General features: G+C 44.8%; 1 protein-coding gene across 1 annotated transcript; it reads right to left on the bottom strand.

Annotated features, from left to right (window-relative positions):
- Nucleotides 1–429,916: 429,916 nt before the first annotated feature.
- Nucleotides 429,917–961,741, bottom strand: LOC147703664 (putative DBH-like monooxygenase protein 2). The gene is made up of 13 exons (XM_086932001.1): nt 961,384–961,741; nt 652,775–652,921; nt 643,168–643,329; nt 600,944–601,027; nt 597,331–597,504; nt 581,789–581,891; nt 579,534–579,700; nt 568,914–569,002; nt 508,462–508,558; nt 504,599–504,658; nt 500,296–500,429; nt 440,327–440,441; nt 429,917–433,964 (listed from the first exon to the last, which is right to left on the bottom strand). The coding sequence occupies exons 1-13, from the start codon at nt 961,648–961,650 to the stop codon at nt 433,716–433,718; spliced, it is 1,848 nt and encodes a 615-aa protein (XP_086788127.1). The 5' UTR covers nt 961,651–961,741; the 3' UTR covers nt 429,917–433,715.
- Nucleotides 961,742–1,153,433: the final 191,692 nt, after the last annotated feature.

Below are 1,153,433 nucleotides of genomic sequence, written 5' to 3'. Positions count from 1 at the left end.
AAGGACATCGTAGACCGTGGAGAGGTCACTCTGCCTGGTAGGTTCTAGATCCATGGTCTTAAATGAGCCACCAGGCCTTCTAGATCCATGGTCTTAAATGAGCCACCAGGCCTTCTAGATCCATGGTCTTAAATGACCCACCAGGCCGCAGCAGCTGAGCAGGAGCCAAGAAACTGAAGGGTGGGAGGTACAGTATGTCGGACAATGGGTATCAGCACTGGTGGTAAGCATGGGCTTAGTTATTAATAATGCAGCAGGGGCAGTAGCATCTGAGCTCAAGAGCACGAGTGGTCATCATCACTCAAAAAATGACTGGTGGTGTAGGGGTGCCCATTCTTCATGCTTGCACGCATGGAAGAATGGCATCCGGGCACGGGGAATGGGACGGAGCATATTTAAAAGTAATAGCGCGATATCCATTAAGCGGGCGTTGAGTTATTTAAAAGCCTTGCAACAGCAGGTAGGTCAAAGCGGTTTCAGAAAATAGTGCTCGGAGGCTATAATTAAAGCCTACAGAATAATAACACAAGTAAGAGGGCCAGTCCTTATGGGAGGTTACAAGTTGAGACAAGGCAGTACTAAGGAGGCACTACTAAGCCTATTGACAACGAAAAGCCACAGTTTACAAAGGACAGTGACAGGAGCCAATTAAAAAGATTGGCAGAAAATGGGTGGAGCTTCAGGTCCATACCTGAATATAACATGCTTCGCAGACCAGCTCATGCGCCCCCTCAGGCTCGACCTAAAAGGGCAGGAAGCTTCACGTCCCACACAGCCACCCAGACCTTGACAGTCCAAGGAGAAAGGGGGTGATTGGCACATATGTCAAAAAAGTCCCACATAGCCACAAACGAGAATTGTCCTTTTCTTTCTAAAAGTTTCTGGAAAGTCTGCAGTCCTGGTCCCCAAAACAATATGCAAACAAATGCGCTGATGAGAAACAATGCATTTCCAGCATATATATCAGTGTTAAACCCCTCATGAAATTTTTTTCAGCAGTAGAAAGTTGGCCTTGCAATTTTAAAACTATCTCCATGAATTACAGCAGAATATGCTTTTATTGTGCAGTGCGTGGTGTCTTCTGATAACTCTCGACACCACCAGCTACGATAATATTGCACTTAAATTCATTCGAGTCTACCCCTAGTTAAGAAGTTACATCGCGACATTCTGAACCAGTTTTGCACTTCAAGGAAGCCACCGATACGTGCGAACGAATATGTGAAAACATATTACAAAAGTATCAGTCGGACAGATATTGGTGCATGAAAGTGAAAGATCAGATGGGGACACGCATGCCCCATAATTATTTCGAGAGAGGCGATGCGTAGGGCAGTCTTGTGATGCTAAAACTGACTAGGGGGGCGTGGCCATGATGGCGACCGGGACAGACGTGGCTGTGTGAGGCTCCCAGCCTGAGTCCCCTATCCTGACCGTTAATAGCCCTTACCCCCTACAAGCACTCCCCAGAACATGAGCGCTTGAAGCCCGGGGCTCCGACAACCGAGCCCCACTGTCTCCCAGGCCGGCGTGGTGCCGCAGCTACCCTGAGCGAACCTCCCTTCGCGGCGAAACCCGGCCTGCCATTTTGCTGGACGAGCCCAGCAGCGATCACCGGAGAAAGCTGTGTGTCCTGTGAGTGGAGAGAGCAGGCCCCGGTAAACGGCTGATCGAGGGGCGATCCCGGGGCTGTGAGGGGAGATCTGACCTCTCGAGACCAGCCTACCGCCGGGGGATATGACCGCGAGTGAGCAGCACCGAAGCCGGACCGCCAAACTTATCGAGCCCCCGGCTTTTTGGGCCTAGATCCGAGGCCGGCTCTGAGGCGGCGGCCTCCCCTGCGGCGAAAGAGGCCTATCGGCCTGGACAGCGGGGTGGCTCGAGCGACAGCGAGGAGAGCAAAGCGGCGACCCGGTGAGTGCGAGCAGATCTGAGCTGGGGCCGCGCCGAGCCGCCGGTTGTGCAATACTTGAGCCCCCGGCCCGCGGGCCTGGTGTTAGGAGCGCAACCACGACAACGCTCCGATTACGGTGCTGGGGGCGCGATGCTCAGGGGCCCCTCCTGAATAATGACTGCTGCCTGGAGATAGCACCCGTCGCGCGGCCTGGGAAAGGTAGAGGCCGATATCGTGGAAGAGGAACTTGGTGCCGGAGACGTCCGGGGTGCTGCTTTGGGGGGTAAGTCGTGAAGGTGTGAGGACTTAGGAGACACCAGCTGAGCACCCTTTGGTGGGGGTGCGGCTGTGCTGTGGACACTGGCATTGGGCACAGGCACGGTGGGGCGAGTACAAGCGGCCTACGCCAACTCCTGAATTTAGGCCTGTGGGTCGGTTCGCTCTGATGCTGGGATACGACGCATCGGCTCTGCCCCCTCCACTGTGAGGAAGAATTTGGAGATCCCCGCGGACAGCCTCCCTGGGCATCATGACCACGGGACAGCGCAGGACAGGGCGCACAATCCCAGACATGTTAGGGAAGAGCCCCCCTAAGGGAGACAGAAGCCCGCCACCCTCGGTGCCGGCGAAGACCAACGCGGGACCGGATGATGAGGGTGCCCCCATCACCAAATCCTTCCTGGAATCTCTCTTCAACACCTTGAGGGAAGACTTTCAGATGCTGAAGCAGGATGTGGCCGGGGAGTTCAGGGAACTCCGCAGGGACGTGGATGGCCCGGGGGAGCGAGTGGCCGCGGTGGAGGAGACCGATCTGTCCATAGGTGAGGAGATAGAACAACTACAGCAGGAGGTAGTGCGCCTCAAGGAGCAGCAAGTAGACCTCCAGGCACACGCGGAAGACCTGGAAAATCGGTCTCGAAGAAATAACATACGGGTCCGGGGTGTGCCAATCAAAGCGGAAGGGACGGATGTCACTCTCTTCTTACAGGGCCTATTCAGGGATGTTCTGGACGAAGGAGCGAGTTTCGACATACGCATTGGCAGGGCGCACAGGGTGGGCCTGGCTCGAAGGGCGTCTGCTCCCCCGCCGGACATCCTAGCGTTCCTCCCAGACTTCCTGCTGAAGGAGCGCAACTTGCAGGTGGCCCGTAAGAAACAACCCCTCCTGTACCGGGGCCACTCAGTAACACTATTTCAAGATCTTTCGGCCATAACGCTGCAGAAGAGGAAGACTTTCAGACCGGTCACCACTTTCTTGTGGGACAAAGGTGTTCCGTACTCATGGAGTCAACCGTTTCAGATAATCTTCAAATGGAATGGGGCCTTACAATAACTCCGATCCCTACAGGACACTTGTGCAATTTTGGGGATCACCCTCGACGAAAACTCCGAGGGGGATGATACCGGGAGGCGATCCTCGCCCAGGTCTTCATCGCGGACTTCGGATGACGGCTGGCAACGAGTAAAACACCGAAAAGGACCCAAGCGGTCCCTGAAACCGGATCCCCAACTGATGGCGCAGGAGCAAGCAGCGGCCTTCCAGGAAGTATCCAAAGACATAGCAACAGCGGAATGATCCTGTGAGATACGTATGGTGCCTAGAACACTGGTCCTAGCTGAAACTGTGTATGGGGGTTCATTTGCTTCAGGATGAGCGGGTCAGGGGGGGACGGGAGGGGGCCGATGGGGTCGCCATCGCCACACACTCCGTAGAGAGGAAAACTCCATGGGCCTGAACTGTGTCTGGATAGGCTCATGACTATGATGAAGTTGGGGTGTCAGTTGACGTCGAGAATGGGGGAGGAGAGGAGGAGGGGGGCAATGGGAAAGGGACCACAGTTGGGGCGGGGAGTGGGTCCTTGGTGGGGGGGGGTGTTTTTTGGGTGAGACAGGGATGTTTGAGGGGGTGCTGTTTGGGTGGGGAAGGTGGGGTGGGACCGGGGGAGGGACTCAGTGTGCCAGGGGGTTCTGTGGGACTACAAAGTTCCTCGATTCGATGTCAGCTCTGTCAGGGGAATGTGCTTCTATTGCTCTGGACATGTTTGACTTTCTGGGATGGAATCTAGCTTAAAGGTACTAACCTTAAATGTGAAGGGTTTGAACTCCGATGAAACGTAGGGCTGTGATATCATACTTAGAGAATTCCGGGGCGGACATATATCTATTGCAAGAAACCCATCTCTTACCTAAAGACTGGCATAGGATGCGCTCACGCACCTTTCCCCAGCAGTTTTTTTCCTCACTCCCAACGAAAAAGGCGGGGGTGCTATTTTGGTATCCACGTGCTTCAGCGGCAGTGTGGGTGAAAAGATGGGGGAGATTAAGGGTAGACTGTTGGCACACGCCTTCCTAGTGGGGGGCCAACGCTTCACGATTGTTCCCCTCTACACCCTGAACTCAGGGCAGGAAACCTTTCTAAAAAATGCCATTTCCGAGTCACTTCAATCCCCTTCCTCTCTCCTACTCATTGGCAGGGACCTCAACTTAGTAATGGACACAAATATAGACAGATCGGGTCATCGCTACGGGGATACTGGCGCCATAACTGCTGCCGGTAAAGACTGGCTGCATGAGAGGGGCTTAGTAGATATGTGGAGGGCCATCCATCCCAACACGTCACACTTCACATTTTACTCCCATGTCCATCGCACATACGCCAGACTAGATCACTTCTTGGGCTCCTCTGAGCTGCTTGCAACTCTCGGAGATGTCGACATTGTCCCGGCGGCATTGTCCGATCACGATGCAGTGGAATTGACAATCCAGGTTCCCAAATCCGCCCGCCCCCCTGGGGCGTGGCGCCTGTTTGAAACCCTCTTACAGCGGCCAGAAGTTACCAAGCAACTCCGCACATGCCTCACCGACTACCTAGCTATCAATGATGTCCCCGAGACCTCAGTGTCCGCCCTTTGGGGGGCCCTGAAAGCAGTGGCTCGTGGCAAGCTTATCGCAATTGCAGTGGCAGAGGCCAAAGACCGCAGGGCGAAGAGAGACAACCTTACTGCTCAGGCCTCAGGACTAGAGAGGGTCCATAGCCGCACCGGTGCCCCACGGGTCTGGAGACAGCTGAAAGCGGCCAGGGCCCAACAGGCCAGCTTAGACACAGATTGTGCAGAATTTGCCGCATTACGCCTTCGTCACTCTTACTACACGGGGGAAATAAAACGGGCCACTTACTGGCTAGCGCTCTGAAGGAAAAGACCCAACGCTCCAAAATTACCAGCCTCACGGACGACTCTGGTCGGGGGGTCACTGGTGACGCTCAAGTCACAGAGGCATTTAAGACATTCCATGCCACTCTATACAAGGCCGATGCGGTCTCGTCGGAGGATGTTCGCACTTACTTGGACTCAGCGAGAATCACAGAGCTGTCTCGGGACAATGCGGATACCCTAGACGCCCCTATCCGCTTGGATGAAGTACTCGCTGCTATTTCTCGCCTTCGGCCCCTTAAATCTCCGGGACCTGATGGCTTTTCAGCTGGATTCAATAAGATCTTCGCCCAGCTGCTTGCTCCAATTCTCACTCGGCTTTTCAATTCCTTTGAGGGCCCGAGCTCCATTCCTTCGGATATGCTGGCAGCTGAGATAGTGGTGATACCCAAGCCGGGTAAAAAACCTACACGTTGCTCCGCGTTCCGGCCTATATCCCTACTTAACCTGGATTTTAAAATCTTCACGGGGGTCCCGGCGGCGCGCCTTGGTCCATGCTTGCCCGGGATTCTGGAACCCGACCAGTCGGGCTTTGTTCCGAATCGTCAATGCAGCGATAACACTAAACGAATACTTCATCTGATCGACAAAGCCCACTTCCAAAATTCGGATTCAGTGTTACTAGCGGTCGACGCGGAGAAAGCGTTCGATCGGGTTGACTGGACTTACCTTCAACAGGTCCTACAACGCTTTCGGATAGGGGATCGGTTTCAGGCCTGGGTTGTGAGCTGCTACCATCATCCTCAAGCTCGAGTCCGTGTGGGCGGTCTGCGATCAGATCCTTTTGAGATTCAACGGGGAATGAGACAGGGATGCCCCCTGTCGCCCCTCCTGTTTGCCCTATATGTGGAACCCCTCGCGCAAAAAATCCGTGACAACCCTGCCATCCAAGGCATGTCCTTCGGCCGGGAGCCCCATGTGATCGGCCTATATGCCGACGACATCATAGCCGCTCTGGACCGTGCAGAACGCTCGGTCCCCGCTTTCCTTACAGAGTTGGAATCCTTTGGGGCTGTCCCTGGGTTCAAAATCAACAGAGGGAAATCCCTCATCCTGCCTCTGGGCACAAACACCCAATCACATGTGCCTCCACCTGTCTATTGGGGAGGATTATCATCGACCACACGCCTTCGATACTTAGGTGTTACACTTACCGCATTCACCGAATCTACACTGACTCTCAATTACGAGGCTCTTTCCTCCCAAATCCGGTCTGATCTTGCACGCTGGTCCAAGCAACCCCTCTCCTTGCTGGGACGTGTAGCTGCGGTAAAAAGGTCAGCCCTGCCTAAAATTTTGTACATTTTCCAGACCCTTCCGGTGCTCCCGCCAGCTGGCACCATCGCGACCTTACAGGCTGCTTTCCACCAATTTCATTTGGGAGGGCAAACGAGCACGCCTACATAAATGGCTAGCATATAGGAGCATGGACGAAGGGGGGCTCGGGGTCCCAAACCTTTTACAATATTTTCAGGCAGCACAGCTTCGATATTTGGTGGAGTGGTTCAGGACAGAGTCCGAGAAGCACTGGTTGTTCCAGGACAGAGCAATGGCCCGTACATCCCTCTGGAAAATTCCATTCTTGTCCCGACAACACAGACCACGTTACCTCCTGCGGTCCCCCATCACTCGCACTGTTATGCAGGTCTGGAACTCAGTGGCGGTCAAAAAGGGCTCACTACCTTCCCCTCACCACTTACTCCCATCCTGGACAATCCATACTTCCCACAGGGCAACACTCCTCAGGCATTCCCGCAATGGCGCGGCATCAGCTGCCTCTCCGCCGGCCACTTCTTCGACTTGCAGGGTTTCCTTACCCTACCGGACATAATCCAAGGGTATGACATTGTCTCCCCCCATTTATTTCAATACTTCCAGCTTCGACACTGGCTCACACACCCGTACGTTGTCCCCCTGGTTGGCAGACCCATGACGACCTTTGAGAAGTGGCTGGTGACGAAAGAAACAGACAGACATCTCATCACTGAACTTTACAAAATGCTCACACCCCCCGCCCCTTCCGGCAAGACGGCAGGTCAAAAGAGGTGGGAGGCAGAACTGGGGAAGGCCCTATCACCCAAAGAATGGAGCTTTGTATATTACAGAGCCTCTCACACCACTCGAAACACCGCAGGTAGGGAAGCAGCGACAAAGTTAGCTATATATTGGCACCTCACCCCAGTCCGACTCAACAAAAATAACCCTACACGTAGCGCGCTATGCTGGAGAGGCTGCGGTGAAAAAGGCACCTTAACTCATCTCCTCTGGGAGTGCCGAGAGGTCCAGGAATATTGGAAGGCAGTCTTAGCTGACTTTGACTCTACATTTGATACTGAAATCCCTAGATTCCCGGCTTATACCATTTTAGGATTACCTAATGCACTCACCTTCCCCCTAAAATCTCCCAGGGATCGCCAGATGGGGATTGCGATACAAGCTGCAACACAGCACGTTCTGTCCCTCTGGGGCTCCACTACCAGACCTACTCACACGGGTTGGTTGCATAAAATTTGGTTCACCTTGGGGATGGAACGTATCCACGCCACGCTCACACACTCCACGGCTGCCTACCAGAAGATATGGCTCCCACTGCTTTCTCTTCTATCCAAAGAATTCAACGAGATCACATGCTCTAAATACCTTCGCATATTGCGACACACAGCGACCACACATGACCCCCCCGAGCCCGTCTGGGTAATTGCATTATCCACTATGTGAATGTAGCTATGTTTGTTTCACAGATTCGGCACACTGAGTGGGGTGGGAATGGGGAGGGGGGATTGGGTGGGAGTTTTGGTTATGGTCTTTACTCATACAATTTCATTGCCTCACTATAGGGAATGTGTACAGCTCAGGCACTGAACCTTTGTCATGTCGAATACATTGGGCCATCCATTTGCTTCACAGAATCTATGTACCTATCTGTTCTCATGGCCTCTCCTATCTGATATGCCTCTTTCATGCTGTAATGTTTATTTCTGCTCTTGAAAACAATAAAACAAATGTAAAAAAAAAAACTGACTAGGGGAGCTAAATACCACGAGGAGTTGAAGTTACACGGTACCACAGCCACATTAATTTGACAATTAACCATCAGTTACTTTGGCTGTATTTTATACTAAACTGTGATATATAACTAAGTCTGTAACTCACTGGCTGCTTTATCTGCACAGGTGGCAACGGGGTATAACAGCAACCTAGAACTGGAATCCTTTCTGGCACTAGCCAGGCTTAATCACTCAGCGGACTGTGCCTGCAACTACATCCATTGATTAGTCTCCTCATCTGTTGACCACAAGGCTTGGAATGAATTCCATGACCAAGCCTAATTGTTGCACCATTATTCGGAATGCATCCGTTCCCGGCCGTGCTCCTACGTGCTCCCAGAATGGGTGAGCGCCGGTAAACTCCGCTTCGCGCCGGATGACGGAATTTTTGCAGAACTCCGCACTCCATTGAGCGGAGTTTCCTCACACCCCTAGTTGTTAACCTGACTCCAAAACAACTTAGTGACACAGTTAAGAGTTTTGAACAAGGGACTGGGATTTGTGTCATCACCTAATCTGCCTATGTTCAAGGCACATGGCGTACTGTAAGAATTTTTTAGGAAAATTTTACTTTTCTAGTTTTTCCATATCAGGAAGAGGTGCCAGATAAGGGAGTTACTGGACTATGGAAGAAGTCTACATTTTGCTCCCTGCATCAATGATTCTAGTTGAGGTGCTGGCCTTTGAGCAGGAGGTCCTCAAAGAGGTGGACCTGATTGAAAAAACTCCCAAAAGAATTTTCCATAATATGTCGCAGGATGAAAAATCTGCCTAGAGAGAATTGAGAGAGAATAAGAAGTTGGTGATAAATCAAGCAGACAATGTTGGACTGCAGACTAGTGAAATTCTACTTTTAAAAAAAATGTTATTGCCTAACTGTAATGTCTCTGTACCCTTTGGGCTTCTTTGTGTGAATTTCATAAGTTTTTAAAATTTTATTTTGTAATTGTAGCACATAAACGTGGGTGTGTGAGCGACCTTATAGGTCAATAGGAGGGTGTGTGAGGTGCTGTATGGATCTTTGCATGGCTGTGTGATTGGCTGTATGGGTGTGTGAGTGGTTTTGCAGGTGTGTGAGTGGGTCTGTGAGTGGCGGTATGGGTTGGTGAAACGGTGTGGAAGTTGCTGTATTGGTCTGTGAGTGGATGCATGAGTGGCTGTATGAGTCTGTGGGTGGTTGTGTGAGTAGCTGTATGGGTCAATGACTGGGTGTGTGAGTGGCTGTGTGGGTCTGCGTGTGGGTGTGTTAGTGACGGTTGCATGAGTGGGTGTGTGAATAGTTTTGAGGGTATGCGAGTGGGTGTGTGAGTGGTTTTGTGGGTCAGTGAGTGGGTGTTGAGTGGTTGTATGGGTATGTGAGTGGGTGTGTGAGTAGCTTTGCGGGTGTGTAAGTGGGTTTTGGTTTCGCAGTAGAGGGTAAACTATCATTATTTTGCTGCCACTACTTCGAAGTACCATTTGTATGCATCTTTTTTTTCGCAGGTTCCATTACAACACATGCTTTACCTACGCATGCTTCTACTATGCAAATACCGTTACTATGCAGCTACCATTACGCAGGCTAACAGATCAGATACATCAAATTAGATCAGCTACTTCAATTAAATTATTTATTATTATTTGTTTAGCATAATTAGCAAGTGCGGAGGGACGCACAGCACTCACCGGGTAATCCTCCTCGTTGTGACACTGCTAACACCGCTAGGCATAATCAAGAGTTTTATGGAATGCGCAACCATCTCCACTATGGTGTACAGGGGGCCACCTCTGTGGCGAAAAACCGGCCTCACAATACCCGTGGACAGGAGCGTCAGCATTAGGCACTGCAGGTAGGTATCATTGGAACCCAGCAGCAAAAGTCAATTACTGAGAGCGTGCACAGTGTAGTTGGGAGGGGCACATACAATACCAAAATGAGAAAGGTAGCAAGAGGAACAACATAGTTGTGACTCTGTTGTCCTTAGGATGGTGACAGAGTTGGGATTATGGGGCAGTATGCAGTTAACAAGTATGATTAATAAGGGTTTTTATTATACATTTAAATGGCTTGAAATCACAAAACTGCCCTGTGACTGGGGGACCCAGGACAGAAATGAAGCGGGCATAAATTCAACCCCATGACATGTGAATGGACCTTAATATTTTTATTAAAATTAAGTACGTAGACGCAAGAACGTAAGAACGTCATTTGGAGAATCCCCGCTCAATGGAGAAGAAGAGTAGCAGACCGCTGTACAGGTAGGAGCTTTAAAGAGATGACTTTTTTTTCCCGAGGTACTTTTTAATAGGAGAGTGGAGGGAGGATATTTAGATTAGTGAGGAGTAGAAAAACTACATATTTGAAAAAGAAAAAAAGAGTAAACGAGGAAAGTTAGCAATAATAAGAACAAAGTCGTGACTTTTGATTCAACACTCCTCCACCCAAAACCCCTATTTCCCTGGCATCCCATGCCAGGGGATATGTTACTATCTCAATTAAAGTATAATTATAATGAGCAAATAATGCATTGTAGTTGTATGCGTTATATTTACTTGTGAAGTAAAAGCATTTTTGATACATTACTAAGAAGTTGCGAAATAAAAGCATGCACACTAAAAAGTAGCGTTATAATGGTATTTGCTATGTATTTGTTTGCGTAGTAACAACTCATATTCCTGTAGAGATCTGTGAGTGGGTGTGTGAGTGACTGTATGGGTCTGTGAGTGGGTGTGAGAGAGACAGTATGGGTCTGTAAACCAGTGTGGGAGTGGTTGTATGGGTCTGTGAGTGGCTGTATGAGTAGTTATGTGTGCATGAGGAGCTGTATGGGTCTGTGAGTGACTTTGTAAGGGTGTTTGTGGGTGTGTGAGTTACAGTGTGGGTTTGTGAGTTGGTATGTGAGTGGCTTTGTGGGCCTGTGAGTAGATGTGAGAATGGCTCGATGGGTGTGTGAGTGGGTGTCTGAGTGTCTGTGTGGGTGTATCAGTAGCCGTGTGAGAGACTGGGCCATAAGGGGACCTTATTTGCCCCTTTAACCAACAAGATTCCACTGTTTTTCACAAAATGCCTACCCACCTGGAGTACTTTCGACTGGTTAATTAGTATGTGCTTGATCGTTGGGTAAATGTCTAGTGCATATTCTACACTACAGTTGTTCAATGGACCAGGAGGATATGTCTTTCGGCAATGTGATTGTTCGTCAAGCGTCTTCTTCCGGAAATCTGTGATAACATGAATTCTCCTATAAAGTAGATGACGAGACTACAAAGAGGTTTTTCTCCAACAAACAAGGGTACTTCCTCTTAGCTATATGAAGTAAGTGCTTCTTTGTTTGGTGGAGATGCCCTTCTATTCCTCTGCACAGATATTGTGTCACCAAAATAGGTAGCAAACACAATGGAGGGCCTTTTGGTAAGCTATCCATCAATGTGGCAAAAGGCAGGAAGACCTTTGCATACTACTAAGGTGTACAGTGTGGCGACATATGGGGGGAGCTTGCAAGTGATTTTCTGCAGGTCATTATTTTAGTAATTTAGAGGGAGAACCATGAACTCTGCTCTCATCAGGAGATGACAAGAAAGAACCCATTCCTCACAGTCACTACAGTTTGCTCTCTGATAGATCAACGATGCATTCACCTCCAACAGGGATTTCAGATAATTTTTCAATGTGGAATTGCAGAGAAAGCACACTTGCTTTGCCTTTGTCAAGCCCAAGAAGTTAGGATCTTTTGTCCTTTACAGTAGAGGAGGGGAGTCGTTTAGCACCCGGGCTTATATTGGCCTGGGTGACCCCATCCCCAGGGCCTGGCCACTTGTTCCTGGGTGCCCAGGCCCAACCCAGGGCACCCAATGTGCAGGGTTGGGGAGCGCAGGGAGCCTTAATGCCTCAGCGGCCTCTGCTGACTCCCTGCCCCCAGCAAGAGCCGACATTGCTCCTGCACACAGGTAGCAGCAAAATATGCTGTTCCCTACATGCAGGAGCAATTATTTCATTTGTTTTCCTGCCCAACAGATGAAAATTCCACTCCCATCAAGCAGGAGCAGTTTTACAGTTCTGGCCTGCTGGGAGCGGGCTGACTGTTTGCTCTCGTTTGGCGAAAGCTGGTGAAGCGTTTTCCAAGTGACAGCAAACAACTATATCCCATCTGTGGACACTTCGGAACATGGGCAATAGGGAATTTTGTTATTCTTCGTTTATATTTCATTTGTTTTCCAAATCAGTTCTGTGATAAAATGAAGTTTATTATTCAAACTTTGCAACTAGTGTCCTTTTCTTCATTAAAATTTACTGAACAAAATTCAATGTCCAGCCGCTTGCTTGCCAAGAATAAAGCATCCCTGAAAGTGTAGTGCTAAATAACTATTACCTACAGTCGCCAGTAGGTAGTTATAGTTAGGACCTAGTTTCCATAGGAAATCTGCAGCATTCTATTTGGAAGAACTTTGGCGGCGGTCGATGAATCTTCGCGAAATTCTCCAAGAAAATGGCCTGTTTAGCTCCGCTCCTTCCCTAAAAGTTTGGGGATGATTTGTCAAGCGGGGGCGGAGAAAAAAGGGGGGTTCCAAAACGTGTTTTTCCCATGCAATTTTCCATAGGAGCTTTAAGACGCCCGAACTGCTGAACGGAATTACACCAAATTTTGCAAAAAGGTAGAGTTCGGTTCACAGATTATGCTTTTTGTTAAATGGTGTAAATCCATTCAGTAGTTCCTGAGAAAATCAAAAGTAAAATCATAGATATATCTAGATATATCTATAGACGAAGTACCGTACGCATACGGTAAGCGTACCGTAAAACGTGTGATTACGAGCACGAGCTGCATGCTGATTGGCTGTCAACTGTCTGTCAACACTCCAAATCAGGAAGTGTTGGCAGCCATCTTGTAGCTCGGTAGAACCGAGGCACAAGAAAACAGCAAAAGAAACGTGAAAAACACGCAAAGGGGGCAGGGTAAAAACACCCTGACCCCCTAGGCCTGCTGAGGGGGTCCCACAAAGCCCCCAAGGCCCCAAAAAATTGTGGACTACGTGTATGGTACGCGTACGTGGTGAAAAAAAAAAAACCGAAGTCCGCTTTAATCTTAATTAACCCCCGGGGGGGCCAAATCCAGGGGGCAATTTTTTCCATAATGGGGGGACCGCCACCCCTGGGGCTTTAACTATATGTATGCAAGGGGGCTCATTGCCACCGCAACTCCGGGGACCGCCACCCCATGGGGCTTCTTTTTATTTAAAAATCTGTGTGGGGAGGCTCAAGCCCCCCACACGCCCCGGGGACCACCACCTCCCCGGGGCTCTAATATTAAAAAAAGGGGTCGGTGACAGACCCCCCAACCCCCGGGGCTTTTGAATATTGGGAGGGGGGCCGCGCGGCCTCCCTCCTGGAGCCTTTGATGGCCCTGAGGACCACCACCTCCCAGGGCCGGCTCTTGCAGCGTCCCGGGGTGCCTACCCCGGGACACTGCTGTTTGCTATGGTAGGGCGGGAGCCTCGCGGCTCCCACCCTACCTATAGATGCCTTGCATATTGAAACGCAGATTGTTGTTGTAAATGGACCCCATTCTATAGTCTTGGAGAAAAGCAGAAACAGATTTATTCACATGTTTCCTAGCTTTCTCAATTTGTGGTCAAAATTGATTGGACCAGTTCCAATTCTGCCTTTGGCGTATATTAGAATAGACAAAGGTAGTTTGGGGGAAAAGGGACATCAGTTCAGTAAAGGTGTCCTTCATAAACATTTCCAGACCTACCCCAGTCAAAGTGCCTAGGTCATTGCCACCACAGTGCACAATTATGAGGTCAGGGTGTTGGAGATGCAAAAAGGTTTTCAGCAATGGCATAAATTGGTGCCACTTTAACCCTCTCTGTCCAATCCATTTATTGTCTACATTTGGTAAACCTAGGTCTTTGTGAATTCATTTCTGTTCTGCGTACCTTTGACGCCAGAAAATATAGCTGTGTCCCACAATCCACACTCTAAGCATCTTGAAGAGAGGTCTGGTTGCACTCAGATGGTCTCTGTAAATGAAAGGGGAGCTTGAAGAATTTTTTTTGTAAAATGGTGGATAAGTGGAGTTTTGAAAAAAGCAAAGAAGTGATTGGTTGTTTGAATACTTTTTAGATAGAAAACTAGGGTGCAATTTTCAGTTTTTTAAAAGCCTGTTATTTATTGGTTAAGAAAAAGTGATAGAAAAGAACACTACTTAAGATAAGCTGGTATATTGACAAGTCAAGCACACTTGCTGTTTTTATTTGCAACAATGTATGATGAACGTTTCACCTGTGTGCTCAGTTAGGTGTTCCCTGAAGTGGTTCTATGGTAACTGGCAGAATGTGGAATGGGGGAAGGGTTGAAAGTTTTGTCAGTTGGAAAGGGTTCAAAAGTTCAAGCAATAGAAAAGTGTGTTTCGTTTTGATTTAATGTGGGAATAAATGTGATTTGTTATTTCTTTGTATATGTGTGTAGATTGAGTGTGTAGATTGACAGGAAAAGTTTGTTATTTGCTATAGGACTTCCTGACCCCCTAGGGCTGCTTAGGGGGTTTTACAATGATCCCCAATGTCAAAATCTTTTATTTTTTTCTTGCTTAGGTACGCTTACGGGACAACTTACAGACTTTGCACCGTATGTCATATGTACGTGCATGGTACGCGCACGGTAAATATACCATAAAAAAAATAGCCTCTATCACACATTTTTTATAATCCCCGGGGACCCCATCCCTCGGGGCTTCTATTTTTCCAATTGTTTTCATAAAAACATCTGTGTGTGGGGGGGCTTAAGCCCCCCCATATTCCCCGGGGACTACCACCCCCGGGGCTTTTGAATGTTGGGAGGGGGCAGCGCGGCCTCCCTCCTGGAGCCTTTGATGGCCATGGGGACCACCACCTCCCAGGGCCGGCTCCTGCAGTGTCCCAGGGTGGCTACCCCCGGGACACTGCTGTTTGCTATGGTAGGGCGGGAGCCGCATAGCAAACTGCTTTCCTATTTGAAAGAGAGAGCAGGAAACCTGCTTTCTCTTTCAAGTAGGAAAGCAGATTGCTTTTCATCAGAGAGAGCAGCATGTAAGCTGCTCTCTCTGACGAAAAACAATGCCGACTCCCGAAGGACGCGGGGAGCCGGCTGAGACCGTGGGGGCATTGGGGCTCCCCCCACGGTCCCCAATGTTGTTTTTGAGCCCTGGGGGATGGGGTCCCCGGGGATTATAAAAATTAGTGATAGAGGCTATATTTTTTTTTATGGTAGATTTACGATACGCATACCATGCAGGTACGTACGACGTACGGTGCGAAGTGTGTAAGTCGTCCAGTAAGCGTACCTAAGCAGGAAAAATCGATTAAAAAATATATTTTATAGATATCTATCAAGCTTATGTGTTTAGATGTTAGTTGGTTCTAATGAGACCTTTTCTCTTTATTGGTACTTATAAGTAAGTACTTATGCATAGTCTAAACTTGTTGAGGAGCAGTGTTTTATAGAGTGCTGAACTTTTGACCTCTGTTGACAGTTGACTTTTGCATGATCTGTTGGGGGTAGGGTGGGACGCTATTTCAGTTGGAAAGGTTTGAAATGTTGAACCAATAGAAATGTGTGTTTGGTTTTTAATTAATGTGTGAAGGAATTTGATTTGTTATTAACGGGTATATATTTGTAAATTGAGAGGGAAAATGTGCCATTCTTTGGTTCTGCTGCAAGCACTGAAGTATAGAGATTCTGTATAAGACTATCTGCTGTGTGAGTGGCATTCTTCTTAATCTACTAATCAGTTTGAGAGGTGAGTTGATAACTTGTAAGGGAATGTATGTGGTGCATCTTATTTTTAGTTAGAGTAATGTTTTTATCCTTCTAAAGTTTGTAGAATCATATTCTGAGTCTGTCTGCATTTGCATAACTATTGTGATAAAATCATTTGGTAAGTTAATATGTTTAGTGAGTCACCTTTGTGCAATAAAGTGCAGTACTAAAATATGTAGAATGTGTGCAGTCACTTTTTAGTTGTAGAGTAGTTACTAGTGTTGCTAGCTCAGAATTAGACTTGTGTCCTAAATCTACAATTTTGTAGTCAGTATACATACACTGCTGCATACAATCTTGGGCAGATTTACAAGCCCCATGCGCCTCTTTGTTGTGTCACATTTTTGATGTAATGTTGGCAAAAAGAATGCAGCAAATTGGAAATGTATTTGCAAAATGAGTCAGGGTTGTCCACTGAAATGTAGTAGTTATATACATGGATTGTGTGTGCAGTCACTTAACCGTTTTAGGGCCAGATGTAGGTAAATCTAATTTACCGACTCATAAATAACGAATTTTACTGATTCGGTATTTATGAATCGGTAAATTAGAAGGAGGGAGATGTAGGTAACGTTTTATTTTGAATTACCAAATCTGTAAGATTCGGTATTTACCGATTCGGTAAATACCGAATCAGTATTCCCCATTGATTCTTATGGGCTTTGGAGCCCATAGGAATCAATGGGAAATACCGATTCGGTATTTACCGAATCAGTAAATACCGAATCCAGCAAGGGTGCAGGGGGTGTCACTTTGACACCCTCTAGCACCCCAAGTGCGGGCTTGTGTGCCATGTGGCACACATACATGCCCTAAGGGCATGTCTGTGTGTCACATGGCACAGGTGTGCATGCACAGATGTGCATGCACACCTGAATTCAGTATTTTACCACCCAATAGGATTGGGTGGTAAAATACCGACTCTGAAGGGCCTGTGGCACTCTGTGGAGTGCCACCTACATCTTGATTTACCGAATCGGTAAAATTACCAATTCGGTATTTTACAGAATCTGTAAATTTACCGAATTGGTAAATTTACTGATTCTGTAAAATAATGGCCCCTACATCTCAATCACCAATTACCGGTCTGTCCCTATGTGTACTAAATGTGTTTTGGTGAAATGTATGGTATCATATTTTCTGTCTAGAATCACACTGAGCGTCTGTGTACATTAAGGAAATATACTTGCCCCTTTTTCCATAATCTCCACCCTCTCTCCTCACAGTCTACCTCTCTCTGCTTATACTGTCTCCTCTCTTCTGATATTCCCCCTCTTTCCTTATTCTCACTTCACTCTCCTCATAGTGCTCCTTGTCCTCATAGTCCCCCCTGTCCTCTTATCCCCCTCTGTCCTCATTGTCTCCTCTGTCTCCTAATACTCTCCCTTCTTTTTATACTCCCTCCTCTATCCTCTTACTCCTCCCTCTCTCATCATACCTCCCTCTTAACAATTCCCCAGTCAGTATACATACACTGCTGCATACACTCTTAGGCAGATTTACAAGCCCCTTGCGCCTCTTTGCTGTTCTATTGTGTCAGATTTTTGAAGTAATGTTGTCACAAATAATGCAGCAAATTGGAAATGTATTTTCAAAATGAGTCAGGGTTGTCCACTGAAATGTAGTAGTTATATACATGGAATGTGTGCAGTCACTTAACCGTTTTAGTGTACTAAATGTGTTTTGGTAAAATGTATGGTTTTATATTTTTTGTCTAGAATCACACTGAGCGTCTGTGTACATTAAGGAATTATATGTGCCCCTTTTTTCATAATATCCCCCTCTCTCTTCACAGTCTACCTCTCTATGTTTATACTGTCTCCTCTTTTCTGATATTCCCCCTCTTTCCTTATTCTCACTTCTCTCTCCTCATAGTGCTCCTTGTCCTCATAGTCCCCCCTGTCCTCATATTCCCCCTCTGTCCTCATTGTGTCCTCTGTCTCCTAATACTCCCCCTTTCTTTTTATAGTTTCTCCTCTGTCCTCTTACTCTTCCGTCTCTCATCATACATCCCTCTTAACAATTCTCCAGTCAGTATACATACATTGCTGTATACACTCTTAGGCAGATTTACAAGCCCCTTGCGCCTCTTTGTTGTTCTACTGTGTCACTTTTTGGATGTAATGTTGGCAAAAATAATGCAGCATATTTGAAATTTATTTGCAAAATGAGTCAGGGTTGTCCACTGAAATTTAGTATTTATATACATGGAATGTGTGCAGTCACTTAAACGTTTTAGAGTAGTAAATGTGTTTTGGTAAAATGTATGGTGTCATATTTTTTGTCTAGAATCACACTGAGCGTCTGTGTATATTAAGGAATTATACTTGCCCTTTTTTCCATAATCTCCCCCCTCTCTCCTCACAGTCTACCTTTCTCTGCTTATACTGTCCCCTCTTTTCTGATATTCTTCCTCTTTCCTTATTCTCACTTCTCTCTCCTCATAGTGCTCCTTGTCCTCATAGTCCCCCCTGTCCTCATGTTCCCCCTTTGTCCTCATGGTCTCCTCTGCCTCCTAATACTCTCTTATTTTTATACTCCCTCCTCTGTCCTCTTACTGCTCCTTCTTTCATCACACCTCTCTCTTAACAATTCCCCAGTCAGTATACATACATTGCTGCATACACTCCTGGGCAGATTTACAAGTCCCTTGCGCCTCTTTGTTGTTCTATTATGTCACAGTGGAGAAGTGTGGCTCACTGGTTAGAGGAGGCAGACCTGGAAGCAGAGGTCAGCTTGGGACCAGGGTTCGATTACCGGCTCGGCGGGTTTTGAGTCCCAAAATGTCCACGGACTCGACAATTCTCGCTCCGGTGCCTACTCAATTCACGGGTTCACACTCTGCGACTCTGGGCAATAGCTTGCTTAATCTCCACAACGGCCCCTCGCGGTGGGATGCCTGGCTTTCACCTTGTGGATACCCTGCCGGGGTTATCTCACAGGGGAAAAAACAGGACGGGTTCCCTAAGCAAGCGCTTAGATACCGGGTTGGTGATTTGCGCTATATAAATACATGTACATTTACACTTTTTGGATGTAATGTTGGTAAAAATAATGTAGAAAATCGAATATGTATTTGCAAAATTATTCATCGTTGTCCAGTGAAATGTAGTAGTTATATACATGGAATGTGAACAGTCACTTAATCGTTTTAGAGTAGTAAATGTGTTTTGGTAAAATGCATGGTCTCATTTGTTTTGTCTAGAATCACACTGAGCATCTGTGTACATTAAGGAATTATTTATCACCTCTTTTTGCATATTTTCCCCCTTCTCTCCTCACAGTCTCCCTCTAACTGCTTATACTGTCCCTTCTCTCCTGATATTCCCCCTCTTTCCTTATTCTCACTTTTCTCTCCTCATAGTTCTCCTTGTTCTCATACTCCCTCCTGTCCTCATATTCCCTCTCCGTGCTGTTACTCCTCGCTTTCACCTCATATTCCCCCTTCTAATCATATTCTCCACTGTCCTCATAGTGTCCCTCTTTGTGCTTATACTCCGTCCTCTCTCCTTATATTCCTCCTCTCTCTTCATTCTTCCCTCTCCCCCCTTATACTCCTCCCTGTTTTCATACTGTCCCCTCTCTCGTCTTACTTCCCCCTCCCTCCTCATAATCCCCTTTGTCTTTATATTTCCTCTGTCTTCATACACCTCCTCTCTGTGTTCTTACTTCTCTGTTTCTCCTCATATTCCTCCTCTTTCCTTATTGTGTCCCCTGTCTCGTAATACTTCCCCTTCTTTTTATACTTTTGCCTGTCTCCTTTTACTCCTCCCTTTCTCCTCATACCTTCCTGTTAGGAATTTTCCAGTCAGTATACATACACTGCTGCATAAACTGTTGTGCAGATTTACAAGCCCCTTGTGCCTCTTTGTTGTTCTATTGTGTCACTTTTTGGATGCATTGTTGGCAACAATAATGCAGCAAATTGGAAATGATTTTGCAAAATGAGTCAGGGTTGTCCACTGAAATGTAGTACTTATGTACATGGAATGTGTGCAGTCACCTAACCGTTTTAGTGTAGTAAATGTGTTTTGGTAAAATGCATGGTGTCATATTTTTTGTCTAGAATCACACTGAGAGTCTGTGTACATTAAGGAATTATACTTGCCCTTTTTTCCATAATCTCCCCCTCTCTCCTCACCGTCTACCTTTCTCTGCTTATACTGTCCCCTCTTTTCTGATATTCCTCCTCTTTCCTTATTCTCACTTCTCTCTCCTCATAGTGCTCCTTGTCCTCATAGTCCCCCCTGTCCTCATATTCCCCCTTTGTCCTCATTGTCTCCTCTGTCTCCTAATACTCTCTCTTCTTTTTATACTCCCTCCTTTGTCCTCTTAATGCTCCCTCTTTCATCACACCTCTCTCTTAACAATTCCCCAGTCAGTATACATACATTGCTGCAAACACTCTTGGGCAGATTTACAAGTCCCTTGCGCCTCTTTGTTGTTCTATTATGTCGCTTTTTGGATGTAATGTTGACAAAAATAATGTAGAAAATCAAATATGTATTTGCAAAATTAATCAGGGTTGTCCAGTGAAATGTAGTAGTTATATACATGGAATGTGAACAGTCACTTAACCGTTTTAGAGTAGTAAATGTGTTTTGGTAAAATGCATGGTCTCATTTTTTTGTCTAGAATCACACTGAGCATCTGTGTACATTAAGGAATTATTTATCACCTCTTTTTGCATATTTTCCCCCTTCTCTCCTCACAGTCTCCCTCTCACTGCTTATACTGTCCCTTCTCTCCTGATATTCCCCCTCTTTCCGTATTCTCACTTTTCTCTCCTCATAGTTCTCCTTGTTCTCATACTCCCTCCTGTCCTCATATTCCCTCTCCGTGCTGTTACTCCTCGCTTTCACCTCATATTCCCCCTTCTAATCATATTCTCCACTGTCCTCATAGTGTCCCCCTATGTGCTAATACTCCGTCCTCTCTCCTTATATTCCTTCTCTCTCTTCATTCTTCCCTCGCCACCCTTATACTCCTCCCTGTTTTCATACTGTCCCCTCTCTCATCTTACTTCCCCCTCCCTCCTCATAATCCCCTTTGTCTTTATATTTCCTCTGTCTTCATACTCTTCCTCTCTGTGTTCTTACTTCTCTGTTTCTCCTCATATTCCTCCTCTTTCCTTATTGTGTCCCCTGTCTCGTAATACTTCCCCTTCTTGTTATAGTTTTGCCTGTCTCCCTTTACTCCTTCCTTTCTCCTCATACCTTCCTGTTAAGAATTTTCCAGTCAGTATACATACACTGCTGCATAAACTGTTGTGCAGATTTACAAGCCCCTTGTGCCTCTTTGTTGTTCTATTGTGTCACTTTTTGGATGCATTGTTGGCAACAATAATGCAGCAAATTGGAAATGATTTTGCAAAATGAGGCAGGGTTGTCCACTGAAATGTAGTACTTATATACATGGAATGTGTGCAGTCACTTAACCGTTTTAGTGTAGTAAATGTGTTTTGGTAAAATGCATGGTGTCATTTTTTGTCTAGAATCACATTGAGCGTCTGTGTACATTAAGGAATTATACTCGCCTTTTTTGTATATTTTTTCCCCTCTCTACTCACAGTCTACCTCTCTCTCCTTATACTGTCCCCTCTCTTCTGATATTCCCCTTCTTTCCTTATTCTCACTTCTCTGTCCTCATAGTGCTCCTTGTCTTCATACTCCCCTTGTCCTCATATTCCCCTTTCTGTCCTGTTACTCCTCCCTTTTGTATTCATATTCCCCATTGTCCTCATAGGCCCCCTGTCTGTGCTCATACTTGCCTCTTTTTCCATATTCTCCCCTCTCTCTCTTCACACTCCCTCTGTCTCTCCTCATACTCGTTCATCTCTCCTCATACCCCCTTTTTTCCTGTTACTCCACCCTCTCTCCTCATTTGTCCCCTTTCCTCATACTCCGTCCTCTCATTATACTCTCCCCTATTTTCTAATACTTCCCCCTTTTTCCTCATACACATCACTGTCTACTTATACACATCTGTGTGTTTTTACACTCCTCTCTATTTCTCCATTCTCACTCCTCTCTCTTCATATTCTTCCCTGTTTCCTCATACTGCTTGTGTGTCCTCATACGCTGAAGCACTTATAAATTCAATCAGTATTGATGCAGTGAAGTAGGGCTCAGCAGATGAACTGCTTAATTTTTTTTATAATGTTATATATATATTTTTTTACAGATTCTATTTATCAACAGTAAAAGAAATTCATCATGCCTTCAAAAAGTGAAAAGAGGAAACAACGTAATAAAAGTTATTATTTAAAGAGAAGTCATCCACAAGATTTACCTGAACAACAATGTGTTAACAAAAAGAGAAAAAGTTCTGGTAAGATAACAAAGATTTTCTTGAATAACTTATCAAATACAAGGAGTAGTGTGCACAATGTTAAACATACAAATTGTGTATCTGCAACTAAAAATAAAAGCAAGAGAAAAGAGAACAACCATGGGAATTCATCTTGTAAAAAAGCAGTGTACAGTAAAAGGAGGAAGATTCAGTTTCAGGAAATTAGAAAAAGAATGTTTTATAATAGAGTTTTGTCAAATTTGATCAAGGATGTTAAGAAATGTAAAAAAAAAACATTTTATAAGAAGAAGAAACGTATAAAAAATGTAGTTGAGAAAGCTTTGGAATTGAAAAAAAAATGTTTGTTTTAATAATCAATAGAATTTGATCACTAAATAAGCCAATCCATTTAATGAAGGCCAAAAGTAAGTGGAGAAGAATAATTAACAGAAGTAATTTTTCTGAGGTTTTTTTGGGTGAATTGAAACATAGTTCAAGTTTTGAGCCTTTTTTTAATGAAGAGAGTTATCTTCAGAGTAATGATTTCTTGCATGCAGTTGACACCAGTGATCGTGTTTATGAGGTTAGAAATGGTTGTCCTATTGAGAAAGCGAAAATTGTTCCTAGAAATGCAGAAGAGGTGTTAGCTGATGAAGTTTTAGGGAGATGTCCTAAAGCTCCAGTGTACACTTGGACTTGCATTAGTATTTGTAGTGTACGGCAGGAAACTATTGATTTTTTACGCAACTTCTTATGTAACTATACTAAGAAAAGTGTTAAACAAAAGATTAAGATGTTGCAAGGACTAGACCCTTGCAGAGTGAGAGAAAATACTGGTTTGCAAGGTCATTCTCTGACTTGTCTTTCTAAAAAAGTATGTTGAAGTGTTTTTCACCATTTCAGGATGTTAGCAGCACATCATACTCAAATGAGGAAATTAGTCAGAAGATTGTATTATGCAAAAAGTCCAGCACTAATATTAAAAAAGTTGAACAGTGCTCTTTTGCGTGGATCTGTATCAGATGTAATGAACGTTTGTGATAAAATTCAGGTTAGTTACTTTGGTCCTGAGGAAGACAGTGCAGAAATTGATACATTAATAGAAGGAAATGTAGAAGACAATGTTCAACATTGTAGTACAGAAAATTTTGAGCAAGAAATTACAAAGTTTAAGGTGATTTCAGGTGAAAGGACAAATTATCTTGTATTTGTTGTCGACAAACTCATTATAAAAATCAGACCAGGACTGTTGATCTGTATTTAAAAAGTGAAAAGGAAAATAATAATGAGTGGATGGAATTTGCAACTTATTTGTTGGTAGAGAATTGTTTTGATTTGAGTTCTGATCAGCGTATTGGTAAATATTGTTATAACAAGTTAGATGAGAACAAAATGCCTGCTAGAGCTGTGCATAATAATCTTGAGTTGGTAAATATTCCTTCTGAACTGATGGATTTAAATACTTATGAGTCTATTCTTATTCAATGTGTGCATCCATTTCAGGCTATTGTTCCTATGCCTAAGACAGGAAAATTACCTCCTTCAGATTTACAGAGAGGATTAAAGGGACGAGTTGTATATTTGCCTCTAGATTTAAAGAAAAATATTGAAACAATTGGTGTAGAAAATGTAGAAGTTGAACCTTTAATTATTATTGTTAATGGCGTTCCTACAAAGAGTAAGAAAATGTGGCAAGAATTAGTGGATGTTAGGAAAGTGAAAAAGGCATCGTTGTATCTGGTAAAAAATAATCAATATTATAAAAATGTGTATGTGAGAGAAGAAGAAATAACTGTAGAAGAAGATAGTGAGTCGCCATCTGGACAAATTGAAAAAGTGGATGTGTCCAGAACTGAAGAAATCTTCGAACATTACAGACTGCATCCACTTAATTCTAAAGAAGCGATGGGGAATACTATAGAGTTATTCCAAATGAAAGAAGCAAAGGGAAGTCCCATTAGTGTATGGGAAAAAAGCTTGGAAGCTCATTGTTTCCCACAGGAAAAGGAGTACGATATGATGACCGACCTGTGCAGATTCCTGCATCTGAATACCGGACATCAAGATTGTATGCAGAAGATCCAAGATTTCGACAATGTATTCCGTATTTTGTGAGTGATTTGTCTGGACTTTCTTATGCAGTAAACCATATATTGAAAACAGGTGTACATCTGCAAAATGTTTCGGCAAAGGAATTTATGGATAAAGTACTGCAGAAAGATTATGTTTTGGAATCTCAGCTAATTAATCTCATGGCATGTCAGCGTGTTACTAATGAGTACTGGTACCGTCGTCACGGAGATCTTAAATGTATGCTAAGGAACTTAGGAACTCCTGAATCGTTCCTTACTCTAAGCTGTGCTGAATATGCTTGGGATGATTAACTTCAATTTCTCCGAGAGGCAAATCCAAATATACTAAATATTGAATACAAGACACCTGGAGAATTGTGCTCTTTGGATCCAGTTAATGTATGCAGGTATTTTAATCATAGATTTGAAGCTATGATGTCTTTTATCACCAATAAAAAAAACCTCCTCTTGGAGAGGTTCTGGATTTCTTTTGAAGAAAGGAGTATCAAGCGAGAGGTGCTCCTCACATACATATGCTAATATGGATCAAAAATGCTCCCAAATTTGGAACAGACTCAGATGATATTGTGTTGTCTTTTATTGAAGAATATGCTACATGTGATATCCCCCAAAGTACACTAGATAAGGACTTAAGAAAACAAGTCTTACAATTCCAAAGCCATCGTTGTGTGAAATACTGTAGTTGAAAGTACAAATCTAAGGACAAATTCTACACCAAGGGGTCGATTCCGATCCTGGAAAAAAAACGTCCGTACGATTCGTATCCGGAGCCCTCTCCGTACGAATCGTAAACATACCGTACGACCCGACGAGTACGACCTGGACCGGGGTATGAGGACGCGATTCGTACGGTCCACGTCAGGTAAGGGCGATTCGTACGGAAAAGCACACAATCACATACACACCGTACAGTCCGTATACCCCATGATCGCGGGGTATGGTGCATACCCCTGCGATCATGAGGTGTACGCACCGTATCCCTGCGATCGCAGGGTGTACGTACCGTACACCCAGCGAACATGGGGTATGGTCCGTACACCCCATGATCGCAGGGATACGGTGCATACACCCTCATGGGGTGTATGCACCATAACCGGGGAGCGGGGTTCCGTACCTGTTTCGGGGCGAACTCTGCTTTTACGGCTGTTTTTAGCTCCCATAGAAAAAGGGTCGTACGGTGTGTACCCGACACAAATCGTACTTGCTGGGTTGGAAAAATAAGCCGCGAACCGTACAGATGTCGCGTACAGCGGGTTTCGAGGGAGATTCGTACGGGGATTTGATTCGTACGGTCTCTATACGATTCGTACGGAGTCCAGCTCCTGGTACAAATCGTACTTCGTCGTACGTACGGAGGACATTGCAGGGTACGATTCGTACCGGAAAAACGCTCCGAACGGCTATTTGGAGTGGTTTTTCCCGAATCGGAATCGACCCACAAATGTCGTTTTGGATTTCCACATCCTGTAATATCGAAAGGAAGAGTGATCAGTTTTATGTCATCTTTGCGACATACTATCACAAGAAAGTCTCCAAAAAATACCTACAACTTAAGAAGAAATGAAGAGTCAAAATACATAAATTACTACAACCCAGTTATTTTGTCCATGTGGAATGCTACCATGGATATTCAATACGTGGTGGACAATTCCATTGCTGTTGCTCGATATGTAACATCCTACATAACCAAATCAGAAAAGACGGAATTGAAGGAAATGTGGGAAGAGATTTCCCACGAGAAGAGTCTAAGTAAGAAATTATATAGTTACAGTTTGAAGATGTTATCTCATCGAGAAATTGGAACGTATGAATCTTCGGATCGCTTATCATCTGCAAGTCTATACTCCAAATCTAGAAGAATCATTTGGGTGAGTCTAGGTCTTGCTGCAACTCGAAATTGAGTACTTAAATCTGTACAAGAAATTGAATATTTCGCTGAAAAAGAGCCAGAAAATAAAGATATTATGAAAACAAATATGTTGGATACAAATTATCCAAATAGAAGTCATCATCTTGAGAACATGTGTCTCTATGAAGTGCTGCAAAACTATATTTTTAAACGGAATATTACCGAAAACATCAATAATGGTATATATGCCGTGATTGGTTCTCTGAAGGATGTTTGGTGAAACAAAGAAAAGGACATTTGATTAATCACCGTAAACTGAGTTGCGAAACTCTTGATAAAAGGGAATTTTACTATTTAGCTCTTTTGCAACTTTTCAAGCCGTGGCGTTCAGAATTAGAATTTCTTGGAGATATCCTGTTTTTGCTAAATATGTGAAAATGTTGAACGACAAAATTGAGCAAGAAGCTACAATTGCGGCTGAGATTGCTAGAGACAGTTCTCAAGACAGTCAAACTTCTGCTCCGTTGAGTCAGGATCCACTAAGAGAACCAATTGTTCAAAATGAAGCAGCAACTGCTATGGAAGAGGTGGAAACAGCAATGTATCAAGCTCAAGAAGATGTAACAAACTTAGGAAACCTGGAAGAACAACTAAATGTTGAGTAGAAACAAATATATGAGCAAGTGAGAGAACAGATTGACCATGGATTACTTCATGAGAAGAAAGAGTGCTCTTGCTCATCATTTCAACCTATCCGAATGTACGTGAGTGGACAAGCTGGAACAGGCAAAAGTTTTTTAATTAAAGTAATCACAACTTTTCTACAGAAAACAACTGAGTCGCATTTGTCTTGTGTTGTCACTGCTCCAACTGGATTGGCAGCATACAATATTAAAGGAATTACTTTACATCGTTTATTAATGCTACCAGTAGAGCATGAAAACATATTGGAATACCACAAGCTATCGGGAGAAGCTTGTTGTGAAGTTTCAAGAGTCATGAAGAAAATGAAACTTCTCATTATTGATGAGGTAAGCATGGTATCAAACTTAATGCGTGCCTTTATGAATTTAAGAATGCAGCAAATTCTTAAAACAGAGTGTGACGTATTATTTGGAGGAAAACATGTCATTGTTTTTGGAGATCTACTACAACTTATTCCTGTAAAAGGACAACCAGCGTTTAAAACACTGGAGCATGAAGATACCAGAAAGTCTTTGGGGAGCATTGGAAATGTTAACATTTGGTCATATTTTGAGTATAAGGGACTTATTACAAATATGCAACAGGCAAATGATGCTGATTATGGAACTATTCTTCAAGATATAAGAATTGGAAAAGTGACTGAACATGGCAAACAAGCTTTACAGAGACGATTACTTCCAATTTGTTTCTAAATGGAAATATTGTTCCTGAGAAAATATATATGAGAATTGCAGAAAACAAATCTGTAATCTGCTTAATGCCAACACTGCGTGAATGTTCTATATTCAATTAAGACATTTTAAAGTTGGGAAATGAAGAAATTATAAAATTGGAAGCTATTAATAAAATAGAACATGAAGGAATCACTATTATTTTGACTGAAAAGTTGAAGAGGAAATTGGATTCTTTGGAGAAATCGATAAGTAAAACTGCTGCTTTAGAAAATAATTTATATGCATGTGTAAACTGTAGGGTAATTTTACGACGTAATTTGAATGTGGAAAAAGGTTTAGTAAATGGAGCAATGGGTAAAATTGTTGATTTTGTTAATTATGTAAATAGAGATGGTATTGAATTTTTGAAAATAAAATTTGATGAAATTTCAGAAGTACAACAATTTAGTCGTTCTTCAGTTCAGTTTTAGCTTGTACAAGATTTGTATCTACGCAGAAAACAGTTTCCTATTTCTTTGGCGTATGCAGTGACCATTCATAAATCTCAAGGTTTAAGTGTAGATAGTGCTTTAGTGAATACTGGAAGTATCGTGTTTAAAGAGGGTATGGCATATGTTGCTTTGTCTCGAGTGAGAACTTTATCTGGATTGTACTTGATTGATTTTGATGAGACAAAGGTTAGATGCAAATTGTGTGAAACAGTATAATAGGTTAAGAAGAGAATATGCACCCAATTTTGGTCAATATCCAGTATTTGAAAAGCATGTGGTAGGTAGAAAAAGAAGATTTGAGAATATCTGTAGTGAAACTGTAGAGAAAGAAAAAAAAGATGAAGTTGTGATTGCAAGCAAAAAGAAAAAGGACAGTGTTGAAGATAATGTTGGTTATCAGTTTGAAAATAGTTCTGGTGTCAACTGGTATGCTAATGTAGTTGTTAATGTTGTTTTTTTCTTGAAAGTTTGCAACAGCAAATTGTTGAAAATCGGGAAGAAAGATTCTGTTTGTTGTTGTATTCTGTTTCTGAGAAATGTAGTAGTGATAAAAGTAACATACAAAGTGTTTCAGATATTCAAAATGTTTTGGACATATGTTCTGGTTCTACTCAATTTACGCAGAATATTCAGCAAGATTGTCAGGAATTTTTAATGTTTATGCTTGTTCTATTGGAAGATGAAGGTATAGATATTGAAAACCTTTTTGGCCTTTCTTTAAATGGCAACATGACTGTGACAACTGTTTGTTTACATGTAGCACTAACATAGACACTGAAAGATTCATATATTTGACTTTACCTGACTGTGAATCAGTGTCTTTTAACAATCTAGTTACAGGAGCAAGTCAAAATATGGAGTGTAGCCAATGTTAATCAGAAATGTCATCAACATTATTTATACAAAGATATGGACAGTATGTAATTTTAATGCTGCAACGTTGTAGAGCTAATGGAAGAAAATTGGAAACTTTAATTAAAAATGTTGTAGCTACTCAAGTATCAATATCAGGAAGAACTTTTGTAGCTGTTGCAATTATTTTTCATGATGGACCTTCTACAACATCTGGACATTACACTGTTTATTTAAAATGTCTTAAAGGTTGGATACATTGTAATGATAGTCAATTGGTTTTTAAACAAAGTTTGCCTAAAGAGTTACCAAATTCTTACCTAATATTTTTAAAGCCGAAATTTTAGGAGCAAAATTTGGCCTTTCAGTATTACTGCTGTTAAGGTAGGTTGGTCTGGTGTTGTAGCGCACTTTGTAAGTGAGGGTGAGGAGCTTGAAGGTTATCCTCTTGTTGACGTGAAGCCAGTGTAGATCTCTCAGGTGGTGGGTGATGTGGCTTTGGCAGGGGACATTGATGATCAGTCGGGAGGAAGTGTTTTGGACTCGTTGTAGTCGTTTTGGGTGTTTGTCCGAGTTGAGATTTAGAGAGTTGATCCTTATACAGCTGATGATGTCTTTCGGTGGTATGTGGCTCCTTGGTGAGGGAGAAGATGAGTTGGGTGTCGTTGTCTTAGCAGATAATGTTAAGGTTGTGATGGTGGGCCACTTGTGTACCATGTAGATGTTGAATAGCGTCAAGTTGAGGGATGAGCCCTGGGGGACGTTGCAAATTATGTCGCTGGTTTTGGATCAGAAAGGTGGGAGACGGATGCTGAGGATTAGTATTGAAGAACTTCCAAGCTAAGAAATTTAGATATACTATTTGGCCATGAGGAATAGTACGTAAAACCATTAAGGACTATTTGTTGTATATTTGTTCAGCGTATATTTGCAGTGTATGAAAATTAATGATAGTGTTTTGTTATTTTAAGATTGTTTGACATATCTCGTAGTTACGTAAGAAATTGCTGTTAGAAAAAACATTTAACATATGTTTTATTTCTATTTTTTAGATTGTTATTGAGAATGTTGAATGTTTTTTTAAAGAAAATCTTATTGTCTTTTTTTTGCCCGCTGTTATGTGATGAGTACTATTGAACTCACTGTTTCTAGTGAAATTCAATACATTCTGTGAACAGCAAAAAAGGCAAATGAAATGCTTTACAAATTATTTTGTGTTGTAAAAGATATATTGTAACTGTATTTTTTTTTGTCTTCCACAGATGCTAATTTTATAATATTTATATTTTTTATTATTTATTATTTTGAAGGTAAGTATAAGTAACTGTTAAAAATGATCGATGGGATGTGCTTCCACAGAGCTGAAGTAACAAAACATGGACGGAGCACATAAGTGTGTAAAGATGGTTTGTATCTTTTAGAAAAAACATTTAACATATGTTTTATTTCTATTTTTTAGATTGTTATTGAGAATGTTGAATGTTTTTTTAAAGAAAATCTTATTGTCTTTTTTTTGCCCGCTGTTATGTGATGAGTACTATTGAACTCACTGTTTCTAGTGAAATTCAATACATTCTGTGAACAGCAAAAAAGGCAAATGAAATGCTTTACAAATTATTTTGTGTTGTAAAAGATATATTGTAACTGTATTTTTTTTTGTCTTCCACAGATGCTAATTTTATAATATTTATATTTTTTATTATTTATTATTTTGAAGGTAAGTATAAGTAACTGTTAAAAATGATCGATGGGATGTGCTTCCACAGAGCTGAAGTAACAAAACATGGACGGAGCACATAAGTGTGTAAAGATGGTTTGTATCTTTTAAAGACGTTTGAAAAAATTAAAATATATATACTGAGTGTACCTGTATTCTTTGCATTTTACTACAATACATCTACTAGTTTGGAACAGGTAAGGTGAATAGACATATTGTACGTTTTTTGGTGCTGCATTTTATTATAACAGCCTTAGTTTTTTCTATAATGATAAGGAGTGACTGGTTTGAAAATGTAAGAACATTTTGTAACTAAACATTCATATAAATAATTATATTTTTTAATAATCTTATAAAGTAGTTGAGAATGGTATTTGTATAATATTTTTTAAAGGGCAAAATAGTTGATAACGCTAGTTTTGTTTTATGTAATAGGAAAAATGATAAAATGAAGTGTTTATGTTTTTGTACAAGGACCTACAACATAAGAAATTCACTATGGAAAAACAACAGAACAATATGGAAGACGGTTTTGAAATTAGTAACACTCTCATAGAAGAGCTAATCATACCTTTCATGGGCAGCGAGAATGAAGAGGAAAGAATGAGTGCTGCAGATATCAGCTGTGATTTCCTAGACTAAACCTTGGATGCTGATTTTGTGGAAGCATTAGATGACATCGAGTTTGATCATATGACTTTTGAAATTGATAACCAGGAAAATGAAATTATTTTAGAAGCTCTTTTAAATTATGAGATGTTACAAGAATAAATGTATTATTATATAATAATAATGGTTTGAGACACTCTTCTTGCAGAATTTTAATCATTCAGCTAGTACCCGAGTACTCATGGTGCAAAGTGGGCCTTAAGGCATGGACTGCTTCAAACCCTTACAGCCTATGCATGCACTCTTCTATGCACCGGCAAACTTGTCTTTTATAGCTTCTATTTCCCAGTCTATATCCTTACACTTCCAGCAAACTCTCTGTGATTGCTGATTCAGTATTGTACTGAGCTATTCAGCAGAATGTCCTTATCTATGCACTGTGCTAAAAATGAAGCTCTTTTAAATTCAGTCTGACAATCTCCTTGCAGAACTGTAATTATCCAGTCAGTACCCAAGTATGCATGGAGTAAAGTAGGCCTTAGGCCATGGACTGCTTTAAACCCGTATAGACTATGCATGCAGTCTTCCATGTACCTGCAAACTTGTTTTTTATACCTTCAATTCCCCAGTCTGTATCATTAGACTTTCACCAATCACTCTCACTCTACTGTTTCAATATTGTAGTGAGCCATTCAGCAGTATTTCCTTATATATGTACTGTGGTAAAACTGAAGCTGTTATAAATTCAGTCAGGCACTTTCTTTGCAGAACTGTAATCATCCACTCAGTACCTAAGTACTCATGCATTAAAATAGGCCTTAGGTCATAGACTGCTTCAAACTCCTATAGACTTTGCATGCAGTCTTTTATGCACCGGTAAACTTGTCTTTTATACCTTCAATTCCCCTGTCTGTATCCTTACATTTCCAGCAAACACTATCACACTATTGTTTCAGTATTATATTGAGCCATACAGCACTATGTGCTTATCTATACACTGTTCTAAAAGTGAAGCTGCTATACATTCAGCCAGACAGTCTCCTTGCAGAATTGTAATCATTCAGCCAGTACTCAAGTACTCATGGGGTAAATTGGGCCTTAGGGCATGGACTACTTAAAACCCCAATAGACTATGCATGCACTGTTCTATGCACCTGCAAACTTGTGTTGTATACCTTCAATTCCCCAGTCTCTATCCTTACACTTCCAGCAAACACTCTGTGATTGCTGATTCAGTATTGTACTGAGCTATTCAGCAGAATGTCCGTATCTATGCACTGTGCTAAAAATGAAGCTCTTATAAATTCAGTCATGCAGTCTCTTTGCAGAACTGTAATCATGCAGTCAGTACCCAAGTAATTATGGAGCAAAGTAGGCCTTAGGCCATGGACTGCTTTAAACCCCTATAGACTATGCCTGCAGTCTTATATGTACCTGCAAACTTGCCATTAATATCTTCTATTCCCCAGTCTGTATCCTTATACTTTGAGCAAACTCTCTGTGATTGCTGATTCAGTATTGTACTGAGCTATTCAGCAGAATGTCCTTATCTATGAGTGTGCTAAAACTGAAGCTTTTATAAATTTAGTTAGTCACTCTTCTTGCAGAACTGTAATCATCCAGTCAGTACCCAATTATCATGGAGCAAAGTAGGCCTTAGGCCATGGACTTCTTTAAACCCCTATAGACTATGCTTGCAGTCTTCTATGCACCTGCAAACTTGCCTTTTATATCTTCAATTTCCCTGTCTGTATCGTTACACTTTCACCAAACACTCTCACACTACTGTTTCAGTATTGTAGTAAACCATACAGCAGTATGTGCTTATCTATACACTGTTCTAAAAGTGAAGCAGTTACACATTCAGCTTGACACTGCTTGCAGAACTCTTATCATCCAGTCAGTACCCAAATATTCATGTAGTAAAGTAGGCCTTAGTATATGGACTGCTTCAAACTCCTATTTACTATGCATGTACTCTTCTATGCATCTGAAAACTTGTCTTTTAAACTTTTAATTACCCAATCTCTATCCTTATACTCCCTCCAAACACTTTGCCACTATTGTTTCAATATTGTAGTGAGCCATATAGCAATATATGCTTATCTATACACTGTACAAAACGTGTAGCAGTTATACATTCAGCTCTACACTCTCCTTGGAGAGTGTAATCATTCTGCCACTACCCAAGTAGTCATTTTATTTTGTTTGAATATGTTTATTGCATATTTTATGTTTTCGTATACATCACAACCATACACATATATAAAAATTGAAGAAGTACGCCGTAGTACAATAGACGAGGCCTTGGCCACTATGATTACCCATAGACAGAAAGAAATACATCCTTGAGGAGCAACTGTTAAGTAAGCGAGGCAATACTGTATGGCAACATCATAAACTACTGGCATAACAAAAGAAGAAAAGAAAGGTAGTAAATAACAATCTGTGTGGATGGTGGAAAAAACAAGTGACTGTCTCCAATAACACAACAGAAAATTGTTCAGTTCGAAGCAGAAACAATGCCCCAGTAACATCACAAAATGGGCAGTATATATTGGCAATACAATACGTATCCAAAGTTTTGGGTCAGAAACTAACAATTAACAAGAACGACCTGAAAGGGTGTAGGAATTAGAGACTGGTCAATGTGTGATGACAAGAGCGTGTGTGCGTATGGCGCTGTCAGGTCAGGCGGGTGGGGACAGGCGTGCGCAGGGTGGTGTCAACAGTGAGGGCCTAGGTTCAAGGCCCACCAAAGGCGCCGCAGGGGGGGGGGGAGCTACCCAAGTAGTCATGCAGCAAAGTATGCCTAATGGTGCATGGACTGCTTGAAACCCCTATTGATAGTAAATGCACTTTTCTAAACATCAGCAAACTTGGCTTTTAAAGGGGGGAAACATGGCGGCTGACTGTTAGTCACTAGCGCCAGCCTCTATGGACCCAAAGAGCAGCTTGTGATTAGAGGTGGTGGGGGGAGAATAAGAGAAGAGGCCATTACCTGGCTGCCAGTGTTGGAGCGTTTTTCTTTTGTAGCTTGCACAGCTCGTCCAGCCTGCGTCAGTAGAGCGTTGCGCCGTCACTGGCAGTGCCGCGTTGGGAGAGCAGCATGTGAGAGGCGAGTGAGAGGATTTTCTCTCGCTTCTTGGACTTCTGGGGCTTCTTGTGGCTCGGGCGGGTTTTCTGAGGTCCGTGGACTGCTCCTGGGTGCGACTGCTATGTGGCTCACTCGTGGTGGGGGTCTGAGGAGAGGAGCTTGCTGGGGGAGCCTGGGATGTGCAGGGAAGCGGAAGGGATTCATTTTTCTACGCCCCCCCCCCATCCCGATTACTGGAAGCCACGCTGGAGCTCAGGAGGGGGTGCAAGGCAGTAGTACGGGGCCTCCTAAGGGTGGGGGGGAAATCCTGTATTGCTGGCTTTTTTCAGCAAAAGAAAGATCAAGAATCTGGCTACAATCAAGAAAATAAAGAGGAGCAGAAAGAAAACAGAGCTTGGGGTAAGGTTGAAGAAGGCGGGGAGGCTGTGGAGGAAATTACTAGAAATACTGAAAGAGTTTTAAATTCTAAAAGATCAGCTCCCTAATCAGTACAGCATGTCGAGATACAACAGTCCCCCCCTTAGTGTACAGGAGGTAACCTCACCTACCGCTGGAAGATTACAGATAGAGGTTGGGGCAACACACAAGAAGTCTATAAGAGGGGCAATAGGGGGTCGTAAGAAAGTTACAGTAGTTGGTAATAAGGCTAAAAAGGCTACTAAAACTACCTCTGGGAAAACTAAAAACAGGAAGGATCTCCCTGAGGTGGCGGCTTCACAAATGTTTGCGGCTGCTGAACTCTCCTCTTCTAGTGGAGTCCAGGTGTCTCTTGTTGAAAAAGTGAGGCCTACCAGTGGTGACTCTGCTTTTCAGGTTTACCAGGTGAAAGGGAAGTCTATTAAACCTAGAACTCCAAAAAGTAGGTTACCTATTAGCGGGGTTAAAGTGACTCCTTCATCACGCTCTTATTTCAGGGTACAGCCAGAAGTGTTGGTTATTGGCAAACAATCAGGCCCTGGATCTTCGAGTCAGTGTCCGGTTAGTTTAATTCCCGGTACACTCCCATCCACCTTACCGGTTGATTCCTTGGACATAGATCCTGCGATAGGAATGGAGTCTATAGTTCATTTAGAAAAACCTACAGAGGCGGTCACTTCAAAGGAACTAGTCTCCCAAGCCACAGGTTCAATCCTCCAGCCCAAGGATTTAGGGGCTCCTTCAGGGGATATGACTGCTGGTAATGAAGATATGTTAACTGTTGCCTCAAATTTAGTACAACCACTATTAGGAGTGTTGGATAACAGCACATCAGAAACACCAGAAAGGAGTTCTCTTTCAGACCAGACGGCTCAGTCGGCTCAACCAGCTTTGATTCTGCCTACAGGTTAGGAGAACCTCTTTTTTGCATTAACAGAGGATATTAAGAAAGGTTTTGCAGCATCTACAGCGAACCAAGGGGAGATCCGAAACTATTGTGAATCTTTGGAAAAAAAAATCGACCTTATTAATTCCAGAACTGTGGGGCATATTATCAAGGGGGTTTATCTCCGCTTTTTTGGCTTTAAAAGCCAAGAAAGCGGAGATAAAATTATCTCCCTATCACCTAGCTGTCGCTAACACCAGTTAGCGATAGCTAATAGGAGATAGCGACCATCCTGGGCCCCGCTTTGCATGTCAGTGATATTTATCACTAATGACATGCAAAGCGGGCGTGCCAAGATGTTAGCCACTGGAAACAGTCGCTAACATCGCTATCTCCTATTACCAACTTTTGGAGATATTCGCGCTAAGCGCAAATATCTCCAAAAGCTAACACCTGCCCCTGAGCAGTTCTTAGCTATGTTATCCAATGGTAGGTGGATAACATGGCTAATAGCATTAGCTCGGTAATGCATGAATATCGCTGACTTTTCAGCGATATTCATGCATTTCGGCCGATTTTTATCGCTTAGGAGATAAACCTTGATAATAGCAAGGTTCCTAAGCGATAAAAATCGCCGCAGCTCGGCGATAAAAATATTGCCGCTAAGCCAACATAGCGATAATTATCGCTAGTTGTTGGTAATATGCCCCTTTGACTCTAGAGAATGCATTGGGGAATATGAAAGAAGATCTGGGCCAGGCTAAATCGGAAATCGAACTTTTAAAAATGGAACATCAGGATCTCAGAGACAGAGTGGAGAAATTAGAAAATAACGCTCAAAGGAATAATTTACGTTTATTGAATGTACCAGAAGGAAGTGAAGGTTCTGACATTCGATCCTTCGTGGTTTCTCTACTTAAGACCTCACTACAGCTTGAAGTCTCCAAAGAAGAGCTTTGCCGTGACATTCAGAGGGTGCATAGAGATCCTTTTCGGAGGAACCCTAATAGACCCAAACCCAGAAAAATCCTCATTAATTTCCTCACATTTGCCTTGAAGAATAAAATTCTGAATTTAGCACTGAAATTTAAATCGGTGCGGGCAAAAGATTTTGCGTTCGAGATTCGGTCAGATCTATCAAGCTGTACTTTGGAGAGGCAATGGGAGTTGGGCAAGAGACTGGAGGGGTTTAAAAAGTTAGGTGCGGTAGCTCAACTTAAATTTCCAGCCTTTCTAAAGGTGATGTTTAATAACAAAATGTACAACATAAGGTCGGTACAGGAAGCGGATGAGCTACTGAATAGCCTAAGTAAAGGGGATCAATAGGAGGCTTAACGTATAGTGTAGTTATCGAGTTGGTACCTCTCTTTGTATAAAAAGAAGTCAAGAGAAATGAGAGTTGACTTGAGGAGACGTTCCTTCTGGTGGTGTATAGTATAGTTAGGGTTCCCCGCTTCTTCCCTATATTAATGACATTTATTTATTTATTAGTTTTCTGGGGGTCTTGTTTTTGGGGTATTCTATTCATTAAGGCAGGGTGGCGCAGATGTCTTCGGGACGCAATTGTCTGGACTTCACCTGTCCAGATAATAGGGGTATTGGTTTCCAGTGAGGGGGGAGGGATGGGTTGGGGCACGGGGTAGGGGTTGTGGTTGGGTGTAGCAAGAAAAATATTTTTAAAAATCCTCATTCGCTGTTCTTTAGCTTGGGATACACTCATGTCGGGGCTTGGTTGAAAGTTCTTGGAGCTAGGCTGGGTTTTCTGATAGTAACAATATGAAGCCTATTCAGATATTATCTTGGAACATTAATGGCCTGCGAACAAGACCAAGAAGAGATAGGATAGTTCAGTATCTCCAAGATTCACTGGCCCAGGTTTTGATTCTCCAAGAAACACATCTCCTAAAAGAAGAGGTATGCTCCCTTCTTAAAAATAAAAAATGGGTGTGCACGAATCAGACTGTTAATGTCAGAGGGGTTCTAATAATTTTCAAGAAATCAGTTCAAGCTCATGTTTTGCAGCAATTGGTTGACCCAGGTGGTAGATGGGTCATTGTTAAAGTTAAAATGATGGAAACCCTGTGTACACTGGTCCGCTACTATGGGCCCAACCAAGATGACCCTTCAATTCTTAAGACCATCTTTTCCCATCTATTAGATTTTCTCGAACCGATGATTATGGCAAGAGACTTTAATATAGTTCTAAATCCCGTTTTGGATAAAACTCCAACTAGTAGAGCTGTAGTACCTGTTAAATTTCGTGTTTATCTGTTGGAGGCCATGCAGCAATTTGCCCTTTTAGACATCTGGAGGGAAAGATCAGGCTTACAACAGGGGGTGTCATTTAAAAATCATATATATCAGCACCAATCAAGAATCGATTATGTGCTGATAAGTCACTCACATAGGGATAGTATCAACAACATCACTTATTTGGCCAATCATCTGTCTGACCATTCAGGAGTTTTTTTATCCCTGCAGATTCCATCATACAGTAATAGTACATGGTCATTTGACCGTTCATTACTACTTATGGAGGAAGAAAAAGCTTTGCTGATACAAGAAACTGAATGGTTCTTTGAAGTTAATTTAGAGTCAACATCAATATTAAATGTCTGGGACTCTTTTAAGGCTTTCTTGCGGGGTAAGATTACAAGCAGGGCAACTTTCACGAATGAAAAATACAAAGAGGAAGTATCTTCCATTGAAGGGAAGCTGAAAGATCTAGAAACGGATATGTCTCCATTAGCTTCGCCTGCAGCCCAACAGACGTGGAAGGATAAACGAAATAGCTTAAAAGGGCAATTAGAGAGCATATTACAATCTAGGCTCATACGTAGATGGGAGGCAAGTAAAATCACCCATTTTGAATACGGAGAAGGTCCGGACAAACTTCTTGCTTGGAAGGCCAGGTCTGATTGTGTAAGAAATCAGATTAAAGAGATCATTAGCGGAGAGGAGATCTTCCCCTCAGATGGGGAAATCAACCTGGCCTTTTAGAGGATTTCGAGGAGATTTATTGTGAGGATAAAAGCCTAGATGTTAGCTGTGTTCAAAATTGGTTAAAGGATATCCCCCTTTCCTCACTGGGACAGGACCAACATCAATATTTAGATCAAGCCTTCACTCAATCTGAGGTGAGAGATGCGATCCAATGTTCCAAGTCGGGGAAAGCAGCGGGCCCTGATGGCCTGTCTGCAGAAATATATAATATGTTAGGAGAGAAAATCATGCCCGTCCTAACGCAGCTGTTCAATCATGTCTTGGAGGTGGGTCTGGGTGTCCCAGCTTCTTGGAACAATGCTTTAATAATGTTGATATTAAAACCCGGGAAGCCTTCGTCAAATTGTGGGTCATATAGACCCATCTCGCTGCTAAATGTAGATTATAAAAGTTTTACTTCTATTTTGGCAGTGAGATTGGGTCTTATTGTGGGAGATCTCCTTCATCCAGATCAGAAAGGTTTTGTAAGCAATAGGCAACTCTCTGACCTTACATATAACCTTATTGGGGCAATAGATCTTGCTTCCACCTATTCCCTCCCACTGGCTGCCATGACTTTGGATGCAACCAAGGCCTTCGACAGAGTGAATTGGATTTACCTGTCGGAGGCCTTGCAGAAATTCAATCTAGGGGGTAGATTCTGTCCTATGGTACAGCTGATTTACCAGAATCCCACAGCTAGATTGCTGGTCAACGGGATTATCATTGAATCCTTTAAGATCACAAGAGGAACCAGACAGGGCTGCCCACTCTCCCCCCTTCTATTCAATCTTTATATTGAGCCATTTGCTCAACGGTTGAGGGCGGATTCCAGCATAGTGCCATTTAAGTATGAGGAGTGGGAGAGTAAGGTTGCCCTGTATGCGGATTACATCCTGGTTCTCTCTGCTGATTTACAGTCAGCTTTTCCTGTGGTTATTAGTTTGGCTAGGGAGTTTGGCTCTGTTTCTGGGTATGATATTAATGTCACAAAAACAGAAATCATGACTTGGAATTTGCCGGAGACACTACAGGGTTACCAGCCTAGCTCCAAAATTGGATATCTGGGAGTTCAGGTGATGCAGGATATTACAAAGATAGCTGAGATCAACTTAGCGATGGTGGCAAGGGAGTGTAGAACGCTTAGGAAATCCTGGGCCTTTCATCCTCTTTCAATTCTGGGAAGAACCAATTTAGTTAAGATGACAATACTTCTGATGATTTCTTTTATTTTCAATTGTATTCCTCTTTATTTTGACAAATCCATGATAACGAAGCTCCAGAGCGATATTAACTCCTTCATCTGGGCATCTAAGACTGCCAGGATCGCCTGGAAGAAACTAAGGAGGAGAAGAGAAAAGGGCGACCTGGCCTTGCCAGACTTTCAGCTATATGCTTGGGCGCTCCAACTCACACACTCACATATGCTATTGAGGATGTCCATAGACACCAGGGCCGGAGAGATGTTTTTGGCCATGCTGAGGGGTGCTAATATGTCAGAGAATGGGTTTTTGTTTAAATTCGGAGACCCGAAGTTAAAAAAAATAAATCAGGCTGAAGGTACTGAAGGGGGTAGCTAAAACTTGGTCCCAAGTTAGGGGGGCAGTGGGGCTTGACTATTTTTCCAGCTTAGCCCCCCTTTGGGATTCTCCCGGGACCCCAGGATGCCTAAGAGATAGTTTGACAATCCCTTTGAGGAATGCCGGGTTATTGGTTTGGGGCGACCTCTTTGAGGGCGGTATTCTTCCCCTGTGGGAACATCTTCAGGATATGGTTGGGGAAGGTCTCTCTCGGTTTAAGTACTATCAACTTGCAAGTTGGGTTCAATCTCACCCGCGGAGGCATGCCCTGAGATGCGGAAATATTTTAGAACATCAGCTTGTTACCAAACTCCGAGGGAGAAAAAAATTCTTATTTTTGGTACCAAACTCTGCTGGAGGAAGTAGACGGCAGATTTAAGGTCGCTGAAGAACTGTGGGCAGGGTCCTTCCCCACTCAATATTGTGCTAAACTATGGCAGAAATCTTGTAAGATTTTATACGAAGTGGTGAAACCAGCCTGGTTAAAAAGAAATCACCTGTTTACTATCCACAGGGCCTATTACACTCCCAATAAACTGACCAAAATCTCAGCTGGTCCGCCAGTTAGTTGTAAAAAGTGTGGCCTGGTTTCCGCCTCAGATGCTCATATTTTTATGGAATGTCCTTCCCTTGCTACTTTTTGGCAGGAGATCGGGGACTTTTTGTCAAATGTTTTAGGCTGCGTGGTTAGCATAAATTTGTCCTTAATAATATTTGGTTTCACAGAAAACATCACCGGGCTTGCCGAAACTTTGCTCTTTTATTCTGTTCTGTTAGCAAGGAGGCAGATCTGCATAAAATTGACGGAATCTAGCCCTCCTACTTTTGGAGACTGTCAGTCATCAGTTTTAACAGCTTCAAAACTGGACTTGGCCAGACAAGGAAGCAGAAAAAAGAAGGCATTCTGGAATCTTCTGAAACTTATATGGAACTCTCAGATGATGGGGCGATTTTCAGGTTTTTTTTCTCCCCCCCCCCCAGAGTTCTATGATTATGCTGTTAATACTTCCTTGGCTAAGTTGCACGCTGCCAGTCATGGCAGTGGTTAGGCGGCAAAAGCCATCCAGCCCTTGTGCTTGGCATATGGAGTATCTCAGTGGTTTCTTCTTTTGACACCAAGGGCATATCCACATAACAACACTCCAATGGCCTACTCCCCTCAGTGTTATGAGAGTGAGTACAGATGCCCACGGTGGATATCGAAGTGAGAAAGACGGCGAATGAGGACTAAAAAAAATCAAAAAAGGCTTTTAAACTTTGAATTGCCCAGTCTGTATCCTGACACTTCCTCCAAACATTTTGCTACTGCTATTTTAGTATTGTAGTGAGTTATACATCAGTATGTTCTTATGTAGGCACTGTTCTAAAAGTGAAGGTGCTATATATTCAGCTAGACAATCTCTTTGTAGAAGTGTAAGCATTCAGTCGGTTTCCAAGTAGTCATGCACCAAAGTAGGCCTTAGGGCATGGACTGCTTCAAATCCCTATAGACTATGCATTCACTGTTCTATACACCTGCACAGTTGCCTTTTATACCTTCATTTGCCTAGTCTGTATAGTTACACTTTCACCAAACATTCTCACACTACTGTTTCAGTATTGTAGTGAACCATACAGCAGTATGTTCTTATCTATACACTGTTGTAAAAGTAAAGCTGCTATACATTCAGCCACACACTCTCCTTGCAAAATTGTAATCATTCAGCAAGTACCCAAGTACTCATGGTGCAAGGTGGGCCTTAGGGCATGGACTGCTTCAAACTCCTATAGACTATGCATGCACTATTCTATGCACCTGCAAATTTACCTTTTATATGTTCGATTCCCCAGTCTCTATCCTTACACTTCCACCAAACACGCTGTCACTCCTGTTAGTTTTGTAGTGATTCATTGATCAGTGTGTAGTAATCCATTCACTACATCTAAACACTAATCAGCAGATGTACAGTAAGTGGTACATCCCCAGAGATATGCCAGTTATTGTGCACTGTGACATCACCACCATGGATGCACTGTATTTGCAATGTGGTGCACTTTGGGGCAAAAACGGCACAGATTTTTGATGTATTTGTGTTGTGAAGGTGGCGCATTGCTTGACTTGCGTTGCAAGCGCAACACAGCTCCAGCAATGCTCTTGGGGCCCTATGCTTACAATGCTGTGTCAATCCATACACCTGTTTCAAGCAGGTGCAGGGTTTTGACGCAGCATAAGCCCAAAAGTGACTGAATTAAATCTTATAGATTTCACCTTTAGTCACTTTTAGGAGGCGTTCCTGTGCCAGAACACCCCCACTGCGCAGGAAAGCCTCCTTCTGGCGCAGGGCTTTACAATGTGATACACCTTCCATATGCGTCACATTGTAAATACCACACACCATGGTACATCTTTTGCACCACCGCTGCATCACAAAAGTGACGCAACAGATGTGTAAAAGAGGCACAAGGGGGTTGTAAATCCGCTCCTAACACATACAAATTCACCCAGGCAGTTTCACCAGCAGTGCAAATTGAAGCATAGACTTGTAGCATATTTATGTGCATATGTTACATTCAAGTGCTTTGGAGGTACTACAGTATACTATAGGTAAACACCTTATATATTTATGCTGTAGCACTTCCTTATAGTTCTGCACTTTCACATTCACCATACACTAGTAATGTATTCATTCATTCATTTATGGACTACACATTCATTCTGACAAACTTTTACACACTAACATGGAAATATAGTTCTTTCTTTGACCAATGAAGGTAGTTCTAAAAATAACTGGGTTTTTTTGTGCTTTTAGTTTTCTTTTTTTTTCTGCAAGTTTTTTTATTTTTTTAAACCCAAAAAATGGAACTGGAGCCCAAAAAGTGTCCAAAAGGAACAAAAGAATGGGAAAAAAAACTAATGTCGAGGACAACGATGCTCCCCCTTCCTGCATTTTATGAGGTCAATTGACTGATCCCCATAACACAAAAGTTCATCGCAATAAATGCATAGAATTTTTAGTTCTCCGAAATCAGGTTCAATCTGAGGGTGTGGACTGCTTCCCGAAGGTGATGGTGGTGCCCTCGATGTACTTGGTACAGCAGCAGGTGGGTTCTCCTGCAACCTCCATGTTGCAGCTCTCGAAAAGCTGTTGGGGTGGAAGTTTTTCACGTGTCGCACCATACTTGCTGTGCCAAATGAGTATTTTTTTGATGGATCGCCCCTGGAAAGAGTTGTTTGGCATATTTTGCAGGTTACTAGCGGAGCATTAACCTTTTTTTCCCCTCAGGGAAAGTAAAACACTTCCAAATCAGTGCTTCTTTTTTCTTCTTCTGAGGCTCTTCTGGAATGAATTCTCCCTCAGATGAATGGCTGGAAGACGACTCCATAGGTGTTGTCATGGTGATCTTCCTTCTATTTTGACAGGATTCACAGAAGAGAAGCTTCTTCTTAGAATGTCAAAGAAGGTCAGACAATGGCTATATGCAATTCAGCCTTGACCCTGTGCCTCATGGGAACAGTCCAGCCCGAACTACCAAGCCATGTCTTTCCCAGACCGGAATCAAGCATCCAAGGACCGGTTTCTGGCTATCACCCTTCTTCAGCCTAGATAGCTTGACTCCAGTGATGTGGAGAGCCTGGGACTCACGTCTGAGCATACCCAGCCCACTCGGGGTGAAAATTGCAAAAAACACAGTTGATGGACAGACTGCAGAACAATGTCTTATATTCACCCCAGTACAAAGATCTGGGCCTAAATCCACCGTTTATTTGCACTCCACACCACCCTAGGTCAGACAATGGCTATATGCAAATCAGCCTTGACCCTGTGCCTCATGGGAACAGTCCAGCCCGAACTACCAAGCCATGTCTTTCCCAGACCGGAATCAAGCATCCAAGGACCGGTTTCTGGCTATCAGCCTTCTTCAGCCTGGATAGCTTGACTCCAGTGATGTGGAGAGCCTGGGACTCACGCCTGAGCATACCCAGCCCACTCGGGGTGAAAATTGCAAAAAACACAGTTGATGGACAGAATGCAGAACAGGCAGAGTCATCCACAAAGTATTGTGGAACAAATAGAGACTTCGAGGATGAACTGTTAAACATGAAGGTACGGTTTAAAGAAAGAGGTTATTCAGACAAAGTGATTGAACAAGCTTGTCTCAAGGTGAGAACTATCGACAGGTTGGAATTGTTACACCCTAAGGTGATAATTCCAGATGACCCATTAGGTTAATTACAACTTACAGCAACCAAGCATGGCAGGTGAGGAGAGGTCTGAAAAAATACTGGACATTACTCAGTCTGGATCCAGTACTTAAAAAACATGTGAGTAGTCAGCCACAGATCACATTTACAAAATGCACGGCGCTGAAGGACCTGTTATGTAGTAATAACCCCAAAGAGAAAACCGATGTTAAATCGTGAAAGGCTTTTATACTTGCCGGGCATGCAAAGCATGTAAAAATAGTACTAACAGGAAAGAGGTAAGACTTTCGGATACTCAAAAACCGTACAAAATAGACAAACACCTGACTTGCAAGTCTGATTTTTGTGTATATGCTTTGTGTTGCCCGTGTCCAATGGTGTATATTGGAAGCACAATACACCAAGTCAAAAAAGAGTCCTTGAGCATACAAGAGCGATAGTGAATGAGAATAGGAATTATCCCATTGCTAAGCACTTCAAGGATTGCCATAACAAGGATATTAGCCTATTACAATTTTGTGCCCTGGACAGGGTACCAATCTCAGAAAAAGGGGGAGACAGAGTGAGGCAATTGCGCCAACTCGAGTCGAAATTTATAATCAGATATGATACAGTACAGCCGAAAGGACTCAATAAGGATGAGGAGATGGAAGAACATTTGGGTTAGGTGAATAATAGTAGCTGGTGTAAGTTTTTCTGCATGATGTGACATGATTCTGTATATAATGTGAAGCAGCAGTTTTTATATTGCACTTAACACTTTAGTGATTGCACATTTATTTACTTTTGTAGGAGACATGGTTGTCTGCACTTTGTGAGAAGGAATAACTAAACGACAATCTCTGGAAATACATCATACAATTTTCAGTGAAGATTGCTGTCGTTTGACATGAGATAAAACCAACCCACTTGGGCAGGACTGTTGTAAGAACTATATGTTTTGAACATTATCAGTTGATACAATTCAACGCCCACTGGCGCAGTACTTGTGCATTACAAAGGAACGGAAGCCCACAGGGCACAATCCGATAGATGTTTTGAGTAGTATGCGTAACAGCATACCTGAAACAGGAATTGTTCGAAACATACTAAGATGTAATAGTTATGGATTGATGTGTATATATATCATGTACATAGCAACCTCAACACTTCACTTATTGTTGTAATCATTCAAAGATGTCTGCCAGTGTTCAATCGATGTAACAGTGTTTGGGACAGGTAGTCCTACTTTTATTGTTATTGATTGTTTAAGCACTAGATAATGGAGGCATTCAGCAAACTGATTTACCTGTGACCAAGGTGCGGTTGCACCAAAACGCGTCAGGTGTTTTTTGATGCTGTTTGTTATGAATAAATGACACGCTTTAAGGAGTTGGGCTTGAGCTCTGCTTTTTGTACCACAAAATAGCACCTGCTTGAATATTTGAGGGGTCGCTCCCTCGCTCGAAGCCCGCCGTCGCTGGAGGCTGGAGGATTAGCGAACTTGCTCAGAAGATATATATATATAGATATCCAATAATATATATATGGAAGAAAAAGAGTTACCCCTCGATTGAGGCGCACCCCCAGGGGGTCCATGGGCACAGGGACAGTCTTTCGGTTGCTGCTTTTGCTCCGACGCGTTTCGGGCCAACGCCCTTCATCAAAGGAGTGATGCAGAGAGACCATCAACGAAACAAGACTTCCAGTAGTTTTTTTTAGTTTTTTGGTTTTTTTTGGTTGCTGGTGCACGTATAAATAAGCATCGTTTTAGCATTAGGCACTCTGCCCCTGATTAATTATTACCATCTATATTTTATTGATTTTTTACATTTTTTAAGATCATGGTACAATTTTATTCTTGTATAATGTGTTTTTAGGGTTTTTTATAAAATTTTTATAGATTTTTCGATATGTATTACTATGTGTCATGATGAAATGTTACCGTGTATTGCTCGTTCTTCTTTTATGATTTTAATTAATCGAATAAAGAAATTTTGACTGACTGACTGACTTCCAGTATCTTCCCTTTTATTTATACACACATCACGGTCAGGTGATTAAATTGGTGTTCTGGGACTGAAAGTCCTGAAAAGCATTCTGGGACTGGAAGTCATAAAGAGTAAATCCCAAGTGGGCTGTTGAAGTCTTGCACTTGCACGATGATAAAAAAAGCAGTTTACCAAACATCACGTTGCCCCCGACCTCCTGCTCCGAAGGCAGCTGTCACTACAACAGCCGCGGAACCGCATCACGCGGCGGTGCGCCTCATGACCTGGGCTGGCCATTAAAATTGGAAGATAAAGAGTTACCCCTCGAATGAGGCGCACCCTCAGGGGGTCCATGGGCCCAGGGACAGTCTTTCGGTTGCTGCTGTTGCCAAGCTTCCCAAGTGCCTCGTCGCACAATCAGGAACACGGACACGAAAATAAGCTGGTGTCAGAATTTTTTTTTTTTTTTTATATAATGAAACGGTGCATGCCTCAGATGCCTTTCGGACACGAGGCTGGGTCCTTGCTCACTCAACAAACGTTTAGACAATCTTTACATTTAAACACCCATTTGGCAACCACTGAGTATCTGGTATGAACATAGAAAACAGACACAACTTGCTGTGCTATCTTGTAACAACGAAAAGAGCCATCTTGCAATGTACTCCAAAAACATTTCATAATGCAAAATTCAAGACAATGCATAAAACATATTATAAAACTGTCCAGGTTTCAAACAAAAGTTCGACTTTTGCCACATATTATATAATATTATTATTCACTTTCAAAAAACGGTATAATCAACGTGACCATTGCATTCAATGTTAAGATATATACAGAAAATGCAAAGTGCCTGAATAAAAACAATTATATAATAAAGGTAATTTATAAAACCCTAAATAACTGTACACATACATTTGATTTGTCATAGATAAAGGCATTTTTAAAATCGTATATAACTGTGCAAATACATTTGATTTATATTACATAGATGATGTTAATGAGGCCACTGTTTGTTTGTGATATACCTATAGATACAATTATAAGAATAATGCTTTGTAAACAATGACCGAACCTGGATTAGTTATCACATATATGTGCAAATTCTTAGATATGCAAAAGACGCAAGAACGGACACAACTGCCAGTACAGCATAGATCGTCCCAATACAATAAAACTGCTGAGGTAACCAATTCATCTTACGACTTGTCTATTGTAGCAATCCCGATCACTGGGAAAGAATGCAAGTGATGATAACTGTGCAAATACGCAGAGGTCTATAGATAAAATTACCTATAAACAGAAAAAATGTATATGTCGTATATGGGACAATATCATCTTAAATGGCTCGGTTGCTCATCTCCTATGCTTCATTGCTAAAACACTCCCATGGCGCCACCTTGTGCAACTATATGTATAGTGTCCTATAATGATTTGTGAGATACCAAAGTGTAAAAAATGATGTGCAAAAAAATGGGTGAATAATATTAAATATCACATTCTAAATATGAAAATAAAGAAAATAAGAATGAAGAAAAGGCAGCGAAATCATTGGCTCATAGTGTTGTCCAGATATGCTTACACTAATCATAAATATGATGTGTATTCTTGCCTTTCAAAAGAAAGTTGCAGGTACATAATATACATACTAAATGTGATTAGAAACTAAATAGGCAAAAATAGAATTAGGAGGGCTGAAGATATATAAATGGTATATACATAAAACCATAAACAGTCAAGGACTTCAACCCATGGTGTAAAACAATGAGCACCTTCAAAAGTACCTAATCTAATGTATTTCATTGTAAAAAAACCAACCAAGAATCGAGGCCAAAATTCAGAAAAGAATACGTCTAGTACTATATATTGCACAACAACTAGGCAAAATCACACAAACAGGACTTAACATGGGTTTCCTTCACAAAAGTTATAGAGATCTTCCCTTAAGTTCAACCCCAAAGGTGCCTTACAGTCTAAGTTGACTATATACCTTGACTCCAACTGACATAAACACTTTTCCCTGTAGCCCCCTCTCTTACTGGGTGTCACCGCGTCTATGACAAAATATTGAAGACAATTTAAGTCATTGCCATGGGTGGCCTTAAAATGTATATATATATATTTTTAACTACTGTTCTGTTGAATTTTCATTCAGATGTTGCTTCCTCCCACCACAACGTCAAGCGTGGAGAAATTGGTCTGCCAACTATACCCCACTATGGATCAGTAGTTTGTGTACCAACCTATAACTACATAGATTGGTTCACAATATACCCATTTATTTGGTAGAAGTCACTGGGCAAAGCGCACCCACTTCTACAAAATCCATTATCTTAACTCGGAATAAGAAATTGCTAATCTTTATTTCATGCAGTTTACAACTTTCTATTAGAAATCTTTGTACAGCAGGCCTTTAGTTATTTAAGCTCGTGTAACAATAAAAGTAGATTCTAAATTTGTAGTACCAAACCTTTCCTTAATATGGTTGTGGGGTGCAAATCAATTCATGAAATATAATGCACTTTGTTTAATTAGTTTTATTTTGCCCATTTTTTTATATAATTACACTTTTCTCTCTTATTGTATATAATCTTTTTACTCATTAGTTATATGGCATTTTACAGCATTTCCCTGCTGTTGGACTTGGCCCTCTCAGCAGGGTCACCCCCAAATGTTTTTTCCTTCACTCCTACTGTTTTCTGAATTTCATCTTTGTTTGCATTTGGACTCTGTGCAGTTTGCCACTACTAAAAAAGTGCTATAGTGCTTGTACTCTCTCCCTGAAATATGGTACAATTGGCTTACACTTGATTGACATATTTAATTTAGGTATAAGTCCCTCGTATATAGAACTAAAGGGCCTTTTAATTAAATGCTACTAGTGGGCCCGCAGCACTCATTGTGTTCCCCCTTATGTTGCACTTTAAAACATGTCTCAGGCCTGTCAGTGTAGCCTATAGTGCAATTTTAAAATTGCTGATTTGACATGGCAAAATAAATCTTTTGTCGTGCCAAAACCTTCCTTTTTAACCCCTTCGCTGCTCATGACGAGCTCAGCTCGTCATGAGGCACACTGGTCGTGTGCTTATGACGAGCTGAGCTCGTCATGTATAATGGGATTCATCCATCAATCAGCACAGGAGGGGAAAAGCCATAGCAGCCAAGGTGTTAATACATGTAAGTCACCCCTAAGAAAGAACCTAAACAGCCCATAGGGTAGTGTTTATTGTATTTAAAAAGTAGGATATGTGTTTTTAAGTCTTACATCTTCTGGTAGTGAAAAACTCCTAAATGTGTTTCTCACTACTGTGCGACCTATTTCTTTCATTGGATAATATTGGATTACCTTATTACATTTAATAAGTGCTAATGTTTGATTGGAAGAAGGCAGGAATGTCATGATTGGTATCAAATGAATTGTATGTGAAATCCTCTTTAATGGGGAAATTTTCTTTTAAGTCACAATTCTGAAAATGTCACTTTTAGAAAGTTGAAATTTGTTTGACCTAATGACTTGGTACCTGCTGCCATAGTCCTGGGTCACAATACTGTGAACAGCTTTGCTATTGGAGTTTGTGTATTCCTGTCCTACAGTGAGACAAAGGGGACTGTCTCCTCCTGCTTGGATGCTGGAGCTTGGAGCTGTCCCCTGCCCTACTTACATTTCAAAGAGCTTCCTCCAGCACATACACGAAGAAACCTGACACTAGTCTTTTGTCAACCTGTATTTCTTGGAGTCTTGACAGGGAAAGGGAAAAATGTGTTAGAACCAGATATGGAGGTAGCATAGAAGATTCTCGCACTTCAAAGGCTGTCATCAGGTAAAAATATTGGACCCTCAGAGCAACTCCTCTGTACATTCCTAGTCCTGCAGAAAATGTAAGAAGGACTGCCATGGACCCACAGAGGAATACCCTGATGCTTGATGCCAGCTTTACACCTGAGACGGCTGTCCTTCTGCTACCAGAGAACAGCCATGCTGCCTGAGACCTACTTGCTTCGCAGAGGATGGCCCTGCTGCTAGAGGCCTGTCAAGGTGCTTGAACATATGACTCTCCCACAGAAACTCCAAGGGCTGGTTGGCTGGCCTGCTATGTGGGCTAAAAGGACATAACAAGCTCCAGAGACCCTAAACCTTGCACCTGGTCTCTGTGAAAGTCCTACCCCCTCCCAGTAGTATCCATCCCCCAGTTCCTGGTACCTTGGAATTGGTGTTAGAGGTGCTGCCCCTGCCTAGCCCTAAAAGTTGGAAAAATGTTAACCAAAAAGTGCCAGAAGAATGTAAAACCGACCGTGTTCTACTTGCCAAACGATCCACCCAAGGTGCATCGGGAGTTGGCATGACTTCGCAGTAGCTTCAGCTACATTCTTCTCTGCAGCAGAACATCCTGTTCAGCTGGTTTTCCAAGCAACAGTTTCCAGACTTGTGGAGCCCTCTTCGGCTATGGCTTTTAGCTATCTCCATCTGGAAGTTTTTGACTTCCAAAAAAGTGATAAAGTCCTAAGGTAGAAATCTTCACCGCAACTTCAGCTAGTAGCTCTCCGGCGACTACTCCTTCTCCTCGGACACTGTCTGCTGCCTTGCTCCTCTGAATTTTACCTTCTCAGGAAATTTATTTTAAAAAAAAATGTCTAAGTCCTAAGGTAAGCTGAGACAGGGCCCAATCAATGTTTTGTATCCATGTCATTCTCCATTGCAGTTGGCCTCAACTTTTAATTTTACCCTGAACTCGCATGACCAAATACCTGCAGTGGGTTCTTTGATCTTTTATATGCTCGATTTCACTAAAACTGGGAAAAATCATAACTCCTGCTCTAGTGATTGGATGCAATTAGTTTTGGTGTCATTTTATTGACTGAATTTTCTTTATTTTCCTCAATTAGAGTGGGATTTTTCAAGTGTTGTGTTTTCACTTTATCACTATTTGTCTGATGCACAAATACTTTACACGTTTCCTCTAGGTTAAGCCTGATAGTGTTGTGCCAAGCTATCAGTGGGCTAAGCACAGGTTAATTTTGTGGTTCACTCTAACAAGGATTGTGATTTTTGCCTGGGTAGGGCTCCCACCTAACCAATTACACAATTTCTACACTTGCCATTTGGCTAAATTCACACATATTATTTTCACATAAAATCACTAAATAACCCCACTACCATGTATGTATTTTCCTACACCAACTTGTTGCAAGTGTTGTTGTTCACAGAAGGCTGCTTAGATATTGGCTTTCTTTTAGGGTCAGAAGAACAAAAAGTGATGGGTAGAAGGCTTCAATTGTTTTCTATTTGTAATTACTAGGAGTCGAATTTCACTGCATAGTTGTTTTGCCCACCTGGTGCTTCAGAGACCAGGCATTTGAAAATCAGATTTGGTACTGCTCCAGGAGCAACACCCCAGCTCCATCAACCAAGCCAGCTACTCTCCACTCAGAAACACAAGCAACCTCACACCCTGTTCAGCCTACTTATGCCTCATCAGTAAGGTGCAGCTCAAGTTAAATGGCACAATAAGCATGGAACTCACGTGTGGATATCCCTGTTGCGCTGATTGTCTCATTTGGAAAAACAGAAAAGTAATGAGTGGAATGCTAGAATTAATCTCAATCACTGGTAATTTTATGGGCCACGTTCCAGTCCACTGCTTTCTGTAACCTCTATCCCACTCCATACAGACACCACCCTATAACAGGTACAGAGAAATTATTAGTTATTCACATTTTACCAGTGTTCCGAGACATCGGCAAAGGCTGAACATTTTTTTCCCCATTCTTACATTGATGTGGTACACGCATATATGGCATGATGGTCAGTAAAGACCTTTAAATGTGTAACATATAGCTCTTGGTTATCAAGGAGATCAGCCACATTTCTGTCAGGTTGCATCTTGCTGCTAGGGAATCTTGGCTGTCTTTCATATATAGTCTGTAGCATGTTCTGCAGCCCCATTTTTACTATCGATGAGTTGTTTGGTGTGTGGTGGCATGATGACATGTTGATGGTCAGCCATGCTATTTAATATGTAAAATTGTAAGATTTTAAGTAATCAAACAATGAACAATTATTACTATTTAATATGTAGTACAGGACCACGGTCTTACCCACCTTTGGTTGCACGTACACTAGGGTTCCAGACTAGACGCTTGCTATATCAGGTGCCTTATTAAAGTGTGGGCTCTGTTGTATCACTCCTAAGCAGACATAGTTAGATTCCTCAACTGGACATGAGCTGGACATGTAGCTGGTTATCCACTATCACCTCAAAAGCAATGTGAACCATAGAAGTCAATTCCGCAAAATGTTAGGCTCAGTGAAAGCAACATCACACAACCTTTGACCCATGATGGAGTTAATAGTGTCATGTCCTTTAGGCTAGTCCTGTCATGTATACCCCTATGACATACATTTGTACCATCCACACGACAATAATGATTCTAAACAGGCACAGCAGAATTATTCTGTATAAGGGTCAGCACTTTTTACATCCTTGACCAATAGCCAGTTGTACATGGTCACATTTGTTTAGAAAAGTATTGGTGATTGTTTTCAAAACATTTATGATTTTTAAAAAAAATTTTTTATTAACAAACCAAAAAAAGAAAATGCATCAGGTGACATTTACCACTTTCACAGTGTCATACGTGCAGTTCCGTATCATAAAATTATACATACAGGATAACATTTTGGGGATTACAGGGACTCATGCGCTGCTGCATCATCTATAACAACTGGTGGAACACATAAATCCCCATGATAACTGTTCCAGGCTCCCCAAACTTTCTCCCACTTTGCGGGACATCTCCTGCCGACATAGACCGACCTCTCCCTAAACATGCACCAATCTAAGTCTTCCATCCATTTCTCCACCCTGGGTGTTTGACCAGCTCCCCGCAGCTGGGCAATGTTGCGCTTTGCAATCATACACAATAGTGTTGCCCATTGTTTCCCACACACACCCAGGGCCGTGGGCTCCCACACATTCAGGATACATCTTCGAGCCTCAAGCGGCAGATCTGCCCCCAACTCCAATCCCTTCTTTTCATGGATGTTGACCCAGTAATCCTGTATTGCCGCACAGTGCCACAATGTGTGCATGAGGGTACCAATCTCACCACAACCCCTTCGACACTCCCCGTTCTCCGCCCGACCCATATGCACCAACTGGGGCCCTGTGGTGTATGACCTTTGGAGTATCTTTAATTGCACTAGCCTGAGTCTCATTTGAATAGCCACCACCTTTGGAGAGAAGGCGACCTCCCTCCAGTCCTCGTCATTTAGTTCCATGCCGTCCCCTTCCCATTGTGTCCTAATGGTTGCCAGTGGGTCTCCCATATTATTGATCAGTTTTTTATATATCAACGATATGGTCTTTTTCGGGGAGATGACCATCCAGCACTCGGTCTTCCAGGGGAGAGAGGCGTCTGGAAGCACAGTGTCCCTGGGAATGTGTGTGAGCAGAGCATGTCTGACCTGAACATATCGATAGCGCTCACTCTCCTGTAGCTGATACTTTTCTTGGAGGGCATCGAACGTGAGCATGGTGTCTTTCCCCCAGACGTCTCTAATCTGCGAGATCCCAATGAGGTCCCATATGTCGAAACCCTTAGATTTCGTCAAGCTGCCCAACTTCTCTGAATGCCACAATGGAGTCACCAGGGTGAGTTTGCCGTCTCACTTGAGGTATCGGGTTGCCGTATGCCACACCTGTACTGCATGGGCCGATGGGCCAGCAATAGGAAAACGGCCATCCCTGGAATAGAGCGCCCTCGTGAGGTCGTCCCCGGCACGTGCCCACGGTCCATTGCGTATCCGGGGTCTCCGGGAGACCCATAAATAGCGTGGTTTACCGCCGCTAATTGGGAGGCCGGTAGTATTTCCGCAGGTCTGGCAGCCCAATACCAGGGGAGTGTAAGTTTAGAGAAGACGATGCAGGACTTGCCCTCCCAAAGAAGTTGCCGTTGGAGGGCCTAAATTTCTTTGAAGTAGGACGAAGGCACTGGGCCCATTGCATTCTGAAAGTGCATATAAGAATCTTGGAAGGGCAATCATCTTAAAGAGCACTACCCTACCCAGAAGGGAAAGCGGTAATGCCTTCCATCTGGCCACATCATTCCCAAACCGGGACAGTGGGGGGTCCAAGTTATTTGCATATTTCAGCTTTGGGTCTAACGTGACCTAAATGCCGAGATAGTGGAACCCCACCGGCTGAATCTGCAATGGGCAGGACCTCTGAACCACTGGGGGTTCACCACTGAGAACAAAAAGCACTGATTTCGCCTAGTTGATAGCAAAACCAGAGTACCTCCCAAATACTGTTAGCACATCGAGGAAACAAGACAAGGATGCTCTAGGGGAGGTAAAGTAGAGCAGGATATCGTCTGCTTAGAGCGAGATCTTACTCCCACTCTGGCATCCAACGCAACTCCCTGATTGAGCGGTCCCACTGAACCCATGCCGCTAATGGCTCGAGAGCCAGAGCAAACAAGAGGGGGGGTCAGGGGACATCCCTGTCTAGTGCCTCTGCCCAGACTGAAGTCTTCTGATCTGTGATTGTTCACCACTACTCTGGCCAGAGGGTCGGAGTATAGGACACAAACCCAATTGACAAACTCTGCACCGATGCCCATCTTACTCAAAACCCGAAACAGGAAGGGCCACTCGATCCTGTCAAAGGCCATAATGGCATCCAGTGACATCAGGACCGCCAGCTCGTGTATCTTCGAGGCACCGCCCATTATACCATGCAGTCTTCGCAGGTTAAGGGCTGTGTTGCGGCGTGGCATAAAGCTCGATTGATCCGGGTGAACCAGGGTGGTGATAACATTAATCAGTCTCGTAGCCAAGAGCTTCGCCAGCACCTTAGGCTCTGCGAAATGGGCCTGTATGAGGAGCAGAGCGTCCTGGGCTTTCCGGCTTTGTGTATAACAACTATATTAGCTACTCGCTGGTCATAGGGAAGTCGACTCCCCTCCTTACTCTCTATAAACATGGCACAAAAGAACGGAGCAAGTTTATTCACACTCAGTTTATATAATTCTATGGGATTCCGTTCGGGCCCAAAGCCTTCCCGGAATGCACACCACGGATGGCTTGTGCCACTTCGTCATTGGTAAGGGGAGAGTCTGAGTATTTCCGACCATCCTCCGATAGGGTGGGCATAGGAATGTCATGTATCATGTCCGCGCTCTCCGCCTCCGTGTAGGCCCCCGATGATGTATACACCGAGCTATAATAATCAGAAAACTCATTGGCGTCATTTGCGGGTCAGTTATCGTAGCGGAGGCACCGTTCTGCAGCTCTGGCATCAGCTTGGACGCCAATTTCCTCCTCTCCAACCATGCTATCAATTTGCCTGCCTTATTGCCATGTTCGTATATCCGACTTTGAGTATCTGCGTGCTGTGCAATGGCCTTATTCCTAGCTAGGTCTCTGTACATATCTTGAAGGAGTTTCAGCCGATGCATACCCTCACTTTCCATCCTGGTCACCTCTGCTTCTGCCCGATCCACTTTAGCCCGTCTCTTCCTCTGAATCCCAGATACTAGAGACAAAGCCTCCCCTCAGATAACCGTCTTAAACTCTTCCCACAGGGTCTGTGCAGAATCGACAGATCCAGCATTCTCATGAAAATACCTATCACTACATGAGACCATTTCCTTCTTGGTGGCTGGGTCCCTTAAGTGCCAGGCGTTGATGGGAGCTATCCTGCCCGCATCTGCTGGGCCAGCCTCCAACCGGAGCCAGACCGGCGAGTGGTCGGAGATTCCGCGTCCCAGATGACACACCTCCCGGACCGCCGCTGCCTGGGCTGCCGGTATTAGCGCATAGTCTATTCTAGAGAGGGCATGGTGAGCAGCCGATGCGTGCGTATGTTGCACCCCATTTTGGTTTTTCAACCGCCAGCCATCGGTGAGCCCAGTTGTCTCCAGAAATTCTGGGAGCCACTTTTGGGACGGCCTTAAGGCTCGGGCAGGGTGCCTATCCCTCTCGCCATCTATCACTGCATTGAAATCCCCGCCCAACACCAATAAGCCTATAGGGAGCGTCAGAAAAATTGCACCCAGGTCCCTAAACGAATGTGCCTGCAGTCCCGGTGGAACATATATGGACATAAAAGTTTCCCCCTCCCGCAGTCCTGATATGCCGATGTATCTCCCACAATAATCAGCCCACGTGGCCTAAATGGTCAGTGGGAAGGAGTTCTTAACTAATATACTGTAGTGACCGGATATTTTGTCATATTTTCGAGTGATGGTGACTTTAGTCTACTACCATCCTAGTATAATGGATAGATCCCTATTTTCAGCCTATTCTTAGTGTTAGCCTATTGACTTTGGCATAAATATTTATCCTTTCATCATTTTAGAGCCTAAAGACCTATATTAGAGGGTAGATCCTTTATTCCTGATATTATATTACCTATTAGTAGGGTTTGTTTATGTATTTAGATGGAGCTATGCGTCTCTTTCATCATTTTGCGGGCCTACAGGGCCCAAGCGAGAGAGACTCCATTTTTCTTTCCTGCCTCGGCTGCTCGAGGCACTTGTAGGTCAAAAGTGATGTTTTAGTTATGGGCTGTTGTTCACTGGAGAGGAACCGGTCAGAGCTAGCCCTTATCGGAAGAATGTAAGCAGGGCTCGGGTTTTAGACGAAACAGCAGGTGGCCACCTTGGGAGCGTCGGGAGCCCGGAGCCTAGTACAGGAATCTGGTGGGCGGCAGGCTACTGTCTGGAAATTTCCATGAATGAGGAGCTCTTTATATTATTGAGGTGTAGAGAGGAGAGGCAGACAGATGACAGAGAGGAGAAGGCAGTCGACAATTGCCAATTGCAGATGACAGTTGGAGTCTGGAGTAATCGAGGCAGATGATCTTTTGGAGAGACTGAAGTTACATCGTGAGTCAGTCTATTAGAGCAGTTGGAGATAGTTAAGAGACGAACTTAAAATAATCAGAGTGAAGAAGTTAGTTGAACAGATGGTTTCCAGAGCGGCTGAAACTATATCATTAGATTGAAGTCGGGAGGTGAAGACAGTTCGTGGGAGAGAGAGAGAGAGAGAGCAGAGTTGAGCCACAGAGACGAAGAAGACGAGGGAGAGACGGGTTCCAGTGCTTTGAAGGAGCATAGCCGTGCAGACATGTATCCGTGGGTGCAGAATAGAATCTGAGATGAGCCAAGGCACAGACAAGAGAGGGACCCAGATGACAGCTAGAATCGGACTCCGTAATTATAAGGTGAAGTCTGTCCTGCTATTATAGTGTGTTTATGCTAATTCTTTCCTTTACTTTTCAGGCTTTGCTTAGATTGTTAGATAGTATTGTGACTTTATAATATAATGTTTTATTTGTATGTTATTGTGTAATAAAGGGACCCCAGTTTGTAACAAACACATACTTGATCATTATTTTCTTATGACGGAACTAACCTTTCTTTACAGCCAGGTGCTATCGTATGGAAGGATGGGTGATTCCCTTCCTACAGGTAACTGATGCGGGAGATTGATGTGAGTTCTATGTCAGGGAATAATTCTTAAGTGTAACAATTTGGCAGCTCTTGTGTGAGAGGATCGGATTTTCTATCCATCACATGAGGGATAACAATAAATATAATATAGACCCCCAGTAGGTATTAGTCATAAAGAAACTTTCCCAATAGAGAGAGAGAGAGCAGGAGGTATTAATAGGATAGTGCGGGCACTATAAAGAGAGATTACTCAGGATAGGGTGTTATGTATATTAGAGCTGCTCTCCGACACGAGAGAGAGTAGAGTAGTCCGGGCCAGATTGTCGTGGGGCTACAAGTGGGAACACTATAAAGAGGGATCGCTTAGGATAGGGCGTTATATACTGCAGCTGCTCCCGGAGAAGCGAGGGGGTAGAGTAGTCCGGACCGGATTGTCGTGGGGCTACAAGGTAAGATCATAGGATGGGACATGGAATTACGTAGTTATTAGTGACTATTCTCAGTAACCCCATTAGATCTAGCAGTATTTTTGTTGATATAAGCTTGTATATTGCGAGTGCCCCATTCCCGGGTAAGTATTCAGGAATCATTGTAAATAGGGTCCGGGAAGTGTTGGTGTTACGTTTTGGCCGGGGTGGTTGTATCGAGGTAGGTGGGTAGTTCTTGGTCTGAGAATCCGGTCATTACATATACCCATCCCTCTGGAGCCAGTGGTGAATCCGGCGTGTGCCATCAGGTTGTAACCCCCTTTGTGCAACGCCATGCAATGATTACCGACTAAATACATCTCCTGCAGTAGCACAACATCCATGAAGTGTCTCCTAATTAACTGGTTCAACATTCCCCTCTTGATTTTGTCCCCTAGACCGTTAACGTTCCAACTGAGCACATTTATCCCCAATCCCCTTTTAACCGCAATCATTGTAGTGGAACGGAATCATTTCAAACCTAGCCATGTCACTGGATGCAAGAAAAAACTTTTTAAAAAAAAGCTAATACGACTGTACGAAATACTATTACTTTGTCAATGAACCCCTTCCCATTCAGCCCCCCTCCCCCTCCCTGCACCCCTCCATTAGGCTATTGCCCATCCCCAACTAGCAGTGTGCCCATCGCCCAAACTCTAATCTACAATTTAACTAAAGGTAGAAAAAGGAAGGAGGCCAAAAGAACGCCTCCACCCCTCCCCCAGCCTCCTAAAGCAACCATTCAGCTCCCCATCGTTCCACGCTGAATCCAATTAAACAGATCTACTCAAAAGAATTAGCAGTGGAACCATCCCACCCCCCAAAATACCGTACAACACGTTGACTCCCAATGTCTTATTTATTCACGTTCCCGTGGCTCGTCGTCTCCTCCACGATCTTGTTCCTCTGGTTCGCTCGGGTGAATATCGTCCAACCAGTCCGACGCCACCTCCGGATTATCAAAGAACCAGGCCTTCCCGGTGAGTTACACCCGCAAGCGGGCCGGGAACATCATGGCATATTTCAGTTCCTTGTCCCTCACTTTCTTCTTTACCGGCAGGAAGCTCTGTCGTTGTTTCTGCACAATTTGGGTAAAGTCCAGAAAAAGGGAGATTGTTGCATTTTCATATCGGAGGCAAGGTCCTGTTCGAGCCGCCTGGAGAACCGCGTCCCTATCTCGGAAATTCAGGACCCTCGCAATCGTCGGGCGAGGGGGGCCCGGGCCTGGGCCTTCCCCCGGCACTCTGTGTGCACGTTCGACTGTGAAGAAATTACTCAGTCCCTTGGGCTTAAGGTGGTTGAGGACGATATCCTCGACAAACAGATCCGGGGCCACGCCCTCTGATTTTTCGGGCACGCCAAGAAGGCGAATGTTACGCCTAGCCCTCCCCTCGAATTCGTCAAGCTTGCGATCCATCATGGTTCTCAAGGTCTTCAAGTCTTTCACTTCTTGTTGCAATGACGACACGTCATCAATCAGACTGGTAGTCTTGAGCTCGAGTGATTTGACTTTCTCACTTGCCTTGGATAAGTCCGCCCGTATCAGGTTCACCTCAATTGTTACCGTGTTCAACCTATCATCCAAGGCCTCCATTTTCTGCCCCAAGGACGCCTGAACCCCATTTATGGCTGCAATGACATCCGTCAAGGTTGGTTCAATGGGAGGACCAGCGGCATCACCAACCATTGGCTGAGCCTTCTTTATTTCTGTGGGCGACCCCCTGGGCATGGTATAACGGTCTAGTTTATTGGCTTGAATGGTCCTGGATCCCTTGGATGACCTAAAGGAGGATTTTTCAGTCTCCTGCTTAGTAGCCATCTTGACGCTGTTTCCACATCACCTGCAGTCACCAGCGAGCGGAGAGGCCACGGGGGGGTCAATATATTAATTGCATCTCCAGTTGGCTGCCCAGCCCATCTTACAGCAGCTCTGATTAGGTGGATCCACCACAGCGAGGCAGGGTGTCACCCGTTTGGAAGCTCCCGGAGCCGCCGCTTCCTCAATCTGCAATATTGTGCCGCCGTACACCAACCCGGCCGCCACTGCCCGCCACACTACCAAGTCAACGGGTGCCACCCTCAACCAAACTGCTCAGATCACCACACGCAGTCACCATGAGACTGTAAATATGTCTCCAGAAGAGGCAGCATACACGGCGGCCATCACCACTAGTCCTCCTTTTGGTGCGTCGTGGACCCCTTTTTCCAGTGGTCAGCAACCTCACAACCTGGCCTCGTGCTCCATGGAGGGCCCAACAGAAGCCATTACAAAGTTCGATAGCCAGGCCAGGGCCCCCCGACGTCGCAATCCAACCCACGTACGACCGAGGGGAGTTACCAGACAGATCCTGCCTCTCACTGTTCCTCTGCTTGTGGCCACCCTTGAGACGGGCAGTATATTGGGCTCCCTGCGCCCCGTGTCTCATGGGGCAGGACGTCCCCTACCTCCCCCGCTGGGTCCGATCATGCCTTGATCCTCCCGATTCAGCAGGTGCTCCCGCCTCGGGGGCGCAGGGAGTCACGCCCGGAGCCCCGCAGCAAGTATCCAGCTGTCCCCGCAGCCCCGGAGAGATGGAGCCGGGTTCTCTTTCAGCAGCTGGTAGGGGCCGCCCTTCTCCCGGTGCTCCGTCCGCGGTGTAGACCTGTCCGATTTAAGTGCCAGGAGGCAACATTTCGTGGATTGTGCGGTGTCCTGCGCGTGGGGGCGTTCAGATTCCTGGCACACCACTCACCGGGGCCCCAGCACGCCGGAACACGGGCAACGCAGGCTTGTCGCCTCAGAGTGCGGCGCTACGGTTCCCAGCCAGTAGTCTTCTCTCTGCACCACAGGGGACCAATCAGGGGGACTGCACGGCCCCAGAGCCCCACAAGAGCCACCACGCTGATTCCCCGCTACCGCCACCGCCAAGCTCACCACGGCACTGCAGGCTCGCCGGGGATATCTCGTGGGGCCGGACCGGCATTTTCCGGTTTGCGCCCCCGGTGTTTTTAACTTAGAGGCGGGCTTCTCGATCACTCTAGCCCCCTGCTTCAATCGCCGGTAGGCCTCGTGACGTGACACGGCGTAACTTCACTCCCCGGCATCGTGGGCGGCCCGGGATGACAGAAGGAGTCGTCGCTTCACAAGGTCTACGCAGGGAGCGGGGTTTGGAGACAGGATCAATGCAGGATGTGGAGGCTGATATCGGAGGTCTGCAGAGCGGAGCTCTCACGGGGCCATCTTGGTCACACGCGTGGCTCCTTCCCATTTATGATTTTTTTTTAAAACATCCACAATTGTTATAAATAGATATTGATTCTAGAAAAACCCTGGTGTGACCACTTTAGTATAAAAGACCATCACTCCCTCCTACAAATTAGAGGAGAATTCCTTCCAAGTTGAAACGGTGTCCTGCATACCGAATCTTCAACTTGCAGCAGTTTGACATCCACTAAGCAGAGGCCGGGTCCTACATTCTCTACCATCAGGTGAGGGGGTTGGAGCTTTCCTAGGGATTTCTTGGCTACATACACACATGTACATGTCCATGCTACACATACAGATCTAGGCTAGGTACATTTAGGCAACTTACGGAGGGCGGGCATTTTAAGAATATGCAAGTGCTACTGTTTTTATCTGAACTGCTTATGGTCATCTTATTAGCACTATAGTAGGAATGTAGGAATGTATCTACTATTTACTATATTGGTACTAGCAATCTCTCCCGTATGCTTCTGTCTCCTGATTGTCGCAGCACATATGTTTTACATGAGGCTGTCACTGGACCAATGAATACTTATTGAAAAGGTCCTCATCTCCATCCTCTGTATTTTGTGAGAGAACACAAGCACGAGGGCCTGAGCGAAAAGTACTGCACTGTTTTCCACGATCCCTGAGGAATAAGGGTTGCCATGTTCAGTTGTTGCCAGAAACTACTTCACTCCTCTAGAATACAGGTGGGTGGTAGTGGCACTGTAGAGCTAGCTGGTGTAACGGCTGACATAACCTGTGGGTGTGTCCAGAGTTGGTTTGGACACCAAGCCCTCAGTTTAGGTCATCCAGAATGAGCAGGTCCTGGGGGACTCCCTAGGAACTACACAACACTGGGTTAACCCCTTGTCCCATCCATATCCCATGAGCTGCCTCATATTCACTCCTGAGTGGCAAATGGAAGGGCACAGAGTGTAAAATGATAATGGCTTTAAGAGTCCTGCTTATTTTTAGGTGGAGCCTAGGCAGCGTCGCTTAGCGACCTGTTGTATATGCTTTGTGGAGTTCAACTTTGCCCATTGCTTTTTCATTTGTCATTGTCAATGTCCTTGCTTGCTAGTGGTCAGTCCTGCCTCTTATACCGCCTTTTTGCCTTCAGTTCCTCCCACGGAGCAGGGACTAATTACTGTCTCATTACGCTATGGTTCTTTATCTGTTCTTTGGGGGGGCAATTTATTTTTGGTTTCTTGCTCTGTTACTGTTAGCCTGTGTTCAGCTTCAGTGCCATAGCTACTTACATTTTAGTATACCATTCCCCCTCCCACCTCCTCTTAATGCCACAGTCGTGTTAGTGATGCCTCCGGCGCTGTGCTTCCTGCTCCGTAGTTTGTATTGTTTTAGCCTTTATTCAATCTTGCATGTCAACCGTCAGATGAGCTTCTTTTAGTAAGTTTGGTTTGGTTTTGGGCTTCCTTTTAAGGGGGATTGGGTTTGTTTTTGCCTTTTTTTTACAGTGGTGAAACATGAATTAATGCACTATTGCCATAACTGCAGCCAGGCAGATTGGGGTGATACTAAGCATTGGGGGGCCTCCTTCCATAAAGCTGCCATGTTGGCCAAGGTATTGGAGGGCTGTACATTATTTGAGCACCAGTATCTTTAAAAAAGGTCATGGTATATATTTTTAGGCATGGGAGATTAAATGATTTTCCCAGAATCACAGGATGTTGAGGCCACGCTGGGACCTCAGAATTCAAATAACAACTTCCAAGACCTGCGCTAGAAGTTACTTTCCCAGTAACTTGTATGCAAATCAGATTGTTTCTGTCGATTGTAGGTCCCGTTGTGATGTAAAACTCAAGTTCCTTCTCGTTGGCCTCCATGGGGTGGTCTGAACCAGGATGCAAGTATAGTTGCATGTATGGCACTGCTCTCCTCTAAGACCACCTGTAGTTAATGAAGCCTTCACTGTGAAAACAGAAACACGCTGCAAAATCCTGTCCTCTGCTATCCTGTAAGTGTGTTTTCAGTAGCCTAGTTTGCAGAAAAATGAACTAACTGAACACTCCAGATTTCACTATAATATATTTTGTTACATTCTGTTTAGTTAATTTATTTGTGCTGCTTAGCATTTTTATTCTTGAGGAAGAGTTAGTATGTGTGTGAAGTTTTTAATGATAAAATACTTTTTTCAAAAGTTGCAATGTACAAAATATTATAACTGGACAGTTTATTATCAATTAAAAAGGGTACTTAAGACAAAACAATATACGTGGATTATGATCTAAATATGAAACATTTGAAGCTCATCTGGACATTAATGCATCCTTAAAAAACATGTGTTGCTCTTTTATGGCAGCTTCCCATTAGTCATTATGTAGCAGCAGGGTGCGAGGAGACAAGCCCTGCAAAGCTTTATTTCTTTTGCAAAGCCATGGTGCTTATCTTTGGTATGTATTTAGTTAAGCTGGAAAGTGGTTGTAAATCTAGTTGCTTTAAGCATTCCATAAAGTGCTCACGTTCACACTCCCTCTGTGTTCCATCACCTCTTCCCCCCCTTCCAATCAACCCCAGTCAGATCGCTCTCATATACAAACATGCTTTATGTAAGCACTCCCGTATAGATTATGGCAATGTGTTATTCCTGGGAACCACCGAAAAAAACCTGAGGCACCTGCAGGTACTTCAAAATACTGCAGCTCGCTTGGTCCTGAGACTACCCAAAAGAGCAGCATCCAAACCCACTCTTGCCACTCTACATTGGCTACCCATAAAAAAAAGGATCCTATTCAAAGCACTCTTAATGTGCCATACCATCATATGGCACAAAGCTCCTCAGTATCTTAAGGACCTAGCCCACACTTACGAGCCAAGTAGAGCACTTCGCTCTCAAGGGACAGGCCTACTCAAAATTCCACGTGTTCAAAAAGCTAAATTGGGAGGCCGCTCTTTTAGAGTGCTAGCTGCCAACAAATGGAACTTACTCCCTGTGAACATTAGGTTGGCAGAAACTGAAACTAAGTTCAGAAAACTTCTAAAAACATATCTTTACACCTTATATACTCTGTCTTTCTGTCACGGCACTGTCTCTCTCTCCACAGCGCGGGGACACGCCGAAATGGCGTCACCATGCGCTCTACAAACCCCTTTATTATTATTATTATTATTACTATACAGAGTGCGTCATTTTTTCGCTCCACCACCTCAAAAACCTGCAAGCACTTCTCCTTTCATTCCTTTTTATATTTTGCATTTTTATACAGTGCACATAAAGTTATCAAAGCGCTTTAACCAATCAGCTTGGCACTTTCAAGTTTTGTTGCCAATGTTGCATCAGCACTCTTTCTTCGTTGGAGGAACTGCTTATAATATGTACAATGCAAAATGTATTGTCCCAAAAATGGAGCGGTGAAGCACTCTGTTTTTGACTACCTCGAATTCTCAGAATAAGCAGCGTGTTTTGTTTGGATCATTTACTTGTGAAGGGCACAGTGGTTCTCGCTTGAGGCATTTTCCTTTTCATATCAAATGTAAAGGTTCTTAATTTATTAAAATATAAATACAATTTAAAAAGTGCTACATGCATACATACTTATAGCTTATAGGTATACTTATAGCTGCTTCTCTGGTCTCATCAGTAATTCCCCATTTTCAGTCCTCTGGACAGTGCTGCTAGCTGCTTCTCTGGTCCTGTGGGTAATTCCTCATTGTTAGTCCCCTACACAGTACCTGTTTCTCTGTTCTCATTGCTAATTCCTCATTCTAACTCCACTAGGCAGTGCTGCAGCTGCTTCTCTGGTCCAAGTGGTAATTCCTCAATCAACCTCCTCCAAACAGTGCTGCAGCGGCTTCTCTGGTCCCAGTGGTATTTCTGCATTGGTTGTGAACGCTTAACAGTTGTTTTACTTAGATGCGACTTTATGATCCCGTCTGTATGCAATATTTCTTTTAAATAACAAATTTCTTTCATTCTTAAAAACAAACACTAGCCATACAGCTATTTCTAGAAATGAATTCGATTGTTATGCGCCCGAAAAATCACAGTTAACATAAACTTTCTAAATGATAACATTTATGATGTGAGTCCGTGATTATGTCGATTCTGAGTTTTTTAGTATATGTTTTTAAAACATGTGCACCCACATCCGGACTGAGAACGCAAACCAGACCTGGCAATTAAGTTGGACCGGCCTGCGGGGCGTATGTGGGGGGGTAGGTTTAAGGAGCAGATGCTGGAGGGAAACACTGCTGCTGCCCTTGCTGCAGGGCGGCGATTTTGCAGCACTGCTGCAAAACTGGCCCCCAGTAACAACAAGAATTTACAATGCAATGGTCTCGGCAGCATTAAAGGTAGAGCTATTGGCATTGCTCATGATTTTTTTTTTTTTAAATCATAAATAAATGGCATTGTCATTTACATTGCCAATAGCTTAATCGCTTGCATATGCGCGTCCTATTGCATTAGCACCCACACACAGAGAAAGTAGTAGAGTAGTAGAGTGAGTAGTTGATAGTGAGTAGGATAGTTATTAGTAAAGAGAGTATTAGAGAGCGAGTAGTAAAAAGTGAAAGAGTGAGTATTATATAGTGGGAGAGTGAGTAGTAAAGAGTCCTAAAGCCTCACACATTTACATGCACAGCCACACCTATACGTATACAAAGTGTATTTTTATTTTTAGTAGTAAAGAGTGAGTAGTATAGTGACTAATTATGAGTGAGTAATGTTGAGTAGTAGAGAGTGTAGCAGAGTGTGTAGTACAGTATTACAGTAAATACTATACATTTAGATGCTATTTAGTACAGTGAGTAGTAGTGAGTAGTTGATATTGAGTTTTACAGTAAGTAGAGTGTTATGGAGTCGTATAGTAAGTATTCGAGTCAGTATTGATAATATTTGATAGAGAGTATTATAGAGTGACTATTTGAGTATTTGTGAGTAGTAGAGAGCGTAGTACAGGGTGTGTAGTAGAGTGTGTAATAGAGCGTTATAGTGAGTACTGTAGAGTATTTATTTGTGTACTAAAGTGAGTAGGGAGTATTAGAGAGTTGTTGAGTAAGTACTTTAGTAGTAGAGTGAGTAGTAGTGAGTAGTTGATATTTACAATGCAACGGTTTCGCCTTTGCAAAAGTTAGAGCTATTGGCATTGTAAATGCCAAAATTCTTTATTTATGTGTTGGTTTTGAAAACAGATAAATAAATGGCATTGTAATTTACAATGCCAATAGCTTAATCTCTCTATTATACATTAATTTAAAATTGTACGGATGTAGGTCCTCAAAGAATTAAACCCAAAGTATTAACCTTCCAAGTGAAATGGGGAAGGGGTAACTTATCTAGTGGCTGAATTGCACAATTCGAACTGGGAAAACTGATAAATCCTAGCTTCTTTGTTTGATGAAGTTATTTACTTGAAATGCAACAGTTCAGGCTCTGTACCATAACAAAATATTGTCCATATGTGGTTTTATAGACCAAAATGCTGCTCTTACTGTAAACATGCCTTAAAATGTAACTGTCCTGGCATGCGTACAACTGGACTCCAAGTGTACGCGATCAACAGACACTTCTTTAGTTCGAAAGGGAGAGTGCCTTCACTTCTCCGTGTTGGTTAGCACTTGCCAGGACAGACAGATCCTGTAACCTATCAGTTTCCCTTCTAAGCGCCGGCCTCGGGAGTCTGCACTGCCGGTGCTCAGCACCACACAGACAGACAGAGCCACACACACAGACAGACAGAGCCAAACACACAGACAGAGCCAAACACACAGACAGAGCCCAACACACACACAGAGCCCAATACACACAGAGCCCAACACACACAGAGCCCAACACACACAGAACCCAACACACACAGAGCCACACACACACAGCGCCATACCGGGAGCCACTCTAAAGCAGGTGCTGCACAACAGTTAACTTTTAGGCGATGCCCCACTGAGCAGGGACTTAGCTTTTGGTGCTGGTCTATGGTCACCGATGTATGTTTGCCCTATGGAGGCCCTACGCTCAGTGTCGCTTTAAGTTCCCGAGTGTCCTCCATTGTCCACAGAACATTTCTTTCTACAACAATAAACTTTCGAAACCAAAAATTTTCATTTTTGGTGGGCTCCGCTATCTTCGGACCTTTTTGGTATATTCTGTACACGTTGTATGTTTCGCAGTTCGTGCAAACCACACACATGCCTGTAGAGATGTACAAACAACAGACCCGTTCAGGATCACACAAACTTACACTGCGTGCCTCTACCAGCACCACACATACTGAGGGGATTCAGAGTGGGGGAGGGCGGGTGCTTTGCAACAGACAAAGGAGGCTCCCCAGAATATTGAACAGGCCCCCAGATGGTGAGGCCGGTGCAGAATTGTGTCACCATTGTCAGAAAGATGAACTAAATCGTCTTTCAAAAGAGCCACAACGTGTTGGGGGAGGATGGCTTGAACATTTCATCATTCTTGCTTAAGAGCTGATTTCAGCACATCCCCAGAGCAGACGCATGTTTGCGTGCTCGCTTTGTCACGTTAGAAATGTCACTTATTTTATTTATTTATTTATGGGCTTGTAAAGCGCCGGCATCACACCCGAAGGTGTATCTCCGCGCGGTGCTGTGAAGAAACAGGTCGGGCAGCGCTCCAACTAGAATAGAGTTGTCTTTAGGCATTTCCTGAAAGCTGGGTGACTCGGGCACTCTCTGAGGGAAAGGGGAAGACTGTTCCACAGACGCGGGCCCATAATGGAAAGGGCGCGACCTCCCTGTCTAGTCTTGTTATGTCTAGGAACCTGAAGTAATAGCTGATTGCTGGACCTAAGATTGCGGGAAGGGCGGTGGTATACAAATTTCTCGGCCAGATAGTGTGGACCGAGGTTGTGGAGACTCTTGTGCACCACACAGCAAATCTTGAATTCCACCCGTTTCCGGATGGGAAGCCAGTGGAGGGCCTTGAGGAGGGGCAAGGATGGAGTTCTAGGGGGGGCATTGGTCACAAGGCGGGCCACAGTGTTCTGAACCACCTGAAGTTTATTAAGCACTCCTTCATTGGCTGCTAAGAATAGGCCATTACAATAGTCCAGGCGGCTCAGAACGAGGGCCTGGACCAAGGTCTTTCTTGTATTGTCTGGTAGAAGGGGGAACACCTTCCGAAGGAGGCTAATGATGTGGAAGCAGGATCCCGCCGTGGTGCTGGCATGATGGGCAAGGGTGAGGTCATGATCTAGACGGACCCCCAGGTTTTTCACCACCTGTTTCGGGGAAGGGGCCTGACCCAGACTGGAGGGCCACCAGTCAGGGGTCCACAGGATTTTTGCCTCTCCGAATAGCATGACCTCAGACTTTCCCACATTACACTGGAGAAAGTTCTTGGCCATCCAGCTGGCGATCGCAGTCATGCCGTTGGAGAAAGCTTGTCTTATCTCCGGGGTAAAGTTTTTAAAAGTGAACAGCAGCTGCGTGTCGTCAGCGTAAGAGATGGGCATAAACCCGAAAGACCTCATAATGTTAGCCAAAGAGGAGACATATACGTTAAACAACGTAGGGCTGAGACAGGAGCCCTGCGGGACTCCTCTGGTGATGCTGGCCGAGGGGGAGCTGAAGGAGCCCATATTCACCTTCTGGGTACGCTCGGAGAGAAAGCTGGTGAACCACGCCAAGGCAGATCTATCAATACCAATCTCCTTTAATCTGGTAAGGAGGATGGCGTGGGATATGGTGTTGAATGCTGCGGACAAGTCCAGCAGCACCAACACCACTGACATCCCTCTGTCCAGGGACAAGCGTATAGCATCCGTGACGGAAAGAAGAGCCGTCTCGGTGCTATACCTAGGCCTGAACCCCGACTGAGAGTGGTCCAGACTGCCGGTCTGCTCAATGAAGCTGGAAAGGTGGTGATTCACATGCTTCTCCATCAGTTTGCTGATGAACGGCAAGAGGGAGATTGGCCTCAGATTAGTCATATCTGACCAGGGGATGGAGGTGTTTTTCCTGATAGGCTTGACCATGGCCTCTTTCCACTCCCGGGGGACCAGTCCCTCGGAGAGGGAGCGATTGATCACCGTCTGAATGGAGGGACTGAGGACACTCCCAATGAGGTGCATGACACGGGCAGGTACAGGGTCCACTGGGCTGCCTGATTTAATAGTCCCAATCAGGGAGTTGACTTGGTCCAAGCTAATCTCGGGGATAGAGGACAGCGCAGCGGAAACAGCGCCGACTATTCCGGGCTGGAGGCTGGAAGAGGGGACCATTTCCTCAATAGGTGGGCTTGCTTGGGAAATGTTTCGATAAATAGAATCAATTTTATCGGCAAAAAACCCAGCAGTGTCCTCACACAGTTTTTGGGTCAGCATTTCTGGACTGTCACAGGCGACGGGCTTGGTGAATGTGCAGAGAACCTGGTACAGTAGTTTAGAGTCATTGCCAGCCTCAGACAGTTGGGAGACAATGTGGGATTTACGGGCAGCTCTGATGTTTTTATGATAGAGTCTCATGGCTGAGCCATAGCGGTCTTTATCGGTCGTACTGCGTGAGAATCTCCAGGATTTCTCCAACTTCCTGCAGGCCTTTTTCTCCGCACGCAGTAGGTCCGAGTACCATGGTTCCTGTCTGCGGTCAGAACGCCGGTTACAGCGTCTTAAAGGGGCAATTAGGTTGACCGCCGTGATCAAGGCATCATTGTATTTAGACAGGGCCGAACTGGTGGAGTCAGAGGGGAGAAAGTCGGGAGGTACGAAAGTAGTTTTAAATGTGTCAGCGGACACCTTATACCACTGCCTGCGCCATAACGGGAGGGGAGCAGGTTGGGGGCGTTCTTTGATAAGGGTAGGGAGGGAGAAGTTGATTACAAAGTGGTCGGTCCATTCCACCTGCGTTGGAGGATAACAAGTTAGGGAGTGCGAGTTGGACAGGATTAAGTCGAGGGTGTGACCGGCTCGATGGGTCGGACCTCGGTTGCACTGTTTAAAACCTAGTACAGAAAGATCAGCCAGCAGGTTGCGCGCTTCTGTATTGTCAAACAGTTCACTGTGGACATTGAAATCTCCAAGGAGTACAAAATTAGTCCCTATGCTGATATGAGGAGCTAGTGTTTCCAGAAGGAGGGTCGAAACCTCGGCACAGGGGCCAGGGGGACGGTACACCAGTGCTCCCTTCCAGCAAGCTTGTGAAGAGGAACCAATCTTGAAAACAAGGATTTCAATGTCCCTAGTACAGCATTGGTCGAGAAAGGTAACAGTGAGAGTGTCTTTATAAATTACAGCGACCCCGCCGCCGGTTTTGACAGGGCGGTCGAGCCTAAGAATCTTGTACCCCAAAGGGATCCCCAAGGTGATAGCAGGGACCAGATGGGGTTTGAGCCAGGTCTCCGTACAGAAGCAGTAATCAGGGCGGGTCGAGTGGATTAGGTCCCAAACCTCCGAGTGATGCTTCGGGAGGGATCTTATATTACAAAGTATGCTGTTGCCCCTAGGGGGCCTGGGGCTAGAGTCCTCAGGGGTCAGTGTGCCTGAAAGGGGAGGGCATGGGTATGACTGGTAGCGGCAATGCTTACAAGAAAACGGGCCCCCGGGACATGGGCCGGGGTCCAGTGCGCAACCTTTCGGCGGCGGGTGCCACAAATTACGTAGGTCATTGGAAGTGTACCTGAGTCTGTCAGATCCGCTAGCGGGGGGTGCCGCGGGAACAGGGGGCATGGCCCCTGGCCCCGTTCGGTCACTGAGGCTAGAGATGCCTTGCTTTATTCTGTGTTTTTAGGATTGCACATTTGGGGCGGCGTGGTGTTTGTGCGTAATCTCACACCGGTTTAGTTTCGTCTAGAGCCTCATGTGCCTCGGGGTAGTATGCTGCTGGCTGCTTTGTCTTGTGATCGACAGTGTTCGGATGGCGCCTCGTTTCTATAATTGTGGTAAAAAAGAGCACTAAGGAATTGCGTTGTCTTACATGTCGTTTCATACCGCACGTTTGCCTTTTCTAGGTGCTGTAATTCATAGGCATAGCTGGTAACCAATTCCATGGCACTCGATTTACCGACTTCAGGAAGATGGAAGGCCGTGCTGGCCTTCCTTGAACTCAAACACTTGACCTACAGACCCCCGCATACGTCAGCAGAGAACCTTACCTCACGGAGGCATCTGTGTGCGGGTGCAGATTCCACCCTGCAGACACGGACCTCATTTGACGTCGGTTTTCTACCTGAATTGTGGCGATCTTTCCGCGTGCGTGCCAGGAATATATTCCCCATTCGTGGTTTATTACTGTGGCGCCCTGGCTGCGCCTGGACGAGGTCATCAGGGTGACGGATGAGTAACCGGGCTAAATAAAGCTTGAGGAAATCTTTAAGGGCGGCTTCTCTCGGTGTGATGGTTTTGGGGTGTGTATGCTGGGAGCTTGTACAGCGTGTGCCTCAAGTTCACGTGAAACTCGGGCCTACTGCAGTAGATAGATACACATGGATAAGTAGTATAAAACCGATGTTCGGGACTCTTCTGCTCTGCCTTTCTTATTGAAATGAATTCACACCCAGGCTGTCCTTTACCATTTGGCGTCAGAATTCATGATATTGTAGTCCTTCTTCCCTGTAAATGTAAATGTACATGTATTTATATAGCGCAAATCACCGACCCGGTATCTAAGCGCTTGCTTGGGGAACCCGTCCTGGTATTCCCCTGTGAGATAACCCCGGCAGGGTATCCACAAGGTGAAAGCCAGGCATCCCACCACGAGAGGCCGTTGTGGAGATTAAGCAAGCTATTGCCCATAGTCGCAGAGTGTGAACCCATGAATCGAGTAGGCACCGGAGCGAGAATTGTCGAGTCCGTGGACATTTTAGGACTCAAGACCCGCCGAGCAGGGAATTGAACCCTGGTCCCTGGCTGACCTCTGCTTCCAGGTCTGCCTCCTCTAACCAGTGAGCCACACTTCTCCACTCCTGCTTTATCGGATCATCCGTTGACAGGACAGTGGCGATGCCATGAACTACAAACTCTGAATTTAACTTTAACACAGCATGTAATCACGGTATTCTAGGCTACCTCACCAGATGTAAGCTTTATAAGATTTTATTGTTTGGCGTGTTTAGTTGTTTTTGCACTCTGTTGCTGCATTGGTAGTGTCCCTGAGCCTCCGACTCCCTTATTTACAATGCTGGTTCTTCCTTTAAAAACACAAAATCAGAGGCGTAACAAAAGTTGTTGTTTTCTTGCAGCTTGAATACAAAGGAGTCACCATCAAACACCAAGACCATAAGAGATGAAGTGTTGTGGACAGCTGAGCACCAGTTGTTCCAGAGGCAAGTTGCCACTTCTGCAAATCAGCTGTCTCCTCTGCTTTTCTTCTGAATCTATACATGGCAAGTTGATTTTTTTCTGCAGTCGGTTGGTGTTTATTATTTTACAGTGTATGACGGTGGGATCCTTCTAGGCATTTGTGAAATAATAATAATCTTTATTTAGATATAAAACATATCTTTAAAAGAATTTACATATTCACAGCCTGACCGAATATTAGAATAAAAACTTCTAGGGGTAACAACACAAGTGTAGATATAAAGGCACGATCCATTAACAAACATTATAAAAACAGGGATTTTATCTCATAGTGTATATTAAAATCACAAAAATTGAAACAAGGCGCCAGATTGCATTGGATATAACCAAATTATGTCTAACGTTGCTGAGAATAATGCCAGTTAATACTGTTTTCGGTGAGAAAAGAAAGATTGAGCACTTTAGCATGGTCTCCTTAGGTTGAAGATGTGATATGCTCGCTGGATAAATTTTATAAATTTTATGTTTAGCACTGTGTTTTCCGGGTTCAGAGCTGCCATGATGGCTTGCCTGCAGGACCGAACCCCCAGCATATTCCATTCTAATTTTAATCCGGACCTGCGTTCTGTGTTAAGGGCTGGGCAAAGGCAACTTACATGCAACATGGTTTCCGCCGTTTCCCCACACCCTCTACAGGAGAGATCTTCCGATGTACGTCGCCATGATGGTAAGTCCTGCAAGAAACGCCAGTCACCCAGTCTGATGGCAATAAAGCCGCGTTTCAGGTATAATGGATATGTGCTGGCCAGATAGCAGGCTGGGACTGGGTGTCTGTAGGGATTTATAGTGACCCAGGCATGGCTACGTTTCAGAAAAAGTGCTTTGTCAGTGAGACAAGAAATCATTCTCACACATTTTTTTATAGCTTTTTAAAATGCTATCTGGCCTGGGTTTAGGGCCCACAAATCGCTTGCTGACATTTGGTTAATGGCATCTGTAAAAAGTCGTCCGTACAAACCCCCCGGATTTATCTGGCTGATTTCTTGCCAGACTAGGGATTCTAAAGTACCTGGCTCAGCTTGTCTTAACTTGTGACACAGGTTAAGGTAAGCCCCAGTGGCTGAGGCCTCATAGTTTATTAGCCCCATCTCCAACCTGATCTGCGCTGCAGAGGCGGTCTTTGGCAACCGGAGCACCCCTTTGTAAACTTTAGTGGTCTGTTGGTTCAGGGTTGTGTTCATTTTACCACTGAAAATCTCAACACCGTAGGATAAAGTGGGGCCAACCTTTGCTCTCATTACCTCCAAAAGGGGAGCTAAGGTTGGACCGGAAAGATCTTTTGCAAGTTTGCCTAGTGACACCATTAGGGTCACTGCTTTAACTCCGATCTCTCTACGCTGTTTTTTGTAGCTACATTTTGAGTCCAGGTGGACGCCTAGGTATTTATAGGACTGGCCAATTTCTAAACTAACATTATTGAATGACCAGCCGCCCCCTGTGTGTCGTTTCTTACCGAATGTAACTACTTGCGTTTTCTTTAGGTTAACCTCGAGTTGGTTGCTGATCGTATAATCAAACAGTTTATCGAGGAGTCTTTGTAACCCTACCCTGGTTAAACTAAAGAGAGCCAGGTCGTCGGCATATAAAAGATTGCTTAGAGTCATGCCACCCACCTTCGGAGAGTGACTATTAGTGTCGTCTAGGACCGCTGACAGATCTGCTACAAATAAGTTAAAAAGGAGAGGGGCCAGCACACATCCCTGCTTCACTCCTCTAGTTGTCATTATTTTACGTGAGAGATGTGTGCCGGTCCCCAGCTTTACCCGCACCCACGTCCTAGTGTGGAGCTGGATTATTCCCTCTAGTAGTTTCTCTGGAATCCCCCACATCTTTAGTTTGGCCCATAGGGCCTCCCTGGGGACTCTATCGAATGCTGCTTTGAAGTCGACAAAGCAGCAATGAACTAATCTTGAGGTTGCAACTGCCCTGTCGACTACAGTCTAGGCATTTGTGGATAAAGCAAATTCCATTGAACTCTTTTAATTTCTTTTATTGAGGCCAGTGCAGGCCTTTAGTTTGGATGCCACATACTGATGAGACGGCTGTCTGTATTTTGAGCCTTCTACAGTTTTTAGACTTGGTACGTGGCAAGAATGCAAATTAAGCTGGCCATGTTCAAAGGGGGTGCTAACTAGCGCTCCTGAAACTACCACATGCTTCACTAAGTAATTGCAGGGCTAGGTCTATTTTGTGGGCTTTTTAGGTCTCGCCTCTCAATGCGCATGCGCATTGAGCAGAGCGAGACTATAGTGTCTTAAACAGACTTTACCCAACTGGGCGATTTGGTGCTGTGCGCGTGCACATCATCAAATCACCATCTGTTCCCTCAGCCGCACTCCTCCCACACCTTTGAAGTGAAGCTTAGCTTCACTTCAAAGGCCCCTGCTGCTTCACACCCTCATCCCCGCTCTCCCCGCTCCGCCCCCTCCCCTGCCCGCCGTGTCGCATTTCTCCTCCCCCCTCCCCACAGCAATGCCCTCCGTCTTGTTTTTTTATTTATTTTTTTAACTCATTTTCGTTAGGGTTGGTGCTGTCTTTTGTGGTGTGTAGGTATCACTTCCCATGAGAAACCATGTGGAGGCCACATGGAGGTGTCCATCTGCTTTGCCAACACTAGATTTCGAAGATCAGGAGCCCAGGATCTGGGTGCTGGAAACCCGGACCTGTATGTCTTGCTGTTCCAAGTGAGTATACACTCTTTCAGCAGTCACAGCTGCCCACACTGTCCCCTGCCCGCCGTGTCGCATTTCTCCTCCCCCCTCCCCACAGCAATGCCCTCCGTCTTGTTTATTTATTTATTTTTTTAACTCGTTTTCGTTTCGGGTTGGCGCTGTCTTTCCCCTGCCCGCCGTGTCGCATTTCTCCTCCCCCTCCCCACAGCAATGCCCTCCGTCTTGTTTATTTATTTATTTTTTTAACTCGTTTTCGTTAGGGTTGGTGCTGTCTTTTGTGGTGTGTAGGTATCACTTCCCATGAGAAACCATGTGGAGGCCACATGGAGGTGTCCATCTGCTTTGCCAACACTAGATTTCGAGGATCAGGAGCCCAGGATCTGGGTGCTGGAAACCCGGACCTGTATGTCTTGCTGTTCCAAGTGAGTCTGCACTCTTTCAGCAATCACAGCCGCCCACACTGCGCCTCCTCCGCCCCGAGGCCCCCAGGCCCCCTGAGACAACCAACAAGAGGCGGTTTGTACAGCTGTTCAAGCTCCATGCTGGCAGGTACATGGGTGTACAATGCTGGCTGCCTTCTCCAAGGGGTACTTGTGCAGCCCCCCCCGCCCGCACTCTCCCACCCCCATTCGAAAGACCATAACATAGGAGACCACCGTGGCCGGCGCGGCTCCGCATAGCATCGCACTTTAATAAGTAGTCTCACACCTCGGAGGACACGTTCACTCCTTTGTCACTCACACGAGGTACCAGACTCACTCCTACGAGCTCACTTGCGTGACCTTAACACCAGCACCGGCTACCGCCCACCCCCAATTTCAATACTCCACTGAGCCGGCCTTATACGTCACAGCTTTTGCTCGGTACTGTACTGAAGCGCTCGAGGTCCGGAACTGCAGCCTGCACACCGGACACGGCTGACAAGACCGGTCGAGAAGTCAGCCAAGCCTGTGACTTCTATAAATCCACCCATTCACACTTTCATCCATCTCCGTGTGCTGCCACTCCTACCCATCCACCCTCGCATGCAGGCACGCCCATTCAACCATATATTCATCCAAGTATACACCTATCAACTATAAACGTATCCATGCATCCATTCACCCACCTATTCACATTTGCATCCATCCATGTGTGCATCCATCCACCATCACCTTCAAATCCACCTCCAAATCCACCTCCACATGCACCACCACATCCACCACCACATCCACCATCACATCCACCATCACATTCACCACCACATCCACCGCCACACCCACCGCCACATCCACCGCCACATCCACCGCCACATCCACCACCACATCCACCACACCCACCACCACCACATCCACCACACCCATCACCACCACATCCACCACACCCACCACCACCCCATCCACCACCACATCCACCATCACCACCACATCCACCACCACATCCACCATCACCTCCACATCCACCGCCACATCCACCACCACATCCACCACACCCACCACATCCACCACCACCGCATCCACCACCACCACATCCACCACCACATCCACCACCACATCCATCCACACCCACCACCACCACATCCACCAACACATCCACCACATTCACCACCACATCCAACACATCCACCACCACTTCCACTACCACCGCATCCACCACCACCGCATCCACCACCACCACCACATCCACCACCACCACCACATCCACCACCGCATCCACCACTACCACATCCACCACTACATCCACCACCTCATCCACCACCGCATCCACCACCACCACATCCACCACACCCACCACCATCACTTCCACCACCACATCCACCACATCCACCACCACTTTCAACACATCCACCACCACCAAATCCACCACAACCACATCCACCACCTCCACCACATCCACCACCACATCCACCACCTCCACAACCACCACATCCACCACCACCACATCCACCCCCACATCCATCACCACCGCCACCACATCCACCACCACCATATCCCCCAGATCCACCATCACCACATCTATATGTGTGTGTGTGTGTGTGTGTGTGTGTGTGTGTGTGTGTGTGTGTGGGTTTGTGTTACTATCCTTGTGGGGACTTGGGTGCGATAACACACTCACGCTGTGGGGACTTGATTGCACTGTGGGGACTTGAACCCAGGTCCCCACAAGGCAATGTCTTCTAAATGATAAAAAATGGCTTAAGGAACATCTGTGCCAATTTTTACAACTTTAAAAAAAATTGCATTGTGGGGACCTGGCCCTGATTCTTGTCTTCTCCTGTCAGATACCTTCTGACAGTGGTGAGTTTTTGGATACCGAGGCAATAGCCTCATTACTCCATATTCGTTTGGAATTTTGTAGTCGCTGTTTAGGTTGTCTTATTGGTGTGTGACGATTTGTCACAGTTGAGGTTGTATCACATGGTCAGCTCAGTGATGGTCCGCGGGTAGCGGTCAGTAGTGTTTGCAGAATTGTCAGCATGTTTCCTCAGAGAGTCTCGTCTTTGTCCGTCTAGAACCTTCTGTTAGTGTTGAGGTTTGGATGCCTGCCGCGGCTATAATGCCATCGGGCAGTGAGCGGGTTTTAGGTGCTTGCCGAGGCTATTATGCCATCAGGGCAGCAGTGAGTTTTGCGTATCTGCCGGCGTTTGCCTTCAGGCAGTAGTGAGTTTTTGGATGCTGCGTTGCTGTTTCAGGTTCGCAGGGTTAGCGCTTCAATGGGACGCGGGTAGCGGTCAAATGGGTTTGTAGAGATATCTGCAAGTTTCCTGATCAGTTGGTTTTCTTTTTGATCCAGTCCATTGTAGAACGTCCTGTTGAGTGTGAGGAGATGGTCGTCCAACATCTCGATGCCTAGGTCTTTGTGGAGGTCTACTGTTCGTGTGAACATGGGAGCACCTGCTGCAATCCGTAAGGCCTTACTCTGTAGTTTTTGTAGGTCCTTCCGAAGATGTGGGCGGCAGCCACTCCAAACTGGTGAAGCGTATGTCATAGTTGGTCGAATTATTGCAGTGATTACTCGTACCTTGCTCTGCATGGGCATCGACTTAGTCTTCAGGAGTGGGTATAATGCAGCCAGTTTGGATGCTGCTTTCTGGCAGGTCTTCTCTATGTGGTTTCTCCAGCTGAGTTTAGAGTCCAGAGTCACCCCCAGGTAGGAGCTGCTGGACCTGTGTTACAACAAATGTGTTTATATTTGTGCTCAGCTCTGCCCCCATAGACCGGTGATGGTACTGCAGTCTTAAACACACTTTGCATTTTAAACACACTTTGCTCACCAGAATCTCATGCTAGCAGCACAAGGGACAGGCATTTCAAAGGGAAAGCTGCACAGTCCTGTAATTATTCAAATATTTTCATGAAAATTAACCTTTCTATTTATTAAAATTTATTTTTTATTTGCATGAAGCTATTTTAATTTAGACTTTTTGTGTCTGAAAATAGTTTGTGGTATTATAAATATAGCTAAAAGCAATTACGGTCAATTTCTAAGCCCAAAATACTTCACAATTGCCTTTTGATCTGTAGCAGAATTAAAGAATGATGTGCACTGCACTGAAATAGGATATAAATAGGATATACACTGATCTGATCGTTTTTTGCAAATAACCTTGCAGAATCAATCCTCTAACAAGAAGATAAGAGGGGACTTTCCTGTTGCTTATAGTGACAGAGAATATAGGGCCCATGGCTGACCGGTCATCAACAACTGTGTTAGCCGAGGGGTGGCTGGGGAGAGTGAGACAGGATGGTGGGTGCTTAAAAGGTCATAAAAGAGTCCTGTAAGGATTTGACTGGGGTTGACATGTAAGTCCTGGGTTTTGCTAAGTAGGACAAAGTTGGGAAAGTACATTTTGTGCATGCTACAAAAGTTACATGGAGAGGTAAGCTTGCAATTAGGGAGGAGTTTGTGTTAGACATTCATATGGCTAGAATAATTTCCACAAGTACACAATTTGAGATAGAAGAGAGAAGTACTGCAACTTAGATAGTAGAAAGAGCTCAAATCAGCATGGGACTGCTGGATTATTAAATTAGTGTAATCTCCTTTAATGTATGAGTGTTTTAATGCCCTCAGAGCCTAATAACACTTTAAATGTAAGACAATTTGTGGGAGCTCCGAGCCAAACAGTAAAATATATATTTTTTGTACCTGATTTGCTTTGTTTCGTATCCCCAATGTGCTGCGAGTGAATAAAAAATTATCATAGATACTGGCATTCGCCTCTAATGAACATTAGTTTCAGACATAGGAGACAGTGACCCCAACCTACTCTTTCCTTGAATGGGATAATTTGAGAGTTTAATGTAACCAAATACATTGGGGCAGATTTACAGGCCCCTTGCATCAGAATTTTTGACGCATTTGCCAATCCTTGCGCCATGGTGTGCCATATTGTAAATACGGCACATCCATGGTGGCGCAAGGGTTTCTCAGGGTGGCGCCGGGAAAGTGACGCATCTGTACAGATGTGTCACTTTCTTGTAAATCTGCCCCTGTATTTTTGGTGATTTTATTGCTTTACTGATTTTTTTTGTTAAATTTAACTAAGCATTTATTGATTGATTGATTGAGAGTTTAATGGTGTGAGATGGCAATCCTTGCTCATTCCTAGCTAAAACGGGTTAATTTAACCAAATATAGCGTCTTTTTGGTATTCTTGAGTGAGAAGCATGTGGATTATGAGCGATCAAGTTATTCATTAGCAGGCTTTCCATGTGTAATATTTCATATTTTGCATTCTAAGGCTTGTAGTTCAAAATCTGAAAAGCTAAACTACAAGCTAGAAAATATAAAAAGTAAAACGAAAATGTTTGATATTCCAGCTTCTAAGGGCTAATCTTCCGAATCAGAAAGCAAAGACATGCTATAAACCTACATCTAGAAACCAGTCCTACAGTGCGTAATGGAAAACGTTTATATCCAGACATTTTACAGATACAATTCAAATCATGGAAATAACACAACTAAAGCAAGAGCAGTACATATTTTTCAGAGAACATCTTTTTAATTAAGGAGTATAGATTGTATCATTTTAAAAATATAGTTACAGATTTTAAATGTGTCAGTGCGCATTTTCTAGGTGTAGACTTGTTTTTATTTTCCTAAAAATGACTTACTTTCGATTTTTGCAATGGATTTCGAAGTGAGCATGTTAGCGTGCTCAAATGCCACTTCTCCCAGTTCTGAAAACTAAAGCCGCCGGTACCTGCAAAAGAATGAACTTCATCTGTGCCCCATCCTGTGCCGCACCCCCCTCCCCCCCCTGTAGATCTGCAGGTGAATGCGTCTTTTGTCTGTCTGAGGCTGAGGAGCAGGTGTGAATGGGTCACTGCCAGGGGCGCTCTGCATGACAAAGTGCCTGGGTCTCGACACTCCCAGCTACAGCCGAGCCCCTTCCTCCCTCTCGCCCAAGTTAATGTTTGCAGCTTTATGAAGCGTGATCGGAAGGTACACGGGCGCTTTACATTTTTTAGGCAAATGTCTGTAGGTGAATTGCAGACTTCTCGACCAAAGGACAGCACACCAGCATGACATCAAGGATGTTTTTACAGTTATGTCACCTTATTTTTGACTTCCATTAAAAAACTCGTACTTGCCTCTGAAGCAGATATCCTACAAAATGAATGTATCTAATTTCAAAGTGGCGACGGTTTTTTTAGAAGCAGTGACAATATCAGTAACTCTGGCTTAAATAAATGAGTGCTGTATGAGTTCATGCACAAATGATGACTGCATGCCAAATGTTTTTTTTTTGGAGTGGGGCCTTTTCAGTAATTAAATGTTGTCATTTGTCATAAAGTAACCGTTTACGATAGCACTCCACGAGCAGCATTTCTTTTAGTAAAACATATTTTCGTTTACTAGTCTTTCCACATCAAATATTATTCTGCCATAAGTACATCACCTATAATGCACTAAAAAGGATCTGTGCACTGCACACCAGGCAACTTACAACATGGGTAACTGCATCTATGGATGGCTATGGACCTAAACACATGCAGTATATGTAACTGGACACCGTTTTCAATAAGCTTTCAGCCTTGTTGGGACATTCCTGAGGACTTTGGATATTTTAACCCGTTTTTACTTTGCTGGTAACTTTCCCTGCTTCCTGGACACGAGGACTGGGGACCAAAGTGGACGCTGCCGGGGCCGGGACTGCGAGAGCCAGGGTGCACAGCGCTTGAAGATCCCAGCGCACCTGGTGTCTCTTCCCGCCCCCAGCCCTCCGCCCTTGATTGATCACACCGGCTATTTAAGGCTCGCGGCCCCCGCTCCGCGGGAGCCGCTCGCAGCCTTGTTGGGACATTCCTGAGGACTTTGGATATTTTAACCCGTTTTTACTTTGCTGGTAACTTTCCCTGCTTCCTGGACACGAGGACTGGGGACCAAAGTGGACGCTGCCGGGGCCGGGACTGCGAGAGCCAGGGTGCACAGCGCTTGAAGATCCCAGCGCACCTGGTGTCTCTTCCCGCCCCCAGCCCTCCGCCCTTGATTGATCACACCGGCTATTTAAGGCTCGCGGCCCCCGCTCCGCGGGTGCCGCTCGCAGCCTTGTTGGGACATTCCTGAGGACTTTGGATATTTTAACCCGTTTTTACTTTGCTGGTAACTTTCCCTGCTTCCTGGACACGAGGACTGGGGACCAAAGTGGACGCTGCCGGGGCCGGGACTGCGAGAGCCAGGGTGCACAGCGCTTGAAGATCCCAGCGCACCTGGTGTCTCTTCCCGCCCCCAGCCCTCCGCCCTTGATTGATCACACCGGCTATTTAAGGCTCGCGGCCCCCGCTCCGCGGGTGCCGCTCGCAGCCTTGTTGGGACATTCCTGAGGACTTTGGATATTTTAACCCGTTTTTACTTTGCTGGTAACTTTCCCTGCTTCCTGGACACGAGGACTGGGGACCAAAGTGGACGCTGCCGGGGCCGGGACTGCGAGAGCCAGGGTGCACAGCGCTTGAAGATCCCAGCGCACCTGGTGTCTCTTCCCGCCCCCAACCCTCCTAATCAACGCACTGGTGAGCGCGCACGCGGGACGCGCGCGGGACACAGCCCGGGGCTAAGCCCGGGCAAAGGGCGGGCCCTCTGAGGCCCTCCGAGGACCGAAAGGACTGAACTGGCGGTACCCCCTAGTGTATAATTAGACTATTCCTGTTGTTACAAAGCCACTATTTAACTGTGTTTGTTTTTATTTTTTTATTTTTGGAGTGTTTGGTTTAACTCTTGTTATTGATAGTGTATTGGTTTATCGTAGGATTCTTGTGATCTTTAGGGGTTAGCTTTAAATCCGAGGTCCTCCACCTTTTTCCATAGAGTATCACTGACAGTAAGTGTTGGAGTATTAATGTCTACACGGACAACTCGAAGCCAGGTGGGGGCAGGGATAAAAAACATCAAAACCAAAAAACTGACCAATACTCTGGATAGTTTTATCCTCCGTACCCACACTCTAATTGACGAAGGTATTACTTTGATGGAACGGAGGGTTTCCCAAGATTTGCTTCATGCCAAAAGATCGTCACTGGGTAATATAGCCCTGGCTCGTACCCCGACTAAAGACCTGCCCTTACCAGTTACGCCTCAATTAATACCTACACATGAGACACCAGTACTGACTATGGCCCAGCCCCAATGCTTAAATGAACCCTCGGTCCCCTTATTACCAGTATCCCTAATTGAGTCTGCTACCCCTGCTACTCCACTCGTTACTAATGTTATTATGCATGCAGTTACTCGAGAGTTGCAGGGGTTTCCTGTAGTAGGTCCAATATCCTCCCCAAAATTAACCGCCCCCAAGGTGCTTGGTGATAATATACCCTGTTTGGAGAATATGGCCTCTACGGGAACTGGTGCACAGGAGGGAGGATTAGGTGTGGACGCTACAGTTGACACAGCTAGGTTACATCGTGTATCGCACCCCCTGCCCCTAGAGTTGCCTGATGTAACTGTATTGGATTCTAGCATAGATAGTATTCTTAATAATGGTAGCCCTAATGTATCTACAGAGAGTGAAGAGGATGCGGACGCGCCCTTCTTTGATTCCTTAGCGGATCTCATTAGGTCTTTACTTTTGCCCCTTGAAGTCAGACTCCAGGGTATAGAACAACAACTTGGAATTATATCAAAGGAGTTGGAATGCAAGGGGGGGGATAAAACTAATGTAACCCAGAAGATTACACCCGGTATATCGGGAACTTTATTGCCAGTGGTTGGGAATTCTTTAATAGCACCCACCCAGCAAACCAAGACCTGTCCATCTACCACAATTGTAGAGAAGGGTGATAAAGTGGTCACTAAACCAGTCTCTGTAGAAGTTAAAAAACCCCCGGTGAAAGTAGATCAGGCCGCATCCAGCGCTACTCCTCTCTTACCCCCTGTAAAGACACCAAGGGCTCGGCGGAATATTAGCTTACCATCTGACGCCTCCCCATTTGTGATTGTGCTAACTGGTGTCCCTGAGCCTACCCCTGACACTCCCGAAACATTTTGGAGCCTTAAAAATAAAATTTGTTACTGGCTGGACAGGAACTTTCCACCACCCCCAAATATTAATAAGAATATTCTAATGGTGGAGAGAGCCCCATGGGTTGGAGAAAAAAAGAAACAGTTCAAAGGCGATTGTGTGGTGATCACATTTGAAGATCCCTGCATAGTAGAGTTTATTTTTTCAGGGTATCACCGTAACACTGACTCAGGGATTCTCGTCAAACCTCTATCATATTTTTATATGCCTGAGGGTAATCACGATAATAGATGGAGTTGGCTTAGGGCTTCCACGCATGAAACCGGTTGGAGGAGACCTGTAAACCAAGGGAACCAGCGCTATAATAATTGGGGAGGGGCTGTTAGCGACGATTGGCAAGAAGTACGCAGAGGGAGAGGTAGAACTTATAATGGGGGAAATAGGTTCAAGGAGGGATGGTTGGGTCCACAGATGGATTATCCTATCCAATGTTATAACCGTTTCAACGGCCTGGAGGAAGTCGATTGACTTACTAACGGGTCTATTGAGCGTTTGGGAGGAGGGGTGTTGCATCCCTTACTGGAAGATCAAGCAAATCTGCCCGCAGACATAGTGGTTAACGCTGGCTTTAGTTCAGATACAATTGTACCCATGGTAGTAGCTGGTAACTGTACTCAGGATATAGTCTCTGTAGGACAATCGGGAACTAAGGAACTGGGTTCTTCAATTAATATTTTATCATGGAACATTGCTGGCTTAAAGAAAAACGTAGCAAATCCTGATTGGAACACCTTTATTAACCTATATGATATTTGTATGTTTCAAGAAACGTGGTGCAAACTCCCTGAATACATGAATGGTTATTCTACCTTTTATGTTCCAGCTGTTTCATTGGGGAGAGGGCGCCCTTCGGGTGGGCTACACATTTGGGTAAAAATATCTCTGAACTGTAGTGTCACCTCCAACAAGTATGTCTCTAATGACATCTTGCATATCACTTTAAAGAACAGTGTAGGAGGTCACAGCTATGAAATCTTCTGTATCTATGCTAGAGGTCTCCAGGGAGGGCTTGCTTCTCCAGTATTAGAACTGTTGGATGAGGAGTTGTCTAAACTCCCGGCTAGATCTAAAATAATAGTCGGGGGAGACTTCAATTGCACGTTTGAACCGTTAGATATGGAAGAAGAATCAGGTCCCAATGTAGTAGAAGGAAGATTATCTATACCCCCACTAACTCTTAGCCCAATTAAGAAATGGTCATCTAGGGTCATTCAGTTGAATGCTTTGGTGTTAGATTACAATCTTTGGGCTCTTAATGGCCGTACAAACTCTGATCGCGAAGGAGCAATGACTTTTAATAGGCTGGGGTGCCCCTCTCGTATTGACTACATCCTTTTAGATGAATATTCCTGGCCTGACCTAATAGATATGGTGGTTAGGGAGTCTACCTATAGTGACCACAACCCCTTATGTATGCAACTCAAATGGTTAAGTGGCCGGAATTCTAGACAGGAAGCGGAGATGATAACCAAAGAGGTCTTCCCTGTAAATAAAAATCGGAAGCTAAAATGGAATGTGGTCAAATGCGATGAGGGGAAGCTTCAAAATATCAAAGACCTAGTATCTAAAGAAATTATTAGTTTGGCAGCCTTAGAGTCTGTTCCAGTTAATCTAGCTGATCATAGTTTGTTGGTCTCCTATAGTAATTTAATAGGTAAAGTGGGAGCCCACTTTTGTAAGAAGCAACCAGGAAAATCCCGCCCTAACGGTACCAAATTAAATAGTAACCCATGGTATACGAGTAATTGTAGGAATAAAAGGGAAGCAATTACTAAAGCAATACGTAGTAAGGACTCCATGGCCGTGCGGTTAGCCAGGAAAGATTACGCGTGTAGTATAAAATCTGCCAAAAGAGAATGGGAGGAAGAGCATTGGCAACAGTTGAAAGAAGCAGCTTGTGGTAAAAATACTGTTGCCTTTTGGAAATTAATTAATGCACTAGATAGAAAGGGAGCAGATCCTATTTTAAATCATATTACGGACCAGGAATGGTATTCTCATTTTTTTAAACTATATTGTGAGGAGATTGTGGATAGCGTGACATTATTATCAGCTAATACCCCTGAAAGCACGCCTCATGGTAATTTTAATTATAACATAGATCCATTTACTCAGAGAGAAGTACTAGATGCTATCTCTAAATTATTGCCCGGGAAGGCCCCAGGCCAAGATGGTCTTCCAGGGGACTTGTTAAAGTACGAATCGAATGTGTGGGCTAAATACATATCCAATCTGATGAATTTGATACATGCTGGTCATCCTGTTCCCGATTCCTGGAAAGGTGCCGAGGTAATAACCATTTATAAAAAGGGCGACAGGGACGACCCTTCCAATTACAGACCGATAAGTCTGATAGATACTATTCAGAAGGTGGTTGGAAGGGTAATCATAAACCGTACAGAAGTATGGCTTGTGGATAAGAGTATTTTGTCCCATTTCCAGGCCGGGTTTAGAAGCAATATAGGTGCAATAGACCAGGTATTTAGATTCTGTGCAGTCTGTTGGAAGTCAGTGTTAATTACTAAGGGAAGTCTATACCTGGCTTTCATAGACTTGAAGACAGCATTTGATGTAATTCCACGGAATAAGCTCTGGTCGGTCTTATCCGATATGGGTTTTCCCAGTTACCTCCTACAATTTATTATTAAACTCCATGAGGGGAATTATGCCAGGATTCGATGGGGATCCCAGGGTCAACTGACAGAGAAGATCCCGGTGAATAGGGGAGTGAGGCAAGGATGTGTGATGGCCCCAACCTTGTTCTCCCTCTTTATTAATGGGGTTGTTGCCCATTTGAGGGAGGATCCGGCTGATGCCCCCGTCCTTGCTGGAGAGAAAACACCCACTCTCCTCTTTGCCGACGATACCTTGCTCATGTCAAAATCCCCCATGGGTTTGCAAAAACTACTCGATCGTTTTTGCAGTTTTTGTATAGATAGGGGGTTGTCAATAAACACTTCAAAAACAAAGCTGATGGTGTTATCTAATAAAAAGAAACTTAGGAAGGTAAACCTCAGGCTGAATGACACCCCGTTGGAGGTGGTAGAGGAATTTGATTACCTCGGGGTGAGACTTTGCAATAACTTGAGCTGGTCAGCCCATATCGCCAAAATGGTTTTAAATCTCAAAAGGGTTGCAGGAGTAATTCTTAAGAACCAGCGTCGATCTTTCAGTCGTCCCATAGCCCCCACCCTGGCAATTTATGAAGGGAAAGCTTTGGCAGCGGCAGTTTATGGCTCAGAACTTTGGGGGGCGGAAAATACAAAAGTTTTAGCGGTGGCCGAGAATAAGTTTATTAGAGATATGGTCTCGCTACCCTTATCGTCCCCTTTGAAACCTCTTTTTTTGGACATGGGTAAAAAATCGGTTGTGGATCTAGTGCAAATTCGCCCCTTGTTATTCTGGGTTCGTCTTAGAAGGACCCCAGAACTTTATAATTATGCTAAGGTTCTGGATGAGCTTATTAGTTTAAATGTAGCAAACAAAATTAAATGGCTCAACAATTTAAAGAGACTTGTAAAATCAATAGGTCTGGAGGAGAGTTGGATCTCGCAACTGCCACCCCCAAAAGCAATTGTCAAAAAACTTTATTGGGATTGGGTTGTTGCCAAAGAACACAGGAATCCAAACTGGGGTCATTTAACTAGTACCTTCCTTGATCACAAGCCCCTTAGGAAGTTAGAGCCCTTTTTGGATTTTATCCAGGTCCCTCGTGATAGAACATTGTATCTGAAACTCCGATATGGTATTCTACCCCTTAACTCATTCAAGGCATGTTGGAAGGGACATAGAGGAACAGAGGACAAATGCCCAGGTTGTTCCTGCCCAAAAGAATCCTTGGGCCACTTCCTATTTGCATGTGTAGCATATAAAAAACCTAGAGGAAGGTGGTTGAAACCTGTCTGTAGGAACCTAGGGGTGAAGGACCATAGATTAGCTATGCGTATTTTTTTAACGGATGTTTCTTCAATGTATATGGTCTGTGGGGTGGCTAAATATGTGGCGAATGCTTGGCTCATTAGGTCAAAACTCGTACCTACTGTCTGAATTGTTTTATGATTTGTTTTATGTACAGTCTATTATGGATTTATTATGGATACTGTATATGTACTTTTATGAAATTTTGTTTCGAATAAAGTATTTCAATGGATAATGCACTAAAAAGGATCTGTGCACTGCACACCAGGCAACTTACAACATGGGTAACTGCATCTATGGATGGCTATGGACCTAAACACATGCAGTATATGTAACTGGACACCGTTTTCAATAAGCTTTCAAATCAAGTTTTGGAATTCTAAAAGGCATGAAAAAAACCGAATGAGATGTATCAAACAGGATAGTCATTGAACTTGTGCGGTTCACAAACTTTTAAAGAATTCTGCACATTTACAAGTATGGTGTTTAGGATGGTCAACTTTACATTTTACGTTGCAGGACACTTTGTATGTGTAGAGAGACACGGTCTGAGCTGATACATCAGAAAATATTTACTGGGCAGCACTCCGAGATTGTCCACTGGAGGGTGCTCACGAGCTGTGGCTAGCAGAACGAACTCAGTACGCCATTCACTGAGCGAGACACGGGCGACCCCGCTCCGCACCCATCATTGCTGGGGGGCCGAGGGGGCCCAGGAGAGAGACACGGAGCGAAACCGGAGCGAAAATCACCACCTGATTTAGCTACATGGAGCGAACTGGGGACACTGCACTTACTCTTCCAGACCTGCTAACGGCTCTGCCTGACAGCTTGACCACGCCGGATTGGAGGAGCGGCTGCGGCGTGCAGCGTGGGTAGGTGCGAGCGCAGTTGACCAGGGGCCGAGGCCGAGGGCTGTGCGCGGTGACAACAGCACCCCACCGCCACTGCCCACTGCGAGCCTGCTCCACCCTAAGCCCCTCTAAGCCCAGCAAGCTGAAGCCATACGATAAGAGAGGAACAAGACCCCGAGGTCTGAGGTCTAAGTTACAGCAGAGTGCTACAGAGTGCCGCCTGCTGGTGGTGTGAGCGCTGCCTAAGCTCTGCGGAAACAATACCGCCAAGCAGGGGAGGGGGGGTTGTCATTCTCGCCTCTTGGCCACCCCTAAGAACAGACGGTGGTCCGTGGACTGTGGACTGTGGACTGTGAATGGTGGACTGCGCAATCAAACCGCATTTGAAGAGGTAGGGGGCTTGTTGCTCACATATACTTTATTGATTTCTGAGCTTTGGGACGGTGGGTCGGTGGAACAAGGCGGAAAACTACCATACCCATAACCCATTGCCTCCAGCCGCCAGGAGAGTTCAGGAGAGTTAATGCGAGTTAACAATTAGATCAGTAATAGACTTGGAAATCGACTTGGATTAAACCGGGATTGGGACACTGGTCAACACACCCAGCAGATCTGTAGGTTCATATATAATTCAATCTGCAGTGCTGCCCATGAGGGCAGCGGTTCAACCGGTTTAACCTGTTGCGTGTCTTTTGCGAACACCACAATAGCACTTACTGCGCCAACCCCCTGACGGCAGCTGTTCCACCCAAGGATTCAGACGGGCTTGGGAGGTGGTACAGGAAGCGGAGCGGACACGGCAGGGGAGGGAATACATAAATCAAAATAACAAAAGGGAATGAGGTCGGGGAAAACACGCACAAACCCTCCCAAGAATCCAAGGAGAAAAGCCAAGGCCAAAACCAAATCTCCTGTCGACTCAGTGGACGGAAGCACATTAGCTCAGCTAATTCCGCACCGTATATCCGATCTTCAGCAATGTGAATATGAACCACACTGGCAGATTTGCCTTTCTGAAAGATCCTGCAACAGCATTTTACGCACTACCTAATACCCCAACAGGCTTGCAAAAACCAATGTCACCAACTGAAATGAGGCCAGCTGGACCAACAACACAAACAGCACCAAGGACTCCACAGAATGCCCAAATCATGAATACTGATAAGGCCAACGTAATAGAGGAGACACATAAGCGCACAAATGCCAGTCTTGTGAAAAACATCTTCCAATTTCAAGCCCAGATACACAAGGAGAATAAAAAGGTTAACAAAATGTATAATACAACCCAAGGGCAAGCAAAGGACAAGTCAACAACAACCCACACAGGATCACCTAACATCTCAGGTGGCCAGCATGAAGGAAATAAAACAAGCTCTCCGCAGGAAAAAAAAGAATGAGAATAAATACGACCAAGCTTTAATAACACCACTAATGCCATCAACATCATTAACAGCAAACTATGTTATATCCCATGAGCAATCAATAACGGAATGCCACCTAGACCAGTTCAACAATGACGCCTGCAACAATTCAGACACAAGCATGTATGAATTGGCACAAAAGGTGTCTCCACACAGTCATTCAACCCCTAGACCGGACCAAGGCACGAGCCTAGTATTGACCAAATCCACAAAGACGATAAAGATAAAGGATTTAAACCTCTGCTGGCCAACTCAACCACTGATCCATAACAAAGGAAGTACTAAGACACATGGAACCTTCCCCGACAGCTTAACAACTGAAAGTACCCAAGAAGGGCTGAAAACCCGCAGTAAATCAATCGCCCCTGGAATTGAAACACAAGAAATAATTGGAAGCAAACTTGAGGGACAAAAAAACCCCAGCAAAGGAACCCATACCGGAAGGACAAACCAAGGAGCAACAGTAACCGGTTGGGGTACTAAAAACCCCTCATTACAGGAGCCGCCAAGCAAAATCATAGTAGATATATCCAGCGGAACGAACCAAGAGGTGGATATCATTCCACTAATAGACTCATCGCATGTGACTCACAGTGACGCACAGGTAGACTCCTCAATCATAGAAATCTCAAGTGTTTCAGCTGCCCCCAACGCAGCAACAATGAAATCTCCTGAAATACGCCGTGAAATAAGGCATATAACTAAAGAGCAGTACAATGATTTAACACCTTCAAAGCAAGCTTCACATGGACTTTCACCTGGCAGCTACGTTGAAGAACGTCCCCGGCAAAAAAGAGGTTATGACATTGGCGATAACCTGGAATCCATAATCACATTACATAGTGCACTAGGGTGCATATTGGAAACTTCAATCAAAACCCTCAATATGCAATCTGATAAACTGGATATTCAAATACACCTAATGAGCACAATGGCGGAATACATAGCTAACATAAATAAAAAACTAGATGATATGGCCAGCGTTTTCACGATCATTAAGGACCAGACCCGACCATGGGTACAATCTCAAACCTGCACTTGCCATCCAATATTGGAAAAATTAAAGAATTTGCCATTGATACTCACAGATATACTTCAGGAATGCAAACACGCAAATGGCGGTGACAATAACACTCCAATTGAATGTGACCTCATCTCCTTTGAAAATTTCAAGATTCTACAAAACGAACATGCGGACCAATCAAAAGATTCAGTAAAGCAAATACCAACTGAAAAAAACGCACTACATAAGCTGCAATTGAAATCTGTCGACACAACAGAGGAACCAGAAGCTATCAGCGTAACATCCCTTATCGTACAAAACAATGACCTCAAACAACTAGGACCACAATCACTAATCCGAGATGGGTCAAATCAAAATGATCAGAAATGCCTAACCAAGAGGCAAAAAAAACGGGCAAGGAAGATCAGAAATCAGCGGTCAAACTGCCCACCAGCCAATAAACAATCATTGAAAACATTCCCTATCTTTAATCAGGCAAAACCCAAACTAAAGCTGGAACCGGGCGCCATAGGGAGGAAACACAATCCATTACCTAAAACACAGACAGGACATACAAACTATAAAGACAACGAGGATAGTCAAATACGACCGTGGACTAGTCCCAAGGCCATATTTCAAACTGCAACAAAAAAAAAGTCGTCACAAATCGAGGGAGTGGGACCAATTAAAAATGCAGAAGCAGGGAATGCTAGTAATGCGGAACCTTGGAGTGCAACAACCGCTGCAAACATCACTGATAATAGCATGGATCGAGGGTCAGGAGCAGCCACCCATCTAAACAAAACTCAAGATAATCTTCAGGACGAATCCCGAAAAACGGAGTCCGTTCACAAACAAACATGGTGCACCACTCCTGATGACAAAAGGTATCCCTCAAACAAGGCTGAGCAAATGAATAGATATGATCTACGTAACCAGAAACCTCACCAGGCTGCACTTAAAGACACAAACAAAAATCAAAAATATATCCCCCCCATTCGGGTCACATTTCCAAGCACTAACGCAACCACAGGGAAAAGTATCATCATTCCACCTGACCACCAAACTGCGGGGAAAAGTGACCAAAAGTGTCCTAGGCAAATAAGAATAAAGGCTGACAGTCATAAGGATGCCCAACCAAAACTTACAATACACATTGGCACTAACGGTACTCAAGCACTTCATGAGATTGCAAATGTGGAAAGAATAGGTCAATGTCCTAGACCAGTGATCACATCTAGTGGGCACCACAGAGAACAGGCGGGACCCAACAGATTAGCTCACGAGGCACAAACCACGACAAATAGGCCACTAGCACTTACTCAGAAAGAAACGTACAATGAAATAGGGCAATACCTTCACCTTAATGCAGAGGCTTACAACGATCAGAAATCTGCCACTAATGAAACAGCTCAGATCAGCAGCAAAGCACCCTTTGAGAAGCAGCCAGACACAGCGGGGAAGATCTTGTTCATCCCCGGCTACGAGCCCCAAGGCACCCTAGACTACCTAAACCGAGGGAATATTCTCCACCTCACATCCTCCATTGCCAGTCTAACCCACCTAACGTCGGCTGACCTATTATCAATCGAATTCATCACGTTAGGAGAGAATGCCTCTAGGGAAGGCACACTTACTACCTGGAGGAGCTTAGAAGTGACAAAAAGCATTCTTGCAGAAGTAAATAAATTTGAAGAGTGGGGAATATCTCTGAAAGAACAATCAAAAAAGGGCTACCCGTCACCATTGCTAAAAAGATCTAGGAAAAGAGAAGACTACACAATTCTGACCACTCATTCAATTCTACACGGTGCAAGGGGGGCAGAAACATCAACTAATAGTTACCAGAGACAAATGCAAGCCATTAATGACAATTGAATCAATTACGAGGCCGGTAAAACTGAAGAAAATGTTATAAAACTGCTCTCATGGAACATCGCAGGAGCAAAAAATATCCTAAATCAAAGCAGGAAAACAGCTACCTGGGATCAATACGATATCATAGCGCTGCAGGAAACTTGGTCAACTGAACCAATTGATGTACCGGGAAGATTATGTTTCCATGAAAAGGCGACACGGTGTCAGCGCTACGGCCGCGCAAGGGGAGGTCTATCTATTTACGTTTCCACCTCATTAAATATCAATGTCTCGCAAATGCCGGCTTCAGCAATGGATATGCAAATCATCAAGCTGGAGAGCACAATCAAACGTGTGCTAAGGACAATTGTCCTAATCAATATATATGCCCACCCGAAAAAACAGCAAAAAAAAGATCTGTTCCAACGTGTAGTTAATGTTGTAACTTCCATCCGCTTAGATCACCCAAGTTGGGAGATAATTGCTACGGGCGACTTTAACTCCAATCTTTTGCATCAATCGGAGGAAGAGGACAATATCTTAGTGGCAAACGAAATCTGGAATGTCGAATCTCAGGAGATTATATCGCCCATGAGATCAGACCAACTGGGTAAGCAACTGGTTTGGGACCTGGAACGACTCGATATACGGGTATTAAATGGAAGATCGAAGCACGACAAGCCGCCAGCTGCTACATACATAGGTCATAATACAAACTCAACTCTGGACTACACATTAATAACATTGCCCCTAATGAGCTTGGTCAAAAAATTTCAAATAATTGGTACTCTAGACAGTGATCATTCCATGCAACACATTGAAATGAAACTAAGCTCCCCTAGGTATACAATGGCTCCAAAAATACCAGGTCAATTATCAACTTACAACCTAAAGCGGCTTAAGTGGACAAGCAAAACACTATTCCAAATAGCGCTGGATGCCAAGAACCTATTACAAATGGTCATGGCAGAGAATGATCTTTGTTCTGAAACCTGGACCAATTTTCTAGAAAGACTGCCAAAATCAAGCAGCAAGCCCAGGAGCCATAGCAGTCCCACGACCAAAACCAAATTTTCAACAACCACCCTAGTTATGAAGACCCGTCTCCAAAAGCTCACAAGACAGGTACAAGGTTCAAGGACAAACCAAAGCAACTGGCAAGAAGTTCGGTTGATTAGGAAAGAATACAAAAAGTTAGTATGGAGGGAAAAAAAGAACAAATACAATGACTTTTGGGCCAAATTGATGCATAACATTAAAAAAGCAGATTCTAGAGCATTCTGGATGCAAATCAATGCAATCAACAGAGCAGTACAACCCACAAGCATGACATGCGTCCCGGAAAATCTTTGGGTCCAACACATAGTGGATACATTCGCGGTAAAACCATTGGAGCACCAGGCCATGTTGACCACAACAACACCTGAAATTACAAGAACTAGGGTCAAGGAAAGCAAATCCTCTTCCAGTCCCAGAGCCACATCTAATGGCAAGGAGGGCTTGGACCAATCAATCTTGTTAATTGACGATCAACAAATATGTTCCATAATAAAGAAAGGCAAGCAAGAGAGCGCACCAGGGCCAAATGGCATCCCGCAGGCAATATACAAAGAGGACCCTGAATTCTGGGCGCGCAAATTTAATCTTCTATTCAAGTCCATTAGCAACTCAGGTCGGGTGCCTGAAAGTTGGAGGGGTGCCATCATCAACCCCATCTATAAAGGCGGAGATCGGAAAAATCCATCAAATTACCGCTTAATTGCCCTGATTGATGCAGAGGCAAAATACTATGCATCCCTGGTGCTAGCCGATCTGGTACAGTGGTCTGATATGAATAGCAAGGTTCCGTTAAATCAGACCGGGTTCCGTCGCGGAACTGGTACAATGGCTAATGCAATGGCGCTGTGCATGATTGGCGAAAGCAGTCTACTTAACCATCGGGAACTGTATACCTGTTTTGTTGACTTTAAAGCGGCATTCGACCGTGTCAATAGGAATTTGCTATGGGCCAAACTGAAAAAGCAGGGCCTGCCGGAGTCAATCCTAATGCCGATTATCGACCTGTATAGCAACACCTGGATGCAGGTAAAAATCAACAATGGGCAAAGGCTAACCAGGAAGATACACACCTTTGACGGGTTGAAGCAAGGTTGTGTGCTGGCTCCCCACCTTTTTAATTTATTCATGGCCGATTTAACATCAAGGCTCGATTTGGTCAATGCCCATCCGCCTCGGCTGGGCACGCTTCGTGTAACCCACCTATCTTACGCCGATGATGTGGTCCTATTAAGCCAGACACGAATAGGCCTGCATCGGCTACTACAGGAGCTGACCGGCTACACAAAACAGAATATGATGGAAATAAATTGCGCAAAAACAAAAATCATGGTCATAACCCGACGCCATAAACCGCCACAAACATTTACCATAGACAATGTCAAACTTGAAGCGGTGGGAAGTTACAAGTATCTCGGAATACTGCTGGATAAGCGTCTTAACTTCCAGGCACAGTTCACCAGCATGGAAAAGAAGGGCGTGGCCCTAATGCACGCCTTCACGAGCTTAGCTACTGAACTCAAGGGTCCTTTGGTCTCGCCACTGCTAACAATAATGAAAGCCAAACTAATTCCCACGATAGCTTACGGGAGCATACTGCACCATGGCAAGAGTGCACAACTTTTGGATAAGGTGCAAATGAGAATTTACAAGCGCATCTTTGCGCTACCAAGTGAAGCATCCCCGGCCCAGGTAAGACTGGAACTGGGCCTGAAATCTCAAGTGCTACTGAGGAAGTATGAGACCATAAAATTCTGGTATAATGTCTGGATGCACCAAGAGATCATGATCTATCGTGCTATGTGGGAAACCATCATCAAATGTCCAAACTCAAATTACGCCAAGTACCTCAAAACTTCATTGGAAACAACAAACCTGATTGAACTCTGGGAAACCAAGCTCCAAGTACCTTTATTCAAACAGGTGGTCAGGAAGGCAGCCATCAAACACTCATTGTTGGATGACAAAATAGCTTTCAGTCCCAGGTCACATGCCTGGATGACTATCCAATCATACAAAAAACTAGTGCCGGCACACTACCTGGACCTGACCTTCTCGCCTTATATCAAACATAAATATCTTAATATAAGGCTGGGTAGTTTGCCAACCAACGCCGAGCGTCCTAAGTGGAAGCCCCAAGAAAGTGAAGGGTGTGGTCTATGCGGTGCAGCAAGGCAAGACTTTATCCACCTAATTTGCATCTGCCCGGCTCTCATAGAGGAACGTCGGAATTGGTTGAAAGCCAAGTTCAACCAGTTTGGAACACGTACCTGTAGATCTGCGATTATAAAAACATTATGCACCACAGACCCCCAATTTATTTGTAGATCAATCAAATTTATCGAACATTTTGAGAAAAAACCAAGATTATAGGCAAAATCTTGAACATGGAAATTGTTATTCTTTACTCTAGAAAGACACTTGTTTTTATTACCAATTCTAAATTTTATTATTCTCACATCAGTGTGTTTTTAGTATATTATCATATCTGTATTTTTGTAATGGTTTTAATTAACTATACAATAAAGTTTCTTCAACACTGGGCAGCACGGATACTATGAGTCACATAGCTACTATGGTGCATTTTGCGGTTTTTATTCTAAATCCCCTCCTCTAAATCAGGTCATGTTAAAAAATATAACGCAGTCCGAGAGTTTATGTGTGAATATAATTCATAGTGTTTTTGATTTCTAATTTCTTTATTATCTTCTGAAGTAAGCATTGACAACTCGCTCCTGCAACCTTTTAGACAAGTTTAGAAAATTAACAACTAGTCTCCAAATTTATTGAAATAGTTGCACGTTTTAAAAAAGTGGTGGTAAATTTCAGTATCTATCATGAATACTTCCCAGTCGTCACCTACTACCACGGGAGCTGATCCATTTGGCACTTTCCAATCATGGAACTAGGATTTTCGGCATCTTTTTCCAGCTTTACTGTAAGAGATCGCTGGCACCGAGTTTTTGAGGTATTGCATAACATGGGTTCATGAGTTAAACGTCAACTAAGAATCGGGGGCTTATTTACAAACCATGTGGGCCACTGGAGCGTCATTTTTTTTGATGCTCCAGTGGCGCAGAGTGCAAACCAATATCTACAAGGCCACGCAATGCTACCCTGCCTGGCTTTTAATGGCCTCTTAGATATGCTGTAAGGCAGCGCAGGTTGCTGCGTTGCCTCAGCCTGTATCAGGGAGGGGTGCCTTGGGCGTCTTGGTGGCCATTTTGACACATTCCAAAGCTTACAACATAGCGTAAATCTGAGAATGCGCCAAACCATATACCTCCCCAAGGGTGGCATCAAGAATAGGCCATATAGAAAGAGCAAAACACTTCCATTGATTGTTTTTGTGCAGGGAGGTATACCTTCCTGCACAAAAATAATAATTCTTACAACGCACAAACCCCTGCTTCATGGTGTAAGGATGCATGCATCGGCACAAGGCAGCCATTTGTGTGCAAGTGCAGTGAAAGAGTACAGGAATGCACCATATCTCCTACATACTGCACATTCATGCCCTTTTATTTTGATGCAGGGCAGCACAGCAACAAGCCTTGCAGCGCTGCCTTGCACCAAAAAGTTGTCAATGAGGCCCCTGGTATTTAATGTATGGCATACAGATATGTGAAGCTTTTTGTTTAGGATATTATCCCTGGTTACACCATACATTTTATGGTTTGTATGCATTATCTGAATTTTAATAGTTTGAGTTATTTTATTTAGTATAACAGATTTGTTATTTTCATAATGGGTTTTCCTCGTGTAATGCGTAAATATATATGAAAATAGATGTTTCGAATAACATAATATCCAGAAAATGCTTGTATCGCACATAATATTTTGAACAACATAAGATTGAATTTTTCTCTTGAACTTTTGTGAAGTTTTCAAAGCTTGTCATGCAGGTATGTGATTACCCTTTTCATTTGGGAGATGGGGGAATGTCCAACAGTAATGTAAAAGCTCCTATTAGATATTCTGCTCTGACGACTTATCATATTAGAGCAGCAGAATATGAAATCTCCTTTAAGGCATATTTGCTCAGTTGGTCATTTCAAAGAGTTTGCAGGTGGCACAATAATTTTGGTTATGGGGCCTAATGTGTACTGTTGTTATTAACTGACAGCTGACTGCTGGACCACCCTGCACATCAGGAAAGGCCTGCTGTCCCAGTGTCCTGTGAACGAGGTGCAATGTTCCTATGGCAAACATAAGAATCGCTGGCTGTCATTGAAACACTGGGTAGTCTTGAATCAAAAACTATACCATGGTGAATGTTTTAGAACAAAAATGTGTTTTTAGAATACTTTAATACCCTCATTATGAGTGGCCCAATAAATTCCAGAATGAGAAGTAACTCTTGCTGCCGCCACTATTGGAATAATGGGGTTTATGGATAACACCACACCCCAAATATTTTTGCTAAAATACCTATGGCAACCCTGATTATGAGTCACGTGGACGGGAATTCCAGTATGGAATTTTACCCCGTCTGATCATGAGTGTGTTGATGTTACTACATCGAACCCGATTTTAGTGGGTGGTAAGAACACAAGAAAATAATACACAAGGCTTTCTCATACTTCTTTGATGCAATACTAGGTACTCTCTTGTCATGGTTTTTCTGTCTTTCTTTTCCTCCATCTTTCTACTTTGTTTGTTTTTCCCCCTCTTGCTATCAATAAATGTCTGATGCAGAAAAGTAAGTGCCAGTCTCCAGAAATGAGTATCCGTGGCACTCATTGGCAACTACTGGCTCAAAGTAATATAAATGTATGTATAGCATTTACCATAATAATACTTACCTTAAATGGAATTTCCATGCGTGGTAAAAGTATGCATGGTAAATGCATATGCGTGGTGAATATTTGCATGGGAAAGGCATGCGTAGTAATTGCCAGCTTTGTAATGTCAAACAACCATGCTGCTTTGTGTTCGTGGAAGATATATACACCACTACACTCTATGCAAATCCACTGTACGCCACTACACTTGATTGTACTCCATTCCACTCCACACCTCTCCTCTCTGCACCACTGCACTATATACCATTACACTCTATGCCACAGCATTCTGTCACAATCCAGCCTACGCCACTCCACTCTACACTACTCCACTGTACGCTATTCCACTGTATGCAATGCCCCTCTACAACACTAAAGTCTGTGCTAGAACCTCAATTACTCCTGAGGCGGAAGCCGGGAGTCGAAGCACCTTTTTAAAAATTGTTTTCTCTGTGTCACAAATAACTGCGTGTTGTTTTTAAAACTCTTCACTCACCCCTCTGGCTTCACCAGATTCGGACCTCAGACCGCCCACACAGCGGAACTATCGCTGTAGCAGAACGGCTGAAGCAACACAAACAATTTCAGTCGCCATTGGCGGCGAGGGACGAGGCCACGCCCACCCTTAGGCCACGCCCACACGCCCCTTCTCTACCGCTCAAAAATGTGCAACCACCGGACGCGCAGCGGACGAGCGCAGCGGGCGCGCCTAAGGCAAGCCCGTCTGGGCCCGTCCGGGCCCAGACGGCCTTAGGCCCAGGTACTATGCCCGATTCACAAAGTCGTATAACGTACACCCAAGACAGGCTACGAGCACTGAATAGGAAGAAACATCCCAACTGTACGATCATCCACATGGAAGACAACCCATTTACGGGCTGTGCCCTCTGCAATATGCCGAAGGAGCAGGAACGTGCTCAGACCCTCCAACTGGGCCTTCTCAACTGCAGGTCCCTGGTCAGACATGCACACGAGATAAATATTCTCGTCCAAAACTCCACGCTGGATATTTTGTTTCTTTCAGAAACATGGCTGACGCCGAATAACGACTTTGACATGGTCAATGCCGTCCCGCCAGGCTATCAAATACGCCCCCTCAATAGACCTGTCGGTAGAGGCGGTGGCCTAGCCATCCTTTACAAGGACTACCTCACCTGCAGGATCGACAATGGAAAGGTTAAAGATTGTGAAAGCTGTAACTTCAATCTACAGATCTCACCTACGATCTCTCTCTCCGGACTCTTAGTCTACCGACCGCCAAGCCCACTTGGGGAATTCTCCAGCACATTAATGGATCATGTCGCACTAATGGCGACCACAGCCTCCAACTTCCTTCTCCTAGGGGATCTTTATCTCCATTTCCTGGACCCCACAGACAATTCCGCAGCTAACCTACTAACAGATCTGGCGTTAGTCGACCTGCACCTCATGAACTCACAAGCTATCCACGAAAAAGGCCAGCTCCTGGACCCAATTTTCACGAATATTCGCAAATTTAAAACCCAGGAACCTATTCCCTTCCCATGGACAGACCACTTATTGGTTCCCATGCACTGGCAACTCAATACCGCCCCGTCTCATCCACCCAAAGCCAGGACCCTCGTTAGACAGTGGCACAAGCTGCCAACGGAGGACTGGGAAGCCAAGTTAAGAGAGTCCACCCCTCTCTCCTCCCTGGATCCCAAAACCGCGGATAAAGAATTTAACGATTGGCTCACCCATTCCGTAGACAGCCTTATTCCGCTCACGAGTACACTTAAACATACCAAGAGGATCAATCCTGCTCCATGGTACACTCCCGCATTGAACACCTTAAGGAAGGAGTGCAAAAAGTCGGAACGCATTTGGAGGAAGGACAAGTCTGCAAATAAAAAAGAGATATTCCAGACATCCCTGAGAGCATATAAACTCGCACTCCGGAACGCCAAAAGCGCCTTTTACGAGGAAAAAATAGAGAATTCCTCCTGCTCGGCGAGGGAAACCTTCCTCATCCTTAAAGAGCTCCTTCATGTTCCCGACCCCCCAAAAAAACGTATGGACCCCAAAGCAGCGGAAGACAAGTGTGTCAGATTAGACACCTTCTTTGATGAAAAAATTAAGAAAATCCTCGCTTCCCTCCCTACTGCCGAATACGTCCCCACTGAAGGAGATAATGATGTCCCCCCCCCCCGCAGATGGATTCCCCTGTGAATTCCTCTGCCCCTCACTTGGCATCTCTCGGCCCGGTTACCACGGAGGAAGTAGCCGCCACATTCGCCTCCGTCAAGAGTGGCGCCCCCAGTGACCCAGTACCGATTCGGTTCCTTAAACAAATCACCCACACCATAGTGCCCCCGCTGACCGACTTGATCAACACCTCATTCTCCCAAGGCGAAGTCCCTCATAGCTGGAAAGAAGCGGTCGTTAAAGGACTTCTAAAGAAACCTTCCCTAGACCCTGAGGACTTATCAAACTATAGACCGATCTCCCTCCTCCCCTGGATTGGCAAGGTCGCGGAGAAATTAGTAAATAAAAAACTCTCACAGTTCCTTGAAACTAACCACCTACTCAAGAGCTCCCAAACAGGCTTCCGACCAGGTCAGGGCACCGACACCGCACTCCTTGCAGCAGTGGAGAAGGCCAGAGACATTCTTGACACAGGAGGATCAGTGGCAGTGATCCTCCTGGACCTGAGTGCGGCCTTCGACACGGTCAGCCACCAGGTTTTGACTCAACGCCTGGGAAACATTGGAGTGAAAGACATAGCCCTTAAATGGCTCTCTTCATTTCTCTGCCAACGCTCCTTCCAAGTCTAGGAAAATGACAGCCCCTACCAACCCCCTTCGTTGTGGCGTGCCCCAGGGCTCGTCACTAAGCCCCACGCTATTTAACGTGTACATGGCCCCTCTGGAGGACGTGGTCACCCCATTTGGAGTTACTATCATCAGCTATGCTGATGATACTCAGCTGGTGGTAACTCTATCTCACCCCAAGCAAGAACCCTCCAACTTACACAGATGTCTCTCCAAAATACACCAATGGATGAATGACTCAGACCTGAAACTCAATGGGTCAAAAACAGAGATTCTACTCCTGGGACAAAAGGAGCCCTCTCTACCCCCGAACATCTGGCCCGCCTGTCTTGGTGAACCTCCTGCCCCCAAGACAGAAGTCAAGAGCCTGGGTATATGGTTAGAAAAAGATCTCACCTTTAGAACACAGGCAAGGAAGACGGCTGGCGTCTGCTTCGGCCTTCTAAGGTCATGTAGGAAAGTGCTCCCCCTCCTTCCTTTCAACTCCCGGAAACTGTTGATCCAAGGCCTGATTGTGTCCAGGTTGGACTACAGTAACGCCATATATCTGGGAGCCCCTGAAGCTACCTTCCAGACCCTGCAGAAAATCCAGAACGCCGCTGCCCGGATGCTTACAAACACCCCGGCCAGAACCTCTGCGAAACCCGCTTTGAAGAAACTGCACTGGCTGCCGATCAGGGAAAGAGTGGCATTCAAAGCCCTCTGCCTGGCTCACAAAGTACTACACAATGAAGGCCCTCCAATTCTTAGGAACTGTATCACCCCCTACAGACCTACGAGAGCGCTCCGCTCGGACCACGGAAACCTCATCGTGACTCCCAGAGTGAAGAAAGCCCGCTCAGGAGGTCGCCGATTCTCGGTTCACACAGCAAAGTTATGGAACGCGCTTCCTCTGAAACTTAGAACTGAGCGGAACCTCCTCCGCTTTAGAAAATCCCTCAAAACCCTCCTCTTCCCATAAACCCCCTATCTTTTCTGCTCCCCCTCCCCTCTGGATTACGAGGTACAGCGCTGGGATACTCTTGGGTGACTACGCGCTCTATAAAAACCTTAAATAAATAAATTAAATACATTGTACTCAATGCCACTTCACTGTACACCACTGAACTATATGCTACTCCAGTGTACCCCACTCCACTTTGTCACTCCATTGCATGCCACTTCACCTGCTTCCACACACCCACTCCATTCCGCCGACACATACTGCACAACTCACCAAGTCAGGGCAAAACAAAGTAAGGGAAGTCCTAATAAGGGCGTGAATCGTTACAAAGGGCATACAAGTTGGGAGGGTAGCTCACTCTCTTGATGGTGAAGTGCAAAGGTGTGCGTTTGACCTTGAGGGTGTATCAAGCTTCTAATGTCGTGGCCCTATGGGCGGGAGCCTGAGATCCCCCCCACCGGGACCAAGAGGTCGTGAAGGAGGAGAACTGGGGGAGTACCACTGCGGCCTGTCAGTCAGAGGAAGTTGTCTGCTGTTTGGGGGGGTGTAACCCTGGGAGGTGACCCCATCTCATGTAGTACTCCAGAGGAAGTGTCTCCATTTTCTAAGGCAGAATTAAAAAACCCTTAGAAACTCAATGAAAAAGCCAAAGGTTATAGGAACGTTATACTTACTCGTATACAACCAGTGAAATTCAGCAGTTCAGTTTCAAATTGAGACCATGCAATTACATTAAAATACTGCACACAAAATGCATCTGGCATCAGAAATTTGAAAAGAACCTAGCGTATAAAAAAACATTGTGAGTAAAGTGCACTGAAAAGAACTAAGGGTATGAAGGCAGTTATAGCACCAAGAACAGAGAATGGGGAGAAGGCAAAGGCCTCAAAGAGGGTGCGCCATGCGCTCCCTCTACCCCGTGTACTTTGCCAAGCTACCCATAAAAGATTCAGTCGGATTAATCCTGCATAGGTTGTCTGGTTCTGAGTGCAGCTTTCAAGAAGGCACAAATGTGCAATACAATTTCGGGGGAACTGAGAAATTGTAAGTGAAGGAGTGCAGGAATGCAGTGACGAAAACCTAACCTCCTTAATAAGGGAATTAGAAAGCATTGACGTGCTAACTTCAGAAAAACATAAAGTGCAACAAAGATTGGCCAGTTTTGTTGTCACACGGGCACAGAGAGACCTTACTTCCCTCTGAATCTAAATAATGTTTAAATGATAGACTAGTAGATTGAGCCAGCTCTAAAGCGAAAAAGTATAGATTGCTCCCATCTGGTCAGCTCCAAGGCCAAATAATGTGGAGACTCAATAGTATAAAAAAGACTGTAATATTGCCGCAGCAGGGGTTTGAATAGCTCGTTTTCAGCCTAATTGTTGCACGATGAGCCTTGAATAATAATTTTACCTTGGACGTAGCGTTATTGGGGATACAAGTAGGTACAGTGTACCACCAGGTTATGCCAAGGGAGCTGAAAGTCTCACGTAAACAGCTCACCCAAGGTATGGCGGAAACGTTATTCAACTTCATACAGACGGAAATAATGTCCCTACAAAGTTTAGTGTCTGGATTCAACCAGATGCTAACCTATAGTAGGAGCGGTGCCATCAAGTTCAAGTTCAAGTTCAGGAATTTATATAGCGCACTACTCACCCAGAGGGTCTCAAGGCGCTTGGGGAGGGGTTCATTATTTATCGAATAACCAGGTTTTAAGTTCTTTTCTGAAGGAGATGTGGTTTTGTGTAAGGCGGAGGTGAGTGGGGAGTAGTTCCAGGTCTTGGCCGCCCCCTAGGAGAAGGATCTACCTCCCATGGTGGATCTTTGGATACGCGGAACTGCGGCAAGGCCTTGATTGGAGGATCTTAGTTGGCGGGTGGGTGTGTAGAAGGATAGTCGAGTGTTGAGGCATTCGGGCCCTAGTTTGTAGAGGGCCTTGTGTGCGCGGGTGAGGAGACGGAATGTTATTCTCTTGTTGATGGGAAGCCAGTGGAGGTCTTTCAGGTGGCCGGTAATGTGATCTTGGCGAGGGATGTCCAAAATGAGTCTTGCTGATGCGTTTTGGATGCGTTGGAGTTTTTTCTGTAATTTGGCTGTAATTCCGGCGTAAAGGGTGTTTCCGTGGTCTAGTCGACTCGTAACCAGTGCGTGGGTGACAATCTTTCTTGTCTCGGCGGGGATCCAGTGGAAGATTTTTTTGAGCATACGAAGTACGTTGAAGCAGGAGGATGAGACGGCGTTGACTTGTTTGGTCATCGAGAGTGAGGAGTCTAGGATGAAGCCAAGGCTACGTGCGTGGTCTGTGGGTATGGGTGCTGAGCCTAGATCAGTAGGCCACCATGAGTCGTCCCAGGCAGAGGGGGATGATCCTAGGATGAGGACTTCCGTTTTGTCTGAGTTAAGTTTTAGGCGGGTGTTTTTCAACCATACGGCTACTTCTTTCATGCCTTCGTGAAGATTGGTTTTGGGGGTGTTGGGGTCTTTGGTGAGGGAAAGGATCAGCTGGGTGTCGTCAGCCTAAGAGATGATGTTAAGGTTGTGTTGACGCGCGATGGGGGCGAGTGGACTCATGTAAACGTTGAAGAGGGTGGGGCTGAGTGATGATCCCTGTGGTACACCGCAGATGACTTCGGTGGCCTCTGATTTGAAGGGGGGAAGTTGGACTCTCTGAGTTCTCCCAGCTAGGAACGAGATGATCCAGTCCAAGGCTTTTCCTTTTATGCCGATGTTGCTGAGGCGTTGTGTGAGGGTGTTGTGACAGACAGTGTCGAAGGCGGCGGAGAGGTCGAGTAGAATGAGGGCCACTGTTTCTCCGTTGTCCAGTAGTGTTCGGATGTCGTCTGTTGCTGCGATGAGGGCGGTTTCGGTGCTGTGTTTGGCTCGAAAGCCGGATTGTGAGGGATCGAGGGAGTTGTTGGATTCGAGGAAGGCGGCGAGTTGGCTATTGACGGCTTTCTCGATGACTTTGGCCGTGAATGGGAGGAGGGATATGGGGCGGTAGTTTTTAAGTTCAGAGGGGTCTGCTGTGGGTTTCTTCAGGAGGGCGCTGACTTCGGCATGTTTCCAGCTTTCGGGGAAGGTAGCAGAGTTGAAGGAGCAGTTGATGGCATCACGGAGATGAGGTGCGATGATGGAGTCTGCTTTGTTGAAGATGTGGTGGGGACAGGGGTCGGTTGGTGAGCCGGAGTGGATGGAATTCATTAGGCGGATAGTGTCTTCAGTGGTGATTGGGTTCCAGGCGCTGAGGTTGTTAGAGGGCGGTTTAGGTTCTGAGGGGGGTAGAGAGGATTGTTCGTTGGAACTGTTTTCGAAGCTGTTATGTATGTCAGCAATTTTGTTGTAGAAGAAGGAGGATAACGAGTCGCAGAGGTCTTGGGAGGGAGTGATGTCGTTTGAGGCTGCAGTGGGGTTGGTGAATTCTTTGACGATGTTGAATAGTTCCTTGCTGTTATGGGCGTTGTTGTCGAGTCGGTTCTTGAATGCTGATTTCTTGGTGGATCGAATCAGCTCGTGGTGTTTGCGGGTGGCTGCCTTGAAGGTGGTCATGTTGTCGGTGGTTGGGTTTTTTCTCCATGTTTTCTCGAGAGTACGGCATAGCTTCTTGGATTTTTTAAGGTCATCGTTGAACCAGGGGGCCTTTTTGCTGTCTTGTTTGGTGTGATGGCTTTTCAAGGGTGCTAATTTGTCAGCGCTGTGAGTGATCCATTGTTTGAATTTGATAGCAGCTTGGTTTGGGTCCGATGAGGGGGCGGGTGGGTTTTGGTTGAGCGATGTGAGGAGGTGGTCAGTGGTGATTTTGTTCCATTTTCTTCGGGGAATAGGTTGTGGGTCGAGGTGGTTTTGTAGCTGAAGTGAACACAACTGTGGTCCGTCCAATGGAGAGCTGTGGTGCGATCGAAGGAGATGTGTTTGCTCGAGGTGAAGATTGGGTCGAGCGTATGTCTGGCTACATGGGTGGGGGTGTCAACAAGTTGTTTGAGGCCGAGATTGGCCAGGTTGTCAAGAAGGGTGGTGGTGTTGCAGTCATTTTTCTTTTCCAGGTGGAAGTAGAGGTCTCCTAGTAGAATGTAGTTCTCGGAGGCAAGGGCATGTGGACTGATGAAGTCAGTGATGTCTTCGCTGAACTGTTTACGGGTTTCTGGAGGCCTGTAGATGAGGGTGCCTCTGAGTGTGGTCCTAGGGTCGGTGTGGATCTGGAAGTGGAGGTGTTCGGCGGTTGTAAGGTTATCGTCGGAGCTGGTCGTGATTTTGATGGTGTTCTTATGGACGATGGCGATTCCTCCTCCTGTTTGGACGGTTTAGCTCCAGGTGCAGTGTAAGGGTAGGGGTAGATGAGGTGCACTTAATAACGTGTGGAGGAAACGGTGTACCTCAGCCTGAATGGAACTGCATTTGCTAAAACCCCATAATCCTACTCCGTGAGTGGCCACACCAATGAATTGGGAATTAAACACTTTCAGAGGAGGTGTCAATGTCCCTCTAATTTATGGTATAATGAGGTTACTTACTATCCCTGTGCATTTACTTAACTTGGAACAGACCAGAGCACAGTGGGAATTCCATGACCCAGAGGAACTAAAGTTTAGTCCGAGGTAACAAAAGGTCTTGACAGATGTCAAAACATGACCGTTAATGCTAAGTTTGTTAGTTCTTAGTTTGCGTGGGCCACAAGATAGAATATGTAATTTGGAGTAATTAGTGCTAAGGTTCAAATTGTGCATAAAATTAACAAAACATTCCACCTGGTGTCTCAGGGCTTTTGTGGTAAAGACCAACAAATGGCCTTGTCCGCGTAAAACAAAGCGGGGACGGGGCAGCCTGCTTCTCTAGGTATGTCAGTGTGGGAGGAGGCTCGATGGGTTGTTAAACCATTAGTGTATAAAATAAATAATAATGGTGCCAGTATGCAGCCCTGTCTTACCCCATTCCTCAATCGGAATTTGGAAGACAGTTCCCCGAGAGAAAATCTGCAGTTATAATTACCTGAGCTAACTAGAATTTATGCCCGCACAATGCACTGCTTATGACCTCGCATATTAGATCACTTTTGACATGTCCAGTGACATTACTGATGACCCACTGATGACATCTTAAATGACATCACTGATGCCATTATCCAGTGATAGTGTTTTCTGAAAGTGTATGAGTTTTAAACATAAATACAAAGGCACTACAAAAGTACCACCTATGCCCAGATATACACATTTGGTTTTCTATAATACCTCAATAACTACTGAACGATTTACACCAAATAATAACAGGTGTGATCTCCAGAACAGAACCTACTTTTCTCCCATTTCTTTTCTAATACTGTTTGGGAACATTTTGGGAAGATTCGTCAACCGGTGCAACCCATAATTGGTGAAAGTATGATCGGAAATGTTGATTACTAATTGTTTCATTGTTTTTTGTTGGTCTTTTTGGGTTGAGTCACACTTCTTGTTTGCGGCGGTTCTTTTTGTTTTGCCCCTCCTGAGTCGTCTAATGTTCCGGCCTGTTCTAAAAAAGGAATGTATTTTGGGCCTGTTGATGTGCTGGATGTTTGTTCTTGTGTCGGCTCGGTTGATCGTGGTCCCTCAGCAGCACACAAGACATACACACGACTCGACCACTTTTGAGCTACTTCGGCCCTTCTACCTCATCTTTCTGATGTGGACATTACACCACGCTCTCTTTCCGACCATGCACTCATAACGGTGAAGGTTTCGCTCCTGGGCCGTAGGCTGCCGTCGGCCGACTGGCGGCTTAGGGACTCCATGCTACATTTGGATAGTGTAGTGTCGAAGATTAGAGACACTATTACCAACTATTTTGCAGAAAATTGTGTGGAGGATACGGCATTGGCGTCAATTTGGGAGGCCATGAAGTTGGTGGTCAGATGGGACTTCATAGCGCTTGCGGCCACACATGCTATGTTGCGTAGGGAGAAGCGAGAGGAGTTGGAAGGGGAGGTCCGTGGTTTGGAGGCGATCCACAAGAGGACAGGAGCCCCGAGGGTGTGGAGAGAATTAGAGATGAAACGGCGCATGCTCAAACACCTGGACCTAGATAGAGCGGCATATGCGTTGTTGCGTCTGCGGCATACATTTTATCTCTGTGGTGATAAAGGGGGCAAGATGCTAGCGCACAGGTTGCGGGCACGGGTACAGTCTTCCACCATTACTGCAATACGGGATGACCAGGCGAATCTCCACACCACTGACACTGCCATTTTAGATACCTTTTGTCGCTTTTATCAATCATTATACACAAAAGAGGGCACGGCGCATGACACCATAACACAATACATCACGAAGTCACATATCACTCCCCTTCCCTCCGACTCCGTAGCAGCATTAGATGCGGAGATCCGCATAGAGGAGGTTATTTCGGCCATTTCCAGGCTAAAAGTGGCCAAGTCACCTGGCCCAGACGGGTTCTCAGCTCTGTTTTACAAGTCTTTTTGTAGGGAACTGGCTCCCTTTCTGACCCGTCTCTTTAATTCTTTTCTTGACACCGGGGTGGTTGCTTCGTCCTTGACTGAGGCGGCCATCACGATTATTCTCAAGCCTACAAAGGACCCGTCGAAATGTGGCTCTTACAGACCGATTTCGCTCCTCAACATTGATGCTAAACTGTTTTCCGGAATCTTAGCGGCGCGGCTTAGTCCGTTAATGGACGGGGTGATAGACCCGGACCAAGCTGGATTTATTCCAACTAGGCAGGGAGCAGATAATACCAAGAGATTGCTTCATTTGATGGACCTAGTGCACCCATCTAAAGCTCAGGCTTTTCTTCTGTCTATAGACGCAGAGAAAGCCTTTGATCGGGTGGACTGGGACTTCATGTTTGAGGTGCTGAAGTCAAGTCAAGTCAAGTCAGAAATTTATATAGCGCGCTACATACCCAGAGGGTCTCAAGGCGCTTGAGGAAGGGATGGGAATTACTTGTCGAATATCCAGGTTTTAAGTTGCTTTCTGAATGTTAGGTGGTTCTGAGTGAGGCGTAGGTGAGTGGGGAGTGAGTTCCAGGTTTTAGCTGCGAGGTAGGAGAAGGATCTACCTCCCATGGTGGTTTTATTGATGCGAGGAATGGTAGCAAGGGCTTGGTTGGAAGATCGTAGCTGGCGAAGGCATTTGGCATAGGCGATAAGTTTCTACGCTGGGTGCGGTGCTTGTATGCGGCACCCAGAGCGATGGTAAGGGTGAATGGTAGTAGATCTGCCCATTTCCACATTGCCTGAGGAACACGGCAGGGGTGTCCCCTTTCCCCGCTGCTTTTCGCGCTTTACATGGAGCCCTTTGCCCAGCGCGTTCATGCCCACGCTGATATCTCGGGTATTCGCTTCGGGGCTGATACTCATAAAATTAGTATGTATGCGGACGATGTCATTTTAGCACTAACTGACCCCCACTCTTCGCTGCAGTGCTTATCCTCTGAGCTCCTTGCCTTTCGCGACGCGGCGGGGTTTAAGGTTAATTTTGCCAAGTCACAGATTCTTAACATCTCGGTTCCAGTCGCGGATGTAATGGACTTGCAGAAAGACTTTGCCTTCCAGTGGGTGCACTCGGATATTACTTATTTGGGAGTGCGCTTAGCCCCGACTCTTGCTAAAACCCTTTCCCTCAATTACTCAACCATGGCTGAGCAAGTTGCTAAGTCCCTCGCCGACTGGTCGCGTCTTAAATTGGCATGGTTTGGTCGGTTAGCCACGATTAAAATGACGGTGCTACCCCGTATACTGTATCTCTTTCAGATGCTGCCCTTAGAACCGCCGCCAGGCATGCTGAGACGTTTGCAGGGCTACCTCAATAAATTCTTGTGGGACAATAAGAGACCCTGCTTCGCGTTCGCGGTGACCGCCTCTCCGAAAGCCATGGGCGGATTGGGCTTCCGCCTGGTGTCTGCGTACTTTCAGGCGTCCTGTCTCAGATATTTAGTGGAATGGAATAGGCCTATGTCCAGTAAACACTGGCTGTTTATGGATCAGACGGTGGCAGGGTGTAACATTTGGAGGGAGCTATGGCTGCCGAGAAAGCGCAGAGCGTGGGGGCTGTACTCCTCGCCGGTAACGTCTCCAACCTTGCACGCATGGGATCAGTTGGCGTTACGCAAGGGTTGGACCTCCTTTCCCTCCCCGATGACGCCAATAGTAGATAACCCTGACTTCCTCCCAGGTTGTTCGTCCTCTGTTTTTCACCGCTGGCGAGAGAAGGGTTGTAAGCGGGTGGGCATGCTCTTTGATCTTGAGGGGCTGATTCCGTTCCCGAAGCTATGCTCGAACTACTTCCCACTGGAACCTGAGGATGCATTTCCCTATGCGCAAGTGGCGCACTGCGTGACACAGCTGGCTAATGTGGCGCCTATGTCGAGGCCGATGACATCCTTTGAGCGTTGGTTGGTCTGTAAAAAGGACGATCGCAGCCTTATTTCTGAGTTGTATGCCATGATCATACGTAGTTCCCGAAAGCAACGTACAAAAGCCCAAGTCCGATGGGAGATAGAATTAGGTCGCCCCTTGACGACCAAGGAATGGGATCAGGTGTTCTATCGGGCCCACCATATGACCTCCAACACGGCGGGAACCGAATCAGCCTATAAAACTGCAACCTACTGGTACTACACCCCAGCACGCATCAAAGCATGGGACAAATCGAAGTCGGACTTCTGCTGGAGGGGCTGTGGGATGTCCGGGACTCTAGTCCATCTGCTATGGCGGTGCCCGAAGTTGGAGCGCTATTGGGCAACAGTCCTTGACGAGATTGATGCTGCGTTTCAGATCACACTGCCCCGCCTGCCCGAACATACACTACTGGGGCTCCCACACCCGAAATGTTTTCCCTTGCGCTCCCTTAGGGGCAAACAAATAGCATTGGCTCTATTAGCAGCGAGGCAAGTCCTCTTAGCACAATGGGGTTACCCGGCACTGCCTGATGTGAAGGACTGGGTTCAGCGTTTATGGAACATCCTTGCTATGGAGCGCCTTTCCTTGAGTATTGATGGGAAGGGCTCTGCATATGCTACCCTATGGGAGCCATTCTTGCAATTATTGTCTGAAGAATTGCGGGAAGGGACATGTCCGAAATATCTGCAGATACTTCAACTTATTCCCTTGGAACCTGCCAGGGCATCCCCGCGTGCCTGACAGTCTCTTAGCTGTACCAAGTAGAGAGAGGGTGAGCCATGGGGTGCGAATGTCGCCTGGATGTGCTGATGCGAAGGTGGGTGGGAGTGGGAGGAGGGGGTGGGGACTATAGGAGGGGTGGGGGGGAGAGTTGGGGGGGTCGGGTTCTACCTTTTGCCCTTTTGATTTTTTTCTTCTAAAAGCGGTTTCTATGCTTCTGGTAAGGTGGTGGTGCTTCCATGCATCCGCAGGGTTGCCCTCCGGGATGTAGACACAGTTGGTGTTCTATCAAGCTATGCATCCGCCCTGCCGGCGTGTTGACATAGGCAGCTGGGCTGTGTTATACAAGACTTTACCGCATAATAAAAATGTTTGATTCTAAAATCAATAGGAGTGTGTTCTCAGTCTGGGTCTGTTTAAGATAGAAGGGCATACTTCTGGTGGGAGATTCAAAACTTGAACTTCCCTGCTAAAGCTACTCTTGCGCGTCTTCCTCGATTCCAAACCCATCCTAGAAGCAAGCCCTCTGGTCACGTAATTGTCCAGGAAGCATCGCTGGCACAGTTTTCATGGGAAGAGAGAATGGGAGCTATAGGCCCATGTACCTGAAAAGATGATGTTTATATAATTTGAGTCTGAGCTGGCATAACCCCGTCGCCTCAAATCACAACCAATAAGGACCGTGGTCTGAATGGGATTAGGACCATGGGCCATACTAGCCATATTGCTTAAATCCTTAGGAGGGTAAGAGGACACAAAAGGCCCCTTAGGGGCAGAGTGAGTTTAGCAAGGCTCAATATTTGGGTCGCACTTTGCTCTATGGCATCAAGGTGATCATGTACTGGCTTTAGATCTAATTTAAACAAACATTCTATCCCAGTGCATAATTCAACCATGTTAGAGGACGTCCACAATGGGATGACATTATGCTTCTTCAGTTTAGTCCCCTTGCAGTCTAATGTCCCCTTCTTACAGTATCCTACCCTCCTTCTTTTTCACTAGAGGCTCCATAATACGCAAATTCATCACAAGGGGCAAACACACACTGACCATACTTGATCGGGGGACATTTGGCCTCATGAGAATGTCCAAAGTATTGGAACTATTAGAAACAAGCAAGTTGCACCCTACCTCCTCCAGGGAGATGGATCTTTTGGTGAGGTACATCTCCTTTGAAAGAACACTAGCTGCACGCACCAGGAAGAAATCAAATCTAGTTGTCCTATCACACCCCGTATGGCACCACATGCAATTTTCCTTTCCCCCATAGTTCCAGTACAGGGGAAAAGGAAAACCTAGATGGTTAAGAAAGGAGTCGCAAGCTACGGAGCAGATGCAAGCCATGGGGAACACAGAGAGGGCCTGACCTGGCCTCTTCCGGGCGCTGACAGGTGCAGATGGCCGCACTCTTGGCCCAGTCTTAATCCAGGCACGCGCTTGGGAATGTGCCACACCACAGGAATGTAGTTGCCCCTCCTTGACTTTGGGACCACAAAAACAAGCAATGTATCGAGCCCTTTAATAAATGCAAAATGTATTGTTTTTCCTCATTGATTTTATTGAGAACTGTAGATTTCTTTTCTTTACCTGGAATATAATGACCCTCATCAGTAAGTACTTTAGATAATTAAACACTAGAGGACAGATTGATCAACTTATTTCATCACCTACTAGTCCAGATGGAGAAAAATACATTTTGCTCATGCGCAAACCAATAAAAATGAATCTGCTCATGCATAAAATGTGTTACCAGTGCATAGTTTGCAATTGACCTGGAAACTCCTCTGCACAAAAGGGACAATGATTAAGGCTGTTGAAGGTGCACGTCTATTCACTTTGCCTAGTCATGATTTGACACAGATCAAATGTAGCTTTATGCACATTGGTTTTTTTTTATCCTCATTTGCGTGCATGGTTCCAATCTATCAAAACTAAAAACCGCCACAGAGCAATAAAGCGTAAGGTCGTGTTCTGTGCTGTCTCAGCATATAGCTGGTGGGAGATTTCATTAGGGAGGGAGGAAGACCAATTCCCAGCAGCACCATTCACACAGGCCACACATGCTATTGCTTAGGGCTGTACTTTAGTAGATAGTGCCCGAGTTACCGAGACCCCCATAACGCCATGACACTTGGTCATGGAAACAAGGTAGGCAATACGCGCATCAATCATAGGACCTGGTGTCTGCATATCTCCCTACGTGCCGCCAGAATGGCATAAAATAGCAGATTAGTTGTGGCATTACGGGCTTTGCTTCTAAGGCCAAAGATGACAAGGGCGAGGTCTATAGAAATATGTTCACCCAAAGACTGTGATAACTTATTACTAATAGCTTCCGAAAAAGCGGATAGATTTGGACATTCATAAAACATATGGATGTCTGATGCTGCGATTAACCCGCTTCTTGGGCATAAGACCGGGCCCGGTAGAGAAAACTTGGTCAACCTATGCGGGGAATAGTATGCCCTATGTATAGTAAAAAGGTGGTTCCTGCGAAGCCACGCAGGTTTAACTAAGTCCCAGAGTGTTGAGCAAGAGGCCATCCAGAGCTCCTCCACATCTATACCTGGCATTAATTCAGCCCATAATGATGTCGGTAAGTGGAAGTTGGTATCTATTTCATCAATTATTTTATTATACCAACGTGAAATTTCTTTCTTTGCCACCGGGCTATCTAATAGGCAAGTCACCAAATCACTATGACCACCTATAAGTAGCTTACTAATCCGTGCTGGTTGCTCTTTATATGACTGTGACCAGCTAGAGATCTGAATATATTTAAATCTCAACAGACTTGGTCCTACTTTGTTAATTAAATAGTCCCATGGAAGCAAAGGCCCATCCATAAACAGATCTTCCCAACTATTAATACCAGCTTCTATTAGCGGATTGGTAAGTGCATCCATTGTCCACGGAGGGGGAACGGGTAAGTTCCATATAGGAGCCTTCCCAGAATAGTAGCCCACTTTGGTCACTTGCCTCACTTTATACCAAGTAGATGCTATCCCTTGTAAGACTTTCAATTTTATTTTCTTAAAGAATTTAGGGTCACCAAATTTAAACAAAAAACCAGATTGGTCTACTCTTTCACAGTCCAATAGTGTAGAGAACAAAAGGCCCATCCCTGTAGCTGTAGGAGTTTTAAGCAACATACGTGTGTGCGAGAGCTGGAACGCCCATGCGCAGATTTGAAGGTCTGGTCCAGCCAGCCCTCCCTTCTCCCTACGACGTCTGATTTTTTTCCACGAGATTCTAGGGCTCTTGCTATTCCAAATGAAACTGGTAATCGCGCTCTGTAGCTTTGAGATTAACTTTGAATAAAAAAAAAGTGGAATTGAGTTAAACAAAAAAGAAATTTTCGGTAAAATACTCATATTCACCAGGTTAACCTTACCCAAAACAGTGAGCGGGAGATGTGACCAGTCTCTCATAAGTTTCCGGCACTCTGCAGCTACTTTGGTAAAGTTTAGAGAAGCAATTAAGTTAATGTCTTTGACTATGTTTATCCCCAGGTAACATATTTGAGTTTTGGATGTCCCGTTGTTATCTTTTGTATTAATATTCCAGGACATTGACTCTGTCTTTAAGGCGTTAATCTCATACCCTGAGACTTTACCAAATTTGAGAGCCAGATCGATTATCTCTGGGTATGCTTCATCATAGCTTGTAGTGAAAATCATAATATCATCCGCATAGAGTGCCACCTTTTTATCCCAGCCACCAAAAATAAAAGGTTTAATGAGTGTATTGTCTCTTAAGGTTTGGGCAAAGGGTTCGATGTATACATCAAAAAGGAGGGGAGACAGGGGACACCCCTGTCTAGTTCCTCTCGTAACCCTGAATGCTCCGTTAGGCCACCGTTTATCAAAAGTGAAGCAGACGGGCAACGATATAACAGATTTATCGCTCTGCGAAATCTATCTCCAACATTGAACTTCCTCAAGGCCTCCGACAGGTAAAGCCAATTCACCCTGTCGAAGGCCTTGGTAGCATCCAACGTGAGGACAGACAAAGGGGTAGCCTCTTTTATAGCAATATCTATGGAGCCTAGTAGTTCATAGGTGAGCTCGCATAGCTGTCTCCCTTTTATAAACCCTTTTTGGTTCGGAGCTATAATATCAGGCGCTACCCGGCCCAACCGATTGGCCAGTATTGTGGCAAAGATTTTGTAGTCGGCATTTAAAATGGAAATAGGCCGATATGAGCCACAATCTGAAGAGGGTTTGCCAGGCTTCAAGATAAGGGTTATAGAAGCATTATCCCATGATTCAGGTGGCAATTCGCCGTCTCTTAGAATTTGATTAAATAAAGTTACTAGGACTGGAGACACCTCAGTGATCAATTTTTTATATATTTCGCATGGCAAACCATCAGTGCCCGCAGCCTTTCCACCCTTTGCCCCCCTTATAGCCTCCTCTACCTCTGTAATACTTATTTCCTCTTCCAAGGAGCGGCTCTGTTCTGATGTTAAAGATGGTAAAGAGATACCTTCCAACCAACTCATGATGTCATTCTGAGTAACATTAAGGTCATCTTGGTATATAGATTGAAAGAAAGTTCTAAAAACGTCTCTGATTTCTTCGTCCCTGGAAAAGGTACCCCTCACTGATGTAACAGAGGAAATGTTGTTTCGGGCCCGGTCAGATTTTGTTTTCCAGGCAAGTAATTTCCCTGCCCCATCCCCATATTGGAAATGTGAGAGCTTACTTGCCTCCCATCTCTGCAAGATACGTTTCTCTAGAATTGCCGATAAGGCATTCTTTAGTCTATCTAACTCTGCGTGTTTTACAGCAAGGTCCTGGTTATCTATTAACCCAATTCTGTCAATATCAGACTGAACTGTCAAAATGTTATCCTCTATAGAGGTTACTTCCTCTATATACTGTCTTCTTCTATAAGCTACTTTATTCTTAATGAGGCCTCTTAATGTACATTTAAATGCGTCCCATACAGTTCCTACTGAGGCTGTGCCATTGTTAGTGTTGAAGAAGTAACGTGCTTCTAACTGTAAACATTCTATATCCTCTATTGATGAGAGTAAAGACCTGTCAAAGGACCACATTCTTGTAGGAGGTGCCATACCCAATTTTAATTCTAGCTCCATTGCTGAATGATCAGAGAGATGTATTGGGATGTAGTGTATTGAGGTGATGTCATCAACCAAAGCTCTACTGGTAAGAATAAAATCTATTCTAGATTTATGTCTATACTTAGAGTTCCTGAAAGAGAAGTCTTGCCTTTGACCCTCTCTAAACTGCCAGATATCAATATATCCATACTGGTTCATTAAACCTAAAAGACAGTTTCTAGATTTAGAGATAACTTTTTGTCTACTGTTAGGGGATTTATCCAGAAGTGGGTTCAAAGTGATATTGAAATCCCCCGCTATGATCACCGGGTCTGGAAATCTTAACAAGTGATTGAATAGGGATTCCAATGCTGAGGGATCGTCAATATTTGGGCCATAATAGCCCACTAGAGTTAACTTCATTCCTCCTAACTCTATTGCTACAATGGCCCATCTCCCTCCAGAGTCTACTTTCTGTTGTATTATCTTAAACCTTACGGAGTTCTTGAAAAGAATCGAGACCCCCCGCGTATTAGATCCTTGTGATGTTGAAATCGAGGATTCTATCCATCTATTCCTTCCGACCAACTCAAGTATCTCGCTATCGATTAAATGTGTCTCCTGGAGGATAATGATCCCCGCATCGGCATCTCGAAGATATTGCATGATTTTATTAGCACGAGGCCTGGTACGGAGACCATTAACATTCCAGGATAATATTTTGAGTCTACTCATTATATTGTGAGTCTGGGTTACTTGGTGAGACTGACAGTTTATATGACAGTTTATATGACAATTTATATGACAATTTGTAAGAGTTCATGTTGTTTTGCTTATGATGAGTAAAAAACCTTATATTCAAAAATTTATTTACATAGAAAGATTGGAGCTCGTTCTTTGAAGTGTGATTGTGCCCCGCCACCCCCCGTGCCCTCCCGACCCCCCCCTCCTCCCCTGGGAAAACCCTGTACTCACCAACCGGAAGTTTTCCGGAAGTAAGTGCCCCTAGCTCTTCCCCATCCCGACCTTTTGTGCCTCTTATATTTATAGTGTGACTCGCCTTTGGATATACTACTTGTTTTATGGGCGAGTATTTTCTTTTTTTTTAATCATTTTTTTTCCTTTTTCTTTCTTCCCTTTTTTTTTCTTTTACCCCATGACAATTTCACTCCTTTGTTTTCTTATTCTGTATTTTATCCTCCCTACTTGGTTAATGGAGGCGTTGATAAATTAAGGCATTAGAACAGTTGAAAGTGCTTTTATGGCTATATTTCAACACAGCTCAGTTCTATTCCCTCTGTTTCCTGCTGCCAAAAGACAGTAAAAGTTCATCTGCAGCCTGCACTGATCTAATATTGTACATTTTGTTATCTAGCATTATCTTGAGAGATGCGGGGAAACCCATCTGTGCTGTAGCACCTAATTTGCGAAAAGCATCCATCCTACGGCCCAACTCCCACTGTTTGTCTAGGGTGAACCGGGATAGATCCGAGCGAATCTGAAAATTAAAGCCTTTAAATGATTGTGACTTTAGCTTAAGTGCTAGATTTAGGATATGCTCCTTCAAGGAGTAGGTATGGAAATTTACAAGGATTTTCCTGGGTTTAGTCCGCTGTGGGTTGCGTCTAAAAGGATCTCTATGTATGCGTTGAATGTCTGTTGCTAGCTCTTCAATAGAGTGCGAAAGATTTAAAGTTTCTTTTAGAAGAGTGATTATATAGCTCTTGATATCCGTGCCTTCGCTTCCTTCAGGAACATTCAGGATGCGTATATTGCTACGCCTTGCATTGTTTTCTAAGAGCTCCATTCTCTCCGAAAGGGCCTGATCTTCTTTTTTTAATCTTGTGATGTCATCCTCGGTACCCTCGGCCCTCATCGATATTTGCCCCACAGTTTCCTCCAGCGCTTGGGTTCTCACCGACAAGGTGCCTATTCTCTCATCAAGAGACTCGCAGAAACTCCTTATCTCCCTCTGGTTAGAGGCTGACTCAGCAAAGCCTTGCTTTATCTCCGCAGATAGTGCTGCAAACATCAGTTGTATCGAAGCTACAGAGATAGTCTCTGGACACGACCCTGCGGCGCCGTTTGTTTCTTGGGACGTTATCAAAGGGGGTTCAGAAAATATTCCAGCTTCAAAATTGTCTTCCATGTTAACAGTTTTATCCGAGATAGTAACAGTGATAGGGTCACTGATAGGGTCACTGCAGCAATCTACTGGTACTGAGGGTAGTACTGTTTCCTCAACTATCAAAACAGAGTCTTTTATGCCTAGGTGTGCTGGATTTTTGGGCAATAATCCCTCTCCATCTCCCTCTGTAGAAGGCTTCTCTGCTAGTTGTAATATATGAGCGGAGCCAATATCAGCCATTTGTAGCTGGTTGTCTAAAGAGTTAGCTGAAGCGCCCTCTGCCGCTAGGGACAAGACCTGCCAATTGGTAGTCATGATCTCCGAATCTGGGTTGAGCTTTGTGATAGAGTTACTGCACTGCTGGTGTTCTTTCCCAATTTTCAGGACTTGGGGAACTACCTTGAAGTATGAGCGCAGAGATGGAGTGATTTTAGGTATGTAAGCGGTAGGGGGTTTCACCTTGCCGCGTTTTCTGCCCCTTTTTGCTTTTACTTCAGTTGAGAGGTAAGATGATGATTCCTGATCTGAGTGTAATTTTGCTCCGTTTTGAGGGCTTTTTCCTAACTCAGAAACCTCCCTGCCAGCCTCCTCCTCAGTAACTTGCAGCGCGCCTTTAACTCTCTTTTTACGGGATATACTGGTCCCCACCAAGCCCTTAGCTGCGCTCTTACCTCTTAACTTCCTAGCGGGCTCTGCAGTGCTCATGTGTGCTGAAGGTAAGCTTATGGATTCTCGGTAGCTTCTGGTGTTTTTCACCTCTTTAACGTGGTATTCATTTCCACCGGCTATTTCCTCAACTTCGACCTCATGTGAGGCTCCTGTGAGCGGCTGGGCAAAACAGACGTCAGAAACTATAGGCGGTAATGCACTATCTCCAAATGTTGACTTGCTATTGTAGCAGGAACCGCTTATATGGGAGTCCCTGCGGAGACTTCGAATCCGCCTAGTTCTACGGAGCTCCAGGGCGGCTCGCTCCCAACGCAGCAGCTCAGGTGTGGGCTTGCCTCGGGAACGGCGTTCACCTCTGCTGCTGCAGCTGATCGACTCCACGGAGCCGCCGCGCCCTCCCTCCTGAGCTCCGTAGCTTGCCGCTTGCACAAAGCACATCGAGGTACGATCTAAAATCCTGGTTCAAGCTTTGTCACGTACCCAAAAACGAAAGTATTCCAAACGTACCCAAAACCTCGCTCAAAACACCCGCATATCTCAGCGAGTCAAACGCAAAGACCAGGCACCCGGGGCCGAGACGGAGCGGAGCACCGCTGCAGTCAGCCGACTGCCGCCATGTTTTCCCACACTTTATGCACATTGTTGTTATGAAATTGTTCTTTGGTGCCTGTGCATGCCTTGTTTATCTTATTACTGTAATCTTGAACCTTATAGGATTGTAAACAAGGTATATAAAACTATTTCTCAATTACAAATCTTCGGTTTGAAAAGCTTTGCCAGTGTGGCTCCTTTAAGGAACATCAGCTGCTTTATAAAAACAAAAACCCCATTTAGGATTGCAAACACAGGGATTGCGTTGCAGGCCACAGTCCTCGTATTTGTAGCCTTTCACAGCTGGACATAATTAGCTACACTGCTAATTAACTTGTATTAAGCTTGTCACTCTGTCATGCCCTGCAAATGGATAGTTTGCAATGCCACCTAATCGGACAATGGTATAACAAAGGTATCATCCAGAAACAGGTCTCAAAAAGTTGGCGCGCCCAATTTGTCGCAACTGCGACCTGTCTTTTAGTACATCTGGCATTACTTTCTATTATTGTATATCAGTGCTACTCCCATTGATGAGATGGACAGGGCCTATACCTAGGTGTGTCATGTGAACCAGAATTTCTGAATCCATGGGAATTTCCCACTTCTAAGGGTTCACCTTGTAATCACTGTTAAGTTCATCCCTCCATCCCACCAGATTTATCTGTACCCCTGGTGTTGGTAATTTGGTGTGGGCAGACTTAACGGCAATAAATAAATAAAATTAAATAAAAGGCCACACCTAATGTGGTGGAAAATGTTTAAGAACAATTAACAATTAAGAACAACAGACCAAAGAACTCTTGCAATTTTACAATAGAGCAGATATTTCTGTCCAGCTGTCTTGTAGTTATTCCATTCCACTATTTAAACACCCAGCACATTACCTTAAGCATGACCCTAGAGTTAATTAAAAACAAAAATGTGGTTTACTAAAAGTGATGGTATTAAGGGAAAGGTATACAGGAGAACATTTTCTGCAACAGTGTGTTCTCTTGGAGCAGAGAGTAAAAGATGACTGATAATAATAATTTAGGGCATTTGCATAATCTCTTGAGGAATGAATTAGGGCTCCCTCAACAACTGGACTAAAAATGATATATTTTTTTAATTTGATTAAAAAAAAGAAAATATTGCAATAGGGTCTCTATGTAGGTCATAGAAGAAGAAAGGAGTTGGTGAGGAACGGTCTGTACCCTAGGGCAACACAGTTCATAGAAGCTCTTTAAACTGACACATTAATATTATTGGTCTATTAATACAAAAAATACCATGGTACATTGTGGGATCACCGTGCCAGCAAAAATGATTACCACCCAGCGTTCCACTTGGTCTCCCAATAAAAGTGATACGTTTCCCAAGTGTTTCAGGGCTCGGGGGATGATATAGCCCTACAAGCACCGAAACATTGAAACTGACGACAGCACCCCATGCTCGCAATCAACATTACATTGAAAATAAGAAAAAGGCTCAGGAGGTTGGGGAAGCTCTTCCCCATTGCCAGAGCCTCCCCCCACCACCAAAAAAGGAAATCCGTCTGCTGTCGGCAGTAGAGGGAATTAGTGTGCCTGTGCACATGACGGAATGGTTCCGTCATGAGCACAGGGCACGGAAAGGGTTAACAGAGTGTGTCAAATTAAAGAGGATTACCGATAATAGTGCTGCTTTGTGCAGAAGTGGTTGCCGTCTGGCCTATCAACTTTCCTAACTTCCAGGGTTGTCAAGATTTCTCTTGCGCTCTAAAATTGTTGAGCAATTTTGAAAGATTCAATTTTTGGAGTTTAAGTGGTTTGGGGCAAGTATGTTGCCTACATTAAGTGGAAAATCTACTCTTGATACCGACAGAAGACTGACTGCTCCATTCATAAAATATTCTCTGCAAGTAATGTAATGCACAAATCAGTCTTCCACATGCAATATTCACGTAAAAAATGTCTCATTATTCAAAACGAAAATTTCACACATAACACATAATTGACATTCTAGAGGTATGTGAGGTTATGATTGCATAATAAATTCAGATTTTCGACTTTCCAAACTACTGACCTAGTTAGATTTATATTCAATGGTTATAGTTTCGGTTTTGCAGTAATTTGTTTCACTTTTCTTTCCACTGATTGCTACCTAAATCCAGATCATGTTTCCCCTTTGAATTATTCATAGTGTTATATATTACCAAGTAGTATTTTGGGGTAGCTGAGTGAGTTATATATTCACTACTCTTATTTGTGTGTCACCTGCAGTTCACAGATTCAAATCCCTGACAAGGCCATCTGGGCTTTTCATTCTCATGAGGACAATACATTTAAAGCCATTAAGTTAGATAACAGTGAAATTTATTTTTGCAGTGCTTCAGATTAGAAAAGATGATAACATCAAGTGCTGTGGTAAATTCGTAAAAAAAATAAGTGCTGGGGCTCTCTTCAGGAGGCAAACCTTACAAGAGGGGAGAGGATGTGGTGTAATGGCCAAAGCTGCCAAGCTCAGGGATGGGAATCTAGGTTTGAGTCTTTGCATCAGCTCCATATCTTGTGACTCACTTAATCTCTCCGTGCCTATCAAAAATAAATGTGCCCTTAACTGGTGCTTAAGCGCTGGTGATAATGACTGAGTGCCGGTGTTGAGCACCAGAAGCCACTGGCTCAAATTAAGCATTGATTCAATGCTATCCAAGTCCTGAAAACTGCTGTCTTCCCATCATGTGGAATCATTATTTAATCATGTATTCTTCCCTCATGTTTTCTTCTTTGGGGTCCTTCTTTTGCTGCCCACACAAAACCTTTTCCAGTTTAACAGTTAGGTGTATCAGCAGATCCTCTTTCCAATAAGATATTGACAAGAAGAACACAAAATGGACATGGGATTACCATATGCCAGTTTAAAAGCATAATAAATCTTCCGGCACATAGGATGAAACATATCCCTTCCATCTTATTTACAGGAGGCACATGTTACTCCTTCCAGCCTTTGTGCACAGGCTTCAGAGCTCCAGGGAAAGGTGCTGAAGCCGAAGTAGAAATTCCCAAGCCTGATCTCAATAAAATCCAGTTCATCCACCGGCAAAAACTATACCGTTAATCTCACTGATGTAAAACTGCAATATTTACTCACACTCCTAATGAGATTACTCATGCATATATCTGACAAGCAGAGGAAATTAACCCAGCTGCCCCAGATATTCCAAATTAACACTTTGGTGATACCCCTGCTTTACTCTGCACAAGGCAGGGCCATATCCACCATCAGCTATGTAGACAACAGTTAATCATGTTTTTGTTAAATAAAAACAGAGTTCTGATACAGATTGGAATCTTGTTGCCATGATGTGTCTCTCTGGGGCCATGGAAACCTCTGGAGTCTTAGCACTGCAGAATCTTCAGGGAACTCTGACGCAGCCGTTGTTTCGTCATGGTTTACTGTTCCGGAATGTGGCTTCTGTTGTCATTTCTTAGCTTGGAAACCGGACGGTAGTTGCTCTGAAGGTGTATATTTCTTCTTATATTTGGCATTTCACTGTTATTGACATTTACCTATTGTTGCAGACTTCTTTTCATCACCTCAAATCCGCCAAAGTAGTGGATAGGGGTCTGTGAAGGACACCTCTGCTTCCCCGCAGCTAATACTGTCCTCCATCAAATGGAGCAAAATAAGGTAAGAGAACTTCAAAGACATAAACAGAATATTTAGCAGTGACTTTTAAACTGCATTTCAACAGACTATAAAGGAATAGCAGCATTTCAAAATACTTTACACTTGGCCCAAAGATGTAAACTTACGAGTTATTGTTTCGTGTTTAGTCATTATGCCAACTTGAAAATCTATGTATTACCAAAATGTATTTAAAACATACTGAAAGCAAAACGTGCAGCATTACATGAATGCGAGTTTGGAACCGTCCTGTCTCCAAATGTAATGGCTCACTGTAGGATTTAGTTGATCATGACAGAAGAGTATTATTGGACTTAAATGTGATGTATACGGTCAAGTTTCCAATTTAGTCCTGAATATTTGAGTTGATGTCTTGGAAGTTTTTGAAACAGAATAGTTGCCCTTTAATGATCTCCAGTTTTTGATAGTTTGAATATGCAATGTGCATTAAGCAAGTACCCTCTAACATGTAACATTTACCACCCTGTGGCCACGGGGAAAAAGTTGACCCTTTGATATATGCATCAGCATCTGGAGGTGCTGTCTCTTTTCATTACTTAGTTGAACTAAGTAAAGTCAACTTTACTGTGACAGAGTGTATCAAATTAAAGACGTTTACCAATGATATTGCAGCTTGGTACAGGAGTGGTTGACTTTTGGCCTTTCATCTTTCCAAACATTTAGTTATGTCAACATTTCTCTAGAGCTGTAAAATTGTTGAACAATCTTGAAAGATACATTGTTCAAACGTAACTGGTTAAACAACTGAATATGTGACTTCTGCATAGACCTGGGTTTTGATTACAGAACAGATAGATGGCTGAAGTAAGTGCTAGGCACCATTATCAAGAAATGTGCCCGGCACAGATTGGGACAGTGTACCCTATTATCATAAATGTGCTGCACCAAGGGCAGCTGCAAACTTGCACCTCCCCTGGAACAACTCATTAAGCGAGAGATGGAGCCACTGCTTATAAGCTGCGTTGTGTTTCACAGTGCAGGTGACTTCAAGCACCAGCAGAGCGATGTTTGGTGGGTCCATGGCATTCCCTTGTCCCATCCAGAGGGTGCCCTGTGGGAGCGCACTGACAAGGTGCCACCTTTTTGTAGTGCACTCTCAGTGCATCTCTTAAGGGCATGTTTGTCTTTGTGTCTGAATCTGTAATAGGATACAAGTGCAAAGGCAAACTTGTTTCCCTTATTTGCATGGGCCCAGACCCCATGATAACTAGTGAATGTTCTCACAAGATAGCGCTAGTTTTACATGTGCTACTGGTATTACAGATGTTGCCGCACAATCATCTGCACCTCCTTCTGTAATACTAACAAAGGGGATGCATACTCCCATTGCCCCCTTGGACACTATGCAGAATACAGCTCGAAATTATATAGCCAATTTAAGGCACGGTCAAAGTTGGCAATTGCCCAGGACCCTCAGCTCCAAAGGGTGTCCTGGGGAGGTGATCCAGTTAGTCAGAAACCCTGTTGTAAATACTGTGCATAAACTTGACAGCTCAGCATGTCCGTTTCTTGACATTTAGTATACAAGCCCGGCTTTCCCAACCATAATCCATGTGCTCTCAGTCAGTCGGTGGCAACTAAATAGCTCATGTCCCTGTTTTTAGTTCAACTCACCATACCTCTCTCTTTACATCTCAGTGTACCTTCCCCCATCGATCGCAGTATTCATACCTCACCTATTTCTTCCACTCCTCTTACTCAGTACACTTCTCTCAACCCTGTCTCTCTAATTCTAACTCACAACCTCCCCACTCACTACTACACTGTGAACCTATCTTAGTTTACATCTCTTCTATTCTACCCCTCTGTCTGCCTTAATGCTGCCTCTACCTCACTAATCTCTTTACACTTCTCTGTTGTATTTCCATCACATCCTTTTTTATCTCCCTTCCATGTGTTTAATCTTTCTCTCAAGTTCCTCTCTTTCTTTATCTCACCTCTCTATCTCTCCACCTCCCAAGAGTTCATCTTTCCATCCCTCTCATCTCCCTCTCTACCTCACTAGTCTCTACCTCACCTACCTTCACCTCACGTGTTTCACTATTTTACATCTCTTTCTCTTCACCTCATCTTTGCCTTTCTCTCTCTCAGACTGTCTTCTTTTTGTCTTTCCCAATGTCTAACCTCTCACCTTACTTCACTTTTTGCCTGCTGTCTCACCTATCTAAACTCTTCTCTACCTTTCTACATTCATTTCCTCTGCCTCAACTCTCATACTATCTTACTCGTTTCGTTTCGTTTCATAAACTTTATTCGATTGTTTTAAAAAACATCATAAAAGTGTACAGAATAAAACATTACACATATGGAGTTACAACACCAGGGGAGGTACTTATCATGCGGTTGGGCTAAAAGTTTAGCATAAAATGTAAAAATTATTGTACATAATTTAGGGGAAAACCATACTTTGTCTTACTGTGATTGATTTTAAAATAAAGGTTGCAGTAAAGAAACAGAAATCCGGGCTCGCAAGTGAAAATAATAACTTCATAGCATTTCCTGTGGTATACGTAGAATATTTCAAAAACATAGGTTTAAGATAAAAAATACGCTGAGCTTTGTACAAAGGGCAGAGTAGGAGAAAGTGCAGTGTGCTTTGTTTGGTTAAACCGTCACACGGACAAGGGGTAACAGAATGGCATTTCATTGTAGGAAATGCAACCAAATTATGTACGATGCCTAGTCTCAGTCTTGAAAGTACAAATTGATGGGACCGTCTACTAATAGCATTAAGGTACATAGGTATACCAGAAACATCATCTTTAAGAGAATAATAAAAAACATGAGTAGAATACTCTTTTGTTACAGTTTTCCGCAGATCGGTTTTGACCCGCAAGAATTCATTTTTAACCTCCTGTTTGGACAGAGAATTAATACATACAGGATCTTTACTCACGTCCATATCAAACAGATCCTTAACGGTTGAAATCACATATTTTAACCAAGGAATGTTGGAGACTTTTTCTAAAAGTAGACAGTCCTTGATAATGTCTTTAGTAAAGGCAGTCTCAGTCTTGGTAAAAATGGATTTCCAAACCAATAGTGGTCTCAGTCCAATTAGGTCAGCTAAATAGTCCAGACCTAATTCTATGTGTGTTAGGACAGTGGATGCAGAGGGTGGGAGGCAGAGCAATCGTTTGAGGAACATATTTTCCGTAATTTGCAGGGCCCTTACATTACAATGTCCCCAAACCCCGGAACCGTACAGTGCTACCGATGTACATCTATGTTTATAAATATTCAACATATCTATGATACGGCGGCTTCCTACTTTTGAGGCAAAGCGGAAGACGCCTAGGGAGGCTTTCCCCATTCTTGCTTTAACATTAGTTTGCTCTGGGACCCAGGAACCTCTGTTATTAAAAGTAACGCCCAGATAACAGAAATTATCGACAACCTCAATACGGTTTTCCTTGAAATAAAAGGGTTTAAGATGTTTTACCTTTTTGCCACACACCAAAACAAAAGTTTTAGAATTATTAATTTTAAGTTTCTTCCCCTGGATAAAATCGTAAAAACAGTTCATCAATTTTTGAAGGCCTATTGGAGTCCTAGAAAGTAAAACAGTCTTACTCATTTCTCACTATCCATTTTTTGTACCTCTCTTCTCTTCCGTTATCTGATGTCTGTCTCGTCCTCATCTCTCTCTGCATCTCCGTGTCTATTTTAACTTACCTTCTGTACCATGCCTTTCTATCTCTACCACTCCTACTGTATCTCACTACTTCACCTTTCTCTCTCTCTCCCCCTCTATGTCTCTCTGTTGTAACCTCTTCTCTTTTTCTCTGCCACACCCTGTCTCTCTACTGAATTTCTTTTCTCTCTATACCATATCCCTCTTTCTCCACTTTAACCCACCCTCTCTATCTTCTCTTACCACCTCACCTGTCTACTTCCAACTTTCCCCCACCTCTAATTATTTCAAGTTCTTGCTACCTTACCTTTTTCTCTTCCTCAACACGAAGGTTACCCGGCTACACACCCTACTATAATTTTACTTTTACCTATCTCTGATTTTTCTGCCCATCTACCTCACTCTACAACAATACCTTCTTATATACATATTTCTAACTACCCCATCCCCTTTCTACCTCTCTATGTCTCTTTCCTTCTGACTGTCAGCTTTGTTCCTTCACCTTACTTCTCACCCTATCTCACCTATTTCTCTACATCTTTTGTTCTTCTACTTCAACTCTCTTACTTTATCATTCTCTTTACCTCTCTTTTCTTCTTCTGTATCCCACCTCCTAACATTTCTTTTACTTAAGCTGGGTCAGACGCTTCTGTCTAGCCAAAGAAGTGTACACATAAAAAGAAAAGAGCATGGAATAAGGATATATAAGGATAAAGTTGGCAGATTTCACCTGATGAAATCACAAAAATTCTAGTTGCAGTGATTTGATTTTTAAGTTTGCAGTGAGAATGGCAATTGTGAAGGGAATTTATTAGTGATTATGAATATCTGGCACTTAAAGCCACACTTGAAAGTGCTAGTTGCATATGTCTTTTTTTATTATGGACTAGTTGTCGCTGTAGATTATCTATCATTTCGTTTGGTACTATTTGGCTAGAACAGGCTGAGTACCTTGAGCTGGGAACTGATTTTATTTGCTCTGTTTCTTAAAGTGTAATGGATAACTCCATATTTTTGGCATAATTCGGGCTTGAATTAACTGAGGACAGTGCTTAATTTGTAAAATAAAAGGTGCCGGGCCCACCTCAGGAAGCCACCTCAGTATTCACCACACATTGCCACTGTACACACACAACTACTACCCGTCACACTTTAACAAGTGTGACAATTCAGACTGTTCGAGGCCCCCAAAGCTTCAAGAATGGCTTGGGTGGCAGGTATTAGTTGTTTTGAATGTATATTAAATTAACAAAACAATAGTTTCCTGCTCATCTTTAAATTACACAAACAGCACCGCCATGTGGCAGCTGTCATAAGTGCAGGTTCTGGCAATGAAGTGCCAGTGCCTGCAATTAAGTGCCTGTGCTGAGCTCCGGAAACCACCAGATCAAATTAAACACTGGTTGAAGATGTATAATAAAGGCAAATCGTTCCAAAAATGAGTGCCAAAATATGGCTTGCCCTGGGCTCCAAAAACATTTAAGATAGCACAAATAGATCTACAACTTCAAGTAAATGTTCGATCAAATGTTTAGATAAGTGCAAATAGGAAGATTGGGGACTACAATGTTTTGGGAGAGATCATTTATCTTAAGTCTTTTCTGAAGGCTGATCACAAGTGTGATGGAGGGTCATGAGAAATATATCAGACTTGTTAAATATCCACAGCGCAAGTTGAGGTATTTGCTGGGCCCTGCTTATTATCCAATTTTAAGTTTGAACTCAGAAATGAGGAGTAATATGTAGAACCTTGTCGCCCCTGCACCAAATGTGGTTTATCTTGGTAATTACAGGGCTTTCCCCCTGGTACATTTCAACAATTTTGACCTGTTGAAGTTGACATGGGGAAAATCATGAAATCCAGAGGTTTTGCATTTGCATAGAGATTGGTATTTTATTACCCACTTGTTATACAGGCCTGAATGTTATTTTGTAGATCACGACAATTGAGCTTTAACTAATTTGTTGGATTTAGGGAGACACAAGCTAACCTGGACTGGAACAAATTTACAGATAAATAGGATTTTGAACCACATTCTTGCCAGAAATGTTATAACCTGAGACTAAATATAGAGGTTGCGAAAGAATCCTTTCCCATTAATATTATTCTGTTTGTGGATCCTGCAAATGAAGGGTGGAAATGCATAAACGTTTCATGCAGGTGATATCAAGCCACCCTCCCTGCATTACAAATTGCTATGTAGCATTTTGTTTTCTGAGAACAACCCCTGTCCCTGTAATCAGACAAAAAAACGAACATGAGGCTACGCACATTGTCTGCAGCATGAAGAAGTTCACCGGAGTGCTGTGTGCTTCACCCGTCGCTCAGAAGCCAATATTCACAAAGTGGAAGTGCCCTTCTTTTCCTAAATATTCCTACTGTGTCCCATAGTGCAAATTATGACACAGAAGTGCATTTGTGAACTGCAATGTGCCTTTGATACATAACAGCTTTACATTTTGTAGTCAGTCAGTCAATAAACTTTATTTTGCTATGCTTCTGTAGCATTAAAGTACATGTAAAAGATAATACAAACATTAAAAAGACTTCATTTACCCCTGTGAAACACATTACATCACACTGTTCATTGAGGACTTCATTTGAACCCATATCTCACTTTGATGTTTCAAACCTTAAAATACCCCATCTCATAAAAAACAAATAAAACCAACATATTGTATTTAAAAATTACATAAGATACAAGAGACATTCTACAATAAACAACAATTCTTTACAATTGCAGCACTATTGCACTAAAATATTCCACATTCTGAGTTCTGCGATAAAGGGAGGGTCATAAATATAAAGGGGCATATTTACAAGCCCCTATCGCCACAGGAATGTTACTTTGATCGATGTTCCTGTGGCAATAGGCGCTTTGCCTTATTTACAAGGCAACGTTAAGCCACTTAATGTGGCTTAACGCCACCTTGCAAATAAGGCATCCTTTCACTCTACACTTAGCGTGAAAGGGGTGGGCAATAGATGTTGTTATAGTAATTAAAAATTAGTAATCCAATCCCGGACAACATCAAACACAAAGCAGTGAAAATAAGACGAATCATTATAAAATGTAATCACTTCCCCAAAAAAGTATTTGCAATCAGGGTAAGTAGACCACCTTTATCTCTGCTAGCATTAGAATGGATAGCTGACTAATGATATGCACAAAACCCATCTAACTATCTTGGTTTGCACTCCTAGGTTTCTTGTAGGCAGATCACATGGTATCTAGCCACTAAATTGACCCACTCTTGGACTCTTAGTTAATTCCTAAATCCTGCAATTTACCAAAATGAAACCTTAACTGGCTCAATGATGTTAGCAATCGTGTTAGCATCTGCCACTTGTGCCTGGGTGTCACCCCTACTAACAGGAACCTAGACTTTGTGTGGAGCATTCAGTCAATCGCACTCATCCAAACCTTCCAGGAGTGTATATCTGTTAAAGCACCATCCTGGCTTGACCGGAAGCACAATTTTCTGCTTATGATCTCTATTTATTAGTCTTGAGAGATGATAAGGTTTGTTAAAAAAACTGTAGTGGGAAAACAGATATCTAGGAAACTCTTGAAAAAGGAAGAGGAAGTTACCGTAGGAGTGTTGCAACAATTCTTGGATCATCGAAGGTGACCACTATGCAGTTACAAGGGATAGTTTTATGGGATGGCCCCACCCAGTCGCCATCTCCTTGCCATCAAAATGTGTTCAGATAAAGAGTGGTCATTGCCTCTAACTTTCATAAGCCAGTCAGATACTTTTAAAATCAATAGGACTGTGTTTTCAGTTTGTGTCTGTTTAAGACATAAGGGCATACTTCTGGTGAGAGATTCAAAACTTGAACTTCTCTGCTAAAGCTACTCTTGCACATATCCCTCGGTTCACTACCCATCTTAGAAGCAAGCTCGCCGGTCACCACGTCACCAAATTGTCCAGGAAGCATCGCTGGAGCAGTTTGCATGGGAAGAGAGAATGGGAGCTATAGGCCCTTGTACCTGTGAAGATGATGTTTATGTCATTTAAGTCTGATCTGGCATAACCTCCAGTGCTTCAAATCACAACCCATACGGACCATGGTTTGAATGAGTTTAGGACCATAGAACATACTAGCCATATTGCTTAAATCCTTAGGAGGGTAAGAGGACGGCCAAAAGCACATCAGCGGCAGAGTGAGTTTAGCAAGGCTCAATATTTAGGTTGCACTTTCCTCTAAGGCATCAAGGCAAGGTGTACTGTCGTTAGATGTAATTTAAACAAACATACTATCCTAGAGCATAATTCATCCATATTTGAGGACGTCCACAATGGGATGACATTATGCTTCTTCAGTTAAGTCCCCTTGCAGTCTATTGTCCCCTTCTTGCACAGTGTCCTACCCTTCTTCTTTTTCACTAGAGGCTCCATAATAGGCAAATTCTCCACAAGGGGCAAACACACACTGTCCATACTTGTTCGGGCGTCGACAGTTCCTTCATTTGGCCTCACGAGAATGTCCAGACTATTAGAACTATTGGAAACAAGCAAGTTGCCCCTTACCTCCTCCAGGGAGATGGGTATTTTGGTGGGTTACCTCTCCTTTGAAAGGACACTAGCTTCTTGGGAAGGAATCAATTGTAGTTGTCATATCACTCCTTGTTGCATCACATGCAATTTTCCTTTTCCCCATAGTTCCAGTACAGGAGAAAAGGCAAACCTAGATGGTCAAGAAAGGAGTCGCAAGCGGGCTGATGCGAGCCAGGGGACAAACAGAGAGGGCCTGAATCGGCCTCTTTCGGCTGATGAGAGGTGCAGATGGTCCTAGACGTTAACTCTAAACACAGTTATTGGTGAGTGTAACTAGCGTTTTCAAGCACCTTTGTTTAGTTTCGTCTTGTTGAGTCCCGTCTTGGTTCAATTATTGTTTCATGTTTATTTGTAACTTCGGGGATACAGCATTGATGGCTATGTGTTCTCCTCTTTCTCCAGTACTCGAGAGCACGTTTGGACCGCTTTCCATAACCAATTGATTTTTCGTACATGGCACACCATTAAAGGGTGAGTGCTTATGGAGTACTGATATCCATTTTGACCTTCATGTTGTTGGTTTGAGATACTTAGCCCGAATATTTGTTGTTACAGGTGTCCGCCCACACTACTGGGGTTACATGAATCCAATGTAACTTAGTCCCCTCCCTTCACCACCCCACCCGTCCTGATGAAGACCCGTTCATGAGGATATCAACTGCCCTTCTTATCCTTGGGTCGAAACGTCGACAACCCTTCCCCTACCTGGAGCCTGTATCTTTTGTGCCCCTGTCCCCCACTCCCTCGAAAATAAGAGCAACGGATGAATTGTTCACCGTAACATAGCAAGAAAGAATGACATTTTTTGCAGAATAAACGTTGAGGGCAGGCTCTTCCAGAACTTCTCTAAGGATTATTTAACCTTGGACTCAAGAATTATTTAAAATTTACCTTCTTTTGACCATCTTGGTCCTTTTCTATCTCGCATGAGCACAATTTTTTTTTCACTCTATGCACTTTACCTGTTGGTAACTCCTTCTTTGTTTTTCCAAAATTTGTATATTTGTATATTGTATCATGATGAGGAATTTAAAAAAAATAAATAGTAGAGTCTTTCCTCTACTTTTAAGACATTCAAAACGTATTGTGTGAGTTGGACATTTGTTTACTTTTGGGCTATTGTTTTCTCCTTTTTGTCTCAAAAATTCTTCATTGCAGGATTCAATCGCATATGGAATAAAAATTGAATTGAATTGTATAACAAAGTACCATTAACTGTGTTTAGAGTTAACGTCTAGGACCACCTTATCTGTAACACTTAATACCCAGGTCCTAGGACTTTCTTTGGATCACCCCATATATAATAACGAGAGGTGCAGATGGGCGCCCTCTTGGCCCAGTCTTAATCCAGGGACGCGCCTGGGTGAGCTCCGCACCACAGGAATGTAGTTGGCACTTTAAAGCACGTCTGCAGCAGTAGGGCCTCCCAAGTTGCCAGCCCCTCCTCCTCAGGGCTTGCGATCGTTGTGAGACTGTGAGTCCTCAGGCAGAGTTCAAAAAGCACCCAGAAGGCGTCCTACAGTGCATGGGTGTAGTTTGCACTTTATAGCGCATCAGCAGCAGTGGAGCCTCCCAACTTGCCAGCCCCTCCTTCTCAGGGAACGTGAAGGTTGTGGGACTGTGAGGCTTCAGGCAGAGCACAAAAAGCACACACAAGGCGCAAAGAATATGATTCTGCAAAATCCAGGTGTGAAGACTTTGGGACCACAAAATTAAGCAATGTATCGAGCACTTTAATACATCAAAAAGTATTGTTTTTCCTCATTGATTTATTTTTCTTTATCTGTAATATTATGTGCCCCATAAGTAAGTACTGCAGATAATTAAACATTAGAGGGCAGATTATTCGATTTATTTCATCACCTGCTAGTGCTGATGGAGAAAAATAAATTTTGCTCATGCAGAAACCAATAAAAATGAATCTGCTCATGCATAAAATGTGTTATCCATGCACAGTTTGAAATTGACCTGGAAACTCCTCTGCACAAAAGGGAGAATGAGCAAGGCTGTTGAAGGTGCACTTCTCTTCACTTAGCCTAGTCATGATTTCACACAGATCAAATGTAGCATCATGCACGTTGCTGTTATGAAATTGTTCTCTGGTGCCCGTGTAAGCCCTGTTTATCTTATTACTTATAACCTTGAACCTTATAGGATTGTGAACAAGGTATATAAAGCTATTCTTCAATTACAAATCCTTGGCTTGAAAAGCTTTGCCAGTGTGGCTCCTTTAACCCCTTCCATGCTGATGACGAACCCCAGCCGTCACGCTCCATGGTGCTCGTGTGCTGATGACGGCTGGGGTTTGTCACGGCCCCGCCCTGTTCGTTTGTTTACCGCACAGCGGCGGAAACGGCCCAGCATGGAAGGGGTTAAGGAACATCACCTGCTTTATAGAACCAAAAATCCCATTTAGAAATGCAAACACAGGAATTAGTTGCAGGCCAAAGTCCTTGTATTTGTAGCAGTCTCAGCTGGTGTTAATTAGCTACATGGCTATGTAACTTGTATTATCACTCTGTAATGCCCTGCAAATGGATAGTTTGCAATGCTACCTATTGGGACAAAGGTATCATAAAGTTATTATCAAAAAACACAAACAGGCCCCAAAAAGTTGGTGTGCACAATTTGTGGCCACAGTGACCTGTCTTTTAGTGCATCGGCCTTACTTTATATCATTGTATATCAGTGCTGCTCCCATTGATGAGATGTACCGGGCCTATACCTAGGTATGTCATGTTAACCAGAATTTCTGAACCCATGGGAATTTTTCAATTCTAAGAGTCCACCTTGTAATCACTGTTAACTCCATCCCTCCATCCCACCAGATTTATCTGTACCCCTGTGTTAGACCTGGCACCATTGGCGTGGGTCTCCCTTCCATTTTCTTTCTGTTGCCTCACGTGTTTTTGCTGGTATTATATGCTTTGGGCACTGTGCTACTGCTATTCAGTGCCACAGTGCAAGTGCTCCCTATTGTAAATGTATGTATTAATCTGTGTTTCCTTGTTTGGCTATTTGGTTTACTTGTCAGGCCCTAGTCTAGTGTACTTGGGACACCAAGTTGGGAGCGGCCAGGTGGCGCCCCTACAACCCAAGATTCTAATCATCCTGGCTTGGGAGCCACCCAAAACCCAGACAGAGGTGAGAGCCTTCTTAGGTCTCACAGGGTATTACAGGAGGTTTTTTAAGGGGTATGGCAACATTGTTGAACCCATGACAGAGCTGACTTCCAGGAAGCAGCCCAAGAAGGTGATCTGGACTGATACCTGTCAGAAAGCTTTTGAGGCCCTGAAAGCTGCCATGTGCACGGCGCCCGTGCTCAGGGCACCCAACTATTCAAGTGAGTTTATCGTTCAGACAGACGCTTCAGAGCATGGTGTGGGGGCTGTTCTGTCACAGATGAATGAGGAGGTCCTAGATCAACCCGTAGCCTTTATCAGTAGAAGGTTACTTCCACTGGAACAGAGGTGGAGTGCTATTGAGTGTGAGGCATTTGCTGTGGTCTGGGCACTGAAGAAGCTGAGGCCATACCTGTTTTGGACTCACTTTCGGGTTCACACAGACCACAGACCCCTCAGATGGTTGATGCAGATGAGGGGTGAAAATCCAAAGGTGTTGAGGTGGTCTATTTCCCTACAGGGTATGGACATTACGGTGGAACACCGCCCTGGTACAGAACACGCCAACGCTGATGGTCTGTCCAGATTTTTCCACCTTAGTGATGAGAACTTCAAGGAGTTAGGGCAGTTCTCCCCACTTATCAGCTGGAGGGGACACTTGTTAGACCTGGCATCATTGGATTGGCTCTCCCTTCCATTTTTTCTGTTGCCTCATGTGTTTTTGCTGGTAATATATGCTTTGGGCACTGTGCCACTGCTATTTAGTGCCACAGTGCAAGTGCACCCTATTGTAAATTGATGTATTAATCAGGGGTTCCATGTTTGGCTATTTGGTTTACTTGTCAGACCCTAGTCTAGTGCACTGAGTGTGCCCAGGGCGTGTAAATCCAAATGCTGCTGGTGGGCCTGCAGCACTGGTTGTGCCACCTACAGAAGCAGCCTTGTAAAGTGTGTCTAATGTCTGCCATTGCAGAGCCTGCGTGCAGTCTGGTACTGTCATGCTGACCGGGCAAGTGCACCCACTTGCCAGTCCCTAACCTTCCCTTTTCTTCATATCAGTCACCCCTATGGTAGGCCCAAGGGCAGGGTGCATTGTAAGTATAAGGTAGGACAAGCCCTGGTGTGTGTGGCATGCCCTAATAGTGAATTACAGCCATTTTCGTTTTTCACTATTGCAAGGCTCCCTGTTCTCTATAGGCCAGAACGGGCTGTTAGAGTTATTACATTTTATAATCCTAACTGTCTCAGAGAACATGGTTGAAATTCGACTTTAGTATGCCTGAACTCAGAATTATAAAATACATCTTTTAGTGAAGTTGGTTTTAACATTCTGTGTTTGCAAATACCACTTTTAGAAAGTAGATATTTGCTTGTCTAACCATTCAAACCTGCCTCTGCTAGGTAGTGTATTCCTTTGTCTGGTTTTGTTAGTGACAGGGCTGGGGGATTCCCAGAGACAGGCTGAGTCACCCAGCGGTGAATAGAGAGATCTGCATCTAGATGGGAGGGAGGAGTTGCACTTGAACCTTGAATAGGGCTGTGCCTGCCTCCCATAATGCTGGCTCCACCCCCTGGGGAGCGGCTGATGTCTCTGCCCTGCACACAGAAAGAAGAGAAGGAGTCCTATAAACAAAGTGCTCCAGGACTGTACTTGCGTTCCACAATGCTGGCTCCACCTCTAGTGGGGCATCTGATGTTTCTGCCCTGCACTGTGAAAGGAAAGAAGAAGTCTGGTAAACAGAGTGCTTCAGAACTAGTTTGGACTGGGCACAGGCCCCTCTTCCCTCAGAGAACAAAGGATTTTGGGGTATAAATATTGGTACCCTGATCCCATGAAATTAGATCACTTTGGACTACAAGAAGAAACCTTTACTGAGGAGAGGAACCTGAAGAAACTGCAGAGACACCATTCCCAAGCTGAAGTGCGGCTTGGCTGATTGGCCTGCAGTTGGTTGCCTTACTGCCAAAGGATGGAGAAAGGAACTTTGTGTACTTTGCTTTCAACTTGTGAAGGATCTGCAAGGGCTTGGAGAAGAGCTTGCCTCCTGCTGAAGTCTCAGGGACAACAGACTTTACCCCCCAGCTCCCCAGAGTACTTTGGAAGTGCCTGCTGCTGTTTTGGTACTTCTGAAGAACTGCGTGTCGCAAGGTGCTGGAAGCGCGACTCAACGAGAAGAAGCGCGTCGCCTTTGCTGTGCCTACCGTCGCAAATGTGAAGGAGGGTGTCACTGCTGGAACTGTCGCATTGCACCGCATCGGAGAGAAGCGTGCCGCAACAAAGAGGAAGAGTGTCGCCGTCGCTGCTGCAGCCGTCACACCTCCGAAGGAGAGTGTCGCCGCTGTATTTGTTGCACTGCACCGCATCAGGAGAAGAAGCTCGCAACGAAGTCAGAGCGTGTTGCCGTCGCTGTACCTGCCGTTGCAACTCCGAAGGAGGGTGTCGCCGCTGGAACCGTCGCACTGCACCGCATCGACAAAGAGCACCTCGCAACCCCGAGGAGTGCGCCGCCGTCTGAGCTGCTGCCTTTGCATCTTGGATGTCGCTGCTGCAGTTGTCGCATCGAGCGGAAGCTTCACGCATCGTGGGAGAATAGTATCGCCGCTGGAGCTGCTGCCATCGCATCGTCAGGGTGTCGCCACTGCAGTCCACGCATCGAACCACAAACTTCTTGTATCCCCGAGAAGCGTGCTGCATCTGGAAGATCTTCACGTCTTTATTTCTTTGTATCTGAACTTTGCCTCATTTCCCATCGCTGCGACATTGCTTGACTTGGAAGCCCAACGAAACTTAAGGTACATTGACACAGAGTGTTGCATCTAAGAACTGAACTGAACTAAGCTTAAATCTATCATCTTAAAGTAATCGTATTGTGCACTTTTGTCATTTATGGTCTTGTGGTAACTCTATATGAAGTCTACTTATTTTTTATATAAAACCTGTGTTGTCCATTTGTAGTGTTGTCATTGGGTTACTGTATGTGGTCACAACTACTTAACTTACAACACCTCTGAGATAAGACCTTGCTGCTCGTGCCAAGCTACCAAGGGGGTGAGATAGGGGTTATTTTAGGAGTGTAATCCCTTTATCCTGAATAGAGGAGAGGGTCCCTATTTGTCAGGCGCACCTACCTGTGCCAGCTAGAGACCCCCAAATCTAACACCCTGGTATTGGTAATTTGGGGTGGCAGACTTAACAGCAATAAGTAAATAAAATGAAATAAAAGGGCAGGCCTAATGGGATGGCAAATGATTAAGAAAAATAACAATTAAGAACAACAGACCAATGAACTCTTGCAGTTTTACAATACTGCAGAAATTTCCTTCCAGCTGTGTTGTAGTTATTCCATTCCACCATTTAAAAACCAAGCACGTTACCTTAAGCATGACTCTAGAGTTAATTAAATGTTTACTAAAAGTGATGGTATTAAGGCAAAGGTATTCATGAGAAGATTTCCTGCAGCAGTATGTTCTCTTGGAACAGAGATTAAAGTATGACTGATAATAATGATTTAGGGAATTTGCATAATCTCTTGAGGAATGAATTAGGGCTCCCTCAACAACTGGACTAAAAATTGCAGTTTTTTAAAATTTGAAAAAAATATATTACAAAAAGTTCTATAACTAAGTCATAGGAGAAGACAGTGTTGGACCCGGGGTCACCGGTCCACCTAGGGTAGCTTGGCACAAGTGGGAAGGCCTAACTCCAAGGCAACTGTGTTGTACTTGCGTCCCACTCACCACAGCAACCCAGCGTACCTCCACTCAAAAATTTACACCATACCTGGTTAGAAAAATAGAAATGTTTATCTTCTTGAGTTCAATATATTTGGTTTTGTCAATACATATCATTAACTAAATTTACAGGAAGGCGAAATTCCAGCATAAGCTTTAAATATGGAAAAGAATATCCCATACACTTGGTTCAGAGCATTATCAAGTAGTATTCAGTAACCATGCCAATGTGCTGTATGTAGGACACTATAACCAAGCAGGAGTCTACAGCATTGGTTAAGCATTAGGTAGTTATTTGCATCCTCAGTTGCATACATAAATAAATAAATACATAAATAGTCCCAAGGTAGAAGATTAAATACATTTACCATCAAGTCTTTTTGGTCAACTAGTCAATTGGCATACGTGAAAGTTCAGGAAAAGGGCACAAACCTATTACCCTTCTGTTCGGTAGAACATTACACATTACGAAATTTGGTATTATCTCAGTTAATCAGTTCCTGGAACCATTCAGTGGAAGCAGTTCAGGAAAATCCACCCGGGGAAAGAGAATGGGCAAAATTTCACAGTTCTTAACAAGGGCCAAAAAGTACAGACATTATAGGTCAAATCCTTCACTACAGTCAGGCAGCAAAATATATGGTCCACACAGGGTTATTCAAAAGATTAGGCCCATGCAGTCACCATTGAAATGGGGAATTTTAGATAGTAACCCTCTTCCCCAGTTGGCACTTCATTTCCACACAAAAAAGGTGATACCTTCCTAAGCCTCTGTCAGGCAGGACTAACTCACTCCTTAAGGGATGGGGAAAAACTCCCTCGATTTCCTGGTAACTGCAGCTGTTACCAGATCTCCGCACCTCAGACCCAGCGTGTGCGATTTTCCCAGCTCCTCACCGGTGGATTGTTGTCAATAAAATGAAGCTGGCGCCCACACAAGGAAAAGGGAGGGCTCTCAGTCACACCACCGGTTCACTTGGTGTCCCCTCTAGGCTTCCAGTTCCGGGGGCACCAAGACAGTGTTGCTCAGCGGAAGCCGGAGGTGAGAGCACTGACGAGGGAGAGTGACGCGCTGGGCTGGAGCCTCAATCTCTAGGCGACTCCGCCCCGCGTCTATCCCGTTCCTACCTCAGCCTCCCTTTAGCGTGGCCCGGCTTCCTTTCCCAGCCCGGGCTGCTGCACTGTCTGGATTGCAGGAGCGGTACTCGCCTCAGAAGCAGAGGCCGGCAACCGTCACCTTAGGTCCCGCACACCAAGGAATCTCCCTAGGGCTGCCGCGGTGAGTAGATTCAAGGCTGGTAACACGAAAGGGGGGAAGAAAAGAAAAAAAAAAGTCCTGGATGGCTGCGGTGTTTGTTAATGCGATCCTGCAGCCCGGGAAGGCCCCTGGGTTCACGGAGGTAATGTGATGGGAAGACCTGTCTCACTAGCACTCCAGGCGGCAGTAGAGGCTCGAAAAAGGGGGGGGGGGAAAGTACTCCCCACACCACCTTTAAGGGTGTCCTGGCTTCGCCAATACACGATCTGGACAATTGAGAAGTCCCTCTCCTGTGGAAGCACTTGGGAAAAAGGGGGTCCAGGTGTTATATAAGGACAGGGTCAAATCAGCAGATGGGGGCAACGTCAACTGTGAAGGGTAGCTGCCCCTAAAGGCGGTCAACCCCTTCAGTGCGTCAGCCTCCTGACTCAGCAGCCTGCACTCCAGCCAGCCCCTCAGTGTCTACTCTCCTCTCCAAAATGGCCGCCCGCACTCCCTCTATATATAGCCTGGGCCCAAGTGACTAGAGTGGACCAGAAAGTTCCAGAACCTCTCATGTCACCCAATGGCCCAAGCTCTGAGGTAAATTCCGACATGCCACCATTTTGTGTTAGAGCACCTACCCTCCATTTTAACAGGAGCACCTGCACCTCACAATGAATTAGTAATGATGGTGCGCCCAGAGTTTTTAAGCTAACACAATCAAAAATCACAGTGGACAAAAAAAATGATAAGGAGGGACCACCCAAAGGGCTGACAGGTCTAACACGCGTCCCCCCCAGCTGAAAGTGGGGAGAGCTACCCAACCCCTTGGGAGTTCTCATCACTAAGGAGGAAATACCTCGAGAAACTGTCTGCATTGGCGTGGTCCATTCCAGGTCGATGTTCCACCCTGAAGTCCATTCCCTGGAGGGAGATGGACCACCTTAACAACTTGGGATTCTCACCCCTCAATTGCATCAGCCAACGAAGGGGCCGGTGGTCAGTCTGAATGAGGAAGTGCGAGCCAAACAGATATGGCCGCAACTTCTTCAGGGCCCATACCACTGCAAAAGCTTCACGTTTGATCGCACTCCACCTCTGTTCCCAGGGGAGCAGTCTCCTAGGTAGGAAAACCACAGGTTGGTCCAGACCCTCCTCATTGAGTTGCGATAACACTGCCCCAATGCCATGCTCCGATGCATCCGTTTGGACGATAAACTCCTTGGAAAAGTCAGGGGCCGTTAAGACAGGAGCCGCACACATTGGTTGCTTTAGGTTGTCAAAAGCTCGTTGACACGCCTCAGTCCAGACTACCTGTCGAGGGTGTTTCTTGGATGTAAGCTCAGTCAAGGGAGCCACAATCGTGCCATATCCCTTGACAAAGCAACGGTAGTATCCTGTGAGGCCCAGAAAAGCTTGGACCTTTGTTTGAGTCTTGGGGGTTCCCAGGCCATGATAGTCTCGATCTTACCCTGGAGGGGCTGCACCTTACCCCGGCCCACCAAGTGGCCTAGGTACACTACCGACCCCTGCCCAATCTGGCATTTGCTGGCCTTGATCGTCAAGCCAGCCTGCTTCAGGGCTTGAAGGACATCCTGAAGGTGACACAAATGGTCCTCCCAGCTGCTGCTGAAGACAGCGATGTCATCAAGATAGGCAGCAGAGAAGGCCTCCATCCCGGAGAGGACCTGGTTCACCAGCCGCTGAAAAGTGGCAGGGGCGTTCTTGAGCCCAAAGGGCATCACACAGAACTGGTAGTGGCCCTCAGGAGTGGAGAAGGCTGACCTTTCCTTTGCTCCATCTGTAAGGGGATCTGCCAGTACCTGATGTGAGGTCAAAGGTACTTAGATATTGGGCAGCTCCGAGGGGGCGCTAGAGGGCGCCGGACAAGATGGCCGCACTTGCGTGAGGCTCTGTCGGGACCACATAATATTCGTCCATTAATCCTACAATCTTCGCAGCCTGCACCCTGTAATCAAGCTGGGGGGGCCCCGCTAACATCGGGGGCCTGTTGCATACCTTTTGTCCGGAGTCCGAGGCTGTCCTGAGCGCACTTGGGGACGGATCGCTCCGAGCCGGGAGCCTGCTGCCTGCAACACTCGCGCCTCGTGGAACCGGACTACCACTGCTGGCCGACTTGGGCGCCCGCTGGATCCTGAAGCTGCTGCCCTGCGGAGGAGGGGGCTGGGACCGGCGGAATCGAGGCGGAGGCGGAGACATCCTGCGGTGTGTCCCCGGAGAGACGCCGGAGCAGAGAGCGGCCTGGACCCGGCCCTGCCGGAGTTGGTGAGTGGGGCGGGGCGCTACGCAAGCCCGGGGCTGCGGAGGTGGCGCCGGGCCTGTCGGGGCCGCGCCGCGTGAGCCGATTCTGGTGGGGGCAGGGAGAGGGGGTCGACGGAGTGATAGAGCGGAGCGGTGGTGACTCTGATTGAAGCGCGTTCGCACCCTGGTCGATGGCTGCGCGCTAGTTTGTCCGCTACTACACTGCTGCCTTTCATGGCCATGTTGGATGCCTGAACGTCTGTGTGGAGCCCGCCAAATTGCTGATTCACACTGCGGACTTGAAGCTACCGGACCCCGATTGGTGTGCTGTGACCCGAGGCTAGAGGTGAAGGCTTGCTGGGGGGGCCTTGATGAACATAGTGCTACTGACTGGCAGACCCCGACTCGCAGCACCGGGGGGGGAGCGTTGAGGCCATCTATGATCGTTTGGGGGTGCTGATTCCTGTCAAGCGCGGAGACCTTGTCTGAACTGCGGACAGGTACACTGCAGTGGGCTGAGACTGTGAAGGCCGCCTGGTAATTACATCAGACCCACTCTGCTGACCTCGTCTGGTACATCGGTTCTGCTAAATTGTGTATTTGACTGTGCTGAGTGATTTGCCACCATGGGCCGACCGGAGAGGAACCAGCCGAAAATCACATTTGAGGCAAAAAAGACTGCACTCATGACCTCCCAGGCTCCAGCTGACACTGAACAGGGGGGGGCTGTGGGGGGCGCCCCGAATCTGGAATCCACGTTAGTAGCTATGCAAAAAACCCTACAATCCATCGAGGGCACCATGGAATCAGTCAATCACCGTCTCGACCAAATGGCGACGCAATTTGACCGCCAAAACGAGCGAATGGGGGAAGTGGAGCAGAGGGTGTCTGCCACGGAGGACGGGCTGGCCACTGTCTCGTCTAAAGTATTCAGCATGGAAAGGGTGCTGGCGGTCATACAGGCGAAGAACGAGGAGTTGGAAGGGAGGTCCAGAAGGAACAACGTACGGGTCACGGGCCTGCCGGAATCCACAAACGTAGGACGCATGGAGGACTATATGGAAAGGATGCTCATTGACATATTTGGAGCGGATCAGCTGTCTAGAGTCTTCATAGTGGAGCGCGCCCATCGCTCACTGGCCAAACGTCCACCACCTGGGGCGCCGCGGCGGCCGATTGTAGCCAGAATTCTGAACTATAGGGACAGGGACACTATTCTTCGGCTCGCCAGGGAGAAGGGCTCCATTGAATATCAGGGCAACAGGCTTGAGTTCTACCCCGACTTCACCATGGCGGTGCAAACAGCCCGTAAAGAATTTGCCCCGGTGAAACAACTGCTGAGGACTAATAATGTTGCGTACGCCATGTTGTATCCTGCGCGCCTCCGGATAGGGCCACCGTCGGATAATAAGATTTTCTCTTCCCCCTAGGCAGCAATGGACTACGCCAAAAATTTGAAAAAACGCGCCAAAGAGCCGGACGGGAGACATGTGGCTGAGGATGAGGGGCAGGATGAGGCTGCGTGAGCTGTTTTGACTGATTGACTACGACAAGGGCGCTGCTGTGGGGCACCGTGCTGAGTTTTCCCCCGCGGCCTTTCACCTGCTTTTTCCTTAACAAAGTTGAGGAGCCCACTGAGGCCTGAATTGTTTAAGATCGAGAACATGGACATTGTGGAAGGAGGGAGGAGCTGGCGGGTGGCATTTTTATGTCTGCTGTTGCCTTACGATTGGCTGGCTCTATCCCCGGTGCACATGATTGAAAGCTTGGCCGGATGGTGGGCTCTGGGGGGGCTCATACTAGGGCTGCCCTGCGGGATGGCAATGCTTTCAGCTGCGTCTATAGCACTATTGGTTGTGGACACATCAGGGGCTCTCCTGGCAATGTACTGCAATTTGTTGGCTCACTACTGGGTGTATTGATTACGAGATCAGGGTTGTAAGGTTGGAGATGTTCTTATTGAGTGTGGTCCACACTCCCGTCACTTCTTGGCGGGAGAAGTGTGCCACTACGCCCCCGATATGGGAGATCCCCACACACTGTTGTTTGAATTGTTGGGGGTTGTGCAGAGTTGGGTTTCGGGATGGCTTTGGCAAATTGGGTACGCTGAAGTGGGTGGTGGGATGGGGGACGGGGATTTGAGGGCTGTTGGGGGATTGTTTTCTTTCCTGGTCTGGGATGAGGGGTCTGAGATGCTGGTAACATACGCTCGACTCCCCTGGTTGAGAGTCGGCTTTTTCTACGAAGATATTCCTGTCGCTTATGGTTTGCGGGGTGCAGAGGTGAGATCTCTGGGGTGGACAGGGGGGCTGCTCTATTGGCTTTTGGGAGGCTTACAGAATGGGAGATATGGACAGGGGGGGGTAAGGTCACATGTGTAACTTGGAATGTGCGGGGTCTTAATAGGCCACAAAAGACAAGACAAATGCTTGCATTTTTGAATCGACATGGCGCACAGGTGGTATTCCTTCAGGAAACGCACCTTCAGGGCAGGGCGGCTGAAATGGTGGGCAGACAGTGGGCGGGGGTGCGACTGGCCACTAAGTACTCTTCCTATGCTCGGGGGGTGATGATTCTGATCAAGAGAAATATACCCTTTGAAGTGGTACATGAGGAAATTGACCAGGAAGGAAGGTTTATTATTGTACAGGGCAAATTATGTGGTACGCTGATTACTTTGCTCAATGTGTATGGTCCAAATATTGATGATCCTGATTTCTATGTTATGCTCTGGAACAAACTTTATTTGCTTGCACCGTCAGCTATCTTATGCGGGGGGGATTGGAATGTCACGCTGGATTCAGAGCTGGACAAGAAACATGACAGACCTGTTGTGCGCAAGAAAGCGGCGGAAGCGGTGTGCGAGGGTATGACTGGGCTGCAACTGCTAGATGTGTGGAGACTACGTAATCCAACTGCGCGAGTGGGTACTTGCTACACTTCAGCACACGATACATGGTCGAGACTGGACTTCTGGCTGGCGACTAGGGATGTGAATGGTTGGTTGGTGGACGCTACTCATTTGCCTCGCACTATCTCTGATCACGCACCTGCTACACTGGTATTGCAGATTCCATCACATGCTCCGGCCCCTTTCACTTGGAGACTCTCTCCTGGGATACTGACCGACCAGGTGCTTTCTGAGCGCCTGGGACAGATCGTGGAAGAGTTCTTTGTTAACAATGTGGGATCTGTTGAAGATATAAGCACGGTGTGGGAGGCCTTTAAGGTGACGGTGAGAGGTGCATGTATAGGTTTAAGGTCAGGGGTGCTCACGTCCATCAGGGACTCCATGTCCAGGCTGGAAAGGGAGTTGCTGTCCCTCGAGCGACGGCTGGAAGGGGGTGCGGATGGCACGATACTTGCAGACATCAGATTGAAGATCACTGAGTACAATGAGTTGGCGGAGCAGGAGGTGAAATTCTTGGCTAAACACGCTACTGCTAGATACTATGGAGAAGGGGGCAGGCCAGGAAAGGGACTGGCAGATCGCATCAGGGATCCATGGGCACGTCACTGCACGGTGCAAGAGATCGTGGATCAGGGGGAAGTGGTGGCTAACACTGAAGGTATCTTAGCTTGCTTCTCGAAGCATTATGCGCAACTCTATGAGCAGAGGGACACGGCTGACGAGGAGGAAGTGAACCGGTACCTAGAGGGTGTTGCCTTGGTATGGCTCTCCAGAGGTCAGCAAGAATTCCTAATGCACCATATTACGGAAGCTGAATTCAGGGACGCCATTGCGGCACTTCCGAATGGGAAGGCGGCTGGCACGGATGGCCTACCCTCCGAATTTTATAAAAAATATGCGGATTTCCTGATTCCACAGCTGGCGCAGGTCTTGGAAGAAGCGTTTGAGCGCAGACGACTCCCAGCGACCATGAGAGAGGCACTCTTGGTGGCGCTGCCTAAACCTGGGAAACCGCCAAATAAATGTGATTCATATCGTCCCCTCTCACTTATGAATACTGATGTCAAAATCATTGCCAAAGTGTTAGCTACGAGATTGCGTCTCCTCCTGCCAGTCATGGTCCTGCCGGACCAATCAGGTTTCATCCCCCTCAGGTCCACGACGCATAATCTGCGGGCACTTTTCGCAGTATTACACCTGCTTAAGCCAGACCTTCCTGCAGCTGCAGTCATGCTTGACGCGGCCAAGGCCTTTGATTCGGTGGCATGGAAATATATGCTAACCGTCCTGCACCGGATGGGGGTGCCTTTTTTCTTCACTTCACTTATCGCTCTATTGTACACTGCGCCCACTGCAAGAGTCAGGGTCAACGGGCATGTCTCCTCTTCATTCCCGATCCAGAGGGGGACAAGGCAGGGATGTCCTCTGTCGCCGCTATTATTTGCCATCATGATGGAACCTTTGGCCTGTATTCTGCGGCAGAGGTATGCGGAAGCAGCGTTGAAGTTCCCCCTCAGATCTCTGGCTGTGTCGATGTATGCGGACGACATGGTCCTGTATGTAAGAGACCCGGTACTTCATCTTGAAAATATACTCCGCGAATTCATTAAGTTTGGTCGACACTCCGGGTTGACTATAAACTGGGACAAATCGGTAATACTTCCACTCACGGACGCGACTCGCCAAATTCCGCTGGAGTTCCCTCTGGAGTGGGCGACGGAGTCGGTTCGCTATCTAGGCATCTGGGTGCATAGGGACTGCCAAGAAGTCATAAGGGCTAACTATGGGGTAGCCATCTCTAAGCTGGAGGATCAGGTGGCGAGATGGACTCGGCTCCCTCTGACACTCGCTGATCGAACTTCTTTGATTAAAATGGTAGTGCTGCCGAAATTTCTTTATCTATTTGTGAATATCCCTGTCCCGTTGAAGTCGCACTTTTTCGCACGGCTGAAGTCTCTTTTGATTTCGCTCACCTGGGCCGGCAAGAAACCGCGTGTGACTTGGGATGTCATGATCAAGCCGCATGCACTGGGTGGGTTCGCCTTGCCGGACATGAAGCTTTATTATCTATGCGAGCAAGCGCAATTTGCTAGTTACTGGATAAATGCTCCGCCGTATACACCACATGTGGCGCTTGAGGCTAGTGCAGTCTTGCCGTATCCGCTAAGGGCGATGATAGCTAACAAACATTCGGTATTCGAGAAGGGGGAGATCGATACTGTGCGACGCACGGCATCCGCTTGGGAGGACCTTGGTAGACGGGCTGCCAGATTGCCGTTATATGCTCCGGCTATGCCACTACTGTACCACTCAGATATTTCAGTGACCAGTGAGATCGGGGGATTGCAGGTTTTGAGGGAAGCTGGAGTTCAGACCATGGGGGATCTCTTCCCGGGGGCATCCTTTCTCTCTTTACAGGACATGACAGCATGCTCCACTAACACAGCTATGACTACCTTTGTTTATGCACGCTTGAGGGCAGCAGTACGAGATTTGTTTCCAACGTATCCGGCGGAGCCATTAACGCTTGGGGCATTGCAGCTGCTCTACACAGCCAAAGATAGAACTAAATTACTCTCTAAACTTTATAAGGCTGCGCAGGAGGATGAAGGAGGAGGGGCGGTCTTGGCCAGGGCACGCTGGGATAAGAGCCTACCAGAACCTCTGAGCGATGATGAATGGGAGGAATGCTGTAACATGACTGGGGGATGTGTGATTAATGGCAACTTTCGCCTTCTGCACTTTAAATTTCTGCACCAATGGTTTTACACGCCGGTCCAGCTGGTCAGATATGGGCTCCGGGCTAATGCCCAATGTGTCCGATGTGGTGCTGACGATGCCGATTTTATACACCTGGCCTGGGGTTGTCCGCGTGTGTATGACTTTTGGAAGGAGGTGACTGAGAGACTGACTGTCATGATCTCCAGTGAGGTAAAACTGGACGTGCGTCTCTGCCTCTTGGGCATTGCTTCTGGGGTAACAGCACAATCGAGACGGCTTGTGGTCCTGGCTTTACAATTGGCTAAGAGGAGGGTCGCTATTGGATGGGGGGGAGAAGGGCGCCTAATGTACAGCTGTGGCTGAATGACATGGCCTACTGTAGAGACCAACAGCACTGCTACTATGAGGGGCTGCCAGAGAAATCTCGCCCGCGGGATGTGTGGGAGCCGTTTACGCTATATGTGCTGTCACTGGACGATTCTGATAGCGAAAGGAGTGAGATAGTTGATTTGCCGGGGGGGGGACCAGGAGTCTGCTTGAATGCTGCCTCAATATGTGTGGGACGTCCCTGCTACGTGGGGTGTATGGCTAGTGGTACCCTCTGGGATTCTCACACTTGCCCTGAGAAATGATGAGACTTTGCTACCCTTTGCTGCTCAGTACTGATGTGGGTGTTGTGAGAGAGACTGTGGGGTGATGCCCAACTCGTTCATATACTTTCTGTACCCTATTGAACCGGCTGACATATGGTCTATACACATGCTAGATTTGGAGTCTTCATTAGGACCAGGATTGAGAGGGTTGGGAGGGTGTTGGGGTTGGTTGTCGGTTAACTTTGTTTCTGCAAAAATTGGAAAAAGACCGAGATCACATAAGGGCTATACGGCCGGAATTGATAGTGTACCTTGGACACTGCTTCTGGAACATTTGTGGTGCCTTCATGGGCTTAGCATACACTGCATATGCGTTTGAACTGAAAAGGTGTATTGTTTGGCCTGCCTATTCTGTGGTGCTCTGATTGCGGCCGGCCCTATAAGTGGGTTGTAGGCACACCGCTGTGTAAATGTATAATGTACAATAAAGGTCTACCAAAAAAAAAAAAAAAAAGATATTGGGCAGCTCCCAGCCGGTCAATGAGCTCATCCGCCCTTGGGATAGGATGGGCATCAGTCTTTGTCTCAGAGTTCAGTCCCCTGTAATCCCCACAGAACCTGAGTTCTGGAGTGGTGCCTGGCGGGGAAGCGTTTGGTACCAGAACTACCGGACTGGACCAGGGGCTGCTTGAAGGTTCAATCACTCCTAGCTCCAGCATCTTAGTGACTTCACTGTGGATGCTGGCCTTCACCTTATCTGACAGCCGGTAGGACATGGACTTCACAGGTGGGCTGTCCCCTGTGTCCACATCATGGGTACACAGGTGGGTCCTTCCCGGGATAAGGGAGAACAGTGAAGAATACTGCTCAAGGACTCGACGGCAGTCTCTCTGCTGTTCGGGAGTCAGGGATGGTGAGAGGATCACCCCCTCCACCGACCCATCCTTCTCTTGGGACGCAAAGAGATCAGGGAGAGGCTCACTTTCCTCTTCCTCTGCTCCATCAGTCACCATCATCAAGATGACCTCGGGCCTCTCGTGGTGGGGCTTGAGGCGGTTGACATGGAGCACCCGATGGGGCTGCCTGGGGGTCTGAAGATCCACTAAATAAGTGACCTTGCCCTTCTTTTCAACCACTTCAAAGGGGCCTGTCCAGCGATCCTGGAGGGCACTAAGCTCTCCAGGCTCCATGACCCACACCTTCTGGCCAGGCTCCAACTCCACAGGGTGAGCATTGTGGTCATACCACTCTTTCATGACTGCCTGGCTGGCTTCAAGGTTGTCAGAAGCTTGCTTCCACAACTTAGCCATTTGGCTACGGAAAGCCAGCATGTAACTCACCACATCCTGGGGAAGTCTCCTGGGAGTCTTTTCCCATCCATATTTCACCAGGCTGAGAGGTCCTCTGACAGGGTGCCCATACATAATTTCAAAGGGGCTGAAGCCCACTCCTTTCTGTGGCACTTCCATGTATGAGAACAACGAACAGGGTAGAAGGATGTCCCATTTCCTCCACTGGCTCTCAGGCAGACTCCTGATCATGCCCTTCAAGGTTTTGTTAAACCTTTCCACCAGACCATTGGTCTGGGGGTGGTAAGGGGTGGAGAACCTGTAAGTAACTCCACATGGCCCGCATATATGCTGACATGAAGTTGGGCCCCGTGTCAGACACAACTTCCTTGGGGAAACCCACTCGGGTAAAAATCCCCATCAGGGCCCGAGCCACAGCGGGTGCAGTAACGGTCCTCAAAGGAATAGCCTCTAGGTACCGGGTGGCATGATCCACCAGAACCAGGATAAACCTGTGACTGGCTGAAGTAGGTGGATCCAACGGCCCAACAATGTCGATGCCCACCCTTTCAAAGAGGGTGCTAACGACGGGTAGTGGTTCCAGGGGAGCCTTCAGCTTAACCCCTGTTTTCCCACCGGCTTGACAGGACACGCACGTCCTACAAAAAGTGTCGGACGCAACCCTCATCTGAGGCCAATAGAAATGGGGGACAAGCTGGGCAAAGGCCTTGTCCTGACCCAGGTGTCCTGCGAAAGGAATCTCGTGAGCCAACTCCAAGAGAAAGATTCGGTAACGCTGCGGAACTACCAAGGCCCGTGACGAACCATGTACCGGAGCCTTGTGTTTGCTGTAGAGGAGGCCATCCTCCCAGTAGATGTGAAAGTTCCCTGCAATGTTACCTGCTGCTGGGCTTCAGCCTGTCGCTTCAAACCCTCAAGGGTAGGGCACTCCCTCTGCCCCAAACAAAACTCTTCCGTGGTAGGTCCTCCCTCCACATGCAACTCTGCAGGGAACGGTAAGTCCTCCAGGGAGACAACATCCCCCTCCGTGGACTCCGGGACCATCACCTCAGGTGCCCCATCCATCTCACGGGGTAGGGATGCTGAGGCAGGTTTTCCCTGTCCCCAGATCTTCCCCTTTTTGACAGCTGGCTGTGCCTTTGTTCCAGGCTCCAGCCCTTGCTAACTCCCCCTCCGGGCAGTCGCGGACCGTGTGCTTGCACAGGTCCAATCAGGTGAACCCAGCATCTCTGTATGTGTCCGGAATTCCACCTCTTTCCAAGCATTGGGCTCCCGGTCGTTTCCCAACAGACAATCGACTGGCACGGCAGGGCTCACCGCAACTCGAAGAAGGCCAGCGACCCCTCCCCACTCAAAGGGAACTCCGGCCATGGGATAATGACCTATTCTGCCGTCAGCCATCACAGCTGGGTGGAGTACGTTAGGAATCACCTGCTCTGGAGTCACCAGCTGTTTTCTCACCATGGTCATGCTGGCACCTGTGTCCCTCAGAGCCCCCCCTCTCTGGCCATTGATGGTGACCCACTGCCCATACTTGGTGGTATGTGGGGGCACCTGGATCTTGGGAACCATCTTGCTGTCTCCCAGGGACACCAAGGTTATCCCTGCCCACTCACCTCCCTTGTCTACGGGCTATTCCTCCCAGAGCACTACACTTGCCACCCCAGGGGTTTTCCCTCCAGTGGGTAGGCGTGGTCTCTTTGGGCATTTGGCATCTCCCTTATAGTGCCCAATCTCACCACACTCATAACAGCGGACAACCCTAGGCTGCTGACTATGGTCATGATAGGGGGAGTTTTGTTGATTAACCTTAGGAGGGAAACCTGATCCCTTCCCCTGCAAGCTATTTTGGGGGCCTTTTAAGAACTCCTTCTTTTTATCTCCCCCCTCTTTCTTCTAGGGAGCCCCCTGACCAGTCCTCTGGGAATCCCCTCCAGACCCCTTTGAGGACACCCGGGTACTAGCCCAGATGTCCGCCTCCTCTGCAAGCTTCCCAGAGTGAGTCAGCTTGCTGTCCACCAGGTGTTGACGCAGCTCCGGAAAACATTTCTCGAGGAGGTGCTCCTTCAGGAACAGATTGTACAACCCCTCATAATCGGTAACCTAATTGCCTTGCACCCAGCCCTCTAATGCCTTCTTAGCGTAGTCCAGAAAGTCCACCCAATTTTGTGTGGCTAGTTTGTGGCTGTTCTGAAATTTTTGCCGATATTGTTCAGGGGTCAGCCCAAACTTTCTGATCAAGGCAATCTTCATTGTGGGGTAATTGGTCTGTTCCTCCTGCTCCAGAGCTAAAAGAGCACCCCTCCCCACGGGAGGCATGTACTTATACAGGCCACCTCCCCAATGACTCTCTGAAATCCCATGGGCTCTTAATGAGACCTCATAGGCAGCCAACCATTTGGCAATGTTGTCTCCTACACTAAAACTGGTGAGTACATCTTTGGGCAAGTAGGGTCTGGGCTCCCTGGTAACCTTCTTAGGTACGCGGCCACCAATAGGATTACTGGGGGTCCCTATCTGTAGGTCTTTGAGGTCTAAATCCCTTAAGCTAAGCTCATGGAGAAACCTCTTTTCCTCCCGCTCCTTCTCCAATCGGGCCAATTCTAATTTTAGTTGTATCTTCTCCCTCCTGTCCGCTAATTCTGCAGAGGACAGGCTCCTGCCAGATACACTACTGCCCTCCCTCGAAGGTGTCCCAGGACCTGGTAACAGATTCCCACCTTCGGTTTGGTACAGCATGTCCACTTCTATGATTGTGTCACGACCCCCTTCTTCCTCCCCCTTTTCCCCACCTGGGTGAGCTGCTACCCATGATCTCAAGCTGGTTTGGAGTTTTACTTTCTTTGCACCACGCTTGAAGAACACCCCTTTCTCCTGGCAAAATTCCCTCAGTTGCGCCACTGAGTAAGTCTCTAACTCAGCCAACTCAAACTCCATTTTGCCAGACGGGCCCTCAGACATTTATTTGGGGTTTCTCAGGAGAGAGGCGTCAAATAAGCGCTAATTCTAACCACCACCAGAAAGGATTTTGGAAAAAACAAAAGTATCCAATTAGGGAGACCAACAAGGAGAAAACTCCATTCAGAAAAGCCAAGATTCACGTGTAGGGTGCATGGTGCACACTGGACCACTGTCAAGTTAACGCAAGCACAAGCCCTAATCCCACCGCTGAACACCAATATGTTGGACCCGGGGTTACCGGTCCACCTAGGGTAGCTTGGCAAAAGTGGGAAGGCCTAACTCCAAGGCAACTGTGTTGTACTTGCGTCACACTCACCACAGCAACCCAGCGTACCTCCACTCAAAAATTGACACCACACCTGGTTAGAAAAATAGAAATGTTTATCTTCTTGAGTTCAATATATTTGGTTTTGTCAATACATATCATTAATTAAGTTTACAGCAAGGCGAAATTCCAGCATAAGCTTTAAATACGGAAAAGAATATCCCATACACTTAGTTCAGAGCATTATCAAGTAGTATTCAGTAACCATGCCAATATGCTGTATATAGGCCTCTATAACCAAGCAGGAGTCTACAGCATTGGTTAAGCATTAGGTAGTTATTTGCATCCTCAGTTGCATACATAAATAAATAAATACAAAAATAGTCCCAAGGTAGAAGATTAAATACGTTTACCATCAAGTCTTTTTGGTCAACTATTCAATTGGCATACGTGAAAGTTCAGGAAAAGGGCACAAACCTATTACCCTTCTGTTCGGTAGAACATTACACATTACGGAATTTGGTATTATCTCAGTGAATCAGTTCCTGGTACCATTCCGTGGAAGCAGTTCAGGCAAATCCACCCGGGGAAAGAGAACGGGCAAAATTTCACAGTTCTTAACAAGGGCCGAAAAGTACAGACATTATAGGTCAAATCCTTCACTACAGTCAGGCAGCAAAATATATGGTCCACACAGGGCTATTCAAAAGATTAGGCCCATGCAGAGTCACCATTGAATTGGGGAATTTTAGATAGTAACCCTCTCCCCCAGTTGGCGCTTCATTTCCACAGAAAACAGGTGATACCTTCCTAAGCCTCTGTCAGGCAGGACTAACTCACTCCTTAAGGGATGGGGACAAAGATCCTCGATTTCCTGTTAACTGCAGCTGTTACCAGTTCTCCGGACCTCAGACCCAGCGCGTGCGATTTTCCCAGCTCCTCACCTGTGGATTGTTGTCAATAAAATGAAGCTGGCGCCCACACAAGGAAAAGGGGGGGGCTCTCAGTCACACCACCGGTTCACTTGGTGTCCCCTCTAGGCTTCCCATGCCGGGGGCACCAAAACAGTGGTGCTCAGCGGAAGCCGGAGGCGGAAGCACTGACGAGGGAGAGTGACGCGCTGGGCTGGATTCTCGATCTCTAGGTGACTCCGCCCGCGTCTCTCCGGTTCCTACCTCAGCCTCCCTTCAGTGCGGCCTGGCTTACTTTCCCAGCCCGGGCCACCGCGCTGTCTGGATTGCAGCAGCGCTACTTGCCTCAGAAGCAGAGGCCGGCAACCGTCACATTAGGTCCCGCACACCAAGGAATCTCCCTAGGGCTGCCGCGGTGAGTAGATTCAAGGCTGGTAGCACGAAAAGGGGAAAAAAAGAAAAAAACAGTGCCGGATGGCTGCGGTGTTTGTTAATGCGATCCTGCAGCCCGGGAAGGACCCTGGGTTCACGGAGGTAATGTGATGGGAAGACCTGTCACACTGGCGCTCCAAGCGGCAGTAGAGGCTCGAAAAAGGGGGGGGGGGGAGTACTCCCCGCAGGTTACATCCCCAGCTGGAGGCAGTCGCACTCACCACCTTTAAGGGGGTCCTGGCTTCGCCAATACACGATCTGGTAAATTGAGAAGTCCCTCTCCTGTGGAAGCACTGGGGAAAAAGAGGGTCCAGGTGTTATATAAGGACAGGGTCAGATCCACAAATGGGGGGCAGCGTCAAATGTGAAGGGTAGCAGCCCCCAAAGGCGGTCAACCCCTTCAGTGCATCAGCCTCCTCACTCAGCAGCCTGCACTCCATCCAGTCCCTGTGTCTACTCTCCTCTCCAAAATGGCCACCCCGCACTCCCTCTATATATAGCCTTGGCCCAAGTGACTAGAGTGGACCAGAAAGTTCCAGAACCTCTCATGTCACCCAATGGCCCAAGCTCTGAGGTAAATTCTGACAGGCCACCATTTCGTGTTAGAGCACCTACTCTCCATTTTTACAGGAGCACCTGCGCCTCACCATTAATTAGTAATGATGGTGTGTCCAGAGTTTTTAAGCAAACACAATCAAAAATCACTGTGGACAAAAATAGTTAGAGGCAAAAAGGGAAAAGAAAACAAAATAATAAGGAGGGACCACCCAAAGGGCTAACAGCTCTAACAGACAGGAGCTCCTTAATGTAACTCAGTAATATTATTGGTGTATTAATACCAAAATATACCATGGTACATTGTGGTATCTCTGTGCCGGCAAAAATGTCCTACCACGCAGCGTTGCCCTTGGTCACCCAATAAAAATGATACCTCTCCCAAGTGTTGGGGTGCTTGGGGGGCTGAGATAGCCCCACAATCACCGAAACATTGAAACTGAAACTGAGTTTCGGTTTTGTTTTCAATGTAATGACGAGAGCGCGCCATGCGTGTGATCGACATTACTTTGAAAAAAAGAAACAGGCCACTTCCCAGGGCCCCCCCCCCCCAAAAAAAAGGAAATCCCTCATCTGTTTACAGCAGAGGGATTTAGCGTGCCTGTGACCATGGTGGAATGGGTACGTCAGGAGCACATTAGCACTGGTGCTCAAGACGGAACCATTCCGTCATTAGCACTGAAACGGTTAACAGAGTGTGTCAAATTAAAGACGTTTACCAATAATATTGCTGCTTGGCGCAGAAGTGGTTGACCTTTGGCCTATCACCTTTCCTAACTTCCAGGGTTGTCAACATTTTTCTAGTGCTCTAAAATTGTGGAACAATTTTGAAAGATTACATTTTTGAAGTTCAAATGTTTTGGGGCAAGTATTTTGCATATGCATAAGTGGAAAATCTACTCTTGATACTGGCAGAAGACTGACTGGTCAATTCAGAAAATATTCTCTGCAAGTCATGTTATGCTTGACGGTGACAATTTCACATAATACACATAGCTTGAGATTCTAGAGTAATGTGAGGTTATGATTGCATAATAAATTCCTTTTTTTTCCCCAACTACTAACCTAGTTAGATTTATATTCAATGGTTATAGCTTTTGTTTTGAAGTGATTTGTTTCACTTCCATTTCACTGATTTCTACCTAAATCCAGATCATGTTTCCCCTCAGGATTATTCATAGTGTGATGTAATATCCAGTAATTTTTTGGGGTAGCTCAGTGAGGTATATATTCACTGCTTTCATGTCTGTGTCACCTGCAGTTCATAGATTCAAAACCCTGGTAAGGCTGTCTCAGCTTTTCATTCTCATGAGCACAATAAATGTAAAGCCATTAGGTTAGATAACAGTGAACTTTTTTTTGCAATGTTACAAATTGGCAAAGATGATGGCATCAAGTGCTGTGGCAAATTTGTAAAAAAAAGTGAGTGCTGGGGCTCTCTTCAGGAGGTAGCTTCTGTCAGCCCATTTCTCTTGTTAGCGCCACCTAAAACAGAAGCCATGAAACCCTACAAGTAGAGAGAGGATGTGGAGTAATGGCGAGAGCTACCGAAATCGGAGCTGGAAACCAGGTTCGAGTCTCAGCATTGGCTCAATATCTTATGACTCACTTAATCTCCCTGTGCCTACCAAAAATGTCTCCTTTACTGGTGCTGAAGCGCCGGTGATAATGATTGAGTCTCGGAAACCACTGGCTCAAATTAAGCACTGATTCAATGCTATCCAATCCTGAGAACGACTCTCTTCCCCTCATGTAGAATAATTATTTTCTCATGTATTTTTCCCTCATGTTTTCTTCTTTCGGGTCCTTCTTTTGCTGCCCACACACAACCTTTTCCAGTTTGACAATTAGGTGTATCAGCAGATCCTCTTTCCAATAAGATATCTGACAAGAACACAAAATGGCCCAGGGATTACCATATCTCAGTTTAACAAGCACAACAATCCTGAAGGCACAGAGGATGAACCACATCCCTTCAATCTTGTTCACAGGACATGTTACTCCTTCCAGCCTTTGTGCACAGGCTTCAGAGCTCCAGGGAAAGGTGCTGAAGCTGAAGTAGAAATTCCCAAGCCTGATCCCAATAAAATCCAATTCATCCACTGGCAAAATCTATACCCTTAATCTCACTGATGTAAAACTGCAATATTTACTCACACTCCTAATGAGATTACTCATGCGTATATCTGACAACCAGAGGAAATTAACCCACCTGCCCCAGATATTCCAAATGAACACTTTGGTGATACCCCTGCTTTACTCTGCACAAGGCAGGGACATATCTACCATTAGCTATGTACATAACTGTTAATCATTGTTGACATGATGTGTCTCTCTGGGTTCATTGAAACCTCTGGAGTCTTAGCACTGCAGAATCTTCAGGGAACTCTGATGCAGCCATTGTTGCGTCATGGTTTACTGTTTCAGAATGTGGCTTCTGTTGTCATTTCTTACCTTGGAGACCGGATGGTAGTTGCTGAGAAGGTGTATCTTTCTTCTTATATTTGGTGTTTCACTGTCATTGACCTTTACCTATTGTTGGAGACTTATTTTCATCACCCCAAATCTGCCACCGTAGTGGATAGGGGACTGTGAAGGTCACCTCTGCTTCCTAGCACCTGATACTGCTGTCCATCAAATGGAGGAAAATAAGGTAAGTGAACTTTCAAAACATAAACAGAACATTTAACAGTGATTTCGTTTTCTTGTGACTGCAACCTCTGTTTCTAAGGTACTTTTAAACTACATTTCAACACAAAGTAAAGGAATAGCAGCATTTCAAAATACTTTACACTTGGCCCAAAGATGTAAACCTACAAGTTATTGTTTCCTCGTGTAGTCATTATGCCAAGATGAAAATCTATGTATTACCACAAGGTATTTAAAACATACTGGAAGCAAAACGTGCAACGTTACATGAAAGGGAGTTTGGAACAGTCCTGTCTCCAAATGTAATGGCTCACTGTAGGATTTAGTTGATTATGACAGAATAATGCTATTGGGCTTAAAGGTGATGTATAAGGTCAAGTTTACAATGTAGTCCTGTATATGTGACTTAATGTCTTGGACATTTTTTTACGCAGAAAAGTTGTCCTTCAATGGTCTCTAGTTTGTGGTAGTTTCAATATGCAATGAACATTAAGCAACTACCCTCTAACATTTAACATTTACCACCCTGTGTGCATGGGCAAAAAGTTGACCCTCTGATATATGCATTAGCATCTGGAGGTGTTGTTTCTTTTTATTACTTAGTGTAACTGGCTAAAGTTCCTTTACTGTGACAGAGTGTATCAAATTAAAGATGTTAGCAATTATATTGCAGCTTGGTACAGGAGGGGTTGACTTTTAGCCTTTCATCTTTCCAAACTTTTAGTTATGTCAACATTTCTCTAGAGCGCTAACATTTTTGAACAATTTCAAAAGATAGATATTTCAAATTTATCTGGTTAAACAAATGAATATGTCACTTCTGCATAGACCTGGGTTTTGATTACAGAACAGATAGACGGCTGACATCAGTGCTCGGCACCCCTATCAACAAATGTGCCCAGCACAGACTGGAACAGTGTACCCTATTATCATAAATGTGCTGCTCCCAGGGCAGCTGCAAACTTGCACCTGCCCTGGAACAGCTCATTGAGGGATGGAACCACAGCTCATAGGCTGCTTTGAGTTTCACAGTGCAGGTAACTGCACGCGCCATGCAGAGAGATGTTCGGGGGGGTCCATGGCACTCCATTGACCCTTTCAAAGGGCTGCCCTCTGGGAGGGCACTGAGAATGTGCTACCTTTTTGTAGTGCACTCTCAGTGCATCTCATAAGGCCCTGTTTGCCTCTGTGTCTGAATCTGTAATAGGATACAAGTGCAAAGGCAAATTGTTTTCCATATTTGCATGGGCCAAGACTCCATGATAACTAGTGAAAGTTCTCACAAGATAGTGCTAGGGCTACATGTGCTACTGGTGTAACAGATGCTGCCGCTCAAGCATCTGCAACCCCCTCCTATAATACTGACAAAGGGGATGCATACACCCAATGCCTGCTTGGGCCCTATGCTGAATACGGCTCGAGATGGTATAGACAATTTAAGCAAAGGGCAAAGTTGGCAATTGCCCAGGACCCTTAACTCCAAAGGGTTCCCTGGTGAGGTGATCCAGTTAGTCAGAAACCCTTCTGAAAATATTGTGAATAAAAAACAGGTTAATTTTTAATTTGACAGCTCAGCATGTCCGTTTTCTGACGTTTAGTATGCAAGCCCGGTTTTCCCAGCCATAATCCATGAGCTCTCAGGCAGTTGGTGGCAACTAAATATCTCATGTCCCTGTTTTTAGTTCACCTCACCATACCTCTCTCTTTGCATCTCAGTGTACCTTCCCCTCTCGATCGCAGTTTTCATACCTCACCTATTTCTTCCACTCCTCTTACTCAGTACATTTCTCTCTATTCCATCTCTCTAATTCTAACTCACAACCTCCCCTCTCACTACTACAGTGTGTACCTATCTTTATTTACATCTTTTCTATTCTACCCCTCTGTCTGCCTCAATGCTGCCTCTACCTCACACATCTCTATACACTTCACTGTTGTATTTCCATCACATTCTTCTTTATCTCTCTTCCAAGCATTTGATCTTTCTCTAAAGTTCATCTTTCTTTATCTTACATCTCTAGCTCTCCACCTCTCAAGAGTTCATCTTTCCACCCTCTCAGCTCCCTCTCTACCTCACTAGTCTCGACCTCACCTCCCTTCACCTCGCTTGTTTCACTCTCTTACATCTCTCTTCTCATCTTAGCCTTTCTCTCTCTCAGTCTGTCTCCTTTCTGTCTTTCCGACTGTCTAATCTCTCATTTTACCTCACTATTTGCTTCCTGTACAACCTATCCAAACTCTTCTCTACCTTTCTACATTCATTTCCTCTGCCTCAAATCTCATACTATCTAACTCATTTTTCACTATCTTTTTTTTTCTACCTCTCTTCTCTTCCATTATCTGCAGTCTGTCTCACCCGCATCTCTCTCTGCATTTCCTTGTCTATTTCAACTCACCCTCCATACCATACCTATCTATCTCTACCGCTCCTACTATATCTCACTACTTCACCTTTCGCTCTCTCCCCCTCTATGTCTCTCTGTTGTAACCTCTTCTCTTTTTCTCTTCCACACCATTTCTCTCAACGAATTTCTTTTCTCTTTACATCCCATCCCACTTTCTCCTCTTTAACCCACCCTCTCTAGTTTCTCTTAGCACTTTGCCTGTCTGCCTCGACCTTTCCACCACCTCTAATTATGTCAAGCTCTTCCTACCTAACCTTTTGCTCTCCCTACACACTGGGGGCCCGATTCACAGAACTAACTTAAGATAAAACCCTAAACTTACTAACATTTTGGTATTCACAGAAGGCACTAACTCATTTCGGTTTTCACAGAAGTTAGGAGTCCTAACTTTAGGACTCCTAAATGCCTTCTGTGAATACCGAAAGTCTTAAAGTTAGGATTTTACTCAGTTTAGGAGTAGTAAGTTAGGAATCCTAACTTAAGGACTCCTAAATGCATGCTGTGAATACCGAAAGTCTTAAAGTTGGGATGTTTCTCAGTTTAGGAGTCCTAAAGTTAGGAGTCCTAACTTTACTACTCCTAAACTGAGCAAAATCCTATCCTCAAGACTTTCGGTATTCAAGAAGGCATTTAGGAGTCCTAAAGTCAGGACTCCTAACTTCTGTGAATACCGAAATGAGTAAGTGCCTTCTGTGAACATCAAAATGAGTAAGTGCCTTCTGTGAATACCAAAATGGTGGTAAATTTAGGATTTTGTCTTAAGTTAGTTCTATGAATCAGGCCCGCAAGTTACGCGACTACACATCCTGCTATAATTTTATGCTTACCTAGTTCTGATGAAATAACAACATTTCTCATTCCAGTGCTATGATTTTTACGTTTGCAGTGAGAATGGCAATTATGAAGGGAATTTATTAGTGATTAAGAATATTTGGCACTTAAAGCTACACTTGAAAGTGCTAGTTGCATGTTTCTTATTTTATTATGGACTAGTTGTCGCTGTAGATTATCTAACATTTCTTTTGGTACTATTTGGTTAGCAGAGGCTGAGTAGCTGGAGCTGGGAACTGATTGTGTGTGCTCTGTTTCTAAAAGTGTAATGTATTACTCAATACTTTTAGCATGATTTGGGCTTGAATTAACAAAACAACAGTTTCCTGCTCATCTTTAAAACATACAAACAGCACCACCAAGTGGCAGCTGTCATAATTGCAGGTTCCGGCAATTAAGAGCCAGGGCCTGCAAAAATTAAGTACTGGTTGAAAATGTATAATAAAAGCAAATCGTTCTAAAAAAGAGTGCCAACATATGTCTTGCCCAGGGCTCCAAAAACTCTTAAGATAGCACAAACAGATTTACAACTTCAAGTAAATGTTTGTTTAAATATTTAGAGAAGTGCAAATAGGAATATTGGGGACTGCAATGTTTTGGGAGTGATCATTTATCTCAAGTCTTTTCTGAAGGCTGATTACAAGTGTGATGGAGGGGCATGAGATATATATATTGGGCTTGTTAAATATCTACAGCGCAAGTTGAGGTATTTGCCGGACTCTGCTTATTTCTCCAATTTTCCGTTTGAACTTAGAAATGAGGATTAATATGTAGAACCTCGTCGCTCCTGCACCAAATGTATAATAATCCACATTGGTAAAGTGCGAACAATCACCCGTAAGGGTCTCTAGGCGCTGGGGGCCGTCGGGACGTTTAAGCAAGCTATTGCCCAGAGTCACATGGTGCTGGGCTAATCTGTCGCTGGCACCGGGGATCGAACCATGATCCCCAGATGCCGGAGTCAGTCACCCTGGCCCGGGCGCCATGACTCTGTGGCTTATCTTGGTAATTACAGGGCTTTCTCCCTGGTACATTTCAGCAATTTTTACCAGTTGAATTTGACATGGGGAAAATCGTGAAATGCAGAGGTTATGTGTTTGCATAGAGATTGGTATTTTGTTACCCACTTGTTATAGAAGCCTGAGTGTTATTTTACACATCATGACAATTCAGCTTTAACTCATTTAGTGGTTTTAGGGAGACACAAGCTAACCTGGACTGGAACAAATTTACAGATAAATAGGATTGTGAGCGACATTCTTTCCAGAAATGTTATAACCTTGGACTAGATATACAGATTGCAAAATAATTCTGCCCCATTCATATTATTCTGTTTGTTGATCCTGTAAATTAAGGGCAGAAATGCATAAACATTTCCTGCAGTTGCCATCAGACCACCTTCCCTGCATTACAAATTGCTATGTGGCTGTTAGAACCTGGGATGTCAGGTCACCTAGGGTAGCCTGGCCTAGGGGCAAGACATACAATTCTAGAGGCACAGTGTTAAGGTTGCAAAACACCCAGCAGTAAATCCACGCAATAACACTTAAAAAGGACGCTACACCAATTTGTTAGGAAAATAAGTACTTGTTTATAAAAATAATATACTCTTTGCTCTCTTGGTACTAGAATTTACAGTTCAATAAAATGCATTCTGTCAGGGAAAGAACCAGTACTTTTAGAATTGCCAAATAATGTCAAAAAACACAGTACTCTTAATTTATCATCACCTTACATTTAGATGACATGTAATCAGTAGTTCTACTTTCAGGGATGTTAACTTATCTCAGTATTTATCATTAATAATACATTTTATCAGTTCACAACATTGACCAAATCTGGCTTCAGTGAGGAATTCCAGTTTACCCCGAAGTTTAGTTAGTAACCAGCAATCTTTGTAAGGAACTTATACCTTCACTTAACCAACAGGTTCCTTTATGCTACTCCCCAACCTGTGTTGAGCAGGGATTGAAACGACCAGTGTCTAATTTGCTCCACTGTAGGCACTAGCGCCACTACCCCCTTCAGTTCACCTCCTTACTTGTAATACCTCATTGCTGGGTCCTTTTCTGTGCCAGAAGCAAAGGGGGAATCCGCCACCGATGTGGCCAAGAAATCGAGTGTGGCAAAGGCTCTCTCGAAGCTACCCTGCTCTCTCCCCACTCGGGCCAGCTCCTCTGCTTGGCGCTCGAGCGGAGGGCAGGGCCTGGTCACAAAAACCCCCAGAGAGCCACCGGGTCCCTCAGCTCCCTCTCCCTGCTCGGCCAGCTCCTCTGCGTGGCGCGCGAGCCGAGGGGAAAGGGCGGGACACTCACTCTGGTTGCAGCCGGTGCTCCTCCTTCACGTTGATCGGCCCCTGCTCCCGCGGGCATGCGCGGAAGCGCTCGCTCTGGTGCTTCCTCACACAGCGCCCGCTCTCAGGAAGGACGCGTTACGCACGGGCCTGCTCGGTCTTAGGCCCCTCCTGAGGGGATGACAACAACAGATTGGGCATGCGCGAAGGCGCCTTTTGGTAGCGTCTCGCCCTGACTTCCCCTGGCAACCGGGTCGCTACACAACAATGCGACTAAAGCGCTGAAGGCGCCCCCGGGGTCCCGCTCACGAGGGAAAGCCTTGCAAGGCTTCTCAGGCTCAGTGGATCCTGCGAGGGCGCTGCCACAGAGCGCAATCGGTGCCCCAGGGGTCCCGCTCCCAGTTAAAGGTAGTGAACAAGTTCCTCACCCCACACTTTCTACCTAACAGGCGAGGAGGCTTGCCACACGTCACAGGACCAGTCAATGGTAAGGAAATCTTGAAATTGTCCAGTGGAAGTACTTCCTTTCCACACTTTAGTGAGGAGGGGGGGATAAACAGGAGGGCTCCCTCAGAATAAAGCCACAGAGCTCTTCCTCAGCACTAACCCCCTATCCCTCCTTACTGGACAGACTAGGGGCACAGGGGAACTCGTAGTTCAGCTTTCAGGGCAGGGTTCTTCTCAGCTCCCAAGACTACTAGAATTAACCCCTACACCTATCTGTCCAGGATCAGCAGGATGAACGAACTTGGCTAGGACAACAGGAAATGGGAGGTGGGAAAGCCTTGACAGAGGGCTACTCTTGTTGAGGAAACCACCCTTCAGGATCCTACCCCTACCAGACCTCAGCCTTCACTCTAGCTGCTCCTCACTGACAGACAAAATGGCTGCCCAGCATTCCGCCTTATATAGGCTGACCCTCAGTGGTCCAGAATGGACCAGAAGGTTCTGGAACGCCCTATACTAGGCTATGGGCAAGTTCTGGGTTTGACAGTTAGGGCAGTTGGTAGCCACCATTTTGTGGTTCCAACTTTTCCTGTCAGAACAGGCCTCTGGGCCTGAGGTGAAAAATTATGAGGGGGGAAAAGAACACCTATCCCCTTGACCAACACCTAGAAAAACTCAGTGGACAAAAATTATTAAGGGTATGAGGGGCAAAAAGGGGACAAAATAAATAATAAATTGGAGGGACTACGCAAAAAAAGCCAGACAGGTCTAACACGCGTCCCCCCCAGCTGAAAGTGGGGAGAACTACCCAACCCCTTGGGAGTCCTCATCACAAAGGCGGAAATACCTGGAGAGACCGTCTGCATTGGCGTGGTCCACTCCAGGCCGATGTTCCACCCGGAAGTCCATTCCCTGTAGGGAGATGGACCACCTCAACAGCTTGGGATTTTCCCCCTTCATTTGCATCAGCCAACGAAGGGGTCGGTGGTCAGTCTGAACCAGGAAGTGCGAGCCAAAGAGGTATGGCCGCAGCTTCTTCAGAGCCCACACCACCGCAAAAGCTTCCCTCTCAATTGCACTCCACTTCTGTTCCCGGGGAAGCAGTCTCCTGGATAAGAAGACTACAGGCTGATCCAGGCCCTCTTCATTTAGTTGCGATAACACTGCCCTAATGCCATGTTCTGATGCATCTGTTTGGACAATGAACTCCTTGGAGAAGTCTGGGGCCTTCAGGACCGGTGCCGCACACATTGCCTGCTTCAATTTCTCAAAAGCTTGCTGACAAGCTCCCGTCCAAACTACCCGTCGAGGTTGTTTCTTTGAGGTGAGCTCTGTGAGGGGCGCTACAATAGTGCCATACCCCTTCACAAAGCGACGGTAGTAGCCTGTGAGGCCCAGGAAAGCTCGGACCTCAGTCTGTGTCTTGGGGGGTTCCCAGGCCAGGATTGCCTCAATCTTCGCCTGCAGGGGCTGCACAGTCCCCCTACCCACCAGGTGTCCAAGGTACACAACCGACCCCTGCCCAATCTGGCATTTGCTGGCCTTGATTGTCAATCCAGCTTGTTTCAGGGCCTGGAGAACTGCTTGCAAATGCTGCAAATGGTCCTCCTAACTGCTACTGAAGACAGCAATGTCATCCAAGTAAGCAGCAGAGAAACTCTCCATTCCAGAGAGGACCTGGTTCACCAGCCGCTGAAATGTGGCAGGGGCGTTCTTGAGCCCAAAGGGCATCACACAGAACTGGAAGTGTCCCTCAGGCGTGGAGAAGGCTGACCTTTCCCTTGCTCCATCTGTCAAGGAGATCTGCCAGTACCCTGAAGTGAGGTCAAAGGTACTCAGATATTGGGCAGCTCCTAGCCGGTCAATTAATTCATCCGCCCTAGGGATCGGATGAGCATCAGTCTTTGTCACTGAGTTCAGTCCTCGGTAATCCACACAGAACCTCAATTCGGGTGTGGTGCCTGGTGGTGCGGCTTTTGGCACGAGCACCACCGGACTGGACCAAGGGCTGTTGGAAGGTTCAATAACTCCCAGCTCTAGCATCTTGGCAACCTCTCCATGGATGCTAGCCTTCACCTTGTCGGACAGCCGGTAGGTCTTCGACTTCACTGGTGGGCTGTCCCCTGTGTCCACGTCATGGGTACACAGGTGAGTCCTTCCCGGGACAAGGGAGAACAACGTAGAGAACTGCTCCAGGATCTGGCGGCAGTCCTCCCGTTGCTCAGGAGTTAGAGTGGGAGAGAGAATCACTCCCTCCACTGACCCATCCTTCTCTTGAGACGAGAATAGATCTGGGAGAGGTTCGCTTTCCGCTTCCTCTTCTCCGTCAGTCACCATCATCAACATGACTTCCGGCCTCTCATGGTGGGGCTTGAGACGGTTGGCATGCAGCACCCGTAGGGGCTGTCGAGGGGTCTTAAGGTCCACCAGGTATGTGGCCTTACCCTTCTTCTCCAATACTTCAAAGGGGCCTGTCCAGCGATCCTGGAGGGCACTAAGCTCTCCAGGCTCCATCACCCACACTTTCTGGCCAGGCTCCAATTCCACCTGGTGAGCATTGTGGTCATACCACTCCTTCATGACTACCTGGCTGGCCTCCAAGTTGTCAGAAGCTTGCTTCCACACTTCGCCATTTGGCTCCTGAAGGCCAGCATGTAGCTCACCACATCCTGGGGGGGTTTCCTGGGAGATTTCTCCCAACCTTCCTTCACCAGGCTGAGAGGGCCGCGTACAGGGTGCCCATACAGAAGTTCAAAGGGGCTGAAGCCCACTCCCTTCTGTGGCACTTCCCTGTAGGAAAATAGCAAACAGGGTAGGAGGACGTCCCATTTCCTCCGCAGGCTTTCGGGCAGACTTCTGATCATGCCCTTCAAGGTCTTATTAAACCTCTCTACCAGTCCATTCGACTGGGGGTGATAAGGAGTGGTGAACCGGTAGGTCACTCCACACTCCTTCCACATTGCCCGCATGTAAGCTGACATGAAGTTGGTCCCCCTGTCGGACACAACTTCCTTGGGAAATCCCACTCGGGAAAAGATCCCAATTAGGGCTCTCGCCACTACAGGTGCAGTGACTGTCCTCAGAGGAATTGCCTCTGGGTACCGTGTGGCATGATCCACCAGAACCAGGATAAACCTGTGACCAGCTGTTGTTGGTGGATCTAAAGGCCCTACAATGTCGATGCCCACCCTCTCAAAGGGTGTGCTAACGACTGGAAGTGGTTCCAGGGGAGCCTTTAGCTTCACCCCTGTTTTCCCACTGGCCTGAACCTGCAACCCCCTCCCACTCAAAGGGAACCTCAGCCACTGGATAGTGGCCCATTCTGCCGTCAGCCATCGCGGCGGGTGGAGTACATTAGGAACCACCTGCTCTGGAGACACCAGTTGACTTCTCACCATAGTCATACTGGCTCCTGTATCTCTCAGAGCCTCCCCTCTCTGGCCATTGATGGTGACCCATTGCCCATACTTTGTAGTATTTGGGGGCACCTGGATCTTTGGAACCATCTCCCGCTCTCCCAGGGACACTAAGGTGACACCCGCCCACTCACCCCCCTTATCTAAGGGCAACTCCTCCCCGAGCGCTACACTAGCTACTCCCGGTGACTTTCCTCCGGTGGGAGGGGGTGGTCTCTTTGGGCATCTGACATCTCCCTTATAATGTCCAACACCACCAAATTCAAAACAGTGGAGAACCCTTGGCTGCTGGCTTTGGCCAGGATTAGGGTTTCTGGGCGGGTTTGCCTTAGGGGTGAAACCTGCTCCCTTCCCTTGGAAATTATTTTGGGGACCTTTGGAGAACTCCTTCTTTTTATCTCCCCCCTCCTTCTTCTGGGGGGCGCCCTGTCCGGCTTTTGAGAATCCCCTCCAGTCCCCTTCGAGGACACCCGGGTACTTGCCCAGGTATCCGCCTCCTCTGCAAGCTTCCGGGGATTGGTCAGCTTGCTGTCCACCAGGTGTTGGCGCAGCTCGGGAAAACATTTCTCGAGGAGGTGTTCTTTCAAAAAGAGATTGTACAGCCCCTCATAATCCTTCACCTCGCTGCCCTGGACCCAACCCTCCAAAGCTTTCTTGGCGTAATCCAAGAATTCTACCCAATTCTGGGTACTCAGTTTGTGACTTCCCCTGAATTTCTGTCTGTATCTTTCAGGGGTAAGCCCAAACTTCTTCACCAGTGCCACCTTCATTGTAGGGTAGTGGGTTTGCTCATCCTGCTCCAGAGCCAACAAGGTGTCTCTGCCAGCAGGTGGCATGTATTTATACAGCCCACCCCCCCAGTGAGTTTCTAGGATCCCGTGAGCCCTTAGAGAAACTTCGTAGGCGGCCAACCATTTGGCAATGTCATCGCCTGTGGTGTAACTGGCAACGACATCTTTGGGTAGATAGGGTCTGGATTCCCTGGTATTCACCTTAGTTTTGCTGCTACCATTATCTGAATTGGAAGACCTAAGGGTTAAAGCTTGTAGGTCCATCTCTTTAATGGTTCGCTCATGAGCTAACCTCTTGTCCTCCCTTTCCATATCCATTCTAGCTAATTCCAACCTCATTCTTCTCTCCTCCCTCCTATCTTCTAGCTCGGTGTCAGTCAAACCCCTCTCTGAGACGCTGCTGCCCACCCTTGAAGGTGTCCTGGGACCTGTCAGTTGATTCCCCCCTCCAGCTTGGTACAACATTGCAGTCTCAAGGACAGTGTCCCTGTCACTCCCTTCTGGGTCCGGTTCCTCCCCGGAATGAGCCTCCACCCATGCCCTTATGCTTGTCAGCAACTCGCCTTTCCTGGCACCTTTTTTAAAGAATACCCCCTGTTGCTGACACCATTCCTTGAGTTGGGTCACGGTGTAGGATTCTAGCTCTTCCAAATTTAATTCCATTTTTCACTATGGAATAAAATTAACACACAGGAGAAAACCAAAAAGTGACCTGGGGTTAACCTCCACCCACCACCAGAAATAAATTTAGAAAAAACAAAATTCAAATTAGGAGGGCCGCAAGGAGAAAACTCCTGGTGTAGGTCAGTGTATTGCGTTGAATTACTATTGAGTAGCTGCAACCAAGTCAGAATCCCACCGCTAGGCACCAATCTGTTAGAACCTGGGATGTCAGGTCACCTAGGGTAGCCTGGCCTAGGGGCAAGACATACAATTCTAGAGGCACAGTGTTAAGGTTGCAAACCACCCAGCAGTAAATCCACGCAATAACACTTAAAAAGGACGCTACACCAATTTGTTAGGAAAATAAGTACTTGTTTCCTTGGAAGATGCTCAGAGGGACCACGCTGCCGCTGGAACTACAAATCATGCAGAGCTTAACACACATATGGTTGTCACAATTAAGGATCTCATAAAATCCCAATTATTACCTATCGAAAGATCCTTAAATAACATCGAGAAACAAATTGCTAGACTTATCAACCTTACTAGCCAACAAAAACCTCTTAGCATTGTTACAGCTCCCCCAGCCTCCATAATTCCCAATCATACTAGGGAAACCACTGTGCAGAAATCCGTACCCCCACCACCAACACATATCACCGCTTTACCGGCAGGTAAACCTCCCAAAACGCCTACTAGCACTAAAGTAATTCCAACAAACACTAAAGACACCACCAAGCAAGCTCAGGGAAAGCCAACCATAACAACCTCCGAGCCCTCCAAAACTAAATCAAAGCCCCCCCCTCCCAAGCCCTTAGATGTACAACCAGCAAGTGATACTACGAATAAACCAGCCAAGCCAAAGAGACCTATCCACCTCCCCCCAGAGGCAACTCCCTACACCGTGATCCTTACGGGAGTCCCAGAACTAGATGAAAATACGAGTGAATCCACCTGGTCCTTAAAAAATAAAGTCATGCAATGGCTCAACGTCAACAGACCCCTTCCCTCCCACTGTAATAGCAGGCTCTCCATGACTCGCAGGGTTCCTTGGATCGGGGAAACTAGAAAAAGAATACAGGGGGACTGCATTATCATCAATTTTGACGATCCAGAGACTGTTAAATATATTTGCTCTTGGTCAACCTTGGAGAGAAAGGGATCTATAGACACCCATCGTCTGTCCTTCTTTTATCCTCCAAGGATCCCCCGCGATCAAGATTATCCTCTTAGCTGGAACCAATCCCCAGGCTGGAGTTGGTCTCAGGTAGATACACGCAACAGAGGAAGGGAGTGGGATTTTCACCCTTGGAATCAAAGAAGAGAGCAACCCTACGCAGAGGGGTGGAGGGGGGTACCAACCAGCAACTATTATTCAGTTTTAGAAATGGTCGACTGACCATCAAGCAACCATCCATCTCCCCAGAACAAGACAAAATTTCCTTTGCCCCCTGCTAGTATTGGGTCACCCTCAAGTCAATATGGGGAACCTGTTATAGAACAACTTATTGTCGGCCCCACTAATATGTCCCCTTCTGGGCCCACTGCCGTACAAATAAATGGTCCCTTGGCTCCATCCACTTTAACCCCTGATCACAGTCATCCCTATTGCCCCCCAAATTATACCGACTTTAATCAACACTTGTCTATCCTAACCTGGAACATAGCCGGTCTTTCAGCCAAAGCGAAGGACCCAACTTTCCTGAACTTTATAAACAGATTTGATATCATAGCACTACAGGAATGTTGGGACCTGACACCTACCAATCTGGATGGCTATAGCACACATTTCACCCCAGCTACCCAGTCTACCAGAGGCAGACCCTCAGGAGGTCTTTGCCTATATGTTACAAATAGACTCAATGTATCTCTAGAACCCATTGAGGTTGCCTCACTTGATCCTACCTTAAAGTCCTTTAGCCTCCACTCACAGGCCTTAAGAATGACTGGGAAAGAGGTTGTTAGCTCTCTCATCGTAAACCTATATAATAGTACACAGAGAGAAGACCAACCAAAATTCATAGACTTTATATCCAAACTTATCAAGAAGGGCATGGGTGGGCCTCGTCTAGACAGACGTTTAGTTATTCTAGGAGATTTCAACTGTCACCTATGCCCATATAGTGGAACCAGGGTTTGCGACCTAAGAGCCCCAAATGGCGAACACACCACCCATTTCGAACACTCAGCTATGGGTTCCCAACTAAACAACTTATTGCACGAATGGGATTTGGGCTTTTTTAATGACCTAACAGTTCCACCAACTGTCTTCCAACCTACATTCCATGGAAGGGGCTCGCTCACGACTATAGACTTTATTCTTCTGTCAAATAGTCACCACGGCGATGCCCGAGAAACAAGGAGAGAGGAGCTGGTTATGAGTGACCACTACCCTATCAGTGCGAAAATATACTCCCCCATTAGTGGAAACAAGTCCGGGAGCACTACAGGAAACCTCTATTCACATTCCATATCACTCTCGTCGAGAAACGGTTATACTTTAAAGTGGGCAAAAATTGATACATCCAAGTTTCTCGAAAATTTGATCAACTTCGACCCTGATCTATTCCGGATTTGTCTAGAATACCCTCCCAATCCACAGGAAATCATCAGTGCTTTTGATCAAATTGCGTCACAAATTAGGAAAAACTTGTATAGGAAACACAACAAAAGTAATGGGACAAAAAGCCCTGGATGGTTTGATCGTGAATGTTCAAGTACACACAATATCCTAAAGACTACTCTCAACAAACACCCAAAAAATCAGACGGAAATAAGATCAGCCCGTGCAGCTTATAAACAGGCAATTAAAAACAGGAAAAAGGAACTGAAATCTGCAGCCTGGGAAGCTTTGGTAAAAGCAAGTATCCTAAAAGACAACACGGCCTTTTGGAGAGAGGTCAACGCCCCTTTTTTCATAGATAGGACAACTGACCTCATAGAAATTGCCATCCAAGAGGAAGTCTGGATAAATCACTTTACAGAATTGTATAAACTAGATGAACAGATTGAGCCACCCCACCCTGACATTCATCAAACTGAGAGCAACGAGATACAAAGAAATTACACAGAGTCATTTCCACTTACCATCTCTTTCAATTATGCAGAAGTGGAACTGGCCATTCTTGAAAGTTCTAATGCTAAAGCCCCTGGGCCGGACGGAATACCAATAGATTTATTTAAAGACAACATCAAACTGTGGGCACCAATTGTTACAAACGTCCTTAACTCCTATGCCCACACAGGATTCCCAGAAACTTGGCAAGAAGCCATCATAATACCAATCTTTAAAAAAGGGGAAAGAATGGACCCAAAGTGTTACAGACCCATTTCTTTGCTGGACTCCATGATGAAGGTGGCGGGGAGAGTCCTGCTGAATCAACTGCAGATATGGGCCCAGGCAAATAACACCTTATCCAAATTTCAATATGGATTTGTCTCTGGCCTTGGGACAGTGGAACAATGCCTCAACTTAGCTTTGATTACCGATAAATATGTGACGGCAAAAGGGTGTAATTTATATATGACCTTTGTGGACTTAAGCTCTGCTTTTGACTGCCTTAACCACTCTATACTGTGGTCTACCCTTACCGCCATGGGAGTTGATCCCAATATACTTGCTTTCATAAAAGAATTGTACCGTGGAGCTGGGGCCAAGGTTCGCTACGGCAAGGATGGGAGTTGCACGAGCAAATTCCCCATCAAAAAGGGGGTTAGACAGGGTTGCATCCTCGCCCCTTTTCTTTTTAATTTATATATAAACAGCGTCGCCGACTGCCTCGCAAAATTGAACGTTGACTACCCTAAAATAAAAGGCCTGGCAGTCCCAATTCTCTTATATGCGGACGACGCCGTTATCATGTCAAGGACACAATTAGGGCTACAAAAAGCACTGTCAGCCTTCTCAACATTTATGGGCGAGAGAGGTCTAAAGATCAACGTAAGTAAAACATTTACTATGTGTTGTAGTAAAAAGAAGAAGACTTCATGCAACACGTTCATTAACGCATCCAAGATCTCTCTCACAAAAACCTTTACTTACTTGGGCATACTCTTCAATAGCAAAGGGTCATGGAAAAATGCTATTCATACCCGTAACTTGGCTTTCATAAGACAAATCGGAGCCCTAAAGAAATTTGCCCCAAAACTAGGTGGGAAACCGGTAGGGATCCTGTTGGATATATTTGTAGCTAAGTGCATTTCCACTGCAACATATGGGGCTGGAATCTGGGGTCTGGCGGATTGTGGAGAGATACAAACCAGCGAGAATGCATTCTTAAAATACCTGCTGGCTGTGCCACGATCAACCTCCACCACAGTCTGCCACAACGAGCTTGCCCGTGTACATATCTCGGACACAATTAAAACCGCACCAATTCTTTTATGGCACAAAATATGGACCTCGGAAAAAACTGTGCTAAACCGAGATGTGATCATGGACTGCATGGCCTCAAGTGACTCAAGAAAAATATCCTGGCTCGCTTACGTGCGGAAATTCCTAACATCTTTGGATTTAGCTGATTTATATGCCAATCCGACCTTATGCACAACCATTCTAAAAAAGGACCTTAAGGCCCGCTGTTAAGGTTTACTTGAAGACAGGCGCTCTTACATTGAAGGTAACAAACTATCGATTGCCCATCACAAGCTCCTTCTTCACGACGTTGGCATTCCCTCCTATCTTTCTCCGCATATTCCAACCTATACGAGAATGCTGCTAACAAGGATGAGGACAGAGTGCTTCTACCGCCTATTAACATTTCCCACCACAAATGACTGGTCCACTAATCTGGTGGTCTGTCCTTGTGACAATACCTCTAAGCAATCCAATATCCACGTCCTTTTATTCTGCAAATATTATGATTGGGGTAGAAAGAAGCATCTCCTACCACTTTTGAAACAATGGGGTCTAAGACAGTGCAGACCAGCCTTACTCAAGCTCTATATGCTCGAAGATGAACATACCATTACTGTAGCTGCTAGTTTTTTGAAATTTGCAGTAAGGTGCAGAGCATCTATGAATTGATTGTCCTCTGAATCTGATATACCTTTTTTAAGAAAATTTTTTTAAAAGTCGTTTCTTATTGTTTATGTCTATTTTAAAACTAGGTCTGAGTTAAATTCTTTTTATCATGCTGTATTAAAATGTGCTTTTATGATTTTCCTTGCTAAAATCGAATAAAGCTACTTTTGAATTGAATTGAAGTACTTGTTTATAAAAATAATATACTCTTTGCTCTCTTGGTACTAGAATTTACAGTTCAATAAAATGCATTCTGTCAGGGAAAGAACCAGTACTTTTAGAATTGCCAAATAATGTCAAAAAACACAGTACTCTTAATTTATCATCACCTTACATTTAGATGACATGTAATCAGTAGTTCTACTTTCAGGGATGTTAACTTATCTCAGTATTTATCATTAATAATACATTTTATCAGTTCACAACATTGACCAAATCTGGCTTCAGTGAGGAATTCCAGTTTACCCCGAAGTTTAGTTAGTAACCAGCAATCTTTGTAAGGAACTTATACCTTCACTTAACCAACAGGTTCCTTTATGCTACTCCCCAACCTGTGTTGAGCAGGGATTGAAACGACCAGTGTCTAATTTGCTCCACTGTAGGCACTAGCGCCACTTCCCCCTTCAGTTCACCTCCTTACTTGTAATACCTCATTGCTGGGCCCTTTTCTGTGCCAGAAGCAAAGGGGGAATCCGCCACCGATGTGGCCAAGAAATCGAGTGTGGCAAAAACTCTCTCGAAGCTCCCCTGCTCTCTCCCCACTCGGGCCAGCTCCTCTGCTTGGCGCTCGAGCGGAGGGCAGGGCCTGGTCACAAAAACCCCCAGAGAGCCACCGGGTCCCTCAGCTCCCTCTCCCTGCTCGGCCAGCTCCTCTGCGTGGCGCGCGAGCCGAGGGAAAAGGGCGGGACACTCACTCTGGTTGCAGCCGGTGCTCCTCCTTCGCGGTGATCGGCCACTGCTCCCACGGGCATGCGCGGAAGCGCTCGCTCTGGGGCTTCCTCACACAGCGCCCGCTCTCAGGAAGGACGCGTTACGCACGGGCCTGCTCGGTCTTAGGCCCCTCCTGAGGGGATGACAACAACAGATTGGGCATGCGCGAAGGCGCCTTTTGGTAGCGTCTCGCCCTGACTTCCCCTGGCAACCGGGTCGCTACACAACAATGCGACTAAAGCGCGGAAGGCGCCCCCGGGGTCCCGCTCACGAGGGAAAGCCTTGCAAGGCTTCTCAGGCTCAGTGGATCCTGCGAGGGCGCTGGCACAGAGCGCAATCGGTGCCCCAGGGGTCCCGCTCCCAGTTCAAGGTAGTGAACAAGTTCCTCAACCCACACTTTCTACCTAACAGGCGAGGAGGCTTGCCACACGTCACAGGACCAGTCAATGGTAAGGAAATCTTGAAATTGTCCAGTGGAAGTACTTCCTTTCCACACTTTAGTGAGGAGGGGGGGATAAACAGGAGGGCTCCCTCAGAATAAAGCCACAGAGCTCTTCCTCAGCACTAACCCCCTATCCCTCCTTACTGGACAGACTAGGGGCACAGGGGAACTCGTAGTTCAGCTTCCAGGGCAGGGTTCTTCTCAGCTCCCAAGACTACTAGAATTAACCCCTACACCTATATGTCCAGGATCAGCAGGATGAACTAACTTGGCTAGGACAACAGGAAATGGGAGGTGGGAAATCCTTGACAGAGGGCTACTCTTGTAGAGGAAACCACCCTTCAGGATCCTACCCCTACCAGACCTCAGCCTTCACTCTAGCTGCTCCTCACTGACAGACAAAATGGCTGCCCAGCATTCCGCCTTATATAGGCTGACCCTCAGTGGGCCAGAATGGACCAGAAGGTTCTGGAACGCCCTATACTAGGCTATGGGCAAGTTCTGGGTTTGACAGTTAGGGCAGTTGGTAGCCACCATTTTGTGGTTCCAACTTTTCCTGTCAGAACAGGCCTCTGGGCCTGAGGTGAAAAATTATGAGGGGGGAAAATAACACCTATCCCCTTGACCAACACCTAGAAAAACTCAGTGGACAAAAATTATTAAGGGTATGAGGGGCAAAAAGCGGACAAAATAAATAATAAATTGGAGGGACTACGCAAAAAAAGCCAGACAGGTCTAACAGTGGCATTTTGTTTTCTGAGAACAACTCCTGTCCATGTAAGCAGACAAAAAAAACTGACATGATGCAAAGCACATTGTCTGGCGCATGAAGAGGTTCCCTGGAGCACAGTGTGCTTCGGCCATTGCTCAGAAGCCAATAATAACAAAGTGGAACTGCCCTTCTTTTCCTAACTATTTCTACTGGGTCCCAAAGTATTTATAATGACACAACAGTGCATTTGTGAATTGCAATGTGTCTTTGATACATATCAGCTTTAAATTTTGCAGTCAGTCAGTCAGTGAATAAACTTACTTTCGCTACGCTTCTGTAGCATTAAAGAACATGTAAAAGCTTAGACAAACATTAAAAAGACTTCATTTACCCCTGTGAAATATTACGTCGCACTGTTCACTGGGACTTCATTTAAACCCATACCTCACTTTGATGTATCAAATCTTAAAATACCCCATCTCATAAAAACAATTAAAATCACAATATTGTATTTAAAAATTACATAAATTACATAAGAAGAAAAAGGCATACTACAATAAACATAACAATTCTTTAACATTGCACTAAAATAGTGTACAGTTCTGCAAGAAAGGGATGGGCATAAATATAAAGGGGCATATTTACTAGCCCTTATCACCACAGGATTGTCACTTTTATCGAGTTTCCTGTGGCGATAGGGGCTTCACCTTATTTACAAGCTTGCGATAAGCCACTCAATGTGGCTTAACGCTGCCTTGTAAATAAGGCACCCTTTCAAGCTATACTTAGCATGAAAGGGGTGGGCAATGGGTATTGTTATAGTAATTAACAATTAGTAACCCCAATCCTGGACAACATCGCACACAAAGCAGTTAAAATAAGGCAAATCATTATACAATGTAATCACTTCCCCCAAAAATGTATTTGCAATCAGCGTAAGTAGAACACCTTTAGCTCTGCTAGCATTAGAATAGATAGCTGAGGAATGATATGTACAAAACCTAGATAACTTGGTGTTAGTCCTAGGTTTCTTGTAGGCAGATCACATGGTAGCTAGCCACTAAATTGACCCACTCTTGGTCTCCTAGTTATTGCGTCAATCCTTCAATTTACTAGGATAAAACCTTAACTGGCTCAGGGGTGCTAACAATCGTGTCAGCATCTGCCACGTGTGCCTCGGTATCACTCCCACCATCAGGAGCCTAGACTTTGGGTAGAGCTTTCAGTCAATCGCACTCATCCAAACCTTCTAGGAGTGTATATCTGTTACAGCACCACCGCAGCTTGACCAGAAGCGTGATTCTCTCTGTTATTATCTCTATATTTTAGTCTTCCTACACCAGGGATGGGTGGGAGGGATAAGAAGTTTTGTAAAAGAACCCTTGTGGGAAAACAGATATTTATGAAACTCCTGAAAAGGGGAGAGGAAGTTGCCATAGGAGGATTGCAACAATTTTTGGATCATCGAAGTTGACCACTATGCATTTACCAGGGATTGTTTTATGGGATGGCCCTACACAGCCGACCTTCCTTGCCATCAAAATGTGTTCAAATAAGGAGTGGTCATTGCTCCTAAATTTCGTAAGCCAGTCAGATACTTTTAAAATCAATAGGACTGTGTTCTCAGTCTGGGTCTGTTTAGGACCCAAGGGCATACTTCTGGTGGGAGATTGAAAACTTGAACTTCCCTGCTAAAGCTATGGTTGCGCATCTCCCTCGGTTCCATAGCCATCCCAGAAGCAAGATCTCTGGTCCCCCTGTCACATAATTGTCCAGGAAGCATCATTGGAGCAGTTTGCCTGGGAAGAGAGATTGGGAGATATAGGCCATTGTACCTGAGAAGATGATGTTTATGTCTTTTGAGTCTGATCTGGCATAACCCCCAGCACCTCAAATCACAACCCATAGGGACCATGGTTGAAAGAGGCTAGGACCATGGGCCATACTAGCCATATTGCTTAAATCCTTAGGAAGGTAAGAGGACGCCAAAAGCACCTCAGGGGCAGTGTGAGTTTAGCAAGGCTCAATATTTGGGTTGCACTTTCCTCTATTGCATCAAGGCGCTCATGTACTGGCTTTAGATGTAATTTGAAAAAAAACATCTATCCTAGTGCATAATTCATCCATATTAGAGGACGTCCACAATGGGATGACATTATGCTTCTTCAGTTTAGTTCCCTTGCAGTCAATTGTCCCCTTCTTGCACAGTGTCCTACCCTTTTTTCACTAAAGGCTCCATAATAGGCAAATTCTCCACAAGGGGCAAACACACACTGTCCATACTTGATTGGGGGTCGACAGTTCCTTCATTTGGCCTCATGAGAATGTTCAGACTAGTGGAACTATGAGAAACAAGCAAATTTCCCCTCACCTCCTCCAGGGAGATGGGTATTTTGGTGAGTTACATCTCCTTTGAAAGGACACTAGCTGCATGCACCAGGAAGGAATCATTTGTAGTTGTCATATCACTCCTTGTTGCACCACATGCAATGTTCCTTTTCCCCATAGTTCCAGAACAGGAGTAAAGGCAAACCTAAATAGTCAAGAAAGGTGTTGCAAGCTACAGGGCAGATGCGAGCCGCGGGACAAACAGAGAGGCCCTGACCCGGCCTCTGTCAGCTGCTGAGAGGTGCAGATGGGCGCCCTCTTGGCCCAGTCCTAATCCAGGCACGCACCTGGGTGAGCTCAGCACCACAGGAATGTAGTTGGCACTTTATAGCACGTCTGCAGCAGCAGGGCCTCCCAAGTTGCCAGCCCCTACTCCTCAGGGCTTGTGATGGTTGTGAGACTGTGAGTCCTCAGGCAGTGTCCAAAAAGCACCCAGAAGGCGTCCCACACTGCATAGATGTAGTTGGCACTTTATAGAGCCTTGGCAGCAGTGGAACCTCCCACCTTGCCAGCCCCCCCTCCTCAGGGAACGTGAAGGTTGTGGGACTGTGAGTCTTCAGGCAGAGCACAAAAGCAATAGAAGGCCTGAGTAGGGTTTAGAAGAGAGCAGGACACTGGCGCTTTAGCAGTCACACAACTGGTTAGGGAGTAGTTAGTTTATGCAGATTTTGACTGTGCAATCAGTATAGAGGAATACCCTAAACCTCTGTAAGAGCCAAAGATGAGAAACTTTGACACTGGAAAGACAATATGGCAAGTACTGGGAACACGTTTAGAGATAAACAGTATTGATACTGAGAGATTTACATAAAAACAAGTCGACACCGGTGGTGTAATAAACACGTTGTTTATGTGGATGTATTATTCAGAACATACAACGCCAGCCGACACGTATTTCGTCAACAGGGGGATACCTGTGACTCTTCAGGGCTGAAAAGGCATGATGAGCGGATCTAGTTACCGGTGATAGTTCCAACCCTGATAGTAGGAGCTCCTACTATCAGAGACGAGACGAGCACCACCGAGACACTGTACTACAAGGTCTTGGCCACACAGACTTACCCGCCTGTGTTTATTCCTTCATCCATTCATGCCGTACCTACGGCTCTTTTAAATACCCGTCGACCGGGTTGGAACTATCACCGGTATCTAGATCCACTCATCACGCGTTTTCAGCCCTGAAGAGTCACAGGTATCCCCCTGTTGACGAAACACGCGTCGGCTGGTGTTGTATGTTCTGAAGAATACATTCACATAAACAACGTATTTATTACACCACCTGAGGTAATTGGAATTTTTATGGTCAGGTATGTCCCCTAACGAGTACCCCATTGTCTCCATGTACGAGTTAAAAGTGCATGTAACTTCCCTCCGCATCCAAATTTGAAGACGCAAATACATTTGCGTCCAACGTTAACATGTCCTCTATCAGATCCACCATAAATGGATTGATAATTCAGTTCCTAAGTATGCCGTGCCACCGTCTTTACATGGTGCACTTTCACGTTTTCCTGGCTCTGCCGAGTTAGGCCCTGATTCCTGCCATTGAACCACTTTCTGTCTCTGTCTCCGAAAGCTGTAACGTGGAGATGAAATGCATCCCTGACCTCTGCCTTACTTCCTGCCAAGCGAACGGTGCCCGGCTCGGCCTGGTCTGCCTGCCAAAAACAGTATTTTGCCTTCAAGTTATCAGCGTAGCCAGCTCAGCCTCCTCGAAAACACATTCCTGTCTAGTGGAATAAGTAAACAACTCCCCGACTGCAGAGTAAAGGGCCAAGCCTTCCTGTCCTCTTCATGTAATTCATTGCTCCCGTTACCATGGTAGGCCCTGGCTCCGCGCATTTGTACCTAGACACGCATACATTTAGTATAGAATAGCCTCTGCCCGAAAGACCTTTTACTCCAGATTAAAACATCCTCCAAATACAAGATATCAGACATGCTATAGGAACAGGTCGATCTGACATGCCAGACTTATGTCTCTTCTACTAGTGTTAAAAGTCAGACTCTTAGCTTCCTCCAGATGCACGTCAATCACACGTCATATTAGCTGCGCGCGCATTCAGGCCACAGGTTTCAGCTGACTCTGCAAGAATTCTCTAAGCATCCACCCACTTGTGACACTTTTCTGTGACGTTTCTAGTTCACACCTCTGTACACACCCATGTTCCCGCCTTTTTGCTACGCACATGTGTTCTTATCATATACATTTCACTTGACACGCCTACTGTATGCATTGCTATTGCCTCGTTATACTATATATGTCATGTACTGTTAATAAATCGTTGACATCTTTCCTGACATCTTCCCTTGCATATCCGAACCCTTGTATTGATGGAATAGATCTCCATTGACTCGAGTCATTTCTGAATTAAAGCCCTTTAAGACTCAGACACCCCGGACTCTGCCTTTCATTTTATTGAGTTATTCTTTTACTTGAAATTATATGGAAAACTTGTACGGTAAAATATTTACCACATAATTTGGCGCCCGAATAGGGACCCCTCCCCCACCCCACGCGCCGGTGATGCGTCGCAGGCCTTGCCCCCTGCCATGGCCGTGACGGACCCCATGCGCATCTGCAGGATTTCCTGTATCTCCCTCAGGCCCACGGAGGTGACGGAGACTGCGGTCGACATCCAGACGAGGCGGTGAGGAGTGCGGAGGATCCCGACCAGAGCCCAGCCGAGAGAGCAGTGTCCGAGGTGTCGAGAGGCCCACCTGTAGTGCCGAGGCGCATGCGTAGTGCGCAGCAGAAGCAGTGACGTCAGTCCAGTCCAGTCGAGTTTCCGAGGCCTTCCGTTCCGTGCTTCCCGGTGAGTACCGTTGCTGGGGACGCATCAAGACGGGTGCATTAATTTGTATCCGGTCAAGACGGGTTTGGGTACACAGATCCGGTCTGCACTGTTTTAGCAGTGTATCTGTGCTGTTTAGCAGTACATCGAGTTATTCTTGTATTCAAAGGTTCAATTTGGTTATCGTTATAGAATTAGTGGGTAGTCAATATCTGTTCGAATTGTTTCAATGTGTTTGATGTCGTGGTGTGAGTGACTGTTTGCATATTCTATTGTGTTTATTGTGTCCAATTTAGAGGCAGCAATGCCTTTATTCTCGAAATTACGACAGATAGGGACTAGGAAAGGGATTCTTGAAGAAGTAGTTCCCATCCCACCCAGGGACACTCCTGGGCATTTTATGTACCACAAGCACGGCTTAGATGCCATATTATATCTAGACTTGTGGGTGGATTACACAAAGGACTTGGCAGAGAATCAGAGATGGCCCGTTACAGGGACATGGGATGCCGAGTGCATCATGAGAGTAGAAGAAGCGTTATGGAAAAAGAAAGCTAAACAATCACAGAAAGATGCCATTGAATTGTGGCGTAAAGAATCACATAGACGAACAGAAAAAGCACTCAGAAAAGCAGAGAAAAGTAGAGAGGATTCCGAAAAAGCCAAAGAAAAGGAACTACTAGAAGAAGGAGAACGAGTTAGAATGGAACAACACGATAGACAGAGTAATGCCATTATGACAGGACTGTATCCAGTCCTGGCCGAGGGCCTGCCCAAGGCGACCCCGGAAATACCGAAAGATCTGCCCCCTCCATTGGTTCCGACTAAATTACGTCATAAGACCGCAGCAGACATTTTCCTTTCTTCCTATTTAGACGACGTAGCTCCCGCATATACTAATGTAACTGCCCATGTACCCGTACCACCTGCTGACAATAACCTACCCCATGATAATCTGCCCCCAGGTCCGCAACAGCAAACCCCTCCCGCACCACTTCCCGCACCTGTTGTCACCTCCCCTATTGTTCTCCCTGGTATTCATCCGCTTAATCCTTTTGGGCCTGGCGCTGTTCAGGGCCCGACCCCGTTACATATACCGACCCTACAGCCTGGTTATGCTCAAGCCTCCGCCTCAGGAGGTGCTACAGGAGGTTATCGCACCCCGCCACAGTTACAACGAGTGACAATGAGAGAATTCGCAATGTCGCGAACACCTAAAGGAGCACCAGCCGAAAAGCTTAAAGAACAACTTACAGATTGTAGATATGACACAGTGCCTGGCAGAACAGGACCCATGTTGTTAGCATCCCTACGTTTAAGACGTGTTACAGATTATTTAATTTTACTACCAGAAATGCCAGACCATCTAGACAATATATATCATTTTATCAGAACAGGAGAAAGACCGGAGAGTATTAGTGAAGCCATGTCACATCAGAAAGTTGAGACAAAAACATTACTTTTGCGGTTCTTGATTAATTGTTTGATAAGGGAACAAGATCAGTCCGGTTTTCCACCAGAAGAGATGGAGAAGTTGTCAAAATGGAGTCAGAATATTGCAGAATGTAAACATGATTGAGAGAATTGTGTACATGCTATGGTTAGAAAGATCCGTAAAGAAATAATAGCAATACATGCCCGTCGAGAGCCAGAAACGCAATTTGAGTCAGACGACAAGGAAACCTCAGATGAGGAAGAACCAGAGACTACAGCAGAAACCTCACAACTAGCAAACAGAGACATGATAGCATATGTAGGTAGAGAGAAACTCCCTAAACCATCTCCTCTTGATCGGCCCTTTGACAGACCCATTCGTTTAGAAAACAAGAAACGTTACCTTTGTCCGATACCAGAGCGGTATTCCCTTGAGCATATATTCCAAAATACTGATAAAGTACTGAAAGAAAGAGTAGGTTATCACGAACTCAATACCTTACGTGATCAGGAACTAGCCCGGTCCGCAGTACAGTGGGCCGGGGATGACAGTATATACAAAGACGATTTAGTAGTGCAAACATTTTTAAGTCTTACTCCAGAAGAACAGCGACTAGCTGGTATATACATGACCCAACACCTTATCATACAGTATGAAAACCAAGCATCTGATCCAGGTCCGTTGTACAATTTATTGCAAGACTTACTCCTGAGAAGATGGAGAGGCCTAGGTACCGATTTAATTGAAATGATTTTAGAACAACGTCACAAATATAGAACTTTCTTGACTCCACATCTTGTTTCCGTTCCGCCCCCAGTCAGGCAGCCATATCACTTAGACAAACAGAATCCTTTACGTGAAGTACATCCAGTCAGAAAAGCCGATGATACCCTTGAACGTGTGTTTGTATACACGCCTATAACTAAAATGGAATTATTGGAAATGAAGAAAATAGTTCCCAGTCATGATAAAGACCCTGCAGGTTTCCACCGTGAAATAAAAGACATGTTACTCATGGGAGATTACACCTATCCCGACATTATGAAAATATTGAAAGTGTTATTGCCTGCCGGTATTTACGAGAAACTAAAGGAAAAAGAATGGGAGGTGGGAGACAAAAAGATTGATTGGGCTGCATTAGAAGCCGAAGAAACTGGTCGAACCCCGGGTTTAGGACTTGGGGAGAAAACTAAAGCATTACCAGGTTTATTAGTACAGGTTTTGCCTAGACTGTTAGCAACTAAAAAGGAGGATTGGGATGCAATCTCAGCCTGCAAACAGAAACACGACGAAGACACTAGTGATTTCTATTCCAGATTCGAGAAATGTTTTATTATTAATAGTGGCCTGAAAACAAGTAGCGAGTCATACCCACACCTTTTTGTGTCAAAATTAGTCGAGAATTCTCTGCCTCAGGTTAAGAACCGTGTATTGAAAGTCGAGAGTACATGGCAAGCCAATACGCCATCCCAAATGTTACAAATGTTACAATAGCACCAGAACAGAATTAGAGAGGAACATGATCACGAACAGAGACGTATGAAAGACACGAAAATGAAAATGTTAGTTGCTCAGTCAGTTCCAGCAGATGGTCAGAAAAAGGGCGCGACACAGCCAAATAATTCAGCGGCTCCCGTTAAAGGGACATGCAACTATTGTAAACAGCCAGGTCATTATGTAAACGAATGTGCCGTTCTGAAACACAATATCGCTACAGGCAAAACTAAAGAGAGACCACGTCCGCCCAGACAGGATCAGGTCCAACAACATGTTCCACAAAATGTACAACCTATGCATGTTCCACAGCAGGCCGTAGCGGTACCACAGCCCCAACCCATTGCCGCGACTCAGCATGTCAGCAAAGTTTTTGATTGACACAGGGGCAAGCAGAACAACCATCAGTCATGAAGAGGTTCCAGGGGCACCCCTCTCAGGCTCACAGAATGTTTCCCTTGGATTTTCAGGAAAGCCTATTGTTAATGAAGTATCGAAACCTGTTCCCCTTGCAGTTGGTCCATTGTCCCGAACTACAGATTTATTGCTCACGAAATCATGTCCAGAAAACTTGCTTGGTATTAAGACCCTGAAAGCTCTAGGAGCTGTAATTTGTTGTTCTCCAGAAGGAGTCAGGCTGTTCCTTCGTGACTTCAAGGGCCATTATGTATTGAGAGATTTTGCCCCCAGGTTACAGAATGTTCCTGCACATTTATGGGCTAAAGGCCCCACTGATGTAGGTTGTATGCACATTATACCGTACCGTGTCACACTCAAGCCAGGAGTTATACTACCACGTATCCGACAATACAAGTTACCACCAGATGCTGTAGTGGCTTTACTGAAAATCATTGACGAGCTCATTGCACAAGGAGTGGTTGTAGAAACCGACTCCAATGTTTGTAATTCTCCTATCATTCCGATTCTTAAACGTACTGATCCAAATGCACCTCCAGTCTATCGACTGGTTATTGATTTACGTGAATTGAATAAATGCATTGTACCACAGTATCCTGTGGTCCCAGACATCTCTTCATTGTTGACAGCCATTGATTCAGAGGCGACGTTCTTTACTGTAATCGATCTGAAGAACGCCTTCTTTAGTGTTCCTATTGATCCGGAAAGCCAGTATCTTTTCGGATTCTGTTTAAATGGCCGAAGCTTCAAATTTGCACGCGCACCTCAAGGATTCACAGAAAGCCCCAGCATCTACAGCCAAGCATTGAAACGACAACTTGACAATATTCACATGCCTCCTAATACTGCCCTTTTCCAGTACGTCGATGATCTTTTGATCACCGCCCGAAGTGAACCAGAATGTGAACAAGCATCACTGACAGTTTTGTTTTTCTTGGCGGACAAGGGACACAAGGTGTCTCCTTCGAAGCTACAATTCTGCGCCCAGCAAGTGGTGTACCTTGGGCACTTGCTGTCCAAAGAGGGGAGACAGCTAACACCAGATTGCATACAGTTAATTGCACATCTTCCACAACCCAAGACACAGAAAGAAGTACGAGCTTTTATTGGACTCACTTCTTATTGCAGACAATGGATTCCACAATATGCATTTCTAGCTAAACCTCTCATACAGTTGACAACACAAGAGGCAGCGTCTTCGACTGTCCTCCCTTGGACTCAGGAACATACACAAGCTTTTGATGAATTAAAGAAAGCCTTATGTCAAGCACCTGTTTTAGCGACACCATGTTACAGCAAACCTTTTACACTTTTTGTCACAGAACGCGATGGCACAGCGTTGTCGGTTCTCACTCAGCTTCAAGCAGACAAACACAGACTGTGTGCTTATTTTTCGAGCACATTAGATCCAGTAGCCCAGGCCTTGCCTGCGTGCTTGAAATCAGTTGCAGCTACAGCTCTAGCAATCAGACAAAGTGATTCCATTGTATTGGGACACCAAATGACAGTACAGGTTCCACACTCTGTAGAGGTTCTCCTAAACAGAGCACAGACCCAACACTTGACCATAGCACGACTGACAGGTTATGAACTGACGTTATTCCAACCACACATAGAAATCAGACGTTGTAATACACTGAATCCTGCTACACTTTTACCATCAAACACAACTGATCCTACTCCACATGACTGCGTAGATGTAGTTGACACAGTTACGAAACCCAGACAAGACTTGACAGATGTCGCACTACCCGATCCAGACCTGACACTTTATGTGGATGGTTCATGCATGAGAACAAGTACAGGAGAGCTAGTAGCCGCATATGCAGTGACCACCGAGACGGAAGTCATAGAAACACATCGCATTGACACCCTGTCAGCTCAAGCAGCAGAGCTCATTGCTCTGACCCAAGCCTGCATACGAGCCAAGAACCTTAGAGTAAACATATACACAGATTCACGTTATGCATTCGGAGTCGTACACGACTTCGGTGTTCTCTGGCAAGAAAGAGGTTTCCTGACCTCTCACGGAGCCAAAATCCAGCACGGTCCCCTCATTCGAGCACTGTTGGAGGCAATACATCTGCCTACAGCCATAGCCATCATGAAGTGTAAAGCACATACAAAGGTAACAGACAAGATTTCCCAGGGTAACGACTTTGCAGATCGGACAGCGAAACATACAGCACAGACTCATATTCATACGACTGACGTGACAAAGACTGACGTATCATCACTGACACACAGCATGACAGTCAGGGACCCCGCACTAGATGTCATTGACATACAGACACATGCTACTTCAGACGAAATCAAGAAATGGGCTGAACAAGGAGGGGTCCAGACCGAACAGGGTTGGATGACGAGGGGAAAGACCACATGGTTCCTCCCCGATTCTATGGTTCAAGTTATCATCAACACTGCACATAGTCCAGCACATTTAGGTGAAAAAGCCATGTTAGACAGTGTACAGAACCTTTGGTTCAACAAGCATTTACGAGCAGCAGCAAAACAGAAAATGCGTACCTGCATGATCTGTTGTCAGTTCAATCCAGGAAAAGGGATTCCCGTAGAGCGAGGTGGATTTCATCCTCCTGACTATCCTTTTGAAGTCCTCCAGATGGATTATATCCAGATGGAAAGGTGCTGAGGATTCAAGTATGTCCTCGTAGTTGTATGTGCCCTATCCCGATGGACAGAAGCATATCCCGTTCCAGATTACACTGCTCCGACCACTGCCAGGCAGCTGGTTCGTGAATTTTTCCCTCGATACGGTTTGCCCCGTGTCGTGTATTCGGACAACGGTCAGCCATTCTCATCTGAACTTATGAAGCAGGTCTCGCTTCTATTGGGGTACCAGTGGAAGTTTCACTGTGTCCGGCATCCAGAGGCAGCAGGTCTCGTGGAGCGCCACAATCAGACTCTGAAAACTCGCCTTGCAAAAGTGTGTAAAGAGAAAGGCGTAGATTGGATAGTAGCATTGCCAGTTGCACTGTTTTATATGAGAATGGTAGCCCATTCTAGGACAGGGCTATCCCCGTATGAGGTGGTCTTCGGTAGACCTCCTAATATGTGGGGGACGCCTCTGCCGAAAAAAATCACTGATGTTGAAAGTACTATGCTGACAGATTACCTTGCTTCCTTGATGTCTGCACTACAATCATGTCGTTCACAGGTTGCAGCAGCCTTCCCAGACAACACCGAGGTGAAACCACATGAACTGGTCCCGGGAGAGATTGTGGTCGTCCGGAACTTTGATAGGACGAGCCCTTTGGAGCCCCGCTGGAAGGAGCCGAAGATTGTTTTGTTAACAACCCGGACTGCTGTGAAACTGGAGGGGCGGAAAGGCTGGGTGCACTCCAGTCATGTGAAAAGATTCCATGGACTTCCGCCAAACCCTGATTCCCAGAACTCTCACATACCAGAGACAGATACAAAACTCCCCCTTCGAGAGAAAACTCCCCAAGAGGAGTACAGACAGAAATTGAGGTCTAGTAAGTCAGACAGTTTAATTGTTTAAGTCCCCTCCTGGGTGAAGCGGTTAGGCAGTTTCTGACAATGTACAAGTTAGACCCAAATAGAGAGAGAGATAGACAGGAGATCTTGAAAAGAAATCATTACTGTAAAAATCTCCGTAGTAGGTGCATCTGCACCCTGATTATTATGTTTTTTCTGAGTCTTACGTTAATTGGCATCAGTTTGATGTTGTACATGTATTTTCCGATTGCACATTCTTTTCCTAATGACACTGCAGAGCACACGTTTAGTGAACTACCTCCACACGAACTGTCTTATCGACTTGCGCTGCGCAACAATACATTCATTCGTATGTTACACCATTCACACCAGATCAACAATGCTACTGACTGTTGGATATGTGGCCGACTCCCTCCCTATCAGAACTACAAGGGAGCTCTGCCCCTCTTTCCCTACCCGTTTACACATAATGGTTCCTGTGGTGCATGGTTTAGATTAATATCCTCCTTAGGCACTGAATCAAGGGTTTCCCAAGGCAAATGGATATGGGGGAACCTGAACACAGTCATGAACAAAGCATGTTTCCCAGATGAAGAAGGTCTTCCACAAATGACAGGGACCGATCTAGAAAATGAAGTGTATGGATTAGGCAATTTTACACTCAACCTCATGATTCTAAATGTTCAGTCAGAAACTAGTTCAGACTTGCCATCCATATCAGTTTTACCAGCTAAAGGTGTATTATGCGTCAGAAAGAATGGTTTAGTACATCTAGGCCATAGTGATTGCACTACTGTGGTCGAATTCAGTGATGAAGGCAAGTCTACATTCAAAGCTTCCCGGCATTCCTATTTCATTTGTGGTCATACAGCTTATGTACGTTTACCTCTAGACTGGGATGGTACTTGTTTCATTGCATTCTTATTGCGACCAGTTTTTCTAGCCTCATCTGATTATCACAGAAATTCCCGCCTCAATCTTGTTAGGCACAAAAGAGATCTTCCATTAGTTGATTTTACTGAAACCGCATGGGAACAATATACAGATTTCAATAAAGGATTATTTCCCTATTTAGGCACAGTCTCCAATAGTAAACTGATACGCAAATTAACCAGAATTCTCGAGGCAGTAGTGAATGAGACTACTTCAGCTTTGGGCAACTTAACAGAGGAGCAGTCTGCTATGAGACTTGTTGTTCTCCAGAACCGCCTTGTCCTTGACGTCATCCTGGCCGATAGGGGCGGGGCTTGTAGAGTCATCGGATCCAGTTGTTGCGTGTTTATTCCTAATAACGCGCCTTCAGTCTATAAGGCTATTACCAGAATTCATGAAATTGCCCATCAGATACACCAGAACCCAGGCTCCTGGACTTGGTCCGGTTGGCTCTGGAGTGTAATAACTGCCTGGGGATGGAAACTATTGTCATTCCTAGGGATTATATTGGCCATTGTGTTCAGTTGTTGTTTATGTCTTCAATGTGGGCCAGCGATTTGCGGCTTGTGCGCCACAGCTTGTATTCCCCACTCAAGTTCACGTTCCCATTCCCGATTAAAGAAAGAAGAACAGATGATGTTATATGAACAAATAGATGGTCTCATGAAAATAGATATATCCTAATGGGTCCGTAGGGGACAAGGAGGGAATGAGGTAATTGGAATTTTAATGGTCAGGTATGTCCCCTAACGAGTACCCCATCGTCTCCATGTACGAGTTAAAAGTGCATGTAACTTCCCTCCGCATCCAAATTTGAAGACGCAAATACATTTGCGTCCAACGTTAACATGTCCTCTATCAGATCCACCATAAATGGATTGATAATTCAGTTCCTAAGTATGCCGTGCCACCGTCTTTACATGGTGCACTTTCACGTTTTCCTGGCTCTGCCGAGTTAGGCCCTGATTCCTGCCATTGAACCACTTTCTGTCTCTGTCTCCGAAAGCTGTAACGTGGAGATGAAATGCATCCCTGACCTCTGCCTTACTTCCTGCCAAGCGAAAGGTGGTCTCGGCCTGGTCTGGTCTGCCTGCCAAAAACAGTATTTTGCCTTCAAGTTATCATTCCACATTCCTGTCTAGTGGAATAAGTAAACAACTCCCCGACTGCAGAGTAAAGGGCCAAGCCTTCCTGTCCTCTTCATGTAATTCATTGCTCCCGTTACCATGGTAGGCCCTGGCTCCGCGCATTTGCACCTAGACACGCATACATTTAGTATAGAATAGCCTCTGCCCGAAAGACCTTTTACTCCAGATTAAAACATCCTCCAAATACAAGATATCAGACATGCTATAGGAACAGGTCGATCTGACATGCCAGACTTATGTCTCTTCTACTAGTGTTAAAAGTCAGACTCTTAGCTTCCTCCAGATGCACGTCAATCACACGTCATATTATGCGCGCGCATTCAGGCCACAGGTTTCAGCTGACTCTGCAAGAATTCTCTAAGCATCCACCCACTTGTGACACTTTTCTGTGACGTTTCTAGTTCACACCTCTGTACACACCCATGTTCACGCCTTTTTGCTACGCACATGTGTTCTTATCATATACATTTCACTTGACACGCCTACTGTATGCATTGCTATTGCCTCGTTATACTATATATGTCATGTACTGTTAATAAATCGTTGACATCTTTCCTGACATCTTCCCTTGCATATCCGAACCCTTGTATTGATGGAATAGATCTCCATTGACTCGAGTCATTTCTGAATTAAAGCCCTTTAAGACTCAGACACCCAGGACTCTGCCTTTCATTTTATTGAGCTATTCTTTTACTTGAAATTATATGGAAAACTTGTACGGTAAAATATTTACCACACACCGGTGTCGACTTGTTTTTATGTAAATCTCTCAGTATCAATACTGTTTATCTCTAAACGTGTGCTCAGTACTTGCTAAAGAGCACAAAAAGCACACACCAGGCGCAGAGAATATGATTCTGCAAAATCCAGGTGTGAAGAGTTTGGGACCACAAAATTAAGCAATGTATTGAGCCCTTTAATAAATGCTAAATGTATTGTCTTTCCTCATTGATTTTATTGAGAACTGTAGATTTCTTTTTCTTTATCTGTAATATTGTGAGCCTCATCAGTAAGTACTTTAGATAATTAAAAATTTGAGAGTAGATTCATCGATTTATTTCATCACCTACTAGTGCAGATGGAGAAAAATAAATTTTGCTCATACACAAACCAATAAAAAGGAATCTGCTCATGCATTAAATGTATTACCCGTGCACAGTTTGCAATTACCTGGAAACTCCTCTGCACAAAAGGGACAAATACCTAGGCTGTTGAAGGTGCACTTCTCTACACTTTAGCCTAGTCATGATTTGACACAGATCAAATGTAGTTTCATGCACATTGCTGTTATGAAATGGTTCTCTGTTGCCCGTTCAAGCCCTGTTTATCTTATTACTTATAACCTTGAACCTTACAGGATTGTAAACAAGGTATATAATGCTATTCTTCAATTACAAATCCTTGGTTTGAAAAGCTTTGCCAGCGTGGCTCCTTTAAGGAACATCATCTGCTTTATAAAACCAAAAATCCCATTTAGGAATGCTAACACAGGGATTGTGTTGCAGGCCAAAGTCCTTGTATTTGTAGCCAGTCACAGCGGGTGTTAATTAGCTAAACTTCTACATCACTTGTATTAAGCTTGTCATTCTTTGATGCCCTGCAAATGGATAGTTTGCAATGCCACCTAATGGGACAAAGGTATAACAAAGGTGTTAGACCTGTCTGACTTTTTGCGTAGTCCCTCCAATTTATTATTTATTTTGTCCCCTTTTTGCCCCTCATACCTTTATTTATTTTTGTGTCCACTAGCTTTTTCAAGGTGTTGGTCTAGGGGATAGGTGCTTTTTCACCCTCATAGTTTTTCACCTCAGGCCTAGAGGCCTTTCCTGACAGGAATTCCCTTGGAGTCACAAAATGGTGGCTACCAACTGTCCCAACTGTCATACCTGGAACCTGTCCCATAGGATAGAGTAGGGCATTCCAGAACCTTCTGGTCCCTTTTGGACCTCTGAGGGTCAACCTATAAAAGGCGGAATGCTGGTCAGCCATTTTGTCTTACCAGAGAGAGTCAGCTGGAGGACAGGCTGTAGCAGAAGGTGGGGGTAGGATAGTCAAAGGGTTGACCTATTGATTCACCACCCTTCCTCCCTTGGGTTACTTGACTTGTCCCAGCTGCTTGGGATTACTGGAGACCCTGGGCGCCTGACCAACCCCTAGTCTGGAAGTAAGGGGTGTGAGTAGGAGAAGGAGACTGTGGCGCTGTGAAGCGCAGTCCTCTGCCCAGTTGGAGAGACTTTGGAGGAGTGCCCCCCCCCTATCACCAGCCCCTATCCAGTACTGAGAGTTAGTAGGTCCCTGTTAAGGACAGGAAATGGGAGCTTATGCATGAAGAGATCTAGCTCCATTTCCCATCTCCTTGGGTGTTTAAGTAGGCTATTGCCTTGTGACCCTGAGGGTCCTTACCGGACGTGCAGCTGGTGAAGCACCTGTCCCACTTGTGAAACAGTGGAGAGAGAAGGGTGCCGGATTTAATGGGGCAGCGCCGATTCCGCCGTGAGCAGGACTCCGGGGGCATCAACTGCATTGTTGTGGCGGCGTCACTGATCTGAGGAGAGGCGGGGGCTGATTGCAGAAGTTAGGCGCCTTCGCGCATGCCCCAGACAGTGTCATTTATCCCTAACAGGAGGGGCCTAAGAGCGAGCAGGCCCGTAGGAGAGCCACTGTGGGGGAGACGTCGTAGTTCAGCGCTTCTCTGTTCGTGACAGAAGATCCTAGAGGAGGTGGCGGGAAGCGCGCATCGGCGCTTCCCCGTTCGTGGGTCCCTTTTCCCTACTCAGGCCTCAACGAGGAGCGGCCTTGAGCAGGGGAGGAGGGGCGGAGGACTGCATCGAGCGCCCGAGGAGATTGGTTCCTCTTCCCCCACTGTGAGACAGAAACACTGGCCCCAGGGGCCCAACGCACAGAGACAAAGTAAGGAGGTTGTGAGAGGGGGGAAGTTGGAGGCCAGTGAGACACCTTCAAGGGAACAAGACTTCCGATTGGCAAAACAAGAATTGGGCTAATACTGGGGAATGTTATCAAGCCTCTTCTAAGAAACTATTGGGACTCCATTTTCAACACAGGAGGTTCCCCCTCTGTAATCAGACTTCTTTATACCAATCCCTCTCCCCTACTGTTGTCAGATCTGGTGAGGAGCCTATATAGGGCGATTCAAATGGGTAAGGCTCACCAATTCTTCTGGGTTACTGGTGGAGAGAGGGTAAATGAGTAAATCGATTCTAGAGAAGTACAGACACTGCTTCTTTTGGAGCTACTGTAATGTGATGTAACATTAAAGAGCCAAGTAGTGTGACTATTCTGACAACTTTGAGGAGGTTACTAAACCCATGACTAAATGTAATGTGCTGTTAATTTAAAAGAACTGTTTAATGACATGATTTGGCAACTTTAAGAGTATTATTGTTTTTCCTGACAACATGTATTATACTAAGCTGTGATTTCTAAAGACAAGAGAGCAAAGATTATTTTTATAAACAAGCTCGTATTTTTCCAAACATTGGTGTAGCTTCCTTTTTGAGTGAAATTGTGTTGGTTTACTGCTGGGTGGTTTGCAACCTTTACACATGTGCCTCTAGTGAATGTGTCTTACCCTAGGCCAGGCTACCCTAGGTGACCTGACATATTTAGGTTCCAACAAGTTGGTGTCTAGCGGTGGGATCCTGACTGTGGTTGCAGCTACTCAGTAGTAATTGAGCGTAATTCACTAGCCTACACCAGGAGTTTTCTCCTAGCGGCCCTCCTAATTTTTACTTTTGTTTTTCCAAATTTGTTCCTGGTGGTGGGGTGGAGGTAGCTTCAGGTTGCCCTTGCAACTCAAATTTCCCTGTGTGTGTAACTTTGTATTGCCTGTTGAAAAATGGAGTTTGCACTAGAGAAACTAGACACCTATTCTGTGGCTCAGCTGAAAGATTTCTGCCAACAAATGGGGGTATTTTTTAAGCATGGTGCCAGGAAGGGGGAACTCCAAACCAGTCTAAGGGCTTGGGTGGAAGCACACAAAGAAGGGAAGGAGGAGGATGAAGGGACAGACCGGAACACAGTTGTGGAGATAGAAGGATTATTCCACTCAGAGGGGGAAAACCTACTCCCAGGACCAGTGTCCTACTCCAGGAGGGGCAGTAGTGTCTCCGGAGAAGCCTGACCGAAGCCGAGCTCACTGACAGGAGGGAAATGAGACAATTAAAATGGGAGTTGGCTAAGCTGGAGCAGGAGAAGGAGGAGCGGAGGATGGCCCATGAGTTCAGGTTGAAAGAGTTGGAGCTCCAGACCCTGCAACGGGGGTCCTCTCCTGTAATGAATGGTGGCAGCGAATCCAAAGAAACAGCCAGGGAGTCCAGACCCTATTTGCCAAAAGACCATATTGCTAGCTTTAGTCAGGGGGATGACATAGCCAAGTGGTTGGCTGCCTATGAGGTCTCCCTAAGAGCCTATGGGGTGCAGGAGAAGCACTGGGGGGGTGGTTTGTATAAGTACATGCCTCCTGCTGGTCGGGACACCTTGCTGGCCCTGGAACCAGAGGAACAAACCAACTACCCCACCATGAAGCTAGCATTGGTAAGGAAGTTTGGGCTTACACCTGAGAAATATCGCCAGAAGTTCGGGGGGAGCCACAAGTTAAGCACCCAGAACTGGGTGGACTTCCTTGATTACGCAAGAAAGGCCTTGGAGGGCTGGCTCAAGGGCAGTGAGGTGAAGGATTATGAGGGGTTGTATGATCTATTTTTGAAAGAGCACCTCCTCGAGAAATGCTTTCCCGAGCTGCACCAACACCTGGTGGACAGCAAGCTGACCAATCCCCGAAAGCTTGCAGAGGAGGCGGACATCTGGGCAAGTACCCGGGTGTCCTCAAAGGGGACTGGAGGGGATTCCCAAAAGGCCGGACAGGGCGCCCCCCAGAAGAAGGAGGGGGGAGATAAAAAGAGGGAGTTCTCTAAAGGTCCCCAAAACAATTTCCAAGGAAAGGGAACAGGTTTCACCTCTAAGGCAAACCCGCCCAGAAACCCTAATCCTGGCCAAAGCCAGCAGCCAAGGGTTCTCCACTGTTTTGAGTGTGGTGGTGTTGGACATTATAAGGGAGATGTCAGATGCCCAAAGAGACCACCCCCTCCCACCGGAGGAAAACCACCGGGAGTAGCTAGTGTAGCGCTTGGGGAGGAGTTGCCCTTAGATAAGGGAGGTGAGTGGGCGGGTGTCACCTTAGTGTCCCTGGGAGAACGGGAGATGGTTCCTAAGATCCAGGTGCCCCCAAATACTGCTAAGTATGGGCAATGGGTCACCATCAATGGCCAGAGAGGGGAGGCTCTGAGAGATACAGGAGCCAGTATGACTATGGTGAGAAGTCAACTGGTGTCTCCAGAGCAGGTGGTTCCCCATGTACTCCACCCCGCCGCGATGGCTGACGGCAGAATGGGCCACTATCCAGTGGCTGAGGTTCCCTTTGAGTGGGAGGGGGTTGCAGGTTCACTTCGAGTTGCCGTAAGCCCTGCCGTGCCAGTTGATTGTCTGCTGGGGAATGATATGGAGCACAACGCTTGGAGAGAGGTGGAATACCGGACGCACTCTGCGATTCTGGGTACACCTGACTGGGCCTGTGTGAGCACACGGTCTGCGACTGCCCGGAGAGGGAGTTCGCCTGGGTTGGAGCCTGGAACAATGGCCCAACCCGCTGCCAAAAAGGGACAGACCCGAAGACAGGAAGAGCCTGCTTCGGCTTCCACACCCCATGTGACAGATCGGCCACCTGCGGTGGTGGACCAGGAGTCCGTGGAGGGGGAAGTAGACTCTCTGGAGGATTTACCCATCCCTGCTGAGTGGCATGTGGAGGGAGGACCTACCAGAGAGGAATTCTGTAAGGGGCAGAGGGAGTGCCCTACCCATGAGGGACTGAGGCGACAGGCTGAAGCCCAGGCAGCAGGTGATGTTACGGGACACTACCATATTTACTGGGATGATGGACTCCTCTACAGTGAACCCAAGGTACCCTTACCTGGTTCATCAAGGGCCTTGGTAGTCCCGCAACAATACCGAGCCTTTCTGCTGGAATTGGCTCATGCTATACCCTTGGCAGGACACTTAGGTCAGGACAAGACCTTTGCTCGGCTTGTCCACCACTTTTACTGGCCTCAGATGAAAGTGGCGTCCAACACTTACTGTCGGACATGTGTATCCTGCCAGGCTAGTGGGAAAACAGGGGTGAAGCTGAAGGCTCCCCTGGAACCACTTCCAGTCGTTAGCACCCCCTTTGAAAGGCTGGGCATCGACATTGTAGGGCCTTTAGATCCACCAACAACAGCTGGTCACAGGTTCATCCTGGTTCTGGGGGATCATGCCACACGATACCCAGAGGCAATTCCTCTGAGGACAGTCACTGCACCTGTGGTGGCTAGGGCCCTAATGGGGATCTTTACCCGAGTGGGTTTCCCCAAAGAAGTTGTGTCTGACAGGGGAACCAACTTTATGTCAGCTTACATGCGGGCAATGTGGAAGGAGTGTGGAGTGACCTACCGGTTCACCACTCCTTATCACCCCCAGTCAAATGGTCTGGTTGAGAGGTTCAACAAAACCTTGAAGGGCATGATCAGAAGTCTGCCCGAGAGCCTGCGGAGGAAATAGGACGTCCTCCTACCCTGTTTGCTATTCTCTTACAGGGAAGTGCCACAGAAGGGAGTGGGCTTCAGCCCCTTTGAACTTCTGTATGGGCACCCTGTACGCTGTCCTCTCAGCCTGGTGAAGGATGGTTGGGAAAAGTCTCCCAGGAGACCCCCCCAGGATGTGGTGAGCTACATGCTGGCCTTCAGGAGCCAAATGGTGAAGTTGTGGAAGCAAGCTTCTGACAACTTGGAGACCAGCCAGGCAGTCATGAAAGAGTGGTATGACCACAATGCTCACCAGGTGGAATTGGAGCCTGGCCAGAAAGTGTGGGTGATGGAGCCTGGAGAGCTTAGTGCCCTCCAGGATCGCTGGACAGGCCCATTTGAAGTGTTGGAAAAGAAGGGTAAGGCCACATACCTGGTGGACCTTAAGACCCCTCGACAGCCCCTACGGGTGCTGCATGCCAACCGACTCAAACCCCACCATGAGAGGCCCGAGGTCATTTTAATGATGGTGACTGATGGGGAAGAGGAAGCGGAAAGCGAACCTCTCCCAGACTTGTTCTTGTCTCAAGAGAAGGATGGGTCAGTGGAGGGAGTGAATCTCTCTCCCACTCTAACTCCTGAACAGCGGGAGGACTGCTGCCAGATACTGGAGCAGTAATCTACGTTGTTCTCCCTTGTCCCGGGAAGGACTCACCTGTGCACCCATGATGTGGACACAGGGGACAGCCCACCAGTGAAGTCGAAGACCTACCGGCTGTCCGACAAGGTGAAGGCTAGCATCCATGGAGAGGTTGCCAAGATGCTAGAGCTGGAAGTTATAGAACCTTCTAACAGCCCTTGGTCCAGTCCGGTGGTGCTAGTGCCAAAAGCCGCTCCACCAGGCACCACACCAGAACTGAGGTTCTGTGTGGATTACCGGGGACTGAATTCAGTTACAAAGACTGATGCTCATCCGATCCCTAGGGTGGATGAATTAATTGACCGGTTAGGAGCTGCCCAATACCTAAGTACCTTTGACCTCACTTCAGGGTACTGGCAGATCTCCTTGACAGATAGAGCAAAGGAAAGGTCAGCCTTCTCCACGCCTGAGGGACACTTCCAATTTTGTGTGATGCCCTTTGGGCTCAAAAATGCCCCCGCCACATTTCAGCGGCTGGTGAATCAGGTCCTCTCTGGAATGGAGGGTTTCTCCGCTGCTTACCTTGATGACATTGCTGTCTTCAGTAGCAGTTGGGAGGACCATTTGCAACATTTGCAAGCAGTTCTCCAGGCCCTGAAACAAGCTGGATTGACAATCAAGGCCAGCAAATGCCAGATTGGGCAGGGGTCGGTTGTGTACCTTGGACACTTGGTGGGTAGGGGGACAGTGCAGCCCCTACAGGCAAAGATTGAGGCAATCATGGCCTGGGAACCCCCCAAGACACAGACTGAGGTCCGAGCTTTCCTGGGCCTCACAGGCTACTACTGTCGCTTTGTGAAGGTGTATGGCACTATTGTAGCGCCCCTCACAGAGCTCACCTCCAAGAAACAACCTCGACGGGTAGTTTGGACGAATGCTTGTCAGCAAGCTTTTGAAAAACTGAAGCAGGCAATGTGTGCAGCACCGGTCCTGAGGGCCCCAGACTTCTCCAAGGAGTTCATTGTCCAGACAGATGCATCAGAACATGGCATTGGGGCAGTGTTATCGCAACTGAATGAAGAGGGCCTGGATCAGCCTGTAGTCTTCTTATCCAGGAGACTGCTTCCCCGGGAACAGAAGTGGAGTGCAATTGAGAGGGAAGCTTTCGCGGTGGTGTGGGCTCTGAAGAAGCTGCGGCCATACCTGTTTGGCTCGCACTTCCTGGTTCAGACTGACCACCGCCCCCTTCGTTGGCTAATGCAGATGAAGGGGGAGAATCCCAAGCTGTTGAGGTGGTCCATCTCCCTACAGGGAATGGACTTCCGGGTGGAACATCCGCCTGGAGTGGACCACGCCAATGCAGACGGTCTCTCCAGGTATTTCCGCCTTAGTGATGAGGACTCCCAAGGGGTTGGGTAGCCCTCCCCACTTTCAGCTGGGGGGGAAGCGTGTTAGACCTGTCTGACTTTTTGCGTAGTCCCTCCAATTTATTATTTATTTTGTCCCCTTTTTGCCCCTCATGCCTTTATTTATTTTTGTGTCCACTAGCTTTTTCAAGGTGTTGGTCTAGGGGATAGGTGCTTTTTCACCCTCATAGTTTTTCACCTCAGGCCTAGAGGCCTTTCCTGACAGGAATTCCCTTGGAGTCACAAAATGGTGGCTACCAACTGTCCCAACTGTCATACCTGGAACCTGTCCCATAGGATAGAGTAGGGCATTCCAGAACCTTCTGGTCCCTTCTGGACCTCTGAGGGTCAGCCTATAAATGGCGGAATGCTGGTCAGCCATTTTGTTTTACCAGAGAGAGTCAGCCGGAGGACAGGCTGTAGCAGAAGGTGGGGGTAGGATAGTCAAAGGGTTGACCTATTGATTCACCACCCTTCTTCCCTTGGGTTACTTGACTTGTCCCCGCTGCTTGGGATTACTGGAGACCCTGGGCGCCTGACCAACCCCTAGTCTGGAAGTAAGGGGTGTGAGTAGGAGAAGGAGACTGCGGCGCTGTGGAGCGCAGTCCTCTGCCCAGTTGGAGAGACTTTGGAGGAGTGCCCCCCCCTATCACCAGCCCCTATCCAGTACTGAGAGTTAGTAGGTCCCTGTTAAGGACAGGAAATGGGAGCTTATGCGTGAAGAGATCTAGCTCCATTTCACATCTCCTTGGGTGTTTAAGTAGGCTATTGCCTTGTGACCCTGAGGGTCCTTACCGGACGTGCAGCTGGTGAAGCACCTGTCCCACTTGTGAAACAGTGGAGAGAGAAGGGTGCCGGATTTATTGGGGCAGCGCCGATTCCGCCGTGAGCAGGACTCCGGGGGCATCAACCGCATTGTTGTGGCGGCGTCACTGATCTGAGGAGAGGCGGGGGCTGATTGCAGAAGTTAGGCGCCTTCACGCATGCCCCGAACAGTGTCATTTATCCCTAACAGGAGGGGCATAGGAGTGAGCAGGCCCGTAGGAGAGCCACTACCAGCGGCAGGCGGCCGGGGCAGACTCCGGACTTGGCACCCTAGTCACCCGCACATGCGCGGTCGCAACGCTGTGGGGGGAGACGTCGTAGTTCAGCGCTTCTCTGTTCGTGACAGAAGATCCTAGAGGAGGTGGCGGGAAGCGCGCATCGGCTGGTATTGGTAATTTGGGGGGGCAGACTTAACAGCAATAAATAAATACAATCAACTAAAAGGGCACTCCTAATGAGATGGCAAATGATTAAGAAAAATTAACAGTTAAGAACAACAGACCAATGAACTCTTGCAATTTTACAATACTGCAGATATTTCCTTCCAGCTGTGTTGAAGTTATTCCTTTCCACCATTTAAACACCCAGCATGTTAACTTAAGCATATCCCTTCCATCTTGTTCACAGGAGGCACATGTTACTCCTTCCAGCCTTTGTGCACAGGCTTCAGACCTCCAGGGAGAGGTGCTGAAGCTGAAGTAGAAATTCCGAAGCCTGATCCCAATAAATTCCAGTTCATCCACTGGCAAAAACTATACCCTTAATCTCACTGATGTAAACCTGCAATATTTACTCTCACTCCTAATGAGATTACTCATGCGCATATCTGACAAGCAGAGGAAATTAACCCACCTGCCCCAGATATTCCAAATTAACACATTGGTGATACCCCTGCTTTACTCTGCACAAGGCAGGGCCATATCTACCATTAGCTATGTACACAACTGTAAATCATGTCTATTTTTTTAAAAAAAACAGAGTTCTCAGACAAATTGGAATCTTGTTGCCATGATGTGTCTCTCTGGGGCCATGGAAACCTCTGGAGTCTTAGCACTGCAGAATCTTCAGGGAACTCTGATGCAGCCATTGTTGCGTCATGGTTTACTGTTCCAGAATGTGGCTTCTGTTGTCATTTCTTACCTTGGTGACCGGATGGTAGTTGCTGAGAAGGTGTATCTTTCTTCTTATATTTGGTGTTTCACTGTCATTGACATTTACCTATTGTTGGAGACTTCTTTTCATCACCCCAAATCCACCACAGTAGTGGACTGTGAAGGTCACCTCTGCTTCCCAGCAGCTGATACTGTCCTCCATCAAATGGAGGAAAATAAGGTAAGTGAACTTTCAAAACATAAACAGAACATTTAACAGTGATTTAGATTCCCTGTGACTGCAACCTCTGTTTCTAAGGTACTTTTAAACTACATTTCAACACAAAATAAAGGAATAGCAGCATTTCAAAATACTTTACACTTGGCCCAAAGATGTAAACCTACAAGTCATTGTTTCCCTGTCTTGTCATTATGCCAAGATGAAAATCCATGTATTACCACAATGTATTTAAAAATACTGGAAGCAAAACGTGCAACTTTACATGAAAGGGGGTTTGGAACAGTCCTGTCTCCAAATGTAATGGCTCACTGTAGGATTTAGTTGATCATGACAAAATAGTATTATTTGGCTTAAATATGATGTATAAGGTCAAGTTTACAATGTAGTCCTGTATATTTGACTTAATGTCTTGGACGTTTTTGATGCAGAATAGTTGTCCTTTAATGGTCTCCAGTTTGTGGTAGTTTCAATATGCAATGGACATTAAGGAAGTACCCTCTAACATTTAACATTTACCACCCTGTGCCCATGGGCAAAAAGTTTACCCTTTGATATATGCATCAGCATCTGGAGGTGCTGTATCTTTTTATTACTTAGTGTAACTGGCTAAAGTCACCTTTACTGTGACAGAATGTATCAAATTAAAGATTTTACCAATTATGTTGCAGCTTAGTACAGGAGGGGTTAACCTTTGGCCATCCATCTTTTCAAACTTTTAGTTATGTCAACATTTGTCTAGAGCTCTTAAATTGTTGAACAATTTCGAAAGATAGATTTTTCGAATCTAACTGGTTAAACAGATGAATATGTCACTTCTGCATAGACCTGGGTTTTGATTACAGAACAGATAGACGGTTGACGTCAGGGCTCGGTACACTATCAAGAAATGTGCCCAGAACAGGCTGAGACAGTGTACCCTATCATCATAAATATGCTGCTCCTAGGGCAGCTGCAAACTTGCACCGGCCCTGGAATAGCTCATTAAATGAGGGATGGAGCCACAGCTTATAAGCTCCTTTGTGTTTCACAGTGCATCCCATCCATACATCCATCCTTTATCCATCCACAGTTTCATCCATTTATCCACCCATCATTCATCCCCCCATCTTTTCACACATCCATCCATGCATCATTCATCCATGCAACCTTTTATCCATCCATAAATCCATCCTCCATCCATCCACCCTTTCATCCTTCCATCCATCCTTCATCCGTCCACCCTTTCATCCTTCCATCCATACATCTACCTTCATCCATCCACCCTTTTATCTTTCCATCCATACATCCATACTTCATCCATCCTCCCTTTCATCCATACATCCACCCACCCTTTCATCCATCCATCCACCCATCATTCATCCCCCCACCTTTTCACACATCCATCCATGCATCATTCATCAACGATTCTTCCAGTCGACTGGTCGGATCATCACCTTATCCTCTTCAATTTGAACTGCTCTATTACTATCCCCACCCCTATCAGCACTTTACCCTTGAAACATACCCGTAATCTTCACCTTATCCCCCTGACGAGTTGGAATCTTCTATCAAAACCCGCCTACTCCCCCCCTCTCACAGCACCACTGACCTAACTGATCACTACAATAACTCTAGTCTTCAAGTGCTTGACCAAATTGCTCCAATCAAACTTAAACATAAAAAAAATGCCTCCTAAATCCGGGTTTAACTCCGACCTTAATAATGAAAGATGGGCCCTCAGACAATCTGAACGCTCATGGAGGAATCATCCCTCCCCTGATAACCTGATACTCATTAGAACTGCCAGAGCCAAATACAAGAAGCAGATCTTCACTGAAAAAGCCTCCTTCCTCCGTTCACAACTTGACCAGGCCAAAAACCGTCCCAGAAAACTCTTTAGCATTGTTAAAAAACAGACTTCCTCTGGTCCCCCTAAAATACTAGCCACTGGTCAAAGATGGGAAGAAATCACCAGCTGCTTTTCGAATAAAGTCAACTCGATTGAACTATCCTTCTCTTCTCCTCCTCTCCCATACCAATCTACCCTTAGCCAACACCTCCTCCCCAACAGTCCTACTTGACCTTGCTCCTCTGCCCCTTCATTCCATGACCCCTCTCTACCCCTCCCTACTCTGCCCCATCCTGACTCTATCTTTAAAGACACCCCTACCAAAAACAATGCCTCCTGGAACGAATTTTGTCCAGTATCTGAATCGACTGTCCTCAACATGATCTCAAAACTCAAACCCTCGTCACACACCAATGATCCTCTTCCTGCCCAATTGGTTCAGGAACTCAAACACATCATCGCACCCTTCTGGACCAATATCATCAATTCCTCCCTTGCCACTGGCTATGTCCCAGCATCCCTTCAACTAGGTCAAATCTCCCCCATCCTCAAAAACCCCACCGCTGACCCTAATGACTTGAACAATCTACGCCCTATCTCTAATCTTCCCTTCCTCTCCAAAGCCCTTGAAAAATGTGTACTTTACCAGTTAGACAAACATATCACTTCATTCAATCTCCTCGACGTTTTCCAATCCGGTTTTAGAAAAGGATGCAGCATGGAAACCGCCATGCTCAGTATCACAGATGATATCCATCGCTCTCTTGACAAAGGCGAATCCTCCCTCCTCATCCTCCTTGACCTCTCTGCTGCGTTTGATACTGTCCACCATCCTACCCTTCTTAATACTCTCAAAGACCGTTTTGGGCTTGAGGGCATTGTTCATCATGGTTCACCTCTTATCTCCAAAACAGATCCCAACAAATTAAACTCAGTCACTGTCTCTCCAAACCACACCCTGTCTCACTTGGGGTCCCACAAGGCTCTATCCTTTCCCCTACCCTTTTTAATCTATTCATGGAACCACTCACCCTTATTCTCAAAGAAGCTAATATCAGTTACCACCTCTATGCTGACGACACTCAACTATATTACAAGATCAATTCCCACCATGACATTATTCTCCTCAATGATACTTTGAACAAAGTCCAAGCCTGGTTCCATCTTAATCATCTCAAACTGAATCTCCAAAAAACTGAAATCATCCTTTTCACTCCCAAAAATAGTTTCCTGCCTATTAAACTCTGAATCAAAGATATAAAAGCACTCAACTGCACCCTCTCCACCTCTAACTGTGTCAAATCCTTGGGCATCAGCATTGATAAGAATCTTTCTCTCATCCCTCACATTAAAAATGCTGCAAAAGGTGCTCTCTTCACCCTTCTCCACCTTAAAAAAATCAAACCTTTCATTCCAGCAGATGACTTCAAAATTGTTGTCCAGTCTCTTGTACTTTCCAGAATTGACTATGGCAATGCCACCCTTGTAGGAACCCAAAAGTCCACCTTGCCCCAATTAAATCTGTTCTCAATCTGGCCGCCAGACTTATCTCTGATTGTAAACGATTTGATCACATTTCTCCTATCCTCAAAAACCTTAACTGGCTCCCAATCGAAGGTAGATCCACCTTCAAGATGGCATGTATTACTCACAAAGTCCTTCACTAAAACACCCCCTTTTACCTCTCGGACAAACTACAAAAAGCTGGTTGCTCCAGGTCCTTGAGAAGCACCAACGCCCTTGTCCTCATCCCCCCGAGACTCAAATGTAAAAAGACACAATCACATGCTTTCTCTGGTAATGCTCCATCGATCTGGAACTCTCTCCCCAAAGATCTTCGCTGCAACCCACCCTTCCCTCTCTTCAAAAAAAGACTCAAGGTGCTTCTTCTCAACAAGTATTGGGGTACCTAACATTTCTTTAATGATGTAGTGCTCTGTTTTATTCTCCTCAACCCACCCCTTCTCTCTCACTTTCCTTTTCTCCCCCCTCTCCTTCTACCCCTCTCTCTCCTATCTTTCATCCTTCCCCTTCTCCCTCATTCATACCTCATTACTCTCTTTCCTCAATTCCCTCGTCTAACTGAAAGACAGTTTCCCATGCGAGTTGTTATTCACTTTGTAATTTTGTTTAATTTTTTGCTTCATGATGTTTATCTGTCTGTAAAGCGCTCTGATACTCCTAGGTCCAGTAGCGCTATATACAACCTTTAAAATAACAATAAAAGAAAATAAATAAACTTTCATTCCACTGATTTCTACCTAAATCCAGATCATGTTTCCCCTCAGGATTATTCATAGTGTTATGTAATATCCAGTATTCTTTGGGGTAGCTCAGTGAGCTATATATTCACTTCTCTCATGTCTGTGTCACCTGCAGTTCATAGATTTAAATCCCTGGTAAGGCTGTCTGAGCTTTTCATTCTCATGAGCACAATACATTTAAAACCATTAGGTTAGATAACATTGAAATTTGTTTTCTTAATGCTACAAATTGCAAAGATGATGGTATCAAGTGCTGTGGTAATTTTGTAAAAAAATTAGTGCTGGGGCTCTCTTCAGGAGGCAGCTTCCATCGGCCCATTTCTCTTGTTTGTGCCACCTAAAACAGAAACCATGAAACCCTACAAGTGGAGAGAGAATGTGGTGTAATGGCCAGAGCTGCCGAGCTCAGAGCTGGAAACCAGGTTCGAGTCTTAGCGTTGGCTCAATATCTTATGACTTACTTAATCTCCCTGTGCCTACCAAAAATAAATGTCTCCTTTACTGGTGCTGAAGCGCCGGTGATAATGATTAAGTGCCGGAAACCACTGGCTCAAATTAAGCACTGATTCAACGCTATCCAAGTCCTGATAACTACTCTCTTCCCTTCATGTAGAATAATTCTTTTCCGATGTATTTTTCGCTCATGTTTTCTTCTTTCGGGTCCTTATTTTGCTGGCCACACACAACCTTTTCAAGTTTAACAATTAGGTGCATCAGCAGATCATCTTTCCAATAAGATATCTGACAAGAAAGACACACAAAATGGCCAGGGAATTACCATTGCCAGTTTAACGAGCAAAACAATCCTGTAATCCCAGAGGATGAACCATATCCCTTCCATCTTGTTCACAGGATGCACATGTTACTCCTTCCAGCCTTTGTGCACAGGCTTCAGAGCTCCAGGAAGAGGTGCTGAAGCTGAAGTAGAAATTCCCAAGCCTGATCCAAATAAAATCCAGTTGATCCACTGGCAAAAACTATACCCTTAATCTCACTGTTGTAAACCTGCAATATTTACTCACACTCCTAATGAGATTACTCATGCGTATATCTGACAAGCAGAGGAAATTAACATACCTGCCCCAGATATTCCAAATTAACACTTTGGTGATACCCCTGCTTCACTCTGCACAAGGCAGGGCCATATCTACCATTAGCTATGTACACAACTGTTAATCATGTTTTTAAAAAAAAAACAGAGTTCTGAGACAGATTGGAATCTTGTTGCCATGATGTGTCTCTCTGGGTTCATGGAAACCTCTGGAGTCTTAGCACTGCAGAATCTTCAGGGAACTCTGATGCAGCCATTGTTGCGTCATGGTTTACTGTTCCAGAATGTGGCTTCTGTTGTCATTTCTTACCTTGGAGACCGGATGGTAGTTGCTGAGAAGGTGTATCCTTCTTCTTATATTTGGTGTTTCACTGTCATTGACATTTACCTATTGTTGGAGACTTCTTTCATTCACCCCAAATCCACCACAGTAGTGGATAGGGAACTGTGAAGGTCGCCTCTGCTTCCCAGCAGCAGATACTGTCCTCCATCAAACGGAGGAAAATAAGGTAAGTGAACTTTCAAAACATAAACAGAACATTTAACAGTGATTTAGTTTCCTTGTGACTGCAACCTCTGTTTCTAAGGTACTTTTAAACTACATTTCAACACAAAATAAAGGAATAGCAGCATTTCAAAATACTTTACACTTGGCCCAAAGATGTAAACCTACAAGTCATTGTTTCCCTGTGTTGTCATTATGCCACGATGAAAATCTATGTATTACCACAATGTATTTAAAAAATACTGGAAGCAGGGGGCGTGTCCAAGATGGCGACCTAGCAGAACGTGGGTCTCCGCAGCTCCCCATCCTGAACCTCCGCCGAAAGCCTTTACAGCTAGCATCCCGGCTCCCCAGCCCCAAAACTGTCCCCAATGTTGGAGCCTGACATCAGCGGTTCTCCCCGGGTGCCACAGCGACATTTCCCGACCGTGGGGCGGCTCTTCCCGGCAGAGGCGCTCGGACGGAGCTCTCCGGCAATGGCGGGCAACTGAGGGGGTGGGGCGTCCAGCAGAGCCCTGGCTGCCCCTCTGGCGCTCCGGCGCCCGGAGCCGCTGCCTACACTGCCTAAAGGATCGGCGACTGCTGCTTCGCCGGGCCGGGACCCCTCTTGCAGGAATACTCGGCCCCCATTACACGGCCGGCGGGGACGACTGACCCGGCCGGGGGCCGTGGAAATTAAGGCCCGGCTTCTGGGCCTAGTGGTGACGTTCCTGTCGGGGGGAAATGCCCTGGAGGTGGCCTCGGCTGCTGCATGCCGGGATCTGGCCCCTTCCGCTAGAGACCGCTGGACTGTGCCCTGGTAACCATCGAGGCCGCGGCCTGGTGGAGACGCGGCGCCCGGCGAGAGGTGCGGAGGGACTCGATTGGAGGACGCGCGGTCTGGGCCCAGAATCGGAGGCCTAGCCGAAGGGGGTGCTGAGGCGGAGACAAAGCCACTAGCAGATAGGCCGCCCGGCAGATGCCCACTACAATGGCCTGAGTGCACAACGGCCCCGGCCTTGAAGACGCAGAGCTGCCAATGCCTTGCGGGACCAGCTATCACCCACGGCAGATAGAGGAGAGAAGGGGCAACGGAGGCGGTGGCGACGGGGCCCGGAGCCATGGTCGCCCGACGGACAAGCACGGAAACAAGAGGTGAGAGGAGGGGAGGTGAGCGCTGCGGGGGAACATGGGGAGCGCACTCGAGCTCCCGGCGTCTGTGCCGATTGGGTCTGAGGACGGTGCAGAGAGGAGGGCCGATACTGCAGCTCATTGCCTACGGAGTTGCTTCGCCCCCGGGCGTTGAGAAAGGGACGGGTACCCTAGCTGCCTCGGACCCAGAACACTGAGGGGACCTCCCGGGCCCGCACGACCACACTAGAGAGGGCGCCCCTCCACCCTCCCCCACACAGGCTCTTGGAGGTACCGGAAACTTTCCAATTTGATCTGGGGGATCCCCTGCTGCACGCCGTCCCCGGCTGACCCTAGCCTCCGACGGAGTGAGGGATAGACTGCCGCCTGCTTCTTCCCGGGACACCGCTGGGCCGCTGCACCTCCCTCCCGCAATCTCCATCCTCCAAAGATACGGAATACACTGGGCCCCCCCACATATCAGACAATGGCAGCCAGAGAGGGAAGAAAGGGACCCAGACGCTCCCAGAACTGCTGGCCAAATCCCAACCCTGGCCCAGCAAAGACCCTCCATCTCCGAAGATCACGGGATCATCGCAGGAACTGGCCAAAGACCAAGTACCTATCACCAGATCCTTTCTGGAATCATTGTTTAACTCCCTCAGGGAAGACTTTAAATCCCTGAAGCAGGATGTGGCGGGGGAGGTCTGAGAAGTCCGACGAGAGGTGGAGGGCCTCGGGGAACGAGTGGCGGCGGTTGAGGAAGCCGACCAAACCAGGAGTGCCGAGATCGAGCAGCTTTAACAAGAGATCCTACGACTTACTGATCAACAGGTGGATCTCCAGGCCCACGCAGAGGACCTTGAGAATCGCTCCCGTGGCAATAACATATGGGTTCGGGGAGTCCCTCAGAAATCGGAGGGGTCGGACATTACCGGCTACCTGCAGGACCTTTTCCGCAACATTCTAGGGGAACCCGCCGACTTCACCATCCGTATTGACCGAGCACACAGGGTGGGCCTCCCCCGGAGAACATCGGCTCCACCACCTGACATCTTGACATTCCTTCCAGATTTCCCGCTCAAAGAAAGAATTCTCAGAGAGGCCCGACTTGCACAACCCCTCCACTTTAAGGGCCATCCTGTCGCCCTGTATCAAGACCTGTTGGCCATCACTCTGCAAAAACGGAAGGAGTTCAAAACTGCAACGGACTTCCTAAGGCAGCAAGAAATCCCATATTCCTGGGGTCATCCGTTCAGACTGATCTTTAAATGGAACGGCACTTTGCATCAAATGCGCTCACTGAGGGACACTTGCACTCTCCTTGGTCTAGAATCGGACACAAACGAGACAGCAGCGAAGGAGCCAACAGGGCCGACCAGGGGAGGGTGGCAAACGGTACGCCGCAGAAGATCCCCAACACATCGCTTGAAACCCGCCTCCTCGGTGGTCGCCCAGGAGAGAGCGACAGCGGTGGCCGAGGTGGCCCGGGAGACTTCCCCTCCGGAATGAACGAAGTATTTACTGGGGAGCCGACACTTGGTGTACACTCTGCTTGACTGGCAGGGGGGAAACGGGCGGGGGGCTGCAATGGCCGCTACTGGAGATGACCCCTACAAGTAACTTTACCACAGCCCTGCAAGGACTGGCAGGACTGGGACTATACTTTGTTCTGATTTTGGGGCTATTGGGGGGGGAGGTAGGGAGGGAGGCGCCATCCGGACCTGCATGTTGGGGCCTGGAGCAGGGGAGGCGGTGCCGGAGTTTGGGGTGTTGGGAGTGGGTGGAGGGGGGGGAGTTCTGGGAAGAGCAGAAGGATGTTGTTCGTTCTGGGGTTGTTTGCGGGGGGTGGAAGATCGGGTCGGGGTTGGGGATGCGGGTGGGACTAAGCATGGGCGGAAAATCCGTTTCGCTCGCGGATTTTGCGGATTTTCGGTAAATTCGCAATCCGCGAGATTCGCGAATCTCCCGCAAAATCCGCAAATCCGCGAGCAGCGGATTTTGCTCGCACTGTTCGCACTGTTCGCACTGTTCGCGTGAGTTCGCGCCCCGCGAATAAGTGCAAAATTGCAGAAATACGATCTTAGCAAAACTGAAAGTAACTACTTACCAGGTTCAAAAGTTCAGGCTCATCATTAGTAGCCATTTCCTGTAGTGCTTCCTGAGGGGCCCCTCCAGAGTTCAGAGTTCAGGCGGGAAAGGGAGTTGGGGGTTGGGATCGGGGTTAACGTTGGGGGCTTTTCTAACCATGATTTCTCTTTCACGCCGTTTGGAGTGTTTCACCTCCCTGCACCGCACTACGAACTCATTAATTGCAGGCACTCGCACAAAAAACAACTTTACATCGCAGAACTCCTCGCCGGATGGCTGTATTTACCTGACATGTACTCCATGTAATGTTATGTACCTTATTGCTATTGAAATCAATAAAACAAATTTAAAATAAAAAAATACTGGAAGCAAAACGTGCAATGTTACATGAAAGGGGGTTTGGAACAGTCCTGTCTCCAAATGTAATGGCTCACTGTAGGATTTAGTTGACAGAATAGTATTATTGGGCTTAAATATGATGTATAAGGTCAAGTTTACAATGTAGTCCTGTATATTTGACTTACTGTCTTGGACGTTTTTGACGCAGAATAGTTGTCCTTTAATGGTCTCCAGTTTGTGGTAGTTTCAATATGCAATGAACATTAAGCAAGTACCCTCTAACATTTAACATTTACCACCCTGTGCCCATGGGCAAAAAGTTTACCCTCTGATATATGCATCAGCATCTGGAGGTGCTGTATCTTTTTATTACTTAGTGTAACTGGCTAAATTCACCTTTACTGTGACACAGTGTATCAAATTAAAGATTTTACCAATTATGTTGCAGCTTGGTACAGGAGGGGTTGACTTTTAGCCATACATCTTTTCAAACTTTTAGTTATGTCAACATTTGTCTAGAGCTCTAAAATTGTTGAACGATAGATTTTTCAAATCTAACTGGTTAAACAAATGAATATGTCACTTCTGCATAGACCTGGGTTTTGATTACAGAACAGATAGATGGTTGACGTCAGGGCTCGGTACACTATCAAGAAATGTGCCCGGCACAGACTGAGACAGTGTACCCTATCATCATAAATGTGCTGCTCCCAGGGCAGCTGCAAACTTGCACCAGCCCTGGAATAGCTCATTAAATGAGGGATGGAGCCACAGCTCATAAGCTGCTTTGTGTTTCACAGTGCATCCCATCCATACATCCATCCTTCATCCATCCACCCTTTCATCCATCCATCCACCCATCATTCATCCCCCCATCTTTTCACACATACATCCATGCATCATTCATCCATGCAACATTTTATCCATCCATCCTTCATCCATCCACCCTTTCATCCTTCCATCCATCCTTCATCCGTCCACCCTTTCATCCTTCCATCCATACATCTACCTTCATCCATCCACCCTTTTATCTTTCCATCCATACATCAATCCTTCATCCATCCTCCCTTTCATCCATACATCCACCCACCCTTTCATCCATCCCGCCACTCACCTAACATTCATCCCCCACCTTTTCACACATCCATCCATGCATCATTCATCCATGCAAACTTTTATCCATCCATACATCCATCCTTCATCCATCCACCCTTTCATCCATCCATCCATCCTTCATCCGTCCACCCTTTCATCCTTCCATACATCTATCCTTCATCCATCCAACCTTTTATCCTTCCATCCATCCTTCATCCATCCACCCTTTCATCCATCCATCATTCTTCCATGCAACCTTTTATCCATCCATACATCCATCCTTCATCCATCCAGCCTTTCATCCTTCCATCCACCCTTTCATCCATCCACTCATCATTCATCCACCCACCTTTTCACACATCCATCCATCCTTCATCCTTACATCCATCCATCCATCCTTCATCAGTTCACCCTTTCATCCATCCATCCACCCACCTTTTCTGTGCCTCTCTCATGGGGGGGTCAGTATCTCTCTGCGTCTTCCTTCTTCTTTCCCACTCGTGGGAGGGCATCTCTGTGCCTCCCTGCTGAGGGCGGGGGGGGGGGGGGTGGAGGGGGCAGATAGGCTGTAACAACATCTCACCATGAACAACAGACTCTCAGGCACATTTCTCCCACACAGGCGCCAGGTATGAGGGCTCCTGGGACTTAACCAACGATTTCTGGGACTTGTCACGGGACCCACAGCTCCAGGCGTGCAACGTCCAATGAACTCAAAGGGCTACACTACAGCCTGCTCCCCCAGGCCCCCCCCCATTCCCATCCCCCCCGATCGTGTATGTGAGCCCGGCTGAAACAGCTTCAGGGACACACACACACCCACACCTGAGTACTTGACAGGTCTTTAAAAGACCTTTTACTTGTTAATGAGGCTTTGATGTTTTTTTCACCCCTCGGTGTGAATTAGGCCTCCGCCGTGAGCACCCTCAATCATCAGCCCAACGCCAGGAACTGCATGCTTTGACAGAATCTACGACCACCTTCCAAAGACTCCATGACCCCCCTGGGGGTCGCGCCCCACAGATTGAAGACCTCTGGTATAGAGGAATACCCTAAACCTCTGTAAGAGCGAAAGATGAGAAACCTTGACACTGGAAAGACAATATGGCAAGTACTGGGCACACGTTTAGTGATAAACAGTGTTGATACTGAGAGATTCACATAAAAACAAGTCGACACCGGTGGTGTAATAAACACGTTGTTTATGTGGATGTATTATTCAGAACATACAACGCCAGCCGACACATATTTCGTCAACAGGGGGAAACCTGTGACTCTTCAGGGCTGAAAAGGCGTGATGAGCGGATCTAGTTACCGGTGATAGTTCCAACCCTGATAGTAGGAGCTCCTACTATCGGAGACGAGACGAGCACCACCGAGACACGGTACTACAAGATCTTAGCCACACAGACTTACCTGCCTGTGTTTATTCCTTCATCCATACGTGCCGTACCTACGGCTCTTTTAAATACCCGTCGACCGGGTTGGAACTATCACCGGTAACTAGATCCGCTCATCACGCGTTTTCAGCCCTGAAGAGTCACAGGTATCCCCCTGTTGACGAAACACGTGTCGGCTGGCGTTGTATGTTCTGAAGAATACATCCACATAAACAACGTGTTTATTACACCACCGGTGTCACTTGTTTTTATGTAAATCACTCAGTATCAATACTGTTTATCTCTAAACGTGTGCCCAGTACTTGCTATAGAGCACAAAAAGCACACACAAGGCGCTGAGAATATGATTCTGTAAAATCCAGGTGTGAAGAGTTTGGGACCACAAAATTAAGCAATGTATCGAGCCCTTTAATAAATGCAAAATGTATTGTTTTTCCAGTACTTGCTATAGAGCACAAAAAGCACACACAAGGCGCTGAGAATATGATTCTGTAAAATCCAGGTGTGAAGAGTTTGGGACCACAAAATTAAGCAATGTATCGAGCCCTTTAATAAATGCAAAATGTATTGTTTTTCCTCATTGATTTTATTGGGAACTGTAGATTTCTTTTTCTTTATCTGTAATATTGTGAGCCTCATCAGTAAGTACTTTAGATAATTAAAAATTAGAGAGTAGATTCATCGATTTATTTCATCACCTACTAGTGCAGATGGAGAAAAATACATTTTGCTCATGCACAAACCAATAAAAAGGAATCTGCTCATGAATTAAATGTATTACCCGTGCACAGTTTGCAATTGACCTGGAAACTCCTCTGCACCAAAGGGACAAATACCAAGGCTGTTGATTGTGCACTTCTCTTCACTTTAGCCTAGTCATGATTTGACACAGATCAAATGTAGCTTCATGCACATTGCTGTCATGAAATTGTTCTCTGGTGCCCGTACAAGCCCTGTTTATCTTATTACTTATAACCTTGAACCTTACAGGATTGTAAACAAGGTATATAATGCTATTCTTCAATTACAAATCCTCGGTTTGAAAAGCTTTGCCAGTGTGGCTCCTTTAAGGAACATCACCTGCTCTATAAAACCAAAAATCCCATTTAGGAATGCTAACACAGGGATTTTGTTGCAGGCCAAAGTCCTTGTATTTGTAGCCAGTCACAGCGGGTGTTAATTAGCTATACTTCTACGTAACTTGTATTAAGCTTGTCATTCTGTGATGTCCTGCAAATGGATAGTTTGCAATGCCACATAATGGGACAAAGGTATAACAAAGGTATTATCTAAAATACAGAAACAGGTCTCAAAAAGTTGGTGTTCGCAATTTGTGGCCACAGCGACCTGTCTTTTAGTGCATTTGGCCTTACTTTCTATCATTGTATGTCAGTGCTGCTCCCATTGATGAGATGGACAGGGCCTATATCTAGGTGTGTCGTGTTAACCAGAATTTCTGAACCCATGGGATTTTCTCACTTCTAAGGGTCCACCTTCTAATCACTGTTAACTCCATCCCTCCATCCCACCAGATATATCTGTTCCCCTGGTATTGGTAATTTGGGGGGGGGCAGACTTAACAGCAATAAATAAATACAATTAACTAAAAGGGGACTCCTTATGAGATGGCAAATAATTAAGAAAAATTAACTGTTAAGCACAACAGACCAATGAACTCTTGCAATTTTACAATACTGCAGATATTTCCTTCCAGCTATGTTGTAGTTATTCCATTCCACCATTTAAACACCCAGCAAGTTAACTTAAGCATGGCTCTAGATTTATTTAAAAGCAAAAATGTGGTTTACTAAAAGTGATGGTATTAAGGGAAATGTATTCAGGAGAACATTTCCTGCAGCAGTATGTTCTCTTGGAACAGAGATTAAAGGATGACTGATAATAATAATTTAGGGAATTTGCATAATCTCTTGAGGAATGAATTAGGGCTCCCTCAACAACTGGACTAAAAATTGTAGTTTTTTAAAATTTGATTAAAAAAAAGTAAATATTTCAAACAGTTCTATATGTAAGTCACAGAAGAAGACAGGAGTTGGTGAGGAGCTCCTTAAAGTAACACAGTAATATTATTGGTGTAGTAATGCCAAAAAATACCAGGGTACATTGTGGTATCATTGTGCCAGCAAAAATGTCCTACCACCCAGCGTTCCCCTTGGTCTCCCAATACAAATGATACCTCTCCCAAGTGTTGCGGTGCTCGGGGGCTGAGATAGCCCCACAAGCACCGAAACATTGAAAGTGAAACTGAGTTTCAGTTTTGTTTTCAATGTCATGACGACAGCGCGCCCTGCGCACAGTCAACATTACATTGAAAATAAGAAACAGGCCTCAGAAGGTTGGAAAGCTCTTCCCCACCTCCTGGGGCACCCCCAAAAAAGGAAATCCCTCAGCTGTTTGCAACAGAGGGATTTAGTGCGCCTGTGACCATGGTGAAATGGTTCCATCAGGAGCACAGGAGCACTGGTGCTCAATACGGAACCATTCCGTCATTAGCACTGAAAAGGTTAACAGAGTGTGTCAAATTAAAGACGTTTACCATAAATATTGCTGCTTGGGGCAGAAGTGGTTGACCTCTGGTCTATCACCTTTCCAAACTTCCAGGGTTGTCAAAATTTCTCTTGTGCTCTAAAATTGTTGAACAATTTTGAAACATTACATTTTTGTAGTTCAAATGGTTTGGGGCAAGTATGTTGCATACATTAAGTGGAAAATCTACTCTTGCTACCAGCAGAAGACAGACTGGTCAATTCAGACAATATGTTATGCTTGAACCTGTCTTTCACATGCAAAATTCAAGTTAAGTTAGTATGTCAAATTAATCAAAACGATGACAATTTCACACATAACACATAGCTTGAGATTCTAGAGTAATGTGAGGTTATGATTGCATAATAAATTCATATTTTTTGTTTTCATAACTACTAACCTAGTTAGTATACTATCCCTGTTCTCCTAGGAACGAGTCGACTCCCCCTTTACCCAACATCACCTAGACCCCCTCAACAACTAACTTCCATCCTCCCCGATCCCTCCACTCAATACCCTGACCCCTCACCCCTATACTCCATGTTGATTAACTGCCGATTTGCATCGTGCCATGCGACTGATATTGTGGAAACCATTCTCAATGAAAACATAGATATTGCTTTCCTTACGGAAACCTGGCTCAACTCCCACTCGACTCCTATCCTCGACCTGCTCATTCCTCCTGGATATTCCATCATTAGGAAAGACAGAATAAAGCAAAAAGGAGGTGGCCTTGCCCTAATTTTTAAAAAGGAACTTAATCTCACACTTGTTCATCTCCAGGGCCCTTCTACCTTTGAATACCTTTGCGTTGATCCTACCGCTCCTGACTCCCCCACCATTCGTCTTCATACTATCTACCACCCGCCCCCCCGGCAATCCCATCCCCTTGACCGAAGAGCTATCGGATCTCATCACTCAACCTTTGCTCACTCACCCCAAGAATCTCTTTCTTGGCGACTATAACATTGACTGGAATAATAACGACGACCCATCTGTCATCCTCCTTAAAGATATCATGGACATTACTGACCTGACACAACTCTTCCAAGCCCTGACTCACTCTAAAGGTGCCACCCTTGATGCTATTATGACTAGCAAGGATCTGGCCTCTCTCTCAACGATTCTTCCAGTCGACTGGTCGGATCATCACCATATCCTCTTCAATTTGAACTTCCCTATTACTATCCCCACCCCTATCGGCACTTTACCCTTGAAACATACCCATAATCTTCACCTTATCCCCCTGACGAGTTGGAATCTTCTATCAAAACCCGCCTACTCCCTCCCCTTCTCACAGCACCACTGACCTAACTGATCACTACAATAACTCTATCCTTCAAGTGCTTGACCAATTTGCCCCAATCAAACTTAAACATAAAATAAATACCTCCTAAATCCTGGTTTAACTCCGACCTTAATAATGAAAGAAGGGCCCTCAGACAATCTGAACGCTCATGGAGGAATCATCCCTCCCCTGATAACCTGATACTCATTAGAACTGCCAGAGCCAAATACAAGAAGCACATCTTCACTGAAAAAGCCTCCTTCCTCCGTTCACAGCTTGACCAGGCCAAAAACCGTCCCAGAGAACGCTTTAGCATTGTTAACAAACAGACTTCCTCTGGTCCCCCTAAAATACTAGCCACTGGTCAAAGATGTGAAGAAATCGCCAGCTGCTTTTCGAATAAAGTCAACTCGTTTGAACTATCCTTCTCTTCTCCTCCTCTCCCATACCAATCTACCCTTAGCCAACACCTCTTCCCTAACAGTCCTACTTCACCTTGCTCCTCTGCCCCTTCATGCCACGAGCCTTCTCCACCCCTCCCTACTCTACCCCATCCTGACTCTATTTTTAAAGACACCCCTACCAAAAACAATGCCTCCTGGAACGAATTTTGTCCAGTATCTGAATCGACTGTCCTCAACATTACCTCAAAACTCAAACCCTCGTCACACACCAATGATCCTCTTCCTGCCCAGTTGGTTCAGGAACTCAAACACATCATCGCACCCATCTGGACCAATATCATCAATTCCTCCCTGTCCCAGCATCCCTTCAACTAGGTCAAATCTCCCCCATCCTCAAAAATCCCACCGCTGACCCCAATGACTTGAACAATCTACGCCCTATCTCTAATCTTCCCTTCCTCTCCAAAGCCCTTGAAAAATGTGTACTTACCAGTTAGACAAACATATCACTTCATTCAATCTCCTCGACGTTTTCCAATCTTGTTTTAAAAAAGAATGCAGCATGGAAACCGCCATGCTCAGTATCACAGATGATATCCATCGCTCTCTTGACAAAGGAGAATCCTCCCTCCTTATCCTCCTTGACCTCTCTGCTGCGTTTGATACTGTCCACCATCCTACCCTTCTTAATACTCTCAAAGACCGTTTTGGGCTTGAGGGCATTGTTCACCAATGGTTCACAAATTAAACTCAGTTACTGTCTCTCCAAACCACAACCTGTCTCTCTTGGGGTCCCACAAGGCTCTATTCTTTCCCCTACCCTTTTTCATCTATTCATGGAACCACTCACCCTTATTCTCAAACAAGCTAATATCAGTTACCACCTCTATACTGACAACACTCAACTATATTACAAGATCAAATCCCACCATGACATTCTTCTCCTCAATGATACCTTGAACAAAGTCTAAGCCTGGTTCCATCTTAATCATCTCAAACTGAATCCCCCAAAAACTGAAATCATCCTTTTCACTCTCAAAAGTAGTTCCCTGCCTATTCAACTCTGAATCAATGATATAAAAGCACTCAACTGCACCCTCTCCACCTCTAACTCTGTCAAATCCTTGAGCATCAGCAAAATTGTTGTCCAGTCTCTTGTACTTTCCAGAATTGACTATGGCAATGCCGCCCTTGTAGGAACCCCAAAAGTCCACCTTGCCCCAATTAAATCTGTCCTCAATCTGGCCGCCAGACTTATCTCTGATTGTAAACAATTTGCTCACATTTCTCCTATCCTCAAAAACCTTAACAGGCTCCCAATCGAAGGTAGATCCATCTTCAAGATGGCATGTATTACCCACAAAGCCCTTCACCAAAACACCCCCTCTTACCTCTCGGACAAACTACAAAAAGCTGGTTGCTCCAGGTCCTTGAGAAGCACCAACGCCCTTGTCCTCATCCCCCCAAGACTAAAATGTAAAAAGACACAATCACGTGCTTTCTCTGGTAATGCCCCTACGATCTGGAACTCTCTCCCCAAAGATCTTCGCTGCAACCCACCCTTCCCTCTCTTCAAAAAAAGACTCAAGGTGCTTCTTCTCAACAAGTATTGGGGTACCTAACATCTCTTTAATGATGTAGTCCTCTGTTTTATTCTTCTCAACCCACCCCTTCTCTCTCACTTTCCTTTTCTCCTCCCTCTCCCTCTACCCCTCTCTCTGCTATTTTTCATCCATCCCCTTCTCCCTCATTCATACCTAATTACTCTCTTTCCTCAATTCCCTCGACTAACTGAAAGACAGTTTCCCATGCGAGTTGTTATTCACTTTGTAATTTTGTTTAATTTTTTTTTTGCTTCATGAGGTTTATCTGTCTGTAAAGCGCTCTGATACTCTTGGGTCCAGTAGCGCTATATACAACCTTTAAAATAACAATAAAAGAAAATAAGTAAACTTTCATTCTACTGATTTCTACCTAAATCCAGATCATTTTCCCCTCAGGATTATTCATAGTGTTATGTATTATCCAGTATTCTTTGGGGTAGCTCAGTGAGCTATATATTCACTTCTCTCATGTCTGTGTCACCTGCAGTTCATAGATTTAAATCCCTGGTAAGCTGTCAGGTCAGGTAAGGCTGTCTGAGCTTTTCATTCTCATGAGCACAATAAATTTAAAACCATTATGTTAGATAACAGTGAAATTTGTTTTTGTAATGCTACAAATTGCAAAGAAGATGCTATCAAGTGCTGCGGCAATTTTGTAAAAAGATTAGTGCTGGGGCTCTCTTCAGGAGGCAGCTTCCACCGGCCCATTTCTCTTGTTTGCGCCACCTAAAACAGAAGCCATGAAACCCTACAAGTGGAGAGAGAATGTGGTGTAATGGCCAGAGCTGCCGAGCTCAGAGCTGGAATCCAAGTTTGAGTCTTAGCGTTGGCTCAATATCTTATGACTCACTTAATATCCCTGTGCCTACCAAAAATGAATGTGTCCTTTACTGGTGCTGAAGCGCCGGTGATAATGATTAAGTGCCGGAAACCACTGGCTCAAATTAAGCACTGATTCAATGCTATCCAAGTCCTGATAACTATTCTCTTCCCTTCATGTAGAATAATTATTTCCCCATGTATTATTCCCTCATGTTTTCTTCTTTCGGGTCCTTCTTTTGCTGGACACACACAACCTTTACACGTTTAACAATTAGGTGCATCAGCAGATCATCTTTCCAATAAGATATCTGACAAGAAAGACACACAAAATGGCCAGGGAATTACCATTGCCAGTTTAACGAGCAAAACAATCCTGAAATCCCAGAGGATGAACCATATCCCTTCCATCTTGTTCACAGGATGCACATGTTACTCCTTCCAGCCTTTGTGCACAGACTTCAGAGCTTCAGGGAGAGGTGCTGAAGCTGAAGTAGAAATTCCCAAGCCTGGTCCCAATAAATTCCAGTTCATCCACTGGCAAAAACTATACCCTTAATCTCACTGATGTAAACCTGCAATATTTACTCACACTCCTAATGAGATTACTCATGCGTATATCTGACAAGCAGAGGAAATTAACCCACCTGCCCCAGATATTCCAAATTAACACTTTGGTGATACCCCTGCTTTACTCTGCACAAGGCAGGGCCATATCTACCATTAGCTATGTACACAACTGTTAATCATGTTTTTTTTAAAAAAACAGAGTTCTGAGGCAGATTGGAATCTTGTTGGCATGATGTGTCTCTCTGGGGCCATGGAAACCTCTGGAGTCTTAGCACTGCAGAATCTTCAGGGAACTCTGATGCAGCCATTGTTGCGTCATGGTTTACTGTTCCAGAATGTGGCTTCTGTTGTCATTTCTTACCTTGGAGACCGGATGGTAGTTGCTGAGAAGGTGTATCTTTCTTCTTATATTTGGTGTTTCACTGTCATTGACATTTACCTATTGTTGGAGACTTCTTTTCATCACCCCAAATCTACCACAGTAGTGGATAGGGGACTGTGAAGGTCACCTCTGCTTCCCAGCAGCTGATACTGCTGTCCATCAAATGGAGGAAAATAAGGTAAGTGAACTTTCAAAACATAAACAGAACATTTAACACTGATTTAGTTTCCTTGTGACTGCAACCTCTGTTTCTAAGGTAGTTTTAAACTACATTTAAAACACAAAATAAAGGAATAGCAACATTTCAAAATACTTTAGACTTGGCCCAAAGATGTAAACCTACAAGTTATTGTTTCCTTGTGTTGTCATTATTCCAAGATGAAAATGTATGTATTACCACAATGGATTTAAAACATACTGAAAGAAAAATGTGCAACGTTACATGAAAGGGAGTTTGGAACAGTCCTGTCTCCAAATGTAATGTCTCACTGTAGGATTTAGTTGATCATGAAGAATAGTAATATTGGGCTTAAAAGTGATGTATAAGGTCTAGTTTCCAATTTAGTCCTGTATATTTGACTTGATGTCTTGGAGGTTTTTGACGCAGAATAGTTGTCCTTTAATGGTCTCCAGTTTGTGGTAGTTTGAATATGCAATGTGCATTAAGCAAATACCCTCATACATTTAACATTTACCACCCTGTGCCCATGGGAAAAAAGTTGACCCTTTGATATAGGCATCAGCATCTGGAGGGTGCTGTATCTTTTTATTACTTAGTTGAACTGGCTAAAGTTATCTTTACTGTGACACAGTGCATCAAATTAAAGACGTTTACCAATGATATTGGGGCTTGTTACAGGAGTGGCTGACTTTTTGCATTTCATCGTTCCAAACTTTTAGTTATGTATACATTTCTCTAGTGCTCTTAAATTGTTGAAACATTTTGAAAGATACCTTTTAGAAAAGGGCAGCTAGAGACTTGCACCTACTCTGGAACAGCCCATTAAGCTAGGGATGGAGCCACTGCTTATAAGCTGCTTTGTGTTTCGCAGTGCAGGTAACTGCCCTAGCCATCAGAGAGATGTTTGGGGGGTCCATGGCATTCCATTGCCCTTCCAGAGGGCCCTTCCAGAGGGCTGCCCAGGACCCTCAGCTCCAAAGGGTGCCCTGGTTAGGTGATCCAGTTAGTCAGAAACTCTGTTGTAAAAATTGTGCATAAAAAACATGTTCCTTTTTAACTTGACAGCTCAGCATGTCCTTCTCCTGACGTTTAGTATGCAAGCCGGCTTTCCCAACCATAATCCATGTGCTCTCAGGCAGTTTTTGGCAACTAAATATTTAATGTCCCTGTTTTTAGTTTACATCATCATACCTCTCTCTTTACATCTCAGTGTACCTCCCCCCTTGATCGGAGTATTCATACCTCACCCATTTCTTCCACTCCTCTTACTCAGTACACTTCTCTCTACCCCTTCTCTCTAATTCTAACCAGTCACAGCTGGCTTAATTAACTACACGGCTACTTAACTTGTATAAAGGTTGTCACTCTGTGATGACCTGCAAATGGATGGTTTGCAATGCCACCTGTTGGGACAAAGGTATAACAGAGGTATAATCAAAAAATTAAACAGGTCTCAAAAAGTTGGTGCAAGCAATTTGTGGCAACTGCAACCTGTCTCTTAGTACATCTGGCCTTACTTCCTATCATTGTATGTCAGTGTTACTTCCATTGATAAGATGGGTGAAGGGACAGGGCCTATACCCAGGTGTCTCATGTGAACCAGAATTACGGAATTCATGGGCATTTCTCACTTCTAAGGGTGGCCCTCAGGGCACACCTTGTGATCACTGTTAACTCAATCCCTCCATCCCTCCATATTCATCTGTACCCATGGTATTGTAATTTGGGGTTGGCAGACTTAACAGCAATACATAAATAAATACAATGAAATAAGAGGGCACTCCTAATGAGTTGGCAAATGATTAAGAGAAATTAACAATTAAGAACAACAGACCATAGAACTTTTGCAATTTTACAATACTGCATATATTTCCTTCCAGCTGTGTTGTAGATATATCATTCCACCATTTAAACACCCAGCGCGTTACCTTAAGCATGACCTTAGATTTCATTAAAAGCAAAAAGTTGGTTTACTAAAAGTGATGATATTAAGGGAAAGGTATTCAGGAGAAAGTTTCCTGCAACAGTATGTTCTCTTGGAACAGATAGTAATTGAGGACTGATAATAATAATTTAGGGAGGGCATTTGCATAATCTCAATCAATCAATCAATCAATCAATCAATCAAAGACATTTGTAGAGCGCACTACCTACCCGTAGGGTCTCGAGGCGCTTGGGGGGGGTGGCGCTACTGCTCGAACAGCCAGGTCTTGAGCTTCTTCCTGAAGGAGAGGTGGTCTTGGGTCAGGCGCAGGTCGGCCGGGAGGGAGTTCCAGGTCTTGGCGGCCAGGTAGGAGAAGGACCTTCCTCCTGTAGTGGCTCTGCGGATGCGTGGGACGGCGGCGAGGGCGTGGCTGGCGGAGCGGAGGTGGCGTTTGGGAGCGTAGAAGTTGATTCGGTTGTTGAGATAGCTCGGACCTTGGTCGTGGAGAGCTTTGTGTGCGTGGGTAAGGAGGCGGAAGGTGATTCTCTTGTTGACCGGGAGCCAGTGCAGGTCTCTTAGGTGTCCGGAGATGTGGCTGTGTCGTGGGATGTCGAGGATGAGTCTGGCTGAGGCGTTCTGGATGCGCTGGAGTCTCTTCTGGATCTTGGCGGTGGTTCCGGCGTAGAGTGCGTTGCCGTAGTCCAGTCGGCTGGTGACGAGGGCCTGGGTGACGGTCTTCCTGGTCTCTGTGGGGATCCACCAGAAGATCTTCCGAAGCATGCGCAGGATGTTGAAGCACGACGAGGAGACGGCGTTGACTTGCCTGGCCATGGAGAGGGAGGAGTCCAGGATGAAACCCAGGTTGCGTGTGTGGTCCGTCGGTTTGGGTGCGGTGCCCAGGGCGGGGGGCCACCAGGAGTCGTCCCAGGCGGAGGGCGAGGAGCCCAGGATGAGGACCTCCGTCTTATCTGAGTTCAGTTTCAGGCGGCTCGTCGTCATCCACTCGGCTACCTCTCTCATCCCTTCGTGCAGGTTGGCTCTGGCGGCGGCTGGGTCGTTGGTCAGGGAGAGGATCAGCTGGGTGTCGTCGGCGTAGGAGATTATGTTGAGGTTGTGTTGGCGTGCGATGGCCGCGAGGGGGCTCATGTAGACGTTGAAGAGAGTCGGGCTCAGTGAGGATCCTTGAGGGACGCCGCAGATGACTTCGGTGGCCTCTGACTTGTACGGTGGTAGGCGGACTCTTTGTGTTCTTCCGTCGAGAAAGGAGACGATCCATTCCAGCGCCTTCTCCTGGATTCCGACGTTGCTGAGGCGCTGCACTAGGGTGCAGTGGCAGACCGTGTCGAAAGCCGCGGAGAGGTCTAGGAGGATGAGGGCCGCTGTTTCTCCGTTGTCCATCAGGGCTCGGATGTCGTCAGTGGCGGCGATAATCTAAAGAGGAATACATTAAGGCTCCCTCAACAACTGGACTAAGAAGTGTACTTTTTGAAAGTTGATTGAAAAAAGGAAACTATTACAATAAGTTCTATCTGTAAGTCATAGAAGACAGGAGTTGGCGAGGAATGGGTTGCACCCTGAGGCAATGCGGTTCATGGAAGCGCCTTAAATTAACACAATAATGTTATTTGTGTATTAATACCAAAATTACCATGGTACATTATATAAATCACAGTTTTATTCATGATGGTAAGTATGTTCCAGTGCATATGAAAACAGCTGTCAATAATTACAAATGCGATTTAAGATGAAAAAAAGGACTTTACTGTTTAATGAGTGTGCTTTCAATGCCCTTGGCTGTTAGGCAAAGTTTTGTGAAAATTGTGCTTCAGTGAAGAGCTCCATACCACAACAGCCCCCTTAATACCTTTAGCAGAGGCCTTGCACCCTCACTTTCTATAATTTAGGGAAAACATTGCATTACAACTTTCAAAGATCATTTCAGTACCCTAGTATAGGTGGGATTAAAAACAAACATTTGTGTTGAGTTATTATAATTACCATGTTGTTATTATGGTTCTTCAGCAATGTCAATTACTGCGGTCATCAGGGTGAAGTTCAAGTGACATCACTTCCTGGAAAGATTCAGGTTCAGAGGTCACCTGATGTCAATTCCAATGATGTAATTATTGACAAAGGGTGTGTGGTGTCACTTCCTCAACTCAGGACATTTTGATGAAGCAATGTTCATGCCGCTCTTAGGTCCACCACGAGCCGTTCTCATTACCAGGGTTGTAGCCCACATTGCTAATCACCAAAATCAATGTGAGTAGCAGCCCGATGATGAAGCATGCCACCCTTCAAGTGACTGAGGGCTTGTTCTTAGAACACACAGCAGGGATAGAAGAAGAGAGACACTGCATTTCTGCCTGAGTACCTTTTTGAGCTTGTGATGATGATGATGATGACACAATCAATGTTGTAACTGAAGAAACCTAATCTGAGTAAGACAATCATTTAATTTGTCATCATCTGCCTTGATTGTGAAAATATTTCTATCAAGTTCCACAATGTAATAAGAAGTGTCTTAAAATCATCAGTGTATTACTATCTACTTCACAGGTCTCTCGGAGTATGGAGAGTTGCTCCAGCAGTACATTGATTTACAATGCGCTCAGCATTGGTGGAGCATTCAGATCATTCACCATGAACGCCAGAGCTAGAATGGTAAAGTGTGTTTGAATGTTTTTTTACATATAATATCATTCAACAAATTGATTGTGGCTTTTGAAAATACAATAGCTTGAATCAAGACACATGAGGTATCTGGGATGCCTCATATTTATGTGTATTCATATCATTATGGAATAATTCTAGTGTGACATCTTCTATGTTTCTTAACATTAGGGTTCCGCTTTGACAGACAAATTAAGTCATTGTTAACTCATGGAATGATGAACTCAAATTGAAGGCCCAGACATAGAACAATGTAGCGAAGTAAAATTATACTGCATTGTGCTTTTGAGTAGTCATGGGCTGAAATATTTACCCCTAGCTTACTATAAAACATTCACATCTTTCAACATTAAGTAGAAAAATGCTATCATATTGTTCATAGTGCAAGCAAAAAGGGCAGGATTCTTTCATTTGTCTTTCTTGGGGGATTCATATTTATTCTTAGAAAAGTGTACTTTCTACAAAAAAAGATTCAGGGCCTCATTTACAATATTTTGATGTAGATCAGTTCCACAAGCCTTCCTGATGGTCCCCTACGTTAAAAGAAAAGAATTTTAGGAGTGATTGTTTTTGTGAAGGAAGGGAGACCTTCCTGCTGAAAAAACAATCAACGGAGGCAATTTTCTTTTCCTATGAGTGCTGGGAACTAGGAGAAATAATGTTATTTCCCCTGTAGCGCCTCCTGTATGCCACCTCTGGAGAGGAATAGGCTTTTGTCCATTGCCAGGTTTAAGAAATCTCGTACCTCTGGGAATGTGTCAAATGCCATGGGTGTTACATGGATACATCCTCACTAACGTTCATGGCACACTCCCTATCGCAGGGTAAGGCAACATAGTGACTTGTGCTGCGTTGCCCCAGTCCATTTCTACAAGGCCATCAAAAGCCATGGAGAGGGGCTTTACGTCACCTTGTAGATATGGTCCTTCAGTGTGCGCAGCCAGAACGTCACTAAAAGTGCTGTCCCGGCAGCGCAGGGGCCTTGCAAATGAGGCCCCCGTTTTTTTTTGCATTGAAGGAATATGACTTACGACTGTGGAGGTGTGGCCAATGTGCAGAATCTTTTATAGTAGATGGAGCACAAAGGAGAGTTTAAGAGGGAGGTAAATGCAATTGATTAGGCAATTTTTTTAATGCAATGAAATAGAGAAATATTCACTTTTTGGGAATTTCTCTGCTGTGTTGTGTGACATTTGCAGGAAAATGTGCAAAACACCAGCCTCAGTTAGTAGTGGGAGTACCTGCCGGGCAGTGACATGGGGAGGGGGAGGGGCAGGCTGGGGGGTAGTAATATATGGATTTTGTAGGTTTACAGTTAAGTAAACATATATATAAATAAACAGAATTTCATTACGCGCACTGCATCGCATTTGGGGATGCAGTGCATGCAACTAAATTCATTTCATTTATTTATATGTTTACTTACCTGTAAACCTCCGTAATCCATAGATTACTACCCCACCCTGCCCCTCCCCTTCCCCACGTCACCGCCTCGCAGGTACTCCCACTACCGACCGCGGCTGCCAAAGACAAAGCAAAAAATGCTAAATTTCATAAACCCTTCAGTATTTTGTGGTCCTTCATTACAATACAAACTGTCATGAAACACCATGAGCTTTCAAAAAAATTCTATGAATGATGACATTTGCAGAAATTTGCGAGCTGGAACAATTTCATGGACCAGGCAGTGATTTGGTTCTGCCTGCAAAATACCACCATGGGCACATTTGACATGCTTCAGTTACATACATGGTGGAAATGCCCCCACAGTGATTTGCTTTTGCTGGATTTCGTCTGTGTGACTTCTGGGTGACTTTGGCAAAGGTTCTTAACCCTTTTGGTGCGTCGGACGGCCCACGGCCGTCCGACGTCACGTTGGGCGCGTGCAGAGGACGGCCGGGGACGTCCAAACCACGCCCAGTCATAAACCACATGCACTACTGCCGAATTCACACCCAGTCAACGGGTTAAACAGTGAAAAGAGTAATATACCAGTTTGCAAAGGGGTTTAGAAGAAGGGATGTCGTGACATAGGAAATCTTTTCCACAGAAATAAAGACAAACTTAGACATTTTTCCCAAATTGGGTGAGGGAAACAGGCATATGGTAGGAAAGTTGCAAAATCATGTGTGTAAATCAATGTTTTGTGAAATAGGCTCTCAGAAATCTCCACGAAACAGAGGCATACTGTGCACATGTGGTTTAGCCCTTGACAGAAATCTAAAACTTCTTGTCTAACAAAATAGGTTTCTGAGGTGCTATATTTGACTGCCATCATTGCACTGTGCACATTATAGCCCAACATGTAACAACATCCATTCAATGCCACATGGCATAGGTAGAAAAGTACCCGTGACATAAGCCATTCTCTATTGTACTGTTGCAAAGTATGATACATCTTCCGGGCGTAACTTTCAGGCAGTACTATTTTTTGGCTCTTTTGCCAGGATTAGCGCCTGGCCAGTTACAGTACCTGATTCCCGCTATAGCGCCGGGACACCTCTGTTGATGTAGCTGTCGCGCTTTATAGGTGCAACTATTATTATTATTATTACTATCAACAGTCACACAGAGTCATCTTTTTTAGATAGCTATATGTTAGACCTGTCAACCCTTTGGGTGGTCCCTCCTATTTATTTATTTATTTTTGTCCCCTTTTCGCCCCTCAAACTCTTTATTTTTGATGTCTACTGGACTTTTCCGGTGTTGACCTAGGGGTTAGGTGCTCTTTGCCCTCATAATCTCTTTTCTGGGGCCTAGGTGCCTTTCTGACTGGATTGACAAAACTTACAAAATGGTGGCCAGTAACTGCCATAACTGACACTCCTGGGGAAGGGGCCCATAGGATATCATAGTGTGACTCTAGAACCTTCCAGTCGGTTCTAGTGATCTAAGGCAAGCCTATATAAGGCCAGGGACAGGGTAGCCATTTTGTAATTACCAGAGAGCTTTAGGAGTGAGGCAGTGGCCTGGGGAGGTGGGCGCGCAAGCAGTGATTAGTTCATCTCTAAAGTCGACAGCCTCTTCCTGAGGACGTCCCCCCCTTAGCCTTTGACCAAGCCCTGATGTTGGTTCATGGACATTATCTGCCAAAGTTGTTAAAGTGACTCCTGAGGGAAGCGGCCTTGAATTTCCTGCTGGCACCCCCCTTTCCCCCCCGCTTTCTAGGACACCGCCTGCTGTCTGTGACAAGCCCCGCCAGCCCGTCTTACCGGTCTCTGGAAGCGCGGGTCGGGTGTGAGCTATGTGACCTGCTCAGTCTGGAGAGACTCTGGTGGGGAGAGTAGCGTCTGCGGAGGTTCCGCGACACTGCGCAGGTCCGTGGTGGTGTTCCACCCTCCAGAGAAGAGGGCAGAAAAGCGTCAACCAGTGCGCAGGCCCAAGAGCAAATTCCTGACTCCCTGTGGAAAGCTGGGAAGCGTCAACCAGTGCGCAGGCCCAGAAGCGAGTGCCCGACTGCCGGAGGAAAGAAGGGGAGGCGGCACGTAGCTGAGACACTGCTCCCCCGCGCTTACCCAGCAACGCGGTCGTCAGAGGGACGGAGGAGAAGACTCGAGGGACCCGCATCGCCGCTAGCCCAGGCAGGCCTCCCCTCGGTGCCGGTTTGGTGAGCACTTGACCTGGCCCACGAGGGAGGCACTGCCGGGATAGGAGGTCTGGTGGCAAGGGCCGGTTGGCTACAACTGCACAGTATTCGGCTGGCCCCAAGTAAGGTGGAAGCTGGGGGCTGTTGTATGACTGAGAAACAATAGGTCAAGATACCAGAAGGGAGATATTTCTTTCCCCCCTTTTGATAACTGAAAGCCCAGCTCTGGCAGGATTGGGGAGACTGAGACTAGAAGTCGTCAGAATTAGGGATAAGAGGAACAAGTAAGGCAAAGGAGAGCGACTGCACAGAAGGAGTTAATTGAACCCTCTGAAGGTTGATAAAGATGGGGATTGTGGCTTAACCTTTTGTTTTCTTTCAGTGGTGGAAGGGGAAGAAAACTCTGGCCTTGCTTTTATCAAACATCTAAGTCAGTCATAAATAAGCTGATTGTAGTATTTAATCTCTGAAACCCTGTAGTTACTCACCTGATCGTGGGGAAAGTGTCACCCTCTGGGTACTAAGGTACCAAACCAAATGTATGTTGCCTGGGTGTTCCCAGGGAGTTAAGTAAAAGTGTACTATGAATTAATTGTTGGAGAATTAATTAATGTAAAGCCGGAAATGCGGAAGTAACTTAGAACAAAAGGAGTAGGAAAGTTTACAGAAACAAGAAACGTAAATGCACTGAATTCACTGTAAATGTGGTACCGATTTAGCATCTGAGCACAAAACAAGAAACCAGCAACAAGAGAGAATATAAAGCTTTTCTACTTTTATAAAAATTAAGGTGTGGTGTCATTTTTGGATGGATGAACATTGAGTTCCTGAGTGGGTGAGACGCAAACTTAACACATGTACCTCTGAGTTAGGCCTCCCTACTTAGTGCCAAGCTACCCTATGTGACTTGGAGACCCCAGGTCCGACATAATTGGTGTCTAGCGGTGGGATGAGAACTGTGTTTGCGCCCACTCTATAGTAACCTAGTGTACTCCATAGGCCTACACCTGGAGTTTTCTCCTGGCGGACTTCCTAATTAGTTCTTTTGGTTTTTCCAAATTTACTCCTGGTGGTGGGTGGAGGAAGTTTCTAGTTACCCTCTGAGTTAATTCCTTCCAAGTGGCTGTCCCGCACTCTTTGTGGCAAAATGGAATTCGCACTGGAGGAGTTAGAAACCTATAATGTGGCTCAACTCCGTGAATTTTGTCAGAATATGGGAGTGTTCTTCAAGCGTGGTGCTAAGAAGGGGGAAATTCAAACCAGCTTGAGGGCGTGGGTGGCAGCTCACCCAAATGGGAAGGAGGAGGAGGAGGCAGACTGGGACACAGTCATAGGGGTGGATGGATTGTTCCAACCAGAGATGGAAAACCTACTACCAGGACCTAGGACCTTCTCCAATTCTCCAAATGGTGGCTGACCAGGGAACCCAGACCCTACCTACCTAAGGACGTAGTTGCTAGCTACAGCCCAGGGGATGACATTGCCAAGTGGCTGGCTGCCTATGAGGTCTCCTTAAGAGCCCATGGGATCCAGGAAAAACACTGGGGGGGGGGTGGTTTGTACAAATACATGCCTCCTACTGGACGGAACACACTGTTGGCCCTAGAACAGGAAGAGCAGACCCACTACCCCATCATGAAAGTGGCGCTAATTAGGAAGTTTGGACTGACCCCAGAGAAGTACCGGCAAAAGTTCAGGGGAAGTCACAAATTAGGCACACAGAATTGGGTGGATTTCCTGGACTACACAAGGAAGGCACTAGAGGGTTGGATACAAGGCAGCGAGGTGAGGGACTATGGGGGGTTGTATGACCTTATTCTCAAAGAGCACCTACTCGAGAAATGTTTTCCCGAGCTGCGTCAACACCTGGTGGACAGCAAGCTGACCAACCCCCGGAAGCTTGCAGAGGAGGCGGACATCTGGGCAAGTACCCGGGTGTCCTCAAAGGGGACTGGAGGGGATTCCCAAAGGGCCGGACAGGGCGCCCCCCAGAAGAAAGAGGGGGGAGATAAAAAGCGGGAGTTCTCAAAAGGTCCCCAAAACAGTTTCCAGGGAAAGGGAACAGGATTCACCCCTAAGGCTAACCCGCCCAGAAACCCTTATCCTGGCCAAAGCCAGCAGCCAAGGGTTGTCCACTGCTTTGAGTGTGGTGGTGTTGGACATTATAAGGGAGATGTCAAGTGCCCAAAGAGACCACCCCCTCCCACTGGAGGAAAAGCCCCAGGAGTAGCTAGTGTAGTGCTTGGGGAGGAGTTGCCCTTAGATAAGGGGGGAAAGTGGGCGGGTGTCACCTTAGTGTCCCTGGGAGATCGGGAGATGGTTCCTAAGATCCAGGTGCCCTCCAATACTACCACGTATGGGCAATGGGTCACCATCAATGGCCAAAGAGGGGAGACTCTGAGAGACACAGGAGCCAGTATGACTATGGTAAGGAGTCAACTGGTGTCTCCAGAGCAGGTGATTCCACATGTACTCCACCCACCGCGATGGCTGACGGCAGATTGGGCCACTACCCTGTGGCCGAGGTTCCCTTTGAGTGGGAAGGGGTTGCAGGTTCACTTCGAGTTGCCGTAAGCCCTGCCGTGCCAGTCGATTGTCTGTTGGGAAATGACATGGAGCACAATGCTTGGAAGGAGGTGGAATACCGGACTCTTTCGGAGATGCTGGGTACACCTGACTGGGCCTGTGCAAGCACAAGGTCTGCGACTACCCGGAGAGGGAGTTCACCTGGGCTGGAGCCTGGAACAATGGCCCAGCCCGCTACCAAAAAGGGAAAGACCCGAAGACAGGAGAAGCCTGCTTCGGCTTCCACGCCCCATGAGACAGATCGGCCACCTGTGGTGGTGTGCCTGGATGTCCGTGGAGGGGGAAGTAGTCTTCCTGGAGGACTTACCTATCCCTGCTGAGTGGCATGTGGAAGGAGGGCCTACCAGGGAGGAGTTTTGTAAGGGCCAGAAGGAGTGCCCTACCCTTGAGGGACTGAGGCGACAGGCCGAAGCCCAGGCAGCAGGGAACGTTGCAGGGCACTACCATATTTACTGGGAGGACGGACTTCTCTACAGTGAACCCAAGGTACCTTTGCCCAGGTCATCACGGGCCTTGGTAGTCCCTCAACGATACCGAGCCTTTCTTCTAGAATTGGCTCATGAGATTCCCTTGGCAGGACACTTAGGACAGGACAAGACCTTTGCCCGGCTTGTCCCCCACTTTTACTGGCCTCAGATGAAAGTGGCATCCAACACATACTGTCGGACGTGTGTATCCTATCAAGCCAGTGGGAAGACAGGGGTGAAGCTGAAAGCTCCCCTGGAACCACTTCCTGTCGTGGGCACCCCCTTTGAAAGTGTGGGCATCGACATTGTGGGGCCACTGGATCCACCCACTACAGCTAGTCACAGGTTTATCCTGGTTCTGGTGGATCACGCCACGCGGTACCCAGAGGCAATTCCTCTGAGGACTGTCACTGCACCTGTTGTGGCTAGGGCCCTGATGGGGATCTTTACCCAAGTGGGTTTCCCCAAGGAAATTGTGTCCGACAGGGGGACCAACTTTATGTCAGCATATATGCGGGCAATGTGGAAGGAGTGTGGAGTGACCTACCGGTTCACCACTCCATACCACCCCCAGTCCAATGGACTGGTAGAGAGGTTCAACAAGACCTTGAAAGGCATGATAAGAAGTCTGCCTGAGAGCCTGCGGAGGAAATGGGACGTCCTCCTGCCCTGTTTGCTATTCTCCTACAGGGAAGTGCCGCAGAAGGGAGTGGGCTTCAGCCCCTTTGAGCTACTGTACGGGCACCCTGTGCGTGGACCTCTCAGCCTAGTCATGGATGGATGGGAAAAGTCTCCCAGAAAGTCTCCCCAGGATGTGGTGAGCTACATGCTGGCCTTCCGGAGCCAAATGGAAAAGTTGTGGAAGCAAGCTTTTGACAACTTGGAAGCCAGTCAAGCAGTAATGAAAGAGTGGTATGACCACAACGCTCACCCGGTGGAGTTGGAGCCTGGCCAGAAAGTATGGGGGATGGAACCTGGGGAGCTAAGTGCCCTCCAGGATTGCTGGACAGGCAAATGAGGTGTTGGAAAAGAAGGGTAAGGCCACCTACCTGGTGGATCTTAAGACCCCTCGACAGCCCCTACGGGTACTGCATGCCAACCGCCTTAAACCCCACCATGAGAGGCCCGAGGTCATCTTGATGATGGTGACTGATGGTGCAGAGGAAGCGGAAAGCGATCCTCTCCCGGATATTTTTTCGTCTCAGGAAAAGGATGGGTCGGTGGAGGGAGTGATTCTCTCCCCATCCCTAACTCCTGAACAACGAGAGGACTGCCGCCAGGTCTTGGAGCAGTACTCCTCGTTGTTCTCCCTTGTCCCGGGAAGGACCCACCTGTGTACCCATGATGTGGACACAGGAGACAGCCCACCAGTGAAGTCTAAGACCTACCGGCTGTCAGACAAGGTGAAGGCCAGCATCCACGGTGAGGTTTGTAATATAGTTGACAGTCTAGTAGCTGGGGTGGGTGGAGCTAGGTGTACTGAGGGGAAGAGGAGGAGTCAGGATAGGATGAGGGCAGTTAGAGTAGGGACAGGGCAGAGATAAGAAGCAAGCAATAAAGCTTATGATAATCCGGCACCTGTGTCTGTGGTTCCTTGTAGCAGGATGCTACAACTGGCGACGAGGATGGGATGAGCCAGCCCACTGCATGTAGAACCAAGAGAAGACACCCTGTCCCAGGCAACGTCCAGAAGAACGCTGCCAAATGTAATAAGCTGCTGCCCGAGCAGAGAAGCCAGCAGTAGCTGACCCTGTGTTCCCCCCCGCAGTCGAGAGGGACTCAAGAGGGAGCCAAAACACCGAGCGCTGAAACGCTCCACAACAGAGATCGTCTCGCGCCGAAAACGCGAGCCCCGCTAGATGCGTGGTGCCTGGCGTCCGCGAAGAAACAGGAGTCGGGAGCCCACTCCGACCCTGTCCAGCACCCCAAAGTGAGTAGAGGGTGCCCGAGTGAGGAGGACGCTGTCCCCGAGAGCCTACTGCCGAGCGCGATCGAACCCGCCAAAACCGGAGCTTGAATACTGGTGAAAGCAAAACCTCACGCCCGATGTGTGAGGTTTGGCATGCTGTCGGCGTAAGAGAGAGCAGGAACTGCGAAAGTGAGCTGGGAGCCCACCCCAAGCTCACCTGATGTCTGCTGTGGCCGAAAGAGAGTGAATCCTGGTGTGGACTGCCCCCGCGAAGGTCCACTGCCAAGCGCTGCTGAGCGCTGTAAAATTAGAGCCCGGCGTCGGAAAACCTCACGCTGGATGCGTGGGTTTTGGCACGCTGCCGAAGGACCCTGCAAAGTAAGGCGGGAGCCCACCCCAACCTCACCTGACTGTAGCCTTGACCAGAGGGAGCCAAATCAGGAGTATGCTGACCCTGGGAGCAACTGCCGGTGAGTCCTGTGTGAAGAATCGGGTCGAATGAAGAGAGAGAAAGTAGTGCCTGCAGATAACCACGGCGGCCATCTTTAAGTCAGGCAACTTTTGGGACATCCTCCCTGTGCAAACTGTAGGCGGCCATTTTGAGGTCAGGTGAGCTGAGTTTAGAAACAAGCATTGGCGAAGACCAAACAAGCATTGGCGAAGACCAAACAAGCATTGGCGAAGACCGAACGAGCATTGGCGAAGGCCAAACAAGCATTGGCGAAGGCCAAACGAGCACTGGCGGAGAACAAACAAGCATTGGCGAAGACCAGACAAGCATTGGCGAAGACCAGACAAGCACTGGCGAAGACCAAACAAGCATTGGCGAAGAACAAACACATACTATCAAGAGCCAACAGACAAACTGTGGCGAGTAGAAACCAACAAGCAGTGGCGAAAGAAAACAAACAAGTATTGGTATACGCAAATAAACAAGCATTAGTACATGCAAGTCAACAAGCCTTGGTATGTGCAAGTAAACATGCACTGGTAAATGCCAAGAAATAGGCATTGGTAAGGCAAATAAATAAGCGTGGATAACGGCGTGTGAACAACAATGAACAAGTCTAGGCAACCAAAACAGAATTAGCACATGCAAACACAAGAGTGACTTACCAAACATACAGTGACAAAAACAAATGTCAGCACGGGTGGAAATGTGAACATTGAGAAACGCAAGCGAATGCGCAGTGGCGAATGTAATGATGTAACACGTGTCTATAAAATAAAAGAGGCACAAGCGAACACAAGGACCAAGCAAAGACAGCAGCACAATGGAACAAGCATAAGCAAATGCAAGAGACAGATAAAGACGACACTGAGCACAAACCGAAGAGCGCCAAAGATAGAAGAGCTGCTGGGCAGAACTGCAGAAGACCCAGAGGAGGGCAGTCCTACAGAGGACCCCGGAGAGAGTAGAACCACCCAAGTTCATTCACCGGCGCATACTGTGATGGTTACAAAGACTATCAATTTCTAAGCAAACGACCAGACCAAAGACCTTGACCAGAATCTCCCTCTCTCATGGCGGGAGGAGACTCAGCACAGCGGGTCACTCCATACAGTGAAGTACCGCCCCCAGCGATGCAGACTGATGATTGGATCTCGAATCTCAAACGACACTGGTGGCTCGAAGCATTAGAAGATTTCCTAAAAGCCAATGGTGAGCAAAGAGAGAGAAAATGTCTGATACTACTCCTCCATCTGGTGGGTCCGGAAGGCCGATGCCCAATCAGGACATTTTCCAAAGAGGATACAGAAATCTATAAAAGACTCCAAAGGGAGCTCTGTGCCCATCTCAACGCACAGACAGATGTGGATCATAATCACATGGTTTTCAATACAGCACGGCAGGAACCAGGCGAACCGTTGCCAAATTTCATCACTCGGTTGCAAAGTATGGTACGAGGCTGCCACTTCAACACTTTTACAAATGAGGATGCGGTTCGACTTCGGATAGTTGAAGGTTGCACAAACTCTGACACAAAGCGCAAGATCCTGCAAGGGCATTGGTCGTTAAAGGAAATCATCAAGAAGGCCGAAATTGGAATGCAAATCAAAGCAAGAGACGGATTGAAGGACGTGCACCTGAGAGCAAACCATCAAGATACCTGGGAAGATAGAACTCAAAAAACAAACAGAACTAAAAGGAGAGAGAGGGAAGGCAGACCAGCAAAAAGACAACGGGAAAGATACAGTGACAAAGAAAGTGACACGGATTACTCAGAGTCAGATTCCTCAGAGTCCGACTACTCAAAGTCAACCAAGGATTACTCAGAGTCAGATGACTCAGAGTCAACCATCCAAAAGACAATTCCAAGGAGTTATTCACCCCCCAGGAGTTCCTCAAGGAGTCATTCAAAGTATGACACACAGTACTCTGATGAGGAAAGAGCGTCAAGTGGGACAGATCGCACTCCTGGACAAGAGGGCATCCTGCACAACAAGTGGGAGAGAAAGACAAACCATAGAAGAAGGGGTCGCACTGGTCAACACCGGAAGTCGGCGCAGGAACATCAGTCACCAAGCAGTGAAGACGAGCCCAAGGAAACATCTGGCAGGAGAACACATCACCCTCAAATCAGAGGTGCTAGAGCATCAAACAAGCGAGAAGGAGAAACAGGTCGCACAAGACGGACTGATCCTCCACAGCAACAAACCAGAAAAGATTCATGCATCCATGGCTCCCGCGACAACGAAGAAACGGAGAGGAAATTGTTAACTTCAGACGAGAAGGACAAAGAGGCAAAAGCTTGGGATCAAGCACAAGGAACAAGCACAGGATCATCAAACAACCTCCCAAATGAGACAGCATTGAAGATGTTCCAACAAAGGCACACGGAGAAGCATCTCAAAGACAATTCAAAGGGGAAAAGCAATTTGTCATGGACTACGGAATTCAAAAATCCATTACCAAAGACAGTTTCAAAGAAACGTTTGAGAAGGAATGGGGAGAAGGATCTCTCTGACGCGGAGTGCACATCTATCCGATCCTGGAAGGCTACGGAATTCAAAAATCCATTACCAAAGACAGTCTCAAAGAAACATTTGAGAAGGAATGGGGAGAAGGATCTCTCTGACGTGGAGTGCACATCTATCCGATCCTGGAAGTCGACAAAAGACTTCTCTGACCCAGAAAGCGCGTCTATGGCCAGGAACTCCTCTGGTTCAGAGAGCGCGTCTGTCCGATCCTGGAAGTTGACAAGAGACTTCTCTGACCCAGAGAGCACGTTTGTTCGATCCCGTGAGTCGACCGAGTCATGGTCCCGACAACAACCATGGCGTCGACCACCCGAACGCACCATGGAACCAAAGGACATCCTTCCCGTCAAGAGCAACATGTCACACACTAAGGTCTCTGAATACTCAGTCACGCTACAAGACAACCTGTCTTGTCAATCACAAGTATATCCGGACATAGATCAGACACCGTCACCCCTGAAGGGGTCCGCAAGGCTGACTCAAAGGACCTACAAAAGGAAAACAGAGACAATGGACCTTAGTCACCAGACGGGAAGGGACCAGCCAGCCACTCCGCAAGGAAAGCCGGACATGTCAGTAGAGAGAGATCATCAGATGAGAGAGAAACATGCCTATGCACAGATAGCCCACGAGTTCGCCAGACAACCCGAGGCCGTGAATGAGGTATCGAACCAAACCAAGACAGTCTCGTCAGATAACACCGTACTGTCTGGTGTACATGACCCTGAATTGGAGGACAGTGTTGCCCTCGACCGGACAAGACAATAGGAAGTAAGAGTAGATGCAGGTGCCCAGAAGAGGACAAGAACATTATCCACTCATGAAAGGGACCGAGCATCTGAACCAACAGTTACACCACAGGAAGGGAACATGATGACTGTGGAGAGTGGGAGTAAACAGTTCACACGCAACGTGGTCAATAATGCCCTGATTAAGGCAACGGAAAGATTGACCAAAACCAAGCCCACCACTGATTCGACACTACTGAGGCTTGAAGAACAGGCTGTCCGCCGACCCGTGTGGTGGATTGAAGAATTGCGAACACTGAAGACATTAAGCTCATTTTGTTAAGAAGGGGGGAGATGTAATATAGTTGACAGTCTAGTAGCTGGGGTGAGCGGAGCTAGGTGGGCTGAGGGGAAGAGGAGGAGTCAGGATAGGATGAGGGCAGTTAGAGTTGGGACAGGGCAGAGATAAGAAGCAAGCAATAAAGCTTATGATAATTCGGCACCTGTGTCTGTGGTTCCTTATAGCAGGATGCTACAAGGTTACCAAGATGCTGGAGCTAGGAGTCATTGAACCTTCCAGTAGCCCCTGGTCCAGTCCGGTGGTTGTAGTACCAAAAGCTGCCCCACCGGGCACCACTCCAGAATTGAGCTTCTGTGTGGATTACCGGGGACTGAACTCAGTGACCAAGACTGATGCACATCCGATCCCTAGGGCGGATGAACTCATTGACCGGCTGGGAGCTGCCCAATACCTGAGTACCTTTGACCTTACTTCAGGGTACTGGCAGATCTCCTTGACAGATGGAGCAAAGGAAAGGTCAGCCTTCTCCACGCCTGAGGGCCACTACCAGTTCTGTGTGATGCCCTTTGGGCTCAAGAACGCCCCTGCCACTTTTCAGCGGCTGGTGAACCAGGTCCTCTCTGGAATGGAGGCTTTATCCGCTGCTTACCTGGATGACATTGCCGTCTTCAGCAGCAGTTGGGAGGACCATTTGCGTCACTTGCAAGCTGTTCTCCAGGCCCTGAAACAGGCTGGCTTGACAATCAAGGCCAGTAAATGTCAGATCGGGCAGGGGTCGGTTGTGTACCTAGGCCACTTGGTGGGTAGGGGAGCAGTGCAGCCCCTCCAGGCAAAGATTGAGGCCATCATGGCCTGGGAGCCCCCCAAGACCCAAACTGAGGTTCGAGCCTTCCTGGGCCTCACAGGTTACTACCGTCGCTTTGTGAAGGGGTATGGCACTATTGTAGCGCCCCTCACAGAGCTCACATCCAAGAAACAACCTCGACGGGTAGTCTGGACAGAGGCTTGTCAGCAAGCCTTTGTGAAATTGAAACAGGCAATGTGTGCAGCACCGGTCCTGAGGGCCCCAGACTTCTCCACGGAGTTCATTGTCCAGACAGACGCATCAGAGCATGGTATTGGGGCAGTGTTATCGCAACTCAATGAAGAGGGTCTGGATCAGCCTGTAGTCTTCCTGTCCAGGAGACTGCTTCCCCGGGAACAAAAGTGGAGTGCAATTGAGCTAGAAGCCTTTGCGGTGTATGGGCTCTGAAGAAGTTGCGGCCATACCTGTTTGGTTCGCACTTCCTGGTTCAGACCGACCACCGACCCCTTCGTTGGCTGATGCAAATGAAGGGGGAAAATCCCAAGTTGTTGAGATGGTCCATCTCCCTACAGGGAATGGACTTCCGGGTGGAACATCGGCCTGGAGAGGACCACGCCAATGCAGACGGTCTCTCTAGGTATTTCTGCCTTAGTGATGAGGACTCCCAAGGGGCTGGGTAGCTCTCCCCCCTTTCAGCTGGGGGGGACGCGTGTTAGACCTGTCAGCCCTTTGGGTGGTCCCTCCTATTTATTTATTTATTTTTGTCCCCTTTTCGCCCCTCAAACTCTTTATTTTTGATGTCTACTGGACTTTTCCGGTGTTGACCTAGGGGTTAGGTGCTCTTTGCCCTCATAGTCTCTTTTCTGGGGCCTAGGTGCCTTTCTGACTGGATTGACAAAACTTACAAAATGGTGGCCAGTAACTCCCATAACTGACACTCCTGGGGAAGGGGCCCATAGAATATCATAGTGGGACTCTAGAACCTTCCAGCCGGTTCTAGTGACCTAAGGCCAGCCTATATAAGGCCAGGGACAGGGTCGCCATTTTGTAATGACCAGAGAGCTTTAGGAGTGAGGCAGTGGCCTGGGGAGGTGGGCGCGCAAGCAGTGGTTAGTTCATCTCTAAAGTCGACAGCCTCTTCCTGAGTACGTCCCCCCCCTTAGCCTTTGACCGAGCCCTGACGTTGGTTCATGGACATTATCTGCCAAAGTTCCTAAAGTGACTCCTGAGGGAAGCGGCCTTGAATTTCCTGCTGGTCCCCCCTTTTCCCTCCCCGCTTTCTAGGACACCGCCTGCTGTCTGTGACAAGCCCCGCCAGTCCGTCTTACCGGCCTCTGGAAGCACGGGTCGGGTGTGAGCTAGGTGTCCTGCTCAGTCCGGAGAGACTCTGGTTGGGAGAGTAGCGTCTGCGGAGGTTCCGCGACACTGCGCAGGTCCGTGGTGGTGTTCCACCCTCCAGAGAAGAGGGCGGAGAAGCGTCAACCAGTGCGCAGGCCCAAGAGAAAATTCCTGACTGCCTGTGGAAAGCTGGGAAGCGTCAACCAGTGCGCAGGCCCAGAAGCGAGTGCCCGACTGCCGGAGGAAAGAAGGGGAGGCGGCACGTAGCTGAGACACTGCTCCCCCGCGCTTGCCCAGCGATGCAGTCATCAGAGGGACTGAGGAGACGACTCGAGGAGCTCGCATCGCCGCTAGTCCAGGCAGGCCTCCCCTCAGTGCCGGTTTGGTGAGCACTTGACCTGGCCCACGAGGGAGGCACCCCCGGGAGAGGAGGTCTGGTGGCAAGGGCCGGTTGGCTACAACTGCACAGTATTCGGCTGGCCCCAAGTAAGGTGGAAGCTGGGGGCTGTTGTATGACTGAGAAAGGATAGATCAAGATACCAGAAGGGAGATCTTTCTTTCCCCCCTTTTGATAACTGAAAGCCCAGCTCTGGCAGGATTGGGGAGACTGAGACTAGAAGTCGTCAGAATTAGGGATGAGAGGAACAAGTAAGGCAAAGGAGAGCGACCACACAGAAGGAGTTAATTGAACCCTCTGAAGGTTGATAAAGATGGGGATTGTGACTTAACCTTTTGTTTTCTTTCAGTGGTGGAAGGGGAAGAAAACTCTGGCCTTGCTTTTATCAAACATCTAAGTCAGTCATAAATAAGCTGATTGTAGTATTTAATCTTTCATCTGAAACCCTGTAGTTACTCACCTGATCGTGGGGAAAGTGTCACCCTCTGGGTACTAAGGTACCAAACCAAATGTATGTTGCCTGGGTGTTCCCAGGGAGTTAAGTAAAAGTGTACTATGAATTAATTGTTGGAGAATTAATTAATGTAAAGTCGGAAATGCGGAAGTAACTTAGAACAAAAGGAGTAGGAAAGTTTACAGAAACAAGAAACGTAAATGCACTGAATTCACTGTAAATGTGGTACCGATTTAGCATCTGAGCACAAAACAAGAAACCAGCAACAAGAGAGAATATAAAGCTTTTCTACTTTTATAAAAATTAAGGTGTGGTGTCATTTTTGGATGGATGAACATTGAGTTACTGAGTGGGTGAGACGCAAACTTAACACATGTACCTCTGAGTTAGGCCTCCCTACTTAGTGCCAAGCTACCCTATGTGACTTGGAGACCCCAGGTCCAACATTATAGACTACAACATTTGACTCATGCAATATCCAAATCGCATAATAGGTCTCCACTCCTGCATCATTAGGCCCATCATTATGAAGTTGGAATTGGTTCTTCCCAACACCGGAGAATATTTTTATACAGCACTGGTCCCATTTTGATGTATGCACAACTGGCCCATAATTAGAATGAGGAAGGGGGAGTCAAGGGCATAGAGGGGGTTTCCATTGCCCCCAGTTAACCCCTAAACATATATTCCTTGTCCATGTACTATTAACCTCATGTGGATGCATGTCATACACAACTGAATGATTCATAGTCTTAGATGTTCAACAAATATTTTGAAAAGTAATATCCATGACTATATAAAAACCTGTTGGAAAACTGGATAACATAAAGCACACCTCAATCCAGATTTACCAAGGGCTTGCATTACCCTTGTGTCACGTAAGGCAAAGCAAGGCAACGTAAGCTCTTAAGTTAGATTTACTATGGCAAGCAGCGTCACCTAGATGGCTCTGCTTTGCATAGTGGGGTGATGAGTGGGGCAGTGGCAGTGTCCCTAACTGCTCGGCGCTACGTAGCTGGAAACAGATTCCTGTTGATTTTAAAATTATTATGTTGGCATTTTAGACTACCATTTTAGGACACATACCTGCTTGAAGGGGGAGTGGCGGGGGCTTTTTGGGCAGTCCTGCTTACCTGAAAGCCTGGGCTCGGTCTTAACTCCTTCCTGCCTCGGTCCGAGATGGTAACTAGTACCGATGCGCCGAGGGCGGGGAAGGGAGAGCCAGGCACTTCCGCTGTGACCGGTTGGTGGTCTAGTGGTGGGGAGCTTGCTCATATAAAAGCTGCATGCCCCAGCGGCCAGGCAGCGGACACGCGCAGCGGGCATGCCGCTGGCCCACCAAAGGTAAGCCCGTCTGCGCCCGTTTGCGACCGGTTGGGGCCTGAGGCCAGAACCCCTGGTGGTTTGGGGGTAAGGATACAGTTTAGCACCCAAGATCTGCGGGCTCTCTGTCCGGCAATGACAGACCTGTGTAGGCACAGCATTGGGGGCGGAAGTAGTTGCTGGGACTGCAGGTACTGCACTTTCAGTGCTAAGGTTGAGAGGGAGGCTAAGGTGGCAAGCTCACATGTGAACTGCTGCCTATTGAACTGCAGATCACTTAGGAAGCATAGATTTAAGGTATTTGATCAGCTCTCAGAGGGGCAGACTAATGTAATCTTCCTCTCGGAGACGTGGCTGTAGGAGGATTCTGCACCAGAGACCCTAGAGGCACTTCCTAGTGGGTATGGGATCACTCAGATTGATAGGGCTCCTCTAATGGAGGTGGGGTGGCGATTATATTCAAACACACCATCCAATGTGTCCTAGAGCCGGTCACAATCGCTGAGAGTGAGGCGGGTTTCTCCACATTTTAGGTAGTTCCAAACTATATCGTGAAAGGGCTCCTGATTTATTGACCGCCTGGACCCTCCACTCGTTTTTCCTCTAGCCTGCTAAAATGTCTTGTGCAGCCAGCACTGCGTTATGAAAAACTTTTGGTGCTTGGCGATTTGAACTTGCATTTTGATGACACAAAGAATGTAGGGGCCGGGCAGCTGTGTAAGAATTGGCGACCCTGCAATTGATGTTAAAATCTGATTCACCAACACACCAACTGGGGCATCTGCTTGACCCCATTTTTGCTAATTGAGAGGACATAGTTGTGAACCCCCCTCTGCATGTACCATGGTCAGACCATTTCCTGGTCCCGTTTGGGCTGAGGCTGTGGGGGCTAAAGGCACAGGTGATATCCAAGGGGTAGACAGCACTCCGGAAGTGGGCGGGTTTCTCTCAGGAGAAGTTTAACAACGCTCTTGCTCAGGGTGGGTTGCCTGGGGGCACAGATGTCGAAAGTGCATGCGGAAATCTGGATAGCCGCATTACGGAGGCACTGGATAGCACTGCTCCCTGAACGCATCAAAGACCAGGGAGAGTACAAAAATCGGCTCCCTGGTATAACAACGCCCTGAGAACCGCTAAAGCAGACTGTAAATGGCTAGAAAGGCGGTGGAGGAAAGACTTCTCGGATCAGGTCAGGAGGGAATATAAAGTCGCCCTGAACGGTTACCATGGGCTTATTAGAAAGGCGAAGGCAGCGTACTACCAGGAAAGAAATGGGGCGACGGAGAACTCGGCAAGGGAGTTGTTTACGGTCTATAAAGAAATCTCATCCCTAGCAACTACAGGCAGTGCCAGCAACTGGTTCGGAGGAATAATGTAATCGTGTGGCGGATTTCTTTACGGATAAGGTGGAGACAATTTACTCCACCTTTCCGGACATGGCGCATGTCGATCACGAGATACCGGGGGAAGTAGGACACATTCCAGAGGGAGAATGCATTGTCAGAATTACCGTACCACCTACAGAACTGTTAACGAAAATCTGTAGGAGTGTCAAGTCGGGTTCATCAAGGGACCCTGCCTCCCATAAAGTACTTGGAAGGAGCTTTGGAACCCTTGAGCCATGCATTAGGCACATATTGGAATTATCCTTCAGGACAGGGACCGTGCCAGCGATATGGAAGGAAGCAGTAGTCCTTCCGCTATCCAAGACACCGCATATTAGCCCAGATCGACTTGATAATCTTCGCCCAATCTCTTTACTTCCCTACGTGGCAAAGGTTGCAGAGAAGGTAGTAAATACACAACTTATTGGGCATATTGGGAAACACAATCTTTTGCATCCCACGCAGTCTGGGTTACGGGCACACCACTCGACGGAATCAGCCCTGTTACTCGCCATGGAAACCATCAGGAAATATGTGGATGAGGGACAGACGGCGGCCCTAATCCTGATTTAAGTCCCGCCTTCGACACTGTGGCTCACCATACCCTGCTGCAGAGTCTGAGGAAAGGAGGAGTGGCAGGGAGGGAATTGAATTGGATGAAATCCTTCTTGTCCGAGCGTAGCTTTCAGGTGAGGCAGGGCTCTCACTACTCCAGGGTCATCAAGTTGAAACAGAGAGTACCGCAAGGATCAACCCTGAGCCTGACCCAGTTTAATCCCTATATTACACCATTAGTGGAGATTGCAGATGGTGTTGGGATCAGGGTTGTGTCCTATGCCGATGACACGCAGCTGGTAGTCTCCCTGACAAAAGCACAGGAGACAGCAGCCACCAACGTTGTGGCTTGCATGCAAGATCTTGCATCATGGATGGCGAATAACTGCCTGAAATTGAATGGCAGTAAGACCGAGGTGCTTGTGGTGGGAAGAGCCCCGTCGGTGTGGTCATCGGAAAGGTGGCCCCAGTCTCTGGGATCCACCCAATGCCATGCAAGCAGGCAAAGAACTTAGGGGTCTGGCTGGATAAAAAGCTATCTTTCGAGTATCACACCAGGCGAGTAGAAGGGGCCTGTTTTGGAGTCCTGAGGGGCCTCCAGAAAACCCTGGACATGCTGCCCACCACAGCCAGAAAGACCATGGTGCAGGCCCTGGTAGCCTTGCGCCTTGATTATAGCAACGTTCTGTATCTGGGGGTCACCGGTAAATGTATGCAAAGGTTTCAAGTTATACAGAATGTGGCTGCTCAGATAGTTCTTATGCTGCCTAGGGGGGCCTCCTCGAAGATGGCATTAGCGTCACAGTACCGGCTGCCGATAAGGGAGAGAATCCTGTTTAAGGCACTGTGCGTTTGCCATCGTATCATTCAGGGGACTTGTCTGCCCTATCTGTCTGATTTATTGAGGCTCTACTCTCCAACATGCCAACTGAGATCAGTGGGGACGGGCCATGTGCGCGTCCCTGCATTAAGAGAGCTAGGATGGGTGGCCACTCTTTCCGCTTTTTGGCAGCTCAGCATTGGAACAAGCTCCCAGTGAGCCTACGGTTGGAGGGCTCGGAAGCTATCTTTCGGAAAAATCCGAAAACATGTCTTTTCCCTACAGGATAGGCAGGCTGGGCCAGGCTGGATAAGGGTTGTGGCAGTTTTGTACCGCAATGTGGGGACACACTGGCCTAGTGTAACCATGCGTTGTATAAATGCATCTATTATTATTATTATTATTATTAATATTATTATAGTGAATCTAGAATAAAACAAAAGCAGCACAAGTTGCTGCCTTATGTTAATCTCTGCGTGCGGAAGGCGTTGCATGGGTGGAACGTGGGTATTCCCCCTATCAATTCATGGTTTTTGAATCATTCCCAGAGTTACTAAGACTAGTGAACCTGGGAATGTGTTAAAATGATATGCCTTCCCAAGTGAGGCATAACAAGGAAAAATATGTTTATTTCTCCTCGTATTTACTTCTTTCGAAAGAGCAAACTGCTTCTAGGTATTATTTCTGTGCTGGAAAGTGTCCCTTCCTGCACAAGAATAATCCTGGCTGTAACAAAGGCACTCTTGCACCATACCCAAGGGTGCCTGTGTTGGCGCTTGGCAGCTACAAGTGTGCCAACGTGGAGAGAGAGCAGGAATGCCTATATGTAAGTAATTATGGCACATTTCTGCTCTCCCCATTTGCCACTGTGCAGCAAGTCGCTTTGCTGCATTTCACTGCGTCAAATATTAGTGAATCTGGGCTCTCTGGTTTAATCTGTTATAGCTTAAATGTTTTGTTGCACAGTCCTCTCATATAAAATACAAATGATGCAGTATGTATTTACTCCTGCTAGTATTGCAGATGATGATAACAATGATGATTATACCAGTTTTTTAAACAAATTATTCCATTACCCTGGCCATATTTTTGTAGGGATTAGAATTTCTGGTTGGTAACCATTTTCCTTAACATGTGCTTTGTAGAAATTAACCATGTTCCTCAATGTAGCAGGACATTGCTGAAGATGATCAATGTACATTTTTCTTCACTGTGCAGTTTCTTGTATTTGAGAAAAACATCAAGTGCAGTCAATCACAAGTTAATTGTGTTACCAGTACTGGCTATTGCAGCATATTCATGATGAAGATGGCCCAGGTTAGTATGGTAAAGTTATACTAACTGGTATGTTGACACAAAGTGATTCTTAGTACATAGTATGATTTACAGAATGATATTGTGTTTTATTATATCTCAAGGACATTCCTTATATTTGTGAATATTTATGAGTAATATTGTTAATGTACTTTAGGCATTCTGTGATTTTCCTAACATCATTAATAATTATGGTCATATTATGGTTACTTATACTGCATCAATTTTATCAATGTTCTACCAGATTCCCAACTCTGTCAGTTGTAAAAGAACTTACATACAAGTAGTAGCGTGAATGAATGCAAACACAAACCACAACCTTCAGACTACCTTTGTCCAACCTTATACTTGTAACCTACCCACCTCACCCTTCGGTTCCTTCTTTGATGCCACCTGGATAAGCCAGGCTAAGTGTTACAATCCCTTCTGTTATACCACAGTGGTACTGAATGTTGTTAGTTTCACTAACCAAATGCAAATGTGTGTTTGTATGGATCATATTTCTTGGTGGATATTGTTGGTGGATTTGGACTCTCTAGATGTCGGTGCCTTCCCACATCTAATGCTGACTATTGGTAAATATGGCAGCCCACTGGAGTCACTGCTAGGTTTGTTGATCATACACTTTTACTTGATCACTGTTTTAAACAAATAATCAATCTCTGTTGTCACTTTGAGAAGTGGACAAGCGGGAAATAGACCGGTTATTGATCAGAAGCTCTTTGGTTGACCTGTTCTTTGGGGAGTCTTCCCTAAATGTTCCGATGGCGTTCACATTAGTCAAGGAAGGCACATCTTGGGATTCTACACCAAGTTACCTTACAGCCTTGCTTAACTGCCATATCTCCTTGGTTAGGTTTTCATGCCACACCTGCAAATAAATGGCCTTAACTACAGTTTTATGTCCATGCCATATTTGTTCATGACACTTAAAGCACATAATTTTCTCATTTGCGAATACAAATGTGTATGTAAACATTATTAATGGCAGAGAATTGTGATGTGCATTAAATGTACCTCATGGGTTTTGTATTTTAAAGAATATTGATGTATAGCGGTGTAGACCATGACCATGGTTCACATCTGAAGGCTTCAGTTCTTGTACGTTGACACTGTGCCTAATACATAAGGGGGTATGATGGACATATGTTTAGAGTGCTGAACAGACTTTTAGTACACCAAACATTTTTGAACAGGTGACTTTTAGGGTTAACAGGTCTATAAGGAATCTGGGTCGGGGGTCCTAGGGCAGACAGGGATTACTGGGCCACAACTGTAACAGCTAGGGTCTTTTCCCACAGGTTCACCAACTGGGAGCTAAGGTTCCCTTTTTAGCACTTGAACCTCAGGGCAGTGAGACAAGCCAGTCTAAAGCTTGCTCCAGCAAGCCTGATCCCTAACCCATAAAAATAAAAGAAAACTCCTAATATGAGTTTAAAACAACATGTTTAATTCAATTCAGGAATACAAGCTTTGTCAGGGTATCAACACAATAGTTAAAGTCAAAACATACAGCCTGATTCATCAAGCCGAAATCGGCTCGCAAAGGGCCAGCTTCTGAGAATCTGGCCCTTTGCGAGCGCTATTTTTGCATTTGGGATTCATCATCCCAAATGCAAAAATCGGTAATAGCGATTTTGCTATTTTGCAAGGAATTACATTTAAGGAATCTCTATTTGAGATTCCTTAAATGCAATTCATCATCCATTTAAAAATTGCGATTTCCCAATTTCGGCCCGCTATTTACCGCGAGGTCAAACCTCGTGGTAAATAGCGAAAACTTAGAAAAATGCTTTTAAAAGCATTTTTCTAAGTTGCATGTTGAACACACATGTCCTTTGGACATGTGTGTGCGCAACACCTGTTTCATTTTGCGTTTAAGGGGTGCTACAGGGTGTCCTTTGGACAGCCCTGGCACCCTTTAAATCGCTATCATATTTGCGATTAGCTAATTGCTAATCGCAAATAAGGAATGAATGGGGAGTTATTCCTTATTTGCGATTAGCAATTTGCTAATCGCAAATAAGGAATGTGTAGGAATCGCAATTCTTTTTGCGATTCCTACATGAATCCCATTTTGCGAGTCTGTAATAGCGATTCCTTATGAATCGCTATTATAGACTCGCAAAACGGGTCTTTGATGAATCAGGCTGATAGAGTCATACACAGTGCAAATCAATATTGAAATACTTCAGGATAGAACTAACAATACTTGCAGACTCAGAGCAAGTTAATAAAGTTTTCATTGCTCAGCGTTATGCAGTGTGTAAGTATTACGTCTATCTTTAAACTGACTACAAAACTACTGTATGCCCTAACAACAAGAAATCCTGCATGACAAAGCCTTATTGCTAATTATCATAGCACAAAGAATGCTCCAAACAGTGCAAAACTCTTTCAGTGTCATGTTTTCTCTACCTTGGAAACCTGTGGGAGTTAGGGTGATAAACCAGCATTTTTGGGAGAGCTCATGTGGGGCTCTGCCATTCCCCTTGTAGCCCTAAGAGCAAATAGCGATCATTAGTACTGTCCCTACCCTTCCTGGACATGGCCTCTTCTCCTTTGCACATTTTTCACAGCCCTCTGACACACATTTTCACACACAGGTATTATCTTTCCTCTCTCCCAGGCTTTCCTTTTTTCATTGTCACAAATGTGCCTGATAGTGCTTTTCTGAGTTTTTTCTTTTTCAGTAACTGGAAGCCTGCACCTGTCTATTTGTGGTGCCTGTGTGAGGCTTGATGAGATCCCTGCCTGTCCAGCACTGCTCCTGAGTGTATGTATGTATGTATTGGCATATTTGTATAGCTCTGTACTGTCACCCAAAGGGTATCCGGGCGCTTTGATTCAGCAAGCCGAAACCACCAATGCAAAATCACACTGCTCTTGGAAACAGGTGGGTCTTCAGACCTCTCTTAAAAGATAGAAAATCACCCTGACTCCTCAACGATATCGGGAGAGAGTTCCATATTCTAGCAGCCACAAAACTGAACGACGACCACCCATCCTTACCCTCTGAACTGAATGTAAGAAGTGGACGATTTTTGACTTGCTTTCTTCAAGATCAGGGAAGCAGATATGTCCCACTCTTTGGTGTGCTGCCACCCTCATCTTGCTACAGGCAGGCATGGACCACTGTGTGTTCTCTCATTAATGGCATGGGGACACTGGCGTAACGAAAAGTGAGGGGGTCTCCCTGCACGGTACTTAGAGGGGTCCCCTCCGGGCTCAATCAGGAGCTCTACGGCCAGAGTGCAGTGCCGAGGGGGCCTCTTGGAGCTAGAGGTTCCCCGCAATGCGGGGCTGCGGGGGCCTGTGTTACGCTTCTGCATGGGGAGTTGGAGGAGGCACACTGTGATGCTGAAGTGGGCACTAGCCCCACTGCGATTGTAAGTGGGGAAAAGGGGGGATTGTCAGGCACACATCTCAACACTGAATAGTCTTTCGGGCACAGTCCCTCCTTGGGGAGACTTTGTTTTGAAACTGCATCTCACAGAACTGCCTTTTTTTCACCCGACAGCACTGGGGAACTGTTAGATGGTTCCTCAATGAAGGAGAGCAATACAGGTCCACATCTCTGGCCCCTATTAGGCCGACTCACATGTGGACTGCTGTAGTTCAGCTACCAGGGGACAAATTTCCAACTTTTCACGCAAGTCAGCAAACAAAGTGGCTGTACTGTGATGCATAAAAGGGAGAGAACAGAAATGCTTCATGTTTACAAAACTATCAAGCATTTCTGCTCTCTTCGTGCACCGAGTCACTGTGTACAAGGGTACCAGCGTTACAGGCAGGATTGCTTTTGTGCAGGAACAGACACCTTCCTGCACAAAAACAACTTCTAGAGTTAGTTTCCTCTTTTTACATGTGCAGCAGAATGCAGCACAAGTGTAAAGTTGTAATAATGAAGAGAAATAAAGCTATTTCCCCTTGTTACACCTTACTTTGTATGGTGTAGCATATTGACACATTCCCAGGCTTACAAGTCGTTGTAAAGCTGAGAATATACCAGAATTCATGAGTGGATGTATGGGAACAACCCCATCTTCACCACAAGTGACAGTATCAAGTACAACTCCACCACGCCACTCAGAGGGACCGGCCACTCCATCATCAACTTCCAAATCAACACATCTCAAACAACACCCCTACCAGGTAACTCAATTCCATGCCACAGCTGGGTAAAAAACACAGAAGCAGATTGGCTCAGTGCCATCAGCACAGATCAACCTAGCCCCACAGACAACCTGAAGAAGGCCATCTACAACTTCAACAACTTGATCAAGAAATGCGCAGACTCCATCGCACCCATACAAACCCAATATGTACAGTGGATCAAATAAGCAAGCCAGCTGGTACACAGAAAACCTCAGAGACACCGAAAAGCACTGTAAACAGCTAGAAAGGAAATGGTGAGTAAGCCAAGTCACACCCACCAGAACTACCAAAAAGGTTGCACTCAGTCTCTATCACTACCAAACAAGAGACACCAAGGAAAAACAGAAGTGGGCCGCATCAAAGGAAGCTCCAACAGCTGCAAGGAGATCTTCTCGATTTTCAAGGATTTCACGTCACCATCAGCCACTATCAACAACATCAGTGCCTCCAAACAATTCTGCAACAACCTATCCAACTTCTTCCACAGCAACATTGCAAACATTTACAAAATCTTCTCAAACCAACTCGAGCCCAGAGAACTCATCGCTGACTTACTCACCATCTGACAACCCTCCTTAGAAATTACACAGCGGCAGTCATACGATGATCCACTCAGCGGCCCCAACAGACCTATGCCCCCACCACATCTACAACCTGGGAACATCACCAATCAGCACCACCCTGACCCACATCATCAACACCTCCATCATGCTTTTGAGCAGTCATGGGTCTGAAATATTTACCCCTAGCTTACTATAAAACATTCACATCTTTCAACATTAAGTAGAAAATGCTATCCTATTGTTCATAGTGCAAGCAAAAAGGGCAGGATTCCATCATTTGTCTTTCTTGAGGGATTCATAGTTATTCTTAGAAAAGTGTACTTTCTGCAAAAAAATATTCAGGGCCTCATTTACAATATTTTGATGTAGGTCAGTTCCACAAGCCTTCCTGATGGTGCCCTACGTCAAAAGAAAAGGGCAGCAATGAGCTGTTTCTATCAGACATAGCGCATTCCTGCTCCCCCCGCCAGTTGGCACACAAATGACTGCCATGTACCAACGCAGGCACCATTGCGCCACAGTGCAAAGGTGTCTGCATTTTAGGGGTGATTGTTTTTGTGCAGGAAGGGAGACCTTCCTGCTAAAAAAAAAATCAATGGAGGCGATTTTCTCATTTTATGAGTGCTGGGAACTAGGAGAAATAATGTTATTTCTTCCTGCAGCGCCTCCTGTATGCCACCTCTGGAGAGGAATAGGCTTTTGTCCATTGCCAGGTTTAAGAAATCTCGTACATCTGGGAATGTGTCAAATGCCATGGGTGTTACATGGATACATCCTCACTAACGTTCATGGCACACTCCCTATCGCGGGGTAAGGCAACGCAGTGACTTGCGCTGCGTTGCCCCAGTCCATTTCTACAAGGCCATCAAAAGCCATGCAGAGGGGCTTTACGTCACCTTGTAGATATGGCCCTGCAGTGTGCGCAGCCAGAACGTCACTAAAGTGCTGTCCCGGCAGCGTAGGGGACTTGTAAATGAGGCCCCCGTTTAGTTTGCATTGAAGGAATATCACTTACGACTGTGGAGGTGTGGCCAGTGTGCAGAATCTTTTATAGTAGACGGAGCACAAAGGAGAGTTGGAGAGGGCGGTAAATGCAATTGATTAGACAATTTTTTTAATGCAATGAAATAGAGAAATATTCAGATTTTTGGGAATTTCTCTGCTGTGTTGTGTGACATTTGCAGGAAAATGTGCCAAAGACCATCCGCGGTTGGTAGTGGGAGTACCTGCCGGGCGGTGACGTGGGGAGAGGGAGGGGCAGGGTGGGGGGTAGTAATCTATGGATTTTGTAGGTTTACAGTTAAGTAAACATATATATATATATAAACAGAATTTCATTACGCGCACTGCATCGCATTTGGGGATGCAGTGCATGCAACTAAATTCATTTCATTTATTTATATAATTACTTACCTGTAAACCTCCGTAATCCATAGATTACTACACCCCACCCTGCCCCTCCCCCTCCCCGCGTTACGCCCGGCAGGTACTCCCACTACCGACTGCCAAAGACAAAGCAAAAAATGCTAAATTTCATAAATCCTTCAGTATTTTGTGGTCATCCATTACAATACAAACTGTCATGAAACACCACGAGCTTTCAAAAAAATTCTATGAATGATGACATTTGCAGAAATTTGCGAGATGGAACAATTTCATGGACAAGGCAGTGACTTGGTTCTGCCTGCAAAATACCACCATGGGCACATTTGACATGCTTCAGTTACATACATGGTGGAAATGCCCCCACAGTGATACCTTTTGCTGGATTTCGTCTGTGTGACTCTTGGGTGACTTTGGCAAATGGTTCTTAACCCTTTTGGTGTGTCGCACGGCCGTCCGACGCCACATTGGGCGTGTGCAGAGGACGGCCGGGGGACGTCCGAACCATGCCCAGTCATAAACCACACGCACCGCTGCTGAATTCACACCGCAGTCGTCGGGTTAAACAGTGAAAAGAGTAATATACCAGTTTGGAAAGGGGTTTAGAAGAAGGGATGTCATGACATAGGAAATCTTTTCCACAGAAATAAAGACAAACTTAGACATTTTTCCCACATTGGGTGAGGGAAACAGGCATATGGTAGGGAAGTTACAAAATCATACATCACTCTTGTGTATAAATCAATGTTTTGTGAAATAGGCTGTCAAAAATCTCCATGAAACAGAGGCATACTGTTCACATGTGGTTTAGCCTTTGACAGAAATCTAAAACTTCTTGTCTAACAAAATAGGTTTCTGAGGTGCTATAGTTGACTGCCATCATTGCACTGTCCACATTATAGCCAAACATGTAACACATCCATTCAATGCCACATGGCATAGGTAGAAAAGTACCCGTGACATAAGCCATTCTCTATTGTACTGTTGCAGAGTATGATACATCTTCCGGGTGTAACTTTCAGGCAGTACTATTTTTTGGCTCTTTTGCCAGGATTAGCACCTGGCCAGTTACCCTACCTGATTCCCGCTATAGCACCGGGACACCTCTGTGGATGTAGCTGTCGCGCTTTATAGCTGCTACTATTAGTATTATTATTATTACTATCAATAGTCACACAGAGTCATCTTTTTTAGATAGCTATAGACTACAACATTTGACTCATACAATATCCAAATCGCATAATAGGTCTCCACTCCTACATCATTAGGCCCATCATTATGAAGTTGGAATTGGTTCTTCCCAACTCCGGAGAATATTTTTATACAGCACTGGTCCCATTTTGATGTATGCACAACTGGCCCATAATTAGAATGAGGAAGGGGGAGTCAAGGGCATAGAGGGGGTTTCCATTGCCCCCAGTTAACCCATAAACATATATTCCTTGTCCATGTACTATTAACCTCATGTGGATGCATGTCATACACAACTGAATGATTCATAGTCTTAGATGTTCAACAAATATTTAGAAAAGTAATATCCATGACTATATAAAAATCTGTTGGAAAACTGGATAACATAAAGCACACCTCAATCCAGATTTACCAAGGACTTGCATTACCCTTCTGTCACGTAAGGCAAAGCAAGGCAACGTAAGCTCTTAAGTTAGATTTACTATGGCAAGCAGCGTCACCTAGATGGCTTTGCTTTGCATAGTGGGGCGGTGAGTAGGGCAGTGGCAGTGTCCCTAACTGCTCGACGCTACGTAGCTGGAAGCAGATTCCTGTTGATTTTAAAATTATTCTGTTGGCATTTTAGACTACCATTTTAGGACACATACCTGCTTGAAGGGGGAGTGGTGGGGGCTTTTTGGGCAGTCCTCCTTACCTGAAAGCCTGGGCTCGGTCTTCACTCCTTCCCGCCTCGGTCCGATGTGGTAACTAGTACCGCTGCACGGAGGGCCGGGAAGGGAGAGCCAGGCACTTCCGCTGTGTGACCGGTTAGCGGTCTAGTGGCGGGGAGCTTGCTCACATAAAGAGCGCAGGGCCCATGGCCACGTTGCAGTGAGTGGGGCAGAGGCAGTGTCCCTAACTGTTCGGCGCTACGTAGCTGGATGCAGATTCCTGTTGACTTTAAAATTATTCTGTTGTCATTTTAGACTTCTATTTTAGTACACATATCTTCTCAAAGGGGGTGTGGTGGGGGCTTTTTGGGCAGTCCTGCTTACCTGAAAGCCTGGGCTCGGTCTTCACTCCTTCCTGCCTCGGTCCAAGATGGTAACTAGTACCGCTGCGCCGAGGGCGGGGAAGGGAGAGCCAGGCACTTCCGCTGTGACCGGTTAGCGGTCTAGTGGCGGGGAGCTTGCTCATATAAAAGCTGCATGCCCCAGCGGCCACCCAGCGGACACGCACAGCGGGCATGCCGCTGGTGCACCACAGGTAAGCCCGTCTGCGCCCGTTTGCGACCGGTTGGGGCCTGAGGCCAGAACCCCTGGAGGTTTGGGGGTAAGGATACAGTATAGTGCCCAAGATCTGCGGGCTCTCTGTCCGGCAATGACAGACCTGTGTAGGCACAGCATTGGGGGCGGAACTAGTTGCTGGGACAACAGGTACTGCACTTTCAGAGCTAAGGTTGAGAGGGAGGCTAAGGTGGCAAGCTCACATCTGAACTGCTGCCTATTGAACTGCAGATCACTTAGGAAACATAGATTGGAGGTACTTGATCAGCTCTCAGAGGGGCAGACTAATGTAATGTTCCTCTCGGAGTCGTGGCTGGAGGAGGATTCTGCACCAGAGACCCTAGATGCACTTCCTAGTGGGTATGGGATCACTAGGATTGATAGGGGCTCCTGTAGAGGAGGTGGGGTGGCGATTATATTCAAACACACCATCCAATGTGTCCTAGAGCCGGTCACAATCGCTGAGAGTGAGGCGGGTTTCTCCACAATTTAGGTAGCTCCGAACTATATCGTGAAAGGGCTCCTGATTTATAGACCGCCTGGACCCTCCACTCGATTTTCCTCTAGCCTGCTAGAATGTCTTGTGCAGCCAGCACTGCGTTATGAAAAACTTTTAGTGCTTGGCGATTTGAACTTGCATTTTGATGACACAAAGAATGTAGGGGCCGGGGAGCTGTGTCAAGTATTGGCGACCCTGCAATTGCTGTTAAAATCTGATTCACCAACACACCAACTGCTTGACCCCATTTTTGCTAATTGGGAGGACATAGTTGTGAACCCCCCTCTGCCTGTACCATGGTCAGACCATTTCCTGGTCCCGTTTGGGCTGAGGCTGTGGGGGCTAAAGGCACAGGTGATATCCAAGGGGGATAAATAAAGAAGAACACCCTGCCGAAATGAATATTCAATGGTCCTCCAATGGACCCAATTCTGTTAAAGAAGGAGCAACATTACCAGGTATCAGATCCAGAGATTCAAATCATACTTTTTATGAAAAATATATATTTTTATTGATTTTTAGACACATATTTATAAAAAAACAATTGTGGATTGGATATTCAGGAATTTATAAAAACAATCAATGTAATATTTCATATCAAAGTCAAGAAGGAAATATCAGCATACAGTTCAGTGTTTCAGGCACTCCGGGGTACTTCAGGGGGGCTCAATCAACACTCACACCTTCGAGGATTCATTCAGACTCATACACATTCAGACCGTTCAACCAGGTGAGTTTCACAAGGCCTGCAATACATAGATGGACTTATGGTTGCATGGACCGGGGTGCAACAGTGGGAGGGCAAATTAGATGGCATAGTGTTGCCACCAAGGATGCTTTAAATCCCCTCCCTTCCTGCCTATATCCTGTATTGCCTTGGGGAACCCCCTTCTATTGTATAGATATCCAAGGGGAGACAGCACGCCGGAAGTGGGCGGGTTTCTCTCAGGAAAAGTTTAACAACGCTCTTGCTCAGGGTGGGTTGCCTGGGGGCACAGATGTCGAAAGTGCATGCAGAAATCTGGATAGCTGCATTACGGAGGCACTGGATAGCACTGCTCCCTGAACACATCAAAGACCGGGGAGAGAACAAAAATTGGCTCCCTGGTATAACAACGCCCTGAGAACCACTAAAGCAGACTGTAAATGTCTAGAAAGGCGATGGAGGAAAGACTTCTCGGATCAGGGCAGAAGGGAATATAAAGTCGCCCTGAAGGGTTACCATGGGCTTATTAGAAAGGCGAAGGCAGCGTACTACCAGGAAAGAAATGGGGCGGCGGAGAACTCGGCAAGGGAGCTGTTTAGGGTCTATAAAGAAATCTCATCCCTAGCAACTACAGGCAGTGCCAGCAACTGGTTCGGAGGAATCATGTAACCGTGTGGCGGATTTCTTTGCGGATAAGGTGGAGACAATTTACTCCACCTTTCCGGACTCAGCGCATGTCGATCACGAGATCCTGGGGGATGTAGGACACATTCCAGAGGGGGAATGCATTGTCAGATTTACCGTACCACCTACAGAACTGTTAACAAAAATCTGTAGGACTGTCAAGTGGGTTCCCCAAAAGACCCTGCCTCCCCAAAAGCACTTGGAATTAGCCTTGGAACCCTTGAGCCATGTATTAGGCACCTATTGGAATTATCCTTCAGGTCAGGGACCGTGCCAGCGAGATGGAAGGAAGCAGTAGTCCTTCCGCTATCCAAGAAACCGCATATTAGTCCAGATCGACTTGATAATCTACGTCCAATCTCTTTACTTCCCTACTTGGCAAAGGTTGCAGAGAAGGTAGTAAATACACAACTTATTGGGCATATTGGGAAACACAATCTTTTGCATCCCACGCAGTCTTTGTTTCGGGCACACCATTCGACAGAATCAGCCATGTTACTCGCCATGGAAACCATCAATATGTGGATGAGGGACAGACGGGGGCCCTAATCCTGATTTAAGTGCCGCCTTCGACACTGTGGCTCACCATACCCTGCTGCAGAGTCTGAGGAAAGGAGGAGTGACAGGGTAGGGATTGAATTGGATGAAATCCTTCTTGTCCGAGTACAGCTTTCAGGTGAGGCAGGGCTCTCACTACTCCAGGGTCATCAAGTTGAAACAGAGAGTACCGCAAGGATCAACCCTGAGCCCGACCCAGTTTAATCCCCATGTTACACCGTTAGTGGAGATTGCAGATGGTGTTGGGATCAGGGTTGTGTCCTATGCCGATGACACGCAGCTGGTGGTCTCCCTGACAAAAGCACAGGAGACAGCAGCCACCAACTTTGTGGGTTGCATGCAAGATCTTGCATCATGGATGGCGAATAACTGCCTGAAATTGAATCGCAGTAAGACCGAGGTGCTTGTGGTGGGAAGAGCCCCGTTGGTGTGGTCATCGGCATGGTGGCCCCAGTCTCTGGGATCCATCCGATGCCATGCAAGTGGGCAAAGAACTTAGGGGTCAGGCTGGATACAAAACTATCTTTCGAGTATCACACCAGGCGGGTAGCAGGGGCCTGTTTTGGAGTCCTGAGGGGCCTTCAGAAAACCCTGGACATGCTGCCCACGACAGCCAGAAAGACCATGGTGCAGGCCCTGGTAGCCTTGCGCCTTGATTATAGCAACGTTCTGTATCTGGGGGTCACCGGAAAATGTATGCAAGCTTCAAGTTATACAGAATGTGGCTGCTCAGATAGTTCTTCTGCTCCCTAGGAGGGCCTCCTCGAAGATGGCCTTAGCGTTCCTGTTCTGGCTGCCGATAAGTAAGAGAATCCTGTTTAAGGCACTGTGCGTTTGCCATCGTATCGTTCAGGGGACTTGTCTGCCCTATCTGTCTGATTTATTGAGGCTCTACTCTCCAACACGACAACTGAGATCGGTGGGGACAGGCCATGTGTGCGTCCCTGCCATTAAGAGAGCTAGGGTGGGCGGCCACTCTTTCCGCTTTTTGGCAGCTCAGCATTGGAACAAGCTCCCGGTGAGCCTACGGTTGAAGGGCTCGGAAGCTATCTTCCGGAAAAATCTGAAAACATATCTTTTCCCTACAGTATAGGCAGGCTGGGCCAGGCTGGGTAAGGGTTGTGGCAGTTTTGTACCACAGTGCGGGGACACACTGGCCTAGTGTAACCATGCCCTCTATAAATGCATCTATTATTATTATTATTATTATTATTATTATAGTGAATCTAGAATAACACAAAAGCAGCACAAGTTGCTGCCTTATGTTAATCTCTGCGTGCGGAAGGCGTTGCATGGGTGGAGCGTGGGTATTCTTCCCCATCAATTCATGGTTTTTGAATCATTCCCAGAGTTACTAACACTAGTGAACCTGGGAATGTGTTAAAATGATATGCCTTCCCAAGTGAGGCATAACAAGGAGAAATATGTTTATTTCTCCTCGTTATTACTTCTTTCAAAAGAGCAAACTGCTTCTAGGTATTGTTTCTGTGCTGGAAGGTGTCCCTTCCTGCACAAGAATAATCCTGGCTGTAACAAAGGCACTCTTGCACCATACCCAAGGGTGCCTGTGTTGGCGCTTGGCAGCCACAAGTGTGCCAACGTGGAGAGAGAGCAGGAATGCCTATATTTAAGTAATTATGGCACATTTCTGCTCTCCCCATTTGTCACTGTGCAGCAAGTCGCTTTGCTGCATTTCACTGCGTCAAATATTAGTGAATCTGGGCTCTCTGGTTTAATCTGTTATAGCTTAAATGTTTTGTTGCACAGTCCTCTCATATAAAATACAAATGATGCTGTATGTATTTACTCCTGCTAGTATTGCAGATGATGATAACAATGATGATTATACCTGTTTTTTAAACAAATTATTCCATTACCCTGTCCATATTTTTGTAGGGATTAGAATTTCTGGTTGGTAACCATTTTCCTTAACATGTGCTTTTTAGAAATTAACCATGTTCCTCAATGTAGCAGGACACTGCTGAAGATGATCAATGTACATTTTTCTTCATTGTGCAGTTACTTGGATTTCTGCAAAACATCAAGTGCAGTCAATCACGAGTTAATTGTGTTACCAGTACTGGCTATTACAGCAGATTCATGATGAAGATGGCCCAGGTTAGTATGGTAAAGTTATACTAACTGGCCTGTTGACACAAAGTGATTCTTAGTACATAGTATGATTTACAGAATGACATTGTGTTTTATTATATCTCAAGGAGATTCCTTATATTTGTGAATATTTATGAATAATATTGTTAATGTACTTTAGGCATTCTGTGATTTCCCTAACATCATTAATAATTATGGTCATATTATGATTACTTATACTGCATCAATGTTATCAATGTTCTACCAGATTCCCAACTCTGTCAGTTGTAAAAGAACTTACATACAAGTAGTAGCGTGAATGAGTGCAAACACAAACCACAACCATCAGTCTACCTTTGTCCAACCTTATACTTGTAACCTACCCACCTCACCCTTCGGTTCCTTCTTTGATGCCACCTGGATAAGCCAGGCTAAGTGTTACAATCCCTTCTGTTATACCACAGTGGTACTGAATGTTGTTAGTTTCGCTAACAAAATGCCAATGTGTGTTTTTATGGATCATATTTCTTGGTGGATATTGTTGGTGGATTTGGACTCTCTAGATGTCGGTGCCTTCCCACATCTAATGCTGACTATTGGTAAATATGGCAGCCCACTGGAGTCACTGCTAGGTTTGTTGATCATACACTTTTACATGATCACTGTTTTAAACAAATAATCAATCTCTGTTGTCACTTTGAGAAGTGGACAAGCGGGAAATAGACCGGTTATTGATCAGAAGCTCTTTGGGTGACCCGTTCTTTGGGGAGTCTTCCCTAAATGTTCAGATGGAGTTCACATTAGTCAAGGAAGGCACATCTTGGGATTCTACACCAAGTTACCCTACAGCCTTGCTTAACTGCCATACCTCCTTGGTTGGGTTTTCATGCCACACCTGCAAATAAATGGCCTTAACTACAGTTTTATGTCCATGCCATATTTGTTCATGACACTTAAAGCACATAATTTTCTCATTTGCGAATACAAATGTGGATGTAAACATTATTAATGGCAGAGAACTGTGATGTGCATTAAATGTACCTCATGGGTTTTGTATTTTAAAGAATATTGATGTATAGCGGTGTAGACCATGACCATGGTTCACATCTGAAGGCTTCAGTTCTTGTACGTTGACACTGTGCCTAATACATAATGGGGTATGATAGACATATGTTTAGTGTGCTGAACAGACTTTTAGTGCGCCAAACATTTTTGAACAGGCGCCTTTTAGGGTTAACATGTCTATAAGGAATCTGGGTCGGGGGTCCCAGGGCAGACAGGGATTACTGGGCCACAACTGTAACAGCTAGGGTCTTTTCCCACAGGTTCACCAACTGGGAGCTAACATTCCCTTTTTAGCACTTGAACCTCAGGACAGTGAGGCAAGCCAGTCTAAAGCTTGCTCCAGCAAGCCTGATCTCTAACAATAAAAATAAAAGAAAACCCCCAATATGAGCTTAAAACAACATGTTTAATTAAATTCAGGAATACAGGCTTTGTCAGGGTATCAACACAATAGTTAAAGTCAAAACATAGAGTCATACACAGTGCAAATCAATATTGAAATACTTCAGGATAGAAATAACAATACTTGCAGACTCAGAGCAAGTTAATAACGTTTTCATTGCTCAGCGTTATGCAGTGTGTAAGTATTACTTCTATCTTTAAGCTGACTACAAAACTACTGCATGCCCTAACAACAATAAATCCTGCATGACAAAGCCTTATTGCTAATTATCGTAGCACAAAGAATGCTCCAAACAGTGCAAAACTCTTTCAGTGTCGTGTTTTCTCTACCTTGGAAACCTGTGGGAGTTAGGGGGATAAACCAGCATTTTTGGGAGAGCTCATGTGGGGCTCTGCCATTCCCCTTGTAGCCCTAAGAGCAAATAGCGATCATTAGTACTGTCCCTGCCCTTCCTGGACATGGCCTCTTCTCCTTTGCACATTTTTCACAGCCCTCTGACATACATTTTTACACACAGGCATTATCTTCCAGCTGTCCCAGGCTTTCCTTTTTAGGTTTCGCCTGGCGTCCGCAGGCGAAATCTTATGTTGGGACAGTATGTGCCTTTGTCCCGTCTCTCACTTCCATTGGCTAGCTCCATAAATGGAGGCTAGCCATTGGAAGAGAGATCTGTCCGTCATTGTCCGAGGCGATCCGTGGGCGTTCCGCCGATTTTTTCCCTCTCCGCCCTTGTAGAACGTCAGTGCGGCGGTGGGCGGTGTTTTTTTTGTTGTTGGTTTTTTTGGGTCATTCCTCCAGGCCGACCGCCACCGGAAGAAGTCCTGGTGAGTGCTCCCCTCCCCTGGTCCATGTGCCCGTTCCCGCTCCACCTCCTGCTGTCCGTGTGCCATTCCCACCCCCCCTCCCGCTGTCCGTGTGCCGTTCCCGCCCCCCCTACCGCTGTCCGCTGTCCGTGTCTCCGGCCCCTGCCCCACTCTGCCTGCCGTGTATTGCCGCTAGGCAGGGACAGCCCATGGGTGTACAGGGAGCAGCAGAGCTGCAGCAGCCAGGCCAGCTAAGCAGGCTCGGAGCTCAGAGGCGCACAGGGTAACTCCACGTCTTCGGGTCCCCCTGCACAGCACCTCGATTCCTTAGGACGGCGGCTGCAGTGAATATCGCACACTGTGATCTTGGTGACTTCAGGTCTTCAGCCCCTCCTGCACAGTGCCTCGATTCCTTCCTTTATTCAAGGTTTCATGCAGCATGAGGCTGCGCTGTGCTTAGGGTGGCGGATGCGGTAACAGTCGCACACTGTGACCTTGGTGACCCCAGGTCTACAGCCCCCCCTGCACAGCGCCTCGATTCCTTTCTTTATTCAAGGTTTCATGCAGTGTGAGGCTGCGCTGTGCTTAAGACGTCGGTTGCGGTAACTGTCACACACTGTGACCTTGGTAACTCCAGGTATTCAGCCCCCCTTACATAGCGCCTTGATTCCCTTCTTTATTGAATGTTTCATGCAGTGTGAGGCTGTGCTTAGGACGGCGGCTGCGGTGACTATCGTACACTGTGACCTTGGTGACATCAGGAGTTCAGCCCCCCCTGCACAGCGCCTTGATTCCTTTCTTTATTCAAGGTTTCATGCAACGTGAGACTGCGCTGTGCTTAAGACGGAGGCTGCTGTAACTGTCGCACACTGTGACCTTGTGACAGGGTGCAGTGTGTGCCACGAAGCCGAAAGTGGTCAGCGCTTGAAGTGCAGGTGTGTGTGGGAGGGGACGAGCCTGGGACAACGGAACTCTGTGGACGGCCTCACTTCCTCATTCTTTCCAGGTTTCTCTCCATTGTGTCGATACTCCTATCCCCCCCCCGGCTCTCAGGCCTCTCCAGCCCCCTGCTCTCTGCTCTTAGCAGTCTCTTGTGTGTAGGATGTCACTGGGTGTCTTCTGTCGTCTCTCTAATTCCCCTCTTTCTGCCCCTCGGTTTCTTTTGTTTTTCTACGTACCGGTTTTAAATAGCACCAATGCAGCGCTGCACAACATGCTTTTGCACCCTACCAGCTGTCTCATGCTATCTAGCCCTATCTTTTGCTCTCTACCCTGTTTACCCCTTTTGTCTCTTGCCCTACCCCAGCAGGTAACATTAGCCCCATAGCCTCCGCAATGCGGAGGTCCCACAACCTCCAGGAGGCCCCCTCCGGAATTTTGCAGGTGTGGCAGGCCGGTGCACTGAAAGCTCCGGACAGGGTCCAGAAAGTGGGTAGCCCCCTCACCTTTCCTTAAGCCGCTGCTCTGCCCACTCTTCCCCTGAGCCTCATCCCAGCCCATGCTCTATGTATACTGTGCAGTCTCTCACTGACTTACTAAAAATATAAAAATAGCATAATTGTATTGTAATTGCATTTATATAGCCATAGCTTTACTATACAGTTGATATTAAAAATTATAATATGATCTAGTTAGTCAAGAAGCAGCGATCTTTTAGGTGTCAGGTATTGGTGGGCATTGTTAGAAGGTGTTTTCATGGTGAGGCATGATGTGGACTTCTCTGTGTGCTATTGTCGTGCGCTGTTCAAGCATCAGCTTAGAATTGACTACTTAATTGTATTTCAGTGCTTCTTTAACCTACTGCCCATAGTATTATCATTCCATGTTAGCATTTTATTTTCAATAGCGCTTTCTATGACGAACAAGGCTTCGGAGCGCTTTCTAGGGAATTGAGTAAACAGCTAAATCTTTTTGTGCTTGATTGGTAGAATCTGCGTTTTATTGGGTGTCTGTGGGCAGTATTATGGCATGAAGCAGAGAGATGTGAGAGGGGCAGAGACACGTTTCCATAGTGCTAGAAATACAACAACAGTGCAAGTACAGTGGGGCAATTTTAAAAAAATTACATGCACACCATAGTCCCTGGCCAAACCCAGCCTACAATCTGGCCTCGTTAGATACTGAGAAACATCATAATATCTTTAAACACATATGAATAACGTTTTTACAGTGCATAACATGAAGAAAATCACCTCTTTTTGTTCCCAAATTTGCCAGTGAAGACACACGAGGCACTATGCTGCAGGGTTGTCTGCCCAGGATCATACAATTTGGGTAAACGTGGACGCTGGGATTTGAGCCTAGGTTTTCAGTTGGCATTATTCAGCCACATGAGGTATCTGCACAGTCTACTTTTGTAGAAAAAAAGACATTGCTTCGTGTATTAATGAAGTGTGAGCGAGGCGCTGGGACTGGGTGTAAGCAGGACTGCCTCCTACTGTTGTATTTCTATCTAGGACTCTAATTCGATATTCCAGATTTATGCCCTTATGTGGTTATAATAAATATTATCCTTATAAAGGCATAAGAATCATATCCATATTTAGTCGCAGCCCATGCAATCCAAATTAAGCAAGGCTACTTCCCCAGACTCCTAGAGAGTACAACAAGTTCTTTAAACAAAACAAACCTCCAGCAACCTGGGAAATCCCCATGCTTCTGTTTTGATTTGTCCTAGAACTCCTGCTAACACTGAAAGAACGGCCAGTTCTTAGTGACATCTTTATTGACGTCTTATGTCCAACCTTACGTCAAACCCGGCACCTTTCAGGTATAAATATACCAACGTTGCCTTAAGCAAACACACGGTGGTTTGGAGCAGAGCGGCTATCTACTTGCCCAAGAGCCCAGCTGATGCGAGAGCCCATGGACGCTGCCCCTCCCGTTTGACGCACTGAGAAAGACGCTGTCTTTTTCTCCAGCCGAGAAAATCCAGCTCCGGTGTTTTCAGCCGCCCTTGCGGGTTGCTGGGATATGGACTCCTGAGAAAGAGATACCAGACCTCCTGCTTTCTATTACCCAGGTACGGAGCTGACTAAACCCTTAACCGCATCGCTGCGGCAGCTTTTCCCGCTGTACGCGGCAATTTTGAAATTACCGCGTTACATGACGAGCTCAGCTCGTCATGAGCGCACGGCAGGTTACGCTCATGACGAGCTGAGTTCGTCATCAGCCCAGAAGGGGTTAAAGAGAATTCTTGACTCAGATTCTTGGCAAAAACCAACTTAACTTAAACTGCAACTTACTTACTCCTTCCCACGTATTAGGCTTAGGTCAGGTACACCGGGGTAGGCGTATTTAGAAGCACCAGTTCAGTACGTTAGTCAATGTATTTATGTATGTATATATTTTATCCATTTTAAAGTATCATATGGCTAAGAAACCATATCAATGCTTTTACGGTATTATCTCATAATACTCCTTTTAATGTAAGCACTTTACTTTATGATAAGTATTGCAATTGTGGCAAATCATTTCTCTTGCATGAGAAAGAAGACTGCTCAATAAATAACACCTTTTATTGAAAACGCCCATTTCTCTATTTCTCTGCACTCTGGTGAAACTAAGTATGCACAATTGACTGAGTGAAATAGCTGTCTATTGTTTTCACACAACTCTAGAGATACACTCTTATTCTGAGGGAGCAAAGTTGTCATGTTTATGGTTATCAGAAGCTAATCCCTTCTTGTCTATCCAGGGAAGTTAAACTCCTCCTTGCTAATTCGAGAAAGTTTCTAGTGACCTCTGAGCTAGATGGCAAAACGAATGAAGTCTAATATAGTCAGTAGAGACCTAGTCGACCTTAGTCCTACGTCTACACTGCTGTTTATATTATTCCAATGCGCAGAGCCTATTGGGAATATAGGAACTACACTACATGGCGCCCAACGTTTGGTAAGGCGATAATCTAACGCAAGACACTAGAGTAACTCAGTCGTGCTTTTTCACACAGAACCCTTTTTCCCGTAAATACTCCAAAAGACGTCTGGAGTGGGTAAACGGTTAAAATCTGCCGGAACTTAGTAGGAAGAGATTCCTATGTATTGTTTTTGGTTTAGTCAACATTGAAGGATACAGTGTTCCAAAATATTGTGCACCTAATCTTTGTTTCCCTTGAAACTTGATCTGCAACAAAAAAAACTTTCTGTCAGTAAAATGCCTGACGGGAGACAAAGAAAGAGATGCTACACATCTCAACTGTTGTTGGATGACACAACTATCCAACAGAATGACCCGAATGCTATAACCCTTCCGGCAAATATAAGAAGAACTATAACTATTAAACTTATAGAAAATGGACTATCATCACGAGGTGGTACAGTCATATTCGTGGTAGAGGCCCATGAATATCGGCAGACAGAGGTATTCTATTCATGGATACACTTTCCAGCAGCAAACGCTGTAACAAAAGAATTCCACTATTACAAAATAGAGGAACCTCCGGATGAATACACTCCTTTCGAGGAGGTTGAAATCCCATTAAATTACCAAGAGCACCTGCTCTGGTTTAAAGGCACCCTAAAACATAAAAATCACATCACCAGGCTCGGTCCACTAGGTAGACCAGGAGCCACGTGGCCGGTTCTAGCCAGCTACACACCACATCCAGACATTGATAAAATGTCAGACCGGGAACTTTTAGCCCAGCTAAAAATACTAATTAAAATACATAGGAAATTCGTCCAATATGTAATGCGGACTTCAACAGTCCAACCAGCAATTAGCATTCCACAGCTGACCCCTCATCAGGGGAACACAAACAAAATTACACCACAGAACATACAATCATGTCTTGGTAAAATACCCTCAAAACGGGAACAAATTCCATTCTGGTTAGCACAAAAAATCACTCAAATAGAGGCAGTATTTCCTGATACTACACCTACTGAGAAACACAGAATTCTGACTATCTGTCTTCCAATGGGGATCGCACCACATGTGGAGGACTGTGACACTTGGGGCACAGTCTTTGCTTCCATTTACACAAAAACACAAGGTGTTCGGTCCATTGCGGTTATACCAGATGTGCTAAGACAGATTCAAAATGAATATGGTCCAGAACCTGCTTTGACTCTGAGTATGAAATTACTGAAAGACTTCAAGCAGGTCTCGGCTATATTATTAGCCAACATAAAAGGAGAAGCAGCATCTGTGGCGATCCGCCAGAAACTGAAAAAACTTTTATTAAAAATAATCTAAATACTCCAAAAAAGAGTTGGGATGGTAATAAACAATCCACTCCCAAAGAAACACGATTCCAGTCCAGAGGAAGGTCTCCTCAACGGAGAGAAAAATCTCTGGACCAAGGACACAAGTCTCCCAGAAGGAGCCCTCTGAGAAAAGATACAACCTTAGAAATAGAGATAATCTGAGAAAACCTGACAGATATCAAGATAATGATACACGTCCCTCTCGATCTTTTCAGACTTCCTCACAGAAATCGGAAAGAAGAGGACGGTCAGAACACAAGGAAGACCACGTCAAGTCCAAAGACAAGGAACCTGCTCATCAAAGTAAAGAATTACAATTTCCAAGAAAGAAGGTAGCCAGCATTAAAATAATTAAACATGCCGAGGATACTGAGGACACAACTGAAAAACGGAGAGTGGGCTCAGACAATGCTAGACAGCGCAGCAGAAGTGACCATAGCTCGCAAGATCCTGATGAATCTTCTGGAGACAGTGGACACAAATGAATACATTCAAGTGGAAACTGCAGATACCAGAGTGAGCAGACCTCATAAAATATACAAAATAACACTGCGTATAGAGGGGGACAAGACTAGGAAAGTAAGGGGTCTCTTTTGGGATAACCTTTCGAAAGGCTATGACAACCTGTTAGCTGAGAAAGACTGGACACCAGAGTTTGTCAGGGAGTGCTCTCATGGCAAAGAAATGATTATGCCTGCCTTCTCAAATCATATTCCAATTCATAAAAAATATACATTAGCAAGAAAATGGGCGGTGGCCCAAGCTCCTGCATTATGTAAAAATCATGTAGGATGGGATGAGGACTCTCCTCCTCACAAAATCCAGTTAAAATGTCAACCCACTGCACAAAGGAAGTACCCAGTTAAAAGAAGCTAAAAAGCAAGTCAGGGAGATCTTAGATCAACTTGAATACCAGGGGGTGATTGAAACATGCACCTCACAAATGAACAATCCTTTGTTTCCTGTCTCCAAGCCAGACGATTCATATCGTCTAGTTTTGGACTACAGACACTTAAACTCCTGTTGCAAAACATTTGCAGTACAAAACTCACACAGACCAGCACTAATGAATAACATCGTGCGCAAAAAATATAAAACAACATTAGACATCTCTAATGGATTCTTTTGTCAAAACATTGCACCTGAAAGCAGGTATTTGACCACTTTCTCAATAATGGGGTCGCAAGAAAACTTCTGTCGACTCCCACAGGGATTCAAGAATAGCCCAGGATTATTCTCAGCAAGAGTAACAGAGTTACTACAAATATATGATGATGAAGCATTATCTTATGTCGATGACATCTACCTCACAGATGATGACCTGGATACTCACTTGAAAAGAGTGAACACCATAATACTTGGGTTCGCAGCTGAGGGTTACAAATTCAACTTTAAAAAGTCACGAATTGCCCATCTAACTGTCCTATTTTTAGGATATGAATTATCAAGTGAAGGCAAAAGCCTAGCAGACAACTTCTTAGAGAAGTGTGCTGTACTCAAAGCACCTAAAACGCTGAAGAACTTACAATCAATACTAGGTTTCCTGAATTTTGGAAGAACATACATTCTAAATTATGCAGAGAGGGTTAAACCTCTCTATGAATTAATAAAACCTGATTTCAAACCAATTAGTTGGACTCAGAAACACACAGAAATTTTAAGATCATTGCAAACAGACATGTTAGCTAAAACTAAATTGCAAACTCGCGAAAAACTTATGCAACCTTGTAATCCGAGTCATCCCAGGAAGATGCGGATTCACGTACCTGACCTCTAATGAGGGAGAGACGGTACCAATAGCTTACAAATCACACTTGTACACACAATCTGAAATGAAATTCAGTTCTACAGAAAAGATTCTAATAGCGGTTCAAACTGCTGTAGCAAAAGAAAGAGCCCAAGCCCAAGGCAGAAGAATAACTGTTTTAACAGCAGAATCAGCCCTTCAGGCATTAACTAGTCCTCGCAATTTGACTGCAGTGGCATTAGATCCAAAATGGATACAATGGGAAAGTTCTCTTGCTGCAGAAAACGTGAAATACTATTTTGACCCGAAAATGAAAAAATCTAGAATATGAAGAAGAATATCCTCTGCCAATGGAAATTCTGCCTCTCGAACAGTACACATGTGTAATCTACATGGACAGATTTGCATAACACTACGATGTAGAGGAAAAATCCTACAACGCAGCGTGCGCGATTGTTAAAGGTCGCTGGCGCTTTGGTAAATTCAGACCATTAATTACTAAAACGGAATCACTCAGAAAATGTTCAGCTCAGCGAGCTGAAATCAAATCTTTAAAGATGGCGCTTGAAAATGCCGATCGTGAATTCCCGACACTAATAGTGTGCGATTCGCATTTCTGCATCAGGTCTTACAATAATGACTTGCAGAACTGGGTTCAAAACGATTACAAAGATGACACAGGTGCCACAATAAAGCATAAGAAGCTTTGGGAACAAGTAGTCCTTTTGCAGAAAGAACTACAAAAGACTCACGTGATACATACACTGAGTCATCAACGTGATGGCGTTCACGTTGCAGGGAATTCATTGGCTCACAGAGCTAAGGCGGAATCAGCTCAACCGGCTTCCGTAGCCACAAAAAAGCGTTCAGAAAAATACATAGATGGGGAAACAATGCTGGCGGTAAAAGTGTCTTTAAAAGGCGACTTTGTAGCATTACCTGTGAACTATCTACTCAATTATACATACATAATTGATGCAAACTCCGTTCCTTTTGCTTAAATCCCTGGAGTGGGGTATAGAGTAATTCCAAACACGAACAGGAGAGTCTTTTTAATAGCAGATGCACACATGGGATTGGGTCTAAGGCACCAAGAGATCAAGGAATCTCTGAAAGAATTACAATCAGAATACTGGTGGCCGGGGATGAGCCTGCAATTTTACAAATTTGCAATGGGCAGTCAAAACTGCAACAGAGATCGCAGTCGCGAACCGACCGGAGTATTGCCAGGGCCCTTCTTTTAGAAAGCAGAAGGCTATCTATACGCAAAAATCCAGCCGGAGAAATGGGTCTCATTTATGTTTAAGACTAGATTCACTTAAAATGTAGACACCAGCGCTCGGCTGACGTCAGAACTGTTATAAAAGATTTGCGAGTCTTTATCGGCACATACGCAATTGGCATGCTACATTCTGACCAGGGTCCTGCGTTTAGCTCTAGGGCTTACAAGGAGGCCATGGCCAGCATGGGCATTGCATTGCGGTACTCTTGTTCCTTCCATCCTGAGGGAAATGCGTTAGTGGAAAGAAAAAAACGGGACATAAAGCAATCTATAACGGCGAGAGTATTAGGTTCGGGTGATGGGTGGGTCCAACATTTAACAAGTGTCCAACGTAGTCTTAATAATCTGCCAAGAAATTCTCTAAAAGGTTCAGTCCGTATGAACTATTGTACGGTACTAGAATGCACATTCAGGACCTTGATAGTCACACTTCAGTGGTAGAAGAAAAATGCTTTGATATCAAAGACCGTTTGGCTGTTTTGCAGGACTTAAATGAAACAAGACGAAACCTGAGCAACATAAAGTTAAAGCAACAGCCAACAGCCACTGAAGAAAAACCACCTGTCCCAGCAAGACCTGTCTGGGTTCCAAAGATTGGGGATCTGGTCAGAGAGAAGATCGCGGTAAAGAAGGAATTTGGGCCTTCTTACAGAAAGGCAGTACCTGTCTTAGCTGTTAGCGGAACAAGATCAGTTGTACTACTGCCCCTTGCTGGTAAAAAGGAGAACCGAGTTGTATCCATCGACCTGGTAAAACCACAATCATGCGGCCAATAATAAGTAGTAGGCCCAGTGGACTCCCAAGAAATAGCAGAGTACCAAAATTTGCTTCAATACAAGAGGTTCAAACTGAGAGACTAATCACATTTGATAAACCTGCAGTGAATAAAAAAGGACTATGCAACAAAGCCATGGAACTTATGCCTCTTGAAACCCAAATTGCAACAGTTCGTCAAGAAACACCAGTCTACAATGATGTAGCCTCAGATTATGCTAATGAAACAAAGAAAAATCCAAAAGCAAATGAAAATCCGGAAGCAATTCCAAAAATTGACAGAACTGCATCTGGCTACTTCATCAATTTCGATGACTTTTCTGATGATCCAAGTGAACATGATGAAACGCCAGCAAAAAAACCCAAAAAACTTTCAAAGACAAAGTAACTGAACTCTTTCATCAACTCAAAGAAACCTATCTGATTTCTCCATGGATTGAATTTTGGATTGTGGTGGGTGTACTTTTCCTCTTGCTTTGGCTCATCATAGTTCTTTGTTTGGGAAAATTCATTGAAGGAAAATACAGTACAATGGACACAGCAAGTCAGAACATCAACTTGGTCCTAAAGCCTCACAAGTCATCTCACATCGAGAAAAGAGAACTATCATCAGTGAACGTCACAGCCAATCAAATACCCGGTGGAGTAGCATGGGACAGAACTGAATTTGACATTTTTGGCCTGATTGAGCTCTTAAAATATCCACTTCAGTTCAAGGTATCATTAAGTGACTTTGTAACACCAAGTACTTTTTCTGACGATTGGGACTTTGAAAATATTAATAATATGATGTCAGATTTAATAATGTCAGCCAAATTCACAGAACATGATTATTTACAGGGTTCATCCAATTATGAAGAAATGTACTACGATAATCATTTTGGTCATCACTATTTGCATAAATCTGCTCAACATAGAAATGTTTTTAATTATAACCAATGGGAACATTGTGCAACGCCACCTAAAAGCAGCTCGAAAACATTTTATGAGAAATTCCCATACTTCTCAGGGTTTAACACAAGTGATGCAGAAACGTTTTATTTTAAAGTATTAAATAAGACAGGAATGAAAACAATGCTGACATATACTAAATTGATCTATTCTGAAACATTTTATGAAAAAATGATAACATTTGGTTTTGAATTCTGGAAAAACAACATTGAAACAAAAACCATCTGGGGAACAAAAGAATGGCAGGTCCAAGGTTTAGAAGCATTGTTTAGAGCCTGCATGATCCCAGAACAATTAATATTCTTGAATGACACCATTCAACAGACTACCTGTCTTGGCCTAGCCAAAATGAAGGACTTAAACAAACTGTCTATTCCAAAGCCCATACCTGATAGTAATAGCACTACTATATGGAGATAGACGTATCCCATATTTTATACCAAAACAAAACACATCCTGATTGGAAAAAATGGTTGATCTGGCCCACAGTCACAAATAACTGTCAAGATAGATTCCTGAACAAAATACAGGGGTTAAAACTGAACAGGCCAGACCCAAGATACTCCCAGAGACACCATCCAGGGATAGTTACAACATACAGTGTAGGGAAACTATGCCTTAAATGGCTACAGAAATCCACACTGGCTGAAATTAAGCAACACTTGACTTTACTTAAAGACGGTGCTGACTTGCGTGATTTCATATTGGGACCACGCAAACAGCGTCAAAAATGTTTCATAGCGGCCGGTATATACGCTGCGTACAACGAAGCTTGGAAAGTAATGCAAATTGAAACAGCAGAAAAAATACGAGAAATTGATCTATTAATTTGGAAAAAAATCACTTTCTGTTTTGGACAATGGGTTAACGACTCTGTCCTCCAGAATATATTCACTGGACAGTATTGTATCATCTGCTAATGATATAATAGAGCAAGACTTACTAATGTTACAACATGGTCAGTCCCAATTACGTTCTATTGTACAGCTTGGCTGGACGTTGCAAAATCTGCGTTCAGGCTACGTGCCATGGCGTTTAATCAACACAACGTCATTATTCTCTATCTTTAACCTTACTGATAAAAAAATCAGTTTGGCACAAAAAGGAGCAGACTATACGATTCTGAGCATTGAAAAACTTGAGAGATTACCATTGACAATGTCAGAAAGACCTGTCATTGAATGGATAATACACGGAATAATTACAATTCCGATAACAACTTTCCAGTTTAAATATTGCCAAGAATATATACCAGCGGGCCAGTATGAAAGGTTGGGTAAAGGGTACATCAAGTCAACATGGAAATTACCTTATACACACACACACATGTTACAGTGAAAAGAAAAAGAATGTATTTCTTAGTGGTAAAAATTGTAAACGATCACTAAGCGGTACACTTCTGTGTCAAGGTATTAACTTGCATGGGGCCTGCGAAGGGTCTTCGAATAACCTTTCATGTCACCTGCACGGCACTCCTGCAACACAGATAGAGCCATTCTTTAGAGAGCTTTCTAACGGGAGCTGTATTCTAATAAATGACCACAGCTGTTGTGGCATGGTGCCAGGAAAAGCCTATCTCATAAGCGTCAGTTCCATGGTTACTTGCTGTATGCAAGTATTGTATCCAAACAGCAATCCAGACATGGAGGCGGCAATATGGCCTCGTTTGAATATCTCTTCTATTCGAATTGATACTTTAAGCAGAATGAAGTCTATTCTTTTACAGACAACTGTGCCTTTAACCTCGTCCAAAGAAACGTATGATCTGCAAGTCGCAAGGACAACGGCAGAGATACATTCCTTATTATCAACAAATTGCCCTTTTCATTTCGTAGAAATGTTGAGCCAAATCCTAAACATGTCAGATACCAGTGGCATCGCACATGTATTTAAGACGATTTTTTCGGGACTGTTAACACCCTTTGAAACAGTTCTGGGCATCTTTCCTAATTTTGTCCATTCTGTCTTTGGCGGCCTACCTCTACTTTTGGGACTCGTAGCAGGAATTTTATTTTTGATTCTTCTGCTCCGATATGGCAAGCCAAGCCGCAGACAAGACTCCAGCAACGATGGAAGAAACAATCCTAGCTATACCCTATCGGGACCGCATAACTAAAGTCCTCGGAATAGCCAAGGTAAGAGATCGGAATATGACCTGGTTTCTTTCATTCAGACCTATCTGGCAAACTTGCATCTTACCTGTGCTTCGATGTATGCTATGCGGAGAAGAATGCGTGTTGGACTTCTGTCTTACACTACCATCAGCAGTACCAATGGATACAGATACCTTGCTAGGTCCTGTAACGGCTCATGCATCGTGTTGTCCCCAGCGGCTACCCATTCTGATGACGGCATTCGTTGAGACTTCACCACTACGAGTATGTGGCAGTGGAGTACGAGATGAGAGCAGCATCACACAGGTACAGCCTTCTGTGCGCATTGCTGATCCTGACATCGATGATAGCAATCATTCTCACACATGCACTGTTTCGGCATTTTCAAACTTGGTCGAACTTTCACCTGATGTCGTAGACCAATTTTTTGCGAGTCTGTCTGAAATGATGTTCTCCCCTGAACAGAAAGAATAACTTTTAAAGCAACGAGCACACAGCGTTCCCTGAACTCTGAATTCGGCCTTCAGCTTTGATAACCAAAAGCTACTGAAAACATTTGGAACTATTTTTTTTCCCCAAAAACCAAATTATTTTTTTCCAACTTCCAAAATATTTACCTTTTTCTGGCACATGTACTCTGCTTAAAGTAGAACTATTCTTAGAGAACAGATCTTCTATTTTAGGAACTCTAGAGACAATATTTTACCTCAGCCTCTAGCACATGTACAGCATTTGTATTATTATGTGATGGAATGGTCTCGATCTTCTCTTCTGTATTAAGAGCCATTTCATGTGTAATTTTCGCAATTCATTCAGCTGATATATATATGCATTTTTAACTGAATGATACCACTGCTTGAAAAGCGTACAGTACCAATACTCATTTTCGTGTATTTACCATATACCATTTCGAATACGAATTATGTATTTTGGGGTGGGTTGGAAAACACATGCACCATTATATGTTTACTATTGCTTAGTTTTAGTAATGAGGGACATTAGATCGTGGAGTGGGTGTTGTATTTCTATCTAGGACCCTAATTCGATATTCCTGATTTATGCCCTTATGTGGTTATAATAAATAATATCCTTATAAAGGCATAAGAATCATATCGATATTTAGTCGTAGCCCATGCAATCCAAATTAGGCAAGGCTACTTCCCCAGACTCCTAGAGAGTACAACGAGTTCTTTAAACAAAACAAACCTCCATCAACCTGGGAAATCCCCATGCTTCTGTTTTGATTTGTCCTAGAACTCCTGAGAACACTGAAAGAACGGCCAGTTCTTAGTGACATCTTTATTGACGTCTTATGTCCAACCGTACGTCAAACCCGGCACCTTTCAGGTATAAATATACCAACGTTGCCTTAAGCAAACACACGGTGGTTTGGAGCAGAGCGGCTATCTACTTGCCCGAGAGCCCAGCTGATGCAAGAGCCCACGCACGCCGCCCCTCCCTTTTGACGCACTGAGAAAGACGCTGTCTTTTTCTCCAGCCGAGAAAATCCAGCTCCGGTGTTTTCTGCCGCCCTTGCGGGTTGCTGGGATATCGAGTCCTGAGAAAGAGATACCACACCTCCTACTTTCTATTACCCAGGTACGGAGCTGACTAAACCCTTAAAGAGAATTCTTGACTCAGATTCTTTGCAAAAACCAACTTAACTTAAACTGCAACTTACTTACCTCTTTCCACGTATTAGGCTTAGGTCAGGTACACCGGGGTAGGCATATTTAAAAGCACCAGTTGAGTACGTTAGTCAATATATTTATGTATGTATATATTTTATCCATTTTAAAGTATCATATAGCTAAGAAACCATATCAATGCTTTTACAGTATTATTTCATAATACTCCTTTTACTGTACGCACTTTACTTTGTGATAAGTATTGCAATTGTGACAATTCATTTCTCTTGCATGAGAAAGAAGACTGCTCAATAAACAACACCTTTTATTGAAAACGCCCGTCTCTCTATTTCTCTGCACTCTGGTGAAACTAAGTATGCACAATTGACTGAGTGAAATAGCTGTCTATTGTTTTCACACGACTCTAGAGATACACTCTTATTCTGAGGGAGTAAAACTGTCATGTTTATGGTTGTCAGAAGCTAATCCCTTCTTGTCTATCCAGGGAAGTTAAACTCCTCCTTGTTTATTCAAGAAAGTTTCTAGTGACCTCTGAGCTAGCTGGCAAAGTTAATTAAGTCTAATATAGTCAGCAGAGACCTAGTCGACCTCAGTCCTACGTCTACAATGCTGTTTATATTATTCCAATGCGCAGAGCCTATTGGGAATGTAGGAACTACACTACACTACTGGCCAGACCCGGTGTCCACAGAGGATGGAGGGGTGCGGGCGGATACGGGGGCTCGCCACCCGGTTGCTGATGGGGGGACTCCTGCTTCTCGCCGTGTGCTGATGCTGGGCGCCGCATGGGGGTGCAGAGGTCAGTGCAGTATTATCATTCCATGTTAGCATTTTATTTTCAATAGCGCTTTCTATGACGATCGAGGCTTCGGAGCGCTTACTAGGGAATTGAGTAAACAGCTAAATCTTTTTGTGCTTGATTGGTAGAATCTGCGTTTTATTGGGTATCTGTGGGCAGTATTATGGCATGAAGCAGAGAGATGTGAGAGGGGCAGAGACACGTTTCCAAAGTGCTAGAAATACAACAACAGTCCAAGTACAGTGGGGCAATTTTGAAAAATCACATGCACACCATAGTCCCTGGCCAAACCCAGCCTACAATCTGGCCTCGTTAGATACTGAGAAACATCATAATATCTTTAAACACATATGAATAACGTGTTTACAGTGCATAACATGAAGAGAATCACCTCTTGTTGTTCCCAAATTTGCCAGTGAAGAAACACGAGGCACTACGCTGCAGGGTGGTCTGCCAAGGATCATACAATTTGGGTAAACGTGGACCCTGGGATTTTAGCCTAGATTTTCAGTTGGCATTATTCAGCCACATGAGGTATCTGCACAGTCTACTTTTATGGAAAAAAAGACATTGCTGCGTGTATTAATGAAGTGTGGTCAATAAAACTTGCATGTCGAATATAGGAACCACTTGCTAACCAACCTGATACTTCACAAGACATCTGTCCAGACAGTTAGATAGTGTGTGTGTGGCTGGCTCTGGGTGTGTGTGCTGGCTCTGGGTGTGTGTGTTTGTGGCTCTGGGTGTATGTGTGTGGCTCTGCGTGTGTGTGTGTGGTAGTAATAGCTGTCAGCTGAGCTTGTCCGTAGGGTACAATAGGTCTCACATTTGCGAGAGATTAAGCTAATGGCAATGTAAATGACAATGCCATTTATTTATCTGTTTTCAAAACCAACACATAAATACAAATTTTGTCATTTACAATGCCAATAGCTCTAACTTTTCCAAAGGCGAAACCATTGCATTGTAAATGCTTGTTTTCATTTTCACAAATGTGCCTGATAGCGCTTTTCTGAGTTTTTTCTTTTTCAGTAACTGGAAGCCTGTACCTGTCTATGTGTGGTGCCTGTGTGAGGCTTGATGAGATCCCTGCCTGCCCAGCACTGCTCCTGAGTGTAAGAAGTGGACGATTTTTTACTTGCTTTCCTCAAGATCAGGGAAGCAGATATGTCCCACTCTTTGGTGTGCTGCCACTCTCACCTTGCTACAGGCAGGCATGGACCACTGTGTGTTCCCTCATAAATGGCATGGGGACACTGGCGTAACAAAAAGTGAGGGGGCCTCCTTGCACGGTACTTAGAGGGGCCCCCTCCGGGCTCAATCAGGAGCTCTACGGCCAGAGTGCAGTGCCGAGGGGGCCCCTTGGAGCTAGTGGCCCCCACACTGTGGGTCTGCGGGGGCCTGTGTTACGCCCCTGCATGGGGAGTTGGAGGAGGCACACCGTGATGCTGAAGGGGTGCTGGCCTGCCCTGGCAGCCCTTAACAATGTAGCGCCACAGCCCTCCTGTTGCCAGTAGCCTAAGGGCACTAGCCCCACTGCGATTGTAAGTGGGGAAAAGGGGGTATTGCCGGGCACACATCTCAACACTGAATAGTCTTTCGGGCACAGTCCCTCCTTGGGGAGACTTTGTTTTGAAACTGCATCTCACAGAACTGCCTTTTTTCATCCGACAGCACTGGGGAACTGTTAGATGGTTTCTCCATGAAGGAGAGCAATACAGGTCCACATCTCTGGCCCCATTAGGCTGACTCACATGTGGACTGCTGTAGTTCAGCTACCAGGGGACAAATGTCCAAATTTTCACGCTAGTCAGCAAACAAAGTGAGTTAGTTTCCTTTTTTTGTCATGTGCCACAGAATGCAGCGCAAGTGAAAAGAGGTAATAATGACGAGAAATAAAGCTATTTCCCCTTGTTACACCTTCCTTTGTATGTTGTAGCATATTGACACATTGCCAGGTTTACAAGTCTTTGTAAAGCTGAGAATGTACCAGAATTCATGGGTGGATGTATGGGAACAACCCCATCTTCACCACAAGTGACAGTATAAAGTACAACTCCACCACGCCACTCACAGAGACCGGCCACTCCATCATCAACTTCCAAATCAACACATCTCAAACAACACCCCTACCAGGTAACACAATTCCAAGCCGCAGCTGGGGCAAAATCACTGAAGCAGATTGGCTCAGTGCCATCAGCACAGATCAACCTAGCCCCACAGACAACCTCAAAAAGGCCATCTACAACTTCAACAACTTGATCAAGAAATGCGCAGACTCCATTGCACCCATACAAACCCAATATGTATGTGGATCAAATAAGCAAGCCAGCTGGTACACAGAAGGCCTCAGAGACACCGAAAAGCACTGTAAACAGCTAGAAAGGAAATGGTGAGTAAGCCAAGACACACACCGCCAGAACTACCAAAAAGGTTGCACTCAGACTCTATCACTACCAAACAAGAGACACCAAGGAAAAACAGTAGTGGGCCGCATCAAAGGAAGCTCCAACAGCTGCAAGGAGATCTTCTCGATTTTCAAGGATTTCACGTCACCATCAGCCACTGTCAACAACATCAGTGCCTCCAAACAATTCTGCAACAACCTATCCAACTTCTTCCACAGCAAAATTGCAAACATTTACAAAATTGTCTCACACCAACTCGACCCCAGACAACTCATCGCTGACTTACTCACCATCTGACAACCCTCCCTAGAAATTACACAGCAGCAATCATACGATGATCCACTCAGCGGCCCCAACGGACCTATGCCCCCACCACATCTACAACCTGGGAACATCACCAATCAGCACCACCCTGACCCACATCATCAAACACCTCCATCATGTCAGCAGGTTTACTGGATGAATGGAAACTTGCAGAAATCATATCCCTCCTCAAGAAGCCTTCAGCCCACCAGAATCCACTGACCAACTTCGGACCCATCTCCCTTCTCTCTTATGCAGCCAAAGTGATTGAGAAGGCTGCCAACAAGAAACTCACAAACAACCCTGAGCTTCACCATCTTCTAGACAACATTCAATCAGGATACAGAAAGAACCACAAGACCAAAACTGCACTCATGTTGCCATTTGAACCATTCTCTGCAGACATCAACCCTGTCTCCCAAAACATTCTCATCAGAAGACTCCACAAGATTGGTAAATTAAGTTCTGCTCTCAAATGTATCTGTTCTTTCCTCACAGGAAGAAATCAAAGGGTCAGGCTGCCATCCTCCCCAAAAACAATCAAGAAACTGATATGCTGAGTCCCACAGGGCTCATTCCTCGGCCCCACCCTTTCCAAAATATACATGACACTGCTCACCAACATTATCTGATCATAAGACATCACCTTCATCTCCTACACTGATGACACCCAACTCATCCTCCCCTGATGGACAGAAAAACCACCACCAGAACCAACTTCACCAACTGCATGACCATGGTAACACACTGGATGTAAACCAACTGCCTGAAGCTCAACTCTGACAAGACGGAAGTACTGGTGTTCAGTAATTAGACCTCCTCGTGGGGCTCCACCTGGTGCCATTGGAGGTAGGACAACACAGACCCTGCAAGAAGTCTAGGGTTCATCCTAGATGACAAGCTCAACATAACGGTTCAAGTCTATGCAGTGTGCACCTCCTGCTTCCACCTCCTACGCAGTCTACGAAAGATCTTCAAATGGTTACCCTAGAACACCAGATGACCTTGCAATGGGGCGCAAAGTGACATTTATCATGCCATGTAAGGCCACCTTGAGGGACCTTGCTTGGCTTGATAAATCTAGAATAATGCAAGTCAGGGCAAACTGATGCATTGTGCTACTCTGCACCAGGGAGAGTTGGTGTTCCCATGCATCCACCTTTGGATTTTGGTGCAGTCCCAGATTTATTAACACTGATAAACCTGGGAATGCATCAAAATGCTACTTCTCCCAGGTGAGAAATTTCTTAATTTTTTCTCCCCATTTTTTCCTCTTTGTATGTGTGTGGTATTCTGCACTATGCATATAAAGAGGAAAATGCCTCAGAGGATTCTGACCTGCTGGCAGGTCGAGACGCCCCCCGACCACCACCCAGCTCCTCCTGCTGAAGCCCGTCGCTGCCTCCCAGCGCGAGTTCGCGCCCGCAGTGACCCTGCTACTGCTTTTCTCTGCTTCCTAGCTGACGTCCCGATTGTTGTGCTGTACGGTTTTATTCCTGTTTTTTCAGTCATTACCAGTGCTTTTTCCCGCTTTTTGCCCGCCTTACACCCCCACCCCTACTTTTTCCTTCTGTATCCCCTGTTGTTACAGCGACCTCCTCGTGAGGCCACGCCCCCTCGCCGCCCCGCTCCTGCCTCCCAGCTGCTCCGCCTCCAAGGTGCCTGCTGCTGGACGCTCGGGGTGACTTCTGACCTGCTTGCAGGTCGAGACACCCCCCCAACCTGCCACCCAGCTCCTCCTGCTGAAGCCCGTCGCTGCCTCTCAGAGTGAGTTCGCGCGCACAGTGACCCTGCTGCTGCTTTTCTCCGCTTCCTAGCTGACGTCCTGATTGTGCTGTACGGTTTTATTTCTCTGTTTTTTTTTTAGTCATTGCCAGTGTTTTTTCCCGCTTTTCGCCTGCCTTACACCCCCCACCACTCCTTTTTTCCTTCTGTATCCCCTGTTGTTCCCGTGACCTCCTTGTGAGGCCACGCCCCCTTGCTGGCCCACTCCCGCCTCCCAGCTGCTCCGCCCTCCCTCTCCGCCTTAAATGGCAGCTCCCGCCCGGACGTGCAGACTCCGATACGACGCCAACACCCTCCACGCCCTCAACACCGGCCGAGACCAACGCTGCTTCCAAGCCGCCCCGAAACTCACCCACGGACCCTTCTCCTGCCACACCTGTGACTTCACATGCGACAGAACCACCAAACCTCCAAGGACTGAACCCAACCACCTCCGATGCATACTCCTCAACACCCGCTCCACACGCAAACACACCGCCGAGCTCTGGGACTTGCTCGACACATCCGCCCCAGACGTGGCCTTCCTCACCGAGACCTGGAGGAACAACTCATCGACACCGGTCATCGCCATAGCCATCCGGAGGGCAACAAGATCTCCAGCAGAGACCGCACCAACGGAATCGGAGGAGGAATAGCCATCATCCACAAGTCCACCCTCCAGGTCCACACCTACACAGACGACTCCCTCAACACCGCCGAAGACCTCCACTCCCGGATTCACACCGACCCAAACACCACCCTCAGAGGAACACTTGTCTAGAGACCACCCGGACCCCAGGCCCTGTTCAGCGACTCCATCTCTGACCTCGCCAGCACCCACGAACTTGCTTCAATGGACTACATTCGCCTCGGGGACATGAACGTCCACCTCGAGAACAACAACGATGCCAACTCCACCACCCTGATCGACAACCTCGACAACCTTGGCCTGCGACAACTCGTCACCGAACCCACCCACGCCGCCGGCCACACGCTCGACCCCGTCTTCTCCACAAGCACCCAAGTTGCCTTCAACAACACCACCAAACTCTACTGGACCGAACACCGCTGCATCCACTTCACATTCAAGAAACCAACCACGCACCACCGCACGCAACAGCTGCCTCGCCACTGCTGGCGTAAAGTTACAGAGGACCAGCTGACCTCCACCCTCGCCCTGAACCCACCCACCAACCCCACTGACCCAGACGCCGCCGCCCGTAACCTCAGACAGTGGATCAAAGACTGCGCCAATACTCTCACCCCACTAAAGAAACCCTCCACCAACCACCCCAGCAAGAAAGCCGCCTGGTTCACCAAAGAGCTCCAGAACTCCAAACACACATGCCAGAAGCTGGAGAAGAAATGGCTCCACGACCGCACGCCAGACAGCCACGCTGCCCACAAGGACGCCACCCGCAGACATCACCAACTCAGCAGGACAACCAAGAGATACGCTTTCAAAACCCACCTGGATAACAACGCACACAACTGCAAAGAGCTCTTCAGCATAGTGAAGGAACTCTCCAACTCCAGCGCCAACACCAACAACATCCCGCCCTCGCATGGACTGTGTGACTCACTGGCCACCTTCTTCCATCGCAAGATCGTCGACATCCACGCCAGTTTCAACACCAAGTCCACCCCGACCACAATAGACCCAACCCCGAATGCAACCTGCACCAACCAACTGACCTCCTGGGCCCACGTCAACGACGACGAGACACGCAAGGTCATGAACTCCATCCTTTTGGGTTCACCATCAGACCCCTGCCCACACCACGTGTTCAATAAAGCAGACGCCACCATCGCACCTCATCTACGGAAGGTCATCAACATCTCCTTTGACACAGCGACATTCCCGGAAAGCTGGAAGCATGCCGAAATCAACGCCCTCCTCAAAAAGCCCAAGGCAGACCCCAAGGACCTCAAGAACGTCCGGCCCATCTCCCTGCTCCCCTTTCCGTCGAAGGTCATTGAGAAAATCGCCAACATACAGCTGACCTGCCACCTTGAGGCCAACAACATCCTGGACCGGTCGCAGTCAGCCCTCATCGCCCACAGACGACATCCGGCGCCAACTAGACAACGGCAAAACCTCAGCCCTCATCCTTCTGGACCTGTCTGCTGCCTTCAACACGGTCTGCCACCGCACACTAAGATCACGCCTCCAAGAAGCCGGAATCCAGGAGAAGGCCCTGGACTGGACCACATCCTTCCTCTCCGGCAGAACCCAGAGAGTCCGCCTTCCACCCTACCGATCCAAAGCAACCAACCTCATCTACGGTGTACCCCAGGGCTCATCCCTCAGCCCTACCCTGTTCAACGTCTACATGGCCCCCCTCGCACAAGTAGCTCACCAACACGGCCTGAACATCATCTCCTACGCCGACGACACCTAGCTCATCCTCTCCCTCACCAAGGACCCGCAGACCGCCAAAGCCAACCTCCATGAGAGAATGAAGGCCGTGGCCGAGTGGATGAGGAGCAGCCGCCTAAAGCTAAACTCGGACAAGACGGAAGTCCTCATCCTCGGCCCCACCCCTTCGGCCTGGGATGACTCCTGGTGGCCTACCACACCACGCACGCAACCTGGGATTCATCCTCGACTCCTCCCTCCATGTCTAAGCAGGTCAACGCTGTCTCCTCCTCCTGCTACAACACCCTCCGCATGCTTCGCAGGATCTACAAGTGGATCCCAAACGAAACCAGAAGAACGGTGACCCAAGCCCTCATCAGCAGCAGGCTGGACTACGGCAACGCACTCTACGCAAGAATCCCGACCAAACACCTACAGCGACTGCAACGCATCCAGAACACCTTGGCCCGCCTGATCATCAACATTCCTCAACACAGCCGCATCACCCCCCACCTAAAAGACCTGCACTGGCTCCCCGTCAACAAGAGGATCACCTTCAAGCTCCTCACCCATGCACACAAAGCGCTCCACAACACCGGGCCAGCCTACCTGAACAACAGACTCAACTTCTACACCACCGCCCGCCAGCTCCGCTCCGCCAGCCTCGCCTTCGCTGCCGTCCCATAAATCCAACGTACAATGTCCGGCGGCAGATCCTTCTTCTTCCTCGCCCCCAAGACCTGGAACACCCTCCCCACCCACCTGCGGCAGACCCAGGATCTGCTCACTTTCAGGAGGCTCCTCAAGACCTGGCTCATCGAGCAGTAGCAGCAGCCCCATCCCCTCAGCGCTTTGAGACCCTCACGGGTGAGTAGTGCGCTTCAAAAGTTCTATGATTGATTGATTGATTTTTGTGCACAAAACAATCCTACTCCCAACCCAGGCATCCTTGAACCATGGTGCAATGATGCTTGCTTTGGCACTGTGAGAAGTTGGCCTGGCATATGCTGTCCACTATTCTGGTGGGCACCTTGCACCAATCCAAACAACCCTTATTGATTTTTTTTTTGTTTGAACATTTTTTATTGCATTTCTTATATGAGATTACATGACAATAAAAGAAAAGCAGCAGCTGTTATAGAATAGGCTCGTTTTCGGTATCCGTCCCCCACAGACAATGTGGAAAAAGAATACGGCAAGAATGTCAAATACAGCTGCGCAAGGATACACTTGAACAACAACAGTTCGCTAAGATGACAATGTTTCGTCACATATGTCCTGCAATGCAAACATCCGGGTTAGTACACCTTTGACATTAAACTAACAGTTCAGAAAAAATCTTACCCACTTGTGACCAATCAGGATTACTTCCAGCAATCTGAATCAGGTATGGGCTGGTGTATTGGTGCCATTCCGGGTGTAAGGTGTATATTGGAAGAGAAGGACAGGACAGTCTGAGCGCCTCCGTGTGTCAGGTCATGTATATCATATGTCAATGTCCCCATATCTAAGGTGTGCCTCCTGCTCCATACCCAAAGGGAAGTGCGTGTATCCAGGGAATTGTAGGGTCAGCATTTTCTAATCCACCTTAGCGGCACTGGGTGAGGCCTAGGGGGATCCGCTGGGCAATCGATATTAAATACCTTTTACACATGATAATAAACTTTGAACTAGAACTCGTTAAAATAGGAACCGAAAATTAAATCAAATCAAATCAGATGGGAAGTAGCACGGGCAAGGGTGGATGTGCACATTACTCTGTCAGCCAAGTAAATCGTCCAGAACGGCTTGGAGTCGTTACAGTGGGAGAAGGGGGGGGGGCCTCCATTGCAGTGCTTGACCCCGGGGCGTGAGCAGAGGGAGAGGGGGGGAAGGGGGAGGGGGGGAACACAGGGGGGGTGGGCCTGAGGGGGGGCGGCCATGGCTTCCCCCCCAGTGCCGCGGAGGTCACATCCATCAGCACTTCGCAGGCGTGTCTATTGGGTGTGAGTCGGCAGAGTCTGCCCACTCATGGGGGCGTAAGCGCGAGTTTGTCGCGCCTAGCTGCCTCCGGCCCCGGCAGTATCGTCTGGGCAGCGATCTAAGGGAGTGTGTCTAAATAATACCTCCTCGCAGACACGCCCGGTGGAAAGCAGCCAGAATATCATCCCAGGCCCGGGCTATAGGGTACTTGTGAAACCCCGCTGTTTCTTCCCTGTGCAACGCTACGCTCTCCGCTCTCGCCCAATTATCAAAGGAGTTATGCCAGTGTATCGCTCGAGGAGGCTCGCCGTTCTTCCAGCGCTTAGTAATAAGTCTTTTCGCTGTTATTAACCCAAGGTCCCAAAATCTAGCCTGGACCTTCGTCTGCTTTGTCTGCTTATAAAGGCCCAGAAGACAGGCCTCCCACGTGTGTGGTAAACCTCCTGCCGCCCCCGCCGTCAGGGAGGTTGATATCGCCTTCCAGTAGTCGTGTATAGAAGGGCAAGCCCAAAGCATGTGTAAGAAACCTGCATATAGTAGTCCACACCTGGGGCATGCCGATGTGGTGAGTCCAAAATAGCGATTTATCTTGTCTGGGGATAAGTATGCCCAGTGTATTATGTAGTATTGAATGGTTTTGAAGCGAGAATTACGCGGAATCTTCAGTGCCCCGGCAATTATCATCGCCCATTCTTTGTCGGTCCAGCCCCGTCCCCTGTCCTCAGCCCATTTATCCCGTAACCACTGTGGGGAAAATTGTGTGTGTGTGTGTGTAAGGCCTGTGCGAGCCAGTGCACCACGAGTGATCCGTTTCCCATCACATGCAAATATTGGATTAGCAGGTGGGTCGACAATTCTTCCATAAGGTTACCCCAGGCCTGTGTCAGTATGTGTATGAGGGTTGCGTGCGTCAGGAAATGTCCCGCAGGTAGCCCGGTGTCTGCGGCCAGAGCCTCGAATGGAATTAAGGCACCTTCTGTAAACAGGTCCCCCAGCGTGTCTAATTCAACCCGTGCCCAGCTGCTTAGTGCCCCTTAGTGCCCCTTCCGTGAGCGCACCGTCTTCCCAGGGCGTCCCCAGCAACAGCAGAACCGGAGCATATGTTCAGTGGGAGAGAGTTCAAGAAGGTGACCTGTGCCGTGAGCGATGAGATTGCACTTATTAAATTGCCTTCCAAGAAATCGGTGGGGTCTCGATACATGTATATTCCGCAGATAGCGAAAAAAGGTTGGGTACCAGGCAAGTCGTTCGCCCAGTACCGTGATGGCACTTTCCGGCGTCGCAGCGTCAAAGGAATACACACCTGACTTTGCCCAGTTTACCTTAAGACCCGACATCTCCCCGAATGCACAAAATATGTCGGTGAGTACAGGTGGGAAGCAGGTCAGGTCTCTGATGTAAAGTAGCAGGTTGTTAGCTTACAGTGACACCGCATAAACCCCGTAGGCCAAGGGGATGCCCCATTCTACACCGAAGGCTCGGAGTCTCACCGCTAAGGGTTCCATCACGAGGGCGAAAATTAGGGGGGAGAGAGGGCAACCCTGTCTGGTACCTCTGCATACCCGTATCGGGTCAGAAAGCAGCTTGACCGTGCAAACTCGTACCGTGGGTCTCTGGTACAGGAGTTCCACCTTCTGGAGAAAGTCGTCGCCCAAGTTATATTTCCGCAGCTTCGACACTAGGTAGGTCCATTCAACTAATAAATACCTTCTCGAGATCAAGTATCAAGCCCCCCGAATGAGGCCATCAGGGCGTGGCTAGGCTCTGTATTCGAAACAGACGTCTGATGTTGTACGATGTGCTGCGAGTTGGTACAAAACCGTTTTGGTCGGCATGGACAAGAGCAGGCACCAGGGGCGCCAACCGCTGGGCCAATGTGGATGCCAGGATCTTATAATCTGTGTTGAGGAGGGCCAGAGGTCTGTACGAACCCATATTGGTCTCGTCTCTGCCCGGCTTTAGAAGAGATATTAGGTTTGTCTCGTTCAGTGTGGGCAAAAGAGCAGAATCAGCAATTGCGGTTTCGAACATGTGCAGTAGTTCGGGGATTAGGATAATGGAGTAGGCTTTATAAAACTCCGCGGGTAGCCCGTCAGGTCCCGGGGATTTCCCATTAGAGAGAGAAAAAATGGCTGTTCGGAGTTCCTCTGACGTGAGCGGCGCACTCAGGTCGTCGCACTGCACATCATTGATCTCTGGCAGGGGTAAGGCAAATAGATATGCCAAGATGTCAGTGGAGGAGACCCGCAGACAAGAGCAGTAAAGGCCCTCATAGTGTGTCGTGAAGACTTCGTGAATAGCCCTTTGTGTGTATACAGCAACGCTCTGTGTTGTATAAACGGACGTTATCGGGGGGGTCTGGGTATCACGCCTGATTAACCACGATAGTAAAGTTAATGTTAATGTTAGGGGTTATTTATTAAGCGCACTTACACCGGGTGGCTTCATGGCGCTGACCAGAAAACAGAGAATACTGAGGGCAGACTGATCAGACAGCAAGCTGTCCACTATACCAAGTTATATGCTTTCCGGAACAGCCAGGTCTTAAGGAGCTTCGTAAACTGCATAGTGTCAGTACAAGACCGGATTGTCAAAGGGAACGAGTTCTAGAGTTTTGGCGCCAGGACCGCAAAGCGGCAGCCTCCCTGACGCACACGTTTGAACTTAGGTACAGATAACAGGGAGAGATGGGCTAAGCAAAGGGTCCGATTGGGAACATATCTGGGTAATAGATTGTTGATGAATGCAGGACTTTTAGCATGCAGAGCCTTGAAAACAAGGCAGCCTGTTTTGAAAGCACTTCGCTGAGAGATCAGAAGCCAATGTAGTTTCTCATGCACAGGACTAATTGGTTGCCATCTAGGTTGTCGCGTGACCAGCCGACTGCCTGGTTTTGTGCTAACTGCAGACGCTTAAACACAAAGAGTGGCATACCCAGATACACAGAATTTGCATAATCCAGATGGGATGTTACAGTGGCAGCTATGATCCGGGTCAGAGCATCCTGGGTGAAGAACCGGTGAATTTTCCTGATCTTACGCATCTGGAGATAGCACTTCGAGATCACATTGCCCACCTGGGATTTTAATGTGAGTTCCTTATCAAGGGAGAACTCCCAGTGTTTTAGCTGAGCTGGAAGGGAAAGGAGGTGGACCCAGCTCCACGGGCCAATAATGTGGACCCCAAAATTTACAGCTGTCCCTGGTCAGGACAAGCTCCGTCTTGCCCGGGTTCAGTTTCAAATGATTGCTGTCACTTCCCTGAAAATCCGCCACTGAGCGGTTAGAGCCATCTATCTCAAAGACCAATTGCAGATCATCTGCATAGTTGAGGACTGTCACATTTCTCTCCTTCAAGAAACGAATCAGAGGGGAAATATAGATGTTAAATAGGTGGGGTGACAGTGCCGAACCCTGCGGGACCCCGCATGAGATTTTCTGAGGGGAGGCGAGATAGGGCCCTTGACGGACCGCCTGAGACTATCCTTCAGAAAGGAAGAGAACCAGCAAGCGGCCGCCCCCCGGACACCCGCAAGTTCGACACGGTCGACCAAAATAGCATGGTCGACCGTGTCAAAAGCGGCGGAAAGATCTTAGAGTACCAATGCCCGGGGGGAACCCCTATCAGCATGGTCTCGGAGAGTATCTAGTACCGCCACAATGACTGTTTCAGTCGAATGAGCCGGCCGAAAACCTGCCTGATGGGAATCGAGATACTTAGATTCCTCCAAAAAGTCAGAGAGACAATTGGCAACATAAGTCTCCAGCAACTTTGCGAGGAATGGAAGCAGAGAAATTGGACGGCAGTTAGATAGCAATGTGGAGTCTGATCCGAGTTTCATTAATAAAGGGACAACTATAGCCTTTTTAAAGGCCGAGGGAACTTCCCCCGAGGTAAGAGACTCATTCATTAGAGCCAATACGGGGCCAGGGAAGGCAACAAGACAGTCTTTAAGTATGTGCGGGGGACAGCAGTCAGATGAAGCTCCTGATTTGACCTTCAGTAAGAGCTTTTGAAAAGTTTCCAAGTCAATATTGGGAAATTGACTTAATGAATGATTATTTTTGAACTGATCAGCGTAACTAAATACGTAAGAAAGCTTAGGAATATTATTTTTAATAGTGGTAATTTTGTCAATGAAATAGTCATTAAGGGAGTCACATAGTTCCTGAGATGGGACTGCCTTCAATAGTATCCTCTCTGGATTAGAGAGTTCATTGACAATATTAAAAATCTCTTTGGAGTTATTATTTGAGTTAATGATACTAGTAGAAAAGTGAGCGGCTTTAGCCACAAGATTTTTTTTTTATACTCTTTTCTAGCAGTTGTATAGATCAGTCTTTTTTCCTGACAGTACTTCAAGCGCCATTGTCTCTCCAATTTACGGAGCAGCAACTTCTGATTTTTGAGTTCAGTGGAGAACCATCTTGTAGCATCGGTGCGTCAAGTGGTTTTTAATCTAGTAAGAGGGGCGTGTTTATTACTGGTATTCATGAGCCAATTTGAGATGTTAGTTTCCATCATCTATATATCCGGGCCAGCCTAAAGGACCGTGTCGGCTAAGGAACGGAGGAGATCTTCCTTGTTAACGGAGTTCCATTTCCTAGCAAAACCACCAACATTGGTGCTAGGTTTCTCAGCTAATGGAAGCCTTAAGGTAAATTTCAGTAGATGGTGATCAGACCAAATACAAGGTGTAACGGTCGGAGTATAAATCCCTATCCCATTCATCTAGACATGGTCTAAGATGAGTTCCTTCTGATGTGTAGGGCACAGGACTTGCTGGGTGAAGTTCAAGTTCATAAGCAAGTCCGTCATTTCAGCCAAGTGTGGTCCCTCCTCAGAGTCTTTATACCAGTAATTAAAATCTCCCACAAGTATTACCTTTGCATGATCAGTAGCAAGTTTAGCTATCTGTTCACTAAGTTCCAGCGGGAAAGAGGGGGTTTTGTTAGGGGGCCTATAGAGGAGTACACAGACAAAAGAGTCATGGGCGGATTCTAGTTTTATCACCAAATTATCAGTGGCTTTAAGGGAAAGGCAAGGGACAGAACCTAAGATCCTTATGAATGATAGCTGCCACGCCCCCCCTACTTTGTCAGAAGAACGGTCTGCATGTATAATGTAGTAGATATTAGGTATGGCCGCCAGCATGTCAGAGCTCAAGTCCTCCATGAGCCATGTCTCAGTCAGCAGCAAAAGGTTAGGGTTGTCTGAGAGTAATAGGGAAAAAATATCCAACTGATGATTGACAAGCGAACGAGTATTCAGATAGTAGACCATGATGTCTTGACTAACCTGTCCTGGTTCAATGAAGTACAAGTAGATACTGTACAGTTTAACAGTTCAGGAAAGGAGGTTCTTTTTGTGAGTATATCAAATTTCGACAGTATATCTAATGTGTCGCTGGTAGGGAACAGACTGGTTGTGTGCAGACCTTGTAGTGACACGGCGGAATAGGTAAGAAACCGGGCATTATGGCTGGCCCCGGGTTCCGAGGCGCAGACGGGCTTGCCTTTGGCGCACCGCTGGCGCGTCCGCTGCGCTGCCGCATGACATGTTGCATTTGAGCCCGAAGACCTACCCCTAGCACCGCCCACAGGGCGGAAAAGACAGCTCTCAGGAACCTGAGGGGAAAGGTGTCAGGGTCTAGCGCGCTCGTGCAACGTCCCTGTTAAGTAGGGCAGCGTGAGGGCATGAGGGCAAGATAAAAACAACTAGACCGCACCGTCTACCAAAATGGCGGTGTTGGTCAGAAGTGCACTGCAAGTCAGGGTTCGATTCCCCCTCCTGCTCCAATAACGCCCACCCAACCAAAAATTCCCACAGAATCAAACACAAAGATATATGTCTTCAATTTTAAAAGCAGTTTCTCAATTTATAAAAGACTAGCAGCCCGCCAGTATAGATTGTGCGAACTCCTCTGATGTGTCTGTAAAACGTACCTTTTGTCCTGAAGTGTTGTACTGCATTTTGTCCTCCTGTCTGGAATTTTTGTCCAGAATTCTGACCCTCGGTCCTGAATTTTTACACTCACCATCCTGAATTTGCACCCATGCCTGTTGGCCACCCTAATACATGCACACTGCAACCCGTATTAAACTATAAATGGTTAAAAAGGCAAGAACGTGGCAGTGCAAAAAAAACTACTATCTTACTTAGCTCCTAAGAAGACGACTGGAATATTGCACAAAGCAGTGACCCAAGAACCTCCACTCCGTGAAAAAGTAATAGTAGGTACAAACACCTTTAATGAAGAACTATGCTCGTGCGACGTCATTTTATGATGCTCTTCTGCCATGTAGTGGGGGGAGCGTATAAAGACGGTACACGGATTCCTGAATCTCTCCAATAAAGACAAACAGTTCTTAAACCAAAAAGTCATTAAAACAGTACCATTGAAAATTGTTTATTTTCTACCGAACCATTGTGGTGAGAAACTCAAGTAGAGTCCTGCAAATGCATACGATTCTTATAAAGTTTCAGCCCCCTGACCTGTTTATGCTTGTGCCAAAATCGAGGCTCGACGTTGTCCGGGGCAGAAGGGGGCTGGGGGCAGCTCCGCTGCAGGAGACACGCAGCAGAGCGGCCAGCAGCAGGAGCAGCAGAGCGTACTCACCAGCATCATGTGCGCAAGGTGTTGTTTCCTTGCCACCGTTTCCTTGCTCCCGGCCGCTTCTGCCCACGTTCGTTTCGTTGTTCCTGGTTGCTTCTGCCCACGCTCCTGTCCTGACTCCGGAGGCTGTTGGTTTGGCGCTCCTACCCGCTTCTGCCCATGATCCTGTCCGCTTTTGGCATGTAGAACTCCGTAGTCTGTTGGTTCGGCGCTCCTGTCCTGCCCGCTTCTGGCCACGCTCCTGTCTGCTCTCCGAGCACTTTACTACTTTACTAACATGGCAGACCCGTGATTGTGATATCAGCACGCATTAAACGCACACGCCCACCTCAAACATGGCGCTACTTCCAAGGGACTACTTTCTGAAAGAACGTACTTTTCCCTTCTAAGGTATATTTTTTTATGGTATATCGCCTATGTCCATCTGCTTACCCTGATGTTTCCTATGATGTATTGGGTGTTTTGATTGGCGCTATGGTTCCCAAGTTTACCTGGCTCAAAGGTGTGTGTTCTCTCTTTATAATAGTAGTATAGATTCAGGCAAAGAAGCAAGTTTCAGCAGAGTGTGGTGAGTAAGTCGCGAGCCTGTTGCTTTCTGGGTCTAGCGTGCTCGCGCAACGTCCCCGTTAAGTAGGGCAGCGTGAGGGCGTGAGGGCAAGATAAAAACAACTAGACCGCACCGTCTACCAAAATGGCAGTGTCGGTCGGAAGTGCACTGCAAGTCAGGGTTCGATTCCCCCTCCTGCTCCAATAACGCCCACCCAACCAACAATTCCCACAGAATCTACCAGGCTTGTCCCCAAAGTGATGAGTGCGTGCTGAGTGGGCAGCATAATTTAAATTTTTCAGCCTGTCAAGCAACTGTGTGTGTTGCTCCCTGGCTGCTATCAAGGTCCCATCGTCTCCCTCCACAGCCTCCTGTTCCCCAGTCAACAGGTCATATCCGACCCTTGTCGGCTCTCCCTCTATCTGCTTCCGCATTCCCGCCTGCATGCCCAGACAGTGGCCTCTCGTGACGACTTTAAATGCATCCCATTCTAATTGCGGGGTGGATGCAGTGTGGTTATTTTCTTCAAAATATTGTAAGAGGTGGGTCGAGAGCGCCTCTCTGAACGGGGCATCCAGCAACATGTCTAGCTGGAGCCTCGAAGGAGGCACCGGTGGATGCGAGCGTTCCCAGGCCAGGTCTAGGGTGTGGGGGTTATGGTCAGAGTGAGTTCGGCCTAGGTAACAAGTGTCCGTAACATGGGGGAGCAGGTCGTTTGTCAGCATGTATCTGTCTAACCTGACATGCAATGAGTGGGCGTCTGAGTAGTATGAATATACCCTGTCGTGCGGATTGCGACCTCGCCAAGCGTCATGCAAGCCCCATTGCGTCGCCCAGTCCGTGAGTGCCCTCATTGCCCCATGTACCGGTGCGCTGGCTAAAGGGGGGAATGACCAGTCCAAGGAGGTGTCCAATACACAGTTATAGTCGCCCCCGAGCAAGAAAGGAACACCATGCCATGGTGCCAGTACTGATGACAGCTGTGTGAGAAAGGAGCTCTGCTCAGTATTTGGGGCATAAAGTGAAGCAAGAACAATGAGCTTTCCATCCAGCTTACCGTGAATTACTACATATCTGCCCTCCGTGTCCACCCTAAAGTGGGAGAGTGCAAAGGGGACCCCAGGGCGCACCCAGATCAGCGCCCCTTGCGCATATCCTGAAAATCCAGTAGCGTACAGTTGTCCCCTCCACCTACGGTGTAGCGTTAGCGTCTCTGGACCAGTCAGATGGGTCTCCTGCAGCAGTGCTATGTGTACATGGTGTCGTTTGAGATATGAATAGATCTGGTAACGGCGTGACGGTGTGTGCATGCCGCGCACATTCCATGTACAGAATTTACTCACAGCCATAATACATCCTGTTCTCCATAACCCCCCCCCAGCCCACCACCATGAGCTTACAACACCGTTCGGTAGGTTAAACACCCACTGACATCATCAGAGCACCTTTGCACACACCCATCATATGCGAGGGAAATATAGGGGAAGAAAAAAAGGGGAATCAACCAGCCTGAGGACAAGGCAAACAACAACACAATACCAAAAGGTCGACAGCGGAACATGTTATCGTCCAAACACTCTAGTAGGCTAAAGAGACCGTGAGTTCAGGGGGGGTCGCTGAGCGCTTGGCTCTGTCTCTGCCGGCACATTATGTGATCAGGTTGAGGGCTCTTCCCCCCCACAGGTATCACCTGGCAGTCGGCCCAGTGCCAGCGGATGCGCCTGCAGCACGGGGTCCCGGTTCCTCCGGGTTTAGTACCCCGCCGCCCGTCGGCGCCCCCGGGCAGCTTCCAATATGTCAATCACCTCCGGGGGGTCAGACCACCCCCGCAGCGCCGCCCCACAGCCAGTGGGCAATGGTTGTATTCACTCCAAGTCTGAATTGGCAGAGCTACACTCACAGCGTCTCGTCAGCCAGATCCAAATCCAAATGCCCCCCTGCGGCAAGGCAGCCTCGCAGATGCTACAGTTGTGGTCCATGGAGTCAAAGAAAATCTCCGAGAGGTAGTAAAAATTCTCAGGGTCAAATAAAAAGAGCCAAACTTTCCAGACAGTCCTCAGTGAATGAGGTCGGCAGTTTGCGGGGTGACATCTGGTAGGTCCGTCGACACCTGTGAATCCGGCAGTACATAAATACGTTTGTCATCGCTTAGGATCCCGCGGGGGCTGGCTCCCAAAGTGGGGTCCACTTCCAATGAACCGCTGATTTTCGCCACCATCCGAAGGGCTTCCTGTTGTTCACTGTGCATGAGCTCGGCCGGGGGGCCCACCTCTGACTCCGCGCGTATTCGTCCCGTCGGTGAGGGCCTCCGCCTGCGCCGGCGCCGGGGCCCCCGGGCGCGCCGCATGGTCAACGCAGATGGCGTCACGCTGGGCTCCGCGTCTATGCCCGATTTCAGCCAAGCCTCAACCGCCTCAGGAGTATTGAAGAAATGGGTCTTGTCCTGGGCTACCACACGTAGGCGAGCCGGAAAGAGAAGAGAGTATTTCAGGGCTAGGCTGCGGAGTCGCTGTTTCACTGCCAGGAAAGAGTGCCGCTGACGTTGTACTTGAACAGTGTAATCAGGGAAAAACATGATCTTGGCGTTGTCAACCCTGACGTCAGACAGTTTCCTAGTCTCTCGCAGTATGGCGTTGAGGTCCCGATAGTTTAAGACACGAATAAGCATGGATCTTGGGTTGGAGCCTGTAGGAGGGGGCTGCGTCGGGACCCAGTTGGCCCGCTCCACTACGAAATGCTGAGAGAGGGTGCCCTCGGGAAGTAGGTCTGTGAGCCAGCGCTCCATGTGCACCTCCGGTTCCCTATCTTCCCATCGCTCCGGCAGGACTATGATGCGGACGTTGTTCCTCCTTGATCTCCCTTCCGCATCCTCCGCGTGGTCCTCCAGGAATTCCCCTCGGTTGAGGAGGTCTTGGAAATGCTTATCGGTCTGCGCGACCTTGAACGTGACATCGGCCACAGTGGCCTCTAGGGCAGCCGTGCATTCCGATAGCTTCTTGTGGTCAGCCCTCCGGTGCGTGAGGTCAATGGCAACGCTATCAATTTTCGTTTCCAAAGATGTGCGGGTCAGTTGCAATGATTCCTCTAGTCGCTCCATCGCCGCCAGCATCGTGTCTAGTTTAGAGGTGGTCTGGTCGTGATCTGTAGATTTTTCCATCTTCCCCTTCACCTGTGTGCCGCTAGCACCGGCCCTCGTCTTGGGTCCCCCAGACATGGGCAGCGTGATGTGGTGTGGTGCTCGTGCGCACGTGGGGAGCCCCCCCAGGTCCTCGAGGGGGGCGCGGGGAAACAGCTCCACTAAGTCAAGTGGGAGGCCACACCGCACACCAAGGAGAGTGTTCACCACTCGGTAGAAGTAAGGAGGAGGAGTAAGGTGTCTTTCCCTCGTGTAGACAGTACCCTCCGGCGTGCCCAGGCAGCAAACCCCTCCCCCCTCTGCAGGTCAGATGTGAGAGCCACAGTCGCCAGCAGCCCCGCACATCCAGCCAGTCATCCGGGTGGCCCCGATTACCTCAGTGAGCACCTCAAGGCCAACCAAGACGACCGCGTGCCTCCCCGGCACCTCACACAGCTCCCTCAGCTCCCTCCGGAATGGGGGTTCTCCAGCGACGAGGCGGTCAGGTCTGGGGGCCCAACAGGGCAGATGACACCGCTCATTTTCCACCTCGGGCCCCGCGTAGATGTCCACCCCGAGGCCAGAGGGGCAGCCAGCCAATGTATATAAAGGAGTCCACGCACCAATGGAGGGTATCTCCAGCTCAGAGCCTGGGAAGCCGGTCACCTCATGATTATTCTGCCGGCGCTCGTCTCACTGTCCAGCACGAAAGCCCCTGGGTATGGTCTCCAGCAGGGGGGAACCCTTGGTTGCCGCCCACGGGCTCGGCAGGCCCCCCGCCAGCCAAAGGAGTCAGCCAAGTGCACAGCAACTCCCGCTACAGATCAGGCAGGTGGCAGGGGTCGTAGCCCTCTTCAGGGACGGCCGATCCAGCAGGGCCCCCCACGAAGCACCAGCGTCCGCAATGGGTAGGGTCCGTGAAGACTTGCCGCAGCTGCCAGGCCCCGCCCGCAGGTGCCACCCGGTCAGGCCTCGCAGGTGTGACCAGCCCCGGCCCGCGCCGACCTGCGCACCGACCAGGCGGGCCCACCGAGGGGGGTGGTCCGATCTCACCATCTCCGGAGCGGTCAGCAGCCCCCGCGACACCCCACAAGAGGCAGGGGTCCAGGTATTGTCCCGATGCAGCTCCGCTGATGATTCTCGGGACAGATCCAGCTCCGCAGCCCGCAGGCCTCGCACCACAAACAGCAGCGGCCGGGCCTCGCGGTCACAGCATGGTCCCAGGCTTGCGCCGAAACCCACGTCGGCCGGGAGAGCCCGCCAGGGGGGCGCTAACTCCACGCCGCCGCAGGACTGGCCAGGGATCTCCACTCGGCTCCAACCTTGACAGGGGCATGGAGGCCAATAGGTAGGGCCAGATTTTTAGCAATTATCTCGGATAAATGGCCTGTGGTAGTGGAGCTCAGCTCGGAGCTCTACCCGGACACGTCCACCGCCATTGCGTGCTTAGCCACGCCCCCCCAAACAACCCTTATGATGATAGGTTTAAAGACAACCTATATAGAAAGCTATCCTAGTGGTAGCTGTGGAGAGCAGCCTTCAGGCTAAGTCTTGAAGGAATGTAAAACAGCTTGTTTTACCAGTCTATAATCTCGTGAATGACCAAATGCAAGGAGAACCACAGCAGGTTATATATATAAAATATATGTATTTAATCTAAACACATCCATCTAGTCTCTTTATGAGGCTAGAGGCAAAAGTACACACAGTAAACTTATTTAGCACACAGTAAATTAGCACAGTATACATTTAGCCCTAGGGGCGTCACAAACCATGTACTAAGAAAGTGGTTTAAGTAACAATACAGTCATAGAGACAATGCCTAGGGCCTGTAGAACCGCTGGGGCAACCAGGAGTCACCCAAGGTAGTGACGCAGGAGACCCACGGGGGACGCGTGCAGTGTCTAAACACAGTCCCGAATCACCATTGACTTCTATAGGGAATGTTGCAATTAGAATTTTAAAGATTAGGGACACTTAGAAGTGAACTTGGAGCAAACCCCTTGAGAACTAGATAGTTCGAGAGTCAAGACCCACGGGAGCACCGAAGTACTCATGTTATCTCACCCTGGGAAGCCGGGTGCATAGGTGTTTTTTCGTGTCGGGTTCATCTTAGTTTTCTATGGCGAGCTGTGCAAAAGTGCTGCAGGCGGCCAAGTGGAAAGTGTCCAGATGGATCCAAGGGTGGATCGGAGATCTGAAGAACCTGAAAGCAGAGGGGACAGAGTCTGGGTCACTTGCCAGTGACCAGGCAGGCAATAAGAAAATGCCTTTGGAGGGGAGTCAGGGCGCGTCTGGAGCAACCAGAGAAGCCCAAGAAACAAAAGAGTTACCTTCGTGGGGACCCACCAGTTGACGGACCAGGGATGGCGAAGGGGCCTCAAGCATAAATGCTAGAAGCGGTTCCACTGAACACTCATGGAGTGTCGGCCCACAATCTTTGGTGCTCAGGGTAGGACTACGAGTAGCCTAATGCACAACTTTGGGAAAGCTCCGGAAGGAGGTGCACTAGCAAATGTGCACGGTGTCCAGGAGTTCTGGTCCCACATCTTTCGTGATGGCTACAGGTCTCAGCTTTGCTGTGATCTCATGTGGCCTCAGAGATGTCTGTAAGTCTGTGTCCTGTGCCGTAAATCCTTCAAGATCCAGCGGGAGCCTTGAAAATGCAGACCGGCAAGATGCTTCTTTGGTGCCTGATTGAACAGGGGAGTCACTCCTTGACCCCAAGGGAGATCCTTCCGTCTTCTAGTTGAAATAGAATGTCGAAGTTACAGGATATATGTTGCAGAGTTTCCTCCAGGATTATCTAAACACCTAATGAATGGGTTCCTATACTTATACTAAGTTTAGGGGTTGTACTTACTCTAGGGTGCCACCTATGGGAGGACCCAGGGTGGGGGTGGTAACACCCCTTCCCCTTTGTCCCGTTTTGTGCCAGAGCAGGGGCTGAGTGCCCCTGCAACCCGTTAGAACTGGGGTATGCACAGGGACACCAAGTGTGCCCCCAGCACTGTCTGAAAAGCATTCACTGAGTGCACCAGCCCAGCCCGAATACACTAAAGTCTGTCTGGGGAGGTGGTTATACATCCCTGTGATAGGAAACCTATTGTCCAGGCCTCCCCTTGGGGAGGCATAGGATTCTGATGCATTCCTATCTTAACAAAACGTTGTAAATCTGGAAATGTGTGAGGTTCGATGGATGTTGAGTGGGAACACCGTAAGCAACACCACCTTGTAAATATGAGCAGGCCCATAGCGCTGCCAGTGCATCAAAAAAGGGCCACATCTGTTACGTACTCGCCTTGTTAAACAGGCTCATAGTGTGTAGCCTGTGTTGATTCACATTTGTAGATAGGGATTGAATTTTGCTGTAATCAGATCAACTAAATTCTGATTAACGAAATCTGCTTTAATCGTAACCATATGCTGGAGTGTAATGAAAAATAGATGGTTGATTTGAAACTTTGTACAAGCTGCTACTGACCTTTTTTTCTGTTTTATATGGTTTTAAACAGTGCGGAAACACCAGCATTGAAAACCTTGTGACTGATTTCCCTAATGTGAGGGTTGGGATTACATACACTACCTTACCAAAACAGAAGTCCAAAACTAAGGTACAGAAAGTACTTGGTATTAGTTACAGCCTATGTGTATCTAAATCGTGTTTTTTCACAGGTGTGGGCTTGCAGGAGAATATCCCTCATGCAGGAGCCTATTTGTGTGAAGGACTGTCCTACAACTATAGACCCCGGGTCTCTTGAGTGTGGAGTACCATGAATATCAGATTTTCCATGAGTTTGGTGTGCCCACGGGCAATGACTTGGGTGCCATGCACTTGTGATATTTTGAAATCAAATGAAAATGAAATGGTGGTTAAGAGCACCTGGTTTTTCATAATAAGTTTGACCCTGGAGCTGTATGAAAATATAACATAAAAGTAACTTTTTAATATTTATGCATATTTCTATTCACAGTTTTATCAGTGGGTGCCAGATTTCCTTCATCCTGATCGGCTGACGAGGTTTACAGCTGTATATGATGTTTGTCAGATTTTCGGCAATTTGTTTCTCAAAAACAGGGTTATTCCCAACAATTTGTCTCACACAAGAACATGTCCCTTCCAAGGCTTTACCCATATCTGTATTCTGTGGATTTTTTCATTGATTTGAGCAAAGATCCAGGCACTAGTCACCATGCAATTCTTTGATGGAGCGGAGCTGGCTGACAACCAGGAACTCCTGCCAACTCTGGACATGTCAGAAAACTAGAGCTCCAGAGTCATCCAATAGGATATGGCTTGAATGATACCCATCAAACTGTAATACCCAAAATCCGTTCCAATCTCCAAAATATATGCAACAAAAATCACAATTTCTTCAATTCTCTGTCACAAAAAAACTCCAGACCTAAAGGCGAATAACAGATGTCTAACCATCCCACGTTCCCACACTTCTGATAAAAATCATACCCCACATGTGTGGGGTATGGTTTAAATCTGCCTTCACTATGTAAGGACCAGATTGACACTACATTGACCTAACAAACTCACATATTTGGTCTAATGCTGTCCCATATGAAAGGCCCACCCTTACATGTGAACTACTGCTAGAACTATGGGAATGCTAACTGGTGGGACTTGTATTGACCTTTTTTCTGTTTTACAGGATGTCAAACAGAGGGCTGATTCGAGAGGCAAAAACATGCTGACTGATTCCCCGATTGTGAGAGTTGGGAGAGCATTCACTGCCTTACCTAAACCGAAGCCAAAAACTAAGGTACACAAACTACTAGTAATTAGGTACAAGTTATGTTTATCAAAATTTGTAAATTAGAAGGATGGTAGTCCTTCAGCTCCTTCAACTCCTACACCCTTACAAATGGAGCACTATTCGTCAAACTCACATTCAGGCCCTTTGGTAAAGTTCATTCCGGTCACTCCTGGAATCCGCAGGTCCCCAGAGCTGGCCTCTAGGTACCAGGTGTCTCGCCACCCAGGGTTTGTGCAGCTACTAGTATTCAGGGGTCAGCTGGGCCTTTTTGAAGTTGATGATCCTTCTGATTTTGTGTCACTGAAACATTCTAATAGGAGTGCAACAGTCTGTTCCTTGTAGAGCAGTTTCAGTCTCTAGGTACCAGGAAAAAGTCAGGAGGCTGCTTTCTTCAAGGAAGGCCTTCTCCAGTTGTGAATGTTGCCAAGGCAAGGCATATTCAGAGGAGGTAATGGTGAGGTGCTAGTCTTACCCATGTGCACTAGACAGTGCTTAGAGAATGCTCCCTACCAAATCACATCTACTCTCTTACCCTATGCCAAACTCCTTTTGTAGTCCTTCCCATTGGAATTACTGTAGTACTTTCTGGAGCCCAAAATTTAACACAACTGAGTCCTGCTTCTACCAGGAAGGTCTTTGGCTCTCTCTACCATCACTTGCCTGGTTAGATGGAATCTCCTCCCCTTTGTCAGGAACAAACCCGCTTTTCCCTCCCGCTAGGCTTGGTACCAAAAGGTCTAGGAGGGTCATGAAAGGGGAGCATTCTGACTTGTCAGAATTAAAGCTGCCCTTTGATGTGCCAAAGCTACATGGTTTCTTCCGGATGGCTAATCCCTGCTGAGAGGCCTGTTTTTGACAACATACCTGCCAAGAAGCTAGGCAATTGTAATTTGGAGGGTAGGGTCAATAACTCCAGCCGAGAATGTGCATTGGCCTCTCGAGGTGAGTTGAGTGGCAGAACTGGTTCTAAGCTACTCCTCTTTTTGCCATTTCTTTATTGAGTTTTAAGCACAAAAACAAGAAATAACACGTGGGGTGTTGTCCGCCGAAACAACATATACTGTGGAGTCTCGGCAGTATTGCAGTGTCACGTCTGTAACATGATAATCACCACTGCGCAAACTTGAATCCATTACCAGGTGGGTAAGTCCACTTGCTGAGCACACACATTGCTCAAGTCTTGTACTAGCTTAAATATAAACATGAAGGTCTTATCCGAAGTTGTCGCCATCTTATTTGCTAAAACAGGTCATGCGCAGGGTACTCTACAGCATAAATCTTCACCTTATTCTTGCTGGGGTATGCTAGGTGTATGGCTGCAAGTGATGGGGCCCTATACCACAGGATGTCTGGGATGACCACTATTATGTATGTACATAACCTGCTGAATGGGGCATGCCCATGGGGTGCACTCAAGGGGGTGATGATCTTCAACTGGATAGTGTAACATAGGAAGTGTGTCAGAGAGTGTGGGCAATGTCCTAGTGCAAGTATCCTATTGTGATTTTATGGGCACGCAGGGTCAAGGAGGACACATGTCGGTCTTTGCTTCCAGATTCAAATGTAAATATCCCATAATGTTATCCCCTGTCCCTCGCCTCCAGAAATTCAAGACTTTATCATGATTTCTGTCTCTGCCTTTGCTCAGCTAAGTAAAGCCTTGAGCCAGCTCTTTGTACCAGGAGCTGCACAGGGCATCCAAGAAATCACAATTTATCTTTTAAACAACACAAAGGACAGGTCGAGGAATTTATGGAAGAATTAATCCCCTTTCACTTTAGTTCTAATGCCTAGCATGTATGTTTCTGGTGTAACCAATACTATACGCTCTACTAGGGTCAAGAAGGTTCCCCCTATATTAGTCTGAGCACATTGTACTACCGGACAGTCCCACACCATATGGAAATATCTCACAAATGGTGAGTTGCCCCTTGTGCAGAGCACCGAGGCCTTTGTAAACATGTGTTTGATATATTGTGGTGTAAAGATACGCTTGGTGCAGGTAATTAAATTGTGTGTAGCGGAATCTTGGGTTTCATGACACCACCTTGACCTATTGTGATGCGCACTCACATTGCTAGTCAGTGAGATCGGTAGGCGTGTCTGTTGCCCAGCGCTCCCCAACCCCAGCGTCCATTTTGTGATGTTGCACTAGTGGGGCAGTGAACAATGCATTAATGATCTTCCATGTTCTGCTGTGGGATATGTGTGCCATGGTCCCATTGCTCCTGGAAAGTATGCAGCGTTCCCTCCACATAGAAGTGAGTCAGCTTATTTCCATGGTGTCACATTGTGGCGCTTTGTGACTGTCAGTTGGTGTGGTAGGGGCCATATGGGGGTCAGAGGCGAGTATGAGAGGGTTGATCTGGCCCTACCTACGTATTTGTGCCAGCGGATGCGGGCCATCCTCCTTTGGTGAGTCTAAGTGGCCAGTAGTGCCCTGGATCTCAATAGACTTGTGTATATATATGTTCCCCCTTAAGTATGTGAGGTGAGGTCTTGGTTTCCTGTATCAGTGGTAGTATCCTTTCAAATCGGTCAGAATGTTTTACAAGTATGGCTTTGCGATGGCTCAGGGGATCCCCCCTTGCATTACTGTGTAGTTTAGTGCTCCAAACTGTCTATGGAGGGTGGAACTAGGTCAGCTTAGGTTTGACCATTATGTCTAGCTTTGGGAGGGCTGTATGCATCAGGCTGGACAGTCTACCCTGAAAGATGATCTCCGGATTAAATTATTTTGCATGGGGGAGAAGATCTTTGTTTAATCCAATTCCCACGTGTCTGGGCCGGATACTGGTCTCTGGTATGGTGGCAGGTCAAGTCAGGTTCTAACTGCTCCCATACAGTCACAGGCTTGGCTGCCTTGATTTGGGAGCACCTTGGAAAAGATCCTGGTTGCAGCTGTTCTGAGTGGTGGGCCGTGCTATCTCTCGGGCAACGGGCTAAGTGTTGGCTTTCTTGCACTGTTTGGGTGTCATGCAGTGTTAGAAAATGGGTTACTGGTTGATTGGGAGTGAGCCCTGGTCAAGCAGCAGAAACAGTCCTTGTCAGGAAAAGGCATAGGCATAGGCAACCACCCAATTAGTCTGTGTTTAATCCTCTAGTAGATGGGCACAGAGCAGTCAGGCTTAACATGATGGCAGTGTGTAAAGTATTTGTGCAACACTTCAAACATTAAGGCAATGGAAAAAACACAAAAAGTTCCCACACCAGGTTAGAAAAATAGAGCTCAGTTTAATAAATAATCAAGACCAAAATGACAAGCATCCAATTAGTAGAACTGGAGATTATTCAATTTTTTAAGTTTTAGGTTAAAATAGCACCAACCAGCGCATAGAGCCAATTGTGCGTATCTGGTCACGCCAGACCAGGACAAAGTCCCAAGTTCAGGCCATCTGCGATGACACGTGGGATGGCTACAGAGATCCAGTTAGGTTTACTGACAGAGTACCTGCAATCCAGGTTGCAGAGCATTGTGCGGATCCAAGTCAAAGATACGCCCTGCAGCCGAAGCGATGTGTAAATTCCAAGAAGCGTCGAGGCTGGTGTGCGAATTCCTGTATTTTTTTGGATGTGCTACGAGGCTGCTGATGGATGCACTTTAGGTGCACTTCTGAGGGTCCAGGTCTGGGGTGGCACCACTTGGTAGGATAGACTCATAGATGAGTCCAGGTGCAGAGGGAACGTTGTTGGAAGCCTGTTATGTCCATGAGGATTTAGATCAGGAGGACAGCCATCTAGCCAATGGAGTCACTCTGGCTTCTGAGCTCAAGAGACGCAGATCCAGTCCAACTCAGCCAGGCAAGAAGGCAGCACAGCAGGGCATTAGTTCTTTCAAAGCGGCAGTACAGCAGAGTGGCAGTCCTTCAGCAGCACAGCAGTCTTTCTTCCTGGCAGAGTATCCACAGGGCCGAGGCAAAAGCGGTAGAAGAAGACAAGGAACCAGGGCAACACAGCCAGACCAAATATACTAGGAGAGACCACATATACAGTGGAACCCTGCGATTGAACAACAAGTGAAGAGGAGCAATGTCCAAGGATCCACCGCCCTCGATGAGTCATACATCATAATAGTCAATCTTAGCCATGAGACCTTGACCCCTCTTAAGACTATAGCCATAGTGATCATGAACAGCACAGATTACCATCAGAAACGTCTCCGCCAACTGAGTGATCACGGGTAGTATCAACATTTACAAAATGACCCAACTCAGAGACTACAGAAAACCATCAAGACTCCGATAGAGAGAGGATATGAAGCAGGCTGGATCACTAGGAGTGAATCTGAGTTCTTACAACCCACTCATCCCAAGGTTCCATATTTCAACATACTCCCGAAGATTCAGAAATCAAGTAGACCACAAATAGTATCGGCGATCGGCTCTAACCCTGGGCGTAGTTCGCGTAGTAATGCTACGCGTAACTACGCGAAGTGCACTTCGCACTACGCGAGCTACGCGTAGGTATGTGAACTGCGTAGTGTACTGTGCAAAATGCTGTTCGCACTGACTGCAAAGTGCAGGATGCTTGTCTGCACTATTGCACAGTGCAAGCAGTCGTTTTCTGCCGCTCGAGAAGATTTCTACTCGAGCTGCAGCTTTCTCAACGTGGACTGGTAGGTTCTCATCGCGAGCGGTCTCGAGCATACGCGACCACTCGCAATGAGAAACCTGACCTCCCTGCGTTGAGAATCTTGCCGAGAGGTTTATTTTCCACGCTCGTGATTGCCAACTTGATGTTGCTGATGGCGAACAAGGAAAAAGTCTAGCCGGAATGTCATTTTGCTCGCTCGAGGTCGTCAACTTGACGTTGAAGACCGCGAACAAGCAAAAAATTACCGCTACGCGTGTTAGCACTGTGCTACTTGCAATTCGCTTAGTGCAAAGTAGCGCAAACTTCGCAAACTACGGGAGCGCAGCGTAGTACTTCGCCCAGGGTTAATTGGCTCCCTTTTGGAGCCCCTATCACATTTCGTGGATTTGTTCCTGCAACCTTGTGTGTCAGAAATGCCATCCTACCTCCAGGATACAAACATGTTCTGAACACATTGACAGGCATTACTTTCGATCCAATTAAACATTTACTTGTCTCCTACGATGTAGAGACTCTATACATGAATATCCCGCAAGGTGACACACTGAGGACCACTGCATATCTTCTTAGCTCTAGAACACGAGAAGACATGACACCTACCTAATTCATATTGGAGTGTGCAACAATAGCAATGAAAGATGATTTTTTTCAGTACAAAGAATATCTGTATTGGCAGACTAATGGTACTTCAATGGGGAGTATTTGTGCCCCGAGCATAGCAAATCTATACATGCACAATTTTGAAACGTCTTGCATCTACCCTCCATCCAATCCATACACAGAGAACCTGAAAATTTGGAAGAGGTATATAGATGACATCTTGGTGATCTGGGAAGGTGACACAGAGACACTGCATGCTTTCTCAGGGTGGGTGAACACCAAGAACACCAATCTCAGATTTATCTGCGAACACAGCAAAGACTCCCTACCATTCCTGGATCTCTTGCTATACCCCAAAGATGGAGGTATTCATTCAGAACTCTACAACAAGCCCATGGATAGGAACTCCCTTCTGAACTACAATAGCTTTCACTCTTTTGCATTAAGGGATAATCTGCCAGTAGGGCAATTTCTGAGACTAAGGAGAAACTGCACCGAAATGTGAAAAATTCAAAGAACATACGACTACACTTATTACTAACCTATCCCGGAGAGCATACCCAGAAAAATGAATCAACCGAGGAGCTAAGCGTGCCAGAAATAATAATAGAGAGGCCCTCCTAGGTAGGCACATCAAACAACGTGATGACAGGTTAGACTGTGTAGGGACCTACAGTCACTTGACCAACACAGTGAAGAGGATTGTGACAAGAAACTGGCCTGTACTAAAGACATGAATAGACCACTCTTTGTACTCAAACACAATAGGAACATCAAAGGTATGGTAGTCCACACCAGACCACGTACCAAACAACCACAGTTAGTACAGAACACACTGTGGTCCCTACCACCGGTAAGGGGACACTTTCCATGTGGGTCATGCTCAGCATACCCATACACTATAACAACTACACAGATTGATTTAGGCTTACGGACACTATGGTAACTTCCCAGACATACAAATTGCAACACAGAGGGGGTAATATACTTATTGAGATGCCCATGCAGATTAAATTACATTGGGATGACTACTCGCAAGGTCCGCACAAGGATCATTGAGCACCGCAGCTCTTTGCGGTGTAAGAGAAACAATACAAAACTGACTAGACATTTTTTGCAGCATGCCCACTCTAAGAACGATATCACCTGGCTGGTATTTGACAAGCCCAACTATGCAACCAGTATAGGTACTTTAGAGTCAGTTCTCTTTCATAGTGAACAACGCTGGGTCTATAGGCTCGAAGGCGACAAGCAAAGGCTAAGTGATGATGTATACCCTGGACAAGCCTGGAAAGTTGACAGACCAATTTGCCTCCCAGCATGATGCCAAGAAGTCAGTTGATGGTATTTTCCATAGGAACCTTAGACACAGTAGATCTGGGCTATGCTCCCCTGGACGCCAATATGCGTGCCCATTCCTAGTATCTGACTCGTGAAGACCACAACACTAGGACATGAGCGAGTGCCTCTGTCTTTACACAGCTTTAACTTATATATTTTAATTGTAGACCATGGAACTGCCAACGAGGGATGCTCACCCGGGCTATAAGGCTACCTATGATCACCTGACTTTGTCCTAGGACATACCTGATAGTATTGAGTCACACTGCCTGATTAGTCAGGTGTAAGGATACAATGCCTTTCTCCTGTTCTTTGCAACATTTTACTTTTGGAAGTTGTTATTTTTTCAGTTTATACCTATTGGGACACAGCCATTGATTTTACTCTGCGCTTTGTCCACTGTGAGCCCACCACCTCTCCTTCACACCACAGGCACTGACTGGTTGAATTCCATTCCCCCCCCCCCCCGGAGTGCTAATCCCAAGCATCCTTGGACGCAGTACATTTCATGTCGAAGCTTGGCACGCAAACTACTTACTGAGTATGGGCCCGTCTCCCGGCTTCATATTGACAATAGGTGCTCACAGGGCTAAACCTCGCCGGACACCGGGAAGACTGAGGCACCTAACTTTAGGTAAGTTCCTCTTGTGGGATTCCACTTTTCCATTTGCAAGAAACCTGCCATACCACCATTTACCAGGAAATGCGTTAGTCTCACAATCTGACATCCTTCTCACTGTAGATACCTTCATGAGAGGGGTGGCTGCCAGTAAGTGTGCTCCACTTATTAAAGATACAGGTTTACTATATCTAAGGGTCACTGCACTTAAAACCTATAAGTCACCCCTATAGCAGGACTTTACAATCCTGAAGGCAGGGTGCTTGGTTTTAAGTAAGAGGGTGCCCCTGCATAAGCAGGACACCACTGCAGCCTATGGAGTCTATTCTCCGGGGCTGTCAGTGAAGCAGTCATTGACGAATTTAGAGGGGAATTATGCGACTGCATATTAACCATCTCTAAAATGGCTGCCACAAACCGTATTGTGTTTGGTGTCAAACATGTTGGAATCATATTCTCACACTGGTAATCGGTGTGGGAGGCATGATTCCACCCATCGGTAGAGCAATCTGTGAAGCTCTCAGTGTTCCTGCTACTAGCCTTCTAGTCCCGCACAGCACAAAATGGATGCTGCCGACCTGAGACACATTCCTGCCCTCCTGCTGCTGTGCCAAGCTCTAGAAGGGGAAGGCGGAACAATAGGCATCCTATCACAGGGAGGTGTGACAAACTCCTAGACAGGATATACAGCCCGATTCATCAAGCTAAATTGCGCTCGCAAAGGGCCAGATTCTGAGAATCTGGCCCTTTGCGAGTGCAATTTTTGCATTTGGGATTCATCATCCCAAATGCAAAAATCGCTATTTGCGAAATCGCATATTTGCGAGGAATTGGATTTAAGGAATCTCTATTAGAGATTCCTTAAATGCAATTCATTAACCAATTTGAAATTGCGAATTCACAATATTTGGCCGCTATTTACCACGAAGTCTGACTTTGTGGTAAATAGCGAAAAAATAGAAAAAAGCACTTTAGTGCATTTTTCTTTGTTGCATGTTACACACGCACACATGTCCTTTGGACATGTGTGTGCGCAACACCTGTGTAAATTTGCATTTCAGGGGTGCTACAGGGTGTCCTTTGGACACCCCTGGCACCCTTGAAATGGCTATCCTATTTGCGATTAGCTAATTGCTAATCGCAAATAAGGAAGATGTAGGAATCACAATATTTTTTGCGATTCCTACATGAATCCCGTTTTGCAAGTCCTTAATAGCGATTCCTTATGAATCGCTATTAAAGACTCGCAAAACGGGTCTTTGATGAATCTAGCTGTTTGTGTATTAGGGCTGGGTGGGTGAGCTTCCCAGTGACTGAAAGTCTGCACAAGGGGCACATTTGGTGTACCTGTGTATAGTCCAGTTCAACAAGCTGTTGGCTCCCGCTCTGGCGCGAAAATGGACAAAGGACATGGGTGTAACCTCCCCCTGTCCAGACCCTCCCCTGAATCTTCCCATCCCTTGTCTTAGGGTACTTAAGGGCTTACCTGGCTGTATGACCATTGATTCATTGTGGACAAGATTCAGACCTGAAACCACTGCGTTTCAACCGTCTGGGCACTCTGGACTTTTCTAGACTTCGTTTGGGCCTGACTCTGTCTCCCTCTTAGCCTGCTGCATCTTCTGTGCCTGTGCAACATACAGGATCCGTGCCGGACCTGTGGAGAATCAAAGACAACTGAAGATAATACCCTTGGATTAAAGGAGTCATTCCTCTGCATTCGCAGGCACCTCAACACTGCTGACCAGTCTGCCAATTCTGAGCTCCTATGGACTCTGAAGGTTCCAGCACCACAGGAGGTGGGTTTCTATGTCCCTCGAGGCTCGATCTGCCCTCTCACCAAGGTTGAGGCTAGTATCTCTTGTTGGGGCTGCAATACTTGAACCCCTGTGCATCTCATGTATTTACAAGTGCATGAGCTTGTTGGCAATTCCTTGACAAGTGATATGGGCTCTGAGTGGCCCCACCTCTGGCGACTTTCTATACAAAGATCTTTATCCATCTTGCACCAAGTGTTCTGTGGCTTGCTGTTTTGTGAAACTGCGAATTCTATGTCTCCTAGACCATGCTGGTCCGAACCGTACGCTTTCTTGACTTCCTGTGTAGGTTGTTGTTGCCAAGGCTTGTTGGTGCTCCTGCTGGACACCTATCCCTCAGCACCTGCCATGCTTCGTGGGACCGCTTGCATCCAGCTCCTGGTTGTCCTCAATGTCGCCTGGTCCCCGCAGCCGCGGTGTCAAGAGCACCATCTAACTATTCTGAAGCACCCAACATCAGTGGGCATACGTATCCTGAGCCACTGGTCACTTCTAAGTGACCCAGACTATGTCCACTCTGCTTACAGGTACTCTTCATCTAGAATCCACATTTGGATTCCACCGGACATTCTTCTCCCTTTCAGCAGTGGCACTTTCTCGAAGTCCTCCACTGAGTTTGGCGGTGGTTTCCGAAGGTCACTTCGTCCCTATGCACCCGGCTTCCCTGGGATAGTTAACTTGGGTTCTTCAGTATGCACAGGTGGGGTGGATCTCCCACCTTCTGTCTTCCATGGGATTTCTTACAAGCCCACTGGGAAGGGTCCCCTATCATTAAAACTCCAACCGCGACGTGCACATAGACTTGTACCGAGCACGCAGTCGTGTTCCCACACAGCACATGGACTCTGTGGGTAGTTCCTTGGGCTCCCAGCAATTCTATGTCTTCTCAACCTTGTCCTGACTCGAGTCGTGGTTCTTATTCCACTTTCTTAGTATATGGTTTGGTCCCCCTCTGGGGCCCACTGTTTATTAGTGCTATTTACATTGATTTCTTTGCAATAGTATTGTGTGCTTTGTGTATATCTCCGTGTAGGAGATACTGGAACGTACTAGAGAGTATTATATAATAAATACATATTTTTATAAATACTTTGTGTGGTTCTCTTTTGTTTAATATACACTGTATAATTGTATTCTGGTAAAACAAGCTGCTTTTCACTCTTTCAAGTCTGAAGGCTGCTCTTCACAGCTACCACATGGATAACTTTCTAAGGTTGTTTGAGACCTCTTAAATCACCATAAGGGTCGTCTGGAATGGTGCAAGGTGTCCACTTTAATAAGGTGACATCATATACTGGGCCAATTTCTCACATGAATCCTTGGCTGGAAAATTGTTGAGAGTCTACCACCAGAATTAACTTAGGGTAAATTAGGTAAATATTGCAGGGATAATTATAATTAGGGCTCCCTGTTTTCCGTTTTTACGGATTTTTACAGATAAATACTGACAGAAAACAATGTGGTTTCTGTCTGCATTTATTTTTTAAAGTGGATAAATGCAGTAAATTGTGCTCTTTTTAAGTGACTCTCTGTGCTGTCTTTCCTGAATTAAGGGACAGCAGCTGACCAGGTGCACAGCATGATAAATAAAAAACAGGATGAAATGTCTTTAAATAACGCCAAATGTCAACATACATTTATAGTATATGCTAGTATTGGATGCATTGCTATGTAATATTTGACAGCTTAAATAGCTAAAACACGACAGACATCACAGTATAAGTGTGTGTCTATCAGTTATACAAATATGGAAATGTAGTTTTTCAACTTCATTTATACGCAAAACACAAAATAAATTTGGATAAATGCGGATAAAATGGGCAAAAAATAAATATGGATAAATACAGACGGTAATGTTAAAAAAATAAATACCATCAAACCAGGATCCTTCATTATAATTAAAAATCCTTCTACAACTCAAAACTTGCAAATGCAGGATATACAGCTCAACAAATCTAAGAATTTCCCTTTACTTTACTCTCCTTCTTCCTAATTTGTCTCCTATGAAAATCTATTTACAAACTTTTTGAAAAATAGAACATAAACTCTGTTGCACAATGGTGACTCATGTCAAGATCTCTCCATTACTGAAAAATGTGGATTCTATTTCCACATTGTGTATTACATTTATTAATAAAAAGTAATGAATATTAGTAGATTTTTAAAGACTTGTATGTGGAACATGACTGCAACATCTGACAATAAGTTCAGTGACACACCACTGCATTCAAATTCAACTGGAATAATCCATTTTCCGCAAATATATTCAAGAAATATACATTTTTGTGTCCCTTACAGTAATTCAATATGCATTTCAAGACTTACAAATTAAAAGTTAAAATGAGTTTAAATTAAGGTTAAATGGGGCATGGCCAAGATGGCGGATGGCTGAGATGTGTTTTCGTCCCTCTCCGATCCTCACTGGAAAGCCCCGCTGACAATAGCTTGGAGCAGGTGGACGCCGCTCCCCAGTGGTGAGCGAGTTGACCTCTGGTACCTGGCGGCCCAATTCAGCAGCTGCCCCGACTCCTGGACAGGGAAAAGGACCCAGAGACGCGCAAGACCACGTGTGGGTCTCCGGACGGCTGCAACTAGGCTGGAGAGTTGAAGGACCGACTGTGAGCGCTGGGACCATAAACTCTACCGCCGAGACACCGGTGCGGGCCCGTCCCATGGAAGATTTCCCCGGGGGCTTGGTGGGGCCCAGAAATCTCCCGCTCTGCACCATAGAACTGTCCAAGGCCCCTGGTGGCTGCAACAACCCCTGAGGAGAATCCTGAGGTGGGATTTGTGCTTGTGCTGCATCACCTGCAGAGCAGAGAGCGGGACCTCGTCCATTCACGCCCAGAGGAGCACACCTGAAGGCCCACTGGGCCGACAGAGCATCGGGCCTGCAGCAGGGAGTGCAGAGCTTGCCATTCCTGAGAGCAAGCCCAGAGGGACCAACCTAGACAAGAAGGTGAGGAGAGGGGGGAGCAGCTGCAGAACTAGTGGATGGGGCCCCCCAGTGATATACTGACCTGATAAGTGGGCCCCAGGGTGGACGGCAGGGGCCCCTCTCCTGTGCCCATGAGTGCACTGGGGAATGCCCCAAAAGCTTCAGTAATTCATAACCGGATCAAGCCTTACATCGAGACAGATGCCTTGCTTCAGCCCCTTGAGTCCCCTGGCCCTTGTTGCCTAAACCAGGCCTGCCCTCTCGCACCTGCATATAGGGAAATAGGAAAGGCCTGAGCATCCAGACACTGACCAATTCAGGGGGCAGATCACCCTTCCCTGTTGACCTCCCTCCATGCGGTGACCGATCCGGGGGTCCGCATCCTTACTGGGCACCTCCGAACCCCCCCAGCCTACAATTCAAAGCCACAGGCACACCTCCGTCTTCTCCAGCCCCTGGCTTGTCCTTTGCCTATCACCAGTGAGTGGGGTTGGACCTACTGCCTCCCCTCCATGGCTTCGGGGAAAACTAAGAGAGGCAGGACGGTGAAGGGCATGCTTCTCTGCCCATCGGGGGCATACACAGGAGACCTGGCCCCCTCTAAGAGCTGCGAGGAACCAGCAGATGCCACTCAACCAGAAGCATTTGTCTCCGGGGCATCGCTTCCAGGGCAGAGGGAAAGGACATTGTCGCCTTCGTATCTGAACTATTTAGAGCAATCCAGGATGCTGGCCCGAGGTAGAAATCAAGATAGACCACGCACACAGGGTCGGACCTCAGAGAGGTCCGGATGGACCTCCCCCAGACATCCTGGCTTGCGTCCATGATTTTACACTCAAGAAGGAACTCCTAAGGACTGCCAGGGACAAACATCCAATCCAGTATCTAGGCCAGTCTACCCTCCTGTATCAGGATTTGGCAGCGTTTACCCTTCAGAAGCGTAATGCCTTCCGGCCGGTAACCTCCCACCTTAGAGAGCTGGGGGTGTCCTACTCCTCGGGACATCCCTTTCGAATGTTTTTTTGCTTAGAGGGCAAGCTCCACCACCTTCCCTCTCTGTACGAGGTTTGCTGTATACTCAACCTGAAGGACTCTTCCCCGGAGGGTCCTGGCACCAGGAGGGGAGGCAGTGAGTGAAGGGGGCCTCACGGTCCTGGGGGCCCATGATCTCCCCCACGTGGAGTCTGACCAGACCCTGACACCATCTCTAGGGAGAGGGGGACAGTCCTGGTTACCCTAGCAGGAGACTCAGAGGGGGCGACTGCTACATGATCTGCAACGCTCCTACCACTTACACTCGTTCTCTATGAACTTCCATTCTTTTCCTCTTTGGGGGTTCAGAGGTGGGGGAGTGCACAAAGATTCCTCCCTACCTTTGTTATTACGTGGAGACACCCATCCTGGACAATGCTCTTCTCTTGAACAATATGAGTTATTTGTTTAATTTGGCCATTAGGTCCTTTTGTTATGGGGACTTGTTGGACCTGGTGACTAGACACGCTTGCACATCTCACATCTATTGCACCACATTGACTCAATGACCCACGCCCTTGGCACAGACGGAGCTACTTGAAGATTACATGACTGACCACTTAGTGATTCTCACACTCAATGTTAAGGACCTAAACCAATATGCTGAAGCAGAGCTCTATCCTCTCCTATCTAGAAAACTCTGGGGCACACATAAATGCACCTTCTACCCAAAGATCAGCATAGACTCCGCTCAACGGCATTCCCCTATTAGTTTTTCTTGTCTCCCCTGACTAAAACGGCTGGTGTTGCGATCCCGGTCTCTAAGACCTTCCCTCGTAAGGTGGGGCTTTAACAGGCAGCGATTAAGGGCAGACTTCTAGCATCCTCTCTACATGTAGGATCTAGCAACCTCACAGTGGGCACCATATACTCCCCCAGCAAAGGACAGGAACCCTTTCTTCGCAAAGCAGTGTCTAAAATCATGGGTACACATTGAAGGATGGTGCTGCTGGGGGAGGACTTGAATCTGATATTCAATGCCAACCTGGACAGATCAGCACAATGCCACAGACAGACAGGGACACTCTCTGTAGCAGGAGAGTCCTGGCTGGGCAGCATGGGCTTGATAGACCTTTTGAGCCACACAGAATCTTGGGGTTTGGCTAGATGCCACTCTTAGCTATTAGGAGCATACCAATAAATTAGCAGGTACTTGCTTTGGCCTACTCCGAGGGTTTAGTCCCTTGTTGGGGTTCCTTGATCCTTCTATCCGCCAGACGATAGTACAGGCGGCCATCCTGTCCAGATTGGACTATGCTAATTCGCTCCTGTTAGGGGCAAATAAGGCAGGAACAAATTGTCTGCAGCATGTTTAGAACGCAGCAGCTCGTGTCCTGCTGAGGCTCCCTAGAACTTGAACTGGGGCGATTTACCGCCTTCATTGGCTGCCTTTGACAAAAAGAATCAAATTTAAAACTCTGTGCCTGACTTTTAAAATCTTAAACTTCTCCTCCCCTGAGATCCTTTCCAAATTACTGGTACCCTACGTTCCTATGCGTCAACTACGATCAGCTGGGCAACACCTAGCTATGGTCCTCTGAGTGAAGCTTCTCCGATCTGCTGGAAGATCTTTTCGCTGTTTGCGGGTAAATTGTGGAATTCCTTTCCTACGCAGATTTGTTGTCTGGACAGCTTGATGTCTTTCCGTAAGGCCGCTAAGACCTTTCTCTTTCCAGTGCCTTAATCCTGTATCTCACCAGTGACACTGCTACTACCGCTGTGACACCTCTTCGCTGAGGTAGCTGCGCGCTATATAAATGATTTAAATTAACTTAACACCCTGACTCCCAAAATTCCACCTTCTACTCTCATGCTCACAAAACGTATGCTTGTATGCTTGACTTGACTACTTTTTTGACACTCTGGAAGTGGCCTCCATGGTCCAATCAACAGAGATTGAACCCTGTTTGCTTTCTGACCACACCGCTGTGACAGTGACCCTTGCTGTGCCGAGGTCTAACCCACCCCTCAGAACCTGTAAACTTAAAGATTTCTTGCTCTACCACCCTGAGGTCATAACCCAGATCACCACAACAATCCAGGACGATCTGGTAATCAACGACCACTGGTGTTAAAGTCACACATATGTCAAGCCTATTTGGAGACCAAATGCAAACAATTGCGCCTTTCACCTAGTTAGGCATCGTAAACAATTCACACAAGCAACATGTTTTTCTTCTAGTGTGTTTCTGAAACTTACCTAAAGTGTATAACATATTGATGGGGGCTTACGTAAGAATAGATGAGAGGTACTTTTCTTTCTATCAATTTAAAAATGTGGTTTTCTCTTAATGGTTTTTCAAACTTTTTTTAATAATAAGAAGTGAACTCCCCCTTACCCAGTTTTGTATTTGATACTAACTTTTATTAAAAATGTCCATACAAACAGTATAGTTTTTCTTCTGCTCACAAATCATGAGAACAGTGTCAATGAAGTTCATAGATAAAGGAGCAGCTTTGGGGGTCAAAAGGAAAATTTCCATGGCATCTCTGTACTTCTTTATTTTGGCCTCGTCATTCTTCCTTTCACCCTCCCCTCCAAGGGAGATGAAGATAGTTTCAGTTTGCTCAGGTAAAGTTAGTTCTTCCAATCACTAATCTGGGTGTAAGCCAGCTACTGGTTATTAACACTGAAGATCTGTTCCTTTGCTTGTTTGAAAACAAGAATATACAAGCCTCATACTCCAGAACATTGTAACAGCCTAGAAGCCTAGGGCACTGTGGACGATGAGATATTATTGAGTTGCCTTGAGGAGTTAGTGTTTCCAGTGCTAAATTTGTAAAGAAAGAAATTGCCCGGGACCTTCTTAGGAGGCCAATATAGATTACATCAATCATACCCCCTGCCTGTGCTGCCAGTGACAGTACCATTTCAAGTACAAACCATCATACTTCTTCTTTTCTGACAATTCAGAATATCCCAGGCAATTCAAAGCAGTAGCAAATAATGTTCATTTTGATTGTATATTGAATTGTGAAACAACTGTTGTTGAGCTCATTTCAAAAGTAGACAGATACCATCGACATGTGGTGGACTGTCGTAAGTGCCGGTGTTGATCATAAGTGCAGGCGTCGAGCACCAGAAACTACCAGCTCAGATTAAGCACTGGTTTCAACCTTGAAATATTTTGGTCATTCCTCTCCAGATGCAGCCAAAAGGTCTGAATTGGGTCCATGAAATCAACACCACAAATGGATTTTTTTTTAGAATAATACGGTCATACCGTCCGTGCTTGCTCTTCAGTGTTTACTTGTAGTCATTGATACTGCTCTAGAAATAGCACCAGGTGAACCTACGGATCTAAGCTGATGATATTCAAATCTACTTTCAGCTCGAAAAAAAGCTGGTGAATCAAGTTGACCTACACATAAGATGATAGGAGAATGTGTGAAATAAGTCTAACCACTGGCAATACCTCAAGGTAGCACTCCAACCCACTTCTTTTGCCCTTCCCTGCCAACTCTGATTAGACACAGCTATATGCACATCAGTTTTGACCCTGCTCAAATAGAAATAGTCCAGCCTGAACTGCAAAGCCAGGACCTCTCTGAACCAGAATACAAGCAATCCAAGACCTGTTTCACCCTGATTGAGGTCTTCAATTGGGTGTAGCATTGTGTAAGTAAAGTCATAACTCGGGATGCCTGTCATGCTTCCATGGCATCCTTGTTGATGCTGAGTGTTTTTGGGATTACTGGAAGGGGCATGGTTTTTATTCTTTGAATATTTTTATCATGAGTCCTGCTCCTTCTTGCACTTGTGACCAACAGTGGTAATTGTAACATGCTTTAGGATCTTCTCAAGGTACGCCACATGTAGAGGTAATTTAGTTACTACCGCTTTTAAAAAGATCGCTGCAAATACCTTATGATGAGAGGAACGTAGTGAATCCTCCACTGGAGGATTTTCCTCTTGTTGAGAGACTACCACCAGAATTAACTTAAGGTAAATTAGGTAAATATGGCAGAGATAATTATCATTTTATTTCCTTCAACAAGTGAATACTTAGAAATGCAGTATATGCAGCACTGAAAATCTAATTATTTCCCTTTACCACGCACTTCTACTTTTCCCACTGTGTTGTCCTCCTAAAATATTTTTTTACCAACTGTTTGTATAATAGAACGTAAACTCTCTCTAGTACAATGGTGTCTCGAGTCAAAATGTGAAATGTGGATTCAGTTTGCACATTGTATCTTAAATTTTTTTAAAAACTATTCATGAATATCAATACATTGTTTAAGACTTGTTTGTAGAACATGACTGGAACATCTGACAATTAGTTCTGTGACACACCACTGTGATTAAATTTACTGGAATAATGAATAATTCACAAATATATAAAAGAAATGTCCCTGGCAACAATTCGATATGCTTCTGAAGACTTAAAATTAAGCTTAAAAATAAGTTCAAATTATGCTTAAAATTAATTGTTATCCACTCAATCAGATTTGAAGTACTCCATTCGGAGAATTATTTTGCTAGATCGGCCAGTGTGTAAAAGAGGACGTTTGGTATGGTTTCACATTTGCTGAAGAACACATTTGAGTTAAGGTTTTGACTGTTTTTATTCTTTAGGATTTCAAACAATGGGATGGAACAGGTTATAGAATATTGTTGACCGAGACCTCTAGCACAAGCCCAAGTACTCTTACTGTCCGACCGAAAGAATGGTCAAACCTTAAGGTATGGAATCTATCCAATATTATCCACATTCTCTGAACACAGGGTAGTGGCTCACTTAGACTGCACAACTTACCTTGTTCTAAGTGCCACTGTGGGCCTTTGCACAATTCATTAGTGACAATAAGCAAGTGAACACGCAATGATGTTCTACACAATAAATGTGCATTTTTTAGTCCTATAAACCAAAGGCGTCGAAGTCACACATATGTCAAGCTTCTTTGGAGATTAAATGCAAACAACTGTACCATTCACTTAGTTGTGCACCCTAAAATTCATGCAAGCAAGACATGTTTTTGCTTCTGCAATGTTTTTCTAAACTAACCTAAAGTGTATAAAACATTGATGGGTGCTCAAGTAAGAACGTCTGAAATATATATTTGAGATACATTTTTATTACAAACTTCCATACACACAGTACAGTTTTTCTTCTGTTTACACCGCGGGACTCTTGCCTTACACCACCTAGCTGCCGGGGCTTGTCAGAGGTGGACTCCCTGTCCCAGTGTGCACTGCCCCAGACAGAGGAGCCAGGGACAACACTCTAGCGCTTTTAAGAACATCTTCATTCCCCCGACGCGGGACGCGTGTGGGCCAAGGGCGGGCCCATCCTTTCCCATCATTGCCAGGAAGAGACAGGGCAGGGCCACCCCCTTGCATTCGGTTCAGGACAGCAGCGTGAAGAGTCATGTCCTATTTTGCAAGATACTGTAATTCTCACATTTGTTTCCCCGCTGGTCTATGGCTAGCTTTTATTAGCCCCTCACTCTGTGATTTGGCGCAGATTTTTTTGGGTAGGACACTGAATTGGATTTTCGTCCCTCCCTGGACAATTGATTAACTGAATTGAACTAATTACAAGTTGTGTCCATTTTGTTAATCCTGCTGTCTCCCTATTGTGAGTATTCTGAAGGACTACTTGTTTTGTATTTGTTATATTGGACGGGCCCTAGCTTCTTGGTGACACCTAAACTCCAGCTGCCTAAGCATTCTTAATTACTCCCTCATGATATTTATCCAGTAAAATAGTGACCAGATTTGGAGTAGTGATTGTTACTTGCCCGCACCAGTGAGAGATGGGGAAAAGGGAAGCTACTGAGGGCACGTGGCAGCCCGAACGGGCAAGAAAGCAAAAAAATCCACCAAACCGCTGAAGCACAGAGGCAACAATTGCATCATGGATCACATTGATTGCCTGATAAGTGAATGCGAAGGTGCCTTAGTTGCCTCACCAGGCCCGATCCCTGTCCTGCCATTAGACAACCTTCCACCAGCTTCACCAGCCCCAGTGGCTCACCTTGCATCCCGGATATGTTCAGAAGATTACCAACCAAAGCGACTTTGTTGAGCAAATAGGGGGAACTGTCTCATACTGTGAGGGTCCACTTCCATACCCTTAAGTTCCATTATACACCATATAAGCCAGCCCGAGCCTGCACCTGAGTGCACCAACAGGTTTGCCCCCCTTTCTGAACTGATTGATGACTCGTTGGACCATCAGTCCGCAGAAGGCCTAGGCGAACCAGTATCTGCACCTGTCTCTTACCATGGGTGTAAGAACCAATGCTCTTATCAGCTCATCAGCGACCTTAGAACCGTGGTAGGGACTTTAATATCTATGATTGATGGGCTTACTACTTTGGTCAAACAACTGCTACAGAATGACACGCAACCTCAACTGCCCATTGAGCCCTCCCAAGGAACACTCAACCATCCAACTAGTACAGGACCCTCTTTACTTTTGTCTGGTAAATCGGAAGGGGTTTGCATTCCCCACAGGCAACCCTTTCCACACTGTGCTGTTATTTCTCAAACCCAAGGACCAGCCTACCAAAATGCCACTCCTACTAACTATTTTCCCACTGTAATGTCCAGAAACAGCCCTTCCAAACACTTAGGGGTAAGAAATATAATCTCTCACCAAGACTCAGTACATTCAAACCACTACAGGTCAAAGCCGTACTTACCACCCCCTACTAACTCAGCATTAGTTCAGAAAATTCATATGGTCAATGTCCCCAAACTTAACGGGAGTGTGGGGTATGAGGGAGAAGATGCACTAACCAACAAAGTGATTAATTGGATTTGTCAAGTCAGGTGATGTCGTTCTGTGATCTGTGACAATGTTATCAGGGCAAGAAGACTTACATTCCCTGATCAACCCTATGACTGTATTGAACTAATTCTTAAGGGTGCAGGTCTGTCTGAGGGTCTACTTGCTTTGGAATATCGCACTTGCTTCCCTGATGATTCTCAAATCCAATGTAAGAGCTAGAGACCACAAATGCAAAGAGCTGTTGGCTCCTTTGATGACCGTGGTGAGTCTATCTGAGTTCTCATTTAGATATGAATGATTGACTCCAAGGGGAGGAGTGTTATAATGCTGTGCCTTTTCTCTCGCACAAAACAAACATGCTCATGAGGGCTAGTCCACCAACCATTCAGAGAAGTACCATAGGGCTGGAGGAAGAAACTACACAGGAGGGAGGGGTGGGAGGATCTTGTTTCACTTCCAGAGAGCCCGACCCTGGTAGAAACATCGACTGCCATGTAATCATGCAGTCTCCCACCAGCACCTGTCCCGCTAGCCAAGGATCTGATTCGCTTCCCAGATCAGAACTTGACCAGCAGCTTAGAATAGTCTCCTGGAATATGGCAGGGTTAAGATGCAAATTGTCACTCCCTCACTGGAACACCTTAATTGAGGGATTTGACATTTGTATTTTCCAAGAGACCTGGAGCCTGGTACCCTTGGTCAAATCTGGGTATGCATGCTATTGCTCTCCAGTGACTATTAGAGGAAGAGGGCGCCCATCAGGGGGGTTGATAATATGGGTGGGGAACGCGTTGGGATATCAGATCACCCTCCTCCCAAGCCCCAGTCCTGATATCTTAGGGGTCCGCATTAAAGGTCCTAATGGGGGCATTTCCATCAACCTGTTTAACATCTATGTGAGGGGATCCAAAGGGGGCAGACCTTCACCCACGCTCACACTTCTGGAAGAGGAGTTACATAGGTGCCCATCCCATTCAAGACTAATATTAGCACGCAATTTCAACACCTCTTTTGAGCCCCTAGACATAGAGGACTTCATGTTGTTGAATGAAGATGGCTGTAGATGGGCTGTCCCCCAATTAGACCTTCCTCCAGTTAGGAAATGGACAAAGCTGGCACTCCAAAAGAATGCCCTAAGCGCAGAATTTCGGCTAAGAGCAGTGAATGGAAGACCCCCCTCGGATGGGTTGGGTGTAAACATGTTCAATAGGGCCAGCGGTCCATCCCCGATCGACTACATCCTCCTCGACATGGGGCTTTGGAGGAATGTGATCGATTTGAATGTGGGTGTTACAACAGACAGTGATCATAATTCTCTCTGTCTCATTATGAAGCCCCTGTCGGATGATCTCCCTACCTCTATGAGAGGCGCCCAATTGAGTAACACCAAGGAGGTTCATCAGTCCTACTACAGGTGTGCACTAAGATGGCGGAAGATAGTCTTACAGGAAGATCAGATCAGGAACATACATAACGACTTGGAAGCTGGCACTATTGAGCTTCAATCTCTGGCCACAAGTCCAGATTGCAAGGATGAGATAGTTACGATCCATGCACGTATCTTTGCTCACCTCAGCTCCCACTTCATTGATTCAAGAACAGACAGAAGGCCAAGCACTTCAAAAGGGGGAACAGTATTGTGGTACACTATGGATTGTAAATGTGCAAGCTCAAATCTAGCTTAAGCCATCCAAAGTAAAAGATGGTGATTTAATCAAAGCCTCAAGGAAGAGCTATAAGTCAACTTTGCATCAGGCGAGATGGGCCTGGGATGAATCCCAGTGGCAGTAATTAAAGGAAGCATGCACGGGTAAAGATTCCAAATCTTTCTGGTCGATAGTTGCCTGGGGTAACCAAGAAGGGGCCCAATCACCACCCACTTATATTACGGGCCAGGCCTGGTTCGATTTTTTCTTGAATCTTTTTTCGGCTTCTGGGGAGAAGCCCACTATGGAGGAAGCTGGGCCCCTTATCCAGCACTCGACAAACGAGTTCTTTACCCTGAACGAGATAAAGTCCTCTCTAAGGAGAATAATACGATCTAAGGCAGCAGGGCCTGATGGCATACCGGGGGACTTTTTCTTATCAGATATTCCTAGCTGGGCTAATTACATCTTACACCTGTCCAATGCTCTGGCCAATGGTGCTCCAGTTCCAGGGCCATGGAAGGGGGCCGAGGTGGTCCCAATTTATAAAACAAAAGGGGACAGAAGCAAACCTTCAAATTACAGGCCTATCAGCTAGCTAGAAGCCCTCCAAATGGTCTTCTGTAGAGCCCTTCTGCACAAAATACAGGCTTGAGAGGAAGAAAATGCAATCTTATCCCAATACCAAGCAGGTTTTAGGGAAATGACGGGAGTATCAACCACGTATTTCGTCTCCTGCTCCTCTACTGGAAAGTGGTTGTGATCAGTCGAGCAGTCTTTATCTAGCTTTTATTGGTTTAAAGACTGCCTTCTACTTAGTTCCCAGGCATAGGTTATGGCTTGTGCTTAAGGACATGGGGATTCCGCCACCTATTCTCAGCTTGCTAGTTCGATTGCATGTGGGGAACCATGCACTGGTCAGGTGGGGGCCAGAGGAACAACTTACCGATCATATCCCAGTTAGTAGGAGCGTGCACCAAGGTTGAGTTTTGGCTCCCACCCTTTTTTCACTGTACATGAACGGGGTGGTCAGTTTTCTGTAACAAGAACCTGCAGAACCATCAACCTTGTTTGCAGACGATACCCCGCTGGTGTCCAAGACTCCAGCGGGACTTCAGCCTCTGCTCAATAGATTTCAATTGTTCTGTGATACCAGGGGTTTGGTCATTAACTCTACCAAAACCAAATGCATAGCCTTTAATCTGCATAAGTCCTTCAAAGGCAGCGTAGTGCTAGATGGGTTCCCCATGGAAAGAGTCGGTAACTTCGACTACCTGGGTGTCCGCCTTTCAGACAGAATGTCCTGGAATCCTCAGGTAACCAAGATGTTACTGGGCCACAAGCGTGTCACAGGAGTACTAGGGAGGGAACATCGCTGCTCACATAGTAGACCGGTCACTGCCGCCTCGCAGGTCTATGATCTGAAGGCGGTTAGTGCAGCGCTGTATGGCGCTAAGCATGAGCGAATTTTGTGGATCTCGCGTTCGCGAATTTTGCGGATTTGCGGATTCGCAATCCGCAAAATCCGCGAATTCCCGCGAATTTTTTTTTTTTTTGTGTTCGCCCGTGTTTCTGCCAGTTCGCGAGGGTTTTGTACACTTTCGCAAATTGCGAACTTACCTGTCGGGTCGCAAGTTTCGCGAACTTGTTGTTTCTACGTGTCCAGCCTGTTTGGGACACTCTTCTTCATCACTGCCACTCTCTGTCACCACTGCCACTCTCTGACTACTCATGCCACCCTCTGGCCCACCCATGCCACCCTCTGTTTCATCACCACACCCTCTGGTTGTCCAGTGTACATTATTTTCGGCAAAGCAAAGCACACCTTCCCTGCCTCAAGTGACCTGAATTAATTTGGGGCTGATTAATGTGTCACAGAATATTTTTTTAGCTGGCACCTGCTTCCTTAGTGCGCCCTGATTAGTGATCTTTTGCACTTGCTAAGTGCTTTCATTGTTGCAAAATTAGTTACAACACCTGCCCTGCCCCAACTGACAATAATGAATTAGGTGCTGATTAATGGATTTTAACTTCCAGCCTGGCTCCTGCTTGTCTCCCTTAGCTGTAATTTAGGACCTTTGTGGCATATGTGTAACTATTCTGAGGTTCAGAGCAGGGTCACATAATAGTTTCAACTGGCAACTGAACTCTGGAGGGGCCCCTCAGGAAGCACTACAGGAAATGGCTACTAATGATGAGCCTGAACTTTTGAACCTGGTAAGTAGTTACTTTCAGTTTTGCTAAGATCGTATTTCTGCAATTTTGCACTTATTCGCGGGGCGTGAACTCACGCGAACTCACGCGAACAGTGCGAGCAGTGCGAGCAAAATCCGCTGCTCGCGGATTTGCGGATTTTGCGGGAGATTCGCGAATCTCGCGGATTGCGGATTTCCCGAAAATCCGCAAAATCCGCGAGCGGAACGGATTTTCCGCCCATGCCTATATGGCGCAGAGTTGTGGGGCTTTAATAACACACTTGAGCTTAGTACCTCAGAGAATACATTTCTCAGGAACCTCGTGTTGCTTCCCCAAACTACCCTGCTCACACCACTAATGCTTGATATGGGCAGATGCACTATTAGTGCCAGAGCCAAGCTCAGCCCGCTGCTTTACTGGGTACACATTATGAGGACACCAGAGCTACTGCCCTTTGCAGAAGCCCTTGCAGAGGTTGCCCATCTTGACACGTGCAGTAAGGTAGGGTGGATTAAAAATTTCAGGAATTTGGTGTCAGATGTCGGGCTCAAGGGTCTTTGGGACAAGCCAAATCCCACCCTGCTACAAAAAGAGGTCCAGAAACAATACTACTGGAAATGGGTGGAGCAACATGAGCTTCCCAAGCCTACTCTGGGGAAACTTACAGAGGAATTTTTGCTCCATAAACAGGTTAGATCATTGGAACCCGATCTACACATAATCCAGGTCCCCAGGACAGAACGCTATACATTCACTTCGGGTTTGTTACCCTTCCTGTGGGCGAGGTTTCAGCTAAGTGGACCCCAACTCTTCAAGTTTAAGCAATTGCCCCGGTTGCAACGCCCCAGTGAAGTCAGTAGCCCATGTGCTGTTTGCATGTTCTGCTTATATGCAGCCCGACTGCGATGCACTTCGCATACTGAAGTCAGATGCCAGGCCCCTTTTTGCCTGTGCTATGGCTAAGTTCCTAAACCACATGTAGGGCATTAGAAAGAAGGCACTTATGAAATCTCTTGGGTTCCAGTGACTAAACTTAGGTTACCCCCACGTGTTTTAGACGTTGCACAAGCACTTTATTGTAGATTGATTTCATAACCTGATTGCTAGGGTTGGACCTTAAGGTCAACCACGTGACATCCTCTGCTGGATGCTTTTACCATTCTTCACTAGTTTTTATATTCCACACTTGTTTTTAATGATTGAATCTTATTTTTAAATGTACAAAAGATTTTATGATGTACAACTCTCAACTGGCTACTGTCGAACAGATAAGGTATGCATTTGCTGGTTGCTAATGGGGTCTGCTTTTTATTCCAACTGTTGTGAGTAGTTGAACTGAGCAACCTATGCAATTTTGATCACATTGGTCTAACATGCTTTAGCCATGCAGGTAATTTGCTGTCAAATCAAAATTTTGTGATATACGTTTTTGCATGTCTATTGTCGGTTGTCTTGTTTGAATTCTTCTTCTTTTATATTTTCAACAATGTTTTACTATGTAAGTTTTGTGTAGCTTTTATGACTTGAACAGTCGAAATAAAGCTTAATGATGAGTCATAACAACATCAACAATCAAGCTCCCTCCTTCACGTACTTACCACCACACTCATTCATGTGTGACAATTGAGAATATTCTAGGTGGCCCAAACCTATACCAATGCGTTGTGTGGCAGGTATCATTCATTTTTATTGTTTATTGAATAGCAAAACAACTGTTGCTGTGCTTAATTCACAATTAGACAGACATCCCCACCAAGTGGCAGACCGTCATAAGTGCCGGCGCTGGTATTAAGTGCAGGTACCGAGCACCCGGAACCACTGGCTCAAATTAAGCATTGGTTTCAACCTTGAAATTATTTAGGTAATTTCTCGCCAGATTCAGCCAAAAGCACTGAATTTAGTCCATTAAATCAATACTACAGACGATGTATTTTCAGAGAATGATAAGGGTCATCACTTCCATGCCTGCTCTTCAACATTTCCTTGTATTCATTGACACAATTCCTGAGGTAACACCAGGTGAACCTGCAAATGCAAGCTGATGAAATGTAAATCTACTTTCAGCTAGAAAAAAGGCTGGTGAATCTGGCGGACACACATGTAAGACAATGTGAGGTGGCTTGCAATATGTATAACCACTGCCAATACCTCAGGGAAGTACTTCAACCCATCATTATTTTGCCCATCATGCCACCTCAGATTAGACACTGTCATATGCAAGTCAGTTTTGACTCTGCTTAACTTGGAATAGTCCAGCCAGAACTGCCAATGCAGGTTCTCTCTGAACCAGAACACAAGCAACCCAAGACCCTGTTTCACCTTGATTGGGGTTCCTCAGTGGGGTGCACGTTGGTTCCAGTGGCACAGTGAGAAAGAACCAATGTTCGGGCATACCCTCAGCCTCTAAGAGCGGAACATGAAACACACCATAGGTGATAGGAATATGCTTTCAATAAGTCTTATCACTTGCAAATGCTCTTTTTTATAATTTCAGTCCATCGTTCCTTGGTCCACATTGCCACCTCAGTTAAAACCGATACATCTGCAACTCAGTCTTCGCCCAGCTCAAAAAGGAACTGTCCAGCCCAAACTGTAAATCCAGGTCATCGCTGAACCACAAAACAAGCAACCCAAGACTGGTTTCTCCCAGATTAGGGCTCTTCAGTCATTGATTTCAGTGGGACAGCGAGTGAGGGACCCACGACTAGGTATACCTTTGGCCACATAGGGCGATACATTATGATGGAAGGCTGCTTGCTATAAGTCTAACCACTGGCAATTGATTGGGTGGCATTTAAACCCATCGTTCCTTTGGCCACCAGGCCACCTCAAATTTGACCCAGCCATATGCAAATCAGTCAAGATCAATAGGAACAATCCACCTTGAACTGCCAATCTGGGTATACTCTGAACCAGAATAAACCCATCCCAAGACCGGTTTTGCCTTGATTGAGGCACTTCAGTCAGGTGTAGCTTGGGTCCAGTGGCACAGTCAATCAATCACAGCATTTATATAGCGCACTACTCACCCAGAGGGTCTCAAGGCGCTAGGGGAGGGGGGTCCGCTACTGCTCGAACAGCCAGGTCTTGAGTTGCTTCCTGAAGGCGAGGTGGTCCTGGGTCAGGCGGAGGTGGGTCTTTAGGGAGTTCCATGTCTTGGCGGCGAGGTAGGAGAAGGACCGTCCCCCTGTGGTGGCTCTTCGGATGCGGGGGACGGCGGCGAGGGCGTGGCCGGTCGATCGAAGCTGGCGTTTGGGAGCGTAGAAGTTGAGGCGGCTGTTGAGGTATCCTGGGCCTTGGTTGTGTAGGGCTTTGTGTGCGTGGGTGAGGAGTCGGAAGGTGATTCTCTTGTTGACCGGGAGCCAGTGCAGGTCTCTCAGGTGTCTGGAGATGTGGCTGCGGCGGGGGATGTCCAGGATGAGTCGTGCTGAGGCGTTCTGGATCCGCTGGAGTCTCTTCTGGAGTTTGGCGGTGGTTCCGGCGTAGAGGGAGTTGCCGTAGTCCAGATGGCTGGTGACGAGGGCCTGGGTGACCGTCTTCCTGGTCTCGGTGGGGATCCACCGAAAGATCTTACGTAGCATGCGCAGGATTTTGAAGCACGACGAGGAGACAGCGTTGACTTGTCTGGTCATGGAGAGGGAGGAGTCCAGGATGAAGCCCAGGTTGCGTGCGTGGTCTGTTGGTTTGGGTGCGCTGCCTAGGGCGGGAGGCCACCAGGAGTCGTCCCAGGCAGAGGGTGATGATCCCAGGATGAGGACTTCCGTCTTGTCCGAGTTCAGTTTCAGGCGGCTGTTCTTCATCCATTCGGCTACCTCTTTCATCCCTTCGTGAAGGTTGGCTCTGGCGGTGGCGGGGTCGTTGGTGAGGGAGAGGATCAGCTGGGTGTCGTCGGCGTAGGGGATGATGTTGAGGTTGTGCTGGCGTGCGATGTCTGCGAGGGGGCTCATGTAGACGTTGAAGAGGGTTGGGCTGAGCGAGGAGCCTTGAGGAACGCCGCAGATGACTTCGGTGGCTTCAGATCTGAACGTAGGGAGGCAGAGTCTCTGTGTCATTCCGGCGAGGAAGGAGATGATCCACTCCAGTGCCTTCTCCTGGACTCCGACGTTGCTGAGGCGCTGTACTAGGGTACGGTGGAAGACAGTGTCGAAGGCCGCGGAGAGGTCTAGGAGGATGAGGGCCGCTGTTTCTCCGTTGTCGAGTAGAGCTCGGATGTCATCGGTGGCTGCGATCAGGGCGGTCTCAGTGCTGTGGTTGGCCCGGAAGCCGGACTGCAAGGGGTCGAGGGATCCGTTCGTCTCGAGGAAGGCGGTCAGCTGCTTGTTGACGGTCTTCTCGATGACTTTTGCAGGAAACGGGAGCAGCGAGATGGGGCGGTAGTTCTTGAGGTTGGTGGGGTCGGCTGATGGCTTCTTGAGTAGGGCACTGAGTTCGGCGTGCTTCCAGCTCTCCGGGAAGGTAGCGGTGTCGAAGGAGGTGTTGATGATGTTCCGCAGGTGGGGTGCGATGACAGCGTCGGCCTTGTTGAAGACGTGGTGAGGGCAGGGGTCGGTCGGAGATCCGGAGTGGATGGAGTTCATCGTGCGGATGGTGTCTTCGGTGCTGATGGGAGTCCAGGCGCGGAGGGTGGTGGTGGGGGGCGGTGGTTCGGTCGTGGCGTGCGTCGGTTGAGTGCTGAAGCTGTTGTGTATGTCCGTGATCTTGTTGTGGAAGTAGGAGGCGAGGGAGTTGCAGAGGTCTTGCGAAGGGGTGATGTTGTTGTTTCCGGCGTTGGGGTTGGAGAGCTCTTTGACGATGTTGAAGAGTTCCTTGCTGTTGTGTGCGTTGTTGTCCAGTCGTTCCTTGAATGCGGTTTTCTTGGTGGCGTGGATGAGTTGGTGGTGCTTTCGGGTGGCGAGCTTGAGGGCAGCCATGTTGTCCGGAGTTGGGTCTCTGCGCCAGGTTCTCTCGAGGGCTCGGCAGTTCTTCTTGGAGCTCTTGAGTTCATCGGTGAACCATGGGGCTTTCTTGCTACCGGGTCTGCTAGGCGGGGTCCTCAGGGGGGCGAGGTCGTCTGCGCAGTCGCTGATCCACTTCATGAGGTTGGTGGCCGCCTGGCTTGGGTTCGTTGTGCTGGTGGGAGGGTTCATGCTCAGGGAGGTCGGGAGCTGGTCGGCTGTGATCTTGTTCCAGCTTCTGCGTGCAACCTGTTGCTGGTGGTGGTGGATCGTGGTCCTTCCGAAGCTGAAGTGGACGCAGCTGTGGTCCGTCCAGTGGAGTCCGGTGGCGTGGCTGAAGGCGATGTCCTTGCTGGATGAGAAGATGGGGTCGAGTGTGTGTCCGGCGTAGTGGGTGGGGGTGGTGACCAGCTGCTTGAGTCCCAGGTTTGCGAGGTTGTCCAGCAGGGTGGTGGTGTTGCGGTTGTTGTTGTTCTCCAGGTGGAAGTTGAGGTCCCCGAGGAGGATGTAGTCAGCGGAGCAGAGGGCGTGCGGGCTGATGAAGTCGGCGATGTCTTCGCTGAATTGTATGCGTTGTCCCGGGGGTCTGTAGATGAGGGTGCCTCTGAGGGTGGTCTTGGGGTTGATGTGGACCTGGAAGTGCAGGTGCTCGGCGGGTGCGAGGGTGTCGTCGGTGTTGGTCGTGATGCGGATGGTGTTCCTGTGGATGATGGCGATGCCTCCTCCGGTGTGGTTGGTGCGGTCCCTTCGGATGATCTTGTAGCCGTCTGGGATGGCGATGGCGATGTCGGGCGCTGAAGGGGCGTTCATCCAGGTTTCCGTGAGGAAGGCGACGTCTGGGGCTGTGGTGTCGAGCAGGTTCCAGAGCTCGACGGCGTGTCTGTGGACGGAGCGGGTGTTGAGCAGGATGCATTTCAGGTGGCTGCTGCTGTTGCTCGTCTTGGTCTTGGTTGGTCCTGGAGTAGGGCAGGTCCGGATGCAGGTGAACTTGCAGGAGTTGCAGCAGAAGGGTCCGTGGGTGCATCTCGGGGTGGCTCGGTAGCAGCCTGGGAATCGGCCGGCGTTGAGTGCGTTGAGGGTGGCGGCGTCGTACGTCCGGCGGGCGGGCTGGGGTCTGCGGGGGCCAGGGGTCCTGGCACTGGGCGCGGTCCAGGTGCGGATGGGCGTAGACGGGCTTGCCTTTGGCGGGCCTTCGGCGCACAATCGGCGCGCCCGCTGCGCGTCTGCACGGTCGCCATATATGGCGAAGTGTCAGGGAGGGAGGAGCTGGGAGGCGGGGAGGGTGCACAGCAAAACATGGTGCGACATCTAGGCATACCCGTACATTACACACACAAAAGCTGATAGGAATATGCTTAATGTAAGTGTAACCACTTGTAATAGCTCTGGTTAGCATTAAACCCCAAACATTTTTTGTCCACCATGCCACCTCAGCTTAGACCCAGCCATATGCAAATCAGTATTGACCAAGCTCCAGTAGGAACCGTCAAGTCCAAATTGTCCAGCCAGGTCTTCTGTGGACCATAATTCAAGCAGCCCAAAACCGGTTTCACCCTAATTGGGGCTCTTCAAACCAGTGTAGCTGGGTTCCAGTGGGCCAGAGAGCAAGGGACCCATATCTGTGCATGACCATGGCCACTTAGGGCAATACATCACACACATAAAAGGGGATCAAATGGGATGTTTGCAATAAGTCTGACCAATGGCAAATGATTGGGTAGTATTCCAAGCCTTTGTTCTTTTGCCCAAAATGCCACCTCAGATTAGACCCAGCCATATTAAATCAGTTTTCACCCTGTTACAAAAGGAACAGTTTAGCCCAAATTGCCAAGCCAGGTTCTCTCTGAACTACAACACAAGCAACCCAAGACTGGATTTGCCCTGATTGGGGCTGTTCATTTACATGTAGCTTGATTCTACTAGGACATTTAGCAAGAGACCCGTGTCTGGACATACACTCAGCCAATTAGGGTGATACATGAAACACACAAAAGGTGATGGGAGGATGCTTACTATGAGTCTTACCACTGACATTCACTCCAGTAGCATTCTAACCCATCCTTCTTCTGCCCACCATGCCACCTCAGATTAGACCCAGCCATATGCAAATCTGTCTTAGTTTGATTTCTAGAAAGTGACTAGATATATGCACATCTGATGATAAATGTGTATGTCTGTTAATATTGCTGAGAAAGGTGGCTAGTGTGTATCATTTATCTTGTGAAGTTCTAAGTTTTCTTGGATATTAGAAGCATACCCTGACTACATGGAGTATGTTTCTTGTTACATTTCTTACACCCTTACCCCATGCCAACAGCTGTTCTCAACTCTTCAAGCAGTCCTGGCACCTTGTGGACATTGTGTAAGGAAAGGAAAAAATCGGAATGCCTGTCATGCTTCTGTGAACTTCTTTTTGGATCCTGAGTCTTCTTACGACTGGCAGGCAGCATGGGTTTTTTCATTGAATCTTTTTATCACGTGGCCTGCTCCTTCTTGCACCTGTGACCATCAGTGGTAATTGTAAAAAGCTTTAGGATCTACTGAAGGTTCTGCACTTATAAGGGTCATTTAATGAAAAGTTATTTGAAAAGATGACCAAACTTCTCTAAATAGGTATAACACGGCATTATATATAGAGAATTCTAGATGGGTAACAGGAATTGATGGGGTGTTCTTCACAGAGGGGTTCTGAGTGAAAACAACCAAACATCAAGAGTGCAGCTTTACTTGTCTATAGAATCACTCAAAACCCCAAGGTGAAAAACAACCCTATAATTCGCCTCTTATTCATCTATATTTTAGAATATGTATGGCCCCAAAATCCTCTAAACCTGTTTTCACTTGCTATGTAGGAGAAGAGGATTAATGGGTAAACCATAAATCACATGGCCTCTCTTACATGTCAAAAATATGCCTTTTCTTTCAGAAGCTATGCTTTGTGGTTTCCAGCACTGTTTTGACAGGCTCTTAGAGAGCCCAGCCAGAGCAGCCTAGAATTCCTTTGTAACGTAGCAATTGTGAGTAACAGTTTTTGTTAACAACAGTTTCTAGGTCAGAGCAGTGAGTTACTTTGTTTGAATCCTATTATTCATCTTAGCATTTCTCTAATAGAGCCATGCATCAAAAAGATTTCAGTAGCAATAGATTATAACCCGATGAAAAGGAAGTGCAAAATTCTCCATTAAAGAATTCTATTGTTGAGAGTCTGCTTTCAGAATTAACTTAAGGTAACTATGGCAGAGATAATTATGATGGCAGATACTTCAACAATTCAAGACATGGAAATGCAGGATTTATATCTTACTCCACAAATCTAAGGATTTCCCTTTAACATATAATTCTACATTTTTCCAATGTGTTGCTCTCTTATAAATATATTTTTACACAACTGTTTGCAAAACAAGGCACACATTCTTTCTCATACAATGGTGTCTCATGTCAAAATCTCTCCATTACTGAAGAAATGTAGATTCTGTTTGCACATAGTATATTATATGTATTTTTTTTAAATATGCATATTAATAGATTTTTAAAGACTTGCATTTGGAACATGACTAGAACATCTGACAATTAGTTCAGTGACACTGCACTACAATTGAATTAACTGGAATAATAGCTTTTTCACAAATACATTTGGGAAATATACATTTCTATGTACCTGACAGCAATTCAATATGTATTGGAGGACTACAAATTAAGCTTAAAATAAGTGTGAAGTAGGCTTAAAATTAAGAGTAATCAATTTAAAGAGATTTAAAGTACTCCAGTCTGAAAATTGTTTTGCCATACCATTCAATGTGAAGGAAAGAAGTTTGGTATGGTTTTACATTTGCTCCAAACCAAGTGAAGGTGTTTTCATTTTTATTTTATCATTTAGGATTTCAAACAGTTGCTTGGCACAAGTTACCCAAAAATGTTGACTGAGAACCCTAGCATGAGCACGGGAAGTGCTCTTGCTGTCCGACCAACACACTGGCCAAACATTAGGGTAAGTAATTCATCCAATATTATGTATATTCTCTGTACATGAGTAGTGTCTCACTAAGACTAGACAACTCACTTGGACCTACATGCATCTGCGGGCCCATGCACAATTAATTTGTGATAACCTTCAAGCGAGTGCATGAGGAGTATCTACACAATGAGGGCCTGATTCACAAAGGTAAACTTAGACCTGAAGTATAACTTTAGACCAAAGTCTAACTTTACAACTGACGTCTAACTTTATGCTTGAAGTATAAGTTTACACCTTAAGTCTAAGTTTAGACCTTAAGTCTAAGTTTAGACTTAAAGTCTAAGGGCCTGATTCACAAAAGGTAATGTTAGACCAAAAATCGAACTTTACTATTCACAAAAATAAGTTACTACTAGTAATTTTACTAGCACTAAACTTACTACTAGTAACTTTACTATGAGCAAGTTTACTAATAGTAAAGTTACTAGTGGGAACTTACCTTTGAGAATACTGAAATGTAGTAAATTAGACTTTTGGTCTAAATTAGACGTTTGGTCTAACTTTACCTTTGTGAATCAAGCTGACAATGTGCTTCTTTTAGTACCATAGACCATAGGTGTCAAAGTCACATATATGTCCAGATCATTCAGAGACCAAATACTAACACCTGGGCCTTTTAACTAGTTAAGCACCTTCAAATTCATGCAAACACAACATGTTTTTGCTCATGCAATGCTTTTATAAACCTAACCTACGGTGCAAAAAACAGTATTGTTTGCATAATTAAGAATACATGAGATGTACATTTCTTTCTATAAATTGAAAAAGTAGTTTTCCCTCAATGATTTTTCAGACTTTTTTCAAAGTATGACATGAATGTTCAAATTCTCTGAATTATTTTTTGTTCCAATACCAAATTGTTTAAAAGATTTATTCTACATTTTGACTTTTTTGAGGACAACACAGTACCAATTAATGGATTATGTGCCACAGTAGATATGTTTTTATATTTTTGTAACCTACAAAACGTTCATCCTAAATCAATCACTTTCGGAAATCCAACAAAAGCAAATTTCCTGGCCGGTGATGCAATTTTGAAAACCCATTTGAAGACAGATTTAAAGTAAGGTCAAATGAGATCAAATACATTGGAGTAGTCAGCCCTTTTTTTAACCACTTTATCTGGTCTACAGATAAAAAGGTAGGGCCAGATTTACAAGCCCCTTGCGCCACTTTTGCATCACTTTTCCCATGTTGCAAGTGACGCAAAAGTGGCGCAAAGGGTTTGTAAATCTGCCCCGTAGTGTGGATTTTGGAATGTGTAGCATCAATATGTAAACTCAGGTTTTTAATCTATTTCTATTATATAGGATTTCAAACTGGGGGCTGAGACAGCCAGTACAGCTCATTCATTATTCACGCCTGACATGAAAGGTGGAAGGGTCATAATTTTCCAACTCAAGCAGTGGTCATACACCCAGGTACAGAAGAAAACCTTATTTAGGTGTCTTGTTAATTTACAATGGCTTCAATTCAATGGGTTTGCAAGCAAAAATATGTCTTGATTTCCTGATGATGCACTGCTTAATATCATCTCATCCCAATTCTATAGATATTCTGACAACTTTCTAGAAGCATTTTGAACTTCAAAATAATTAAGTCTTCAGTTTGAAAAATATTGTAAATATTTAGTTGATGCACCCTTCCCTACAACCAAAAAAATAGACATAAGCTCTTTAGACAGTCATATACTTGAGACGATGATCAATTTACTTTGTTTCAATTTGCAGTTATGGGTATTTCTAAAAAATGCCTTTGACTTGGCATCACATTTTGACTGTTTACCCAGACCTAGCCGTGGACATAGACTCTCAACCTCAATGATACAGGTCAGTACTGAAAAGCTCTGCCATTTGTTCTATGAATAACATGATTCACATGATATTATATGATTTCTGAAAATCCCTGACTTTGTTTATAACTAATGGCTAATTACAGTATCTGTTGAGATCAGTGTGAAAGATGGTTAATGAGCAGGATTTATCTTGTAAAATCAACAATTTTCCATGTTGTACTTTCACTGACCCATTAGTCCACATATGGGTAAAGTGGTTTGATAAGATCACACTTTCTTTCAGAAAATGTTGTATCCAAATGTACAATTTTGGCATTTTCCTACTTGTATATGAGATCTTTAAATTCATACCTGCAAGCCATACTTGTGCTTCTGCATTTCTATTCTAAAACTACCTTAGTGTCTGTGCATCAGTCTCACAGTCTTTTACAAAAATATAACCATAATATAGATGAGGTGTATAGTTTAGATATTTCTTTCTGTTATTTATAAAGTATATATGTTGTTTAATCAATGCATAACAAAGGTTTTACAAAGTAGCACATCAACTCAACCATCCATCACGGAGTCATGAAGATTTTCTTTTAAAGTAATATGAGTTTCCTTACCAAGCTGTTTAAACCATGTATTATGAGGTATCTTACTTTCATTTACAAATTTTCATAAAACAAAATTGACAAGTTGGTATGGAATTAGTGGAACAGCAAACTTGTTTTACCTGTACAATGTAAAACTCTAGTAAAGTTAGGTCATTTTGAAGACTCATTTTAATATAGGTTTGATAAGGTCCACTATGGTCAATAGACTAGATATTGCTTGTCATTTAAACCTTTGTTACAGTTCAACAAAATAATATCCCTGTGGATTATAGAATGTGGAGCAAGAAATGTGAACACAGGTTTTTAAACCTATGTCAGTTTCATAGGATTTCAGCCTATGGGCTGTCAGTCAGCACAGATCTTCTAACAGACTCAACAGATTTTAAGTTGAGAAAGAAATCCATTGGCAACATATTTTACCTCTTTTCATCCAATAGGATTTCGAACTATGGACTGCCACAATTTGCAACAAGATACCTAAAAAGAGGTTTGAGGTCACCCCTGTTGTCATACAGCTACCAGATATACAGGTACAGTGACTTAGCCATAGAAACAGCTCTGTAAAGTTGAAACTTAGAGCCAGGTTTAGCAGTGGACAGTAATACACCAGCCAACAAGAAACAGATGCCCTTCCTTCATTCAGGTAAATTATTGTGCTGTCAAAGGCATTGTTCCAGGCAGAGGAATCATCACTAACTCTAAGATGGGGAAGACAAATGAGCAGCAATACAATTGCTGGAAATTGTATTGAGCTGACCCCCAATCTTAGACGGTGGTATGTCACCATGCCCAGTGGTGCCACTTATACATACATTTTGAAAAAGCTTTGTCTGATAAAAAAACACTAGAAACACCATTCTCTATGTGCAAACATACAGAAACTGAGGGTGTACCAATCACTCATTATTATAATATGCCGCTATATAACATTAAACTGAATAACCTTTGATCTTAATTGGAGCAGTGATACCATACATCATATTTTAAAATTCCATTTTGGAGATACCATATATTGTTACTATTTGGGTCTTTATATTAGCCCAGAAGAAGTTTTTACAGAGATAAAGGAAAGATATGTTTTGGCATAAAACATGATGGAATAAAGCATAACGTGATTGCAGAATTTATTTTAAACATCAAGTGTTTATAGTTGGAATTCATCTATTGAGCGCACCACAGTTTATGATTCAATTCTCCCATGTGAGAGGAGTTGGCCTAATGGCTAGGGCGCTCGACCTCGGACCTGGGGATCTGGGTTCGAGTCTCGGTAACGACGCCAAAACCTCCTGTGATTTTGGGCAAATCACTTAATCTCCCCGTGCCTTAAATGAAAGTGTGTCCTTGTGTAACGTAACTGGGAAATATGTAAAGCGCTCTGATACCTGATTCGGTTCGGGTCTATTCGCGCTATATAAAACTCTGCAAAAAAAAAATGTGAACTATCATTGCCTGACACTGAAAATACTCAAAATGTACATATCTACATAGCCAGGATATTTTTAATGTGGGTACAGAGAATGTACCTCCTGTTGCAGGGTATAATTTTGGTGACCACATTAGTGATGACAATTGCACCTTGCAGGAGAGGCAAGGTGGTATTGAATTCAGAGTTTTCAATAGAGACAGCTTCAACCATGCTGGAGGATGAGATGTTTGACTCACTAAGTAGACAACCTAGCAGTCTAACTGAGGAGCTCTTAATGAGGCCTTACTGTTTGATCTTCTATATCATTCAGATGGGTGAGGTGCATTTTGAAAATTATGAAACATAATATTTAATTTATATCCTCAGATGAGCGTGGCCAGGACCACCACCAAGATGGCCGCGTTCTTGTGAGGCTCTGGCCCAGGCAGTCCGTCTTCAGCAGCAAACACCATTGTTAACTATGCACAACTGGTCACAGAATCCAGGAAAACCCTACATGGACCTCAGGGAGACAGCGAGATACAGTGAGACGACTCCCAGGGTTGAAAACACAGAGAAGGAGAGGGAGCCTCAGAGGCCCCATGGTGACAGTGACCATGGCCGAGCCTGAGGCCAGGACCGCTGGGTCCCGCCAATGTGCACACCAGCTCCCCCTGGTCCCATTCCCCATCCTCTCCCAGCTGGCCACCACCCTCCCAGGGACATTCACCGAGGCTGCATCTGGAGCCCTTACAGGAACACAACCATCTTAGGCCTGCCTGTGAAGGAGGACGAACTTATGAGATGCGGACGCATTGATGTTAATCCTGTGCAGTTATGCTATAAATTGTCTTGCGCCATTGCACATGTCTCCAACCACACGTCGCTACGACGCAACTGATATTGAATCAAAATATACCCTTAGGTAGCACTCCACATGACAAGTCGAAGACAGTAGAACTTACGCTTATATACTGGAATATCCATGGCATTAACAACCCACGGAAGGGGAAGCAAGTGTTCTCCTACCTAGCTAAGCACAATATTAAAATCACTCTGCTGAAGGAGACCCATCTGTCTCCATGCACTGATCCCCCTTTTGACAAGCAGTGGGAAATCATAGGTACTTCTCCTACTATAGTTCCTACTTCCTGGGGCACCTGCATACTGATCCACAAGAGTGTGCCATTTACCCTCACGGCTCAATACTCTGACCCCAACGGCAGATATCAATATATCCAGGGTACATTGGCAGACCGAAGGATCCAAATAGTCAATATATAGGCCTCCCCAATGTTGATGACCTTGAATTTTTCTAGGAACTATATACTCGCCTAGAAATGACCACTGGATATTGGGAGGTGACCTGAACATGTTACACTGCCCACATATAGATACAACCAGTACACAGCCAGTTCGCAAGCTTCGCACCTGGAAGCATTCAGCCAACTTACTGATTTATATTTACTATTAGACACCTGGCGTACCCACTACCGATGTACTCCTAGTTTCACATTCTACTCGTCCCCCCACGCTGTCTGGACTGGACTAGACTACTGGTTTCTTTCATCGCTTGTCCATCAAAGGCTCAGCAGGATCTCCGTCCTTCCATGAAAACATTCTGGCTATAGCCCAGTCCTATTATAAATGAGAATCCCATGAAGTTGCCCCATGGCCTTCAGCTGGAGATCCGAATAGAAGCCCTGCTAGAGCCTGTATTCCACAATGAACTAAAGTCCTCTATTACAGAATATTTTGATTTAAACACCTGATCCGTATCCACACAAGTAACCCTGTGGGAAGCCTTCAAGGCCTATATCCGCTAAGTGTGCATTTCCAAACACACAGGTATACTATGTGATGTTCACACTCAAGTGCAGAAAACTGAGAAGGCATTTCATGACACAGACCAGACAGTGGGGGAGGGGGATAAGGACCGGACGTACCAACGAAATATCCTTGTTACGGAGTTCCAGGACTTGGCGGATAGGAAGATTTAATACATGGACAAACATGCTAAGGCACGACGTTATGGGGAGGAGGAGTGACCTGGTCGCACACTGGCATGCTTATTACACCCAAACGGACAGCAGAACTACATAGCCAGGAAATGCTCAGATATGGGAGCCGCTTTCACAGGCAGCGAAAACATCCTGCATGAATTCAAAACATACTATCAAAACCTCTACACCTGTAGCGCCACTTACAATCCCACAGTGATGACCTCCTACCTCGAGGACTTAGCTATGGTTTGGCTGTCAAAAGGGCAGCAGGAGTTCCTTAGCGAACCGTTGATGCTGGAACACAGAACACAAGCTACCACCGCCTTAGGTCCCTCCAAGGTGCCAGGCCTGGGAGGGCTGACTGGTACCTTTTATAAGACATTTAAACAACTACTCGTCCCACAGCTCCTCGCGCTATATAACAAATCCTTAAGCACCGGCGAACTGCTGCTGACACTCCTAATTTTCATGATAATATTGAAACAAGGCAAAGATCCCAGAAAATGCACTTCATATCGCCCATTATGGCTATTTAACCTCTATAATATAATACCTGCCAAAGCACTGGCCAACAGACTGGCATTGCTGATGGAGCAAATCATTTCACCAGCCCAGGATGATTCGTCCCACACCGCGCAACTTCCCTCAATCTATGGACCCTATTTGCAGTGCTCACTAAGGTGGCACCGGACACACCAGCTGCGGTGGCCATGCTGCATGCGGAAAAGGCCTTCGTCTCACTTGAATGGCCTCTCTTAAGAGCCGTTCTGAGAAAACTAGGCATTCCCCCACCGTTTCATGCATTGATTATGCTACTATATACCACACTCACAGCCTGTTTGAGAAAAAGCGGCACGCTCACAGGCGCGATCCCAATATTCCGGGGCACTATACAGGGATGTCCTCTTTCCCTCCTACTCTTTATAATTGCAATGGATCCACTAGTAAGGGCACTGCAGGACAGACACATACAAAGCGGAATGCAACTTACATATGGCCCATTGCTACTATCGCTATACACAGACAAAATGTTCCTGTTTATGCGACACCCCAGGGATAACCTACCCCCACTCATGCAGGAGATAGACAGCTATGGTCGACTCTCAGGACTGTGCATCAACTGGGCAAAGTCGGAGGTCTTCCCGCTCACGGATGCCACCCAATCCTACTGACGGAATACCCCCTCAGATGGACCACTGACTGCACTAAATATTTGGGTATCCAAATACACAGGGATAGAGATCAGGTCCTCCAGCTCAATTATGGACCGACATTGGCCACCCTGAACGCACAATTTGAACAATATGAAAAATTGCCTAATTCATTGATGGGACGTGTGGCTATTCTTAAAATGGTGGTGCTACCATGCTTTTTATATCTGTTCACTACCACCCCCATCCTGCTCACACATTACTTCTTTGGCAATCTACGTGGCATTCTGCTGTGACAGACCTGGGCGGGGGGCGCCGCCGGTGCGCTGGGAGTCATTGACACTTTCCAATAAGCATAGAGGTCTTGCGGTACCTGACATCTGCCTCTGCATCTACACATATCATTGGTACCACCCTGACGCGCGCATACCATACATACGCCCAGAACGCGCTCAGCTGGACGGCTTCTTCCACTCACAGATACTGCCACGGGCATCCCATTCAAAATGTTGGACATACAGACAGTTTCCACAACCTGCTGGCCATGGCGCAGGTTGGGACATACGCTACAGGGCGGTCCCCTGTACTCCGACGTCATCCCCATTGCAGATAATCCCTGGATACCACCCACAAGGAGACATTGGTCAAAAGTACACTTCACAGATACTTAGGGCCAGATGTAGGTCAGCAAATACCGGTCGGTAATGGCCGATTTCGGCCGTTACCGACCGTTATTTGCAAATGGAGATGTAGGGGCCCTAAAATATACAGAATCAGTATGTTTACCCAATCGGTAAAGTTACTGAATCGGTAAAATATCGATTCTGTAAATTTACCGAATCGGTAAATCAATATGTAGGTGGCACTGAAAACAGTGCCACAGGCCCTTACGATTCATTATTTGCCATGTAATACTATTGCATGGTAAATAACGAATACCTGTGTACATGCACATCTGTGCATGTACACCTGTGCCATGTGGCACACATACATGCCCTAAGGGCATGTATGTGTGTCACATGGCACACAAGCCACAAACAGGGCTGCAACAGGGTGTCAAAGTGACACCCTGTCCCCCTTGGCAATTCGGTAATTTTACAGATTCTGTAATTACCTGTAGTGTAGTTCCTAGTTTCCCACTAGGCCCTGCGCATTGGAATAACATAAACAGTAGTATCGACGTGGAACTGCAGATATTCCAGGCCTCCACTGACTATGCTAAACTTAATTGGGTTGTGTTACCAACTAGCTCAGAGGTCACTGGAAACTTTCTTCTCTGCATAGGAAGTGATCAGCTTCCTTGGCACAGACAAGAAGGGATTCAGTTTTCCAACAACCGTGCAACATGACAACTTTGCTCCTCAGATCAAGAGTCAATCTCTAGGGTCGTGTGAAACAATAGACATGTATTTTACTCAGTCAGTCTAGTGCAGTTTACTTTCACGAGATGTAGAGAATAGAGAGACGGGCGTTTGTCAATAAAGGGTTAACATTTATTGAACAGTCTTTCTTCTCGTACAAGAGAAATGAATTGCCACAATTGCAATAATTGTTATTATGAAAAGTACGTACAGTAAGATAAGTATTGCGAAATAGAACTGTAAAAGCATTGATATGGTTTCTTAGCCATACAATGGTTTAAAAGTAATAAAACATATATACAGTCATATATACATTAGGCTAACATACTCAACTGGTGCTTCTAACTAAGCCTACCCCAGTGTGCCTGACCTAAGCCTAACACGTGAAAAGGGGAGTAAGTAAGTAGCTTAAGTTAAGTTGGTTTTGCCAAGGTTTGTTTCAAGAATTCTCGTCTAAGGGTTTAGTCAACACCATACCTCTGAATAGAATGATGGAGGATTGGTATCTCCTTCAGGGGTCTCTCTCGATATCCCAGTCACCCGCGAGGGTAAACCGGAAGCGCCGGGACTGGATTTCTCTGCACGAGAAAGGCAGCGGCTCTCTTCAGCGCGTCGAGGAAGGAGGGGGGACAGCGTCCGTGGGCAGCTGGAATCTGCTGGATGTCTTCGCAGAGGACGGCTGTTCAGCTCCTTAAGCGTACTGCACCATAGTTCGCGCTGTAGCGGCGATAATGGTAATCAGCAGCTTCACCACCACAGGATAGCAGGCTGCAGCGACAGAGTGCTAGATTTACCAACACAGGGTCATGCAGGCAGCTGGCATCAGCAACAGGCAACGAACATTGCTTAAGGCAACGTTGGTAATATTTATACCTGACAGGTGCCGGGTTTGACGCAAGTTTGCTGGACATAAGACGTCAATTAAAGATGTCACTAGGAAGTGACAGTTATCAGTTGCTCATTAGAGTTCCATTACTAATCAAAACATAGCAAGCGGGGATTTCCAGGTTTGCTAAGTTTTTATCTTGTTGAAGAACTCAGAGTGTTATCTAGGAATATCAGATAGTGACTGCTGCTCTGTCATTGCACTAATTGGTCGCAAAGGAAGTAGCAGAGAGTCATGCTGGAATGTGGCTCTGTTCGTGTGAGGCCAGAGATGACTTTTCAGAAAATCGCACTTGAACGGTTATGCCAATATAGGGAATAAATGGATTTATAGCCGAATAGGGGCATAAGGTCACAGTATCGATCAGGAACCTAGATAAGCACGCAACACCCACTCCACGTTTTCATGTCCATCAAAATCACTAAAAATAAAGCAATTAGATGCATGTGTAACATTGCCCACCCCAAAATACATAAATGCATTCGAAATAGGCGTACTTGTAATACATGGAATTTAGGTACTGTACGTTTTTTTTTAAAAGCATAGTAATCATTCAAAAATTATTGCATATGAAATCAATGAACTATTATGCATAGAGAATTACACATGAAGTATCTCTGACAGAAGAAATGCAAGATAAATCATCACATAAAAATGCATTGTAATAACATGTGTGCTAGAGGCTGGTGTTATGTTGTTATGTCTCTAGATGTGTTTAGAAATAGAAGTGTGAAGCTTCTGTTCTCTAAGAATAGTTTTTACGTTAAGCAAAGAATTGTTCGTGCCAAAAAAAGGGGTCAATATTAGAAAAATTGTCCAATTCAAAGAAAATAGATTTCCAAAAGCTCCTGGCAGTTTTTGTTGATCAAAACTGAAGGCCGAATTCAGAGTTCATGGGAACGATGTGTGTCGAAAGCTTCTAAAAGTTATTGTTTCTCTGTGGGTGAGAACATCGTATCAGACAGGCTCGCAAAGAATTGGTCTACAAATTCAGGTGATAGTTCAACCAAATTAGATAGCGCTGTAACTTGGCAGGTGTGAGAATGATTGCTGTCATCATATTCGGGAGCAGCAATGCTCACAGAACGTTGTACCTGGGTGATGTTGCTTTTGTCACTCGCTCCACTGTTACCACTTGGCTGTAGTACAGGAGTCTCCACAAATGCTGTCATCAGGATTGGTAGCCGCTGGGGACAACACAATGCGTGAGCCGTTATTGGACTGAGCAAAGTATCGACGTCCATTGGTACTGCTGATGGAAGTGAAAGACAGATGTCCAACACGCATTCATTGCCGCAAAGCATACACCGTAGCACAGGTAAAATGCAATTTTGCCATATCGGTCTGAATGAAAGGAACCAGGTCATGTTTAGATCTCTCAGCCTGGCCAATCCAAGGACGTTAGTTATCCTGTCCCGGTAGCGCATTGCTAGGATTGTCTCTTCCATTCCCATGGGAGCTATGTCTGAGCCAAGGCTTGCCATAACGTAGCAGGAGTGTCAAAAATAGAATCCTTGCAACGAGTCCCAAAAATAGTGGTATGCCGCCAAAAATGGAGGGCACAAAATTAGGAAAAATTCCCAAAATTGCCTGGAAGGGTGTTAGCAGTCCCGTAAAGACTGTCTTAAATATGCCTGGGATGCTTGTTGCACTAGACATGTTAAGGAGTTGGCTGAATATTTCTACGAAATGCACGGGGCAATTTGTTGATAAAAGGTCATGGACTTCCGTAGCCGTCCTTGCGACTAGAAGATCATACGTCTCTTTAGATGACGTTATAGGCACTGTTGTCTGTAAAAGCACAGATTTCATTTTGCTTAATGTATCAATTCGTATAGAATAGAGATTCAGACGAGGCCAGAGGGGAGTCACTATGTCTGGAGGCCCGCTCGGGAACAATGCTTGCATACAGCATTTGACCATGGACGTAACATGTACTAGATAACTTGTCCCTGGCGCGAGGCCACAACACCTGTGATCCGTTCTAAGAATGTAACTCCCGTTTGCGAGTTGCATAAAGAAGGGCTCTATCTGAGTTGCAGGTGTGACTAGCTGGTGGCATGAAAGGTTGTTTGAATTTCCATCACATGCTCCGTGTAAATTAATACCCTGACACAAAAGTATACCGCTTAGTGAATGTTTACAGTTCTCACCACTAAGAAATACATTTTTGTCGCTGTCACTATAGCAAGAATGAGTGTATGGTAATTTCCATTCGGATTTTACATATCCTTTACCCAATTGTTCATACTGGCCAGCAGGTATGTACTCAAGGCACTTTTTAAATCGGAAAGTTGTTATCGGAATTGTGATAATTCCGTGTATTATCCATTCAATGACAGGACTCTCTGACATTGTCAATGGTAATCTCTCGAGTCTTTCGATGCTCAGGATTGTATAGTCTGCTCCTTTCTGTGCCAAACTGATCTGTTTATCAGTAAGGTTAAAACTGGAAAATAATGACGTTGTGTTGATTAAACGCCAAGGCACATAGCCTGAACGAAGGTTTTGCAGCGTCCAGCCTAGTTCTATAATAGAGCGTAATTGAGACTGGCCATGTTGTAACATTAGCAAATCTCTGTCTATCACATCAAAGGCAGAGGATACAATATTGTCCAACGAATATATTCTGGAAGACAGAGTCGTTAACCCATTGTCTACCACAGAAAGTGATTTCTCCAAATTAATACGATCAATTTCTCGTATTTTTTCAGCAGTTTCAATTTGCTTTACTTTCCAAGCCTCGTTGTAAGCAGCATAGATACTGGTCGCTATGAAACGCTTTTGACGCTGTTTGCGTGGTCCAAGAATGAAATCGCGCAAATCAGCACCATCTTTTAATAAAGACAAGTGTTGCTTAATTTCAGCCAGTGTGGATGATTTTAGCCATTCTAGGCAGAGTTTCCCTACACTGTATGTTGTTATAATCCCTGGATGTTGTCTCTGGGAGTATCTAGAGTCTAATCTGGTCATTTTTAAACCCTGTGTTTTATTCAGGAATCTATCTTGACAGCTATTTGTGTCTGTAGGCCAGATTAACCACTTTTTCCAATCAGGATGTGTTCTGTTGAAATGTAAAATTTGTGACACGTCTAACTCAATATCTGTGGTTGTATTCTCAGGTATTGGCTTTGGTATAGACGGTGTTTTAAGGTCTTTGTTCTTAGCTAGGCCAAGACAAGATGTTTGGTGTATTGTGTCATTTAAAAATAACATTTGTTCTGGTATCATGCAGATTCTAAATAGTGCTTCTATGCCTTGCATCTGCCAATCTTTTGTACCCCAAATTGTTTCCGTTTCAATATTATTTTTCCAATAATCAAAACCAAATGTCATCATTTTGTCCTAAAATGCTTCTGAATATATCAATTTAGAATTTGTCAGCATTGTTTTCATTCCTGTTTTCTCTAACAGTTTGTAATAAAATGTTTCTGCATCACTGGTGTTAAACCCTGAAAAATATTTGAATTTCTCAAAAAATGCTTTAGAACTGCTTTTAGGTGGTGTAGAACAATGTTCCCATTGATTATACATAAAAACATTTCTAGGCTGCGCAGATTTATGCAAGTAATGATCCCCATAGTGGGTGTAACAGAATAACTGCTCATAAATAGATGAACCTTGTAAAAAATCATGATCTGTGAATCTAGCTGACATTACTAAATCAGACATCATGTCATTAATACTGTTAAAGTCCCAATCATCAGAGAATGTACTAGGTGTAACAAAGTCACTTAAGGAAACCTTTAGTTGATGAGGATACTTCAGGATTTCGACCGGACCATAGATCTCATAGTCTTTTTTCTCCCATACTACCCCACCAGGTATTGGAATTGCTGTGACATTTACTGTTGACAGTTCTCTTTTCTTCACGTGGGATGATCTGTGTGGTTTCAGGACTAGGTTGATGTTCTGACTTGCTGTGTCCATTCAATTGTAATGAACTTTCCTAAAATTAAAACTAAAATTAGGCAGAGTAGGAGTATGAATACCCCTGAAATTATCCAATGCTCAATCAACGGTGAATCCAGATATAATTCTTTGATTTGTTGAAGGAGTCCTGTTGTATTTTCTTTAGAATACTTTTTTGTTTCTGGCATCACTTCGGGCTCGTTTTGATCTTCAGAGAAGTTGTCGAAGTTGATGAAATAACCAGAGGCAGTTCTGTCAATTGATGGGATTGTTCTTTCAATCTGTCTCTCGGTAGCACTTTCTGATGCCACATCATTGTAGACTGGTGATGTTTCTTGACGAACTGTTTCAATCTGTGTTTCAAGAGGCACGAGTTCCATGGCTTTATTGCATAGTCCTTCATTGTGCACTGCAGGCTGATCGAATGTGATTAGTCTTTCAGTTTGAACCTCTTGGATTGTTGCAAGTTTGGGTATTCTGTTGTTTCTTGGGAGTCCACTGGGCCTACTGTTGATTATAGGCCACATGCTTGTGGTTTTACCAGATCGATAGACACGACTCTGTTCTCCTTTTTACCAGCAAGGGGCGGTAGCACAACTGATCTTGTACCGGTGACTGCTAAGACAGGTACTGCTTTTCTGTAAGAAGGCCCAAATTCCTTCTTAACCGCGATCTTTTCTCTGACTAGATCCCCAATCTTTGGAATCCAGACAGGCCTTGCTGGGGCTGTTGCGGGTGGTGCCTCGTCAGTGGTACTTGGCTGTTGCTTTAACTTTATGTTGCTTAATGATTTTCTTGTTTCATTCAGTTCCTGTAAAACAGCCAAACGATCCTTTACATCAAAGTGCTTTGTTTCTTCTTGTACCACTGACATCTGACTATCGAGGTCCTGAACGCGCATTCTAATTCTGAACAATAGTTCGTATGGGCTGAAACCTTTTAGAGAATTTCTTGGCATGTTGTTAAGACTAGTCTGGACACTTATTAAATGTTTGACCCACCCAGCGCCTGAACCTAATACCTTCGCTGTTATAGATTGCTTTCTGTCACGGTTTTTTCTTTCTACCACACTATTCCCTTCGGGATGCGACGGACAAGAATACCGCAACCCAATTCCCATGCTGGCCATGGCCTCCTTATAAGCTCGAGAGCTGAAAGCAGGACCCTGGTCATAATGGAACGTGGTAATTGCGTATGTGCCGATAAAGACTCGCAAATCTTTTAACAGTTCTAGGCGTCAGCCGAGTGCTGGAGGACTCATTTTTTAAAGTGCTTTTCGTCTTAACTAATTAATAGGACGCAGGTTGGGGTGCAGGCAGCGTTGCGCTCTTTCTGACTGGTAGCCGGTAGCAAGGTTCGCTACTGCGATCCCTATTACAGTTGTCACAGTTGTTTGCATATATTTGGTGTTCTACACTCATTCCCAGCCACCAGAATACCGATTGCAATTCAGTCAGTGACTCCTTAATTGTTTGGTGTCTCAGACCCAAACCCATATGTGCATCTGCTATTAAAAATATTCTCCTGTTCGTGTTTGGAATTACTCTATCCCCCACTCCAGGGATTCGAGCAAAAGGAACGGAGTTTGCATCGATTATGTATGCATAATTGAGTGGATAGTTTACGGGTAGTGCTGCACAGTCGCCTTTTACGGTCGTTTTTACTGCCAGCATGGTTTCCCCGTCTATGTATTTATCTGTACGCTTTTTTGTGGCTACGGAAGCCGGTTTAGTTGCTTCCGCTGTGGCTGTATTAGCCAATGAATTCCCTGCAACGTGAACGCCATCACGTCGAAGACTCTGTGCGTGAATCACGTGAGTCTTTTGTAGTTCTTTGTGTAAAAGAGCTACCTCGTTCCAGAGTTTTTTATGCTTTATTGTGGCACCTGTGTCATCTTTGTAGTTGTTTTCGATCCAACTCTGCAGTTTATTGTTGTAAGAGTTGACGCAAAAATGAGAATCGCACACTATAAGTGTGGGGAATTCGCGTTCTGCATTTTCGAGCGCCATCTTTAAACATCTGATTTCAGTTCTTTGAGCCGAACAGTACTTTACTGATTCAGTTTTTGTTATTTTCGGTTTGATTTTACCGCACAGCCAAGGACATTTAATGATCGCACATGCTGCATCGTAGGATTTTCTCTCTACGTTGAAATGCTGTACAGAGCTATCTGTATAGATTATACAGGCATATAATGGGAGAGGCAGAATTTCGATTGGCAGAGGATATTCTTCTTCATACTCTAAATCATTCAGTTCTTCGTATTGCGGGGCGAAATAGTATTTCACGTCTTCCGCTCCTAGAGAATCTATGCACTGTATCCATTTTGGATCCAGTGACACTGTAGGCAGGTTTACTGGGCTGAATAGCGCCTCGAAGGCGGATTCCGCTGTGAGGATGTTAATCCTTTTGCCGTGTGCTTGTTCTCTTTCATTTGCTAATGCGATTTGCACTGCGTTCACAGTTCTTTCTGTGTGACTGAATGTTTTTTCTGCTTGTGTGTACAAGTGAGATTTAATTGAAATTGGTACCTTTTCTCCCTCATTAGAGGTTAGGTATGTGAATCCGCATCTTCCTGGGATGACTCGGATTACAAGATCGATCGTGTTGTCACGTGTATCTAATTTTGTTTTTGCTAACATGTCTGTTTGCAGTGATCTCAAAATTTCTGTGTGTTTTTGAGTCCAATTGATTTGTTTACAATCAGGTTTAATTAGTTCGTAGAGAGGTTTAACCCTCTCTGCGTAATTTAGGATGTAAGTTCTTCCGAAATTCAGAAAACCTAGAATGGATTGTAAATTCTTCAGCGTTTTTGGAGCTTGGAGTACAGCGCACTTCTCTAAGAAGTTGTCCGCTAGGCTTTTCCCTTCACTTGATAATTCGTACCCTAAAAACAGTACTGTCAGATGGGCAATTCGGGACTTTTTAAAGTTGAATTTGTAACCCTCTGCTGCGAACCCAAGTATAATGGTGTTCACTCTTTTCAAGTGAGTATCCAAGTCGTCGTCTGTGAGATAAATATCATCTACGTAAGATAATGCCTCATCATCATAGATTTGTAGTAACTCTGTTACCCTAGCTGAGAATAGTCCTGGGCTGTTCTTGAACCCCTGTGGGAGTCGACAGAATTTTTTCTGCGACCCAAATGCAGAGAAAGCGGTCAAATATCTGCTTTCTGGTGCAATGTTTTGACAAAAGAAACCGTTAGATATGTCTAATGTCGTTTTATATTTTTTCCTAACTATGTTATTCATTAGGGCTGCACTATGCGAGTTTTGTACTGCAAAAGTTTTGCAACATGTATTAAGATGTCTGTAGTCCAAAACTAGACGATATGAATTGTCTGGCTTGGAGACAGGAAACAAAGGATTGTTCATTTGAGAGGTGCATGCTTCAATCACCCCCTGGTATTCAAGTTGATCTAAGATCTCCCTGACCTGTTTTTTAGCTTCTTGCTTTATGGGATACTGCCGTTGGGCAGTTGGTTCACTTTTTAGTTGGATTTTGTGAGGAGGAGAGTCCTCATCCCATCCTACATGATTTTTATACAATGCAGGTGCCTGGGCTACTGCCCATTTCCGTGCATATGTATATTTTTTATGAATCGGTATGTGATTCGAGAAGGCAGGCATAATCACTTCTTCGCCACGAGGGCACTCCCTGACAAACTCCGGGGGCCAATCTTTTTCAGCTAACAGAATATCATAGCCTTTTGAGAGCTTATCCCAAAATAGACCCTTAATTTTCCTAGTCTTATCACCCTCTATACGCAATGTTATTTCGTATATTTTATGGGGCTCGCTAAGTCTGGCGTCGGCAGTTTCAACCTGAATGTATTCATTCGTGTCCACTGTCTCCAGATGACTCATCAAGTTCTTGCGCGCTATACTGATTTCTGCTGCACTGTCCAACATTGTCAATGCCCACTCCCCGTTTTTCAACTGTGTCCTCAGTATTCTCGGCATGGTTGATTACTCTAATACTGGCTACCTTCTTTTTAGGAAATTGAGATTTTTTACTCTGAGCAGGTTCCCTGTCTTTGGACTTGGTGTGCTCTCCTGGGTCTGACCGTCCTCTTCTTTCCGAATTCTGTGGAAAAGATCGAGAGGGACGTGTATCAATACTTTGATATCTATCAGGTTTTTTTAGATTATCCCTATTTCTAAGGTTATATCTTTTCTCAGAGGGCTCCCTCTGGGGAGACTGGCGTTCTCGAGTCGGAGTTCTTTCCCTCCGTCGAGGAGACCTTCCTCTGGTCTGGAAAACTTTTTCCTTGGGAGTGGATTGTTTATTTCCATCCCAGCTTTTTTTAGGAGTGTTTAAATTATTTTTAATAAATAATTTTTCAGGATTTTCGAGCAGTTGGGGCTTAACTGGTTTTCCACCCAAGCTGTCTCTACCTAATTCTTCATAGCATTTTTCTATGATTTTTGCAAGCTCAACAGGATCTTTTATATCTGTTTCCCTCAACTTCTGGCGAATCGCCACAGATGCTGCTTCTCCCTTTATGTTGGCTAATAATATAGCCGTGACCTGCTTGAAGTCTTTCAGTAATTTCATACCTAGATTTAAAGCGGGCTCTGGACCGAATTCATTTTGAATCTGTTTTAGCACTTCTGGTATTACCGCCATAGACGGCACACCGTGTGTTTTTGTGTAAATGGAAGCAAAGACTGTGCCCCAAGTGTCACAGTCCTCCACGTGTGGTGCGATTCCCATAGGAAGGCAGATGGTCAAGATTCTGTGTTTCTCAATAGGGGTAGTATCAGGAAATACTGCCTCTATTTGAGTGATTTTCTGTGCTAACCAGAAAGGAATTTGTTCCCGTTTTACGGGTGTTTTACCAAGACATGACTGTATGTTCTGTGGTGTAATTTTATTTGTGTTTCCCTGATGAGGGGTCAGCTGGTGTGAATTAACAGCTGGCTGGACTGTTGCAGTCCGCATTACATATTGGACTAATTGCCTATGTATTTTTATTAATGTGTTTAGCTGTACTAACAGCTCTTCTCTTGACATTCTTGCAATGTCAGGATGTGGTGTGTAGCTGGCTAGAACCGGCCACGTTGCTCCTGGTCTACCTAGTGGACCGAGCCTAGTTATGTGATCATTGTGTTTTAGGGCGCCATTAAACCAGAGCAGGTGCTCTTGAAATTTAAGTGGGATTTCAATCTCCTCGAAAGGAGCGTACTCTCCCGGAGGTTCCTCTATTTTGCAATAGTGAAACTCTTGTGTTGCAGCGTTTGCCGCTGGAAAGTTTATCCATGAATAGAATACCTCTGTCTGCCGATACTCGTGAGCCTCTATCACGAAAATTACTGTACCACCTTGAGGTGTCAGTCCGTTTTCTATAACTTTTAACGTTATAGATCTTCTTAAGTGAACCGGGATGATAATAGCATCCGGGTCTGCTTGTTCGGGACCTTGCTGAGTCACATCTACTGCGGCCCCAGAGGTTCCGTTATTTTCTACTGACATTTTAAAAATGCAGGTTTGCAGAGTAGGTCTCCAAGGAGACAAAGATTAGGTGCACAATATTTTGGAACACTGTATCCTTCAACGTTGAATAAACCGGAGCTTTACATAGGAATCTCTTCCTACTAAGGTCGGGCGGATTTTAACCTTTCACCCACTCCAGACGTCTATTGGAGTATTTACGGGAGAAAGGGGTCTGTGAAATATGCACGACTGAGTTACTCTACTGTCTTGCGTTAGTTTATCGCCTTACCAAACGTTGGGCGCCATGTAGTGTAGTTCCTAGTTTCCCACTAGGCCCTGCGCATTGGAATAACATAAACAGTAGTATCGACGTGGAACTGCAGATATTCCAGGCCTCCACTGACTATGCTAAACTTAATTGGGTTGTGTTACCAACTAGCTCAGAGGTCACTGGAAACTTTCTTCTCTGCATAGGAAGTGATCAGCTTCCTTGGCACAGACAAGAAGGGATTCAGTTTTCCAACAACCGTGCAACATGACAACTTTGCTCCTCAGATCAAGAGTCAATCTCTAGGGTCGTGTGAAACAATAGACATGTATTTTACTCAGTCAGTCTAGTGCAGTTTACTTTCACGAGATGTAGAGAATAGAGAGACGGGCGTTTGTCAATAAAGGGTTAACATTTATTGAACAGTCTTTCTTCTCGTACAAGAGAAATGAATTGCCACAATTGCAATAATTGTTATTATGAAAAGTACGTACAGTAAGATAAGTATTGCGAAATAGAACTGTAAAAGCATTGATATGGTTTCTTAGCCATACAATGGTTTAAAAGTAATAAAACATATATACAGTCATATATACATTAGGCTAACATACTCAACTGGTGCTTCTAACTAAGCCTACCCCAGTGTGCCTGACCTAAGCCTAACACGTGAAAAGGGGAGTAAGTAAGTAGCTTAAGTTAAGTTGGTTTTGCCAAGGTTTGTTTCAAGAATTCTCGTCTAAGGGTTTAGTCAACACCATACCTCTGAATAGAATGATGGAGGATTGGTATCTCCTTCAGGGGTCTCTCTCGATATCCCAGTCACCCGCGAGGGTAAACCGGAAGCGCCGGGACTGGATTTCTCTGCACGAGAAAGGCAGCGGCTCTCTTCAGCGCGTCGAGGAAGGAGGGGGGACAGCGTCCGCGGGCAGCTGGAATCTGCTGGATGTCTTCGCAGAGGACGGCTGTTCAGCTCCTTAAGCGTACTGCACCATAGTTCGTGCTGTAGCGGCAATAATGGTAATCAGCAGCTTCACCACCACAGGATAGCAGGCTGCAGCGACAGAGTGCTAGATTTACCAACACAGGGTCATGCAGGCAGCTGGCATCAGCAACAGGCAACGAACATTGCTTAAGGCAACGTTGGTAATATTTATACCTGACAGGTGCCGGGTTTGACGCAAGTTTGCTGGACATAAGACGTCAATTAAAGATGTCACTAGGAAGTGACAGTTATCAGTTGCTCATTAGAGTTCCATTACTAATCAAAACATAGCAAGCGGGGATTTCCAGGTTTGCTAAGTTTTTATCTTGTTGAAGAACTCGGAGTGTTATCTAGGAATATCAGATAGTGACTGCTGCTCTGTCATTGCACTAATTGGTCGCAAAGGAAGTAGCAGAGAGTCATGCTGGAATGTGGCTCTGTTCGTGTGAGGCCAGAGATGACTTTTCAGAAAATCGCACTTGAACGGTTATGCCAATATAGGGAATAAATGGATTTATAGCCGAATAGGGGCATAAGGTCACAGTATCGATCAGGAACCTAGATAAGCACGCAACATACCGAATCGGTATTTGCCATTGAATCCTATGGGCTTCAAGGCCCATAGGAATCAATAACAAATACCGATTCTATAATTACAGAATCAGTAAATACCGAATCCTACCGATTCAGTATTTTTTACCGAAAAATTGCCTACATTAGATTTACCGATTCATGAATACCGAATCGGTAAAATTCAGTATTTATGAATCGGTAAATCTAATTTACCTACATCGGGCCCTAAATGTCCACCCTTGGCGACCTGTTCCCCAATGGACACGTCATACAATTATTAGGCGACATGTGGCCGCCAAATGCATCATAAATGGACCTCTCTGTCTTTAAAAGGCTCCAGAGCTCCTTTAAATCTCTTATACCCACCTATCCAATGCCTCCAGAAGACTTCTCACCCTTGTCTGTAGTGATTGAGGTATCAGATAGCGGACATATGACATCTAGGTTATACCAAGATTCCCTGGTCCTAAAACAAGAAGTAACATCTTGGGTGCGGAAGGTCCGGGAGAAGGAACTTGGGGCTCCTATTGCAGACCAAATATGGGGCTACTGCTGCGCACAAATAAAAAGCATTTCCATTAACCAAGGACATAAATGGATACACTTTAAATATTTCCACATGTGCTATTTCTCCCCAGCAGATATTGCAAAGTTTGAACCCCCAGACACAATAAATGTCTGAAATGTCATACCCTGGAACTGATTTTGCCCACCTAACATGGACATGTCCGGTGATTGCTCACTATTGGGAAAATGTATATATATCCAGATCTCCAACATGACAGACTACAAGATGGCTCCCAATCCAATGGTTGCTCTGTTAGGTTACACCTATGACATACCCCAGGCAATCTGCTGGCTGGTTTCTGTTGCATTATTACATGGCATGGGGGAAATATTCCTGAGCTAGGTTGGGCCCAGACCTCCTACTGTTAAAGAGTGACTCAAAAGCATGAGCAGAAGCGAAAGCATGCGGGGAGACTATGGCAATCTAAAACCCCTTGCATCATGCCCCAGGGATATTTGGTCATCCTTCCGTGTATACCTACACTCTCTAGACAAAGACCCTGAATAACCCCCCCATGTCTTCAACACAACCAACATAGAGAGACCTCTTCATACCTCAATGTATTAATTACTGCTGGCTATGTATATTGCACTCTACTTGTCCTTTACAGACTGTACTTGAGGACGAAATAGACTTGTATGGATCCAATTTTTGTAGTCACCATACATGTTTCATAATTATCTTACAATACTTGATGCAGCTGTATTATGTACCTAAAAACCAGTAAAGGCAATTAAAAAAACTATTTATATCATAATTTTTACTTTGGCTTATCAAGAAGATTTTGTTTTGTAAACACATGTCAAATACAATGTGCATGATGCACTTTATGCATGCATTTGCTGCAATTGCTGAATATGATTGCCATGTGGCTACCACTGGTGATGAGTATATTGCACTGAACTGCACTGCATCTACAATGCCAACAATAAATCTGTTGATAAGTTGAGTTGGGGTAGATAATGTTATGTTCCACAATACATGAAAAACAGATATGAGCTCTGGTGTGCAGCAGAACACATCTTTAACTAAGGTCTTTTTTTTCTTTTAGACAACATTGGGCTCCTTGGAGAACGTAACCAACTGTCCCTCCTATTTTGACCATGCACTCTGGACTTGCCTTTGTAACAAAGTCATTCTTCTAGGATATCTACAAAATGTAATCAGCCTTCCTTCAAATTTTATCTGTGCCCTCAAAACCAGCCAAAGCCACAAATTAATGCTTCAGGTTAGTATTATAAGGTTCTGCAAATTGTGCAGTAAACAACACATGATTGCTATGATCTGGCATGATTCTGGAATGGCTCTGCTCTCTTTATATTTACTGTATGTCAATGGAGATCCATGATATTTGAAGTTAGCATGCAGTATTTAAGGTGTGAGGTACCTCATTCTTTGGTCCATGGTGTGAATACATAGTCTTATCTATCATAAGTGGACGTAGACACTTGTAACTGCGTTACGCACAGTAGTGTAGATAACCCTCATAAACGCTATGTTTTAGGATGATGCGGTTTATGTTGATTCTCCGCCCCACATAGACGTTATGGCATTTATCATTGGGTCATCATTTGTGCTGTATGCCTACCTCAAGCCTGAGGTTAACTCTGGAGTAACGCAGCAGTGTCCAGAGAAAAAGGTGAAGCCACAATGGAGGATTACTATAGTAAGAGACACACCTGCATCAAAAGGTTAATTTATTATAAAGCTGATGTGGTGAGTTGTTAAAATTCATATGGGTATACTTTTGGACCAAGTTACTGGGTCCTAGTATGTCACTTTAAAAGACAAAAAACAAACTGACAACATGTTTCTGCTCCTTTGGGCCCAGCCGGGTCTATGGAGCATTCGTCAGGACAAACATAAAGAGTAAAATTATACTCACACCCTTTTTGTGTGGTATTTAAGTGGGTCAATTGTTCTCACTGTGGTATTGTAGGTTCTATTAAACCTAGAGAAAAACATAAATAAACTGAATTTACGTTGATCTGTGGCTTGTGCACCTGTCAGTGTATATCTATTAATCACACTTCTTTCAAAACAATTTTTTTGAATGCTTTCATGTTTATTCACTGAAAATTAACGGGAAGGGAGACTTTCTGGCGAATTACGTTAGAGAAATTTAAGTGAAACAGTACATTTGTGCATGGAAAGATTATTTTCAAGGTTCCAAATCTTTACTAAAATTAGTACATTTTAATCAGAGAGTCACGTCATGATTTACTGCTAGTCTATGGTTGATTAGTTCCCAGTATCATTTAAAGAACCTCACGTATAGAACACATTGATATTCTATTACTCAACACGTGTCATCTAAATGGTATGCATTTGTTAACAAGGCAGACTGTGGTGTTAATTGTGTGCACAAAATCACGAAGCATACTGTGCTGTATTAAAAGGTGCTCGAACTTTACCTCGTAAAATATGTGGTTGCGTTTCCTCGGGGGAAAAAAGGACATCTGTGTCCCAGGCTGTACACATAGAAAAAGGAGGGTGGGGGAGAAGGTGGCGGTTATAATACATTACCCTCCGTGTATTCGGACCTTCTTTACTTGAAGCGCGAAGGACGTCACTCATACATAGTCTACATCTTCTGTGACATGTATCACACTCTTAAAACAAGATATTACCAATCTTAACTATGTATACTTCTGATAATCTGTGGCACAACATAAAACTATGCCCCAGGAGTGAAACTGTGTGAATTAAGTAGAAACACAGAATATGCTGATCGCATTTTTCAAACATCTTGTTGGTACCGGGTCTACTTGCAGGTGGGTTGCAGATTTTTTGTCTTTGGCTCCATGGCTCACATGGTCAGCAGCTTTTCACATCTGTGACTAACACCGTCAATGTCCAATATGAGAATCTCAAATTTGTACTTCTTTTCAAGCAATTGAAATTCAACATCACAGTTCAAGTGAGGCCATGTGGCTCGATTTGAAGTTGCCTGTTATTGAACTGTCCTCAATTTGTGTGGGATTAGCTAACTCTAATGTTAGAGGATACTTCTCTGGTGAACCAGCAGAAAGTCTATGGTGGACACACCACAGCTGGCCCATTATCAGCCACCTCTAAATCAGAGCTAATGTTTTCTTCTCTTATAATATACTGCTCCAAAAATAAAATATATCTTTTAATCTTTTTACATTCAACAGGATGTAAACAGATGGCGTGACACAAGCAACAAAGAAATGCAGACTATGATGCCTAGCATGAGATGCGGAAATGCCCTTGCTGTCCAATCAAAACAGCTGCGAAAGAATGAGGTACACACTCTTTTGTTAGGTGGTACAGGGATATATCATCATATATAAATTGTGATTTCCACTGTATTTTATCCATTGAATGTTATTTGATTAAACTATACAGTCCAAATAAGTAATTGCACAAACATTTCATATGAGATTTCCATTGTATGACTAATATAATTTCCACAACTTTGATCTTATGTTGTAGAAATGAATCAAACTACATCTGTTTCATTCCTATAGATGTTTTAGCCACTCTGTAACTTCATCAGTTTACTTTTTCCATTATGCAGATATTGGCAACAACAGACCAAAGATCGTCAAATTTGTCCTGTGCACCAAGTAGCATCTTTGACCACACCTACTTGACCCTGACACCCCAGGTTAGATCGAGAAATTTCTATTTTTTGGTTTTTGAACAATTTATGGAACAAGTAATGTAGTTTGTCTGCTGGAAAGGGATTTCTCTAGCTCAAAAAGATATATTACTGTATATCGAGAACTATGTGCAACATTGTGAGTGTGCAATATTTTTTTGTGACTTGTTCTATTTCTCTGGCATTAGTATTATACTCTGAGTACAGAAACACATTTTTTGGTAATCTACTTTTACTCATACTTTATGACCTCATTCATTCTCATCTTGATAAGTATTTTCAGTTTCTAGAGATGAACTTGAAGCTTAACACTAACAGTTAAATTATGAAAGCAAAGGAAACAATGCACACCCACTATATTACACAATCCAACCTTCCATTTATAAACTACATGACTCTGCTCTTCCACTCACCTAGGTAAATATGGCATTATGACATAATCTCTCCTTTGAAATAATGTTGTTACTGAGACTTTTTGGAATCACTATTAAGGTGTAGGCATTGTATCTTTGGTTCTTTAGACCAAATGGTCAGCAGCTTCTCACAACTTCTGATCCGCTCATAGAAGTTATAGACTAGCATGCTCATGAACCTCCTCCTTTTTTTCTAATGTAATTTATTGGTATTTTGGTTAAAATAATAACCAACCACCCAAACAATAAAAGGATAGCAAAGCAAAGTATGGGACATCAAACTGCCCTCTCAGGTTGTCCTTTAACTCCTTTCCTGCACCTCATGTGCCCTCCCCAGCTGTCTTCCCACTAACACTGCCTTCATTTCTTTTAAGGGTTTGTACTTCTGAATTGAAACTGAGATCGATCTGTGTGATCTGTGTGTATCTTGCGTGTAATTCCTCGATAATGGGCACTCTCTTGTGTGGACTACATATTGTTCTTATGAAAGAGAGTTTCTTTTATCTGAAATGCCAAGACAGAATTAGTGATTGTGTGAGGACCAGAAAACCCTCCAATGCATTCAAATATAACAATTGGGAGACATGCCTTATATTCTTCAACATTTCAGCAGCATAGGCCACTGTGGACCATGACATACTGTAAAGCAGCCTCGAGGAGTTAGTGTTTCCATCTTGAATTTTTTTGGGTCATTCTCCTTTAGATGCAGCCAAAAGCTTTGGATTGGGTCTATGAAATCAACACCACACATGGTGCCTTTTTGAATATTAATAAGGGTCTTACTTACCATGCCTCCTCATCAAAATGTACTTGTATTAATTGACACAGCTCTTGCAGTAACTCCGGGTAAATTTACAGTTGTAAGCAAATGATATTTAAATGTACTTTCAGGTTGGAAAAAGGCTAACTAATCAAGCTATCACAAAAAGGCGATTGGAGGATGCTCGCAATATGTCTACCCACTGCCAATTGCATTTCAACCCACCATTCTTTTGCCCGTCATGCCACCTCAAATTAGACCCAACCATGTACAAATCAGTCTTGTTCCTGCTCCAATACGAACAGTCCTGCCAAGCCACCCCCTCTCTGAAAACAAGCAACCCAAAACTGGTACCACCAATATTAAGGCTCTTCTGTTGGGTGTACCGTGGTTCATTCGGCACGATGGGCAAAGGACCCAACTCGGAACATGTCCATTACCGCTTAGGGCAGTTCATGGCCCACACAAAAGGTGATGGGATGATACTTGCAATAAGTCTACCACTGGCAATCGCTCAGAGTAGCATTTTACCATCCCAGATTTAAACTAGCCGTATTAAAATCAGTCTTTACTCTACTACAATAGAAACAGTCCAGTCCGATCTGCCAAGTTACGTCCTTCCTGACCCAGAACACATGCAATCCAGGACAGGTTTTGCCCTGATTGGTGCCTTTCAGTTGGGTTTGTTTGGTTCCATTGGCACAGTGAGCTACGGACCCACGTCTGGGCATATCATGGTCTACTTAGGGTAGTACAGGACAAACACGAAAGGTGATAGGAGGATGCTTGCGATAGGTCTAACCACGAACAATAACTTGGGTAGTGTAGGGGAGTAGGATATGCTTACTATGGTTACTCCCACCTTTTGCTGTGTTTCACTGATTTATCAACTTTAGTCTGGCTGTGGCTTCCTCTCTAAATTGATTGCATGTACATTAGGTACACTCCAGATTGGTTACTGGGTCACCCTTATGAGTCCCTAGTATATGGTACCTTAGGTACCAAGGGCATAGGTACCCCAGAGGCCTACCAGGGGCTGAAGCATGTATTGACAATACTGAAGGCAGAGTGCTTGGTTTGGTGTGACAGGGTGCCCAAGCATGAGTTGAGCCCTCTGCAGCTTTCGGAATCCCTTCCTTATAGCTGTTCTATGATACAGCCATACCATATACTCTTACGTGCACTTTGGAATACTACCCCCCCCTTCTGGAGGGAGAAGACATGTACACACTGGTAAACCCGGTAGAAGTTAAACAGAGCCCCAGCATCACAAAATAGATGCTGTTTCCACAGACACGAGTCTGACCTCCTGCTGCTGGACGGAACTCCGGCAGGGGAGGCTTGGACTATAGGTTTCCGGTCCAGGGAGGTGGCAGCACCTCCCCAGACAGGCTTTAATGTATTGGGGCAGGGTGGGTGCATTCAGTGAATGCTTTCCAGACAGTGCCTGTGGCACACAAGGTGTACCCAATGCATTTCCCAGTTCAAACCGGTTGCTGGGGCACTCAGCCCCAGCTCTAGCGTGAAACTAGACAAAGTTGAAGGGGTGTAACCACCCCCTCCCCAGGTCCTACCATAGGTGGGACCCTTGAGTTAGTCCAACGCCTAAACTTAGTATAAGTATAGGAACCCAGTCCCTAGGACTTTAGATTACCCTGGACGAAACTCTGAAACATAAATCTTGGACCTTCGACATTCCATATCGACTGGAAGAGGGAAGAAATCTCCTTTGGGGTCAAGGAGCGACTCCCCTGTCACACAGGCACCAAAGAAGCATCTTGCCGGTCTGCATTTTCAAGGCTCCCGCCGGATCCCGAAGAATCTGCGGCACAGGACATGGACTTCCAGACATCTCCGAGGGTGACATGAGTCCCCAGCAGAGTTGAGACCTGTAGCTATCAGGAGAGACGTGGGACCGGAACTCCTGGACATCCAGCACATTTGCTAGTGCATTGACTTCCCAAGTTTTCCCAAAGTTGTGCATTGGGCTACTTGTAGTCCAAGCCCTGAGCACCTTTTGCCCTGAAGCTTAGAGGCCTACACTCCACAAGTGTTCATTGGGCCCGCTTCCTGCATTTCTGCTTGAGGTCCCTTTGTGATCCCTGGTCCGTCGACTAGTGGATCCCCACAAAGGAATCTACTTTGTTTCTTAAGCTTTACTGGTTGCTCAATACGTGTCTGGACCCCCCCCCCCCCCAAAGGGTGAGGCCCTCAGACCTTGCTGGTCTGCTCTGAAGCCAATCTTTCTATTTTGTGTGGGTTGCTGTTGCCAAGGCTTGTTGGGTCCAATCTGGATACCGACAGTGCAGCACTCGACAATCGACGTGGAACAGCTCTAATCCAGCTCCTGTTTGTTGTCGACGCTTCCTGGACCTCGTGGCTAAAGAGTCAAGCTTCACCTACATCACCCGAAAGCACCCGACATTGGCTGGCATCTTCTTGTCGCCTTCCTGGTCACTGGCTACTGACCCAGACTCTGTCCCCTCTGCTTTCAGGTTCTTCAGATCTCCGATCCACCCTTGGATCCATCCGTACACTCTTCACTTGGTCACCTGCAGCACCTCTTTGCAGTTCTCCATTGGAAACGACGAGAAAACCCGACACGATAAGACACCTATGCACCCGGCTTCCCTGGGTGAGGTAACAGGTGTACTTTGGTGCTCCCGTGGGTCTTGACTCTTGAAGTGTCCAGTACTGAAAGGGTTTTTCCAATACATCATTCTTATGTCTATCATGCCAAATCAGATTAGACCTAGCCATATACAAAGCAGTCTTGACCCTGCTCTAATAGGAAGCATCTAAATTGAACTGCCAAGCCAGGTCCTCTGTGAACCAGGACAATTTTTTCTTTTAAAAAAAAATGTTTTATACAGCTCGAACTAGACCCTAGACATCGGCTATCAGAGCACTTTACATGAGCACCAGTTTTGTTACATGAGAACACATTCATTTTTGTTAGGCACAGGAAGATTAATCTATTTGCCCAGAATCGCAGGATGTTGAGGGTCGTTGCCAAGACTCAAACCTGGTTCCCCAGCTCCGAGGTCGACCACTCTAGCTGTAAGGCCAAATCCTCGCCCCACAATCAATCTAAGACCATTTTTGCCCTGATTGGGGCTCTTCAGTCCAGTGTCGCTGGGTTCAAGTGAGACTGCAAGCAAGGGACCCCTGTCTGTGCATACCCATGGCCATTTAGGCCAATTGATCTGGTAGCATTCCAACCCTTCGTTCTTTTGCCCAGCATGCCACCTCAGATAAGGACAGCCATTTGCAAATTAGTCTTGACCCTATTCAAAAAGGAAAAGTCCAGCCAAACTATCAAACCAGGTCCTTTCTGAACTGCAACATGCAACCCAAGACTCGTTTTGCCCTGATTGGGGCTGTTCAGTCATGTGTAGCTAGGTTCTAGTGGGTCAGTGAGCAAGGAACTCATGTCTGAAAATACACTTGTCCAATTAGGTACTGACAATCGTTCAGGTTGCATTCCAACCCATTTTTAACCAGACGGGAAGATGGAAGTGGCCGGCGCGGCAAAAATCCCCTACCTTATCCGGAGCATTCGGCATATCCTAGAGTAACCACCCTCCTTTGGACACAATTTGATAGGCAAAGCACCAGCACTTTCTCCCATGCTTGCCGAAAAATATTTGGTTATATGGCTTGCCACCCTATAGTGGTGCAACATTATCATGGAGTTGCAGGAATGAGCTACATAATTAAGATAGGACGGGATTTGAGGGTACAGTGCTATCCTGGTTCAGATCCTGATGGCAGGATGGTCCAACCTCATCACTGCACTAAAGTGCACTCTGAAGATTGTGGAGTCAACTAAATCTCTGGGTATCATTCTGGACAAAAACATTAATATGTCGGCACATATCAACACAATGGCAAAAAACACCAGATTCCACTTGAGTTACTTACGAAATCTAAAACCTTTTTTAAATAAAGCAGACCTCAAAACAGCAGTTCAAGCATTGGTCATCTCAAGGATTGAATATGGTCGCACAACCTTAGATGGACTCCCTAAGATCTCAACAGCCCCGTTGAAAGCATGTCTTAATGCAGCCACAAGACTCATAGTGGGATCCAAAAAAGTTGACCATATCTCCACCAACTTGAAAGCTCTCAACTGGCTTCCTTTTGAAGCACGAATCCAGTTCAAACTGGTATGCATCACCAGCAAAGCAATACACAACAATACTCCAGTCTACCTCGCCCAGAAACTCACGCTGTCGGGAGGGTCACGTTCCTCCAGAAGCAAGGCTGATCTACTACTGAAACCGGCGCGCTTCCGTAAGAAAAGAACGTATGACCGAGCATTCTCAGGGGCCGCTCCGAGAATCTGTAATGCCCTCCCCCCGACTTGAGAAGAATGCCAACCTTTGCAAAATTCAAAAAGGAAGCAAAATCGTTTCATATGAGGAAATTTCTCCCATAATTCCTTAAAATTGTTCTTTATTTATTTCATTCTGCCTGGCGGACACAATTTTCACACTACAAGCTCACTGTACAATGTTGGTCTGTTAAACTCGTTTTTATCTCATTGTTTTAAAAAGTTATAAGACTTTATGGTAATCTAGTAGTGAACTTTTTGGTTGCTGCTAGCCCTTCGGAATTGCAATTACTGCAACCACCAATGTCTAGTAATATGTAAAGTTAGGAATGTTGTTTAAATGCTACTGTAAAGCGCTCTGGCGCCCTTTGCAGGGTCATGTTCACGCTATAGAAAACACTACAAATAAAATAAATAAAAGAAACAAGATATCATTATAGCAGACCACAATAAACCAACTCTTATAAGATTTTTTGAAGTATTTTCAAAACTGGGACTAAATCTCACAACAGAGGCAATGTAATCAGTTATCTGAGCTTCTGTGATGAAAAGAAGGTCTAAAAGAAAATGTTCTCAAGGTTTGTGAGTTACCACTCTCTCTGCTTTTTGGAAATAGTATTTACAAAGTAAAACTGGAAGCTTTTCAGGTATACAGGAGGCAAGGGTGTATAGGTTACCGGCATCAGAAGAAACAGTGTCATCTGCAGACATCTCTAAGGGGAACGTAACTACTACCTAAATCACTTAGTAATGTGACAATATTGATGGGACCATATGGCTTGTAATTCCTTAGAAGAAGGTGTAGAACGGAACCCAGAATTTGGGTTGTATTTCCATGAACGTGCACGTATTTTTGTCGTGTACTCAGTTTTCTCTCAGTATATATGTGATTGTAATGTGCCCTATTTGCTTCTAGAAGGCTTTTGATCTGGTGGTATTGCTATTGCCACTTCCACATTGTGTAGTATACAGCTAGGAGGTTTTTTAGGTAACCAGAGTAATTAGGCGCACAACCTGAGTGGCCGCAAAGTGAGATGTAACATAAAATAAACAGTATAGGCAATAGGGCGAGCGGTAATCCCTCACAACCGCTCAAGGTTTAGACCAAGATGATCCAAACAAAACACCAAAACAACAGCACAGCCCCTGCACTTATACAGTATTAGTCCATTCTTGGTAATGTTGGTTTCTTTAGAAATGGTTGGTAACATGCATCAGCACTTTCAGAATAACATTTCGAGAATAACAGGCCTTCCAAATGACGTGACAAAGTTCAAAAGGACGTTCTGGTGTGGAGTATCAATTTATTGTTCCTTAAATTGGGCCAACACGTGTTTCATCGCAGGGAACACACTGCGAATCTTCAGGGCCTTATCTGAATGACCGTCATTGGCAAACGGCGCCGGGAACTACAAGAGGGAGCAATATATGGATAAGGTGTACCCGCCTTTTCTTAGCCGAGCACTACCACTTATAACGACTCCTCCCGGTTACAGTTCGTACTGATAACCTTTAAGATCCGACCATTACGCGGACAGCGTATTCGCAAACTTTGAAACTTCAACCCGATACACACCTCAAGTATCACTCTGAACGGGTTTTTAACCAACACCAACTCGCCCTATTTTCAGATCAGCTAAATTGATACTCCACACCAGAACGTCCTTTTGAACTTTGTCACGTCATTTGGAAGGCCTGTTATTCTCGAAATGTTATTCTGAAAGTGCTGATGCATGTTACCAACCATTTCTAAAGAAACCAACATTACCAAGAATGGACTAATACTGTATAAGTGCAGGGGCTGTGCTGTTGTTTTGGACTTCCACATTGTGTGATCCTGAGCCACGATCAGCTTCTTAGCTATTAGATTTATGAGGGAAATGTGTGGCCCGACATGTTCAAAACAAGATTCAGTTGAGATAACTAATTTAAAATGTAAATATTTGACTCATGGTCTTTGCAGCATGTCCTTTTAACTAGCTAATCAAAATTTAGAAAGTCAGGTTGACATTTTGAAAATAAAATCATCAACCATCAGGCATAAAAAGCAGATAGTCTGTAATTTGGGCATGTTTTTATCTGTACTGTTTCCTTCTTTTCACATATAATGTAGTTTTATTTCCAAGAGAGGCTTTTACACTATTTAAGTTCACACAGATTGGAGGTTTGTACCTGCTGCTGTATCACTCTTGGACACTGTATTCTACCCTCTTGTGCGGACCTGTCCATATGCCCCAAGGAGAGTCCAGAGTAGTCAACCTAGCTCTCTTTAACAATAAAAGAAACAAACAAAGGACCAATTGATACAAACAGGGCAAGTCCGAAGGAAACCTTTAGAAGTGAAAATAGATCAACAGACCCTTAAGAGAATGCCAACTTTTATAATGGGACTACATTAATAATACACAAAGGACTAACAAGGACATGAGTACAGCAAGTCAATGGGATTTAATTAGAAATGGGAAGAGACCATTACACATCACTCATGGATATGCACACAGATTTGGTGAACTGTACAGCTCTTTTTGTGACAAAGCGAAATAAGTTTCGACTTGTTTTAGGCAAAAGTTTGGTACTTGTTGGCTGTACCTTTCATTATGTGCTTTGAATATCTAAGTTTTAATGTGCTCTGGTCCGTTGATGGAGCCTACAACTAACAATTGGTTGTGTCAGAAAACGTAAGTCATGATTTTTAGACAGTTAAAAAAGGAGATATTGTTATTGTAAAAAGTCCAAATAATCCCAAAACAAATATCTGTAAGAGTGTATTTGGTCTGGAAGGAGACAAATTGTGCCTCACTCGTCCTTCAGATCTTTTGAAAAGGCACAGCTATGTAACCAAAATACATATCTGGTTAGAAGGTGACAATATTATGAATTCCCTAGATTCTCGTGCTTACGGCCCAGTTCTGTATGCACTGATAAAGGGCGTGCATTCTTCTAAAGATCTGAGCTCTCGCTCCGTTTGGCTGTGTACAGGAAAGTCCTAATGGCCGTGTACTTCGAGATAGTTGAGTGATAGGCAATTATTCTGTTAATTTAGCAGTAGTTTTATTAATTGACAATAATGTATTTTTTCATTAGTGAAAGGTAGTATGTAATTTAGCAAAGATGCAGCATAAATATTATCAGAAGTGCACATGCAAATGTTGCTGATAAATTCATACCTCTCGTTGGAACCTAACTGTGCATGTGACCATTCTCTGTGCGGACCCAGATCCCAGTTCAAGACTGCCAACACCAAAAGTCATCTGGGAAAACACGTCTTTGGAAGCTCAGCAGCCTAAAACTTTCAAGGTGTTATAGGTTACTCACTCAGCTTAAGAAATTCTTAGCAATTTCCAATGGTGTTCACATTTTTGAAAGCCAGTTTAAAAATGTCATGAACAGTAGATAAACAGCGTTGTAGCAAAAGCATAGTCTAACCACTTTCAGAAGTATGAACATAGCATGCCCTGTCCATCCAAAACAATCCTCTGGAAAATAAATATATTTTCCTCACTGGTACCTCACATTCAGAAAGGGATGCTAAATTAGACAAGCAGCATTGTTTCCCCATACTTTTGTAGCATATAATGAGGATGCCTGAGACCTCTTGTGCAAAATCCTCAAACGATTTATGATGAAACTTTATAAGATGAAACCTGTTTTGTATGAAATTCACATTGTTCAAATATATGTTTTGCATACAACTGTACTTTGATACATTCTCATATGCCTTAATTAAAATCCTCCATTATTCAGGAAACTATAGGAATGGTCTGTTACCGTACTAGTAGAAAATATGTGTTCTTTATCTAAGAACAGTATTTTGTTTTTCCATTTTTCAGATATCTAACGATGACCAAGCAAAATCCAAGAATAAGAAGGGTAAAAGACAAATAATAACCATCATCATATACCTTAGGTCAATCCACCCAGTTTCTGAAAATGGAAATGATGGAGCAGGCACTACTCCTACACATGTGTAGGTGAGTAGCATCATGGTGTGAAAATGTCAAGGTAAATAAGGACATCAATCTTACGGGTGTAAAGGTTGTCCTGGGATGATGAGCTTTAGGTTAATTCTTCATCTTATTTTGAATAACTAGAAATAATCTAAATGAGCTCTCAGATATGTTTTAGGCAGTTCTTACTCAGAAACAAAGTGCAAGTGCAGTGCAGTGCGCTTTACAAGTATACCTACAAGGCCCAAAGGTTTCCTTAGTAGCCCACTGATGGTAATACCAAATACCAGAAATGATAAATAGCAAGGCTGCCTAGTCTTGATTCCAACTTAGGCCTATGTCTTCCACCACACTATATTTCCGTCCTCTTAACCTCACTCTTGCAGGGTTTTTTAATCCCTGCTTACTGCATAGAGGGCTGTTTCTTATCTTCGTCTTCCTCCATCTATCTCTCTTTTCTGTCTTTCTCTGCCTTACTATAGATAGTCAAATGTGAAAAATAAGTCACTAATTCTATAAAAAAAAGTGTGCCATTGGCCACAGCCTGTCCCCACCTGTACAAATTAAGCAGTGGTTTTAGGGCTTCTACTACTTGAAAACACTTGTCATAGCTTGCATTACATTCCTCTATTATTATAAGACAACTCAATTACCTTATCAAGTCAATAGAAATGCTCTCTCAGCAGTTCCCTCCCATCTGTTCTCCTAGATTGATGCACAGGATCTCTTTCATAAATACTGTTGAATTTTAACTACTGGTTGAATGGGGTTACTATTAATACTGGTTTGAAACTCCAGTGAGAAAGTCAGGGCAATAAAAGGGCACGCTTTTTAAAAAATTCACTCAAGGCACTTCATCTTCCCAGGCTTTCTAGCTGACAAACAGGGACTGACACCAACTAGTCGTGCTACATGCTTTGCCTCCGCTCAGCTCCCTTCATTGCTAAATGCATCAGATGGCTTGGCACCTTCACGTGGAAGAAGAAAGGCAACTGAAAGATACTATGTTGAGTTTATGTTATATATATATATATATATATATATATATATTTACATACAAATAGATAGATAGATAGATAGATAGATATATAGATAGATAGATAGATAGATAGATAGATAGATAGATAGATGTATAGATAGATAGATAGATAGATAGATAGATAGATAGATAGATAGATAGATAGATAGATAGATAGATAGATAGATAGATAGAGATAGACATATATTAGGTTTTGGGTGATGCGCAAATTATGACTTTAAGCTATAACTATAAATGTAGAATTTTGAAGATTTGTGTAGTTTATTTTGGCTTTGTATACAAATAATTAATAGGTCTTTATAACTATAACTTATCTTCAAACTTTGGTTTATTAATTGAATTTCAATTTTTATAGATATTTACAAACAAGTTTAGAAAGATTTACCACAGTTTTTTTTCCCATTATTGTGCTGATGTTTGCTCTCTTGTTTGGATTCCCATGAAGCCTTCTATATCTTCTTGTTTTTTTGCACCTTCCTGTTGCCTCCTCTGCCTTTGTGTCCGTGACCTCTGTACCCCCTGTGCACCTTTGCCCGCTTGTGCTATCAGGCTTCCTTATGCCGTATGGTTGAACACCTTTAAAATGTTTGATTTTACTCCTGCCGCTTCTTACTGAACTGATGTATCACTCTCACTTTCAGCTTGCTCTGGATGGCCACTATTCCTGATCATTGACTGTCTTTTTGATTCTGCCAGAGGCTGCTCCCCTTGCATCTTTTCTTGTATATTGTTTCTTAGGTGATCAAATTTTCTACCGGTTGTGAGGATTTGGCCTCTTTCATAGTCCACTTTGTCTCAATGGAATGTGCGTTGTTTTTTAGCCTTGATCTCTTATTCGACTTTCTCCATTCTTCTTCTTCAATTATTAATATCATTATCATATTCCTCTTTGATACACTTTCTTTCAACATATTGGTCATTTTTTCGAGCTCTGCTGATAATCTTTCACAGTCTTTGTTGCATATTTTTCAAGGATTTCGAGCATTGTTATTCCTGCAGTCATGATTGCTTGTCACCCACTCCTCAATCATCTCTGGATCTGGGTTGTTGAGGAAGGGTGTAATAAAGATTCTTAATTCTCTCTGGACTCTGCCACAGTCCATATACTTCAGCAAAGTGGTAGCCTTCCACTACTTCAATTGTTCTTGTTTAGATGCCCTCCATAAGTTATCCCACAATTATTTTTTAGGGATGTGTCTCATCCTGCGTTGCATCGCCATTGTTATCATTGGTATTAGTCCTGTCACTGGGTTGAACAAATAGTTTCTCTGCAGCTTGCTGTCTTTTTATATCCCTAGCCGCAGCCATCGTAATGTGTTTCCTTTCTGGATTCTGGGTTATCCAGCAATCCTATGAATCTCTTGGGTGTTTGGGGCAAATGGGCGCTCATATAGTAAAATTCACTTATTTTCTCTATTTACAAGGCAGATTAGTCTGGTGCATCCAAAATTTTGGGAAGAGAACACCCTTACCTCCCTAAACTCAATCACAGATTGAAAACTCAATTCAATAGTTTTTGGAGCACGCAAGCACGTATCAATGTCTAGATTACAGAAAAAATATAAAGTATCAACACAAATTGTCAATGGGGCTCTTGCTGTTCTTTTCTTTATTTTCATCACACTCCAATCCCTTAGTGCCAACGCGTTTCGCCGTGGTTGGATTACCCTACGGCTTCCGCAATCCTATGAAGTTAATGAGAAAACATGCTATTGCTGACCAACCTGTAGTCTTGCTGTCAGGGCTGTTGTCCAGACTAGATGACAATTGAACTGATACCAGTGTATAAAGATGTTGATGGGTGTGATTTATTTTATGCCACAGATGATATGATGACATGTTGATCACGTTGGATAATCACTATGTTAAAATGGGCAAAAATGTTACATTGACCCAGCGTCAGCAGGAGATTCCTTCATTTATGTTAAGTGACTATGAATCACATGGGTGTATTAAAAGTATGTGATAGTGATCATAACCTGACCATAATCAAGGAGTCAATTGCTCCGGAACTCTTTGGGCTGTTTTGCTGCCTATTTGTGTAAATAAACCTGCTACATTCGCACCAGAGTGATGGGCCGTCTTCCCTTTTTCACCATTTGGAATGAGAGATATTGGGAAACTGGATTGGTGGATTATATGGGGCTCGCTACCCCGCTGCACAATCGTAGCACTAAAGAGGCTTGGGAAACTAGCAACATCTTTGTTTGGGTGGTCTGCTGTGACGACGCGCCCTCTGGTTATTACTTTGCGTCGGCTGCTACACAAGCAATATGAAGGAATATATATATATATGTATCTATATATATATATATATATATATATATATATATATATATATATATATAGATATGTGATAGCTTCTCTCTCCTTCGAAAAAGAAAAGGGGCACAGCATATACATATATATATATATTATGGTTTAGCAATGTTAAGAGGTAGTGAGGTAAATGTAGGCTTTTATATATATTATACCTGAGGATTGGATTGTAGCTCAAACAAACTCGGCATGGAATGGTGTTTCATGCAGTGTCCAGAGAGCAATGTGGACTAGAACATTTTAAAAATATCATTAAACAGACTGCTAAAAGCACCAACGCAAAGTCTGGGGGAAGTTTACAGACACTTTTCTTGTTATTTGGATTGGTGTGCAAGCTCTTCATTGCTTACATATAATATCTATAGTTCAACTGTTCATATCTTAGATTTGTGGCTTCATTTCTGTAAAGTGTTAAAAGCTCATATGTGTACCCAGTTTCCATGTTTGTAAGCAAAACTCCGACATGACTGGCAAGATAATTCTGTTTGATAGGGTGTTGATTCAACTAATTAATTATTAGCATAAATGATACTGACGTGTTTTAAAGAAGCAAAAGTTGATCTGAAAGCACTCAAACCTCTGATCTAATAAAAAAAAAACATTTTATTTGGGGGCATGTTTCAAATTAGTTTTAGGCATCTAATAAAACATATCATCTTGGTTTTACATTGCGTTTTTCATGTTTCATCTCTATAATTACGTATATGAATCAATCAACCTGTGTTTATGCTATACCAACCAAACAGATATTTATGTTACTTGTTCTAAATTCTGCAGGTTTTCAAATTTGGCACAGCAGATGGTGTGGTAACAACTGCCTTGAGTTCCAATAATGAATTCAGAGGAAGAAAGATAATTTCCAAATCAACTCATTTTCCATTTAGAAAGAGTTTTTCTTATAAATGATTAATTTGTCCTTTTGTGCAGTATTTGTTCACGAAAGAAACTTTATTTATCTTATTTGAACATTGTCTTGGCATCAATTATTTAAAAAGTCTCTGAAACTATCCTCTTTCTGGAGGTTTGTAAAGCAATTTTATAACATATAAATCATCTCACTTTTGATTCCCCTTTTTGTCTAAAGGTAGATTAATGAAAATATAGCACATAATGCATGACACACCTCTTTTTTTAGATAAGAACTTGTGTCATTCTGGGAAAGCCTAAAACCTCAATGGAGGTATCTCTGTGAAATTTGACTAAAAGGTGTCATCAACCCTAGGGTGATAAAGTTTTTTTTTCATTTTGCAGTAAGCGCAAGTTGATTACATTGCTAATATGTAAACCTTTGTAATCTGCTTTCACCTGTCACAGATGAAAAACAGGAAGGAAGGCAGATAGTAATCCTGAGATGAAGTGCAAATTGCAGATACATTGTGATTTGATTTGGACTCTGTGGGCCAAGTTTACCAGGGAGAACCACACAAAATTCGCCCATACAGAAAATCCGCAAAATCTACATGCTTCTCTGGTTCACCTACAGAGCAGACATAGCCTGATTATGCTTTGCAAGTGGATTGAAAAAGTTTGTATTCTGCTTATATTTTTTGCTCATTATTATTTTTAATCACCTCTGTGGACTAATTAGAGTAAGGGTGGGATTTATGCAAATTTCCCATGGATTCGATTGCTATGTATGAGTGAAATATAATCGGAATTTGTGATTTCAGGCAAACATTTAAAAGAGTACAACATGCATACTTCAAAATTAATCACAGTATTTTAATCCATACTTTTTCATTGATTAGAACAACAGATTAACAAAAACATACCAATCATCTGTGACTCTAGTCTCTACAGATTTGCGCTGTGTGAATTTTTACATTAATTCAGTATCATCATCAACAATTCATGTGGAACTGCCTGGCAAAAATTAAACCAAAACAAATAAAAGTGTTTCTCCCTCTAAGTAATAGTGGCATTGTATGAATGTGCCACTATATGAATGGGTATGTAGTGAATTTTAATTTTCAGGTGTATGACTTCTATGATACACAAAGAGGATTGCAACTACTGCATCTATTTCCTAATTGTCTTGCCTATTGCCTTGTCTAGAGGTCCGGGAAAAGGTTTAAAATAATACTATATAGCAGAAGTGAGGTTACGTCTCTGCATTGAATATATCTTTCCATTCCGCAAAAAAAATCCCGCATACCATCACTCCGCATTTTTAAGTCCGCAAAAAACATTACTCCTCAAGCCATAATTCCGCAAATTTTCACAACGCATATGACTTCACTCCGCATGCAATTATAACGCAAATGCATGTGTGGTGAAGTCATATACTTTGTAAAAGTACTTTATCTTTAAAAATATATATATATATATATATATATATATATATATATATATATATATATATATATATATATGTACACACATATATATATTTTTAAATAAAATGAAGAATTATTTCTTTAAAATTACATTATATATAGAACTATATTAATAATACACACACATATATATATATAAATATATATATATATATATATATATGTATATAAATATATAAATATATATATATATATATAAAAACCCTAAAAACTAATTCCACCCTAGTCCCTTTAAATACCCCAGCACCCTTAAACACTAACCCATCCTGACCCTAAAAATACCCCTGTACCCCAAAACCCAAAACAACCCCTGAACCCTTAAAATACCCCTGTACCCCAAAACCCAAACATACCCCTGAACCCTAAAAATACCCCTGTACCCCAAAACCCAAACATACCCCTGAACCCTAAAAATACCCCTGTACCCCAAAACCCAAAACAACCCCTGAACCCTAAAAATACCCCTGTACCCCAAAACCCAAAACAACCTCTGAACCCTAAAAATACCCCTGTACCCCAAAACCCAAAACAACCCCTGAACCCTAAAAATACCCCTGTACCCCAAAACCCAAAACAACCCCTGAACTCTAAAAATACCTCTGTACCCCAAAACCCAAACCTACCCCTGAACCCTAAAAATACCCCTGTACCCCAAAACCCAAAACAACCCCTGAACCCTAAAAATACCCCTGTACCCCAAAACCCAAAACAACATCTGAACCCTAAAAATACCCCTGTACCCCAAAACCCAAAACAACCCCTGAACCCTAAAAATACACCTGTACCCCAAAACCCCAAACAACACCTGAACCCTAAAAATACCCCTGTACCCCAAAACACAAAACAACCCTTGAACCCTAAAAATACCCCTGTACCCCAAAACCCAAAACAACCCCTGAACCCTAAAAATACCCCTGTACCCCAAAACGCAAACCTACCCCTGAACCCTAAAAATACCCCTGTACCCCAAAACGCAAACCTACCCCTGAACCCTAAAAATACCCCTGTACCCCTTAACCCTTAAATACCCCTGCACCCCATAACCCAAACCCACCCTTAAAATACCCCTGAACCCAAAAAAAACCCATATACTTACCTTACAACTTACCTTAAAACATATACTTTTACCAATCATGCTTATACAATGATTTTCGTCATAAAAGCATGCGAGATAAAAGCATATAATATATAAAGGCATGCGGTATGAAAAAATGCGGAGTAAAGGTACTTGCGTACTAATGATATGAGGAGTGAAAGTATGCGGAGTAAAAAAAGCGGAGTGACGGTATTTTACCCTCTGCATTATCTCCAGAGACAGGTATTTGCAGAACTACCTGTAAAATGACCTGCAGTATCAATGTTACTGCTCGTCTCTGTATATGTTTTTTGAATTTTTGTTTCAATAAGCTATTGGTGGGCCAAGGCTAATAATAGTATATCTATGAAACAAAAACATCTGCAACCCTTGGCTTGCCCATTCGTACACCAAAAACTCCACTTACGACCCTTGTCGGCTGGGACATTAAGTTAATAGGGTTCTGAGAGACCTGTTTTTAGCCTGCTGTTTTCACTTCGTGTCCTTAGTGTAGTGCCTGAGCAGAAAATAAGAGGATGTTAACGGCCAAGTGTGGAAGAAGGCGTAAATCATGTGCTGTTATTTGTGATGTTGAGTGTGGTGTCCTACCTGCTACCCCAACCATTTTAGTGAACAGATATCCATGTTTAGTTCTTTGGAAAATTTACAATTTGGATCATTGTTTATTATGGATCTTCTTCTTAGTTCTAAACATTAGAAATTCTTCCATGCAGTAAGAGTAAACCCACAGCATATGTAGGGGCATATTCTCAATGACTTATCACCAAGTTAGCAGCAATTTATTGCAGCCAAAGTCACAATAAATGTATTGTCCCATTCTCAAGCTGGTGCTAACATCTGATATCACCAGTTTCCCTGCGATAGCAGCCGCAAAGAACATCGCCACAGATGACACTGGCAACTATCGTTAATAAGATGCAGAGTAGGCGTTCCTGTGCAAAAAGCAGCGACAGCACCACTTCACAACATTCTCAACGACCAGCCAGATCGGCGATAAGATCACAAAACAGGCGATAAGGCACGTTAGCAGCAAGAATTTAACAACCTGCTCTTACCTGGTGTAAAGTTAGACAAGAACCTGCACTATAACAAGCATTTGCAAATCAATAGGTCTTGCAGTTGTTAGAGTTTGAGCCATTGCCATTGTAAATGGCAATGCCTTTTATTTATGTATTGGTTTATAAAACGTAAATAAAAGGCATTGCCAATTACAATGTCAATGGCTCAAACTCTAACAACTGCGAGACCTATTGCATTGCAAATGCTTGTTTTATAGTGTTGTGTGGTCCGCTAGCTGCCTAGAAAAACGCATGTGTGCGTTCAAGGCGCGCTGTCCCCATCTTGTCTCTGCTGTGGCAGACAAAAAGGTGCCAGGAGCGTCCATTTTACTGTGCGACTATTCTGTCTATTTTCCCTCTTTAGTTGTAAACTTTATTTACAGCCTGCGAAAATAGAGTGCATCTGAAGTGATCACCTTTGGGCACCAGTGCCCATTTGCCATTAAATTAGCCACGCTAGACACAAGTCCGGGCGCACGTCCTCTGAGCATCTTACAAATCCTGTCCGTGCGGGTCTGGTGGTGGCTTGCCGTGGACTGTGGACCTGAGATAAAGGCTGCTTTCTATCCTGATCTACTCACAGGAGCGCAGCTTCACAGGGGTGTTACACCCTTGTAAAAACGTTTTGTGTGGTAAATAGCTGTGTACAAGTGCTTTCATTCTGGTTCTGTGAAGTCTGTCGGATATCAAATGGATTTTGACATGCCCAGGCAAACAAAAACACAGTCTCGTCTGTGTTTGAGGTCTTCACAAATGTTTATTGGTTGGCAAAATATTGTGTTTTAAGTGCCATAAGACTCTACACTCATGCCCTTAAGCCCCACTTATGTCCTGCTTCTCATTTAATGTACATTTTAAAGATATGCCCGCGTCATCTCTGCCCATCGAGCTCCTGTGCACATTCCATCTCCCGGGCCTGCCCCGTCATAACTTTTAAGTTCCAGCAAAGCTGCTCCCTGGAAAGATGGGATAAATTACCTGGCTTGTACCAACGGGTATAGTATCAGTCCACAAGTGACGACGCATCGGTCGGCGGTAGCTCACTTTCTGAAAGCACGTCCATGGTGAGTGCTAAGTGCTAATCGCCAGAGTGCGAGAGACCCTCCTGATTATTGTACAGCGGATTTTGCATTTTTAAATAGTGTGCGCATGAGTCTTTCTTTCTGGATTTAGACCAGTTAAGATATTTTCAATAAAGTTTAAAAAAAAAAGTCAGAAGTTAAGTTTTTGTTTTGTCTTTATGCGGAACTAAACGTCCGTACCCAATCGGAACTAATCGTTCCGAAAGCACGTCATTTATTGTGTTGTGTGTACGTTCTGAAAGTAGGTTACAGTATATGTCCTAACAGGTACCAGCCCAAGGTTTACTATAATTTTCCTTAAAGGGTATCAGCCCCAAGGTTTGACGGCCAGTACGAGAGAGCGTATTTTGGCACTGCGTGCTAGATTTTTCACTTTTTTATAGGTTTACATTGTTAAACCTATAAATAAGTTCCTCATGCTGCAGTTGCTGTGTTTACTCGACAGGTTCTTAACGATGAGAACCTGGCAACCCACATTTTCCAGACGGATGGCTCTTTGTGTTCAACAGGAAGCCAGGCAATCTGTGTTGGGATGGGGGCGGGCCGCAAAAATACAGGAAGCTGACGGGAGCGCTCCTGTGCCCGTTGGAAGATTTGCGTGTGGAGAGCCCCGCCTGTTGGCGACCGCTGGCTGCCGAGGGAGAGAGGGACACGCGAAAACAACCCGGTGAGTGGGGGGGGAATGTGTGTGCGCGTGTGTATGCGTGTGTAAAAAGAGCCCGATGACTGGGGGGGGGAAAAGTGGGGATGTGTGCGTGAATGTCTGTGTGCGTGCGTGCGCGTGTGTCTCTGTGTGCTGTACAAGCTAGAATTTTGTCGCAAGATCCGCTTGAAAATGTTTTTCAAGGACACGCCTTTACAAGCCGCTAGTGAAGTCACAGGCTTTCATAAAAAATCCTTGTTCTGTCCTCCTTCTTCTAAGATCCCAAAGGAGGTGCTTACTTTTGAAAGAGCCTTACTGTCAGGAATAACAGCTCTGGAAAGTAAAAGACAATTAATTCACTACAATATATCTAAAGAAGACAAAGAAGCCATCTTTTCCTTAAAAAATGATCAATCACTAGTAATAAAACAGACGGACAAAGGTGGGGCGGTAGTGATTTGGGATATTAATAAGTACAAAAAGGAAGTTCACCGTCAACTTGATGATCAAAAATGTTATAAAAGGATTAACAAAGATCCAACTATTGATCTCCAAAAAGAACTATTCGGAATTCTCCAGGAGGGACATGACTTAGGAATTCTAGGACCTAAGGAATTTACATTTCTCCAAAACAAACACCCAAGGATACCTATGATGTATGTCCTTCCTAAGTTGCATAAGGATGAAACCAACCCCCCGGGTCGACCAATAATTTCAGGTTGTTCATCATTGATTAAACCAGTTTCAAAATACATTGACTACTTTCTTAAACCATTTATTGAAGAGATTCCAGCGCACTTGAAAGACACGATTGCATTTCTTAACAACATTGCATCAGTCCAGTTCGATGCTACCAAACAACTATTAGTGACTATGGATGTAGTTTCTCTTTACACGCAGATTCCTCAGGACCTTGCGTTGGAAACAATCATTTTCTTTTTGGACCAAAGGGAACAGCCAGCTAGAGTCCCCACAAACTTTTTAGTTCAATTAGCAAAATTTGCTCTGTCAAGAAACTACTTCCAATTTGACGGTGACTTTTTCTATCAGATCAAAGGAATGGCGATGGGATGCCCATTTGCACCAGAATTAGCCGTTCTGTTCATGGGTCTGTACGAAAATAAATTCATTCATAACACCAATCCATACTCCGAATATATCACTAAATACATGAGATACATCGATGATGTATTTATGATTTGGTCTGGCTCTCAAGAAAAGTTGAATGAATTTATGACTTGGCTGAACCAAAGAATGGAGGATATCCAATTTAGCTTTAATTCTTCCAATAATAACATCACTTTCTTGGATGTATAAGTTTACGCCGTGGATGGAACGTTGGGCACCACTCTCTTTCGCAAACCTACAGACCGGAACAAAGCACTCCATTACACTAGCCACCACCCTAGAAGTCTTAGACAAAATTTACCATACGGACAATTCCTTAGAATAAGGAGAAATTGTTTGAACAAAGAGGAGTTTTTCCGTCACGCCAATGAACTAATGGAACGATTGGGTGTAAGAGGATACCCAAAGAAACTCTTAAAAACTCAATAAAAAGAGCTTGGTGGACCCCCCGAGATGCGCTATTTCAAAAGAAAGAGCGCCCTGAACAAAGCAGAATTGTCTGTGTCACCACGTTTGGACCCCAGACACACCAACTGCGTAAGATTGTCACACAGAATTGGCACTTGGTTAAGAACCTTCATAGTGACTTCATTGACCCCCCACTTTTTGCTTTCAAGAAAGAAAAAAGTGGGGGGCGGAGCCAGGCCAACGGCCAAGATGGTCGCCCGGGCTCCCGGCTCCGTCGACCTTCTCCCCCTGCTGCTGGATCCGGCTGTCGAGGCGGCGCTGCCGACGTATCTTCGGATGTCGGAATATGACCTGACCTGCCAGGAGTGACTCCGGAGGTTTTCCGAGCCCGGGAGGCGAAGATATGTCTTCTCGATCGGCGCGGCCTGCGCGGGTTCCAGAGCCGGGACCTCGCGTTCAGGAGCCGCCGGCTGCGAGCGCAACAACAACGGCCTGGAGGATCTGAAGCTGCCAGTCACCCGCCGGGGCGTATTGCCCTGCCCCCAGCGAAACTCTGGCTCTCACTGTTTACTGCCGTCCCCCCCGAGCCGCGCGGACCTCCCCCCCCTTCTCTCCTCAATGCTGCCGTGTGGAATGGAGGACTGGGGAGCTACTCTTTGTCCTCTGCTGGTGTTTGGCGCTACCCACCTGCGGCAGATAATGCCTCGCGCTCCCAGGGATCGGAGCCAGTGGAATTTTGGTGCTTTGGCACTGTTCTGCATCGCCGTGTACAATGTATGGGGCCATCGGCGGGCCAGTTTGAGATGACTACCACACCATATGAAACGGGGGGGACGCCCTTTTGGTGCACAAGATGTCGGCTTCAATGAGGACAGCGGCGGCCCTTACACTGCGGGCCCAGTTTGGTGGCGTCACCCCCATGGAGCCAGGTCCGCCCGCATGAAGGCGATGTACATCTCAGGAGGAGCGGCGAGATCGGAGGCCCCCCCCCAGTGTTCAGGGCGGTACACCTTGAGGACTAAGTTTGTTTTGCCATCAGACTCCGGCATTTGTGGATATAAAAGCGCGCATGCTGCTGGTGGTTTTTCATGTGATTTTGGCTCAATGACCTCCTCTCCAATTCCTGGTAAGGCCCGGATGGGTGTATCTACACGTCCCTTCATTTCGCTGATAAGTGTGACTTGATGCGTGAAGCCTCCTCGATCGATTTGGAGTGATTCGTTGGAATGGCGCCTGCTCCGTGGGCGCATGGAATTATCGGGGTTTCCATCGGGTATGAGGCTAGTTGGAATTCGTCCGTGTCCCCTTCTTTTTTATGGTTTGCATCGTCCTGCTGCCCAGTCAACGTGGACTGACCACTTATCCTGAACCGGACCTTGTCAAGCTGTGCGGGAGGCTATCGTGGGCGATGAACGGTCCTTGGAGCGTGTTGGGACCTACTGTTCTGCAAGACATCCTGTTTTCTTTTTGTACATCCCTTCCTAATGTACTTTCGGCATATTACTCACTGGGCCATGTACTGTATGGACTAGGACTCCTTTCCGCTTTGACAGGGTGGGTCTGGGTGGTAGTGGGGCGATCTCTTCATTTTCTGCTAAGCAGGAGGGTTATTGTCGGAAGTAGGTGATTGGGTGACCTGGTGCGATGACCGCCGCTCTGCCTCGGCGGGTGACTCGAACGTTCTGAAACAGCGCTGCTATGATGGTATTTTATGCGGGGGAGGGGGGCCGGGAGCCTGTACTGGGGCCCCCCCACTATATCTTTTCCTTTTCTATTTCCCTTCTCTACTATATTTCGGGTTCCGTATTGGGCGACAGGCACGCTGCTAAGGGGGAGGCGGTAGCCGTAGGCAGGGGTGCAGGGTGGGGGGATGGGGGAGGGGGTAATACTGTTTTTTCTTTTTCTGTTTCTAGGGCCTCTTTTTCTCTCCTCTGTTTCTTTCGGCTCTTCTCTTCACTCTTCCACGCTTTCCTTTTTTTGGGATGCGAGTAACGGATTGCTCTTTGTGTGTTCTGGTGGTGCGAATTGCGGGGGTGGTTGACTCTAAAATGTTTGCATTACGGCGGGCATACACTGTACTGGTGGGCGAAATGTTTTGCTTATTGTTTATCCTGATTATTGTGGTTAACATCACCGTCCTGCCTGCAGTAGTCCTGTCCGTGAATATCCTGATCTTTGCTCGCCCCTTGCTCTGGTGTCACTTGATTATGATGCAACAGACTCTATTTTTCTTAAAACTTTAAAAATGAAACCTCATTCATCCTGGTACCGATTCGGTACAGACATTATCCTGAGCTGCAACAAGGTGTTTGGGAGGCGGACTGTTGAACTGTTATGGCTTGATTGACTTACTTCGCCCGCCTCTGTATTGTTGGCCGGCTGTGTCGGCTTTATGCCTGTGATTGTAACTGCTCTATGTGACAATAAAGGTTTACCAAAAAAAAAAAAAAAAAGAAAGAAAAAAGTGTGGCGAACCACATTGTTAGGGCAGCTTTACCCACTACTCCAAAAATCACCTTAAGAGGCATGCTGGGTTTACCCCCAGTAATAGGGCATCATAAGTGTGGCAATTGTTCATGCTGTGCACAAACGGTTGAAGGGTCCCTTTTTACATTCAATGGGATCCATTGGAAACACGAATCATTCACTAACTGTCAGACCAAAAATTTGATTTATGGCATTGTGTGCCCCTGCCCAAAACTGTATATAGGTAAAACAACCCAGGAGGCACGACAGCGCATTACGCAGCACAAATCGCGTATAAGGAAGGAAACGCTGAATGCACTATTGGTGTTACACTGGCAGGTGCAGAAACATCAGGAAGCTGATCTCAAATGGACCATTATTTCAAAGATTGATGCAGACCCACGAGGAGGAGACACTGAGGGAAGACTAAGCCAGCGAGAAGCTTTACTCATAATGAAATATAACACTGCAATAACTGGTTTGAATGAAATTTCTGAGATATTTAAAAAGAACCCATAATCTGGTAATGCTGGAGCATTATTGCTCCCCCGTTTTGCAGCATTTACCAACTGATTGGATGGTTTATTTTCCGCTGAGTTTTGTTTAGTCCCATCCATCGATGTGGGTTTTATTGAAAAAATATATTCTCCAAAAAATATATTTTCCATCAACATTGCCCAACAATTTACACTCATTTTATTCCTCCCTCCAACCTTTGAAGTATATCTGCCAATTTCATCACGGTACATTAATCTGCAACTGTGTTTTTAAAAAAACTCGATCCGTTCTATTCCTGTCACATGATCGCACCTTTCTTCCTGGTAAATACTGAAGAAGGACTTCAGTCTTACCGCAAACTTGCCAAACATTGTTCCTGACCATTACGCTTTGCATCGCGTTAGCCTTCCACAGAGGCTCACCCTTCCATTCCTGCGTTTTAGGTAGAATTCCAGTGTTGCATACTTAAAAAAAAGGGACGGGCGAACAAATCAAAGCCGTTCACTTTGCCCGGTAAGCTCACATTTAAAACCCTTTCTGTTGCGTATATTTACAGCAATGCATTGTTTGCCCCATGCATTCTTTGAAACGCTGTCTTTCTCTGCCCTATTAGGAGCAACGTTCTCCTTCATTCACAGAGGTGAGTGATGTGAGACATTGTTTACGTTCAGCAGATTTACTTTAAATTCAGGTCGTGACACTAAGTGTTATGTTATGTCTTTCTGTCTAGCGTGACCACAGAAATTGATGGTTATTCACCGCGATTAGTTTGGTCATTGGTGTTTGACCATATTTACAAGGTATGATGGTTTTGCCAACTGGTGGCATGTTCACGTTAATTTGATGTACCCTTAGCTGACTGGTTAATCATTTGTTTGGTTTGTGTTGAAGAAAATGTTGGTCCTGATGAGAATCCCACAATCAGGGGTTTGAAACGCGTCAACCTGACCTGACCTGACTACCTTGGACTCTTTGTCATGTTTGAATACTAAAAGGATTCATTCTGTTAAGAACAAGAATTTGTTTTCAATTTACATAGTTGAAAAAATTGAATCAAAAAATTAAGAGAAACAATACCATCTATAAGGTTCAAGCATATATTTTTTCTTGACAAAGGGCCACATTGTTTTTTTATGTATAGTTGTGTGAGTGAAGTACGAATGTTGTTAGGATGTGTAGAACTTTTAAATATGTATAAATCTGTCTTTTTGATATGTTTGGTCTTATAACTGTTTGTACATGCTTAAATAGTATCTGACATGATCTAAAATTGAAATGTGTAACTAGTGAAGAAAATAAATATTCAACTAGTGACAAAAGACAAAATTGGACCGTTATGCTTCATTCATAAAGGTCAGTATTTGAATTTTGAAAATTAGGTCCAGTATTGGCCACTGTATTGTTCTTTTGTACAAGCTAGGGGAGACAGGAGATGGTGAACGCGCGCGTGACCCAAACCGCTTACGGCAGGTTGCGCATTCACATCTCTTGTCTCCCGTACCTCGTTGAAAGCAGAAACGATTGCAATAGGGTCTCGCAGCGACGATCGCTTTGTGATCGGTTCGCAGGTGCGAGACCTAAAAAAAGATTATCATGAGTGATGCCTGCCCCAAGACCCTGACTCTCCAAGAGATAGGTGAAGCCACCAAGAATGACGGAAGCCTGACACGAGCGAAAGAAGCCCTAGCCAACAGGTAATGGCAAAGCTTCCTAGATGGGATTCGGACCCTGACACCGGACTAGCGAGTTTCCCAGCAGTAGCTGTTGAGAGCCAGGAGTGAACTCAGTGAAAGGCAAGATGGCCTGCTGCTGTGTGGGTAGCCGACTGTGATACCAAAGTGCCTATGGGTCTGTGTGGTTGACCTGGCGCACCAAGAAACAGCGAAAACGAAGTCCCGCTTGGGAGGTAAGGTGGTGGGTCCCAGGCATGGATGCGAAGGTTAATAACAAGGTACGCAACTAACACTCATGTACCATCAAGGCTCCGGTTCCGACAGAGAAACCCAGCCACCAGTCCTAGTCGAAAGTCAGTATTGGCTTTGGGAACTTTCATGGTAGTGATAGTGGACTCGCACACAAAGTTCCCGGTGGTAGAGGTGGTGTCGTCCACAGCATTTTCCCAAGTCAAGCTAGTCCTAAAGAAAATATTTACAATGACGGGCCTTCCTGACAAAGTGAAGTCGGACAACAGGCCACCATTACAGGGACATGAGATTATAGAATAATTAGTAGAATAATACATTACAAACATGTCCATCGCCTGTACTACACACCAGCGCGTATGTTCCGACTAAAACTTCGGGACAATGACCATTGTAATCGCTGCAGCAGCAAAGGGGCCGGCTTCAAACACGTGGCTTGGGATTGTCACCCCATACAGATCTTCTGGGCGGAGGTTCTGGGTGCTCTAGATCTTATGACGGGCCTGCACATTACTATGGATCCCCTCACAGCATTATTGGGATACACTCAACCCCTCACTGCTAAAATGCGTAAATACATTTCCCTTGCGCTCCTTCTTGCAAAGAGGAGAATTGCCTGTAGATGGGGCAGAGGATGGGCGTTGAAGTTCAAGGACTGGCTCCAAGACCTTGTCTACTGCCAAGAACAATTGCAAACATATGCTGAACTTCAGCCCCCCTCATCACGGCCGAAAGACATTTGGGGCACCCTCCAAACCTATTTACTAGAGCACGCTACTGACACACACGCAGAGGCACCATAATGAATGACTACTACCCTCGCCAATATGCCTCGCTCATTGGAGAACATAGGACACCTTGTCAAGCTACTCCATGTTCACTTGACTGGACTGCACCAGCACTTTGAATACACACAATTTACTCGCAATACGTTTGTGGTCATGACCGTTTTACATTACATCATTGTCATTGTTTGTTAATGTGACACTGCAATGATATTACTGCCCTTACAACCTGATATTCAAACTGACTTGGCCGGTCTGGAAGGATGTAGGCGGCCTGCTGTGTACTCCCCTACCCCATCACTAGATCAGTTAAACGTTTGACGCATCACAATGCTGGCCCTACTGCGGATGTAGGCAGTATGTTGACTACCACCCTCGCCAATATGCCTCGCTCATTGGAGAACATAGGACACCTTGTCAAGCTACTCCATGTTCACTTGACTGGACTGCACCAGCACTTTGAATACACACAATTTACTTGCAATACGTAAGTGGTCATGACGTGTAGGCGGCCTGCTGTGTACTTCCCTACCCCATCACTAGATCAGTTAAACGTTTGATGCATCGCAATGCTGGCCCTACTGCGGATGTAGGCAGTATGCTGTGTTTCCTATCCTTTTTTCACTAATAAAGGATTAAAAAAAAAAAACTTGAACAAGGAAAAAATAATTAAAAGAATAATTAGAATCTCTGGTCATTCGCCACTGGAAAATCACCATGCAGTGGCCTCAGGCGAACCGGGAGGCAGAGAGATTCATGAGAACACTCAACCGGGCTCTGAAGATTGGGCTGGAACTTGGCGAGGATGCTGAATGCTCCTGCACAAGTTCCTACCAGCGTACCAGCAAATCCCTCACAGCAAAATGAACTGGGATCCAGAAAATCTACTGTTTAGGAAGCAGATACGGGATAGCATCCTGGCTGACACTGAGTGGCGACCGGCAGACATGGATGTTGAAGCTACACAATCCCGGAGAAAAGCCACCAATGAGAAGGCCAGCCAGTGTCGCCGGGCAAACCCACTCTACAAATCGGAGCATTGATTCTCATGAAGGACAGACATCCTGGGTAAAGTTTTGAACCCCTTACGAGACTGAAGCATGGGAAGTGATTAAGATCAACAGAACCATGGTCACAGTGCAAGGAGGTGATCACCAGAAACATCTCATGGTTAAAACAGGTGGCAACTTCCATAGACCACTCAGACAATGCTGCTGAAGAGAATGCTGAAGCTGAGAAAGAGTATCACCTGACCTACACCTCCCAGCAGAGGTGTAAAACTCAATGAGCATCTGAAAGGGCAAGCACTAGAAATACCCCCACGTTCCCCTCACATGGACATGTGCAACTAAGAAGGTTGCCGGCTTAATGGGCATGAGACTGATAAGATCTCCCGGAGCTTGAAGTATGGTCTTCAGCCACACCTGGTCCCCAGTCAGACACTGAAAGACTTTATGAGTCCGGCTCAAGTGTCCAGATTTTCTTTCATGCAAGAACATTTGAAAATATGGGAGAGATGTAGAGTGCCCCTTACCTCTACATTACAAAGTATCAATTTCCTCACGCAGAGGGTCAGGCTCAGTCTGAGATGATAAATAAATGGGCAGATCGTTGCTCTGGGGCATTGCCAATAGTATAACCACAATGTTTGCGTGTATTCTGTTGGGGGTCCTGTGTGGTGAGGCCAAACCACATGGCCAACACCTACCCGACCTGCTACAGATGGAATCCGGCACTAGTCGGCTAAACATACATAAACAAACACTAAGCGCCTGGACCGGCATCAAGTGGACTTGGTGCCTATTGTTTTCTTGGCACCGGTTGCAAATCTTTAGTCCCAACAATATCTCCAAAAAGGTAAATTTCATTAAGGGCTGATTACAAAATCTTTAACGGGACCAGATTGACACCAAGTGGAATGGACAGGCTGCTGCTTGCATGACATTAAGTCAGGCAACTCCCTGCTGCACTCAGATCACCCATGCCCAAGGCCGGCCCAAATATAAGATTAGTGTGTTAAATAGACCGGAACCCATAGTTACTGAGTCGCAGCACTTCTGATTCGATTACTCAACTCCTCTCTCACCATAAACCGACAGTTCAACACCATATCCTCCACATGCTTCAACACCCTCGGCATACTCCACAAGACATTCAAATGGTTGAAAGCTAAGGGGGTGAATGGGGTAATCAGGCGCACAAGGCTATGTGCCCCATAGTTTATAAATCCAATCGTACGTAGTGCTCTAAGGGTAAGGATGTAAACCCAGCATCCTCAAAACATTCAAACCTTAAGCTGTGCCCTGAGCACATACACAAATAGTGTCCCAAAAGAAGTAAAGTAATAGTCGTCAGATTTTTGTCCACTTTTCATCAAGTCTTCACTTTCTTCTGGGATATAAATCGGCCTCACATCTGCCGATATCATACTTATATTCAGTCTTATATTAACAAGTAAGCATATTTGTTCTTGTGTCACCTCCCGAGTATGGCCAGGCTTCATCATCCCAGTGTTTCCCACGCACTCATCACAAGCAGACTGGAAACGGACACGCCCTTTATGCCGGACTCAACAAAATCTCTCCTTCCCAAACTTCATACTGTCCAGAACACAGGAGTAAGACTCATCCTCACCATCCAACAACACAACCACATCACCCAGCACCTCCACTCGCTCCCCGGCGAAAAAAGAGTGACCTTCAAGCTGCTCACACACGCCTACAAAGCCCTTCACAACACTAGACTCCAGTACCTCAACGAAAGAATCTCCTCCACGCCCCCAAGATACCTCCGGTCCGCTGACCTAATCCCTGTTTGAAATCCCCTGCGTACACAAAGCCAGACGGGAGGCAGATCCTTCTTCTACACCGCAGCCCAAACCTGGAACGAACTCCCCCTCAGCATCAGACGAAGCCCTACTCTGCAAATCTTCAGAAAAGACCTCAAGACCTGGCGCTTCGGATGACCTCGGAGGAGCCCGAAACCCCCCGCATCCCATCACTTTGAGACCCTCACGGGTAAGTAGTGCGCTCTACAACCCCCTGATTGATTCTCCCCTCCACCTTACTTCCTAGTAACATCTTTTACTTGGTCAAAAAGAGGACTGGTGCAGGTGCCACCCTCATGCTAATACCTAACATTGCAGGGCAGGTGCTGATCCGCTGCTGATGGACTACCAATGAAAAGAATGTGTACTACTGACAACGAGGGTTACCATGTGTGCGTGCAACCAAAGAGAAACCGAACTGAATCCTGGCTTGCACAGTGAGGAATAGTTACTTGCTTATTGATATTGCTAGGAGGTCGCAGCCTACGGCTGAGAAAACACTGCGACTAATAAAGTCATATTAAAACTGCATTACAAACAGTATGTGTGTCATTCAAACTGTCTCCATTTTTCTGTACGGAGCCACTCATAAGTACACTAAGCACATGAAAATGTCACACATAAATTATCTGAAAACTTGGCAGCTATACTAGGAGTTGACAACCTCGCCAGAAAAGTCAAGGATTTCTGCTGCGTGCAATTTCCGCATTACAAACTCAATATGGACCAGGACAGCATGTTCGAGGCGCCTTCTGTTCAGCTTGTACCTGAGGTCGTACTGTTCTGGTAAAGTCTAGAAGAGGCCCGGCGCTGCAGCACCGGAACACGGGCCGACACTCGCTGCCGCCTTCCTTAGTCTCCAAATGTTTCTTTGAAGCGGCGGTCTGAGAAACAAACCCACGTGACAGGGGAGAATGGGCGGGGACCATCTTATCACATGAGGGGGAGAATCGGAAGGAACCTCATTGTTGTGAGCCACAGTGGTTGAGAAAGGGGAGGGGAAAGAAAGACAGAGATGACATATGAAGAGGCGGTGTCAATGACGTCAATCGTAATGACATAATGACAACGTGGATAATAGGCTTGGGCTGACAAATACAAATTTATCTTGTAGCATCCATGTTGGAATGGGAAGGGTGTCCCATTCTTACGTAGCGTTGTTTCGTCGATTTGCAAAATGTAGAAAACCGCACTATTAATTTCCGTAAAATAGGTTAAGGTAAACTTTTAATGCGTGTATTGTATAATTTATCGTATACCGTTTTTTTCAAAGACACAATCTGCTGTACATGAAAAGCCAGGACTCTAAAGTTCCGTTTTGGCAGCCTGACAGCGCTGAAGAGTAAGAGCACTAGGCCACCTCTCTCGCCAATCAGTAGAACTACACGAGTTGACACGCAGCTGCCAGAAAGCCATCCAAGGCGTGTTGAGGCACCCAGAGATGATGTCACAAGCCCTGTTTCTGCTTGGGCATCTGCAGGCTGCATCTGTAGAAAGCTGTCTGTTTCTGCGTCATCTGCCTGCGACACGGTGTGTACTTCGACACCGGTTCTTTCTGAGGCTCTGAGAGTGTGTGAAAGGGACAGAGGAAGCCGCTACTACCATGAGCCGCAGCTACAATGACGAGCTCCAGTATCTGGACAAGATACACAAGAACTGCTGGAGGATCAACAAGCCATGAGCGTGTACGTTCCCGAATTTCCGGTTTCGGGATGTGCACGCTCACGGCTGTCGTGGGGCGGGACTTCCGTCTTTGCGAGAGTGGATGGCCCAGAGGAGCGGTGGCAGCAGAAGTCAGGAGTGGCGGCTGAGGCCGCTGATGCGGTAAGTGGGGCTTGGGGGGCTTGGCACGTGTGTGTGTGTGTGTGTGTGTGTGTCTGCGTGCGCGCACGCGCGTGTGTGTGTGTGTGTGTGTGTGTGTCTGTGCGTGTGTTTGTGGCTCTGTGTGTGTGTAGGTGCAAATGCAATGTTCTTGGAATTTCATCACAATAAAAAACACTGAACATAATCTTCACAAAAGTTATTTACAAACGTTTAAGCTATTGCCATTATAAATTACAATAACTTTCATTTAAGTATTAATTATTTACAAAATTAAAAGCCATTGTTATTTGTAATATCAATACATCTAAGTCATGTAAATACAACACACATTGCATTACAAATGCTAATGGGGTCACATTTGCGAAAGTTAAAACTATTGACATTGTAACTGACAAAGCTATTAATTTTGCTATTTTTAAAACCAACACATAAATAAAAAAAGGGTCATTTACAATACCAATCGCTCAAACTTTCCTAATGCGAGACCTAGTGCATTTCCAATGCTTGTTTTTTCAGCACCTATCTGATATATTTGCACTGCACATATATTCACTCAATTCCAAAACACATAATTACAATTCACACAAACAAATACAACTTCACAACATGCCAAACAATTCTACACCTTATAATGCTACTCCACACCACCATGCCACATAATACCACTACAAACCATGCCACATGATTCCACACAACACCACACATTTCTGCACCACACAACATAAATACACTCCACATAATACCACTCAGTGCCACATACTCACACCACACATAATTACACTCTACTCAATACAACCAAAATACACCCCACATATATGCACCCTATGCTACATACTAGCAATCCACATACATTTACTTCACACCATAACACATAATTCCAACAAGCATAATTTTACTCAATGCCACACAGTTCCACGCCATACAATTCACCTCCACACATTTCCAATACACACCATATAATCCCACACCAAACTACATATTTCAAATATACAACACAATTCCACAACACACTATATACCTCCAATACGCAGAACACATTTACCATCATACCCCAACTAACAATTCCAAACCAACCCACATAATGCACACCACACCACATATGCCCACTCCACTCCACACCAAAACACATAGGTAAAGGTCATTGTAATTTACAACTCCAATAGCTCTAAGTCTTGCAAATGCTTGTGCATCCTGCTGCTGCCTCTTTGGCTACTAAGAACAGGGTAAGCAAGGGTGGTGACTGGTGTACTGGCAAGCAAGTCCACAGTAGCTGCTGCTACATCAGTCTATCCCCAATTTATGTGCATATTTGAACATCAGTTGCCTGGGACATACACCTGTTATGAGAGACAAGGGAACCCGAAGGTAGTACACTAGGGACCTTGGGCGTTAACTTATTACAAAAAACAGTGGACCCTAGTAGTTTGGAAGATCAGGATAAGAATAGACACAAACTGGATAGTATTTATGTCCTTTGTCCAGCCGGACAGGAATTTATTTTACCGATGCACACAATCAAAAAGTAATGTCAAGGGGGCAAAACCTGTGACCTGCAGTGAACAAGACAAAACAACAAATATAGGCAAGAGCAAGCAAATCGGACTGTATACTTATAATCAGTGAACAGACTTGATTATAGTTTTGAGCGACCATTGTACATAGCATTCACAAGCATATTAAGTACATATGATCCTATTGTGTCGACAACGTTTCGATGCCGAAAACTAAGATACATGGCATCATCTTCAGGACAACTATATAAATCATGTTTGTCTTGGAATTATAGACAGTTGCCTTTCATACTACATACGAATAACATTTAAGGGGAATAAATGAGGGAGAGAAGGGAAAAAAACACTGTGATTACGTGGCCAGGCATGTTAAGGAGAAAAGGCGTGACATGAATACATGTAGTGAAAATAAATGGTAACAGGTTTGCTATTCGCACCACAAGGACCGTTCATTGCTGACATGCTTAGTACTAGACCAAAATAGACATGCTGTGCAGTGAACAGTGGTGCAGCAACCTTATTTTTTTTATATATTTTTTATTGAATTTTATGACAGCAGACAGACAGAGAAAAAAAAAGAACATCTTACATATCAATAGGCATACCCCAGCTTTGCTCTGAAAACATTTGTAAACTTACATCATAATGCCACTTTAAACAGAAACAGATCTCCAAAACCAAATTGACAAAACTAATAACAGACAGAAAAAGGGAAAAATGGAATAGCCAAATACAATAACAGAGATGTTTAGTAATTTCCCTTAAGGTCCTATCCAGTTGGTAATAGGAGACCATAATTTATACACAAATGTTTTCTTCCTAATACCCTTAATTTTGTACAGTGCAATTTCAAGATGGTAAATAGACAATAATTTGGTTTGCCACTTGATTGAATTTGGTGATTCCTCATCTAGCTATTGAGATGTGATGCATGAACGATATACAGCCATACATATAAAAATAAATCCTTCCTCAGCTGCTGACACCTTATGAGTATTGCTCTCTTCACATCCAAAAATAACCAAAGGTGCCGTTAACTTTGCTTGGATGCCCAGGCTATTCTTTAAATAAAACTTTACATCAGAAATAAACTGAAGCAATTTAGGACAAAAAAAAACATATGGGCAGCATCGGCTGCGTATAAGCCACAACGGTTACAGTTTGTCCCCCGCCCAGAGTTCCATTTAGCCAATTTACCTGGCATATAGTACAGCTCAAAAACTGACATAAAATGTTGGCTTATCAATGATCCATTCAGAAATAGATTAGTGGCCATTTCTATACTTCTCTCCAAATAAACACGCTCAATACTCAATTTATTTTGCCATTTTAGTTCCCTGGCCTCTAAGTCGTCCACTATCTTCTCCCGCAGTAATTGATACAATAGCCCCATTTTTTACCTATCCTTAATAGCTTCATAAATCGCGGTTTTTCCTAATACAATCAAACTCTTTGATATTTTCTGATCACAAAAGCTATGTACTCGAAAACTAAGATACATGGCATTATCTTCAGGACAAATACATAAATCATGTTTGTCTTGGAATTATAGACAGTTGCCTTTCAAACTACATACAAATAACATTTAAGGGGAAAAAATGAGGGAGTGAAGGGAAAAAAACACTGTGAGTACGTGGCTAGGCATGTTAAGGAGAAAAGGCGTGACATGAATACATGTAGTGAAAATAAATGGTAACAGGTTTGCTATTCGCACCACAAGGACCGTTCATTGCCGACATGCTTAGTAGTAGACCAAAATAGACATGCTGTGCAGTGAACAGCGGTGCAGCAACCTTAATTGAGATAGTGAAGTCTGGTTTGTCTAGAGACTGTGATCGGTGCTCGGCGTAGGCGGTGAAGGTAGAAGGAGAGCTACCACCTAGGAGAGTCGACGGCGCAGTGCGAAAAGGTGTTTTATTTAAAAAACAAAGCTCAACTTTGGAACAATAAGGAAAACATTTCAGAGGAATGCCGAATTTAAAAAAACCACAATTAGTTACATACGGCGCAGTGCGGGAGAGTATTTAAAATAGAGGTAGGAAGGTCAAAATTGACCACCGCATTAGTGAAGACTCATCGGTGCTGGGTACTCAATTGGTCTATACAGTGAATATGTTTGTGTAAACGAGGCAGTGACATTGGAAAAAAGAGATTGGATTTACCAAGGCTGATCCTTAAAACGGCGAGGTAACTAGGGTCAGGATGGGCGGTTGGAGTCGGACCTCCGAAGAAGTTTTTTTTACCTCAGTTTTAGTGTTTTTATCCTTGAGTTGTTTTTCAAGTTCACGTATTTCAGTGATTACCTTTTGTAGCTCTTCTGTGGCAATATCAATCCCCAGCACCATCCAGTGCCGGGAACATGTTGTGCTGATGTAACTGAACCTGTTAAGGTATTTCAGATTGTCTGTGAAGACACCCGGAATATTACGAACTTGAAGGCCAACTGGGATGGTATTAGCCTTTAGGTAATCTGTCAAGAGTTTTATTATCAGAGTCAGTCTTATTTCTTTTTTTCCTATTTTTTCCAGTTCTTCAACCAGTGAGGTACTGGGTTCGTTCGGGTATCTATCGAGTCTGTCAGAAGGGAGGGGACTTCTAGGATTTTGTTAATGTAGTCAAGAGTGTAGAGAGGTGGGTGGTCAGACATGCCTAGCCTAACAATAAAGAACACAAAAATACTTGTGAGGGGTAATTGTGGAGGGTGAAAGGAGGGAGTACAGGGGAGGTGCTGGGGAACCCCCTTGAGAGAGGGGTGAGGATTCACAATCCCTTGCAATCGAGTGATTGCGCTACATACTGTTATGAGAGACAAGGGAACAGGAAGGTAGTACACTAGGGACCTTGGGAATTTAACTTATTACAAAAAATAGTGGACCCTCGTAGTTTGGAAGATCAGGATAAGAATAGACACAAACTGGATAGTATTTCTGTCCTTTGTCCAGTCGGACAGGAATTTATTTTACCGATGCACACAATCAAAAAGTAATGTCAAGGGGGCAAAACCCGTGACCCGCAGTGAACAAGACAAAACAACAAATATAGGCAAGAGCGGGCAAATCAGTCTGTATACTTTATAATCATTAAACAGACTTGATTATAGTTTTGAGTGACCATTGTACATAGCATTCACAAGCATATTAAGTACATATGATCCTATTGTGTCGACGACGTTTCGATGCCGAAAACTAAGATACATGGCATCATATTCAGGACAAATATATAAATCATGTTTGTCTTGGAATTATAGACAGTTGCCTTTCATACTACATACAAATAACATTTAAGGGGAATAAATGAGGGAGAGAAGGGAAAAAAACACTGTGATTACGTGGCCAGGCATGTTAAGGAGAAAAGGCGTGATATGAATACATGTAGTGAAAATAAATGGTAACAGGTTTGCTATTCGCACCACAAGGACCGTTCATTGCTGACATGCTTAATACTAGACCAAAATAGACATGCTGTGTAGTGAACAGCGGTGCAGCAACCTTAATTGAGATAGTGAAGTCTAGTTTGTCTAGAGACTGTGATCGGTGCTCGGCATAGGCAGCGAAGTTAGAAGGAGAGCTACCACCTAGGAGAGTCGACGGCGCAGTGCAAAAAGGTGTTTTATTTAAAAAACAAAGGTCAACTTTGGAACAATAAGGAAAACATTTCAGAGGAATGACGAATATTAAAAAAACACAATTAGTTACATACGGCGCCGTGCGGGAGAGTATTTAAAATAGAGGTAGGAAGGTCAAATTGACCAGCGCATTAGTGAAGACTTATCGGTGCTGGGTACTCAGTTGGTCTATACAGTCAATAAGTTTGTGTAAACGGCGCAGTGACATTGCAAAAAAGAGATTGGATTTACCAAGGCTGATTCTTAAAATGAGGAGGTAACTAGGGTCAGGATGGGCGGTTGGAGTCGGACCTACGGGGAAGGATGCATTCATTAGTTCGGTGCAGTTAGGGCTGAGTAGGCGTGAGATAATGGGCGAAGTATAGTCACCATCTGTGGCGTGTAAATTTCAGGATATCCCGAGTGTTTTTCAAGGAGACCGTCCAGATCACGGCTCACTGGGGAAGGGAAGCATGAGTATAATTCAAATGATGTGACAGTTGGGCAGGGGTGAGACTAAGTGGGTTGGGGTAGGGCGGTGTGCATACAGTTATACCGGTTGCAGGATCGCAAGATGCGGCATCTCTGGTGGGGATCGCTTTTCTGGCGGGGATCGCTGTTGAGCGATACTGTGAGAGCCGGCTATAACGCTTGCATGGGGCGTGTGGCCTGACGAAATAAAGGAGGCACTAGCGCTAAATGTGTGGCGGCCATATTGGAATGGTAATAAGGTAACTAAGCATTAGGAAGGTCGCTGTGGCCATCTTGGAGTGGAGAATAAAAGGTAGTGACATGGTGGTATAGGTGACGTGAAGGACAGTGAAAAATTCTCAAAACTTATTTACAATTTACATTCAAATTTGGACAATTCAGCAATTAAAAATTGGAAACAGAAGAGCACATTGAATCAGTAATTTCTATCCAGAGATGGAGACAGAGGATCTCATTGACACAGTAATATTTATCCAGACATATCGCAGGGATGTTTGCACATTCAGTTAGAGGAGGTTTGTCCAATCCTCAAGGCGATTGAGTCCCATGCGGATAATGTTGGTCCTGAGTATCCAATTAAGCTCCTCCTTGTTTAGTAGTTGTGACACATCCGCACATCGTGGTGGTGGTTTGATCTGTGTGATAATTGTCCAAGTCAAGTCTCTTTCATCGTGTGCCTTTTCCATAAAGTGTTCTACCAAGGGAGCGTTTTCCGTGTTGCATCTTATCCTGCTTCGGTGCTGCCCAATGCGAACCTTTATTTTCTGGGTGGTTTGACCTATATAGATTTTCATGCATGGGTAAAAGATTGCATACACCACATTTGACGAATTACAATTAGTAAAATGCTTTCTTTCAAACTTGATTGAGCCAAATGAAAAGGTTTTTCCTTCAATAGTTGAGTCACAGGCTATACAATTAACACATTTCGTGTGGCCAGTCAGTGCGGGTAGTCCCCATACATCATTTAGCGTAACTATGGATGGGGGTTGTGGGAGGGGCACTCGTACCAGGTGGTCTTTGATATTTTTTGCTCGTTTGAAGGCGAACATGGGGCGTTCTAATCGTAGTTCCCCTGCATTCAGTACTGGCCTATGTTTCAGTATGCTTTTCCTTATAGAATTTGAGGCTGGTGAAAAAGTAGTCACACATATGAGTCTGTCTTGGTTCTTTTGGGGCTTGGGTTCCAACAAGGCCTCACGGGGGCAGTACCAAGCTCTTTTGAGAGCGCAACTTACCAATTTTTTGGGGTATCCTCTGTTCCTGAGTTTATTACTGAGAATTTTGGTCTCCTTAAAATAATCTTCCTTAAAGTAAAAATTCCTTTGGATACGTAGGAACTGTGAAAAAGGGAGGGAGTCTCTCAAGGCACCGGGATGATGGCTGCTGTAGGTTAACAGAGTATTTCGGTCAGTGGGTTTTCGGTGGAGACTTGTGGTGAGATGGCTATCTGTGTGTTTAATTTCGAGATCAAGGAATGGTATTGAGTCTTTGCTCATGGAGAGCGTGTATTTAAGCCCCCCACTGTTGGTGTTGAGCCAGTGTAGAAGGTGGGTGAGTGAGTCTGTAGAGTCAGTCCTTAGTAGAAAAATATCATCTATATATTGGTTCCACAGGGCTATGCCACTGTGGAAAGGATTGGAGGTGTTCAAGATATAAGATGCTTCAATGTTGTCCATATATAGAATGGCCAGATTGGGAGCAAAAATAGCTCACATGGATGTTCCACGTACCTGGCCATAGAATTGTCCCTCAAAAAGAAAAAAATTCTTAGTTAGACAGATTTCCAGAAGTTGCAGAATGAATAGTGAGGGGACATTATGCAGGCGTGGTCGTGTATTAAGAAATTTTTCAATAACCCGAAGTGACTCTAATTGAATGATGTTAGTATTTAATGACTCCACATCCAGCGTACACATGGTGCTGGATGTGGGGTCAAACGGATGATCCTCAATCATGTTTATCATCGACATGCTATCTTATATGTAGCATTCAGTGTCTGGGACAAATTGTTTAATGAAGAAGTCAATGTAATGTCCGAGGGGCTCTAACACGGAGCCGCACCCCGAGACAATCGGGCGACCTGGTGGGCTTTCGGAATTTTTATGAATTTTATGGAGGCAATAGATCACGGGTATTCTGGGTTCTTTGGTGTTAAGGAATTCATGTTCCTTTTTGGAAAGATATCCTGATTCGAGTGCCTCTTCAGTGACGTCAAGAATCATCTTTTGTATTTCATCTGTCGGGTTGCGTGGAAGTTTATAGTAATGTTCGGTGTTATTGAGCTGGAGGAAGATTTCGTTCCGGTAATTGTCTAGTTCCTGAATCACAATTCCTCCGCCCTTGTCCACTGGTTTAATGACAAAAGATGGATTGTTTTTTAGAGATGCAAGGGTGTTTTTTTCAATGATGGAAATGTTATGTGGAACAAATGATTTCTGTTTTTCCATAGTGGTGAGATCATTCAAAACCAGTTTCTCGAAGGTGGGAATTTCAGGTGGAATCATTCCTCCTGTGGGGGAGAATTTCGAGGGTGGTTTGAAGGGGGTGTTAGCGTGTTTAAAGGGGGATGGATTCAGAAGAAACACGCATTTGCAATGCAATAGGTCTTGCATTAGGAAAGTTTGAGATATTGGTATTGTAAATGACACATTTTGTATTTATGTTTTGTTTTTGATAATCGCGAAATTAATAGCTTTGTCATTTACAATGGCAGTAGTTATAACTTTCGCCAATGTGACACCCATAGCATTTGTAATGCAATATGTGTTGTATTTACGTGACTTACATGCATTGATGTTACAAATAACAATGACTTTTAATTTTTTGAAATAATTAATACTTAAATAAAAGTTATTGTAATTTATAATGGCAATAGCTTAAACTTTTGTAAATAATTTTTGTGAAGATTATGCTCAGTGTATTTTATTGTGACGAAAATACAAGAACAGAAGTGAAATATTGACATCTTTTTGTGACATTTGTAATAAAGCTTGAAACATTGAGAGAACATATTTGAACCAGTTGTTTTTGAACGGTTGCACAGATTGATGCTGTGCTGGCGCTGAGTGATGTTGTGGTGGCGAACGAGTGATGCTGTGGCGTTCAGTGATTCTGTGGTAGCGCATAGTGATGTTGTGGTGCCCCTGAGTGATACTGTATGGTATGCTATGCTATGTTTTGCTATCCTAGGCTTTGATTTGTTATGCTATGCAATGCTGTGTTTTGTTATGCTATGTTTTGTTATGCTATGCTATGGTTTGCTATGCTATGCTTTGTTGTGTGTTTTATTATGCTATGCTTTGTTTTCTATGCTATGTTTCGTTCTGCTATGTTTTGTTGTGTTTGGTATGCTATGCTATGTTTTGCTATGCTATTCTATGTTTTGTTTTGCTATACTATGTTTTGTTGTGTTTTGCTATGTTTTGTTATGCTATGTGTGGTTGTGTTTTGTTATGCTATGTTTTGTTGTCATGCTATGTTTTGTTATGCTATGCTATGGTTTGCTATGCTATGATTTGTTGTGTTTTATTATGCTATGCTTTGTTTTGCTATCCTATGCTTTGTTTTGTTATGCTATGCTGTGTTTTGTTATGCTATGCTATGTTTTGCTATGCTATTCTATGTTTTGCTATGCTATTCTATGTTTTGTTTTGCTATGCTATGTTTTGTTGTGTTTTGATATGTTTTGTTATGCTATGTGTTGTTGTGTTTTGTTATGCTATGTTGTGTTGTCATGCTATGTTTTGTTATACTATGCTATGTTTTGATATGCTATGTTTTGTTTTGTTATCCTATGCTTTGTTTTGTTATGCTATGCTATGTTTAGTTGTGTTTTGCTATGCTATGCTTTGTTATGCTATGCTATGTTTTGTTATGCTATGCTATGTTTTGGTGTGTTTTATTATGCTATGCTTTATTTTCCTATGCTATGTTTTGTTATGGTATGCTAAGCTTCGTTTTGTTATGCTATGTTGTGTTTTGTCATGCTATGTTTTGTTATGCTATGCTATGTTTTGTTAGAGGTGTGGCTCCGTGGCTAGGGCAACTGACTCCGAAATCTGGGGATCACGGTTTGATCCCCGGCACCGGTGGCAGATTAGCTCAGCACCATGTGACGCTGGGCAATAGCTTGCTTAATCTTGCCGACGGCCCCCAGCGCCTAGAGACCCTTACGGGTGATTGTGCGCTTTACAAAATGTGGATTATGTTATGTATGCTATGTTTTGGTGTGTTTTGTTATGCTATGCTTTGTTGTGTTTTGCTATGTTTTGTTATGCTATGTTTTGTTATGCTGTTTTGTTATGCTATGTTTTGTTATGCTATGCTTTGTTATGCTATGCTTTGTTATGCTATGTTTTGTTATGCTATGTTTTGTTATGCTATTTTGTTATGCTGTTTTGTTATGCTATGTTTTGTTATGCTATGCTTTGTTTTGTTATGTTATATTATGCTTTGTTATGTTCTGCTATGTTTTGTTCTGCTATGCTATGTTTTGTTATACCTTGCTATGTTTTGTGTTGCTATGCTTTGTTATGTTATGCTATGTTTTGTTATGTTGTGTTTTGTTATGCTATGCTATGTTTTGTTGTGTTTTTATGCTATACTATGCTTTGTTGTGTTTTGCTATGTTTTGTTTTGTTATGCTATGCTATGTTTTGTTTTGCTATCCTATGCTTTGTTTTGTTATGCTCTGTTTTGCTATCCTATGCTTTGTTTTGTTATGCTTTGCTGTGTTTTGTTATGCTATGCTATGTTTTGTTATGCTATGCTGGTGAGAGTGTGTGAGGGTGAGTGAAGGTGAGTGAGGGTGGGTGCGGGAGAGGGTGTGAGGGTGTGTGAGGTTGAGAGGGTTGTGAGGGTGAGAGGGTTGTGAGGGTGAGAGGGTTGTGAGGGTGTGTGAGGGTGTGATGGTGAGGGGGATGAGGGTGAGGAGGTGTGAGGGTGAGGGGTGAGGGTGTGAGGGTGATGGGGTGAGGGTGTGAGGGTGAGTGAGGGTGAGATGGTGTGAGGGTGAGGGGGGTGTGAGGGTGAGGGGGTGTGAGGGGGTGTGAAGGTGAGGGTGTGAGGGTGAGGGGGTGTGAGGGTGAGGGCGTGTGAGGGTGTGAGGGGGTGTGGGAGTGAGGCGGTGAGGGTGTGAGGGTGTGTGAGGGTGAGGGGGTGGGTGAGGGGGTGTGTGAGGGTGAGGGGGTGTGTGAGGGTGAGGGGGTGTGAGGGTGAGGTGGTGTGAGGGTGTGGGAGGGTAAGGGGGGCTTCAAGACCAACCAGCCTTGGTAACTGGTGCATCAGCATTAAATACCAGTAGGCCTCGATCTTCAAAACAGAGCTTTGGCAACTGCACTCAGCACTGTGGACTAATTACTCTGACCTATCCGCCTTACTTCAAGTGCATTATATCCTGGCACTGTTAATAAGACATACAAGATATCTGCCGCATTTGTGACAGAGTAATCCACCCGTCAGACTTCTAATCATGCCCTGAGCTTGTGTAGTACTTGCAGCACTTTGAACTGTAGCCCTTACTGAGATGTCGCCAGGGTGCTATTGGCCCAAATGCAAACAAGAGCAAAAATTCAGAGTTCCTTCTCCTGGATTCACTATTTATCAAATATTTAATTAGTCATGGGGTCTTCCCTCGAGAAACAAGGTGGTTTGTAGTGTTACAGTAGTTACCAAATTTACACTGCAATGAAAATGGTGCCCACAGGTATCAGCAAAAACATGAAACAATAGTGTTGTTGTATAAAAATATTGATCAATTATTTATTTAAAAAACATAATGCAAACAATTTATAATAAGTCACAACATGTACAAAAATTACAAATTTATTCTAGGTTTTTACAAACGCAAAAAACATTCATCATTTTAAAAAAGATTATTGTTAAAACATCATACTGTCAATTATACAATGGTTTTTGTTAAAAATTACTGGGACATAGGAACGAAAAAGTGTCGACGCGGCGTTTCGGTGCCTCTTTATTTTGCACCTTCTTCAAGGACTCGTTCACGATTCTGTTATTCTACTCTGAAAACATACAGTGATACATAATGTTAGGCCCATATTTTCGTATATTTGCACATAGATATTTAATAACATTTCTAGACTTAGCTAATATTTGGTAACTATGAACATCAATACAAGCGCCCTGCGGTTTCTTAGCATTCATTTTGTTAAAAGAATGCCAGGGATGGAATACATCCCTTGTGTTATGGGGGGTCTAATTGTTGTTATTTAGACACCTAGTGTTCTACTCCTTACAGGTTCTCACTTTCAGGGTAGATATATCGCCTAAGTGGGTTCTTTGATTTTTTTAAATTTCAAACTGAACCCTTTAACTTACCCAGGTGCGAACATCCTGGTGATCTTTCTTGTATTTCAGATTGAACACGTTTCTTCTTGTGCTCGCTGTCTTTCCTTATCACTTATTTCTAAGGAAAATTCTATCGTAGGTCATGATCGATAACTGTGCTTGTTTTTTACTTTAACTGTTGTTTTTGCACTATAATGAACTTATTCCAAAAAATTTTTTAGTGTAACCAGTAGATAACCAGTGGTATAACCAGAATACATCCTTTTAACAGGACTGAAGCGTGTCCCTAATCTTTACCAAAACAAGTGACGCTCAACCAAAGACACTTGCATAAGGTAAAACATTTTTTGGAATAAGTTCATTATAGTGCAAAAACAACAGTTAAAGTAAAAAACAAGCACAGTTATCGATCATGACCTACGATAGAATTTTCCTTAGAAATAAGTGATAAGGAAAGACAGCGAGCACAAGAAAAAACGTGTTCTATCTGAAATACAAGATAGATCACAAGGATGTTCGCACCTGGGTAAGTTAAAGGGTTCAGTTTGAAATTTAAAAAAATCAAAGAACCCACTAAGGCGATATATCTACCCTGAAAGTGAGAACCTGTAAGGAGTAGAACACTAGGTGTCTAAATAACAACAATTAGACCCCCCATAACACAAGGGATGTATTCCATCCCTGGCATTCTTTTAACAAAATGAATGCTAAGAAACCGCAGGGCGCTTGTATTGATGTTCATAGTTACCAAATATTAGCTAAGTCTAGAAATGTTATTAAATATTTATGTGCAAATGTACGAAAATATGGGCCTAACATTATGTATCACTGTATGTTTTCAGAGTAGAATAACAGAATCGTGAACGAGTCCTTGAAGAAGGTGCAAAATAAAGAGGCACCGAAACGCCGCGTCGACACTTTTTCGTTCCTATGTCCCAGTAATTTTTAACAAAAACCATTGTATAATTGACAGTATGATGTTTTAACAATAATCTTTTTTTAAATGATGAATGTTTTTTGCGTTTGTAAAAACCTAGAATAAATTTGTAATTTTTGTACATGTTGTGACTTATTATAAATTGTTTGCATTATGTTTTTTAAATAAATAATTGATCAATATTTTTATACAACAACACTATTGTTTCATGTTTTTGCTGATACCTGTGGGCACCATTTTCATTGCAGTGTAAATTTGGTAACTACTGTAACACTACAAACCACCTTGTTTCTCGAGGGAAGACCCCATGACTAATTAAAGATTTGATAAATAGTGAATCCAGGAGAAGGAACTCTGAATTTTTGCTATTGTTGACCCAATCCTTTTCCTGATAAAAAGGGTAGCTCCCAGACAACCTATTTTGTCCAAATGCAAACAAGGACATACAAGTAAACACAACGCCAGCCTCTACCATGAACAAATGACACAAATAGGTAACTGAAGCACACAAACAGCACAGAAGAAACCTACAAATGCCATAAGAGACGAGCCACCGTGTTAGGAGTGGAAGTGGTAGCTTTCAGATGCTTTTACACATAAATTGACTTACCTTCCGTGTCCGGAGAGATCTGAATATGCACCGAAGGCGGGCAGTAACAAGCATAAGTGAGAAGAAGGGGGTGGGGGATACTTTGAAACACGCGCACACACACGCTACCTTGCCCTTTTCGGATGTAAATAAATTAATTTATAAAACAAATCGAAATGGTTTTAAAATATATAATGCACACCTTTACTAAACAAGGCCAGCTGCAGGCGGGGAGGGCATGCACTTCTCAGTGCCTCATAGAGCTGAAAGGGGGGCAAAGCGCTAGATCTGCGCCTCGCCTGGAGGGTACAGGCGAGGACGGCTGAGCACAGGCGGAGTCATGAGGGCCAGTCAGATCTATACTTCAAGGGCAGAATCGAGGCTGGTAGGGCTGGGGCAGAGTTGGTGCTATGTGAGGCTGGGACAGAGTCGGCTGGGGCACAGTCAGTGATCATGTGAGGCTGGGGCAAAGCCAGCAGGCATGCACGGCCGGTCGGGGTGAACACACAAGGGGCGGGGGAGGGGCAAGAGTGAGCGTGGAGGAATGGTTAACTCACTATCTAACCTAAGAAGCGGCACAGAGGAAAACTAGAGAGATGGCACAGCAACAGCATTTGAGGAGCAAACTTAATCTCCCCGTGCCTAACAAAATGAATGTGTGTACTATATAAAAACTCTGCAAAAAGAAACAAGCAATGTCCTGAGCAAATGGTGGGGGCCTGAAGCAGTGGAGTGGGAGAGGTGAGGGGGGAGTCACAGGGAGATTAAGGGACGGAAGGCAAGCAGATGAAGCGACAGGGGCACGGCCTGGCGGCCGTGAAGTGCAGGCGGGGGCGGGGAGCACAGCCTTTGAAGAGCCAGAGTCACGGCCTGCAGCCGTGAATAAGTGAAGTGAATAATTAGGGGAGGAGAACTGGCAGGCTGATAGGTAGAAGGCTCAGGCAAGCTCGTGCACGAGGCGTGCACTTCCCAAAATCCGCTTTTGGGGAGAGCCCTTGGCCTTAAGTGGTGGTTTAGCTGCATTAGGGCTCTTTTTCCTATTCCTGCGGAATAGGAAAGGGGCGAGCCCTAAAAAACTGTGAAGCCTGATTTTTCTGAAGAATCTCGGAAGTTTGGTTTGGGTATCAAGGTAGTTCGGGCGAATGGTTGGTATGAATGAGAGACCTTTGCCCACTGGACAGTGTGTGCTGGGTAAGATTGAAAATAGGGAGAATTCCATTCTCTTGTTCAGTTATATTACTGAGACTGACAGGTTCATTGGTTACCATCTGTAATGTTGCCGACAAGTAAAACGTTCGCCTGGGGGGTTGGGAGGGTTTGGCCATCTCTGTGGTTGTTTCCCTCTCCCAACTCCTGGGGGGTTATGGTTGGCCTCTGCCATGGCCTAAAAAATTCCTGCGGGAAGGGCCTGGGCTGTCACTCTGGTCAGAGTGTTCAGATGAATCTGCTGAGCTGTCGGAGAATCCCACAAAGTTTTGACGTCGGTTGAACTGACCCCAGGGTCTCTGGTTCTGGGGTCCACTATAGGGGCGGTTGGTGTAGTAGTCTTTACTAAGATATGGATATGTTCTCTCTTGGGAGAAACATTTGATATCCTTTTTGACTTTTATAGTTTTCTTATTGAGTTCAAATTTGTGGAAATCCTCAATAGTTTTCTGTATTTGTTCAAGAAGTTTTTTTTACCTCAGTTTTAGTGTTTTTATCCTTGAGTTGTTTTTCAAGTTCACGTATTTCAGTGATTACCTTTTGTAGCTCTTCTGTGGCAATATCAATCCCCAGCACCATCCAGTGCCGGGAACATGTTGTGCTGATGTAACTGAACCTGTTAAGGTATTTCAGATTGTCTGTGAAGACACCCGGAATATTACGAACTTGAAGGCCAACTGGGATGGTATTAGCCTTTAGGTAATCTGTCAAGAGTTTTATTATCAGAGTCAGTCTTATTTCTTTTTTTCCTATTTTTTCCAGTTCTTCAACCAGTGAGGTACTGGGTTCGTTCGGGTATCTATCGAGTCTGTCAGAAGGGAGGGGACTTCTAGGATTTTGTTAATGTAGTCAAGAGTGTAGAGAGGTGGGTGGTCAGACATGCCTAGCCTAACAATAAAGAACACAAAAATACTTGTGAGGGGTAATTGTGGAGGGTGAAAGGAGGGAGTACAGGGGAGGTGCTGGGGAACCCCCTTGAGAGAGGGGTGAGGATTCACAATCCCTTGCAATCGAGTGATTGCGCTACATACTGTTATGAGAGACAAGGGAACAGGAAGGTAGTACACTAGGGACCTTGGGAATTTAACTTATTACAAAAAAAAGTGGACCCTAGTAGTTTGGAAGATCAGGATAAGAATAGACACAAACTGGATAGTATTTCTGTCCTTTGTCCAGTCGGACAGGAATTTATTTTACCGATGCACACAATCAAAAAGTAATGTCAAGGGGGCAAAACCCGTGACCCGCAGTGAACAAGACAAAACAACAAATATAGGCAAGAGCGGGCAAATCAGTCTGTATACTTTATAATCATTAAACAGACTTGATTATAGTTTTGAGCGACCATTGTACATAGCATTCACAAGCATATTAAGTACATATGATCCTATTGTGTCGAAGACGTTTCGATGCCGAAAACTAAGATACGTGGCATCATCTTCAGGACAAATATATAAATCATGTTTGTCTTGGAATTATAGACAGTTGCCTTTCATACTACATACAAATAACATTTAAGGGGAATAAATGAGGGAGAGAAGGGAAAAAAACACTGTGATTACGTGGCAGGCATGTTAAGGAGAAAAGGCGTGACATGAATACATGTAGTGAAAATAAATGGTAACAGGTATGCCATTCGCACCACAAGGACCGTTCATTGCTGACATGCTTAATACTAGACCAAAAAAGACATGCTGTGTAGTGAACAGCGGTGCAGCAACCTTAATTGAGATAGTGAAGTCTAGTTTGTCTAGAGACTGTGATCGGTGCTCGGCATAGGCAGCGAAGGTAGAAGGAGAGCTACCACCTAGGAGAGTCGACGGCGCAGTGCAAAAAGGTGTTTTATTTAAAAAACAAAGGTCAACTTTGGAACAATAAGGAAAACATTTCAGAGGAATGACGAATATTAAAAAAACACAATTAGTTACATACGGCGCCGTGCGGGAGAGTATTTAAAATAGAGGTAGGAAGGTCAAATTGACCAGCGCATTAGTGAAGACTTATCGGTGCTGGGTACTCAGTTGGTCTATACAGTCAATAAGTTTTTGTAAACGGCGCAGTGACATTGCAAAAAAGAGATTGGATTTACCAAGGCTGATTCTTAAAATGAGGAGGTAACTAGGGTCAGGATGGGCGGTTGGAGTCGGACCTACGGGGAAGGATGCATTCATTAGTTCGGTGCAGTTAGGGCTGAGTAGGCGTGAGATAATGGGCGAAGTATAGTCACCATCTGTGGCGTGTAGATTTCAGGATATCCCGAGTGTTTTTCAAGGAGACCGTCCAGATCACGGCTCACTGGGGAAGGGAAGCATGAGTATAATTCAAATGATGTGACAGTTGGGCAGGGGTGAGACTAAGTGGGTTGGGGTAGGGCGGTGTGCTTACAGTTATACCGGTTGCAGGATCGCAAGATGCGGCATCTCTGGTGGGGATCGCTTTTCTGGCGGGGATCTCTGTTGAGCGATACTGTGAGAGCCGGCTATAACGCTTGCATGGGGCGTGTGGCCTGACGAAATAAAGGAGGCACTAGCGCTAAATGTGTGGCGGCCTTATTGGAATGGTAATAAGGTAACTAAGCATTAGGAAGGTCGCTGTGGCCATCTTGGAGTGGAGAATAAAAGGTAGTGACATGGTGGTGTAGGTGACGTGAAGGACAGTGAAAAATTCTCAAAACTTATTTACAATTTACATTCAAATTTGGACAATTCAGCAATTAAAAATTGGAAACAGAAGAGCACATTGAATCAGTAATTTCTATCCAGAGATGGAGACAGAGGATCTCATTGACACAGTAATATTTATCCAGACATATCGTAGGGATGTTTGCACATTCAGTTAGAGGAGGTTTGTCCAATCCTCAAGGCGATTGAGTCCCATGCGGATAATGTTGGTCCTGAGTATCCAATTAAGCTCCTCCTTGTTTAGTAGTTGTGACACATCCGCACCTCGTGGTGATGGTTTGATCTGTGTGATAATTGTCCAAGTCAAGTCTCTTTCATTGTGTGCCTTTTCCATAAAGTGTTCCACCAAGGGAGCGTTTTCCGTGTTGCATCTTATCCTGCTTCGGTGCTGCCCAATGCGAAGCTTTATTTTCTGGGTGGTTTGACCTATATAGATTTTCATGCATGGGTAAAAGATTGCATACACCACATTTGACGAATTACAATTAGTAAAATGCTTTCTTTCAAACTTGATTGAGCCAAATGAAAAGGTTTTTCCTTCAATAGTTGAGTCACAGGCTATACAATTAACACATTTCGTGTGGCCAGTCAGTGCGGGTAGTCCCCATACATCATTTAGCGTAACTATGGATGGGGGTTGTGGGAGGGGCACTCGTACCAGGTGGTCTTTGATATTTTTTGCTCGTTTGAAGGCGAACATGGGGCGTTCTAATCGTAGTTCCCCTGCATTCAGTACTGGCCTATGTTTCAGTATGCTTTTCCTTATAGAATTTGAGGCTGGTGAAAAAGTAGTCACACATATGAGTCTGTCTTGGTTCTTTTGGGGCTTGGGTTCCAACAAGGCCTCACGGGGGCAGTACCAAGCTCTTTTGAGAGCGCGATTTACCAATTTTTTGGGGTATCCTCTGTTCCTGAGTTTATTACTGAGAATTTTGGTCTCCTTAAAATAATCTTCCTTAAAGTAAAAATTCCTTTGGATACGTAGGAACTGTGAAAAAGGGAGGAAGTCTCTAAAGGCACGGGGATGATGGCTGCTGTGGGTTAACAGAGTATTTCGCTCAGTGGGTTTTTGATGGAGACTTGTGGTGAGATGGCTATCTGTGTGTTTAATTTCGAGATCAAGGAATGGTATTGAGTCTTTGCTCATGTAGAGTGTGTATTTAAGCCCCCCACTGTTGTTGTTGAGCCAGTGTAGAAGGTGGGTGAGTGAGTCTGTAGAGTCAGTCCATAGTAGAAAAATATCATCTATATATCGTTTCCGCAGGGCTATGCCACTGTGGAAAGGATTGGAGGTGTTCAAGATACAAGATGTTTCAATGTTGTCCATATATAGAATGGCCAGATTGGGAGCAAACATATCTCCCATGTAAGTTCCACATACCTGGCCATAGAATTGTCCCTCAAAAAGAAAAAAATTCTTAGTTAGGCAGATTTCCAGTAGTTGCAGACTGACTACTGAGGGGACATTATGCGGGCGTGGTCGTGTATTAAGAACTTTTTCAATAACCCAAAGTGACTCTAATTGAGGGATGTTAGTACATAATGACTCCACATCCAGCATACGCATGGTGCTGGATGTGGGGTCAAACGGATGGTCCTCAATCATGTTTATCATTGACATGCTATCTTTTATGTAGCATTGGGTGTCTTGGACAAATTGTTTAATGAAGAAGTCAATGTAATGTCCGAGGGGCTCTAACACGGAGCCGCACCCCGAGACAATCGGGCAACCTGGTGGGCTTTCGGAATTTTTATGAATTTTAGGGAGGCAATAGATCACAGGTATTCTGGGTGCTTTGGTGTTAAGGAATTCATATCCTTTTTGGAAAGATATCCTGATTTGAGTGCCTCTTTAGTGACGTCAAGAATCATCTTTTGTATTTCATCTGTCGGATTGCGTGGAAGTTTACAGTAATGTTCGTTGTTGTTGAGCTGGCGGAAGATTTCGTTCTGGTAATTGTCTAGTTCCTGAATCACAATTCCTCCGCCCTTGTCCGCTGGTTTAATGACAAGGGATGGATTGTTTTTTAGAGATATAAGGGTGTTTTTTTCAATGATGGAAATGTTATATGGAATAAATGATTTCTGTTTTTCCATAGTGGTGAGATCATTCAAAACCAGTTTCTCGAAGGTAGGAATTTCAGGTAGAATCATTCCTCCTATGTGGGAGAATTTCGAGGGTGGTTTGAAGGGGATGTTAGCGTGTTTCAAGGGTGATGGATTCAGAAGAAAAAAACAGTGAAGCCTGATTTTTCTGAAGAATCTCAGAAGTTCGGTTTGGGTATCAAGGTAGTTCGGGCGAATGGTTGGTACGAATGATAGTCCTTTGTTGAGCAGTGACACTTCCCCGCTGGACAGTGTGTGCTGGGTAAGATTGAAAATAGGGAGAAGTCCATTCTCTTGTTCAGTTACATTACTGAGACTGACAGGTTCATTGCCACCTGTGTGGTTATCCCCTCTCCCGACTCCTGGGGGTTCTGGTTGGCCTCTGCCACGGCCTAAAAAATTCCTGTGGGAAGGGCCTGGGCTGTCACTCTGGTCAGAGTGTTCAGATGAATCTGGCGAGCTGTTGGAGAATCCCACAAAAGTTTTAACATCGGTTGAACCGACCCCAGGGTCTCTGGTTCTTGGGGTCCACTTTGGGGGCGGTTGGTGTAGTAGTCTTTACTAAGATATGGATATGTTCTCTCTTGGGAGAAACTTTTGATATCCTTTTTGACTTTTATAGTTTTCTTATTGAGTTCAAATTTGTGAAAATTCTCAATACTTTTCTGTATTTGTTCAAGAAGTTTTTTTGCCTCAGTGTTAGTGTTTTTATCCTTGAGTTGTTTTTCAAGTTCACGTATTTCAGTGATTACCTTTTGCAGCTCTTCTGTGGCAATATCAATCCCCAGCACCATCCAGTGCCGAGAACATGTTGTGCTGATGTAACTGAACCCGTTAAGGTATTCCGGGTTGTACGTGAAGACACCCGGAATATTATGAATTTGAAGGCCAACTGGGATGGTATTAGCCTTTAGGTAATCTGTCAAGAGTTTTATCATCAGAGTCAGTCTTATTTCTTTTTTTCTTATTTTTTCCAGTTCTTCAACCAGTGATGTACTGGGTTCGTTCAGGGTATCTATCGAGTCTGTCGGAAGGGAGGGGCCTTCTAGGATTTTGTTAATGTAGTCAAGAGTGTAGAGAGGTGGGTGGTCAGACATGCCTAGCCTAACAATAAAGAACACACAAATACTTGTGAGGGGTAATTGTGGAGGGTGAAAGGAAGGATTGGACAACCCTCCTCTAACTGAATGTGCAAACATCCCTAGGATATGTCTGGATAAATATTACTGTGTCAATAAAATCCTCTGCCTCCATCTCTGGATAGAAATTACTGATTCAATGTGCTCTTCTGTTTCCAATTTTTAATTGCTGAATTGTCCAAATTTGAATGTACATTGTTAATAAGTTTTGAGAATTTTTCACTGTCCTTTACGTCACCTACACCACCATCTCACCACCTTTTATTCTCCACTCCAAGATGGCCACAGCGACCTTCCTACTGCTTAGTTACCTTACTACCATTCCAATATGGCCGCCACACATCTAGCGCTAGTGCCTCCTTAAATTTCGTCAGGCCACACGCCCCATGCAAGCGTTAAAGCCGGCTCTCACAGTAAGGCTCAACAGCGATCCCCACCAGAACTGCGATCCCCGCCAGAGATGCCGCGTCTTGCGATCCTGCAACCGGTATAACTGTAAGTACACCGCCCTACCCCAACCCACTTAGTCTCGCCCCTGCCCAACTGTCACATAATTTGAATTATACTCGTGCTTCCCTTCCCCAGTGAGCCGTGATCTGGACGGTCTCCTTGAAAAACACTCGGGATATCCTGAAATTTACGCGCCACAGATGGTAACTATACTTCACCCATTATCTCACGCCTACTCAGCCCTAACTGCCCCGAACTAATGAAAGCACCCTTCCCCGTAGGTCCGGCTCCAACCGCCCATCCTGACCCTAGTTACCTCCCCATTTTAAGGATCAGCCTTGATAAATCCAATCTCTTTTTTCCAATGTCACTGCGCCGTTTACACAAACGTATTCACTGTATAGACCAATTGAGTACCCAGCACTGATAAGTCTTCACTAATGCGCCAGTCAATTTTGACAGCCCACCCATAAACTGAAAAAAGTGTGGGAAGGAAAGAAAGCACCTCACGGTTGCAACACCAAGGGGGATGCTGACTGGTACTCGCCAGCAAACCCACTTCCCATTATTGGTTGCCTTCTTTCCAAAAAATAAATGTGTGTGCATATGAGAAAAAGACCTCAACCCAATGAAACCAAACAATAGAAAGGATCTAAAAGTGAATGTACTTCCTATATATGCTATAACAATGCACTTGTTTAAGGACCCCGTGAAAATATACAAAAATAATCCTCACGGCTAAAAATTGGTAAAGCTGTTTTGCTTGTGATGATTTTTATTCGGTGCTGTAAGCTCTTCCACATTAGAAATGACTCATGTAGAGCCATAATCAATCATTAATAGCCAACATGTTTCGTTGCTGTTACAAATTTCAAGCAACTTCTTCAGGGCTAGGGATCCAGATTAAACTTTCATGGGAGGTTCACATCAAACCTGTGATGGTAGTAAAAGACAAAGAAGACAGGGAGTGCCATCTGTAAATCACATGACACACCCAATCGTGCCATAATATTTCACAAAAGTAGTTAAAATTTCCCGTACTGTTAGGTTGCATGAAGACTGCATACCTGCAACCTTAGCAAGCGGGGAACACGCATCAGCTGATCGCGTACCCGTGTAATGAGTGCCTAAAGATCTCGTCACCTATAAGGATTCAAGAGACAGAGCAACCATATGATTTTCAATGTTAGCCCGCATGACCCCCATAGGAGCAATTTACTCTTCCTCCACATCACTCATTTGTTTTAAACAGGATGGATTAAAATGTTTAGTGCACTCATTATTAAAAAAACTCAGGAGTCAGAATGGCGCATTTACCCATATCACAGTTGTTGCAAAATTCACTACATTGTTAGGGCAGGTAATCTAGCTATACACACCGTCACCGCGGCGCGTTTATCTATATTACACACGATGCAACTTCTACACCATATCGTGGCCCCATCAATAGGATGTCAATGCACCCAGTGCACACAGTCTTCTACGTCTTTTAGTTTTACAAAAAAGCGGGCTCCCCGCCCTCCGTGACAAACAGTTGTAACTAGCATTAAATCGCCATGCCCACTGGTTAATCTCCCCCTTACCGCAACCTGGAGTCGGCAGCATTTACGCTCGTCCCGCCATCATACCAGCATGCGCGGATAGATATGGAGATCCTGACATGCCCCCAATCACGTCAATCACATGACTTGATGCGAGGCGCGTCCTATACAGGCGCCATTTTGGAATGGGTAGTTATATTAAATCATGTATCCATCGGACCCTTCATCGCTACACGTCTTGGTTTAAAATACATAGATAATCAACGAAGTAGGTACCTGTCTGTAACACAACAATCACTTCAAACGTTTCTGTCTTATTTTATCTATACATTTTTGGTAATTGTAGGTTTGGCAGAACTTCCACTGTGGAATGTTTATATGTGGAACATTCAACGAACACTTCTGCCCGAAACACCACACATCAGTGTGATGAACATGTTAGAAGCCCGCTACCAATGTGGCATCATGAACCAATTCCCGGGTGGCACTTCACCTTGTGATTCACCATGAAGCACTACCAATCACTTTGATGGACATGACAGAGGTACATGGTGACTGCTTCACCACAGACTAATTTCTTAGTGGCACCCTCAACATGGATTTCTATTTTGAACCACTATATATTAATGTCATGAACATGGCAGAAGTACAAGTGTGCGTACTAGCGCATACTGGTTCTACGGCATCATCTATGCCCAACAATTTCTCCATTAAATGCTGCACATTAGAGTGTTGAGCATGAAAGTATGTGGCATTGGTACTTCCATAAATGAAGGGGCTTATTTATGAGAATCTTGAGTCACATTTGCACCATGCAATATGGCACATACGGGACGCAAACCTCTATGTCACATTTTTGAAGGCACGCAAAGCCACTTTGCATGGCTCTGAGTGGCTTCAAAAATATGTAGTAACGCAATGCAACGCAAATCATTGCACTGCGTAACTCTTCCCTGGGAAGGTGTTCCCAGGGCATTGTGTGGTGTTCCCATGCAGCTCCCATGGATTTTGACGCATGCCCAGATTACAACAACTTGTAAACCTGGGGATGCAACAAAATCTTACACCTTCCCAGGGGAAGCGTAACAAGAAATATGTGTATTTCTCCTCCTTCATCTTTCTATGAGTGCAGGGGGAATAGGCCTCCCAGGGTTGTTTTTGTGCAGGAAGGTGCCCCTTCCTGCACAAAAAAAATCCTGTATGCAACACAGACTCCCTTGCACCATGGTGCAAGGATTCTTGTATTTGCACTAGACTGCCGAAAGGGTACAAGGGAAAGGACAGGAATTTTGCTATATTGACTTAAATACGGCAAGGTGAGCCCCTAAGTCTGCAGCAGAAGAAACACGACGAAGGCCCATTACATTATGTTGCAGCAAAGAGGTAAGTGCTGGTGTACCGAAAATCAAATCAACTAGCACACTTTTGATGCCCCAATGTTTGTAGCATGCTTTTTAGTTACGAGTTTGTATCTGATAACTTCATTGGCTATTGATAAATACTCCACAACACAGTATGTATAACAACAGAGGTCAGTAATAGGGATGGGTGAAATCCCTTTTTTTATCCACAGTAAGCGAACACAAAAGTTAAGAATAATCCACCCAGTTTCACTGGTTTTACGTCCACTTGTCTGAGTTTTAGAAAGGTGAAATACAGACTTAAAGCTCTGCAGAACAATAATTCCTCGTTGTTCCTTTTGGTGAGTAATGCATGGAACAACAATTGGTGTGCCTTCCAGCACTTAATCGTAATTGTACTGGATTTATTACTATCTGACCCCTGACAGTGCATCAAAGCAGGTTAACTAGAAGGGGAGCTTGGTGTCGGCCTGGTGGAGAGCCACGAGGACCCTGAGGCAAGCACTGCACACAGACTTCCTTTTGGGCATAGTTGCTTTCAACAGCACTTTGAGAGGTTTGGGCAATGGATTCCACCTAATGGAAATATTATTCAGGCACATACATTGCAAAGACCCTTACAATGCTCCTAAAAACAACTGATATGGTCTTTTTTTCTGCATGTGGAGCATTAGAGCAACCTTGATTCTGCCCCACAGGCAGATAAGCATTGGCAAAGACAATAGGTCTCGCCTATATTAGGCCTATTGGCTTTATCAGGGTTTTAGCCATGTTGTACAGCAGCCCATCTGCTGTGGAGCATGGTTAAAAGTATTTTTAAAAAAGGCTGTGACGCAATCAATGCTGGGCGTGTCGTAGCGCTTTTTTCTTTGCTTCCAACCATGTTGTAAAGCAGCCACACAGCTGTAAAACATGGCTTAAGCACATTGAAAATACAAATAGTAGAGCTGTTTGGCTTTGCCAATATTTTCTTTGCCACGTAAAATGGTGTGTCTTCTGTGCAGCATTGTTGAAAGTAAAAAAGGTCTATAGAGCGGCAGATTGACCGCATCATAGCATTTTTAAAAAAACATTTAGACATGCTGCACAGCATCTGCAATAAGGTACAACATGGCTAAAAAAAAAGGTCAAAGCCCAATGGATCTCATAGATCTCACATATGTGAGACCTATTGCTTTTGCCAATGCTTGTTCTTTTAAGTAGAAAACAGTGCTTACAAATTTAGTCTGTCTTACTAGGGGGGAACATCACTTACAACGCATTTTTTACAACAGACTACCATTACATCGCAACCATTACAACGCATACCATTACAACGCATTGCGCTGGGGGGCGCTCTAGGATAGGGAATATATTTAATTTACTATCCAACACCTTCCCTGCTATCCACGGGGACTGGAGTTGGAATAGTAAATTAAATAATTCACTATCCAGCGCCTAAAAGCATTATGCGTTGTAATGGACTGCGTGGTAAAAACCGCGTTGTAAAGGCATGCGATGTAAAAGCATGCGTTGTAGTGACACCAATCCTTACTAGGCCATTAAAGCTGAGACCATGGTGTCACACCGAAGAAGGGCTGGAGAGGCCCGATGCTGACCAGGGTCTTTCAAGCCAAAGCTCTGGTTTATGTCCGTGGAAGGGCTGCCGGGGACATAATGATAATGCAAGGTCCAAATCAAAGACTTTCGCAGGTATTGGTAGCAAGGAGGTGGGCGAGTGAACAACGGAGCCCTCCTCGCCTTTTGCATGCCATCTAGGCAGGTGTGGGAGCATTGGAAAGCAGCTAAGAAACCAAATGGAGAAGGAGTGAGTGGGAGGGGGGAGATGGCAGAAGGATGTGGCACTTCGGCCAGAGCTGCCAACTTTGGAACTGGGGAACCAGGTTTGAGTCTCAACGTCAGCTCGACACCCTGTGGTCCTGGGCTAATCAGTTAAACTTAAATTAAAAAATATTATACATGCAAATGTGTGTAATGTAACTGGTGGTCCTGGGCAAATAACTTTGAATGAAAAATAATAAAATTATTGTGAACTTGTGTAATGTAACTGGTGTTCATGTAAAGCGCTTCAATACCTTCGGTTTGCGCTGTGGTTACGCTATATATTAAAAATGGCAAACAAAGAAGAAATAGTACCTCTATCAAAGTGTGTGCAGCGGATGGACAGTAATTAAGTTAAATCAATCTTTACTTGGTCCATGCTAGACACAAACAAACAAAATGGGGCAGTAAGTGATGCCTGGGATGTGCTGCTGAATTAGAAGGCAGCAAAGAGGAGTGCTAGTGATGCCAATGAATGGAAAGTAATGGGAGGGCTAGAAGCTCATTTTTAGAGTTTTTGTTAAAGAACAATAGATTGTTACAAGGGACAGTGCGCATAAGGTGCCTGAAGGCTCGAACTAAAAAATTGTTCCCCATGCAGAAAAAAGGATCGTTTTGCATGTTCTGGAATTTGCCTGAACATTTCGCCCACCTTTAATCAGTACATCTTGCATTCTCATTGGATTTCTGACAGGTAATTCCCCCAGCCCATTTTCAACCAGGGGAGGCTTCTCCCATGGAATACTTACCAATTCTTCCACATATCATAAACACACTGTAGCTTCAGATGCATGACACTGTCTTGTCCAGCCAGAATGTTTCAAGACGGTTCAAGTTTGCTTCAACTCATGAATATACTAACTATGGCCCAGATTTTCAAACCTGTCACAAAACACATCAAGCAGCCAACGTTGCTGCGATGCATTGCATGACAGGGAGAGCGCAGGAAAGTGCCATATCTACAGAGACATGGCACTGTCCTGCTCTCTTCCTAGCGATGGCGCACAGTCAGGCTGCCAGCGCAACACACATTCCTTAGCACCATGGTGCAAAGGCATCAGCATGAGTCTAGCATAGGTTTTTTACTGGATGGATACCCTTGAAGTAGTGTGGCTCACTGGTTAGAGGCGGCAGACTCGAGAGCAGAGGACGGCCCAGGACCAGGGTTCGATTCCTGGCACGGCAGGTTTCTGGACCAGGGTCAGCGGACTCGGTAATTCTCTCGCCTCGGTGCCCACTCTGATCAGTGATCACACTCGGCAACTCTGGGCATTAGCTTGCCTCATCTTCACTAACGGCCCCACCAGACCGCCGGGGATGCCTGGTCTCACCCTGGAGATACCCATTAAGGGACCATCTCTCAGGGAAGCCAGGAAGGGTTTTGCAGCGGTCGAAGTGCCTTGGGACCCTACGGGTAAGTAGTGCGCTATATAAATGCCAATACATTTACATACATTTACATCCTGCACAAAATACTATGCTTAGACAAACTTTAAACCTCTTCCCATGAAGTGTGCTAAACAGTGTAGCAGACATGGAAAGTGAGAAGGGTTAGGAGGAATAAAAAGTGTATCTCCTTTTTAACACCTGCTTTCAAGTGGTGTACATTTTTTGGTATGTAACCCCTTCTACTATTGTTAGTAGCTAGGATTGTGGGTCAAAATCCCAGGGTGGTTGCAAAAGGAACATCTATGTATCACCCAAGGACCTCCCCCTTGATGTGGAGTAAGGGGCATTTAGGTAGAGAAGGAATATGTGGTTTCATTTTCCAGTGTTTGAAATGCATTGAGAACACTAGCTTAGGACAGCAAAAAACACATTAACATTTTCTGTTTCTAAATTCTTAACAGTGACTGTCCCTGTTCTATTCTATTCTATTCTATTCTATTCTATTATTCTTGTAAAGTTCATGGCTACCCGTAGGCCTCCCAGCCCTAGAACACTCATCATAATAACCAGCACACCCTTAAGGGGAAGATTAGGTGTTGAAGAGCCAGGTCTTCAAGGCCTTACAAAAAGTGTGTTAGTCAAATTATACACTTCAAGTGGGAGTGTGTTCCAGAGTTTGGGGCCAGATTAGAGAGTGGAAGGCTGTCCCAACGAGATTTCTTGATTTTAGGAACCTGGAGCAGGAGGGCTAAAGAGGCTCTGCGCGACCTCCCAGGAATGAGTGGGGTGGCTAGTGACCTTAGCAAGAGGGGCCCTCTCTTGTGAAGTGACCTGGGCAAAATTAATAGGGCCTTAAATTGCACTTGCTGCTTAACTGGGAGCCAGTGTAGGTCTTTAAAAGGCTTTTTTGACGATTTGTGCCTTGGAAGATTCACGAGCAGCCGGGCTGCGGAGTTCTGAGTGACCTGCAGCCTCTTGATCATGTATTTGGGGGACCCAAAGTACAGGGCATAACCATAGTCAATGCATGAAATAATACGAGCCTGGAGGCTTAATCTTCGGGCTGAAAAAGGAAAGAGATTAAGAACCTTTCTTAAGAGTCTCAGGACAACAAAGCAATTAGTGGCAAGCTGCTTTGCCTGGTGGTCCATTGTGAGGCTTGTGTCCAGCCACATACCATCTGGGCTTGGGAAGCCTCTCCAGACAGTCCGGGACAGGGGCTGGAATTTTTCTGCTGAGATTCTTGCCCTGAGTTGTTATTGCCAGCGCAGGCATTCAGGAAACCAGGTGAACTGTAAATCATTCATTTCTTTAAAATAAAATAATGTCGGTTGCACTGAACCTTTTCGGACAGTTATTGGAACCGATAAAATTAAGTGTACCTTATTTAACAAAAACATATGAGGCCAGATTTTCCCTAAAATCAAAACAGTCACGCAGTTAAAAATATCCTGATGGCTACTGACCTCAAAATATCACGAGAACCTCCGAAAGAGGACTTTGCAGTTGAGCTCCAGACGCTACTGCTGCTGTTCGTATCGCCGAGTGTTCTCTCCCGTTGAGCTGCGGGAGCCGCAGAAGCCGCGTGTGCCGTGTGTGCCTCTCATCCCAGCAGGAGCCGCAGGGTGTTGACGAGTGCGGTGGTGAGCCGCGGGTTGTCCTCCTGTGCGGCGGGAGCCACGAGGGGCGGCCGAGTGATCTTTCCCGCGAACCGTGTGTGCCTCTCATCGCGGCAGGAGCTGCAGGGCGTTGCCGTGCGCAGTGAGCTACGGGCTGTCCTTCTGTGCGGCGGGAGCTGCCCGAGCGATCTCTCCCGTGAGCTGTGGGTGCTTGCAGGAGCCGGGAGTGCCCCCCAATGCGGCAGGAGCCGCAGGGCATTGTTTAGGACAGCGGAGAGCTACAAGTTGTTCTCCTGTGTGGTGGGAGTCGCGTGTTGCTCTCTTGTGCGGCGGGAGCCACGAGTTGCCTCCCTGTACCCCCCTGTGAGCCACGGAGCGGCAGAGGTTGTGTGGGCCATGTGGGCAGTGTGGCAGGGGGCCACAAAAACTTTGCCGAGCACGGCTGAAAGACGCAAGTTATCCCGCAATTTTATTTGTATAACACGGCAGATAGTCGCAAGTTGCTTCCTAACCTGGCCGGAGTTGAAAATTCAAGTGTCTTACGCAGTAGAAGTCGTGAGGCGCCACAGAAAAGCTGTTGGAAGCCAGGAACTACGGAGGGCGCTACTGTGAAAATCAAGGTGCAGGAACAGCTGTGAGCCACTGAGAGCTACTGGGAGACGGGAACCACGGGGGGCGCAGCAGTGAGAGCCCTGCATACGCCTGAATTCTCTGGCTTCTGGCTTCTGATACTTGAACTCATGAGCGCTTGAAGCTTGAAGCGCTTGAAGTCTGCTTGAAGTTTGCAACCCGGGTTGGGTTGGGTCGAGTTGAGTGATTCCCGCGATTAAAGTTCCTACCTGTGAGTACCAGAGGGAGCACTCATCTTTCCTGCGCTTTTTGCTTTGTTATTGGGCTGATATTTCGCCGCAACCTCCCCGCCGCCGCCGCAGTTCGCTCCATCCCCTGCGGCCGCTGAGTGCGTGGGAGGGCACTTGCCACCGGGACTGCAAGGACTACAGGTCCAGCCTGCAGTGCGGCCGGAAGCCACCACCTGAGGAATCGTGCCAGGAGGCGTTGCAAATTGGACTCCACCGCCGCATCACGGGAGCGCCCGGGCAAAGGGGAGGCCGGGCAGGGCCACCCCACTGACGTGTACTCCACGACGAGGATTGTGTATAAAATATCTCCTAGACCTTTGCGGTTATTATTACCACTATTGTCCCAGTTGCCAGACGGGGTCAGCGTGTGGCTCAGACTAGATCACTGTTGAATCGCCCAGGCCTCGGCCAGAGTGGTACGGTGATTCACTGCATGGAATTTGTGGAGTTTGTGTCTTAACATTTATTTATACACACTGTCAGTCCCCCCCTACTTCGTGTCATTCATAGTGGGGTGGTAAACAATCATAGGTCGTGTTAAATTGCAACTATAATGGTAATGTCTGTAAGGCGACTACGCTCACAGTCAAAAGCAAAAACCGCAGAATCTTTAGTATCCACCAGTCAGTCTGTCACGAGCAGTCTGAGTCCCCTAAAACCTCAAAAAACTATCAGACGCCATAGACCCGGCGCTCATCTGTCTTTATTGAAATCCTACCCATCTGTAAAGTCAATGTTTACCAGTAAGGGAAGGAGCTTTAAGTGTGGAATAGGGCAAAAAAGTGGTGATGAAGAGTTGGAGGGGAACTTAATGGAGGGGTCAATGGACTCTGAATTGATAACAAAGAACAGATTGGATGGATACGCATCAAGTCGGGAGGGACTTTACCCTGTTGTGACTATACTAAAGGTGAATGGGGGAGATAGTAAAGTAGTACCCCCTCCATTAGATAGCAGGATAGATGTACAGCAAGCAGTGAACGAGGAAAATAAATCTGATATGGAGGTGGAAGTGGTCCATCAGAGGCCAGAGGTAATAGAATATGTTACGAGGAATGGAAGCGAAATTGAGGAAATTGTGCCAAACTCTCCCCTAGCAGACCTAATCACTCTTATTCAAAATGTAGAAGATAAAGTAAACGCCTCACAAAGGAGCTTGATGGACTGTTCATTAACAGAAGAAAATGCTGTTTCTCGAAAAATAGAACAGAAAGAACAGAATTTGCTAAATGGGCAGGCTAAAGCCGAGGACATTACTCTCCCGGACTTAGCCTTCCCACTAGAAAAGAATGCTGAACGAGTAATGCATCTAGCGAAACTGCACTTGCAGGGAGGGGACTCAGAATGTCATTCGATTAAACTACTATCGTCCTCCCATATAGGAACACAAACACATATGCCTATCATGTATAGTAGCACCCCTACAGATTTGTCTATGATTCCGGACTTACATGATCTATCAGGCGTGGAACCTTCAATGACACCTAACAATGTGGTGGGGATTCCTTTGTACCCCTCGCGGATAAATGAGATTGTAGGGGCAGATGGGTTAATGAGCACATTCTCTAAATTAGAAAAAATCCTATCCGCAATTCTGTCCCTGATGGAGAAAAGTACTTTAAACTCAGACCATATTCTGAAAGTCCTCACGCCAATTTTAGGAGGGGTCTTGGATCTTAAAAATCATAGACCGGTTTGTGTGAACTGTGCTACTTCTACATCTAGTAAAGCATGTCAAACGCTTAACGTATCTCTTAATGCTGATAAAGTCTCAGGGGTAGGGGGACCAAAAGAACTGCAGGCAGATTTTGTAAACTTACCGTCTGTAGGAAAATTAAATTCAAGTCTGCCTAAAGCTAGCTTTAATGCTCCTGTAAAAGCCCTCTCCCTGAGGGAAGAGTTATCGGAAAATGCTTCCCCTAAACTAGACGCTGTGCGAGTTTTCCCAATTTTTAATATGAGTAAGCCAACATCTTAGAGAGCTCAGCTGTAGGAGAAGACTCACTAGAAACAATCTTAAATATGAGTAAGCAGAAGAAAACTATACCGCAACAACTAGATGAAGCAAACAATATTGCAGAAAGTCCAGCTGAAGGGGAAGATTTACTAGTAAGAGAAGGGTCCATTAAAAATGGTTGTAGGAGGAGGAAAAAAATGATGAAATACCGCAGGTTCCCAAAACGCAAACATAGAAAGTTGCGTTTTGAACCTGTAAGTGAAAAGGAAAATTCTTACATAGCCCCTGTTGACAAAAAGAACAAAACACCCTTGGGTCATCTGAAATTAAACATGAGTTTTAACCACGAGCAAGCTCTTGGTTCTCAGATGGACAGCATATCTGGTGGGCAGAATGTCTTTCTGGACAATGTTGGGGGGGTCGAAGGTAGTATAGGAGGTGGTAGTAACTTGCATAGTAGTACTGTAAATAAAGTGGCCACGGAAAATAGCTCTGAAATTTGCCCGAGAGTAGAATTAATTGGCGCTGCACTTGACTTGGCTGTGCAAACTCCGCTGACAATGAATCTTGATATAAGTAAAGATGGGGGAGTTAGCCGGAGAATGATTCTAACTACTAATAAAAATAAAGGGGGGAATTTACATGATGACTCCCATAGAAGTGTGCAGGTTGCTAATCAGGCTAAGATTCCAGTGACATGCGCTGGGCAAGCGAATAGGGCTATTATTTTTATTCCTCTCTTTGATGCTGAGTTAATAACTCTAAATAGAAGTGCTCTCCTAAAAATCATTTCAGAAATAGATGATCTAAAGCTAATCTATAGTAAAGATATTGAATTAGTCCATTTAGATTGGAGGTATAAGCCATATGTAACTAAAGCTACTTTTACATCAGGGGTAGTTGCTTCACTTATCTTAGCTAATGCGGATGGCTTTAGGAAAAGAGGAATTGATGTCCTTACTAGTTCAGGTTCATCTGATGCCTCGTTTAAAAAAATCAAGGTACCTAGCCATCGGCAAGGGAGTGAATCTTTGGAACATAAGAGAGAGAGTACATGCATACAATATGAGGACATAGAAATAACAGTAGGAAGGGCATCAGGTGTAAGATCAATTACGTTTTTGGCACCGGAGGTCCAAGAGGTCCATAGTACAGACAGAGAAGATGATGCAACAAAATGGAGTTGGATTGCAAGCGCTCTGAATGGGGCAAAAACATCTTCTATAAAAACAATAGTGCGGGGGTAGCCTGCCGTGTACAATTGTCTCATGGAATATGGCAGGGCTATGAAAAGAAAACCAGAAGCTTAAATCATTGGCCTCCCTATACCCAAAGATAATTTGCCTCCAGGAGACGTGGGCTAGGGATGAGTTCCAGTTGGAGAATTACTATGTGCACTGTGCTGCGGCAAAGAAATCTATGAGGGGACGTGCAAGGGGCGGATTAGCCATTCTGCTGAGTTGTGATTTAGCATGGGATGCAGTGATAGACATACACCCCTCAAAATGTTGTATGTGTGCTAAGTTGAAGATGGAAATGAATCATAAGGGTTACAGTGGGTCTCTGTTCTTGGTAAATGTGTATATTCCTCTGGGGAAGGCGTCCACCCCATTGATTGACTCCATTTGTTCTTACGTGCATAATTTATGTAAGAGCAAAGATAGAGTGTGTATATTAATGGTCGGTGACTTTAACGCTAAAATAAGTATTAGTTCTATTTTGGCGTTTTCTAATGAGGATTTGGAGGAGGTTTGGTGTATACAAGATTCTGTATTCCCGCCCAATTTAAAAGCCGATAAACGGGGCCTCTCACTTTTGCAAAATCTCAGGGAGCTTGACCTCGTTTTATTAAATGTTAGATTCGCAGAAGATCTACCAGCAGCACTTACTTTCCATGGGGCTTTTGGCCACTCCCTACTTGATTACATGGCTGTGTCTTTTCAATTGTTGGGGCATGCTCACAATTTAAAGTGGTTCCAACGAAGTTGAGTGACCATGACATTTTGGCAGTAAATCTAGCTATATGTATCGAGAAGCCTGAACTCTGGAATCAGAGGAATGATAATATATCCTATTCTCGAAATAATGGTCGCACTTTTTGGTCATATAAGAACCTTCCGAATTTTCAGTGGGTTTTTAGAAATATTGTACCTGGTCTTGCTCGGGAGAACTTGATTGTGGGATATGAAAAAGTTATGATTGCAATAAAAGCGCTGGGTAAAAAGCAGCATAGCGGAAGAGGCACCCCCTTAGCAACTCTGCCGAGTGACATTAAAATATTAAATAGAAAAATAAATGAGCTGATTAGATCCCAATTTAAAGATCCTATAGCACTAAGACAAAAAGAGATATATAGATTAAAACAGGTCCGGAAAAGGAAAGCAGCAGCAGATCGTAGGGCTGCTGAAGATGAAAAATGGGTTAAACTCCGGGAAGTGGCGCTTTCAGGGGACAAAAATGATTCAGAAAAAAGGGTGGTGATGAACAGAGTGTCTGAATTAAGCGGACAACTCTTACCCAGTCCAAAGATCAGGGCTTGATCCATCACCATTTTTTAGCTCACTGCACCATCCCAGCTCAGAACTTGGCTATATGCAAATTAGTCTGACCCTGGCCCAGTGCATCATGGGAACAGGGCAGACCAAACTACCAAGCCAATTCTTATACTGGGAAGGAAACAAGCTACCGGGGACCGGTTTCTGGCATTTCAGCCGTCTTCGGCCCGGCTTGCTTGAATCCTGATGGTGCAATGAGCTAGGGACTCACATCTGAGTATACCCTTCCACGCTTATGGTGGACAAAAATGATTCAGAAAAAAGGGTGGTGATGAACAGAGTGTCTGAATTAAGCGGACCACTCTTACCCAGTCCAAAGATCAGGGCTTGATCCATCACCGTTTTTTAGCTCACTGCACCATCCCAGCTCAGAACTTGGCTATATGCAAATTAGTCTGACCCTGGCCCAGTGCATCATGGGAACAGGGCAGACCAAACTACCAAGCCAATTCTTATATTGGGAAGGAAACAAGCTACCGGGGACCGGTTTCTGGCATTTCAGCCGTCTTCAGCCCGGCTTGCTTGAATCCTGATGGTGCAATGAGCTAGGGACTCACATCTGAGTATACCCTTCCACGCTTATGGTGGACAAAAATGATTCAGAAAAAAGGGTGGTGATGAACAGAGTGTCTGAATTAAGCGGACCACTCTTACCCAGTCCAAAGATCAGGGCTTGATCCATCACCGTTTTTTAGCTCACTGCACCATCCCAGCTCAGAACTTGGCTATATGCAAATTAGTCTGACCCTGGCCCAGTGCATCATGGGAACAGGGCAGACCAAACTACCAAGCCAATTCTTATACTGGGAAGGAAACAAGCTACCGGGGACCGGTTTCTGGCATTTCAGCCGTCTTTGGCCCGGCTTGCTTGAATCCTGATGGTGCAATGAGCTAGGGACTCACATCTGAGTATACCCTTCCACGCTTGTGGTGGACAAAATGATTCAGAAAAAAGGGTGGTGATGAACAGAGTGTCTGAATTAAGCGGACCACTCTTACCCAGTCCAAAGATCAGGGCTTGATCCATCACCGTTTTTTAGCTCACTGCACCATCCCAGCTTAGAACTTGGCTATATGCAAATTAGTCTGACCCTGTGCCAGTGCATCATGGGAACAGGGCAGACCAAACTACCAAGCCAATTCATCACCACCCCCTTTTCTAAATCGCTTTCAGGGGACAGCAGGAAATATTGGGCGTTAATAGCCAAATATTGTGATAGTGTAGTAAAATCCCAACCCATGTTAATTCCAGAAGTAGAATGGTCTACTTATATATCTCTATTGTATGCCACAAATACAGGGGCTGAAGATGATGACGGGTCTAGTAAAATCTCTCAACTGGTAGGTGATGTCGAAGCCCCATCAACGAAGGAAATTGAAGGATATATTAAGGGGGCAAGATATTCTGGGGCAATGGGGCCAGATGATGTCCCCGTGGCCATCATAAAGAATGATTGTGGCGATTGGTCAAAATTATTACAACCACTGTTTGCCCATTGTTACAATCTCGGGGTCATCCCTTACTCTTGGAAGGGAAGCATTATAGTTCCGCTATATAAAAAGGGCCCAAAAAACTCTCCGGCAAGTTTCAGGCAAATTTCACTTCTAGATGCAACTGGAAAACTATTTGCAAAAATCATCTTGGCACACCTACAAGAGTGGGTTTTTGGAAATAATTTAATTCCTCTTGAACAATCAGGGTTCCGGAAGAACAGTGGTACGCTAGACAATATATCTGTCCTGCAGACCCTGATCGATAAATATCCTGTGGGTCGGAGGTCCCCATTGTATACTGCATTTATTGATTTCTCCACAGCGTTCGATAGGGTGGACCGAGGGACGCTGTGGAGGAAATTGCTTGCTATGGGAATACCCGGGAACTTGTTAAGAGTAATAATAGCACTCCACTCATCAACATGGACTCAAGTCTTGTTAGGAGGGACTCAGGGCCTTTCAAAGAAAATTCCCACTAATAATGGCCTGAAGCAAGGGTGCCTATTAGCCCCATTGCTTTTTTCAATTTATATAAATGATCTACCAAGCCGTTTAGGGGAATGTAAGGGGGATCCTCCACAAGTGGGTGATCTAAAAATAAGCTGTCTGCTATATGCGGACGACGCAATATTATTGGATCTAACCCCAATTGGACTCCAGAGGCGATTAACGGAATTGGTCAGGTATACTAAGGATTATTTTTTAAAGATAAACATTTCGAAGAGCGAAGTGATGATTTTTAGTCATAGTGGCTGTAAGGTTAGACCAAACTTGAAATGGTTTTTAGGAGATGAAAGAATGGAAATAGTATAATTTTATCAGTACTTAGGAAATTTTTTTACAAATAGGTGCTCTGCTAAGAGACATTTGGACCATTGCAAAAGTAAAGCCATCTCGCAAGCATCTGGTATTAATCGTCTTTACTTACAATGTGGAAAAAGACATTTTTCTCACACTATTGCAGTATATAAAATAAAGATTCCTCCGACTCTAAACTATGCAATTGAAACAATAGATGAAGGTGAGTGGGCAATGTTTGAGAAGGTGGAAGGAAAAATCTGGCGCCAAATATGTAATCTAAATTATTCCGTGCCCATTGCAGCTCTTAGACTTGAATTTGGCCTTCTTTCTACATATGTGCTTTCGAGGGCAGCGTGTTTGCGGTGGTGTAAGGCTCTGCTGAATGGGCAGGAGAATCTATTAAGGGCTGCATTGAATAAGGAAATTTTTGTTAATCTGCTGAAGAAAAGTGTAATTTTTAGAAATTATTTAAAATCTTTAAGTATTTTTGATCTTGATTCTGAAGAAGTACTCTGTTTAGATAAATCAGCTCTAAAGCTTATTATTAAAAAATCTATATATATGATCTCAAGTAGAAGAGATCAGCAAACATGTAATGCGAATGGAAGGCTAGATTGCATTATTGGGAGCTTTATTGTCAAAAAACCTCAGCCATATGTACTTTGGAACCTGCATCATGGAGCACGCCGAGTGCTCTTATTACTGAGATTGAACATACTTCCTTTGAGGATTGTGACAGGTGCTTGGGAGGGTATCCCCAAAAATGAAAGACGCTGTAATCTATGCAATGGCGGTGTACAAGACCTTAATCATGTCCTGATAGCGTGTCCAGCACTCCATCTAATTCGCCGTAAATATTTAAGGCATGGTTTTTTACAGCATAACATTGCAACGGCAGAACAGGCACGCAATTTTCTTATGTTTCCCCCATCCGAACTGATGTGTTTTAAAATTTTCTGCTTTTTTAAAGAATTTTTAAATGTTTATTAAAAGAAAAATGAATGTGTTTGGGTGAATTGTAGATATTTTAAAAAATATTGTGTGTAATCATTTTTTGTATTAGTATTTTATTCAAGCACTATTGGCACTTTGATAGACCGTTAAAAATAATAATACCATTCAACACTTACTGATTCAAATCATATTTGTAGGAATGTTAATTAACTATGTATGTTGCATTACAAAGTACTAGTAAAGCATTTGCACTTTAATTAATGCATTAGCACTTTAGTTAGTACTGTTGAAAATAATTGCTGCTATTTTCGATTTTCTTCTTGACAAGTTCATCTCCTAACAAAAAAAAACTTTTTTAACACCCTTTGTCTCTCGAAATGTTTGTCTTTGCTGATAACCGATGATTTTTAGACTAAAAGCCGATTGATATGATACTTTTGCCCTGCAATGTGACGTATTAGATTACTTACCCTCGCAGTTGAAATTTAGTGAAAATGAGGTATTAATCTTTGTATTTTAACAACTGATGTTTTTAGTAAACTAGATTTAAGAGGCTAACTATATTGTATCAATAGGTGTAATTGTGAAATCGTTTTTTATCTCTTTGATTTGTATGAAAAAGCTGTTTTTATTCTGTATTTTATGTGGAATTCCATGGAATTCCAAATCATAATAAAAATAATTGAGAACCTCCGTAAAAATATGAGAGTTGGTAAAATGGAGAATGAATGAAGAGTCGTAGTCCATATAATATGTTTTATATATAACTATTTCGAATATGAGAGCTATTTTAAGTCGTTTTAAGCAATTTCCAACTACCTGGATTCAATTCGGTTGAAAAAGTGGGAGCAAACACACACTTTAAAATAATATCCATAATTTAACTATTTTACAACACGCTGAGGCACACTTCAAAAGTGTAAATCAAATAATTTAAATAAAAGATCCAAGTCCTTTTCCTCTGGGGGCTTTCAGAGGTTGTGGCATCAACAAGGATATAAGAAAAGCAAGCTTCAAGATACTAGAGACCTTGTGACCCATGTCTCCACCCTTTATGAATCCAACCATAGTGTAGTGTGAGAAACGTACATGCACAACTTTGATTTTAAACCTCATTACGCATGCAAAAGAGTATGCAAATATGGCATATCCCCGTATCAGAGTATGCATTGGCACAGTACATCATGCATCCTCATCAACATGGAATGCTTTCAAGTCAATATGTCATCTCACCTCATCTTATGTAGGCTTTAAAAATGCAATATGGGATACTGTTTCAGATAGAGGGAATATACGGACATATGTTCTGGGCCAAGGAGCGAAGGGATGTGCCATAGACACTGCGAGGCACAAGGCAGAGTGTTTTAAAAATAACCCTTGAATGAATCAGAAATCCGTGAAGTTGGTGAAGGAAGAAAGAAGCCCTGGAGTATGGGGGAGACAAATATTTCGAGCCTATTTTCCTAGTTATGAAAGCACTAAAATTAGTGGCACAGGTAGACCTACTACCACCATAAGTTTGCAGGTTGCAACTGAAGGCTGACTTGTTCCCAGGGGGGCTGGTGGCCTGCGGAAGACTTATTCTCGGGGGCAGGGGGATGGTGGTAGTTGACAGACACGACTTGCTCACCTCTGCCGCCCCCAAAAACAGTGCTGCCAGGGGCTCCCCTCCCCCAGCTACGCCACTGACTGATGTTGTTGAAGCAAAGATTGTTACCACACAGAAATACTCAATTACGGAAATCAAGGAGAGAGGTAATCAGAGACAATACTACAAAGTTGTTAGAGGGAGAGTTCTTGGCAGCTTATGCTTTTGAAATGTGGATGAAGCAGGTACTGCTGGGACATGAGGGGACAGCTTAAGTTTGAGTCAATTTTCATTCCTATATTTTTGACCACAGACAACGTCTTTGGACAGGGTCTTAAATCAGAGGGGCATGGAATTACTCAGAGATTTGAGCTGCCAATCGGCATGCTGGAGTTAATTTATAATTATTTGCCAGGAACCACCATCACGGCGGTTCCTGTCAACGCATTTTACTGTTTGGTGCAGGGCTTTGTCAACATGACGAAACAGATTTCTTTTTTTCTTTTCAAAAACGAAATTCCGAAATGGGATTTTCTTTTTGAGAAAAAAATTAAATGGTGCCCTCACCATGGGAGGAATATGACGCTTTACAAAGCACTCGTTACAACGCGTGTCATTACAACACATTTTTTACAACGCAAAATCCATTACAACGCAATTACTATTCTACCTCCGCCGGGGTGTTGCTTTGGGGAATGTGTTGTATTGTATTATGCAATGTCATGTGTTGTAATGGATTTTGCGTTGTAAAACATTTGCTGTAATGACACGCGCTGTAACGCGTGCGTTGTAAAAAATGTTTACCCCAGGGGAGTCCTCTTCCATGGCTACAGTAGCATTCATCAGTTCGCATGCCTAATTAATGCCAGGTTTTTCCTGGTGGTGATGAACAGTGAAAACTGACCTGTAATTCCAGCCATCTAAATTAGATGGGCAGAATTAAAGATCTTCCTTACCACACAGGGCCCTTGGACAATTTCATCCTGGCAGGAGGCGGACAAACCACTTTCTTGGTGAGATAGATACTCCATTGCCATTGCGGTGGAGTATCTATAACGCCAAGATTTAAATCTACCCCTTTGTTTCACCAAAGTTAATCTTAAGCAAGTTCCTCCCCATCAAGTCCCTGAACTGAAGCCGACCGTGGCACTAGGTGGTATCAGAGAAAGAACGGCCACTCAGACGATAAACAAGCTGAGTGTCATCTGCGTGCACATAACTGAGAAGCCATGATGAGTCCAAATGAGGGATGCCAGTAATCTGACATAGATGTTAAAGAGGTTGTGCAGAGCGCCCCCAGGGCAATCTGACTTAACTGCCAGGGCTGGTTTGCGTTTTTAGTCCAGCCCTCCTTGGGGAACCCCACATGGGGCGAGGGGGCTATCAGCAGTAAAGATTGTGCATTTAAATAAAAATACAACATATTCAAATTAGTACTTTACAAGATTGAACCTATATATTATGTATATGGACCCGTACATTAAAAATGTGCCACAGTATAATACTCATGCAAAACAGTGTGATCTACATGCAAATCAATATGCTTTATATAAACCTAAATCATAAGAATTCAACCAAAGTATTATGCTCGTGAACCAATAGGTTAGAAGTGTGGACCAGTGTGTGAAGCATGGAAAACAGCTGGGGTATGCATACAAGCCACATTGTTAGTCATAAGATACAATAGATTTTGAGGGTGAATTAACAAAGCGTGTTCACAAACTAATACATTAAGGAAGGACACCATTGGGTCATGCATCGTTAGCAGTACTGAGTTTACTTACACCAATGCACTAAAGGGACACAGTGATATACTGGCGATATATATCTGGAACAGAAACTAATACACCTATGTACTCTTTAAACTATATGCTTTTTCACACAAACAAACTACAACAAGGTCTGCATCACTATCACATAGGCAACAGTATTATACCCACTCTCGTTTTTACAATGAAAGTGACTCAGTGCGTGCCGCAAGCCATTTGGCTGCGCTGCGCTGAGTCACTTTCAAAACACAGTGATACAACATATTTACTACAACATGTCGCATCCCTGTGCTTTCCCCGGCGCTGCTGCATAATTTGCTGCCATGCGCTGGTGCAGTCACCCTTGCACCATGGTGCAAGGATGCCTGCGTAGTGGGGAGATAGTTTTTGTGCAGGAAGGGACGCCTTCATGCACAAAAACAATCAATTGAGATGATTTCCTCTTTCCATGCATGCTGTTGAATGCAGCACGCATTGAAGAGGAAAAAAACGAGGTGAGATGCAAACATTTCACCTCGTTGCGCCTTGCTACGCCACCCCTGGTGCGGCGTAGCATTCTGACGCATTTCCAGGTTTACGATTTCTCGTAAATCTGGAAATGCAACAGAATACATTGGCATTACGTGAGAACACCCACAGCAAAGTTTTGCGTGAGAAGGGGGCGACATTTACAAGCACACGTAAAGTCACATAAGGTGGCTTTATATGTCCTTGTAAATATCGGGCAGCAGGTTGTGCCGTTGGTGTGTCACGCAACGTGACGTACTGGCGGCGCAAGGGGCTCGTAAATAAGCCCCATTATTTTTTGCACAAAAGGATGAGTTACCCTCACCCACACTTGGTGGAACGCTTTGTCGTAGAGTTTATTCTTCACCAGCAACCATTGTTGCTCAGAGAGTGTATACAGACAAAACTCTGGTTGTGCGGCTGAATAGAAACAAGAACTACCCTGCCAGGGTTAATTTCAAGGTCCCAAAGGGATCCTTACAAACAGATGAGAGGTGACAAAAAATACGTATCAGAGCTGACAATACATCACACAAAAACTCTGGTTGTGGTCAGTTTGGTGTAAGTAAGTAGGGTCAGAGAAATAAAAATGGTATTAAGTGTAGGGATATTAGATTCCTTTATTCTGTAGAAATCAATCCTTACCCAAGGTTCAAAGAAGGAGAGGATAAATTAGTGAGTGAGTTGGGACACCTTCTGCATCACTTAATTGTGTCTGCCCACTAATATTGTACCTACTCATCACAGGGCTTTTGTAAGCACCTAAAGCAGAATCCCACATGATTATGCCCATCCTAAAGACGGCCAGCTCTCTTTATGCCTGCCATAAAATGGTTTGTAACAAAAAAGTCAACAATCTAATAAAAAGGTTTTATTTCCAATGTTACTTGTGAATCGAGCTCGAGATAGCAAATTAAATCCTGAGACTGAAGTCAGACCCTGATATTTCATAGATGAGGGGACAGTACAGCAAATCTTGAGACTGAAGCTCACTCCCAGGGAATTCACTGGTTTGAAATAACTAAGGAAATACTGAGATGCAGTTTAGATCTAATGAATGTATCTGTCTCTGGACTTCCTAACACACTATGGGGTTCCCATGTATGGAGTTGTACAAGACATCATGAGACAGAGAGCTGCACTTTAGTTACTAAATATAAAAACAATTGGGAACAACCTTAGATTGAGGTCAGATTTTTATAGACCCCAACTATGGAGAAAGCACAACAAATCCCTAGACCTTAGTCCAAGAGATAGATCGGAAAATGTCCTGTCTTTACATTAGGGCGTATACCATACCGCAGGGATAAAATCCATGACTACCACAGTAGTCGCTCGTTCATGGCATTCGAGGATGCACAGGCACATCAGAGTATGCTCCATGATGGAATGACCACTGGAGGGGCCACAGCACATGAAGTTGATTCCTACCTGACACCATAAAAGGGCACCATACACAATAAAGACACAAACACATTTATTATGATAGGTGGGATAGAATGCCCTCTTAAGATTTTATTGATTACTGAAAACTTTTCATGGTGTAACAGGATCACATTAGGTATCAAAACGTCATTCTCTTTCTCAGGGTAACAGGGCGTCTGCGTGTAAGAACTGTACTACCCCCACTTGAAAACATATTTCCAGATATGGCTTGCTAAGGGTCTTGTGGAACCCGCTTCTGTGAGCTCAGTGTGCAGCAGACAAGTACCTTGTCTGCTGGACATGTTGTGGGAAGCCGTCTATGGGTAAAACAAGTGGCAGCCCAGTTGCAACCATCTGCTACAGTCCTCCTTGTGCAGGCTGCCATAAAACGAAATAACAAGGGTAAAAAGTATGGGTGGTTGGAGAACAGAGGCCTGCTCCAGTAGCATCAGATTTGTAAAAGCAGTACCCGCCACTATCACTTATGAGGGTGTCAAAATCTTTAAAGGCACAATGTAGTGCATGCAACTGACTCAATATAACCTGAAATTACTCAACCAGTTCTAGTGGTTGCTCATCTGAGAATATATTTTGCAGCAAATATGTTACCTCAAAAACATGCAGGGCGTGGTAAGATAGAGTGGTATATGTATGCCATGGAATGGGAATACTGCCAGAGCTTGGTGGATTCTGGTATTCGGCATGGGAAAGACAAACATTCCCAAAGATGGGAGAGGCAGAAAGTGTGAACTGTTTTCCATTTATTATCAGCCCCTTTGCTGCAAGGAGCAGGATTATGCCCGCTCTGCTAGATGTTGTTCTATTATATTTATACTGACCTTGATCATACACATCAGGGACACTTCCTTTAACATTTGTGGCACATGAACATAAGGTATGTTTCTTAAGAACCTCACCTCTCGACCTTGCTATTTAATATTTACCCTGACAAATTCTTACCAGAACCCTCTGAATAGGTAGAAGGGCCTTCCTACTCCTCCATTTGTTTGACTTCTACCTCTTGTCTCACTCTTCTACAGTACACATTTTAACCAACGGCTCTCTACATAGCCCTCCTTTTCTACACTCACATACTCCACTCCCCCACTAACAGCTTTTTATATCAATCATATGCTACTCCTCACCTTAACTAGCTGCTTATCAATGCTTGCTGTATGAACAAGAACTAATAAATATTTTTGGCATGATTGCATGCTTAAAACCAAATCTATGTCTTGGCACCAAAACATGGCTGGGGAACAGCACTTCACCGATTCCTCTTCAGGCAATCTCCTGCGGATATCACATATCGACACAAAACTGACACAGCAAGGCTGGAAGAGGAGAGGCAGTTATTTGAAAAGATTTTTTGCAAACCATCTGCATTCCAGATGTTGTTACATTAGGTTGTGTAGCTCTCCTAGCCTGATGTACACCTACACCTACTTTCTTAAGGGTAGTTCTGCTGATCAAAAGACTACTGCCCTACAATGAAGCTTCACAGATATCACACGTGTTGCCGTCTCAGACATCATCTCAGCCAATTTGAACCTTCTGCACCCAGGTTAAAATAAACATCTAGTTCAGTCAAATGTCTCTGTCAAAGGTAAACCATCACAAGCTCTTATTTTCTTTCAACTCATCATTGGGCCCACACACTCACACGTTGGTCAGAAACCTCAAACCCACTTAAACTCACAACAGTAATTGGAAAACAAGCAATCATCTGGGGTGACCACTATTTCCTATATTTAGCTGTCAAACTGCCCACAAGACCAAGTGCCTCAACAACTTTGAACTCAGCCATACAGATGAAGTGAAATGGGCGACTCTCTCTGTGGTCTGCTCTCCTGATCAAATAAAATAAGTTATGCAATTGACTCTACAGGGCCTTCGACAAACTCATTCCTCTCAAGACTTTAATGCATCAAAACGGGAAACATAACACCCCTTGACTCAAAGAAGAGATAATGAAGATAAAAACAGACATCACTTCAATTCAACATTAATGCAAGCAATCTGACAAAACATGTGCCGTGAAAAAGATTCCAAATCTTCCATCAAGGTCAAAGAGTCTGCATTACTACAACTGGATTTCAAGTCCCAAAAGGCCCTCTCAAAGAACTTCTAAGCATGCTTAGTGAATTCCACAACATGGACTGTACTGCTGTAAAAGAGTAACCAGGCTGAAGCATCATACACTACTTTGTGGAAAAAAGCAAAGATTGGGGCACTTAATCTCATGTACAAGACACATACTACCTAGTTTACCAAGGCCAAGATTAAGGGGACAATGTCGAGTGACACACACCAAAATCTGAGCTCCTTCAGGGAACATTGAGGGAACTCTTGGCTTCCACATTCCAAGAATATCCTACTCTAGAAGGCTACTGCAACTCCAGCTATGACTACAGAAACGTATTATCATGTGACACCTCCTCTTTAGACCTCGGGCTATCCTACTTACGGCTACTCATCAAGAAGAATGATCTGGGTCCAGCAGACCTGGCCAGTCACATACAAAGAGAATGGCCTTTATCTAAGAAAATTGGCAGAAAGAGCATACTTCACTCAGATCTGCAACTTCTTGAAGGAAAACATATTTTCCATGATCAACAATTTGAGTTTTGCCAAGTTGGAGGCTTCCAATCCACATTAATTTCAATGTGGGCAATCTGAAGACTACCATGGTCATAACTAAAGTTAATGTGCTTGTACTTCCAAGCCTATCCACTTCTTTCAACACATTACACTATCATTGTCTTCTAGCGAGACTAGAGGACTTTGGCATCAGGGGAAACATCTTTAACTGGATCTCCTCTCACCACCACTCCAACAGATCCATCATCATATTACTACCCCCATTCACATGAGCACTATTCAACATTTACACATACCTCAAAGCTCCATCATTTCACAAACCCTGTCTAATACCTACCTCAGCCCGCTAATTGTTGTCATCCAAGTTAGAAGTATGAAATGACACTCAGATCATCCTAAAACAAGATCATCCCAGGGAACTTGACTCCTCAGGAACAGACTACGGCATTCAAGCTGTTGACCAATGTATGCTTAAACGTTGCCTTAAACTTACCTCATCCATTACAGAAATCTTGACATATGGATATTGGAGTAACTACCAGCATACAACCACCTGGCTTCAATAATTAAAAATGAAACGCATTGGCAGAAACTCCTTATTGGTACAAACATCAACATTCTTGAACTGTCTGCTACCAAAGATAAGAAACATCTGAAGACCACACATCAAGCCAAAATAATCATCCCCCACTGCTAAGAATCAAAGACCAGTACAGAACCCATAATGGTGTCCACCTGAGCATGGAACAAATCACCATAAGGAAGGTCGGCTCAAGCACATTTGTAGCTATCTCACACTCTCCTTTGTTCCATTCCACACATAAGTGCAGAAGCACCTTTGCAGAGACACCATTTGAGCAGCCTGACTTACATGTGAGACAAAAAAACCCTTCTCAGATGGGTCATTCTCCTTACATGGGTTACACTCAATTTGCATGCTAGCAATTATACCCGAGTGTCCTATCATTCCTTCTTTTCACTTCACTACACACCAAAGCAGAGCAACAAAAAGCAACAGGAGTACAAGTCTGGTCGTCAAATATGGCATCAAAACACTACCCACATCAGCCACACAATAAACACACATTCTCCCACACAAGAACCCACAGAGTTGTGTGCTAACCAACCATCTAGAAATGAGCTTTGGCGTCTCATAGGGGTTCTCTAGTGCTATATAATTGCAACTACAATAACATACAACGTGTCAGTAAGTCAGTGAAGTGGTGTTATGAAAGTTGTGATACATGTTTTCATTGGTTGTTAAATGATCAACTCACATGACCTATGCACAGAAAACTACAAGGCTGGGCGGCCAGGGATCCAGGCAAAGAGTCCAGCTTGGAAAGAGAGTAGAAGTAGTAGGAGAAACCAGGCAGGAGAAGTATGGGAGCCTTTAGAGCCATAATGAGACAAGGGACCTCCTGGTGGGTCAGGGTGAGGCATTCCATCCTGTCCGGGCATGTTGTCATCTGTCATTCCAAGGCAGGGGGGATCTGTTGGCTTTGTGATGTTGGGAACTTGTCCAAGGCCTTCATTGAGCATTCCCTAAAAATAGAAAGTAAATACAGGTTTCATGAATGGCTTTTACCATGGGCGTTTATTTAGGGGTAGCCAAAGGTAGCACCGGTGCTGCTCTTGAGACCCATGACCAGCTTGTGTCGCTTTTGAAAATACACTTCCAAACACGTATTTTAAAAAAATACTACTTGCCCAAGAAATCCATATCATACAAAAATCGTAGCATTGGAAAAGTAACATTTTTCCATATCAAATCGAAACAAACATGAGATGAAGACTTCTCTTTTGGTGTAAAAATGGAAATACATTTAAGTTTGCACAAAGCAGACCTTCCACATTTTAAAACAGGCTTCCACTTTTTCATTTTGCATTTTTTTGATGGAAATGCATTGCTTCAGTTTGGGTGTCATTCTAAATAGACACATAAATGGAAGATACCCATTTGGAAACGTGAGCTCCAAACGAATGTGCAATATAGTTGTATATTTTTTTTACCAGTAGGTTGTAGAGTAGATAGGAGAAAGCCTCTTTTTATCATTTTTTAAATAAGGCATGGCCTCATAAAATGCTAGTCTGACAAACAAAAATAATGCTGAGGAGTTTATTGGAAATACTTTAACTCTACAATTGACCTGAGTGCAAACTCAGGGGCTTATTTATGAGAGGCTTACGCCGCTGCAGCTTCACTTTTTTTTACACTCCAACAGCGCAAGCCTCTCAATTATATACATGAGGAGACTCAAAAGCCACCCTGCGTGGCTTTGCATGGTCTCATAGATATGTAGTAAGACAAAGCAGTGCAAGTCGCTGCCTTGCTGTACCTGCTGTAAGTAAAACTAGCAAATACCACTAAAGGGTCTGGCTCATACGCAGCAAGGCTGAGCACCAAATAGCAAAAAACAAAGACAATTGCCAATGCTGCTGTTTTTTCCGTTAAATTTACCCAAAGTGTAAGAACCCTCACAACACCTGTAAGCTCATTAATCGCTTTATTTTTGGAGAATTATTTCATTTATTTGTAGAAAAAATCTTTTCATTTTTTTATCCATATGTACAACAAATTTAAACAGTATCCCACAAAAAATACAAACACTTTTTTGCAATTTACAAACCAACATCACATCACACTCGCTGATTCAAACACACTGCATCCATACTCATACACCACGATAGCACAGTTTGTACAATAATAAAACAAACATTACATATTCACATACATTATATTGCTTTTACAATGCACCAGTTGTAAATATTATACCCATTTAATTCACTACATGAATCTGGTATAAGTCCCCTACAGGGTTTAATACACTTTTTGTATAAGCGTTTGGTCTATCCGCTGGCCTACGCGTTTCAAACCTCCATGTTATAGAGGTACTCATCAGGGCCAAACTCACTAAAAGAAAAGAAGAAAAGGAAAGAACTGATCAGACATATGTCTCAATCAGACTGCCACTATTCGAGCTAAACCAGTATACAACATGCGCTTACCTCCAAGTGAGAGTAGAAGAGTCTGAAAGTAACAAGAAATAAGCACAGTAGAGAAAAAGACTGTTAGTCATATGTCCAAAGAACTCGGATAAACTCTGAGTGGACGTGCTAGCCCAGAGAAGCACTTAAATGTGGATGTATCACAAAAGGTCCCACGAACCGGACTGTGGGTGACAAACGTCGTTGTCAGATGGGCTGGAAGCAATCAAAGTACAAGCGCTGGTGAGTGAAAACTGCGCTAGAGGTCGACGGTAAACAACTGAACCCTACATGAGGGTGTTCCTGCTTACCTCTTAGAGAAGTTTTTCTTAGTTGGCAATCTAAAGGTATGGATCTAAAATGGATGACAAACAAGATGGGTGTCAGAGGGGTTTCCAAATAATCGCATGGTAGATGTAAAATCCAAACGTGAGGACCTCTAGCGCAGTTTTCACTCACCAGCGCTTGTACTTTGATTGCTTACAGCCCATCTGACAACGACGTTTGTCACCCACAGACCGGTTCGTGGGACCTTTTGTGATACATCCACATGTAAGTGCTTCTCTGGGCTAGCACGTCCACTCAGAGTTTATCCGAGTTCTTTGGACATATGACTAACAGTCTTTTTCTCTACTGTGCTTATTTCTTGTTACTTTCAGACTCTTCTACTCTCACTTGGAGGTAAGCGCATGTTGTATACTGGTTTAGCTCGAATAGTGGCAGTCTGATTGAGACATATGTCTGATCAGTTCTTTCCTTTTCTTCTTTTCTTTTAGTGAGTTTGGCCCTGATGAGTACCTCTATAACATGGAGGTTTGAAACGCGTAGGCCAGCGGATAGACCAAACGCTTATACAAAAAGTGTATTAAACCCAGTAGGGTACTTATACCAGATTCATGTAGTGAATTAAATGGGTATAATATTTACAACTTGGTGCATTGTAAAAGCAATATAATGTATGTGAATATGTAATGTTTGTTTTATTATTGTACAAAGTGTGCTATCGTGGTGTATGAGTATGGATGCAGTGTGTTTGAATCAGCGAGTGTGATGTGATGTTGGTCTGTAAATTGTAAAAAAGTGTTTGTATTTTTTGTGGGATACTGTTTAAATTTGTTGTACATATGGATAAAAAAATGAAAAGATTTTTTCTACAAGTAAATGAAATAATTCTCCAAAAATAAAGCGATTAATGAGCTTACAGGTGTAGTGAGGGTTCTTACACTTTGGGTAAATTTAACGGAAAAAACAGCAGCATTGGCAATTGTCTTTGTTTTTTGCTGTGTAAGTAAAACTGGGGCAGCGCCATACTTTAAGCCTCCCAGAGCAGGCATAATGAGGAGAAATATTTATATTTCTCCTAATTTTTTCCTCATTCTATGTGTGCTGCATTCTGCAGCACACATAGAAAGAGGGAAATACCTTTCTGGACTGTTTTTGTGCAGGAAGGTGCACCTTCCTGTGCAAAAACAATCCTGACTGCAATAGAGGCAGGTGCAAGGGTGCCTACGTTGGCACTAGGCAGCAAATTGTGCGCCAGCGCAGGAGGAAAGGACAGGAATGCATTGTATTTTAATACTACGTGCGTTGTTAACTACGTGTAGCAAGAAGACTTGCGGTGCTGCCCTACGTCAATTCCCTCATAAATGAGACCTTCAATTAGTAACTCGTTTATTGAGTGAGAATAAACACAAAAAGCTCCACACATGTAAAAACAGAAATTCCAGAGCACTCTGGATAATAATCACTAAGGTAAACAAGGACGTCACTGCTGTCCACAACCCAAACATAAGTGAGAAGTCCTGGGTACATCAACTGCACAATCACTAATCCATCTTTCCAGTGCAACTTATGGAAAAGTTGCATGTAAACCCATCAACCATCTGCTTGACGCTCATTCAACAATAGCAGTAACACCCAAGCCATCAGGGCTTGGTGAAAACATATCTGACTGCATCAATGCAGAAATTAGTAAAACAAACACCACTACGCGTTCACCAAATCAGCCCAACCCAAGGAAAAAGAGGATCAAGGCAAATGAAAGGGGTTCGGACCGACTGGGAACAAGATTGGGTCCAGTTAAGTTAAGGACATGGATAATTAATTTCAACAGGGAACAGCAGATCAAAAACATGCCCGACAGAAGCTATTGTAAGGAAAAGTATAACAGACGGGGTCCCAGGACCAAATGCCTTCCTCCCTGCCCTCTTCAAAGTTTCCCTGGAGTTCTAGGCAAAAGAAACGTACCCTCTTGTACATTGCAGTGAGCCTGTAACAGGCATCCCAGACTCTTGGTGTGGATCCATTATTCATGCAATCTTTAAAGGGGGTTGTAGTGGTAACCCCACAAATTACTGACTGATTGCCCTTCTTGACATCGACTCCAAGTACTATGCAAGCCTAGTAATAAATGACCTTCAAGTTCAAGGGTAGACAGCCGAGCCCTCATCCCATGGAACCAACCAGGGTTCCCTTCCGATCAGGGTGCAGTCTCAGATCTGGCAGCTTAGCCATTTGCATGGAAAACACCTTTCATGCAAAACCAACACCACACCCTTTTTTTTTTATTTCAAGACTGCATTCAATAGGGTCACCTATAGTTATCCAGCTTCTATACACCAAAGCATGACTATGCGTGAAGATTGGCGAGGGTACTATGCTCTCCCAGAAAATCTGTGCCACAATTAGCTTGAAGCAGGAGTGTGCTCTTGCCCCCTTTCTGTTCAACATCTACATCTCAAGCCTTTCTACTGAACTGGAACTTATAAATGTCTATCCTCCAAAACTAGGTGGAAGTATGAGGAAAGTTGTTTTTCATCATCAGTCTTGAAGTGTAGAGCAGGTAGAACTGAGAGGATGATTGTTGATTAGTGGCCTCTCTGCTCCTCTTGTGTGCTGCAAAATAATGGGACTGGCATACTAGAGTTATTTCTTGCCGTATGAGTCCTAACGAGGGCAAAACTAGTCTTGGTTTGCTTGTGTTCTCGTTCAGGGACAGCCTGGCCTGGCAGTTCAGACTAGACCATTGCTACTGGAGCAGAGACAAGGCTGATTCGTAAATGGTCCAAACAAGGAAACATGGTGTGAAAAATAACAATGGACTGGAATACAGCCAGAGTATCATCAGTAGAGTATTACCAGAAGCTGAGATAGATTCAAGGATTGCACCCATCACTTTATTGTATGCTTCAGTATTTCAGTCTTTGTCAGTGTGGTGCAGGTTATGCCATGTTTTATGCTGGCATTATTCTGTCTGGAAGACTTGGGCACAGATTTACTAAGCCTTTGCATTGGTATTGCGTCAAGCAGGGTGAGGCAAGGCAACACAAGGGATTAGGTGACATTTACTAAGCCACGCCAAGCCACCTTGCATGCCTCTGCGTGGCTTAGTAAATCCAGAGTACGTCAAGGCAGCTCAACTCACTGTTTTGATTTGCTCTGCATTGAGAAGGCGTTCCCTGGGTGGAGTGTGTGGGTTCCATGGATCCTCCTGTGGATTTTAGTTCATTGCCTGATATATTACAGGTAGTAAACCTGGAAATGCACCAAAATGCTATTCCGTCCCAACAGAGGCGAAACAAGGAGAAATGTGTTTATCTCTCTCTGTTATTTTCTCTACGTGTGCTGCATTCTGCAGCACACATGGAAAGAGGAAAATGTCTCTGAGGATTGTTTTTGTGCAGTAAGTTGTCCATTCCTGCTCAAAAGCAATCCTGCCTGTAATGCAGGCACCCTTGCACCATGGCACAAGGGTGCCTACATTGGCGCTAAGCAGTGCTCCGTGCATCAGAGCATGGAAAGAGAAGGAATGTGCCACATATTTGTATATATGGTGCATTTCTGCCCAATCCATTTGACGCAGTGTGGCAAGTTGTCTTGCTGCGTTGCATCAAAGGTTAGTAAATCCCTGCCAGGGTTTTACTAGGGTAGGATTAACATTTTCAAGATGGAAATCAAAGTTTGCAGCGAAATAATGAAAGTGAACTATCTGTATGACATTGGAAAAACTACAGAAGTCCTTTATAGGTTATGAATGAGGAGAATCCATCACTGATGGAGACAACCCCTGCCTTAAACCCAGGTCTGGGGGTTTAACTCTTCTCTACAGAGGACATTTGGAGGACTCACTCATGTACAAGAGCAAGTCTCAGCCACTGGAATGACCTGATAGTGACAATCCAGAATATCCTCACTGTTTTCTTCGGATGTATGACGTTACAACGCATACAACGCATGCCTTTACAACGCAACATCCATTACAACGCATGCCATTACAATTTTTTTTAACTACCTTTACAATGCATTCCATTACAATGCACACTACCTTTACAACGCATACCATTACAACGCATACCATTACATTACATGTATGGTAAGTATTGGATAGTGTAGGGGTAAAAATTACTATTCTAACTCCAGGGGGGAGCAACAGTAGGGTAAGTGTTGGATAGTGTAGGGGAAAAAAATACTATTCTAACTCCAGGGGGTGCAACAGTAGGGTAAGTGTTGGATAGTGTAGGGGTAAAAATTACTATTCTAACTCCAGGGGGTGCAACAGTAGGGTAAGTGTTGGGGTAAAAATTACTATTCTAACTCCAGGGGGTGCACCAGTAGGGTAAGTGTTGGATAGTGTAAGGGTACTATGCGTTGTGATGGTATGCATTGTAATGACATGCGTTGTAGTGGTATGCGTTGTAGTGTCATGCGTTGTAATGGTTGCGTTGTAATGGCATGTGATGTAATGGATGTTGCGTTGTAAAAGTTTTGTTGTAATGGTAGTGCGTTGTAAAAGTTGCTTTGTAAAGGTTGTTTCCCGTTTTCTTCACATGATGCAAAGAAAGTTTTGAACCACACACTGAATGTTCCCTTTTCAGACTTTCATTTTGTACTGCTAGATCGAAAGGAAGGAAGAAACCTACCTCCGGGGACAACAAGTAGATAAAATGTGTGCTCTCCTTCAACATCACTTCAAACATCCGAGCACTGGCGTCATCCCACTGGAAAGACCAAATCGCCATCATAGCTTGATGGATACTGCACCAAGAGAGAAAGAAAAGAAAAATCCCCTCTTAAAGCAAAATTGTAAAAACTGCACAAAAACAAGTAATTTTGACTGGGTAATCCTTGCACACTTGGAGACCTCAAGGGGCTCTTTGGTTTAATCATATATTGCCAACTTCTGAGAATTCCAATGAGTTCAGTTCAGTTCAGTTCAGTTTTAAATGTATTTTCATATAGACAAGAAGGCTAGAAAACATGTCCCTAGTACAAAATACACATAAATAACTGAAGTTCCTTTTTACTATCACCTTGTAAGAGTTATTGCCCCAACCGAATAGCGACATCCCCATGGTGCACTACTTTTAATAAAATCATGGCAGCTGGATGAATCATAGATCCGTACTTTCAGAACAGAAGTTTTCAAAGTGCTTGACACAAAGATAAAAACAATAAACAACCTAGGAGCATTGAATAATTGTATATTTAAAACATAGGGCACATAGACATTTGCCTCCATTAGATTTCTACCATAAAGCAGTTGAAAATGAGGGATTGAGGCCAGCATTACCTTCATTATCTCTTCCCTAGTTCTACAATCTGATACATTGTTAGTATATGAAAATGTGACAATAAATTGATGATCTTGATCTGTTTCTAGTGAGATTTGCAATGCTGATTGTTTTTAGAGGTAGAGATGAAAAACTATCCGAATGTTATACTCCTATCCTTTGTGATATCCAGACTCTTGTGGCAAATTATCTGATTTAGAATTAATTTAAACCAGCGTCAGTCAGACTTTTGTACTTCCTTCCAGTACCAAGAAGAGATTTTTGTTTGATCCCGGTAGACAGGAACTGAACATATTTTAACAGTTTGTTTCCTGTCGTTATTAAATGCGTCATACATAAGCCTCCATATTCAATATTTAGACTGATTAAAAAAGTTACTAAAGCCTTTGTTCATACTAATTGGCTATGTTCTGACCAGTTGAGAGCCGTGGTGAAAATTAGCCCCACATATTTATACGAAGTTACTGTATCCATAATATCAACTGCAAAGACCCAAGACAATTTTTCTATATTTCCCCCAAATTATCAGAATGCTGTTTTACTCAAAATTTAAAAGATTTTGAGTACAGTAAGAATTTAAGGCATCTAATTTCCTCTGGAGGCCTACAGGGGTGTAATCCATTAAAATCAGGTCATTCATCAGCATTGATTCGGCAAATAACATGCCCTCATCTATTTTGGTGAACAATAATTTAATCCTGATTTTTAGGTGGTTGTTCCGCCAAATGAAAATCAAATAAGTTCAGGGCTAGGATATAGCACTGTTAAGGGCTATTCTGGATCTCCATCTATGATGGAAAATTTGACGCTATACACCTTAAATTTTGTATTTTTACTTGAAACAGATTCTACAGGGCTAACACAATGAAGACTTCTGTTGTTTGCTGCAGCTTTATTTCTGTTGAAACATATTTTCCTCTTTTTGTGACAGGCCATGCTTAAATAATACAGAGTTATGACTAAGAGGCACTTGCAGCCTTATTCATGAAGCCGAAATCGGGTCGCAAAGGGCCAGATTCTGAGAATCTGGCCCTTTGCGAGTGCGATTTTTGCATTTGGGATTCAGCATCCCAAATGCAAAAATCGCTAATTGCGATCTCGCAATTTTGCGAGGAATTACATTTAAGGAATCTCAATTTGAGATTCCTTAAATGCAATTCATCATCCAATTTTTTTTTGCGAATTCGCAATTTCTGGCCGCAATTTACCGCGAGGTCAGACCTCGTGGTAAATTGCAAAAACTCAGAAAAATGCATTTAAATGCATTTTTCTGAGTTGCATGTTACACACACACATGTCCTTTGGACATGTGTGTGTGCAACACCTGTGTAAAATTTCATTTGAGGGGTACTACAGGGTGTCCTTTGGACACCCCTGGCACCCTTCAAATCGCTATCTTATTTGCGATTAGCAAATTGCTAATCGCAAATAAGGAATACTCCCCATTCATTCCTATGGGCCTTTTGGCCTATAGGAATGAATGGCGAGTTATTCCTTATTTGCGATTAGCAATTTGCTAATCGCAAATAATGAATATGTAGGAATCGCATTTCTTTATGCAATTTCTACATGAATCCCGTTTTGCGAGTCCTTAATAGCGATTCACTATGAATCGCTATTAGGGGCTCGCAAAATGGGAGAATGATGAATCAGGCTGTAAGCTACCTAAACCCAGACCTTACCTCCCTTTTTAACCAGCGTGGACCAGTGGGAGAAGCACACTGAAGAGTTGGAACCTGGGAGAGTTCCAACTGGCCTACCACAGCTTGAGCCCACAGTACTCCGAATCATAGCCTGATACTGACTGCAACATGGACATCAGTGATGAATTAAACAGTCTTAATTCAGAAATATGTATCTGTGTGAAGCTAGCTTAGTATATGGTACACACTTATGTAAGTTGGCACCCTACACTAATCCAGACAACTAATCCAGACAACACTTATGGTGATTTTAGTGGCCTTAGACAACCTTAGAAAGCTCTCTAAGCGGTAGCTTTAGAGAGCAGCCTTCAGGCGTAGTCCAGGAGGAGTGTAAAGCAGTTTGTTTTACTAGAAGATAATCTTATAGGTATAGATTAAGTGAAAAAGAATAACACAGTGTATTTATAAAAATATGTATTTATTTTAAGACACTCACTAACACATACAGGTATTTCCTAGCCGTAGATATACACAATGCACACAATACTTTTCAATAGAAACATTAAGTAGCACAGAATACACAGTGGTCACCAGGGGGAGACAAAGCCATATACTAAATAAGTGGAATGCGAACCATGACTCCAGGTCAAGACTGTACCCAGAAGATGTAGAAGTGCCGGAGACCCAAGGAACCACCCAAGGTGAGTATCTAGTAGCCCATGGAGGTCGTGTGCAGTGTGTTAATACAACTGCGTTCTCAATACAAGTCAACGGGTAAGTCGCGGTTGCAATTTTAAAGAAGAAGGGCCCTTCCCAGTGGACCCCGAAGAAACCCTGTGGAAGACAGAAGGTTGGAGAGCCACCTCACCCGTGGATACCCTAGGAGCCAGGATACCTGAACCAGGGAAGCCGTGTGCATCAGTGGCGGCTGGTGACATTTGAAAGTTGTAGGGCGTTGAAGTTGTTCATGTGTGTTGTGTTGCGAGCAAATCGGGGATTTCTCCAATTTGAAAAAAAGAGTGGGAAAATCATGCATTTTAAGGCATATTTGATGAAGCAAGACCGTTTGTAATGCAATTGTGCTAGTGTATACGTGAAATATATCAACATATATTAAAATTGTTGAGTACCTGTAGTGTACAAATTTTACAGTACAAGCAATGTTTGTAATTATCTCACTTGCATACATGGTTTTCTTGTCTGTCTACTGTCTGCAGGAGAAATATGAACTCATGTTTTCATTGAGCCCGCAATATGTTGCAATAGCAATAGGCTTAACTATTGAGAAATGCTCAGAGCCTGAAGTTTGCAGCTCATGAGCCCAAGAGCACACTGTGCAAGACAGGAAGCAGAGCCAGGGAGCAGGTCGAGAGAGAGGAATGTGCAGGACCAACTCCACGGTAACAAGACATAATATCGAAATAAAAATATAGAACGGACATAATATCGAATAAAAAATATAGGATGGACAAAATATCGAATGGACACAATATAGTGGTTAAAAATATCGAATTGAAGGTAAGGAATATCAATTGTCAAAATATCGAAGTATATAATATACTCATTAAAATATATCAAATTTTTAATAATATCGAATTTTTTAAAGTGTTTTGTATGTTAGTGTATGTGTGAAAAGTGTATATTATTTTTGTAATGTATGTTGAATTTTTTTTAAGTAATGAATTTTATGTTATTTAATTTTAGCGTAATTGAATTCTGTATCGGGTTGTGGGTTTATAGGGGAATAGGGTGGGAAGTAATTTAATTATATTACATTAAATATTAATTTTTTGCAGTTATTAATTATTTTTAATTTAATTTAGCTTTTTAGTTCTGTAGCGGGTTGTGGGTTTATAGGGGAATAGGGTGGGAAGTAATTTAATTGTAATTAATTGATTTTTTTTTATTTATTGGTATTCATTTTGAATTATTGGTAAATAATGTTTAATAGGTAATTAATTTTTATTAATTGGTAATTAATTTGTATTAATTGATTAATTGATAAATATGTTAATTGTATTAATTTACTTTCCGTAGTGGGTTGTGGGTTTATAGCGGAATAGGGTGGGAAGTAATTTAATTATATTAAATTAAATATTGATTTTTAGCAATTATTAATTATTTTTAATTTAATTTTGCTTTTTAGTTCTGTAGCGGGTTGTGGGTTTATAGGGGAATAGGGTGGGAAGTAATTTAATTGTAATTAATTAAAAAAAAATATTTATTGGTATTCATTTTGAATTTTTTTTTTTGTATCCTCATTTGCAAAACTGGCTCCAATCTATCAAAACAAAAACTGCCACAGAGCGGGAAATCAGGCTGTGCCTCTGTACTGTCTCAGCGTCAGCTGGCAGGGATAGCATAGGAAGGGTGGCGCCCAAATCCCAACAGTAACTGCTGGCTAGCCATGAAAACTCTGGCTTATGGGCTATTTTGTTGGTCAATAGTGCCCAAGGTACCAGGGCCCCAAAAGCGCCGTGGCATACTGCCGTAGAGCCTAAAGGTGAGCCATGTCTGCATTAATCATAGGACCTGGGGGGGGAAAAAAAGCCCAGGCTCAACGTGGCTGCTCTAGCTGATTCCAAAAGGCTCTCCTTCCCCGATTCCCTCCCCTTGCCAGATCGAGTTTTGAGATCTGAAGGATTGAGGAGCGCCATTCATAGAAGGTGGCGGCAAGGCGTCCTTCCAATGTCTGCAAATTTCCCTACGCCCTGCCAGACTGGAATAAAACACCAGGTTAGAGGCAGTGCTGCGGGACTTTCCGCTCAGACCAAAGATGACTAGGCCAAGATCTATGGGGAAGTGAAAATCCAATATCGAGGACAGTTTGCTACTTATGGAATCCCAAAATGAGGTAATTTGCGGGCATTCATAAAACATGTGTATGTCGGACGCTGCCTCCAGTCCACATCTTGGGCAAGAGACCGGGCATGTCAGGGAAAATTTTGACAGCCTCTGCGGGGAATAGTAAGCCCTATGCATTGTGAATAGATGGTTCCTACGGAGCCAAGCTGGTTTGACCAAGTCCCACAGCACCCTACATGAAGTTGACCAAAGTTCTTCCACATCTTTTCCTGGCATTGACTCAGCCCACAGTAGCGTTGGGAGACAAAATTTGCCATCTGCTTCCTCTAAGATCATGTTGTACCAAAGCGAGATCTCCTTCTTTGCAGGGGGTTTATCCAGCAAACATGTCTCTAATTCGCTTCCTCCCCCTATAAGTAAACTGCTGTTCCGCGGAAGCTGTGTACAAGATGCCTGAACCCAACTGGAGATTTGTATATATTTGAATCTAGAGAGTCTAGGCCCAACTTTGTTGACCAAATAGTCCCAAGGGAGTGGAGAACCATCCATAAACAGGTCGCCCCAGGATACAATTCCAGCCTCTTTAAGTGGTATTGTTAATACATCTTCCGCCCAAGCTGGGGCCGCAGGTAAGTCCCATATGGGAGCTCTACTTGAGTGATAGCCTAGTTTAACCATGTGCCTCACTTTATACCACGTAATGGCCATCCCCTGAAGTACCTTCAGCTTTATTTTTTTTTTTAAATTTGGGGTCTCCGAATTTAAACAGGAAACTACCCTGACCAACTCCCTCACAATTCAGCAAGGTGGAAAACATGAGACGTACGTCTGTTTCTGTTGGTGTTTTTAAGAGCATTCGTGCATGTGATAGCTGAAATGCCCATGCGTAAACCTGGAGATCTGGGCCCGCCAACCCGCCCTTCTCCCTGCGACGCCTTATCTTTTACCAAGAAATTCTTGGAGTCTTATTGTTCCAAATGAAAGAAGAAATCTCGCTCTGCAGCTTTGTAATTAATTTGGGATAAAAAAACAACGGGATTGAATTAAATAGAAAAGAAACCTTTGGCAGGATAGACATTTTTACAAGATTTACCTTCCCCAGAATGGTAAGAGGAAGGTGTGCCCAATCTCTCATCAGTTTTCGGCACTGCGCAGCTACTTTAACAAAGTTTGAAGAGGCTATCAAATTTATATCTTTGACTATATTAATCCCCAGGTACCGCAGGTGAGCTCTTGATGTATCTTCATGGGTATTTAAGTTGACATTCCATGACATTGACTCTGTTTTGGAGGCATTCACCTCGTATCCTGAAACCTTTCCAAATTTCAGAGCTAAGTCTATGACCTCTGGGTACGCAGTATTGATATCTGTTGAAAAAATCATAATATCGTCTGCGTAGAGTGCCACTTTTTTGACCCAATCGCGAAAAACAAAAGGTTTTATCAGTGTTTTTTCTCTTAAGATTTGCGCAAATGGCTCTATATATAAGTCGAATAACAGAGGAGACAGGGGACACCCCTGTCTCGTACCCCTCGTTACCCTGAATGGCTCAGATAGGCCCCCATTGATCAAAATTGAGGCTGATCGGCTTCTGTATAGCAGATTTATTGCTCTACGGAATTTGTCCCCGACTTCGAATTTTTGCAAGGCCTCCGACAGGTATAGTCAATTCACCCTGTCGAAGGCCTTGGTGGCGTCCAACGTGAGAACCGAGAGGGGCAAAGCTTCCTTCATAGCCACATTTATGGCACCTAGAAGATCGTAAGTAAGCTCATATAGCTGCCTCCCCTTTACGAAACCTTTTTGGTTGGGATGCAGTATATCGGGGGCTACCTGGCCAAGCCTTTTGGCAATATGGTGGCAAAAATGTTATAGTCAGCATTTAGAATTGATATTGGCCGATACGAGACGCAGTCGGATGGAGGCTTTCCTGGCTTCAAGATGAGTGTTATAGAGGCGTTATCCCAGGAGGCGGGGGGGCCTCTCCTTCCCTCGATATCTGGTTGAATAAGGCCGCCAGAACGGGAGACACCTCTAATATCAGGTTTTTATAAATTTCATTCAGTAAGCCATCAGTTCCTGCAGCCTTACATCCCTTAGCTCCCTTTATGGCCTGCTTCAACTCAGCCTTAGTTATTTCCTTGTCCAAAAAATTACTCTGTTCAGATGAAAAGGATGGTAGGGGGATATCCTCTAACCAGCTCGTAATGTCTTCAGATGAAACACTGAGATCTTCCTGATATATTGACTGGAAGAAGTCCTTAAAGATCTCCCTAATTTCTGCGTCTTTTATGAAGGTGCCTCTATCTGTTGTAACCGAGTCGATGTTATTTCGCACCCGGTCAGATTTAACTTTCCATGCCAACAGCCTTCCAGCCCCTTCCCCATATTGAAAATGAGATAGTTTGCTCGCCTCCCATCTCTGCAAGACACGCTTTTCAAGAACCGATGACAGTTTATTTTTCAATTCCTCCAGTTCTGCGAGTTTCAAAGATAAATCATGCCTGTCGTCATCCCTGCAGATATCAATATCTATCTGGGCAGCTGTCATGCTAGCTTCAATACAAGACACCTCTTCCATTGTAGTGTAGTTCCTAGTTTCCCACTAGGCCCTGCGCATTGGAATAACATAAACAGTAGTATCGACGTGGAACTGCGGATATTCCAGGCCTCCACTGACTATGCTAAACTTAATTGGGTTGTGTTACCAACTAGCTCAGAGGGTATACACCTGTTACAACGCAACTTTTACAACTACCTACTATTACAACGCAACTTTTACAACGCATACCATTACAACGCATTGCGCTGGGGGGCGCTCTAGGATAGGGAATAAGTTTAATTTACTATCCAACATCTTCCCTAGTGTCCACGGGGACTGGAGTTGGAATAGTAAATTATACTTACCACTATCCAGCACCTCTAAGCGCTATGCGTTGTAATGGTATGTGTTGTAATGGTAGCGTTGTAATAGTAGGTAGTTGTAATGGTATGCGTTGTAACATGGTACATCCAGCTCAGAGGTCACTGGAAACTTTCTTCTCTGCATAGGAAGTGATCAGCTTCCTTGGCACAGACAAGAAGGGATTCAGCTTTCCAACAACCGTGCAACATGACAACTTTGCTCCTCAGATCAAGAGTCAATCTCTAGGGTCGTGTGAAACAATTGACATGTATTTCACTCAGTCAGTCTAGTGCAGTTTACTTTCACGAGATGTAGAGAATAGAGAGACGGGCGTTTGTCAATAAAGGGTTAACATTTATTGAACAGTCTTTCTTCTCGTACAAGAGAAATGTATTGCCACAATTGCAAGACTTGTTATTATAAAAAGTACATACAGTAAGATAAGGATTGCGAAATAGAACTGTAAAAGCATTGATATGGTTTCTTAGCCATACAATGGTTTAAAAGTAATAAAACATATATACAGTCATATATACATTAGGCTAACATACTCAACTGGTGCTTCTAACTAAGCCTACCCCAGTGTGCCTGACCTAAGCCTAACACGTGAAATGGGGAGTAAGGAAGTAGCTTTAAGTTAAGTTGGTTTTGCCAAGGTTTGTTTCAAGAATTCTCGTCTAAGGGTTTAGTCAACACCATACCTCTGAATAGAATGATGGAGGATTGGTATCTCCTTCAGGGGTCACTCTCGATATCCCAGTTACCCGCGAGGGCAGACCGGAAACGCCGGAGCTGGATTTCTCTGCACGAGAAATGCAGCTGGTCTCTTCAGCGCGTCGAGGAAGGAGGGGGGACAGCGTCCGCGGGCAGCTGGAATCTGCTGGATGTCTTCGCAGAGGGACGGCTGTTCAGCTCCTAAGCGTACTGCACCATCGTTCGCGCTTTAGCAGCGATAATGGTATCAGCAGCTTCACCACCACAGGGACAGCAGGCTGCAGCGACAGAGTGCTAGATTTACCAACACGGGGTCTTGCAGGCAGCTGGCATCAGCAACAGTAGCTCTCCATTGCTTAAGGCAACGTTGGGAATATTTATACCTGACAGGTGCCGGGTTTGACGCAAGTTTGCTGGACATAAGACGTCAATTAAAGATGTCACTAGGAAGTGATAGTTATCAGTTGCTCATTAGAGTTCCATTACTAATCAAGACACAGCAAGCGGGGATTTCCAGGTTTGCGGAGTTTTTATCTTGTTGAAGAACTCGGAGTATTATTTAGGAATATCAGATAGTGACTACTGCTCTGTCATTGCACTAATTGGTCGCAAAGGAAGTGGCAGAGAGAACTATGCTGGAATGTGGCTCTGTTCGTGTGAGGCCAGAGATGACTTTTCAGAAAATCGCACTTGAACGGTTATGCCAATATAGGGAATAAATGGATTTATAGCCTAATAGGGGCATAAGGTCACAGTATCGATCAGGAACCTAGATAAACACGAAACACCCACTCCACGGGTTAATGTCCATCAAAATTACTAAAACTAAAGCAATTAGATGCATGTGTAACATTGCCCACCCCAAAATACATAAATGCTTTTGAAACAGGCGTACTTGAAATACATGAAATTTAGGTGCTGTACGTTATTTAAAGCATAGAAATCATTCAAAAATTATTGCATATGAAATCAATGAACGATTATGCATAAAGAATTACACATGAAGTATCTCTGACAGAAGAAAAGCGAGATAAATCATCACATAAAAATGCATTGTAATAACATGTGCTAGAGGCTGGTGTAATATTGTTATGTCTCCAGATGTGTTTAGAAATAGAAGTGTGAAGCTTCTGTTCTCTAAGAATAGTTTTTACGTTAAGCAAAGAATTGTTCGTGCCAGAAAGGGTCAATATAAAAAAAAAATGTCCAATTCAAAAGAATTATTGCTTGACCGGGGAAATAGAGTTCCAAAGCTTTTAGCAGTTTTTGTTGATCAAAACTGAAGGCCGAATTCAGAGTTCATGGGAACGCTGTGTGTCGGAAAGCTTCTTAAAAAGTTATTGTTTCTCTACGGGTGAGAACATCGTATCAGACAGGCTCTCAAAGAATTGGTCTACAAATTCAGGTGATAGTTCAACCAAATTAGATAGCGCTGTAACTTGGCAGGTGTGAGAATGATTGCTGTCATCGTAGTCAGGAGCAGCAATGCTCACAGAAGGCCGTACCTGGGTGATGTTGCTTTTGTCACTCGCTCCACTGTTACCACCTAGTCGTAGCACAGGAGTCTCAACGAATGCTGTCATCAGGATTGGTAGCCGCTGGGGACAAGACAATGCGTGAGCCGTTATTGGACTGAGCAAAGTATCGACGTCCGTTGGTACTGCTGATGGAAGTGAAAGACAGATGTCCAACACGCATTCATCGCCGCATAGCATTCATCTTAGTACCGGTAAGATACAGTTCTGCCATATAGGTCTGAATGAAAGGAACCAGGTCATGTTTAGATCTCTCAGCCTGGCCAATCCAAGGACGTTAGTTATCCTGTCCCGGTAGCGTATTGCTAGGATTGTCTCTTCCATTCCCATGGGAGCTATGTCTGAGTTTCGGCTTGCCATAACGAAGCAGGAGGGTCAAAAATAAAATCCCTGCGTCGAGTCCCAAAAATAATGGTATGCCGCCAAAAACAGAGTGTACAAAATTAGGAACGATTCCCAAAATTGCCTGGAAGGGTGTTAGAAGTCCCGTAAAGACTGTCTTAAATATGCCTGGGATGCTTGTTGCACTAGACATGTTAAGGAGTTGGCTGAACATTTCTACGAAATGCACGGGGCAATTTGTTGATAAAAGGTCATGAACTTCAGTAGCTGTCCTTGCAACTAGAAGATCATACGTCTCTTTTGATGACGTTATAGGCACTGTTGTCTGTAAAAGCACAGATTTCATTTTGCTTAATGTATCAATTCGTATAGAATAGAGATTCAGACGAGGCCAGATGGGAGTCACTGTGTCTGCAGGCCCACTCGGAAACAATGCTTGCATACAGCATTTGACCATGGATGTTACTTTCACTAGATAACTTTTCCCTGGCACGAGGCCACAACATCTGTGATCCGTTCTAAGAATGTAACTCCCGTTCGAAAGTTGCATAAAGAAGGGCTCTATCTGAGTTGCAGGTGTGACTAGCTGGTGGCATGAAAGGTTGTTAGAATTTCCATCACATGCTCCGTGTAAATTAATACCCTGACACAAAAGTATACCGCTTAGTGAATGTTTACAGTTCTCACCACTAAGAAATACATTTTTGTTGCTGTCACTATAGCAAGAATGAGTGTATGGTAATTTCCATTCAGATTTTACATATCCTTTACCCAATTGTTCATATTGGCCAGCAGGTATGTACTCAAGGCACTTTTTAAATCGGAAAGTTGTTATCGGAATTGTGATAATTCCGTGTATTATCCATTCAATGACAGGACTCTCTGACATTGTCAATGGTAATCTCTCGAGTTTTTCGATGCTCAGGATTGTATAGTCTGCTCCTTTCTGTGCCAAACTGATCTGTTTATCAGTAAGGTTAAAACTGGAAAATAATGACGTTGTGTTGATTAAACGCCAAGGCACATAGCCTGAACGAAGATTTTGCAGCGTCCAGCCTAATTCTATAATAGAGCGTAATTGAGACTGGCCATGTTGTAACATAAGCAATTCTCTGTCTATCACATCAAAGGCAGATGATACAATATTGTCCAACGAATATATTCTGGAAGACAGAGTCATTAACCCATTGTCTACTACAGAAAGTGATTTCTCCAAATTAATACGATCAATTTCTCGTATTTTTTCAGCAGTTTCAATTTGCTTTACTTTCCAAGCCTCGTTGTAAGCAGCATAGATACTGGTCACTATGAAACGCTTGTGACGCTGTTTGCGTGGTCCAAGAATGAAATCGCGCAAATCAGCACCATCTTTTAGTAAAGGCAAATGTTGCTTAATTTCAGCCAGTGTGGATGATGTTAGCCATTCAAGGCAGAGCTTCCCTACACTTTATGTTGTTATAATCCCTGGACGTTGTCTCTGGGAGTATCTTGAGTCTAATCTGGTCATTTTTAACCCCTGTGTTTTATTCAGGAATCTATCTTGACAGCTATTTGTGTCTGTAGGCCAGATTAACCACTTTTTCCAATCAGGATGTGTTCTGTTGAAATGTAAAATTTGTGATACGTCCAACTCAATATCTGCAGTTATATTTTCTGGTATTGGCTTTGGTATAGACGGTGTTTTAAGGTCTTTGATCTTAGCTAGGCCAAGACAAGATGTTTGGTGTATTGTGTCATTTAAAAACAACATTTGTTCTGGTGTAGCACAATGTTCCCATTGATTATACATAAAACATTTCTAGGCTGTGCAGATTTATGCAAGTAGTGATCCCCATAGTGGGTGTAACAGAATAATTGCTCATAACTAGATGAACCTTGTAAATAATCATGATCTGTGAATCTAGCTGACATTACTAAATCAGTCATCATGTCATTAATACTGTTAAAGTCCCAATCATCAGAGAATGTACTAGGTGTCACAAAGTCACTTAAGGAAACCTTTAGTTGATGAGGATACTTCAGGATTTCGACCGGACCATAGATCTCATAGTCTGTTTTCTCCCATACTACCCCACCAGGTATTGGAATTGCTGTGACATTTACTGTTGACAGTTCTCTTTTCTTTACGTGGGATGATCTGTGTGGTTTCAGGACTAGGTTGATGTTCTGACTTGCTGTGTCCATTGTAATATATTTTCCTTCAATGAATTTTCCCAAACACAGTACCATGATGAGCCAAAGCAGGAGGAAAAATACACCTAGACCGAACCAGAACTTTAGCCAAGGGGAAATAAGGTAGATTTCCTTCAGTTGATGAAAGAGTTCCGTTGCTTTTTCTTTAAAAGACTTTTTTGTTTCTGGCACTACTTCGGGGTCGTTTTTGATCTTCAGAGAAGTTGTCGAAGTTGATGAAATAACCAGAGGCAGTTCTGTCAATTGATGGGATTGTTCTTTCAATCTGTCTTTCGGTAGCACCTTCTGATGCCACATCATTGTAGACTGGTGTTGTTTCTTGACGAACTGTTTCAATCTGTGTTTCAAGAGGCACGAGTTCCATGGCATTATTGCATAGTCCTTCATTGTGCACTGCAGGCTGATCGAATGTGATTAGTCTTTCAGTTTGAACCTCTTGGATTGTTGCAAGTTTGGGTATTCTGTTGTTTCTTGGGAGTCCACTGGGCCTACTGTTGATTATAGGCCACATGCTTGTGGTTTTACCAGATCGATAGACACGACTCTGTTCTCCTTTTTACCAGCAAGGGGCGGTAGCACAACTGATCTTGTTCCGGTGACTGCCAAGACAGGTACTGCTTTTCTGTAAGAAGGCCCAAATTCCTTCTTAACCGCTATCTTTTCTCTGACTAGATCCCCAATCTTTGGAATCCAGACAGGCCTTGCTGGGGCTGTTGCTGGTGGTGCCTCGTCAGTGGTACTTGGCTGTTGCTTTAACTTTATGTTGCTTAAGGATTTTCTTGTTTCATTCAGTTCCTGTAAAACAGCCAAACGATTCTTTACATCAAAGTGCGTTGTTTCTTCTTGTACCACTGACATCTGACTATTGAGGTCCTGAACGCGCATTCTAATTCCGAACAATAGTTCGTATGGGCTGAAACCTTTTAGAGAATTTCTTGGCATGTTGTTAAGACTAGTCTGGACACTTATTAAATGTTTGACCCACCCAGCGCCTGAACCTAATACCTTCGCTGTTATAGATTGCTTTATGTCACGGTTTTTTCTTTCTACCACACTATTCCCTTCGGGGTGCGACGGACAAGAATACCGCAACCCAATTCCCATGCTAGCCATGGCCTCCTTATAGGCTCGAGAGCTGAAAGCAGGACCCTGGTCAGAATGGAACGTGGTAATTGCGTATGTGCCGATAAAGACTCGCAAATCTTTTATAACCGTTCTAGCGTCAGCCGAGCGCTGGGGCCACATCCATATGAACCTTGTACAGGAATCTACTGCTACCATGATATATTTATAGTTGCCGTCCCTTTGTAGGGGACCGCAGTGGTGCAGGTAAACGCATGCAAATGGTTTATCTGAGATGAGAAGGGGTGTCTGCGCTGGTCGTTTTACTGTTGATACTTTTATCCTTTGGCATATGTCGCATTCTAATACATACTTTTTAGTTTGTATTCTCAAGCGAGGCCACCAATATCTCTGTTTTAACAGTGATATTGTTGCGGAAACGCCAGCGTGTGCAGAAGCAATCCCTTCGTGTGCCGCTTTGATTAGTCCTAGTCTGTGTTCCCTGTTTGGAATTACTCTATCCCCCACTCCAGGGATTCGAGCAAAAGGAACATTATTTGTATCCGTTAAGTACAAGTACTTTTCAGGAAAGCCTTTTGGGAGTGTTTTCTTATCATTTTTTACTGACGTACTGACAGCTTGTAAAATATCGCTGTCTATTTTTGTTTGTGACCGAGTTATCGCAGCTACGGAAGCCGTTTGTACAGCTGCCTTCGCGGCTTCATCAGCCAATGAATTCCCTGCAACGTGAACGCCATCACGTTGATGACTCAGAGTGTGTATCACGTGAGCCTTTTGTAGTTCTTTCTGTAAAAGAACTACCTGTTCCCAAAGCATTTTATGCTTTATTGTGCCACCTTTTGCATCTTTGAAACCATTTTCCACCCAATTCTGCAAGTATTCATTATAAGATTGTACGCAATAAAAAGAATCGCACACTATTAGTGTGGGGAATTTGCGATCGGTATTTTCTAGCGCCATCTTAAATGCTACTAATTCAGCTTGTTGAGCCGAGCAATCTCCTAGAGATTGTGTTTTAGTGACCAGAGGTCTGAATTTTCCTTTGTGCCAGCGACCTTTTACAATCGCGCACGCAGCACTGTAAGCTTGCTTACCCCCAACTGCGGGTTGTGCTGATCCGTCAGTATATATAATACTTCCGTATTCTTCGAGAGGCAGGATTTCAATTGGCAGAGGACATTCATATTCATATTGTAAAAATTCCTGTGTTTTTAAATTAGGATTAAATTCGTAAACTACGTCTGTTGCAGCAAGAGAATTAACCCACTGAATCCATCTCGGATGCAAAGCTTTAGCATTAGGAATGCTTGCTTTAGTCACCGCTTCTAAAGCCGGTATAGGAGTTACGATTATTATTCGTTTACCTTGTGCTAGGGGCCTTTCTTTCGCTACAGCAGTCTGAACCGCAGTTAGAATTTTCTCCGTTGAACTGAATTTTATTTCAGCCTTTGTGTACAAATGTGATTTGTAAGCTATTGGTACCTTTTCTCCCTCATTAGAGGTTAGGTACGTGAATCCGCATCTTCCTGGGATGACTCGGATTACAAGATCACGTGTGTTGTCACGTGTATCTAATTTTGTTTTAGCTAACATGTCTGTTTGCAGTGATCTCAAAATTTCTGTGTGTTTTTGAGTCCAATTGATTTGTTTAAAATCAGGTTTAATTAGTTCGTAGAGAGGTTTAACCCTCTCTGCGTAATTTAGGATGTAAGTTCTTCCGAAATTCAGAAAACCTAGTATGGATTGTAAATTCTTCAGCATTTTTGGAGCTTGGAGTACAGCGCACTTCTCTAAGAAGTTGTCTGCTAGGCTTTTCCCTTCACTTGATAATTCGTACCCTAAGAATAGTACTGTCAGATGGGCAATTCGAGACTTTTTAAAGTTGAATTTGTAACCCTCTGCTGCGAACCCAAGTATAATGGTGTTCACCCTTTTCAAGTGAGTATCCAAGTCGTCGTCTGTGAGATAGATATCATCTACGTAAGATAATGCCTCATCATCATAGATTTGTAGTAACTCTGTTACTCTAGCTGAGAATAGTCCTGGGCTGTTCTTGAACCCCTGTGGGAGTCGACAGAATTTTTTCTGCGACCCAAATGCGGAGAAAGCGGTCAAATATCTGCTTTCTGGTGCAATGTTTTGACAAAAGAAACCATTAGATATGTCTAATGTCGTTTTATATTTTTTCCTAACTATGTTATTCATTAGGGCTGCACTATGCGAGTTTTGTACTGCAAAAGTTTTACAACAAGTATTAAGATGTCTGTAGTCCAAAACTAGACGATATGAATTGTCTGGCTTGGAGACAGGAAACAAAGGATTGTTCATTTGAGAGGTGCATGTTTCAATCCCCCCCTGGTATTCAAGTTGATCTAAGATCTCCCTGACTTGTTTTTTAGCTTCTTGCTTTATGGGATACTGCCGTTGGGCAGTTGGTTCGCTTTTTAGTTGGATTTTGTGAGGAGGAGAGTCCTCATCCCATCCTACATGACTTTTATACAATGCAGGTGCCTGTGCTACTGCCCATTTCCGTGCATATGTATAGTTTTTATGAATCGGAATGTGATTCGAGAAGGCAGGCATAATCACTTCTTCGCCACGAGGGCACTCCCTGACAAACTCTGGGGGCCAATCTTTTTCAGCTAACAGAATATCATAGCCTTTTGAGAGCTTATCCCAAAACAGACCCTTAATTTTCCTAGTCTTATCACCCTCTATACGCAATGTTATTTCGTATATTTTATGGGGCTCGCTAAGTCTGGCGTCGGCAGTTTCAACCTGAATGTATTCATTCGTGTCCACTGTCTCCAGATGACTCATCAAGATCTTGCGCGCTATACTGATTTCTGCTGCACTGTCCAACATTGTCAATGCCCACTCCCCGTTTTTCAACTGTGTCCTCAGTATTCTCGGCATGGTTGATTACTCTAATACTGGCTACCTTCTTTTTCTGAAATTGAGATTTTTTACTCTGAGCAGGTTCCTTGTCTTTGGACTTGGTGTGCTCTCCTGGGTCTGACCGTCCTCTTCTTTCCGAATTCTGTGGAAGAGATCGAGAGGGACGTGTATCAATACTTTGATATCTATCAGGTTTTTTCAGATTATCCCTATTTCTAAGGTTATATCTTTTCTCAGAAGGCTCCCTCTGGGGAGACTGGCGTTCTCGAGTCGGAGTTCTTTCCCTCCGTCGAGGAGACCTTCCTCTGGACTGGAAAACGTTTTCCTTGGGAGTGGATTGTTTATTTCCATCCCAGCTCTTTTTAGGAGTGTTTAAATTATTTTTAATAAATAATTTTTCAGGATTTTCGAGCAACTGGGGCTTTACCGGTTTCCCACCCAAGCTGTCTCTACCTAATTCTTCATAGCATTTTTCTATGATTTTTGCAAGCTCAACAGGATCTTTTATATCTGTTTCCTTCAACTGCTGGCGGATCGCCACAGATGCTGCTTCTCCTTTAATGTTGGCTAATAGTATAGCCGAGACCTGCTTGAAGTCTTTCAGTAATTTCATACCTAGATTTAAAGCGGGCTCTGGACCGAATTCATTTTGAATCTGTTTTAGCACTTCTGGTATTACCGCCATAGACGGAACACCGTGTGTTTTTGTGTAAATGGAAGCAAAGACTGTACCCCAAGTGTCACAGTCCTCCACGTGTGGTGCGATTCCCATAGGAAGGCAGATGGTCAAGATTCTGTGTTTCTCTATAGGGGTAGTATCAGGAAATACTGCCTCTATTTGAGTGATTTTCTGTGCTAACCAGAAAGGAATTTGTTCCCTTTTTACGGGTGTTTTACCAAGACATGACTGTATGTTCTGTGGTGTAATTTTATTTGTGTTCCCCTGATGAGGGGTCAGCTGTGGTGTATTAACAGCTGGCTGGACTGTTGCAGTCCGCATTACATATTGGACTAATTGCCTATGTATTTTTATTAATGTGTTTAGCTGTACTAACAGCTCTTCTCTTGACATTCTTACAATGTCAGGATGTGGTGTGTAGCTGGCTAGAACCGGCCACGTGGCTCCTGGTCTACCTAGTGGACCGAGCCTGGTAATGTGATCATTGTGTTTTAGGGCGCCATTAAACCAGAGCAGGTGCTCTTGAAATTTAAGTGGAATTTCAATCTCCTCGAAAGGAGCGTACTCTTCCGGAGGTTTCTCTATTTTGTAATAGTGAAACTCTTTTGTTCTAGCATTTACCGCTGGAAAGTTTATCCATGAATAGAATACCTCTGTCTGCCGATACCCGTGAGCCTCTATCACGAAAATTACTGTACCACCTTGAGGTGTCAGTCCGTTATCTATAAGTTTTAAAGTTATAGATCTTATTAAGTGCGCCGGGATGATTACTGCACCCGGTACAATATCGTCGGAATCCTGCTGAGTCGCATTTACTGCGGCCCCATTGGTTCCGTTTTCTGGCATTGTAAAAATGCAAGGTTTGCAGAGTAGGTCTCCAAGGAGACAAAGATTAGGTGCACAATATTTTGGAACACTGTATCCTTCAACGTTGAATAAACCATAGCTTTACATAGGAATCTCTTCCTACTGAGGTTGGGCGGATTTTAACCTTTCACCCACTCCAGACGTCTATTGGAGTATTTACGGGAGAAAGGGGTCTGTGTGAAATATGCACGACTGAGTTACTCTACTGTCTTGCGTTAGTTTATCGCCTTACCAAACGTTTGGGCGCCATGTAGTGTAGTTCCTAGTTTCCCACTAGGCCCTGCGCATTGGAATAACATAAACAGTAGTATCGACGTGGAACTGCGGATATTCCAGGCCTCCACTGACTATGCTAAACTTAATTGGGTTGTGTTACCAACTAGCTCAGAGGTCACTGGAAACTTTCTTCTCTGCATAGGAAGTGATCAGCTTCCTTGGCACAGACAAGAAGGGATTCAGCTTTCCAACAACCGTGCAACATGACAACTTTGCTCCTCAGATCAAGAGTCAATCTCTAGGGTCGTGTGAAACAATAGACATGTATTTCACTCAGTCAGTCTAGTGCAGTTTACTTTCACGAGATGTAGAGAATAGAGAGACGGGCGTTTGTCAATAAAGGGTTAACATTTATTGAACAGTCTTTCTTCTCGTACAAGAGAAATGTATTGCCACAATTGCAAGACTTGTTATTATAAAAAGTACGTACAGTAAGATAAGGATTGCGAAATAGAACTGTAAAAGCATTGATATGGTTTCTTAGCCATACAATGGTTTAAAAGTCATAAAACATATATACCGTCATATATACATTAGGCTAACATACTCAACTGGTGCTTCTAACTAAGCCTACCCCAGTGTGCCTGACCTAAGCCTAACACGTGAAAAGGGGAGTAAGGAAGTAGCTTTAAGTTAAGTTGGTTTTGCCAAGGTTTGTTTCAATAATTCTCGTCTAAGGGTTTAGTCAACACCATACCTCTGAATAGAATGACGGAGGATTGGTATCTCCTTCAGGGGTCACTCTCGATATCCCAGTTACCCGCGAGGGCAGACCGGAAACGCCGGAGCTGGATTTCTCTGCACGAGAAAGGCAGCGGGTCTCTTCAGCGCGTCGAGGAAGGAGGGGGGACAGCGTCCGCGGGCAGCTGGAATCTGCTGGATGTCTTCGCAGAGGGACGGCTGTTCAGCTCCTAAGCGTACTGCACCATCGTTCGCGCTTTAGCAGCGATAATGGTATCAGCAGCTTCACCACCACAGGGACAGCAGGCTGCAGCGACAGAGTGCTAGATTTACCAACACGGGGTCTTGCAGGCAGCTGGCATCAGCAACAGTAGCTCTCCATTGCTTAAGGCAACGTTGGTAATATTTATACCTGACAGGTGCCGGGTTTGACGCAAGTTTGCTGGACATAAGACGTCAATTAAATATGTCACTAGGAAGTGATAGTTATCAGTTGCTCATTAGAGTTCCATTACTAATCAAAACACAGCAAGCGGGGATTTCCAGGTTTGCGGAGTTTTTATCTTGTTGAAGAACTCGGAGTGTTATCTAGGAATATCAGATAGTGACTACTGCTCTGTCATTGCACTAATTGGTCGCAAAGGAAGTGGCAGAGAGAACTATGCTGGAATGTGGCTCTGTTCGTGTGAGGCCAGAGATGACTTTTCAGAAAATCGCACTTGAACGGTTATGCCAATATAGGGAATAAATGGATTTATAGCCGAATAGGGGCATAAGGTCACAGTATCGATCAGGAACCTAGATAAACACGCAACACCATATACTGCCTTCTTCTGTATACAGTCCTATTCTTTATTATTCCTCTTAATGAACACTTGAAAGCATCCCAAACTGTGCCAGATGGTGCAGTACCAGTATTGGTAAGAAAGAACTCCTGTGCTTCTGATTGCATAAACTCTATATCCTCCATAGAGGTAAGGAGAGATCTATCAAAGGACCACGTCCGAATGGGAGGCTTATCCCCCACTCAAGTTCCAGCTTCATAGCGGAGTGGTCGGAAAGGTGCGAAGGGATGTAGTCTACACTCTTAACCGAGTCAACCAGGGCTCGGCTGATTAGGATGAAATCTATCCTCGATCGATGTCGATATTTGAGATTTCTGAACGAAAAGTCTTGCCTCAGCCCCTCTCTAACCCTCCATATGTCGACATAACCATATTGGTTCATACACCCGAGTAAACAGTTTCTTGATTTAGAAAAAGCCTGCTGTCTACTTGTTGGGGACTTGTCCAATGATGGATTCAGAACAATGTTAAAGTCACCAGTAATTATAACTGGCTCTGGAAATTTTAAGAGGTGTCAAAATAATGTTTCTAGTGTAGTGGGGTCATCACAATTCGGCCCATAATAGCCAGCTAATGTTAAAGCTGTGCCACCTATCTCGACTGCTGTATGATTTTCATGTTCATGGGTTTTTTGAACAGGATAGACACACCCCTTATATTCAACGATTGGGAGGTAGAGGCTGACGTATCTTCATTTTGAATTATTGGTAAATAATTTTTAATTGGTAATTAATTTTTATTAATTGGTAATTCATTTTTATTAATTGATAATTATGTTAATTGTATTAATTTATTTTCCGTAGTGGGTTGTGGGTTTATAGGGGAATAGGGTGGAAAGTAATTTAATTGTAATTAAGTAAATATTATATTTTTTATTTATTGGTATTGATTTTTAATTTATTGTTAATACATGTTTATTTTTGTAATTAATTTTTATTAATTGGCAATTCATTTTAATTAATTAATTATTTAATTATTTGATAATTATGATCATTTTATTACCTATTTTTTTCCGTAGCATGTTGTGGGTTTATAGGGGAATAGGCTGCAAAGTAACGTAATTGTAATTAATTACATATTAAAAATCATTTTTGTGTATTGATAATTAATTTACTGTTAATTAATTATTAATTGGTATTCATTTTTATTAATAATTCGTTGATGTTATTGAAAATTAATTCGTTGTTAATTAATTATGAATAGGTGATTGATTTTTAATAACTAATATTGATTTGTATTTCTAATTAACTAATTGTTACATAATATTAAATTGGTCATAAATTGTAATTAATGTTTATTGGTATTGATATGTAATTTATTTGTAATATTATATTAAATTATTACTTTCCCTACTGTTAAACTCACTGGAGAGGGAATAGTAATTTGTACTCCTACACTATCCAACACTATCCAACACTTTCCCTACTGTTGCATTCTGGAGTGGGAATAGTAATTTTTACTCCTACCCTATCCAACGCTTTCCCTACTGTTGCACTCTCTGGAGTGGGAACAGTAATTTTTACCCTCCCGCTATCCAACGCTTTCCCTACTGTTGCACTCACTGGAGTGGGAATAGTAATTTTTACCCCTACGCTATCCAACGCTTTCCCTACTGTTGCACTCACTGGAGTGGGAATAGTAATTTTTACCCCTACGCTATCCAACGCTTTCCATACTGTTGCACTCACTGGAGTGGGAATAGTAATTTTTACCCCTACGCTATCCAATGCTTTCCCTACTGTTGCACTGACTGGAGTGGGAATAGTATTTTTTACCCCTACGCTATCCCACGCTTTCCCTACTGTTGCACTCTCTGGAGAGGGAATAGTAATTTGTACTCCTACACTATCCAACACTATCCAACACTTTCCCTACTGTTGCATTCTGGAGTGGGAATAGTAATTTTTACTCCTACCCTATCCAACGCTTTCCCTACTGTTGCACTCTCTGGAGTGGGAACAGTAATTTTTACCCTCCCGCTATCCAACGCTTTCCCTACTGTTGCACTCACTGGAGTGGGAATAGTAATTTTTACCCCTATGCTATCCAACGCTTTCCCTACTGTTGCACTCACTGGAGTGGGAATAGTAATTTTTACCCCTACGCTATCCAACGCTTTCCATACTGTTGCACTCACTGGAGTGGGAATAGTAATTTTTACCCCTACGCTATCCAATGCTTTCCCTACTGTTGCACTGACTGGAGTGGGAATAGTATTTTTTACCCCTACGCTATCCCACGCTTTCCCTACTGTTGCACTCTCTGGAGAGGGAATAGTAATTTTTACCCTCCCGCTATCCAACGCTTTCCCTACTGTTGCACTCACTTGAGTGGGAATAGTAATTTTTACCCCTACCCTATCCAACGCTTTCCCTACTGTTGTACTCCTTGGAGTGGGAATAGTAATTCTTACCCTCTCCCTATCTAACGCTTTCCCTACTGTTGCACTCACTGGAGTGGGAATAGTACTTTTTACTCTCCCACTATCCAACGCTTTCCCTACTGTTGCACTCTCTGGAGTGGGAATAGTAATTTTTAGCCCTACGCTATCCAACGCTTTCCCTACTGTTGCACTCACTGGAGTGGGAATAGTAATTTTTACCCCTACGCTATCCAACACTTTCCCTACTGTTGCACTCTCTGGAGTGGGAATAGTAATTTTTACCCTCCCGCTATCCAATGCTTTCCCTACTGTTGCACTCACTGGAGTGGGAATAGTAATTTTTACCCCTACGCTATCCAACGCGTTCTCTACTGTTGCACTCACTGGAGTGGTAATAGTAAATTTTACCCTCCCGCTATCCTACGGTAAAAACATTGTATATTTTTTAATAATATTACGTTCATATATATATATATATATGTATTCAAAAATCAAATTGTATGTTTATTTTTTTAACTTACATTAATTATTTATCAAGTTTAAGGATTATTTAAGTATTTTAAGTATGTTTAAGTTAATTATATTTATTACTTCATTAATTTTCAACTACTTTTAAGACATTAAAAAAAATCGATCTTTTGACTAACTATATTTTTTACAACGATATTTTTGATACACTATTTTTGTACTTACCTGTTTGGAGATAGGAATTCGATATTTTTGCATTTTATATTTTTTCCTCGATATTTTGGTAATTCTATATTTGTGTGATCGATATTATGTCAGTGATCCCACTCCACACTAGGTGCATGAGAGGGTTGCCTGCTCTTTATTACCCTCACTGCCAATTTACATCGTATTTAACACCTTTCACGAGTTTGCCCAGGCAGGTTTTTTTTTCCTTAACGGGGAAAGTTTGATCGTTTGGCCTTTTATACGAATAGCGGTCTGTGTCCGTTCTGTCTGTACAGCTCAGCTTTGTGTACAGCAGCAAGGCAAAAGCCAGACATATGTTCCCATCCAATGCCTGACCTTAGGTGCTGGGGGACTATCGGAACACAGAGAAAAGCACAGCCTTGTCTTGTACACCAGGGACGACAGGCATGTGCGATAAAAGGAGGCCGTGGAGCTCGAATGAAGCAGTGAAGAGAGAAAGGAGGGGTAAAAAAAGAAACAGAGGAAGCAAGAAATGAGGGGCAAAAGGAGACTGAAAGAGTGTTGAAGCAAGGGGAAGAGGCATGGAGGGGTCAGGAAGAAATGGCGAGAGATGGAGGGAAACAGAGAACACAGTCACACTGTAGTATTCAATGTATTCCCTCCCTCTATAATACCTATGTTTATCCCTTAAGTTCTGTTACCATGGATTCTTGGAATCCTGTTGTGTTTTCAGAGTGCATTCCACAGGCTGATCACTCTGGCTTAGACCACGACATGAACTGATGTTTGTACCTGTACTGCCTACTTAAATAAACATCTTCAATCAACAACCTCGCCTCCCGTGGATTTCTACATAATTTTACTGGCGACGATGCGTGCTCAACATCTGTGATCTCCTTGGGACCTGCAAGGTTGTTTTCTTTCAAGAAGAGAGAGATGAGAGAGAGAGCTCAGTTTCTGTCAAAAGTCCTCTGTTTTTCCTTAACTCTGCCAAGTACCATCTCCCGTTGACATCGTCAACAGCAAGACACCGACTAATTACATCCTTCCACTTATTCCGTCAACACCAGGACATCATCAAAACTGTAAGGCTTTCATGTTCGTTTCTGTGTGTTTGACGTTTTGTCGTTCCGCCTAAAAGTGGGATCCTTCAACTTCTCTGCGGAGTTTCGAGACTTTTTCTATTTTTTCTGTTTTATTGGTGACATTTGGGGCCTCTCTATGTTGCATTGACCGTTGTCTGCATCTTTCAAATAATACCTCTCTACGCAATTCGTGCCTCCTCGAGCCTTACCTTCTATGTCTGAGCCTCCGTTCTCCGACATTCTTGTTCTCTGAGGAGTGCGTAGTCCATCTTCACGTTACTCTGTGTGCGTCATCTCTCTCTTGTATACTCTCCTTCCATTGGTTTAGAGCGCATGTTCACGCTCCTGTGTACTGTCTTCCTACTGGACGGAAGTTTGGCAGTTCGGATTGGCTACTGACTACTGTACTTTGTGACGTTCACGTTGCCCAGCAACGAATTCTTCGTGCTCATCGCTGATGCGCACAGCTCACACTTTGTGACGTCAACTTTCTTCGAAGATTTCTCTGTGTCCTTCGCTGATGCGCACAGTTGTGTCTCCACATTACAGCGCATTTTGTTAACCTGTTCACCGCTGATGGGCACAGCTTTCCTTCAAGTCACTACGTATTAGTTACCATTGTTGCTCACATTTATCTACTCACCGCTGATGTGCACAAGTTTCATTTTGTTATATGCATTTCATTTTACAACGTTTTGTTGCAGCAAGTGTGAAAAGTGTTTATTTATTGTATACAATTTCTAGCTTGAAGTTCTTAACGAGTTCTTATACACCTGTTCTGTTATTTATTACTGTTTTACTTCACATTCTTTTATTTACTTACAGTTAAGTAATATGTCTACTTTGCAATCTGTTAATCCACCTCCACCTTTTTTAGAAACTCCTGGCGAACCTCCAATTAGGTGGGAAATTTGGCATGATGCATTTTAGAATTATTTAGGAGCTATTGGAGCATCTAGATTTCGCCCTGAAAGGAAAAAGTGTCTTCTTTTACATTCTCTAGGCTTTGAGGGGAGGTCAGTTTTTAAGCATCTCCCAGATTTACCTACTATTGAAGGTGTTGTGTCTGATGATTACAGTGATACGGTACAGAAACTTAAGACTCGTTTTGATAAACAGCCTAATTTAATGGTTCGCAGACATTCTTTTTTTAAGAGAAAACAAGCTGATTCTGAAGACATTGATACTTACATTTCTATCTTGCGGAGATTAGCATCTGAATGTAAATTTGAAAATTTTAATGAGCAGCTTATCAGGGATCAATTTGTTTGTCATTGTAAGGATAAAAACATTAGGCAAAAATTGTTATCCATGAGTGATCCTTCTCTAGATGACACTATTAAGTTAGCTAAGAGTGTAGAAACATCCATGGTTTCCCTCAAGGAATTAGAAGACAAAGTAATTGAACCTATAAACGCTTTAAGTTTGAATTCTTCTTCTAAATTCAACAAAAAGAGATCCATGTCTAACTTTACTAAAGGGAAAGTTTTAAATAAGTCAGAATCTTCATCGTATTCTCAAATGTGTACAAGGTGTGGTAATCCGCAACACAAAAAGGGTTCTCCTTGTCCTGCTTCAAGTGTTGTTTGCAACTACTGCAAAAAAGTTGGACACTTTGCAAAAGTTTGTTTAAAGTTGAAAAACAAAAATAATTTCCATAAACCTGTTGTTGGTGTTGTTGATTCTGATTCCTCCTCAGAATCAGAAATAACTATTGGTGTTGTCATTGATTGTTCTGAGGAGTCTATCATTGAAGGTGATCCTGACTCTTGTGTCGACCCTATTATTGATGTTGCTTTGGCGATAAGGTTTTGAAACTTCTGGTCGACTCAGGTGCAAAGATCACTATGATAGATAAGGAACTTTTTGACAATACATGGAATGATGAACAACCTCTGCTTCCTCCAGACCCTGCTCCTGTGTCCTACGAAGGAAGGAAAATTAATCTCCTTGGTTTTTTGAGGAAATTTTATGTTTCCAGGGGAGGAAGATAAGAGGAAAAATCTATGTTTTGGTTAAAGGGCTCAATATTTTGGGTTGGTTCCATCAAGGTCCCTTCGGTATGACACTTAAGCCTGGTGCGGAGGAACAAGTTTTGATTGCTACATGTTCTGATTATTTACAAATGCTTAAATGCAAGTTTCCTTCTGTTTTTAGTTCCAGATTGGGTAAAATAAAAGGGTTCAAACACAAGATCATTGTTAAAGAGGGGTCGACACCTGTTAAACATAAACTTCGTGGTGTACCCTTCAGTGTCAGAGATGATTTGAAGAAGGAACTTGAGATGTTGTGTGAGAATGGTGTGATAGAACCTGCTGAGTCTTCCCTTTGGCTTTCGCCTTTAGTTGTAGCTCGGAAGAGGGATGGTAAACTTATGGTCTGTGTTGACCTTCGCTCAGTCAACAAAGTTATCTGGGTCGATTCTCATCCTCTTCCCCGGATTAATGATCTTTTTGCAGCTACCAAAGGAGCAAAGTTTTTCACCAAACTAGATTTAGCTAGTGCCTACCACCAGGTCGAGTTACATCCTGATTCACGTCACATGACTGCTTTCATCTCTCCCTTGGGCACCTTTCAGTATAGACGTATGCCTTTTGGCCTAGCCTCGGCTGCGTCCGTTTTTCAGAGAGTTATGAGTAATATCTTGGAAGGTGTTAAGGGAGTGACAGTCTTTCAAGATGATGTTTTGATTTTTGGGAAAGATGTTTCTTCTCATGATTCTGTCCTTGATAATGTTCTGAGTTTGTTTCAAGATCACGGTGTAGTTTTGAAATTGGAGAAGTGTAAGTTTATGTGTACTGAAGTTGAGTATCTTGGTCACATTTTGACACAAGATGGTATAAAGCCTAGACCTGGGCTTTTGGATGCCATTTCTAATGCTCCAATCCTGTCTGACAAGACTGGGGTTAAATCTCTTCTTGGTATTTGTGAATACTACTCCAGGTTTATTCCTCATTATGCGACCATCGTACATCCTATTAGTAACCTGTTGAAAAAGGGAGTGAAGTTTGTTTGGTGTGAAGAATGCGTTAAAGCTTTTGAAGAAGTGAAACGGTCTCTGATGTCTGATTCTGTCCTTAAACCATTTGATCCTGCTTTACCGTGCTGTTTGACTGTTGATGCAAGTCGTGTTGGTCTTGGTGCCATTTTAACGCAAAGTGAGGGTGGTGTTGAAAGAACTATCAGTTTTGCATCAAGGGTTTTGAGATCTGCTGAGATTCAATATTCCGTAATAGAGAAGGAGCTTTTGGCATGTACATGGGCCATTGAGAAGTTTAGACCGTTCATTTGGGGAAGGCGTTTCTTGCTCCAAACTGATCACAAACCTTTGGTTAACATCTTGGGTGGTGGTATTACTAAATGTTGCACACCTAGGATTTTGAGGATGATGACCAGGCTTTTGCAGTTTCATTTTGATGTTGTGTATATTGCTGGTGGGAAAAATGTAAGGGCAGATTTTTTGTCTCGGTTTGCGCCTCCTGTGTGTGATGATGACGTTGACATCGCTTTTTCCAATCTTATTGAAGAAGACTGTGATGATTGTTTAGTTGCCTGTGTAGACATCCCTGAACTACAAGTTTGTTCTGAAGTGGAGTGGAGAAAGGCTTTTGAACAAGATAGTGTTCTTCAGGATGTTTGTAATTTTGTTAAGTTGGGTTGGCCGCGTGAGAAGGTCTTGTCCTCTTCTCTTCAACCTTATTCTAAGGTTGGCCATGAGATTTCCATTGAAGATGGTATTTTACTTTGCAATGGTAAGATTATTCCTCCCTTTGCGTTTAGAAAAGATATCATTGTGAAGGCTCATGAGGGTCATCTAGGTTGTTCACTTACTAAACGTAGAATTCGTGAAATGTTCTGGTGGCCCGCAATGGATTCGGATATCGATCTTTTTGTTGCGGACTGTTGTATCTGCAAATCTTCAGATAAGAGTCTCAAAACTTGGGTTCCTCCTCTTATGCCGGTTGAGTGCCCTGATCGTCCTTGGGAGAAACTGGGTATTGATATCATGGGACCTTATTATGTGCTGAGTGGCTCTTCCAAGTTCATTTTAGTCTTAGTTGATTATGCCTCTAAGTGGCCAGAATATAAGTTTACAAAAGATGCTGATTCAAAAAGTATAATTGATTTTTTGTGTGATGTTTGGACTAGGGAAGGTTTTCCTGAAGTGTTGGTTTCCGGCAATGGGAAGCAATTTGTGAGTCATGAGTTTGTTGATTTTTTATCCAATTCAGGTGTTAAACATGTCAAGAGTTCACTTTATCATCCTCAAGGGAATGGTCTTGTCGAAAGGATGAACAGAGTTATTGGTGACTGTGTGAAGTGGGCTAGGAGCAGTAATGTTGAGGTCAGCAAAGCGTTGAAGAGCATGATTTGGGTTTTATAGGACCACTCCTCACTCCTCCACTAAGATCTCTCCTTTTGAATTAATGAGAGGCCGAAAGCCTAACTCTTCGTTTTGTCCTGGGTGGATGTCCAAGTGGATGAAGTCTAGTTCTGATGTTTCGAGTCTCATGTCCATTGTAAAGAGTAATGTTCTGCGTGCCCAGTCCAAGCAAAAGGAAAATTATGATGTAAGGAAAGGTGCGAAAGAGAGCGTGTTGGAAGTTGGAGACTGTGTGAGGATTAGGAAATCTGTCCATGTCAGTAAAGGGGAAAGCAAGTTTGGGCCTCCTGTGAAAGTGGTTAAGATTGTGGGAAATGCTGTACAAGTTGAGGGAGGTTTCTGGTGAAATCTCAACAGAGTTGCCAAGGTTGTTGGAAACTCTTCTGTTGTCACTGAAGCTTCTTCAACCTCAGATGTCTCTAATAAATCCACCAATTCCTTTCCCACAAAGGCTCCTGCCACCGATTTCGGTGTCAGGAAGAGTTCTCGTATTGTTAATAGACCTTTGAGGTTTAGAGAGTAATTTTTCTGTTTCTTTTTGTTTCTCTCTTGTTTATTTCTTACATTTTTTTTATTTTGTTCTTTTGAGAAAAGGAGGTGATGTAGTATTCTATGTATTCCCTCCCTCTATAATACCTATGTTTATCCCTTAAGTTCTGTTACCATGGATTCTTGGAATCCTGTTGTGTTTTCAGAGTGCATTCCACAGGCTGATCACTCTGGCTTAGACCACGACATGAACTGATGTTTGTACCTGTACTGCCTACTTAAATAAACATCTTCAATCAACAACCTCGCCTCCCGTGGATTTCTACACACACTTAAGGATTGTCTCACCTGATTACGGACAACTGGCCCTCTTTGTTCTACTTGGCACAGTTGTTAGACTGCTTGTCTCCGGCCTCTAGCTGTGCTCGACCTGGGAGTGTGTTAAATTGAAAAGAACTGTCTGGAGCGTCCCTGTCAGCTTTCCCTAACGCAGGTAAAAGACTGAGGATTTTGTCAGCTGCAGAGTCGGACTTCTTACTGCAGCACTCATGAGCGCGGAGTCGGGGGCCGGCCCGGAGGAGACCCTGGGAAAGGACTTGGATGGAGAGAAAAGGTACATGTAACAGGAGTGAGTTAGGCCATGGAAAGAGAGGTGCATCTTGACAAGGGGTGGTCAGTGCCTTCCACTGAAAACACCGGAGCTGCAAATGAATGATGGCAGCCATTCACACTACCCTGCTACAGCAACGCTGGAAGCAGACACCTCGAGTCTGCGCAGGTAGTCTTCAAAAGTCCTGATGACAAACTGCGCAGACTCGACTTCCCACCTGTAGCTTCTACAACGTCCTTTCCCAGCTTGTCAGAGGGCAGCACCCACCTCCCTGTGACGTGTTGGGAAAGGGTGAGTTGCCATCATCTCCACTCCCTGACTGACGTGAAGCCCCAGGCGATACAGGGCTTGAGCCTGGAGCGCACAGGGCTAACTTCAGTCACACGTCATTAGGGGGTGGAGACTTCTCCCTGAGGCTATGTCTTTGCCGAGCTGATGACCTCACAGGCCTCAGGGCTGTGAGCTCGTCGGCCCTGCAAAGTAGACTCAGGGCAAAAACGAAATGCATAGGATTGGCTGCCAGGGTCACTTGGCATGACACTCGTGATCACTGATGGTCGCAGCAACAACAGCCCCGTACTGGCCCCAAGCAAGAAGAGGGATTATTTTTTTTTTTGCTGATTATTTGAATTTGCTTTTACTTTTGTTGTAGCCAACCCAGGGGATGATAGTAAAGGGGGCGGAGCCCCGATGCCCTCACGCACAAACCGCCACTGGTGTGCATACGTGCAAAGTGGAATCGGAAACCGCCATCGAACTCAATGGGAGACTTCAGGAAGATGCTGCTGCTGGAAAAGGTGAAAGTGTCCGATGGAACCCAAAGGTGGATTCGGGATGTGGAGAACTGGCAAGCAGGGGGGACAGAGTCTAGGCCACTCAGGAGTGACCAGGAGACACTGAAGACAAATGCCCTCTGATGTTGGATGTTGAAGGAGAGATGACGGTGACCTTGGAGCTGCAGCTGTGAGGACCAGGCAATGCTGTGGAAGACCAGGAGCCATTCACCAGCTGTCCAATGTTGAATGTCGAGAGTTGAGGGGTCGGTGTCTGTCTGGAGTACCAACAAGCCTTGGCAAATGCAAACAAAATGCAAAGCAAAGAAGGTGCAGTGTCGGGACCAGCAAGGTCCAGGTGACTCGCCACAAGCAGGGACTCAGGACAGGCCGAGAGCAATCAGAGAAACCCACAGAAATCAAAGAAGACCCTTAAGATAACCCACAGGCCCGAGGCACTGTAGTGGCAAGATGACCTTGAGCAGCTCATCAAAGATGCAGGCCCACTATGCAAGTGATGTGCTGAGGGCAAAGATCTTGGCCACATGAGATGCTTAAGATGGGGGCTACTCGGAGCCCGAAGATCTTGATAGAAGGAAGCCAACAAGTCTTTGCAACAGCCAGTTGACACAGTGCACAGGGGTTCGACTCCTGCAGCTCCCACAAGGGATACTGTCCTCAAACTTGGTGAGAGGACAGGGCAGGCCTTGAGGGATGTGAAGAACTACCACCTGTGTTGCTGAGCCTTTTAGAGTCTGGATCAGCAGACGGGTCAGCTTAGTTGCAGTGCCTGCAGATGCAGGGAAGTGACTCCTTCACTTCAAGGGAGATTCCTTCAGGTACCTTGGATGCCCACAGGCCTTTGAAGGTTCCTGTATGGAGCACAGGTCTGGTCATTGCAGCAGAAGAGCAGGGCGATGAGATAAGGGGCAGCAGGAGTCTTCCCAGCTGCAGCCTTGATGCCCAGAGCGAAGTCCAGAGTGCCCAGACGGTCGAAGAAGGGTTGTCTTGAAATGAATCTTGCCGCACAACGAATCTGGGGACTACCCTTAGGTAAGCCCTTAAGTACCCCAAGGAAAAGGTTGGGACGATTCAGGGATCCTGACCAGGGGAGGGGTCAGACAGTGAGGACGATACTCCCATGTCCTTTGTCCAGTGTCGTGCCAGAGTGGGAGCCGACAGCTCCCTGAGCTGGTTTGAACTGGAGTGTGCAAGGAGTGCCCTTCAAGCTGACTGAGGGACGCTGGCAATACACTAAACCCTGTATGAGAGGTGGTCACACCTCCATGTAACAGGATACCTTTTGTTCTGCCCTCCTCTGCTCGAGCTTGGCTCAGTGGCTCTCTGGTAGGCAGCAGCTATGTGATGCTATCAGGTCTAGAAGACTGGTACCGGGAGCACTGAGGGCCTCCCGGAGGAGCTTCACAATGCATGGAATCATACCTCGCACACCGTTTACGGAGTGGGGGTGTGATTCCAACATGTTTGATATCAAACATGATAGGGTTTGTTACAGCCAGTTTAGAGATGGTCATTGCATTATGACGCATGCCCACTCTATGTCTTGTCACGGTTGATGCACTTACAACCCGGGAGAATGGACTAAGAAGGTTGAAGGGGTGTCCTGCTCATTTAGGGACACCCTCACACATAGGACCGAGCACCCTGCCTTCAGTATGGAAAGAGGGGAACAAGGAAGGTTTGGGTCCTGTCTCTTTTGATGACATACAACTAAAATTAAATGGAAAAATTCAACAAGATAAAAAACTAAAATAAAATAGTTGATCACTCAGCACTCACAGGCTGGGCTTGATCGAATAACAAAAAGTAAACCTGACTGGCTATCTGTTCTGTTTGGTATATTTCAGTATGGAAAGGCCTGCATTAGGGGTGACGTATAGGTTTTAAGTGCAGTAACCTTAGATATAGGGAAAACTTTATCTTTCGTAAGTGGTACTAGCACCAGCTTACACAGGCTGCTACAGCAGGCCCTTAGTTACAGTTTGAGTGATATCCCATGGGTGGCATAATGCATGCTTCAGCCCATAGGAGACCCATGGTGTACCTATGCCCTGGATACCTTAGTATTGTATACTAGGGACTTACAAGGGTACACCAGTGTCCAATCTGGGCTGTACCTAAGTACTGATTTAGGGGAGAACGCACATAGACTGGGGTTCTGATTAGCAGGATCTCAGTCACACTAGTCATAAACCCTCACAACACCAGGCAAACAGTGGGGGTAACCATGCAAAAGGATCCTACCTTCCTACAGTAAATTTAATTCAATTAAATTTAAGTCCATATGTGAGGTCTGTTTCTTATTTACTAACAGAAAAGGATACAAAATTCCTTAAAAAGTGCCTTGATCAATAGCAAGATATCTAGCACAGACGATGCTGGTGAAGAAAACGATGTTCAAGCCTGCTGCACAAAATGTATCTGATTATTTTCTAACAACACCTTCATTGTATTGTAACATTTATATAGATGTCCTACACCTATATGGGGCGCTGGAGCACTTGCCTACATTGGCAGGCCGCTAAACTGTGTAGGGTGTGTTGCTGGAAAGCGTTGATCCTGTGTGCAAAGTGTTGGACGTAAGGACCACCAAGGTGCAGATATCGAGTTATGCGACGCAGTTCTTATCAGTATGATGGATGAGGATGTGTGAGAGACAGGTGCGCAGTATATGGTTTTCTGTAAAATGGCAGCTTTGAGCAGCTCTGCGAGTGCCTCATGGTATTTCTTATTTTTATAGTCCACTTAGATGGTTGCTTCACTGTGTTGTCCATTTTGAGATATTTTGTTTAAAGTTTTTGGTCATGCGCAGGCTTATGTTGGAAAAATACAAGTATCAGAGATTGGTTGGGTTGGACTTTGGCAATGTCATCTCATATCTAATTGCCATTGTGAGATGTCAAAAGCAGTCATAGTATGTACCTAGTTGGGGCCCACAGTGGTGGACTAAATTTAAGTCCTTCATTGGCCATCGGAAAGCTGCAGATCTCTTCAGTTATCCAATGCCTGCTCAGTTGGTGATGGGTGGTTTATTGCTATGGACTGGCACAGTACTGGGTGATGGACATGAACCTTAGCAGTTTTATCCAATGTGATTGCGTGTGCCCAACCACTGAGTGTTATGGTATTAGTGTGTGTTACATATCGTATTGTAATTGCATTTATATAGAACATAGAGAACCCAGGGTCAATAGGATGTTTATTTTGGTTTTATTGTTGTGATATTGTAATTGTAATTATAATTGCATTTATATAGCGCTTACTACCCCTGACGAGGTTTCGAAGCACTTTTCTGTGAGTAGCATTTTACTTCAAAACCCAAAAAAGATTAGTGGTGAATTAGTTTAGGGAAATATGAAAGTAATTTGAGCAGTGGACATGTGAGTCTGTTATTTGAATTGAAAAAGGATAGTGGGGGGATAGAAGAAGGAAGAGTTTGCATTTATATAGCGCTTGGTACCCCTAATAAGGTATTAGAGCACTTTTTGGCAAGTAGCACGCTACTCCAGGACCCAAATAGCAACTATCTCCCTCCAAAACACAAGCATACACAACTAGATACTACAGAAGAGCGTTCCTTTTGTTAAACAGCTCATAACATTTTACTAAATAAATTGGGTGAGGGAAGGGACCGTGCCATCATCAAGTCTCCATTCTTACAGTGGAAACTGAAAAAATTTGAAGGAAATTGACGGCAGAAGTGAAGGGGCTGTAAGCAGGGGGACAAAACGATTAGTATGAGGCATGAAAAGCTGCAGTAAAAAAAGCACCATGAAATAAAACAGGAAGGGTAAAGTTATAAAAGTAAAGAAAGAAATGTGCAAAAGGTGCTGAAAATTGAGAAAATGCAAAATGGGAGATCGAACTAACGATACAATGAAGCTGAAGAAAATACAACCAGAGATTAACATGGCATGCATGTACTTTCTGTGCAGTAGCTTAAATTAATAGGAGTTAGGTGTGATCGTTAGTGGAAAAGGGGGGTATGTGGATTCAAGCATTGCTTGGCAGCATAAAGTGGAGTGATGTGGCTCACTGGTTAGAGGCAGCAGACCCGGAAGCAGAGGTCAGCCCGGAACCAGGGTTCGATTCCTGACGCGTTAGGGTCTTGGGCCATGGTCAGCGGACTCGATAATTCTCGCCTCGGTGCCTACTCCAACCATGGGTTCCACTCAGCAACTCTGGGCAATAGCTTGCTTAATCTCTACTAATGGCCCCATCAGCGCCGGGGATGCTTGTCTTCACCTTGGAGATGCCCAGGAGGGACCATCTCACAGGGAAAGCCAGGATGGGTTCCCCAGCGGTATACAGCGCCGGGACGCCCCTTTGCTGGGGCAGCTGTGCGCTTTACAAGTATACGACATTTAACATTTAAATAGATGAGCTAAAGGTTATTAGAAACTGATAGGTCACAGGCGTGTGTCTTTTAAAGGAGAGGATGTGATCTTTGAAAGGAGGTGTGAAAAATGTGTAGAGATAGAGTATTAGGGATTAAGGCAAACACGCATGTGATTTAGAGTAAGTTGTGCTCAGAGAGAAGAGGCATGCAGAGACTGGCAAGGAAAGAGAGAGTCATTTGAAAGGAAGAGAAGCGTCAACAATGAGAGGTTTTAAGTCAAAGTTTTCATGCAGGATTTTTATGAATATATTGCAGTCTTCTTGAGATTGCACACAAACCTGTAGAAATAAAGAACATTATTTGCCTCTGTTGCAATATCATAGTAGTCCATGCGAACACCAGTGCACACACACAACTGTCATCTGCAGTTAACTAGATTTTAAATAAATATGGTTTCATTTTCCATAAATCAGATAGAAGGAAAACACACAACAGGAATGTTGGACTTTAAATGTTTGTGCTTAAGATACTTTTTCCATTTCTATCTGGTTATCAGGTGGGATGAACGATATCAGAGTCTGTTTTAGTGAATTTGTCTAAAGTAAGGCTTCACAGGTCAGGTAGCACTGGGCTGTTTTCTGTGTGATGCACCCACACCATAGGCACCATGAAGGCCGAGATCCTGCATATGGTTGTCATTCAGCCTCCCTGTAGCAGTAATCAGAGGCACAGTAGGAAAGCTCTGCCTAGAAACTTCCTCAAATGAATATTGGGAACTGCAGCCTCCTCCCTCCTTTTCATGCATGACTAATGTTTCAAACTGAGATTCAGAGCTCGAGGTCCCTAATGGGTATTTAGGGGAGCTGACCAAAGTGAGTGTCCCCCCTCCCGGATTTTGGGCAAGTAGATTAGCCTATATTACAGTGGGCTTTTTTTAGGCTATACCTGAATACCAGGATAGCCAAATATATATAGCCACCCATCTTGTAAGAAAAGCCACCATTTTGAAGTGACCCGGTGGCTGTGTCATCCAAATTGCAATTCTTTGGTCTGTAATTGTAAGGACTAGTGTGGGCGAGCAGAGTGGACACGTGCTGCCCTAATGGCTGACAGACGCGTCAAGGAGGCCCTGCGTTTACTATGAGGACCTGCTAGCCCCCGCAGCCCATCTAATCACCCACCTGCACGCTGGGTGGCTGGAGGCATTGCTGCCACGGTGTTGGCTTGTTTGCCACTGTGCCGCACCTTTATGCACGCTGAGGTAAGAGGACAGGGCGCCTGTGTGCCAGGAGAGCGGCCCGAGATTAGCGCAAGGCTCGTGGACCCCCGTGAGGTGGCCTGAGCTGCAATTTGTAGCCGACCGAAAGGGTGGGGCTATCATGTGGCGGGCCGCGGCCGAGTGCCAGTGGCCCCCCACTGCTGGGAGTGAAGCGCCTCATCATGGAGCTGATGCAGGGCATACCAAGAAGGGGGCCCTAAATGGGCCTCAGGTACAACACAACATGCAGCTGATGCTGCACACCCCCAAGGGGATATGAACATACGTGTTACCTCCTCGTCAGTCTTCCCGTCCCATTCCTTACCAAGGAGCAGCTTGTCTGGTCTACAGAAACCTATTAACTAGCAAAGTCAAACATTTCCCCCAATATTGTGCCGCCTACCTGGCCCGGCACGCATAAAGGGGGAAGTGCGTCATCCACAGATGCTGTTCTTTTGTTCCTGCATGCTGCAGACTGGTTACCTAGCTGAGTTGGGTAAGTTTTTTCACCTTTTGTCATGTTTATGTTTCCCGGATTGCTTCTAACAGCCGCACTGTTGTTCTTGCATTTGACCTGTTCACCCTAGTCAGTCGGCATTGTTCTTACCTGTGGGGGGTGGCGCAGAGGGTCCTTGTGTCCGTTTTTCGCCCCGATGCTCTGCCAGCTTCAGAGCCCGCCCAGCTGGACTGCTTTTCTGCATCCGGGTGCTTCCTGCTTGCCGGCGCCTCCCGCAAATGTTCAAGGCTACGAGACTATGTTTCCTTAGAAATTGGTTAATTGCAGGAAATGCCCGTCTTGTGCCTGCAAAGATGGAGTCTGCTGCTAGCTAGCGTAAGCTTGTTTCCGGTCCAGGGAAGGCATGGCTTGGCAGTTCGGGCTGGACTGTTCCCATGAGGCACAGGGTCAGACTGATTTGCATATAGCCATGTCTGAACTGGGGTGGCAGAGTGGGCTAAAGAACGGTGATGGATTAAACCCAGATCTTTTGACTGGGTGTGAGTGTTTGATTAGTTCAGATGCTCCGTCCATTGCCACCCCCTTTTGTACCGCTTTTGGCCGCCATAAGTGTGGCAGGGTATGCTCAGACATGAGTCCCTTGCTCACTTTGCCACTGGATTCAAGCACGCCGGGCTGAAGACGGCTGGAAGGCCAGAAACCGGTTTTCGGAAGCTTGTTTCCGGTCCAGGGAAGGCATGGCTTGGCAGTTCGGGCTGGACTGTTCCCATGAGGCACAGGGTAAGACTGATTTGCATATAGCCATGTCTGAACTGGGGTGGCAGAGTGGGCTAAAGAACGGTGATGGATTAAACCCAGATCTTTTGACTGGGTGTGAGTGTTTGATTGGTTCAGATGCTCCATCCATCATCACCCCCTTTTGTTCTGCTTTTGGCCGCCATAAGTGTGGCAGGGTATGCTCAGACGTGAGTCCCTTGCTCACATTGCCACTGGATTCAAGCAAGCCGGGCTGAAGACGGCTGGAATGCCAGAAACCGGTCCTCGGAAGCTTGTTTCCAGTCCAGGGAAGGCGTGGCTTGGCAGTTCGGGCTGGACTTTTCCCATGAGGCACAGGGTCAGACTGATTTGCATATAGCCATGTCTGAACTGGGGTGGCAGAGTGGGCTAAAGAACGGTGATGGATTAAACCCAGATCTTTTGACTGGGTGTGAGTGTTTGATTGGTTCAGATGCTCCATCCATTGCCACCCCCTTTTGTAGCTGCTCTGCAGGCGTTCCTGCTGTGGATGCCCTGCACGTTTTGATAAATGAGGTGGTGGAGGATGCATTTAAGGCACGTGAGGCTGATGCTCCTCCTGCTAAAGTGCCTTACCCTCAACCTCTGGCTGATCTGGAGGATCCTGATGAGGAAGAAGAACGGAGGGGTCGCTTTGTGCAGGGACCTGAGCTCTCTGTCTTATTTGCCCATGTCAGGGGCAATTTGGGTTAGCCTCCTCCTATGGCGAATTAATTGGAGGATGACTTTTTTACCCAGTACCACCAGCCTGATCATGACTCATTGCCTCTCCAATGTGCTATACGCAAAGTCCTGCCACATGAATGGCGTGACATTGACAAATCGACGTTTCCTTGCTTTTTGGGAAAGTGTTACACCTTGGAAGGGTTTTTGGAGGAATTCCCTCAATCTGTCAAGGTGGATAATTTAATGGCTGGCGTTTCTTCGCAGGGCATGGTTCTTTCTGATGACACCCTTCCTTCCGACCCCGTTGACAAGAAGGTTGAGGGTGCTATGTAGCGGTCTTACTCCACCTCCAATTTTATCTTAGGGCAACTGCCTATACCAATTAAATGGTTCGGCCCTTCTTGAAGGATTTCCAAGCCCTGGCTCTTCAGTTGAGTGAAAGGGGATGCTTCCTCTCTGTTGGCCCTGATGGTGCTCCAGGTTCGCTACTTGTTGGACATCTTCTTTGATAACTTGTGTGCAGCTGCTGTGGCTGCTGAAGCCTCTTGGGCTTCCATAACAGCTCGTCGCCATATCTAGATGCAGACTTGGAAGGAGGAGGCCTCACAGAAGTCTGTCCTTCTGAAATTGCCTTTCGAGGGCTCTAATGTGTTTGGCCCTCAGCTGTAGGGAATGCTCAAGCAGTTTGCTGAGAATAGGAAGCTGGTGGCTACTGTAGGGGTTTTGGTTTAGCCGCATTTTTGCCTTTCCTCAGTCCTAAGGTGCTCACCAGTCCTTCAGGGCAGAGGTCGTGGCCGTGGGAACCCTGGAGATGACAAATCCTGGTGTTTGTCTGCTGTTGCAGCCTCCACTCGTTCTCCAAAGGAATGACTGTCCACTTTATCCAGTCGGGGGCCGCCTTTGCTTCTTTTATCACCACTGGCAGGGTCTTTCCGATGCCGGGGCAGTCTAGATGGTGACCTCCAGTTACTGGATCGAGTTCTCTTCTAGCCCGGTTCAGGTTTTCAAGAAGACTCCATTGCCATGGGATTACATGAAGCGGGCAGCCTTGCTGGAGGGTGTTTGGCTTCTCTTCAAGAAGTGGGCTATCGTCAGGGTTCCGCCCATGGAACAGGGCCTGGGGTATTATTCAATCCTCTCTCTGGTTTCTAAGTACATTGCTAACTTCCACTATGTGTTGGATCTGAAAGGGTGAATCTTCACATTCCACATAGCCATTTCAAGATGGTGATTTTGCAATCAATCCTTCAGCTGGTGCATCAGGGGTGCCTCCTGGTCTCCCTTGACCTTCAGGACGCCTACCTACATGTTTCCATCTATACAGAGGATCAACGGTTTCTGTGTTTTGCTGTGGGCTCACGTAACTTCCTTTTCCAAGTGGTTCCTTTCAGCCCTTCATCAGCGTCAAGAGGTTTTTCAAAGCTCTTTGTTCCACTGGTGGGTATTCTCCATTCTAAATGAATTCAGTTTTTTCTTATCGTGATGATTGACTGATTGCTTCTCATTCTTCCTCTCAGGCTTCGGAGGATGTTCATCAGCTCTGTTATCTGCTGGATACCTTTGGGTTCCTCATCAATCACAGGAAGTCCTTCTTTCAGCCCCCCCCCCCCCCCCCAGTATCTGAAGTTCCTAGGGGACCTCTTCTGGATGGATCTGGAGATGGTGTTCCTGTCCTTCGAAAGACAATTGAGTCTGTTCCAGCATCTCTCCTGGGTACTCTTCCAGTCTTCTGTGTAGGCCAGCTCTGGCTGTGGAGTCAGGAGGAGACGGCCTCTGCTGTACATGTCCTCCCCGGGGCCCGTCTCCATCTGTATCCCCTCTTGCATCACCTTCTGTGCCACTGGGATCTGGCTTCTAATGACTACAATGCTCTTGTTCCACTGACTCCAGCAGTCCAGGAATCCCTCCATTGGAGGTTGTCCCCTCTCAATCTCTCCAGGGGTTTTGACCTTTTCCACTACTTCCTCAGTGGTCTTGTCCACCGCTGCCAGTGCCTCAGGGTGGGAGGCTGTTGTGGGGGATTCCAAAGCCCAGGGCCGGTGGTCCCATTTCGTTGCTCTCCATTCCTTCAATTGGCGAGAGTTGATGGCAGTTTGGAGGGCCCTTTTTTAAATTTGCTCCCCTTCTTTGGACCTGGGCTGTCTGCATTCAGGCTGACAACCAGGTTGTTCATGCCCATGTCAACTGGCAGGGGGGATGCGCTGGTCTCCGTTTCTCCTTTCCCAGAAGATTGGTCTGGGGGCCAAGAGGCATATACATTCTCTCGCTGCTGTTTATCTTCTGGGGAAGGAGAATTGCCTGCAGATTCTTTGAGCAGGGTGTTCCCCTCATCTGTCACCATGTTCCTGTCTTCTCTTCTGTTCCAGCAGATCCTCTCCAGATTCGGCCTTCCCTGGCTCGATCTGTTTGCCTTGGAGGAGTCGGCCCTTCTTCCTCTGTTTTGCAGCCTGGTTCCTTCTCAATTGGCCTTGGTGATCATTGTGTTCTTCAACCTGTGATCCCAGGGTCTCCTGTTGGCTTTACCTCCTTTTCCCTTGATCCTTGGGGTCCTGAGGAAGATTTGGTTGGATCGGGTGGAGGTTCATCTAGTTGTTCCTGAGTGGTCCCAGAGTCCCTGGTTTCCAATTCTTCAGAGTCTGGTGGTGTGTCTCCATTGGAGGCTTACCCTGTCCCAGTCCCTGCTGCTTGTTCCCCTTCTCAGGGTGACCTCTCTACTTCGCCTCTAGCTGGGGGTTTGGCACTTGAGAGGTTGACTTTGTTAGGTCAAGGTTGTTTGCTTGAGGTGGCTCAGAGCAATCAGTTGTCTTGCAGACCTTCGACTCTGAAATCTTACGGTCTACACTGTAAGAACTTTGTCTCCTGGTGCCATGACAGGGTTTGTGAGAGAAAATCCTAGGACATCAAGGAAATTTGTGTGAACAATGAAGCCAGACCAGTGGTCAAAAAGGAATAGTCAAAAAGTGCAGGATATAACACACTTACTTGCTGAATGTTAGCTGGAATGGTAACTATTGGTAAACTGTAGTTATATATTTACCTGATATATATGGTAATATTCTATATGTCGAAAGTGATGATAAAATCAACCGATGGTTATATCCTGCAGTCTTATCCAGGTTGAGAATCTCCCCTCAACCCCTGCCTACCTTATAATCTAATATTTCCCGAATCTGTAGGGCTATCCACATGTCTTGTTCAATGTGTTTGACCCATTGTGTTCTACCTTGGATAAATATGTCCTTGCTTTTCCCTACTTATATTTGTCTTTTCTATCATTAGGATCACCTCCTTTTTAGAATCATACTATATTCATTAAAGATATTTGAAGATTTCACCTTCCATCATTTTACTGTATGGATAGAGCATCCTCTTTTGTAAGTATATTGTCATTTACTGTATGTTATGTCATATTGCGATCTTTCTAACATGTATTGGGAGTCGCTCTACTAGATATGTCTACAATTTTTACCAACTTAGGTGCCATCAATGCAATTTTGTATATTTGACTATAGTAAATATACGTTTGTTCATTGAGATGTTATCAGTTGTCTCTATATGACGGGGTTTCTCTTAATGATCAATTCATTCTTAGTCAGATACTGTACAATCGCTAGATACCACACCGTCAATCTTTGACATTGAGTGAACAAATCAATAGTCTTGGTCAGCTAGGTACTAAGGAATGTCGATGTGAGATGTTGATATTGTTAACCATGTTTTTTTGCTATTTGCACCTTTTGTATATTTGTTGATGTATTGACATAAAATTATGAATGTATGGATAATATTTTAACATATGTATTTTTTCTCTTATGAATGTATTTTCAGGACTTAATCTGTGTATCCTGAAGAAGGCGGTTCACTGCCGAAACGCGCGTCGAGTTTTTATGTTTTTTCAATACCTTAGTTATTAAATATGTGTTTTTGTATACAATCCTTACTGTATTGAATATGAGTTTTATGCTATATGTTTATTGTAACTGTGTGTAACTGATGAATTTTTTATTCCTATCATATGGTTTGACTTCCCGGTCATTCACAATATGATTTTTTAATATATTGATTAAAAATATATATTTTATATAAACTGTTAACTTTTTGACTATTCCTTTTTGACCACTGGTCTGGTTCCATTGTTCACACAAATTTCCTTGATGTCCTAGGATTTTCTCTCACACCTGTTGTTACCCTGCCCTAGGAGTCTATATATTTACACTACCCAGGGGGTCCTTGTTGCTCTCACTTGCCATGCCAGGGTTTGCCACCTTCTTCCTGTGATCCTGTCTGGGCGTTGTACTTTTTGAGGGATGATTTTGTCATGGATCTCGCTGTCTCCACTCTCCGTGCCCAATGGGCTGCAATTCTTGCGTTCCGGGGTTCTACAGTGGCATCTGTTCCTCCCTTGGTGTCTCGGCTTTTACAAAGTTTTTTGCTTCAGAGTCTTCTTTCCAGCTCTCTGGTTCCCGCTTAGGATCTTCCCTTGGTGCTTCAGGCATTGACTGCTACTCCGTTTGATGAGCCCCAGATTTCCGTTGACCTTAAGTTCTTTTCTATTAAGGTTATTTTTTTTGTGGCCATTTTTTCTGGGTGGAGGGTTGGCGAGATTGGGGCTTTGCTGACTTCTCTCCCTTTCTTATGTTTTTGCATGGACAAGCTGACTTTGTGGCCTATTCTGTTTTTTCTATCCAAGGTCTTGTCTGCCTTTCACTGTCAAGAGGATTTTGTCCTTCTGTGTTTTTTCCTGATCCGTCTTCTCCCGAGGAGGAGGTTCTCCATTCCCTGGATGTGTTGTGAGCTCTTTGCATCTATCTGGATTGCACCCATGATTTTCGGAAGTTGGATTCCCTTTTTGTTACCTACGGTGTCTCTGGGATGGGTCTCAAACCTCTTTGTCCACTCTGACAAGATGGGTGAAGTGTGCGATTCTCTTGTACAGCAAGGTTACTCACTGTCCTCTTCTGTCTTTTGTCCAGGCGGTCCACTCGGAGGCTTTCCTCTTCCTGAGCCATGCTTAAGGGTGCCTCCTTGTGAGATATTCGTAATGCTGTTACTTGGGCCTCTCCCCATACTTTTGTTTCCTGCTACGGTCTTCAGTTGGGGATGGCGGCTTCTGCTGCTTTTGACTCTCATGTTTTGCCTGCTGTACATGATTTGTGATCTGGACTGTTTTCTTAAACTGACCTGTTGGTTTTGCTGCATTCTTCTGATCTTCGTGTTTTCAATCACCTTACGCTTGGGTTTGGGTTACTTAGTAAGGTATGGGACGGGAAGACTGACGAGGAGGTAATGCCAAAGTACTCACCTGTAATCTTCATTACTTTGAGTCCTGGTCTTCCCGTTCCATTCCTGAACACCTCCCTCCCTCCCTGTTTTACCTAGAAGTTCAAAGTCTGTGGAGAGCACGGCAGGGCCGACCCCAGGGGTTCAAGTGGTGCAAGGAATGAGCCCAAGTGAGGCCAGAAATATTCTATGCACTGGGATGAAGTTACCATCCCGGAATCAGGCTGAAGGGTGTCTCTAAAGCACCAGAGGTAAAGTGGTGGGAGCAGGGGGGCTCCTACCTGAAGCAGGATCATGTTAGCACCTCGCAGGTCACGGAGGTGGGGCCTACTAGCCACGCTCTCAAAGCGACTGAGACTCAGGGGGCGGAAAGGCCCCTGGGACAGATGGGTTTTTGCTACATGACGGCTTGACATAGAGGTGGGCTCTTTGGGAGGCCTCTGCCTAGATGGACGGGAGGACAAAGAGGCAGTCTTTGGGCACCGGGATGGATGGGGCTGGTGCAGACAGCAGCCAGGTTGTGTGGCTGTGTCCGGCGGTATCCTTGGAAAGGGATGAGTGGCTCGACAGTGCACTGGCGGACCTTTGGCAAAGATGGTGCGGGCAGGGGGGCTGGAAGGCGAGGCAGGGCAGTGCCGCGTCAGGCCAGACCCAGCTAGGGCATCGACGGATGGCCAGACTTTGAACAAGTCAAGCAACAAAATGAGTAAAAATGAACACAAGTGTACTGAAAATCGATGATGACAAATTAATTAAACATGAGTATTACATTTATTATACACAGTATACATATAAATTATTTCAATACCACAATAAATGATCATAAAAAATGATATCAACATATATTAAAACAATCAATTACATAAAAAATTAGAAAGATACAAGACATTCATAGTATTAAAATCGGAGATCAATAAAAAATTGCTGCAGCACAATAGTTAAAAAAGATTTAGATCTGTATAGTGGTTCTAATGTTGATTTCTACGCGCGTTTCGGCGTCTTGTACGCCTTCTTCAGGAAAAACCAATGGATGATCCTAATAAGGGAATGAGAAAACATCATTTCATATATTCCAGTACACTATGAGTTAAGCTGTTCATTTTAAACTAAACGTGCGAGGGAAAACTGTTTGGTGTTAGCTCAAGAAGAATAAGATTGAGCAATCATGAATAGCGAAAAAAGCCACACACTAGATAGTGATTTCAGAGAAGTGAACGCAAAGAGAAGGAGAGGGGGGCCCACAATACCAAGTGTTTTCACAAATGCCTTAATGTGAGTCGCTTTAAAGTTAGACATGCTAAACTATTTCTGTGAGTTAAAAAATAATAGTCTCACCTAAGGCTATTGAGCATGAGGTCAGAGTCAGGGTAGAATATGGATCGAATGGTACAGGCACTTCCTAGACGGAGTAATACACCAAGGAACTGGAGAAAAGTGGCATGATACATTATAAGTCAAACTTTAGAGATGTATTAAAAATAGACTGATTTACATGGGTAAATGAGGCACTAAAATACCTAAATTTGTCCAATTTTTTGTGGTCTCCAAAGATATATGGTGACTTGACTTTGAGAAGGTTTAGCGGTTATAGTTTCATCTCTGTGGATGAAAAATAAGTCCATGATCAATTATCACTTATTGAGTTCAGAAAATCTTCACAACAAAGGTTGAATAGCTTGCTACAGAATATAGTACCTTTATATGTGTAAATAGATTGCATGATTCTCATTATAAATTGCCGAGATTTGGAACCATCTTGTGTGAGGCCAAAAGGGTATTAGAATTTTACGAATGATCTTTTTGATTGGTTTTGATCGGGCAGCCTGTAAAATAACAAGAACATAATATCTCCGCTTGATCTTGAAATATTTTAAACAGGAAAGAGGGGCAGTGGGCTCTAACCTAATTTAATTTTGATTTTACCTGACAAATGCTTTGAAGGGGTCGAATTTCCGATAGTGATGTAAGCTCAATGGTTCTCTGCTGGTGCCAAACTAGGTTGAACTGTAATAGAAATAATCCAGCAAAAGGGACAATGTTTTAAGCAGCTATACATACGAGCGTTACTTACTAGAGGTTTTAACAAACTAATGAGTTTAGATTTAAGCCTGTGATATAGTTGCCGATTTTACTTACGGTCGATCCAGTATGGAAAAGAGTTTGCCACACACTTCTGTGTCACATGTTGATGATGTGTTATAGGATGAGAATACCATGCTAGACATGATCTGAGGAGCCTTGAGGAAGGCGATTTGTTGAATGAGGTGCCTCCTGTGGTAGAGGAGTAACAGTGGTGGCATGACAGTGCACAGGGTGACACCAGGTAAAGGTGCTGAGATGCATGGTATACAAAAAGTGAAGTGTTGTGTTGCACTCTTTAAGTATATGGTTGTGATCAGACAATCACAGATCCTTTTTGAGGGTTAGACGTTTCAGGCACGTCCGGCTCTTGACTCGCAGCTGAAGTGGGGGGAAATTGATTATGATTTGTGGCAATACACAATGGGGCCCACAAAGTTTGGCAAGACTATTTTTACGGCCAACAGGCTCCTGATTGTACATTGCCCCTTTCAGGGACGTCCAACTTCAAAGGGGGTGGGGAACACATACAAGAACCAGGGAGGTGTGCTCGGAGCATGCTGGAACTTCAACAAGCGACACCTTTGAATATGCATTAAAATTTACAAAATACGGCGCAACAATTCAATTTAGTGAGCAAAGTGACATAGTGTGAAATAAATGTGACACAGTGACATGATAACAAGTGATCTATATACACGTGCGAGAGGAAATATTTAGAGGGAAAAGAAGGGGTTAGAAAGGCCGATTCTTATTTTGCTGACACTCAAAACCAACAAACTATATTCAATAGATGTGGTATGTTGGACATGGTTAGCTGGTCCTTTGTGATACTCTTGTTATCATGTCACTGTGTCACATTTATTTCACACTATGTCACTTTGCTCACTAAATTGAATTGTTGCGCCGTATTTTGTCAATTTTAATGCATATTCAAAGGTGTCAGTTGATAAGTACAAACAAAACAATGAATGAAAAATAATTCAATAATTAAAATATCGTACTGACCCTCTTCAGTGTTTGGTTTTGCACTTCTATGGCCTAACAGAGGCAGCATAATAAGTAGGAATGTTATGCTCATATTTCAGTTAAAGATAAATACATGATTTAAAGCAATTGTGTTCATACCCGACGGAGCCATTGTTGAAACCATTATTGTATTGCTCAGGTTCTGAGGGATACTGGGTTACCCCATAAGGAATTTTTCTTATCAGAGTGCAGGTGTGTACCTGCGAGGGTCTTTTTACTCTCATGCAATGTTGTGTTGTCCTGTACTGTATTCATGTAAATTGTGTTACTGAACATTTTATATAACTTAATATGTCTGACAAAGAAATACTATCATACACTGAAGAATATATCGCAAAACTGATCCAGGATCAAGGTACCTCTAGTCTTCTATTAGGGAATGATAGATTGCCAGCAGATGCTGGCTTGAATGAAAAACTTATAAGATTGGAGCAACTTGAGAAAAAATTGATCAGATCACGACTTCATGGTCATGTTCTGACCAAATATCTAGAAGCTAATATAATTCCGCAGGGCCTACAGGTTCGTAACGAGCCGGGAATATTCATAGACGTCCCCAAGTTCCGAGAAGGCTTCAGTCACGTGGCCAATAATTGCTCCAGGCACTGGATGGTGCTTGGAGTCGAGACAGCTATTGAATATGTGAAAAGGCTAATACAAGAAATAGCGGACCTAAAGATCGAGATATTGGGTGACTCAGCGCTCACTAACGCAAAGGAAGCATTGGAGCGCGCTGAGAAAGCACTACCTGAATTCAATACAATCACGCTTGGTAGAAAACTAGACAAGTTAGCGAAGGACGTCTGAAGTTACGACAAAAAGGTAACATACCCTTATCTGGCTGACAATTATTACCAGCAGGATAGTCAAGGCTTTTTCACGAATAAGGGAAGACAAGGGCCACGTAGGTTCTATACTTTCTCCAACTCATCAGTGGGGAGTGGTTCTGATTCCGACACTAATCAACCATCCACAAGTAGCACAGAACCCTTTTTTAGGGGAAGGCCCCCCCAGAGGCAACAGAGGCGGAGGGAGACAGCAGAATTGGGATCGCCCCAGGAGATGGGGGAGGGGGAGACCAACACAAGGCATATCCCGAGTCAGGTTTTACCAACCGGACTCACATGGGGAGATATCAACAAGGAGACAAACCTATCGTTGGTGATACTACATAGAAACCCCATTTTAGATAAACCAACTAACAGTGGAGGTCATTACGTATCTGACACTAGTATAGAACCACCACACCAAATGTCTGATATGGGGGCTATGACACTTCAAGCCACACTGACACAACAGATGAATCCCATACTACCGGTTGAAGCCTCTTTGGATTCGAACTGTCCAGAACCAACAGTAATGATCTATAATCAACATGCCAATACCATTACACCGAGCCATGATCTTGCTTTAACACCTAACCAGGATCCTGTGATCAATTTATCTGATTATACACTAACAGATGTAGAAAGGAATATTTTGTCCAAGGGGTTGTCATTTGTCCCTACGGTCATACCTGACTCATTCCAAATAAGGCTGGAGCTACAAAGATTTTTCAGAAAGATCAGACTGAAATATTTTTTTACAAAAAATGACTCCTCACCGACAAGATCTGCAACTATGTTCAGACCAATTTCAACGTTTACACCTGCCTCATTCATGATGAGTGAAAGAATATTGGCGTTTGAGAAAGTAGTATTAGAAGAAGTCATGAAAACAATGGAAGAACGTAGATATATAAAATACAACACGAGCAAGGAAGAGAAAGATGCACTATACGAACTGTCAAGCAATGATGCTATAGTGATAAAAGCAGCGGATAAAGGGGGAGCAATTGTGGTACAAAATACGCAAGACTATGTCTGTGAAATTAACCAACAACTTTTAGTACAGGACAGTTACAGCAGGATAAGAGGAGATCCGACCCCTGAAATAAGAACACTAATTGAAACCGCTACCAAAAATGGATTGGATAAGGGTTTCTTAAGTCAACATGAACATGACTTTCTCAACCAGCGGGAACCCAGAATCCCAACAATATATGCATTGCCCAAGGTGCGCAAGAGACTGGAGAAACCACCCGGTAGGCCCATAGTATCAGGCTGTGGCTCAATTTTGGAGCCCCTTAACAAATTTATTGACCATTTTCTACAACCATGGGTCTCACATACCAAATCATACGTACGTGACAGCATGCACATTATACAACTCCTAGAGGGCCAACCTTTCGATGACAAGAAACAGATGCTGGTGACACTGGATGTGTCATCCTTGTACACATCAATCCCACAGACAACTGCAATTGAAGTCATCAGAACCACGCTTGACAGAAGAGAAAGCCCGCATTGGATACCGACCGGTTTCCTGATTGATATCTTGGAAATAGCGATGAAGAAGAATTTCTTCTTATTCAAAAATCAATTCTATTATCAGTGCAAAGGGGTGGCTATGGGTGCTACTTATGCCCCAAGTCTGGCTAATATCTTTATGGACCAATACGAAGAACAACATCTGTATGATCTAAATAACCCCTACTTATGCAACATCGATGTATGGAAAAGATACATCGATGATGTGCTTATGATCTGGTCAGGGACAGAAATGGAATTGAAGGAATTCTTTTCCTGGTTAAATACCCGGGATAATGACATCCAATTTACCATGGTCTATAATTCAGAGTCTATTGATTTCTTAGATCTGACATTCAAGGTGGAAGATGGACAATAGTACACCGATCTATTCCGTAAGCCGATGGAAAGAAATACACTGCTGATGTATGGATCCCACCATCCCAGGAACCTAAGGGACAATTTGCACTATGGGCAATACTTAAGAATAAGAAGAAATTGTTACAGGAGAAATTATTTTTTCCTTGCAGCAGAAGATTTGACATCAAGACTAAGGAAACGGGGATATCCTTCGGGTCTACTCAGAAAATCAAAAATGCGTGCCTGGTATCAACCACGGGAGCAGCTACTGGAACCAAAAAACAAAACTGATGGCACTAGGAACTTAGTTTGTGTAACCACATACAACACTAAGAGTGCTGATATTAAGAAAACTATAAAAAAAGTACTGGAACTTAGTTGCAACTGATCTACAGACCAATGAGCCACCACTATTTGCATTCAAGCGAGGAAGGAATATCAAGGATGTAGTGACTAAGGCATTTCTGGACCCCCCAAAACAACAGGACCTAAGAAGTATGTTGAGTCTGTGACGGGTCATCATAAGTGTGGGAATTGTAAGGTCTGTGATCTCTGTCAAGAAGGATCAAGCTTTACACATAACTCTAAAACATACAAATTGACACACTTCACTAACTGCAATAGTACCCATGTGATATATACCATCAGTTGTCCATGTGGTCTAATATACGTGGGTCAAACAACACAAAGAGTCAAAACAAGAATCTTACAACACATGAGCAGACTCAGATGCAATACTATTGGGCCCCCACTAGTTGAGCATATTAACACTCACAAACACAAACCAGAAGAGATGAAGTGGAGAGTCTTAGAAAAAGTGAATATAGGACCAAGGGGTGGTTCCTTAGCTAGGACAATGAACTACAAAGAATGCAGGTGGATACACTCTCTGAATAGTGTACAGCAGGGCCTGAATGAGAGAGAGGAGACAGCTAGACAAATGGGACAGCTTTGATTTAATCTAGGGAATGTATACAGCATTGCTCTGATTTGTCCCTATACCTGTGTATAATGTATCCCCGTATGTCTAACATAGGACAAGCATAGACGTCTTGTCCAATGGTGCGGTATTGTACTATTCACAAATGACAAGAACTGTTGCTTTGTCGGTTACTTAGATTCATGTTTAATGTAACTTTCCGCACATAACACGAGTGTAGACGTTTTGTTTATTAATGAGGTGTCTATGTTAATGTAACCACCCTTAACATAACACAAATGTAGACGTTTTGTTTAGTAATGAGGTGTCTGTACTAATGTAGTATTGCCTTATGACAATTGTGGGTAGGATGATGGTTAACTGCCAATGTCATTTGTTAACAGAGAAATGTACATTTCTCCTCGCTTTCTCAATCCACTTCTCTCTAATCATCTGCCTTTTTCTCTAATCATCTGCCCACATACATATCTGATTAATCCAGTACGCAGAATAGGACCCCTCAGTAATCACACGGACATGTAATTCGAGTGATTTGCACAACATCCTATAAATCCCATTGAACTCCAATATGTCTGGTTACTGAATAATAATGTTGCCTTGTCATACGGGCTGCCTGGTAACATCCACTCCCTCGGTATCGGAATACTTGTGCTCTCTTGAATAAGAGACATGAATATGCACAATGATAGAATGAAGGAGAAAGATATGCTGCTGAAACTTAAGGATCTAAGTCTAAGAAACATTGCGTTACTCCCACAATGACTGAAAGAATGTCACTACCGCATTGCCTAGCAACAACACACGCTGTGATGTCATTCCGCATCAACGTAGGGTTGCTTGGCAACCGCAACGTCCACGAGACGAAATGCGGAAGTGAAATACAACGCGAGGTTCAACTCGCGTTCATTGACTGAAGCTGCATAGCAGAGCGGACACGTATTGTGAACCCGATCGGAGATGTTTAACTCCTTCGTGATGGTGAGTGGAAACGATGTCATTCAGACCTGTCGTTTCCCTAATAGAATCATATTCATTCAAACCCACGAGGTATTTGGCACTGATTGTCCCCTCGCTTCACTTTTAGATCGCATAATTCACCGGATTATGCATGGATAGCCCCATAAGAGGATACGAGGCATCGGTGCTCAAACTAAATTAACAGAGACATCACTAGAGCCTCATATTATTGGTGAGTGAGAAACGGATGAGGTTGTCAGGAATAAATTATAGAACTTATATCAACTACATATAACATATTGATGATACATATGTACTGTTTAATTACAGGATATTGGAAAACATTACAAAAGGATCCTGATAATTAAAACAGTTTCCAGTGAATAGGATTATATAAGGACTAATGCCAAAGGTTATTTTCAAATAGGTGAGTGTTTCATGACAGGGGGATTGAAATAGAGCCCCTCTTGATTCCAGATGAATCTTAACAACTATGTTTGGTCACAGATATTCATCAAATACAAAAGAAGACCCCCTGACTGAATAGAACATCAGGATGTCTGACTCTTGAAGATCTGGTAAAAACAATTATTTTTCATCCCCATTACCAGTTTTCTGGTAAATGTATATATAGTGCAAAAATCCAAACCTGATGGTTTTTAATGTAATTTTTTAATTGAACCAACAGGCGCAATTACCCTTACCTGCCCCCGTCCTGAAGAAGACCCGCTAGAGACCCATAAATAAGGTGTCCAAGGGTCGAAACGTCAAGACAGACTCTCACAAAGGACCAGCTAACCATGTCCAACATACCACATCTATTGAATATAGTTTGTTGGTTTTGAGTGTCAGCAAAATAAGAATCAGCCTTTCTAACCCCTTCTTTTCCCTCTAAATATTTCCTCACGCACGTGTATATAGATCACTTGTTATCATGTCACTCTGTCACATTTATTTCACACTATGTCACTTTGCTCACTAAATTGAATTGTTGCGCCGTATTTTGTAAATTTTAATGCATATTCAAAGGTGTCAGTTGATAAGAACAAACAAAACAATGAATGAAAAATAATTCAATAATTAAAATATCGTACTGACCCTCTTCAGTGTTTGGTTTTGCACTTCTATGGCCTAACAGAGGCAGCATAATAAATAGGAATGTTATGCTCATATTTCAGTTAAAGATAAATACATGATTTAAAGCAATTGTGTTCATACCCGACGGAGCCATTGTTGAAACCATTATTGTATTGCCCAGGTTCTGAGGGATACTGGGTTACCCCATAAGGAATTTTTCGGAACTTCAACAAGGGTATGTGTACCAGAGAATATTGTAAGTTGTGGCACAAGTGCTCCAAGTGAGCCGGAAAACCACCACAAGGGGTTTCCAGGGTCAGCAGCATTAGGAGACACAGCAGGGTAACATCGCCCCCCATTACCTCACAGAACGCAGGCTCACGGGGTGGAGACGGTTCTCATGGAGTGGTAGGAAAGGGCTCACGCTCCAATTGAATTGAAGAATCTGGACTTCTGGCTCACACACTACATGAACAGAAGAGGCGTAAAATTGTTGAGTGAAAGTTTCGGATGGGATTTCCAGTTGGGTTACGAGGGTCCACGGCTGTGGCAGTGGGTCGATAACCTAAAATCTGGACAAACACACAAATAGATAGCGAAAGAGACATTGGCTAAAGAGGCACAGGAGGGCAGCATGGTGGGCGCATTTTGCGATTGGCTCCTGGTGGATCTCATTGTCTCCTAAATTGCAGTGGGGCTAAAGAAAGACAAGGGTTACTTTCATTAATGCAGCACCTATCCTGGCCTGCGGGAACATCAGTGAATGATTTCCTAGCAGATGACATTGTATCAGTGTCATACTCATCTGTGGATGTCACTGTGGCATTGGTTGAGCAAATAGGTGGAGAGGTGCACATGGCCAAAATTGACATCTAGTCAGATTTTAGGCTGTTGCCAGTATGCCCTGACAACTATCAGCTACTAGGCATTCAGTTTGGCTGTCACTGGTAAGTGGATAAGTCCTTACCAATGGGTTTTTCTATATTGTGCGCCCTATTCGAGCCTTTCAGATCCTTCTTACAATAGTTATCTATTGTGGGTCAACCTGGTTCCACGGAGTGCCAATAGCAATTGGCAAGTTTTCAGGAGCACATGGGTGACATTGGGGTGCACAATTTGATAATTTCTTGGCATCGAACTGGACTAAGTTGCGATGGAAGCACACTTACCAATGGACAAGATTATCCACATGCGGATGCTAGTGAACTTTTTGTTGGCAAAAGTCACGGTGAGGTAGATAAAGGTCTTACTTGAACATCTTAACTACGCTTGCAGGGTAGTCAGTGCAGGGAGGACTTTCTGTAGGCATTTGGGCTTGTTTTGCACAGATTTGTCTCTTCCCCATTACCATGTATGGTTGTCCGTGGGAACGCGGGAGGAATTGAGCATGAGATGTAGTTTCTTGGAAGACTTCAATGGGATACCCAAGCATGAACAGTGACATGCACACTTTTCTAAATATACTTGGCCTTGTCTGTGTTTCCAACATTTCCCAAGCGTGACCAGTGACTGGCATACTTTTCTCTAATGTCTACATGGCGTCAATAGGAGGTATTTTAAGAGAAAAATACTCAGTGATACGCACTCTTTATTACTAGAGTGTCAGTGGGGATTTTTTATTCTATCCAGTGACATATACAGTTGCCTCGAACATCTACTCAGCGCTGATTAGAGTTATTCAAAGACGAAAATGCTCAGTGACAGGCACACTTTATTCCAAGCGTGTCGGTTTTTGTGTTCTATGCAGCATTGAGCAGTTTATGGCAGATGGCATTAGCTAGTTTTCCAGCCTAATCAATCAATCAATCAGGGGGTTAAAAGTGTGCTATTCACCCTTGAGGGTCTCAAGGCGCTAGATGGGGGGTATAAGATCTTCTCTTTGCCTGACGCCTTGTGCAGGGCCTTAGTGTAATGTGTGTGCAGAATCCAGGATATCTTTTCCTTTTCCAACTCTTTCATCTGAGTTGTGTAGGCGCCAAGATACTCCTTGGAGTGGAAGTTGCACGGTAGAAATGTCCCTTACATTACATTACATTACATAAGAGTTTAAGACCGTGAATGTGTATGTTTACCAGTTTAATTCTTGTGCAGTGTTGCACACACTATTCCATTTTACTACTTTCAGTGATGGGCACACTTAGGGGTCTATTAGGATGGCGGATGGACATTGTCCGTCCACCATCCTGTTGTGGCAAGGGACCGTCCGCCATAATGGCGGTGGTCCCGTGCGCCAAATTAGGATTACCCGCCACAGTGGCGGGTGCAACCCGAATCTTTAACATTGTGGCGGTCGGTGCTGAAAGCACCGCCCGCCGCAATGCTAAAAATGCATGCAATGGGGGTTTCAAAGCACAACATGAAAGGCACCACGCGGTGCCTGTCATGTTGTACTTTGAAACACAGGGGGGTACCATAGGTACCCCCCATGTGCTCCCCTCACCCCCCGCTTCACCCTGGGGGCCCGCAACAGGTCCCCAAAGCAAAGACCGTTTGCCTCTGCCACGGAAAGGCATTCCCCAAAGCCCATCCTAATATGGCTGGCGGTGTCTGATAGACACCGACATCATATTAGAGCTTTTCCGCCACGGTCGCAAGGCGACCGCGGCAGAAAAGCGCGAACGGTTTTTCCGTCCACCGCGGTCCCCCGCCATTGTAATATGGCCGGGGGAAATCGGTGGTGGACGGGCACGGATGGCGGACGATCGCCACCGCCTGCATGGCGGTGGCGATCAGTCCACCATCCTAATTGGCCACTTTGTTCTTGGTGTACCGCCCTTGATTCATCATCAGCCTTGATTCATCATCAGCTCTCCTATCGTACTCTTTTCTATACCTTTAGTTCTAATTTTGTTTTTGAAAACTATGCAATCAGTAAATCGACTTCCTCCTTTCTTCGAATCTCCTGGAGAACCTCCTGTAAATTGAAGGATTTGGTTTGATGGATTCCAAACCTACCTGGGTGCTATTGGGGCATCTAGGTTGTGTTATGAAAGAAAGAACTCTTTACTGTTACACTCCATTGGTTTTGAGGGTCATTCAATTTATAAACACTTAACCTGAAGTGGTAAGAGGGGAAGATGAAGTCATCGATCAATACATGAAGGCCATAAAGAAACTGGAGACAAGGTTTGATGTTACACCATACATTTATTTTGAGAAAATAACTAATATATGAAAATGTAGATACCTATGTGTCTGCACTTAGGAAACTGGTGGCAAAATGCAATTTTGAAAATGTTACAGATCATTTCACCAACTCATTAGTTATGTTCCAACAAAACAATTCAACAACAACTGTTGTTGTTAGGCAATCTAACGCTGGATGAAACATTACATATTGCTAAAAGGATAGAGACATCTTAGATCTCAGTAAAAGAGTTTGAAGACAAAAGTGATATTGCGAATGTTGTGAGTCAAAAGGACAACAATGTTGTTAGACATTAGAGTAATAGATGGTAGAGAATCAGTAAGAGAGAGTAAGATTTTATTAACTCAAATGAATTTCTACTTCAAGTGTGCAAATCCCACCTATCTCAAAGGAGAGAGGGTTGGTTCAGCAAAATTTGTCACATGTGGAAGTTGTTTGCCAATGTGGGTCAGGGGCAGAGGAAACTTCCAAGTAAAGGTATTAATGTGGTCACTGAGGGTTCAGTTGAAGGTTGTGACAACAGTTTTGACAAACCACAGAGTGATTTGAAAGACATGATATTGATAATTACTGAGGAAGAGATTACAATAGATGATTCATCCGAGTGTGTTGACTCCTATATTGAAGTGTTGGTTGGTTGCCAAACGCTGAAACTACTGGTTGATTCAGGGGCCAGGGTCACCATGATTATTGAAGAACTTTTCCATGAAAAATTGCTAATAGAGTGTTGGAGCGTCCAGATCGTGCTTCTGTGTCATACGAGGGCAGGAAAATTAATATAGCTGAATTCTTCAAAGGTACTTTAGTTTACAGGTGGGAAACATATTTGGAAAAATATATGTGGCAATCAAAGGTTTGCACAGTATGGGCTTGTTCCACCAGGGGCTTTTCCACATGGTCTTGAGGCCTGGAACTAAGGATCAAGTCTCTGTTATTTGTGAGGGCTCCATGGAAGTAGTTAGAGCCAAATTTCCTTTAGCGTTTTCTGGAAATGTGCGCACCATCAACGGGTTATGACAGAAGATAAAGGTCAAAGAGGCGTCCATTTCCAGAAAGCATAAGCTTTGCAGTGTTCTATTTTCAATCAGAGGGGGTCTAGAATAAGAGTTGAGGGGATTGTGTGAGAGAGGTATTATAGAGCCCATCGAATCTTCTCTTCAGTTGCATCCGTTAGTGGTTACACATACGCAATGGGGATTTGAGGGTTTGCGTAGAACTTTGTAGCCTCAACAAAAGCTATATGGGTCGATTTCCATCCCCTTCCAAAGATTAATGATTTGCTAGCACTTATTTCTGGGGCAAGGTGGTTCAGGAAGCTGGACTTGGCCTTCGCATACCATCAAATGGTCTGAGTCCAGACATTATACTGCATTTGTCTCGCCTGTTGGCACATTCGAGTATTGTAGAAGGATGCTTGGATTGGCTTCAGCCACTTAGGTATTCTAAAGGATTTTGTACCAGCTATTTCGGGGAATGAAAGGAGTGGCTGCACTCCAAGATGACGTGTTGATCTTTGTAGCATCCGTAGAAGAACATGTCACATGATTTCTGAAGAGCAAATTGTTTTATAAACGGAAGGAGAGGCAATATATTCTCTGTGCCCCAAAGATGCTAATAAGAACTGAAACATATAAAGTTTATTACCATGCAAAAACTATTGACATATGTGGATCCCAGGACACACTACGGCAACATTGCAACATTCAAAAAACATTTCATTCACAAATGAAATCATTTTCTTATGCAAACAGCACTTTAATTTTTGGGGGATTGTGGGGGAAAATGTTTTTGGCTGATGAATACTGCAACAATTTCCTTTTAGATCTTCTATTTACTTTCACTGCAAACATGACATTTGTTATGTTTCCAAAGCTTGTTAATGGGCAGTTTCGATTACACAAGTATTCTCATGTGAGGGGACCAGGATTTACATGTTGCTAAGTTCTAGGCACATGATTTAATGGTGTTGGCATGCTACTCACATTTTATTAGTTGTGGGCTGTAATGGACACAATAGATGATTTATGGTACACAGCCCACCTTTTGCTTTGATCAGTCAAAACACTCTTATCGTCAGAAGTTCCTCTGCAGAAATAAGCATGCTTCACAACTATCTACCGGGATTCAGCCAGACAACGATTTTAATTGTGAGGCTAGACCTGGCTGGTTTTGGTTTGTAACCACTGAGCTGTCACTGTCATAAAAATAAATATTATGCACTGTAGGAAACTGGGTTTTTGTTGTAGTAGCCCCCCACTTTTTGCCTGGTATCTGATGCAACTTTGACCAAATAGCACTGGGTTCCTGCTAACCAGGTCCCTAGTGACAGAGTTCTTTCCCAAAAACTGTGCAATTGTTACCCAATTGACAATACCTTTAGTACCCTCTGTAAGTCCCTAATAAATTGTACCCCTGGTACCAAGGGCCTGAGGTATTAAATAGGCTCTCAAGGGCAGCAGCACAAATTGTATAACCCTAAGGGCCCCCTCGCCAAGCACATGCAAAACTGCCATTGCAGGCTGCGAGTCTTGGTACAGACCCAAAAGTGAAAAAACAACATGGCACACATCCCTGTGTGCCAAGTCCCCTAACATTGCAAGTATTATTTTTATGTCACCTCCTACTGCATGCCTTACAGCCCTAAGGCAGGGTGCCTTATATCACATGTCAGATCCTATCATGTACGGCTCCTATCTAAGCTGATATATTTTTTGTTGCAAATATTATGGATACGTACAGTGAAAGCTGATATGTTTCTGTTGTTTTATTTATAGGAGTAAAATTATCTATTATCCTTGCACCAGGGGGTTAGAAATCTAACCCCTGAGGCTTCTCCAGCTTGTGGCACTTGAGTACTGAGAGCCCAGTATCTAAAGCACAGGCATTTCCGCTGGATTCTCACTAGTCCTGTAATTCAGAAGCTTGTGTTCTTTAGACATGAAACCTAGAGATGTGGGTTCTAATCATGGCTTTAACACTTAACCATTAATTGTGTGATTGTGTGATTCTAGCATACATGCTAACCCTCCCCATTCAGACGGGAGACATTACTGATTTCAAGGTTAGTCTCCCGCCTCCTGATTCTTGCATAGAACAACCCGATTCCTCAGTGGGCTACAACTTACAAGGACTGGTCTTGTGCGAATCGGCGTATGCTCTGCCAGTGACCTGCTCCTGCAGTGGAGTGCGCATTTGTCATGCTCTTTCTTCCTGCCATTGCACTTTCTCCATACTCTTTCATGACAGTTGAGAAAAAAGTATATTTGCATTTCTCATACGCGATCCTGCAGCAGCACACTTGCAAGTCCAATACATGCCAATAGGCCCAATTCAGGCCTCAATAGAAGTCAATGGGAGAACTACATTCTCCCAATTCATATTTTTATATCAACCACTTTACTCTTGTAAAATGTTGGCATATACGGATTCTAAGCAAAATGCCTACATTTCATTTGCTGCCATCTGTAAATGTATGTAAGGAAAATATGTAAGACTGTTTATTGAACACAGTCACAAATCTTCTCCCAGCCTCCTGTTGATGTGAAGCACTCCTTTGATTCCTACCTCAATTTTAATTTAAAAAAAGTGTGCAAATAATTATCATCTCTGAGGAGTTAAAAGGCTGACCAAGGCAGGACCCTGAAAAGTATTATTGTATGGTTCTTCACCTGCCTGAGGTATGGCTTACTCCTTCCTGAGGCCACAATGCTGTAGCACTACATGTGTAAAAGTCAGGTGTCCACAAAAACAGACCACAGTTACCGGAGGAAAAAAACCTCCAGGCAAATATTCCAGATGAAGATTGGATGACACAGAAGGAAGGAAAAGCTGAAGAATCCCAGTACAGGAGACTAAGGAAAGGTAAAAGAAGGATTTGTGAAAACAAGGCACAGCTGTGCAGTAGGGCACAGCACTGCCAGAAATACTGTGACTGAATTGTAGCACACTATCAGCCCTCACTGAGACCCTTTTATAGGAATAGGATAGGAACAGGAAGTGTTTAAGAGTACATGAACAAGCTCCATTCTGGAAAGGGAAATGAACATAGGAAATAAACAGTTTCATCATATTAAGAAGTAAAGAAAAGGAAAAAGACTACCCTATTTTGCCAGCTGGGCCCAGCACTTACTTTTGAGTTCCAGCAAGAGCAGTATCACTTAAGGACGCGACGCCAGGCAGGAAAACACACCGCGGCACAAAAAGTACAGAGACAAAATTCCAGACCGCAAAAGAACTCAGGTAAGTAGCGCCCAGGCACTTTGTGCTTTGGCGAGCACCCTCAGGTCCACCACAGCCCGGCGTGGCCACAATCCCCCTTTGCAAAGTTGCAGACACAAGAGGCGGCCACCGAGAGCTGTAGACACAACAGCCACACTGTGTGGTTCCAGGAAGACGAATGATTCCCTAGACTTCAGGCTATAGGTAAGTTCATGCAAAACACCAAATGCTCCTGTTGTTCCCATTGTTCAGCTCAAAGCACTGGACAAAAGACATAACAATTGCATTGCACATATGTGATGAATTCTATATTCCTATCCTATGTCCTAGACGTTCAATACATCTGTTAATGACTGAAACATTTTTACTCCTTCCTCAACGTTATGTACCATGTTTTTTTAGAATGTTTCACCATAAACCACCTTAATACTGATGTGGTTTAGGTGTGCTGCTATATTAATGTTAAATACAATTAAAGAGAAATACCAGGCATCTCACCTGGAGACGTTCTTGCCTATTACTGCTTGTGCAATTGGAATCGTGTTAGGAACACTCATGCAGTTGGAAATGTTGTTTCGAGGATAGACATAAAGGAATCCCATGCACATCTCATCCTTCGTGCCCAATCCACCCTGAAAGAGAGGAGCACACACTTAGTACTTTTGATTCATCAGAAAAAACAAAGCATTTGTGCCCGATAGTTTAGTATGGAACCAGCAGTTTTGCTAGTTAGGTGCAGAGTTGTGAATACTTTTATGTATGGGCAGAGTACTTTTAATTTAACTTTCGTTTGGCAAACCACCATATACCCCTTTGTAGTAGTCCATTGCAATAACTAAGTTAAATGTCTGTGGCTACATCAGAAATATGAAGATCCTGTAGATCTTACACAGGAGGGGGATGAGATTTGTTGCATCATTTGAACTGAGTGTAAAGGTTGACTATTTTATGAAGTTTGGGCTCTACATTGTGAATTTGCCATGAAGGAGTTTTTAGTGCATGCACAAAAGGGGTTTACCGAAAAAGGAGAAATGTGGGATCTCCAAAGTCTAGTAACAGAACCTCATTTATGGCTTCATTCGGGCATTGCCATTTGGGTCACACCCATAGTCGAACATCAGTCGGGCAGTCCAGGAGACCATGCTCGTTCCAAGGTTCCACAGAGATATACATGTGGATCTAAAATCCATCTGCAGGTGTGTGATGCAGGGAGTGGTTCGCTCCAAGGCCCTGATAAATAGCATGTCTTTGATTCCCCCTTGTGAGAGAAAACCAGAAACGGAAGTCACTCAGGATGAGGTTGAGCTCAAAGAGATCTAAGAGTTTGACCGAAATTGGTTTACAAGATCTCTGTCTTGGCTGGTGGACCACTGATTGGTTGGTAGTTAGTTATGGTCTTCAGGTCAGCATTGTGTATTCTCTGGCTCCAGACTGGTAACACAAGGGCTGGCTGGAGGAACATGTAGAGGTAGAAGATTCCCTCAGACAGATTTGTGGATTGCTGCATTCTTGAGTGCTGGGTTGCACACACACTGGAAGTAGGGAGAGCCAGGCTCAATTCGTATACTTTAAAAGGGGCTGTTTGATTCTGAAACAATAATTGTTCAAACGGGCCAGGGCCCATCTCAGGAAGGAGATGGGTCTGATAAGGGAATCATAAAGAGTAGGGTTAAGCCCTTTGGTAATATATTGATGCAGATATCATGAGGATAGGATCCAGGTGTGAACCTCTAGTTACTCCCATGGCATTGATTGGGGCTATCCTGCAGTGACAGACTACTCAATAGAGAAAGAACACAGCAGAGGAGTGCCCACTTCTATGTGGTCAGCCATCAGAGCACGAACTTCGAAGACAGAGACACTAAATCATATATGTGACTGGAAATTGATTATGAAAAGGGGAGCCTGAGACTCCCAAATTATCAAACTGAAGTTGTACATCAGCATGGAGAATAATAGTATGTGTTCCACCTGTTGTGACCAGGACTGGGCACTTAGGGTCTGCCAGTAGTCCATGCTGGATGAGGGGCCATCAACCAGGAGAATCAAGAACAATCCCCTGGAGCACCACCTTCTGCCTGACCCAAGACCATAGGACCCTGTGAGGAGAAGGAGATCACCTGGAGGAAGCAGGGTCCAGCGGAGATCCTGCCAAGTGGATCGAGGAAGCAAAGTGTGAGATTCAGGACCATCTGGACTGCCACATCGATCGGGCTGCCTGCCCATGTGCGCTATGTGCTGTTGTGACCCCTGTATGTCAGGTAGGAGCCATGGTGAAGAATTGGGGTCATTGGTATTGGTGCCATGTAGTGACGTTAGAAGGGCTGTGACATCCAAGCAACGTTGTGATTTTAAGAGTACTTTTATTAGTACTCTTGAAATCCCTGTACGCTAAGTGGGGGCCACAAGGGTCATCACACTAGGTGCCAAGCTGAGGTAAGACAAGGACGATCACCCTGTGTAGCACAGTAAGCTGAAGAGGTCAGTCACTTTATTGGTACTGCTCGTAACCCCCAAATCCCAGTTGGGGCCACTGAGAAGATTGAGCACCATCACCCTGGTGCATCACTGTTAGAAGACAAATGACATCATCATGCGTCATGCTGTGACCTGAAAGGGTTGCCACCCTATGTGCTGCTGTTTGTGATCCCCGGTATGCCAGGAGAAGAGGCTGTTGTGAAGGGAAAAGGCCATCACCCCGAGGCCTCACACAGCTGTGAAGGAGTTGGCTACAACATTCGTAAGAAGAGCAACAATTCAACTACCCGAATTCAAGAGCACTAAAGACCTTCAGCAAGATTTACAGTGTCACCGGAGGAGCACCATGGACGCCTGCCACTCCGACCACAGGATCCAGAGCTCTGCTCAATGCTGGTCCACATCTATGCACTCAGATACTTCACCACAACCCTCCAGTCAGAGCAGGTAGGTCTGAATACCAGGCTGCCGGCCTCTGCAGGAACCTGCTCTAACTTACGTGCTACGACGCGGAGACACTTTGACTTTCGATAAGCCATTGTGGAACTTCTAAGACTTAAACTCACTAACAGGGCCTAGCTTGTATGGCACCCCACGTAACTGGGGAATAACTACAGACCATAGACCGGGAGGTGGGGATTGAGAAGTTGTCCCAGGAAGCGCTAGTGGGCCTGCCTTGAGAAGGCTGTATGTATTATTTGTGGTGTGTCTTATTATACTTTGTGTTCATATATAAATACTACCTTTTATATAAGAGCAAATATTTCACTGGACAATCATTTATTTGGGATTTCTGGATGTATTTTATAGTGCCTGATTACGATGTCAGTCAGAAACGAAACCTCCCGACTCCTTGTCGGATTCTGTTCCAACGACTCACAGTTGGAGGTTCAGACTGACCGATTATGATGCTACCGTACACCGTTTGGAAAGTCTCCCATTGACCTCAATGGGAGTTCCTGTTCCAACCAACAACATAGGTTCCCGTTGAAAAAATGGGTGGTTTCAGAAAACCTTGCAGCCTGTGGCAGGCACCCCATGGTGCCTGTCACACTGGGCATGGTTCTATAGGGGGGGTCCCTTGGGTACCCCCCTGACCCCCAATCAGAGGCCTCAGGATGAAGGGGGGCCTGCTAGGGGTCCCCAAAGTCAGTTTCTGACAGCCTTTTTGTCTCAGGCGGTCCGAGTCAGAAAGGCGGTCCGAATCGGACATCATAATACATCGGTAGGAAACGTGGTCCATAGAGCTGTATGATTCAGCTTCGACCAAGTCAGAGTTTTGAATGCTTGTCGGAACCAATTCGGAATGACCGAACGGTTACCTTTCCATCATAATCGGTCGGCGAGATATGTTTCCAACTCGGTCGAAAACATAGGCTCCGGCACAGTTTAGAAAATCTGAATGCCATTCGGAACCTTTCCGACTGACATCGTCATCTGGCCCTAAGTTGTGAGCCTGTGTTCACCAAACACCTACCTACTCCTGAGAATCCTGGGACTGCTCAACCGGCCTAGATATATCAGGAGTAAAAGACCTCAACCACCACAGTTGGGCCTAATAGCTCCTTTTTGCCCCGTGACCCTCTGAAAGGGGTCCTGACACCTTCCTATGTTGCCATCCATCAAAAACCGTTCTTCTGGTTACTAGACACCCAAAAGGTGGTGCCAGGCTAATGGAGGAAAATCCTCTACCCAGTGAGAGACTAGCTGGCTGTCATGTGTAAGAATCGCCAGCAGCCATCTTAGCCTCTGTTTTTAGAGATGGTACTGCACTGTGGCTGCTTGGAATCAGGTAGGATAACAGAGTGTCACCTAAGTAGCCTGTATGAACAATCTACCACCATCTGTCAGGCTATGCTTGAGCAATGGACCCTTCTGCATTCGCCAACCATGCCATTAGTTACCAGACAATGAAAGTTCAGGATAACTGTGTTGACACTCACACTGACATCTCTACTCACAGGTAGTGCGCACTGCTCATCTGCACTAATTATATTTTGGTCCCGAAAGCATGCCAACAGGGTCTACACAGCCACTACAAGAATTGATAAAAACATGGGCCTTTAAAAAAACAGCTCAGAGGATACCTCAATTGCTATGGAGCACTTAGCATCCACCAACTAAAATGCAACATAACCATGTTCCATGATGTGATTCTGACTCTCTGTGCTTCAAGAGACACTAGAGGATAGGGACACTACCTATAAGAAACACCAAAGAGCAGGCACAGTGCCTTTATGCCTTAGGGCACAAGGACTAATGCGGCTTTTGAAAAAGATAGGATGACCCAGAATCCCTTCATTGGCCTCTGAGAAATACTTACAACTGTGATGTTTTTGCGATCCATTGTGTTGTAAGTGCACTCTACGACAATCTCATCCCCCTAAGAAAGGAGAAAAATAAAGAATAAGCATCTCTGGGCTGCTGAGCTAAAAAAGAAATCACATAAAGAGTTTTTTTAAAGAAAGAAGAGAAAGGGAGAAGAGAGATGTTGAAAAAAAGAAAGAAAAAAGAAGGACCAAAGGAAAGCGAGAGACGACAAAACTGAATTTACAGCAAGGGAGTGCAAGAGAGACGGAGGAAAGGTGGGGATGAAGAAATGCACGGGGAGAAACAGAGAAAGGGTTTACCTGTAATCATTAATGCTGGTGGTCGGGATACATAAATAAACAGACCAGTAAATCCCTTGACAAATGTGTGATTGCAGAGGTTGCCACTCACCAGCCATACCACAGAGGTAGCAACTGCCTGAAATAGGTTCAACTCAAACAACAGGACAAAGGTAGGCAAATAACACTTTTTACACACAGAATTGGTCTGTCATTTGCCAGCCCTGATGAATGACGAGGGCAAAAAACAAGTTGGCTAATTAAGTGATGCCTTGGGCATTGTACCCAAATCATTACCACACATATTAATTTTAACCATACCTAGGGTACCTATCAATAAAGGCAATTCCTTTAGGTTTACACTAAGGTATTTTTAGGAACACCTGGAGAATGGCTTATCTCTCTGTTCTCTGTTGGGTTAGCGCTGGGACGCTCTAGGGCAGCCATGCGCTTTACAAATTAAATTTCATTTCATTTCATTTCATTTCATCCAGGTCTCAGCTTTATCAAGAAGTTATTCACAATTGAGATTGAGTCTGCCCTAGTAGTATCATCTTACAAGAGTGGGGAAGATCACAGATGATTAAGCATGCCACGAACTATGGATGAGGCTTCCTCATCCAGAAAAAGCTGGCTTACCGGTTTACCCTAGGATGTAACACGATGATCAAATCAACCATTTCCTTAATCTCCACCCTATCTGTTTTGTGCTTTTGCAATGAGGTTTGGTCACTTGCAGAGAGCTGCCCACTAAAAATAATTTAACAATAAGCCCTTTGGTCAACCTTTGCTGTGGAAGGCTGAAGGTTGAGCAAATAGGGTGTTAAGTTGTCATGGAGGACTGGATGCAGGATGGCCAGCACCCCCCTTCGCGTGGCAGAAAGCCACATGCACTGAGTCGGGCACTGGGCAAGCCCACCACAAACCCATATGGTATATTGGATGCAGGCTCTGGTGTAACACCATCCCTTGAGGACAACCTTCACTGTATATTTCTAAAGTCTGTGTATGGTGGGGTTGCTCACTTTTGGAGGGGGGTGCGGGTCCTAGCCACAGGCTAAGGTGTGTCAAATGTGTAGATTGGATGCAGGGGCTGGCTGGAGGTTATCACTGAGATGCCATGAGTGATGTCATCAACAATGACATTTAACATATCATAAATGATACAATACGTGAGCCCAGAAAAAGTACATGATGGGGGCACAAGTTATAGTTAATTTGCTAAACTATAACTGGTGTATTTAAGTGTATTTTTGTTTGTTTAGTGCTAGCTCATGTCTCATTGCAAAACTTAACTAAAATGTCAATTTAACCTTTGTTTTTTTCAGTGAATATATATTTGTCTACTAAAATTTTACTTTCGTAAAAGTAGGGAGCTGTTAGGCAACTGAGGAGAGGCATAGACTAAGTAAAGAGATGTGAAAAGGGGGTGCTGTGCTTATGCAGATGTCTAACTCTTTAAATAATGTTAGGCCCTTTAAAAATATATTAGGTATCAAATTACGAAACACCCATACTTCCCCTCACATTATTAATATACTGGTTTCATGCCTGTAGTAACTTCTTAATCCTCATCTACTTTAGCCTGGTCCTCAGGAAACCTGGTCCTCAGGAAACCCAACAGCTCCTATTCCAGCTCCTATTCATGAGCTCCTCTAATTTGTCCGAATACAAAATGTTAGCATTCGAGTTGCTTTCCAAATAAATGCTGTGGGACAGATCAGGCCGATTTTATACATCTAGCGTGGTGTTGTGCTAAAGGGAAGTAGCTTTGGGATCAAGTGGTACAGTTGTTGAATGGAATCCTGAACTACAAACTGGACTGCACATTACAAATTTGCTTATTGGGACACTTTATTAATTTGAAATCGACCAAAAAAAAAATTAACAGCAATTTTGCTATTAGCTAAAAGAAGAGTAGCCATGCTCTGGGACAGCAGGAAGGCCCCTACTGTGGCTCAATGGATACGAGACTCTATCTACTGTAAAGATAACTTTCAGATGTATGCGGAAGAACTGTCTACAGCCGTTAAATCTTCTAACTTCTGGGAACCTCTTACCGATTACCTGCAAAAACATCCTGTCGTCTTAGAAACTGTTACTTAATGCCTGTTTATGTAAGGAATATGTGACAATATTGAGCTATAGCATTGATCTGTTGAATGTTGCTTCAAGTAATGCACTTTGTAAATGTGTCACTTGTGGAATAGATACTGCATGATAGACTTGATGGTATGTATAAGTATGACTTGTTACATAAGATGGATAACTATAAATAAAAAAAAGTTGCTTTCCAAAGAAAAAGTACATCCACCTCAGCTCCTTCATGGAAGCTTTTGCACCAATACGTCAAGCAGGGTAAAAAAGGGTAGGTTCCCAGAAAATGTTTTTCATGTCAATTCCCATAGGAAACTTTGCTCTCTGATACACAAAAATGGCTGAATGGAATTACACCAAATTTTTCAGTAACTTATAACTTTACTCTGAAAGCATGTTTTTTGTGATTTGGAGTAAATCTGTTCTGTTGTTTTTGAGAAATTTGCGTTTAAAGAGGAACTCAGGTTGGGCTTGAAAGGGTTAAAAAGTTAGGATATACCTGCATAATTGGTGTTGAAGGACTCCCACAGCAGTCCAGCAGTATCATACATTTTACAAAATTAGTTCTTCTGATTAGCCCACAGAGCTTCTTTTTCCTTGGGCAATGTCAGTAGCTGATGTCATCAATGATCAGAGGCGTAGTTTCGGAGGGGGGGTGTTTGGGGTGTTACACCCCCTTAATAAATGTATTCTCTAAGAAATAGTTGAGTACAAGTGCCTAAAGTCAGGTATGGTGAGGTGTTTGTCAGATTTCACTTGTGATTTTTACATACATACACATACAGACAAAAACAAACACTCACTTTTGTGTCTGTTTTGAAGGACTTAACCCCTTCGGTGCTCATGACGAGCTCAGCTCGTCATGAGGCACAGTGCTCGTGTGCTCATGACGAGCTGAGCTCGTCATGACCACACCCAGTTCTATTAGGGCCCAGCACACTAGAAGAATATCTCAAGCAGCAAAGGTGTTAAAATGGTTATTTGACAGAATACTGAGTTCTTAGTACCTCTAACAATCCACACTCCTCTCTTTTTCACTGCTCCTTGAGCCCCACCATGCCATGCTTCTCATATGTTGTGTTTTAACAAGATATGCCAGTACGATTGTTGGAAATATAAAACTTTAATACAGACCAAGCTACGCCCTGTCAATGCTTTAATTTAAAATGTCATCAGAGATGTAATATGTGAGGTCATAAGCAGTGCATACCAGAGGCGCATGTTATAGTTAGCTCTGCAAACTGTAACTGGTGTGTTTCTATGTTTTTTTGTTTTCTAAGCATTAGTTTTTATCTTCTTTAAACACGTTTGCGAAGTAGAAAGCAATAGGAGCCATGATAGAGTGTGTGTGAAAAGCTTCCAGTGGATGAGTAAAATGACTTGGATGGAAGTGAAGATTGTCAAGAGAAAGAAAGGATTCAAAGGAAGAGGTGACATGGAAAGAGAGAGAGAGAGGGTCAGGGTGTGTTGAGGATCCTACCATTCGGAGAGTAGAAATGTTCGGGAGGAGTCTTGTCTCTTGTAGATTGAAGTCGTAATTCATGTCCCGACCCAGAAACCCGATCTGAGACCCATTCCTGGTGAGAGAAGGGGAGACGTGTTACTACTCACAGCACCCAGATATCCAGTGTGGTGTTATCTATATATTAAACAAGCATTGGAAAAGCCAATAGAGCAGGATTTAAAAAAACGAATACACAGCAGTATCAGCAGTAATCCAAACATCGCCAAAATTATGCCAGGATGAGCACAATCTTTCCATTTAACACTGCTTTATGCAAAGAATGATCACAGTAATCAAATTGCTAACATTATGCCCAGAGTGGGTATCATCACATCCTGGCTGAAGATCTAGTCAGTACTATAATTTTATAAAAGTAAAAGATAAAATTTGCTTTATCATTCATCATTGAGGATACGTTGTAAATATCATTTCAGTAAGTAATGCTTCAACTCTTTTGTGTATGTGACAACAATATGACTTACCAAAAAAAACATCTGGACAATTACATGCAGAAAGGGATAGGTCACCCCAAAGTTTGTTTAACTCAAGCCCACATAGGTGTGGTGTTTGCTCTGTATGGTTTAGTTCACAAAGTTCTACTCAGTGTTCAAATCAGGGGCAGCTCCTCCACTAGGGTGGAGGAGTGTCGCCCCACTGCTTTCCTCCAGTGCGAAAAGCAGGCACAGAAAATGGTAAAACTACCATTTTATGTTTCTGCTTCTCGCACTGCAAGAAAGCATTTAAAATGTATCAGATGTTCCTGATGTTGCTCCTCAGGTGTTGGCAGTCACCTATGGGTAGCCTATTCCATCCGGAATACGCTACCCATAGGTGATTGCCAACACCTGAGCAAAAAAATTTGCAACCAACAATCACAGAGATTCTCTGTTGGAGACAGGCCAAAAACAGAACATTGAAATAGACAAGAGACCAGTCTGCATCTCTACCTTCAACATAGCCTCAGATCGAATAACCAAAATCATTGGGAAACACTGGCATATTTCGAAAAGTGGTGCAACTTAACATCCCGAAACCAATGTTCTCCCACAGGAGGGGGAGGAATTTGAGGCACATTCTGGTACATACACATCAAAAACCAGGAACCAACAGAGAAACAAACCAAACTATGCTAGGCACACCTCCTACGGCCATTATCCCCGCGGGAATTGGAGTGTCTGCCAACTTACTACTGCCACAAAAAACTTGTCCTTGAACAATGGAATGAATTGGGAGGTGCGAAAGCTAACGAACTGTAACACAACAAGAGTGGTATATCTTATTACATGCCCCTGCAACCTACATTATGTAGGAATGACTATGAAAAAAGTAAGCACCAGAGTGTGCGAACACCGCAGTAACAGGTGTCAACACGTCACCACTAAAATGTCCTCACATTACATGGAAGTCAAAAGGTATGCAGTTCCTTAAAGAGGGGGAAAATTCAGGTATTTCTAAAAAGTGCCCTCAAACACCCCGAAGGATGTCATGCTTCATCTTTGGGCCAGCTCCTCGTCGGGCCGGTGCTGCAATGCCCTACGGGCACCCGCAAAGGGGTTCTTTGGCGGAGATCTTTTTATGAAGAATCCGATGGTGTGTGGGCTTGGGTAGTGCAATGAGTGTGTGGGTGAATTATTTAAAATAGGTCTAGGACAACCCTATCTAATAATTTTATTACTTGGGGGCACTAGCCTCATTAAAAGAGAGTGACCCTGAGTGGATGTAATGGTCCTACAGGGCCTGTGTGGTGTATATAGTCGACATGTTTCATACCTATAATAGCCCCTAACGGGTCTACTGGCATTCATCAGGACCTTGAGGAGGACAAATAGTTAAACTCTAGAACTATTGCAATGCTGGTTCAAAAATGTGTTAGTTGTACTGGTAGCCAGACTTGCAGTGAAGACCCAGGTCCTAGTTGACCTACCAAACTGTTACTTGAAGAGGGGAAAGGGAAGGGGTAAGGAATAAAAACAAGAACAGTAGACCTGGATTAGGAGAATGTTTATCAACAAGGTCATAATCAGTGTAGCTCTGTCCAGGGTGTCCAGGTAGATCAATCACCCGGGTTAACCTGAGTCAGGGGCACCCAATAGTTAAGATGACTATAGTGCCTGATAAACCTATAATGTGCTTATGTGGGTAATTAGCAATTACTCATGAAGTGGAACGGTGCATCCATGGGTTAAAAACAGGTCTTTTGGCAAGGATACATTAATGCAATGTCTATTATCAGAAAACAATCCTTGTGGTAAGGTATGCTCATAGATGATTAAGTAATAAGCAGGACATAGCGACGATCATGCAGACAACCTTACAAACAACAATTGTACATTATTTGTAATGAATCATTCACATTTGGAAGAGTATCATTTGTGTGCCCGGGTGTAGGCGTTGAACCATGTGCAATCAATCAATTCCCTCTGTAATTCCTAAAAGGGTGACCAAAATGAGCACCCCGAGTGAGGGCATGGTTAAGGTGATAAACATTGTGGTGATCAGCGACAAACAAATAAATATGGCCAAACACACATGATCAAGACCTATACCAGCGCTCAGTATTGAGTAGTTGACTCACCCCTGCTAAATTGGGTCTGATCTGACGGGGAGTGTGGCAGAGCACTTCGTTGCTCTGACCTGAAATGTAGAGTAAATACGCCAAGCCTGGGATCAGTAGATGTGGCAATGCATAGAAACATACCGGCAGAGTTGCTTGTACAGGTGTCAGGAAAAAGAAGAACCCTGGAACTACTTATAACAGAGTGGCGCAGCAACTAGCTCAACTCCTACCCTTGCTCTGCTTCCCATAGGGAGAACTTCCGGGAGCTTGGTATTTGTCAAGTGTGACGCTGTGACATGCATGAGCAAGGAAGCTAGATTAGCAACAATGTCTGACATTTTGGTAAGGGATTTTATTGGCATGTGTATTTTTGACACAACTGAAGTGTAGCTATTGAACTCCAGAGGTTATGGAATTCTGAAAAGCCGGTACATTGAGTTCACCCTTTGCCCCCTAACAATTGTCACTACTGAAAACAATGTAAGAAGAGGTATTGTGGGAATGTGAAAGAAGCCCCATTATTCGTCTTAGAGTGGTGCATAGAAATAGAGCCAAGCGTGCTCCAAACATATCAGTTGCCTTACAGTGGGAGATGTCATAGGGTGTAGGTGTCATGTATCCTATTTGAAACATATGAAATGAAAAGGAGATTTATAGAGTGCGAGGCATTCACCTGAGGGTGTCAAGGCGCCTGCTCATCAGACAGGATAAAACTAAATGGTTCAAAAGCACCTTAGAGACTGAACAACCATGTCTTCAATGCCTTCCTGGTTTGTTTCTTGTTTCAGCCTCATTGGAAGAGAGTTCCAAAGTTTGGTTGTGCCTACCAAAAACCTCTTCTACCCCGGGAATTTTTTTTGACCCTAGGTCATTAATTGTTTCGCTATAAGCTAATATTTTTGGAGGTGACATATCAGTATAACTGGGCACACAATGTGAGTGCGTGGCTGATGAAGCTAAAAGTAGGCCTACTGCATTGGAGCATGATTGGGAGCCCATGGAGGGTATAAAGGTGATGATTATCTTGATTGGTTTAGTCCTGCCCAAGGTATATCATCATTAAGACCCCTGGTATGTGAGGAAAGTTTGAAAACCCAGTGTTGTTCCTTCCGAAACAAGGTGTCTTTTGATATTTGTGGGTGTGCTTCCAGTATGGTCCAGTGCAGATCGTTATTTGTGTGTTTGAATTCATGGAAATGGGCACATATTTTTGTATTTGTCTTGTTGCATCTTTTATTGCTCCTATACTAGGTGATCCTGGTTTTTATAGGGCAAGTAGTCATGCCCACATATTGGAGATGGCATGGGCAAGTAATAAGATATATGCAAATTTTCGTGTTACAATTAGTGTGTTGGTAAGGGTAACAGTCTAGTTGCACTAGTGAATGGGCAAACTACACATTGTCCACACGGGAAGAAGCCATGGACAAGGGGTAGGTTCCACCATGGTTTTTGTGGAGGAGGGCCTAGTGTTACTCAGTAAATCTTTTTAGTGTGTGACTACAAGCCCCTCTACCCCTGGTTTTGACCATGATGCAATAATATAGCATTATCAGAAGTACGTCACAGGGATTACTTCTTCTATGTTTTATGTTGTACTGTCACGTGGTGGTCTCATGAGTGTTATTTTACGAGGGTTTTCACCCATTTACAGTGTGTGGCATGTTCATGACACATTGTGCAAGCACACAGGATAGACCATATGAGCACCCACCATTTACGGGTGCGATATATTCATATTTTCGCAAGTTGCATGCATAACTACGCAATTGTGGCTTTGGCGTTCCAAACAACTGAAAGGCTCAGAGTTGCACATTATTGACACTGCAGAACCAAATCGAGCCCGGTGCTGCAAATCACACGACATTTGTGAGCCAAAACTGGGAGAGTGGTCACAGTGAGTATTTTTATTTATTTTTTTAAACTTATAAGGCGCAAACAGCTACCCAAAAAGGGTTTCCCGGCGCCGAAACACAGCACAGAAAGGTGGTACGGGTTCACCGAGTCGTTCAAGATTATTGATCGAACAACCAGGTTTTAATTTCTTTCCTGAACCTAGAATAACTGACCTCCTTGCGGATATGGGGCGCAAGTGAATTCCAAATAGACGGACCCTGATGGGCAAAAGATCTACCTCCCATTCTAGAGAGTTTGAACCTAGGCACACAAAAGTTTGCTGCTGATTGTGACTGTAGGTTTCTTTTGGGAATGTAGGGATGAACTAATGCCTGTAGGTATTTAGGTGTGGTGCCTGCTTTTATTTTGAACATATAGCTCAGGGTTTTAAATCTGATCCGGTTTTCCACCATGAGCCAGTGCAGTTCACGCAAGTGGGAGGAAACACTGGTGGTTTTTGGAATTTTACATAAAAGTCGGGCAGCTGAGTTTTGAACAAGCTGTAACCTCTTTATGACTGCTTTGTTTGCACCCAGGTATAGGATGTTCCCGTAGTCAAGCCGAGATGTAACAAGGGCATTGACTACAGTTTTCTGGGTGGAGATGGGCAACATCCACAGGATCTTTCTAAGCCACTTCAGGATGGTAAAACAAAGGCCTGTAACTTTACTGGCCTGTTGTTTCATGGAGAGAGAACTGTCCACAATTATCCCCAAGTTCCTTGCATGAGTGACTGGTGTTGGGAGATTTCCCATCTGGGAAGGCCAATGTGAGGCATTCCAGAGATCTCGTTGTTTGCCCAGAAGGAGGATCTCTGTCTTGTCTCCATTTAATTTCAGCTGGTTGTTAGTCATCCAGCTGAAGATGTTCTGGAGACCTTGCTTGAGGAGAGACGGGGATAGTGGACTGGATTCTGACAGAGAGAAAATGATCTGTGAGTCATCCCCATATGTCATGAGGGTAAGTCCAGATCTCTCCACTAAATCTGCCAGAGGTCTAAGGTAAAGGTTAAAAAACAACGGGCTAAGGATAGAACCCTGCGGTACTCCGTGGGGGGAGTTAAAAAGTCCAGAGCACGCTGTGGATGAGGTAATTTGGAACGTCCGTTGCTCCAAAAAGGACCTGATCCATTTCAAAGCATCGCCACAGATCCCATTTTTTTCTAGCATGGTTAGCGTGGTTAGTAACCTTTCGTGCAGTAGCTTAAAAGCGGGAGATCGAGCTTCGGAGATGGTATTTTCTGCTTTCCTCCACATCGCACTACCTTTCCCGGACCCGGGGAACATATTTTCCTTTCCTTTTCTTTTCAAACAGATAGTGGTTCAGAAGTAGCAGGTTGACCCAGATTCCTATGAGGCACAATCCACTCGACTATCGAGTAAGCATTATCCTTCCTAGATTTACCCTCCCACAGCCATCGCTACCTTAACTGCCGATTTTCTGATCAGACCAAATGCATGCATTTTTAGCTCACAGAAGAGACGTGAGCATTTAAAAACCACTTCTTAAATGTGTATGGAAGTGGTGCATTAACTGTATACTCACCGGCGCACTTGAATTGATACAGAGTGAATGGCACTGCAGTGTTATGGAACCCACAGAGTGGTTTCATTTTCTCATGAAAATTGATTTATCACAGGATTGCCCTAGGGCACATTTTAGTACTCCACGTGATAACGATAGTGCATACCAAGAGCACTCTGCTGGCTCTCGCTAGCATTTTAGCCACCCCCAATACAGTATGCATTATATTTGCTCTAGCTGCACAATTGATGGGGAAGGCATGGAGCACCTGACCATTGAGAAACCATGTTGCAGGCATGTATCTTGTATGTTTGTGATTGTAATTTTGTTTCCACAGGTTTTATTTTTCCTTTCTCCAAAACTTTGGACGCAAGGGTACCTGACTGTAAGTACGCAGTTAGGTCACAGGGGCCGAGGGTCGGATACACCTTAGCGTGTGTATACCACACAGGTCTCCTTTCACTTGGTCCTGAAGAAAACCTGGGAATGTCCTCTACAGGTTGAAACATGTAGACCTTATTACACCCACATAGATACCTTCGGTCAATCTAACCAACTCTAGTATCATATCATTGTTTTTAACATTGTCCAGTAGCTTCTGAATAAAGTTTTTTCAGCGAAGTTATACTTGGCCAATTTTTAACTCACTTTTTTACACCACATTTCACACAAATCTACCCGCTCCACTGTAATCAGTTGTCGCAGCACACCCGGATGGCACTCAGCTGTCCGGGTGGGACCCGATGATGAAGCATGTCACCGACCAGGTTGGTGAGTGAGGGATCTTCTAACAAAAGAACAATCTTCTTTTGAACATCCCCTTTCCCCACACTCCATTAGGACCTGTCAGGTCCAATGGTGATACTCCTTCCTTTGTTTATACATAGAATTCAAGCTCACCTTTGTGTGAAGATGGCAACTGAATACACAGTCATCTCCCTGTCAGAGGTTATGGTATTCCTTCCCCTGGGATTCCACTGAAGTTAAAGCGTGCAGTGACCAGGTGCATCTATAGAACCGCCAGGGACTAGAGGTAGCCTCCTCAGATCATTATGTGAACATAAGTGTACATGTTGCAAAATGATAGCCCCAGTTGTAAAAGATGCTTTATCCTACCTAGCACTTTAAGTTCTAGTTAGGTGAGAATATCAAGCTCTGAAAATAGATCATAGCTCCAGTAAAACGTCCATAAATGTTTGGATTTCAGATTAGGCCATAATAGCAGTGAAGCTTTCATATTCAGATAAGGACTTTTCCAGCTCTCTACCCTACTGTGTAATATCAGCTAATATATACCCGGGGAGGACAGGATCTTGATATACCTTTATGAGTAAGCAGTGGAGTGCTTGTGTTGTCTGGGACTGAATACACTATGTGATGTGTTTGTGTGTGTGTGTATGGACTTGAATGTGGAGTTGGAACATGACGATCTTTATGTGGGACTGATGGGAGTATTGCAAAACTTTGAGGTACCACATTTGACAGACCGTTAGCGGGTACAGTACACATGAGCATGTGCCCCACTGTATCCTGAAGGACACGGGGTATCATTTTGAAGGATGGATTGCCCTCATTCAGACCGTGATTTATTCTTATAATTTTATTTTTTCAATTTATAGAGTCAATAGATGTCAAGGATGAAAACGTGGACCCCTACTGTACTGACAGGAAAGCAGGTCTTCAAGAGCTTCCAGAAAGTAAGATTGTTAGCTGAAAATCACAGGCCTACAGAGAGAAATAATTTTTTGCAATAAAATTGTCAGTTTTTTTACTTTGGGTATAACAGGCAGAAAGGCCTATGAAAACCCATAGCTTGTGTTGGCTGACATTAGACAAAAGATTGCATAGGAATGAGGCCAACGTTTACACAAGCCTTTACAGCAGATATAAAAGCTCTTAAAACATGGAGTGCTGGGCTATGGAAATCTAATGAAGCTATGGCTAGTGGCATGAAAATGAGATTCTGCAAAGCAGCCCTAACAACAGGGGATCTACAGCATTTTACACCCTTTGAAAGTAGTAAGTGGCACACATATTGCTTCAGATATATAGAATAACCATAGCCAAGATAGGGCCCTATCACTGTCTGGAAGCTGGGATACTCTATCCCAGTCGCCAAAGAGGTAGAATCTTCTTTAGATTCTTTAGGACCTTATGCTGACAAAACAAGTAGAGGAAGCTCTGAAAACCTGAGGAATGAGGAAAGTTCCTGATCAAACAGAACATTCCCCTCCCCCAAATTTCAGACAGCACAAGCCAGAGTATGGCATTGAACCTGTAAGGTACGCTGCCAGGATAAGTAAAGGTGTATATTAGCAGCGGAGATGGAGCAGTCTGAAAGTCCACCAACAGAGTTCCCTCTCCTCCAAACTTTAAATCTGGACCCAAGTTAATACTGAATTAGCACATCCTTTTAAAAACACTTGCTAAATTTGTTTGACTTCATTGGCATTGAGGTTTTATTTTTGAATGTAGTTCATATGACAACTTGTTTGTTAATCTAACTTGTGCTCTTTCACAAACAAACATCTGTATATATAAAGTAAAAAAAACAACATCTTGAACTTATTGCTCATTAGGCAGTGCTCTCTGAGATCTAGGGACTAGATACCTCACCACTTGCTACCAGTATCAGGCCTGCTTTCTGCAGCTTTGTGTCTTAAAGGCAACAACTAGGTCATCCATGTAAAACTCATGGCCACTGTCCTGGGAAACACAGGAACCTGGTACTACTAAGAGCTCACTGAATTCCTGTGTACTTCCTTTTCATGCCTTTACTTTCAAGGCGAAGCAAAGGGAAGCAGTTAAGCCTAACTATTGGAGGCTGTTTAAGGCAAAAGGACAAGTTAGAAGAGAACATGTATCACAATATATAATATACAAGTAGTATTATTATTTTGTAAAAAGATAAAAGACTTTTATTACTATCAGGGAAATATTCTCAACAACTTTTAGAAGTTCTGTAGCAATAATGATTCAAAAGATAGCATTGCACACAGTTAAAGTAGCCATTGTTGGGAAGGAAAAGTCCTCTGCCTGTAAAAGACTTGTACCCCCGGCCTGAGTGTCCAACCATACTGCTATCTGGATCCTTAATGCTGATTTTTGCCATACGCGACCACAGATCATGTGTGTGTGCCATGGCATAGGATTATCAGATGGATTGTGGTCTTGTTGGACCAGAAGAGACACCCAAAGTGCTACCATCATAGTGTTGGAAAGGTACCATGATCACCAGGGTTTAAGCAACACAAGTGCCTATATCAGGTGAGACGTGGAGTGCTGCGCAAGGCAGGAGTAGTGACTCTGCGTTGGTTGTATGTGTGCCTGGGACAGTACAAGGATTGAAGCAGTATTTTGCAGTGCATCTGTGGCTAGTACATGTGCTGGGTTTATGTATGCCTGAAAGGAATACATTACATGAGAGATATAGTGTTGTATAGTGTGTGTGCAGGGAAAGCAAGTGCTGAGTGTGTCTGTGCTTCCATTAAGTACAATACATGAAGGGTGAAGTGCTGTGGAGCACACACACACTGTGTGTGTGTGCGTGTGTGTGTGTGTGTGTGCTGGCAGTGTTTGTGTTTGTAAATAACACACCCTGGTTAAAGATTGAAAAGCTTCAGTGCTGAACAGTGCATGCAGATTGAACGCGTGCACTGAAGGCATGTGTGCATGTAAGAGTACAATGCATAGAGGTAACAGTGCTGGGCCCAAAATGTGCTGTGAATGTACATTGAGTGAGTGTGCCTGCAATGGTACATTGTATGGAGAACACTAGGTTCCACTTTGGGAAGCCCAGGCCTGCCTGGGGAAGACATCAGGAAGAGAGGAATTCCCCCCAGACAGATTTCTGTATTGGTGAATTCCTTTGAACTGGATGGGGACACACTAGATGGAAAAAGAAGAGGTCCTCTTTATATTTCAAAACCAGCTTTTTGATTCAGTTATAGATCACAGGGAAGGGACATGGACAGGTCTCAAGAAGGGAGATGGGATTTATAAGGGAATCATAAAGATTAGAGCCAGTGCTCTGGGATTACATTTTGATGCATCACTGTGGCTGATATCCAGATGAGAACTCTGGTCACGCCCATCATGAATTGTATTGTGGACAATAAACTTCGGAGTCATGCCTGTTGTGACAGACATCTTTCATGAAGGAAGATGAAAAGGAGAAGTGCCCTAAAAAAAAGCAGACCCCCAACATAAATCTTCAAAGACCCAGACCCTAAATCACATTTGGTGTCTGGAAAAGGACTATAGAAGGGGAAGCTCTGCAAGACTTCTGCCTGTAACCAGGACTGGGGGCGAAGGCCTGCTAGTCTCCTTTCTGGATGAGGGGACATCACCCAGAGAAACTAAGACCACCTTCCTTGGAGCACCAGAGCCTGCCGCTTGCCAAGACCAGTGAGTCCTGTGAAGAAGATGAGTTTTGGGGGTATTGAGGTTCAGTGGGGAGCCAAGATGTGAGGATTAGGCTGTGCTCTGAACTGCCCGTAGTCTGTATGTACGACTGTTTTCAGCAACCACCATATGTCAGGAGGGGCAGCCGTGGTGTGGGCGAAGCCACCTGAGGCATCTATGCTGCATCTGTAAGGAACTGTGGCAACACTGAGTGCGAGGTTGAGCTGCTGGGACAAAATTGTCAAAGACTGCAGGCTATCGCCTGTGACTGGATTTGAGGTTGTGAACGGCAGGTCTAGCAGCACCGAAGGATCTGCCCTGATTGACCCCTGTGGGTCAGGAGAAAGCTGAGGAAGACTAAATGCCCTCACAGGACTTCAGTCGGGAGCCGAAGGACCGAATTCCCCCCACCGGTGAGAACTTGACTTACTGCTGAGATCTGGAAGCTGTTCAGATCACTGGGGAGCACAGCAGTGCCACTCTGTAGAGTGATCCTGCACCCATGTGAAGCTGCTACATGTACAGCGAGCAGCCTTACTTCTCAGAGCAAGATTTGATCTCTTGAGTGCCCACACTGAGGGCACCCACTGGAAATCCAAACGCTTTTGTGCTACAGGAGTTGGTGAGACTTGAACAAGGACCTTTGCAGCCCTGGGAGTTTTGTTGCTGAAGGTACTGTGACATTATAGACACTTTTGACAAAAATTCTGAAGCATCAAAGGAAACTCTTGAGTACGAATTAATAGTTTGCATTCCCTGATGTGGCCAGCACTGAACGGTGAATAACACTGGAAATGTTACAAGGAGGAGCGTGGGACAAGGATTCTCCTGACAACTACTAGAGCCCCGGCCATAAAGGGGATTGTGTTGTTGCATTTGAATGTCGCATTTCTTTTCATGTGTGGATTTCTAAATAAAATACTACTTTTTCTTATAGAAGCAAGCATTTGGAATGACATACATTTTTAGAGGACAGCAGAGGAGCATTGGGAATGGAACTGTGCTAGTTAATGAAGTATAACAACGTTCCGGTAGAACTTCTTTTGTTTTGCATAAACCCCTCAGAACATGGTAAAAAAGAGGCAATCACATGTCAGAGATTGCCCTTGGAAGATGGCTGCTAGACTTGCCTAACTGGAGGTATATGTATATCTATAAAATATTTTAAAATTTGAGATATGTTAAACTTGCTATTATGAATAAAAAATCCTTTAACTATGAAGAACACGGTCCTGATTCACAAAGGTAAACTTACACTTTTGTGTAAGTTTACCATTGTTTGCCATTCACAAAGGAACACACGAGTAGTATCTTTGAGAGTGCGGAGTCTCAGCACATAAAAAGATAAGTCTTTTACTTACAAGAAAGTGTACGTTTACCTTTGTGAATCAGGCCCCATATGTCCTGCCCATAAAGGAACATGTGTACTCAAAACAGAACAATGGATAAGAAAGGATAAGTTACTTACCTGTAATCCTAGTTTTCATCCAGGGGAATACTCATCAAAGTCATAAGCACTGAATAGTACCACCCATGTGTGGGGACCCCGGAGCATATATGAAAAAAAAAATATATATATATATTAAACCAAAATCCGAACGAGCGACCAAGCTGGGTCAAAGAAGGGCACAGACTCCAGTTGAAGATTCAATGAATAGTTTATTACTTTAACATGCCATGACTTCGAGTTTCGACCACAAGCCTGTGGTCTTGATCATATATGTATATATATATATATATATATATATATATATATATATATATATATATATATATATATATATATATATATATATATATATATATATATATATATATATATATATATATATATATATATATATATGCTCGCAGTCGTTTCTACTCCGGGTTACCGGAATTTTACAGGGTCCACCACGGATCACCGGAAGAAGTATGACGGTGAAGTTGCCACTGAGCAGCACGTCGGACTTGGAATCTGCCATGTCCCCCGCCAGAAAGGATTCCGTTGTGAAGTGGTTAAAGCGGATTGGGGACTGGAGGAAGCGCCGCTGCCCAATTGTGTTTGTTGAACTTTGGGGGCTTTTCACTGACATTGCAGCACAGACATTCTCCCCACCTCGTTTGCGATACTTACCAGGATCTTGCTGTTGCATGCTGGAACCTGTAGGCGCTGGGGCTCTAGCTGACCACAGGAAGTATATGCAGTGTGACATCATCGTCGTGGGAGTGGCTGCAGTCCGTGGATGAGATGAAGGCTGGACATTTGAACCTTCGCTCACACCCCTTCTTCCTGCACTTTCACCCGGCGCTGAAGAGGCTAAGAACGCCGAAATGCATCCGCCACCATGGGTGTCAGAACTCTACTCTGTGTGGGCAAGCTGATTAAATGCGCTTCCGAAAACCTCCTCAAGTGTGGCCTTTTCTCTTTCTGTGAAGGAGTCTGTTCGTGATACTTACTAGCGTGGTCACCAGCGACGCGCACAAAAGGCTCCCGCTTTCTTCAGAGGCCCCGTTTTGCTGGACTACTGCTCGCAGTCGTTTCTACTCCGGGTTACCGGAATTTTACAGGGTCCACCACGGATCACCGGAAGAAGTATGACGGTGAAGTTGCCACTGAGCAGCACGTCGGACTTGGAATCTGCCATGTCCCCCGCCAGAAAGGATTCCGTTGTGAAGTGGTTAAAGCGGATTGGGGACTGGAGGAAGCGCCGCTGCCCAATTGTGTTTGTTGAACTTTGGGGGCTTTTCACTGACATTGCAGCACAGACATTCTCCCCACCTCGTTTGCGATACTTACCAGGATCTTGCTGTTGCATGCTGGAACCTGTAGGCGCTGGGGCTCTAGCTGACCACAGGAAGTATATGCAGTGTGACATCATCGTCGTGGGAGTGGCTGCAGTCCGTGGATGAGATGAAGGCTGGACATTTGAACCTTCACTCACACCCCTTCTTCCTGCACTTTCACCCGGCGCTGAAGAGGCTAAGAACGCCGAAATGCATCCGCCACCATGGGTGTCAGAACTCTACTCTGTGTGGGCAAGCTGATTAAATGCGCTTCCGAAAACCTCCTCAAGTGTGGCCTTTTCTCTTTCTGTGAAGGAGTCTGTTCGTGATACTTACTAGCGTGGTCACCAGCGACGCGCACAAAAGGCTCCCGCTTTCTTCAGAGGCCCTGTTTTGCTGGACTACTGCTCGCAGTCGTTTCTACTCCGGGTTACCGGAATTTTACAGGGTCCACCACGGATCACCGGAAGAAGTATGACGGTGAAGTTGCCACTGAGCAGCACGTCGGACTTGGAATCTGCCATGTCCCCCGCCAGAAAGGATTCCGTTGTGAAGTGGTTAAAGCGGATTGGGGACTGGAGGAAGCGCCGCTGCCCAATTGTGTTTGTTGAACTTTGGGGGCTTTTCACTGACATTGCAGCACAGACATTCTCCCCACCTCGTTTGCGATACTTACCAGGATCTTGCTGTTGCATGCTGGAACCTGTAGGCGCTGGGGCTCTAGCTGACCACAGGAAGTATATGCAGTGTGACATCATCGTCGTGGGGGTGGCTGCAGTCCGTGGATGAGATGAAGGCTGGACATTTGAACCTTCGCTCACACCCCTTCTTCCTGCACTTTCACCCGGCGCTGAAGAGGCTAAGAGCGCCGAAATGCATCCGCCACCATGGGTGTCAGAACTCTACTCTGTGTGGGCAAGCTGATTAAATGCGCTTCCGAAAACCTCCTCAAGTGTGGCCTTTTCTCTTTCTGTGAAGGAGTCTGTTCGTGATACTTACTAGCGTGGTCACCAGCGACGCGCACAAAAGGCTCCCGCTTTCTTCAGAGGCCCTGTTTAGGAGGACTACTGCTCGCAGTCGTTTCTACTCCGGGTTACCGGAATTTTACAGGGTCCACCACGGATCACCGGAAGAAGTATGACGGTGAAGTTGCCACTGAGCAGCACGTCGGACTTGGAATCTGCCATGTCCCCCGCCAGAAAGGATTCCGTTGTGAAGTGGTTAAAGCGGATTGGGGACTGGAGGAAGCGCCGCTGCCCAATTGTGTTTGTTGAACTTTGGGGGCTTTTCACTGACATTGCAGCACAGACATTCTCCCCACCTCGTTTGCGATACTTACCAGGATCTTGCTGTTGCATGCTGGAACCTGTAGGCGCTGGGGCTCTAGCTGACCACAGGAAGTATATGCAGTGTGACATCATCGTCGTGGGAGTGGCTGCAGTCCGTAGATGAGATGAAGGCTGGACATTTGAACCTTCGCTCACACCCCTTCTTCCTGCACTTTCACCCGGCGCTGAAGAGGCTAAGAACGCCGAAATGCATCCGCCACCATGGGTGTCAGAACTCTACTCTGTGTGGGCAAGCTGCTTAAATGCGCTTCCGAAAACCTCCTCAAGTGTGGCCTTTTCTCTTTCTGTGAAGGAGTCTGTTCGTGATATATATATATATATATATATATATATATATATATATATATATATATAGATATATATATATATATATCCGTAACTCCAATCCACCTCCCGCCGCTCCACTTCACTCCGGGTGCCTCCTTAACGCGCGGTGGAGCGCGTAATGTATTATCAACACGCAGTTCCCATCCGTGGAACCGCTAAGCAAATAAGGACACTCCAGCCCAGTTTCACGATCTCCGCTTTCAAGTTTATTTCCTGCGCACACACACAGCTAACAAGCAAACGCGTTTCGGCGTTGCCGCCTTCGTCAGTGTTGATAATATATATATATATATATATATATATATATATATATATATATATATACATATATATAAATATATATGTGTGTGTATGTTTAAACTTTAATTACGTAGTACCTTCAAACATACATATATATGTGTATATCGGGCATGACATCTATCTAATTTACGTACTTACGTACACCATTTAAACCAAACTCAGTATTCACCCCGGTGATGCCTAAAGATGGTTTAGACATTTTCGCTGAGAATGTGATCAAAGACCTCAAAAATCTAGCCCTTACAAGTAACAAGAAATTCATTAAGATACACAGCAAAAACAGGACAGATTACAACAATGTCATGAACAAAATCAAAGAGCGCCAAGACATAGTGGTCAGATGGTCGGATAAGGGGGGCAATGTGGTTCTCTGGCCATTGGAGGACTACAACTCGGAGGCACTTAAACAACTCAGCGACAGAGAATGCTGCAGCCGTGTTTTAAAGAGAAATATCATAGAGCGCTCTATGAATAGAGAGGCACTGGTCTGATAACAAAATCTGAGTTTGAGTATCTGAAAACGAACTACCCAATGACCCCTCAACTGTACCTAATCCCTAAAATACATAAGAATGCCACTAACTCACCAGGGAGGCCGATTATTGCAGCAATCTGAAGCCTATTTGAGAACACCTCTCACTTCATTCACTATTTCCTGCAACCACTAGTCTGTGAACTGCCATCTCATATAAGAGACACAGGTGACTTTTTAACTAGAATTTATGATGTAAATTGGCATGATAACTGTGTATTAATGACACTTGACGTCAACACATTATACACTAGCATCAGGCAGAGGGATGGTCTAAATGCTTTAAAACACTACCTGGGTAAGAGACCGATTCAACAACATGGACATTCCTTGATGATTCTACAAATAACGGAGTGGTGCCTTAAGAACAATATTTTTATCTTTGATAAATTGTATCGTAAACAGTTACAGGGTACAGCCAAGGGTACTTGCTTCGCCCCCAGCTGTGCTAATTTGCATATGGGCTGGTGGGAGGAGCAAGTACTCATGAAGACACAGAAAAAAACAATGATTGAAAATGTGTCACTCTATGTCAGGTATAGAGGTGACATATTTGTTTTATGGCATGGGACTCTAGAAAGTGCAGAAATATTTGCTAATGAACTTAAAAACAACAACTTGAATTTGTCATTCAAGAGTCACACTCGTAAAAACTGTATACAGTTATTGAACATAGAAATATATATAGAGAATACCAGCTTGCATTCCAGAATGTATAGAAAGGCCACAGCAGGGAATGCAATCTTGCATACAAATAGTTTCCACCACAACAGTGTCAAGGAGGGTTTCCCCTATGCAGAATGCTTAAGAATGAGACGCAATTGCAGCACAGAGGAAGTCTTACAAAAATCAACCAATGAGCTCCTTAACAGACTAGGAAGGAGGGGGTACAAATCAGAAACCTTAACCAAAGCCAAAGCCAGGAGCGAGAAGGTAACAAGAGAAGACTTACTGTTTAACAACAAAAACAGAAGCAAAAAAAATAAAAGTGAAATGGACACTCCCAGATTAATCAAGGGTTTTAATGCGTACCATGCGACAATGAGGAAAATACTTTACAGACCCTGGAGCACCGTGCGTAGTGATCCAATACTGGGCCCAACCTGTGCGAAAGTCCCTTCAATTAGTTTTAGAGGGGCCAAATCTATGCGCCAGGAGTTAGTGCGTAATGCGCCAACTACAGTCAAAACACAAAACTGGCTACAATCACCAAAGGGTTTCACTAAGTGTAGCAGGTGCAAAGCCTGCAAACACGACACGAACATGAAAACAGTAACTATGCCATTCAGACAGACACCATATACCATACGTGGCAGTTACAACTGCAAAACAGACTTCGCTGTGTATGTCCTACAATGCACATACAATAGATACTATGTACGGAGCACCATCCAGCCTGTCCACGTTTGCATTTTACAGCATCCGAGGGCCATCGCTAATGATGATCAATCATACCCAGTTGCAAGGCATATTAACTCATGCCATGCAGGGAATGCCCAAGACCTCTCCTATTTTGTCGTTGACAACGTTCCGAAGAACCCAAGGGGAGGTAACAGACAACTGGCATTGAGGAGATTAGAATCCAGATATATTATCCTCCTCAACTCCAAAATCCCACAAGGGATGAATGCTGATGAAGCGCTAAATGTCCACTTATAACATTACTGCTCTCCTTGGCACACCAATCAGTTCCATTCCTCCTAGCGTAAAGTTCTCTCTTCTGTTATATATCTTTTGTATTTTATTTTTCAGATTTTTCCCTTTCCCGACCCACAACTCCTCCTATTGATGCAGTACTATTGCACTTATCATGCATGGACATCCAGTCTTCCATGAAAACGTAGGCCCACTGGGGCAGCAGTTTTCTGTAAACACCTCACTCCCTCAACCTCTTCACAGCACATTTGAGCTACAACTCTCCTTATTCTGGCAACCCACAGTAGGGAAACACATGCGCGTGCACTTCATATCATTGCAGTCTGTAGCTATGACAGGGTTTAGAGTTTGCACGGGAGAGCAAGGAGCTGTAGCTTAAACATGTCCAGGGAGTATCCACATTACTACTTCCAGAATGGTGACATTAGTGATGGATTTAATTCTTTTATTTTAGTTTTATTCCGATCAGTTCTTTCCGTATGAGGCATGCACTATTTTAGTGAGAATCTGGTGTTTGTGTAGGTGGTATTAACATTTATGTCCATGGTACTTTAATCTATGTGCCGCCCATAGCGAGATTGCATCAGTCTACAACTCAGACTCTATTTACAGTACACATTTTATTTCTTCTTTCATTTTGATATGCATTTGAGTGAATTGTACAACTCATCAATCAATTTTATGTAATTTCTGTTGATTTCTAAAAATTTACGTATGTATTAATCAAACTATTTTGCACTTTCATGGTACACAGCCGTAGATTGGCCTCTATGTCTATGGTTGTGTGCCGGTTGCTGTAGCAACCGTGGTAGAATGTTTTCCATGTATATAAGCTTAAAATGGCAGAGCATTTTATGCAGTGAAAAAGGCGGTTTTGCCATCGAAACGCGTCTGGACCCTTGTTGAAATACATTGTCTTCTGTGTCAAATTACTCATGGAGTCGGTGCCTGTTTGTTCACGCTGTCAGGATGGTATCATGTGTGTCGCCCGCCCCAACGTTGTCTGTGGGTCCCCCGGAGCCTTCCTCCATATATTGCAGTATTATACCTCTATGTTTACTTTGTACGCTTTTGTAACCTGCACACGTAACTTTTCTTCCCGTAATGCACCGTTTGGCTCACTTTTTTAATGCTCCGTTTGCTTCCTCTTGCTACCTGCACACGTCACTTTTTCCTCCTATACCTCTATGTATACTTTCTATGCTTTTGTAACCTGCACACGTAACTTTTTCCTCCTGTAATGCACCGTTTGGCTCACTTTTTTAATGCTCCGTTTGCTTCCTCTTGCTACCTGCACACGTCACTTTTTCCTCCTATACCTCTATGTTTACTTTCTACGCTTTTGTAACCTGCACACGTAACTTTTTCCTCCTGTAATGTACCGTTTGGCTCACTTTTGTAATGCTCCGTTTGCTTCCTCTTGCTCACGATGTACGCTTTTGTAACCTGCACACGTAACTTTTTCCTCCTGTAATGCACGGTTTGGCTCACTTTTGTAATGCTCCGTTTGCTTCCTCTTGCATACGATTTTCTTTTTTGCTTCATTTTTCCACCGCTCACCACTCCTAAATAAATAAATAAATAACCTACCTCATCCGCCGCTCACCGCTCCTCACCACCTGTCCGCCGCTCCTCACCACCTGTCTGCCGCTCCTCCCCGCGCCTTGTCCGCCGCTCCTCCTCGCGCTCCTGGACGCCGCTCCTTCCAGCGCTCCTCATGTCGAGCACGCACGTCGCGGCCGGCGCTTCTACCAAGGGACTACTTTTTTTTCGGAATTTTTTTTAAATAACATATATTTATTACGTTTATATAGCCTATGTCCATCTGTTCACCCTGACGATTACACCGATGTATCAGGTGTGTGGATTGGCGCTGTGGTTCCCAAGTTTACCCGCCTCAAAGGTTCAAAGTTCTTCGTTTATAATAGTAGTATATATATATATATATATATATATATATATATATTCACTGAAAAAACATAGGTTATAGACCATATATAGTTAGGAATTAGCATTTACAAAACCTTATTTTACTCACACAAAACCATTGAAATTCGCATATATAGTTAGTTGCACTAACTATATATCGCGCACCCGCAATCCACTGCTGATCATGTCACATATTACATCATTCATGACATGGTCAGTGACATCACTGATGACATCTCAAATGACATCACTGATGACATCACTGATGACATCTCAAATGACATCACTGATGACATCACTGATGACATCTCAAATGACATCACTGATGACATCACTGATGACATCTCATTTGACATTACTGATCACATCACTGATGACATCATTCATGTGATAATACGATGAACCTCTTCAGACTCTAATATAACCTTAGATACACTCAGTGTAAACAGACACTCACAGACTGTCACTCATCCATGGAGTTACTCACACACCTAGTCAGTCATGCAAAGAATCAATCACACCTCCATTTCCTCAACTATACAGTTATACACACCTTACTTATTCAAACATATACTAACACATATTTACTCTCTTATACAATCCCTGATACAAGTTCACAATGATCCATACAGCCACTCACACATTCACTGGCTCTTATGCACAGTTATTTATATATGTCAACTCTCACATGTACTGTGTTTTACATATGTACTTACTTTGACATGTAGCACTGAGATATCCATTCACTCACCAATACACTCATGCACACAGTCAACCGCCCATACAGCTGTTTCCACATGCACTTTTGAACCCATACATCTAGTGAATCAACTGCTCACACATCTATGCACAGAGTCATACACCTCCCAGCCACCCACACACACACTCAGTCTCCCATACAAATACTTGGGCAACCAATCAATATCCCATAGAGTTACTCATATAGCTACTGATCAACACATGCAGCAGTTTACAGAACAACAGACATAATGATGCACAAATTAAGACAGTTTAGTCACTAACCCATGCACTCAGTGAGACACATTTAATCACTCACTCATACAGTCAGTCATGCACCTACTAAATCCTTCATCCAGACACTTATACATCCACTCATTCTTCAATATGTAAGACATATTTTAACTTTACAGAAACATACAGTCACTGGATGTTGTCATCAGTGATGTCATCAGTGATGTCATTTGAGATGTCATCAGTGATGTCATCAGTGATGTCACTGACCATGTCATGAATGATGTAATATGTGACATGATCAGCAGTGGATTGCGGGTGCGCGATATATAGTTAGTGCAACTAACTATATATGCGAATTTCAATGGTTTTGTGTGAGTAAAATAAGGTTTTGTAAATGCTAATTCCTAACTATATATGGTCTATAACCTATGGTTTTTTCAGTGAATTTTCAAGGTTTTGTAAATGCTAATTCCTAACTATATATGGTCTATAACCTATGGTTTTTTCAGTGAATTCCAATGGTTTTTTAATAGCAAATATCAAAAGCTGTAAAATGTATTCTTCTTTTAAAGGAAAAATATATTTTATATGTATTTGATATAATTTTTTTATGTATGTACATTTTTTGAGGGAACAAATTTATTAACTATCATGCTGAAGAAGAGTGTGGGGAAAAAAAACAAAGAGGACTAAGAGGAAAGAACAATCAGTTCAAAAATACTATTGCTTTAAAGCATGAAGTGCTTTTCCACACATTTACATTTAAATAACCCATATTAGAACATACAAAATAAATACAGAGGAGACAGTGTACATTGAATTTTAGACTCTTCATTGGTACCTACATGTTGGTACTTACATCACCCACACAACACAACAGCTCTATTCAGAGCTACCCTACCTCAAAGCACTCTAAAATATTATTTTACTATTTCCCTTGGTTTTCCCTTTGTTACGCTTTCCGGAACGCTACCCGGTGCGCGGACCGGGCGCTAACCGTGCGAAAATTAAAAAAAAAAAAGTTTTTTTTTTTACATATATGGGCCTCCTTAGCCACCCTCAGAAAACCTAGGGGTCAGGATATGTCTCCCGTGCCCCCTTATACCCATTCCCAACATTGTTTATCCTCCATCTTGTGACTAAATTCGTCCGAAACACAAGATGGCGACTCCCGTTACGCTACCGGTGAGCTACCCGGTTCGCGTACCGGGTAGCGCTTCCACAGCGAAAAACCGAAAAAAAATTATTTAATTTTTTTGCCCTGTGGGGCCCTTTAATAGCCCCCACATCAATCCTAGGGGGTCAGGAGGGGTCTACCTTGCCCCTTTCATTCATTTCCCCCTTCATTTATTTCCACCTCTTGTCTCTCGATCCTACCGAGAGACAAGATGGCAGCCGCTCCGGACTGTTTAGAATGTTGAGAGTCACCGGAGAGCCAATCCACTTCTCCTCGCGAAGTTCCGTTACGCGTCTGGTACGCGAACCGGGGCGCTAACCGGGACGCTGTCACAGATATATATATTTTTTTGAACGTTAATTTCTCAAAATCCACTGGAGCACATATCTTGAGACCTAGCAAAGGCACATCGGGCAAACAGTCTCTACAATTTTGACAAGTTTCATAGAAATCCATTCAGCCGTTTGAGCTAAAAGTGAGTCCAACCGCCCTAGTAGCAGTTTGTTACGATCAGATTCAGCATACTTGATTAAGATATGTAGCATATTCATTGAGCTTTTCAAGTTGTTTTCCGCCCATTCTTGGAGCATCTGCGGGTCCGGATTCTCATAAGTTGGGACAATGAGCACCCTCAAACCACGTGGTATTCTGTTCGCATCCCTATACTTCTCAAGGGATTTCTTCTCCCACCATTTGGAAATTTCACCACGGAGGAGTTTTTCCAATGTTTTAAGTAGATTTTTCACATCGCTGTCAGCCGAGCCCGGTGCCTCATTTGTTTGTTTAGGGGCATTAACCGGAAGACTGTCAAAGCGCGCCTCAGCTGTGGCTTCTCTGTTTCTAAGCGCGTCATAGAAATCATAATCTCGTGTCAATAATACACGTACGTCTAACTCGGATGAAGGATGACAGTCCGAGTCCCTGTGTTGTAGTGTGGAGGCAAAACGCTGGTAAAGATAAGAGGCGATCCCCACACCCGCTATTGCGCAAATATCCAAGCCACCCGCAAAACGCAGAGGAGAAAAGAAGAAACCTTACCGAAATCGGTGTTAGGTTGTCCTCCAGTCAGCCGACCGGCGGAACGAGCCTTTCACCACGCCGGAAAGGTCCGCAGCTTCCTCACTCGCAGTGCGTGGCAGCCGATGTAGAGTTTCAGCGCATAAACGGGGGGCACAGCAAAAGCAGAATCCAATGATTCAAAGAAGCGGAGAGGCGTTGCAACACCCCAGAAGCAGCGCCGACACTGTGCCACAGAGAGAGGGGAGGGTCCAGAAACCGGGAGCAGCCAATCCCGGATGAATTGAATGAAGCAAACAGTCCAGGTTCCAGGAAGATACCGGAACCAACGGTCGGGACCTCACAAAACCTCGTAACCAGCAGTTGAATAAAGCCTCAACAAATTGAATCCACCAGTGGGAAGCAGGGAAGACGTTGTTTTATTAAGGATGACGCGTTTCACTCTACAAGAGAGCTTGATCACACAGCGCGCCAGAAACAAAAAAGTGTTTAAATAGTGAACAGAAACAAAGGGCTACAATGAACACCACTGATGTAACACGCCTTCTCCAGGTAATAAACACAAAGGAAGGACTAAAACCAAACATGATGTGGAAACAAAGTAACAAAGAATGCAACATATTGGATACTGAAACGCTCATGGTCACAAATGGTTACATGAAGTTAAACGCACTAAATGTATCAAGCATTAATACTATTTAAACAGGAAAGATTTACAAAGGAGGGCTGTGTATTTACATAGGACAGTGATGGCAAGTGCCTGAAAAAACCCCATCTAAAGCTATATTGTTCATATGAATATAAACAAGCAAAATGATGACATAGTGCCACAAAATAACATTAGCCTGCTGAACTTGAAATAAGCAGCTAAGAATCACGACCTGTGCAGTGCATAACTCACAAATTATTAAAGTGAACATGGGACCAAAGCAACATATTAAGGAGAATCAAAACTAAACCAAAATGGAACCAAAAAAAGTAGGAGAAAGCAAGAAAAAATGAAAAAAAGGAAATGGTGAAGGGGAAGGTATAAGAAATTATAAAAACAGTCACAGCTGAAGAGAAATATGCCTGACAGGACATAACATGATTATATAACAGGAAACTTTGCAGGTAGGTGTCAAACTTCACAAAATAAGTATTTCAATATAATTAGAAGAAAACACCAAAACAAAGTATATACAAATGCAGGCTGACCGGCCGGCCAACCACTCTGTGATAATCTACGCCACATCAGAAAACTCAAAACATGATACAGAAACAATTATCATCTTGACCTGTCCCTATACAGTTTATAGAAAATTGCTCAGATCTTCGGTCAAGTTTAAACGATTAGGTGCCTTGGTGTCTAAGGCCAGAATTAAATGAGATTCTTTCTGCCGAAGAAGTTTCATCCTATCACCTCCCCGTCCGGGTTGAGGTACTGAGCACAAAACTGTATATTCGAGATCCCTCAATTTTTTATCATGGACAGCTCGAAAGTGTCTCGCGACAGGGTAGTTGTTGTCGCTATTGACAATTGCACGGATGTGCTGCAATATCCGTTGGTGTACCGGAAGTTTGGTACTTCCAATGTACTCCAGGTTGCATGTGCATTTCAGTTTGTATACAACAAATTCTGATCTACATGTGAGGTGTTCACGAATAGGGACAGGTGTGGAGCAAAATGCGGTGAAATAGTGGGTACTATTCTTAGCAAAAGTGCAGGCTCGGCACGAAGTGCACCGGAAGAATCCAGTCTTGGTTGTTAGACTCTTTTTAGGTGGATCTTCGGGCATGGATCTGTCAAGAGCATCGCGCATGCTAGGTGATCTTCTGAATGTGATATTAGGATTTTTAGATAGTATAGGTCCAAGAATGACATCCGTGAGGATTATAGGCCATTCAGAAGTGATGATGCCCCTGATTTTATGCTCCTGTGTACTATAGTTAGTAATGAGTCGCACAGTGCTTTCATCAGTTGAGATGTTAGGAATTTTGGGCATCAGTAGTGTTTTACGCTCAATAGCGCGAGCTTTGTGGAGAGCCTTATCAAGGACGAAGTCAGAGTATCCCCTATGAATAAAACGTTGTCTAGATTCATTGAGACATTTCTCCAAGGAGTCATTTTCACTGCATATTCTGCAGATGCGAATGAACTCGCCATAGGGGACACTTCGAATAGTGTGGGCAGGGTGAGAACTGTGAGCGTGCAAAATTGAATTGCCTGCAGTGGCCTTTCTGTGCAGGCAGGTTTCAATTCGGTCATTTTTAATGAAAATGTTGACATCAAGAAATTCGGCTGAGTCAGTCGTGATGGTGGAGGTGAATTTAAGATTAAAGGAGTTCTTATTAACTTCCTCAACAAACATTTCGGCCTCATTTGCTGTACCCTGCCAGATGATGCAGACGTCATCTATAAAACGCCAATAGTGTTTGATGTGAGGTAACCAATGGCGGTGTGTGGTTTTGAGCTCATGTTCCTCCCACCAGCCTACATGCAAGCATGAGTAGCTGGGGGAGAAACACGAGCCCATCGCCACACCGCGGAGTTGTTGGTATATCTGACCCTGAAACTTGAAAAAATTAGTGTTAGACAGATATTTAACATTTCCATTAACATGGTGTTATGCTCACGAAAACAAATGTCTCGTCTGTCCAGATAATGTTTACACGCTTTCATGCCATGCTGATGGTGTATCGATGTGTAAAGCAATTCAATGTCCATTACCAAGAATAGTAGATTCGCATATATATAAACATACATAAACATGCAGCCTAAACCATAATATAAAATGCCAAAATTGCATTGGATATTTCGTTTAAAATAAATAAATATCTATTAGCAGTTCTGTAGCATACAACATGTACTCTTTTACTGTTTCAACATAGCCTTTATTTTCAAAGAAAAAAACAAAGTGATAGCAGGCTGTTAGCCCATAGGCTGCATAGAGCAACCACGACAGAATAAAACTGGTGCCATGCCTTTAAAACCTCCAAGACCTCCATCCTCCCATCATGCCCCACATGTGACAGTTGGGTCAGGTCTTTTTTACGGTGTATCAGCTTGTGTAGTGATACTAAGGTGGCAGAAGGCTACTATATCAGTCAGTCAGTCAAAATCACTTTATTCGGTAATTTAAAACCATAAAAGCATGTTAAGATATCTATCACATAAAAAACAGATATTACACAATCGTAAAAAATCAATGATGATTAAAATACAATCCCAGTTAAAAATACACATGATAGAATGAACTCTCTAAAATGTTCAAACAATGTAATGTAAAGGGTATGTTGTAAGAGAGAAGACCATTACACATTAGAGAGAAAATAATACAAGATAAAAAACTCTCTAAAAAGTTCTAACAATGTAATACAAAGAGCATACTGTGAGAGAGAAAGCCATTTCACCTTATCTCCTTTGCTGCTAAGCCTTTCCCCCCCATGCTGAGGCTTTTTTTGGCTATTTGGGGTAGTTCGCGCTTAGGCCCCTGTAACTTTTTGACCACATAAGGTACCCACGCCAAATTTCCGTCCTTTTTTTCCAACATCATGGGGATTCTAAAGGTACCCAGGGTTTGTGGATTCCCCTTGAGGTTACACAGAAACTAGCCAAAATACAGCTATATTTTTGTTTTTTGGGGAAAAATGGGAAAAAAGGGCTACAGATGAAAGCATCTGTTTTTTCCCCTGCAAATTGTATAAAAAAAGGGGTTGTGGTGCGGAAATCACCAACTTCCCAGCTTTTCGGGACAAGCAGACTTTTGTCAGAAAACCAAAATATTTTACACAGTTTTGGCATTTTTCTGGGACATAGCCTATTTTTGCTATTTTTTGTGCTTTCAACCTCTTTTCAGTTAAAGGTAGAAATGGGTATGAAATCAATAATGGATCCTGGAAAGCTATACATTTGAGAAACTGTTGAATATGGGAAAAATTGAAAATGAGTTGAAAAAACAGCCATTTGTGTCAACGTTTTCACTTGTAACATCTTCTAATTATGACAGCTGTTTGAAAGCAATATACCGTTACATCCAGTGGACCTTTCTAGTTGTGGGGATATGTCGGACTTGTAGGTTCGCCAAGAAGCCGACGAACCCAGAGCCAATAACTGAGCAGCGACTTGCAATGGTTTTTTATTATGTACCGGGTAAATAGCAATTATTCTGGGAAAAGGTATACATGGAAAAATCGGTATGAAAGACACCTATGAATTTCTGAAATGGGAACAAAATATAGAGTTTAGAAACAGTAGATATTTGCACATTTCCAAAATTAAGAATACCCATACTAGCATGAGAATTATGGTCATTTTTCAAAATGACTTATTTTTTGCACATACTCTTTCACTCGGAAGACATAAATGCATCGAAGACAATTGGTAATAACATTTTCTCTACAATTCTGTGTTACCCTAAGTCTCCCAATAAAAATGGTAATTCACTTGTGTGGGTAGGCCTAGTGGCCACAACAGGAAACGGCTCAAAACGCAACGTGGACACACCACATTTTCAAGATGAAAAATTACCCTTTTTTTGCAAAGTGCCTAGCTGTAGTTTTTTAACCCTAGCTCTGCCAGCACATAGGGAAACTTAGCGAACCTATACATTTTTTTAAACTAGACACCCAGGGGAATCCAGGATGGGGTGAATGTACTGGCTTTCACCAAGTTCTGTTACCCAGAATCCCTAGCACACATAAACAATAGTAAAAAAAAGACATTTTCCTCACATTTCTGTGGTGGAAAGTTTTGGAAGCTGCGTGGATCCATAAAATTTCACCCACCCGCGTTCCCCAAAGTCTTCCAAGAAAAGTGGTACCTCACTTGTGTCGATAGGCCTAGTACCAGTGACAGGAAACGGCCCAAAACGCAACGTGGACACACCACATTTTCACAGTGAAAAATGACCCTTTTTTGCAAAGTGACCCTAGCTCTGCCGGCACCTAGGGAAACTAGCAAACCTATACATTCTTGAAAACTAGACACCCAGGGTGGGGTAACTTGACTGGCTCTCACCAGGTTCTGGTACCCAGAATCCCTTGCAAACCTAACACATTGTCCCAAAAAAACGTTTTCCTCACATTTCTGTGGGGAAAGTTCTGGAATCTGCGTGAATCCACAAAATTTCACCCACTCATTCCCCAAAGTGTTTTGAGAAAAGTGGTACCTTACTTGCGTGAGTGGGTCAAGTACCCGCAACAGGCAAGGGCCCAAAACCTTTTGAGGCAACATCAAAATTACCTATCACAAACCAATCTGGTTTTACAAGGGGGTCTCGTGAGTTTTTGGCCTGGGGCTCGGCGGGCATCTAGGGAAACCCACCAAACCCACACATTTCTGGAAACTAGACACCTGGAGGAGTCCAGTGAGGTATAGCTTGTGTGGGTACCCCAACATTCTCCTACCCAGAGTCACCTGCAAACATCAAATTTCGCTGAAAAAATCACTTTTTGATCAAAGGTCTGTGTGGGAAAGTTCTGGAATCTGCGTGGATCCACAAATTTTCTCACAGCGAGGGTTCCCTCAGGTCTCCTGATAAAAATGGTACCTCACTCGCATGCATGGGTCAAGGTTCCACGACAGGCAAGGGCCCAAAACCTATCGAGGAGACATCAAAATTACCTATCACAAACCAACCTGGTTTTGCAAGGGGGTTCCCATGAGTTTTTGGTCTGGGGCTCAGCGGCCATCTATAAAAACCTTCCAAACCCACACTTTTCTCGAAACTAGACACCCTGGGGAGTCGAATGAGGTATGGCTTGCATGGATCCCCCAATGTTTCCCTACTCAGAACACCCTGCAAACCTCAAATTTAGCTAAAAAAACTAATTTTCTACATATTTTTGTGTGGAATCAACGTGGTGGCACAAATGTCCTACCCCACAGCGTTTTCCTTAGTGTCCTGAGGAAAATGATACCTCACTTGTGTTGGTGTCCGATGCAGAATTGGCTAAAAACGTATTTCTAAAAAAATGTAGTGCTTAGAATTCTCTCTGCTATACCCTTATTCCCTATGTTTTGGGCTCTTCCCAGTCACAGGGCCTTGCCCCACCCACACAAGTGAGGCATCATTTTACTTGGGAGACTGAATGGACATCTGTGCCGGCACAGTGATTCCACTCAAAAATATGTGGAAAATGTTTTTTTCAGCTAAATTTGAGGTTTGCAGGGCATTCTGGGTAGGAAAACGTGTCTAGTTTTCAGAAATGTGTGGGTTTGGTAGTTTTCCAAGATGGCCGCCAATCCCGGGCCAAAAACCCAGGTGACCCCTCTTTCAAAACCAGGTTGTTTTGTGAAAGATCATTTTGATGTCTCCTCAATACGTTTTGGGCCCTTGCCTGTCGCAGGTATTTGACCCACGTACGCGAGTGAGGTACCATTTTGTATTGGGAAAATGCTGTGTAGAAAAAAATTTGTGGATCCACGCAGATTCCAGAACTTTCCCACACAGAAATGTGAGAAAAAAAGTTATTTTTTTCAGCTAAATTTGAGGTTTGCAGGGGATTCTGGGTAGGGAAATGTTGGGAGACCCACGCAAGCCATACCTTGCGGGACTCCCCCGGGTGTCTAGTTTTCAGAAATCTATGGGTTTGGTAGGTTTCCCTAGATGGCCGCTGAGCCTGGGGCCAAAAACTCATGCAACCCCTCGTGCTAAACCAGGTTGTTTTGTGATAGGTAATTTTGATGTTGCCTCAATAGGTTTTGGGCCCTTGCATGTCACGGGTACTTGACCCACCCACACATGTGAGGTACCATTTTTCTCGGAAGACTTCAGGCAATGCGGGGTGGGTGTAATTTGTGGATCTACACACATTCCAGAAATTTCCACCACAGAAATGTGAGGAAAATGTATTTTTTCGGACACATTTTGAGGGTTTGCACAGGATTCTGGGTAACAGAACCTGGTGAGAGCCAGACAAGTCACCTCATCCTGGATTCGCCTGGGTGTCTAGTTTAAAAAAATGTATAGGTTTTCTAGGTTTCCATAGGTGCCGGCAGAGCTAGGTTTCCAAATCTACAGCTAGGGACTTTGCAAAAAAAGGGTCAGTTTTCACTTTGAAAATGTGGTATGTCCATGTTGCGTTTTGGGCGTTTCCTGTCACAGGCACTAGGCCTACCCACACATGTGAGGTACCATTTTTCTCGGAAGACTTCAGGCAATACGGGGTGGGTGTAATTTGTGGATCTACACACATTCCAGAAATTTCCACCACAGAAATGTGAGGAAAACTTATTTTTTTGGACACATTTTGAGGTTTGCACAGGATTCTGGGTAACAGAACCTGGTGAGAGCCAGACAAGTCACCTCATCCTGGATTCCCCTGGGTGTCTAGTGTTAAAAAATGTATAGGTTTTCTAGGTTTCCATAGGTGCCGGCAGAGCTAGGGTTCCAAATCTACAGCTAGGCACTTTGCAAAAAAAGGGTCAGTTTTCACCGTGAAAATGTGGTATGTCCATGTTGCGTTTTGGGCGTCTCCTGTCACAGGCACTAGGCCTACCCACACAAGTGAGGTACAATTTTTCTCGGAAGACTTTGGGGAGCAGGTGGTGGGTAACATTTTGTGGATCCACGCAGATTCCAGAACTTTCCACCACATAAATGTGGGGAAAATTGTTGTTTTTTTTACAAAGTTTGAAGTTTGCAAGTGATTCTGTGAAACAGAACCTAGTGAGAGCCAGACAAGTCACCCAATCCTGGATTTCCCAGGGTGTCTAGTTTTCACAAATGTACATGTTTGATAGGTTTCCCTATGTGCCAGCTGCACTAGGGCCCAAAATCCACAGGTAGGCACATTGCTAACAAGAAGTCTGTGCCTAGTGGGCTTTTTGCCACCATGAGGGGGGTCGGAGGGGCTATCCCGATATGTCCCCAAGGGGGGCAGAAAGACTGTGATTACTTTTTGGGGGGTGGGGCAATGGTATGCCCATTCTGGGCAGCCCCCACCACCAAGTATAAAAAAAGCCGGGGACAGATTAGGGGACACTGCCCCCATCTGCCCCCCCCCAGGGGGGCAGTAAGACTAGAATTTCTCTGGAGGGCATGGGGGTTTTGTCATGCCCATTTTGGGCAGCCCCACCCGTACATGAATACAAAAAAACCCTGGTATTTAGTGGTCTTTCTGCCCCCCATGGGGCAGATTGGGGCTACTACCCCCACATGCACCCCAGGGGGGGCATAAACACTGGAATTTTTGTGGGTGGGGGGTGGGGACATTGGCATGTCTGTTTTGGGCACCCCCCACCCCTGATTCGATTTGGCAAAAAAAATCCCTGTCATCTAGTGGGCTTTTTGCCCCCCGAGGGAGCAGATTGGGGGCTACTGCCCCCATCTGCCTGCCAGGGGGGGCAGAAAGGCTTTAATTTTGGTGGGGGTGGGGGCATTGGCTTGCCCATTTTTGGCACCCCAAACCCTAATTAAAATTGCCCCAAAAAATCCTTGGCTTTAAGAGGGCTTTCTGCCGGGGGGCAGAAAGACTGTAATTGTTGTGGGGGGAATAGGCTTGCCCGTTTTGGGCAGCCCCCACCCTAATTCAAATTGACCCCAGAAAAAATCCCTGGCTTCTAGTGGGCTTTTTGCCCCCCCTGGAGGAGTGATTGGGGGCTACTGCCCCCATCTGCCTCCCAGGGGGGGCAAAAAGGCTGTAATTGTGGCAGGGGGGTGGGGGCATTGGCATTCCCATTTTAAGCAGCCCCCACCCTAATTAGAATTACCCCTAAAATAATCCCTGGTGTCTAGTGGGTTTTCTACCCCGGGGGGCAGATTGGGGGCTGCTGCCCCCATCTGCCCAGCAAGTCTGTAGTTGTAGCGGGGGTGGGGGCATTGGTCTGCCTGCTTTGGGCAGCCCCCACCATCTTTGAAATAGCACACAAAAAATTCCCTGGCGTCCAGTGGGCTTTCTGCAGATTGGGGGGAAAATGCCCCATGTGCCCCCCAGGGGGGGCAGAAAGACTTAATATGGCCACATTTTGTGGAGGGGAGCAAAGGCCCTTGCCCAAGGGGCTGATCCCCCCTTCCCCTCGTCTTTCTACGTGCTCAGGGGGCTGAGATAGCCCCCTGAGCATGTAGAAAGTTAAACTGAAATGAGCCTAAAGGCTCATTTCAGTTTCGGTTTCAGTGAAATGATGTCACCGCGACGTGCGCGCTGATCGTCATTTCACTGAAACTGGGGGGCCTCATGAGCTGGAGCAAGCTCTTCCCCTGGTCCTGAGGCTACAGGGGAGAACTAGGAATCCTTCTGGTGCCTGCACCAGAGGGATATCCGGGGGCCATGTGCCATGATGGCCGGGAGCTATTGTGCGCACACGAGCACCGTTGCGCACAAAGGTTCCCGGCCGTCGTGTGAATGGAATGGGTTAAAGAGGAAAGGATATACATTTAATACGTCAGATCACATGGCCCTCTTTTTTTCCAGCGTTCTGACTGCCGCTTCCAAAAAGCTAGTAATATTGAAGATTTCCCAGGGATTATTCAACATCTGCAAGTATATTAGGGCAGGCCTAGCCTGCAAAAAAGTTTGTCCTTTACGATTGGAAGACTAAAACGTTTGCAGATGTGCAAATAGTGGTCACAAAATAGGACAAAGTGCAAAGTCTCCTGCCTCGAAAAATTATCGCAGGAACAGAGTCCCAAATCCTCTATCTTTCTCCAACCTAGCGGAACGGCCAATAAAAAATGCAGATAGTTAAACCTCAAATTTGTTAAAAGAAAACTATGTGGAGGATTAGTACCTATATCTAAATAAGGCTCCCTAAAATAAGTTGTTTTTATAATCTGGTGAGCCCGTACAGTGGGTTTCAATAACTCAATGGCCTCTCTGCTGACGCTAAATGTAGAAATTAGGTCTTAGCCCACACCAGATCTTTTTTTGCCTAATGTTTCCGGATTATCGAATACCTCTGGGCAACCTAACAACCTTGCTATGCTTTTCACGTGACTGAGCCACAGGATGTTGCTAGCCCTATCTAATGCGATACAGTCTTGTATGATCTCTTCATTCATCACGAGTTCTGAGTCAGACCAGATCGAGATCCAATAAAGAAAGGGGGGCATTCTGATCAGATCAACCACAAAACCAAAACCCACTTCTTGATGGGTAATATAAGAAGATATGGATTGGTGGACTGACAGCAAGCTTCTCAAAAATGTATTTTCCGCTATTTGGATCTCTGCACAGTTTTTATATATCTAAATTTCAGAACTGTAATTTGTAATGACAATACTCTTGGCTTTATATATATTTAACATTGCTTTCACAGGTTTAGCACCCAGCCTCCATGCAAAATCAAGCACCACACCTGTGGATCTTACCATGGCGTTTCTCTTCGCAATCCTTTGCGGGGCCCATGAGCTCCTGTCATCAAATAAGACGCCTAAATACGGGAATGTGGTGAGCCTAGTTATTTCATTTCCATCGCAATACTCAATTTTGGGTTTTCTTGGCTTCACTCCCATAATCATGGTATGTGATTTTAAAAAGTTCACATTAAGGTCCAATTAGCCCATGAAATCTGCAAAGGAGTTCAGTAGATGCTGGAGACCCACTGCTGTGCGTGCTAGCAGGGCAGTGTCATCTGCATAGAGTAGTGCCTGGATCAATCGATTCCCCACATGAAGAATATCCTTACTAGCTCCGCACAGGGCTGAATCTAGATTATTAATATAAAGGGTAAATAGCAAGGGAGCCAAAATGCAGCCCTGTCTGACTCCTCTTATAATCTCAATCTTTTGCGTGAGGTTACCCGTTTGGTCATACCTTACTGTTGCTGAGAGATCCCTGTGCAGGTCTGACAAGAAATACACAATGTGTTTGTCCATACCCATTGCGAGCAACAGGTCCCAAAGCTTGGATCTATTCACTCGGTCAAAGGCAGAGGATAGATCCATGAAAGCAAGGTGAAGTGTCCCTTTCTTTGCTATGGTGTATTTCCCTGCTAAGAGATAAAGGTTAAGACACTGATCCAAGGTGACCCTGCCTTTCCAGAAACTATATTGGAGGTTTGACAGGACATTGCATTTGTTAATCCAGCCTGTTAATTTACTGAGAACCACTCTGCCAAGTACCTTAACAGTGGAGTCAATTAAGGATATCAGCCCATACCACCTAGGATCACCGCTCTCGCCTTTCTTGAAAACTGGAACAATAATTGATTTTGACCAGGATTTTTGCAGACCCTGTTGGCATATAGTGTTTAAAACATTGGCCAATATCTTTGACCATAAAAAGGTATCCGCCTTAAAGAGATCAGCAGGGACTACATCCGGGCCCGGTGCTTTGTTTCATATCATTTGGGCACTGGCCACAGCCACTTCTTGTTCTGATAAATCTATACTATATGCTCCAGCCATACACATAGGGCCAATGTCTACATGATCTGGCTGATCACAGTAAATACGTTTAAAATGATTAAACCAAAGCTCTTCCGAAATATTACACTCAACAGTGGTACCCCCGAGACCAGAAAAAAAGGTTTGTTCACAATGTCCCAGAACTTCGCACTGTTCTTGATCACGCCAACGGATAACGGACAGCAGTTCATCACAGACTTCCTGTTTAATTTCTGATCTACGAGTACGCAATGTCTGCTACGAGTACACTATGTTGCTGCTATATCAAAGAGTATTCATCCGGGAAGGAGGGTGGGTTGCTTATGAATTTGATGAGTATACCCCTGGAAGAAAACGAGGGTTAAGGTAAGTAACTTATTCTTCTCTTCCAGGGGATACTCATCAATAGTCATAAGCACTGAATTGAATAGCAAGCTCATTCCAAGATCCCTTTGGACAAACCCCAGCATCGTTAAAAAACACCCCATGGATAATTTGCCCAACCAAGTTCCTTAAAGAGGCTTGCCCAAACTAAGCATCCACCTGAGTGTCAGAATCTAAACACTAGTGGCGAGCACAATTGTGTACTGATTGCCATGTGGCAGCTTTACATATCCCTGCAATGGTACATTTCTGAGGAGGGCCTTAGTGGAGGCCTTTCCCCTGGTGGAATGACCTTTTGATTTACCAGGAAGTTGCTTGTTAGCTAACTGGTAAGACAAGGTAATGCACACAACTATCCACCTAGAGATGGTCTGTTTAGATGAGGGAAAACCAGTGCAAATGGAACCATAATTTACAAATAAACTGTATGATTTCCTTATGCCCTTGGTTTAATTTAGGTAGAATTTCAGAACCCTTTGAGGTCTAGAGAATGCAACACTCTCTCAGGAGTGGTGGAAGGGTTCGGGAAAAAGGTTGGGAGTGTAATAGCCTGATTAAAATGAAAATCAGAAACAACCTTAGGCAAGAAACTAGGGTTGGTTCTAAGAACCACCCTGTTGGCATGGAAAATAAGATAAGGTTCTGTAGCACACAGAGCTTGTATCTCATAAACTCTGCAAGCAGAGGTAATTGCCACTAAGAAAGTGGTTTTCCATGTCAGATGCTGCAGGGACCCTATATGTATGGGTCTGCAGGGAGGACCTATACATCTAGAAATTACTACATTAAGCTCCAAGGGAGAAGAGGGAGACCTAACAGGAGGATAGAAATGTTTTGACCCTTCAAAGAAGTGTTTAACCACGGGTATCTGAAAAAAGGAAACCTTCCTGGGCAATTTTCTCTCATACTGTAATAGTCGCCAAGTGAACCTTTATAGAGGTAAACTGAAGACTTGATTTAGCCAAATACAATAGATAGCGAAGAATAACCTGTTCCTGTCCTAGGATGGGATCATGACTATTGGTGGTGTACCATAGGAAGAAACTGCTTCCATTTGAAAGCATAAGACTTCCTTATAGATAGGCTCCTTGATTCTTTTAGACTATTCATAAAGTCTGAAGGGAGACCTAGATGTCCATATTGGAGGACCTCAGGACCCATGCATCAATCTCAGAGATGGAAGGTTGGGATGGAACACCCTCCCTCCGGGTTTGGATAGTAGGTCCGGATGGCACAGCAACCTCCTTTGTGGGGTCTCGGTTAGGTGAAGAGAGTCCAGATACCACCACTGGCAAGGCCACTCCAGTGCGACCAGGATCATCCTGGTCTAGGTCTTGTAGAACTTGTTGATTACCAGAGGAATGAGCAGGATTGCTGGAAAAGCGTAGAGTAATGTATCTGACCAATTGATCAAAAGCGCATTCCATCTGAAACCTGGTTGGGGATATCTAGATGCAAAGACGCAGCATTTTGCGTTTGTGGCATCCTCAAATAGATCGATGTCCGGAGAGCCCCATAGTTGAAAAATGTCCTGTGCGATCTTGTCGTTTAGCTCCCACTGTGGGCTTCGATGAAGTTGCAACTTAGGGCCTCTGCATATACATTGAGGGTTCCTGGGAGATGAATTGCAGATATGGTAAATTTTCTTGCAAGTTACCATCTCCAGATGGCTTGAGCCTCTAGCGATAGTGGTCTTGTCTTGGTTCCTCCATGTTTGTTCAGGTAGTAGTTCAAAAGTACTTTATTCGGTTAAAAATTAATAACCATAAAAGCATACAAAGTGCAAAATTCATTTACATTAAAATATTACACCAAGTCAAAAATGTAGATCAATTTTCCTTGCGATCAAACAATAAACAGTCAACACCTCCAGGAATAGTTACAAGTTAAAGGAAAAAGCAATTAAAAACGAAGTTGAGGTTCCTTACATTTTGGCAAAGCGATATTGTACATCATACAAAAAGAATAATAACTCTGCATTAATGATTACTGATTTGGGCAATATCCTTGTCCTATCGGATCACCATATCTAAGCCAGGAAGTAGGTTTTGGTGATTATATGTGGGTATCTGCTGGTAGCTGATCGATACAGGGCCCCTCCTGTCCACCCAGTGGTTTTCCTCTACACTCCGTCTTGTGGTTGGAAAATACGTAGTTCTGGGGTAGAAATCGCACAATTCCCGTGTTGCTATTGGCCCATCTCCTCTTTGTGGTTCCCAGCTACGCAGATATGGGACGACCTGGTTATCCCTGAAGTTAACAATTACCAGGTCTCCGGCTGTGGTCTTGGGTCGGGAACCTATCCACCCCACCCTTCTCACATTTAGAATTCTTCCGTCGATATTAAATGGAAGGGGTCTGTTCTTCGTCAGCCAAAACTGTACTTTGTTTTTAAGGTCCTGGTGACCTTCAATTTTTCCGATAGTGAGCTCAGGCACTCCCGAGAGGACACACACATAGGGTGCTGCCTCCGGTGGTAAGTTTATACATTTATTAATTGCAGCTAACCCCTCAAAACTCATTCCTACCTTGTTCGACCCTGCTCTGGGAGCAGAGCTAGGGGCCATTGTCGATTTTTTGGGTACCTCCTTGCTTTTAAAAACTAATGGTACGGGATCCAGTAGCTGGCTCTGGGCAATGTTGCTATTTACAGTGGTGTCAAGCTTATTTGAGGGAACCATGCTCTGGGATTGGTTGTTTGGCTTGGTATTTTCATCTATTTTTGAAAGCTTTTCCCCAATTCTCTCTATCCTTTCTATAAGCGGGGATAGTAAGGTTTTGACCAGTTCTTCTAGATGGACCAGCAAAATAGAAGGTAAGAGGGATACAGGGGTTTCCGGTGTTTGACGTGCTTTGGGTGTCTCGAGGGTGGTAGTGTCAATAACCGGAGGGGGGCTTGAGTTTATTTTTGGTATATCGCTGGTTTCCCATTATGTTCCCTACCTTTACGTTTTCTGCTCTGGGAAGAGACCTGGGGATGTGCTGTCGCTTGAATGGTAGATTTATCTGTTAGTGCGATAGGAGTTCCTTGGGGACTTTTATTGGGTTGATACGATTTCCTAGGCTCGGGGCTTCCAGTACCAGTGGGGGACGTTGGGGGACCGGCTTGTTCAATTCCCTGCTCTCTAGGAATGTACCTAGTATTGCAAATTGCATTAGGTTCCCTAAGTAGTAAAGAGTTTGGTGAATCGGTGGGAATCGAAGGGGATCGTACGCAGCATGGGGTATCATTAGGAAGGCTGTGTTCTATTCTCTCAATGGCCGATGTTACCCTTGTTATATACAGGTCCAGTGTCCCCTTGAGTGACCCTCCCTGAGAATAAGATTGTTTGGGGGGCCCTTTAGAGGTCATGGTGCAACTAGCTTATAACCCAAAAGCACACACCTATGTATGGTCCCGCTCGCGTCCTGTCGGTAATTTTATGCGCCTCCTGGCGCTGTGCTGTGGTCACGTGGTTCCCGTGGGCTGCTGGGGACTACAGTCCCCTGACCTGCACTCCATGCGGCGGCCGGCGCTTCCCCAGGTGGAAATGGGAGCGGGCAGCGGGCAGCGGGAGGCAGGCGGCGACCCCAGCAAGTGAAAGGGCGAAAAGGTCAGCAACTCTCCACCCAGGCTCCCCAGCGGCAGTGGCAACAGGCAAGACCAAAAAACGCTCTCTCTGTAATTTTGTGTCCTTTTCGTTTCTTTTTTCCCGTCCACTCAAGGTTTGTTGACCCTGACGCGAATCCTCCATATCTTAAGTTGTAGTCCTCTCCAAAACTCCCAAAAAACCTCTTCGCTGTGCTCCGGAGGTCTCCTCGAGCTGACTCTCCCGCAGACTAACACTGAATCCGCTCCTTACCTCCAGTGCACCCTTCAAAGTTCCTGTCCAGCAAAAACACCCATCAAAGGACCGACAAGCTCAGGGGCAGACAAGCCGTCATCCAGGGGCAGAAAGCCACAAGAAGTCAGCAAAGCGGCCGTAGAAGAAATTGCCTCGGAGTTAAGGAAGCAGTCACCCGCCTCTAACTCCGCCTCGCCTCCTCGAATCAGGGCAGGTAAACAGAGCAGCTAGGGAAGCATAGGTCAAAGCTTGACTCCTCTAATGGCGCCCGGTTCCCGTGGATGCATCTCCTCGGCATAAGTACAGGAGCACAGAAGAAACAAAATCCAGTCCAGGCGCCTCGCCAGCGTCGGAGCCCTTGATGTCCAGGACCTTTTCCCCGCAAACATTTCACCCGGCAGAAATCGCCAGAAACACCAGAACGCCGCCAGCCAGGTACAGACCGCCATTACGGGGTGGAGCAGTGGGTCCTTACGGGGAGGAGCAGTGAAGGTAGTATATGGCCGTAGTGTTGTCTATCTGGACTAACAGGGATCGCGTCTGGATGGAATGGAAGAATTATTTGAGAGCTAGATGTACAGCTTGGAAGTTGATATTGATGTGGTAACTCTTCTCCGCTTCTGTACACAACCCCTGAATTTGGAGCGGGCCCATGTGGGCTCCACATCCCTGGAGTGACGCATTTGTGATGAATGTGTGACCGGGAAGGTCCTATTGGAGAGGGACTCCTTTCATCAAATGAGTAAATTGCATCGACCACCTTAGGGATTCTTTGACCATCTGAGGAAGAGTGATTGCGTCCTCCCAGAAGTCTGAAATCAGTGACCACTGATCTTCTAACACCTGCTGGAGAGGTCACATTTTCAACCTGGCATTGAGGACGATGAAGATGAAGCTCTCCATAGATCCCAGGAGCGAGGATACTTGTCTGGCCGTGGGATGAGGTATGCAGAAGAGAGTGTGGCTTTTGTTGTTGGTTGAAGATAACCTCTCCTTTGAAGGACACACTCTTGATTCTGCGGTAGGCAGAATGGCACCCAGAGAGTAAATTATTTGGGTAGGATTGAGAATTGACTTTTTTAAATTGACTTGCAGGCCCAAACGACCGAGCACTTGAATGCAGGATTTGAGGTGCTCTAGCAGTAGATGGGGAGACGAGCTCTGGAGCAACCAGTCATCCCGGTACAGGTAGTTCAAGATCTTCTGCTTTTGCAGGAAGGCTGCTACCACCACCATGCATTTTAAGGCCGTGTGGGGGATTGATTTGAGACTGAAAGGGAGGACTTTGTACTGGAAGTGCTCTGTCGCCACCCGGAACCTCATCAATTTCCGATGTTTTCGAGAATCTGTATATGAAAATATGTGTCCTGAAACTCTATGGAGCACATCCAGTCCCCCTGATGGAGCTGTGGAACAATTTGACGTGGTGCCAGCACCCTGAACCTTTCTTTGCAGATACATTTGCTTAAGAGTCTGAAGTCCAGTATAGGTCTGTACTCCCGAGTTGGGCCCTTCTTTAAGACTAGGAAGTAGCAGGAGTAGATCTCCTGTTGTAACTAGGGCCATGGAACTTATTTGATAGCTTTTTTTGTAGCAGAATAGTCACATCCACCCGAAACAGGTCTTACTGATGGGCCGACTCTCTCTGAGGTGGGCTTGCCAAGGTGGGGATTTAAGTTCGTGATTGAGTAACCATTCTGCACAATATTGAGCACCCACTTGTACTTTGCGAATTTTTTCCACCGGTCCAGATGCGTCATGATACTTCCCCCCCACTGGAGTGGGGAACAGAGCTGGGGGAAGCAAGTGTTCATTGTTTGGTCAGTTGCTTAGCAGAGAAAGCTGATGTTCTAGCCACCCCCTATCCATGTCCTGGCCGATTTTGGTGGTAGTGGGACCTGGACTGGTGATGTTGTTGCTAGGTCCACTGAGGGGTTTGAACCCTCTGCTGATACTGGTGACAGTCATAGGAATGGTATCTGCACCTAAAGTCCTTTTGCTTATCCAGACCCACAGCCTTCAGGGTGTCGAGTTCCGATTTCAACATCGCCATTTCATCATGGGCATGGGTGCCGAAAAGTGAGGGTGCACTGAAGGGTAGGTTCAGGATCCTGTGTTGGGCTTCAGGTTTGAGACCTGTAAGTCATAGCCAAGAAGATCGCCTAGTCCAGATGCCATGAGAGTAGCTTTGGGCTGCCAGGTCCGAAGCATCAGCTCCAACACTCTTCCCCTGATTCGCCACCAGCCCCCCCTTCCTGGGGAATCTCTTGGAAATGCTGCCAATCTTCCTTTGGCAGTTTCTCTGTGAACCTGGACAGGGAGTTCCAAAGTGCCCTATCATATCTTCCTAGAAGTGCTGAGGTACTAGCGACCTTCATATAGGAAGATGAGGTGTTACACATCCTTTTCCCGAGGGAATCCATTTGTTTGCTGTCCTTATCGGGTGGCACTGTGGAGGAGGATACACCTGGATGGGCCTTCCTGGATGCTGCCACTTCTTTGGAATCCCAATGGTGCAGGCGCTATTGACACAGGTGTAAGGAAGGTCTGAAGAGCTGGTTCAAGCAGACCAGGTACCAGAGAAAGCAGAGGTCTAGAAGATGATCTGTGATGCAATGTTTCAAAGATGACTGATACTGAGATGGTTGGAGCAAGCATTTCAATGACATTCAACTTAGCTGCACCCCTACATAGGGCCTCATTAAACGTGATGATATTGTCCACTGGTGACACGCTGGCTGGAGGCGTCACAGATAGTGTAGGTGAGTAATTTCTAACAGACAATCTTAATGTCTCTGTGGACCAGGGAGGAGACCTGTGTCCATGCCTCCGAGACCTAGAATAAGATCTTCTTGTTGAAGGACACCAATGCCCTCCTGGAGACCTTTGGGGAGATCAGGTGACTGGTGTTGCAGGTGGTTGAGCACCTGCAGAAATTCTGGAAGGTGAATATGTCTGGAAAAAAGTCAGAACCTGGACCTTGTCTAGGTGCTCTCCATTCCTTTACACTTTGAAGCAAGCGCAGTGAGAGGTCAACTGGTGGCATCTGCTCTCGATCAGGAGATCACTTTGGCATAATCTGCACAATCCTGAGACCTGGGGAGGAGGATGTGTGTCTCTACATCGACCGTCCAGACCTCACACTGGCCTTTGTGTTTCTGGCACATGTGCTTCTCTCGACGTCGAGGGAGGTCTCGACATTGGTGCGGGTGAACGAGAAGCTTGCTGCCTCTTCGCCGGTTGAGGGACATGAGAAGATAGTGGCCTCGACGTCGAGCTTCTTGAAGAGGAGCGCCTGCATCTCGAGGTTGGTGATGTCGACAGTGAACGCCTGAGCTTGGCTGCTGGAGAGGCTCTCGACGTGGAAAGTCTTTGGCTCATCGGAGGAGTCTTCGACATCGACTGCTCATGCCTGGGCAGCGACAAGGCCCTCGACATTGAGCGCCTACGTTCCATCAGCGGCGGAGATCTCGACGTCGACCTTTGCCGAGGGTTGTTGACAACAGCCAGTGCAGCGGTGGAGATGTTCCCGATGCCGACTCAAGTCTAGAATTGGTTGTCGACTCACTTGGTGCCATATTTGACACCAATCCTTGTTTTTTCGTTGATGAGTCTCTTGCATGGCATGCAGCATGATCCTTTCCCTGTCACGCAGAGGCCTTCTCGAAAACTGTTGACAATAATAACATGTGCCTGGTTTGTGAGAAGATGGCAAACACACAATGCAGACAGAATGCGGATCAGATTCTGCCATCTTTTTATCCACATGAAGGACACTTGTTGAACATGGCTCGCATTTATGACTTAATAATAAGCAAAAAAGTCAGAAAAAAAAGATGGTAGTACAGGGGGTACTCAAATCAAGGTAAAAAACTACAACTTCCAAATGTCAATTAATGACAGAAAGTCTACAACTGATGAGCTCAATGATCCAGGATCCTCACAGAAGGAACCAGAAAAAATAAAAATAACTGACCTAACTGTCACTGTGGGGGCATGATGGGAGCATGGAGCTCTTAAAGGTCTTGGAGCTCTTAAAGGCACAGCACCAGTTTTATTCAGTTGTTTTTTCTCAATGCAGCCTATGGGCCAACTGCCTGCTATTACTTTGCCTTTTTCTTTGAAAATAAAGGCTATGCTAAAACAGTAAAAGAGTGCATGTTCTATGTTACAGAAATGCTAATAGATATATTTGTATTTTAAATGAAAAATCCAGTGCAATTTTGGCATTTTAGCCTATTTGATGGTTTAGGCTGCATGTTTATGTATGTATATTCATATATATGAATGTATGTTTGAAGGTACTATGTACTTAAAGTTTTGCTTAACATACACAAACATATATATATGCACTTGTTGCACACGCCCACAGGGGCGGGACTTATATATCAGGTGTTCCAACCTAATGCTGACACTTGCTTTACACTTCAGCCCACGATCAAGGACATTCATGTTTGAAATGCGTTGGGCTTTTAATTAAAGATCGAACAGCAACAAACCCCGACTCTGCAGTCTTCAATTAAAGGAGTAACTCTGCGTTTGAGGCGCCTTCTCTGAGGGCAACCTTCTTTGTTGGATTTTAGCGGCTGGTCCAGTCGTGAAGGCGCCCTGCTGCTTTGCAGATCCTGCGCATTGAAACAAATCCTCGAAAAGGAGCGCAGAGGTCTGTGTTGAAAGACACATGAATCAACAGAGTGGCAGTTTCGGTGTGCTTACGATCAACTCACTGAGGTAAAACTTGAAATATTTGGGGCACGCCAACACCCACTGGTGAAGAATGTGTATGGAACCACAAGTACCATCATGCACGTGTTGCACACGCCCACAGGGGCGGGACTTGAACATATATATCAGGTGTTCCAACATAATGCTGACAGTTGCTCTACACTTCAGCCCGTGATCAAGGACTTTCATGTTTGAAATGCGTTGGGCTTTTAATTAAAGATCAAACAGCAACAAACCCCAACTCTGCAGTCTTCAATTAAAGAAGTAACTCTGCGTTTGAGTCGCCTTCACTGAGGGCAACCTTCTTTGATATATATATATATTACAACAATGTATCCCATAGAAAACGATATTCCATAGAAGACCAAAAAAGCCGCCACTCCAGCCACTCGAGTTTTTCGTGAGACAACACTTAATTTATTCTTGAATCCATTGACAGCATATTCATAGCATAAACCAACACGTTTCGGTAGCTCCCCACAACCGTGAAGGTAGTGGGGAGCTACCGAAACGTGTTGCATGATTGCAAGCGCTCCAAAAATCAAAAGTCATGTGACTGTTAGTCGGAGCACTTCCAAGATGCACCTCTGTTGTTGGTAAGTTGCACACACAGTTAGTGTATATTTTTTTGACTATAATAGTCTCCATTGCTGTAGTGCACTGTTATTTCAATCTTGGAATGCAGTGCAAAAATGTCCCGGAATTGCAGCCCAGTGAAAGTGAAATACCTGGTTTCAAAACTGTCCAGGAAAAGTGTAGCTTTTCTTTTCTCCCTTTCACTCTTGGGTAAAACCTCTTCGCAATTATTACACTACAGGTTCCAGCATGCCTAAAGACAGTCTCACCTGTGGAAGTCACGTGGGTGTGAGGCACGTGGCGCGTGAGTACATTTCTCAGCATGCAGCTAATGGCGCCTGAAACGCGAGCTTGTCAGCAAAAAGCAGTGCCATCCTCTGATGAAGGAGCCCTCTGGCTCTGAAACGCGTCAGGAAAGGAACTTTTGCTTATGTAATGAAACTCGGCTGGTTTGGAAATTAAAGCTGTTGAGCACTTCTCTGCGTGGGTTTTCCTTGCTGCAAGGCATTTTTGTGATGGAATATATATATATATATAAATATATATATATATATATATATATATATATATATATATATATATATATATATATATATATATATATATATATATATATATATATATATATATATATATATATATATATATATATAATCATGGAAAACGACAGAGGACCTAACCCTCATACAATCTTGGAATGTATTAACAAGACTATTTAGCCAATTTAAAGCGCTTATTCTGCCCACCGATGGGCTGTTACTCCTGAACAGAAGGGTATTTGTTACATCAAGATGTATGATTATTAAACAGTTCATAAAGGCGAGGATCGGCTAATATCCTCTGTTAGTCCGTCCCATCATGATTATTCTTATATAGCAACATAAACTCATATCACACCGAGTCCATAGAAAGTTCATCAAATTTCATCATTCAATACTTGATATGAATAGGGCAGTTAGAATCATATCTATAGTAGATCAATTTTTTCAAATTCATATTTTCAATTAATCAATCAAATATTATAGAAAAAGTGTAAAAACATCATCACTACAGTGGCACGTTTATATACGCAGGTATATAGAGCTAATAAATGTTCTAGTCAAAGACATATATATCAGATCATCTATCGCAAGTCACAGATCATGGATCAAAATTTACAACAGGCATTTTGGGAATAGGTTTGGAATTACATGTCGGTACATCTGGGCTTCCATATGATGCAGCCTATATGTTAATCCCAGTCGTACATCAGTTACACCCTTACTTTCCCAAATGTAACGCCATTTCCTCCCCACTGTTAAGGCCTTGTGGATGCTTTGTGGGGAGGTCTATAATGTACCTTGACTCCAATCTACGGAGTCGTCTCAAACTATCACCGCCCCTAGCATTAGGTGGCACTATGTCTAGGCCAAAATACTGTAATTTGTTTCGGTCCCGACCGTGGACCTCAGCAAAATTATATATATATATCTGGGGGTCCCGGCTCATGGGCGGGACTATTCAGCGCTTATGACTATTGATGAGTGTCCTCTGGAAAAGAAAGACTGCTACAGCATCGCCTCCCTTACTAGCCACACCACTAGCAATTGAAGTTAAACCATTTTTCAGAGTGCTGCCACACAACCTGGTTAGCTTTGAAGCATATCCGCCTGTAGTGGCAACTGAATTTGCACCAGGGGTTAGAAAGATTTCTTGTACAGAGCATTCAGACATCAACTTATTATGGATGGCAGCAAAGAGTTGTGCTTCTAAGGACAACAGAGGTAAGGTTGTCTGCTAAATGCACAATATCACGCACTATCACTTGCAAAATACTCTTTGAGTTCATTAGTACATGTATGGTAATGTCAGTTTTGTGCTGTGAGTGGATGCTTTTGTGGGAACAAATTTCAACTCGCTCACAGACACTTTAGCAAAAGTTAAGGGAATAAGGATATGATTTAGAGTTTGGCTGACGGCTTACTCAATCACAAATGTGACTGCCTTATTACAGGTGTCCTAGGATATAATGCACTTGAAGTATGGCAGACAGGATATCTGTCACATTTGCGAGGGGATCAACCCACCTGCCAAGCTCTAAATCAGGCAATATGTAAAGAAATTGCAGACAGAGAGGAAGGTTATCTTGGCATACAGAATGCAGTAGGTAAGTATGCCATTGAACTGGAACAATAAGTGTGGATTAAAAAATGGTCACAAATGCAGAAGCACTGTGTATTTCAGGATCCTGGGAAGGTTCAAGGTTGAGAGATTGTTTGCCAAAGTAGTGATTCCTAAATTGGTGAATTGTGGAATTTGGAATGTGCGAAAAAAGTTTAAGATAAGAAAAGACAGACTGAAGATGTGGTGTCAGATCTTAAGCCTCAACTTAGTTTCGAGGACAAGATATTCCATCACAACGGCGATGATGTACCCTATCTGTCAAAACTCACAGTCCACCCTCCCAATTTTTGCATAAACTTTCCCTTGACAGCCCCATAGATGACGCGCTGCCGGAGGCAAGCCATCTGAATGTCCACCCTATTTAGAGGTGGCAGCCAGATGGCTTTTTTTTATTCTCCGTCACTTCCAGGAATATTCTGGCAGTGAAGGAGAGTAAAAAAAAACCACTTACCTCCGAACCACGCAAGTGAACTCATCGCGTTGGGGTCATTCATCTCTACATTTCCCAAAACAGACTTCTGCTTAGGTTGTTTATTTTTAGAAAAGTACAAACTTTAAAAGGTTTGCTGTAAGAGTACGTCACCAATGATGGATGCTGACCTACTTTCAAAGGGCTTTGTATGAACTGCTGTGATAGAATTTCACATAAACCCAAAGGGTATGCAGCAGTACAGTTTAAATTTGGCAGGCCAAGTAAAGGCAGGGTGGTAGATGTGAAGTCCTCCACCACCCTCACTGCTTTTGCTCAGCCCACCAAACTCTAAATTGGGCCCTTAAACTGTACCTGGCTGATGATGAGGTTTGAGAGAATTCTGGCTTTGATGGAAGTTTCTGTCGGAGAGAGTTGACAGTGAATTGTTTGAGGTGCCATATTCTGTAGAACCAAGAGTAGTTGTGGGTGGTTCGGGGGATATTTTGAGATAGCAAAATTATGGTGGTGTGAACACTTGTACACTGTATATCCAGCAGTGGTAGACGGAATGAATGTATGTAGAGGATTGTGGGACTGGCAATTAGTTACAGGGGGTTACATGGATTATGCAGCTCTCTAAGTTCTTTTTTGTGAAGGAAAAGGGAATGTAGCAGCTACATTTGCCTGTATATTTGTGAAGTGTAGCATTGGGTTGGTACTGGAAGGAGAAGTCCTTTCAGACAGACATTATCATTTGGCTAGGGGTAGATTCTTTTTACTGCCCGTGAGAAAGTGCCTTGTTCTGCATAGTCACCCACATTTTTTGTAGACAGGTGCTACTCGTGTTGTAACTCTATGCATTGGGGTACTTCTATCAAGACCCCAACCCATGTGTTCTGACCCCTAAAATTGGCTAATCCACAAATTGGCATAGTTAGCGGTCCAGTAAGTTCACAGTATATGCTGTAAGAAAATACACTAAAGTCACAGAAAGTTAAATGTCACGTGTGGACCACAGCACATTTTGGTCATTCACTGGACTGAAAACATGGCCTCACTCCTACATGTGTAGTCTGATTCCAGCAGTTTTAAACCAGCAGGGAGACCTACCAAATGATGCCTTTTGACAGGAGAGAATCCCTACCTTTAAATTTTAAAATAGGTCAATCCTAAGTCTGCCTTGCAGCCCACAAGGTACGCTCCCTGGTCTTCAAAAATAGAACATGTAAGAATGTAATGTTTGCATGTTTCTACAGTGACTAACACCCAATGCCTATTTTCACTGTTAGGGCTGTAGCTGGTTCATGGAAGAAAAAAAGCTAAAGGACAGTTAATATGATAATTAAGTATATTGAGTTTGAAATATGCTGCAAAGATGGTTAAAACATTGTTTTTAACATTTATTAGAAATCCAATTCAGTTGGTGTATGATAAATATACAGGGAAAGTAAATTTTAAAAAGGTTTACTTTTCCTGCATTAATCCCTTTCTGGCTAATTAGCCAGCCTGCAGCTAGACTGTCAGTGCTGCTTTGATGAGGTGCGAAATACTGCTCTCAGAACCAGAAACAATAGCTTGGGCCTGGCATGGTGGCTTTAGGGAAGATTGTGACTCAGATTAACTCAAGCAAGGCAGTTTAGGAGTGGTCAACAACTTCACTAACTTACAAGGGACTTGGGTAGACTATACTATACTATACTAGGCATTTATAAAGCATATGGCTTCAAAACAACCTCTCGGGCTCAATGTCATGTCTGTAGCATAATGCCTGCTAGATAGGCAAACTGCTAAAATAAGATATTTTCTAAAATTGAGTTCTTCCTTCATCATTCTTATGATAATGGAAGGGTGCTCTAAAGTTTTGATGCCAGATACACAAACAAGTGTTTTAACTTTCCTAATCAAAGGCACAGTGAAGAACTTCTGTTCTACAGACTGTTTAGATCTTTTAGGAGTGTATGGGCTTAAAAGCTGCAGTAGTAAAGGAGGAGTCTTGTGATACATAGCCCGCTGGGCTTGGCAAAGAGATTTAAATTGAATTCTCTTGGCTACTGGCTACCAGTGGAGGGAGACAAGACAATAGAATGATGTTTTGGTATCTTTAGTAGATTGCGCTCTGTGGCTTTCTTGACCACTTGGAGTCGCTTAAGCACATACAAAGGACTTCCCAGGTAGACTGAGTTGCCATAGTCAAGGCAGGACAACAAGAGGGCCTGGACTACCGTTATACTTATGACAGGAGCAAGCAACCTACTGTGTGACTAAAGGGACATAAAAGGCTGCAATAGGCCTTTTTTCCTGCAGTAACCAGTGGACTGGTTACAACTGGAACTGGGCTCAACCTTGCTGATCACCTCTGCTGGATTGTGTTCTGGCACCCCTGTGTTGTTCCTAAGATCCTGGAAGCTTTAGAAGTTGCTAAAAGGAACTTCCATGACCTTCACAATGTCAGCAGGTCCTCCCAGCAAAGCTGACCGATTCTGATGCAACTTCGTCGTATACAGGTTTAGTCTTGCCCCACTGAAGGATTTTGAGCTCCATGAAAAAGTCGGAATTTAGACATATTGACAGGGAAAAGGTGCAAAAAGTATCTGCCTTACGAGAGGACTTCAGTGGCTATGAAATTTGAATTTCTCCTGCTCTGAGCTTGAAATCGTGCCTAGGTCCCAGTGAACCTCGAGCTGCATTCCTGGCTGCCACTTAACTTTTTCTTGCCACTTTTTACCTTAAAACTTTAAAACTTGGGGGCGTGGCCAAGATGGCGGGGTGAGCGGACGCTTCCTCCCGTAGCTCCTCCGGCCCGGCTCAGCTCGAGCCCCGATTCCTGCGCCTCTCTCCCCCCGCAGCTGCACTGCGGGTGAGAGAACTGTGCCGGAGTTCCTGGGGCACGTTTTGGTGCCGCTTTGACTTCTGGAGCCCCGGGGGAAGTTCCCGAAAAGTTTATTCGGAGATCGCTCCGAGGACTAGAGCCCGGGCCGCCCCGAGGAGAGGAGCCTGGAGGCGGAGCGTAGTGCGGCGCTGTCCGCGCGCCTTGGCTGGCCCGAGTGCTGAAAAGCGGAACGCCGGAGATCCCGAAGGAGCGGACTAGAAGGACTCCGCGGAGCGAGGTGGCTTCCTGGCGGTGCCCTGGTGGCAAGCACCATTGCCGGGCGACGGACTTTAGCCCTGTACCGGCGATCCCCCCACTGCCCCGGGTCTCGGGGGCGACGCCTTGCGAACTCCGCGCCCGGAGGCGCTGGATGGCGGAGTTCGGGCAGTGCCCGAGCCGGGCAATCGACTGGTGATGGGGGTTCTTCCTTCATCATTCTTATGATAATGGAAGGGTGCTCTAAAGTTTTGATGCCAGATACACAAACAAGTGTTTTAACTTTCCTAATCAAAGGCACAGTGAAGAACTTCTGTTCTACAGACTGTTTAGATCTTTTAGGAGTGTATGGGCTTAAAAGCTGCAGTAGTAAAGGAGGAGTCTTGTGATACATAGCCCGCTGGGCTTGGCAAAGAGATTTAAATTGAATTCTCTTGGCTACTGGCTACCAGTGGAGGGAGACAAGACAATAGAATGATGTTTTGGTATCTTTAGTAGATTGCGCTCTGTGGCTTTCTTGACCACTTGGAGTCGCTTAAGCACATACAAAGGACTTCCCAGGTAGACTGAGTTGCCATAGTCAAGGCAGGACAACAAGAGGGCCTGGACTACCGTTATACTTATGACAGGAGCAAGCAACCTACTGTGTGACTAAAGGGACATAAAAGGCTGCAATAGGCCTTTTTTCCTGCAGTAACCAGTGGACTGGTTACAACTGGAACTGGGCTCAACCTTGCTGATCACCTCTGCTGGATTGTGTTCTGGCACCCCTGTGTTGTTCCTAAGATCCTGGAAGCTTTAGAAGTTGCTAAAAGGAACTTCCATGACCTTCACAATGTCAGCAGGTCCTCCCAGCAAAGCTGACCGATTCTGATGCAACTTCGTCGTATACAGGTTTAGTCTTGCCCCACTGAAGGATTTTGAGCTCCATGAAAAAGTCGGAATTTAGACATATTGACAGGGAAAAGGTGCAAAAAGTATCTGCCTTACGAGAGGACTTCAGTGGCTATGAAATTTGAATTTCTCCTGCTCTGAGCTTGAAATCGTGCCTAGGTCCCAGTGAACCTCGAGCTGCATTCCTGGCTGCCACTTAACTTTTTCTTGCCACTTTTTACCTTAAAACTTTAAAACTTGGGGGCGTGGCCAAGATGGCGGGGTGAGCGGACGCTTCCTCCCGTAGCTCCTCCGGCCCGGCTCAGCTCGAGCCCCGATTCCTGCGCCTCTCTCCCCCCGCAGCTGCACTGCGGGTGAGAGAACTGTGCCGGAGTTCCTGGGGCACGTTTTGGTGCCGCTTTGACTTCTGGAGCCCCGGGGGAAGTTCCCGAAAAGTTTATTCGGAGATCGCTCCGAGGACTAGAGCCCGGGCCGCCCCGAGGAGAGGAGCCTGGAGGCGGAGCGTAGTGCGGCGCTGTCCGCGCGCCTTGGCTGGCCCGAGTGCTGAAAAGCGGAACGCCGGAGATCCCGAAGGAGCGGACTAGAAGGACTCCGCGGAGCGAGGTGGCTTCCTGGCGGTGCCCTGGTGGCAAGCACCATTGCCGGGCGACGGACTTTAGCCCTGTACCGGCGATCCCCCCACTGCCCCGGGTCTCGGGGGCGACGCCTTGCGAACTCCGCGCCCGGAGGCGCTGGATGGCGGAGTTCGGGCAGTGCCCGAGCCGGGCAATCGACTGGTGATGGGGGGAGGCACCGGTTTCGCACTTTCCGGACCCGTTATCATTTGAGAGTTGCCCACGGACTTGCTGGCCCGGGCTGCCTTCTTGGGTCCCACCCTCCCGCCATCTTGTCTTTGTGTGGCTGAGCCCGGTGGCCCCTGCCCGCGCCCTTCTCACACGGGAGCCTCGACTCGTTCTGGCGCCAGCTCATCTACTGCCCTCCCTGGGAACACGAGACGGGAGGCCTACTCTTCGGACATTGCTGCCTGCCCTGCTGGCCCGAGGGCCGTCTTGCCCATGCCCGGACCGCCATTTTGTCGCCTGTGACGCACTATTCTTGTCCTCGGCGAAGGCCTCACATCTGGTGCCCGCGAGCGGTGGCGCTCGCCTACAGCAACTAATCCTGGGCTTTGCCGGGCCCCAGGATGACTGGAAGACGGGGCGCGGCACGGGGTGATCGCACCTTGCCGGAAATGCTCGGCAGGTCCCAGCAACTACGCGACAGGACGCAGCCGTCCCCGGGGGCCTCCCGGGCATCAACGGACGCAAATGCGGGCGAGCCGCCGGTCACGCGGTCCTTCATGGAGGACTTATTCACCTCCCTCAAGGAGGAATTTCAGACTCTTAAGACCGAAGTGGCTGGAGAGGTCCGGGAGGTGCGCAGGGAAGTCGAGGGCCTGGGCGAACAGGTCGACACTGTGGAGACGGCGGCTCAACGCCGCGATGAGGAGATAACCCATCTCCAACAGGACGTCCTCCGCCTCCGGGAGCAATGTGTCAAGCTCCAGGCCCACTCGGAGGACCTCGAGAACAGGTCCAGGAGGAATAACATCCGGGTCCGGGGAGTTCCATCCGCCGATGAAGGTGCGGACCTAGTGGCTTATCTGCAGGACCTGTTCCGCGACATCTTGGAGGAGGGAGCGGATTTCCCCATCCGCATCGACAGGGCACACAGGGTGGGCCGCCAGCGCCAGTCATCAGCACCCCCGCCTGATATCCTGGCATTCTTGCCGGATTTCCCTCTAAAGGAGCGCATCATGACTGAGGCCCGTAGGAAGCAACCATTGACCTTCCGCGAAAGACCTGTGGCGCTCTATCAGGACCTGTCTGCCATCACACTGCAAAAGCGCAGGTCTTTCCGCATCGCTACGGACTTTCTGCGAGAGCACGAGACAGCCTACTCCTGGGGTCACCCCTTCCGTCTTATCTTTCGATGGAATGGGGTACTGCATCAGCTGCGCTCCTTACAAGATGTCTGCGGGGTGCTGGGTCTTACTGCTACGGAGGAGGACGGGGCTACACCCGCATGGAGGCGCCCCGAGCGGCGGAGCCGACGGAGGTCGAGAAGGCGCCCGTCGTCAGCGCCAGTGAGTCGCCCGGACTCGCCCACCATCAGAGCTGACATGGCGGAGGCCCTGAGGACTGCGGCCAGGAACTTGCCTGAGTCTACTGGTGTGGCCTTGACGGCCTAATTTTTCTCCGGGGGGAGAGGCTCTTAGCTTTCACGATGCTGGGCTGGGGGTTGGGGGGGCGGGGGGGTGGTGTGTGGCTGGACGTCCACTTGACTGTTTTCTGCAGACTCGCCCATTTGGGCTAGACTGAGACTATGGGGTGTTGTTTTTTGCTTTTTGTTTTGGCCGGTTGCCATCAATGGGTTTTGGGGGGGTTTCATTGTTGGTTTGTTGTGGGGGGGGTCCCGTCCGAAGCTGTCCGAACGAGTACGATGCCGCCTCTGGCCTTCCCTGTGCCCCTGCCCCGCGCGCCCCCTCCGCTGATCCCCCGCCTGCTGCATAGCACGCTGTTTCCCTGGAGGCGATGCCACCCCTGAAGGTAGTGACCCTTAATGTCAAGGGTCTGAATAACCCCGTAAAGCGTAGGGCGATCCTCTCCCTATTGGAGGGGTCGCAGGCGGATATTTGCCTCCTGCAGGAGACCCATTTACTCTCCAGAGATTGCCATAGGTTGCGCTCTGCCAAGTTCCCCACTCAACTTTTTTCCTCTGCTGCGACTAAGACCGCTGGGGTGGCCATTCTTCTAGCCAGCTCCTTTAGGGGGGAGGTGCTGTATAAACATGCCGAGCAGAAGGGGAGGCTCTTAGTGTATCGCATGCGCTTAGGAGGTGTTACCTTTACGGTTGGTTCGGTTTACAGTCCAAACGGTCACCAGGATCGTTTCCTGGACTCGGTGTTGGTGGATGTTGCTGCCTCGCCCGATCGCCATGTCATCCTGGGGGGAGACCTGAATATGGTCTTCGACTCCACTCTAGATAGGTCTGCCCAGCGTTTTCCGCAGACAGGGGAGCTTTCTAAAGCGGTGCGGGACCAGATTGCAGAGATGGACCTGCATGACCTCTGGCGCACCATGCATCCCACCGATAGGGACTACTCCTACTTTTCCCACGCACACCGCACTTATTCGCGGTTGGATTATCTTTTGGTGAGCGGCCCACTTCGCTCGGCCGCCACGGCGGCGGACATCGGGGTCTTGTCTCTGTCCGATCATGCGCCGGTCTCCGGAGTTTTTGCGTGGCCGGCGCCCCCCCCCTCGAGAGGGATGTGGCGGCTTCGGGACACGCTTCTCCATAAGAAATCGGTGGTGAAGCGAGTGGAGGAGGTCATCCAGGACTACCTGACCCACAATAACAACTCTGACACGTCCCTGGCTACACAGTGGGCGGCTTTGAAAACAGTCGTCAGGGGAGAATTTATCTCCATTTCCTCGGCTGAAAATAAGGAACGCCAGCGCAAGAGGGAAGAACTGACGGCGCAGGTTAGGGAGCTTGAGCAGGTCCACCGCCGGACGGGGGCACCTCGGGTTTGGAAGCAACTGAAGGCGGCGCGAAAACTCCTCTCTGCGCTGGATCTAGATCGAGCGGAGTACGCAGCGCTGCGCCTGAAACACGCCTTTTACACCGGCGGAGACAGGTGCGGTAAGCTCCTGGCCCATAGGCTTAGGGTTGCGCAGCAACGCAATGTGGTGAAGGAGCTGGTGGGAGTGGATGGGATCCCGGTTTCCGGTGACGCGGAGGTGGCAGATACCTTTCGATCCTTTTACGAGGCACTGTACGCTTCAGAATCTTCCCCACCGGGAGAGGCTGAGGCCTATCTGGATTCAGTGACCCTCCCGGTCTTGGACCCCTCCCAGGCGGACCACCTAGAGAGGGACATTCACGTGGAGGAGGTCATCTCCGCGATCGCACGGCTGAAGCATGGCAAAGCCCCGGGCCCGGATGGCTACACGGCCTTGTTCTACAAGACCTTCTGTCCCACTGTCGCTCCTCTCCTGGCTCGCTTGTTCAACTCCTTCTCCGAACCGGGCGCCATCCCACCGGACCTCCTCTCGGCGACTGTGTCGGTTATCCCCAAGCCGGGGAAGGACCGGACCTTGTGCGGCTCGTACCGGCCCATTTCGCTCCTAAATGTGGACCTCAAGCTTTACACCGGAATCTTGGCGGCCAGACTGGGTCTACACTTACCAGGTTTGGTGGAGGCAGATCAGGCCGGTTTTGTACCCGGTAGGCAGACGGTCGACAACACGAAGAGAGTGACGCACGTCCTGGAAAAGGCCTCACGCGTCCCGGGGGAGCGGATGCTGCTATCGGTCGACGCGGAGAAGGCCTTTGATAGGGTTCATTGGCCATACCTCGAGCTGGTCCTTGGGAAACTAGGGATCGGCGAGAAGTTCCGCACTATGGTCTTTAACTGCTATAGGAGACCGTCGGCGTCAGTGCGTGTCAATGGACACAGCTCCAGCAGCTTCACCATTGAGCGCGGCACGAGACAGGGTTGCCCTCTCTCGCCGCTCCTCTTCGCCCTTTATATGGAGCCGTTTGCGCAGAGGATCCGCGACAACCCGGACGCTATTGGGGTGAAGATGGGGCAATACACACACACTGTCAGCCTATACGCGGACGATGTCTTGTTGACCCTAGATGACCCCAGGCGGTCGCTCCCTGCCTGTGTCCAGGAGCTGGACGCTTTTGCCCGCGTTGCGGGCTTTAAAATGAACATGACTAAGTCGGCTGCACTGGATGTGTCGCTCTCTGCCGACACCAGACGGGACCTTCAAAGTCTTTTCCCTTTGCAGTGGTCCTCCTCCACGGTGCCTTACTTGGGCATTTTGCTTGCTCCCACCCTGCCTGCCATGGTCGCAGCTAACTACTCCTCTCTAGGCAAAAAGATAAAGGAGGAACTCGGCCGATGGAACAAGGGCCTACTCTCGTGGCTGGGCCGTATTGCGGCGGTGAAGATGACGATACTGCCCCAGATCCTGTATCTTTTCCGCGCTCTACCTCTTCAGCCCCCCGTGGGCTGGATACGGCAGGCGCAGGCAGACATCTCCCGCTTTGTGTGGCAAGGCCGTAAGCCTCGGATGAAGCGGGTCCTCTCCATGCTTGCCCCGGAGGCGGGAGGTCTCGGGGTCCCGGACCTCCGGAAGTACTTTCAGGAGGCGCAGCTCCGGTACCTGGTGGAGTGGAGCCGGTGGGAGTCGGACAAACACTGGCTCTTTCAAGACCAGGCAGTTGCGGGCCGTACCCTCCAGGAGGTCCCGTTCCTACGGCGCGTTCACCGCCCGCCTAATCTCTACGCCTCCTTTATCACCCGGGTCCCGCTAAGAGTGTGGGACGCGGTGTGTGAGCTACGGGAGCTCACCACTTTTCCGTCGCCGTTCTCTCCCATTGCTGACAACCCGGACTTCACTCCGGGCCTGGAGCCGGGGGCCTTTTCCCACTGGGTGAGTGCGGGATGTAGAGCGCTTTTCCAGATCTACGGGCCGGAGGGCGTGCTCCCCTTCCAGCAGCTCCGACAGGAGTTTGGCCTGACGGAGGGGGATAGACTGCGTTACATGCAAGTCCGCCACTGGGCTCTTCAACCCTCAGTGCGTGACGTCGCCGCCCGTACAATTACGCCCTATGAGCGATGGTTGGTGACCCGGGCCTCGGATGCCAAACTCATCACTGATTTGTATAAATTTCTCCAACCCCCGCCGTTTCACTACCATAACCCAGGGAGGGAGCGCTGGCACAGGGAACTGGGCAGGACCCTGAGCCACAAGGAATGGGACAAGATTGCGTATCGGGCGAGGCACTCTGCGTACCACACTGGGCTGACGGAAACCTTCACTAAAGTGTCCACCTATTGGTACTACACCCCGGAGCGGCTCTACGAGATGCGCAAACTAGGCGATAAGGGTTGTTGGCGCGGCTGCGGGCAGGAGGGCACCCTCACGCACATTCTCTGGGAGTGCCCGGTGCTGTCGGCCTACTGGAAGGAAGTCTTAGATGAGGTGGATAGGCATTTTGAGATTGAGCTCCCGCGCTTCCCCGCGTATGTCTTGCTTGGCCTCCCCAATGACTTGATGTACCCGCTGAAATCCCGCAGGGGCAGGCAGATTGCGATTGCGCTAGGCTCAGCCGTTCAGAACATACTTGTCCTTTGGCGCACCCCCACTGCCCCCTCTATCACTGGTTGGTTGCATAGGCTCTGGCAGGTACTGGGTATGGAGAAGATATCGCTAACGGTGGCTGGGAATGTTGACCAGTTTGAGGAGCTCTGGCATCCCTTTTTGGCACTGCTGTCCACGGAATTTCGCGAGCTAACGTGCCCACGGTACTTGCGCCTCCTTAGGCTGACACCGCCGGCGCCAGCGGCGGAGTGATTGTACGGATTGGGGACCGGGGGCTGGGGGTGGGAAGTGGGGTTATATGCTTCTAATGCTGCTTTTCGGACGGGGATGTTGGGGTGTTATTTTCTTTTCTTTCCTCCTTGCTTTTCTTTTTTCTCCTTTTCTGGGGTCGAGGGGCTGGTGGTATGGTATGCTTCTCTTTTGCTATGTCGCAGAGTGCTATTCTGGCTTGGCCTTGCCTAGGGAGTGGGGGCCTACGGGGGGTTGTTTACAGTGCCTTACTGCCTTATGTTTTTTGCCTTGTTACCCTCTGGGGCACCCTGCCTCCCTCTTCTTCTTCTGACTCGCTGCAACGTTTTGCTTCTTGTATTGTATGTTTGCCTGACCTCCTGCTCCCCTCCCCGTGTTTTTTATGCCTTAATAAAATACTTTAAACCTAAAACTTTAAAACTTCATGGTTCTGGTTTCCTTTCTTCGATTTTTGTCACTTTGGTGTCCTGTTCCTTATTTCATTTTCCTTCAATTTTTTTGTGGGATTTCTCAGCGAGTTGTGTTTTTTGTGTTTTAGTGTTGCTAAATACTTTGCAAATATTCTCAAATTAGCCTCTCTGCTCTGTGCTATAGCTTTCAGTGCTTAAGCCCTAGTTTGAATGGTTGAAACTGTGTGATGCACCTTACTGGTGTTTGGATCCTATTACTTGATTAGGTGAGAGGAATGGGGTGTATTATATGGTGTGGTTGTGTGACCTCACCATGTAATACACTACCAACCCCTTTATTACTGTAGATCGACATTGAGTAGCTATGGCTCTGAGCAATCAGGCTTACACAAAGGAATACGTGTAAAGTATTTAAACAGCGCCAAAACAAGTAAAGAAGTAATAAACTTGACCCCAGTTCATCAAAATAGATTCACTCATTCAAATCTTTATTCAGCAAAAGCAATAAAAGTCAGCAAACATATATAAATAGGACAATATACAGATACAATAAAGAGAATGAAAGAAGCATCGCAGTTGTGGGTACACAGTTCATGAAGAAGGTAATGCAACCTAGTAACAGAATTGGTAATACAATCATACTACCTTTTCCTAACTACCTATGCTCCTCTAATAAAGTTTAAAACTGCATAACAGACCTCTATTGTACAAGGTTTCTGCAAAAATACCAGGGCTTCCTGGTTCTATCCCAGCTGTGATCTGTGCAAAAACGGAAACCTAAAAAGAGCGTCTAGGCTCAGTATCTAGAGGGCAGAACATTATAAAGTGCTAAGTGCTTTGATTTGTGATGTTATTGCAATGGCCAAACACATTGCACAACGAAGGTGACCTCAAACCGAAGGGACCTCAAAATTTACATACAATACTTAACCTAAGCAAATTTAAAATAGCAGCAGGAGGTGGGTTTTGTAATCCAGAATAGATAGGGTTCTAGATTACATGTGGTTAAAGCCATGGCATATCTTGCGACTGACACCAAAGCCTGAGGCCTTTGCAACCTCAAAGCCGTACAATCGTTAAGAAAACATTGTTTAACTTCCTCCTGACATCATTGGGTGATCGCATGAGGGTTTTCGAACAGATCTTTCAGGCCTATTGCCAGGAAAGTTTTCTTTAGGTATAAAAGCCAAGGAATCCAGTCAACCGCATCCAAAGAAATGCAATCAGAAATACAGGGTCTGACCAGATCTGCTTCTGGGGTGCCCCCGGTTTTAATCCACAACATAGGTGGGCAAGACCCACCAGGTCCTCCAAATGTGGAAGGCCTAATCCTCATGGCAAAACAAGGGAAACTGCAAGGAGCCTATGTTCAAATTGTTTTTTCTGCTTTGAAGGATTTTCACATGTGTATAGCCCCACAAACCTGCTCCATATAACCCAGCTGAAATGCATTTGCTTTCATATGAATTGATCAGCTCCATGATAGGTGTTTTTCCTGATCTATGCCCTAATCTAACCATTTCTTCGATGTTCCTGCTGAGTTACTGGGACTTTTCAGTTAAACAGAATTTCATTTAAGAGGCAAACTAAAAAGGATCCGCAAAAATTTTAAATCTTTCATGTTCTCTTTGTGAGTTTCCCCCATGACCAATGTTTTTAACCTAATGTTTACGCGCCCGCAGGTCATAATAAATGATTTGTGATGGTTCACTTTTAGATCCAAATCTTCCATATAAATAGAGAAGGACTCCAGTCAGACCTCCAGGTCATTTGCTGCACAGGCAATGAATATGGCATCATCTGTGTACAGAAAAATTAGAATGGATTGCCCCCTATTCATTGTAGTCCTTTTCTACTTTATACAAATGTTTAGAGATCACGTTTATGTAAAGAAGGAAAAGAAAAGGAGCTAAAATGCACCCTTGTCTCATGCCCCGTGTGGTTCTAATTTTGGAAGTAGTTTCCCCGCTATCATAAAAAAATATGAACATTGGTCTACTGTCCCAATACCTGGTCTGAAGCCAAATGGAACATTGGGCACAATCTTATTTTCTCCAGCCCCAGTTTCCAGATGTGACAGAAGCACCCTCCCTAAGATCTTCACACTAGAATTGAGCAGGGAGATTTGCTTGCAACATGACAGAGAGGCCCTATCACCTTTTTTTATATTTGGAAAATTATAGCTGACCCCAATGAGTCAGGGATATGGCCCGCCACATATTGTTTTAAAAGGGTAATTAACAGTGGCACTCATAGGTCAACATTGGGTTTGAAAATATCAGCAGGGATGCCATCTGGGCCTGGCTCTTCTCCCAGGGCAACAAATAAAAGGGAAAAAAAACAAAATTTTTATGACTTTATGGACACCAAAGCAAAACAGATCCACCAGAGGGTTCCGGAGATATAGATTTTACAAGAAATAATAAATCAGGATTTTTCAATTAACCTCTAACAAGCATTAACAAATTCACTAAATTTGACACTTAGAAAACTTTTCAAGAGAAACTTTTCGAAGTTGGTATGATGTTACTTAGAGTTACTCTAGGTGACTAGCTCTGGAAGGGAGCCAGTCAAGGGGACAATCAGAGTCCAACAAAACAGTTACCCCCTCAAGAAAGACAGTCTTCAGTCCTGTTGCGGTGTCAGTGGCCCCTTGCCCATGACTTCTATGGATTGGTCATGATGCAAGTGATACATGATCCTGAAAATGTTCAAGAATGCTGTGCAGTTGTTGAGGTCTTCCCAGGGCTACTCATCAGTCCACAGTCCTGGTAAAGTAATTCTGGCCTCAAAACCCTCTGCGGGTCGTTGAAATCGAGTCACCACTGGCCTACCAGCCCCCTGGCACAACTAGCTCAGTGGTTTCCTTCTTTTGTCTGTATCTCTCCTTCTGGGTGACCAAACTGTACTTCGATGAATTTCTCAGGTCCAGCAGACTCGCTTGCAACTTTTAAGTGTCAGGTCATGGTATTTGGGCTGGACATCGGCGAAGAGCGACGATCCAGCTATCTGAGCTACCAACTAGACCGCGCAGGCGTCATTTGTGGCCCTATGCTGTGAACTTTGGTATGGTATTCCCATGGAGAGGTCAGCTAGCTAATATGGCCAGTGTGTAACTCTGCACTCACCAATGGAGCAACACAGGTCCCTCCCAGTAAAAACAACATTTGTAGGATTTTACTTCCAGAATATGTGAAACCCAAGTTCTACTTTTGTAATATGCTGCACTCTGCCCTACTACTAGATAGGCCTGCTATAGGAGTGACTTAAACATATTAAAAGGGAGTTTGGGCTTTGTCATTGATTAAAATGGCAAATTCATGTTAGCTGTTGTACACTGCCCTTCCAGCCTGCAGTAGCTGACTTGTAGCCATGTTTTACTGTGTCCGACTCAGGATAAAACAATACGTGCTGCAGTCCCTGAAGGTACATTCTAACTTACATGCCCTGGGTATCTCTGGTACTATGTAGTAGGACTTGGTAGTAAGTGAGCTTGTGTCAAATGGTTATGGTTCAATCAATCAAACATACATGTTTTAAGGGTTTGGGCACTGGCACTGAGGTCAGGATAGCAGGCATCAGTGCATTCTCAGTCAAAAAAGCAGAACATCTGTTCAAAACTTTAGGGGTGACCATACAAAAAGAGGGGCTTCCTTAGAGTAGGAGTCACAATCTCCCTATTAAGCAATTTTCTTACAATAAGGTTTATTTAGATGTCATAGGTATGGAAAGAAAGCACCTCTGCATCTGCATAGACTGGCCACTTGCCCCTTGGCTGCACAGTCGCTGAGTTTTCCACATTCGCCGGGCCAACATTTACACACCTGAAGTGGGCGACTTGGACAGCTCGACCTGCCAGGTGCGTGTGGAGTATTGCAGCGAAGACCTGCAACTCTGTCACGTTGGGACTCTTCTGTAGATGTAAAGAGAGAGAGAAGAGGAGGTGAGGTGGTGAGGTCTTATTACTGAGACACACCTACAAAGAAGCAAGGTCTTCACTAGGAGTCGACTGACGATCATTTCCCTGTGCAGTTTACAATTAAAAATCCTGTATAGCACTCTTGATATTTTGACTAAAATTTATTTTTAGGTATGGCCTAGATACAGTTTTAGCTGTTATGCAATTCACAAAATAAAATAATCAAACGTACATATGTACGTAAATGAATGGCTTTCAGCCAACCCTCTTCAATCATGTTCAAATGTCATTCACATTTTTGCTTCCAGCCACCAGAGCATACAGTATAGTGCATTGGGTTTGCCAACTTCAGTTATTGACTCCCTTGCCCTGTATGTGACTACATTTCACCTGATCAGGTGTGAACATCTGCCTAAGGAGATTTGCACTTCAGTGCCAGGGTTTGGAGACAATACTTTACATTATCAATCTTTTTCCCTTTCCATTCTTTATCCTTTTTTATGTTTCGTATCATCAATATGTGTTTACACTATGGGGACAATTTAGAGTTTGGTGGACAGAGTACTCTGGCAAATGAAGTTGAGTACCATGTTCGCCAAGCTCTCTGTCCAACCACCTCATGAAAAACAGGTGAATTATGAGCTTTCTTTCACCAATGCACCTGTTGGCTTCATCAACATAAAGCTTCCCTCTACACCCCCTTCTCCATCTGTCCAAAGGAGGAAGGGTATTACACTGTCCGTCATATTTAGGGAGGACAGGGTGATGTCCTGTTTCTTTCTGTCCATCACACCAATAAAAACCTGGTGATCAGTGGCAGGAAACAACAATGATCCTCCTGCTCTGGAAGAAAACTCCTAGGGTGAGGAGATCATTTGTTTTTTGTTTTAAAAAAATCTCCCATATTGGGAGTTTTTATTGAAAAACAAAACATGTTAAAAGCTTGGTGGGCGGCTACCAAAATCAATGGTGGCCGTCCACAAACTTTTTGTACCTTGAAGGGAAGCATAGGGCCACTGTATGAACAAATAAACACATAGCATTGAAGCGCTGGGTTCAGCAACCACTTGGATCCGGCACATTAAGTTGCCCTTGTTGTTTTCAGGTGGGCCCATTGTTTCATCGGCTGGTGGCAAACTCCATGCCCATTGCTTTGCTGCTGCTGCGCCCGTCCACACACTGAGGCTCGATGGCGAGCACAAACACTGTGTGTAGACTCTGCTGCTGATAGCAGGCAGGTAGTCCAACAGGCAGCATAGGCACCGGCAGGCACAGCACACAGAGCAGTGGACAGCGTCAAGACATTAAAAATAACATTTCACCTGTGAAGCCTGCCCGTGCCTTGTGCAAGTAATATCCTGAAGCTCACATAGGTCCCTGGCTGGCCATGTGCCTCCACAGCTCACCAGCCTGTCAACTTCTAACAGGGAGCCCATGTCCACTATCAGAAGGCTCACTGTTTCCAAACCTGAGCCTTCAGGTGCTGCTCTCTTGAATTAACACTTGCACCGACCGACTGCGTTGTAGCTGTACAGCAGGCAGCAGAAAGACTCTGTGCTTTCAAAAACGAGGTAAATAGCAGTTGTTTAAATTACTTCTGTTTACTCACTCAGTTTTAAAGCAGTGGCGGTTCTTATCGGGTTAGGATGTTATTACTCATGGTTTGGTTTGGTTTGGTTGATACTGCTAACAAGCACTGGAAACTTCAAATGGCCTGGCTGATAATTGGGGTAGGTTCATTGCTTTGTAATACATCCGTATGCAATAGCATTACACTGACCGAGAGGTAACTAATTACTGGTCACAGCTTTAACTCACCCAAGGTGTCACACTTTTGGCAGTAAAATGTCACTCATATGCATAGAGGAACAATAAAATTGTCACACGTAAGCTGTCTGAAAACTTTGAAGCTATGTTCCTTCTGAATCCTACAGCATCCTGATCAACCCCCCCCCCCAGCCACAATAGCCTGGCAGTGTTGGCAATCAGTTGCCAGCAGTTCCTATATCTATCCATCTATCTATCTATCTATCTATCTATCTATCTATCTATCTATCTATCTATCTATCTATCTATCTATCTATCTATCTATCTATCTATCTATCTATCTATCTATCTATCTATCTATCTATCTATCTATCTAACTATATATATATATATATATATATATATATATATATATATATATATATATATATATATATATATATATATATATATATATATATTCACTGAAAAAACCATAGGTTATTGACCATATATAGCATTTAAAAAACCTTAATTTACTCACACAAAACCATTGAAATTCGCATATATAGTTAGTTGCACTAACTATATAGCGCGCACCCGCAATCCACTGCTGATGATGTCACATATTACATCATTCATGACATGGTCAGTGACATCACTGATGACATCACTGATGACAACTCAAATTACATTACTGATGACATCATCCAGTGACTGTATGTTTCTGTAAAGTTAAAATATGTCTTACATATTGAAGAATGAGTAGATGTATAAGTTTCTGGATGAAGGATTTAGTAGGTGCATGACTGACTGTATGAGAGAGTGATTAAATGTGTCTCACTGAGTGCATGGGTTAGTGACTAAACTGTCTTAATTTGTGCATCATTATATCTGTTGTTCTGTAAACTGCTGCATGTGTTGATCAGTAGCTATATGAGTAACTATATAGGTTATTGATTGGTTGCCTAAGTATATGTATGGGAGAGTGAGTGTGTGTGTGGGTGGCTGGGAGGTGTGTGACTCTGTGCATAGATGTGTGAACAGTTGATTCACTAGATGTATGGGTTCAAAACTACATGTGGAAACAGCTGTATGGGTGGTTGACTGTGTGCATGAGTGTATTGGTGAGTTGTCAAAGTAAGTGCATATGTAAAACACAGTACATGTGAGAGCTGACATATACATTACTGTGTATAAGAGCCAGTGAATGTGTGAGTGGCTGCATGGATCATTGAAAACTTGTATCAGTGATTGTATAAGAGAGTAAATATGTGTTAGAATATGTTTGAATAAGTAAGGTGTGTATAACTGTATAGTTGAGGAAATGGAGGTGTGATTGATTCTTTGCATGACTGACTAGGTGTATGAGTAACTCCATGGATGAGTGACAATCTGTGAGTGTCTGTTTACACTGAGTGTATCTAAGGTTATATTAGAGTCTGAAGAGGTTCATCGTATTATCACATGAATGATGTCATCAGTGATGTTGTCAGTGATGTCATTTGAGTTGTCATCAGTGATGTCATCAGTGATGTCACTGACCATGTCATGAATGATGTAATATGTCACATCATCAGCAGTGGATTGCGGGTGTGCGATATATAGTTAGTGCAACTAACTATATATGCGAATTTCAATGGTTTTGTGTGAGTAAATTAAGGTTTTGTAAATGCTAATCCCTAACTATATATGGTCTATAACCTATGGTTTTTTTCAGTGAATTTTCAAGGTTTTGTAAATGCTAATTCCTAACTATATATGGTCTATAACCTATGGTTTTTCAGTGAATTTCAATGTTTTTTTTATTGCAAATATCAGAAACTGTTAAATGTATTATTCTTTTAAATGAAAAATATATTTTATAAGTTTGTAATATAATTTTTTGATGCATCTGCCAAACCCTAACCTCTTAATAGTGCACTGTGGTGGAATTGATTTTGGGACTATGACTGGGGTTGGTCTGGAAATGCTTTTAAAGGACACCTTTCATCAATTGATGACACTTTTTCCCCAAACTGCCTTGGTATATTCCAATATATGCCAATAACAGAAATGGAAGTGGTCCAACCAATTTTTTCCACAATTTGAGAAAGCACGGAAACATGTGAATAAATCTGTTTCTGCTTACATGAGAGAATTTACAATGGGTTTAATATACAACAATAACTTGCGTTACAACATGCAAGACATCTACAGAGGAGATGGTGTGCACTTCTCCGATGAGGGGAATAGAATATTCCTCCTGAATTTAAAACTGTGCATTGGAACCTACTTGTAAGTACCTTAATTAGCCACAGAACCCAATAGCTCTTTTCATTGCTTCCCTACCTCTGATCATTCAAAACTTTTATCTTTTTCTAATTTATTTTTTTTTTTTACCCAAGTATGCTCCCCGGTTCGCTTACCGGTGCGCGTACCCGGCGCATCCCACGCGATTGTTTTTTTTTTTTGCCTATATCAGCGTCCTAAGCCCCCCGCAGAAAACCTAGAGGGTCAGGAAGTGTCTACCGTGCCCCCTTCTACCCATTCCAAACATTGTTTGTCCTCCATCTTGTGTCTCAATTCTACCGATACACAAAATGGAGGACTCCCGTAACGCTGCCGGTTCGCGTACCGGGGCGCGCACCGGTGAGCGCTCGCTAAAAAAAGGTGGGAAAGTAATTTACAGAAAAACCACTAGAGACACTTTCATCAAATATAGAATAGGCCCTACTACATAGCAGTCCCTACCATTTACCCAAATTTGATGGAATTCCATTGAGAAAATTATGCTGTAGGCCTGACTAAATATCCTGAGGTAAATTACCTAACAAAAACACTTATGAAGTGTTAGAATTGACAACCAATTAAAATGCTACTTTCATTGTCTTCTATTATTTCATGACATTTGATTGGTTATGTACCTGAATATATAAAGAAAGAGAGAGAAACACAGCCATTTTGACTACTACTTCCTGAAGTACATTTCAAGTGCATTTCAACTGACAACTTAAACTTCTTTTTGAAAGGTAAGATGTTATTTTAAAAACTGAAGTATGTTGTGCACTTTAAGTTAATTAAGAAAACATTTTCTGAAAGTTATATACTATCCCTCTGTAATAGTTATAGATTGAGATAGACTTCTCTGTTATAGTTATGGATGGAGTTAGGCTTGTCTTGTATAATTATGAATTTACTTAGGCTTTATCACATACACTTTTTTATATTTTTACTTCCACTCTGATACCATACACTGCCCAAAGATAAAATCACTGTTAAAAAAAAAACTACCTGTCTGAACTTAAACCCAACAGTGCCCTATCTCTACTGATATATTTTTTTAAAATTCAAATTACAGCACAAAAATGGAAGGAGAGCAAAAAAATACCATCAAAATTTTTCTGGAAAGCAACAAAGATACAGATATTGAACCCAATGACTTAGAAAATTCATGGATGAATCACAGGACTTTGAACTTCTTCAATGTGTAGAATCAGTAGATTGCCTGATTGAAAATGAGGACATTTCTGACAATCAAATATTAGAAGTTCTTTTAAATTTTGAAAACGAATCTGAGAAAGAAATTTATATTTAATAATTCAAAAATTGTTAGAGACATTATTCATTTTTATATGTATTTTTTAAACTAGTACCAAATTGATTATAATGTAAAGTCAGACTTCAAATATACTGTGCAACTTTTTTGTGTAACATAGTAAGTTTGCTCATAGTTACTTCCTTTCTCCCACTATTTTATCTCCAATGTGTATTTAACATCTCTTTTTCATCTCCTGCCTCCATATTCTTTCTGCTTTCCTCACAGACTATGCTATGAATTCCATATACCACAATAACTTCTGAAACAACATGCAAGATATCTACAAAGGAAACGGTGTATTTTTATTTTTAGACTCTGCATTGGTACCTACATGTTGGTACTTAAATAAATAAAAATTAAAACAAAAGAACAATCAATATACATACATTATTTGAACATTCTTTCATTCTATTTTCCCTATATTACGCTCCCCGGACCGCTTCCCGGTGTGCGTACCGAGCGCTCCCCCCGCAAAAAAAACAATAATAAAATTTTTTTTTTTTTGCCCCGCGGGCCCTTTTAAAGCCCCCTCATCAAACCTAGGGGGTCAGGGAGGATGTACTCTGCACCCTTATGCTCATTTCCCCCTTTGTTTTTGCCGCCTCTTCTGTCTCATTCCTACCGAGACACAAGATGGCGGCCGCTCCGGACTGTTTAGAATGTTCACAGTCACCGGGGAGCCAATCCGCTTCTCCTCGCGAAGTTCCGTTACGTGTCAGGTACGCGAACCGGGACGCTAGCTGGGATGCTGTCACAGATATATCTGTTTTTTAAAACGTTAATTTCTCAAAATCCACTGGGGCACATATATTAAGACATAGCAAAGGCACGTCGGGCAAACCATATCTACAATTTTCAAAGTTTCGTGTAAATCCATTCAGCCGTTCGAGCTAAAAGTGATTCCAACCGCCCTATAGAAAAATGAATGGGAAAAATGCGTTTTGGGACCCCCCTTTTTTCTCGGTCCCCCCTTGACGAAACCCCCCCAAATTTTCAGGGGCTGCTCAGAAACAAAATGTGCCATTTTCCTAACAATTTCAGCCAATTCCGTCCACAAACACCAAAGTTATTCGACATAGAATTTTCAGAAATCCCATAGGAAAAATTTTACAGCTCGGCAAGGGTAGCAATGTACTAGTCCTATGCTTAAAGACTTTGCTGTATGAATTGCAAAAGACTTTGTGATTTTCTATCTCGGCGAGGATAGCACTGTGCTAATCCTATGCTTAAAAACTTTGATAGAAAAACAGACATTTGAGGTGAGCAGATCTACAGTGTCGCTGGTGTTGAGAGTGCTCTAACAGGGGCTGCTTTCCACCTAAACTTGAGAACTACCCAGAGTTCTCTCCTTCTTTTTTGCATAATTTATGCATCACTCTATGCCTGAAAGGGTTTTGTTTTGACTTAATACTGGGTGCTCCCTTGTGTCTGGACAAAGCTATACCTCTCTGAAGAGCTCTAATTAGAGCGAAACACTGTGTCATGGGTTGCTTTTACTCATTTCAGGTTGGCTTGAGTTGGTATTTCACTAATTCAAAGCTGTAATATTGTGCCTGGAGTGATAAATGGCTTTTGTAATTTTACAGCTCGGCAAGGACAGCAATGTTCTAGTCCTATGCTTAAAGACTTTGCTGTATGAATTGCAAAATACTTTGTCATTTTCTATCTCGGCGTGGATAGCACTGTGCTAATCCTATGCTTAAAAACTTTGATAGAAAAACAGAAATTTGAGGTGAGCAGATCTAGAGTGTTGCTGGTGTTGAGAGTGCTCTAACAGGGGCTGCTTTCCACCTAAACTTGAGAACTACCCAGAGTTCTCTACTTCTTTTTTGCATATATATATATATATATATATATATATATATATATATATATATATATATATATATATATATATATATATATATATATATATATATATATATATATATATATATATATATATATATATATATATCTTTTACAACTAATGTGTCTTTACCATTAATGCCTTTACAACGAAATTCATTGCATGGGAAAGGCATATTCATTGTAAAATTCTATGTGGTACAGACTTGTGTGGTAGTGTTGCATGCGTGGTATAGGCATACGGGGTTCCGGCTTTGTTGTTAAGGCTGTTTCCTGTTGCCACACATAGGCTAGTTCCTTCTATCAAGCAACCATAGCCCTGACTGGCTCAGAAATTTCTCTTGCAATGGAGATCTCACATCGAGATTGAAGGACCACAGACACCAGTAACTGCATTTCGCTCTCCTCAGCCCTTCTCTTGTGGGTGCTCCCACATACATGTAAGACACTCTGCACCTAGCACTTCTGGGACAGACATATGTGGTTCAAGGTTGGCAGGCTCATTCCCTCCCTCAGCATACTTGCAGGTGTCTAGGCACTTCTGGCCAGGCACACAGGTCTTCGAGCAAAAGATCCAGGTAATGTCCCCTCCTCTCTGGGAAAGCTGGCTGTCAGATAGATAACAGCTCTGGTTGCAAATCGGTCTCTGAGTAATCTGCGAAGCATCACTTCCTTGGCCATTGAGGACTGGAAAGGCAAGTGGGGTAGTGAGGACCCACTTTTATGCACCAAAATCAGACAGGAGGTTATGTATTCACTTTATTATTTGTATTAGTTTGGGACAGTTCTCCTTTCAAGTGTCCTCCTCTGGCTACTCTCCAGACACAAGCCTGTAGAGTGATGCTTCTCACAGTAGGGTAGTCTCAAGCATCCACAAAAGAAGCACAAGGAGGGTTGTGCTTTGTGCACTTGGCTGTCATCAACAACTGTAGGAATTCATCAGAGAAACACAAACTGGCAAACCTCACTTGAAGGTTCCCCATACCTTGTACAAGATAGTATGCAATTGTACCACTCTCCCCTACCTTCTACCAAAAGGCAGCATTCTGGCAAACTAATCAGCAGCACCTTGCCAAGCAAAAGATCTAGTTGAATTTCTAAAGGAACCCTTTTCTTCAGTGTCTAGGTCTCCAGCATCAGGAAAGGTAATAATACACTGGGAAAACAACTGTGCGTCCATATTGTGTGCAACGGCCTTCATTGCTCTGACTCGCGCACACATACACCATTATTAATATTTACATTTATATATAGGTGCAGCAGCTACCCATAAAGGGTTTCCCGGCGCCCGTCAGAGACAGCAGAGAAAAGAGAATGGAACCTACTGAATAAAAAACCAAGTTTTAAGTGACTTACGAAAGAGTGTGAAGTTGGTCTGGGTGCGAAGAGACAAAGGAAGAGCATTCCACAGTACAGGGCCTAAGTACGAGAAAAAGTCTAGCCCTAGGCACCTGGAATTTGGCCTGGGTAATAGACCGAAGGGTACGTGAAGGCAGGTAGGGGTGAGCTAAGTTTTGCAAATAAAGGGGAGCTCTGTCATGCTTAATTCTGAGCATATAACTCAGATCTTTAAACTTGACCTGGTTTTCGACCCTGAGCCAATGAAGGTCCCTCAAGGAGCTGGAGATAGAGGCTGTTCTAGGAACTCGACAGAGCAATCTGGCAGCGGAGTTGTGTACCCGCTGCAGCTTACGTGTCACATCTTTATTAGCTCCCAGGTAAAGGATGTCACCGTAGTCTAACCCTGGGCAAAGCACTATGCTACGCTCGCATAGTTTGTGAAGTTTGCGCTACTTTGCACTACGTGAACTGCACTTAACACAGTGCAAACACATGTAGCGTAGTGCAGGGGTCATTTTTTGCATGCCCGCGGTCCTCAACGTCAAGTTGGTGACCGTGAGCAGGCAAAATGACATCCTGGCGACACTTTTCCCCGTTCTCGATCAGCAACATCAAGTTGCTGATCGCGAGCGCGGAAAATAAACCTCCCTGCAAAATTCTCAATGCGGGGAGGTCAGGTTTCTCATTGCGAGTGGTCGCGTATGTCCACGACCGCTCGCGATGAGAAAATACCAGTCCGCGTTGAGAAAACTGCCGCTCGAGTAAAAATCTACCCCAGCGGCAGTAAAAGACGGCTCACACTGTGCAACATGCCGTTTTCTAATGATTGCACAGTGCGGACAAGCATCCAGCACTGTGCAATCATCGCGAACAGGGTACTACGCAGTTCGCATAGTGCTACACGTAGCTCGCATAGTGCGAAGTGCACTTTGCGTAGCGCTACTTGGTGAACTACGCCCAGGGTTACCGTAGTCCAGCCTAGATGTAACAAGGGCCTGGATTACCGTTCTCTGGGTAGGGCTGGGTAGCATCCAAACAATTTTCCTCAGCCACTTCAAAATGGTAAAACATTTTGTAGCAACCTTCATGGCTTGTTGACGCATAGATAGTAAGTCGTCAATAATAAAGCCGAGGTTGCGAACATGGTGGGAAAGTTGCGGTAGTGCACTCATTTCTGTAGGCCAATGTTGCGGACCCCAGAGATCTTTATCTTTACCCAGAATCAAGACCCCTGTTTTTTCACCATTAAGCTTGAGGACATTAGCGTGCATCCATGATGCCGCTTTGCTGTATCACACAGAATACATACACATACACTTAAAGCATACATGCAGAATGTTAGCTCTAGGAACTGGAGAAGTTCATAGAAGTGGAAATGTACATGAATGGCCTCCACTCTAGTGATACAGAAAAAAGGTCTGGTCACAACCATGGATTCACATAACATGGTATACTGCCATGACCGCATTATGAAGTAAACCCACAATAGGACAGTAGTTCATTGAGTTTTAACCCCTTCGAAGCTAATGACGAGCTGGGCTCGTCATGGCGCTTACCTGCCGTGCGCGGATGACAAGGCCAGCTCGTCATGAATTATTGTGATTTTGTTTTTTCAGCGCAGGACGGGAAAACGCCTAGCAGCCATGTGGTTAATGAAGGCATGCTTTGTGAGCCCCTCCAGGTCACATGACAAACCCAGGACCTTAATCCTAGGCCTCTTCAAACATGTGAGATTAGCGTTATACCAGGGCCAAAATCCAAAACCAGGATACCAGATAGGCACAATTGGGCACTCAGGGCAGGGAAACACAACGAACTATACCCCATGCACAGTACATACCTGTCTCAAAATCTATGAAAACCATACAAGTGGTCAATGTAAATATTATGTGTATGCTCTGACCTCATAACCTTTCAAATCCATTGCCGCTTTTTAGGAAAAAAACATGCAGAATTTTTTGGCTGCATGAATAAAATGAATATGCTCACCCTTTGGTGCCAAACACTTACCATTATGAAATTGCCTATCTTGCACAATCCATATGTTTTAAAGGACTCAACCATGGGTGGAATGAAGATGCTTTCCTGAATTGTAGGGCCCACCTCTAGGATTCCTGCATCATATTTTCGGACCTCCGAAGTGTAGTAGAGACGTATTCCTGAATTGTCCTGGGTCCCTGTGAGACCAAACATGAAGTTAGTGTAAAGGGCAGATAAAACACGTTTGGGTGATGTTGGTAAATTGCGTCTTAAATAATGAAAGACAACACCGGCGAATGTGGAGAATAAGATAATGCATGTCTAGAGCAAAATAGTGGTTAAATGTGTATTTCTGACAACCACACAAGGTCGCGAAGGACAATTAAGGACATCGCCAATGTCTTTCATTTGGTGAAAGTTTAGAACAAATCTCAAACTATTTCCTATTTTATATAATTTGATCATGTACTTCCAATATTTGTTGTTACAGTATTGCATGACTGTAAAGATCCTATTACCCGTTGTTTCCCAACACGGTATGGGTCACAGAGCCACAGCCATCAGTCTATAAACTTTATTCAAAGGCATGTCTGTGGATTGTCTACTGTCTTCGTACTAGAAAATATAGAACCAGCCATGATTCACATTGGGTGAGACACCATCCAATTGTATAAGCTCGATTCAGGTGGGATACAGTCAGTCACAGACAGTCATAGAGTTGCTGGTAGAGTCTCCAAAACAAAAAGCTTAGAGGTTTGTTTACACTCCCCTTGTCCCACCAGTGCGTCACTTTCAATATGGAAAAAAGTGACTTACCGGTGATGCAAGGGGCTTGTAAATAAGACCCTTAGTCCCTCATTCCCAGTTGACAACGCTACTGGAGGGAGAGATACTGTGCCTGAAGATACCGATTCCAGCCAATATCTAGACACATTTCTGGGACATTAAGAGTTACCGGGCCCAGTATGGGGTAAATACATGCAGGAAATTAGACTACCACGCCCATTAAAGAATGGGGTTCCTAATACCAGACCCATCTCCACACACATTTTCTGTAGAGTGGCTTCTGTTATGGTCCCATAGGTCAATGGCGAATTAGAAGTTGTATTCATTTTTAAGAAGCTCAAAATACAGGAGTTTTTTTTTTAATTAAAGTTTGCATATGACATTGACAAAGTTGAATTATTTCTGTTTAGTTTAACAAGTTGCTCAATCCGACTTTTCTTATTGATAAGGCAAGGATCTCCCTTGGGTGGGGACACAGCCATGTCATGCCGCAAGTCTCATGGGTCAGTCTTGTTCCTGGGGGCATAAACTGCAACATGCACATTTCATTGCACTGCTTGCCCACACCACTTCCTACTTGCATGTACCACCATCTCTTATGCTTATATGTCCTGTAATCTCAATTCACCACCACACCTACGGCTCACACGAATGACATATGAATCTCTAACCAAATTTGCTTTCCCCAGGCTTGTCACATTCATGTGCCACTGGAATGCCAAGCACACAGCCGGATAATTTCATTTCCTTCGGTATGTACAGTGTCAGCTCATGTACCACTGTATATAACACTCCACATGGTCTACTATATGTATGCACCACAGCACCTACTGTTTTCACTGGCTAATACATCCGGGAACTATAACAACTGACTTGCGCTCACTTTCCTATAAGCCCCACCGCCCCTACCAATCACATAGTCTATCTCAGGAATGTAACATTGAAACTATTGTGCAGTTTTCCACTTGTATGTCAGTATCACTGCACCATCCATATTTTTGACCTGCCACATGCATGTATCATTGCAAAAAGAACAAATGATGGACGGGATCCTGAACAATGCAAACATTCACCCCCAGTCACAGGGATTGAGTTTAATTAATCATTTCTCTGCTCACCGCGTCACCCCAGTTTGGACCCAACCATATGCAAATCAGTCTTGACCCTGCTCCTAATGTGAACAGTCCAGCCGAACTGCCAGGCCAGGTCCTCCCTGAACCAGAAACAAGCATCCTGTGACCAGTGTCGAGGTATCAAACCTCATTAGCCAGGCTAGCTTTGAATCCAGTGGCACAGTGAGCACGGGACTCACATCTGGGCATACCCGTCGAACTTAGGGCCACAAAAACAAAAAGAACAAATGATGGATGAATGCTGAACAATGCAAACATTGAATGTACCATGGCACATGCAACCAATAAACCATCCATTCACATGAGCTGCCACTTGCTGGAACACGTGCCCCTACTGCTCCACAGATATGGCACTGACCCCAGTACCTGCAGTCGCCTTGAAGTTGCTGTAGTGAATTTCCATCATCACATGAGTTGGATCATCAGGAGTCCCCAAAGAGATTCCAACATCACTGGGAAATTGGAAAGCCTGGGGTGTAACAGAAAAACATCATGAGGGTGAAGAGGAATATCGGACCTCTGTAGAAATTCTGGTGACTGAAGAGAAACAGAAGAGAGGGAATAAAGGAGCAAGATAGCTGAGGGAAAGGAGATGTGTTGATGGAGAGGTGAGTGAAGGATGATGTGTGACTGAAGGAAAGGCAAGGTAAAAAGATCTGTGGCAGGGACTGAGGACAGACATGGAAAGACATGTTAAGACAGTGAGAACGAGCACCCATGTACAGTAGTCGAATGGGACACAAAGTGAATGGGGGCGTATAAGATGAAAAGGATGGATCAACAGAGAGAAGCAGACTCAATCGACAGAGATACGTGTAGCTCGGGTACTCCTCACAGGTTCTGTTTGTATGTTGGCATAGCTTAACCAAAGGATCTATTATTAAGTGTATAGCTACAATACAATGGTGTGGGTCTGTCAAAAGTAACACATACTAAAAAGAGGAAGGTGAGAAGTTGCGTTCACTGGTTCGCTCAGCCTTCAACCGCTATAAGATTCCTAATCAATAAAAAATACCTTGCAATTCTCCATATTCCTGCCTCCCTAGCATTATTTTATTCCTGGTGGTGGAAGAGATAGGCCTCTTTTTTAAAAGGACACTCACCCACCAATACATCTGGTGGCATGCTTCATCCTCATGGCAGGATTATGAAGAGTCATGAGTTCTCTCTTTTTGATTATGTGTGTCAGAAGTAAGCCATGGGAGACATTTTATTACACAAGATGTTATACTTTTTTCATAGTTATCATTTTTGTGTAATTTTTGTTCTTGGGGAAATGATTGTGGAAACCATGAAATGAGTGTGTGCTGCAGCCCGAAACATTTTCAGTTAAAATAAGTCTTCCATTGGCATCTTGCTTGCTTTGTACTTGACATATGCCCTCACGTACAGTTTCTGCTTTGCATAATGTAACGTGTATTTATAAAGCACACGTTCAGACCTAGTGGTCTCTTGGTGCTTAATAACAGGTGTTTATTGTTACCCAACTCAGTGGTACTCATTTTATCGACCTCAGAAGGAGGAACGGCTGAGTGTACATGATAGGATATGAACCTGTGGGGAAGAGGTCAAAAATATGTTTCTGAAATGCATCAATCCACCGGGCCACCAGAACTTACATACCACATATAATTTCATTGAAGTTTTCATGAAAATTACATGGGGCCACTAGATCGCAAGAGTCATTATACCGCAGTTATTTATATTTATTCATATCGAAATATATTTTCTACATTATTAGTTATTGCTTAACCATTTTAAATATATATATATCTACACTATCTATACACATGTCTATGTCTATATCTATATCTGTATCTACTGTATCTATCTATCTATCTGTCTGTATATATATATATATATATATATACATTACCAACTGGCGGTCGCCAGTAGGTATATATAGTTAGGATTTTTTTTCCTATGGGATGTCTGAAAATTCTATGTCGAATAATTTTGACGTTTGTGGACGGAATTGGCTGAAATTTTCCGGAAAATGGAACATTTTGTTTCTGAGCAGCCCATGAAAATTTGGGGGGGTTTCATCAAGGGGGGGCCGAGAAAAAAGGGGGGTCCCAAAACGCGTTTTTCCCATGCAATTTTCTATAGGGCGGTTGGACTCACTTTTAGCTGGAACGGCTCAATAGATTTCCACGAAACTTGGCAAAATTGTAGATATTGTTTGCCCGACGTGCCTTTGCTATGTCTCAATAAATGTGCTCCAGTGGATTTTGATAAATTACCGTTCAAAAAAAATATATATATATCTGTAACAGCGCTCCGGTTAGCGCCCCGGTTCGCGTACCTGACGCGTAACGGAACTTCGCGAAGTGAAGCTGATTGGCTCTCCGGTGTCTGTCAACATTCTAAACAGTCCGGAACGGCCGCCATCTTGTCTCTCGGTAGGATCGAGAGACAAGAGGTGGAGAAAAAAGAAGGGGGAAATTAATGAAAGGGGGCAAGGTAGACCCCTCCTGACACCCTAGGAATGATGTGGGGGCTATTAAAAGGTCCCGTGGGGCAAAAAATAAAAAAAATAAAAGTTTCGATTTTTTCGCGGTAGAAGCGCTACCCGGTACGCGAACCGGGTAGCGTTCCGGATAGCGTATCGGGAAACTAACCGGCAGCGTAACGGGAGTCCGCCATCTTGTGTTTCGGATGAATTTAGACACAAGATGAAGGATAAAGAATGTTGGGATAGGGTATAAGGGGGCACGGGAGACGGATCCTGACCCCCTAGGTTTTCTAAGGGTGGCTGAGGAGGCTCATATATGTCGAAAAAAAATAAAATAAAACACCGCTGTTATATGATGAATACCTTCAACTCACTGTTTTTAGTGAAATTTGATATATTCTAAGAACAGCAAAAATAAACCATTTAATATGTATAATTAATTCTGTACTTTGAATTGTGATTTTTAATATGTACTTATCTTGTCTCATGCTCACTCATCTTTTACTACCTTCTATCAATCCTCTTTAGATACTCACATTGCCTTTTGTTTTATTCTCTTTCACCCTTGTTCTCTAACTGCACTTATCTTTCAAACATTGTTTCCCTATTCTAACTCTGCTTTTTTCTTTTCTCCCTTGCACCATTTTCCAGCTTTTAGACCCTCTGTTTCGCTTGTCTTTTCCATCTCTCCTCCCTTTGTTTTCTAAATTAAAAATTTTTAGGTTCTCCTTTTGTGGTGCAATCAGTTAGTATAACTCACCCTCACTTACTTATTTTTCTTTCTTGCCTTACTCAGTCTGTATCTGACAGTCTTTCCTTCACGTCTCCTCTCTCCGTCACACTTTTTTCCTTATTCACCCTTTCCTTATATAGTTTACCTTACTCACTTTCTTTTAGTATATTACACATCTTCAATTTAGTTTTCTCTTTCATCCTTCTTTTCTGTCAATGAAACTATCTTCCTTTTTTTTCTCTTAGTAATTTACTGTATTACAATTTCTTTTTGTCTCTATCTGTCTATCACCGTTTCTTTCTCTTTCTTTCTGCATGTTTATCTCTAACTTTATTTCTTTGTAAAATTGGATGATTTTTAATCTTTTCCCTTGTCTTTTCTAATTTTTAAATACATGTTTTAATATTTTTAAAATGTTTGTTCTTTCTTTCACAGATTGAAAGTATAAAAATAACAAGTGTCTAAGTAAACGACAATTATAAGGTAAGTGTTTAGTACTCTTTCCGTTACATCTCTATCACATTTAACTTCTATTAGTTCCACTGCTTCATTTCTTAAACCACATGCGCGCTAGCGCAATTCCGCTCCTACGCAGAGATTTTCTAAATCGCATGTTACGTTACGAGCTGGGCTCGTCATCAGCGTGCGAGGAGGCTACGCCATGACGAGCCCAGCTTGTCATCAGCCCCGAAGGGGTTAACCCTCAGTTTCCTGCCTTTGCTACTTCCCTCATTCCTTTTCTATTACTTACTTATTCTACTCTTTCCACTCCTTTTCTCAGTCCCTCTGTTTTCATAGTTCCTCACTCCTGTTCACTCAGTCCGTCTCTATTACTCTCACTGTCTCTGTCTCTTCACTCTTTCACTACTTGTTCATTATGCTTTCTCCCTGTAGTTGAAGCACACTATGTTATTTACATTTCTTTGCCGCTTCAATTATTCCTTTTTTGTCACTTCTTCTTTTCTGCTTTCTGTTTTTTCTCTCTGTTATTCCATATGTTTTAACCTTATTCACTGTCACACATCTTGTTTTATTCCTATTTACTTTCGCTCACTGTTTTCTTAACACCTTCCCTCACGCTTGTTGTTTTAGTCCGGTTCTATCCCTACCTCTCATTCCACATTCTTTACTGTTTTTCTTCTTAATTTGAACATTCACTCACATTCTCCAAGTAACTCTTGTTATTATTCTTCTACTCTCCTTTTTTTCTTTCACTTCCTTATCTATTTTGTTTTTCTCAATTATACCCTCTTACATCTTTTCTTTGGAAAATAGATCTATTAAAGAGTATCTCTGTGTTACTCCCTCTAGCTGTCTTTCTTTTAACATTACTCTCTGTTGCCTTCCCTTATACTCACTCTTCCTTTTTTTAAATTTCTTTTTTTTGTTTCGCTTCCGGTTCGCGTACCGGCGCGCGAACCGGGAAGCGAATCAAAAGAAAATGAGGTTGCCAGAGTGCTAAACATTCTAGCAATTTTTTATAAATGGGAGGTAGTTCTGAAAATAACTTTTTTTATTGTTTTTGTTGTTTTAAATTTTTTTTATTATTTTTATGAACATTTTTTTACTTTTTTGTATTTTAAGAACGGTTTTATATTTTTTTTGATTTTTTGGGGAGGGGGAAACGAAAATCAGTCATTATAAAGGGCTCAACAGGAGCAACAAAAAAAAAGATAATTTACTTTCTGGGCCGTTTTGTACATTTATGATTTTCATAAGCTCTGTTGATTAGAGTTATACTTTTCTCCCCATAGGAAATTAATTTGCCGCAAAAAATACAGGTATGCTTCATGTTCCCGAAGTTCATCTGGATGTTTGGCACCGTCTCCCTCGCCTCTGGTCCCGTCACTGCCTGTTCGGTTGATGTACTGGCCACAGGAGAGGGTTTTCCTGCAGGTCACGTACCTGCGCAGCAATGTAATTAACAGGGTGCCACCTCTCCATGTGGCGATGCATGGTGTAATTCCTGAAGCTGTACTTTTTTTCTGTCCCTCGGGACAGTTCTTTGTCACAGATCAGACATGTGACGTAATGTGCATTTACTTTTTTTGGCGCCGGGGAAATGTGAAGAATTGCCAGATATAATTAATTTTCACATGGGACCTCCTTGGCTCTTCAGGCAAAAACAGCCTGCTCACTTGCTCCTCTTCCTCTTCTTCCTCCTCTTGATTAAGGAGGACCTGAGGAGGTGGTCCATCCTTTTTTGGTGGTGGTGGTGGAGTGGCTCCAGCAGCTGCAGCTACAACACTTGCCATTTTTCAAAATATGGAAAGTAGGTCTTTCTCTCATAAAAATGAAAGTCAGAGTGAGGAAAAAAGGTGGGGGCTTTCATCATTTGTGATAAAAAAATGTAATGAACCAATGAAAAGTGTTATTTTCAGGTCACATGACCTAGCCTTACATCATTAGGAAACCAAAAGTAAAATGAACCAATAAAAAGTTTTATGAACAAGTCACATGACCTGTTATGCTTACGTTACGCGTCCCGCTACGCACCCAGAGCGCTTCCAGGGTGCTGCGCTTCGCGCCTCGGTTCTCGCTCCGGAGCACTTCCGGGTGCGCTAATGCGGCGCGTCATAAGACGCATTACGCGGCAACGCGATACGTCGCGTTTACGCGACGCGTCACGATGTTGTTTTCTAGCGCGGCAGTTGCGCTAACGGAACGTTTCCTGGTTCGCGGACCGGGTCGCGGCACCAAATTGAGCTAACGGGAAGCTACGCGGTGCGCGGACCGGTAGCGAAACAAAAAAATATATATATACATAAAAAAATTATATTAAAAACATATAAAATATATTTTTCCATTAAAAGAAGAATACATTTTACAGCTTTTGATATTTGCTATTAAAAAACCATTGAAATTCACTGAAAAAACCATAGGTTATAGACCATATATAGTTAGGAATTAGCATTTACAAAACCTTGAAAATTCACTGAAAAAAACCAATAGGTTACAGACCATATATAGTTAGGAATTAGCATTTACAAAACCTTATTTTACTCACACAAAACCATTGAAATTCGCATATATAGTTAGTTGCACTAACTATATATCGCGCACCCGCAATCCACTGCTGATGATGTCACATATTACATCATTCATGACATGGTCAGTGACATCACTGATGACAACTCAAATGACATCACTGACAACATCACTGATGACATCATTCATGTGATAATATGATGAACCTCTTCAGACTCTAATATAACCTTAGATACACTCAGTGTAAACAGACACTAACAGATTGTCACTCATCCATGGAGTTACTCATACACCTAGTCAGTCATGCAAAGAATCAATCACACCTCCATTTCCTCAACTATACAGTTATACACACCTTTCTTATTCAAACATATTCTAACACATATTTACTCTCTTATACAATCACTGATACAAGTTTTCAATGATCCATGCAGCCACTCACACATTCACTAGCTCTTATACACAGTAATTTATATATGTCAACTCTCACACGTACTGTGTTTTACATATGTACTTACTTTGACATGTAGCACTGAGATATCCATTCACTCACCAATACACTCATGCACACAGTCAACCTCCCATACAGCTGTTTCCACATGCAGTTTTGAACCCATACATCTAGTGAATCAACTGTTCACACATCTATGCACAGAGTCACACACCTCCCAGACACCCACACACACACACTCACTCTCCCATACAAATCCTTGGGCAACCAATCAATAACCCATATAGTTACTCATATAGGTACTGATCAACACATGCAGCAGTTTAAAGAACAACAGATATAATGATGCACATATTAAGACAGTTTAGTCACTAACCCATGCACTCAGTGAGACACATTTAATCACTCTCTCATACAATCAGTCATGCACCTACTAAATCCTTCATCCAGACACTTATACATCCACTCATTCTTCAATATGTAAGACATATTTTAACTTTACAGAAACATACAGTCACTGGATGATGTCATCAGTGATGTCATCAGTGATGTCATCAGTGATGTCACTGACCATGTCATGAATGCAGAAAACCTTATCAATGCCCCAAGGTTTAGGAAAGCACGATCAGGAGGAAGACGGTTCGCGGTTCATGCGGCCCGTCTTTGGAACTCCCTCCCACGAGATCTTCGTCTGGAACCCCACTACCTCCGTTTCAGGAAACGATTAAAAACACATCTTTTCCCCTAGCCCTTATGCTCCTCCCGTTAACTCAGTCCTCAGTCATGTCTCTTAGGTTCCTCAGCGCTGGGATACTTCCGGGTGACTATGCGCTTTATAAAAATAAATAATAATAATAATAATAATAATAATAATAATAATAATATGTGACATCATCAGCAGTGGATTGCGGGTGCGCCAGGAGCCTTCTGTTGTATTAAATCGGTGAAGAAAACCTCCAGAGTGTCGGTTCCTTCGTGGAGTCCATACATTTTCTTTGTGAGAGGCAGCCCACTCTTTTGGAATGAACATGTCAACGTAAAGACATGATTTATGGACTCCACGAACGTGATGCAGCAAGCTCAATGCTAATAAAATTTAAATAAAAGGTTTTTTATTATTCTGCTGGGACTGAAAGAAATATGTTTTAATTATACATTACAACTGGTTGTGCGAAAGACAATTTTGAGTGATTTTAAACATGGGAGTAACACTTTTATGTTTAACTAATTACCAACACCTGTGGAGAAAACAGAAATGAAATGAACAGCACAATGCATTTTGAGGTAAACAAAGGCTGAAACAACAGCCAAAACGCGTTCCTAGTTATTCAAGTGCTGCCTTTGAAATAAATAGATTACTTCAGATATTTGAGTGCAGGCCCTTTCTTGACAGAGAGATGAAGTCCTTGTATCTTTAAGGGGCTTGTTGTGGCATCGCCTCTAAAACCTGCACATCCTGCATTTTGGCTGCACTCCAAAATACCACAAAACCCAGAATATGTGTATATATATATATATATATATATATATATATATATATATATATACTACTGGCAGTTGCCAATCGGTAGTAATAGTTAGGACCTAGTTTCCATAGGAAAAGCATTTATTGTTTTCCTAATAATTCTGCAGCTGTTTGATGAATCTTATGACATTTTAAAAACTAGTGTGCCAGTCACTTTACCTGCTGTCTGGAAAGTTACTGGTTGATTTGTCAGGCAGGCGCGACCCGGAGAAGGGGCTAGCGGTGTGCGGTCCATTGCTGTTTTTTCTACATAAGGGCTCCCATGAGCCTCCCAAGCTGATGAGCTTCTGGACGACGCACCTGCGTGCTGGGCAACAAGGCCCGTGACGGTTACAAGGCCGACTTCTCTTCCACCCCTATTGACTTTCTCTACTGATGAGGGAAGATATCCCGAATTCCGGGCCATGTCCCGGGTCTAGAGATCGGGGGAATAACAAGTATCTACTTGCACCTACATAGGTGAACCACTTACAAACTTTCAGTAATTCTTCGAACTTCAGGCACTTCACATACCAGAGTGCTTAGGGGCGACCCGGAGGAGGGGCTAGCGGTGTGCGGTCCATTGCTGTTTTTTCTACATAAGGGCTCCCATGAGCCTCCCAAGCTGACGAGCTTCTGGACGACGCACCTGCGTGCTGGGCAACAGGGCCTGTGACGGTTACGAGACGGCCTTCTCTTCCACCCCTATTGACTTTCTCTACTGATGAGGGAAGATATCCCGAAACCCGGGCCATGTCCCGGGTCTAGAGATCTGGGAAATAACAAGTATCTACTTGCACCTACATAGGTGAACCACTTACGAACTTTCAGTAATTCTTCGAACTTCAGGCAGTTCACATACCAGAGTGCTTAGGGGCGACCCGGAGGAGGGGCTAGCGGTGTGCGGTCCATTGCTGTTTTTCTACATAAGGGCTCCCATGATCCTCCCAAGCTGACGAGCTTCTGGACAACGCACCTGCGTGCTGGGCAACAAGGCCCGTGATGGTTACGAGGCGGCCTTCTCTTCCACCCCTATTGACTTTCTCTACTGATGAGGGAAGATATCCTGCAACCTGGGCCATGTCCTGGTTCTAGATATCGGGGGAATAACAAGTATCTACTTGCACCTACATAGGTGAACCACTTACGAACTTTCAGTAATTCTTCTAACTTCAGGCACTTCACATACCAGAGTGCTTAGGGGCGACCCGGAGGAGGGGCTAGCGGTGTGCGGTCCATTGCTGTTTTTTCTACATAAGGGCTCCCATGAGCCTCCCAAGCTGACGAGCTTCTGGACGACGCACCTGCGTGCTGGGCAACAAGGCCCGTGAAGGTTACGAGGCAGCCTTCTCTTCCACCCCTATTGACTTTCTCTACTGATGAGGGAAGATATCCCGAATCCCGGGCCATGTCCAGGGTCTAGATATCGGGGGAATAACAAGTATCTACTTGCACCTACATAGGAGAACCACTTACGAACTTTCAGTAATTCTTCAAACTTCAGGCACTTCACATACCAGAGTGCTTAGCGGCGACCCGGAGGAGGGGCTAGCGGTGTGCGGTCCATTGCTGTTTTTTCTAGTGTGCCAGTCACTTCACCTGCTGTCTGGAAAGTTACTGGGTGATTTGTCAGGCAGTGGCCAAGAAAGAGTGGGATACTCAAAAACATTTACCACATGCAATTTCCCATGGAGATTTAAGAAATGACTACAGCCCGAACTCTGAACGTAATTACTTCAAATTTTGCAGATAGCCAGAGCTTGGGCTAGAAAGAGTGCTTTTTGTAATGTGGTCAATAGTTTTGGAGTTATTAAAGAAAAAAGATTTTTGTTTATCTAGAGATGCGGATCCATCGCAGCGAATAGGCGGATCCACACGCCAACAGCAATGCCATGATTTGCTGCCACGACTTCAACCAGGAAATTGTGGCAGACAGCCCGGGACTTGGACTCAGCTGAGTCCCAAAAAACAGACCAAAAAAACACAAAGGGGCCTGGAAGGAATACATGACCCCCGATGCCAGGTGGCGCATCCCATTGGGACCCTGGCCTGGGCTAAAAATGTTTTTGTAAAACATGTTCCTGCAAATTCGCAGCAGATCCATGATCTGTGGCAAAATTCCCCCAAAAAACAAGCACAGCCTCCCGCGCTTGTTTTTTTCATGCCCCCCAGGTGGACCAGGTTTTGGGGACGGAACAGTAGGTATATTTGGGGAGAGGGTGGTGTGCATGTCCTCCCTCCATTCCCCAGGTCTAGGTCAATTGTAAGAAGGAACCTGGCCTTAATAAGTGGGAGGAGGGCACCTAACTGCCCCCTTCTGGGCCGATTTCCGCAACGGGGAACCCATTCCCAGGGCCTGGCCATAATCAAAAAGAGGGGGCATGCAACCCCATCCCTGGGCCAGGCTGTATTATATAGAATGGGAAGAGGGGCCACATGGCCCTCTGCCGAAAGTCAATTTTGGCACCCGAGACCCCATTCTCTGGGGCCCGGATGCAATTCAAAGGTGAGGGGAGCCGTATGGCCCCCCAAGCTATTTATGGCTCTGGGGACCCCAGGACCCTCTCATGCTATGTTCCCGGGTTCCTACCCCTGGGACATAGTGGTGAGTGAAACAAGTGTTTGCTCTTCCTTGGTGGGAGCAATTTCAAAACTCCCACCAAGCAGGACCAAACACCAAGTGTGCTCCCAGCAGGTGGGAGCATGAAAAATGTTCCCACCCGCAGGGTGCAGCATTTCTAGCTGCTCCCTGTGGGCGGGAGCAATGCCAGTTCCCACTGGAAGTGGTGAGCCGGTTTGGGCCAGAGGGGGCTTCGGGCTCTCCATGCAACTCCCAACCATAGTGTGAAGGTGCCCTGGGTGGGCACCACCGGGGCTTTATTCTGAAACCACAGTAGGGTTTATGATAATGAAATTGGTCTTTATTCACGAATTGATTGTGAATATTTTCCGTGTTTCTTTTTTCCTACAGTGGTTAAGATTAGAACAGGCGTTATATACTGAAAATGATGAACTTTTTGTATAATATATATGCTTGTAAATGAAACTATTCCTCGTCTTTCAATTATGGTTTAGATGAATTTTATGCTTTGCACTTCCACGTTAAAATGAATTTAAATATGTTTTTTGTATTATATTTACCCATCACAAGATGGCCGCCAAATAAACTACATCATTGAGGTTGGTGGAAAGTCCATCTTCTGTCTTCATGGTTATGACGACATGTGGAGGGTTCAAAATGGTTGTTTTTCACGATTGCAATCGACATTGAAAAAGCCGCGAGGCGAAACGCGTCTGTCGATAGGGGGGAGAAGGCTGACCACCGAATAAAGCATTTTGAAGCTTTAATTCAAAACTCCGTGTGTGCATTTCATTTTTTCAAGCTGAAGGAGTGCCTGCTGTTCGAGGAATATATATATATATATATATATATATATATAAATATATATATATATATATATATGGCCCAACCAGAATTAACATCTAAACGTACCTGGTTGGTGAAAACAGGTTTTTTCAAATGCACGTCCTGTCGTGCATGCACATTTGCGGTCAATGGGACTCACTATAAGTCAGCATTTAATGACAAACCTATTCCAATTCTAGAATATTTGACATGTCGGAGTGACCATGTGATTTATCAACTTAAGTGCACTTGCAATCTTGCTTACATCGGTAGCACTAAGCTACCAGCCAATCAACGTATATTACAACAGTGATGTCATCATTGATGTCATTTGAGATGTCATCAGTGATGTCACTGACCATGTCATGAATGATATAATATGTGACATCATCAGCAGCGGATTGCGGGCGCGCAAAATATAGTTAGTACAACTAACTATATAGGAGCAATTTCAATGGTTTTTTAAATGCTAATTCCTAACTATATAAGGCCTGAAACCTATGGTTTTTTCAGTGAATTTCAAAGGTTTTTTAAATGCTAATTCCTAACTATATATGACCTGAAACCTATGTTGTTTTAAGTGAATTTGCAAGGTTTTTTAAATGCTAATTCTATTAGCGGATAACGTTTAAATATGTTAATATCCTTCTGGTACCACTTTTTAAATGCTAATTCCTAACTATGTCAGGCGTGAAACCTATTGTTTTTTCAATAAATTTCAAAGGTTTCCTAAATGCTAATTCTATTAGCGGATAACGTTTAAATATGTAAATATCCTTCTGGGACCACCTGAGCAGCCCCAGGGGGTCAGGGTGTTTCTACCCTGCCCCCTTTTTGCATTCTACACGTTTGTTTTTCTGCTTCTTTTGTGCCTCGGTCTACCTAGCACAAGATGAATGCCAACACTTCCTGGTTAGAAGTGTTGACAGCCAATGAGCATGCTGCTTTCCTGTGAAAGGCATGCTGATTGGCTGCCACTGTCTGTCAACACTCCAAACCAGGAAGTGTTGGCAGCCATCTTGTGACTCGGTAGAACCAAGGCACAAGAAAGCAGTGAAACAAAGGTGCAAAACACGCAAAGGGGGCAGGGTAGAAGCACCCTGACCCCATAGGCCTGCTCAGGGGGTCCCAAAAGGACCCGCCAGGCCCCACCCAATTTTTTTGCACCGTGCGCGGACCCCGCGATTTAAAAAATAAATAAATAATTGGGGGCCTGGGGGGTCCTTGTGGGACCCCCTGAGCAGGCCTAAAGGGTCAGGGTACTTCTACCATGCCCCCTTTTTGAGTTCTACACATTTGTTTTTCTGCTTTCCTGTGCCTCAGTCTACCGAGGCACAAGATGGCTGCCAACAATTTCTGTTTTGGAGTGTTGACAGACATTGGCAGCCAATCAGCATGCAGCTCGCGCACGCTGAGGTCCGCGCACCTGCAAGGACAGTGCAAGGACGGTGCATGCACGGGCGCGCACCGTGTCCCGCCCATAGATATATAATTTGAAAAAAGTCGATTTTCTCAACAATTACTGGAGGGATTTTCACCAACTATACAAAAGGCACTTCTGCATACCAGGCTCTACCATTTTGCCAAGTTTGCAGTAATTCCATTCAGCCGTTCAGGCTGTAGCTGTGTCTAAAGGTACTATGGAAAATTGCATTGGGCTACATTTCACATTCAATTTTCTCAAGAACTACTGGAGGGATTTACACCAAACATACAAAAGGCACTGCTCCATACCAGTCCCTACCATTTTGCCAAATCTGGTGTAATTCCGTTCAGTAGTTCGAGCTGTAGCCTTGTCAGAATGTCCCTATGGAAATTAACATGGGGAAAACACGTTTTGGGACCCCCTTTTTTCTCGGCCCTCACTTGACAAATCCCCCGGAACTTTCAGGAAAGGAGCGTAGCACAGTGAGGCACATTTAAGGAAAATTACAGGCAGATCCCTCAATCAGCGCCAAAGTTATTCCCAATAGAATGTTCGGCATTTCCTATGGTAACTAGGTCCTAACTATATATACCTACTGGCTATCGCCAGTAGGTAATATATACATACATTCTTTAGAAAAGTATTTACATTTTGATATAATGACTCTTGCATGTAATGGTACTATAGTGATACCTGATGTGGTGGCTGTGATACATTAACTCCCAATGGTGAAACTCCTGATTTAGCGATATACAACAATGATAACATGCAAAGCACTTTTTTCAAACAAAGGATCAGGTGATACCTGAGGGAACAATACACTTTGCTGTTTTCCGCAAAATATGGCATGAAGAATATAGCCGAATAATGAAGGCAAGCGAAGTAGCAGCATCCATATCAATAAAAAGGGATTGAGCTTGTTATTTATGGACATCCTGTGATACTTTTCTTGCATTGGACTCTGTTTAGGGGTGACCAACACGACTATATGATAAGGTCAGAAATAATGAGTATACCTGCTCTTTCTTGACATAGATGCTGTTGAGTTGATCTTTGGGACAACAACTTTAAATGGCTTTATGGAGACATGAAAATGCTCTTAGTAGATTCTGCCACACCAAACACGTGTTGGCTGGAACTGTTGAAGATTGTTTATACCAGAAAAATAAACAGAAGGTTTCATCCCAGCAATTGATCTAGTTTCATTTTTTTCAACCTTGAATGCACTTGGGGTGCGGATTCCACCTTGAATGTACTTTTAGTCTGTATGGGGATAAGCTAGGGTGACCTCATCACTCCAGATCATTAGAGACACTGTCTCCAGTTCCGAACATGTCACCAACAAATCACTGATTCCAGATATGTTAGTTGGCAGTAAAACAAGACTACAACACCCAGAAAGCATTAGGCTGTTACACAGAAGTTCAAGACAAGAAAGACTGTTAATAATGGGCTGTAGGGAGGTGGTCACCCTAGGATACGGACAACAAACTTGAAATAATGTATCCAGGACTCACATCATGCCTTGTCTAAATCTTCAGTGGGAGTCCTAACCTGCTAAACGTAAGCCAAGTGCTCTATATGGATTGCAACCTTGAACAAAAACTACTGGGTTCGGGCTCCCAACAGCACAGCTTGCCACAAGCTAATAATAAACAACAGAAAATGCACGTGCTGCCAATCAATTACCTGCCTTCTTTTGGCTAAACATCAGAGATGAAACAAATGTTTATTTTGACAAAAAAAGTGTCATTTATTTATTTTATTTTGATTAGACTCATTTAGTCATTTTTACCTCAAAGGAAGATTTTTACCAAGTTCATTTTTTAAGACCTTATTTACAACATAAACAACAAATGGCCTATATTCAAATATAACATTTTACAAAAATGGAAAAATTGGAAAAAGTTAGACTAAATGACTAAATGAGTCTAATCAAAATAAAATAAATAAATGACACTTTTTTTTTGTAAAAATAAACATTTGTTTCATCTCTGATGAATTTATTGGCAGCACGTGCATTTTCTGTTGTTTACTATATGGATTGCAGGCTGTTAGATTTGCAGCTTCTTTTGTTCACACTGCAAAGACTTCCATGCATACAGGATTTCTTAAACTTAAAGAAATAATTAAAATACTATATTTCGAAAGAATCTACCACACAGGTGTATATTTTTTATAATCATCTCATATAACACAAAAGTTCTTTGTCTTTACAAGGCATACATTAACTGCACATGCCTTTTCCACGTAGTCTTTACCACGCATGTCTTTATCACGCATGGTAGGTATATATAAGGTAAGACCCCCATGTTTTTAGTTTACTCTAAACTTCCTTACCACTACTCACACGTAATTCCTAAAATTCCCCTTACCTCTCTTTACCACTGCCCACCCCATAACTATAAAATGACCCTTATCTCCCTTTACCACTGCCCATCCCTAAACCCTTAAATTACCATTACCTGCGTGTATCCCTGCCCAGTCGTACACCCTATAATTATCCATAGCTCCCTATACCACTACCCACCCCAGAACCCCAAAATGACCTTTAAAGTTTTTTTACTACTACCTGTGTCTGAAACTCCCTTCAATTTTTTGAACACAATAATGTTGTTTAAAAATGTTTGCCTGGGTGTTTAGTCGTGTGTAGTAAAGGTACAGATTCTTACCTGCGGGGTACAGGCTGTATGGTAAAGACTTCATTGTAAAAGCGGTTTCCCTACATCATGTTCTTTTTTCAGATCTATTAGATGCCATAGTGAGTTAGTGTATCTATTGTGCAACTACCATACACCCCGAAACACTTCTTTGCACAACACAGAAAGAGTGACATACAGGTAGGAGGCTGGAGAGGCATGCCGCTCACAGTCAGTGCGCTGTTTTGATCAGGTACCAGCAGGTAATCAGTTAGTCCTCAGTATAAACTACTATCTCCAGCTCACCTCTCCACCCACAGCCCAGGCCACCATGTTCTGGATACACCGTGTGAAAGGATCTCCTGAACGCCTATTCTGGCAAACCCCTGTTGGTGCGGTGAGATTGGCTCCTCTGGGGCAGGTGTAGAGTACGATGTGGTGGACCATCTCCTCGTTCCCAGCCTGGATGATGGGTTCGAACTGCAACCAGGAGGAAAAACTGGGTGTCAGATTAGGACAGAAAACACAAATAAATATGGCTTCCTTTAACAAATGAGTTAGCTTAAAAAAAAAGCGGCTCACAGTTGCAATTCCGGGTGGTTTTCAGTTTAGAAACCCAGGCTGTATAGGTGTGTTGTAGGACATGGGAGACTGCACTCATGCTTGCTGCAGGCAATCTTTGGGGTATTATCAGGGAAATTAATAATAAGGAGTGGTCCACTAGACCATAAGATAGGCCCCTAAACAGACAGAAAACTGGCCCAGGCGCTGACCTGCTAGACCAGCCCTTTGTGCACTGCCTGATTGACTTATAGTATTTACAACAAGGGGTGGTGAGGGACAGAGTCTCTGAATTAAGCAGAAAGCTCTTACCCAGTCAAGAGATCAGGGCTAGATCCAACACCGTTTTTTAGCTCACTGCACCATCCCAGTTTCAGAACCTGGCTGTATGCAAATTAGTCTGTTCCTGTCCCTGTCCTGATTGACTTATAGGCCACTCCGACCCTGCAGAGATATCAAATCCCTTGCTACCACTTCACCGGACATAGGGCTCAGTAATACCCAACCTGATCCTAAATAGACCCTAACACAAACACACACTCTCCCATACACACTTTTTTTTAGTAACTATCTTTGGAACTCTTGTAACTGTTCTGGTCAAGCCAACCCTCCATCTCAGGACCACCGGATATGTTTCCCCTTTGTTATTAGCCTCTCCCTCCATCCCATTCTGTTTTGGTTACCCATGTTTTTGACAAATTTGTACAGCGCTCTGATACCTATAAGGGTCTTGTCCGTGCTTTATAAAACTTTTCAACTAAAATAAATGGATGTACGTTGTTACAACGCATGCTTTTACCACGCATGCCTATACAACGCAGGTTTTTCAACGCAAGTCGTTACAACGACTTGCGTTTGAGGGTGCTGGATAGTGAATAGTTTAATTTACTATTCCAACTCCAGTCCCCGTGGATAGTAGGGAAGGTGTTGGATAGTAAATTAAACTATTACCTATCCTAGAGCGCCCCCCAGCGCAATTCGTTGTAATGACTTGCGTTGAAAAACCTGCGTAGTAAAGCTACTGCGTGGTAAAAGTTGCGTCGTAAAGGATGTTTCCCAAAATAAATAAACACTGCAGTCTCATGCCACTTCCACGCACTTTTAGGAAAAATGAGGGCAGAGGGTTACAGTCCTTATGGTGGTTTCACAACTGGAAACCTCATTTTAATATTGATCATAGGGTGCTAGAAGGGGCTTAGCCAAATATACCTACAAAAGACATTCAACAAAAATTTACAATAACAAATCTCAAACAAAAAGGCAGGATGATGAACAGCTCTGGGTGTCAGGAAGAGCCCTGCGCACTTCTGGTGATGCGTAGTGGCGGTCAGAACACGCTACCAGGGTGGGGACAGCACTTAATACCTGATTACGAGTGGCCCGTCTTGGATACCATAATCTTCGCACCAGATCAATTCTGACACCAAGGTGTTCGGAATTTATTGAGTGCAATAATGATCTATTTGAACATTGTGGGGAATAACATGCATATTTTAGTGCCTACCTCATCAAAATCTACATCTGTCAGTAAATACCGGGCCTTTTTAAGTCAATCATGTGTGACCTGAACAAATTTAATGGAAGGTGCAAAGTTTATCTGATGCTATAAACTTTGAGGCATTTATATAATTGCAATAGATCGCAATATAACGGAAGTTTGTAATCAGGCCCTTACTGCTAGGAGGGGAAAGCATAGTGTGCAAGGGGCAAGCAGCGCAGGGTGCAATCTCCCTGTGCATGCATGGAACTGATACACCACAGGAAGAGGCAGCGCATGCTTTTTAAAAGAGAGAGGAACTACTTGTGCATCAGCAGTGCTAGCATCCTTCACACACACGCAGACACACAAAATACCCTATGACTTATGGCCATCAGGAATGCAAGCTTGCACCAGAGACAGAAGAGGTATTGAATGGACCTCAGGCGTACACGCTTCATTGACTTACAGAACTGACCAACCTCTGAGAGCAGCAGTGCCATATGTGCCTCTGCAGTACAAGCTTCTGTGACACAAACAGGTAGAGCAGCTACTCTTACATCTTCTCCTTAGGTCATCAGGCACATTGATCGGAGCATCCTACAGGCCCAGCCTGCATCTAGCTTCTCTGGCATCACGAATAATTTGGGATCTAAATTTGCCTGAAGAGTTAGAGTTGTATCCAAGGACCACGTGCAGATCCGCTTTGGTGCCACGCAATCATTGCATACCTTTTCGGTGCAAATCATGCTGTCAGGTCAACTCTTTTGCACAAGAGATCTCCCTTCCAGGCCAGCTGTATTCTGCACCTGGGCACTGGGTGTTGAGTTATTCGTGTGGATGCATGAATGCGCTGCACTGCATCGGTGGTGGCATCAGCAGCCGCCATGCAATCACTAAAGGCAGTCTTTCAGCATACAGCCCCCACCACCAATGAACACATAGGAAGCATTGCCACAGCCAATCCAAGCCAAACGTATCACAGCCAGCAAATGTTCACCACACTATCTCAGGACAAACACACTACCCATTTCCACAAATTAGATCAGCTGCCAGTACACAGGTGCATGAGCATCTGGCCCTAAATGGTGTCATAACAACCACAAAACGTTAATCAATGACTCGATCCTTTTCAGCAGTTCTTAACGTTTGTAAACAGCTTCCCATTGGGTAATAAAATGCCGAGTAAATAAATATGCATCACTAGCAACTTTATTAGGATAATTGTAACAATTGCTGCTTTGCTGCTGTGTGGGGAAATAGATACAACCTAAATTGGCTGACAGTTTGCTTGCAACAGTGTTTCACTTTCCTTACAAGTGAAAGGCTAATGAAAGTGCCCATTTCAAGATGGCTTCTTAATTCAATGAAACAGAGACAGTCCCAGGGAGGAAAAACAAATTGCTTTCAGTACAATCTGTGCACCCTATTGCTGCCATTGCCAAAGCGGCCTTATGAACTCTTTGAGTGTGCAAAAAGGTGAAGCATCCTTGCATTCCTAAAGTCGGACTCCATTTTCCTGTGACAACACATTGCGCTCTTTTGCGCGACAATACACTTTACAGCTCCTTGGCGTCTATTAGTATCAGCCAATATTCCCTTCTGCAATTTTATTTCTTTTCACAATTTGATGTTCTTCCTTAAACATATTAGATATATTTTTTTCTGAAGACTTTTTCTGCTTACACCAACACAACCTAAACATCAAGAAAAAAGGCCAGGGCAGACAGAGCAGTAATTGCATTCTAAGAACAAGAGTGGAGGCCCAAGACAAAGGAGCGAAGAAGTTAGGGCTGGCGGTATTATTTAAAGCCTTCAACATCTGGTTTGGTTCTATACGATTCAGGCCCAACCCAATGGAAGTGTGGCTGCACACAGTACCTTGTAGATGTGGTGTTTGCTTGTGACATCGGGCAGGGCGACGAAGGTACAGGCATAGGTCGTCTCCGTTGCAGGAATTGTGTACTGAAAGAGAGGCAACTTACAGCTCAGATTCAATAAGGAACAATATATGGGACAAATACTCGCCCAAATGAAGGAAATCAGGACACTGCAAGTCACCAAGGCTTTCTAGGACCATATGGGCGCACTTACCTCAATGAGAGGATGGAACACTGAGGGGACGTGCCCTGTCCTTACTGGGTACCTTTAGTGGTGCTGTATTCTTTATAATACCTGGTACCATAAACACTTAAAACTTTGAGGGACACAAATGTAAAGCAGTATATATGGAAGCGCCAAATATTGATGCTGGACATCATGGTATATGGCAAGTGGCAAAATGGCAGAGTACTCGTTAGAATAAAAAATAATATTATGGATAAGCAAACTACTTTCACATATTAACCCGTACATAGAAAATGAAATGAAACCAAGTCCTTACCTTGTGTGCCTTGTGTGAGGTCGTGTACTGAGGCAATAAATATTGTTCCAAAGCTTATAATAAACTGTCTAAATTTCAGCACTTTTTAGGATTTCCGATTGTAACTACTACATCCTATCAAACACCCACTTTTTTAACGGAATTATAATGCTTTTGAACTCATTTGAGTAATGACCCATAACTGCACCGATGCCCTGCTTTAGAGCTTGGCAGACAGGTTACTCCATCACAAGCCTGAGGGATGGCCCTGTCCGCCAAATTCTCAATGCGCCTGCCCTATTTAGAGTCAGGCAGACCGTCAACTTTACATCTGAGGTAAATCCACCTTCTTTGGTTTGTCCAACCTGCATATACTCTCAGGGCACATGAAGTGGCCTAGGGTAATCGACAAGAGAGTGGCCTACCCTGTACAGAAGGGCTTTAGCAGAATACTGTTTTATGAACGGTCATAATCTTTTCCCAGTCCTTTGAAAGCATCCTTTCATTCACAGAGAAGGGGATTGTAACATTCATAAAAATAAGGAAGATGAGTCCTTGGGTTGGTAGATCCAGATGTCTGTTTAATCTTGGAATCAAAGGTTGATGTACAGGATACAAGCAGGAATGTAATTCAGTAAAACCCTCAGTTAAGGCCACACCAGGAGCAGCTGCACTGCTGCTCAGTCTAAAATGTAACTGACCATCATCTCAAGCATACACAAAAATAACTCTAGGTGACATCATAGATGTAGACTGAGCAGCTTAGAACAAACACTAAAAAAGGACAGAGAGGGAGGAAAAGTAGGATGTAGCAGGGATACCATCCAAGATGGATGCCAGCTCCCATACGCACTTAACGCACATGGAGGCTCGAAAGGACACGGTAACACAGGGTAAGAACTGCACTAACTTCCTGCATTGTCCACCGGGAGGATGAAGAAGACCTGCTTTGTGAAAAAAGTGACGCTTTTAGTTACGGAGGCTGTGACAGCACAGTCCCTACATTATCCCATGTTAATGAAATAAATGTTTTGCCTCTGTACCCATACCATATTTTGGAAGTGGGTACAGAGGTAAATGTAGTCACCGGCTGGTCACGTTCTAGTGTTCCTAAGTAAAGTATTTCCGCCAGCCACTCCTAGAGGGCTGGCTTTAACACTCACCTCACACCCATCCATCACAGGTGTTACAGGTCATGTGACCCTGCCAATAAAAGGGGCCAGGCGCACGTGCCCTGGGCCAGTTCTAGACAGTATATAACTGTGTCTGTGTGGTCATTCTAGGTGCATGGGGGCCTAGGACCTCGACTCTTGCATTGGTGATGAGCGGAACATGCCCGCGTGTGAGCCAGCATCTGCCCGCAGTTCCTGGTTGAGTAGAGGTGGTTCCTGAGAACATGAAGCACACCCGCACTGGTTGCCAGCATTGTGGCCATGAGCAAGAGGAACAGTGTCCTGCCCCCCAGGTGCAGCTGCTGTGTGCCTGCTGTGCCCCTGGTACGCAGTAGTGAATTGCTGGGCATGATGTATGCCCGCCCCCAGGAGAGAAATCCACCTAAGTGTTGTGGCAGGCACCATGGTAGTGGAGCCAGCACGCTGCCCACCAAGACAGGGAAATTAATGCCAGGCTGCACAAGAAAGGACAGAGCTACAATGTAGAGGCAGAGCCGACAGAAGAAGGTGCCCAAGGATCCAGACATCAAAGAGAGCCTGGGGAACGTCCCTGCTGTGATCCCCATGAGAAACCCGCCAGCCGACATCAGCCCAAAGAGGTGAGGCTGTAAGTGCCAGGAGCATAGCGTTGAGGGGAGGTGAAAAGCTGCATTTGAAAGTATTACCCTACCTGCACCAAGACACATCAGAAGCCGTAGTGCCCGCCCGCATGGCCCAGATTAAAGGAAAAACTTAGTTTGCAGGGGGTGGAGGTGGAGCTGCCTGGCCGGAAGTCTCCCACTGTGTGTAATCAAGTGGCGGCCTTCAGAGACAGTGCCCCGCCCACGGGTGAAGAGAGCGTGGGCCAGCAGCATTGAGGAGGAAGCACTGGATCAATCAATCAATTAGGGGGTTTAAAGCATGCTACTCACCGCAAGGTATGTGGAAGAAGAGTCTATCATTGAGGGATTTGGGTCAGATGTTGTGGAGGGATTTGTAGGCGTGGGTGAGTAGCTTGAAAGGTACTCTCTCCTCAGCGGGGAGCCAGTGGAGGTCTTACAGGTGTTGGGCGATGTGCTTATGACGGGGGATCCCGAGGACGCGTCTGGCCATGGTGTTCTGGATGGTCTGTAGTTTGCGTAGCAGGGGTTTGTTGATTCCAGGGTAGAGGGTGTTTCCGTAGTCCAGTCTGCTTGTTGTGAGTGCATGGGTGACGACCTTTCTGGCTTTTGGGGGATCCACTTGAAGGTCTTGTGGAGGATGTGGAGGGTGTTGAAGCAGGTTGAGGCCACTGTGTTGATCTGTCGGGTAATGTGAGGGAGGAGTTGAGTATGATGCAGAGGTTCCGGGCATGGTCCGTGTGGGTGGAGGGCCACCAGGAGTTGTCCTAAGCTGAGGGGGTGGGTCCAAGGACGAGGACTTCTGTCTTCTCCAAGTTGAGCTTCAGACAGCTGCTGCTCATCCACATTCATTCCTTCTTGGAATCTGAGTCTGGTGGTTTCGGGGTCCTTTGTGAGGGAGAGGATGAGCTGGGTGTCGTCTGCGTAGGATATAATGCAGAGTCCATGCTGTGTGACGATGGCGGCGAGGGGGGCCATGTAGATGTTGAAGAGCATGGGACTGAGCGATGATTTTTGAAGTACTCCGCAGTTGATCTCTCGCGAGTGACTACAAGGGAAAGCTGCCCAGATGGAATGTGGATTACGTTAAAGAAGAAAAAAATGTAAAACCAGCATTCACCCTGTCACTCGTGTCAGCACACTACAGAAGTAAAAGGAATTATAGTCCGAGCGGGCAAAAGCTGAAAGGCCCACAGTGTTTCTGTTGGATGAGCCACGAGGAATAGAGGGGGTGGTATGAGTGTCTCACATTGGGCCAGGCGAGAAAAAGTGTGGCCTGCGATGCTGCAGAATGAACTACACTAATTTTGGAAAAGTTGCGAGACTGGGCATCCCCAAGAAGAGCTACTAGAGCCCCAAGCTTGTCCCACAATGTTCCTGCCAGAGGAAACAGGCTGCCAAGGATATTGTGAAGGGCTGCATTGAAACCTAGTGGCTATGGGTGGTGATTGCAGCAGCAAAGGACACCCCTGGAACATGAAAAGCCTGCAGCGCTTAGAAGTCTGCTTGGCACATGCTTGAAACTGGTGGCAGGACCCAGGAGCATGAACTGTGAAGGGGGTGAGAGACAATGTATCTCAAGGCAGAGAACCCCAAGAAGATCAAAGTTGCCAGCCAAGGAAGCAGCAAGTGCACCTCTAATGGTTGTTGGAGGCCACTGCAAGAGAGGAGATACTGCCGCACACCCCATGTGAAGACTAGGCATGCAAGGCACCAGCAGATGGTACACTTGAAGTGAAGGACAGAGGGCGCAAAGTCAGAAGCGTGCCTTAGACTGCACCAGAGAAGCTAACTGCACAATCAGAAGTCTGGAGTGAAGGAGAACCTCACAAGGAGGAGAAGAGGCTAAGTCATCACAAAGCATGACTGAAATGATGAAGCATGCCTGAAAGGAGTCAGGAGCGAGCGATACGAAGGTGCAGTCTCGAGGCACACACATGTGGCCATCAAGTGAAGTTCCCTGTGAAAAGGGACAGGACTCTGGACACGTCTACGGAGAGAAGACCTGTGAGAGGTCCACATGGAGAATGCCTGTGAGAGGCCCACGAAGGTAAGGTCTGTAAGAGGCCCAGGGAGGAGACCTGTTAGAGGTCTGGTCAGTAGGCGAATCAAAAGCCTCAGTCCCAGGGGGAGGATGTGTCAAGGGAGGCCCATGTGAAGTGTACTTCACATGGAGAGGCCTGGTCAAAAGAAAGAAGATTAAGGCACTATGGCACAAGACCACATTGTGAAAGGGAAGAAAGGGATAGAGAAGATGTGGCATGAGACCACAAGTTTAAATCAGAGGTAGAGGAGAAGAAGGGAAGAAAGCAAGATAGAAGAGGAGAAGGAAAGTGCGGCATGAGGCCACAGCACTAGAGAGTGAAGAAAAGCAGAAGAGAATGGTGTGTAGTAGACAACTGGCACACTGCAAATTACAGAGTTAGAACTGTGAGTGTTATTAAAATTGAGTGCATCTCTAAGAACATCTAAGGAGCCCTGAACATCTAGAGTTAAGCCCTGTGCCTGTCAAAACACTGTGAGAGCTGGCAGCCCAGAAATCTATGGTTAGACCAAGTGAACAGGAATCCTGCTGAAGAGAGCACATTGGACATTTGCACCATCCACCTTTGGGGTTACATGTAAGACTTGGTTGTGGTCCTGTTCAGATGCCCTAAATGATTTCAGTTGTGGGGCCCAAAAGAGGATCAGAGCAATCCACAGAGGCCGATGGCAATCTGGGGAGCAAGGGCCTCAGGGACTGCCGGTGAGAGAGGAACCCCAACAAGAGAGATTCATCTGCAGCAGCTCCCCAGCAGGTGCCAGGCAGCACGAAGGTCTCGGTTGGAGTCTGGCTATGCCAAAGACTATCCAACAGATGCCAGTGCACCAGAATCAGGATGGTAGGAGCACACGAGGCGGAGGGAGTGACTTGAAGGTGGGACTGGTAGTGATTCCTTCACGAGCCTATAGTATGGCATTGGAGAGACACGGCACAGTCCACACAGTCCCTTGGAAGCCCAGTGAAGAGGACTTCAGGGGAGTCACATGAGAGGTGAATCCTGGTAAGAGAGGGAATTCCTGGTGAGAGAAGGAAGCCAGAATTTGCTCCTCCATCGGGCATCTGGAAGTACTGCAGCATCTGAGGAAGACTCGTCAACTATCGCCCGAACGTCATCTGTCTTTGGAGGCTTGCTATCCATGGAGCCAGGGCGCATTTGAACATCTATGAGCAGCACTTCCACGACGTGAGACCAGGTGGGACAGAACCCACAGCGCCCAGGTGAACTGTGACAATTTGGACTGGTTAGCGAGAAATCCAGATTACATCTGCACTGCCATTCATGCCCGGAGAAGTCTGATTAAAACGATGGGGGTCTGTCATGATGCCTGGTGCTCCCTGCTGCACCTGTCCACTCATCCTGTCCAGCAAACAAACTGAAGAGACTCACTTGAGTTTTGTTTTGTAGTGACTGGCTGGCCACGTTCTAGTGTTCCTAATTAATATGTTTCCACCAGCCACTCCTAGAGGGCTGGACTCCACACTCACCCCACACCCATCCATCACAGGGGTTACAGGTCATGTGACCCCGCTAATGAAAGGGGTTAGGTGCACGTAGCCTGGGCCAGATCTAGACAGTGTACCACTGTTGTCTGTGCCGTCATTCTAGGTGCATGGGGGGCTAGGTCCCCGACTCTTACAGTAAAGAGGCAGTCATGAGGCACACTAACAGTGCATCATAAGGGAGGTGGTGTACAGTCCATGTACTCCAGAGGGAACCCTCTGAAAGGGGATACATAGGGCCGAATGGCCGCCCTGCCAGGCCTCACCCTACATGTGGGTGCAATTATTGACTGCACCCACCTGGAGCAGAATCTATGTCCCCCCTGAAAGAGCAGGTCAGGTGCTGCCTACATAGTGAAAGGTGGACCGGATGCTTCAATCAGCCAGTGTCTTTCACTAATGCCCAGCCCCCAGGGCAGCACCCCAGTTTATTGCTGTCCTGGTGGCAGCGCATTATATGTAGCAGGGTTCACTGTCCCTGGTTGCGCCTGGCACAGCTAGTTAAAGGTGTCGGAGCACAAACAGGGACATCACACCTTTACTGCAATACGGCCAGACGTGTACTAGCATGCTTAGAAAAAAGATAGAACCAGTTCACATTACACTTGAAAAATGTTTAATTCAGTGAACTAGAAATTTAGTTTTTTCATCTTAACATCAAGTGCTCACTTTTCTCTGCGAAATTTTCCATTTGGCAACAGCTAAGATAATCTGCCTACTCGCCACATCTGAAGTCACCTTGGCACTTGTAAATGAAGCTAATTTTATTTGTTTATTAAAAGTTTTTTTAAAGGGCCTTGTGTTGCCACAGCCAGTGCTTGATATATAACAAAAAAGTAAGTGCCTAGGCCATTCTGGAGAGGCCACTGTTTCCTGCACCACCCATTGCCCCTGCCAGTGGGGCCAATGGCATCACCAACACAACTACTAACCATCGCACTCATACAAGTGTGACAATTCAGACTATTCCAGGCCACTCAAAGCTATAATAATGACATGAGCGGCAGGTATTATTCTTTTTAATGTGTATTGACCTATTAAACACTGTTGTTGTGCTCATCTCAAATCTGAACAGACACCGTCAATATGTGGTGGACTATCACAAAGGCAGTGCTGACTATTAAATGCCGGTCCCAAGCAGCATAAACCACCGGCTCAAATTAAGCATTGGTGTTGCCTTTTGGCTAGTTACTAGTGCTGCAGATGTAACAGAGTCTGTGAGCTGAGAAACACATGAGAGTTAGAGACCATTCAGTGAAGGTAGGCCCAGTATGATTTTCCTGTGGTACTATAGTTCTGTGTAAGGCAAGACAGAACAGTTCTCCTCTTAAACCCCTATCGAAACACATTTAGTTAGACTCACACCTCATGCTTGAATTACATGTGTCCAGAGTATGGGACCCAGGGCTTTCAAGGTCTCCTACTTCCAACTTATTGACTGGATAATCATTTGGGCTGATGCAGAACTCGGGATCCTTCTTAGGCACATAATGGGTGGCACTTTATCTCATCACAACTTGTGGGAAGTGCTTACTTGGAGCTCAAACTTATTGACTGCTGGAAGCTAACGTGACAAAAGGAACAGACTTACATATACTAGGTGCCACAAAAAGAGAGACTGATGCATACCGACATTTTTAAACTGTACAAAATACTCTAAAACTTAATCCAGCACAGACATAGAGCCAATAAAGATCTAGCATTAGTGGGTTAGCTTGGCCAACTGGGGAGCTGAGCTCAGGACTCTGGCTGCTAGATTTTATAAGGACTACAGTGGGAGCATAGGAGTTTGTTCATGCCTTGATATATGGCGCTATAACAACCTATACACAAGCCAATCAGCGTCAAGATGGCGGCTCCCCTGCCTTCTGGCATGATGCCAGAAAGGTTTGACTTAAGCATAGACATGTAGAAAGGAACAGGATTGGTTGTGTGCGTTACATGGGGAGTAAACGTATCCTTGCGTGAGGGCACACACTGTGGTTCGTCAGATCAAGACAGACTCCAATGTTGCTTTTGGCGGTTGATTATTTATTCATCAATATCGCAAAAAGTCATTTGCATTCACAAAATTTCAAAGTTCGTATATCCCATCGTTATGATGATATGTAGACAAACATTTCCAAAGAAATACTCCAATGCATTTCGGGCATGGATTGCCCTTTGTCAAGGAGTTCTGAAAGCAAAAAGACGCTTTTACCTTCCAAATTATGACCAATATAAAATGTACATTCACATTGTATGAAATAACATGACATCATCGATAGCATAAAAAAACGTGACATGCCCATTTGATAAACCTGTGTGATGGCATGAGTTTAAGTGAGAAACGGTGGGGGTACAGGGAAATGTAGGAGGTTTAGCGTGGTACACTTACGTGTCGAGATCGTGTAAACTCTTGGCTCTCTGGGGAGACAAGAAATAACGGGCGGTTAAGCGGGATAAATGCCCGACGTTAAACAGAGTGGCGTGGGTCTCTGTTGGAGCTCCAACTTACTTGGGAATGGGTGGTGGGAACAGCTGCTGATGGGTCCTAAGGTCGTAGACCGGAGGGTTCACGAAGTGACGACAGGAGCCGCCGGTGTATGACACTACGCGAAGTTTGCTATGGAAATTGAAAAAGGACTGGGCAAGTGATCGTGAGGGTGGCGGCCATCTTAGAGTGGGGAGTTGATGGTGAATAAAGAACAATATGTCAATTGTGAATGTATACAATGGTTATGTACAAGCAGCAAACACAAGAGATAAAGTGCAAAACAAATATACCACAGGGGGTATTTATAGAAAGCAGCTCAGTTCCAGGGCCGGACTGGGACTTGAAAGCAGCCCTGGCAAATTTCTGCAGACCAGCCCCCGCCTGGCGCGTAGCGAGCGAGCGCAGCGAGCGAGTCCGACTGCTACTAGGGGGGTTTGGGGGGGTTCTCCCCCCAAGAAAATTTTGGAAAACGACAAACCAAAAGGGTGAATTTTACAGCACATTTTTCATTACATATTAAATTGTATCAACTTTCGAAGTACAGTAAATAGTATATGATGACCTTAAAGAGCACCAGGTTAGCCACCCAGTCAAATGTACCCATAGACATCTTTTCAGAGAGCATCAAAAATAGACACAAGTAGTGAATCGGAGAGAGCAAAGTAAAAGTGAGACCAACCCCCACATGGTGTGTGAGGGTGGTGAGTAACTTGGGTGTTTTTAGAATTTAAGTGAAACAGAGGATACTCCAGGAGCAAGATCTATCTAGGACAGAGCAAGGTACGAGTATTTCGATCCTGAGTGTTGGCCGTCAGTAATCTTGTTCCTCTTTCAGAGAGCATCAAAAATAGGCACAAGTAGTGAATCAGAGAGAGCAAAGTAAAAGTGAGACCAACACCCACATGGTGTGTAGCCAGCAAGCACAGTGAGCAACCACTACTAGGGGGAGTTTGGGGTGTTGAACTTATCCCCCCCAAGAAAATTTGAGAGACAGAAAGGCCAAAACAAAGCATTTTCCAACACATTTTTCATTACATATTAGATTGTATTAACTTTTAAAGCATAGTAAGTTGTCACTCATGTTGTCACAAATTAAGCACTGATGTGATGTCACACATGACCACACAGGCCGCTGACTGAGGCCAGAAACTGTGGAAATCTCACACATAAGCACCAAGGCACTGACCCAGGCCTGGTCACACCACCAGGCCAGTAAGCATGCAAACGTCACATATAAGCACCCAGGCCGTAAGCATGGAAATGTCACACATGAGCCCCCAGCTCCAGGTCACTGAGGCCAGCAGTTATGAAAATAGCATACATAATTAAGCACCCAGGCCAGAAAGCATGGAAAAGTCACACATAAGCACCCAGGCTGACAGAAGGCATGGAAATGTCTCAAATGGCACCCTAGCCAGAAAGTATGAAAAATTAACACAAAAGGCCCTTGCCTTGACATGACACATCTTTAAATAGCCTACTTAAGTGGGTGGCAAAATAAGTGTTGCAGACCCACTAGCAGCATTTAATGTCCCTGGGTACATGTAGAACTACATTTCTAGGGACTTACAAGTAATTTAAAATTGCCAATTCGGTGTAAGACACCATGTTTCAAAGGAAAGAGCGCAAGCACTTAAGCACTGGTTAGAGGTAGTAAAGTGCACTGAGCCCTAAGAGCCAACAAAAATGGCATTTTTTGATTCAATAAAGCAGATGAAACCGGATTTTAATTCAGAGGAATCTGAGGCCGACAGCGTCTTATCTAACCATGTCTCAGCAGTCAGTATGAACAATATGTGTCTAAAAAACATTTTACATGTGCTAATGGCGCTGGGCCTTTTTCTGTAGCTTTTCCTCTTCCGCCCACCTGTTTCAACACCTACAACGTGCTCATCTGTAATTCACATGCAAAAAATGAATGGTCATTGGGGTATGGGCGACATGCCGGAAGAGATATACTGGCTTCACAAGCTGTACCACACTGTGATCATGGAGAAGATCTCAGCTACAGTAACCCACCAGCTGCAACAGTTTGAGAAGCAGTAGGGCCCCTGCGTGGATTTTCTCACAAATGCATTTTGAGAACTCTCTTGGCAGAAATATCTACGAGTGCTGCACCTCACAGACCTGGGTTACTGTACAATGGTGTACCTGGACCAGCTCCTAAAGGGCAAAATGGATCCTTTGTCAAGCTTATGAGTGAAAAGGACGTCTTTCTAGTTATCTCCCCCTACTTTCTCCTCCCAAATTTCCATTATTCACCCCTTACCTTTCCCTTCTCCCCAGCATTTCTTGGCTTTAATGGCATCAATGGGTTTTAGATATGACACTGGCCATGTAACCATAACATACAACTATCTCCTGCTTTATCAGTACAATTCAGTGATCTCGTGTGTGTGGGGGGTGTCGCAGTGGTAGGCATTTAAGTGTGGTACGGTAAATCTGGTCTTATTCTCAACAGATCAGTATTGTAAATATTCAGAGATAGCAACAAGATCGTTTAGCAGGCAATGCAATGCAAACTGTAATGGGAACATTTTGAAAAGTTAGGTATAAACTACAACGCGGAAGGCCGGTGTTATTTCTACTGTACGGTACCTGAACCAATCAATGCCTCTAAGGGATGGATGTGGTCTGGCCTCAGGCTCTCCTTACTGCAGCATGATGGTTTCTTTATACCATTTTGTAGTGGCAGGCAAAATGGAGTCAGTCAGTGTAAAATTGCTACAGATTTTGCGTATTTGTTTGATTACATATTTGACTGCCGGCCTGAGCGAGGTAGCAGTACTGATGAGATAAACAACAGTGCGGAAATAGAAGCCACTGTTTCAGGGCAGATCACAGATTACCTTGTTGAATCAATCAATGTGCTGCTTCAACATGTACAACCGCATAAAAAGATGCATCGTATAGAAGTGGCATATGCGGTCCCTCCCTCCCTCCTCTTTAGATACTACTGTGCAGCACCAGTAGTCTGAAACAATTAGAATATTGCGTTTTATTCCAGTTGCTCTTGCTTCTGTGTGGTTATTATAGGTGTAGAAACAATACATTTTTTAACTAGCTACTGAGCGCCCAGCAAGTGAAATGAGTTGCTATCTGAAGTGCCTCGAAGATTACTAGGAGAGTTTGAATTATTTATGCTGCATGGAATTTCAAATTATGCGGCATATTATTCGATGAAATAAGCATTGGCTTTATTATGTAAGTACATTTACATTTCCTCATTCAGGAGAGAGCGGAGTGCTATACAGAGTACACACGCTCCTTAAGAAATAGCCCTTGAATGAAAGGTTTTATTTGCTCATTGAGTCCCAGTTATGGGGAAACGGTTATGTTATGTAATTTAAGGCTAATTTGATCTTGATTAAAGAGGCAACTACTTAAAACTGCCTCATTTAAGATGTATTTAAATCCAGAAACTAGGGGCCATGCACGAATAGCCAGTTGCTTTCTATCCCGCTCATTAAGAAATAAATCCTCAGGCCGCCTAGCTCAGTGCATTTATTTGTATAGCGTGTGTGGCAACCGTGGCACTCAGAGACACGTTTAGGATTTTAGCTCTTCGACCTTTCAAAAGAAAGTTGGACACGTTTGGGGTTCTTTTCGGGTGCACTTTCGAGATACCGTCCGGCTACTTGGAGAAGTGTCCAATAGCAATTGGTTTCATCATGCAAATACCTTTCCTGGAAAGGTAATATTTCTTTCCTCCTCTTTAACATTGAAGCACACTATTTCTGCTTTAACTTGCTGGTATAGAGGAGACGCAGAATGCTCAAGGGAAGCACTTACTGCCCCACAGGGCTCAGCATCCCAGAGGAGACACAGAATGCTCAGGGGAAGCACTAGTGCACTGTGGGAAGCACTTACTGCCCCACAGGGCTCAGCATCTCAGAGGAGACACAGAATGCCCAGCGGAAGCACCAGCGCACTGTGGGAAGCACTTACTGTCCCGCAGAGAAGGGGGGGCTGACAATGCAACCAGCGGGACTTTGGTACTTACCTAAAGAGCTGTAGAATCTTGCTGAAACCGTAGAACGGTCCTACCAAGGTCCTGACCAATGTTCCCTCACATTTTTTTCCTTTGTGTGCGGCAGTGTTTGGTCTCTGTGCGCTGCAGCCAAGGCTATGTGCACCAAGTATCCGACCATGCATGCAAGTGCAGAAACAAATTATCAGTGCAAATACTACTCCAAGCTTTTACTTAATGTGAAAAGAAAGTGAATTTTCACACATACAGCGCCATATGAGGGGTCTCAAGACAGATATGCAATTTAGATATGCATGCCATGGTCTTGATGGACAGTCCTTCCAAGAAATGGCAAACCATGAACGCCCCGCAAAAAGCACTGATTAAAGTGAGCCGACCCAAAGCCCTCTCTCTGTATTAATTCTGGCAAATCACAGAAACTGCCTAATAGTGCGTATTCACCTGGATAGAGCTCATGTTATTGGCCTCAGACGTCACCCTCTGTGGTATGTGGAGAGGCCAAAGTTTGGAGGTGCATGTAGTCTTGACACCTCTAGGACCCATTGATAGGCACTGTACGAAACTAGCACTGCATTCTGTCTCAACTCCAGAGCTCTCAATCAAGTCCTGCGATAAAAATACACCCGCAACTTCTTTTCATGAAATCAGAATGCAACTCAGTTCACAGTATGCACTGTAAAAATCATATGCTGCATCAAATAAATACCTATTCACATCTTCTGGAAAAGCAAATCCTCTTAGGAAACTCATGATGAAATACAATGTGAAGCATCCATATACCACTATGTATTTTGTTTTAAATAGTCTTTTAATGGGGTGACAGAAGCCATGAAGCAGCGCACAAATGTTGCCCATAACAAAAACTGAAGTCAAGGGGCCATAAGACCTCTTTTTTTTATTGGAATATCCTGACCGGGAGCCTCACACCTAGGTGAAATGGAGGAGAAAAATATATATATATATAATATATATATATTACTACCCCTGATGAGGCGTCAAAGCACTTTTCGGCGAGTAGCACGCTACTCCTGAACCCAAAAAGGATTAGTGGTGGGTTAGTATAAGAGAATATGTAAATATATGTTCATTTGAGTGGTGGACATGTGAGTCTGTTAGTTGGATTGAATAGGATAATGGAGGGATGGAAGAGGGAATAGTCTAGAAAGTGTTATTTAGGAGATCATAGCAGTGAGATGAGGATTGTGAGGTGTAAAAGGAAAGATGGAGGTGGGACGAGTCTCTAGAAAGGGGATTAGGGAAATCACAGTAGAAAAATGAGGTTTGGGATACATGAGGGGTGGATTCAGAAAGAATTGTTTGGGAGATCATAGAAGTAAAAAAAGGCTTCCTTAAAGTGAATATATTGAAAACAACATCAAAACATACTTCAACTAATTACGCTTTCAAAGTCTCTGCCCGTCCTAAAACCCATAAGATGTTTTAAAGATAAACTCAATGAAAGAAATTCAACACTGGAATTTACGTGCTTTTACACTGTGAACAGAATAAAATGTTCCCCCTGTTAAACCAACCCATGTGCATAAACCAATTGTGACAGCTTAATTTGATAACCGTTGAACCAACTCAATGGTGCACAAAATAAACCGGTCATTGATTACCAATTTTTAACACTGTAAGTGACGCTACTTCATTCAAACCATGCAGTTTAAATAAACATGTGACTCTAAAGGATTTGCAAAACATACAAATAGACCAATCCCAATCATGAAAAAAGGAAAGAAACATTCAGACACACCCTGCACAGCATACCCTTTAATGAATCAAACATGTGCTGTGATAATAGATTATTAGCATAAAATTCCTTGAATAACAATTTTAGACACTAAAATACTGAATAAATATGAGAAATAATGATGATTGGCAATAAGAAATATTTAACAACCAAATTTTGTTCAAATGTTGACCGTGACATTATCAAAAACAGTACTCTGTAAATCATGTTTCAAAGTTTTGATGATGTAAAGATAACTCCCACTGATCGACTAAGTATTTCCAAGAGGCCTCCGTGATGGCATTTTCCTTGTTTGTTCCGTCTTCTCTTCCAGAGAATGTAAGAATGTCAGATTTGTTGGTCTCCCTAGTATTTACACAAATTACAATTTAAATACCATTATTTTGTTTTATTTCTTTTATAGCGCTTTAGCACTACAGAAGTGATAAAGTGCTATAAAAGAAAAAGCAAAATAGTGGTATTTAAAATATTTGTGTACTTGTGATGTAAAGTGATCTGACATCCTGCATTGGGATGGAAAGTGCCACAACTCATCCCAATGCAGGGTATCAGAACGCCTTACATCACACGACAGAATTTTAATGAACATTTGCAGAGTGATATTTATCTTTCCAGGAGGAGTGAGTGGAACAACGGATGCCCACATGTAAATCATGCCACAAGTAGAAAGCTTTTTTTAACCCCTCCAATACTCCTGACGAGCTCAGCTCGTCATGACCATTAGAACGCTCACACGCGGGGCTAATTCTCCTGCTCCTACTGTGCTGAGCGTTCTAAGTAAACGGGTGTGGACGTGACGAGCTGAGCTCGTCATGAACACCGGGGCACTGCGCGCCCCCCACCCCCGCCCCGCCCTCCAGCACAGCAGGGGAATCAGCCCTGCAGTGAAGGGGTTAAAGAAAAAAAAGACAGACGTGCCCTGCAAGTAAATTTTATTTATTTATTTATTCAATTTATTTATTTAATGCGATTTTATGTAGCGCAAACTTTACCCGAAGGTGTCAGAGCGTTTTACATAAGAACCAGTTGCAAAACATAAGGACTTAGCGTTACATGCGTTACATGAAAGATACCAACAGAAAAAATTGAAGATGTACAGTCACTCAAGGAAGAGATACAAATGGATAAACTCTAAGAGTCACATAGGAATTGTAGAGAGTACAAGGGTCTACTGCATATACTAGTGATTAGAGTTATCTCTATATACATATATATACAGATAGTAGATTTTCTCAGGTCAAGAACCAAAAAAAAAAAAGAGCAAAAAAAAAAAAAGAGCAGAAGAGCAGAGTTCCATTAAGTGAGGTCGGAGGGGGACGCAGTCACAGCACCAAGGGAGGGTGGGAGGTGATCAAGTTATGACACACAAGCATTTGCTGGTTATACTTAGTCAGAGTAGAGCCTCTATATCATGACTCCAGGGCTAACAACAGATCTTACATCACACGATTAGCAGAATGCACTGATTATATGCGGTCAGCATAAATGCCCTGTGGGGTGTAACTAGACAACAGAGGGCAGGGCACGGTGTGCCCTCAATACAGGCAGGCATCGTAAATAATCTAAAGAGGCAATTCACAAATGCTCTAGGATGTACAGCCAGGAGTGATAGCGAGCAGTTTTCCTAAAGCACTAGTGAACGGTTACTTCTGTATGATCTGGCATTGATTTAGAAGCAAAGAAGAAGACTACATGTATGCAGAAGTTACTGCATCCTAGGTTTCATGCTCTGCGGGGACAGGCTAAGTGCGACAAAAGAGCAAACACAGAATTGCACTGGGTAAAGGCAGCTATGATAAATACTCTCTAGGGATAACTCAGAAGACCCGGGAGAACTCCATGGTGTACGGTGGTTACAGATTGCCAGGTCAGTGCCCCATATCCTTCTCGGGACTGTTCCCTGAGATTGTCTGGCTTTTGTCGAGCCAAGCCTTCATATAAGTTCTGCCTTCGTAGTGCAATGCAGATTGTGAGGCCTTTAAAATATATTGTTGGGATTGTGAAAGCGCATCATGCTTTGAGACAGCGCAGCGCTGCTATTGGGTAACTTTTTAAATACATCAGTGTTCATGAAAGTGAGACAGCAGCGCTGTTTCAAAGCATGATGCATACTTTCATGATCACTAAGAAGTTTACAGGGCGATGCAATTTGTTTCACAAGCCCCGCTGCCACGTTCCAATTAATAAATAGAATCGACTCCTGACCCAAACTCGATCGGAACTGGCAAAAAGGTCGGTACAACTGTTGAGAAGCAAATAGCATACAGCTTCTCCAATGGTGGTTACGAAAGCAGACATTCACCGTCCTGGGGCCTGGAATGAGAAGAATGGATCCCGCCTTCGAGCAATACATAGGAGTACATGTGATTGCAAACATTTAAACAACACTCACCTGGCGGCGGGCGGCACTGGCAGAGACATTCGGCAGCAGGGACACTGAGACAGGCAGGGCCAGGGGGGATGGGGGGGGGGGGGGCTAGACATAATTAAATTATGGTTTGGTGAGAGAAGGCCTCTCGTCGTCACGGTCCTGCGCGAGCCCCAATGCGCATGTGTCACATCCAAAAGCCGCGCCAGCCCCACCCCCCAGCTCTAAAGGGGGTTAATTTAGACTAAGAGCAGGCAGCGCGGAGGTGGAGACGTGTGCGTGAACACGCGACCCACCCCCTAAAATGACACTACTGCTCTCCAATGTATTAGGTTAATTAAGTTGTGCCTTTTTCCACACGGAGCGAGGAGAGAGGCAGGCATGCAGCGGAGTACAGTAGTAAGTGATTACTACACTGTACTGAGTGTCCAAAAAATCGGCCCTACCCACACCCAGCAACAAAACCGGCCCCCGTCCAAAAAACCGGCCCCCACCCCTGGCAGCCTACCGGGGGATTGCCCGGTGCCCAGCATTGTCAGTCCGGGGCTGCTCAGTTCAATCCGGTCGTTGAGACCGTGGGGCTTCATTGCCTGTAGTCTGTATATCCAAGCGGTTTCACGCTGGAGAAGGGTCTTATTGTTGTCTTTCCCCTCATGTTTTTGGATCATTTCGAGCACCAAGAATTTGAGTTGGGCCACACTATGGTGGAGTTCGTTGAAATGTATCGCAATGTTAGATTTTTGGTTTTTTGTGCGGATGTTCGACTTATGTTCATTTAGGCGTGTCTTTATTTTTCTGGTGGTTTTACCAACATATATCATGCCGCATGGGCATTTCAATTGGTATATTGAATTGGTTGAATCGCATGTGGCATCGACATGAAGTTTAATTTTGAATCCCCTCATCGGGTGGTTTATGATGTTGCCCATGATGATATTGTGGCAATTGTTGCAGTTGTGGCACGGACGTGTGCCAGTATGTGTGGTTTGTTGAATGGGTTCTTTGCATAGAATTTCTTTTAAGTTCTCAGATCGAGTGTATGCGAATATTGGTGGATTTTCAAATAAGTTGCCGAAGTCAGGTTCCGAGGAAAGTATGCGCCAATGTTTTAAGATGATTTTTTTGTATTTTGTACTGGAGGTAGAGTATTTCGACACCAACACTGTTCTGTTTTCATCTTTTTTCGTGGAGCCTTTGAGTGCTTCCTGGCGTGAGATAGCATTGGCTTTCTTAATTGCTTCAGTGAGGGATTCTTGTGGATATCCTCTGTTGGTGAATCTTGTGGCCATTTCCTCCATTTTTTGTATGCATGTTTCTGGATTTGATACAATCCGTTTAATTCTTAACATTTGACTGTATGGCAAGTTCCTTTTGAGCGATTGTTGGTGGAAGCTGGTGTAGTGGACTGTATTGTTACGATCTGTTGGCTTTCTGAACAGATCAGTTGTTAATCCTGTTTCTGTGATTTTGACTAAAACGTCAAGAAAGGTAATTTCGTGTTCACTAATGTTCCACGTGAGAGTGATGCGATTGTCTTTGGAATTCAGGTCAGTCAATGCCGATTCTAAATTTTCTCGGGTGTTTTTCCAGATGAAAAATAAGTCGTCAATGTAACGCACATATAATTTGAGATTGTCTGACCAGTTGGAATTGGCGTAGATGTTAGTTGCTTCAAATTCTGACATGTAGATGTTCGCATAAGTCGGTGCAGCGCAATTGCCCATAGACATTCCAGACATCTGAAGGTAGTGTTGTTGTTCATGTGTGAAGTAGCTATGGTATAGCGTGAAAATGAGGAGTTCCATGAGAAAGGTCTGGAGAGAATCCGAAAGATTACTATTCAGTAATGCCTTTTCTATTGCTTCAATCCCACCTCCGTGGGGAATAGATGTGTAAAGGCTTTTGACATCAGCAGTGCACAGGATTATGTGTTCATCTGTGGCAAGTGATATTTCAGAGAGTTTTTGGAGAAATGCAGTTGTGTCTTTAATGTAGCTCCTGAGATTCGTTACGATGGGTTGTAGATGACGATCCAAGAATTTTCCTGTTGGTTCATGTATAGATCCCCGCGTGGACACAATGGGTCGGAAGAGGGGGTCAATTAAATTCTTGTGTATTTTTGGTAACATCACGATCGTCGGACTTCTGGGATGTTCAATAATTAGGTATTTTTTCGTGCGGTCATCTATAGGAGTTCTGCTTTGTATTGTTCCATTGGATTGGTACATAGGAGCATGTATGTTTCCAGATCATTCATATGTTCTTTGATTTTGGCATCGTACATGCTGGTATTGAGCACGACCAGTGCACCGCCTTTGTCGGCTTTGAGACATTTAATGGTTTTGTTACCGGCAATTTTTCCCAAGGTGTCTCTGTCTTTTGAGGTGATGTTTGATTTTGTTGTTCGACGGAAGTTGATTTTGGATATGTCTTGCTTTACGAGGGTCTCGAAGGTGTCTATGCTTTTATGACTACATGGTGGCATGTAGGAACTGGTGGTTTTTAAACCAAGAAGTTGATCTGGTTTAGTGTCGGTGACCGGAGGAAGTACGTTCTCAAAAAAGTGTCTTAAACGTAGTTTGCGAGTAAGTTTAAAAGTGCTTAGTTCCAATTCAAGAAGGTTTGTGGAGGTCGTAGGAATGAATGTGGTACCCATAGCTACTGATGTTCCCACCACCCATTCCCAAGTAAGTTGGAGCTCCAACAGAGACCCACGCCACTCTGTTTAACGTCGGGCATTTATCCCGCTTAACCGCCCGTTATTTCTTGTCTCCCCAGAGAGCCAAGAGTTTACACGATCTCGACACGTAAGTGTACCACGCTAAACCTCCTATATTTCCCTGTACCCCCACCGTTTCTCACTTAAACTCACGCCATCACACAGGTTTATCAAATGGGCATGTCACGTTTTGTTCTGCTATCGATGATGTCATGTTATTTCATACAATGTGAATGTACATTTTATATTGGTCATAATTTGGAAGGTAAAAGCGTCTTTTTGCTTTCAGAACTCCTTGACAAAGGGCAATCCATGCCCGAAATGCATTGGAGTATTTCTTTGGAAATGTTTGTCTACATATCATCATAACGATGGGATATACGAACTTTGAAATTTTGTGAATGCAAATGACTTTTTGCGATATTGATGAATAAATAATCAACCGCCAAAAGCAACATTGGAGTCTGTCTTGATCTGACGAACCACAGTGTGTGCCCTCACGCAAGGATACGTTTACTCCCCATGTAACGCACACAACCAGTTCTCATCTACGACGTACACGGACGGTTACGTCTCTTGCCGGAGCACCCTAAAACCACAAACAAAATCCTAGCAAACATTAGGAATCCAATCTAAAACCACTGCTGTGCGCCACGCTATTTCATTTTCAGCATTATAGTATTCAACCGCCCCTCGAGCAGGCAGCACGCCAACATCTATCACAAACAAAATGCAATATGAAGAAATATCAAAGTCAACTGAAGCTCGAGCTAGCACGCTCGCTTTTGGAACTGAAGAATCTGAACGCATTTACGCTCTTATCACCGAAGAATTAACTGAAACCACCTCAAGCCGCACAAAAGAACAATGTGTGAAACAACTAATGTACTTATCCAAACGGAAAATTAATCAAAAACTACATGCGAATACACTTATCAAGTATCACCGAGCACAGCGCATACCCTGTGGACTACAGATTGCACTCAAACCCTCGCTTTGCTAAAATTCAAAACCTTTCCAAGAACGGCGGAATGCGATCTTAAATAAATGTAGTCTCGACCTTATTCTACTGATTGTGGAGGAATTATCAACAATCTTACTTGATTTATCAAAGGAAATTGCTACAATAGAGGAAGAACTAAAGGAGTCCATCACACCTGAGGAATTAACAACCATCTTAGAGGACGTCAATAATCAACTCGACAAACATACTAAGGAAATTAATGAGCGCAAAATACGCAAATTCCGTCGAGACACCCTCGACTACAAACTCGGGGAGGTATACACCTGGGCTGATGTATACGCACAACGTCGCCGAAACAAACCCTACAACCAGAATACTAATACCTCATCTTCAGGGAGCGACAGTTCTAACCTCCCACCCAAAAAAAACACCCAGGAACGAACTTCATCATAAGAACCTCGAGACCCAAAACAAACAACCGGTTCAACCAGTGAGGGCCCTTCAACCTCCGGGCCTTTTTTAGAATCAGGCCCCGACGAAGTGAACGACCCCGGCGGGGAAAAAGAACAAGAGAAAGATCAAGAACAAGCTCAACCACAGGTCATAAAAAAATCCAAGAGGAGGAATCGCTAGTAATTAACATCTCTGATACTGCATTAACCGCCCATGAAACCAAACTCCTACAAAAGGGTACCACATTAATTCCCACGACCTCCACAAACCTTCTTGAATTGGAACTAAGCACTTTTAAACTTACTCGCAAACTACGTTTAAGACACTTTTTTTAGAACGTACTTCCTCCGACCACCGACACTAAACCAGATCAACTTCTTGGTTTAAAAACCACCAGTACCTACATGCCACCATGTAGTCAAAAAAGCATAGACACCTTCGAGACCCTCGTAAAGCAAGACATATCCAAAATCAACTTCCGTCGAACAACAAAATCAAACATCACCTCAAAAGACAGAGACACCTTGAGAAAAATTGCCGGTAACAAAACCATTAAATGTCTCAAAGCCGACAAAGGCGGTGCACTGGTCGTGCTCAATACCAGCATGTACGATGCCAAAATCAAAGAACATATAAATGATCTGGAAACATACATGCTCCTATGTACCAATCCAACGGAACAATACAAAGCAGAACTCCTAGACCTGGTGTCCAAAGCCCATGAGAATGGTACCATAGATGACGGCACGAAAAAATACCTAATTATTGAACATCCCAGAAGTCCGACGATTGTGATGTTACCAAAAATACACAAGAATTTAATTGACCCCCTCTTCCGACCCATTGTGTCCACGCGGGGATCTATACATGAACCAACAGAAAAAATCTTGGATCGTCATCTACAACCCATCGTAACGAATCTCAGGAGCTACATTAAAGACACAACTACATTTCTCCAAAAACTCTCTGAAATATCACTTGCCACAGATGAACACATAATCCTGTGCACTGCTGATGTCAAAAGCCTTTACACATCTATTCCCCACGGAGGTGAGATTGAAGCAATAGAAAAGGCATTACTGAATAGTAATCTTTCGGATTCTCTCCAGACCTTTCTCATGGAACTCCTCATTTTCACGCTATACCATAGCTACTTCACACATGAACAACAACACTACCTTCAGATGTCTGGAATGTCTATGGGCAATTGCGCCGCACCGACTTATGCGAACATCTACATGTCAGAATTTGAAGCAACTAACATCTACGCCAATTCCAACTGGTCAGACAATCTCAAGTTATATGTGCGTTACATTGACAACTTATTTTTCATCTGGAAAAACACCTGAGAAAATTTAGAATCGGCATTGACTGACCTGAATTCCAAAGACAATCGCATCACTCTCACGTGGAACATTAGTGAACACGAAATTACCTTTCTTGGCGTTTTAGTCAAAATCACAGAAACAGGATTAACAACTGATCTGTTCAGAAAGCCAACAGATCGTAACAATACAGTCCACTACACCAGCTTTCACCAACAATCGCTCAAAAGGAACTTGCCATACAGTCAAATGTTAAGAATTAAACGGATTGTATCAAATCCAGAAACATGCATACAAAAAATGGAGGAAATGGCCACAAGATTCACCAAAAGAGGATATCCACAAGAATCCCTCACTGAAGCAATAAAGAAAGCCAATGCTATCTCACGCCAGGAAGCACTCAAAGGCTCCACGAAAAAAGATGAAAACAGAACAGTGTTGGTGTCGAAATACTCTACCTCCAGTAAAAAATACAAAAAAATCATCTTAAAACATTGGCGCATACTTTCCTCGGAACCTGACTTCGGCAACTTATTTGAAAATCCACCAATCTTCGCATACACTCGATCTGAGAACTGAAAAGAAATTCTATGCAAAGAACCCATTCAACAAACCACACATACTGGCACACGTCCGTGCCACAACTGCAACAATTGCCACAATATCATCATGGGCAACAGCATAAACCACCCGATGAGAGGATTCAAAATTAAACTTCATGTCGATGCCACATGCGATTCAACCAATTCAATATACCAATTGAAATGCCCATGCGGCATGATATATGTTGGTAAAACCACCAGAAAAATAAAGACACGCCTAAATGAACATAAGTCGAACATCCGCACAAAAAACCAAAAATCTAACATTGCGATACATTTCAACGAACTCCACCTTAGTGTGGCCCAACTCAAATTCTTGGTGCTCGAAATGATCCAAAAACATGAGGGGAAAGACAACAATAAGACCCTTCTCCAGCGTGAAACCGCTTGGATATACAGACTACAGGCAATGAAGCCCCACGGTCTCAACGACCGGATTGAACTGAGCTGCTTTCTATAAATACCCCCTGTGGTATATTTGTTTTGCACTTTATCTCTTGTGTTTGCTGCTTGTACATAACCATTGTATACATTCACAATTGACATATTGTTCTTTATTCACCATCAACTCCCCACTCTAAAATGGCCGCCACCCTCACGATCACTTGCCCAGTCCTTTTTCAATTTCCATAGCAAACTCCGCGTAGTGTCATACACCGGCGGCTCCTGCCGTCACTTCGTGAACCCTCCGGTCTACGACCTTAGGACCCATCAGCAGCTGTTCCCACCACCCATTCCCAAGTAAGTTGGAGCTCCAACAGAGACCCACACCACTCTGTTTAACGTCGGGCATTTATCCCGCTTAACCGCCCGTTATTTCTTGTCTCCCCAGAGAGCCAAGAGTTTACACGATCTCGACACGTAAGTGTACCACGCTAAACCTCCTATATTTCCCTGTACCCCCACTGTTTCTCACTTAAACTCACGCCATCACACGGGTTTATCAAATGGGCATGTCACTTTTTTTCTGCTATCGATGATGTCATGTTATTTCATACAATGTGAATGTACATTTTATATTGGTCATAATTAGGAAGGTAAAAGCGTCTTTTTGCTTTCAGAACTCCTTGACAAAGGGCAATCCATGCCCGAAATGCATTGGAGTATTTCTTTGGAAATGTTTGTCTACATATCATCATAACGATGGGATATACGAACTTTGAAATTTTGTGAATGCAAATGACTTTTTGCGATATTGATGAATAAATAATCAACCGCCAAAAGCAACATTGGAGTCTGTCTTGATCTGACGAACCACAGTGTGTGCCCTCACGCAAGGATACGTTTACTCCCCATGTAACGCACACAACCAGTTCTCATCTACGACGTACACGGATGGTTACGTCTCTTGCCGGAGCACCCTAAAACCACAAACAAAATCATAGCAAACATTAGGAATCCAATCTAAAACCACTGCTGTGCGCCACGCTATTTCATTTTCAGCATGAAAGGAACAGGATGACATATTTCCAGAAAAATTGAGCGTCGATCCTCAGTTTGACTCCTAAGCTTTTTTAAGGATTTATTTAGGGAAGGAAAATGCCCAAAGTTATCAAGTCAGAAATGAGAGATCCGAAGTGAAGGGAAACCACCAACAATGAGAACTTATGTCTTGTCCAAATACATTTTCAGCCTATTAGTGTCCAGCCACTTCTTCACTTGAGTGCAACCCACCATCATAACAGTTTGGTTGGAAAGATTGCAGTTAAAATGGCAGATTAACTGAGTGTCAACTGCTTATGAATAAAATGATAAGCCAAAGTTCCAAATGAGTTAACGAAGTGCTTGACCATAGGTACTGAAAATGTAGAGGGACAAGACTGATCCCTGAGCTGAGAAACTCCAGAACTGACGGTCTGGTGCAGGACTGCAGAGTGTGCCTTGTTACCAAGGAGAGTCTAATGCAAGTACTGGCAGACCACAAGCACTTAGGCTTCAAACAAGTACACAGCATCAAATGCCTTTAAAAGATCGAGTAAAATGTGGGCACTGAAACTGTCCAAGTCAGTATCATGCCAAGTTCATCCACGGCAGTGATCAGGTGAAGAGTATTCTTTAAAAAACTACTCAATACTCTCATCGAGAAGCCCCATAACTGGCAGCATGGTAATGGTTTGGATGGCATTGGTACTCCCAGTAGGCACTTCATTGCTTCCCCTGCCATTCCCCTTGAGTCTCATGACACTGCCCTTGAACAAAAGAAGTTACAGTTTTTTGGGGAAAAACTCAGAGAATAGCAACTGAATGATAAAGAAAGGGAATGGAAGAGAAACAGAGAGTGACAGAGAGAGAAGAGGAGAGAGGAGGAGAGATGCAAAAGGGAGAGAGAGAAAGCATCAGAAAGAGTAGACTGGATGAGAAAAATCTTGCCAACCTTTCTGAAATGCTGAAACAGATGTGGATGCAGTGAAGAGTGTCCCAGTCCCCAATACCGCTCTAGCTGCAGCCATCCTCCCCAGGCCACATTAAAGTTCATAAGGTTTTAGTGGTCATTACCTCATTGAAAAGGATAAGTGAAGATGACTGTCAACATCTGATATGGCTATTAACAAGGAGAAGGTGAGTGGAGAGAAGCCAGGGACGGTGTTAAGGTTGGCAGCGTTCATGTGTTTGGTATTTGGTATTTGGTATTTGGTATTTGGTATTTGTAAAGCGCGGCTGTCGCTCCGGAAGAAGCATCCTGGCGCTAACTGGAAAAGTGTGCAGGAAATTGAATTTAGGCAGGATTAGATGGTGTCCCGCACATACTCGTCAGATAGGCTGAAGATCCATGTTTTTAGTTGTTTCCTGAAATGGCTTTCCTTGGTCAGGGATCTCAGATGTTGGGGCATAGAGTTCCATGCTTTGGAGGATAGGTGGGTAAGAGTTTTACCCCCTTTAGTTTTTAGGTTGAGGTTAGCTAGTTTTAGAAGGTTATTGTTAGAGGATCTCAGAGTCCTCTGGGGGTTGTAGTGGGGATAGCGTCTGATTAGGTATTTGGGGCCAGTGTGGTTAAATGCCCGAAAGGCAACAATTAGGATCTTGAAGAGGATCGTTTTGTGCAAGGGCAACCAGTGGAGGGATCTTAGAGCGGTAGAGGCTGAAGATCTCCTGGGGAGTTTAAGTACCAGCCTGGCAGCCGAATGCTGAACACTCTGCAGTTTTTTGAGTGTGGCTTTTTTCACACCTGCCAGTAGACCATTACAGTAATCTATGCGTGAAAGAATTAGCGCCACAGTTACCGCCTTTCTGGCTTCTATTGGTAGGAAGTCAAAAATTTTTTGGAGGGATTTAATGATTTCGAAGCAGCTTCCTGCCACTTTCCTGACATGCTGGTCGAAGGATAGGTCAGTATCGAAGGTGACTCCAAGGTTTCTTACAGTTGCGACGGTCTGGGGGGGGGCTGTGGAATCCTCTGGCCACCAGAGATGAGGACAGAAGTTGACGTTTTTCCCCATGGGGAGGATCTCTTGTCATATGGTTACTACGTTTCTATATATTGTGTTAAGTTAGCATGAGCTTATTAAATGTTTAAACGCAATATTTTCTTCCAGCTTGAGTTTGCACACAACACCTAATTGTTATTGTAGCTTTCAACCTAGACGAAAGATGTGATTTATTTGAGAATAATATGTTATTGCTCTAGTATCAGTCGTGCTTGGTACACTTGGTACAACTGTCTGCACACCGAGAACTGCACACTCTAAGAATAACCTAACACAAGGTTGCTGAAGGCCTGATCCTCGCACCACGTTAGACATAACACAAATAATGTTGCTGCCAACATTGGGCTCTACGCGGGTTTAAGATACAGTTACAGGGAATGAATCAACACACTTGATGCTTCGCATGCAGAGAGCTGGTAGCTGTTGATGTGATCTCCTCCTACTGAGAATTAGAGGTATGGGTCCGCTCTGCTAAAACCCAGATGAGACCTTCTTAGATATAATATAATATGCTAATTAGGGTGCGCGAAATATAGGTGATACAGAATTCTATAGATTTTTGCATCATAACATGCTATCACCTTTTGCTTACTATGGATTAGTGACTATGCTGCTGACTCTGATTTTTATCATATGTATGTTGATATTATACAAGATACTGCGTTTGAGAATGCTGCATTGAAAAATAAACATTTCAAACTTGCACGTGTATTCTTTGCCTCCCAGTTTCGGTTTGGAATGATTATATAACGAAAGAGTGTTCATGTGTTCCACGATACCTGAGGTACTCTAAGTTCATGTTCTGGATTGTCTAAGTCATTGGTAAGTTATTACTACCGATGAGACACTGTAGCTAGCTTGGTAAGGGGATTTCTGAAACAAAGGTGAGTTTTGGATCATCCTAACTCACCCAGGTTCTAGATCTCTGTGCACAGTTCTGTGGGAGAACGGAAACCCTGCTACATGGCGCCCATACGTTGATTGGCCTTATATCATGACACTCGAGTAGTATATCATTCAAACCTTAACGCCTTCATTCCCGTTTCCGGAAAACGGCAGTGTCGGAAAAACCTACCTATTTTTGAAATAGGTCTTTTTCAAGCTTGAAACTATCTGTAAACGGTTTCTTTGAATTACTACCCAGTTGTGCTACAAAGTAATCTTTGTGTTCTCTCTTTCCCGTGCAGACATGGCACAAGCCGTGGACATCCCGCAGCATAGTCGCATTGCGGTGCGTGACCATTTGCGGACTTATGATGTTCCTGTGGATGGCTTGGCTGTCGTTCTGGTAGTGAGTGCGGAACATGCTGACCCGTACAAACTATTTTATTCGTGGGTGACATTTCCGCCAGTGGACGCTAATTCTGGAGTGTTCCATTCATACACTGCTTCAGCTGTACCGGTTGCGTATGCTCCGTACAGAGCACTGGAGGTTCCTATTGATGCTTGGCAGCATGGAGTTTGGTTTGGTGGCGCCCTACCACACTCTTTATCCGCTTCGAGGTTAGGTCCTTTGTCCATTCCGGGCACACCTTGGCCCGCTTTGGCTGGGTTCACTCCTCACCCTCTACGTGCCACTTGTAACGTGGCTGATCTGCGGCGGCTTCATGAAGTCGCGGTGGCAGTGATTAGAGCGCTTGTTCATTACACAAGCCGTAATGTTCAGGACGCGGCCCCTAGGGGTGCGCAGCTTCGTGCAGAACATGCTGGTCTGAAAATCAATCCAGTCATGGTGAATTCCGTGATGGGTAAAAAGCCCCAGGACAAGGATGATTTTCCGTTCTGGCTTGCTGAGAAATTCGGCCAGCTGGAAGCTGTGTTTCCCAACACGAGTCCGGGTGATAAACACCGGATTCTTACACTAAGTTTACCGAAGGATTTGGCTCCTGAACTTGTTGACTGTGAGACCTGGGGTAAGACTTTTGCAGCGGTCTATTCGAGGTGTTATGGCACCCCGTCTGTGACCAATCTGGGTGGGGTCCTTAAATGTGTTCAAGACGAACACGGACCGGAGTCGGCTGTGGAATTGGGTATGCACATGTGTGGCTCCTTTGATGTAGTTTGCGATCTGATCCTTGCGAATGTCAAGGGTGATGCAGTGAACTTTCAGGTTGCTAACGCATTGGAGTTGGTTCCCGAGGCCGAACGACCCCGACGGTTGGCAAGGATAATTGTGGCTGCTTATAAAACGGTTGGCCGCAATGCCATGGGGGTTAAAGCTTTACCTGATAAAGAGAAAAAGCAGCCCCAGAGTCAGACATCGGAAACTAGTGGTCAACAAAAGTCCAAGAAACAAAATTGGCCTAAAAAGCAGAATCAGGGTAAGCAACAACAACAACAAACACAGGTTTCTGCTCCTGCGTCTCTGTTGCCTGCGCAGTCGGATCGTGTTTATGATTTGCGCGACCGCGCGATGATTAAATCGCCTGAGAGGTTTCAGGCTTCTGACCAACGCTCTCCTCGTTCCTTTCAGGACTCATCGGCTCCGTCAACCGGTGGTGGAGGGGGCGGCAGGGGCCGGGGTGGCCAGCAAGGACGTGGTCAGCCCGCCCGCAAAACAGTGGAGAGCAGCAGGAAAGCTCTACGCCCAAGAGACCACAGTTTGCCACGAAGAAAGTCGCCGCCCTGACAGCGCATCGTTATGCCCCAGATAGTGAGAATGCGGCTTCGGAATCTGACGTGGGCTCTGACCTTGCTGGAAAGCGCAGCAGAGATTACCATAGTGAGAGAGGCCCTCCGTCCACTGTTGAAGGTGACAGCGACTGATACTTATGTTGTGATTGAAACTGCTGATACGCATGTTGCTCCCCCTGAACGTCTTTTTGAAATTGTCCTGTTAATTGAAGGTGACATGCAGCGAACTGTAAAAGGGGTATTTTGGGAAAATCTCTCGTCTACGTATGACATTTTGCTTTCGGAGGCTGACTGGCCCCCACCTTTTGTTCTCGCAGCTCCGCGAGGGGAGGAGGTAATCCTACCCAGTTTCGCGCACACTGTACCGAGAGTGGAAGCGCTGCATTTTGCAGAAGAGTGGGCTCTGGCGCTTGCGCCGGCTGTGTACCGCAATCAGTGTGGCTGGGATAAATTGTCACCAAGCCACGAGATTCCTTTACGGTCTCAGCCGCAGCCTCAACCTCAATATCCCATACGGCGTGAAGCCAAAGCTTCAGTCGCGGCTATCCTTGAACAATTGGAATATCAAGGTGTAATTGAAACGTGTGTGTCACCGATGAATAACCCCCTTTTTACTGTAAACAAGCCAGACGGCTCATATCGTTTGGTTTTGGATTATAGGCAATTGAACTCGCATTGCCGTAACTGCGCAGTACAGAATACTCATGGTTCTGCGTTAGTGAATAGTCTTGAGCGTAAACGGTTCAAAACCACGCTTGACATTTCCAATGGTTTTTATGCCCATAGATTAGACGGTCTAAGTTCCCAATGGACCAGTTTTACATGCGGCGGTGTGCAAAAAATGTTTCGGCGTCTCCCAATGGGCTATAAGAACAGTCCTGGAGTATTCTCCGCCCGCATTGTCTCTCTTCTGGAGGGCATCGACCCAGTTGCTTGTTCGTATGTGGATGACATTTATCTCACAGACGACGATCTTTGGGAGCATCTGTGTCGAGTAAATAGCATAATTTGTAACTTTGCTGACATAGGTTACAAGTTTAACTTTGCAAAGTCGCACATTGCAGAGTACACAGTGTTGTTTCTAGGTTACAAGCTTAACAACGAAGGGAAGGGTTTAGCACCCCACTTCCTGGAGAAGTGCGCACAGTTGCGCTCTCCGACAACACTGAAAAAATTACAATCTCTACTGGGCTTTTTGAATTTCGGGAGGACTTACATTCCGGAATATGCCCAGCGTATCAAGCCTTTGTATGCTTTGATACAACCATCTTTTTCCAAATCATGCTGGCTGCCTGAGCATTCAGCCATTCTGCAGTCTTTGCAGGCTGATTTGCTCGCTTCTGAATACTTACAAACTCGTGATAACCAGACCAACCTGGTGATAAGAATTATCGCTGGGGCGGTGGGTTTCACGTACCTGACTTTTAATGAAGGAGATACAGTACCTATTGCTTACAAGTCACAGTTGTACACTTCGGCTGAACTGCGCTTTTCCACTGTGGAAAAAGTTTTAACGGCTGTGCAGATGGCGATTCTTAAAGAACGTGCCCTGGCACAAGGAAAACGCATGTTGGTTGTTACCCCGTGTCCTGCCTTAGAGGCGGTTACGAAAGCCAGTGTACCTAATTCCAAAGCTTTGCACCCTCGGTGGATTCAATGGGCTGCGTCCTTGACGTCCCAGGATGTCACGTTTATTTTTGACGCCACTTTACGGTCGCAGGAGTATTTACAGTATGAATTTGTTCATCCTGCTCCATTAGCAATGCGGCCGTTGGAGGATTTCCATTGCATCATTTACACTGATGGTTCGGCGCAGGTTGCGCATGGCTCTAAACATGCCTATGTTTCCGCTTGCGCCATTGTGGTCGGTGCCATGGTGAATGATGAGTTCAAGTCCAGTGTCGTGCACACGCAGACGCTTGGGGACTGCACCGCACAATTAGCAGAGCTTCGTGCACTGATGCTTGCATTGGAGTACGCTGATCCTGGTGTGACATCTTTGATCGTAAGTGATTCTTACTACTGTGTCCAGTGTTACAATGAGAACTTGTTCTTTTGGATTCAAAATGAATTTCGTGACTCCAAAGGTAGCACAATAAAACATAAAATGATCTGGGTCCGAGTGGCGGAACTGAAAGAGAAGCTGCCACTCGTATTTGTGATTCATACTCTCGGTCATCAGCGCGTGGGGGTCCACGCTGTTGGCAATTCGCTTGCTGATGAAGCAGCGAAGTCAGCAGTATCAAAATACTTAGTTGCAGCAGTCACGAGGTCCAAAAGCAAAATAGATTATGACATCTTGGCAGCTGTTGCTGCAACAGAGAAGGGAAGTAAATATCCTGCGGGGTTCCCTTCTAAATACACATACCACTTAAGGCCCGATAAGGTTCCTTATGTGAAAATCCCTGATGTTGGCGAACGTCTAGTTCCCAACTCGGACCGCAGAGCTGCTTTGATTACAGCGGCGCATGAAGGTGTGGCGTCTGCGCATGCGGGCGTCTCAGCCACTGTAACTCAGCTACAACAAAGGTTCTGGTGGCGGGGACTGTACAAACAGACGCGCGATTATGTTCTTCAATGTGACATTTGCCAGCAGATTAAGCCTTCAACTGCTGCGCGTCCGCCTCAGACACAGTTGTACATCTCGAATAAACCGCTTGGATGCGTTTATTTGGATCACTGCGGTCCATTTTCTTCTGATACTGCATACAAGTACATCTTAGTAGCAGTTGATTCATGCACACGCTTTGTGTGGGTATGGCCACATCGGAGCACTGATTCACGTACTGTCATTAAGGATTTGCGAGTCTTTGTGGGAATTTTTGCCTGTGGTACCTTTCATTCGGATCAGGGTCCGTCATTCGCCTCTAAGACATATAAGGATGCTATGGTTTCGATGGGGGTCCAAGTCAAGTTTTCGAGTCCCTACAGACCTGAGGGTAACAGTGTAGTTGAACGAATGAACCGCGACTTAAAGCAATCTTTGACAGCTCGAGTTATAGGCACTGGCAGAAACTGGTTAGCCCACCTCATAGGCGTGCAGCGTGCGCTTAATAATCTCCCTAGAAGGTCTCTGGGTGGGCGGACCCCAAATGCTCTTTGGTATCAAGATGTATGTCCCTGACCTCGATGGGCTAGACTGCAAGGCCCAGGCCACGGCCTTTGACGTAGATGAACATTGCAATGTTTTACAGAATCTACAAAAGACCAGAGACAGTCTTGCAAAGGAACATTTGCCCTTCACATCGGATGATGCGCTGCAGATTCCGGTAGTTGGCTGGCTACCCCAAGTTGGAGAACTGGTTCGAGAGAAGATCGATAACAAGAAAGAGTTTGGTCCATCATATCGTGCACCGGTTCGAGTTCTTGGAGTGAAGGGCACAAGAACAGTCATTTTACCACCACTTCCAGGTCGTAAGGAAAACAGATTTATTTCTATTGACAATGTCAAGACACACAGGGTGGCCGATTCTTCATAGCATGACACCGGCTGTATCCTGTCCTTCCATGGTGAGGCACTCTGTGCTAGCAATAACATCTGGTGCAGAACAGGAGGTGTCCCTCGAGATGCCTGCCATATCCAGTCCTTTATTAAATACTATTCCTGTTACTAACATTGATGAGCTGAACTACACTTATCCTGCTGATTTATCGATGCCTGATTTACAGACCCGTTTGGCAGACCAATCCAGATTCTCTTTTGACTCTGTTTCGGAACTTTCAAAGAAACCCTCAAATATTTCAAAATATGCCAAGTTATTTAAAAAACATTTTTTGATTCCCCCATGGACATACATTTGGTTGATCCTATTTTCATTTTACCTTTTTATGTCAATTGGTTTTGTGTTTTATTTTTTCCGTCTGATCGATGGCCACTACGTTAAAGAAAGAACAGGAATTCGGTACCTAAATGGAACATTGGCCCCTCTTTCCTCTTCACATTCAGCGCACAGACTGAAACAAAACTTAAATACAGTCAACATTACTGCTTGGCCTGTCCTTGATGGGATTGTGTGGGATGCGGTTAGGTTTCAGATACATGGGCCCACTGTAGTGATTAATGTTCCAAATGTACTTAGAGTAAACATGGGAGATGTGATTAAGCAAAATATACGTTCTGATGATTGGGATATTCAGGCCGTAGAAGCATTATTCTCTGATTTGAAGTATTATGCTGCCTTCGATGCTGAGGATCTGTATTCAGATTCTACTAATTATGGTGATTTGTTTTGTTTTCAACACTATGGTAATCATTTTTTACATAAGACAAATTCCAGGAGGGCTGCTGTAAATTATACACAATGGGAACATTGCCCTGCTCCATTAGGTGGCAGCTCCAATACGTTTCTGAAAAAATACACTTATTTTACAGACTTTAATCAATCTAATCCCGAGTCATTTTATTTTAAAATGATGCAAAAGTCCATGTCCAAAGTTAGACTTACCGATACAAAATTGCTGTATTCGAAGTCCTTTCTAGACAGGTTGGCTGTAGATGGCTACGAGTTTTGGAAGGGAACAATTGACCTTAAATCGGTTTGGGGTACCAAAGATTGGCAGGTACAAGGCACTGAGGCTTTGCACCGTGCATGTCTCATCCCGAATCACATGTTGTTTTTAAATTCATCCATTTTCCAAACAACATGCTTTGGATTGGCTACTTCTAAAAAATTAAATACACCGACCATCCCAGATTTAGAGGAATATTCAGGTTGGGGTAATTTTACTGATTTGTCCATTCATGAGTTGCAAGCTCTTTTGCACAATTCATCCTTTAACGTTTCCAGTTTGGATTCCAAGGGTTGGCTGATGTGGCATAGGAGTGCTGATTCTTGCCAACGTCGTTTTCTGGGTTTGGCTGAAGGGTTCACATATGTCAGACCTGATCCCCGTTTTGGAACTGATTATACTGTCACGACTTATTCTGTGGGAAAACTGTGTCAGAATTGGTTGCAACATTCCACATTAGCTGCAGTCAAACTACATCTGTCTCAATTAAATGATAATGTGGATTTGAACGATTTTATAAAAGGCCCAGCTAAAGGTAGATCTAAAAGATGGCTGTATGCGATTTACAATGAAATTTGGAAAGTTTCCCAAATTGAAGCTGCTAGACGACTGAGAGCTATTGATCAAGCAAATTTAGAAAAGGTGCTTGCAGTTGTCGATAACAGTATTAACACGCTTTCTTCCCGAGTTTACACGTTGAACAATATTGTGTCTTCTGTAGTTGACATTGTACAGGATGAAGTGTCCGTGTTATATCATGGTCAAAATCAATTGCGTTCTGTAATGCAGTTTGCATGGACACTACAGACTTTGAAGTCTGGTCGTGTGCCATGGAATTTTATGAACGTCTCATCACTATTTGCCCCATTTAATTTGACTGAAAAACAGCGTATGCTGTCAATGAGAGATGCATCATTTTCTATGTTACACATTGAAAAATTAGAATCCTTGCACTTTTCGGTGGCTGAGGTGACTGCTGCTACATGGCTTATCCATGGTGTTATTACCTTACCTTTTGCTCTGTATAAATTTACAAATTGTATGAAATATATGGCTATAGGGCGATATAAACCATTAGGCAGTGCTTTCCTCCATGAGACATGGTCTTTACCATACACTTACAGATGCCTAAAAGAGGGAAATGAAGTGAATCTGAATGGTGAAGAATGTACACAGTCGCCTGACCGCTCACTAATATGCAGACACTTCCAGTTGCATGGTTCTTGTAATCAGGACAAACCTAATTTGGCCTGTGTTTTGAAAGGGACACCGGTTCCTGCAATAGTTCCCACGTTCACTTTATTGTCCAACGGTAGTTATTTACTTTTGAATAACGAACTATGTTGTGGGTTACAGGCCGGTATCGCTTATGTGGTAACCGTTTCAGAGAGGGTGGTTTGTTGCAAGAATGTGTTATATCCGCCCACGCATGGGAATTCAGATGTTTCAATTTGGCCACGAATACCAGCCTTGAAAGCCGAGTTCAATGGTTTAAGTCGTATAAGAGCCCTATTGTCTCAAAAGCAGGTGGCCCTGAGCTCTGCCCGCGAAACTTATGTCCTTCACATAGCAAACACACGCACAGAGGTGCAGGCACTTTTAAGTACTGATTTGCCGTTTCATTTCTCCGAGCTGGTTCATCAAATCTTCAATGCCTCCTCGACAGTAGGCCTGGCTCATTTTTTAAAATTGGTTAGCAGTGGTCTCGTGACTACATTTGAAAAAGTATTTGGTATTATCCCTGCGTTCTTTCATTCTATATTCGCAAGCCTGTTTGGCGGATTTCCTGTTTTGCTGGCTTTGGCTGCAGGCGTTCTGGTGATATTTTACTTTATAAAACATGGATGCCCATCCTGCGCAAGGAAACGCTCAGCCCCTACTGATGCAGTTTCGCAACCGGATGCTTGATTACTATGGCTCCTTCCCGCTTGCGACTTTAAGCACAGCTTTTGGATTATCGTTCAGATTTTCCTATTTCACATGTGTCCAGCCCGTGTTTCATTGCCTGAGCTGTGATTTCGACTGGGCCATTGATTTGTGTCTCTGTTTACCGACTTCTCCTGACGTCGATTTTGATCAGCTGATGAACCCCGTAGTGGCTCACGAGTTGGTCTGTTCTGGCGAAAGAGTTATGGCTGTGGCAGCGATGCATGGACTAATGGGTCAGTGGGACATATTCGCAGCGGCGCATGACTTTCTGGCACATAGTGTTCTCGAGAACCCACTGAGTTCTCCTCTGATGTTGCTAGAGGAATCGGTGTTGGAGGAGCACGTATGTTCTTTCCCATTGCTTAATTGGATGGCTGAACTGTTTTCGGATGATGACAGTGATTTCATGTTGGAAGCTGTAGCTACCTATTTTGCATATTCATTCAACCCATGAGTGACTTTGAAGACTTTCATTATTATGGCACGTGACTTTTTAGTAATTCTGAATGGTGCCTTTTTCAATACGAACATTCGCTTTTCATATGTTCTGGGCCTATGAACTGAGAGTAGGCCTTAAGTTCGACTTTTATATTTTGTGTGGCCACTATAGGCATTCATACATATTTTTGTTTTTAATTTTTACATACATTTGCATTCATTTAGCTTGGCTCAATATCATTGAACTCTGCTTTCATGTTTTACCTTTCATATGGTATTAGCTTGTGTTTTCTCCTTTTTAAACCGTCCTCGGATCATTGGGGGGGTGTCATATGGTTACTACGTTTCTATATATTGTGTTAAGTTAGCATGAGCTTATTAAATGTTTAAACGCAATATTTTCTTCCAGCTTGAGTTTGCACACGACACCTAATTGTTATTGTAGCTTTCAACCTAGACGAAAGATGTGATTTATTTGAGAATAATATGTTATTGCTCTAGTATCAGTTGTGCTTGGTACACTTGGTACAACTGTCTGCACACCGAGAACTCACACTCTAAGAATAACTTAACACAAGGTTGCTGAAGGCCTGATCCTCGCACCACGTTAGACATAACACAAATAATGTTGCTGCCAACATTGGGCTCTACGCGGGTTTAAGATACAGTTACAGGGAATGAATCAACACACTTGATGCTTTGCATGCAGAGAGCTGGTAGCTGTTGATGTGATCTCCTCCTACTGAGAATTAGAGGTATGTGTCCGCTCTGCTAAAACCCAGATGAGACCTTCTTAGATATAATATAATATGCTAATTAGGGTGAGCGAAATATAGGTGATACAGAATTCTATAGATTTTTGCATCATAACATGCTATCACCTTTTGCTTACTATGGATTAGTGACTATGCTGCTGACTCTGATTTTTATAATATGTATGTTGATATTATACAAGATACTGCGTTTGAGAATGCTGCATTGAAAAATAAACATTTCAAACTTGCACGTGTATTCTTTGCCTCCCAGTTTCGGTTTGGAATGATTATATAACGAAAGAGTGTTCATGTGTTCCACAATACCTGAGGTACTCTAAGTTCATGTTCTGGATTGTCTAAGTCATTGGTAAGTTATTACTACCGATGAGACACTGTAGCTAGCTTGGTAAGGGGATTTCTGAAACAAAGGTGAGTTTTGGATCATCCTAACTCACCCAGGTTCTAGATCTCTGTGCACAGTTCTGTGGGAGAACGGAAACCCTGCTACAACCTGTGTTACACTTGAGATGGTTAGTTTCCATCCACAGGAAGACATCTTTCAGGCAGTTTGTTAGATTTTGTTTGGCAGTCGTAGAGTTCTCCTCTAGCGGGACTATGAGTTGGGTATCATCGGCATAAGATGTAACAGTGATGCCGAATGATTCGATCAGGGAGATAAGGGGTATGAGGTAAACGTTAAAAAGCAAGGGGCTTAGAATGGAACCTTGTGGAACTCCTGATCGAATCTTTTTCTCTACAGAGCTGAAAGGTCCTAGTTTGATGGATTGGGATCTTTCAGTTAGGAAAGATGTTATCCAGTCCAATTCCAGGTCGGAGATGCCAATATCCCTAAGTCTGTCCAGGAGTATAAGGTGGGAGATGGTGTCGAACGCTGCTGTGAGGTCCAACAAGATCAATACAGCGTTTTTTCTTTGATCTTGGAGAAGTTTTATGGAGTCAGTTAATTCGATCAAGGCTGTTTCTGTTGAGTGCTGGGGGCGGAAGCCTGATTGTTGGGGGTGGAGAATATTGTTCGTTTCCAGATGGTTTTTGAGTTCCCTGTAGACTATTTGTTCTGTGATTTTCCCCAACACTGGGAGAAGGGAGATTGGGCGGAGGTTGGTCAGGTCCGAAGGGCGTTTGTTCGGTTTTTTCATTAGAGGTTTAACAATGCCATGTTTCCATGCACTCGGGACAATACCAGTGCTGAGGGAGGTGTTTACTATTTCATTTATGATGGGATTGACAGTTTCCAACAGTTGATGAAGGATTCTGGGAGGGCAGGAGTCGGAGGGACTTCCCTGGTTTGTGCTAGGGTGACCTGTGAAAAAGTCTTTAGGTAACCAGTGGCATTTCCTTCTTCTTCCTGAGTGATGGGGGACTGGGAGTGTTGGTATGGAGGAAAATCTTTCTGAATGAGGTTGATTTTCTCTTCAAAGAAGTCTGCTATTTGGTCGCAGAGGTCTTGAGAGGGAGGCATTTCAGACTGTAAGGCTTTAGGATGAGTGAAAGACTTCACTATTGCAAACAGGGTTTTTTGCTTTTGCTTGGCCTCATTAATGGCTTTGGTGTAAAATTCTTTTTTGGCGCTTTTTATAATGGAGTGATAGCTTTTCCTTAGTTGGACATAGGAGTTTCTGTCCATACTGTCATATGTTTTTCGCCATTTGCGTTCCCCTTTTTTGCAAAGCAGATGAGCCTTGGCTACTTCTGTTGTAAACCAGGGGGCGTTCGTTTTGTTTTTAGTAACCGTTTTCCTAATGGGTTTGGGTGGGGCACAGGCTTTAATTTCGTGTGACATCCAGTTGTGGAAGGATTGGGAGTCTTGTTCCACGTTTCCAGTCATGCTGGGGATCTGGGTCTCAAAGGTGGGTTTGAGTTTAAAGGCGTTTTCTACCTTTTTCCAGTTGACCTGGTTCTCTGGAGATGAACTAGGTTTTATTGCGTTTATATGCTGGGGGGTTCTAATGAGTAATGGGATCAGATTGTGGTCGGTCCAGATTTGTGGGACTGGGGTGTGGGTTTCTAGAGAGGGGAGGTTGGTACAGACCCCATCTAGAGTGTGTCCCGCTAGGTGGGTAGGTTGCTTGACCCTTTGTTGGAGGTTGAAGATCTCCAAGGTTTGGTGGAAGTTAAGTGTCTGCGCATCCTCTGTGGAATCGAGGTGCAGATTTAAGTCACCCAGCAGGGTGACATGCGGGTATCTGATTAGGAGCTGACCGAGGGTGTCACTGAGGGAGTCTAAGAATTTGGTAGCGGTACCTGGGGGCGATAGACAAGTCCTCCTGAGAAGGAGGTGGACTCGTTAAGTTTGATAGAGAATCCGAGGGATTCGGCTCCTTTTAGTGAGTCAAGGATGAAGGTGTGGCATTTGAAGGAGTTGCGTAGTAGCAGGGCTACTCCTCCGCCTCGCCCCTTTAATCTGTCTTGCCTAAATATGGAGTATCCTTGTGGAAGAGCAGTGGCTAAGTCAGGATTACTGTTGTCCGTAAGCCAGGTCTCCGTTATAAGAAGACAGTCAAGGTTTGATTCCTGAATGAGGTCTTTAATGTCTTGGTTATGGCAGGCCATGGATCGAGCATTGATCAACCCTCCGATAAAGGGTGAGTTGTCTTCCCTAGAGTTTACTTGAGGGGCTGAAGTCTTAACAGGGGAGGAGGTCCATCTGCATAGCCTGCAGCTAAAAGGCCCCTTGATGGTGTTGATGTCAACTTTGCAGTCACAGTGCGCGCCGCTGCGTAAGTTTATTAGAGAGTTGGCTTGGTAGCTTATAGTGGGGACCCGGGTGCAGAGTTTCCTGCGCCTGTCGCGGTCTTGGCGCGGACGGGCGCGGACGGGCTTGCCTTAGGCGCGCCTTCGGCGCGTAAACGGCGCCCCCGCTGCGCTCGTCCGCTGCACTTGCGCTGGTGGCACATTTGGGGAGAAGGGTTGTGGGCGTGGCCTGACAGGGGGCGTGGCCTCGTGTCTCGAGTGATGGCGTTCGTGAGCAAAGTATGCCACCTAACAGCGCTAGTTCTGCTGAAGGTGAAGAGCCTGCCTGGCGGTTTTGCCCAGAGAAGGCTTCTAATCAAGTGCAAAGTTTTAAAACATGAGAAATCAGAAAATACAATTTTTAAAAAGGATCGAGTATCTCCTCCGGCTTCCGCCTCAGAGGGTGTTGTATCCAGTAAAACGCGTTATTGGTCAGCGCTGTTTTAAAGGCGGGGGTTGTGGGCGTGGCCTGACAGGGGGCGTGGCCTCGTGTCTCGAGTGATGGCGTTCGTGAGCAAAGTATGCCACCTAACAGCGCTAGTTCCGCTGAAGGTGAAGAGCCTGCCTGGCGGTTTTGCCCAAAGAAGGCTTCTAATCAAGTGCAAAGTTTTAAAACATGAGAAATCAGAAAATACAATTTTTAAAAAGGATCGAGTATCTCCTCCGGCTTCCGCCTCAGAGGGTGTTGATCACATTCAAGTGGTTCCATATTTCAGGTAAGTTTGCAGATTTCTTCTGCTTCTCATTACCCACAGATTGAAGTCATTAGCAATGAAAACTCCTTAAGTCATCACTTGATGGTGAAAACAAAGTTGGAGAATTTTTGAAAGAAGCTGATGGGGTACATGTCTGTGTCTGTAGTTGATGATGGTTGCTCAGAACGGGGATGTCACTCAAGCTGATAAAACAGCAAATAATGTTCAAAAAACCTGTTAGGAGCACCACTAATCATGATACATTGCACAATATCTCTCAGCCGCCTAACTTAGCCTTCCAGTTTTCAAAGGATATTTTGTGAGTCATGTGGATCAATCCACCATGAGAGGGGCTAAAGCAGAGAAGGCAGCACGTCAGGATTGTCAGCCTGCCATGCAGTTGTCTGTGCCTCAGCCCCTACCTGCCTCCATGGACACTGGTTTGGTGGAAATACTCCCTTTGCCCCTACAGGTGTTTCTGTATCTGCAAGTGGCCTGACTTCTTTTCACCACATACAAGATAAAGAATAAATTGTGTTTGATGTTTTCCATGTGTCTCACAGAAGACAAGATAATACTGTAAAATGTTCGATGAGTTCACTAAGGAGACAAGCAAAGGAAAATACATTCCATCAGCACAATTATTCCACAGAACTACATAGGAAGAGAAAAAGTCACAGCGAAAAAATAAGATCCATTTTTCGCTATTTTCTTTATGTTAAAGCAAGACAACAGCTCTTATAGAGGATCTCTGCCACTTTAAGATATCCGGATGCACTTTGGGTTTTGGTGGATGAACTATCCCACCTTGTGATGAGCTCTTCCAACAGAACCCTGTAAGGATGTTTACTTTCTTACATAAACCTATTCTCCCCCACTTCATTGTCACTGGATTTGCTTCTTGGAAGTGATTGAAACAGACAGTATGACATCCCTGGCTTGGTTGTAAACTGTTCATAGACAAACTGAATGAGAACATAGGGGGGGGGGAGTTGGCCTAACGGCTAGGGCGGTCGACCTCGAATCTGGGGAACCGAGCTGGAGTCTCGGCCATTACGCTGAACATCCTGTGATTCTTGTCAAATCACATGGATTCATCAAGGTAAATTGCGCTTGGAAAGGGCCATATTCTGAGAATCTGGCCCTTTGCGAGTGCAATTTTTGCATTTGGGATTCATTATCCCAAATGCAAAAATAGCTATTTGCGAAATCGCATATTTGCGAGGAATTGGATTTAACAAATCTCTATTAGAGATTCCTTTAATGCAATTCATTAACCAATTTGAAATTGCGAATTCGCAATATTTGGTCGCTATTTACCACAAAGTCTGACTTCGTGGTAAATAGCGAAAAAATAGTAAAAAGCACTTTAGTGCATTTTTCTCTGTTGCATGTTACACACACACATGTCCTTTGGACATGTGTGTGCGCAACACCTGTGTAAATGTGCATTTCAGGGGTGCTACAGGGTGTCCTTTGGACACCCCTGGCACCCTTGAAATCGCTACCTTATTTGCGATTAGATAATTGCTAATCGCAAATAAGGAATACTCCCCATTCATTCCTATGGGCCTTTAGGAATGTGTAGGAATCGCAATTTATTTTGCGATTCCTACATGAATCCCGTTTTGCGAGTCTGTAATAGCGATTCCTTATGAATCGCTATTAAAGACTCGCAAAACGGGTCTTTGATGAATCTAGCATCTCCCCGTGCCTAACAACATTTTTTTTTAATGAATGTGTCCTCATGTAATGCAACTGGTGCTATGTAAAGCGCTCTGATACCTGATATCGGGTCAAGTTTGCACTATATAAAACTCCGTAAAATAAAACATTTGTTTGAAAAACAATATGATCGAAATGGATTTTAGAAAAAAACACTTTAAGTCAAAACTAAGAAGATAACTGTTGTGCTGATAATAGAACATATCATTTTCTTGTATTTTATGTTTTAGGGTAGAGTGGGATATATGACAAGCACTTATGCCAAGTTATTCTACAACTAGAGATTTAACAGCAGTTTATCTTGTCACGCGTCATTAAAACAAACCACGTCAGTATCAAGCTCTATCAAGAGAGATTTGACAATTTCCTTTCACTAAAGAAACTGCGAGCCACTCTTATTGTTGGGCAGTAAAGGGATTGCTGAAGATATTTGGCGGCTCCCCAGGATGAAGCGAACACAAGGAGATGATGGACAGAGCTCTGAAACTTTTCAGACACTCACCCCCAGTCACAGATCTGGGTTAAATCCATTGTTCTTTTGCTCACCATGGCACCCCTATTAAGACCCAGCCATATGCAAATCAGTCTTGACCCTGTGCCTCATGGGAACAGTCAAGACCGAACTGCCAAGCCAGGTCTTCCCTGGTCTGGAAACAAGCATCCTGGGACCAGTTTCAGGGTAACACCTCCTCATCAGCCAGGCTAGCTTGAATCCAGTGGCAAAGTGAACTCCCTAGGATGCCCACCTTTCACATCCTCTGCCCCATTTTGAGTGCTGGAAATTGCTATGACAACATTAACAGAAATATCCGGTGCCTGATTGATACAGCATTTAAAACATTGTAATGTAGCTGCACTTCATAGCTCTCATGTACAGACTTAAACTTGGTCCTTATAACATCATAATGAAACTTACATTGCGTATCCTTAACTCCTTTGTGAGAACGGTGCTTGGATTGGACATGCGGGAGGGCGAATCCTCTTGCAGCAAATAGATTGACTTTGTTCCTCTGCGGCTTTCGTGATAATGAATGATGTCATCCGTGCCATAGGCGAAGATCACACGCATGGTATCTTCCTGTTAGGGTTTGCAAAGTGTTTGGATCAGGGACAAAGCAAAATATTATCAACTCACAGAGGGACACAAATCTCACAGTTCAACAGCTGGACAAGCTGTAGAAGCTGATGAACGGATTTTATGGGAAGTGAACTTCTAGGTGAACTCTGTCTTTCCCCCTCACATCAAGAGCCACACTTACATACCCTTACCAAGGGATCTACTGGGCCAACGAAATGTCAGTGAATAGGAATTGTAAGCTAGGGTTGGTCCCAACCAGTGTGTTTTTTCGAATCCCTTTATGGAAAGCACAACGCCTTTTCTCAAAGTCAAGATTTGGCTAGGCAGAGACAAGTGGGTGAATGATCTTTTCCCAAGGGAGTTAAAGACTGAGGGGCCTATGTACAAGCCCCTTGCGATGCCTGTACATCACTTTTTCCCATATTAAAAGTGACGCACCAACAGCGCAAAGGACTTGCCCCTGACTATCTAAGGTGGATCCCTAAACAGGAGAGTGGGTGCTACATTTAAACACATTTCCCTTTCAGCTAGGAGTATTAAATAGAACATAAATCTAGGTCTAGACCCATCTTGGATAACCAGTGTTATAGGTAAGTAACTTTAGCCTTTCAACAAAGCTATTCTATGAAATGTGCATCTAAAGAGGATACACCTTTGAGAGGCATGTATCACATAAGTAAATGCATCATTCAGCAAGAATGGATATTATTGCTGATAAGACCTGTATATTAAAACGTGAAATTCTTTCTATCAGTGCAGACATTCTTAGTTCGAACTGAACTATCTATAGACTTTTTCTATACACACCTGTATGTATTCTTTTTAACTTGTACATATTATTGTGTTTTTATTGACTTTTATGATTTTAATCAAATCGAATAAAGTGTATTTTGACTTGACTATACACACCTGGCCATCTTCAGAGTAAGGACCGCACAGCTGGAGAGATAAGAACTGGCTGCCCAGGATCACACCACTGTGCTAAAGTCATACATAAAAGTGAAAAATTGAGAGCAGCAAAACGCCACTGATACAGGATGATAGATAATAAAGTTAAACCTCATCTTACCTCTTTTCTTTCTTAAGTTTAACTCTTTCGATTCCAATATATTTTGTTAAATTGGCACGCTGAAGGCTTCACCATATATAAATGGTTCATGGCCATGCCTGGATGATTTTGAATGGCACTAAGGAGTCAGTTTGATCCCCCGCTCCAGCTATTATTAAAAACGTCTGCTAGATGGAGCACTTCTGGACATTGCTTCTGCGATATATGAACTGTACATCTGACCTACTGTATATTGTCCTAATGTTACCTAATTTGTATATTTTATAAAGTTGTGATTCTTCAGTGTTTTTTTAGAATAAACCGATATCTAAGAAATAGCCTAAGCAGGCTTGAGTACTTGCTTCGGATTATCGGTTCATGACTCAGATAAAAAATATATTTCAGCTCTCCTACAAGTGCTGTTTTCACTTATCTCACCATTCAGGATTTACAATTATATTTTACTCCATCACATTCATTCTTTGTGCTTTCCAGTGAGAACTTTTTTTAAAAATCTTGTATTTTGTTTACTTGCTTTATTTGCAAAACCCAGAGTTACTCTAAAAACATTTGCAAATAGACCTGGGATGAGTTGCTCTTACGAAAATGAGCCTAAAATTTGCAGGTTACAGAGCTGGGTGTAGGGTAGCAGTGATTACATTTCAGTGATTGTTTACACGTGGGTTGGTAATGTGTTTGATTTTCTCTGGGTTTTTGGAGAACACTGGCCATATTTCTTTTGCAAACCTGCTTTGGTGTCCTAGAGGAAGATCCTTTGGTAGTCTTCAGGTGAGGAGGCACAGGGGATGTTCCCTGAAGGACATTATTTTAAGTTCTTATATGAAGTTGGTCAGCAAGCTATCAGGAACCCATCAAGGCGATGTGTGCAAGCGCGGGTGCAAGTATGTGAGTAAATATCTATGTCAGCACCCTTAGGATCCTGCAGCATGGAAGGCAAAATGATGCAGCAAGGTCACCTAAGATATGCAGCAAAATCACAAGCCATGGGGCACACTCTTTAGCATTGTTTGTTTCATCAATTTTAGCCAGTAGCAACATGTTGGTGACATCTGCAAATTACGCAATTTAATGCTTTCTGTGTTAGAGGTTATCCATTTTAAAAGCAGTATGCTCATCAAGGCTCCCCCCTCAAATAAGTCCAGGAGGAAAGGGGGGTCATACATTCTTCAAGCTGTCCCTCCCTGCCTCGCCTCCAGTATCGCCCTCAAGTCTGTTAGAGAAACGTGCTGCTCTTAGGTGAATTCTTCCCAAGTCAACCTCTACCTCGCGGCACAACATCTACATTAAGAGGAGCTCCGCGAGGCAAATCATCCTACAGTGTTTGTATATTGCGGGTGGGCCAAGATGTCTATTATTATTGGATATATTTATTTATTTATATATTTATTTATTTATTTATTTGGGAGCTGCCTGTCTCCTTTTGGTTACTTCAGAGTGAATGCACTCTTGCAGATAAAAGTCAGCCTTGGTCACTACTGAGGTTTGTTGGAAGGAGAGAGTGAAAGAAACCCTGTTCGATGTTCTTCTGACACAACTTCTTTACTGCAAAAAGCTGATTATTGGACATGTTTGAGATTTGAATTTGCTAAAGAACGTGCAGTTGGATTCAACCCTCATGGTTGGTTTCAGGGGTTCCATTGCCTATGAGCTTGATCTATCAAGCAAATTGAAGTCAGGATAACCCCGTAATATCCACTTTAACAGAATATGGATAGAATCTCAACAAGCATAACTGAATTGGCAGCTATGAAAACTGAGAATAGCCTTGTGTGTAAATATGGCCATCAAGATAGCCGATACCATGGAATTGATAACTATGTTATTCTCCAGGTGAAACCACTAGGTCGACTTGGCATAATCTGGGTTTGCACGCCAAAAGTATACTTAATGAGAAATACCTTGAGGTAAGCAGTGAAGTCAGCAATGCGGGCCATTCCGCTATGTGTAACCCTACCACGGGGTGCTCTGTAGTTGTAGGTCGCTATTATAACCCTCAATATAGTGTCATAGAGCTTCTATGAGGCAAGTGAGGGCAGTTTATCTTCATTTTAGGCACTTTGAGATGTACCTTCAATACAAGGGTGCAAAGGGGTAGTGTTCTTGCTTCAATATATATAGGCATTCCTGTTTTCAGTTTCTATTTTTGGTAAATTCTGGTGGTGTTTTTTCAGTGTTTTCCAGTGATTTCACTACCTCAAAAAACAGTGCTTTTCAGTGGTTACTCATTTTTGCGCCATAAAAAACATCTGAAACAGTGTTTTACCGGTGTTTATGGAACGATTTGCTTTTATTATTGCTTGCTTTTTTCATTGATGCATGGTATATAGACAGTGTACATGAGATCCAAATAAGTTTTTACAAGTCAAACTTATTGTAGTACACTATACAATATTTCTTCAGTGGGTGTTTGGTCATTTGCGCTTTCTCTTTCCTTCCCAATATCGCTAAGTGGTGTTTTTGTGTGTTTTTGGACGGGTACGCCTACTCTGCATTTCATTAGCGTTAGTTGTCGCTCTCATCCGTGGTGATATTTTTTGCGGCAGCTATCGCTGGAAAACTGGCAATGTTGGCAGTTTGCACCAGCTTGGGAATGGGGCGATGAATCCATCGCCACTTTTGCCACGTTAAAGTCCCGATAAATCGGCAATGAGTCCTTGAGAATATGCCCCTAAGCTGCTTCCAGGAGCTGAGTAGAAGTACAGGGAGGTAGAGGGTACAGAGTCTAAATGTGCAACAGTGGGTCATGAGTGAGTAAATATACTTTATATAGTTTACATATTTGCATAGCTCCCAGAGGCCCAAGTTGAGTCAAAATTGGCAGAGTGTAGCTGCAGGGGCTCTAAGAATGGGTGAAAGAACAACCAAGCCTTGTTGAGTAAATGGTCTTTTTAAAGACCTGTGAAGTACTCGGGAGCAGGTGTGGGTGTGGGTGTGGGTGCGGCAGACCACAACAGCTCCTCTCCCCCCACGTGAGCCAGGCAGGGGGCCTGGTGTTGCTCTGGCACTTGGGCCATTCAGACCGGTCCAGAAGCAGTATTTTCCCTTCACACCTCCGCACCAGGCCACCACAGGCAGTCCAATGGGGGTGTGGATACAAGGGATGTCAGGCCTTCATTCCACCTCGCACTTCTAATTGACAGTGCTCATACCAGGTATTGAGTTAGGGGAGCATGTGTATTGAGAGATCCATTGGCTTCCCATGAGAGCTGTTCCTATCACACTCAAACATAATTGCCAAGGAGTGTATCACTGCGTACCTCTTTGCGTAGTGAATCATGTCAATGCTAATATTTCTGGGGTCAATTTTGTTTTACTTATAAACGTCTTTTAGTTTCCTACCTTTGCACCTTCTGTTGTCTTTTTGAAGATACTGTACACAGTTTGCTTTTTTATTTACGCTTGTGCTTCTTTGTTTTGCTTTTTTATTTTCTTTATTGCTTTTTAAATTGCACATTTGCTTTATTTGTTCATTCCTATTTTTAAATTAACCTTTACCTTTCAATATACTCTTTCTTTTCTTGCTCCCGTTTTCTTTTCCCCATTTTGAAATGCTTCTAACTACACACTGTGTCTTTCTCTATGCCATGGTGAGGCATTGTTCTGTGCCCGCACCTGTCCTAGTAGATAGTGCCTGCCTAAATGCTAGCAAAGAAGCTGGTGACAATGCACGCATAATGTCAGGCTACCGATTTCTGGTCCTGTTTCTTTTTTTTTACTCTCATAAAGGAAAAAAAAAAAGCACAAAGTCGTGGCATTACGGTGACATACAGCCTCGCCTGCAGCAGGGCTCGCTCCAGCGCCCGTGCACTTCTGAGCCGAACACTGTCTCTTTGAAGTGGCTGCAAATGTTACCTCTCCTTTCCAATTAAAAACACAGCATGGCGGACCATATGCTCTGCACGGCCTCCCCCGGCGCCACTCTCGGCTGATGGTTTGTACAGCTACAGGCCACACGCAGAATCCTTGCGCTCACAGCCCTTTGCTACAGATTCCACAGTGAAGAGATTGGTTTGATTAGTGATAACAAGTGTAAAGTGAAGTGTGAAAATGTCACAGTCGTCCCAAACTGAAATGTTTCAAAACTTTCATTAGCATATATTTGCAACGCAAGTGAGCTTTATATGATGCTGATGGGGTTGAAACAATTAACCACAACAGCAACTCTAATTTATTGATGGGGCCGAGGTACTGCAACTACCACAATTGTCACTCGAAAATTTAATTTCACTGTTCCAGGAAGGGACAATTCTGTAAAAAGTTTCAGATTCGATTTCCACCTAGTACCCTGTGGTGGACCATGAATTCGATGCCATTGTGGTTGGTGCCGGAGGGGCTGGTTTGTGGGCAGCCTTTGGCCTATCCGGGGCAGGGTTTAACACTGCATGTATAACTAAGCTGTTCCCCACTAGGTCTCACACTGTTGCTACACGGGGTGGAATCAACGCCGCTTTGGAGAACATGGAATCGGATGACTCGAGATGGCACTTCTATGACACAGTGAAGGGCTCGGATTGTCTGAGAAACTAGTATGCCATCCACTACATGACGGAGCTGGTACCCGCCTCTGTAATTTAGCTGGAAAACTATGGCATGCCTTTCAGTAGAACAGAGGAAGGAAAGATCTATCAACTTGCCTGCAGAGGGCAAAGCTTCCAGTTTGCCAAAGGGGGGCAGGCGCATCGGTGCTGCTGCGTGGCTGACAGGACAGGCCACTGGCTGCTACACACCTTGTATGGCCTGTCTCTCAGATATGACACAAGCTATTTCGTGGAGTACTTTGCTCTTGATCTGCTGAAGGAGAATGGGAGTGCTGCGTGTGATTGCGCTGTGAATAGAAGATGACTCCATCCACCGCTTCAGAGCCAAGAACACGGTTATAGCCACGGGGGGATACGGGCGCACCTACTTCAGCTGCACAAACTCTCACACTGTAACCAGGGATGGCATGGCTATGGTCCCCAGGGCGGGGCTCACCTGCCAGGACTTGGAGTTTGGTGCAGTTCCATCCCACAGGTATCTATGGTGCCGACTGTCTCATTACTGAAGGGGCTCGCGGCGAAGGAGGCATGCTCGTGAACAGCGAGAGGGGAAGCTTTATGGGAAAATTTGCCCCTGTTGCAAAGGATCTGGCTTCGCCAGTAGGACAGTTTGTTGTGTGGCACAGATCTAGACTTCCCTTGCTAGTGAAGTGTGCATCCGAGGCCTCTCCCCTCCGCGCCCGGACTACCCTTGTGAAATCCGAAGCCTTCTCCTGTCGTTCCCGGACTACACTTGATACCAATGTGCGGTGCCCGCCCCCACCCCGTCGCCCACACTCCTCTATTAACAAAGAGTCATTAAGTAAATGGTCTTTTGGAAGACCTGTGAAGTACTCGGCCGCTGCAGTAAATCAGCAGACCACAACAGCTCCTCTTCCCCCACGTGAGCCAGGCAGGGGGCCTGGTGTTACTCTGGCCCTTGGGCCATTCACACCTCGGCTTTGCATTTGCATAAGCAGTGTTTTTTCTAAGCATGGGCGAATTTTGCGAATCTCGCGTTCGCGAATTTTGCGGATTTGCGAACTCGCAATCCGCAAAATCCGCGAATTCTCGCGAATTTGCGGATTTTTTTTTTTGTGTTTGCCACTCTCTGTCACCACTGCCACTCTCTGACTACTCATGCCACCCTCTGGCCCACCCATGCCACCCTCTGTTTCATCACAGCACCCTCTGGTTGTCCAGTCAGTGTACATTATTGTGGCAAAGCAAAGCACACCTTCCCTGCCTCAAGTGACCTGAATTAATTTGGGGCTGATTAATGTGTCACAGAATATTTTTTTAGCTGGCACCTGCTTCCTTAGTGCTTCCTGATTAGTGATCTTTTGCATTTGCTAAGTGCTTTCATTGTTGCAAAATTAGTTACAACACCTGCCCTGCCCCAACTGACAATAATGAATTAGGGGCTGATTAATGGATTTGAACTTCCAGCCTGGCTCCTGCTTGTCTCCCTTAGCTGTAATTCAGGACCTTTGTGGCATATGTGTAACTATTCTGAGGTTCAGAGCAGGGTCACATAATAGTTGCAACTGGCAACTGAACTCTGGAGGGGCCCCTCAGGAAGCACTACAGGAAATGGCTACTAATGATGAGCCTGAACTTTTGAACCTGGTAAGTAGTTTCAGTTTTGCTAAGATCGTATTTCTGCAATTTAGCGCTTATTCGCGGGCGCGAAGTTGTACTGGGAAGCCGCGAACTCACGCGAACAGTGCGAGCAAGCCATAAAATCCGCTGCTCGCGGATTTGCGGATTTTGCGGGAGATTCGCGAATCTCGCGGATTGCGAATTTACCGAAAATCCGCAAAATCCGCGAGCGAAACGGATTTTCCGCCCATGCTTAGTTTTTTCCCCTGACACCTCCGTGCCAGACGCCCCAGGCAGGCCAATGATTTGTATTACTTTGGCTCCATCAAGTGGACAAGAGACGCAACAACAATGAAAATCAGTCAGACTTGATTTAAACCGGGTCAGCTGATTTTTCATTCGGTAGTGTATTGTCCAGCATAATCGGTTTTAACCGAATTTCGGACAGCCTAAATATATGTGTGAGCCGAATAAGTAAAATTCCCCTTCCCTTGCCTGTATACGTAGGCGCACCTGCAAACTCATGGAAAACAGAGTGAGGCATTCCCAAACCCAGACGACAGGTCAGTTTCCAGGCCCAGGACAGTCTTGTGACTCATAATGTGCCCGAGAAAGCCCAGGACTCGGGATCACCTCGCCAACTGAAGCAAGAAAAAAATGCATGATATGATGTGGTAGGCGTTTTTTGTGCCCTTATAAAAGTGTGCATTATTAACAACGTGCAGAGTATGGCTCTATAAACAAGTTTACATGTGCACTCTTATTTGATGCTTTTGCGTTTGAAACGATTGTCTATCAGCCAGATTCATCATTGAAAATTGCGCTCGCAAAGGGCCAGATTCTGAGAATCTGGCCCTTTGTGAGCGCAATTTTTGCATTTGGGATTCATCATCCCAAATGCAAAAATCGCTAATAGCAAAATCGCAAAATTGCGAGGATTTGCATTTAAGGAATCTCTATTTGAGATTCCTTAAATGCAATTCATTAACCATTTTTAATTTGCGAATTCGCAATTTTTGGCCGCTATTTACCGCGAAGTGTGATTTCGTGGTAAATAGCGAAAACTTAGAAAGATGCACTTTAGTGCATTTTTCTAAGTTGTATGTTACACACACACATGTCCTTTGGACATGTGTGTGCGCAACATCAGTTTACATTTTCATTTCAGGGGTGCTACAGGGTGTCCTTTGGACACCCCTGGCACCCTTGAAATCGCATCCTAATTTGCGATTAGCAAATTGCTAATCGCAAATAAGGAATAACTCCCCATTCATTCCTATGGGCCTCCTTTAGGCCCATAGGAATGAATGGGGAGTTATTCCTTATTTGCGATTAGCAATTTGCTAATCGCAAATAAGGAAGCTGTAGGAATCGCAATTTATTTTGCGATTCCTACATGAATCCCGTTTTGCAAGTCCTTAATAGCGATTCCTTAATAATCGCTAGAATCTGGCTGACAGACCCATCAAATTACCTCAATTAGGCCTCAACGCCAACTTATTCAAAACGGATGTCTCATCCTGCCCATTCACTGTCTATTATTTGTACAGCACACAGTCAAGCAAAGTCATGTTTGTTTATGTCCGAATGATGTTGTTGTGGAAGTCTCTCTAGCAAAGGCTTAGTCATTTTACAGCCTTCAAGGTTTCTTCCACCTGCTTGCTGTTTTACATTCATTCACAATATTTTAGTGTTGTTTTTTTAACGAGTTTTGTTATACCAGCTCCAGATGACATTAGCATAGAGTAGGCTGAATCAATATTTATTTTGTGAGACAGTGCTTAGGTGGTAAGGCTATAAGACGCTCTAGTTTTCTTTGCTCAGAGACCTTTGTAATGCTTATGGGGATGCTGTCTACTTTGTTATCGATTTTGCTTCTCATTTGGGACTTAGAATAGTTCTTGACTTTGCCTACTATTGTATATCTCCCAATTGCTGAGAGCCTTCACAGCAATAATTTATACATCAGCACTTTACAATTTCTGTATTGCAGCTTTAGGTTTTTCGTAATAAATCTTTTAAAATGTTCTAGTTCCACCCTAGAAGTCACTTATTGAGTCTGCTCTTACTTGATTGGCTGTAATTTTGATATGCTGTGTTTATACCGTACCTTAGGGCAGAGTACCTCATAAAATTGAAAGCCATCCTGGGCCTGTTGTTGAGGTGTCTTTTGGGGATGTAAGATTTTAGGAGTTCTATAGACCCATACACCATAATAATGCATTAAAAAGGCCGATAACTTTAAATTCCATCTCACCGTAATGTCCATGTCATTCGGGTCACATGTTCTGAAATGTCGGCTGAATCTCATGCAGGTGGAGGTCCCGTTTTCCGTCAGTGACACCAGTTTGTAGTCCTGTTTCTCGTCGACTGCTGGGCGGGCTTTACCTATGCTGTGATAGTCCTGTTGGTCACCAAGAAATGAGCAATAATTATAGTATATTACATTGCAATCGTTTGTATAAAGCATGTCATACTCCTGGTCAGATGCAAAAGTGCATTTGCAGACATGTAGTATGCTCCCGAAGAAGAAGAAGTCTTTATTGCATGATTAAAAAAAACCTTTGCAAGTTACAGAATTTTAAGAACGATATATATCAATAAATACATGTAAAAATGAGTATAGGATCATATGCTTATTGTGGTGTCCTTTACATGAAAGAAAGCTCAGGAACCAGGAAAGTAAGCCAAGAGGTATTTATTAAACCTCATCCACAGGAGACAGCCTAGTAACTGAACATAAGGGAACACAACCAAGGCAAGATTCCAGAACCACTACAGTAAAGGTTCTTGGTACATTAAAGATACAGTATCAATAAATGAGCACCTTCACACTTATGCTAATTCCTCAGCATAATTGGATGGAATGGAATGTCTTATGAGGCCTTACATTGGTAGTGTTGTGATACTGTGAGTGAGAACTAGGGTTGTGTTCATATGGAGGCATACTTAAAAGCACCTTGCACCGACGGTGTGCCACTTTTTGTGAGGCACCTGTGGCACAGTGTGGTGCTCCATATTTACAAGGACATGTAAAGCTACTCTGCGTGGTTTTTAGTCTCCTTTTAAATACAGCCTTTTTCGAGCAGCACTTTGCATGAATGGGTGTTGCTGTGGGTGTTCCCACATAACACCAATGGATTCCGCCGCATTCCCAGATTTACAATGTTTCGTAAACCATAGAATGCGTCAGAATCCTACGCTTCCCTTAGAGGAGGCGTAAGGCGGCGCAACAAGGAGAAATACTTTGATTTCTTCTCGTTTTCCTCTTTCTATGTGTTGTGAATTCTGCAGCTCATAGAAAGAGGAGAACACCTCTCATGATTGCTTTTGTGCAGGAAGGTGTCCCTTCCAGCACAAAAACAATTACCCCGCACCACAGATACCCTTGCACCATGGTGCAAGGGTGCCTGCTTTGGCGAATGGCAGCCAATTGTGCTCCAGTGGAGTGGAGAGCTCGGGATAGGTCATATTGTTATAAATATGACACATGCCTTTGCTTCAGTACCGTGTTTCCTCACAGCCTGGAATTCTTGATGCTACTGTTAGTGGCAGTGGAAGTGTACTGTAGGAGAGAAGTATGTGATTATACTGCACTTGCAGGGGCTGGTGATCGAGCACAGGACAATGTTGATGAAGCAGTGTACATACGTGATTTCTGACATCACAATTCCTGTTACTAGAGCCAGCAGCTGAGCTTAAATGCAAGGCAGGTCAAGAAGGAGCATAATAAAACAGCAGTTGAAAGTTTGAAAAACAAAAACGAAACATGCCTTTTCCTCCTTCCACTCAGTTTTTCTAGCTCTACAATGAAAAGCAGGACAGGAATATGTATGGCAACATGTTCATTTTTTGCACTCCTTAGGTAATTAGTTAGATAGATAAGTTAGAATTTTTCTGAGAACGTTATTGGCTAATGTGCTTTTACAAAAAAAAAAAATCTTGTGGTAAACTAATACATTTTTGCAAAACATATCTAACATATTGTTCTATTTGTTTAATTTTGTACTAGATAGTCTACTTGTATTCTTCATGGTTGCAAAAATGCTTTCTTTTCCATATGAAAGATCAATGCACCGAATATTTAAGTGGTTTGTGGGAAAGGTGACGGTGTGCCCATGTATTATAAGGGATAAAGTGTCCCCTGCCATACAGAATAAAGTTATTGCAAGTCACCTCAGAGTTCCATAAACTTATAAAGGAACTCAGCCTTCTCCCCCCAACAAAGAAAGAAGAACAATGAGTAAAACAGATAAAACAAAATTCAAACGATAAAGAAATTGAAAAGGTCATAATGCATAGTCTCTCAAATAGGAAGGTGGTCTACGTATTCTTTGACCTCTAGAGGGAAGCATGGGTAGGTTAGAGTTATTGGCAGAATTGGAGAACATATGAGATGAACCTTGTCTATCATAAGAGGAAACAGGTATAGGTATCCTCGACTTAACAACGACAACTCTGCTTTTATTCGAAATTCTACCATCCCCATGTTTTAATGGCATTCCTAAATATTTTCACAACAGCTTTTACATCCGAGAATTTGGACCAATTTCTGCAACCAACAGGAGCTTTGATGCGAACCAAGTCACCAACAAGGACTTTTTGAGCATTTACACACTTTCTCTTATCAAAATAAATCTTTCTCTCATCTTGCTTCCTCTCCTCCCTCCTTCGCCACTCACCTATTCCATTATCAACCAGGCCTTTATCAAGATCCATCCAAGCAGGACACAGATAGGTGTTGGGAGCCCTTCCTTTAAACAAAACAAAGGGGGATCTACCAGTGGTTGTGTGGGGAGCATAGCGATAAGCATTTATTCTGTCTTGCAGGACAGATTTCCAATTTAAGCCAGATGATCTTGCTAACTGTATAGCCTCCTTCAGGGTTTTATTAACTCTCTCAACAGCACCGTTGGTTTCTGGGTGGTATAAAGAACACTTCTTATGTACAATACCTGATTTTCCCATGAACTCTTCAAAAACCCTTGAACAGAATTGTGGACCATTATCTGACAGGAGACTATTGGGGAAACTTTCTTTTTTAAAGATGGTATCTAGAAACTTTATTACTTCTTCAGATGTGATCTCCCTTACAGCGCTCACCTCAATCCATCTGGAATAGAGATCCATAAGAACTAAAAGGTAAGGTGTATCACTTACACCTGACAACGGACCAACTATATCTATGGCTAGCTCATCCCAAGGATGTCTTGGGAGGGATCGCTTAACCATTGGCATCTGTCTAGTTTTAAGTATTTTATCACTTGCAGAACATTCTGGACAATCCCTCACTAATCTTTCTATCTCCAAATCCATCCCTGGCCACCAAAATTGCATGCGTAATATTTCTTTGGTTTTTACAATACCAAGATGTCCAGAGTGAGCATGAGATAAAAGTTTTTTCCTAATACCCAGTGGAGGAACCATTTTTGTTCCCCTAGTTAAAAACCCAGAGTGAATAGAAAGTTCATCGGAAACCAAGGTCCAGGGTTTCTCTAAACGAGAGTTATTGCTCAAGGACAGCATAACTCTTTTTAATTCTTCATCTTTTTCAAGTTCATCTCTCCACTCCTTTTCCTCAATCGCTCCTTCTGTAATTTCACATACGTTTATAGATTCATCACAACAACCTACAGCATCATCTTCATCAAAATTCTCTTGACCAACCATTCTCGAGAGACAATCAGCAGACTTGTTTGCGACACCTGGGATATATTCAACAGAGAAATCAAACTCTTGTAATGAAACAATCCATTTTCTAATTCTTGAAGAGATTGAATCTAATCCCTTCTTATCAAAAATTTCTTTTAAAGGTTTATGATCTGAATAAACTAGAATCTTGGTACCCCAAACTAGGTTTCTTAACTTTCTCAGAGCCCAATAGATGGCAAGAGATTCTTTTTCTATAACGGAATAATTTAGTTCCAAGCCCCTTAGACATCTTGAGGAGCAGCAAATCAAATTGTCCCTCCCATTTCTTTTTTGTATTAGGACAGCACCAAGTCCTTTTTCACTTGCATCAGTGAATAAAATTGTGGGAAGACCTGGTATAAATGCCTGTAGAGAGGGAGCCTTGTTCAATTCAGATTTAATCCCTACAAATTCAGATTTGCATACATCTGACCACACATACTCCACATTCCTCGATGTCAACTTTCTCATAAACTGTGTTTTGTCCGCAAAATTAGGAATAAACTTCCCTTAGAACTCCACCATACCAAGGAAGGAAATTAATTCTTCCTTATTCTCTGGATCTTTTATTTTGTTGATGGTGTCAACTAACTCCTTTTTTGGAAAGATGCCCATGTCAGTTATTCTATGGCCTAAGTAATTTACTTCCTTCACACCAAATTTACATTTGCTTTTCTTAAGTGTCATACCTGCATCTTCCAAACGTTTGAGTACAGCACAGACACGACCAAAATGTTCTTTTGAACTATTTCCATAAATAAGTAAGTCATCTTGGTAACATCTTACACCAGATATTCCTTCTAAAATTCTTGCCATGATCCTTTGAAAGACGGAAGCCGCTGACACAAGTCCAAACGGCATCCTTTTATACCTAAAAGTACCCATGGGGGTGATAAAGGCAGTTAGGTCTTGGGAATGTTCATCTAATACAACCTGATGATAGGCTGAGGCAAGATCAAGTGTGGTGAAATATCTGGCACCTTCAAGGGTGCTAACCATTTCATCAATATTGGGAAGGGGAAACTTGTCCACAACTACCTCCTTATTTAATGCTCTTAAATCAACACAGAGCCTAATCTCACCTGTAGGTTTCTTAACTATGACAACGGGAGCCAACCACTCAGTAGCCTCGACTTGTTCAATGACATCATTCTTTAACAATTTGTCTATTTCCTCTTTTACCTTATCCTGTTCCATTAATGGTATTCTTCTAACTTTCGCTATGACAGGGACAGCATTCTCTCTTAATCTAATGTGATGTTTATAACCTTGTAAACAACCTAAGTTTTCCTTAAATACCTTTGGAAATCTACTAGCTAAATCCTCTCCCAATTCCTTATCTGACTCATTTCTTTCCAGTATATCTACCTGATGAATTTGTACCTGCGGATCTGCATTGGGATCTAAAGTTACACCAAGTTGACCTTGATGTACCCAGCCTAACAAGATATCACCCTTCTTTGCCACATATATTTTCCCTACAATAATTCTACTCCCAAGTTCAATCTCCGCCATGAAACATCCAACCATTTTAATTGGGTTATCTGAGTACCCAAGGCGCCTAACATCTGATCTCATTAGTCTTACTTTTCCAGCAAAATGCTTATTAAACAATTCTTCATCAATTAGGGTGATACGAGAACATGAATCGAATTTAAAATCTATCATTACATTTCCTACTTTTACAGGATGAATTGGATGATCTCCTTCCTCACATTTTATCTCAAATGTAACAGTTCTGACTTGTGGTTGGGACTGATTCCAACGTTTTCTAGACATGTCAGGTCTAAACATCTTTGATCTACAACATTTACCATAATGTCCCTTTTTGCCACATACATTGCATATAATTCTTAATGCAGGACATAGTGGAGAATTAGCCAAATGTCCTACTTGGCCACATCTAAAACATGTAAATTTATTACTTTGTCCCGGAAAATTGTTTTGAAAACCAGGATTTGTAGAAAAATCATCTTTTCCTGAGGCAGACTGAGTTTCATTCTTGTCTTGTTTCTTGACTTGACAAATTACTTCTTCAACTTTTGTGTCTTCTTTCTTTTCAACAATAGATGTTTTATCTTTTTCTTTTCTTAATTCTCCCACGCACTTTGTCATGTGTTCTACTTGTTTAGCTATTGCTAAAACTTCTTCAAGGGGTGTTTCGTCTTTTAACCAGAGTTCCTTTCTTATTTCATCATGGGCACATCTGAGGACAAATTGATCCCTAATCCTTTCATCGAGTGTTAAGCCAAAATTGCAAGAGGAAGCTAGTTTCCTTAATGAAGAAACATAGTCTTCTACAGTTTCATATCTCTTCTGTTCCCTTAAGCCGAAGTGATAGCGTTCCATGATGGTACTAATCCTTGGAAGATAGTGTTTATCCAGTTGTGCAATCGCAATTTCGTATTCATTTAAATTACGTTGTTCCCCAGCAGATAGATCAGGGAGATGTTCTAGGACATCTTGTCCTTCTCCTCCTAAACAATGTAAAAGGAGGGCTAGCTTCCTTTCTGCACTTAGGTTAGTTCCACAAACTCTTGCGTAGTTGGCAAAAATCTTTTTCCATTTTTTCCACTTTATATTAGGTTCTCCTGGAGTATTTAAAAAAAATGCGGGTTGAGTTACATTTTGCATTTCAAGGATATTCTTTTAAAGTTATTAATTATATTAAATTCCCTTTTTTTTATGAAGAATGTTCACAACAAAGAGGGTTTATTTTCAGAATCTTTCTTTCTCTTGCTGTGTTCTTTTCCCTCTAGGCTAAACAATTGTTGAGTTGAAGAAGATTGGAATCCTTCAATAATGGTTAAATTGGAATGAACTGTCTTCCTTTCTTGTACCTAATAAGATTATTTTGATGACACACAATGTGAGGTGATTGCGCAAGAAAACGTTCTTTTATTTCATTGCTTCGCGTTTTTTAAACAGGGCAGCAGAGGGCGCTGTTGCATCACAATAGTAGAATAGAGCGAGCAAAACAATCCATGCGCATGTATTGCTCGTGGTGTTTATTTCATGAACGCGAGCTAGGTGATTAGCGCGAGCAAAGGAATCTAAGCGCGTGTAACATTTGTGATGTCAATTTCATTAGCGCGAGCAGGCATTCGTGATGTCAGTTTCATTAGCGCGAGCAGGGCAATTTAAACACGAGCCTTGTTCAGCGCGAGAATTGTTCGTTTTGGCTTTTCCAATTAAAGACAGTCTTTTCTTTTTAATAAAGGTAATCTCCTCGAGAAGCCTCCCACCTTACTCCTCACCGTTTTTAATCGTATCCGCCGCTGGGAAGACTCCGCTTCCTTTTCTTTGTATGTAACTGCCGCTGGAGGAGAAGGGGAAATTCTCTTCTTTTCAGTCTCTGTGTTGAGGTGAAGGTGATGTGGGTTCACCCGATCGTCGCCATAAAAATGTGGTGTCCTTTACATGAAAGAAAGCTCAGGAACCAGGAAAGTAAGCCAAGAGGTATTTATTAAACCTCATCCACAGGAGACAGCCTAGTAACTGAACATAAGGGAACACAACCAAGGCAAGATTCCAGAACCACTACAGTAAAGGTTCTTGGTACATTAAAGATACAGTATCAATAAATGAGCACCTTCACACTTATGCTAATTCCTCAGCATAATTGGATGGAATGGAATGTCTTATGAGGCCTTACATTGGTAGTGTTGTGATACTGTGAGTGAGAACTAGGGTTGTGTTCAAATGGAGGCATACTTAAAAGCACCTTGCACCGACGGTGTGCCACTTTTTGTGAGGCACCTGTGGCACAGTGTGGTGCTCCATATTTACAAGGACATGTAAAGCTACTCTGCGTGGTTTTTAGTCTCCTTTTAAATACAGCCTTTTTCGAGCAGCACTTTGCATGAATGGGTGTTGCTGTGGGTGTTCCCACATAACACCAATGGATTCCGCCGCATTCCCAGATTTACAATGTTTCGTAAACCATAGAATGCGTCAGAATCCTACGCTTCCCTTAGAGGAGGCGTAAGGCGGCGCAACAAGGAGAAATACTTTGATTTCTTCTCGTTTTTCCTCTTTCTATGTGTTGTGAATTCTGCAGCTCATAGAAAGAGGAGAACACCTCTCATGATTGCTTTTGTGCAGGAAGGTGTCCCTTCCAGCACAAAAACAATTACCCCGCACCACAGATACCCTTGCACCATGGTGCAAGGGTGCCTGCGTTGGCGAATGGCAGCCAATTGTGCTCCAGTGGAGTGGAGAGCTCGGGATAGGTCATATTGTTATAAATATGACACATGCCTTTGCTTCAGTACCGTGTTTCCTCACAGCCTGGAATTCTTGATGCTACTGTTAGTGGCAGTGGAAGTGTACTGTAGGAGAGAAGTATGTGATTATACTGCACTTGCAGGGGCTGGTGATCGAGCACAGGACAATGTTGATGAAGCAGTGTACATACGTGATTTCTGACATCACAATTCCTGTTACTAGAGCCAGCAGCTGAGCTTAAATGCAAGGCAGGTCAAGAAGGAGCATAATAAAACAGCAGTTGAAAGTTTGAAAAACAAAAACGAAACATGCCTTTTCCTCCTTCCACTCAGTTTTTCTAGCTCTACAATGAAAAGCAGGACAGGAATATGTATGGCAACATGTTCATTTTTTGCACTCCTTAGGTAATTAGTTAGATAGATAAGTTAGAATTTTTCTGAGAACGTTATTGGCTAATGTGCTTTTACAAAAAAAAAAAATCTTGTGGTAAACTAATACATTTTTGCAAAACATATCTAACATATTGTTCTATTTGTTTAATTTTGTACTAGATAGTCTACTTGTATTCTTCATGGTTGCAAAAATGCTTTCTTTTCCATATGAAAGATCAATGCACCGAATATTTAAGTGGTTTGTGGGAAAGGTGACGGTGTGCCCATGTATTATAAGGGATAAAGTGTCCCCTGCCATACAGAATAAAGTTATTGCAAGTCACCTCAGAGTTCCATAAACTTATAAAGGAACTCAGCCTTCAGCTTCATTCCTTTACAGGGTCATGGAACTCTTCGATGACTAGCAATATCCTTACAATATACAGTAGGGGGTTCTTCAGCCCACATATAGCACGTATGTCATAACTTATCATGCTTCCGTAATAGAAAACACCCACATCAACTCATTGGAACACCAGAGTACCACATACCAAATAATATATTCAAGAATCAACAGTGTTCGATTCAGTTTTACCAAAAGAACCTTTTTGAAATGGTAAAAATGATCATTGATAATGGTGTGTAGATGCATTTTGGGAGAACCATGTGGGTGTCTGGGCCAATGTGGACTACTCAAATCACAATCATACTCTCCTCCAGAATCTTTTTCAGGGAGAATAGGAATCAGAGGAAATGCACAGAATATGCCTGGTCTCAAATGAAAAACTGATTATCCACTCCTTGTTCCTTCCTGCTGAATCTTTCCCTAGACTTGCTCCACACCCATTGGCACTCATATCTTCCATTGGAACCACTAGCAGGGGTGGGTTCAGCGAGACACTGGAAAGAATGTGATCAACTACCAACCACCAAGGCACTGTATAACAAATTTCCTGAGTCCAAGGTAGGCAGGCATCATAATCTCCTTTCTAGGAAGACCAATTGTCCAGTGGAAATCTGACTCGGAGCTTCAGGTGCTAATGTGCCCAAGGCACTGCTGCCATGGTGTCAGCAAACAACTCTTGTATTTTTAACCCAATCATGCTGACAAATGAATTGCTTTCAGAGCTTTTGAAAAGAGATCCCGTAGAGCCCTTGCTCTATCTAATGGAAGAAAGGCAGGTCCCACCAATGTATGAAATAGAACCCAATTAAACTGCAAGTTTTGTTATGGCTGAATTTGAGACTTTTCCTAATTCAAAGGAAACCAGTGTCTTGTAGGACTTTGCACTATCTGACAATTTCTCAAAGAGTCTTGGGGAAAGATGTCAGTCATATAGATAAATACAACCCGTAATATTCAGGAGGCGTTTAGCTGACCCCCATCCCACAGTGCTATGGAAGTGAGATCCAGAGGAGAGTCCCTGGTGGTAAAGAGGTGGGCAGCGGGGACCAGGATCTGGAGCCCAGAGCCTGTGCTGTGTGGTGGGACTCCCCACAGTGGATCCAACTCTGAGGGCAGCTGTACCATGCATCGAGGGCTTGCTCATGCCCCCCGGTGCCAGAGATGGGCTCAGAAGCGGGGTACCCTCCTGGTCTTCCAGCTGCCGAGGTGGCTCACTGGTCGGCGCTGGGCCTACATTGCGTCTACATGTGGCTAAGGCAACACGGAGCACAGTTGAGCCCAACTTACACCGGTGAACGGCTGCGAGGGCCACTGGGAGCACCCTGCTTGTGCCCAACAATGGCTGGGAGGAAACTTGGAAGAACTGCATTGTGCACTGTACCCTGCGGATGGCCTGCTCATGCCTACCCTGGTGTGGCAGTGATATTTCTGGTGGGGTACACCCCGGTTGGGCACTGGACTGTTGATTGTGGCCTTCTCAATAAGAGATTGGGCCTCCTGCACACCCCAGGAAAGACCATCATGCTCAAGGCTCTGTGGATGTTGTGGTCCCTCAAAGCTGGGGCACAGCTGGTGGGTAAATCCGGACTTAATTTAACAGGGGCTGCTTGGAGCACCTGAATACTGGAGACCCCAGGAAGACATATGCTAGAGAACCTCTTATTAACCAAAAAGATGACAGACAATAGTGTTACTCACTATATTATGACCAGCAACCCCCCCTGAGGAAGAGGTGTTGATGAACCGGCTCTCTGGTCTCCCCCCAGAGAGAAACCCACATCTGAATCTGAAATGCTTTCAAGTGTTTGACTATTTTTAGTTTGTCACAATACATTACTGTTTATTTGTTATGTTCTGGGTGCCTCCAGGGGAATGTTGGGGTGGCTGCTGTGGAAGGGGGTGGTAGATGCCGTTTCTAATTTCAGCACACAACCACGTGGCTACCAGCATGCAGACATAATGGCAGAGGGCACATCGCAGCTAAACCTCCTCTTGCTATGGGACCCTAATGAGTCAACAACCTGGGTCTCTCGCTCTCCTACTGTTGACAATGAACATGAGGGGCCTTAACAATCCTCACACAATGTGGCAGGTCGTGGACTACCTTAACAACCATAAAATAGATATAGCCTTCTTACAGGAGACACACATTCCACCCTATTCAAAACCCTATCTGCTCTCCAGGTGAAGTGGTCACTGCTCCCTATCTACCTACTCGTCCTTTGCACAGGTAACGGACATTCTCCTGAAACATACTGCCCTTCCTCTTACTCTACAATGCAAATAACACACAGAGTAGATACAACATCCTTCAAGTAGTAGTAGGGGAAAGCACATTGCCTTACTCAACGCTTATAGCCCCAACACTGATGATCCTGACTAGATGTGACGTCTGTAGCATAAATGTCAAGTTCTGGCACCTCAGACAGTGTGGTGGAGTTACGATTTCAATCTCATGTTGGATAGATTACTCAATTGTTCCAACACCCCCACACACGCTCCTCACACAGCAGTCACATCCCTTACTCACATCATGGTTGAACACTGCCTGGGTTTTTTTTGGCGAACATTCTGTCCCAACCAGATGGAGGGCACCCACAATCCCACAGTCCATGGGTCCTGGACGCGCTTGTATTATTGTATGGGTATGCCGGACATCAATGGCTGGACAAAAGAGATAACAAACCTATTGCACTCTTTGTCAAATCACTCACCTGTCAAGCTAACCATCACAATGTCTGACTCAGGTGCCCCGCCGGATCATGGCACCTATCCTCACTGGCCTTTCTTGATTACATTGTTGCAGTAGAAGGGAGAACCAAGATCTTGAACTATTTCCAAAACAACAACAGATCAGTACTTTCGCCCGGGAAATTTGGTGGGAAGCGTTCAAGACATAGATGCACAGTATCTGTTTTGCAAATTAACATGGGGTTCACAAGGCGCTTCGTGGCAGCGTCGACTATCTTGAGGCTGAGCCTAAATACTTAGAGGAGCAATATTCTAGTGCTCTGACCTCTGCGATCATAGGGGAGATCCAGCAAAAAACACACCAAGGGCCTCATGTACGAGGGTTAAGCACACAGCACTGCCGCAAGGAATTTTGCTGTACTGCCCTGCATCAAAAGAAAAAGGCAGGAATGTGCCGTATCTCGGAAGCCGGCAATTACTGTTTGCAACTTAGGAACAAGGACCTAGCACAACCCTATATCTGGAATTAGGAGCCCGCGGCTGTGGCTTCGGCTCCTTCCCCCATTGGGATGCTCAAGCCATTGCGCCTGCCCGTCACTGGATGGGTCTCACTAATACTGCGCCATTACCTTTGACGCTCTAAGCAGTTCGCTTCCCCTACACCTCTGATTGTATTTTTCTTGGTCTGGCTGTTCACCATTTGTGCCCTCAGCTCCATATCTGTTACTATCCATGCGGGATTTGCCAACATTTAATACAGGCAATCTACACAGGCATGCTTATTCTAAATGTCCTGATGTTGATCTATTTATTGTATATGTGGATCAAAACGTTGTCGACACCCGATACACCTTATACACTGCTCTAAATTGTCATTTAATGTGCAATTTGTTTGTTACATTGAAAATTGTGTGTTTAACAAACCTACAGCTTTGCCTCAGCCTTTTGTGTTCTTCATTGTTTGTCCCTCTTGGTTTAGTTGGATGAAGGCTTGTGACCCACTTACAAATTGTTTTGTCTGTATTGCTCCTATTTGAATTTAAAATATTAAATATCTGACATCTGTCCGGCTGGACAAGTTATAAAAATATAGAACTGACTGGGTCTATATTCATTTCCACCCCTTTTTACTGTTGTTTCTCTAGGGACCACTCTGCCCGATTCACAGAACTAATTTATACTGATACTGACTTTGTTGTTCTGATTGTCATGGCTGGACCCTGGTTGCTGCCTCTTCTTTCGTCGCCGTCGGCACCCTACCACTCGCCGGACCCACTGCGCGGGTCCCGCATGCACTGCCATCAGCGGGAGCAGTTAAAGGGGCTGCACAACTAAAGAGGAACTTTGTGGGCTGTGTGGCGGCGGAGCAGGGCTGCGAGTGTTGAAGCAGGGACTCCATCTCTCAGGAGTCCCTGTGCGCCCAATCTCTTCCACCTGGGCCGCTCTCCCTGCTGGACACGCCCCCCGCCCACCGAGGTAAAAGTGGTTGCCTGCACTGTCCCGGTGGGATACTGACTTTGTTGTTCTGATCGTCGTGGCTGGACCCTGGTTGCTGCCTCTTCTTTTGTCGCCGCCGGCACCCTACCGCTCACCAGACCCGCTGGGCAGTTCCCGCAGCGCACTGCCATCAGCGGGAGCAGTTAAAGGGGCTGCACAACGGATGTATGACGTTACAACGCATACTTTTACTCCGCATACCATTACAACGCGGTATTCACAACGCATACCACTACAACGCATAGCGCTTTGGGGTGCTGGATAGTGGTAAGTATAATTTACTATTCTAACTCCAGTCCCCGTGGACCCTAGGGAAGGTGTTGGATAGTAAATTAAACTTACCTCTTATCCTAGAGCGCCCCCCAGCGCCATGCGTTGTAATGGTATGCGTTGTAATGCCTGCGTTGTAGTGGTAGTGCGTTGTAAAAAATGCGTTGTAACAGGTGAATACCTGCACAACTAAAGAGGAACTTTGTGGGCTGTGTGGCGGCGGAGCAGGGCTGCGAGTGTTGAAGCAGGGACTCCATCTTCCAGGAGTCCCTGTGCGCCCAATCTCTTCCACCTGGGCCGCTCTCCCTGCTGGACACGCCCCCCGGACATTTCCCTCCCTAATTTAGACAGCCACTAATCCCGCTGCGCGGGAGCGCGCCGGGCTAAGCCCGGGCAAAGGGCGGGCCCTCTGAGGCCCTCAGAGGCACGACGAGGCCGGGCTGGGCCTATACCCTAAGGTGTTGTGTAGGTTTCCTTGCGCACACTCTTTGTACGCCTTTTTATCATGGCTGAGACATTTGATAAACCCACACCTGGAGGTGTAGTTGGCAATACCAAGGGTACATTGGACAACTATTTCACCAAGGCTGTCACTGATCCAGATAGGGAGAGTGCTTTGGCCGAACGTAGGGCGGAGCGGCGTCGCTCCATTGAATGCCTGAAAAGTAGATCTCTCATGGACAGTTTGTCCTGTACTACCCCATCTGGTGCTATTATCCATACAGTAAACAAAGACATTCTATCTACTGACAATGTCCCAATACTCTTGCGTGACACGCCCCCCACACTTGATTCTCCCAACACCTCATCCACGAATATTGTATCCCTTCCTGGCGACTCTATTGTAGGTACAGATGTGATAGCCGAGGCGCCTACTCCCATATCTGAGACCATTAGGAAAAAGGTTAGGAAACCAGCCATGCCTAAAGTTTCTTGCCCGCCACCTAACAAGAGAAGGAAAAGGGGTGGTGAGCCGCACAGAGGTAGGATTCACCACTCTGACTTTGGCAAGACTTCTAAGGCGAATGCAATACTAACATCAACCTCAAAGGCCACTGCACCCAATGCCCAAACCTCAATGGCTCCTACGAACACAGTGTTAACCTTAAAATCCCCTGTATTGATTGCATCAACTCCACCAGGTCTAGCTACTCCTCTATATTGCCTGTCTAAGGAAGCAGTGTCTGCTGTTCCTCTTGAAAGCTTTAAACATCTAATCAGTTCTTTTGTTTTATCCCTAAATAGAGAGGCTGAAGAGGGTGGAACAAAGGCTGGGAGACCTAGAATTGGCCATTAGTAATAATGCTGGACCATCCAAGGGTTCTGTGAAGCAAGCCCCACCCCCCGTAGTAGTATTGCCATCTCCCACCCCTGCTGTTGAGATGGGTACAAATAAAATTAGTAAGCCTACAAACTCAAAAAAACAGAGGGCAATACCCCCTAAACTGGCCCAACAAACATTACCACCCACAGTCTATAAAGACCCGAAGGCAGGGAATAAATCTCTCACAGGAAGTAAGCAAGAGGAGAGGGGAACTGCTAGTCCAGTTAGGACAGTGAAGTACAGGGGGCGTCAAGTTGAATTACCCCCGGAAGCGGTCCCTTTTGTGGTTGTCCTGACGGGTGTTCCGATATTAGAGGATGGTAGGAGGGAAGGGTTTTCCCAACTAAAAAACAAAACCATGCATTGGCTTAACGAAAACCGACCACTTCCATCTAATATTAATGGAGAGATTCTGCATGTTCGGCGACTTCCCTGGTTGGGAAGCAGAGTGAAAAACATAAAAGGGGATCTAATTGTCATCAACTTTAGAGATCCCGGGGCTGTTAGATATATTTTAAATTGGACCCCAGGGAACATTGGTAATTCCATCGTTCCCTGTGATCTGACTTACTTTTACCCGAGATCTCTAGTGAACCCTGTATTTCATCCCGGGGCACTAGCATGCCCGCAGATTAATCCATCTATACCATTTAACAACCGGTATATGATGCAGGCATCTAACCCCATGACCACTGAAAATGTATTTGGGTGGGAAACTGTACCTTTCAGGTGTCATAGAAATGGAAATAGGAGGATGGACCACTAGTAAACTTTCTTTATTTAGATATATAAAAACATATCTTTAAAAGATTCTTCCAGCACATTAATACAATCTTACAACTTAAAAGAAATTAAAAAATGAAAAAAATAAAAACAGAGTGCAATGTGGCTTTCTTATCAGTGCTTACTGCAACGTCAATTTAGAAATTAGCACTCCCGGACAATGCAGGTAGAGTTAGATGCACATTATTCTGCACAGGGGTCCACTTTTTCTAAGAGTCTGTAGGCATACTGAACAAATTTGGCCAGTTTTATGTTTAAGTCAGTGTTCTCTAAGGACAGAGCAGCAGTAATGGCGTGTCTGCAAGTCCGAACTCCCAGCCTGTTCCATTCCGGCCTGAGTAGACGTCTGCGTTGGGAAATGAAGAAGGGGCATATACAAAGCACGTGCAAAAAAGTTTCGTTTGCTGACCCACATCCTCTGCACGTTTGATCAACCTTTTTTTGACGCCATGCAGGGAGAGTTTGTAGGAAGCGCCAGTCTCCCAGTCTTAGGGCGATCAGACATCGCTTTAGATGATAAGAAAATGTTATTGACAGATAATTTGCCGGATGAAGTCGTTTGTAGGATTTGGCTACTGCCCAAGCATGGCTACGTTTGGCAAGGAGAGCTTTGTCCATGATCAGGGATTTCAGTCTTGTGACTTTTTTAATTGTGTTTTTGAAGGCAGTCTGGCTTGGGTTGAGGGCCCAGAGGTCTGCAGCAGACGTTTGTTGGATATAGTCATTTAGGAGGCGACCGTAAGTTCCTCCCGGATTGCTCACACTAATTTCATTCCAGACCAGGAATTCCAAGGTACCAGCTTCTGCCTTCCTTAGTTTGTGGATCAGATTAAGATATGAGCCAACATTAGAGGATTCATAGTTTGTTAGGCCCAGCTCTAGTCTGACCTGTGCTGGCGAGGAGGACCTTGGCAGGTGAAGCAATTTCTTATAGAGTTTGGTTGTCAGTTTGTTTAGGGAATTGTTCATTTTTCCCTTGAAGATCTCTATACCATACGAAAGAGTGGGCCCGATCTTTGCTCTAAGCACTTCCAGTAAGGGCAAAACCGTGGGGCCAGAGAGTCTCCTCGATAACTTAGCCAGGGATATCATTAACGCTGTTGCCTTCGCTGCAATCACAGTGCTCTGTTTAGTAAAACTGCCCCTGGAGTCCAAATGGACCCCTAAGTATTTATACGATTGGCCGATTAAAATGCTTTCTTTGTTTATTGTCCAGCCTCCACCTCTGTAGCGTTTTTTGCCAAACGGGACAACCATGTTTTTTTTCATGTTAATTTCTAACTGGTTGATAGCCGTGTATTGTGTTAAGGCGTCCAGAAGTCTCTGTAGCCCCACTCTGGTGAGACTGAACAGTGCCAAGTCTTCGGCATATAAAAGATTGCATAATGCCGTGCCTCCTACTTTTGGTGGATGACTGATTACTTCCTCTAGGGTGCTTGATAGGTCCGCAATGAATAGATTGAGGAGAAGGGGCGCCAGCCCGCATCCCTGTTTGACTCCACGAGAGGTCCAGATTTTCCGGGAGAGATGCGTGCCAGACCCTAGCTTCACTCGGACCCATGTATTAGAGTACAGCAGGATGATGGGGTTCAAGATGTTGTCTGGGATTCCCCACTGCTTCAGTTTTTGCCACAGCGCTACCCTAGGCACCCTGTCAAATGCTGCTTTGAAGTCGACAAAGCAGCAAAATATCGACCTGGAATTTGTGAGGGCTTTGTCAATGATGGTGGAGGTTGCCAGTAAGTTTGTCATTGTTCCTGATTTGGCAACAAATCCTGTTTGATTGAATGGAATCAGATTTTTATCCTTTACCCATTGTCTCAGATCCTCCAAAATGAGGCCTGCAAAATGTTTTGCCTCTATGTCCAACAAGGCAATTAATCTGTAGTTGTTTGGGTTGCCTCGTGGACCGGCTTTATAGATGGGATGGATAATAGCACCTCTCCAAGAATCCGGGATGGTTTGGTAGGTCAGGGTGTAGTTAAAAAGGTTTAGTAGCACTTTGGACCAGAAAGGGACATCGGACTTGAATAGCCTCTGCGGCAGGCCATTCGGGCCTGGTGCTCCATCTTGTCTTCCTTTGGTAAGAGCTTTGACCACTCTTTCTTCAGACAATTCCTCAAATGAGGAAGGCCCCTGCATTTGATCGAGTGAAGGATTCGGTATTGCACCCATGCCAGTGTCAGAAACCCATGGTAATCCAGGGCTGTCAGGGTTATCTTGTGCCTGGAAATGCTCTGTTAGGTACAAGATCCAGTCTGCTTCCTGAATGTTCGATGATCCGAATGATGTTGTGTTTCGATCGATATTGTTGATAAGTGACCAAAATGACTTTGAGTTTTGTCGCTTACTTTCCCATACCAGTTTAACCCAGAATTGAGATTCCTGGTCCTTTCTCTCTTTGGGTAACTGCCCTCCTAAATGCCTTTTGGGCATGACGATATGTGTCAAGGAGGTTGCTGTTCTCTGGAGATTTTAAGAGCAACCTCAGTGCGTTGTTTCTCGTTTTTTTTAATGTTTGTATCGTGGCCAGTGCTGTTGCTCCTACTGGTGGGGTGCGGTTAAGGCCCTGCCTTGTCGCTGGATAAAGTCTGATCAAATGTGTACATAACTGCGACCATATTGCTGTTGGGGAGGCCATTTGGACAAGAGCACACGTAATAAAATCCTTGCTTGTTTTTAGGATACCCTGTCCGTTAGACTCATTCCATTTCAGGCGTTTTAGGTTGTCGGAATGTATTCCTTTGTATGTGAATGGTGCCTTTTTGTGGAGAATTAAGTTTGTGGCAAAGGAAACGACCAATGGCCTGTAGTCGCTCTCAAGTCTTGGCAGAACGGAGAAGCTGGTCAAATTGGACAGGAAATCCGAGTTGCAAATAGCGAAATCCAGGTAGGATTTTGTTCTTCCATTTGACCAGGTCCAGTTTGGGGGGGAATCGCTTGCTGATCTTCCGTTCACCACCAGATAACCTGCGTTGTAAAGTCTTAACACAGTGGTCTCGCCTAGTGTATTGGAAATTTGCATGGGAGGTTTAGATTGGGGGACATCCTCAATAATACTGGTCAGATTGGGGCCTTCTGAGACTGCTGTACTCCCGTGGAAAAGGTTTGTGTTAAAGTCTCCAGTGATGATGCGGTCCGAGTTGGGATAATCTGTAGCTATATCGTTCATGGTTTCGCAAAATCTGGCCAGGTGTTTTTTTTTTGTGCGGGTGTTAGGATTGATATACACATTTATAAGTAGGAGCAATCGCTGTCTGTTCCGTAGTTTAATTTTGACCCCCAGTAGCCAGTCTTCTTTCAAGTTAAGTTGACTCAGTTCGCCTTTTAGATTGTTGGATATGTATATGAAGAGCCCGCCTTTAGGGTGGCCGAAGCGGCTATCCCTCAGAGCCTGCTTCCGAAATTCAATGAATCCTTCAATGGGGCGACCCTCTAGCTCCCATGTCTCCTGCAGGGCAACTGCCACGTGTTCCCCCAGGAAGGACATGGTGTCTTCATTTAGGATTTTTTGGTGTAGGCCACAAATGTTCCATGAGCACAGTGAGAAAAGTGGCTCCCCCTTGCCACTGGCCCCATTATGCTGTTGTGCCCCTGGCAAAGGGAGTGGTTTTAGTGAGTTGTGTGTTTTTGCTAAAGGTCTTGTCGCAGGTGGTCAGATTCTACTTTTTGTGGCCAACACTGCTGGCAGCCATCCCCAGGCGTGGTCTGGTTCATTGCTTCTCGCCGCTGTTTCAGGGCATTTAAGTTCTGTATCCGGCCCTGAGGCATTTTTTAGAACAGAGAACGGCCTCCCATGCTCTGTATTTTTAGTGCAGGCCGGCTTGTTGGATGTAGTTGCGCCTGATAGCAGCGTGGTTGGATACCCTGGCGTTAAGTAAGGGTGCACTCTAATCCCCCAATTCCGCAGTGTGGCCTTGTGTTCGAGAAAGGCTCCTGCCCATCCTGCCTGCGTGAAAGTAACAACAGTGACCTCAGAGGGTTGGTTTCCTCGTGGGGGAAGAAATTCAATGGATTCGATGTTATTCGTATCCAGGCCCACTAGCCCCGGTATGGCTTCTGCTAATTTCAGCAGATTTGATCTGTTGAGAATATCGTGCCGCCCCTTAGATTTGTACTCGGGGGATAATAAAATCCGGTGACACGATTGGTTGTCACTCCGCGGCTCAGGTGGAATTGTGGGTTTGGGAATCAGTTTTTCAATTGTTGCATCAGATCTGTTTTGATGTGGCTTCTGTGGTGGTTGGAAGAGGGCCTGTTTTAGTTGAGAAGTATGTCTGATCCGTGCAGCTATGTCGTTGCAAATGGGTTTGGTAAGACTCAGTTTTGACGTTATTTTTTTATTCCCAGAGAGGGGAAGATCCATTAGGGGCTGAGATTTACCTGCCGCAGTCTCTTGCTCAGTGTTACTTGACCTAACTGGACTCACCCTTGTGCTTGACCTGACTGGGCTCACCCTTGTACTTGTTGCAGGATCACTACCCTCTGTTTTCATTGCCGAGGCGATTGTTGATGTGCTTAGGATCTGAGGGCTCCTCGCCCGTTGTTGAATGGGTAAGTCCACAGTTGGTCCGTTCGAAGTTGTTGTTGGGTTTATTGTCGGTGCCACTGTGCTGGGCTCTGAAGAGGATTTTTTATTTTCGGCTATCGAGAAGATGGGGAAGAGGTTCTGATGGGCCACGTTTGGGTTAGCCCTGAGTTTGTTCCTCGCTTTTCGTTGACGTTTGCGCTCTCTTTTGCTGCAGGGGGGAAGAGGTCTGTGAGAGACCAGGACTGACGGATCGGGCGAGGAGTCAGGACTGTTGATTCGTCTGTCCTCAGGTTTAACATGCTGATTTATAAGCCCGGTTGATGATGGAAGAGTACAGTTTTCAGCCAACGGGGTTGGATTTAGAGCACTATGAAAGTGATCATTCATCGATGGAATGCGGTTGGTGGATCCTTTAATATATGCTTCTTCTTCCTTTGTTTTTGTATTTTTGTTTTCGCAATCCTTCGATGGGTTGTCCTGTTCTTGATGTTTAGAGGGTTGCAATATGGCTGACACGTTACCCCCCCCTCAGCTGCTTTACTTCCCTGATAACTGTGGAAAGGCAATCTGGGAGCAGGGAAAGGGAGTTGATAATTGGAGAGCAGCAGCACGCTGGTTGTGCGAAATTTGCCGATGCTTGCGCTCTTAAGATTAATGAATTCAATTGATCTAGTTTACCATCAATCCCTGACGTAAAGAGTGCCAAGGTGTTTAGTAGATCCACTTGGACCTCTAATTTTATTGAATGATAGTTGAGTGCGGTCACAATTTGTTGGAGGGTCTGCAATAGTTGGGGCCAAGCGCTGGTCGTGGTGTCCTTTTCTGTGTTGGGTTTGTCATCCAGAGTGAGACTCGGGTTTAAGGAGTTTGGGGTGGTTTTAAAAAAAAGTGACAGATTCGGCGTGGATTGATCATTTGCTGCCTTCTGCGCTGATTGGCTTTGGCATAGAGTTCTTATTAGGCCAAAAGGTGAAGATAACTTGTGTAATGGACTTTCGTCTGTTAGTTCTATTAATGTTTTAGTTATTGGTGAGGTTGGTGGGTTTGGAGCTTTACAGCTATCATTAAATTGCGGTGGCCCGACTTGCCCGTGGATTTGGGCTGTCGTTGTTTGCTGTGGGAGGCCATGGGTGGCTTAATCGGGAAATGTGGAAGTTGTATCAGCAAAGGAGAGGCTTCTGTTGAACACATTATGTCTTCCAGCTGTGTTTGCAGTGGAAGGGCAGTTCCGTTGTCGTCTGCCAGAGGGGTGGAGGGCATCTCCGGAGTGAGAGAAACTGTTTGGGTATCTACCCTGTTTTGATTGGTGCAGGTGGACCCGAAAAGATAAATATCTTGCGGCCCTTTTGCTGGCATTGTGTTAAATGCCCAATTTTTCAGTGGTGCTTTAAAGTCAATCCCTTGGTGGTCTGAGGTTGTAGAGGTGGATGCCTCCAAGACTTGCGGGTATTGCTCTAATTGTTGTATTAATTCTGCGGTTTTAGACGGGGTCTTTCTAAAATAATCCCGTAGAGTTAGGCTCTTGGGTTTCTGAGGATTTGGGGTGTGCTTGACGTGGCCCTGAACCCCAGCTACGTCAAGTTGCTTGGACTTCCTTCGCTTGGGGACAGTGTACTTTCTTACTTTGCCGGATCTCATTGCTCCGGGAGGATCTTGGCTTGAACTCTTTTTCACCACTGCATGTGAATCAAGGAGAGTAAGTCTATTTCCCAGTGAAAGTTTGTCTAATTAAATTGTTTAATAGATGAGTGACAGTCGGTGTGAGCCACTTCAGGTTGTAGTTTCATTAAAGGTAAAATAATCAGTTAGATGTTTGTGGGCTCCATACAGTTAGTTGACAGTTGATTGGTCAGTTTCGTGGACGGCAGAAAAATGCTTTCCTACTGGGGTAGCTTTGTCGTTTAGCCACGTACCTGGGTCAGTTGGTGTGTTCTTCGTGCCCCAGGTTCTCTTTGGAGACGGCTGTCCCCCGCTGGTCGATTCAGCCGGGTCTCTGCCTCCCGTGAGTCTCACTGTATCACTGTATCACTGAATCACTCGCGGCTTGCGGCTCGTTCCGGTTTCGCCGCTGCCGCTTGGATGCGTCTTCACGAGGAAGGGAGGAGAGGGGACGAAACTACCAGCAGTGTCCGCCGCGGTTCCCGCAGTTCGTGGCTATGTGGTGCCTCGGTAGCGGTGTACACTCCTCACTCCTCTCCTCCACCTCTCTCCACCTCTCTCCTCGGAGACCTCGGCTAAACTCGTCTCAGCAGCGCCACCTCCTGTCTCCTGATCCAGCCCTTCAACCTATGGTGTATGGAGGTGATGGCTGTTAGTCGGAGAATGGAGCAATTAAGACCTAGCCCCTGCTCCTTACAACCGGGCACCTGACTGGGGGCGTAAGCACCGGGGGAAGAAGCACCGGCTATCAAGGAGTGTGGCCTCGGCTAAGGTCCAAATGACACCCGTGGAGCGGGGGCCGGTAGTGCAAGGCAACGTCCAGGGCTCAAAGCCTCAGCAGTCCCAAGTCGCCCCCAGATCGCCTCCAGATCAGGCTCGGGCGTGTGGGCAAAGGAAGCGCTGCTGCTGATGAAAGGTGGAGGAGGGGTGGGGGGGTGGCTGGCTGGCTGGCTGCGAGCGGAGCACGCTGGGGGGACCGCTGGTCAATCAGACCTAGTCGGACTGCCTATCGGTCGACCCCCGGGCTCTTACTTCGCGGCCACCTCTATTGGCAGCCGCGCTCGCGTCACGCCACACCCCCGATACCTTGGTCCTTATGCTGTTCGCCTTGCCCTGTGCGCGTTGGTGAGTTGCCTGCACTTGCAAACTCACTTCCGTCCTCCTTAGTTCCTCCTTTCTGCCGGGCGGGTCGGCGGGCGATGCAAGGCATTTTCGGCAGTGGCTGCGGGTCCCGGGGGAAGCCCGATGTTCCGTTAGTGAACTCCCAGTCGGCTCCCAGGCAGCAGGCAGCAGCAACGGCGAGCAACCTCTTCACCTCGCCTTTTACCGCTGCTCTCTCGCTCTCTCGCCTCGTGAGCTGCTCTTGCCTCACCGCACCTCCCCTGCTCACGAACTCCTAGCACCTGTGAATATTGCACCCTAGGCCACCTCCTTTCGTCTGTGTACGAAGACAAGCGTAGGTAATGGGAGGATGTACCATCTGTTACCCTTTACCCCGCTGGAAGTCGCAAACAGGTTCGATGCCTTTTCAGGCTTTGATGATTGCGATTGACAAACGGGAACTCCCACTAATAAGCGATCCGCAAATGTCAACCAAGACGTAAATGCCACACCTAGCCCCCTATTGCTTGTCCTGACATCAGAACAAATTACCCAACCCACTATTGTCATCTCTCCGGATGATCAACCTCCACTGAACTGTGAGTCTGAGCTGGGGTCAGCTCCTAGCACCTCCACTACCGATGATCTTCCTGGTACACTGGACTGTGAACCAACTATGCAAGATCTGTCGGTTGCCCAGGTCAAAATCCTCTCTTGGAATGTGGACGGTCTTAAGAATAAACTGCCTATCCCAGAGTGGGGCTCTTTTATGGCCTCACATGATATCTGTATGCTGCAGGAAACCTGGGCCTTAAAAGAAAGCAGGGTTCCAGGGCTTTGCAACATGCGACATCCTGGCAAGTATGGGTGAGAGGGGTAGGCCCTCGGGTGGGCTGTCTATATGGGTTGGTACACATCTTGGTGCTAAGGCATCTCAAATTCCAACCAATTCAATGGATGTGCAGTGTGTGTTGTTGAGTATGTTAAATGGGCCGGACATTGCCTTGATCAATGTATATTCAAGGCCAGTTAGGCGGGGTCTTGAGTCAGTGGCTATTGAGACCTTGTTAACCTTCATCCAATCGATTGATCCATCCACCGTGCTAATCCTGGGTGGAGACTTTAACTGTCACTTTGAACCACTCATGGATCCGAATTTGAGCAATGCAGATGAGGTTGACTTGCTGTGGGCTATTCCTGACCCATTGATTACCCGGGTGAAGGTATGGACCCCTCTGGTTCTACAATTGCAGTCATTCTCGTTAGCGACATCATTACGAGCCTGCAATGGGAGGGTGGAGCCCGATAGACCAGGGAAAAACACATTTAATCGAATAAAAACCAGTACCTAAGTAATCGATTATATCTTCATTGAGGCCAGGCATTGGGACAGGTTTGACGAGTTTAGGGTCATTGAAAGATCTGACAGTGATCATAATGCTTTGGTCCTGTCACTTAAACCGGGGAGCTTTTGGTTGAAATGTCAAACTCCGGCTGAAGGTCTCACCATTGTGCCTTTAATAATAAAACATTGTAGGCGCAGGGTTAAATGGCCAGATCTTCAGATGTCCACTAGTAAACTTGCCGAATTATATGAGTCTGTTATTCCATTCATTGAAGACATGGGGAAATCCGGCCACCTAGGTTGGGCATCTGAAATACACATCCAACTGGTTGCTGCACTCAAAGACATTTTGTATCCGGTGAGAAAGCCAAAACACCCACGAACAATAACATCTAGATGGTACAACGCCTCCTGTAGGAAGGCCAAAAAGGCCCTTCTTATAGCAATAAATACTAAGATCAGGGAGGAAATTAGGGCCCTCGCATCATGTACAAAAAGGCAATATGTGATGCCAAGAAGGAATGGGAGGCCTCTACGTGGGAGGAATTGGGATCCGCCCTTAATGCTAATGACTTTAAATCATTCTGGTCCATAGTTGCAACAAGACTTAATGGGCATACCCCTGCACTTGCTCCGAATATTGCCCCTTCAATTTGGGAAAGCCATTTCTGTGATCTTTATGGCATTCCTGAGCCTGATGGAAAGCTTGTTACTGTCCTCGAACCCCAGCAGCCTGTAAGCATTAGTGGCGCTGAGCGGGGACGGTTAACCGCAGTTCCTTTATGCCCCGCCCCAGTTGAGTATTTCACCCTGGCTGAGGTAGAGACAGCTATAGGAAAATTGATTCCTAATAAAGCTCTAGGCTTGGACAAACTGCCAGGGGATTTGTTTAGGATGCAACCGAAAATCTGGGCCCCCTATTTGGTTGTTTTGTTTAATGGTATCCTACAGGGCGATGACCTGCCACCTACCTGGTTAGGGGCTGAAATCGTGCCTGTTTTAAAAAAGTGTTGTCCATTAACCCCTTCTAATTATAGGCCGATCAGCCTAATTGATACATCTCAAAAGTTGATGGGGAGGGTCATCCTCGATAGGACTTTAGGGTGGATTGAGGATAATGGGATACTGTCCATACTCCAGGCAGGCTTTAGGTCTGGCATCTCCACTCTAGATCAAATATTTCGCCTGCAGGTTCTATACTGGAAGACTGCCAAGATGGAGGGTGGCAGCCTCTACCTTGTGTTCCTGGACCTGAGGGCAGCTTTTGATCTAGTTCCACTGGAAAAATTGTGGAGAGTACTAGCAGACTTGGGCATCCCGCCCTATTTGTTAGCCACACTCTCTAGGCTTCATGAAAACAATTTTGCCCAGGTGAGGTGTGGCACGCATGGCGAACTCACAGATCAATTTCCTGTTCAAAAAGGAGTTCGCCAAGGGTGTGTATTGGCGCCAACGCTATTCAGCCTCTATATAAATGGCCTTGTGGAACACTTAAATGGTGTGGAAAATAATGATGCCCCTAAATTAGCCACAGGTAGAGTACCTGCTCTGATGTTCGCAGACGACACCCTGTTGCTGTCTAGATCATAATCGGGCATTCAGAGAATACTTGATGGTTTTGTGGAGTTCTGCGACCTTTGGGGGCTGGAAATAAATTTAGGTAAAACTAAATTTATGATTTTTAACCCTCCTAAGCGCGTATGCCCAAATCCAGTTTTACATGGTACTCCCCTTAAAAGGGTTAAAACATTTGTCTATTTGGGTGTCATGTTAACCGAGAATTTTGGTTGGAATATGCAGATCGCTAAATCCACACTCAAGTTATCCCAGCTAGCGGGGGCATAAGCAAGGTTTCCAGGGCATCTACTTACAGGCCGGCGTCCCCAGCCCTAGAGATATACTGCCGGCAGGCTAGGTCGGCAGCGACCTATGAAGCTGAACTTTGGGGGCACAAGCAGATTACTAATCTAAAAAGGGTGGAGCAGTCTTTCGTTAGAAATTTAGTTGGGTTACCACCTAGCACGCCATTGATCCCTCTCAGATTTGACCTTGGCATGCTGCCAATAGAGGAGATCACTAGTGCTAGACCAATAATGTACTGGAAGAGGTTGTGGTCAGTCCCTGAACTGGATTCGTATAGAGAGGAGTTTCTGAGATTTTTGCTCTTCTCAAAAACAAAAAGATCCCTTGGCTCCAGCATATTAGTGCTGTTAGTACCCGTTTAGGTTTTCCTGAACTGTGGGAAACTCTTGAGACTTTCTGCCCCGGGATATCCAAAAATGAACTTCTTTCTCAGATACGTACGTCAAACTATCAAATATTAATGAGCTCCGCATCACTGGGTAAGCTGACATCTGAATTCCTCCTAGTTAAACCAGAACCTAAAGTCGAGGAATTTATGGACTTAATTGATCCCCCAGTTGACCGAAAGCTGTATTTACAGTTAAGGCATGGCACCCTTTCCGTTAGGTATTTTACATTTAAATGGTCAAATCCTAACAATGAAGCTTGCCCAGCTTGCAGCTATAAAACTGAGAATGTAACCCATGTACTGTTTTTCTGCCCAGCCTACTCTGCAATTAGAAAACGTTGGCTAACACCTATATGCAAGAACCTGGGACTTTTGCACTTTACACAGGCTTGTAGGATACTGACCTATGATACATATCCACCCATTGTGTTTGCGGTCTCTCGTTATTTATTTAATATGTGGCGCAGGAGATACACTTTTTTAACTTGATTGTTGTATACACAATTTTGCTTAATGTCTTGTATCATGATAACCCTTAGTTTAATTCTCTTTTTAACACTTTATGATATTTATTGTTTTACTGTCTGTGCTGATGTATTTTCATATGCACTTTTTATGGTCTTTTGACCGAAATAAAAGTTATCAACAACAACAATTAAAGACAAAATCCTAAACTTACTACCATGTTGGTATTCACAGAAGACACTTACTCATTTTGGTATTCACAGAAGGCACTTACTCATTTCGGTATTCACAGAAGTTATGCGTCCTAACTTTCGGACTCCTAAATGCCTTCTGTGAATGCCGAAAGTCTTAAAGTTAGGATTTTTCTCAGTTTAGGAGTAGTAAAGTTAGGACCCCTAACTTTAGGCACTTACTCATTTCGGTATTCACAGAAGTTAGGACTCCTAACTTTAGGACTCCTAAACTGAGAAAAATCCTAACTTTAAGACTTTCGGTGTTCACAGAAGGCCTTTAGGAGTCCTAAAGTTAGGACCCCTAACTTTACTACTCCTAAACTGAGAAAAATCCTAACTTTAAGACTTTCGGCATTCACAGAAGGCGTTTAGGAGTCCTAAAGTTAGGACTCCTAACTTCTGTGAATACCGAAATGAGTAAGTGCCTTCTGTGAATACCAAAATGAGTAAGTGCCTTCTGTGAATACCAAAATGGTAGTAAGTTTAGGATTTTGTCTTAAGTTAGTTCTGTGAATCGGGCCCACTGTTCCTAAAAAAAGTATCTATGAGAAACGGTGCATTCCTGTTCTTTTCCCCTGCGTTGAAGTGATTGTTTTTCTGCAGGAAGGGACACCTTTCTGCACAAAAACAATCACAAGAGGTGTTTTCCATCTTCTATGTGTGCTGCACAGTGCAGTACAAATAAAAAGGAGAAAAAACAAGGAGAAAAAAGGATATTTCTCCTTGTTGTGCCTCCCTAAAGCCACCTATGGGGTGGTGTTAGAATCTGATGTATTCCCAGGTTTCCGATTCCTAGTACAACTGGGAATGCTTCAGATTCAATGGGTGTTGCGTGGAACACCTACAGTAACAACAATGGACTGCCCCTTTCACACAGTGTTCTGCGTGAAAGGGGCACATGTTTACAAGGCCATGAAAAGTCACGCAAAGTGGCTTTGCGTGGCTTTGTAAATATGTTGCAGCACATTGCGCCACCGGACCTATAAAAATGTGCCGCTGCAGCTGCACAAAAGTGCAGCTGGTGGCCTTGTAAATCAGACCCTAAATACATAGAAGGCGGAGAGCTAAAGGTCAAACATACAAATATGCACACTAGAGCATATGGTGATGCAGAACAGCCGAACAAAACCCTAACTCAAGACCCGAAAGGCACATCCAGGCTATTGCACAACTTCAGAAGGAATATGGCACCATGATTTACAATGCGTGCAACATACTGATTAAGCTAGTTGACTACTACAGCGGCTTGTACACCTCATGAGTCTCTTGACAGAGTGATGACTACACTCAGTACCTTGACTGGGTGACCCTGGTCTGGATCAAAGGACCATACAGGCACTTTATAGAGGAGTCCCTCAACCTCGAGGAGGTACAGATGGCAATACCAGGACTCCCCACATGTAAGGCTCCCAGGGGGACAGGTAGAATTTAAAAAAAAATATTTGTCACTTCTCGCCCCTCAACTATTGCAAAAGTACACAGATGCCCTGGCGTGTGGCACATTTCCCCACTTCCCCGCGAGAATCTATACTCATTGCCCTCTCCAAGCTGGGCATGCTGCCTGAAAATCCGGATTCTTACCAGCCTTATCTTTAATAAATATCTATGCAAAGACTTTTTGTTAAAGTACTAGCTAACAGGCTAAGTCTTTTAATGCCCAGCCTGATCTTTCCTGACCAGGTGGGGTTCATTCCCGGTAGAACCAGAGCGCATAACTTGAGAACTTTATTTGCCCTTATGCACCAATGCAACCCCGCACAAGAGGCGGTGGCCATCTTCTTAGACGCGTCCAAAGCCTATGAATGCTTAGAATGGCAGTTCCTCCTTTCTTTCATACAGGGCACGCGTATCCCCCAGACTTTGTCAACTGGGTGTCACCGACCTTGCAAATATGAATGGTAGGCCTTCTTTCAGAGCTTTTTTCCATAGAACGAGGTACCAGGCAGGGCAGCCCATTATCACCTATACTTTAGGCCCTTGCCTCAGAGCCACATGCAATCAGACAGTTGGAGGGAGGATAGACTGGCATTCTTTCTGTGGAACCTCATAGTGCCCCTATACGCGGATGACATCCCACTATTCTTGACAGACCCGGCGCAGAATCTGAGCTCGGTAATACACAAATTCACACGGTTCAGGGCGGTCACAAGCGGTTGGGATAAATTGGAATTAATCTACAAAACTTCCCCTCACTGAGGCAGCACTGTCCAAAATGTGGGACTTCTCACTAACTTGGGCTGCACATTCCGTTAAATACCTGGGGTTTGGAACCACCATGACAAAGACATTGTAATCAGGGAAAGCTATGATGTCACTATGAATCGCATCGAGGAACAGGCTTGTCATCGGGCATTGCTCCCACTTTCCCCGATGGGGAGGCTAGCCTTAGGCAAAATTACCATTCTGCCCAAGTTACTTTAACTGCTAAACATCATCCCCATAGCACTGACTCACAATTTCTTCAAAACCCTCAAATCACACTTAAACATATAAGCCTGGGAGAGCCAATAGCCTAGGGTACAGTGGGAAACACTCACACTACCATACGAGAGTGCAGGTATGGCCAACCTAGACATAAGAGCTTTACTACCTATGTGCACAAGCTCACTTTGCATATTTCTGGCTCAAATCCCCTCTTTACATAGCACACATATATATAGAACATGACAATGTGTTCCCTACTCTGTTTGACGTGATTTGGTCAACCCCTGAGAAATCGATGAACAGAGATCGACGGCCAACTCATAACTAGCCTGGGTGAAGATTAGGAAATGACTAAACTCCCTAATTCTCTATTCACCCCCATTCCCAGTAACACTATCCACGTACAATAGAACACTTTTGCAGCGGATCGCAAAGTGGGGAATTCCCACACTTGATGACCTCTTCCCAGGAGGTCAGTTCGTGGACTGCCCAGCTGAAATAGGAGAGGCCAGACTGTTCCCCTTGGACACGTTCACATATTGCCACCTCTGCAAGCTGTTGGGAGAGAGAACTATCCAACCTTCCCTCAGGAGCCCCTGTGTTCCGCCACGCTGTTGATGTCCCTAGCTGCCCCAACAGTCCAGCATATGGTGATCAAACTATACTGCTCCATACAGGCAGAGACTCCAGTGTCTGGGCTCAGCGTGAAAGAGCAGTGGGACACTGATATGGGGTTTGCAATCACAGATGAGGAATGGGAGTACTGCTGTAGTCAGGTAAGAGTGCTGAATTCCAACTGCAGATTGAGCCACATCTACTTCAGATACCTTCACTGAACTTACCACAACCCCCAAAGCTTCTTTTTCATAAGTTAAGAAAGACACACCTCACACTGTGTGTGGTGTGGCTTAAACAGAGGCAGATTTCATGTATCTTGCTTTGCAGTACAGGGTAATAGCTGTGTACTATGATGAAGTGCACAAGGTATTATCAAACATGATCTCAACAGCTATAGAGTTCTTCACGAAAAATGTAATTGTTGGTATACACAAAAGGGGCCCCACATGCCATCCGGTCAGTGGTACTCCTGCTGACTGTCAGGCGGGGGTCTTGTATTCTTGTATCAGGGGGGCAGGCTTGCGCTAGAGGTGTGATACTGGCTATGAAATTTGTCACATTGCAATGATCAACAAGAACTATATTACTTTATGAAGCCTCCTACTCAGTCCCCACGGGACATTTGGACCCCCTTGCAGGCATGCTTGCTAAACCACACCATTGAGCAACATCTTTCTCCTGAGTTCAATTGACTGAATTTTAATAAGGTATGCTTTGCGAAACCCCAATCTAGCTGTAGTAACTGTGGCCACATATCTACTACCCTTGTACAACCCTTGACACATCTTGATCCTGTATCTGAATACCCAACCTTATTACTGGTTTTATTCTTTTTTTTCCCCAATCACAATTACAATATTCTGCACCTTCATCTACTGATTTCGATTTCAATCTTGTAGTAATATTTTGTAGGTAAACCAGCCAGGTTCATTTCTGCTCAGGACTATTAATCCTCAAACGTTGGTAGGTTGCCTCCAGGTCACAAAACAAGTTATGAACCAAGGTGCCTATTTATGAGCCCTTGTGATACTTTTATGCCGTGTCACTTTTTGTGACACACCAGCGGTGTAAAAATTGCACCTGTTGTGTCCTAATTACAAAGTGGTGCATCTAGACAGATGCATCACTTTGTAAACCCCTGAGCCACATTATACCTGTGCCAGGTATAATGTACACAGGGTGGACCTTCCCCCACATACAAGCCTTGTAGAAGTGGCGCATTGAAATCTATAAGATTTCAGTATGCCACTTCTAGGACGCCATGGCGTCAAAACCTTACGCCTACCTCATGGCAGGCGTAAGGGTGACACAGTGCATTAAGGATAGGCCTCCCCCACGCATTGCTGGAGTTGCATCATGCTTACGACACAACTCCAGCAATGCACGACTTTTGCGCCAACAGATACATCAGGATTCCTGACATATCTATCTTTCCTTGTGACATGAAGAGCTGTACATTAAGTTAGTTAGCTAGTTAGTTAGTTAGTTCAACTTTATTTCGGCTATCTTTTAGCCATAAAAGCAACATTATAAAAACATTTTACAGATAATATCCAAGTGAGCAGGCAACAATGAGTTGGAACAGAAATAAATATACAATTAATCCATATTTACAATTTTCGCCCAAAAACCTACAATCTAAGTACATAAATACAGTAAAATTTAATTTAATAGCCAGAATAAAAATTAGGTCTTTTAAAACATACTATATACAAATGTGCAAAGATGGCAGACACTAGAATCAGGTTAATTAAACTATAGCTTTAAACCAAGCTTCTTCCTAATCAGGTACACATTAAATAGAAACCTGCTTGTGCAGAACACTACCGGTTGTGAAGTGTCAAACTTGAATATACGTTCAGCCTCGTTAAAGGACCTAACGCCCATTTTTTTACATAAAGATCGAATCCATCGAGCCTTAGGGGATTTGTATAATAGGCAAAAGAAAAGTAAATGAACATCATCTTCCTTCCTTCACCATTTGCGAAAGAAGAGTACACAAATCAGTATCCTTGGTGCCCCCCCACTTGTAGGCATATGCTTTTATCTGTAGAACCCCATATCTAAATTGTAGATAAGGATTTCGCCATAGGAGGACCTATCTCATTCATAAAGGGTTCGAAGGAAACGCTATCCTTAGCAGACAAGAACCTCTGGGTCAGCGTACCAATAGATGAACTTTGCAGCATATCATTGTTGATATAGGACCAAAAGGTGGACTTTAGAAGCTTTTTGCTTTGAGGTGTCAAACTCAGGGGCTCTTCCCAGTAATGGGATAGCCCTAGCCTAATACTCCACGATGAGATGTGTTTTAGCCATGCAATATTCTTGTACTTGTCGATCTGCATGATTTCTAGCAGACCACTTCTATAATTAATCAACTCTGGAGTGGTCCATATCCTGACCCAATACAATAACGGCCTTAAAGTTGCTTGATGATCAGTACATTTAATAGCAATATCCAAAAACACTGGTACTAGGGGAGTTCTAATCGGTATACTAGGGGAGTTCTAATCGGCTGTACATTAAATACGGTGCATCCATTGTGTCGCAAGGAGGGCACAGTGAAAACTGTTGCACCTGTGTTTTATCACAGCGATGAACAGTTTTCATAAATGAGGCTCTCGTCTGGACAATGGCCAGGCCTAGGCCTCTGCTCACAGCCTAGATTAGTGTGCTACTTAGGCCAATCAACAGTCAGGATAGCAGTTTCGTGTGCAGTCGAGTCATTCAGAGCAGGGGTACATACAAGTATACATTCTCGTCCCAAGAGTTTGGTACCTAGGTAAATATCCTCAGGAAAGTAATCGAGCTAAAGGACAGAACTTGGAACTGATAGTGAGCACCATCCACCATGAACCTCAAGAACCCCCAGGATCTTGGATGGATGCAAGATTGGAATTACACATCCCTTAGGTACAGACATGCGAGAAAGTCAACCCTTTGACTCAGAAGAGTCATGGTCTGAAGATAGATCATCTAAAATATTCTGTGAGTCTAATAATAATTTGCATGTCTTGTGTTTATGATCGGTCTGTGGCCTCCCAATATTTGTTCCAAAACCCGTATTGACTAACCATCTTACCCTTGTTCTTCTACCGGCACTTGGAAGCTCTTTTTCGAGGAGCTAGGGCTTTCTTTGAACAATTCGGCATTGGGATTGGACAAGATCGTAGAAGGGCAGAAGATTGAATTTGATGATATGCTGAGACAAAGGTTACAAAAAGAGCATCACAGCAATGAAAAGAATCTGTGCAATCTGTAAATATATAAACTGCTCTAGAAATATAGAATGTGCGTATGGCTGTTCTTCCGGAAACGCAGGTTTCAGGTGAAATACAGGGAAAACCACACCTGGAGGATCAGTACTGGACCTAATGCCCCCACCCCCCCCAGCTTACTTTGTTTAAATAATTAGTAATAATATTCACTCCTATTTTACATTTGAAATGCAAGCTTTTCATTTACAGAAGCAGCCACACAAGTGCCAACATGGGACATCGTGTAACTAATTTTGGAAATAAGTCAGTGGTTTTTTTTCGTTTCAGCCTTAAATCAGAACGCCGTTTTTATTAACTAAGTTTTTGTTACAGTGAATTTTTTTATGATTTACGTTTTTTCCAATGCCTGATGCGCTTGATTTTGGCCTTTGGCCATGCACAGTGGGTGTTGGGAGCAGGGTCTGACAGCCATGGCCACCCAGCCCATGCTGCGCACAACCAATGCAGAGGCCTGCACCTAAATCGCTTTGGCCCCCAAACCCATAGAGTGCAAGAATAGCTGGATTTGGCTTCAGGCCTGACTTTTGACAAGTCCTTACACCCAACCTGCAAAGGCCATGCTCCGAGGGGTTTGACACAGCGCCTGGGCTGCAGACAAGCCTGTGCCCTACTTACTGTATTACAAGCAAACCCAGACACTTATTTTGGTGTGTGCCTTTGCTTATGTGTTTTTTTGTTTAGGTACTGAAAACTTAGGAGTACCAAAAGCGACTCGCAAATCAGGCAGAAAATAGCTATTGCCTCCATTACCTGCTCGACACCCTTTTAAATGCTAGAATCTCAAAAATTCTGAATGGAATTACATCACAAAAAGCACGCTTTCTGAGAAAAATTCTACTTTCATACCAAGTTTGCTGTAAATCTGTTTGGGATAGTGAATGAGAGCAAAATTCCCTATGGGAGCACAGTGGAAACTGTCCCTCCCCTTCCCCTTTACCTTTTCTAGTGGACAGATCTTCATGAAACGTGGCAAAACCTTTGCTGATTGAGTTCACTGGCTACAAAGCCTCATGTGAATCCATCAACAAGGTAAAAACTGATAGGCAAAAAATAAAAAAAGATATGTATATATATGTAAGTTTGTGTGTGTGCAAATATGTGAATATATACATATATATGTATGTATGTGTGTGTGTATATATATATAAATATACAAATACTAGCAGCCCGTCCCTACGTTGTCCGGGTATGAATTGCTGCCGGCCAGTAGTATGTTTGTTTTGTAGGATTTCGTTTTGATAGCATTTCTTATCTGTGACAGGCCTGTGAAATGCTCCGATTCACAGTGCACTGCTGATGCACTTAAGAGTGCGCGCGTTCAGTAGTATGTGAACTCGAGTTTCCCTACTTTATTTTTCCTTCCAATATTATATAGCGCGAACTCGACAACATGGCATGAGCACAATTTACATTACAGAAGAACACATTCATTTGTGGTAGGCACGGGGAGACAAAGCAATTTGCCTGGAATCACAGGATGTTGAACTGATGCTGAGATCCGAACGTAGCTCCCCAGCTCTAAAGTTCGCAATTCTAGAACTTGTGGCGGGAGGTGTCTCTAAAAGTGTATGTCGGTGCTGGCCATCAATGAGAGAGACCTGTGCATTTTTCAAGTGGGTGGTGAAAAAATATGAGTATGTTGCTGGAGATGTGGGCCGCGGTGCCACCAATGTACTTACCGGCGGAGGGTAAACACCCATTATTCCGCAACTTTCTTTCCGCATACCATCACTCCACATACTTTCATTACGAAAGTACCATGACTCTGCAATGCCATTATAACGCATGGCATTACATTTTATATGCTTTTACCACGCATACATTTTGGGGTACTAAGGTATATGTTTTGGGGGGTTTGGGTATTTTAAGGGTTCAGATAAAGTTTTGGGTTATGGGGTACAGGGGTAGTTTTAGGGTTTAACGATAGGTATCGGTTTTGGGGTACCGGGGTATTTTTAGGGTTCAGGGCTAGGTTTGGGTTTTGGGGAATAGGGGTATTTTTAGGGTTCAGGGGTAGGTTTGGGTTTTGGGGTACAGGGGTATTTTAAGGGTTCAGGGCTAGGTTTGGGTTTTGGGGTACAGGGGTATATTAGGGTTCAGGGGTAGGTTTGGGTTTTGGGGTACAGGGTTATTTTTAGGGCTAGGTTTGGGATTTGGGGTACAGGGGTATTTTTAGGGTTCAGGGGTAGGTTTGGGTTTTGGGGTACAGGGGTTTTATAAGGGTTCAGGGCAAGGTTGGGCTTTTGGGTACAGGGGTATTTTAGGGTTCAGGGGTAGATTTGGGTTTTGGGGTAAAGTGGTATTTTTAGGGTTCAGGGCTAGGTTTGGGTTTTGGGGTACAGGGGTATTTTTAGGGTTCAGGGGCAGGTTTGGGTTTTGAGGTACAGGGGTATTTATAGGATTCAGGGTTAGGTTTGGGTTTTTGGGGTACAGGGGTATTTTTAGGGTTTAGGGATAGGCTTGGGTTTTGGGGTAAGGGTGTTGGGGTATTTTAAGGAGTAAGGGTGGGTTATGATTATGGGGTGCAGGGGTATTTAAAGGAAGCAGGGTGGAATTAGCACACGATATGAGACATGGCATGAAGGGCGGAACGTACCACACGCCCCCGGCATTTGTCACGCCCCCAGCACACGCCCACAGCACATCTCAGACACGCCCACAAGGGACTACTTTGCTGGCACCGTTCTTTTACCTTTTAAATGTATATGGTGGGCGTCTGCATAGCCTATGTCCTTCTGCTTCAACAGCCCTTTCCAACGCGTATTGGGTGTTGTGATTGGTGCTTTGGTTCCTGAGATTACCCGCCTCAAAGGTTTGGGCTCTCTCTTTATTATATTAGTATAGATAAATATATACATTTTTTTTTTTTAGCACACTTCCTTGGCAAGTTTTAAAATTCTTTATTCAGATCTCCTCTCTCCACCGTGTTTCGAACTCAGGGTTCTTGTTCACAGTAGTATATGGAGTCCCTCTTTAGTTTTTACATTTTATACTGGTTCACCACGTTGCCCATAATGAGGCATTGTAAGACCAGTAGTATTTTACATTGCAGTCTTGCAAACAACCTGATTTTGTCACAATTAACCAAATTATAATTATTTTATACAGTAAAAGCCCGAAGTTCTTGTTTTGAAAATATTACATTGTCTTTCAAGTACTTAAGTACACTGTAAAATAATACATTCATTTAGAATATTTTGTCCGATGTGTGAATCTGACATTCGGTGAATAGTTTCTCCACCATTACATTCTCTCATAATTCATCATGACTGAGTGTCCATTCATATTTATGATGGGCTAATAAATATGAACGGACACTCAGTCATGATGAATGTATTATTTTACAGTATACTTAAATACCTGAAAGACAAAAGTAAAAAACTACTGGTCCTGCAATGCCTAATTATGGGCAACGTGGTGAACCAGCATAAAATGTAAAAACTAAAGAGGGACTCCATATACTACCGTTTCGAGGTTAACTCTTCATCAGAGGCAGTCACGGTTAAAATAACATGAGGCTGCAACATCCTAATTAGCCCATCGTGCTAGCACCACCCAAGAAGTATAGGGCGACGGAGCCCGATGTTACGAGGCTCGATGTTGAACCACAGACTTGGATTGAGGTTGAAAGACACTCCGAGGCTCCGGGGCTCAATGCGAGCTTTTGATAGAATTTGCAAAAGGACATCCATCCAAGGGAAGTAAAAGACAAGACTGCATCATCCATAATGCAACTTGCTGCCTCATTCCGAGCGACCCAATCAGGGTGCACAATGGGCTAATTAGGATGTTGCAGTCTCATGTTCCTTTAACCGTGACTGCCTCTGATGAAGAGTAAACCTCGAAACGCGTCAGGTGACGGTTTTGCTGATAAGACGGAGTGCGTTTCAACTTCACCAATAAAAGGCTTCTTAATGGGGAGAGAAGCGTCTGTGTTTTTGAGTGCGGCTCAATTCTTTGGACACCCCAAGGAGCACGATGTTTTGGGCGGCGGTCCTGCCGTCAAGCTAGCACCACCCAAGAAGTATGGGGTGACGGAGCCCGATGTTGTGAGGCTCGATGTTGAACCACAGACTTGGATTGAGGTTGAAAGACACTCCGGGGCTCAATGCGAGCTTTTGAGAGAATTTCCAAAAGGACATCCATCCAAGGGAAGTAAAAGACAAGACTGCATCATCCATAATGCAACGTGCCGCCTCATTCCGAGCGACCCAATCAGGGTGCACAATGGGCTAATTAGAATGTTGCAGTCTCATGTTCCTTTAACTGTGACTGCCTCTGATGAAGAGTTAACCTCGAAATGCGTCAGGTGACGGTTTTGCTGATAAGACGGAGTGCGTTTCAACTTCACCAATAAAAGGCTTCTTAATGGGGAGAGAAGCATCTGTGTTTTTGAGTGCGGCTCAATCCCTTGGACACCCCAACGAGCACAATGTTTTGGGCGGCGGTCCTGCCATCGAGCTAGCACCACTTAAGAAGTATGGGGGTATGTGGCAGCTAATGACATTGTGGTGGCAGAGAATAATTTTTTTAAACAACTGCTGGGGGTCCCGAGGGGGGCTTCCAACTTGGTAGTGCATGAAGAAACTGGCACTCCGTTTATAAGTGATACTTTAGCACTACGGCCACTAATCTGCTGGTTAAAATGCTGGCTAAATAATGACTTGATTTTAAATCATCTACTCCTGAGAGAGGCCTTATCCCTCGATAATTTGCTTAAAATTCCATGGTTAAATATTTGAAAGATTGTTTCTTTGGTATGGGGTGCCCAGAAATCTTTTTAAATCCTGACTCCATTAGGTTCGCTGATGTAGAGTTTGTGAGGAAAACGTTTTCTCTCTCACAACGTATGCATCGCGAAGAGGTAGAACTAAACAAACCTAGTGTTCGAAAACATGCTATCTTGAAGACCACATCTACCATGGAGCCCTATCTATCTTGGCCGATGTCGGGTTTCGATCGACACCTGCTAGTTAGGTTCCGGCTGGATTATTTCCACATGTTAACCGTTCCAAAGGGTTCCCACCGAGGCCAAGTTCTGCCCCCCTGCGGCTGCGACAACAAGTCTCCGCAGGACTTGGTACACTTTTTATTTATCTGCCCCTTTTATGATTTACCTTGGAGGTTTTACCTAAAGCCCCTTTTAAATAAATTGAACTTTACTCAGGTTAGCCCAGCACTGTATTACCTGCAATTGTTAAACCCCGAAAGTACCTTATTTGTACTCGGCTTTTTAAAATCTGCCCTAAAATTCTGAAATAGTATGGAGGGTTAATCACTTAGTACTGTTATTACTGTTATTATTAGTACATCCGCTTAATTGTGATTACTGATTTTAGCATGTGTTTTTATACGTGGTTTGAACTTTTATCATACGTATCACAAGTTTTATTGTTATCTTTTAACTGTCTTGTGCATTTATGGTTGTTTCTGCTTGAATAACCGAATAAAGATTTTGATTGATTGATTGATTGATAAGACGGAGTGCGTTTCAACTTCACCAATAAAAGGCTTCTTAATGGGGAGAGAAGCGTCTGTGTTTTCGAGTGCGGCTCAATTCTTTGGACACCCCAATGAGCACAATGTTTTGGGCGACGGTCCTGCCGTCGAGCTAGCACCACCCAAGAAGTATGGGGCGACAGAGCCCGATGTTACGAGGCTCGATGTTGAACCACAGACTTGGATTGAGGTTGAAAGGCACTCCGGGGCTCAATGTGAGCTTTTGATAGAATTTGCAAAAGGACATCCATCGTAGGGAAGTAAAAGACAAGACTGCATCATCCATAATGCAACTTGCTGCCTCATTCCGAGCAACCCAATCAGGGTGCACGATGGGCTAATTAGGATGTTGCAGTCTCATGTTCCTTTAACCGTGACTGCCTCTGATGAAGAGTTAACCTCGAAATGCATCAGGTGACGGTTTTGCTGATAAGACGGAGTGTGTTTCAACTTCACCAATAAAAGGCTTCTTAATGGGGAGAGAAGCGTCTGTGTTTTCGAGTGTGGCTCAATTCTTTGGACACCCCAACGAGCATGATGGATATATATATATATATATATATATATATATATATATATATATATAGATGATCCCACAATTGGAGATGCGATGCCCCCAAACCCTTTAATAACTTATCGTAAAGGTTTGAGCATGGGCTCTATCCTCTCAAAAAACAGTGAGGAATATCTTGGAAAAGAACCGTGGCGGCCTACCAGTAAGGGTTTCTACAAATGCCTGGCATGCAAGGCTTGTCAACATGGTGTTAATACCAAGAAATACACCACAGTAATTCCCAGAATCACCAGGGAGATAAAACAACATCTAACTTGCAGAACAGAATATTGTGTGTATATATTGGAATGTGATTGCAAACTCAGATATATTGGTAGCAGTAAATTACAAATCCATAAACGTATTTTACAGCACCTGCGCGCCATTGTTAACAAAGATCAAAGTTACCCAGTGGCTAGACACTTTGAGGCATGTCACAACAGCAGACCTCAGTGTCTCAAATACTTTGCCATAGAATCAATCCCGTTAACAAAAAGAGGGGGCGACAGAGAGGCATGTATGCGCAGGCTGGAAACCAAATATATTCTTGAGTTTAATTCCAAGTGGCCAGGGGGTCTCAACACCACGGAGGACCTCCACACATATCTATGATCTGCCAATACATATGTCTTGCATGACTGATGGATTGTAGCCATATGCCAAATAGCACCTTAACCATAGTATAAGAGGAGTTGGATTATGCATTGCACTTTCTGCACATTACGTATTCATACTTTGATATATTGTGTAATATTTATAAATTAGTGTGATGTGTATATATATGAGTTGATTGATTTTAGCCGTCTTTTAAATATTGGGGTAATTTTTATCCTAGTGTTTTTTATGATAGCTGATTTTAGTCATGTCACCGATTCCCTTTTTTATAGATTGGTTTTATAGTGCTGATATTTATGTTTGCTTCATTGGTACTGTATGAGCATTTCTAGTCTTGAATCAAATGATTATAATTCTTGCTGAAAAATGTGAAATTTTCCCCTCCTTATATCAATTTATTCCATCTTAATCTCTATGCACCAGTCACTTTAATCTTATTGCACTAATTGACACGAAGTCACTTTAAGTTGGAGCCATAAAATTTGTGTGGCAAACAGTTTGTGCAATAATGTAGTTAAAGCTGTGAATATATTAACATAAGCTAAATAATACCTATTGGTATCATACCATCAATCTAATACCAAGTGGCTGGAAAAATATTCAATACTGAATCATCACCTATGCATGGTCCTTTTAGATAAATTTGGATTATAATTTTTCTTTTTGGATCTTTTTTTCTCTATTATTATGAAATAATAGAGATTATTATTATTATTTTTGATTATGATTTAATACACGTTGGTGAGCACCAATTTATGCACTATAGTTATTTAATATCAGATGGACAAGATTGAAACAATCATATGTGCACTTCCTTGTGGGAGGAATCAGCATTCATGCTGTTATCTGAATGTTTAAAAATTCAAACTTATCTCCCGAAGAGTATAGAGATATGTCACTATTTCCCTAAATGAATAATGCACGATTGTTTTATGTATTTATACAGTCAGTAACCATAATTAGTAATGTGAGAATATATGTATTTATACAGGTAGTATTTTGTTTATGTCCATCATTGGAACATGTGACTGCACGATATCACTTTAAAAAGGGCTAAAGCAATCTGTAATGCCATGTGACCAAGGCCGCTGGAACGGCCGAAACACGTTATGACAATCTGTCTAATGGCTGAATAAAAAGAATGTTGATAAAAAGATGGTCCTTGCCTCGTGTTTCGCTGGGGAAGCGTCGCTGCTGCGAGGTATTTGCAGATATATATATATATATATATACAGCAAAACCTCCCTCGAGCAGAAAGGAAGAAGCCACATGGGGAATCCAATGCGGAGGCTTTATTGGAACAACAACAGGTAAGCATGATGCATTTCAGCTGGTAGGGCCTTCCTCAGATGCCGCCGTTGAATGAAGAACACAGTCTCACCATCGCTGAAATACTTCTTGCAGTACTCTCATTGGTGAGTGTAGGCACCCTTTCCCCAGTCATGTGGTCACACACCATGGATGGTGCTGTAGGCACTACATCTCCCATAATTCATCTCTAATGGGTCGGTGTTGTGTGGGGAAATTACAGATGTATCCATGTGGGCGGGTGTCTTGCGAGGCGCTGTGTGCTGGAATACAGTCCTTGAGCCTCCTTGGGTCCCCGCATACGCTACAACCTTGAAAGCGCAAGTCCGCCGGGCCATGAGGTGACTATAGTATAGTAAAAACTCCATGTGCATTCACACGCCGCCACTCGTGGCAGCCCTTGCAGAAATCATAGATACATATACATATATATATATATATATATATCGGCAGCAGGTCGATTTTGAATCACCAATGTTTCGGCAAGCGATCACACACAGAAAGACCAACAAATCCCAAATGATGGCAAAAGGTAATTTATTTCCGAGAGAGGTACAGCAGCGTGGCAGACGACGCGTTTCGGGCAGTTGCCCTTGCTCACATCAGAGGTATTTCCCATAATGTCCTCTTTTTAACTGGATTTGTGTGCACCATGTGACCAAAAAAAACAAACAAAATACTCGTAGGTCCGAGTCACAAAGAATACATCCGGGCTTATTGCTTGCCATTTCCTTCTTATTAGTAAATACATTGTTTACATTTATCTTGGATTGACAATAATTGTTTGATACCTGCATAAATGCATGTTTATATAAATCGTTCTGGATTAGTATCTATAAAGTGCGTTCTGATTGTGCAATGGCGCATGTTCAAAATACAAATAAATACATTGCAATCCCAAAGTGAAACCCCCTTAAATACACACATAAATATAGAAAATTCAATAAATATGTATATAAAAAATCTCTACAAATCAATTCTTGGGTCAAAAGTAATCATGTGCATACTTAAAAACCCTCTATTCAAGTGTAAATATTTTTTCATAAGATTTCATCATTTGTGGCTAAACCATTGTTAAGGTGCAATGCAATAATACTGTAAACCTCACTCTCAAATGTGCAACATAGCGCAAACAAATATTAAGGTGCTGTCCAGAACCCAATCTATTAATGTAGTCCATGCATAGTGATTTCATCTATTTACAAAATATCCAAAAGTGGGGACATCTATTTTAGATGGAAACCTCTTCTAAAATGACTAATAAGACCTACATGTAGTGTATATTTAAAGTGCAACTAATATCACGCAGGAGAATCATGGATCCATCACTGCCTCGAATGATTTGAAAAAAGAGAACAAAAAAATAACAATTCTGGGTGTAGTACTGAGACTGATTATATATTCAACAAATAAATGGAAGGCTTAGGTTGAAGCAATAAGCCGGAATCCGCCTAATGTCATGAAGGTGCTAGCAAAATAACTAACTACGGTGCCTGTATTGATAGACAAATGAACATTTTACAGAAAATAATACAGGTCTTCCGTAGTGTTGAGCCCATTCGGTACCTTGGAATCTAGTTCTAATATCATTTTAGATTCCAATTGCCGCAACATCCTATCCTGGTCTCCTCCCCTTCTAGGTTTAGGCACTGAGGAGAGGACATAGTAGCTTAGACATTGAAGGTTGTTACCATGTACACTTTTAAAGTGTCTAGCCACTGGGTAGGAGCTGTCATTATTGACGATTGCCCGAATATGCTGCAATATGCTTCAAGTATAGATTGTGGGCCACAGCTATATCTATTGGGCAAAATAGGCTGCAAAAAAGATAGGATTGACAGGGACTTGGGTTGCCAAATGTACAGATTACATGGTGTGCCCGGGGAGGGATAAAGTTTCATTAGTTGTTGGCTTTGGTTAATCCATTGTGGATTCCCAAACTCCTTACCTCATGATTGTGCACTGCGGTGACAATGACCTAGGCACATTGGCATGGGTAGGGATGGAAATCTTAATGAAAGAAACCTGTGCAGAACTGATGTTGCTTTTCCCTTACACTGTCATGGTGTACTCTAATATATGCCAAAAATAGAAATGGAAGTGGTCAAATCAATTCTGTCCACAGATTGACAAAGCCAGGAAACATGTTAATAAAACTGTTTCTGCATTCCTCAGATGGGCTGTGTCTATAACAACAATCTGTGTTTTGACATGCATGGAATTTATAGAAATGATGGCGTGCACTTTACAGATGAAGACAAGAGGGTGTTTCTAAGTTAACTGAAACTCTGCATTCACTATTATGTGTAGCAGCCATATACACACAACCAACATAATGGCTCTTGTAAGAGCCACCCTAGTCCCCAAAATATTGTGAAGTGTTTTTCTAAAGGTTAATTTTTTCCTTTAGTTTTTGGGGTTCTTCTCGATGACGTCGCGATTCCCGCAAACACGTGGCAAAAATAGAAAACAAAAGCAGACATTCAATGGCCACCAACACATTAAAAAATAATATGTAAAAAAATCCTTTCTGATCATATTTTTGTACTAAGTTTCTTTAAAATCCATCTTTCAGACCTATTTTCCATTTTCACGTTTATTCGCAACATCGCAATGATACCGTTAACCGCGACAATCAGGCCTTTCCCATAAAATGAAAATACATACATGCACACGCATTACAGTATTCTACACACTAGAGGTTTATTACTGTACACTTCAAACTCATATTTTTCTAGTCCATGTCTAGAACAACCGTCTCTAAAACCTATTTTATGTTTTCGGGGTGACTCCGGAGATCGCGATGATGTTCCTCATTGTGGTCCCCTCAGTTACGATGCGAAAGCAGAAAGCAAAAGCAGGATTTGAATGGCCACCACCACATAAAAAAATTATAACTATATAATTAATTCTAACCATTACAGTAGATAACTCACTATATAAATAATTCTATAAAGAGTTATCAGAATCTCAATATCGCTATAAGAATGCAAATTAATGATTCACTAATATTCCTGACACTGTTGTTAGTCATGACGTCCCTGCAGCAGTACATGGGGGGGTCGCACTAGCGGTCATCGCATCACTGTGAATATCGAGCTCGATAAAAAAATCAATTGTGAACACCTATCTTATATTACTCACACCTCCATTTCTGAACCACGCGGTCAGAGTATCTCCACCCTAACCCCTTATGTGTGCTTTCACACACATTTTCAGCTCCGGGTACCATTCCCGGTAGATAAAATGGCAGCCGCAACTTTCTAGTCATGTTGCGACCAGCTAATCAGAGCATTCACCTTGGTGTGTACATTCATGATTCATCGCGAAACCACCGCAAAATATCCACGGCCAGAGATAGCACTATAATTTGTGGCTTAAATTTCTCAAAATGAACTGAACGGATTTACACCAAATAAGCAAGAGGCTTTAAACTGACATCTACCTCCCTGCCAAATTTTGTGTCAGTCCGTTCAGCGGCTCGGGCTGTAGAGGTGAGGTATTAAAAACTACCTCACCCAGAATGCATCATTACATGCTAATGGGCGGTAAGGTATATAAGTTAAAAAGAGACAATGGACTAGTGGCAACAGTGTGAACAAGACGCGTAGGTGAAGGGGGCTGTATGAGAGTCTCTTGTTGAATAAACCCAAATTTATCGTATTGAGCGAGTGCGTACATTAATTTCTTTTGGTGGTCAATTAATAGTAGGGGAATGTTCACCCCTACTGTCTGGCACCAACTGTGAAAAGTGTGCACCTCCCAGTGAATCAATTGGTGGATAATTAAGTTAGAGGAGGCGGCACCCGACTATCTTCAGTGAAACCCTGCCTTGTGAAGCAAAACCGACAACGAGTCACGTTGTATCTGCAGCGGTACGGATATTTTCGGAAAGAAGCGATTCACGAGAAAAGCAAGGAGTTGGGGGTATATTGGACATCCCACACTGAGGAAACCGCAAGAGGCATTTTCGCTACTAAAGGAGAAAGAAATTCAAAGATGTGGCGTCTCACGAGTGAATAATAAGGTGAGAGCACATAGTGTCTGTTTGTGCATGTGTAACATGGAAACGCCCAGCGGAGTCGCGGTGCGCAAAGCAGTTAATCAAAGCGAACCGGCAAGAAAAACCATAAGCCTGTGATCGTAACTGTTGAAAAGTTGTGCTCAATACGTATGAGTTAAAGTGACTATTTAAAACGTCCCCCCAGCCACAAGAACAGTTTTAGTGGAAATGTTTAACGTTTGTGCAGAGAAACAAGTTAATTTTGGCAAAACATGGAAGAAAGAGCAAATAAACGAGCATTGCGTGCTCAAACAATGTTTCAAAAAGGAAAAAAAGCAGAAAGTACCACTAATAGTACAAGGAAAGAACCAGAAGAGACCGACCCTGGATTAATGACATTAAAACAATTATTCGTGAAACTGGTAAGACTGCTTAAAAAAGAAATAACTAAAAGTTGAGAAATTCTTACATTGGAAAAATATCTTGAATGTAAAATGGTCCCAAGAGGCCTAAGAATTTACACTCTTCCTAATCATACGGATACACATCCTGAAATGCTCATTGACTGGGACAATAATAATATGCAATGCTCGATCAACATGATCCGAATTATAGTAAAATATGCTAAAATCGATGTGGATGAGCTACATGAAAAAATAGCGGAGATAGAATCCCTCATATTATCTCATTGTAAAGGGGATGAGGCCAAGAAACACAGGAAAGACATGGAGGCCACATTGGATAAACATGAGACGGAAGTAGAAGAACGTAAAAGAACGCAAATATAGAAGAGATGAACAAGACTACTCATGTGGGAGGTTACTAACCTTCACTGAAAGATTTGACCATCTGAAACAACAAATGAAAATGCAACCACAGACAGAAACCCCGAATACAACTCTGAGCGAATCAGACACGGATTGGAGTGAAAATGAAGATCAAGAAACCCCTGGAACAAGGACACCTTTTTTAGAAGAGGTAAAGTTGGTATATCTAGACCAACAACAATCAAGAGGACGAGGTAGAGGAAGAGGCCAGGGACAACAGAGAACAAAGGCGAAGGGAAGAGGTCAACAAAGCCAGAAAAAAAACAAAGGAAAACCAGAAGAGGCTCCGGAAAAAACAAGGGGGTATCATTTAAGAAACAGAGTAACCAACAAATAATGGTAGAAGGAGAACCGGACCCATACTTAATCATCAACCTGTCCAAACATGTATTAACAAGGGCAGAGAAAAACCTCCTAAATAAAGGCCTTACATTCTGCCCGGAAACTCATTTTGATCCAGTTGAAACGAAAATTGATTTGTATAGATATACGCGTAAACTTAAATTGGCAAAATTCTTCAAAAAAAGAGAGACACAAGTTGTAAATAACGATCAAAATATCGACACCATTGATGAAAATGAGGCGCGGATCACAATCGTGGATATTACAGCGATGCGCACTGCATTCGAACTTGCCAATGAGGTGGAGGATTCCACAATGACTGACAGTCAAGTGTTACAAAACATGGGACAGAATATTGAACAACACCAAAAAACTAAATTCAAGAAACAATCCAGATTTTGTCCAATGTTATATCCAGGTAACAAAATTGACGTATTCTTTGATCTAGTCAATGCGGATCTCGAAAAAATGAAAAAAAACGGACAAAAAGGAAAAAAAGAAAATATTTCAATCTCGGAACGCAAAGCGTTAAAGGCTCTGATGGAAAATGACTCGCTAGAAATCAAGCCCGCCGACAAAGGCGGAAACATAGTCATCATGGAGAAGACAGACTATATGCAGGAAGCTATGCGCCAATTAGGTGAGACAAAAAACTACGAAAAGCTCAAAAAGAATCCGATCAATGAATTGATTGTTGAATTGAATACCAAGCTCACTAAATGGCACAATCAAGGATTATTAACGGACCAGGAAGTACAATTCTTAACTACTGAAGATCCCATTATGCCAACCATGTACTTTCTGCCGAAAGTGCATAAAACATTAAGGAAACCTCCTGGTAGATCCATCATAGCTAGCTTGCGCTCGATATATGAGAATCTCTCGATCTATGTGGACTACTTCCTGGCACCTATAGTCCCTACACTAACGTCATATATAAAGGACACAGGAGACTTCTTACGTAATTTGATGAACATCGCATGGGTTGAAGGATACCAACTTGCCACCATCGATGTAGTGTCTTTGTACACTTCCATAACTCACAACATGGGCCTAACAGCTATGGATTTCTTCTTCAAACAAAAACCTTTGGAAGAATTACAACACTGGCGGATGATCAAAGAAATGACAGAACTATGTCTGAATAATAACATCTTTCTTTTCAATAAAACATACTATGCTCAACGATGCGGAACCGCCATGGGAGTTGCATTTTCACCGAGCTACGCCAACCTAGCAATGGGTTGGTGGGAAAGAACAATAGCTTGGAGGGAGGAGAATGACCATCACACCTCAAAAGTCATAATTTGGCTCCGCTTCATCGATGATTTGTTCCTTATCTGGAACGGAACAGATATGGAATTTACCCAGTATCTAAATGAACTTAATAACAATGAAATGGGGCTGAGATTCACATTAGCAATCGCAACAAGGAAATAGTTTTCTTAGATACCAAGGTATACGTGGAAAATGGACAATTAGAAACTACAGTCCATCGTAAGAGCACATCCATGAATAGTGTATTACATGGAGACAGCTTCCATCCCACAAACTTGAAAAAAAGTATCCCTTATGGGGAGTTCATCCGAATGAAAAGAAACTGCTCCAACACAAAAGAGATGAACCGGAAGTACAAAGAAACTACCAACAGATTCCTAAAAAGAGGATACAAACATAATGACGTAAAAAAAGGTGAACTCAAGGCAAGAGGATTGAGCAGAACAGAAACCTTGATCAATAAAAAGGAAGTAGACAAGACACAAGCACAATCTGAACCAATCAGGATGATAATAACTTACAGCAAAGAAAGTCAAAATGTAAGAAGAGTACTCAATAAATATTGGAATGTCATCAAAAACGATCCCGACATTGGCGGCCAACTGGGCGAGCATCCCCTCATGACATTCAGGAAACCACCCTCACTACAGGACAAACTAGTGAGAAGTCACTTCCAGCTGAAGAAGACAAATTATTGGCTTACATCCAGGCAAAAAGGCATCAACAAATGCCATCAATGCAAGGCATGTACAATAGGGCAATCTCTCAAATCATTGACTGACCCACAAGGAAAGATCTTCAATATAGAAGAAACCATCACATGCAAAACCACGCATGTGGTATACATGTTGACATGTGCATGCGGAAAAAACTATATTGGCATGACAACTTGTCCTTTACACAAAAGGATCCTTGAACACATCAGAGCCATTCAAAATGGGGATATGTCCTATGCCATAGCAAAACATATGTCTCAACATACAGGAAAGACATGGAAAGATGTACGCTACAGCGGAATGTCTGCCGTCCTTCCAAATGAAAGAGGAGGTAACAGAAAATTACAACTAAGAAGACTGGAGTCACGGCTAATTATCAGATTTCAAACCAAGACACCGAAGGGATTGAACATGGACGAAGAAATGCACGTCCACCTGTGAACTAATTATGCAAGGGACTTGACACGAACTATGATTGATTGCTCAAAAACCATGGATGCCAAAACATTGTATAGATCACACTTATAGACCCTATGGGCACTTAGCCCAAGAATACAGACAAGTACAAACTAGGTGGTCCATTAACGGAGTCTCTAAGGCACTTAGCCTATACTTAACAAACATTATAATTTACAGCAAACACGTCTCAACTATAAGATGGACTGTCTGTTTATTACTAGTCGTTTTAAAACCTTTACTAAGGTTCGATAGGATGCTCCTATCGTGGAAAGCGACGAATATTGGTTTAAGAGACACTGTTTAGACCGATTGTTAGGTTCTAATAAGTCTTAAAGTGATCTTTAGAATTGTAAAATGTCAATAATTTTGCTGCTTAATAAACGTTTCAGTTTCCAATAGTTATTAAAAACTACCTCACCCAGAATGCATCATTACATGCTAATGTCCGGTAATGTACATAAGTTAAAAAGAGACAATGGACTAGTGGCAGCACTGTGAACAAGACCTGCGGTCGAAACGCGTAGGTGAAGGGGGCTGTATGAGAGTCTCTTGTTGAATAAACCCAAATTTATCGTATTGAGCAAGTGCCGACATTAATTTCTTTTGGTGGTTAATATATATATATATATATTTATATATATATATATATCTACACACACATACATACATACATATGTATATTTATATATCTGAAAGGGGCTATTAGTTATATTAGGTAAAGATTCCTTACCTTAGAATTACCGGCAGGTGTCAGACAGCACAATAATTTATTGTGCACGCGAACAACGACGCATTTTGGCAGTGAGCGTTTTTCAAACGCGTCGTTGTTTGTGTGCACAATAAATTATTGTGCTGTCCCCTGGCGTGCCGCATCATGTTTTCGTATGTACGGAAATTGGTTTTGGTTTATGGATTAACACCAGCTGCCACCAATGCAAGCTCCGGCACCGTGAGAAGGTTGAACTGCTTGGTGCAGCGGTCTTGGGAGAATCTATCTATCCATTAATCAATCTATCTATCTATCTATCTATCTATCTATCTATCTATCTATCTATCTATCTATCTATCTATCTATCTATCTATCTATCTATCTATCTATCTATCTATCTATCTATCTATCCAAACCATGTTGGCCCGATCCTCACGACCTGCAGCGGCAGCCCATCTACGGGAGACATTGGTGGTAGGTCATTACAGGTCACCTTCCCACAGTCATTGCTGTTTCCTCTCTCCCCTTGGCAGCAGTGTTATCAAGTGAATTTCTTTTTGCCTGGGGGGGAGGACACACTGTATTTTCGAACACCATCCAAATTTACAAGCTAGGGTATTGCCCCTGAACAGTGCTATATAAATATATAGGTAGATATACATATATATACATATATATATATATATATATATATATATATATATATTACCTACTGGCGGTCGCCAGTAGGTATATATAGTTAGGATTTTTTCCCTATGGGATTTCTGAAAATTCTATGTCTAATAACTTTGGCGTTTGTGGACGGAATCGGCTGAAATTTTCAGGAAAATTGCACATTTTGTTTCTGAGCAGCTCCTGACAATTTGGGGGGGTTTTGTCAAGGGGGGGCCAAGAAAAAAGGGGGGTCCCAAAACGCGTTGTTTGCATTGAGTTTTCCATAGGGCGGTTGGACTCACTTTTAGCTCGAACGGCTGAATGGATTTGCACGAAACTTGGCAAAATTGTAGGGACTGTTAGCCCGATGTGCCTTTGCTAGGTCTCAATATATGTGCTTCAGTGGATTTTGAGAAATTAACGTTTAAATCAAGATATATATCTGTAACAGCGCTCCGGGCAGCGATCCGGTTCGCGTACTTTTCGCTTATCGGAACTATGCGAAGCGAAGCTGATTGGCTCTCTGGTGTCTGTCAACATTCTAAACAGTCCGGTGCGGCCGCCATCTTGTCTCTCGGTAGGATCGAGAGATAAGAGGAGGCCAAAACAAAGGGGGAAATTTTGATAAGGGGGCATAGTAGATCCTCCCTGACCCCCTAGGTTTTATGTGGAGGTTGTAAAAGGTTTCTGCAGGGCAAAAAAAAAAAAAAAAAAAAAAATTATTTATGCGTGGTGAGCTCCTAGTACGCGAACCGGGAAGCGCTCTGGGCAGCGTACTATGAGGATAAAGGAATGATAGACTTTTCTAATACTGTATGTTAATTATTTGTTGTTTTTGTTGGGTTTTTTTTGTTTTCTTTCTTTATTTATTTTTTTTATTATGATTGTGTTTCATACTTTATTAAATTTTCTAACATTTCATTGTCAGAAATGTCATAATTTATTATAGGGTGTAATTTTTTTTCATTTTGAAGCAGGTTGTCCACTGCTTCAACACATTGTAGAAGTTCGTGGTCTCTACTGTCATCCATAAAGTCATCAATTTTGTCTTGGCTGTTCTCCTTCAGTTCAATTGAAAATGTAACTTGTTGTTCGCCTTCCATTTTGCCTGAAATTTTGAATAAAAAAATATATATTAGTAGAGATTGGGCACTGTTGGGATTAATTTTAGATAGGTAGTTTTTATCAGTGAATTTGTCTTTTGGCAGAGTGGAAATAGGACTATAAAAAAGTGTATGTGATTTAACGAAGAGAAGCCTAACTCCATTCCTAACTATAACAGAGAAGTCTATCTAAATCCATAACTACTACAGAGGGATAGTGTATATGTTTAAGAAAAAGTGTACCATATCAAGTTATAGTGCACAATATACTTCATTTTTAAAAATAACAACTTACCTTCAGAAACAAGTTGAAGTCTTAGGTAAGTTTTGTAATGTGATGTACAACAAGAAGTAGCAGTCAAAATGGCTGTGTTTTCTTCTGTTCCTTTATATATATACAGGTATATAACCAATCAAATATCAGGTAATAAAAGTAGAAAATGAAAGTAAGATTTTTATTGGTTGTCAATTCCAACACTTCAGATGTGTTTTGTGAAGTAATTTACCTCAAGGTATTTAGCGAGTTCTACAGGCTTAATGGCTAAATGGAATTTCAATCAAATTTGTGAAAATGAAAGGGATTGTTATGTAGTATGAGCTAATCTATATTTGGTGAGAGTGTCTCCAGTTCTTTTTTTTTGTGAATTACTTTCCCACCTTTTCTTTGGGCCGCTTCCCGGGAAGCAGTTTAGTCCGCGAACTAGAAGCGTAACGAGAGTCCACCATTTTGTGTTTCGGTCGAATTAACATATAAAATGGAGGTTAAATAATGTTCAGAAAGGGTAGAAGGGGACACGGTACAAGTATTTTGACCCCCCAGGTTTTCTGAGGGTGGCTGAGGAGGACCATATGTGCGTAGAAAAAACATTTTTAAAATAATTTTCGGCGGTTAGCTTCCAGTTCGCGTACCGGGTAGCGCTCTTTGAGCGTAGTTTGTTGAAAATTACAGAAATAAGTTAGAGAAAAGTATTAATTGTGCGTGATCAGATGAAGGGTAGCTCTGAGAAGAGCTTTTGGGTTTATGTTCCATTTAGGTACTTATAAGTAGGTACCAATGCACAGTCTTAAATTCAGAATGAAAATTCTGTTGCCCTCATCTGAGAAGTGAACTCCATCTCCTCTGTAGATATCTTGCATGTAGTAACGCAAGTTATTATTGTACAGGGAGCCCATTCCATGGTCTCTCATGAAAGCTGAAACAGATTTGTTTACATGCTTCCTCGCTTTCTCAATTTGTGGACCAAATTGGTTGGACCACCTCCATTTCTGTCTTTGGCATATATTGGAATATACCAAGGCAGTTTGAGGAAAAAGTGCCATTAATTGCTCAAAGGTGTCCTTTAAAAGCATTTCCAGACCTACTCCTGTTAAAGTGCCCAAATCATTACCTCCACAATGCACTATTAACAGGTCAGGTTTTGGCAAATGCATAAAGGTTTTCACCAATGGTATCAATTGGTGACATTTTAATCCTCTTTGGCCCAACCATTTAATTTCCACATCTTGTAAATTGAGGTTGTGTAAATTTCTGTTGTCAGCATACCTTTGAGCCCAGTGGATGTAACTATGTCCAACAATCCAGACGTTAAACATGGTGGGAGGAGGTTGTGCTGCAGTCAGATGAAGTGTGGTAATGAAAGGGCAGTTGAAACAGTAGGAGTTTGTAAAGAAAAAAAACTGTGGATTTCCAATGCTAATGATTCATTAGCAGTGATTGGTGCATTTCCATTTCTGAAAACAGAAAGTTAGGGTGCATGGATGTGTTCTTTGAAAGATGTAATTTCAATGGTCAAGGAAGAAACTTTTAATGAAAGATTGCACTGGATACGCAGGTGCACTGAGAGTTCAGAGTTCAATTGAAACATTGTTGTGTGAATTTGCAAACATGAGAGGTCTTCCAGGAGGTGGTTGCTATGGAAAAAAGGCAGAGAGGGCAGAGGGGGGAAGGGTTTTGATTTGAAAAAAGTGAGGGAAGAGTTATGATTGGCTAATATGAGAGATATGTGAAAAGAATATCTGTATTTCTGTGCTTTCAATAGCTGCAGCCTCTGGAGTGCATCCTGTTTGATCTGCTCAAGACAATTTGGTGTATTTCTGAGACTGTTTTGAAACTCAAAAAGTATTTGCTAAGGTGAGAAAAGATTTATTTAATTTAGAAAGAGAATAGTATGATTTAAGGAGAAAATGATGAAGAAAGCTGTGTTTTTAAAATGTGGTATACAATGCAGGTATACAATTGATTTATATGCTGTGTTTAAAAACGATTCTTTTCTATGATGTTATTTTTTCTCTTTTAAATGGAAAGCGTTCCTCATGGGGCTCTGAGCAGTTCTTAGTCATGTTATCCAATGGGAGGTGGATAACATGGCTAAGAGCATTTGCTGAATAATGCATGAATATCGTTGACTTTTCACCGTTATTCATGCATTGCGGCCGTTTTTTTCCGCATTTGCGAGCAGTTCTTAGCCATGTTATCCCATGGGAGGTGGATAACATGGCTAAGAGCATTTGCAGGATAATGCATGAATATCGCTGACTTTTCAGCGTGATATTCATGCATTGCTACCGCTTTTTATCGCTAAGGAGAAAATGATGAAGAAAGCTGTGTTTTTAAATTGTGGCTTTGTCTGTAGTGATATAGAAATAGATTTTGTTACTTTGCGAAATTGTAATTGCATATTCGGTGTAGCATTCTGGCATGCAGTAACACAAGTGTTCTTGGCAAATTTAAATTTTGATTATGGGAGTTACATAGCCATGTTAATAATGTCCAAACAATGGTGCTGAGTAGTTTTTAGCCATGTTATCCAACATGGGCTTCGATTGGATTTCCACAGAGCATATTATGAAGCCCATTATCGCCGCTTTATCAGCCGTTTTTGGCCGATAATGCGACGATAATTTTAGTGTACAGGTTTGATAATATTTCCCTACATTCGCAGGGCTAGGTGATAGGCTGAGACCAGCCTGGCATGTAAAATGGCTACCGTGCACGACAAAATTGTGGCATTGTAAAAAAGGCAAGTTGGCGCAGACATTGTGTCTCAATAAGGATTCATTTATAACAATGTGGTATTTTATCAAGCCTGTGTGCTTCAATTATCGCCGCTTTATCGGCCGAAAACGACCGATAAAGCGGCGATAATGGGCTTGATAATATGCTCTATGGATTTCAAATCGAAGCACATGCTAGATGTGAAGACATCTAAAATGGGCTTCGATTGGAATTCCACAGAGCATATTATCAAGCCCATTGTCGCCGCTTTATCGGCGATAATTTTAGTGCGTAGGCTTGATAATATGCCCCAAAATATTTTATCGCACTGAGAAATTGGTGGTCAACACTTCCTGATTTCCTTCGAATCGAATGTTAACAGACGTCGCGCAGCAAAAATAAAAAGAAGCTCACGCACAGCCGCTGGAACACATGTATCAACATATATGAGACTCCTCAGCCACCCTCAGAAAATATAAGGGATTAGGATACGTCTCCCGCACCTTCTTATTCCTAGTAATTTAATTAAAACGAAGCACAAAATGGCGTATTCTCGTGCAGTTTGCGGCCTAGTTCGGTGTTTGGGAAGCGGTTCCATCGTGAAAAATATATATTTTTTTATTTTCCCCAGGGGACCCTTTAAAAATCCCAACAACATTCCTAGGGGGTCAACTGGGGTATACCTTGCCCCCTTTCATTAAATTTCCCCTTCGTTTTTCACCTCTACTTCTCTCTCGATCCTACCGAGAGATAAAATGGCGGCCGCTCTGGACTGTTTAGAATGTTGACAGACACCGGAGAGCCAATCAGCTTTCTGCACGCAAAGTTCCGTTTCGCAGGTGGGAGCGTATTTACAAGAAACTTGCACCATGAAGAACGCTTTCCATTTAAAAAAGAAAAATAACATCATACACAGTCATATGCCTTGATTTGCTATGTTAAATAATAAGTAGGGCATTAAGTTTTTGATGACTGTTATTCATTTACTGTTTGGTAATAGTGGTTATTAACATTTTTTATTAAATTTTTCAACAGATTCAACTGCAGATTCTTTCATAGTTTGGAAAATGCCTACCAGAAATAGAATTAGAAAGGCTCGAAAACGTCAAAGACAGCACGGTGATGTTTTATTGCAGCAGTCCTCTTCCCTAAATACTTATCAAAACACCAAGAAAGCTCCGGGTAAGAGCACAAAATCTTTCTAGTACAAAAAGAATTTCTCGCCAAAATGTTTCAGTTCAGAAAAACAAGAGTAATTTAAATGGAAAGCAAAGACCCATGAAAAATGTTACTGGTAGAGGAAGAGATAACTCTGTGCATGATAGTAGAAGGAAAGAACAGTTTAGGGACATTCGACAACGAATGTTCCGTAATAGGATAATAGTTAATTTAATAAAAAATATTAAGAAATGCAAACAGAAAGCGGCATTTTATAAGAAGAAGAAAAATGTCGAGAAAATTATTGATCATGCTTTTGAAATTAAGCGAAAGTTGTTTATTTTGGTAATCAATAGAATTAGGAAACTAAGCAAGGTAATTTCTGATTTCCAAACAAACAGTAGATGGAAGAGAGTAGTAAATCGTACTAACTTTTGTGAAGTTTTTTCCGGAGAATGGATGCATAGTTCAAGTTCTGAGGCATTTTTTAATGAGGAGACTTATTTTCAGGATAATGATTTGGTGCATGCAGTTGACATCAGTGGTCGAGCTTATGAAGTGAAGGATGGTTGTCCAGTTGAAAAAGAAAAACTTGTGACAACAGAGACAGAAGAGGCGCTAAGTGATGAGGTTTTAGGAAGACGTCCTAAGGTTCCTGTGTTCATTTGGAAGTGTAGTTCTATTTGCAGTGTGCGACAGGTTTCCATCAATTTGCTTTGTGATTTTATACGGACATTTAATAAGAAAAGTTTGAAGCAGAAAATGAAGTTGTTGCAAGATTTAGATCCTTGCAGAGTGAGACAAATAACAGGTTTGCGTGGTCATTCACTGGCTTGTCTTTCCAGGAGAGTATGCCAGAGTGTTTTTCATCACTTCAGGATGCTAGCAGTGCATCATAATAAAGTGAGAAAATTAGTGAGAATGTTGTATTATGCAAAGAGTCCAGCAATTATGCTTAAACAATTATGTGCTGCTCTTTTGCATGGTTCTGAAATAGATGTGAAGAATATTTGTGAAGAAATTGAGTTTTGTTACTTTAGTAGTAAAGATGAGAATGTTCAAATTGACCCTGAAGTAGAGAGTAATGTGGAAGATAATGTACAGGTTTACAGTACAGATAATTTTCAGAAGGAAATTGCCACGTTTCAGATGAAATCAAGTGAGAGGCCTAATTTCACTTGTGTTTGTTGTCGACGCACTTATTATAAGAATCAGACTCAGGTAGTGGATTTATATGCAAAAACTGAAAGGGAAAATAATAGTGAATGGAAGGATTTGGCCACATACTTGATGGTAGAAAATTATTTTGATTTGGGATCGGATCAACGTGTGTGTACTTATTGTTGTAATAAATTAAACCAAAACCAGATGCCTGCTAGGGCAGTTCATAATAATCTTGAATTGGTTGAGATTCCTTCTGAATTGAAGGATTTAAATACTTATGAATCTATTTTGATTCAAAGTATCCATCCCTTTCAGGCTATTGTAAGAATGGAGCCAAAGACAGGGAAGTTGCCTCCAGCAGATTTACAGAGAGGATTAAAGGGAAGAGTTGTTTATTTGCCTTTAGATTTGAATAAAAACATTAACACAATTGGAGTAGAGGAAGTGGAAGAGGAACCTCTGGTTATCTTGGTTAATGGGGTTCCGACAAAGAATAAGAAAATATGGCAAGATTTAGTGGATGTTAGGAAAGTCAAAAAGGCAACAGTGTATTTGGAGAAAAATAATAAGTATTATAAGAATGTGTATGTTGCAGAAGAGGAAGTAAGTGATGAAGAGGATAGCGATTTGTGTGCTGGCCAAATTGAGAAAGTAGAGGCCTCTAAAAGTGAAGAAATATATGAACATTATAGTGTTCATCCTTTGCATTCCAAGGAAGTCATGGGGAATGCTATTGAGTTGTTTCAAATGAAACAAGCCAAAGGGAGTCCCATTAGTGTTTGGGAGGAAAGTTTGGAAGCTCGGTGTTTCCCACAGCTATTTCCCACAGGTCGAGGAGGAAGATATGATGAGCGATCTCGATCTGAAAAAGACAGCTATAGGACGTAAACAAAAAAAACTGTTACTCGCAATCCACTGCTGATGATGTCACTGACCATGTCAAAAATAATGTAATATATGACATGATCAGAAGTGAATTGCGGGTCACAGTATCTTTTCTTTACTCCCTATAGCTGTCTTTTTTGTAACATAGCTGTCTGTTTTCTTTCCTTATACTTACTGTTCCTTTTTTTAAAAAGTTTTTTTTGGTGCGCTTAAAGTTCGCGTACCGGAGTGCGAACTGGGAGCGAACTAATAGAAATAGAGCTTGGCAGAGTTGAAAGAATTCTACCAATTTTTTTAAATAATGGGGAGGTAGTTCTGAAAAGAACTTTTTTTTACTTTTTGTTGTTTTAAATTTTTTTATTACTTTTCTGAACATTTTTTATATTTTTTGTTTTTTTCTGAACATTTTGTATTTTTTTTACTTTTTGGGGGGGAGGGGGGAAACAAAAATGACTCATCGAAGAGGGCTCAACAGGAGCAACAAAAACAAAGATGAATTTATTTTTTGGGGCTTTTTGGACATGCATGATTTTTGATTGCTCTCATTATGAGAGTTATGCTACTTTCGCGGAAGCATAATGTTTGATTGCACCACACGCACATTTGTTTCACTTCCCCCATGTCCACTTGAATATTCAGGATCAACTCCCTTGCTTCTGGTCCCGAAACTTCTGGCACGACCGATCTTCTGGCTATTGCTGGGGAATTTTGTTGTTCGTCCCGAAGCTGAGCAGCACTATAGTTATTTGGGTGCCACCTGCTCATGTGCCTGTGCATAGTGAAATTCCCAAAACTATATTTTTTATCCGTCCCTCTCGAAAGGCGATCATCACAGATACGGCAGAAGACATATCTGGCGTTCACTTTCTTTTGTCCTGGTGGAATTTTAAAGAATTGCCATATGAAATTTTCCTTCCTGTTGTACCTCCTGGGCTCCTCTGGCAAATATTCAGGTTCTTCCTCCTCTTCCTGATCTTCCTCTTGTGGAAAGATTGGTTGAGTAGGTGGTCCTTTTTTTCCATGAGGAGGTGGAGGTGGTGGTGGAGGAACACTACCAGAAGCAACAACAGTAGCCATTTCCCCGGATTGTACAAAGGTCTTTCTCTCACCAAGATGAAAGTCAGAGTGAGGAAAGAAGGAGGGGTTTTCATCATTTGGGAAAAGCCAAAGTTCTAAACCAATGAAAAGTGTTAATTTTAGATCACATGACCTAGTATTACATCATTAGGAAACTAAAAGTGAAATGAACTAATGAAAAGTGTTATTATCGAGTCACATGACCTGCTGTCTTTACGTTTCGCGCTTTGCGCCGCTATCCAATCCGCTTCCGGGTCCGCTAACTTGGCGCGTCGGAAAACGTATTACGCGACAACGCAAAACGTCATGATAACGTAACAGTTACGCTTAAGCAACGATTACCGGCTCGCGTACTAAGTCGCGGCTTTGAATTCCGCTAACGGGAAGCTGACCAGTTCGCGGACTAGGAGCGGAACAAATTTTTTTTTTTTTTAAAATGTATAAGGAAACATGTACAATATATTTTATGATTTAAAGAAGAATACATTTTATAGATAGAAATATTAGCTTTCAAAAAACCATTGAAATTCAATGAAAAAACCATAGGTTATAGTCCATATATAGTTAGGAATTTGCATTTACAAAACCTTATTTTACTCGCATAAAACCATTGAAATTCCATATATAGTTAGATGCGCTAACTATATATCGCGCACCCGCAATCCACTGCTGATGATGTCACATATTACATCATTCATGACATGGTCAGTGACATCACTGATGACATCACTGATGACAACTCAAATGACATTACTGATGACATCTCAAATGACATCACTGATGACATCACTGATGACATCAGTCATGTGAAAATACAATGAACCTCTTCAGACTCTAATATAATCTTACATACACTCAGTATAAACAGACACTCACAGACTGTCACTCATCTATGGAGTTACTCACACACCTAGTCAGTCATGGAAAGAATCAATCACACCTCCATTTCCTCAACTATACAGTTATAGATACTTTACTTATTCAAACATATTCTAACACATATTTACTCTCTTATACAATCCCTGATACAAGCTCACAGTGATCCATACAGCCACTCACACATTCACTGGCTCTAATCCACAGTTATTTATATATGTCAACTCTCAGATGTATTGTGTTTTACATACGTATTTACTTGCACATGTAGCACTGAGATATCCATTCACTCACCAAGACACCCATGCACAGTCAACCGCCCATATAGCTGTTTCCACATGCACTCTTGAACTCATACACCTAGTGAATCAACTGCTTACACATCTATGCACAGACTGACACACCTCCCAGCCACCCACACACATACTCAGTCTCCCATACAAATACTTGAGCAACCAATCAATAACCCATATAGTTATTCATATAGCTACTGATCAACACATGCTGTAGCTTACACAACAACAGACATATTGATGCACAAATTAAGACAGTTTAGTCACTAACCCATGCACTCAGTGAGACACATTTAATCACTCTTTCATACAGTCATCCATGCACCTACTAAATTCTTTATCCAGACACTTATACATCCACTCATTCTTCAATATGTAAAACATATTTAAACTTTACAGAAACATACAGTAACTGGATGTTGTCATCAGTGATGTCATCAGTGATGTCACTGACCATGTCATGAATGATGTAATATGTGACATCATCAGCAGTGGATTGCGGGTGCGCGATATATAGTTAGCGCATCTAACTATATATGGAATTTCAATGGTTTTATGCGAGTAAAATAAGGTTTTGTAAATGCAAATTCCTAACTATATATGGACTATAACCTATGGTTTTTTCATTGAATATATATATATATATATATATATATATATATATATATATATATATATAACACCAACTTCCTTCATGGATACCTTTGCGGGCAAAGAGCGAAAGAACCGAGCCCAAACTCCGTTTTTGCATGTGAAATTGATTTATTCAGTCATAAATCGGCAGTCCTGCCCGACGCGTTTCGGAGTCCAGCTCCTTGGTCACGGGTCATTATTTTGTTCTTTCAATAAAGTATATATGAAAAAAACCTAAGTGTGGACATCACAGAAAATCAACATAAACATAGGACTACTGCACCACATCAGAAGGTAAGGAAACGTGGGCCCCATTTTGTAGTATTACATTTCCTTATCCAAAGCATAGTTTGTGTCAGTCTCATATTGGTTAAATGTGATTACAATTCATTGTATAGAATTGGTTTAGGCAAATAATATGACCAGATGTAAATTAATATACTTTACATTAGGAATTCAATTTTTAGAAAATGATCCTTTTTCCAATTAATTAATTGGTGGTCAAAAGTAATTTACATATATTTGTCAATTCTGCCCCAGTGGGCTATTTAAATAACCAAGTATACTTAGCAACAGAATAAGAAATATTCGGTGCTTTGGATAAGGAAATGTAATGCTCGCAAAGGTATCCACGAAGGAAGTTGGTGTCATATTGGGAGGTTCGCTACCTCACCGGAGCCCACCGTCACTCAAGAGGCAGAGGAATCGCGAATTATATATATATATATATATATATATATATATATATATATATATATATATATATATATATATATATATATATATATATATATATATATATATATAGGAAAAGCATTTTTTGACTTGACTATAACTTTGGAACTTTGGTGTTGTTTGATCAATCTGTATAACATTTTGCCAAAAAAGTGTCACAATGGGTACTATTGATTGGGAAAGTTTGGAGGTCATCCATGCGTGGGGACTGAGAATTTGGGGCGCGAAATAGGATTGCTTTTGTAATGTTAATTCCCGTAGGAACCTTTAGCCACCTCTACAGCCCGAGCCGCTGAACGGACTGACACAAAATTTGGCAGGGAGGTAGATATCAGTTTAAAGCCTCTTGCTTATTTGGTGTAAATCCGTTCAGTACATTTTGAGAAATTTAAGCCAAAAATTATAGTGCTATCTCTGGCCGTGGATATTTTGCGGTGGTTTCGCGATGAATCGTGAATGTACGCACCAAGGTGAATGCTCTGATTAGCTGGTCGCAACATGACTAGAAAGTTGCGGCTGCCATTTTATCTACCGGGAATGGTACCCGGGGCTGAAAATGTGTGTGAAAGCACACATAAGGGGTTAGGGTGGAAATACTCTGACCGCGTGGTTCAGAAATGGAGGTGTGAGTAACATAAGATAGGTGTCCACAATTGATTTTTTTATCGAGCTCGATATTCACAGTGATGCGATGACCGCTAGTGCGACCCCCCATGTACTGCTGCAGGGACGTCATGACTAACAACATTGTCAGGAATATTGGTGAATCATTAATTTGCATTCTTATAGCGATATTGAGATTCTGATAACTCTTTGTAGAATTATTTATATAGTGAGTTATCTACTGTGATGGTTAGAATTAATTTTATAGTTATAATTTTTTTATGTGGTGGTGGCCATTCAAATCCTGCTTTTGCTTTCTGCTTTCACAACGTAACTGAGGGGACCACAATGAGGAACATCATCGCGATCTCCGGAGTCACCCCGAAAACATAAAATAGGTTTTAGAGACGGTTGTTCTAGACATACACTAGAAAAATATGAGTTTGAAGTGTACAGTAATAAACCTCTAGTGTGTAGAATACTGTAATGCGTGTGCATGTATGTATTTTCATTTTATGGGAAAGGCCCGATTGTCGCGGTTAACGGCATCATTGCGATGTTGCGAATAAACGTGAAAATGGAAAATAGGTCTGAAAGATGGATTTTAAAGAAACTTAGTACAAAAATATGAGTTTAAACATGTTTTGAAAGAAGTATGTATATAGTAATGTGTATAGGCCAATGTTCAGAAAGGATTTTTTTACATAATTTTTTTGAGTGTGTTGGTGGCCATTAAATGTCTGCTTTTGATTTCTATTTTTGCCACGTGTTTGCGGGAATCGCGACGTCATCGAGAAGAACCCCAAAAACTAAAGGAAAAAATTAACCTTTAGAAAAACACTTCACAATATTTTGGGGACTAGGGTGGCTCTGACAAGAGCCATTATGTTGGTTGTGCTTTGAAGGAGCATATTGCTGTTTGCAAGCTGATACCTGTGTCCTTGAGGCTGCTGCCAGCTCTCCATTTTCTGCCACTACCGCCACCGTCAGGAGCCGTATCGGGAGTGCTAGTAGGGGTGTTCCTGTAATAACACCACCTTCAGGAGCCTGCTGCTGTGTCCCTGTTCCTCCCCGCCGCCGCAGTTGGAACATCAAGCGGCCGCCGAGCGGGAGGAACGGGACCAGGACTACATCGCCCAGAATTCCCTGGTGGGTCCCGCCCACACACACAGCCACTTCCGCGCCCGGAGGCGCTAAAACCAACAGGGCTCCCACTGAGGAGCTGGTGCTTTGAAGGAGCATATTGCTGTTTGCAAGCTGATACCTGTGTCCTTGAGGCTGCTGCCGGCTCTCCATTTTCTGCCACTACCGCCGCCGTCAGGAGCCGCATCGGGAGTGCTAGTAGGGGTGTTCCTGTATTAACACCACCTTCAGGAGCCTGCTGCTGTGTCCCTGTTCCTCCCCGCCGCCGCAGTTGGAACATCAAGCAGCCACCGAGCGGGAGGAACGGGACCAGGACTACATCGCCCAGAATTCCCTGGTGGGTCCCGCCCACACACACAGCCACTTCCGCGCCCGGAGGAGCTAAAACCAACAGGGCTCCCACTGAGGAGCTGGTGCTTTGAAGGAGCATATTGCTGTTTGCAAGCTGATACCTGTGTCCTTGAGGCTGCTGCCGGCTCTCCATTTTCTGCCACTACTGCCGCCGTCAGGAGCCGCATCGGGAGTGCTAGTAGGGGTGTTCCTGTAATAACACCACCTTCAGGAGCCTGCTGCTGTGTCCCTGTTCCTCCCCGCCCCCGCAGTTGGAACATCAAGCGGCCGCCGGCCGGGAGGAACGGGACCAGGACTACATCGCCCAGAATTCCCTGGTGGGTCCCGCCCACACACACAGCCACTTCCGCGCCCGGAGGCGCTAAAACCAACAGGGCTCCCACTGAGGAGCTGGTGCTTTGAAGGAGCATATTGCTGTTTGCAAGCTGATACCTGTGTCCTTGAGGCTGCTGCCGGCTCTCCATTTTCTGCCACTACCGCCGCCGTCAGGAGCCGCATCGGGAGTGCTAGTAGGGGTGTTACTGTAATAACACCACCTTCAGGAGCCTGCTGCTGTGTCCCTGTTCCTCCCCGCCGCCGCAGTTGGAACATCAAGCGGCCGCCGAGTGGGAGGAACGGGACCAGGACTACATCGCCCAGAATTCCCTGGTGGGTCCCGCCCACACACACAGCCACTTCCGCGCCCGGAGGCGCTAAAACCAACAAGGCTTCCTCCGCGTCGCGGGACGCGCGCGGGACCAGCCGGGCTAAGCCCGGGCAAAGGGCAGGCCCTCTGTGGCCCTAGGTGACTGAGGTAGGCTGGGCTGGGCCAAGTTATTGACATTTTTTATTCAAACAATTGAAAATATATGTTTTGAAGCTGCACTCTGTGTGGTAAAAATCGACGGTTTCGACATTTGACTCTGGCAGGATTACTTCTCCAGATACACCTTCCTTGTTTCATTTTCTTATGGACTAATCTTATTTTTATTTACATTCTTTGTGGTTTTTAAGTTTTAATTGCTCATTTTTGTAATTGTTAAGGATGACGGCAAAGAAACTCCGCTCTGGAAGAATATTGGGGGGAAGGTCTTGCGTAAAGACAAGATCCAACCCCCTGAGAAATAAGTCTGCTAATAACTTTCTATTGAAGGGTCAATGCCAGCTTTTGAAATTGTGGGAAAAACCCATAGATAAGGTTTTGCCAGTTGATGCAACTGTAGGCTCTGATATAGTTCCGCCTGTGGGTCCTGCAATGGTGGTAGATAATATGGACTCCTCTCTGGTTGTGAAGGATTCCACCCATGCAGGGTCTGTTGTGAAGAATTGCCTTGTGCACTCTGAAATATATAGTGACATTAAGCACTCTGCACCAAATTCTGAGGGAGAGCAATATAATAATACGACATCAGCTCTTAAAGTTACTGTGCCGATTGGAAGTTTGTGTCCCGAGGTGGGTGCTAAGGGTGACTCTTCTTTGTCAAGTATTGACCTAGAGCAAGCCCCGGAAAAGATTTCTGATCCTGCTTCTGAGGCGGGTTTGCAGGGGGCAATGGAGGGTGGTAAAGCTTCTGCGGGAAATTCAGGCATAAATATTCCAGTGGTATTCCAAGAAAATGATCCCACTGGAATACCTACTTCTTCCGCATCTAATTGTGTAAAGGTTTCTGACCTCGAAATAGAGGAAGAAAGTATGATTGTTCCAGATTCAAAAGCTGGAAATGAGTTATTCCCAATTTTTGTGCCAGAAAAAAAAGGGCCGCAGGATGAAGAAAAAGAAAAAGATAAAAGTGATAGACATAGAAAGAACAAAGGAAAAAAAAAGGAAACCAGTGCGTAAATACAGGAAGAAAAGACAGAGGCAAATAACTTTTCAAGAACCTAATGCTTTAGCTGGTAACGATGATATTGTTAGTGAGTCTATAACTGGGTCCCTGAGTCCAGATGTTGATATCCTCGCCTCTGCCTTTGGAGAAAAAGTTCTTTCTAATGGTTCTCTCGCTTCTGTGGGAGTCCATCCCCCTGACGGTGGAGGAAGGTTGATTTTTCCTCCAACAGCAGAGGTAATAAGTCCTATCCCGGTTGTATCAGGGGCTCTTAACCCTCTAGCTCCTCCTTTTTTGTTACCAGAAGATGTTGATGTACGTTCCCAACACTCTCTGACAAAAGTATCAAAGATTTATGTTGACACTTTAATTGTGGACTTCTTGCCATTGTTTGATTCTGGCCTGCATTTAAATAGGACATGGTTGCTCAATTGTTTCAAAGATCTAGAGAGTTTAAAACTTATTCAATCGAGTGATATTGAGTTGGTTACCTTGTTAGGTGGAGACAATGTGTCCCGTATAAGGGTAAAATTCTACTCCAAAATTATTGTAAACCTTATACTACAACAGGCTGAAAATTTCCAATGTAGAGGAATTGATGTTTTACCTATCTTCTCTTTAGGAAAGGTTAATTTACCCCAAAATGGGTTTGCTCAAAAGGGCAATGTGCAAGATGGGACCCTTCCTTCTTTCAATGACTTAAAGATTTGGGTTTCAAAAGGCAAACGCTTGGTTTCCCAGGTCTTGCCTCCTCCGTTAAATCAGAATTCTCTTCCTGTAGAGGACAATCAACGGTGGAATTGGCTTCCTGGTGCCTTGTCAAATAAAATCACAGACAACCCCAAATTGTTTCAACACCTTTAACAATAATTTGAAAATTATATCTTGGAATGCAGCCAGGATACATAATAGCCCAGAGAAACTAGAGTTTTTGTTTTCTCTGGAGGCTAACGTGATTTGCATCCAAGAAACATGGTGTGTTAATAATTTATGTGCAGGGAAAGACTACTTTGTGCTTGAGGCTGCGGCCTCCCCTTCAAAGAAAGGGCACGCAAAAGGGGGAATTGCTGGTCTTTTGTCTAATAGATTGCAGTGGAAATTTTCCCATTATGTTGATCCAAGCAATAACAATAGGTAGTCTCGCTAGTACTGGCAATAAGCATTCTGTTGTAATTATTAATGCTTACATTCCCCCCGAAGAATGTTTTAATATTTTACTGAAGCAAGTGTTTCTTTTTTCACAATCGCGGATATTACAGCGATGCGCACTGCATTCGAACTTGCCAATGAGGTGGAGGATTCCACAATGACTGACAGTCAAGTGTTACAAAACATGGGACAGAATATTGAACAACACCAAAAAACTAAATTCAAGAAACAATCCAGATTTTGTCCAATGTTATATCCAGGTAACAAAATTGACGTATTCTTTGATCTAGTCAATGCGGATCTCGAAAAAATGAAAAAAAACGGACAAAAAGGAAAAAAAGAAAATATTTCAATCTCGGAACGCAAAGCGTTAAAGGCTCTGATGGAAAATGACTCGCTAGAAATCAAGCCCGCCGACAAAGGCGGAAACATAGTCATCATGGAGAAGACAGACTATATGCAGGAAGCTATGCGCCAATTAGGTGAGACAAAAAACTACGAAAAGCTCAAAAAGAATCCGATCAATGAATTGATTGTTGAATTGAATACCAAGCTCACTAAATGGCACAATCAAGGATTATTAACGGACCAGGAAGTACAATTCTTAACTACTGAAGATCCCATTATGCCAACCATGTACTTTCTGCCGAAAGTGCATAAAACATTAAGGAAACCTCCTGGTAGATCCATCATAGCTAGCTTGCGCTCGATATATGAGAATCTCTCGATCTATGTGGACTACTTCCTGGCACCTATAGTCCCTACACTAACGTCATATATAAAGGACACAGGAGACTTCTTACGTAATTTGATGAACATCGCATGGGTTGAAGGATACCAACTTGCCACCATCGATGTAGTGTCTTTGTACACTTCCATAACTCACAACATGGGCCTAACAGCTATGGATTTCTTCTTCAAACAAAAACCTTTGGAAGAATTACAACACTGGCGGATGATCAAAGAAATGACAGAACTATGTCTGAATAATAACATCTTTCTTTTCAATAAAACATACTATGCTCAACGATGCGGAACCGCCATGGGAGTTGCATTTTCACCGAGCTACGCCAACCTAGCAATGGGTTGGTGGGAAAGAACAATAGCTTGGAGGGAGGAGAATGACCATCACACCTCAAAAGTCATAATTTGGCTCCGCTTCATCGATGATTTGTTCCTTATCTGGAACGGAACAGATATGGAATTTACCCAGTATCTAAATGAACTTAATAACAATGAAATGGGGCTGAGATTCACATTAGCAATCGCAACAAGGAAATAGTTTTCTTAGATACCAAGGTATACGTGGAAAATGGACAATTAGAAACTACAGTCCATCGTAAGAGCACATCCATGAATAGTGTATTACATGGAGACAGCTTCCATCCCACAAACTTGAAAAAAAGTATCCCTTATGGGGAGTTCATCCGAATGAAAAGAAACTGCTCCAACACAAAAGAGATGAACCGGAAGTACAAAGAAACTACCAACAGATTCCTAAAAAGAGGATACAAACATAATGACGTAAAAAAAGGTGAACTCAAGGCAAGAGGATTGAGCAGAACAGAAACCTTGATCAATAAAAAGGAAGTAGACAAGACACAAGCACAATCTGAACCAATCAGGATGATAATAACTTACAGCAAAGAAAGTCAAAATGTAAGAAGAGTACTCAATAAATATTGGAATGTCATCAAAAACGATCCCGACATTGGCGGCCAACTGGGCGAGCATCCCCTCATGACATTCAGGAAACCACCCTCACTACAGGACAAACTAGTGAGAAGTCACTTCCAGCTGAAGAAGACAAATTATTGGCTTACATCCAGGCAAAAAGGCATCAACAAATGCCATCAATGCAAGGCATGTACAATAGGGCAATCTCTCAAATCATTGACTGACCCACAAGGAAAGATCTTCAATATAGAAGAAACCATCACATGCAAAACCACGCATGTGGTATACATGTTGACATGTGCATGCGGAAAAAACTATATTGGCATGACAACTTGTCCTTTACACAAAAGGATCCTTGAACACATCAGAGCCATTCAAAATGGGGATATGTCCTATGCCATAGCAAAACATATGTCTCAACATACAGGAAAGACATGGAAAGATGTACGCTACAGCGGAATGTCTGCCGTCCTTCCAAATGAAAGAGGAGGTAACAGAAAATTACAACTAAGAAGACTGGAGTCACGGCTAATTATCAGATTTCAAACCAAGACACCGAAGGGATTGAACATGGACGAAGAAATGCACGTCCACCTGTGAACTAATTATGCAAGGGACTTGACACGAACTATGATTGATTGCTCAAAAACCATGGATGCCAAAACATTGTATAGATCACACTTATAGACCCTATGGGCACTTAGCCCAAGAATACAGACAAGTACAAACTAGGTGGTCCATTAACGGAGTCTCTAAGGCACTTAGCCTATACTTAACAAACATTATAATTTACAGCAAACACGTCTCAACTATAAGATGGACTGTCTGTTTATTACTAGTCGTTTTAAAACCTTTACTAAGGTTCGATAGGATGCTCCTATCGTGGAAAGCGACGAATATTGGTTTAAGAGACACTGTTTAGACCGATTGTTAGGTTCTAATAAGTCTTAAAGTGATCTTTAGAATTGTAAAATGTCAATAATTTTGCTGCTTAATAAACGTTTCAGTTTCCAATAGTTATTAAAAACTACCTCACCCAGAATGCATCATTACATGCTAATGTCCGGTAATGTACATAAGTTAAAAAGAGACAATGGACTAGTGGCAGCACTGTGAACAAGACCTGCGGTCGAAACGCGTAGGTGAAGGGGGCTGTATGAGAGTCTCTTGTTGAATAAACCCAAATTTATCGTATTGAGCAAGTGCCGACATTAATTTCTTTTGGTGGTTAATATATATATATATATATTTATATATATATATATATCTACACACACATACATACATACATATGTATATTTATATATCTGAAAGGGGCTATTAGTTATATTAGGTAAAGATTCCTTACCTTAGAATTACCGGCAGGTGTCAGACAGCACAATAATTTATTGTGCACGCGAACAACGACGCATTTTGGCAGTGAGCGTTTTTCAAACGCGTCGTTGTTTGTGTGCACAATAAATTATTGTGCTGTCCCCTGGCGTGCCGCATCAATTGGTTTTGGTTTATGGATTAACACCAGCTGCCACCAATGCAAGCTCCGGCACCGTGAGAAGGTTGAACTGCTTGGTGCAGCGGTCTTGGGAGAATCTATCTATCCATTAATCAATCTATCTATCTATCTATCTATCTATCTATCTATCTATCTATCTATCTATCTATCTATCTATCTATCTATCTATCTATCTATCTATCTATCCAAACCATGTTGGCCCGATCCTCACGACCTGCAGCGGCAGCCCATCTACGGGAGACATTGGTGGTAGGTCATTACAGGTCACCTTCCCACAGTCATTGCTGTTTCCTCTCTCCCCTTGGCAGCAGTGTTATCAAGTGAATTTCTTTTTGCCTGGGGGGGAGGACACACTGTATTTTCGAACACCATCCAAATTTACAAGCTAGGGTATTGCCCCTGAACAGTGCTATATAAATATATAGGTAGATATACATATATATATATATATATATATATATATATATATATATATATATATATATATATATATATATATATATATATTACCTACTGGCGGTCGCCAGTAGGTATATATAGTTAGGATTTTTTCCCTATGGGATTTCTGAAAATTCTATGTCTAATAACTTTGGCGTTTGTGGACGGAATCGGCTGAAATTTTCAGGAAAATTGCACATTTTGTTTCTGAGCAGCTCCTGACAATTTGGGGGGGTTTTGTCAAGGGGGGGCCAAGAAAAAAGGGGGGTCCCAAAACGCGTTGTTTGCATTGAGTTTTCCATAGGGCGGTTGGACTCACTTTTAGCTCGAACGGCTGAATGGATTTGCACGAAACTTGGCAAAATTGTAGGGACTGTTAGCCCGATGTGCCTTTGCTAGGTCTCAATATATGTGCTTCAGTGGATTTTGAGAAATTAACGTTTAAATCAAGATATATATCTGTAACAGCGCTCCGGGCAGCGATCCGGTTCGCGTACTTTTCGCTTATCGGAACTATGCGAAGCGAAGCTGATTGGCTCTCTGGTGTCTGTCAACATTCTAAACAGTCCGGTGCGGCCGCCATCTTGTCTCTCGGTAGGATCGAGAGATAAGAGGAGGCCAAAACAAAGGGGGAAATTTTGATAAGGGGGCATAGTAGATCCTCCCTGACCCCCTAGGTTTTATGTGGAGGTTGTAAAAGGTTTCTGCAGGGCAAAAAAAAAAAAAAAAAAAAAAATTATTTATGCGTGGTGAGCTCCTAGTACGCGAACCGGGAAGCGCTCTGGGCAGCGTACTATAAGGATAAAGGAATGATAGACTTTTCTAATACTGTATGTTAATTATTTGTTGTTTTTGTTGGGTTTTTTTTGTTTTCTTTATTTATTTATTTTTTTTATTATGATTGTGTTTCATACTTTATTAAATTTTCTAACATTTCATTGTCAGAAATGTCATAATTTATTATAGGGTGTAATTTTTTTTCATTTTGAAGCAGGTTGTCCACTGCTTCAACACATTGTAGAAGTTCGTGGTCTCTACTGTCATCCATAAAGTCATCAATTTTGTCTTGGCTGTTCTCCTTCAGTTCAATTGAAAATGTAACTTGTTGTTCGCCTTCCATTTTGCCTGAAATTTTGAATAAAAAAATATATATTAGTAGAGATTGGGCACTGTTGGGATTAATTTTAGATAGGTAGTTTTTATCAGTGAATTTGTCTTTTGGCAGTGTATAGTATCAGAGTGGAAATAGGACTATAAAAAAGTGTATGTGATTTAACGAAGAGAAGCCTAACTCCATTCCTAACTATAACAGAGAAGTCTATCTAAATCCATAACTACTACAGAGGGATAGTGTATATGTTTAAGAAAAAGTGTACCATATCAAGTTATAGTGCACAATATACTTCATTTTTAAAAATAACAACTTACCTTCAGAAACAAGTTGAAGTCTTAGGTAAGTTTTGTAATGTGATGTACAACAAGAAGTAGCAGTCAAAATGGCTGTGTTTTCTTCTGTTCCTTTATATATATACAGGTATATAACCAATCAAATATCAGGTAATAAAAGTAGAAAATGAAAGTAAGATTTTTATTGGTTGTCAATTCCAACACTTCAGATGTGTTTTGTGAAGTAATTTACCTCAAGGTATTTAGCGAGTTCTACAGGCTTAATGGCTAAATGGAATTTCAATCAAATTTGTGAAAATGAAAGGGATTGTTATGTAGTATGAGCTAATCTATATTTGGTGAGAGTGTCTCCAGTTCTTTTTTTTTGTGAATTACTTTCCCACCTTTTCTTTGGGCCGCTTCCCGGGAAGCAGTTTAGTCCGCGAACTAGAAGCGTAACGAGAGTCCACCATTTTGTGTTTCGGTCGAATTAACATATAAAATGGAGGTTAAATAATGTTCAGAAAGGGTAGAAGGGGACACGGTACAAGTATTTTGACCCCCCAGGTTTTCTGAGGGTGGCTGAGGAGGACCATATGTGCGTAGAAAAAACATTTTTAAAATAATTTTCGGCGGTTAGCTTCCAGTTCGCGTACCGGGTAGCGCTCTTTGAGCGTAGTTTGTTGAAAATTACAGAAATAAGTTAGAGAAAAGTATTAATTGTGCGTGATCAGATGAAGGGTAGCTCTGAGAAGAGCTTTTGGGTTTATGTTCCATTTAGGTACTTATAAGTAGGTACCAATGCACAGTCTTAAATTCAGAATGAAAATTCTGTTGCCCTCATCTGAGAAGTGAACTCCATCTCCTCTGTAGATATCTTGCATGTAGTAACGCAAGTTATTATTGTACAGGGAGCCCATTCCATGGTCTCTCATGAAAGCTGAAACAGATTTGTTTACATGCTTCCTCGCTTTCTCAATTTGTGGACCAAATTGGTTGGACCACCTCCATTTCTGTCTTTGGCATATATTGGAATATACCAAGGCAGTTTGAGGAAAAAGTGCCATTAATTGCTCAAAGGTGTCCTTTAAAAGCATTTCCAGACCTACTCCTGTTAAAGTGCCCAAATCATTACCTCCACAATGCACTATTAACAGGTCAGGTTTTGGCAAATGCATAAAGGTTTTCACCAATGGTATCAATTGGTGACATTTTAATCCTCTTTGGCCCAACCATTTAATTTCCACATCTTGTAAATTGAGGTTGTGTAAATTTCTGTTGTCAGCATACCTTTGAGCCCAGTGGATGTAACTATGTCCAACAAACCAGACGTTAAACATGGTGGGAGGAGGTTGTGCTGCAGTCAGATGAAGTGTGGTAATGAAAGGGCAGTTGAAACAGTAGGAGTTTGTAAAGAAAAAAAACTGTGGATTTCCAATGCTAATGATTCATTAGCAGTGATTGGTGCATTTCCATTTCTGAAAACAGAAAGTTAGGGTGCATGGATGTGTTCTTTGAAAGATGTAATTTCAATGGTCAAGGAAGAAACTTTTAATGAAAGATTGCACTGGATACGCAGGTGCACTGAGAGTTCAGAGTTCAATTGAAACATTGTTGTGTGAATTTGCAAACATGAGAGGTCTTCCAGGAGGTGGTTGCTATGGAAAAAAGGCAGAGAGGGCAGAGGGGGGAAGGGTTTTGATTTGAAAAAAGTGAGGGAAGAGTTATGATTGGCTAATATGAGAGATATGTGAAAAGAATATCTGTATTTCTGTGCTTTCAATAGCTGCAGCCTCTGGAGTGCATCCTGTTTGATCTGCTCAAGACAATTTGGTGTATTTCTGAGACTGTTTTGAAACTCAAAAAGTATTTGCTAAGGTGAGAAAAGATTTATTTAATTTAGAAAGAGAATAGTATGATTTAAGGAGAAAATGATGAAGAAAGCTGTGTTTTTAAAATGTGGTATACAATGCAGGTATACAATTGATTTATATGCTGTGTTTAAAAACGATTCTTTTCTATGATGTTATTTTTTCTCTTTTAAATGGAAAGCGTTCCTCATGGGGCTCTGAGCAGTTCTTAGTCATGTTATCCAATGGGAGGTGGATAACATGGCTAAGAGCATTTGCTGAATAATGCATGAATATCGTTGACTTTTCACCGTTATTCATGCATTGCGGCCGTTTTTTTTCGCATTTGCGAGCAGTTCTTAGCCATGTTATCCCATGGGAGGTGGATAACATGGCTAAGAGCATTTGCAGGATAATGCATGAATATCGCTGACTTTTCAGCGTGATATTCATGCATTGCTACCGCTTTTTGTCGCTAAGGAGAAAATGATGAAGAAAGCTGTGTTTTTAAATTGTGGCTTTGTCTGTAGTGATATAGAAATAGATTTTGTTACTTTGCGAAATTGTAATTGCATATTCGGTGTAGCATTCTGGCATGCAGTAACACAAGTGTTCTTGGCAAATTTAAATTTTGATTATGGGAGTTACATAGCCATGTTAATAATGTCCAAACAATGGTGCTGAGTAGTTTTTAGCCATGTTATCCAACATGGGCTTCGATTGGATTTCCACAGAGCATATTATGAAGCCCATTATCGCCGCTTTATCAGCCGTTTTTGGCCGATAATGCGACGATAATTTTAGTGTACAGGTTTGATAATATTTCCCTACATTCGCAGGGCTAGGTGATAGGCTGAGACCAGCCTGGCATGTAAAATGGCTACCGTGCACGACAAAATTGTGGCATTGTAAAAAAGGCAAGTTGGCGCAGACATTGTGTCTCAATAAGGATTCATTTATAACAATGTGGTATTTTATCAAGCCTGTGTGCTTCAATTATCGCCGCTTTATCGGCCGAAAACGACCGATAAAGCGGCGATAATGGGCTTGATAATATGCTCTATGGATTTCAAATCGAAGCACATGCTAGATGTGAAGACATCTAAAATGGGCTTCGATTGGAATTCCACAGAGCATATTATCAAGCCCATTGTCGCCGCTTTATCGGCGATAATTTTAGTGCGTAGGCTTGATAATATGCCCCAAAATATTTTATCGCACTGAGAAATTGGTGGTCAACACTTCCTGATTTCCTTCGAATCGAATGTTAACAGACGTCGCGCAGCAAAAATAAAAAGAAGCTCACGCACAGCCGCTGGAACACATGTATCAACATATATGAGACTCCTCAGCCACCCTCAGAAAATATAAGGGATTAGGATACGTCTCCCGCACCTTCTTATTCCTAGTAATTTAATTAAAACGAAGCACAAAATGGCGTATTCTCGTGCAGTTTGCGGCCTAGTTCGGTGTTTGGGAAGCGGTTCTATCGTGAAAAATATATATTTTTTTATTTTCCCCAGGGGACCCTTTAAAAATCCCAACAACATTCCTAGGGGGTCAACTGGGGTATACCTTGCCCCCTTTCATTAAATTTCCCCTTCGTTTTTCACCTCTACTTCTCTCTCGATCCTACCGAGAGATAAAATGGCGGCCGCTCTGGACTGTTTAGAATGTTGACAGACACCGGAGAGCCAATCAGCTTTCTGCACGCAAAGTTCCGTTTCGCAGGTGGGAGCGTATTTACAAGAAACTTGCACCATGAAGAACGCTTTCCATTTAAAAAAGAAAAATAACATCATACACAGTCATATGCCTTGATTTGCTATGTTAAATAATAAGTAGGGCATTAAGTTTTTGATGACTGTTATTCATTTACTGTTTGGTAATAGTGGTTATTAACATTTTTTATTAAATTTTTCAACAGATTCAACTGCAGATTCTTTCATAGTTTGGAAAATGCCTACCAGAAATAGAATTAGAAAGGCTCGAAAACGTCAAAGACAGCACGGTGATGTTTTATTGCAGCAGTCCTCTTCCCTAAATACTTATCAAAACACCAAGAAAGCTCCGGGTAAGAGCACAAAATCTTTCTTAAAAAATATTTGTAGTACAAAAAGAATTTCTCGCCAAAATGTTTCAGTTCAGAAAAACAAGAGTAATTTAAATGGAAAGCAAAGACCCATGAAAAATGTTACTGGTAGAGGAAGAGATAACTCTGTGCATGATAGTAGAAGGAAAGAACAGTTTAGGGACATTCGACAACGAATGTTCCGTAATAGGATAATAGTTAATTTAATAAAAAATATTAAGAAATGCAAACAGAAAGCGGCATTTTATAAGAAGAAGAAAAATGTCGAGAAAATTATTGATCATGCTTTTGAAATTAAGCGAAAGTTGTTTATTTTGGTAATCAATAGAATTAGGAAACTAAGCAAGGTAATTTCTGATTTCCAAACAAACAGTAGATGGAAGAGAGTAGTAAATCGTACTAACTTTTGTGAAGTTTTTTCCGGAGAATGGATGCATAGTTCAAGTTCTGAGGCATTTTTTAATGAGGAGACTTATTTTCAGGATAATGATTTGGTGCATGCAGTTGACATCAGTGGTCGAGCTTATGAAGTGAAGGATGGTTGTCCAGTTGAAAAAGAAAAACTTGTGACAACAGAGACAGAAGAGGCGCTAAGTGATGAGGTTTTAGGAAGACGTCCTAAGGTTCCTGTGTTCATTTGGAAGTGTAGTTCTATTTGCAGTGTGCGACAGGTTTCCATCAATTTGCTTTGTGATTTTATACGGACATTTAATAAGAAAAGTTTGAAGCAGAAAATGAAGTTGTTGCAAGATTTAGATCCTTGCAGAGTGAGACAAATAACAGGTTTGCGTGGTCATTCACTGGCTTGTCTTTCCAGGAGAGTATGCCAGAGTGTTTTTCATCACTTCAGGATGCTAGCAGTGCATCATAATAAAGTGAGAAAATTAGTGAGAATGTTGTATTATGCAAAGAGTCCAGCAATTATGCTTAAACAATTATGTGCTGCTCTTTTGCATGGTTCTGAAATAGATGTGAAGAATATTTGTGAAGAAATTGAGTTTTGTTACTTTAGTAGTAAAGATGAGAATGTTCAAATTGACCCTGAAGTAGAGAGTAATGTGGAAGATAATGTACAGGTTTACAGTACAGATAATTTTCAGAAGGAAATTGCCACGTTTCAGATGAAATCAAGTGAGAGGCCTAATTTCACTTGTGTTTGTTGTCGACGCACTTATTATAAGAATCAGACTCAGGTAGTGGATTTATATGCAAAAACTGAAAGGGAAAATAATAGTGAATGGAAGGATTTGGCCACATACTTGATGGTAGAAAATTATTTTGATTTGGGATCGGATCAACGTGTGTGTACTTATTGTTGTAATAAATTAAACCAAAACCAGATGCCTGCTAGGGCAGTTCATAATAATCTTGAATTGGTTGAGATTCCTTCTGAATTGAAGGATTTAAATACTTATGAATCTATTTTGATTCAAAGTATCCATCCCTTTCAGGCTATTGTAAGAATGGAGCCAAAGACAGGGAAGTTGCCTCCAGCAGATTTACAGAGAGGATTAAAGGGAAGAGTTGTTTATTTGCCTTTAGATTTGAATAAAAACATTAACACAATTGGAGTAGAGGAAGTGGAAGAGGAACCTCTGGTTATCTTGGTTAATGGGGTTCCGACAAAGAATAAGAAAATATGGCAAGATTTAGTGGATGTTAGGAAAGTCAAAAAGGCAACAGTGTATTTGGAGAAAAATAATAAGTATTATAAGAATGTGTATGTTGCAGAAGAGGAAGTAAGTGATGAAGAGGATAGCGATTTGTGTGCTGGCCAAATTGAGAAAGTAGAGGCCTCTAAAAGTGAAGAAATATATGAACATTATAGTGTTCATCCTTTGCATTCCAAGGAAGTCATGGGGAATGCTATTGAGTTGTTTCAAATGAAACAAGCCAAAGGGAGTCCCATTAGTGTTTGGGAGGAAAGTTTGGAAGCTCGGTGTTTCCCACAGCTATTTCCCACAGGTCGAGGAGGAAGATATGATGAGCGATCTCGATCTGAAAAAGACAGCTATAGGACGTAAACAAAAAAAACTGTTACTCGCAATCCACTGCTGATGATGTCACTGACCATGTCAAAAATAATGTAATATATGACATGATCAGAAGTGAATTGCGGGTCACAGTATCTTTTCTTTACTCCCTATAGCTGTCTTTTTTGTAACATAGCTGTCTGTTTTCTTTCCTTATACTTACTGTTCCTTTTTTTAAAAAGTTTTTTTTGGTGCGCTTAAAGTTCGCTTTAAAAAGTTTTTTTTGGTGCGCTTAAAGTTCGCGTACCGGAGTGCGAACTGGGAGCGAACTAATAGAAATAGAGCTTGGCAGAGTTGAAAGAATTCTACCAATTTTTTTAAATAATGGGGAGGTAGTTCTGAAAAGAACTTTTTTTTACTTTTTGTTGTTTTAAATTTTTTTATTACTTTTCTGAACATTTTTTATATTTTTTGTTTTTTTCTGAACATTTTGTATTTTTTTTACTTTTTGGGGGGGAGGGGGGAAACAAAAATGACTCATCGAAGAGGGCTCAACAGGAGCAACAAAAACAAAGATGAATTTATTTTTTGGGGCTTTTTGGACATGCATGATTTTTGATTGCTCTCATTATGAGAGTTATGCTACTTTCGCGGAAGCATAATGTTTGATTGCACCACACGCACATTTGTTTCACTTCCCCCATGTCCACTTGAATATTCAGGATCAACTCCCTTGCTTCTGGTCCCGAAACTTCTGGCACGACCGATCTTCTGGCTATTGCTGGGGAATTTTGTTGTTCGTCCCGAAGCTGAGCAGCACTATAGTTATTTGGGTGCCACCTGCTCATGTGCCTGTGCATAGTGAAATTCCCAAAACTATATTTTTTATCCGTCCCTCTCGAAAGGCGATCATCACAGATACGGCAGAAGACATATCTGGCGTTCACTTTCTTTTGTCCTGGTGGAATTTTAAAGAATTGCCATATGAAATTTTCCTTCCTGTTGTACCTCCTGGGCTCCTCTGGCAAATATTCAGGTTCTTCCTCCTCTTCATGATCTTCCTCTTGTGGAAAGATTGGTTGAGTAGGTGGTCCTTTTTTTCCATGAGGAGGTGGAGGTGGTGGTGGAGGAACACTACCAGAAGCAACAACAGTAGCCATTTCCCCGGATTGTACAAAGGTCTTTCTCTCACCAAGATGAAAGTCAGAGTGAGGAAAGAAGGAGGGGTTTTCATCATTTGGGAAAAGCCAAAGTTCTAAACCAATGAAAAGTGTTAATTTTAGATCACATGACCTAGTATTACATCATTAGGAAACTAAAAGTGAAATGAACTAATGAAAAGTGTTATTATCGAGTCACATGACCTGCTGTCTTTACGTTTCGCGCTTTGCGCCGCTATCCAATCCGCTTCCGGGTCCGCTAACTTGGCGCGTCGGAAAACGTATTACGCGACAACGCAAAACGTCATGATAACGTAACAGTTACGCTTAAGCAACGATTACCGGCTCGCGTACTAAGTCGCGGCTTTGAATTCCGCTAACGGGAAGCTGACCAGTTCGCGGACTAGGAGCGGAACAAATTTTTTTTTTTTTTAAAATGTATAAGGAAACATGTACAATATATTTTATGATTTAAAGAAGAATACATTTTATAGATAGAAATATTAGCTTTCAAAAAACCATTGAAATTCAATGAAAAAACCATAGGTTATAGTCCATATATAGTTAGGAATTTGCATTTACAAAACCTTATTTTACTCGCATAAAACCATTGAAATTCCATATATAGTTAGATGCGCTAACTATATATCGCGCACCCGCAATCCACTGCTGATGATGTCACATATTACATCATTCATGACATGGTCAGTGACATCACTGATGACATCACTGATGACAACTCAAATGACATTACTGATGACATCTCAAATGACATCACTGATGACATCACTGATGACATCAGTCATGTGAAAATACAATGAACCTCTTCAGACTCTAATATAATCTTACATACACTCAGTATAAACAGACACTCACAGACTGTCACTCATCTATGGAGTTACTCACACACCTAGTCAGTCATGGAAAGAATCAATCACACCTCCATTTCCTCAACTATACAGTTATAGATACTTTACTTATTCAAACATATTCTAACACATATTTACTCTCTTATACAATCCCTGATACAAGCTCACAGTGATCCATACAGCCACTCACACATTCACTGGCTCTAATCCACAGTTATTTATATATGTCAACTCTCAGATGTATTGTGTTTTACATACGTATTTACTTGCACATGTAGCACTGAGATATCCATTCACTCACCAAGACACCCATGCACAGTCAACCACCCATATAGCTGTTTCCACATGCACTCTTGAACTCATACACCTAGTGAATCAACTGCTTACACATCTATGCACAGACTGACACACCTCCCAGCCACCCACACACATACTCAGTCTCCCATACAAATACTTGAGCAACCAATCAATAACCCATATAGTTATTCATATAGCTACTGATCAACACATGCTGTAGCTTACACAACAACAGACATATTGATGCACAAATTAAGACAGTTTAGTCACTAACCCATGCACTCAGTGAGACACATTTAATCACTCTTTCATACAGTCATCCATGCACCTACTAAATTCTTTATCCAGACACTTATACATCCACTCATTCTTCAATATGTAAAACATATTTAAACTTTACAGAAACATACAGTAACTGGATGTTGTCATCAGTGATGTCATCAGTGATGTCACTGACCATGTCATGAATGATGTAATATGTGACATCATCAGCAGTGGATTGCGGGTGCGCGATATATAGTTAGCGCATCTAACTATATATGGAATTTCAATGGTTTTATGCGAGTAAAATAAGGTTTTGTAAATGCAAATTCCTAACTATATATGGACTATAACCTATGGTTTTTTCATTGAATATATATATATATATATATATATATATATATATATATATATATATATATAACACCAACTTCCTTCATGGATACCTTTGCGGGCAAAGAGCGAAAGAACCGAGCCCAAACTCCGTTTTTGCATGTGAAATTGATTTATTCAGTCATAAATCGGCAGTCCTGCCCGACGCGTTTCGGAGTCCAGCTCCTTGGTCACGGGTCATTATTTTGTTCTTTCAATAAAGTATATATGAAAAAAACCTAAGTGTGGACATCACAGAAAATCAACATAAACATAGGACTACTGCACCACATCAGAAGGTAAGGAAACGTGGGCCCCATTTTGTAGTATTACATTTCCTTATCCAAAGCATAGTTTGTGTCAGTCTCATATTGGTTAAATGTGATTACAATTCATTGTATAGAATTGGTTTAGGCAAATAATATGACCAGATGTAAATTAATATACTTTACATTAGGAATTCAATTTTTAGAAAATGATCCTTTTTCCAATTAATTAATTGGTGGTCAAAAGTAATTTACATATATTTGTCAATTCTGCCCCAGTGGGCTATTTAAATAACCAAGTATACTTAGCAACAGAATAAGAAATATTCGGTGCTTTGGATAAGGAAATGTAATGCTCGCAAAGGTATCCACGAAGGAAGTTGGTGTCATATTGGGAGGTTCGCTACCTCACCGGAGCCCACCGTCACTCAAGAGGCAGAGGAATCGCGAATTATATATATATATATATATATATATATATATATATATATATATATATATATATATATATATATATATATATATATATATATATATATATATATATATATATATATATATAGGAAAAGCATTTTTTGACTTGACTATAACTTTGGAACTTTGGTGTTGTTTGATCAATCTGTATAACATTTTGCCAAAAAAGTGTCACAATGGGTACTATTGATTGGGAAAGTTTGGAGGTCATCCATGCGTGGGGACTGAGAATTTGGGGCGCGAAATAGGATTGCTTTTGTAATGTTAATTCCCGTAGGAACCTTTAGCCACCTCTACAGCCCGAGCCGCTGAACGGACTGACACAAAATTTGGCAGGGAGGTAGATATCAGTTTAAAGCCTCTTGCTTATTTGGTGTAAATCCGTTCAGTACATTTTGAGAAATTTAAGCCAAAAATTATAGTGCTATCTCTGGCCGTGGATATTTTGCGGTGGTTTCGCGATGAATCGTGAATGTACGCACCAAGGTGAATGCTCTGATTAGCTGGTCGCAACATGACTAGAAAGTTGCGGCTGCCATTTTATCTACCGGGAATGGTACCCGGGGCTGAAAATGTGTGTGAAAGCACACATAAGGGGTTAGGGTGGAAATACTCTGACCGCGTGGTTCAGAAATGGAGGTGTGAGTAACATAAGATAGGTGTCCACAATTGATTTTTTTATCGAGCTCGATATTCACAGTGATGCGATGACCGCTAGTGCGACCCCCCATGTACTGCTGCAGGGACGTCATGACTAACAACATTGTCAGGAATATTGGTGAATCATTAATTTGCATTCTTATAGCGATATTGAGATTCTGATAACTCTTTGTAGAATTATTTATATAGTGAGTTATCTACTGTGATGGTTAGAATTAATTTTATAGTTATAATTTTTTTATGTGGTGGTGGCCATTCAAATCCTGCTTTTGCTTTCTGCTTTCACAACGTAACTGAGGGGACCACAATGAGGAACATCATCGCGATCTCCGGAGTCACCCCGAAAACATAAAATAGGTTTTAGAGACGGTTGTTCTAGACATACACTAGAAAAATATGAGTTTGAAGTGTACAGTAATAAACCTCTAGTGTGTAGAATACTGTAATGCGTGTGCATGTATGTATTTTCATTTTATGGGAAAGGCCCGATTGTCGCGGTTAACGGCATCATTGCGATGTTGCGAATAAACGTGAAAATGGAAAATAGGTCTGAAAGATGGATTTTAAAGAAACTTAGTACAAAAATATGAGTTTAAACATGTTTTGAAAGAAGTATGTATATAGTAATGTGTATAGGCCAATGTTCAGAAAGGATTTTTTTACATAATTTTTTTGAGTGTGTTGGTGGCCATTAAATGTCTGCTTTTGATTTCTATTTTTGCCACGTGTTTGCGGGAATCGCGACGTCATCGAGAAGAACCCCAAAAACTAAAGGAAAAAATTAACCTTTAGAAAAACACTTCACAATATTTTGGGGACTAGGGTGGCTCTGACAAGAGCCATTATGTTGGTTGTGCTTTGAAGGAGCATATTGCTGTTTGCAAGCTGATACCTGTGTCCTTGAGGCTGCTGCCAGCTCTCCATTTTCTGCCACTACCGCCACCGTCAGGAGCCGTATCGGGAGTGCTAGTAGGGGTGTTCCTGTAATAACACCACCTTCAGGAGCCTGCTGCTGTGTCCCTGTTCCTCCCCGCCGCCGCAGTTGGAACATCAAGCGGCCGCCGAGCGGGAGGAACGGGACCAGGACTACATCGCCCAGAATTCCCTGGTGGGTCCCGCCCACACACACAGCCACTTCCGCGCCCGGAGGCGCTAAAACCAACAGGGCTCCCACTGAGGAGCTGGTGCTTTGAAGGAGCATATTGCTGTTTGCAAGCTGATACCTGTGTCCTTGAGGCTGCTGCCGGCTCTCCATTTTCTGCCACTACCGCCGCCGTCAGGAGCCGCATCGGGAGTGCTAGTAGGGGTGTTCCTGTATTAACACCACCTTCAGGAGCCTGCTGCTGTGTCCCTGTTCCTCCCCGCCGCCGCAGTTGGAACATCAAGCAGCCACCGAGCGGGAGGAACGGGACCAGGACTACATCGCCCAGAATTCCCTGGTGGGTCCCGCCCACACACACAGCCACTTCCGCGCCCGGAGGAGCTAAAACCAACAGGGCTCCCACTGAGGAGCTGGTGCTTTGAAGGAGCATATTGCTGTTTGCAAGCTGATACCTGTGTCCTTGAGGCTGCTGCCGGCTCTCCATTTTCTGCCACTACTGCCGCCGTCAGGAGCCGCATCGGGAGTGCTAGTAGGGGTGTTCCTGTAATAACACCACCTTCAGGAGCCTGCTGCTGTGTCCCTGTTCCTCCCCGCCCCCGCAGTTGGAACATCAAGCGGCCGCCGGCCGGGAGGAACGGGACCAGGACTACATCGCCCAGAATTCCCTGGTGGGTCCCGCCCACACACACAGCCACTTCCGCGCCCGGAGGCGCTAAAACCAACAGGGCTCCCACTGAGGAGCTGGTGCTTTGAAGGAGCATATTGCTGTTTGCAAGCTGATACCTGTGTCCTTGAGGCTGCTGCCGGCTCTCCATTTTCTGCCACTACCGCCGCCGTCAGGAGCCGCATCGGGAGTGCTAGTAGGGGTGTTACTGTAATAACACCACCTTCAGGAGCCTGCTGCTGTGTCCCTGTTCCTCCCCGCCGCCGCAGTTGGAACATCAAGCGGCCGCCGAGTGGGAGGAACGGGACCAGGACTACATCGCCCAGAATTCCCTGGTGGGTCCCGCCCACACACACAGCCACTTCCGCGCCCGGAGGCGCTAAAACCAACAAGGCTTCCTCCGCGTCGCGGGACGCGCGCGGGACCAGCCGGGCTAAGCCCGGGCAAAGGGCAGGCCCTCTGTGGCCCTAGGTGACTGAGGTAGGCTGGGCTGGGCCAAGTTATTGACATTTTTTATTCAAACAATTGAAAATATATGTTTTGAAGCTGCACTCTGTGTGGTAAAAATCGACGGTTTCGACATTTGACTCTGGCAGGATTACTTCTCCAGATACACCTTCCTTGTTTCATTTTCTTATGGACTAATCTTATTTTTATTTACATTCTTTGTGGTTTTTAAGTTTTAATTGCTCATTTTTGTAATTGTTAAGGATGACGGCAAAGAAACTCCGCTCTGGAAGAATATTGGGGGGAAGGTCTTGCGTAAAGACAAGATCCAACCCCCTGAGAAATAAGTCTGCTAATAACTTTCTATTGAAGGGTCAATGCCAGCTTTTGAAATTGTGGGAAAAACCCATAGATAAGGTTTTGCCAGTTGATGCAACTGTAGGCTCTGATATAGTTCCGCCTGTGGGTCCTGCAATGGTGGTAGATAATATGGACTCCTCTCTGGTTGTGAAGGATTCCACCCATGCAGGGTCTGTTGTGAAGAATTGCCTTGTGCACTCTGAAATATATAGTGACATTAAGCACTCTGCACCAAATTCTGAGGGAGAGCAATATAATAATACGACATCAGCTCTTAAAGTTACTGTGCCGATTGGAAGTTTGTGTCCCGAGGTGGGTGCTAAGGGTGACTCTTCTTTGTCAAGTATTGACCTAGAGCAAGCCCCGGAAAAGATTTCTGATCCTGCTTCTGAGGCGGGTTTGCAGGGGGCAATGGAGGGTGGTAAAGCTTCTGCGGGAAATTCAGGCATAAATATTCCAGTGGTATTCCAAGAAAATGATCCCACTGGAATACCTACTTCTTCCGCATCTAATTGTGTAAAGGTTTCTGACCTCGAAATAGAGGAAGAAAGTATGATTGTTCCAGATTCAAAAGCTGGAAATGAGTTATTCCCAATTTTTGTGCCAGAAAAAAAAGGGCCGCAGGATGAAGAAAAAGAAAAAGATAAAAGTGATAGACATAGAAAGAACAAAGGAAAAAAAAAGGAAACCAGTGCGTAAATACAGGAAGAAAAGACAGAGGCAAATAACTTTTCAAGAACCTAATGCTTTAGCTGGTAACGATGATATTGTTAGTGAGTCTATAACTGGGTCCCTGAGTCCAGATGTTGATATCCTCGCCTCTGCCTTTGGAGAAAAAGTTCTTTCTAATGGTTCTCTCGCTTCTGTGGGAGTCCATCCCCCTGACGGTGGAGGAAGGTTGATTTTTCCTCCAACAGCAGAGGTAATAAGTCCTATCCCGGTTGTATCAGGGGCTCTTAACCCTCTAGCTCCTCCTTTTTTGTTACCAGAAGATGTTGATGTACGTTCCCAACACTCTCTGACAAAAGTATCAAAGATTTATGTTGACACTTTAATTGTGGACTTCTTGCCATTGTTTGATTCTGGCCTGCATTTAAATAGGACATGGTTGCTCAATTGTTTCAAAGATCTAGAGAGTTTAAAACTTATTCAATCGAGTGATATTGAGTTGGTTACCTTGTTAGGTGGAGACAATGTGTCCCGTATAAGGGTAAAATTCTACTCCAAAATTATTGTAAACCTTATACTACAACAGGCTGAAAATTTCCAATGTAGAGGAATTGATGTTTTACCTATCTTCTCTTTAGGAAAGGTTAATTTACCCCAAAATGGGTTTGCTCAAAAGGGCAATGTGCAAGATGGGACCCTTCCTTCTTTCAATGACTTAAAGATTTGGGTTTCAAAAGGCAAACGCTTGGTTTCCCAGGTCTTGCCTCCTCCGTTAAATCAGAATTCTCTTCCTGTAGAGGACAATCAACGGTGGAATTGGCTTCCTGGTGCCTTGTCAAATAAAATCACAGACAACCCCAAATTGTTTCAACACCTTTAACAATAATTTGAAAATTATATCTTGGAATGCAGCCAGGATACATAATAGCCCAGAGAAACTAGAGTTTTTGTTTTCTCTGGAGGCTAACGTGATTTGCATCCAAGAAACATGGTGTGTTAATAATTTATGTGCAGGGAAAGACTACTTTGTGCTTGAGGCTGCGGCCTCCCCTTCAAAGAAAGGGCACGCAAAAGGGGGAATTGCTGGTCTTTTGTCTAATAGATTGCAGTGGAAATTTTCCCATTATGTTGATCCAAGCAATAACAATAGGTAGTCTCGCTAGTACTGGCAATAAGCATTCTGTTGTAATTATTAATGCTTACATTCCCCCCGAAGAATGTTTTAATATTTTACTGAAGCAAGTGTTTCTTTTTTCACAATCGCGGATATTACAGCGATGCGCACTGCATTCGAACTTGCCAATGAGGTGGAGGATTCCACAATGACTGACAGTCAAGTGTTACAAAACATGGGACAGAATATTGAACAACACCAAAAAACTAAATTCAAGAAACAATCCAGATTTTGTCCAATGTTATATCCAGGTAACAAAATTGACGTATTCTTTGATCTAGTCAATGCGGATCTCGAAAAAATGAAAAAAAACGGACAAAAAGGAAAAAAAGAAAATATTTCAATCTCGGAACGCAAAGCGTTAAAGGCTCTGATGGAAAATGACTCGCTAGAAATCAAGCCCGCCGACAAAGGCGGAAACATAGTCATCATGGAGAAGACAGACTATATGCAGGAAGCTATGCGCCAATTAGGTGAGACAAAAAACTACGAAAAGCTCAAAAAGAATCCGATCAATGAATTGATTGTTGAATTGAATACCAAGCTCACTAAATGGCACAATCAAGGATTATTAACGGACCAGGAAGTACAATTCTTAACTACTGAAGATCCCATTATGCCAACCATGTACTTTCTGCCGAAAGTGCATAAAACATTAAGGAAACCTCCTGGTAGATCCATCATAGCTAGCTTGCGCTCGATATATGAGAATCTCTCGATCTATGTGGACTACTTCCTGGCACCTATAGTCCCTACACTAACGTCATATATAAAGGACACAGGAGACTTCTTACGTAATTTGATGAACATCGCATGGGTTGAAGGATACCAACTTGCCACCATCGATGTAGTGTCTTTGTACACTTCCATAACTCACAACATGGGCCTAACAGCTATGGATTTCTTCTTCAAACAAAAACCTTTGGAAGAATTACAACACTGGCGGATGATCAAAGAAATGACAGAACTATGTCTGAATAATAACATCTTTCTTTTCAATAAAACATACTATGCTCAACGATGCGGAACCGCCATGGGAGTTGCATTTTCACCGAGCTACGCCAACCTAGCAATGGGTTGGTGGGAAAGAACAATAGCTTGGAGGGAGGAGAATGACCATCACACCTCAAAAGTCATAATTTGGCTCCGCTTCATCGATGATTTGTTCCTTATCTGGAACGGAACAGATATGGAATTTACCCAGTATCTAAATGAACTTAATAACAATGAAATGGGGCTGAGATTCACATTAGCAATCGCAACAAGGAAATAGTTTTCTTAGATACCAAGGTATACGTGGAAAATGGACAATTAGAAACTACAGTCCATCGTAAGAGCACATCCATGAATAGTGTATTACATGGAGACAGCTTCCATCCCACAAACTTGAAAAAAAGTATCCCTTATGGGGAGTTCATCCGAATGAAAAGAAACTGCTCCAACACAAAAGAGATGAACCGGAAGTACAAAGAAACTACCAACAGATTCCTAAAAAGAGGATACAAACATAATGACGTAAAAAAAGGTGAACTCAAGGCAAGAGGATTGAGCAGAACAGAAACCTTGATCAATAAAAAGGAAGTAGACAAGACACAAGCACAATCTGAACCAATCAGGATGATAATAACTTACAGCAAAGAAAGTCAAAATGTAAGAAGAGTACTCAATAAATATTGGAATGTCATCAAAAACGATCCCGACATTGGCGGCCAACTGGGCGAGCATCCCCTCATGACATTCAGGAAACCACCCTCACTACAGGACAAACTAGTGAGAAGTCACTTCCAGCTGAAGAAGACAAATTATTGGCTTACATCCAGGCAAAAAGGCATCAACAAATGCCATCAATGCAAGGCATGTACAATAGGGCAATCTCTCAAATCATTGACTGACCCACAAGGAAAGATCTTCAATATAGAAGAAACCATCACATGCAAAACCACGCATGTGGTATACATGTTGACATGTGCATGCGGAAAAAACTATATTGGCATGACAACTTGTCCTTTACACAAAAGGATCCTTGAACACATCAGAGCCATTCAAAATGGGGATATGTCCTATGCCATAGCAAAACATATGTCTCAACATACAGGAAAGACATGGAAAGATGTACGCTACAGCGGAATGTCTGCCGTCCTTCCAAATGAAAGAGGAGGTAACAGAAAATTACAACTAAGAAGACTGGAGTCACGGCTAATTATCAGATTTCAAACCAAGACACCGAAGGGATTGAACATGGACGAAGAAATGCACGTCCACCTGTGAACTAATTATGCAAGGGACTTGACACGAACTATGATTGATTGCTCAAAAACCATGGATGCCAAAACATTGTATAGATCACACTTATAGACCCTATGGGCACTTAGCCCAAGAATACAGACAAGTACAAACTAGGTGGTCCATTAACGGAGTCTCTAAGGCACTTAGCCTATACTTAACAAACATTATAATTTACAGCAAACACGTCTCAACTATAAGATGGACTGTCTGTTTATTACTAGTCGTTTTAAAACCTTTACTAAGGTTCGATAGGATGCTCCTATCGTGGAAAGCGACGAATATTGGTTTAAGAGACACTGTTTAGACCGATTGTTAGGTTCTAATAAGTCTTAAAGTGATCTTTAGAATTGTAAAATGTCAATAATTTTGCTGCTTAATAAACGTTTCAGTTTCCAATAGTTATTAAAAACTACCTCACCCAGAATGCATCATTACATGCTAATGTCCGGTAATGTACATAAGTTAAAAAGAGACAATGGACTAGTGGCAGCACTGTGAACAAGACCTGCGGTCGAAACGCGTAGGTGAAGGGGGCTGTATGAGAGTCTCTTGTTGAATAAACCCAAATTTATCGTATTGAGCAAGTGCCGACATTAATTTCTTTTGGTGGTTAATATATATATATATATATTTATATATATATATATATCTACACACACATACATACATACATATGTATATTTATATATCTGAAAGGGGCTATTAGTTATATTAGGTAAAGATTCCTTACCTTAGAATTACCGGCAGGTGTCAGACAGCACAATAATTTATTGTGCACGCGAACAACGACGCATTTTGGCAGTGAGCGTTTTTCAAACGCGTCGTTGTTTGTGTGCACAATAAATTATTGTGCTGTCCCCTGGCGTGCCGCATCATGTTTTCGTATGTACGAAAATTGGTTTTGGTTTATGGATTAACACCAGCTGCCACCAATGCAAGCTCCGGCACCGTGAGAAGGTTGAACTGCTTGGTGCAGCGGTCTTGGGAGAATCTATCTATCCATTAATCAATCTATCTATCTATCTATCTATCTATCTATCTATCTATCTATCTATCTATCTATCTATCTATCTATCTATCTATCTATCTATCTATCTATCCAAACCATGTTGGCCCGATCCTCACGACCTGCAGCGGCAGCCCATCTACGGGAGACATTGGTGGTAGGTCATTACAGGTCACCTTCCCACAGTCATTGCTGTTTCCTCTCTCCCCTTGGCAGCAGTGTTATCAAGTGAATTTCTTTTTGCCTGGGGGGGAGGACACACTGTATTTTCGAACACCATCCAAATTTACAAGCTAGGGTATTGCCCCTGAACAGTGCTATATAAATATATAGGTAGATATACATATATATACATATATATATATATATATATATATATATATATATATATATATATATATATATATATATATATATATATATATATATATTACCTACTGGCGGTCGCCAGTAGGTATATATAGTTAGGATTTTTTCCCTATGGGATTTCTGAAAATTCTATGTCTAATAACTTTGGCGTTTGTGGACGGAATCGGCTGAAATTTTCAGGAAAATTGCACATTTTGTTTCTGAGCAGCTCCTGACAATTTGGGGGGGTTTTGTCAAGGGGGGGCCAAGAAAAAAGGGGGGTCCCAAAACGCGTTGTTTGCATTGAGTTTTCCATAGGGCGGTTGGACTCACTTTTAGCTCGAACGGCTGAATGGATTTGCACGAAACTTGGCAAAATTGTAGGGACTGTTAGCCCGATGTGCCTTTGCTAGGTCTCAATATATGTGCTTCAGTGGATTTTGAGAAATTAACGTTTAAATCAAGATATATATCTGTAACAGCGCTCCGGGCAGCGATCCGGTTCGCGTACTTTTCGCTTATCGGAACTATGCGAAGCGAAGCTGATTGGCTCTCTGGTGTCTGTCAACATTCTAAACAGTCCGGTGCGGCCGCCATCTTGTCTCTCGGTAGGATCGAGAGATAAGAGGAGGCCAAAACAAAGGGGGAAATTTTGATAAGGGGGCATAGTAGATCCTCCCTGACCCCCTAGGTTTTATGTGGAGGTTGTAAAAGGTTTCTGCAGGGCAAAAAAAAAAAAAAAAAAAAAAATTATTTATGCGTGGTGAGCTCCTAGTACGCGAACCGGGAAGCGCTCTGGGCAGCGTACTATAAGGATAAAGGAATGATAGACTTTTCTAATACTGTATGTTAATTATTTGTTGTTTTTGTTGGGTTTTTTTTGTTTTCTTTATTTATTTATTTTTTTTATTATGATTGTGTTTCATACTTTATTAAATTTTCTAACATTTCATTGTCAGAAATGTCATAATTTATTATAGGGTGTAATTTTTTTTCATTTTGAAGCAGGTTGTCCACTGCTTCAACACATTGTAGAAGTTCGTGGTCTCTACTGTCATCCATAAAGTCATCAATTTTGTCTTGGCTGTTCTCCTTCAGTTCAATTGAAAATGTAACTTGTTGTTCGCCTTCCATTTTGCCTGAAATTTTGAATAAAAAAATATATATTAGTAGAGATTGGGCACTGTTGGGATTAATTTTAGATAGGTAGTTTTTATCAGTGAATTTGTCTTTTGGCAGTGTATAGTATCAGAGTGGAAATAGGACTATAAAAAAGTGTATGTGATTTAACGAAGAGAAGCCTAACTCCATTCCTAACTATAACAGAGAAGTCTATCTAAATCCATAACTACTACAGAGGGATAGTGTATATGTTTAAGAAAAAGTGTACCATATCAAGTTATAGTGCACAATATACTTCATTTTTAAAAATAACAACTTACCTTCAGAAACAAGTTGAAGTCTTAGGTAAGTTTTGTAATGTGATGTACAACAAGAAGTAGCAGTCAAAATGGCTGTGTTTTCTTCTGTTCCTTTATATATATACAGGTATATAACCAATCAAATATCAGGTAATAAAAGTAGAAAATGAAAGTAAGATTTTTATTGGTTGTCAATTCCAACACTTCAGATGTGTTTTGTGAAGTAATTTACCTCAAGGTATTTAGCGAGTTCTACAGGCTTAATGGCTAAATGGAATTTCAATCAAATTTGTGAAAATGAAAGGGATTGTTATGTAGTATGAGCTAATCTATATTTGGTGAGAGTGTCTCCAGTTCTTTTTTTTTGTGAATTACTTTCCCACCTTTTCTTTGGGCCGCTTCCCGGGAAGCAGTTTAGTCCGCGAACTAGAAGCGTAACGAGAGTCCACCATTTTGTGTTTCGGTCGAATTAACATATAAAATGGAGGTTAAATAATGTTCAGAAAGGGTAGAAGGGGACACGGTACAAGTATTTTGACCCCCCAGGTTTTCTGAGGGTGGCTGAGGAGGACCATATGTGCGTAGAAAAAACATTTTTAAAATAATTTTCGGCGGTTAGCTTCCAGTTCGCGTACCGGGTAGCGCTCTTTGAGCGTAGTTTGTTGAAAATTACAGAAATAAGTTAGAGAAAAGTATTAATTGTGCGTGATCAGATGAAGGGTAGCTCTGAGAAGAGCTTTTGGGTTTATGTTCCATTTAGGTACTTATAAGTAGGTACCAATGCACAGTCTTAAATTCAGAATGAAAATTCTGTTGCCCTCATCTGAGAAGTGAACTCCATCTCCTCTGTAGATATCTTGCATGTAGTAACGCAAGTTATTATTGTACAGGGAGCCCATTCCATGGTCTCTCATGAAAGCTGAAACAGATTTGTTTACATGCTTCCTCGCTTTCTCAATTTGTGGACCAAATTGGTTGGACCACCTCCATTTCTGTCTTTGGCATATATTGGAATATACCAAGGCAGTTTGAGGAAAAAGTGCCATTAATTGCTCAAAGGTGTCCTTTAAAAGCATTTCCAGACCTACTCCTGTTAAAGTGCCCAAATCATTACCTCCACAATGCACTATTAACAGGTCAGGTTTTGGCAAATGCATAAAGGTTTTCACCAATGGTATCAATTGGTGACATTTTAATCCTCTTTGGCCCAACCATTTAATTTCCACATCTTGTAAATTGAGGTTGTGTAAATTTCTGTTGTCAGCATACCTTTGAGCCCAGTGGATGTAACTATGTCCAACAAACCAGACGTTAAACATGGTGGGAGGAGGTTGTGCTGCAGTCAGATGAAGTGTGGTAATGAAAGGGCAGTTGAAACAGTAGGAGTTTGTAAAGAAAAAAAACTGTGGATTTCCAATGCTAATGATTCATTAGCAGTGATTGGTGCATTTCCATTTCTGAAAACAGAAAGTTAGGGTGCATGGATGTGTTCTTTGAAAGATGTAATTTCAATGGTCAAGGAAGAAACTTTTAATGAAAGATTGCACTGGATACGCAGGTGCACTGAGAGTTCAGAGTTCAATTGAAACATTGTTGTGTGAATTTGCAAACATGAGAGGTCTTCCAGGAGGTGGTTGCTATGGAAAAAAGGCAGAGAGGGCAGAGGGGGGAAGGGTTTTGATTTGAAAAAAGTGAGGGAAGAGTTATGATTGGCTAATATGAGAGATATGTGAAAAGAATATCTGTATTTCTGTGCTTTCAATAGCTGCAGCCTCTGGAGTGCATCCTGTTTGATCTGCTCAAGACAATTTGGTGTATTTCTGAGACTGTTTTGAAACTCAAAAAGTATTTGCTAAGGTGAGAAAAGATTTATTTAATTTAGAAAGAGAATAGTATGATTTAAGGAGAAAATGATGAAGAAAGCTGTGTTTTTAAAATGTGGTATACAATGCAGGTATACAATTGATTTATATGCTGTGTTTAAAAACGATTCTTTTCTATGATGTTATTTTTTCTCTTTTAAATGGAAAGCGTTCCTCATGGGGCTCTGAGCAGTTCTTAGTCATGTTATCCAATGGGAGGTGGATAACATGGCTAAGAGCATTTGCTGAATAATGCATGAATATCGTTGACTTTTCACCGTTATTCATGCATTGCGGCCGTTTTTTTTCGCATTTGCGAGCAGTTCTTAGCCATGTTATCCCATGGGAGGTGGATAACATGGCTAAGAGCATTTGCAGGATAATGCATGAATATCGCTGACTTTTCAGCGTGATATTCATGCATTGCTACCGCTTTTTGTCGCTAAGGAGAAAATGATGAAGAAAGCTGTGTTTTTAAATTGTGGCTTTGTCTGTAGTGATATAGAAATAGATTTTGTTACTTTGCGAAATTGTAATTGCATATTCGGTGTAGCATTCTGGCATGCAGTAACACAAGTGTTCTTGGCAAATTTAAATTTTGATTATGGGAGTTACATAGCCATGTTAATAATGTCCAAACAATGGTGCTGAGTAGTTTTTAGCCATGTTATCCAACATGGGCTTCGATTGGATTTCCACAGAGCATATTATGAAGCCCATTATCGCCGCTTTATCAGCCGTTTTTGGCCGATAATGCGACGATAATTTTAGTGTACAGGTTTGATAATATTTCCCTACATTCGCAGGGCTAGGTGATAGGCTGAGACCAGCCTGGCATGTAAAATGGCTACCGTGCACGACAAAATTGTGGCATTGTAAAAAAGGCAAGTTGGCGCAGACATTGTGTCTCAATAAGGATTCATTTATAACAATGTGGTATTTTATCAAGCCTGTGTGCTTCAATTATCGCCGCTTTATCGGCCGAAAACGACCGATAAAGCGGCGATAATGGGCTTGATAATATGCTCTATGGATTTCAAATCGAAGCACATGCTAGATGTGAAGACATCTAAAATGGGCTTCGATTGGAATTCCACAGAGCATATTATCAAGCCCATTGTCGCCGCTTTATCGGCGATAATTTTAGTGCGTAGGCTTGATAATATGCCCCAAAATATTTTATCGCACTGAGAAATTGGTGGTCAACACTTCCTGATTTCCTTCGAATCGAATGTTAACAGACGTCGCGCAGCAAAAATAAAAAGAAGCTCACGCACAGCCGCTGGAACACATGTATCAACATATATGAGACTCCTCAGCCACCCTCAGAAAATATAAGGGATTAGGATACGTCTCCCGCACCTTCTTATTCCTAGTAATTTAATTAAAACGAAGCACAAAATGGCGTATTCTCGTGCAGTTTGCGGCCTAGTTCGGTGTTTGGGAAGCGGTTCTATCGTGAAAAATATATATTTTTTTATTTTCCCCAGGGGACCCTTTAAAAATCCCAACAACATTCCTAGGGGGTCAACTGGGGTATACCTTGCCCCCTTTCATTAAATTTCCCCTTCGTTTTTCACCTCTACTTCTCTCTCGATCCTACCGAGAGATAAAATGGCGGCCGCTCTGGACTGTTTAGAATGTTGACAGACACCGGAGAGCCAATCAGCTTTCTGCACGCAAAGTTCCGTTTCGCAGGTGGGAGCGTATTTACAAGAAACTTGCACCATGAAGAACGCTTTCCATTTAAAAAAGAAAAATAACATCATACACAGTCATATGCCTTGATTTGCTATGTTAAATAATAAGTAGGGCATTAAGTTTTTGATGACTGTTATTCATTTACTGTTTGGTAATAGTGGTTATTAACATTTTTTATTAAATTTTTCAACAGATTCAACTGCAGATTCTTTCATAGTTTGGAAAATGCCTACCAGAAATAGAATTAGAAAGGCTCGAAAACGTCAAAGACAGCACGGTGATGTTTTATTGCAGCAGTCCTCTTCCCTAAATACTTATCAAAACACCAAGAAAGCTCCGGGTAAGAGCACAAAATCTTTCTTAAAAAATATTTGTAGTACAAAAAGAATTTCTCGCCAAAATGTTTCAGTTCAGAAAAACAAGAGTAATTTAAATGGAAAGCAAAGACCCATGAAAAATGTTACTGGTAGAGGAAGAGATAACTCTGTGCATGATAGTAGAAGGAAAGAACAGTTTAGGGACATTCGACAACGAATGTTCCGTAATAGGATAATAGTTAATTTAATAAAAAATATTAAGAAATGCAAACAGAAAGCGGCATTTTATAAGAAGAAGAAAAATGTCGAGAAAATTATTGATCATGCTTTTGAAATTAAGCGAAAGTTGTTTATTTTGGTAATCAATAGAATTAGGAAACTAAGCAAGGTAATTTCTGATTTCCAAACAAACAGTAGATGGAAGAGAGTAGTAAATCGTACTAACTTTTGTGAAGTTTTTTCCGGAGAATGGATGCATAGTTCAAGTTCTGAGGCATTTTTTAATGAGGAGACTTATTTTCAGGATAATGATTTGGTGCATGCAGTTGACATCAGTGGTCGAGCTTATGAAGTGAAGGATGGTTGTCCAGTTGAAAAAGAAAAACTTGTGACAACAGAGACAGAAGAGGCGCTAAGTGATGAGGTTTTAGGAAGACGTCCTAAGGTTCCTGTGTTCATTTGGAAGTGTAGTTCTATTTGCAGTGTGCGACAGGTTTCCATCAATTTGCTTTGTGATTTTATACGGACATTTAATAAGAAAAGTTTGAAGCAGAAAATGAAGTTGTTGCAAGATTTAGATCCTTGCAGAGTGAGACAAATAACAGGTTTGCGTGGTCATTCACTGGCTTGTCTTTCCAGGAGAGTATGCCAGAGTGTTTTTCATCACTTCAGGATGCTAGCAGTGCATCATAATAAAGTGAGAAAATTAGTGAGAATGTTGTATTATGCAAAGAGTCCAGCAATTATGCTTAAACAATTATGTGCTGCTCTTTTGCATGGTTCTGAAATAGATGTGAAGAATATTTGTGAAGAAATTGAGTTTTGTTACTTTAGTAGTAAAGATGAGAATGTTCAAATTGACCCTGAAGTAGAGAGTAATGTGGAAGATAATGTACAGGTTTACAGTACAGATAATTTTCAGAAGGAAATTGCCACGTTTCAGATGAAATCAAGTGAGAGGCCTAATTTCACTTGTGTTTGTTGTCGACGCACTTATTATAAGAATCAGACTCAGGTAGTGGATTTATATGCAAAAACTGAAAGGGAAAATAATAGTGAATGGAAGGATTTGGCCACATACTTGATGGTAGAAAATTATTTTGATTTGGGATCGGATCAACGTGTGTGTACTTATTGTTGTAATAAATTAAACCAAAACCAGATGCCTGCTAGGGCAGTTCATAATAATCTTGAATTGGTTGAGATTCCTTCTGAATTGAAGGATTTAAATACTTATGAATCTATTTTGATTCAAAGTATCCATCCCTTTCAGGCTATTGTAAGAATGGAGCCAAAGACAGGGAAGTTGCCTCCAGCAGATTTACAGAGAGGATTAAAGGGAAGAGTTGTTTATTTGCCTTTAGATTTGAATAAAAACATTAACACAATTGGAGTAGAGGAAGTGGAAGAGGAACCTCTGGTTATCTTGGTTAATGGGGTTCCGACAAAGAATAAGAAAATATGGCAAGATTTAGTGGATGTTAGGAAAGTCAAAAAGGCAACAGTGTATTTGAAGAAAAATAATAAGTATTATAAGAATGTGTATGTTGCAGAAGAGGAAGTAAGTGATGAAGAGGATAGCGATTTGTGTGCTGGCCAAATTGAGAAAGTAGAGGCCTCTAAAAGTGAAGAAATATATGAACATTATAGTGTTCATCCTTTGCATTCCAAGGAAGTCATGGGGAATGCTATTGAGTTGTTTCAAATGAAACAAGCCAAAGGGAGTCCCATTAGTGTTTGGGAGGAAAGTTTGGAAGCTCGGTGTTTCCCACAGCTATTTCCCACAGGTCGAGGAGGAAGATATGATGAGCGATCTCGATCTGAAAAAGACAGCTATAGGACGTAAACAAAAAAAACTGTTACTCGCAATCCACTGCTGATGATGTCACTGACCATGTCAAAAATAATGTAATATATGACATGATCAGAAGTGAATTGCGGGTCACAGTATCTTTTCTTTACTCCCTATAGCTGTCTTTTTTGTAACATAGCTGTCTGTTTTCTTTCCTTATACTTACTGTTCCTTTTTTTAAAAAGTTTTTTTTGGTGCGCTTAAAGTTCGCGTACCGGAGTGCGAACTGGGAGCGAACTAATAGAAATAGAGCTTGGCAGAGTTGAAAGAATTCTACCAATTTTTTTAAATAATGGGGAGGTAGTTCTGAAAAGAACTTTTTTTTACTTTTTGTTGTTTTAAATTTTTTTATTACTTTTCTGAACATTTTTTATATTTTTTGTTTTTTTCTGAACATTTTGTATTTTTTTTACTTTTTGGGGGGGAGGGGGGAAACAAAAATGACTCATCGAAGAGGGCTCAACAGGAGCAACAAAAACAAAGATGAATTTATTTTTTGGGGCGTTTTGGACATGCATGATTTTTGATTGCTCTCATTATGAGAGTTATGCTACTTTCGCGGAAGCATAATGTTTGATTGCACCACACGCACATTTGTTTCACTTCCCCCATGTCCACTTGAATATTCAGGATCAACTCCCTTGCTTCTGGTCCCGAAACTTCTGGCACGACCGATCTTCTGGCTATTGCTGGGGAATTTTGTTGTTCGTCCCGAAGCTGAGCAGCACTATAGTTATTTGGGTGCCACCTGCTCATGTGCCTGTGCATAGTGAAATTCCCAAAACTATATTTTTTATCCGTCCCTCTCGAAAGGCGATCATCACAGATACGGCAGAAGACATATCTGGCGTTCACTTTCTTTTGTCCTGGTGGAATTTTAAAGAATTGCCATATGAAATTTTCCTTCCTGTTGTACCTCCTGGGCTCCTCTGGCAAATATTCAGGTTCTTCCTCCTCTTCATGATCTTCCTCTTGTGGAAAGATTGGTTGAGTAGGTGGTCCTTTTTTTCCATGAGGAGGTGGAGGTGGTGGTGGAGGAACACTACCAGAAGCAACAACAGTAGCCATTTCCCCGGATTGTACAAAGGTCTTTCTCTCACCAAGATGAAAGTCAGAGTGAGGAAAGAAGGAGGGGTTTTCATCATTTGGGAAAAGCCAAAGTTCTAAACCAATGAAAAGTGTTAATTTTAGATCACATGACCTAGTATTACATCATTAGGAAACTAAAAGTGAAATGAACTAATGAAAAGTGTTATTATCGAGTCACATGACCTGCTGTCTTTACGTTTCGCGCTTTGCGCCGCTATCCAATCCGCTTCCGGGTCCGCTAACTTGGCGCGTCGGAAAACGTATTACGCGACAACGCAAAACGTCATGATAACGTAACAGTTACGCTTAAGCAACGATTACCGGCTCGCGTACTAAGTCGCGGCTTTGAATTCCGCTAACGGGAAGCTGACCAGTTCGCGGACTAGGAGCGGAACAAATTTTTTTTTTTTTTTAAATGTATAAGGAAACATGTACAATATATTTTATGATTTAAAGAAGAATACATTTTATAGATAGAAATATTAGCTTTCAAAAAACCATTGAAATTCAATGAAAAAACCATAGGTTATAGTCCATATATAGTTAGGAATTTGCATTTACAAAACCTTATTTTACTCGCATAAAACCATTGAAATTCCATATATAGTTAGATGCGCTAACTATATATCGCGCACCCGCAATCCACTGCTGATGATGTCACATATTACATCATTCATGACATGGTCAGTGACATCACTGATGACATCACTGATGACAACTCAAATGACATTACTGATGACATCTCAAATGACATCACTGATGACATCACTGATGACATCAGTCATGTGAAAATACAATGAACCTCTTCAGACTCTAATATAATCTTACATACACTCAGTATAAACAGACACTCACAGACTGTCACTCATCTATGGAGTTACTCACACACCTAGTCAGTCATGGAAAGAATCAATCACACCTCCATTTCCTCAACTATACAGTTATAGATACTTTACTTATTCAAACATATTCTAACACATATTTACTCTCTTATACAATCCCTGATACAAGCTCACAGTGATCCATACAGCCACTCACACATTCACTGGCTCTAATCCACAGTTATTTATATATGTCAACTCTCAGATGTATTGTGTTTTACATACGTATTTACTTGCACATGTAGCACTGAGATATCCATTCACTCACCAAGACACCCATGCACAGTCAACCGCCCATATAGCTGTTTCCACATGCACTCTTGAACTCATACACCTAGTGAATCAACTGCTTACACATCTATGCACAGACTGACACACCTCCCAGCCACCCACACACATACTCAGTCTCCCATACAAATACTTGAGCAACCAATCAATAACCCATATAGTTATTCATATAGCTACTGATCAACACATGCTGTAGCTTACACAACAACAGACATATTGATGCACAAATTAAGACAGTTTAGTCACTAACCCATGCACTCAGTGAGACACATTTAATCACTCTTTCATACAGTCATCCATGCACCTACTAAATTCTTTATCCAGACACTTATACATCCACTCATTCTTCAATATGTAAAACATATTTAAACTTTACAGAAACATACAGTAACTGGATGTTGTCATCAGTGATGTCATCAGTGATGTCACTGACCATGTCATGAATGATGTAATATGTGACATCATCAGCAGTGGATTGCGGGTGCGCGATATATAGTTAGCGCATCTAACTATATATGGAATTTCAATGGTTTTATGCGAGTAAAATAAGGTTTTGTAAATGCAAATTCCTAACTATATATGGACTATAACCTATGGTTTTTTCATTGAATATATATATATATATATATATATATATATATATATATATATATATATATATATATATATATATATATATATATATATATATATATATATATATATAACACCAACTTCCTTCATGGATACCTTTGCGGGCAAAGAGCGAAAGAACCGAGCCCAAACTCCGTTTTTGCATGTGAAATTGATTTATTCAGTCATAAATCGGCAGTCCTGCCCGACGCGTTTCGGAGTCCAGCTCCTTGGTCACGGGTCATTATTTTGTTCTTTCAATAAAGTATATATGAAAAAAACCTAAGTGTGGACATCACAGAAAATCAACATAAACATAGGACTACTGCACCACATCAGAAGGTAAGGAAACGTGGGCCCCATTTTGTAGTATTACATTTCCTTATCCAAAGCATAGTTTGTGTCAGTCTCATATTGGTTAAATGTGATTACAATTCATTGTATAGAATTGGTTTAGGCAAATAATATGACCAGATGTAAATTAATATACTTTACATTAGGAATTCAATTTTTAGAAAATGATCCTTTTTCCAATTAATTAATTGGTGGTCAAAAGTAATTTACATATATTTGTCAATTCTGCCCCAGTGGGCTATTTAAATAACCAAGTATACTTAGCAACAGAATAAGAAATATTCGGTGCTTTGGATAAGGAAATGTAATGCTCGCAAAGGTATCCACGAAGGAAGTTGGTGTCATATTGGGAGGTTCGCTACCTCACCGGAGCCCACCGTCACTCAAGAGGCAGAGGAATCGCGAATTATATATATATATATATATATATATATATATATATATATATATATATATATATATATATATATATATATATATATATATATATATATATAGGAAAAGCATTTTTTGACTTGACTATAACTTTGGAACTTTGGTGTTGTTTGATCAATCTGTATAACATTTTGCCAAAAAAGTGTCACAATGGGTACTATTGATTGGGAAAGTTTGGAGGTCATCCATGCGTGGGGACTGAGAATTTGGGGCGCGAAATAGGATTGCTTTTGTAATGTTAATTCCCGTAGGAACCTTTAGCCACCTCTACAGCCCGAGCCGCTGAACGGACTGACACAAAATTTGGCAGGGAGGTAGATATCAGTTTAAAGCCTCTTGCTTATTTGGTGTAAATCCGTTCAGTACATTTTGAGAAATTTAAGCCAAAAATTATAGTGCTATCTCTGGCCGTGGATATTTTGCGGTGGTTTCGCGATGAATCGTGAATGTACGCACCAAGGTGAATGCTCTGATTAGCTGGTCGCAACATGACTAGAAAGTTGCGGCTGCCATTTTATCTACCGGGAATGGTACCCGGGGCTGAAAATGTGTGTGAAAGCACACATAAGGGGTTAGGGTGGAAATACTCTGACCGCGTGGTTCAGAAATGGAGGTGTGAGTAACATAAGATAGGTGTCCACAATTGATTTTTTTATCGAGCTCGATATTCACAGTGATGCGATGACCGCTAGTGCGACCCCCCATGTACTGCTGCAGGGACGTCATGACTAACAACATTGTCAGGAATATTGGTGAATCATTAATTTGCATTCTTATAGCGATATTGAGATTCTGATAACTCTTTGTAGAATTATTTATATAGTGAGTTATCTACTGTGATGGTTAGAATTAATTTTATAGTTATAATTTTTTTATGTGGTGGTGGCCATTCAAATCCTGCTTTTGCTTTCTGCTTTCACAACGTAACTGAGGGGACCACAATGAGGAACATCATCGCGATCTCCGGAGTCACCCCGAAAACATAAAATAGGTTTTAGAGACGGTTGTTCTAGACATACACTAGAAAAATATGAGTTTGAAGTGTACAGTAATAAACCTCTAGTGTGTAGAATACTGTAATGCGTGTGCATGTATGTATTTTCATTTTATGGGAAAGGCCCGATTGTCGCGGTTAACGGCATCATTGCGATGTTGCGAATAAACGTGAAAATGGAAAATAGGTCTGAAAGATGGATTTTAAAGAAACTTAGTACAAAAATATGAGTTTAAACATGTTTTGAAAGAAGTATGTATATAGTAATGTGTATAGGCCAATGTTCAGAAAGGATTTTTTTACATAATTTTTTTGAGTGTGTTGGTGGCCATTAAATGTCTGCTTTTGATTTCTATTTTTGCCACGTGTTTGCGGGAATCGCGACGTCATCGAGAAGAACCCCAAAAACTAAAGGAAAAAATTAACCTTTAGAAAAACACTTCACAATATTTTGGGGACTAGGGTGGCTCTGACAAGAGCCATTATGTTGGTTGTGCTTTGAAGGAGCATATTGCTGTTTGCAAGCTGATACCTGTGTCCTTGAGGCTGCTGCCAGCTCTCCATTTTCTGCCACTACCGCCACCGTCAGGAGCCGTATCGGGAGTGCTAGTAGGGGTGTTCCTGTAATAACACCACCTTCAGGAGCCTGCTGCTGTGTCCCTGTTCCTCCCCGCCGCCGCAGTTGGAACATCAAGCGGCCGCCGAGCGGGAGGAACGGGACCAGGACTACATCGCCCAGAATTCCCTGGTGGGTCCCGCCCACACACACAGCCACTTCCGCGCCCGGAGGCGCTAAAACCAACAGGGCTCCCACTGAGGAGCTGGTGCTTTGAAGGAGCATATTGCTGTTTGCAAGCTGATACCTGTGTCCTTGAGGCTGCTGCCGGCTCTCCATTTTCTGCCACTACCGCCGCCGTCAGGAGCCGCATCGGGAGTGCTAGTAGGGGTGTTCCTGTATTAACACCACCTTCAGGAGCCTGCTGCTGTGTCCCTGTTCCTCCCCGCCGCCGCAGTTGGAACATCAAGCAGCCACCGAGCGGGAGGAACGGGACCAGGACTACATCGCCCAGAATTCCCTGGTGGGTCCCGCCCACACACACAGCCACTTCCGCGCCCGGAGGAGCTAAAACCAACAGGGCTCCCACTGAGGAGCTGGTGCTTTGAAGGAGCATATTGCTGTTTGCAAGCTGATACCTGTGTCCTTGAGGCTGCTGCCGGCTCTCCATTTTCTGCCACTACTGCCGCCGTCAGGAGCCGCATCGGGAGTGCTAGTAGGGGTGTTCCTGTAATAACACCACCTTCAGGAGCCTGCTGCTGTGTCCCTGTTCCTCCCCGCCCCCGCAGTTGGAACATCAAGCGGCCGCCGGCCGGGAGGAACGGGACCAGGACTACATCGCCCAGAATTCCCTGGTGGGTCCCGCCCACACACACAGCCACTTCCGCGCCCGGAGGCGCTAAAACCAACAGGGCTCCCACTGAGGAGCTGGTGCTTTGAAGGAGCATATTGCTGTTTGCAAGCTGATACCTGTGTCCTTGAGGCTGCTGCCGGCTCTCCATTTTCTGCCACTACCGCCGCCGTCAGGAGCCGCATCGGGAGTGCTAGTAGGGGTGTTACTGTAATAACACCACCTTCAGGAGCCTGCTGCTGTGTCCCTGTTCCTCCCCGCCGCCGCAGTTGGAACATCAAGCGGCCGCCGAGTGGGAGGAACGGGACCAGGACTACATCGCCCAGAATTCCCTGGTGGGTCCCGCCCACACACACAGCCACTTCCGCGCCCGGAGGCGCTAAAACCAACAAGGCTTCCTCCGCGTCGCGGGACGCGCGCGGGACCAGCCGGGCTAAGCCCGGGCAAAGGGCAGGCCCTCTGTGGCCCTAGGTGACTGAGGTAGGCTGGGCTAGGCCAAGTTATTGACATTTTTTATTCAAACAATTGAAAATATATGTTTTGAAGCTGCACTCTGTGTGGTAAAAATCGACGGTTTCGACATTTGACTCTGGCAGGATTACTTCTCCAGATACACCTTCCTTGTTTCATTTTCTTATGGACTAATCTTATTTTTATTTACATTCTTTGTGGTTTTTAAGTTTTAATTGCTCATTTTTGTAATTGTTAAGGATGACGGCAAAGAAACTCCGCTCTGGAAGAATATTGGGGGGAAGGTCTTGCGTAAAGACAAGATCCAACCCCCTGAGAAATAAGTCTGCTAATAACTTTCTATTGAAGGGTCAATGCCAGCTTTTGAAATTGTGGGAAAAACCCATAGATAAGGTTTTGCCAGTTGATGCAACTGTAGGCTCTGATATAGTTCCGCCTGTGGGTCCTGCAATGGTGGTAGATAATATGGACTCCTCTCTGGTTGTGAAGGATTCCACCCATGCAGGGTCTGTTGTGAAGAATTGCCTTGTGCACTCTGAAATATATAGTGACATTAAGCACTCTGCACCAAATTCTGAGGGAGAGCAATATAATAATACGACATCAGCTCTTAAAGTTACTGTGCCGATTGGAAGTTTGTGTCCCGAGGTGGGTGCTAAGGGTGACTCTTCTTTGTCAAGTATTGACCTAGAGCAAGCCCCGGAAAAGATTTCTGATCCTGCTTCTGAGGCGGGTTTGCAGGGGGCAATGGAGGGTGGTAAAGCTTCTGCGGGAAATTCAGGCATAAATATTCCAGTGGTATTCCAAGAAAATGATCCCACTGGAATACCTACTTCTTCCGCATCTAATTGTGTAAAGGTTTCTGACCTCGAAATAGAGGAAGAAAGTATGATTGTTCCAGATTCAAAAGCTGGAAATGAGTTATTCCCAATTTTTGTGTCAGAAAAAAAAGGGCCGCAGGATGAAGAAAAAGAAAAAGATAAAAGTGATAGACATAGAAAGAACAAAGGAAAAAAAAAGGAAACCAGTGCGTAAATACAGGAAGAAAAGACAGAGGCAAATAACTTTTCAAGAACCTAATGCTTTAGCTGGTAACGATGATATTGTTAGTGAGTCTATAACTGGGTCCCTGAGTCCAGATGTTGATATCCTCGCCTCTGCCTTTGGAGAAAAAGTTCTTTCTAATGGTTCTCTCGCTTCTGTGGGAGTCCATCCCCCTGACGGTGGAGGAAGGTTGATTTTTCCTCCAACAGCAGAGGTGATAAGTCCTATCCCGGTTGTATCAGGGGCTCTTAACCCTCTAGCTCCTCCTTTTTTGTTACCAGAAGATGTTGATGTACGTTCCCAACACTCTCTGACAAAAGTATCAAAGATTTATGTTGACACTTTAATTGTGGACTTCTTGCCATTGTTTGATTCTGGCCTGCATTTAAATAGGACATGGTTGCTCAATTGTTTCAAAGATCTAGAGAGTTTAAAACTTATTCAATCGAGTGATATTGAGTTGGTTACCTTGTTAGGTGGAGACAATGTGTCACGTATAAGGGTAAAATTCTACTCCAAAATTATTGTAAACCTTATACTACAACAGGCTGAGAATTTCCAATGTAGAGGAATTGATGTTTTACCTATCTTCTCTTTAGGAAAGGTTAATTTACCCCAAAATGGGTTTGCTCAAAAGGGCAATGTGCAAGATGGGACCCTTCCTTCTTTCAATGACTTAAAGATTTGGGTTTCAAAAGGCAAACGCTTGGTTTCCCAGGTCTTGCCTCCTCCGTTAAATCAGAATTCTCTTCCTGTAGAGGACAATCAACGGTGGAATTGGCTTCCTGGTGCCTTGTCAAATAAAATCACAGACAACCCCAAATTGTTTCAACACCTTTAACAATAATTTGAAAATTATATCTTGGAATGCAGCCAGGATACATAATAGCCCAGAGAAACTAGAGTTTTTGTTTTCTCTGGAGGCTAACGTGATTTGCATCCAAGAAACATGGTGTGTTAATAATTTATGTGCAGGGAAAGACTACTTTGTGCTTGAGGCTGCGGCCTCCCCTTCAAAGAAAGGGCACGCAAAAGGGGGAATTGCTGGTCTTTTGTCTAATAGATTGCAGTGGAAATTTTCCCATTATGTTGATCCAAGTAATCTTTTCCAAGCAATAACAATAGGTAGTCTCGCTAGTACTGGCAATAAGCATTCTGTTGTAATTATTAATGCTTACATTCCCCCCGAAGAATGTTTTAATATTTTACTGAAGCAAGTGTTTCTTTATATTAAGCAGATTAAAGAAGTATATCCACCCCCTGAAGTAATATTAGTTGGGGATTTGAATTGTAAAGTTTCTAATTCAAGTATAGATTTATTTAGAAATAGATCTAAAGAAGAGGCCTACCTCATTCCACAATCACTCTTCCCAGATAAAATAAAAACTAACAAAAGAGGGAAGATATTGTTGGAAGAACTGTCTGCGGTTGAGGGGCTTATTTTAAACGGTAGGCTCCCCTCTGATATCCCTGCTAAATTTACCCATAGGTCCGCTCATAGCGAGTCAATTCTAGATTACGTGATTTCTGATTATGGTATTTTCTCGCTTGTCCAGGATCTAATGGTATCCCCAACAGCATTGAGTGACCACAATGTGATTAGTATAAGCATCTCTTTACAACCTCCTCCCTCTGATTCCTGGTCATTTAATAACAAAGGTGTTAATTTCCATAAAGTCTCGGGTAGATGTTTTTGGAATCCAAGTGCCAAGAAGGGTGTGCAGGATATTCTTCGTAAAACCATACTAGAATTAAGTGATTGGCTGGGTTCTGAAATTATGTACTTTGAAAAATTTATGAGGGAGATCACCTCGGTTGCAAAAAAGTCTAGTTTTCCTAGGAAAAAGTTCTCATATCCTAGTGCAATGCTCCCCCTAAATAAGGAAATAAATAAATTAGTGCAGGAGCAATTTCTATGTAGATCTAGTGAATTAGCAAATAAAATATCTCTGCTAAAAAGAAGGAGAAGTAGATTGAGGATGAAACTTAAAAAAGAAAAAGAAGACTCACTGTGGATAAGTCTAAGGGAGGCCGTTGTGCATGGTAAGGCTAGAGAATTTTGGTCTATAATTGGCAAGGGATGTGGAGTAAGAGCTAGCCCTCTTCCTATCCCCATTTCTGAAGAGGTATGGACCTCTTTTATCTCAAAGCTATATGCTGGGAATGGCACAATGGTAGAGGATAGTGGGTTTGTTCAAGAAGTTGAGCTTCCTATTGACTCCCCTTCGGAGAAAACTATCGCAATAGCTATTAAGAACATGCGCTCCTCGGGAGCAATGGGACCTGATGAGTTACCCATATCGGTTTTGAAGCAGGATCCAATTCTATGGAGTAAGATACTTTTCCTATTGTTTAGATCTTGCATCATCTCTAAAATGGTGCCTGCTTCTTGGAGGGGAAGCATACTGGTCCCATTATTTAAGAAGGGAGATAGGGACAAGCCTATGGATTACCGTTTGATAGCCCTCCTTGATTCAATCGGAAAAGTTTTTGCAAAGTGCCTTTTAATATTAATTAATGATTGGGTTGAAGTAAATAACATTTTACCATTGGAACAGACTGGTTTCCGCAAAGGGCACGGTACACTAGATAATCTCACCGCACTTCAGGTGATTTCGGACAAATACATACATGTTCGAGGGGGGGGTGTTTGCGGCTTTTATTGATTTCTCCACAGCGTTCGACAAAGTAGATCGTCTTACGTTGTGGAGAAAATTAGCAGCACTGGGTATGTCATCTCATTTATTGGATCTTGTACGGTCTCTTCATACGGATACCTGGTGTTGTGTGCTTCAAGGTGGAGAAAGGGGTCTTTCACAACTAATTCCATCCTTGAATGGACTTAAACAGGGTTGCCTTTTGGCCCTACTATTGTTCTCCCTGTACATTGCTGATCTCCCAGCTTCCCTGTCTGCTTGTGCGGGCATTGCCCCGGTTGTGGGGGGTTCTCCTATCTCCTGTTTGCTGTATGCAGACGATATCCTCATCCTAGACCTAACACCTAAGGGCTTGGCTAATCGTCTGCAGGCTCTACATTTATTCGCTGAGTCCCATTTTATGAGGATAAATGCTTCCAAAAGCAAAATTATGTGCATTTCAGGAAAGAAGAAATCCAGGTCAGAAAACTTTGGATGGTCTATTGGTGGCCAGAAATTAGAGGTAGTTAGATCTTATACTTTTTTAGGTAAAATTATTTCGGCCAATTTGAGTGAGAAGCCCCATATTGATCATAACTCGCGGAAAGCCCTTGCAAATGGCAAAGGTTTGTGTTCCCTTTACTTTGCTACAGGGAAAAGACATTTCGCTTGTTTACTGGAGGTGTTTAGGGCAAAAATTCCTGCAATGCTTCTATATGGAATAGAACTTGTAGAGCTGAAGCATTGGGGTTTCTGTCACACAGTTGAAGGAAAATTATTAAGATCTTTATCTACTCTTAACACAGCTTGTTCGCTGGCCGCATGTAGGCTTGAATTCGGCCTTAGGAGTAGCTGGGTTCAGGGATTGTGTGCTTTGGTTAGATGGGTGGCCAGTTTGGCCAGAGGAGAACCGGGATCATTGAGAGCTCTTCTTAAAGGAGAATTGTTGGGCAGCTTTAAAGAGTTTTCTCAAATAGTTAGGAATTTTAGAAAAGCTGTGGCACTTTTAGAGTTGGATGAAAGTACTCTTTTTACAAATTCTCCGACTCAGCTAAAATCCCTGCTGAAACAGGCTTCGTGGGAACTCTGTTTCAAATTGGATAAGAATGCTCTACAAGAAAAGAGGGGATGTGATCTCCTTTTTAATACTTATTCAATAAAGCTTGCCCAACCGTATGTCACCTGGAATATTCCACATGGAGTTCGAAGACTATGGTTTCTCCTAAGACATGATTTATTATCTTTAAATCTCCTTTTATCAAAATGGTATGGATCTTCTTCGGTATGTAACCTATGCAATATGGCTGTACAGGATCGAACTCATGTGTTATTTTTATGTCCTGCATTGTGCTCTTTGCGGTTGAAATGGTTAAAGGCGATTTGTCTTCAACTAGGCATTTTTAATGCAAACATCTTTTTACAGGCTTTGTATTTCCCCCCAAATGAAATGTTCTGCTTCTATATTTTTAATTTTTTTTTAGGGTTTTTAGCTATTTATTAATGAAATATGGAGGTGTTTGCTGCTGATTATCTTGTCTGATGTTAATTGTTGTAAACTGTCTTTTGGTTTTCTATGTATCCTATCCTATTTCCATTTGTGTATTTGTATTATGTATTTTATGTGGCCCTCTTTTGAGAGCCAAAACATAATAAATAAAATTGAAAAATTGGTTGTGTGTATATGGCTGCTACACATAATAGTGGATGCAGAGTTTCAGGTTACTTAGAAACACCCTCTTGTCTTCATCTGTAAAGTGCACGCCATCATTTCTATAAATTCCATGCATGTCAAAACACAGATTGTTGTTATAGACACAGCCCATACGATGGTATCTGAGGAATGCAGAAACAGTTTTATTAACATGTTTCCGGGCTTTGTCAATCTGTGGACAGAATTGATTTGACCACTTCCATTTCTATTTTTGGCAAATATTAGAGTACACCATGACAGTGTAAGGGAAAAGCAACATCAGTTCAGCACAGGTTTCTTTCATTAAGGTTTCCATCCCTACCATGCCAATGTGCCTAGGTCATTGTCACCACAGTGCACAATCATGAGGTAAGGAGTTTGGGAATCCACAATGGATTAACCAAAGCCAACAACTAATGAAACTTTATCCCTCCCCGGGCACACCAAGTAATCTGTACATTTGGCAACAGAAGTCCCTGTCAATCCTCTCTTTTTTGCAGCCTATTTTGCCCAATAGATATAGCTGTGGCCCACAATCTATACTTGAAGCATTTTGAAGTGAAGGAGAAATAGCAGTCAGGAGCAGGCTGGAGCTGAATGACGTAATTTGCAAAGTAAAAGCAGATAAAATAGAGTTGCGTTAAAAAAAAAAGATATATTGCATTGGATGCTGTCAGCATGAAAGTGAATAAAATTAGGTATTGTGCTATATGCCTTAGCAAGAAGTCTTGATATTGGCTATTTTTTAGGAAAAGAAATGTATTACAGACATGGATATGCTTTTGAATTTGTGGGATTTTGTGGGAGTAAATCACCCTTGCTGTATCTTATTTGGAAACAGCATGTTCTTTCTAGAATGTGCTGTGAACTTGTGACCTACAGGTTCCACCGGGATGTTAGGTATACTAAGCTAAGACTGTATTGGGGGAAGGGTGTTAAAGAGACAGAATATGTTTTTAAAGTTGAGGAGTGATGACACAATGTAAGTAATGGCAAGTTTTAATTTCCAACTCAGGTCTATGTAATAAACTGTTGTGTAGTATTAAATAAAATTTCAGAAAAATGAAGTTAGATATTGGTTTGAATGCCAGTTAAAATGTGCCGACAGGAGCCTCATTTTGAAAGAGAGCAAAAGGGTTAACAGATGCCAACCATTCACAAGTGGAGATGCAGTAGTCTAAAATGAAAGACATGATTTAATGTGCTGCCTTTCTCATGATGATAGAGTGGAAAGTTGAAGAGGTTGCCATTTTAGACTTTCTTAATATGAGACTGGTGTACCTTTCATGTGCTTAGTTTTTACAAATCTTAACAGTATCCAAACTATGCAGAAAGAGCTAAAACAAACATATAATCTACAAACTGAATTCAGTGATATGTATATACCTTTGTAATTGTTTTAAAAATGCACATTAAAAATTAAGATGTATATAGGAGTTTGATTAAAAGGAGTATCACAGTGATTAGAAAAAATATATGAGATGAACTGTATCTATTAGAGGGCATGTGTTTAAAAGGTTAGTGGTGAATATCTTGGGAAGTAAGAAAAACATGAATTAGTGCCTGTTCATTACATTGTGTATTTTATAGAAAAATAACAATATCATTTTGTGGAAAGTGGTAATGATGAACTAAGAAAGTTTGAAATGCCTAAACATGATTTGCAGAATAGATACATCTGTTGTTTGCATTCTGGGAGTTGTAGTACTCTTAGTATCATTATTTAACAGGAATAGTGTTGTGAGAAATAAAAGTTGAGAACATGTCTGCGTGTATCTGAATTAGAAAGAAGTAATACTTGTTATGTATATATTGGGAAGTGTTTGTCAATGTGGTTTGTAACTTATATGACCACTTTGCATATGCTTGATTAGTGAGATATAGTTTTTGTGCTTGCACATAACTATATTAACAGTGGGACTGTTGAGATTGCTTAAAGATGCAGAGAGGTATATATTTTGGGTAAGATGGCTTGAAGGTGTGCATTGATTAAGAAATTGCATATATATTTTTACATGGTGATCTCTGTTCAGTAAGGCTGATGAAAATGTCATGTATATGGTGAGGGTAGTGTTTTCTTTAAACCTATACTAGCTAACCCTAGAGGTGGAGGTAGGTAACTTACTCTCTCAAAAAATGAAGCGGACTGGATATGAAAACTGAGAAGTGTTGAATGGGGTCATAATTCAGATGATGAACTACATTTCTTTTTCTGAATTACATATGTTTACATCCTTATCCCATGTCCTGCAGCCATGAAGTTGCCCTACTTAGCACATATAATGTGGTCTTATTTTGTATACCTCTTTTATGCATTGTTGCTTTGTAATGCTTTTGCCTGACATTCATAATCTGCATGTATCGATCATACTCTCAGTGTGGAAATAGAATAATGATTGTGCATATACATTCTGGTTTCTTATATATCATGCCTCTGAATAAGTTTGATTACTGAGAATTAGAATCTTTTTAGCACCCCTTACAGTTTATTGCATAGGTTTTGTAAAGTTGGGAAAACGATGCTCTTATGTACACTTTGAAGTATGTGACATCATAATATTTCATAATTAGTTTCGTTTTTTATCCAGTGCTGATGGCATTGCATACACTATCTTTCAAACATATTGGTGCTTATACTTTTTCTTTCTATAAACGAATAGGATGATGTTGTTTACACTGCAGATACTTTTTTGTTTTTCTCTTTTTTTGCATCCTTTTCTCCCAAAATATTGCTTTCACATTGTTTTGTGTTTTTTCTTTACGTGTGATATGTAGGTTTTTCATTTTAAATAATTTTGAATCTGGTGGGAGGGCTCGTTTTCACCCATTTGATAATACGGTCATGTTTATTACAGATTCACCTTAGATATTTCTTATTTGAACTCTCCGTTCTGTCATTGACCTAGAAACATATAGGTCCTTCACTGTTGAAGAAGGTTTGCTGGGTTGTTGTGTTAGTCGACATCTTTGACACAGCACATTTATAATGCAGCTGCTTATTATATTTCCTACATGGCAGTGTTGCTTTTTACCGAAAAACGTATTCTCTGGCCCACTCTTGCCTTTGACTGAACCATTTGGTGTGTCCAGGTGCCTAGTGTTTAATAACGTGGCTGTTTCACACACAACCAATATGGGGACTTTACCCCCCCCCCCCCTTTTTTTCTCATATTTTTGACATGACCATGTCATGAATGATGTAATATGTGACATCATCAGCAGTGGATTGCGGGTGCGCGATATATAGTTAGCGCATCTAACTATATATGGAATTTCAATGGTTTTATGCGAGTAAAATAAGGTTTTGTAAATGCAAATCCCTAACTATATATGGCCTAAAACCAATGGTTTTTTCATTGAATTTTCAAGGTTTTGTAAATGCAAATTCCTAACTATATATGGACTATAACCTATGGTTTTTTCATTGAATTTCAATGGTTTTTTAAAAGCTAATATCAAAAGCTGTCAAATGTCAAGTACGTGATCAGTAAAAACATTTCGTATTTATGCACGCTGATGTGCTTTGAACGCCCCCCCCCCACTCCCCTCTTTTCTCTTAGTAGTACTCTCTCTTTGCAGATAGTGAACGGTAGTTAACGCAGACCTTTGCCCCCGTTGTAATCCGTCGTACTTGCTTGTCTCTCCATTTGATTGATTATTATCCAAGCATTTACTGTTTTACAATTGGTTCTCTTTGGATCATTCTCTATTTACAAACAAGCACAAAGTCACAATACTCTGTTTAATCTTTGCAGATAGTGAAAAATCGTGTAAAAAAATAAAAGTAATCGAGCAAAATCAGTAGACCACTAATTCGATCTCTTTTTGACCTCAGTAAAATACAAACATTAGGAACAACCCTTCATGAGAAATACGAAAATAGTGAAATGAACTGAGCTCCACACCATGAGGGCTGCAAGACAGCTCGACTCCGCCACCCACCCCGCCCAAAATAACGACAAACCCTATGCAAATATTATAAATATACACAACACACCAGCAAAGAAACAGAGTAAAACATTTTATTAAATAACTATTTACATAACTATTTTATACTTTTTATTGCCCGATCCGGCTAGCTCAATCGATCGAGCATGAAACTCATGCACTGATAGCAAGCGTTGAGAGTTTGTAGAACGATGGCTTCAGATTTTCCACATACGGTGTAGTGGCGCGAACTGGCAGGGGGCGTTTGGATTCTACCCCTTCCCCAAATAAGATTTTTATACGTGAATGTTCGTTCATGCTTTTAGTCCCTAAGTTGCTTCCATGTCACTGCCTTACACAAATGGCATAAGTCCTGGTTGTTGAGTGCCATACTTCAGAGTTCGAAGCAGCTCTTGTAACACTGTTTAAACCTTATTTGCACCTGCTGCAGCTTCACTATTCAAAGTAAGTGGGGTCCATTTGTGGACCTGACTGCATTGGAAAACAATGTGATACGGTGCCTCCCTAAACCGCTTGACGGAGGCCCCCGAGAGGCGGTGAGATGGCGCGGACTGAGAGGGGGCGCTTGGCTCCTGCCCCCTCCCCAAGTCGTGTTGCCCTGGTGACGCCTGAGATCGCCCCCGGCATAGGCGGCCGGCTCCCGGGGTCCGGCGGAATTTTTTCCCTTTTGAAGAATCTTCCATTCTGGACCTTGTCCCACAATCCGTTTGACCTGAAGACACGCTGTCGTGGGGCGCCCCTTTACCGTTTTAGTTGCCATTCTGCCCGCTTTTGGTACTCTGTGCCTCTTCCGCCATTCAGCTGTTTACCGCCCGCTCTTGCGACTACAACGTCTCGCTCACCATGTAGTTGAGTTGCTCCCGCTCTTAAGATTTAACCGAACTTTTTGGACTGCTGAAAGCGGTTGTATTCCGACCGCTGGTTGGTGGAGACATTTTGACTATATTCTGGACCTGCATTGTCGCGTAATGCGTCATATGACGCGACGCGTTAGCGCACCCGGAAGTGCTCCGGTGCGCAAGGCGCAGCTTCCCGGAAACGATCCAGAGCGCGCCGCGCAGCGCGTAATGTAAGCATAACAGGTCATGTGACTTGTTAATAAAACTTTTCATTGGTTCATTTTACTTTTCTTTTCCTAATGATGTAAGACTAGGTCATGTGACCTAAAAATAACACTTTTCATTGGATTAAAACATTTTTTTTCCCAAACGATGAAAGCCCCACCTTGTTTCTGGATGTTTCAGACTGAAGCTGGCGTCACCATGAGAGCACCACCATCTCGTAGCTCCGTCATGGCCATTTCGCAAGCAATCATGGCAGCCGCTCCCCACCGGAAGCCTGCGGGAGTCGACGGCCCCCAAGACTTTTGTACAATCTTCAAGGCTGAGGGGACGCTTTCGAGAATGGAACCCAAGCCATGGCAGACAAGCGTCCGAGTTCCAAGGTGTCCCAGGGCCATTGTACCGGACCAGGCCCAAATCCGAAGAGCCGGCCGCCATTTTAAGTCCTGTGGAAGCCGCCTATCGCTGCACAGCAAGAGTGGGAGCAACTCAACTACATGGTGAGCGAGACGCTGTAGCCGTAAGAGCGGACGGTAAACAGCTGAATGGCGGAAAATGCACAGTGTAGCAAAAGCGGGCGGAATGGCGACTGAAACGATAAAGGGGCGCCCCACTACAGTAGACGAGCCTCCCCCATGTGCTTCAAAACTGCATATGTATCTCGTGATATCAAGATTGGGCAACCAGTACACAACAAGCAGTTACGAGTCCCATTTACACCGGCGCCATTTTGGGCGCGGCCGGGCAGGTCCAGGATCTAGTCAAACATAACAAATGAGGCTGACGTCTCTGAAGCAGTTGACGAACAGCAGGACATAGCAAATAAACATGAAGTCTCTAAAGCTGTTAACTCACTGCAGGATAAAACAAGTAAACCTGAAACCTCTGGAATAATTGTCGCTCAGAAGAACAACACACAAAACTCTGTAGTGTCTGTGGAAAGTAAAACAGAAGGGCACTGGAGTTTCAGACACACTTAACACTAATGACTTAACAAAGATATCGTCTGTCTATGAAGCAGCTGTCACAAGGAAATCCCTAACGCATCAGCATTCTCGGAAGAGGTTGACACAAATAACATCTTAAGGAACAAAGAAAGACCTGTTCACTCTTGACACCCCAGGTGCTGTCTATGTTGCACTATAGTGCTGCATCGAGAAAACGGACAACCCTATTGATGTGGATTTTTCATTATTGATTATTGTAAAGAAATGGCGACTCCCCCCTTTAGCAGATTAGCTAAATGTTTGTGTAATTTAGGCATAAAAGTTATAATATTGTTCTTGTTGTTGTTATCGTTATAGTTCTGGTTAATTTCAAAAAATGGTTAAATATATTTACAGTTTTTGTTGCGTTCGTTATAGTTAAATGTTAATAAAGTTTTAAAATCTAACTTTGTTGGAGTGCTATATATGTTTAAAAAATCGGATGAATGGGGCCTTGAATCGGGTTATTGTCATGTGTGGGCTTTGCAAGTGTACTGCTACAAGATCGGACATTTCAAACTCAAATGCACATTCTTTTTCTTACCTTTCCGAAGCATGGAGCGCAATAGCAGGCAGAGAAAGGGTGATGCACGTGTTGAACACTGCCTGGCCTGGCAAGTTGCTGGCAGTGCCCCCCGCCCGCTCCTGAAAGAGGGCACACACACACAGCCGCCCCGAGTACTTCACAAATCTTTAAAAGACCATGCGCTTGTTCATGAGGCTTAAATGGTTTATCACCCCTTCTATAACCCCTGCATCGACCCTCTGACGTTTCCTGGAAGAATTAGCACGTAACACAGTACCAAGCCCTGTCAGCTAAAACCCCCGAGAAATCATGGGGCATATTATCAAGGGGGTTTATTTCCACTTTTTTGGCTTTAAAAGCCAAAAAAAAAGAGATAAAATTATCTCCCTATTACCAAGCTGTCGCTAACACCAGTTAGTGACAGCTAAAAGGAGATAGTGACCATCTTGAGCCCCGCTTTGCATATCAGTGATATTTATCACTAATGACATGCAAAGTGGGCGTGCCAAGATTTTAGCGACTGGAAACAGTCCCTAACCATCGCTATCTCCTATTACCAACTTTTGGAGATATTCGCGCTAAGAGCGAATATCTCCAAAACCTAACACCTGCCCTGAGCAGTTTTAGCCATGTTATCCAATGGGAAGTGGATAACATGGCTAAGAGCATTTGCTGGATAATGCATGAATATCGCTGACTTTTCAACGATATTCATGCATTGCGGCCGTTTTTTATCGCATTTGCGATAAACCTTGCTAATAGCAAGTTTATGTGCGATATAATTCGCCGATGTGCAACGATAATTTTTGTCTCTAAACAAGTTAGAGACAAAATTACCGCTAGTTGTTGGTAATATGCCCCCGGGTTTTTCCTTGCAGGAATCAGGAAGCGAAAGACTAGCACTGAAATCAGTAGTCTCACGCCTGAATCGGGAGGGTTGGCATGTCTGGATACTCTACAGCTGGGGTCATAAACTACATTCGCAGGGCTACGTGATAGCCTAGGTCCGGCCTGGACAATCGGACACAGAGGAAGAGGAGTGTCAGAGGGTGCGGTAGTGAATAGGGTGAAAGGGAGGTGTCGGGCAGGCACAGGGTGTGATTCTCAGAGAAGAGCAGCGCAGATGGGGGGAAGTATATGGCCCATGCATGAGAGAGAGAGCGGGGGTGACCATTGCGTGGGGGAGATGCGTGCGAGGGTGGGGAGCCATGCTGAGAATCGGCGGCGTGCAGAGAGTGGCCCTGGTCAAGGCATCTAAAATGGCTGCCGTGCACGACAAAATTGTGGCATTGGACAAAACGCAAGATGGCGCAGACAATGTTTATCAATAAGGATTCATTTATAACAAAATATTTACTCGCAGTGACAAAATGGTGGTCACCACTTCCTGATTTCCATCGAATCGAACGTTAACAAACGTCACGCAGCAAAAAAAAAAAAAAAAAAAAAAAACGCACAGAGCAGTTTTTAGCCATGTTATCCAATGGAAGGTGGATAACACGGCTAAGAGCATTTGCTGGATAATGCATGAATATCGCTGACTTTTCAACGATATTCATGCATTGTGGCCGATGTGCGGCGATAATTTTTGTCTCTAAACAATTAAAACGAAGCACAAAATGGCGAATTCTCGTTTCGCTACCAGTTTGCGGCCCAGTTCGCGCCCCGGGAAACGCTTCTACCGTGAAAAATAATTTTTTTTTTATTTTCCCCACGGGACCCTTTAATAACCCCAACAACAATCCTAGGGGGTCAAGAGGGGGATACCTTGCCCCCTTTCATTAAATTCCCCTTTCATTTTTCACCTCTTCTTCTCTCTCGATCCTACCGAGAGACAAGATGGCGGCCGCTCCGGACTGTTTAGAATGTTGACAGACACCGGAGAGCCAATCAGCTTTCTGCGCGCAAAGTTCCGATAAGCGAAAAGTAAGCGGACCGGATCGCTGCCCGGAGCGCTGTTACAGATATATATCTTGATTTAAACGTTAATTTCTCAAAATCCACTGAAGCACATACATTGAGACCTAGCAAAGGCACATCGGGCTAACAGTCCCTACAATTTTGCCAAGTTTCGTGCAAATCCATTCAGCCGTTCGAGCTAAAAGTGAGGCCAAAGGCCCTATGGAAAAATGAATGGGAAAAACGCGTTTTGGGACCCCCCTTTTTTCTCGGCCCCCCCTTGACGAAACCCCACCAAATTTTCAGGGGCTGCTCAGAAACAAAATGTGCCATTTTCCTGAAAATTTCAGCCGATTCCGTCCACAAACGCCAAAGTTATTAGACATAGAATTTTCAGAAATCCCATAGGGAATTAATCCTAACTATATATACCTACTGGCGATAGCCAGTAGGTAATATATATATATATATATATATATATATATATATATATATATATATATATATATATATATATATATATATATATATATATATATATATTGAACCACAGTGTAGCCCTTTCGACGCCTGCGTTCCAATTCTACGCTGTGTGTTTTTTCCAGCAGAGCCAAGCCGGTTTAAAACAGCAAAGCCCAATCTTGTATATGACAACAGATGGATTAGGGTCGAAAAACGCACTCACTCGTGTTATTCAAGAAGTTACAGCGGCTTAATTTACAGAAAGTTGCTGAGGCCAACGCGTTTCACCTTTCCACAAGGCTTGTTCACGGGATGCACAGCATTGGAAAACAGACTTCTTTTATTGCTACTAGCACACAGATACTTCCTGTATTCATTAAAGTGCATTTTGGTTAATGTGGGTTTTAACTTTTACAAAGCTTTACACAAACTGTACATTTTCTAAGTAAACAAATTCCAGTGCTCTGTGATAAGTGCTCATAATTAATAAACAATTGTTCAATAAACGTTTAGCCCACGTATGCTTGTATGTCCTATGTGGAGCAATGTTCCACTGATTTTAACTGAATTATCTCCTTGTTCGCTCTTTACAGTTACTTCTGATTTTATTTTTCTCAGAATGTTTAGAATGTACAGTTTTTGTTTTCTTCTGTCTTTTAAATTTTTGTACATACTTTTGATTTGTCTGTCCATATTTTTAGCTCTCTGGTGAGCAGTTAATTTTCCTTTTCAGTTGTTCTCTCTTTTTTTCCTTGCTTTTGTTATCAATTAAAGATGAACATAAAGTTCCACATTCTGATTTGGTCCTCTGGGGTCCAAAGTTCTAAACGTTACAAAGTGTTCAGATTCTAAAACGTGGGTAAGGTGGGATGTTTTTTAACGAGATACCGATACTCATCATCATCATCATCAATTAGACCTCCTTGGAGCCAATTCTGTAAATGTTTTGTCAGTTGAGAATTTCCTTTGTTGGATCCTTGTTTAGTTGTTTGTAACAATGATCCATTAATTGGCATTTTGCTTCTGCTATATAGTCTTTTTTGTTGATGATAATGATATTGCCGCCTTTATCCGCGGGCTTTATCTCGATTGATTTATCTTCTTGTAATGTTTTTAACGCATCCATTTGTTTTTTGGTTAGATTGTTTTTACCTTTATTAGGTGTCATTTTGTACAGTTCTTCCACTATTGCCTCATGGAAAACATCTATCTTATTGCCCGGGGGCAAATTTGGATAGTATTTAGATTTTAATTTTAGTCCACTTTCACTTGCTCCTTCCATTATCTGTAAATCTTCTAGTTCCATTAAAGCTTGTTATTCCTGGGAACTAGTCATTGTGCCCATTGTCATTAATGTTGCTAGACCATCTGCATCCTCAGCAAATAGCGAGCTTGTTGTTCCCTTAGTGGTGGTTTGATTTCTATTTGTTGTCTTTTCTGCATAGATTTTTGCTAATTTTAGCTTATGTATATATGTCTACAGATCGATTCTTGTTTTTGTGATGTCAAGATGGGAGGGTGGGCAGGAGTTTAAGCCTTTTTTAAGTACTTCATTCTCAGATGATATTAAAGATTTTGTTGAGAGGTTAATTATATTTAGTTCTTGTAAGTTAGGATCTCCCATCTCTATTTCCGGGTTTTTGACCATGTGTTAAAATTGGCATCCTCCCTGACCTCTCTGGTCTCTTCTTGTCCTCCTCTTCTTATATATATATATATATATATATATATATATATATATATATATATATATATATATTCACTGAAAAAACCATAGGTTATAGACCATATATAGTTAGGAATTAGCATTTACAAAACCTTGAAAATTCACTGAAAAAAACATGGGTTATAGACCATATATAGTTAGGAATTAGCATTTACAAAACCTTATTTTACTCACACAAAACCATTGAAATTCCATATATAGTTAGTTGCACTAACTATATATCGCGCACCCGCAATCCACTGCTGATGATGTCACATATTACATCATTCATGACATGGTCAGTGACATCAGTGATGACATCATTGATGACAACATCCAGTGACTGTATGTTTCTGTAAAGTTAAAATATGTCTTACATATTGAAGAATGAGTGGATGTATAAGTGTCTGGATGAAGGATTTAGTAGGTGCATGACTGACTGCATGAGTGAGTGATTAAATGTGTCTCACTGAGGGGGTTAGTGACTAAACTGTCTTAATTTGTGCATCATTATGTCTGTTGTTCTGTAAACTGCTGAATGTGTTAATCAGTTGCTATATGAGTAACTATATGGGTTATTCATTGGTTGCCCAAGTATTTGTATGGGAGACTGAGTATGTGTGTGAGTGGCTGGGAGGTGTATGACTCTGTGCATAGATGTGTGAGCAGTTGATTCACTAGATGTATGGGTTCAAAAGTGCATGTGGAAACAGCTGCATGGGCAGTTGACTGTGTGCATGAGTGTATTGGTGAGTGAATGGATATCTCAGTGCTACATGTCAAAGTAAGTACATATGTAAAACACAGTACATGTGAGAGTTGACATATATAAATAACTGTGCATAAGAGCCAGTGAATGTGTGAGTGGCTGTATGGATCATTGTGAACTTGTATCAGGGATTGTATAAGAGAGTAAATATGTGTTAGTATATGTTTGAATAAGTAAGGTGTGTATAACTGTATAGTTGAGGAAATGGAGGTGTGATTGATTCTTTGCATGACTGACTAGATGTATGAGTAACTCCATGGATGAGTGACAATCTGTGAGTGTCTGTTTACACTGATTGTATCTAAGGTTATATTAGAGTCTGAAGAGGTTCATCGTATTATCACATGAATGATATTATCAGTGATGTTGTCAGTGATGTCATTTGAGTTGTCATCAGTGATGTCATCAGTGATGTCACTGACCATGTCATGAATGATGTAATATGTGACATCATCAGCAGTGGATTGCGGGTGCGCGATATATAGTTAGTGCAACTAACTATATATGGAATTTCAATGGTTTAGTGTGAGTAAAATAAGGTTTTGTAAATGCTAATTCCTAACTATATATGGTCTATAATCCATGGTTTTTTCAGTGAATTTTCAAGGTTTTGTAAATGCTAATTCCTAACTATATATGGTCTATAACCTATGGTTTTTTTCAGTGAATTTCAATGGTTTTTTAATAGCAAATATCAAAAGCTGTAAAATGTCAAGTACGTGGTAGGTAAAAACATTTCCGTGTCTATGCACGCTGATGTGCTTTGAACGCTGCCCCCCCCCCTCTTTTCTTTTAGGAGTATTCTCTCTTTGCAGATAGTGAAGGGTAGGTAACGCAGGGCTTTGCCCCCGTTGTAATCCGTCGTGCCTGCTTCCCTCTCCATTTGATTGATTGTTATCCAAGCATTTACTGTTTTGGAATTGGTTCTCTTTGGTTCATTCTCTATTTACAAACAAGCACAGAGTCGCAATACTCTGTTTAGTCTTTGCAGATAGTGAAAAATCGTTAGAAAAAAAAAGGAATCAAGCAAAATCAGTAGGCCACTAATGGGATCTCTTTTTGACCTCGCTAAAATAGAAACATTAGGAACAACCCCTCATGAGAAATATGAAACTAGTAAGAGGAACTGAGCTCGACACCATGATGGCTGCAAGACAGCTCGGCTCCGCCGCCCACCCCGCCCAAAACAACGACAAACCCTATGCAAGTATTATAAATATATACAACACACCAGCAAAGTAACAGGGTAAAACGTTTTATTAAATAACTATTTACATGGCAGCCTGCTGCAACATCGATCCAAATGCATGCCGCCTTTCCCGGGATTTCTCCCCGACTACTCTGCGGCCTACGAGATGGAGAGGCCGGGGCGTCGACTAGGCGGGGCCTCCGGCCGCAACCACAGCGCCAAAGATCGCCGCTGACGGAGGGGAGCCTTGCCGGTGGCAGCCACTGATCTGAAGAACCGCTGCCTGCGGTGCCTCCCTGAGCAGCTTGATGGAGGCCCCCGAGGGGAGGTGTGCTGGCGCCGACTCGGAGGGGGCGCTTGACTCCTCAATCAATCAATCAAAGCATTTGTATAGCGCACTACTCACCCAGAGGGTCTCCAGCCGCTAGGGGAGGGGGGTCCGCTACTGCTCGAACAGCCAGGTCTTGAGCTGCTTCCTGAAGGCGAGGTGGTCCTGGGTCAGGCGGAGGTGGGTCGGGAGGGAGTTCCAAGTTTTGGCGGCGAGGTAGGAGAAGGACCGTCCCCCTGTGGTGGCTCTTCGGATTCGGGGGACGGCGGCGAGGGCGTGGGCGGTCGATCGAAGCTGGCGTAGAAGTTGAGGCGGCTGTTGAGGTATCCTGGTCCTTGGTTGTGAAGGGCTTTGTGAGCGTGGGTGAGGAGACGGAAGGTGATTCTCTTGTTGACCGGGAGCCAGTGCAGGTCTCTCAGGTGTTCTGAGATGTGGCTGCGACGGGGGACGTCCAGGATGAGTCGTGCTGAGGCGTTCTGGATCCGCTGAAGTCTCTTCTGGAGTTTGGCGGTGGTTCCTGCGTAGAGGGAGTTGCTGTAGTCCAGACGGCTGGTGACGAGGGCCTGGGTGACCGTCTTCCTGGTCTCGGTGGGGATCCACCGGAAGATCTTGCGTAGCATGCGCAGGATGTTGAAGCACGACGAGGAGACGGCGTTGACTTGTCTGGTCATGGAGAGGGAGGAGTCCAGGATGAAGCCCAGGTTGCGAGTGTGGTCTGTTGGTTTGGGTGCGCTGCCTAGGGCGGAGGGCCACCAGGAGTCGTCCCAGGCAGAGGGTGAGGATCCCAGGATGAGGACTTCCGTCTTGTCAGAGTTCAGTTTTAGGCGACTGTTCTTCATCCATTCGGCTACCTCTTTCATCCCTTCGTGGAGGTTGGCTCTGGCGGTGGCGGGGTCGTTGGTGAGGGAGAGGATCAGCTAGGTGTCATCGGCGTAGGAGATGATGTTGAGGTTGTGCTGGCGTGCGATGGCTGCGAGGGGGCTCATGTAGACGTTGAAGAGTGTTGGGCTGAGCGAGGAGCCTTGAGGAACGCCGCAGATGACTTCGGTGGCCTCCGATCTGAACGGGGGGAGGCGGACCCTCTCTGTCCTTCCGGCGAGGAAGGAGATGATCCACTCCAGAGCCTTCTCCTGGATTCCGACGTTGCTGAGGCGCTGTACTAGGGTACGGTGGCAGACAGTGTCGAAGGCCGCGGAGAGGTCCAGGAGGATGAGGGCCGCTGTTTCTCCATTGTCGAGCAGGGCTCGGATGTCATCGGTGGCTGCGATCAGGGCGGTCTCTGTACTGTGGTTGGCCCGGAAGCCAGACTGTGAGAGGTCTAGGGATCCGTTCGTCTCGAGGAAGGCGGCCAGCTGCTTGTTGACGGTCTTCTCGATGACTTTTGCAGGGAACGGGAGTAGCGAGATGGGGCGGTAGTTCTTGAGGTCGGTGGGGTCGGCTGATGGCTTCTTTAGTAGAGCGCTGAGTTCGGCGTGCTTCCAGCTCTCCGGGAAGGTAGAGGTGTCGAAGGAGGTGTTGATGATGTTCCGCAGGTGGGGTGCGATGACAGCATCGGCCTTGTTGAAGACGTGGTGAGGGCATGGGTTGGTTGGAGATCCGGAGTGGATGAAGTTCATTGTGCGGACGGTGTCTTCGGTGCTGATCTGGGTCCAGGCGCGGAGGGTGGTGGTGGGGGGCGCTGGTTCGGTCGTGGCGTGCGTCGGTTGGGTGCTGAAGCTGTTGTGTATGTCCGCGATCTTGTTGTGGAAGTAGGAGGCGAGGGAGTTGCAGAGGTCTTGCGAAGGGGTGATGTCGTTGTTTCCAGTGTTGGGGTTGGAGAGCTCTTTAACGATGTTGAAGAGTTCCTTGCTGTTGTGTGCGTTGATGTCGAGTCGCTCCTTGAATGCGGTTTTCTTGGTTGCGCGGATGAGTTGGTGGTGTTTTCGGGTGGCGAGCTTGAGGGCAGTCATGTTGTCAGGTGTTGGGTCTCTGCACCATGTTCTCTCGAGGACTCGGCAGTTCTTCTTTGAGCTCTTGAGTTCTTCGGTGAACCATGGGGCTTTCTTGCTGCCGGGTCTGCTGGGCGGGGTCCTCAGGTGGGCGAGGTCGTCAGCGCAGTTGCTGATCCACTTCGTGAGGTTGGTGGCGGCTTGGCTGGGGTTCGTTGCGGTGGTGGGTGGGTTCTTGCTCAGGGAAGTTGCGAGCTGGTCGGCTGTGATCTTGTTCCAGCTTCTGCGTGCAGCCTGTTGTTGGTGGTGGTGGATCGTGGTCCTTCTGAAGCTGAAGTGGACGCAGCTGTGGTCCGTCCAGTGGAGTCGGGCGGCGTGGCTGAAGGCGATGTCCTTGCTGGATGAGAAGACGGGGTCGAGTGTGTGTCCAGCGTAGTGGGTGGGGGTGGTCACCAGCTGCTTGAGTCCGAGGTTAGCGAGGTTGTCCAGCAGGGTGGTGGTGTTGCGGTCGTTGTTGTTCTCCAGGTGGAAGTTGAGGTCCCCGAGGAGGATGTAGTCAGCGGAGGGGAGGGCGTGCGGGCTGATGAAGTCGGCGATGTCTTCGCTGAATTGTGTGCGTGGTCCCGGGGGTCTGTAGATGAGAGTGCCTCTGAGGGTGGTCTTGGGGTTGATGTGGACCTGGAAGTGCAGGTGTTCGGCGGTTGTCAGGGAGTCGTCGGCGTAGGTCGTGATGCGGATGGTGTTCCTGTGGATGATGGCGATGCCTCCTCCGGTGTTGTTGATGCGGTCCCTTCGGATGATCTTGTAGCCGTCTGGGATGGCGATGGCGATGTCGGGCGCTGAAGAGGCGTTCATCCAGGTTTCCATGAGGAAGGCGACGTCTGGTGAAGTGGTGTCGAGCAGGTTCCAGAGCTCAACGGCGTGTCTGTGGACGGAGCGGGTGTTGAGCAGGATGCACTTCAGGTGGCTGTTGTTGTTGCTCGTCTTGGTCTTGGTGGGTGTGGGTGTAGTGCAGGTACGGATGCAGGTGAACTCGCATGAGTGGCAGCTGAAGGGTCCGTGGGTGCATCTCGGGGTGGCTCGGTGGCAGTCCGGGAGTCGGCCGGTGTTGAGTGCGTTGAGGGTGGCGGCGTCGTACGTCCGGCGGGTGGGCTGGGGTCTGCGAGGGCCAGGGGTTCTGGCACTGGGCGCGGTCCAGGTGTGGACGGGTGCAGACGGGCTTACCTTTGGCGCGCCTTCGGCGCACAATCGGCGCTCCCGCTGCGCGTGACCGCTGCGCGTTCGCACGGTCGCCATATATGGCGAAGTGCGAGGGAGGGCGGAGCAGCTGGGAGGCGGGAGCGGGGAAGGCACAGAAAGAAAGGGGGCGTGGCTAAACAACGTGCCCCCTCCCCTAGTCTTGTTGCCCTGGTGTGGCCTGCGATCGCCCCCGACATAGGCGGTCGGCTCCCGGGGTCAGGCGGAACTTGTTGCCTTTTGGTGACTCTTCCATTCTGGACCTTGTCCCACAATCCGTTTGACCTGAAGACACGTCCTGCGGTGCCCTGGTCCAACCATCACATATACCTGCGCCAGGAGATGGCGTGGGGTGCACTGGAAGGGAGAGGCGGCGCGAACGAGCCTCCCCCACCTCCCCAGGTGGAGGTTTCTCAGCTACACCCCAGCGCTTCACTCGGCCACCTGAGTTGCGCCCGCTCCTGCGACACAGAGCCTCGCTCGGCCAGCTGAATTGCACCTGCTCTTGTTATTACAGCGTCTCACCCGCCATCCGGATGAATTGCACCCACTCTTGCAGTACAGCGACAGGCGGCTGCCACGGAGCTCAGGAAATGGTGGTCGGCTCCACAGACTTGGGCCTGGCCTGCAAGGATGGCTCTTGGCAACCCTGGAACTCGGACGCATGACTGCTAGGGCATGGGCCCCATTCCCAAAAGCGTCCCCTCAGCCTTAAAGATTCTACAAGAGTCACCGGGGCCCCCGACTCCCGCAGACTTCCGGTGGGGAGCGACTGCCATGATTGCTCGCGGAATGGCCACGACGTAGCCACGGAATGCTCTCATGCTGACGCCAGCTTCAGTCTGAAACATCCAGAAACACTGTAGACTACCAATTCGATCAGTTCCGGTGGAGCCCCAACGTAACCCGGTAGAGAAGAACTTGCCCTCCCCTCTTTGACTGATGGTTCTTGTTGCCTGTCCCTTCTGTCATATGACGCGACACGTTAGCGCACCCGGAAGTGCTCCGGTGCGCGAGGCGCGAAGCACAGCTTCCCGGAAGCGATCCTGGGCGCGGCGCAGAGCGCGTAACGTAAGCAAAACAGGTCATGTGACTTGTTAATAAAACGTTTCATTGGTTCATTTCACTTTTGGGTTCCTAATGATGTAGGACTAGGTCATGTGACCTAAAAATAACACTTTTCATTGGTTGAGAACTATTTTGTGTCCAAAATGATGAAAACCCCTCCTTGTTTCCTCACTCTGACTTTCATCTTTGTGAGAGGAAGACCTTTTTTCATCACTTAGCAATAGCAAATGTTGTAGCTTCAGCTGATGCATCCCCACCACCATCACCACCTCCTAGGAAGAGAGTACCACCTCCTCAGGTGGTGGTTGAGCAAGAGGTGCCCCCCCCCCACACCTTCTTGTTACCTGATTCGGCCAGCTCAATCGATCGAGCATGAGACTCTGTTGTGATCTGAAGAACCGCTTCCTGCGGTGCCTCACTGAGCCGCTTGACGGAGGCCCCCGAGGGGCGGTGTGGTGGCGCGGACTGGGAGGGGGCGCTTGGCTCTTGCCCCCTCCCCAAGTCTCGCTTGGCCAGCTGAGTTGCGACCACTCTTGCAGCCTACGACATGGAGAGGCCGGGGCGTTGACTAGGCGGGGCCTCCGGCCGCAACCACAGCGCCAACGATTGCTGCTGACGGAGTGGAGCCGTGCCGGTGAGAGCCACTGATCTGAAGAACAGCTGCCTGCGGTGCCTCCCTGAACCGCTTGACGGAGGCCCCCGAGGGGCGATGTGGTAGCGCGGACTGGGAGGGGGCGCTTGGCTCCTGCCCCCTCCCCAAGTCTCTCTCGGCCAGCTGAGTTGCGATTACTCTTGCGGCCTACGACATGGAGAGGCCGGGGCGTTGAATAGGCGGGGCCTCAGGCCGCAACCACAGCGCCAACGATTGCTGCTGACGGAGTGGAGCCTTGCCGGTGAGAGCCACTGATCTGAAGAACCGCTGCCTGCGGTACCTCCCTGAACCTCTTGACGGAGGCCCCCGAGGGGCGGTGTGGTGGCACGGACTGGGAGGGGGCGCTTGGCTCCTGCCCCCTCCCCAAGTCGCTCTCGGCCAGCTGAGTTGCGCCTACTCTTGCTATTACAGCGTCTCACCCGCCATCCGGCTAAATTTCACCCACTCTTGCGATACAGCGACTCTTCCATTCTGGACCTTGTCCCACAATCCGTTTGACCTGAAGACACGTCCTGCGGTGCCCTCGCAATGCGGCCTGGTCCCTGAATGTGTGCAGGGGGACGGTATTTCTCGCTCGGCCAGCAGAGTTGCGCCCACTCTTGCGGCCTACGACATGGAGAGGCCGGGGCGTTGACTAGGCGGCCGCAACCACAGCGCCAATGATCGCTGCTAACGGAGGGGAGCCTTGCCGGTGAGAGCCACTGATCTGAAGAACAGCTGCCTGCGGTGCCTCTCTGAACCGCTTGGTCCCTGAGATGCTTCGATGTCACTGCCTTGCACAAATGGCATAAGTCCTGGATGTTGGGTGCCATAGTTGAGGGTTCCGAGCAGCGCTTGTAACACTGTCTGCAGCTCATTTGCACCTGCTGCAGCTTCACTATTCTCAAAGTAAGTGGGGGCTGTTTGAGGACCTGACTGCATTGGAAAGCAATGTGATGCGGTGCCTCCCTGAACCGCTTGACGGAGGCCCCCGAGAGGCGGTGTGGTGGCGCGGACTGGGAGGGGGCGCTTGGCTCCTGCCCCCTCCCCAAGTCTTGTTGCCCTGGTGTGGCCTGAGATCGCCCCCGACATAGGCGGTCGGCTCCTGGGGTCCAGCGGAACTTTTTGCCTTTTGGTGACTCTTCCATTCTGCACCTTGTCCCACAATCCGTTTGACCTGAAGACACGTCTGTTGCAATTAGACAACATAGTAAGCAGGAGTTGACATCAAAGGATTTATTTAAGTAAGTTATAAGAATAATAAAAACCCACAATTAGAGAGAACAAAGAGAGATGCTGTCGTGTCCAGTTAACAGAACTGAATGACACGACAGCACACATGAGCCATAGAACACAGAACACTAAATATGTCATGAAAGAATGTAAAAGCAATTGAAGATACAGATACAACAACGTCCTGCGGCTTGGTCCCTGAATGTGTGCAAGGGGACGGTATTGATTGGATCAAGATGGCGGCTTCACACAAAGCTGACTCAAGTGTTGCTGCTGATGCTATGCAAACAAAAACTGGTTTTCAGTTTGTACATTCTTCAGGATTTTTCCATCCAAGGCTGGTTGAGAGTTTGTAGAACGATGACTTCAGATTATCAACATACATTCTTCATAAATGTAACAATGTGAGACTCACTAGGAGAACGGCCGTTTATCTTTCCTTTCAAAATGCTGCCAACAATATTTTCTGAATGGAAGACACCATCTTGTAGCATAAAAGGCTGCGTCAAGGGTGGTATTGCCCAAAATGTCTTGTTTTCTAGTGCTCGTAATGACGAAGCCAGAACTGCCGAAAGGGATTCTGGTCCTGCCGCTACTTATTGGAGACATTGAACTATACTCTGGACCTGCCTGGCCTCGACCAAAATGGCGCCAGTATGGGAGCGACTTGCAACTCCTTATGACGTTCTAGTTACTTACCCTTGACGTTATGGGGGATGTATGCGGTCTTTGTGCACATGGCGGGCGGGGAAGGGTACTGACTGGGAATACGGACAACCCTATTGATGTCGATTTTTCATTATTGATTATTGTATTAATAAAGCTTCGAAGTAATGTTACCCATGATACTCGCCCATGGTGTGCGTATGGACGATTTTATTGTAACTGATCCTGTTATACTTTCAATTAAAAAAATCAACCTTCACTGATCCTGCAACCGTTTGTCACGTTTAGTTTTTTTCATTATTGATTATTGTATTAATAAATCTTCGAAGTAATGTTACCCATGATACTCACCCATGGTGTGCGTATGGACGATTTAATTGTAACTGATCCTGTTATACTTTCAATTAAAAAATCAACCTTCACTGATCCTGCAACCGTTTGTCACGTTTAGTTTTTTCAATTAAATGGCTCGCTTGTTACATACTCCTATACCCCTGGCTTTTGAAAGACACCATCTTGTAGAATAAAAGGCTGCGTCAAGAGTGGTATTGCCCAGAATGTCTTGTTTTCTAGTGCTCGTAATGACGAAGCCAGAACTGCCGAAAGGGATTCTGGTCCTGCCGCTACTTATTGGAGACATTGAACTATACTCTGAACCTGCCTGGCCTCGACCAAAATGGCGCCAGTATGGGAGCGAATTGCAACTCCTTATGACGTTCTAGTTACTTAGCCTTGACGTTATGGGGGATATATGCGGTCTTTGTGCACATGGCGGGCGGGGAAGGGTACTGACTGTGAATACAGACAACCCTATTGATGTCGATTTTTCATTATTGTATTAATAAAGCATCGAAATAGTGTTACCCATGATACTCGCCCATGGTGTGCGTATGAACAATTTTATTGTAACTGATCCTGTTATACTTTCAATTATAAAATCAACCTTCACTGATCCTGCAACCGTTTGTCACGTTTAGTTTTTTCAATTAAATAGCTCGCTTGTTACATACTCCTATACCCCTGGCTTTTGACCCTTTCCTACGCGCGGTCTGTACTACTGCCCTCGGGCGATCTATGTAATGAACAGACTACCATTGCCGAAACACAAGGGAATGCATCTCAGAGAGATAAGTCAAGTATGTGGTAGATAAAAACATTTTCGTGTTTATGCACGCTGATGTGCTTTGAACGATGCCCCCCCCCCTCCTCATCATTTAGATTACCACCGCCCATTGCACAAAAGCATACCGGGCGCTCCCCACGCTAAAAAAAAACGATGGGTTTTTTTTTGGGTTTTTTTTTGCCCCGCGGGGCCCTTTTAAACCCTCCACATCAAACCTAGGGGGTCAGGGAGGATCTACTATGCCCCCTTATGGTCATTTCCCCCTTCGTTTTGGCCTCCTCTTGTCTCTCGATCCTACCGAGAGACAAGATGGCGGCCGCTCCGGACTGTTTAGAATGTTGACAGACACCGGAGAGCCAATCAGCTTCGCTTTGCGAAGTTCCGTTTCGCGTCAAGTACGCGAACCGGAGCGCTGTCACAGATATATATATTTTTTGGAACGTTAATTTATCAAAATCCACTGGAGCACATATATTGAGACCTAGCAAAGGCACATCGGGCTAACAGTCCCTACAATTTTGCCAAGTTTCATGCAAATCCATTAAGCCGTTCGAGCTAAAAGTGAGGCCAACCGCCCTATGGAAATTAACATGGGAAAAACGCGTTTTGGGACCCCCCTTTTTTCTCGGCCCCCCCTTGACGACCCCCCCCAAATTTTCAGGGGCTGCTCAGAAACAAAATGTGCCATTGTCCTGAAAATTTCAGCCAATTCTGTCCACAAACGCCAAAGTTATTAGACATAGAATTTTCAAAAATCCCATAGAGAAAAAATCCTAACTATATATACCTACTGGCGACCGCCAGAAGGTAATATATATATATATATATATATATATATATATATATATATATATATATATATATATATATATGAACAAACAAATGTCCTTGCGGGACGAGCACTGGTATGCTGGTGCCGGCAGTGAAGTAAGGACACCTTCCTCTAATTAATTCCATACAATTTGAAAGAAAAACACTGCACTCTTCTTGGATAGTTCCACTCACTTATTTAATTACCTCCACCATCTCTCCACCTCCACCTACGCGTTTCGAACTACCTTAATATTGATCACGGTAGTTACATTGTGGGCTTAGTAGTGCAATATTTACGTTTTTACTTTATATTTTCACAATTTGCCCTGTGTCATTCCATCCATGTGGTGGATCGTGTCTTTACACTAGTCATGTTATATGTTTGTTATATGTTGTTTCATTTCAGTATGTGAACCCCCAAAAAAAGGAAAAGAAATTATATTTGGGGTAAATGCTCATATATCACATACAATTCCATCAAAGTAATAGAATTAGTCTTAGTTGTATTTCTACGTGCATTTCTCTTTTGAGCATTTGTTTATGATTATTGCGACATAGTGTCTCATTGATTAATGGCTAAGTGCCTCAAAGTGACCAGTGTAACACTATCTATCGTTTTGGTGATATGATCATTGGGCAATTAAATATATACTATCAGTGATGAATTGCTTCTGTATCATCTTGAGTTGTCAAACCTAAACGTGCTCATATTTACAGTGATACCTCATAATTGTACATAGGAACAAATTACAAATTCATGATTTTTAAGCTGTTTAGCATTTGTAAAGTTCTTGAAGTATCTACAGATGTACATGTAGTTCTTCGTCCCCGTTAAGACCTGTGGGGATCTTTGTCTTGAAACGAATAATTAGTTTAGATTCTAACCATCTGTTTCAAGACTCTGTTTCCTCCCCTTTCATGATCCAGGACAGTAGCCAAACCACAGTATTTGATGTCCTGCCAAGTTTTCCCAGTATGCATGTGCAAATGCTTGGCTATTGCGTATGTTGCATCTCTATTTTGGATCGCTCGGATGTGTTCCAAAATTCTTTTTTCAATGGACAGATGGTCGACTCTATATATCGTTTTCCGCAACAGCATTCGATCAGATATACAACGAATTGGGTTTTACATGTGTTGTGTGTTGAATCTCAAATGTCAACCCTTTTGGATCCTCAATAGTTTTTAAGTTTTTTCCTACTTTGCACGCTTTGCAACTCATGCACTTAGTAAAGCCTTTTTGCTGCTTATCCAACCAGATTTCAACTTTTTTGTTTTCAAAGTGACTATTCACCAGTGTGTCACAAAGTGATGGAGCTTTTCTATAGGATATCAATGGCCCATCACCAATTGTAGGTCCAATGTCTGGATCTTTTTTGAGGATACTCCAGTATTTAGTCAAAGTCTTTTTGATTTTAAAGCTCTCTTTGGAGTACGTTAGTATCAATCGAGGTTTATCTTTGTTGTTTCCTGTCTTTACTATTTTTTTTACAACAAGGGTTTCAGCTCTCGTTTTTTGTCTTGCTCTAGCTTCTCCATTAATAATGCCCCTGTGTTTGTATCCCCTTCTGCTGAAACGTGTTCTTGTTTCTTTAAATTTCTTCTCCATTTCTTGTGTTTCAGAGCAGTTTCGCTTCGTCCGTAGAATTTCTCCATACGGAATACTGCGTTTTAGGGGTTGGGGATGGAAACTAGTTCCATGAAGAATGCTGTTTGTAGATGTTTTTTTACGGTATACTGTAGTATGTATCTTGTTGGAGCTTATGTATTACTTTGGTATCCAGAAAGTCTATTTCTTTTCGTTGTATGTTGAATGTGAATTTTAGGCCCACATCATTCTGGTTCAACACTGTTATATATTCCGTTAGTTTTTCTTTTGACCCCTTCCACAGTAGGAAGAGGTCGCCGATGTATCGCAACCACAATATTACATCGACAGTATATGGGTCGTTCTCTTCTCTCCAAGCTATGTGTTTCTCCCACCATCCCATGGTGAGATTAGCATACGCTTGCAGAGAAGGAAACTCCCATAGCTGTGCCGCACTTTTGGGAATATAGTCGTTTGTTAAACAGAAAAACATTGTTGGTTAGGCATAGCCCAATCATTTCGAGTAGCATATTAGTATGTTGTAGTTCCTCTATTGGCCTCTGTTTGAGGAAGTAAGCTATGGCTGTCAGTCCCACTTCATGATTGATTGAAGTGTACAATGACTGGAGGTGATAAAAGGGGAAGTTGGACCCCAAGGATGTCCTTGGGGGCCAATTACCCCTCTTGTTATCTCCAGTAAGTCCCACACAGTGGGATTGCTAAGACATCTTTGGAGGCCACGCCCCCCCTCTCTCCACCACTCTGAAAACACACCTCCTGGCAGACTACGGGATGGGGATGAAGTCTAATTTAGTCCTGAGGGAGTTTGGGGGCCAAGAAGTCCTTCTGGTGCCTCCTGTAAGTTCTACACAGTGGAATTCCTAAGCACTGGTCAGAGGACCAGCACCCTTTCTCCACCACTTTGCAAACGTGACTACTACTTAAAGAAGCATCTTTCTACACCTCTGACTTAGAGGTAGTTTTAATCCCCCTGCCCTATTATGTACTAGGGCCTTACAGAGGAGGTCATGCTAATCACAGGGGTACCCCAACGCATAGTGTTCCCTAGTGTATGTAGGTGTTTTTCCTGTAATCTAAGTGTCTTTTAGCATAGCACTAGTTCTAGGTCTGGTTAGTCAAAGTTAGTTACCACCAGTACCCGTCAGCAAAAAGTTGGGGGCACAGGAGGATTTTCTGCTCCTCTGGTGGTTCTTTCTGCACATCTCTTGCTTCTTCCTGCACTTTTCTTCGACTTTCTGGACTTCTGTTGCCTCTTTATGAATTAGTCTTGCTTCTTTCTATGCCTTTGTTCCTCTTTCTTCACATGTCCTACCTCTCTAGACATAGTTAGAAATTAGCATTTAAATAAATGTTTGAAATTCACTGAAAAAACCATAGGTTTCAGGGACGTTATAGTTATAAATTAGCATTTAAAAAAATATTTTGAAATTCACTCGAAAAAACCAAAGGTTTCAGGCACAATATAGTAAGAAAATAGCATTTAAAAAAACACTGAAAAAAACAGGGGTTTCAGGGACGTTTTAGTTAGTTGGACATTTCACTCATACAACACCAGTAAATTTTGTCCGTTATAGTTGGTTCAGCTATATATAACTCCCCCCCTCCAATGCACTGCTGATGACGTAGCATATTACATCATTCTTGACATGGTCAGTAACATCACTGATGACATCACTGATGACATCTCAAATGACATCACTGATGACATTACTGATGACATCATCAACGTGATAATCTGATGCACCTCCTCACACCCTAATATAACCTTTGAGAAATCCACTCTAAAATACAGAGTACCATTTTCAAAACTATTGACACACCACCACCAGTTACTACATATCACTCACTGATTCCCAATTCTACACACACATCCACTCATTCACCCATACAGTCATTCATACATGCAGTCACTATTACAGCACTATAATATGCACTCATACACATTTGCAGACACTCACACATGCCACTCACCCATACAGTTACTTACACACCTAGTCAGTCATGTATCAAAGAATATATTAGAGTGTGAGGAGGTGCATCAGATTTTGATGTGGATGATGTCATCAGTGATGTCATTCGAGATGTCACCAGTGATGTCATCAGTGATGTCACTGACCATGTCATGAATGATGTACTATGTGAGGTCATCAGCAGTGCATTGCGGGGGGCGAGTTATAGTTAACTGAACTATCTATAACGGGGGAATTTCTATGGTTTTGTACAAGTGAAATGTCCAAGTAACTATAATGTCCCTGAAACCTATGGTTTTTTCAGTGAATTTCAAAGGTTTTCTAAATGCTAATTTCTAACTATAACGTGCCTGAAAACTATGGTATTTTTCAGTGAATTTCAATGTTTTTTTAAATGCTAATTTCTAACTATAAAGTGCCTTAAACCTATGTTTTTTTCTGTGAATTTCAATGTTTTTTTAAATGCTAATTTCTAACTATGCCTACAAAGTTAGGACATGTGAAGAAAGAGGAAGAAAAGTGCAGCAAGAAGCAAGACAAATGCAGAAAGAGGCAACAGAAGTCCATAAAGAGGAAGAAAAGTACAGGAAGAAACAAGAGACGTGCAGAAAGAACCAACAGAGGAGCAGAAAGTCCTCCTGTGCCCCCAACTTTTTAGTGACGAGTACTGGTGGTAACTGACTCTGACTAACCAGGACCGGAGTCAGTGCTATGCTAAAGAGAATACAGTGAAAACACCTACATACACTAGGCAACACTATGCATTGGGGTACCCCTGTAATTAGCATGACCTCCTCTGTATTTGCCATGAGTTAGTGCCAGGGTAATTGCATGAGTACATGGGTAGTGACTGGATGATTAGAGTGCTGCAAGGACAGTGCATGGTGATTTTATAACTGCTTGGGTTTTGGCGGACTGATTGAATAGGTACATGATGCTGGATGGCTGATTTGAGTAGTGCATGGGTAGTGACAGAGGGATTTCTGGAGTGCATGGATACAACCAGGGTAATTGGAGGAGTGAATCAGTACTGTGTAGGTGGTTAGAGGTCTGCATGGGTAGTGTACAGGGTATTGAAGCAGTGCATGTGTTAGTGCCTGGGTCACTCCATGAGTACATGTGTACTGACTGGAAGATTAGAGTACTGCAAGGAGAGTGCATAGTGAATTTATAAGTGCCTGGGTTTTGGTAGAGTGATTGGATATGTACATGGTGCTTGCTGGGTGATTGGAGGAGTGCATGGGTAGTGACAGGGCAAAGGCTGGACTGTATGGGTACTGGCCAGGGTAGTGTAGCAGTGCATGAGTTAGTGCATGGGTCATTGCATGAGTGCATGGGTACTGACTGGGTGATTAGAGTGCTGCAAGGAGAGTGCAAGGTGAATTTAGAAGTGCTTGGGTTTTCGTGGAGTGATTGCATAGGTACACACATGTCACATCAGGCCCGCCCCCTCCCTTCACCATGGTGCAAACGCGCCCCCTGGCAGGTTTAAGTTTGGGGATTAATTCCCCTTGAATCCTGAGGGTCCCTAGGGGCCAACTAGCCCACCAGGTACCTCCAGTATGCGCCACAGAGCTGCGTTGCAGAGCGGTGTAAAAACGGGCGTGGCCTCTGAACATCCCTCTGCAATGCAGCTCACTGGTGCATACTGGAGGTACCTGGTGGGATAGGTGGCCCCCAGGGACCCTCAGTATTCAAGGGAAATGAATTCCCCCACCGACCCCGCCCCATGGGCAGGTTTGCTGAGTGCTGCAGTTAGGGGGTGTGGCCTCTGCCGCAATGCCAGCTTTTTTTTATTTTGAAGGGGGCTCCTTTTAAATTATTTGGGGCCCGGGGGACCCCATCCCCGAGGGCCTGCTTTTTTAAATTAGGAAAACCAGGAAGGGAGCCTTGCGGCCCCCCTCCCGGGTACAATTTCAGCCCCGGGGACCCCATCCCCCAGGGCATGGCCTCATTTTGATTTTTTTTTAATTCTTTTTAAAGGAGGGGGCAACGTAGCACCCTCTCCTTAGGACTCAAGTGGCCCTGGGGACCCCATCCTCCGGGGCAGTGCCTCATTTTAAAAAAAAATGTATATATTGATGGAGGGGGGCCGAGTGGCCCCCCTCCTAGGCCATTCAGGGCCCCGGGGACCCCAATCCCCGGGGCCGGCCCTATCTGTTGGGGACCGTAGGGAATCCCAATTCCCTCACGGTCCCGCTGGTCCCCCCCCTCCTGCAGGAGCCGGCATTGCTTTTCCACAAGAGGAGCTGCTAACATGCAGCTTCCCTTGTGGAAAATAAATGTGGTTTGGATTTTGTAAGCGAGCGCAGGAAATCTGCTTTCAAAATCCAACCCAGAGTTTGCTATGACAGGGCTGGAGCATGGCTCCCATCCTGCCATAGCAAACAGCAGTGTCCTGGGGTGGGCACCCCGGGACACTGCAGGAGCTGGCCCTGGGGGGTGGTGGTCCCCAGGGCCATGGAGTGCTCCAGGAGGGGGGCCGCGCGGTCCCCCCTCTCAATGTGATTGAAGCACTGGGGAGGTGGTGGTCCATGGAGATCCATAACGAACTGCTGCATTTGCATTTTAGTGCCCCAGGGAGGTGGCAGTCCCCGGGGCATTTGGGGGTCTTGAGCTCCCCCACACAGGTAGATTTATTTTTAAAAAAAAGCCCCGGGGGTGGCGGTCCCCGGGGCAGCGGGGGGCCGTGTGCCACTGCAAATAATTATTAAAAGCCCTGGGGTGGCGGTCCCCGGGACTTGGGGAGGCCTTGGAGGCCCCCACACAATAAAAAAGAAGCCCCGGGAGGGTGGCAGTCCCCGGGGCTGCAGGGGGTCTGCAGGGGGGCTGCGTGCCCCCGCAACTTATATACCTTGCCCCAGGAAGGTGGTGGTCTCCGGGGCAGTGTGGGGGGATTGGGGCCCACCCACATATTTTTTTTAGTGCCCCGGGGACCTGGCCCACCCGGGGGCTTCAATACAAAGAATCGCGGGAGCCCACACTTCGTTTGTTCTTTTTTCTCGGCCAAATTTGCGACCCCAGCCCGATTTTGGCTGATTTCTTTTTTTTTTAATGCTATTTTTGGCCCTGTGGGTCCTTGTGTGACCCCTTGAGCAGGCCTAGGGGGTCTGGGTGTTTCTACCCTGCCCCCTTTTCTTTTTTATACCTTTGTTTTTCAGTTTTCTTGTGACTCGGTTATACCTAGTCACAAGATGGCTACCAACACTTCCTGGTTTGGAGTGTTGGCTGCAAATTATAATTAAGCTCGTGATGGGGAGGGTTCGCAGATGCACAGCGCCCCTTGATATCGATATTTGTTTTTTATTCTATTTCTCAGCAACTACTGAATGGATTTACACCATTTTTAAAAAGGTCGCTTTCTGAACCAAGAGCTACATTTTTGCCAAATTTTGTGTAATCCTGTTCAGCAGTTCGGGCTGTAGCCTTGGCTAAAATTTCCTATGGAAATTAACATGTAGTAAACACTTTTTGGGACCCCCCTTTTTTCTCAGCCTCCACTTGACAAATCACCCAAAAACTTTCAGGATAGGAGCTGACCTGGATAGAATTTTTTTGGGAGAATTTCGCAAAGATTCAATCAAACAGTGCCAATGTTATTGGCAAAACAAAAAACGCCTTTTCAATAGAAACAAGGTCCTAACTATAACTACCTACTGGCCACTCATTTGCCGAACATCTCCCCAACCAGGATTTTCAATGCACTCCATGGACTTCACAGCTTTCAATTTCTTTACTTTATTTTCTTTTAAGGCAGCCTGGTTTTGGCATTTTGCCTTCTTCAATGCCTTCTGTGCACATTTAATCATATTTCCCCCATTTAAATAACCATTTACACTTCTCTATTGGTCTCGGCAAGTGCAGTGAGCGATGACGGACTTCACATTTGTTTCACAGTTATTGTGTCTGCCATGTTATCGTGAATAAATATCATCTTTAAGTGAGTTTACTTGCATTTTCATGTAATGCCGTTTAAGTAAATGCTTTTAACCAGGTGGATACGAAAAAAACAAGTCTTTGTGCTCCATGAAGAAACTTGCTCACCTCAGGAGTTTCATTGAAACATTGTTCCTCGCCCTACCGTGCTCCACTGCACACAGGGGTACACCCACAGGGAACGGTTTGGTAACTGTACTCCTACTTTTGCGGTAAACGCTGAATGAGTGTCAATGGGATTTACTGTGCTAGTCAGTGGAAGCAGTTCAGGCAAATTACTTAACATTTTTCCACCAAAGCCACTCATTTGCCAAACAGCTTGTGGGCGGGTGCCGTTGTGGTGACAGTGGCAGTCATGCATCAATAGTATTCAACAACTACCCAACCAGGATTTCCAATGCACTCCACGGACTCCACAGCTTTCAACTTCTTTATTTTATTTTATTTTAAGGCAGACCGGTTTCAGCATTTTGCCTTCTTCAATGAATATTTAATCATATTGCCCCCATTTAAATAACCTTTCACACTTCCCTATTGGTCCTGGCAAGTGCAGTGAACAATGATGGACTTCACATTTTTTTCACAGTTATTGTGTCTGCCATGTCATCTATTTGTTTGAAATGCAAGAAGCAAGAATGCTGTGAGGTGCAAATAAAAGGGGCAGAGTGGTCAAACAAATAGGCTCCCTTTTCTCGTCTACCACAATTTACTGTTCTAATTCAAGGGCATGATCTCTTACCTTGCCCACATTTGTCTATAATTAAATCTCTGACAAAGAAATTGATCACCATTGAGTGAGTGACACTTAATTACCATTCTCTCCTCTCACTGGGAGCACTAATTCACTTGCTTTCAAATAAAATTTTTGAAATAAGTTCTTCCAGGGACCATACATTAATTATGGAATATTTTCTTACAGATTCAGCTTGCTCACATATACTATGTCCTGAAGATGATCTCTAGTCACTGAGATGGAAATGTCGTCGACCCCTACAAAAATAACTAGTATATTGTATAAATTGTTTCTGGGGTGTTCTCCTGAGTGTTGTCAATGCAATGTATCTATTTAAAAAAGTCACCCTCATTTATCACTTCACGCTTGTTGTCACTTTTTTTATGTGAGTACCTGAACTATTTTTGTTTAAAATATATCACATAGTTCGTTTGGATTTATTCTTGACCCTGTGTATACACTTCATTACTCCCTCTAGCATTAATGCCTATTGCTAAAATCATACCTATTGTTCTCATGTCTAGCGCAAATTCCTGCATCTTTGTCTAGGACCATTTTGGCCACATAGGAACCATTGTCTTCTCGAAACACTGATTCACCCCAGGTTTGATTATTGGGGCACCCTTTTCAACATACCATTTTATCCCTCTGGCCACTGGTTCGGTAAGTCAGGAGTAGTCTAGTCCAACTCAGATACACGAATATAATTTGGCATTCTAGTTTTGATGTTGGGTTTCAATACACAAATTAACTGATGTTTCAATCGACCTTTCTGTAATTACTTGTATGCTAACCCGGGTTTGCTCCACTCTGAAAGCTGGGCGGGTCCCAATAATATGCTACCCTTTTACTTGGGTCTCTATTTAATGATTATATCTGTTTTCAGGCATACCTGGGTGTTTCCAAACATGCACACATGGGTGAGTCTCACTTTAAATGCCTAGCAGGGTCTCTGTAAAAGAGACCAATTTAACAACCCAGCTTAATCTTTGGGGCCAGCTGATTGGCAAGTTACTGTGCTGATAGACTTTGGGCAGTTATTTGGTTTAATTGAGATCGGTTTATACCCACATTGATATATGGACACCGGCCGATCATTGGCTTTCAACATGTCCTTAAATATGTCTGTTTCCATCGGGGTACTTGTCTAAGCTATTGTGGATAGTTCTTCCACTTTTTTCATGAATATGGCCATTATGTGATATTTGTTATACATTTACACAATTCCTCCTTTTCTACTTTTTTCTGATAGGTTCTGTTTTTTGTGGGTTTTATTGATACCCCCTAAACTTATTCAGGTGGAATGCTTTGTGATAAATGAATCATGGATTTGTGAGTGTTATATTTTCATGCATCGTTATTTTCATACAAACCACTCCTTTCTTATGTAAGGGTTTCTTCTTCAATATTTTGATAGTTCTTAGGGTTTTACTTATTATGAATTGGAACAAAATGACATTGTCACCTGTTTACATGTTCCTCTATACAGGGACATGATGGAATTGTAGCCCGGGACCTTTTCACCACTCTATGAATTAGGATCGATTATTTGGATAAATATATATATTTAACCATCACATACATCTTTCTAAAAACATAATTTTTCCTTTCCCTTTCTTTCTATTATGCCCAGTCCCTCTGATTGTCCAACTATTAGTATGTATTCGACGTTTAGACACTATATCATATCATATGTCTTGCGAGCACCATAATATGCTTGCTGTTAATTATGGAATTTTTCATGTTAATTTAAACACACAGGACAGGTTCTATCCTAATGCCTTATCTCCTCACAAGAGTTTTATTAGGAGTTTCTGTTGCACCAATTTTAGGTATAGTTATACTCTTCAAATTGTTGATTTATGTTTTTTCTGTATTGGGTGTTTGTTTAAAGATTGGTGTTTTATCAATGAACATAGATATATACTTTGAACAAATTATTATGCAGTGTTCCTCCCTCTATATCTTTGAAGGTTGATGGTCCATATGTATCACGTTTAATCTCATGTAATTGTAGCATGTTTCTCTATAAATGAGTAGTGTGTTTCCACTCCATCCAACCGCTGAAACACTATTCATCTACTCATCCAGTAGGCTAGGTGCTATGCATGGGCTTAAACAATCTTGTATGCACTATCCATGCATTGAATAAATCACATATTTACTATGTATGCACTCTCCCAATCATCCAATCATGAGTTGCACTCATTTAATCATCCTACCAGAAGCTATGCCTGTATTGGATTATTGAAGCATTAATCACACACTTGTCGATCATTCAGACTCTACTCCTGCAGTCAACCAAACACCCAGATACTAGTGGTATACTCATGCAAACATGCAGGCAGTAAGTATGCAGATATGGAATGGCCCATGGAGTTATGATATGGTCAGGGAATCATCTAGGCACTAATTATATCCTCACGGAATCACCTAGGCACTACCTATGCACTCATTCAATCATCCAGGGAGCATTGATGTATACAACCACAAACCCATGTATTTAAAAGATTTACTCAGGCATATGTAGTCTTTAGAGACGATGAGTGATAGGTTTAATACAATGGTACTCTCTACATAAGTGCTAATGTATGCCTCAGTATTTCAATGTGTGCATGGGTTGTAAGTGGGTGTTTAGATGGCTGTATAGGTTCTGCGCAAATGTTATAAAGATTGCATAGTTACAGCCTTGTACATTTAGTGTTGAATTAAAAAAAGAATCATAGAAGAAGGGGAGATGCAGTAAAATAGAAAGAATAAATTATGATAGTAGTTGATAGTAGTTGATAAGGCTTTTGCTTTAAAGAGAAAGCTTTTCATTTTCATTCTAAACAGAAAGAAGACTCTTGACAAACGTGTGTTTTGCATGAGGAGACAAAGCCAAAAGAAAAGATTAGGGAATAGAGGTAACTGTAGTACAGTTTTTAATGGACAATGGATACATACTTCTTGTATAGATGCTTTTTTAATGAAGACAGCTATATCAATTATAACAAATCAGTTCATGCTGTTGATTAAAGAGGACACTGGGCCCGATTCACAGAACTAACTTAAAACAAAATTCTAAATTTACTACTTTTGGTATTCACAGAAATTAGGATGTTGTCTTAAGTTTGTCTTAAGACAGAATTAAGACAGACTTAAGACAGACGTAAGACAGACTTAAGACAAACTTAAGACAGACTTAAGACAGACTTAAGTTAGGATTTTGTCGTAAGTCTGTCTTAAGTCTATCTTAAGTCTGTCTTAAGTTTGTCTTAAGTTTGTCTTAAGTCTGTCCTAAAGTTAGGAGTCCTACCTTTACTACTCCTAAATTGAGAAACAGCCTAACTTTAAGACTTTCGGTATTCACAGAAGGCATTTAGGAGTCCTAAAGTTAGGACTCCTAACTTCTGTGAATACCGAAATGAGTAAGTGCCTTCTGTGAATACCAAAATGTGTACGTGCCGTTTGTGAATACCAAAATGGTCGTGATTTTAGGATTTTGTCTTCAGTTAGTTCTGTGAATCGGGTCCTATATTATGAGAAATTCCTGCTTTATGTCTAGGAGAAATAATTAAAGCACTTTTGCCTGGTAGTGTGACAGACGTAGAAAAGGTTTCTGGTGATGTGCACTTTCATTTCTTTGGTCCTGAGCAGGATTCTAGGGAAAATGAAGAGCTGTTAAGAGGAAGAGTCATATCCTTCAACGGTATGACCTGGAACTAGTGCTGGGACGCCCGTTGCTTGTGCAGCCATGCGCTTTACAAATTCATTAACATAACATAACAAGACACATCTATCACAGTTGATAGTTTTTAAAAAAGGGATTACAAAATTTGATAGAGTGGTCTGAAAAAGCAGAGTATGTTTGTATATGTTGTTGATGCACTTACTAGACTGTTGACATATTTTAAAAGTGAAAAAGTAAAATATGATAACTGGAAAAAGTTAGCTGTGTATTTATTTGTAGAAGGATGGTTTGGCTGGGGTATACAGCAAGTTATATGTAAGTAGTGTTACAATAAATTAGAAGATAATAAAATGAACAACAGATAGATATTAGATGCCCATTTTGTAAGATAATAAAATGCCTGCTAATGTGGAAAAGCTACGAATGTCAAAAATAAAAAAAAACACATCAACATTTATTATTCTTTCTAGCATTGCAGAGGGCTGTTATGGACTGCTCTCCAGCACTAACTACAACTCCCCAATCCATGCAATATGATGCCATTGGGGAAAACTGTGGAGCCAAATCTTGAAGTCGAGATTGGACTTTTGGAGTTTTGTTGTGCTACTATGGATGTTCAGGGTCCTTTAGCTTTGCATTGCATTCTTGCTGCTCACATAAACTCTTCTTATGATATGTGCAAACAAGATAAAAGGGGGAAAAATACCATGTATGATTTATTTTTGGAAGCATTGTGAATACCTGTAACACACTGCTCACCAGCACTTATAACAATACTACAGTCCATGCAGTCCATGGCCATTCTTGACAACTCTGGAGCCATATCTGTTGCAGTGGTCACCACCTCAGAAGGGAGTTTCTGACAAGGAAGTGTTGTTGCTGCCACTGAAGTAGATGATCCTCCAGTTCACTCTGTTTCAGATGGTATAACATGGAGGTTGTCCCACATGAATATTATTTATTCATTCCTCCAGCATTTATTGATTACCCATAAGTTTGGGTTACAATGGATAGTTTAAGGTTTGTTTAGAAGTTATGTTGTGTTCGTGTGTTTAGATGCTGAAAGTTATTTTTAGCATCTATAAAGGTCATTCGAGCCCATGTTTCATGGCAGACGCAGACAGAATTCCCGTTACTGCGCTTGTATATCAGCACTGAGGTATTGTCTCTCCAGGTGCCTGGCAACGGGACATAATCAACTCCGGTGGCGTTTTTCTGGCAAAAGTAGACAGGATCCCCGTTACTGCGCCTGTATACCGGCATTGAGGTACTGTCTCTCCTGGCTCCCGGTACAGTGACATAGTCATCTCCGGTGGCGTCAGTCCAACCTAAGTAGAACTACATCAGGACAGGCCGCCCTTCCTGTGTTCAGGATATTTTTACTTATCATCATATGTTATCAAATTACTTGTGGGACACTTTCCACCCCTTATGTGGATACCCTCCTGCTATTAATGAACCAGCCATTCATCCTGGTGGCCTATTTCCATTTATCTCTCCGGTTGACCCATTTTCATCTATTTGACCAGACTGCATTATCATTAGGAGTACATTACCTGAGTCTGCTATATCTCCTACCAGTTTCAGTGCAATAGACGGTAACCTGATAAAGGCCCACATGCCGAAACGCACGTAGTTCCCATCTACCGCATTGCCTCCATCAATACGTGTCTATGGTTATTTCGGCTGTTTTTAAAAGAGGAAAAAAGATAATTCCTGAAATGTAAATATGAATGTCTATATAAACACTATGTCTGATATCAATTTTGCACATATATATATATATATATAATAGGAGGTCAAAACAGAAATATATGACCCACAACAATTTTATAATTTAAACAAAGACATCAACTAATAAAATGAATATATTTTCTATCATACATGTGTGACAATTTTAATCTACGTGGGGTATAATTTGTAACTATTGAACCTAGAACTGTGTATTTTTTGTCAAATGTATGACTGACTTAGCTATATACCTTTACCTAAACTGATAACATGGACGTTGTCCCACATTAATATTATTTATTCATTCCTCCAGCATTTATTGATTACCCATAAGTTTGGGTTACAATGGATATTTTAAGGTTTGTTTGGAAGTTATGTTGTGTTCGTGTGTTTAGATGCTGAAAGTTATTTTTTGAGACTACTGTTTTTTTTACAAATATGTTGTTAAAATGAAGTTAAACCAATATGTTACTAAACAGGTAGACTCAAACTTTGTGTAAAATATGTCTATATATGTGTTTTACACTTTTTCATTTGTTTTCATGACTACTACTGTCATTGCGACCAACGGTGTTGCTGTGAAGAAGGAGAATGCTTTTTGATGTAGTTATTTTGACAAATGAGTACAAAGGGGAACGTTATATTAGTATCTTACTGAATAGCTACACAATACCTTTATGTCAAATATGTCTATATATGTGTTTCATACTTTGTCAAAAACACCCCGTATGTGTAGTCTGTCCTTGTCAATGGCACTCATAGAATCATATAGGCACTACCTGTGCAATCCTCAAGGACGTCCTTTCTGCATCACTCTGTAAATGTGCCTCCTGGCATAGTATTAGTTGGGGGATGAAGTCCCCTTGGCTATTGAGGGTATTTGGGGGGCAAGCATCGCTCTTTTTACCTCCAGCAAGTTATACACAGTCATTTTACTAAGAGGTATTCTGAGGCCACATCCTCTTTCTGTACCACTCTACAAACATGTCTCCTGGCACACTATTGGTTGAAAAGTTGTCTTGGAGGATAAAGGGCCTTGGGGACCAAGAAGCCCTCCTGGTACTTTCTATAAGTCCTACTCAGCTGGATTTCTGAGAGCTGTTCAGAGGTCCTGTCCCCTTTCCTCAACATTCTAGAAATACTATTGCCACTTACAAAACCATGGATATTCACTGAAAAAAACAAAGGTTACAGGTAAGTTATAGTGAGGAATTAGCAGTTAAAAAAACCTTAGAAATTCACAGAAAAAAACAAAGGTTACAGAGCTGATATAGTTAGGAAACAGAATTATAAAAACCTTAGCTATTCACTTTAAAAAAACAAAGGTTACAGGGATGTTATAGTTAGGCTGACATTTCATTCGTACAAATTCAGCAGTTATACTTAGCTGAGCTAACTATAACTCGCGCCCCCGCAATGCACTGCTTATGACCTCAAATATTACATTGCTCATGACATGATCAGTGACAACACTGATGACATCACTGATGACACCTCATATGACATCATTGATTACATCATCCAGTGACTGTGAGTGTTTCTAAAAAGGTTTATGAGTGTTAAATATATACACCAAGGTGTATTAATGAATCAGTGGGTGCATGAGTGCCTGTATGGATGATTTAGTGGGTGCGTGACTGACTGTATAAGTGAGTAATTATGCGTGTCTCAGTGAATGCATGGGTGAGTGAATAATTTGTGTGAATGTCAATATCACTGTCATTTGGTGTGTAAGTGGCTTCATGGATTGGTGAGTAGGTACTCGAGTGGCTGTATGAGTTATTGATTGGTAGTCTGAGTACCTGTATAGGAGTATGAGTGTCCGTGTGGGTGGGTGAGAGGGTGTGTGACTCCCTGCATGGATGAGTGAGTGGGTGAATCAGTGGCTGTATGGGTTAGTGAGTGCATCCATGAGGGGCTGTATGGATAAGTGAATATATATATGAATGTGTTGAGTGAATGGATGTTTCAGTGGTGTATGGGCGAGTAACTGCATATGTGAAAGGCAGTATAGGTGAGTGTCAGAGTATATAAGTGACTGTATGTGTGAGGGAGTGATTTTGAGAGTAGCTGTATGGGTGAGTGTGAGCTTATGTCAGAGACATTATATAGGTAAGTGTTATTATCTGTATGAATAAGTGAGTTGGTGTATGTATAACTGTATAGGTGAGTATAGGTGAGTAAGTGACAGTGTGATTTACTCTATGGGTGAGTGAGTAGGTGTGTGAGTAGCATTATGAGTGTCTGACAGTGTATGAGTGGCTGTATGGGCATATTAGTGGATATATCAGTGGCTGTATTAGTGAGTGAGTAGGTGTATGAGTGGCTGTATGGGTGAGCAAGTGGATGTGTGTAGACCTATGAATGTGTGAGTGCATATGTAAGTACTGGTATGGGTGTGTCAATGGTTTTAAGAATGGCAATGTGAAAGTTTGAGTAGGTTTCTAAATGGTTACATGGGGTGTGAGTGGCTTCGTCAGAGATTCTGAGGATGATATCATCAGTGATGTCATCAGTGATTTCATTTGAGATGTCATCAGTTATGTCATCAGTGATGTCACTGACCATGTCATGAGTGGTCTAATATGTGAGGTCATGAGCAGTGCATTGCGAGGGCGAGAGTTATAGTTGGCTCAGCTAACTATAACTACTGAATTTCTCTGGTTTTCAATGAGTGAAATGTCAGCATAACTATAACACCCCTGTAACCTTTGCTTTTTTCAGTGAAAAGCTAAGGTTTGTTTTAATTGTTTCCTAATAGGTTGTTATGGTTAGGACCTAATGTGCATAATATTTTTTGACTTGCCTATATCTTTGGCACAGATGACGAATCTCCACAACATTTTCCCAAAAAAGTGTCAAAGTAAGTCTTGTTGTGCATAGGAAGTTTTGGGCTGATCTGTTAAGCGGGGTATGAGAAAAAGGGGGCTAAAAAAGTAAATGTTCCCATTTTAATTGCCATAGGTGAGTAGGTGAACCTACAGCCCTAACCGCTGGACAGAACTACACCATGGTAGATTTTGTTAAGCAGATTGATCTTTTGTTATATGGGGCAAATCTATTCAAAATATAGGATGAACATTATAGTGCTATCTGTGGCCACAGAGATTTCGCAGCAATTTCGTGATCAATCGTGAATGCGCACGCCAACAGGAATGCCCTGATTGGCTATATGCAATCTGAGCAGAAAACTGCACCCGCCATTTTACCACTCAGGAATGGTTCCCGGGGCTGAACATTCCTGTGAAAGCTAATATAGGGGCCAGGGTGGAGGTACTCTAACCCCATGTTTGAGAAATGGGGGTGTTAGTGACACAAGTTATGTGTCCAAGTTTGATTTTTTTAAGTCACACATGATATTTGCAACAATGTTGCGATCATCAGCGTGGTCCCACATGTACTGACTTGGGGACATTGCGAATAATTGGTGAACATTTAAAAAAAATATATTTATAGATGCATGTATATATGTACGCACACTTACCAACAGTTTTACTTACAAACATCCAATCAGACACACTCCTGCACCCAATGACACACTCTTTCAGAAACTCATACACTCACTGACAGTTGTATTCTGACACTGACACAGCCTCTTACAGATGTAGTCAAAGAGTCATACACTCTCTCAAACATAAAATTAAAGACTCATGCACTCAGGCACAGATGCACACACTCACTCACAAACCTAGTGAGACAGTGATGCAGCTACTGAGAGACTCAATGAGATACTCAGACATCCACTCATAGACTGACTCAAACACTGATGCGCCCACTCAGAGACCCACTTTGACACTGATGCACTGACTCACAGATCTACTCAGAGACTGATGCACTCAGTGAGAGACCCACTAAGACATTGACTAATCCAGTCAAAGACCCATTCCAACACTGATCCATCAGTCAGAGATCCACTCAGACACTGATGCACCAACTCACAGTACTACACAGACAGTAAAAACAAAGGTTACAGGAATGTTATAGTTAGGAAATAGAATTTAAAAAACATCAGACATCCACTTAAAAACCAAAGGTTTCTGGGTCGTTATAGTTAGGAAATAGAATTTGAAAAAACCTTAAAAATTCACTGAAAAAACCAAAGATGACAGGGATGTTAGAATTTGGCTCAGATTTCACTCTTACAAAACTAGTGAAATTCAGATGTTACACTTATCTGAGCTAACTATAACTTACGCCCCAAAATGCAAAGCTTAAGACTTCACATATTATATCACTCATGACAATGTTCTCTTCTTTTCTCCCCCAGCAGCAACAGCTTCTCTTTCTGCACCCACCGGCAGATCAAACCTCTATTCCCTGCCTGTCAGAGGGAGGGCAGGGAGAAATATCTCTGCTCTCACACTCTGGTGAGCAGGGAGCTAATAATTTCCCAGAGATTGGGGTCCGAAGTACACTATTTCAGGAGGGTCTTGAGGGAAATGTTTCTGGGGCTGAAATCAGTACCCCATCCACCCCCCAACAAAAATATGCCCAGGACAAGAATTGGATCGGGGAGGGGGGCCCCATGCACCTATAAACCTACAGGAGAACTACAGTATAATTACTTTGAGCCCGAGAGGTTGGTCATGGTATCCTTGCCCACTTATATATTCTTTAAAAGAAAATCAGGACAGGGGACCAAGTCCCAGAGTCCTTTTGTGGTGGTCAGGGCCGGACTGGCCTTAGCCGGCATTTGCCATTTTCCTGGGAGGCTGGAAGGGTGGGGGCTGGTTTTGCATCAGCGGGGTCTGTTTTTTGTTGTCGGGGGCCGGTTTTGCAGCAGTGCTGAAATATTGGCCCAAAGTAACAAAAGTGGCAGTGCTTCACACTCCCCTGCCTTCCTCAGTGGCTGATCCTACGAAATTGCCAGGGCTGCTTTGGGTTTCCACCGTGGCCTTGATGCTGCTGCAACATTTGTTTTCATGTTTTCATGCTGCAGCCAGCCGATCCGAGCGCTCAGCCAAACAGAAGGCTTGCATTTTTTTATTTCAGTCCAACGGTACAGATATAGAAATATTTTGAACCTCAATTTCTCAAACACTACTGAATTGAATGGCACCAAACCCAAAAAAGCACTCTTTCTGGGTTAAGATTTGTGGCCAGATGTAAGTCGCCAATTACCCGTTACCGACCGGTTACCGACCGGTAATTGGTTTTTGAGATGTAAGGGGGCCCGAATTTTACCGAATCTGTAAATTTACTGAATCGGTAAATTTACAGATTTGGTAAAATACCGACTCAGTATATTTACCGAATCGGTAATTCCAGATGTAGGTGGCACAGTTTGCAGTGCCACGGGCCCTTAGGAATTCTTATTTTACCACCCAATCCTATTGGGTGGTAAAATACCGAATTCCAGTGTACATGCACATCTTTGGTAGTGTTCTACCAAATTTGATATAATTCAGTGAGCAGTTTGAACTATAGCACTGTTCAAAAATCCCTCCGGTAATTGCACTGGGAAATTGCATTTAAGCACCCCGAAACTTTCAAGGAAGAAGCTGTGGAGCATTAACTTTTTATTGAATGTTTCAGAAAGACTTATAAAGGGCTTGAAAAAGTTATTAGGAAGGCAGAAGGATGTGCGTGGAAGGGGATTGGCTGTGCACGGGGATACAGGGCCTTGCCTCAGGTCAGGCCATACAGCTGATCCCATGCCACACATGGAACGAAGGCCATCTGTGGTGAAGGGTTGGCAATGTTAGGTCTGGTAATAAAATCTTACTTTACTTTTAAAAACCCTAGACATTTATTAAAACACACAGGTTATGGTGATGTCATAGTTAGATATGGAAATAATAATACATTTTGGGGTAACAGTGATATCTGTAGTGGTTTGGAAGCCTGATCCTTTTCCGGGGCCTGAGAGACATAAAGCATCATCACAATCTTCCCCCAAGTGGTTAAAGTGCAGGCAATCAAACTTTTGTCATAGAAGACAGTTGGCGTCAGCAATGCCTTAATGACTTTCATGGACTAGGTCAACTACATGCCTTTACAGGGAGTGAGGTATCACGAGACAAGTACGTCTGAGCATCAATCAACAATGAGGTACTGCAGTTTCTTGCAAATTTATCTGAAAGCCTTGAGATCAGCCAGTCATTGTGTCTGTTTTAGGTTTCTCTATCTTTGAGTATTAATGTGATCGACACATGTTTGAAGGATCAGATCTTCTCTAGATGCCTTCAGAATCAATTCTTTTTGACAACACATGAGAAATCCTTTTCTTTTAAAAAAAATATTTTTAATAAGCCAGTAGATAATTACAAAGAAAAAGACAAAAAAGAAAGAACACAATGTATCCACAACATGACAGGAAATGAAAACATGCAGAACCAACGCACAGTACGGAAAAAAGAACATAGGAGGCTATACAACATCATAAAACAAATTATTGCTGGATACACTATTATAACCCATATATATATATATATATATATATATATATATATATATATATATATATATATATATATATATACTAGCAGCGCCCGTCCCTACGTTGTCCGGGTATGAATTGCTGCCGGCCAGTAGTATATTGTTTTGTAGGATTTCGTTTTGATAGCATTTCTTATCTGTGACAGGCCTGTGAAATGCTCCGATTCACAGTGCACTGCTGATGCACTTAAGAGTGCGCGTTCAGTAGTATGTGAACTCGAGTTTCCCTACTTTATTTTTCCTTCCAATATTATATAGCGCGAACTCGACAACATGGCATGAGCACAATTTACATTACAGAAGAACACATTCATTTGTGGTAGGCACGGGGAGACAAAGCAATTTGCCTGGAATCACAGGATGTTGAACTGATGCCGAGATCCGAACGTAGCTCCCCAGCTCTAAAGTTCGCAATTCTAGAACTTGTGGCGGGAGGTGTCTCTAAAAGTGTATGTCGGTGCTGGCCATCAATGAGAGAGATCTGTGCATTTTTCAAGTGGGTGGTGAAAAAATATGAGTATGTTGCTGGAGATGTGGGCCGCGGTGCCACCAATGTACTTACCGGCGGAGGGTAAACACCCATTATTCCGCAACTTTCTTTCCGCATACCATCACTCCACATACTTTCATTACGAAAGTACCATGACTCTGCAATGCCATTATAACGCATGGCATTACATTTTATATGCTTTAACCACGCATACATTTTGGGGTACTAAGGTATATGTTTTGGGGGGTTTGGGTATTTTAAGGGTTCAGATAAAGTTTTGGGTTATGGGGTACAGGGGTAGTTTTAGGGTTTAGGGATAGGTATCGGTTTTGGGGTACCGGGGTATTTTTAGGGTTCAGGGCTAGGTTTGGGTTTTGGGGAATAGGGGTATTTTTAGGGTTCAGGGGTAGGTTTGGGTTTTGGGGTACAGGGGTATTTTAAGGGTTCAGGGCTAGGTTTGGGTTTTGGGGTACAGGGGTATATTAGGGTTCAGGGGTAGGTTTGGGTTTTGGGGTACAGGGTTATTTTTAGGGCTCAGGGCTAGGTTTGGGATTTGGGGTACAGGGGTATTTTTAGGGTTCAGGGGTAGGTTTGGGTTTTGGGGTACAGGGGTTTTATAAGGGTTCAGGGCAAGGTTGGGTTTTTGGGTACAGGGGTATTTTAGGGTTCAGGGGTAGATTTGGGTTTTGGGGTAAAGTGGTATTTTTAGGGTTCAGGGCTAGGTTTGGGTTTTGGGGTACAGGGGTATTTTTAGGGTTCAGGGGCAGGTTTGGGTTTTGAGGTACAGGGGTATTTATAGGATTCAGGGTTAGGTTTGGGTTTTTGGGGTACAGGGGTATTTTTAGGGTTTAGGGATAGGCTTGGGATTTGGGGTACAGGGTATATTTATAGGGTTAAGATGGGTTAGTGTTTAAGGGTGTTGGGGTATTTTAAGGAGTAAGGGTGGGTTATGATTATGGGGTGCAGGGGTATTTAAAGGGAGCAGGGTGGAATTAGCACATGATATGAGACATGGCATGAAGGGCGGAACGTACCACATGCCCCCAGCATTTGTCACGCCCCCAGCACACGCCCACAGCACATCTCAGACACGCCCACAAGGGACTACTTTGCTGGCACCGTTCTTTTACCTTTTAAATGTATATGGTGGGCGTCTGCATAGCCTATGTCCTTCTGCTTCAACAGCCCTTTCCAACGCGTATTGGGTGTTGTGATTGGTGCTTTGGTTCCTGAGATTACCCGCCTCAAAGGTTTGGGCTCTCTCTTTATTATATTAGTATAGATATATATATATTACCTACTGGCGGTCGCCAGTAGGTATATATAGTTAGGACCTAGTTACCATAGGAAATTCCGAATATTCTATTGGGAATAACTTTGGCGCCGATTGAGGGATCTGCCTGTAATTTTCCTTAAATTTGCCTCGCTGCGCTCCGCTCCATGCCTGAAAGTTTTGGGGGGATTCGTCAAGCGGGGGCCGAGAAAAAAGGGGGGTCCCAAAACTTGTTTTCCCCATGTTAATTTCCAAAGGGACATTCTGACAAGGCTACAGCTCAAACGGCTGAACGGAATTACACCAGATTTGGCAAAACTGTAGGGACTGGTATGCAGCAGTGCCTTTTGTATGTTTGGTGTAAATCCCTCCAGTAGTTTTTGAGAAAATTGAATGTGAAATTGAGTCCAATGCAATTTTCCATAGGACCTTTAGACACAGCTTCAGCCCGAATGGCTGAATGGAATTACTGCAAACTTGGAAAAATGGTAGAGCCTTGTATGCATAAGTGCCTTTTGTATATTTGGTGAAAATCCCTTCAGTAATTGTTGAGAAAATCGACTTTTTTCAAATTATATATCTATAAGCGGGACACGGAGCGCGCACGGGCGTGCACCGTCCTTGCACCGTCCTTGCACGTGCGCGGAACGTAGCATGCGTGCGTGGAATTCTGATTGGCTGTTGGACGTCTGTCAACATTCTAGTCAGTCAAAATGAGGAAGTGTTGTCCGCCATCTTGTTTTTGTGGCAGATGCTAGTGGTTGTAAACAGAAGTGTAATAGTTGACAAGGAGGCAGGGAAGAGATTCCTGAGCCCCCCAGGTTTTGTCATGGGGTCTGTAAAGGACCCTGAAGGTTGGAAAAAATGGAAAAAAAAATGTTTTAAATCGCGCGGTCCGTGCACCGTGCGCGGACTGCGGCTCAAAAAGACAAAAAAGAAATACATCAAAATAACAAGTTTCAGTGTTTAGATGTTAGTTGAGTGCAACATTGAGTGATGACTCTTTCACCTTTGGGTTTAGGTATGTGTTTTGTGGAGAGTTAGTATGGTAATTGGTAGAGAGCATTGGGGTTAGGTTGAAGATTATGTGAGTTTGAAAGTGTTGATAATTTGAACCAATTAAAATGTTACTTTGCTTTTGATTTTGTGTGTGATAAAATTTGATTGGCTGAGTATCTGAATATGTATGAGAAATTAGAGGGAAACACAGCCATTTTGAGATTTTAGTGTTTGAGGTATACTTCTGAGGTGTGAGATTGAGACAGAATTTACTGTTCAACAGTTTTGTAGAAGGTGAGTTGTTAATTTGTAAGGAGAACTCTGTTGTTCACTTTAAGTTTATAGCAAAAATGTTTTCTGTTAGTTATTTAATATTTTTCTGTTATAATTATGGATTGAGTTGGGCAACATCAGATGCAGTGGTTTATATTTTTAATTATTGCTTGATATTATACACTGTCCAGGGAAACACAGACATTTTGTGACTATAGTGTCTGAGGTAGTTTTGTGAGGAAATTTTGGTGTGAGATTTGTGGTGTGAGATTTACACAGTAGTGACTCTTCTAATAGAATTTAATAGTTTTTCTCTGCCCTATCTCACTCTTCCTAAGCGCTGTTTCTCTTTCATTTAATAGTACACTCACATAAAATGATGACTGAAAATGAGGAGCCTACCAACGTCTTCTTTGAAATATCAGCAACATTTATTGAGGCAACTTGTTCTGTGGTGTTTATTGATTCTGTAGATGAAACAAATCATGAAGAACATGAAGGAGATATCGTGGAAGATTTTTTTGATGAAACAGTAGATATGGAATTAATGGAATGTGTAGACATTGTTGAGTTTGTCCAATCATGTTCAGAGACTTTGACGGATGAAATTCCTGATGAAGAAATCCTACAAGTTCTTTTAGATTATGAAAATTCTGAAAAATAAATTTTAATTTAGTAAAAAAAAATTGTTTTGAAATGTTACTTATTTAAATTAAATTTATGAGGTAGTAGCAAAGTGATACAATTTTGGGTTCTTCATGTCCTGTATCCTTTCTCTCACTGACTGTCTCTGATGCATTAGTTTACAACATAAGTAAGTATATAGAACAGCAAGTATGTTTCACCAGAGTGGGAACTCATGACTCCCTACACCAATTCTGACCACACATTGAGAAAGGAAGAAATGATGTGAAAAAAATCTGTTTCTGCTTTCCTGAAAGACTACAGTATGGATTCAATATACCACAATAACTTGCATTACAACATACAAGGTATCTACAGAGGAGACGATGTCCATTTCCATTTAGTTTTGTTTAAAAAAAAAATGTTTAATTCCAATAGGTCCGCGCACCGTGAGTGCTCGGTAAATGCACGGTGCGCAAACCCTATCACCGCCATTCTGTGGTTTCAGAAGAGAGTGAAAAATATAACTTAAAAACGTGGGAAGGGGTAGGGTAGAGTGTCCCTGACCCCTTAGGCCTTCTCAGGGGGTCCTTCAAGGACTCCTAAGATTAAAAATAATGTTTTTTTAAAACAATAACAGAAAACACGATAGGTCCGCGCACGGGGAGTGCTCGGTGAGTGCTCGGTGCGCAGACCTCGGTAAAAATTAATAAAAAAAATAAAGTTAAAAATCTTATTTGAGTGTTTACATGTTAGTTGGCTCTAACAAGAGCCGTTGTGTTCATTGTGGTTTTTTGGTACCTACAAGTAAGTACCAATGCAGAGTCTGATGTTACAGAGATAGACTCTGTTCCCTTCATCAGTGAAATGTACACCATCTGTCCTATAGATGCCTTGCATGTTGTAACGCAAGTTGTTGTGGTATATACAACCCATTCCATAGTCTCTCATGTATGCAGAAACAGATTTATTTACATGTTTCCTTGCTTTCTCAATCTGCGGACAAAATTGATTGGACCAATTCCATTTTTGCCTTTGGCATATATTGGAATAGACAAAGACAGTTTTTTAGGAAAAAGTGACATCAATTGTCCAAAGATGTCCTTCAATAGCATTTCTAGACCAACCCCAGTTAAACTGCATAAGTCATTTCCACCACAGTGCACAATTATGAGGTCAGGGTGTGGGAGATGCATGAAGGATTTCACCAATGGTATCAATTGGTGACATCTCAATCCTCTCTGGCCAATATCCACATTTGGTAAATCAAGGTTTAAAATTCCTCTGTTTATTGCATACCTTTTAGACCAGAATACAAAACTGTGTCCTACAAACCAGACTGAAAGCATGTTCAAGGCAGATCTGGTTGTACTCAGATGAGGGCTGTAAATAAAATGGCAGTTGGAAAGCTTGCAGTTTAGAAAAAAAAGAAGAGGACATTCACTGCACTTGAAGCTTAAGAAATGATTGGTGCTTTCTGAAAATGCAATAGAGCATATTAGGGTGCATAGTTTTGTTTTTTAAAAGAAGCAATTCTAATGGTTCAGAAATGGTCATTGAAAGGAACATTGCACATGATTAGCTGTTATATTGAAAGCTCTAACAACCTTGCTGGATTCATTTGCAACATAGTATGATGAACTTTTAAACTCTGTTCTTCCTTAGGTGGGAGTTACCATGGTAACAGGTTGAATGAGCAGTAGGGGGATGGGTGAATATTATGTGAGTTTGAAAGTGTGGAAATGTAGAACCAATTGAAATGTTAGTTTAGTTGTGGCCAGATGTAAGTCGCCAATTACCCGTTACCGACCGGTTACCGACCGGTAATTGGTTCTTGAGATGTAAGGGGGCCCGAATTTTACCGAATCTGTAAATTTACTGAATCGGTAAATTTACAGATTTGGTAAAATACCGACTCAGTATATTTACCGAATCGGTAATTCCCGATGTAGGTGGCACAGTTTGCAGTGCCACGGGCCCTTAGGAATTCTTATTTTACCACCCAATCCTATTGGGTGGTAAAATACCGAATTCCAGTGTACATGCACATCTTTGGTAGTGTTCTACCAAATTTGATATAATTCAGTGAGCAGTTTGAACTATAGCACTGTTCAAAAATCCCTCCGGAAATTGCACTGGGAAATTGCATTTAAGCACCCCGAAACTTTCAAGGAAGAAGCTGTGGAGCATTAACTTTTTATTGAATGTTTCAGAAAGACTTATAAAGGGCTTGAAAAAGTTATTAGGAAGGCAGAAGGATGTGCGTGGAAGGGGATTGGCTGTGCACGGGGATACAGGGCCTTGCCTCAGGTCAGGCCATACAGCTGATCCCATGTCACACATGGAACGAAGGCCATCTTTGGTGAAGGGTTGGCAATGTTAGGTCTGGTAATAAAATCTTACTTTACTTTTAAAAACCCTAGACATTTATTAAAACGCACAGGTTATGGTGATGTCATAGTTAGATATGGAAATAATAATACATTTTGGGGTAACAGTGATATCTGTAGTGGTTTGGAAGCCTGATCCTTTTCCGGGGCCTGGGAGACATAAAGCATCATCACAATCTTCCCCCAAGTGGTTAAAGTGCAGGCAATCAAACTTTTGTCATAGAAGACAGTTGGCGTCAACAATGCCTTAATGACTTTCATGGACTAGGTCAACTACATGCCTTTACAGGGAGTGAGGTATCACGAGACAAGTACGTCTGAGCATCAATCAACAATGAGGTACTGCAGTTTCTTGCAAATTTATCTGAAAGCCTTGAGATCAGCCAGTCATTGTGTCTGTTTTAGGTTTCTCTATCTTTGAGTATTAATGTGATCGACACATGCTTGAAGGATCAGATCTTCTCTTGATGCCTTCAGAATCAATTCTTTTTGACAACACATGATAAATCCTTTTCTTTTAAAAAAAATATTTTTAATAAGCCAGTAGATAATTACAAAGAAAAAGACAAAAAAGAAAGAACACAATGTATCCACAACATGACAGGAAATGAAAACATGCAGAACCAAAGCACAGTACGGAAAAAAGAACATAGGAGGCTATACAACATAATAAAACAAATTATTGCTGGATACACTATTATAACCTATATATATATATATATATATATATATATTCACTGAAAAAACCATAGGTTATAGACCATATATAGTTAGGGATTAGCATTTAAAAAACCTTATTTTATTTGCACAAAACCATTGAAATTCCATATATAGTTAGTTGCACTAACTATATATCGCGGACCCGCAATCCACTGCTAATGATGTCACATATTACATCATTCATGACATGGTCAGTGACATCACTGATGACATCACTGATGACATCTCAAATGACATCACTGATGACATCACTGATGACATCTCAAATGACATCACTGATGACATCACTGACATCTCATTTGACATTACTGATTACATCACTGATGATATCATTTATGTGATAATACATCTTCAGACTCTAATATAACCTTTGATACACTCAGTGTAAACAGGCACTCACAGACTGTCACACATCCATGGAGTTACTCACACACCTATTCAGTCATGCAAAGAATCAATCACATCTCCATTTCCTTAACTATACAGTTATACACACCTTACTTATTCAAACATATACTAACACATATTTACTCTCTTATACAATCCTTGATACAAGTTCACAATGATTCATACAGCCACTCTCACATTCACTGACTCTTATGTTCAGTTATTTATATATGTCAACTCTCACATGGAGTGTGCTTTACATATGTACTTACTTTGACATGTAGAACTGAGATATCCATTCACTCACCAATATACTCATGCACACAGTCAACTGTCCATACAGCTGTTTCTACATGCACTTTTGAACCCATACACCTAGGGAATCAACCGCTCACACATCTATGCACAGAGTTATACACCTCCCAGCCACCCACACACACACTCAGTCTCCCATACAAATACTTGGGCAACCATTCAATAACCCATATAGTTACTGATATAGCTACTGATTTAAACATGCAGCAGTTTACAGAAGAACATAAATATTGATTGCCAAATTAAGACACTTTAATCACTAACCCATGCACTCAGTGAGACACATTTAATCATTCTCTCATACAGTCAGTCATGCACCTACTAAATCCTTCATCCAGACACTTATACATCCACTCATTCTTCAATATGTAAGACATATTTTAACTTTACAGAAACATACAGTCACTGGGTGTTGTCATCAGTGATGTCATCAGTGATGTCACTGACCATGTCATGAATGATGTAATATGTGACATCATTAGCAGTGGATTGCGGGTCCGCGATATATAGTTAGTGCAACTAACTATATATGGAATTTCAATGGTTTTGTGCAAATAAAATAAGGTTTTTTAAATGCTAATCCCTAACTATATATGGTCTATAACCTATGGTTTTTTCAGTGAATTTTCAAGGTTTTGTAAATGCAAATTCCTAACTATATATGGTCTATAACCTATGGTTTTTTCTGTGAATTTCATTGGTTTTTTAAAAGCTAATATCTATAGCTGTAAAATATATTCTTTATTAAGTGACGTATCACGTAGCCCGTGAGACGCCTCATGATGCATCGCATAACCGTGACGTATCGTCTCTGCAGCGCAAACCAAACCCAAAACGTAAGCGCGCCAGAACACGCTTAAAGATATATATATATTTTTTAACCTTAATTAGACAAAATCCACACGTGCACATATCACAAACGTTCAAAAAACACAATATGTCGGACTCCCGTTACGCTGCCGGTTAGCTGCCCGGTTAACGTACCAGGAAGCACCTTTACCGCGAAAATCGCAAATTTTTTTTTTTCACCCCCCAGGGAACTTTAATAGCCCCCTCATCAATCCTAGGGGTTCAGGAGGGGTCTGCCTTACCCCTTTCATTCATTTACACCTTTTTTTTTCCCACCTCTTGTCTCTCGATCCCACAGAGAGACAAGATGGCGGCCGCTCCAGACTGTTTACAATGATAACAGCCAATCAGCTTCTCCTCAGACTCCCGTTACACTGCCGATTAGCTTCCCGGTAGCTTCCCGGTAGCTGCCCGGTTAGCTGCCCAGTTCGCGTACCAAGACGCGTCTCTACGGCGAAAAAATCGGATTTTTTTGTTTGTTTTTTTTTGGCCCCACGTGGTTTTATAATATCCCCCTCATAAATCCTAGGGGGTCAGAAGGGGTCTACCTTGCCCTCTTTCCTTCATTTCCCCCTTTGTTTTGGCCTCCTCTTGTCTCTCGATCCTACCGAGAGACAAGATGGCGGCCGCTCCGGACTGTTTACAATATTGACAGCCAATCAGCTACTCCTCAGACTCCCGTTACACTGCCGGTTAGCTTCCCGGTTAGCTGCCCGGTTAGCTGCCCGGTTCGCGTACCAAGACGCGTCTCTACGGCGAAAAAATCTGATTTTTTTTTTGGGTTACACTGCCGGTTAGCTTCCCGGTTAGCTGCCCGGTTAGCTGCCCGGTTCGCGAACCAAGACGCGTCTCTACGGCGAAAAAATCGGATTTTTTTTTTTTTTTTGGTTACACTGACGGTTAGCTTCCCGGTTAGCTGCCCGGTTAGCTGCCCGGTTCGCGAACCAAGACGCGTCTCTACGGCGAAAAAATCGGATGTTTTTTTTTTTTTTTTTGGGCCCGGCGTGGCTCTATAATATCCCCCTCATCAATCCCAGGGGGTCAGGAGGGGTCTACCTTGCCCCCTTTCCTTCATTTCCCCCTTTGTTTTGGCCTCCTCTTGTCTCTCGATCCTACCGAGAGACAAGATGGCGGCCGCACCGGACTGTTTAGAATGTTGACAGACACCGGAGAGCCAATCAGCTTCGCTTTGCAAAGTTCCGATACGCGAAAAGTTCGCGAACCGGAGCGCTGCCCGGAGCGCTGTTACAGATATATATCTTGATTTAAACGTTAATTTCTCAAAATCCACTGAAGCACATATATTGAGACCTAGCAAAGGCACATCGGGCTAACAGTCCCTACAATTTTGCCAAGTTTCGTGGAAATCCATTCAGCCGTTCGGGCTAAAAGTGAGTCCAACCGCCCTATGGAAATTAACATGGGAAAAACGCGTTTTGGGACCCCCCTTTTTTCTCGGCCCCCCCTTGACGAACCCCCCCCAAATTTTCAGGAGCTGCTCAGAAACAAAATGTGCCATTTTCCTGAAAATTTCAGCCGATTCCGTCCACAAACGCCAAAGTTATTAGACATAGAATTTTCAAAAGTCTCATAGGAAAAAAATCCTAACTATATATACCTACTGGCTATCGCCAGTAGGTAATATATATATATATATATATATATATATATATATATATATATATATATATATATATATATATATATATATATATATATATATATATATATATATATATATTACCTACTGGCGGTCGCCAGTAGGTATATATAGTTAGGACCTAGTTACCATAGGAAATTCCGAATATTCTATTGGGAATAACTTTGGCGCCGATTGAGGGATCTGCCTGTAATTTTCCTTAAATTTGCCTCGCTGCGCTCCGCTCCATGCCTGAAAGTTTTGGGGGGATTCGTCAAGCGGGGGCCGAGAAAAAAGGGGGTTCCAAAACGTGTTTTCCCCATGTTAATTTCCAAAGGGACATTCTGACAAGGATACAGCTCAAACGGCTGAACGGAATTACACCAGATTTGGCAAAATTGTAGGGACTGGTATGCAGCAGTGCCTTTTGTATGTTTGGTGTAAATCCCTCCAGTAGTTTTTGAGAAAATTGAATGTGAAATTGAGTCCAATGCAATTTTCCATAGGACCTTTAGACACAGCTTCAGCCCGAATGGCTGAATGGAATTACTGCAAACTTGGAAAAATGGTAGAGCCTTGTATGCATAAGTGCCTTTTGTATATTTGGTGAAAATCCCTTCAGTAATTGTTGAGAAAATCGACTTTTTTCAAATTATATATCTATAAGCGGGACACGGAGCGCGCACGGGCGTGCACCGTCCTTGCACCGTCCTTGCACGTGCGCGGAACGTAGCATGCGTGCGTGGAATTCTGATTGGCTGTTGGACGTCTGTCAACATTCTAGTCAGTCAAAATGAGGAAGTGTTGTCCGCCATCTTGTTTTTGTGGCAGATGCTAGTGGTTGTAAACAGAAGTGTAATAGTTGACAAGGAGGCAGGGAAGAGATTCCTGAGCCCCCCAGGTTTTGTCATGAGGTCTGTAAAGGACCCTGAAGGTTGGAAAAAAAGAAAAAAAAAATGTTTTAAATCGCGCGGTCCGTGCACCGTGCGCGGACTGCGGCTCAAAAAGACAAAAAAGAAATACATCAAAATAACAAGTTTCAGTGTTTAGATGTTAGTTGAGTGCAACATTGAGTGATGACTCTTTCACCTTTGGGTTTAGGTATGTGTTTTGTGGAGAGTTAGTATGGTAATTGGTAGAGAGCATTGGGGTTAGGTTGAAGATTATGTGAGTTTGAAAGTGTTGATAATTTGAACCAATTAAAATGTTACTTTGCTTTTGATTTTGTGTGTGATAAAATTTGATTGGCTGAGTATCTGAATATGTATGAGAAATTAGAGGGAAACACAGCCATTTTGAGATTTTAGTGTTTGAGGTATACTTCTGAGGTGTGAGATTGAGACAGAATTTACTGTTCAACAGTTTTGTAGAAGGTGAGTTGTTAATTTGTAAGGAGAACTCTGTTGTTCACTTTAAGTTTATAGCAAAAATGTTTTCTGTTAGTTATTTAATATTTTTCTGTTATACTTATGGATTGAGTTGTGCAACATCAGATGCAGTGGTTTATATTTTTAATTATTACTTGATATTATACACTGTCCAGGGAAACACAGACATTTTGTGACTATAGTGTCTGAGGTAGTTTTGTGAGGAAATTTTGGTGTTCAATTTGTGGTGTGAGATTTACACAGTAGTGACTCTTCTAATAGAATGTAATAGTTTTTCTCTGCCCTATCTCACTCTTCCTAAGCGCTGTTTCTCTTTCATTTAATAGTACACTCACATAAAATGATGACTGAAAATGAGGAGCCTACCAACGTCTTCTTTGAAATATCAGCAACATTTATTGAGGCAACTTGTTCTGTGGTGTTTATTGATTCTGTAGATGAAACAAATCATGAAGAACATGAAGGAGATATCGTGGAAGATTTTTTTGATGAAACAGTAGATATGGAATTAATGGAATGTGTAGACATTGTTGAGTTTGACCAATCATGTTCAGAGACTTTGACGGATGAAATTCCTGATGAAGAAATCCTACAAGTTCTTTTAGATTATGAAAATTCTGAAAAATAAATTTTAATTTAGTAAAAAAAAATTGTTTTGAAATGTTACTTATTTAAATTAAATTTATGAGGTAGTAGCAAAGTGATACAATTTTGAGTTCTTCATGTCCTGTATCCTTTCTCTCACTGACTGTCTCTGATGCATTAGTTTACAACATAAGTAAGTATATAGAACAGCAAGTGTGTTTCACCAGAGAGGGAACTCATGACTCCCTACACCAATTCTGACCACACATTGAGAAAGGAAGAAATGATGTGGAAAAAATCTGTTTCTGCTTTCCTGAAAGACTACAGTATGGATTCAATATACCACAATAACTTGCATTACAACATACAAGGTATCTACAGAGGAGACGATGTCCATTTCCATTTAGTTTTGTTTAAAAAAAAAAAAATTAAATTCCAATAGGTCCGCGCACCGTGAGTGCTCGGTAAATGCACGGTGCGCAAACCCTATCACCGCCATTCTGTGGTTTCAGAAGAGAGTGAAAAATATAACTTAAAAACGTGGGAAGGGGTAGGGTAGAGTGTTCCTGACCCCTTAGGCCTTCTCAGGGGGTCCTTCAAGGACTCCTAAGAATAAAAATAATGTTTTTTTAAAACAATAACAGAAAACACGATAGGTCCGCGCACGGGGAGTGCTCGGTGAGTGCTCGGTGCGCAGACCTCGGTAAAAATTAATAAAAAAAATAAAGTTAAAAATCTTATTTGAGTGTTTACATGTTAGTTGGCTCTAAAAAGAGCCGTTGTGTTCATTGTGGTTTTTTGGTACCTACAAGTAAGTACCAATGCAGAGTCTGATGTTACAGAGATAGACTCTGTTCCCTTCATCAGTGAAATGTACACCATCTGTCCTATAGATGCCTTGCATGTTGTAACGCAAGTTGTTGTGGTATATACAACCCATTCCATAGTCTCTCATGTATGCAGAAACAGATTTATTTACATGTTTCCTTGCTTTCTCAATCTGCGGACAAAATTGATTGGACCAATTCCATTTTTGCCTTTGGCATATATTGGAATAGACAAAGACAGTTTGAGGAAAAAGTGACATCAATTGTCCAAAGATGTCCTTCAATAGCATTTCTAGACCAACCCCAGTTAAACTGCATAAGTCATTTCCACCACAGTGCACAATTATGAGGTCAGGGTGTGGGAGATGCATGAAGGATTTCACCAATGGTATCAATTGGTGACATCTCAATCCTCTCTGGCCAATATCCACATTTGGTAAATCAAGGTTTAAAATTCCTCTGTTTATTGCATACCTTTTAGACCAGAATACAAAACTGTGTCCTACAAACCAGACTGAAAGCATGTTCAAGGCAGATCTGGTTGTACTCAGATGAGGGCTGTAAATAAAATGGCAGTTGGAAAGCTTGCAGTTTAGAAAAAAAAGAAGAGGACATTCACTGCACTTGAAGCTTAAGAAATGATTGGTGCTTTCTGAAAATGCAATAGAGCATATTAGGGTGCATAGTTTTGTTTTTTAAAAGAAGCAATTCTAATGGTTCAGAAATGGTCATTGAAAGGAACATTGCACATGATTAGCTGTTATATGAAAGCTCTAACAACCTTGCTGGATTCATTTGCAACATAGTATGATGAACTTTTAAACTCTGTTCTTCCTTAGGTGGGAGTTACCATGGTAACAGGTTGAATGAGCAGTAGGGGGATGGGTGAATATTATGTGAGTTTGAAAGTGTGGAAATGTAGAACCAATTGAAATGTTAGTTTAGTTTTGAAATAGTGTGGGAAGACATTTCATTGGTTATGAGCAGAAAGAAGTGAGAAGAATTAGTGAGAAACTGCCATTTCTGTTTCCAGTGTCTGAGCTGCAGTTCAGGGATTCTGCTTAAGAAAATCTGATGTGTGTTTCACACAGTTGTACATTTTCAAAAGCGATTTTAAAGGTGAGTAATATAGAGAGAGTGCTGTTTGCAGTATTGGGAAGCATAACAAGCATATTGGGCTTCATTACTGTTGTATTTTGAAAATGAGTCAGGTTTCTGCATTGTAGTGTAGTGCTCATTTAAATGGGTTATGCTCTGTGTATAAAATGATTTACTATTCTTAATGTTTTTAGATAAAATGTGTGGCTAAAAGATTTTTGACAAGGATCACAGTGAGTGTCTGTGTGAATTAAGGAATTATATTTTCACCTTTTTCCATAATGTTAACTGAATGGTGCATATTAGAAATTACATTTTGAAATGAGTTAGGTTTCAGCAATGTAATGTAGTGCATATTGAAATGGGCTGTGTTCTGTGTCTAAATCGATTTACCATGTTAAATGATTTTTGCTGAAATGTGTGGCTATAATATTTTTCACAAAGGTCACACTGTGTGTGTATGTGAATTAAGGAATTATATTTTCATCTTTTTCCATAATGTTAGCTGTGTGTGCTTACAGTTTGTATTTTTTTGTTTATAGGGTAGACTTCTTTTTACATTGTTTTTCATGTTTGGATTCATTGCTGGTATAGAGATAGTGTAATGTTTTCATTGGACTTGTAAATATGCTCCTTTTTTACAAGCGTCTTGCGCAACCTTTAACATGGGTAGAAGCAGTGAATGTATGGAGAGGGATAGGAATAGCAGATAGAAAACAATATGAAATGGTGTGGGAGATGCATAAAGGATTTCAGTAATGGTATCAATTGAGATGGAATATAAGATAAAGAGAGGCATATTTACAAGCCCCTTGCACAATGTTTAACATGGGTACAAATAGAAAATGCATGCAGAGTAATAAAATTGGCACACAGACAAGAATATGAAATGCTGTGAGAGATGCGTAAAGGATTTTACTAATGGCATAAATTGAGAGAGAATAAACAAAAAAGAAAGGCATATTTACAAGCCCCTTGCGCAATGTTTAACATGGGTACAAGCAGTAAATGCATGCAGAGTGTTAAAATTGGCACACATACAAGAATATGAAATTGTGTGAGAGATGCGTAAAGGATTTTACTAATGGCATAATTTGAGATAGAATATACAAAAAAGAAAGGCATATTTACAAGCCCCTTGCGCAATGTTTATCATGGGTACAAACAGTAAATGCATGCAGAGTGTTAAAATTCGCACATAGACAAGAATATGAAATGGTGTGAGAGATGTGTTAAGGATTTTACTAATGGCATAAATTGAGATAGAATATACAAAAAAGAAAGGCATATTTACAAACCCCTTGCGCAATGTTTAACATGGGTACAAGCAGAAAATGCATGCAGAGTAATAAAATTGGCACACAGACAAGAATATGAAATGGTGTGAGAGATGCGTAAAGGATTTTACTAATGGCATAAATTGAGATAGAATATACAAAAAATAAAGGCATATTTACAAGCCCCCTGCGCAATGTTTAACATGGGTACAAGCAGTAAATGCATGCAGAGTGTTAAAATTGGTACACAGACAAGAATATGAAATGGTGTGAGAGGTGTGTAAAGGATTTTACTAATGGCATAAATTGAGATAGAATATACATAAAAGAAAGGCATATTTACAAGCCCCATGCGCAATGTTTAACATGGGTACAAGCAGTAAATGCATGTGGAGTGTTAAAATTGGGACACAGACAAGAATATGAAATGGTGTGAGAGATGCGTAAAGGATTTTACTAATGGCATAAATTGAGATAGAATATACAAAAAAGAAAGGCATATTTACAAGCCCCTTGTGCAATGTGTCACTTGAGTACAAGTAGTAAATGCATGCAGAGTGTTAAAATTGGCACACAGACAATAATATGAAATGGTGTGAGAGATGCGTAAAGGATTTTACTAATGGCATAAATTGAGATGGAATATACAAAAAAGAAAGGCATATTTACAAGCCCCTTGCGCAATGTTTAACATGGGTACAAGCAGTAAATGCATGCAGAGTGTTAAAATTGGCACACATACAAGAATATGAAATTGTGTGAGAGATGCATAAAGGATTTTACTAATGGCATAATTTGAGATAGAATATACAAAAAAGAAAGGCATATTTACAAGCCCCTTGCGCAATGTTTAACATGGGTACAAGCAGAAAATGCATGCAGAGTGTTAAAATTGGTACACAGACAAGAATATGAAATGGTGTGAGAGATGCGTAAAGGATTTTACTAATGGCATAAATTGAGTTAGAATATACAAAAAAGAAAGGCATATTTACAAGCCCCTTGTGCAATGTTTAACATGGGTACCAGCAGTAAATGCATGTAGAGTATTAACATTGGCACACAGACAAGAATATGAAATGGTGTGAGAGATGTGTGAAGGATTTTACTAATGGCATAAATTGAGATAGAATATACAAAAAAGAAAGGCATATTTACAAGCCCCTTGCGCAATGTGTCACTTGAGTACAAGTAGTAAATGCATGCAGAGTGTTAAAATTGGCACACAGACAAGAATATGAAATGGTGTGAGAGATGTGTAAAGGATTTTACTAATGGAATACGTTGAGAAAGAACATACAAAAAAGAAAGGCATATTTACAAGCTCCTTGCGCAATGTTTAACATGGGTACAAGCAGTAAATGCATGCAGAGTGATCAAATTGGTACACAGGCAAGAATATGAAATGCCTTGAGAAATGTGTAAAGGATTTTACTAATGGCATAAATTGAGATAGAATATACAAAAAAGAGAGGCATATTTACAAGCCCTTTGTGCAATGTTTGACATGAGTACAAGCAGACAATGCATGCAGAGTAATAAAATTGGCACACAGACAAGAATATGAAATGGTGTGAGAGATGCGTAAAGAATTTTACTGATGGCATAAATTGAGATGGAATATACAAAAAAGAAAGGCATATTTACAAGCTCCTTGCGCAATGTTTAACATGGGTACAAGCAGTAAATGCATGCAGAGTAATAAATTTGGCACACAGAGAAGAATATGAAATGGTATGAGAGATGCGTAAAGGATTTTACTAATGGCATAAATTGAGATAGAATATACAAAAAAGAAAGGCATATTTACAAGCCGCTTGCGCAATGTTTAACATGGGTAGAAGCAGTAAATGCATGCAGAGAGTTAAAATTGGCACACAGACAAGAATATGAAATGGTGTGAGAGATGCGTAAAGGATTTTACTAATGGCATAAGTTGAGAAACAATATACATAAAAGAAAGGCATATTTACAAGCCCCTTGCACAATGTTTAACATGGGTACAAGCAGTAAATGCATGCAGAGTAATATAATTGGCACACAGACAAGAATATGAAATGCCTTGAGAGATGTGTAAAGGATTTTACTAATGGCATAAATTGAGATAGAATATACAAAAAAGAGAGGCATATTTACAAACCCCTTGCGCAATGTTTGACATGGGTGCATGCAGAAAATGCATGCAGAGTAATAAAATTGGCACACAGACAAGAAGATGAAATGCCTTGAGAGATGCGTAAAGTATTTTACTAATGACATAAATTGAGATAGAATATACAAAAAATTACATAACATTGCTAAAACCTAACTCATTTCTTATTACTCTGCATGCATTTACTACTTGTACCCATATGAAACATTACGCAAGGGGCTTGTAAATATGCCTTTCTTTTTTGTATATTCTATCTCAATTTTATTAGTCTGATTAATTACTCTTTTCCACTTACATAAAGGAGCATATTTACAAGCCAAATTAAACTATTAGCACTATCTCTGTACCAGCATTGAATCTAAGCATGAGAAACACTTTAAAAAGAAGTGTACCCTGTAAGCTAAAAGATACAAATTGTGTGGACACTCAGCTAATATTACGGAAAAAGATGAAAATATAATTCCTTAATTCACATACACACTCAGTGTGTTCCTTGTCAAAAAAATTAAAGCCAGACATTTCAACCAAAAAACATTTAGAATGGTAAATTGTTTTAGACACAGAGAGTGAGATGAGACACACACACAAACAGACAGATGGTGTAGGCAGAGATTGAGATGACACACACATACAAACAGAGAGATGATAGAAGGAGAGAGTGAGATGCGGCATACAAAGAGGGAGATGGTGCAGGCAGAGAGTGATATGAGACACACAAAGAGAGATGTGAACTAGTGTTTATATTGTTTAGTTAATGTAATTGCTATGTGCTTTGTTAGTAGTGGTCTATAATATGTCATATTTTTCTTTTCAACAGATTGTAAATATCTGCAAAGTCATAATAGATTATGCCTACCAAGAACCACAAACAAAGAGTTTATAAGCAACCTTTATCAATCAAAGGACTGAATTAGAAGATTCATCCAGAAGACAATCTTCAGAGAAAAGAAAAAATGCTCCTGGTAATGCAGCTGTGCTTCCTGTTTTTTTGCAGGATAACTTGAATGGACTCTTGTGCAAAGGTTATTAGTTTCTGGAAAGGAATGCATTGCATCACGAAATTCTTAAGTTCAGGTTGGATATTTGCAACCATTGATACTTGCATTGGTGGTGCTGTTGGTTTAGAAGAAGTGCTAGGAGCAGAGCCCTGCTCCTCTGATGATCTTTTTATTACAGCTTTACTCCAATTGTTTGGGTGTATATTCCGGACATGGCATTCCATGCTATAAGTTCCAAAGCTGTACGGTTTCTGTGGATTCCCTCTTGAAAGTACTCTGTGACAGATTTTACATGTGACAAAAGGCGCATTTACAGTTTTCTCTCTTTCTTGTTTTTTTTTTAATTTCCGTACTATGGACTCTCTCTGTGTTCTAGGGGTTTCAGGAACAAACTCTTCTGAAGATGAAGTGGAAGAAAGAACTTTTTACACAAAACAATTGTTGCATCTGTGGTTCCTGTTCTTCTGCAAAATTACAATGGACTGTTGTCCGAAGGCTACTAATTTATTGCAATGTATGCATTGCATCATTACATTTTTCAGTTCTGGCTGAATGTTCGCCACCATTGAAGATGGTATTGGTGGTTTTCCGGTTCTTGCTGTAGATGTACTAGGAGAAGAGTCCTGCTCCTGAGATCTTTGCACCACAGCTCTACTCCAATTGTTGGGGTGTATATTTTTTACATGGCGTTCCATGCTGTGGGTTCTGAATGAATATTTCTTATTAGGATTTCCTCTAGATAACACTGTGTCACAGATCTTGCAGATGACCAGTGGTGCATTTACTTTCTTCTGATGTTCTGGAAAGTTGAAAAACTTCCAGACTATGGACTCCTTCTTCTTACTTGGGTGTGGATCCTCTTCAACAAAGTCTTCATTAGAAGAATGGTCAGACTCTGGATGTTCAGCCATTTTGAAGTATTTTTCTGTAGCTAGGAGCTGTAGAAAAAAGGTGTTGCTTCTTTGAAAGCCAAAGAAGAATGATGAACATGGGAGGGGTCTTTTAACAATTGGAGTAGGAAGTATCATAAACCAATTAAATCTTTTGTTTTAAGGTCACATGGTTGGACGCAAGCTTACGGAGCGCTTACGGAGCGCTTACGGAGCGTTTACGGAGTGCTTACGTAAGCTTAAGTTGCGTTTACGTTTTATTTACGGAGTGCTTACGTCATCTTATGATGTGCTTACGTGGTACGCACCCTCGTGAGATTTATAATTGTTTAGATAAAGTTATATATGTTGTTTAAAAGTTTAAAATAAACATGTTCTTTATGATCCCAGTTAATATGTTCCTTTATATTGTACAATGAATAATTAGATAAAATTATTTAGCACCCTTGTGATACTTATAGTTGTTTAAATAAAGTTATATAAGTTGTTTAAAAGGTTAAAATAAACATGTTCTTTGTTATCCCAGGTAATGTGTTCCTTTATATTGTTCAATGAATACGTAGATATAACGAGTTAAAGTATATAAAACTTTCGGAGGTAAATAATGAGTTCCTGTGTACATTTATATCTGTGCATGTAAATTTGTGCCATGTGGCACACATACATGCCCTAAAACCATGTATGTGTGTGACATGGCACACAAATCAGAATCAAGGGTGCTACAGGGTATCAAAGTGAGAACCTGTCTCCCTTGACAATTCAGTAATTTTATCGATTCGGTATTTACTGATTCGGTAATTGCCATTGATTCCTATTGGTCTCAAGATTTATAGGAATCAATGGCAATTACCAAAACGATAAATACCGATTCGGTAAAATGACTGAATTATACAGAATTGGTTATCTCAAAAGAGAAATCACCTACATCCAAATTACCTATTCTTAAATATTGAAGTGGTATGATTTGGTATTTATGAGTAGGTAAATCGAGATTACGTACATCTGGCCTATTGAGTTGTAACATATTTATATACATATGTTACATTTCAGTGTTTTGGAAGTAGTATAATATACTATAGGTAAACACCTTATAGCTTTATGATGTACCACATCCTTATAGTTTTGCACTTTGACATTCAGTATGTCAAACTTTTACATACAAACATAGAAATGTAGTTCTTTTTTTAACCAGTAGAGGTAGTTGTAAAAAGAACTGTTTGGTACGCACCCTTGCGAGATTTGTAATTGCTTAAATAAAGTTATATATGTTGTTTAAAAGTTGCTTAAATAAAGTTCTATATGTTGTTTAAAAGTTTAAAATAAACATGTTCTTTATTATCCCAGATAATGTTCGCCACCATTGAAGATGGCATTGGAGGTACTCCGGTTCTTCCTGTAGATGTACTAGGAGAAGAGTCCTCCTCCTGAGATCTTTGCACCACAGCTCTACTCCAATTGGAGTGTATAGTTTTTACATGGCATTCCATGGTTTGGGTTCCAAATGAATATTTCTTATTTGGATTTCCTCTTGATAACACTGTGTCACAGATCTTGCAGGTGACCAGTGGTGCATTTACCTTCTTCTGATGTTCTGGAAAGCTGAAAAATTTCCACACTATGGACTCCTTCTTTTTAGTTGGGCGAGGTTCCTCTTCAACAAAGTCATCATTAGAAGAATGGTCAGACTCTGGATGTTCAGCCATTTGGAAGTATTTTTCTATAGCTAGTTTTATATACTTTAACTCGTTATATCTACGTATTCATTGAACAATATAAAGGAACACATTACCTGGGATAACAAAGAACATGTTTATTTTAAACTTTTAAACAACTTATATAACTTTATTTAAACAACTATAAGTATCACAAGGGTGCTAAATAATGTTATCTAATTATTCATTGTACAATATAAAGGAACATATTAACTGGGATCATAAAGAACATGTTTATTTTAAACTTTTAAACAACATATATAACTTTATTTAAACAATTATAAATCTCACGAGGGTGCGTACCACGTAAGCACATCATAAGATGACGTAAGCACTCCGTAAATAAAACGTAAACGCAACTTAAGCTTACGTAAGCACTCCGTAAACGCTCTGTAAGCTTGCGTCCAACCATGTGACCTTAAAACAAAAGATTTAATTGGTTTATAATACTTCCTACTCCAATTGTTTAAAGACCCCTCCCACGTTCATCATTCTTCTTTGGCTTTCAAAGAAGCAACACCTTTTTTCTACAGCTCCTAGCTACAGAAAAATACTTCAAAATGGCTGAACATCCAGAGTCTGACCATTCTTCTAATGAAGACTTTGTTGAAGAGGATCCACACCCAAGTAAGAAGAAGGAGTCCATAGTCTGGAAGTTTTTCAACTTTCCAGAACATCAGAAGAAAGTAAATGCACCACTGGTCATCTGTAAGATCTGTGACACAGTGTTATCTAGAGGAAATCCTAATAAGAAATATTCATTCAGAACCCACAGCATGGAATGCCATGTAAAAAATATACACCCCAACAATTGGAGTAGAGCTGTGGTGCAAAGATCTCAGGAGCGGGACTCTTCTCCTAGTACATCTACAGCAAGAACCGGAAAACCACCAATACCATCTTCAATGGTGGCGAACATTCAGCCAGAACTGAAAAATGTAATGATGCAATGCATACATTGCAATAAATTAGAAAAAAGGTGTTGCTTCTCTGAAAGCCAAAGAAGAATGATGAACATGGGAGGGGTTTTTCAATAATTGGAGTAGGAAGTATTATAAAGCAATTAAATCTTTTGGTTTAAGGTCACATGGTTAGACGTAAGCTTACGGAGTGCTTACGTTGCATTTACGGAGCGCTTACGTAAGCTTACGTTGCGTTCACGCTCTATTTATGGAGCGCTAACGTAATCTTACGATGCGTTTACGTAGGACGCACCGTCGCGAGATTTATAGTTGCTTAATTAAAGTTATATATGGTCTTTAAAAGTTTAAATTAACATGTTCTTTATTATCCCAGATAATGTGTACCTTTATATTGTGTAATGAATAAGTAGATGTAACAATTTAAAGTTTATAAAACTTTCGGGGGTAAGAGCTCGGAGCGTTTACAGTTCGAGGACGGAGCTCTTACATTGCGTGCACGTGTGACCTACCCTCGCGAGATTTGTTACTACTTCAAAAAGTAATATACTGTTGTTAAAAGTTAAAAAAAAAACATTTTCTACATTATAGCAGATATTGTCTACCTTTAAAATCTACGTTAAAAACGTAGATTTTATGTTTTAGAAACTTTAAAAAAATTGTTGGGGTAAGAGCTCAGAGCGTTCACGGAGCGCGGACCCTGTAATCATATAAAAAAAATTGAAAATAAAAATTATATATATATATATTATATTAAATATATATATTCACTGAAAAAAACATAGGTTTCAAGCCTTACATAGTTAGGTATTACCATTTAAAAAACCTTGCAAATTCACTAAAAAAAACATAGGTTTCAGGTCATATATAGTTAGGTATTAGCATTTAAAAAACCTTTCAAATTCACTGAAAAAACCATAGGTTTCAGGTCATATATAGGTAGGAATTAGCATTTAAAAAACCTTGCAAATTCACTGAAAAAAACATAGGTTTCAGGTCAAATATAGTTAGGAATTAGCATTTAAAAAACCATTGAAATTGCTCCTATATAGTTAGTTGTACTAACTATATTTCGCGCACCCGCAATCCACTGCTGATGATGTCACATATTACATCATTTATGACATGGTCAGTGACATCACTGATGACATCACTGATGACATCTCAAATGACATCACTGATGACATCACTGATGACATCTCAATTGACATCACTGATCACATCACTGATGATATCATTCATGTGATGCACCTCATCACACTCTAATATAACCTTTGATACACCCAGTTGTAAACACTGACTACCATTCTTGAAACCATTGACACACCACATACGCACACACTGATTGTTAGGTTTATACACACATCCAATCATTTACCCATAGAATCACTCATACATACAGTCACTCATCAATACAACACTATCATCTGCATTCAAACACTTATACAGATACTCACACTCTGCCACTCATCCATGGAGGTACTCACACATCTGGTCAGTCATGCAAATAAACAATCACACTTTCATTTCCTCAACTATACAGTTATACACACAACACCTTACTTATTCAAACATATACAAACACATACTTACTTTGTTATACAATTACTGATACAAGTACACAATGATCCATACAGCCACTCGCACAATCAGTTGCTCTTATGTATAGTCATTTATGTATGCCAGCTACCCACACACACACTCAGTCTCCCATACAAATACTCGGGCAACCAATCAATAACACATATAGCCACTCATATAGCTACTGATCAACATATGCCCTAGCTTACACAACAACAGACATACTGATGCACACATTCAGACAGTTTAGTCACTAGCCCAAGCCTTCAGTAAGACACATTTAATCACTCACTCGTACATTCAGTCATGTACCTACTAAATCCTTCATCCAGACACTTATACATCCACTCATTTTTCAATATGTAAAACATATTTAAACTTTACAGAAACACACAGTCACTGGATGATGTCATCAGTGATGTCATCAGTGATGTCATTTGAGATGTCATCAGTGAACTCATCAGTGATGTCACTGACCATGTCATAAATGATGTAATATGTGACATCATCAGCAGTGGATTACCGGTGCGCGAAATATAGTTAGTACAACTAACTATATAGGAGCAATTTCAATGGTTTTCTAAATGCTAATTCCTAACTATATATGACCTGAAACCCATGGTTTTTCTCAGTGAATATATATATATATATATATCCCGTATATAAGATCTCCCTCCTTTCGAATCAAGAAAATCATCCGGCACTCGGTGGTAGGATAGAAAACAGTCCTTTTTATTTCAAATTGAGTACATCTACGCGTTTCGGGAGTCGTGCTGCCTTGTTCACGATGTTGCACCATTACAAACACCAAGTTAAAATACGTTTTTTTGCAGGGGTGGTAATAATAGGTGACGGACTTGATTTTGCAAACAACGACCCTTTCTATTTAGAATGTGGCGGCCATCTTATCACATGTTTGTTTTTAACCAGGTAAATGCTACAAATTAAATCATGTAGCCATGCTACACATTTGCATTTTGATAGAGGTGCAATTTCATTCTCTTTTCGATGTGCATTTTTTTTAGGGATTTAACAAAAATCCTCCACAATTTTACACAAGAAACAAAGTTTTCTTTACAACCTCACTGGTTAAAAAACAAAAACATAATTAAAGTGCAAGTGCTTTAAATGACCTGTTCACTTTAAGGTCTTTACCTTTCGAGGTGGGTGGCCAGTGCCTATTCCAATGATTGCATTATATAGAGAGAGAAAATTCCTTTACTTTTCTTTTCCATGTATAACGTCAATATTACCTTCATTCAATTCATTCTATGAAAGATAAATTATATATACTTTTTCTAGAAAAAGGGCCTGTGCTTGTGTAAACTTTGATACTTCTCAATGTAAACATTTCACTCTTTTAGCAATACAGTTCATAGGATAACAAAGTGCAAGTGCTTTTATTCTGACAGAAAAGTGCTGGTGCTTATGTAAACTTTGATAATTTCCTCAATGTAAACATACAGTACTTAGAAAATATGAAAAGTGCTAGTGCTAATTGCCCTGAATTTTCTTATACAGGACATTTTCGCTCTATAGCAGCATTGTTTAAACTTGAATCTGTATTAAAATCTGATTTGACAGAAAAGAAATAAACACAATGCAATTAGGATACTCTCTCTATAATTGTCAGTTTTCAATGTATTCTATCAATACTCACTCCTGGACTTAAAAACAAAAACTTCTTTTTAAGTTAAAACATTCTGTTGATTAATGGTAATTCATGTGCATATACTTTTTATCTCTTCTTATTGATGTTTATAATAGACATGTGTACAGATCCTCGTCTACATTCAGCCCATGTGGTTCCTTGCAGTTGAAGTCTAAGATGAAATATGTCTCCAATTTTCTTAGTTCCCTTTCTCTATCCCCTCCTCTCTTTCTCTTGGGGACCTCTGCTATACAAGTGTATTGCAAATTCTCGGGATTACTCTGGTGATGGGTTTCAAAATGTCTAGCGACGGGATAAGTTCTGTCTAGGTTAACAATTGCTCGCCTATTCTGCAGGATTCTCTGATGGACAGGTACAGTTGTACTGCCTATATAAATTTTGGGGCAAGGACATTGTAACAGATAGACCACAAAACTGCTCTTGCATGTAATGAAACTTCTGATAGTAACTATTTTATTGAAAGGTGTTTGAAGGCTTGTCCGGTTCATACCATATTGACATGCCTTACATTTGGCACAATTTTTGAAACCTGGCTTCTGTTTTAGCCAATCTAAGGGGCTTTTTCTTTTTTCAACGAATTCACTTTTTACAATTAAATCTTTTAAAGATTTTGACTTTCTGTACGTGCTTTTGGGATTTTTCTGGACCTTGGGACCTAACACTGGGTCATTCCTAACTAGATAACAGTGCTTCTTTAAAATCGATCTCACTTCCTTGTGCTTCACATTGAAAGTGGTGATAAATCTGGAATTAATCTGGATCCAATCTTTCTTACTTTGTTCTAACTGTTTTTTAGTCCGAGAGGGTTCAAATAAGATCTTATCTCTTTTTAATTTTCTAGCTTTCTTGGCTGCCCGTTCAAGGGTGGCTAGTTTATATCCTCTTTGTAGGAATCTAGTGGTCATCTCTTTTTCAATACGATCAAATTCTTCCTCACTGCTACAAGCTCTTCTGGCTCTATAGTATTCTCCATATGGAATGCTTCTAATTAATGCGGCAGGGTGAGCACTTTCCGCATGGAGAACTGAGTTCCTGGCAGTTATTTTTCGAAAGACCGTTGTTTCTAGTTTGTCATTTTTTAGACTTATCCTAATGTCAAGAAAATCTATGGATGTCTTGCTATGGTGACCCACAAATTCTAGGTTGATGGTATTCTGATTTAGACCATTAATTAATAGTTATATGTCCATCTCTGTGCCCTGCCACAGCACAAAGACGTCATCAATAAATCTTACCCACAGCAAGACATTTTCTGTCCAATGGTCCAGGGGACCGCCCGAGCACCCGTTCCTCCCACAAGCCAAGATGTAGGTTGGCATAACTTGGGGCAAAACAGGTGCCCATCGCGGTCCCCCTTTCCTGTATATAGTAATCATTGCCAAACAGGAATATGTTTTTAGTGAGACACCATTCCATTCATTCAAGGATCATCCTATTTTGTGCTGAGAATTTAGATGGTCTTCTGTTTAGATAATGCTCACTTGCTCTTAATCCATCTACATGCCTGATGCTTGTATATAGAGTAGCAATATCTAATGTCAATAAGACCATAGTTTTACTGTTCCATTTGATATCAAATATGCATTTCAAGAAGTCTGTTGAGTCCATAATATAGGAGGGAAGGGACCTTGCTAAAGGATTCAAAAAGTAATCTATATATCGGGATGCATTTTCAAAAAGACTGCCACATGATGATATGATGGGTCTCCCTGGTGGACTAGTGGGGTTTTTATGCACTTTAGGTAGCATATAAAATGTTGGGATAGTAGGTTTTTCTCTCTTAATACATTTATGTTCGTCCCAACTCATCCCTCCAACTGTCCAATCTTACAAATAAATCTGCCACCACTTTATCATATTCTTTGGGGTGGATCTTACTATAGCAACTACAATCCTGTAATTGACTAAGGGCTTTTTTTTTGTATTGTTCTCTCCCCCATAACACAATGTTTCCCCCTTTATCTGAGGGCTTTATTAGTAGTCCATCCTCATCCTGTAGTCTCTTTACAGTTTTATGAAATAAAGCTTTCTTAGAGTCCATTTTACATTTTTTCTGATTCTCTATGAAGTACAGCTTTTTCAGGTATCTTGTCACATTCTCCTCGAAAATGTCTAGATTGTCTCTAATATTTTGAGGTAGAAATCTCGAAGGTGCTCTGAAGGGTGTGTGATCACTTGCATCCAAAACAGATGACACATCCACGATTTCCTCATTTGTTCTCTGCGTTTCATCGTCAACGACACATCTCATATTTCCATGCGCGGCATCATTGGTGGCACTTGGAGCATCATTGTCATTATCAAGAATCAAGATATTTACTTCTCCTTAGGGAACATTTATATGTTTTCCAGCATGCATTTTAGACAATTTAAGTTTCCGAATATATTCATATAAATCCATTCTACTGTTCGGGTAATTAAAATCATTCCTGTCGCAGTATGATAGTCCCAGACTTAATATTGTTTTTTCCTCCTCTGTTATCTCCACAGAGCTCAAATTAATGATAGTGGCATTTTCCTGTGTCCCACTTGTTACTTGCGGGTGTTTGAGCGCAGTGTTCTCTTTGTTTGCCCTCCTTGTGCTCCTCCTGTATCCTTCACCTCCTCGTCTTTGCCTCCTTTTCCTCGGCCTCTTCCTGACCAGCCCCTCCCTCTCCCCGTACGATGGTCTGACTGTTGCTCCATCAACATAAAACGGATCTCATCCGTAACTGCCAGCCTCACATCTCGGGATCCTCGTCTTGTTGAATCATCAGATTCATGCCCCAGCTGGCATCTGAACTTGCATCACTTTGGCATACAGCCGGCTGATCGATTTGGCCGCTTTTTATTTTCTGGCGTCTTGCTAGATCAAACGTCTTTGCGAACGTGTAGATTCTACCTGATTCATAATCTAGACGATCCCTGGTGAATTTTGTTGCTTTCCTATCTTTGATGCGCTTTTCATATTTATCAAGTTTCCCCTTAAGTTCAGTAGTTTAAACATGGTAATGAGCGTTTTATCTTCATTTTTCTCCAGTATCTCGTTAAGTTCTTTTATCTTTGCCATCACTTCTACAAGTTCCTTTTCAGCATATTTAAGGAGAATGCTCACCATATTTGTTGAACTAGTCGCGCTATTCTCCGCCAATTCTCCGAGCATTTCAGTATCGGGGTTTTCGTATGAGGGGGTGATCATAATTCTCAATCCTCTTGGGACACGATTGACCTCCAGATATTTATGTAAAGAGGCAACTTCCCACCACCGTGAGATTTCCCTCTTTTTTAGTTTTTCGTAACACTGCAGTTGTTGCATTAAATCTGTGTTGCCCACTGGGGCGGCCGCCCCCTTTTTCCTTTCGCATAGGTTGGGTTGTTCCCTCAAATAGTTTGTGAGCTTCTAGCTCCCTGGCTGCACATTCCTCATCACTCATTTTGTATTTTTTGGACTTCCTACCAAGTTCGTATTTTTTATTTAGATCCGCTCTTACTTCAGAGCGGAATGTTCATACACACCGTTTGATTTATGCGTATGAAAAAGCGACCCAGCTCCCGTTGCCGTTTAATTACGCCCACTTAGAAAGGGGTTGTGCACTCGCGTCTTCTTACCTGGATTCCACGATCCTCCGACCTCGATCTCCCTCAATGGCCAGTGATCAAGGGCGTGGTAAGCCCGAAACATGTCTGGCAACTTCTGCGCGGGGAATGAGCATGATGTTCCTGCTGCCCACAATTAAAAGCAACGGACTATCTTTCAGGTGTGTTGGCGTTTCTACATGGGCAAAAATGTATTGGAGATATATATATATATATATATCTGCAATACCTCGCAGCGTTCCACCACTCGGGTGAATTACAAGGCATGGACCACCTTCGTTGCAGCATTCAGTTTATTTGCCCAACAAACAATTAGTCATGACGCGTTTCGACCGTCCCTGTGGCCTTGGTCACATCTATATATATATTACCTACTGGCGGTTGCCAGTAGGTAGTTATAGTTAGGACCTAGTTTCCATAGGAAATCCGCAACATTCTATTTGGAATAACTTTGCTGCTGGTCGACGAATCTTTGCAAAATTCTCCAAGAAGATGGGGCGCTCCGCTCCGCTCCTATCCTGAAAGTTTCAGGGTGATTTGTCAAGTGGGGGGCAAGAAAAAAGGGGTCCCAAAACATGTTTTCCCCATGCAATTTTCCATAGGGGCCTTTAATTGAGGATACAGTCGGAACTGCTGAACGGAATTACACCAAATTTGAGCACAGTGCACAGTGGCCTCCCCCCTCCCCTGTCCTGCCTCCCCTGCCACTGGAAGGCACCCCCCCTTCCCCAACATGAAGGCTAATAGACCCCACGGTCTACAGTGATGGAGAGCCTCGCTGGCACCCGTGTCCCCCCTGATGCATTCTACCCGTGTCTCACCCGTATGTAACACATTTAAGAAAACACCCTGTAAACATTATAGTGAAAATTTCATCGACATACAAATTAAAACCATTTCACACTCAAATATCTTGGGGTAACAATACGAGCATTATTGTTACTTATGCTATCTGCATCTGACCATCATTATTTATATTATTTCCCTAGTGCTTAATCTCTTGCAGATACTCTTTCGTCTTCAACTCAGAGGAGAAAAATCTCGTTTTATCTTTATAGATAATTTTTAATTTGGCAGGAGCTAAAAGAAATGCTTGAGCCCCCTTCTCTTGAAAAGGCGCAATTAGTTGTCTAAGTTGCCATCACTTTTCCACAGTAGTGGGGCAAAAATCAGGGCGAACAAAGAATTCAACTCCTGCAGCTTTCCGCTGTCTATCTGGCCTGGCTAAATCGAATAGTGCCTGTCTAGCCAAGTAATTATGGAGACAAATCAATATAGCTCTAGGTGTTGTGTTAGCCTGATTTTGATTTGCTTGAAACGGAAATCTGTGAGCCTGCTGTATCTCAGTATTTCATGACCATTGGAATAGCTCAGGAAATGCCTCAGTGAAAAGTTTAACAACAAAACTACGGGGATCTACCCCCTCAACCCCTTCGGGTATAACAAGAATGCTTAGATTATTCCGCCTTAGGCGATTTTCCATGTCCTCGATCTTCCAGGATAAGTCGTCCCTATGCGTTGTTAGTGCCTCAGTTGTCATCCTCTGTGCCACCATCGCGTCCTCTAAGGTAGAGATGCAGGTCTCTGCTTCCGTTATCCTCTCCCCGATTTCTGAACATGTTTTGGTCATCCGTCAAACTGAGTTCTGTCATTTTCTACATGCACCTTGAGTTTTTAGGATTTCTGCCCAACTTTCTTCCCTATGGGCCATCATCGTCTCGTATATGAGTGTTAAAGAAATATCTCCTGATTGCTCTACTGCATTCTGTTGCTCTTGTCTGCCTACAGAGTGCCCGTTACTGTAACCCCCTCCAGCCCTTCCCATAAAGTGTTGGCCTGGATCTGCTTGACCACTAGCCCGATCTGATATATGTGGAACAGGCTTCTTACGTATTGTCTCAGTGGTAGATATTCTATCATTTCTTCTCTTGGTTTCTTCTTCCAGGCATATGCTGCTGGTCTCGCTCCGTAGTGTAAGAAAAACAAGGGTACCCCCCAAAGTGAACCTGCGGTTCTAGTGTATATATAAAGCACAATGATTCAAGGGTGGCCTAAATAGGTCCAAAAGCAAAAACAAATATTTAGACTAGATACTAAATCAATGTGGGAGCAGAGCATGTAGGGCAACATGTGTAATTTTAATCATTGTGCTTGTTCAACATGTTGGTATTACAGGAATAAATTCAGGTGCTCACATAAGTGATAGGGTGCGTATCATGACTGAGTGAAAGTGAAAATAGACAAAATATCACATAAACAACCAAGGAAAATCCACAAAAATGTATACAATGGAGGGATTTTTGTTGGGGGGGTCGACGACGTTTCGATCTTTATTGAGTCAAGATCATCATCAGGACAGGATGAGCAGTCTGAAATTTCTTTGGGAAACAGATCAATGGAGAAGGGGAGTGTGATGAACACTCTGGTGAGAAGCCTGGGGGTACTGCGGGCGTGGTTTCTGGATCAGTCGAGGTAGGGGGAGGGATTAGCAGGCTGATTGGGTTTTGTTAGGTTTCCTCCACACCTTGATAATCGTTCCGGGGGTGGAGTCACTTACAGGTAATTAAGGCTGTTCAATGAAGGTAGTGTACAACATTTTTTGGGGATTGTTTAAAATCAGGCCAGTCGGTCGTTTGAACTTGGTCAGGATATCGAACTTCTATCGGGATTTAATCACCGTGGTCCGGGGCCTCTAGTAGCCTATCTGGTCCTTGCTTTAGTCTGTCATGGTGCTTCCGCTGTGTCTCGCTCCAGCGTCTATTTGATAAATTGAGGGGATCCTCGGATACCTGCAGGAATTCATCCCCCGAAGAGCTGGAGTGGTCTGACAATCAAAAGAAGGGACCCTCTATATCTGGCTCCAACATATTGGCAGCCTCACTCTCTGACCCATCATTAGAACCACCTCTCTGCTCCTGGGGTAGTCCACCATCAGCTGCTGTCGTCCATTTCCAGGCTACCTGTTTTTTTCCGGGTCTCCCATTATTGCAGGATCCCCCTGCTTGCATCTGAGGGTATGCTCCGTCTATTTGTTACACCATTAGAGAGACCCTCAGGGGATTTTCCCCTCTCTGCTCCCATTGTTTTGGTCAAGCTATGTACTGTGGCTGCACCTTTCACCTCGCTCACCTCGGCAGAGTTTTCCAATGTCTCTGTCCCCTCAGCGGTGTCTTGCCTCTGCTTCCCCCCTCACTTCGCTGCGAGAAATATGGCAGTAGTCACTTTCTTTTGGCCTTCAGCATTGTATACCAGACTGTCATTATGTTCCTTTGCAGCCGGTCCACCTCGTTGTTTGTTTTGGTCGACTTCCACAGCTTTGCTTGGTAACGCCGCATTTCCTCCAACAACGCGCGTCTTCCCTGCTCTCGAATTCTTTGGTGGCATGCTCTATCGAATTCCAGCAGAGTCAAGTGTATAGCCACGCAGCACCAGAAACCGCCAGACCCCACAGACACTGCGGGACCGGACCCGGAGCAATCGCAGAGGACCGGCCACATAATAACACCTCATGGTAAGGAGAGCCCACAGCATTCCACAGTATTCCAGTAGCCTAAACAGCCGTGATCCGCCACTCACCACTCTCCGTACAGCCTTCTCTCATTCGTTTCCTTGCTATTCTCTGCAAGCCACCTCCGTATGTCAATCCGTCTCACATCGGGGGAAAGACACAGGCGGTAGGCTACGAGTGCTCACTCAGCCGAGTGACCAGCCGATATCTTGCCCACGGAGAAATCCTTTTCAATAACATAATGTAAGAATTCATCTGAAGTGGAAGGCTTGCTTTTATGCGACATGATCTGTTATCCTTACACAGACTAGGTCAGGTTCTTCTCCTTTCCTGAATGATGCACAATGGTAAACTTGTAATTCTGAAGAAGAAGAGCCCACATCTCAATCCTCAGGGGCATTTTAATATCGAGGTTGGGTAATATGGAGATCAGGGCTTGATGTACAGGTGAATTTATTGACAGGCCCACACAACAGGCAAACTCTCCACTGCCTCTGAGTAAGCTTGTTCACAAATTGTGAGGGTTCTGCTGGTGTCAAAGTGTGACATGAAGCAGTTTAATCAGTGTCTCTCGTAGACAGCATAGCCCCAATGCCCACTGGGCTTGCATCTACTACAATCTCCATGTGTAGGGCAGGGTCAAAGTACGATAAATCCTCAGCAAACTCAGTCTTGTTACAAATCTGTTCAAATACATCTTGGCATCCTTTGGACCATTGCAAATGGATCCCCTTTTTCAACAGGTTTGTCATAGGGATGCTGCCAGTGGTGAAATCTGGAATATGTTGCGTACTGTAACCGGAGAAATCCAAAAACGCCCCTAGAGCAGACACATTTGAAGGTGCCGGACAGCCCTAAGTGCTTGAACTTTAGTGCGTAGAACTTTAGAGAGGTCTTGCCAAAGTGTCATATGTCTTCATTCAAGGTCTGGTTGGCGTCCCTTAAATGTCAATAAGGCAGAGTGTGCTGATCCGTTGGGTTACCAAAAGTTACTTTGAGCTTATGTGTAATCAAACTGGTTATATTTTGACAAGGGTCTCATCGTGCTTCCTTCAGCATGCTTCATAAAAAAGTATGCTGTAAGTGTAATTTAGGCAGTTGGGAATGCCTTTTTTTTAATTTTTTGAATCTCCTCTCTGAATACTTCTTCCACAGAGGAAATGCTGAAACTAAGACATTAGTATCTGTACAGCCCTCCGTGTGTGTCAAATGTGGTGATTTAGCTGAAGCTCTCTCCCTCTCCAGTGGTTGATATTCTTTTTTCAGGATGATTGTTAATCTTGCCTTCCTTACCTTCCTACTACTCCTACCAATTTGTTGTCAATACATAGACCAGGCCCTCCAGCTACCTGTGAGTAGTGCTCCTGTTTGCAGAACAGCCTACTAAACTAGAAGTTTTTTGCTTGGCTGAATTGATATGTGTATACCAACATTGAAAAGTGAGTATTCAAGATGGAAATTTGTGTATTTTAAAAACCTATAATTCCCATAATATATTTAAAATTGATATGTCAATGATAAATCGTGCAGAATTGGGAGAATGGTGACTTATATTATTACATTGCTATTATTACCTTGATGCCAGAGGCATTGCAGCTGGTGCTGTTATGTATTACCTTGTAGAGTCATTCAAAATTGAAAATGTCATTTTTTAAATTAATGTTGGTAATTCTGCACTGAGGTGATCATGGCTGGCAATCTGCATAGGATGGCCACTAATGTAACTATTTCTTATGTGTATGCCACTAATATTATTAGTAGCTTGGGGTGATTTTTATTGAACATAAGTAGCTCTTAATACTGAAAAGGTTGGAGACCCCCGAATAGAGATTTAAAGAGGACAAGTGGAAGGTGGCTACACATTTTTTTTTTTTTTATAAATTCTTTTTATTGTTGCATCATACGAATCACAATCACAAAATAAAGACATCACGGAGGAGCGTCAACATTCCACTCTCGCCGCCATATGCGCAACTTTTTACATCGGAAGGACACATCGTATTCAACATGCTGAACTTATTTTGCATCTTATACCTTAACTCCCCACCCCCCGAACTTCAAGAAAAGACGTCAACTGTGGAACACCATTGGAAGCCCCCCCCCTCCAAGCAGCGTGTCACCCTTCCCTGCCACCCCCCAAACCCCGAGTCCATCCCACCCCTCTATTTCTATGTAGCATTCGTTGTAGTCAATCCTGTAGACTGAACCCCCAGGGAATCGCTATACATTAATCAGTAACAGACGTACCTCCCGACGCCCCACTCAACGTTCCACCCTCCAACCCTGACAGTCCTTGGCCACCTATTCTAACCCATGGTAGTGCCTCCACTTGGCCCATATTTTGCGGAATTTTCGAGGGCATCCTCTAGCTTTGTAGGTTACCCTCTCCGCTGCCATGTACAGATCTAATCCCCTTCTCCATTCTTCCAAATCAGGTTTTCCGGGCGCCCCCCAGAGTCTCGCTATGTCCCTCTTCGCGACTACCAGAGCCAGCAGCAGGAAAATGAGCAGGGGGCGTGTGAGGTCCACCTCCGTGGTCATGCCCAAAAGCGCCAGTTTGGGGTCCCTAGGCACATCTACCTCCAGTATCTCACCCAATTCACTGAAGACTTCTTCCCAGTATTCTTGAATCACTGTACACCCCCATATGATATGGAAGAAATCGCCTGTGTGGTGGTGGCATCGTAGGCATGTTGTGTCGGCAATCCTCCCCATTCGAAAGAGTCTCACCCTGTCGAAATACGCCCGATGAAGAACTTTAAACTGTATGAGACGGAGCCTCGATTTTATGGCTACTTCTCGCGGGTGCATGAGGATGAGTTCCCAGTCCAGGTTCTCCAGGGTGCCCACATCTGCCTCCCATCTCTCCCTCAGGGCCTGTAAATCACCCAACATGTTATTCGTCAGTGTTTTGTATGTCATAGACACCGCCCCCCTCTGTATCTGTTCCTGCAATAGTCGGCCATCCAATGGTGCATACTGTGGTATGTCGGTGAGTGATACGTTCTGTGCCCCCCACGCATGACGAAGCTGTAAGTATTTGTAGTATTGGGTTTTCAGAAGGCCAAAATCGTGCTGTAATGCCTGGAAAGTTTTCAGTTCCCCCCTTGCGATCACGTCCCCCACTGTGGAGATGCCGATATCGTCCCACCTGTGAAAGCCTCTCAGTTTGTTCAGCTCAGCCAACCATTTACAGGACCATAGTGGTGTTTGGCGGGTGGGCTCTCATGCCAGCCCATTCTTACGGTTGCTCTGCGCCACGCCGACAAGGTAATCCTGGTCGCAGGGAGGAGCTGTCGGCCCCCCTTCCCCCCATACAAGAAATGCAGCACCGTCTTGTTCGCCCATTTGGATCTCTCCAGTGCATAAGTAGGGTGATCAGCTGGGGCGTGTATCCAATCATTGATCGGGGTAAGGTGCTCTGCCCAGTAGTAGGCCTCTAGGTTAGGAAGCGAGATTCCCCCGCTATATTGGTGGCGCTGTAAAGTTGTGAGTGCCACTCGGGCTGCTTTCCCAGCCACAAGAAGGTGCGGAGATCGGCATGGATTTTGTTCACGGTCGTGGTCGGCAGGGGATAATACTCATTTTGGAGTGCATACAGGAATTTCGGTAGCAGGATCATTTTATAAAGGGCAGCACGGCCTAATATGGTGAGCGGGAGCGGCCTCCACCTGTCCATCTCCGCCTTCGCTGCCACCAGTACTCTATTGACATTTTCTGCGTAGGAGCGTTGCCTATCTAGGGTGATAAAGACCCCCAAATACCGAAAACCTTCTGTAGTGTGTATGAGTAAATCAGGTAGGCACTCCCCCCGTTCAACCCCCTGTGGGTCATAGAGGACCGATTTGTGCCAGTTTATAGTGTGTCCTGCTACTGCCCCAAAGTCACCTAGTTCCTTGAATAGGGCCGGTATTGTCCTATCCGGGTTTGTCACGTACAACAACACATCAGCCGCATATAGAGAGATCTTCTCCTGGTTCGTGTCCGAGTCCCCCCAATGAAAGCCCGTTATGGCCTGATTATGTCGGATACGGATCGCGAGGATCTCGATCGTGAGGGTAAAGAGGAGCGGGGACAGCGGGCACCCCTGGCGGGTCCCCCTCTCTATCGGGAATTCTCGTGACATTCGCCCGTTGATCCGTACACGTGCTCTAGGGTTCGAATACAGAAGCCGCACCCATTGCAGGAATTTAGGCCCAAACCCAAATCGTTCAAGAGTCCCCATCAGGAAGGGCCAGTGGACTGCATCGAATGCCTTCTCTGCGTCCAGGGAGAGGAACCAGTGCGGCTCACTCCTCTCATGCACTTCCTGAAGCCAGTTGTGAGTACGCCGTAAATTAAGTTTGGTGGCCCTGTCCGGCAGGAAGCCGGACTGGTCCGGATGCACCAGTTCCGTGATGACCTGCCGCAGACGCCTCGCCAGGATAGTGGCCAGAATTTTAGTCTCGATATTTAGAAGGGAGATCGGGCGGTAGGAGGAACAATCCTCCCTGGGCTTGCCCTCTTTATGTATCGGGACAATGGTGGCCAAGACCAGGTCTGGCGGGAGACTCCCTGATTTATACGCGTCAGTGTAGAGCGACTTCAAGTGTCGTGAGAGGAGGTCCGCCGTCCGTTTGAAGAACTCCGCCGGGAAACCATTGGGTCCCGGGGATTTCCCCGGTTTCAGCGCAGCCACCGCCTCCGCGATTTCATCTAGTGACAGGTCGGCTTCCAGGACATCATTATCGACGGCAGATACTTGCGGGACTTCCATTTCGCTGAAGTATGACTGCACTACTTCGCAGTCCCCCAGGTCCCTAGCCCTGTAAAAGTCCTCAAAGTAGGTCGCAAATGCGCCTGCTATGGCGTCATCCGATGACGCCCGTGTACCGCCGGGGAGCTCAATCTGATCTACCCACCTGGCCGCTCGCTCCCGCCTACTCAGCCATGCCATGAGTTTCCCGGATTTGTCACCGACATCATACAGTCGATGGAGGGTAGCCAGCGCCTGTGTACGTGCTTCGTCCATGACGAGCTCCCTGTATAGCCTCTGAGTATCAAGCAGCTTCCTAAGGCGTGCCTCCCCCTTCATTCTGTGGTATTCGGCCTCCTGAGTCAAAATGCTTGCCTCTTCATTCGCTATTGCCTCAGTGCGTTTCCTTCTGACCTCCCCCACCCTGGATTGGAAGCGGTCTCTCAATACGGTTTTCATGGCCTCCCACAGTATAACCCCGGACTGCACCGATCCTTCGTTTTCTGCCATGTAGACTCTTATGTCAGCTCTAATGCCCCATAGAATTTCTGGAGTTTGCATGTCCCATGACGACAAGTGGCACTGTGCCTGCCCTCTTCCCCTTTCCCGCCCGATGTGTGCGAACAGCGGGGAGAGGTCCGAGATTCCCCTCGCCCTATACTCTGCTGAGTCCCCCGCCGAGAGCTCCTGTCTGGAAGTGAAGATATAATCTAGCCTAGAGAAGACTTTGTGGGCCCCAGAGTAGAAGGAGTACGCTTCCTGTGTAGGGTGGAGCCACCGCCATACATCGGTGAGACCGATGGTATCCATTCTACGCGCCAGAGCTGTCGCAGCACCCGCGGTGTGAGGCGTCCCAGATCTATCCCGTGTCATGCACATCACATCATTAAAATCCCCTCCCACTATCTGCACCGTGTCAGCCGTGTCTAGCAGTATGTTCGTGATCTCCTGCAGCGTTCGTGATTGCAATTTGGGTGGAGCATACACTGACAACAATGTGTACCTGCGCCTCCTCCATGTCCCCTGTACCCCGGCATATGTACCCTGTGGGTCCAGCCATGTGTGTGTAACTGTAAAGGGCGTCGTTTTCCTAATGAGAACTGCGGTTCCCCGGGAGTCCATAGTGTACCCTGCGTGTGCCAGAACCATGTACTGCCCGCGTGCTATAAATGCGCAGTGGTTTCCCCTCAGATGGGTTTCCTGAAGGAAAATGATGTCCGGTGTTAAGCGCTTAATATAAGCAGTGACCAGACTTCTCTTAATTTTGGATCCCAGGCCATTCACATTCCAAGTTAGCGCCGTAACCCCAGTGCCACCCAGGCGTGCATCAGCTAGTGTACTTGCCATTGCATTTTACAAGTATCATCGAGTAGTGGACCCCAGGGCCAGGGTGTCAGCAAGGGTAGACAGTCTCGAACGCGCTGCTTCACACACAACTCCCCCCACCCCCCCAACTCCCCAACACCCCAACATGAGGCAATAACAGCACCAACTCACCCCTCCCGCCCCCTCCCCACCTCCCTCCCCTTCCAGCTGCGCCCCAACATGGGACCAAACCATCCATGGGAGTAGGTCAGTCGCCCTCCCGCACATCCTCCCCAGTCTAAACAGTATTCAGTTCAAACACAGAGGAAAGAAAACTGTGAGGGGTGTGCCAACTTGCGTGCTCCATTGCGCCGAGCTGCCATCTCTTCCGAGCTACACATAATAGTGTTCATGAATGGGAGTCTTGTGTGTCCGTGGTCGGGCCGTGACCCGACGAGTCTTGTTCCATCTGACGGATCTCCTTCGCCAATGGGTGCAATGATTCACTCAAGAGTTCCATGTCCTCCTCACCGGATGAAGGGCCTTCCGACTCCTCCACGTCGTCCCCCTTTGAACGCACTCCCTTCCGTAGGCCACTAAACCGCGAGCCCGGTGCTGGGTCACTGCCCGGGGACGCCGATCTGCCGTCCCTCATGTTCGCCGACCCACGGGTCCTGTACGGCGTAGCAGCTGCCTTGTGTTGGGTCCTCCGCGGCCTCTGTCTCTGTGGCTTCGGCATCTCCCATCTCGACTTACTCCTTATCGTTTTGTCCATCACCTCCCGGCTTGCCGCTTCTCGGCTATTCAGGATGGGACGCTCTTCCAGCCACTGCCACGCTTCCTCAGAATGTGTAAAAAAGATAGCTTTGTCTTTATAGATCACTTTCAACTTGGCGGGAAAGAGGAGCATGTACTTAATTTGCAGGGGGGGCGCTTGAGGGCGCACGAGTGGAATGGCTGCATAGTCTCGCAGCTCCCGCTCCTTGGGACTCTATCCTGACAATATCCTTCACCACGGGATCAATATTAGCCTGAATTCCCGACGATCTGCAGCGGGGCTTCTGTCCCTATACTCGGTCCAAGTTTGAAGGCGCTGGGAGGCTCGGGGCCGGAGCTGTGCCGCCGTGAATATTTGCTGGCACCTGACCTGGTGCGGAGGAGTGCGCGCGGCCGGCTGTGACGGGCTGCGGCAGGCCGGGGTCGACCACGAGGGAGTAGGCCTCTCCTCGGTGCGGCTGGCAAACCCCTGGACAGGACGTCGCCGGAGGACACACGGCAGAGGTGAGAGGCGGGCTGCCCGGCGGTGCGGGCCCCCCCCCCCGCATCCCCCCCCACTGTCCTCGCTGCCCACCCTAAGGAAGGGACATTACTGCTGGCCATTATCCTCCTGTGTTGCCGGCTGCCGGGGGGCGGGTGCCGCGCTGCCTGCTCGATCCCCGGGGAGCGCTGGCCTGGCTGGAGAGTGGCGGCGCAGGGGATTGAGCTGCTCGGCGGGTGGGCTGCCTGTCGGACCTGAGCCCTCGAGCCTGTAGCTGCTGCTGATTCGGGCTCTGGCCGGCCCCGGCCGTCTGCATTGTGTCTGCCATCGGGACGCTGTCCCTTGCTGTTAGCTGGCCGCACTTCCTAGATAGGAGGAGCTGGGACTCTCATTGCTCCCCATCGACTCACCTGGCATCACTCCACTCATGACTAGCTGTGCTGAGCGGGACGGACGTGCTGTGCCTACCCCGGATTGACCACCAAACCTGCGGGGCACACCATCCTTGAAGCTCGGCTGCCCTACCGCTTACACTAGGCTGGGCTTGTTGTGCAGCTACCTTGCACTGCAGGGGTACGAGGCAGGGCCTCGCCATTATTGCTACCTGAGCTTTGCTGCCGCCCTCCCGGCCGCCAAGCCGCACAGACCCTGCATGGGCTCACCGAGACTCCACGCCTTTATCGCCTAGACCCTCGCTGGGCTACTCACACGCTACCCTGCTAAGCTCTCGCTGTGGCCCTACCTCCTGGCGAAAGTATCTTTGCCTGACGCCCCACAGAGCCTCTCCAGCTCACGATCCTGTTGTTTCGCGCCCCGGCGCCATCATGGTGCGGCCGGAGAACCGCCAAACCAAGCTCAGCTTCGATGCCGCGAAGAAAGGCGCAAAGTCGACGCAGCCGGACCCGGACCCTAGCACATCGTCCCCGAAGGCCACCGTCTCCTCAGCTAAGGATGCTGACTTGACCAGCCTGATACAGGAGGTACGGCAGGGCTTTGCCACTGTTGTGGAGAAAGTTGATGGTGTCACCGCTCGGCTGGACGCACTGGTACACAAGGTAAACCGCCACGAGGAGCGCATCACGGCTGCGGAGCAACGTATCTCTGACACCTCAGACGTTGCCACGTCTCACACCACTCAACTGTCCAGGATGGACAACCTCCTCCGGATCATAGCAGCAAAAAATGAGGATTTGGAGGCCCGTAGTCGCCGGAACAACATACGGGTCACCAATGTGCCGGAATCCACAGATACGGGCAGAATGGAGCTGTACATCGAGAAGCTGCTTAAGGGTTCCATCGGCGAGGACGCTTTCTCACCTCAGTTCATTGTGGAGAGGGCGCACCGCTCCTTGGCGCCTATGCCCAAACCTGGACTGCCACCGCGCCCCATAATTGCTCGGCTGCTGAACTACCGCGACCGGGACGCTGCACTCCGAGCGGCCCGGTCTCAAAGATCGCTGCAATATAATGGAGTCACCTTCTCCATCTACCCAGACTTCACACCAATGGTGCAGGAGGAGCGGCGCAAGTTTCTTCCTGTGAAGAAAAAGCTACGAGAGGCCCAGATCGATTATGCACTTCTGTATCCTGCAAAGCTGAGAATCACCCACCAGGGCAAGCAACGGTTCTTCAATCAATCAATCAATCAAAGACATTTATAGAGCGCGCTACATACCCGTGGGGTCTCAAGGCGCTGGGGGGGGGGGTGCCGCTACTGCTCGAACAGCCAGGTCTTCAGCTTCTTCCTGAAGGTGAGGTGGTCTTGGGTCAAGCGCAGGTCGGTCGGGAGGGAGTTCCAGGTCTTGGCGGCCAGGTAGGAGAAGGACCTTCCTCCTGTAGTCGCTTTTCGGATGCGGGGGACGTCGGCGAGGGCGTGGTTGGCTGATCGGAGGAGGCGTTTGGGAGCGTAGAAGTTGACTCGGCTGTTGAGGTAGCTCGGGCCTTGGTCGTGTAGGGCTTTGTGTGCGTGGGTGAGGAGGCGGAAGGTGATTCTTTTGTTGACGGGGAGCCAGTGAAGGTCTCTCAGATGTCCGGAGATGTGGCTGGTTCGTGGGATGTCGAGGATGAGTCTGGCTGCGGCGTTCTGGATCCGCTGGAGTCTCTTCTGGAGCTTGGCGGTGGTACCGGCGTAGAGGGCGTTGCCGTAGTCCAGTCGGCTGGTGACGAGGGCCTGGGTGACGGTCTTCCTGGTCTCGGTGGGGATCCACCAGAAGATCTTCCGTAGCATGCGGAGGATGTTGAAGCATGCCGATGAGACGTTGTTGACTTGCCTGGTCATGGAGAGGGAGGAGTCCAGGATGAAGCCCAGGTTGCGTGCATGGTCTGTCGGTTTGGGTGCGGTGCCCAGGGCGGGAGGCCACCAGGAGTCGTCCCAGGCGGAGGGTGAGGAGCCCAGGATGAGGACCTCCGTCTTGTCCGAGTTCAGCTTCAGGCGGCTGGTCGTCATCCACTCGGCTACCTCTTTCATCCCTTCGTGCAGGTTGGCTCTGGCGGCGGCGGGGTCGTTGGTCAGGGAGAGGATCAGCTGGGTGTCGTCGGCGTAGGAGATTATGTTGAGGTTGTGCTGGCGTGCGATGGCCGCGAGGGGGCTCATGTAGACGTTGAAGAGGGTGGGGCTCAGAGAGGATCCTTGAGGGACGCCGCAGATGACTTCGGTGGCCTCTGACTTGTACGGTGATAGACGGACTCTCTGTGTTCTTCCGTCGAGGAAGGAGATGATCCATTCCAGCGCTCTGTCCTGGATTCCGATGTTGCTGAGGCGCTGTACTAGGGTGCGGTGGCAGACAGTGTCGAAAGCCGCGGAGAGGTCTAGGAGGATGAGGGCCGCTGTTTCTCCGTTGTCCATCAGGGCTCGGATGTCGTCGGTGGCGGCGATGAGGGCGGTTTCGGTGCTGTGATTGGCTCGGAAGCCGGACTGTGAGGGGTCGAGGGATCCATTCGTCTCGAGGAAGGCGGCCATCTGCTTGTTGACGGTTTTCTCGATGACTTTGGCTGGAAACGGGAGGAGCGAGATGGGGCGGTAGTTCTTGAGTTCGGTGGGGTCCGCCGTGGGTTTCTTGAGAAGAGCGCTGAGTTCGGCGTGCTTCCAGCTCTCAGGGAAGGTGGCGGTGTCGAGGGATGTGTTGATGATGTCTCGCAGGTGGGATGCGATGACAGCGTCAGCCTTGTTGAAGATGTGGTGAGGGCAGGGGTCAGTCGGTGATCCGGAGTGGATGGAGTTCATCGTGCGGATGGTGTCTTTGGTGCTGATCGGGGTCCAGGCGTGGAGGGTGGTGGTGGGGGGTGGTTGTTTGGTCTTGGTGTTCGTTGGTTGGTTGTTGAAGCTGTTGTGTATGTCCGCGATATTGTTGTGGAAGTATGAAGCGAGGGAGTTGCAGAGGTCTTGCGATGGGGTGATGTCGTTGTTTCCTGCGCTGGGGTTGGATAGCTCTTTCACGATGTTGAAGAGTTCCTTGCAGTTGTGTGCGTTGTTGTCCAGCCGGTCCTTGAAGGCAGTTTTCTTGGCGGCGCGGATCAGCTGGTGGTGCTTCCGGGTGGCCAGCTTGAAGGTGGTCCTGTTGTCTGGTGTAGGATCCCTTCTCCAGACTTTCTCTAGGGCTCGGCAGTTCTTCTTGGAGCTCTTGAGTTCGTCGGTGAACCACGGGGCTTTCTTGCTGCCGGATCTGCTGGGCGGGGTTCTCAGCGGGGCGAGTTCGTCCGCGCAGTTGCTGATCCACCTCGTGAGGTTGTCGGCGGCCTGGCTGGGGTTCGCTGAGCTGGCGGGAGGGTGCTGGCTCAGGGAAGCGGCGAGCTGGTCTGCTGTGATCTTGTTCCAGCTTCTGCGGGCGGCCTGATGCTGGTGGTGGTGGGTCGTCGTTCTCTTGAAGGTGAAGTGGACGCAGCTGTGGTCCGTCCATTGAAGCTCTGTGGCGTGGCTGAAGTCGATGTCTTTGCTGGATGAGAAGACTGCGTCGAGTGTGTGTCCGGCGAGGTGGGTGTGGGTGGACACCAGTTGCTTGAGTCCAAGATTGGCGAGGTTGTCGAGCAGGGTGCTGGAGTTGCGGTCGTTGTTGTTCTCCAGGTGGAAGTTGAGGTCCCCCAGGAGGATGTAGTCAGCGGAGGGGAGGGCGTGCGGGCTGATGAAGTCGGCGATGTCCTCGCTGAATTGGGTGCGTGGTCCCGGAGGTCGGTAGATCAGGGTGCCTCTGAGGGTGGTGTTCGGGTCGGTGTGAATCTGGAAGTGCAGATGTTCGGCGGTGGTCAGGGTGTTGTCGGTGCTGGTCGTGAGACGGATGGTGTTCCTGTGGATGATGGCGATGCCTCCTCCCATCTGGTTGGCGTTGCGGTCCCTCCGGACGATCTTGTAGCCCTCTGGGATGGCGATGGCGATGTCGGGAGCTGAAGAGGCGTTCATCCAGGTCTCCGTGAGGAAGGCAACGTCAGGGGCTGTGGCGTCTAGAAGGTTCCAGAGTTCGATGGCGTGTCTGTGGACGGAGCGGGTGTTGAGCAGGATGCACTTGAGGTGGGTGCTGCTGGTGTTCGTCTTGGTGGGTGCTGGTGCGAGGCAGGTCCGGATGCAGGTGAATTTGCAGGCGTGGCAGCTGAAAGGTCCGTGGGTGCGTCGTGGAGTGGCTTGATGGCATTCTGGGAGTCGGCCGGAGTTGAGAGCGATGAGGGTGGCGGCGGAGTACGTCAGGCGGGTCGGTCGGGGTCTTCGGGGGCCAGGGGTCCTGGCGCTGGTCGCGATCCGGTCGCGGACGGGCGCAGACGGGCTTACCTTTGGCGCGCCTTCGGCGCACAATCGGCGCGCCCGCTGCGCGTTCGCACGGTCGCCATTTAAGGCGAAGTGCGCGGGTGGGCGGGGCAGCTGGGAGGCGGGAGCAGAAGGGAAAGGGGGCGTGGTCAGCGGTGGTGGCGGGAAGCGGGGAGCGGGGAGGGAAGGCGTAGGGCGGCGAGGTAGGCGGGCAGACAGGAAGGAGAACGATAAAAACGGGCAACAGTGACTAAAACAGCAGGCACAGATGCTCAAACAAGACGCTAACACAGGAGGTCAATACAGTAAGAAACAAGCACAAATGGTATACAGAAGCAAAACAAAAAACAGACGGCAGCGGCGTCAGCCGGCAACGAGGCAAAAGAACAAGCACAAATGATTTTCAAAACAAAAACAGACTGCAGCGGCGTCAGCCGGCAACGAGGCGGGCAGCGAGGCAGAGGGCAAAGCGGAGTGGCACACGCAGCAGCTGGTGGCCGTGCGGCGCGGGGGTGTCACCAATCCACAGAAAGTAGAAGACTTTCTCAAATCGCTCCGGAGAGCGCGCAGGGAGGACCGAGACGCGGAGGAGGACCAGGACGATGCAGACTTGTCCCCGGCACCACATGAAGACTGGCTGCTGCCAATCACTGCACTTTGCACCCTGCTTGCCTTAGAATATGGGCTTCCCAGACATTGGTGCACAGACACGTGAGACCGGATGGGCAGTGACCCCGCATGGACTCTTCATTCCTGTGGTAATGTGACCCAAGGACCACTTTCCTGGCCTTAATCTCCTCCGAGGGCGGTACAGATACGGAGCTGGGGTCTAGGAAGTGGCTGTGCGTACTCTATGTCTTACCCCCACTGGGAGATCCCCTTTGACTTGCTGGCGTTTCAGCTGTTCATGTTGCTTAAGTTGGGGAGGGAGGGAGGGGGGTGGGTTACTGGGTGGGAACACTTGGCTGCTGGCATGATTGGGATGCTGGGGTGGGTGGGGGGGAGGGTTGGGTCTTTTTCTTGTTCTTCGAGGCAATCATTTCTTGGACTGTATGCTTGGACTCTACCTTGGTGTGAGCGCCGGTGCTGGTGGTGCGGAGGTGGTTTAATCATGCTGCCTATGATGGCACTGTTATGGTTCTTGTTGTGCTGTCCATGGCCACTCCTGCAGTTAACACGCAATTAACTTGTTTATCCTGGAATATAAGAGGGTTGAATGATGCCAGAAAATGTCGAAATGTCATTGCCTATCTCGATAGACACCGCGTGCAGGTTGCAATGTTGCAGGAAACACATCTGTCACCACAGGGCGGGACATCTTTCGGGAGTAGGTGGGCCGGAGAACGTGTTTTCTCCTCCTATTCCACCTATTCGAGGGGAGTCGCCATCCTCATAGCCCGCAAGATCCCATTTCAAAAGTATGGGGACTTCCTTGACGGGGAGGGCAGATATGCGCTGCTATGGGGCAGAATAGGCCGCGACACCTTCACATTTGTAACCATGTACGCGCCTAATGTCGACACCCCAGCTTTTTTCACTACTCTGTGGGGCAAAATCCTCTCTATCATATCCAGACACGTAGTATGGGGAGGGGACTTTAACCTGGCGATGCAACCACATCTAGATAGAGCGGACGGGGTCTGTACCTACAAGTCCAAGGCACGAGAGGCGCTGGAGGGCATCGTCGAGGAGGGCGGACTGTTGGATGCCTGGCGACACTTGCACCCCCTGGGACGGGAGGGCACACACTTTTCATCATATACCGGGACCTGGGCACGCCTAGATTTTTTTCTCATCACAAGGGATGTTGCTGGCGAACTGGTGGGGGTTCGTCACCTACCGTGGACATACTCTGATCACAGCCCTGTATTGCTTCATTTTCGCACACCAGGTTGGGACAGCCCTCGCCCGCAATGGCGCCTTCGCCCCGATATCCTCCTAGATAACCTATTTCGCACTGAACTGGGGGAGGAGATTGCAGATTTCTTCACTAGAAACAAGGGGTCGGTGGACTCTGTTGAACATATATGGGAGGCATTCAAGGTAACGATCAGGGGATATTGCATTTCCAAAGGCCATGGTGTACTACGCGCGATCCTTGCATCCCGTAGCACATTGGAGACAGAACTGCGGGATTTAGAACTAAGGATGGTGTCCAGTCGCAGCCCCGACCTGCAGGCCACATTTAGGGAAAAGCTGTCACAATATGAGGAGGAGGCTGCGTGAGAAGCAAAATTCAGGGGTAAACACTGGCAGGCCCGCAAATATTGTGAAGGGGACAGACCCGGGAGGGCACTTGCTGCGATTACACAACCACCGCGAGCCCGCAACACTGTTTTGGAACTCACCGACGCCACTGGCACTACTGTTAGGGACTCAGATGCGATCATCGCTACCTTCGTGGCACATTACCATTCACTCTATACCGCCACGGTGGGGCCCGATGTATCCTATACTGACTATCTCGGCGACGTCGCACTATGTTGGCTCAGTGACGGCGATAGGGCGTTCCTTGCAGCGCCGTTTGAGCTGGATGAGGTGCGTGAGGCCATTATGTCCCTCAAGAATGGCAAAGCCCCAGGACTTGATGGCATACCAGCCGAATTCTACAAAGCTTACATTGACATTATGGCCCCGGTGCTCAGCGAAGTTTTCTCGGAATCCCTGTGCGATGGGGTGCTCCCCTGTTCCATGCGCGAAGTGGTGATTACATCTCTCCTTAAACCCGATAAGGACCCCAAATCCTGTAACTCTTATCGCCCGCTCTCCCTCCTAAATTGTGACGTAAAGATACTTGCCAAAGTCTTGGCCACCCGGCTGTCGCTATTAATGACAAGACTTGTACTGCCCGACCAATCAGGCTTTGTGGCGGGTAGGTCCACCTCTCACAACCTTCGTACGCTCTTTTCCCTGCTCCGCACAGTGCACCCCGACACACCCGTGGCGGCCATTTTCCTTGACGCTACCAAGGCATTCGACTCTGTTGAATGGCCATACCTGTTCTCAGTGCTGGCTGGTATGGGATTTCCCAAACTGTTTATTTCTTGGGTCCACCTGCTGTATACTCGCCCTATGGCACGAATATTGATCAATGGCCATTTATCTCATCCCATTGCACTGACCAGGGGTACGAGGCAGGGGTGCCCTCTCTCCCCCTTACTGTTCGCCATAGCTGTTGAGCCACTCGCCTGTCGATTACGCCAGCTACATCGCGGCGGCGCAGTGCAATGCTTGCAGCGCCAGATTGATGTGTCCCTCTACGCGGATGACATCACACTGTATGTCAAACATCCCGAAATATATCTTAATCCGTTACTCAGGGAATTTGTACTGTTCGGCGGGATGTCAGGTGTCCATATCAACTGGTCCAAGTCGCAGCTCTTCCCCCTGACCGATGCGGTGGCTGAATTCCCCCTCGATTACCCCCTCGAGTGGTGTCGGTCTGACCTCCGATATCTCGGGGTCTGCATTTCGCGAGACAGAGATGAGACGCTACGGTCCAACTACGGGGTGGCGGTGACCAAACTGATTGCTTCAGTGGACCGCTGGATCACCCTGCCGCTATCCATGGCCGGGAGAGCGTCGCTCATAAAAATGGTGGTGCTCCCCCGCTTTCTTTACCTATTCCTCAATATACCTTATTTCCCTGGCGCTCATTTCTTTCGAACATTGCAGTCGGAGCTGCGACGGCTTTTTTGGGGCGGCAAGAATCCCCGACTCAAGTGGTCCGTCCTTACCCTCCCATACGAGAAGGGTGGCTTCGATGTCCCTGATTTCGAGGCCTACTATCAGTGTGCGCAGGCACATTTTGCTTACCACTGGATGGCCCCTACTCCCTTTATGCCGCATGTAGCGGTGGAGGATTGGATCGCTCATCCTCTCCCGCTTAATGGCTTACCTCACTGTCCTGAATCTGCCATTACCACACCAAATACGTCGGTCTCCTGCACATTAGATGCATGGCGCCGCATCACCAAGAGCTTGGCTTGCGCGCTCCTCTACTCGCCCAAGTTACCGCTCGTACACCACCCTAATCTCACCCTTTTGGGGGAACTGGGCTTTCGCAACCTCTGTGCGAAGCTGCGGGTTTCTTGCTGGGGAGACCTATTCTCCAGTGGCACTTTCAAGTCAGCGGACCTGTTCTTTGCTGAACATGACCGCACTCCCCTTGAACTCTTCTATTATGTACGGCTGCGGGCGGGGATGAGAGACATCCTGCCAGACTTTCCCAGCGAGCCCGACACCCTGCCACCGCTACACTTTTTATTGAATTCACAGGATGGGGCCCACCTGGTCTCCGGCCTTTATCGTCAACTCAGGGGCGCTACCCCTGTACCTGAATCCAATGCGCGGCTGCGTTGGTCTACCGAACTCGATATCGACATATCTGACGAGCAGTGGCACCGCTGCTGCGCACTCACCTCTCGCATATCTGCCAGCAGCAGACTAAAGATCATTCATTATAAATTCTTGCAGCGCGTGTATTACACGCCGGTGAGGAAGAAGCGATTCGGCTTGGCGGATGACGACCGCTGTGAACGCTGCCGTGTCGCTGGTGCCGACTTCCTTCACTTGGCGTGGGCATGCCCTCAGGTGGCGACTTACTGGCAACAAGTACTGGACGCTCTTGCGGAGATGGTTGAGGAGACCGTGCCCTTTGACCCACTGGTGGCCCTACTCGGAGACACTGTACTGTTTCCCAGATCCTGTCGGAAATTCGTTGACACTGCGCTTCTGCTGGCCAGGAGACGCGTGGCGTGCCGGTGGGGAAGGGGCAGAGCGCCCAAATTTAAGGACTGGCTGGGTGGCTTAACTTACTGGCAAGACCAGCATACGACATTTGCTGAACTAGTGCCCATTTCGAGTCGCCCCGGCGACATTTGAGATCCACTGGTGCGTTGTCTACTCGCGCGTTCAGATGATGTAGACCTGGCAGATATGCAACCCGTCATAGATTAGTACACTGCTCCAATGCTGGACCTGGCTGGGGACCCTGTTTCTGTGCGCATGCCTCCTCCTTGTGCTATTCAGATGGCCCCCCCCCCCTAGTTTCGACCACTGTACACTCGCCGAACCCCCCACATCCCCCCTGACCCCAAGCGGTACCCGCACCACGGCACTATTCTCTTAGATTACCACATCACTTTCTTACTTGCACGCGGTCTATCTATGCCCTACCTGCAGCATGACACAGCGCCCTCTGATGGCTGTCTCTCTGGGGCTCCATACCTGACCTGGCCTCTGGCTTATGGGGGCCCTCTTGCTGGGACGGCTATGACTCGTACACATACTTATGCACATCTCCGCTCACGCGGGGCACCACACCAACTCACTGACGCTTCATTTGCCATGTAGTCATGATTTGCCTCTTCGTTACTACACTATTGGGTTGTTTTGTTAAGTTGTTTTGAACACCAAAAATGGAGAAGAATGGGCCTCCTTTTTTTTCTCCAATGGAAAACACTGTTCTGCTGCTGTTCATCCTCCCCTACTGTGCACCATCGGTGGCGCTGCCCCCACTTCATTTCCCCCGTACATTGCCGCCGGACCCCCGGGATGCCGGTAACCAGGCTGTGTTCATTTCCGTTTCTTATTGCTGCCGGCCTCCGGGTTGTGGGCACGACAAGCTGTGTGACATGTCTCCAATTACACAATAAAGCAGATTTGAACACCAAAAAAAAAACAAAAAACAAATGTACTTAATTTGCAGGGATCGCAGCTTAGCTTTCACAGAGTCATAGGAGCGGCATTGTTTCGAGACCTCCTGGCTGTAGTCCGGAAAGATCATTATCGTTGTGTTCTCTAGGCGGATCTCCCCCAGGGTCCTGGCTTCCCTTAGGATCAGGTCCCTGTCAGCAAAGTTCAGGAAGCGTGCGATGACCGGCCGTGGTCTCGCTCCCTCCGGGGGTTTGGCCAAGAGCGCCCTGTGCGCTCGCTCAATTATGAAGCATGTAGAAAATGGCGCCGTTGGGAAAGTAGTTTTGAGCCAGGTGAGAAGAAAGGCGGCCATGTCCTTGCCCTCAATCCCTTCTCTAAACCCCACAAATCGGAGGTTGTTGCGCCTGGACCTGTTTTCCGCATCGTCCACCTTCCATTGGAGATGACGGTGCGCAGCCTGCAGTTCAGCCATGTCTTTCTTGAGCGTAGTGATCGACTCCCCGTCTTCATTCAGTTTGTCCTCCGCGGCCGTTACCCTCTCGTTCAGGTTCCGAAAGTCTTGTCGCAACAGCGTCACCTCCGCTCCCACCTCTCCAATCTTAGTCTCCAAGGCTGATCGCGATGCCTGAATGTCCGTTCTGGACGCCTGAATGGCCTCCAGCAACACGGCCATGTCGGGCGGGAGCCTGGTTGATCCGCCACGGTCCGTGGAGCCGCGAAATTGTCCATAGGGCCCTGCCTCGTGGTTTTGGGAACCAGATCTTTCTTCCCCATTGTCGCCGCGCGTGAAGGCCCAGGTGGGTGCGCGAAAAACAGTGTCCCAGTGTTGCCGGATGGCTACTCGGATCTCCGCTGCGCTACCTGTAACCGCTTGCCGGCCAGCTAGGCACGCCGTGTCCTCGGCTTCCCCGCCTACGGGCCGTTGGTTGCTGCGAAGAGAGCTCCTGCCAGGGGGGTCCAATTTTAGCTGGTCTCAGTATGGCTCTCCAGCCGCGTCGCCCCTGCCTCCAGCGTCCGGGCGGCCTGTATCACTCCGCCACTATGTCGTCCTCAGCCAGCAACGAAGGGGGGAGGGGGGGACGTTCGATGGTCACTGCACCCCCACGGCTGGGCCGCCGGACCGGCTCGTCCCATCACACTCCCCCGTCCCCACCAGGGCAGCGCCTGACCTGCCGAGTTTCACGGTGGGCTCCCTCCGTCTCGTTACTCTCCGCCAGCCGCCATCTTGGAGTGGGAGACCGTTCCCCTTCGATCCTCTTGATCGGCCTCCATTCGCTCTCCGATGGTATGCAGTCTCCCCCGACCGCGAGGAGGGTCCCGGGATGCCCTGGTGAGAGTCCCGTCGGGCAGCCTGCCGGGCGTAGCCCTAGGGATCTCGCAGTCCTCCGCGCCTTGCGGTCGCCATCATGGCTGCCCTCTCTCCGCTGTCGTCTCCGGGCTCGCCGAACGCCAGGAAAAGCCTCTCCACCACTCAGGCGGCTCTCACTCCATATGTCGCAGAGGTTTAACTTCAATCTGGTAGGATTTCAAGCTCGATGCAAAGGATTTAAGGCGGATGATGGGGCAACTCGGCCGGAGCTCCGGCGAGGCACGTCTAGTCGGCCATGCTGCTGGCCACGCCCCCGGTGGCTACACATTTGGCTTCTCCCAGGACACTCTCTTAGCCATGGCCAGCTCTGATTGGAACAATTAGATTGCAAAAGTGAACAATTGATTTATAGAAAGAAAAAGAGATGGATAACCCTAATAACGGTTAGATATAGTGTTAAAAAAGTAATACTTGGAGACGACCACTACCAGCTTGTAATCTCACTGTCTGTTAGTGGGAGACAAGCTTTCCAACTCTCTGTTGGTCTGTTTGGGTTCTAATGCTACATCACCAGTCAAGTGCAATCAATTATTAATGGCCTCTAGCTATGCTTTTTCATCTTACAAGTATAAAAGCCTTATAGGGCTATTACACTATGCCATATACTGTATTTTAATGCAGACTTCCTTGTAGTGTCCTGACTTCCTCCTCTTTTGGGTATTGCTTCCTGGTAATGAGGAGAAATGCCCCTGTGCTCATGAAGTGAATGCGTGCAGGAGAAAGGCAGGATGAGCAGAAAGCGCACAAGCGTGAAGCAGAAGGACTTTTCACTGGAAAGCTTGAGGCTCTATATATGAAAGGTATACACCTGTTTGTAGTGATGATCTATTATTATGCTAAGCGATCTTGTGTGTGTGAGCTATGGTCACCACACTTTTCAGCAAACCTAAATCATAGGGAGACTGCTGTAGGGAGCTCCCGTGCCCTTCTGGAAATCCACGCCCTCGGTGGAGGCCCAGCTCACACATGCTAAAGACCGACCTTGTTACCAACATCAAAACCTCCAGGACATTAATTAGCAGTCACACTGTGTGAGGAAATGGGATATATTATATGGAATGGTTGTGCGACCTTGCAGTGTAATACACTTACCAACCCCTTTAAGACCAGTAGGTTTCATTTGTTGAAATGCTTGTCAGCCCTGGGCAGCTTTGGCTCTGAGCAGTCAGACTAAGACAAAGGAACACATGTTAAGCATTTGAACAACACAAAAACAACTGAGAAAGAAAGGCATGCATCACTAAAGACATCTGACACCAATTTATATAAATATAATAAGTCTTTATGTCAGTTTAGACACCAAAATGAAAAATATCCACTGCAACCTTCCAGAGATACAGAATTCATGAGGTATGGTAAATCAGCACTTTTTTATTGGACCATGAACTAGCATTGATAAATTTAATGAATTTGACACTTAAGTATTTTATCAAGAAAACCTTTGGTATGTGACTACTTAGGATTACTGTAGGACACCAATTATAGAAGGGAGACAGTCAAGGGGAACGGAAAAGGCCACAGAAACAGTGACCTCTCCAGAAAAAACACTTTTCAGTTCATTTTCAGATTCAGAGGCTCCTTGCCATTGATTTATATGGAATGGTCCTGATGCAAGGGATACTGGATGCTGAAGACGCTCAAGGGTGCTGAAGACGCTGTGGGATCGACGGGGGTCTTCTTGGGGCTACTCCTCGGTCCACAGGCTTGGTGAGGTGGTCCTGGCCACAGGGGTCGAAGTCCTCTTGAGCTTGGCAGAAGTCAAGTCACCACTGGGTTACCAGTCACTTGGCACAAATGTATGACGTTACAACGCATACATTCACAACGCGGTATTTTACATCGCATTCGTTACAATGCAAGTCGTTACAATAACTTGTGCTGCAGGGCGCTGGACTTAGGAATAGTATGATTTACTATTCCAACTCCAGCCTACGTAACAGTAGTGAAGGTGGTGGAATAGTAAATCATACTATTCCTTAGTTTAGAGCGCCATCCAGCGCAAGTCGTTCTCCCTTGGTACAATAGTTTCAGTGTTTTTCTTCTTTTGGCAGTAACTTGCCTTCTAGATGACCTAGCTGCCTGCTGATGATCCAGCAGATTTGGGGGCAACTTTGAAGAAGCGGCTCTTTGATCCTTGTGCTGTGCGGTTGCGAGGAGAAGCAATTCTGAAATCTCGGCTACCCCAGCAGGCTTCTTCAGATATTGTGACCCTATGTTGCAAATATGAGGTCAGCCAACTGCCCCTTTGAGTCTCTTGCTTCAGCTGGGCTCAGGAGTTAGCTTCTCCAATGAGGAGGACACAAAAGACACAGTACCTTCTCCTTTCCTAGCCACCGGGTTCAGCAGGTGCAGTTCACATCCATGCAGCCTCTCTTCGCTGGGCCCTTTGTGCAGCAGGGCAGTCCTTTTTCACTCCTCTTCTCCAATCCAACCGGATCTGAGTTCTTAATGCCAGGGGTTTCCCATCTGAAACCCGCCTTCTGGGCCAACACCTGTGTGGCTTCCTGCCAGGAAGAGGTAACACCTCTGCACCATGCAAGCTTCCATTGTGTGTGCCCTTTCCAAGGAGTTGTTTACACATCCCCCCAGGAGGACAGACCGCTGTCTCTGGGACAGACCCCATGTGAGACAATGAGCGCGCACAGTAGATTTAGGGCAACAAAACTAATCTATGTATCATTTATATTGGATTGAGATTTTTTTTGTTGCACTTTGGGATTCATATTTGAGATGTTTTCGATTAGGGGGCTTTATTCTGAGAGTTTATGAAACCAGTGAATGTGGAATTGCAATTTTTTTAATACTGTATGTGGAGCATCTATTGGTCTCGATAATATATAAGCCGCCAGTACAAAGCACACAATGGTCTTTATTGGAACTCAAAGTCTGTCTTTGTCATCTCACCATTCAAAGGGCTGGTAAAAGGAACTCCCACAGAATCTGTGTTTCTTTAATGAAACTTGTACACATTTTATGTTGGAACATCATTGCTTGGTTTGTGCTCATCACTTGTGATTGCCACCATCTACACTGCGGAGATGCTGGGAGATACCAGGGCAGAGATATGAATGCCCCCTCGGAAATCACCAGTTTCCGATCCCAAAATTAGGAAAAACATGTGGGTCACACTACTACTGGGCTCACACACACATGCATGACATTTCTTGATTCCAAGCCCCTTAGCTTACAGATTTCATACATGTTTTAGGAGGTGGAAAATGTGGGTGGTAAAGCAATGGGCTTTACTGGAATGAGGGTCTCAATATATTCACCCCTTCTGATAAAGTCCAGTTGTACCGGTACACCCCCTCACGCCCCCAGCCTCATCCCCCACCCCCTCTCACCCCCTACTGCATAGCTGGAATGCTGCTGATAATACAAATATTACAGTACAACAGAATGAAGAGTAAAAAGAAGTCCAAAACTGGTAACAAGGGAGTCAAGTGAGGCTGAGGGCCTACTCTCCATCATCTATCTCGCCCCTTAGTGTTGTCACGATTAAATGATTAACTTGAGGCTAGTCTGACATGAACTGGGAGGATGTATGATGTTAGCACGCACACTTTTACCACGCATGCCATTACCACGCATTTTTTACAACGCGATACCTTTACAACGCATAGTGCTTTGGGTGCTGGATAGTGAATAGTTTAATTCACTATTCCAACACCAGTCCCCGTGGACACTAGGGAAGGTTATTGGATAGTAAATTAACCTAGTCACTAGCCATTCCCTAAGTCAGATCGCCTCAAAGCGCTATGCGTTGTAATGGTATGCATTGTAACAGATGCGTGGTAATGGTAGTGCGTGCTAAAAGATGCGTGCTAAAGGTTGTATACCGAACTGGGACATTTATTTGCTTCTAGAAATAGACATACGCTTGAACTGAAACTTTAACCGCCGTCAGTGAAGGTTAAGATGGACCACATAAGGGCCCCTTGATGAACACTGAGCGAGGGTGGAGATTAGCAGGAGAGGGAGGAAAAACCAGCAAAAATTCAAGCCAGCGATTAGGTGATGTGCTGTGAATCACCTAGTGCGGTAGCAGGGTGTGGAAAAGGGATAAGAGGTCATAAGCATGGGCACAGGGACCCTACAGCCCAATTGACCTCTGCACAAGAAAGCCCACCCACTCATACCGGAATGTGGATGTTGCAGCCACAAGGGAATTGGGAGACAGGTCAGCGGAAACAGCGTGCAAAGACAAACACAAAAACATCAGTAGCCCAGTAGAAAGAGTGGCTCAAACAGTGTCCTTTGGATGCCTCATGGCAGGAGCACTGGGAGTATGTGATAAGTCAGTGTCTTGGGGATGCCATACGGCAAGGTCCACTGGGACCAGGAGATTGGTCAGCAAGGGTCAGGTTCAGGTGGACACGGCATTTGCAGCCCGGGCGGACCTGACAGCCACCCACACATATCACAGTAGCAAGAGAAGCCTTGAAGCCGCAAACCCTAAACACCTGCTAAGGGGCCATTGTACACAGCAGGAACAAGTTGTGCTGGTAAAGTAGCAGCGGGGACAATGACTGTGAAATATTGTCCAATTATGGTTTATGGTTACAATGGCCAGTAAGATGTTTATGATCAACCATGTGTTATGCGATCTGTAATAACTGTGGCCAATTTGCACCATAAGTGGTTTCAGAGTATTCTATAAGTAGAAGGGGATCAGGTTGGCCAGGAGGGACAATGACCACTCGCATATCTGGGAGGGGTTCTAACTAGGCCTCGCTTTCAAATATTTCACAGCAAAACAATAATACACAAAGAGAAGTGGGCAGCACCGGTTTCTTCCCACGGCTGTAGAATGTGTTTAATCCCCTGGTGAGCCCAGCCTCGGGAGACAAGGCACCATAACTTTCGGGTGGAATGCAATTGCGTGCTACTTCTATATTTGGAGTTTTGTTGCCTTTTCCTGGAGCCACACAAAATAATACTATACTCTCCATTTACCTTCCAATTCAATTCATGACTTTGTCCAGACTTAACAATGGCAATGACTACTTGAAACCCTTGCCTCCAGCTGAGTTGCTATTTGGCACTCAAAGGCAGTGTGTTGTGTTTATGTGTGTGTTTATGTTCTGCCGACCATTCGTGTTCATTGTAGAGATGTTAAAACGATGAAACAGGCTTGCCAGAAGATTTTGTGGGTCTAGGCTAGGGTTACAAACACCAGAGTAATTATAGATGACAACAAAATGCAAAGTAGTTCTGCCAAGTGGGCCTAAGGTGGGCTACTGAAGCATTGTGTCAAAGTGTCTTTTCGCCAGAATCATAAACAATGATTTCGGAGTAAATGATCATTCTGAAGTAAAAAGTAAATACTTTTGAAGTAAATTATGTATCTGATATAGATAACAACCACAGGAAGTACTACTTTACATAACCAACAAAACAAAGCTGAAATGTAGTCAGCTGTTCCTTCACATTGATTTGTAATGCTTAGTCAAGCTTGTTTTTATTTTATTTATGACAATCATCTTTGGCCTCACCTTTGTGATAAAGTGGTTTTTATAAAAAAAAATCTCAAACGATTTGATGGTGATGCTAGAGAAAAATTCCAACTGTTAGTAAAGCAGATTAAAGTCTATTTAAGTTTCTACCAGTACATATGACAGGGTACTGCCAGTTTATTCCATAGGTACAACAGTTATAGGTCTATGGACCCAAGCCTCTTTAGGCACGCGGTTCATATATATATATATATCAAAACAAGACCCCTTTCAGGCATAGAGTGACACATAAATTATGCAGAAAAAAGAAGAGGAGTAGCTAGAGCAATCTCAACACCAGCAATACTCTAAATTTGCTCACCTCAAATGTCTGCTTTTCTAGCAAAGTCTTTCAGTGTAGGTTTGGCACAGTGCCATCCATACCCAGATAGAAAGTGACAAAGTCTTTTGACATCGCTGGTGTTGAGTGTGCTCTATACTACCAAAGGCAAGCCTGTCTGCACACGTCTGCTAGGCCGACCGCAACCAGCCCCAGGGACCTGGTTCTCCAAACACCCGCAGCTACCACTCAGCTGCCCTCCACGCACTCAACCCCGGAAGGCACAACAACTGCCAGTTGTCTACGCCGAACACCACCCATGGACAGTTCTCCTGTCAACACTGCTGACAATAATTTACCACCCTCCGCAACCCCGTGGCTGCTACACCCATGCCGGATGCCAGCAGCACCAAAGCCCTGAGGTGCATCCTCCGCAACATGCGCACCCTGCACAGACATGCCATAGAGATCTGGGCCCTCCTCGACACCCTCTGGCCAGACGTTGTCTTCTTCCTGGGAACCTGGAACAACATCTCCTCCGCCCCGACATTGTCACCGCCATCCCTGACGGATACAAGATCCAGAGGGAGGACTGCCCAAACACCTCCATTTCCAGAGCCAGAACAGCCCCAGAACGACTCTACGTGGCACACTCACCTACAGACCTGTCGGACCTCGAACTTCACCGACCACATTGCGCCCCACGCCATCGCCTCCATGGACTACATACTCATCGGAGACTTCAACTTCCACCTCGACAACCTTAGCGACCTGAACTCCGCCACTCTCCTGGACAACCTCATCAACCTCAAACTGAAACAGCTCATCACCACCCCCACCCTCAAGGCAGGACACACTCACGACCCCATCTTCGCAGAAGGGAACATCATCCACTTCAGCCACACCACCCAACCTCCCTGGATGAGCCACCACTGCGTACACTTCTCTTTCAACAACACCACCACTCACAAACCCACACCACACCAACCATAAAGTAACTGGAGCATGGTCTCAGAGGAGGACCTCAACTCCACCCTCATCCAGGATCCCCCCTCGCACTCGACCGACGCCAACTCTGCAGCCAAAGAACTACACCAATGGATCACCAACTGTGCAAACAAGCTCACCCCCCTCCACAAACCTGACAGACAGCACCGCATGAAGGCCTTCTGGTTCACCACAGACCTCCAAGACTCCAGACGCACCTGCAGACGTCTTGAGAAGTGATGAAGGAACAGCAGAACCACTGCAGACCAGACTACCTACAAGAACGCCATGACAGAATACCATCAACTCATTAGACCCACCAAAATGACCTTAATCCTCCAGCCATAGTTGCTGTGCTAGTACCACTCCAATCTCGAGCGGCCACCCTCTCCCAATAGATCTCTTTTAGGACTTTTTTAGGTGGGAATGAGGCTGCCTCTGGGTTTTCCCATAGCATTTGAAGACCGAGATCACCCAGCATTTTTCTGAGTTCATTCAACCATCCGACTTTGTGGAACACATCTGTTTTATTGATGTCTAAAAATCCCTCAGCATAGTGTGAAAGTTCAGGTGTAGTCCAGAGCCTACACCAATATAGAATTGGACGAAGCCTAGCCAAATCTACAACAGCCTTCCTGCCCAGATCGTACCTAAGTGGCAGCAAGGGAGTACTCTTGGGGAGGCCAGTGATAAGCCGGAAAAAGTTGTTTTCCGAAATTTGAAGTGACAAGAGTTTCTCTAAGCCCCACAGCTCAGCGCCGTAAAGTGCTGATCCGAGGGCTTTGGCCTCATACACCTGGAGTGCTGGTTTTATTGGTTTAGTCAGGGAGTTTCTATGCTCTGAGCCAAGGGCACCTACCGATTATCTGTGCCTTAATACTGCAATGTCTACATGTTGGGACCATCTAAGATCGTTTGACACATGTATCCCCAGGTACGTAAAGGCATTAACTACCTCTAGATGGCGATCATTCATGACAAGTTTTGTTCTAAAGCTTCGATGAGGATTAAACACCATGAGCTTAGTTTTAGCCACATTAACTTCTAAGCCATGCTCCCCACAAAATTGATCAAAAATAGATAGGGCGTGCTGTAAACCGCTCGGAGTCTTTGATAAAATCAGAGTATCATCTGCAAACATTAAAATAGTTGTCTTAGTGCCAGCCAATGAGGGGGCATCAACATTTGCAGACAACATGCAGGCAACAACACCATTGATTTACAATGTAAAAAGCGTTGGAACCATCGAACACCCTTGTCGAACTCCCCGCTCTACCAGGAAGTCCGTGGTCACCATTCCCTGCCCAAACCCCCCCTAGGGACTAGGTAAAAGGCAGCCCGCAGATCGACAAAAGCCGCATACAGGCTGCCCTTGCCCAGTAACACGGTCTTCCACTGCAGTAGAGTAAAACGGAAGACCTGGTCTACCGTGCTGGTACATTTTTGAAACCCTGCCTGGAATGGAGACAAAGCATTATTTTCCTTATCCCAATCCAAGAGCCTATTGACAACCATCCTCCCAACCACCTTTTGGATGGTGTCAATTAGGCTTATGGGCCTGTAGTTTCCTGGTTGCGATCTGTCTCTTTTCTTAAATACAGGGATTATAACTGCGCCTTGCCATGATGTCGGTACAGCTGCACCCTGTGCACCTGCATTGGCAAGAAGAAATATGTACTTGCTCCAGCGCTCTTTATCATTAATAAAGACGTCCGCCGGCACCCCGTCTAGACCCGGTGCTCTGCCACTAGCCACTGTACAAGAGCCGTCATGACTTCACTGCTGCTAAAAGAGTTTTGTTTGTAATAGCCAGGCCTAAAGCCGACCATCAGGTTGGCAAGCTGAGTTTTGGCGTACTGGGTTTTAAAATAGTTGACCCAGTCCTCCTGGGATACATTATTGTTAGGAGGGTCAGAAGTGCCTTGAGTCTTTTCTATCACTAGCCTCCTTTAACTCTTGCCAATGGAGCTCGTCCCACAGTTTCTTAGCATTTGCTATACTTTTCTTGTACTCTGTTCTGGCGATACGAATGGTCACTAATTTTCTCCCCCTTAATAGCTGTGCCTAAGACTAATCGGGCATTCCTACACTCAGTGTTATACCACTTAGCCGGCTTGAGGGTTACCCCGCTAAACCTCTTCGCAGGTTTCAGGAAATAATCCCTAATGCCTTAAAAGAGGTTTACATGGATTTTAGTTACATCATCCGTGCATGGGTCAATTGTATTCACTTGCTCAATAGCCATTATGGCGTTATCAACCTCAGCGTTAATACTATCCATGGCCTGTTGGTTAGTCATAACATGTATCCATTTTAGCCTACGCATATCATTTGTAGGAACAATTATAGGGACACGATCTACCTCAAGGTTCGGGATCACGTAGTCAGATGTCCACCATTTGTGCTCAACGCACAGCGGATTGTGGTCACTTTCTATTCTCCATTTGACCTCCATGTCACCAACTAGTTTCCAGAGATTCATGCTACAGAGGACATAGTCAATTCTGCTCCTGTGACGCCCATTGTCAAAAGTGTTTGCCCCTGTCTTATCACTCTTAGTCCTCCCATTTAGTGCCCTTACACCCCTTTCATAACATATAGCATTTAGGCAGGTAACATCCTCAGACCAGCGAGTAACAGGTTTCAAATCTAATTTGGGGACTCCCCATTGCCTATCCTCCTCATCCCAGTAAAATCATCATAAATGGCCAATGGTTCAAAAGTTCAGTTTAAATCACCAGCTATCACAATGCTATTATCCAGAGAGTGGGTTTCAAATTATCCAGAGAGTGGGTTTCAAATTATCCAGAGAGTGAGTTTCATTCATTATTTATTATAATTTAATAACTTCCCACCCTATTCCCTTTATACCCACAACCAGCTACAGAACTAAAAACTGAAAATTTAATTAAAATAAAATGAATAACTACTAAAAATGTAACACATGTATTAAAAAACATAAACAATACTTATACAAAAAAAATCACATACGTATAAAATATATACTAAAATACATAACGCTAACAAAAAAATCAATATTTTAAACAGCTATATTTTTTTAAATGATATTAATGATTTCTATATTTTTAAGAACGATATTTCTTACCCTAAAGTTGATATTCTTGTCCACAATATTCTTGCTGTCGATATTTAAAACTCAATATTAGTGTAAGTCGATATTTACAACTCAATATTTTGACTGAATACCATCCTATCACAATGGATCTGCTAGAACCTTACTGCTTAGTCTGACATTGCAAGAAATAAGTAAGGGCTAGGTGACAAAGGGCCTGTGAATTGCAACAGCTCACAGGGTGCCTATAAAACAATAATGGTTCCTCAGAATGTAAATTTTAATGCCTACCTGTGTCACGGAGCGCTCCCTGCTCCACTCATTTCAAGCTCTGCCATGGGCCCACTCCCTAAAGGTGTTCTCCAGCCCTCTGAAAAATATTGAGGATTGATTTCCTTTATTCACCACTCAACTAAATTGGGGATAAATCTCCCGACAATTAATCTGTGGACTCTTTCTAGGCCCAGGGGACAATATGTAATCGGGAGAAAGTACCCTTCCCCCTTCATGTTGTAACTGGGAGACATACACCTCCCATAACTTGACAGTAAAACAGGATTACCCTGCAGGCTCACAATATAAATATGCAATATAAATATGTCTAACAAGGGACACCATCTTTAGTGTAAGGGATCCCTTCTTACTAAAATAAGATTACAAGCCACCTAGGTCTGCCAGACTCTATAAGAGATAGCTGTTAATTCTCCCCAGAATTGTTTTTAAGTCCCACCAGCCATAATCTATTATTGAAACATCACTCAAGAATTTCCCCTAAGCCACTTACCCTGGATCTCCAAAACTCTGGCCCAAAACAGGGTCATTTGCTTATAATTTACACTGCAACATGCCTCCTCTCAAACTTGGACTCTACTGCAAGGGAGAGCCAAAATGCTGTACCCCTACCTTAAGTCCCACAAAACAGCACTTGAAAGGTTTTGCCCGACTCATGGGGCAAAAAAGAACCCACAAATCTCTCCAATCATGCACAAATAAAATTCAAACATAACCTACTCAAACAGTTTCCGGAAACACCAAAAGCCAATACCTACCACAGCATGAGCAACGGCAACACGAACACTGGCCTCATTTTCTACTCCAAATGCCCTGGAAAATGGAGAAACATCTTCCTTCTCCACCTTCAAATTGCAAAAATAATCAATATTCCTTAAGAATATAAACTCACCCCTAACCCTCACCTAAATTGTAGAGGTGAGATCTGCATATATATTTTCAGAACAGGGAACATTCTAATTCAAGCAGCTGACCATCACATCACCATTTTTGATCGACACTTCTCAGAACTCCTCACCTTTTTAACACAACTGCATCCAATTCCCTGATCATCCTTCTCCATACACCCCGGTTTGTGTGCCCAGAACCTATTCGCTTACAGGACTCCACCACCATTCTATGTAGAACTGCAGCTTCCCCCTAACTCCTGCTTGAGGCAAGTAGCTCCAGTACCATCTCCACAACACACACCTCAACTAATGACTATATCAAAACAGAGTCCCATGTTGCATACAGTGGATGCAAAAACACCAGTCCAATTTAAGAAAGTTCAACACTGAGCCCCTCCATACACACCCCAGACACCTATCGCAGAACCCAACCAGCCCATAAAACCCCTCTACATTTCCTATTTTGATGTCACCTCTATCCCCTTCATAAATGATCACTCACCTACTTTAGACTCAGGACCTGCCGTCTGCCAACCTACTCAAGGAATAGGCACTCTTACCCAGTTCCCGAGTTGAATAGAACAAAAACTTGATTCTCCACTATAGATCTCTCCGTCGTAAAAATCACCATGTGATCCAAACCAAGTTAACATTCAATCTCATTCTGAGTATAGAGAATTTGTCTCCCCAAAAAGACCTCCAAAAGTCAGCAGTCTCACCACCCAGATTTCCATCCTGATTGAGCCACCTGTCCTACAGACCCTACGGAGCACTCAATCCCCTATCCTCAACAGAAGTGGTACTACCCAGTGAATCATGCAATTCAAAATCCCCTCAAGGGGGCGCCAAGCCTGCATCCACAATCCCAGTAATCATTGGGACAAATAGAATCTCTAGACCTAACATAACACCCAGACCACAGGCTCATTAAACCCCCATCCAAACACTGCACCCTCCTAAAAATAGCCTTTGCTCCCTAATCTGTATGCTCATAAAATGCCTATCTGCAGTGAAACATGCCACTGAAATTGCTGAGACCATTCTTGAGAAAGAAACAACATTGCATTTCTTATGGAAACCTGTCTAAATGACCACTCAACACCGATAAGACTTGCTTAGTCTCCCTGGATACTCCATCATCAAAAGGGATAGACTTAGCTAAAATATTTGAGAAGTGTGTCCAACTTCAACTCAACCAACACATAGAAGAATTCAACCTCCACAACACTTCCCAATCAGGATTTAGGAAAGGTTGTAGTACTGAAACTGCTATGCTCAATATATCAGATGACATTTACAATTACCTAGATGAAGGTGACTCCAGCCTGCTATTCCTACTCGACCTATAGGCAGCATTTGATAAAGTTCACCACCCAGCTTTACTTGAGACATTCAAGACCTGCACTGGTATCAATTGCACAGTCCTGAGATGGGTCACGTCCTGTCTTGAACAAAGATCCCAACCACTTAAAATCAATAGCTGTCTCTCAGAGCCCACTCTAGTACCACAAGGCGTATCTCAAGCCTCCATCATCTTGCCAGCCCTATTCAGGGGCATATCATCAAGGGGCCATCAATTATTGCCGCTTTAGCGTCCGTTTTAGGGCAAAAAGCAGCGATAATTATATCGCACTATCATCAAGGTCACAAAGCATGTGAATTCATGCCTCAGCGCCCGTTTTCTGAACGCCCAGCATCGCAACGCCAATGAGATGCAAAGTGGGCGTATCACAATGAAATTACGCGAGAAATGTCGCTAACACGACTTTCTCCTATCATCAATGTAGCCGCAAACCCACTTGGCGATGACAAAAGCAGCGCTAATTGAGCTTATCGCTCCTTTCTTTACGGCTGCTTTCAATTCGACTTAGCAATGATATCCTAAGTGAGGTGGATTCTGAGAATGAGTCCACCCTGCCCTATCATCAACGATTCGCCTATCGCTGTGCGATTATCGCTGGATTTCCAGCAATAATCACACATTTTGCAGCTATCGCTGGATTATATATTGAATTGGAGATAAGTGTTGCTGATAGCGCCCTATCTCGGCGAAATAATCCAGCGATAGCCGGCGATAATTATCCTTGTGCTAAGCGCGCTTAGCGATAATTATCGCTGGCTGTTGCTGATATGCCCCCAAATCTTTTCATGGAACTCCATCACAGTTATCCTGAACCAAACTGGGATCAAATAACACCTATGTGCCAACAACACTCAACTCTACTACAGAATAAAATCCCAAAGATATCCAACATATTATTGCCACACTAAATAGGGTCCACGCTAGGCTAAACACAAACCTCCTTAGGTTGAACGCAAACAAGATTGAACTTCTACTCCTCGCTCCAATTAAATCCTAATACCCATCCAAGAATGGGTCAAAAATGTGTATGCACTAACCTGCCCTACCACACTACCCAACTCCATTAAGTCCTTGGGTAACACATTAGACATCTACTTGTTAAGGAAGGAAAACATCAAAAACACAGGCAAAAGAGCGCTCCACACTATAAAACTTCTCAAGAAAAGCAAAATGTGTATTTCCACTGACAATCTTAATATAGTAGTAAAGTCCCTAGGCCTCCCGAAACTTGACTATGACAATGCCATCTGAAAGGAACTCCTAAAAGCCCCCGTACACCCCTAAGATCAAGACTCAATGCGGCTGTTAGGCTTGTCCAAGGAATCAAACGGTTTGACCACATCTCACCCACCTTCAAAGGTTTCACTTCCTATTGAAGGAAGATGTATCTTAAAGGCAGCTTGTATCGCCTTCAAAGGCCTACATTTAATTTGTTTTTAAAACAAATCTCTAGAAACTAAACTATCGAGAGCAGGAAAAAGCCAGGCTCTGATAAGATCCAACTCTCTTATTCTCATACCTTCCAACCATAAAAAGAAATGATTGCAGGCACGCTTCTTCTCTGGAAATGCCCCCATGATTTGGAACTCACTCCCCAGGGACCTCCGCTGCAACCCCTCCTTTTAGTGCTCAAACAGGACCTCAAATCTCTACTACTCAAAACCTACTTTAACAAGAACACTAGTTGATTTACTTCTCCCAAAATACACAACCCTCTTTAAAAACTTCTGTCAGGAGGTCCCATTATGTATTGACAATGCAGACTCGAATCTGCCCCCATCCCCTTTACTACTGCATCCTTGATGTGGACTACATTACATTTCCGTATTACTCTAAATACTTGGTAAGCTGCTAGTGATCCAGCATCCTGATTTTGAAAAAACAATTATATCTCCAACCTCTGCCATTTGACAAAATCTATAAAAGCCTTCAAATGACACATTACCACAGCTTCCTGTTCTTTCACCATAATCTCTCTACTGCTCCTTTTTGACCCACCTTGGGCCCAGGAGCGGCTCCTTCGTAATGGCAGGAGAGCGTTGCCCTACTGCTCAAAGCCAGCAGATGATAAATAAAATGATAATAAAACAATGTTATTATCATTTGATTTCTCACTGTCCGGCTGAGCACTGAAGCTGATGGAGTAGTCTAGGGTGGGACAGAAGTGCGCCATGGCAGGGAGGAGGAGTAGTGGGCACTTGTAAGTGCGCATGTCAGTTTTGCAAGCTGTCTTAGGCTCGCCAAGCTGACTTGCGCACTTACATTTCTCAAACCCAGCTGTGTTGTGTCAACAGCTGGGTGGAGAAAAGGCACAGGTTCCTGGTGCCTGAACGAGCATCAGGCCAGACTGCTCAGGTCAATCCCGCAGCTTCTCTCATGCCAGCTATAGCATGAGAGCAACATCTGGAATGAGTGGCGAGCCTGTGCTCTGTGGCCCATGGGCTGTTGGGAAGAGAGGAGCACTAAGGCGGCTGGCAGCATTAGTGGTAGAAGCAGGTAAGCCAGTCACTTTAGTTACTTTCCTTCCCTAACATCACCCTCCCTTGCCACCCCACCACTATGGATTGGTGGAATCCGCCACTACTTGGACATACTTGCTCTGATGCCCAGCTCATCATTCCTCTGAACAACTTTAGAACTCTTCGATAAACCTAAAAACACTCAACTTCTCAACAACTCCGAATAATGATCACTTCAATGTATCCAACCTTCCCTCTAACATCATCATTATTGCCAGCCCCTTTATTCTCCTCCCATTCTTTGTTTCCCGTGCCCACCATACCAAAATTATTAACCCCATTATTTTCTGATCATATCCTATTGAATTCATCGAAGTTTATTAAAACCCTTTGTCTTGTCTGGCACAAAGGTGACCTTCAAATGAAGTCTTCATGTGAAAAAGTCTGTCGAGCCAACCTTCGAACAGGAAATTATCCTGGTAATGCTTTACATGTCTCAAGCTGGATGACATCATTAACCGGTGAGTGAACATGCTGAACTTCCCTAACAGAGCAAATACCCAAACAAATCATTGTCATGTTGCTATTCTTATGGAAATTTAGGGGGTCATTATGATTGCGGTTTTTCCGCATCCTCGGGGCCGGCGGAAGCCACCGCCGGCCCGAGGATGCGGAAAAACCGCAGCGGACTGACCAAAGACCCACCGCCACATTAGGATGGCTGGTGGGTCCTGGTTTCCGTCCGCAGCTTTTCCGCCGCGGTCGGCTTACAACCGCGGCGGAAAAGCTCTAATATGGTGACGGTGTCTTCCAGACACCGTCCACCACATTAGGATGGCCTTTAAATTATGCTTTTCCGCGGCGGGTTTTCCGCCGTGGAAAAGCATACGGAACTTCACTGCGGGGGCCCGTTGCGGGCCCCCTAGGTGAAGGGGGGGTGGGGGGTGCACATGGGGGGTACCTATGGTACCCCCCTGCATTTGCATGAAGAAAGCGGCAGGCACCGCGCGGTGCCTGCCTCTTACTGCATGCAAATGCAATGCATGCATTTTTAACATTGCGGCGGTTGCAGCTTGAAGCTCCACCCGCCGCAATGTTAAAAATAGAGGATGTGACCGCAACCCTTGCGGTCACATCCTAATTGCACAGGAGGGAACTCCGCATGCCATGCGGAGGTTCCCTCCTGCTCTGGGGTCGCGGACGGACGCAAGTCCGTCTGCGATCCTAATCGACCCCTTAATTCTGATTGAATGCCTTTTATGTGAAATATTATAGGTAAACCGGCAAGCGATAAAAGACTGTCTCCATGCCACTCTTCTCCATCTCTGCTCCCAGTCTGCATTTTTGTACCAATGCCAGCACTCGATTAATGCTGGAATATGCCATTGAACAATTTTCCTGTTCAATGAAATAATTTTTTGATTCTCCTTCTGGCCACAACAGTTAGGGGTCGATTAGGATCGCGGACGGACTTGCGACCGTCCGTGACCCCAGAGCAGGAGGGAACCTCCGCATGGCATGCGGAGTTCCCTCCTGTGCAATTAGGATGTGACCGCAAGGGTTGCGGTCACATCTTCTATTTTTAACATTGCGGCGGGTGGAGCTTCAAGCTGCACCCGCCGCAATGTTAAAAATGCACGCATTGCATTTGCATGCAGTAAGAGGCAGGCACCGCGCGGTGCCTGCCGCTTTCTTCATGCAAATGCAGGGTGGTACCATAGGTACCCTCCATGTGCACCCCCCACCCCTCCTTCACCTAGGGGGCCCGCAACGGGCCCCCGCAGTGAAGTTCCGTATGCTTTTCCACGGCGGAAAACCCGCTGCGGAAAAGCATAATTTAAAGGCCATCCTAATATGGTGGACGGTGTCTGGAAGACACCGTCACCATATTAGAGCTTTTCCGCCGCGGTTGTAAGCCGACCGCGGCGGAAAAGCTGCGGACGGAAACCAGGACCCACCAGCCATCCTAATGTGGCGGTGGGTCTTTGGTCAGTCCGCTGCGGTTTTTCCGCATCCTCGGGGCCGGCGGTGGCTTCCGCCGGCCCCGAGGATGCGGAAAAACCGCAATCATAATGACCCCCTTAATGTATCAACCTAAGACACCATTTCAATTTCGTTGACGCCACGCCCTTGATGACAAAGTGGATTGGTATAATATAATAATACTGTGATACAAAAATATCATAGCAAACAATTGATGCCCATATATAAGCAAGGTAAGTATACATATAGAGTTTGTAGACCTAATGCCGCATATATATGTTCCTTGATGATTTATATGTATATACATATGTATGTATATGTATTCACTGAAAAAACAAAGGTTACCGGGACTTTATAGTTAGGCTCAGGTTTCACTCATGCAAACCCAGAGAAATTCAGCAGTCATAGTTAGCTGAGCTAACTACCTTCGGACCTCCACAGTATAGTGATGACATCTCAAACGACATCACTAATGACATCCTCCAGTGACTGTGAGTGTTTTCAAACATTTATGAGGGTTAAATATATATACCAAGTTGTATTGGAGAATCAGTGGGTATATGAGTGCCTGTGTGAATGATTCAGTGGGTGCGTGACTGACTATATAAGTGAGTGATTAGGTGTCTCAGTGAATGAATCGATGAGTGACTGGATGATGAATGTTTGTATCAGTCTGTTGGTAGGTGTCTAAGTGGTTATATGGGTGTGTGAGTGAATACGTGAGTGGCTGTATGGGTGATTGATTGTTGTTTGAGTACCTGAATGGGTGTCTGAGTGTCTTTGTGGATAGGTGAGGGTGTGTGTGACTGCCTGTATGTATGAGTGAATGGGTGAGACAGTGGCTGAATAGGTTAGTGAGTGTGTGTGTATGAGGGTCTCAATGGTCGAGCAAGTATGTATATGGCTTTGTGGGTGAGTGGATGTATCAATGGTATATGGGTGAATAACTGGGTATGTGAAAGGCAGTGTAGCATAGTAATGGAGCATATGAGTGACTGTATGGGTGAGTGAGTGAATGTGAAAGTGGCTGTATGGCTAAGTGTGTGTTTGTGTCAGTGACTGTATAGGGATTGAATGTGAGTTAGTATCTGTATGAGTAAGTGGGTTTGTGTGTGTAACTGTATGGGTGAGTAAGTGGCTGTGTGATTGACTGTATGGGTGAATGGGTAGGTGTGTTAGTAGCTCTATGGGTGACTGACTCAGTGTGTGAGTGACTTTATGATGTATGAGTGGTATGTCAATGGCTCTGTTAGTGAGTGGGTGTTTAAATGAGTGGATGTATGGGTGGGGGAGTGAGTGGATGTGTGTAGATCTATGAATCAGGGAGTAGGTATGTAAAAACATGTATGGGTTTGTGAATGGTTGTGTGGGAGTGGATATATGAAAGGTTCAATGGGGGTATGAGTGGGTGTGTTAGTGAATTTGTGGATGATATCATCAGTGATGCATTTGAGATGAGATGTTATCAGTGATGCCACTGACTATGTCAAGAGTGATGTCATATGTGAGGTCATAAGCATTGCATTGTGGGGGAGCAAGTCGTAGTTTTCACTGGTTTTGTACGAGTGAAACCTGAGCCTACCTATAATGGCCCTATAACCTTTGATTTTTTTTCAGTGACTTTCTATGGGTTTTTATTTAGTAATGGCATTTGTAAAATGATGGTGAAAGGGGGTGGAGTGTCTGACCAGTCTCAGGAATCCCGCTGTGTAGGACTTACAGAAAATACCCGGAGGGCTTCTTGCCCCCAAGGTCCCTCAGCATCCAGGACGACTGTATTCCTCCAACCAGAACTGTTCCAGAAGACACATTTGCAGAGCGGTGGAAAAAGGGGGCATGGCCTCCGAAGACCCCTTAGCAATCCCACTTTGTGGGACTTACAGGAAGGAGCAGGAGGGGTTGTTTACCCCCAAGGAATCCCAGCAGCCTAGGTCACTTCATAACCCAACTAGTAGTGCACCAGGAGGTGTGTTTGCAGAGTGGCAGAGAAAGGGGGCAGGCAAAGAAGACCTCTCAGCATTCCCACTGCATGGGACATACTGGAGGTAACAAGAGGGGTAGATGGCCATCAAGAATCCTCTGGAGACAAGGGGATCTGATCCCTAGCCAGCAGTATGCCAGGAGGTGCGTTTGCAGAGTGGTAGAGAAAGTGGAGTGTGGCCTCACAGACCTCGCAGCAAACCCGCTGCGTGGGCCTTACTGGAGATAACAGGAGGGCTTGTTGGCAAGCAGGGACTGAGAACAAAAGGGGGACCCAAAAGACAAAATCCCCATGCATTTTCCATTGACTTCTTAAGACAAAGCTGTCACAAAAACTGCTAAACATAATTACACCAAATTTGGCAGCAAGCTAGATCTTGGTTCACAGATTATGCTTTTAGTAAATTGGTGTAAATCCGTTCAGTAATTTAAAAACAACTAAGGTTTAACAATATTTGTGAATCTTGTCTGTTAGGTCTGAGGGACTCTCTCAAGAGTCTCTTGAATGTAATTTAACAAAATAGAGTATTTGATTAGCCCAGGGAACATTTTTCCCTTAGAAAAAATTGCTTTCATAGCAGTCAGTCTCCTGCGGGAGCGAGTGCTCTGATTGGCTGTCAATAACATGACTTGGACTTGGGGATTTAGTACCCTGTCCAGAAGTAAAAAAATAAATATATATAGTTCTGTGAATACGACAATAATCTCCTTCTATTTATAAATGTGGTATGGCTGCAACCCCTGTTTTCAGCATTTCGATTTTGCCCACTAGTATTTTGTTCATTTTCATTCATCACATGGTGTGTACACAATTAGTTAAAAAGAGGGCATTGTGGGTAAAAATTCTGATGTGATCAAGGGCAACTGCCCGAAACGCGTCGTCTGCTACGCTGCTGAATTTTCTGGAATAAAGAAACCCTTTGCCACTATTTGGGATTTGTTGGTCTTTTGTTTGATCGCCGAGGCACTGGAGATTCCAAGCTGACCTTTTGAGTTGATTTAATCTGCGGAGGGTGGTTGCCTCCGCCACAAATCCACTCCCTGGAAGCTGTCCGTCGGACTCAACCAATTTGCGTTTATCTATGGGAATAGAATTTGACGACGGACCCTGCCTGGAGCTAATGCGCCTACTACCCTGTTACCACGTTGGAAACACCGTGACGAGTTTGACCGTGAATGAAAACGGAATCGAACAGCAAAGTTGTTCACGTTTGCAAGCTACAAAGTGGGGTGAGTGTTGCTTTGAAAGCAGGCGGTGGGGAGGACAGGCAATAGTAAAAGCCAGTTTACATCTTGGCCGCACACACAAATTATTTCCGGTAATTAGACACATTCAGCAGAGCGTTAGCAGCAGTAATGTCAGACGAAACTGTAAGAGAACGGGAAATGGCCTCGTTGGAACTTTTCCAAAACCTGCCGATAATTACGAAGAGGGGAGCAACAGCGGGAACCTCTGAAACTGCACAACCAATTCCTACATCAAATGAGGCACAGATAAAAAATCTCATGAAGCGCATGGAAAAATTTATGAAAAGTGAGTGCACAAAGTGGTGGGAACATAAATCACTTTCAATGTACGTAGCTGAAGGGCGTGTTCCACGAGGATTGAGAATCCTCTTAGCACCGAGCTACGATAAACCACATCCGGACATGCTAAAGGAATGGGGTTTAACCAATTTGGATTCTTCGAGCAAACTGATGAAGATACTAATTAAATATGTGGAAATTGATTGCCTGCAACTTTTAAAAGATAAGGAGGAAATAAATGAAGAACTAAAAAAGTTTGAGCCTAATGAGTTAATACCGAAAATGAAAAAGGAAATTCAAGAGCGCCTAAAGGTCCATGAGGAAAAAATAAAAGCACGGAAAGCGTGGAAGTTTGCATGCGATAAAGAGGACTTGGAAAATTGTAAAATCTACACGTTTGCGCGCAAATTCGAAAATGCCAAACGCCTGAAAATAAACTAAAAATCAGCCCTAGCAGTCACCAAGATAACATCAAGGGCGGGAGCAAGCAGCAATACACCCGAATCAGAACCAGGGGCCAGTGAGACAGAGTCAAATAGCAGCAATACCAGCAGTCTTTACTCTAATGAGGACCTCAGTGTGGGAGCTGGCATGGCAGAACCTCAACTTGTACTTAATTTAGGCAAAGAGGTTGATTTTTTTAGTCAGCGCCCGCCTCCAAACTCTACGCCCTCGCAATCGGCAGGCACAATTTCAAAAAGGACAAGAATCAACAGAAACCGAAAGCAACGCCGGAAAAAGCACAAAACAAAACAGCAACAAAAAGAAAAAGCAGTTCTGGCGCAGCAAGAAATAAAAAGAGCAAAAGACAATACAATTGTCAATTTATCAGCGGCAGTATTAACATCAGCGGAGGAGCAGCTTCTGAGCCTTGGTCTCACCTTTTGCCCCATTTCAGATTTTAGTTATACTTCTACCAGAATTGACGTCTTTCGATATATCCGCAAACTAAAGCTGAAGAAATTTTTCAACATTAAAGAAGGTCTAAATGAGATTGAAAGTAATGTGACAACAGCACCCAAGACAGTGTTAGAGGCACGAGATGTCAGAGGTCTTCTCACACTGCAACAACTGGGGGATTCCACTGGAAATATTGACACCAACACCGCTTTGTCTACCCAACAAGAATTGAGGGAAGCGGAGATACATCAGATTGGGGCAGGAGCTAGGCCATCAAGCACGCTTCTAGTTTCATTCCCACCATGCCAAGAGACGCCACAGATTCTTTCCATGAGGTGGTCATGGCAGACCTCAAGAAACTGTATCACCAGGTGAAGCACCGCAAGAGATTAAAAATGTCTAAGGAAAAACAATACTGGGCTCTAGTCACCAAATTAAGAAATGACCACCAAATCAGTGTTTGTAGTTCTGATAAGGGAGGCAATATTGTCATCTGGCCCCAAACACAATATATTGAAGAAGCTAACAGGCAACTCTCAGAAGCGGACTGCTTTCAAAAGACAAGTATGAAACAATACGAGTCCGCTAGAGAACAAATGAAAAAAATCCTTTTTAAATATAAGAGAGAAGGACTGATTTCTAGTGATGAATTCAAGTTTCTTCATGTTGAACAGCCGGTCATGCCCAGGTTCTACCTTATTCCCAAAGTACATAAGGGCAAGTCTCCAGTTCCAGGGAGGCCAATAATTTCGGCCATAGACAGCATAGCGGAACACCTGGCACAATACACTGACTATTTCTTGCAATCCCTGGTTACAAGTCTGCCGACATATGTAAGGGATACAGGTCACTTTTTACAAAAATTGAAGAACATTGCGTGGACAGAAGATTGCTTACTTGTTAGGTTGGACATCGAAGCCCTTTACACAAGTATAGACCACCAAACAGGGCTTAAAGCACTGGAACACTTTCTGAGCACAAGACCAGTGCATTGTTACAACCACAACAAGATGTTGGTGGAGTTTGTGAGTTGGAATCCGTACCATAACTATTTCATGTTTGGGAATGATGTCTACGTGCAAAAAAGAGGTGTTGCCATGGGGGCCTGCTTTTCTCCCAGCTACGCGTGTTTACACCTAGGCTGGTGGGAGAAGCGGGTCCTCATGGGGAAACACCACACAGTGTTCGCAGAGCATGTAAAAATGTGGGTTCGTTATATTGACGATGTGTTTTTAATTTGGAGAGGTGACGAAAAAAGTGCGAAAGAATTCATCATGACGCTAAATAACAATGAGGAAAATCTCAAGTTCACATATCATATGAGTAGAACAGCAGTGAACTTTTTAGACGTCAAGGTTTTTCTCAAAGCAGGTAAACTGTCCACCACCCTTCACAGAAAGGACACATCGGGCAACACAACCCTCCATGCCACAAGTGCCCATCCCTGTCATGTTATTGACAATATCCCCTTCGGGGAGCTACTCCGCCTGAAAAGGATATGTAGTCGTGATGAGGAATTGGTATCCTGCACTACAGAAGCATTAGACAGGTTCAGAGAGAGGGGGTACAAGGAGAATATATTGAGAAGAGCGGTCAGTAAAATGAACCAGAGACCCAGAGAAACACTGTTTAAACCGGTGGTCCCAATTACGGGGACAATGGAAGATTCGGCCGAATCTACCAATAGGTTTATTACTGCATATAGTTGCCAAGACAGAAAGACAGAAAGATCTGGTCCATTTTAACTAAAAGTTGGCCTATATTAAAAACTGATCAGCTCATCTGTCAAACTCACCCAATATTACGTTTGGGAGGGGACCCTCCTTACGTACACATGTCTCCAACCCCTTCCCTGAACTGTTAAAAAATAAGTCTTGGTTTCCACCCCGGCTGGGGTTTTATAAATGTACCAGCTGTAGGGCATGCAAATTCGGGGTTAATACCCAATATTACACCACCCCATTTTGCCCTACTACATTGCCGATCAAAGGAAATTATGGTTGCAAAACAGAGTATGCTGTTTAGGTTCTGGCATGCACCTGTGGCCTGAGATACGTGGGCAGTACCAGGCTTCCGGTGCATGCCAGAATATTGCAGCACATTCGGGCAATCGTTAACAACAACAGCTCCTATCCCGTGGCGAGACACTTTAAAAGTGTGCATGGGAACGATCTAAAGTGTCTCAGCTACTTTGTCCTTTCCTCAGTTCCAAGGCCCAGAAGGGGAGGGGATAGGGATAGGATGCTCCAGCAATTGGAATCGAAAATGATTCTGGAATTAGATTCCAAGGTACCAAACGGGCTGAACACTACGGAAGATCTGTACCACTTTCTGCAAAGACATCATATTTTTTGGCTTGGTACATGGTCATATTACAGCCCAGTTATTCCAATCTATTGGCAGTATATGGAGAGTGTTCCTAAGTGGACCATCTCATTTTATATTATCTAATAATGTTCAGTTTCCAACCGACACCCAGTGTTTATTACATTTTTTCCTTCTTTTAACTTTTTGCAGTGATGGATCCATGATTCTCCTGCATCACACAGGTTGCACTTTAAACACAGGGGGGAGGGGAGTTCTTTCCTCCCAAAAGTAGGACACATACATTTTCTGCAGAGGGGCTGCCATCAGAGTTTGATGTCCCCAACGTTGGTCAATTTGTAAATACAATATATGAGACTTGTTTCGACAACAGTATAGACTGAGTTCTAAGCAGCACTTTAATCTTTTGCGTAGAGTTGCACATTTGTCAGTGAGGTTTACAGTGCCATTGTTTTGCACATCCCATTGGGACCACTATAATGATGAAATTTAAAAAAATCTTTTTAAAGGTGGTTTTAAGTATACATATTATTACCTTTTAAACATGAAATGATTTATATTTTATATATATATTTATTTATATTTATATGTATATTTATGGTGGCATTTTTACAACTGCGTCATTTTGCACATGTGTAACTGCACTATTGAAATGCACTTTAAAGATTTTGCCTTTATAGAACCTTAAAACAGTCTATTCTATCCATCATTTATGCAGATATTGAAGTTCTGTGAATACGACAATAATCCCCTTCTATTTACAAATGTGGTATGGCTGCAACCCCTGTTTTCAGCTTTTCGATTTTGCCTACTAGTATTTTGTTCATTTTCATTCATCACATGGTGTGTACATGATTAGTTAAAAAGAGGGCATTGTGGGTAAAAATTCTGATGTGATCAAGGGCAACTGCCCGAAACGCTTCGTCTGCTATGCTGCTGAATTTTCTGGAATAAATAAACCCTTTGCCACTATTTGGGATTCGTTGGTCTTTTGTTTGATCGCCGAGGCACTGGAGATTCCAAGCTGACCTTTTGAGTTGATATATATATATATACATATATTCACTGAAAAAAACATAGGTTTCAGCCACGTTATAGTTAGGAGTTAGCATTTAAAAAACCTTAGAAATTCACAGAAAAAAACATAGGTTTCACACATGTTATAGTTAGCTGGACATTAACTCATACAAAACCATTGAAATTCTCCCGTTATAGTTAGTTCAGCTAACTATTACTTGCGCGCACGCAGTGCACTGCTGATGACGTCACATATTACATCACTCATGACATGGTCAGTAACATCTGTCATGACATCACTGATGACATCTCAAATGACATCACTGATGACATCATCCAGTGAATGTGTTTCTTTCTGAAAAATAAATATTTTTTATATATGTATATCTAAAGGTCAATGTAAGAATAACTGGGTAAATAAGTGTCTAAATGGATAAATGATTGCATAACTGACTTATTAAGTGTATCTTAGTGAATACATGTATTAGCGAGTAATGTTTAAATATGTAAATATCTGTATCAGTGTCTCACTTTATCTATAAGTGGCTGCATGGGTTGGTGAGTAGCTACATGAGTGTCTATATGGGTTATTAGTTGGCTTTTTAAGTATCAGTATGAGTGTCTGCATAGTTTGGTGGGGGTATTACTTAGCGCATAGATTTATGAATGAGTGATTCACTGTTTGTACGTGTTTTGAAGACTGCATGTGTGCAGGACTGTATGGGTGGATGAGTGTGTTTATGGGTGTGTTAGTGAATGAATGACTGTCTCAATAGTATCTTTATGAGTAGCTACATGTTTTTAAAAATATTGACATTGTAATATTTGTTTTTTAAATTTTATATATTTTTTTAATTTATTTATATTTTATATCGCAGGCAATGAAATCCTATGGAAGGAAATTCAAGTTACTGGTAAGTACGGATAAAATTACTTTTCAGGATCAGAACTGGGCTGAAAGATGCAGCACTGAGGTCTCTCCTGATAACAGGTGAGTAAATTGGAATTCGTAGTTCGGCTGATTTTAGAGGAAATTTTTTAAAGTTCCAAATCTCCACACTTAGAAGAATTTCCAAGTGAAACCAGTTGATGATAGCCTATAGAAGAAAATTCAAGTTACTGTAAGTACGGTTAGAATTACTTTTCACGATCAGTAGTGGGCTGAAAGGTGCAGCACTGAGAGAAAATTGGAATTCGTAGTTCGACTGATTTTAGAGGAATATTTGTATGTTTCAAAAATCAACACTTAGAAACTTTTCTGCTGAAAACCACACAATGGATTCCTATGGAAGGAAATTCAAGTAACTGGTAAGTACGGTTAAAATTACTTTTCAGGATCAGTACTCAGCTTAAGGTTGTAGCATTGAGGTAACTACTGATAACAGGGGAGTAAATCGGAATTCATAGTTCTGCTGATTTTATAGGAATATTTTAAAGTTCCAAAACTCCACACTTAGAAACTTTTTTGGTGAAAACCACACAATGGATCCGTATGGAAGCAAATTCAAGGACTGGGATCTGCGCGGGGCGCCTGCCCTGAGAGCGGTCGCTCTCTACGGAACATTTGGAGCTACACGTGGGTCTGCTTCTCCTGGGGGCTCACTGTCTGCAAGACCCGCACGGCGTAGCGCTTGAGGACCGTGTGGAGGGAGACTCTTGGCAGCCATAAATCGCAGGGAAGGTCGCACCATCACCGACATGTTGACCAAAAGCACCCCCAAAGTGGAGAAAAGCCATGCGTCGACTGTTCCGGCGGGGAAGGCTAATGCGCAGGAGGGCGATGGAGCTCCCATCACCAAAGCTTTTCTGGAGTCACTGTTCAACTCCATGAGAGAGGATTTTCAAACCCTCAAGCAAGATATGGCAGGGGAGTACAAAAAACTGCGTTGCGATGTCGATGGTCTTGGAGAGCGCGTAGTGGCAATGGAGGACGCAGATCGCACCAGAAGCGAGGAAGTTGAATTCCTGCAACAGGAAATCATCCGTCTCCCCAAGCAGCAGACCGATCTGCAGGCGCATGCTGAGGATCTTGAGAATCGCTCCCGACGCAATAACATACGGGTGACAACATCACCGTCTACTTGCTGCGGTTGTTCTGGGAAATCCTGGGAGAGCCCGTGGACTTCGAGATTCGCATAGACAGAGCACACAGAGTAGGCCTGGCGGGCCGGGCACCAGCCCCACCTTGGACATTCTGGCCTTCCTACTTGACTACCCCTTAAAGGAATGCATTCTAAGGGCGGCACTCCAGAAACAGAACCTCACATTCCAGGTACACTCTGTGGGGCTGTTCCAGGATCTATCGACAAATTACCTTACAAAAAAGGAAGGCCTTTAAAGTAGTCACAGAGTTCCTACGGAGCAATGGGATCCCATATTCCTGGGGCCATCCATTTAGACTTATCTTCAAATGGAAGGGAGCCCTCCAGCAACTTCGGTCCCTGCGGGAAACGTATAACCTGCTGGGCATCGACCACGAAGAAGAGGCAGAGGAAGAGGGGACCCCTACGCACTCATTTCAACCGAAACCACCCCGGTCTTCCTGGGATGGTTGGCAACAGGTGAGACGCCAACGCTCGTTCAGAGGAAGCCTTAAGTCGGATCCCACGACCATGGCACAGGAGCAAGCAGGAGCGATACAGGAAGTTTCCAAAGACAAAATAGAGGGTCCTTGAAGCAGCAAGTGCGAGGGGACTTGTTTTGCATTGCCAAGGCATGGGGCGGGGGGCGGGATGGGGGGCCAACGAGGTCGCCACTGCCACATACTCCCTCATACGGTAACTTTACCACAGGCCTGGACTGAGTTTGTATAGGCCTGGGACTATGACTGCTAGTTGGGGGTTCACAGTTGGGGTTCGGGAGAGTGGTTTTGGGAGTTTTGGGGGGAAGGGGGGAAGGGGAAAGAGGGAGGGGGCCGTCCAGTGCTCTGTACTTGATTGCGATGCCCAGCTTTGCCATTTAAGCCCGCAGGCACGACCGGCCTATCGTTGCCCACCCACACACATATTTCGCGCCCCACCGGGCTTGGTGACTAGCGTGTCTGATTTCTATGTAAAACATGCCGCCTACAACCTTTAAGATCCTGACCCTTAACGTACGGGGTCTAAACAATCCTGTTAAGCGGCGTGCGATTTTGTCTTACTTAGAACATACACAGGCAGACATCTGTTTACTGCAGGAGACCCACTTGCTGGCCCCCGACTGCCATAGGCTCCGCTCACGCAAATTCCCAACTCTATTCATCTCCTCTGGCCCCACTAAGACTGCAGGGGTGGCGATCCTGGTGGCACGACATTTTAGAGGGGAAGTCCTCCATAAGAGTGCAGAGCAGAAGGGGAGATTGCTAGCGTACCGCTTTGCTCTGGGGGGGCCTCACGTTTACGATTGGGTCCCTCTATGGCCCTAATGAGGGCCAGGAATGATTTCTCCACTCAGTCCTTACAGACATCATAGACACACCGGATAGGCATATTATACTGGGGGGGGATTTCAACGTGTTTTTTTACACGGTCCTGGATAGGTCTGCCCAACGCACTCACCAAGCTGGAGCGCTTTCTTCCAGTTGCACTGACCGGATGACAGAGCTGGACCTCCATGATCTTTGGCGCCGCACTCATCCACACAATAGGGAATACTCGTATTATTCCAATGCACACCAGGCTAGACCATCTCTTAGTCTCTAGCCCAGTTTGCGCTTTATACACTTTGATAGAGATAGGGGTAATCTCACTCTCGGACCATGCACCAGTCACTACCAAACTCACTTTACTACCGGCATCATATCTTCCCAGGGTGTGGCGTCTTAGAGACACGTTACTGCATAGGAAAGATGTGGTGAAACGCATTCAGGACACTATCCAAGACTACCTGTCCCACAACGCTAACTCTGACACGACTCTGGCGACACAATGGGCGGCCATGAAGGCGGTCATCCAGGGGGAATTTTTGGCTCTTTCCTCCGCTGACAATAGGGAATGGCAACACAAGCGTGACGAGCTTAGGCAGCGTGTTCATGAACTTGAGCAAATGCACCAACGAACTGGCGCACCCAGAATTTGGAAGCAACTCAAAGTCTCACAGCAACTCCCAGCAGCTCTGGATATGAAACGTGCGGAGTTTGCAGCCCTGAGGCTGCGACATGCCTACTACGCCGATGGGACAGATGTGGCAGCCTACCGGCGAAGAGACTCCAAGTTGCGCGCCAACAACAGACGGTCAAAGAGCTCTCCTGCTCCGATGGGTCCACAGTCACAGAGGACGCCCAGATCGCGGAAACTTTCTGCAACTTTTACGCTACCCTTTATACAAGCAGCCCGTGGGCCGATTTGGCGGCATCCGAATACCTGGACTCAGTCACAATCCCCTCTCTAGCACCTTCCCAATCGGAATAACTTGAAAGGGATATCCGCATTGAAGAAGTGATTTCCTTCATTGCTAAACTCAAGCCGGGGAAAGCTCCGGGTCCGGATGGCTTTACAGCCATCTTTTACAAAATGTTTTGCACTACAATAGCACCGATTATCACCCGCCTTTTCAACACCTTTTCTGAACCCGGGGCCATTCCGCCTGACTTCCTGCGTGCGTCCATTACAGTCATCCCCAAGTCAGGGAAGGATAGGGCTAAATGCGGCTCCTACAGGCTGATATTGTTACTAAACGTGGACCTTAAATTATACACGGGAATTCTGGCGGCCCGGTTGACTCCCCACCTGCCAGGCCTCATAGATCCAGACCAAGCAGGCTTTATCCCCGAATGTCAGACGGTTGATAACACCAAAAGGGTCGTCCACCTCATAGAAAAAGCCTCCCGAATACCTGGTTAGAGAATGATGCTGGCGGTAGACGCCGAAAAGGCGTTCGACGGGGTTCACTGGCCTTACCTAGAGCACGTCATGGCGAAGGTCGGAATTGGGGAGAAGTTCCGCACTCTCATTTTTAATTGTTACAAATTCCCCCTGGCAGTGGTGCGAGTGAATGGCTATAGCTTGGAGAGCTTTGATATCGAGAGGGGCACGAGGCAAGGATGCCCGCTATCACCCCTATTATTCGCCCTATATATGGAGCCATTCGCTCAGAGGATCCGCCAAAACCGTGCAGCAACAGAGATAGTGTTCGGTGGCTTCACACACACCATCAGTCTTTATGCGGACGATGTCCTGCTCTCGCTCGAAAATCTGCGGACGGCCCTACCGGCTTGCATAGAGGAGTTGGATACCTTTGCTGGTGTGGCCGGGTTCAAAATGAACGCGGACAAGTCAATAGCTCTCGACTTTTCCCCGTCCCCCTCCACAAAAGCCTACTTACAGAATCTCTTCCCCCTCCAATGGTCATCCGGCACAGTGCCGTATCTGGGGATCCAGCTGGCCCCCACACTCACAACCATGACGGCGGCCAACTATGCTGCACTCCAAGGGAAGATATGTGAGGAGTGGGACGCTGGAAACACTTCCCCCTTTCTTGATTGGGCAGGATCGCATTAGTCAAAATGACTGTCTTGCCCCAAATCCTCTACCTATTCAGGGCATTACCGCTGCAGCCGCCTGCAGGATGAATCCAGCAAACACAGGCGGACCTTGCCCACTTTATTTGGCAAGGCCGGAAGCCGAGAATGAAGAAGGCACTGGCCTTGTTGGCCCCGGAGGCAGGGGGCTTGGGGATACCGGATTTGCGCAAATACTATCAGGCGGCGCAATTGCGCTACTTAGTGGAATGGAGTAAGTGGGAGTCGGAGAAGCACTGGCTCTTTCAGGACCAGGCAGTTGCAAGGCGCCCACTCCAGGAAATCCCCTTTCTTTGTAAGGCCCACCGGCCAGCAAACCTTTACGCCTCGTTTGTCAAACGGGTCCCCCTGAAAGTGTGGGACGCCACTAACACCATTCACGAACTTACCACTTTCCCCTCCCCGCTTACGCCATTGGTCGACAATCCCGACTTCACACCAGGCCTAGACAAGGGAGCCTTCACACACGCGGAGTACCGTTTCCTATACCATATCTATGGCCCAGACGGAGTACTTCCCTTCCCACTCTTTAAACAGGAATACAAATTCCCTGAGACGGAACGGATGTGCTACATGCAAGTCTGACACTGGGCACTCCAGCCACAAGTGAGGGAGACGGCTGATAGGAAACTCCAGCCGTATGAAAAGTGGCTTATATCCCACACCTCTGACAACAAATTAATATCCGACCTTTACAAATTTTTACAACCACCAACAACACATCTCTACAACCCAGGCAGGGAACGATGGGAACATGAACTAGGCAGGACCCTGAGCCATAAAGAATGGGACCAGATCTCTTACAGAGCGCGCCACTCTGCATACCACACCGGGCTTACAGAGACACTAACTAAGATATCTACATATTGGTATTACACCCCAGAACGGATACATGAGATGGACCACAGTAAAGACAAAAATTGCTGGCGTGGTTGTGGACACACAGGCACCCTGTTACACCTCTTGTGGGACTGTCCTCTTCTCCATTCATATTGGACGCAGGTAATAGATGACATTGACATCCATTTCCAAACAGAGCTACCCCGATTCCCTGCCTACGATTTGCTGGGGCTCCCCAATCCATTGACATACCCCTTGCGCTCGCACAGGGGGCGCCAGATGAGGTTCCGAACTACAGAACATCCTTACACACTGGCGCACTACTACGGTTCCCTCCACTACAGACTGGTTACATAGGATGTGGTGTGTATTAGGGATGGAAAAGCTGTCACTTACCTTAGCGGGCGATGTAGATCAATATGATGACCTCTGGCAACCATTTCCCTCACTGCTGGTCACTGAATTTAGGGAACTCACCTGCCTGAGATACCTCCGGCTGTTGCGGCTCACAGGGCCCAAAGAGGCGGACTTCTAAGGAGGTTGCGAATGGAGACTCCCTCACGAGCTAGAGGGGGGGCAATGGGGGGTGGATTTGAGCACTGGACGGGGGGCGAGGCGGAGGAGGGGACGGGAAGTTCGGGGGCAGGGGGCGGGGTTTCCTTTTTGGGGGGTTTCGCAGCACTTCCTGTATATTTACGCCTTTATTGGTCGGGTTGGTTCCTGAATGCTATGCCCGCCCCTTTTGGGGCTTTACTTACCTTTCGAACGTTCCATGCCAATGTCGGACCACATAGCGTTTGCAATGTATGTTTTGTTTCATATGTGCTGCTTCCAATAAAAAGATTTAAACCTAAAAGAAGCCCCGGGGTGGCGTTCCCCGGGGCTGCAGGGGGCCGGCTGCCCCCGCTATTATGCTTACTTTGCCCCAGGGGGTGGTGGTCCCCAGGGCAGTGTGGGAGGGATTGGGCCCCCCACACTTTTTTTATAAAGCCCTAGGGACTTGGCCCCCCGGGGGCTAATTTACATTACAGCGGGGGAGCTGCGCTTCGTGTTTTTTTTTCTTATTGGTAGGGTACACGTACCCTCGCGTATCCCGTGATTTTTATTTATTTTTTAACTTTTTTGGGGGCTTTGGGGGTCCTTGTGGGATCCCCTAAGCAGTCCTAGGGGGTCAGGGTGTTTCTACCCTGCCCCCTTTGCGTGTTTTGCCTGGTTTTTTTCTCTGCTTTCTTGTGCCTCGGTTCTACCAAGGCACAAGATGGCTGCCAACACTTCCTGGTTTGGAGTGATGACAGCCAATCAGCTTAAAGCTCGTGCTCTGGAGGGTACGCATATGGTACTTCGTCTATAGATATATCTATGATTTTACTTTTGATTTTTTCAGGAACTACTGAACGGATTTACACCATTTAACAAAAAGCGTAATCTGCGAACCAAACACTACCTTTTTGCCAAATTTGGTGTAATTCCGTTCAGCAGTTTGGGCTGTAGCCGTATCTAAAGGTCCCTATAGAAAATTGCATGGGGAAAACATGTTTTGGGACCCCCCTTTTTTCTTGGCCCCCCCACTTGATGAATCACCCAGAAACGTTCAGGATTGGAGCGGAGCGGCGCCGAAGTTATTCCAAATAGAATGTTGCGGATTTCCTATGGAAACTAGGTCCTACCTATAACTACCAACTGGCGACTGCCAGTAGGTAATATATATATATATATATATATATATATATATATATATATATATATATATATATATATATATATATATATATATATATATATATATATATATATATATATATATATATATATATATATATATATACACATATTGTGCATCCATCAGAAGGATGATTTGCCGGCACTACGAGACCCACAATACTTTGTACCGGACTCATCTGGGCAGCCAATCGGGGCGTGCAATTATGCTTTTATAAAGTGGGTGTGGCCATGAAAACGCACGTAACAGTTACCGTCTGCCTTTGAGAAAGAAACGTAAATTTCGAAAAGCGGCAGGCATTTTAACACGGGACAGCTGATTAATGGACCGATGTGCAGGACGGCGCTCATACATAGAAGGGCTCACTGCCAGCTGGTGCCGGAGTGCTTCTCGCCTTGGGGGCAAACTTTGGAGCAGTAATCCATGGCGGCTGCCCGGCTGCTGAGAGGCACCACCTCGTGAAACTAGGGGGGGCCACAAGATCCTGTTTCTACTGGGCCGTGATGTGGAGGCGTCAGTGAAAGAGGATTGAGAGCGAGTCCTGCACGTTGGAGCCCATGGTAGGGCTTTTAAGAAACTTTCTAAAACAGAATTTTGTGCATCCATCAGAGGGATGATTTGCCGGCACTACGAGACCCACAATATTTTGCACAGGACTTATCTGGGCAGCCAATCAGGGGCGTGCAATTGTACTTTAATAAAGTGGGTGTGGGAGGAGCCAAGATGGCGGACGGGACGGACGTGTAGGCTCCCGGCTCCGCAAGTCGTTCGATCCTGTTTCATTATCCTGCCTTTAATCCTCGCCTCCACCGCGTAAAAACGGAGACACACACGCGCTGAGGCTGCTGGCGTTCCTCTGAGGTCTCTGCCTGCTGTTTTGACGGTGAACTCGCACCGTTTGCCGACCTCCGATGCTGCCCCGGGAACCTGTGCCGATCGCCGCCGCTGGACGTGAAGGGCTGTAGGCGACGAGACGAGCTGGGAAGGTGCCGATTTTTGAATGAATGCGGCCGATTGCGGAGGTTGATGACACCGACCCCTTCCATTGTGGTGAGACTCCCGGTTGGGACGAACTGGTTAGTGGCGAGACGGGAGCCCGTCCTGCGGGGCTTCCCCCTGCTACGCTGATTACGGCTGGACTGAGTCCATCTTGGAGCGCCTTCACTGCAGCGGACCGCCCGCACCAACATTAGGCGGGGGGACTCTCATTTTGCACTGCCCCCGGATTGTGAGCTGTGCTTCCTTCGGGGGCTTGCACAGCTAATTTCCTCGCCAGCAAATTCGCCCCCCTCCCTCCACTGTGGGCTCACTGCATGGGTGGTAATGTCGCCTTTCTATCACACGGAGATGGTGGTTGTTCCCCTGCCCCCGGCGCGAAATGCCCTGCCTGTCCTCATGCTGGAGGCTGATCTGAGGGCGCCGCCGAGCGATGTGAGCCGGCTGATATTGCGGAGCGACCTGACTTGTGGCGATATCCTGACTGCCCTTGCCGACTTGAGGGAGACATGGCGGCAAAACGTCCGAGAGTTGGAGCGTAGTATTGAGGAAGCTGTACCGGATTTAGGAAGATCGCGGTCGACTGCTCCCCTGCTGCCGCTAATCACTCCTGACTTGGATGCAATGTTGCAGCATAAGAGTTCTGAGGAGCGACATGATTCTAGCTACAATGTTGGGTGTTTCTCTCCTTATGAGGCTACAGATACAAAGTCTCTTTCCACTTTGATGACTGTAACGTTGCCTACGCAGTCCTTACTTTGGCTTCCATTAATGACTTTCCAGTTGCTGACTTCCCTCGCTGCCCTTGCCTCCGTAGCCTCTTATCTACGTTGGTGGGGTGTGTGTCATCATGCGAAGGTAGAGGCGTCCGTCATTTTAGACACTGCACTTGCTGATTGGGGCGCTCAGTTCCTCCTCATTGCGTCTTCTCTGTCGGGAGTGGCCATCTTGCTCCTTTGTTCTGCCTGAGGAATGCTCTCAGCGGTGGCCATGTTTGGAGGGATTTCGACATTCAGGCCAGGGCTGATGGTGTTCCATTCGTTGGTTTTGCCCGATCGGCTGGCGATGACCTGGACTGGAACGCTTTTTGATGTATTGGTTACGTTGTGTGTGATGCTTTCCCCCATTTAAGACTGCAACTGATATGTCCTACTGCTTACTTTTGCTGTTGGGGGTGGCGGTGCTGTGCGGGGTGGGGGTTTGGGTGTAAACCATTCTGACTCTCCTTTGATGAGATGTTTTCCAAATTTACTGCTGCATAGGAGAATTTGTAACGGCTAGAGAGTCCGGGAGGCCTGGTGTTAGTTGGGCTCCTCCCCACCTTCCTTATTTCATGGGAGTCATAGATTAGTTTATTCTTTTCTTACTCCCTATATCTCAGGTGTTATAATTCTTCTTTTTCTTTTTTCCTTTCTTTCTTTTCTTGTTCTATATTTCGGGTTTATTGGGCGACAGACACACTGCTAGGGGGGGGTAGGCCGTAGCCTCTGCATGCGTGTAGGGTGGGGGGTTGGGGGATTTTTCGTTTTCTGTTTCGGTTCTATGGTGCCTTTATTTTATTCGTTGTTTGTCTTCTTTCTTTATTCTTTCTTGGGACCGTGTCGGGGACGGATGAGGATGGGTGGCGGTGGACACTGGGTGTTACGTTAGGTCTGATACTTCTGCTGTAGGAACTTTAAGCCGCCATTCCGCCTGGGGTGACTAGATTTGTGGGTAATCTGATTACTCGATACAATTGTTGGTATTGTGTTCTCGCCTACACGGACTCCTTCACTTAGTTTTCTGATTATGTAAAATTATAATGTCAGACTTTAATAGTTGCAACAAAATATAAAACGAACCTTCACTGATCCTGGACACGGTATTATGATGATATACAGTGTAACTATTATATGTCTGCCTCATGCCATATTGTGTTACTGTGTCGCCGTATTGCGTGCTTTGGTGCTACAAATGTTTTCGTGGCCGGCCGGACGGTTGTGGGCCCGTATTTGTTCTTTTATTGATGCACAATAAAGGTTTACAAAAATTTAAAAAAATAAAATAAAATAAAGTGGGTGTGGCCGTGAAAATGCAAGTAACAGTTACTGTCTGCCTTTGAGAAAGAAATGTAAAGTTCGAAGCACGTCAGGCATTTTAACACAGGACAGCTGATTAATGGACCGACGTGCAGGACGGTGCTCATACCTAGAACAGCTCACTGTCAGCTGGTGCCGGAGTGCTTCTTGCCTTGGGGGCAAACATCACACAAACGCGGGTCAGCTTTCCCCAAACGATTTATTCGGTATGAAAAACACTCTCCCTCAGTCCATCTCACATTTGACTGCAAACGCCGACGCGTTTTGAGACATTCCCTTCTTCAAAGCGCGGGCAGTCACACGAGTGCAATTTAGCTCCGCCTTCCTATTAAGTGCTATCACACTCCGATTGGGCAGCTCTTCAAGAGACTGTGTGTTGCTTGCTGGAAGTTGGAGTTCATAATACTTCCTGAATGGGCACTCGTGAAGTTTAATGCTAATTACAAGCTCCGATGAGCCCCAAAGGATGTGTTTTCCTAAATCCAGAACCAGCGCTCCACTGCGAGTCCCAAGTCCCTCAAGGCTCCGTGGCCCCCTTGACACGGGGTGGTGCAGGTTCAGCGGCAGGAAGGCCGCTTGAAATATTGTGCTCAGTGGGGATGTCCATTAAATAAATCGCACACAAACGCGGGTCAGCTTTCCCCAAATGCTTTATTCGGTATGGAAAACACTCTCCTTCAGTCCATCTCGCATTTGACTGCAAGCGCCGACGCGTTTTGAGACATTCTCTTCTTCAAAGCGCAGGCAGTCACACGAGTGCAATTGAGCTCAACGTGGAGCGCCAGTCATGGAATGAGGAGGGGTGCGCCTATCGGGGTTCATGAAGAGCTTTTAACTTGCATCTGATTTGAAGAGAGCATCCATCTGAGGTTATATTCGAACTTCATCTCCCAAAATGTCACATATAGACTCATATAGAGCCATCCAATCAGGACATATGATATTGCTACACAGGAAGGTGAAGCTCGCCATGCTCTCTGAGACAGCAGATCCTTTGGAAAAAGGGAGTATCCCGAAACGCGTCAGGCTACGGTCGGTTGCTGCAACTGCTGTAAGGTGTTCCTTTCCATGCCATTAAAGTGCGTCAGGAGAAAGCAGACCCGCGTTGTGTGCAACTCGTTTTTTCGACACTCCCCACCGAGCCTACTTACAAAGCGGCCATCCTGCCACTGAGCTCGCACCACCCCAGATGTAGGGGGCCACGGAGCCGTAGGAGTAAGGAGCTCAACGTGGAGCGCCAGTCATGGATTAAGAAGGGGTGGGCCTGTCGGGGCTCATGAAGAGCTTTTAACTTGCATCTGATTTGAAGAGAGCATACATCTGAGGTAATATTCGAACTTAATCGCCCAGAATGCCACATATAGACTCATATAGAGCCGTCCAATCAGGACATATGATATTGCTACAAAGGAAGGTGAAGCTCGCCATGATCTCTGTGACTGCAGAGACTTTGGAAAAAGGGAGTATCCCGAAACGCGTCTGGCTGTGGTCGGATGCTGCAACTGCTGTAAAGTGTTCCTTTCCATGCCATTAGGTGCGTCTGGGGAAAGCAGACCCGCGTTATGTGCAGCTTGTTTTTTTGGACACTCCCCACCGAGCCTATATATATATAAAAGACTGTAGCTGCTAAACTGCTAAGCAGCGCGATTAACAAGATATCAGGTGTTCTCAGTATGTCAGCGGAAACTGTCCGCGAACGGGAGGCAGCGCCAGCGGAGTTATTTGGAAATATACCAGCCACTACAGCAGATTTAAATAATGCTTCAAATACCAACAACGGAAAAGAAGAAAAAAATGTGAAAACACAGCTAAGAGACCTTGAAAAAAATAAAAGACTAGAAATCACTAAATGGTGGGAACACTGCTCATTAACAAAGTATGCAGAGGCAGGGTGTGTTGCACGTGGTTTACGTATTTTACTAGCACACAGTTTTGACTAACCAAATCCATTGATATTGAAGGAATGGGGAGAAAGTAACCTCGCAGCGTCTAAGAATGTGGTCAATATTTTAATGAAGTATGCTGCAATAGATCGTGTGGAAATCCTAAAAGAAATAGAAAGACTCAATACTGAAATTGATAAATTTGAGGAAACTGAAGTTATTAAAACATTGAAAGACATTATGACTGAAAGATTGCGGAAACATGAGGACAAAATCAAAATCAGAAAAGTCCATAAGTTCGCAAGGGATCAGGCGGACTACAACAACGGTCAGAATTTTACCTTTGCAAGCAAGTATAATACCATTAAACGACAACAGTACAGTGACAAAGGTATCAAAAAACTATTCCTCAAACATCATCTATAACTACAGCCATGTGTAATGTCAATGATGAACTATCAAGTACAGATACTAACCCCCAGATGCATCAAGCACCCATTCTGCAAATTCAAATTTGCGAAAAATACCGAATCGTAAATAGGAATTTGCAGAATGAGATGCATCACAAATTGCGATAAATAAATGTGATTCGCAATCGGCTGCAATCGCAAATTTCTTAAAATCGCAGAAAAATCGCAGAATCTCCTTTCTTCCTACCCGAAATTGCGATTTCGCAATTACCGAAATCGCAAATTGCGATCTCGCAAATTGCGAGATCGCAAAAACGGGAAGCCGAATTTTGAGCACAATGATGACATCACAACCAGGAAGTAGCCAGTTCCCTCACTCATTTTGAACACAGAGCTGGAGAGAAGAAGAGGCACAGTAGTGAGCTCCATCAGACACACCCTGCAGCCCCACTACAGGTCATATATCAAACTCCAGAATGTCCCAGGATGCAGCAGGAGCCAGTGCAACTGGCAGGAAGAGAAAAATATTTTTTTTCAGAACAGGAGCTGGAGTTCCTGATCCAGGGAGTCAGCAGGGACCATGATCGCCTCTTTAAGAGGGAATCCAGGAAAGTGCCTGTAGTAGGCAAGAGGCGCATTTGGCAGCGCATCAGGGCGAAGGTGAACTCTGTGGGAGTGACCCAGCGCTCAATTGATGAGCTAAAGAAGAGGTGGTATGACCTCATAGGCCACGCAAAAGAACGCATAGCAGAGAGGCTGGGGGAGCAACATGCCACGGGAGGAGGAGAGCCCACAGTTGCGGCCAACACTCCACTTGAGGACCTTGTGGAGAATACCATAAACACAGCAGCCTGCGTGGGTGTCACTCGGCTAGACACCTCCCGACCCACACAACAATCCCATGGCAAGAGCCATGCAACTGCGACCCCCTCCCCTAACAATGCCCATGCCCCCAGAGCTAGACATTTGATAACCCCAGTAATACAGGCCATGCACATCAGAAACGCTATATTGCATTGTGGGACCTGTAATGTGACAATAGTTTCCTGATAGCCACACACAGCCAGACCTGTCAAGTGAAACATATCCCTAAACCAAGTCAGGGAATGCAAGCCTGCATGCATGTTGCAAGATACATATCATTAATCATGCACCCATTTACATCACAGGTGCTGCAGAACCACCCAGCACAGACAGCGAGGCAGTCCAAATTGAGGAGAACCCTGAGGACACCGAGGGAGAGAGCCATCCTGCCCCACGTTGACAAGGAACTCCACATCCATCAGGGTATCCTATCTGAATACTCGATCGCTAGTAAAGCATTCTGAGGACATCTTCATCCTGCTTTCCAGTTCTCATCCTGATATACTCCTACTCACGGAGACGTGGCTCACTTCAGAATCCCTGCCAGATATCTTGGCGGCCCTCCCCCCCGATTATTACATTCTCCACGCCGACCGTCCCGGCGACCGGCCCGGGGGTGGGGTAGCGGCCATCATATCTAAACGCCTGAATTCCATTTCCTCCTACTCTCTTCCCCTCCCTGAGGTGGAGAACTTACTCATCAACGTGCAAACAGATACCGGCCCTCTTACTCTCTTTCTTTTATATCGGCCTCCACTCTCTATGCCATCTTTTTCCACTATTATGAGTGAACAACTGTCCTCCCTCCTTACACTGCACTCCCGTTTTGCTATTTTCGGCGATCTAAACTACTGGTTTGGAGACACTAATGCCGGCCCTCATGCCACTGAGCTCTTTGAGACTCTTAAAAATCTGAATCTCGCCCAACATGTCTCTCAACCTACCCATATTAAGGGACACATATTGGACCAGATTTGGACTTGTAACCTGGCGCTGTCCCCACCAGACATACTTCCATGTGCCTGGTCTGATCACCACTTGGTGGACACCACCATCACAGTCGTCGGTCAGACGCCTGCCCCCCTGATGGCTGGTGGCCTCTCCCGTAAATGGAGTTCATACGACTCCCAGGGCTTTCTCATCGCCCTAGCCGACTCTTGCCCAGTTAATCACGACCCCAACGACATCGATGGATTAGAACAAGACATCGCCTCCTGGTTAGAGTCGGCTAGCGACTTGTTTGCCCCCCTAGTCAAATTCCCCTGTACTAGACACCGGAATTCTCATAGTTGGTTCTCCGACGACCTGAAAGCCCGGAAATTAAAAACACGCCAGTTAGAACGCATCTGGAGACGTGACTACGCTGACTTAGCCAAGCAATCTTATTTGGCCGCACGCAAAGACTTTAAAACAGCTATTCGCTCAGCCAAAATGGAACACTTCTCCAGCAGGATTTTCCTGGCAGTCGACAAATCTAAGGAGGTGTTCAGAGTCTTGAATGAGCTAACCACAGACGAAAGAACCCTCCCAGCCCAGACCCCCACCCAGGAGGCCTGTGACACCCTGAACTCCTTCTTCTTAGAAAAAATTGCAATAATCAAAAAATCTATCCCCCCACTTCCCCAATCACCACTACCGGATAATTCCTTTAACAATCCCTCGACCTTCACCTCCTTCCCTGCTCTAGATTCCACCTCCTTGGCGGAACTAGCCACCCGCGTGAAATCTGGCTCTCCGAACGACTGTTGTCCACCATCTGTCCTGCGGAGCATCTGCCTTAACTTACCAGATAGTGTTCTACACCTACTTAACAGATCGCTCAGCAGTGGCATCTGTCCTAGCTCCTTTAAGGAGGCCATCCTGGTACCCCTTCTAAAAAAAACGGGTGCTGACATGTCAGAGCCGTCGAACTACCGCCCCATTTCCCTCCTCCCTTACTTCTCCAAACTTATGGAGGCCCATGTCACCCGCTGCCTGTAAAGCTTCATAGAATCCTCCTGTTATCTCGAGCCGACTCAGGCCGGCTTCAGACCTGCCCATTCCACAGAAGCTGTCATTTTGGCAGTTCTCAATACACTCAGGAGTAATGCGGACGCGGGAACCCCCCAAGCCCTCGTCCTATTGGATTTGTCTGCCGCGTTCGACACGGTGGATCATAACATCCTTCTCCACCGTGTCGAACAGGCGGGCATCAAAGGCGTTGCTCTTGAGTGGGTCAAATCCTTTCTCACGGGAAGAACCCAAGCGGTCCGCCTAGGTCCCTACACTGCTAAACAAACCCCCACCTCCTGTGGTGTCCCCCAGGGCTCTTCCCTTTCCCCGCTCCTTTTTAATCTTTATCTTCGGCCACTTATTCAGACACTTTTGAAATGGGATATCGTCACTTACAATTATGCTGACGATCTACAAATCATTTTTTCTCTCAACTCACCACATGCCATTAAAACTTTCCATGGAGCCATGCTTCACATCCAACTCTGGATGAACCAGAACCAATTGAAGTTGAACCCCGGTAAAACTGAGCTCCTTCTCCCTGGGCTCAGTCACACCTACTGGGGCCCACAGTTCTGGCCTCCAGAGTTCGGCTCCCCCCCTACCCCAGTAAAAACAGTAAAGAGTCTGGGTGTCATCATTGACACCGAGCTCTCCCTCAGGGCTCAAGTTGGAGCGGTGGTTTCCTCCTGTATGTACCAACTTCGGAGGATCCGCAAAGTTCGCTGCCTTCTCCCCCCAGCGGCACTTACTCAAATCGTTATCTCGCTGGTACTTTCCCGTTTGGATTTTTCTAATGCCATCTACCACGGTCTGCCGCAATTTCTGATACAACGTCTTCAAGTTGTCCAGAACCAAGCGGCCCGCTTGATTCATGGAACCCCCAGATGGCAATCAGCCAAGCCTCTGCTCATGAGCCTTCACTGGCTCCCAGTCGATCGAAGGGCCGCCTTTAAGGTGGCATGTCTCACCTTCAAGGCACTTCACTGCCCTGGTCCCGCCTTCCTAAAATCCCTCATTCACCCTCACTGTCCCACACGCAATCTGCGATCAGCTCACCGCAATCTGCTGATCACCCCCAGTAGTAAAACTAAGAGATTCGGCTGCCGCCGTTTCTCCTACCTAGCCCCTGTGCTTTGGAACCTCCTCCCTCTCCCAATCAAATCCTCCCCTTCCCTCTTGAACTTCAGGAAAATGTTAAAAACCCACCTCTTCCCCATCTCTGGCTAGTTTTTGTCATCTATACTCCCCCCTCACCTGTTCTGTCTGTCAGCGCCAGGAAGCTTCGGTGTCAGCGCGCTCTATAAGTCGCACTTAACATAACATAACATAACACGACCTGGACCATCACAACCACCAGCACCAGTACCACCACCTCCCCATGTGGACAGGGCCCCCCCTGCAGCCACAGGAGGACAGCAACCACCCCATGTGACACCCATGGCAGTGGTACAGGCCACACCACCACCCAGGAGGCAGGCACGGCGCACAGCCACTGTGCGGTCGCAGTCCAGTGGCCTGATGAGGCAGCAGCGCAACGTGTCAACACGCGCTGGCATGGGGCAACATGTCCAAGATCCAGGGCTAGGAATAGAACGCCGGATGCTAGCTGTCCACCAAAAGCAGGCACGGCACATGGCAGCCATGCAGCTGCAGCTTTATAAGACTGCGCGCAATGTGAGCCAGCTCACGGAAAGCATGCAGGTGTTGACGGCTGCAGTCAGGAAGAACAGCCAAATCATGGTGTCACAGCAGGACATCACCAGCCGCCGCCACCGCCAGCTGCTGACCCGGCTGTCAGCATATACCAGATTAAACCACCTGATTGGTAATGCGACCTCCCAACTTTCACGCCGGTCCCTTGCGATGCAAATTCAGATGGTGCAATGCTGCCAGGATGTTGCTCGGGCATTGGAACAGGTCACAACCGCTGTCCAGAATCCGCAGGCATGTGGCCATGGCCATGCAAGGGGGTGGGGGGATGATGTCAGTGAGGGCACATCCAGTCTGAGCAGCCTGTCCGTGTCGGTGGTAACCGAATGCCGCCGCAGCACCAGGCCCAGTGCAGCATCACGGGCCAATACTGGCGAGGAGGATGTGGAGAGGCAACTGGGTGCGTCCGGCCGGAGGCACCAGTGATTGCATGTACTCTAGCAGCAGTGCCATGCTGATATGACAAGCACGCCTGCTTCGCTATCATGGGGCTGTATGAGGAAATACAGTTTTCATGTATTGTGAGAAAAAAGTTAAAGAAATATTTTGTCCAAAAAATAATAAGAATTTATTTCAAACGTAAATCCGACTCATGTCATTATTTCATTTGGCATGCATGTGTGCAGTGATGTGTGAGGGGTATGGGTGCACTAGAAATAGTTCATTGTGATGTTGTTGCGGCGCCTGTGTCCTTCGGCAGGATTCTCCCCGCGTGCATGATGCACATGTACAGGTGGACGGTTGTCCCCTTCTGACTCACTGCCAGAGATCTCCACAGGTATCCTCCGCTTGGTAGCAATATTGTGGAGTATGGCACACACTGCCACGATGCGGCAGCAAACCTCAGGCTGGTATTTGAGGACCCCACCAGTCTTATGTAGGATGCGGAATTGTCTCTTTAACAGTACAAATGTCTGTTCAATGCAATTTCTAGTGCGAATGTGTGCAGCATTGTAACGCTGTTCCTGTGGTGTGGCAGGGTTGAGGTATGGGGTGAGGAGGTACTCACGGAGGCCATAGGCACTGTCACCTGAAGGAAAGGAGCAGAGGGTCAGTGCCTGTTATGCACAGCTCCATGGTCTCGACGTACTGTATGTGGGCATGTGTACTTACCTAGGAGGTGTCCTTCGCCAAAGTCACCCCTGGCCAAGCGGGTGTGTACGCCACTGTGCCGGAAGATGAAGGAATCATGCGTGCTCCCCGGGTATTGGGCCCCTATGTCAGTGATGATTGTCTTTGCATTGCAGACCATCTGGATGTTTAGTGAGTGGTAGGACTTGCGGTTCCGGTACATGTACTCTGTCTCAGCGGATGGGCAGATGTGGATGTGGGTACAGTCAATGCATCCAATTACATGGGGAAATTGTGCGATGTTGTAGAAGGCATGCTTTGTTTGATTTAAGTCCTGTTGGGTGGTTGGGAAGGTTATGAAGTGGTGTATCCGGGTCAGCATGGCGTCCAGGAAACACCGTAGGCAGTGTGACAGTGTGCTCTGGGAGATCCCCCCTGCATATGCAACTATGTCCTGGAAGCTTCCGGAGGCCAGGAGGTGCAGGCAGCATAGGACCTGGACATGGGTGGGCGCAGCATTGGTCCTCCTTGTTGGGTGCTGCATCAGGGGGTCAAGGTCTCTGATGAGCTTGTGAATCATTGCCCCATTTAGCCTGTATTTGGAGTATATCTCCTCTTCAGTCTGGCCCAGGAGTGTTATCCGCAGCCGGAAGATGCGCTCCTGAATCCTGCATTGGTTCCGGGCTGCACGCTGGAGCCTCAGCCACCTTGCCATGATGTATAGACCTGGCATTGTGAATGTACTCATGCTATTACTGTGTCTCCTTAAGTGTGTTTGTTTTGCTCCGCCCATTGTTCCAGTTTGAGGTTTTTTTTCCCCCCAATTGTACTTCATGGTTACCACCTGGTTTGACTTCTCCTTAAATTGGGACTCGCATTTAGCAATTTTGTTTTTTTTTGCAATTTGCGATGTTTGATGAATTGTATTTGCGACTTATTAGCGAATTCGCAAATTAATTCGCAGAATTAGTGGAAAATCGCTATTACAGATTCGCTAAGGGGGGTCCACATTGATTCTGCAAATTTATGTTTGCGAATTCGCAATTTGGTGGGTTTTTGCTTCATGAATTGCGGAAGCGGAAATTTCGATCGCAATTGCTGTTTCGCAGCTATTACAATCGCAATTTCGGTTGATTAATCTATGCCTGAGTCTTTAACCAGTGAATCCAGTCTAGATTCGGATTCCAACCATCAAACAGCAACTAAATTAAATTTGAAACAAGAATTAGATTTTTTAGTCGAAGAGAGACTGGAAACACTGAGACCAAGACAAAAGAATTTAACAAGAAACAAAGGAACAAAAGAAGACGAGAAAGAAGAAGAAAAGACAAACAAAAAACAAAAAAGAAAACGAAAACTCAATGGCAAAGGAAATGACATTAAAAGATAAATCAATTATTAATTTGTCTGATATTACTTTAACCAATGCTGAAGAACAATTATTATCTCTTGGTTTAAATTTTTGCCCCAATCTTTTAATTATGCGTTAACACGCATAGATGTTTTCTGCTTTATCAGAAAATTAAAATTAAAAAAAATTGCACTACAAACTTCAAAAAATGCCATTGAAGCAGATACTTGTCTTTTTGAAACACACAATGAAAGAGTGGAACTATTGTCCTCAGATGTATCTACTCTCTTCACTATGCATGATCTCAGAGACGCTACTATTTCCCAACCCTCTGTTTCGGATGTAGGTTTGACCACACAGTCGAGATTAAGTAAAGTCAATATGCTACAAAAATGAACTGGGATCAGTCCTTTCAAAGCTAAATCCAGCTTCGTTCCTTTAATGCCTAAGGATGCATTGTATATTTTCCACAACTGTGTGACAAATGATATAAAGCAACTATATAGAACTATCAAAGGCAAAAAATAAAAACAAATATCATCGTAAGCAATTAGATTATTTCAATGTGATGAAAAAGCTAAATGAAAATACAGAAATTGTGATAAAAAATTCAGACAAAGGTAGTAATTTAGTCATCTGGCTCAAGAAAGAATAGATTAATGAAGCAAATAGGCAATTGAATGACGTCAATTGTTATGAAAAATCCCCACAAAAAGAGTATTCTAAGGCAAAAGAGACTACAAAAACTGTTATCTAAATGGCGCAGGGAAGGTTTAATCTCTATAGATGAATTTAAATTTATGAACAATGAATTTCCTGTCCTTCCTGCGCTATACTTGATTCCTAAAGTTCACAAAGTTATAATTTTAACACCAGGCAGACCAATTATTTCAGCCTTTAAGAGCGTCAGTGAACAAGTTGGCCAATACATTGATTTCTTTCTGCAAGATGCTGTAAAAAATCTACCCGGCTATGTGAAAGATACCAGTGACTTTTTGGAGAAAATTCAAGATCTAGAGTGGAATGATGACATGTTATTAATATCTTTAGGCGTAGAGTCTTTATATGCCAGCATAAATCATGTACAAGGGTTGTCAGCTGTTGCACACTTTCTGGGCAAAAGATCTTATGAATATCATGAACATAACAAGGACATTTTCAGTCTCATTGAATGGTGTCTTCATAACAACTTATTTTTCTTTGGAAATAAGCTGTTCAAACAACTCACAGGTGATGGATCCTGTTTCTCCCCCAGCTATGCGTGCTTGCACGATGGCTGATGGGAGGAACAGGTCCTAAACAAAGAACACAGGATATGGGTCATGAAAAGATAGTAAGCTATCTTAGATACATCGATGACATTTTTATTCTATGGCAAGGAGATGAGGACGAAGCTTTACGTTGTGTTGAAGATATAAATCGCAATTCCCTCAATCTCAATTTCACATCTCATATCAATAAATATGATATAGAATTTCTAGATGTGAGAATTTATATTAAGAATTAAAGAATAGAAACTACCCTGTTTAGAAAACCGACTGCCGGGAAAACCACTCTACACGCCACTAGTCTGCATCCCAAGAACACCATAGCTAGTATCCCTTACGGTGAAATTTTGACACTGAAGAGAATATGCAGTTCTACCATAGATTTTGAAATATATTTAAAATATATGATGTTAAGATTAAAGGCGTGCGAATATTCAGATACCATTCCAAATCAAGCTATAGCCAAGGCTAATTTACGGCCTAGACAAAGTTTATTTCCTTCTAAGCTCAAGGGCACTGAAATTCCTGATATAAATCCAGCCACTAATGATAACAATGTTACTGGAGAATGTCCTCAGTTAATCACTGCATTTAGCAATGAAGAAAGAAAAATCAGGACCATTAAAAAGAAAAATTGGCCCATAGTGTTAACTGATACCGTTTTAGGCACTAAATTACCCAGTACTCCAATGATTACATTCAGAAGAGCCAAAAGTATGGGGTCATTTCTTGATAAAAGCAGCCCTGAAACTAAACAAAACACTATATGGCTCCAACCAGCAAAAGGGTTTCGCAAATGTTCTATATGTAGAGCATGTAAATTTGGAAGCAATAAAACTCATTATCAGACTCCTTTCAGTTCCCAGGAGATTGACCTTCCCTGTAGCTTCAGCTGTAAGACAGAATTTGCTGTTAATGTCCTGACGTGCACCTGTGGCCTAAACTACATTGGTAGCAAAGCTACAGGTGCACAACAGGATTTTACAGCACATTAAAGCTATTTTACATAGAGATCCAGCCTACCCGGTAGCACGTAATTTTAAAAGAACCCATGATAATGATGTCGCTTGTTTGAAATATTATGTGGTAGGGGCCATTTCAAAATCCCATAGAGGAGGCAATCGAGAACATCAGTTGAGGCAGCTTGAAACCACCATGATTTTAGAATATGACAGTAAGTGACCCAATGGGTTGTACAATACAGAAGATATGTACAATTTCTTATAAATTAACATTAGAAATTAGTTAATATACTGTTCCCCAATTTCCCTGTTACTCTCGTCTTATCTGGCTATCTTACATATACATAGAATATCTTGTTTTGAAGCTATAAGTTAATTTGTTTTTTTCCCAGATTTTAGTCTTAATGACTAGGCTCCCTATCATTAAGCACATTATGAATAACTCCAAAGGCCGCTTATGTATTTATGAAAATACATTTTTTTACACCTCTAATGTTTGCACTGTTAACTGTTATGATGAATTTTACAAATATGCTATTTATATGATTTTAACAATAGGATCCAGCAATGGTTAATTTTATTGTTAACAATATTTATACATCTATTTTTTATCATACGGTTTGCACTTTACACAATGTTTTGCACTATTTTTGCACAGTTTTGCACAAAACCATGAATGCTGCTCGGTTATTAGATCATTGCACTTTAATGAAATAACACCTACCATTTGATACTGTCTATTCGATTAGTAAGAGAACTTTGTGCTATTAATAACCAATGTAAGACAAGGTTAATTGCCTCCTTTTTGTGGGATTTATCCTTAAATACGCACTCTATTCTTTGTATTTATACAGGAAGGTATATGTTTTACATTTAAGCTGCTACTTCGAAAAAAATAGAGATTGTTTTTAACTAATATTTTCTATATCATATGTAAGTTTATTTTTATACATTTATGTATTTTAAACTTTTTTATTGCATAAGTTTTGTACATGAACAAAAGTTCTAGTATGAAATAAGACAGTATTTTCTCAGTGTCTACAGTCACATGACCGGCAATGTGATGGTTGGGGGCGTGCATTTCTTTATACTTAAAAATGCAATATGGTTTATGTGATCCGTATGTGAACAAGGGCTCGTGGGCCCAAAACGCGTCATTGCTGATTTTACCTGAAATAAAACAACATCATTTTGCCAGATCCTGTGGTTCGCCTCCTACTTCGCCTGTCCGCATGGGCTGGAGGTTGTTCGGAGTTTGTTCCAGCATATATATATATATATATATATATATAGAAAAAGTCTCCTCTCAAAGAAAGAAGCGGGAGCCTCGGAGGGGATTGACAAAGCAACACACTTTATTCTTGAAAAAATGGCGAATGCATTTCGGCCGGATTTGGCCTTCGTCAGCGCCTGCAGTGTGTGTAGTAGGAAGTCCCAGAAGTCCTGCAGTGAAAATACACCCCACCGCACACCGATAGGTGCAAAGTATTAGCTCCGCCCCTCACATGTAAAGTTTTCAGCTGGTCCGGGGAAGTCCACGGACTACGTGACCCAGGATGCACTGGTAGTTCCCAGGTAAGTGTTGCTGAGGGGCGTTGATGCAAGTGTCCAAAATAGCGAGGGTTGGGGTCATTGCAGGACAAGACATGCACAAGAAGTTGAAAGTGCTGCCTCGCGTCCCCACCCTACAAACCGGAGACCAAGAAGCAAAGTTGCAGGGGCGGGAGAACAGTGTAACCCGCCCGGCGGAGGCAAGGTGCCTCATTAAGCCGCATCAATTCACCTGGACATCCGGCGAGCTTGGAGATTTTCACTACTCTGAAGAAAATATATATATATATATATGTATGTATATATATATATATATATATATATATATATATGTATGTATATATATATATATATATATGTGTGTATATAATATATATATATATATATATATATATATATATATATATATATATATATATATATATATATATATATATATATATATATATATATATATATGTATGTATGTATAAATATATTAGTTATAGTTAGGATTTTTTTCAATGTTAAATCTCAAAATTCTATTTGGAATAACTTTGGCGCCGGTTGACGAATCTGCCTGAAAATCTCCTCAAAATGGCCTCGTCGAGCTCCGGTCCTTCCCTGAAAGTTTGGGGGGGAAGCGTCAAGTGGGGGCCGAGATAAAAGGGGGGTCCCAAAACACGTTTTCCCCATGTTAATTTCCATAAGGCGGTCGACCTCACTTTTAGCCCGAACGGCTGAATGGATTTACACCAAACTTGGCAAAATTGTAGGGACTGGTAGCCCGATGTGCCTTTGCTATGTCTCAAGATACGTGCTCCAGTGGATTTTGAGTAATTTAGGTTCCAAAAAATATATATATCTATAGCAGCGCTCCGGTACTCGCACCGGGGCGCGTACCGGGTGCGCCACGCGACTTGCGTGCGGAAAGCTGATTGGCTCTCGGGTGTCTGTAAACATTCTAAACAGTCCGGAGCGGCCGCCATCTTGTCTCTTGGTAAAATCAAGACACAAGAGGTGGCAAAAATAAAGGGGGGAATTGACCATAAGGGGCAGGGTAGACCCCCCCTGACCCCCTAGGTTTGATGTGGGGGCCATAAAAGGGCCTCCCGGGGCAATAATTATTATTTATTTTTTTCGATTTGCGCCGGGGGAGCGCCCAGTACGCGTACCGGGGAGCGTACCATGGGAAAAACAGAATGACAGTTTTCAAAAAATGAAGCATTTTTTATAAATTGGAGAAAGTTCTAAAAGGAACTGTATTTTTGCTTCTTTTTTAGTTTTTACATTTTTTTGTTACTTTTTCCGAACGTTTTAAAAAAATTTTGGTATTTTTTTCACAACAAAAACAAAAGTAGGGAATGCAAAACTGTTCAACAGGAGCAAAAAAAAGAGAAAAAATTAGGGCTGAGGGGGGCAGCGGTGTTCCTCCCTCTTTCGAACAATCAGGTCAACGCTCTGCTCTCCATAACATAGCAGTTGGTCACACTGCTTACAACGAAATGTAATATCAGCAAAAACAGGCTGAATATTTTGGGTCATCACTGCTGGTCTTCCTCTCACCCATGATGTTGATGCTCCGGTGGAAGTGGAGGGGCAATCAGGTGGTGGATTGCGAGCCAGGGCCCTGGTGCTTTCCCGTGCAAAATTAATCGGGTGCTTCCTCTCAACATGCCTGAGTAATGTTGCATTGCCAAAACTATATTTCCGGGTGGGATTTCCACGTGAGAGAACAGTGTCACAAATTTTACACGTGATTTTTGCTGCATTGCATTTTTTCTCCCCCTCTGGAAAAAAAAAAACTTCCAAATGAAGTGGTCCTTCACTTTTCTCTGTGGGGAGACCTCAGGCAGGAATCCATCTGAAGAGTCTGAGGACTGGTCCTGGGAAGGGTTCTGGGAACCAGACATGGTTAAATTTGTTTTTTTGGAAGGAACAGACAAGAGGTGTTGTCTCAGCAAAAGCAAACAGGTTGTGAGGGAAATGGGTGGGGTGTTTCCCTACTTGTGAAAAAAAACTGTTATTAACCAATGAAAAGTGTTATTTTCAGGTCACATGACCCAACGCGCTTACGCTACGCGCCCAGGGGCGCGTCGACTAAGCGCGTTGCGCGATCGTATTCGCTTGAGTGCTTCCGGGTGCGCTTACGCCGTGCGTATCACGCGGACGCAGATACGCGATACGTCACGATCATGAGATTGGCGCTTACGGGACGCTCCCCGGTGCGCGCCCCAGGGTTCGTCATAGAACTACGCTTTCCGGGGCGCTCACCGGGGCGCGAACCGGGAGCGCTCCAAGGCAAAAAAATAATGAAAAAAAAAATATACAAAAAAAAATTTGGGCAAAATTGTAGGGACTAGTAGCTTGATCTGCCTTTGCTATGTCTCAAGATATATGCACAAGTGATTTTTCCGAAAATTAACTTTGAAAAAAATATATATTGGCCTACATTGGGCTATATATATGTTAGAGCCCAAATGTAGCCCAATGTAGCCTAATGTAGCCCAATGTAGCCCAAAGATGGCCTCCAGAGACAAAAAAAAACAAATGTAGCCCAAATATCAGCCAGATGTAGCCCAAATATAGCCCAAGAACATCTAGAGCGCTAACAGTCTTGCATATAAACTGAGACTTATAGTTAGGAATTAGCATTTACAAAACCTTTGAAATTCACTGAAAAAACCATAGGTTTCACACCAGTTATAGTTAGGAATTAGCTTTTAAAAAACCTATTAAATTCACAGAAAAAACCATAGGTTTCACACCAGTTATAGTTAGCTGGAAATTTTACTGACATAAAACCATTGAAATTCCCACGTTATAGTTAGTTGGACTCACTATAACTTGCGCGTGTAATGCACTGCTGATGACATCACATATTACATCCTCATGACATGGTCAGTGACATCACTCATGACTTCACTGATGACACAATCCTTGTGACAGAGTGACTGACCTCTTTTCACTGTAAAGTAACCCTTGAAACACATTTTCAAAAATAGAAACTAACATTTACAAAAAAGTGAAGATACCTTTACCAGTTACAACAACCAATTCAGTAATTCCACCATCTATATACACATCCACTCATTCACCAACAGTTCTATATAGTCATTCATACATATACTCACTTATCATATGTAGTGAGACACCTTTACATCCGTTAACACACCGACAGTCTTCCAAAACTTGCTCACACACATACTCACACATGCAAATAAACTATTGAACATCCATTTTTTTGCATATACAGCTATACACACACTACCACCTTACTTCTAAGGAAACTTACACATACTTACTCTCTTAAACAATCACTTATAGAAACACATACTTATAAAAACAAGAACTCTTTTAATCTCTCACTCTCACATATACTCACTTATATACATCAATACTCACATATACTAGATTAAAACATATGTAGTTACTGATAAAGACACTAGTGAGACAGTCATTCACTTACTAACACATACATATACACACTCATTCACCCATACAGTCCGACACATATGCTGTCTTCAAAACACATACAAACAGTGATTCAGTCATTGATGCATCTATGTGCTAAGTAACACCCCCACCAAATCAAACAGAAAATTACAAAGATACTAAAAAAACATCTAATAACCCATATAAACACACATGTAGCTATTCACCAACCCATGAAGCCACTTATACACAAAGTGAAACACTGATACATATATTTAAATATTTAAACATTACTCGCTGATATATGTATTCACTAAGATACACTTAATAAGCTAGTTAACCAATCATTTTTTTTAAAAAAAACATCCATTTAGACACTTATTTAAACATTTATTCTTCCATTGACCTTTACATACACATATATAAAACATATTTATTTTTCAGAAAGGCACACATTCACTGGATGGTGTCATCAGTGATGTCATGAGTGATGTCACTGACCATGTCATGAGTGATGTAATATGTGATGTCATCAGCAGTGCATTACACACGCAAGTTATAGTGAGTCCAACTAACTATAACGTGGGAATTTCAATGGTTTTATGTCAGTAAAATTTCCAGCTAACTATAACTGGTGTGAAACCTATGATTTTTTCTGTGAATATATATATATATATATATATATATATATATATATATATATATATATATATATATATATATATATATATATATATATATATAGTATTGTGAGGTATACCCTTTTAAATCTAAATGGGAGGTACTAATGACCATGTGACCGATGATGCTATTTAAAGTTACTTCCTTCCTCCTAAACATGACATGTGATCAAGCCTCGGCTGAGGTGAAACGCGTCATGGCGACTGATGGGCTGTTATTCTTTATCACGAATAAAAATCACTGGTAACGAGAGCACGGAGCCTGTGGCTTTACTGAATTTCCGTTCCTGCTGCACGGCGTGATACTGCTACGCTGTGCTGTGTTGCATCGGACTGAGCGCAATATATATATATGTATATATATATATATATATATATGAACATACAATTGTGGCTATTCCCCAAGCCTCTTGTTCGGCGGGCACACGGCAGGGGTAGCCACCCCCGTCTATTAACACAGTTTCACCAGCAGGTTCCCTCCTCCAGTCCCGGGAAGAAACCACACAGGAGCCGTGGCCACGATTCAAAGTGCAGTTTATTGCGAGCACAAGGACCTACGCGTTTCAGAGTAAAAACACTCCTTCCTTACGGGCAAGAAATGTGCATTTCAATAGTGTTAATAAAATAAAGTAACGTGTCACGTGATAATGAAAATAAACAATGTACTTTGACTTTGTATGTATTATCCGTCGGTTTTACATGCAATATAACATTCCAGTTCATAGTAGTTGTTCATCTTGTTAAAGCATACAAAATATTTTATAGTCAATTTTAAATTCAAGATTCAGAATTAAAAAATCGAAAAATCGAATTGGCACTTTATACCCCATATTTGAAATTAAAATGAAATACACGGGCTTGGGGCTTGAACCGGCCATCCCAAAAGATAGTTATACATGATTAATGCATTGTGCTATTTGGGCGGCAATATAAGATTTGGAAAAATTACGTTACTTGGATTTCAATACCAGCATGTTAACGAAAACATAAATTAACTGTGCCACACTAAATTGACTAAATTGCATTTTTTGGGAACACAAACAATATTATTGTCCTAGTGGACAAACATCTGCTCTATAGATGTGGTACTACTTAGAGATTTAATCAAACCAAACAATAAATAAAAAAAGGCCACAGACCTTTATTTGGCACTTCATACCCAATATTTGAAATGAAAATGAAATACACAGGCTTGGGGCTCGAACCAGCCATCCCAAAAGATAGTTATACATGATTAATGCATTGTGCTATTTGGGCGGCAATGTAAGATTCGGAAAAATTACGATACTAGGATTTCAATACCAGCATATTCGCGAGAACATAAATTAACTGTGCCACACTAAATTGCATTTTTTGGGAACACAAACATTATTATTGTCCTAGTGGACATACATCTGCTCTATAGATGTGGTACTGCTTAGAGATTTAATCAAACCAAACAATAAATAAATAAAAGGCCTCAGTACTGGATAAGAAAACATAACTGTATTGCCCAAGTGGGCATAGTCTGTATAAGCAAACATGACAGTATTTCGCCCAGTGGGCATAATCATCTCTAAGTACAATTCATCGTAGCAGATTGGAACCAAAATCATGTCATGCCCTAGTGGGCTATTGTATTCTTGATCATAGGTGGAGTACAAGGTAAGTTATTGCACCTGCAACAGATAAGACAATAAAGACAAAGGTCTATTAAAATCTCTACAGCCTAAATATAGTGGTTGTAAAGTATAAAACACACAAATTCTAAAAAACAGCAATCAGAAATAGTCAGCAGCAAGTAACATGAAATGGTTAACTAGTTATTTTAGTCACCATGAAGATGCACAGACAATTCTTCGTCCATATTTAACCCATGGGGCACCATGGTATTAAATCTCACAATGAATTTGGACTCTAATTTCCTGAGCTCCAACACTCTATTCCCTCCTCTCACATTGGGGGGATGCAGTCGATAACAGCAAATTTCACTGAGTTGGCATTGCTCTTGTGGTGTTCTTGGAAGTGGCGAGCCACTGGGTAAGATTTATCATTTTTGTTTATGGCCCTGAAATGTTCTAGCACACGTTTCTTACCTTTGTGGATGGTGCTGCCAATATAATATTTTGAACATGGACATTTCAGGGTGTAAATGGCAAATTCAGTATTACAGCTGAGATGTTTTTGTATAATCCATGGATCCTCATTATTATTAAACTTGAGGGATTTGATACTAGTACTAAACTTGCAGGCCTTGCATTCATTGCAAGTAAAGAAACCTTTCACTGCATTACTTTTTTTCGGGGTTTGAATCATGTTGTTGCAAAGATAATCACGTAGTGATTTCGGTTTGCGGAAGGTCAGAGAGGGGTGATCTCCAATGTATTCATTAAGGTCATCGTCAGTTTTGAGGACCTCCCAAAATTTCTTGAGGCTCTTTCTTACTTCCCATGCTTGTGTACTATAAGTCGTTATAAATCTTATAGTCTCTTTGGGTTTACTTTGAGAGTCAACGACTTTGGGAAATAAAAGATCTCTACGATCGAGGGCATCAACATTCGTGATAGCCTTCTTGATATTTTTAGGGCTATAGCCTCGTGTTAGAAACCTTGCACTCATGATTGCTTTTTCATTTTCAAATTTGTCATTTGTACTACAGTTTCTTCGGGCACGTAATAGTTCCCCGAATGGTATACTGTGTATCAAATTGCGTGGATGGCAACTGCCTGCATGTAGTAAGCTGTTACCAGCCGTGGCCTTTCTGTACAGTGAGCTTTCAATGGTATTATCTCTAATCTCAAGTTTGAGGTCAAGGAATTCCATGGAATCAGAGCTGATCTGGTGTGTGAATTGGAGATTAAGTTGATTTTCATTCAGCATCTCTACAAATTGATTAGCTTGTATTTCTGTGCCACTCCATACACAGAAAATGTCTTCTATATAACGCAGCCAGAGGACGGCGTGGTCTTGAAATAGTCCGATGTTTTGGACAACCTGCTCCTCCCACCAGCCGAGGTAGAGACCTGCAAAGCTGGGGGCGAAGCAGGTTCCCATCGCCGCCCCCTGTATTTGCCTATAGATCTTATTGTCAAAAAGAAAAAAGTTGTTGCTCAAACATAGATCAATCATGGTGAGCAACATTTCAGTGTGGTGAAGATAGCACAGTGATCTGGTCTGGAAAAAATGTTTACATGCTTCAAGGCCCAAATTTTGAGGAATGCTGGTATAGAGACTGTTAACATCTAAGCCTAGCATAAGGTAAGTTGGGGACCACACAATGTCATTTATCCGTCTCAAGAAGTCACTCGTATCCAGCACAAAGGACGGAAGGGACTGTACCTGGGGCTGTAGAAAATAATCAACGTATTTTGAAGTCTTTTCCAAGGCACTACCACAGGAAGAAACAATAGGCCTTCCCGGGGGTCTTAGAGCATTTTTGTGTAATTTGGGAAGCAAGTATAGGACCGGTAATTTAGGATATTTACAAAACAGATAGGAACATTCATCAGTGGTTAATATGCCATCATCTTTCCATTTGTTAATATGATTAGACACATTCATCATAGCTTGATCATATGCAGTTCTAGTAGACAGGCAATATCTGCTAGTGTCTGACAATTGAGCATTGCCCTCATCTCTGTACATTTCCAGGGGCCAAATTACCACGTTGCCCCCTTTATCGCTTTGTTTAATCACAAAATCATGGGTTGATTCCAGTTCATTAAGTGCTTTTCTTTGATTTTTGTTCAAGTTACTTCTAGTATGCACTTTACGAAATTTTAGTCTTTTCAATTCTTTGACCATTCCTTTTTCAAAACAGTTAATGGCTTCACAGTTGATTTGTGGTAGGAACACCGACTTCAGTTTGAAGGGGGTTGCTGCCATCAAATCCAACGTTAACTCACTATTGGCTGCATTCAGAATGGGATCATCGACCCACCCATCAACCTCTGCCAGCTCATGCATTGTCTGTAAGGTCTCTATATCCCCTATTTGGAGAGCCGGTTGATCAATGGTTCTCACAACAGGGGGTTTAGTGGATTTATTAGTAAACCACTTTTTAAGTTTGAGTTTACGTATATAATGGAACAAGTCAATTCTAGATTCCGTGTAGTTCAAATTAGAGGTGGGGCAAAAAGATAAGCCTAACATTAAAACATCTAGCTGATCATCATTTAATGTATAGTTAGAAAGATTTACCACAGTCTTGGACTTCATGTTTTCTTGGCAAACTTGCCCCTTGTTCTTGTTCCCACTGGGCTGTCTGCTTGTATAGCGTAGTTTGGTTTTTTGCCTCCTCTTCCTCCTCTTCCACGCCCTCTTACCGGGATCTCGCTGTGGGCCATTGTATTTGACCTTTCTTTGGCCAACAGCTCGTACTCCCTTAAAAAACGTGCTTTTACTCCTTCTGCATCGTCGCTGTACAGATCAGGTGTTTCTTCAGTGTCACACTGTAAAATTTGTTTGGTTATTTCAGATACTGGACCAGTTGAAGTTGAGGGTTCTTCCCCTCCAGTCGCTCCTCGCTCTGTACTCCTTTTGGGATCACTTTGGGCGCTTTGTGCGCCTCTTAGTTTATCAAACTTTTTTCCAAAGGTTCAAATTTGGCCTTTCTTATAATCGATTTCATCCCTTTCAAATTTTGATAATTTTTTCATTTTGATCTCCTCTTCTAGTTTCTCCAGTCGCTTGTTCACTTTATCCATTTCCACACTGAACTCCTCTTCACCACACAGTTCCTTTAACTTAGCAATTATTTCTTCACTTTCTTGTGTCATTTTTATGCTTTCTTTTTCAGCAAACTTGATTAGTATTTTTAGCATATTCATTGAACAAATGTGATTATTGTCCATCCATTCTGATACAAGCTCAGGATCAGGTTGTTGGAGAGTGGGAGTGATGAAAATACGTAATCCCTGAGGCACCCTGTTACACTCCACATAATGTTGCAGGGCTGTAGCCTCCCACCATTTGGATTGCTCCTTTTTGAGCACTTTCCATAGTGAATCCCACAGTTTTTTCTTGCCAATTACAGTAGTGGTAGTGGTTGTTGTTTTATCGCCACCTGAGTCTGTATGTGTAGTTTTTTCAAACAATTTACTTGCTGCTGCTTTCCTTTTGCTGTTTCTTGTGTCCGCCATAATGCTATTACGGTTCACTTCGAACACGTAAATCCCGATCTTATCCGGGCTGCAAATGCAAAACCCCGGCTGGTTGTAGGTCACCCCAGCGTTGATCCGATTACCACGGGTACGATCGCCACCTTTTGCAACACCCGTTGTGCGCTTCCCGGCTCACCTGCAAAGTCCGAATAAAGAGAGCGCAGCTCCCTGCTTCTCTTTCCCTTCGTTCGCCGCGTGCTCCGGTTCCGCACTTCTCCGGTTGCTAAAATAGGAAAGTGGCGTCTTCGTGGGGGCAAGGGTTTCTTCAGAAACACGAACACACAATTGTGGCTATTCCCCAAGCCTCTTGTTCGGCGGGCACATGGCAGGGGTAGCCACCCCCGTCTATTAACACAGTTTCACCAGCAGGTTCCCTCCTCCAGTCCCGGGAAAAAACCACACAGGAGCTGTGGCCACGATTCAAAGTGCAGTTTATTGCGAGCACTAGGACCTACGCGTTTCGGAGTAAAAACACTCCTTCCTCACGGGCAAGAAATGTGCATTTAAATAGTGTTAATAAAATAAAGTAATGTGTCACGTGATAATGAAAATAAACAATGTACTTTGACTTTGTATGTCTTATCCGTCGGTTTTACATGCAATATAACATTCCAGTACAAAATATTTTATAGTCAATTTTAAATTCAAGATTCAGAATTAAAAAATCGAAAAATCGAATTGGCACTTCATACCCCATATTTGAAATGAAAATGAAATACACTGGCTTGGGGCTCGAACCGGCCATCCCAAAAGAAAGTTATACATGATTAATGCATTGTGCTATTTGGGCGGCAATGTAAGATTCGGAAAAATTACAATACTTGGATTTCAATACCAGCATGTTAACGAAAACATAAATTAACTGTGCCACACTAAATTGACTAAATTGCATTTTTTGGGAACACAAACAATATTATTGTCTACTTAGAGATTTAATCAAACCAAACAATAAATAAATAAAGGCCACGGACCTTTATTTGGCACTTCATACAGCCACTATATTTAGGCTGTAGAGATTTTATTAGACCTTTGTCTTTATTGTCTTATCTGTTGCAGGTGCAATAACTTACCTTGGACTCCATCTATGATCAACAATACAATAGCCCACTAGGGCATGACATGATTTTGGTTCCAATCTGCTACGATGAATTGTACTTAGAGATGATTATGCCCACTGGGCGAAATACTGTCATGTTTGCTTATACAGACTATGCCCACTTGGGCAATACAGTTATGTTTTCTTATCCAGTACTGAGTCCTTTTATTTATTTATTGTTTGGATTGATTAAATCTCTAAGCAGTACCACATCTATAGAGCAGATGTATGTCCACTAGGACAGTATTATTGTTTGTGTTCCCAAAAAATGCAATTTAGTGTGGCACAGTTAATTTATGTTCTCGCTAATATGCTGGAATTCAAATCCTAGTATCGTAATTTTTCCGAATCTTACATTGCTGCCCAAATAGCACAATGCATTAATCATGTATAACTATCTTTTGGGATGGCCGGTTCGAGCCCCAAGCCCGTGTATTTCATTTTCATTTCAAATATGGGGTATGAAGTGCCAAATAAAGGTCTGTGGCCTTTATTTAGTTATTGTTTGGTTTGAATAAATCTCTAAGTAGTACCACATCTATAGAGCAGATGTATGTCCACTAGGACAATATTATTGTTTGTGTTCCCAAAAAATGCAATTTAGTCAATTTAGTGTGGCACAGTTAATTTATGTTTTCGTTAACATGCTGGTATTGAAATCCAACTATCGTAATTTTTCCGAACCTTACATTGCCGCTCAAATAGCACAGTGCGTTAATCATGTAAAACTATCTTTTGGGATGACCGGTTCGAGCCCCAAGCCCGTGTATTTCATTTTCATTTCAAATATGGGGTATGAAGTGCCAATTCGATTTTTCGATTTTTTAATTCTGAATCTTGAATTTAAAATTGACTATAAAATATTTTGTATGCTTTAACAAGATGAACAACTACTATGAACTGGAATGTTATATTGCATGTAAAACAGACGGATAAGACATACAAAGTCAAAGTACATTGTTTATTTTCATTATCACGTGACACATTACTTTATTTTATTAACACTATTGAAATGCACATTTCTTGCCCGTGAGGAAGGAGTGTTTTTACTCCGAAACGAGTAGGTCCTTGTGCTCGCAATAAACTGCACTTTGAATCGTGGCCACGGCTCCTGTGTGGTTTCTTCCCGGACTGGAGGAGGGAACCTGCTGGTGAAACTGTGTTAATATATATATATATATATATATATATATATATATATATATATATATATATATATATGCCACGAGGGTTAATGACTTTGATGTTCCAGTCCGAGTTTGCCATCTCCCCTTCCCATGATTAAGGTGCAGGTGCACCGAAACACGTAGGGACATGCACCAGCCGGGGCTGTATTGGTGGCTTCTTCAATAAAAGTTTGTGAAGACTATCCTCGTGGAGTGACGTCTCTGAAGTTCTGGGGCACTTGGAGGTATGACATATATATATCCAGGCGGGTCTGTATTGGTGGCTTCTTCAATAAAAGTTTGTGAAAACTATCGCTCGTGGAGTGACTTCTCTGAAGTTCTGGGGCACTTCGAGGTATGACATGTCGAATTGGGGTTTATATGGTTACATGAATGAAATGTTAAATATGAATTTCAAATGTCAAACGCTGATGAAACAATTTTGCATAAAGAGTCAGACGAAAGGTTTCCCAAGCTGGTATGCCAGTAGGTAGTTATAGTTAGGACCTTGTTACTATTCAAAAAGTGTTTTTTCTTTTGCCAATATCTTTGACGCCATTTAAAGAACCTTCGCAAAATGTTCAAAACTAATGGCCAGCTCCGGTCAGCTCCTGTCTTAAAAGTTTGGGGCTGATTTGTCAAGCGGGGGCCAAGAACAGAGGGGGTTCCCAAAACATGTTTTCCCCATGTTAGTTTCCAAAGGAATTTTGAAACAGGTTAGAGCCCGGACTGCTGAACGGAATTACACCACATTTGGAAAAAAAGGAAGCTGTTGGTTCAAAGAGAGACTTTTTTTTTAAATGGTGTAAATCTGTTCAGTAGTTCCTGAGAAATTCAAAAAATAAGAATATCGATATCTGAGCACCGAGGAGGAGTCGCAAACCCTCCCGGGCATGAGCTTCACTATGATTGGCTGCCAACAATCCTAACAAGGAAGTGTTGGCAGCCATCTGTGACTCGGTAACCGAGTCACAAGAAAAAGGGGGAAAAAGTGAAAAAGTAAGAAAAGGGGGTAGGGTAGAAACACCCTGGCCCCCTAGGCCTGCTCAGGGGTCCCACAAGGACCCCTAGGGCCCATAAAGCATTTTTTTACATTGGAACGGCCGAATTCACGCTAGGTGCATGAATCCAGCTGGAAAAAAAATAAAAGCAGGTGGGCCAGGTCTCGGAGGCAAGGCAAAATCAAATTCCGGGGACCCGTGCAGCCCTAGGGACAGCCACCACCCCGGGGCTTTCTTTAATTATATGTGGGGCAGGTGGCCCCCCCGCAGCCCCGGGGGACCGCCTCCTCCCTGGGTTTTATTTGTAAATGTGTGGGGGGTCCTTCCCCCATGCTGTCCAGGGGACCGCCACCTTCCCGGGGCAATGTTTAATTCACCACCTCCCCGGGGCTTACTTAAAAAAATGTAAGTGTTGGGGGGCTTCTTCCACCACACACAGCTCCAGGGACCACCACCTCCCCGGGGCACTCTGAATGCTGGGGTCTGTTGTGGCCCCTAGGTCTCAGGGACCACCACCTCCCCAGGACATTGTTGTTTGCTATGGTAGGGCGGGAGTACGGCTCCCGCCCTGCCATAGCAAACCCTGCTTAGCTTCGTTCAAGTGAGACCAGGAAAATCTACTCTTGCTTCAACAAAGCAAAGCAGGATTGCTTTTGAGCAAGGGGAGCTACATGTTAGCAGCTCTTCTTGCTCAAAAGCTATGCGGGTCCTGCAGGAGGTTGGGCGTGGGCGGGACCGTGGGGGAATTGGGGCTCCCCCCACAGTCCCCAATGCAAAGGGCCAGCCACAGGGGTTGGGGTACCCGGGGCCAGAAGTACACCAGGAGGGGGGCCAGAAGTGCCCCAGGAGGAGGGCCACTCGGCCTCCTCCCTGTTATTAATTTTTTTTTTGTTGGAAGGCCGGCCCTGGGGGATGGGGTCTCTGGGGCAAATAGTGGCAGAGGGAAGGGGGTCCACGTGGCCTCCCTTCTCATTTTTTTTTTTTAAAGGCCATGCCCTGGATGATGGGATTACCTGGGCCAAAAGTGGCCCAGGAAAGGGGGCCTTGCTGCCACCCTTCCTTAGAAATAAGGTCAAAAAAGGAGGCCATGCCCCGGGGGATGGGGTCCCTGGGGCCAAATTGGCCCAGGGAAGGGGGAACGTGGCCCCCTTCCCTATAAATACATTTTTTTAAAGGAGGCCATGCCCCGGGGATGGGGTCCCCGGGGACGAAATTGACCTTGGGAGGAGGACCGCATGCCCCCTTCCCGTTTAAAAAAATATTTATAAAAAGGGGTCAGGCCCCTGGGGGATAGGGTCCCCAGGGCCGCAAAAATGCTAAAAGAAAGGGGGCCACACAGCCCCTTCTAAAAAAAATTAGAATGAAAAAGTTGGCATCTCGCCGCAGGCCATGTCTCCTCCCTGCACCACTGTGCAAACGCACCCCCTAGCACGTTCTAAGTTGGGCAATTAATTCCCCTTGAATACTGAGGTTCCCTGGGAGCCAACTAGCCTACCAGGTACCTTCAGTAAGCGCCACACAGCTGGATTACTGAGAGGTGGTCTGAGGCCATGTCCCTTTTTACACCACTCTGCAAACACGCCTCTTGGTGCAATGATGGTGGGGCGATGAGGTCATCTTTTGTACTGAGGACCTCAGGACACAAGTGGACTTCATCCGCCAAGCAGTAGTGCGCCACCAGTTGCGTTTACAGAGTTGTGTAAAAAGGGGGTGTGGCCTTTGAGCACACTCAGCAATCTAGCTGTATGAGGCTTACAATAGGTAACAGGTGGGCTAGTTGGCACCCTGGAACCCTCAGTATTCAAGGGGACTTAATCACCCAACTTAGAATGAACCAGGAAGGGCGTTTGCAGAGTGGTGAGAAAGGGGGCTTGGCCTGTGTCCAGCTTTCAGCTATCCCACTATCTAGGACATACTAGAGGTATCAGGTAGGCTAGCTGGCCACTAAGGACCCACAGCAGCGAAGAGGACTTCAATCCCCATCCAAGAGTGCCCCTCTTTCTCCACCATTCTGCAAACGCACCTCCTGGCTGAGTACGGGATGGGGCAAGAAGTCCAATTTACTCCTGAGGGACTTTGGGGGCCAAGAAGCCCTCCTGGTACCGCCTGTAAGTCCTATGCAGTGGAATTCCTGAGCACTGGTCGTAGGCCCAGCACCCTTTCTCCACCACTCTGCAAACACGACTATTAGTTAAAGACATTTTTGCAATGGTATAGGTTTTGTATTTGCGAGAGTTAGAGCTATTGGCAATGTAAATGTAAACTTTTTAAATGTTTTTCAGAGTGGAGTGGATGTAAGTTGTGTGTAGTGGAATTATGTGTTAAGTTGTGCAGTGAAATTATGTGGATAGAAAGTATGTGGTATTTATTTTATAGGAATTATGTTGAGTGGGATTATGTGTTATGGAGAGTAATTATGTGGTATGGTAGTCTGGGTTCTGGAGTGGTAAAATTCAGGTTTAGTCTTCTTCGTTTCCATTAAGGGTGGGTGGAATTTACATAGTCGCACTATGCAAAGCTCCATGAAATGGTAAAAAATCTCCACTAACACTCAGAATTTCCTGTTCCGCCCATTCGCGATGCTTTTGTTCTTGTTCGCGAACGCTGTTTGCGTGCTCAGGGGGAAATATCTTGTGAACACGCATTTTGAAAAGTGCGAACAAGCCAAGAATGCCGCTAAGCAGCGGATCGCAGATCGTGAAATTTTTGGCAATTTTGCATTCTCCGCGGATTGAGAAATTACCCAAATTCCGCAAATTCCGTGAGCGGAACGGAACTTATCGCCCAGGCCTAGTTTCCATAGAAGCTCAACTATAATCTCAATGAGACAATGCACCCCTGTTGCCTCTTTTTGCATTTGTCTTCCCTCTTTCTGTACCTTTCTTAACTGTTTCTGCATCTCACTTGCCTCTTTCTGCACTTCCATTGCTTCTTTCTATACCTCTGTTGCTTCTTTTAGCAAGTATCTTGACTCTTTCTGTACTTCTCTTGCCTGTTTCTGCACTTCTCCTGCCTCTTTCTGCACCTCTCTTGCATCTTTCTGCACCTCACTTGCTTCTTTCTGCACCGCCGTTGTCTCTTTCTGCACCTCTCTTTCCTCTTTGTGTACCTCTCTTGCCTCTTTCAGTACTTCTCTTGCTCTTTCTGTACCCTTCCTGCCTCTTTATGTACCTTTCTTGACTCTTTGTGCACCTCTCCTACCTCTTGCTGCACGCCTCTTGCATCTTTTTGCACCTCTGTTGTTTATTTTTGCGCTGGTCTTGCTTCTTTCTGCACCTCACCTGTATCTTTCTGCACTTCTCCCTCTTCTTTCTACACCACGGTTCCTTCTTTCAGCAATTCTCTGCTTTCTTCACTTCTCTTCCTTCTTTCTGTACCCCTCTGGCCTCTTTCTGTACATCTCTTGCCTCTTTGTGCACCCTCCTACCTTTTTCTGCACCTCCTTGCCTCTTTTTGTAGCTCTTTTTGTTCTTTCTGCACTGCTCTTCTTACTTTCTGCACCTCACTTGTCTCTTATTGTACTTTTCTTGCTTCTTCCTACACCTCTGTTGCTTCTTTAAGCAATTCTCTTGCCTCTATCTACACTTCTCTTCATTCTTTTTGCACCCCTCTTTCCTCTTTTTGCACCTCTGTTGGTTCATTTGGCACTGCCCTTGCTTCTATCTGCACATCACTTGCATCTTTCTGCACTTCCCTTGCTTATTTTCACACCTCTGTTGCTTCTTTCAGCAATACTCTTACCTTTTTTTGCACTACTCGTGCTTGTTTCTGCACCATTTTTGCAAATTTCGGTATCCCTCTTGCCTTTTTCTGCATCTTTTTCCCTATTTTTCCACCTCATTTGCTACTTTATGCACTTTTCTTGCTTCTTTCTGTACCTCAGTTGCAAATTTACGTATCCTTCTTGCCTCTTTCTGCACTGTTTCCTCTTTCTGTACCTTTCTTGCCTTTTTCTGTACCTCTCTTGCCTCTTTTGGCACCTCTGTTGCTTCTTTCTGCACTTCTCCTGCCTCTTCCTGCACCTCTGACTTAGAGGTAGTTTTAATCCCCCTGCCCTATTATGTACTAGTTATAAAGAAGGGTATAGCCAAAATCACTGGGACCTGGGTGTAGAGCAGTATAGAAAGTGGTGGTCCCAGTACAATTATATTCAGAAATTGATTAGTGCTAAAGTGTTATTTAATCACACTAAGCACCTGATAGATATTAGTTTAAGGAAACAATTTACAAACAACATTAGAATAAAAAAAACAATTTGATTGTGATGCTTTTGAGTATTGTCTGTCACTCGCCTCACTACCTCACTCAAATAAACTCAGCTCGTCATAAGCACAGCTCCAGTGTGCCATAGATATTGATATTTGGGACTTCTAACATCTGATCGGCTTAGGGGTTATGAGCACGAGCTTGTGAGCGATTGGCTGTGAACAGTTGAACCCAGGAAGTGTTGGTAGCCATTTTCTGATTTACTCCGTCAGCTCGCATTTCTCCATGTAGAAGCCATCGGGTCCGTAGTTTTACCTGTGCGAGGCAACACTGGCATCTGTGTCTGTGTGAGATATGCCTTTTACGCTGCCACCAGCACCCTGCTCGACAACCTCGCCAATCTTGGACTCAAGCAGCTGGTGTCCACCCCCACCCACCTCGCCGGACACACACTCGACGCAGTCTTCTCCTCCAGCACAGACATCGACTTCAGCCACGCCACAGAGCTTCAATGGACGGACCACAGCTGCGTCCACTTCACCTTCAAGAGAACGACGACCCACCACCACCAGCAACAGGCCGCCCGCAGAAGCTGGAACAAGATCACAGCAGACCAGCTCGCCACCTCCCTGAGCCAGCACCCTCCTGCCAGCTCAGCGAACCCCAGCCAGGCCGCCGACAACCTCACGAAGTGGATCAGCATCTGCGCGGACGAGCTCGCCCCGCTGAGGACCCCGCCCAGCAGACCCGGCAGCAAGAAAGCCCCGTGGTTCACCGACGAACTCAAGAGCTCCAAGAAGAACTGCCAAGCCCTCGAGAAAGTCTGGAGAAGGGAACCTACACCGGACAACAGGACCACCCTCAAGCTGGCCACTCGGAAGCACCACCAGCTGATCCGCGCCGCCAAGAAAACTGCATTCAAGGACCGGCTGGACAACAACGCACACAACAGCAAGGAACTCTTCAACATCGTGAAAGAGCTATCCAACCCCAGCGCAGGAAACAACGACATCACCCCATCGCAAGACCTCTGCGACTCCCTCGCTTCCTACTTCCACAACAAGATCACGGACATACACAACAGCTTCAACAACCAACCAACGCACACCATGACCGAACAACCACCCCCCACCACCACCCTCCACGCCTGGACCCCGATCAGCACCGAAGACACCATCCGCACGATGAACTCCATCCACTCCGGATCACCGACCGACCCCTGCCCTCACCACGTCTTCAACAAGGCCGACGCTGTCATCGCACCCCACCTGCGAGACATCATCAACACATCCTTCGACACCGCCACCTTCCCTGAGAGCTGGAAGCACGCCGAACTCAGCGCTCTACTCAAGAAACCAACAGCGGACCCCACCGAACTCAAGAACTACCGCCCCATCTCGCTCCTCCCGTTTCCAGCCAAAGTCATCGAGAAGACCGTCAACAAGCAGATGGCCGCCTTCCTCGAGACGAATGGATCCCTCGACCCCTCACAGTCCGGCTTCCGAGCCAATCACAGCACCGAGACCGCCCTCATCGCCGCCACCGATGACATCCGAGCCCTGATGGACAACGGAGAAACAGCGGCCCTCATCCTCCTAGACCTCTCCGCGGCATTCGACACTGTCTGCCACCGCACCCTAGTACAGCGCCTCAGCAACGTCGGAATCCAGGACAAGGCGCTGGAATGGATCATCTCCTTCCTCGACGGAAGAACACAGAGAGTCCGCCTACCACCGTACAAGTCAGAGGCCTCCGAAGTCATCTGCGGCGTCCCTCAAGGATCCTCTCTGAGCCCCACCCTCTTCACCGTCTACATGAGCCCCCTCGCGGCCATCGCACGCCAACACAACCTCAGCATAATCTCCTACGCCGATGACACCCAGCTGATCCTCTCCCTGACCAACGACCCCGCCACCGCCAGAGCCAACCTGCACGAAGGGATGAAAGAGGTAGCCGAGTGGATGACGACCAGCCGCCTGAAACTGAACTCTGACAAGACGGAGGTCCTCATCCTGGGCTCTTCACCCTCCGCCTGGGACGACCCTCCCGCCCTGGGCACCGCACCCAAACCGACAGACCATGCACGCAACCTGGGCTTCATCCTGGACTCCTCCCTCTCCATGACCAGGCAAGTCAACAACGTCTCCTCGGCGTGCTTCAACATCCTACGCATGCTACGGAAGATCTTCTGGTGGATCCCCACCGAGACCAGGAAGACCGCCACCCAGGCCCTCGTCACTAGCCGACTGGACTACGGCAACGCCCTCTACGCCGGTACCACCGCCAAGCTCCAGAAGAGACTCCAGCGGATCCAGAACGCCTCAGCCAGACTCATCCTCGACATCCCACGAACCAGCCACATCTCCGGACATCTGAGAGACCTTCACTGGCTCCCCGTCAACAAAAGAATCACCTTCCGCCTCCTCACCCACGCACACAAAGCCCTACACGACCAAGGCCCGAGCTACCTCAACAGCCGGATCAACTTCTACGCTCCCAAACGCCACCTCCGATCAGCCAACCACGCCCTCGCCGCCGTCCCCCGCATCCGAAGAGCGACTACAGGAGGAAGGTCCTTCTCCTACCTGGCCGCCAAGACCTGGAACTCCCTCCCGACCGACCTGCGCCTGACCCAAGACCACCTCTCCTTCAGGAAGAAGCTGAAGACCTGGCTGTTCGAGCAGTAGCGGCACCCCCCCTCCCCCAAGCGCCTTGAGACCCTACGGGTATGTAGCGCGCTCTATAAGTGTCTTTGATTGATTGATTGATTGATTGCCTCTCCTCATATCACCAGGTCGCGGTTATGCCTTAAGAAGCCCGTCTGGAGCTCTGTGAGTCAGTCTTTCGATACAATCCCCTACACTACCCAAAGACTGCCCAAACAGCAGTGCATTGTTGTAAACTCTAAAACACTACCCTCAGCAGGACCCCCTACACTACACAAACAACACTGCACTACCTCAAACCCTAAAATACTAACGCCAGCACAACCTCCTACACTACCCAAGCACCATTGTATTGTCGTAAACCCTAAAACAGTTCCCCTAGCAGGACCCCCTACACTACCCAAACACCACTGCAGTACCCTAAATCTTAAAACACTACTCTCAGCATGACCCCCTACACTACACAAACACCACTGCACTGCCGTAAACCCTAAAACACTACTACCAGCATGACTCCCTACACTACCCAAATACCACTGTAGTGCCCTAAATCTTAAAGCACTACTCTCAGCATGACCCCCTACACTACATAAACACCACTGCACTGCCGTAAACCCTTACACACTACTCCCAGCATGACCCCCTACACTACACAAACACCTTTGCACTACCCTGAACCATAAAACAATAATCCCAGCATGACCCCTTACAGTACCCAAACATTAGTGCATTGTTGTAAACTCAAAAACACTACCTCTAGCATGATTCTTACACTACCCAAACACCACTGCAGTACCTTAAATGCTAATTTGCAACGTCCAGCATGAACCCTCTGTAGTACACACACTACTGTACTACCCTAAAGCATAAAATAGTACCAGTCCGTCTGCTTGCAGATGTGCGTCTGCGAGCCATGGTGTCCCTAGCTGTACATGTGCGAGTCAGTCCGTTAGGTGATAGGTATGTCTCTGCTAGCAGGGCCGTTGGCCCGTGGGTCTTCCTTTGCGAGTTAGACCCTCTGCGATCCAGGACACTGGTGTGCGTTTGCGAGCCAACAGCACGTAGCTCATACTGTGCGAGCCGAGCCTACGGGCTGCAGCTCTCCCTCTGCTAGCCTGCTCGACAGCCCACCGGTCTCCCTGTGCTAGCCGGATCGCAGCTGTCACTCTGTGTACCGATATTGGGAATATAAGGCGGTTCTAAAAAGAGCCCTTGTGTTTATTAGTTGGAGCTACATATAAGATGCACAGGTTTAGGTTAATCAGAAAAACTCAATTTCCCTGATCTGTGAAGTGTACTCCATCACTTCTGCAGATATCAGCCATTTCAAAATGTATGTTGTTGTTGTAGATCGACCCCATTCTATGGTTTCTGAGTTATGCAGACACAGCTTTGTTGACATTCTTCCTTGATTTTTCAATCTGAGGACAAAATTGGTTTGACCATTTCCACTTCTGTCTTTGGCATATATTGGAATATACAAAGACAGTTTGAGGCAAAAGCAACATCAATTGTCTAAAGGTATCCTTCATTAGCATTTCCAAACCTACCCTAGTCAATGTGCCTAGGTCGTTTCTACCACAGTGCACAATCATGAGGTCAGGGTGTTGGAGATGCAAACAGGTTTTAACCCCAGGCAACAATTGGTGCACTTCAATCCTCTCTGTCTGAACCATTTAATGTCCAGATTTTGTAAAGCTAGGTCTAAGTCAATACGTCTCTGTTCTGCATACCTTTTGCATCAGAAAACATAGCTATGTCCTACAATCAATACTAGCACTTTGAAGGTATGGCTGGGAGGTATAAATAGATGTCTGTAGCTCATGCAGTCCATTTGTAGAATAAGAGATATGTTTAACACCTTGGCTGCTATGGCTTTTCTCCTCCTGTGCTGGGAGGCTTTGAATCCCCGTTGTTCATGACAAGCTCAGCTCGTCATAAGCACAGCTTCAGTGTGCCTCATGACGAGCTGAGCTCGTCATGAGCAGCGAAGGGGTTAAAGATGGGGAACTTCTTTTTTACCCCATACAAAACAATAACTGAATGGGAGATGAAAAGCATTGTTTTTTAAAAGTAGGGTGCACATTTATTTTGTGGAAAAGCATCTTTGTGATTGGTTAATAAAAAGCAGTCTAAACGTGGAGTACATATCATAGGATAAAATGTGCTCAACTCAACCACACATGCTACATGCATTTGGAAGGCACTGTTCGAACTTAAAACAATCATGAACTTTTAACCTGCACGTGCCGTTAAATGTTCGAGAAAATGTTGCAAAAAAATATTGTTAGGTTTAAAACATTTATGAACTTTTAACCTGGACGTGTTGTAGAATGTTCTAGAAAGTGTGTTGATAGACTATGTTGCACTCCTGACTTCAAGTGTAATTGAATATTAAAAAAAGTGTTTATATGGAAAAATTTTAAAAAACAATAGAGAGAAGTTTTGCAATCTAAAAGAATCAAGGAACTATTCTAATTTGTTCCTTACATGTATTTATGTGTGGAGGAATAAAAATTACAGACACAACAGCACCAGGAAGAGGAACAAGCAGGGAGTGGGGGCCGGGGGGAGATGGGCACAGTAGCACACATGCACCATTAAGTACAGGACAACTACAGACAAACCATGGCCAAAATGAAACACACCAACAAGGAGCACAAGTCACACAACCCGCCAACATCACACCACTGAACAAGCATAGAAGTGTAAACCACACTGCCTGAAAGGGAGATGGGTGAACAAAACCTCACATGAAGGGACATCTTACACACAATGCAGCACACACACATAGGAAGCAGAGCACACCAACATCCAACAGAATGTTGTCCAAACACAAACATTCGCACAATCAAACACAGGACACAAATGCTCGCAGGATAGCTCAGACCAAGAACTTCATCCTTACAGTAACTTCTCTAGCTGCATTCATACAGGATGTGTACAAAGGCCGGTCCTGGGTGTTGTGGGATGTCTGCTGCAACCCTGATCATCATGGATGAGATGCCCAGAATGTGGAATATGGGCGGGTTCACTATGTGTTACGTTGCAAACATCTGCGTCTCCCTCCCACGAGCCACCACACTTTTGTGCGGCGAGCTGTTGTATCCTGTGTACGGCACACCATTGTAATGCCTATTTATTCGTGAATGTCCTGCGGCATTCTAACCACACTGTGACACTGCCGTTCGGAGGTGGTGCATGACACTTTATAATATTGACTGTTGCGGCTCTTGTGGCGGCTACACCGGAGCACAGAGACACACTTACTGCACTTCCTGCACACGGACATGTCTGAGGCACCCCGTTCCCCTTGGCGGATAGGCACACCCCTGCGCTGACCTGTATACGCAAGACCAGCACACACCACTTGTGCATGCAGGAGGATGCGTGCGTAGCTACATGTCCATGCTCAGTGCCAACGCTGAGGTGACATGGTAACGTCGGCTGAAGACAGCACACTGTGATGTTGCAGGGCCCGTGCCCATTGTGCTAACACAATGACCACACAGACAGACTAGCTCAGATGAGGGTTCGGGGGACGTTGGCAGTCCTGGGGTTGTTGTGATTAGTGTTGTGGCCCTCATGGGTATCCGTGTATCATGCTCATTGACTCTATGGCATTTGTGGTTGTTCCGGTGTGGCTCTTGGCTGTGTTCTCTTTCATGTTGGAGGTAGTCGTCCTGCTTAACACCAGTAGAAAGCAGGTGTAAAATCCCTTGTGCTAACACGGCTTATCGCCGGAATTTGTTTTGCATCCTAGTTTTTCCCTTTCGTTGTGAACGTTGTGAGGTGGTTTTTTCGTGTACAGAAAAATAAATGAACTGGGCAGTGTATTCTGTCAAGATCCAGCACCTGAGTCAAGTCAAGTCAATAAACTTTATTCGGTTGTACTTGTTGACAACCATAAAAGCATTTACATTACAATAAATAACACGATTATACATTAAAAAGGAGGATTCAGTTATGATATAGTCATAAAAAAAGGACAGATCTACATTATACATTCAAAACGTTTAAAAAAGCCTTAAAGGAAAAGATAGCAGTTCATGTATTAGTGTTTTTATCCTTCCATACTGTTTCTAAATTTTACTGCCAATTTTAAAAAACTACATATATACAGGGTGTAATCACAACTTAGCAGCTGAAGAAAATGCAGTGCAGGACGAAATTGTAAAAAATTTAGTTTTTTCAAACAGGGTTTTAAATATAGCTTCCTCGGTATAACATAAAAGGGACAAAAGAACAGGAAGTGTGCCAAGTCTTGCGGAGACTTATCGTCGCAGCCGCAAGCCGGCAACACTTGCCCACGATGAGATCCCCTGGGAACAGCCAACAAAAAATTAAACAGGTTGAACCTGAACCTTGTCAGTAAAAAACAGTCATAACTAGACATTTGCCATGTTAGGTAAGGTTCCATGAGCAAAGTGCTTTTAATTAATACATGATTACGTACACTTTCTTTTTTTAGTTCACATGATTCCCTATCTAGATGTCTAGAATCAATAAAAGCTTTCTTGACCGCTATAACATCCTTTTTAGTGATGAATTCAGGAAATAAGAAAAGTTCAGGACGACCTAAGTCAGTAAAGCACTTGTGTAAGTACTTTAACCAGGGAACCTTCATCCTGTTATCCCATGTAAGTGATTCTCTTAGGATAAGCTGGGTGAGTGATATGTTGTCATTTAACCAGCAGTTCATCCAGCATAGCAAGGGATTCACTGCAATTTTGTCACATACAAAGGAAACTCCCAATTCCTCATGCACAGAAAAATTTGCCGTACCCCTGGGAACCCTTAATAATTGTTTTAGAAAGTTATTCTCAACTATCTGTAGGGCTTCCAGAGGAGCATATCCCCATATTTCACTGTCGTAACATGCTGTGGTAACACTTTTGGCCTGATATAGCTGGAGTAGAGCAGCAACTGGGCTATTACCCACTTTCCTGGAAAAGTCCAGTATAGCCGCATTTACCCTGATGACCGCTCCCTTCTTTTTTTGAATCACGGGTCCCCAATTTAATTGACTATCAAAGAGGACCCCAAGATAAGAGAATGTGTGTGTTACAGGGATTTGTACTCCATTTACATTTAAGCGTTTTGATTTTTTGTTTCCTTGGCCAACCTTCATTATGTAGGATTTAGAGTTATTAATACTTAACTCTCTTGACTTCATGAAAGAGTAGAAGGAGTCTAATAGGATTTGAAGTCCATTGGCAGTCCTAGATAAAAGGACTGCGTCATCCGCATATAGCAGAACTGGCAGTCCCTTTCGGCCAATGTACGGATAGTCAGTGTTGGTACTTAAAAGGTGCTCTTCCAGATCATTTATGTAGAGGTTAAAAAGGAACGGGCCAGAATGCATCCTTGTCGGACACCCCGATACACTCCAAAGTCTTTAGTCACATTTAGATCTTGGGTGTATCTGACATTCGCTTTGGTGTCAGAGTGCATATCTTCTAGCAAATTAACTAAGTTTTGGTCCACGCCCATTTTTGCCATGGCGCCCCAGAGCTTCCCCCGACTCACGCAAACGAAAGCCGAGGAGAGATCCATGAACGCCATGTGGATCGTTCCTCTTCGGGGCTTGATATACTTCCCAATAATGAGGTATAAATTTAAGCATTGAGAAATCGTGGAATGGCCCGGCCTGAATCCATACTGGATTGGAGATATTATATTGTTTTCCTCTGACCATCTGACCAATCTATTCAAAATTACTCCTCCCACAACTTTAACCACGGAGTTTATTAATGATATTGGTCTGTAACAAACTGGGCTGCTACGGTCTCCTTTCTTAAAAATAGGCACAATAGTGGAAACCCCCCATGATTTTGGGCATCCACATGACACAGCCGCATTGAGTACTGCTGTAAGGACCGGTGCCCATAGTGCTAAACAAGATTTAAAGAGGTCAGGAGGAAGACCATCGGGTCCTGGGGCCTTGTTGTTTGATAATCCCTCGATTCCTTTTATTACCTCATCAATTGAGAAGAGTAATACGTTTTCTCTACTCTCATTTAAACTACGATCTAGCTGCAACCCATTACTTTTAAAAATAGTGCTGAAGTGGTTAATCCATTCTTCCTCTGGGATATTAGTGCCCACATTAGAAATACTAGGATGATCAAATATAGGCTTATTGATGATCTCCCAGAACTTCGAGCTATTTTTTAATATCTCAGGATTCAACAGTGACTCCCATACACTTTTTTTGACTGCTCGCTTGCGAATATCAAGTGACTTCTTATACTCAGCCCGCAAATCCCTAATGATCAACGGGTCTCTAGGTATTATTTTTAGGGCTTTCTTAAGCGCACGACTTGCCTTTGAACAATTGCTGTCAAACCATTTTGGGTTACTAGTTTGGTTGACTTTTCCCTTAGTAGGTACCGTTAAAAAAGACTCCACCTTCTTGGCAATCTCCTCAAATGATGTCAAAATTTGTATTGGAGCTGATACAGGCGATGTACATACTGTCAGATCATGATTGCACACATTATTAATAGAAGAATAAAATTGTTCACCATCCACCATTGACCATTTTAAGCGTCGCTTACCATTGATACATTTTGTGAAGCCACAATCCTCTCGAGAATTGCGCTTTTCAAGTATGTTTACGCCCATTGTAATACATAGAGGATTATGGTCACTATGAATGCTCAAAAAAATCGAGAAATCCTCAACAATATTAACAAAGTCTGCCGAAAGTAAAATATGGTCTATGTAAGTCCCTGTTGCATGTCCTTTAAAGGTAGGGGTTGTAAATACAGTATGCTCTGGTACTATTGACATTGCTGTAAAAAGGTTATTTTCATTCATTAGGTCATTTAAACCTGTACCCCTCCGCGAGTGATCAAAATGAATTCCTTCCATACTATTGCATCCCATTTGGCAAACAGTTCTCAAACTAGGGTTCCCACATAGATGTGTATTAAAATCACCCACTATTAGCTTGAGGCGGGGCAGAGAACCAACATTAGCCCTTAGGAATTCACGCAGTGACTCGATATTACAATCTCCGGACTGATTCACTGCGTTATAGAAGTTGATCAATACAAAATTTGTTTTGCCCCTCTTGAGCTCTAAGATCTGGATGTTACTATTACCAGAGAGGTGTTCGATTTTATGGCATATAAGTGTCAAATTAACGAAAATTGCCAAACCCCCTTTTGCTCATCCGCTAGCAGATGGAACTGCCGGAATTATAAAACTCTGGTAGCCTTCAATATGTACATTTTTCCCCACTTCCCAAGTTTCTTGGAGGCATATTATGGGGTAATCTTTGACAAAAGACAACCAATCTTTATCTTTCAATTTATCATGGAGTCCAGCTATATTCCACGATAATAATCCCTCCTTACATTTATGAGGTTCACAGAGTGTTGTGTCCATTTTCTCACATACATCTAGGCTGGTGGGTATTAAACCTGAACTGCCACATACCCGATCTGTCCCAGAATTAGCCGTAATATGGTCTGGGGGGAGAACTGAATTTATGTCGTTATGTGAACCGGATATATCAATTAATTGATTCACAACACCCAATGCTACTACAATACTACCTTGCAGTTCTAAGACTTGGGTGACATTTCCTAAGCCTATATCTTCTGGCAGGCGATCATTGAGGACAGGGTTAGAAGGTGTGTCAGGTAGTCATTCCACCCCCTCCAGCCCACCCTCATCTGAAAAGATGTCATACCTGTTAGAAATGGGAATATTGAAATGATTGTTGAAGTGGCTAGGGTATTGTTGATCTAGGTGGAGTGGCCGTATTGGGCGTTCCCATCTATCCTGACTATAGCCCCAGTTATTGGTTGGTGCACCAAAACCCCAGCCATTAGTTGTTTCTGGCCATATTGGCCTAGTATGGGTATGAGTAGGCTTAGGATATGTCATACTCCGCTGTTTTTTGCCAATAAATTCAAGGGTGAGCGGAATGATGGTACCTCTCCTGCGCTGAGTCACTATTGCTAATCAATATAAATACAATGAGATTTCTTCATTTATTTTGAGTGTACACTGTAAATGCACCCACTACCACAGTACAATTCAATACAGGATTTTAATATTTAGAATATATCGTAAAGGTGCACGTCGTGTCTTTTTGCACGGGAACGGCTACTCTGCAGCTCATTATCAGCACTTTAATGCAACTAAAGTTGAGATAAGGAAATATGCCTCACTGATCAAAGGGAGTCTGGTGCTGTGGTCGCTGCCACGTACTTGGGGTCACTGCTATTCAGGACTCGGGACACAGTTACACATGTGGGATCAGCTTGTGTTGTTCACGGTTAGCAGCATCATGTGTCACTGGTTTTGCAAATGTAAATATGTCTCACTGATCGAAGGGAGTAAGGTGCTGTGGTCGCTGCCACAGACTTGAGGTCACTGCCATTTAGGACTCAGGACACTGTTACACATGTGGGATCAGCTTGAGTTGTACAGGGTTAGTGGCATCACGAGCGCCGGTCTTGCATATGGAAATATGCCTCACTGATCGAAGGGAGTCTGGTGCTGTGGTCGCTGCCAGGGACTTGAGGTCACTGCCATTCAGGCCTCAGAGTACAGTTACACATGTGGGATCAGCTTGTGTTGAAGAGGGTTAGTGGCAGCACGTGTCCAAAATTTGAATTGGGAGCTCTGCTGCCTGCAGTGTAGACTTGTGTTGACTTTTCGTTTGCACTTGAAGATGAATTTGATGATTGTACTAAAGCTATAACTGATATAAAAAACGTTCTTGAAGCTAGGATACTGAAATGATATTATATAGGCTTTAGTCCTGTGATAGTTACTTGCCTACTAGACTCTGTAATTAAAGAATCAAGGCTTAATTTTAATTGTGAGCCCTGGTGACCGCAGTGTAGGCCAGAGGTAGCGGTCAGCAAGAGGCCATAACCACATGGCATTGAGTTGAGATGCACAGTTAGTGGCGACAGAAGCATTGAGACTGTATGAGCCTGTGATGATGCTTGGTGCAGATGAGGCGCACTGGACCAATGTCTCTTGCCTACTGGACTGCGTCATCTGCAATCGGGTGTCTATCTGAATTGTGAGCCCTGCTGACCGCAGTGTAGGCTAGAGGTAACGGTGAGCAAGGGCATTAAAAGAATCTTCATAGCAGTCACCATCTCCAGATAATTCCATTTAATTCTGCCAAAGTTTGAAGAGTTGCAGAAGAGATAAATAGAAAAAGTCTCTTTTATCTGGAGTATCGCAACTTAGTTTCCTGCGATTAATCAGATTTCCTTTAGCATGCTTTACTAAACATCCTTCCGATCCAATTACAGCGTATTTTCCTTCATTTATAATTTCCATAAAAGTTTTTTGAAAGTATAATGTTGCAGTATTTTATATAGATATATGTTTTCCAGGTTTGGACTTCTATTTCGATAGTACGTATCCAACATATTTGTTTTCAGAATATCTGTACTTTCCAGTTCATTCAGTGCCAAGTATTCAATTTCTTGTACAGATTTCAAAACTCGATTTCGTGCTGCATGAAGACCAAGACTTATCGAGATGATCCCTCTTGACTTTGAATATAAACTTGCAGATGTGTATCCACGCGAACATTCGTAGGATCTAATTTCTCGATGGGAAAGCATCTTTAAGCTGAAGCTGTTCAATTTTTTGCTATGTGTCTTTTCCAGTGAAATTTTTTCCCACATTTCTTTCAATTCTGTCTTCTCTGACGTGGTAATATATGATGTGACATAGCAAGAACCAGCAGTTCAGTTATGTGCAACATGTTTGCATTCCACATCTTGTAAATCACCGCATTGTAATCATTAACGTACTTCGATTTTTCTGTTCTTTTTATATTATAAGTATTTTGGGTGATTTTCAAGTGATAGTATGCCTCACTGCTGACATAAATCTGTTCAGTTGCGATGACTTATGGTGCACTGAGTTAGTCGTACCTTTGGTGCTCAGCGTGTACATTCCCTGCGATGATGCGTGGTTCAGGGGGGGCCCGCACTCGGACCAAGGTCTTTTGTCTATATAATTCTGCCTGGCTTCTATTGAACAGGGTTAGAGGTACTACGTGTTGTGGCTTGTGTTGAACAGAGTTAGTGGCAGCACGTTTCGTGCCTTGTGTTGTACAGGGTTAGTGACATCACATGTCTCCGCCCTTTCATATGAAAATATGCCTGACTGATTGAAGGGAGTCTGGTGCTTTGGTCAGTACCACAGACTTGGGTTCACTGCTATTCAGGACTCAGGACACAGTTGCACGTGTGGGACCTACTGTGCCGATGATGCGTCGTCCGAACAGGCCGTACTGGCAACAATGTCTGTTGCCTACTGAACTGTGTCATCTGCAATCACGACTCGATCTGAATTGTGAGCCCTACTCACTGCAGTGAAGGCAGGAGGCAGCAGTAAGAAAGATCCCACAGGCATGTTGCGTTGACTTGAGCAATGTCTGTTGCCTACTGGACTGCATCATCTTGAATTGCGACTCAATCTGAATTGTGAGCCCTACTCACAGCAGTGTAGGCCAGAGGCAGCGGTGAGGAAGGGACCACAGCCACTTGTTATTGACTTGAGCAATGTCTGTTGCCTACTGGACTGCGTCATCTGCTATTGTGACTCAATGTGAATTGTGAGCCCTACTCACCGCAGTGAAGGCAGGAGGCAGAAGTAAGAAAGATCCCACAGGCACGTGGCGTTGACTTGAGCAATGTCTGTTGCCTACTGGACTGCGTCATTTGCAATCGCGACTCGATCTGTATTGTCAACCCTACTCACCGCAGTGTAGGCTGGAGGTAGCAGTGAGGAAGGGCACACAGCCGTGTGGCGTTGAATTAAGCAACGTCTGTTGCCTACTGGAGTGCGTCAGGCAATCGCTCTAAATTGTGAGCCTTGCTGTCCACAGTGTATATCGAAAGCAGTAGTTTGTACAGACATAAGTCTGCGGTGCTGTGCCACTGGGGGCCTGTGTGGCAGAAGTCAGCAATCGGCTGAGGAGGGTAGCAGCCACGAGGGCGGCCTCATGGCAGGGTGAGGGGCACCTCCCTGGCTGACACTTTGGCTTTCCCACAAGTGAACCACACCCAGAGCTCCAGCCTACTTATTCACACTCTTACGCTGAAGTGGCGTACATCGAACCAGCCCACTCCAGTTACGCTAATGCTTACAGGGGACGACGACAAGTCAAGTCAAGTCAAGTCAAAGAATTTATATAGCGCACTACATACCCAGCGGGTTTCAAGGCGCTTAGGAAGGGGAGGAGGATTACTTGTCAAATATCCACGTTTTAAGTTGCTTTCTGAAAGCTAAATGGTTCTGGGTAAGGCGCAGGTAAGCGGGGAGTGAGTTCCATGTTTTAGCAGCCAGGTATGAAAAGGATCTGCCTCCCATGGTGGTCTTGTTGATGCGAGGTACAGTGGCGAGGGCTTGGCTGGAAGAGCGTAGTTGGCGGGAGGGGGTGTAGAAGGACAGTCGTGAGTTGAGGCATTCTGGACCGATGTCGTAAAGTGATTTGTGTGCGTGGGTAAGCAGTCGGAAAGTGATCCTCTTATTGACGGGTAGCCAGTGGAGGTCTTTAAGGTGACCAGAGATGTGTTCGCTGCGTGGGATGTCTAATATGAGTCTGGCTGAGGCGTTTTGGATTCGTTGGAGTTTCTTCTGGAGTTTTGCGGTAGTACCTGCGTAGAGGGTGTTTCCGTAGTCCAGTCGGCTCGTGACCAGAGCGTGGGTGACTGTTTTCCTTGTTTTGGAGGGGATCCAGCGAAAAGTTTTTCTGAGCATGCGAAGAATGTTGAAGCTGGAAGAGGATACGGCGCTGACTTGTCTGTTCATTGAGAGTGAAGAGTCCAGGATGACGCCTAGGTTCCGTGCGTGGTCTGTCGGGATGGGAGCTTTTCCGAGGGCTTCCGGCCACCAGGAGTCGTCCCATGCGGAGGGGGATGTGCCTAAGATGAGGACTTCTGTTTTGTCTGAGTTCAGTTTCAGATGGCTTTGTTTCATCCATTCGGTGACTTCTTTCATTCCTTCGTGTAGGTTAGTTTTGGCGGTGCTGGGGTCATTGGTGAGAGAAAGGATCAGTTGAGTGTCATCTGCGTAAGAGATGATGTTGAGGTTGTGTTGGCGTGCGATGGCCGCGAGGGGGCTCATGTATACGTTGAAGAGGGTGGGACTGAGAGAGGATCCTTGTGGTACGCCGCAGATGACTTCAGAGGCCTCGGACTTGAATGGTGGAAGGCGGACTCTCTGGGTTCTTCCGGTGAGGAACGAGGTGATCCAATCAAGTGCTTTTCCTTGGATTCCGATGTTATTGAGGCGTTGTAGAAGGGTGCTGTGGCAGACTGTGTCGAATGCTGCAGAGAGGTCAAGGAGGATGAGGGCGACTGTGTCTCCATTGTCCAGTAGAGTGCGAATGTCGTCTGTTGCTGCGATGAGGGCGGTCTCAGTGCTGTGTTTTGCTCGGAAGCCAGATTGTGAGGGGTCGAGGGATTTGTTGGCTTCGAGGAAGGCGGCGAGCTGGTTGTTGACTGCTTTCTCGATGACTTTGGCCGGGAATGGAAGCAGCGAGATGGGGCGGTAATTTTTGAGTTCGGTGGGATCCGCTGTGGGTTTTTTCAGAAGGGCGGTGAGTTCAGCGTGTTTCCAGTCTTCCGGGAAGGTGGCGGAGTTGAAGGAGCAGTTGATGACGTCTCGGAGGTGCGGTGCTATGACGGAGTCTGCTTTGTTGAAGATGTGGTGAGGACATGGGTCTGTGGGGGATCCTGAGTGTATGGAATTCATCAGGCGGATGGTGTCCTCAGTGGAGATTGGGTTCCAGTCGTTGAGGGTGTTCACGGGGGGAAGATGATCAGCAGATGGTAGGGTGGGTTGGTTTCCGGGTTGGTTGTCAAAGCTGTTGTGGATGTCTGCAATCTTGTTGTGGAAAAATGAGGCTAGGGAGTCGCAGAGGGTTTGAGAGGGGGTGATGTCGTTGGAGTTGGCCGAGGGATTGGAAAATTCCTTGATGATGTTGAAAAGTTCCTTGCTGTTGTGAGCGTTGTTGTCAAGTCGATCCTTGAATGCTGTTTTCTTGGCTTTTCGGATTAGTTGGTGGTGAGAGCGGGTGGCGTTTTTGAAGGCGTCCTTGGTGCTGGTGGTTGGGTCTTTTTTCCAGGCCTTTTCAAGAGAACGGCAGAGTTTCTTGGACTTCTTGAGATCGTCGTTGAACCATGAGGCCTTCTTGCTGCCAGGTTTGTTTTGACGTTTTTTCAGAGGTGCTAAGGTGTCAGCGGTGTTGGATAACCATAGGGTGAGGTTGGTGGCGGCTTCGTTAGCGTTAGAAGAGAGTGCTGGGGTGTTTTGAAGGAGCGATGCGGAGATTTGGTCCGTGGTGATTTTGTTCCAGTTTCTTTGCAGGGTAGGTTGGAGGTGGGTGCTGGGTTTTGGTTTGTTGTAGGTGAAGTGAACGCATCTGTGGTCAGTCCAGAGGAGGTCCGTAGTGTGGCTGAAGGAAACATGGTTGCTGGATGTGAAGATGGGGTCGAGTGTGTGACCTGCGATGTGAGTGGGGGAAGTGACTAGTTGTTTAAGTCCGAGGTTGGCGAGGTTGTCCATGAGGCTGGCGGTGTTGCGGTCGTTGATCTTTTCGAGGTGAAAGTTGAGGTCTCCCAGAAGGATGTAGTCTTTCGAGGGGAGCGCGTGTGGGGTGATGAAGTCCGTGATGTCTTCGCTGAATTTTGCGCGGGGTCCTGGTGGTCTGTAGAGGAGGGTGCCTCTGAGTGTGGTTTTGGGGTCGATGTGGATCTGGAAGTGAAGGTGTTCGGAGTTGGCGAGGTTGGCGTCAGAGCTGGTTGATATGCGGATTGATTTCTTATGGACGATAGCGATTCCTCCTCCTGTGTGGCTGGTACGGTCTTTGCGAGTGATCTTATAGTCTTCAGGGATGGCGATGGTGATGTCTGGTGCGGAGGAAGCATTCATCCATGTTTCCGTAAGGAAGGCGATGTCCGGAGAAATGGTGTCTAGTAGATTCCATAGGTCAATGGCGTGTCTGTGGACCGATCGGGTGTTGAGAAGGATGCATTGTAGGTGGTTGGGGTCGGGAATCTGTGACGTGGTTGTAGCGGAGATGTTGTTGGTGCCGCTGAATTTGCAGGTGAAGCAAGAGAAAGGTCCATGGGTGTGTCCAGGAGCGGCTTGGACGCAGTTGGGAGCGCGGCCGGGGTTAAGGGCTAGGAGGGTGGCGGCATCGTAGGTAATGCGGGGGGCTGGGAGGGACGGGGGCCAGGGGGTCTGGCACTGGGCGCGGTCCAGGCGCGGACGGGCGTAGACGGGCTTACCTTTGGCGCACCTTCGGCGCGGGTTGGGCGCGGTCGCTGCGCGTGGACGCTGCGCGCGGGAACTCCTGTCATATATGGGTAGGGGGGGAGGGGCGAGGGCTGCTCAGCTGGGAGGCGGGGCGGGTGTCCTTCGACCACAACAAACCACAAAATGGCAGCGGAGCGCTGGTGGATACGCGCGAGCACAGCCAAAGTTAAAACAATGCAGATTAAAAGCGGCAATGCAAGATATAACAATAACAAAGCGCTGAATGAGGCAGAATGCAGGAGAAGGCAAAGAGGCGCTGCACACGATACCAGGTGTCGTCAAGACGCTGGTGAGCGACCACTCGGCTCGGGAGAGTAGAGTGAGTCACAGGGAAGCGAGGGATCGGAGCGCTGAAATACACTGTGGGAGGGCTGCTCAGCTGGGAGGCGGGGCGGGTGTCCTTCGACCACAACAAACCACAAAATGGCAGCGGAGCGCTGGTGGATACGCGCGAGCACAGCCAAAGTTAAAACAATGCAGATTAAAAGCGGCAATGCAAGATATAACAATAACAAAGCGCTGAATGAGGCAGAATGCAGGAAAAGGCAAAGAGGCGCTGCACACGATACCAGGTGTTGTCAAGACGCTGGTGAGCGACCACTCGGCTCGGGAGAGTAGAGTGAGTCACAGGGAAGCGAGGGATCGGAGCGCTGAAATACACTGTGGGAGGGCTGCTCAGCTGGGAGGCGGGGCGGGTGTCCTTCGACCACAACAAACCACAAAATGGCAGCGGAGCGCTGGTGGATACGCGCGAGCACAGCCAAAGTTAAAACAATGCAGATTAAAAGCGGCAATGCAAGATATAACAATAACAAAGCGCTGAATGAGGCAGAATGCAGGAGAAGGCAAAGAGGCGCTGCACACAATACCAGGTGTCGTCAAGACGCTGGTGAGCGACCACTCGGCTCGGGAGAGTAGAGTGAGTCACAGGGAAGCGAGGGATCGGAGCTCTGAAATACACTGTGGGAGGGCTGCTCAGCTGGGAGGCGGGGCGGGTGTCCTTCGACCACAACAAACCACAAAATGGCAGCGGAGCGCTGGTGGATACGCGCGAGCACAGCCAAAGTTAAAACAATGCAGATTAAAAGCGGCAATGCAAGATATAACAATAACAAAGCGCTGAATGAGGCAGAATGCAGGAGAAGGCAAAGAGGCGCTGCACACGATACCAGGTGTCGTCAAGACGCTGGTGAGCGACCACTCGGCTCGGGAGAGACACAGCTACATGACCGAGATATTCCCTAGTGTTTGACATAATATGGTTGGGTCCACTGTCCACAACACTACAAGCACCAGTAGTATTTGTGTACATGGAGAAGTGTGTGTTGTGCATACTGAGATGTGTCCAGCACATCACCGCTACACTTTGCATAGTGTGCAATGCTATTCATGGGTGGATTGCTTCCTTCATATATAGTTTGTTCACACCTGTCCCAATATTCAGCTGTTGTGTGGCTGAGGGGCCATGCTATTTTCCGAAAGTTTGCTGTCTTGTTCTGCGCTGCCTCGATGGTAGAGGGAGGGGGGTCCTGGGGGTGGTGGTGTATGTTGTGGCGTTCTTGGGTGTTGGAGCTGCTTGATCAGTAGGTCTATGACATATGTTCATCTTCAAATGTGGCTGTGGGCTGGGCTCCCTTTCAAACTGTATGCAGTTGTTTAATATTTTAAAAACAAGAAGAAATTACACAGTTTAAATAATAAATAAATAAAATTACATAATGTCATCAGTGATGTCATTTGAGATGTCATCAGTGATGTCACTGACCATGTCATGAATGATGTAATAGGTGACATCATCACCAGTGGATTGTGGGCGCGAGAGTTACAGTTAGTACAACTAACTATAACGGAGAAATTTCAATGGTTTTGTATGAGTGAAATGTCCAGCTAACTATAACACCCCTAAAACCTATGTTTTTTTCAGTGAATTTCTAAGGTTTTTTAAATGCTAATTCCTAACTATAACCTGCCTGAAACCTATGTTTTTTTAAGTGAATTTCAAAGGTTTTTAAAATGCTAATTCCTAACTATAATCTGCCTGAAACCTATGTTCTTTAAGTGAATTTCAAAGGTTTTTAAAATGCTAATTCCTAACTATAATCTGCCTGAAACCTATGGTTTTTTCAGTGAATTTCAAAGGTTTTTTAAAAGACAATTCCTACTTATAATGTTGACCACTTCCCCATATTTTCAACAAGAAATGCCACCAAAAAAATCAGGCAATAGTTCCACTTACCACTAACAAATTAACATCAACATTTAACTACTGTAAGAACGTTGAATATGTACTGCATTACATCCAACTCACACCCATGTTTAAAGAGCAATATGTGATAGAGGTTCTAATTATACACTTCCGACACCCAACATGCCCAGAGCCACGACCACCACAACCATCCCACGGACCCCTCCCCCCTACTACCTCAGAGGCAGCACAAAACAGGATAACGGACCTTTCCAAAAAAATATATCCCCTCAACAGTACACTAGCTCAATCTACAGAGATGTGGCAACCAAGTATGTATAAGGGAAATAACTCGAACATCAACAATAATGTACACAACGCTAAGACTACTGGTGAAACAATATACACAATTCACTATAGAAATAAAAAACTTTTCAGTGTATAGATATACCATTGATACATGTAGTGTACTGAATAGTGGACGCAACCATATTATCTCAGACACTGGGGAATATTTCGGTCAACGAGCTGTGTTCACCCCCCCTTTGAAACAGAAGCGGAGTGGGCTAGTCCAACGTAAACAAAGTCAACGTAAGACTATAAATAATTAGTCTACGCCTTGGGCATGGTTCACTTCTGCAAAGAGAACAGACTGCGCTTCAGCAAAGGTCCGCACCCTGCCACGTTGCTGCTGCCATGGCTGCTTGCCTCTTTGATACAGCCCCATTGCGAACTCAGTGCCACACCATCGCAGACTTATGTCTGTATCGACTAGTGCTTTCCATTGACACTGCAGACAGCAGGGTTCACAACTTGAATTCAACTTTGGATCTAAATTTGTCGTCGGTATCTGTGCTGAGTACTGCCTTCAATCTACTCTGCGGTTAGTAGAATTGACAACTTGATACCAGTTGCGCATCAGCACTACAGAAAACATTGAATTCAGTCTTGATTTATTTAAACCAGAGACAATTGTACTATGTCCTCAGATTTTGTTAAAGTTTGAAATGTAGGAAATTCAGCCTTCATTTATTTAATACAGAGACAATTACGGACAGCATTCAATTTGGCCTTGATTTTTTTAAAGCAGAGTCAATTTTGTTAATGGATGCCACAAAAAACGTTCATCTATGTCTCTACTAAGTACTACCATCAAGTGTACACTGTGATCAACAGAGTTTACCACTTGATACCAGAAGCAGAGAAGCACTACAGACAACATTGAATTCATTCTCGATTTATTGAAGACAGAGACAGTTCTACTATGTCGTCAGATTTTATTAACGTATGTGACAAAAAAGCATTTGTTGATGTTTCTGTGGACTACTGCCATAAATGTACTCTGCAGACAGCAGGGTTCACAACTTGAATTCAGCTTTCCATCTACACTGTGTACAGTATGGAATTCATCCTTGATTTATGTAATGCAGAGACAATTCTACTCTATGTGTTCAGATTTTTTTTACATAAGTCACAAAAATCATTCGTCGATATCTGTGCTGACAACTGCCTTCGATCTACATTGTGAGGGCCCACGATTCAGGTGCAGTGGCGATTGCACATGACGCATTCCAATAGCAAAGAGACATTGTAACAGTACGACCCGCCCGAACCACGATTCATCGCAGGGTGCGCACACGCTGAGTTCCTCAGGTACCACTAGCTCACTGCACCACAAGCCATCTCCCCGTGGCCTTATTAAGACAGAATTCACTAGGCAAAAAACATTACTCCCACTGCGGCCTGCCCAGACTACGCATCATCGCAGGTTACGTACACGCTCAGTGCCAAAGGTACCAGTAACTCACTGCACCCTAATTCATCGTCATGTGGCCGTATTCAAGCAGAATTCAACAGAGAAAAGGCATTGGTCAGAATGCGGCACCCCCTTTACCACACATTATTGCAGGGTACATACAAGCTCAGTGCCAAAGGTACTACTAACTCAATGCACCAAAAATCATCGCGACGTGACCATATTGAGTTAGATGTCTTATTTAGAAGAAAATATATTATAGTTTTTGGAGATCTACTTCAACTTACTCCCGTGAAAGGACAACCAATATTTATTAGAAAACTTGATTTTAAAGACTTTGCTACCAGTGCATCCTGCACGGAGCATGCATCATCACGGTCTCCACAGAACTTCGTTGCTTCAGGTGCCACTAACTCTAAGCACCTCTTATCATCGCTGCCTGCACACACACTAAATTACCAATACTGTGCAGCTCTAATCAATGCCACGTGGTCATGGGCTCTTGCTAACCGCTGTGTCCTGCCTACACTGCAGTCATCAGAGCTCACAATTAATTACACTGTTGATTTATTATTTGTAGACTACAATACCAAACTAAGTATAACATTTATCAAAACCTATACAATATCCCTTTATTATGCTTCCTTTAACAACTTTTTTGTATCACTTATAGATTTACTTGAGTAATAAATTTCACACTGCAAGTGCAAAGGTACGCTTAATGATAGTCTACACTGTGGATAGCAAAGGTCACAATTTGAAACTCACTTTTTCTTCATTGGAAACCTGAATTTCTTTTTTGGAGACAAAAATGGCTACACCACTGGAAGAATCATCTGATTCTGATAATTTTGTTGCTGAAGAATTCATAACCATCAATAGCACTTTTTTTCCCCCCCTCAAAGTACATACAGTCCAATATGCAACATTCAATTCTTTGAGTGCAGCCCGTTCAGACCACGCATCATCGCAGGGTGATCACACGCTAAACACCAGACGTACCACTAACACAGTACACCATAATCATCACAAGCTTTTATTAAGGCAAAATTCAGTAGTCAAAAGACATTATCCCCAGTGCTGCCTATCCGGGCCACTCATCATCGGAGTTTACATGTACGCTCAGTCCCAAAGGTACTACTAACTCAGTGCACCATAATTCATCACCACATAGCCATATTCAGGCAGAATTTAACTGATTTTTCATTCACTACGTATAAAGTGCAGTACAAAATAAAGTAACGTCTCTCAAACCTACACAAAATCGCCACTTGACCTTACTACGCCAGAATTCACAAGTCATAAAACATTACTATCAGTACGTCCTGCCCAGTCCACACATCATTGCAGGCTCCACAGAACCTTGTTGTTTCAGGTACCACTAACTCAGTAGAAACCAAACTAAGTATAACCCTTATCATACCCTACACAATATCCCATTAGTAGGCTTCCTTCAAAACATTTTTTATATCACTTATAGATTTAGTTGAATAATAAAATGCATGCTGCATACATGTTCGATCTTTTACTTCCACTATAATTGCAGATGATGCACTCCACCCTTAGATGTACACTGCAGACAGCAGGGTTTACAACTTGAATTCACCTTTGCATCTACACTATAGACAGTAGGAAAATCAACCTTGTTTTATTTAATGCAGAGACAATTATACTGTATGTACTCAGATTTTGTTAAAAAAAAGTGAAATAAAGCATTGTTCTATAACTGTACTGACTACTAGCTTCCATGTACACTGTGCACAGTAGGGTTCACAAATTGAATTGACCTTTTCATCTACACTACAGACAGCATTAAATTCAGCCTCGATTTATTTAAAGCAGAGAAAAAAATAGTGCTGTTGCACTGCTAGTATGCGCATGCACCTTCAATCATTGCATTCTGTGAACTATGATGAGAATGTAGAAAATTGTGCCAGAATGTACTTCCACCACCGGCAATACCAAGTACCTCTGGGATATCACCTTCAACATCCCCACCAGACATACGTCCCCATTTTGAGAAAGTTAGAATGTACTATGTGAAATGCAATTGTTTAATTTGTTATGTGGGGCAATCAGTAGACCTAGTTTGCAGAGCAATTGCTAACCATCGATGCTAGTTTTTTTTTTCCCCCCTCAAAGTTCATATAGTCCAGTATGCAATAGTAAATGATTTCAGTACAGCCCGCTCAGACCACGCATCATCGCAGGGTGAGCACATGATACTTACCAGACGTACCACTAACTCAGTACACATTAAATAATCGCCACGTGCCCGTGTTAAGGCAAAATTCAAAAGTTGAAACACATTTTTACCAGTACGGTCTGCCTGGACCACGCATCATCGCAGCTCCACACAAACCACCCCTACCTCAATGCACCACAACTCATGAACGCTTTACGATAGAATCTTCTGTGTATTATTTCACATACAATGCTCCTACCTTTGTACAGCAGAAGTCATAAACCGTTTATGATTAAATATCTGTATATGATATCATGATTACTATTCTACTTGTTACCAACAACAATGTAATAAAATGGAGTCGAGCACACGTGCCCGTACCCACTTCAACTATCTATCTGTGTCTGTGTATTTATTGTGTTTGTAAAATGCTACTCCTCCGCCCTACCACAATTATATTGTGCTATAAATAGCGTATGCAACCATCTTACCTGTGACAGTAAGTGTGGGCTATATACATATTTATATAGTGCAAAATCAACCCAAAACTATATCAGCTATTTACATGAGCACCGTATTTACAGTACATTTTTAGGCCATTCTCGTCATGAGCACAGGAGCACTGTGCAGCATGACAGAGCTGAGCTCGTCATAACCATGGAAGGGGTTATGTATGCAACTATGAACGAATATAGAGTCAGTGATACCCAGTACCTACCATGTTGGCCAAGTTGTGTAACTTTACAGATATAATGACACATTTGCTTTTAAGACCCAGGTGACATCAGCACTTCAAAACGGACGAGAGTTGCGGGGATTGCCTCCTGCCGTGTGGCGCCCCGCCTGCCTGGCGGGCCGCCAGGACGTCAGTGGGGCTGCGAGGCACCTGCTTGCACAGTGATGTTTGGAGCGGGGAAGCGGTGGACAGCGAACAGGACTAAGGCCCACAGCGCGGCTGCCATTTTACTGCACTGCGGCCTGCCCACGTGGAGAGTGCGGGTCCTAGAAGAGTGAGAGGCCTGGAGCGGTGGGGGTAATCCGGGCACTTGCCTGGGTGCAGCGGCAGCGGGCGGGTGTGAGCTCCCGCACCGCGGTGAAGAGAGGTGGCAGTGCTCGGGCCATGGTGACGGCGAGAGGAAAGGTGAGGAGTGGAGGGGCGGCTAGCATGGGATCAGAAGGTCGGTCCGTGAATCGGCAGACGGAGGGAGGCCCCCGCTGGTGGAGTAGCGGGGGACCTTGTTACCGGCGCTAGTGTATCGAGTGATCGGTGCCCCCCGGTGCCTGGCGGTGGGGTGGCCCTCTGAGCTCTGTACTCATGTAAGTGTTCCTTGAACAGTTACTATGGTAACAGGCAGAAAGCCATTTGGGGGTAGGGTTGAAAGGTACAAGCTAGTGAAGTAGTGTGGCTCACTGGTTAGAGGCGGCAGACCCGAGAGCAAAGGACGGCCCGGGACCAGGGTTCGATTCCCGGCGCGGCAGGTTTCTGGACCAGGGTCAGCGGACTCGATAATTCTCTCGCCTCGGTGCCCACTCTGATCAGCGATCACACTCGGCAACTCTGGGCATTAGCTTGCCTCATCTTCACTAACGGCCCCACCAGACCGCCGGGGATGCCTGGTCTCACCCTGGAGATACCCATTAAGGGACCATCTCTCAGGGAAGCCAGGAAGGGTTTCGCAGCGGTCGAAGCGCCTTGGGACCCTACGGGTAAGTAGTGCGCTATATAAATGCCAATACATTTACATACACATACAAGCTGTACAGAAACCGTTATATTTACCCTGGATCCTCTACATTAAGGAAAGTAAAACATAACACTGTGTACCAGATTTACAACCCCCTTGTGCCACTTTTGCGTCCAAGGCCCCCCCTGCAAAATTAGAAGTGTGGAGACCTCAATGACCCCCCTCAAACCCCGGGAATCACCATCCCCTGGTATTTGTGTATTGTGGGAAGCAGACTGCGTGGCCCTCTACCTGGACCACTCAAAGGCCCTGGAGACCGCCACACCACAGGGCCGACTCCTGCAGTGTCCCAGGGTGCCTACCCCCGGGACACTGCTGTTTGCTATGAGAGAGCAGGAGTCTTGCGGCTCCCGCCGTCCCATAGCAAATTTAGTTTGCATTTTGAAAGACACAGCAGGTAAATCTGTTCTCACTTTCAAAACCTAAACCAGATTGCTTTTCCACATTCAAGTTAGCATCTCCCCATGCGGAAAAGCAATGTCAGCTCTTGAAGAAAGGGGGGAGCCGGCGGGTCCGTGGGGGCGTTTAGGCTCCCCCCATGGTCCCCAACATTTTTTATAAGGCCCGGGGGACAGGGTCCCAGAGAATATTAGAAATTACTGATTGAAGCTATTTTTTACGGTAAAAGTAAAAGTTGCGCACCCAGCACAGCGCTCAGTGCAGCCTCCTGGTGTGCACGCGCTGGATGCATGACTCATAATCTGTAGGGTGCGTGACTCCAGTGCCTTTGGTGCACAACTTCTACGCGTTTGGGAGCCGGCAATGCTTTTCCACGTGGGGACCTACTAACATGCAGCTCCCCAGGTGCAAAAGTAATCTGATTTAGATTTTGAAAGAGAGAACAGATTTCCTTGCTATGGGAGGGCGGGTTGGCCCCCCCGGGACACTGCAGGAAACGGCCCTCCCACAATACATAAAGCCCCGGGGAGTGGTGGTCCCCGGGCTTTGGAGATCTTGCAGCCCCCCAACCATTTTTTTTTGTAGCCCCGGGGGGTAACGGGGCCCTCCCATGGCTTTGGGGACCTTCGACCTTCCCACCTCCATTTTTTTCTTTTTAGCTCCGGGGGGTGACGATCCCCGAGGCTGGGAGGGCCCCTCTGGGCCCCAAATAAAATTAAATCATTTTGCCCTAGGTATTTACCCCCCCCCCGGTGACTATTTATAAAAAAAACTCAGTTTTATTTTATTTATTTTACGGCACAGTCCGCGCACCCTAAACGCATCTGCTGTGTTTTTAAAAATAAGAAATTGTGGGCCCTGGGGGTCCTCCTGGGACCCCCTAAGCAGGTCTAGAGGGTAACATTATTTCTACCCTGCCAAATTTGGCAAAGAGGTAGTCCTTAGTTCAGACTCATACCTTTTGCTTAAATGGTGTAAATCCGTTCAGTAGTTCCTGAAAAAATGACATTTAAAGGTACATATCTAGAGCGTGGGCAAGATGGCGGCGGAGTAGGACGTGCTTTCCTGTCCCTCCAGCGCCGCCTGAACATCTGCTTTGTATATTGCCCTACCTGGTGCCCATCAATGCCATCCATGGAGATCTCCTGCCTTTGTGTGCGGTCTTGACGCTGGCGGTGTGTCTCTTTTCTCGCTGTGGTGTGCCTGTTGGCTGTCCGGGGCGGTCCGGCCCCAACGTTGCTGAGGCCCGGCGGGCCTGGTGGAAGAGAGTTGCGGGGATTGCCTCCTGCCGTGTGGCGCCCCGCCTGCCTGGCAGGCCGCCAGGACGTCAGTGGGGCTGCGAGGCACCTGCTTGCACAGTGATGTTTGGAGCGGGGAAGCGGTGGACAGCGAACAGGACTAAGGCCCACAGCGCGGCTGCCATTTTACTGCACTGCGGCCTGCCCACGTGGAGAGTGCGGGTCCTAGAAGAGTGAGAGGCCTGGAGCGGTGGGGGTAATCCGGGCACTTGCCTGGGTGCAGCGGCAGCGGGCGGGTGTGAGCTCCCGCACCGCGGTGAAGAGAGGTGGCAGTGCTCGGGCCATGGTGACGGCGAGAGGAAAGGTGAGGAGTGGAGGGGCGGCTAGCATGGGATCAGAAGGTCGGTCCGTGAATCGGCAGATGGAGGGAGGCCCCCGCTGGTGGAGTAGCGGGGGACCTTGTTACCGGCGCTAGTGTATCGAGTGATCGGTGCCCCCCGGTGCCTGGCGGTGGGGTGGCCCTCTGAGTCGGTGCGGGGGCCCTACAGGTGGGATTCGAGCCGGTGTGGCCTGTGAGCTGGCGAGGCCTTCTCGAGTGTGGTGACAGCAAGTGGCTCTTCCTCGCGGCGAAGGTTGTGTGTGTCCTGCAAGGGTGAGGGGCCCTAACTCAGCCCGTTTGTCGGCGGGCGGTGCCTCATTCCTCAGCTTTACACCCTGCATTGCTGGGAGCTACCTGTGCTTGTGAGTGCGCTCCGCTGGGTCTGGGTGCGCACTGCAGGGCGGCGACTGGCCTGAAGTTGTCTGCGCTGAGGGGGAGTCCCGACATTGCAGAGCTGGTGGACGCCCACCCCCCCCCCGATTTGGATTTTGCATGGGCCTTGCTGCTTAGTTGGGGCCTGGTGATCCTACGAAAGCAAGTGGTCCTTCCTTGCGGCGCAGGTTGTGTGTGTCCTGCAAAGGGTGAGGGGCCCTAATTTGGCCCGTACGTCGGCGGGCGGTGCCTCATTCCTCAGCTTTACTCCCTGCATTACTGGGAGCTACCTGCGCTTGTGAGTGCACTCTGCCTTTTCGGTCCATATTTCGGCGGACGGTGACTCGGTGTTGCTCAGTGGTGGGGAACGGCTTGGTGGCGAGGGACGCCGTTGTGGGTAGTACAGGGAATCGCCGCCCCTCCGCTTTCATTATATATCTGTTGCAGCCCATGGAGATTCCCAGCGCATAGAGGGCCTGAGAGGGGGTCCGACCGTGATCTAGTTCCCCTTCTGCCCAGCAGTTCAGAGGCTTGCATTGGATGGTGCTGTGAGGTGCTGCTGTCTGCGCTGGCGCTTTTGCTCTGAAGTTGGTGAAGTGCAGCTGCCTTCCTGGAGAGGTGATTTTCCCTTTGCCCCATCCGCGTGGTGTTGGCCTTGGGCCTGTGTTAGTGGCATGATGTCGTCCTCCAGGAGCAAGAGGGACAAGCCCCTGAAAGACCTGCTTCAGAAAGCGGCGGTCCAGGCGGCCGCTCAACAGGATGCTAAATCCTCGCAGTCTGAAGACAACTATCTTCCAGCGACAAAAGCTTTCATGATAGAGTTATTCTCAGCCATCAAAGAGGACATTCTGGAGCTCTGCTCCCAGCTTTCCTCGGATGTCCGCGAGATGCGACGGGATGTTGATGCCATTGGGGAGCGGGTGGCGACTTTGGAAGACCACGACCTGGGCACCGCAGATGAAATCCACCAGCTTCAGCAGTATGTAATTCGCCTCATGGAACAAAACTTAGAGCTCCAGGCCCATGCAGAGGACTTGGAGAATAAGTCCCGGTGGAATAATATTAGGATTTTGCGGTCCCGTGGAAGGGGGAGGGAGGCAACCTCCTTGAGTATGTTGGGGAGCTGTTCCGACAGATCCTTGGCAAAGAGGAAGCTCAGGAAATACAACTGGATTTTTGCCCATTGTGTTGGCTTGCCACAAGGTGCCAAAGCCCCACCGCCGGACATACTCGTATGTGTTTATGATTTCCAGACTAAGGAGAAGATCCTCCCGAAGGCCCGTGACCTCAATCCAGTGCAGTTTCGGGGCCATCAACCAGCGATTTTTCAGGACTTGGTGGCTTCTACCCTTATCAAGCGCAGCGACTTTAAGCCCATCACTACCCATCTTTGTGAGCAGGGCATCCCCTACTCTTGGGGCCATCCGTTTTGGCTTATCTTTAAATACAAGGGCAAGCTCGTGCAGGTTCGCTCGCTGGACGCTGCCTTTCAGAGATCTTGGGATTGGAGCAGCCTGCTTCTCTGCCCGGATCCACCGGATCACTTGCTAGGAGGCGTCGGCGCTCCTCTGAGTGGCAGTGTGTTGGGAGGTCCCCCCGCCGGCGAAACCGGACATATCCGCAAGCCTGTTGGAGAGAGAAGCTGCAGTTAACTCTGTGGCGCTGGTGACTGATAACTCTGGTATACCTTTAAGTCTGTTCCCTTGGCTCTGGGTGGGCTCTTAGCTGGTGCCGGAGGCGGGAAGTTTGTGGATGCGAATGTGTTTTTGTTGCTACTTCAGCCCTGGTGAGTTGGAGGTGCCCTGTATCAGGTGCGTGAAAGGTTCCACGATGGCGCCATGTTCCCCTACCCGTGGGTTCTGCACGACAGACTGTAGTTGCTATTGTGACTTTTGACACTCTTTCCTTCTTGTGTTGTCCAGCTTTGTAGTTTGAGGTTGTTTTTGGGGCTCTGCATCAGTTTCCCAGAAGGTTAGGCGAGGATCCGGTGTGCAGGTTATGCAATGCTGCCCATTCTGCGTGGCTGGTAATGGGTACCACGTTGGCTGTCCCCTTCCCTTTGGGAGTTATGGGTAGAGCTTTGAAGATCGTGAGTCTGAATGTTAGGGGTCTAAATAGCCGTGTTGAGCGCGCCCATCCTTTCCATGCTGGAGAATGCGGAGAGTGACGTGTGCGTGTTGCAAGAGACCCACCTCCTTTCTAGGGATACTAAGCTAATGAAAGATAAGCGCTTTCCCTTATAACTTTGGTCCTCAGGTCCTGCTAAGAAGCATGGGGTGGCGATCCTTTTTAGTGCCCGAGCACACGGCAAAATTCTTTCCCAAGTGGCTGACACTAAAGGGAGATTTTTAGCTGTCCACGTCCAGTGGGGGGAGATGCAGCTTACACTAGGGTCACTATATGCCCCGAACGAACGGCAGGAGACATTCCTGAGGACGGCCCTTTCCGAGGTTTTAGCGCAGCCGGGCGCATCGATTCTGGTGGGTGGGGACCTGAATGTTGTGATGGACCCGGGGATGGATCGGTCCGAGCAGCGGTCCTACCAGGCAGGAGCGATGTCACAGGGGGGGAGGCAGTGGCTGCTTGAGGGTGGGTTGCATGATGTTTGGCGCGTCCAGCACCCCCAAGAGCAGGACTACACCTACTACTCTGCAGCGCATAAAACTTATGCGCGCTTGGATCACTTTTTAGCCACATCCTCTCTCCTCCCTCAGTTGTCAGTGGGGTACATTACACCACGCTCCGTCTCCAACAATGCCCTTATTTCGGTCCTGCTCACCTCCCATGGCAAGAGGTCTCCGCGGCTCTCTTCTTCATTCGGAGTCATTGGTTGCACGCATACGAGACACTATCACCCACTATTTTACAGACAATGAGCAGGGGGGTACACTGTTAGCGTCGGTATGGGAGGCCTTGAAGTTAGTGGTTTGGGGCAAGTTTATTGCTCTGGCGGCATCGTACACGCGGCTTCGTAACGAAAAGCGCGCAGAGTTAGAGAAAGAGGTGGGCGCTTTGGAGGCAATTCATAAGAGGACGGGGCCCCCGAGTTTGGAGAGAGTTAGAAACAAAGAGGCGTATGCTGAAGCACCTTGATCTAGACAGAACAGAGCAAGCCCTCCTGCGCCTGCAACATAAATTCTATCTTAGTGGGGATAAAGGGGTAGGATGCTGGCGCATAGGCTGCGAGCGCGGGCTCAGTTGACGGCCATCCAATCCGTTAGAGACCCTCAGGAAGTCAAGCATAGCAACAACGCCCTTATTGTGGAATCCTTTCTGCAGTCTTACCAGGACCTATATAGGTGGGAGGTGGCGGACGCTGAGGGAATAGCGGCTTATTTGGAGTCCTGCGACATTACACCACTTGTTCGCCGTCGGCGGAGGCGTTAGATTCCGCGATCCGCGTAGAGGAGGTCATATCTGGGATTGCCCAGCTGAAAGTTGCTAAATCCCCGGGGCCGGATGGGTTCTCTGCTATATTTTATCAAACTTACTGTGCAGAGCTGGCTCCTTTCTTGACTCGCCTCTTCAATTCCTTTCTCGAAACGGGAGAGGTGACTCCCTCCATGTCAGAGGCGGCGATCACGGTCATCCTTAAACCCGGCAAGGAATGTGACTCGTATGGGCCGATCTCTCTTCTTAATATCAATGCAAAACTTTTTGAGAGCATTTTAGCGGTGCGACTCAGTCCCTTGATGGACGGCATCATAGATCTGGATCAGGCAGGCTTTATCCCGACGCGGCAGGGAGGGAATAACACTAAACGGCTTCTTCACCTCCTGGATCTGGTCCACCGTTCTCGGGCTCAGGCTTTTTTTCTTTCTATCGACGCGGAGAAAGCCTTCGATCGGGTGGACTGGGAATATTTGTTAGCAGTTTTTAGGGCCTATGGGATGGTTAACAACTATGTGCGCTGGGTTCGGTGCCTCTATGCGGCTCCTAGGGCGGCGGTGCGTGTGAATGGGTGCAAGTCAGCCCTCTTCCCCATCACTAGAGGGACGCGGCAGGGCTGTCCCTTATCCCCGTTGCTTTTCGCGCTTTACATGGAGCCCTTTGCTCAGCACATACGGTCCAATGGGGATATTGCAGGGATCAAGTTTGGGGCTGATATTCACAAAATCAGTTTATATGCTGATAATATAATTTTATCGCTTACCCAGCCTCACTTCTCCCTGCGGTATTTGTCAGCAGAACTCCTTGACTTTGGAAAGGTCGCAGGATTCAAAGTTGACTTCTCTAAATCGCTAATCCTTCATGTTTCCATTCCTGATGCTGAGCCGCATGATTTACAGCAGGACTTTGCTTTCAAGTGGGTACACTCTGATATTCGGTATTTGGGTACCCGACTGACCTCCTCTATCGCTAAAACGGCCTCTCTTAACTATAAGCTGCTGATTGATCAGACTACCAAAGCACTTTCGGACTGGGCATGCCTCAATTTAGCATGGTATGGGCGGTTGGCGGCGGTGAAAATGACGGTGCTCCTGCATGTTCTTTATCTTTTCCAGATGCTGCCTCTGAGCCCCTCACCGGGCACTCTTCGGAAACTACAGGGGCGGCTTAACAAATTCCTGTGGGGCAACAAAAAACCAAGACTTGCTTTGTCTCTCGTCACTACACCAAAAGCTGTAGGGGGCTGGGTTTTCCCTTAGTGTCAGCCTACTACCAAGCATCCTGTCTCCAGTACGTTACGGAGTGGAATAGACCCTTATCTAGCAAGCATTGGAACTTTATGGATCAGACGGTAGCGAGTTGAAATATCTGGTGTGAGCTTTGGCTGCCACGCAAGCACAGAGCGTGGGGTCTTTACTCTTCCCCGGTGACCTTCCTGACACTGAAAGCCTGGGATCAATTGGCGCTAAGTAGGGGTTGGACCACTTTCCCCTCTCCGATGACTCCCATTGTTGATAACCGTGATTTTCCGCTGCGATGTGCGTCCCCGGTCTTCCACCGCTGGCGGGACGAGGGATGTAAGAGAGTGGGCTCCCTCTTTGACCTTGAAGGCCTGATCCCTTTTCACAACTGTGTAGGGACTACTTCCGTCTCCCGGAGTCCGACGCTTTTCACTACTCGCAATTGGCGCACTGGGTGCTTCAGCCCGCTAACTTTGCCTCCATGTCTCGTCCTTTGACTACCTTCGAAAAATGGTTAGTTTGCAAGAAAGATGATCGTAAACTTATCTCTGAATTGTATGCGATGATTCTGGTGCGCCCTAAGAAGCAGCGTACAAAGGGGCAGGTTTGCTGGGAAAGGGAGTTGGGGCATCCTTTGACTCATAAAGAATGGAAACATATCTTTTATTGTGTCCATCACACTGCTTCTAACACCGTGGGTACTGAGTCTGCCTATAAGGTTGCCGCCTATTGGTATTACACCCCGGGGCACATCAAGGCATGGGATGTAGTGCGGTCGGGCCTCTGCTGGCAGGGGTGTGGCATGTCGGGCACTTTGGTACATCTGTTGTGGCATTGCCCGAAGCTAGAGCGCTATTGGAAAGCGGTTCTTGATGACATAGATGGTACCTTCCAGATTACATTTCCCCGGGCACCTGAACACATGTTGCTGGGACTCCCTCACCCTAAGTTTTTTCCCTTGTGCTCGCTAAGGGGTCAACAGATTGCATTAGCTCTGCTCGTAGTGCGGCAGGTTCTTTTGGCGCAATGGGGTTCCTCGGCCACACCTGACCCGCGGGATTGGACCCAAAAGCTCTGGCATATCCTGGCTATGGAGCGTCTCTCGATGGGTATGGACGGCAAGGGTTCTGAATATGTGCAGCTATGGGGCCCTTTCCTTCAACTCCTTTCTAAGGACCTCAGGGAGGTCACATGTCCGAAGTAGCTACAAATTCTTTGGCTTATTGCTTTGGAGCCTATGGGGGCCACTAGTGATGCTTGAGTGGTGGAGAGTTACGTACAGGGTTCTTGGAGGATGGACGACGGAGGTGGAAGCTGATGCAGAGTTGGGGTTGGGGGTAGACGGGTGGAGGGGTTGATTGCTTATTTCTTTTTCTTTGTACCTTTCTGTTAAAAATGGCTTCTGCGCAACTGCCCTAGCAGTTTGCTCTGTTCTGCAATCTCATTCGCGGGGTTGCCCTCCGGGTTTTAGACCCGTACGCTGTGTAGAGGTTACGTGATTTCGCCCTGCCGGCTATGTAGATGTAGGCAGATGGGCTGTGTTTTATGATATGTTGCCAAGTAATAAAAACGATTCTAAAAGTACATATATATCTATCGCCGTGCAGGATCCGCGTATCCTGAGCGCACCCTTAGCGCACCGTCCTGTTCCCGCGCTGAACGCTAATTGGCAGTCAACATTCAAAACCAGGAAGTGTTGGCAGCCATTTTGTGCCCCGGTAGATGCGAGGCTGAAAAAGTTAGTGGAATAAGTGTGCAAAATGTATAAAGGGGGCAGGGTAGAAATACCCTGACCCTCTAGACCTGCTTAGAGGGTCCCACAAGGACTTCCACGGCCCAACATTTTCTTCTTCTTTTTTTTTTTAAACACCAAAGTACGCACAGGGTGCGCGGCTCCTGCCATAAAAAAAGGAGCTTCTTTCATAATTAGCCCCCGGGGGGCCAAATCCCGGGGGAAATTATTAAAATTTATGGGGGGCTCAGAGGGCCCCCCGGCCCCGGGAACCGCCACCCCCGGGGCTACAAAATAAATGGTTGGGGGGCTCCAAGGCCCTCCAGCAAAAAAGGTGGTTGGGGGGCTCAAGGGCCCCCCCAAGCCCCAGGGACCACCACCCCTGGGGCTTTGTGTATTGTTGGGGGGCCCCCCTCCTGGAGCCTTGTTGTGGCCCTGGGGACCACCACCCCCAGGGCCAGCTCCTGCAGTGTCCCGGGGTGCCTACCCTCAAGACACTGCTGTTTGCTATTTGAGTGCGGGAGCCGAGGCTTCTGCCCTTCCATAGCAAACTTGGTTTGGATTTTGAAAGAGATAGCAGGGAAACCGAGAATCACACTGTGAGTCTGTGTGCATACAGGAAGTATTGTGAGAGAAGCATTTGGGTATTTCATGTGTTTGCACACACATAACTGCTTAAAAACCTATCCTGTTCTCACGTTTTGGTAGAATTAAAAACCAGTTAACTCTAGGCACCTTGACACTTGTGTTTCAGGCCTACAATTCTCTAGTCAGTTTCCTTACACTCCAACAAACACCCAGTGATTTCTCTTGCAATCCCATAGTGATTATTTCAATACCATCTAGTGATCCATTCTCTAAGGTAAAACTCATCCAATTATAAATTCACCCAGTGTCTTTCCTTATAGTACTGTTATCATTCAGGCAGTATGCATGTACTCATGGAGTGAAGCAGACTTTAGGACACAGAGTGTTTCAAACTCATGTGTACTATGCATGTAGTGGTCTAATCATCTTCACACTTGTGTTTCAGGCATACAATTCCCCAGTCAGTATCCATACACTCCAGCAAACACCCAGTGACTGCTCTTGCAATCCCATAGTGACTCTTTCAGTACCATGTAGTAATCCATTCTCTAAAGTAAAACTCATCCGATTATGAATTCACCCAGTGTCTCTCCCTATAGTGCTGTAATCATTCAATCACTACGCATATACTCATGCAATGAGGCAGGATTTAGGGCACAGAGTGCTTCAAACTCCTATGCACTATGCATGTAGTGGTCTAACCAGCTTTACACTTGTGTTTCAGGCCTACAATTCCCCAGTAAGTAACCATACACTCTAGCAAACACCCAGTAACTGCTCTTGCATTCCCATAGGGATTCTTTCAGTACCAACCATTAATCCATTATCTAAAGTAAAAGTCATCCAAATATGAATTCACCCAGTGTCTCTCCTTATAGTACTGCTATCTTTCAGTCAGTATGCATGTACTCATAGAGTGAGGCAGGCTTAAGGACATATAGTGCTTCAAACTCCTATGCACTCTGCATGTAGTGGGCTAACCTCCTTCACACTTGTGTTTCAGGTCGACAATTCCCAGTCAGTATCCATACACTCCTACAAGTAGCTAGTGACTGCTCTTGCAATTGTATAGTGACTCTTTCAGTACCATATACTTATCCATTCACAAAAGTAAAACTCAACAAAATATAAATCCATCCAGTGTATCTCCTTATAGTACTGTTATCATTCAGTCAGTATGCATGTACTCATGGAGTGAGCCAGACTTTAGGACACAGAGTGCTTCAAACTCTTGTGCACTATGCATGTAGTGGTCTAATCATTTCCACACTTGTGTTTCAGGCCTACAATTCCCCAGTAGTATCCATACACTCCAGCAAACACCCAGTGACTGCTCTTGCAATCCCATTGTGACTCTTTCAGTACCATCTAGCAATCCATTCGCTAAAGTAAAACTCATCCAATTATGAATTCACCTAGTGTCTCTTCTTATAGTATTGTAATCATTCAGTCAGTATGCATGTACTCATGCAGTGAGGCAGGTTTTAGGGCACAGAGTGCTTCAAACTCCTATACACTATGCATGTAGTGGTCTAACCACCTTCACGCTTGTGTTTCAGGCCTACAAGTCCCCAGTCAGTATCCATACACTCCAGCAAACACCCAGTGGCTGCTCTTGCAATCCCATAGTGACTCTTTCAGGACCATCGAGTCATCCATTCTCTAAAGTAAATCTCATCCAATTATGAATTCACTCAGTGTCTCTCCTTATAGTATTGTAATAATTCTGTCAGTATGCATGTACACATACAGTGAGGCAGGCTTTAGAGCACAGAGTGCTTCAAACTCCTATGCAATATGCATGTAGTGGTCTAACCACCTTCACACTTGTGTTTCAGGCCTACAATTCCCAGTCAGTATCCATACACTCCAACAAACACCCAGTGACTTTTGTTCCAATCCCATAGTGACTCTTTCAGTACCATCTAGTAATCCTTTCTCTAAAGTAAAACTCACCTAATTATGAATTCACCTAGTGTCTCTCCTTCTAGTATTGTAATCATTCAGTCAGTATGTATATACTCATGCAGTGAGGCAGGCTCTAGGGCACAGAGTACTTCAAACTCCTATGCACTATGCATGTAGTGGTCTAACCAGCTTCACACTTGTGTTTCAGACCTACAATTCCTCAGTCAGTATCCATACACTCCAGCAAACACCCAGTGACTGCTCTTGCAATCTCATAGTGACTCTTTCAGTACCATCTAGTAATCCTTTCTCTAAAGTAACACTCATCCAATTATGAATTTACCAAGTGTCTCTTCTTATAGTACTATCATTCAGTCAGTATGCATGAACACATGCAGTGAGGCAGGCTGTAGGGCACAGAGTGCTTCAAACTCATATGCACTATGCATGTAGTGGTCTAATCACCTTCACACTTGTGTTTCAGGCCTACAATTCCCCAGTCAGTATCCATACACTCCAGCAAACACCCAGTGACTACTCTTGCAATAACATAGTGACTCTTTCAGTACCATCGTTTGTGGCCCCGAAACGCGTCGGACCCAATTTTAATTCAGGGGAACCTGTGAACATTGCAGAGGAGCCAAATACAGACCGGAGGGTCGGATGAAGCGGTGAGCCCTCCCGAAGCGCTTGCGCAATTTTCTCTACTATATTCAGGCGGCCAGCCTCGGTCGCGGAAGGAGCTCCACTCTGATGGCGGAACATGTATCCTGTTCTAAGAGACTGAGGCGAGATCAAACACACTCGCCTGTCAGCGCAACATCCTTTTGAATAAAACGTGATGCCCGCAGCTTCCCTGCCATCCTACTTAAGGATTTTAATGACAGTAATGAAAGTGCGGACACGCCAGCCTACTCAAGGTTACTATTTTGTTTCACTTCACAGGACTATGTTGACCATGAGTCCTGGTGTTGCCAGACTCCACCCACTCAGGGAGGACGACGCCAGCTGTTCAAACTAAAACGCTTTTGACCAGCGTGAGGAGAACATGGTGCTGAACTGCACACAGTCCATGAGGAAGGGGCGTTTGTGGCCCTGAAACGCGTCGGACCCAATTTTAATTCAGGGGAACCTGTGAACATTGCAGAGGAGCCAAATACAGACCGGAGGGTCAGATGAAGCGGTGAGCCCTCCCGAAGCGCTTGCGCAATTTTCTCTACTATATTCAGGCGGCCAGCCTCGGTCGCGGAAGGAGCTCCACTCTGATGGCGGAACATGTATCCTGTCCTAAGAGACTGAGGCGAGATCAAACACACTCGCCTGTCAGCGCAACATCCATTTGAATAAAACATGATGCCCGCAGCTTCCCTGCCATCCTACTTAAGGATTTTAATGACAGTAATGAAAGTGCAGACACGCCAGCCTACTCAAGGTTACTATTTTGTTTCACTTCACAGGAATACGTTGACCATGAGTCCTGGTGTTGCCAGACTCCACCCACTTAGGGAGGACCACGCCAGCTGTTCAAACTAAAACGCGTTTGACCAGCGTGAAGAGAACATGGTGCTGAACTGCACACAGTCCATGAGGAAGGGGCGTTTGTGGCCCCGAAACGCGTCGGACCCAATTTTAATTCAGGGGAACCTGTGAACATTGTAGAGGAGCCAAATACAGACCGGAGGGTCGGATGAAGCGGTGAGCCCTCCCAAAGCGCTTGCGCAATTTGCTCTAATATATACATATATATATATATGTTTTTGGACATAAAATTTTTTCGCTGGAATAGCGCACCCACCGCGTCCAACACGCATATGACATCCCGCGGAACTTCGACCCATCACATTGTGTAATACGTACATGTCGCGTATGCGCCACAAGTCGCGTACCGGTCGCATAGCAATCGCGTACGAAAATGCATACCTGTCGCACACCCTACGCGGATCCTACACAACAATCCTAAAATGGCAGCTAAGTTTTGTGCAGTGATCGAGGAAGGTGCTCTTTGGGTGCGCGACTCTAAAAAATTGGGGAAAGAAAATAATATAAATATATTTAAAAGAACTCAAAATAATAACAATATATATATATATATATATATATATATATATATATATATATATATATTTGTTTTAATGTTTTATTAAATATGTGTAATGTAATTTAAAAAATAAGATATCTAAAAAAATAGATAAAAAAAGTAATAAAACAATATGAAAAAAAATATATAACATTAAATACATTTAAAAATTATCATTGACAAAACCTTTATAATTCACTGAAAAAACCATAGGTTTCAGACATGTTATAGTTAGGAATTGGCATTTAAAAACCTTAGATTTTCACCGAAAAAACCATAGGTTTTACAGGTGTTATAGTTAGCTGGACATTTAACTCGTACAAAACTATTGAAATTCCTCTGTTATAGTTAGTTGTACTCACTATAACTTGCGCGCCCGCAGTACACTGCTGATTATGTCACATATTACATCATTCTTGACATGGTCAGTGACATCACTGATGACATCACTAATGACATTTCAAATGAAAATGTAGTGTCTGCAGAGCACGTCAATATAGATATAATGTAGTGTCACTGAATTTATTTTTTGTCTGCTTTGCAAAGTGTGCTGTTGCTTTTCAGGATATGCTGCAGAATTTAATACAGTTTATCTAAAAAATACTATGAAAAGTCGCTTCATTGAAAAATATATAGGGATATGTAGAGCAGAACATTGATTTCATTGCATCATCGAATCATGTCAGGCAGCACTTCCTCACGCTTATTTGAACAGGAATCAGGAACATGGAGTACAGAGATGCATAATGCTACGTAGATTGAAATGTTTACCATTAAAAACTGTGACTGATGCATGGCAGATTGTAATTTGGGAGAACAGAATATGCACTTTATGCTGAAATGATGTACAGACCATTGAGCAGGTTATATTTGCTTGTCCTGCTTTCAAAATGTATCAACAGAGATTTTTAAAACTCAGTGCCAGGAGCATCATCAATTTCATATCTCCAAACTATGTCTCTCATTCTAATTTAATAATGAATACCAATCACTAAGGTCAAAAGCCAAATAGCCACATTTAATTAATAGAAATATACAAAAAAATACTCTCAATGCCCTGACCGTATCTACTTTTTATCAGCACACCTCACAGCTAATTCAACCAGCTGTGGAATAACCTTGCTTCCTCGCCCCAAACACTGCCCTGTAGGAGTGGGAGCTACCATCAACTCACGTCTCAAATGTGACAGAACAATATGTTGGCCTGATAAACATCAAGCTTGATATTTCCTGCTGTAGAAAGACTGATCATAGAAAAGACTCCTTGGGACTTTCTCATCATCACCCTGAAATAACCATACTGACTTTCTTTCACTGCCAGTGACATCTTGCCTCACCCACAGACATATTCACATGAAATTCCTATGGTACCTGCAAAATACACTCTTGGATACCCCCACTGAGCCCTCTCCCCTTGAGCATTCACAATAAAACGAACCCCCCCACCTTCAGGGAACACCAAAGCTCCTCTTTCCGGAATCCTCTATCAGGGGCGGCTCTAGGCTCATGGTGGCCCTGGGCAGGGAGCATAGGTAGGGGGCCCTGGAAGAGGGGGTCCGGGCGGGGCGGAGCGAGGAGGCCAGTGAAGAGGGGGGGTCAAGGTGTTTGAAAGTGGAACAGAGCCGGAGGCCGCCAAATCCCTGCCAGGGGCCGCCACGCAAATATGTATCCATCCTCAGAGGATTATTATATTAAGGATATATATTGGCGTGGTGGCCCCTGGGGTTTGGTGGCCCTGTGCAGGTGCACAGCTTGCACATGCCTAAGGCCGCCCCTGCCTCTATGCATCCTACCAGCTTAGCATGAAGGGCCTTAAAGCAATTCAGTGCAAGGAAGTATGCTATTTAGTATACCATTCATCCACCCACTCAATGGATTAATTTAGTACACTTTTCAACAGCCCTGGGTTCACCCCAGACCAGCTGAGAGAGGGATAACAACAAGCATGGTCTCCAAACAATCTGCCACTCAGGTCAATTTAGAGTGGTTGCCGCTATCAAAACAGGGAAGGCACATCAAGGGATGACCCAAATTACACGAAGGGAATAGCTTAATGGCATTCCATGCTTTTGGAAAGAATGACAGTTCTTATTGTTAGTCATTCATAGGGAGGATTAGTCAGAGAGTATAAATTGGTGTGCAAGAAGATGAGTACTTCTCTGGGAATACCCGAGTTTAGCATTGATGGAAAAGAAAATAAGGTTTTGATTATGCTAGTGGTGGTGACCGACACCATCTTTATCGTGCTGCAACACTGCAGATCACTTTTGTTTTACCTGAAGATTTTCCTGGTGAAACTTTGTGGATTAGCTGAGGAGTCACCTGGAGAATTAGACCCCAAATTACTGATTGTCCAGTAATTCCTCATTTTCAAGGGGAAACTGGCGATCCCACTTTAATCCCCTGGTAATTCTGTCCCTTGGAGTCAGCCCTATCCCCCATACTGGTAACTCTGTTGGGGCGGAGTTACTGGGTGGTATCCAGGGACACTCAGATTGTGTCCCCTTATGATAGCCTAAAGATACCAGCCTACATATACACATCTGTCCCCCAATAAATACGGGCACAATGGAACTGTTTCTCTATTTTTAACGTTTTGACTTCTTTTGCAATGGTTTTAATTAACTAATACAAATAAAGTTTGCTTGCTTGCAATGGAATGGATAGCACCTCTTAGGGAACACAGTAACAAAGCATGTTCCTCTGAGAGACATCAATAGTTGGCAAAGGACCTCAACGAAATAGAAGCATGTTCTTTTAAGAGGAAATGTTACATGACCTAACTTAGCTGCCGGTTATTCCTGTCACCACAGCGTTGGCTGACAGTGACCGCCCTACATGTTTGGGACAAGGCAGGTATTCTAAGTAGTTGACCACATGCTAGAAGAACTAATGTGGTCCAGGCAAGGTATAGCTCCAAGGTGTCTGGGTGTGTTGAGCAACACGAATTGAGTCCTAGTACAGTCCATGGGCAGACTTGCAAAAAGCAGGGGAAACAAAAAATTACAGAGCAGGGCTGGGAATTAAAAGCATTCCTGGAAAATATGACCTTAGCAGCCCCATATTGCAGTAAAATCGCAGCAAGTCTCTTTGGCAGTGATTCATAATACGTTACAGATTTCATAATATATGCCTCAATGCTAGGGGTTTTTACAGAAAACACTGAAAACAAACTTGAGACTGTGTACTCCAGCACTTCCCAGTCTGGTGCGGTGCCCAGGTCCATCGCCTCCACACCAGCAAATCTTGGTGTGTCTTTAAGGAAACAGTTACGCTCATTAAAAGCAGTTTCTGCTGTTCATCGACTTGCATCATTTGCCCTTGAAAATAGCCCACCGGAGGTGTTAGATTTGGACACCTAGAAACTGAAGAGCTGGGGGCTTCAGGGTAGTAGATCCGCTAAGGTGAGAGGAGCATTTACAGAATATTCAAATATAGAGGGATGTTTTTAGAGGACACACAAAGTAGTGCTTCACAACATTTGAGCCGTCGTCAACAATGGAAGACTGGGCCCCCGAAATCTTTCCCTTAGGAGATTGGTCTCCATGCATCTACAGGGTGACAAAACCCCCTTACGCCTCACTCATCCTTACATTTCACACGAAACAATAGCTCACGCAGCGCCCTCCACCTACCGAGAAGTAGACCGTCTTGTTGGGGTATACCCCGCCTATGACGATGTCAGCTCCGTCCATCCCTCCGTTGGGGCTGAGGCCGAACCCCAGCCACCCCGTGGTCTGCGCATGCAGCTCGAACAGGATCACCCGCGTGGAGCGGTCGAAGTCCCAGCTCAGGAGGACGGCCCCATCCTTGTCCAGGGCCTTGGAGAACCTCAGCCCCATGGCAGGCTGTGGCGAGACCAACGGAAGTAGGCCGCAGACAAGGACCCATGCGTGCCACATGCTGGCAACTGGTGCACGGCTTCTGGTCAACCCCAGGAGAGTCTGGAACTTTCCAGGAGGGGTGACCTTAAGTAGGCTGCAAGAACTAGCTCGGAATCTTCTTGTCAGACGTTTGTCACAGGGCATTCAGCAGCATTGCCCTTTAAGTATCTGATGACTCCTGGTAGCAGCTCTTCCCACACAGATCCATTTCACCCAGTTTTGTGATAGAAACAAAGCCGTACGTGTTGAACGCACAGAAGAGCGCCATAGAATCTTTTATTCTATGTTCAAAGCACGCAAGCACAGTTGCACAAAGACATAAGGTAAAAACAAAAGGGAGCGTTTCTTGAATGCTACAAAACAATTGCTCACAAATGCATTCAAAGAACATGGCTGAGCCAAGTTGGGGACTAGCAGTCCCAAACGCCAAACCAGAAACCTGAAGAGGCTGTGAGGGGGGTCGCCTCCATCAAGTCAATTAAATGCAAATAACTTTTTTCGATCCAATTGAAAAACATAAAGCATAAAATTACAATACATTAAAAGTTAACAATTAGAAAAATCTCGGTGGGGGAAACAGTATACAAACTATATGTAACAAAACCTAGTCGTCAACACTTCATAGCTAGCGTTTCTCTAATAAACAAGATTAATTAATTACTGCCGCTAGTCTCCATGAAGTCCATGATACGGCCAAACGGTTTAAAAGGCACCCATTCTTTTTCAATTGTGTGCGCCTCTCAGATGTACAGTTTCACACTTTCCCTGCACGCAGCTGTGTCCTCAATACATTCTGGTTTGTAATCTGATCTCTGAACCTGACCCCACTCACATTCTGCCCCGTGGGCCTCGTATTTGAGATGCTCTAAACTACTAAAGTCGCCCTTTCAGGAGATGTTGACTGGATTCACCGTATTTGTTATGCATATTCCATTTCGCCAGATATTAGCTGTTAAATCGCCTTTTCATCAATCCCTGGGGATAGAAGACAAGTTTAAGCTGTAAAACAGGTCCAAACTTAATGAAAAAAGAGAACAGGGCTGCTTGTTCATTTCATATTGTAGAAATTAGCACCATCAGGGCCGGACTAGGAACCCAAAACAGTCCTGGCAATTTTCTCAGACCAACCCCTAGTGAGGCACTGCCTGGCCTCGGTGGTTATACACGCTTGCTTGCTGCTTTTGTTACTGGAGGCTGATATTGCAGCACTGGTGCAAAACCGGCCCCCAGTAACAAAACCGGCCCCTGCAGCTGCAGAACCAGCCCCCCCCCTTCCAGCCTCCCAGGTAAATGCCATATGCCCCCTACGGCCAGTCCAGCCCTGAGCACCATGTAAACCTTTTATCAGGGTAACCTTATTAGGATTCAAAATGGTGACCTGTTGGTTTTATGCAGTGTTCTGCAGGTGGCAGACTAACCGGCTATTTCATCATACTTGTAACCTGGGATCAAAGATCATTAATATATATCAGCAATGTGAGAAATTAGGTTTTTGGTTGGCAGGAGTGTGAGCCCTGGTCAAGCAACAGCCACAATCTTTTGCAGGGTGAACCAGAAAAAGTCACTAAATTACCTGTGCTTACTTAACCTTGGGTTGGCCTGGCTCAAAAAATAGTCAGGGTTAACTTAGAGGCAATGTGTAAAATATGTATGCAGCACACAAACAGTAATAAAGTGAAAACACACCACAAGAAAAATTCCAAACCAATTTAGAAAAACAGAGTACACTTTAATACATTATTTGACACCAAAACAACAAAAGTCCAATCAGTGCAATCAGAGTTACACATTTTTTAAAGTTTTTAGTGAAATCTAGCTCCTAAAAGATCAAAGCACCAACTGCGGACATCTGGTCCAGCAAGACCAGGTCAAAGTTAAAAGTTAAGGCTGACTGCAATGGAGCACGGTCCGGATACAAGAAGTTGATTGGGGCCAGTCAGTGTTTATCTTCGTATGTAGAAAAATTCTTGAAGAAAAATGTCTGAGAACGTAGAAGTTCAGCAGGGCAAGGTTGCAGGAGTATCCGAGGAGGGGCTGTTGTCAGTGGATGGCCGTAGAGTGAAGCCCCAGTGAATTTTTACCATGGGACTTAGTCACTGAAATGGAAGTAGAAAATTTCCAGTAATACGAGGCTTAAGACAGTAGCCGAAGATAGTTCCACAAAATCAGATACTCCTTTGCAGAAGAACTGCTAAAAAGGATTTGCTGCTGCGGAGAGGAACATAGCAGGACCAGCTGCAAAGTCAATTTGACCCATGATGCACCTCGGGCAGATTGGCGAGCTGGTTGGTCCCAGTCTCTCCCTGGTTCTCAAATCACTTTTTCGCCTAAATGTTTGGAAATTCGCCATTTGGGCAAATTTAGCACCACAACCAAGGGTCTAGGTCTGGTGGGACTCCTCTTGGGGGTTCAGAACTCACTAAGGCTGGGCCCAGGTGCATGTTCCAGATGATGTGAGATTTTTCTGTCCCTGTGGCTCTGAATTGGAGGCCAGCAAACTAACCCTTGGAGTCAATAAACAAGATGCCAATGGCTATGCCCCAATGTCCGCACATCCCAAGTCGTACACAAATCTAGAGGAAATGGATGTGTAAAATCATGACACTAAAGGCAATTTGGTCCTTTTCTGGTATTCATACCCTGCCACCTAGGGCGAGATAGCCAGAACCGGAGAAACCCCCCCACCATTTCAGCAAACCAATGAAAAGAAAAGTAATGAAGCACTTAGAGAGGTCCATTGATTATATAGTGTGACCAATAAAGAAGTGTTGCAAGATAAGAGTTGTGTTTGCATTGATTTATTCTTTTCAGTTATTCACATTCCTTCCATCATAGACGTAAAATACATTACAGACAGGCAGCCAACACGTGTTTTGTCATCTAAACTTTTTGAAGGCTTTAAGAGGATATACAAGGTATCTCACACAATTGTAGGGATGACGTAAAGATAAGAATGTGATTGTTAAGTCACCATCACTAGATAGAACAAAAAAACACCATTGGAGTCCTGAAGGATAACCAATAGGAAGCCAAGTGCATGTGTTGAAAGCCTGAAGCAGATTGTGACTGGTAGACTTTTCATGCTGAGTTCTTGCAAGGTGCTCTAAAAACAGAACAGCTTGTGTAGCGAAACAAAGTGGTGAGAAGGAAAAATACTGTGAATGAGAGTGACACAAGATCCCAAAGATCGAGGAAGAGAGGAGGGAAGGTAGCTAAATTGTGATCAAAACAGAACCCTGTACCTTGAGAGACTAATACATGTTTAGCCAGCAATAATGGAATATATATTGAATGTGTGTTTGGAAGGGGAAAACTGTACCTGAAGACTACGACCAGTGCCAGTATTTTGGGTTTAAAATGGGATAGAGTAGTACCTCACTGTCAAGTAAAAGATATAAATATTTCATCACATTATGGGACAGCACTAATGCTATCATGGAGGTTCAAAGGAGATAAGTGCAGTGATACTTCAGGAAAATGGTTAGAGAATGGGAGGATGACCCCACCATCTTCAAGAGAAAGTAATGGTAAAGCAAGGCCAATATGGGGCAGCCAAGTGTCTAAGCAGTAGTGACATTAAACCACATAACATAGCGCAATTCAATTACGGACAACCAGAAGGAGGCACGTCCCCAACCTCTCAGGTAATATGATTTAGGAGCAGAGGCCAGAAATGAACCCCAGAGTGCGCACAATAATTAGCTATGGTTCTCACTGATGTGGCATCCAGCAGTGCTGAACACAATGTTGGCTTGGATTCGACAATCAGCATACTCATAAGTGCGGGAACATGTATCTATAAAAATGGAGGGGCAGTACATCAAAATTCATAATTAAAGCCTCAACCGTAGACAAATTAAATGTAAATAGAGATCATCCTAAATGTACACGTGCAAATTGAAGTAGTGGCAAGTACGGATGGTTGTGATGGAGTAGAAGAAAAAAGCAAAACGTCATGAGTCCTTGCAAGTAACAATAAAAAACAATTAACAAACTACCGTTGGAAAAATTGTCCCCAAGTATGACATCCACACAATGTGTGCTAATGTCATTACTCAAATGAGACAAATGGAGGCGTTTGGCCCAAGGGTGGCTAGGTAGGGCCTAGACTGTTTGTAAACAAAAAGAAGTACCTAACTATCACATTTCAAAGTGCTGTGATAGTTTCAACAATCTAAGAACTATCGCTAATTCGAGTAGTCTTAAGTATTTATTTATTTGTATTTTTAAAGATTTTTAAACGTTCATTTAATTATTAAAGCATGTTGTTCCAAAGGACACATCACCTTCCCGAATTCTATAAATGTGTATACAAAGGGTATGTTAGATATAGGAGTCTCAAGTTGGCAAGGGTTTGCACCTATGTCCAAGTAGGGACCCTTCCTTCTAGTCAGGACTGGTGGCTTGGCACGAGCAGCCAGGCTTAACTTAGAGGCAGTGTGTAAAGCATTTGCACATAATCAACAGTAATACAATGAAAGCCCTACAAAACGACACCAAACCAGTTTAGAAAAATATCCAATATTTTTATAGACTCAAAACAAGTCTAAAAACGATAAAGAATCCATAATACAGTACTTGAGAAATAGATACTTTGCAAGATGTCTTCTAAACTGCAGAAATACCTCAAAAACACAGTTCGTACGAGTTAGTAGCTCTGTCCGGGGCTACCGCAATGCTGAAACAACAGAGTCTAACAGTTCCAGCCGACCGCATCCATACGGGCCAGCAAAAGTGTGAACAGACTCGATAACCGTACCTTTCTCATTGTGGCTTAGACGGAGGTGCGGGCCGGTCGTGGCAACCATCGCAGTTGCATTGCAAAATGGAAGCGGTGCAGGTCTCAGGGTCCTCTCAATGCGGTGCAGGCAGCGGCTCGGTGATGATCGTCCAGATGGCATCGGTGAGACAAAGGTTTACGGTTCAGGGTGAGACAGTGCTCGATGCGGTCCTGGCAGGTTGCGGTGCAGCCAGTTTGCGGGACATGGCATCAGTCGGCCCAGACGGCTGTGTGGGATGAGGCGGAGCATCGTGAAACTTTACGGGCGGTGCCCCTAACCACAATGCGGTCACAGGTGTCAAGTCAGCAGCAACAACAGTGTCGGTGAGACCAGGATGGCGAAGTGAAGCGAGGCAGTGTGGATTGCGGTGCCCCCAGATCAGGTGTAATCAGCAGCTCGGTGGTGGCAGCGGCGGTCATCGTCGTTGGTGAGACCAGGGTTGCGGTGCAAGATGCGGGCGGTGCAGTCTGCAATGCCGTCAGGACACAGCGACGGAGTGGGTTGCACTCCCCTTCTCTGTGGCAACTGAAACAGTGGTTCCAGAAGCGGTACCCAGAGGTTGGTGATGTCTTTGCAGTCCCTGAGACTTCATAACAGGTTGAAGAAACTTGGAGGCAGCACCAGTTAGAAAGTAATTTGCAGAGGCATCCAGTTGTATCAAAATCTCTTTTATTGTTCTTTTTTTTTCAGAAGTTCACAAGACAGCCAACGTGTTTCGCTCCCACCCCGGGAGCTTCGTCAGAGCAGAGTATAAATAAGGGTCTGGATTAGAAATTCCAGAGACTGTAGCGCAGTATGACGTCAGGTTGAACTTCACGTATATCGAAAATATCGGCAGAAGGATTCGATTAGTAGTCAATGGGGTGTGTCACCAAATATTCAAAATTGGTTTATGCCGTTATGATGAGGATCAAGGCACCAACCAAAGGATATATAAATGATGGCAAAATTTAGTGCATATTCGTTTTGCCGGTAACTCATGAAGTTGCTTCAATCACCAGGTATAATGATATATATCCAGTTGCCAAAAAGAAGTAGTTTCCAGTAAGTGATCCAATGGTGGTGCCCCAAAAGTAATAGGCAGGCCTTAATAAGCTGCCAAGAGCCTTTTTCTGCAGGCTATATGTAGCCGGTGTTGTCCTCTGAATCGGGACGTCCCGATTCGGAGGACAACACCGGCTACATATAGCTACAATTAGCTACAATTGTATACGATACCTTGTATATCCTCTTGCAGCCTTGAAAAATTCTCGATGTGAAACACGTGTCAGCTGACAGTCAGTAATGGATTTTACGTCTATGACGGAGGAAATGTGAATAACTGTAAAAAGAACAAATAAAAACCAACACAACTCTGATATTGCAATGCTTCTTTATTGGTGGCACTATATGATCACTGGATGTCTCGGAGTGCTCCAGTATTTTTCTGTTCATTGCTCTGCCGAATTGAGGGATTCCCTGTTTTCTGGCTATCTCATCAATAACAACAAAACTCTGTCCCTTAGGCGTTCATTGTCGGTAATAGTATCAAGCAATGGAGAGACCACGTATCAATTTCCACTCCACCATTACCTATTAGTGTGCGGAGTTAGCTACCAGCCTTTTTAATTCAACAAAGCACACCTAGTTAATTATAATAAAGTTGTGCGAAAGGTGTGTCTGTTGATTTTATCCACTTTGCATCACAAAGAGTGAATGTTTATCACTCTTTCGCACTACATACACTTATTTTTTTGTTTTGGACACTATTTACTTTTGAACAAAATGACTACCAATGATGAGAAAAGGGGCCTAACCTGGTGAGTACCTGCAAGCTGTCCCGAGGGTGGTGCACCCGTGAGGGGTAATTTTGTTCTTCACACATTTTTTTCACTACATTGTGTGGTTGTGTTTTGATGCCTTGTGTAATGTTTGACCTAGACATCTCTTTGCGCTTTTGTTGACTGTCAATTTGAAGTGTACAAGGAATTTCCCGATAAATCTTTTATGTTATGAAATTAAGGCAAGAAGCGGTAATACACCCTAAGTTATTGATGATTTGTGAGTGGAGGGCAACCCTGGTTCTCATTTTCCCTCTAGGCTCCTGTGTGGATTAGATTTTTCTGGCTATCTCAACCTAGGTGGAAGGGTGTGAATCCCAGGAAAGCACCAACTCTACTTTTGTGTTACAATTTTAGAAATCCCTTTCCCTAGATTTGTGTGTGGCTTGGGATGTGCAGACACAGGGGCATAGCGATCATCATGTTGTGCATTGTATAAATATATGCTGTCCTGCATTCTTCACGCTTGGGACAAGGGAATAAAGTATACATTTGTATTACTGTCCAGTATGGCAATATTTGATGACCATAGGGATACCTTGTTAGAGCTCTTTCAGAATACACTAAGACCAAAACCGGTCCATACAGGTAGAGAACCCAAAGGGGGTCTCAAAATGAAGTTTGTGAAACTAGAGCGCCTGAAAAAAAAGGAATTGTCCAAGTGGTGGGATTTCCCTATCCTACAAAGGATATAGACAATAAACTGATACCTAGAGGTCTCTGTGTATTCATCTTCCCCTCCTTTGAGGACCTGAGTCCAGTGGTTAAAACTGCATATCAAGGATTTTGGGTTACTAGATGTTTGGAAAACAAAGGGAGATAAAACACAGCAATTTACTATTCAAAATAAAAAACACAGGCACGCTTCCAGGATAGACTTTTTCCTGGTAGATAGGGGTTGGCTTAACAGCGTTGAGAAGGTGGAGGACCTACCTGCACATCTGTCCGATCATTCTTCAGTCCGAAAGCAGATACTGATAGAGAATACCCCCTCAGCAGTGAGATGGACAGTCAATCGCTCTATACCAGCAGATCAGCAAAATAGGGAGAAACTGAAAATTGAGTCAGAACAAGTTTTATCATTAAACAGAGATGGGACCACTAATCAGGTGGCTTGGGGTTCATATAAAGCTGTCATTAGGGGGAATCAACTTAATTTCGTGGCCTTGAAGTACAAAAGTACATGGAACATAATCAGTCAATTAGAAAAAGAAATACAAAGCCTAGGTAAGGCAATATCGAGGGGTGTGAACCTACAAGACGTCAACAGATTAGGGAAATAAATAAAGGGAAAGAAAGAGGCACTGTCTGACGTGTTAGACTCCATAGTCAAAAGTGAATATAACGCAAGCAAGCTCTCCCATTATGAGTATGGTGAGGGTTGAGGTAAAATGCTCACCTGGAAAATTAAGACAAAAAAGACGGAATAAGATCCAAACTATCCAGGTTGAGAACCAGACTGACCTCAGCATGGAGGATTCCGATATTGAGAAGGCCTTCATGAACTTCTTTAAAGATCTTTATTCTGAAGAGACAGTATTCTCATCAGACCAAATAAAGTGCTACTTAGAGAAGGTAGTGCTTCCAACCCTGATGTAAGAGCAAAGGGATGATCTCAACACTGAAATTACGGATGAAGAAGTGACAAATACGATAGAAAACCTAAAAAAGGGTAAAGCCGCAGGCCCCGATGCACTACCAAATGAAATATACAGTACACTAAAAGAAACCTTGTTGCCACCCTGAGAGTTACTAAAAGGCATCTTCCTAGAAGTGCAGGAGTTCCAAATTCATGGAATGAAGACACTATTAGTATATTATTAAAACCAGGGAAAACCCCAAAGCGATGTGATTCGTACAGACCAATATCGCTTTTAAATAGTGATTATAAAATATATTCCAAAAATTTAGCCATGAGGTTGGGACAAGTAGCTGAGAACTTGATACATCAAGATCAATAAGGTTTCATTAAAGGTAGACAGATACAAGAGTTGACCCATGAGATGATCGGTGCAATCGAAGAGGCAATACAAGAGAAGGTCCCTATGACGGGGAGGATCCAGGACACCAGGACGAACAGCAGACGTGCCCCGGGGGCACCACGCCACGTCGACTTGTGCTGACTCTGCTCTCTTCTGAAGGGTGGGGCTTGGCAGAGGTCGAAAGGCCGGAAACACCTACTGGGGGTGGGGAATGCCGGAGAAGCGAGACGGGGGATGGAGGACCACAGCAGGTAGAAAGCGAAGAGAACCGGAGAAAGGAGGATGAGGAGCCAGAAGCAGAGGAAGGTTACGACAGTGCTGAACGAATCCACGGAGGAGCCAAGACGTGTCTTAAGGAAGAAGCTATGGACGGATCACCCGGGACCCTGTCAGCGGGTCCCGGGCTCAGGCAAGTGATCGGGTAAACAGGGCGCACAGTGGTGAGGTGGTGACGTGAGCAGTCCAGCTTCTCGGAGCTTTAAGGACCCTGTCCCGAACCGCCTCCTCTTACCAAAAATATTCCCAGCAACCAGAAAAGGGAGAAATCAACGATGGGGCGGGCCGGGGATTTAATCCAGGAAACGAGGTAAAGCTGCCGACAGGAATCCACCTTAGTTAAAGGGCCAGAGGACAGCAATTAGGCCTAAATCCTTTCAGAGGACCACAGGCATTTGTACAACCCCCACCCCTCCTCCTCTTAGTTGGTTTTGTTACATTTCCTGGGGAATCGGGTGGACAAAGTAGAGCATCTTACCAATACAAACGGGGCGGAGACACTGACCGCCTTGTATTTTCTTTACAGAGGGCACGCCCAGCGGGACACCCTGGAGGAAGGAAAGCGGCTGAGACAGCAATCGTTGGAAGAAGAAGACGCCCCTGGACCCAGAAGCAAGACCAAGAGCCTATATGTGTATCGCCTAAACACATCCATACCTTGTGAACCCTAATAAAACATACTTTGCATATCACCTCAGTGCCTCATCCAGTCTGTGGGGGCGTGACAGTTGTGTCAGAAGTGGGATAGATTCCCGAACCACCACGCCCACCCAATGAAAAGGCTTCCATTTAAATCTGCAAGATGTCCCAACCTATCCCATTGGACGAGATGCTAACGCAGTTGGCCGAAGGCCAGCGCCATTTACAGTTGGTGATGGAGGCGCAGTCCACGGAAGCAAAGAAGGACAGGGAGCACCTTCAAGAAGCCTTACAAGCCCAAGCGGGGCTCATGGCACAAAACCAAGCACTCCAAGATACGGCCATCCAAAGGCTAACAGACACAATCGCCAGCACCAAGGTACATCCAAATGTGCCTAGTTCGGTGCTCCAAAAATACCGGACCGGAGAGGACCCAGGCTTTTTTTTTTTTTAATTTTGAAAGGGTGGCTAGCACGGCACAATGGCCCATGGAAAGGTGGGGCCAGTATATAGCTCCCTTACTATCTGGTGAGCTACAGACGGCTTACCAGGCTGTGAATCCATCTGGAACCACCCCGTATGAAACAATAAAGAAGATGATCCTGGAATGCCTAGGATGTGATCAGGAACAGTACCATACATGGTTCAGAAAAGAAAAATGGCAAACCCAGGACAAACCCGAGCCTACTTTTACCGGATCCAGGTCCTGGGAACACAGTGACTGCAACTCCACTCCTCTACCAAAGATGAGGTAGTAGAGAAAGTTCTTCTAGAACAGTTTATAGAGGGCCTCCCTTCCACGACCCGAGTATGGGTAAGACAACACCCTAACCTAACCGTAACCAACGCCATTGAGCTAGCATGCGCTCATCAGAGGAACCCAGAGGCTCGACCCTTTAAGCCCAGAATATCCAATGCTGTCATCCACCGCTGGAGAGCGTCAGCTCCAGGGCCCCTAAACCCTTCCCCACGTCCACTCATCGCCCCCCGGTTCCTACCGCGACCTGGAGGGAAAGAGGGCAGTCCGACACCTCAGTGCTTTAACAGTGCAGAGAGGGGCCACATAGCCCGCAATTGTCCACAAAAGACGCCTTCAACTGAACCCATGGAAATAGGTTATACAAAGGGGAGAGTCCTATGGGCAGGGGAAGGCAAGGAAGCTTACCACCTTACCCTAGAGGTCAACGATGTTACAACCCAAGCCCTGGTAGACTCCGGTTGCCGACACTCTGTCATCTCGGAAGAGCGGGTACAAGCACACCAGTGGCAGCAAGGAGAAAGGATTTCCATTACATGTGTTCACAAGGACCAGAAGGACTATCCCATGGTGATAGTGACGGTAGAGAATAGGGGACAGAAAGACCAGATTCGAGTAGGACCCATCCCACGACTAGTCGAGGAAATGATAATAGACACAGATTACACAGGGTTTCTTATTCTACTCGCATAAGCAATTGAGGAAAGAGAGGCCCAATGATGGCTGAAGGATGCCCCACTATCCACCACAGACATAACTCCCGGTGTGTATAAAGAAAAAAAGACCCACAGAGCAAAAAGAGAACAAAATAGGTTAGTGGTACTAAATGGTCAAGCTAACATACCTTCTATCTCCTCCTCCTCAGGTACGGATGAGTACCCTAAACCACCGTCCAGTTTTAGGGCCGAACAAAAGGAAGATCCTGCATTAGGACATGCATGGGCCAGAGCCATACTCGACGAGGAAGACCAGGTAGGACCCTGTTTTGTCATCATGAAGGGGTTATTATATAGGAAAGTAACAAAATCAGATGAAACCCTCTGTCAGCTGTTAGTCCCTCTTGCTTTTCGTACCCAGGTCCCTTATTTAACTCATAACCAAGCGGGAGGGGATCAATACGGAAGAGAAAAGACGGAGGAATACCTTCTAAGGAGATTCTACTTGCCCAGTGTCTTTTCTGACATTTGAAGGTATTGTGCTGCATGTACAAAATGCCAGATGACAAACCCACCACACATCCCCAAGGCCCCTTTATGCCCCCTACCTATAATAGAGGTGCCCTTCTCCCGGGTAGGGATGGACCTGGTTGGATCCCTAGTTACCTCAGTACGGGGGTATCAATATATTTTGGTTCTAGTCAACTATGCGACCCGCTACCCGGAAGCGATCCCCCTCACCAGTATGACCACTACTAGTGTCGTCCAGGCCATGATCACCATTTTCAGTAGGGTAGGATTCCCCAAAGAACTCCTCCCAGATCAGGGAATACCCTTCATGTCTAAACTTATGGCCCAAATCTGCTCCTTATTAGGGGTACAACAGATCCGCACCTCAGAATACCACCCACAAACGGACGGCCTTGTGTAGAGGTATAATCAAACCATAAAGATGATATTGAAAAAAACATTGTCAGAAACAGGTAGGGACTGGGATAGACAGCTGCCTCTGACTTTATTCACGGTCAGAACCCATACCCCATCTTCTACCGGGTACAGCCCCTTTCAATTGGTGTTTGGCAGAATACCCGGGACACTGGTCGATATGGCAGCCGAAAGGTGGGAGGAGGAGGAAGATGAAAGCAAAACACTGCTTGACTATGCATCCCAGTTAAGACAGGCTGTCGACCCTTTGGGATAGTGTCAGGAAAAACTTAGACACAGCCCAACAAAAACAAAAGAACACATATGACCGACGTACCACTCTTTGGCACTTCTCGGTCGGGGACAAAGTCTTGATCCTTCTCCCTTCCTCTGAGAATAAACTCTTGGCTCATCGGTAGGGACCTTATGTAATTCTCACACAGGTTACCCCAGTCACCTGTAAAGTCACGGTACCCCACACCGGCAAGGCGGGACAGATATACCATATCAACCTGCTCAAATGGTATACTGATGAACTGGACGCAGTGATAGACCCTCCTACAAACATATATGTCACAGATAGCAAACCCCTGGGCATCCCATTTCCCCAGATGGACACCAAACATGGGACTGAAGTCATACCCAAGGGTGCTCACTTAACCCCCGAACAGAACACCGCCCTTTGCACTCTCCTCAGTGACTACCTAGATGTTTTTTCGGCAGTACTAGGAAGAACCCCCTTAGTACAACATGACCTTACAGGATCCCAGAGGCAAGACGACAGTTAGTAGAGAAGGAAGTGGTGGACATGCTTCGAATAGGCATCATTGAGACATCACATAGTCCCTGGTGTTCCCCTATTTTTTTGGTACCAAAACCCAACGGTAGGGGAACAAGGCGAGCAGCTAGGAGCTGGTCTCGGGAGTAGCTTCCACTAACCTCTTCTTCTGGCTTGCTGTGCTCCAGGTGCTGCGATGTTGCGGGTTGGCGGCGGCGGCGGCGGCTGGCCGGCGTTTTCACGTCTGCTTCTCCGGGGCCTTCGGATTGCCGCTGAATTTGTTGGTGGAGCCCGTGTTGAGCCTGTGTCTCCTCTGACCTTCGGAGCCGCTCTTGGTTGTGGTCCCGCCCCGTCTGACTGTCTTGGGCCCCTGGTGGTGTTCTCAATGAGCAGGTTGTGGTGGCTGTTAAGAGTCCCGGGTGATCGCAGGTGGTGAGCAGCAGTTTGGCTGCTTTGCAGTCCCCTTGGGCGGTTTTTGTCCTGTGCACCCTCCGTGTCTGCCGCCTGGAGCTTGGGGCTCTGGTTCTTCCCCTTTCTCTGGGTTCTGTCGGACTGGGAGTGGAGCCTTCCGGAGGACTCCAAGAGGACGGAGGTCAGGTGCCTGGAGTCTGGTTACAGCGGGGGAGGAGATGTGGTGTTGTGGGGTTGTTCTTTTTTCTGGTATTGAAGCAAACCGGGGATGTGTTGGAGTAACTGCTGTGGCTAGGACTTTTTTTTTTTGCTGAGGCCAGGTTTTTTTTGTGAGCTAAATAAAACTTAGTTGGAACCTGGTATACCTGGTATAATTTTGTTATAAATTGGTATAGGTCATAGCCCTAGCAGAGTTCGGTTAATTGTCACTTGTACATAGCCAATGTTAGTTGCCACCATTACCATTACAATTACTGCTTCTGTTTTGAATCAGATCAGGGCAGCTAGAAATTGGAGGCTGGTTGCTGGAGGGCGCTGCTACATATATGCAGTGCAGCGGTGCAGAGCAAGAGAAGGTTGAGCTTAAAATCTAAAAACCTAAGGCTTAAAGTTTTATTTTTTTAGTTTGTTATAATAAAAAGGAGTGTTTCGTTTGAGCCTTAAGCTGCTCTGCTCCGGGTTAGAGGGACTTTAGGAAGTTTGGGCAATGCAGCTCCCTTTCTTCATCCCCTTTCTTTATTTCTTTCAGTTGTTCTCCTCACCCTCTCCCATTAACTTGATGTGTGGAGGGCCAGTCTTAGCCTGTCTTAGGGCTGCCAGAGTGATTGGGGAGTCGCGTCAAGCTAATCTCCGCTGCTCTGAGCCGACCAAGCTGATTCCCTGTTATGAGATATCTCAGGGAAAACTCCATACACATTATGGGTGCTGTATTTCAGTCAGTGCAGGGAGAACAACTTGGTCTTACACAGAGTGTTGTGCTGATCCTTTAGTTATCTGGAAACCTCGCTGCTTAGATATATGTAGCTATCCTATTGAGGTTAAGGAGGAAGAGCTTAGGTATGACCCAACTCATAGGAGAGGAACTAAGTTCATGGAGTCAGTTCCCCAGAAGTGTGGAGGGAGGACTCAGTTATTTAATGAGGGTTGCTTAGGGCAACAGGATTGTAGTCCCTGTTCTTTGACCAGTTCAGCCCATACCAGTGAGACTCTTCAAGGGAAAAGATATAAATTAAGATCTAGTACCTTTTTAGGGAAAGAGGCTTTGCAGTGTCAGTCTCTACCCCTAGTCAAATCCCTAACAAGCCAAACTTAGGAGTCAGCCCAACAAGACTAGTAAGGACGGCAAACTGACTCCTACCAAGCTGAGGAAGAAGAAGGTTATTCAAGCCCCGGTTAGGGTGACCCCGTCTTTATGGTCTTATTTTAAACTGAACATGCAGGGTAACAAGGAAGCAGAGAGGCAGGGTGAGAAGCAGGGAGCAGCCCTGAGCCAGAATTCCAAGCCACCAGAATCGGTTACTCTCTCACCATATAGATATGCAGTTCTTTCGGAGGCCAGCCTCTGGCCGATCTCTTGGCTGGAGGAGACATTGATCTGAGCATTACCGATAAGTGGAATGAAATTCCCGACAGGGGTCAGGAGACCACAATACCCAGCTCAGATTATATTCAGGAGATGCTGATACAGCTGTCTCTAGAGACAAACAAGCGTTTTTCCATCTCTGAAGTAAATCAAAAAAAGATTCAAGATACTTGTTCCAATTTAGAGGAAAGTATGGATGCATTAGCACAACGTACCGAGGAGCTGGAGAAGAAGCTAGGAGAGCTCACTTTAGATGTAAAAGGGAACACTTTACAACTTAGTAGGCTAAAGGAAAGAGAGAGAGACCGCTCGGAAATACTGGAGGGACTTGAAAATAATTCCAGGAGGAACAACATCAGGGTTCTGGATGTAGGAAAAGGCCTGGAGGGGATAGCATTAAGGTTTTTGTTATTGGGATTCTTACTAAATCATTTCCCCAGGTTGCCTCAGCATCTGTTTGGGAGGCCGAGATTCAACAGGTCCACAGGGATCCATTTAATCTTAATCCAGGATGGAAGAAACCAAGGAAAATCTTGGTGTACATCCAATCATATTCCCTGAAGGAACAACTACTTGGGGCTGCATTGAAGTTTAAATCTATCCACCTACAAGGTTCAACCTGTAGAATAAGATCAGATATTTGTCGCATTACAGAAGACAGAAGATGGGAACTGGGTAAGCGGATAGACTCATTGAAAGAATTAGGAGTGAATGTCCAATTAAGATTTCCGGCTTTCCTGAAACTTATGCTTGATAATAAGATGTACAATTTTAGATCCCCAGAAGAGTTGGACAACTTTTTGTTACACAAAAAATCAGCAGCTAAATAAAAGTGAAGCACGGAGTTCAATGTAGCGAGCATAACAGAAAAACATTTTCTTTACAATTTTCTTTTTCTTTGAGGTTAGTGGGCTAGGACCCAAATTGGCAAACTGGATTAGCCAAGGAACAGTCAGAGAGGGTTCCCTAGGGTGGAGTGGGTGGGTGATGGTGTGTCACATGTGTGTGGGTGGGGAGCATTGGGGAAAAAATACAAAAAAATACCCAAAATATGACCTCATATGACTTAATTTCTATCTGTGGTCTCAGTCTGGGTGAGAGTGAGGATTATGATAGGTGATAGATCTGGGGTAGAGTCTCTTGAGATTTAAAGCTGGAATGTGAATGGTGTGAGAGTTAGGAGGAGACAGCGACTGGTTCTGCAACATCTTAAAGATTACCCGGCTAAGATTCTTATGCTTCAAGAGACTCACCTGCTACAGTCAGAATGAAGGGTGCTGTTCGGGAATCTACGATGGGTGGGGAAGGTGATTGCGTCTGGTCAACAATGTTGTTCAAAGGGAGGTATTATAATTATTAAATCAAATGCAGAAGTAGAGCTTATTAAGTCGCAAACAGATATTAGAGGAAGGTGGGCAATGGAGGAATGAAGTGCTATGGTATCAAATACACTTTAGCCAATTATTATGGCCCTAATGAGGATAATATCGACCCTTTGAGTGACTTGTGTTCAGCCTTGGTGGATTTTGATGCCCCCTTAATTTTAGGAGGTGATTTTAACATTCTGCTTAATAATAACTTAGATAGATCTTCTCCCAGAACACAAATCGCGGTACCCCACGTAAAAGCGTACTTAGTGACGATGCTAAATAATTTTAACCTCTGTGATATTTGGAGGAAACAAACGGGAGAGAAGAGAGAGTTCTCCTTTTATAGTAAAAAGAACCACCATTATTCGAGAATCGATTACATGTTCATTGACCTTTCTGAGCTAGAGTCAGTAAGATTAATTAGATATCAACCGATCCATATCTCTGATCATGGGCTATGCAGGCGAATGTGGACTCCTTCTCCCGCAGCCCGGTCTCTACATGGCCCGATTGGCCATGCCTGGTGGGGAGGCACTGTGACGGGGAGGATCCAGGACACCAAGAAGAACAGCAGACGTGCCCCGGGGGCACCACACCACCTCAACTTGTGCTGACTCTGCTCTCTACTGAAGGGCAAAGCTTGGCAGAGGTCAAAAGGCCGGAAACACCTACTGGGGGTGTGGAATGCTGGAGAAGCGAGATGGAGGACGGAGAACCACAGCAGGAGGAAAGCGAAGAGAACCAGAGAAAGGAGGATGAGGAGCCAGAAGGGGAGGAATGTCGCAACGGTGCTGAACGAATTCACGTAGGAACCGGGAACGTGTCTTAAGGAAGGCGCTACAGACAGATCACCCGGGACCCTGTCAGTGGGTCCCGGGCTCAGGCAAGTGATCAGGGAAACAGGGCGCACTGTGGTGGGGTGGTGGCGTGCACAGTCCAGATACTCAGGGCTTTAAGGACCCTTTCCCAAACCCCCTCCTCCTCCTGTTACCAAAACTAACCCCAGCAACCAGAAAAGGGAGAAACCCACAACAGGGTGGGCCGGGGTTTTAATCCAGGAAACGAGGTAAAGCTGCCGACGGGAAACCACCTGAGTAAAAGGGCCCGAGGACAGCAAACAAGCCTAAATCCTTTCAGAGGACCGCAGGCACTTGTACAACCCCCACCCCTCCTACTCTTAGTTGGTTTTGTTACATTTCCTGTGGAATCGGGATAGACAAAGTAGAGCATCTTACAGATACAAACGGGCCAGAGACACTGACCGTCTTGTATTTTCTTTACCGAGGGAACGCCCGGCGGGACACCCTGAAGGAAAGAAAGTGGCCAAGACATTAGTCGTTGGAAGAAGATGATTCCCCTGGACCCAGAAGCAAGACCAAGAGCCTATATGTGTATCACATAAACACCTCCATACCTTCTGAACCCTAATAAAACATCCCTTGCATATCACCTCAGTGCCTCATCCAGTCTGTGGGGGCGTGACAGTCCCCCTCTCACTAATCACTTTTGACACAGCTAAAGCATTTGATAGGGTTAGTTGGCCTTTCTTACATACAGTATTGGGAAAATATGATCTGGGGAAAATGTTCCTAGGGGCAGCAAAATCCCAAAAATAAATTCAACTGCAAGGGTCCTGATAAATGGAAACATCACAGAGAAAATAAACATCAAGAGAGGTGCCAGGCAAGGCTGTCTCCTTCCCCCCTGCTATTCAATTTATATATTGAGCCGGTAGTGCATGCCTGTAGAGATAATTAAGAGACCACTCCCTTCATAAATACAGGGTGGGAGAAGAAAGTGGGCCTCTACGCTGATGACTTAATGATCTTTACCAACAACTTATTGGAGTCACTTCCGGTAATAGAGGATACTCTGGACCAATTCGGGAAAATGCCAGGTTATTTGGTCAATCAATCGAAAACAGAGATCATGGAATGGAATTACCAAAGTAATAACCCATTGGTAAATGAAAGAGTATGATATTTGAGCGTAGAGATGGTAAAGAATATAGATAAAATAATCCGCACAAACTTCAGTAAAACATTGTCAGAAGTTAGAAAGCTACTTAAAGTATTGGGGGGGGGGGCTTCCCTTGTCATTTATGGGACACTCCAATGCACTTAAAATGGCAATTGTTCCAAAATTCATGTACATCTTTAACTCAATACCTCCGAAGTTCAAGAAAGAATGGTTAAACAAGCTGCATGGTGAGTTGAGTAGTTTTATATGGGCCTCAAAAGGGGTCAGAATAGCTTAGAAAAAAGAGTATGGGGGATAGCTAGCCCAGATCTACTTGAATAGTACAGAGCATTCCAATTCAATAATATAAATGTATTGTTAAAAGAGCAACATTCATATCCCATTTATTTACAAGCAATGACAAATGCAGAAGGCAGACGCTTTTTATATATATTTGGACATCAGAAATTCTTCAAAAAGGTGCAATTGAAGGTGTTATGTCAGCCTCTAAATAATGGTACCAAATCAGGAGACCATTGAAAATACCATATTATAGCGACTCTGCCCCAATATGGGCCTCCCCTGGAATCCCAGAGTGCCTAAAAGACAAACTCAATCAATCAATCAATCAAACGAGCTTTATTCGATTTCAGGTAGTAAAATCATAAAAGCGGGAGGAGGGGCAAGATGGCGGACGCGATAGTGTCCGAGTGAGCAGCGCAGCAGAGGCTCCCGACCGGCTCCACAAGTCACCGCAAAGGATAAGGATTGAAAACGGAGCATAGCGGCAGCGGAAGTATTAGCAGAGACTGACTGCATTCGTCGGAAGATTGGAGAAAATAAATCTAAAAAAACTCATGGTTTTGCGCGGATAGCTGCCGGCTCTGGTATGCGGTTAGACCCGTGGAAGAGCTACTCGCGTTTCTTGCAGGCAGCGTGGCAGCAGCGATCCTACCCCTGCCCTTTCTCCACACCTGGTCAGAGAGTTCACCACGAAGCACCGAGGAGCAGAGAACGCCAGCTGCTACAGCGGCCACAATCACAGTGGAAAAAGCGCTACCCCTGTGGGCAGATAATGGCACCAAAAAACCCCAATACTGCGGTTCAAAGGCAGCAGAAGCCAAAGACAAGAGCGGCTACAGCGGCAACACAGGAGATCACTCAGACTATTGGAGAGGCGACATCGACAGTGTTATCAGCAACTGGCGCAGTGAGTACAACTAGCACAGTTTCTGTTGGAGCCTCATATGAGAGTGTCTCTCAAAATATGACTGAAATAGATGCCTCTTGCAGCGAAATTACCCCAGAAATACAAACAGTAACGGATGCACAAAATTTGAATACGGTGAATTCTGGGAGTTGTAGGCAAGGCGCGATTCCAAAAAAAATACCAGGAATGTTTATGAAAAAAATCGGCAGCTCAACTAACCTCTCAAAAAGTCCTGATGTTGTGAATACAATGTCTGATAAAGTACCTGTTATTGGTTCAGCCAGTAATAATATAAATACTTTGGCGAATGAAGAACTGAGCCAACTCGAAGAGGTGTCAGAACAAATGGGCTCAAGACTCTCTAATCTAGGGGAGGATTTGGAATCTATAGATTCTGCGGGAAAATTCTATTCCATGACAGACTTGTCTCAAGCCTTAGACTCAGAAGGCACTGAGGAACAGGAGTTGGAAAGAAGGGGCCAATCTCTGCAAGATTTTGAAAAATCTTTCTCTGATCCGGAACATAATGATTTATCTGACTCAGCAGAATCAGATCCGGAAGAATCTCCTAACAGACTAAGACAGGAAAACAATGTACCCAATTCATCTAGCATAAATAAGGAAGGACCTGAAACACCTGAAATAACATTGGAGATTTTGTATCAGGTCATGCTACATCATAGGGAGGAGACAAGAACAGAGAACCTCCGTACTCAAGGGGCAGTAAAAAAACTGCAAAATAATCTGAGGAAAGTAATGAAGATATCTAATGACACAGTGGCAAGGGTCGCTGAGACAGAGACCAGGATATCGCAAATAGAGGATTCAATGGTTCAGCAAAATTCAAAAATAAAGGCTATGGAGGGGCTAAAAGAAGATATCAACTGGAAGATGGTTGATTTGGAAAATAGATCACGCCGGAACAACCTTCGAGTCCTTGGAGTACCAGAAGGAAATGAAGGATCTAATCCCAGACAATACATGATAGATCTCTTTACAGAAGCCTTTCCTGAACTAAAACAATGGCGATGGGAGACGGAAATTCAGAGGGCTCATAGATTCCCTTTTCAAAAGAGTCGACAAGATATGGCCGCAAAACCTTAAGCTATCTTGATCTCATTGAATAATTTTCTAGCTAGGGAAGCCCTCTATGATTTGGCCAGACCAAATAGGAAGCGTAAGGGCAAAGATATTGATTTTTTTGTGCGTCCTGACTTCTGCCGCGCCACAGTTCAACTTCGCTGGCAATTATGCCAGCTTATACCCCAATTTCAGGCGAAAGGAGCACAGGCTTTTCTGTTGAATCCTGCAAAGCTTAAAATAATTCACAAAGAACGTACTTATTTTCTAATCTCAGAGGAGGCGGCCAAAGAGTTATTAACCTCACTGTGAACAGAAAGGGAGGAATAAAAAGTTTAAAAAAAAAGGAAACAATCAATAGTTCTGATATGGTGACATGGTGACAAGGTGGCTGGGGGGGGAAGGGGAAAAAATAATAATACATTTTTCGTACTAGAGTTCTTTCTCTATACGTCCTTATAAGTATCAAATGTATTTTTTTTGTTTGATGAATTTTTTTTTCCTGTTTAGTAGCTCGCTACAATGATTAGTTTAAATGCACAAAGGATGTATACTATATGTTGATGCATAAGGACTTAAGATTTAAGAAGCTGGGCTAATGGATTTTGATTTGGTAGGATATTTGAGCAGCAGTAACAACATGATGTGGAACCATAGGGTGAGAGCCTCTTAGCGCCTATCACATCATCAATGAGAGGGACAAACTAGTCCCTTTTCCCTGATTGGTTGGGGGAGGGTGGGCTCAGGTTGAGCTTGGGGTGGGCCAGCTGGGAGGGTAAAATGGGGGAAAAAAAGAGTTGCAAACAAAAACAGAAATTATCTAATGGTGTAGTTATAGGAACTTTCCTTATTTTTTTTGTTAAACTTACTTGTTGTCTAAGTTTTGTGAAAGATATGAGACATATAATGAGATCTGAGATAAACTTTGAAATCTATGCTCTCATTAATATCATATACAGGTTGTATGTGCTAGTAGGAATAGAGAAAACATATCAATTAAATGGAAAAATTGAGAATCTGTTCTTGGAATATATGTGGGATTAATAATAGAAAAAAGAGGGGAGTTGCTGCTCAGATTATACAGTCTATGAAACTGGATATCTTATGTTTACAAGAGTCACATATTACATGGAATGATAGAAAAATGTATGAGGAGTTGGGGATGAAATTATTAGTATGTACTTCACAAGGCACAACGACCAAAGGAGTAGCAATTTTAATTAGAAAAGGCTTGGGGATCCTAATCAGGAATAAGGCTGATCAATATGGTAGATGGGCAATAGTAGAGCTAAAAATTGATAGCAAAATTTGGACTATTTGCTCAGTATATGCCGCAAATTCAGATGACCCAGAGATTCTAAACTTCTTAAATTTAGAGTTAGCTAATTGGTCTCCATCACTAATATTCTGTGGGGATCTTAATCTTCATATAGACATAAAGATGGATGTACGTAACATTTCACACTATCAAGGGATTAAAATAAAATCTTTTAAATCTCTAAATACTCTGCTAATGGATCATGGGTTGTTTGATGTCGCTTATGAAAAAAATCTCTCGATATCTGGATTCACATATTTTTCTTTTCCCCATAAAAAATTGGTACGCCTTGACTATTTTCTTATTAAAAAAATACTATTGTGTGACACCAAATTTGAGACCTACCAGCGAATAATCTCGGATCACAACCCGATTCTAATTGAAATTAAAATCAATTTAATAACTCCCCAGGTTAGGACATGGACCTTTGACAGAAAATTGTTAGTGGATACCGAATATGTAGATATTATGACTAAATGGGTAAAAGAAGTTTTTGATATAAACAGAGGAACGGCCTCGATCCAAAATGTCTGGGATGCTTTTAAGGCGGGGATCAGAGGGGAGTCATTATCATATGTTATTAAAAAACAAAAAATAATACGAGAAAGGGTAGATCAAGGCTTTAAAAATGTATTATTATGGGAAAAAAAATTATCAACTGCAATTATTCAAAATCTTCCAACTGTAGATATTGAAATGAATTTAGCAACCCATAAAGCTGCTTTATACGAATCTTTTGCTTCAAAATTGGCAGGGATAATAGCGACCCATAGATCCCAATTGTATGAGATGGCTGAGAACGCAGGGAAAATTTTGGCTAAAAGAACTAGACAAAAAGAGGTATACAATACAATAGATGCAATTAAAGATGAAGTGGGACATGTACATAATGATCCTGAAGCAATTCTAGAAACCTTTCGACAATTTTATCAAAAACTTTATAATTATAATGATGACTCCTACTCGTCACAAGATTGTATGAACTTTGCTAGAGCTAATACTCTACCACTCCTGTCTTATGATCAAATGTTAGCCCTAGAGGCAGAAATCTCTTGGGAAGAAATCGAAAATGCATTAACATCTTTAGCATTAGGAAAAGCCACTGGACCCGATGGCATCCCATTGGAATTTTATAGGGTTTTTAGAAATGTTATAAGACAAGATATACTTATCACTTTCCTAGAAGCGCAGAGAGGTTCCCCACCGGACTCCTGGGCTCAGTCGCTGATAATGACATTCCTTAAAAAAGATAAGGATCCACTAAACCCGGCGTCATATAGACCGATATCTCTAATTAATACAGACAGTAAGATATATTCAAAAATATTAGCAACACGATTGTCAAAAATAATTGCAACAATTGTATCCCGGTGGCAACACGGGTTTATTCCAAATAGGGATACAGCAGATCATGTACGGAGGGTCGTGGCTATTATGGACTGGGCTGAGGGAACTGAGACATCAATAGGGATCACCCTATTGGATGCCGAAAAAGCATTCGATAGGGTGACATGGCCCTATCTCTGGGATTTGCTAATAATAAAGGGCTTTGGTCCGGGAATTATAACTGCTTTCAAAACCTTATATAGAAATCCAATGTCATCAGTTAAAATCGGGGCTATGAAATCAGATGTATTTCCTATTCAACGTGGAACACGTCAAGGCTGTCCATCCTCCCCACTCCTCTTTGCTATCTATATTGATATCTTTCTTAACCAACTAAACCAAGATGAATATATTGCTCCGGTGACAGTGGGGGGTATAAATTATAGAGCCCTAGCATACGCAGATGATTTAGTCGTACTTACTACGGATATAGAGAGGACGTTTCCTAGAATTGAAGAACTGGCAATTAATTTCGGTTCTTTTTCAGGATACAAACTAAATCTATCAAAGACGCAAGACGCAAATAATTTATGTTGGTCAAGACTCTCCACCTCTGGGTAATATAGTCCGTGAAGCAACATATTTGGGAATTAAATTAACTACTCCTATAATAAAAATTCCAGACCTAAATTTTGCCCCGATTTTGAGGAAAGCTAACTCAACATTGGAAAGAATAGACCATTTGCATCTATCCCTATACGGCAGAAATAATGTGTTAAAAATGCTAATATTGCCAAAATTTATATATTTATTTAGAATAATTCCTTTGGAATTCCCGCTGGAATATTTTAAACAACTTGAAAGAATGTCAGGAAGATTCCTATGGGGGTACAAGGGTATCAGAAGGGCATATAAAAATGATACTGCCAAGGGATAGAGGGGGATGGTCTGTTCCACATTTGGTATTTTATTATCTTGCTACAATACTTCCGTGTATTGCACCATTAATTGTGGGCAAAAAAACTCCCATTTCAAATGCACACTCTCCCTCGATCTATGAATTAGTTCTAGGCTTGGATACTAATAATCAATTTCTAAGAATAATAGAATCAAGCTACTACAAAAAAACAAAATTTAAGATCATATCAGCAGCTTTTAAAGCATGGAGAATTATTAAAAAATTGGTGGGGATCTCAAAGGTCACAAGATATACTCCCCTAAATTCTCCACACTGCTTTCCCCCCATTTTTAGAGACGCAGTGATGAAAAGGGGGAATAATAGTGGTGTATATTTTCTGAGTGATTTATACTCGACTAATGCAAATACTCTAGTAACCTTTTTCGATCTACAACAGAAATTTAAAATTCCTTCACAAGACTACTTTAAATATTTACAATTATCTAGTTTTCTAAATTCATTAATGCTCAATGATTATCAAGAGTTAAAATCGATCTTGTTGATAGAGAGTCTGTATGTTAAAAGAAAAATAGGATACTATTATAAACTTTTTATGACTTATCTATCTGATGATCTTTCTGGGATTCAGTATAAATGGGAAGAAAAGTTGAATGTAGATAATTTGATGTTGAAGGAATCAATTATAATGGCTAATAATATTTTGATTACAGGACGTTCAAGAACCCAGCATTATATGGCAATGTTTAACCTTTATCACACACCGGAAAAAATTATGAAATGGGGGGGCACGGCAGGTATAATGTGCAACCAATGTATGCATATGGGAACAGATTCAATACATATGTTTTTCTCATGCATCAAACTACATGGGCTTATTCAGCAATTACAACTTTACATTGAAAGAATTACAGGAAAATTGATAATTCTTACACCAGAATTGATTCTATTCGGACTCTCATCAGATACATTAACATCTGAACAACAACACTTGATCTTCATCATGTTAGCTGAATATCGAGCATGTATAACTCAGGAATGGATTAATTCAGCTCCACCATCGTTTTCTATGTGGAGAGCCCGCTTTTTAGCAAAGTTTAATTTGGAATCAGCTATATATGCATCTAAGGGAAGGAAGAAGAGACAATTAGGGATGAAAATTTGGGCTCCGGTACAACAATGGATTCAAGGGGAAATGATTTAAAAAATTATATTCATTTATAAACTTTTTATAATATGACAATGTTGTTGTGTTACGTTGATATATTTAACATGTAATTGTGTTAATTTCTGTGAGTTTGCAACCTGAAAATAAAATTAAAAAAAAAAAAGTAAAATCATAAAAGCATACCTGCATATAAAAACAAATTAATTATTTAGATACATCTATATACAACGATCCACTAGATTACAATAATAATTTCATACAATACTTTCAAACATATAATTTGTCCTTCGGAGGGATTATAAAGTGGACACTCCCCAGAGTTCACAGATTGTTTACTTTCCTGATCCTTATTATATTCTTTAAGAATCCTGCCATAGAGCCAATACAATAAAAACTATCCAACAACTGCAGGTAAATTTAGGCAGGACGACATTGCCTCCACCCTCCCTTTTTTAATAAAGGTTTTAACCACCTTTGCCTTTCTTTAAGGTAACATTTACAAAATAAAAACACGTGAATCGTACTTTGTTGTGATACGTTGTCACACGGACAGTGACATAAGTTTCTTGACCAGTCGTTGATATTTGGGTATGAGATCAGATGGTGAAGAGTCCCAAATCTAAATCTGGTCAAGAGGTATCTTTCGTATCTGCTCGGTACGTATTGCAAGTATGGTTGAATGCTACACGTGGTTATAATCAGCTGAAGGTTGATCACTGTTGTCAAGAGCTAGCCTATTATCTTCTAAATGGGCCATAATGATCCCTTTGAACTCTTTACGTTTGATGACATTCAAGCTATCAGGCAGGGAAAAATATTCGGGGTGGCCGATATCATGCATAAAATCTTCCACATATTTTAGCCATGGAAGTTTGCGGGTGTTATCCCAAACTCACTATCCCACTGGGAAAAGAAGGCATAACAAAGTGGGGACAACATCTAGAAGGAAATGCTCTAATCCGATGGAATCAACTTAAAACTATGACTAAAGACTCACTATCAAAATTCAGGTACTACCAGCTAGTAAGCTGGGTCAAGTCCCTTGGGGAAGATGAGACAGGAAGCAGAGATATTGAAAGGAAATTACAAGGAAACAAGGTATTATAGAAGGAGGTATCAAGCTGGTACTGGTCACTTATATCGGCCGTGGAGGTTGACTTTACCCTACCTGTTGGGATCTGCCGACACTGGATGTACAAGAAACGTGGTAAGTATCAATGTCTACATGTTGGTTTACTATCAAATCAGCCTCTCTAAGAAAAAACGTTAATTCACTATACATAGAGCCCACTGGACGCCAAAGAGACTATCCAAATTAAACAAACAGAAGGTGAAAAACTGTCCCAAATGCAGAGAAAAGATGGCAGATGATGTACACATGTTTTGGCAGTGCCTCCAGCTCCAGAAAGTTTGGAATGAAGTGGGTAAGATCCTCACGGAACTAATGGGCCAACAAATAGAGGTAAGCTTGGATGTAGTTATATTTGGGGTTAGAACGAATACTGAAGGTCTCCCTAAATTAAGCATAAAACAGGAAAACCTCCTTTTTGTCTCAATTTTACTAGCCATACGCGAAATATGTATTAAGTGAATACTACACAATTCACCAACCAGTGGGAATGGTTCACCTCTATACAGAGGGTAAATAAGTTAGATTGAAGTGGGAGGCAAAGCAAGAGATTTTAATTCTGGGATATCTGGGATCAGAAACAAATTTCACAGTGCTGACATGCTGAAGGATCTTCGGATGACCAGTGATTATGCAATATAGTAATAATTTGCAAGCAAGGAGCTTGCATGGGTAGCTGCAGAAGGCTACTTCCCCCTCGAATTGAATGGAATTGGAATAAAGGGGGTCCTGTTAGACTGTAAAGATCTCCTGTACTCTCTCATGCTGATAATGGGCTAATCCAAGATGGAAAAGTTAGTATCAGGACCCCCGATACCTCCTAACCCAGATTATTGCACACTGGAGGAAAAAAACAATAAAGATCGAAACCGGTCAATACAGGTAGAGAACCCAGAGAGGGTCTCAAAATGAAGTTTGTGAAACTAGAGCACCTTAAAAAAAGGAATTGTCCAAGTTGTGGTATTTCACCATTTTACAAAGAATATTGACAATGAACAGATACCTAGAGGTCTCTGTGTATTCATCTTCCCCTCCTTTGGGGACCTGAGTCCAGACCTCCTAAAGGAATAGGAACAACTCTTTGTCACATCCTCTTTCGACATGATGGATATCTTAATCAGAGATGCTTTCATGAAAAGGGAGAAACTTCTCAAAGAGATACAAAAGTTGGAGGACGGGATCAGAGATGCTAATTTACTCGAAGTTGAAAAAAGATTTATGAAACTCTAAAAAAGTTTTACACAGTCACCAAATGTGCATCAAAGAAAAGAAAATGCGTACGTTTTTGACGAGCAATAATAGCTTTAGAAATCGTAGATGTTAGTAATGGGATTTCTGGTTGGCTAGGGTAAGCGTCTCAGCCAGGCAGAAACCCCACTCTAGTTACACGCTGAAGATAACCCCTGCTCACCCCCTTGGTAGCTTGGCAGAGCAGTCAGGCTTATCCCAGAGGCAATGTGTAAAGTATTTGCGCAACACATACACATACAGCAGCGACACACTAGGCACACCACAAAAGGATCTCCACATAAGGTTATATAAAAAAATAGCCTTTGTATTACTCATAAAACACATTTGAACATAATCACTATATATACACTGTGCCACCTGGCACTAGGTATGACTTTACAGGGATTATGTACACTACAGGGCCAATTGGGCCACTGTCAAAACCACTAGAAATCACAGTTAGTGGAAACAACCAGTAACTGCTGATAACATTGTACTTAGTAAAAACATATCAGACATTAGCGTCAGCATGTCATCGTACCCACTTTCAAAGGGCACACATTATCGCAATCGAAGAAAGCATTATGCATACATATCCTCAGTAGTGCACCATAGCACTCTTAGTAAGGTGTACACACTGCTACATGAGCACCACACCCAGTGCGGTACCTGCGCTCTTCCTTAGATGCTTGGTGTCCTGGGCATAGACTTTTGGGCCAAATGCCCGCCTAATTCCCAACAGTTAGCAATTCTTGTCCCCAGGGGCCTCCATTGAGGTCTCACACCGTTCCAGGACACACTGTCATGAACAACTCACTCTGCCTCCGCAACAGAATGCCCCCGATACCCTGACTGACTGCGCTGGACCTGGACCTCCGTGGAGGCTTCCTTCTGGTCCACAAAGTCAGCACGCTCTTTTAAGGTAGGGGTAGGGGAGACACTGACTCAATCTCCTCTCCACCGGCAACAACCACCATGTGGCTCACCCACAGAGCTGCAGGCCTCCTGGAGAGATCTCCTTAGCCCGGTCGGTCTGCTTCCTTCGTTGCGGGATCGAGCCACGGCCTTCTTCATCGGCTCCGCCTCTCTTGCACTCAAAAGGGGAGTTCCTCTCCGGTCTCCCCCGGAATACGGCCATGCCTCCTGCCATGCTTGACGATCATGCCGGGCTCTCCTCTCCTCACGGGACCATCGCCTATAACGAGGCAACTGCTGCCTGACTTCCGTTTCGTTGTGCGGCTGCCCTCGCTGTGGCTCATGCAGGAGCCCCTTTCTCTGGCTCAAAGGGGCAAAAGATGAAGAGCTCACGATGCACTGGCAAGCAGGAGCCCCCGTCGGGCTTAAAGGGGAAATAACAATGAAGTGCTCACGATGCGCTTTGAAGCAGGCTCCAACGTGCAAAAGGTGCAGCCCTCACAACGCGCTTTTTGTCAGCCAGAATACAGCTCCTGTTTCTGTCTCAGGAGCCGCAATGCCCAAAGGACCAGGCAAACATTGACAAAAGTTCCCCACAGCAGGGGGAGGCACCTCCACTGCCTCCAGCGCCTTCGTAGTGCTAAATCGGCTGAGTTCTCCAGAGCAGGGTCCGACAAATCCTGAAGGGGATGGGTCAAGCGCTCACCACACGCTGAACTCCAAGTCTCAAGGGGCAGAGCTGGGCCCAGGCAGGCCAGCTCACAGGGCCCTTCAGTAGAAAGGGATCCCTTCGTGGTGGTTCCTCCTGGCGCCCCAAAAGTTCTTCAGCAACACAGCTCCAAGCAGGTACAACCAACAAACATGGGGTCACAGCCCCAATATTTATACTGCAAATGTCTTTTTTTCTCCCCCTGGCACAGGGCTCTGTGTCTGGTCCAAACCAGTTCTGGTGGGGGGGGCACTTACACATTTCTTTACATGTGCACAAACACCTCTTTTGTAAGTGTAGGCTCTGGCCCCAGACACACCACAGGGGAGGGGAGGGGGGGGAGCCAGCATTGTGGAAGGCAGGCACAGTCCTTTTCAGGTCCAGGTGCTACTCCTCCTACTTCAAATGCAGATCGGCTTGTTCACCCTAGCGCTGACTCACCCAGCCTCTCTGGAGCCATTACACCTCCACATTTCCTGTCATCCAGAGCCAGACATGCAATACACAACAGGCAGGCACAAAGTCACATAGCACACAGAAATGCCCACTTCTAAAAGTGGCATTTCTAAAATAGATATAATAAATCTGCAAACACCATTATGCAGTATTTGTTAACACTATTCCAAACATACCAAACTTGACCACGATGTTCCTATCATGTCAGAAATTACCACTGAACCACATATCAGGGAATCCCCAATGCATTCCTATGAGAGGGCAGCCTCACAGTAGTGAGAAACCAAAATGGATGTTTGTCACTACCAGGACATGCCACACAGTTAAGGCACATGTCCTACCTTTTACCTACAGCGCACCCTGCCCATAGGGCTAGCTAGGGCCTCCCTTAGGGGTGACTGATATGTAGTAAAAGGGGAGTCACAGATGTGGCACCCACTTTATGTGCCACGTCACAGCGGCAGTAAACTGCTAGCACAGGTCCTGCAATGGCAGAGGCCTGATACAGGTTTGAAAGGCTACTTTGGTGGGTGGTCTAAGCAGCACTGCAAGCCCACTAGTAGCATTTAATTTACTGGCCCTGGGTATATGAGATACCATTTTACAAGGGACTAATAGGTAAATTAAATACGCCAAACAGGTGTAGACCAATCTGACCACGTTTATCATAGAGAGCACATGCACTTTAACACTGGACAGCAGTTATAAAGTGCTCGGAGTCCTAAAACCACCAACACCAGGTTAGAAAAACTCACCAGGAGGCAGGCAAAAAGTTGAGGGATGACCCTGCAAAAAGGGCCAAGTCTAATAGTAGAGTTTTCCCATTTTCACGCAAATGTTATAATGTAAAGATGAATGTGCCAAAGTCACCCCGAAACACAGTTACTAGCAACCCAGGACCTAATGCCTCCACCAGGGAGTCAGATGTGTATAGTGTTTCTAGTCTGACCAGCAGTCTGGGGAGTAACCGAAAAAATAAGTACCCCCCTACTTTGCACAACTTCCTAAATTGATATCGGCAAGTGAGTGAGCCTGATCCTACGTAAGGTGCTTGTGAAGGTAAACTCCCCCAATAATGTTTTCTGACCATAAAACAAAAACCTAATTTGCGTTCTGTTCTTTGACATCTAACCATATTGTGCCTTCCAAAACGATTCTGCTAGCAGGATGGCTCAGTGTGTTAAATGAAATGCTCACTGCTGAGCAGTGGAGCCATCCCTAAACATAATTTTGATTCTTGACTGCGAGCCTGTGAAAGGGAAGGCGAAGAGGGGAACATGGGGAGAGAAAGATATCCGAGGAGAAAATATGAGAGGAGAGTTCATGAGACCTGGACCGAAAAGGATTATAGAGAGAGAATGGGTGGCTGAAGCCAGAGAACAGATTGAGATCAGGTTAAATGAAAATGAGAGGACAAAATGGCGGAGTAAAAAATAGATTAAAAAGGGGGGCGGGAGAGCAAGAGCTGTAACAAGCATTTACAATACAACAGTCTCGCCTTCGCAAAAGTTAGAGCTATTGGCATTGTAAATGTCCTACTTTTTATTTATGTGTGGGTTTTGGAAACAGATAAATAAATGGCATTGGCATTTACAATGCCAATAGCGTAATCTCTTGCAAATGTGAGACCTATTGCATTTGCACACACACACACACACACACAGGGCCACACACACAGAGAGCCACACGCACACACACACAAAGAGAGCCACACACACACACACACAAAGGGAGCCACACACACACAAAGAGAGCCACACACACAGAGCTACACACACACAGAGCCACACACACACACACACAGAGCCACACACACACACACACACAGAGCCACACACACACACACAGAGCCACACACACACACACAGAGCCACACTCACACAGAGATCACACTCACACAGAGAGCCACACTCACACAGAGAGCCACACACACACAGAGCCACACACACACAGAGAGCCACACACACACAGAGCCACACACATACATACAGAGCCACACACACACACAGAGCTACACACACACACACAGCGAGCCACACACACAGTCAGTCAAGTATGCTTTATTCAAGGTAAAAAAAATCATAAAAGCAGAACACATATAAAACCATACGTTCATAGCAATAATGTTAAAAACCTATTTACAATCACAGAGATGTTAAAAAATAAAGCTTCAAGACTTCCATTAAAATTCACTATAAAACCACAAAATTCATACAGATACACCAATGTACAGGCAGATTCCCAATAGCTAATTGGAGGGGCAGGAAAAGGGCTGCATTTCTCTAAACATCCTATTGTTGTGCCAAGAGGGTTCTTCTAATTGCCCATACCCAGCCTAAATATTTCGCAACAGCCACAGCAATGGTGGAGAAAGAATTAGTACGTTTTATTCTAAGGGCCACAACACTGTCCCTTGTACCAAGCTGTTTGCACATGGCCCTCAACCAGACACGTCGGGGTAAACAGTAGGCCGGACATACAAACAGTAGATGGGCAATGGTCTCTGTACAGACTTTACAAGATGGACAGATATAAGAGTTACCTTCGACCCATCTTCCAGTTAGGGATCTAATAGGAATAGACCCCACCCTGAGCTGGAAGTATAACCTCCTTTCCAGGGGCTTAGTTATAATGTCCCAGTAAGACTCGAGGGAAGGGCAAATATTTCACTTTGAGATACTGGCCTTCCATAGTAAAAGCATCAGCATCATTCCAGTTCCTATGGTTTACTGTTTCCCAGTACTTTGTTTTTATAACTTACTTGGCCGGGAACTGCACCTCCTCTGGGTTCTCCCAAAGCTCATTCATACCCAAAGTCCCCAAAGATCTACGCAATTCCCCTAACCAACCTATCTTGTGGAACTTATCACGGTTGATTACATCCAGGAAGCCCCTTGCGTAATGTGCGAGTTCAATAGTGACCCAGATGCAACGCCAGTATAGAATGGGTCACAATCTAGCCATATCAGATATGGCTTTCCTTCCCAACTCGCAATGTAGCGGCTTCATGGGTGTGCTTTTAGGTAGGGCAGTGAGGCTTCGGAGGAATTTGTTTTCTGTGAGTGTTAGTGGTACCAGGTTGTCATAGCCCCATAGCTCAGCGCCGTATAGCGCAGAGCTAACTGCTTTGGCCTCATATACCTGAAGTGCTGGCTTGATTGGTCTAGTCAATGATTTTTTATGCTCAGCACTTATGACACCTGTGTTCTGGCGGAATTTGAGGGCCCTCAATTCCATATGCTTCTTCCACTTAACACCCTTGTCTATATGAACTCCCAGATAGACGAAGTGTGATACTATTTCCACCTTTTGGCCATTCAAGAAAAAGTTACCTCTGAAGCTGGGATGAGGATTAAAAGTCATAGGTTTTGTTTTGGCAACATTTACTTCAAGCCCACGATCCCTGTAAAAGTCCTCAAAAATGTTCAGGGCATGCTGGAGGCCACTAGGGGTTTTAGATAATATCAGCGTGTCGTCTGCAACAAGTAGTATTGGTGTTTTCAAACCATCCAAAATTGGAGCGTCGACAGACGCAGACAACATGCGCTCCACAACACCATTAATATATAGGGAAAAAAGTGTAGGGGCCATTGCACAGCCTTGGCGTACCCCTCTTTCCACTGCGAACTCCTCAGATACCTGGCCATGCCTACCCCACTGTATCTTTTCATAATTAGCCTCATGTAATCTCATGACCAGGGATAAAATCTCAGCTGGCATACCCATCTCGCTTAGGACTTTCCATAGCATGGAGCGGGGGACTAAATCAAAAGCTGCACGCAAGTCGATGAAAGCATCGTACAGACTACCCTTCTCCAGCTGCACTGTTTTCCAATGTAGCAGGGTAAACCGAAAGATCTGATCTATCGTGCTGGTCAATTTACGAAATCCAGCTTGATTGGGAGATAATACATTAGATTCTTCCACCCAGTTCATGATTTTTGTTAGGGTAATTTTACCTACAACCTTCTGGACCGTATCTATTAGGCTGATGGGCCTGTAGTTCCCCGGTATGGTTTTATCTCCTTTTTTTGAATACTGGTATTATTACTTCCCCCAGCCACGATTTTGGCACTGGTGCCCCTAAAGCTACCGCCTTCGCCAGGTTCAAGATATACTTCCCCCAGCAAGTTTTTTCACGGAGAAAGACCTCAGCGGGCACCCCATCTGGACCCGGGGCCTTGCCCCGCGCCACTGAGTCTAGGGCCATTACTACATCAGTTTTAATGAAAGGTGGTGTTTAAAAAACTGTAATTGTCACAGGTTCTCCCAGGATGTCCTCCGGGCGACACATGTATTGGGGCCCAAAGTAGTCCAACCAGCTACTCTGGGAAACATAGTTTGAGGGTGGTTCGGGGATGCCACCTTTCCCCCACTTAACTATATTCCAGAATAGTCTGGAGTCTTTGGCCGAACTGGCGGCCTTAAGATCTAACCAATGCTGCTTATCCCAGTCCTTCTTGGCCTGGAGAACACTGGCCTTCTACACCTGCCTCCCTCACAACAGCTGGAACTTTACTCTTAATAGCCATCCCCAGTGAACTTCTTGCTGCCCTACACTGGGCGACGTACCACCCTGCTTGATGTGGGGAGGTGTTCTTGCCAGGTTGCACACGTATTGCCCTATAGAAGTAACCTTTGTTAGGCTAAAGAATGCACAATGGAGTTTGGTGATCTCATCCATTTCTATACCTCCCTCCGTTCCCATCTTCAACATAGCTTCCATGGCAACAGTAGTAGTCTCCAGTTCTTTGTTAATACTATCCAAGGCCTCTTGGTTCACCACTACTTTGGGTCACTTTACTCTTCTCATGTCGTTCGTTGGAACAATCTCTGCTATCCCCTCTACTATATTGTTTGAGCCCTCCACCTCCCCACCCCACAGTTTGTGAGTGATACATAGGGGATTATGGTCACTCTCCCGCCTACTGACCACCCTCATGTCAGTCATTAGGTGCCAGATCACCAAGTTACAGATGACATAATCAATTCTACTTTGCCATAGTCCATTATCAAAAGTATTAGCCCCTTGTCCATCACTTGCTGACCTTCCATTCAGAGCTCTTACCCACCTTTCAATACATAGGGCATTCATCTGAATTACTTCAGCAGACCATCTGCTCACAGGATTTAGACCCAGCTTGGGGACCCCCAACTCTGTATCTGCCTCCTCTCTAGGTTGCCAATCTTCAATAGATAGGTGATCAAAGGTCATATTCATGTCCCCTGCAATTAACATGTTGTTGTCACTTGGCTGGGCTTCGATCAGCTGATCAAGTACTACTAGTACTGGAGATTTCCCCCATTTGAACCTCTTCTATACAGATTGTAGATGTTTAGCGGTTCCCCCTTGGTCACGTTTAATTTTATGTGCTGGATGTCATTATTACCTGTGGGGAGTACTACTATTTTTTCAAATAGTGCCTGTCGAGCCCAAATCGTCAGCCCCCCTTTTGGTCTGCCCTTTGGGCCCTTCACGGCAGGGACGAAAAAATTGAGGAAACCCAAAAGAAACTGGGGCTCACAGGCCCATGTCTCTTGAAAAATACATACATCATAGCCATTTATGAATGATACCCATTCTGGTGAATGCAATCTGGGGCCCAATCCCGCGATGTTCCATGAGACTATACTACCCTCCAAACCACTGGGTTTATACCCTGATGTAAGAATGGTTAATGGAGGGTTCACCGAGCCGCATACGCTCAGGGAAACACTATCTCCTGCTGTCTTCTTATTAGTTATTCCGGGTTCCCTCCCGCCCACTGGGCTATCCAAATCGATCACTGTCATGGGGGAGGAGCCCACCAGACCCAAGTGTTCACTTCCTTTAACCCCACTACGTGTTTCGAGGGGATACCATTCATTGGGCACCTGTTGGACAGAAGATACCTCCCCAACCCCCACCTTAGGCAGTCAATCGTTAGAATTAAGCCTGGACCTAGGTGCCCATTTCCCCGTCTTTCCTACATCCATGGCTAAAGCTATTGAAAAGGGTAGAGGGGGCATTTTCCTCAGCTGAATACTGGAATGGGCTGGGGGACTAGATCTATACTCCATCTTAAATAGATCCTCTTCTAAAGTATCAGAGACAAGGGTTAGTTCAATGGCATCCTGTGGAGCCCCAGGGTAGCTTATCCTCCTAGCTCTAACGATGTCTTCCCTGATTATCGATCGACACCCTCTAACTTGCCTTAACCAATGTATGGCCTTATTTGTCAGAGAGTCTGCCCCCTCCCTTATTCCATTGGGTCGCATATGGTGCTTTGGAACATTTGCCATGTATATAGTATTTGTTGCAAAGCTACCCATACCCTGCATGTGGTGCCTAGGCGGGTCAATCTCATGAGAGAGAGACCCAAATGGCGTTCTTAATCCGTTTCTAGGCTGCAACCCTGGTCTAACACTCCCCCCTATGGATCCCAACTGAGGTTTCTGGGTACTGGTACTAGGCTTGTTAGCCACTCTAGAGACACTCCCCGATGATTTGGTGGTCTTTATACTCGGATTGGCAACAGTCCCTGAGACCATTGTGCCCCCGTCAATTTGAGCGGAGCCTGGCAACTTAGATTTTACAGCAGGCTTTCCCCCAACTACCTGCCTAGTACCTTGGGATCGAATTGGGTAAGCAGTAGAAGATATAGCAGAAATATTTACAGGGGGTACATTTTGTTGGCAAAGGACACATTGATTGACCTTTGGGGCATTAGGGGCATTAGTTAGATTTAAGACTAATGCTTTCAGACCTTCAATCTCGTCTCTTAATAAGGAGACTAGATTGACCAGGTCGCCAATGGTACCAGAGTTTACCGCATGAGGCTGGGAGCTACCAGACCCGCTAATAATAATGGTTTCTCCTTCTGGTTCCAGCTCGACCTCTGCCAGAACTGTAAACCTATTGGCACAAACAATTGGGTCATTGGCAACAACAGATACAACATGGGAGTTGGCTGTAATCTTCTCATTAGCTCCTCCCTCATGCAAGTTTGCCTTACCCCCCTTTCGAATGATCTCTGGACCAGGCTGGTTTGGGGGGGCCGCCCTATGCTTTGTACTCATTCTGAACATTTCTGGGATGGTGGTTACTGGGCGAGTTACCTCTTGTGTAATGAGACACGGGTCTCCTCCTGCCTTCTCTTGCTCAGATGCTTGTGTAACTCCCACATCCCCGTTTAAAATGTCCTGGCAGTCCTCAATGATGATGTCAATATTGTCCATAATGCAGTTTAGCCCATCGTGCATCGTAGGTTTCTTCTTTTTAATCCGCTTTTGTCGTTTAGCTGTCTCTATGACCCCACCACCTCCATCCATAGATTTGCGCTTACCCATTGCCAAACCACAGCAAGTGGAGGAATCCCAAGCAGTCACAGATATATAAAGGGCAACGCACAGAGTACCTTTGTAGTTAGTGTGTCAATTCCAGGTTCCTTAACGATGGTGCGCGCAAAGTGAGGAACTTAGAAATGTGGCCCGTCCTGTCCTCAGCCGTCCACCGACGGCCACAGACGGCCCGCCCTTTGTCCGGGCTTCGTCCGGCTAGTCCCACGCGGTGGGACCCATAGGCTCTTATGTAGATGTCCTCCAGAGTCTATGGGGGTGTGTCTCCGCCCAGGTGTGCTCACGCATGGGCTCCTGGACAATGGAGTCCCGTGAGGAGTGCAGAGTCAGCCCAACAAGCGTTACACGGCTTCCAAGGTGGGAGCAGGCAGCCGGTGTTCTCTCCCTCACTAGATCCCCTCCAGGAGCAACAGCACGTTGGTGGGTATGCAGGAGGCTGAACCCACGAAGCGGGACCACACACACACACAGAGCCACAGAAAAACACACACACACACAGAGCCACACACACACACAGAGCCACACACACAGAGCCACACACACACAGAGCCACACACACACACAGAGAGCCACACACACACACACACACACAGCCACACACACACACAGAGCTACACACACAGAGAGCCACACACACACACACACACACACAGAGCCACACAGACACATACACAGAGCCACACACAGAGCCACACACACACATTCTACTCAAACAGACGGCTCCCTTTCATAAATGGATGCAAACTGTCAAGGTATGTGGATGTTGGCTGTGCTAGCAGAGCAACCGGAGAGTTACACAGAGCCACACACACACATTCTACTCAAACAGACGGCTCCCTTTCATAAATGCATACAAACTGGCAAGGTATGTGGATGTTGGCTGTGCTAGCAGAGCAACCGGAGAGCTTTGTTTTATTATATCCCTCCCGTCCCGCCACCCTCCAGCACTCACTTGGCACACGCAGCCTCGAAGAGCTCAACACACGCATCCGGGCAGGAGAACTCCACGGTGAAGCCGGGTGCAAAGTCGGCGTACATAAAACAACCGCAAAGGTGCACCACAAAGGATAAGACAATAAGTGCAAATGATATTAAGCACAAGGAGGAATTATTTCTCAAAGAGATGTTGATAATCTTCTGATAATCTTTATTTTCAGTTTTCAGTAAAACATACAGCCGTATGTTTTACTGAAAACTGAAAATAAAGATTATCAGAAGATTATCAACATCTCTTTGAGAAATAATTCCTCCTTGTGCTTAATATCATTTGCACTTATTGTCTTGTCCTTTGTGGTGCACCTTTGCGGTTGTTTTATTTGCACTGAGATTCCCTAGGGAATAGGCATAGTAATGATGGGTGCCATCCAGTGTGCACACAATTCCCTTCATTAACTTAAGGGCCACAGAATATTACGGGGAGAAAGGTAGTCAGGTGCTGACATTAGGAAGGGTCCATCGTTGTATTTTTGTTTCTTAGCAAAGTCGGCGTACGTCGCACCTGGGGCATAGTTTTTTCTGAAGTTTACGTAATCCGCTTCCTGCTCGCCTTCCCAGTGCTACCAAAACCATTCGGAGCCGTATGAAGGTACAGAGAAGACTCCCCAGTGCAGAAATATCCCGAACTTGGCCTCATCGTACCAGTCAGGCAACGGGCGTGCGTCCAGGGAATCCCAGTTGGGGGGTGTACCGAGCCCAAAGTGTTGGGGCAGCAAGCAAGAAGAGCACATGAAAAAGCAGAGACATCTTGAGCGCTACTGACAAACAGGGCAATGGGTAGTGCAAGATATACACAGCGTTTCCACCACACTTCAGAGCAAAATTTGCACTGCGCACGCGTCCGGCAGATGTCTAACTGTGAGCAAGAAACTATAGTTGCTGCCAGGCAACACTTTTTACTTCCGCCACACAGACCACTGCCCATGCGCTCAACGCCGGTCGCGAGGCATTTTCAGTGAAGGCTATTGCTTCACCGCCGTAACCTCACAAACCTCTAGCATGACACAAATCAGCATCTCCACCAATGGCAAACTCTGGTCAATAGACGTAAACAAGCGGCATTTTCTATAACGTTTACACGAGTTACACCAGGGCACAACTTGCAGTAATTTGCCATTAGTCTCTAAACCCCGTCCTTTTGCGATTGGGGGGTGTGTTTTTTACATTATTTCTCGGCTGTAAACAATAATCAAAAACATGCCCCCAGTCTGAAAAGGACGGGGCTTTCAGACAAATGGTTCTTCTTTGTATCTAAGCCCCGTCCTTTTCAGACTGGGGGCGTGTTCTTGACTGAGGACGTCACTCAGAGAAAGAAACGAAAAAAACACGCCCCTCAATCCGAAAACAACAGGGCTTAGAGCAACCAAATGACATTACTGAGCCCTCTTCTCTAATGGCTGGCCGCCGTTTAGGAGGCCAGCCAATGGAGAAGAGGGGCAGGGTTTACTCTCACTACTGAGAGACATTAAGTCTCGCTGGCGAGACTGCGCATGTGCGCAGCCTACGCCAGTTTCGACATAAAAAGGCAAACAAGTCCTTTGACAGTGTTGGCATTCTGATGCATATGCAAATTTGAGCATGCAGACACACACAGAAGAAACACCGCGCACGCGCGCTGGCGCACACAAGCGCTCGCGCACACACACACACACACACACTGCAGACAGCCACTGCACACAGACCGCGCAGACAGGCACCGCGTGCACACACACACACACTGCAAACAGGCACTGCATACACACACTGCAGACAGGCACCACACACACATACAGCAATGGCATACCATCTACCACTACCCTACAGCTCTGTGCGAATGGCTGCAGACTTGGCTCAGGTGGTAGGCCTTACATATTTTTTTTCTACAGTTTTATAAAGTGCAAACTCAAACCAAAAATATTGTGCCAGTTTCCATTTGCACCAGATACATTACACAATGTCACTTGTTTTTTTATTCACAAGGCGAGAAAGTTATTTCTACGGAATCACAAAATTTTAAACAGGTGAACTTGGTTCCCCAGTTGCAAAGTCGGAAGCTCTGGCTGTAATTTTACAACTTGTCCATGCTGTATGAGGCATTGGGTGCAGTGGGAGAAAGGAGAATGCAGCTACGTTTTGGGACAAGTCTTGCCTTAGGGGATGTTATATGAGCCTAAGTCTGCTTACATAAAAAATAATGTGAGGTTGTTACTCACATATAAAGAAATATATATTTTGAGGACTTGACGGTACATGAAACTTGAAATGTCTATTTATTTCAATAGGTCTAAAAGTTAATATGCATCGTGCATGCAGAAAGCAATGCATAAGACCTTATTTGGAAAACTGTGCTCCTGCAGTAGCAGCCCTTGATGCTGGATACCGCTTTCCAGCCTTTTATATCAAACACATTCTGGTGCAGGATTAGTAGAGGCCATTTTAAAATGCCTTTGGAGGAAAAATGTGGGTATGACAACATTGTAGCAGCTATTTATGCAAAAGTTGCTTAAAACACTTTATATGTAATGAAGATTATAAATCAAACTGAGGCACTGTTAAGATGAGAAATAATATAATTGAGGTGCTCCAAAAAGCTGCATACTTTAAGCTTGAAAAGACAGCGATAAGGCAAACAAGTCTATGTCTGCCCTGGCCTCGCTGCAAACTTTCACAGACTTCAGAATTCAATGCAAGCAAAAAGCAGTACTTAAGAGCAACACTCTGACGAAGTCGTTCTCAGCAATACATATGGGTGATAATACAATGTTAAACTGTAGTTCATGTAGCGCGTGTGCTTGAAGTGCAGGAAAGCGCTAGGGAGACAGACTCGGTGCTAGCGTAGCAGTGGGCTTTAACTGATTTCAAATTCCAAGTTTTCCTCATTGATCGGGCATTTACCTCCACAGGCCACTGGGTGGCAAACTTGCATATTTCATGGAACTGTTTGGGTTCCAACTAAACCTGTGGACAAATGAAAGAGTTACAAAGCAGAAAACTATTGAGATATTTCACGTCAACATAGAACACTCTAAACACGTTTAGGACAAAAGGTCGTCCAGAGCAGATTAGTTCCTAAGGAGTTATTGAATATGAGTCAAATCATCAATGCACGGATCAGACACCCTAGCGCCTCTGGGATGCATGTCAATCGACCATGTTGAGTGCTTGAGGCGGGAGACACGATTGTTGAAGCCAAACAAGCTCTCGGCATTGCTTGGCGGGGGTGGGGGGGAGGGGCAGGGGAGCGGATTCCTTTGAAGTCTGAAGCGGGGGCGGCGGAGCGGATTCCTTTGAAGTCTGATGCCGAGGCTCACAAACTGATGTGTGTGCGATGTGCACGCGCCTGGCCCACATGCACTGTAGGCAATCCGCCTTTGGGTGCACTTTTGAAAGCCCTTACTTTAATCTTGCCAACAAGCATTGCTAAAGCAATGCCTTAGGCTCGACCTAAAAACGGAATTTTACCCCATGGGATGTGCTCCAATGCCCACTCTCCCAATTCACACCACAGAAAACTGCAAAATAGAAATGTATTTTGACAAGTTGTTTAGAGTGCCCAGCCACGCTTCATATGCCCTATGAAATGCTTTTCAGGAGGTGTAGTCTGAAAAAGGCCAATCACAAGTGAGGGGAATATGGCCGTGGACTGATAGCAACCCCCATGACGCAGCAGTGCATTAAGTTAACAGTTACGAGCAAACCAAGCCAGTGCTGTTTGCCAGTGTCAACTTTGACAAAACAAGTAGCAGTAGGTTTATTGCTCTCTTTGTCGACACCGTGGAACCTGGTAACACCGCCCCACTCCAGCTGACAAAGGGGCGGTTCACGACGCCACTGCTAGCAGTGAATCACTAAATAACATTGGGCAACAGAGTACTATTCCAACAAACAATTCTCCTTTTTTTATTGGAACTGGAGAGGTACCGCAGAGATACAAGGCAAACTTACAAGAGACAGGATACTCATGTAAGAAAACCAGACGGGGCGGAACAGATGCAGGATAAAACCAAAAAGAGAACAAAGGGGCGAACTCGAGATCAGCCACACGCAATCACAATAACTATCACATGTTTCCAATGTATTCAATATTGATATATCCTGTGATGATGTTTCAGTAGTTAATCTCTCAGACCTTGACTTTAGAGTTCACCAAATAAAAAATGTGAGCAAGGGTCTGGGCTTTATCCCTACGTCTTCACCTAACTTTGCTGATTATCATATACATTTGTTTAAATTTGTTCACAAATAGAAATTGCATACATTTTTCCAATAAAAGGGTACACCTACAGTCCCAATTCTGTTTGTAGCTAATGAGTATAACATGTCCATTAAAGACATACAGGACATACAGACCTTATTGTCCCTGGAACACACACCAGGCACAACGCCTTCACTCTTGCAAATTCTAGTTGACCTAGATATCAGTTCCCATTTAGATGTTGATAGTGGCCTCAAGACTAGATCCAAGTTCACACCATGTCTTCCTCCTGATAGTGTAATAGATATATTTTACAAGGAAGTGACTAAGGAACTATACAAACTAGAGGACATTTACATCTCATGGCAGAAACACATTCAACATAACATCACCAGGGAAGAAAGACAGGCCCTTTTGCCACTTTCTGGGTAACCAAACATCATTATCAATGAAGCGGACAAGGGTGGTAATGTGGTCATTATGAACAAACAAGACTTCAGTAGAGAAATTGACTGTCAGATAGCAGACGGTGCTGCTTATCAGAAATCATTGCACAACCCCTTCAAAGTCATCAACACCACAGTTGAACAGAGGCTGAAACACTGGAGGGTTAGTGTCTTACCACTGACATGGAATATTGCTACATTTACAATCCAACATTGTCATATGGTTATTACGTTTCCATAGGTTGTGTTAAGTTAGCATGTGCTTGTTAAAAGTTTAAACGCCATCTTTTCTTTCTGCTTCGGTTTGCACACGACACCTAATTGTTATTACAGCTTTTAACCTAGAAGAAAGATGTGATTTACTTCAGAATAATATATTATTGTACTGGTATCAGTCGTGCCTGGGACACTTGGTACAACTGTCTGCACACTGAGAGCTGCACACTCTAACACAAGGTTATTGTAGGCCTGATCCTCGCACTACGTTAGTCATAACACAAATAATGTTTGTGCCAACTTTGGGCTTTATGTGAGTTCAAGATACAGTTACAGGGAATTGAAAAACACACTTGATGCTGGACATGCTGAGAGCTGGTAGCTGTTGATGTGATCTCCTACTACTGAGAATTTGAGGTATGGGTTCGCCCAGCTAAAGCCCAAATGAGACCTTCTTAGATATAATATAATATGCTAATTAGGGTGCGCGAAATATAGGTGATACAGAATTCTATAGATTTTGCATCATAATATGTTATCACAGTTTGCTTATTATGGATTAGTGACTATGCTGCTGACTCTGATTTTTATAATATGTATGTTGGTATTATACAAGATACTGCGTTTGAGAATGTTGCATTGAAAAAATAAACATTTCAAACTTGCACGTGTTCTCATTGCCTCCCAGTTTCGGTTTGGAATGATAATATAACGAAAGAGTGTTCATGTGTTCCACGATACCTGAGGTATTCTAAGTTCATGTTCTGGATTGTCTAAGACATCGGGAAGTCTTCACTGCCGATGAGATACTGTAGCTAGCCTGGTAAGGGGATTTCTGAAACTTAGGTGAGTTGTGGGTCACCCTGACTCACCCAGGTTCTAGGTCTCTGAGCACAGTTCTGTGAGAGAACGGAAACCCTGCGACATGGCGCCCATACGTTGGTTGGCCCTATAACATGACACTCGAGTAGTATATCATTCAGACCTTAACGCCTACATTCCCGTTTCCGGAAAACGGCAGTGTCGGAAAAACCTACCTATTTTTGAAATAGGTAATTTTCAAGCTTAAATCTATCTAAAACGGTTTCTTTGAATTACTACCCAGTTGTGCTACAAAGTATAATTTGTTTTTTCTAATTCCTGTGCTGACATGGCTCAAGCCGTGGACATCCCGCAGCATAGTCGCATTGCGGTGCGTGACCATTTGCGGATGTATGATGTTCCTTTGGATGGCTTGGCTGTGGTTCTGGTGGTGAGCGCGGAACATGCTTACCCGTACGAACTGTTTTATTCGTGGGTGACATTTCCGGCGGTGGACGCTAATTCTGGTGTGTTCCACACATACACTGCTTCAGATGTACCGGCAGCGTACGCTCCGTACAGAGCACTGGAGGTTCCTATTGACGCTTGGCAGCATGGAGTTTGGTTTGGTGGCGCCCTACCGCACGCTATGACCGCTCCGAGGTTAGGTCCTTTGTCCATTGCGGGCACTAGTTGGCCTGCTTTGGGTGGATTTACTCCTCACCCTAGACGTAACGCTTGTAACGTGGGCGAACTGCGGCAGCTTCATGAAGTCGCGGTGGGAGTGATTAGAGCGCTTGTTCATTACATTGGACGTAATGTTCAGGAAGCGGCCCCTAGAGGCGCACAGCTTCGAGCAGAACATGCTGGTCTGAAAATCAACCCGGTCATGGTTAATTCCGTGATGGGTAAAAAGCCCTTAGAAAAGGACGATTTTCCGTTCTGGCTTGCTGAGAAATTCGGCCAGCTGGAGGCTGTGTTTCCTAATACGAGTCCGGGTGATAAGCACCGGATTCTTACACTGAGTTTACCGAAGGATCTGGCTCCTGACCTTGCTGACTGTGAAACCTGGGGAAAAACTTTTGCAGTGGTCAATTCGAGGTGCTATGGCTCCCCGTCTGTGACCAACCTAGGTGGGGTCCTTAAACGTGTTCAGGATGAACATGGACCGGAGGCGGCTGTTGAATTGGGCATGCGCCTGTGTGGCTCCTTTGAAGTGGTTTGCGGTGTGATCCTTGCGAATGTCAAGGGTGATGCAGTGAACTTTCAAGTTGCTAACGCGTTAGCGTTGGTTCCCGAGCCCGATCGACCCCGACAGTTAGCAAAGATTATTGTGCATGCTTACGCGATGGTGGGCCGCAATTCCAAAGGGGTTAAAACTTTTCCTGATAAAGAGAAGAAACAGCCCCAGAGTCAGACATCGGAAACTGGTGGTCAACAAAAGTCCAAGAAACAAAATTGGCCTAAAAAACAGAATCAGGGTAAGCAACAACAACAACAAACACAGGTTTCTACTCCTGCGTCTCCATTGCCTGCGCAGTCGGATCGTGTTTATGATTTGCGCGACCGCGCGATGATTAAATCGCCTGAGAGGTTTCAGGCTTCTGAACAACGCTCTCCTCGTTCCTTTCAGGACTCATCGGCTCCGTCAACCGGTGGTGGAGGGGGCGGCAAGGGCCGGGGTGGCCAGCAAGGACGTGGTCAGCCCCGCCCGCGTTCCAGTGGAGATCAGCAGGAAGGCTCTACGCCCAAGAGACCTCAGTTTGCCACGAAGAAAGTCGCTGCCCTGACCGCGCATCGTTATGCCCCAGATAGTGAGAACGCGGCTTCGGAATCTGACGTGGGCTCTGACCTTGCTGGACAGCGCTGCAGAGATTACCATAGTGAGAGAGGCCCTCCGTCCACTGTTGAAGGTGACAGCGACTGAAACTTTTGTTGTGATTGAAACTGCAGATATGCATGTTGCTCCCCCTGAAAGACTTTTTGAAATTGTCCTGTTAATTGAAGGTGACATGCAGCGAACTGTAAAAGGGGTATTTTGGGAAAATCTCTCGTCTACGTATGACATTTTGCTTTCGGAGGCTGACTGGCCCTCACCTTTTGTTCTCGCAGCTCCGCGAGGGGAGGAGGTAATCCTGCCCAGCTTCGCGCACACTGTGCCGAGGGTGGAGGCGCTGCATTTTGCAGAAGAGTGGGCTCTGGCGCTTGCGCCGGCTGTGTACCGCAATCAGTGTGGCTGGGATAAATTGTCACCAAGCCATGAGATTCCTTTACGGTCACAGCCACAGCCTCAACCCCAATATCCCATACGGCGTGAAGCGAAAGCTTCAGTCGCGGCTATCCTTGAACAATTGGAATATCAAGGTGTAATTGAAACGTGTGTGTCACCGATGAATAACCCCCTTTTTACTGTGAACAAACCGGACGGGTCATATCGTTTGGTTTTGGATTATAGGCATTTGAACTCGCATTGCCGTAACTGTGCAGTACAGAATACGCACGGCTCTGCGTTAGTGAATAGTCTTGAGCGTAAACGGTTCAAAACCACGCTTGACATTTCCAATGGTTTTTATGCACATATATTAGATGGTCTAAGTTCCCAATGGACCAGTTTTACGTGCGGCGGAGTGCAAAAAATGTTTAAACGACTCCCAATGGGCTACAAGAACAGTCCGGGAGTTTTTTCCGCGCGCATAGTCTCTCTTTTGGAGAGCTTCGACCCAGTTGCTTGTTCGTATGTGGATGACATTTATCTCACAGACGACGATCTTTGGGAGCATCTGTGTCGAGTAAATAGCATAATTTGTAACTTTGCTGACGTAGGTTACAAGTTTAACTTTGCAAAGTCGCACATTGCAGAGTACACAGTGTTGTTTCTAGGTTACGAGCTTAACCATGAAGGGAAGGGTTTAGCACCCCATTTCCTGGAGAAATGTGCACAGTTGTGCTCTCCGACAACACTGAAAAAATTACAATCTCTTCTGGGTTTTCTGAATTTCGGGAGGCATTTTCAGTGAAGGCTATTGCTTCACCGCCGTAACCTCACAAACCTCTAGCATGACACAAATCAGCATCTCCACCAATGGCAAACTCTGGTCAATAGACGTAAACAAGCGGCATTTTCTATAACGTTTACACGAGTTACACCAGGGCACAACTTGCAGTAATTTGCCATTAGTCTCTAAACCCCGTCCTTTTGCGATTGGGGGGTGTGTTTTTTACATTATTTCTCGGCTGTAAACAATAATCAAAAACATGCCCCCAGTCTGAAAAGGACGGGGCTTTCAGACAAATGGTTCTTCTTTGTATCTAAGCCCCGTCCTTTTCAGACTGGGGGCGTGTTCTTGACTGAGGACGTCACTCAGAGAAAGAAACGAAAAAAACACGCCCCTCAATCCGAAAACAACAGGGCTTAGAGCAACCAAATGACATTACTGAGCCCTCTTCTCTAATGGCTGGCCGCCGTTTAGGAGGCCAGCCAATGGAGAAGAGGGGCAGGTTTACCCTCACTACTGAGAGACATTAAGTCTCGCTGGCGAGACTGCGCATGTGCGCAGCCTACGCCAGTTTCGACATAAAAAGGCAAACAAGTCCTTTGACAGTGTTGGCATTCTGATGCATATGCAAATTTGAGCATGCAGACACACACAGAAGAAACACCGCGCACGCGCGCTGGCGCACACAAGCGCTCGCGCACACACACACACACACACACTGCAGACAGCCACTGCACACAGACCGCGCAGACAGGCACCGCGTGCACACACACACACACTGCAAACAGGCACTGCATACACACACTGCAGACAGGCACCACACACACATACAGCAATGGCATACCATCTACCACTACCCTACAGCTCTGTGCGAATGGCTGCAGACTTGGCTCAGGTGGTAGGCCTTACATATTTTTTTTCTACAGTTTTATAAAGTGCAAACTCAAACCAAAAATATTGTGCCAGTTTCCATTTGCACCAGATACATTACACAATGTCACTTGTTTTTTTATTCACAAGGCGAGAAAGTTATTTCTACGGAATCACAAAATTTTAAACAGGTGAACTTGGTTCCCCAGTTGCAAAGTCGGAAGCTCTGGCTGTAATTTTACAACTTGTCCATGCTGTATGAGGCATTGGGTGCAGTGGGAGAAAGGAGAATGCAGCTACGTTTTGGGACAAGTCTTGCCTTAGGGGATGTTATATGAGCCTAAGTCTGCTTACATAAAAAATAATGTGAGGTTGTTACTCACATATAAAGAAATATATATTTTGAGGACTTGACGGTACATGAAACTTGAAATGTCTATTTATTTCAATAGGTCTAAAAGTTAATATGCATCGTGCATGCAGAAAGCAATGCATAAGACCTTATTTGGAAAACTGTGCTCCTGCAGTAGCAGCCCTTGATGCTGGATACCGCTTTCCAGCCTTTTATATCAAACACATTCTGGTGCAGGATTAGTAGAGGCCATTTTAAAATGCCTTTGGAGGAAAAATGTGGGTATGACAACATTGTAGCAGCTATTTATGCAAAAGTTGCTTAAAACACTTTATATGTAATGAAGATTATAAATCAAACTGAGGCACTGTTAAGATGAGAAATAATATAATTGAGGTGCTCCAAAAAGCTGCATACTTTAAGCTTGAAAAGACAGCGATAAGGCAAACAAGTCTATGTCTGCCCTGGCCTCGCTGCAAACTTTCACAGACTTCAGAATTCAATGCAAGCAAAAAGCAGTACTTAAGAGCAACACTCTGACGAAGTCGTTCTCAGCAATACATATGGGTGATAATACAATGTTAAACTGTAGTTCATGTAGCGCGTGTGCTTGAAGTGCAGGAAAGCGCTAGGGAGACAGACTCGGTGCTAGCGTAGCAGTGGGCTTTAACTGATTTCAAATTCCAAGTTTTCCTCATTGATCGGGCATTTACCTCCACAGGCCACTGGGTGGCAAACTTGCATATTTCATGGAACTGTTTGGGTTCCAACTAAACCTGTGGACAAATGAAAGAGTTACAAAGCAGAAAACTATTGAGATATTTCACGTCAACATAGAACACTCTAAACACGTTTAGGACAAAAGGTCGTCCAGAGCAGATTAGTTCCTAAGGAGTTATTGAATATGAGTCAAATCATCAATGCACGGATCAGACACCCTAGCGCCTCTGGGATGCATGTCAATCGACCATGTTGAGTGCTTGAGGCGGGAGACACGATTGTTGAAGCCAAACAAGCTCTCGGCATTGCTTGGCGGGGGTGGGGGGGAGGGGCAGGGGAGCGGATTCCTTTGAAGTCTGAAGCGGGGGCGGCGGAGCGGATTCCTTTGAAGTCTGATGCCGAGGCTCACAAACTGATGTGTGTGCGATGTGCACGCGCCTGGCCCACATGCACTGTAGGCAATCCGCCTTTGGGTGCACTTTTGAAAGCCCTTACTTTAATCTTGCCAACAAGCATTGCTAAAGCAATGCCTTAGGCTCGACCTAAAAACGGAATTTTACCCCATGGGATGTGCTCCAATGCCCACTCTCCCAATTCACACCACAGAAAACTGCAAAATAGAAATGTATTTTGACAAGTTGTTTAGAGTGCCCAGCCACGCTTCATATGCCCTATGAAATGCTTTTCAGGAGGTGTAGTCTGAAAAAGGCCAATCACAAGTGAGGGGAATATGGCCGTGGACTGATAGCAACCCCCATGACGCAGCAGTGCATTAAGTTAACAGTTACGAGCAAACCAAGCCAGTGCTGTTTGCCAGTGTCAACTTTGACAAAACAAGTAGCAGTAGGTTTATTGCTCTCTTTGTCGACACCGTGGAACCTGGTAACACCGCCCCACTCCAGCTGACAAAGGGGCGGTTCACGACGCCACTGCTAGCAGTGAATCACTAAATAACATTGGGCAACAGAGTACTATTCCAACAAACAATTCTCCTTTTTTTATTGGAACTGGAGAGGTACCGCAGAGATACAAGGCAAACTTACAAGAGACAGGATACTCATGTAAGAAAACCAGACGGGGCGGAACAGATGCAGGATAAAACCAAAAAGAGAACAAAGGGGCGAACTCGAGATCAGCCACACGCAATCACAATAACTATCACGTTTCCAATGTATTCAATATTGATATATCCTGTGATGATGTTTCAGTAGTTAATCTCTCAGACCTTGACTTTAGAGTTCACCAAATAAAAAATGTGAGCAAGGGTCTGGGCTTTATCCCTACGTCTTCACCTAACTTTGCTGATTATCATATACATTTGTTTAAATTTGTTCACAAATAGAAATTGCATACATTTTTCCAATAAAAGGGTACACCTACAGTCCCAATTCTGTTTGTAGCTAATGAGTATAACATGTCCATTAAAGACATACAGGACATACAGACCTTATTGTCCCTGGAACACACACCAGGCACAACGCCTTCACTCTTGCAAATTCTAGTTGACCTAGATATCAGTTCCCATTTAGATGTTGATAGTGGCCTCAAGACTAGATCCAAGTTCACACCATGTCTTCCTCCTGATAGTGTAATAGATATATTTTACAAGGAAGTGACTAAGGAACTATACAAACTAGAGGACATTTACATCTCATGGCAGAAACACATTCAACATAACATCACCAGGGAAGAAAGACAGGCCCTTTTGCCACTTTCTGGGTAACCAAACATCATTATCAATGAAGCGGACAAGGGTGGTAATGTGGTCATTATGAACAAACAAGACTTCAGTAGAGAAATTGACTGTCAGATAGCAGACGGTGCTGCTTATCAGAAATCATTGCACAACCCCTTCAAAGTCATCAACACCACAGTTGAACAGAGGCTGAAACACTGGAGGGTTAGTGTCTTACCACTGACATGGAATATTGCTACATTTACAATCCAACATTGTCATATGGTTATTACGTTTCCATAGGTTGTGTTAAGTTAGCATGTGCTTGTTAAAAGTTTAAACGCCATCTTTTCTTTCTGCTTCGGTTTGCACACGACACCTAATTGTTATTACAGCTTTTAACCTAGAAGAAAGATGTGATTTACTTCAGAATAATATATTATTGTACTGGTATCAGTCGTGCCTGGGACACTTGGTACAACTGTCTGCACACTGAGAGCTGCACACTCTAACACAAGGTTATTGTAGGCCTGATCCTCGCACTACGTTAGTCATAACACAAATAATGTTTGTGCCAACTTTGGGCTTTACGTGAGTTCAAGATACAGTTACAGGGAATTGAAAAACACACTTGATGCTGGACATGCTGAGAGCTGGTAGCTGTTGATGTGATATCCTACTACTGAGAATTTGAGGTATGGGTTCGCCCAGCTAAAGCCCAAATGAGACCTTCTTAGATATAATATAATATGCTAATTAGGGTGCGCGAAATATAGGTGATACAGAATTCTATAGATTTTGCATCATAATATGTTATCACAGTTTGCTTATTATGGATTAGTGACTATGCTGCTGACTCTGATTTTTATAATATGTATGTTGGTATTATACAAGATACTGCGTTTGAGAATGTTGCATTGAAAAAATAAACATTTCAAACTTGCACGTGTTCTCATTGCCTCCCAGTTTCGGTTTGGAATGATAATATAACGAAAGAGTGTTCATGTGTTCCACGATACCTGAGGTATTCTAAGTTCATGTTCTGGATTGTCTAAGACATCGGGAAGTCTTCACTGCCGATGAGATACTGTAGCTAGCCTGGTAAGGGGATTTCTGAAACTTAGGTGAGTTGTGGGTCACCCTGACTCACCCAGGTTCTAGGTCTCTGAGCACAGTTCTGTGAGAGAACGGAAACCCTGCGACATGGCGCCCATACGTTGGTTGGCCCTATAACATGACACTCGAGTAGTATATCATTCAGACCTTAACGCCTACATTCCCGTTTCCGGAAAACGGCAGTGTCGGAAAAACCTACCTATTTTTGAAATAGGTAATTTTCAAGCTTAAATCTATCTAAAACGGTTTCTTTGAATTACTACCCAGTTGTGCTACAAAGTATAATTTGTTTTTTCTAATTCCTGTGCTGACATGGCTCAAGCCGTGGACATCCCGCAGCATAGTCGCATTGCGGTGCGTGACCATTTGCGGATGTATGATGTTCCTTTGGATGGCTTGGCTGTGGTTCTGGTGGTGAGCGCGGAACATGCTTACCCGTACGAACTGTTTTATTCGTGGGTGACATTTCCGGCGGTGGACGCTAATTCTGGTGTGTTCCACACATACACTGCTTCAGATGTACCGGCAGCGTACGCTCCGTACAGAGCACTGGAGGTTCCTATTGACGCTTGGCAGCATGGAGTTTGGTTTGGTGGCGCCCTACCGCACGCTATGACCGCTCCGAGGTTAGGTCCTTTGTCCATTGCGGGCACTAGTTGGCCTGCTTTGGGTGGATTTACTCCTCACCCTAGACGTAACGCTTGTAACGTGGGCGAACTGCGGCAGCTTCATGAAGTCGCGGTGGGAGTGATTAGAGCGCTTGTTCATTACATTGGACGTAATGTTCAGGAAGCGGCCCCTAGAGGCGCACAGCTTCGAGCAGAACATGCTGGTCTGAAAATCAACCCGGTCATGGTTAATTCCGTGATGGGTAAAAAGCCCTTAGAAAAGGACGATTTTCCGTTCTGGCTTGCTGAGAAATTCGGCCAGCTGGAGGCTGTGTTTCCTAATACGAGTCCGGGTGATAAGCACCGGATTCTTACACTGAGTTTACCGAAGGATCTGGCTCCTGACCTTGCTGACTGTGAAACCTGGGGAAAAACTTTTGCAGTGGTCTATTCGAGGTGCTATGGCTCCCCGTCTGTGACCAACCTAGGTGGGGTCCTTAAACGTGTTCAGGATGAACATGGACCGGAGGCGGCTGTTGAATTGGGCATGCGCCTGTGTGGCTCCTTTGAAGTGGTTTGCGGTGTGATCCTTGCGAATGTCAAGGGTGATGCAGTGAACTTTCAAGTTGCTAACGCGTTAGCGTTGGTTCCCGAGCCCGATCGACCCCGACAGTTAGCAAAGATTATTGTGCATGCTTACGCGATGGTGGGCCGCAATTCCAAAGGGGTTAAAACTTTTCCTGATAAAGAGAAGAAACAGCCCCAGAGTCAGACATCGGAAACTGGTGGTCAACAAAAGTCCAAGAAACAAAATTGGCCTAAAAAACAGAATCAGGGTAAGCAACAACAACAACAAACACAGGTTTCTACTCCTGCGTCTCCATTGCCTGCGCAGTCGGATCGTGTTTATGATTTGCGCGACCGCGCGATGATTAAATCGCCTGAGAGGTTTCAGGCTTCTGAACAACGCTCTCCTCGTTCCTTTCAGGACTCATCGGCTCCGTCAACCGGTGGTGGAGGGGGCGGCAAGGGCCGGGGTGGCCAGCAAGGACGTGGTCAGCCCCGCCCGCGTTCCAGTGGAGATCAGCAGGAAGGCTCTACGCCCAAGAGACCTCAGTTTGCCACGAAGAAAGTCGCTGCCCTGACCGCGCATCGTTATGCCCCAGATAGTGAGAACGCGGCTTCGGAATCTGACGTGGGCTCTGACCTTGCTGGACAGCGCTGCAGAGATTACCATAGTGAGAGAGGCCCTCCGTCCACTGTTGAAGGTGACAGCGACTGAAACTTTTGTTGTGATTGAAACTGCAGATACGCATGTTGCTCCCCCTGAAAGACTTTTTGAAATTGTCCTGTTAATTGAAGGTGACATGCAGCGAACTGTAAAAGGGGTATTTTGGGAAAATCTCTCGTCTACGTATGACATTTTGCTTTCGGAGGCTGACTGGCCCCCACCTTTTGTTCTCGCAGCTCCGCGAGGGGAGGAGGTAATCCTGCCCAGCTTCGCGCACACTGTGCCGAGGGTGGAGGCGCTGCATTTTGCAGAAGAGTGGGCTCTGGCGCTTGCGCCGGCTGTGTACCGCAATCAGTGTGGCTGGGATAAATTGTCACCAAGCCATGAGATTCCTTTACGGTCACAGCCACAGCCTCAACCCCAATATCCCATACGGCGTGAAGCGAAAGCTTCAGTCGCGGCTATCCTTGAACAATTGGAATATCAAGGTGTAATTGAAACGTGTGTGTCACCGATGAATAACCCCCTTTTTACTGTGAACAAACCGGACGGGTCATATCGTTTGGTTTTGGATTATAGGCATTTGAACTCGCATTGCCGTAACTGTGCAGTACAGAATACGCACGGCTCTGCGTTAGTGAATAGTCTTGAGCGTAAACGGTTCAAAACCACGCTTGACATTTCCAATGGTTTTTATGCACATATATTAGATGGTCTAAGTTCCCAATGGACCAGTTTTACGTGCGGCGGAGTGCAAAAAATGTTTAAACGACTCCCAATGGGCTACAAGAACAGTCCGGGAGTTTTTTCCGCGCGCATAGTCTCTCTTTTGGAGAGCTTCGACCCAGTTGCTTGTTCGTATGTGGATGACATTTATCTCACAGACGACGATCTTTGGGAGCATCTGTGTCGAGTAAATAGCATAATTTGTAACTTTGCTGACGTAGGTTACAAGTTTAACTTTGCAAAGTCGCACATTGCAGAGTACACAGTGTTGTTTCTAGGTTACGAGCTTAACCATGAAGGGAAGGGTTTAGCACCCCATTTCCTGGAGAAATGTGCACAGTTGTGCTCTCCGACAACACTGAAAAAATTACAATCTCTTCTGGGTTTTCTGAATTTCGGGAGGACTTACATTCCGGAATATGCCCAGCGTATCAAGCCTTTGTATGCTTTGATACAACCATCTTTTTCCAAATCATGCTGGCTGCCTGAGCATTCGGCCATTCTGCAGTCTTTGCAGGCTGATTTGCTCGCTTCTGAATACTTACAGACTCGTGATAACCAGACCAACCTGGTGATAAGAATTATCCCTGGGGCGGTGGGTTTCACGTACCTGACTTTTAATGAAGGAGATACAGTACCTATTGCTTACAAGTCACACTTGTACACTTCGGCTGAGTTGCGTTTTTCCACTGTGGAGAAAGTTTTAACGGCTGTGCAGATGGCAATTCTTAAGGAACGTGCCCTGTCACAGGGAAAGCGCATGTTGGTTGTTACCCCGTGCCCTGCCTTAGAGGCGGTTACGAAAGCCAGTGTACCTAATTCCAAAGCTTTGCACCCTCGGTGGATTCAATGGGCTGCGTCCTTGACGTCCCAGGATGTCACGTTTATTTTTGACGCCACCTTACGGTCCCAGGAGTATTTACAGTATGAGTTTGTTCATCCTGCTCCATTAGCAATGCGGCCGTTGGAGGATTTCCATTGCATCATTTACACTGATGGTTCGGCGCAGGTTGCGCATGGCTCTAAACATGCCTACGTTTCCGCATGCGCCATTGTGGTCGGTGCCATGGTGAACGATGAGTTCAAGTCCAGTGTCGTGCACACGCAGACGCTTGGAGACTGCACCGCACAATTGGCAGAGCTTCGTGCTCTGATGCTTGCACTGGAGTACGCAGATCCTAGTGTGACGACTTTAATCGTAAGTGACTCTTACTACTGTGTCCAGTCTTACAATGAAAACTTGTTCTTTTGGATTCAGAATGATTTTCGTGACTCCAAAGGTAGCACAATAAAACATAAAACTATCTGGGTCCGAGTGGCGGAACTTAAAGAGAAGCTGCCACTCGTGTTTGTGATTCATACTCTCGGTCATCAGCGCGTGGGGGTCCACGCTGTTGGCAACTCGCTTGCTGATGAAGCAGCGAAGTCAGCGGTATCAAAATACTTAGTTGCAGCAGTCACGAGGTCCAAAAGCAAAATCGATGATGACATCTTGGCAGCTGTAGCTGCAACGGAGAAGGGAAGTAAATATCCTGCGGGATTCCCTTCTAAATACACATACCACTTAAGTCCCGATTAGGTTCCTTATGTGAAAATCCCTGAAGTTGGTGAGCGTTTAGTTCCCAACTCGGATCGCAGAGCTGCTTTGATTACAGCGGCACATGAAGGTGTGGCGTCTGCGCATGCGGGCGTCTCGGCCACTGTAACTCAGCTACAACAGAGATTCTGGTGGCGGGGTCTGTACAAACAGACGCGTGAATATGTTCTTCAATGTGACATTTGCCAGCAGATTAAGCCTTCTACTGCTGCGCGTCCGCCTCAGACACAGTTGTACATCTCTAATAAACCGCTTGGTTGCGTTTATTTGGATCACTGCGGTCCTTTTTCTTCTGATACTGCGTTTAAGTACATCTTAGTAGCAGTTGATTCATGCACACGCTTTGTATGGGTATGGCCGCATCGAAGCGCTGATTCACGGACTGTCATTAAGGATTTGCGTGTCTTTGTGGGAATTTTTGCCTGTGGTACTTTCCATTCGGACCAGGGTCCGGCTTTCGCCTCTAAGGCATATAAGGCTGCTATGGTTTCGTTGGGAGTCCAAGTCAAGTTTTCAAGCCCCTACAGACCCGAGGGTAATAGTGTAGTTGAACGAATGAACCGCGACTTAAAGCAATCTTTGACAGCCCGAGTTATAGGCACTGGTAGAAACTGGCTAGCCCACCTCATAGGCGTGCAGCGTGCGCTTAATAATCTCCCTAGAAGGCCTCTGGGTGGGCGGACCCCATACGAAATGCTCTTTGGTATCAAGATGTATGTACCTGACCTTGATGGGCCGGACTACAAGGCCCAGGCCGGGGCCTTTGACGTAGATGAACATTGCAATGTTTTACAGAATCTACAAAAGACCAGAGACAGTCTTGCAAAGGAACATTTGCCCTCCACATCGGATGATGCGTTGCAGATCCTGGTAGTTGGCTGGCTACCCCAAGTTGGAGAACTGGTTCGAGAGAAGATCGATAACAAAAAAGAGTTTGGTCCCTCATATCGAGCACCAGTCCGAGTACTTGGAGTGAAGGGCACAAGAACAGTCATTTTACCACCACTTCCAGGTCGTAAGGAAAACAGATTTATTTCTATTGACAATGTCAAGACACACAGGGTGGCCGATTCTTCATAGCATGACACCGGCTGTATCCTGTCCTTCCATGGTGAGGCACTCTGTGCTGGCTATTACATCTGGTGCAGAACAGGAGGTGTCCCTCGAGATGCCTGCCATATCCAGTCCTTTATTAAATACTATTCCTGATACTAACATTGATGAGCTAACCTACACTTATCCTGCTGATTTATCGATGCCTGATTTGCAGACCCGTTTGGCAGGCCAGTCCAGATTCTCTTTTGACTCTGTTTCGGAAACATCAAAGAAACCCACAAACATTGCAAGATATGCCACGTTGTTCAAAAAACATTTTTTAATTCCGCCTTGGACATACATTTGGTTGATCCTATTTTCATTCTATCTTTTTATGTCAATTGGTTTTGTGTTTTATTTTTTCCGCCTGATCGATGGTCACTACATTAAAGAAAGAACAGGAATTCGGTACCTTAATGGAACATTGAACCCTCTCTCCTCTTCACATTCTGCGCTCAGACAGAAACGAAACTTAAAGGCAGTTAACATTACAGCATGGCCTGTCCTTGACGGGATTGTGTGGGATGCGGTTAGGTTTCAGATACATGGGCCTACTGAAGTGATTAATGTTCCAAATGTGCTTAGAGTAAACATGGGAGATGTGATTAAACAAAATATACGTGCTGATGATTGGGATATTCAGGCCGTAGAAGCATTATTCTCTGATTTAAAGTATTATGCTGCCTTCGATGCTGAGGATCTGTATACTGATTCTATTAATTATGGTGATTTGTTTTGTTTTCAACACTATGGTAATCATTTTTTACATAAGACAAATTCCAGGAGGGTTGCTGTGAATTATACACAATGGGAACATTGCCCTGCTCCATTCAGTGGCAGTTCCAATACATTTCTGAAAAAATATACATATTTTACAGACTTTGATCAGTCTAATCCCGAGTCATTTTATTTTAAAATGACACAAAAGCCCATTTCCAAAGTTAGACTTACCGATACAAAATTGCTGTATTCGAAGTCCTTTTTAGACAGGTTGGCTGTAGATGGCTACGAGTTCTGGAAAGGAACAATTGACCTTAAATCGGTTTGGGGTACCAAAGATTGGCAGGTACAAGGCACTGAGGCTTTGCACCGTGCATGTCTCATCCCGAATCACATGTTGTTTTTAAATTCTACCATTTTCCAGACAACATGCTTTGGATTGGCTACTTCTAAAAAATTAAATACACCGACCATCCCAGATTTAAATGAATATACAGGTTGGGGTAATTTCACTGATTCCTCCATTCAAGGGTTGCAAACTCTTTTACACAATTCGTCCTTTAACATTTCCAGTTTGGATTCCAAGGGTTGGCTGGTATGGCAGAAAAGTGCTGATTCTTGCCAGCGCCGTTTTCTGGGTTTGGCTGAGGGATTCACAAAACTCAGGCCCGATCCACGTTTTGAGGGAGACTATTCTGTCACGACTTATTCTGTGGGTAAGCTGTGTCAAAATTGGTTACAGCATTCTACTTTAGCTGCAGTTAAACTACATTTGTCTCAATTACATGATAATGTGGATTTAAACGATTTTATAAAAGGCCCTGCTAAAGGTAGATCTAAGCGATTCCTGTATGCAATTTACAATGAAATTTGGAAAGTTAACCAGGTTGAGGCTGCTAAACGCCTAAGGGCTATTGATCAAGCTAATTTGGAAAAAGTGCTTGCAGTGGTTGATAACAGCATTAACACGCTTTCTTCCCGAATTTACACTTTAAATAATATTGTGTCTTCTGTTGTCGACATAGTACATGATGAAGTGTCCGTGTTGTATCATGGTCAAAATCAATTGCGTTCTGTGATGCAGTTTGCATGGACACTACAGACTCTTAAGTCTGGTCGAGTGCCATGGACTTTTTTGAACATATCATCATTATTTGCCCCGTTTAATTTGACTGAAAAACAGCGCATGTTGTCAATGAGAGATGCTACATTTTCTATGTTACATATTGAAAAATTAGAATCCCTGTCATTTTCGGTGGCTGAAGTAACTGCAGCAACATGGCTTATTCATGGTGTTATAACGTTACCTTTTGCTTTGTATAAATTTACAAATTGTATGAAATATATTGCCATTGGGCGATATGAACCATTAGGCAGTGCTTTCCTCCATGAGACATGGTCTTTACCATACACTTACAGATGCCTTAAGGATGGGAATGAAGTGAATCTGAATGGTGAAGAATGTACACAGTCCCCAGACCGCTCACTTATTTGCAGACACATCCAGTTGCATAGTTCTTGTAATCAGGACAAACCGAATTTGGCCTGTGTTTTGAAAGGGACCCCAGTTCCTACAATAGTTCCCACGTTCACGTTGTTGTCCAACGGTAGTTATTTACTTTTAAATAAAGAGTTTTGTTGTGGGTTAGAGGCTGGAATCGGATATGTGGTTACCGTGTCTGAAAGGGTCGTTTGCTGTAAGAATGTGTTGTATCCACCCACGCATGGGAATTCAGAAGTTTTAATTTGGCCGAGAATACCAACCTTGAGAGCTGAATTCAATGGTTTAGGCCGTATAAGAGCCCTTTTGTCTCAAAGACAGGTGGCCCTGAGCTCTGCCCGTGAAACTTATGTCCTTCACATAGCAAACACACGCACAGAAGTACAAGCTCTTTTAAGTACTGATTTGCCGTTTCATTTTTGCGAGCTAGTTCATCAAATCTTTAATGCCTCCTCCACATCCAACCTCGCTCATTTTTTTAAAATGGTTAGCAGTGGTCTTGTGACTACATTTGAAAAAGTATTTGGTATTGTCCCTGCGTTCTTTCATTCTATATTTGCTAGTCTGTTTGGCGGATTTCCTGTTTTGCTGGCTTTGGCTGCAGGCGTTCTGGTGATATTTTATTTCATAAAACATGGTTGCCCATCCTGCGCAAGGAAACGCACAGCACCTACTGATGCAGTTTCGCAACCGGATGCTTGATTATTATGGATCCCTGCTGCTTGCGACTTTAAGCACGGCTTTTGGATTATCTTTCAGATTTTCCTATTTCACCTGTGTCCAGCCTGTGTTTCATTGCCTGAGCTGTGATTTCGACTGGGCCATTGATTTGTGTCTCTGTTTACCGACTTCTCCTGACGTCGACTTTGATCAGCTGATGTCCCCCGTAGTGGCTCATGAGTTGGTCTGTTCTGGCGAAAGGGTTATGGCTGTGGCAGCGATGCATGGACTAATGGGTCAGTGGGACATATTCGCAGCAGCGCATGACTTTCTGGCACAAAGCGTTCTCGAGAACCCACTGAGTTGTCCTCTGATGATGCTAGAGGATTCAGTACTGGAGGAGCACGTATGTTCTTTCCCATTGCTTAATTGGATGGCTGAACTGTTTTCGGATGATGACAGTGATTTCATGTTGGAAGCTGTTGCTACATATTTTGCATATTCATTCAACGAGGAATGACTTTGAATACTTCCATCTATATGGCACGTGACTTTTTAGTAATTCTGAATGGTGCCAATTTCAGTACGAACATTCGAATTTTTTTCATATGTTCAAGGCCTGTTTATTGTATTTAGGCCTCAAGTTCGACTTTTTATATTTTGTGTGGCCACTATAGGCATTCATACATAGTTTTTGTATTTTTTAAATTTTACATACATTACATACATTTAGCTTGGCTCAATATCATTGAACTCTGCTTTCAAGTCTTGCCTCTCATAGAGTATTGGCTTATATATTTGTCTTTTGACCGTCCTCGGACCATTGGGGGGGTGTCATATGGTTATTACGTTTCCATAGGTTGTGTTAAGTTAGCATGTGCTTGTTAAAAGTTTAAACGCCATCTTTTCTTTCTGCTTCGGTTTGCACACGACACCTAATTGTTATTACAGCTTTTAACCTAGAAGAAAGATGTGATTTACTTCAGAATAATATATTATTGTACTGGTATCAGTCGTGCCTGGGACACTTGGTACAACTGTCTGCACACTGAGAGCTGCACACTCTAACACAAGGTTATTGTAGGCCTGATCCTCGCACTACGTTAGTCATAACACAAATAATGTTTGTGCCAACTTTGGGCTTTACGTGAGTTCAAGATACAGTTACAGGGAATTGAAAAACACACTTGATGCTGGACATGCTGAGAGCTGGTAGCTGTTGATGTGATCTCCTACTACTGAGAATTTGAGGTATGGGTTCGCCCAGCTAAAGCCCAAATGAGACCTTCTTAGATATAATATAATATGCTAATTAGGGTGCGCGAAATATAGGTGATACAGAATTCTATAGATTTTGCATCATAATATGTTATCACAGTTTGCTTATTATGGATTAGTGACTATGCTGCTGACTCTGATTTTTATAATATGTATGTTGGTATTATACAAGATACTGCGTTTTAGAATGTTGCATTGAAAAAATAAACATTTCAAACTTGCACATCTTCTCATTGCCTCCCAGTTTCGGTTTGGAATGATAATATAACGAAAGAGTGTTCATGTGTTCCACGATACCTGAGGTATTCTAAGTTCATGTTCTGGATTGTCTAAGACATCGGGAAGTCTTCACTGCCGATGAGATACTGTAGCTAGCCTGGTAAGGGGATTTCTGAAACTTAGGTGAGTTGTGGGTCACCCTGACTCACCCAGGTTCTAGGTCTCTGAGCACAGTTCTGTGAGAGAACGGAAACCCTGCGACGACATCTAGAGTACCTTGTATCTATGTCTTTCCCAAGATACATAAACAGGGTGCCTTCCCACCAGGCGGGCCTATAATATGAGACATAGGGTCACCAATGGAGAAACTCTCAAAATATATAGATCTGTATCTGCAACCCTCTGTGGGTAATTTGCCTCCCTACATCAAGGACACAAAGGACCTTTTTAGTAAAATGTGTGAATTTGATTGGTCTGATGGCAACTACTGGTTACTTTGGATTTCTTTTCATTGTATACTAGTATCCTCAAAACTAAGGGAATTGCTCCCATACAGCATTATTTCGACACCAGAGACACCACCATACTTGAACATTCTGAAATGCTAATAGATTTGATCACTATGGTATTAGATAACAATGTTTTCATCCACAACGGTGAGTGGTATCGACAAATTCAAGAGATTGCAATGGGGGAAATATTTTCCCAATCTTTTGCAAACCTCTATATGGGGTCCTTTGAGAAGAAACATATTTGGGAACAATGCCCCCCAGAGCTGATGTGACATATATTATATTGGGGAGGTACATAGATGACACGCTCCTGTTCTGGTCTAGGGATGTACACTCACTTATCCTCTTTTCACAGTATCTCAATGACAACATCTATAACATCAATTTCACAAATGAACACAGTGCCATCAGCATTGACTATTTGGATGTCACCCTATATTTAGAGGGAAGCCAGGTATCCTCTAAACTGATCAGGAAACCTACAGAGTGTAATGCGATATTACACACAACCAGTGCACATCCCACCTAGAAAACCAGGGCTATTCCTTACAGAGAAATGACAAAGATTAGCTGTAATTGTAGCCTAGACACCACTTGCTGACAGAACTCTGGAGGATGGAAAATAGATTTAAAACTAGGGGTTATCCCTAGAGTGTACTAACGAGGCTAGGAGTAAAATGAATAAAGTCAACCCGAATACCCTTCTTACTAATTCTGATAATGGCAGAGCCAAACAACACAAAAAGCTCTCCCTGATTACTCCATATAGTTTACTCAGTTCAGTTCAGTTCAAAAAGCTTTTATTCGGTTTGCATTAACACAACCATGTAAGCTGAACAATAAAATACAACAATAAAATATTATTACACATTTCCTAGATAACATCATAAACACAAAATGTGTTTGGCTCCAACCTCTAAACAATTTATAGGAAATTAATTCCCGAACCGACCTTCGTATTAACTTAGTGCTAGAATGGAGGTGCACTATTATATATAAATTTATAAATAAAAATAAACAGTTATTGCAACAGACAATTATGAATTAAATGTAACATGTACCAATAATTCATATTAATGTGCATAGTGCTAAAAAGTATCATGTGCAAGAGTCCTGATGTGCATAATCGCAATAGTTATATATTTTCCCTTTCCTGGTAATAGTGGAACTGAACTAATTCTCCTTAAAGTTACGTATGCAAAATAAAGTGACCTGTGCATGATTGCATATCAGGCCAGAAAAACAGAATTTTCACAATAGTATATACCTCTTCACAACTCTGTCGCAATTTCGTTATGTTATTTACAACACAGTGAACGGTATTTTACAGTCAATAGGGGAATTCCCTCTCTGGTATAAAGTGACATGTACATAAGTGCAAATATGGCAGTAACAAAAAGAAATTCGCCAAAAAAGAGAAATTCCCTTTGGGCACATTAACAAGGACAAAATGACATAACATACAACAATACTTCAAACATATTCAGACCAATACAGTAATTAACCAAATTCTGAAACGACAAATAAATTCAATATGCACAGTTTATTTTTATAATTAAAAATAAATTAAAAACAGATTAAAAAGTATATAAATCAATGTATGTCCATACGCTAGTTTGCTGGTAGGCTATGTAGCGAGCTTATATCTGTTTAGGGTGCCTCAATATTAACTATAAAACGGCACCTTTTTGTTACAGAGGCAGCGATTTTAAAGACTGAGAAGACCAAGGCATTCTCTCTAAGTCTTAGCGCGCCTTGTCTGGATTTTAATGTGAGTATTATCCTAGCCCCGGTTAAAACACTACCGATAACATAGAGACTAAAATGGGACCTTAACATACTTTATATCTGTTCATTTTTTATCAGTGGTGTTACAGTTTCGAATTCCAAGAATCGGAACATTTTTTCCGCGTGCAAGCAAGACAATATGTCTCTTCTAAGTAAGTATGGAGTTAGTATAACTTTTAAACATGTTAGTGAGCGTGACAGTATAGATTTACAATTATATCCCTATATTGCAGGACTGAGATAAAACGAAGAAATATATATATCTACTCCATGAAGTGGCAGTATCTAGCATCTACAAATAGGACCTTGAGACAGAAATAGGATGTGAGTATCTTATTGCGCCCACTTGAGCTGATAATGGCCAATATCCATAGTGATTACGGCGATTGCTGTTTGTAAATGGCGTCTCGATATCATAGAGGACAAAACAATTAGAAAGAAAGCTGAGTGAAGCTATGACCTCTTATTTAAGACCCATAAGTCATCTAAAATGCATATGGTAATACAACTATTTCTGGATAATGAAATATTAATGAGAAGAAATCAACTTATGAGTCCATTGATGTTCTTTTATACATTACAGTTTTGGCAAAACGATCAATATAAATATTGCCAGCAGCTGGAAGTACGTCCTATCAGAGAGGAGGGAGATATCTATCCCCTACCTATTTAGCAAGTCTCCTTTACAGGTTAGTATGGGACTTGACTGATGGGGAGGATGAAATGTAGTATTAATAAACTGGGACTACCTGGGAGAATGAACCCCTTGGGTCCTGACAATATAAACGATCTTGGAATCACAAAAACCATCCTCAGATTATGTTAAGATGTATAAATAGACAATGAAATCATATCAAATGTAATAGAATGAATATGCTTTATTGAGAGTATTCTCTGAACTCATATGGTTTGTAACCTTAAGGTATTTGGAGAAGACTTGCCTTGTGAACCAGTGTTAATGATAAAATGTTCGTCGATGTACCTATAATGTGAGATTTGCCAAAGATATATGTTATAAATGTATGCTGTGAGTTGTTTTAATGTGTAGAGCAATATCGAGAAAAAAACAATTCTGTCTAGTGGATTTTTGCCTTATGTTCAGTTTTCTAATTTGTTATAATACTGTATCTAAGATACTTTTTACTTAAATTACAGTTATCTGGGGAAGACAGCTAATATTTTTCCTGAGGAAGACGGCTGTATGATAATTGGTCCGTCGAAAAGCGTTGAGAATTGGGGGAGAAAATCCATCTTATTTATTTATTTATTTTATTTATTTATTTAACTTATATAGCGCGTTATAACCACCGGGGTCTCTAAGCGCTGTTTGTCCAGATTACATAGTGAGGTATGGCATTCACTTGATCCCACTCGTGCGCCTAGGGTCTGCTCCATGCTTGCTTAAAAAGTACAGTTTTTAATTTTTTCCTGAAGGATAATAAATTGCTTTCCTTCCTAAGTTCTGGGGCCAATTTGTTCCACAAGGCTGGGAGTGTGTTGGAGAAAGCACGTCCCCCCACCGTGGTCAATTTGAAACGGGATTGGAACAAAAGGGTAGCGTCCGACGAGTGCAAGGTCCTGCCCGGTATATAAGGGAATAGGCGGGATTTCAAATATCTTGGTGCTTTACCATACAGCGCCTTGTGTACGATGCACAGTCCTTTGAAAACAGCCCTCTGACGAATCGGGAGCCAATGTAGCTCCTGCATCAGGGAGGAAGAATGGGCAGTCCTGGGTTTCTTATAGATCAACCTGGCTGCATCATTCATGACCCCCTGTAGTTTATCCAGCAACCGCTGGGGTAAACCTATATATAGGGAGTTTCCGTAGTCCAGCCTAGCCAGAATTGTGGCTGAGACCACGTGTCTCAAGGTAGAGAATGAAAGTAAAGCAGAGATCTTCCTTAGTTGTCGTATCAGGCCTATGCAAGTACCCACTACCGTGGTGACTTGCTTTTTCATGGATAGTTTGTCATCCACATATAGGCCTAGACTTTTGACTGCGGACGCCGGTTTCGGTGGCACACCCAGCTCCACAGGCCAAAATTTCTCGCTCCAGGGGTTGCCCGAGATGGAGATGGGCAACACTTCCGTCTTATCCGGGTTGACTATTAAGGAGTTCTCGGACATCCAGTTGACCGTAGCTTTAAGTATGTCCTGCAACCTGGTGGACGCTCCCAGGCCATCATCCAGCCGAATGATTATCTGGGTATCATCGGCGTAGTTATACACTAGGCAGTCCATCCTGTTCAGGAGTGCGATTAATGGCTGCAGGTAGATATTAAAAAGTAGGGGTGACAAGATCCCTGTGGAACCCCGCAGGTGATCGGAGCAGAGGTGGAAAGTAAATCTCCCAACTGTACTCTTTGCGTCCTGCCCTGCAGGAATGATGTAAGCCATGCATGTGCTGTACCCCTGATACCAAAGGATCTCAACCGCGACAAAAGCTGTTCATGACACACGGTATCAAAAGCCGCGGAGAGATCCAGTAGTACCAGGGCGCTCGGTGTTTTTACATCAGCCCGAGTTCTCAGTTCATCCAGGATTGATAGCATGACTAATTACGTGCTATGGTTAGCACGGAACCCTGCCTGATTGGTCTCCAGCAGGTTGTTGCTCTCTAGATGACCTGAGAGTAATCCTAACACATGCTGCTCGATCACCTTAGCCAAGAAAGGCAACTGGGAGATGGGCCTGAAGTTTTTCAAACACTTCGTGTCCGATCCGGGTTTCTTTAGTAGAGGAATCAGGCGAGCCTCTTTAAAAGCTAGAGGGACCTGTCCTGTACGAAGGGAGGTGTTCAATAAATGTAAAACCTCTTCTTCAATTCCTGGCAATGCCAACTTGAATACATCAGGAGGGCATGGATCCACCAAGGAACCCGATTTGACTCGGTCCGTGATCTTAAATAGTTCCTGTTTTGAAATTGGGGAGAACTCAACTAATGGTGGGATATCTAGCGGGGCAGTAAGGTCCGGTGGGCAGGGACATTCGAGGGGTGTAGTTGCAGCAATTTCGCCCAGAATATCGGAGATCTTGTTTACGAAGAAGTCCTGGAACCTCTGGCAGTCCTCCTGGGTGAACTCAGTACTTTGCTCTTTGTTTATCCTGAGCTCCGCCAGGACCAGAAAGATTTCCTTCTGCGGATTTCTAGCTGCAACTATTCTTTCCTCGAAGAAAACAGCCTTCCTGGTTTGGATGGCTAGTTTGTAGTTCGCTAAGGATGAAATGTATTCTTTCTTTCTTAGAGTAATCAAGGAGTATTCTGACTGGTGCTGAATATACCTTTTGTGTATCTCCCTCTGTTTACTTTTAGGAACTTATTGGATGAACTTTAGTGTATTATTTGTTCCCATATATATTGTCTGTTTTCCCTTGATTTATATACTTTTTAATCTGTTTTTAATTTATTTTAATTATAAAAATATGTTATGTTATGTTATGTTATAACGCTTTTATATAGCGCACGGCTACTCGAAAAGAGTGTCCCGGCGCTTTCCCCCTGCAACTCAGAGTAAAAATAACACAACACAGCGAAAATAAGAGCAGAACTAAAACAGAAAACAGTAAAAACAGCCTAAAGATTAAAAAGCCAGGTCTTCAGGCTCTTCCTGAACTGGAACAAATTGGCAGTGCTGCGAAGCGAAAGAGGAAGCGAATTCCACAGCTGGGGAGCTTTGCAGCTGAAAGAACGCCCTCCCGTGCGGGCCTTCCTCACCCGCGGGACCACCACTTTACAAAGAGATTCCGAACGCAAAGAGCGGGCTGGTCGATAGAAGGCCAGTCTCCGCCGCAGGTATCCAGCCCCTGATCCAAACAAGGCTTTATGCATCAGAGTCAGGGATTTGAACTGGATCCGCTTCCGGATCGGCAGCCAGTGTAGCGCCTGTAGCAGCCCGGAGGCTCGGGCGCGTCTGCGCAGGCCAAAAATAGCCAGAGCGGCAGAGTTCTGTACCACCTGTAGGCGCTGAACTAGGTAATCAGGGAGGCCAAGAAAGAGGGCATTAGCATAGTCTAGCCATGAGCCCACGAGAGCCTGCACAGTAATCCGCCTGTGCTCCTCAGACAGCAGGGGCAGGAATTTACGGATCATTTTCAAAATTCCATAGCAGGTGCCAGCCAGCCCCATGATATGTGTTCTCAGCGACAGCTGGTTGTCCAGCTTGACACCCAGATTTTTAGCCACCAAGGAAGACTGTGCAGGAGGGCTCATGTCAGACGGCCACCATTGCTGCCACTCCGGATCGGCGACGCAACCAAAGAATAGAACCTCTGTCTTGCTGGAGTTGGCCCTCAGACTGTTCCGTTGGAACCAGTCGAAGACCAATGCAAGGCAGTCCAGAATTCTCCCTCCATCAAACTCCTGGTCTTTCCCGCATGTGAAGAGGAGTTGCGTGTCGTCGGCGTAGGAGACGATCTGGGCCCCATATGCTTCAACCAAGGCCGCCAAAGGGGACATAAAGATGTTAAACAACGTGGGGCTCAACACAGAACCCTGTGGAACCCCAACTCCCAGTGGCGGCATCTCGGCGGAGCTCTGGGAGACCCAGACCGTCTGCCGGCGGCCTTCAAGGAAAGATGTGAACCACCTCAGCGCCGTCCCCCTGAGGCCGATGTCATAAAGCCTCGCTAGGAGTGCCCTATGGGGGACGGTGTCGAAGGCCGCCGATAGGTCTAGCATGACCAACATGGCCCTCCCGCCAACATCCAGAGTCTCCCTGATGATCTCGGTGACCTCCAGCAAAGCCGTTTCCGTACTAAAATTAGGACGGAAGCCGGATTGGGATGGGTGGAGCAGATTGTTAGCTTCCAAAAAGTTCGACAGGACACCGTGGACGTGTTTTTCCGTGATCTTCGCGAGGGCCGGAAGAAGTGAAATTGGCCTATAATTGGCCAGGACCTCGGCATCGAGACCCGGTTTCTTAAGGAGGGGGATCACCATCGCTCTTTTCCAAGAGCTAGGGACCCTCCACTCCCTCAAAGAGGCATTGAGGATGGGATTAACCAGCGGGTTCACCACCGCCGCCATCCCAGCCAAAAATTTGGCGGGGCAGGGGTCAAGTGGCGAGCCAGATTTCAGATTGGCCAGCAGCTGCCTGGACACATCGCTGGAGACAACAGGAAAAACAGACAACACCGCCTCAGGTGTGTGCGGAGGTCCGCGACCCGCCCCAGTGATGCCGCTTCCATCCTCCGGTCCCTCCACAAAGGAGGCCTGAATCGCCTTGATCTTATTGGTGAAGAAACCGGCAAGATCACATGCCCACGCATCCGAAGAAACTAAAGGGGGCGATTGGGAGCTAGGGGTCGTGAACTCCTTCACAATGGTGAAGATCTCCTTACAGGAGTTCGCAGATGCCTCGATCCTTCTAGCCAAATATTCCCTCTTCGCTCTCAGGATGTCCCGATGGTAGGCCTTCACCGCCGCCTTATAGGCGAGTTTAGCCTCCTCATCATACCGAAGGCGCCACGCCCTCTCGGCCACCTTACATTGACTGCGAGCCACACGGAGCGCCTCCGTAAACCACGGTGCAGATTGCCGTGCCGCCGTGGACCGGGAGGCTACCTTGGGAGCCAGATCGTCCAGCCTATCAGTGAGCCATAGCTGCAAAGCCTCAGTGTCGCTTTCCAGATCGCCCGAAAGATGGCATGGGTGATCCAGAAGCGCCTGCTCCAGCATGTCAGGTGTCACTCTGTGCAGCACTCTCGAGGCCGGTCTAGACAAGGTAGAGGCGCTGTTATCCAGCCACGCACTTTCCAGCACCGAAAAACTGATCAACCTGTGATCAGTCCAGAGCACCGGCAGAGTATCAACCTCCATAAGAGGGACAGACGAAAACACCTGATTCAGGGTATGCCCCTTCTCATGTGTTGGCCCTGACACAAACGGTATAAGACCCAGCGGGGATGTAATATCCAGCAGCTTGGCCGCAAATAAACTGTGCATATTGAATTTATTTGTCGTTTCAGAATTTGGTTAATTACTGTATTGCTCTGAATATGTTTGAAGTATTGTTGTATGTTATGTCATTTTGTCCTTGTTAATGTGCCCAAAGGGAATTTCTCTTTTTTGACAAAGTCAATATTTGGTACCCCACCCCTTTGGTAGAGGGTTCCTCTCTCTTTTATTAGAGATTCAGTGTACGGTCCCGGGTGGACTGGAGAGTTCTTTTGTTATACTATACTTCTATTTCACGTATTGACGGTTTGTGTGATGGATCAAATTAAGACCTTTGGGTTTAGCGATGACCAACTGCACCGTATTATCAATACCAAGAGAGGAAACAAAATTACCTGGGAATCAGGCAAGGGAGAGAATTGGGGAAAACTGCTGAACCTAAAAAAGAAACTAATCCGCACTGAAGCACATGCGGACTTCCTAGCAGAATATGTTAAATCAGGTACTATCCCCATTGGCCTACAGGTTCGAAATGAACCAGGTCTATTCACAGAGAATAGAAAGTTTTTAGAAACATGGACACTGATCTCAAACAGGTGCAGCAGAGATTGGATGCTCCTCATTATAGAAACCGCTCAAGGATTGATCATACTTGAGCAGGAGGAGATTGAGAAACTAGAAACTGAGCTGAAAAGTTGTCCTGCACTAGAAGAGGCGAAAAAGAAATTGGCCGATATAAATAAGGATGTAGAAGGATACAGCGAATACCTGCTGAACAAAAAAACAAACAAACTTAAAAAAGATATCGAACGTTTCTCGGTAGAGAATGTATATCCCTATCTCAGAGAGAATTATTATCAAACCAAAAATGATGGTAATTGGGACAGACCATATAACCAACAAACTTACTCCAGAGGTGGCAATAGACATGTCACTTTTTCGGAAACATCAGGCTCCAGTAGTGAGGAGGAGGAATGCAATACCAACGAAACCGGTAGAAATGGACGAGACCAGGGGAATTTTTTAGAGTCCCGCCCAAGGAGAGCCCATCGATACAATGGGAACCAAGGGCGGGGGCAATTCAACCGGGGCAAACCTCAATACAACCGTGTACCTCAACAGCAGGAATACATGAGCACGCGGAGCAAACAGTACTGGAGACCAGCCAATTACCAGTGATCAACTTATCAAGTAGAGAGCTTAGTAACATAGAACTAGGTATCCTTAGCAGAGGCTTTAGCTTTGTTCCTACCACTACCATAGATAGTTTCCAACTAGAGAAAGATCTGAAGGCCTTTTTCAGAAAAATAAGATTAAAACGCTTCTTTGAAAATAGAGAGAGTAGAGTCACCGACAACATCTCTGGACTAAAGCCAAAATCGACCTTCACACCAACCATAGGTATGGTTTGTAAAAATATTGAGGCTTTCGAGATAGCAGTTGAAAGTGGAATACATAAAATTTTAGACAAGGAAAAGAAACTACCCTCATTTAACATCTCTAAGGCTGAGGAAGGGGCATTGGAAAAGTTGAAAAACGATAACTCAATTACAGTCAAACCGGCCGATAAAGGCGGTGGAGTCGTAATTTTTGACACTCCAGATTACGAGAAAAGAATTAGGAAGATGCTTGAAGTAAAGGAACATTATGCCCCAACTAATGCAAACTGTCTCTTGAGGATTTCCCGAGAATGTTTAAATTTACTAACCAATGCTAGGGATGATGGCTACATATGCGAGGAGGAATTCAAATTTCTAAACAATGTTGAGCCTAAAACTCCAGCCATTTATGGCCTACCAAAGGTCCACAAGCACAAATCAGACCCCCCTATGCGGCCTATCGTGAGTAGTATTGATACCTTACTTGAGCCAATCAGCAAATATGTTGACCACTTTCTGAGGCCGTTGGTGTGCAAACTAAAGTCGTATGTGAAAGACTCTGCACACATCATCTCTTTGGTTGAGGGGTTACCATTTTGTGAAGAGACTCAGTGTCTGGTTACTCTAGACATTGAGTCTCTTTATACGAATATTCCACAACAAGACACTATTGAGGTTATTGATGAACTCCTATCGAGTCAGGACCTTGAGGGGGCCAACAAGGACTTCATTGTGGACTGTGTCCGATTGATTCTAACCAACAATGTCTTCCTTTTTAAAAATGAATACTTCAAACAATTGAAGGGGACCAGTAAGGGGGCCACATGTGCCCCCAGCCTGGCTTGTCTGTATGTGGGTAATTTTGAGACCAAGCACATTGACAACGAAATGGCACCCTTTTTCGAGAATGTAGCGGGCTGGTACCGCTACATCGACAATATTTTTTTCATTTGGGAAGGGACCACTGACCTTTTGGAAGAATTTTTAAGTTGGATTAATCTGGGCGACCCAAACCTTAGGTTCACCTCAACATACAGCACAACCAAGGTGGACTTTTTGGATATCTCTATAAAAAGCTCAGAGGGTGTGCTAGCAGTTGAGCTATTTACTAAACCCATGGCCAAAAACACGCTCCTCCATTTTCTCTAGCTTCCACCCCAAATCCCAAAGAGAAAGCATCCCTTTTAGCCAATTCCTCCGGCTTAGGAGGAATTGTTCTGATATAAAAGACTATTATAAGCATGCTGAAGTTCTCAAGAACAAATTCAGGGATAGAGGATATCCTAAAAAACTCCTATCTCATTCACTGAAGCGGGCTAGATTTTATGACCGCGATGCCCTGATCGTATGTGAAAGACTCTGCACACATCATCTCTTTGGTTGAGGGGTTACCATTTTGTGAAGAGACTCAGTGTCTGGTTACTCTAGACATTGAGTCTCTTTATACGAATATTCCCCAACAAGACACTAATGAGGTTATTGATGAACTCCTATCGAGTCAGGACCTTGAGGGGGCCAACAAGGACTTCATTGTGGACTGTGTCCGATTGATTCTAACCAACAATGTCTTCCTTTTTAAAAATGAATACTTCAAACAATTGAAGGGGACCAGTAAGGGGGCCACATGTGCCCCCAGCCTGGCTTGTCTGTATGTGGGTAATTTTGAGACCAAGCACATTGACAACGAAATGGCACCCTTTTTCGAGAATGTAGCGGGCTGGTACCGCTACATCGACGATATTTTTTTCATTTGGGAAGGGACCACTGACCTTTTGGAAGAATTTTTAAGTTGGATTAATCTGGGCGACCCAAACCTTAGGTTCACCTCAACATACAGCACAACCAAGGTGGACTTTTTGGATATCTCTATAAAAAGCTCAGAGGGTGTGCTAGCAGTTGAGCTATTTACTAAACCCATGGCCAAAAACACGCTCCTCCATTTCTCTAGCTTCCACCCCAAATCCCAAAGAGAAAGCATCCCTTTTAGCCAATTCCTCCGGCTTAGGAGGAATTGTTCTGATATAAAAGACTATTATAAGCATGCTGAAGTTCTCAAGAACAAATTCAGGGATAGAGGATATCCTAAAAAATTCCTATCTCATTCACTGAAGCGGGCTAGATTTTATGACCGCGATGCCCTGATCAACAAACACAATACTCAAAAAAGCCTCTTAAACAGAGTGGTGTTTGAGACAAAATTTTCCCACATCAGCAATCAAATTAAGAATGTAGTAAATAAACACTGGCACATTCTTAATCATGATGAAGACAATGTATTAGACAAACCACTTTTTGCTTTTAAAAAAAAAAAAATTTGCGAGATTTATTAGTACACACCTATAGGGATGAGACGAGAGAGAATCAAAGAACGCTAGACAACACCATAATAGTGGGTACCTCTAGGTGTGGAATGTGTAACATCTGTGAACAATGCATTGTAGCTTCTGAAATCTCGTGCAACAACAAAACAGTGAGATGTAAAACTCATAACAACTGCAAAAGCAAAAATGTGATCTATTTACTAGAATGTCCCTGTGGGCTCTATTATGTTGGAGAGACAGGGAGAGAGGCCAGGATTAGACTGCAGGAGCATAGATCAGCGATCAGGACTAAAAAGATAACTGCCCCGATTGTTTCACATTTCTTGGAAAAGAAACATGGTGAGTGTGATTTCAAGTGGTTTATATTGGAAAGAGTAAAAATAGGAAAGAGAGGTGGGAATATTGTGAATATACGAAAACAAAGAGAACAGTGGTACATTTCTTACCTTAACACAGTAAGAAATGGACTCAACTCCTGTGAAGAATGGGAGAGGCTTATTGGCTGATTGTAGGTTTTTTAGATATACCTACCTGCAATATTGAGACTGCCATCTGTGCATAGATACAGCTATCTGGGGATCCTGTAGTACAGTGTAATGCAACTGATATAATCATGTCTGATATAGGTTGTAGAATCTTTATACTTTTTAGCATCATAATTGGTAAGCACTTGATAGCAAAATTAGTGAGTTCAATTCTGACTGTTATACATCACTGCTGTCAAGATGGTGCCTCCATAGAGAGGCTCTGTTAAGTAACATCTTATAAGACTTTCATTTAGGTATCCGTAAGAAACAATAATTGTTAAGATGATCGTAATGATTAAATATACACTAAAATTAATTAAAGGCTATAAAACAACTTCAACAATAAGAGTGTCGCTAACTCGTCGGAATCGCCAACTAATTAATTAATTATTATATCTACCAGCGCTAACGTAAATGTGCGCATAAGGTGTAATGTTTTAAAAAATAAGAAGAATAGGAACTAGGTCCTACTGTAGTGTTATTTGCCTTTGCAATCCACCGAACACCGGCGTTCATCTTGCCCGTTCTCTATTACTACCTCGGAGTCCGCTTTCTATCTCCATGTTCGAGGTCCGAGAGCGCCTGACTATGAAGGCATTTCCGCATTTCCACGCTCGCGGAAAGATATTTAAACGGCGCGTTTTGTTCTAATCGTGTTGTTTATCGAACACCACGGAAGCGGCACGCGGGAATCAAATTCTTCTTGCTGTTAAGGTATGTCCATACGCTAGTTTGCTGGTAGGCTATGTAGCGAGCTTATATCTGTTTAGGGTGCCTCAATATTAACTATAAAACGGCACCTTTTTGTTACAGAGGCAGCGATTTTAAAGACTGAGAAGACCAAGGCATTCTCTCTAAGTCTTAACGCGCCTTGTCTGGATTTTAATGTGAGTATTATCCTAGCCCCGGTTAAAATACTACCGATAACATAGAGACTAAAATGGGACCTTAACATACTTTATATCTGTTCATTTTTTATCAGTGGTGTTACAGTTTCGAATTCCAAGAATCGGAACATTTTTACCGCGTGCAAGCAAGACAATATGTCTCTTCTAAGTAAGTATGGAGTTAGTATAACTTTTAAACATGTTAGTGAGCGTGACAGTATAGATTTACAATTATGTCCCTATATTGCAAGACTGAGATAAAACGAAGAAATATATATATCTACTCCATGAAGTGGCAGTATCTAGCATCTACAAATAGGACCTTGAGACAGAAATAGGATGTGAGTATCTTATTGCGCCCACTTGAGCTGATAATGGCCAATATCCATAGTGATTACGGCGATTGCTGTTTGTAAATGGCGTCTCGATATCATAGAGGACAAAACAATTAGAAAGAAAGCTGAGTGAAGCTATGACCTCTTATTTAAGACCCATAAGTCATCTAAAATGCATATGGTAATACAACTATTTCTGGATAATGAAATATTAATGAGAAGAAATCAACTTATGAGTCCATTGATGTTCTTTTATACATTACAGTTTTGGCAAAACGATCAATATAAATATTGCCAGCAGCTGGAAGTACGTCCTATCGGAGAGGAGGGAGATATCTATCCCCTACCTATTTAGCAAGCCTCCTTTAAAGGTTAGTATGGGACTTGACGGATGGGGAGGATGAAATGTAGTATTAATAAACTGGGACTACCTGGGAGAATGAACCCCTTGGGTCCTGACAATATAAACGATCTTGGAATCACAAAAACCATCCTCAGATTATGTTAAGATGTATAAATAGACAATGAAATCATGTCAAATGTAATAGAATGAATACGCTTTATTGAGAGTATTCTCTGAACTCATATGGTTTGTAACCTTAAGGTATTTGGAGAAGACTTGCTTGTGAACCAGGGTTAATGATAAAATGTTCGTCGATGTACCTATAATGTGAGATTTGCCAAAGATATATGTTATAAATGTATGCTGTGAGTTGTTTTAATGTGTAGAGCAATATCGAGAAAAAACCAATTCTGTCTAGTGGATTTTTGCCTTATGTTCAGTTTTCTACTTTGTTATAATACTGTATCTAAGATACTTTTTACTTAAATTACAGTTATCTGGGGAAGACAGCTAATATTTTTCCTGAGGAAGACGGCTGTATGATAATTGGTCCGTCGAAACGCGTTGAGAATTGGGGGAGAAAATCCATCTTAGAGTAATCAAGGAGTGTTCTGACTGGTGCTGAATATACCTTTTGTGTATCTCCCTCTGTTTAGTTTGAGGAACTTATTGGATGAACTTTAGTGTATTATTTGTTCCCATATATATTGTCTGTTTTCACTTGATTTATATACTTTTTAATCTGTTTTTAATTTATTTTTAATTATAAAAATAAACTGTGCATATTGAATTTATTTGTCGTTTCAGAATTTGGTTAATTACTGTATTGCTCTGAATATGTTTGAAGTATTGTTGTATGTTATGTCATTTTGTCCTTGTTAATGTGCCCAAAGGGAATTTCTCTTTTTTGACAAAGTCAATAGTTGTACCCCATCCCTTTGGTAGAGGGTCCCTCTCTCTTTTATTAGAGAGACAAAAAGAATTTCACAATATTTTACAATAGTATGGATTTCCTAGCAGCTCTACTTTTCAATATAAAATGTGCGACATAAAAACATATATCTGGGCTCTCAAGAGAACATAATAATTTCATAGCATCAACTGTTAAACGAATTTTATATTTTAAAAGGATAGGCTCGGATAAAATGTCCTTAAAAATACATAAAATTTGCAGAATAACGAAAAATGGCAGCAACTCTGTTTTGAAACATTATCACAAGGGCATTTTACATTAGAGCCTTCCCCTATTTTGGGAAAGGATACAAGATGGTGGGCAATGCCCAACCTTAAACGTATTAATTCAAATCGATGTGAAGGTCTAGACACGTCCACCAGATATGCCTGAAGCCCGCTTTTAAGATCAAGTTGCCTATAAAATACAGAGGTCTTTTGGGTCCTAAGTAATATATTTATTTATTCCCCCTTATAAGACAGGAACGAGTCTTTTATTTCTTTCTTAGAGAACCGTATTGTGTAATCAGACTCCTTGGAAATGGTAAAATCAAACAATATGCTGTACCAATGAATGATATAACTCAACCATGGGATGCGGGAGCAATAATCCAACTTGAGGCAATCTCTAATTATGGACTGTGTGAACTCAGTTTCCTTCTTAGTCCAAATGGAGCGCCATAAAAGTAAAGGACCTAAAGCAGCCAGATCTGATACATAATTAAAACCGGTTTCTTGGTGAATTAAATCAGTGGATGCTGAAGCCAGGGCACACAGCATCCGTTTAAGAAAGCTATTCTCATCTTTTTGGAGTTGGACTGTAGAGGAGTGACCCCATAATCCAGCTCCATACAGAGCTGAAGAAACGCATCTTGCATTGTATATGGTCACCATATCCTTTATTCTGCGGTCCCCTATTTTCATAGCAAAACGAAAAATGCCGTTAGTGTTCCTGGTCATTTTAAATCTAATATTTTCTTATTCACTAGTCCATTTGCCATTACCTTCAAAGGTAATACCTAGATAACAAAAAGTTTTAACAGCTTGTATCTTGGAGACATCCAAAAAGAAAGACCTCAGTGACTTCATTTTATTTCTGCATATCATGGTATATGTCTTCGATTTGTTAATTAAAAGTTTCCTACCATTAATAAAATCAATAAATTCATCAATGAGCAGTTGGAGGCCTAAAGGGGTACGGGAAATTAAAACGGCATCATCGGCATATAACAATACCGACACAACAGTGTTATCTATTTTTGGTGCATCTGCCGGGATATTATTTAAAACCGAAGCTATTTGATTAATAAAAAGGGAGAATAAAAGAGGTGCGCACCCTTGCCTAATGCCTCTTCGCACAGCAAAAAACGGGGTCCGCTCGCCAGTAGGCCCATATTGTACACTGCAGGAAAGTTTCTCATATACCCTTGCTAAAAAGAACACGATCTATTTTGGAGCCCCAGATTCGAGCAGTACTGTCCAGAGAAGGGAATGGTCCACTAGATCAAACGCACTGCTAAAATCGGTGAAGCATAAAAACTAATTTCTCTCTTTCGCTACTGTGTATTTATTAATGAGTAGGTCCAAATTTATACATTGTTCGATGGTCCCTAGGCCCTTCCTAAAACCATACTGGACTGGGGTTAGTACATTTAAATCTGAGGCCCATGTTTCCAATCTTTTTAAAAGCACCCTACTCACCACCTTTATGGAGAAGTCCAGTAGTGATATTAGGTGATAATTGCATGCTTCGGAGCGCGAACCCTTTTTATGTAATGGAACAATTAATGATTGGGCCCATGATATTGGAAAATTCCCCAAGGCAGCGCTGTTAAAAATCCTTGTAAGTATTGGGGACCATAAATCCATTAAATCCTTATATAAATCAATCGGGACACCATCCGGTCCCGGTGCTCTGCCCCCTTTACTATTTACCAACCCTTCCTGCACCTCTTCGACACCAATTAATAATGGTAGTGTAGGCCACGTAAAAACATAATTTAAAGGAAAAGTTAAAAGCACCTTATCCGGGTTAAAAATGCTAGAAATGTCTTCAATCCATTCAGTACAATTTACATAGGACGTCAGTTCAGGAATATGATCATCTTTTAAAAAAGGACTGTTTACAGTTTCCCAAAAAAGTTTGCTGTTATTGGTTTCAGCTGCCATGCTTAATTTATCCCAGGCATCAGATCGCAACTCTTTTTTGTGCGCCAACACAGCTTGATTATAATTAATTCGCAGATCATTTATATAGTTTATATAATTTACTCAATTCCGGGGTGTACAAGATTCTGCAGAGGCATTGGCATTTTTTACAGACAGACAGCACTCTAAAAAAAGTCATTAATACAAGGGACTGACACATAAAAGAAGTCGAATGCTATTGGAAACGCTATGGCACTGCTACATGAAACCGAGTACCCAGAGCACTTGCTTACCAGCACCACCCAATGGTTCCTACAAATGTGGAAAATGCAACATATTACGGTATGCGAAGAATAAAACCACTACCTTATATAGAAGCCTAGAATCAACACTCGGACGTCGTGTTAGGGGTGTAATTACGTTTATTGCCCGGCGCGCCAGGAACACGTCTGTCCTCAGTAGCGGTCGGCGCCAACAACACAAAATGGCCGCCTTCCGCTTCCCGTCCCGGCACATCCGTTTCCGGTGTCGGGAAGCTATACCGTCCCCACATATCTCCCCCCTTTATGTAATAACACAATTAGAATTCTAGTCCTTACTTGCTGTTCATGTCAAAGTCCTTAAACTTCTCCGGTACCTTTACGATTCTCCCAGCTCTCGTCTTTGTCACACCATCTCTTCCTTCACTTCTCTGTTCCGTTCTGTCACTCCTCATTCCTGCACCTTCCATGTCGCTTCTCCTCATGATCTCATCCAATCCTTCCTTGCACCAGGCTTTCTTTCTCTCGTCCCCTCCGTCTTCTCCGTTCCCTTCAACGTTCCCTTCTTCCACTTGCTGCGTACCTTCTTCAACTTTCACTCCGTTCCTTCCGCTACTTCCTTCTTCTCCATCTTCTACATACTCTGCTCTCTCCTCTGTCTCTTCTCCCCACTTCAGGATCTTGCTGCATTTCGCCATTCTATCGTGCGACCACACCTTTCCATCACTGAGCAGGGCCGACCTGGCATAAGGCTCTAATACTTGTAGGGGTTGTGAGAACTTGCTCTCACCTTTCTTTTTTAGTATTGTCAACTTCACCCTCACCCAGTCGCCCTTCTCCAGATCCACTCCTTGTACACTATGTCTCTTGTTGAAGTGTTCGATGTACACCTCCTGTCCTTTCTCCAGGTTCCTCCTGACCACAGCAGGTGACCATTTACTTTGCACCACCATTTTCCCCCACGCCATGTTGTCCTTTGTAAAAACATCTCTCCCCCTCAGTACCTTGAAGGGACTGTACCCCGTGCTGCCCGGGGTGATCCGGTAGGCCCATATCATCTTCGGTAACTCTTTCTCCCAGTCCAATCCATCATTAATGGCAGCTTGAATGGTGCCCATTATCACTCGGTTGAAGCGTTCCACTTGTCCGTTTCTCAATGGGTGATATATGGGGGTATGTTTAACTTCTATCCCATTCCTGGATGTAAACGCCTCCCACTTCGCTGAAGTGAACTGCGGCCCATTGTCGCATATGATGAGTTTTGGAATTCCTTCCCTGACAAATATGGTGTGCAGGAAGTTCAGCACTGCGTCAGTATCCACGTTCTCCCTCACTTCCACCTCAGGCCATTTGGAATACTTGTCAATTAGGACGAGGGCATACTTCTGTGTTCCTTCTTGGTTGAGAATGAGTCCCATTATGTCAACTGACACCATTTCCCACGGTCCGTCGGGTACTCGAAACTTTCCCAACGGCGGTCTCAACACGCTCTGGGATTTGTCCGCTTTGGTGCATGACTCATATGATCTCACATGTCGTTCTACTTGGGCATCGATGGCCGGCCACCAGTACGCTTGCCTGGCCAGGGCCTTGGTTTTTGTGATTCCCTGGTGCCCTTCGTGTAGGAGGACCATCAAGTGATCGATTATGCCTTGCGGTGAAATCACTTTGTCGCCTCTTAGGAGGAATATTGGATTCTCTGCCAGTGACAGTTCGTCTCGTACCTCCCAGTATCGTCTAAGTGCTTCCTTGAGGTGTCTCTTTTCTGGCCACCCATGGACCACATATCCTTTGATCGCTTCCATGTCTTCATCTGCTTTGTAGGCCTCTTCCCATTCCTGAGCGCTGATCACTTTCTCCATATCGTGAATGGTGGCCACAACATATCCTTCCCACCTTGGGTGCTCTTGTTTGTCTGCCTCCTCCATGGCCGCTGCACGACTCAAAAAATCAGCCACTTTGTTCTGCGGTCCTGGTATGTGCTCTACATCATACACAAAGTCCAATAAGCGCAATGTCATTTTTGCAATCCTTGGCGTAGCATGTGCATGGCCACTGGACGTTAGCACCTTGACTAGAGGCTTGTGGTCTGTTCTCACCAAAATTTTGGCACCCCATAGATACTGCCTGAACCTCTCCATCGCCCATACCACAGCTAGCATCTCCTTTTCTATGACGCTGAACTTTTCTTCGTTGGGCGCCAGGGACCTTGAAGCAAAGCTAACCGTCGATATTTCTCCCTTCTCCGACCGCTGCATTAACACTGCTCCTAGGCCACTGTCACTCGCATCAGTTGTTAGAATGGAGTCCGCGTCCGGGTCAAACCCCTTCAGGGGTATGGTCTCGCCCATCTCTCGTTTCAAAGTATCGAATTCTTCTTGTTCCTCCTGGTTCCATTGGAAGCTATTCCTTTCCTTCAAAAGTTGGCGTAAGTAGTGTGTCTTTGTAGCAAAGTGGGGAATGAATTTGATGTAAAATTCAGCCATCCCCAGGAATGATCTGACGTCTTCCTTCTTGCCTGGGGTAGGAGCGTCTCGGATGGCTTTCATATTTGCTCTTTTGGGTTCGATACCTTTCCCGCTCACTTAGTGTTTTAGAACCGTGACGGACTGCACCCCAAATCTGCATTTTGACCACTCCGCTGTCAATCCGTTTTCCTACAACGTGCGTAGTACTGTGTGCAGCTTCTCATTGTGTTGTTGTTTGGACACTCCCATGACCAGGATGTCGTCCTGGAAGAACTGAACTCCCTCTACTTTCCGGAAGAGTCTGTGCATAAGCTTCTGGAATACCGTGGCCGCTGAAGCCAAACCAAACGGCATCCTAAAAACTCGTAGCAGCCAAAGAGTGTGATAAACGACGTGAGGTGACTGCACGATGTTTGTAATTTGACTTGGTGGTAGGCTGACGACATGTCTATCGTGGAGAACCACTTTATGCCTTTGGTTTTTGCCAGCATCTCACTGATGCGGGGTAGGGGGAATTTGTCGACCAGGATGCTTTTGTTGAGTTCTCTGAGATCAACACACAGCCTCACCTTCCCATTAGGCTTCTGTGCTACCACTAAGGGCGAAAGCCACTCCGCGCTCTCGATTGCCCTTATCACACCTTCTCCCTCCAGTCCATCGAGTTCTGCTTGCACCGCTTCTCTGCACCGGAAGGGGATGTTCCTTACTTTGTGGACGACTGGCTTCGCTCCCTCTTTCAGTTTGATGAGGTGTTTGTACTTGGTCAGTTCGCCTATTTGTCCACTAAACACCTTGGGGTATGCCTTGTGCCAGGCTTCACCGTTGTCCTTTTCCTCTAGGTCCATAAGCATGATTTTCTCTATGCCTCCTGGATTCAACTGTATTCCTAGTGCCCCTTGGTCCTTCCAGCTGAGTACTGACGGGCCCTTTTCGGCAATGTATAATTTGCAGTTGGCTTGACGGCCTCTGAATTCAACCAGCAAGGGGCAGTACCCTAACATTGGAATCCTTTGCCCCGTATACGTAACCGGTCGTAAGTCCATTGGACGCAACTCCTCCTCCATCTTTGACTCAAATTTTTCTTCCCATACCTTTCTCTGAATTATGGTAATTGGCGCTCCACTGTCTGCGATCATTTCTATGGGTACAACTCCTATGTGCATGTTCAGCTTAGGCTTTTCTGAATCTGCACCTTCCATTTCCAATATCTGTACGTCGATGTAGAGGATCTCCTCCAGGTCCTCTTCCTCCTCGTGGTTCTCTGCTTCTTCTCGTTGTTCTTGGTCTACGTATCTGACCATGGCCCCCTTGGGTTTCCGTCGGCACACTTTTTCATAGTGCACAAATACACTGCAGAAGGAGCATTTCGCCCTGACTGCCGGGCACGCCTTGTCATTACCTAAATGCGACACGCTTCCACACCTGTAACAGCTCGGGCCTCCACCTCTTCCTGTCCTTTGGTCAGTGTGGCTGGTTTGGGAGGTCCGTTTGTTGTCTTGCCCCCTTGGTTGGTCTCTCTGCTTCGCTCTTTCACCTTTCACCGGCGTCATGATCTTGCAGACCATCTGTGTTCCTCCTGCCTCCTTTCTGGCAGCTTGTGCGCATCGCTTTGACATTTCCGCCTTCTTCACTAAGGCCCAGACCTCCTTTAGGGGGGCATCTCCGTTGACCCACAGTTTCTCTTGAACATGGGTGCTGGACGTGTGCATATTGATCTGGTCTCTTATTAAATCATCATGCAGCGTGCCAAACTTACACGTGAGGGCTAACTTCTGTAGTGCCACCACATATTCGTCCACCGACTCTCCACTCTTCTGCTTCCTTTGGAAGAAGTTATGTCTGTCGATCGCTACACACACTACTGGCCTGTAGTGCGCATCGAGGTCTGCGATGGCATGGCCAAACACATCTGTGTCTGCTGCGTCTCTTGTGCCTTTGACGATGGTATCATACACTCTAATCCCCTCCGGACCCAAATTGTGTAGTAGTATCTTCTTCCTCCTTGCGCTCGAGAATGGTGCTTCGCCTTCTTCCTCCAAGGCTTCCAAGTAGTTCAGGAAATACCGTTTCCAGTCTTCCCACTGCATTTCTGGCTCACCGCTCTTCGAAAAAATGTTGGCACCATTTGAGTGAGGGAGGTGGACTGAGTAGCCATCTTGTTGATACCTCTGGGGCCAGTTCGATCAGGTATGCGCTTGCCAGGTGGGCTCCCCGGCGACAGTTGTGTGTCTGTGTCCTCGTCACTGTGCTCACTATCTGTTGCTCCGCCCTTCGCTGCTCCCTCAATGATTGGGAGTGCTTGCTGACTGTCCTTTTGCTCTGTGTCCGCAGTGCTTGACCCTTCCCCGCGTCTGTGCTGTGCCGCCAGCGTGCTGAGCCGGCCTCTGCTTAGAGGGACGTATGCTGCGTAGTGTGCAGGGCTCCCTATAGTGTCACTGCCCCTTTCTTGCTGTCCTGCGCTAGCCCCTCAACTGCAGTGCCCTCGTGGTTGTAATCCCCTTGTCGGCGTACCTCTGTTGCTGTGTAGGCGCCTGTCAGCATGGGGCGTGCTGTTGCCTGTGATCGGGACTGCCTCGTGTCCACTGCCACACTCCGGGTGTACTTCAGGCTTCGTTTGGTTCTGTTTACTTTTCCGTCGGTAGTTGGGGCGGTTTTCACATCCCATTCCTCGTCTCCATTATAGAAGCCTAGAATCAACACTCGGATGTCGTGGTAGGGGTGTAATTACGTTTATTGCCCAGAGCGCCGGGAACACGTCTGTCCTCAGTAGCGGTCGGCGCCAACAACACAAAATGGCCGCCTTCCGCTTCCCGTCCCGGCACATCCGTTTCCGGGTGTCGGGAAGCTAGACCGTCCCCACACCTTAAACATAACACTAAGCAGGACCAGGGGATAACAAAGTTCATTAATTGCAATACTAGACATGTGGTCTACTGCCTCATTTGTGAATGTGGACTCATATACATCGGCAGCATAATAAGACCCTTGAAGGAACACATTCAAGAACACTTCTGTGCCATAAGAAACAACAGTAGCAACTACTCACTTGCAGCACAATATAACATTTTCCATGGACATAGACACATTTTTTAAATCTGTTTCCATGGTATTGATGTTGTGGGAGCCATACCCAGGGTCGGAGACAGAATCCTGGCACTTAGGCACCTTGAGAGTAGGCGAATTCTCAGACTCAGAATAGTGGACAAGGGCCTGAAAGCAGATAGGGATCTCCACGTGTTTCTGGGAGAATATGCCATAATTGTGGTTTGGGCATTTCCTTGACCTTTCCCTCTACAATTAACTCTTTAGGACCAATATGCTTTTACAGCTGCTCATGGCAGGGATAAGATAATTTGGTATATCACAGAGCAGTAGTTGTGACTCAGGCGAGGCCATTATTTGTTGTTTATGTACCCTGACTCGTGTTGCATCTGACATCTTTGCATCATACATAAACATCCATATTTAATCAATGAGGTTGTTTGCAGATATTCGTGCACCATCCGATCCATCACCGAACTGTAGCCATAATTTGGAGTGTACTTGAATTGCTTAAATAACATTCTGACATATGTCGTGACCATGTACACTATAATAACTATTACTATGAGTTGACAATTGTCATTTTTGTTAGTCTATATATTTGTATATGAACTGGACTTACAATTTCGTCTAAATGAATCATTGGAGTATGGCAATACACACACAATACCATCAAAAATTTGTAAAATGTTTTAATTACTTTGGACATGGAACATATGTCCATGGAACATGTGTGTTTTTCTACTTTCTTCACAAAAACGGTTGCCTCTATTTCATTTTTCTTTTTCATCTGTCTACCCCAGCTTGTTTACTTTTCCTTTATTACCTACCTACCAAGATGGCGACCGCCCGCACATTTACTGAAGCTCATGCCTCAGAGGGGGTCCTTTTATATTTTTCAAGTTTCTGACTGGTATTTATATTGAATATCGAACACAAGCCATTTCGCATATTGTCTGAAAGATACGTAGCGAGCGATTTTTAATGTGTGTAAGGTAACCGATCCGTACACTTTTTCTCACTACTGTTTCAACTGTTGCCCTACCATTGAGTTAATACATCACAATTACCCATATTTGTGGGTTTGTGTTTTTTTACTGACTTATCAAGGACATTCCCATACTTGACTTCTCTTATTGCATTGAATATAAGGTATGTTTTATCTGGCCAACTGACTATTGCCCTCAATTGAGTAATTACATTAGCACACATTGGGGCCAATTCCGATTCCGGTCGGAAGGGGTCCGAACCATGTTCGGAGCCCTTCCGGCCGCATCAGTATGTGTAAACAGATTCCATTCCGACCGACCAACTCTGCTGGCCTCGATCTGAATGGATTCCATCTCGGATTTCCGGATGGCTTACGACGGGCTTGGAGACCCCGTTTGCCATCCCGAAATCCTTCAGTACTCCCCCGGTCGCCTCTTTACGACGGAGGCCGCCATTTGTTGGCCTCGCACCCATGGGGGCCCTGCTGGGGGCCCCCAGAGGCAGTTTTGGACTGCCTTTTCATGCTGGAAACACTGGCACGAAAAAGCAGTGAAAAACTGCCATCATACTCCCTCGGTCATAAAGAGGTGACTGTGGGAGCACTGAAGGATTTCCGGATGGCAGTCGGGCTCTCTGAGCCCGTCGTAAGCCATTCGGAAATCCAAGTCGGATTCCATTCAGACTGAGCCCATTGGAATGGCTCGGTCGGAAAGGAATCCGGCCGACACGTTCCGATTCGGTTGGAAGGGCTCTGAACATGGTTCGGAGCCCTTCCGACCGGAATCGGCCCCACATTTAGGGGCCGATTTCGATTCCGGTCGGAAGGGCTCCGATTCATGTTCAGTCGCATTTGTATGCTTCACAATGGAAGCATGCATTCCGAGTGGAATGCATGCCTGCATTGTGTAAAGCAGGGGTGCAGTTCATCCCTGCACCCTGTGGCCAGTTCCCCAAGGTGCCTGCCACCGGGTGCAGGGATCAACTGAGGGGCACCATTTGGTGGCCTTGCACCCATGGGGGGCCTGCTGGGGGCCCCCCAGAGACAGTTTCCGGCTGCCTTTTTGTGGCGGAAACACCGGCACGAAAAGGCAGTGAAAAACTGCCATCGTACTCCCTCGGTCTTAAAGAGGCGACCAGGGAGTACTGAAGGATTTCCGAGTGGCAGACGGGCTTTCCGAGCCGTAATTTAGGGGCCGATTCCATTTCTAGTCGAAGGGCTCCGAACCATATTCGGAGCCCTTTCGACCGAATCAGAACGTGTCGGCCGGATTCCTTTCCGACCGTGCAATTCCGATGGGCTCAGTCGGAAGGGAATCCGACTCAGATTTCCGGATGGTCTACGACGGGGTCAGAGAGCCCGTCTGCCATCTGGAAAACCTTCAGGGTTCATTCGCATCGTACTAACAGGGCCGTAACCGAGGACAGTCGGCCGGTCGGTTATGGCTCCTGAAGGATGTCGGACGGCCCTGAGTCCGTCCGACATCGGAATCCGCCCCTTATTAGCTTCTCAAGGTGCGGGATTCCATATTTATCGTGAATTAGCTCCCTTCCCTGCTCTCTTCCTCGGTCTTTGGGATCTTGTGTTGCTGTCATTCACGGTATTCTCCCTTCTCATCAGTTTGATTGTTTCACTACACAAGCTGTGATGTTTTTAGAGCACCTTGCAAGAACTCAACGTGGACAGTCCACCAGTCACAATCTGCTTCAGGATTTCATCACATGAACTCAACTTCATAGTGTTTATCCTTCAGGACCCTAAGGGTGTTTTTCTTGTTTTATCTGGTGATGGTGACTTAACAGTTACATTTGTTATCCCTATGTCATTGTTACACTTGTGTAAAATACCTTGTATATTCTCTTGCAGCCTTGAAAAAGTCTAGATGATGAAACACGTGTTGGCTGCCTGTCTGTAATGGATTTTATGTCTCTGACAGAAGAAATGTGAATAACCGTGAAAAGAATAAATCAAAACCAACACAACTCTGATCTTGCAACACCTTTTTATTGACCACACTATATGATCATTGAACCTCTCTGAGTGCTTTGCTATTTTTCTGTTCATTAGCTCTTGGGGTCCCTTCTAGAAGGCCTGGGTGCAGATGAAGATGCAGGACTCAACAGCAGGGATGGCCCAAGTAGGCTCCCCACAGTAAGGCACTCCTTCCAGGTACTTCAGCAGTCTGGCAGAGTGCACAGTAGGATACAGCAGCAGGCAGTCTTAAGAGAGTTCTTCCGCAGGTTCAGTAGGGAACTGAAGAGTGGGTCTGGAGGTCCTATTTTTTTTTTTTTATAAAGGGTGCATTATACAAAACATTTTTTCAAAATCTAATTGCAAAAGGTAATCTGTTTTAGAACACAGTTGATGATATCACATCCCCATAAACCCTAATGCTAAAAGACAAAGCCTTCTCGCACAGTTTACAGCATATCTGCACACAGAAAATTTGAAACCCCTATTTATACAAATCCATTTCCCACCATTCTTAGGTGCTGTTCTCCTGGACAATAATAGAAGATGAACGCACAGCTAGGGAAGCACAGAGGCCTACATATAGGTTAACGCAGAGGAGGTGATGGAGCCTGGGTCCAGGTGCACAATAACACTCAATCGAGGATCTTTTTGTGCGACATAAGAGGTGAAGAGAAGAACACTTTCAATTCAATATCCAATTACAGAGTAGCCAGTTTAGGTTACATAATAACTCAGTTCGACAACAAGTCTCAAGTTAGTAAGTTTATTCCAAATTCAAATTAAAAAAAACAGATTAATATATACCAGCCTTAGCATTATTGTATAGAAATACAATGTAAATAGTAGGGAGCCAAATCTTCTGAAGCAATTTACTCTATATAACAAAAAGAAAACAACTATGTTGATTATCACTATATAAGTAATAAGGAAAAATAACTTTGGATTAGATTTTAATTAACTTGTTCTTGAAAACGAGCAGTAGCCACCCTAAACAAAAGCAATAAGAAGGACTTAGAGAAAGATGTCAGCTGTCAGAGTCCTCTGTAAAGGAGCTCTAACATTGGTCACATAGCATAAAGCCACAGTAACCAAAGCAGAGGACTGCACTTCTAGGCGTCCTAAGTCAGAGTGCTAGGTATCCCTTACTACGTTGCATAATTTGTTTAATAAACTATTTTATTTGATTTCATTCTAATGTCATCACATAATGTCATTTAAACAAATTACATTTTAGTTTCTATCAATTGTAGTTGTGTTCTTGTCAGGGTGTCAGTTGTTTGTAAAGCGTTGGTAGATAATGAAATAATGACTTGTGTTGTGTTTACCTTTCACATGTGGATTCCTCCATCCTGTCTCATTTTTGGTGTGCAGAACTACCAGGAAATTGAGTTTGTTACTACATTTGGGTTCAAACTGGGTATAAATGATGGGGAAAGGGGAGGGTGCATTTGGGCAAGCGGTTATTGTATCTAGTGGTTTTGATCTGGGGTATAGGGGGGCTAGTTTCTGCTTATGGCAATCCTGCCTTTGTCGGAGGTGCTGGGTGAGTTTGATTTATTAATTGTGTGTGAGGGGTTCTGTGGTGTTTGGGGTTCCATGCTGATCATGATTTGGGGGGGCCTGAGTTACTGCCTCTCTGGGTGTGGGTGAGTCTTGGCGAGGGTAAGTGCCTGTCGTATTGTGTCAGAAGCGTTGCAGGAGTGTGGTCCATTCTATGGAGATGTGGCGCTTTCGTACCCCTCTTATCTCTTCCTGCCGAATGGCTACCTCCTCTGCCACTCCCCATTTACCGACCCCTCCTCTCCAAGCTTCTATCGAGGGACCTGCTGTGACCCGACAGTGCAAAGCTATCCCACGCTTTGCTAGTAAGATTGTCAATGATGCCAAACGTGTTTGGGGTTTGATCTGTTTTCGATGGTGGAACACTCCCAGTGCACTGGCCTCCCATGTGTTGTTGGCTGTGATCTCCTGGACCTACTGTATCCTGTTGTGTACCTTGTTCCAGTCTGTTGCTAGAATGGGATAACTTCAGAACAGGTGTTGAAATGTTGCTCTGGGGGTGCTACAGCACAGACAGAAGAAGTGTGTTGGTTTTAGGTAGGCTCAATGCAGAATAAAAACTTGGATGTTTTTAAACCGTGGATTGTGAGAGACTTTCTTTGGGTACTCTAGGGCCTGCTCCCATTCTTTGTCATGTCATGGGTTTTCAAATTCCTCCTCCCACTTCTGTCTCAGTGGGTTTAGTGATGTGGCTGTGAGTTCATGTATGGCCTTATATAGCCAGGTAATCAAGTGTCGCCCAGCGACCCATGTATAGTGTTGTATGGAGGACAGGATGTTTTGTTGGTTTTCCCTCTCATAGGTCCCACAGTCTGCGGCAGTCTGAAATTATCTATCCATGGAGGAAGAACTGTTCTCTTGGAAGGTCATTTTCCTCTGCCAAACGAGCAAATAGGACAAGTTGCTCATCTGTGAACAGGGTCGCCACCTCGAGTAGCGAGTGGTCTGTCCATGTCTGTAAATGTTGGATTGTATAATAGTCTGAACCCCTGGGTAAACCAGCCAGGGGTAACAGGGGGTGTATGTGGTGAGTTCTCATCATACATTTACGGGCTATCTCTACCTGTATGCAGTACGTTATACTGGGGTGGGTCCCCGGTAGCAGTAAGCAGCATATTCCCGGTACCGGTGTTTGGGGGGGCGGTTTCAGAGCTGGTCTCCTCCATGTGTCGCCCTGCCATCCACCATGATAACCATTAGAGCTGTGCCACCAGGAAATACACCTCAAAGGATGGAGTCCACAGGCAATTGCATCATTTTAAGGGCTACTCTATGTCGACCATTATCCCATGTGAGGGAGCCGAGCAAGGAGTCCAGCACTTGAAAAAAGGATCTGGGGGGAAGACTGGTATGTTGACAAAATGGTGTAGAAGTCTAGGTACTATGATCCACTTTGCTATGGCTACTCTGCGGATTGGGCCCAAGGGAAGAGCTTTCCAGAATCCCACTGAGCTTTGTATGCCTGTCAGTGCTCATTGGTGATTGCCTTTGTATAGGTCAGCTGGGGTGTGATAGAGTGGGACACCCAGGTATCGCGGGGCTTGGGCACTCCAGGCGAGTGTAATATTTCCTACCTGTACCTCCTGTGGAGGGAAATTTGTGTTGATGGGTATATGGTGGATTTCGCCCAATTTACTTGCAATCCAGCTACCGCTGCAAAATCCATAAGCGCGGCCCATAGGGGGCCTAGATCTATTGACACATCTGGCACATATAGTAGCAAGATGTCAGGGCATAGGGACACACTGTGACTGACTCCTGCTAGTGGGATTCCCCAGCTCTCTCCCTCTTGGCATAGGCGGATTGCCAGAGGCTCCATTGCGAAGGCAAAGAGGAGTGGGGAGAGTGGGCACCCCTGCCTCGTGCCGCGTTTCACTTGAAAGGGTACTGAGATGGAATGGAATGGAATGGAAAGGAGTTTTGTAAAGCGCAGACAGTTACCCTGAGGCAATGTAGTGACCCAGGTGCACGCGGGATGTAATATTGGTATATAGTAGTCTTGTGTGAGCTAGTAGCCTGGGGCCCACTCCCACGTGCTGCAGGGCTGAGAAGAGATATGGCCTTGTCAGAGTGTCAAAGGCTTTTTCCAGGTCCAGGTCCAGGACCAGGCACACTGCATGGGGGAAGCAACCCCATACCGGGTCCTGAATGTGGAACAGCCTGCAGATACTCTGGGAGGTATTTCTGCTCGGCACAAAGCCACACTGGTCCGAGTGTACCATTGTTGTCATGACCTGGGTTATACGATCCTCTAGGATCTTGCCCAGGATCTTACAGTCTGCTGACAGTAATGTAATTGGTCGATACGAGGCTGGTAGGGTTGAGTCCCTGTCTGGTTTTAGGAAGGACACCACAAGAGATTTGCCTGGTGACCCAGGGAGTCTCCTCCCTTTAGCGCCGCTTTATACATTTCTTCCAACCAAGGTACCAGTTGTGCAGAGACATTTTCTATAATATTCGAGAGGCCGGCCACCAAGGCCTGGGGCCTTGTTACGCACCAAGGTTTGGATTGCTTGCTTTACTTCCGTAGACATGATCACCGTATCTAGGGCCGACCTTCCCGCAGCCCGGATCTTGGGGATGGCCAAGGGGGCTAGGAAATTGTCTAACCGCTCCTGGCAGTTCTGCTCCCATAAATCGTACTCACTACGTTGCATCATAACCTCAGTAGTATTCAAAAGACGTCCCACAAACTGTATTCAGTACATTTCCATACTGTCAGCACACAATGGCTTCTTCACACCATTTTGCTATTCCCGTAAATCGTTATTACAACCGTCCTTTGTCTTGTCTCGTTTTCCCGTGAGGACTCACCTCCCATCTTCTTATCGCACTCTTCGTACAAGTTGCTGCTTCACATGCCTCACGATCTACTAAGAACAAAGAGTCTTTTCTCTTTACTAACAAAGTCTTGTCCACTTGCAGTGGGAACACAAAATACATGCAACATTTCTACAACAAGAATAAAATATGAATTTGATTGCTAAACTGAAACGTGAGCTCAAATCTAAATGCATCTCAGGCCCACAAGTTAGGCTAACTTAACAAATATACGGGTTACATTTATGTGCACTCTTCTACATATACATACATCAAAGTTTCTCAATGTGTAGCTTTAAAATTAATACACTAGTAACATGATTATTCAGTTAGAGCATCTGATCACATGAACTTTCATTTAGTAAACACACCACTATTTCACTTATCTGCGAACTCATACACACACAATTTCATAAAGAGTCACAATTCTATCAGTCACATCTCTAAGCACATTTATTTCATTAGTTCACCGGGATACTTTAAATGTGCAGTACCCCCACTGTCATTTTCAACATTAGTCACACAGAATACATGTGAGGGCAGACTACATGTGATTATAGTTTACTCCTTACACATTTCTCGGGGTGGAGTCAATTTGACCCCACTCCAGAGGGAGCTTGCTTGTACTAGAGCTTGCTTGCAGACTAAACCACGACACTCCTCAAAACACACCCATAGAGCAGGTCTGTACTTCCTGCAAACTTTGTATGCCCTGCCATTAAGCAGACGTTTGTATTCTTCACCTTACCCCTTGGAATGCCTATTCTTCCTGCACTGCCGCTATTGAAATGGCTGTTGCCTGCAACATCCAGAATGGCAGCTTGTGCTTCACGCACACTCCCTAGAGCCAGTCTTTGCCTCATGCACTCTCCCCAAGGTGCCTTCACTAATCGTGTGCATACATACCCTGCATCCTCCATAACGGCACCTTCACTAATCCTGTGCATACACTCCCTCCTCTGTCCCTGAGGCACCTTCACTATTCATGCACATTCGCCCCCTGCACCCTCCCCGATGCACCTTCACCAATCATTTTCTTACGTTCTCTGCACCCTCCCTGATGCTCCTTCACTAATGATGTGCATGTACTCCTTAACCCTCCCTAATGTTATGTTATGTTATGTTATCTGTGTTTTTTTTATAACGCTCGGCTACTCCAAGGAGTGTCCCGGCGCTTTTATTTTTAAGCTGTAACAGAGAACACAACAGGGCAAAAGAAAAAGAAACCAGAAAAAAGTGAGAACAAATCTAGAGAGCAAAAAGCCAAGTTTTAAGGCCCTTCCTAAAAGCTAACAGGTTGGAAGTGCTACGCAATGACACAGGCAGAGTGTTCCATAACTGTGGTGCCAACAGCCTAATGTACTTTAACAAAATGTGTGCATACACTTCCTCATCCCTATCTAAGGTGCCTTTGCTAATTATGTACATACACTCCCTGTACCCTCCCTATTGCACCGTCACTAATCGTGTGCATATGCTCTCTACACCATCCGTGATGTACCTGAGCTAATCATGTGCATACAATCCTTCACCCTCACTAATGCACTTTTAGTAATAATGTACATCTGCACCCTCCCTAAGGCACCTTCCATAATCGTGTGCATACACACCCTACATACACTGTCGCTAAGGTACCTTCACTAATAGTGTGCCTACACTGCTTCCCAAATGCACTTTCAATAATTGTGTGCATACGCTCCCTCCTCCCTTCCTAAGGTGCCTGCGCTAATTATGCACATACACTCCCTATAATACCTTCACTAATCATGTCCATATGCTCTCTACAACCTCCGTGTTGCACCTTCACTAATCATGTGCACACACTCATTCACCCTCCCTAATGCATTTTCACGTATTTTGTAGGTACGCGCCCTGCACCCTCCCTAAGGCACCTTCACTATTCGTGTACATACACTGCCTGCTTCCTTCCAAAAGGTGCTTCACTAATCATGTGCATATGCGTAGGTCTTTTCGTTATCTAGCTGCTAAGCACTGGAACCCCCTCCCTCAAGCTCTCCGGACAGAACCATCAGAAAACTCCTTCCGTAAAAAACTAAAAACATGGCTCTTTCAGATATAGTCTGTTTTTGGGGGGGTGGACCTGCACACCTTCAGATATAGGTCATGCATCACACTGAGATTTGCCGCTACAGAGCGGTCCGAGTAGCATGCAGTGCGGGACACACTAGCTACTGTAACCATGCGCTTTACAAGCTCATTTATTATTATTATTATATTATTTTGTGCATGGCAAGGATGTGCGCACTATTGCATTGCGGGCCAGTCTGCAGCCAGCAGATCCACCCGCAATGTAATAGGTCCAGGATGCGCCCGCCAGTGTGGTAAACTAGGTATCAGTGGAAAATGACATTGCACTCGTTAACAATTTTGGGCTGGGTGCGCTCATGGCAAAGTGTGATATTAAATCAGCATTTTGTTTGCTAGCGGTGCATCAGGCAGACTTTCAGCTGCTGGGCATAAAGTTTGTAGGACATTAATTATGGACAAGGTCTTAGCTATGGGTGTGCAATTTAATGCTGCCTGTTTGAGAAGTTCAGTATCTTTCTGCGGAGGCAGTGTACTACTGTCTCCATCTTAGATTTCATGACACCATACCTGGACAACTTTTCTAATGCTGGACAGCCTTTGTCCATGGAATGTCATGAATTTTGAGGTGCATTTATCCCCTGAAAAACAGTGGGTCCCAGGTTTACATTGACGTTTCTGGGAGTTGCATCAGATGCACAAACAACGAACCCACACATCTCACGGTACAACTCAACCTCCTACTACAAACTGATGTGAAGACCACAATAAGAGGCACCCTTGCCTACAGACCTCCAGGACCCCCAGCAACATTCTACAATGACATTCCCAACCTCATTGCCCCCTAGCAAACAACTCTTACCACTACGTCCTACTCGGACACCTAAACTTCCACATTGATGACCTCAACAATGCCACTCCATCACGCTCCTGGAGAACCTGAACAACATCAGCCTCACCCAACTGGTCACCAAACCCACGCAGAAAGCTGAACACACACTCGACCCCATTTTCACCTCCAGTGTCAGAATCAAATTCAGCCACACCACGAAACTCACCTGGACTGACCACACCATCATACACTTCATCACCGACACCCAGCACTCTATCACCAGACGTCAGATCCAATTCGGCTGCAGCTGGAGCAAGGTTGCCTAAACTCAGTGATCACAGGCCCTCACCACTTCCCAACCAGAGGCCTCAACAGATCTCAACCAGGCAGTGCAGAACTTTGTCACTTGAATCCCCGACAGCACCGACAGAGTGTCCTCACTGAAACCTACAAAACCCAAGAAGAGTTTTAAACATACTAGATGGAATTCAGAACCATAAAGCGCAAATGCCATCAATTGGAGAAACAATGGCGAGCGACTAAGAACCCCACTGACAGAGCAGCTTACAAAACAGCCCACAGCAACTATCACCGACATCGCAGAGAAACCCTTCAAAATAGTCAAATAATTCTCCAGCCCGGGAGCCATAGAGACCACCATCCAACCCTCCCAAGAACTCTGAGACACCCTCTCAGACTACTTCCACAGCAAGATCACCAACATCTGCAACAATTTCAACATCCAATCCGCCACCCTCTACCCTGATTACCTTAACCGACCTGCGAACACCAGTCAAGCCATCACCACCTGGTCACTTCTCACTGCCCTGACCACCTCAGCCATCATGTCTTCCATCCACTCCAGGGTGCCCATGACCCCTGCCCTCACTACCGGTAGAACCTCACAAAGAAACCTAATCAGCACGCAGCTCACCCAGCAGCCTTTACAAAGCAACTGTTACAACGCATGCAGTTACACTGCATGCTATTGCAACGAAAAAGGTGTGCAGCAGTGGATAGAAGGTGTTGGATTTAACTTCAGCACCTTCCCTACTTTGCACACACTGGAGTTGGAATAGAAAACTAATCTACATTCCAACTTCCAGCGCTCAGTAAAGTTTGGTGTTGAAACGGCATGCGATGTGATGGTTTGCATTGTAACATCTCATATCCAAACAAAGCCTTCGCTGATCCCAACAATCTCAAAATTTATCGTCTGATCTCCCTGCTCCGCTACCTGGCCAAAGTTCTTGAGAAAGCCAATAACTAGCAGCTCACTGAATTCCTGGAACAAAAACACCCATGGACGCCTCTCAATCAGGATTCCGTGCCAACCACAGCACTGAGACTGCGCTGATTGCTGCCACAGAAAACATCGGAACACTCCTCAACAGTGGAGAAACTGTGGCCCTAATCCTCCCCGACCTCTCCGCGGCATTTGACACAGCATTAGCTCAAAACACCCTCATCAACAGGCTCTACAACATAGGCATACAGCAAAGATGCCCTTAAATGGATCGCCTTCTTACTTACGGGATGCACCCAGAGCATCCGACTGCCTCCTTCACCTCTGCACCCCAAAACATCATATGCGACATGCCGCAAGGATCATCCCTCAGCCCCACCCTGTTGAACATCTACATGACCCCCCTCACAGACGTCGTCAGATTCCACAGACTCAACATAATCTCCTATGCAGATGACACTCATCTGATCCTCTTGCTCATCGCGGTCCCCTCCAACGCCAAAATCAACTTCTGCAAAAACATGACCACATAGCCAAATGGATGAGAGACAACTGCCTTCAACTCAACTCTCCCTGCACTACCTGGGGCAGAACTCCATCTGCTTGTCTAAACTGAAAAGTACTCGTGTTTGTATGCTTTCACAAATTTAATTGTAGCAATTTTTTCAGAATTTCATTGCTTTAAACGTTTTATGTATACATTTCTAATTGAACATTCAATATATCATTCTCCTAAGCTTGACATTTAAATTTCTGTCCAAGCATAAATCATTAGTACAAGCGAAAAATTAAAATATCATCCAGTCCCACTGCTTTTCGGGAATTTTCCCTTCGTCAGGGGCACATAGATTACTGATGTGAACAGATTGTGGCAACGATAACGCGAAGTTCCCAGATGACTATGTGACACCTTGAATCCAGAATTTCACTGCGTTGCTAACGCTGAATCGATGCTTGGGTGTTGAATGAGCCTCTCCGGAAGTAACAACTACAGCTATTACGCGTGTAGTTTCACGGAAGCGTGCAGAACAGTTTCTCTCAAACGGAGAAGGAGGAGGCTATATCCGCGATATTTTTTGACTCTCAAGCACCCGGTTTCCAAGAGAAGCCCCAGACGCCAAAGTTTGACACAGTACGTGAAACCCCCGCTTTTGAATTTTGATATTCAAGAACGAACACTGAGTAGTTGTTACTTCCGGAGAGGCTCATTCAACACCCCCGCATCGATTCAGCGTTAGCAACGCAGTGAAATTCTGGATTCAAGGTGTCACATAGTCATCTGGGAACTTCGCGTTATTGTTGCCACAATCTGTTCACATCAGTAATCTATGTGCCCCTGACGGAGGGAAAATTCCCGAAATGCATTGGGACTGGATGATATTTAAATTTTTCGCTTGTACTAATGATTTATGCTTAGACAGAAATTTAAATGTCTAGCTTAGGAGAATGATATATTGAATGTTCAATTAGAAATGTATACATAAAACGCTTAAAGCAATGAAATTCTGAAAAAATTGCTACAATTAAATTTGTGAAAGCATACAAACACGAGTACTTTTCAGTTTACACAAGCAGATGGAGTTCTGCCCCAGGTAGTGCAGGGAGGGTCTAGTGATGTGTGTCACTAGTCCATATTCATTCCTAGTCTCATCAGAGGGTGGCTCCTCTATCCCACCCAGCACACCGTCAACCAAACCAGGAGATTAACAGTTCAACATAGTATCATTGATTAAAAGGTGTGCACTACACAACCCAGTTTTGATTCCATCTCAACTCTAACACAACTGAAGTACTGATCTTTGGGAAGAACATCTCCGCATGGGACCACAGCTGGTGGCCTGCAGAACTTAGACCAGTGTCCACTCCGACTGACCATGCACTCAACCTCTGCTTCATGCTCAACAACCAACTGACCATGAAACGGCAAGTCAATGCAGTCGCCTCCTCCTGCTTCTGCACACTCCTCTGAATCTTCTTATAGATCCTAACCAACATCAGAAAGACCGTAACTCAGGCCCTTGTCACCAGCCACTCGACTACGGCAATGCCCTTGATGCCAGCATCTCCACCAAGGTCCTCACAAGACTTCAGGCCATACGGAACGCTTCAGCCAGAGTCATCCTGGACCTCCCCAAATGATCTTGCATTGCGCCCTACCTGAGTGACCGCCACAGGCTCCCCATCCAGAAAAAATGCCAGTTTGAGATCCTCACTTTGCCTACAAAGCCCTCCATGACCTAGGACCTGCTTACCTCAACCATCAACTGAACTTCCACCAACCTGCTAGACACCTATGCTCCTCTTCACTCGCCCTCTCACTCACCCCCTTCATCCATCACACCACAGTTGTGGCCGCTCCTACTTCTGCTGGAATGACCTTCCCCCAAAGACAGCGCCCAGATACCCTTAGTGGTGATAATGTTGCGCTTTACACATGCTGTTTGATGTTGATGATGAGTGAGGATGGAGGAGTATCTGCTTACAGAAAAAAGAAAGGTTGATTTGTTTGCTGAAAGTGATGTTGACAAAGAAAAAAACATTAATCAGAGATTTTCAAGTATTGTTGGTCCATCTGAATTGTGCATTCAGAGTTGTTAGATTTGGGGGTCTCTGGTTGGCACAGGTATGCACTTATGACAAGCAGGGACCCTGTCCTCTAGTCAGGGCAAGGGATTCACTCTTAGGAATAACCCCATCTCACCCTTTAGGTAGTGTGGCACGAGCAGACAAGGCTAAACTTCAGGGCGATTAGTTAGTTAAGCATTTATGATCACACACAGTAATATAGCAATGCACCATAAATGGACACCAGGCGTAGTTATATATAAAAATAAGTACTTAATATAAACTCTGTTAAGTAGACTTATGACAAGACCAATTCATGTTTCAGAAATACGGCCACAATACCTTTGTAGGAAAGAGTCTCTTTAAAAAGCTTAGTTCCTGAGGTTGGTGCGCTTCGTGCACCCTGGACGACTCGTGCGGCGTTGGGAACAGACCCTTTAACAAAAAGAAGGCAATTCAACAACGTTGCGGACCCCGCTGTCCGAGGCGCACACAGACTCTGTTCGAGTGGTACAGTACCTTACGGTTTGTAATTTGTACCCCGCTGGATGTGTGGGCAAGCGAAGGTGGGCCCGGACGGGTCGGCGGCTTCCCTGTCGCAGTCCAGCTCGCACTGGCGTAGGGGTGAGACTCCGGGATGCGAGGCGGACAGTCGGGGCGCTGATCCTTGTTGTACGGTGTACGAACCGTACCTTCCGTTAGGGTTTGCTGGGGAAAAATGCGGGTGATCTTCTTGAGTCCGGAGCGGGGAGAGAGGCAGCAGGTACACGTCAAGCGTACAGGCGTTTCTTTGCCTCACACAGTGCTTCGGTCTATTTCTTAGCGGTGGGGTGGCGACAAGGCAATGCGGCTCAGGAGGAAAGGGAGGCAGGGTGCGGGCGGCCCAGCGGAGTGGACACGGCTCAGATGCGAGCGGCGTGGCTCGAGGCGGGGGTGACCAGGCACGGGCTGCACAGTGGGGGAAAGCGAGGCGCACTTCAGAGTGCAGCCCCAGCGGCACAGGAGATCAGGCAAAAATCCACCAGCTCGAGTCATCAGGGAAGGCAGGGTAAAGTCCAATGATCCTGGGACTCTGTTCAGGGGGCAAGTTCAGTTCCAAGCCCTTGGAGATCGTTTAAAGCACAAGTTCTGCAAAGTCTTTTCCTCAGTCTTTTCCTCTCCTTTCATAAGCAAGGCACCTACTGCATGCCAGTCTCCCAGGTCAGAGACAGTTCTCCTCCTCCAGCTTCTCCAGGTCCTTCTAGTCGGGCAGAGGTTCTTCGTGGTCAAAACAGGATCTGATTTCTTAGGAGCAGGGCTCCTACTTTTATAGACAAAATCCTTTGTTCTTTCAGGCCAGAGGGGCCTTTGCCTAATCCAGTCCAGTTCCTGAGCACTTTGTTTTGGGCAGCTCTGGCTTTTCTTTCAGTGAGCAGGGCAGGGACATCAGATGCTCCGCAGGAGGTGGAGCCAGCATTGTGGTGACAAGTACAGTCCAGAAGTACTCTGTTGACAGTCTTCCCCTCTCTCTTCACAAGGTGCAGGGCAGAGTCATCAGTCGCTCCCCAGGGGACGGAGCCAGCATTGAGGTGGCAGAGCACAGCCCTATCAGAGTCAAGGGGAACTTCCCCCACCCATCCTGGTGTAATCTCTCTATTCACCACCTGTCTGCCCCAGCCTGTCTCCTGGAATTCCCCAGCCCTGTCACACACAGAAACCAGACAGCAGATACACATCAGAGCAGAGGCGGGCTGAAATGGTTAGGCAAGCAAATAATAACTTTCTAAAAGTAGTATTTGCAAACACAGGATATTAAAATAAACTTTACTAAAAGAAGTATTTTATTATTCTGAGTTCAGGCATACTAAACTTGACTATCTATCATGCTCTCTGAGTTTGTTAGGATTATAAAGTGTAATAATTCCAGCAGCCCATTCTGGCCTATGGAGAGCAGGTAGCCTTACAATAGTGAAAAAGGAAAATGGCTGCTGTAATTCACTATTAGGACATACCACACACATCAGAGCTAGTCTTCGCTAAAGCGCCGGGACACTCCTACTGGAGTAGCCGTTGCGCTATAGAAGAACCCAAATAACATAACATAACATAACATAGTCCTACCTTATGCTTACAATGCACCCTGCCCTTGGGCCTACCATAGGGGTGACTCACATGAAGTTAAGGGAAGGTTTAGGGACTGGCAAGTAGGTGCACTTGCGCAGTCAGCATGACAGTACCAGACTGCACGCAGGTTCTGCCATAGCAGACCTTAGACACATTATACCAGGCCGCTTCTGTGGGTGGTACAACCAGTGCTGCAAGCCCACCAGCAGCATTTGTATTTACAAGCCCTGGCACTCCTGGTGCACTTTACTGTGGACTGACAGTAAACCAAATAAGCCAATCATGGAAACCAATCAATGTATACACTTTCCATAGGGAGCACTTGCACTGTGGCACTGATTGGCAGTGGCACAGTGCTCTGAGCAGCTACCACCAGCAAAACACATGACGCACATCAGCAAAAAGTGGAAGGGAGACTCATGCCAAGGTGCCAGGTCTAACACGTGTCCCCTCCAGCTGAAACGTGGGGAGAACTACCCTACCCCAGGGAGTTCCTCATCACTAAGGCGGAAAAATCTGGATAGACCGTCAGCATTGGCGTGATCTGTGCCAGGGCGATGATCCACCGTGAAGTCCATACCCTGTAGGGAAATGGGCCACCTCAAAAGCTTTGGGTTCTCACCCCTCATTTGCATCAACCACCTGAGTAGCCTGTGGTCTGTCTGAACCCAGAAGAGAGACCCAAACAAGTAGGGTCTTAGCTTCTTCAGCGCCCAGACCACAGCAAATGCTTCTCGCTCAATTGCACTCCACCTCTGTTCCCGTGGAAGTAACCTCCTACTGATGAAGGCTACAGGTTGGTCCCAGCCCTCCTCAGTCATCTGTGAGAGAACAGCCCCTACACCATGCTCTGAAGCGTCTGTTTCCACTAGAAATTCTTTGGAGAAGTCAGGGGCCAGAAGCACGGGCGCTGTGCACATGGCAGTCTTCAGGGTGTCAAAAGCTTTCTGACAGGTGTCAGTCCAGATCACTTTCCTGGGCTACTTCTTAGAAGTCAGCTCTGTCAAGGGTGCAACAATGTTTCCATACCCCTTGACAAACCTCCTGTAGTACCCTGTGAGTCCTAAAAAGGCCCTCACCTCTGTCTGGGTCTTTGGGGGCTCCCGAACCAGGATGGTTTCAATCTTGGGTTGGAGAGGTGCCACATGGCCGCTCCCCACTTGGTGTTCCAAGTACACCACGCAACCCTGCCGGATCTGGCACTTACTCACCTTGATCGTGAGGCCTGCCATGCAAAGTGCCAACAACACTTCCCAGAGGTGGCGCAGATGTTCTTCCCATGTGACACTGAACACTGCTATGTCATTCAGGTAGGTGGCACTGAATTCCTCCAGCCCAACCAACACCTGGTTGACCAACCTCTGGAAGGTGGCAGGGGCATTCTTCATTCCAAATGGCATAACCCGGAACTGGAAATGCCCATCTGGGGTGGAGAATGCTGACCTCTCTTTGGCCCCATCAGTCAAGGCAATCTGCCAGTACCCAGACGTTAAATCAAACATGCTGAGGTACCGGGCAGCCCCTAACCGATCAATGAGCTCATCAGCTCTGGGGATGGGATGCGCATCAGTCTTGGTGACTGAATTGAGTCCTCTGTAGTCCACACAGAACCGGAGTTCGGGTGTGGCAACCGGCGCTGCAGCCTTCGGGAACAAGACCACTGGGCTGGCCCAAGGACTGCTGGAGGACTCAATCACCCCAAGAGCAAGCATCTTTGAGACCTCCTCTTTGATGCAGGCCCTGACCCTGTCAGTCACCCTGTAAGCCTTGTGCTTCACAGGTGGACTGTCCTCTTTATCCACATCACAAACGCACCAATCAGTGATACTAGGGACCAGGGAAACAGATCAGAGTACTGTCCCAACAACTGGCGGCAGTCATTCTGTTGTTCAGGTGTCAGGGTGGGTGAGAGGTTAACTCCATCCACTGACCCATCTTGCTCTCTGGCTACCAGGAGGTCGGGAAGAGCCTCAGTCTCCTCCTCCATTCCATCATCAGTGGCCAGGAGCATGCCCATTTCAGACCTCTCCAAGTGGGGCTTAAGGCGGTTGACATGTAGGACCCTCAAGGGGTTCCTGGGAGATTGCAAGTCCTCCAAATAGGTAACTGGACTCTTGTGCTCCACAACCTCAAAGGGGCTGGTCCACTTATCCTTGACCGCACAAGGCTCCACGGGGGCCAAGACCCACACCTTCTGACCAGGATGAAGCTCAACCAGAGTGGCATTCTGGTCATACCACCGCTTCATCTCCTCCTGGTTGGCTTCCAGATTTGCCTCAGCAAGTGCTCTGAATCACCTAGTCTGGTTCCTGAAGGCCAGCATGTAACTGTATACTTTCTGGGGAGGTTTCCTGGGAGATTTCTCCCAGCCTTCCTTGACCAGACTTAGAGGTCCTCTTACTGGGTGGCCATACAGGAGCTCAAAGGGACTGAACCCTAGAGACTTCTGTGGCACCCCCCGTTATACAAAGAGAAGGCATGGTAAGAGGACGTCCCACTTACGCCTCATGGGTTTCTCAAGACCCATAATCATGCCTTTTAGGGTCCCGTTGAATCTCTCAACCAACCCATTTCCTTGGGGGTGGTGAATTTGTAGGTTACACCACACTCTTGCCAAAGGGATTTCATATACTTGGATATGAAATTGGTGCCCCTGTCAGACACCATCTCTAGAGGGAATCCCACTCTGGAGAAAACTCCCATCAGTGCCCGTCCCACCACGGGGGCGGTCACTGTCCTCAGAGGGATGGCTTCAGGATACCGGGCAACATGGTCCACCAGGACCAGGATAAATCTGCTGCCCATGGCTGTCCTGGGGTCCAGTGGCCGCACAATGTCAATCCCCACTCGCTGGAATGGGGTACTGACTACTGGGAATGGCTGGAGAGGAGCCTTTTGCTTCCTCCCACTCTTACCACTGGCCTGGCAAGTTTGGCAGGTCCTACAGTGAGCATCTGAGCTCCGTCGCATTTGGGGCCAATAAAAGTGGTTGACAAGCCTTTCAAAGGTCTTTCCAGCCCCAAATGTCCTGCTAAGGGCACATCATGAGCCAGCCCCAGTAGGAAGGCCCTGAACGTCTGGGGTACCACCAGCCCACGGGCTGACCCAGGTTCAGCAACCTTAGGCTTTGCATACAGGAGGTCATTCTCCCAGTAAATGAAATGTGTACTGGACTGGTCACCATTGGCCTGGTCTGCAGCCTGCTGCCGCACACCCATGAGAGAAGGGCATTCTCTCTGCTCCCTGCAGAATTCCTCCCTGGAGGGGCCCCCTTCCTGCTGCCAATGGGTGAGCTCAGGCAGGTCCCCCAGTTCGGCTATCTGTTCCCCGGTAGGCTCCAGGGCTCCCCCTCAAGGTCTGCTTCATCCTGGGCTGTGGGAACTTCAGGGGCCGGTTTCCCGCGCCTCCTGCGCCCTCTTTCTAAGGCCGGTTTCTGGGCCTCTCCCTCAGGCTCCAGGACCTCTTGAACATCACTATTGGCTGCCATTGACCGGGAGGTCATGTACGCACAGTTGGGTAAACCCACCATCCTCAGGTGAGTTGTCTTCTCTACCTTTTCCCAAGGGGAGCTCTCAAAATCATTCCCTAGCAAAAAGTCTACAGGCATGGCAGTCCTCACAGCAACCTGCAGAGTACCAGAGACCACCCCCCACTCAAAGAGAACCTGAGCCATTGGACAACGACTCTCTGTGTTGTCAGCATTGACAATACGGCAGTAGGCATGGGGTACAACTTGCTCTTGAGACACCAGGTGCTGCCGGACTGCAGTCACACTGGCTCCTGTGTCTCTAGGAGCCTCCACCTTCTTTCCATTGACGGTCACCACTTGCCCATATTTCTTAGTGGTGGAGGGCAAGTAGTTCTCAGGGACCATCTCACTGTCTCCTAAGGAGACCATAGTCATCTGGACGGTGTCCAACCCACCTTGGACTTCTACCTCCTCCCCAAAGGCTACACTAGCCATCTGGCGGGGCGGAGCACCAGTGGGTGCTAGTTAACCAAACAGGCGACACTTGAGATCATTGGCAAAATGACCCAGCTCACCACACTTAAAACACTTTATGGGCCCTCTTTGAAAAGGGGTACCTGTCGGGCCCCGGTCTGCTTCTGGGGTGGGGGAGGCTGAGAACCTGTCCCTGGGTTCCCTTGGGGACTACTTTGGGGCCTCTTCTGAAACTCCCTCTGTTTGCCCTTGTCCCACTCACTCTTCTGCTGGGGACCCTGCCCACCCTTGGCTGAGTCTCCCACTTGACCCTTGTGGACCCTGGTGCTGACCCAGCGGTCCGCCTCCTCAGCAAGCTTCTTAGGGTTAGTCAGCTTGCTATCAATCAGGTGCTGGTGTAGCTCAGGAAACCATTACTAGACAAGTGCTCCCATGCAATTAAATCAAAGAGACCTTGAAAAACATTCACTTTGCTACCCTTCACCCAACCATCCAGTGCTCTGCAAAAAAAAAGTCACATATTCAACATAGGTGCTCCCAGGAATCTTAGTGCAACACCTGAACCTCTGTCTGTACAATTCAGGAGTTAACCCATACCTTGCCATTAAAGCTTCCTTCATGTGGGGGTAGGAATTATAGACTTCAGAGGGTAAATCTAACAGTGTGTCCCGCCCCTCACTGAGGAACCGCCCCCACAACCCCGCTCCCCAATCTCTCTTAGGGACCCGGTGGGAAGACATGGCTACCTCATAGGCCTTGAACCACTGCCCTATTTCATCATTTAAAAAAAAAATTCCTTAACCACCTCCTTTGGGATGTACACCGTTGAATCTACCTGCACTGGCGATGTGCTGCCACCAGAGGGATTAGGTGCTCTCAGATCCATCTCCCTCATTTTCATCTCATGCTCCATCTGAATTATTTTTCTTTCTTCCAGAGCCATCTTTTTGCTTTCTAGCTCCAATTGCCCATTGATTTTCAATCTTGCCAACTCCATTTTGTGTGCCCTGGTTTCCTTCCTGTCTGCCAGCTCCTCTGGTGACAAGACTCTTCCAAGATCAACAATGCTCTCTGGTGGTTCCACTTCCAACGCATTCTCTGGTGCACTTGATTCTTTCCAGGCCCTCAGCACCTTTATGAAATGGGCCTTATTTTTACATCCTGATTGGGAGATTCTGAACTTTGCGCAGAAACCTTTCTACTGCTCGACTTTGTAGCTCTCAAGTCCTTCAAGCGTATAGGCGTTTCTTTGCCTCGCACAGTGCTCCGGTCTATTTCTCAGTGGCAGGGCGGCGACAAAGCAATGCGGCTCAGGAGGAAAAGGAGGCAGGGTGCGGGGTCTCAGCGGAGCGGACACGGCTCAGATGCGAGCAGCCTGGCTCGAGGCGGGGCAGCCAGGCACGGGCTGCGCAGTTGGGGAAAGCGAGGCGCACTTCAGATCGCGACCCCAGTGGCACAGGAGATCAGGCAAAAATCCAGCAACTCGTCAGGAAAGGCAGGGAAGAGTCCAATGATCCTGGGCCTCTGTTCAGGGGGCAAGCTCAGTTCCAAGCCCTTGGAGATCGTTTAAAGCACAAGTTCTGCAAAGTCTTTTCCTCAGTCTTTTCCTCTCCTTTCCTCAGCAAGGCACCTACTGCAGGCCAGTCTCCCAGGTCAGAGACAGTACTCCTCCTCCAGCTTCTCCAGGTCCTTCTAGTCGGGCAGAGGTTCTTTGTGGTCAAAACAGGATCTGATTTCTTAGGAGCAGGGCTCCTACTTTTATACACAAAATCCTTTGTTCTTTCAGGCCAGGGGGGTCTTTGCCTAATCCAGTCCAGTTCCTGAGCACTTTGTTTTGGGCAGCTCTGGCTTTTCTTTCAGAGAGCAGGGCAGGGACATCAGCCGCTCCGCAGCCTTGTGTATTGTCCCATTTTGTCTGTTATTAATTTATGATGAAACATAATGTACTGTTTTTAATATTTTTTTAATACCAAAATAAAATGTACATTTTTGTATGACTGTATCATGTTTATCATTTGCTGCTTCTAGTCTGTGGTATTGAAATTAACTGTATATATGTATGTTTAGTTTTGAATTGTGGTTAGCCTATAAATTCACCCATAGGGGAAACTTTATTGACAGTAATCTCTCTATTCACCATCTGTCAGCCCCAGCCTGTCTCCTGGAATTCCCCAGCCCTGTCACACACAGAAACCAGACAGCAGATACACATCAGAGCAGAGGCGGGCTGAAATGGTTAGGCAAGCAAATACTAACTTTCTAAAAGTAGTATTTGCAAACACAGGATATTAAAATAAACTTTACTAAAAGAAGTATTTTATTATTCTGAGTTCAGGCATACTACATTTGACTTACTACCATACTCTCTGAGTATGTTAGGATTATAAAGTGTAATAATTCCAGCAGCCCATTCTGGCCTATGGAGAGCAGGTAGCCTTACAATAGTGAATAACAAAAATGGCTGTAATTCACTATTAGGACATGCCACACACATCAGGGCTAGCCCTACCTTATGCTTACAATGCACCCTGCCCTTGGGCCTACCATAGGGGAGACTCACATGAAGTTAAGGGAAGGTTTAGGGACTCGCAAGTAGGTGCACTTGCGCAGTCAGCATGACAGTACAAGACTGCACGTAAGTTCTGCCATGGCAGACCTTAGACACATTTTATCAGCCCACTTCTGTGGGTGGCACAACCAGTGCTGCAAGCCCACCAGCAACATTTGTATTTACAAGCCCTGGCACTCCTGGTGCACTTTACTGGGGACTGACAGTAAACCAAATAAGCCAATCATGGAAACCAATCAATGTATACACTTTTCATAGGGAGCACTTGCACTATGGCACTAATTGGCAGTGGCACAGTGCTCTGAGCAGCTACCACCAGCAAAACACATGAGGCACATCAGCAAAAAGTGGAAGGGATACTCACGCCAAGGTGCCAGGTCTAACAAGAGTGGTGAGAGCGGGATGCAATTTTTCTAGATTGCAGTTGGTTCTTTCTGGCATTACCTAGCCCCATCTCAGTGTGCATCTATCAATAGGAATAAAGGCAATTTAGGGGTTTAAAAAACCTTTTGGAGAATATATTTGAGCGGAATGGGCGAGGAAGCCGAGTGGTGTATTCAACAATTTTCAGATGTGGCAGGAGGCACTGATTTTGGAATTCATTGGCAAGGGAAGTGGTGTGCAGAGGAATGGCAAGCACATTGGAAAGGTGGTTGCCTTTTTAGAGTTCTTTCCTTTGGTGATTGCAGGATGTGTTATATGGTAGGCTTTTTGCCAAAAAGAAGGTACTTTTTAGTGTTGACAAGAGGCAGTCATCATATGACGGCATATGGAGTTTAAATAATTCATTTAAACCTCCGAGACGTGTGCAAAAGCACGAATTGATAGTTAGGTCGAACTTGGACCGATTTATCCACTACAAGATGGCGCTCATGAATTAGATCGAACGCTGGTACTAGATAGAAAAAGTGTTCGTTTATTGAAACAGAGTACCAGAAATACTTATTATACCAAGGGACGGAATATCCCTATAGAGGTGTAGTAGATGACCTGGGATGTTTGTGAACATGCGGTTTGAATTTAAAATAGTACGCAAATAATGTGGGCACAGACCAATTTGAAATAGCAAGCGGTCGGCATATGGAGTTTAAATAACTCATTTAAACCTCCGAGACATGTGCGAAAGCACGATTTGATAGTTAAAGTCGGACTTGGACCGATTTATCCACTACAAGATGGCGCTCAATATTAAAGCATATAAATAGCCATTCCAATATGGCGCTGGCGCTGAACGCCGGTTGGAACGCGTTCGTGGATAGACGAACACGGAGTGAAATCAAGGTAGGCACCTTTGCAGTAGGATTTAGAATTAGATAAATATCGAATGCACTATGGAATGAGGGAATCCTCTAATATTTACCCGATCTTTATTGTAGATCGTTGATAAACAGAATATATTGGAAGATACGAGGAGACTCCTGTTTATGAATAATGTTCTAAAGGAATAGGGTAAGTGGACTACAGATCCATGGATAATATAGACTGTTGGTAATTAGGAACGTAGAAACTTATAACTGAGGTCCTTGGGCTTGTTTGAATTGCAGGGTCTTATACTTCATCACTTGAAGTAAGGAGGAAAGAGACTTTTTCAAACTACGAGCCTTCATAAATACTGAGATTACGGTAAAACATCTTACTTGACATAAAATTCTTGAGTCACTTTTTTGATATTATGTGGTGACTTTGAGTTTATATCACCTAATATAGATGGTAAGTCGCGAAAATAGTTAGTTTTATATCACGGAAATCACCCAATAATGGGCAGTCCACTAATAGCAAGGATACTGGATAGTTGATCCCTAATGTGGCGTAATTGTTGTGATGGTATCTCTAGCATAATGAGGACTAATATTACACGCTATTGATTTTGGACTGAAAGTATGGAACTTGTGTACATAATCTGGTGGTGGCTTTTCTAGGACGTGCACATATCGGGTGAATGTTCCTCTTGGAAATTCTTTTCCTGCCGGGTTCTTTCTTTCTGCTCATCACGGGACTCTTGAAATAGTAAAAATTTATTTTGCAGTTTGAATGAATTACAGAGTTGTTTTATTTTGTATTATGATTTCAGCCCTGAGGAAGTCGTTGTGTAAATAATATACGAGACGAAACACGTGTTGGCTGAATATACCCAATGACATCTGTATATGGAATGTGGAGAAGTTACACTTGAAGAGAAGTAAAAATAAAGCTTCATGATTTGAAGGACTTTGATATATCATTTTGGATTACCCACCTGGGACTGCTTTGGATATACTGGAATACTTTTGTACTTTTTGGTATTGAATTGCATAGATTGTGAGTGCTCAGGAAAACCAATTTGTTTAGTAGACCTACTGGTAGGTTGTGTGGGGTGTTGGTGACCACACCCTTCCTTTGAGCACCGAGACGTACATTTGAGAACCTTACTTTACCCTTACTTGCAGAGCGCCCTTTCTAACCTGGGTCACCAAGTGTTTGATATGACACAAAGGTTTTGCAGCTGTTGAGAGTGTTTGTGCTAGGATGTTTGTGGCATAAAGTGTTGAAGACAAAGTATTTTTCTGAAGGGACAATGACATTGCGGATGCTTTTCCTTGTTTTCGCAGGATGAGATTCCTTAGGCTCATGCAGAGGGGGACGAGAGGTAGGTGCAGATGCCAGATTGGTTGTGAGAAGTAGGATGGTCCACATAATGCAGAAAATTGAGGGGTCACTGTCCGCGTTGCCAGAGAAGCATACAATCAGACAGTGGAAGAGTTTATTACATCAGGAGCTAGGAGGTGGAGCATCAAGGATTATGTGGAAAATTTCAGAATATCCCTGATTGATAAAGGTTTGTCCCTTGTGGCCAGCATGGGTAAAATGGAGGGAATGGCTTTCTTTCGTAAAATTCATTGGGGGGAAGAGGGGTCAGCAGAAGAAATGGGAAGGAGGATACTGGAAGGTTAGTCATGTGAAAAAAGTGCATCAGGCAGGATGCGTAGGTAATTGGACATGCGGAAATTCCGCAAACATGCGGAATTGCTTGTTTGCGATGCTTTTTCCTGTTTGCAATTGCATTTTGAGAACGCGAACAAGCAAAAAAATTCACAAAGTCGCGGAATGCAGAATTTTGGGCAATTTCGCGTTCTCCGCAGAAAGCTAAATTCCCCAAATTCCACAAGAGGGACGGAATTTACCACCCAGACCTACTAATTAGGGGCTATTTCCCCCATATGCCTCCCAGGGGGCAGAAATTGTTTTTGGGGTGGGAAGATTGGCATGCCAATTCTGGGTATCCCCCTCCCCTATGTATAAAGAAATTATAATTCCCGGTGCCTAGTGGGCTCTCTGCCCCCCTGTCTCCTGGGTGGGCAGAAAGACTATGGCTTTTTGGGGGGTGAGGGCAATGCATGCCCATTCAGGGTAGCCCCTCCCCTGAAATAATACCTGGTACCTAGTGGGCTTTCTGCCACCCGGGGGGTAGATAAAGGCTATTCTCTGCATCTGCCTCCTGAGGGGGCAAAAAGATTGTGGCAATTTATTTTTGGCATGCCCAGATCAGGCATGCTGATACCCCCACCTCAAACAAAACACATTTTAACACTCTTTCTACTACCCCCCCCCCTGGAGGCAGATTGGGGCCATAGCCCCTTATCTGCCCCCTGAGGGGCAGAAAGCCTACTAGGCACAAGGGATTTTTTTTCAAAGTTCAGGGGTGGGGGCTGCCCAGAATAAGCATGCCAATGCACCCAGTCCCTTTAAAAAATGCCAGTCTTTCTGGCCACTTAGAAGGCAGATGGGGGCAATAGCACCTGATCTGCTCCCCAGTAGGGATTACTTTTTTTTTTATACATATGGGTGCCCAGAATTTGCATGCCAATACCCCGCCCCAAAAACAATGCTACATTCTTTCTGCCCCCCACCCGGGAGTCAGATGGTGGAAATACCCCCTTATCTGTACCCCAAGGGGCAAAAAGCCCACTAGGCACCAGGGATTCATTTTTTTGTTTAATTTCAGGAGTGGTGCCAGCCCAGAATGGATAGGCCAATACCCCCACTCCCTTCATAAAATGCCACAGTCTTTCTGGTTCTCAAGAGGCAGATGAGGGCAATAGCCTTGATATGCCCCCGGGGGCATATAGCTCACAAGGCACCAGGGAGCAGTTGGTTTTTTGTACATAGGGGTGGGGGCTGCCCATAATGGGTATGCCAATGTCCCCACCTCCAAAAGAATTGCCACAGTGTTTATGCCCCCCAGGAGACAGATGGGGCTCATGGAATAGGCTGTAAATGCCCCCACCCCCCTCAAAAAATGCACCAGTCTTTCTGCCCCCAAGGAGGCAGATGGGGTAATAGCCTCTGATCTACCGCTTGGAGGGGCAGAAAGCCCGTCAACGGCCATTGCAACTCGGTACTGTCCCTCGTATATTTGTGCCATAATGTACTAAACATAATAGGGCCAAGACCATGCTTCACATACATATCAAAGTTAGGAGTTCCTTCTGGAGGCGCCGGCTGAGCTTCTTCCAATCGAGCATCTGCAGAACAATAACGACAACAAGAAACTAAGAATGGACTAATCCCAGGCATTTTTTAAAAAGGACCAAAATTTGTCATTTTGCCTGGCAAAGCAATTGCACGTTCTTTGATCCCAAAGATAGTCCTCACACCGTATCAAATACAAAGCAAAATTGTACCATATCCACAAAGAACCAAAACAAACTCACATGGTATACGCTGGTCAAACAAATGTATTCTCCACTGCTGACTCTTTGGATCAAACGATCAGATCCATGGGTTTCGCCATTCAGGACTCCAGTCGGGAAGACCACTGGGCGAGGCACTGTCCGTCGGGACACAAGGGGCAGCTGCGAGTACAGAAACTCTCTCATGCAGGGATCCGTCAGACCCGACAATAGCCAAGACCTCCCCATCCATCCGCGGGAGGGGATGGGTCACTCACCTGAAGGAGTTCCTGTTCGGGCACCAACTGAAGAAAGAGACCCGCTTAGGGTCACCTGGGTCACTCACGATCTCCTCTCAGCCTTCAGTACCAAATGAAAAGTCGGTCAGACAGTAGGGAATACAAACCAATATGCTTATTCAGATACACTTGAGTGGAGCCCGGTCTGCCCAATCTCTTAGGAGTGCTGCAGAGGGACTGGCATCAGCAAAGATAGAGAGACATTATGTACAATTCAGAACCAATGGAGGCACGTCCATAATGGAATTTTCTAGGCAGATGTAGCTAAACAAAGAAATACAGAAGGATAAGTTTAGATTCGGAGGCCAGGCACACACTATCTACAACTCAAGGTCGCTCCACCCATGCCTGCCAATAGACTGGTGGGAAGAGGCCTCTATCTAGTGGGAAAGGTATGCGCTAACAAGAACAGTGTATTCATTAGCAAAGCAAGGTCCAACCTTGGAGAAATGAAACTCACAAGAAGCCGTTTCTTAGATAGACTTTACTTCCGATCATGGATAAAAATGGCAGCCAAACATAAAATGGTGCTGTGAATACTAACTTACATAGAATAATGCACAAGCAAAGATAACCAACACATTTTCATTCCAACAGGTAGAAGGGGCAATAGTCCATTACCTGCCCCCCGGGTGGGCAGAAAGCCCACCAGGCACCAAAGAATATTTGTTTTCAAAGTTCAGGGGTGAGGGCTAACCCTGTGCGGGTAACTCCGCTCCGCCAGCAGAGTTTACAGAGTTTTGCCTACGCCACACTCTGTTGCGAATGCGGATTTTAAAAAAAAGTCTAACTCCATTGCAAAACGGAGGTAGCCGGCCCCTCGACTCTCCCTAATTAATCATGATTAGAAAAACAGGCACTTACCTGCCTTACCTGGGGTTTCCAATAGAAACAGACTGTGAGAATGAAGAAGGAGAGCGGCCATGGTGAGGAGGAGGCAGCCACAGCAGGTAAGTGCCTTTTTCTAAATTATAATTAATTAGGGAGGGGGAGGGAGCAGAGTGGAGTTTCACATAATTTTTTTCAAACTCGTGGAACTCCGCGTAGAGGCACTACACCAGCTCTGCCCACACTTAGTGTGGGCTACCCAGAATGGGCATGCCAATGCCCCCAACCCCCCCCCCCAAAAAAAATGCCACAGTATTTCTGCCTTCCCAAAGGAGACAGATGAGGCAATAGCACCTGATCTGCCACCGAGGGACAAAAGCCCACTAGGCATGAGGGATTATTAGTATTTTTTATACATAGTGGTGGGAACTATCCAAAATGGGCATGCCAATACAACCATCTTCCGAAAAAAATGCCATAGTTTTTCTGCCCCGGAAGACAGATGGGGCAATATCCCCCGATCTGCTCCCTGGGGGTAGAAAGCCCACTAGGCACCAGGGATTAGGTTTTTCCTTAATACAGGGGTGGGGGCTGCCCACAATAGGCATGCCAATGACCCCATGTGACTCAAAAAAGTCCACAGTCTTTTTGCCCCCCAAGGAGGCAGATGGAGGCAATGGCCCCTGATCTGCCCTCAGGGTGAGCAGAAAGCCCACTAGGCACGGGGATGGGTTTTTTTTATACGTAGAGGTGGGTGCAGCCCAGAATGGTCATGCTAATGACCGACCACAAAAAAAATTGCCACAGGATTTCTGCCCCCTGGGTGGGGGCAGAAAGCCTACTAGTTACCAGGGATTTTTTTATTTCAGGGGTGGGGGCTTTCAAAAATGGGCATGCCAACACCCCCACCCCCTTTCAAAAAATGCCACAGTTTTATTGCCTCCCAGGAGGCAGATGAGGCAATAGCTCCTGATCTGCCCCCTGGGGGGCAGGAAGTCTACTAGGCACCGGGATGTTTTTTTTGTTATACATACGGGAGGGTGCGGCCCAGGATGGTCATGCCAATGCTCCCACCACAAAAAAAAATGCCACAGGCTTTCTGCCCCCTTGGGAGGCAGATGGGGCAACAACCCTTTATCAGCCCCCTGGGGGGGACAGAAAGTTCATTAGTCACCAGGGATTTAAAAAATGTATTTCAGGGGCGGGGGCGTCCAACCCGCTCTCAATAAATTACACTGTTTTTCTGCCCCCCAGGGGGCAGATGGGGCAGTAGACCCTGATCTACCCCCTGGGAGCAGGAAGTCCACTAGGTACCAAGGATTAGTTTTTTTTATACCTAAGGATGGGGGCTGCTCATAATGGGAATGCCAATGCCCCCACCCCAAAACAATTGACACTGTTTTCTGCCCTCCCTGGAGGAAGATTGGATAAATAGCCCCTTCTCTGCCCTTGGGGGGCAGAAAGCTCTCTAGACACCAGGGATTTGATTTTTCAAAGTTCAGGGGTGGGGCCGGCCCAGAATGGGCATGCCAATGCCCCTTCTCAAAAAATGCCACTGTTTTTCTGTCCCTTCATGGAGACAGATAGGGCAAGAGTCTCCGATATGCCCCCCAGGGGACAGAAAGCCCACTAGGCACCAGGGATTATGATTTTGTTATATATGTAGTGGTGGGAGCTGCCCAGAATGGGCATGCCAATGAACCCACCTGACTCCAAAAATTCCACATTCCTGGGACCCCCAGGAGGCAGATGGGGGCAATAGCCCCATATCTGCCCACAGGGCGGAAATCGCACAAGGCAATAGGGAATAGTTAATGTTTTAAACGTAGGGGGGGCAATCAGAATGGGCATGCCAATGTCCCTACCCCCCAAAAATGCCACATTCTTTCTCCCCCCAGGCGACAGATCGAACAGTAGCCTCATATCTGCCCCCCAGGGGGGTAGAAAGCCCACTAGTCACCCCGGATTAGAGGTTTTTTTTTATATGTAGGGTTAAGGGCTGCCTAGAACGGGCATACCAATCTCCCCACCCGAAAAAAAATTGCCACAGGCTCTCTACTCCCCCGGGAGGCAGATGGGGGCAATAGCCATTTATATGCCCCCTGGGGGCAGAAAGCCCACTAGGCACTAGAGATTTTTTTGTCAAATTTCAGGGGTTGCGGGCTGCACAGAATGGCCATGTCAATACCCCATCCCACCCAAATAAATGCCACAGTCTTTATGTCCCACCCAGGAGACAGATGGAAGCATTAGCCCCTGATCTGTCCCCCTGGGGGCAGAAAGCCCACAAGGCACATGGAATTATTATTTTTCTATACGTCGTGGTAGTGGATGCCCAGAATGGGCATGCCAATGCTCCCACCCCAAAAAAAATGGCCACACTATTTTTCCCTCCCAGGAGGCAGATGGGGCAATAGCCCCGCATCTTCCCCTGGGGGGGGGGGGGGCATAAAGCCAACTAGGCACCAGGTATTTTCCCCAAAGTTCCGGGGTGGGAGCTACCCAGAATGGGAATGCCAATGCCCCCACCACCTCAAGTCTTTGTCTTTCTGCCCCCCACCCTGGAGCAGATGGGGACAATAGCCCCTGATCTACCCCTTGTGGGAGCTGAAAGCCCACTAGGCACCAGGGATTATGTTATTTCTTTATACATAGGGTTGTGGGCTGCCCAGAAATGGCATACCAATGCCCCCAACCCATAAAATAATTGCCACAGTGTTCCTGCTCCCTGAAGAGGGAGATTGGGGTAATAGCTCCTTATCTGCCCCATCGGGGGCAGAAAGCCCACTAGGCACCAGGATTTTTTTTTCAAAGATCATGGGTAGGGGCTGCCCCCCACCCCCCCAAAAAATGCTAAAGTCTTTCTGCCTCATAGGGGGCAAATGGTGCAATAGCACCTGATCTGCCCCGGGGTGGCTGAAAGACCACTAGGCACCAGGGATCAGTTGTTTATTTTTATATGTAGGGGTGGGGGGTACCCAGAATGGGCATGCCAATGCCCATTCCCCCCAAAAATGTCACAGTCTTTCACCCCCCCCCCCCCCCGCCGGCAGCTGGAGGCAGAAATAGCCCCTGATCTGCCCACGTGGGGTTTGAAAACCTACTAGGCACCAGGGATTAGTTTTTTTTTATATGTAGGGTTGGGGTCTCTCCAGAATGGGCTTGCCAATGTCCCAACAACAAAAGAATTACAGGTCTTTCTGACCCCCTGCCGGAGGCAGATGGGGGCAATAACCCCTTATCTGCCCCGCCCTGGGGAGGGGCACAGAGCTCACTAGGCACCAGGGATTGTTTTATTCTAAAGCTCAGGGGTGGGGGCTGCCCAGATTGGGCATGCTAATGTGCCCAAACCCCAGAACAATCCCACAGAATTTCTGCCCCCCGGGAGACAGATGAGGGCAATTGCCCCTAATCTTTCCCCTGGGGGCAGAAAGCCCAATAGGCACTGGGAATTATTATTTTCTCATATGTAGGGGTGAGGGCTACCTAGAATGGGCAAGTCAATGCTCCCAACCCCCCAACACATTGCTACAGTCTTTCTGTCCCCCCGGGAGGCAGATAAGGGCAATAGCCAATGATCTGCCCCAATGTGCGTGGTGAAAGCCCACTAAGCACCAGGGATTAGGTTTTTGTAGTTTGAGCCTAGTGCAGTGCACATGCAATGCTCTATGGGAGGCTTCTTGTGAGCACTCCAAACTTCCCCGAAATGTCGTGTGTGTTTGGCAACTCCCACTCATTTCATTGGCGGCCTTTACGTGTGGCTTTCAATAATGACTGTTCCCATGAGGCAGAGGGTCAGACTGATTTGCATATGGCCATGTCTGAACGGGGGTGGCAGAGTGGGCTAAAGAACTGTGATGTTTCAAACCCAGATCTTTTGACTGGGTGTGAGTGTTTGATTGATTCAGATGCTCCGTCCATCACCACCCCCTTTTGTACCGCTTTTCTCCGCCATAAGTGTGGCAGGGTATGCTCAGACGTGAGTCCCTTGCTCACTTTGCCACTGGATTCAAGCAAGCCGGGCTGAAGACGGCTTTGAATGCCAGAAACCGGTCCTCTGAAGCTTGTTTCTGGTCCAGGGAAGACATGGCTTGGCAGTTCGGGCTGGACTGTTCCCATGAGGCACAGGGTTAGACTGATTTGCATATAGCCATGTCTGAACTGGGGTGGCGGAGTGGGATAAAGAACGGTGATGGATCAAACCCAGATCTTTTGACTGGGTGTGAGTGCTTGATTGATTCAGATGCTCCGTCCATCACCACCCCCTTTTGTACCGCTTTTGGCCGCCATAAGTGTGGCAGGGTATGCTCAGACGTGAGTCCCTTGCTCACTTTGCCACTGGATTCAAGCAAGCCGGGCTGAAGACGACTGGAATGCCAGAAACCGGTCCTCGGAAGCTTGTTTCTGGTCCAGGGAAGACATGGCTTGGCAGTTTGGGCTGGACTGTTCCCATGAGGCACAGGGTCAGACTGATTTGCATATAGCCATGTCTGAACTGGGGTGGCAGAGTGGGCTAAAGAACGGTAATGGATCAAACCCAGATCTTTTGACTGGGTGTGAGTGTTTGATTGATTCAGATGCTCCGTCCATCACCACCCCCTTTTGTATCGCTTTTGGCCGCCATAAGTGTGGCAGGGTATGCTCAGACGTGAGTCCCTTGCTCACTTTGCCACTGGATTCAAGCAAGCCGGGCTGAAGATGGCTGGAATGCCAGAAACCGGTCCTCGGAGGCTTGTATCTGGTCCAGGGAAGACATGGCTTGGCAGTTCGGGTTGGACTGTTCCCATGAGGCACAGGGTCAGACTGATTTGCATATAGCCATGTCTGAACTGGGGTGACAGAGTGGGCTAAAGAACGGTGATGGATCAAACCCAGATCTTTTGACTGGGTGTGAGTGTTTGATTGATTCAGATGCTCCGTCCATCACCACCCCCTTTTGTACCGCTCTCAATAATGAAAGCACACAAATGGCCAATGGCGGGTGTATATCCCACCTTTTCTCTAAATGTTCACTCCCATAGCATTTTGGTGTCGGGAGCCAGCAGCGGCCTGCATGGTGGCAGCTGCATTCATCCCTTGTTGTAGTGGATCATGTGACTAATGAAACACAGCGTGGTCGCTTTCACTTTCGCAGCTACGCTTGTTTTCTGTTTCCATGATTTTTTTTGGTAGGGTTCATTTACAGTTGATAAGAATCTTCATTTAAAGGGCGCATTGATCATTTTCTGTGTAAAGGTCAGGCTGAATCCTACTAATATAACGTAGTAACGAGGAAAATGGAACCACTCGGGACTAAGCTGTATGTGTTCGATGTTGCGTATAAAACTGGCTTCTCTCAAGACAGAACCAGTCTTCTCCGTTTAGCCTCTCTGCATTTTGATTAATCTTTTAAAACTTTAACATGATTCTCGAAATTCCAGATTGTGGATGATTTATTGTCCCGACTATATATGGGTAGTGCTGTGCTACCATCATTCCCATGTTTATATTGTTACTTTTTAGAGGCTCATGTAGCTTTTATTCTTGCGTTACCTATTGAGGATAGTATGTCCTTTACTCATGAGCAAGGTTTGCCTACGGCTAGTTACAATGAGACTCCAAGGCGCACAGAGATTATTAACTTATGCTCCATATATCTTGTTTGTGAGGCTGTGACCCAGAGAGTCCAGCCCAGGTCTTCCACTCTCTCACTGTCTCTCTCACTGACTGACTCTCTCATTCTCACTGACTGACTCTCTGACTCTCTTTCTCACTGACTGACTTTCTCTCACTGACCGACTCACTCTGTCTCACTGACTGACTGACTGACGGACTCTCTCACTCTCTCTTACACTGACTGACTGACTCACTCGCTCAATTTCTCTCTCACTGACTGACTGACTCAATCTCTCTCTGGATCACACACTGACTCTCTCACTGACTGACTGACTGTCTGACTCTTTATCTCCTTGACTGACTGACTGGGTCTCTCACTGACTGACTGACTGACTGACTCTCTTACTGACTGACTCACTGACTGACTGACTGACTCATTCACTGACTCTCTTACTGATTGACTGGCACACTGACTGACTGTCTGACTCTCTTTATATCACTGACTGACTAACTGAGTCTCTCACTGACTGACTCACTCGCTCAATCTCTCTCTCAATGACTGACCGACTGACTCTCTCACTCACTGACTGACTCTCTCCCTCACTGACTGACTCTCTCACTCACTGACTGACTGTCTGACTCTCTTTATATCACTGACTGACTGACTGAGTCTCTCACTCTCTCTCACTGACTGACTGACTCATTGGCTCAATCTCTCTCTCAATGACTGACCGACTGACTCTCTCACTCACTGACTGACTCTCTCACTGACTGACTGACCGTCTGACTCTCTTTATCTCACTGACTGACTGACTGAGTATCTCACTGACTGACTCACTGACTGACATTCTTACTGACTGACTCACTGACTGACTGACTTATTCACTGACTCTCTTACTGATTGACTGACTCACTGACTGACTGTCTGACTCTCTTTATCTCACTGACTGACTGACTGAGTATCTCACTCTCTCTTACTGACTGACTGACTCACTCACTAAATCTCTCTCTCAATGACTGACCAACTGACTCTCTCACTCACTGACTGACTCTCTCACTGACTGACTGACCGTCTGACTCTCTTTCTCTCACTGACTGACTGACTGAGTCTCTCACTGACTGTCTCACTGACTGACTCTCTTACTGACTGACTGACTCATTCAATCACTCACTCACTGACTGACTCTCTCACTTTCTCTCTCAATGACTGACTGACTGACTCTCACTCACTGACTGACTCTCTCACTGACTGACTGATGATTGTCTGACTCTCTTTCTCTCACTGACTGACTCTCTGACTCTCTCTCACTGACTGGCTCTCTGACTCTCTCTCACTGACTGACTCTCAAACTCTCTCTCACAAACTGACTCTCACTGACCTACTCACTCTGTCTCACTGACTAACTAACTGACTGACTCACTCTGTCACTGACTGACTGACTCTCTCACTGACTGACCGACTCACTGACTGACTCTCTCGCTCTCTCTCTCACTGACTCACTCACTTTCTCAATTTCTCTCTCACTGACTGACTGACTGCCTCTCTCACTCTCTCACTGACTGACTGAATGACTCTCTTTTTTCATTTGTATTTAATTATCTCAAGGAGTAAACATATTAGCCATACATCAGGAGAAGAAAAAAATAATAATATCTATACATTGAGTAAATATATTTGTAAGAGCCCATAAAGGAAGAAAAAAATAAATACAGAAAAAAAATATTCAAAGATACATTGACATCAACATTTTTACAATTCCAATTTTAACATAGGCCGCAAGTTCGATAAAACTTCTTTCCAAAGTGGGAACCCCTGCTCTTAGTTATAGCCATCTCTCTTTCGTAGGTCTCCCTTAGCATTACCCACCATTCCTGAGCCCTAGGTGGTATTTTAGATATCCAGGCATGGGTAATGCATAGTCATGCTGTTGTTATAGTAATCGATAGAAAGGGTCTTAGTCCTAGGGCAGTATCTGATTTATAGTCAAGCATAAGCTATTTTTCCGTTAATTGTATATTATTCTTTAGACGATCAGCTATTGTATGCAAAACATCTTTTCAAAAAACAGCCAGACCTCGACAGGTGACAAACATGCAGACTATCTGCAGCAATCAATCCAATTTTGCTCATTTGCATTTATCATTCATATTTATACTCTTAGGATCTATCCATCTAGCTATTTGTTCCAGGGTATTATAGAGCATGCATACTGTTTTAAACTGTTGTAACTTTATATTAACAAAATATACTGCAGCATCTAAAGTCTCTAAAGCCTGTTCAATGTCTTCAGGACTAATATCCTGCCAAAATAGCACACTCCACAATGCTGGCTAATCTGAAATCATGCTGTTTGGAGGAGCTGCCTCTTATTGGTTGCCTACCTGGTGGCCGGAAGAGCTGGGGACTTCCCCTACCCCTAAAGAAGTGGTCAAGAATCTAGGTGTCAGGATTGATCGTAAACTTACTCTTGAGACACATGCCAACACCACTGCAGGCTCATGCTTCTACATCCTTGGCCTCCTGCGAAGGATCTTCCCCCTCTTACCCTCATCCACCAAGAAAAAGCGTATGCAGACCTTGGTACTTAGTAGATCTCACTACTGTAATGCCCTCCTATTTTCAGCTAATGAAACTTCCATAAACAAACTTCAGGTAGTGCAGAATACTGCCGCCCGACTCACTGCCGATGCCCCCGCTAGAACACCCTCGGTACCCCTCCTGTACCAACTCCATTGGCTCCCAGTAAGAAAGAGGGTCAAATTCAAAATAGGCTGTATTATTTATAAAGCCCTCAATGGTCAAGGCCCTTCGTATCTCTCTAGCAAGCTCTCTTCCGACACCCCTGCACGATCTCTTAGGTGCAGCACTCAGCTTCTGCTCAGCACTCCCAGGGTCAAAAAGGCAAGCAGTGGGGGCAAAGCATTCTCCTATCTTGCCCCGGTACTTTGGAATAAGCTGTCCTTTTTATCTACGTTCTGGGTAAAATCTGTCCGAATTCAGAAAGCTGCTAAAAACTCACCTTTTCTAAATTTCCCCTGGTCTCTGATGCTCCCACCGGTCCCAAGCGCCGAGATACCCTCATGGGTGATTCAGCGCTATACAAACCAATAAACCTAAACCTATGCTAACTTTGAGCTATCATTCTCCCAAGATTGAGAGAATAACTGATATGCCTTGTTAATAGTCAATTTTGCCTCTGAGTGTACTTAAGTCAATAAGTGTGATCCCATCGGTTATCTTATATCTCTATGTCCCCATAAACAGTCTCTAAACTGAAGATATTTATAAAACATATTCCGAGGGTTACCGGATCTCATCTGTAAATCTGAGAATGAACGGAACCCAGTGGCATTGAATAGATGGCATAGTTGACTAATACCATATCTGTCCCAGGATTTAGCTTGCGTGTCATAAAAAATCACTGGAAGTATAGGGTTGTACCATAACGGCATGCTAAAATGCATCAAAGGCTGCGTTCCACACGGGCGACGCCTTATTTAGGCTCATGCTGTGATCAGGGCTGGTTAGCTTGTTGTTGGTGAGTGCATGATTCCGATGCCTCATCACTGAAACTGTTGTTTGATTTCCTTTTACTTTGCCGCATGATTAATATGCTGTGAGGTCATTTTGTTGCTGCTAATTTTTTTTAAATTACCTGACTTCTTAATTTCTATTAACTTCGACACATGACTAATATGTTACGCTGTTACCTTGTTGCTGCTAATTTTTAAAAACTCACCTGATCTTAATCTCCGCTTGCATTTGCTCATTTGCACACTTTCAGACGGCCCGACCAGTTAGCGGTCCGCTGCTCTCGCACTTTCTTAGCTTGCCAAGCGCCCCGGTCCACCACGGGTTTTCCCGTTTGCTGTGGAGGGTGCCGGCAGACATTTACAGCCCCTGCCCTCATTGGCTTGTCGAGGGTCACGCGCTGTGTTCCACACGGGCGACGCCTTATTTAGGCTCCATGCTGTGATCAGGGCTGGTTAGCTTGTTGTTGGTGAGTGCATGATTGCGATGCCTCATCACTGAAACTGTTGTTTTATTTCCTTTTACTTTGCTGCATGATTAATATGTTGTGCTGTCATTTTGTTACTGCTAATTTTTTTAAAATGGCCTGACTGCCTCATTTCTATTAGCTTCGACACATGACTAATATGTTTAGCTGTTACCTTGTTGCTGCTAATTTTTAAAAACTCACCTGATCTTAATCTCCGCTCGCATTTGCTCATTTGCACACTTTCCGATGGCCCGACCTGTTAGAGGTCCGCCGCTCTTGCACTTTCTTAGCTTGCCAAGCGCCCCTATCCACCACGGGTTTTCCCGTTTGCTGTGGAGGGTGCCGGCAGACATTTACAGCCCCTGCCCTCATTGGCTTGTCGAGGGTTACGCGCTGCATTCCACATGGGCGACACCTTATTTAGGCTCCATGCTCCCTTCCGCACCCAGCGGACGCGCCCAGTGGGCGCGCGCCGAAGTCGCGCCTAAGTCCAGCCCGTCTGCGCCCGTCCGCGCTGAGTGCGCGCCAGGGGCCAGGGGTGCTGGCCAACCTCTTGTTTGCCCCCAAGGATGTGCTCTCCATTCTACCCAGGAACTATTGGCACTGAAGCCCCCTAGATTGCCCTGTCACTACTCCTCTCACCTGAGGCGTTTCTAGGTGAGTTTAGTTGTAGTTGTATGATTAGCCATTGCTGTCCCCTAACGTCGAACCCTTCACAGATGCAGCCCACCGCTGGGACACCAAAATCTCCTTCTTTGGTTATTGAGGAGGGTTTCCTTATTAATGTAAGATCTTTAATTAAAAACAACATCACCTTTAAAGACTTTTTTTCCGCTAGGAGACCCTCCCTGGTCTTCATCACGGAAACCTGGGCGTCAGAATCCTCAGGTCCCGAACTCGTTGATGCTATCCCGGAGGGCTATGCTCTATCTCGGATGGACAGAATTGGGCGAAGAGGAGGAGGTTTGGGGATTTTATATAGGAACTCCTTCACTTGTCGTACCGAACATATTTCCACCCCTACAGACTCCTTTCAGGCTATGTATTTCTCTCTTAACTCCTCCCCTACAGTTTCCTTCTCTGGCCTCCTGTTCTACAGGCCCCCTGGCCCTAGGTCTGTCTTTAGCCATGATCTGCTAAAGATCTTAGAATCCTTTGTCAATAGATCCAATATTACCTTGCTAGGTGATTTTAATTATCACTTTGAAAATATGAACTCCAGCGATACTTCCTTTTTGGTGGAATCCTTAGCCTCGTGTGGCCTGATGCAACTTGTGGATAGCCCCACCTATTCAGCCGGCCACACGTTGGACAGAGTTTTTTCCAATGATTCTAGATTAAGAATAGGCCCTCCCATCCCTCTTGCGTGGTCAGACTATCTGGCCGTTCCGCTAGAGTTAAAATCCTTCTCTTCTCTCCCCTCCACCTTCGAAATTAGGAAATGGGAACTAAGAAGGAACTATAGGGAGGTTAATAATGCAACTCTTGCCCCTTTTCTGTCCAGTTTGAGGCCCCTCATCTCGGGGATACTAACGCTGCTGCCCTCGAACTTTCCAATTCCATCTCAAGAGTAGTGGATATTCTGGCTCCCGCTAAACATCACTACTCGGCCAGAAAGAGACCTTCCGCACCCTGGTTCTCTGACTCGCTCAGGCTGTTAAGGGAGGGTTGCCAAAAACAGGAGAGACGCTGGCGGGCCCACCTTGACCCCAAGGAGAGAGAAGTGCACAAATGCCTCCTTATAGAATACAAATTGGCTATAATTGAGGAAAAGAAGGCTCATTTTGTTAGCCTGACGTCCTCGCTAAACTCCCCCCGAGACTTGTTCAAGATCATTGACACCCTCTCTAACCCTCAGACACCGGACCCCTTAGTGGGATCTCAGGAGTTGTGTGATAAGAGCTCCACTTTCTTCCATACTAAAATAGCAGATATTTATAAGTCTCTTGAATCCATTAACCTTGACTCCAGCGTCTCCTACACTCCTACCTCTTTCCCGCCTGAGTGTCGGGCGAGTGACCCCCGCCCCAGCCTCTTTAACTTTCCCCCCTTACCTCTGAATCGCTTACCCTGCTCCTTGATAAAACAAAATCTGGTTCCCCTCTGGATCCCTGCCCTTTTATGATCCTCAAGGAGTGCAGGGAGGTGGTCATCCCTCCCCTTTTAGAGGTGTTGAATCTAGTGATTATGGAAGGAAATGTTTCCCTCTCGTGGAAAATGGCAGTTGTTAAACCCCTCCTGAAAAAGGCCACTCTGGATCCTGGGGTGTTGAAGAACTTCCTCCCAATTTCTCTATTTCCCGCACCAGCTAAATTTCTTGAGTCCCACCTTAACCATCATTTAAGTGCCTTCCTGGATGAAGCTAGTTTGTTGGACTCTTCTCAACATGGTTTTCGGAGAGCCCTTAGCACGAAGTCCGCCCTCACGGTGGTCATTAACAACATCCGATCGAAGGTCGACATGGGCCAGACTACCCTTCTGGTCTTGCTCGACCTCACGGCTGCATTCAACACCCTGTCTCCCTCCTTCTTGATTGCCCGCCTTCGGGAGATTGGATTTGGCGGCTCAGCCTTGAACCTCCTGACCTCTTTCCTTAGCCAAAAAGAACAGAGGGTAAAGCTGGGCGAATTCCTCTCTCCCTCTAAACCTGTGCAGTGTAGGGTTCCTCAGGGATCTTCCCTGAGCCCCACACTTTTTAATATCTATGTGGCCCCACTAGCCAGGTTAGTATGATCCTTTGGCCTAGAGGTGTTGTCATATGCTGACGACACCCAAATCATGGTTTCCCTCTCTCAATCGGTCAGCCTCTCCGCTTCTAACTTCAGGAACTGCATGGAAGCAGTCTCCTTATGGATGATCCAGAACTTCCTGAAGTTAAACGGAGAGAAGACAGAGGTCCCTATCTTCGGGGGTAACCAGGATATCTGGTCGAGTGACTGGTGGTTGCCGTCCCTTGGGGCGTGTCCTCTTCCTTCTCAATTTGCCAGGAATACGGGTGTACTGATCGATTCCACGCTCTCCTTTGACCGTCAGGTCAGCAGGACTGTTTCCACCTGCTGTGGGATCATCGGGGTTTTGAGAAAGATTGCACACTTCCTCTCTCCCAAAGCGCGGAAGTAGGTCACAGTGGCTCTCGTCTCCTCGAGATTAGACTACTGTAAGGCGCTTTATTCAGGTATCAATAAGAGCCTTCTTCAGCGCTTACTGATAGTGCAAAATGCGGCGGCCAGGCTGGTTCTTAACCACCCTAGACTTTCTTCAGCCTCCGTAGCTAGGAAGACCCTGCACTGGTTGCTCATTCAGTCCAGGATCTCGTTTAAGATCCTTTGTCTTGCCCATAGGGCCTTATATGGCTCAAGCTCGGAGGGCATTAGGGCCCTTCTACACCCTTACTCTCCCTGTAGAGCCCTCCGCGCTTCCAATAAAAACCTTCTGTCAGTTCCTCGATTTTTTAAAATAAGGTGGGGAGGGAGAGCCTTCTCCTCCCTGGCTCCTAGGCTGTGGAACTCTCTCCCCCCTGAACTGGCAGGACAATCCTCCATCACGCTCTTCCGAAAAGCTCTGAAAACGCACCTTTTTGTAGAGGCTTATCTGTAGTCTGGCACTAGAACATTCACAAGCTGTACGATCTTTAGGCGCCTTAATGCCCTTGGGCTAAGTTGCGCGGTATAAGACTCAATTCAGTCATTCATTCATTCATTTAAATCGGTAGGCAGGAACGCTATCATTTGTAGGGTCCTCAAGAGTATTAGGCTAAGGAGACCCCCTAGACCTAAATACCAAACTCTTTGGGATGTTAAAGCTATTCTAGATCTTTTCTATTCCTGGCCGATAACCTTTACCTTAACAGGAAATGTATCTCCTTCAAACTCGCTACCCTCTTATGCTTAATCTCCTGTAGTCTGACATCAAGAGCTTAGATATTTCAAATAGATGTTATGATATGTTTGGAGTTAAGTTCGAAATTCTAAGGAGAACTAAAACCATGTCAGATTTTATCTTTTACCCTCATTTTGACCTTTTCCCTAAACTTTGTGTGGTGGCATGCATGAAAGAGTATGATTCTAGGATGAGTGACCTTCGCCCTAACGATGCAAATCAACTACTGATTTCCTTTGTTAAGCCTTTTAAACCTGTTACCTCTTCCTCCATAGCTAGATGGGTCAAGTCAACTATGGGTCTAGCTGGTATTGACCTCTCCAGGTTTCAAGCACATTCTAGCAGAGGATCTATGGCCAGTAAGTCCTTCTGGTCTGGTGGTAAGTTGGATGATATCCTTAAAGCTGCAGACTGGTCAAATGCTAACACCTATGCTCGTCATTATTGCAAGCCTATAGAGCATATGTCTGATGTTGTCCTTCGGGGCTACAAACATGCATAATGTAGCCTCTGTTCTTGTAATAAAATTGCGATTCTCCTATTAACATGACCAGAGAATCTGGATTTCATTAAAGACACGGAGGCTGACATTATCCCACCCTCTCCTCCCTTTCACAATGTTTCAAATTACTACTGTATTTATTGCTTACAATCAATTGTTGATATGTTAATGTTATCTTCAATGCCTTTTGTGAATGTTTTCTCTCTAGGCTTGTAATTCTTTATGTAAATGGTTCCTTATCCTATCTTTTCTCCTTTCCAGATAATTCCGTTTAACAGTCTGGTCCTTTCCTATTAAGGCTCCGGAATCCTTCTCCATTTGGAAGTTCAAGATGGATCTCGTCATTTGCTGAAAAATTTTCCCCTGCCTGCTGCGATTTTTTTAAAAGAGGCAGACTGTTTCCTGGTTACATCCTTTATCCTGTATTATGTAGACTCTAGAACTTTATCCTTTGTGATGTAGTGCGGCTGCTTGTGAGTTGAATTAAAAGTTAATGCATAATGTCAGCCTCCGTGTCTTTAATGAAATCCAGATTCTCTGGTCATGTTAATAGGCGAATCACAATTCATTCATTCATTCATTTAGCACTGATCTCACACCATATATACATTCTATCCTAAAGAGTCTTGAACTGTACTCTTTTGAAATAGTTTGGATCATTAATCCTATATAAAAACATAATACTTTCACTACCAATAGTGAGACTATAACAATAGTGCTGTCTACTAAGAGATAATAGATCTCGTAAATGACCAACGAAGGCAGACCAGATATATAGTTTAAAATCAGGTAACTGAAATCCTCCATATATGTATGGAAGTTTTAGATATCTTATTGCACGTCTCGCTTGTTTATAACTCCATAAAAAACTGCTAATAGCTCCCTCAAGTTTAAAAAAAATAAAATCAGAACTCGCAGAAGTATTGCCCTGAATAAGTAAAGAAATTTTGGCAAAACAATTATTTTTATAATATTGCAACGTCCTATAATACTAATAGGCAGTTCATGCCAGTCCCTCATCTTGGAAATCATCAATTTAAGTAGAAGATCATAATTCAATTTTATAATCTGTCCCAGGTCTGCAGTAATCTGTACACCTAGATAGGTTGCTGATGTACATGCCTCAGTTACCACACTATCAGCTTAAAAATTAAGAATGGTCTGTGTCTTGTTGACATTCAATTTGTATCTGGAAAAATTCCCATATGTACTAGCTTCAGTTTGGATAGCCTCTATAGCTCTGACTGGATCTATAGAAAAAACAGCGATATCATCGGCATAAGCAGTAATTTTCAGTTCTTCAGAGCCTATTAGTAGTGGTGGGATGGATAAGTTAGCAAGCAGTGATCTAATAAATGGCTCTATATATAAAGTAAAGAGTAAAGGTGATAGAGGACACCCTTGTTGGGTACCCTTTAGTATCATAAAGGATGCAGACAGGTAGTTAAGGTAGACTAACTTTGCTCTTGGGCACTTGTATAGTGCTTTGATTTAATCATAGAAACGGCCGTGGATATTATAAACCGTAAGTATGGCCCAGAGACAGCCCCATGTTACACGGTTGAATGCTTTTTCCACATCAAGCATGGCCTTTCCCATGTCCAGATCTATTTTAGAAGCAGCATCGAATGCAACTAAGGCAGTATTCACATGTGCAGTAGTATCCCTGCCAGGTATAAATCAATGTTGTTGATCTGAGACTAACTGTGCCGTGAAAGGCGCAAGGCGCGTTGCCAATATCTTTGCCAACATTTTTGCATCAACATTTATTAGCGAGATCAGGCGATATGGCGCACACACTTTTTTCGGCTTGTTCTTTTTTAAAAAGAAGACAATATTTGTCATATCCCACGAACTAGGTACCATCCCATTCACACTGATATCATTCACAATCCTGGTCATAGTAGGGATTAAACTGTCCTTAAATATCTTATAGAATTCTGCCTGTATTGTATCCTCACCAGCTGCTTTTCCAGGAGGGAGTGCGCCAATTGCGTCAGATGTTTCATCCGCTGTAATATCTAGGTTAAGAGAGTGTGCTTGCTCTGTTTCAAGTCTATGGATACTTTCACAGAACTTGCACTTACCTATATAGTCGATGAATTTGCTTTTATCAAACGCATTAGGGTTACTATATAATGACTGATAAAAACCAAAGAATTGTTCTACTATTTCTTCAGGCTGAGTATATAGTAGTCCCCCAACACCTCTTATTCTCTTTATTTCTCGCTCCGCTAGTTTGTCCGAAAGTTGATGTGCGAGGATTTTACCTACTTGCTCGCCATACTCGTATTGAAGAGATCGATTGTTATTATAACTAGCCACCTTCTTATCTTTAAGGGACCGTCCTAATGCTGCACGTTTCTCAACCAAAAGTAAATATGTTTATGAATATATTGGGGTTGCCATCTGCTGAGTGATACCATTTCTATTTTCATTTGCATGTGCTATTTCTAATTGTCGAATGTCTTCTCTGATAGCCTTACTTGCCAGATTTTTTATACGATTTAATCTAAAAATATATTGCTGATTAGCTCCTCTTATGTAGGCGTTAAGTGAATCCCAGATAGAAAAAAGAGAAGCAGAGCCTTCATGATGTAGAAGAAAATTACTAATACTATTTTTCATAAAAACTTGAAACTCTATATCCATCAACAGATAACGAGGGAATGAGAATTGGCGTGTCATTTTAGTAGATGAGCTACGCCCAAGTTCCAACAAAAATGGGATTATGCTCTGAAACTATCCTAGGACACACTTCGCACTTAGCAATATTAAGAATAGCATTATTAGCAAAAAACATGTCAGTCCGTGAATATTGCCGGTGTGGTGCACTATAATAGGTATGACCAGGTTGAAGAGGATGTAATGACTATAAAACATCTTTCAGACTGTGTAATCGAACCATTTCTGTAATGGCGGCCCATACTTTCCTCATTCTAACCGAAGCACCTGGGTTATTTGAATCTACACATGAATTCATAGTACAATTGAAATCTCCCATGATGATTAAGTCTCCCTGCCAATCAAAAAGATCTAAGGATAAAGTATCAAAGATACATGGTTTGTCCAGATTTGGACCACATAGAGCACAAAGTACAAATGTATGACCTTCTATAAGTAACTGTATAATTATCCATCTGCCAGAGTTAGCATGAGAAGCTCTGAGCAAAGTATAGTCAAGCCGTTTGTCTATTAAAATAGCCACCCCTCTAATGGAGACCGCCTGGGAAGTACATGCAATTATCTTATAATCCAATTGCTTTCACAAGTGTCTGTCTTTGTATGCAAAATGTGTTTCCACCAGGGCCACAACATAAGGTTTATAGTTTTGTAGTTCTGCTCCTACCATCTGACGTTTGCTTCCATAGTTTAATCCGGCAACATTCCAACATAAATACTTTATTATTATACCCATTTATTTTATTTTTGAATCATATAAAGAACCAGGGACCACCCGCCGTGAGACATTTCCCTGTTAATTTCCATTATTATATAATCCTAATCTACACATACTGCTAAATATAGCATAGCTCCTATCAAAAATAAATCTTCTGTTTACTCTTTTTGATATTTTTAATTTAACCCCCTCCACCCAAACCACCCAAGGCCTCTTCCAGACTGACAGACTCTCACACTGACTCTCTGACTGACTGACTGACTCTCTCACTCTCTCTCTGACTGACTGACTCTCTCAATCACTGACAGACTGACTCTCTCAATCTCTCTCTCACTGACTGACTCTCACTGACTCTCTCACTGACTTGCTCACTGACTGACTTACTCACTGACTGGCTCTCTCACTTACTGAGTGACTCACTGACTGACTCTCTCACTCTCTCTCACTGACTGACTGACTGACTCTTTCACTCTCTCACTGACTGACCCACTCACTCTCTCAATCTATATCTCACTGACTGACTGACTCTCTCACTGACTGACTGACTCGCTGACTGACTGACTCTCTCACTGACTGACTGACTCGCTGACTGACTGACTCTCTCACTTACTGACTGACTCACTGACTGACTCTCTGACTGACCGACTAAATCAATCAATAAAACATTTGTAGAGCACGCTACACACTCGTGGAGGTACCAAGGCGCTGGGGGGGCTGCTACTGTTCGAACAACTAGGTCTTGAGGAGTCTCCTTAAGGTCAGCAGGTCCTGGGTCTGTCGCAGGTGGATGGGGAGGGTGTTCTATGTCTTGGCGGTGAGGTGAGCGAAGTATCTGCCGCTGGTGGGCGTTTGGTGGATGCGTGGAACGGTGGCAAGGGCGAGGTCCGTGGAGCGAAGCCGGCGGTTGGGAGTGTAGAAGGTGAGTCGGTTGTTGAGGTATGCTGGTCCGGCGTCGTGGAGTGTTTTGTGAGCGAGGATGAGGAGCTTGAAGGTGATCCTCTTGTTGATGAGGAGTAAGTGCAGCTCCCTCAGGTGGGCGGGGATGTGGCTGTGGCTGGGGATGTCGAGGATGAGGCGAGCGGACTGGCTCTCTCACTCTCTCACTGACTGACTAACTAAATGACTGACTGACTCTCACACTCTCTCTCTGACTGACTGACTCACTCGCTCTCTCTCTGACTGACTCACTCTCTCACTCTGTCTCTCAGACTGACTGACTCCCTCACTCTCTCACTGACTGACTGACTGACTGTCACTGACTCTCTGACTGACTAACTCTCTGACTGACTAACTGACTGACTGACTCACTGACTGACTGACTGGCTCACTCTTTTTTTTTTTTTATTGATTTGCACACCAGGACCGCTACGGACCTTCACCAGAGTTTCCTCTGGCTTTGCCCTGCCCAGGCATAGTTCACCATCTTTCGGGTCCTATCACGCATGCTCATGCTCCACCTCCCCGACGGAGCGGGCGAGTCAGGACGTTGGTGCGCCCGCCACTGGAAGCGCGGAGGGATCTCACCTCTGCCGGCGCGCGCCAGCCCTCACCTTCATTGACTGGCTCACTCTTTCTCTCGCTGACTGACTGACTCTCTCAATCTCTCTCTCACTGACTGACTGACACTCTCACTCTCTCACTGACTGACTGACGGACACTCACTGACTGACTGACAGACAGACTCTCTCTCACTCTATCTCTCACTGACTGAGTGACTGACTCACTCTCTCTCTCTCTCACTGACTGACTGACTGACTCACTGACTGACTCTCTCACTCTCTCTCACTGACTGACTGACTCACTGACTCCCACTCTCTCGTACTGACTGACTGACTTTTACTCTCTCTCTCACTGACTGACTCTGACTCTCTCTCTCAGTTACTGACTGACTTACTCTCACACTGACTAACTCTCTGTCTCACAGACTGACTCTCCCACCCTCTCTTACTGACTGTCTCTCTCGCTGACTCTCTCACTGTCTCACTGACTGACTAACTGACAGACTGACTGACTCTCTCACTGATTGACTGACTGACTCTCTCACTGACTAACTGACTAACTCACTCTCTCAATCTTTCTCTCACTGACTGACTGACTCTCTCACTCTCCCACTGACTGACTGACTCTCTCACTGACTCTCTGACTGACTGACTCTCTCATTCTCTGACTGACTGACTGACTGTGTCTCTCACTGCCGGACTGACTCTCTCACTGACTGACTGACTGACTCTCACTGACTGACTGACTCTCACTCACTGACTAAATGACTGACTCTCTCACTCTCTCTCACTGACTGACTCCCTCACTCTCTCACTGACTGTCTGACTGACTGACTCCCACACTTACTGACTCACTGACTAACTCTCTCACTCTGTATCACTGACTGACTAACTCTCTCACTGACTGACTGACTGACTCTCTCTCTCACTGACTGACTGACTCACTCTCTCAATCTCTCTCTCACTGACTGACTGACTCTCTCCCTTTCTCACTGACTGACTGACTGACTCTCTCACTGACTGACTGACTTTCTCACTGACTGACTGACTCTCTGACTGACTGACTCAATCAATAAATCAAACATTTGTAGAATGCGCTACTACCCCGTGAGGGTCTCAAGGCGCTAGGGGGGGGGGGACGGGTAGCTGCTACTGTTCGAACAACCAGGTCTTGAGGAGTCTCCTGAAGGTCAGCAGGTCCTAGGTCTGTCGCAGGTGGATGATGAGGGTGTTCCATGTCTTGGCAGCGAAGTGAGCGAAGGATCTGCTGCAGGTGGACGTTCGGTGGATGCATGGAATGGTGGCAAGGGCGCGGTCCGCAGTGCGAAGCTGGCAGTTGGGAGTGTAGAAGGTGAGTCATTTGTTGAGGTATGCTGGCCCGGCATCGTGGAGTGCTTTGTGAGCATGGGTGAGGAGCTTGAAGGTGATCCTCTTGTTGATGGGGAGCCAGTGCAGGTCCCTCAGGTGGGTGGTGATGTGGCTGTGGTGGGGGATGTCGAGGATGAGGTGAGCAGACTGGCTCTCTCACTGACTAAATTTCTGACTGACTAAATTACTGACTGACTCTCTCACTCTCTCACTGACTGACTCACTCACTCACTCTCTGACTGACTGACTCTCTCTCTCTCAGACTGACTGACTCCTCACTGACTGACTGACTGACTCTCACTGACTCTCTGACAGACTGACTCTCTCACTGACTAACTGACTCTCTCACTGACTGACTGACTCTCTCACTGACTGACTGACTTTCACTGACTCACTGACTGATTGACAGACAGATTCCCTCACTCTATCTCTCACTGACTGACTGACTGACTCTCACACTCTCTCTCCCTCTCACTGACTGACTGACATTGATTCTGAATGACTGATTGACTCACTCACTGACTCTCTCTCTCTCACCGACTGACTGACTGACTGACTCTTTCTCTCTCTCTCTCACTGACTGACTGGCTGTCGTACTCTCTCTCTCACTGCATGACTGACAGCTTCTCTCACTGACTGACTGACTCTCTGACTGACTGACTCTCTGACTGACTGACTCTCTCACTGACTGACTGACTGACTCTCTCACTCACTGATTGACTGACTAATTGACTGACTGACTCTCTCACTCTCTCTCACTGACTGACTGTGTGTCTCTCTCTCTCTCACTGACTCTCTCAATCTCACTGACTGAGTGACTGACTCTCTCACTGACTGACTGAGTGACTGACTCTCACTGACTGACTGACTCTTTCACTGACTGACTCTCACTCACTGACTGATTGACTGACTAAATGACTGACTGACTCTCTCACTCTCTCTCTGACTGACTGGCACACTCTCTCTCTCTCTCTCACTGACTGACTGACTCTTTCCATGACTGACTGACTGGCTGACTCTCTCACTGACTGAATGACTCTCTCAATGACTGACTCACTCTCTCACTCGCCTTCTCACTGACTGACTGACACTCTCATTCTCTCTCTCACTGACTGACCGACTGTCTCAATCTCTCTCTCTGTGACTGACTGGCTCGCTCACTCTCTCAATGACTGACTCTGATTGACTCTCACTGACTGACGGAATGAATCTCTCACACTCTCTCACTGACTGACTGACTATCTATCTCATTCTCTCTCTCACTGACTGACTGACTGACTAACTCTCTATCACTGACTGACTGATTGACTGACTCTCTCACTGACTGACTGACTGACTCTTTGACTGATTGATTATCTCACTCTCTCACTGGCTGACTCTCTCACTGACTGACTGTCTCTCTCACTCTCTCTCTCTCACTGACTGATTCTCCCACTCTCACTGTCTGACTCTCTCTCACTGACTGACTTTCTGTCTCTCTCACTGAATGACTCTTTGAGTCTCTCATACTGACTCTCTGACTCTCTCTTTCTCACTGACTCTCTCTTAATGACTCTCTCACTCTCGATCTCTGACTGAATCTCTCTCTCTCTCACTGAATGACTCTCTCACTCTCTCTCACTGACTGACTCTCTCGCTGATTGACTGACTCTCTCTCCCTCTCACTGACTGATGACTCTCTCATGCTCTCTCTCACTGACTGACTGACTTTCTCAATCTCTCACTGACTGACTGGCTGACTCTCTCAGTGACTCTCTGACTGACTCTGCGCGTGGGTGAGGAGCCTGAAGGTGATCCTCTTGTTGACCGGGAGCCAATGCAGGTCTCGTAGGTGGGTGGTGATGTGGCTGTGGCGGGGATGGCAACAATAGCCCCTGATCTACCCCCTGTGGGGGGCAGAAAGCCTACTAGGCACCGGGTATTATTCAATTTTTTTATAAGTAGGGTTGCAGGCTGCCCAGAATGGGCATGCCAATGCCCCACCCCAAAAACGAATTGCCACAGTCATTCTGTATTCTCAGGAGGGATATGGGGTAATAGTCTTCTATCTGACCCCCGGGGGGCAGAAAGCCCACTAAGCACCAGGGATTTTTTGTTAAAGTCAGGGGTGGGGGCTGCCCAGAATGGGCATGGCAATACCCCCAACCCCCTAAAAAAAACCACAGTCTTTCTGCCCCCCAGGAGGCCGATGGGGGAATAAACCCCTGATCTGTTCCCCTGGGGGCAGAAAACCCACTAGGCACCGGGATTCTTTTTTATTTTATACGTAGTGGTAGTGGCTGCCTCAAAAAATACCAAAGTCTTTTTTGCCCCCCAGGAAACAGATGGGGCAGTAGCCCCTGAACTTCTGGGGGGGGGGGGGGGGGGGAGAAAGCCCACTAGGCACCAGGGATTTGTAGGTTTTTTCATAAGTAGGGGTGGGGCCTGCGTAGAATGGGCATGTCAATGTCCCCACCCCCCAAAAACAAACACCACACTCTATCTGCCCCTCTCGGGTGGCAGATGAGGGCAATAGCTCCTTATTGTCCCCCATGGGGAGCAGAAAGACCTCTAGGCACCATGCATTTTTGGGGGGCAATAACCCTTGGGACAGAAAGGCCACTAGGCACTGGGAATTTTTTTTTATACGTACGGGTGGGGTGTCTAGAATGTGCATGCCGATGTTCCCATCCCCCAAAAAGTCCACAGTCTTTCTGTCCACCCTGGGAGGCAGTTGGAGGCTATAGCCACTTATGTTACCCCTGGGGGGCAGAAAGCCCACTAAGCACCAAGGATTTTTTTTCTCTAAGTTCTGGAGTGAGGGTTGTCCAGAATGGGCATGTCAATACCCCCACCCCCTCACAAAATGCTACCGTGTTTATGCTCCCCAGGGGGCAAATGGTGCAATAGACCCTGATCTGTTCCCTTAGAGGCAGAAAGCCCACTAGGCACACAGAGTTAATATTTTTTTATATGTAGGGCTGAGGCTACCCAGAATGCGCATGCCAATTTTCCCACCCCAAAAACAATTGCCACAGTCTTTCTGCCACCACCGCAGACCAGAAGGTGACAATAGCCCCTGATCTTCACCCACATGGGGGGCAGAAAGCCCACTAGGTACCGGGGATTATTTTCTTTATACATAGGGTTGTGGGCTGCCCAGAATGGGCATGCCAATGCCCCACCCCAAAAAAAAAATTGCCACAGTCATCGGCCTCTCAGGAGAAAGATGGGGGTAATAGTCTCTTGTCTGAACCCCGGTGGGCAGAAAGCCCACTAAGCACCAGGGATTTGTTTTTCAAAGTTTGGGGGCTGCCCATGGTGCTCCAGCCCCCTCAAAAATACCACAGTCTTTCTGCCCCCAGGAGGCAGATGGGGCAATAGTCTCTTTTCTGCCCACTGGGGGGGGGGGGAAGCCCACTATGCGCCAGGGATTCTTTTTTTTTTCAGGGGTGGGGGCTGCCCAAATTGGGCATGCCAATGCCCCAACCCAAAAACGAATTGCCACAGTCATTCTGTATTCTCAGGAGGGATATGGGGTAATAGTCTTTTATCTGACCCCCGGGGGGGGCAGAAAGCCCACTAAGCACCAGGGATTTTTTTGTTAAAGTCAGGGGTGGGGGCTGCCCAGAATGGGCATGGCAATACCCCCACCCCCCTAAAAAAACAGTCTTTCTGCCCCCCAGGAGGCTGATGGGGGAATAAACCCCTGATCTGTTCCCCTGGGGGCAGAAAACCCACTAGGCACCGGGATTCTTTTTTATTTTATACGTAGTGGTAGTGGCTGCCTCAAAAAATACCAAAGTCTTTTTTGCCCCCCCCCCCCAGGAAACAGATGGGGCAGTAGCCCCTGATCTTCTGAGGGTGGGGGGGGAGAAAGCCTACTAGGCACCAGGGATTTGTAGGTTTTTTCATAAGTAGGGGTGGGGCCTGCGTAGAATGGGCTTGTCAATGTCCCCACCCCCCAAAAACAAACACCACACTCCATCTGCCCCTCTCGGGTGGCAGATGAGGGCAATAGCTCCTTATTGTCCCCCATGGGGGGCAGAAAGACCTCTAGGCACCATGCATTTTTTGGGGGCAATAACCCCTGGGACAGAAAGGCCACTAGGCACTGGGTATTTTTTTTTTATACATACGGGTGGGGTGTCTAGAATGTGCATGCCGATGTTCCCATCCCCCAAAAAGTCCACAGTCTTTCTGTCCACCCTGGGAGGCAGTTGGGGGCTATAGCCACTTATGTTACCCCTGGGGGGGCAGAAAGCCCACTAAGCACCAGGGATTTTTTTTTCTAAGTTCTGGAGTGAGGGTTGTCCAGAATGGGCATGTCAATACCCCCACCCCCTCACAAAATGCTACCGTGTTTATGCTCCCCAGGGGGCAAATGGTGCAATAGCCCCTGATCTGTTCCCTTAGAGGCAGAAAGCCCACTAGGCACACAGAGTTAATATTTTTTTATATGTAGGGCTGAGGCTGCCCAGAATGCGCATGCCAATTTTCCCACCCCAAAAACAATTGCCACAGTCTTTCTGCCACCACCGCAGACCAGAAGGCGACAATAGCCCCTGATCTTCACCCACATGGGGGGCAGAAAGCCCACTAGGTACCGGGGATTATTTTCTTTATACATAGGGTTGTGGGCTGCCCAGAATGGGCATGCCAATGCCCCACCCCAAAAAAATAATTGCCACAGTCATCTGGCCCCTCAGGAGAAAGATGGGGGTAATAGTCTCTTGTCTGACACCCGGTGGGCAGAAAGCCCACTAAGCACCAGGGATTTGTTTTTCAAAGTTTGGGGGCTGCCCATGGTGCTCCAGCCCCCTCAAAAATACCACAGTCTTTCTGCCCCCAGGAGGCAGATGGGGCAATAGTCTCTTTTCTGCCCACTGGGGGGGAAAGCCCACTATGCGCCAGGGATTCTTTTTTTTTCAGGGGTGGGGGCTGCCCAAATTGGGCATGCCAATGCCCCAACCCCCAAAAAGGTCCCACAGATGAGGTATTGAAACTATTGTTGGCCACTAAATCGGGCTCACCTCAGGATCCCTGCCCGACCTCAATCGCAAAGCTAGCAGCAGCTCCTATTGCGGACTACTTGGCCAGCATTTATAATCTAATGTTTGAGAGGGGGGAATTCCCTAAACTATGGAAGCAAGCCTCAATCCGCCCACTTCTTAAAAAGCCCTCCCTTGATACTGCAGATCCTAACAGTTATAGGCCAATTTCCAGGTTGCCACTGCCAGCTAAGCTGGTTGAGAAAATCATGAATTCCCAGCTCTGTTCTTTTCTGCGTAACTCCAAGGGCCTAGACCCAGCTCAACATGGGTTTAGGGACGGTCACAGCACCGAGACCGCTCTTATAAAATCTATGGAGGAGGTCCGGAAGGTGCTTGATGAAGGGGGGCAGGCAGTGCTGATCCTTTTGGACCTGTCGGCAGCCTTCGATATGGTCCACCATGCTTTGCTGGTGGATCGATTGGAGGGCAGCGGGGTCCAGGGTCAAGCACTTAACATCTTGAAAGCCTTTCTAACAGACCGGGTACAAGTGGTGGCGATGGGGGAGTTCGAATCAAGACCTTTCGAACTCCCAGGGGGGGTCCCGCAGGGCTCCTCCCTAAGCCCCACTTTATTCAATATCTATGTATCCTCCCTCGCCCCAGTGATCAGATCCTTTGGATTTGAGTTAACATCCTACGCAGACGACACCCAGATTGTGGTCTCGGTGCTCCCAGGGACAGAGGTGGGTGTAGCAGTCAGGTTTCAGGACTGTATGTCAGCAGTCAGCTCCTGGATGGCACAAAGCTGTTTAAAACTGAACTTCTCCAAGACTGAGGTGCTCATCTTTGGGTCAAACACCAGTCTTTGGGGCCCTAGCTGGTGGCCCACTGACATGGGACCGCCACCTTGTCCGGTTTCAAAGGTGAAGAACCTTGGTGTCATTATTGACAACCAACTCTCCTTTAAACCCCAAGTCAAGGCACTGAGCTCCTCCATACACTGGACCTTGAAAATGATTAGGAAAATTCTCCCCTTCCTACCAGAGGGAAGCAGAAAGACGGTGGTGACAGCTCTTGTACTATCACGCATCGACTACTGCAACAGTCTCCTTCTCGAGGCACAACAGGGGGTGCTCAATAAACTTCAGGTCCTACAAAATGCGGCCGCCCGCCTTATTGGGGGACTGCCCAAGTTTTCCTCAGTTACCAAGGAGCTGGAGAAGCTGCACTGGCTCCCGGTGCGGAAGCGGATTCTGTTCAAGACCCTCTGTATAGTCTTCAAGGCATTACATGGTCTTGGTCCTCAGTTCCTTCAGGATCACTTTCAATGGCATAGACCAGGTAGACAACTTAGGTCGGCCAGTCTAGGGCTGGTTAAAACGACCCGGATCAGGAAGGTGCGCTGGGGCGGAAGGAGTTTTGTTAGGGGAGCAGCGGTGGCGTGGAACTCTTTCCCTCTTTTCCTTAAACAGAACGAGAATCTGCTGACATTCAGAAGGGATCTAAAAACATGGCTCTTTTCTCTCTAGTTCCTGAAAACTCTCTCCCTGGGGATTATCACTTCAGCGCCAGGACACCGATTGGTAATAGCGCGCTTTATAAGTGTTATATAATAATAATATAATAACAGTCTTTCTACCCCCCCCAGGAGCCAGATAGGGCAATATCCCCTGATCTGTACCCCTGGGGGCAGAAAGCCCACTAAGCACCGGGATTATTAAAAAGCAGTAAAGATTTGCGGATAGGTGCGAACCTAATACATCACAGAGAGAAGGAGAAAGGCAGAGCTGCTACTAGAAAGAAAAAAAAATACTCAGAAAGAAAGATAGAGGCTGGGGAAGACAAATGGAAAGAGAGATGCGATGACAGAGAGGTTGGGGCTCAGATTTGCATGCAGCCACTGGAGAAGCCTGCTTGTGGGGACTGGGAGGAAGGGTGATGAGACGCAGGCCCCGCAGTGAATATTTATGGGAGGAGAGATGCTGGCCTGAGGCAGACCGACTGCGGGTGGAAGGAGGCTGGGCTGCATTTGATGTGGTAGAGGGAGGGGGTGGGCTGCCTGGTTAGTGCGTGTGTCAACAGATGGAGAGTGAGAGCAATGAAGTTTGAAAGGGATGGTATCACTGAGTTCTGTAAGCACGACAAACATGCACACCCACATCCAACATGAGTTGCTTTCCATATCATTAACTTGACATGAGCTGTAGACGCAATAGCAAGAACGGCAATGTTATGACTGTTAATATTGTAGCTATTATACATTCAGTCTGTAGGCATGCACACAGTGTTAAATGAAGTCGGTGCCATTGTGGTACTGCTGTCAGTGCCTCCTGATTTGTTTCAGCTGCATGCCAAGGCCTGGAGTCAGCTGCATTACGCACCCTGTATAGGTTTAGGACGTGATTCAAAGCTCTGGGATGCACACTGGTCAAATGCTTCTATAGTCTGTTTATCAACTCTGGGAACTGTAGCTACAAATAATTAGTGAGTCTGTCATCAGTCTTGCCTGAGCTCTTGCATAACGATTTGGCATTCAACTGCATGTTAAAAATACAGTATGGTACAGCATCAATAAAAGTTAAATAGAGGTATATGAGAAGTTGTGGTGCAGTAATTTTTTGCAGTTTTATATAAGTGTGAACTCGGCCCAAAATTATTGGAGAGCATTACATGAGCACCAGTTATATTACACGAAGGCAACCGCTCTTGCCGTTACGCTACTTCGGTTCCCCTACAGTGTGCTTGGGGCAGGGGCGCCGGAAGGGCACTCACTTATGTTATAGTTGCAGAAGGTTCCTCGCTGGACCCTGAATCTGACTGGCACTGGCCTGAGGAAGAGCGCACGCTGGGGGAAGGAGGCTGGGCTGCCTTTGATGTAGTAGAGGGAGGGCGTGGGCTGCCTGGTTAGTGCGTCTGTCAAGGTACTGCTGGTAGGTTAAATCATATCCCGTTCTCTGGAGTGCTTGTTGAACTGGCTTGGCAGACGCCACTAGCATCGATGACCGCTGCTCCTGGGCCTCCAACGTTTGCTTAAGCTACACTGCGCACGTCTGGATTTCAGCCCCAGTGTTGCCGCTTAGTACAAGGTAGTACTCCGGACAAGCGCGCGGAACAGCTGGTATTTAATTGGGGTCACGAGATGCTCTGATATGTGCGAGGAGGAGGCGCCCTTCCTGCCTGCCAGCGGCTGCGAGTAATGCCTCGAGGCACTGATTATGCAAGCAGCATTTGTTTATTTAATTTAACATTTGCATTACAAAAGTTTTACAGAAACCACATTGATTGCACATGGAGATGCGAGGAAGGGGTGTTGGAGATAAATTTAAATTAGATTAAAAATGTAGTATAAGTAAGGTGTGCCAGTTTAAACAAGGAAGAGGGAAAGATAATTAGGGGAGAGAGAGGGCATTGCAAATGCTTGTGTATTGAGCAATGGACAGGCATACAGCGGCCTGCAGTCCTGCTGCACGACCACTAATGCGCCCCTGCTCGGGTCGCTGCTTGCCGGCCTGCTGCTTTGCTTCTGAACGCAGGTACTGCTGGTAGGTTAAATCATATCCCCTTTTCTGGAGCGCTTGTTGAACTGGCTTGGCAGACGCCACTAGCATCGATGACCGCTGCTCCTGGGCCTCCAACGTTTGCTTAAGCTACACTGCGCACGTCAGGATTTCAGCCCCAGTTTTGCCGCTTAGTACAAGGTAGTACTCCGGACAAACGCGCGGAACAGCTGTTATTTAATTGGGGTCACAAGATGCTCTGATCTGTGCGAGGAGGAGGCGCCCTCCCTGCCTGCCAGCGGCTGCGAGTAATGCCTCGAGGCACTGATTATGCATGCAGCATTTGTTTATTTAATTTAACATTTGCATTACAAAAGTATTACAGAAACCACATTGATTGCACATGGAGATGCGAGGAAGGGGTGTTGGAGATAAATTTAAATTAAATTAAAAACGAAGTATAAGTAAGGTGTGCCAGTTTAAACAAGGAAGAGGGAAAGATAATTAGGGGAGAGAGAGGGGAACAGATGGCCGTGAAGCAGGGGGCGGGGCAGCGGACTCCTTTGAAGTCACGGCCTGCGGCCATGAATAAGTGACGGCGGGGGGGGCGGGGCAGCGGAAGCCTTCGATTGCTGCTGGCAGGGGGAAGCCTGTGGGGAAATGCAAGTTCGTGCACGAAGGAGCTTGTGGTCACGTGATTTCACGTGAACTGTTGAGAATCCGGATCGTAAAAAGTCAGCTTTTGGATTGACAACAATAGGTATGAGTGAACTCGACCTAAAAACATTTTATATATAGGGGTGGGGGCTTCCTAGAATGGATCTGCGAATCTCCCCACCCAAAAAAATATTGCCAGTCTTTCTGCCCCTCGGGAGGTAGATAGCCTCTTTTATGCCCCCGGGGAGACAGAAAGCCCACTGGGCACAAGGGATTCTTTTTTCAAAGTTCAGGGATGAGGGCTGCACAGAATGAACATATTAATTCCCCCAGCCCCCCCCAAAAATTCCACAAACTTTCTGCCCCGCCCAGGAGACAGATGGGGCAATAGCCCCTGACCTCTGCCCATGGGATGGGGACGGCCCAGAATGGGCATACCAATGCCCGACTACCCTAAAAAAATGCCACAGTCTTTCTGCCCCCTCATGAGGCAGATGGGGGCAATAGCCCCTGATCTGGCCCTCGGGGGATCAAAGCCCACCAGGCACCAGGGATTCATTGGTTTGTTTTTTATACATAGGGGTGAAGATGCCCGATCCCAAAAAAATTGCCGTAGTAATTTTGTACCCCACCCGAGAGCAGATGAGGACAATAGTCCCTGATCTACTCCCCGTGGGGGGCAAAAAACCCACTAGGCACCTTGATATTTTTTTAAATATACATAGGGGGGCGTGGTCAATATGGCGACCGGGAAGGACGTTCCTGAGTGAGGCTCCCGGCCTGAATCCCCTACCTTAACCACCTAATAGCCTCTACCCCCTGCAGGCGCCCTACAAATCGTGGGCTCTTGCAGCCTGGGGCACAGACAGACAACTCCCGTTGCTTCCCGGACCGGTGGTGTCCCGCTACTGCTCTGAACGGGACTCCCCCTGCGGCGAGGTCCGACCCGCCATTTTGCCGGGCGGAAGAAGCGGTGGTTGCCGGTAGCAGCTGTGGTCCCCTCCGAGCAGGGTGAACGGGCCCTGGTGTGGCGACCGATCGAAGGACGTCAGCGGGGCTGTGAACAAGCGCCCGGCTCCAAGCGACTCCCCGGCCATCGAGGAAGTGTCCACAAATGGGTCACGTTGGCGCCGGCTTGCGGGACTAATCGAGCCCCCGGCTGCTGGGCCTATGCCTGGGGACCTGCCGCTCCTTGAATTACCCCGCTGGGCAAGCAAAGTGATTGCCGCTGGGAGTGGCGGAGCGTCTCAGGCGCGGAGGTGAGTGGACTCTGATGCCGCGGCTGGCCAGGAGCTTAGAAGGGAGACCCGACGCCTCGTGACTCTTCAACCGCCGGTGGGGGTGGCTGCGGACGGGACGCGGCAAATCGAGCCTCCGGCTTTTGGACCTGGGCCTGGATCCGGCCCTATGGCGGCAGCAGTCTCCTGAATAGGGGCGCCCTGTCTATTGGTGCAGCGTGGGGACCCTAGCAGTGACGCGGAGCGAGCAGCGATGCCCGGTGAGTGGGGACTGGTCGGGACCGGGGCCCGCGATGCGCTGCCTGTTGCGTATCACTCAAGCCCCAGGCCTGCAGGCCTCTGCGCTGAAGCTGCAAAAGGACACATTGGAGCCCCCCAAACCATCGCATAGTGACACTGCACTATTACAATATTGATGGCATGACATCCTGGTGTCCCCCCCGGATGGTGACTGCGACCTAGAGCTTACATACTTGCACCACGTGGCCCGGCGCGGACACCTGGCGCCGGCAGCAACTGCGGTGTGACACCTAGGTATAGTGAAGACGCAAAGACTGGGAGAAAATTGCTGACCGCCCGGGTGTGCAGACTAGGGCCCCGCTTGCCACTGCGCTGGGGGCACCGACACTGTGCGCTGGCACGGGAAGACAAGCAAAGAAACCTACACTGACCCCAATTCTGGTTGACCTGCGGCGCGACATCGTGGCACTACCTCCCCCCCGCAGAAGGAAGGATTCTGAGACCCCCCACGGACGCCCTTCTTGGGTGTGATGGCTACGGGGCAGCGCAGAGCGGGGCGCACAATCCCAGACATGCTAGGGAAAAGTGCCCCCAAAGGAGACAAAAGCCCATTGCCCTCGGTGGCCCCGAAGGTCTCTGCGGGCCAAGAAGATGAAGGCACCCCCATCACTAAATCCTTCCTGGAGACTCTTTTCAACACCCTGAGGGAGGACTTCCAAGCTTTGCAGCAAGATGTGGCTGGGGAGGTCAGAGAAATACGCAGAGATGTGGATGGCCTGGGCGAGCGAGTGGCTGTGGTGGAAGAAGCCGACCTGTCCAAGGCGAGGAAATAGTGCAACTGCAACAAGAAGTGGTACGCCTCAAGGAGCAGCAGGTAGATCTCCAAGCTCATGCAGAAGACCTGGAAAACAGGTCTCGAAGAAATAACATACGGGTCCGGGGCGTGCCACTCAAAACGGAGGGAACGAATGTCACTCTCTTCCTGCAAGGCCTCTTCAAGGACGTTCTGGACGAGGGAGAGGACCTCGAGATACGCATTGACAGGGCACATAGGGTGGGCCTGGCGCGGCGTACGTCTGCCCCCCCACCAGACATTGTAGCATTTCTCCCCGACTTCCAGCTGAAAGAGCGCATCTTACTGGCGGCTCGCAGGAAACAGCCTCTTCAATACCAGGGCCACACGGTGTCACTGTTTCAAGACCTCTCGGCCATAACCCTGCAGAAAAGGAAGTCTTTCAAGCCAGTCACTGCCTTCCTGCGGGACAAAGGGGTCCCATACTCGTGGATAATCTTTAAATGGAACGGGACCTTGCAGCAACTCAGATCCCTACAGGACACATGTGCGATTTTGGGGATCACCCTGGACGATGATGCCGAGGAGGGGTTGCCGGGAGAAGGTCCTCACCCAGGTCCCCATCACGGAACTCGGACGATGGTTGGCACAGAGTAAAACACCGGAAAGGGCCCAAGGGGCCCCTGAAGCCAGACCCTCAGCAGGTGGCAGTTGGTATCCAAAGACACAGCAACGGCTGAATGATACAGCAGGACACGAAAGGCGCTCTGTGACATTGGCCTTGCTATATTTCCGCATGGGGTGCATTTTCTTCAGGATGAGCGGGTCAGGGGGGGAGGGAGGGGGCTGATGGGATCGCCATCACCACACACTCCACATGGAGAAGACTCTGTGGGCCTGAACTGCACTTGGATAGGCCCAGGACTATGGTAAAGTTGAAGTTCCAGTTGTTGTTGGGATTGGGGGAGGGGGCGGAAGGGGGTGACGGGAGGAGACCACAGTTGGGGTGAGGGGCTGGTCCTGCGGGAGGGGGGGGGGTGGAGTGGGGACACAGGGATGTTTGCCCAGGGATTGTTGGGGTGGGGGTAAGGGGATGGGACAGAGGGGGGGACTCAGTGTGCCAGGGGGTTTTGTGGGACTGTACCGCTTCTTGATTCAAGGTCAGAAACACCAGGGGTATGTGCTTCTGTTGCTGAAACCAGGTTTGCCTTGCTGCGCTTCTCTAAGGCTTGTGGCGCGCTTGACCCCTGGGGATGGAGTCTAGTTTAAAGGTACTGACCCTTAATGTGAAGGGTCTGAACAACCTGATTAAACGTAGGGCTGTGGTTTCATACTTGGAGAACTTTGAGGCGGACATATGCCTCTTACAAGAGACACACCTCCTACCCAAAGATTGGCACAGGATGCGCTTGCGCGCCTTTCCTCAACAGTTTTTCTCCTCACTCCCCACAAAGAAGGCAGGGGTGGCCATTCTAGTTTCCAGGCGCTTCCGCGGCAGTGTGGGCGACAGGGTGGGGGAGATCAAGGGTAGATTACTTGCATACACCTTACTTTTGGGGAACCAGAACTTCACGATTGTCTCCCTTTACGCCCCAAACTCAGGACAGGAAGTTTTCTTGAAAAACGCTATCTCAGAATCACTCCAATCTCCCGCCTCTCTCCCGCTCATTGGGGGCGACCTTAACATTGTAATGGACACAAACGCGGACAGATCAGGTCATCGATACGGGGACACCGGTGCCATAACTGCTGCCGGTGTAGACTGGCTGAAGGAAAGGGGGCTAGTGGACCCGTGGAGAATCACCCATCCCAACACATCACACTTCACATTTTATTCACATGTCCATCGCACATACGCCAGACTGGACCATTACTTAGGCTCTAACGAGCTCCTAGCCATTCTTAAAGACGTAAGCATTGTCCCAGCGGCGCTATCTGATCATGACGCAGTGGAACTGACACTGCAGGTTCCTGCGTCCGCCCGGACCCCCGGGACATGGCGGCTGAGGGAAACCCTCATGCAGCGGCCGGAGGTTGCCGAGCAAATCCGCACCTGCCTCACTGATTATTTGACTGTTAATGATGTTCCTGAAACATCGCTGTCCGCTCTATGCGGGGCCTTGAAAGCTGTGGTCCGCGGCGAACTTATTGCCATTGCCTCAGCAGAGGCCAAAGATCGCCTCACGGCTCAGGTCTCTGAACTAGAAAGAGTCCATAGCTGCACGGGTGCCCCACGGATTTGGAGGCAACTCAAGGCCACCAGGGCCCAACTAGCCAGCTTAGACACAGATCGCGCTGAATTCGCTGCATTGCGTCTACGTCACTCATACTACACAGGTGGCAATAAAACAGGCCGCTTATTAGCCAGTGCTCTGAAAGTGAAGATTCAGCGCTCCAAAATCACCAGCCTCACGGACGATGACGGCCTGGACATCACAGGCGACCCCCAAATTGCAGACGCATTCAGGACATTTTATGCCACCCTGTATAGGGCCGATTCGGTTTCGCCGGAGGATGGTCGCACTTATCTGGACTCAGCAAACGTCACGGAGTTGTCTCAGGACAACGCAGACGCCCTGGATGCCCCCATTCGCGTGGATGAGGTACTCGCCGCTATCTCTCGCCTTCGCCCTTTTAAATCCCCGGGACCGGACGGCTTCTCAGCCGGTTTCTATAAGATCTTCGGACGGACGCTTGCCCCAATTCTCACTCGGCTTTTCAACTCCTTCGAGGGTCCGAGCTCCATTCCTCCGGATGTGCTTGCAGCTGAGATTGTCGTACTGCCCAAACCGGGTAAAAAAAACCACGTGCTGCTCAGCGTTTCATCCTATATCCCTACTCAACCTAGATCTGAAAATCTTCACAGGAGTCCTGGCGGCGCGCCTAGGCCCGTGCCTGCCCGGGATTCTGGAACCTGACCAGTCGGGCTTTGTTCCAAACCGCCAGTGTACCGACAATACTAAGCGAATACTTCATTTGATTGACAAAGCTCACTTCCAAGGCTCGGACTCTGCATTACTTGCGATTGACGCGGAGAAAGCGTTCGATCGGGTAGATTGGACCTACCTCCAACAGGTCCTGCAATGCTTTCGTGTTGGGGATCGATTTCAGGCCTGGATTGCGAGCTGCTATCACCGTCCTCAAGCCAAGGTCCGCTTAGGGGGTCTGCGCCCGGGCCCTTTTGAGATTCAACGGGGCACTAGGCAGAGGTGTCCTTTATCTCCTCTCCTGTTTGCCCTGTATGTAGAACCTCTGGCACAAAGAATTCGTGATAACCCGGCCATTTAGGGCATGTCCTTCGGCCGGGAATCTCATGTGATAGGCTTATATGCCGAAGACATCATAGCGGCTCTAGATCATCCGGATCGTTCGATCCCCGCCCTCTTGACGGAGCTGGAATCCTTTGGGGTTGTCTCCGGGTTCAAGATTAACAAGGGGAAATCCCTCATCCTGCCTCTGGGCAGCAACGCCCAACAACAACTACCTCTACCTACCTATAGGGGGGGATTGTCATCGACAGAGCGCCTCCCATACCTAGGAGTTACCCTTACTGCAACCACGGAGTCTACGCTGACTTACAATTATGCGACCCTATCCTCCCGGATTCAAGCAGATCTTACGCGCTGGTCCAAGCAACCTCTATCACTGCTGGGTCGCATCGCGGCAGTGAAGATGTCGGCCCTGCCTAAAATATTGTACATGTTTCAGACTCTCCCGGTGCTCCCGCCGGTTGGTACCATCGAGGCTCTACAGGCCGTCTTCCACCATTTCATTTGGGGGGGCAAGCGAGCGCGCTTACACAAACGACTGTCGTACAGAAGCACAGACGAAGGAGGCCTTGGGGTCCCAAACCTGTTTCAATACTTTCAGGCTGCACAGCTTAGATACCTGGTGGAATGGTTCAGACCAGAGTCCGAGAAGCGCTTGCTTTTTCAGGATAGGGCAATGGCCCGCACATCCTTCTGGAAAATCCAATTCATGCCCCGACAGCATAGACCACGCTATCTCTTACGCTCCCCTATCACTCGCACTGTCTTGCGGATCTGGGAAACGGTGGCGATCAAGAAAGGGTTTACCACATTCCCTTCTCCACTCACCCCCGTTTTAGGAAACCCTGACTTCCCACCTGGTAATGACATCCGGCGTTCCCGCAATGGCGCGGCGTCAGCTGCCTCTCTGCCGGTCATTTCTTTGATCTGCAAGGCTTTCTTACCCTGCCGGATATAATTCAGGGCTACGACGTTGTCTCCCCACACCTATTCCAATATTTCCAAATTAGGCACTGGCTTACACACCCAGACGTTGCTCCTCTAGTCGGCAGGCCCATGACAGTCTTTGAAAAGTGGTTAGTGACGAAGGGATCGGACAAACACCTTATTACAGAACTTTACAAAATGCTCACACCTACGGCCCCTTCAGCCAAAACAGCAGGTCAAAAACGGTGGGATGCAGAACTAGGACAGACCCTATCACCTAAAGCATGGAGCTCTGTGTACTACAGAGCCTCTCACACCACCCGCAATACTGCAAGTAGGGAAGCAGCGACAAAACTAGCTATATACTGGCATCTCACTCCAGCCCGGCTCCATAAAGGCAACCCCACACGTAGTGCGCTGTGCTGGAGAGGCTGCGGGGAAAAAGGCACTTTCACTCACCTCCTCTGGGAATGTCGGGAGGTCCAGGAATATTGGAAGGCAGTCCTGGACGATATAGACTCTACATTTGACACCGAAGTCCCTAGGTTCCCGGCTTACACCATCCCGGGTCTACCCAACGCGTTCACCTTTCCCCTCAAACCCCAAGAGGCCGCCAAACGGGGATTGCTATGCAAGCTGCCACACAGCATGTCCTGTCCCTCTGGGGCTCCACCACTAAACCCACCCACACGGGGGGGCTACATAAAATATGGTTCACTTTGGGGATGGAACGCATCAAAGCAACGCTCACACACTCCACAGCCGCCTTTTGGAAGGTATGGCTTCCACTACTGTCTCTATTATCCAAGGAATTCAATGAGGTCACGTGTCCTAGATACCTCCGCATACTGCGACTCACAGAACGCACACATGACTCCCCGAGCTCACCTGAGCGATCACACCCTTTACTATATGATCACAGCCTTGTTAGTTTCATGGATCTGGCACACTGGGTGAGGTGGGATAAGGGAGGAGGGACGGGAGTTGGGGCGGGAGTTTTGGTTGGGTGTTTTTTCACTTATGCAATTTCATTACCTCATCACGAGAGACATTTGCAAACCTGGCACCACGCTATTGTTAATTCGAGCATCACCTGTCATCTGTTTGATTTACAGCATCTATGTACATACCTGTTTAGGTGACTTCTCTTGTCTGACGTGCCTTTTGTATGCTGTCAATAAAACAAATTTAAAACTAAAATATACATAGGGTTAGAGGCTGCCCAGAATGGGCATGCCAAAAGCTCCCAACTCAAAAAAAATATTTGCCACAGTCTTTCTGACCCCCCAGGAGACAGATGCAGGCAATGGCCCCCGATCTTTTCCCTAGAGGCGGCTGCCTAGCCTACTAGGCAATTGGATTTTTTTCTTTTTATATATAGGGGTGGAGGCTGCCCACAATGGGCATGCCAATGCTCCCAACCCAAAAAATGTCCATAGTCATTCTGCCCCCCACCCTGGAGCAGATGAGGACAATAGTCCCTGATCTACTCCTGTGGGCGGCAAAAAGTCCACTAGGCACCAGGATTTTTTTATATACTTTGGGGGCTGCCCAGAATGGGCGTCAATGTCCCCGCCCAAAAAAATTGCAACAGATTTTCTGCCCCCTCGGGAGGCAGCTGAGGGTAATAGTCCCTAATCTGTCTCCCAGTAGAGAAAGCCCACTAGGCACAAGGAATTATAATTTTTTTTATACATAGAGGTGCGGGCTGCCTAGAATGGGCAAGCCAAAGTCACCACCCCAAACAATTGCCACAGTCTTTCTGTTTCCCCTGGGAGGCAGAAGGGTGCAATAGCCCCTTGTATGCCCCTCGGGGGCGAAAAGCCCACTACGCACAGCGATTCTTTTTTCTGAAGTTCAGGGGCAGGGCTGCACAGAATGGCCTTGTCACCACCCCCCCCCCCCCCCCCCAAATAAATGCCACAGTCTTTCTGCCCTACCCAGGAGACAGATGGGGAAATAGCCCATGACCTGTCCCCCTGGGGATAGAGAGCCCACTAGGCACTGGAATTTTTTTTATACATAGTGTTAGTGGCTTCCCAGAATGGGCATGCCAATGGTCCCACCCCCAAACGAATTGCCACACTCTTTTTGCCCCCACCCAGATGCGAAATAGCCCCTCATCTTCCCAGCGGGGGCAGAAAACCCACTAAGCAACAGGGATCTTTTTTTCAAAGTTCAGGGGTGGGTGCTGCCCAAAGTAGGCCTGCCAATGCCCCCATCCACCCCAAAATTGCAACAGTCTATCTGATTTTTAAAGATTTACTATCGGGAGACAAGAGAGACACTGCGGGGAGCAGGAACCACAACCCCCAGCCTGCACTGCAGCGCGGACGCTGCCAACGCATTCTTCACACGCCAGGAGGCACTTAAAAACCATTCTGGGTTCCCGCAGCGCGGGACACACGCGCACTGGGGTTCGAGCCAAAGGCAGGCCCGTCTGCACCCGTCAGCTCCTGGCAGAGGCTGGGCTGGGCTTGCTCTCTTTCATTTGAAAATCATCATGGGTAAGTGAAAATTGCCTTCTAATTTCGACTAGGGTAAAGTGAAAGGTAAGATCCCGAGAAATTGTGCCTCCATTATCTCATATTTAACGATAGCTGTTGGGGCACTAAAGGAGGAAATTCATGATGTAGAGGAGCAGTTGGGATTCGGGGGAGGATCTAGACTTGACAATAACTCACATACCTCCCCCACGGAAGCCTCACGACAAGAAATACCAGGTGTTAATATCAAAACAGACTTTGAGGTGGAGGAGGGCGTTTCTACAGGGTGACATAATACCCAATGACCTCTGTTCAGGATCCTGTGAAAAACACTGCGGGAAGTCTGGGTGGAGAATTATCCTCTGCTTCGATGGGGGCACAAACAAAAAAATGTGGAAAAAAGGCATGAAGCAGGGGGCCAATGCAACTGACTTTTAGCCTGGGGTGGGAAGCAAAGCAATCTTGGGCATAGTGGCCTGGGCCAAAATGCATCTCACTGCTGTTGTTGGAGACTCTATTTAAACTCTTTTCAAACACACCTTGAGACCTTTTTTGGGACTCTTAAAGAGGACTTGAATCTCTTTGCCAGATGTCATATTGATCAAACTCGCCTCCATAAAGTTACATCTAAGCAAGTTAAGGAAGTGTAAACTGGGGTTAAATGACAACAATGTATTGAGTATTGTGCCATATGGTGCTCAAGTTGGTTTATGTCCTTCACAGGCAGAACCATCGATGGGGGCTCAATATATTGTCCAACACTCCGGGGACCCAAAACCTGACTATAATAAAATAGGTAATAGTAACAAATACTCCCAGCAGCTGGTTGCTAAACTAAATTACATGGGGTCCCACTTACCACCTGAACAGTTAGAAACTTTTGATCATAGAGAGCGGAGTAATCTTTCCTTGTATGGGTCTGGAAATAAATGCAGGCTCCACTTACCTCAGGAGGCCACCCCTCTAACAGCGGTGTTAGTAGGGGTTCATCACCTCAAAGATAACATAAATGAGAATATGTGACGTCATAACGCAGTCGTTAGAACGTGGCAGATTACATCCCAGTTATTACAATGCTGGAGGGTGCTGGACTTAGGAATAGTATAATTTTACAAAGCATCATCTCACATTATAATGCCTAGGCGAGTGGGATGGGTTGGTCAGGGTATGAAGACGGATGACAGCGACTGGGTAGTTATCAATTTTACTAAGGCTAATGTAGCTGGTCTCCTTTTTAAAGAGGGTTGTAATCATGGTCCGGGGGCGATTAGAGCGTTCTCTCTGAGGTTCTTTTATCGGCCACCTGTGAAAAACCAGGCTAGTATTTCTACATCTCTGTTTGGTCACACCGCAGAGAGAGCAAACAAAAGGTCGGGCTTTAGATGTGCTAACAGGGAGAGACATCTTTTCACTCTGAGTCCAAATCCACAATCCTTAAGTTTGTCAACACCAGAGGTTGTGACCGATGAGAGAGTAGCAGGAAACACCTTGTAATCGGCAAATCGATTTTTCCCTCTGAGTCAATTAGATTCTAACGACTGACTATTAAAACAACCCTGGTCTGAATCAGCTGAATCAGGGCATTTTTATCCCTAGCATACCAACGAGGGAAGAAGAAAGATCGATAGAAACTTCGAAAGTATTTAGTTGGAATATAGCAGGTTTAAAGAACAAGAGAGATGATCCTAGGTGGCTTGGCCTGGTAAGGGAATATGATGTAGTGGGGTTTCAAGAAACATGGGAGATCGAGAATACATTCTGGCTTGACGGGTATACAACTTACTCGGAGACCGCACAACCTTCTGTAGCGGGCCGTCCGAGGGGCAGTTTATTAACACTGATCTCCTTAAAGGTCAGAGTTAGTCATAGCAAATTGGATTCCGGGTCTACTAATTGCTTAGCGGTTGAGATTAATCCTGTGACTGCATCCAAGATGCTTGTTCTTAATTTTTATAATTCTTTTGAAAAGTCGTGTATAAATGGACATCTGTGCAGTTTAAATCACTTTTTAGGCTTATATAGGGAGAAACAAGTTACTCAGTTCTTGATCATCTTACTGGGAGATTTTAATATTTATTTGTGCAAAAAAAATTGGCAGGTCATTGACGAACTTGGCCCACTTTGTAATTTAGAGACACACTTTCAACACACCCAACAAGGGGGATATTTAGAGGACTATCTAGCTAAATTCGGACTGGTCCATCCAAGCCTGGCAGAAGATGGGGCAGGTATTCCCTCCTTTAAGGGTAGAGGTATATTTTCAACAATTGATTACATATTAGTTAACACAACCTTACTTCCCCTGGTTTTGGATTATGCTGCTCAATGGTCACATTTTAGTGACCACAATCCCATTCACCTCACTTTACTAGGGTGCCTGAAGGACACAACCAAAGTGGAGAATATCACCCCAGCTTCTACAATAAAAACAAGGGATCAGGGTTGTAGATTGAAATTGTCCAAGGTTGTACTATATCTCTTTTTAAATGACTTATTAAATATTGTAGGGAATGATATAGCCATATGTCAAGAGGTTACCGAAGGTGGGATTGAGAATATTACAGCATTTGATAGAATTTTTAAGCAGGTATCTAGCGCCCTATCCTACCCTATTAAGGAATGTATCAACAAAGGAGAGAGGTGGTTTGATCATAATTGTACAGCTGCCCATCAGAAATTATGATCTGCTTTGAAACAAAATCCCCAAGATAGAACCCTAATAGCTGCCGCAAGGCTAGAGTATAAACAGACTTTGTGTATTTGCAAACCAGAGATTAAACAGGAAGCCTGGAACGAACTGTTGTCCGTCGACGTTATCAAGAACATAGCGAAGTTCTGGGATATTGTCAATAAACTTTTTTTATTCTGGTCGTGGGTGTACCACTGTTGAGTGTAATTTTTCGGAAGAGCTATGGTGCAACCATTTTAAACACATTTACGGTGATCAGCGAGACCTGGTAGATACAGGCCCCACGCATATGGCTGCAGCATATAGCATGTATTTTTCAGAAGAAGAGGTGGCTGCAGCCATTGCCCAAATGACGTGCAATAAAGCACCGGGTCCGGATGGGGTCCCTGCTGATCTTTTTAAAATGTATATCATTCTATGGTCAAGAATATTGGCTGAATACGGCTTGTTAACAGGGTATGCCAAGATCCTGGTCAAAGTCAATTTTCGTTCCAGTTTTAAAAAAAGGCCAGAAAGGAGATCCCTGGTCCTATAGGCCAATATCTTGGATTGACTCTGCAGTCAAGGTGTTGGGCAGAGTGGTCCTAAGTAAATTAACAGGTTGGATTAACGAACGCAATGTCTTGTCAAATCTCCAATACGGTTTGAGGAAATGCTGGGGCACCTTGAATCAGTGTCTTAACCTTCATCTCCTAGTAGGGAAATACACCGTAGCGAAGAAAGGGACACTTCATCTTGCTTTTATGGATCTATCCTCAGCTTTTGACCGAGTGACCAGATCCAAGCTCTGGGACCTGCTGCTTTTATTGGGCAGGAATAAAAAACATTGTGTATTTTTGTCAGACTTGCACAGGGATCTCTCGGCAACAATAACATTTGATTAAAAAGGGCAACCTTACGCAAAAGATTGATATCATAAGAGGAGTCAGACAGGGTCGCACTTTGGCTCCCTTGCTATTTACCCTTTATAATATTAATCTAGATTTGGTCCTGTGCGGAGGTAGTAAGGATATTCCTCATGTGGGGAATCAATTGAGTCCAGCACTCCTATATGCAGACAACGCTGCTTTGCTAGCATGCACAATGGTGGGTCTCCAGGCCTTCTGAACTCTTTTGCTGATTTTATGGGTTCATTGGACCTGAACGTACATTTCTCAAAATCACATATCACATACTTTGATTATGGGAGTGAAGCCAAGAAAACCCAAAACGCATTATTGCAAAGGAAATGAAATAACTAGGGTTACCACATTCCGGTACCTAGGCGTCTTATTTGACATCAGAAGCTCATGCGCACCGCAAAGGAAGATGAAGAGAAACGCCATGGCAAGATCTACAGTTGTGGTGCTTGATTTTGCTTGAAGGCTGGGTGCCAAGCCTGTGCAAGCAAGGTTAAATTGTTGTATTTCTATCTAGGACCCTAATTCGATATTTCCGATTCATGCCCTTATGTGGTTATAACAAATAATATCCTTATAGAGGCATAGGAATCATATCCATATTTAGTAATAGCCCATGCAGTCCAAAACAAGGCAAGGCTACTCCCATAGACTCCTAGAAAGCACAACGCGTTCTTTAAACAAACCAAGCCTCCAGCAGCCCGGGAATTCCCCCTGCTTTTGTTTTGATTTGCAAAAGAACTCCTGGAGTCCAGAAAGAACTGTTAGTTCTTAGTGACGTCTTATGTCCAACCTCACGTCAAACCCGGCACCTTTCAGGTATAAATATACCAACGTTGCCTTAAGCAAACACACGGTGGTGGGGAGCAGAGCGGCTATCTACTTGCCCGGGAGCCCAGCTGTTGCTAGAGCCAAAGGAAAACGCACCTCCCTTTGACGCACTGAGAGAGACGCTGTCTTTTTCTCCAGCTGAGAAAATCCAGCTCCGGTGCTCCCAAGTCACCCTCGCGGGTTGCTGGGAGATTGAGTCCTGAGAAGCGAGATAAAAGACCTCCTTCATTCTATAACCAAGGTACGGAGCTGATTAAAACCTTAAAGAGAATTCTTGATTCCGATTCTTGGCAAAAACCTAACTCAACTTAAAACTGCAACTTACTTACTCCTTCCCACGTATTAGGCTTAGGTCAGGTATACCGGGGTAGGCGTACCTTAGAAGCACCAGTTGAGTTCGGTAGTCAATGTTTTTATGTATGTATATATTTTATCCATTTTAAAGTATCATATGGCTAAGAAACCATATCAATGCTTTTACAGTATTTTTTCATAATACTACTTTTACTGTACGCACTTTACTTTATAATAAGTATTGCAATTGTGGCAATTCATTTCTCTTGCATGAGAAAGAAGACTGCTCAATAAAATAACACCTTTTATTGAAAACGCCCGTCTCTCTATTTCTCTGCACTCTGGTGAAATTAAGCATGCACGATTGACTGAGTGAAATAGCTGTCTATTGTTTTCACACGACTCTAGAGACATATTATTTATTCTGAGGAAGCAAAGTTGTCATGTTTATGCGGTTGTCAGAAACTAATCCCTTCTTGTCTAAATCAGGACAGTTAACTCTTTCCTGAACATTTGAGAACGTTTCTAGTGACCTCTGAACTAGCTGGCAAAAACTAATTAAGTCTAACATAGTCAGTAGAAACCTTGATGACCTCAGTCCTACGTCTACACTGCTGTTTATGTTATTCCAATGCGCAGAGAATATTGGGAATATAGGAACTACACTACATGGCGCCCAACGTTTGGTAAGGCGATAATCTAACGCAAGACACTAGAGTAACTCAGTCGTGCTTTTCACACAGACCCCTTTCTCTCGTAAAAACTCAAATAGACGTCTGGAGTGGGTGAAAGGTTAATATCCGCCGGAACTTAGTAGGATGAGAATCCTATGTATTAGTTTTTGGTATAGTCAACGTTGAAGGATACAGTGTTCCAAAATATTGTGCACCTAATCTTTGTTTCCTTGAAACTCGCTCTGCAACAAAAACATTTTTAGTCAATAAAATGACGGAAAGTGAAGAAGAAAGAGATAGAGAAGCATTAGCAACTCAACTCTTAGAGGAAGATACAAGTCTCCAGCAAGGTGACCCGAATGCTATAATCATTCCGGTCAATATAAGGAAAACTATAACTCTTAAACTTATAGAAAATGGACTATCACCAAGAGGTGGTACGGTCATATTCGTGATAGAGGCACATGAGTATCGGCAGACAGAGGTGTTCTAGTCATGGATACATTTTCCAGCAGCACACGCTGTGACAAAAGATTTCCACTATTACAAAATAGAGGAACCTCCGGATGTATACACTCCTTTCGAGGACGTTGAAATCCCCCTAACTTACCAAGAGCACCAGCTCTGGTTTAATGGCGCCCTAAAACATCAAAATCACATCACCAGACATGATCCACTAGGTAGACCAGGAGCCACGTGGCCGGTTCTAGCCAGCTACACACCACACCCAGACATTGATAAAATGTCGGACCGGGAACTTTTAGCACAGCTAAAACTTTTAATTAAAATAGATAGACAATTGGTCCAATATGTCATGTGGACTTCAACAGTCCAACCAGCAATTAACATCCCACAACTGACCCCTCATCAGGGGAATACAAACAAAATTACAGCACAGAACATACAATCATGTCTTGGTAAAACACCCATAAAACGGGAACAAATCCCATTCTGGTTAGCTCAAAAAATAACTCAAATAGAGGCAGTATTTCCTAATACTACACCTCATGAAAAACACAGAATTCTGACTATCTGCCTCCCAATGGGGGTCGCACCACATGTGGAGGACTGTGACTCTTGGGGCACGTTTTTTGCTTCCATCTACACAAAAAACATGGTGTTCCGTCTATGGCGGTCATACCAGATGTACTAAGACAAATTCAGAACGAATACGGTCCAGAACCTGCTTTAACTATGGATATGAAATTACTAAAAGATTTTAAGCAGGTCTCGGCTATATTATTAGCCAACATAAAAGGAGAAGCAGCATGTGTGGCAATCCGCTAGAAATTGAAGGAGACAGATATAACAGACCAACCATTTGAACTTGCAGGAATCATAGAAAAATCCTATGAAGAGCTAGGAAGAGATAGTTTGGGTGGGAAACCAATATAACCCCAATTAACTGAAAATCCTGAAAAAACATTTATTAAAAATAATCTAAATAATCCAAAAAAGAGTTGGGATGGTAATAAACAATCCACTCCCAAGGAAAAACTATTCCAGTCCAGAGGAAGGTCTCCTCAACGGAGAGAAAGATCTCCTGGCCGAGGAGGCAAGTCTCCCCAAAGGGAACCCTCTGAGAAAAGATACAGCCTTAGAGATAGGGATAAATTGAGAAAACCTGATAGATATCAAGATATTGATACACGTCGCTCTTGATCTTTTCAGACTTCCTCACAGAAATCGGAAAGAAGAGGACGGTCAGAACACAAGGAAGAGCACGTCAAGTCCAAAGACAAAGAACCTGCTCATCAAAGTAAAAAAATCACAATTTCCCAGAAAGAAGGTAGCCAGTATTAAAATTAAACATGCCGAGGATTCTGAGGACACAACTGAAAAACGGAGAGTGGGCCCAGACAATGCTAGACAGTGCAGCAGAAGTGACCATAGCTCGCAAGATCCTGATGAGTCTTCTGGAGACAGTGGACACGAATGAATACATTCAGGTGGAAACTGCAGACACGCGAGTTAGCGTGCCCCATAAACTATATGAAATAACATTACGTATAGAGGGAGATAAAACTAGGAAAATAAAAGGTCTCTTTTGGGAGAATCTTTCTAAAGGCTATGACATCCTGTTATCTGAAAAAGACTGGCCACCAGAGTTTGTCAGGGAGTGCCCTCATGGCGAAGAAATGATTATGCCTGCCTTCTCAAATCATATTCCAATTCATAAAAAATACACATTCGCAAGAAAATGGGCAGTGGCCCAAGCCCCTGCATTATACAAAAATCATGTAGGATGGGATGAGGACTCTCCTCCCCACAAAATCCAGTTAAAAAATCAACCCACTGCACAAAGGCAGTACCCAGTTAAACAAGAAGCTAAAAAGCAAGTCAGTGAGATCTTAGATCAACTTGAATATCAAGGGGTGATTGAAACATGCATCTTACAAATGAACAATCCTTTGTTTCCTGTCTCCAAGCCAGACGATTCATATTGCCTAGTTTTGGACTACAGACATTTAAGCTCCTGCTGCAAAACTTTTGCAGTAGAAAACTCAGACAGTGCTGCACTAATGAATAACATTGTGCGCAAAAAATATAAAACGACATTAGATATCTCTAATGGATTCTTCTGTCAAAACATAGCACCTGAGAGCAGGTATTTGACCGCATTCTCAATAATGGGGTCGCAAAAACTATTTTGCCGACTCCCACAGGGATTCAAGAATAGCCCAGGATTATTCTCAGCATGGGTAACAGAGTTACTACAAATATATGATGATCAGGCATTATCATATGTCGATGACATCTATCTTACAGACGATGACCTGGAGACTCACTAAAAAAGAGTGAACACCATAATACTTGGGTTCGCATCAGAGGGTAATAAAGCCAACTTTAAAAAGTCAAGAATTGCCTATCTAACAGTCCTATTATTAGGATATGAATTATCAAGTGAAGGCAAAAGCCTGGCAGACAACTTCCTAGAGAAGTGTGTAGTACTCCAAGCACCAAAAACGCTGAAAAATGTACAATCAATACTAGGCTTCCTGAATTTCGGTAGAACATACATTCTAAATTATGCAGAGAGGGTTAAACCTCCCTACGAATTAATAAAACCTGATTTCAAACCAATACATTGGACTCAGAAACACACAGAAATTTTAAGATCATTACAAACAGACATGTTAGCTAAAGCTAAATTGCAAACTCGGGAAAACGTACGCAACCTTGTAATCCGAGTCATCCCAGGAGGATGTGGATTCACATACTTGACCTTTAATGAGGGAGAAACGGTACCTATAGCTTACAAATCACATTTGTACACTCAAGCTGAAATGAAATTCAGTTCTACAGAAATAATTCTGACAGCGGTTCAAACTGCTGAAGCAAGAGAAAGAGCCCTAGCCCAAGGCAAGAGAATAACTGTTTATACAGCAGAATCAGCCCTTAAGGCATTAACAAGTCCACGCAATCTGAATGCAGTGCATTAGATCCAAAATGGATACAATGGGAAAATTCCCTTGCTGCAGAAGACGTGAAATACTATTTTGACCCGAAAATGAAAAAACTAGACGATCTAGAATACGAACAAGAATATCCTCTGCCAATCGAAATTCTGCCTCTCGAACAATATACCTGTGTAATCTATATGGACAGATTTGCACACCATTACGATGTAGAGAAAAAATCCTACAATGCAGCATGCGCGATTGTTAAAGGTCACTGGCGCTCTGGTAAATTCAAACCGATGATTACCAAAACTGAATCACTCAGAAACTGTTCAGCTCAGCGAGCTGAAATAAGATGGCGCTTGAAAATGCCGATCGCGAATTCCCCACACCGATAGTGTGCGATTCGCATTACTACGTCAAGTCATACAATAGTGACATGCAGACATGGAGCAAAAACGGTGACAAAGATGACACAGGTGCCACAATAAAGCATAAAACGCTTTGGGAACAAGTAGTTCTTTTGCAGAAAGAACTACAAAAGACTCACGTGATACATACACTGAGTCATCAACGTGATGGCGTTCACGTTGCAGGGAATTCATTGGCTAACAGAGCCACAGCGGCAGCGGTTCAACCGGCTTCCGTAGCCACAAAAAAGCGTTCTAGATAACACATAGATGGAGAAACCATGCTGGCGGTAAAAGCGCCGTTAAACGGCGATTATGCAGCATTACCTCTCAACTATCCACTCAGTAATACATACATAATTGATGCAAACTCCGTTCCTTTTGCTCAAATCCCTGGAGTGGGGGATAGAGTAATTCCAAACACGAACCGGAGAGTTTTCTTGATTGAAGACGCACACATGGGATTGGGTCTAAGGCACCAAGAGATCTTGAAATCTCTAATAGAATTACAATCAGACACTGGTGGCCAGGGATGAGCTTGCAAATTTACAAATTTGCAATGGATTGTCCAGACTGCAACAGAGATCGCAGTTGTGAACCGGACCAGACTATTGCCAGGACACCTTTATTAGAAAGAATCAGGGGATCTATACGCAGAAATCCAGCCGGAGAAATGCGTCCCCATAATTATTAAGACTAAATTCACTTAAAAATGTGGGCCCAGCGCTCGGCTGACGCCAGAACTGTAATAAAAGATTTGCAAGTCTTTATCGGCACATACGCAATTGGCATGCTACATTCTGACCAGGGTCCTGCGTTTAGCTCTCGAGCTTACAAAGAGGCCATGACCAGCATGGGCATTGCATTGCGGTACTCTTCTCCCTTCCATCCTGAGGGAAATGCGGTAGTGGAAAAAAAAAACGTGACATAAAGCAATCTATAACAGCGAGGGTATTAGGTTCGGGTGACGGGTGGGTCAAACATCTAATAAGTGTCCAACGTAGTCTTAATAATATGCCAAGAAATTCTCTAGGAGGTATCAGTCCGTATGAACTTTTGTTTGGTACTAGAATTATTATCCAGGATTTGGATCGTCAAACTTCAGTGGTAGAAGAAAAAACTTTTGATATCAAAGATCGTTTGGCTGTTTTACAGGACTTGAATGAAACAAGAAAGACTCTAAGTAACATAAAGTTTAAGCCAACAACCACTGAAGAACCACCTGTCCCAGCAAGACCTGTCTGGATTCCAAAGATTGGGGATCTGGTCAGAGAAAAAATCGCGGTGAAGAAGGAATTTGGGCCTTCTTACAGCAAAGCAGTACCTGTCTTAGCTGTCAGCGGAACAAGATCAGTAGTACTACCGCCACTTGCTGGTAAAAAGGAAAACAGAATTGTTTCCATTGACCTGGTGAAACCACAAACATGTGGCCGATAATAAATAGCAGGCCCAGTGGACTCCCAAGAAATAGCAGAAGACCAAACTTTGCTACAATCCAAGAGGTTCAAACTGAGAGACTAATCACATTCGATAAACCTGCAGTAAATAAAAAGGACTATGCAACAAAGCCATGGAACTTGTGCCTCTTGAAACCAAAATTGCAACAATTCATGATGATACACCAATCTACAACGATGTAGCCTCAGACTATACAAATGTAACAAAAGAAAATGCAAAGATCAATGGTAATCCGGAAGCAATCCCACCAATTGACAGAACTGCATCTGGCTACTTTATCAACTTTGATGACTTTTCCGATGATCCAAGTGAACATAGAGACAAGCCAGCAACAAAAACTTTCAAAGAAAAAATAACCGAGTTTTTTCACCAACTAAAAGAAACATATCTGATTTCACCTTGGATTGAATTTTGGACTGTGTTAGGTGTACTTTTCCTCCTGCTTTGGCTCATCATAGTTTTATACTTGGGTAAATTCATTGATGGAAAATATAGTACAAAGGACACAGCAAGTCAGAACATCAACTTGGTCCTAAAGTCTCACAGATCCTCTCACATCGAGAAAAGAGAACTATCATCAGTGAACATCACAGCCAATCCAATACCTGGTGGTATAGCATGGGACAGAACTGACTATGAAATCTTTGGCCCGATTGAGCTCTTGAAGTATCCACACCAGTTTAAGGTTTCCTTAAGTGATTTTGTGATACCAAGTTCTTTCTCTGATGATTGGGATTTTGAAAATATGAATAATATGATGTCAGATTTAGCAATGACAGCTAAATTCACAGAACATGATTATTTGCAGGGTTCATCAAATTATGAAGAATTATACTGTTACAATCACTATGGTCATCACTATTTGCATAAATCTGCTCAACCTAGAAATGTTTTTACTTATAATCAATGGGAACATTGTCCAACTCCACCAAAAGGAAGTTCAAAGACATTTTATGCGAAATTTCCATACTTCTCAGGGTTTAACAACAGCGATCCAGAAACGTTTTTAAAAAAATGTTAAATAAGACAGGATTGAAAACAATGTTGACAAATACTAAATTGATTTATTCTGAAAAATGTTATGACAAAATGTCAAAATTTGGTTTTGAATTTTGGAAAAACAACATTGAAACAAAAACCATCTGGAGAACAAAAGACTGGCAGGTACACGGTCTAGAATCATTATTTAGAGCCTGCATGATCCCAGAACAAATAATATTCCTGAATGATACCATTCAACCAACTACTTGTCTTGGTTTAGCTAAGATAAAAGACTTAAATAAACCGTCTATTCCGAAGCCCATACCTGATAGCAATAGTACTATGGATATGAAAAATAGACGTATACCATATTTTTCACCAAAACAGAACAAATCCTGATTGGTAAAAATGTTTGATCTGGCCCACAGACACAAACAACTGTCAAGATAGATTCCTGAACAAAAGACAGGGGTTCAAACTGACCAGGCCAGACCCAAGATATTCCCAGAGACAATATCCAGGGATAGTTACAACATACAGTGTAGGGAAATTATGCCTTGAGTGGCTACAGAAATCCACACTGGCTGAAATTAAGCAACACTTGACTTTACTTAAAGAAGGTGCTGACTTGCTAGATTTCATAATGGGACCTCACAAACAGCGTCAAAAACGTTTCATAGCGGCCGGTATATACGCTGCATTCAACGAAGCTTGGAAAGTAATGAAAATTGAAACAGCAGAAAAAATACGAGAAATTGATCGTATAAATTTGGAAAAATCACTTTCTGTAGTGGACAATGGGATAACGACTCTGTCCTCCAGAATATATTCACTGGACAGTATTTTATCATCTGCCTTTGATATAACAGAGCAAGACTTGCTAATGTTACAACATGGTCAGTCCCAATTGCGTTCTATTGTACAGCTAGGCTGGACGTTACAAAACCTACGTTCAGGCTACGTGCCATGGCGTCTAATCAACATAACGTCATTATTTTCTATCTTTAACCTTACTGATAAACAAATCAGTTTGGCACAAAAAGGTGCAGATTATACGATTCTGGGTATTGAAAAACTTGAGAGATTACCATTGACAATGTCAGAGAGACCTGTCATTGAATTGATAATACACAGAACAATTACAATTCCGATAACAACTTTCCAGTTTAAATATTGCCAAGAATATATACCAGCAGGCCAGTATGAAAGGTTGGGTAAAGGATACATCAAATCAACCTGGGATTTACCTTACACACACAAATGTTATAGTGAAGGGAAAAAGGAGGTATTCCTTAGTGGTAATAATTGTAAAAAATCACTAAGCGGTACACTTCTGTGTCAAGGTATTAACTTGCATGGAGCCTGCGAAGGGTCTTCAAATAACCTTTCATGTCACCTGCAAGGCACTCCTGCAACACAGATAGAGCCATTTTTCAGACAGATATCCAACGGCAGCTACGTTCTAATAAATGACTACAGCTGTTGTGGAATGGTGCCAGGAGATTGCTATCTCGTAACTGTTACTTCCAGGGTCGTTTGCTGTATGTAAGTATTGTATCCAAACAGCAATCCAGACATGGAGGCTGCAATATGGCCTTATGTGAATACCTCTTCTATTCGAATTGATACTTTAAGCAGAATGAAGTCTATTCTTTTACAGACTACTGTGCCTTTGACCTCCTACAAAGAAACGTATGATCTGCAAGTTGCAAGGACAGCGGCAGAGATACATACCCTTTTATCGACAAATTGCCCCGTGCATTTCGTAGAAATGTTAAGTCAAATTTTCAACATGTCTGATACCAGTGGCATCGCACATGTATTTAAGACAATTTTTTCGGGACTGTTAACACCATTTGAAACAGTTCTGGGCATCTTCCTGAATTTTGTCCATTCTGTCTTTGGCGGCATACCTTTAATTTTGGCACTCGTAGCAGGAATTTTATTTTTGTTCCTTCTGCTCCGATATGGCAAACCAAGCCACAGACAAGACTCCAGCAACGATGGAAGAAACGATCCTAGCAATACGCTACCGAGACAAAATCACTAAGGTCATCAGATTAGCCCGCTTAGAGATCTGAGTACAACTTGGTTTCTTTCATTCAGACCAATCTGGCAGGATTGCATCTTACCTGTGCTTCGATGTCTGCTATGCGGAGAAGAATGTGTGTTGGACGTCTGCTTACACTACCGTCAGCAGTACCAATGGATATCGATACTTTGCTTTGTTCAGTAACGACTCATGCAACGTGTTGTCCCCAGCGGCTACCTATTCTGATGACGGCATTCGTTGAGACTTCACCATTACGAGTAGGTGGCGGTGAAGTACGAGAGGAAAGCAGCACCAAACAGGTACCACCTTCTTGGAGCATTTCTGATCCAAACATCGATGATAGCAATCATGCTCACAACTGCACAGTCACAGCATTTTCAAACTTGGTCAAACTTTCACCTGATGTTGTAGACCAATTTTTTGCAAGCCTGTCTGATATGATGTTCTCCACTGAACAACGAGAATAATAAAAATAAAAACAACGACAAACACACAGCGTTCCCTCAAATCTGAATTCGGCCTTCAGTTCTGTTAAACAAAGCAACTGAAAACATTTGGAACTATTTCTTCCCCTAAAAGCGAAATTATTTTTCTTTCACATCAAAAATATTTACCATTTTTTTCCGGCACATGGTACTCTGCTTAAAGTAGAACTATTCTTAGAGAACAGAGCTTCTATTTTTAGAGACATTAGAGACAATATATTACCTCAGCCTCTAGCACATGTACAGTATTGTATAAATATGTGATGAAATGGTCTCGACCTTCTTTTCTGTATAGAGCCATTTCATGTGTAATTTTCGCAATTCATTCAGCTGATATATATATGCATTTAACTGAATGATAACCCTGCTTGAAAAAAATGTACAATACCAATACTCATTTTCGTGTATAAAGCATACACCATTTCAAAAGCATTTTATGTATTTTGGGGTGGGTTGGAAAACACTCATGCATCGTATGTTTAATATTGCTTATTTTATAGTAATGGTGGAAATTAATACGTGGAGTGGTGTTGTATTTCTATCTAGGACCCTAATTCGATATTCCCGATTCATGCCCTTATGTGGTTATAACAAATAGTTTCCATATAAATGCATAAGAATCATATCCATATTTAGTAATAGCCCATGCAGTCCAAAACACGGCAAGGCTACTCCGATAGACTCCTAGAAAGCACAACGCGTTCTTTAAACAAACCCAGCCTCCAGCAGCCCGGGAATTCCCCCTGCTTTTATTTTGATTTGAACAAGAACTCCTGGAGTCCAGAAAAAACTGTTAGTTCTTAGTGACGTCTTATGTCCAACCTTACGTCAAACCCGGCACCTTCCAGGTATAAATATACCAACGTTGCCTTAAGCAAACACACAGTGGTGGGGGCAGAGCGGCTATCTACTTGCCCCGGAGCCCAGCTGTTGCTAGAGCCAAAGGAAAAAGCCCCTCCCTTCAACGCACTGAGAGAGACGCTGTCTTTTTCTCCAGCTGAGAAAATCCAGCTCCGGTGTTCCCAAGTCACCCTCGCGGGTTGCTGGGAGATCGAGTCCTGAGAAGCGAGATACAAGACCTTCTTCATTCTATAACCAAAGTACGGAGCTGATTAAAACCTTAAAGAGAATTCTTGATTCCGATTCTTGGCAAAAACCTAACTCAACTTAAAACTGCAACTTACTTACTCCTTCCCACGTATTAGGCTTAGGTCAGGTACACCGGGCTAGGCGTATCTTAGAAGCACCAGTTGAGTTCGTTAGTCAATGTTTTTATGTATGTATATGTTTTATCCATTTTAAAGTATCATATGGCTAAGAAACCATATCAATGCTTTTACAGTATTATTTCATAATACTAATTTTACTGTACGCACTTTACTTTATAATAAGTATTGCAATTGTGGCAATTCATTTCTCTTGCATGAGAAAGAAGACTTCTCAATAAAATAACACCTTTTATTGAAAACGCCCGTCTCTCTATTTCTCTGCACTCTGGTGAAAGTAAGCATGCACAATTGACTGAGTGAAATAGCTGTTTATTGTTTTCACACAACTCTAGAGATATACTCTTTATTCTGAGGGAGCAAAGTTGTCATGTTTATGCGGTTGTCAGAAACGAATCCCTTCTTGTCTAAATCAGGACGGTTATCCCTTTCCTGAACATTCAAGAAAGTTTCTAGTGACCTCTGAGCAAAGCTGGCAAAAACTAATTAAGTCTAACATAGTCAGTAGGGACCTAGATGACCTCAGTCCTACGTGTACACTGCTGTTTATGTTATTCCAATGCGCAGATCATATTGGGAATATAGGAACTACACTACAAAATATATTCAAAGGCAAGAGGAATGCTATTTCAAATTATGGTTCTGAAATCTGGGGATATAAGGACTGTGCAGAGCTTCAAATTGTGGAAAACACATTTTTGAGAAGCCTGCTCCCAGTCCCACAATCAACACCTTCTTATATTATTCATCAAGAAGTGGGTATTGGTTTTGTGGTAGATTTGATTAGAATGTCTCGCTTTTTTTAATGGATCTCAATTTGTACCAACTGAGAATTAGTGATGAATCGGGAAATCATACGAGACTGTACTACACTAGGTAGGGTAAGTAGCATTCCTTAGTTACGTAAAAAGTATAGCAAGGTTGTTAGGTCGTCCAGAGATATTTAATAACCCGGAAACATTGTGTAAAAAAGGTCTGGTGTGGGCTAAGACCTCATTCCTACATCTAGCGTCTGTAGAAAGAGAGGCTACAGAGTTATTGAAACCCACTGTACGGGCTCACCAAATTGTTAAACTACTTATTCTATGGAGCCTTATTTAGATATAGTCACCGAGCACCAACATCATTTCCTTTTAACAAGACTGAGGTTTAACTATCTGCACTTTTTATTGGCAGAACCCCTGGGCTGGAGAAAGATAGAGGAATTGGGATCCTGTTGTTGCAATAATTTGTCGAGTCCAGATACTTTACACTTTGTCCTGTTTTGTGAGCATTATTTGTACATTCGTAAACGTTTTATTTTTCCTATTTTACAGGACAAAGGCTTCTTGCAGGCAAGGCCGGCCTTAACATACTTGCAGATGCTGAATAATCCCTGGGAAACTGTTAGCATTGCTAGCTTTCTAGTAGCAGCAGTTAGAGCTAGGAAAAAAAGAGGGCCCATGTGATCTGACCTATTAAATGTTCATCCTTTTTCAATGTGAAATGGTTTTCTCTCTTTTTTTTCTTATTTCTTTTTTTTGTTTTTTAATATCCTCATTCGCCGACTCGCCACCCATACCTTCTAACTAATCCACCACTGGGCTTTTTATCTCATTAGCTGGTTAGAGTGAAGAGGCATAAACACCAACTATTTTGAGTCTGACCCCCAATCAATCGGTTCTTCTTGGCCATCTGACTCACCAGATGTGTCCACCTCTTACTCTATTTCCAACCTGGAATCCCATATAATAAATACTAGCGAGATAGGCGGGGGCTTAATCATCGGATATCATATCAAATAATATTCAGCCAAAACATTAAAGGAAGGGTACCCAAAATCTCTGATTTCTCTTGGTGTGATCTGAAGTATCAAGCTTAGCCGTATACCTCATAGCTAATATCCAGTCCATTAATTTAGGGCTAAGTGGTGAGACCCACAACTTACATATCTCTCTACGAGCCAGTAAGATGGCATAAAAGGTAAGTTTTACATTATCATTCATGCATTTATTTTCTAAATCAAATCTCCGCGTTATTATTAATTCCGGGCTTACCTCCATTCGCAGATTCAGAACTTGAGATAGGCAATTACTTACATCCAGCCAGAATTGTCTTATATTTGGGCAAAAGACGAAAAAAGAAAAAAAAAAAAATAAGCACAAAAAAAGAAAAAAGAAATGGTTTTCTCTCTTATAATATGCACTTTATATTACATTATTTGAACTTTTTATGGAATTTTTCTAAGTATTTGTATTTTTAACCTGGACTGTATATTAACCATGATTGATTTTTGTTTTATGATTGTGCAATATTTGGTTCTTATGTGAAAATATTTTAATATGCTTTTATGGTTTTAAATAACCGAATAAAGTGATTTTGACTGGCCGCAGTCTATCTGCCCCGCCAGAGGGCAGTAAGCCCACTAGGCACAAGGTTTGTTTTCAAACTTTGGGGGTGGGGGCTGCCTAGAACGGGCATGCCAATGCCCCTACCTCCATCAAAAAATGCCACAGTCTTTCTGCCCCCCTGGAGGCAGATGGGGACAATAGCCCCTAATCTTCCCTTGGGAGAACGGCAAGGCCACTAGGCACCCGGGATTTTTTTTTTCAGAGTTCAGGGGTGGGGGTGGGGGGGTGGGGGGTACCCATAATTGGCATACCAATACCCCCACCCCACCTCAAAAAATGCCAGTTTTTCTGCCCCCCAGGAGGCAGATGGGGCAATAGCCCCTGATCTGCCCCTGGTGGGGCAGAAAGCCCACCAGGCACCAGCGCTTAGTTAGGTTTTTTTATACATATGGGTGGGGGCAGAAAGCCACTAGGCATCAGAGATTTCTTTTTTCAAAGGTCACGGATGGGCATGCCAATGCTCCCACTCCTCAAAAAATACCAATCTTTCGTCCCCCCAGGAGGTGCCAGGGACTAGTTTTTTTAATACATAGGGGTGGAGGCTGCCTAGAATGGGCATACCAATGTCCCCACCCCAAAAAGAATTTCCACAGTCATCCGCCCCCTTGGGAGGCAAATGGGGTAATAACCCCTTATCTGCCCCGCCCCCCCTGTGAGCCAGAAAGACCAATAGGCACCAGGGATGTCTTTGTTCAAAGTTGAGTTGTGGGGGTTGCCCAGAAACAGTATGCCAAAGTCCCCACCCAGAAAAAATTGTCATAGTCACTGCCACCCCAGAGGCAGATGGAGCAATAGCCCGTCATCTGGCACCCGGGGAGGGTGGGAATCTCACTAGGCACCAGGGATTTTTTTTAATACGTAGGGGTTGGGGCTTGTCGAGAATGGGCAAGCCAATGCCTCCTTGGCGAAACAATTGCCACACTCTTTCTGCCCCGCGGGAGGCAGATGGGAGGCATTGCACCTTATCTCCCGCGGGGGGGGGGGGCAGAAAATCCACTAGGCACCAGGCAATATTTTTTTTAAAGTGCAGGGGTGGGGGCTGCCCGGAATGGGCATGCCAATGCCCCACCCCATGAAAAAAAAAACAGGCTTTCTGCCCCTCCAAGAGGGAGATGGGGTGCATTAGCACCATATCTCCCCCCCCCCCGGGGGGAGGGGCAGAAACCTAACTGTGTACCAGGGATTAGTTGTTTTTTATACGTACAGGTGGGTGCTGCCCAGAATGGGCATGCCAATGCCTCCACTACAAAACAAAATTGTCAATCTTTCTGCCCCCCCCCCAGGAGTCAGATGGGTCAATAGCCTCTCATCTGCCCCCAGTGGGGCGGAAAGCCCACCATACACCAGGATTTTGTTTTTTTATACATAGGGGTGAGGGCTTCCCAAACTGGGCATGCCAATGTCATCATGCCAAAAGAATTGCCACTGTCATTCTGCCGTCCCAGGAGGCAGATGGGGGCCATAGCCCCTTATCTACCCCCGGAGGGGCAGAAATCCCACTAGACACCGGGGATGATTTTTATTTCAAAGTTCAGGGGTGGGGGCTGCCCAGAATGGGCATGCCAATGCCCCAACCCTCCCCTCCAAAAATCCCAGTCTTACGCCCCCCCCCAGGAGGTAGATGAGGCAATATCAAAGAAAGACAAGTTAGCAAAGTTAAGGGGTGGCTCAGAAGGGGCATGCAAATGCCCCCAACCCCCTAAAATAATGCCACAGTTTTTCTGCCCCACAGGAGGCAGATTGGGGACATTAGCCCCTAATCTCCCTCCGGTGGGGCAGAAAGCCCACTAGGCACAAGGAATTAGTTGTTTTTTATATACGTTGGGGTGGTGGCTGCCCAGAATGGGAATTCCAATGTCCCCACCCCAAAATAGATTGCTACAGTCTTTCTGTCCCCCAGGAGGCACATGGGGGAAAAATCCCTTATTTGCCCCCCCCCCCCGGTGGGGGCAGAAAGCCCAATATGCACCAGGGAATTTTTTTCAAAGTTAAGTTCAGGGGTGAGATCTACCCAGAATGGGCATGCCAATGCCACCACACCCCGTCAAAAAATGCCAGTCTTTCTGCCCCACCCCGGAGCCAGATGAGGCAGGGAGGCAGATGAGGGCAATAGTCCCTGATCTTCCCCCTGGGGGCAGAACGCCCGCTAGGCACCAGGGATTAGTTGTTTATTTTTATGGGTGGGGGATTATTTTTTGTCAAAGTACAGGGGTGGGCGCTGCCCAGAATGTGCATGACAATGCCTCAACCCCCCCAAAAAAATGCCACAGTCTTTCTGCCCCCAGTAGACAGATGGGGTAATGGCTCCTGATCTGGCCCGGGGGGCAGAAAGCCCATAAGGCACCAGGAATTATTATTATTTTTATACGTAGTGGTGAGGGCTCCCCCAAATGGGCACAGTCTTTCTCCCCCCAGGAGGCAGATGGGGCAATAGCCCATTTTCAGCCCGCAGGGGGCAGAAAGCTCACTAGGCACCAGTGATTTTTTTTTTCAAAGTTCAGGGGTGGGGTCTGCCCAGAATGGGCATGACAATGTCCCCACCCCCTCAAAAAATGCTACAGTCTTTCTGCCTTCCAAGAGGAAGATTGGGACAATAGACCCTGATTTGTCCCCTGGGGGGGGGGGGGGGGGTGGGGGGGGGGGCTGAAAGCCCACTTTGCACCAGGATTAGTTGTGTTTTCTTATACGTAGGGGTGAGAGCTGCCCAGAATATGCATGCTAATGCCCCCACCCTAAAACTTTGTCAGTCTTTCTGCCCCCCAGAATGAAGATGGGGCAATAGCCCCTGATCTGCCCCCGGGGGAGCTGAAAGCCCACTAGGAACCAGGGACTAGTTGATTTATTTATACATCGGGTGGGGGCTGCCCAGAATGGGCATGCCACTGTCCCCACCCCAACATAAGAAAATAGCCCTTTATCTGCCCACCCATGGGTAGAAAGCATACCAGGCATGAGGTATTATTTTTTTCAAATTTCAGGGGTGGGAGCTACACAGAATGGGCATGCCAATGCCCACACCCCGCAAAAAATGCCACAGTCTTTCTGCCCCCAGAAGACAAATATGGGCATTAACCCCTAATCTGTCCCCTTGGGGGCAGAAAGCCCATTAGGTGCAGGATTTTTTTATATGTAGGGGTGGGTGCTGCCCAGAATTGTCATCCAATGCTCCCACCCCCAAAACAAATTGACAGTCGTTCTTCCCCCCCCCCCCAGCGAGGCAGATGGGGCAATATCCCTTTATCAGCCGCCCAGGGGGGCAGAAAGCCCACTACGCAACTGGGATTCGGGGCGTGGCCTGGAGCCGTTGATGGTGGACGTGTAGCTAGCTAGCTCCGTCCTATGCCCTGAACAATACGCTGATTATCCTGTACTCCCCTGCCTACGACCCACTGGATCTCTACACATATTGCCTCCGGGGGCAAGCGGAGTGAAGCGGTGCAACGTACCCCCCCTCGGACCGCTCCTTAGGTAAACCCTGACGACAGTGTCTGTTGCGGCCTGCGGATTGTGACGGAGCCCCGGCCTAGCGTGATCGGCCTGGCCGGCATACCCCCTACCTCCTTCGCGGTCCGATCGGGACCCGGGACCGGACTTTCTACATTCTTCACGTTGGACTCGCGGATTGAGGTACGGAGTCCCCGCCACCACTGTGGCCCCATTACCTCCCCTGCTTGGCCGCACTGCCACTGATCAGCCACATCGCCACGCAGCACTTTTGGGACGCGAGACCGCTCCAGCGCCGTCCCCCCGCCAGCCCACGAAGTTCAGGGGACTCCGGCGTCCCGCCAGCGGAGGAAGGGTACGATAGGGCGGACAGCGTGTGCAATCCTTTCTAAGCGCCGAGGGTCCGGCTACACTTCACTCTGCTCGGATTGCCAGCGCCATATCGCGGGACGGCCGGTCCCTACCAATATCTTGGCGCCATTTTGACACCACGTTGGGACCTGGTGTAGAACTCGGGGCCTGGTAATCTCGCCTTGCTGCCCACAGAGCCGCCGCAAAGCGGAACGCATTACAGACACGCGGACCACAGGTGCCGGAGTCTGGAGTGGGGTAGTGCGCCACGCGCTTTAGCGCCTATTTACAACGCTGCAGCCCTTTTCCACGCTCACGCCTGCCACGGCACACTCACTCTGTGGTGGCCTGGATCTCATCGCCTCTCCCCCCTCACCGCATCGGCGGTCCTGGGAGTATTCCTACAGACGGGGACACCAGTGGCGCACCGACCCACCTTGCAGCGCTACCTCACCAAGATAGTCCGCGCTACCCCTACCAGCCCAGGGGTCTTCACTACATCCGCCCCTGCTCAGGGGACATTGGCCCTTCCACGCCTACTGCAGACCACTCGGAGGGACGGCGGCGGGCTGCTGTGTCCACTACAACGCCATCCTGCTAACACGAACCATGGGCAGAAACAGGGGCAAACCACAGGACCAGGGCACCCGAGCAGACGCGCAGTCTACGGGCTCTGAGGACCCACTGGCCTCCTCCAACATGGACATCATCCCGCCGACCGGCAAGGGCTCGCAGGACGCCAAGCTGGATCTGATCCTGAATGAAATACGCGCGACGCGCGAAGCACTAGAATCGCGCATAGACAGTATGGCGACTGGCCTATCCCTACTTAAGGCTGACCACAACAAGTTGGCGGATCGAGTGGCAGAGCAGAAAATAGCGCTGGACGACCTGATACCGCAGCAGACGGAACATTCCACGAAATTAGAAAACGTGGAGAAGCAGCTGAAACAACTGTGGGACAGAGTGGACGACGCGGAAGGACGGGCCCGCCGCAACAACGTCCGCATCCTTGGTATTCCGGAGCGAAGCGAGGGGAAGGATCCCACGCAATTTGTCGAGGATTGGCTAGGGAAGCTGGTGGGCCGGAGAGACCTCACCGCCCTCTACAGTGTGGAAAGGGCCCATAGGATGCCATCGCGGCCCCCGCAGCCTGGGGCGCCCCCTCGCCCCCTGATCGCTCGTCTCCTCCACTTCAGGGACCGTGACACTGTCCTGCGTGCAGCAAGAGAGGAGGCGCCAATACGCTTTGAGGACAAGACTATATCGGTCTACCCCGATTTCACGCCCACTGTGCAGCGGGCCAGGTCCAACTTCATGGGGGTGAAACGCAAACTGCGGGACAGAAACATGAAATATGCACTTTTATTCCCTGCCCGGCTTAAAATCCTACATGGCAACAGGTCCCATTTTTTCGACTCACCCGAGGAAGCGGCAGAATGGATGGAGATCACCCTGACCCCACCGGAATCGCAGGACCCATTCGCGGACCACCACAGTGACACACGCAGAGGCTCGCCAGACCGACGGAGCGACACTCACAGCCCCAGACGTCACTCACCACACGGAGCTCCGGCGACGACACATCCCTCTGGACACCAGGCGACAGGCCAAACGTCATCATCCCCGCATCATCGCCTAACTGAGGAGGCGTTGGCCGCCCACGACGTGGAAGTAGCCGGAGACAGAGTCTCCGTCACCACCGACACCCACACTGAGGTTTCTGGTTCGGTCACCAGCTTGCAGCTCTTCCCGAAGATCACAGCCCAGATGGCAGAGGAGTTCTGAACCACGATACGATTGATCCTCTCCGGGTGGTAACGTATAACTAATCCCCTCATTCACATATGGTGGGTTGTATGTGCAGGGGCCCATTGTATTCTGGGCTACCGTGCCCACTCAGACAGTTCAGGGCCGATTGACGGAGGCCTACCACCCCCGGTATGCACAAGAACTTGACTGACTTGTGCCCACGTTGGGCACCATGGTTTGGCTCCTGGGTACGTTGGCTCAGGGACCTTTTTGTTCAGGGGTGACTTGTTTGCGAGACACTCTCACCTTTTAGCACAGCAGGACATGTGGGGTCACCCAGTTGTATCACATTGTTGAGCCGCACAGTTGGAGATGGGACCCCTTAATAACTATCAATTGTGCACCTGGAATGTGCGTGGCATGGGATCTGTGCATAAACGCCATAGAATCCTTGCACAGCTCAACAGAAGGGGGACACAGATTGCTTGCCTGCAAGAGACACATTTGAACGCTGCCGAAGCGGTGAAGCTGCGCAAGAAATGGAGAGGGCAGCTCTTTGTGACCTCATACTCTGCATTCTCTAGGGGGGCGGCAATTTGGCTTCGTGGCTCTCTTCCCTTTCAGCTGTTAGAGCAACGTATTGATCAAGAGGGTCGCTATGTGTTCATACGGGGTCTGTTGGATGGGGAGGCGGTAGTCATTGGCTGTGTGTACTCACCTAACACGAATCAATCGGAATTTTTGTCCAATGTAAACGGGGTGCTTGCAGATTGGGCTGACCATCAATGGATCATCGGGGGTGATTTCAATGCTGTGCTTGATGTTATGTTGGATAGATCACACCCCCCCTTACAGACAACCGAGAGCAGAAAACAGGCTGATGCGCTTGCAAGTTGGGCCGAGGGCTGGGATATGGCAGATGTGTGGCGCAGCATACACCCTCTAGATAGGGAATACACCTTTTTCTCCCCTCCCCACCGGCTTCACACCAGAATTGATCATGTCTTCTGCTCCCGTTCCCTCACAACACAGATTGTCCAGGCCCAGCACATGGGGAAAACGCTGTCAGACCACAACCCCGTGGAGATTACATGGCAGTGGGGTAGAACACTGGCTCCCATTCCGACTTGGCGGCTGTCTCCTGATCTCCTCGAGGACTCGGTCTTCCGTTCCTCCCTGTCCGACACTATAGATACCTACTTCTCCACGAATGCACACACGGCCAGCTCCCGGCAGGTAGAGTTGGACGCTTTCAAGGTCTGTCTAAGGGGGGCTGCAATGGCTCTTAGGGTGGGAAGGAGACGGGAGGTGATCAGTGAACTGAAAGAGGTGGAGGGCTCACTTGCATCCCTGGAGAATGAGGCAGCGGGCACCAATGTTCCCTTCACGCCACTGCAAGAGGCACATATTAGACATGCGGAGCTCCTGGAAGAATTGCGAATTATAGACTACAGGGAATACACGAACAGGCAGCATACGCTGGCTGACCGAGCCGGACCCCTACTCGCCCGCCTCCTGCGGGATTCCCCGATTAGCCAACCCATTCTGAGGGTGTTCGACCAATATGGCCGCTCAGCTACCACCCAAATAGGGATCAACACGGCGTTTAAGGACTACTACACCACATTGTCCCCCACAGCCCCTAGCAGAGCCCGCAATTGCGGGCCTTCATGGAGGGTCTGGCCCTCCCACAACTTACTGCCGCTCAGAATAAAGACTTGAAGCGTACTATTTCAGTGGCGGAAATCAGACAGGCGATAAGAGCCCTTCCAAAGAGCAAGGCTCCTGGAACGGATGGCCTGCCAACGGAGTTCTACGCCACGTATATAGACCTTCTGGCCCCACGGTTACATACTGTTTATCTGGCAGCCTTACGTACAACCTCCCTACCGCAGTCATCCATGCAGGCCCTGATCACATCCCTCTTGAAACCGGCCAAAGATGGACTGCAGCTGGCCGACTACCGGCCCCTGTCCCTTCTCAATACTGATTCTAAAATACTGAGCAAGGTACTGGCGTCAAGGCTCGTGCAATACGTGCCTCAGCTGGTCCACCCGGACCAATGCGGTTTTGTAACGGGCCGCAATACGGCCATGAATCTTAGGCGCTTGGCTCAGCTCATGCTCGGAGACAATATGGAAGCAGGCCCCGAAGGGTGCATTTCTTTAGACTTAAAACAAGCTTTTGATTCCCTGAGGTGGGACTATATGTTCGCCACCCTGTTAAAATTCGGGATACCACCCGAATTCCTCGCTTGGATCAGATTACTATACACCAGCCCCACGGCCAGAGTGCGCACCTCCAATCAAATCTCGGGTCCTATGGCCATTGCCAGAGGCACCAGGCAGGGCTGCCCGCTCTCCCCTCTCCTCTTTGTCCTTGCCCTTGAACCCTTACTCTGTAGGCTCAGGTTGATGGCCCCCCGCTATGGCATACGACGCCATGGCACGGACCATGTTGTATCTGCCTACGCGGATGATATCATATTGTATCTCCGTAACCTGAGAGGTGATTTAAGCCCGATTTCTCGGGTTTTCGAGGATTTCAGAGAGATCTCAGGCCTCACCATAAGCGAGTCTAAGTCCTACGGGTTCACCTTTGCAGCCACAGAGGGGTCGGCTCCCCTGCCTTTTGCCCCTCATGCATTCCAGATGGCTGACGTTACCTTCCGATACCTGGGGATCCAGATATACAGAGAGGCGAGCATGATGATAGACGGCAACCTAGGGAAGGCCATTCGGGCGCTGAAATCACAGATTCAGTTTTGGCTTACATTGCCGCTCTCAATACCCGGAAGGGTGGCGATCTCCAAGATGGTAATGCTCCCCCGGCTTATCTACTACTTCACCAACTTGCCGTTCCTGATCCCAGCGGCGACATTTAAGACCCTCGACTCGCTGCTAACCGAACTTGTGTGGGGACATGGCCGCAGGCGCATAGGTCTGGCCAAGATGCAACTCCCCTACGACTCTGGAGGCATGGGCTTACCGGACCTCAGGGCTTATAATTATGCATGTCAGCTGCAATGGCTAGCTTACTGGGTGGCGGGCCGTAATCTTCACAAGATTAATTTAACAGAGGATGACCGTACTAAAGGGAGAGTGCACACCTTGCTCCTTCCTGGCTCGGACCTTCCCAGAACCGCCCCGCCACTTCTCAAGCTGGCGATCACATACTGGCGGAAGGCACTGAAGTACACGTCCCTCGGGACTCCATATGCCCCCACGATTCCACTATTGGGCATACCACTGGGTTCGGGCACGCTCACGGCGACCCTACTGGATCCCTGGCATGACGCAGGCGTGACACACGTGGGTGACCTATTTGCAGAGGGACACCTACTGTCTTTCGAAGACTTCAGGACTTCACAGGGCGTCCCCGGCGGCTCCTTTCTCCTACACGCCGGACTCCGACACTACATTTCATGCAAATGGTCGCCTGACGGGCGGGAGCCTACTGCGAACCCTCTTATTACGATGCTCTACCTCATGGGAACGGGCGGCCACCTGACCAAGTGGCTCACTTCTAGCATTAAGTCGGGGAGGGCACTCACGCTATCACCATTACGAGCGACATGGGAGGTAGAAATTGGAAGACCGCTGCGAGACAAGGAATGGGAGCGCATACTTCAGTTCCCCAAGAAGGTAGCTAGGAACCCCAAGTACAAGTTTATCCAACTGATGATATTACATAGAGCCTACCTGACACCACACCGACTACATGTGATGTTCCCTGCGACCAGACATAACTGCCCCCAATGCGATGCGGATGACGCATCACTAGTACATATGCTGTGGCAGTGCCCCAAACTAGGGTATTTCTGGAGCACTGTCCATGACTCACTCGCGAAAGCGGGTACACTGCCCCGAATACCTACACTGGAAACTACACTTCTAGGGCTGGGACCATCGACCCGCTCCAGAACCGTGGCGGCGCGTTTCTCTGATCTGGCCTTGTTGCTGGCGAAGCGTGCCATCACGATGAGATGGAAATCATCGAGACCACCCAACCCAGATATGTGGCGGGCGGAGGTAGTGCGCTGGGGGAAAGCTGAGGGCGTAGCACTACAAAGGGAGGAGAGTAGGGGCCTCCGGAAAACGCCGATTTCACTGGAATGGTTTGACACATTGGGGGTCTTTGAGGCTGGCAATGACGACGGTGATGAGGATGCTAGTGAATAGCTATTTGGGGTATTACCGTGCCCCGACTCACTCTCCCATGCACGACCACGACCACCACTGCCTACGGTGCACTACGATGGGGACGGGCAGCCCCGAACCATCGCTCACATTACCCCATCTTACCTGTGTGTTGGCCTTGCGCTTTGTATCATTACAGTGAGTGTGACCCACATGTCGATGTTTCAATTATGTGCCTACTAAGAGAGTGTCGGGTGGGATTTCGTAGGGGTGGAGGGTGGGACCGGTTGTGAAGGGGTTTTGTTAGTTTGTTCCAATACATCGACAAAATGAAAAATCGAATTCACTATGTTTCTATATATGCTTGGAGCAACCGCATACATGTACCTGCGGAACTTACACTGAGACTATATGCATGACGTTGTATGCTATTACTGCTCACGAAACTATGCTAATAAACAGATTTAAAAAAAAAAAAAAATACGCAACTGGGATTCTTTTTTTTCCAAAGTAAAGGTGTGGGGGCTGCCCACATGGGCATGCCAATACTCCCACCCCCTTACAAAATGCCACAGTGTTTCTGCCCCCAGTAGGCAGATGGCGCATGGCCCCCAATCTGCCCCATGGGGACGAAAAGCCGACTAGGCAGCATGGATTAGGTTTTTTTATACATAGTATTGTGGGCTAACCAAAATGGGCACGCCAAAGCCCCACCCCAAATATTCTGCCACAGTTTTCTGCCCACACAGGAGGCAGATGGGTGAAATAGCCCCTTATCTGCCCCCCCAGGAGGCAGAAAGTCCACTAGGCACTGGGATTTTTTTTATTTTGTTTATACGTAATGGTGGGTGCTGCTCAGAATGGGCACGTCAATGCCCTCATACCCCCCCAAAAAAAATCCACAGTATTTCTGCCCCCAGGAGAGACAGATGAGGCAATAGCTCCTAATCTGTCCCTGCCCACTAAGCACCAGGGATTGTTTTTTTTATAAGCCCCAAAAAAATATAGCCGAAGTCTTTTTGCCTCCACCAAGAGGCAGATGCAGGCAATAGCCCCTTTGGCGCCAGTGATTATGCTCGTTTTTTATACGTCGGGGTGGGGGCTGTCGAGAATTGGCACACCAATGCCCCAACTCCAATAAAAATGGGCACACTATTACTGCCTCCCTTTGGGGCATATCAGGGCAATAGCCCCCGATCAGCGCCCCCCCACAGGGTGGCAGAAAGCCAACTAGGCACTGACATTTTTTTTGTAATGTGCCTTGCTGTGGATTTATGGCCCTAGCACAGCCGGCACCTAAGGAAACCTAACAAACCTGTACATTTGTGAGAAATAGACACCCAGGGGAATCTAGGATGGGATAACTTGTGACCTCCTCACCAAGTTCTATTATCCAGAATCCCTTACAAACCTCAAACTTTGTAAAAACAATTTTAAAAAATCCTCATATTTCTGTGATGGAAAGTTCTGGAATCTGCGGGGAGCCACAAACCTCCACCCACTCAGCATTCCCCCAAGTCTCCCCAAAATAATGGTACCTCACTTGTGTGGTTAGGTCTAGTACCCGTGACAGGAAATGGCCCAAAACATACTGTGGAGACTTCAAAATTATCGATCATAAAAAGACTTGGTTTTGCGAAGGAGTCCCCTACGTTTTTAGTCCCAGGTTTGGTCGGCATCTAGGGAAACCTACCAAACCCAAACATTTGTGAAAATTAGGGAGGTGTGGCTTGCGTGGATCCCCCAACGCCGGCACAAATATCCTACCACCCTGCGTTCTCCTTGGTCTTCTGATAAAAATTATACCTCACTTGTGTGGGTGTCTAATGCAGAGTCAGACTAAAAACACATATATAAAAAAATATATAGGACTTAGAGCTCGGTGTGCTATCTCCTCTAAACCTAAGATTGTGACCCTTCCCAGTCACAGGCCCTTTGACCCACCCACACAAATGAGGTATCATTTTACTCAGGAGACCGAGGGGAACACTGGGTGGAAGGTATTGTGTGCCAGCACGGTAATCCCAGACAGAAATGTGAGGAATAGGTGATTTTTTAGCTACATTTGAAGTTTGCTTGGGATTCAGGGTAAGAAAACATTGGGGAATTCACGCAAGATACACCTCTCTCCACTCTCCGGGTGTCTAGTTTTTAGAAATGTCTGCGATTGGTATGCTTCCCTAGATGGTCGCCGAACCCAGTACCTAAAACGCAGGTGCCCCCTTGCAAAAGCAGGTCGTTTTCTGATAGGTTGCATGTGGTGTTTTTGGTCCCGGGCTCATAGTGAAGTAAACTAAGTGGCACTGGGCCCAAGAGTGTTAACGGCCCACTGCATCACAATTAATACTCTTGTACTTTACAATAAGACATTTAGAGCATTAGGAATGAGGTGGAACACATGTGGGAACTCATTTTTCCTGAAAGGTACAGACAGTCTCTTTTTTAAGAATGAAGTGATGGCCAGATATGGTGGGAAGGGGTGAAGGAGTCAGAGGGGATAGCATACTATTCATGGCTGCAGTCATTACTAGTGCAGAAGGTGCAGTTGCATTGGGACCCAAGAGCACGAGGACCTCAATTATTGGGAGTAGTGGTTTTTGTCTATCTCAGTTTATGTATTTACTCTTTGGAAGTCTCGAATTTATTGTGGCCTATGAGTAACTGTAAAAGTGCACCTGATATTATCTCATAAGCCCCCCACCCCTGCTGCCAGCCCTAACTCTCCCAATTACCCAAGGCTTTCCATAAAGTTATGGAGGGGAGCCCAACTTCAAAATATTTTAGGTGGGGAGGGCTTAGAGCAAAAACGCTTGAAGACCTCTGACCTAAACTATAAAGCAGCCCTTCTCCCAAGTGTTTCCCATTTGCCCTTCAAAGGTGGTTTTGCTTTTGTAGACAGCTTTTGGGCAAACACCAGTGTGGTTTCCTGCAGGAGGGAGGTAACACCTCTCACTTAGGGCAGGGGAATAAGTTGGTACACCATACAGGGGACACTCCAGTCCAAACAGTGATATTGGTTCAACGAGCTGTGAAAGAGCCAAGGCTGACAGCTGGTAATTCTTGGCACATTGTGAGTATCCATAAATCGATTGTGCCGATCCCCGATATGAGGACGCTGGAAATCACTGGTATATGATGAAAATCCCTGGCCTGTGCTGGTAATTCATGGACATGTAAAGCAGAATGGATCAATGTTTTGCAGTAGCATCTTCTGTTTGTATTTCCTAGAAATAAAAAGGAAGAATTTCTGGACAAAGGTAGAGTTTTATCATGAACATTATATTTCTATTTATTTACCCAAAATGTAAAACATTTGGTAGAAAAATCTGCATATTTCTTGATACCGGCAAGATTGTATTATACAGTAAATGGTTTTTCAAATTACATATTTACAAATGCATAATTGTATGAGACCTACTAAGCAAATACATAGCTCCTAGCCAACAGTACTTCATAAGAACAATAATACAAAAGATTGGGAATGAAGTACAGGCAGCAGTGTGCATAGTGGTGGAGCTAGTAACTGACTGGAGCACATACAGAAGAGGAGGGCAGTTGCACTAGGTCGAAGTTGTAAGAGAGGGGAGGCCAATCAACGCTTACATCTTGGTTACAGATAGGGATTGTCAGGCAAGGTGAAGGTGTGAGAGAAATAAATGAGGTGGACGGATCATGGAGGGCTTTAAGTAGGAGGCACTGCCAACCAGGGAGTTACGTGGTGAATTACAGTACATGGTGATTACATGGTAGTTAACGAAAAACGGAAGTTTGAGCAGTTGGTGGCTGAGGGGTTAACCCATTAATCCTTCAGGAGAGTTTGGACACTGGGGATGACACTGTGACAAAGGTTTGCTTGAAGAGGTCTAACCAGAGGTGGAAGAGCATTATTTAAAGCTAATAGCGGCCTGATAATTCACACTGAATTTGAGAGGAATATTATTAATGGTATGCAGACTTAACGACCTGGGGCCTCATTTATGAGGCCTTGCGTCAGTTTTGCGCTGTGGATGCGTCACTTTTTGTGACGCATCTGCGGCGTAAAACATGCGCCTTGTTGCGCCATATTTAAAAAGTGACGCATCTAGGTAGATGCGTCACTTTTTAAACCCCTGCGCCACATTATACCTGCGTCAGGTATAATGTATGCAGAGGGGGCGTTCCTCCGCAAAAAGCCTCGTAATAGTGACGCAGTGAAATCTATGAGATTTCACTGCGTCACTTTTAGGATGCGGTTGCGTCACAATCTTGCGCCTGCCTCACAGCAGGCGTAAGACTGACGCAAGCCCTTTCACATGGGGCTTTCCCCATGTGAAAGGACGCATTGCTGGAGATGCGTCACTTTTGTGACACACTCCAGCAATGCGTCACTTTTGCGCTTACAGATGCGTCAGAAATACTGACGTATCTGTAAGCCCTTGCGACATGATGCGTCATACATTAAATATGACGCATCATTGGTGTCGCAAGGAGTGCGCAGTGAAAAGTGACGCATCGCTGTTTTCACGCAGCGATGCGTCACTTTTCATAAATGAGGCCCCTTGTCTTTACCCAGCCGGACATTACCACACAGATAAGAGTCACACAGGTAGGTACTATGCAGGCCCTTTTGGTACTTTACCATGAAATACTTTACCACTTAAGCATTTTTTAAAAAAACATAATCATTATGTCATTAAAAAAAGAGGGATTTAACCCCTTCCATGCGGCCACGATTCCCCTGGTGTGCTGTAAACAACACGAACAGGGGCGGGCCGTGACGAACCTCAGCCGTCATCAGCACACGAGCACAATAGTGCATGATGGCTGGGGTTCGTCATCAGCATGGAAGGGGTTAAGGGTTCACGGATGGGTAAGGGTTAAGGGATGGGTAAGGGGGTAGAGGCAAAGGAAGATAAGGGGTTTTAGGTTTTAGAGGGGGCAGTGGGATTTTCAGGGTCAGATAGAGGTAGAGGTAAAGGAAGATAAGGTGTGTTTAGGGTTCAAGCGCATGTAGAGGTAAAGGGTTCATGTGAGCAAAGGTAAAGGGAAGTAAGGGGTTTTTAGGGTTCAAGGGTAAAGTCATGTGGGGTAAAGCCCTGCGTTGTAAAGTCTAATATTCATTATTGCTGTCTCTTTAGTGCCAGAGAGCACTTTCCGCTGTGGCTGGTATTTCATTACTCATGTGGAGGCATTTCATCATCTATCATTAGTTCTGGTGAGAACACAGAGTTGGTTAATGATACAATTTAACATTATCACTAATAAACCTTATTCTGGAAGGGGTGGCAACAGACACATTTCTTGTATTTAATTAGACCAATACCTGACATTGATCCTCATGTACGTGGATATTCTAAGAGTTTTGCATATTATATATACATTTATATAGTTGTTGTTGCTGTGTACTATGTTGCTAAATTCTCGATTTCTAACACCACCAAAGCATCTTGATTGATCCTCCATTGATCTGTTATATTTAATTAAATACATTTTAAACTCCTGGCACGTTGCTTTTCAGCATTTGGGACTGGAGGGATGGACAGAGAATCGGGGGTAATTTCAGTTGATTTTTAAACAAACAAATCTATGATCAATTCCCAAGTATTTAGAGCAAGGCATTCACTTGTTCCTTAGCTCTTTAGTACAAAATTGATCTTTTAGCACAAAAAGATTTGTTAGCATCTGCTCGCCATTTCTTTAAGAATGATTTGTGGACGGCATTCCAATTCAAGTTTATTCTGTGTTTAGTGAACAGTAACGCTGCTTTGCTATTTTCTTTTACTAGAGTGTGGGAACTGTAACTAACAAAAAACATCTCAGGTGATCTAGTCAAGTGGCCTCTAATAGCACTGTTGAAGTTGATTATCTTTTGCTGGTATGTATGCAGTTTGGGGGACTCCAAACCTTGTGTTGCTAGGGTCAGATTTATTAAGGAGCTGTGGTGACTTTGCATCAAGCGTAATTCCTTAGTTCAAACTTTAAAAGCCAAGCAAAGGCCAATTTGCGCCACCTTTCGAGGCTTTGCAAAGAAATGTAATGCAAAGCCGCTTCTTGACTATATCTATAACTGCTGAATTTCTATGGTTTTGTGTGTGTGAAATTTGAAGCTAACTATAACGTCCCTGTAACCTTTCGTTTTTTTCAGTGAAAATCTGTTTTTAATGCTATTTCCTAACTATAATGTTCCTGTAACCTTTGTTTTTTTTCAGTGAAATTCTATGTTTTTTAATGCTATTTCCTAACTATAAGGTTCCTAGAACCTTTGTTTTTTTCAGTGCATTTCTAGTTTAAAAAAAAATTAAAGTAATATGTAATTGCCAGGTGTTAATCCAACGGCTGCCGTGCACAGCTTTGGTTCTGCATGGCTAGGGGTTGCCTGCAGAGCCTAGCCAAAGCACTAACATGCAGGCAACCCCTCGCGGCACACAGCCTTAGGCTGTGTGAAGAGGGGGGTTGGCCACAATGGCAGCCAACTTGCGGGCCTCCTCCACGGGTCACTTTTGGCCCCAGCGACCCCATCCCTGGGGCTTTGTGCATTTGTTAGGGGGAGGGGCCCCCTCCATGGCCCACTTGCCCCGGGGACCCCACCCCCTTGGGCCCAGCAACATATTGTTGGGAGAGGGTGGCATGCAGCCCCCTTCCCCATGCTCATTTCAGCCCGGGCCCCAACCCCAGGGCCTAGCACCATATTTAATAGGGAGGCAGACATCTAGTCCACCACTCAGTAAATTTTGTTCCCGGCGATCCCTGGAGCCCAGCACATTTTGTGGGGGAGGGTGGCATGTGTCCCGTATCCCTGTGCTGATTTTAGCCCTGGGGACCCCATCCCCTGGGGCCCGATGCAGGTTTTTGTCAGAGTGGGCATGTGGCCCTGCTTCTGTGGGCTGTTTTGGCCCCGAGAGCACCATCTTCTGGGGCCGGCCGTATTTCAAAGGGGGAGTGTGACATGAAGCCCCCTCCCCAGGCCAATTTCAGCCCAGGGTACCACATTCCCCTGAGCCCAGCTATAAAGGGTGGGTGCCCTGATGCCTACCCAGGGCACCTACCACACTATGGTTGGGGACCACTGGAGGATGCCCGCAGCCCCAGCTGCCTCCCTGCCTTCAGCAGGCCCAGCACTGCTCCCACCCTCAGGGAGAGACTAAAAATGCTGCTCCCTGTGGGCTGGAATGTCTTCGTCTATTTCCCTGCCTGCTTCGCTGTGGGAAGGGAATCATCTGTTTCCCTGCCTGCTTCGCTGTGGTCAGGGAAACAGATGTAAAGTCTGCTCCCAAAAGGCAGGAGCATTTCTTTATGCTCCCACCCGCTGGAAGTGGATTTGGTGTTTTCTCTCTCTTGGTGTGAGATTTGTAATTGCTCCTCCCAAGCAAGAGCAAACACAGGTTTACCTGCCCATGCCAGTGAGAGCAGGGAAACATCTATGTCCCGGAGGTGGGCTCCTGGGACATTGCGGGAGCCGGCCATAGGGCATGAGGTTCCCAGGGCCAATAATGGCTCAGGAAGTGGGCTGCACAGACCCCCTCCTCCCCATTTCATGCATAGCTGGGCTTCGGGGATTGGGGTGCCCGGGACCGACTGCAACCCATGAAGGGTGGGCCACACAACCCCCTCCCCCACCTGGCCGCCAAGGGATGGAGTCCCTGGAGCTGAAATTGGCCATGGGAGTGGGGCCACTTGCCCCCTCCCCCTATGTATTGCAGCCGGGCCCCTGGGGACAGGTTCCCCATTGCGGAAGGTTCCTGGGGAGAAGGCTGCATGCCTGCTCCCCCTTAATTTAGCAGTCTGGCCTCGGGGATTGGGCCCCCAGACAAAATCGGTCTGGGGAAGGGAGCTTCGTGCCTCATTTGTATTTAGCGGCAAGGCCCTGGGGATGGGGTCCCAGGAGCGAAAGCAGACCAGGGAGGGGGACCTCACGTTCCCCCTCCCCCATATTATAATGAAAGATTCCCCCAGAACCTGGCCTACTCAGAGGGCTAAGTGCGGCAGAACACACTTGTTTTATTTTTTTGTTTTATTTTGCCATGATCCTCTGCGAATTTGCAGTAAATTAAAAAAATTAAAACGCTTTTGGGCTAGGGGGTCAGGGTATTCCTACCCTAACCCCTGTGTGACATTTTTGTTTTTTTAATTGGGACTCAGCTGAGTCTGAGCCCCAAGATGACTGCCACCACTTCCTGGCTGAAGTGGTGGTAGCCAAACACAGCAGTGCTGATGGCTCGTGGATCCTCATCTCTAGATATACATAAATCTTTTTTCTTTAGTAACTCCAAAACTACGGTACAGATTTATAACAAATTAAGAAAAGCACTCTTTCTGGACCAAGATCTAGCTTTTTGCCATATTTGTTGTAAATCCAAACAGTGGTTCGGGCTCTAGTCGTGTCTAAAGTCCCTTTTGGAAATTGCAAAGCCGAAATGTGTTTTTGGATGCCCCCCCCCCATTTTTTCATTGGTCCCCACTTGATAAATCATCCCTTAAGTTTACAGACAGATGCCGAAGTGAGCTGCAAACTAGTTCTGAAATGTTCGTGAGGATTCGTCAAATGGCTTCAAAGTTATTAGCAAAATAAATAATACTATTCCTATAAAAACCTGATTTAGATATTGGCAAACGGGTTACTCCATCACAACGGTGACAGGTGTCCTTTCCGCCGGAATATAAATCCCATTATATCCTATGAGATTAATATTTCTGCAAACGGGCTATCCATCAACGTTGTGACTGAGTAACCTATTCACCAAGATCGGTTTCAGGCAGTAGGTCCTAACTATAAACACCAACTGACGACCGGAAGTAGGTAATATATAAATAAATATATATAAAGATAGATAGATAGATAGATAGATAGATAGATAGATAGATAGATAGATAGATAGATAGATAGATAGATAGATAGATAGATAGATTGATATTTAACCCAGTGGCTTTTGCCACTAGGTAGTTATAGTTAGGTCAGTTGTTTCACAGGAAAAGCGTTTTTTGTGTTGCTAATAACTTTGGCCCCATTTGACGAATCTCCACGAAATGTTCTAAAAGGGTGGCAAAAATGCAAAAATTAAATCAGCATTTTTGCATGGATCCCAGGGACTCCTGTGAGATTGCGGGGGAATATAACAAAGACACAGGTGCTGTATTTTTCAATTACTGGGCCGAGGAGCCCACCACCTGGCGTCGCAACTCCTTTAATCATTTTTGGCCCCATGGAGCCCATCCCCCAGGGATGAAATGTGTAGAGAAGGGGAGGGGGCATCAGTGAGGTGATCAATGATGTCATTTGAGATGTCATCAGTGATATCATAAATTATGCCATAGATCATGTCATGAGTGATGTAATATGTGAGGTCATAAGCAGTGCATGGCGAGGGCTCAAGTTATAGTTAGCTCTGCTAACTATAACTGATGAATTTTAGTGTTATTTTTAGTGCAAAACTAATTTTGTCACCAAAATATTCACCTAATTATAACATTACTAAAACCTTGTTTTTTTCAGTAAATTTCCAAATTTAAAAAAAAACAAAAAAAGATCTTTTTATCACACCTAACTATAATGTTACCTTGCAAGGTAAAGGCAAGTGTATGGTAAAGGCATGCGCGATAAAGGTTTTGCGTGGTAAAAGAATAGTAGTAAAGGAAGGTGCGGATAAAGGCTGTTTCCGCCTGCATGATATCCAGGACAGTGGCCAGAGCTGGTACCAAATATTCTACGCAGTTTGGTAGGTGTGATTATCATCCAAATGTATAAAATATTTTATGACATTATTACTGCTGCTGAGTGATAAAAATATAGTGTATGTGAGCGAAAAGGACAGATTTGGCGTCATTATATGTGATACAAAACATCAAAACCTTGATCATGAAAGGAACTACACCTTAGTCTGTATGCTAGTCAGCAGTCCTAAAACGATAAATTGGACAGAGTGGTATTTGTGGATAGGAAACTGCTGTAGCAGCCAAAGACTTGTGTGATTTTTCCACGTAGAATTACCAGCTGGTAAAATCAGGTGCAGTGTTCCAACACCATGTCAGATCGGGTGGGGGAGCAAGTGCCACTCGGAATCAAGTGAAGTGGAATTCTATGGGGTAATTCCGCTCCACGTGATTCATAATCTGGGCCTTGGTCACTGTAATTTTGCAGACAGTGGGAAAGTTCCGTTTTGCACAGGCTCCTTCCTTAGAGAGCATGGAATTTATGAAGAGACACAATTGGGAATAGAGTGTAACCGATGGTTAGAGCTAATATGCATAGACGGTGAACTGTAGTAATGTATTAGTCTGGATGCAAATGTATATATAGGAGCTCCTTAATGCAGATTATAATTAGTGATTTGTACATACATGAAACTGCAATTTAAATACCTGCTGCTATGAGTGTGGAACATAAGTGCATTGATATGATTTCCTTTCTGTAACTATAATTGCTGGTTAGCCTATGTATGAAATTACACTTTGTTTGATTGCTTCTTTGTGTGTGCACATTGTATGGTTACCTTCTTCACTGCCGGTGTAATGGTTTTATTGATGCACGTATTATTGCTTTATGTTTTTAAGGATATATTTTGTATCCAAAATAAACATAGTTGGTGACAATGTTGACACTACTGCTATTATTATTATTATCATTAGTAGTAGTGGTAGAATAATCAGAAATGATAAGAAATGTGACAGTAGGTATGGAACAAATGGCAACATATTTTAATCTTAATATTCAACCTCAATGTTGGCCATCTCAATCAGCATTAATTTTTTTTTTTTTTTTAAATATGTCCTTTATTCAATGCAGAGGAGAAAAGAAGGATACAAACATTTTCCATACAGAGTCTCAATATATGAAGATTCAGTATCAAGGTAATGCATACATGGATCATGGAGCAGTCTGCAGAGTATATCGCAACAGTTCGCCGAGAATTTCAGCGTTCAAATAGTGCGTGATCATGCTGTCTTAGTTGTTGTATCCTGTCAATCAAGCTACTTCAATTAAAACGTAACGGGGTGGGGGTGTCAAACTTGGAGTCGTGGGGCGTGCGGTGCAGCAGCTGGTGGGGCCTACGGTGGGGGGGGGGCGATGAAAATGAGGGGGGGAGGACCTAAGGACAATGCTGCAGCAGTCTCGTGTCTGATCTTGCATGTGTGGGAAATACGTTGGCGATGCAGAAGGGTGACGTCATTCCTGGCGTGGCAGCTGAGCCGGGAGGGGGGAGCAGAGGGGGGGGTGCCTAGGGGTCAGGTGTGCTAGCGTTGTGTCCGCTGTCTGTGGCACCTGGGGTGTGGTGGTCATCGCTGCGCTCCCCATCTGGGGGTGTTTGTCTCTCAGGAGTACCCTGTGCCTGGGGTCCATTATGAAAAGAGCGGATCATATCGTCCCAAGGCGCCGCTATGGGGTATTTACGCAGTCCCGCTGTCTCCTCATTATGTAATGATATACTTTCCGCTTTCGCCCAGTTATCTAGCGATGCGCGCCAGTGCTCCGCCGCTGGTGGTGCCGCCCGCTTCCAGTGCTTCGTAATGAGTCTTTTGGCTGTGATGAGGCCAAGGTCCCAGAAGCGGGAAGTCACTCTGTTCAGTTTGGTCCTATGAAAGAGGCCGAGGAGGCACGCCTCCCACGAGAGCGGGATCGACACTGCCGTGCATCGTTTCAGTGTCGTGAGTATCGAGTGCCAATATGCCCGAAGTTGGGGACATTGCCACAGCATGTGGAGGAGATCTGCTCCCTCCGTGTCACACCTCGGGCATTTGGCTCCCGTGCCCGGGAAGTACAAGTTTATCTTGTCCGGGGATAGATATGCGCGGTGTAGAACGTAAAATTGGATCTGCTTGAAACGTGCATTGCGGGGAATGTTGCGGGGGCCTGAGAGTATCGCCGCCCATTCCTTGTCCGTCCATGCCTTCCCTCTGTCCTCCGCCCATTTGTCCCGGAGAGGCTGCAATGTGTGTTGGGTGTGCGAGAGTAGCGCCTGTGTCAGCCAGCGTACCACGTGCGTCCCGTTGCCCATCATGTGCATGCACTGCACTAGCTGGTGCGTGGGCGGTTCGTCAGTGATGCTCCCCCATTTCCGTGTAAGCGTCCGCAGTATTGCAGCATGTTGCAGGAATTGTCCCGCGGGTAGTCCCGTGTCAGCAGTCAGTGCCTCGAAGGAGAGCAAAGCGCCATCTGCGTACAAATCTGCCATGGTCTCTATGCCTGCTTGGGTCCACTGTGTCAGTGTCGCCTCTGTCACGACTGACGTGGCTTTGGGGGTGCCCAGAAGCGGTAGCGCTGGCGCATACGGTATGGTGGGTCTGGTGAGACGCAAGCATCTGTCATAACATTTCGTGGCTACAGCCACGTGTAGCTGCGGGTGCTTCCTGGGGCTTGTTAGCGGATGAAATAGGGTGAGTACCTGCAGTTGGGAAAGGACGTCTGTGGCCGTAGCCGTGTCCTCGAGATTCCTGCCCGAAATCCAGGCCACTGCCCATTGCACTTGTGCTGCTAGGTAATAGAGCTCTAGGTTCGGGACTGCTGCGCCGCCCTCAGTGACCGGGTTGTAGAGTTTCGTCAGTGCTACTCTCGGCCTGCCTGTGTTCCAGATCAGGTCTCTGAGCATAGATTCTAGTTCTCTAAATATGCGGACCGGGATGTAGAGTGGGAGATTGGCAAAGTAGTATAGGAGCCTGGGGAGTATTATCATTTTCGTTAGGGTTACCCTGCTAGGTACGTTGATGGGGAGAGTTTTCCAGAAGGCGACCTGTGTGCGAACAGATGTTATGGCCCGTGTCAGGTTGCCGTCTAAGATGTCTGGGGGCGTCCTGTATACATGGATGCCCAGGTACTTGAACGTGGTCTGGTACCACGTCAGTCGTTCGTTATTAATGTGAAGTGCCGGGTCCGGAGCGTCGGGGGTGAACGAATATGCCCCTGACTTGGCCCAGTTAACTTTGAGGCCTGACATCAGTTCGAATGTGCGGAAGATGTCTGACAGTTCCTGCGGCACATTCGCAAGGTCTTTGATATATAAGAGTAAATCGTCTGCGTATAGCGACACTGCATGTGTGCCATCTGCTAGCGGGATACCCCACAGTGCTCCGCTGGTGCGCAGCCGTTCAGCCAGTGGTTCAATCGCCAGGGAGAATAGTAGTGGGGAAAGTGGGCAGCCTTGTCTGGTGCCTCTTCTAACCTTTATGGGCTCCGAGACCAACTTGCCAGTGCGTACCCTCACCTCAGGTTTCCCATATAGCAGGCCGACCAACTCCAGAAAGTCATCACCCAGGTCAAACTTGCGTAGCACTGCCGATAAGTAGGGCCATTCGACAGAGTCGAACGCTTTCTCTAGGTCCAACACCAGGCAACCCGATCTTGGCCATGTCTGGGCTGCGTATTCCTGCACCCGGAACAGCCTCCGGATGTTCTGGGAGGTGCATCTTGTTGGGACAAACCCATTCTGGTCCTTGTGTACCAGGGCCGGTACCAGGGTCGCTAGTCTACGGGCCAGTGCTGATGCCAGGATTTTGTAGTCCGTATTGAGCAGGGCTAACGGCCTATATGACCCGAGGAGCATCCCGTCCCTATTTGGTTTGAGAAGCGATACCAGTAAGGCGTCATTCATGGATGTTGGTAAGGATGAGTCGTCTAGGGCTGCCGAGTATGTTCTGAGCAGCTCGGGAATCAGGATGTCATGATATGCTTTGTAGTATTCTGCAGGCAGTCCGTCCGGACCTGGGGTCTTCCCGTTAGAGAGGGCGAATATGGCCTCACGTAATTCCTCCGCTACCAACGGGGCTCCGAGCTCATCTCGTTGGTCATCAGTCGGGGCGGGAAGTGTGAGTTCCTCCAGGTATGCCTGGATGTCCGGCTGCGGATTAGCCATTTGCGACTGGTATAGTGTCTTGTAGTGCGCTACGAAGGCTGCGTGTATGCCCGCCTGGGTGTACACCACGGTATCCGCGGTTGGGCTTATGGCCGTTACCGGGGCGGAGCGGTCTTCTCGTCTTATCAGCCAGGCTAGGAGTTTGCCCGGCTTGTCGCCGTAGCGGTGTGTG

The sequence above is a fragment of the Lissotriton vulgaris genome, chromosome 7, assembly GCF_964263255.1.
Source record: "Lissotriton vulgaris chromosome 7, aLisVul1.2, whole genome shotgun sequence".
Classification (NCBI taxonomy): Eukaryota; Metazoa; Chordata; class Amphibia; order Caudata; family Salamandridae; genus Lissotriton; species Lissotriton vulgaris.
The sequence above is the reverse complement of the archived record's forward strand: the minus strand, read 5'-3'. Positions and strand labels throughout refer to the sequence as shown.

What these genes read in the sequence shown, in the direction of transcription:
- LOC147703664 (XM_086932001.1), bottom strand. Translation starts at nt 961,650, where the DNA reads ATGTGGCACGCATGGGTCCTTGTCTGCGGCCTACTTCCGTTGGTCTCG. An exon ending in CCTGGGCTGTGGGTGGAGAG is followed by an intron (nt 581,892 to 597,330) that starts GTGAGCTGGAGA and finishes GTTACACCCCAG; the next exon opens with GCTTTCCAATTTCCCAGTGA. An exon ending in AGATAGGCAATTTCATAATG is followed by an intron (nt 569,003 to 579,533) that starts GTAAGTGTTTGG and finishes TTACATCTACAG; the next exon opens with AAGAGTCCCAACGTGACAGA.